Source organism: Argiope bruennichi, chromosome 9 (assembly GCF_947563725.1).
Source record: "Argiope bruennichi chromosome 9, qqArgBrue1.1, whole genome shotgun sequence".
NCBI classification, from domain to species: Eukaryota; Metazoa; Arthropoda; class Arachnida; order Araneae; family Araneidae; genus Argiope; species Argiope bruennichi.
Window position 1 is genome coordinate 19,598,444 of NC_079159.1, and position 1,153,433 is coordinate 20,751,876.

The 1,153,433-nt window shown below is 28.5% G+C and overlaps 10 protein-coding genes across 19 annotated transcripts; all 10 read left to right on the top strand.

Annotated features, from left to right (window-relative positions):
* Nucleotides 1-3,030: 3,030 nt before the first annotated feature.
* Nucleotides 3,031-5,731, top strand: LOC129984895 (uncharacterized). Its single transcript, XM_056094850.1, has 3 exons — nt 3,031-3,087; nt 4,217-4,267; nt 5,247-5,731. Exons 1-3 carry the CDS (start codon nt 3,031-3,033, stop codon nt 5,487-5,489), a joined length of 351 nt encoding a protein of 116 aa, XP_055950825.1. The 3' UTR covers nt 5,490-5,731.
* Nucleotides 5,732-11,947: 6,216 nt separating this feature from the next.
* On the top strand, nt 11,948-15,075 carry LOC129984773 (glycine-rich protein-like). Its single transcript, XM_056094728.1, has 3 exons — nt 11,948-11,982; nt 13,183-13,233; nt 14,707-15,075. Exons 2-3 carry the CDS (start codon nt 13,183-13,185, stop codon nt 15,001-15,003), a joined length of 348 nt encoding a protein of 115 aa, XP_055950703.1. The 5' UTR covers nt 11,948-11,982; the 3' UTR covers nt 15,004-15,075.
* A 9,057-nt stretch (nt 15,076-24,132) lies between these two features.
* On the top strand, nt 24,133-28,046 carry LOC129984772 (glycine-rich protein-like). Its single transcript, XM_056094727.1, has 3 exons — nt 24,133-24,170; nt 25,331-25,381; nt 27,646-28,046. The coding sequence occupies exons 2-3, from the start codon at nt 25,331-25,333 to the stop codon at nt 27,940-27,942; spliced, it is 348 nt and encodes a 115-aa protein (XP_055950702.1). The 5' UTR covers nt 24,133-24,170; the 3' UTR covers nt 27,943-28,046.
* Nucleotides 28,047-34,526: 6,480 nt separating this feature from the next.
* Nucleotides 34,527-41,541, top strand: LOC129984771 (glycine-rich protein-like). Its single transcript, XM_056094726.1, has 3 exons — nt 34,527-34,554; nt 39,911-39,955; nt 41,085-41,541. The coding sequence occupies exons 1-3, from the start codon at nt 34,549-34,551 to the stop codon at nt 41,379-41,381; spliced, it is 348 nt and encodes a 115-aa protein (XP_055950701.1). The 5' UTR covers nt 34,527-34,548; the 3' UTR covers nt 41,382-41,541.
* A 6,050-nt stretch (nt 41,542-47,591) lies between these two features.
* Nucleotides 47,592-51,638, top strand: LOC129984774 (glycine-rich protein-like). The gene is made up of 3 exons (XM_056094729.1): nt 47,592-47,621; nt 49,639-49,683; nt 51,222-51,638. The coding sequence occupies exons 2-3, from the start codon at nt 49,639-49,641 to the stop codon at nt 51,516-51,518; spliced, it is 342 nt and encodes a 113-aa protein (XP_055950704.1). The 5' UTR covers nt 47,592-47,621; the 3' UTR covers nt 51,519-51,638.
* A 7,448-nt stretch (nt 51,639-59,086) lies between these two features.
* LOC129984896 (cuticle protein 16.8-like) lies at nt 59,087-63,066 on the top strand. The gene is made up of 3 exons (XM_056094851.1): nt 59,087-59,098; nt 61,998-62,060; nt 62,524-63,066. The coding sequence occupies exons 1-3, from the start codon at nt 59,087-59,089 to the stop codon at nt 63,064-63,066; spliced, it is 618 nt and encodes a 205-aa protein (XP_055950826.1).
* A 20,639-nt stretch (nt 63,067-83,705) lies between these two features.
* On the top strand, nt 83,706-93,960 carry LOC129984898 (adult-specific rigid cuticular protein 15.7-like). Its single transcript, XM_056094852.1, has 3 exons — nt 83,706-83,717; nt 91,959-92,021; nt 93,493-93,960. Exons 1-3 carry the CDS (start codon nt 83,706-83,708, stop codon nt 93,958-93,960), a joined length of 543 nt encoding a protein of 180 aa, XP_055950827.1.
* Nucleotides 93,961-97,742: 3,782 nt separating this feature from the next.
* On the top strand, nt 97,743-112,744 carry LOC129985169 (polycomb group RING finger protein 1-like). Its single transcript, XM_056095096.1, has 8 exons — nt 97,743-97,859; nt 98,022-98,124; nt 98,919-99,071; nt 102,552-102,611; nt 105,163-105,265; nt 105,352-105,481; nt 107,381-107,461; nt 109,283-112,744. The coding sequence occupies exons 1-8, from the start codon at nt 97,851-97,853 to the stop codon at nt 109,319-109,321; spliced, it is 678 nt and encodes a 225-aa protein (XP_055951071.1). The 5' UTR covers nt 97,743-97,850; the 3' UTR covers nt 109,322-112,744.
* A 6,995-nt stretch (nt 112,745-119,739) lies between these two features.
* Nucleotides 119,740-178,514, top strand: LOC129984579 (probable sodium/potassium/calcium exchanger CG1090). Of its 5 annotated transcripts, none has more exons than XM_056094495.1 (11): nt 119,740-119,854; nt 159,782-159,979; nt 163,108-163,305; nt 164,455-164,555; nt 167,750-167,836; nt 168,101-168,201; nt 169,695-169,915; nt 171,926-172,174; nt 173,678-173,779; nt 173,909-174,040; nt 174,703-178,513. In XM_056094495.1, the coding sequence occupies exons 2-11, from the start codon at nt 159,787-159,789 to the stop codon at nt 174,900-174,902; spliced, it is 1,584 nt and encodes a 527-aa protein (XP_055950470.1). In that variant the 5' UTR covers nt 119,740-119,854; nt 159,782-159,786; the 3' UTR covers nt 174,903-178,513. The 5 variants fall into 5 exon arrangements, with proteins under 5 accessions (XP_055950470.1, XP_055950468.1, XP_055950472.1 ...); XM_056094493.1 differs by having other exon boundaries at nt 119,834-119,854; nt 159,766-159,979; nt 174,703-178,514; XM_056094497.1 differs by lacking the exon at nt 119,740-119,854 and adding an exon at nt 134,147-134,245.
* Nucleotides 178,515-319,842: 141,328 nt separating this feature from the next.
* Nucleotides 319,843-882,324, top strand: LOC129983942 (cGMP-specific 3',5'-cyclic phosphodiesterase-like). Of its 6 annotated transcripts, none has more exons than XM_056093672.1 (23): nt 319,843-320,152; nt 502,082-502,433; nt 553,990-554,353; nt 753,190-753,348; nt 850,606-850,695; nt 863,549-863,692; nt 865,765-865,848; nt 866,204-866,265; nt 867,641-867,710; nt 867,829-867,903; nt 868,494-868,631; nt 869,829-869,972; nt 870,923-871,069; nt 871,454-871,561; nt 872,828-872,937; nt 873,216-873,303; nt 873,922-874,022; nt 874,556-874,633; nt 875,296-875,434; nt 877,051-877,134; nt 877,864-877,990; nt 880,715-880,773; nt 881,437-882,324. In XM_056093672.1, exons 2-23 carry the CDS (start codon nt 502,096-502,098, stop codon nt 881,599-881,601), a joined length of 2,874 nt encoding a protein of 957 aa, XP_055949647.1. In that variant the 5' UTR covers nt 319,843-320,152; nt 502,082-502,095; the 3' UTR covers nt 881,602-882,324. The 6 variants fall into 6 exon arrangements, with proteins under 6 accessions (XP_055949647.1, XP_055949648.1, XP_055949645.1 ...); XM_056093673.1 differs by lacking the exon at nt 319,843-320,152 and adding an exon at nt 436,535-436,674; XM_056093670.1 differs by lacking the exon at nt 319,843-320,152 and adding an exon at nt 494,027-494,116.
* Nucleotides 882,325-1,153,433: the final 271,109 nt, after the last annotated feature.

Below are 1,153,433 nucleotides of genomic sequence, written 5' to 3' on the forward strand. Positions count from 1 at the left end.
TAGAAACTAATCGTCGCTATATTTAAAATCATACGTTTTTCAAAAATGATAATTAAATAAAGTACAAGTTACAACTGATGCAATAAAAGTGTTTAATTTAAAAATTAAACTAAATAGTTGAAAAAATTCAAATTCAAAATTTTAAAAAAATCAATTTTAAATTTCTTCCGAGAAACAAAATATTTTATGGTTTTTGCAATCATAATTTCATCATTAATAAATTCCATGTTTTATTCCAAAGCCGGTATGAATACTTTTCTATTTACAATATATTATAATACTATTAAATACCAAATATTTAAAGCCGTTTTTATAAGTTAAATGTATATTTTTAGACCAACTATTGACATCTATTATGAAAGGGGAAATGAAAAATAATAAAATCCAAAACAAAATACATAATCATAGAAATGGTTTATTGGTACATATTTTAATCACGAAAGAAAAAGTTAACCGAATTTTTTTAGATTATATTTTACAATATTTTTGATTAAAAATTCAAGAGCTAAAATATTTTAATGTTACTGGCTTATTCAAAATCATCTGTTATGAGATCCGAAACGTCTAATTTATTTATTAACAGATCAAGACACTCCGTATAGCATTTAAAACAAGGCTGGGTGCTGCAATACGCCTCAATAACCATAACCAAGATTTCCATAAACTCCATATGGAAGTCCATATCCATCGTATCTGAGCCCGTATTCATTTAATCCATAGCCGTAGATGGAATATCCTGCACCCGATGCATAGTTTCTATATTGAATATTTCCTCTAGCATCAACGGAACCGTAGCTTCCCACTACACCTCCAACACCGTTTCCGGCTTCTTGCTTGTACTGGTGGCTGAAAGGATCCCTGACGGCATATCCATAATCATAAGGTTAGACAGGAAGGAAAGACTGAAAATAAATAATCATTAATATAAGAACAACCTCATCCGACGTAATATATATGTGTGTGTGTGTGTGTGTGTGTGTGTGTGTGTGTGTGTGTGTGTGTGTGTGTGTGTGTGTGTGTGTGTGTGTGTGTGTGTGTGACATTATTTTATGTGAAGCAGAATGCAGTTTGACGACATTGAAGAGACTTTTTAAATTTTTAAATTCTTTTTTAATATCCCTCTGGAAAACATAACAAGCAAAGACGCGGGCATTGTGCGTCCGCCACAGCGCGTTGCAAAAGCAGAAGTAGGGAAGAAGGGAGAAATAAATTATCCCTCGCCTTATATAACTTAGATTTTGATAGGGAAAATATTTCTTCATTGTGCTAATATATTAATAAGATTCTGATAGGGATTTCTGACGCATGTCAATCACATGTAAGGGAATCACAGGGATCTTTTAAGAAAGAATGTGCTTACTGGACATTTTTACCCCTTCATGCCGAGCGTGTGAAAGTATCGGCGTTTAACTGACTAAGCAATTTTATAAAGCTTCTCTTGAATTAATTAAGTAGAGAAAGTGGGATTGGATCAAGAAATAAGAGAATATTTTAGAATGAAGTTACTATGGGCTAAATTAAGATAAAATTTTGGAAATAATTAAATTAAAATTAAAAGTTTAAAATATCATTACATATATATATATATATATATATATATATATATATATATATATATATATATATATATATTCATATGTAATCAGTATGTGATTCGTATCTAAATATTTTGTCCTAGAAAAATACAATTTTACAAAAAAAGAAAAAAATATCGTGTGACGCTATCGTCCAGGTACTGGGTATTAACAATCACTAAAAATAATTATAAATTTATTTTAGCATGAGAATGATTCTCGGATAAATATATCAACAGTACATCATATATCCATAGATTTAAAAAATGTAAGTATATCGTTGATAGAGCCTATCACATTTTTTCCACATTATTAAGCCCAAAATGCCCAGAAAATATTATACTATTCGTAGTTCTTTTATCTGTCCAGTAACTAGCTACTAAGGAAAAAGTAAAGTCTCAATATATATATATATATATATATATATATATAACATTATTGTTAGGAATACAGAAACAACATGTTTCGATACAAATTCTTGTCACGTTTATTAGTCAATTTATTAACCAGCTTACACTAATTTCGTTACAAGACTCATCTTATTATTGTTTTTTAATAGCATAAATTGATATAAAAGTAAAAAAATGTAATAAATGTTACAAAAGATTTTTGTTGTTTTATTTTAATTTTATTATACCAAAAAACCAAAGTTCCATTTGTTATATTTCAGAATAGATATAATTTAACCTATTAGAGGCTTTAAGAAAATTGAATCTCTTGCGATTTCTGAAACAGAAATATCATTAATGTTTAGAATCATTAATGGGTTTTTTTTCGAAAATCTGTAATAAACCTAAAATCTAAGAAATCTAATCTAAGAAAATCTAAGAAATAACAGAATTTGAAGGCATCATTTTTTTCATAAAAACTCAATACGATAAAGAATTATCCAAATTTATCATGACTGTTGCTAATTTCCTTAAGTATCAATTAAATCTTAATAACAATTTAGTCAATAGTTTTCTCCGCATGCTTTTTCTAGAAAGAGAACGATTTCACAATAAAAATACCTAAATTACATTTACTTCAAAGAAACAAGTTTAACAAAAATAAAAAGAGAAAAAAATTAAAGAAAAAATGTAGAAAAAATTTAGCGAATAATTTATATATAAATTAGGCAGTTGATTTTTTTAACAGCTTTGCTACATAATCTCAATCATGCATAATCCTCGTATCTGTTTCTATGATCGATACTTTCAAATGTCGAAAGTGATATAAATCGAATAATTTAACTTTTAAAATGCGTTGTCATGTAAATCAAACACACTTTTCTACATGATTTATTCATTTTTTTTTTCAGTACAAATACTTTAATCTGAAATAAACATCTCTCTTTAACTTATATCTGATATCTTGATTACGAATTTAAATTTCTGATATTTCGATATTTGGTTTCGTAAAAATATTTTTCAACGACTGAGCGACACTTATGAGTATAAAAGGGCTCACTAAAAGAATGAAGCTTCAGTTTAAAAGCTCGCTTCAGCTGCAAAACACCACAAACAAATTCAAGGTGAGTAATTTGATCTTTTCTAATCTTTCTATTAGAGAAGAAATAAGAGTTTTGATTATATTCTAACCCAAATATACCTAGTTCGTTTCAAGCAACAAGTAGAGAAAACAAATAAAGTTCAGTGTTCGATATTTCCAAAGAGATATTTGAAAAAGAAAAATATATAGGTCAAAGTATTTACAATTCCAAAAATTTATAATTTATTTTTTGGTCATTTCGTAAAATTCAACTTTTAGTGTGTTTCATTTTCACAACGACACTTTGATTTTGATTTTTCTCACCTACAAAGCATGCAAAAAACACAGTAATATAAATGTCAAAAATTTCAACTCTGGATTTCATATAGCTCTTCGTTATAAATTTTCTGTATTCCGAGAAAAAAAGAAAACCATTTTTTTTCTATTTCATCTATCACTCAAAAACGTTTAGCAAGCAGGTAAAAGTAATTTATTATGTGTAGTTACAAAATGACTCGAATCTTAAATTTAAAATTTTCTAAAACATTCTATATTCATACTGTAAGACTAAGCGCAAAATGCATTATATTTTAAAGTATATACGTCAAATTATGAGAAGAAAACTCCTGCTGATTTTTCAGGGAACATTTAGTCAGTTTCTTACTCGCTAATGTGAGATTATTATTATCTTGAAGAGTTTCGGTTTAATAATCTGATATTATTAATAACTAATTCTTTTTTCATCAAAGAAGTTATATTCTACATTTACCAAATAAATACAAATTTTTTAGAAATGTGAATTTCTTTATTTAAGTTGTTTATATTATAATATAATGCTATTCTCTTTATTTTAATACCCATGCAGCTTCAGGGACCTAAAATTTCAAATCAGTCTAAAGAGAGAATGAGTTGTAATTAAAAGCTATTGGTAAGATGCTTCGAAAATAAGAATAAAATCTCTCTAAAGAAATTTTAGATTTTGATAAAATAAATATAACAATTATTTTTTTAGTTTGGTTTTATTTTGAGATTGATATCTATTTCTGGCGGATTTTTAACATTGCATTTGTTGTTGAATTCTAAATTTTTCTTAAATGAAGATAAGTTAAATGATTCTCTTGCACATTTTGTCAGGTATAAAATATTTCATTTTTAATCTTTTATATTTTTAGATGTTTCGTCTCGTCGTCTTTGCTTGCATTGCTTTGTGTCTAGTACAAGGAGTGAGTATCTCTTTTCTAAAAATCTGGCCATATTATTAAACATAGGTACTATCCCTTTATCCTCACTGCCTGTACTTTTGTGCCAAGGAGTTTTGTAGTTTTTTCCTACTTCTATTTTAATATGAACTAACGCAATGAAAAAATTCCACATAATCAAAAAACTTCAAGTCTAAGAGATATACGTAGAATTTTGCTTATAATAATTACCATGTTTTTCAAGGAGTAAAAAATAGCTGAAATGTGCAAAATACAAAAAAACTACATTTACATTACAATGATCAGCAAGTGAAATAAACTGTAATCACTCATGCCATAATATGAGTTTTTCTCTTTAATGGTTTATATTGTTAAAAATTGTTTATTGAGTTGTTGTTTACCAGATCTAGTTTCTTTAATTTTTACTTAGATTAATGTTGATCACAAATGACAAAATAAACTATACACATATTTGAAAATTCCCATAACACATTATAATAAATATTATGAAATAAATATTTCATTTCATTCTACACAAAATAACCTGTCCATTTTCTTTCTTTTTTATAAAACAAGTTAAACTGAAAAATAACATGTTTTGTTTACATTATTACAGTTTTTTATCGTTCGTATAAATTTATGCTATTAATTAAACGACAATAAATTCATTTGGGTAACTAGTGTATTCTGATTTAACTAAATTATCACTAAAAATATAATAGGTTAACAATTTCTCTAAAAAAAGCAATGTTTTTTTTATCGAAACACGTTGTTTTTGTATCTTGATCCAAAATACCTTCAATATAAAGATTTCTTTTCCATTTTCTATTTGATTTTTTCCTGTTCATTTACCTTTTTATATTTTATCATAATTAAATTAATTTATAACTAAATTTCATCAGATTAATATCATAAAAATAATATTACTACTATGTTAGTTAATGCCTACCATAATTTAAATTGAAAGAGGTTTTCCCAATATTAAATTAATCTTTATTTTCAGTCTTTTCTTCCTGCACAACCTTATGATTACGGATATGCCGTCAACAATCTCTTCAGCCACCAGTACAAGCAAGAAGCCGGAAACGGCGTTGGAGGTGTAGTGGGACGCTACGGTACCGTTGACGCTAGAGGAAACTTCCAATATAGGAATTATGCATCGGGTGCCGGATATCCCATCTACGGCTATGGATTAAATGGATACGGACTCAGATACGATGGATATGGACTTCCATATGGGGCTTAAGGAAACCTTGGTTATGGTTATGGTTATGGAGGCGTATTGGGACATCCCGCCTTGATTTAAGTTACCACCATTTCTTCTATGGAGTGGAGTTGATCCTATTATAATTAAATCAGATAATGATTCTTTCATAACTGATTATTTTCAATAAGTCAGTGACATTAAAATATTTTATGTTTTAAATTCTTAATTAAAAATATTGTAAACTATTATCTAAATAGATATTCAGATATGAATATTTTATTTTCTTGCATGATTTAAATATGTACCAATAAACAATTTCCCTGACAACATATTTTGTTATGGATTTATTATTTCTCGCTTACATTTTCATAATATTCGTCAAGATTTGTTCTAATTAAGTTATAAAAACTCTTTTAATAGTTTCCTTTTTAATACTGTTATGTTCTTTTTTAAACTGAACCGTATTTATATCCACTTTTGGAAAGGAAACATTGAATTTATTATAGTTAAAACTAAGATTTCTGACACCATATAATATTTTGTCTCTGTAAAGAAATTTTAAGATTTATTTTTTTAATTTTGGTTTTAATTTTTTCAAACGTAGATTTTAAGTTTAAATTGAACAATTTGTTGAATGAGAAGTAACTTTAACTTTATTTAATTATCATTTTTGATGATGATTCTCTTATTATAAGTTTACAGAAGATTAGTTTATAAAAATTATTTAAATTCAAATCTTTATAGCATTTTTAAAACAATAAGGTTTAAAGTTATTAAGTTATCACATTTTCATTAGAGGGCTAGACAAAAAAGTTCAGTATTTATTTGACGCGATGTTTGAAGTGGAAAAGGTTTTTTAGAAAGATTTAAATGAACATAGTGATTGAAAAAGACTTTTGGCAGACTCTTCATGATAATTTTAAACATTCCTTTAACATTTTGCTTTTATTTGTCACAATTAGTATCTAGTTGGTTAGGCAAAAATTTTGAATTCTTTCGTTTCAATTAAGTAAATAACTTATACATGATTTGATGTTCATTATTATCTCGAAAAAGCAATTTTAGGAATCACATTCTGGCACACATACAACATGTTCTATTCCATTGTACATGAACTATTATATAGATCCTTTACCTTTCCCGTGTGATGGTTAGTTAGTTCGCCAGGAATATGCTTTTCTTGATTTCGATTAAGTACATTTCTTAGGCGTGATCTGATACTCATTATTCTCTACAAGAAGTAATTTTGAGAATCTTATTCTGATTGATATTACACCCACTGTATTTTAATACCATCACACTTATTCTTATTATTGAATACTTAAACTATTATAAAGGAGTCAAATCCTATTATATAGCAGTCCCATTAAAATTTTAAGTATTTGAGCAATGATTTAATAAAAATTGCTCATTGTCTTTGTAACTAATATAACTTCATCTTCTAAATCCTCGTATAAACTGCATAGATAGTAGACAGTATGTTAAATAATTGAAATACACATGCGAATAAATATTTCAAGGGAAAGTCATAGTCATATCACTGACTCACCGACCACCCGAATTCACACGGATAAAGAAAACTGATTACTGGACCACCGCAACAGCAACATTAGTGGGAAATGGGGTTCGATCCTAAGGGTTATCACCGACCACGGTACAACCCTTCCCGAAGGAAGTACGTCCCATCATCGATGGGAGGAGCTAGATCTCCCACCTTTTAGTAACCCTCCAAGGTATTGAGATCCAACCACTATACCCGAAGCATCTCATTCTCTTTTCGAGGGGCTCCCCGGGAGGTTATATCTCAAGGGTAAAATAAACGATTTAAATTTCATTATAAAAAGAAAAAAATTTAATAAAAATCGCATAAAAATTATTTTTAAAAATACTGGAAAGCAGTAAGAATTTCTTTATCATTAAAAAGTTATCGTTTAAAAAAATCTTTAATCTTTTAATCGGCTAAAAATCTGTTTTGTGAATATCAATTTCGTGTTATAGAGAAAAATAAAAAAAAATCTCCTTTAATTTTTGATTAAATTAAAAGAGAATTAACTTTCAATGGTGATGATATTTCACATCATTACCGCAAGACGGCAATTTTTATCTCCAAAGTATATTTATGCTAAATTTGATAGCTCTACGTCTTACGTTATATAACTAGTTTGTCTGACTTGAGAGGACTGACTTTGAAGCAAAGTTGTTGTTCTCAATCAGGTTTTCTATTGGTTATAATCTAAATACAAAGATGTAGGGTGATATCCTTCTATTAGATAAACATGATATAGATGATATGTTTATCTAATAGAAAGATATCTTTCCATTAGATAAACATGAAGTGCATTCATATTAATTTATTGGAAAATAACTAGAGAAAAAATGATGTTTCAAGATTATTATTTTTCTATGGATTTAGAATTATAAACGCAGCATTTTACTATATATTTAAGTAAACATTATTCTTACACAAATTGAAAAGTTCAAATTACTTTTAAACTTCCAAATAAAAAACTACCTTAAGTCAAGTATTATATTAATAATTAATGAAGCCCAATTTAATATTCTTCTTACAATGTCACCAGTATTGTAAGACGAACAGGCAATGGAAGTAATTCTTATCGGATTCTTCTGTACAGTTTTATTTATCTTGTCACCGTCTCTAGGTTTGACTTTGATGATTTGGCACGGTTGGCATCTTTGGCGATGTAAAGGAGTACTATAAAGTATATTTCAATGGAGAAAATTCGTTCAGAAGAAACATTATACTGTCAAATAACAATTTCTAATTACATGACTAATAAGTCGTAAAATAAATATATATGGTGCTCATGAGGTACACTCCCATTCAACTAACGAGAAACAACTCAAAACAAAAGATATTTTTAGGATTATTGTTATCAAATATATGGCACTATTTTATCATGTATTAATCATAACATTATGCTAATATAAAATTCAAGAGATAAGAAAATTTTCAATGTATCGTTGAATTCGAATTAAAAACTTTCGAATCATTCAAGCGTTACAGTAATAATTGAGAAGATCTTCAAATACTTTTATCAGAATGTTGTAATTCCAGAATTGACACATCTCACAGCTCCCCAGCTGAATTCATGGATTGACATGTTATTGAAAATTCTTTTGCCTAAAAACTTTCTTGGGGGAAATGTACGCACTTAGAAAATATTGTAGTGGTGAAAATGTTTCACTTCATGATTTTCATGATTTTAAAAAAAAATTAAAGCAGAAAAAAACTATCTTTGAAATCAACTGTACATGCCTTCAACAATGGATTAAAACAATACAGTGATAAAGATAAAAAGATTCAAGAAGTGATCTTAATACAAAATTCGAATTATTTACTACATTACTGATCAAATTCTTCAACATGTCTCTTATGGCCAAATTTGTTGTTTTTCTTATGATAATGGAATTCTGCAACAAGGCTTATCAGTTCTAATACAGGTCATTCTAGGTAAATAGCATTTTAGATGCATTATTTATTTCCATACATCGTTGAATCCAAGTAAAAGGCAATCATATTTTCAATTATTATGTTTATCTACATGTACGTTGTTAAATCATTTGTTGCCAATACCACAACAGTAATTAAATATTTAATAATTGTAAGAACCTTGCCATACTGACTTTTAAATAAACTATTAAGTTCTATTTAAATGGGATTTTAAACATATAAAATCTTTTTCTTTTCAAGGCAATGCCAAAATTTTCCTAGAAAAATATCAAAATAGGATTCAAAATAAAACAGAGGAAACTCGTTCATGATAAAAACAAATTTAAATTCTTCAAGCTTATAAAGTATAGCTATAGCTATATTCTATAGTTATGAATTTTGGAATAGTGTTTCTCGGGAAAGTTAGTCTCAAATAAAGAAAGAAAGAATTATAGAAATTCTCAATGCATTCTAATTGAATCACAGGTTAATCCTCGATTTTGGCGAAAAATTTGTCTATTTTGTCAGCAAAAATAAAGGCTCTAGAAAGTGTAAGAACTAATCTTGTATACTAGTAGAACTGCCTCAATTTGGAGACGAAATTCGTTGATCCTCCTCGATTTTTCGATATCCTGTTACTATGTCAGTATAAAAGCAACAAAAAAAGAGCTAAAGATAGTCAATCTCTCAATCTCAATGGAAAACTGATCGCAGGGCCTTGTAACATTCCCCGTTTTCCAGTACTCATAAGACATTTACAGCCATCAGTGTCGTCGCTGTTAATTACTAAAGTCCTCGAGGTAGCCAGATGGTGGGTCTTTTCACCTTGGGTGGTCTCGCATCTGTTCATTAGAGACTACAGTGAAAGACCACATGTGGGAATTCCTCATCCAAGAGATATTGATAGTACCTTCAAAGAGAAAGGGGTGTCCAAACATATGGATGCTAAATGTTTCTCATTGTGAAAGGACTATGATAACTCCGTGTTCCAGAATAGTCAGTTATGAAAGGTGCATCACTAAAGGGACCTACCCATGACCTACTGGCGCCGCTGAGGGAGCATATTGAGGAACCCCAATTGGCCGAAAGAGAGCTCAAATGACCAATGTAAATTAAGAGGTGGAGATTTTCGCCGAAATAAAGTGCGGAGATTTATTTTTTTAGAGAGAAGAGAAGAAACGCATGCAGACTGTTGGACTACGCCCACGAGTTCGGAGTCCGAGAACTACCCATGGAGTGGTCATGTTGTCTAACAACCTGTTAGTTCCCTATGATGTTGTTTCTCCGCATTGATGGAGAACTGAGTTTCAAGATAAACCTTCTACTTCGACTATTGTGTCTCCTACTACAGATGTAAATAACAATTTATTTAACCAAGATTAGAAGAAGTTGTTCTTTTGTATATATAGGGCTGTAAAATAAAGAATTGTCTGGAAATTCTGCTTTGTTATTTGATCAGTCTAGATCAAGACATTACAGCCTAAATTGTAGCTTCTAAAAGATTTTAAAACTGTACTTCTATCTACTAATTAAAGGTTCTAAAATAGTACGTGTTATATGTCTATAGAAATTAAAATTTAAAAATTAATCATTAAGAAAGTCATTAAGAATAAATAGCATAAAAAATTTAATTGAAAAATTTAGCAATCATTAATGTTAACAACCCAAGTGCTCTTAACACGGGAGGTAAAAATGAGAATAATAGTGTCTTTAGTTGTGTAAGATGTTTATCTTTAGTTGGCCCCAACGATGGAATGAATTGTTAATAGCTTTGTGGGCCGCGGTGGCCTGGTTGTAAGGTCTCGGCTTCGAAACCTGAGGGTTTCAAGTTCGAGACACGATTCCACCGAAGAACCGTCGTGTAAGGGGGTCTGTTGCACGTTAAATCCGTCCTGACCAAACGTCCTCCCGCTGGTGTGGTGTGGAGAGGGGGTGCCAGCTCAGGTGTCATCCTCGTCATCTGACCGCGGTTCAAAATTACGAGGTCCGTCCCAAAATAGCCCAAGTGTTGCTTCAAACGGGACGTTAATATAACTAAACCAAACCAAACCAAAGTTAATGGCTTTGTGGGGTAATATATCTAGAAATCCATAAACAGAGGGAAATATTATATTGACACAAATGAATAAAAGTTTCCAAAACTAAGTTTAATATCTGTCTTTAACAATATAATAGCACATTTTCGGGTAATCCAATGTTTCTTATTTAATAGCAAGAAAAACTGTTTAGTTATATTGAAAAGTAAGAGATTTAATTTTATGCACCCTTTCGAGTTTTTCAGAATAGATATAATTTAAACAATCAGTAGCTGGATAAGAACAATGCTTTAATCCTACTGAATCTCTTACAATCAGAAATTTAATTATGTAATAGAATTTTTGTAACGTTCGGAATAAACATAAAATCTAAGAAAATCATTTATAATAACAAAATTTAAAAGCTTTTTTTTTTCATAATAAATTCGATAGAAACTTATCATGACTGTTTTCTAATCTCCATAAATATCCTTTAAATTTTAATAATAAATTATTAATGTTTTTCGCTGCATTTTTTGCTTGAAAGGGTAGGATTTCACAAGAAAATTATCTAAATTCCATTTTATTCAAAGAAACAAGTTTAACAAATATTAAAATGTAAAGCAAAATATTTAGAAAAAAGTCTAGTGCATAATGTATATACAAATTATGTATTTGAGTTTAAACAGCGTTGTTATGCAATCTCCTTCATCTATATCTTTTGTATCTGCTTCTAAGATCGATACTTTCAGATGTTAAAAGAGATATAAATCAGATATCTTAATTTTTAAATTGTATTATCTTGTATGCGAAACACACTTTTCTGTCAAATTTAATCATTGTTTTTTATTTCAAGTGCAAATTAATTTAATCTGTAATAAACATCTTTCTTCAACTCATTTCTGATATCATACGAATTTAAATTTCTAATATTTGGATATTTGATTACGTCAAAATACTTTTCAAAGCCCCAGTGACACTTGTGAGTATAAAAAGACAAGCTAAAAGCATGAAGCTTCAGTTTGAAAGCTCGCTTCAGCTGCAAAACACCATAAATTAATTAAAGGTGAGTAATTTGATATTTTTATCATTTTTCTGATATAGAAGAACAAGGTATCTTTATTAATTTTCTTTACCCAAAAATACCTCAATCCTTTCCAACAATCTTTCTAGAAAACAGATAGAGTTTAGTTATTGGTATTTCCAGAGGTGTGTTTGGAAAACAGAAATTTATAATTCCCAATAAAAATACGATATTTGCAAGAATTTATGATTTTCTTTCTGATCGTTTCTAAAAATGTAATTTTTAATGTGTTTCATTTTAACATTGTCTTATTTATTTTGATTTTTCTCATATACAAAACATTCAAAACGACAAAGCTATAAAAAAATTGATCTGTCTATTCGTTATAAATCTTCTTTGTTATAAAAAAAGCTTTTATTTATCTTTTCCAATTTATTCCACAAGTAAAAAAATTAAGATGCTAGTAGACAAATGAAATTTATTATAAATAGGCCCCCGAAAAATTCCCTAATGTACTGAAATCTTAATATTCGATGTTCATTTTGTAAGATTAAATACAAAGAGTAGTATTAAGCACATGGTAAAATAGGGGTAAAATTATGAGAAGGAAACTCCTGCTGATTTTTCAGTGAATATTTCGGTGGTTTCTTAATCGCTAATTGAAGAGATTATTCTTGTCTTAGCTCTCGAGCCTGCTATAAATAGAAATATTAAATTAGAAATTTTTTTATAGTTAATTTCAACTTCGAAATGCCTTTAAGTATAATCTGATAATATTAATTAATGTCTTATCAATTTTTAATCAAAGAAGCTAAATTCTAAATTTTTCTGAAAAATAAAAAAATTGTTAGAAATGTGAAAATTTCTATTTTTGTTATTTATATTACCCTATAAAACTATTCTTTTTATTTTATTACAGCCGCGGCCTGTTTCAGGAACCTAAAATTACAAATCAGTGCACAGAGGGATTGATTAATAATTAAAAGCCATTTATTGGCAACATGCAACGAAACCAAGAATAAAAACTCACTTATAGAAATTTTAGATTTTAATAAAATAAACATTCCAACTTTTTTTTCAGTTTGGTTTTATTTTGATGCAGAAATATATTTCTAACAGATTTTTACTATTTTATTTGTTGTTAATATATATACTTTTCTTAAATTACAATAAGTTAAATGATTGTTCTGAACATTTTTTCAGATGCAAAATATTTCACATTTAATCTTTTTGTGTTTTTAGATGTTTCGTCTTGCCATCTTTGCTTGCATTGCTTTGTGTCTAGTACAAGGAGTGAGTATCTCTTTTCTAAAATTCTGGACATTTTATTAAACATAAGTACTATCCCTTTATCTTCACTGCCTGTACTTTTGTGCAAACGATTTTGTAGTTTTTCCTTACTTCCATTTTAATATGAACTACCGCAATGAAAAAATTTCACATTATGAAAACGATTGAAGCCTATCATATGCATCTAGAATTTTGTTTATCATATAACAACACCGTTTTTGAAAATAGTTAAAAATAGCTGAAATGCTTCAAGTACAAGTATACAACATTTACATTGCAGTAACCAGAAGTAAAAATAAACTGTTACCATTTAAGTCATAATGCGAGTTTTTCTTTTTAATGGATTTTTTTGTTCAAAACAGTTTATTAAGTCGTTCATTATCAGCTCATGTCTCTTTAATATTTACTTAGAATAAACTTGATCGCATAATGACAAAATAAGATATAGGATTGCATGCCAAAATCCGGTAGCGCAATATCATAAATACTAAGAAATAAATAATTCATTTCATTGTTTACAAAATAATCTGCACATTTTCGTCCTTTTTCAATTCCTACTATTAGTTCACACTCTCCCTATATATATTTATATATATTGTTCAAATTTTCAGTCGTTAATAAAATACTTTTTATTCATCCACTCAAGTTCAAATACATATTTTTTAAACTTGAAGTGGATGACACTTGATGTTAATAAAGTTTTTTTTCAAATATTAATTAATTAATTAAATTTGTCCAGTAATTTTTATTTTGTCGCCAAAATCGGAAAATCCATCGCCATGTCACCAAGTTTGTTGCCAAGCTCTATTTTGCCACTTCTGTCATGTGTATATACATATTTAAATTAATTGCAATTATTTGAAAAAAAGTAACTAAATTAATTTTTTTGTTGACCTAAGTAGGAATTGACTTAATTTTTTTATATATATATTACTCGTTTATATATAAATTTATTATAATTTACAATACTAATTTTTTATGTGTTAATTTTTATATGTTTATTTATTTATATACTATGTTAATCTAAAAAATAATATCTTTTATTTACATCATTAACATTTTTTATCTGTCCTATACATTAATGCTGTTAACTAAAGAATAATGAAATGATTTGGTCTACTAAATTAGTGTCGGCTGATTTAACTAAACTATCACTAAAAACATAATAGGTTAGCAAGCTGACTAATAAAGGCGACAAGTATTTTTTTTTTTTTTTTTTAACAAAACATGTTGTTCTTGCATCCTGATCCAAAATATTTTTATATGCATTTTTCTTTCTCATTTTCTATTCGATTTTTCTCTCTCTTTTCTGGAAATTTAATATTTTTTTTTTATTTTATGCGAATTAAATATTTTTCATCATTAACTTTTATAAGATTAATTTCATAAAAAAATATTAATAATATATTAATCAAATACCGACACTAATTTAAATCGAAAGAGATTTTTTCTATATTAATGAATATATATTTTCAGTCTTTTCTTCCTGTCCAACCTTATGACTACGGATATGCCGTCAGGGATCCTTTCAGCCATCAGTACAAACAAGAAGCCGGAAATGGCGTTGGAGGTGTAGTGGGGAGCTACGGTACCGTTGATGCTAGAGGAAACTTTCAATACAGGAACTATGCATCGGGTGCCGGATATCCCATCTATGGATATGGATTAAATGGATACGGACTTAGATACGATGGATATGGACTTCCATATGGGGCTTATGGAAATCTTGGTTATGGTTATGGAGGCGTATTGGGACACCCCGCATTGTTTTAAATGCTATGGAGTGCCTTGATCTGCTTACAATTATTAATTAAATATTGCTATCATAAATGATTATTTTGAATAAGCCAGTAACAATGATAAATTTTATCTCTTGAATTCTTCATTAAAAATATTGTGAAATACAGTATAATAGATATTAGATGAACTATTTCTTGCATAATTAAATTATGTAACAATAAACAATTTCTATGACTATGCATTTTGTTTTGGACTTATTCTTTTTCCTTTATTCTTACCATAAAGAAAGGGATCGTTCAAAAACATCTTCAATTTAATCTTGAATGGAGGTAAAATCTTTTTTGTGTATAGTAATTTCGTGTTAAAGGGAAACATAGTAAATTCTCTTTTAATTTTTGATTATCTAAAGTTCTGATACAAAAATTAATATAATCGCCTGAAAATGGAAATTTTCATCCTCCGAAATTTATTTATGCTAAATGTGAGGTCTCTACGTCCTACGGTATGCAACTAGTCTGGCTGATTTGAGACGATTGACTTAGGAGACAGGTTGTTTTGTTCTATCAGTTTTGCTAGTGGATATAATTTAGAGTTCCTAAATGGACATGAAATTTATTCGTATTTAACTAATAGAAAACAATTAGAAAAAAAAACGATTATTTCTGATTGTTGTTTTTTATTAAATTAAAATTGTAAAAGCAATGTTTTATTATATACAAATCTAAACATTATAAATTCAGCATTATATTAGGAACCGAATTTGTTTATAATTTTATTATAAACAAAGTGAAAAAACAAAAGAATTTCATTTTACCTTGAAATTCGAAATAGAAGCTTTCCTTCAGTCAAGTATTTTTTTGTATTTTGGATTTTGAGAATTTGAAATTGTTGGTATCCTTGATGATGTGAATAATTACATTTAAAAACATTTCAACCGAGGAAAGTGAGTAATAAGAAAATTTCACTGTTTACATAAGAATCTTCAATTACATAATTAAGTGGGCACTAGGTTCACACCAGTTTAACAAAAAAAAAAAAATAGTACAGATACGAAACTAAATTTTTTGCAACAATTTTTATTAACTTAGAATTATAAACAATATTTTATGGTGCATTCATTATGGTAATATAAAACACAAGAGAACCGAAACTTTTCAAAATACCGATGAATTCGAAATAAAAATTTCCAAATTATTAAAGCGTTGCAGTAATAACTGAGAAATCTGCCAAGAAATGTTTTGTTATAATGTTATATTTCGCTAAATGAGAAATCTGACAGCTTAGAAAACTTGGGTACACTCATAGAAAGTATCTTTGCTGTCAACTATACATGTAACCACATACACTTCAGCAATTGTTTATGAAAAGTAATATAAACATGGAAAGATTCAATAAATAATTTTAATACTAAATTATAATTATTTATTATATTTCTTATCGAATCCTTCAAAGAGAATATGAGCCGTTTATTTTAAAAGTGGGGCAAGTCCATTTTTGAAAAAAATGGAGATGATGGCATAGATAAAATTTGTTATAATCTTTTTATGAGTAAAATATTTATAGTAAAAAAAAAATTTAGATTCTAATATTTGAGAGGTGGAAGTTTTAGCTCTTAATAGTATTGAAAATCTGTCTATTTTGAAAGTGGTGCAAGTCCATCTTAGATTGAAATTATATTTGACCGAATATATTAGGGCAAGATTTAGCTCCGGTTGCTCTATGGTGAAGAAATATGTCCGTTTGACATCATGTATGAAATATAGGGTGTTTCTATTTATCTATTTTTGATATTGAAAATCGGTGGTTGTACAGCATTTTATAAATAATAAAAATTATATCTTCATTTTGTGTGTCGATAATAATGGTTACTTCCATCACCGATTATTCAGTCCAGTGACAACGAAATAAATATCATTGATCAAAATTTTATTGTCGGGACATTCATTTCTACCGAACGATATATCTATTAATACTATATAAAATATATATATATATATATATATATATATATATATATATATATATATATATATATATATATATATATATATATATATATATATATATATATATATATATTAATACTTACCAATATTTTTAAACTTATTGAAACGCAAACCTTTAAATATGTTATATATATATAACAAAAAATGGACTTGCCCCATTTTCAAAATAAAGGGCTCATATAGCCAGATTTGATGTTTTTATATGATAATGGAATTCTGCAACAAAATTTATCCATTCTAATACAGGTCAATCTGGATAATACACATTTCCGTTGATTTATTTATTTCCATCTATCGTTAAGCCCCAGTAAAATGTTAATCATATTTCAATTATTTTGTTTATCATCATGTATGTTCTCCAATCATTGAATAAGAATACTGAAGGCATTCATTTGTTGCCAAATGCCGCAAATTGTTAAAATATTTAAGAATTGTAAGTTCCAAAACTGGCATTATTATAGACGTATTTGGTTCTCTTCAAGTATAATTTCAAAAACATGTAACATCGTTTGCTTTTTAAGACAAACTTCTAAGACAAATTTTCGCAGCAAAACATCAAAATAAAATTTAAAATATAGCAGATTAAAAAAATTCGTAACATAAAGGCAAATTTAAATACTTTATGTTTATACAGTTACACATTTAATTATTTCGTTGGATAGTTAGTCTCATACATAGGAAGAAAAATTCACGGAAATTCTTATTGGATACTCAATGGATGTCAGGTCAATGATCCTTGATTTTGTTGCCAAATTAATCACATTCTTCTGCTAAAAGTACAGGTTATATATAATACAAGAGCTAATCGCATTATCTAATTAAAACTCATATTCTTCTGCAAAAGTACAGGCTATATATAATACAAGAGATAATCGCATTATCTAATTAAAACTCATATTCTTCTGCAAAAGTACAGGTTATATATAATAAAAGAGCTAATCGCATCATCTAATTAAAACTCATATTCTTCTGCAAAAGTACAGGTTATATATAATACAAGAGCTAATCGCATCATCTAATTAAAACTCATATTCTTCTGCAAAAGTACAGGTTATATATAATACAAGAGCTAATCGCATTATCTAATTAAAACTCATATTCTTCTGCAAAAGTACAGGTTATATATAATACAAGAGCTAATCGCATCATCTAATTAAAACTCATATTCTTCTGCAAAAGTACAGGTTATATATAATAAAAGAGCTAGTCGCATCATCTAATTAAAACTCATATTCTTCTGCAAAAGTACAGGTTATATATAATAAAAGAGCTAATCGCATCATCTAATTAAAACTCATATTCTTCTGCAAAAGTACAGGTTATATATAATAAAAGAGCTAATCGCATTATCTAATTAAAACTCATATTCTTCTGCAAAAGTACAGGCTATATATAATACAAGAGCTAATCGCATTATCTAATTAAAACTCATATTCTTCTGCAAAAGTACAGGCTATATATAATACAAGAGCTAATCGCATTATCTAATTAAAACTCATATTCTTCTGCAAAAGTACAGGCTATATATAATACAAGAGCTAATCGCATTATCTAATTAAAACTCATATTCTTCTGCAAAAGTACAGGCTATATATAATACAAGAGCTAATCGCATTATCTAATTAAAACTCATATTCTTCTGCAAAAGTACAGGCTATATATAATACAAGAGCTAATCGCATTATCTAATTAAAACTCATATTCTTCTGCAAAAGTACAGGCTATATATAATACAAGAGCTAATCGCATTATCTAATTAAAACTCATATTCTTCTGCAAAAGTACAGGCTATATATAATACAAGAGCTAATCGCATTATCTAATTAAAACTCATATTCTTCTGCAAAAGTACAGGCTATATATAATACAAGAGCTAATCGCATTATCTAATTAAAACTCATATTCTTCTGCAAAAGTACAGGCTATATATAATACAAGAGCTAATCGCATTATCTAATTAAAACTCATATTCTTCTGCAAAAGTACAGGCTATATATAATACAAGAGCTAATCGCATTATCTAATTAAAACTCATATTCTTCTGCAAAAGTACAGGCTATATATAATACAAGAGCTAATCGCATTATCTAATTAAAACTCATATTCTTCTGCAAAAGTACAGGCTATATATAATACAAGAGCTAATCGCATTATCTAATTAAAACTCATATTCTTCTGCAAAAGTACAGGCTATATATAATACAAGAGCTAATCGCATTATCTAATTAAAACTCATATTCTTCTGCAAAAGTACAGGCTATATATAATACAAGAGCTAATCGCATTATCTAATTAAAACTCATATTCTTCTGCAAAAGTACAGGCTATATATAATACAAGAGCTAATCGCATTATCTAATTAAAACTCATATTCTTCTGCAAAAGTACAGGCTATATATAATACAAGAGCTAATCGCATCATCTAATTAAAACTCATATTCTTCTGCAAAAGTACAGGCTATATATAATACAAGAGCTAATCGCATCATCTAATTAAAACTCATATTCTTCTGCAAAAGTACAGGTTATATATAATACAAGAGCTAATCGCATCATCTAATTAAAACTCATATTCTTCTGCAAAAGTACAGGCTATATATAATACAAGAGCTAATCGCATTATCTAATTAAAACTCATATTCTTCTGCAAAAGTACAGGCTATATATAATACAAGAGCTAATCGCATCATCTAATTAAAACTCATATTCTTCTGCAAAAGTACAGGCTATATATAATACAAGAGCTAATCGCATCATCTAATTAAAACTCATATTCTTCTGCAAAAGTACAGGCTATATATAATACAAGAGCTAATCGCATCATCTAATTAAAACTCATATTCTTCTGCAAAAGTACAGGCTATATATAATACAAGAGCTAATCGCATCATCTAATTAAAACTCATATTCTTCTGCAAAAGTACAGGCTATATATAATACAAGAGCTAATCGCATCATCTAATTAAAACTCATATTCTTCTGCAAAAGTACAGGCTATATATAATACAAGAGCTAATCGCATCATCTAATTAAAACTCATATTCTTCTGCAAAAGTACAGGCTATATATAATACAAGAGCTAATCGCATAATCTAATTAAAACTCATATTCTTCTGCAAAAGTACAGGCTATATATAATACAAGAGCTAATCGCATCATCTAATTAAAACTCATATTCTTCTGCAAAAGTACAGGCTATATATAATACAAGAGCTAATCGCATCATCTAATTAAAACTCATATTCTTCTGCAAAAGTACAGGCTATATATAATACAAGAGCTAATCGCATCATCTAATTAAAACTCATATTCTTCTGCAAAAGTACAGGCTATATATAATACAAGAGCTAATCGCATCATCTAATTAAAACTCATATTCTTCTGCAAAAGTACAGGCTATATATAATACAAGAGCTAATCGCATCATCTAATTAAAACTCATATTCTTCTGCAAAAGTACAGGCTATATATAATACAAGAGCTAATCGCATCATCTAATTAAAACTCATATTCTTCTGCAAAAGTACAGGCTATATATAATACAAGAGCTAATCGCATCATCTAATTAAAACTCATATTCTTCTGCAAAAGTACAGGCTATATATAATACAAGAGCTAATCGCATCATCTAATTAAAACTCATATTCTTCTGCAAAAGTACAGGCTATATATAATACAAGAGCTAATCGCATCATCTAATTAAAACTCATATTCTTCTGCAAAAGTACAGGCTATATATAATACAAGAGCTAATCGCATCATCTAATTAAAACTCATATTCTTCTGCAAAAGTACAGGCTATATATAATACAAGAGCTAATCGCATTATCTAATTAAAACTCATATTCTTCTGCAAAAGTACAGGCTATATATAATACAAGAGCTAATCGCATTATCTAATTAAAACTCATATTCTTCTGCAAAAGTACAGGCTATATATAATACAAGAGCTAATCGCATTATCTAATTAAAACTCATATTCTTCTGCAAAAGTACAGGCTATATATAATACAAGAGCTAATCGCATTATCTAATTAAAACTCATATTCTTCTGCAAAAGTACAGGCTATTTATAATACAAGAGCTAATCGCATTATCTAATTAAAACTCATATTCTTCTGCAAATGTACAGGCTATATATAATACAAGAGCTAATCGCATTATCTAATTAAAACTCATATTCTTCTGCAAAAGTACAGGCTATATATAATACAAGAGCTAATCGCATTATCTAATTAAAACTCATATTCTTCTGCAAAAGTACAGGCTATATATAATACAAGAGCTAATCGCATTATCTAATTAAAACTCATATTCTTCTGCAAAAGTACAGGCTATATATAATACAAGAGCTAATCGCATTATCTAATTAAAACTCATATTCTTCTGCAAAAGTACAGGCTATATATAATACAAGAGCTAATCGCATTATCTAATTAAAACTCATATTCTTCTGCAAAAGTACAGGCTATATATAATACAAGAGCTAATCGCATTATCTAATTAAAACTCATATTCTTCTGCAAAAGTACAGGCTATATATAATACAAGAGCTAATCGCATTATCTAATTAAAACTCATATTCTTCTGCAAAAGTACAGGCTATATATAATACAAGAGCTAATCGCATTATCTAATTAAAACTCATATTCTTCTGCAAAAGTACAGGCTATATATAATACAAGAGCTAATCGCATTATCTAATTAAAACTCATATTCTTCTGCAAAAGTACAGGCTATATATAATACAAGAGCTAATCGCATTATCTAATTAAAACTCATATTCTTCTGCAAAAGTACAGGCTATATATAATACAAGAGCTAATCGCATTATCTAATTAAAACTCATATTCTTCTGCAAAAGTACAGGCTATATATAATACAAGAGCTAATCGCATTATCTAATTAAAACTCATATTCTTCTGCAAAAGTACAGGCTATATATAATACAAGAGCTAATCGCATTATCTAATTAAAACTCATATTCTTCTGCAAAAGTACAGGCTATATATAATACAAGAGCTAATCGCATTATCTAATTAAAACTCATATTCTTCTGCAAAAGTACAGGCTATATATAATACAAGAGCTAATCGCATCATCTAATTAAAACTCATATTCTTCTGCAAAAGTACAGGCTATATATAATACAAGAGCTAATCGCATCATCTAATTAAAACTCATATTCTTCTGCAAAAGTACAGGCTATATATAATACAAGAGCTAATCGCATCATCTAATTAAAACTCATATTCTTCTGCAAAAGTACAGGCTATATATAATACAAGAGCTAATCGCATCATCTAATTAAAACTCATATTCTTCTGCAAAAGTACAGGCTATATATAATACAAGAGCTAATCGCATCATCTAATTAAAACTCATATTCTTCTGCAAAAGTACAGGCTATATATAATACAAGAGCTAATCGCATCATCTAATTAAAACTCATATTCTTCTGCAAAAGTACAGGCTATATATAATACAAGAGCTAATCGCATTAACTAATTAAAACTCATATTCTTCTGCAAAAGTACAGGCTATATATAATACAAGAGCTAATCGCATTATCTAATTAAAACTCATATTCTTCTGCAAAAGTACAGGCTATATATAATACAAGAGCTAATCGCATTATCTAATTAAAACTATCTCTATTAAGAAACGGAATACATCTATCCTTCTAGATTATTCGATGCCCTATCATTATGGTAATATAAAAGCAAGAAAAAAAAGAGAGGTAAAGAGAGTCAATCACGAGAATACTTTCTTTCTTTCTCTTTCGAATTCGGATAAAAGGGCGAAAAATAGCTTCTAAAAGTTCCAAAACCTATTATTCTATTCGTTAATTAAATATTTTAAAATAGTACGTGTTATATATCTATAAAAATTAAAAGTTAAAAAATTATTCGTAAAGAAAGCTTAAAAAATTTAGTTACATGCATAAAAAATTAAATTACAAAAATCTAGAAATTATTAATGTTAAAAACCCAGTTACTTCCTCAGGAATGATAGTGAACATCCAACTATCATACACGGAAGATAAAAATGGGAAATGTGAATAATGGCATCTTTAGATGTGTATGAAGTTTATCTCAAGGAGGGAATGAATTGTTAATGGCTTTTGTAATGTAACGTATGTATAAATCCTTAAATAGAGGGAAAGAGTATAGTGTCACAAATGAATAAAAGTCTGAAAAATTGAATTTAAAATTCTTTCTTTAATAATATAATAGCATTTTGTGCGGTTTCAAGTGATCGAATATTTCTCATTCAATATCGAGAAACACTTTTCCATAATTGTAAAAAGTAAGAGATAAAATTTTTAAGATGTTCCCTTTTGTTTCAGAATAGAAACAAGCGATCCAGCAGAGGCATAAGATCATCACTTTAAGCCCTTTAAATCTTTTACAATTTCTCTACCAGAAATTTCATTTTTCATTAGAATTTTTTGGAAAATCTGTAATAAATACAAATACAAGACATTAATTTAAAATTTAAAAAAAAATTAAATGTGGCTTTTTTTTTCATAATATATAAATACGATAAATATTTATCAATAATTCGATAGAGATTGATCAAAATTTATCAATATTGCTAAATTTCCTTAAATATTAATTAAATTTTAAGATCATATTATCAAATATTTTTTAGTTCATGCTTTGCTTGAAAAAGTGGTATTTCCCATAAAATTACCTAAGTTGCATTTTATAGAAAGGAACAAGTTTTAAAAAAACATTGGCATGTAAATAAAAAATATTTAGCAAAATATTTTTGAAAGATTTATATATAAATTAGGCAAAAGTGTTTTGAACAGCGTTGTTACATAAACTCAGTCATGCATATTCTTCATATCTATTTCTAAGATCGATACTTTCAGATGTTGAAAGAGATATAAATCAAATACTTTGACTTTTAAATTGTATTATCTTATAAATCAAACCGACTTTACTATCTGATTTATTCAGTATCTTAGTTCAAAGTGTCAGTTTTTTTAATCGAAAATTAGCATCTGTTTTTAACTTATGATATTATAATTACGAATCTAAATTTCTGATATTTCGATATTTGATTGCATAAAAATATTTTTTCAACGCCCGGCTGACACTTATGAGTATAAAAAAGCAAGCTGAAAAAATGAAGCTTTAGTTTGAAAGTTCGCTTCAGCTGCAAAACACCATAAACTAATTAAAGGTGAGTAATTTGATCTTTTCTAATTTTTCTAATAGAGAAAAAGTAAAAATTAAATTATTTTTTAACACAAAAATTCCGCATTTGTTTCAAACAACTATTGTAGGAAACAGATTGAGTTCAGTGTTCGGTATGTCCCAGAACGATATTTCAAAAATTTATAGAACCCAGTAAAATTCCATTATTGGATAAAAATTTACAATAATTTTCTTACTGGATCGTTTCTTAAAATGCAATTTTTAGCGTTTCTCGTTTTCACAATGTTTCATTTATCCTGACTTTCTCATGTAAAAAGCATGCAAAAAGACAGTACTATCCACCAAAAAGAGTTTTTTTTTTCTTATTTTTATTCTATAACTCAAAAAAATTAAGAAGCTACTATATAAATGAAGTTTTATATGTTTAATTCAAAAGATTTCCATACTGAATTCGAATCTTAAAATTTAAATTTCTTAAAATATTCTATATTCTTAGTGTAAGGTTAAGCACTAGGCATATTACATTATAAAATATGGATAAAATTATGAGAAGAAATCTGCTGCTGATTTTTTAGAGAATATTTAGATAATTTCTTTCACGCTAAGTACAGAAATTATTCTTTTTTAAAAGCCCTTGAAACTGCTGCTATCAGAAATATTAAATTAGAATTTTGTTTATTGTAAATTCTTACTTCAAAATACCTTTAAATATATTCTGATAATATTAATTTATCAATTTTTAATGAAAGAAGCTCTTTCTATATTTTTCTGAAAAATTACAAAAGTGTAAGAAATGTGAATTTTTCTATTCTTGTTGTTTATATTATCCTATGATTAAATTCTTTTTATCTTAATGTCTCCCGCAGTCTGTCTTAGGAACCTAAAATTACAAATCAGTATAAAGAGTGTCTGATTCATAGTTAAAAGCCATTTTTAAGATCCTCAGAAACTAAAAATTAAAACTCTTTTAGAGAATTTTAGATTTTAATAAAACATACCGATTTTTTTTTTTAATTTTCAATACGGTTTTATTTTGATATTAAAATTTAATTCTAACAGATTTTTTTCCATTGTATTTATTGTTAATTTCTATACTTTTCTTAAATTATGACATCAGTTAATTAATTGTTCTAAACATTTTGTCAGAAATTATAGATTTTACAGTTAATGTTTTTATGTTTTTAGATGTTTCGCCTTGTCGTTTTTGCTTGCATTGCTTTATGTCTAGTACAAGGAGTGAGTATCTCTTTTGTAAAAATCTGGACATTCTGATAAACATAGATACTATCTTTTCATTTTCATTTCTGAACCTTTTGTTTTTGCAGATTCTTTTAAATTCCATCATAATATGAACTACCGTAAAGGAAAAATTCCACCTTATGAAAAAGATAGAAGCTGATTAGATGTACCTAGAATGTTGTTTATCATGTAATAACCATGTTTCTCAAAGAGTAAAAAATAGCTGAAATGCGTCATGTACAACTACACAACATCTAGATTGCAGTGCTTATTTCTAAATAAAATAAACTGTTATCACTCAAGTCATAATACGCGTTTTCATTTTTAATGGTTAATAATGTTTAAAATTGTTTACTCAATCGTTTTCTATCAGCTCTTGTTTCTTTAATTTTTACTTACAATAAACTTGATCAAAATAATGACAAAATAAAATATACACATTGTCTGCCAAAATTCAATAACATATTATCATAAATATTAAGGAATAGATAGTTAATTTCAATACAGATAGTTAATACTAATTTTCTATAATTTTATATACAAATTTTTATTAATACTCTATATTAGGTTGGGGAAAAAGAAATCCATTATCTTTATGTGAACCTCAGACATTATTTAACATTTTTCGGATTGTCAATTTCTGTCAAATATGCACCGTTTTGTTCTATAATTTGTTGCCATTTTAAGGCTAGTTTCATAATGCCTCTCTCTAAATAGTCTAGATCCCTATTGGTGAAAAACTCTAGTAATCGATTTTCCCAATCTTCTCTTGATGCCATTTTTTTATAATTGAGGAAGCTTTGCAATGCAAGAAAAACATGGTAATAGCTTGGTGCCAGGTCCGTACTATATGGTGGATGTACCAAATCTTTCCATCCAAGCTCCTGAAATTTCTGGCGAGGCAATATAGACTTATGAAGCCTGGTGTTGTCCTGATGGAAAACACCTCTTCTAGATAATTCTGGCGGTTTCTGTTCAATTGCTAGCTTCAAACAGTCCAGTAGAGATTCAAATTTAGTGTTTGGCCATATAGAAGCAACTCATAATAAATTATTCCTTTCCAATCCCATCAAATGCACAGCAGAACCTTCTTGGCCGTTAGTCTTGATATAGCTACCGTTTGAGCTCCTTCGTCACGCTTTAACCACGATCGTTTTCGCACAGTTTAGTTGTATGTGGCCCATTTCTCATCCCCAGTCACCCTTTATTTAAGAAATTGGTCGATTTCATTCCATTTGGGCAAGGTTTCACAGATGTTAATTCGATCCATCATGTTTTTGTGTTAATTTGTGTGGCACCCAAACATCAAGTTTCTTTTTTAATCCAGCTTTGTACAAATGGTTTCAAACTGTTTTATGGTTAATCTTTTAGCTCCTGGGCGATGCTACGAATGCTAACATGCCGGTCCACTTAGATTATTTCTGTGATTTTTTTTTTTTTTTTTGAGATGGGCCTACCATTGAGAGATGCAATTCTATTAACATCAAAAATGTCTTAACGGAATCTACGAAACCAACGTAATTGGCTGTTACAGTATTGAGACCATAATCACCATTCACAATTTCAGCCACCTACCTTACATTTTCGGCTTTATCAAAGAAAAACTGTAAAATCTACCTAATTTTCTCTTTGTTGATTTTCATTTTTGACATCTTGTGACTCACAACTGCATGGATCATACAAAAAAACAGCAAACGAATTTTTTAGTACGAAATATCTCCTTTCCAACAAGCATAAATGTGAAATTGTTTGATCGATACTTTACGAGATACCGATCACTACAGCCATCTACCAAACAAATAAAGGATTTACTTTTCCCCAACCAAATATATTATATAATATGTTAACCTAAAACTATAATATCTTTTGTTTATATCATTACCGTTTTTTATCTTTCCTATAAATTCATGTTGTTAACTAAACAATAATAAATCATTTGGACAACTAAATTAGTGTAGGCTGATTTAACTAAATAATCTCTAGAAATATAATACCAATTAACCAATAAAGTATAAGTGTCGTAACTAAAATAATATGGGAAAACATAATGGAATTAATTCTAAAAATGTGGCTGGTTAACAAGTTGGCAAAGCATTAACTAATCAAGACTTTTTTTTCATTTTATTCTAATTGAATAAATTTCATCGCTACATTTTTCAGATTAACATCATAAAAATAATATAATTATTATGTTAGTTAATGCCTACCATAATTTAAATTAAAAGATGTTTTCCCAATATTGAATTAATCTTTATTTTCAGTCTTTTCTTCCTGCACAACCTTATGATTACGGATATGCCGTCAACAATCTCTTCAGCCACCAGTACAAGCAAGAAGCCGGAAACGGCGTTGGCGGTGTAGTGGGACGCTACGGTACCGTTGATGCTAGAGGAAACTTCCAATATAGGAATTATGCATCGGGTGCCGGATATCCCATCTACGGCTATGGATTAAATGGATACGGACTCAGATACGATGGATATGGACTTCCATATGGGGCTTATGGAAATCTTGGTTATGGTTATGGAGGTGTATTGGGACACCCCGCTTTGTTTTAAATGCTATGAAGTGAATTGATCTGATTATAATTAAATTAGAGAATGCTCCTATAATAACCGATTATTTTCAATAAGCCAGTAACATTAAAATATTTGATCTCTTGGAATTATTAATCAAAAATATTTTAAACTATTAGCTAAATGTATATTCAGATATTTTATGAACATTTTTTTCTTGCATGATTAAAATATGTACCAATAAACAATTTTTATGACTATGTATTTAGTTTTGAATTTGTTATTTTTCATTTATTCTTTCATAGCAGCTGTCCAGAATTGTTCTAAAAAACTCTTTAGACTTTTAAAATATTTTTCAAACAGAAAACTATTTATTCTTACTTTAGAAAATAACCATGGAATTTATCATGATTGAAATTAAGAGAGCGGAAAACATAAAATAAATTGTCCATTTGAAAATGTTTTTAGGGTTGATTTTTTAAGTTGGCATTTTATTTTGTTTAAAATACTGAGTTTAGTTTTAAATTAAACATTTTTGAATGACAAAAATCAGAAATACCTTTTACTTAAATTAATTGTCACTTTTTATAAAATAAATCAAATTTATTATAAATTTATAGAAAATTAGTTTCTTAAGACTATTTAAATTCCTTTTTTATTGCATATTCCTTTCATCTTCTTTCATTCATTTCTCAATTGCATTGCTTTATACCTTCAAATCAAAGGCATTAAATTTTTTTTATGATTATTATATGATATTCCATGAAATAAAAATTATTTTTATTAAATGCATTAAAACCGTTTTTTGGTGTATTGTAAACGAATAGTGAAAAGAGTTCTCAAACAATAAACAGTAGTTTCGTATGATGTCAAATATGTTCTTTTTGCATTTTATGTTTAAGTTTTTTTTTCAGATAGTTAAAAGTCAATTTTACATTAGAAAAATATAAAATTATTAAGAATGCAGTGAATAAAAGTTTAATGCATGTACATGTGCATAAAAATATTTCTATAAATTAATTGGTATTACAAAATTATACCCAATTTTGTTCTAAATCAAATTGTATTGAATAGTAATGGAAAAATAATTCAAAAATTAAATATTAAATCACCAAAAATATTTTTAAATTTAAATTATATATTTTTTTAATTTTTAAAAATAATTTTTTTTAATTTTTTCAAAAAAAATAAGACAATTGACTTTTATATGCTCATTGAATAATGAATATGAATAATGAATAATGAAAAAGTGCCTGAGTTAATGCCCCTTAGGACGCTTTAGAGAATGATGAAGAGCATATTTAAGCTTATTAATTGTTAGTTCGTGATATTTTATTTCCTTAGTTCAACTGCGTATTAAAAAAGTGAAATCAAAACTTTCTTAATCGTCATAATTTATGATCACGTCGTGTTTTTTTTTTCATGGTAAATTACAAATTTATGTATATCTTAAGTCTGCTGGATAGTCTTAAGACTGCTATAGCTTGATTCCATTTTCAATTCAGACTTTATGCTGCGAAATTAGATTGTGTCCTCAATGACCTTTAAAAAAATTTCAATAAAATATTATTAATAACAGTATTTTTAATGTTTTTGAATGATGGATAAATAAATTTATAAAATATAATAGAAAGTAATCTATGAACGCAGTCACATTCTGTGTAGACAATGATGTACAATATTTTATGTCAAATTAACACTGGACACTTTTTAAGAATCCACACTGTGATTTATATACACATAATCTTGCATGATTTACGGTTGATTACTAATAACTATTTTATGTGGTTTGTGGAAAAAAGAAAAATTAAACTGACATCGAAGAGTAGAAATAGATGATGTAAAGATGATGGACATAACTTTCTAAAATATATATATATATATATATATATATATATATATATATATATTCGTAAATCCGGTAAATCTGGGAGATTCATGGAGTTAACTACAGTTAATTGAATATGATAGATTTAACAGCGATTTCAAATTTGTTTGGATAGTCAAAGATAGTTCACGTGAGTCGGATAAAATTACTCTTCCATATCCTATAGTTCAAAAATAATTTACAATAATATAAATACCAAAGAAAGTTGAGTTGAATTGAAGTTGCAACTGTTTAGCTGATATGAGAGCTGTACTTTCAATTATTTATTTCACCTATTAGCCATTACTCACTTAACGATTCGTTTCTAAATCTTCTAATCTAAACGGTATCTTCGTTTCATGTTTCATAAAATCCAATCGTCTGTTTTAATAAAGGCGTATTTCTTGATTTTAGCGGGAAAAAATTGAAGATAGAATGATTTTAGCTAACATTAAATTGAAATTAGTACATTTTTATTATAATTTATATGCGATATTCCAGGAAATACAGTTTCTCTAAGAAATAAGTAATAAAAACGGTGCTTTGGAACAGTTTCGAACAGCACGTTTTAAGCAATGTTTTCTTATCATATAAAAAATATTCTTTTCAAATAAGTCAGTTAAACTGATAAAATCCACAAATTTCCTTCCTAATTACTCTTACTGACCTATCTGTCATTCCAAATTTGTAGAAGATTATTTTTAAAAACCTATTTCAATTTTTTTAATTTACTATTGATGCAGTCATAGTTAAAACTATTAAAACTATAGATCTGCCGCTATTTCGTTAGCGAGATGTATAAAATGCCAGAACTGGGACAAAGAGATTCAATATCAATGAATTCAACTGAAATGATGACTTAAATAGAAAAGAATGATCAAAATGTTATCTGTTAAACGATGAATTATTGAAACGAAAAAATTATCTGTTAATCGATTTTGTTCCTTATTGTGGGAACTTTTGAAGAAAACTTCAAAATAATTCTTGAAAGATTTTTTTAAATCTTCATTTTTATGTAGCCAAATTTGGAGATTAATTCAATCTCCGGGAATATTGGTTCAGTTTAATATCAATTAAATTGATCAGAAGCCATTTCAATTGATTCTGATAAATTAAAATTATTGAGTATTATTAATTGAAGTATATGATTCTTTCAACAAAGCAAGTTATGAGCATCAAATTATTAAAGATATTAAAGCAAGTTAGTATAATAAACTTACACCAATTCTGTACACAGTTGAGTCTGTTAACATCAAATTACCAATTAAAAGTTTAAGTTACTGGGTAATATATTTCAAACTGCACATTGTATTTGCGTTAATGTAATTCCTCTTTCGAATTTCTCATGAAAATACCCTTTACTTTCAAAAATTGAAGACAATAAAGCAAGACGAAATAAAAATATTTTTTAAATATTGCCAAAATTTAGTATAAAAAATTGCATGAGAACTAAAATGATATTTTTAAAAGCAGTTTCTTAATGATGTAGAAACCAGTTTTATGTAATGCTATTTAGGCAATTTTTGTACACACTAATTTAATTTATAATTTACATGAATCTTCCTAATGCATAATGAGTCTTTTAATATCAAATTGCCCATGAAAGTTTAGGTTATTGGGCAATGTACAAACTGCACATTGCATTTACGTTCATGTAATTTATCTCATGCAAATATCCTTCAAATATCCTTTCTACAAGAGAAGATAATAACGTGATAAAAGTATTTTTTTAAAAATTACCAAAATTTAGTAAAAAAAATGCATGATCATTAAATTTGTATTTAAAAAAATATTTTTTAAGTGATGTAAATATTAATTTTTTGCAATGCTATTTTCATCAATTGTGGTAGAAAACACCAAGATTTCATTTCACCTTTACTGAATTAAAATTGTAATTAAATTCAAAAGAATCTTCCCAGAATGCACATTTCCTTTAAACTAAAGAATATCCTAATATCCATAGCTCTAAGTCTTTCTTACGATCTAATCTGAAAAGTACAGGCACGCATGCGCATATGAACTTTCATTATTGGAAGAGGCAGAGTAAAACTGATGTTTCCTTTCCTCGAATTGCTATTTTATCACAACATGAGCACATTGTTCATATACAGAATAATTCAGAGATCCGGATCAACTTCAGAATCCGTAATTCGTACCTAAATGAAAATTTTGAAAAAAAAAAGCATTTTCTCATATAGGATGAAAATAAAACTAGAATTATTTCGAGAACAAACCAGGTAGATTGCAATTTAAATTGCCATAAAATTCGTGGAAATAATACAGCTGTGCATTACTCAGAATCGGATCATGAATGGAGTAATGGCCACAAAAATGTTCAATGTGTCATTATCCTTTCAGAAGCCCACTATCAGATGAGGAACCATATCTACAACAGAATGTAGCATCATTTTAGCTTCTTCCTACACGGAGTATACAAATAAAAAAAATCTTAACCTGAAAACATTCAACCAGCAGTTTTTAGCAGATCTTTACGTTTTGGAATACGATAACACAAGAACTGAGCTAAACAAATGTGGTCCTCACACTGAAATCGTAGATTTCTATCAAATTTTGAATCCATAAGTGACGAATCAATTTCACCTCAATGAAATCTAATAAAATGAATTGATACAAAGACATATTATTGTAAAACTAACTATTATCTTACTTACAAATTTTTCTACGTTCACTATACATATTAAAAAAAGAATTGTAATCGTGTAAATATTTGATCTTCCGCCTTTTCATGAATTGCCAGATTTCAGACTTCTTTAATTACAAAGAAAAAAATATTTCTTATATCAAATGTGTCTAACCGCAGACATATATTGTGTCTAACTGAGAACTAATTCATGGAAGCTTCATTAAGATGGTTGAAGTTCAATATGTTCTTCCTCGATTCTAAATAAATATTTCATTTTCGTTCTCTTCCATCCAAAGTCAATAGTAGTAACCTGACATCAGTCAGCTCCAAAATTCTAAAATGAATTTCTCTTAAGCCCAAATTCAATTCCCCATAAATTTCTTATATGTGCTTATGGAATTAAAAAAAATTGTCATAGTTATATAAAGATATTTTTTTAACTTAACTGTTGTCATCCATGTTATATATATTTTAACTGATATATTTATCTTCATATATCATTTCCGTTTAAGAAAAATGTTAGTTATATTTTAAGTTATATTTAATGTAAAGCAAGTTTTCAAACAATTCAATAAAAGTATTATATGTATTTATTTACTATTATTTATTATCATATTCACTTGCTATACGCAAGGTAAGGAATAAACTATATTGACGCTCTGTAAGGAATAAATTATATTGACAAATTAATAAACAGTATACAAATTTTTTGATAATAAGTGGTTACTTCAGTTTACTCATATAAAAATAGAGATTCAGGTGACAAAACAAGGATTTTTTTTCTTTCTTCAAACATTTGGATCTTTAATCTATTATTTCTTTTAAAAGTCCATGCGTGTGCTTGTGTGTGTGTGTGTGTGTGTGTGTGTGTGTGTGTGTGTGTGTGTGTGTGTGTGTGTGTGTGTGTGTGTGTGTGTGTGTGTGTGTGTGTGTGTGTGTGTGTGTGTGTGTGTGTGTGTGTGTGTGACTGGTGAAAATATTATTGCATAGAAAATAATTTAATACCATTTTAGAATTCCATTAAATTAAGCAAAATTAACGGTCGCACACTTTTTTTCTATTTATAATTACCTATAAAAAGTATTTCAAGCTATTACAACAACATATTTCAGTGTTGCAAAGGAACTCAAATCCTTTTCAATGCTGAAACAAATATTTAAATCTAATTTTTCTTTCCCTACTGATTGTGAATTTATGAATATAATGCTTTTTTTTCATCATTAGTGGATTACTGTTTAAAATATGCTTTTAATAACATTTTTAATTTTATCGTACATATTATTAAGATTTGTATTCAAAAACAAGCATTGATGGAAATTTTTAAGATCATTCATTTTAAATGGTTTCAGTTATAACGTGCTGGTATTTATTAAAAATAATCACTTCCATTTCAAATTAAAGTTCAAAATTTAGAATTTAAGAAATTCCGAAATTTTAAGTTTATAAGTTAATACTTGAATCTTTTTTATAACGAAATTTCAGATATATTTTTTAATAAACTGATCATGAATGCTGCTAAATATTTCTTGGCATTTAAATTTTTAATTAATTAAAATTTTCCATTAATTAATTTTAAAAATCCCATTGCTTCTGCAGCTAACATTTGCAGATACATAGACACGATTTCAAAATAAGAAACCCAGTTTGTATTTTATTCAAGAAAAATTTAAATAAATACTGAATTTCAAAAAAAATTGGGAAAAAATTATTTAGATTATTCTGTTTCTAAAATTTTACATCAATGTGATAATCTAGTCTTATTCAAGCATAAATGTTGTTAAATAATCTCGCCCATGCATATTCTTTATATTTGATTTTAAAACAGATAATATCAAGCGTCAAAACACATGTAAATCAGATATATTAATTTTTTAAATAGCATTGACTGGGATAGCCATCTAATTTATTCATTTTTTTTCTTTGAAAGTGCTGACCTTTCAAGCTACAACAAATACACTTCTTTAACTTATTTCAGATATCATGATTACGAATTAAAATTTCAAAATATGGGCATTTGATTGCATAAATAAGCAAATATTTTTCAATGCCCGAATGACACTTGTGAGTATAAAAAGGAAAAATAAAGCTTGTAACTTCAGTTTGAAAGAAGTTCGCTTCAGTTTCAAAGCACCATAAAATGAAGGTGAGTAAATTGCTTTTTTTTTCTCATTGAACAATAGTAAGTATTTCGATTATTTTTGAAAGAAAAAAGTTTAATTCGTTTCAAACAATCCTGTTTAAAACAAATGGAGTTCTGGAGTAGGCATTTCCTTAGCGGTATTCGAAAAATAAAAATGGACCTTCTTCGCGAAAATGCAACTGAAGCTCCGACAGATTTCTTTTAATTCGTTTCTTAATTATTCAAATAATGTAATTATTAATTATTCTTTAATTTTTAATGGCACTTGTTTTAATAATTCTTTTCTTAGTTTTACTTTCTTATTACAAACATATTAAAAGAGAAACACTAAAATGTCAAAAAAATTATATCTGGGTTCTGATAATGAGAAATCTAGGTTCTCGTTTCAAATCCTCTGTAATTCACTTCAATCAGCAAATTTTATTTTTCTTTTTGACTGTGAGCGTAATAACCAAAACAAAATGAGATTGATAGATGAAATTTAGTGAAATTTATTTCACAAAAAATTATAATTGCGTATCAAAATCATAAATAGGAATAAATTAGTCAAAGGTTTAACTGTCAATTGGTCTGTTAATTCGTTTGTATGCGAGCGAGGGAACCCCCAAACGCAATAAACCACATTAATGATATTTAGTACGTGGTCATGGTATCAAAACTGCTATAGATCAGTTATGATTTTCATCCGACATAATTAAATGCGCAAAGTACCAAAATGCCCCCGGCTTAAAAAAATCGCAAATGTCCCAAATCCCCCTCCTAAAAAAAACAAATGTTGGTCTTTATTAGATGAAATACAAAGAGTGGAATACTATTGTTACAAATCTGTAATTTTGCTACCCGGCATGAATAGTGTCATCGTGAGAAAGATCGTTGTAAGATCTGTGCTGAGCAGCTGCCGCGTCAATAACATGAGAGCTTGGCAACCATTTGGCTATTTGGCTAAGAATTTGGTGGGTTTGGCGACTAAATGGATAATACAGGAAAGTTCGAGAACTTTCACGATCCATCCAGTAAGAACCGAGATACTCTCTGATTGGTCTGGAGGATTCTAGCCCCTCCTCCCGGAACTATAAAAGACAGGCACTCTGAAGCTGCAGAGGAAGTGTGTGTATCGTCAGAAGTGGTGTGTGAGAGTAGTCGGAGTCGCCGACACGTAGATAAACTGGAGGATTAGACAGCAAGAAAGCTGCTGAACTATAGCAATTAAATACGTTACGTTATTATGATTGATCGACGGTATTTTGTTGTAGAAAAATTTTTGTAACACTATTAAATACAAAGAAAATATATTTATGAAGAGTACAATCCTGCTGGTGTTACAGGATAAACCTATCGTTTAAGCAGTTTTTACTCACTATTTTTATTTTTATCTAAGGTCTAAGAGAAACGAAAATATTTGTACCTTCAAATATCAAAATAAAGGAGATATTTCAATGGTTAAAATAAAGGATATTTCAGCTAATAGAGAAAATTATAGTATATATATTTGAAAAATCAACCTCATAAATTAAAATTTTTGCAACGAAGAGGAACCTGAATGATAGAAAGATATATTTGTTGCTTTTCACAAAGAAAAAAAATTTTTTTGTCGAAATTTTAATAGACAAAGAAAACATTTCTTTCTCTTTAATCATAAGAAATCCGGCAGCACAGAATGCATAAACATTTTGTTTCTATTAAATATATTTTTATGTAATACTGTGCAGCAATTTAATTTGGAGAGATTGTTTATACCAAAATATTTCAGGTATTTCTTAGATTTCCAAGATACAAAACATTCATTTAAAAAAAGTATTGAAAATATATTAAAATGAAATTAAAATTACTGTAATTGTTGTATTACTCGCATACCTATAATTGTCAATCATCTTATTCAGAATTCTTTTTTAGCATGCCAATATGCAGCTATCAAATCAAGAATATCGTATTATGACGTATATTCGATTTGATATTAAAAAAACAACTACTCCAAGAATCAAATATTTACTACTGTTTTATCTATAATAATAATAAAGGTGAATGCGTGTATATAACTATGTGTTTAAGTACGTTGGTGCTCTAAAGCCCAACTTTTTTTACCTAAAGCAAAACTTGATACTTATTTACTTTATAGGTTGGGAATGCGTAGATCAAAGAGATTTTATTAAAATTGTTAAATAGAATTTCGATTAATTAAAAACCTAGCAAAGTATTGCTGTTTTCAGTGTTAACGGGATATCTTATAATAAATTAAATAAAAATTCATCCAGAATTAATTAAATTAATTTGAAGGATTTTTCACTAAATAGCTCATTAAATATTACATTTTGAAAAGATTCGTTCTGCAAAATATTTTAGGAACTTTAATTAAAAAAAAGGAATGTAAATTTTATAAATTATTAAATGCAGAAAATTAAAATCTTTTCATTCTGTTAATATATCAAAATTAGCTTAAAATTTTAAAACACATTTCTAATGTATTTTTTCTTTATTTCTATTTTTTTTTTTAATTTTAAAGTTATTTATTTTATTTCTTTATTTATTTATTATAACAACGAATGCTCTCAGCTTACAGAATTCGAATAACTTGCAAGTTTTAAAGGTGGTTACTACAAAATAATTAATGCTATTAATTTTATGGATGAATCATGTGGCTGTTAGATTGATGTGTGATTAACAGAGGTAGTGCGAGAAACCTATAAAATAAAGGAAATAAATACACATACATGTGGTTGAAGCCGAAATTTTATTTTTTGAATGAACCAGCTATTGCAAATTTTGACTATTGTAAGAAAAAACGTATTTATCAAAACAGGGAATAAATGTGCAGAATCCATCTTTTAATGTTCTAAGAAACAAGTTCCAGAGATGTCGTCGCTAAGTCAGAAGATGCTGAGAAATGAGATTCAGTCTTGTACGTTCTTACAGATCCACTAGATGTTCAACCAAAAGCCAGTGCCAGAACCGTGCCGCTACAATTTACGATGTCATTTCATTCAAAAAGTAATGATATCAGATGTTGGTCTTGGATATTCATTCAATCTTAGATGTCCATAGTCAAAGTCCGGGATACCTCACTGAGGCAGAAGTCAAAATCGGGTGGGCCTTAAAGAGCAGGCATAAATTTCATAGTCCGTGGTGCCTTCATAAGGCTTCATATAGTTACAGTTAGAAAAGTATCTTCACAATATCAGAAGAAATTATTTATCTTCATATAAAAAGAAAGTCCGCAGTGATAAAAAGCATATGTACAAAAAATAATAAAAATAGAGTCCGCAGTGGTAATATATATACAAACAAAATAATAAAAATAAACTTTATGTACAATATTTACACGAGTATTTACAAAATACTCAAGAAACGACGAGGAGATATCAAAGTAGGTTAACTTGAGGATTTTTCATTGCTTCTTTTTTTCGGTACAGATTGTATTCTCAATATTCGGAGAATTCTTGATAAAACTATTGCACGAAGTGAGCAGAAATTATTGCATTTTATGCCAAAATATTTTTTGGTAGTTTTAATTGTAACTGTCTCTTTGTAATGGAGTTTCAAGTATAATATGTCACAAAAAGTTTATCTTGTGCGTGTCTTTCAGCTGAATAGAGGAAGAAAATGTAGAAGATTCCCAGCTATTTGTACAAAAGGCTGTTTTGTTTCAGTTCATTTGAAACATAAATCGCAAGTATGGCACAGGTATTTGCCGGAAAATAATCATAACTGCTCCATTATCAATGTTCAAACTGAGTGAACAATTTGTTTACAAAATGTTTGACAAGAAGCAGCATACGTTCATGAACTTTCATTTCATCAAACAAATCATTCTTTTGAGTGGATGCGTCCTTCACAATTTCAATTTCCGCTTGCAAAGCTACATTTTGACGCCTTTTGTGTTTAGAGTCCAAATGGTTCAAAATCATGAAGAAAACCACATATGGAAAAAGATTAAAACAGTGCCAAAAGTTAAGATTGCAGAATATTTCAAACAAACTCCACAACCAGGAGAGCAAAAGGCAAACAGTAACTACTACCTCCTTCGTCATTTTGAATTGCAGTTTTTAAAATCAAAAGCACTTTCAAACGTCGATTTTCAATCGAAGCAAAGCTCACCGTATCTCACGAAAAGCAAGCAAATAATGAATCAATACATTATTATTCACACTGTTACACCTTTGCAATATTGTTACAACAGTTAATTATTATTCAGCTGTTGTTACATTTTAATGAAAGGCGTAAACAGTATTCGAACATTATTACACATTATTGTTCAAAGTAACAATTAAGGTCTGTCTATAAAGATCGTAAGAATTATTGGGATTATAATATTATTATGACAGGTTTTATGCAAGTAAATTATAAAAAATATTTCCTTTTAAAAATTAAAACATTTTTATCCTCTTTTTTTAAAAATAAATACATATAGTAAATCCTACAGAATGATTTTTATCTTTCTTAAACAAAATGCTTTCTTTCCGAAGTTTTTGCACTTGGAATATCTGATTTTTCAGAAATAAAGATTTCGAAGCTGACGAGAAACATGATATACAATGCAAATAAATCCTTGATATATAATCTATAAATAAATGAACTTCAAATCTGTTGTAAAGCTTACATTCTCGATTTTATAACGTCTTACATTAAGTTTTCGCACCTTACTAGTAAAAAATATATCTCATTCGTTCTATATGTATTGAATTTATTTTAGTTGTAAAATTTATTTTGAAAAAAAAAATCCCTTTATTTACAACTGAAATTTCGAAGATTTTTGACAAGATTTCAATTGTAAGTAAAGTTTTAAATTTAATTGAAATGAAATTTCAATTTCATTGAAAATGAAGAATGTCTTAAATACTTAAGCAGCAACTTTTCATAAGAATTCAGCTTTTGTTATTTAATTTTTTTAAATATTTTTAAAATAACTTTTAAATATTGATTACTTTTGGATCAATTTATATTGCAGAGTTTTTGGAAAACTGTTAAAATTGCTAAAAATGCTTATTTTTTTTTTAATTGGCTTCTAATCCTAATCCATTTTCGGCACAAAGAAGATTAAATAAATAGATTAAAATCAATTTAAGATTATTATTTTAAGAAAAAATTACTCATATAATAAGAAAATAAAAATAAAAACCTTTCTGATTGATTGGGAGTTTTTATAAAATGCATCATTTAAATTTCATACAGCTATTTTTTTTTCAATTTCAGTTTATTTTTCGATAATGTAATTAATTATAGGTAAATTCTTTTTCACTTTAATTATTGTTGCTTTCTTCAGTTTCCTTAATTTATGAGATGAATTAAAGGAACTAAAACATTGATCAAGTAATTCTTCCGTACTTTTATAAGATATAAAATATTTTCCATTTAATCTTTTCAGATGTTTCTTCTCGTCGTCTTTGCTTGCATTGCATTGGCTCAAGCCGTGAGTATTTTTTTTTATCTTCTAATAATCTGAGTAACATTTCTTAATTTTCAATTCGAGCTTTAGTAAACCAGCAAATCATGCCCAATTTTCTGTCATTTTATTTTTACTTCCTTCATAAGTTTAATTAAAACAATAGAAAAGTTCTAAGCTGATTGCGATACACTTTCACAAAGCATACAATCAAACTCAGGTTTAAACAATACATCTTGAAACAGTAAGTCTGTAAGTATGCAAAGTTTTCATAAAGTTGCGTTATGAAATTACGGACAGTATTTTAAACACCCAGCATTTTATTTATCAGGCAATAAAGGTGTCCTATCTTAAAGAATAAATACATTCAGAAGAAGATGCCAAGATTAAACATGCAATATTTACAAAACTTCAAGTGAAAAAAATATTATTACTCAAGCCATATTATCGGGTTTGTTTTTTGTTTTTTTTAGTTGAGAATGCTCTGAGTGATTCTTCTACAACTTTATTTCTTAAATTTTTAGTTATAAGAAATTTGATCAATAAATATATACATGTGTTTTATTTTTTGTACATCTAAATATTCATGTGTACATTATCACAAATTTTAAAAACAAGCCGTGGTAGCTTAGTGGTAAGATCTCAGCCCGGAAGCGGTTCAGAAAGTTTCTAGATACCAAATTCCATAAGAAATCCGTTGTGTGTGCATACTTGCATTAAATCCTACATACTGGACCAAGCGTTCTCCCATTAGAATGATCTGGAAGTTGGTAAGTTTGTAAACTTCTATGCCAAAAAGGCCTCCGAACAAAATGAAATTAAAGACTTAAGGAATAACTCATTAATTTGATTGCATACAAAACATCCAGGGTATTTTCTTTCTTTGTATGCAACAAAAATAAACCCATATGCTAATATATTATATATGCAATTTTTCATTTGAATTTTCTAATTTTCTTTGCTTTTTATAGAAATTTAAACTTTAAGCTAACCAATAAAATGTAAGTCGCATAACTAAAATTATGTAGCCTGACATAATCAAATTTATATTAAAAATACGGTTAGTTAATAAATTAGAAAAAAAATCAACTAGTTAAGACCAATATTTAAATAACTAATATAAAAGACTAATAAATTAATGAATATTTATTTTCAGTCTTTCCTTCCTGTCCAACCTTATGATTACGGATATGCCGTCAATAATCTCTTCAGCCACCAGTACAAGCACGAAGCCGGAAACGGCGTTGGAGGTGTAGTGGGAAGCTACGGTACCGTTGATGCTAGAGGAAACTTCCAATACAGGAATTATGCATCGGGTGCCGGATACCCCATCTACGGCTATGGATTAAATGGATACGGGCTCAGATACGATGGATATGGACATCCATATGGAGTTTATGGAAATCTTGGTTATGGTTATGGAGGCGTATTGGGACACCCAGCCTTGATTTAAGTTACCACCATTTTTTCTATGGAATGAAGTTGATCCGATTATAATTAAATTAGAAAATGATGTTCTCATAATTGATTATTTTTAATAAGCCAGTAACATTTTACTATCTAATCTCTTGAATTTTTTATCAGAAAATTTTGCAAACCATTGGGTAAATAGATATTCGGCCATTTTATGATTTTTTTTCTTGCATGATTAAAATATGTACCAAATAAAAAATTTCTATATGTACGCATTTTGGTTTCTATTTATTATTTTGCATTTATTTTTTCATAACAGCTGCCCAGATTTGTCCTAAAAATATAACTCCATTTACTGTTTTTTTATACAAAGTATCATTTTCACAATTCCCAAATGAAAATGGTTTAGTTTTAGTTTAGTTATATTAACGTCCCGTTGTGAAGCAACACTAGGGCTATTTAATGACGGACCTCGTAATTTGAACCACGGTCAGATGACGAGGACGACATCTGAGCTGGCACCCCCCAAATGAATATGGAATTTACCACATTTGAAAAGAATATGATGACCCTGTAATTATTAAATTTTCTTACCAACGTGTTTACAATATTATTTTTAAATCAAATATTTAGTTAAATGACAAAATCTTAAGTAATTTTATTTCAACTAATTGAAAAAAATTATTTTGAAAATGTATTGGACCAAGAAGGATAAAAGATGGCAAGGACTAATTTGAATAGGTCATTATTGTAAGCCCCATCTACACCTTAGGGAACCGAGAAGCATGTGCATTCTTTAAAGGGACAGTAGACTTTTAAGTAATCAAAAATGGAGGAAAATATAAATATTCTTTTTATTGTTTACTCGGCAAAATATATGTTTATATTTTACTAATGTAACATTATAAAATGTATTGTTCAATATAATGAATGTTTGAAAGGTCTAGAAAAAGAAAGTACATTTTAACGGTTTTTTCTTAAAACGATATTCTAATTAGATTTTTTAAAACTTTTTAATGTTTCATGTGTCTTAATTTTTGTGAAAATTAGATAAAATTAATAATAAAGGCGTCGGCTAATCATTAAAAGTAAACTGGGTAAGCATTTTGAGTTTCGAATTTTTTTAAGAAGCTAAAAGTCAATTCTACATTACAAAGAAAAATAAAATTATTAAGAAAATTCAATGAATAGGCATAAAAATATTTCTATAAATTAAATTTGATTGGAGTTACAAAATTACACCCAAAGTTGTTCCAAATCAAACTGTATAGAATAATGAAGGGAAATAATATAAAATTAAAAATTAAGTTGCCTGGACTATTTTTAAATCTTAATTTCAAATTTAAATTATATATTTTAAATTTTTAAAAAATAATATATTTCATTTCTAAAAGTTTTTTTAAAGATATTGGGCATATGTAATGTGCATTTTAATACATGTACATAAAACATTTCGCCACCCTAAGTGAATATTGAAAAAGTGCCTAATAGAGTCCCGTCAAAAAGTGCCACTGTCCCGTCTTAAGAAATTTTATATGATGTTAAACAGTATATTCTCACTTATTTATCGTAATTTTGTAACTTTTATTTCCTTAATTAAAACAGCATTAAAAAAAGTGAAAACTATCTTAAACGTCATTATTTATTATTGCACTAGTGTGTTTTTTTCATAGTAATATAAAAAAAATTTCTTATATGTGCAAGATATAACGGGTAAGGACTTTTAAACATTTTGCTGAAGAATTAGATAATGTTTTCAATTACCTTTGACAATTTTTAACAAGTTATTATTCGTAAGAGGATTTTAAATAGCTTTTTTTTCAATATTATATAAATAAATGAATAAACTATAATAGAAAGAAATCTAGGAAGGCAGTAACATTCTGTACTGCCAATTATATTCATATTTTATGTCGAATTAACAACAATCACCCTTTAAGAATCTACAATGTAATCTAAATACATATTATCTTGTACGAATGACAGTTGATTATCAATAATAATCACATGGGGTTTGATTTCAAATATGGAAAAAGAAAAGGGAACTGACGTCGAAGAGAAGAATAAAATGCGTTATTAAGGGATGAATCTGAAGATGGGAGGTTTTATACTTTTCATTAAGAAATAGATGGTGATGGTTCAAGTAATTTTCTTGAATCGTCCATGGTTAATATTTCGATATTTTTATAATTTATTGAATTATGTTAGAAGTTTAATAATGGGGACCCGTCATTCATGAATCTGAAAAATTGATAGAATTGACTGTGATCAATTCAATGTCATGGATTTGACGAGTCGTGATTTCAAATTTGTTTAGATAGTTGATGATATTTAACTCGTGAATCAGATAAAATTATTCTACCAGATCCTATAGCTCAAACATAATTTGTAGATAGTTATAAATGTTAGGGAAAGATGAGTTGGAGATAGAATTATTTATTTGTACTGTCTACTACTTATTTCAGTTAATAGCTCAGTAGAGAGATTATTGTCAGTAGAGAGATGTGTAAGTTATCAGAACTAGAACAAAGAGATTCAATATAACTGAATATGATGAATATAAATAACTAAAACGATGACTTAAATAGATAGATTAAAAAGTTACCTGTTAAACGACTACTAAATGATGAACTATTGAAATGAAAAAATTACCTGCTGAACAAATTTGATCGCTATTTCCAAAGAAGCTAGTCAATAATTTTAAAAGTTTTTTCTAACCTTCCTCTTTAAGTAGCCACTTTTGGAGATAAATAAGTTCACGGTGTATTGGCTATGCTTAATTTTAATTAAATTGATTATAACGAATTACAATCGATCCTGCTAAATAAAAATTAATGTAATTCTCATGGTTAACTCAACAAGCAATTTCAAGAGTTAAATTATTAAAGATTCCGTACACACCTAATCGACATTAAGTACAGGGATCTTCCTAAAGCAGTCGAATGCCTTAACAACAAATTGCCATTAAAAATTTAAATTACTGAGAAATATACTTCAAACTACACATTTTATTTGCGTTAATGTAATTTCTCTTTCTAATTTCTCATGCAAATATCCATCCTTCACTTTCAACAAGTGAAGAGAATAACGAAATATTTTTTTTAATTTGAAAATTTAGTAAAAAAAATTAAATGGGAATGGTATATTATAAAGCAAAAACATTTCTTTATTGTTAAAAATATCAGTATTGTGCAATTCTATTTTCGGTAATTAGTAGAAAACACCGAGATTTCATTTAACTTTTAAAATTCAAAAAATTAAAATTAAAATGTTTTATTTTGTCAACACAATTAAAATTCTAAAGAATTTTTCCAAAATGCACATTCAGATACTATCGAAGTATTACTGACAAGTACTGACACACGTGCGCTTACTCTCTTTCATTATTAGAATAGGTAGAAAAAAACTGATTTTCCTTCTCTCGGATTACTATTTTATCATAAAATAAGGCTATTGCTCATATACAGAATAATCCGAATCAATAACAAAATACATAGTTCATAAACAAATTAAATTTTTTTTAAAAACCATTGCTCAGATATAATAAAAATAATACCTGAATTGTTTCGAGAAAAAAAATCAGAGGTAATTGTAATTGTAATTTAAATTAGCAGAAAATTTTGCAACTAGTGCAGCGATGCATTATCCAGAATTGGACAATTAATGGATTATTAGCCTAGAAAATGTTCAGTGTTTCGTTATACATTTAGAAACATATTTCCAGATGAAGAATCACACCTTTCTCAGAATTTAGCATCATTTTTCCTTTCCTGAATACATAAAAAAATATTTTAAACCTGAAAAAACATTCGTAGTTTTTACCATATCTTCACATTTTAGAATTAAACTTATTTGTGAATACGATAACTCAAAAACTGAACAAAGGAGATGTGGTATGTGGTCCATATACTAAAATCGTAGATTTCTATCAAATTCGTAGATTTCTATCAAATCGTAGGCTACTATCAAATTCGTAGATTTCTATTAATCGTAGATTTCTATCAAATTCGTAGATTTCTATCAATCGTAGATTTCTATCAAATCATAGATTTCTATCAAATTCGTTGATTTCTATCAAATCGTAGATTTCTATCAATCGTAGATTTCTATCAAATTCGTAGATTTCTATCAAATTCGTAGATTTCTATCAAATTCGTAGATTAATTTTGAATCCGTAAGTGACTAATCAAATTCTCTTTAATAAAATTGAAGAAAACGAATTGAAACAGAAACATATTATTACAAAACTAAATATTTGTTTGTTTCAAAATTTTGCTGCTTGCGATATAAAGAAAATTGTAATCTTGAAAATATTTGATCTCCCGCGATTTCATGGATTGCTAGATTTCAGACATCTTTATTTTCAAATAAAAATTATTTCATATATCAATCATATCTAACTGTAGGCATATATTTTGTCTAACTGAAAACTAATTCATAAATGCAACTATGAAGTTGGTAGAAGTTCAACATATTGTTCTAACATCATCATTCTAAATCTGTATTTCAATTTTGATCAGTTCCATCATGTGAAAAAGGAAGTTTTCTTAATCCCAAATTACATTTCCTGCAAATTTCCTATATAGGCTGATGGATTTTTTTTAATTGCGATTATTGTACATAGATTTTTTAAACTTAACTGTTGTCATTAAATATTATATATTTTTAATCGGTTTATTTACATTTTTACCTGCATCATTTACATCTAGGGAAAATGTTAGATGTATATTAAATTCCGTTTATTGAAATACATGTTGTCGAACAATTCAATAAAATTATTATGTGAACCTATTATTATTTCTTATTATATACACTATTATCTGCAAAACGCTCCATAAGGAAATAAATTATGTTGACAAATTAATAAATAGTATTGAAATATTTAGATTATAAATGGTTAATCCAGGTTACTAAAATAAAAAAAGAAATTCAGGTGACAACAAGGAAATATATATATTTTATTCTTTTTCAAAAAATTGGAACGTTTGTTTGTTTTTTTGGGTTTTTTTTAAACATTCGTGAATGCAAATCACTTCTAGGCTCTTTTCATCTCTTTTAATAGTTAAAGAGAAGAATGTCTCTCTCTTCTCTCTCTGTCTCTCTCTCTCTCTCTCTCTCTCTGTGTGTGTGTGTGTGTGTGTGTGTATGTGTGTGTGTGTGTGTGTGTGTGTGTGTGTGTGTGTGTGTGTGTGTGTGTGTGTGTGTGTGTGTGTGTGTGTGTGTGTGTGTGTGTGCGTGCGTGCGCGTGCGTTTCCATAACTCAGCAGGCTACTATTTAAAGTACGCTTTCTTTTTAAATTTTATCGTATATGCAATCAAGATATATGTTACAACACAACCATCGATGGAAAGGTTTAAGAGCATTCATTTTTAAATGGTTTCAGTTATTTTAGTATTCATTAAAAATAAACCCTACCGTTTCAATTTTAAGTTCAAAATTTAAAATTTGAATTTGAAACGAATAGCAAAAATTAGGGAGATACATACAAACAAGAAAATGTAACAAAATGATATAAAGCCTATAAGTGTCTATTAAAATCTCACGTTTAAAAGTTATTTTTAAATCCTTACTATATCAAAATTTGAGATATTTTTTTAATAAAGTCGAATAGAAACTTATCGTGAATGATGCTAAATACAACTTGAAATTTAAATTTCATATTAGTTAAGATTTTTTATTGTAAAAGTTGCTCCTGCAACTATCCTTTACAGGAACAATTTTTCTATGCAGATGCCTGAGCAGGATTTTAAATTAACATAGTCTAATTTGTAATTCATTCAAGAAAAATTTTAATAAATATTGAAATTTTAAAGAAAAATTTGAAAACAATTAAATAGGTTATTCAATATCAATGTGTTAATCTTTACTTCGTGATCTCAAGCGTTTAACATTACTCCTATTCATGTATAAATGTTGTAAAATAACTTCACCCATGCATAATCTTTGCGTTTGATTTCAAAACAGATAGTATCAAGAGTCAAAACAGATGTAAATAAGATATATTAATTTTTAAATAGCATTAACTGGGATAGTCATCTAATTTATTCGTTTTTTTTTCTTTGAAAGTGCTGACCTTTCAAGCTACAGTACACTTCTTTGGCTTATTTCAGGTATCATGGTTACGAATTAAGATTTCCATATATGGACATTTGGTTACATAAATAAGCAAATATTTTTCAACGCCCGAATGGCACTTGTGAGTATAAAAAGGAAAAAATAAAGCTTGTAACTTCAGTTTGAAAGAAGTTCGCTTCAGTTTCAAAGTACCATAAAATAAAGGTGAGTGAATTGCTTTTTTTTTTCTCTCATTGAGCAATAGTAAATATTTCAATTATATTTGGAAGAAAAAAGTATCATTCGTTTCAAACAATCCTGTTGAAAACAAATGGAGTTCTGGAGTAGGCATTTCCTCAGCTGTATTGAAAAACAAAGATGAACAATTCTTTTTTAAAAAATGCAGTGCGAAACTTCAATAGCTTTCTTTCTAATCATTTCTTGATATTTTTATGTAATGTTATCAAATTGTTATACTGTAATTTTTAATGCCTCCTTGCTTAGTTTTACTTTCTCATTATAAAGCATATTAAAAGAAAATCCCTAAAATATCAAAAAAATCTATCTCTAGGGTCTGATAATGATAGATGTAAAATCAGTATTGATGACAAAATTGTATATCAATGCTGATTGAATGTACAACAATATGACTAGGATTAAATAATTCCAAAAGGTTCCAAATTGTTTATTGGTTTTTCTTTTCTGTATGCAATACTATATTGTTAAATACAGAAAAATTATTTTCTGAAGATTACATTATTGTTGGTGTTTCAGAGAAAAGAACATTTACGAATTTTTTTATTCACTATTTCTGAACATGTTCTTATATAAGCTCTAAGAGAACCAAAAAATGTGATGAATAAACATATTTAACAATATAGTAAAAAAAATCATGTTTTTTTTTTAATTTCAAAATAAAATAGTAGAGATTTCATTTGTTAGAAAAGAGTATAATTAATATATGTTTTAAAAGTCAACCTTATAAATTAAATGTTTTAAATGTAACTAACGGGATCCTGAATGATAGAAAGATGCATTTTTTGCTTTTTCTCAAAGAACAGTTTGTTTGTTTTTCAATTTCGTTAGACAAAAAACAAATTATTTTCACTATAATAATACGACACCTTGTATCACAATATGTATAAACATTTTTTATCTGTTAAATAGATTTTTTTATTTAATACTGAACAGTATTTTAATTTTAAGATACTATTTATAAAGGATCATATAGATTTACAAGATACAAAATATTCATTTTTCAAAATTTCCTTTTTTAAATATTTATTTTTTAAAAATTTTATTGTAACTATATTGACGTGAAACTAAGATCATTGAAATTATTGAATTACTCACAAATTATAATTTTCAATTATCTTATTCAGAATTCTTTTTAGAGCACCGATTTTCAGCTATCAACTTGCAGAATATCGTACCACACTAAATATTCCATTTGCAGTTAAAAAACAAATACTCCAAGAAAGAAATATTCACTATCATTTTATGAAGAATATATCTCATTCGTTCTATATATATTAAATTTACTTCAGCTGCAAAATTTATTTTGAAAAATTCCTTTATTTACAACGTAAATTTCAACTATTTCTGACAAAATTTCAGTTTCAAGTAAAGAGAATAAAATTGTAAATAAAGGAAATCTCGAATTCTTTGGCAATAACTTTTCATCAGAATTCTGTTTATATTATATAAATTTTTACTTGAAATATTTTTTAAATAATTTTTAATTATGAAGCAGTTTTCAATTCTATATTTTTGAAAAATATCAGATTTATTAAAAATGCATGTTTTTTAATTATTTTTAATTGCCTTCTAATCCTAATACAGTTATTTAATACTCGGAATAAAAAGATACTGATTAGTAATTTTAACATTATAATTATTAAGAATCCATTACTCATACAGTCCGCAAATGAAAAATAAAAGCTCTCTAATTGAAATCGTTAGAATTTTTATAAAATGCATCATTTAAATTTTATATAGATATTTTTTAATTTCAGTTTATTTTTTAATAATGAAATCAAATTAGGTAAATTCTTTATCACTTTAATTATTATTACTTTCTGCTGTTTCTCTGATTTAAGAGATCAGTTTAAGAAAAAGGAAAGATAGATCAAGTAATTCTTCTATATAAAATATAATATAATATAATATAACATAATATTTTAATATAATATTTTTTCATTTATAAATATAAAATATAATATTTTCTATTTAATCTTTTCAGATGTTTCTTCTCGTCGTCTTTGCTTGCATTGCATTGGCTCAAGCCGTGAGTATTTGTTTGTCTTTTAATAGCCAAAGTAACATATTTTAATTTTCAATTTGAGCCTTAGTGAACTTGCTAATCTCCCCCAATTTTGCATCATTTGTTTACTTCTATCATATTTTTAACAGAAACAATTGAAAGGTTATAGAAAAACATTGATTATAAAACACTTTCACAAAACTTATTTTGTTGCTGTTGTTTCTAATGACACTTGCCAAGGACAAGCTCGCTGACGAAGTCAACGACTTTAAACCCAAGGGAGCGTCTCTTGTTTTCAGTAGCGCCAACTAGGGCCAAGAGTACGTCTTAGCTACTCACGCATCACATTCTCTTGCACAGCCCCTTTTTACAGGAGAGCACATTCTCACAGATAGAACAGATTAAGAACAACCATGCCCGAACCGGGACTCGAACCCAGATCAAGGGAAAGACACACTACCCCTATGCCAGGACACCGGCACACAAAACTTATAATCAAACTCAACGTTAAACAATACCTCTAAAAACAATAACAATAAGCACACAAACACTTTATGCAAATTGCATTCCAAAACTACTGACTGTATTTTAAACACATAGTATTTTATTTATCATGAAATAACAATGCTGTACCTTAAAAGAAGAAGAACTTCGGAAGAAAAAAAACCAAGCCCAAGCATACAAAACTTCAAGTGAAATAGTATTTTTATTATCACTCAAGCTATATTACCGGGTTTGTTTTGTAGTTGAAAAATGCTTACTGAGTAATTCTTTTACAACATTATTTCTTAAAATTTTGATTATAAGAAATTTGATCAATGAATATATATATATATATATATATATATATATATATATATATATATATATATATATATATATATATATATATATATATATATATATATATATATATATATATATATATATATATATATATATATGTACTTTATATTCATGAGCACATTATCACAAGTTTTAATGAAAATCAAGCCATGGTAGTTTAGTGATACGGTCTCTGCCCGAACGTGATACAGGAAGATTCTATACACCGAAATCGATTCCAGGAAAGATCTGTGGTGTATGCAATAAACCCCACGCACTGTACCAAACAGTCTCCCATTAGTGCGGTGTGGAAGTTGGAAAAGTTTGTAAAATTAAGTTATCCAAGCCAAAAGCCTTCATCTTCCTTCCAAAGAGATGTTAATATAACAAAAGGGAACTCAAATATGTAAGAATAAATCATTAATATTTATTTCATACAAAGCATTCGAAATATTTCCTTTCTTTTTATGGAACAACCTTTAACCCATGTGCTAATATATTTTATATACATTATTTTCAATTGAATTTTCTAATTTTCGTTGTCTTTTATAAAACTTTATAATACCAGCTAACCAATAAAATACAAGTCTCATAACTAAAATTATGTAGGATTACATAATGGAATTAATTCTAAAAATATGACGAGTTAACAAGTTGGCCGTCAAGCAATAACTAATCAAGATTAGTATTTAAACCGAATCATGTTGCCCATACCTTAATAAAACTTTATTTTTCAGTCTTTTCTTCCTGCCCAACCTTATGATTACGGATATGCCGTCAATAATCTCTTCAGCCACCAGTACAAGCAAGAAGCCGGAAACGGTGTTGGAGGTGTAGTGGGAAGCTACGGTACCGTTGATGCTCGAGGAAACTTCCAATACAGGAACTATGCATCGGGTGCCGGATATCCCATCTACGGCTATGGATTAAATGGATACGGGCTCAGATACGATGGATATGGACTTCCATATGGAGCTTATGGAAATCTTGGTTATCGTTATGGAGGTGCATTAGGATACCCCGCCTTGATTTAAGTTGCGGCCATCTCTGTTATGAAAGGGAGGCACTATTCTTTTCAATAGCGCCTAACCTTAAAATATTTCATCTTTAAATTTCTAGTGCATGATTATTGTAACTATTTAATTTTCTTGATATTCGAAGAATTTATGAGTTTAATTTATCTTCTATAATGAAAATAATTTAAAATAAATCTTTACAATAACTTATTATTTTGTTTTGTATTTCTTATTTTTTCGTTATTTTTCCCAACAGTTGTCCTTATTTCTTCTCAAAAACCTACTTTTGATATATATATATATATTCTAACAGAACAGCGGTTGTACTTTCATTTCAAAAAATGAAAGCTGGATTTATCATGGATGAATTTAAAGCTATGCAATTATAAAACACTGAGACTCTATGGAAAGTTTAGAATTGATTTTTCGAATTTAAATTTTAATTTTTTAAATAATAAATTAAATTTTTAAATTAAACGATTCGGTTTTTATGATTTTTTTTTCTTCCATGCCACCTCACTTTCAGCATCTTAAACACTTTATTTCCATCTAAACGCTTTACTCCAAAAGCGCAATGACTTAATAAATAAAATTCGGTGTGCAATTTTGTAACAAAAAGGTTAACTCGTCGAATTTATGTCGAATTTCGGTTTCAATCAATTGCAAAAAGGAGTCCAAAATATGCATTTGGATTTCTTTACATATACGAAATACACAACAATTACTCTCTGAAAATAAAAATCTGATAACTCGTAGCGTTCCCGGTTTTGCCCGATTCCTCAAGGAAAAGAGGCGATAGTATATTATATATATTAGGGATTAGATATATTAGAGAGTGCGCTAGAAAGTTTTGTGGACACTCCTCCTGTTGGTTTAAAATGCGGCAGAATATGAGCAACACAAATATCGTTTACTGCTGAGAAAAAAGAGGCTTCCTTGTTTGATTTCCGTTCTTCTCTTGATATCCGTGTGTGTGTGTGTGTGTGTGTGTGTGTGTGTGTGTGTGTGTGTGTGTGTGTGTGTGTGTGTGTGTGTGTGTGTGTGTGTGCGCCTGCGTGTGTGTGTGTGTGTGCGCCTGCGTGTGTGTGTGTGTGTGCGCGTGCGTGTGTGTGTGACAGAGAGAGAGAGTGCGTGTGTGTGTGTGAATGTATAACATATTGGAAAATTTATACTGTTATTACAGCCAATATCTTATCCCCGACTGCAGAGCCATCTGGTGCGTTAAAAGCAATTTATCTAAGTTCGTGAACAACAAAAATCTGATTCTATTTCCATTCTTTTTAAATAAATAGTCTATCTCTATTTTCCTTTTTTTTTATCAAATATTGTTTTTTTTAAATTGATTCAAATCACTATAAATGAACCTTTATTAAAGAGTAAGCCAACGTAATTAATAATTTTAAATAAAAATTTTGGACTCGAAATCTGGCATATTAACATACCTCAGAAAAACCATAACAAAAACATTTTCGATAATTTCAGTGATATTTAAAGAAAAAGTCCTATTTTATAAAACATTTATCTGAAACATAATACGTGCTCTGAAGCAAAACCATTCGTATCGTCAAAATCTCATTGAAACAGAGTTAACCTCGTTTTATCTTTAGTTCAGGAATCATTTCCCTCTTTTCCACTTTCACTTGTGAAATCGAAACGTGAGATTAGATACGGTGGAATGAAGTCGACACGCTTCTCCACTTCTCTCTTCAAATGTAAGAAGTGAAACAATTTCCGTGGTCTTTGTGTAAACGCGTCAACTCTTGCGTAATCCGATGTTTGGGAGTTTTAGATATGCTGTACATATTTAATGCTTTAAATCTCTTACTGACAAAAGGAAAACTTTCACAGATTTAAATAATATAATTATACATATATCAATTAAATAATATAATTTAATATATTTTAAACATTTTTAAAAGATTAACAGTCCTGTTTTTAATAACATTGCCTATCTATATATAATATATCATGAGATGTCAGTCATTTTTTTTTCTTTTGGCAAGAATTAAATAATGACCTAAACTACAAATTAATTTCGCTTCCAAGAAATGTTTAATGCTTTTATGAGTTGGAAATATATATATATATATATATATATATATATATATATATATATATATATATATATATATATAATAAAAATGAAATTTAGGTTTTAGTCACATTTTTCTCAATCAATTTAAACTACAATTTGTCACAAAACTGCACTTGTAGTCACAAAATGCCATACCAAATTTGATATATTTAAGTCATTGCGTTTTTGAACTATCGCGTTTACATCTTTCTGAAAATACAGACCGACAGATGGTAGTTGGACTTTTCGTTGGATTTCGCTCAAAATTTGATAAGTGTCTACACTCAAATATTAAATCTGTATACCGAATTTTATCTATCTAGCTCCCTCGGTTTTGCAATTATCGTGTTTACTTATATTCGAACAGACGCACAGACACACTTCTTCTGAACAGATTTTACTCCAAATCTGATATAAATCTGGAAATTTGATGTAAAGGCGAAATTTCAGGAAACTAGCTCAAAGTGTTTTTGAGTTATCTTTATCACAGACAAACAGACGGACTTTTTTTGAAAATGTGTTTTTAGAACTCGGAGAGGTCTAAAACGTGGAGATACGTCAAAATCTGGACTTAGAATTTTTAACAATTACTACACTTTCTCTGTACTACTTATACAGAAAGTAATAAATGTTTGAGTATGTACTTATCTATCTATATAACGTCAGTGTATGTGGCACGGAAATCGCTCTTATTACTTATTGTCAAATGGCAACACTCAAATATAAACAAATTAGGATACGAATGTTTCAGACTGCTGCAATGAACGTTTTTACCGCTGTATTTAATTGAACGCTTCGCTAATTAATGAAGCTGCAAGTTATTATTAAAACTGCTTTGAATAAGACTCATCATAGACTCTATTCGCTCAGCAGAAAGAAGATGTAAAAGAAAATATTAAATAGATATCGAACAAAATTTAATCGAGCGTGAAAATAGTTTCAATCATTGCCAAATGGGTAATTGCTAAGATTCACCTATGGAAATTGATGGCCGTATCTCCCATGACTATTATCTCATTAAAATGGTTGTTGTGTTTTTTTAAATTCAAAAAATTATCTTTTAATGATATTAATGTCATTTCTGTTCAATGAAATCTTATGTAATACACAGTTTGTAGTAATTTTCAATGTTATAATGAAATTCAAACTCATCCATCAAAATATTCAATTGCAGGCTTTCTTACTAATGTTAAGATTTTTAAAAAGTGTTTTCTTTAGACATTAATTCCGAAGTAAGATTTTTATCCCCACCTTATTTCATAGTATATACACTTAATTAATTAGCACACATTATAATTTGCTTTGATTTATTCAGTTAAATTCATGTTTTCCGGTCTTATCGATTAACAAAGTGATTTTTTTAACTATGCATTCCCAGTTAATGTTTAACAGCTTAACAAATCAATAATTTGTGCAAAAACGCTGATCACCAAAGGCGGCTAGTACTAACTAAAATCATGTGACTTATGGCACTTTACAAGCCCAGATAACTGCCAGCGATTTAAGCCAAAATAAGGTCTCTTGTTTTGTCAATAGCGCCAATTATGGCGCAGAGCTACTCAAACTTCACAATCCTTTTTACGGGGCGTACTTCATTCATACATTTCCTTCACTCAGTCACAGATCGTAATTCAGACCTTAATCAGAGAATGATCACCTCTGAATCTGTACCCCCAGTGGTATTACTCTCTACATGGAGGACTTCGTAACCATGACAATTTATACGTGCGCCAACCACCACACACACGGAGAGACCGGCGGGGTTCGAACTCGCAACTCAGGGCATGCGAATCCTACACCCTACCAACCAGGCTACCCCGGCTTTCAACTAAAATGATAGAAGAACTAATGTTTTTTTAATTAAATCTAGAGTCCTATTTATAATAGGGACAAATATCCGCTTGTCTAATATGCTTTTGGCGACCATTCCATCAATTCTCCTCATTCTCTAAATTAGTTTTATTAATCATTCTACATAATTTCGATAATCTAATATGGAAGGGTAGAGAATATTTTAAATATGGTAACTCATAGAGATTTTAAGTTCTTATTTTTCAAAACAAAAATATTGCCCTTAGTATTCAATATCTTCTATTCTCAAACTTACACTCAAATTACTAATGTTAATAACTCTTCATACTAAAAGAGTCCATCGAAATTTTCAGTCGAGGAATCAAAATATTCCTGCTGAATTTGAATTTTTGAATCAAAATATTCTTGCTTAGTTTTAATTTTTGAATCAAAATATTCTTGCTTAGTTTTGATTTTTGAATCAAAATATTCTTGCTTAGTTTTAATTTTTGAATCAAAATATTCTTGATCATTTTTTTTCGGTTCCTCCTTACAAAATTTGAAAATATATCTATTATCTATAAACATTTTTTACTTTATTGGGACGTTATTTTCAACATTGAAAAAGGTATCAACTGCCTATACATTTTTTTATAGCTTAAATTACCTACAAAACATTTTACTTCCTCATTCCTTATTTAAATTTTAGTTAAATTAGGGACAACTTCTGAAAAGCTATCCAAACTTTTTAATTATTCCTAGGAAAACAATCCAGTCGAATCAAGGATTAAAAGTGTGAGCACAAATAAATTTTAAATTGAAAAAATGGAAGTTGATTTATTTATCGTTAAGATTTTTTTAAATCAATTTTAATCGTTTTTATTGCGCTTGTAATATTATTTTTGAGCATAAAAAATTCTGTACAATTATGTGATAAAAGTTTCTAATAATTATTTTCAACAAAACTGCAAAATTTCTCTTAGTAAATTTATACCTTTTTTTCATAAACAAAAAAATTTTTAATTTTATTTTTTAAAGTATTATATTATAATAGTGAGTATTTTCTATTAAATATTAAGATAGATAGGATTACTCGATTTTTTTTCGATTACCATCGTATTATGGCATATTTTATGTTTTTCTTCGTCATATATTTAAAAAAAACTAATACACATATAGAGTTTTTCTCTTTGATTAATTGGATCTAACTTTGATACAGATAAACAAGTAGATGCCAAGACAAATAACAAATTCTATCCATCTATCTTGTTGTAGGTTATCGCATTAACGTACAAATGAATAGAAAAACAGATAGACAATTGAACTGGATTTAGGTCATTTTCCAAATTTCATTCACATAGTTAGTTCTCTTTTTGAAGTATCGTATTCTTGATTTTGAAGAAGTTTAAAATGCTAAGATTCATAAAAAACTACAAATCTTATTTTTTAAAGGATGCAATATTTTATATTTGTTTATATTAAGAAGAAAGATAGCAATGAAATTCAACTTTTAATCCCTTTTTCAATTAAAGAATGTAATATAAGTTTTTTTTTAACTGATTGATAAGGGTTGTTTTCTATTTATATGAGCACGCACAAGTGGCAGACGAATTTTTTTTTCCTAAAAGCGACAAAGAAAGAATTCCGGTATAATTGGATTCAAAAGAATTTCTTATCACGTGATGTATTTAATTAAAACATTTTACATACATACGGTATCAAAGTATTTTAAACCCAGAAGCTTTCTTATATTTTTGTTAGTAACATCACACTTAAAAGTCATATATAAAATATTAGGATAAGGTTTTAAGATCTGCTTATAATATGAATTCATTCAGAATATACAAATCAAGTACGTTTAAAAAGTCGATTTTTAAAAGGTAATTTTGCTATCCCACAGACATTTTATAAAATATTATATTCAAAACTTTTAGCAGAAACTTTTATATAGTTTTTTTAAGATTCGTAAAATGTCTCTTTGTATCCAGCTTTCTGTGGAATTAAAGAATAATAGCATTATGTTTTTCATTTTTTCATATTTTCTTCATTTTTAGAATCTTATCAATTTTAGATTTTCTGTCCTTTTGTTACTCCAATATTCACATTATTTGAATCAAAATTATATTCTAAAGAACTATCATTATCTGAATCACTAGAATAGATATTGACTGGAGAAGCAAATAAATTATCACTACAAATTTTAACGGGAAATTTTCCTTGAATAAAAAATACTTGATTTGACCTTTTCAAGATTTTACGAAAGTAGTAATCAAAATAACGGAATTGAAAACAATTTAATATAATTAAGCACTAGTAATTTTTATCTAATTATATTAATAGAAATATATATATATATATATATATATATATATATATATATATATATATATATATATATATATATATAAATTTTTTAACTTTTATTTTCAATTTTTCTAGCTGGCAAACATAGTTTTGGAGATCAACCGATTTTGAAATGAAATAACAGCTATGATGTCATAGCACTACATCAACCTGTTAAAAACGCATCTGCTGTCAAAGAAACATACGTAATAATAAATCAATACTGGTAAAAGTAGGTCAATCTTTTAAAAACGCATCTGCTTTCAAAGAAGCATACATTATAATAATGCAATACTGGTAAAAGCAGGTAAAAAAATATATGCGATTAAAAGACGATGACGAAAATTGCCCTTTATGCTTTATTCCTAGCCTACGTGATTTCGAGTTTCAATATTCATTGCTTACGTGATTTCGAACTTTAAAACTCCCTAACCAGAATAACATCATGTTCTCGCATGATAATAGGAACTAAATTAAATAGCATTATGTCACAAATTGAGAATTTCAAGCTTCAAAGTCAATTATCACTTAACAGCTTTTAAACTGTGCAATATTACATAATCGCAATTAATTTTCATAATACCCAGTTAAACTGTTCGGTTATCAGATGATGTCATTTGACGTTCCCAGTCAACAACGCATGGCTATCGACAGTCATCTCCGGTCATGATTCTATGTTTCAAATCAGTAACCAAACTCAATTGAATGTTCTAAATGAAGATTCGAAAACTTGCCCTTGTAATCAAAAATTTATTTCATATAAAGTAAATAAGTTGAGATCAAATAAAATGAAACAATGTCATCTTATTTTTATTGATAAACAAGAAAAAAATAACACGCAGTGAACAGAAAAGATTTAGAGATATAAATGTAAGTCCAGGTCACGCTTCAGTTATGTAATCGAAATGGCTTTAAAAGCACAATGTCATTAGGTACGAACACACGCAATAAACTGCCAACAAGTGAAATTCCAAAACGGAAACGAAAAAAACATTACATATAGCGTAAATTGGGACCGTTTTTCTGCTAGATAGATTTCTTTCTGTATCGTTTTCTCTAGATATTTTTCTCGGTATTATATATTAAGTGTGAGAACTCTTTAAAAAAATGTCACCTAATTTTTACCAAAATTGTTCAAAGCACAAATCCAGTGACGACTTTCTGACCTTCTGAGAAATTTCATTAAAGTATCCAATAGTTACTATTATGATTTCATAAATGTGTTCCAGAATTTTTTTTAAACTGGCTGGTTTAAATGTGTTATTCTACAGATATTGAGCGATATAAAAGGTTGGGGAACAGACGTTCGATCAGATTAACTTCGGACTAACAAACAGTTGTGTAGTTCTCTAAGAGCAGGAATTTCGTCCTTTGTGAAATGTCTTTAAAGGTATGTTTTTCTTTGTGATATTGTTTGCACTGGTGAAAACTAACGGAACTCCTTTTTTTTTCATATTGACGATTACCATTGTAAGAAATTATCTTAAAAGTATTACTAAAAGAAATTTACCTTTAAATTATCACTAAGATATTTTTTTTAAAAATCTCCTTTTAAGACAGGTCGTTCCGAAATCATGCTCATCCAAATATTTTAAAGATTTTAGACCTATTTTATAAGATTATCTCTCGTGGTTTTACTGTCTTATTCTGTTGGATACCATCCCATGTGGGAATATGTGGGAATGAGCAGGCTGATAAGAGTGCCAAATCCGCAATTCGTTTTTTAGAAACACCCATACCTGCATGTGATTTGAAGAAACATGCAAAATTCTGTCTTTACAAAAACTGGCAAACTCAGTGGGATTCAGAAACTCTAAACAAACTTCATACTTGCAAGCCTATCATAGAAAACTGGCCTTCTTTGAATTATCGAAAACATGACACAGTTTTAACTCTAACTCACTAGATTCACACATAGACATCTGTTATTAAATGATCAATGATCAATTGCCAACATTGGGAATCAATTCCCAAGATGTGGAATAACAGTTTATCATATCCTTGTTGAATGCCCTTTTTTTAATGCTCAGCGCTTATTTTACTTCAAAACAACAGCGCTGACTTTGCCCTTGTTGCTTGGTAGAGATCCACATGGGAAACTTTTTGTCTTTTTAAAATCTATAAGTTTTTATTCCTTAATTTGAACTTACCATTTTGGCGTTTTGACTTTTTGTAATTTATCATAGTGTTACCAATGTTTTATATCACTTTTATAGAAACTGTTTTAATAAAACTTTGAATTAGAAATAAACTTGTTTGGCGCAGTATAACCTTCATATTGGTTCTTGTGCCATAAAACATCAAACCAAACCAAACCAAACCTTTTAAGACAGGAATTTCATAGAAAAAGCAATAAAGTATTTACACCCTTTCCAAGTTTATGAAAGCTTATAATTTGTTGCGCCTTTTGATCGTTTGGGACGTTAACTATACTTGTGGTGATAGATCTTGCATTTGATATACTAATACTATTTTGCATGGCATATGCTATAAATAAAGAGCTTACAACAAAAGGGAAAAGTTACCTTTTCTTTTGATAAAAAGAACCTTGGTATACCTAGAAAGTTTGTTTCAGTATACATAAAGGTAGAGTGCTTTTGCGTAGGACTTTCTAAACTTATTCATATTTGTGTTTCGCAGGAGAAAACTTTCTACTTTCTACTACGCATTTGTTTCTACTTTCTAATGCTGATAGTTGAGAATGCAATGAGAAGATTGAGCGAAAAGGGCATCTTTCTTAGTTTCCTGTTCCTAAACCATGTCTTAAAATACAATACCTGAGTAGGCAGTAGATAGCTATATTTTAATGGTAAAGTATATGCATTTGCCCCAAGAAATGCAAAATTCAGTGGTTCAAACCCTATATTACCAAGTGGGTATATTAAATGTCTTAACTTTTTGCATTAATTCATACAACTAAATATGTGGTAAAATTCTTTCAAATCCTATTTAGCTTTGCACACCAAACCAATTCTTTTTAAAAGACTTCTGATAAAGAAATTAGTACTTCCTACTGTATTTTAGTAATTTAAAAAAACATTCAAGGGCTCATGATTAAAGAAAAATGGGATACTTTCTGTAAACAAACTTAGAGTTCCCTTTAAATCACTAAATATAGAATATTAAGGTGGTGTAGACTTTACATCAATATATAAAAGAATGCATTTCCACCCTGATCTTTTTAACCAAATCTAAGTTTGTCTTTACGTTAAATATTTCCACGTTAAAATTTTCTACCGCTGGTGTGGTGTGGAAGTTTGGAGAGGATGTTCCAACCCAGGTGTTTTCCTCGTCATCTGACCGCAATTCAAAATGACATGATGAGTTCCAAAATAGTCCTAGTGTTAGTTTAAAAACGGGGCATTAATATAACTAAACTAAACTCTAGTTAGATGCTTGATTGCTTGTCTTGAAGCGTTCTCCTTACAGTATTTCCTGCTTTAAATTTTCTTGTGCAGACTACTCAAAACTTGAACACAGATCTCAGCATACTTTGTGGATTGTGATTCCCTATTGTATTTACTCGATAATCTACATTTTTATATGATAAATTATTATTTAAAGAATTTATGCTTTGTAAAGTTGCATTAGGATTCAATAACCTTCTATGTCACACAAATGGCAAACAAAATTAAAGCATCCTTTTTCAGTCTTTTAAATTAAGCAAAAGATTCTTAGACAATTTCAGATTCCAGTTATCGATATATGTTTCAAGACATATGGATACATAAATTATGATTTTTTTTTCTAATAGTTATCGAAGATAAAAGTTCTTCAATTAATGATTGATTACTTGCATTTTATATATATTACTTGTTACTCATTAGCAAATATGTAACAAAGATTGTTCTAAATTAAAATGAGTGATCATTTCAAATGATATATCTAATCCTTTCAGTAACTTTACTTTTTTTCCTGTTTTGTTTGTTTATAACGTTTCCTTCCGAAATATAAAATCAATATTTTCAATTAGTTCTCTTTTTTTCCTCATAAGTAATCGAAAGTAAATTTCTTTAAAAATAGCTTTAATTATGAACATGTTATTAATTAATTCTTTAATAACGGGGTTTAAGATAATTTTAATTCAAAGATTGCTTAGAAAGAGAATTTTATAACCAATTGAAATGGCTGATTTAGAATAAGACAAATTAAAAAGCATCGTTTTAATAAATATCTAATTTTTCAAACAGAAAGATATTTATTCAAACTCAAAGATATTTATTTCAAGCATTAAAAGTTTTTTAAAAACTTGATTTCTTCATATTTATGAAAATGTGTTCTTCATCTAGGTAATTCTGATCCTTGCAGTAGCAACACTTGCAGCTACTGCTCCATTCGTTCCCATTGAAGAAGTAAGTGTTAAAAAATTACTTAAAATGCCCTAAAAATTATAATTCATGAAAACTATTATAATATAAAAAATATTAGGTAAGAGTTTTTGAATATAAAGAATTTTGAGTCTGTTAATCATTTTTCTAATGTAGAATTTAAAAATCACAGTTTAAATTAAATGATACTGTATGCCGTGATTCTCATTTCTCCAATAAATTTTAGAGAATATAATGTCTTATAAATAAAATCATTTACTTAAAGAAGAAGAACGCTTTGATCAACTAATCAATGTTTAAAATAGTTACTTTAATTTAAAAATATTATTAATATTTTAAATAATTTTCTTGCATTTCTTATATTGATTTATACAAATTTAAACAACTTTTACTGGAAAATAAAATCATAAGGTAGTTATTTTATTTTTCCTAAAGTAAGCTGCTTTCAATTTGTATTTCATTCAGAAATTTATGATATCCTATTTAGATTCATAAGCCATTGCCATACTCTTTCGGATACAAAATCAAAGACAAGCATGGTGAACAACATCGTGAAGAAACAGGTGATGGCGTTGGCGTCGTGAAAGGCAGCTACGGATTCACAGACGAAAGAGGAATCCATCGCCAAGTACATTACGTAGCAGACAAGGCTGGTTTTCGCGCAGAAGTCAAAACAAATGAACATGGAACCGCCCCTTTCGATCCAGCTCACGTTAAGATGATTTCTTCAGCCCACCCTTACCTTGGAGGTGCTGGAGCTAAAGTTCTTGGTGGTCCAGCCCTGGCTGTTCTGGAAGCCGCTAAATTCCTTGGTTCTGCTTTGGCTTCTGAATCTCCTGCTCTTTTTGCCAAACCAGTGCTGGCAAGTTTGGAAGCACCAAAGCTTTTCGCTGCTGATTTAGCTGCCAAATCTGCATTTCTAGGTGCTCCTTTTGCTGTTGGAGGACTGCCATTAGGAGGACCAACCGTTTACGCTGAGCCTCTACTTGGAGGAGCGATCACAGGTTATGACAGTAGATTTGGAGCTTGATACCGATTTGGACATGGATAAATAATTGAATAATTCAAATGTTATTTCATTGGTGAATTTCATATTTCTCAATGGTGTAAATAAATTATTTGAGGCTTCAAAAATGCAGTATCTTTTATTGGTACTTTCCTTTATTTTTAATCTATATTTATCATCTCAGTTACGCTATAATTTTCTTTTTTAATTTGTTTACCCACTATTGATATTTTACCCAGTTTTATTTATCTCTAAAATTGCTCAAACTAATCATTATAAATTCAAAAAATTGGATGAAAAAATTTAATATGGTTTTAATTTAACAATCTCGAAAAATAACATTTTTATTGATTTACATGCTTTAGTGAACTATATTTACTGAGATGGTAATTGTACCAATGTCACATACATCAATAAGTTTTAATAATCCTTTACGATAGTTTATTCAATGTCCGGTATATATGAATGGAACCAATTTATAGTATGTTATATACAAATCACAAAATCACACTTAGCGACACTTTATCCTAAGTCTTGTAAAGATACAATTTAAAATTGAATTCCATTTTAATTTTTTTCTTAAAATCAACAAATAAAAGTTCAAAGAATTTCAAAATTAAATTCGCACGAGGGCTAGATAGACGAAATTTTGCAGCTAATTTTCAGCAAAAATATAAATTCTAGTCAATATTTGGATTAAATATGTCCAAATATGTACAAATAATCTGTGAGAGTAACTAGATATTAATGACATTTGCCAACTTTTTAATCAAGCTTTCAACACTACAACCTTCTTTTATATGCTTTTAAACATTTGCTCTTTCTTTAGAAAATAAATTCTATAAATATAAAATGATGATCATATAATTCTTTTTAAACGTATTATTGTGACTATCTTGGTGGATATTAAAGTTTTGAAAAATTATAATCTGTTAAAAAATGCATTAATAATCTACAAAATTATCTTATCAGCTATTTCCAGAAAAAGACAATCATTTCTCAACCAGACAGGATAATCACTAGGAAACTTGTAGTAATCCCATTTCAAATATACCTTCAACATTTCGGTATGTATAGCATATAGTGAAGGAAGCTCCCATTTATGATACTTTTTAAATTTTCAATGAATAACTATTTTTCAATTTACAAAACGTATAGAAGTAAAAATTCTACAAAAAACTACAGATAAATTTGTCTCTTTACATACAGTTTTGTGTTATATTGATGCGTAACTGGCATTTTACAATGAACTTTCAATCAAAAAATAATTTAACAATTAATTCGAAAGCACTGTGCATTTTTCATTCTATGAAACACCATGACATATTCCACTTCCTTATGTCGCACACACGATCATCACCAGAACAATAACACACTTTATTCCCCATGCCGCACATGACCACCACACAAACATGTACAAAAGTACCACTACAAAATTCTTTCTTCCCTACATCGCACGTACCACCATCACCCTAAGCTTAACAACACATTTTATTCCCCACGCCGCACACACCACCACCACTAAACACAATTCACTGCACATGCCACAAACACCATCATGACATAATTCACTGTACACTCCACAGACACTCCTACTACGAAACAATTCAATACACACGCCGCAGACACCGCCACCACGACATAATTCATTGCATACGCCGCGGACACAAACTGCACTCGCCACACGTATCATAGAGAAAAATTTTCACAAACAGCTAACACTGCTATGAAGAAATTCTCATCTCGCACTTTACACCGGAACACAACTCTCACTGCACCTGACACATTTATATTCCACAAATCTCGGTATTTTTAGTTTTTAAACAGATGCACGGCTTTTCACTACTTATATCTGCACAAGACTAAATCAATAGTGAACATATCGCAAGGCAAATTGCATACGACAATTTTCCATTATACTGACATACCATAGTTCTCCAATACAGAGCACCCAGGTATTTTTATTTCTTATCGCCGATAACATTTAAAAACATGGATTATATCATTTTCTAAAATTAGGACATCAGTTTCCCAAATATTTGACATATATCAGTAAATTAATGCCTAGATGAAACGTTTAGAATTAAAAAAAATATAGATCTAAAACAGCTGTATGAGTTGGAAGGCCTAGTATTCGTTCCTAGTATTCCAAAACTAGTATTCGTTTGATAAATCTATGTCTAGACACCTTTTTTTACCCTATATTAAGCAATAAGATTATTTTTCGAAAAGAAATTGGGGGAAAAGTTAAGTACTGCATACAACCTGCACTAATCAATAGCTTAATTCCTTCGAATAGGATGAATTATTTCGTGACCCTTGATTAAGGAAGTAAAATTGGCATTTCAAAATGTTGAATTTGACTCTAAATTTAACGAAAGAACGGTTGGAGGAGAAAATAATTTTAAACTTACATTTTTCTTCACGATTCGGAAACTAAACCTAAAATTTTATATCATGAAAATACTTTTTTGTAATATAATTATGCGACTGTTGTTCATCATTTCATACTATTTCAAGAAAGTGATATTTATGAAAAAGAGCGAAATTCCTATTTCAGTATCTTTTACTCTCTGTCCAAGATAATTTTATAAAAATAAAAAGGTTCATCTTTGATGTCAAAATATGACCGAATCATTATCTGTAAAATTTGTTTCTCCATAACATAGCTAATGCAAATCCTAAAAAATTTGATACAGTTTTTTTCATGTAATTATATCTCTCCCAGCTAAAAGGGATAGAAATGTATTTAAAGAAACTCTTTCTACAAGTAACCATCTCTTTGATTCTTTCACAAATGCTGCACTTCGATAAAAATTTGATCCAATTATAACACCAAAGAATAAATAAAAAGAATTAATATAGCTATTTAAATTACATTTTCCCACATTATCATTAAAAAAATAATTAAAAACTTCCCATACTTTGATTACCAAACTTTCCAGATTCTTTAAAACTTTTCTCCGTCTAAAATTACATTACTCCTTTTCTAGTTTCCTTTTTATAGATCATTGAGCCAGTGATAAAGGAAATTATAATAATTTTGCATCCCATACAAGAAAATTAGAATTCAATTATTGAAATAAAGCCAAAGTACATTGTTTATAGCCTAAAGGTTCATTTAAAAGTAACATAATTATTAAAACTTACGAAGTATCAACTGTCACAAACTCCAAACTAAATTTATATTTTTCTAAATACCTACAGTTTTACACTTTGAAGATTAAAGCAAATATCCAGTTATGGTACTAAAAAATTTTTCTTAAATAACTAACTCCAAAAGTGTTGGCAAAAAGCAAAAAAAAAAATTTCTTGATCTTGAAACTCTAGATGAATTCTCTAGTTGTTCAGTAAAAAGCTAGATTATTTACTAGATTCTAGTAAAAAAAAATCTATTCAGTTTTAATTTATCTACTGAAAATAAAAAATCTTGAGATTTATTAATTAAGTATTTATGGTTAGAAAGAAGATGCCATTTAACAAATTATAGTTATGAAAATTTCATATATGAGTTTAAATTATATGAGAGACCGACTAAGTTGTAATAAATTTTTAGAAAAATGCTTATATTTTTTTATTAGCTGCCTTCAGCAACAAGCTGGTTCACCAGGAGTAATGCTCTCTAAAATTTAAACTATTCAATTAAACTATTCAATCAAATATTCAATTAAACTATTCAATTAAATTTTCAATAAACTATTCAATTAAATATTTATGTACCTTGATCTCTTAATAACATCTTCAGCAAAATATTAAGCCAAGTCAAACTTTCTGGTTTACAGAGCGCCAACACACACACACATTTGTCTTTGTTATTGGTAAAGGTATATTTATGATTCTTAATTATATCTATTTTTCATGGTTTAACTATTTATTCATAAAATGTATAAAAAAACATTCCAATTGTATTGATTTTTGTATCAGAAATATTTTTCCAAAACTTGTTAGCTGTTAAAACTAGCCCCGAATATGGGGCAAATTGTAGCAATAAGAAAATAGTATTTAAAGTCATTTTCTTTTTCCAATTGTTTTGTTGATTAAAATGCACAAGTCATCTAGTAATTTGTATCGTTTAACATAATGACAGTAAATGTTATCAAATAATTTACAGTAAAATACAGGAAAAATGGAATATAGGAATACATTTACATAAAATACAGGAATACATTTAACGAAACAACATAAAACTCAGTCTGTATCAGAATTAAAACAAGCAAATAATAGAGAACTTCCTATTACACACATTCTCTAGCCAAGTTTTCATTTTAATTATTGAACTCGTTTTCTTTCAGGATTTTTATGTTTTTAATATTTTGGTATCGAGCCCGGAATGTTCCTGGTTCGAGATCGAATTATTAAATCCGTCAGAATCAAATGTATTCCCTTTGATGTGGCTTGAAAATTTAATGAGTGGATACCAGTTCAGGCACTAATCTCGTCATTTGAACACTGCTCAAAATTATGTGCTCTATCCAAAAACAGACCTAATGTTTTAATATATTGTTGTTGCACACATCTCCGCAAGCTATAGCAAAATCATTCTCTTTTTTTTTTTTTTTTTTCAGAATCTATATGTTAGTTCAAAATTCTTTTTTTCACCTCTTCTCTCTCTCTCTCTCTCTCTCTCTCTCTCTCTTGTCTTTGGTGGGTTTTTTTTTTTCCATTTTCTTGATTTATTTTTTCTTGTTTCTATTTCTCACTAATTATGTCAAAATGTTTTTTTTTCATTGCTGCTTTTTCTGTTGGTTCAGTTAGGAAGTTTACTTTATTAGGTAAACCTTTGTTAAATTCTTTCCGAAGTGAATCCTTTGTGAGAGATCTTCCCTTAAAGGCTCAAAAGTCAAAATACAAAGTCAAACACAAATCAAGATAAATCTCACAAAGTGTAATATATACAACCTGCTCAGAGATTTTGTTACAATTTGCCCCATCACACAATTTCGGATATTTCTGTTGATTAAAAAAAATAAATGGAATTGAAAAAAAATTAATGCAGTTTTTTTAATACATAAGCAAAATAAACAAAGAAAATTATTTTTGGAAAGTTTAATAAAACTTATAGTCAATCAAATTTTCTTTTTCATTAATTAACTAAAACGAGAACATGCTCACAATTTCTTACAACCCACTTCGGTTGTGTACTAACTGTATGGATGTAACAGTGACAAAAAATTAAAATTATGCAAAATTGTTATGTTTTGGATCCTCGAGGTGCGCTTTTATTTCGCTGATGGATTTAAAGCGCTTATCGGGAAAAGAATTATTTAAGGACAGAAAGAAGTAATAATCAAATGGAGCGAGATCTGGAGAATATGCGGGATGTGGTAAAACATCCCAATTAAACTGTAAAAATTTCTCTCTTACGACTAATGCAATGTGTGGTCTCGCGTTATCATGATGAAAAACAACGCCTCGAAGATTCATTAATTCTGGCCGTTTTTTTTTTCTATGGCAGGTTTCAATTGATGCAGTTGATGACAGTATTTCGAAGAATTTATTATTTCATCTTGAGGAAGGAGCTTGTTGAAAATTGAGCCTTTGCATCCCACCAAATGGACAAAAGAACTTTTTAGGGGTATAGTCCCAGCTTTGCGACAGTTTAGAGCTATGGGACGACTGAAACCGATGACATAGACGGCTAATAGATAAGCCTGCATGTTTGCACAAGCAGGGTCAGATAAGACCATTCATAGCGAAATAAAAAAGAAACTTTTGGAACACTCTAATATTTAGCAAAGATTCAGATTAAAGATTTTTCAAATCTCTGCGCATAGAGCATTTTATAGATTTCCCCTGTTACAACTAGCCCCAAAACCCCCTGCTTATAATATTAAAATGTCTAAAATCTTTATGAGTTTCATATGCAGAAATTGTATTCTCTCTTAATCTATTAGCGCTATTAATCCGCTTGAAACAGGAAACGGTAATTAATTTTTATAAACTTCTCATACTTTTCCAATTTTACTATACATTTCTAAAAAAAAAAAAAATGTCTTTGTATACGGCAGTCAATTTTTATAAATTTGTCATGCGTTTCCGATTTTTCTATAAATTTCTTTAAAAAGTATTCTTTATAGATTGTTTATAAGTTGAAATCAAATGCAAAGAAAGGTTAGGTTATGAGAGATAAATTCCAAGTCACGCTTCAATTACGTCGGAGGAAAAATCTGATATTACAATGTCATTACAAGCAATCACATACCACTGAATATTTGAAAATGAATTTAAAAAAACAAAACATTAAAACTATGCTTCAAAATGTCGTTTGATAAATAATAACTGAATTTTATTTCCATAATAGAATTCAATAAAAGAGCCTGGGAACTAACGCATGATAATGACATTTATTAGCCAGTATTTTGCTTACAATAACTGTGTCAAGTTTGCAGTTTACGGCATTGTGAAAAAATATCATTAAAATCTCAATTATAAAATTATTTCATAAATGTGCCGCGAAATATTTTCACAGAGATCTGTTTCGCAGCCTGATTTTATAAATTAATTTATTTTCAGGGGTATAAAAGGAAGCTGAAAGCATATTTTATCAGAAATAATATTTGGTTCGCTTTTAGTTCCTTAGTTCTTTTGGCAACATTTGTATACTATAGAAAATGCCTCTAAAGGTAATTTACTTTTGAATTTGTTGCTGACAACTTTTGTATTCTGTTTAATAGTATAATATATGAAATTTAATTTTATTTATTTGAATTATGAATATTTTCAATTCTCTACTTGTGATAAATTTTATTTATATATGCATTCAAGTCTGCTAAGTAGATTTCAAATTTTCTCTTTCCTTTACAAATAATACTAAAAGACTTTTTATACTCGATTCTTTTTATTTTAACAGTAACTTCAAAACAGGCAAATATTCATTGTTTTGTTATAATTTTTTTTTTTTTTTTTTTTTTGCCAAATTCAAGCTTATAATTTTTTTTGCATTAGTTTTTCTTATAATCAGTGGATATTTAAGCAAGTTATATGTTTGTAAGAACTGATTACTGATTGATTTCATGTATTTAATTGATTTTACAATCATTATATTTACTAGTAGTTTAATTTAGTACATATTTATATGTTAGTGATGAATATTGAAATGACTAATGGCATAGACAGCTTTTTTTAAAATAATTTTTTAATCAGTAAAGTATCAAGAAATCCATTAGAATATTGATAGCTTTCTTTATTTCAAAATAATTTATTAGTTAATAAAGTATCAAGAACTCATTTTCTAATACACTTTTTGAAAATATGAAGCTTCTTTGCATTGTATTGTTATAAGTTTTTTCTCAAATATGGTTTCAATTTTTTTTAACTGTCTTGCTATGAAATTTATATTTAAGACGAAAATACATATTAATCATTCTATCCATGAATAGTTTTTCAAAAACAATTTGATTTTCTTTTGCTTTCAGGCTACTTTAATTCTAGTTCTGGTAACCTTTGTGGCAGCAGTTCCCTTTTCTCCGATTGAAGAAGTAAGTGCCGTTGAAAAGTTATATATACACAAGTCAATATCGCCATAAACTAAATCATAATATTTCTTGCACTATTTCATAAAATGGAATACGGTTGTCTGTAAATAAAATGCTAAAATATTACAATTAACAATATCTTGATAGTGACGAGTTAAAATATATAAGATATGCTGACTATGACTCTATTATTTATTTTTGATTTATTTTTTATGATACTATACATTTTTAACTTCATGAGGCATTCTTATTAATTTTTTTTCTATATATATAGATATAGATATATATATATACATATATATATATAAAGAAAAAAAAGCTAATAGATTTTAGTACTATATTTTCCTAAACATGCGAACAAATTTCATTGCGCAGTAGAGCATATAACTAACTTTCATTTGGCTTTTATTCAGAATTTCATTTCTTTATCACATGAAAAAAGATTTTTGACGTTCTCAATAGGTTCTTCAGATGATTTCTAATTATTTTAACAGAAAAATGAATGGATGAAGTTTTATTAAGTATAGTACTCTCAAAAGACAACAAAGATTATTTTTAAAAAAATTATTCATAAAATTTTCGGTTTTTAATGTAAATTTCTTTTCTTATATGTATTTATTCTATTTACTTTTGTTTCAGATTCATAAACCGTTGCCATACTCTTTCGGATACAAAATCAAAGACAAGCACGGAGAACAGCATCGTGAAGAAACAGATGATGGCGTTGGCGTCGTGAAAGGCAGCTACGGATTCACAGACGAAAGAGGAATCCATCGCCAAGTACACTACGTGGCAGATAAGGCTGGTTTCCGCGCAGAAGTCAAAACAAATGAGCATGGGACCGCCTCTCTCGATCCAGCTCACGTTAAGATGATTTCTTCAGCCCACCCTTACCTTGGAGGTGCTGGGGCTAAAGTTCTTGGTGGCCCAGCCCTGGCTGGTCTGGAAGCAGCTAAATTCCTTGAAGGCCCAGCTCTGGCTGGTCTGGAAGCAGTTAAACTCATTGATGGTCCAGCTCTGGCTGGTCTTGAAGCAGCTAAAATGTTTGGTGGTCTAGCTCTGCCTGGTCTGGAAACAACTAAATTCCTTGGAAGCCCAGCTCTAGCCAGTTTAGAAGCAGATAAGTTTCTTGGTGCTGCTTTGGCTGCTGAATCTCCTGCTCTTTTTGGTGGACCAGTATTGGAAAGTTTGGAAGCACCAAAGTTTGTTACGACTGATTTTGAAGCTAAATATCCATTCCTTGGATCACCTTTGGCTGTTTATGGACCAGCTGGCTATGCCGCACCTTTGATTGGAGGAGCAATTACAGGCTATGATAGCAGATTTAAAGCATAATATAAATGTGGGCTCGAATAGTTGGTTCAATAATCTAAATGTAATACAGCTTTTAAAATAATTTATTTCCAAGAATGTAAATAAACTATTTGATACTAGAAACAATGCTGTTGTCTTTGAATCAAACATTTTGTGATTTTAAGTTTATTAAATTCATTGTATTTATCTACATATTTTAATAGTATAAGTTGAAATAAAAGCATTAATTTAAGAAAGCTAACAAAAGAAATTCGGTGGCATTTGCTTTTTCAGGAACATTTGCATAGTTTTTTTCTTGTGGCAAATATAAGTATTGTACCAACAGTTTTTGTATTTCTTGCTCTTCTCAATGGATTCATTTTTCTTGGATCTGTTAATGTGCAAGAATTTTCATTTATTCTTACTGGCTGTTATAAATGCTAAATCCTGATCGATAAGGAATGGTCTCTCCTCACTCGTTTTTACTCTTTGAGCTTTTTTTATATAATCATACCTTGAGCCTAATGAATTCTAATCAACAAATATAAAACAGTAACTCCACCGTTAGATGAGAAAGACAACGAATATTTCAATTATAAAAGAATGAAAAGCATAGATTTATCGTTTCTTTTTGAAAATCCCCTTTGTAACATGATATCACAATCTCTATAAACTTGTAATCTAATAGTTATATCATGTAAAATCTCAAAGTTATTGATTTAAATCTAATATATATTTTTTATATTAAGTCCTCTGCTTTCGAAGACTCTTTCGCAACGCATCACATATTAGATTGCTAACTCCTTTTGAAAAAGCAAAATATAATGTTTTATATTTGCTTGCCTATGTAATTTATAGAGCAGAAATTTTTCTTATGTTAAAATCAGCAATGTAATACAAAAGTAGCAGTTGGAAAATATGTAATGTCAAAGCAAAATGGATATCACCCTGCATGACTGAAACATAAAACTCTCAGAAGATCAGTTAGGTGCAAACATACAATCATAATTTAACTCCAATACACGCATTTTTTTTAAATTTACTTTACCAAAAAAAAATTAAAAAGTCAGTGATACTAGTTCTCCTTCATTAGTGAATTTATTTCAGCATTTTTCAGTATTTAATCATTTCCTTAGGAATAATCTGAGGAGTTAGAGGAGAAAACGTCAAGAATCAATTTTGTATGCAATCTACACATGCTTTAGTTCAGATTGTAATAATGAATTCTAAGTTCATTGGATTCTTTATAGCTAATTTCAATATGCTTAGCTACTTCTTATTGTAAGAATATCTTAACCTTCCTCCATGAGATTCCGTTGAAAAAATATTCCATAGAAATATTCCATTTCGTAGAAAAAATATCCCTTTTTTTTTTTTTTTTTTTTTTTTCAATTTTTCTCAGATAGCCAAAATTGCTTTCTCGTGTTCCTAAATGATCACCCTTATATTCCCTGGAATATACATATCATGGACGGAGAATTTATTTAAAGAGTAATACAACAGCAAAAATGAGATAATAAGGCATTCCTGTTGCGAAATGGGTGCTTCCATGCTATTAATGAACATTAAAGTTAATAGTCCGCCAGTAGCAAATATTAATTACAAAAGAGTCTATTAGATTTCAATCTTTATCGGTTTTTAATAGGTAATTAATTGCCGATAAATGGTTAATACGTAAATATTGGAAACTGACGAAACTGGCTTTCTTTTCAATGAGAAATGGTAGAAGATTTGAAAAAGTTTTCAACTGTTTTTGATATGACTATCGGGCTGTTTAATTCAGTTTGGTTTAGTTTATTTATATTAACGTCCAGTTTTAAAGCAACACTAAGGCTATTGTGGGACAGATCTCATAATTTTGAACCGCAATCAGATGACGAGGATGACGCCAGCGCTGGCTTCTTAGAAATTAATTATCGTTTAAATGTCAGAAACTTTATCGATTGAAGACATGAATAAATAATTTTCATATGTGTTGCTTTTAATTATAAATCCTAATTAATATTTAAAAAAATCTTAATATAAATTGTGGTTGTGTGTTTGTGTATCTGTGTGTGTGCTTTACGTCTGTTTCTAATCGATTACATGTATTTTAATCAAACATAACACTTTTATTCTTTACGACAAACGGAAGAATACTGTTAACTTTTTAAAGTAGAAAAGTTAATCAAATAATCCATTGATAAGAAATTGATCGAAATTTTTCTGTTTTTCTACAGTAATTTTAGAGTAAATCATCTTATATCATATATTTTAATACCATTTTAAAAATTCAAAATTTTACCATTTCAGGAATAACAATTTTATTTATTCAGAATATTTTTATTAATTTTTAAGAAATTAGAATGCATAAATTTAATATTAACTCTGAACAACTCTCCCTTCAAATTTCTAATTCTTTGAAGAAATGCCTCTAAATTTCTGCATTATATTAATACATATCTTTTCACAAAGTTATCATTTGTTTGAAATGTAGCATAAATCAATCACCCAAGCGAAGGCAAGTAACATTAAATCCTTTGAAGTAAATGAAACAGAAGTTCAGTGACAGCAGCTGTTTGAGGTTATGAGAAATTAATCAATACTTTGCTTTTTATCATAGAAACTTCGGAGAGTATTAGTCCGAAAAAATTTACACCTTCCAAAAAAATTTTTAATGTAACTGTTTAATAATAAATAATTTTATTTTAGATCGTTTTTACTTTTAATTATTATTAATATTTCAGTAAATTTAGCGCAGATAATTTTGAAATAAGGAAATTTGTAGGTATACCTTTACACGGAAACATTAAGATTTTGAAGTACTCTATCATTTTTTTTTAAATTTCAGTTTTATTTCAATGCATATATCTTGGAAATATTTTTGTATACGTTAATATTTTATGCAAAAGTAGTTACGTGTAATAACTAGTCTGTGTTAAAAATATTATAAATGAAAGGACTTTAATTCCGAGCAACAACGGTTATACCAATTAGTAATTTTTGTATGCATTATTTTAATTCCGAGCAACAACGGTTATACCATTTAGTAATTTTTGTGTGCAAATTAGTAATTTTTGTATGCATTATTTTAATTCTGAGCAACAACGGTTATACCAATTAGTAATATAATTAAAATGTAAACAATCAAACAACAAAGTTCAAAAAATCATAGTTTATTGAAAAAGTATTTTGGTGAAATAAAGAATAAAATATACAGAAAGATTTAAGCAGATGCTAAAAGAAACAGTAGTAATAGGTAAGGTAACAAAGGCAGGCAATAAATAATAGGTAACAAAGTAGCTTTAAAATTCCAATGATAGTATATGCCAATCGTAAAAAGCAATTTTCCAAATTTTCAAGATAAAGAGATAGAAAAAGGATATGAGAAACTTACACCATCAGTTATTATTAACAAATATTGCGAATAATCTAAATATTAGATTGCATGCTTGAAAATTTGAGATGAAAGTATTACCGTCAGGAGAAATTTAAGAATGCATTTACAGGCTGATCTATAAAAACAATTGTTTTATTTACAATTAAATCATAAACATTAAATTTCCGTTCCGAATAAAGCAGATTTCCAGTCAGAGAACATTTACAGGCTCAATCTGACAAATCGGCTGTCGTATCCTCTGACAGCTCCTCCAACTAAAGGTGCACCATAGTTGACTACACCACCATATCCTCCCAAAAGACCATTGTATCCCAAGGCACCGCCATATCCATAGCCATTGTATCCAAGTCCGTAGCCTCCATATCCAAGCCCATATCCAGCATCCAATCCATAGACAGCTGGAGCAACAGCTACACCAGTTGGGCGAGAAAGGAAGGGTTCAGCTGCCCCACGAGCATAGGGATCATTAGAGATGATCTGGACAGCAGCGGGGTTCTGGTTGGCGGTTCCGGGTTCATTGGTTTTTACTTGAGCTCTGAAACCGGCATGATCAGCAACGTAGTTGACTTTACGAGCGATTCCTCTGTCATCAGTGAATCCATAGCTTCCGACGACACCTCCAACACCATTTCCGGATTCTTCTCGGTGTTGTTCACCATGATGATCCTTTATAGCGTATCCAAACTTGTAGGGTTGGGGGTGATGGATCTGTAAAGAAAGTAACATTAAATAAAACAATAAAAAATGAAATCTTCTATCGCAAATTTCAAGTCATCATGTCAGAACATCATTATTTTTTAAGTTATTATTTGTCTTAACTAATTTAAGTCATTAACCAGTTTAAATCGGTTTGAAACAATCACGAGACTTCTCTAACGGTCTCTCTCTCTCTCTTTGTGTGTGTGTATATATATATATATATATATGACAACCTTCTGCATTATTTTGTAATAATCATATTTTAATTAGTTGAAATTATCCCTAAACCAATAATCTTTATCGATTAAACAAACAATATTTTAAATTGTTTGGTTTATTTTTTAAAAACGTTGCGCGAGTTAGGCAATAACACTGTGATTTCCAAGGGAAATACTGCAACAGTAGATAATAGATAATTCAAAAGCTATTCAGTGAAACCGACTCCAAACTAAAACTAGATTAGCAGACTATAAATAATAGAAAAACTATATTGTGAAAGCCGATTCCAAAATAAAACTACATTAGCAGACAATAGATATTTCAAAAACTATATTGTGAAAGCAAACTCTAAAATAAAAAAAGGAATGAATATCCAATATGTTTCCTACGCATTTTGAAGCTTCAACATTTTGTTGCCTTCAAATCGCTTCAGAAACCTCAATCCAAAACAATACCATGTTCTCACATGGTAATAAAAGATTTTTTTATAATAATAATAAGTTATAAAGAGTTATATTAATAGCTGCCTTTGGTAAATAGCTTGTTCGCCAAAAATAAATGGTTGTGTTCAATTATAATTATATATGTTATGCACAACCTGATGTACGAGGGGTAATCCAAAAAAAATGTTTACAAACAGCAGTATTTGGAAAGTAAAAATTTTGGATAGGAATATTATACCTAGAGTGGAGACAGATGGCGTTAGTTGTCTTAGTCCGGCCGTTCGAGCACATAGTGTTAGTACTGAGACCTGAAACAGCGACAATAGCGACAAGACGTCTAGAGAAGTGGTCTCGCATAGAGCTGTGAGCCGTGATACGATTTATGTGGGCCAAGAATGTGTCCGCATCAAATATTCACAGATAAATCTTTGAAGTATACGTGGGTGAAGCAATCAGAAGACAACAGATGGCGAAATAGTGTCATTCTTTTGAAGCGAGCAGACAGCAAATTAACCGCAATATGGAAACGTTTAGGTGGGAGTCTGGAGTCACCCCTCATACAGCCCTTAGTTGGCTCCCAGTGACTATTTTTTCCCACCATTGAAGAAACACTTATCCAAAACAAGATTCATATCAGGCGGTGATGTTCTAAAAGATGCCGAGAACTGGCTCATTAGCCAGGAACCTGATTATTACCAAGACGGGTTAAACAAATTGGTCCAGCGGTGTGATAAATGCCTCAACAGGTTTGGTGATTATATAGAGAAGTTATTGCCACATATATCTCTTAATTTCCATTTGTATCCTGTGTCTATTGTAAATAAAGCTTTTTTCCTTTGCTTTGTAAACTTTTTTTTTTTTTGATCACCCCTCACACATAACTTCATCTTCAACTAAGAACTTTTGAGCATAATCGGGATAAATATTACCTTACACCTGTGCTGTTTATCTGAATTATTATTATGTTTTATCTGAATTATCATTATCTGAGCGTGATTGCAATGAAATCAACTCTAATGATATCAAAGTGCCATTTAAAACATGATTTACCAGGTAATCTAATACTTGCATTTTTTCTTGTGCAATACTGCAAAATCACTCTTTTTTTTTTTTTTTCCTAATTTTTTATGTAAAATGAGCAGAAATAAACTGGTTCTTTGTTTAGCTTTCAATAAAAAATATTATTATCATTTCTTCCGTGTTATTAAATATTTAATAACATGGAAGAAAATTACGGTATTAAATTTTTGAAGAAAATAACTCAAAGTTCATTGTATCAACGAAATATTGTTGAAAGTTGTGTAAAAAAATCTCAAAATTTAGAAAAAGAAGGCATGACAGATAAATTGAAATTATTGAAGAAGACGTTTTGTTTATTTTAAATCTGAACCAAAAGCGTGTTTCAATCGTATTATATTCAGAAACTATCACGGAAAAAAATTGAAAATCTCACTTTAATTTTCATTAATTAAAATTTCAAAAAAATGCTCAGAGTTTCCCATTTTTACCTTTCAGATACCTTTTTTTACCTTTAATATATATATATATATATATATATATATATATATGAGCATTTATCATAAATTTAGCATTAAGACATGGTTTTTATCTCAAAATCTATTCCTGGCCCTTATCTAGAAATAATTCGACAAGAAAATTATAAGTGGAATCATATTAAAAAAAGAATTTCTATGCATTAATTGAACTGTAATAATATTTATCATTTGTAACAACTTTCTAACTTCTCGAATAATCTGAGATTATACTGAATACATTAAACATTTACAAACTCAGAGTGTGTGTTTTTTCTTACTATTAAATTAATCACTTATTTTGCAATCATTTTCATCAAATTCTGGATATACCGACTGACTGTAATAAAACATCACATGATTTCTTCTGTGGTTTTTAGCCTTCGAATACATAAAATTGTTGTTAAAAATTTATCTAAGAGACAATAAATCACAATAATAATTGGGTTATTTATACTTTTTATGGTAAAATACTCACCTCATAGCCTCCATCGGCAAAGACCAATGCGATGCAAGAAAGAACGATTGCAATAAACATCTGAAAGAAAAACAAGCGTTATGTGAAAATATCCTTCGTGATGAATAAGGATTGCAAATGTAAATTAACTATAAAATTCGACTTTAAAAGTATTTAACCTATTGATCCCTCATTTGAAGATAGTCACGTTTTCATTTCCATGACTAAACTTATTGCATTCCATTGTTTTTTGTTTGTTTATTTTGTTTGTCTATTCTAAAATTCAAAACTGGTTTGAACTGGAATATGCACCCCTTATCTAGGTTCTGAAATAAAAATGAAGTCATTTTTAAGGTGTGATTTTTTCCCCCTTTTCTTTATTTCTGGCGCAATAGAAGAAAATCGAAAGTAATCTTTTTTTTTATAATTTATTACATTTTAAAAACATTTTATATAGTCATAAAAAAGATTTTTAAACAATATTTTTACCAAATTTTCAATTGTTTTTCTCTGGAAAAAAAAGGGGGAAACTTTGGAAGTTTTTTAATTTTATTTCGTAGCTATTTTAATCTAGATATTTTTAGCATAAAAAAGCAGTTTTCTGAGATTTATATTTCAACTTAAACTTGGAGTCAACGGAATTGCAAAAGCTAAAGGAAAGTTAAGCAAAATTTCATTTAAATAATTGTTCTTTAAATTGTATGTATAAAATAAAATACAATAAAAAAATTGCATCAAGCAATTTTTTTTTTCAGATTTAGTTATTATTGATACTACAGCATATAATCAATAAAAATATGATCTAAACAAAAGAAACGAAAATATCTAATTTAAAATACTTTTGCAAAATATATCAAACTGCAGATTTAAGAAATGAAGTAGAGTTAATTCACCAATTTAATTTTTATTAAAAAAGGCTATATTATTTAAACTTCGCGATACGATTATATGAGCTGCAATTTATAAAATATTCATAAGAAATTAAAGAAGAAATGAAATTTCACATTTTTATCCACAGAAATATTTTGGTTAAATTTGTATTTCCCAAAACAAGAGAAGAAATATGTAATCCAACAAGATTTGTTAGTGCAGTGATTTGATCAATTTTATACAAATGTATTAGAGAAAGATTGATTCGAAGGTGAGTGGTGCTTTTGATTCTTCGTCTAGTATATATAGCTTTTGCCTTTGAAATAATAATTTTCGATAAAGGAAGTATGTATTATCTTCTATTGCTTAAAGCGACTTTAGAGCACCAACAGGTTTCTAATACCTATTGGCATCCTAACACCTTTGGTAGTCTAACATCTTTAGGTTAGTAACCTAAAGCGTATAGGTAGTAGCCTAACACCTTCAGGTTAGAGATTCATTTTAAGTCTAGTATATGGATAAGCTGCCTTTCTGGTGGATTTTTAAGAGAAACTGGTCCATATTAGTACTGACTTCAAGGAAAACCAGAAAAACCTCCAACAACTAGCCATCATAGGAGTAATGCTGAAACAAAGATTATTCCGTCAGATTTTGAATTAAGAACACAATTAAAGGATAAAACCCATTATCCTCCTTTTATTTATATTTTTCAACCAAACAATACCCTAATATCAATATTTTATTCCGTAATTTGATATTGAATTCTTAACGAACAATTTTTTTAAAATTTATTTATCAATGAGAATTTTTGAAAAGGAAAAGGGAAAAAGAAAACAGTTAAAATTTCTAAAAGAAAATATTGTTAATTGTAAACAAAACATACCTTGAAAAACTTCTGAACAGTTGAAACTGTGATTGATTCGGATTGTAATAGACTGCCTTATATATACCATTCTGATGCAATGTATTTTAAACCACCTGTCTGATTAAGGTCACGGTCTTGACATTGTTTCATCAAAATTCCATGCTTAGGGATTTTAGAAAGATTAACATATTTTATTTCCGTTGCATTATTTTTATTAATCTCTTACTGGCATTCGATTTGACCATGAAAAATCAATAATCTTTCCGAAAAAATTGTAATGTTTTTAAGAAATATTTCATAAGCGAATCTTGCAATTTCATATCGGGCAAGGAATAAATTAATTTTAATTTATTCTCAGATTAAATGTCAGAATATAATAGAATGTCATAAATCTAAAAGATATTGGAGGCTGATTTTTTTTTCTTTTAAATCGCTTTTATTATAATTCCAGAACTATATTGAAAGGTCGATTTTTGTCGAAAATATCGTATAATTTTTTTTTATTCAACATTCTTAATTTCTAGACAATTTTTATCATAAAACCGTCTGAATTTTATTTTCATGATCCTAGTTTCTATAATTATATTAATTTTTATATTTACATAATTTATTCTCTAATGCTATTTTATATCCTTAAACGTTATTTTCTTAAATCTATTTTTTTTTTACTAAAACCCTCATGAATTCAAATCTGAAAACTAATTTGTAACTCCTAAAGCTATATACAAAATTTTGTACAATTTCATTTATAAACTCTTAATCCAAAGGATTTTGGCTTCATGCTATTTTTAAGCAAAAAAAAAAAAACATTTTTTTTTAAAATTTTAGAACATTTTTGGCTTTTAAATGGTATAATTTGTTTCATTGGTGTTTTTTGTCTATTTTATACAAAAATATCAGTGTTTTATAATTTTTTCAAAACATTCTTTTGAAACGAAGTTATTTCACGTTATTTGAAATAGGCTTTTCTGATTATGAGGGGTCATATACAGACTTTTGTTGAAGAAATTCGCCAGGAGGATTTCACTTACTAAAGTATGTAATTCAATATTAAGTAAACAATAATATATATTCTTCTACAGAGGTAAAATTTCGATACAAAAGTATATAACAGCTTCTATAAATAGTATAATTGCCAATATTTTTATGTACAGAAAATGATTTAATATAAAATTTTTAATTCAACTATTTGAATAAAAAATAATGATATCTCATAATTATAGAATAAAATCCTCCAATATTTATATATGCTCAATTCTAGGATCAAAATGAAAATAGTTTAAAGTAACTCACTTATTTTGATTTTGAGTATATCGTTATTTAGCAAACATTGGAATATTTTAATAATTCCTAATATTTAAAAACTTTAGGGGTTTTTTTACTTTATGTGGACGTGGCAATAAAGATATTCAATGTAAAAATTAGAAAAAATTATAATACGAAAGTTTATAAAAAATTCGAAATCAAAAGAATTGATGTGGATCAAAACTAGGTCAAGTCCAGACTTTTTTCTTTTTTGTGCTATTGTGAAAATACCATGTTTTGCATTTAGGTTGAACTTTCTCAAACCCATTATTGAAAAAAGTAAATATTTTTTTTATAATCAAAAAATATTGCTGTACATAAAAATACTTTTTCAATATATTAAAACATGTAAATATTTTTTAAAAAATCTTTAAAAAAACTTAAAAGCTTGAAAAAATGAAATTTTAAATATATAAAAAATGTAATCTACTATCGCAAATTTCAAGTTATCATGTGAGAACATTATTATTTGTCTATTATTAGTTATTATATGTCTTAATTAATTTAAGTCATTAATCAGTTGAAACTGGTTTGAAACAATCACGAGACTTCTCTATCGGTCTCTATTCCTCCCCTTCCCCCCCCCCCCCCCCTCTCTCTATATATATATATATAATGATAATTTTTTTTAACTTTTATTTTCAATTTTTCTAGTTGGCAAACAAAGTTTTGGAGCTCGACCGATTTTGAGATGCAAAGAAAAAAACCCATCATTTTTCTAAAATCGACGCATGAGTAATCTGATAGTCTCGTAATTGTTTCAAACCCTTTAAACTGGTTAATGACTTAAATTAATTAAGACAATTCGTAAGAATTCAGAAAATGTATAATTTGGAAATCAAATTGTAACTATAGTTGGCGATAAATCGCCAAATGTGACAACTTTTTGCATCATTTTCTAATAACCTTATTTTAATTAGTTGAAATTATCCCTGAACCAATAATCTTTATCGATCAAATAAACAATATTTTATATAACGGTTTATTTTAAAAAAACATTGCTCGAGTTAGGCAACAACACTGGGATTTCCAAGGGAAATACTACAACAGCAGACGATAGATAATTCAAACACTATGCAGTAAAAGCCGACTCCAAAATAAAACTACATTAGCAGACAATAAATATTTCAAAAGCTATGTTGTGAAAGCCGACTCCAAAATAAAAAAAAAAAAAGGATACATCACCAATTTGTTGCCTACTCATTTTCAGGCTTCAACAATTTGTTGCCTTCAAATCGCTTCAAAAACCTCAAGCCAAAACAACATCATACTCTCACATGATAAAAAAATAACATTTAAGATAATCAAAAGCGAAAATAAGATAAGTTTCTGATCAATAAAAGTAACGAATTCAAAATGAACTTTTTTTTATTTTACTCCTGTATAAAATGAGTTTTTGAACACATCTACATTTAATAATTTCTAAGGAATTTTTTGCATGTAAAATTCTTTCATGCATTTTTTGGTTACAAAAACACAGACTTTAGAGCAAAATGAGCTGAAATTCTTTACATTTCAAATAATTTCAATTTTACTGAAACGTTTTAAAGAAAAAGAAAAATAAGTAAAAAAATTTATTATTGCGTGAAGGTAAAAAATCTGATACGTACATATTGTCACTAAAATGATAAGTCAAAACTTCTGTCACGCTTCAGTTCCGTTAACGAAATATAACTGATACTACAATATCATTAGGTATGAACGCATGGATCAAATTACATACAATCAAAATTCCATATATCGCATAAGAAATACCGCGCAAACAAGCAACAGATTGTTTTACACAAATTATTGTAGATTTTGTCTCCCAAACTGACAGAGAATCTAGAAACTCAGATAATGATATTCGATTATCCTATCAAGTGCTTGTTGAAAATAAGAGACAAATGGTTAGTTTGCGACCTTTAAGAATTGATCATTAAAATATCAGTTTTTGATATTGTTATTTGATGAATATATTCGATTTTTCTCACGTTTACTGGGTTAGTAGTACAATTTTTTTTAATTCGACTCTATGGCAGAGTATAAAAGAGTAATAGAACCAAGTTTGGTCAGAATAACATCGGATTTGCATATAGTTGCTTAGTTAGTTCTCCAGCAGCGCAATACTTTTCATACACAGAACAATGTTTTCAAAGGTAAGTTGGGGTTTGTTTTTGTTTTTTTTTAGACTTTTACTTAATTTTATATCTTTCATGCTTACAAAAAAAAAGAATTTTGCTATTCTTTTGTCATTTTTTGTCAGGTCGATCATTTCAATTAGTTGATTCGAAAATTAACTGTTTTAAATAGCTTTAACCAGCCAATTAATGTTAATTTAACTGTGATGTCGTATAAGAAGTGCTATCAGGAAAGGAAATGGGATACCAAAATACTATAATAGTTAAAGTATAATAAACTATGCAAAAATAAAAAGAAATCCAAATCCGAAGGAAATTTTAAAAAGAAAGCTAGTGAACTGTGACTCCAAAATTCAATAAAGCTGGTGAATTGTGATTCCAAAATTCTATAAAACTGGTGAAATGTGATTCCAAAATTTAATAAAGCCGGTGAATTGTGATTCCAAAATTCAATAAAGCTGGTGAATTGTGATTCCAAAATTCTATAAAACTGGTGAATTGTGATTCTAAAATTCTATAAAACTGGTGAATTGTGATTCCAAAATTCAATGAAGCTGGTGAATTGTGATTCCAAAATTCAATAAAGCTGGTGAATTGTGATTCCAAAATTCCATACCACTTGCGGTAATAAACTATGCATTGCATTACTATTTGAAAGGTAGAAAATAATTTTTAAAAAAAGTTTTTAAAAACAAGCTTTTACTAGTAATCATAAAAATAGAAAAAAAATATTTTTTTAATCAAAAATATGCAGGTCGGAGTAAAAATGATATAGTGCGGAGCTTTAAAATAATGTTATATAAAAATGCAATCACAATGAATATTTAAAAAAAAACTTCCTAAAGATGTATTAATATCATTAATAAAATTAGCAAAGCAAAAAAAAAATGAAGTCTATCTACACAGCTAAAAGAGAACAAGTAGACACGATACCTATGCAGGGCCAGATTAAGCCATCTACTGCCTTAGGCAATAAAAATCTCTTCCCCCACTTTGACTCATCCATACTTCCAAAGTCAAATAAGTTTTTATTGATTTCGATTTAATTTCTATATAATCAATTTTAAACATCAAATTTTTTTCAAAGTGAAATAGATAAAACATTAAATTGTAAATCCTTTCAGGACATTTGGTTTTCGGTATATCATGTATTTAAAAAAATTCAAAATTAAAATGTAAAAGTAATTTTATATAAAGGAGTAAAATAAAAAAAAATGACAAAATGTTTTAACATAATATAATTTTTATTTCTTTATAGGACATTTTTTTTTAAATTGTAAAACAACATATTTTTGCTTTTAGGATTACAAAGTAATATTACGTAAAATTACAAAAGATAATTAATTAATATTGCTCTCAAAATAATGCTCCAAAATTTATACGATATTCTATTCTAATTTGAATATACAACTTTCGTAAATTTAATAAAAAACAAATTTGTATTATTCAGAAAATACTGCAAAAAGTGTTGAGATTTCGGGATCACCCCTCCCTTCCAAAAAATTGGAGGATTTTGCTTACTTAATAATTCGACTCTGGTTAAGATTTCTCCAACGACCCGACCTTAAATATCAAAATAACTTTATTAAAAGTCGAAGAATCAGAATTTATTCTTTATTAAAAAAATAGATGCATGAAAGTCGTAATCCGATTATTCTTCACTATGCAATTCGAAATATGATTAAAGAATTCATAGTTTAATTCTTTAAAAGTAGTGCAAAGGACAAATATAAGAACAAATAAAGATAATTTTCGGTACCCCAAGTTGTTGCTTGTGACAAGAATGAGAATAACTAAAAAACTCATCAATTCAGTAATATGCCGTATTTTCGAGTAAAAAGCGAGTATAACCAAAAAGGGAGTACTACAATTCAGTGTTATAAATGCTATGGCATTGTGCTGCTTTTAATTGTTATGCTAAAACACGGTACCTAAAATTTTGCTCATTATACTCATAGAGCTTGTAGTATAACTGAATGAATAAATTTATCTATATTTCTTTATGCCTTCATTAAATCGCATCTACAGCTGCTTTTAAAAAAGTTTCCAAAACATCTAAAAGTCTCCAGACTTATAAATCCTGTTGTCTCATACACCATATGGTAATGTTGCAAAATATTATAACTATGAAATTCATACATTTCAATCTCATCTCAAAATTCAGATGAAATACCTATGATGAAGTAAATGCTATAAAAAATGTAAATTACTTAATATAGAGCTTAAAAATAACTTGAATCAAATATTAAAATGTCTAGAAATTAGACTAAGAAATTAAAATATCCCAATTAATAAATTTCGAATACATGCAAGATTTAAATTAATGCTAGTTATTCTAACATCCTCCTCTATAACGTAATCAACAAAACAGGTCACTGCACCATCTTTAAACGATAGGAACCAGATTATGCTCTTTGTGTCTGGTGTGTTCGAAACTTTCTTTTTTTTTTTTTTTTTTTTTCCCTCCTCATTCTACTCAATAGAACGAAGACATTTCATTCTTACATAAAAAATCAAAAATTCTTCTGCGGTGCAAAAGTAAATTTAAATTCCATTTGCAACGGAAGCCGAGTTGCAAATAGAATCAATAAGTCTTTACCTTTCGATTTGCTGATTGAGCAGTTCTTAAAATTCTGCTTTATTCAATAAACGTCGCTGCTGCTGATAGATTTGAGCAAGGATAGGGAAAAGGGTCATCCCTTTCACTGTCTTCATAAAAAATTTTGACTTCGTTAGCTTGATAGTCTGAATGGAATGATTTCATGAAGTGTTCTTCTCTTTTTCTGAATACGATCCGAGAAAGACGAGTTGATACTGATTAATTTCAGTAAATAACTAGAAATCACTAAATGAACTATTCACTGATAAGTAAAAAACTAAACAATCTCATGTACTTTTTCAATAGCTCTTAATGAGCCTAAATGTCTATATCGAAAAGCAGACATCCCAACTAAACGGGATATTTAGTCGGCTGAGACACTGAAAGACATTTTTTTTCCTTGCTTAAAGAAATGTGGTTTTTTTTTTTTTTTTTTTGATATTCCAGCAAGAGTTTAAATAAAGTAAAGAGCCTTTCGTTTCCTTTCACAAAAACTGCCTTTTTAAAAAACGTGTTTCTTTTTTTAAATAAATTATTTATACAAAAAAAAATTCAGGATAATTCCAGGAAATTTTTTTAATCTGAAATAAGCCTTCAAAAAATAGAAATACCATGGGTCATCAGATCACCTCAAATTCATTCAGGTTTGCTTGTTTTTTCAGTTCTCTGAAAATCATTTGATCTTAATAAATGAGTCATTTACCTGAATCATTTGCTAAGACCACAACAATCAGTCAGAAACTGGAAAAAAAAATTATTAAACGAAATTTTGGTGTTTTTCCGCGATAACTTCCGAAAGCACAGAACTGATTTTTACAACATCTTAAAGTTCAAAGCATAATCTTTCCAACAGAACTAATGTTTTAACTTAGAATTTAAGTTTCCATTTTTAATGCATTTTTCAAAAAAATATTTTAATCTTATTTTTCAAAAATTAACTTCACACAAAATGAAAATAACATTTTACCTGCTAGAGAACATTGAGTGCGTAGGAACAATTAGCTTTTATCAGAGTGTTGCCACCATGTTGAAGAAACTTATATTGAAAGATTAAATTAACTGTTAATGCAAACTAAACCTAGGAAATTGTAATTTTCAGAGTGTGTTTTTATAAAAATATGAAATATAATATTTTCTTTAAAAAATGTGATAAAATGTTTTCTGTCATGTTTTAAAATAGCTAAATTAATTTAATAATTCAATTTTATTTAAGGCATCAAAATTTAAATATATAAAGAATATCCACTTTAATCAGTGTCCAACAGTTAATTTCTAAAACTGCATTAACTGATGTATATATCTAATAAAAAATTGTCTATACTAAAGAATTAATAATATTTTATGTAGTTTGAATCAATAAATGTTCTAATGAATTACGAATTTTAAATTTTTATACAGATCCTCTCTTTTGTGAGTTATATTTAATTAAATATTCTTGTGAAATTAATATTTTTAATAAAAAAGTTCCACTTTTGAAATTTAAACTAATTGAGTTGTGAAAATTAAGAAGTCTCTATTCTATAAAAATGTGCGATTTAGGGCCTTTCCATCTACCCTAATCCTTGAAGAAAATACGCGGTCATCGCTAGGACTTTCCCCAAGTTCGGTTGTCTAAAATAATGAAATCGTTCCTAAAATAGCGATGTTCAAAAAATTATTACTCGGTCAGGCTTGATCGCAGAAAATTAAAACATTAAACTGTCAAGATAATTTTACTGAATGCGATTTATAGGAACAAAGGACTATATAAAATGTAGACTTCATAATTTTTTTTTAGAATTACATTTATTGATTCAAATAAAATAAAATAAAACATGAATTACCTCATTGAAATCGTTTGGAAAGCAAAACTGAAATTTATGATGAATAGAAATTTTTATTGAATAATTCTTTAAAATATTGCTTAAATTATAAAAAAAAAAAAAAAAATTGTAGTGCACATAAGATTATGATGCTGAAGCAGTCGATTCTCTGTACTCGTTGTTTTTTGTTTTTTAATATCTTTGGTTTTAGTAAAAAAGCTTTCGCATTTATTGAAGTTTTAAATAAGAATATCAATTTCAAATTTCAATCTTACGGCGTCTGACAATAAATTAGAAAGGTATATATTACAATGAATAGAATAACGTAAGGTTTCTATAATAACATGAGCTATGAGACTATTGAAATTTGAAGCTTATAAATATTTTGTTAAAAAAAACTGTTAAGAGACTAAGGAAATATTTAATTTCCTAATTTCATAAATATTTAATTGAAAATTTTAGAAATCATTACTCCTGACGAACCAACTGATTGCCAAAGGTTTTCTAGTTAAAAATAAATATCGAATGTTACAACGAATTGAACATGTTTTTTAATTGAAATAAACGAAGATAAAACTCAATATATCTAAACTGTTTAAAATTAAACAGACTTATTCGTTTTGTTGTAATAATTAATACTTATCAAAAACAAGGAATTAGGAATTATTAGGAATTTTTACCCACTATTTACTTCAACTCTATATTCTGCTATATACAACATTAATTAAATATCATATAATACATTCATTTAAGATTGTAATTAAGTTTAAATTGTTTTATTATTTGATTATAGATACTCCATATCACACGCGTTGATTTTTAATTGTAAAAAAAGCTTTTTTATAATGCAGATATTCTTTATTTTAATTTGTGTCGTACAAAATTTTAAAAGTTTGAGAACCACTTTATTATAGAATGAAAGGGGATAGATATTAAAAGACTAATGCAGCTTCACTTAAATTGCCCAACCAGTGGTTTGCACAATAAAATGAAAACGATCGAAAGCAAAAGCATGTAAATGTTTTTGCTCTCAAGCAAAAACACAGTTGTGAGGTTTCACTTTCAGACTTTTTATGTCCTGGCATTCAATAAAATAATGAAAGGAGAAGTAACAAAACATCGGATTTGCAAGTTTTTATCTCACGTAATGCACGGATGCCTTCAGTAGTTTTACAAGATACTATTGATTTAATTAATTTTTAATATTGGAAATGTGAAGACTAAATAAATATACTAGACTCAAGTTTTTTTCGAATAATACCTATAAGAGGACATCTTAAATTTTAAAAATAAAACTAGACGAATATTGTATGTTGCTGGATAATAACTTTTCAGAGTGAAAGTAATAAATATAAAGATTTTGTTTCAAGACATAGATGTTAGCGTTATAATTAATTCATAATGTAATAAAATACTCATTAGAACTTTGGAATTTGGTAATTGTCTAAAGCTAGGAGCTTTTAGACAATGCCAGACTTGCCCCTCTGATCATTTTCTTTGATCAAATTTTAAAAATCATATATTTTTTCAACAATTTTAATTGAATTTCAATATAAGCAATTTTTAAATAACACGTAAAAAATTAAAATAACAATATATTTAATTGAGGGCGACTTGTAGAGAGTTGGCTTCAGTATTTTGCTAATAAAAAATACTTCATCTAAGTTTAATTTTTTAAACAAATTTCGGGAAAATTATAAGATTTTTTAAATCATTCTAATACTTAAATACGAACTTTCAAGATCATAACTTTTGGATCAATCAACAAATCTCAAAAAATATTAATCAATAAACGATAGTAAAAACATAGGAAAAAAAATTCTAAAAATAATGCTACAAAATTCGAACAATATTCCATTTTAATTTGAATGTATTCAAATACATGGCAATAATAAATCAAATGAAAGAATAAAATTAGAATATCTGAAAATGTAGCAAAAAAATATCGGTCCCCATCAAAATTATGGGGTACCTAGGCAACTGCCTACTTAGCTTATTTGATAATCCTGCCCTGATGATAGCTACAAAATGCAATGAGCCTGAGAAATAAAATTTGGTGCACAAATTTAGCATATAAAATAGAGATCCTTAATAAATTTTGAACCAAATCCGTCTAAAGGTTGATTGTCTTTCACAGACAGGTAATTGCAGTAACTATAAAACATAATGAATTAAATAAATATAATTTGGTATGATATTTTAACTATAATTGTAATTGTGTGCTACATTTTGATATTATTCGATAAGAAAAAAGTGTTCCAAAATGCATATTTCATTTTCTGGTGCTTGCGTATTAATTTCATTGCCAAAGTTCGCATACAAGTTTCACGCAAAAGATCGATATTTCGTAACAATTGGTCGCCAATGTCATGCAATTAATTCAAAATTACTGACATTCCTCACTAAACTACAAATCACACAATTCTGATGAGTAGGACTCTGAAAATCAAAATCTGAGCACTTTTGATATTCACAGCCTTTGCCGAGGTCTATAACCTTATGCGCAGGAAAAGGAAATAATATATTTAATAGAGAACAAGCGAAAAGTCTTGAGAAGACTAGTACCTTTGGTTATTGCTATTGAGAGAACTTCAACAGTTTGAAGTCTCTTGGTGATACTTTATCAAGTCTTTAGAATATAAATAATATATATAATAATAAATATAGGATTACTAATGAGATGAATATTACTAGCACCTCTTTACCTTCAAAATGGCGACAACAATTAGCATTTTTTGAAATAAAACAAGTTGAAAGACTTCTTGGAGATACTTTAAAAATATGGATTGTTAAGATGATATTTAGCAATATGAAAATATGAATTATACACGCAATAATAAATGCGCTTTGATATTTAACCATAAAAGTTGCAAATATTAAAAGAAATATTGAAGAAGAGAGAAAGAAGGAATGACTACTAATTATATCACATACAAAATAGTCGCCCTTGGAGAAATATTATTTAAGATGACTTTTTAACGATTCATTTATGAATACGTATAAGATGACCAAATACATATTATTATCATGGAAAGCATAACGCTGTTTTGGTTTGAGTTTTGAAGCCTCAAAATATACGGCGGAAAATTGGCAGTTTATCGCTTTTCAGGCATCAATTATTCGCTTTTTGGATTATTAAAAAATGATAAAGAATGTAACATTTCGCAACTTATCGCCAACAAAACGTTACAACTTGGGACGAATGTCCGCTATGTGCCCGATTCTCCTGTCTGGTCAATAAAGAGCAATGTCGTAAGACGTTAGTGTCCGATATATATACATACATAATTTTCAATTTTTCTAGTTGGCAAAAAACGTTTGGGTGTTCGAACGATTTTGAGATGGTCAAAAACCGTCGCTTTTCTGAATGATGTTGGTGATTCCGAAATATGATCCATGTGAAACCATGATGTTTTCCTGTCAGATTGATACCACGGGAATTTAAAAAAATAATAATAATAATGTTCTCACATAGTAATTTGAAATTTGAGACACATTTTTTTTTTTTTTTTTTTTTTTTTTTTTACTTAAGATTAAAACTCACTTCGGTCAAAATTGAGTCGATGGTAAATGAATGCTGTTTCAGTTTCACGTATATTTAGTCTCTATTAATCGAGTTTTCGATTATTCGAAATTTTTACTGTCCCAATCACGTTTGCATAATTAAGGTCTGCTAAAGAATTTGGAATCGGGGAGTTCCTTTTTTTCGAAATTCATGGGATAAGAAATCATTTATTCAGTAGTTTGAAGAAAATCATTTTAGCCAGGTGATTAAGACAGTGAAATAATTCTATTTTCATAAAAAGATTTATTATATCTATATACATATTTGTATTTTAAGATTTTTTAATTTTTCAGATTGTTTTGATTCTGGCACTATCAACTTTTGCTGCAGCCTTTCCGTTTGTACCAGTGAAAGAAGTAAGTAACATAAAAATCTCGAAAAGTTTGAATGATTTCTGCAATACATTAAAAAACTAATTTAAATTTATATTATACTATAAAAATAACTATTACTATATAGCAATAACTATTACCAAATCTTTCAAGGGTGAAATAATAATTTTAATTTCATACGTACCAAGTAAACTAAAGATAAATTCAGTAACCGTCAAAAGTTTTGAACTCGATATTTTGACAAGTGTCTATTTTCCAAATTTTCCGAGTCTGAATTGTGGCATTATATCTCTCTGTCTGTCCATTTGTATGTCACTTTTTCTGTCTGTCTGGGAACAAGATAACTTAAAACCGTTTTGAACTGGATGCATAAAATTTAGAATGTGGTGACTGTTTAGAATTTGCATTAAATTTGTTTTATTTTTATCATCGAACTCTTGTGATGGGAAATCTTTCTGTCTACCCAAATACGGATGAAAATGATAATAACAAAACGAGAAAAGCACATACACCGATACACAGGTTTATCATTTAAAGTGCAGATCTGCATCGAATTTCGTACGAAATTTGTCAAAGAATTAACTGCTTGTCGGTCTGTACTTCTACATGTATATAAGAGCGATAATTAAAAAATGTGACAATGTAGATAAATGAAATTATTTGATAAATTTAGCATTTAGAATACAAATTTTAAGCCACATCTGTTTAGGGGCTAGCCATCTATTTGGTCCACATTTTCACATGCATTTAGCATAATAACTCAAAAACTGAATGACTTAATCATATGAAATTTTGTATGTGATATAACTATAATTGTACTTTTGTGTCATTCCGGATAGAAACCAAATTCCCGTTATCAATCCTCGCCAATGAAAATCCATTTAATAATAAACTAGTATCAGTTTTCTTTATTACACTAAGAAATGTATAACTTTTCAACTAAAAAGACCTTATGTTTAATGAGAACTTCATATTATTCGAGGGCAACTAAATTCTCTTCTTCATTCAGACTTATAAACAACTTCCATACTCTTATGATATAATATTGAATATGAATATGCAGGATCATGTTGTGACGTAAAAGACTACTTTATAAATATATTAGATACTTACACTTTTTTTAACTCATATATTAAATTACTTAATAATATGACCAAAAAAAATAAAGAGACAAATGAAAACGTGTTTTTAACCTGTGGTGGTATATTATTGGCAGCAGGTATTAAAAGTACAAGGAATTGAATTCACAACCTCATCAATAGTTTAACAAGAATAAATAGTACCGGCGTGACATTTCACTATCACTCTCGCACGATATTTCACTCTAAGAAAACAGAAATTCATCAATGATTTGTTCCAAGGAGTCTCTTGTAATTTCTGTCTGAGGAATCTATAACTGCTTGCTCATTTCTATTTCAAACCATAAGATTTTGTTGCCCTCAAAGTAAAATTCAAATTTCTAGTCCATTTATTCAATTTATTTTATCCTCTTTAGATTCATAAGCCATTGCCATACTCTTTCGGATACAAAATCAAAGACAAGCACGGAGAACAGCATCGTGAAGAAACAGGAGACGGTGTTGGTGCCGTGAAAGGCAGCTACGGATTCACAGACGAAAGAGGAATCCATCGCCAAGTACACTACGTAGCAGACAAGGCTGGTTTCCGCGCTGTTGTCAAAACAAATGAACACGGAACAGCCCCACTCGATCCAGCCCACGTTAAAATGCTTTCTTCAGCTCACCCCTATCTTGGTGGAGCTGGCGCAAAGGTGCTGGGTGGTCCAGCCTTGGCTGGTCTGGAAGCAGTTAAATTCATTGGTGCTGGCTTAGCAGCAGAATCAGCAGAAATTGGAGCACCACTGGCTTTCGAAGGTTCTCCATTTGGCGAAACAACTAAATATGCTGCGCCTTTACTTGGAGGAGAAATTACAGGCTTTGACAGCAGATATGGGGCTTATTAAAAATATGTCTTTTATTTATGTACAAGGTGTTTGTGTATATGGTGTTAAGATATGTCTAAAGATATTATGGTTTAGAACTTGGATGTACCATTTTTGTAAATAAACATTTTGGGGTAAATATCCTGTACCGTTTTATTTAATATAAAATAATTACAAACAACAGCTAATTCTATTTCTTTAAAAAAGAAGAAAATTATATAAAATACAAAAAAAAACCGTAAATCTAATCAGTGAAATCTTATATATGAAAGAATTGATAAGTTAAGAAGGATGGTAAAATTTAAAACTAAATGCATTCAGAAAACAAAATATATTGTAAAAAATTGAAAATAGATTTTCTAACAATAAATACATTTCAAATTCAAAATTTTATGGATGTTAATGAATTGTGATTATATCACTACCAACTTGAAGCCCGGAATAGAGATTTCAAAAATATTCAATATCAATCAATCATAAGCTTGAATATATCCCTATAAAAACAATATATTTTAGCTAATATCATAAATTTAATTTATGGGAATATATTTATCGAAACCAAACTGATAATCCTTCCTGCATAAATATCATAAATTTAAATAACAAGCTTCGAAATTAAAAACAATCTTCCAACAAAAGTAGATTTTCCACACGAATTTGCAAAAAAGAATCTCTCTTTGCATATTTTAGGTACAACTTTTATTCTTATACGTGATTTATGCATTAAAAAAATATGCCTTTAGCAACATCGCTTCAAGCATATGCCATGTTCTTTAAGCTTTTACAATATATCATTGCGAAATACAAAAGCCTACATTTCTGGTTGGCATTTATCAATTCATTAAGACTTCATCAATTCAATTAATTCAGAATTACATCTATTTTTCAATCTTATGTTATGTTTATTAATAATATATTTATTACCAAAAATTAAATCATTGAGTCTTTAGAACCCAACTTTCAGAAGTCTTTCCATTCCTCAGAAGGAACTCCTCAGAAGTTTGACTTTTCCCTAGGATAAAGTATCATGAACGACATCTAGGATGCATATCCTTAAATATTTATATGCCTAAAGAAAAATTAAGTGAAATTTAAATTTCTTTGTGTGAAAAATTATAAGTATGCTTGAATTTTCACTTCATTAAACTTACAAATAACTCATATGTCAGTCTGCATTAATATCCAACTGAGTGAAATAACCTCTAAGCAAAAGTTCGTTTTGATTCTTTAAATTCAAAACTATCCTTTTAATTCGCAATGAATAGTCACAAAATATAATGAGTCAATGAATAAAAGTTCAAAATAGGAAATACAATTGTTACACTTCGTTTCAAAAAGAAATCTTCAGAGGAAGCACATGAAAATAAATATTTATTTTATAAAAAAATATATAAAAATTATATAACGGCAAGCATCAAAATTCGATGTCAATTAATCTGGCTCATTATTAAGATCTCTCCCGCTCTATGATAGAAAAGAAGGACAACGTCAGCGAATGGAACTGCGTCGGTTTCTTAATACAGAGTGCTGTTATGGCTTTGTTAACTAACAAAATTTTAAATGTCATGCAAAAATAATAATTATTATAATAATTCACTTTGGCGGCTGAATTCATTGCCAACTTTATTTAGTCAATAAGCATTTGATATGGTGAACAGTCTAGTTCACCATATCAAATGTGTCTTGGCAGATATCTTTTCCCTTTTTTTTACGATTTTAAAAGAATTGTCTTTCCCAGAAACACCTACTCTGCATATGACAAAACGCAAATCCACGCATGACCCAGCAAAGAAACAGTTGATCTCGTATAAAGTGAGAAATGATCTAGTGATAATTAAACCATTAGAAACTGTTTACGGACTTTATCTAGAGTAGGCGAGATTAGTACTACACGTTATCTCATGATGCTCGCCAGAAGTTGAATACAAAACTATAGAAAGAATGCGTAATCCAAAAATTCGAAAACATAAGAAAAATAAGCAGTAATTTCACTTCAAAATTAATATATGATCATCTTCCATCCTCAGAGCCACTAATTTTGTAGCAGCCTTCATATAACCTCCAGCTTGAAATTTTTTTGAATCTTAATTTTAAAAGAAAGTTTGAAAATAAGTAGAAATACTTTTGAAATGAGAGAAAACTGTCTAAATTCTATAATAATATAATATAATTCAAAGCTATTCTCTACCAGAAAATAAAAAATGTGTGTGTGCGTCGTGTGTGTGTGTGTGTGTGTGTGTGTGTGTGTGTGTGTGTGTGTGTGTGTGTGTATGTGTGTGTGTGTGTGTGTGTGTGTATATTAAATGTTAATTAAAATATTTATTAATTTGAAATTAAGCAAGATTTCAAAGGTTTTATACCATAACTCTCAAAACTATTATTGCAGAAAACGGATTTTTACATTATCTTAAAATTAACAAATATATATCTTTTCTATGATGAAAATTTATCTCCCGGGCGAAGTTTTCCTAAATATTGGCAAAATAATAAAATTAGGATTTTTTTTTTCATTATAAGGATGAGAAAAATTATTGTGAAACTTAAAATTTGAAATTTGTTAAAATTAGAGGAGAATGAAGACAAATCGCCACGTTCTAGACCTCCTTTAGTTCGAAAACAAGTATTTTGGAAAATGTCCATCAGTCTGTGACAAAGATAATTCAAAAACACTTTGAACTAGATGAATGAAATTTGGTATGCAAGCTTACAACCAAATGTGTAGATTTCTATCAAATTTAGAGCACATTCCATTCGGAAGAAGTCTGTCTGCCATGCTGTTCCAATATAAATTAGCACGGTAACTGCAAAACGAAATTAGTTAGATCGATCAAATACGGTACATAGATTTAACATCTGTAGTATAGACGCAAACCAAATTTTGAGCGAAATCCAACAAGAGATTGGGCGTTTCTCGTTTTGCACTTTCAGAAACATGCAAGAGCGATAGCTGAAAAATGCAATGACTTAAATGTGTCACAATTGATGTGGAATTTTGTAATTACAATGATAGTCATTTTTTTTTTTTTTTCAATCTTTTGCGAAAAACTCGTCTGAAACACAAATTCGATTTGCGTATATTATTAACCACGTAGGATTAATCAACAAAAACACTTGTCAAAGATCACGCGATAGGTTCAGTAAAAATGCCAAACAATATTTTGCAATTATTGTACGCCACAATCATGCTCTGTTATAACATCTTTGTTAAAGAATATGCGACGAATTTTTGGGAAGACCTTCCCGCTTGTTTAATTAGAGAAAAATGAATAGAAATACTGCTTGAAACATTATATTTATTCAAATCTTAAGAGATGTAATTATTGAAATAGTGTGCGATAATAAATGTTATGTTCCAACTGACCTCCATTAAGCTGAATATATTTCTTTAGTCCCAATGTGTAGAAGTCTAACGAAAATATGCATGAAGATAAAACAGACTAGAATTTTAGATTGTAATATTTTTTTTCTAGGTTCCTTCGATGTCTACTATCTAAAAGAAATGTAGAAAAGTAAATTAAATTATCTTTTTTTAATACCTTGACCGTATAAAATTCGCCACAATATTATATTAATGTGGGTTGTTTATATTTTTTTCATAAATAACTTTCAAAAAATACTAAAAGTTCTTCATAATGGTTTAGTGGAGTGTAAAGATACAATAAAATTATTCTAAATAATATTTATAAAAGACATTAGAAGTGTTCTTCATTACTCTTCAGGATCGTCACGACACAAGCGAAGTTCAATGAAACTTCGCGCTTGTGAATTACGTATCTGGCTACATAATTTGTGTCTTTCTATCTTTTGCGATTGACAATGTTTTGGCGACTGATATGGAGTCTGCTAGCGTAAATGAAAATATCGCAGCTTATGCTGTCACGTTTTACTTTAAATGTTTTTGCGTTTAGGATATGGAGTTGGTAAGTTACATTTAATCACTATTTTCTCTATTGGTTTCGTTTTTACATTTAAAGGCATTTGAAAAATAATAAAAGATTTTATGGCCGGCATTTTACTATCCATATTTTATTCTGATTTTAGAATTGTTCGCTGAAATTTATTTGCTTCTTTCTGTTTTACAGGGGCACAGAGTATGCATACGAGATCTAAACCCACATATTGTATGCATTCTCTGTGCAGGTTATTTCATTGATGCAACTACGATCACAGAGTGTTTGCATACTTGTAAGTATCATTTATATAATTAAATTCTTGATAATATATATTAACTTTTAAAAAAATCCCTGCATTAAAGCAGCTTGCACTTTTAACATAATTTCGTTTGTGTTGTGTTCTAACTAAAATCTAGATTTATTTTGATATAATTTGTTTTAATAATTGTTATTATTAAATTGTGTATATTCATTTTCTGACTGAATTATCAAATTGCATATTAATTAATTAATTTTTGTTGATTTATTTATTTAAATTAGAGATCAATCCTTATCTTTTGTATTCTTAATCTAGGAAATATTTATTTATTGTTTATTATCATCAAAGTTTTTTTATAGCATTATTAACCAAATTTATATATATGTATCTATTAAGAGGGGAGGGGGATTTATCTTTCTACTGCTGCTTGGTAAGAATTATTAATACAATTTGCATTTTTAAACAAAAATATATTTTGAATGTTCCAAAATGATTAGAAAATTAATATGAATTATATTCAGGTAAAAATCGGTGGACTGCTTCAAAATTTATTAATATCCATGTTTAAAAAAAATTTATAAAGAAGTTATTGAGTATTATAATTCTTGCTAAAGTTTTTTATTATTTTTCTGAGCAAAATAGTTCTCTGTTAAAAGTTGTTTTCTAAAAAAAATTGAAAATATAATTTTGAGGAGTGATTTTGCTTGCAAGATGATGTAAATTTGATTAAATTATTTACATAGCTTTGTATATCCTAATTTTTTTTATTTAATTGCATTTTATTTTTAATATCCTCAGTTTATCAATGTTTTTTTTCCCCTAAATAGTTTGTAAAAGCTGCATTGTAAAGTATCTACAAACTACAAAGTTCTGTCCTATGTGCAACATCAAAGTACATGAAACTCAACCCCTACTGAATTTGAAAATAGACAGAACACTCCAAGATATTGTTTATAAAGTGGTTCCTGGGCTTTGGGATAGTGAGTATATTTATTCTTGTTATTGTATAATTGTGAATTTTAATTTCAGTGTTAGTATATTAAAGATTATTTATTATTTCATTTTGTAAATTACATTTGAGCAAGTCTCATATTTCGACAGTTCTTTCTTACCAGTTAATTTTATCTTAGGTTTATGCACATCATTTTACTTTAAACTTTGAAATGATATAAATGTTTATCTTCATGTTTGTATTTTTAAATCTTGAATGAAAATTTTTATTGCTCAGTTTCCTATTGTGATAAATATATGTCATTATAGGCAACTAATTATTAAAGAAAGTTATATATCTTTACCATTAATTTCATTAAAAAATATATTTATTGCTGTATTTAAACTACTTGCAAATTAACTATTCTTGTCATCATTCTGAAATAATCAACTTATTTGTAGCATATGTTATAATATAAAAAGATCAAGATGATGTCTACTATAAATGTTTACAATAAATGAGCATGCTAATATTGCAAAGGGAGAGACATGCTGATACTCTATTAGTATAACATATGTATATGGCCATAAACTAAGATAAATAATATACCGATACAGCATCTTCATTGAAAGTAAGGGAACGTTTAAATCTGAAAATATGAAATTTATTTGGGAAAAAAAAATATCTAAATGTAAAAGACACATAGCAATATTTATGGTGCAAAAACAAACATAGCATATTGGTAATAATTCAGAAATATTTTTCAAGATTTTTTTTTTTTTTTATGCTTGTGTTAAACTTATTGTAGCTTAAAAATATGTAATAATTATTTGACTACTCTCTAATAATTAAAAAAAATCAAGTTATTGATATGGATAGAGCTTATAACTGCTCAAAATTCAAATTGTTTTAAAAGATCAAAAATATGATTTTGAAACCTTATGTTAAAGACTTGTGGCAATATGGATTAAAGATATAAGATATTGTAAAACTGCTTTACTGACTTCTTCTGATAATATATGCATAAAGAAGAATTCATTATCACACATATATTGGTCATCTTTCATTGTGAAATAAGTATAATTAATTTTTTTTTCCCCCTTCTGTTACACACTTTGTTTCTTTTTTTACTTTATTCTTTTACAGGTGTTGATTATATTTTTATCTTATTAATTGTTTATTTAAGGTTTAACTGTATTTATTGTAATATGTTCTTATCAAACTCGTGATAATAACAGCTTGAACAAAACTGGATTGCAATTTATCCCATTTTTGTAGATTAATATTTATTAATAATAGTAGTCATTCATCTCGTATGCAATATTAATATCTTCATATGCAAGATCAAATATTAATTCTGATGAAAATTACAATTTGTATTCATTTTAATTTTAAGTTAATCTAATTTTAATCAATCAGCTCTTTTTTTTCTTGCTGTTTAAATCAACTTTAGACAATCAGTAATTTTTATACCTATTTTTATATTTATTTATAAGTCATTCTTGCATAGTTTATACTTTGCTCCCCATAATTTCATCCCGAATCTTATTCATTGTGCATTCAACTGCATAAAGTACTCAAACAAATTTATAATAATGAAATTTATTTACTGTACAGGCTTTTTTTACAAGAAAGTTGTCTAAAAACATCTGTTTGCTTCTCCTTTAAAATGCGGCCAAAATGAAATATAGTTATTTTCATTAAATCTCAACTTTATAGTAGCTACTGCCTTATTAGTGTGATTCTTCTCAAAATACAAATGTGTCAGTTTCCCATGCTTTCAACAACTTCGTTATTTTTGTGAAATGTTGAAGCTATACTTATCCTGGCAAAACTTCCACCACAGCTTCTTGTTTTAACACAAAAGCAGCTCCTGGCTATGCTTGTATATTATTAAATATTTCTCTTTCATTTCAAAATGTGATAATCGTGATGCTTACACAGTGTCATGCATTTTTTAAAAATAATTTAACTAACTGTATATTTTAAGTCCATTGCTAATTATATATGTATATTCAATAAATAAATGCTAAACACAGAATGATATCTAAGAGATACAGGCAATATTCAATATGTGAATTCAGAATGTATCCTCACCACTCATTTTGCAAAATATCATTCATTTAAGGAATCATTTTTTACAATTTGCTTTACACATTATGAAAGGTGCCTCATTAAGGAAAGTTTAATTGTATTTAATGATTGATTTAATTACCTGATAAATTAGAGAATTTTTTTAAAAATAATTGGCTACAAGCTATAAAATAATTGAAAATGCTTTTAAATATTAATAGCAATCAATTATAAAAAGCATTACTGCATTGAATTGGGAATTAAACTGTTAGGAAAAAAAGCATGGCACTCAATTACAAAAAATGCTGCTGCTCAAGTGATAAAAAAAAAAAAAAAAAAAAAAAAAACACTCTCTGAGTTGCTTGAAGCCAAAGCAGAACCTAGAGTTTGCACATCTGATATTGATGTAGATAAAAGAGACACCGATTTTTTAAATTCCACCTTGCATTATAGACAGTGGTAGAAGATGATATATACTAACGATATACCAGTATTACTTGGGATTAAAATCCTTTCATGTACAATATATTTAATGTAAGAATTACATTTGTATAAAATAAATATACAAAATCCTTTTATTATCTAAAATCTGTGTTGTTTGCTTTTAATTCAAATTAGAATATCAATTGAGCCAGATGGTTTTTAACAACCACAGATAGATAATTTTCTCCCTAAATTATAATATTTCTAATATTTGTTTTCAAATTTTCTTCTCAATTGCTGAAGTATAAAAAAAAAGTCATTCATTTGAACACTTGTTTTAAGCTTAGTTTTAAGTATGTTTAAATTATTTCTTTAAAGTCAATAAAAAAAAAATTATTAAGAAAGCATATTAGAAGAAATATTTATTAAATAGTAATAGAGTAGCTCAATATGTAAAATAGAACATATTTGTTAATTTCTAATTAATTGAATATGTAATTCATTTTTGTTTTGAAAAGTTCATGTTTTGTATAATTAATGAACAAAATTTTGTTTAATTCAGTCCATTTGTTTCAGAGGAGATTTGGAACATAACATACACACATGCCCACAATGACTTTTATTTGCATTGAGATTTTGATTGAAACTTTGTTGTGAAAAAATTGGTGGAAAATTTTCCCACATACAACAGCTAATAAAACTAGTGTTTTTGAATTGAGTAATATAATAGAATTACTATAAAGCAAAAATGCATCAATTTCCTCCTTAGTATAAATATAATGTAATACATTCATGCAGTTTTATATTTTGCATATTGCTTTAAAATATTTAAATTAAATAATGTTTCTCTAAAAACAATATTTAAAAAATGAATAAATTTCAGTTTTTTTTTTTTTTTTCTATGCCTAATTTCTTATTGTTAATTTATGATAAATTATCATTTATTTTACCAAAATATTTTTGTCTTTTGAATTGGAAATTCAGAAGTTTGATATTTTGCAGGAGAAAATTATTGTTGCCTTTTACTTTCTAGATGAAATGAAACGACGTCAGGATTTTGAAAAAATGAGAGGTTTGAAGAAATATGAAGAAGGTTGGTATCTGTTTTATTATATAGATTTATACTATTCATGAGAAATGAATACAGTTTTTTCAAAATAAATTGAGTTTGAAAAAAACTGGATCAAATTCTCTGCTTTTATTAATAAATGATTCCAATTTTTACTAATAAATTTTCACAATTAGCATTTTATGATATAATTTTCCACATCAAATAACATTTTATTGAAAGATATATTATTTACGAGAATGTTTTCTTTTTATGTACTTTCAATCTTAAACATCTTTTCAAGAAATAGGCAAATTATTATATTAATTATATCATTATTAGATGTAAAGTATTCATTTTCACAAAATATAGCACCATTTTACAATCTTTCTATTTCACTTAGATTTTATTAAGCAAAAAAAATTACTTTATTATAGAAAAATTCTTCTATAATACATTTATAATATACATATTTGTCTTTTAATAACCAGTTAGTTTATTGAGTTGTATTTAATTTCCATTAAATTTATGCTTTGAGCAGCTTTTCCATTGGAAGGATAACAAAATAAAAAAAAAATTAATAAAATGTAAGTAGAAAAAAAATTAATAAAATATATAGATATCTTCTGTTCTATGAAGCTTAAAAGTTCTAGAAGTAATAAACTGTATTCTAGAGATATCACTGTATTATTATGCAATACAAAATCATCTCTGAAAAATATCTTGTCTTCTGCTTATTTAGATAAAATAGATATGGTATTAAATTATAATGATGCACTAGATGTTATACAGAGCATATCAACAGAACAATTTTGACAATTTTTTAAAAAAGCAAAAGTTTATGAATAAAAATCTCTAGTAACAACTTATTATTTAAAATGAAAAAACTCCTCTGTTTCTTTTATTTTTCTTTAAAAATGTCACTTGTAAAAAAGCTGTGAATTGAAGAATATGTTTTCACTTTCTGAAGAGAAGCATGCCTGTTTTATATTTTAAAAACATTGGAAAATTCTCAGTTCAAAATAAGTAATATTATTAATTTGGAAGAGAACAAAAATATCACCACATATGGAAATGAAAAGAAGACTCCTAACAAATAAACGAAATAGTTACATACTGTTCAAATATTCCTTAAATAAATGGTCTGGAAAAAAGAAAATCTTAATTATGAAATCTTTAAATACATTTGTGGCAACAGTTGAGCCAGATGATTTTAACCACAGGTAACTAATTTTATCCATAAACTATAATATTTGTTACATTAGTACTCAAATTTTGTTCACATATACTGAAATGTAAGACAAGTTGTTTGTTCAAGTGCTTGCCTTAAGCTTAGTTTTATGCATGTTTAAATCTTTATTTTAAGACCAATTAAATAATACATTGGGAATTTCTAAGTGCAAAATAAGCAATTTAGTTTGGAAGAGAAAAAAATATTAATCATTATTTTTAAATGGTAAGAAGAAATGGTCCTAACAAATACGGAAAAAGTTTCAAGCTGTTTGAATATTCTTTAAATTATCAATCTGATAAAGAGAAAATCCGTCAATACAGAAATCAATTATGAAATTCATAAATATATCTGTAACAACAATAAATAAAATAATAAACAAAAACTTACAACTTAAAAAATGCTTTTAAAAACAATCTTTTTCTTAACACCATCTTTTGCTGTGGTTTATGGCTGGGCCCAGGATGGTTTGTGGAATCCTGTATGAAAAGTACTTGGACTAATTGAAATGCATGGTAACTCTTGATGAATTATGGGTTTATGTAAGTGGCTGCAACAAAAATTAACTTGTTTGCAATCCAAAATAAAAAGAAAAAATGTAAAAACCAAGACTTTGTAAATGCAAGAAAAAAATTTCTATAATATTGTGTATGATTGCCTAGTGATTCTTCGGTTATGTAATTTAAAAATCAGAAGAGTAGGAAGAAAATGTAGAAATCACTGAATGTATTATCAAGAGAAAGTTTTGCATTTATTCAATATTTACAGAATAAAGTTCACTTCTTTATCCCAATGACATTCAAAGAATAGAACTAGAATAGCTAAAAAAGTGTCACTGTATTCCTTCAAAAAATGAAGTTTATTGAGTTTATACCTTTATTCTTGCTTAATTTCTTGATATTTCACCTATTTGATTTCATATTATTAACATACCTTGAGAAAAGAATTCTTTCTAACTGCAAATCCACTATTATTTATGAACTCTGGGAAGTAATAGAAGAAGAATGGAAATCAATACCACACCACTAGAAATTTTATGAAAAGCTCTTTCATCATGGAAATCACAATACAGACTTATAGTCTAGAAGATAGCTGCCAAATTAAACAAGAGAAAAAAAATTTCATTTTAAAGAATAATAGAACAGTCTCAAAATCATTCTGAAAATGTGTAAATACCCTCTGTATAATAGGAATGGTTAAAAGATTGGATTGTTTACTTTATTGTCAATATTATTTTTAAAAAATTTAAATAACCTTAAATAATTTTATTTTAACTAAAAATTGTGTATAAACATTAAATACTCTTTTTAATATTTCTATTAAAAAAATCCATTGTTGAATCTAAAACTATTATTTTATTATAAGGATCTGCTGATGGTACTTTAGAAGAGTTAGAAGATTCTTCTGTGTCTACTCAGCACTATTTCATGCATGATGAACTCATCCACATTTGTCTCCAGCCATTTGAGTAAGAACTTATTATTTATAATCAGTAATGACTGAAATTTGTCTTAAAAATGTGATTTATATATTAAATTCTATTTTTACTTCCAGAACCGAATCTGATAATAATAAAGGACCAAAGCTTCCTTCACAAAAGTTTGTTAGGTGCTCTGTAAGGGCTCAAGTCTTTCACTTAAAGAAACTGATCCAAAAAATTTGGCCTCATACTTCAAAACAGGAAGTAAGTATTTTTAATCGTTTTGTTTATATAAGCAATTTCGTTATAAGCTAATCCAATATGTATTATTAATCAGTTTTGTTATAAAGGGAAATTATTATTATTAAATTTATCAATTTTTGTAATTGCAAGTTGTGCCTTTCATTTTATTATTTTGTTAAGTTAATATTTTTATTTACTTTTTTTTTTTTTAAGATGCAGGTTTCTTTCATCTTTGCTTTTTTGAATTTATCTCGGTCTCTTTCATATTGAAATACTAATTATTTAAAGATTTTTTACTATGTAAACTATTTGGGGAAGTTTCTTGGAGCTGTAATTTTTCTTATCCATGGCATAATACCTTTTCTATCTTTTTCATTTGAAAAGTATAAAAAATTTAACAAAATTCTGTAATTTTTTTTAATATAATAGTAGTATTGCTTTTCTTAGATAAATTCTTTTTTTTAATTATTACAGAAAATAAGATGAATAGATAATACAAATATGTATGATTATTAAATCTAATTTCTGGAGGAAAAAACAAATATTTTTCTGAGTAATTTCTTACCTTACATATTTCAGCTGGGAAGCTTTTTCACGTATAACAAAGTCCTGCAAATCTATATCATAATATCTAGGAGACTAAACTTCATGCAGCAGATTTTGTAATATCCTGTTTTTTCGGAGAAAATATTTAGATATGAATACTGGTTACACAAGATTATGAAAAAAAAATTTTTTTTGAATAGCTAGTCCTTTAATAGCTATTTGAATTTTTTTTTAATTTTATTTATGAGCTTTTACCAGTGTAATGCCCCTTTGGCACACACCTAATCATCATCAGAATACTGGTTACATATGAATATCTTTCTATCTTATGTCATCTCGCATCCATTTTACCTCTTCACAGTGCCATGTCACAAAATTTTGAGGTACCAGTAGATTATCATCCTATGGCAGCAATTCAAGTATTGCAAAAATTTAAGAGAGGGTCAGCATGAGAGCAGATAGAAAGTCCCTAATAATTAGTTATAAAAAATGTGTGCGTGTGTATGTACATACATATGTGCAAGTGGTGTGTGTGTGTAAAATTGTGTTTTTTTTTTTTAAAGACACCTATATAGATAAACTTTAAAAACAAAATCTTATCTAAATATAAAATTTGAATAAGATAATTCTCTCAACAGGTAACAAATATACAAGAAATAATTGTAATTTCTTGCAAGAACATTCCAAACAATCAGATACTACAGTTTATTTATTAATATCAAACTAATGTTATTCATCTGTTAAACTTTTTTGCATAGACTAAGTTAAAAGTTAGATGTCTTGCAATTTCGAAACTCAAGATTAGCTTTTATTTCTGTTCATAATAGTTTTTTGTTGTTCTTGTTGTTGTTGTTATATTGAACTTAAACCTCTTCATAAATGCTTGATTGTTGATAATATCCCTAGTAAAAGTACTATTTTCAATTATGAAGCAATTCAATTGAGTTTTCAAATTTTATTCAACTTTTTAATATGGTGAAGGTTAGCAAAGCATTCTTCTAAAGGTTAAGAATCATGATTTATTTTGGGATTTATAAATTAGACAATTTTGATATGCTTTTTAATAATTTTCTTATATCAATTTCTTTTTCATTTCACAATATACTAGTGAATTATACATCACATACATGTGATGTATAATTATCAGGCTTTTGCAATCATTCAATTTATGAACTTTTTAAAGTTAGGAAAACATTGATTTGCTTTTATGTAGCAGATCTTTCCTTTGCAGAAATATCATAAACAAAGGTAAATGTTTGTGTTTAATATGTTATATTAAATAGAAATTAAAAGAAGTAAAATTATATTATTGGAAGTTATATTAATAGAAGTAAAATAGTACATGCATATTATTTTTTTTTTTTTTTTTTTTAGCTGGTTGTTATGTGCAATGGTGAGTTTCTTCCTGATAACCATTGTTTGAAGAGGATTTGGTTGTCTCATAGTAAGGAAATAGTAAGTATAAACTACTCTGCTTAAATTTATATACTTCTATTGTTTTTTGTTTAACTCTTTCTGAATGAATGATGCACATTGTTATGGATTTGGGGTTCTTTTCAATTTGTTGGTCAATGAAGAAACACAATCAACAGGCCTCAGTAACAAACAATGACTTTTATTGACATAAAGACAAGAATATGCGGACTACAAATGCATAGCCGAGACATACACAAGCAACACACAGCAGCACATTACAACAAACAGTAGCAATAACAATCAGAAGTAATAACAACTACAGCACACAAAGAGGCCAGGCAGGATTCAGCTGGAGAACGGAATCTTCATAGCTACTCTCTACAGTCTCTCCAAATACCTACAATTCTCCTCTGTCTCCTTGCTTTAGCTGTATCCAGCTGTCAACTCGCTACTACACGATTCGATGGTGCTTCTGCAATAAACACCAGGATTCAGTAGACAGCTCAATTCACCAAATTCTTGAGCTACATACAACACACTTCGTTGAACTGATGCAACTATTCGCCGTTGACTCGTTTTGTGACTTTATACCTCTTAATGGCTCTTCACACGACCGTCTTCGGCTTGAGACTGACGACCTTTTATAGTTCCTGAAAGAGGGCAGAGACGGTTCTGGAACAATCAGACATCTTGATTTCCTATTGACTCTATCCCCAAAATTCTGGAAGAATCCAGTATTATCTATTCTGTCACCATCGCCAGAAATCATTGATTCAGCATCCAACCAAGCTGATCGTAAAACAGTCTTTCCAGATTGAACTAACCATATTGGGAAGCAAGAAACATTACAAATTTGTAACATTATGTCTGTTTGTGCTGGATTCGCTTTAGGGCTGAACATTGCATCCTTGTGTCAGTCTTGGAACAAAATTATTTTTGATATCCTTACTAATATATGATTTTATCTAAAGATTGGTCCCATGTACTAGTATTTATCTCTATGAGGTCAGATTAGCATTATTAAAAGTGTTGATTGATCTATAGATTTTTCTAAAATAGAATACTTAGAAGATGCATAGTTTTTTCAAAACAAGAGTGAAAAAAAAATGAGATACTGCCTATAAATATAAATTATGTAATGTCAGTCTCTACACTGATCTGCATTTTGAGATTTCTCATACAGCTTTGAAGCAGCATTGATTACAATTTTTATGAAATATTTTAAAATATATTGATTGCAAATATTTATTTTTTCTTATGTTTTTATATTTTGAATCAATAATCTATTGTTACTTTAAGTGCTATCAACCATATTAAATACACTACATTTTTTATATTAAAAATCAATTTAATTAATTTTTAATCTTGATTTAAAATATATCTATTGTCACATATTTAAAAAATGTTTAATTTATATTCAAAGCATACTTTTTATGAATTATTATGTACATATTTGTGAAATATAATGCACATTAGACTTAGTTGGAGACAATCGACATTTGTTTGATCCTATTTTGTGGTGCACTTTTTTTTTTCACACACCCATCATGAGGGAGTTAACTAATCTAAAATAATCTGTAGCTTACTAATAATTAAAAAAATTTACATGTAACTTATGTTTTTACAAAAAGTCTGTTCTTTTATGCTCATGAATGAGTCTCGTATTACTGTATTTAATCTACTGTATTTTCTTGCATTAAGGATTAATTTCTCTGTATAAGAAAGGATGATTTCTTAAGTTTTTCTACTGATCATCAGGATTTTATTAATTACTTAGTTAAAGGTTTTCTGATTATGTATTCAATTACTTAAATTTATTAAATTAACAGTAATTACATTGCCTGTTTAATTTATTTTCAGAACCCTCCTCTCAAACTTCAATTTTGGATTAAGAATTGAAGAAACTTGGTGCCTTTCAGAAAAATCTGTGAATATTATTTCAGATTAGTATGAGAGAAAGCACATTTAGAAGTCAAGTATTTTTTCAAATGGGAAAAAAAAATGAGAGCTATTTATGTTAGTTATATAGATATATATATATGTAAAGGCGATTTTGCAATTCATTGTGTGTTCTTGTGTGGTTTTTCTTTTTTTTTAATGAACTAGTCCTAATGTATGAAATACGTAGCTGTTTGTATGAAACAGCAGATATGTAAATATTAAATGTTTCATGGTCTTCATAATTTGCTAAAAAATGTTTTCATTGAATTGCTTGCTTTGTGCAATATTGATAAAGTAATTTTTCTGGTGTTCTTTATGGTACAAAATCTGTTTTTTCCATATTGAATATTTATGTCTATGTTAAATTAAAAATATGCTATATGTTGTCTCACTTATACTATTTCATGTCATAATAATGAAGTAAATACTGTTTTGTATGTGCATTAAAACTTCCGTGAACGAAAAATATCAGTGAAATAAAACCATTTTGCTTTTGTCTTCTTGAAGTACTCGCATATAAAAAATTTTTTACCTTAATATTACATCTAAAGTTTTCGTTATGACTGTTCTGATTGAAACATATTCAAGCTATACTATCGAGGTCCATTAAATAATCTAGAAATTCAAGGTTCAGTCTTATAACCATTATTTTCTTTCTTCATTTCAAAGAAGGAGGTATGGGATTTTGTCATGATATTTCAAAAAATAAATTGATAAAAATTCAGTTAACAGTTGTTCATTTCTCATTTTAAATTATTATAATCTCCTAGTTTGAATTACTGTGATTATTATGCATATTTTTTCAATAGTAAATATTTTAACACATCTCTAATCATTAATACATTTTTAAGAAAATACTAAGAATTTAGCAATGAAGACTGTAGTAAAATAGGTTTAATCTCCTTTTTTAATGTTGCAGCTTACTTATAAAGTTCTTGATTATTGAAAATCGGGCTTTAATCTTTGAACAGTTTTTGCATTAAAGATGTTTTTTTGCTCAGCAATTCCCATCTTGTATCTCACATGTGCATTTATTTGTTTGCATTTTGTTTTCTTAAATTGTGTTATCTTTTAGCCTTTTTTAATTTTTTATCCAGGTTTCTCCAAATGTTATTTTGATAAATTTCTAAATTCTGTATATCTAACCTGAAATATATTTTACTTAATTTTTATGCAGTTTAAACTATTCATTCAGAAAGTAATATTTTTATTGATATTTAATGGAATTATTAACTTTTTTTTTTAAACTTTCTTACTAGAAAAAAGTTTTGTTTCAAGACTGAATTTTTTAAACTTAATTTTGAATATTTCTATTTAATTTTGTTATACTGAACACTATAGAGTAAAGCTCTCTTTTCTTTTAAAATTAATTAACCCTTCAATGAAAACAAATTTGAAATATTTTTTCTGAATTTTAAAGAGGGAGTGAAATATCTTATCTTCATGAAATTAGGTTTCTTCTGAGACTATTGATTTTTCTCACATTTAACCTAATATATTTAATTTTCAATTGAATGCTCTTGCACTGCTTAGAAATCAAATTTTATTTATTTCTTTAAAAAATAAATATTAATGTATATCAGTATGATTTGCATAAGGAAGCTTTTCATTGTTAAAATAGAATTTGTTTTCTTTATTTAAAAGAAAAACTGAAACTATTTGTTTAATATTTACTTACTGCTGGTTAAATGTACCAGTAGTTGTTTTACCATTGTATACTTAAACTAACCATTAAATCAATTAGTATTTCACTTCCCTTTTTCGTGCTAGTGTGTAATAACATTTAATTTCCCTCTAGGTAATATTGTATCATAAAATGGGGAATAGATTTATTCTTAATGTGGTGAAAATGAATCAGTAATCTTGGAAGCAATCTGAGTTGTAAATCGTATTTTTAAATTATTGGCTTGAAATCAGAAGTGCACTTTTCTATTTAGTAACTGAAATCTCCATCTTAAAATGAAATGGTGGGTTTCTCTTACCCGTAATATGAAGACTAATTAATTTTTTTTTTTAACTAAAGTTGTATGCAATCACATGAAGATTTCTCTGCATTAATAATATAATTTGAATTTTCTTTTTCTTGGGGACAAGGAAAAGACTTGATCTGGATTTTTTTTAATCGATTTTCACTATAATTATTATTTTTTAGTGGTAATATATTTGAAACTTTTTTATTATGATGAAAATGTGATTTTAAAAGCTGTATTTGTTAATATATTTTTAAAGTCCATTTAGTATTCATTATTACTTAACTTTTTTTTTTTTTTGCATGTATTATTTTAAAAAGGGGTGGAGACAGGATTTTAAATAAAAATTTTAGTCTATTTTTAGAGCAAAGTGCTTAATAATGTGAATTAACATTTTATTTCATTTTGTATATTTTCATTTCATATTTCATCTTTATTTTTTTCCCCCATTACTCTCATACAAAAGTGAAGTTGTATTATTTTTCTTGAAAATATTCATTATAAGACTGTTCAAGTTGGGAATTGCTGATTTCTTTGCGATCTTAGTTCTTATGCATAAAAACAAGGTTTTGTTCAACTTTTTTGTGAAAAATTTAGTTTATTTACTCGCCAACTTGCTAATAATCTATCTCATTAAACTACCTTGTCTATCTATCATATTTAAGTTTTATTAAAATACATTTACATTTAAAAATTCAAATCTTCCAAGTGTTATAAATATCTAGCAAAGTATGGAAATCTTACCAATAATAATTAGAACTAAATAGAGCACAAATATTTTTATATTCATAAAAAAAAATAGAAATAAAACGTCACTTAGATCTTCCATAGGCATGTAGGGAAATAACTGAAAGTCTGCTTTGCCCATTTATTTTGTGTGTTGCTTATTAAAGTTGTGCAATGTGTTTCTCTTCAGAACACTTTTTTTGTGAAAAGATATAAAAAGCATGCTATAATGTTGTGCTTGTGTATTAAATGTTATTGTATTACTAGAAAGCAGTTGAAATTGCTTTCTTTTTTACAAAAAATGAATTGTTTCTCATCTTATTTAATGAGATCAAAAATATATTGTTTGTTTCCATCTTTTTATTTATATTTATTTTGTTTCTGTTAAACCATGTATAATGGGAAATACTTCTATTCTATTGAATTAATATATTTAAAATTATTTAACTTTATTATATGATTAGGGGAAAGTATTGATTTACAAAAGCATGTGTAGATGCGACACCATTTTTTTTTTTAATGAAAGATTACATTTTAAAAATAAATGTGATGTTCAGACTGGTATTGTGATCATGTTCCATGTTGGTGTTTTGTAAGTTTTTGAAAAATTTATGTAAATTGTTTTCTAAGGAGCCGTTTTCCTTTTATGGAATTTTATGTAAAGAAAGTTTTCGATATTATGTATGTAACTTAAAAAATAAAAATTTATAATTATATGTTGTATTTTTGTGTATATTAAGAAAGGCACTATGTCCTTACAACAGCATTTCGACTGTATATTTAGAAGAATATCATTCTGTCTCGACAAAATCAGTGGTTTCCTTGGGTTTGGTATGTTTAATTTGATGTCAGCTAGAACTTATATGAATGTTTAGTAAAGGAAGTATTCACTCAATATTTATTGTTATCATAAAATCATAGTATGAAATTTTAAGTTCAAATTCTAGCACTCTTGTCATTTTAAAGTATAATGTCAAAAATTAAATACTCAATTTAATATCTTGCAATGATAAAATTCTAAATCAAGTAACAAATCTTTCTGTCAAAATTGAAGGTCATGCTCAAATTACTCAATATTCAAAGAGAGGAAAATATTTGAAATAAGTTTTCTTTAAACAAAAAAGCAAATTTTCTTTCATTATTTTCTGCATACCTTTTGCTTTAATTTTCTTTTTAAAAAAAGAAAATAGGGTTTGTTTGTTTTTTTGTCTCTAAATTTTGTGCAAGGGATTTTAAAATGTTAACCATTTATGTATTCAGTAAAAAGAAAGGAGAAAAAAAAGGAACTGCACTTATTCATAACTATTTATCGGATTCTTAATTTTAAGAAATAAGAGCATCAATATATATATATATTTATAATTTTTGGTTGGCTATATTGATAATGATAATTCATGATAATTATTGTCAGGTAAGACACAGAAACAAAATGATAGTTTTCAGCTTTTGAGGCAAGCCTCTTTTCAGATATATCTTTGAAAAATAACATAATATATAGTCTCTAACTTGCATCAACTTCAGTCCATAGCATTTTTCAAAGGTGTCTTCCAGAATAAGACTGAATGTCTAAATTATAGCATGCATTTATTTCAAATGTTATCAGCTATGTTTATCTCAACTCATCAGAAAAGATAATCTAAATACAAAGCTGAGGTTTCAAGGCTTCAAGTTACATATTCAAACCAGACCTCCACTTCATTTAATAATTTATTTAATTATAATTCTTTAACTTATTGTTTAACTTTTTTTTTTTTATTTGTGATAATTATCCAAAAGTATACACAGTGAAAATATTTTCAGAAAGATAATTGAGTGCATGGCATAGTCAACCCATCAAAAAGTTTCATTTCAGACCTTAATTTATATATAAGTATACATAGAGAGAGAGTTGGATCGTCTTTATTTTTTATAAAAAGATATAATGATTATTTTTTTTATTTTAATGAATTGTGATAAACAATTTTTTTAAATAAACATCAATTTTATCTAGGTGTATAAACTTTCATTAATAATATAACATTACATTAAAATTTGTTTTTAAAAAATTTAAAAGTTTTTGTTTGAGAACTTTGGAAACTCATTTTTTATTACTAATATCTGCAACAATCCCAGCTTTCAGCATGACTCTTCCCTCTAATTTCTTTATTACACTGCATATTGTTCATAACTGTTGTCAGAAAGACGGGAATTTATGATTTTCTTCTTGTAAAACCCATTTGTCAAAAGTTGGTGAAAAGACTCAGCTGATGAATCACATGGCTTTTCCAACATATTACTCATCTCTCCATGAAAGGACGCAGAATTTGAAAGTAAATTTATTCTAATATCTTCCCAGCACTCCACTGGAATCGCAAAATATATTCTTCAGCGTATTATTTCTTATGGTCAAAGTCCTTGAATTTTAGCACAAGAAAATATCCGAAAAAAGATTTCGAATAAAAAATTAATTTTTTTCAAGAAAAGTGGGACAATATGTATATTCAAATCAATGCAATTTTTTTAAAATCGGTTTTGTAAAGATTAAAAAATTTCCTTTGAAAACGAGATATATGTGTTATACATAAATATTGTTTTGAATTTTAGAACAAGATCTGGATTACGATAAATTATTTTACTTTTGTAAACTGCAGATCAGTGGTTTGAAACTTTTTTTAAAAATTATTATCATAACTCTCAAAAGAGAGAAAAAACTCTTTTTCGAAAGTGATTGTAAACCAATATTCGATGCTGACAGTAGGTTTAAAATAAAGATCTAAAAGTTTCACTGACATTCTTTAGATTAGTTTATTACAATGGTAATGGATTTTGCAACAAAAGTGTAGCACTGGCCTGATATCCGACTCTGGTGAAAAAGTTATTGGTTTAAACTTTTGCCTCATTATTAGATGTGTATTGAAAGCTTTATAGAGTTTTTGGTGCTTGATTTTTTTAATCTTTTTCAGAGCTCTTGGTGAATTCAAATATTGCAACTCTGTTTCTCCATCTGATAAACAATTCCACAAATTGATTTATACTGTATCTTGAATCAAATTTACCTCATTTATTAAAAATTTTAATAAATTTAATCATTTATTAAAGTCAAGCAAAATTAAGTGAAAAAATAATATGTCCTATTTGCACTTACTATATCACTAATGACAATGGGGGCGGAAAATTAAAATCATACCCAGGACTCTATTTCGCTATTCCATTGTGTCAAGTTGATTGTACGTTCCTTCCTTTGTATTGGATATGCCAAAATATTTCATAACATAACTGCTGTCAGTAAGCGAGCTGAAATATAGTCAAAAAATATAGTCAGTCAGACTATGATAATAAGTTGAAATTCTAATGAGGGAAAAGAGTTCGGATGATGCTTAGGAACCAACTTTTGAAATGGCTATTTTTATTAAGCACAAATGATATCTTGCGACAAAATTCATTCTAACCTTATAAATAGCCTGTTGTACAATTTGCAAAGTTGTTTCCTGTTACTGTAGAAAATTAAGTATTTTTAAATACAGTTTAAAAATAGGGAACCGAAAATAGACAAAACCCTCATTGGTTAATAATTAGACATCCATTCTAAGATATTCATAAAATTTTAAAATAATAATTTTTATAGCAATAAAATAAATTTTCAGCATAGAAAAAAATACTATAAAAATAACAGTTCTTCATCAGAATTTATGCCCTAAAATATCTTTTATTGGAGTTCAACAGTCACAATAAATCCCAGATTACATTAATCCATTTTTTAAAATATTTTTTTAATATACTCTTAAAGGATTACAATTTGAATTTACCATTTACATATTCATTAGAACAAATTATAACAGTAATAATCGTTCAATAGATTCAATTTATTTTATTCCCGCCGCCTTTAATGACCAGCTCATTCGGCGGAAATACTGACAATGTTTAAATCTTTTATTCACAATTTGATGTTATGTTTCTTACAAACTACTTTTAAAAATAAAATTATGATATACATTAGAACTATTTTATTTTAATGGCCTTACGTCCCCGTGTTTATTGTTCTGAAGAACCTGCATATAGGGATGACGAATATTTTAAGAGCTGTTATTACGTAACAAATATCAAAAAGTCACAAATACAAGTGATCAATACTTTTCAAAGAGGGGTGTGATTCAAATCCTTGATACGATCTTACTGATGATATTTCGATTACAGGTTTTGGATCACGATAGAAAGTAAAAATCGATACGATATCACTGAAATTTGCAGGAGCGGTGACTTCACTGGAAAGTAACAATCGATACGATCTGTCCAATGGAAGCTCTCGAAAGAAATCTGTGATTGGATTGAAAAGTGAACGGACCGGTTATTGGAATTATCGTATCGTATCATTGAATTGCATATCACTGAAATTTATCGGAGCGGTGATTTCATCGGAAAGTGCGAGGCTTCACTGGAAAGTGCGAAGTCACCGCTCCACTTTAAGGGAGTGACCGATATTCGTATTTGATGATGCAATATTCCATACAGATCATTTTTAATTGCTCGTGACATGATTGACTTTGATTACATGTATTCTGTTTATTCCTGGCGCCATCTATTGGTAGAATATAGGACTAAAGTAAACATTTTAAAGAAATGACATATATTTTTAACTCACCTTTTCCAAAAAAAGGATTCACTCTAATAAATAAATTAAATAAATAGTTTTGAGGAAAAAAAATTAAGAAGTAAGCTGAAACAGATAAATTAATTCAATCACACGTTACTTAAATTAGTAAATTAAGTATTAATTACAATTAATAAATTTTATATTTAATATTAAGAAATAATTTTTAATTAATAATATCATTGAAATAACAGATATTTGGAACGCATATTTAAAAATAACAATAGCAATATTATTTGTTATTCAAAAAATCGTGGATTATGCATCTCTACCTGCATAATGGAGGTGAGTCCGATGACATCATAATACTCTCAAAACAATATAAGTGGTATCCCCAAAGCTTTATCGCATATTCTCTGATAAATGTACTTATGTATTATTAACAGCATGCCATTAGGTACGAAAATAGTTATAGAATAGAAATAGTTACGAAAGATCCTAATAGCGTACAATTTGTGGAAGCTTTTTTTCGTAATTAATCGCTGAGATGCTGTTAAAACGCAAATACAAAAAACCCAAATATGTATTTTGGCGTATTTTCCCCTAATGATTTAAATCAAAATTTAACACAAAACTGCAATTGGAACACAAGATATAATTCCATAATTCATATGTTTTAGTCATTGTGTTTATGAGGTGCCCAGGTAGTATACTCTGTCGTACAATATTGTACGATATTATATGATATTAATCAATATTCCACAAAATTATACAATATAGTGAATATTGACCAATGTCATACACTATTGTACAATATTTGTGTGCTATTAGGGTATCAGGTTAATATGCTTTTGAAAGTTCAGTTCGACAGATGTTCAACACTATGATAGATGTTTATCATAATTTTCTAAAGACCTATAAATAGATGCTAAAACTGTAGGATAAATTTAATTTACCTAAGTTGCTGCGTTTTCAAATTATCACGTTTATACTCATACAAAGGAATACAGCGACAGACGATCAACCTCGTTTCGAATTTGATAAAAATCTAAATCTTATATTTAAAATCTGTGCACCAAATTTTATCCATCTAGCTCTTTTAACTTATATTCCGACAGCCAAGCAAACATTCTCTAAATAGATAGATTAAATATATTAGAAATAGATTTCTTCAAAATACGATAGAAATCTGCAAATTGTAAAGCTCATTTACCGACTTTAATTCTCAAAGAGTTCTTTAACTACCGTGTTCCCAGACAAAATTCCAAAATTCTGTTTTTTGGACACAGGGAGGCAAAAAAATGGAGATTCATCTAAATTTGGAGATTCAGTTTGCTGACGATTATAATATTTTCTCTTTGTGCACTTCATACAGGAGAAAGTTAGAATTTTCTGGATAATCTCTCTTTAAAATGCATGTTGCTTTTCGTGATATAGTAATTATTTCTTAAATGTGTGGATAATAAACAAAATATTTTTCCTTAGCATACAATAATGCAAAAAAGTGAATCTACAAATATTTGCTGAAACAATCAAAATAATTCCTGGCAATAATGAAATTTATAATTAAAAATTAGGCAAAATGCATTTGTAAAAATTTGCAAAAAATTCCAGAAAAATTTTCAGAAAGAACTAAATTTGTACCATTATAAAAACCTTTTTTTTAAATTTTAGAAATGATGTGAAAATAAGTTTGCTAAACCTCATGTAGATAAATGCAAAAAATTGCACTTAATTTTAAATTAAACTTTTCCAAAAATTGTTTCGAGGGCGGGACTTCCATTCTATAAAATATATTTGTACCCAATTTGATTACAAAACCATGAGATTTAGTTTCTGATACATTTATCGTTCTCTTTACTTAGAAAGGCTGTATATTTATGGCACACGTCAATATTTATTTTTGATATTGTAATACAAATCTTGTGTTAATCCAAAACTTAATTACATTACTTATAATCTCATGCTTCTAACATCACAAATGTATTATCAGAGATTTTACTGTATTAAATTAGAACCATTCGTACTCGATAGAGGCAGAAAATTACACGAATATCTAATCTTGCAATTACATGTGACATAGTGATTTTCCAGGTTTTTAATCTTGAAAGTATCATCATGATAACAAAGCATTAGTGCACCCATTTTAGTTTTTTTTTTTTTTAAAAATAAAGTCATGTACCTGGTGCTATTTTGCACTCACTAAAATATTGATTTAAACCTTCCACACGACTAAAAATTGTGAGCGAAATTTGCTAAAATCCAACCTATGTTTTAACCAACCTCTCTGTGATTAATAATGAATCTCATTTTACCATGAGATTCCTTGCGCCCGCTTTCATTGAATTCTTGTTTATAGCCTATGCTTCAGACGATTCACATGTACGAAGCTGCTAATTCATAGGTGGAAAGCATTTCTCCCCTCTTCAATAATACGTGTATATATTCTATATCTACCCCTCGAGTGTCATTTCTATATACTGCTTCAAAGACAATACACAACATTCAAAACTTCTAGATATATCGCTGAATATGGTGTTATTAATACACTCCAAACATAAAAAGATCCAAGGACGTCATTCGAAGATTTGTAGTATTGTTGTTGTTGTGTTGTGACTTATGGCTCTTTACAAGCCCGCTGATAGTTATCTGGCAGCGATTTAAGCCGCGTGAATGTCTCTTGTTTTTTCAGTAGCGCCATCTAGGGCCAAGAGTACGACTTAGCTACTTCACGTGTCACATTCGCCTGGACAACCCCTTTTTACAGGGTAGCACATTTACACACCTCAAAGATAGACACAGAAGAAGAATAACCATTCCCGAACCGGTATTTGAACCCGGGACGCCTAAATCACGAGGAAGATGCGCTACCCGTATGCGAGGACTCCGATGTGCAATAATCTATCATTTTGGAATTTCAGGCAAGGAGGATAAAACATTGTTTCAGTTTTTTTAAACCGTAAGACTGATAGAAAGAAAAAAAAGTTATAATTTTGTTTGATACACTTCAAATGATATGCACTGTTTGAATGGCTTTTTTTTTCTTTCCATGCGCTATTTTCCCCAATTTAATGACACCTGTTCAATTTAACTGTAACTGTAATGTAAACATATGGGATGCTTTTGTTTTGTTTTGATTTTTATGATGATTTTCATACTGGTGTCATGCAAATTGTCGGCGTTTGACCAAATTCTTTGATACTTGGGTAGAATTTTCGAGAAATGAAGGTAAATGAAATAATTGCTTTACAAATATATGTATGTTCTTTTCTAATTACAAAGGTGAATGAACTTTTTTTCTCTTTACAAAACAGAACTTATGAAAATTTCAATGATGGAATTTGTTTTTCAGACGTATTTTTTATTTATTTATTTTGTATGTACGTGTATATTAATGTTTCCATTATATAAATATCCAAAATAGCATTCCTGTACTGTTAAAAAATTTTTTCACATTACATTTTGCGTTAAATTTTATTTTATTATTTTTCATTCGCAATTTACTGTTCGCAAAACTTTGTATTATTTGATGTTGATCTAAGTTTTTTTTTTGTGACAACTCCTTTTCTAGAAAAAATTTTTGTTAGATAATTTTAAATCTTGCGTTATAAAAGTTAAGCTATATAATTTTTTATGTAGTAGCCTATTTTCCTCTAAAATTGTTTTAAATATTTTCTTTGATTTTGGTCATTGAAAAAATTTTATGAATAAAAGTTTATTTTTTACTAGGATTTTCTATCTAGAACTATAATTAGTTGACAATTTCATTTATTTTTCAATCAACAAATGAATTAAATTTTGGATTTCAAAAAAATCATTTCAAATTATTTATAATTAAATCAGCTTGTTCAATCATAATTCCAGTGTCAGTTTTAAAAATTGTAACTTATCTTTATAACCTAATGAAATATATGTTATTCATCTTGTAAATATCAATATTTTAAATGTTTTAAAAACATGTTTTTTATAGCATGTATTAGTATATAAATATTTTTAACTTTTCAAACTATTTGAGATGACTATGTTGAAAATTGCATTTATTATGTTAGGTGCAGATTTTCTTTTTAGTAAGATTTCATAGGATGCCATTCATGCAATCATTGATTTCATAGGATGAATATTCATCAATATGTTTTCAATTTGAAATATAATAAAATTTTTAGTGTAAAATAAATATTTCAATAATTACTTAAGCATTTCTATTTCTCATGTGTTTTTTTTATGACTATTAATAAATACTATACTTTTTTATGCAGGTAAGAATCTATATCAATGTAATAATTTCAAATTGGCTTTGATAGGTTTGTTACTTTTTGTTATGTGGCTATTATGAAATTCCAAATAATTTTTGTATCATTTTTTTTGTATTTAATCTATGTAAGTAATGTTTCTAATCTTTTTTTTTTTTAATGTACAATATTGGAATTAAATATGGGAACATATATTTGTAGATCTTATTTTTTACGTAATTTGAGTTCTATATGGGAATATGGTATAACCCGTTAGTAAGAACTCAGTCATTAATATGTCTGAATGTTGTTACAATTTAAAATGTGTCACCATGCATTATAAGGATTTTGTTACGAGAATTATTGTTAATATTTACCAACAGGTTTTTGTCTTGAAACCAACTTATCAGATGATATTAAAAATACTTCATTAACATTTAGTAAAACTTAAAAAATAATTACAATATCATTATTATTTTAATTTCAATCCTTACTTATTAATGAGAAGGTTGGTATTTATCTATTAATGCTAACTTTTATCACTCTGATTTAATGATGAGATTTATTTTTAAGAATTGACAGGTTTTTGCATGGAGTCAAATTAATGGGATTGTATTGGAAATAGTTCCTTATTATATAACAAAATTATAATATATGAATCATTATTACTTTACTGTCAGTTCATAATAATAGATAAAGAATATTGGCATTATGTTATTTAATGCCAGTTTTCGGATAATTGATATTGTTGAGAATTGGCAGAGTTTTATTGGGGTTCCTGCTATTGGGATTATATGAGGAATGTTTAATTAGCATTTAGCAAAATTGAAAATATTTAAGTTATTATTTTCTAGTTAGTTCATATTTATCTTGGTAATTTTTTTTCAGTACATATGTATAGTTAGAATCATAAGAAAAATTTTCCAGGAATCTGTGATATGAAAATTGAATCTTTTTTGCCTAAAAGTTGTTGAAAGCTATTGGATTATGAAAATGTTTGATCTTAACATACAAAAATATTATCAATGTATTCAATGAGTTGCTTCTTACAAAGTTATCAATTTTTATTTGTTTTGTAATAATATGAGTAATTGTAATAATATTTCATAATATGAGTTTCAAGAATAACTGAATCATTTTAGGTAAAAATGCCTTTTTTTAAAAAAATGTTTTATAATTTTTATCATATATATTTCTTTATGCCAATATTTAGAATACTTTTGTATTTCGTGAATTTTCATTTTATTTAATCTTTCAGTTGCATGTTTACTTAGCTCGATGTTTTGTGTTCATAAAAACTTTATATTTTCATTTTTTTTTTTTTTTTTTTTTACTAAGTCCTAATGAATTTGTGTAAAGCTTATGTGTATTTGTTTTAAAACTTATTGCATATTCGTTTTAAAACTTATTATTCTCTGATTAATTAATTTTAAAAAAAAATTATGCCAGAAATAATCAAAATAATCCTCCATATGATTTGTGCATTAGCTTTACATTTTTATGTATGAATCATGTTTATTTGCCCATTTTTGTAAGTTTCAAAGTGAGTGCATATTATTAATTTAATCTTTATATTTTAAACCATTTATTTTACTGGTAATCACATATTTTTATGTCATTAATGTAGTTAATGTTTGTTTGGTGCTACTATTTTAAAATTATTCATTAATAAATTTAGGTATGTTTACAGTTAGTTCATAAAATAAAGCAAATTTTACTTGCATTTTTATTGGATTATATCTAAAATTCTTTTGTTTAATTTAATTTTAAAAGTTGTCTTGCAATTATATCAGTATATGGAAAATTATTTTATGAGAATATATTATAATTTATTTCATGAGAATTGTCTATTTTGAGACATTATTATTAACATATCCAATAAAATTTTACTAAAGTTTTTAACATTCACATCATAATAGCAATAATTTTTTGTTGGTATTTTAATGCAGGTTATTGTAAGAAGTTTTGTGCAGTAAATAAAAATAATAAGAGATTTATAGTAATATTTAAATGCAGTGCATGATAATTGAGTGTAAATAATGATGTGATTTTAATATTGTTATTTTACCAAAATTTTGTGGATTTTCATAGTTGGGAGTTTTAAATTAATATACCTTTAACTACCTTTAATTATTTGGCATTAAAAATAACATTAAATACTATTGTTTATTAATGCTGCTCTTTTTATATTAAATATACATATAACTTCTAATGCCACTGTTTTGTATTTTAAGAAATTTATCATTTACAGTTTTAGATAGTGAAAGTTTTTTTTAACAACTAAGAGAATGATTTTAAGTAGTGTAAAATAAATTTATTTGCCCAAGATTAAAAATGTGTAATGAAATCTTTGTCCATAATAACTATCCACGGAATGCTTTCTTTAATTTCATGCATAATAAATACTTTTTTTTCCTTGCCTTTCGAAGTATAATTATAAACTAGTTTAGAAGAGCTGACAAATGACCTTCGGGCTCAGACAAGTGCATTTGCTAAAAGGGGAAGGAAAAAAAGAAACAGAAAGCTGTTTACGGAGTAATATTATGGCTATAATAAATACGATTTTGCGGAACTCAGCACATTTTTTTTTCATCCCATATTTTTAAATGCATGTTATGATGGAGCAAAACAGACTTAGCAGACTTTGATGTGTGGTAATTTGTTAATTTATCAAAATAGATTCGGCTGATATTGTGCAGTTTTGACGTCACATCCGCCAACACGTCAGAGATAGGCTGCTTTGCAACTCTTACTTTTCAACTTGATTTATTGCTTCCTGTATAAGCTTTGCGAATCTTTCCAAACACCGAATCATGAATTCATAATTATGGCTTTCTCTAATTTAAAAACTATACAAAATTCCTATTTTGGCGTTTTGTTGTGCTTTATCAAAATTTCGCGTTCAACGTTCCCATGAAGTCATAGGCTGGGGTTTCCGAATTCTTTATTTAAAAAAACCAAAAATTCGTCTCACATCCTAATATTATATAAAGATTTAATAAAAGATATCTAATGATGAAAGGAAGGCCCTTTCCAATGATATTACATATATTTTTCTATTACTATTAATTTTTAAATATTTATTGAGTCACTTAAATGTAATGAAATATGAAGAATATTATTCTTGAGATACTGCATGATTCGAACATTCAAATATACCTAACTAATTCCTTTTAATTAACAAAACTTTGTTCCATGTGAATAAATCTCTTTCTAATGATATTGATATAACTTTGATTTAGATATAGTTTATTGTTCAAATTTGTAAGAATGAAAGATAATTTGAATTTCATTGCATATTATTTTTTTATCTGGAATATTTTTGAAAGCAAAATTGTGCAGTACTAATTTCCAATTTTAACTTCTGCTAATTGTGCTTGTAGTGCTGTAATGATGTACGTCTTATCTTGGAGTTGGATTTCAAAATGTGAAATTCAGCAAATGTATCATTTGTAGACCATAAATCCTCTTGTTTCTATATTTTTGAATCACTACAATTTCAGATATCCTTTTTTTTTTTTTTTCTTTTTTCTTTTTTGTGGAATTTAGTGTCTGTTTTCCAACCTGAATTTTTTTCTAATTTCAAGATATAAGCCTTTTAAATGAATTACAAATCCGTTTTAATTCTGTTACGATTTTCAAATCAAAATCATTTGCTTGGATGTGGTTACACTTTTTCAGCTGAAAAAAGAAAAATTTCAACGCATGTTCTTCGGATATTACTATCGATATTATTCTTAAATGAAATCATATTTAGCAAATTTGTAAAACGGAAGGGAAACACGTTTTGAAATGGAAGACGATAGGTTTAAAATATTGTGTTTTCAATTCAGTTACAACTTTTAAATTTTGAGAGCTTTTAAGTGAAGACTTCGGTGTAAAGTACTTGTTTCGAAGAAAAGCAATCACAAAATATATAACTATGATGTTTACTGGGAAGTCCAATGAAAACAAAGGTGATCCAATATGACCATACCATTTGTAATCGATATGCATCGACTCTATGCAAATCATTTGCCGATTGTTTAAAGGCAAGCTAAATTAATATCATGTGTTTTATTAGAATTACAGTTTTCCTGTTCAGATCATTGTAGATGAAAAAACTAGTAATAATTATCGTGAAACCAAATGCTTTGCAGAACTTGGAAATAATGAAAGATTCAGAAATGAATGATACTGTTAAACTCACTCCATTATAAGCTGAATTCAGTCGAAATCGTGACGCTTATTAATCACTAATTTAAATGCTGTAAATATTGACAATACTATTTAACATTGAATGCCAGTATAACAAATGGATAGAAAGTACAAAAATCTAAGATAAAATGTTTCCCCCCCTTAGATACTCTATTTTTGGGTTGTGTCTTTTTATCCGGAAATGCAAGGAATAAAATTTATTCAAGGATTCCGCAGTAAATAAAATTAATTCAAAGGTTCAAATCAAGAAAAACTATGTTTACGAATGAGCATAGTAAGAGAAAACGACAATGTTTTGAGTAAAAATGATTGTAAGGATTTACTTTTTATGTTTATCAATTTTAATAAAGAAATATTATTAATCAACAAGCAATAAATAATTAAAAAAATAAAGTAATAGTAATTATAGTTAAATTTTTTATAATTTAAAAAATTATAAATTTTATAAGTAAATAATTTTAATAATCAAACAATATGCAATACTTTGAATACAGTAATTACAAAATAAATCTTCGCAATAAACAATGCAATCCATATCTAATGTGTTTAAACCCTTTTTTTTTTTAAAGTAAGAATTTTTATTCCTTTTTTTGATTGTTTTGACTAAATTAAGATATTTAAAAACTTATTTTCTTATTATCTCTGAAAATTAAGATTCTGACTTACAGTGTTCCCACTTATATCTGCTGCACACCTATTCACTTTTAAATGGTGAGGGTCATAAAATTGGTACCTAGGTATGATAAGGTATGAAAAAATAGACTGTCTCATCTATGCGCTACTCGATGAGACAATTTGCAACAGGCATCTATTGGTAAATTATGGAATTAACGATCCTATCGTGTAAGCTGTAAAAGATACGAGGAAAAAGTCAATTAGAAAATTGTAGAGCACGATTTAGTACGAAAGATATCTTGCGCATATTAATACTTAAAACAGAATGTAAAAAATGAACATTTGCTTGATTATGATTTTTCAACAGTATGGTGTTGTGAAAAGCTCGCAGAGTGAGAAAAGACTACCTTACGGACTAAATAGAGGACAGTACAGGCATAGTTTTTGAGAAAAGAAATCTTTAATAGACAGACACAATCACCTTTTTCTGTCTTTAGTGTCCTTTGCACCTTGTACACATGCGTATGAAAGGCTTTTTTTGAAGGCTATTTAAATTCTGTCTTTAAATTTTTTTTAATTATAAGCTTTTTATTAATATAACGCCATTTTTGGCATGCACCTAATTAACATCAGAATATCTCGTGATTGAAAAATCCGAGATAGGCTGTCAAAGTTTGATATCAATAACGTTGACCAATCAACATTTGGTGCCGAACTTTTAGTGCCAGGTTCATTGGACTAGTATTGAGAGAGAAAGTTAATTTGACAGTACTTAACAGCTTCTGCTTGCTGTAATAACCGACTTTATTGAGAATCTACCATTGCTCCAACTCTTAAATGTGTAGTTTCAACATGGCGGTGCCCCTTTCCTTAAGATTTGAAACGTTAAGCAGTGCCTGATGGAGACATTCCAGAATCAAGTCATCAGGTATGATGATTTCATAGAGTGGCAGCACACACTTTACTTTATTTTTATTATCAGGACACATGTAAGAATACAGGTATATGCGACCCACTCTGCAGTATTGCAGAATTTTCGACAATGCGATACAGATGCTTGTGCATCCGTAGCACCTGTCATGTTGCACAATGTACAGCGAGAAATCCAGTCCAGAATGCTAATGTCTATGGTGACTAACGGAGAGCATTTTGGGCATTATAAGTAAATGATCCTAAAGGCAGAGAGGTTTCTTTCTTTAACTCTTTATAACATGGCAACTTTCGAAATCATGACGGGAAAAAAAATAATTTTTTTTTACGTTCTGTTTTGGATATTAATGTGCACTAAGTATCTTTTCGAACTAAATTGAGAATGAGCTTTTTAATTGATTTTTTTTTCTTGTATCTTTCACCGTTTACGAGATAAGACCACAAATTACAAAATTTGCCGGTTAATGACGTTGTAAGTTGTCGAATAGTCTTTTTACTATTCGACAACTATAGACACTAATTTTACGGCCTAAGCTGTCACAGTTTAAAAGTTAAGGATGTCTTTATGTGTAATGGATATAAGTGAGCACCTTATATTTGATTAGGGGGCCGCGGTGGCCTGGTGGTAAGGTCTCGGCTTCGGAACCGGAGGGTTTCAGGTTCGTGACCCGATTCCACCGAAGAACCGTCGTGTAAGGGGGTCTGTTGCACGTTAAATCCGTCCTGACCAAACGTCCTCCCGCTGCTGTGGGGTGGTGTGGAGAGGGGGGTGCCAGCTCAGGTGTCGTCCTCGTCATCTGACCATGGTTCAAAATTACGAGGTCCGTCCCAAAATAGCCCAAGTGTTGCTTCAAACGGGACGTTAATATAACTAAACAATAAACAAACTTATATTTGATTAACCCTTTGACTACACATTTATTTGAAACGACTTTTGTATTTGAAGCGTATTTAATTATTTGAACATGTGAAGGCAGTAGCTTTTACGTAAGAATTCATTTATTTCTTATTATTCAGAATATATACTTCTACATGATATTGAGATAACTTAAGCTAATTAGAATTACAAATAATAATAATAAATAAATAAATAAAAAAAATGGAAACATAAATTGAAACAAATATGGAACGTTCTGATTCTTCGAATGTACCCAAAGGGCTAACGAAAACACCGCAGACACAAAAAACAGTTTTTTTTTTTTTTGCAGTTTTTAGTTTTGGCTCTGAATTATGCATGTTATTTTAACATTATGGTGAAAGAAAAGTTTAAAGGTAGAAAGAATTATTGACTCATCAAAGTACACATGTTTCGCTCATGCCAAGTTCTACATTACTTGAATCCTCACCATTCTGTGTTTTTTTTTTTTTTTTGTTTAATTAGATGACATCTGTTTTCTGCAGATGTCGTTTTATTGATTCAACGAAGAGTCCATAGAGCACTTATGTTCTTGGATTTTAGATATGTTACAACTTTGTTATCGAATTATAAATAATCGCATTTATAAATTTAATTTATAAACTTAAAAATACGATTTTTTAACATACATATAAAGAGGAGATAGTTGTATTTTATTCAATTGTTTGAGTTAATGGCCGAGTGACATTGAGAGGTGGTAACTTCAATATTGTATATATTTTTTGAACAACATTTATTTATTTTAAATTTCCAATATCAGATAAATGCTTTTTTATGAAACAAATACTATATTGTTCGTATGAAAGCATAAAATGTTTCTTGAAAAAATTTGAAGTAAACTCACACATTAGTATTTGATTACCTATTTTAAATACTAACTTTTATTTCGGGTAGATAATTAATAGTAATCCATTATTTTCGATGTTTCTAGGGAATGTTCTTTAGATTTAACTTAAAACTTTCTAATTATTTGAAAATTTTCTACATGTATTGATAAAAAATTCAGTGAAAATTTTATTCAAGATTTTCACTTTTAATATCGAAAATTGTCCACGGATACATATTTTTGCATTTTGAATCATTTTTATAAATCATTTCTTACCTGTGTTTTCATCAAGTTTTTTGGAAATCGAAATGGTAAAGAGCTTTTGTCTTTATTTTGATAAAAAACGCGCCTTTCAATGAAATTTTGATTTATTTCCGAATAATAAATTTGTCCTAATCAGTTTTGCTGGAATATATATTGTTTAGCTGAAATATAACGTTTCCCTGTGTGAAATTTATAAGTGTTTAGTCATTGATTGATCTGTTATGGCGTTTTGCTATAGTTTAATAATTTTTTCTTTTTTGCAATGGATATTTTCATTATTTTTCTAATTAAAATGAATATTTTGAGGCTGAAAATATGAAATAAAATATACAATATGGGGTAATAAGTAAATAGAAATTTATGATAGAATTGTTAAAATTACTTCATGGAATGTATATATATGTTGTTTCGATTCGTGTGTATCTTACTTTCCAAAAGTTACTGAATATATACAGTGGTGACCAAAATTGTGGACACTTTTGAAAATGTTTGTTTCCTGACTTTGTATGCTTATAGAAAATGTAATGTTTCACAAAATGCAAACTCTTACATATCATTTTAAAGAGAATTTATTGCTGATTTCAATACAAAAGCAAAATTCAAATATTTCCAATAAAAAAAAAGTTGAGCGGCAATAATTATCGAGATACATTAGATACTGATGACTGCAATGAGTCATCAGTACTTAGTAGGGTAAACTTTATTTTTTATTACAGCTTCATACTGATGTTTCATTGAGCTGACGAGAGTTTAAACTCTTCTTCCGTTATTGCATGCTGCCTGGAAGCAATTATAGTTTCAGTTAATTATCTTTTATTTGATGGATGCCTCATTCATACAAGAGTTTACAAGCGGCGTCATAAGTTCTCAATAATTTTGAGGTCAGGACTGTTTCCTGGCCATGATAATAATTCAGTGCCCTTTATACTAAACCAATCATTCGATATTTTTGCTGTGGGGCAAGGAGCTGAATCCTGCTGAAAAATAAATGATACGTTCTTGGGAAAGAGATCACTGATAGAAGGTGAAAGTTTTGGCTCTAGAATAGTATCAATGTATTTTCTAGCATTTAATGTCCATCGATAACATGAAGGAGACCTATACTCTCTGCTGACATGCAGGGCGAAATCATAACATTAACTGAATTCTTTATAGTTGTCTGAATGCAGTCAGGATTTAGATCTTCGTCTATTCTATGTCTTACATATTTTCGCCATCACTACCGAATAACAATATCTTTGTTTCACCACTCCGTATAACCCCGTATTAATTGGACTGATCATTTGTCCAATTAATGCTTTCCCTTGCCCACTGTAATCTTTCTATACGCTGCTGTAAACTGAGATAAGAATTTTTTCGTTGAATTGTACCTCTTAATCCAACATCTAATAATCTTCTCCTGATTGTTCTTGAACTGACATCAATATCAGCATCAGTAAATTGACTTCTGATGGCTGCTGATGACATTATTCGATCTTCGAGACATAGTCTTTTTATTCTTCTGTCATCAACAGATGTGGTGCACCTTTTTTCAGCCATTTCCTGTTTTGTTTTCTATTAAATTTGTCTCTTGATATCGTAAACAAAACTTTCGGATTCCAGATGTAGTCACTGAACCACCCACCTGTTTTGCAATTTCAGCATAGGAAAAGACCACATTCGTGTAATTCAACTATATATTCAAAAGTTTAAAAAATTTCTAACTTGAAATTTTTTTACATAAAAACAATTTTCCTTCTACAGAAGAAAGCACTTGTTCCAATTTTAAATAGGATATCAGCTTCTGCTAGCAGTTATTAGCATTTGATTGGTTCCCAGAACAAGAACAGTGATTTGTCAGGAAAGTTAGAATTTTCAGTCCGCTTCCTCGCTGTGTTTATTATTCAGATTAAAGTAAGGATAATTTTTTTATTGCAAATATTTAAATTTTACTTTTTGTATTGAAATCAGCATTGAATTCTCTTTTAAATGATATGTAAAAGTTTGCATTTTGTGAAATGTAACAATTTCTATAAGCATAGAAAGTTAGAAAACATAACGATTTTCCAAAAGTGTCAACAATTTTGGCCACCACTGTATATATATATATATATATATATATATATATATATATATATATATATATATATATATATATATATATATAAGCATTATTTTGTTTTAAGTAGAATGCAGGTTTGGAGCAGTGAAGATACTTTGTAGTTTTAATTTTGTTTCATTCTATTCCGAGTGGCAGGCATGATTATTTACAAGAAGGCCTCGGACAAGGCAACGCCCGCCGCAGCGCAGCACAAAAGCAGAAGTGGGGAAGAGAGAGAAAAATAAATTATCCCTCGTCTTATATAACATGAGCTATTGATAGGGAAAATATTTTTTTACAGTGCTAATATATTATTAAGATTCTGATAGGGATTCCTGACGCATGTCAATCACATGTAAAGGAAACACAGGGATCTTTTAAAAAAGAATGTGCTTACTGGACAGTTTTCTACCCCTTCACGCCAAGCGTGTGAAAGTGTCGACGTTTAGCCGATTTAGCAATTTTATAAAGCTTCTCTTGAATTAATTAAGTAGAGAAAGTGGAATTGGATCACGAAATAAGAGAATATTTTAGAATGAAGTTACTATGGGCTAAATTAAGATAAAACCATGGAATTAATTAAATTGAAATTAGAATTAAAATATCATTGCACACACACACACACACACACACACACACACACACACACACACACACACACACACACATTACCCAATGCTATCATAGATCGATAACCTTTTATTTTTAGTTGGTATTGTACCATCTTTTAAATTGTGGTAATATGATTCTATGTATCCGATATATTTATAGTTTTTCTTAATTTTTCCCCCTCAATTTCTTATGACATATTTGTTGGTTCATTTTGTCGCAATAACTGACAGTTAATTTATAAATTGTGCTTTCTATTTATTTGTAAAAGATAATGATGTGGAATATAATTCCTAGACAAATTAAATCTCAAAGTAAATTTTAGCTTTAAGTATATATTTTTTTATGAGATAAATTTTCATTGAAAATATTGAGCTTAGTAATTTTATTGTGACAGAAAAAGGGACTAATTCACTTGTTTCTAAATGTGCATGTATTGAAATTGCGCGTTATTGTAAGTGGTTTGTTAAAAGGAAACTTATCATTTTAAATACAACTTTAATTCGTCAGCTATCGATGCCATTGTAGTGACGTCATTCTGTATTAACCTTGAATCTGATTTTTTTCTAGTTTTGGAATTTTGTGACTCTTTCATGAGCTATAAAGTGAATATATATTGCGTTTACTCTTCTATTTTCGTCTTCTATTCTGGTTGTTCTATTTTTACTTTCTCGTATACGAAGAGACAGTATTGTAATCGTCAAAAAATTCGAACTCAGAAATTTTGTTGAATCGTCACATTTGAAATATGAAGATTCCTTGTTTCTGAAAAACGCAATTTTCAAAATTATGTCTGTCTCATTGTGAACACGATAGCTCAAAAGCATTTTAGTTCAAGAATGAAATTTGACTTGAAGTTTTTTTCTAAATTTGTAGATTTCTGTGAAATTTGAACGAAATCCATTTGCAAGAAGATTGTCTGTCTGGCTGGCTGTCCGAATTCAAATGAACATCATAACTGCAAAAGTCGAAGAGTGAGATTTATTACGCAGTCTATATGATAGACAAATATAGATATCAAATATAGGTACATATCAAATTTTGAACCAAATAATTTAATAATTTTAACAATGGGGAAAGATAATGTTACTAAATTTTTTTGATAAAATGATGAATTTGGATTTTTACGACAGCAATGAAAAACGTTGTTTCAAATCTTAAAATTAATATTTTTAAAAATTTGTGAAAAAGTGTATGACAGTTAAATTGGGTTCATTAAAAAGGTTATTTTTAAATAATATGAAAATAATTTTTACGGGACTCTACCCTAAACCTAATAAGTTTTCTAATTGCAAACCTAATTGCAAACAAGTCTTCAAAGGCCAATATCATTGAATCAACATTCACCAGTCTGATGAATGGATGCATTATACACATCCTAAATCCGCGAATAAACAGAGTTCCTATTACTGTGAAATGTAAACATTTCCTTTTTTCATCTTTCTTCTCACCGCTGTTTTGATTAAATAAATGCATACTGACGCATGCGCAAAAATGCGGAAGATTTTCGAATCCGAAAACCGATAGTATTTATTTATTTATTATAACTTCGGATTAATTATATGGAAGTGTGTACACAGTATTATAGAGGCAGATGTTCAGTTTAGCAAATAATCTAATAAATAAGTAATTATAGAAAAACATAAAAGGACCACGATATTGTTGCGGATTGTTATGAGCGAGGATAGAACCTGGGACCTTGTGGTTTGCAGCCCAGTAACATGACCACAATACAAAAGCAATTGCTCGTGTAGCGTAGCTGTCAACTGGCTTATAAGCTTTCACTACAATATCCCAATACTTTGTTATTAATAGAATTTGTATTTTTACAAATTTATTTTTTGAGCAACCAGGAAAATAAAGTTTTTTAATTGTCTTGCTTGTGACGTTCTTTTAATATCTAGTGATTGTGGTGAATAGCATATATAAGCCAGTAACAGCGCTTCTACCCGGACAGCTGTTTTGGTAAAATCGGATCGTTACTGGACTGCTAATCAAAAGGTCCCAGGTTCTATCCCCCGAGCATCTCTCACCTCTTCACGATCCTAGTTAGTTGCCTAATCCCTAACTAGAAATATGTCACTGTCACGAAGTTTACTCCTCACAAATTATTTGTGTGCATCTTAAAACAACATTTATATAAGCTCCCCCCCCCATTTTTTTTTGTTTTTACTTTCATTTATGCAAGAAAATTTATTCAAAAATTCTATTGTAACGTATGCAAAGGTTAACAAAAAGGCAAAGGATTAAATATATTATCCTTTGCTAAGTGTTTTTTTTTAAATATGGGCAGGACAAAGATTATTTTAGCAAATACTTTTGCTGATTAATTTCTGAGATTTTAATGAAAGTATATACTATGAAATTCCCAAAATGACCTTGAGAAAACAGAGTGAAAAGATAAGAATATTGGAAAGAAAGAAAAATATTTACTTTTAACTGTGTTCTCTGAATTCTAGAAACGAAGATTTTTCAATACTTGCACAAAAAACTATCAATAAGAGTTTTGTTTGTTTCCGTATGAAATGCAGTTTATAAATGACTCGAATATTGTGTTTTCATCTTTTGATCTGACTGATAAGATCTTACGGAATAAACAACTAAAAATTGATAACGGTATTTAGAAATATGTGGGAAAGAAAGTTCATTATTTTTTTAGCTGTTATTATAATGTAGTGACATACACTAACTATATGTAAAAATTGCATCAAAGTTTTTATCTCTGTTTTTTTTGTGTGTGTGTTTTTCGAGTTATTGCTCTCTCGCTCTCGTGTGCATCAAAGAATTGACGAACACGCAGTCAATTGATTGACGGATTTAGTTCGAAATTCCACACATATTTTCTGTTTGGTAGAAATCTCGCGTTAGATTTTATTTTCTTGCCTCGTTCCATTTCTTTTAACGTGTTCGTGGATGGACATTAGTCCAAATGGTTTGTTTGGAACATAAAAAGGTTTGAGATGCAGAAATTCTTTAACACTATATCTATGACTATTTTGCGTGTACCTATTTTGATTAAAAGGTGTCTTTTGACATCTTTGCTTTTGATCTCTTTTATTATAATTCTTTGTACTTACATTTGCGTTTATTTTACCTTGTATTTCATAATATTTGTGTCAAATAGTAAATAACCTGTTCTGGTTACCATATGTAAGTTCGTGCAGTCGCGGGAGAAAAAAAAGTAGCCACTCAGATTTATTTTGCAATCGATCATCCTGTATGAAAACTAAAAGGTAGTAAAGGTAGTAATGCATACTAATAGATGTTGCACCTAAAATTTTCGTAGGGGGTTGTCTGCATATTTAAAATTGTACTAATTTAGAAATTTCTTATGGCGATACTCTTTTTTTTTTTTTTTTTTTTTTTGATGAATAGATTTAATATGGAAAAAATACCCGGAGTACAAATTTTAGTCAATATATCTCGATTACATCTGTATATATTTGACATTTTCCATTAAGATGTTGTTTTCATATTTAAAAGTAAAATATTTTGATATCCTCTGTACGTTGGAAATAGCATTTAAAAAAAATTATTTTTGTGCACTTTAAAAGCATTTTTAAAGCTACGGTATAATGTTCAAATCGATTGTTTTTCATTCATGTCGAAATATTCATAGTGACCCTTTTGGGAAGAACTGTGATTTTTTTTTTTTTTTTACAAAGAAATGTTCAAGAGCAGTGAAATTTTGTTTAAATTGTACCTGCTCCTGATTCGTCATTATGCTGAAAGCATCTAAATGAAATGCTTTGTTAAATAAGTAAAAGATATAAAATTAAATATATTTTTTAATATTTAAAAAATGTCAACTTTAGCTTTAAAATTATATCATTGTATACTATTCCTATTATCACTGCTTATAACTCATAAATGAAAATGACGTGATACACCGCTTTATTTTAAAAGCCTAAAAAACACAGTGCATTTCATTCATTAATAAATGTAAATCAATTAATCCTTCATGCTTTTCCGGTAACCAAGTAATCTATGCAAGTGCTTTTTGTTTGCCAAAGATTTCATTGTGTGAAGTCATGTATACTGAGTATATGCGTGAAAACCACATTGCAGAACATCACCCTTAATGTTCATTCATATCTTTAATTTGCATTACTGCAGCATTTTTATCATGTAAGAACATGATGTTGTTTTGGTTAGGGGGTTTTGAAGTTCGAAATCGCGTAGGTAATGAATTTTTTTTTTTTTTTTTTTTTTTTTTGTTCTCTACGTTTAAACTCCTTGTGTGCCAACAAGTATACCACAAGGCTTACAGATGTAAGTCAGTACGCAATCGACAGTAAAGTAAATTTCAAATATAAGGTCGCAGGTACAAATGCAAAAATAGAAGAAAGAAAAATAGGGGGAAACAAGTAGATACACAAACAAAAGCAAAATGAAACAAAATTGCTCACATAGTAACAGAAACATACAGTAAATGATATAAAACAATTGAATAAGCATGATCAAATAAAATATACAAATACAAAAGTATATATGCAAATATATGTAGGCAAACACAATAAAGTAAAGTTTAAATCATACGTGGAAAAATACTATTGATATATGTACAAAAGGAAATGAAAGATGATTTACACTGTACAAAGGCAGATAAATGAGGATGTATAAAGCATAAATGGCAATTTTCATCATCTTTTAATCGCATATATTTTTTTACCTGCTTTTACTAGTATTGCATTATTATTATGTATGTTCTTTGAAAGTAAGTGCGTTTTTAAAAGATTGCTAAAAAGTATTGCTTTCTTATTACGTATGCTTCTTTGACAGCAGATGCGTTTTTAAAAGGTTGACGTGGAACTATGACATCATAGCTGTAATTTCATCTCAAAATCGTTTGAGCTCCAAAACTTTGTTTGTTAGTAATAAAAATTGAAAATAAAAGTTTAAAAAATTATATATATATATATATATATATATATATATATATATATATATAGGGATAGAGACCGATAGAGAAGTCCCGTGATTGTTTCAAATCGGTTTAAATTGGTTAATGATTTAAATTAATTAAGACAAATAATGATTTAAAAATAATAATGTTCTCACATGATAATTTGAAATTTGCGATCGTAGATTTCATTTTAATTTTTCTTCAGTTTTTCTTCTTTTTTTAAATTTATTTAAAGCTTTAATTCATCAGATATCTTCAACTTCTTATATGAATTGAAATTTGAAAGGAGATATAGTTGTAATAATTATTATACATAACTTTAAGAATAATTATGTATCAATATAATAATGATTATTATATATAGATAACTATAAGAATAATTATTTCTTTGGATATCTTTCAGGAATAACCAGCTTAATATTCGAAAATTTATATCAGAATATACTTGATTAAAGAGAATAAAGTTTATTAAATTAAATTAATAAGCATTGAAAAAGTTAATATTTATCAATCAACTGTTTTAAATGATTTAATTAAATCAATAAAAAGAATTACAACTCGCAATACTATATATTATTACAAAGTATCACTATTAAATGCTTTGTAAATAATATTTGATTATTTGATGAATTTTGATGAATTTTTTTTATCTCATTTGTAATCATACACAATAATTGTAATCATGGCAAATTAATGTTATGAAATTTGAGATTGATGTAAGAAATGTTGCGCACTCAAACAAACATCAATAAATTTAAACAAACACAAGTGCCTTTTTTTGTTAAAAAATATGGAGTTTGTTATTCATAAATCTTAATTCGTGAGAATGTTTATAAAATTAAATAATTAAAATCTATAAAGTATTTATATATTTATTCGTATTTTATTACGAAATAAAATTTCATTTTCTGGAATTTGATATATTCTGTAAATGACATTATATGAGCTGTCGAATAAAAAATCTAATTTATTACAAGGATAGAGACTATCATTCACATTTAAAAGTAACGAATACTAATAAAATGTTATGGCAATACCATTTTTTTTTTACCGTGATTTCATATTTTTGTGTCACTGGCGAATTTTTTTAAAGCATTTTTATATAACAGCTCTGCAGAAAATGATATTTGTTTCAAAGAATGCATGATCAGTAGCATTTCAGTGCCAAATATAAAGCTGTCGATAATTTGGAATTCGTGAACGCGCTCTTAAATGCATCGGTTTAAGAGCTGTATTGCTTAAAACTTAATGCAACGAAGAATAAAGTAAGAAAGAATAAAGAATAAAATAATGATTAAGAAAAAATAATAATCAAAAAATAAAAGTAGTAATTAAAAATAATAATTAATAAAATTAATAATAATTAATATAAGTAATAATTAATATAATTAATAATAATTAATATAAGTAATAATTAATAAAATTAATAATAATTAATATAAGTAATAATTAATAAAATTAATAATAATTAATATAAGTAATAATTAATAAAATTAATAATTAATATAAGTAATAATTAAAGAATAAATAAAGTAATAAGAATTAAGTAAGAAAACTTAATATAACGGGAAAAATGTTCGTAAAAGTGAGCTGAAATTTTGCATGTTCCCATAAAATGGCCTTGGCCTTCGATTTATGCCAAAATTTAAATATGTTGCTAGAAGGAAATTTTTATATTCTAATTTTGCAATTGTTTTTCACATGTTGAAAATTATATTTTCATGTTAAATATGTGTGCAAAATGTTTAGAATACTTTATATTTTGATAGCAAAAAGAAGTTTAGGTCAATAACTTTATAAGTTTCAATTGATACTGTGTTATTTTGATATTTTTTCTTTTATTTATTACTTTTTATTTATAATTTTCCATTATGGGAGAATCCTGTGATAGTCGTCAACATTTTACTGAAACTTTCTTTGCACTGACGGAACCAAGTTTGTAAATTTTTTTCTCTCCTTTTTCAATAATAAATAGGAATGTTTTCGTTGCATCATTTCGGTTTACGATATATTTCTATTTATTGCCTTTTAAATAGTTTTCATACAGGGTTCCACAGACTGTTCTGTTTTCAGCTGCATGCTTTGGTAAGCTGTAAAACATTATGAATTGCAGCATTTTTAAATAGCAAATCGTGGATTATTATTTTATTAATCAAATATTGGTACAATATCATAAATTTTTTTTAGTTGCCTTTCTCAAATAACTATTGTCTTTAAAAGTTTTGTCGAAATAATGAAAATACAATAAAGTAAGATTAACAAAACAAATAAATAAAAGATCATTTAAGGTAAAAAAATGTGATAATTTTTAACATGTGCTTAATTAATCAAATTATGTATAAAGCGATAATAACGTATTTGATGTAAGAAAAACATATTGTCAACGCGATGGCAACATGTTGATGAAAGCTAATTTTATTGATGCATGTGGTCATGCCGGTTAAATTTAATTTTATATGAAATATTAAATTAGGAAACGTACTTAAAGAATTGTTTTTATGAAAAAAAAAAATTTAAACGCACATATGCAAGCACCCACTTACACGCACGCACGCACGCATGCGCACACACACATGCGCGCACACACATTTTTATTAGTAGGTAATAGAAGAGATTTTAACTTTTTATGGTGGCACAACGTTTTGGAATTTAATTCAATTGCGGTTTCCTTGATTTCTTTTTATTTTTTAAAACCGGATTTTTGACGCGGGGGGGGGGGGGGTAGAATAAAAAAACTGTTTTGCAAGGGGAATGACAAATTTAACGTGAGTTTAAAAAAATCGAGCGAAGCGAATTTTATCAATTAGTTCCCCGTAGTTTTAATGTCAATAGTGTCATAGAATACAAAAATATAAGTTGTAAAAAAAAAAGAAGACTTTGAGGAAGTGCAAGTCTATTTTACATAAGTTGATGTTAATGGCTATACAAATGCCAAGAAGAATGACACGAATAATGAATCAGCTGTCAGAATTATTCTTGGTACATTGAAATGCTTTTTTTTTTTTTTTGAAAACTAAAATCTTGTCCACTATCACGACCGTGAAGGTTATTGCATAAAACAAATAGTTAGTCTTCGGTTTAATCTATCAAATGCGATCTGAGTTTTAATCCATGGTTTATTTTCTTTTTTGACATTGTTAAACTTCCTGTCGTCGCATTTTATTCTTTGAATTGATTTGTTAACCAGTGGGTAGCCATCGTTAAGCTTGTTAAATTGATTTTGAACCTACTGCCTGTAATTAGGCTAACATGGCAGGTTTTTAAAATATGTGATATTATTAAGTGCTGGATTTTTTTTGGTTTGTTTTTTCAGGAAATGAATGATAATGGAAGACATGTCCTAATGCTACTTCGTGATTTGAATATAATTGCTATATAATGCGAATGTTTTGAAATTTATAAATTACGTTTGTTTTGATTTTCTTGTATGAAAAGTATATATATATATAAAAATATTGTAAAAAAATTTGACCTCGAGATTTTGACAAGTCTACAACACACTTTAAATCTTGAATTCGAAAAACACATTCTTACTTTTTCGTATACGTAGTATAAGGAAAATACAGTAATCGCAAAAAAAATGGGAACACGCGACTTGACGTAATCTCTTGACGTTTTAGCGTCACTGATTTCGAAAAACACTTTTTTGGGAAATGTCCGTCTGTCTGTCTGTGACAAAAATAACTCAAAAACGTTTTAAGCTAAACGGTTGAAATTGAATATTTCTACCAAAATTTGAACGTAATCTGTTAAAGAGCGAGCAGTCTAATTGTTTGTATGTCCGTATGTTTGTGAATATGGAAATTCCAAAACGCCAAGAGCCTATTGGATAAAATTTGGTATACAAATTTATAATCATAATTGTAGATGTATATTAAAGTTTGGACCAGATCTGTAAACACTGACTGTCTGACCATTTGGTGGTCTACATATCCGCGTGTACATGAACACGATAATTAAAAAACATAACGATTTAAATAAATAGATGAATAAATGGTTTGCGGTCTTGTGACTTTTTTTGTTTCAAATTTGGTATCCTTTCGTTGGAAAGGAAAATGTATGCTTACGTCTCTAGCTTACTTTAAGAAGTACAAACAGCACCGTACTACGTCACACAATATTCGCGTTTTCGTCAGTCAGTGGAAATGCTTAATGCTAAATGAATATTTCTTTACTATTGTAGGCATTGTTATGCAAAGCGGTCTCTGATATAACACCTTTATTGGAAAGGGTGCGAGAAAAATCTTGTGAGACCTCTGCCATTGGTTTTAAATGGAGAAGCTCTAAGTTGTTTGTATTGTTGTATTATTATAGAATCATATTTTCGTTTTAAAATTACAGTCAATTCTTTTTTTTTAAAGTTTTACCTTTATATGGCAAATCTTCCACTTTAGTTTAGTTTGTTTTGCTCGTTCATGCATATCGATTCAGAATTCCATTGCCATTATGCCAAATTTATGGTTCAATAAGCGTAATTTGAAAAAGTTTTGTTCTTTTTAAACGTCAGAAATGAACTAAATAATTTTAAAAGTGAGGAAAAAAATAATAAAATAAAATATTTTACTTTTTTTAAAATGCCATAATTGGAATTTCTGAAATTCTGGTGTATTAAAAACTTTCACAATGGAAATCCAGTTCTTTATAATATTTTCTTAAATGAAAATAAAAATTGAAAACGATTTTTAAAATTTGTTATTGAATAGTCATTTCTAAAATACCAGCTATTTCAACGAAAGTTAAGTAATTTTATTATTTTTAAAGCTCTTTCAAAATTACAGATTTTGAAATTAATTAAATGAATATTACGCACTGTTTTAGAATATAACACTCTGAAATTTTATTGTCGAATTATAAAATTTAGTCTAGTGTAAATGTATATTTCAATTTATCTGAATATGTATTTGTAAATTGAAAGTGCTATTTTTTTATTGCAAATTGTTTTCTTTAATTATTTACACCGTGAGAATTATCATATATTCAATTTTAGGACAATTTTAAGTTTTTAATTATACTTAACGTTGAAATGTCTATTAATATTTCAAAGTTCCCTGTTTTTTTGTTTTTTTTTTACTTTCTTCTGCAATAGAAAGGTATCGAAGCTTCATTATTATAATGTTATTACAAATTTCAGGAAATTTCTGAAATATAGATAAGTAAATTGCATGGTATCTATTCATTGTAGTGTGCTGAAAAGACTTCAGGCGGAAAGTTTGGGCAGTTTGATTTGGTGAGAATTAATTAATTTTTCGTTCAAAGTATACAAACGAAATATGTATGGAAACCATAGTATTCTAATTTTAAAATATACTAATCTCTAAACTTAAAACGATCTATGCAGTTTTTGTTGCAATTGAATATAGTGTAAGTAATGCTTGTAGTTTTCATTGCATATGTAATTTCGATTACGATGAATGTAGTGCAAGTTAGTGGTTGTTAAACGATTTACAAATATCGCAGTTTTTTTTATTAATTACTGCCTACTGTTATGCTATATGATTAATATCGTCCATATTCTGTAATAAGTCAGAGGCTGTTCATTGAAGGCTTTATTTTTTTTTGTACTATAATACGTCGTCTTCAAGATAGCAATAATTCTTGCTAACTTTTTTGGAGAGAGCGAATATACGGTATGGCCAACAAAACTAGTAGATATAAATTTTGCGAAACTGTTAGGCCGCGGTAGCTTCGTGGTAAGGTCTCGGCTTCGGTATCGGAGAGTTTCAGGTTCGAGACCCGATTTCATTGAATAGCCATCGTGTAAGCGGGTCTAGTCGGGACCAAACGTCCTCTTGCTGGTGTGGTGCGGAAGTTTGGAGAGTGGAGGGTGCCTGCTTAAGTGTAGTCCTATCATTTGACCTCGGTTCAAAATTACGAAGTCTTTCCCTAGTAGCCCTAGTGTTTCTTAAAAAATGGGACGTAAATGTAACAACTCTGCGAAACTATTTTGCTTGCTTTAGGAGTATCCATTACAAGAGACCAGTCTGTCTTCAAATGTCGAAATCTTTAATTAATGAAAACAATAAATGTATTTATTATCTAAGGACCCTGTTTTGTAATCTGTGTATCTCACTGGCCTAGCTACACGTCAAACGTCATATTTTAGTCCCGCTAAACTTCATATTTTAATTTTTTTTATCTAAATTTTTATGACACAAACGACATGAAAAATGCAATTAATATTCAATTACTGCAAATATTATTAGCCTATTGCATCAAATAATATTATTGCAATAAATAATATTTTCGGCTGTATTGTTATTTGTTGAATAGTGACGTAACAACAAATTATCTCCTGGTATATATACTTTTGTCTGGCTTGTACTGTGAATGCGCGTACCGTTCTCAGTTTAAAATTTCGAGTTCTATACGCAAATGTGTTATAACCAAAAGAAAATTTTTATAACTAAACTAAACAATTTTTTTTATAACGTCTTTAGATAAAGTTTTATTACAATAGTCCAATTACTTTATGAAATATCGTGTTTTGTATTTATATACTGAATTTTTAATAAAAATATAATATTTGCAGTTATCTATAATGTTTGTAGTTAATAAAATTATTAAAATTGTCATTACTAAATTCATTATTTTTCGCATTTATTTTAGATTGTTGAGGCTTGTTAGACATTTATTTAGATTGTTGACGGAATAATAAAGCATCTGAGAAATATTAAGATTGCATTTCATACTCATCGAGCAACTGTGCAATTGATTCTAAAATTTGCCTCATATTGCTTGTGAAAACTAATGCTTTCTTGTAACATTAAAAAAAAAAAGTATGACACTTTCTTATTATTCACTCTCTGCGATGCCAAAATGGCAGATTTGATACTTTTTAAAAAGAAGTAATAGTGTTGGATTGCATTTAAATTAAAATTCGGTGGCCGAAACAATAAGCCATTTATGATTTGTGAGAACGCGTTGAGTAAAGAAACATGAAGGATGGTAATATATTGTCTTCTAAGCATGATAATAGATGAAAGGCGAAACCGTCGAACGAGAATGTATAGATATTGGAATGATTAGATATTTGACAGATAATGATTTGCTTTTTAAATAATATTCGACATGAATATTCATCTCCTGGACTGTCCTGAAAAAAAAAAAAAAAAAAAAAAAAAAAAGAGCATGACTGTGAACAATTTTAAAGGTGTGGCAATTCGTGAATCATTGATGCTGTAAATTGACACTATTTGTGTATAACTCACCTTTTCAGAGCAATAGCAACTAATCATTTGTATTCTGATGAATCAGTATTTATCCAATTTCAATTCTCCAGATGCACTTAAGACTGATTATTCACAGAAACCGAGAGAAGTATTTACATTTGATTGCATGGACGTGGCTACTTTTTATTATAGGGTGCGATATTTTGGCCTATATTTTCCTGTATAGGATAAACGCTAATCATTATCGAAATATCTTGAGGGATCATGTCTATTCTTCTGTTCTAGCTTTGTTGTTTCTTATGGCACTTGCCATGGACAAGCCCGCTGTTCAAAGACAGCCGATTTAAGCCTAAAGGGGAGCACTTCTTGTTTTTTTTATCATAGAGCCAACTTGGGCCAAGAGTACGATTTCACTACTCACGCATCATTCATTCGCTTGCACAACCCCTTTTTACAGGTGGGCACATTCACACATCTCACAGATAGAACAGGAAGAACAACCATGCCCAAACCGGGACTCGAACCCAGGACGCCCAGATCACAGGGAAGATGCGCTACCCCTATGCCAGGACGCCGGCTTTTCTAGCTTTATTCTGTGGAAAGCAATCGCTTTATTTTGAAGTCGACTCAACTGTCCTTACCGTTAACGTTTTCAGAATTCGAATTGCATGTCTATGGAATGACACATCCCATCTGCCTTTTTCAACTCCCTGTCTTGTAGAGTTGGTTCTTTTGAGTATTTGATGTATTGAATAAACCATCTATTTTGATCCAAAATTCGCTGTCAAGTTCCGTATCCTGACACTGTTTCAAAATGAATGACCGTACAGAGGAAATGATAATATATTCCAGTAAATGGTGGACGTAACCTTTATATATTCATTCTACGTCCTATACGATATTGCATATTTTAGTCAAATGATTTATCAATTCCAGATTAACCCCTTACCTGCCGCGGGCGTATATATACGTCACCCTAAGTCAATGTGTTAGATGCCCCTGACGTATATATACGTGGCACTGGGGACCGAATCTCGCAAGTTATCCTCGGCAGATAAGGGGTTAATAAGCATACCGAAAGCAAATAGATACATGAAGGAACAGGAGTAGTCTCCCCGAAACGTTCTCGTATACTCTCTAATAATCTTGTCATGCCTGAAAACGCCTTACATGGCATTAGGGTACTATAGTGACGAACTATTAACTTTTGACTTGAATTGACACAAAACTGCACTTGTAGTCACAAAATCCCATACCATAGTTGATATATTTAAGTCATTGCGTTTTTGAACTATCGCATTTGCATGCTTCTGAAAGTATTGATCGGCTGGTAGTAGTATTTGGTTCAAAATGTGACGGATGTCTACACTATAGATGTTAGATTTGTATATCGAATTTTATCTGTTTACTGTCTTTGTATTGTAATTATCGTGTTAACTTATATTGTTACAGACGAACTTCCTCTGAAAAGATTTTACTCAATATTTGTTAGAAATTTGCAAATTTGGTGTAAAGACCGTACTCCGAATTTCAACCGTCTAGCTGAAAGCGTTTTTCAGCTGTCTTTTTCACAGTCATACAGACAGATGGACATTTTCTAAAAATGTGTTTTTCGAACGCGGAGATTCGTCAAAATATCGAGTTTGAATTTTTTGACTGTTACTGTACTTTCTCTCTACTACGAGCCGCGGTGGCTTGGTGGTAAGGTCTCGACTTGTGAGCCGTAGGGTTTCAGGTTCGTGACCCGATTCCACCGAATAACCAGCTTACACGAATAACCGTCGTGTAAGGGGGTCTGTTGCACGTTAAATCCGTCAGACCCAACGTCCTCCCTCCGGTGTGGTGCGGTGTGGTGGGGGGGGGCTGCCAGCTCAGGTGTCGTACTCGTCATCTGACCGCGGTTCAAAATGACGAGGTCCGTCCCAAAATAGCCCTAGTGTTGCTTCACAACGGGACGTTAATATAACTAAACTAAACTTCTCTCTATTACGTAAAGTAAAAGCAAAATGATTTGCTAAAAACAAAGCTTGCAATAGTTATGATCTCATTTTTATAATGAAATAATTCTTTGTTAAATGAAATCAGCATAAACAAGTAAAAGCAACTATTTTATTAAAAATAAGGACTTTTATCGTAATGTTTAATATTAACAGAGTAAATCATATATGTATGTAAATAATTGGAAAATAATATAATCGTCTATATAGGCATAAGCTTGTCGAAAGGAAATTATTTTTACCTTTGGCAATGAATTTTTATGGCAATACATATATTACTACGATTTATCTGAGATATTTTTCATTGTCATCTATAGCATCTGATTCTTAATATGTTGTCTCTACTATCAGTATCACTTTCTATATCGTTTAAAGACATAAAATAAAATCATGAATTTAGAAAAAATTTGTACCAACAAATTTCAACCCTAATTATATATTATGATTTCTGTTGTATGAAACTGGCGATAGAAACAAAACACCTTGTTTGTAGGCACTCTTGATCAAGTGTTTACAAAACCTTTGATTTTTTTTTATAAAGAAAGATAAAATAGGAAGTATATAATGAATTGCTTTCAATAATCCATATTATGACATGGGATATATACTATACTCTGCGCTAACATATCTTATCTTTTGAAAGTTATAAACATGTAAGAGCGGATATATGCCGACACTTGAAAAATAAATGCTTTAGCGACTAGTGGCTACTACAAACAGTTTAGTGTTCTTAAGGATGAATGATAAGTTGTTTAAAAAAATATTCGGTATTCAATGGTTTCATTTGACAAATATTGTTTATATTTTTTCAACAATGTACTATTTTTAATCGGAGAAAATACGTTTGATTTGGTGTTTATTTCATGTTTTTGTGTTTACCTACAGGCAAGTTGTATTACAAATTGTATTGCATTATCTAATTTTAGAGAATTTTTCTTCTATTGATTGTTCTATTGGCTGTTATCATCGCATTTCATTCTTTGTTGTTCCGTAGTAATAGAGATTATCTTTTGCCCTCATTGTTTCGATTCATATGAGTTGTTCATGCAGAAAATTTCCACGTGTTTCAATCGAAACACGTGGAAATATTTAATTTAAAGAATCGAAATATTTTTTCCCCTTCTAATAGAAAAAAGATCTTCTGTTTCTAAATAAGTATAATGTATTCAGCTTTTGACAATAAGTAAATAATTCCAGTCAGTAGAGAATTCCTTTTCTATTGAATTTTTCTCTATAAAATCTCAATTTTAATTTCGAATAATCAGCTCACTTTTACTTTCTTGGATACGAAGTATTGTAGTCATAAAAAAATTCGCACACACATTCAAAAACACATTTTTGGAAAATGTCCGTCTGTTTGTCTCTGGCAATGATAACTCTAAAATGCTTTGAGCTAGATGGTTGAAATTTGGTATTCTGTCTTTCCATCAAATTTGCAGATTTCTGTCGAATTTTGAATAAAATCAGTTCAGAGGAATCCCATCTGTCAGGTTCTTCGAATATTAGTTATCACAATAACTACAAAATGAAGAGAGGTAAATGAGTAAAATTCGGTACAGAGAGTACAGATTCGGTACGGCCAGCTCAGGTGTCGTCCTCGTCATCTGACCGCGGTTCAAAATGACGAGGTCCGTCCCAAAATAGCCCTAGTGTTGCTTTAAAACGGAACGTTAACTAAACTAAACTTGATGGATTTTGTCCAAAATTTGTTGAAAATCTGCAATTTTGATGTGCATATAACATATTAAATCCCACTCATTTTGCTGGATGCATTTTTGAGTTATTCCGCTCGCAGATAGACAGACAGACAGACGTAATTCCATGAATAAGTTTTTTAATGTAAGAAAGATCTAAAACGAGGAGATTCATCAAATTCTTTAAGCTGAATTTTTGATTAATACAGTATTTTTTTTTATATATATATTTCATATGTCAATAATCAAAAATAGCTTCAAATTCAAAACGGATTATTTAATTCATTATTATAAACAAATTACATAGTATCTATGCATATTGGTACAAGTTCATGCTATAAGATCATTTAACTCTTCTGTTTATGTAATAAAATTTTATATTTGTAAATCGACACGTATTCTCATTATTATTAATTCACCATTCGTTTTTTTTTATTGTTTCATAATATGAAATTTCTTTGTTCAACTATAAGATATATGATAACCTAAAAAAAAACAAAAAAACCAGCATTAATTATCTCCTCACTACTTTCTCGCATCTTTAATAAAGGTGTTATCCCAGAGAATACCTTGCATGGCATTGGCTTACAATAGTTACGAAATTAGGAATCTTAGACATGAATTAGCATTCTTACTGAATCTATCGTGTGATCCTTGGCGAGTTTTTTGGCGATTGATTCCTGGCATACAGTTAATAGTATAGTATTTAATTTGTGGTTTACACACGTTTTTCCCTACCGATTGAAACAAAAATTTGATACTTTTTCTACTTGTGTAATGTCAAAATTATATACCAAATTTGATAAATTAAAGTCATTCCATTTTTGAGTTATCGCGTTTTCATGATTCTGAACGTTCAGACCGATAGACGGTTAATTTCTCTTTGGGTTTGGCTCAAATTTTGATAGGTATCTGCAACATCGATGCTAAATATGTGTACCGAATTTTATTTATCTAGCTCTTTCCGTTTTGTAGTATCGTGCTTATATTCGATGAGCCGGATAGAAAGACTCCCTCTGAATGGATTTTGTTCCAATTAGATAGAAATCTACAAATAAAATATAAAGACTTATACTAAATTTCATCCATGTGACTCAAAGTGTTTTTCAGTTGTTTTAGTCACAAATGGACATTTTCCAAAATTGTGTTTTTTGAAGAGGGAGGTCTAAAACATAGATTCTCAAAATCTCGAGTTCGAATTGTTTGATGATTTCAATAGTTTCGTCATATTACGTATACGAGAAAATAATATAAAAAATAACTGTTTTTTATTTCTAGCAAATACCAACAATTTCACATCAGCTGAAAAAGAGAAATTAATTTAGTTGAAAAAATAATACAGATAACTGCTGATTTAAAAAAAAAAAAAAAAAAAAAAAAACTATTATCTCGTGAGCTATAGTCACCTGCGGGAGAGAAATATGAACAAAATACCGACAACGCGTTTTTATCTCTAAAATCAAGTGCAGGTGTTCAGCAACAATATTTCGTTTCTTCTTTTTATTCTTTTTTCCTTCAGTAAGCACTTTCATCTAATTTACTTGTTACATTTTCATTCAGATTTTATATTGAAATAGGAGCTTTTGAATCTTCAAACCACATGCTTTTGGATGACTCAACAAGTTTATTGAAATCCCGTGACGCGGTTGAATTTCCGACTGTGTTTTGGAGGAATTGCATTCGTTTGGATGTCGCGACAAATATGCATAAACATTAAATGAAAATGTCGTCGTAGGATATGTAAATTACAGTTTTTTTGGATTAATTTACAATTATCAGACCAAGGTGCTACTTTTCTTCCTCTTTTCATTTCTTTTTCCTTTTTGGAACTGAACTTTTGTACTATTGTTGATGCCATTTCTACACCTTTTCTTTTTTTGAAGCATTTATAGTTTCTGAAGTAAATCTTAGGTAAGTAACCCGCATTCCATATTTAATTAAGAATTGTTTTTCATGTTCTGGTATATTATGTCTACTTTGAGTACATTATTTTTCGGCGCCCGCATTTGTAGGGTTGCCAGAAAACTTATCAACCAAAACGTTGCATTCCAGCAAAGAATTGGCTGATTACGCTAATTTCGTTTACTTATTAAAAATCCCCTTTCCTATTTTTTGCACTTGTAAATTATTTCCATTCGTTAATACTATAGTGTAGAAAATGTATGCATCTAGTTTCTATTTGTTTGCTAATATTTTTATCCACTTTCTATCCTGATTTTTTAATGATTCCCTCCCCCTTCGTTAAATTTTATTATTAATTATTTTTTACCTCTGTTAATGTAATTCTTATGTGTATATAAACTTAATCTCCTTTAATTTTTTTTTTGTTTTGTTTTAGCTCTATATTTTTTGTGTATTTTGGCGTTACAATTATATGTTTTTGTGTTATAGCTGATATCGTTTCTATTAATTATTGATGTTAATAATGTATTATATTTGTGTATTATATGTATTTATAAAAATGTATTAATATTTATAGTGTCATTAAGGAGCTTCGAATTATCTCATTTTGTTTTAATTTTTATTTTCTTTTATTCCATTTTTTCCCCATCTTATTTTACCTTATTGTTGTTTGTGTTTGTTTCTTTTAACGGAAATGTGATTATTTGTACCGTTAATAAAATCGATATTTTCAGCTTTAGCCTTATAAATTAGAGGACATTTCTCTTGTTTTGATAATATAAAAATATGTATAAATATGAAATGCCGTAATTTCATATATTAACATTATAAATTATAATAAAAAATCTAAAAAAAAGGAACTAATATGATACTAATGTATTATTTTGCAGTTAATTTTTTTTGTTTGTTTACTGCATGCTTCCCAAAACATGTTTTTTTTTCCATTTCAAATTTAAATATAAAATTTTTTTTCATTGAATGGACGTGAAATTTTATGATATTTTTAAATACGATATTATGCATTTGTTAAATTTGTTATGTTTATTTCTGGATAGGAATATATTTTAAAAGATGCCGTTCGTAATGAAAGAATCATAATTCTTCAGTATTTCTAGTTATGTGATTTTCTCTATACTATTTAAATTAGTAATTATTAATTGAAATAGCCCGCGGTGGCCTGGTGGTAAGGTCTCGGCTTCGGAGCCGGAAGGTTTCAGGTTTGAGACCCGATTCCACCGAAAAACCGCCGTGTAAGCGGGTCTGGTGCGCGTTATACGTCCGGGCCAAATGTCCTCCCGCTGGTGTGGTGTGGAGAGGGGGGTGGGTTGCCAGCTCAGGTGTCGTCCTCGTCATCTGACCACGGTTCAAAAGTACGAGGTCCGTCCCCAAATAGCCCTAGTGTTGTTCGTTAATATAACTAAAATAAACTACTAATTTAAATAATATAGTGAAAATTTATAAATTATACTAATTTATTAATATTTTAATAAATTAATTAAATTTATTAAAAATATTTAATAATTTACTAATTTTAAATATATTAAAATTGTTTTAATTGTATAAAGTTAACTGTAGTTATTCAACTTTACTCACAGATTAAATTTTAGGTTGACTTATAAAACTTTCTGACATTATGAATTTGTTTTTTAAAAATGTATTTTAAAATTTCTCAAATGTTTAAATTTTTTAACAAATTCTGCGATTAGGATTTTTTTTCCCAAACCGTTTTGTATTTAGATAAATTTCTGCTTTCTAACTTCGTTTGCTGTAATAATATTTTGTGTGAAATGTTGAATGTGATTCACATTTTTTTATTCTGTTGCTTTCATTATTGTTTAAATTAAGTTTTTTTTTTTTTTTTTTTCAAAACAAAGTAAGATTCTCTAACTAATCTATTTTTTTTTATATTAAAAACATAGATGGCATTACGCTCTGCGTGCAAGACTGTCGCAATGCTTGGCAACGAAATAAATATCACCAAATCATGAAATCTTTATACTCTTGATATTAATCTGCAATACATAGATTGATTGAAAGGTCAAAATTCAGATACACACTTGGATAATTTGCTATAATAACTATCTCAATTTTCACTCATAATGTATTCAATCTAAACTATACGGTGTGGAATAATTGTATCAGATTGTTCATTCGCTGTAGACAGCGAGACTGGGCATTATTTTTTTTTATTTACATGATTTAGTTATAATAACGCCCCATTTTTTGGAGGAAAAATGAGTTGACTATATTAGGAAGGACATCATTATTTTGAAAAATAGATGATCTAACTATCTTTCCAAACTTTCAGAATCTCTTCTCATATTCTTGTCTTTGTCTCAGCATACTTCATTTCCTGTCGATATGTATAATATTTCGATTCGAAGGGGGGGGGGGGAGGGGAGGGGCAAGTGATAATGTTCTGTCCTTGACCTTTTCTTCTTGACTTTGGACTCAGTAGCACTTTCGTTTCCGTCCCCTTTCTATTCTCTTCTGCTTCCTCTGAATTTATGGGGATCGGGGGTCGAATAGTGCAGAAAGGAAGATGGCAAACCCTCGAAGGTCATGATACTCCGGAATTTTAAGTGTCGACGTTCTCCAACTTCAGCATGTTGTGACGCAGTATAGCATGGTTTCTGCTTCTTAAAATACGTAGGAAACCTGATCATATATTTTGGAAGCTTTCTTACTCAACGACTAGATTCCAAATTTAGCATGGATATCCAATTTGGACCGAAGTCCTTAGAGGAAATTTTATTTATTTATGTTTTTGAATTACCGCGTTTGATTACACATGGATACGTAGACCAAACAATAATAATGGGCTAAAATTTAATATACATCTAGAATTCTGATTATAAATTAGCCTACCGATTTCTATCTGTGTAGCTGTTTGCATTTTTGAATTATCGTATTCACATGCGTATGGACTGACAGATAGACTTCCCTTTGATGGATTTTTCTCAAAATTTGGTAGAAATTTACAAATAGGGTGTTAAGAATATATGCTAAATTTGTTGATTTTCTACTTCAAAACTCTGTTTTGTTTTTGTGATTTTGTATTCAGACTGATTTTAAACCAGCGAGAGTGGTCTCTCTAAAACTTTCTCGCAGACTATCTAATGAAGTTGTTATTCCAGAGAATGCCTTTCATGGTATTGCATTCTCTAGGATAACAGATAAATATTATCTTTGGTCAGAGTTTAGTATTTTTGCAGAATCTATCGTGTCATCATTGGCGAGTTTTTTTTTTTTGGCGATTAAATTTAAAAATCGAATTTGTGTTTTCAGTTTGTTTTTTTCCAACCGAATGAAACAAAAATTTGACACAGAAGTACAATTGTAGTCACAAAACCCAATACCAAATTTGACATATTTAAGTCTGCGTTTTTGAGTTATCGCGTTTAAATGTTTCTGATAATACAGACTGACAGATGGTCAAACACTCGTTGGATTTCACTCAAAATTTGATAGGTGTTTACAATATAGATGTTAAATATGTGTGCAGAATTTTATCATCTGGCTCTCTTCGTTTTAAAGTTGTCATCTAAATCTATATTCGGACTACCGGTTAGAGAGACTTATAAGCGAATTTTGCTGAAAATCTGATAGCCGTCTTCACATTTGATGTAAATACCGTATACCGAATTTCATCTATCAATCCAAAGCATTTTTGAGTTATCTTTGTCACTGACAGACAGATGGACATTTTCAAAAAAATGTGTTTTTTTTCGAACACAGAAAGATCTAAAACGTGGAGAGTTATCAAAATTTCTAGATCGATCTTTTTGACGATTACAATATTTACTCTATGCTACGTATTCGAGAAAGTAAAACTGTAATTTTTGGATTTGGGGAGATCTGAAACATGAAAATATTTTTGCAGAATATAATATTTCCTTTTCATGCAGAGGAAGCAAAAAATAATCTCATCATGTTATGATAATGCGATTGATTGCCTAGAATGCAAACTTATGGAAAGCTATGTGAAATTTATATTACCCGAAGTGTTATCAGTTATTGGAATCTTAAAAAAAGACAGAAAGTATTTTCTCAATTGTGACTATTTTACTATAAAATCCTAAGAACCATTTATCGGATATAATTTTAATAAAGCCATTTCAAATACTACCTTGAAAAATTTTGTACTCAGTTTTTTTTTCTTTTCCTTTTCGATGTAATCGAAACGTATCTTCTGTTTCTCCATTGTTTCATCAATGACATGCTTTTTTTTTGTTCGATTTGCACCTGTACATGCGAAAAGCGAAATGTTAATTTTTGATGACATCTTCAATTCGCATGTACGCTGTTTATGGAAAACGGTTTACGCAAGCTGAATTTTCTATCAGTTTCGCTTCATTGTGCCGGCCAGTACGGATGTGGTTTTCAAATTATTATTGAATGTAGTTGTATTGTAGGCTTCTTTGTCCGATTCTTACGAATATGAGATGTATGCTTTTCACTATATTTCTTTGTGGTGAAAAAGAATGGTAAAACGAATACTTTACGTAGAATTTTTATATTTTTTACTTTACTGTATACATTGTATAGATAAAGTATAGTAATCGTCAAAAAATTCAAACTCGAGATTTTAATGAATCTGAAATTTTTAGACCTTCTGAGTTTGATAAACACATTTTTTTGGAAAATCAGCCAGTCTGTGACAGAGAAAACTCAAAAATGATTTGAACTTGACGGCTGAAATTTAGTATACGATTTTTACACCAAACTTGCAGATTTCTATCAGATTTTGAATAAAACCCATTCTGAGGAGGTCCGTCTGCCCAATTGTTCGATTTTATATTAAAACGATAATTAAAAAACGAAGAGAGCGAGATGGATAAAATTCGGAACACAGATTTAACATCTATAGTGTAAAAACCTGACAAATTTTGAGCTAAATCCAACTACGGGTTGACTGTCTGTCTTTACTTTCAGAAATAACGAAACGTGAGCATTCAAAAACTCAATAACTAAAATATATCAAATTTTGTACGGGAGTTTGTGATTACAAGTGCAGTTATGTATCAAATATTTGTTTCAATCGGCTAGGAAAAACATGTCTAAAACACAAAGTCTATTTTTGGATAATATTAACGCATTTCAGAGATTAATCGCCAAATAACTCGCCAAGGAGATGACCCGACAGATTCAGTAAAAATGCTAAATTCACTTCAAAAGTTAATATTTCGGTACTATTGTACGCCAATGCCATATGAGGCGTTCTCTGGAATGACAAGTTTATTAGAGGGTATGCGAGAAATTTTTAGGGAGACCACTCCGCTGGTTGCTTTCTCTTATACGGAGTAAATTTTATATTTTTTGCTTTCTCGTAAGTATCGTAATTGTCAAAACATTTCAGTCCTCCCCAAGTTTTAAAAACGCATTTGTAGGATTATGTCCATTTATCTCTCTGTCTGTGAAAATTATAACTCAAAAATACCTTACACTAGATAGATGAAAATATGTTGTCTTTAGTTGTTGTATATATGTTGTCTAAATGTGTTGTTTACCAAAGTTGGAGAATTCTATTAAACATCGAATGGAATCCATTCTCAGGAAGTAGATTTTCAGTCTAATGAAAGCGAATACGATAACCACAAAACGTAAATAAATAAAATTTGATACACAACTTTAACATCTAAAGTGAAAATTTGCATCAAATTTAATACACAACTTTAACATGTAAAGTGAAAATTTGTATCAAATTTGATACACAACTTTAACATCTAAAGTGAAAATTTGCATTAAATTTGATACACAACTTTAACATCTAAAGTGAAAATTTGATCAAATTTGATACACAACTTGAACATCTAAAGCGAAAATTTGATCAAATCTGATACACAACTTTAACATCTAAAGTGAGAATTTGTATCAAATTTTAGACCAGATGTGTTCATGGGTTGATGCATTCTGTACATTCACATGCATTCTTAATTAGGCGAAATGTGTTATGCGATCATGTTACTAAAGTTGTAGTTCCGTGTTAAATTTTGGTCAAAATCGGTCTTCAAAAAGGCACTCAAAATGAATTTTTCACCTCCTTCTGTAATATTACGAAACACAAAAGGTCTGAAGGGATTCTGAAAATCTCAAAATGTGAGAGCAATCTACAAATTTGTTGTACAGATCGTGTACCAAATTTCATTCGTCTAGCTCAAAGTGTTTTTAATTATCAATTATCTTTGCCACAGATAGACATAATACCAAAACATATCCCCCCCCTCCCCCCGAAATCAAGGAAGTCTAAACCGTAGAGATTTTTCAAAAACTCGATTTCGGTTTTTTTTTTTTTTTTTTTTTTTTTGACGATTGTAATATTTTTTTTATACTTAGTATTGGAGAAAGTAAAAAAAAAAAAAAAAAATCACCATGTAGTTTTGGTTATCATAATCACATGCACACGGACCTGGAAATAAATAGACTTTCCGTTGAAGATTAGGTCGAAATTATGTCATAGATTCAGAATTCTGCTATGGAACTTACATGTAAAAGTTCGTTCTTCTGTCACATATTGGTATTGAGATATTGTACCCATTGACTGATTAATAAAAAGATTTATGTCTGAGTAATATTTTTTTCGGGTTTAGGGGCATCCCAATGGGCAGATTCGTCAGAATTCGAATTCGAAATGTTATCCTGCTGCTTTGTTGTATTTCGTTGAGGCATCATTTTCACATTCTCAAATTTATATAAATAATGCTTCATATTTTTTTTGTTTGGTTGTTTATAATTCAAAGATGGTTTTTGCTTTGAATTAATTTGTTCTGTAAAATAACTAGTGAAAAAATCCCGATCGATCAACTGAATTTTTTTTAGAAGAAACAGATTTACGCTATTATTATGGAAATAATTTGTTGTTTAACTTCAGAGCTTATTGTAGCAGAACGTGTTTGACTAAACATAACTTAAGAAAGAGTGAGAAAAGATAACGTATTGTAAACATTTACTACGAAACACATACATTAATCTTATATCCTAGAAGATGCCTAGAAGGCTTATTATTCTGTTGACAATATCTCAGATCTGATTATCATAAATTAATTAATGAAAAATGCATTAGAGAATTTCATGCACACTGGCAGAGTGTTTGAGGAAATTTTTTATTGTACACTTTAGATGTAAATATGTAATAGTATTAAATGCAATAACGGTAAGCAATGAAGGTCTTGAATTATTTGCACTAAAAATTTCATTATAAATGATAATCTTCTTTTCTAACGGAAGAAAATACACTTCCGAATACAAAATTAAAAAAAAAATGTCTAAAGAGAATATTAGTTTAGTTTAATGTAAATAAATGTGTGAAGTTTACGATTCCGTAATTGATTTTTTTTCATACTTAGCTGTGTCCACACATCGATAAATCAATAAGTTAAAACATTAAAAAAATGTACACGCATTGTTTAATGCCAAAACAGGAATTTGGATTCGCTCTTCCGATAATGAACACAGACCAAAGGGTCGAGGATATTTTTAACTCCGCTATGGGTTACAGGCTGCGTTGGATAATTATACATACGTTCGACGACCGAGAAGAATTTTATTTTCTTCAGTGATATATATCAATTCAGATCAGTCGGCGATTCGAATAATCTATTATTCTATTTAATCAGAATCGATCACGATGCTAATCCATTAGAGCTAACAGTAAATAATTTGACTTTTGAAAACAAACTGACATTACTGCGATAAAACAGATCGTTTTTAGTTTATTCCTTATAAAATATTACATCGGTATTGTAAAGTATGTATTGGTTTGTTAATAGAAGAGAAATTTTAATGTAAATCTGTAATAGTTTAGGATCTATCTGAAATGTTGCTTTTATTCATTATTCCATTTTTTCCCATTATTTCATATTCCATTATTTCATTTTTTTTTGTTTTAAAGCATCCGAGGAAAGCAATGTAAATGGAGAGAAAACATTAATTGCTGAAAAGTATTTACATTAATTTTATCATAAACTTAATAGGACTGAATTAATAAAATATTTTGTAAGCGACGAGAAAGATAAAAAGCAAGGTAATTAAGTAAATGAATTTGGCCCTTTTTTCTATAATTGTTTTTTTGCACTCGTAGTATACAAAGAAAAACTATTGTAATAATAATAATAAAATTCAGCCTTTCACCATTTATACCCCTTTAAAGTTAGATAACCTATCTACTAACTAACACAAGCTGTTTTCGTACAATTTTTGCAACATAGAATATGTTAAATTACAAATCGATTAAATTCCAATCAAAATTACACAGGTAATCATCATGTTAACAAAAAAACACGAGGAAAGTATTTTATTTTATATAAATTTTTGAACAAAGGGTGGTTTTTTTGGATTCTAGGGACTAAGATCAGTGAAGTTGCATGACCTTGCCACGAATTAATACGTTTTTTTTTTTGTACATTTTATTACATAGAATGTGTTAAATTACAAATGGATTAAATTCCAATCAAAATTACACAGGTAATCATCATGTTAACAAAAGAACACGATGAAAGTATTTTATTTTATATAAATTTTTGAACAAAGGGTGGTTTTTTTGGATTCTAGGGACTAAGATCAGTGAAGTTGCATGACCTTGCCACGAATTAATACGTTTTTTTTGTACATTTTATTACATAGAATGTGTTAAATTACAAATCGATTAAAATCCAATCAAAATTACACAGGTAATCATCATGTTAACAAAAGAACACGAGGAAAGTATTTTACTTTATATAAACTTTTGAACGAAGAGTGCTTTTTATGGATTTTAGGGACTATGATCAGTGAAGTTAGCTGATCTAGCTACGAATTAATACGTTTTCTATAATTTTTACAACATGGATTATGTTAAATTGCAAGTCAGTTAAATTCATATCAAAATTACTCTAATAATTGTGTTAACAACAGAACAGGTGCAAAACATTTTACTTCATATAAACTTTTGAATATAGAGTGGTTCTGGGTTTTAGAGACTATGATCGGTAGAAGTCCATCGAAATTTTCTTAAAGGCATGTCATGAGAACACGAAGTCTTCCTTGGAAGATTCTACCTAAACTTTGATCGTGCCGGAATCTTTACATTTCTGACTCGCTGAATTCCGAAAACACATTTTTATAATTATATCTTTCGGTCTGTCTGTAAGCACTCAAAACCGTATTGAACTAGAATTATGAAATTCGGTATGTTGCTTTTTGCATGATGAAGCTTATAAATCAGCATATTATTTACAAAACTGATGTTACATACATGATTAAAAAAAAACTTGCAAAATGCTTTGCAGGATAGACTGTTGGATTTAGGGATATCATATTTGGTACGTAGTTATTTCTTAGGTAGTAAATGTTCATTAGAAGGGGTTAATCAATTTTTTAATTGCATTTTTGTTTAAAAAATTTAGCAAAATTAAAGCGCTTTCCTTTGAAAACTTCGGACAAAAAAAAAAAAATATACTTATCATGATACCAATTTTATTCCCTTAAAATACATTTTTCTATTATTAATAAATTTTTAAAAATATTTTTAAATATATTGTACAACAAAAATTTCCATTGCTTTAGTTATTCGGCTTATACTCGCACGTGGTGCGAAGATATTAAATAATTTTTTTTTGTGTGCAAATTATCGTTTTATATAATTAAAAGCAAATTTTAAAAACGAATTAAAAATTCAGATATATTTTAATTATTTTATTACAAAATTATTTAATTATTTTATTAATAAATATGCTTTCTATATTTGTCCAATAATTCAAAAATGTCATAAGTTGAAACGATGGAATGTAGCTTGTGTTTCCTACAATAAAATTGTCGAAATCTATCCAATTTTATTTAAATCCATTAATGAGGTGAAAAAAACCACTTATCCTAATTCACATTGTACATGTTTTAAAAAGTGTGTTCCATTCACATTGAATGAAGTATTTTCAATTATGGAATTTATTTATTTGCGTGTTGCGTTTCACGTTGAAGGAAAATATTGCTGTACATTTTTAGCTATTTTTTTTTGTTTCTTTATTTATTTACTTTTCACTCTGTAATGAAGATATTTATTTGTTTCCAAGTGATTAGACTAGAAATAAAATGTAACTTAAAAAAATTATCGGAAACAGGAAAAAAAAAAAATGTGTTAAGGATCAAAATGGTTTTATAAAAGCGATAATTTTTTAATATTATGGCAGCGAATAAATAAACAGCAAGCTACAAATTATGAAACGAATCTCCAATAACTGCTCGGTATTTGTTAATTCTTCCTCGTATTAAAAATAAAATAAATGATTCTGTTAAAAATATTTTTAAATGATTTAACTTCTGTTTAATGATATTCTTTATTTATATTAGTTCGTGTTATAAAATTTTCTTGCTATATTGATAAAAATGTTTAAAAATAGTTACTTATCATGTATGTTAATAATATTACATTTTTTTTTTTGTTTTTAAAACATTTATTTTGCTTTTTAAAGATGGAATTTTTTGTTTGATTTTCTGCTCATTTTCTGATGCTCTACTGTTTAAAAACTTAATGCATGTGTGTATTGTTAACGGCAATGAATTGTTTTAAGATTTTCAAATTTGAACCACAAATTTATCAATTAATTTAAATAAAATTTGGATTCCATTAAAGTGGCGCTATCTGGTAGTAAAATTACGAAAAAGTCGATTTTGAAATTCCATAATATTTAGTATAAAGAATTAAAAATCAAAGACAAAAAAGTAGGACAAACTAAATAAAACAAATCTAATAAAGCTGTGTTTTTAAGAACCATTTATTATATTTTTGTATTATTTTCAAATTTGAACCTATATTTGATTATTTGATAAAGTTATCTTTATTTCCAGCGATAATGGCTGAGAGGAGAAGGGATTCTATAGCATTTATTTCTGTTTTTTACATGGGATTATGTCTCATGTACCATCTTTATACTGCTCCGGATACAATAGATACCAATGAAGATTATCCGAATACTGTAGAAAAAACATTGCCTGCTTCTTCTGCTCAAAGAAAGCCTTTAAGTGCTTTAAACTATGAAGAATCAAGTGAGTATTCAATCGATACTTCAATCGAAAATGTTTGTTTTCATGTCTGCTTATCCAGACAAATTGATCGCCATGTTGGTGTCTAAATGTACCTTAACCCTAGAATGCATGAGTTTTCATTTTTTTACGGGAAAAATACACGTGTTTTGAATAGCTGCGTGTAATTTAAGAAAATTATTTTAAAAAATTTAGTTAATTTTTTTCTTGTGAAATTTTGAGAAAATAATTTAAATATGCCAATTGGCTACTTTGTGAATTAAACAACTTTCCAGGAACATAAATCACGTTATAACAATTTTTGCAATAAAAATAAAAGTCCTTTTTATCAATATATTCTTTACAACGGAAATAAATTATTTTGATAGTATTTTTATAATGGTGGAATTATTCGTACAATAGACCCCTTGGTAGTTTTCTAATTTTCCAGTTTAAATCTAATTCTAGTTCCGCTCTTGCCATAGATCGGTGTTTTCTGAAAATGTTTATCAAAATGCATTTAAAAAGGGATTTCCAATCACTCATTGTTGCCATGTGAAGCTTATAAATGGAAGTAAAAATGAGTAGCCAAACGGCTACATGATGCATTTAGGTATTAAAGCACGAATTATATATAATTTAGTATCGAAAAACTTTAATCTTATAATTTGTTTTTTCCTTTTGATTTTTCGTACACATTTGCTCATTGTAACATTTTTAATGATTTTTAGAGGAGGGAGGGAATCAATATACCATTAAATCGGACGCATTATTATAATTCTATTTTTATTTGCATTTTAATGCTATATTCCGAATTTTTAAAATAATTTAGTCACTTTTCCCAAAAATTTTTAAGAATTAAAACTAAAATGTCTTTTTAGATTTTCCAATTCCGATATCTTTTTCAAATTTCTCTCGGTCTTTATTCGATCATCGCTCCCTAATTTAAAACAAGGATGATCAAAATATCTTTTTTCCCTCGATTTTTTAATTAATTTTTCCACCCTCATGAATCTAACCAGGTTCGATGATTCGTTGACGAAAGCATGGATCCTCTGGAAGAAGTTTTACTTCTTTACTGATTTGCCTAGGAGCCAAATCAGGGAATGAAGAATCATAAAAAATATTTTTATATTATTTAAATTCTAAAGCAACGCTTACAGCAACATTTTGTTTCATTGTATGTCATTTTATCTTTTATTATAGCTCTTCACTTTTATTTATTAGTTCCGATTTTTATCGTCTGCAGGTCACCATCTTTACCTCGATAAAATATAAACATGCAAAATCATTTTTAATTTTTTACTCTATTTTCATTTTATTATAAATTTGGTTTCATGCATATTTATTATGTTATACAGGTAGTTCCTTATTGTTTCTGCTACTGAAAAATAGAAAAAATAAAATTAGTTGAAAATTTAGCCCATTTGTGCTTTTTTGTAATCTGTTTTCATTTCTTTAAGGATAAAACGGTCCCGGAAAGATTATAATGATATTTATTTAATGTTTTTTAGGTGATATTATTTATTCCTGAATCATCCAAATTATATGAAGAAGCTGCGAATTTTATCAATAAATCTCAGAGACGAGTTTTTTTGTGTACTGAATTTTGTTTCCCGCTATTTTTTATTCACAAACAACTCTATGTAGCGTTTTAAAAAGTCTCTAAATACAACAATATTTTTTGTGTCAATTACCAAAAATGACAAACAAAAAAAAGTTAAGATCATTTTTTTATATCAGATATTGTATATATAACTGCGCTATAAATTGCAAATATGTTCATATCAATTATAAATATGTTCACGCCAGTAAATTGTCTATTTTATGTCAATATTTTGCTATGACATTTTAAAAACCAAATAAACACTATATAATTTTTTAAGAGAAGAAAGAGGAAGAAAGGAACTTGAAAATGAGAAATTTTTTTACATTTTTACGAGTTAAAAAATATTTTTCTTATTACAAAGAGCACCCCCTTCTCTGCTTTAATGTTCAAGGTAACCTGAAAGACCGAATCATTGCTAGCACTATAGAGAACGCATTATATTCCCAATTATGTCATAGATCACGTTTTTATTCCTCACCCAGAGCAACGCTCTTTATCGGTATATACGTAGCAACTAGTTTAGTTATATTAACGTCCCATTTCAAAGCAACACTAGGGCTCTGTTGGGGCGGATCTCGTAATTTTGAACCGCGGTCAGATGACGAGGACGACGCCTGAGTTGGCACCCTCTCCAAACTTCCACCCCACACCAGCTGGTGGAAATTTGTCTCCGAAGGACTTATTGTGCACCAGACGCGCTTACATGACGGTTCTTCGATGGAATCGGCCTTGAACCTGAAACTCTCTGGTTACGAAGCCGGGACCTTCCCACCAAGCCATCGCAGCCCTATAGGTAGCATAACCTACAATAATAGTATCGGTAGCAACCCTACTATTATTCTATCCATCAGGGAATCGAGAACCAATCACTATACCGGAGGCTTTTCATTCGCATATCTGAAATCTTTAAATGGAATTTATCCTTCTTACATTATTTTCCACTCCACTTATTAGTCAAAAAAGGATTTATTCTTTTCATTTTACCATAGCTTAGAAAGAATAAAGTGCAACATAAGAATGCCATTTTCAGTGGTTGCTGCAAACAAGTAATGCTAATTGAGAAATTATTTAAAATTATTAAGCCGTTTTAAATAATACTTTGTTAAGTTTTGGATGTGTTTTAATTATATCTTGGCTTTTAATACATCATAAACTTAAAGTAAATTCTCTGATTTTTAAATTTTAATTATGAATTTGAAAACCAAATTATGAAATTGTACAGGAAAAACTGGTATATTGCGCCTGTAGTTTTGATGTGTAAAAGTATAGAAATGAATTGTTAAACATAAATTTAAAATTAAGATTATTCCTGATGTAACAGAATCAGCATTCATTTATCTTTTAAAATTAATTAGCTTTAAAAAATTGCTCTGCTTCAAGCCTTTGGCTATTTATTGTATATCATTTGTAAATTGTCCAAAATTCATATTATGTTTGCTCAGTTATAAAAATCTGTACATTGTATATATATTTTTAAAAATTTAATACCTTTGCCATTAGCTGTCTTTGTGATTTTCATTTTTTGAATTTCATTCTTCCACAGATACTACTGGACCTTGGATAAAAAATGTCAATTGCACCGCTCCAGATATAGAGCAATTCCCACGTCCAGTTGTTGACTACGCTACAAGGCGAAAAGGAGGGCTCATTTTGCATATTTTTGTATCTTTATATATGCTGTTAGGTCTTGCTATTATATGTGACGAGTATTTTGTGCCTTCTCTTGAAAAAATATGTAAATGTAAGTGTGACCTTCATCTTATATAAAATCTGCTCAGTTTTATGAATGATTTCTTTCTGTAGTATAACGTTTTGATGGTATATCAATCAACTGTGTATGATCAGAGCCGGATTATCAAGTAGGTAAGATAGGGAATTCCCTATAGGTCCCGTATCTTTGAAGGACCCCGGGACCTTGGAATTCGTTTGTAATATTTTCAGAAGGTCTTGAGCATGTTTAAATTAAATTCAAGTATTTTAGATTTCAGAACATATGCTATATATTCATTTATTAGTATGATTTTTTTTCTCATTTTTTTCAAAGTCGCCTTTAGATCAGTGTGGTTCTTCTTCCACCCCCCCCCCCTCACCTTTGGCTGTCACCTTCACAGGTTAACTTTATATTTGATATTTATAATTTTTAAAACTTCTTGGAATTTTATTAATTTCAAATTAATTTTTGTAATGCTTGAGATATTAAATTCAACTTACTTGAATTTTGTTTGATTTGGTTATATTAACGTCCCGTTTGAAGCAACACTAGGGCTATTTTGGGACGTAATTTTGAACCGTGGTCAGATGACGAGGACGACACCTGAGCTGGCATCCCCCTCTCCACACCACACCAGCGAGAGTACGTTTGGTCATGACGGATTTAACGTGCAACAGACTCCCTTACACGACGGTTCTTCGGTGGAATCGGGTCACGAACCTGAAACCCTCCGGTTCCGAAGCCGAGACCTTACCACCAGGCCACCGCGGCCCTCAACTTACTTGAAAGTAACCTATAATTAAATGGTTTATTTAGTTTGTTTTAAGATTTGTTACTTAGATATTGCTTGTTTGAAGATTAAAATAATATCATTGGAGAAAAAATTTGGTTTTGAAAGACTGAAATAGGAAAAAGGAGCTCCCTGAAATTTGCCTTACTTTAGGGTTCCTGCAGAATTCAACTGTATATGATATTAGAAAATATTTATTGGTTAAAAAATATGTAACTATTTCTAAAAATTGTACTTAATTGCATTGCTGTATGAACCTGCAGCTAGTAAATGGGTATTTTTCTTTCATTGATCTGAATTTTGACAAATAAAAGAACTTTGTATTTAGATTTTTTTATTTTTTTATTCAAATTATTTAATTTATTGATTCCTCTTTCTTTTCATTTTAGTGCTCAATATTCAGTCTGATGTTGCTGGGGCAACTTTTATGGCTGCTGGCAGCTCAGCACCTGAACTTGCAACTGCAGTTATAGCAGTGTTTATAGCTCAGGTATAAATCCTTAGTTATAATTTTTCTAATAGGAACTGAGTTGCTTTAATAGAAAATTGTTATATAGAGAAAAACAATTTAAAATAAAAATTGTAACGCGTTTTATAAGAATCTGTTGTATCTGTTTCTACTTAGAGTTTCTTACTAGAATGTAAATAAAGGAATATAACCAATATTTGCTTTGAAAGTTTATGAATAAATTACTGTTCATGATTTAGAAAAAAACTGATGAGAATTCTGGCATTGATATTCTTTAAATCCATTTGAAATGACGTATGATTTGTCCATTTGATTTATGTATCAATAATTGTTCTACATGATCTTGAGCATAAAATTTACATTTATTAAGATTCTAAAAATTTCTAATCTAAAAAATATAAAGAAGGTTTCTAAAAAAAATGATAAAAATGCAGGCATTTATACTAAATTGGTATTCATCTTCCTTTATGATGTTTACATTTCATTTAGTATCAATATTTGTTTCTATATGATCTAGAATATGAAAATTTGTATTTATTAACAGCATATAAATTGTCGTTGTTCCTCTTTTAGAAGAAATATCGAATGAAAATTCATACATTGATTTTATTTTAATCAATCTATGAAAAATTTATAAATTGATTTTATTTTAATTAATGTATGGAAAACTAATAAATTGATTTTATTTCAATCAATATATGAAAACTTTATAAATGGATTTTATTTTAAGCAATGTGTGAAAGACTAATAAATTGATTTTATTTTAATCAACGTATGAAAGACTAATATATTGATTTTATTTTAATCAATGTATGAGTTTTCGTATGTAATGTTTATATATTACCTTTATGATATATATTTATACATTATTTATTTTTATTTATATATTTATTATATTTATATATTATTTATTATTTATATATTATCTTTTATGCTTAAATATTTCTTTTGACATGTTGTGTTTATATAATCCTTATAAACACCAATAATTGTTCCCATATAATTTGAACCATAACATTTGTCCTATACCAGTGGGAGTGATCTCTTTAATACTTACTCGCATATTCTCTAGTAAAGATGCTATTCCCTTCCTACTCCCACATAAAATTTCGGACTTTGGTTTAGAATGTGACTCCCTTGTCTGGCATTGGCGAACTGTGTTTAAGAAATATAGATCTATGGTGCGATCGTATGTGATCTTTGGCGATTAATCCCTGGCATACGATGAATGGTACTCGAAAATCTAATTTGTGTTTGACTCATTTTTCAATCATTTTTTCAAAATGATTGAAACCAAAATTTGACACAGAATTACAATTGTAGTCGCAAATTCACATACCAAATTTGGTTTATTTAAATCATTGCACTTTCAAGTTATTGTATTTACAAGCTTGTGAAAGCACAAACAGATGGCTAATTCCATGTGGGATATGGTTTCAAATATGATAAGGGCCGCAATGGCCTGGTGGTAAGGTCTCAGCTTGTGAGCCGTAGGGTTTCAGTTTCGAGACCTGATTCCACCGAAGAACCGTCGTGTAAGGAGGGGGGACTGTTGCGCGTCAAATCCGTCAGGGCCAAACGTCCTCCCGCTGGTGTGGTGTGGTGTGGTGTGGGGAGATGGGGGGGGGGTGCCAGCTCAGGTGTCGTCCTCGGTTCATCTTACCGCGGTTCAAAATAGCCCTAGTGTTGCTTTACAACGGGACATTAATAAAAAATATAAACTTCAAATATGATAAATATCTACATTTTAAATATTAAATCTTTGTACCAAACTATATCAATCTAGCGGTCTTTGTTTTGTAATTATCATGTTAACTATTATTACTTAGATTCATATAAACAAATTTCCTTTGAGTGGATTTTGCTCAAAATTTCATACAAAATTACACATTTGTTGTAAAGACTAGATATCAAATTTCATTCTATCTGGTTCAAAATATTTTTGGATCATCATGTACAGACAGTTAGATAGGCATAGTGCCAAAAACATTTTTTTTTTCAGTCAGTGAAGACTAAAATGTGAAGACTTTTCGAACTTTTTGGCTACTCATTTTGATACATATCTATACTTCTGATGTCTCTGTACCAAATTTTGGCCTTATTTTTGCGTTTTGTAGTTATTTGGTTAACTTATATTTGAATAGCTGGACAGAACATACTTATTCTACTTCCGTTTAAAATTTTATAGAAATCTACAAATTTGAAGTTGAGATCACACATTAAATTTCATGCATCTAATTATAGACGTTTTTAAATATCTTCTTTCACAGGCAAACAGATCAGTATAATTCCAAAAATGTGTTTGTCGGACTCTGTTAGGTTTCAAACTTGTAGACTCGTCAAAATCTTGAGGTTCTAATTTTTGGACGATTACAATACTTTTTCTATGCTGTGCATACGAGAAAGTATAAATCTTTGTTATTCAGTTTCTTATTTAAACGTGATGAATCCTTATATTATTTGAAATATGGATCCCTTTATAAGTCCAGAAATTCTATGTCAATGGCAAATATGATTTCCGGATACCTTGAGGCTTAAACTAAAATACAATTAAGAAGGAATTGTAAGGAAATAATAAATCTTTAAACCAAAATCCTTTTTATTCGTAACCACTTTAACCCTTTCTAGGGCCGTGAGAAGTATGCTTCCCACCAAATTTATCAATCTTTGTATGAAATTTTGTAGGTTGGCATAAGTTCTGACAAATTTTTTTAGTAAGTCAGAGACTTAGATGCTTCAGTTCTTTATCTCAGACAAAATGATGTGTCTTGATTTGTTACTTAATTATTAATTAACCAAATTAATTAATTAATCAAATTAAATTTATCTAATAAGCTAAATGAATCCCTTTTCTTATTCTACTTTCAAGTCTAAAAATATTTTAACATAATATGACTAGAAAAAAATGGTTAATAAATTCAAACATTGGCCAGAAGCCTCAAGAGAAAGCGGGAACTATTACATGTGTAGCTTATAACTAAATCTTACCATGCTGTTCTTGTATTAAGAGAAGAAAAATTAATGAAAATTCATACTGATTTTATTTTAATGCTATTCTCTATAATACATGATGTCTCCTTTTTTTAAATATATAAATCATTAACTGTTCATACATAATTTAAAGCATATTTAATTTGAAAAATATTATATGTGTTAGGAATTTTTTTAATTTTTTTATTAGATTTAATTTTTCTCTTTCTTTTTCTTTTTAATAGGATGATATAGGTATTGGTACTGTAGTAGGATCTGCTGTATTCAATATTGCATTTGTGATAGGAATATGCGGTGTGTTTGCAGGGCGTGTAAGTGATTTATATCATTTTGATATTGTTTTTTTAATTAATTTCTTAATGTTACTTTTTAATTTTAATATTATTGTAATAAATTATAATAATATTGAGATTTATAATAAAATTGAATGATTTTGATTGTTTTACCCAAATCATAATAAAATTGAGATTTTATAAATATATATTTATAGCGGTTTTGAGTGATGTATTTCAATGTTTTCTCAGGCTTTTGAATGTTGTTTGAGCAACTTTTTTAAGTATTTAAAATTTTTTTAGGCTATTCATTTAAATTGGTGGCCTTTGTTCAGAGACTGCATGTTCTATTTACTCAGCATTTTAGCTCTTCTCTTTGCCTTGCGTGATGAAAGTGTTACATGGTAAGTAAGTGTTGTCATAAACAGAAAAGTTGCATTAAGAAAACCCGTAAATATTTTTAATTTAATTGTTTATAATGTATATATTTGTTTTAAATTGAAGAAAGGTAAGGTCTTTCACGATAAATTATTTCTAGTTTGTAAACTTTCACATGCGAAAGCAAAAAAAAAAAAAAAAAGTTCAACTGACTGTTTACTAAAATATATGTATTCATTTTTAGTTTTTATTGTATCATATACGAAGTGTGCAAAGAGAAAATACTGTCATTGTTAAAAAAACCCATTGCGATTTTTTGATGAATCTTCACGATCTAGACTTGCATGAGCCTGAAAAAAGTTGTTAGAATTATTTTAATCTATGTATGGATACGATAAACAAAGATCCATTAGAGGAGCAGAGATGCTGTAGCTTAATATAACTCTAAAACATGATTGCTTTTTTAAAAAAACTTATTAGGTTTTTTTCCCCCACAATCATAGATATACGCCGAAAATGAATAATAATACTAAAAATGAAGGAGGAATGCAGAAAATTAATCAACAAATTCGAGAGCCCTAACCTAGGGCTGCATGCTAATTTACTCTCAAAAGCATCAAAAGTCACTCACTGCACATCCTAAAGTAACAGATCGGAAAACAAAATGTCGCTCACCTGAAATTTAGAGCTCTTTCAACTGTTACTTCATATTCAAATTTAAATTCACTGTTTTGACGGCAACTCTCTCTCTTTTTTTCCCTTTATACTTTCGTTTTTTGTCATTCCTTATTTTTTGGATTTGTGTCTGTTTTTGTATTTTGTTTACAGAACTCCATTTTGTTTAATACATATTTGTTTTCTTTTTTTAGAAATGCATTATTGAACTTACTCTTAAAATTTTATATATCCTACTTGAATATTTCATTAAATTCAGTGTGATTAATCAGTTATTAATAACAACTGTCTAATCACGTTTTTATTAAATTTTTCTAATCATAAAAGACTATATTTTGACCGAGATAGCATAAATCAATCATAACATATAATTGTTAATAATATAACATAATTTATAATTTGTAATAATCATTAATAATTTTTAGCTATCTCTGTCGGCATGTGCAGTTTTTGTAAGGTCTGAAAAATGTCTGAAATAACATCAAAAAGTATAGCTTCATAAATTAGCAGCGAAAATTTTGTTATAAATTTTATCGATCTTTTTGGAAATCCAGACATTTGAAATGGTCCTTAATCCAAACTAAGCTGAAAACAATATACTCGGTTATGAATGTATTTGAATATTATTTTTAATAATTTGCCTTTTCCTGTAATGTTGATTAAGTGTCTTGTTTTCTGAACAAATATTTAAAATTTGGTTTCTTAGTTTATTTTTATTCTTTTATTCTTTCTTAGTTACTTAGCTAAAAAAAAGAAAAAAAAAAAAAAAAAAAAAAAAACTTACATTACATTTTTTTCATTAATTTTCTTTCATTAATCTTTCATTAATTAATTACATTTTCAGGGTAGAATCCGTGCTTTTCTTGTTCTTATATTCATTGTATATAGTATTTATGTGCTACAATCAAAAAATTGAAAAATGGATGAAAAGTTTACGGTGCATGTCTTGTTTGACTCCTCGTGTTTCTGAACCGATTAATGGAGTATCTTACCATGCCTTGCCGGATTTGGGGCTAACGAATTTAGAAGGCCCTGAAAACAAATTGACTACTTCTGTACATACTGGTGAGAGTTATTTTTATATTGATTATTAATAATTGAATTTGATGTTAATAAATTAAAAAAATAATTATGAATTCATTTTTTTAAAAATAAATAATGATCTATGATATCGGCAATGATATTATGGAATTGTTCATATTTTAAAAGAATTGGAACCGTAATGTGGAATATTTATTGAATAATTTCAGATGAAAAATATTATGGAAGTGTATAATTTTTATTACACTTAATTCACTAAAGTATATACAGAATTTTATAAGTGGAATTAAAAAGTAATATAAATTACAAATTTTTATTGCATTTTAATTAAATTTTTATTAATTTTAATTTCGCTAATAATCTACAAATCAAAAACAGTAGACTTATTACATTTTGTTTTAACTTAACTATTCTTGTGAATGAAAATGATGTATATATGCTAACAAATTCATTAATAATTGCAAAATAATATGTGTTTTATGAAATTTATTGAAAAATTGCTTATTAGAAAATATGTGACCATGCATATTTTTCTTTTAAAAAAGTCTGATAATAATCTGGCTGGCAGTGAATGAATAGAATACGATGAAAATACATTAGTACCGAAAAAAAAATATCATAAAATATTTTTGTAAAAAAAAAATACTACATGTAATTAATTGATTTACTTTTGGATGTAATTAATTTTGAAATTAAAAGTGTTAAATGTTATAGAGTACATTAGTAAAATGATGAGTCGTATAAATACGTTTTAAGAATTTATATTAGATATTACTTATTATATTATATATTTTGTTATTGATTTTGAATACATCTGATTAAATTAAAATCCTACATCTTATCTAACATCTATTATCACCCATTTCTATTGTTACACAAAAACCTCTTAACAGCAATCATTTTGGTTGAATTGGTTGAAACCCTGATTTTGAATATGCTTGTTTATGAATCGAGTCATGATCTCAGTATTTTACTTCAAGAACCGATATATTTTTCGTTTTTTTATTTATGATACAGACATTTTTTAAATCTACTTTTAGAATTCTGGATAATTATCCCAGAATATTCCTTAACTGTGTAAATGCAGAGTTTTACAAGTTGCTACTATATGATACCTTGTATCATCATGATAATATTACTGTGTAAAGTGATTTTATAAGATAGTGCTTCTAAAATTATGAAAGTTGACTTGAAATAGGCCAACTGTTCATTTGTATTTTTCATTAGATTAGTTCATCAATCATTTGTATTTTGAATCACAATCGTAGGATTCGATTCCAAGAACTGTAATTTTAATTTAAAATTCTTTTTTTTACTTATTTATCTCAAAACTAGCATATTAATTCAAAATGTTATATATATTTTAAACAATTATACACCTTCTTTCAAAATTCAAGTTTATTATTATAGATTGTTTTTTTAAATATATAAATGTAGTATCTCACAAGTTGTAGGAAAGTTCACTGTTCTCTTAAATTCATGATTTTTCAGCCTAATAAATCTAATTAATTATAACACAGTGGTATACGATTTTTTTTTATGTTTATGATAGTATTACTGTGCAAAGTGGTCTTTTAAATGATTGTTTCTAGATCAGTGTTATTACTTTTTTTATTTAATTTTCAATTTTTTTTCTCTTTAAAAGAAATTACAAGGAGACAAGTTTTAAGATACTATTTCTAAGACAGTCTGTACAAGTTTCAATAATTATTGAATCTAGAATTAAGATTTTAAAAAAAATTATTTTAGGACGACAAATAATAAACACTGTAAATGTTGGAAGCATAAATGACGGGAAATCGCCAAAATTGTTCGGTTTATTTATAAAAATTTCGTACTAGTGACCTCTTTATACATTTTTTTGAACGTCTCGAGAACTATCAGACACTTCTCATTTCTACCAAATTTTTGAGCATTACCAATTCTTCACTTTAATGGACCAAACAGTATTCGAATTTTTTTGCATCGTTTTTATAGTTTTTAATCCATTTTATGATAATTCTAGATATTTGATTTCTATAATTTCTATTTTAGATTCAAGTCTAGAAGCTTCGTTACCTCCCACAGAAGAAGAAGAAGAAAGCTCAATTTTTTCTCCTCCAGGAGGGAAATTACGAAAGTTTATTTGGTTCCTTTCTCTACCAATTCTCATGTCTTGCTATTTTACTATTCCTGATTGTCGAAGAAGTAAATGGGAAAAATTTTTTCTCATAACATTCCTTTCCTCATGTATCTGGATAGGTGTTTTCTCGTATGTCTTAGTGTGGATGATAACTGTAATTGGCAAGTATAATTAGAAATTTTTTATTATTCTTTAAATTTTATTTATAGTTTTCCTTACAGTAAAAAAAAATAAAGTTTAACTATGTTGTAACATGCTAATTCTCAACTGATGAAAGCATCATGGAAATTCAAATTGTCCAAAAATGCGAATTAAGAAAGTATATTGCATACAAAACAACAGGAGGAAATGTCAGTGTAAAATGGCAATAGATTTAATGTTTGATTTGAAAGAGTTTTAATAAGTAATGCATAATTAATAAATACCTAATAAGAAAACATTAATAATTATCAAGTGTGCAACACAAATACATCAAATGCCTCAATCAGTGTTTTGTGTACTGGAAACAGTTGCTATATTGCAGATAGCCATCATACAGCTTCTATAAAATAGAAGGAAGTCTGCTCATTTGGAACTAGCATTTTTTTTTTTTTTTTTTGTTTAATCTCTCCCTCTTTTTTTCTATCTCTGAATATCTGATGACTTGTATATATTTTTACATAGAAATTTTTTTTATGTTCTTCTGTAAAATAGCTGCAAATTATTTTTTAAATAAAATACTTAAAATTTAAAAATCAGTTAATAAATGAATAGACAATGCTAATAAATAAGCAATATACAGCATTTTGAATGTAACAATTATTTCATAATAATAAAAACTATAGCCAATGTTTTGAAGTGTTTTCTAATAAGGGAAAGTTTTTTTTAATGTTTTATTTTTAGTAAATACATTGCAGAATAGCGAAATTCTTGAATGAAAGAAAGACTTCAGTACTTTTAAAATCATAAGATACAGATGTATTTAAACGAGAAACAACCAGAAATAAGAATCTTTTGCAGTTTTTAATTTTTTACTTCAAATTAGTCAAAATTACTTTATAAAGGTATTACAAACTATGTTTAACATTACAATAGTGGGAATTTCAAAGGACCTGAAAAAATTCCAAATTCCTAATGAATTTGAAATAAATATGCTCGAATTACTAAGTTCTACCGTGCATCATTTCTTAATTATTAATTTTTTGTTCAATTTCACTCCAACCAGCATTTTTTTTTTATTGAAAGCCACACATGATACAAAGGAAAAACAATTTTAATTGTTTGAGTACTTTGTGATATATTAAAGAATCAATCTTGTATATAAAATGACTAAAGATTCTTATTACTTACTAGTGAAAGTGAAATGGATATTATTTAATCAGTACTAATGTAAGTGCTTTTCTTCATTTCTGTTGTCTTTTTGTTTAAACTTAAATATTTTGCTATTTTAGAAATGATTTGAATTTATTGGTGAAGAAAAATATTTTGGCTTTAAAAGTTTTAAGGAAAAAGTTTGTCTTATTAGAATTGGAAATTAAATGTAAAAATGGAACAGATGCATTCATTCTTCGTTTGAATTCAGTTTATTATTATAATATTTATACAATTTATCTTTTTATTGTTTTGCTTGCTATCTTATTTACGAATAATTTATAATTTTAGTAACATTGTTTCTTTGTTTATAGGTTTTACATTACATATAAAGGATACAATTATGGGTTTAACATTTTTGGCTGCTGGAGCTAGCATTCCAGATGCCATTTCCAGCCTTATAGTAGTACGAGAAGGTATGATCTATATATTCCAAATCTCTCCTTTTCTCATATTCATTTCTGTTTATTATTTTATTAAAAAAACCCTTATAGAAAAAAATAAATTGAAGGAAAGTTTTCTTTATATGTTCTGTTTTCTCATAGGTTTAGGTGATATGGCTGTTTCAAATGCAGTGGGGAGCAATGTGTTTGATATTTTATTGTGTCTGGGTCTACCATGGTTTCTACAGACTGCTGTTGTCAGTCCTGGTTCTCATATAATTGTGAGGAGTAGAGGTAATTCATGTAGCATCTTACTTTAATTTGGATATACATGTATTACACAGAAAGTAACTTCCGGTAGCAATTTAAGCCATTGCTTTGATGTAATCACTAGATTGAGCATGCCTACTGATTCATTCAACTAATGACTGATATGTCATTGATAGAGAAGACAGCAATATAGATGTTTTCTATTAGGTTGTGATAATGCTTAAGAAGATTTATACCCATTAACATTTGTATTCAAGAGTGATTGTTATAATGCCAATGCTATTTTAGACTTAGGCTAAGAAATATGACCTCATGCTTTCACAGTCCAACCATGCACACTATGATTTTTACATATTTTTATAATTTTAAAACACTTTTATGTGATGGAAAGAGTTTTTATTATGACATTATTGTTAAGCAAGCTATTATCATCTGGTTATTATCACAGGTGATTTAATTTTTGGCTATTGAGATAAAACAATAATATAATGCTTAGTTATTATACATGTATTTACATGGAGGGCATATTTAAATATAGATGTCATATATATCTCAGCCCATTATTATTATGTGCTGTGTTCTTTCAAATTGAGCAATGGAATTTACTTTCTGAATAACATAAATATTGCTTATTACTGTTTTCATGTTATCTAATTCAAATTATATTAATTTTTTTTCTTATATAGGCTTGACTTACTCAACAATTACCTTACTACTAACGGTTGTATTCTTACTGTTAGCTACTCATCTAAATCGATGGAGGTTAGATAAGAAGTATGGTGGCATTCTTCTTGCCTGGTATGGCATTTTTATGGTTGTTGCTGTGCTTTATGAAAGCAGCTTATTTGGAAACATTGGTTTGCCTATGTGTCCTAGTGATTTTTAATTCTCCATGAGCTTTTCTACAACTGCTTTTTACTTGAATCATATGCATATTGCTGAACTTTTCTTACTTTTAATAAGAAGATCGCCTTTCAAAACTTTTATGGAATTGATGTACTGAAATGCTTTTCCATCCACATATTTTTGTTTTGATTAATTGGGATTTTTGTTATTATCAGACAAATTTAAATTGTTTTAAGACTCAAAATCAAAATAATCTTTGACATGTGCTGTGTATTAGAGGCATTTGAATGAAAATGGAACTGTGGTTGTAGAAGTGTTATTCACAGTTGTAGAACTTTTGATTCAGTAGAGATTTCTTTGGTAAATGGCTATCTTTAAGTAAAACAAAGCAATAGAAAGCACCTGTTATGAAATGACTTTCTTTAAACAAGTTCTATTTCCCAATATATATTCCTATTTTTTACAGCAGAAACTTGTTAATGAATAGATGCAATTGAATATGTATGGGACTGGTATATGTCAAAGATTTTCAGGCAAACCCTGAAAAGCAGTGTTTTGATGTTATGGTCATTTTTATCAGTAATTAATTAGTGCTCTTGATCTGGTCATGAATTATTAATTGTGTTACATGATGAGAATCACTGCATCATCAGAGAACTGTTTCTCTGCCTAGCTTGAAAACCTCTGATCTGTTCAGTCCCATATACATTCATTTGTAATGTCGCTACAATAACACCTTATTTTAACAAAAATTAAATTACTGTGCATTAGATTATTTAGAGGAATTCATAACATGTCATTCCTCTAATTTTGTTGTGTTTTTTTATTTAACATAACAGAACATTGTTATTAACTGTTTTATACTAAATTTATCTTAGCTTACATGCCATCTATCAGAAAATTTTTGAAAGTTATTCCATATGGAAAAATGATGTTGGTACCAGAATGAGTTTTTTTTTTTTTTTCATTAAAAGTAAGTATTCTTGATCTAGACATAGCTCATCAGTTGTGTTCATATAATGAAAAGCCTGTGTCCAGCTGAAAAATCTCTGAATTAAACTAATTTCCATATATATTATTTGAGTGTAAATGTTGGTTCCATTAACACTTTACTCTAACAAATTTCGAATTACTGCATATTCAAATTGTTTTGTTTTATTTCACTCAGAGATACATTACTGCTAATTGCTATGAATTAGATTTTGCCTGGTGTACACAATCATCTACCAGTGGATTTTGGAAAGTATATCACTTAAAATATTTCTACTGATATAATAATTATTTTTTCACTATGAATAAGGTCTCCAGATTTGGAAGTAGTATTGCCATACTGCTGACATGATAAAAATCATTTCTCTATAAAGGAACTGTATCTCTACCAATTTTGAAAATCTTTATTAATCATTCCCTTACATATTTGACTATAATGTAGATTCCACTACACTTTATTTTAATAAAAGTTGATTATAATCTGCCAAGACTATTTAGAAGAATTCATAGCATGCTATTTCTGAGTTTGTAACCTTTTTTCGTGCCCAGCAATGTGTTGCTTTTTTATGCTAGATTTCCCTTGGTTAACACAGTGAGAAATCGAGCATGGGGTGATTCATCTACGTAAGAAATCTCGAAAGTAATACAATATGAAATAATACTACTGGTATTATGATTATTAAGTGCACTTGTCCTGGTCATGACATTGCAATTGTGCTGAAACATTTATATCTGAACTATTCAGTCTTATACTTATTAGATTGTAATAGCAGTTCCATTAACACCTTATTAACACAAATTTGATTGCTGTTTATATAGACTGTTTAGAAGAATTTGTGGTATAACATTCTTAATTTTGTCATTTCTATTCTGTTCAGCACTACTTGCATACATAATAATCTTCCAGAGAAATCATAAAGTTCTATAACATGGAATAATGCTACTAATACCATGGTTCAATTTTCATTTGGGGTGTGCCTAATAGAATGAATATAAGTATTACCAAATAGTTATATGAACTATCAAATGTTCTATGACTTTATGAATATTATTTTTTATCACTTTAAAATATTTAATATGCTTGTTTTTTGTTTTTTTTAACTTCTGATGTAAGTTATGATTTTATGTCCAGAAATAGTGCATTATAAGTTCTTCATTTTACATTTCCTTTGAGTTATGTACTTGCATTTTCAATCAATTCTTGCTGTCCATTCTGATTAAATTCATGTTTTCATGAAGTAGTTTATTGTGTTGATGCATCTTGTATCTTAATTTCTATTTATAGAAATGTATGTGATAAAGTGATTATGTGTCTTTTTTTTTTCTTTTTATATAGTATTAGATGACTGAAAAAAATTATTAAATTTGACCATCTTAATCAAATTTAAAGATATTGTTTTAAATAACCTAATTAACATATTTCATGAGTAAAAATGTACTTAATAGAATCATTTTTCAATTGCTAAAAGCTATCCATTTTATAAATATTTCCCACACACACAAAAAAATCTTATAGGAATATATCTGCTTCTACATATATTTAATATAAATAAATGCCTTACTTACACATACTGATAAAAAATTTGAATATCATTTATTTATTTATTCTTAGGTAATTGACATTTAAAAGAATGGAATTTCTTTTAGCCTTTTGTTCTTTACATGGTAAGAAGATAAGGAGTTCATTTTCAAATATTTACTATCTTTATTAAAATTTTAATTAGTAGAAGAAAAAAAGAAAATATTGTATCAAAATGAATTTTTAAAAAAATGCTATATATATATTTTTTTTTGTTTTGCTATTTTTACTTTCTTATAATTCTAATATCAACATTTTTTTAAAAAATTGTTTGCAAAAATAATATGACACACATAAGACTTGTGAATAAGTCAAGCACCTTTATTATTAAATATGAAAATGATTTCTAAGTAATTTGAATGAATTTTCTCCCCAATTTTTCATTTATGGTTTTCAGCAAATTATTTATCTGTGATAATTTTTTTCTACAGTGCTTTTCATGTGATATGTAATTTTTCTTATATTGTACAGTGCTTTTCATGTGATTTGTAATATTTCTTATAATACTATTATGGTTATATACTATGAAAATACTTTATGCGAGTTGCTTATCTTGTTGTCTTAACAATAGTATTCTGTTTTGTAAGAATTGAGAATAACCAGCAGGTAAGATGAAACTTTTTAAAGCCTGTGTACCAAAATTGTTTAAATATTGCTCTAAGGAAATACATTTGCTTTTAATTGTGTGTGTATTTGGTTTTATGATCAACTGGAGCTTCTAATCTTTGAAAATATTTTATAAATTGATGGTTTTTAAAATTTATTTATTGTTAGTTAATGTTGATTTATTGAAAATTTTCTCCATTTTTCACTTTTCTTCATATACACTTTTTATGTGACTTAATTTTATAGATATAAATTTTTTTCATATTATTTCATTTTATTTTAAACCATTAAATATTTATTAAATTTTTATGCCTTTTTTACCATAAAAATTATTTGTCATTGTAACTAAGATTTTTTAATTTGTAATTCAGTGATTAGAATAATTCAAATAGTATTGTAGTTAAAATTTACATGTTCAAATGATACATAAGTTGAATTCTGGGAATCCTTCTTTTTTTTTATTCCTGTAATAAATTATGCTCTGTTTTTACAAAGAATTCTTATTACATAAAAATTTTTTTGCCTTAGTCTTAACTAATAGAAAAATAGGGATTATCTTGGAAATTAATTTCCCTGCTAATTTGGTTGATTATATAACTGAATTTTTCACTACAATTCAGCATTTGTAATAATATTATTTTTTATGGTAATCTTATTGGATTATGCCAATTTTTAAAACACTTTCTAGTTAGAGTAAACTTTATCATATCAACCCTTTATGTTTGTTATATTTAAGTTCTTGATATACTTTGGCTTGAATTTTATTAATTCTATTGGATTTTATTTGCATATTTATTTGTACCTTTTCGTCAATTTAATAAGAATGCTTTATTGTAAATTTTCATGGTTATTTAATGATAATAAACTACATAACATTTTAACATATTTATCACATAATTTATTGTATACTTTATTTCTGATTTTATTTAAGACATTCTGCACATGTAATGAATGTTTTTCAGTATATATATATTAGGTTGTGTACACTGTTATGAATAACAAGCAGTTTTTTTTATTGATAAATGTGATAATTTTTAAATGAATGAATAAAATGGTTTTCACATGCACAGTGAGTTATTTTGATTTCTAAATAAACTATATTTTGTATAATAATTATGTTTAAGCAATTGTTTAAAGATTTTTATCATTTGATAAGAAAAAAAATGCAAAATTTGTATTAACTATTATCAATGCTTTTAATTTTTTTTGGTTATCAGATATAAATTTCAATAGTGTGAGCAAATTGTGAGGCTTCAAACATTATTTTAATTAGAATAAAATGAGTTTTAAAACATTTGTTTAGATATTTAGTCATTTTATGCAAAAATTGTGTTGTGATTTTTAGTTTTAAAAACAAATCCGGTAGAATAGTTTAGATGTATAAATAATGTCATAAAACTTTATAAAACTATTAATATATCTAAATATATATATATAAGTTCCTGGATTTTAAAAGCTCCATAATAAAAATGGTAACCACTATGTTGAATGCTTTATTTAAAATACTTGATTATTTATGTCTTCTGTTGGAAAATTCTGTAGTCATTTTATGTTTTGCACTTATTTGAATATATGTTTTATCTTTTTTTTTGTTTTAATGAAAATGCTTAGAAAAATTATTAGGTAAGATTTATTTTGTATGATTATTTACTACTGGTTGTAAATACAGTTGGTTATTATGGTTATACTTTTTCATTGTAACATATTTTATTATTGTTATTATTATTAATCTTTGCATTGGTTGTAATATTTGTTCGTGGAAAGAAAATGTTAAAATAGTTCTGCTTCTTTTTGAAGGTTTTTCACCATCAAAAATAGTAAAAACATCGTTTTTCTTTGAAGAACTGTGTTTTTATTATTTTTCTTTCTTGGTGTCTATATTTAATATGTTTTTTAAATATTTTTTTTTGTATAAACAAATTTTATTAGGTAAAATTAATTTTTCTCAACTAGATATATTCTCTCATTCAATCATGTTTAAACTGTTTTTTTATATCAAATTATTTTTATACAAATTTATTGTCCAAAATTATAAACCAAAATATTTCCACGTTGTATAAAATTGTTGACAGTATTAGTAGGATTTTTATATGCAGTTATTTATTACTTATTTTATGTTTGTAAAATTTTTTTTGTGTACTCATGTTATATTTGGTGAAAGTCTATTATGATTTTTTATTCTTGTGCAGTTACTTCTTGTAACACAAAGAAGTCCATGAATGTTTTTTTTTCTTTATTAATATAATCTCAGACATTTCAGTTTGCATTTTATTGTCAATCTAAATTATTTTATGTACTAAAACGTATTTTTTCCCCCATGCAACCTTTGTAAGAAATTTTGGAATGAATTTATACTGTTTTCGCACAGTTTACCATGTAACTTCCATTATATTAACAGAAATTTATAACTCAGCTCTGCTCAAATGTGAAGAAATAATAAATATTCCATTTTTATTTCTATAAGAGGTAGTTATTTTTTACAATGAAAAAAGACACCTTAATTTTCGACCTGATACTGTTTGTGTGTACAAATTCAATTTTTGACAGCCTCAATCTTTATGAGTTCTTAGTTTAAGAAAGAAAGAAAAAAAAAAGCATTATTTTATATGCCCTATAAGGTCAAACATAATCAACACTAGGGAGACTAAACAGCATTTCACCAGATATATATGAAGAACCAGCGACGGTCATCTGTGAAGGATGCTGAGTTGCAGCACCTTCTAAAGTATTTTAAAATTTATGCTATCCGCCTTTGGCAAACAGTTTGTTTTCTCAAAGTATAGACAGTTAGAATACATATTAAAAAAATTCACTTTGATTATTTTATAAGACCAGAAAGTATGAATTTAACTGATTAAATAAAAACAAATTATGATGTGTGCAAATTAAAAAATGTATCTATGAAGTGAAATATTACTTCGGAATTATTGCTCAAAGGAAGAATTTTAAAAATCTTAATTTCAGTTTGGCAAAAGCATACAATTGAATATTTTGTTGAATGAGTGAATTTGAAAATAAAAAAAAATTGCATTTATTATGTATAGCATTAAAATTTAAAAAAAAATAAGGAAAATATTATAGAAAGGTGAAATTGATATCATTAAAAAGGTAATTTTTCTGAGTTTTAAGATAATGCAAAAACCATTTTTATAAGATAATAGTTTTGGAAGATATGGTCATAATTTCCATAGGAATTACCCATCTGGCAATAGTTAAACTCATTTTCGCCATCTACTAAGCTTTGTTAGATGCCTATTTTTTAATCTTTTTTTACATTTTGTTTTCTCTAATGGAAATCTTTTTGGTGAGACCTGTCGGAAGCGTTTCTAATAATATTTTGAGTTTCATTAATCAGTGAAGAGTTGAATTAAGTGTAGACACTTAACACCTGTAAACACTTAATCTGAAACTTCCGTGTAGTGATTTGTTTGCATTTGATTGTTGCTATTAGACACTCACTATAAGGAGTGATTTCTGTGATACATACGTTAGTATTTTGTGTATATAGATTTTTGTTTTTAATTTTAACTGCTTACTTTTCCACACTGAGAGTTTGTTGTTCTACAAGAATTAATAATAGATTGAAGAAAACCGATAAAATGCATGGTAGCGGCATCTAATGGAGCTGTTCATGGAATATCCCTGTAAAGCATCAAAATTAGCTTACAGTACTTGCGCGTATCTTGGTAAAATATCAGAAGTTGAAAAGAAACTCTTTCTTCCTTTGAACTTGATTTGTATTTTGGACAACTTTTCTTTTGGCATTAGGCCATCGACGCTTTTTTTTTTTTCTTTTCCTTTATTAAAATCTTTCTTTCAAAGTTTATTTTCGCTCTCTTTTGTTTTTGCTTACTCTTGTTAATGATTTTTCTTGTTTTGAGTTCGTCTTAATGTAGCTTATATATATACTAATGTAAACGTTTAATACTTTTTCTTTTGTTGAAAGTCACATTTAAAAAATTACGTATTTATAATTTCTAAAATACAAGTGTTGTTGTTTTTTAATATTTTATATCATTCGTATTCTCATTATAAAAAAGAATATCATTACTTCTGCTTTCTGAGCTGTTGGTTCTTTCTGATTGAAAGCTGAAAATGTAAAGAATGTAAACTTCCAAGTAACAGTCCGAATTTGTGGATATTGAATGACTTATATTTCCAAGAATTATTCCATAGTTACGAGCAATCAATAGTTACGAAATATTAACCTTTGGCGTGAATTTAGCATTTTTACTGAATCTGTCGGGTGATCCTTGGCGAGTTATTTGGCGATTAATTCTTGGGATGCCGTTAATTGTATCCGAAAATCGAATTTGGGCTTTAAGTACGTTTTTTCCAACCATTTGAAACAAAAATGTGACTCAAAATGACACATATAGTTACAAAATCCCATACAAATTTGATATATTTAAATTATTGCAATTTTGAATTATCGCGCTTGCATGTTTCTGAAAATGCAGATCGATAGACGGCCAACTGGTAATTGGAATTTTTTCAAAAGTTGACAAGTGTCTACGCTATATATATTAAATCTGTGTACTGAATCTTATCTATCTAGCTCTCTTCGTTTTGTAGTTATCACGTTAACTTAAATTGGAACAGACGGACTTCACCTGAACTGATTTTACACAAAATTTGACAAAAATCTGCAAATTTAGTGTAAAGACCGTATACCAAATTTCAACCGTCTAGCGCAAATAGTGTTTGAGTTATCTTTGTTACAGACAGACAGATATTTTCCAAATATGTGTTTTTTTGAATTCAGGGTAGTCTAAAACTTGGAAATTCGTCACAATCTCGAATTTGAATTTTTTGACGATTTCTATACTTTCTCTATTCTACGTATATGAAAAAAAAAATAATAATGAAATACGCTATTTGATTTTTTGGCACCATTTTGATTTCTGTTAATAAAGGCCTGGCTGATCGATGCTGTATTTCATAATTTTTCTTTATTATATATATATATATATATATATATATATATATTGCTAATGAATTATAATTATACGAAAATATTAGAAATGACCATGTTATTAGATTTTAGATAATTTTCTGTGAATATAAAAATAATGAAATTTAGCTATGAATTCAACAAAACATTTTGTTGATTCAATAACGTATGTGTCCCTTTTAGGCGTGCTGTTAGATTTAGTGAATATTTAATTTATTGCATGTGTTTCAATTATTAAAAATTTGCATTGTTTCAAGTTTATTCAATAATTAGCTGTTTTTAGAGACCTCCACCTTTAGCCTTTAACTATTTTTTATTCAAAATTTGTATGAAATATTTTGTGTAAATCGCTTTCCGAGCAAAGTTTTTTTTTAACTTCAAATTTTGACAGAAATATACTATTGGAAACGCCTTAGACGTTCCTTTTCATTATAAGTTCATTTTCCTATTTTCTGTCAATATCTTTATACATTCAATTGTATCATAGGAAAGAGCAGCAGGGTTTAAAAGTGGCGGAACTTAAAAAATTTTTCACCATTATTTAATTGTAAGTACAATACAATTTCTAAATTTTTATTAAATCCATACTGAACAATTGAAACCTATTCAAGATGAGAAAATAGACTGAATTTTCATTTCTTGATCATCAACAACTGAAAAAACGCCACGATGAAATGGAGATAATGGAACTACTAAATATATCATTTCATCAGCGAAATACATAGTTGTAAAATCGGTTTAAAATTTAAAAAGAAAAAAAAATATTACTTAGTTATTATTGTGAAATAATTATTGTGAAAATAATTATAATTATTGTGAAAAAAATCTAAAATATTATTTAAATTTTTAATAAATTTCTGATCCATAGATTACTGATTCAGCTCCAGCTCAATGGATCATTATGTAGGTTTGTAATAAGATGCGATACTATTTGTTCGAAAATAACATTTAATTCAGCGACAAAAGAAGATGGTGGTTAGTTCACTACACTGACTACATTCCACCCCCAGCTCTCTACTGTCTACTGCTTACACGGGGAAAAAATCACATTATAAGAAGTTTCAACACGGCACCAGTGCTATCTTGCGGAAGGAATCTCATAATATAAATTAACAAAAAGATTTAAAAAAAAATCTTTCCGAGTCGAATATTTCTACCTTTCTAAGTAAAGTGCGACGGATTGCGATGAGCGAGGATAGAACCTGGATCCTTGTGGTTCGCAGTCCAGTAACATGACCACGATACAAAAGCAATTGCTCGGGTAGCGTAGCTGTTAACTGGCTTATAAGCTATTCACCACAAAAGTATATGTTTCTTCGATTCCTGTATATAAAACATTTACAAGATGAAAAAGCCACCCAGTTTTCTTATTTTTTAATTAATTTTTCAAATTCTTGTTATAAAAAGATTAATCAAATAAATGTATTGTATAGACAAATGTTTTGCCTAAATTTTGTTTAGACAAATGTTTTGCCTAAATTTTGTTTAGACAAATGTTTTGCCTAAATTTTGTTTAGACAAATGTTTTGCCTAAATTTTGTTTAGACAAATGTTTTGCCTAAATTTTGTTTAGACAAATGTTTTGCCTAAATTTCATTGTTCTAAACTAATTTCTTTTCGGTGTTGGAATTTCATTTTCCATCTATGAATATGCCATTGACTTTTATGTAATGGATTAGTAAGTCATAACAGTTATCTCTTAAATGTTAAAGTGAAATGGTTTCATCTTCGTTTAGGTAAGTAAAAGTTTTGTTTCTTTTCATGAAATTTATTAATAATACACATTTTTTTATATGATTGCAAATAATTTTTTTCTATGTTTCCTATGTTCCTTAAGAATTTGGATCCAGATTTCGAACTATTTCTGTTTTTATTTAAAACAAGAAATTCTGAAATATAGACAAATAAAACACTTTTTTTTGTTCGAATTATTTTAATTCTTTGTTCAATAAAAGCGAGTGATTTTAGACCTTTTGGGAAATATGCCAATCTGTGATTGGACTTTCCCCAATGTGGATTGTTCTGAAATAATGATATTCAAAGCTTTATAACTCGGCCAGGCTTGATCTCAGAAGATTGAAACGTTAGGCAAGCAAGATAATTTTAATTCTTTGTTCAATAAAGGCGAGTAATTTTAGACGTCTTGGAAAATATGCCAATATGTGATTGGACTTTCCCCAAGGTTGATTGTCCTGTAATAATGATATTCGAAGCTTTATAACTCGGCCAGGCTTGATCTCAGAAGATTGAAACGTTAGGCAAGCAAAATAATTTTGCGGAATATGATTTATAGGAAGGTCTGTAAAATATTTTGACTTCGTAATTGTTTGCAGAAGTTCATTTACTGATTGAAATAAAATGAATTATTTTTTTTACCGCATTTAAATCTTTTTGAAGGTAAAACCGAATGCTTTGAAGGATCGGAAATTTTTTTATTGAATAATTCTTGAAAATATTGAAAATTTCCAAGAATATTTTTCTATAAATTATAATAAAAATATTCTGTGGTACATATAAGATTACAATGCTTAGGGATTCTGTTTTCTACAGTCATATTTAAAAAAAATATATGTTTGGCTTCATCGAAAGTAGGTATTGTATTTATTGAAGATTTGTCTCTTCCATTTCAAATTTAAATCTTATGGGAGTTGGCAGAATTAGGAAGATATATAATAAAATGTACTGAATATCGTAATGCTTCTATAATAGTACGAGTTATATGACTATCAAAATTTGAAGCTAAAAAATATTTTGCTGAAGAAACTGTTAAGAGAGCAAGGTATATAAATATTTAACTGAAAATTTTTGAGAGCTGGCGAACTAGCTAGTCGCCAAAGGTGATTAGTATAATAATGTAATTTTTTTCCTATATTTTTTTTTTCTCTTAAAAGAATTTGGATCCAGATTTTGAAATATTACTGTTTTTACTCGAAAAACAAAACAAGCTAAAAACTTCTACTAAAATACAGACAAATAGAAAACTTTTAACAGAAAACGCTTTCCTTCAAATTTTGAAATTCTTCCCTTTTAAAAAAAAATGTTTATGTAAAGTAAACTTCAGGTAAGAAATTAATGTTTGCTTACTCCTGTTTTCTAATAATTTGGAAGCGTTGAAACATGCTAAGCAAAATAAATAAATAAAAATAATAAATGAATAAATAAATAGAAAAAGTTCTTATTTTCATACGTTTTTCTTTTTTAATGAAAGGAATATTCATTTTTCTAAATCATAAAAAATACTTTTTAGCTCATGGAATATTAGTTCCTACCAGGAATGAAACATTACTAGTTCTTTTATCGAACAAAAATGAAATGAAAGTAAGCGAAAGTAAACAGCTAAAACGTTGCTCCTGAGAATCAGGTCACATTTTAATAAAACGTCTTTTCCAAAGAATGCATTAGAATTTATTTGCATTCCTTGTCACAGCGCCTCAGAGGCGGAATTGAAAGTCGAATTCCAGAATTGAAAATGCTTCCGGCGATTCCGAGAGCGAGAGAAAGTCAATACATATTTGTAATGGGTTACAGTTAATTTTTGCCTTTGAAAAATAACTTCTGTTTACTTATGTGAGGAGAAAGGAGAAATTCGCGATATATTATTTTATATATTAGAAATTCCTTTTTTGGAAGTAACATGGGAAGAAACTGGCGTGGCATTGTATTGATTGCTGTTCTGAAGATTCTATAAATGGAAATTAGAAAAATGTTTGATAAATAAAGGATTCGATAAATATAACTAGCTGCATTCGGCGACTAGCTATTCATAAACCATATTAAGAGTAGCATGTAAAACATGTTAGGCATGTAATAATGCCACTAACTTCCTTTCGTGTAATTACAACTTATTACACCAAAGAAAATCTTAAATTTTACTTGTAAAATAAACTCAGAACTTTCTGAATGGTTTGTTGTGTGCAGAATGTTTCGAAATCGGTCTAATTGTTGATGCTGGGGATTGTGCCAAAATTTTATTTTGAAATATCGTGATTTTGATTTTATTTTGAAATATTTTAATTTTATTTTGAATTTTAAAAATGGAGAGTAGGGGACAGATTGTCATTGATGATGTATCTAAACATCATAAGGTTTCTCAGAAATAAAAGTTAGCGAAATCGTATTAAATGAGGCCGTGGAATATTTTTTACTTCATCGAAATCTTATAATAAAGTGGTTTATATACTTTTATTACTCTCAAAAATGGGGAAGGAGGACGGTTGACCGTTGATGATGTATCTAGATATCATGAACCTTCTAGTGAAATGAAAATTGTTGAAATGGGTACAGTAATTGTGAATGGGGAACTTTGTCATGGTTTTTTTTTTTCCAATAGAGAATGTGCAATGAAGGAGTGTTTTTGAGATTTCTTACAAGATAGGTGGTGGTTGGAGACTTGTGAAAGTTGATAACATGTATACGGGTCATGGAGTTTCGTATGAAATAAAAATTATAGAAATCGGTGCAACGATTGGAGTTGGGGGAGTTGTCTTTTCAGTTTTTCCAAATAAATTGAACCCATAGACTTCCTCTTAAAATTAATGGGGTTTTTAATTTCACTCGGTTAACTTGAGTCACCGATTGGGTCTCGATTTGGCTCCTGTCTGGTTAGTTAGATGCATGACCTAATTCTTGGTAATAGTAAAGTATGGTCAGTTAGAGAGATCTTAGTTAAAGAGATCTTGGATCATGTAAATACCCTTTAAAGTTGAGAGTAGCTTTGCTTCCCTGTAGAACTTTCGAAAAAAAAACAATGAACCAAATTAATGTTTTTCTGAAAGACAAACTAAAAAATCCTCTAACAAGCAGCTGAATATAGTGGAAGTTTTGTTGCTAAAGTTGCATCGGTATTCCTTCAATTTTTTAAAATCATGCCATGCTATATCTTGATCCAATAGGCAGCAGTGAGCAATTTAACACTGTATTCATCTAATTTTATTGCACTAATTTCAGTTAAAATTCTAATAATATTTGCTTGTATATAACGGAGAAACAAGAAAAACTTGCTCTTTTTGTTGTTTAAGTTTGTGAAAGGGAGGGAGGTTAAAATCGAATTTTAATATCAGAATATAAATTCCAAAGACGAGAAGTTGTAGCAAATTCGTTAAGCAAGGGTTTTTTTTTGATAACGACTTGAAAATATTTAAAAAAAAAAAAAAAAAAAAAAAAAAACTCAAAAGAAATTATCAGAAAGTGATGATAATATAGCAGACATCTTCAAACGCGTTAAGTGTCATTTAGAAATTTGATTAAAAAAAGGAATATTTATAAGTGCAAGGTAAGACTTCAGAACAGGTTGCGTTTTCTTTCTAACCACATCAAAATTGTGCCAGTAGACCAAAAATTAGACTAAAGTCTGCTATCTATAACGCAATGTTGACTTGTTAATTTGGAAAGAAGTAATGCTTGAAAAATATGTTACAAAAAATATTAAAAAAAAAAAAACAGTTTTTTCTCTAAATACCCCTAAATTTTTCAACGAAATTATCTGAATTGTATTTCTGAAAATTGTCGACTACCTTTTTCGATTAGTAACATCTAATAAAGAAAAACGGATTTGTATTAAAGCATTTGAGTCTGTGTGTCGAAAGCGAAAGCAAAGCCAGAATCAAATATTAGCTAATGAGAAAAATCAGATTAAAACATCCCAAGTCAGCAAAGACGAGCTTTATTAGGGAAGAAGAAGAGCGGAATAATAATAATAAAATAAAAATAAATAAATAAATAAAGCATCAAATAATTGGTAATGCGCCAAGCGCGGGCTGCACTCAGAGCAGTCCAACACCGTTTAACTGAATGGGAGAAATCTTACTATTTCTATTTTAAGTAATGTTAAGTAATGTATTTTAAGTAATGTAAAAGAGAGAATTTCAGTGCTTCCTGTGGTTGGCCCCATTTTTGTTATTTCCCTGTCTTGTTTAATCTCTTCTTTCTTCCTTTATTATTATTATTATTTAATGTTCGTTGCATATAAAAACGATTAGAAATTTTAATTCTAGATTAAAATTATTCTAAGATTAGAATTAATTAATTTTTTTAAGAAGTCAAGCTTCAATATAATAAAATATTATTAATTTTTAATGAAACTTTTAAGCTTTTATTATTTTTTTTCATGAGCTTTGTAAGCTCATTTATTAATTTTTACCTTCTCATATACATAGTATAGATAAAATAGAGTAATCTTCAAAAAATTCGAACTCGAGATTTTCACGAATTTCAAAGTTTTACACTTCCCTGAGATCGAAAAACACATTTTTGAAAAATTTCCATCTGTCTGTCTATGACAAAGATAACTCGAAAACGCTTTCAGCTAGACGGTTGAAATTTGGTATACGTTTTTGCACCAAATTTGTAGATTTCGGACAAATTTTGAGCAAAATCAGTACAGAGGAAGTTCGTCTGTCTGACAGTTGTATTATAAGCTAACATAATAATTATAAAACGAAGAGAGCGAGGAAGATAAAATTCGGTACACAGATTTAAAGTCTATAGGTAGACACCTCGCAAATTGTGAGCCAAATCCACTACAGGTTCATTGTCTGCCCCTCTGTACTTTCAGAAACAAGTAAACACGATTATTAAAAAAATGCAATGACTTAAATATATCAAATTTGGTTTGGGATTTTGTGGTTACAAGTGCAGTTTTATGTCAAATTTTTATTCTCCGTCTAAAATGCAAATTCGTTTTTCGGATACTATTAGCGTATGCCAGGGATTAATCGCCTAATAACTAGCCAAGGATGACACGATAGATTCAGTAAAAAATGCTAAATTCAGCTAATATTTCGTTACTATTGTAAGCCAATGTCATGTAAAGTGGTGTCTGACATGACAAGTTTATTAGAAAGTATGCGAGAAAGTTTTGGGAAGACCACTTCCACTAGTTTATGATTACAAATTATTTTTGTCTAATTATTAATAATTAAAAACAATAAAACATTTATTATTTTTTTAAATGTTGTTAATAATTCAATAATAAATTAATTAATTTTCACATTTCTGACAGAGGCCTGCGTCCTGGTATAGGGGTAGCGCTTCTTCCCTGTGATCTGGGCGTCCCGGGTTCGAATCCCGGTTCCCGCATGGTTGTTCTTCATTTGTGTTTTATCTGTAAGGTGTGTGGATGTGCCCCCCTGTAAAAAGGGGTTGTGCAAGCGAATGTGTGTGTGTCATCTTCATATGAGCTAGAAGTCAGATTTCTGCCCTCGGGTATTCTGGGGTCTTTACCTTCAGAAGCTACTGCACCCCCTTTCCGTGGTAACGCGGACCCGACATCATCTTCATCATTTCTGATAGTAAAATTTTTTCAAATGAATCATTTTTGAAAATTGGACTGTATTCTTATCAACGAATTCATTCGCAAGTAAAGGTAAAAATATCAGAATAACAATTATATCTACAGCCTCTTTCATCACAGCTCTATTTTCATTCCTCGTAATTACTTCCGACGCTATTATTATTTTAAGCTAAAGTAGAAAATTTATTTAAGAACTTTATTCCTGGCTCTTTTCCTTCAGTTTACCTTAGAACAATACGAAATATCTTCTCAGAATACTAATTGCTTTTCTTTGCTGAATTTTCAACGACTGAAAATGTTATCGTTTAAATGACGTATCAAGTTCAATGTCACTTCCCATCTCTCAACCCTCAATACTCTAAATAAAGAGGTAGACGATATATTTTTTTTTATCAAATGCTGCTCTATTAGTTCGTTTATATTGCGGCGATATATTTGTCTTATTAAACGAGAATATTGTCTAAAGTTCTGAGTTTAAATAGATATTTTTGTCAGATGTCGGTGACGCACTTCGTTTATGAAATCAAAATAGAATTTGGAGGAGCCTCCAGCCAACTGATTACATTGAGATAATAAAGTAAGAGAAACAAAATGGTTCATCAGAATTTCCGATGAGCGTAATTTTTTCTTTCTCTTATACGAAGTAGAGAGAAAGTATTGTAACCGTCAAAAATTCGAACTCCAAATTTTGGCGAATCTCAACGTTTTAGACTTTCTTGAGTTAGAAAGCGTATTTTTGGCATTATATCTGTCCGTCAATCTGTGGTGAAAGCTTATAAGCCAGTTAACACCTATGCTACACGAGCAATTGCTTTTGTATTGTGGTCATGCTACTCGGCTGCAAACCACAAGGTTTCAGGTTCTATTTTCGCTTGTAACAATCTTCCACATTGGTGAACTGGACGTGATTTGAACACGCAACCTTCTGATCTGGAGTCAGAAGGTTGCGTGTATTAGCCGTTGAATCACATCCGCCTGACACGCGGGAGGTCCCAGGTTCTATCCTCGCTCATACCAATTTCTCCATATAGATGACCTCGGACTATGAACTGTACAGCTGTTATGGCGCCATCTACCCACAGCAAACCAAAGTCGTCAGACTCACTTGACGCAGTAACACAAAGCCGTCAGACTCACTTGACGCAGCAACAGCATCAGCAACCACTCACCCACAAACGTTCGCCATAATGCTTGGCGCTATTCAAATGGGTACAGGCGCATTAGATTCAACGGCTAATACATCACCACTCAACAGCCATACCGTTATTCTCACCTTCGACTCACTGGAGGAAGAGTCTGTGGTGAAAGATTATAAGCCAATTAACAGCTACGCTACCGGAGCAATTGCTTTTGTATTGTGGTCATGTTACTGGGCTGCGAACCACAAGGTCCCAGGTTCTATCCTCGCTCGTAACAATCTTCCACAAATCCGTCTTCAACAAATATAACTCAAAAATATTTCGAGCTAGTTGGATGAAATTCAGCATATGGCTTTTACACCTAATTTTCAGTTTTCTATCAAATTTTCAGCAAAATCCAGTCAGAGGAAGTCTATCTGTCCAGCTATTCGAATATAAGTTAACACGATATCTACAAAATAAAGAGAGCTAGATAGATAAAATTTGGTACACTGATTTAACATCTATAGAGTAGTTAGCATCTATAAGCAAACACCTATCAGGGTTTGTGCAAAATCTAACTATGGGTTGACTGTCTGTCAGTCTGTACTTTCAGAAGCATATAAACGTGATAAATCGAAGGCGAAATGACTTAAATACATCAAATTTGGAATTTTTTGCCTACAATTGTAATTCTGAGTTAAAGTTTTCTTCTTCAGTCGGTTAAAAAAACGCGTCTAAAACACGAATTTGATTTTCGGATGCTATAAGATTTCGGATACTTTTATTAATTGCTTATCGAGGATTATCCGATATCAAGGGAACCGATACGATCTGTGTAACGATTACTATCTGTGTAATATAAATTAATAGCTACAATTAAGTTGCCATTTTCTGATGAAACTCAGTGTTAAATATATCTGTTGCTTTAGACTGGATCGGGGGTGATCGTTCTCTGATGTAGGTCTAAATTACGATCTGTGAGATGTGTGAATGTGCCCTCCTGTAAAAAGGGGTTGTGCAAGCGAACGAGTGATGCGTAAATGGCAAAGTCGAACTCTTGGCCCTAGTTGGCGCAACTAAAACAAGAGACGCACTTAAATCGCTGTCTTCGTAACAGCGGGCTTGTCCAACGATGGCAAGTGTCATGAGAAACAACACAACATATTGAAAAGTATTTTAAAAACTTATTAAGATTAAGCCAGAATTTCTTGAAAACGGAATTCGTATCATTACAAAGATTATTTTTGGAATTTTAAACTAATGTAAAATTTATTTTAGAGCGATGATGTTTTCTGATTACTTTTCAATTAATTAAAATTCTGATTAACTTTTATAGAAAAATCGCTTCGAATTGCGCATTCCTATACTTCAAAATATATTTGGGAAAAAGTTGGCAACTTTATATCAAATTAGTATGCCGAATTAAATGAAAAATGAATAAAATTTGGTACATTAATTTAGCTCCTGTAGAATAAAATTTTGAAATAAATTTATAAAAAGATTGATCGTTTCTTTGCCTATACTTCGTATGCAATCGAATGCAATAACTCAAAAACACAATGAAATGAACACAATTTCTTAGAAAAAAGAAATTTAATACATAATTTTAGAAATTAAAGTGTAGATATCAAATTTTGAACTAAATTTGTGTAAGATAGTGGCGTATGTTGTTATGTATGTTCTCCTCTATGCACACGCGATAATACAAAAGCCCAAATAAATGAAATTTTATATGTGATCTTGTTATTAAAATATTTTAATATTAAATATAAAAATATTTAGATTATATTTTAATTTACACCTGTTTGAAGGATGTCCAAATGCACGTTTATTTTTCTTCATTATACCATGAAGCACGAAATCCTTATGTACGGCACTCCAAAAATAAAAATTGGAGCACTCGTGGCGTTCACGGCCACGTGTTATACGACGAAGAGGGATAACATTTTGGTTAAGTAAAATGCAAGGAAGTTACAGTATACCACAACTGTTTGTGCATTTATAATCATTTCATAATGTTGAATAGGATTTATTAGACATTTACTGGTAGTGTGAGAAAGTTTGGAGGAGATTCGCTAGATTTATATGGGACATTTTAATTCTTAAATAAGAGTAAATCGATTGCATTATAATCATTTGAACACTGAGATATAAGGGGTAAATTAAATTCTCTTCGTAAGAGAAAACGCTGATTCACAGCCTATTAACTTCCAAATATATATATATATATATATAATGTTACAAACCTGATTGTTGCTTCCCAGCGTGGTTAGTTCAATCACTAGTAAGATCGTTTTATGATCAGCTCCGTTGAATGCCGATCGGGGGCCGCTTTAATGATCTCAAAGCTTGATGACCGTTTGGCGACTTTGGCGACAAAATAGATATTGCTGGAAACTTCGAGAATTTTGACGATTCATCCAATAGGAATTGAGATACGCCTGATTGGCCTCCCCCCCAGGAACTATAAAAGGCCGGCAATCTCAAGTTGCAATGAATCGGAGTTGGAGTCGAAGACAAGTAACGAGTCGTCGAGAAAATAACGGAGCAACGGCGGAATAGTCGAGCGTTGTGTGGAGCTCAAGCGATTGCTGAACTGAGCTGAGTGCCAAGTCCTTGCCGAGCAGCATCGAGTCCTGTGAGGAGTAGCCTGTCGTTTAGTAGTGTGTCTGCAGTTGGATACAGCTAAGACGAGGAGACAGTGGAGAATTGCAACCGTTTGGAAAGACTGTAGATGAAGCTACGAAGATACCCTCTCCTGCTGAATTCTGTCTGGCCGCTTTGTGTGCTGTGGCTATTATTACTAGATTACGACTTGTGGGCTTTTGTTTGTTGCAGTGTGCTGCTGGGTGTATATTTGTCGTCTTTGTTTTAGTGCATTCGTGTTTAATAAACGTCGTCGTCATTCGTTATTGTGATCTGCTGATTGTGTTCATACCATACACCCAGTGACTTGAAAATAGAGTTCGACAGTGCTATTCAGCAAAAATTTCTTCTATGCAGATACAAGTGTTTAATAAGTGTTCAGTACAGATTAATATAAAACAATCTAGCATACGTAAGTCAGGTGTCTTCTCGCAAATCATTCTGCAAAATATCGCTTACTAAGCGAGTCACTTTTCTGCATATTATTTTTCTCATTATGCAAAGTGCTCGTTAAGTAAGGTTTGACTGTATATGACCAGCGAGAGTGGTCTCTCCAAAATTTTCTCGTATATTCTGTAATAAACTTGTCATGCCAGAGAGCGACTTACATGGTAATGACATACTAAGTCACGAAATATTAACTTTTGGCGTGAATTTAGCATTTTTACTGAATCTATCGAGTCATCCTTGGCGAGTTATTTGGCGATTAATTCCTGGCCAGCGGTTAATAGTATCCAAAGATCGAATTTGTGTTTTATACAAGTTTTCCTCAACCGATTGAAAAAAAATGACACAAAACTGCACTTATCCTCACAAAATCCCATGCCAAATTTGATGTATTTTAGTAATTGCGTTTTTGAATAACCGCATTTACATGTTTCTCAAAGTACAAACAGACAGTCAACCTCTTGTTGGATTTCGCTCAAAATTTGGTAGGTATCTACCGCTAAATCTGTGCACCGAATTTCATCTATCTAGCTCTTTTTATTTTGTAATTATCGTGCTAACCTTTATTCTAACAGCTGGGCAGACAGACTTCTTCTGAACCTATTTTGCTCAAAATTTAACAGAAATCGACAAATGTAAAAGCTATCTGCAAAATTTCATCAGCCTAGCTCATAGATTTTTTTTATTTATCTTGGTCACAGATAAACATACAGACAGAAATTTTATAAAAAAAAGTGTTCGTTTAACTCAGGAAGGTTTAAAACGTGGTGATTCGTCAAAATCGAAAAATCGAATTCGAAATTTTTTTGAAGATTATAGCTATAGAGATCTTTAAAAAAAAAAAATCTGTTAGAATGTAATATTATTTCAGAATAATTACGCTATTCATAAATTGGAAAATGTGAAAGAAGTAAGAATTTCACTTTTGAGAGAAAGTAAATCATTTTATCTCAAATAACCTCAACGTATTTTTAAAAGATTCTTATTTTTGTTCGTGGAGAGAGTTTTCAGCTCCATACAATAACAAACTCAAAAATCGAATTACTAGAAAAGGAAATGAAAATATGTTATAGATACCACCACGATAGAATCAGTGGTTTGAAAACGATAATCTAATTGGTATTTTAGCTTTGACTCAAGAGTGAAATACTTTTGTCGTTATTTTGTTTGATTATAAGAATTTTATTGGTCACCAGAAAGCATCCTTCATCCATAAATATATTTTTTTTATCATTTTGAAATTCCATTTTCGTTGAAACTATTTGGAATTATTGTTGAAATAATGTGTATATATTTTTTTTGGTAATTTTGCATAGCTATAGTGCAAGTTATTTTGTTCATTATGTGTTTATTGGTTATTTTGTTTAAAAAATTTTCGGTCTTTTTAGCAAACTTATTTGTGCGTGTACTTTTTTTTATCACCACTTTGCACGTCCAGATTGCTTGAAATACCTGGGTATATTTAGTACAGAGGTGAATTAGGGCAAGTGAAAGGTACGCGTTAAAAATTATATGAAATTTTGTTTAAAATTTAAAGTTAAATGATAAATTTTATGTTTTCTTATGTGATTTTACAACTTTGAGGCGTATATCCGCATCAGAGAACTATAATTATAGTTATTGTTAAGTCCAATAAATCTATTTCTGAGTAAATGTAATCGTGTAATTTTCGGATTTTAATGAGATTTATCTAATGGCTTTTGGAAATTAGTCTAAGCATTTTTCTTTAGCAAACAGTCTAGTTTGCATTTTTCCTGTCACGAGGGAAGTAATTATGTTCGCAGAACGAGTGTTATCACACAAATTAATATACAATATTTAATTTTTAAATTTAAATTTTTAGTTTTTGGATTAATTTAATGCTGGAAATAATTTAGATTGCAATACATGATTTTGGCAGCATTTTGTATTGAAACCCATTTTAATGTGCCTCTTCTATTTATCGACAGTTTAGTAACTCAACAAGCAAGCTGAACAGTTTTTTTTAGAAAATCTATTGCTGCTATCATTTATTAATTTTGTTCCTTGTTGAGTTATACATTTGCTGCTTCGGCGACTTGGCGTAGGTGTGAAGGATCACATTAAAATAGATTTCAAACACGCTTTGCTTTTTCCAAAAAATTTTAATTGATTTTTTTCATCAAATCAAATATGCTACTGATATTGTACTATTCAGATGATATAACTTCTTCTCCTCTGTCACATAAAAAAAAAAAAAAAATGGAATTTTGAATCATAGCTCTAAAGAAAGAGGTTCCTTTGGTAAATTTTCAGCTGCGAAAAAAACAGAAATTTAAATATTCGAATCGTTAGTATAACAGAATGAATCGGACAAGCAAACTGATTTTAGACAAAAAGAAACTGTCCAAGAAAGGCAAAACATGTTGTCATCTAATCCCAAAAGAAAGGCAGAATTAAGACAGTGTGAAATTGCCAAAGAGATAATTTGTAGAATTGAGAAGATCTTGAAACGGTCGTTGATCGAATACAGGAAAAAACTGAAAAACAATATTGTTACTGAAAAAAAAAAATCTGTTCATGTGCTGTACGGTAATAAGTGTCCAAAAGACTCAGTAACAAATGGAAACACTTTATTCTACCCGAAAGCAGGGATTTACGAAAGTAAAATATAACTGAAGTGCAGCATTGCATTAAGCAGCAACACATAAACAAATTGGTAAAGAATCACACTAATTTTACCTTTCCAATACTGATTTATTCCTGTCTCACAGCTTTTATAGTTTCCGTGAAAGTGCAAATTTGCTTTTAGAATAATCGCCAAAGCTTGAATTCTAATAGAGCTATGGCTAAGATTTTGTAATTTTTGGAAATTTCAATTTAATTGGCAATGTCGCCAAATTCATCGCCAAGCCGAAGGTTATTTACCTGGTACCCATTCAGCATCCATTGGATCTATCTGTAAAACTATCTTCCTTGCAAAGAAACTCACTATGTTGGGAGTTTAACACATTGACTGCCGCATGACGCGCCAGTGCGTTACAGATAATAAATTATCTAATAATTCAGTAACTTATTATCTAATATCAGATAATAAGTTACTGAAAAAAAAAATCTGTTCATGTGCTGTACGGTAAAAAGTGTCCAAAAGACTCAGTAACAAATGGAAACACTTTATTCTACCCGAAAGCAGGGATTTACGAAAGTAAAATATAGCTGAAGTGCAGCATTGCATTAAGCGGCAACACATTAACAAATTGGTAAAGAATCACACTAATTTTACCTTTCCAATACTGATTTATTCCTGTCTCTCAGATTTTATAGTTTCCGTGAAAGTGCAAATTTGCTTTTAGAATAATCGCCAAAGCTTGAATTCTAATAGAGCTATGGCTAAGATTTTGTAATTTTTGGAAATTTCAATTTAATTGGCATAGTCGCCAAATTCATCGCCAAGCCGGAGGTTATTTACCTGGTACCCATTCAGCATCCATTGGATCTATCTGTAAAACTATCTTCCTTGCAAAGAAACTCACTATGTTGGGAGTTTAACACATTGACTGCCGCATGACGCGCCAGTGCGTTACAGATAATAAATTATCTAATAATTCAGTAACTTATTATCTAATATCAGATAATAAGTTACTGAAAAAAAATATCTGTTCATGTGCTGTACGGTAAAAAGTGTCCAAAAGACTCAGTAACAAATGGAAACACTTTATTCTACCCGAAAGCAGGGATTTACGAAAGTAAAATATAGCTGAAGTGCAGCATTGCATTAAGCGGCAACACATTAACAAATTGGTAAAGAATCACACTAATTTTACCTTTCCAATACTGATTTATTCCTGTCTCTCAGATTTTATAGTTTCCGTGAAAGTGCAAATTTGCTTTTAGAATAATCGCCAAAGCTTGAATTCTAATAGAGCTATGGCTAAGATTTTGTAATTTTTGGAAATTTCAATTTAATTGGCATAGTCGCCAAATTCATCGCCAAGCCGGAGGTTATTTACCTGGTACCCATTCAGCATCCATTGGATCTATCTGTAAAACTATCTTCCTTGCAAAGAAACTCACTATGTTGGGAGTTTAACACATTGACTGCCGCATGACGCGCCAGTGCGTTACAGATAATATGTAATTGTACCAAACCATCTATGTTATTAGATGAACCCTTTTCTACTACAGTCAGGAGGTAGCAAAGAAGGGGTCATCTAACTAGATAGAGGACACGAATATTGGGTGTGAGTCGTGGCAGCGAAAGTGTTAACATTACAAATTCGTAACATTATAATTAACGAGTTCAGAACTGAATAAAAATGACAACGCGTGACAAAATCCTGCGCCTAGAATGTTATACAATGGAGAACGAGTATAATGGGACCGCATGCAGAATTTCATTTATCAGATTCTTCGCATATTTTCAATTATCATGTTCATTGGATATAAAATATTCCAAAATTTTTTTCGAACTAAATGTGAAGATTCTAAAGAATAAGGTCTAAAATGTAAAGATTCGTCTAAATTTTAAGGAAGATTTTTTTTGTCAGTTCCGATATAGGCTTATCATTAGGGATTGCAATACCGGTATACCGGGATACCGAATACCGGTATTTTGAGCCATTTTACAATTTTGTAATACCGGTATTCACAAGTTTAAATACCGGTTTTTCGGTATTTACTAGAAATTTTTAAAATTATCTCCACTATATGTTCAGGGATCACCAGCGAAGTAAAATAAATACGTTTTTGTTTTTATGTCTCCCTAACGGGCGAAATTAATTAGCTAATTGATAGCTTAATTAATTGCTTAAATCTAAATTAGCGAAACATGGATTATCCCTGAAAGAAGATATTGTATCCATAACGACCAATGAAGCAACAGTTATGAAAAAAGTTGGAAAGTGGATTGCTGCAAATCAGCAATTGTGCTATGCTCATGGAATTCAATTAGGAGTAATTGATGTATTATACCAAAAAATAAATAAAGAAAGAACAGAAGAATCCAAATGCTGTGGATATAGAAACTTCGGATTCCGACATTGAAGAGAGTAAGAGTGAGAGTGATATTGACAATGAAGATAATGACAATGTAATTGTTGAAGAAGATATTGCTAATGTGGCTGAAATATTAACCCATGAACAATTGCTTCCTATAATTTATAAAGTTCGAAAAATTGTTAAGATATTTAAACGTTCCCCTACAAAAAAATGCCATATTACAAAAATATATACTAACTGAAAATAAAACAGAATATAAGTTTATAATAGATTCTAAGACACGTTGGAACAGTTTACTCCTAATGATGGAACGATTTTTGAAATTTAGAAATCCAATCCAAAAAGCAATAATCGACTGTAAATTAATTTTTCAGCTAGTGAATTAGACTTAATATCCAGAACTATATTAGCTTTACTTCCAATAAGACTGACTATAGAGAGATTTTAGAGGAGAGATTTTAATTTATTAACAGCTAATGCAACAATACATTTCATGTTGCAGTCATGAAAGAACGGCACACATCACTATCTGAAGAATTACATATTACGTTGAAAAATCGCACAGAAGAAAGGCATACCGAAATAGAAAATGTCTTACGGTATTTACATAATTATAAGGATTTTAAAAATGAAAATGAAAAAGAAGAAAAGAAAATAATCAATTCAAATCTGATTAAGTTTATAGTAAATTTTCTTAAAAATTTTTACCCACAAACCTATCCCCATTCAGAAGAATTCGGTTCAGTTATCGAAGGTTATGTTAACACTAATGTCGATAGTGAAAAGGAATTGTCTCTTGAACAAAAACTAGAATTAGCGATAAATAAGAAAATTTCAACGAACCAAAATACAATACAGAAATCAGCTATATCCAAAACCATCGGATAAGAAATCGATTTATTTGAAGATGAGGGATTTAGAGGTAAATACTTGGAAAAAGTATATCGCGCATTGCTAACAGTACCACCAACTAGCATAGATGCCGAAAGAGCGTTTTCGACAGCAAGTAATTTTTGCACAAAATTACTTTTCAGGCTTAATGACATTACAATTGATGCATTATGTTTTTTAAGATCACATTTCAAAAATTTGTAATAGTACCACAGACTGAATAGCGATATTTACACTCTGTGATTTAAATAAATAAGTTGTTCTTTACTTTTTTGCGATTCTTTATATACTGTTATAAAGTATAAGTTACATATTTTTTGTGATATTTACACTCTCTTATAAAGCTAGCAAATTAAACAAAGAACCTGTGTTTTCTTTCTTTTTCTAAAATTTCTAATACCGGTATTAAGATCTAAAAAATACCGAATACCGGTATTGAAATTTTTGTCCGGTATTGCAATCCCTACTTATCATATACTTCTTATGTGAGAAGTTAACAATGCCTGAATTAAGCAGGCTAAATATTAAATGACTTACGAAAAGTTTCCAGTTAATGGGGAAACTATCTGGTTAACATTTTTACACAATTTGTAAAGTCAAATAAAAAAAAAACAACCAGATATTTTTTTATCTTATTGCAATTCTATCTGAATTTTCACTGAAAGAAAAACACGCAAAAATAAATTAGCACGGAATACAAATAAAACCTTCGAAGCAAGCTGAACAAGTATACGTGAATTAATTTTTTTCATAAATTCTCTCAAATGCTGCGATGAGTGATAGGAACGTTTTTTACTAGCTTGGTGGACCTCTTCGGTTCCATAAAATTTGATCACCCAGTTAGGATACTCTGGATACGCACAAATCAATATTTGTACTGGAACATAAAACTTTACGAGACAACCCAGGAATGGTGCAATATTAATAGAAACCTTCCCGCCAATACTCGAGAACTAAAGCTGCCACTGTACATAATTCTTTTATTGGCCTGTATTTTACTTCGATGAATAATTCTTCTTCTCATGGTTAGTTATGTCCAAGTGCTCTTTTTACATAAAAAAGTTTTCAGATTCTCTTAAAATGCTATGAAATGGCTGAAGTCTTCTTTTTTATGACGCATTTTTTAAAAGTCATAAAACTTGCCGAGCAATATGAATTTTAGATCGGTGTTCAATTTCACGTTGGGACTTGGGGGGGGGGTGCTTTAAATCTTTTGGTTGTGTTTTATCCTATCTTTGTCCAGTAAAGTGGGGAAACATGAATATTAATTTGTATGTTAGCCGTTCGAAGTACTGATTCATGGAAATTCAGTCTTGTAGAGTGTAATGGTGCGTCGATATATGAGCGTGGCTTGCTACTGGGAATGGTTATGTACTAAACTAATGTAAATGTTTGAGGAATTTGACATATTGACAAGACATAGATACATGAAAAGTTTTTAAAAATTATTTTTTTACATTAGTTTAGTGCAAAATATTTGTTTTAGTGCTGCGCAGCCATATATGATTCTTGTGTTACAGAAATGTTCTATTGATTTACTCTTACAAGTAAAAAGAATAAGAAAAATATTAAAAGATAATAAGAATATAAGAAATAAAAAAGAAGAACATAAGAATATAAAAAAAAACTATGAAAGTATTGGAATTCAAATAAATTCTCATTCTTTATTTATTAATGAATTAATTATATAGATTTGAAAATTAATCATTTACCTGTAAAATGCAAGGAGAGTATCCATACCGACAATACTTTACTTCTCTGTATCTCAGTTTCTGATTAGAGTATTATTGATAAACAAAGATAATCCTTAATTTGTAGAACGATAGAATCTTGAAATATTCTTTCAAAACAGGGATTTAAAAGTAGAAACAGGATGTCCTTGTTAATTTATTGAATATGTGACAAATGTGGTTTATTTATGACTCCACAGTACAGACTACTGATAATCCATAGTGCAAATTATCTGCCGTTAACAACTAAAAAAGCGCCAATTAATGATATTATTCTTTGATCTATTGCATCACAGAGTTTTCATTGCCTTCTTTGAAAAAGGATCGATTCCGCCAAACTTTTTCGCCTCGAGTCTATATCGCCAATCTTTTTGGAGAACTATTTACGTTGTAAATTGTAGAAAAAGTAGTCGAACTAACTTGCGATGATATGAATTTTCCAAGACTATCGCATTATGTAGCATTTATTGCCAATACTATTCCACATTCCACGCCAACTGGAATTCATTGTGTACGATATCTTCCGATAACAAAAGAGCATAATTATGATAGAATTCTTTAATTTATTGCATCACAGAGATTCAATTTCTTTGAAAAAACGCAAATTTCTTCGAGTCTATCTAGCCGATCATTTTAGAGAATTATTTGCGTTGAGTAACTGTAGAAAAAACAGCGAAACTAACTGGCGATGATGTGAATTTTTCATGATCATTTTGGAGAGTTAATTGCTATCATTAAAAGACGGGGCATATTTTACAGCTATTATATCCATTCGAATGTGAATCAGCAAAAGCCAGAGAGTGTCAATGTCAAGCTATAGGAGATCCAGCAAAGCTGACTGTTGATAATATGAATTATCCGAAACTATTTTTCTATAGAACATTGATTATCATCTTTTTTTACTTTCTCTCATATGAAGTATAAAGAAAGTATTGCAATCGTTAAAAAAATTCGAACTCAAGATTTTGACGAATCTCCACGTTTTAGACTCCGTGAGCTCGAAAAACCTATTTTTTGGCATTACGTTTCTTTGTGTGTCGGTGACAAAGATAACCCATAATACTTTGAGCTGGACGGGGGAAATTTGGTATATGGTCTTATAGCATTTTGTCGAATCTTTCAGCAAAATCCATACAGATAAAATCTGCCTGTCCGATTATTCGAATATAAATAAACTTGATAACTACAAAACGAAGAAAGCTAAATAGATAAAATTCGTTACACCAATTTAACCTCTATTGTGCAGATATTTTTCAAAATTTGAGCAAAATTCAATGAGGGGCTGACCGTCTGCTGTTCTGTACTTCAGAGGTATAAAAATGCGGTATATTAAAAACGCAGAGATTTAAATATATATTTGGAATGACAATTTTGTGACTAGAATTGTAATTTTGTGTCAAATTTTAATTTAAATCGGTTGAAAAAAGTGCATCTAAAAGTTGAATTCGATTTTTGGATACTATTAATCGCATGCCAGGAATTAATCGCCAAAAAAACTCGCCAAGTATTACACGATAGATTCAATAAAAATGCTGATTTCACGCCAAGGGTTAATATTTCGTAACTACTGTACGTTAATGCCATGGAAGCGTTCTCTGGGATAGGATTTTTATTAGACAGTATGCGAGAAAATATTATGGAGACCACTCATGTTGGTTCATTACGCTATTTAGACAATGTGATTCTGCTAAGCTGGCAATTTTTGAAGACTATTATTTGTAACAATTATTGTCATCATTGAAGGAGTGTTTTTTGACTATTATTTGGAACATCGATTGTCATCATTGAAGGAGTGTTTTTTGACTATTATTTGGAACATTGATTGTCATCATTGAAGGAGCGTTTTTTCATGCATATATATATCGAGATGAATGTGAATATGTGGAATTCTCGGTTCGTTCTGAGGAGTTATTCGTCGACATCTTGTTGTTTTTGTGTACAGCTGACCACAACGCTACCACTGAAGTAGCAGTATCGACAGAATTTGTTGTGGCTGACGGCTATCTTTAGCATTGTCTGTCCTTACATTGACCGATTTGTCAAGCTGGCATTCTCTTCGAGGTAATTGGCCCCAAAGTGGTTAATTACTGTCCTTCCTCCTCATCTTTCTATTAAACAAGGAACAGACCATCACTAAAAGAAAATCTCCTCGAAATTCTAAATATTTTTCCAAATTCTCGTTTCACAGTAACAGAAATTCGAATACTTTAAAACTTTCAAACAGTTGGTAAAATCCTGATAATTTTTGACATCACATTCATCGACTATGGTGTAAGAGAAAAAAAACTGTTTAGTTCTGAGAAACTCTTAACCCATTGTCTTAACTGCGTGCTACATAGTGGAGCTCACTGGAATTACAAAAAACAAATGATTTGATGATCATCCTGTCCGAAAGATGTTCTGCCTGGATGAGTTTGCTACTACTTAATCTTTTGATTTAATTAATGTTTGGTGGTGCCTAATAATGTAATTTAAACAGTAATAATGTAGTACATAATATAAGCGATAATATGTTTTGGTTTTCTGTAAAGAGATCTCAGATGGTATGGTAACAAGTATCTGAGATGCTTTCCAGATTCTATTTTGAAAATGAAACATATGTAAATGAACATTAAATGGATCTATACTAAACTAAACTATCTAATGGAAATACCAAATCTATACGAATAGATCTAAACTGAACAAAACCTTTGCCACTAATGTCTTTAAGAAAAATTGAAATGCATTTAATTTTTAATATGCACTTCATTTCATTAGAAAATCTATTCCTATTTGATATTATCTACAAATGAAATGTATGTACTCCGGTTTTCGGCATGCCGTCGTGGCAATTATGCTTCAAGAAACATTTGTTATTATTCATTCATCACATGAATCAACGGACATTTTTTTACTTAGTATTGTTTCTGAGTTAAGTACCTGAGTGTTCTAAATAAGCTATTTTCATATCCAGTAACTTTCATATTGCCCATTAAAATATTTATAGTGACAAAAATTATATATTGTCCTGAAGATAGAACTTTTTAGCATTGTTTTAATATACTGCTTATTAAATAAAATAAGAAACAACAACTTAATAAAAATCATAAAACCACAAAATAAAAAATACAAATTCCCACCAACAAAAGAATTTTTTTATCAGAGAAGTCTAAAATTAAACATTGTTTTTTATGTGGACAGCTTTTAGAATATTCAAACTATACAATAAATTTATACACTTCAACGTGAATGCGTACATATAAAAGGTTAGAATACTGAAATAGCGATTGGAATAGTAACAGTTTTGATTTATCTCAGAATATCGCCAAATACATTTTCAACAGTTTCAAAGCAACATATTTAAGGAATAATACCATCTAAATACCGAAAAAAAAAGATTTATTTTTCTCTGGACATAATAAATTTTGGACTCGCGGCACAAAATTTATAATTATTTCCTCGTAATCAATAAAGAAAAAAAATTGTTTTAAAATGAGTTTTTTGTGTGGAAAAAATGAAATGATGTTCCTGTAATGAGGCATATAATCGAATTTTCAACAGCAGTCTTCAATATCCAGACAATAGCTTTGTTTAAATTTTGATATACGAGTATAAGTATACAGTCGCATTATGTTTAAATTAAAGTCACTGGGATGTTATTCTTGAAATTTTAATTTTTTAGATGCGTAGCGAAATATTGGAAAATATACTTTTGTCTTGATTAAATATCGACTAGATCTCGCATTAATGTAAGCTAAATAAATGTTAGATAAGGTTAGACAAGAAAGTATAAAAATGAAGAGTTTTTAGATAATCTTTTGAAAAATTAAATTATAACTTTACAGTAACAGTTTATCAGATATAAAGTTCATTTTCTCTAATCGCATCATAGTTTTCTGATATAAAGGTCTAGCCATATTATTTTAGCTTATTTCTTTCTTACATATTAGATGTCCCCAAAATAAATATCTATTTTTTTTCTGAAATCGGACACTTACAAAAAATTTTAAACTATTTATCTTCATTAATTTCAAAATATATTGAATGTTTATGAAATTTTTTCATTGTTTACAGGATTATACAAAGTTTTTATTTTGTGTTTCAAAGCTTATTTACTTTGGTACATTAAATAAAATAGGTCTATAATTGTGATTTGAAAGACCTATGCCAAAATTTGACTGCATGTTTAGTTAATTTTTAGAATAAATTTGTTGTTTGCTGCTTTATTATATACATAGAAATAAAGACATATAAAATTATAAAAATCTTTTTTGGATTTAAGAAGTTTTTAGAGTTACCTTCAACTATCGATGAAAAAGCTGTTGACGATTCCAATTCTTTTTCTTCGTACACTAGAAAATAAATAAATAATAACAACTGTACGTTAGAGATAGATTTGAAAGATGGTTTAAACTAAGCAATTTATATACATCAATATACATAAGTAGAGCTGTTAAATGATATGAATTAGCAATTTCAATAGCAATATTAAATAACCTACCTTGCTAAAGTATCCAGGTTAAGGTGTGCTCCGTTGATCGAAAGTCATCCAACTAAACAAAGGCTAAGAAAACAAATCTACAAAAATTTAATTGGCACATACAGCACTCAAGCATTATAAAGATGCCATAAAGCACATATAAAAATTAATGAAAATTCTACCGTGGAAATATATTCAAAATGAAATAGAGCCTAGAATCTCGAGATGCTTTAAAAAATTTTAATGAGATGAATATTTTAATTAAGCTTATCATAAGTTCAAGTAAATATTTTTAAAATGAGATAGAGCATAGAATGTAGAGATGCTTTAAAAGAATTTTAAGGTGATGACTTTTTTAACTAAGCTTATCATCTGTTCAAGAAAATATTTTTAAAATGATATAGAACATAGAATGTAAATATGTTTTTAAAATTTTTTAAAGTGATGAATATTTTAATTAGGCTTATCATCTGTTCAAGATTCACCTGTCCTATCTCTAAATGTTTTTCAAATTTCGGAAATAATGGCAAGAAACAAATTGAAATAAATTCCCCCCCCCCCAAAAAAAATAGAAAAAAAAGTCTGGTCAGTTTTAATAAAGTATCGACCAACTTTTTAATTGGAAAAAATGCAAAACATTGTAGGCATAATTTATTTAAATTAACGAATTAATGAATCAAATTAATGAAAACATTAAAAATTGATAATTATAATTATAGAAACAATAGAAATGCTGAACATCTATTTTCAATTAAAGTCTTTTGATTTTTCGATTCATATTTCATTTTTCACCATCAAAACCATTTTCTGTTTGCAGAGAGCTGAAGTTTCTATTAATTCAATAAACTAAAAACTGAAAGCAGTAATTCATTTCCGTTATAAACTAATCTAATTCCACCAGCGTAGGATTGGGTAATTAATTCAATTCATATTAAGACTGTGCAATCCTTATTTTTTTCAACGGAAAGTACATTAATTTGTGGAATCTTCGATCAGCATTTTCTTTGTGGAAAGTGAAGATCCTTTAATATAAAAGAAATAATTCAGACCTCCTGAGAGATACGAAGAGATAATAATAAGGGAATTGAATTATCTTTTTTTTTTTATCATCTGCAAGTTAGAAAAGTCTGCTGTTAAAATGATCAAAGTAATGACTCTGAAAATGAATTAGAAGTAGACTGCAGTGTGATGATGTTGTCTTACTCAGCAGTTTTTTGTCATATTTGTTTACAAAAAATATATTGTATTGGAGTTTTCTTTTTCTTTCTTTTTTTTTTTTTTGCTTAATTTTAATATATGCGAGATCGAAATCTATCCCCAGTTAATAAACAATATTTGAAACTTGAAAGCACACGATTACCAAAAGGAAAAGAAGAAAGAAAAAACCCGGCAGATTCTTTTATCTGCGTATTTCTAGTATATTTAAATAATATTTCGGATTTCCTATTCTAATAATTTCGGTTGACAATAAAGGAGGAAGTGTTGTGTGAGTGTTTCATTCTCTATAGGCCAGACCATTTGTTTTCAGCTATAAAATTTGAAACGTATATACTTTGAAGGATAAAAATGTACACTTCGAAGCAATTTTATCAAATTTTTAATTAATTAAAAACTAAGCAAAATTTTGATTTTTTTCTATATTTTTGACAATGTTTCACCAAAACTTATTTTTACGTCATTTTAAAGTTAAAAAATTATTTTTTAATGATCCTAATTAATTTAAGAAGTTAATTTAAAATTATTTAACCTAGATTTAATTAATCTATAAAGATAATTTTAAGTATACTTTAAAGTAGTGTTTTCATTTATGTGTATGAAATCCAAATTGTTTTTATTATTGTGACTAACATATCGTCTTTGGTTTTTCTTCCGATATTGAACAAGTTTCTGTTTAAAGCAAGTTTATAGTAAAAATTTTGAACTTTATGAAAATTATAGCTAATGTTTAACTTCAGACTTAAACAATGATGATTTTTTTAAAATAAAAATGAAGCATTTCGATCTTGTTGTTTTGCTTGCTATTAAAGTACGCCGATTAATTTATGAATACAAAGGGAGATTTGTTATTTTGCAAGTTTTGTTATTTTAACAAGTTGGAAGTTTTTATTATTTCACAAACATATTATATAAGCAATGAAATATATTCTATAATCCATCCAAATTTTTGACGTTGAGTAATTCTTTTCTCCGTCTATATATTATTTATAAAAGCATTTCGAATCAGCAAGCTTGTTACAGGATTAGTTGAAGTTACCTTTCTTTCAAAACTAAACTTCAAATTTTAGGCGAAATGAATATAAAATTAAAGAATCATCTGGGACAACGAACATAATAGATATAATATAAGGATATCAGAATTCTTATTGAGTAGCAGTCACATGACTCCCAAAAATTCTTAAAAACACTTTGTCGTAGAAGCCGTATAGATTTACCTAAAAAAGATTCAATTGAAATTTTAAGTAATTAATAATTCCGGCGGACAATCTAATTGCCAAAGACGACCAGTTGTTAATAAATAGAAACAAATATATACAGTACACTCCCTAGTATCCGGCCTAATATGGCCGAAGGGTAGGCAGGATAATAGAAAAGCCGGATATGTCGGAGTTCTATGAACTCCTTTCTTTGCCCACCAATATCAGAATATAAAATTTTTATATCAAAATTCACTGTTATAATATGTATTTTCTTACTTCTTATTGAGTACTAAACCCTACATTTATCTCAAGCCAAGTAGAATGTTAACGCGGCCCTGTGAATCATAGAAGCAGGGCCGCGAAAGATAACATACAGCGTAATATGTATTTTCTTACTTCTTATTGAGTACTAAACCCTACATTTATCTCAAGCCAAGTAGAATGTTAACGCGGCCCTGTGAATCATAGAAGCAGGGCCGCGAAAGATAACATACAGCGTAATATGTATTTACTTACTTCTTATTGAGTACTAAACCCTACATTATCTCAAGCCAAGTAGAATGTTATCGCGGCCCTGTGAATCATAGAAGCAGGGCCGCGAAAGATAACATACAGTGTAATATGTATTTTCTTACTTCTTATTGAGTACTAAACCCTACATTTATCTCAAGCCAAGTAGAATGTTATCGCGGCCCTGTGAATCATAGAAGCAGGGCCGCGAAAGATAACATACAGCGTAATATGTATTTACTTACTTCTTATTGAGTACTAAACCCTACATTATCTCAAGCCAAGTAGAATGTTATCGCGGCCCTGTGAATCATAGAAGCAGGGCCGCGAAAGATAACATACAGCGTAATATGTATTTTCTTACTTCTTATTGAGTACTAAACCCTACATTATCTCAAGCCAAGTAGAATGTTATCGCGGCCCTGTGAATCATAGAAGCAAGGCCGCGAAAGATAACATACAGCGTAATATGTATTTACTTACTTCTTATTGAGTACTAAACCCTACATTATCTCAAGCCAAGTAGAATGTTATCGCGGCCCTGTGAATCATAGAAGCAGGGCCGCGAAAGATAACATACAGTGTAATATGTATTTTCTTACTTCTTATTGAGTACTAAACCCTACATTTATCTCAAGCCAAGTAGAATGTTATCGCGGCCCTGTGAATCATAGAAGCAGGGCCGCGAAAGATAACATACAGTGTAATATGTATTTTCTTACTTCTTATTGAGTACTAAACCCTACATTTATCTCAAGCCAAGTAGAATGTTAACGCGGCACTGTGAATCATAGAAGCAGGGCCGCGAAAGATAACATACAGCGTAATATGTATTTTCTTACTTCTTATTGAGTACTAAACCCTACATTTATCTCAAGCCAAGTAGAATGTTATCGCGGCCCTGTGAATCATAGAAGCAGTTTGCCGGTTTTTGTTGTTACGTCCGAGGCTAGTCACTGTATAGAGCGTAATTTCTCCTCCGTAGTCACTACAACATTTTTTTTTTTCGGTTATCACCCATTTTGAAATCTTCACTGTGCTACACTTAAAAACCATTAAACATACCCCAAAAATAATTCACGAATACTGTACTTACTGTGCAGTGATAATCAGGAACAGTGATAAATATTGAGGTCCGTTACACACTGACGAAACAATGAACAATCAGCAGAACGTTGCTCTTTTCCTGTCACAACTTGGACACGACACGTAGGAGTATCGCAACAGGCGCCGGCTTCCAATGCCTCGACAATGTTGCTAATGCAAGCCTTGCTTCCTCATTTAATTACGATAAAAGAAAATAGGCCGGATAATCGCTAACCGGATATTCGGGAGTATACTGTATATTATTTTACAACCTACCCCTTTGATGGATTGTTTCAAAATTTAATGAACATTTCTCAAATTTGGTAACAAGATAATATACCAATTTTTCATTTGATTCTTTTAATGCATCTTTGACTTATCGTGAGCGCAAGCTTACAAAATGACTCACATAATTTCAATAAAGCATTTTTTCCCAGCTCAGAAAATAGCTAATATGGGATAATTTGCAAAATCTCTAAATGATTAGTATTATGATGATCATAATTCATAAACTTGGTAATACAGTTTTCATTTGTTTTTTATGCATGTTTGACTTACCGTGAGCACAGTCATACAAAATAATTCACTAATTTGGTAATAAGATAGCGTACAATATTCATCTGCTTTATTTGATGTATTTTTGACTCATCGTAAGCACATGCATACAAAATGATTCACATAATTCCAACAATGAGGTTTTTTGTATCAACTCAGGAAATATGGGTGAATCTGCAAAATCTCGAAATTGTTAATTTATGATGATCGTATTTCATAAACTTGGTAATAAGATAGCGTACAGTTTTCATTTGTTTTTTTAATCCATTTTTGACTTATCGTGAATACAGACATACAAAAGGATTCGCATAATTCCAACAGTACATTTTTTCTCAACTCAGGAAATAGCTAATAAGAAATCTTGACGTTGTAAATCTTGATTGTTTTATGATAATCACTATTCAAAATCTTGGTATCAATTATATATACAATCAATCTTGGTATTAAAATAGTATATAAATTTCACAATCTTGGTATCAATATTGTGTACAAATTTCATTTTTTTAAATGTATTTTTGACTTATTGTGAGCTCAGACTCACGAACTGACAAACATAATTCTAGCAATGAGATTTTTCCAAATTAGGAAACGGTAATAGGGGGAATCTACAAAATTTTAAAATTGTTACGATGATGATCATATTTCACAAACTTGGTATCAATATGGTGTACAAATTTCATTTGTTTTGTTTGATGTATTTTTGACTCATTGCGAGAGCACACTAAAGAACTAACTGAATTCAAACAATACGTTTTCTTTTTCAAATCAGGAAACAGCTTATACGGGAGAATCTGTAAAGTCTCGAAGTTGTAAGTTTTATGATTATCATATTTCACAAACTTGGTATCAAGATAGTGTACAGATTTCATTTTTTTAATGTATTTCTGATTCATTGTGAGCGCAGACTCACGAACTGACATACATAATTCTAGAAAATGAGTTTTCCCCCAAATTATTAAGGAGTAACATGGAGAATATTCGAAATCTTGAAATTAAGAGTTTAATGACGATTATAACATTCCCTTTATATACCCCTAAAGACAACAAGTCGATAGTTATACTTTTCTTGCACTATTATCATCATATATCATTTCAGCTACTAAACAATAATTATCTCTTTTAAAAGCATGATTTAATGTAAAACTCAACTAACCAATTATTATGGGGAGTAGATTAGGAAAAAATTATAACCCTGTTAGGTAGAAATATATTTTACTAACTTTGTTAAAAGAGATTCTTGCATAAATAAGCATAAAAAAAGATTATATATTAATTAATAAAAATAAAACTGCATTCACTAATATGTAGCGTGGAAAAAAAATATGAAACATTAAGGCCATAATTCATTCAAAGCAATCATTAAAAATAATTAGATGCAACTCTGACCATCAGTTTTTTAGCGAAAGTCTTTTAAGTTTATCGATTTACTTTTTGTCTTTCGACATCAAAATGTTATTTTCTATTTTCATGGAGCTTAACTTTCGATTAACTCAATAAACCAAATACCGAAAGCAGTAATTTGTTTCCGTTATGCGTTAATCTAGTCTCATTAACGATGATGCACTGTCTAATTAATTCCGTTTCATGCCAAGAGTGTGCATTCCTTAATTGCTCCAGTGGAGGACACACTAATTTGTAGAAGATCAGACTAGAATCTTCTTTGTGAAAAACTGAAGACCCTGCAGCGTGAAAGAAATAATTTAACCTCACCTGGGAGATATGAAGGAATAATAATGAAGGGATTGAGTTAGATTTTCTCCCCTATAATGCTTTGCGACACTGAAAATCGTCAAGTTAACTTGATTAAAATAGTATCTTTAATCAAGTTAACTTGACGAAAAAGAATTTTGAGTAGATTGTGATGCAATGATGTTGTTCTACTCAGAAGTTTTGTTCTTCATTTGTGATTGGGAAGGAAACATTATACAGAAGTTATTGATGCGTTATTACTGATGTACAAGAGAAGCATCTAGATGATTTTCATTTTTTCCAGTTTGTTGTATTTTTGAATTATTATACTAAACAGATCCTGAATAGACAATAATGTAGTAATATTGTTCTATTCAGAAACTTGATACTTTATTTCCATTTGGAAGAGAAATGTTATGCAGAAATTACTGACAAGTACATGAATCATTTTGGTGATTTTTCTTTTTAGTTTTTTTGTATTTTTGAGTTTTTGTATTTAACTTATTCTGAGTAGACAATAATTTAGTAATGTTGTTCTATTCAGAAGTTTGGTGCTTCATTTGTGTTTGGGAAGGAAACATGCAGAAGTTATTGATGCATTATTACTGACGCACACGTGAAGTATATCGATGATTTTCATCTTTCTAGTTTGTTGTATTTTTGAATTATTATATTAAACAAATTCTGAGCAGACAATAATATAGTAATATTGTTCTATTCAGAAGTTTGGGGCTTTATTTGTGAGTGGGAAAGGAACATTATGCAAAAAGTATTAACGCGTTATTACTGGCGTACACGTGAAGCATCGTGATGATTTACATTTTTCTTTTTTGTTGTATTTTTGAATTAATATATTAAACAAACTCTGAGCAGACAATAATATAATAATATTGTTCTATTCAGCCGTTTGGGGCTTCATTTGTGATTGAGAAGAAAAAAATATCCAGAAATTATTGATGCGTTATTACTGACGTACATGTGGAGCCTCTTGATGATTTTCATTTTCTTTTTTTGTTGAATTTTTGAATTAATGTATTAAACAAATTCTGAGCAGACAATGATATAATAATAGTGTTCTATTCAGAAGTTTGGTGCTTCATTTGTGGTTGAAAAGGCTACATTATGCAGAAGTTATTGACGCATTGTTATTACGAGAAGCATCTTGATGATTTTCATTTTTTAGTTTATTGTATTTTTGAGTTATTACATTAAACAAACTCTGAGTAGACAAAAATGTATCAATATTGCTGTACTCAGAAATTTGGTGCTTTATTCACAGTTGGAGGAGAAACATTATATAGGAATTAATGACGTACAAGTGAATCATCTTGATGATTTTCTTTTCAGTTTATTGTATTTTTGAGTTATTTCTTTTAACGGATTCTGAGTGAACAATAATATAATGATGTTGGTATACACAGAAGTTCGTGCTTTATTTGTGGCTGGAAAATAATCATTATTCAGGAATGAGGGACACGTTATGCATATACACAAGAATAGTCTTGATGATTTTCATTTTTCTATTTCGTATTTTCGAGAGATTGTAATATACGAATTCTGAGAAGACAGTAATGTATTAATTTTGTTCTACTGAGACGTTTTGTGCTTCATTTGTGTTTGGGAAAAAACATTCCGCAGAAATTATGCATACGTTATTATTGACGTACACATGAACGTTCGTCAATATTGACGTACACATTTTGATGGTTTTTCATCTTTCCAGTTTGTTTTACTTTTGATTAATTGTATTAAATAGAATCTGAGAAGACAGTACTATATTACTGCTGTTCTAATAAGCAGTTTTGTGTCTGTATTTATGGTTGGAAAAGAAACATTGCATGAATTATCTATGCGCTTTTACTGACATATACGCAAATCATTCTGATGATTTTCATTTTTCCAATTTTGCTGTATTTTTGAATCATTGCATTAAACAAATTTTGAATAGACAGGAATGTAGATATTTTACTTAGTACTATTCAGTAGTTTTGTGCTTTATTTATGGTTGGAAGGGATCAGTGAAGGAAGAAGGAATCAGTGACGCGTTATTACTGATGTACACGTGGAACATTTTGATGATTTTCATCTTTTTAGTTTATTGTATTTTTGAGTTATTGCATTAGATGGATTCTGAGTAGATAGTAATGACGTAATCCTGTTCTAATTAGAGGTTTTGTATTATATTTGTGTTTAGAAAAGAAACATTATGAAAGAATTATTGACGCGTTGCTACTGACATACAAGATATAATTCTGAAAATTTTAAATTTTCTAGTTTGTTTTATTTTTTAGTTATTATATTAAACAAATTCTGAATAAATAATAATGGAGTAATATTATTTTACTCAGAACTTTTGTGCTTTATTTGTGGACGAAGAGGAAACATTATGTAGAAATAAGTGAGGTGTTGTCACGACATACGCGTAAACAATCTTGATGATTTTCATTTTCCCAGTTTGTTGTATTTTTGAAATTTTGTATTCATCCATACATGCATAATTCCAGAAGCACGGTTTTCGAATTCAAGTCACTTTCATATGTGAAAGTAATTATAATTTCATTCACCAACTTGTGTTTAATGATTATGCAGCATGATTAAACCAGAGAGATATTCTGAGGTCTTATGCTTCAACATAATACGATGCGCGGTCTTGTTTACTTTAGCACTATAACTGTAATCACAAAAGCGTTGCCATGGCTTTGTTTTGGATTTAATTGAATGATTTTAGTCGCTGCAATTATTCTGGAGCTGAGAGAAAAGGAATCGGGGAAGATTCACAAAAGTATAGTATCCTGTTCTGGGTATGTAATTATGGGATTTTTCTATAATTTGGCACTGTTTCGCGTGTCTTTAATACAAAGAAATAAATTTATCCTAGCCCCAAATAGGAGTAAAAATATACAGTTAATATATGATTATTCTATCTACAGCCTTTTAAGATCATAATAAAAAAACTTTTATTCCTAATAATTTCAGCGTTAAGTGCTTTTATAAATTATCCCCGATTCTTATCTTTCATTTCTAAGTTTAAAAAAAATATTTTACCTTTTTTTTTGCTGACTAATAGGAGTTCTCAATGAATAAAAATACATAAAGTGATGTTTGATATCATTTATTTCAAACATCACTTTATGTATTTTTATAAATTTTACCCGATTTTTTCCTTCTCATACTCATAATAATAATAATAATAATAAAAAAAACCCAGTTATTTTAATTTTATTATATTTTAGAAGGACCAGACACTTTATAACTTCATTATGAGGTAGATGAAAATAATAGACGAGTTTCAGGAACAGTTATTTAGTTATTTTCTAAATTCCACATTTCACAAGACAAAACAAACACGAACAAGAAAATACACGACACTCACTACAATACAATCTAAGGATAACCCCAAGAAGAATCATAGGAAATGTACCTTGATGCTAATAAGGTAACGGCTCTGTTAAAAAGAGAAGATAGTAAAATTATGTAACTGCTACAATATATATTTCTTGTGCAATTCAGTGCTTTATCGTGCGATATTTGCCTTGTCCATCATCAAAAGAATGCCTTCAGACATTAATGATTCGATTTTTCAAAGATGTAGTTATCAGTCTTCCGTTTTACTGCTAAAGTGCTGACTATTGTCAGAATATGATTCAATATATTCTTTAAAATTGAAAGTCAGTATAGTTCATTTGATATATTTCTAAAATATTCTGCTGTTCTGGGAACTTGATTTTGTTTGTGCAAAATAAAAATATATCTTTGTAGTTAAAAATACACGAATATTTTCTCACTATCTCAGCGAGAGTAATTATCGACGTGATTTGAAATCTGAATTAACTTGACTTTCTTGTAGAAAATGAATCACGGAAAATTAAAAACTATTTGAACTTAAAATTTGTTGACGAATGAAATGAAGAATCAAGAACTTGATCAGTTTTAAAATCAGTAAAGTTCATCCATGTGCTTCATAGCTATATTTTTGAGTTTTTGTTTTTATCACACATTAATAAAGAACCTTACTATAACTTAGATTTCATCTAAAATTGTATAGAAATCTAACATTTTTTTTAAGCAAAGAATCATTTTGTGGTTTTCAGATTTCATTAACTTAGAGTTTCTTCTTTTTAATTTTTTTTTGGCTTCCATATAACTCGGATAATTTAGGAAATCCCATGTGAAAATTCAAAAAAATCTCGGGGTCGATTTTTTTTTGACGATTATAATAGTTTTCTCTGAATACAAAACATTCAAATATTGTGCTAATATCTATCATATGCCCTCTCTAAAATTAGCAATCTTAATTTTACACATTTTTTTTGACAGTAGATGAAAAATGAATAATAGATTCAACATTAAAATTGCGCATTTGTTTTGTCCGTCATGTAAAAATGAATCAGCCATAATGTGTAAATATACTATTCTAAAATATTTCAGTTGGTACGATTTTATTTTATTTCTAACACAGACAGAACTCTTGTGATTTCAATTGGATGCGTCTCGTAAAGTACATCTAATTCTATCATTTGCATCTCTTTTTTACATTAAAATTATTTTGAATACATTTCTGTATCAAATTAAGCATTATAATTTCTTTAAAATAATTAATAATTATAATTATTTACTATGAACCTTTGTTCAGATAGCCATTTCTCACCAAAATAACCATCAAACTGTAATTAGTCTGGTGGTAATTAATTTACCTACATAATGATTTAACTATTACTTGCAAATGTGAGGGTAAGCGATGCTCCTTGTAAACATCTTCGAACTATGATAAATTTAGGTGATAATTATACGGTAATTTGTGTCCTTCAGCATACTGAAAAGAATATAAATAATGAGAACTAGTTCTATTAAAAAATGGATTTTTCAATTTTTGTTTCATAAAATAGGGCACATTCCTGTTATAAAAATATAGGTTTCAAGAGCCAAAAACTCATAAAATAACTTATAAAAATATAGTTAACAAAAGTTTCTATGGTAGAAAGATAAGGCTTTTTTTTTTGTCGTTTATTCAAAACATGGTTTTTAAAAACAGTATATTGGTAATCATATATAAGTTTCTCTCAATTGCAATCATACAAAATTTTATATTTTAATATTTATTTACATTAAGCCCCTTTTGAATTTATTTTTATTTATTCTTTTACAATTGTATATTTTAGTGAATCATATATTATTTACTCATGTTCGAAGTATATAAAAATATTATAATCATGAAAAAATTCGAACTTGAGATTTTGACGAATCTCCACATTCTACATCTCTTTGAATTCAAAAATCATATTTTGGGTATCATGTTTGTCTGTCCGACTATCAGTTTGTGACAAAGATAACTCAAGAAAGGACACTGTTTAAATTTGTTATAAGCTTTTTACATCAAATTTGTTGATTTCTATTAAATTTTGAGCAAAAACTATTTGGAAGAAATATGTCTATCGAATATAAAATTTTCACATGATAATTATAAAATGAAGAGAGCTAGATAGATAAACACATATTTAACATCTATACTGTAGTCATCTATCAAAGTTTGAGCCAAATCCAATAAGGGATTGATCTCTATACTTTCAGAAGCATGTAAATCATTGACTTAAATATATCAAATATAAACCATTGACTTAAATATATCAAATATAAACCATTGACTTAAATATGTCAAATATAAACCATTGACTTAAATATATCAAATATAAACCATTGACTTAAATATATCAAATGTAAACCATTGACTTAAATATATCAAATATAAACCATTGACTTAAATATATCAAATATAAACCATTGACTTTAATATATCAAATATAAACCATTGACTTAAATATATCAAATGTAAACCATTGACTTAAATATATCAAATATAAACCATTGACTTAAATATATCAAAAATAAACCATTGACTTAAATATATCAAATATAAACCATTGACTTAAATATATCAAATATAAACCATTGACTTAAATATATCACAATTGGCCTAAATATATCATCATTGACTTCAATATATCCCCATTGACTTAAATATATCCAATCTATTATGTGATTTTGTAACTATAACTGTAGTTCTGTGTTAAATTTTGATTTCAATCGGTTAGGAAAAGCACATCTAAAAGACAAATTCAATCAACTATTAACCGTATACCAGGCGTTAATCACCAAAATATCGCCAAGAATCACACGATAGATTCAGCAAAAATACTATATTCATCCCAAGGGCTATTTCGTAACTATTGGGCGCCAATGCCATGACAGGCACTCCCTGACTTAGGCAAAGTTTGCAAACGACGGTAACAATTTTATTAGAGAGTAAACGAGAAAGTTTTGATGTTACGACTCCTTTCCATGATAGTTAATATTTTCTATATTTTAGGTATATTTAAATGAAAATAAGCTCATTGTAAATATTTAATCTATATTCATATATCCTGCTTATTTTGTAGTGATTTTTAACAAATTAATTTTTTTCTGTGTTCCTTTTACTGGCTATAAATTGAAAATAATCGTATCGAAGCATATCCTGTTAGTAAACAAATACTGTGAAGAACAAGTATTACAATGAAAATGATTAAATCATTCTCAATTTACTAAGTGTTTTATGTAATATTTATTTAAAAAAATATCCCCATTTTATTTAAATTCAACACTTAATAAAATCAAATTTGGAAAGTTGTTCTAGTCGACAATGCCATAGTTTTCAACTTATTAATTTATAGGCTTCCATAGTTACGTGTATTATTATGCTTCATAATAAATTATTAAGATTAATTTCTCAATTTTACCGTTCTGTGCATGAGAGAGAAAACGAATTAATGAAGATTCTATAAAAACAAGCAACGTTTTTATTTTTGAACCCTTTGGAATACGAATCACAACATTAGCATCCTTAATTTAATGAACAAACTGCTTACAGTGAATGCTTTTACGTTAATGAAACAGTGCAGCGAATTAATTTTCGAATTAATTATATTAATGAATGCAATTACATGAACCTCGAAGGATGAAGAAAAATGTTTCCACAGTGTCTTGCAACTTTATTAAAGTTAAGAAATCTGCGTTATTAATTCAATTAATCTGAAACAATTTATTTTAAGGATTTTCTGACCTTATATGGACTAAGCCTTATAATGTGTTCGCTTCTTTTTTTTACATCGTATACGAGAGCAATTAATTCATAAATTAATTTATTCTGTGTTAATTCTGCAAGAGGAAAGTATTAACTGAATTCATCTATTGATCGTAATCCTTTTATTTGTGTGCAGACGATTTTAATGACAAAAAAATGAAAAATATTTTATGTAGATTCGCAATATTACTCAAAAAGCTCCGTAATTTTCAGAGGAATCTTATTAAACTAATTTTAATAAATGGAATTTATTGTAATGCAAGGCGAATGGGTATGTTTCTATTTTCTTATGTCAATAAATCTTTATCAACCATAGAAGGAAATGCTTGCATGTGAGTATGTGTCGGTATCTTGCAATTATAGACAATTCCCATTTTATGGGTTTCGAAATTTGTAGTGAATAAATCGCACTGTTCAAACTTTAATCTATTGTAAACTGAAACACTTTCCTGCTCATATATTAAAAATAGATATACCTTTGTATATATATATTTATATATACCTTTATACCTTTGTATATATACCTTTATATATGTATATATGTATATAGTATATATACCTTTATACCTTTATATATGTATATAGTATATATACCTTTATACCTTTATATAAGTATATACCTTTGTATATATACCTTTATACCTTTATATTTGTATACCTTTGTATATATATCTTTATACCTTTATATATGTATATACCTTTCCTACCTTTTATATACCTTTCTTGTATATATATATATATATATATATATATATATATATATATATATATATATACCTATACAAGTATATTTACCTTTACAGGTGTATATACCTTTCTTTCCTACAAAAAAAAATACAGAAAAAAATACATTAATTTATACCGTACTTCAGACTGAACTATTTATCAAGCTGTTTGAAAATTAGTCGCTTAATTTTCACCCTATTATGGAATAAATGTTATACCGGAATGCATTATGCTAGAATCTACAATATTTTATTCATTCAAATAAAGATTTTACAGCTGAAATTCAGACAAATAAATACCAGAAAAGCAAAATAAATGTATTATTATCAAATTAATATTTTTGTTCCAGTTTTAGATATAAACTTTAAAATTAACAAAGCAGATGAGAGCTAATATTAAGTTTAGTTCTAAATTAATTCAGAATCCACTAGATTTGTTTTGAGATAAAATTAATATTCCAAGATAATCGTTATCAAAATTCGGGATTCAGAATTCTGTTGAGAAATAGATTATCGATAATATCTAGATTATTGAAAATGCCCAAAACTTATACGGGGTGTTCTCTTTAATCATGGCCAGAAGACTGATTTTTAAGAGTAAGAGTTATACATATGTGCACCGTTAAAAATAGCCTTGAATTAAGATTATAATTATATTTTATGTAGTTTGAATTAATAATTGGACAGCTGAAAAAATACTAAATATAAATTTTTATACATATTCTGGTTCTATTAAACATAGTTAGTAAAGTAATCTTGAAATTTTAGCCTTTTAAGGTATCCGACTAGGTTGAAAACATTAATTTGGATGAAATTAGATTTTTAAATTTTTTTACAGTTTTAAAAAAATAGGTACGTTTCTGTTTCCAGTGATGGCTTATAACTGACATAAAGAAAAAATAAATATAAGTTATAGAAAACTATTGACATGCAAGAGATGCTTATTTATAAGCATTTAAAAACTTTAAATGCATTTCCTGAAGAACGAGTCTTTTCCTTAATTCTACTGCACGAGTATCGTCATATCTTAAAGAATTATCATGATATCTTGGAGAATCTATAATTAATGCTCATTATGTTATGCAGAATGTAATAAATTATGAATTTGATGTTGAATGTTCTAGAAGTGGATTTATGACTATTAATTTAATTAATTAATTCTTAGATAGTAATTTATTCCTTTCTAAGATATATTACGTATGTATTGTTGCAAAGAAAAATGGAAAACTGTAACAATTTTTTTCTCTAGAGCAATCCTCGAGCAAGTAAATGCCAAAATTTACATCAAAATATGCTCTCCTTCAAAGGGTACATGTATATTTAAATAATTTCAATTTTATTACTCCTTTTTATCTTTATATTAATATTAATAATAATAATAATTTTTATTATTTTTGAGAAATCCCCTCCGAATTTTGTCGGATACCTTACAGAATAAAGATTTCACGCTTCTTCGATTAGAAATGATAGTTATGACCGAGTTATGAAATTTTGAGTTTATTAATAATTCCGTTAACAAAAGAATACCGCTCATTGTATGGCGGACTACTTTGCAATCGGAATTTAAATAATTTAAAATCATCTAACATAGTGATATATAAAGCTTCATTATTCGTTTCGTCGCAGAATAATGGAATTTTTATTTTTAAAACTTCAAAGTAATAGGAATGTTTTACTTATTATCATCAATAAGATAGAGAAATTATTAAAAATTTAGATTAAGTAATTTTTTTGAGCAAAACATTTATTGATTGAAACAAAATAAAAGGTAATTCTTTACATATTCTAAATTTTTTTTTCAACATCCAATTTTTTCTATTCTTCTTATCTCTGAAAGTTTAAAAATTAATTTTTAGGTCATGTTTAAAGTGAATATCTTTTATATTTAATATCATTTGTTTCAGAAATATTTACATGAAAAAAATAAATTCGCTTATTTTTTGAGCCATTGAAAATACTGAAAAAAAAAATGTAAGAAAAGCTTCTGCCTTTCTGAGATTATTTTTAATCAACCCAAATTTGCTATAATTTTATGCGAAAATTATAAGATCAGGTAAAAGAAGAATTCTCTTAAAACATTTTCCTTCTCCAAAATTCTTCTGTGTCATACTAATTGGGATTGCAACCTATGATTTCAAAAGAACTAATTTAAAAAGAACTTTGAAATACTTTTCCTGAAAATGTAAGAGCTCGAATAAATCCGTTAAGCTATCAAGTACCAAATATTTCAAAATTAAATCCTATAGAAATAGCAAGTGGAAAAATGTAAGCATTGTATTTCTTAATAAACATTTGTCATACTACTTTATTGCTGATTTTCCTTCTTAACTTTACCAATAAATTCGAAGTAATGTTATATATATATATATATATATATATATATATATATATATATATATATATATATATATATATATATATATATATATATATATATATATATATATATATATATATATATATATATATGTGTGTGTGTGTGTGTGAGTGTGTGTGTTTCTGTTTCTGCAATAGAATAATTTTAAAATTCTAAATAGGGCGTTTTCACAATTGTTTAGAATAATACTAGAATTTGGACCTTTGGAAATTTTTTAGTTTGGACCACCAAACTAAAAAAAAAAAAAGTAAGTAAAAAACTTAAATATTTGTAAATTACTTCTTTGGAAAATGTTATATCTAGAATAAATCCATTAAGCTATCAAGGATCAAATATTTCAAAATTAAGTCATGTAGAAAAGTTAAATAGAAAATGCAAGCATTGTATTTCACAATAAAGGCTTGTCTGGTGCCTGTTTAATTGTTGACTTTTCTCCTTAATTTTATCAATAAATTTGAAGTAATACGTTTCCTGCAAAAAAATGGCTTGATTTTAAGATTTTAAATAAAATATTTGCATACATTTGCTGTAGCTTTAACATTTCCACTTGTATTAATTCTAAAAGGAGAATAATACTTGTGAAAATAATAAAATTTCAGCAAACGTATATCAGATATTTTTAATATATCTGTTATATTAGAAGTTTTTAAAATGAAATCTAATGGTTTGCTAATTACAAAAGTAACTGATAAATCAATTTCCGTTTGTGAGCTAGAAAAATCCGTACGATCTTTTAAAGAAAACAGATTTTAAATATGATTTAAATGAAGTTAAAGATCAGAAACTGTTTAACTTTGCACCATAAAAAGAGGGGAACTTATCAAATATAGCTCTAATGGAATTTTTATATTCTTTAAATAGACAGGCCGCCAACAAAGAATTTATCTCCTAAATGCTGGGCTGTAAGTGCTCGCTCGTGCTAAAAAAGCAGGCACAGTCTGAGATAAAGTGTTTTTAAAGTAGGAGGGGAAAATTTATTATAATGGCTTCTAAATCAAAAGGAGCTTATTTGGGATATCTTATCAGTTTGCGGAATATTTAGCTAAAAATAGAGCATGAAAATTTTCTTTTACATAATAAGTTTTTGTTTTCTAAAAAAAATAAATAAAAAAAAAACTTTTCCATTTAAAAATTAAATCTCGACAGTTTATAAAACTAAAAACTTTATAATGTGTTTTGTTTCTATTTTTTGTTTATTTTATAATAGGGGTAAGAGGGAATAAAAGGCTTTATTTTTTATTCTCACTTTTGTCACCACTTATCTGTAAGAATATTATTTTTAAAACCTTCTTTTAAATTAAGTACTTTTAAAAATGATGCAGCATTTATTTATTTACTTTTATCTTTTCATCTTTTATCTTGAAGAAAGCTTTAAAGAATTATGACATTACATAATACCTTAATGAAATATTCCGCAAATTAATGTAAATAAGTTGTTAATTTCATCAATAGATGGAACAGACGATATTTAATTTGGATTTTGCAATAACTGATAGAAACAGACGATATTTAATTTGGATTTTGTAATAACTGAAAGAAGTAGACGATATTTAATTGCGATTTCGTAAATATTGGTAAAAGCAGGCACTTTTATAAATAATTTGCATATACGTATAAAGAAAATTACATAACCTAGTTTCGTGTTGAGCTTTGCCTTTTCCTATGCAGTTTATTCGAATCTCATCTTCGCTTTCTTGTATGTTGCATTTTTTTTAATTTTGTTGTTGTTATTTGTTTAATAAATTGTTAGATTTCATGCTGACTATCTTGGGGATCAAAAATAAACTGTGAATTGATTAATTTGTCAGAAAAACATTTTATAATGCAAAAGAGATCCTTCAGATTTCTATTTTAGAAGTTTTTTTGTTTATTTGATTTAGATTATTCAAATTTCGAAGTTCACTTTATTGAATATTTTTTTTGCAATATCAAATATGAAGGAATCGAGTAATATCTAAGCTTTTTCACAAAAAAATTACATGTTTCTTTTTATTGTAAGTCATCGTGGAAATTAATGTCGATTCACATAGCTGATCATGAGTAAAATTTGGCGTTAACTTCAGTTTGAAAATCCTGATTATTCTTTACCAGTTCCCTTTACAACTCAACTTGTTCTCTGAAAATGTTGATCGTATCTGCTTTCAATTAAATCTCTTATTTATTGTTTGATCCTCTGATTTCTTCAACAATTTTTAAGCTTCGGATTGTGATAGATATTCAAGCTATGTCACTCCTGATAGGTTTATGGCTATTCTTTTACTGTGCACATTTCTAATGTAGTTAAGTCCCATGATATCATCAAAATGTTAAAACCACAGTTGCCCAGGTAATCTATTTTCAAACTACAAGCTCTCTTTTCAAGTAATGTGATTTAACTTTTTGTCATCGCATGTGCATGGAGAAATAATAAACAGAATATACACTGGTGTGCAACACTTGAGCAACAGGGTTTTTTTTTTTTTACATAACTCCACTAGAAATTACCTGAGAGACAGCATTTTGTAATTAAACGATGAAGAAAGCATAGTTGCGCAAAAATGAATGCAATGCATATAGTATGGAATGAAACAAAAATTACTTTATTGAATTCATAGTATCGCAACACATGATTGTCTGTTCAAGAGGAAGAACAACAAGCAGATGTTCTTTAGTATGGGATGCGCCCTCTCCTTACTGCAATGATTGCCTCGCACCGTTTTTCCATATTCAAATTATCCTACAATTCTTAAGGTAAGAGTACCCCTTCTTTAAGCAGTCTCTATTTCAGTTGTTGGGTGTTTCCCGGAAGACGTAATCGTGCTACAAGGCGTCTCCCCAATGTGTCCCATACAAGTTCTATGAGATTAAAATCAGGAGAAAATACTGGACAATCCATTCGAGTGATGTCTTCCGTTCCCAGTAACTGCTGAACATAGGCAGTCCGGTGTAACCGTGCATTGTCACCCATAAAAACAAAGTCTGGTCCAATAGCACCTCGGAACAGACGCACATGGGGAAGAATCACTTCCTTATATTACCGATCTCCGGTTGCAGAACCTCTGTCGAAAGCGTGAAGCTCAGTCTTCAGCATAACGTCCGCCCGTTCAGCATAATGCCTCTCCGGCGACAACTCCAGGACCATCCTATAGGTCTCTAAATCAACTATACTCTGTTTCACCCTAACTTGGCAGTAGTGTATATTCTAGGCTAGCCGAATCGCAGTCGTTGTCAGGGGAACTGGGTTACTTTAAAGTACAAAGTTACTAGAAATGCAGATCGTTGGCGAAACTTTATCTCGCAAATTTTTCACCAAATAGTAAATATTTATTTTCTTTATTATATTATCACTTTTTTCGGAGAATTAATTGTTTCCTTATTTTCATTATTTTTTCAATATTATTGATACATTATTTTAATAAATCATTAATGTTATTTCATTTCGTTTCATCGTTTCTAAAAAGAAAACCCTAAATCTTTCAATATTCTGTAAAGCGTAGTTCGGCTAATGTTTTTCGAAAAGATATCTGTATCATCGTTCACATCTTTTAAAACTTTATCTAATGTTGGGATCTCATTTCTACGAAAAAATGCATGGATTTTTCGTCAAATATGGGATAATGTAAAATCATCATATTTTACAAGACCTGAATGTTTACCTACTAAGCCAGGTCGCTTCTTTCCAGGGGTACTTCAAGGACTGGATGCCTTTATTTTTTTTTTCAAAAAGAAAACTGTTCATTGCGAAACAAATGTAAGGTGCGAAACTTTATCGACGATTTGATTGATGGAATCTTGAGGGTTTTCTCGGAGTCGAGAATAAACATTTTAATATGTTTCTGCATGCTTCACTTTTTGTTGGTTTCACTCGTCTTGAAGGTGTGCACAGCTTAGTCGGTGATAACACTTTCTATTTTTCAGATATTTTAGAAGTGAATAAAAATGACAAATCGAATAAATATTCAACAATCAAAACTAATAACTACTAATGTGATTAATAGTATCAAAAATATCAGCTGGTAAAAAAGCGAGAATAAAGAAGTACGAAAGATGATAACGGTTGCGAACTGAATGAAGCTGAGTTGGCGGAAACGTAAAAGAAAAGCGCGCCAAATACTTGACCTTGAAGACCGGTTCTAGCCAAAGTGGAATTCATTATGTCAATCTTTTGGTTTTATTCGTTTGCTTTATTTACAAAATACTTAACAGATAAGCACTTCTAACTTGAGAATAATTTTAAATACATACTGATCAAAAAAGGATTTCAGTAATTTATGATATTATTTGATAAATTTCCGCGCATTTTAACTATTTTAAAGTCGGAATTCATGGGGAACTCTTTCCTAACGCGGAGCGTCGCATTTTCTACCTTTTACAATACTGCCAAGTTAGGGTGAAACAGAGTATAGCATTGAGAATGACTTGTGGCACTGAAATGACCGTCACCCGTGAAGACGACACGATTCCATTGATGAGATGTCCAGTTTTTGTGCTCCTTACATCATTCTAAACGGTGCCACCGATGGCCAACTTTCAAAGGGGTGCAGCATTCACCTTTGGCGCTTTGGCGAATAGGCCACCTTTGTTAATGCGTCTGGCCACAGTAACCCGCATTTGCGGCCTTTTGCTACACACAATTGCTGAGAAGTGGCGCTTGTTGACTGGTATTAGGCTCTTTTCCGCTGAGGGACGATATATCGGTCATCCACTGCAGTGTTTCTCCAAGGGTTGGCCACCACCAACCTTTCTAACAGCTATGCCTATGGTTTGAAAGGCTTTCCATGCGCGCGAAACGACACTTTTGTTGACAACGAACTCTTCAGCTACTCTGGTCAAAATGCACCCCTCCTCTAGCTTTCTGATCATTTTTTCACGTGTGAAGTCTTCCTGGTGATTTATTTTTGCCATATTTCACAAAAGAACTCACTTGTACTTGTAGCGAATTTCTTTATTGCGTCTCCGTTCGTCCTTTCCTTGTAGTCTTGAGCTGCGCGCCGACTGTAAGCGTTTTGCGTACACTTACGTCGCCTATGATGTTTTGTTCCTGACATTAGCATGCTCATCATCTTTCTACTGAATTGTGTGTTCATTTTACTGATCGCAATCACCCCTTTCCTGAAATTTCCTGTCTACCTGTTTAAAATTAACATTGTTGCTTAAGTTTTGCACCAGATATTTTTAACTTTAATTAAAACTTAATTAATTTCGTAATTTTTATCTTAATTTGACAGATGTTAACTTCATTCTAAAATGGTCTCTTTATTTTCTGATCCAATTCCACCTTTTTTATATAATTTATCCTATACAAGCGCTGTAAAAGTGCTTTAATCAGCAGGTTCCTTGCAAAATCTTTAATGTTTTGCTACATTCCCTTACCTAAATCGACAGGTTCAAAGAAATCCCTATCAGAATCTTATTATATAAAATCACTGGGGAAAAATTTCGGTCTCTTCTGCTTTTGTATATAAATGGCGCCTCCTGAGATGGAATAAATCGGAAGTTTAAAAATTTAAAAGTTCCATCTCTCTTCGGCCACGGAACTACTAAAAAATTTTGTTTATATACACACACACACATATATATATATAATAGCTTTCAACAATATGCAAGAAAATGATGCAATTCAATAACTGAGGGAACAATGTAAACTTTAAATTTCATGTAATAGTGATATATGTTGTTGCAAATTAGTATTTTTTGAAAATTAACAAACATTAAATAAAATCCAAGGCATTTACATTAGTATAGTTAAAAGCTTTTAAATTTAAAAATGGGGTGGAAATCTTTCAGAATTTCCACGAGAAAACGTAAAAATTAATTTTTAATTAGTATAATGTCTAACTAAAATCTTCAAGAAATCTCTTCAAAGTGCGTATTTTCTCCATCCAAATCACATTTGAATTTTGATATATTATAGAACACTAAGTCTCAAATAATTTGATATAACATTTTAATACTAAAATTAAAATTCTGAGTTAAATTTTGTTAATAGGCTGTAGAAAAATAAGTGCTCAAAATGCATACATGATTTACTTCACTATATTACGAAACACAAAACTCTCCTGGGCGAGACACTGAAAATAAAAATTTGAGTACTTATGCCTTTACCTACTTTACACACTTTCCACAATTTTATGCGAGGGAGAAATGAAATAGCATCCTTATTAAAGATAAGACAAGAATGTTTCGGGGAGACTACTCTATCTGATTTATAGAATTCTTCTTCGTTTTCTTCAGAACTTGAAGAATTCAAAATATTCTCCCATTACTGATGAAGAAGTTCTGATAATTGTGTTTTCTTCAGTATTTAGCAACTGGACGCTTTGCATTTATTCTGCTTCTTTCTTTGCTTTGCAATCTTCTTTTTTTTTTTCAATATTTCCAATTACGATTCTCTGAAAAGTTTTTTCATCCATTAAAATTTCTTTCAGCTACGAGAATTTTTATTTAAAAGTATGGATTAAAAAATCTTTGCAATTACATAATGAGACATTGAAGAATTTTTTTTTCATTGATTCTGTAAATGATAATTTTTTTTCCGAAGAAATTAAATTATTTTTTCTTTTTAAAGCTCTCTAGATATTACGACATTATTTATGATATTGTTACGAATTCTGTAAATTGGTGTAATTTGTCTTATGATAATGAATGTTATATGTATCCCATTGTATTTCAATAGCAAGTCGCCAAATTGGCGAGATATTGGCTCATTGGCGATGTTTTAGGCAACTAATTTTTGTCGCCAAATTTGGCGACATTTCGCCAAGTTTGGCGACGGAAGTTGGAAACCTTGGCGACAGAGAGAATTTTCTAGAGGGATCCTGATTTCTTGAATTCCCTCCAAGGTTCTGGATTTTTCTAATATGACATAACTTCCTGTTAGTGACGTCACTTCCGGCCGAGAGCATATAAAAACAAGCACGAAAGATTAGGAGTGGTATTGGAGCCTTAGACAGTAAGCAAGCTGTAGGCTGGTGACTGAGCTATTGAATGCGCAGTGTTATTCTTGTAGTCTTCGTTAAATAAATAGCTTTATTTATTTTTTTAAAAAGGATTCTGCTTATTGAATTTACTCTAAGCACATCGCAGGAAATTCGTAACAATATTCTCTTTTCTTACGTAGTATTTGTTAATTTATTACGAAAGAAGTTAGATTTTTTTTTTTAAATTCATAAGTATTGTGATTTGTTATTAATGACGAATACCTATTAATAGTAGTGGAATGAGGTTTCTTGTTTTCCCCTATAAAATGTGTTAATACTATCTCATTACGTTGGCATATATCAGGCGCATATTATTCTTAAGGGTTTAAGTGCATCCCTAAAATCTAAATATAAGTTGTCCGATTGTATCCAAGATTTTATGTTTGTTCTATGAAATACGAAAGACAATTAAATGACATACATTGGATGTAATATATAACACCAGTCGCCTTTGGCGATCAGCTTGGTATAATGTCTAATTAAAATTTTCAAAAAATTTCTCCAAAGTGCTTATTTTTTCCACCCAAATTGCATTTGAATTTTATTATATTATAAAACACTAAGTCTCAAACAATTTGATATAATATTTAATACTAAAATTATAATTCTCAGTCAAATTTTGTTTATAGGCTGTAGAAAAATAAGCGCTCAAAATACATACTTGATTTGTTTAACTAAATCACGAAATACAAAACGCTCCTGTATGAGACTCCGAAAATAAAAATTTGAGCACTTATGCCCTTCACTACCTTGCCCAATACCCACAATTTTATGTCGGGGAGAAAAACAAATAAAGAAGAGGAAAAAGAACTTCGATTGTATCCAAGATTTTATATTTGTTCTACGAAATGCGGAAGACAACTAAATGAAATATATTGGATGTAATATATAACACCAGTCGCCTTTGGCGACCAGATTGTTCGCCTGTATTATTGATATCTTAAACCGTGAATGATTACTAAAGAATTCATTTCTTAAAAAAATCCACTTTGTTATTTGATATGACCAAAAGATCAATTTGATATCAAATTTATATCAATTTCAATCAATTTTATTCAATATTTGATATCAATTTTCAGCAAATTACGCAGTTTATATATTAAGAAATAAAAGCAGATGTAAAACTCCTTCTCTGGGCTTAATGACTGGCAAAAATACGTGTTTGAATGTTTTGATGGATGAGTTTGAATTACACCACGGCACATTTTTACAGATAATGTATTGAAAATATTATTAAAATTTTAGGAAAATAATTGTACAGAAATGAAATTACTATCATTATAAAGGTAATTATTTTGTGTCTTAAGATAACACAAAACCCATTTTTCTTAGATAATTGTTTTGAAACATATGAACATCAATTTCCATGGCAAGTCTGCGATTACCCCTGTAGCGAAGGTTAAGTCTATTTTTGAAATCGAATAAATTTTGAAGCTTAGCTCTTAATTTCATTTATATCTTCTTTCCTCTAACTAATTCCCAATGGGGAGGGGGAACTAGTAATTGAGGATGAGAAGCTTCTAGCATGGTGGTTGGTTCTCGCTATCTTGGTGGGTACAGAAAAGGGTGGAGGTCGGCTCCTCCCATTGATGACGGGATGTACTTCCCAAGCAAAGGGTTGTACTGTGACCTGTGATGGATCTTAGGACTCAACTACAGTTCCCGCCAATGTTGATATTGCGGCGGTCCGGTCATTCAGATTTTTTCTTGTGTCTTCGGGCGGATCGGAGTACCGGTTTAAGGTTAAGGCTGACTAAATAGATTTTCTGATGACATGGAAAACGTTTTAAATAACATTTTGCAGCTCTTAAGCGAAGCGTTAAATTCAATGCAGCTGTAAGTTTGTTCAATGAAACTGTAAAAATATTCGAGAGATTATTTTTTACATTTGACTGTTGCCATTCACCTGTACGTAATTAGAGCAATTTCTGCACCATGTACGTTAGCATTTTATGTATATAGATGTGAGTCCTAAATCCAAAATTAATAAAATATGCAATAAAAGTATATATTAAGGAAATCAGTAGAGTAATGAAGGATTATTGCATTAACCACTGTCTGGAGCTTTAATCTGGATTTCTTGGATTTACAGCTTTTGATAACTATGGAAAAAAAGCACAAAATAAAACAAAAGATTTTAAATAAAGAAAAAAATTGGGAAGGAGATAGAAAACAGATGAGAGAAACACTATATTAACAGGTAATTTAGATTGAGTACCTTAAGCAAAAGAGTATTCTGGAACCAATCAGAGGAGGGATAGGGGGGAAGTGCTGTCAGGGCCAATCAGGAGGCAACAAAGAAGAAGAAGTCCAGGTATACGAGCACGCAGTGGAATTGTAAGGTAAAAGAACTCAAGAGAGCATTGATAAGAATCAATTTCTTTTTCTTTCGATTTAACAGCTTTTATATTTGAAACTACATTCCAAGTCCAAGGAATTCATTGACTAAGGATTTAATTTCACGTAAGGATTCAATTATTTCTTGGAAGGATGAGATGTTAATCCGGGTTGAATTTTCAACAGGAGCATTATTTGATGATGAGATAAGCAGGGAAGTACTCAATTTCAGCTGTGGTTGCGTCAGCATAGAATTTTCTAACAGAAAGTTCTGATTTAGAAAAGGAATAGACTTTACACTGGCGAAAAGATGCGAGGTGTCCAGCATGGATGACCCTCGTAAATGCAGATGAACTCTTCGATCATTTTTTTGACAATGTTAATGTTCCCTTCACAAGTTTCTTTTTAGGCTAACACTCCAAATTGGATGGCATAATCTTTCTTTCTAGGCCTGAGTTGTCACTTTAGTTAAATTTTACCATTCAGTCATAATATGTGGATGGTAACTTCGCAACAATAAATTCCGCGAGCAAATTCAATTTTAGATGATTATATTTTTACCTAAATTTACATAAATGGATTAAATAGATCAGTCTGAAAATAAAATCAAGTTCCATTAGTTCATGGTGCACCATGCAACCTTCACTCTCTTCCCATAGTTGTCTATTGTCCAATTTCATCTTCGTCTCTCTCCTGGTTTCCTTTTCTAGGATATCACGTGATATTTCCCTTGGCTAGTTTGCTCCCTTCGTCGGTGGGAGCAAAGGAGTGGGGCTTTAGAACAATGCATTTTGATGGTGAATGGTTAGCGTTAAGCCCTATTCCCATGGTCCGATGCATTTATACCTTTACGGATATGTTCGTACATCTGAAATCTGACCCACTGTAGGACCACTGTAGCCTGTGGACATCAATCGGGACCTTTCCGCAAACTGTCGGTAAAATGAACAGATATCAAAGAGCCCCGGATAACTACAAATGAAGGGAAGGAGGTAAAAACGCGCCGGACACAAGGCATACACGGGCTTTAGATTTAATACAGCGGGCATTGCGATTAATTAATGCAATGGTAATGTGAAAAAGTCAGCAATCACATGGTTTCTTTTCATCTATTTCGATACTTTTCAGTTTGTATTTTTAAGTAAGCAATTGACTTGATGATAAAAATGTCTTAATAGTTATAGGTTTTTCTCAGTTCTATTAAGAAGATCGGATGAGAGATTTTTTCTCTATTTTATTTAACATTTTTTGATTTCAGTTCTTTAACAATAATATTCATCCTTGCTCGTGTTTATAGGAAGGTCTTTTATAATTACTTTAAAAGGACGATCTTCAAGAGTCTGAAAGAGTTCAGGTTCACATCCTTTATTATCCATTTGGTGGACAATTCCATGCCTTCAGTAGTAAAAAAAATCTGGATGAAGTTGTCACGAAAGAGGTGTACATTATCATGATCAATTCGACATATTGTTTGCAGAATAAGGTTGCAATCTTTGGACTGTTTCAAATTTACTGCAAGAATTTTCTTGGGGATTGCTTGAGTCTTTATCTTAACATGTCTTCGTTTTAGAACTTCGAGAGCTTTGTATCATGTTTGGAAGAGCATGTAAAAATGCCTCTTTTGGTGGTTTTTCTCTTGAATAATGGTAAAATAATAGTGATAATGGTCAATTCATGGTGCTATTGAAATTAAGAAGTTCAGAGATGGTTTGTGAAGTCAAAACTGGATCAGTAATCAAAATTTTGACGATTTGTCATTATTTTTCTGAGTTTGCCAATCAGGCTTTGGAGAAGTGGGTTGTTTCTGCAGGGTCTTGATTATTCTGTCCCTGATTTTTCTATCAGAGGAAGAAAAAGTTCGACAATGCTCATAATTTCCTATAAGTCCTTTAGACTAATTGTAGAAAAGTCTTTTTAAGCTGGTTGCCTTTCTTCTATTCATGGCAGTAGTGAAATAGGACTAAGATAAAAAAAAGTAATATCAGTTAAAAATCCGCCAATAATTGATCATTTTAGTGAATTCTGCTTTGATGAAAGGTGCGGTGTGCAGGAAGTTGTCAAAACGAAATAAATCATTTGGACCATATTGGCCAGGTCAGAAGTTCAAACAGGATGTTAAAAGGATACATTTATCAAGAACAACTGTCAAACCGTAAATCTCGAATAAAAATCTATTAATTCTGAATATATTACGCAAGAAAGATTTAAGGGCATGCGCTTTGCGTTCGAAAAAGGCGAGTCCTTTCGTTTCCCAAGGACATGTTAAGTGTCATGAATTCTCTGACAGTTTATTTCAATCATTCACTGTTTCAAATAGGAAAAATTTTATTTATGAATGTTTTATTAGTTTTTGTGACAAATTAGGCAAAAATACCGAAATTTAAAGTTATCTATGAAACCAAAGATTAAATTTAATTTAGCTAAAGTTTTATGATAAACCAAATATTGTTGCTTTAATATAATGATTTTTATATTTTCCATACACTGTAGTATATAGGATGTATATTCTAATTTTAGTTTCAAAATATAGAGAGATAGGTATATAATTCGATTTGGGAAAATATTTTAAATGCAATAAAGGATTAAGCCGTTTCATTTTAAATATAAATCGCTTAAACATTTATGAAATCTAAACTTTTACATATTTTCTGCACTATTTATTTTATTTAATAAAATATTCTTGTCATACGGAAATTTTAAAGTCAAAACACTCCATTCTCCTGTGACTAAAACCAACAAATTTATGAAGTTTTGAATGTAACTATTTTAGACGATTTTGAACATCAAAAGATCAAAGATGAAAGATGAAGACATTTTTTAACAATGCCTTCCTCTTCTCAAACTTTATGGTAGTTCCTGCGCATGCGCAACAGAAGGAAATTGGAAGTGGATTAAAATTAGATCTTTTAAAAATTTTTCTTCCTCAATAAATAAAGAGAAAAGTAATTTCTCTTGATTGTTGGAAAATTAAACAAGTTAGTGCTAAAAGTTATTTGCTGAAAACAGTTAGGAGTGTTGTAGTTTCGCAGTAACTTTACGCGATCAATCTCTTTATGTATATAAGTAATTTTTATTCTAATAAAATAATATGACTTAATCATGAAACTTTAGTTGGAAAGTAGCTTAGAGTAGCTTAGTAATAATTTGGCTTTATACCTCTGATAAGGCATTTTCCTTATATTTTTTTTCTGTTTTTAATTGATTTTAAAAATATTTAAGTCGTACTTTATAATAATATATTTCATTGCTGAAGTGAAACAAGATTAGTAAAAACGATGATTTTAATAATTTTTTTGTTTTTCTTACAACTAAGGTTTAACTTTAGAATCAATTAATGGTGAGAATCTTTTTTTTAAAAATGTGACCGTTTTTTAAATACTGCTACTTATTTCTGTGATATAATGATGTGTGTGATTCTGTGATGTTCCAAGATATGAAGAACATTCAAAGCACAATGAAAAGTGAGGTGTAAGGCATCTAAATTGGTATCAGCCATATGTTTTTCAAAATAAATAAGTTCAATAATATTCTGTAGTAGTAGTTATTAAGACAGAGTTACGCAAAATATTTATTTCACCTTTCTACAATTATTAATTCCTATCAACCAACTGATCTCGAGATTGATGATTTGCTCGATCAACCAACTTATTACTGACTATCCGGATTAACCAAGGCGGGTTGCTAGTAATAAATTAGAGATCCATAAAACTATGGTTAGTTTCCAAATGATTGCATTTACTATTAAAACAGCTCTAAAAAATGCCGGCAAAGAAAATAAAAATTGAACAAAAAATAAATTATTCATTTTTAAAAATAATTATATTGGTAACAAAAAAGCTCATAATTTCGAATATTAAATTGCATTTCGTATTTCTATTAACCTTTGAAACAAAAACAAGATTACCTTTTTTGTTTTTTAATAATTCTAATTTCAAAAAATCATTCGATGCAACGTCAAGAATTAAAATCCAGAATTAAGAAAATAACTGAAAAACAGCCATCATGTACTTATTCTCTAGATATATATCTAATTTCCTTTTGACATAATAAATACAGTCGAAATAAAACTATTGGACTTAGATTTGTCATAATATATTTATTGGACACAGAGATTCAAAGTATGACAGCTGTCTCTGGCTTGATGTCACCCAGAATGCACCGCGAACTATTTATAGGCAATCGTTATTGGTTTGACCGCTGAACTATGCTCATTAAACAAAATACATTGTCAGCTGCAGTGTCTCATGTAAGATCCATTCAACTGTATAGATAATCGATATCAAAGATATATTGCACTCGCCGAATTAACTAGATTATGTAATCAGCATATTGTAATGATCTCAGAATCATTAATTTGGAATGTTTTGTTGATTATAATTAGGAATTTAATGATAGAGAATCATGCAATGATGTAATTTATTGAAAAAAGTTTTTATCATAAAAAATGATTTCTCTTTTGCATTGGATAAATAGGAATATGAATTTTAATTATTGATAATAACGATTTTATTTTGACGTTGAAAAAATACAGAAGCGCAATTTTTATTGGTTTAAGTTGGTGAGATGGCTTTCCAAAATAAATCTCCACTTTTGTATCTGAATATATTACAGGATATGGGGAAAGAGTTGGAAATTAAAACATTGGTTTTCGAAGTTGAAATAAAAAGCAATTAATCTGAGAAAAATAGTATAAACTAAAAAGTTATACCTTAAAAGAACGGCAGTATTCGGTTTTAATGGCGACCAAATTGCTCCAAGGAAAAAATTTCGCCAAATTAAAAAAATATACTCAAGTGCATTATTATTTATTATGAAAAATTTTGAAAGTGAGAATTGCATGCTATATAACTTGCCGATTAAAAGCGCCAAATTGGCAAAAAATTTTCTTGGCGCTTTTTGTTGCCGTTATAACCGACAAGTATCAATAGAATCTATAAAATGAGTTATAAAACGCAATGACAGTTAATTAAACCAGGAGTAAATTAAAAAAATACTACACATTTTGATAAGTATTTTTACTTTTTTAAAACAATTTAAACGCAATCTTTGGAATCCCACTTATGCACATGTTATAGAAAGAAATTATTTGTATCATTTTTTGAAAAATTTTATTTTATAGTAAAAAAAGCAGATGGTCGATAACTATAAGTGCTTTTCTATTAGTTAGAATTCATAGACTGAAAAACAATCTTACTTTGAAAGTGTTATTCTATGATTTCGATGATATAATAATCGATTTTCAAAAAAAAAAAACAAAAAAAAAAACACTTTATACAATATAAAAATGCAAAGTTATAAATAATACACAAGACTCATAACCACACTTTACGTAATAATTGGTGAAACACGCGCAAATTTCTTCATAACTGAAAAATTTAATTTTATTAAATCATTACAAGATGATCAAATTTGAAGTATTTATATGTTAGATACTGCTGTTGTATGTTAAAGAGTTAAATATTCAGAACAATAATAATGTTAAAGCTTTAAGACAGTTAATAAATTTTAGATTATAGTAATGCTTGTGAATTTTTATTTTCGTTACATTCTCTCGAATGAATATTTTATTATTTTCCGGTTATCAAAAATACAAATATGACAACGAAATTAAACTTGCAACTTGTATTAAAACGCCTTAACTTTTTTCAATCTTTATTTAGTTTCACTTATTCAACTGCTTTTAAAAAATTTCATTGAATTTCATATGTTTTACGTGTCCTCGAAACTTTGTACTGATGTGCTCGAAAATTGTGCTCGAAATCGAAGGCAGTATTCTATTTTAATATTTTCACAAATTAATTTATAGTTAATTATTAATCAAATTAGATTTTGAGACTTTAACAGTGATGCGAAACAGTAAAAAGTTCGAGAAAAAATTATTAATTAGGTGAAAAATTGAAAGAACATTAATATAAAAAGATACTGCTGTTCAGCACACTAATAAGGTATTTTTAAAAATTGCTTTTATTAAAATTTACAATAAAATCTCTGTCATCCTTATATCAAATAAACTTTCTACCATACTTACCAGCAAAACGAATTCGAGTCGGATTTTTTTTCACTTTTTTATAATTTTTTTTTTTTCAATTTTCGAAACTTACTTTTAAAGTTACTTTTAAAAACGGGTAATAAAAGTTAGCATTGTCAGCACGATGAGGAAATGTGCAAGTGTCGCATCAGGTGTTCATTTTTTTAAAACAAATCTTAATAGCATAAAATACTCAATGTTATCGACACAATATATTTACGATACTCTATGGCATTCAGAATAACAAAACAACATCGCGAATATATCGTATATTTGGTACTAATTGGGAAAGGAATTTTTAGAAATAAGATGAAAATCTTCTTAAACACTTCAATAATGATGTTGGTATATTCCATGTATTTTAGTAAAAATTGTAATGTAAATGTAGAGAAAAATATCTCTTTGTCTAGAACACCATAAAGAAATACAGAAAGAATGCAAAGCAAATGAAGAAATTCAGTAACATTCGTGAAACCTCCTATCAGTAACCTATCTTTTTACCTTAGTTATCAAAAATATTATTAACGGTTTTTCTCACATTTCTTTTATCCTTTTCTCGTAATACAGAGAGAGTTGTAAGATCAATAAGTCTGCGTCTTTATTTTTGTAATTTCAAATAAAGTTTTGGGAAACTTAATAGAAAGAAAAGAAGCCGTGATTTGAAATTTAGCATTTATGAAATGAGTTTTCATCCGAGACAATATAATTGAAACGAGTTTTCAATTATATTCCCTATTTAGTCCTGATAATTGAGTTTCTATGTATGTAATTCAAACTGTGTAGTTTAGTTGTTGTTGGCGTTGGTTGAGTAATTCTAACTGCGAAAGATTGCATCTTGTAAATAAAGAAAGATGAATACTAACTAATGGAGAGAGGTGATTTGTCTGGCTTGTATTTTTTCTCGTTTTTTTGAATGAGTTCACTTTACTCAATGCAACATACAGAACTAAATCGTACAGTGCGTTTTATTTCTTTTATTTATGTATAAATGGAATACATATATAGATTAATATAGCTTTATTTAATTGATACTTTAATTAATTTTCTATTTTTTAAATCTTAAATTTGTCCAAATTACTTTATGCTAAAATTTTCTTTTATTTTCTGATCAAAATCCCACTTTTTTATTTAATTATTTCTAACTCGCGGTCCAAAAAAATAATGACTATTGCCCCTAATGTCCACCGAATAACTTCCAAAGATACCTAAGATTCTCATTCTTGAATCAACATGTACCTAAAAATATTCCTACAAGAAATCATATAATAACATGGAAAAAACTTCTCAATCATACCATACCATGGGAAAAACCTCACAAAATACCATACCATGTGAAAAACTTCTCACACTTTCCTCTTGTGTTTCGATGTACGCGCAGGCATTTCATCTCTTTTCTTCATGCACAAACCATACCTTTGAGTGAAAAATAAATTGAAGTAAATTTAACAAAAGGAAGAAACATCACGCAATCGAAGCATTTATTGAGAATTAAAGTATGCAATCGACTAAATGCCGAATCCAAATGTAAGAAAGTAAGCTAATATTTTGCTTTCTGAAAAGAGATCATTCTGTTTCTTAAAGTAAGGTAGATTCATCATTCAGTCTTTTATGGCCCTTTTAATCTTCATAGATGTTTCTTTTGCATATAACCAGTCTTTTATGGCCCTTTTAATCTTTATAGATGTTTCTTTTGCATATAACCAAACCGACTAGTCCAAAGACACACGGATAAATTTGAATGACTGGTCTCCTCGATAGCATAAACAGGAAATGAAGTTATGACCTTCAGGCCATCACCGGCTATGGCACAACTGCTTCCGTAGGAGGCATATCTTGTCATTGATAGGGGATAGGTGATGTCACACCATTTCTGTACCTCCTAGTGTGAATACCCCCAATCATCACACCTGAAATTTCTTATCCTCATATTTGAGGTGCTCCCCTGGGATTTTGTTTCATATATCAGAACCTCATTTATATAAAAAAATATGCAAATATAAAAAAAAAAATTAGGGAAACCAAAAAAACCAATTTTCCAAACCTTAACAACTGTTTCAATTTAGCCAATCTTTTATTTCATGAAAACTCACAACCACTAGATATGTCATATGGCCACTAGTACTTCTTCACCGCCCAATTTTGGGAGAAAGTTACGAATAATTGTATATTCCCTATGGAAAAAACGAGAACAGAACTCCCCAGCCACAACCACTGTATCGACATCAAAAATTTCCCTTAAATGTCAAAGTTTATGACTTGTAGATACATCACCAAATGCCTACCTGCAATTTACCACTTTCCAATACTTAGAAAAGTCTGAAAAACTTTACTTAACTGCACCTTCTATGTGAGAAATTTTAACAAAGATCGGAAGTTTCGAGATTTATCGCAAAATAAAATTTTAGCAAAACCCCAAACCTTAACAAAAGAAACAATTTCGCTAATTTTACTCGCAAATCTGATGACATTATCGAACTATGAGAAGTATTAATGTCTATTGTTCAAATCAAAATAATACTTTCTTTTATTATGATAAGATGCAGTTCATGAAGGCTGGTTGAAATTGCCATATTGATTCTATTAATATTATTTGAGAATATCTGGTCTCTAATGGCATCTAGTGTGAATGAAAATAAATGCATTATTCCCTAGTCTTATTTCTCTTACTTTCTTTCTCTACTAAGGAGTCAGTTTACTTCACATAATTGTTACTTGATAAATGTATAATCTTCTATTTAATTGAAGACCGTCCTCGTCATCTGACCAGAAATACAAATTACAAGATCCATTCCCAAGTAGTCCGCTTTTGCTTTAAAGTATGATGTCCATAAAGTTAATCCAAACAATCATTGCACCTTGTTTTTTATTGTGCTATGATATTAAATACTTTTCTTGAAAGAAATGCTATGGATTCAAAAATCAAACTGCCATGTTGGATTTGGGATGTTTCTTGCAAATATACAATTGTTTCCATTGAATTTTGGAATATTCTTTCTTTTCATCATTCAGAAAAAGTTTATAGATGAAATAATCAGAAAGGTGAACTAAACACGTAACAAAAGAGATGACATAAATTTTAAGTTCGTAAAAATGACATTACTTTTATAGAATAAATTCTTCTGCGCACTGCGTAGTTCGTAAAAAAATATATTGAACCTGATATATTAGGAGTTCGTAAAATCTACAATTTATTTATTGCCTTTTTAACAGTCGGAGTTTTCTCCATAAATGTTGACATCGAATATTTTAACCACCAATGAAACAAAATAAATGCATTTTATCACCAAGGCATTTGGCGCTATTTTATCTGTTTCCTGTAGCATTTTATATATTATGTGAGATAAATTTCTATACTATGTTCCCATTTACGTTTTGATGTCTTGCTGGAAAATATTTTTCTTATCTTAACTTATGTACATTTGGCAAAAAATGTAGGCAATAATTTAAAGAATTTGCTGTAATCTGTAATTTTTCTAATGTAAGATATTTGAGGGAATAGAGTAGGAAAGGACAAACACTATTTCAATAATAATATCAATAAAATCGTATCACCATTGTCAAACCAGACAAAGATATTTTAGAATAAATAACCTAATTCTAACTTATTTTTGGGACAGCAATTTACTGGTGCATCAAAACAGCTTATTCTATATATTTATTGTCGTTGCTTTTCGAAATATTCATGATGTTTGATTATTGCTTTTATTATTAACATATTGCTTTTATTTGATTTATTGATTCAATATTTATTTTCACAGTGAGAAGATTTTATAAGTTTTTTTTCAGCGAAAAAAAGCTTTATTATGTGTTTTTTATATTTTTTTACTTTCTCGTATACGCAGTATAGATAAAGTTTAGAAATCGTAAAAAAAATTCGAACGAGATTTTGACGTATCTGCACGCTTTAAATCTCCCTCAGTTCAAAAAACATATTTTTGGAAATTGGCCGTTTGTATGTCTATCTGTGACAACGATGGCTAAAAAAGGATTTGCACTATACGATTGAAATTTTGTATTTGGTCTTTGAACCAAATTTTCAGATTTCTATAAAATTTTGAGTAAAATATATTCAGAGGAAGTCCGTTTATCCGGCTATTTGAATAAAAGTAAACACAATAACTATAAAACAAGGGAGCTTGATAGATGAGATTCTGTACACATATTTATCCTTTATAAAGTCAACCAACTGACTCTCCGACCCGCCACGAAGGCACACGGATTTAAACCATAATACTGAATGACCAGACCACCGCAACAACAACACTGGCGGGAACTGTGGTTGAGTCCTAAGGGCTATCACCGGCCACGGTACAACCCTTCCAGAAGGAAGTACGTCCCATCATCGATGGAAGGAGTCAGATCCTCCACCTATTTGTGTACCCTCCAGGGTGGCGAGATCCAACCACCATGCCGGAAGCATCTCATCCTCATTTCGAGGTGCCTCCCCGGGGGTCTTAACCTTTATAAAATAAACACTGTCAAATTTTGAGCCAAATACAAATACCGGTTGACTATATTTTTCTGTTAGTCTATATTTTAAGAAATAATTAAACGGAATGACAAAGATATCAAATTTGGTATGATAATTTGTGACTACGAAGGCAGTTTTGTGCCAACACTTTGATTCAGTTGGTTTAAAAAAATATGTCGAAAATACACATTTAATTTTTGGATATTATTATGCTAGGGATTAATCACCAATTTTCACACGATATTCAATAAAAATGTTAAATTCACGCTAAAAGTTAATATTTCGTAACTATTGTAGGGAAATGAGAGACGTTCTCTGAAGCGACCAATTTATTGGAAAGAATGCGAGAAAGTTTTGGGGACAACACTTACGTTGGTTATTCTTATAAACCAAACTTATTTACTTTTAATGAATAGTAAATATATACAGTATTATATTAATATTGACAAAATATTGTTCGGTTTTTTTATTATCTAAATTATTTCCTCAATTAGAATTGTAATGTTTATTTAGTTTCACTATCCAATGTCTAATAGGCGAAACACAATGCTTTGAATCTTAATTTTAAAAGTTTTAACGATATTTTTATTTATCTATTCATTTTCTCACATTGATAAGCGTACCCAGAGGATATACAAATACTTATTCGGAGGAATTTCAGTACAGAATGCAACGATAAATTTTTAAAATTCAAATAATTTTATTTAACTTTTCAGAAAGCATCGAGCAATTCGAAATATTTGACCATTTTCCTAAAAAATGCTGAAATCCTCAAGGATAATCAAGAAATTGATTGATCAAGGATTGACCGAAAAGAAATTGTGTAATACTGTTTTTTTCAGCAGAACTTATTATAATTTTAAGACAATATGCGATTCTATTTTAGATCCCCGGGTGTTGTAAGGAAATCATAGGATTATAATATACACTGGAAACACATAGCTTAAAACATTATACCGTATTAAAGTTACCAGTTCCGATAATTGATTCAGCAATAGGGGACACTCGGCTATGTTTAGGACGATTTCAGTTTTTTCATCAGTTCCTTCATTTGTATAAATTATTTTCTGACTTTTATTGTGATATCCTCCACTTCGCTTGGTTTGAAATTTGGCAGCAATTTTAATGAATGTAAGAATTGCAGTTCAAAAAACAATTCTGATTTTTACCCAAGTTGTCTTTTTGTAAGCTTTTCATTAGCTGTTATTCATTATTTCCGATTTATTGCTTTCTTCAAAATCTAAGGTCTGCCAAATTGAAATGTGTTTTTCACTGGAATAAAACAAATTGAAATATGTTTTTGACTCCAAGATGACGGCAGATTTGTTCGTGACTAATAACACTTTTTACAACTGAATAAAATAGCCTTGTTCAAACATAAATGATGCCAAAATTACACTTCTGTTTAGTGGACGATGAGTTTCCTGTTTTTTTTTTAGTTGACAAGGTAGAAAAGGATTCTCATGTGACATTTCCTTTCCGGCAACGCAGTTTGATGATTGCGCCAGATTTGTCCATGACTAGAAAAAATTTTAACAACTAAATTGAAATTACCCTGTTCAACTGTAAATAATATCAAAGTCATATTGCTATTTAGTTGACGATGAATTTCCTATTGCTATTTAGCTGGTAATGTGAGATGATTTGCCATATGACATTTCCTTTCAGACAATGCAGTGCGAAGAGGGCGGTAGATTTGCCCATTTACCCACCTTTAACAGCTAAACTGAAATTAACCTGTTCCCAACCGTAAATGATGTCAAAATCCTTTTTCTATTTAGTTGAAGATCAATTTCCTGTTGCTATTTAGTTGACGATGAATTTCCTGTTGCTATTTAGTTGATGACGAGTTTCCTGTTGCTATTTAGTTAATAATGTGGGAAGTTTTCCCATACAACTTTTTCATTCAAACAACGTAGACTGAAAATGACGGCAGAGTTGTTCTCGAATAGAAAGCTTTTAATATCTGAACTGAAATTTCTCTGTTCAATTATAAATGATGTTAAAATCAAACCGCTATTTAATTGACCATGGGTTTCCTGTTGCCATTTAGCTGACAATATAGGAATGCTTTCCGTATTACATTTCTATTGCGAAACGCAGCCTGAAGATGACAGTAGATTTTTCCGTCAATAGATAAACTGTTATCCTTTGAACTGAAATAAACCTGCTTAACCGCAAATGATGCCAAATTCAAATTGCTATTTAGTTGATGATGAGTTTCCTATTGCTATTTAGGTGAAAATATAGGAAGGTTTCCCATATAACATTTCTATTACGACAACGCAGCCTGAAGATGATAGTAGATTTATCCGTGAATAGATAAACTGTTATCCTTTGAACTGAAATAAACCTGCTTAACCGTAAAAAATGCCAAATTCAAATTGCTATTTAGTTGATGATGAGTTTACTATTGCTATTTAGGTGACAATGTACTAAAGTTTCCCATATAACATTTCTATTGCGACAACGCAGCCTGAAGATGATGGTAGATTTATCCGTGAATAGATAAACTGTTATCCTTTGAATTGAAATAAATCTGCTTAACCGTAAATGATGCCAAATTCAAATTGCTATTTAGTTGATGATGAGTTTCCTATTGCTATTTAGGTGACAATATAGGAAGGTTTCCCATATAACATTTCTATTACGACAACGCAGCCTGAAGATGACAGTAGATTTATCCGTGAATAGATAAACTGTTATCCTTTGAACTGAAATAAACCTGCTTAACCGTAAATAATGCCAAATTCAAATTGCTATTTAGTTGATGATAAAATTCCTATTTCTATTTAGGTGACAATGTACTAAAGTTTCCCATATAACATTTCTATTGCGACAACGCAGCCTGAAGATGATGGTAGATTTATCCGTCAATAGATAAACTGTTATCCTTTGAACTGAAATAAACCTGCTTAACCACAAATGATGCCAAATTCAAATTGCTATTTAGTTGATGATGAGTTTCCTATTGCTATTTAGGTGAAAATATAGGAAGGTTTCCCATATAACATTTCTATTACGACAACGCAGCCTGAAGATGACAGTAGATTTATCCGTGAATAGATAAACTGTTATCCTTTGAACTGAAATAAACCTGCTTAACCGTAAATAATGCCAAATTCAAATTGCTATTTAGTTGATGATGAGTTTCCTATTGCTATTTAGGTGACAATGTACTAAAGTTTCCCATATAACATTTCTATTGCGACAACGCAGCCTGAAGATGATGGTAGATTTATCCGTGAATAGATAAACTGTTATCCTTTGAACTGAAATAAACCTGCTTAACCGTAAATGATGCCAAATTCAAATCGCTATTTAGTTGATGATGAGTTTCCTATTGCTATTTAGGTGACAATATAGGAAGGTTTCCCATATAACATTTCTATTGCGACAACGCAGCCTGAAGATGATGGTAGATTTATCCGTGAATAGATAAACTGTTATCCTTTGAACTGAAATAAACCTGCTTAACCGTAAATAATGCCAAATTCAAATTGCTATTTAGTTGATGATGAGTTTCCTATTGTTATTTAGGTGACAATATAGGAAGGTTTCCCATATAACATTTCTATTACGACAACGCAGCCTGAAGATGATAGTAGATTTATCCGTGAATAGATAAACTGTTATCCTTTGAACTGAAATAAACCTGCTTAACCGTAAATAATGCCAAATTCAAATTGCTATTTAGTTGATGATGAGTTTCCTATTTCTATTTAGGTGACAATGTACTAAAGCTTCCCATATAACATTTCTATTGCGACAACGCAGCCTGAAGATGATGGTAGATTTATCCGTGAATAGAAAAACTGTTATCCTTTGAACTGAAATAAACCTGCTTAACCGTAAATGATGCCAAATTCAAGTTACTATTTAGTTGATGATGAGTTTCCTATTGCTATTTAGGTGACAATGTACTAAAGTTTCCCATATAACATTTCTATTGCGAAACGCAGCCTGAAGATGACAGTAGATTTTTCCGTGAATAGAAAAACTGTTATCCTTTGAACTGAAATAAACCTGCTTAACCGTAAATAATGCCAAATTCAAATTGCTATTTAGTTGATGATGAGTTTCCTATTGCTATTTAGGTGACAATATAGGAAGGTTTCCCATATAACATTTCTATTACGACAACGCAACCTGAAGATGATAGTAGATTTTTCCGTGAATAGATAAACTTTTATCCTTTGAACTGAAATAAACCTGCTTAACCGTAAATGATGCCAAATTCAAGTTACTATTTAGTTGATGATGAGTTTCCTATTTCTATTTAGGTGACAATGTACTAAAGCTTCCCATATAACATTTCTATTGCGACAACGCAGCCTGAAGATGATGGTAGATTTATCCGTGAATAGAAAAACTGTTATCCTTTGAACTGAAATAAACCTGCTTAACCGTAAATGATGCCAAATTCAAGTTACTATTTAGTTGATGATGAGTTTCCTATTTCTATTTAGGTGACAATGTACTAAAGCTTCCCATATAACATTTCTATTGCGACAACGCAGCCTGAAGATGATGGTAGATTTATCCGTGAATAGAAAAACTGTTATCCTTTGAACTGAAATAAACCTGCTTAACCGTAAATGATGCCAAATTCAAGTTACTATTTAGTTGATGATGAGTTTCCTATTGCTATTTAGGTGACAATGTACTAAAGTTTCCCATATAACATTTCTATTGCGAAACGCAGCCTGAAGATGACAGTAGATTTTTCCGTGAATAGAAAAACTGTTATCCTTTGAACTGAAATAAACCTGCTTAACCGTAAATAATGCCAAATTCAAATTGCTATTTAGTTGATAATGAGTTTCCTATTGCTATTTAAGTGACAATATAGGAAGGTTTCCCATATAACATTTCTATTACGACAACGCAACCTGAAGATGATAGTAGATTTTTCCGTGAATAGATAAATTTTTATCCTTTGAACTGAAATAAACCTGCTTAACCGTAAATGATGCCAAATTCAAGTTACTATTTAGTTGATGATGAGTTTCCTATTGCTATTTAGGTGACAATGTACTAAAGTTTCCCATATAACATTTCTATTGCGAAACGCAGCCTGAAGATGACAGTAGATTTTTCCGTGAATAGAAAAACTGTTATCCTTTGAACTGAAATAAACCTGCTTAACCGTAAATAATGCCAAATTCAAATTGCTATTTAGTTGATGATGAGTTTCCTATTGCTATTTAAGTGACAATATAGGAAGGTTTCCCATATAACATTTCTATTACGACAACGCAACCTGAAGATGATAGTAGATTTTTCCGTGAATAGATAAACTTTTATCCTTTGAACTGAAATAAACCTGCTTAACCGTAAATGATGCCAAATTCAAATTGCTATTTAGTTGATGATGAGTTTCCTATTGCTATTTAGGTGACAATGTACTAATGTTTCCCATATAACATATCTATTGCGAAACGCAGCCTGAAGATGACAGTAGATTTTTCCGTGAATAGATAAACTGTTATCTTTTGAACTGAAATAAACCTGCTTAACCGTAAATGATGCCAAATTCAAATTGCTATTTAGTTGATGATGAGTTTCCTATTGCTATTTAGGTGACAATGTACTAAAGTTTCCCATATAACTTTTCTATTGCGACAACACAGCCTGAAGATGATGGCAGATTTAACCATGAATAATAAAACTTTTAATCGTTGAACTGAAATAATTCTGTTCAACCATAAGTGATGCCGGCGTCATATTGCTGGTTAGAAGACGATGAGTTTCTTGTTGCTATTTGGTCGACAATCTGTGAATGTTTTTAGTGTGACATTCATTCCAACAGCGCAGCCTAAAGACGACGGCAAACTTATCTGTGAATAGTAAAACTTTTATCCGCTGAATCCTATTCAGCCGTAAATGATGCCAAATCATATTATTATTTAGTTGACGTTGATGTTCTTGATGCTATTTAGTTGACAATGTGGGAAGGTTTCTCATATGACATTTTCATATTGACAACAGTACCTAAAGTTATTACTATTTTAGCAAGCTTATACGTACAAGGTCTTCGAATCCTATCAAATGTTACGACGTAATATAGATAACTAAACAATATTCGCTTACAACTACCATTCTTTGTGATAGAACTGAGGATTTGCCTTCGAATAGTCGCAGGCAATGGCTTGATAATCTGTGGTATTTAAACACAACGTTAGTTAAATTGATAAGAACTTTTGATTTGAATAATCGTTGTAATTTACTATTTGATATGAAAGTCTCTCAAGAAAGATTTTTTACGTTAAGAAACTATTAGATGAAACTGAGTTTTTCTAATATGAAAGGAACTAGTTATGCCTAATAATAATAAGGTGATTATTATGACGTCAAAATCATCCACCAAAAATTATGTAAAGGTGTTGAAGTTCGATTCTCAAGTGACATGTAGGCTTTTTTTGTGTTATATTTTGTATTATATATTTTCTTTGTATTATGTATACATGGGTAAGAGAAGCCATACTTATCGTGATTCAGACAACATATGTCCTCACTTTTGTATTATTCATAGTAACTCTACCAAAACACTCTTTAAAAATTTTAATATAAGCAAAGAATTCCAAAATAAAACTTATATTGAATGGAATTTTTAAAATAATATACTTGTAGATTTGTTGAATTTGAAATGCTTTTAAAGCTTTTTTCGGTCTTTAATATTGCCAAGAACATCTAACATTTATTTTTCTAGGTAATCTATAATGAAAAGAAAACTAAGCAAAAGCTAAAAAATAAAAATCAAGCTACTTAAAAATAAAATAAAATGAGCAGAAATTATTTACGATTCATTTATACAGCTTAATTTTAAAATTTCATAAACCATTTAAACATTATTTATACAAATTTAATTCTAATGTGTCAAATTAATATTAATATGAATATTTTACATTCGAAATTAAAATTTAAAATCAGTATTATAATATTTTGATCTTAAAGAAATTAATTTGTTATTATATAGCTAAAGGTATTTATACAAAACTGTGTTAATGTGTTTCCTACGTGGATTCCATGTATGAGTCACGCACGCGCAATTTCTAATGCTATTCGAAACTTCACTTCCAACAAACTTGAAAAAGTCTTATATTTAATGACCAAATATTCTATCTTTGTTCCGAAATGACTGTAAACATTTCTAATGACATAAAAGGTGTCCCAAAATTAATGCAAGATTTGAATTTGCCATCATTCGTGCAGTAAAGTGCTGGCAACCCTATTTAAAAAAAGCGTTACACGTTAGTACAAAGTGTTTTCATTGTTGAACAATATTTCAAAAATAAGGAAAGCCTGGTGGCGAAAGAAAGAAGAAAGTTCGAAAATTTGTGAATAGACCCCTGGATCGTGTGGTTTAACACTGTTGGATTTCTTTTTATGGGATTATTTGAAGTCAAAGGCCTATGCCAACAAGCCCACAAGCAAGCGTGCATTGAAGAAAGAAATTTAACGCTGCGTCGATGAAATTCAGCCAGATTTGTAAAAAATGGTTTTGGAAAATTTTGATAAAAGAGTGCGTTGGTACCAGTAAAACCATGGATTCTATTTTCTCTATATGTTATTCCATATATTCTTTGTACTTTACAATAAAAATATAACAATTTAAAGAAAAAAAATCTGTGATTTTTATTTAATTCAAATCTTGCTTTAACATGTTCTATCATGTAAAGCTCCGTTTTTATTAACCCTAAACTATCAGCCGTCAAATGGTTTTTTTAATAGGTTACAACACTCAACTATACAAATCTTGCGTTAATTTGGAAGCATTATAACTTAAAAAAATAATCAAGAAGCTCTTGTTTATTTCTAAATAACTGAATATTATCCTGGAATCATCGGATTTGCAAACGGTAGCAGTTGTAATTCGGGTTTGCAAAATTTTAATTTAATCCCATTTATTTTGAATTCTTTATGAAGTAAGTAGAGCATATTTATACCACACATCAATCTGAAATCTTCTAAAATATATTCCGAATGAAGTATATTTACTAAATTCTACCAAACTCATATTCATGGTCACGAGCAGCTTGAAATCTGAATTATATTTGGTACTCCGAACAGATTTAAAGAATTTCTAAGATATAGTCTGCAATTTCCTATTACTTCCATGGAAGCCATTAGTAATCTGAAGGTTTCAAAGTTATTTGAATTCAACAGTCCATAATGCTGTACTTCAAATGGTTCAGCATCTCAACCTATATTATTGAATAAGTTCTTCGTAATAAATAGTTCAAGCCGACTGAGATTTGATTGATGTCAGACTAATATTTCTCTACTGAAAATTCGTAACATTGAATTTATGTGCTTATATAGCATTCCTTTGTTAAAACATTCGTCCTGCATTTGAACCCCGTTGTGATTTTAATATTCGAAAGGAGAATACTCAATTGATTTGGAGAAATATAATTTTAAAATAGTATTTATCCATATACTTTTGAAAATTCATATAAATATTTATTTTTAACATGGGGAGTTTTGATTGATGTCAGATTAAGGACTCTCTACTGTGAATTCGTAACATGAGATTTCTATGCTTAGATAATATTTTTTGATGAAGTATTGTTTAGCATTTCAATCTCTCTTTGATCTGAATTTTAGAATGATAATAGCAGAATTAATTGAAGAAATGTAATATTTAAAATATTTCCTCGAAGAATTTTGGAAATAAATTAAATTATAGGTATTATTTTTTCAATTGAAAGAGCTTTGATTGATGTCAGATTAAAAATTCTGTATTGAGCATTCGTACATGAAATTTCTATGTTTTGATAATACATTTTGCTGAAGCATTGTTTAGAATTTGAATCTCAATTTGATTTTAATTTCAGAATGAGAATGGCTAATAGAACTGAAGCAATATTATATTTAAAATATTTGCTGCAAAAGTTATGAAAGTAAATTAAATTAGAGGCATTTATTTTTCAATAAAAGAGAGTTTTGATTGATTTGAAACAAATTATTCTTTAATAAACATTCCCAACATGAAATTTATATACTTAAATAATATTTTTTATATTTTTAGTATTTGATATATTTCTAGCTATTTTGATTTTAATTTCTAAAATAAGAACAGCCGAGTGAAATGCAGAAATATCATATTTAAAATATTTGTTTTAAGAGTTTTGGAAGTAAATTAAATTACAGGAATTTTTTTCACTGACAAAGAGTTTTGATTGATACCAGATCAAGGATTCTGTATTTAGCATTCGTACATGAAATTTATGCACTTACATAATATTTTTTGCTAAATTTTTGTTTAGCATTTGATATATTTCTAACTTCCTTTGATTTTAATTTCTGGAAAGAGAACAAATTAATTTGATTAGTTTAGTTCAGTTATATTAACGTCCCGTTGTAAAGCAACACTAGGGCTATTTTGGGACGGACCTCGTAATTTTGAACCGCTGTCAGATGATGAGGACGACACCTGAGCTGGCACCATCCTCTCCACACCTGGCCACACCAGCAGGAGAAAGTTTGGCCCTGACGGATTTAACGTGCAACAGACTCCCTCACACGACGGTCCTTCGGTGGAATCAGATCTCGAACCTGAAACCCTACGACTCACAAGCCGAGACCTTATCACAAGGCCACCACGGCTCTTCGACAAATTAATTGGAGAAATATAATATTTTTTTTTGTAAATTATTTGCCCAGAGATTTTGGAAATAAATATAAGTTCATACACAGTTTTTTTTTAATTTAAAAGAATTTTAATTAATGTCTGAATAAATTCTCTATTTCTTATTCTTAAGGCTAAAATTCATGTCGTTGAATAATTTTCCTTCGTTCGTTAACTTTTCTGTATGATAACTAGATCGTTAGTTATAGGAGTTTATTTGATCAAAGAATTTTTCTGCAATTTTTATAAAGAAACTTATTTCAGTCATTCTAACATTTTCATTAAAGTCATAATACCATTTTGGTGAATATCCGAATTATGCTATATTTAACATTTTTAATTAAATTTGTGTTCTTAAGCCGCATTCTTTTGTTCAAACAGTTTATTGCACTTGAAAAAGTGACTTTGATTTTAATTTGTGGAATGAATATTTTCTGATGAATTGGAGAACTTTAATTTATTAAAATATTTCTCAGTAGTTTTTTTTTTTTTTATTTTGTAACAAAAGAGATTTCAGACATTTTATTTGCAATATATTTACAAAGAGCAATATATATTTTGAAATATATTTACAATTTATTTTATTATATTTGATGTTTGATCAATCATTCTCTATTTGCCATCAATTTACCGATAAAACCAATTGAGTTTCATTTCATTTGAATCTCTTATGTAAAATTTGATATCTATAATTTCTTCAATAAAGTATTTTTGAACTCCAAAATGCATAGATATTTAATACGCGTTATTTTACTTAATCTTTTAATTTACTGAAATTTGAAATATACCGTATTTATATAATGCCTGTAATGTATTTATATACTGAAAATTCAGGCTTCTAGTTTTATCAGCAACGAAGTTATAGGGGCCTGAACTGCTTCGAAAAAAGGATGGTACGGCAGCGCCGCTTGTTTTTGCTCGCCTTGGCGGGGCTACTGCCATGCCCCCAGATAATTATGTTCATTGCTCACATGAATATGCATAAATGGAAACAACCGATAGTCCGTGATTTTCATATCAACTAACAGCTAATTGACTGTTGTAAATCAAATTTCATTTGCTTGTTCCTCTTGCAAAATTTGATGTGGAATATTAAAATGATGCGGCGTATTTCACCTCCATCAGTATATTAGCTAAACTGAAACCTACTGATAAGAGGAATTTAAGTAACCATTAAGATATATTTCCTAATATATGTGATATATTCAACAGATATATATATATATATATATATATATATATATATATATATATATATATAGTTTAGTTAAGTTATATTAACGTCCCGTTGTAAAGCAACACTAGGGGTATTTAGGGACGGACCTCGTAATTTTGAAATCGTGGTCAGATGACGAGGATGATACCTGAGCTGGCACCCAACTCTCCACACCACACCATACCAGCGGGAAGACGTTTGGCCTGACGGATTTAGCGTGCAACAGGCCCCCTTACACGATGGTTCTTCGGTGGAATCGGGGCTCGAAACTGAGACCTTACCAACACGCTATCGCGGCCCCAATTATATATACAGATCCCACAAAAATCTCACGAAATTTAAAAAAGAAAAATGCTACATGATATTTTACCAAAGAATATGAAAAATAAGCAGAATTTTCAATAGTTAGCTTTAAACAATGGAATAGAAAAACATGTAATTAAATATGCATACTTGTGATGCAATCGGTTTGAAATAAAGAGTTAGTTAAAATGTATACAGAAATTTTTTTTAAAATTTGTTCAAATTTGGAAAAAAAGTAGACAATAAACTAAATTGTCATAATTTTATAGAAATTTTTTTCATCTTCAAAGAAATGTTAAAATGATATTTGTGCAATATAGTTTGGAAAATAATAGTCAAAAGACTCCAAAACTCTTCAGTTTTAGTTAATTAAATTTTAATAACTAATTTTTTTTTTCGAAATTAATGCTCCTAAATATATTTTCACCCTCTTAAAGATATTTGAACCAAATATGACAAATCTAAATCAAATGGTATTAGAAAGATAGAAACACTAATTTAAAGAAAACAAAAAGCATTAACCAGAAAAAGTGTAATACAAACTATACAGAACCCAAAGTGAATGGTGGCAGAGAAAGAGTATTAAGCAATTTTATATTCTGAAAGGTTCTCGGCTAATTTTGGTTCAAATTTGAATGCATTAAATATATTCGAATTCCTTTATATAAGTAAGTGTCATCTACCGATATCTGTTACGAACTTTCCACACCTAGCTAACTTTTGTTTTGTTATTTGATTTTTTTTATGTAGGCAAAAAATGAATTCAAGTATGCATATAATTAGTTTTTATTATGTAAGTTTGCATTTTATCTCATAAAGAATTCGGTATTGTTCTGGAATGGGCATATAGATAGCATTGAATTATTTTTTTCCTTTCTTTTATTCAGTGTATTTTTTTTATATTTTTTTCCTTCCTTTTATTCAGTGTATTTTTTTAAATTTTTTTCCTTTCTTTTATTCAGTGTATTTTTTTATATTTTTTTCCTTCCTTTTATTCAGTGTATTTTTTTTAAATTTTTTTCCTTTCTTTTATTCAGTGTACTTTTTTTTTAAATTTTGTATTCGTCCATGAATTTTTGTCTGTAAGATCACCATTTGTTTCAATCCAATTTTAATTTGAGTTATTTAATTGTTTTAATTTAATTTAATTATGATTAGTTTTAATTTGAGTGTCCTTAAATACTTGTTATAAGATCGCAAACTTCAATTTTTCTTTGCATCTTTTTATGTTAGATTGTAGTAAAAGTTAATAAGCTGAAGTCTGCTGCTTATTAACTTTCTCACTTTAACTCACTTTCTCACTTTAATATTCTCCCTTTAACTGAAAGTTATTGCTAATGTTTTCCTTCGACACATTTCTATTTTGTTTTTGACATTGCATTTTCGCGGAAACGAGAATTTCAGTATTTCCGAAAACGAATTTTATTATTGTTTTGATCGGTTCATTTTCTTTTATGAAATATTTGTACAAATATTTAAATATCTCGAGCACCTCATATATAAATTTATTCTTTTAATTTTTCACTTAATCGTACTTACTTTTCTTCTCGGTATTTATATTTGGCAGAATTTATTAATTTTTGAAGTTCAACTTTATTTGTTCCAAGTCTTTTTTGTTTTGTCTGATTTCTGCTTATTAGTGAACCACTATTTGTTTAAAACCGATTTTAGTAATTATTTTTTATTCGAGTTTACTTCATCAATATACGGACAGAGAAGAACACACTGTAAGAAATTTTTTTTATGCTATTCTTTCTTTATATCTAAAATGTATTACAAATAATATTTTTTTCTTTATTTCTTAAACACACTGTTTATGTGCAGGGTATTTCCTATTACAACTTTTGTTATTTAATTTGTGGCAATCACATCTGAGATAATGTTAACAGGATAAAAGTTCATATATCGACATCTTCAACATATTTGAATTCATTAATGTTGCTTCTGCTTAATTTTTCAAAAGCAAGGCTAAATATAAAAATTTTCTTGCGCTTAAAGGAAAAAAATCATAAGCTAATTGCACTGAAGAAAGATTTCATAAAAGTTCATTCTTTAACACGTGCAATCTAAACACACACGCACATGCAATCTGGCAGACATATATGCACACATTTATTACTAGCAGAGATTCGTAACAATGTATTTATTGTCTGGTTAACATTCTTTTATTGATTGAAGCTAGATATAAAAATTTTCTTGAGATATGGATTTAAAATAAAAATCATAAGTTAACTGTGTTAAAGAAAGATTTCATAAATGCTCATTTTATTACACGTGCGTCCTAAACACGGACGCACACAAGCCCGCAGACATGTCTGCACATTTTTATTACTAGTAAGGATTTGTAATAACAAATTTATTGCCTGATTAACATTCTTTTATTGAAGCAATCGTTTTACATTTGAATCAAATTTTGATATGAATTTCAGAGATGATAATCGTCAAATGACTTTGAAAAAATTAATTTAATCAAAGGATTTGTCCGGAGACGTTTCAAGCTAAATGAGATTAAAGGCAGTTAACCATTTTGGCATATTCACACTAACACCGTTTTCATTAACCCCTTAACTGTTTTATTTTCTTTACTCTCTAATAAGATGATACCTTCTATTTTGGGAATATTTTCTTATTTTGATTCAAATGGAAATCCATTGAATATTTGACTTATCTATGTATTTGAAATAATTTCAATATTGAATTATAATCGTTATGAATGGTTTATATTTTGCTTACAACTTTCAAAATTCGATAAATCGATGCACGTATGGCACTTGGGCAAAACAGTTAAGCGTTTCACAATTCTATATTAACTTTTCATAATATTATTGTTTAATATTTAGATGACATTCCTTTGTTGAGTTTGCTTAATATTAGAGTTTCTAATGGATTTTAAATTTTCTTTTCGAATGAGTGATATTGTTACAAACCTGTGATGCTGCTTCCCTGCATAGTTGGTTCCAGGGGAGGTCCCAGAGCTTGGCGACCATTTGGCGACTTGGCGACGAATTTGGCGACTTTGGCGCCAAAATAGATTATACCCGAAACATCGAGAATTTTTCCGTACCGTCCAGTAGGAACCGAGTTTTGCCTCGAACATTCTTGATTGGTTGAGAGACTTTTAGTCTCGCCTCCTGAGACCTATAAAGGGAGCGACCTGCAGCTGCCGAGTCAGTCGTGGACCAGTGGAGTCGAAGAGTAGTCGGCATCGACGGTAAAGAACTGGCCTTCCAGGAATAAGCGGAGCAGCGACGGAGTGAAGCTAGTGCTGAACTAAGCTGTGCGCTACTGTCTGCAGTAGAGACTATTGTATGCTGCTGTTTATGCTGTTTTGTATGCTGCACGTCTCGGCTGAAGATAATCGTCTTTTGTGCTGTATATAGTTGTCGTCTTTGTGCTGTCCTGTATGTCTTCGTGTAAATAAACGTCGTTGTTTTATTTTCTACTGCCGCCTGCTGATTGAGCGTTCTCCACACCATATAACTCCCACTATCCAAACGAACCCTCGGAAATATCGTAACAATATAATTTGTTAAACTTTATTTAAAGCTTAAAAAAAGAATTTTTTTAAGGCAAGGAAGTTTATAAAAATGCATTTCTTTTAATATTACTTTTCAACTATAATTACTCTACCTTGAACATACTTGAAAGTGATATTTTTTGTTTAATAATTTTTGGATTATGGGATAGAAATGTTTATTTCTTAATATTGCAATTTGCTAAGTATTTGATGCCATGAATTTGGCGAATCTTTATGTTTTAGTGGCCTATGATTGAAAAAAATAACTGTTAGTATTAAAAACTGTTTAGTATTATTTACTTTCGTTAATCACGTGTTTATCTGTTGGTCTACCTTTTTGCCTGAAACACAGTTATTCATTTGCAAAAAGTGCTACACGAATGGAATTTGGTATGTGCTTAGCGTTCAAATTGCAAATCCTGGATTGAAAAATTATAGACTTTGGTCTAAATTCATCTATGTAAATTCCTAAACGGGTTAAGGTTTGAATTCATCCATTTTAATCTTCGTTTCTGTTTATATGCGTATGGACTTAATAAGCAACGAGATTGATAAATGATTTTATCACAAGAAGTACGTCAAGTTTCGGCCGAAGTTTGTATGGTTATTCCTCTCTTGGTTCGTGAGAATGTAAACATGAGAATCAAAAATTCTGCATTATAAATACAAGTAATTTGGCTTTGATTGTAGGTCTATATCAGATTAGGAGTTAGGTGTTAATTGAAAATTCTGTCTATTCCTCAATGAACAGTCAGATCATGTATACGATTATTACGATTTCTCAAAAATAACCCACAGTTAGAAAAATGAAATTTGATATATTACTTGGAAGCATCATTGTGAATCTGTAGAAATTAATTTAACTCAAAGTCCGTAATGCATACTCGATATTCCATAAAATAAAATTAAACTAAACATTAAATAAGATCTGATAGCATACAAAAAGCGTCAAGAAGGGGGATACTTTCACTAGTTAATTGCTAATATGGTTTACAATTAGAATCAGCATGGTAATAATTTGTTATTATAATTTTAATTAGTATTATTATTTAATTATTATTTTATTAGTTATTTATTATTTAATTATTATTTTATTAGTTATTTATTATTTAATTAGTATTTTTATTTAATTATTATTTAATTAGTATTTTTATTTAATTGGTTTCATGTCTATTAAGTTAAAATTTTAAAATATCAATTGAATTAAATTTTAATTTAATTAAAATTAATTAAATTAATATTTATTAAATTAAATTAAAATTAAATTTTAATCGCAATTTCAGAGGCATTAGAGTAATATTATTTTGATCATTTGAGCATTATTGTTAATAATTTTAATATTTTTAAAACATAGTTATCCTTGCAATCATTAATTCAATTTAATTTTAATACTGTAATAGCTGTGCCATTTGGTTTTAAGAATTTGTGGAAAACAGTTGATTAAATGGCTGAAAAGAAATAAAATTAAAAATTCTATTTATTACCTTGATAACTAATAACTTTTGTAATTTTAAAATCATTAACTGTTGAATAATTAAACAACAGTATTCCCCATTCTCTAATAATGATAATCTATCTATACTTATAATAAAGCTCAATGTGTGTGTGTGTGTGTGTGTGTGTTGGCGCTCTACAGGCCAGACCGTTTGACATACAGCTACCAAATTTGGTACATGTATACCTTGGAGGTTGGGAATATGCACCTGGGGTTTCTTTTTTCGAATTTTTAATTAGAATTTTAATTATTAATTAAAAACTAACTTTCCCGCCAAAAAAAATTTTCCATTTTCCCCACCGCCAACTTTTCCGCCAAAAAAATCTTCCATTATCCCCAGCGCCAAACGAGAAAGGCTTCAGGTTTTTTTTTCTCCCAACAGTAATGAGGCTAGGGTTAAAATTTTTCGGCGGATTATTTCAATCGGTTCTGTTTATTTTCTTAATGTTTGATGCATTTAAAATTAAACATTGTTAATGAATCGATCTTTCAGATTCATTCTGAAGTACTTTTAAATTAAAATAAAACAGAATAAAGGAAATTAAAAATTTCTAATCCGCATAGCGTTACCCCAACTGGCGTAGAAAAAATCACGTATTTGCGTTACGTAACCGGCGAAGAAAATTCACGCATGCGCATTCTGTTCTGATTGTTGCCATGACAACGTTATCAATGGATGATTTAAATTATTTTTGGGTTAGTTGCATGCTTTTGTAAGTAAATTGTATTTATATTAGTTATAAATTTTTTGTATATGCTTATAGTTTTAAGTACATCGTTTTTTAAGTAGTTTTTTTAAAACTGTTTTCAACCGTTTATTTTAAACGATTCGTTTTATTTTCTTAGCGTTTGATGCATTTAAATTTAAACATTGTTAATGAATCGATCTGCTCATAATGAATCTAAGAAAATTTTGTTGACCAACTCTTGAGATATTACATACATTTAAAGATATTCTTTAGTGCCCATAAAGTTTAAACGCTGAGTGACTCTATTTTCAGTAATCAGATTATAAAAAAAAATGCTTTGTTTCAGTAAAAAGTATTATTATATTAATTGAAGATAAATTCTTTCCACTTTAATTTCTAGCATAAATTCTACCGTTTTCAACCGTTTATTTTAAACGATTCGTTTTATTTTCTTAGTGTTTGATGCATTTAAATTTAAACATTGTTAATTAATCGATCTGCTCATAATGAATCTAAGAAAATTTTGTTGACCAACTCTTGAGATATTACATAAATTTAAAAAGATATTCTTTAGTGCCCATAAAGTTTAAACGCTGAGTGACTCTATTTTCAGTAATCAGATTATAAAAAAATGCTTTGTTTCAGTAAAAAATATTATTATATTAATTGAAGATAAATTCTTTCCACTTTAATTTAAAGCATCAATTCTACGGGTGCTAACAGAAAATGAGAGAGATACATATTACGTTGTGACTGAAGGCCTTTATAATATTATAAATAAATTATATGATAATCAAAATTTGAAGTTTTAAAATATTTTGATGTAGAAGCTATTAAAGTAGAAATTGCATAAAATATTTAATTATTAAAATTTTAACGAACATTAAGATTGGCGAACCGGCTGGTCGCCAAAGGCGGCTAGTAATATATTAATTTCGTAATTTCTCATATATTAAAAGTCGAAAATAATACTATTCCAAAAACATGGATGAATCTTTTAAATAGGTTTGTTTGCGAAATATTATAATAAAACCATATATCGAATTTCGATATCACAGTCCCCATATTACTCACGATTTCGCAGACCATTTGATACATTGTTTCATGAAGTGTTGCGATGCCGTGTTATTTCCCCCTTTTTTAAATAGAAAAATAAATGATTTTCGAATCGATTTTTAATCAAAGGATTTCGAAAATCCGTGGCAAATCCATTTCGAATGGATAAAGACAAGTATATGTTGAGCTTACACAATGATTATGAGTCGACTACAGTATACTTCATGAAGAAATTCATGGCTTACTTTAGATATACTAATCTGATTTAGATCAGCATAATTCCCAAATTTTCACATAATATTTGAACCATAATCAGGTGATGACATGTACATTTAAATTTGTGCTTTCCTTTTCAGATTTCAACACCAATCCAGGAAGATACTTGAACATTAAGGTCGGGTTTAACCAGCATCAAAACTACACAAATTGTGGATTTTTGTCCGGAATAGATTTTGAATCTTATTTGTAGATTCCAAGATCTAATTTAGATCTTGGAAGTTCTTGGCACTTAAAGTTTTATTACCAGACTGCCATTCTTTTAATGGCGAGTACACAAGTGTCAAAAATTAAATTTAATAGAAAATATCTTATATCACTACGAAATTTACATATTTGTCGAAGTTAGAGAACTATTCTTTAATTAGTAACTAAGCCATCAAGACTGACTCTACGGAAATATAAATGGTGCGATCAATCAAATACCGCGCAAAAAAGAATTTTAATCCAAAATATTAAGCTGTAATTAATTGCTGTTGAAAAGTCGAAGATCTTTTTTTAGATAATAGCTGGTAGGAAAAGTTCTAGAAAATTTCTTGATGAGTCATGCATTGATTATGGCCAAGACATTATGTTTTCCCTAGATGAAAAGTGCAGTGTATGCTTCATTTCCTAGGATTGATTGATCAGCCATTAGTCTAATGGAAGATCTTATTTCGAAGACAAACAAAGCTATTATTTAATCCACAATTAATTGGATAATGCTTTGTTTGTTAAACGTGTTTGTCTTTTGACTTTTGTACGCTATTAATTTTTGATGGAAAATTTAGGGTCAAAATTGATTATCTTAAACGACTTTCAAAAATCCAAATTCGATATTTATAAGAGCAAATGAAATTTTTCAGGAACGTTGTACTGTATTACAACCATGCTCTGCAAATAGAGGTTAGCTTGCTATTTTTGACAATTATTTTGCTCATAAACACTAAAAAAATGTAAATTCTACACATTTATAATATATTTAAGAAGACAATCTAGAGAAAAATAAAATTTGAAAATGAAAAAGAATTTAGAGAAAAATTTTTTAATGCCCACTTCAAATAATATTAGAGCAACATTTCCTTACCTTTTTGTAAAAATGTGTTTTAAGGCCCCTTATTTAAACACACACACACACACACACACACACACACACACACACACACACACACACACACACACACACACACACACGCGCGCGCGCGCGCGCGCGCGAACATGCGTATGTATGTTTATAAGATATATATGTAAAGCTCACTTTAAAATATATATATATATATATATATATATATATATATATATAACGCTAATGTACATGGTACAAAAATCGAGCTTATTACTAATTGTAGAATGGAAATTTACAGCTGTGCGGAAAAAAAAGCTTCGCTTAGCTAATGAATGGATCTGCAAAATATTACTAGATGTATTTTGGAGATATTTCGCCAATCACCACACAGGACATTCAGTTAAAGGAAAGAAGATTTAAAAGAAATCACGAGATCGGCTTGAAGAAAAAAGTTCAATCAAGCGCAGAAATAGACTCAACCATGTATGATTGGTAAGATTTCAGATGAATGTACGGCTTCTTGCCAAGTACGATAAAATCGTACCAATTGTCCAAAAACTATCTAAAAGTTTCAATTCTTGGTGTATACTAGAAATGCTAACAAACGTCTCTAAAAGTTGCAATCAAAAATTGTCACAATTATATTTGATGAGAAATTGTTCGAAAGTTTTTCAATTTTGGTGCCCGTATATTAATCTTAAGTCTAGGCCAAGTACGCGAAGTACGTCAAAATCTTACCAATAGTCCAAAACCTAACTAAAAGTCTCAATTCTTGGTGTATATTGGAAATGCTAACAAACGTCTCTAAAAGTTGCAATCAAAAATTGTCAAAATTATATTTGATGAGAAATTGTTCAAAAGTTTTTCAGTTTTGGTGCCCGTATATTAATCTTAAGTCTAAGCCAAGTACGCCAGGTACGTCAGAATCGTACCAATCGTCGAAAATCTAACTAAAAGTCTCAATTCTTGGTGTATACTAGAAATGCTAACAAACGTCTCTAAAAGTTGCAATCGAAAATTGTCACAATTATATTTGATAAGAAATTGTTCGAAAGTTTTTCAGTTTTGGTGTCCGTATATTAATCTTAAGTTTAGGCCAAGGACGTCAAAATCTTACCAATCGTCCAAAACCTATCTAAAAGTCTCAATTCTTTGTGTATATTGGAAATGCTAACAAACGTATCTAAAAGTTGCAATCAAAAATTGTCAAAATTATATTTGATGAGAAATTGTTCAAAAGTTTTTCAGTTTTGGTGCCCGTATATTAATCTTAAGTCTAAGCCAAGTACGCCAGGTACGTCAGAATCGTACCAATCGTCGAAAATCTATCTAAAAGTCTCAATTCTTGGTGTATACTAGAAATGCTAACAAACGTCTCTAAAAGTTGCAATCGAAAATTGTCACAATTATATTTGATAAGAAATTGTTCGAAAGTTTTTCAGTTTTGGTGTCCGTATATTAATCTTAAGTTTAGGCCAAGGACGTCAAAATCTTACCAATCGTCCAAAACCTATCTAAAAGTCTCAATTCTTTGTGCATACTAGAAATGCTAACAAACGTCTCTAAAAGTTGCAATCGAAAACTGTCACAATTATATTTGATAAGAAATTGTTCGAATCTTTTTCAGTTTTGGTGCCCTATATTAATCAAAAGTCTAAGCCAAGTACTTCAAAATCTTACCAATCGTCTAAAACCTATCTAAATTCTCAATTCTTGGGGTATACTAGAAATGCTGCAATCAAAAATTGTCACAATTATATTTGATGAGAAATTATTCGAAAGTTTTTCAGTTTTGGTGCCCGTATATTAATCTTAAATCTAGGCGTAATCACTATAACTTGTTTACGAAAATTAATACTCATATCTTCCAAAAAGAATTATCCTATATAAATGTTCTTTGTTTTATCTGATGACTAAAATAATCATTTTTTTAATGATATAAATTTCATTTTTGTGCAATTTTTCGTTTAATTTTAATAATATTTTAAATTCAATTTGATAGATTGTCAGAAACAATGTTTTTATGGAATTCAAACTTGCCCTCAAAATATTCAAGCACGTGTTTTGCCAATCATTAAATCCGTGGTGGGATTGCCATTTCTACTTTTATTTCGTAATATATACACTATGTAAATTGCAATATATACGCTATGTAAATTGCAGCAAATTGAATTCATGTGTTTTAGTCGTATTAAATTATTAAGTAAAATGTTTTTTGAAAAATATTTTTAATGTTTATGTTAAATATTTTTTTAAAGAAATGTATCCTATATTAATAATTTACAGTCAGAAATGCATCCTATTTAACAGTCTGAAAGGTCAACAATCTGGTCGAACAAACTGGACGCCCAAGGCGGCAAGTATATATATGTAACATAAAGCAATGAACTTTATTGTTATTTCTTCGCTACCATTTATATAAGAAATTTCAAAACTTGGTCAATATTTAAATAAATAAATAAATTCAACTGTATTTTGACATTGTTAGTACTCACGTAATAGTTACTTTATAAAGTATTTTAAAGAAAATGGAGATTACGATACTCGATATGTAATCATTTTTATAGGAGTCCTATCTTGTAAAACATTAAGAATATGTATTGAAATACATTTATTCTATCTAATGTTTTACTTGTTTTTAATAGAATTTATAGAATTATTATAGAATTTTAAAATCATACAGTAAATATTTTTATCTTCTTTCTAACATCAAGAACACTTTTTTTCCGCTTTCCTAATAATACCTCACCCTTTTTTTTCATTTGATTTTCGGAAAAAAAACTTAATAATCGTTTGAGAAGACCGAGTAAATCATGGTAAAAATATATTATTCCCAGTTGAAATAAATTCTCAAAATAATAGTTTCGAATCTAGAATAATATATTCTTGAGGCTAGAAACCTTTTAATTCAGTACATTTGAATTTTTTTATATTAAAATTTATGGATTGGAAACTAACTCCCTATATAAATTATAGATGTATTTCAGTTTGTTTTACGCATACAAATAGTTCACTTATATCCTTGTAGTGTTTAAATTGCTCTATATAGAGATTCAAAAGTGAAACATGCTTTGAAATCTATTTATTTATTTGAAATGGCAGAAATAAATTATTCATAAGTATAGAATATATTTGAAAAGTAGTTAGTAATAAAATAGAATAGCATGGAATAACAAGAAAGTGTTAGATGTTTGTCAGATTATTATATTTTTTTGAAGTATAAAAATTTTATACTTATCCTAGCCGCCTTTGAAGACCAGATATTTTTCCAGGATTTATGGATACTTAAAGTTTCAATAGTAGTTTCAATAAAGTTTATGTAATTTGCGCTTAATAGATTCCATGGCAAAGTATTTTTAAATTTCAAATTTTGAGATGCATCACAATTAACTCAAGTTATTGTACGATGCCTTTACGATGTTATCCGATATTCTGAATGCCAGCCAATATCAGGAAGATTTGGCTGAAAATTGTCGGGACAATTTGTATTATTAGGTATGTAACTCATGCTATTTTAGAAACTTTACATCGTTCTGTTCATTGCGAGGTTTCACAATCTATATTTTTTAATCTCATGTAAAATTTGAACTTTGTAAGAAACTAATTAAATTTCTCATAATATAAAAACTTTTTTGTTGAAACTAAACATGCGTATTAAAAATAGAAAGATAGAGAAATAGATAATTATTCAGTACTGAAGTTTTATGTGTACTACATATTAATTTTAATCATTTCTCAGAGGATTATTCAATAGAAATTTCACTTTTTCAGTAGAAAATTCAGTCTAAAATGAGGAATCGAGTTTCGAGATGTAGGAACGATAATAATATATCTAATTATATTACAGAAATTACGTGTGCAGAGAGTGATAATATTTAAAAATGAATGCACTTTAACAGTTAACTTTTTTTGACGGTTATACTCGTAAAGGAAAAAGTACAACATTTTGAGTTATGACGAGATTATTCGTCAGGAGCAATAAATAGTGATAATTTGCAGTTTGAATTAAAATTTTAGTAAAAATTGAAGCATATTTGTAAATCTCAGGGTGTTTAAAATATTTTGAGGCCACGTCAAAATCAAAGGAACAAATAAAAGATTATTATGTGTCGTACCCTGCTTTGCTCAATACCATTCTCTAACAGCAAATTAATCTTTTATGTTTCTTTTCGTTCAAATGCAAAACTGTATGTCAGTTTAAATAAATATATAAATATGATTATTGAAATAAAAAGAAATAGAAAGAAATAAAAGAAATAAAAAGAAATAAAAGAAAAATACTCTTAAGTGAAACTCTTAGTCACATTTCCAATATACTTTTAGTGAATGCTTAGTTGAACATGAACGTATTCTCAATATGATAGAACTCAATTTTCGTATATAATCATTTTAAGCATCCTCATATAATTTTAATTTGGTCTGTATTTCTTTATCATTTACTTATAATAAAGATAGACGTGTTCTTGTATGCTTCGTTGTGCTGGTACTATACAAGCCCAACCGTCTGACTTAGAGCTAATAAACTTGGCAAATATATAGTTTGGACAGAGAGAATATGCGCGAAAGATTTGTTTAGAATTTTAATTAATTAAAAATTAAGCGAAATTTTGGTGTTTTAGAAACATTAGCATACAAAACTGATTTTAACATTATTTTAATCATACTTAACTGACTGAAACATCCTTTTTAAATTTCTTTTTCAATAATACCAAGTTTTTTGCAGTATAAATGTTTTTCTATTTAAAAAAAATGCTTGAAAATTTTTTAATCATTTTTTTTAACAAGAATACAAGAAGATGCATAAGAATTCTGAGAATATTAAACGTTTCAAGATAAATAATACAAAAATATAAGAATTCTAGAAAAACTTCAAAGTGATAAAAGTCACGATTAAAGTTGCGAATATTCTTTCTTTCTTGTTTTGCAATATAGTGAAATTAAACTTCTGTTTATAATACAAATCATTATCGACAAAGCAAATTTCAGGAAAACCAGCTATAAAATTGCTAAATTCAGAGAACAATTTGTGAAAGATTAAATTTATATTTAAAACACTATTAGCATGAAAAAAAATATTAATTTCGCATTGATTTAGGTTAGAATTCAGGTTACATTTTTAAAAAGCTAGAAGTAATAGAGTGTTTCAATTTTTTAAAAACTTTTTATGGAACCTGAAATAAAATAAATTAAAATTATAATAAAATGAACGGAATTGAGCCAGGCTTCTCAAATATTTTGAATTGTGTATTTAAAAAAATAAAAAATTTCAAAACATTTTGCTGAAGAAAGCTTTAATACTAAATTATATAAGATATTTAATTGAAAATTATGAGGGCCGTTCATCCAGGCGAACCAGCTGGCAGCCAAATACAGCTAGTTTTCAATAATTTTTTTTTCGCCTTTCTCTGCATTAATAGAAACACGTTAAAATTTGTATTATTATTTTTTACATTTTTCGTTTTGAATTTCAATGAGTATTTAATTCATTATCACACATATTATAAGATTTTATAATTAATTTTACTCAAACTCATTTCTAGATGATTTCTCTTTTTTGACGGAGGAAAAAAATATCATTTGAAAATTTTTTATTATTTATTCACAGGACTAAAAGATAAAATTTTCAAAAATATTAAAATGTTGTATTATATTTGAGAGCAGAAAATCATTATTTTCATTTTTACAAAAGAAAATAAATATAATGAAAGAAATGAATAAATATTTAGAAATTTAGAATATATATATATATATATATATATATATATATATATATATATATATATATATATATATATATATATATATATATATATATGCAATTTTCTTCTTCTTTGATTATTTAAATAGCTTTTGATAAATATTGTTGAGCGCTACTGTCATATATTTTTCAGTGAAGGATTTTCTTATTTCGTCAAGGTTATTTCCAAAAGAAAATAATATTTCTTTTTGAAGAATATTCTTTATATTCTTTTTATACATACGATAAAAAAGGGTTTTGAGATTTAATATAAGGTTGATAAATTTATAACCTCGAACTCATACACAGTTTTAAAATCCTAAAAATGCATATGTCTAGGTATTTATTCTTTTATTCTACTGTTGTAAAAATTATTCAGAAATTAAAATACTATATTTATAAATGTTATACACTAATGATCGTAAATAATAGTAAAATAATTTATAAATATGCAAAGAATTTTAAACTGAATATAATAACAGGATCTGTGTCATTCAAAATATCTCTTACGTGTTCACTGTTACTAAAATTTAGAGTTTTTTTTTGTTGATTTTTAGGAACATTTTTTTTGGGGGGGGTTATTGTAGAAAAACACCATAAATTTCGTTTAATTTGTTATTCTAGAGGTTACATACCTATACTATCTTCTCTTTTGAACACAGATGAACATCTTCTTAACACATGGCGTTACCTTATTATAGTCTGTGTATATTCTGTAGGCGGTTCAAGGTCACATTTTCTACCTCGTTATTGGTTGTCTGGTACCAATATGCGGTAGAAAATGCGACCTTGAACCGCCTACAGAAAATACAAAGACTATAACATCCAGTTATATTTTGCATGTTCCTTTTTCGGAACAATTATTAAATTGCATTCTAAGTGAGTGTCGTGCATTTTCATGTTCGTGTTTGTTTTGTTTTATGAAAAGTGAAACTTAGAAAATAATTAAATTACTGTTCCTGAAGCTCATCTATTATTTTCATCTACCTCATAACGAAGTTATGAAGAGTCTCACCCCTCTACATTATTAATTAAAATTTCAAATAAATCGTTCTGAAATGCCTCTTTTTGTATATCTGTACAAAGTTTAATTGCTCTGGATAGATTGGTCTTTCCTGTAGAGCAACAAAGTATTGTTACGGAATCACCTCTTGCGTCCATCTGGGTTCTTTTAAAGATTTGACGGTTTATGTAGAAATAAATAGTCCTTTAGTAGAAAATAATGACGACGCTTATTTAACACGAAGACACTAACAAAGAGACGACGAATACACAGACGATATATATAGCCGAGACGAACACAAGACAGAATACAGTAGTAATTCAGCAGCAAAGGGAATCTTCGTAGATTCACTCTACTCTCACGTAGGTTTCGCCAAACGGCTGAAATTCTCCACTGTCTCCTCACTTTAGCTGTATCCAGCTGCCGACACACTACTACACGACTGGCTACTCCTCAGAGGACTTAATGCTGCTTCCACAATAAACACAAGGACTCGGCACACAACTCAGTTCAGCACTCGTTTGAGCTCCACACAACGCTGGCACTTCGCCAGACTTTACCGCTGTGATTTCGCTATCCTTTCGACGACTTGTTACTTGTTTAAGACTCCAACTCCGATTCCGATTCCAATTCCAATTCATTGCAGCTTGAGTCTGCTGGCCTTCTATAGTTCCCGAGAGGCGGGGCGAGAAATTTCTTGACCAATCAGGATTATTTCTGTTCCTATTGGCTGGATTGTTAAAATTCTCGAAGTTTCCAGAAATATCTATTTTTGTCGCCAAAGTCACCAAATTTATCTCCAAGTCACCAAATTTGTTTCCAAGTCGCCAAATAATCGCCAAGTTTTTTGCCAAGCTCTGAGATTACTGACGCGGCACCCTAGCAGTAACTACTGGGCTGATCGTAAAACGGTCTTTCTTACGATGACCTATTCATGTTGGGAAGCACAAATTACAGGTTTGTAACAATATTGACCCATATTTTCTCTTGCTATTTTGTAGTTACCTTTAGCGACCATTTGGTTTGTTGGATTAATGGTTGTTAAAAACTTTAATTAAATATTTTGTTTTAATGGTTTTCTTAGTAAAATATTTTGAAATTTGAAATTTGGATAGACATTACATTTATACTATTTTAGAAACCTTAAGTCTTTCTATTCATTTTCTAATTTTCCATTTATATCTTTCTATTTCAAACTTTATCACAATATGTATCAATAGTATTAAAATATGGACACATTTCAAAAATGTTTTCCATTTCTGAGTTCAATAGTCAAATTTTAATTGGAATTAAAATAAATCTAAATAAGTTATTGAAGCATATCTTATATTGAAAACTACACAAAAAGGAAGAAACAAGCCAACTCTTCATATCTTTATCATCAACGATGGCAAAACAAAAGCCAGTATGAACTATTAGATGCAACAATAAATATGATTTGAGTTATATCAAAATATTTTTTTAAAAAGGTTGATAATAAAAAGCAAGTGGGCCTGCTCAAAACTTTCTCGCAATAATGATGTTATTATGAGAACTCATTTCATAGCAATGGCAGACAATAGTTATGAAATATCAACATTTGGCGTGAATTCAACATTTTTACGGAATCTATCGCGTAATTCTTGGTGAGTTATTTGGTGATTAATACATGTGTGATGTTAATAGTATCCGAAAATGAAATGTGTTGTTTAGATGCATTTTCTCAAAAAATATCAAAACAAAAATTTGACGCAAAGATGAACTTGTAATCACAAACTCTCATACCAAATTTGATATATTTGATATATTTTTTGGATTATCAAGTTTACATGTTTCTGATAATTGTCAACCCGTGGTCAAATTTGGCTTGAAACTTTGTAGGGTCTACATTGCAGATATTAAATCGGTCTATCAAATTTTATCTATTTAGCTCTCTTCATTTTGTAATTATCTCATTAATTATATTCGAATGACTCGACTGATGGATCTCTTCTGAAAAGAATTTACTCAAAATTTGATAGAAATTTACAAATTCAGTATGGAGATCGTATATTAAATCTCGTCCGTCTAACTCAAAGCGTTTTTGAGTTGTTTTTGTCACAGACGGACATTTTATAAGAAAACGTTTTTCGAAGTCAGGTAGGTCTAAAACATGGAGATTCGTCGAAAATCTCAAGTTCGAATTTTTTTACGATTACTATACTTTCTCTACTAAACCGTTTTAATACTAAACCGTCAAAAATTGGTAAGAAAAGATAATTTTTAAAGATGATTCAAGATTTAGTTTTGAGCTGAAATATTTTCTTAGGTAATTTTTCATTTATTGAAATTTCAAAAATAAGGCCTCTTCTAGAGTCACATTATCACCTTTCCAATTACAGATATACGCCCTAATTTAAATGATCTGTCAAGTAGAATGACAACAAATACAGACATATACATTCATCTTTATTATTAGTACAAATATAGATAGGGAATACGATTAATGGAGGGTTACTCCACTTGCCATCTTCTTTTATAGGTTATAATGTTTCAAGTCATCGTATTTACGCCAGATTAGCTAGACAATTATTCAGTGATTTTTTTTGATGGCTCCATTAGCCAGTATAGATGAATGTCAGAACTGCCATTAATTTCTCATATGATTCCATAGAAGTTAGAGACTGAGAAGACATAATGAAATATTTCTCTAATGGAGCTGATATCTCATTTTGTGTCAAGTAAGTGGATGTTTATAAAGGACGTAACATCGATCTTCCTTCGTAAGGTCATTAGATGTTTAGTGAATGCAATAAAGAGCTCGTAGGTTCAATTTTTTAATTTCAGTATACATGTATATATTAAGTGGATGCCTCGAATTTATTTTGATGTTTCATTATGTTGTCTACATTTTCACTCATTTTATCATATACTTTGTTTAATTACGCTTGGTTAATTTCTGTATAGATATATTTAGATTTGTAAATGGTGTTTCACTTACTCTTTAACGTTCCAGAAATTTGAAATTTTGTATCTTATTTGTCTTTTCGATGTCAATAACAAAACTTTTTAACTTATAACTTCACAGTTTAGTTATATTAACGTCCCATTGTAAAGCAACACTAGGTCTAGGGACGGACCTCGTAATTTTGAACCATGGTCAGATGACGAGCACGACACCTGAGTTTGCACCCCCTCTCCACGCCACGCCAGCGGGAGGACGTTTGGCATGACGGATTTAACGTGCAACAGACCCCCTTACACGACGGTTCTTCAGTGGAATCGGGTCTCGAACCCGAAACCCTACGGCTCACAAGCCGAGACCTTACCACCAGGCCACCATGGCCTTATAATTTCCTAGTATTCAATGTAGAGTATTGATACTTTTTTTTTTGCTTAACATGTTAATGTGATAAGAATATTTTACTAAATGCGTTTAATAAGATCGGTAAACTTTTAATGAGTGGTAAAAATATTTAATTAAATATGGCTGACAGGACTGGGGGACTATCTAAAAATTTAGATTTAGTAAGATTGAGACTCGTTAGATTTTTATTCTGGAGTAATGTTTTCAACAGTACGTTTGCTGCTTGAAACTACACAAATAAAATTCTTCGCATCATTCAAAACATTATTTTATTGGAATTATTTACTTATCTCTAATAATTACATCTATCTATCTATTGATTTATACCTTTTATTTATTTCTATTGTCTATATCTATCGACTATCTACAGTTAGATCAAATAGAAAAAGAGTTTGAAGAAAAGTTAGAACAATTATGGATGTTTTTATCTTTAACATAGTATGAAAACCCCCGGAGGGCACCTCGAAATGAAGATGAGATGCTTCCGGATGGTTATTGGATCTCACCACCCTGGAGGGTACACAAATAGGTGGAGGATCTGACTCCTCCCGTCGATGACGGGACGTACTTCCTTCGTGGAGGGTTGTACTGTGGTCGATGATGGCCCTTAGGACTCAACAACAGTTCCCGCCAGTGTTGCCGTTGCGGCGGTTCGGTCATTGAATTTTATAGTTTAAATCCGTGTGCCTTCGTGGCGGGTCGGAGAGTGAGTGGCTGCATTGACATAGCATGAACAAAGTACATTTTATAATTTGTTTTAGTTGAGAAGACAGAAATAAGAAACTGAGATTAGTTGAGATTAGACAGAAATAAGAAAATTATTCTGTAGGAAGTTTTGTAGAAAACTAAATAAAGTCGTTAAGAGTTTTTAATTATTAAGATTTTCTTTATGAACCATTGCTGTAGGATAGAAATTAAGTTTTGAGTTTCAGTAAATACCAATGAACATTCAGTATTTCATTCCTTTATTGAAAATCTGCATCTGTTTTAATCACTTGACAAATCTTACGTTCCTACTAGTATGAGAGAAAGTTGGACATACACACATAGATACATCATATGTGGAAAGATGGCTTCTATTTTTTCAAGATGCCGTATACTAATCTTACTGTAACCGCACGCTGATCAAATGTCCAGTTTTTAGTTTCCTCTGTCTGTACCTTTTCCGTTCATCGTCTCTAACCTTACAATATTTGGCGGGTGGAAAACACCACCAAATATTTTAAATTTCTTAAAAGATACTCGGTTTTTTTGCTTGATATATCTGATTTTTTACTCTGTTCTATTAAACTGTGTTCTTGCTGTTTTTGTTTTTTGGCAAATGATGACACTGACTCAGATATCATCATTGTCATCTCTCCATGGTTTAAAACTACTAAATTTATTCCAAAATAGCCTTCGCATTGTTTTAAAATGGATTGCTAATCTACCATCTCTAATAATTAGGTTAAAGTTAGCTCTCTATATAAATAGATGCCAATTTTACTAGTTTTTAATATATTTGTGTTTGATCGAACACGGAACCCCCGGGGGGAACCTCCAAATGAGGATGAAATGCTTCCGGCATGGTGGTTGGATCTCGCCACCCTGGAGGGTACACTAATAGGTGGGGGATCTGACTCCTCCCATCGATGACGGGACGTACTTCCTTCGGGGAGGGTTATACCGTGGCCGGTGATGGCCCGTAGGACTCAACCACAGTTCCCGCCAGTGTTGCTGTTGCGGCGGTCCGGTCATTCAGTTATATGGTTTAAATCCGTGTGCCTTCGTGGAGGCTCGGAGAGTTAGATGGTTGATCGAACACGTACTTTTGACTTTCAAATTTTCTTTTTCATGTGGTTGAGTATATTTTATTTTTGATCGCATTCATGGCGTAGTTTATATTAGTTTGACTTTTGCACTGATAAAACCGAAATCAAAACCCAAGCCACCCTGATACATTTCAATGCCAAGAATAAAAAATTGTCTCGTTTGTGTGGCGTTAAATTTTTGAGAGGAGACATCGACTCAAGTATCATCCTCGTCACTTTTCATTGGTTTAAAACATTAAATTTATCCCAAAATAATCTTTTCATTGCTTCAAAATGGACTGCTAATGTAATTGAGTTAAATTTACATATATATATAATTAGATGCCAGTCTTATTAATTTTTATTTATTGGCTTTGATCGAACACATACTTCTGACTTTCAAATTTTCTTTCTCATATTTCTAGGTTTACTTTATTTTTAACCATGAGTACGAAACAATTAAGACTAATTTGGCTTTTGCGCCAGTGAAATCGAAATCCAAAACCAAGCCACACTGGTACACTTTAACACTAATAATCAAACATTGTCTAGCTGATGGGGGGTTAAAGAGGAGACACTAACTTAGGTATCAAAATCGTCATCTTTCCATGGTTTAAAACTACCAAATTCGTCCCAAAATAACACTATTATTGCTTCAAAAAGGGTTGTTAATATACCAGATCTAAATTTAGCGTCTTTATACAGATAGATAATTAAACAGATTAAACAGCACATCAGTTCTATTTAAGTATTCTTAAAATATCTGCGGTCAGAATAAATGGTCTGACAAAAAAAAAAAATAGTGGACCTCATTAGTGCATACAAATATTCGAAATAAATGCTCGTTTTAGAACACTTTCGAATAGTAACTAAAATTAAACAGAATAAAAAAAAAGAAGACACTGAAAGAGAAGCTTAAATTACGTTCTGAAAATTTCCACGAATAAACAAGTTAGTTTTAAATTGAAAAGCAGCTACTGCTTTCCATTTTTAAACTTAACAATCAACTTCCCAAAATAAATTGAATAAAATGCAAAATGGAGGGTACATAAGAAGCTAGTTAATGAGAGGGCGAATTCGAACTAGTTTGTTGGAAAACAAGCATTAATTTTTTTTGTATGTAATGCATTTACGTCACTGAGTGTTTGTAAGACCGAAGATTACAAAACGTTCCCTATGCTTCAAGTTAATGACTATTTTTATGTATAGAAATAGTAATGGAAATAGCTATAAATAATCGGAAACGAAAATTGAGTGTTTATTTATACGTGACAAAAGCTGATACGTTTTTAGGTTCGTTAAAGGGAGTACCTATTGAGACTACATGTTTTTGTCTGGGTTTATTACAGGCAGCTTCAATTTTTGATTTTGGATCTTGATTGGAAGAATTGTTCCGGTTTTAAGAACATGTAGTAGCTAAATATATAAAAAATGAAAAGAAAAAAAAAGATTTACTGGATTGAATTTCGCCGCTTTTTCTTATCCAGAATTCTATTTTTGCCTTCTTGAGTATGAAGTATATAAAGTGAAAATAAAAATTCAGCGGCTATAATAGAGAATTTTGGCAAATGTCCACAATTCAGAACTTTGTGGGGAGGCCAAAAATTATATTCCTGAAACTATGTTTATCATGTTGAATACGATAATATAAAAACATCTTGAGTTAGATTTATAAAACTTGCTACTTGGATTTGACTCTAAATTTGCAGATTTTTGTCACATTTTGAAATACAGGGGGGTGATAATTAAAGTTCCACTTTGAAATGATCATAAAAGGTAAACTACTGGACCAATGTTATCAAACTTGGTAATAATTTAATGGACGTCATGAGAATTTCTTTTCTGCCAAAAAAAAAAGTTCAAAAACTAACCACTTTATGTGAAATGGCGCTGTAATATTGTGAAGTAAAATAGGACATGAAGACATCGGTTTAAAATGAATTTAATCTTTTCTGAAACGTGTTACAAAGCATGTTCAATGTGAGTTATCTCAAAAGTACTGTTTATGGTGATAATTTAAGTAATTTGGCGGAACTAAAAGAAGTACAGTTGAGAATGCAGTAATGCGATTTAACTTGGTTCACAAAATGGTTAATGCCACATTGAACGTGCTTTGTAACACGTTTCAGAAACGATTAAACACATTTTAAACCGATGTATTCATGTCCTATTTTGCTTAACAATATTATATACAGCGCCATTTCTCCTCTGTTGTTGAGTTTTTGAACCTTTTTTTTTTTTTTTTTTTTTTGGCGGTAAAGGAATTGAGATGACCTCCTTTAAACTATTCCCAAGTTTGATAACATTTGATTCAGTATTTTTCCTTTAAGGACCATTTCAGAGTGGAACTTTAATTATAACCACTATCTATTCACAATATACTATTCACTATCTATTTACAATATACTATTCACTATCTATTCACAATATACTATTCACTATCTATTCACAATATACTATTCACTATCTATTCACAATATACTATTCACTATCTATTCATAATAGTTCTTGTGAATATTTATTCACAAGAACTATCTATGTGTGTATGAGGACAAATAATCACGATAATTTCAAAACGTAGCAATCTAGATAGATAAAATTTGGCATACAATTTTAGCATTTTCGACAAATCAATGTAAGGGTTGATTGTCTGCCCATTCCAATGGATGTAAATACGATAGCTGGAAAATATTACTTAGATATATGAAATTTAGTAAATAATTTTAACGTCTAAACAGTCGGTCTATATCCAATTTTGAGTCAAATATATGAAAAGGTTGGCCCTTTTTTAGTCTATATTTTCTCATACTTGAAAGAGAAAAATTAGATGAAATCATTAATCGTGTTAATTAATTGAAATGAGTGAAATCAAAATTTAGTTACATTATTTGATTAACTGATAATTCCTAAACTAGAAACTAATCATATTGTCACCAAATACATACGTGTGCGAAATATCAAAACCGTAGCATGTCAAGTGGTGTCAAATGAAAATTCAATTACAAAATTCCATCTCCACAAATTCAAAAAAAAAGCATTTTAAAGAAAAGTGTGTAATAGGCCCAAATCCGAATACATAATTGGTAAATTGATCTTTCATCAAAACTATATAACCTCTTTATACACCGAAGATAGTGGAAGATAGAGTTGATATTCGAAATATAACAATTCGATATAAAGTAGGCGACTTCAATAAATCTGTACTTATAAGAGAAGGTATTTGAGCGTGTCAGAATTAAAGGCAGACTATTCGACATGGACTACCAAATTTTGGCACAGATATATTATAGTAGAAGAAAATGTGTACCTTTTGTAAAATTTAATTAATGTTTTAATTAATTATGATATTTATCCATAATAACTTATTTTTATACCCATCGACGCAGACGGATTACATAGTCAAGTTATTCTTAATGTAAAATCCTGTTTGCAACAAGGTATTTATCAATAAAGAGAAACAAAACAAAACAACAACTAAAAACTAAATAAATGAATAGGATTGGTCCCTCGAAACTTTTTTGCATACTATTAAATAGAGTTTTTATTTTTTTCCTTCCTCTGTATAAAATTGTAAACTTTGAGTAAAGCCACAATTGCTCAGATTTTTATTTTCAAAGTTTCGCACATGAGAGCTTTGTTCTTCGAAGGATTGTGGAGAAAATTGAGTATGTATTTTTGATACATTTTGTTTGAAGTTTGAAGCAAAATTTTGACACACAACTATAATTTTAAAAATATCACTCATCAAATTTCCTTTATTTATATTATTACATTTTTGAGCTATCGCATTTTCATGTATGTTATTAAAGATGATCAATCTATTGATGAATTTATTTTAAAATTTGAAGTAGATCTATACTCTAAATGCTAAGTCCGTATGCCAAATTTTATTGGAATGGATTTCGTTTGGAATTTAACAAAAATATGTACATTTTGTGCAAAGGTCACGTGCCAAATTTTATCTACCAATCCTAAAGTGTTTTAGATTTACCGAATTTAGAAATAATAAAAATTTCAAAAAATAAAGATTTACGAAAAAGGGGCAGGTATCTAAAACGTGCTGATTTGCCAAAATCTATAATTAGTTTTTTTAAAAAATACTTCTTTTTTATGTATTTCGTATATTAGATAATAATTAGTAAACACATAGATAAAATTGTAAAATTGTTTGTAACTTGTAGCAACTAAAGCAACTAAAACCTTTTACTCTTTTCAATACAGTTAAGAAAGCATGTAACTGTTTAAGATTTTTCAGAAACTTTCAAAGAATTCATTGTTTATCTTTGACGAAAGTGAAAACACTTTTGTGATCAAGACAAAATGCACCATTTCTCTTAGAAAGCTAAATGAAAAAACATTCAGGTGAAAGCTTTAAAAACAACTACCGTTTCCAACTGCTAAAAAGAAACATTATTTCTAATTGTTTGAAAGGTTTTATAGCCACTAAAGGTAGACTACACCTACCATTCTATTTTTAAATTTCACTTTTAATTTTAAGTAAATAGGTGTTGGGAGTAAAATGTATTAGCAAAGTAATACCAGCATCTCCTTTTCTTTAGAAAAATTTAATTCAGCCGAAGTAAAAAACAAAAATTGTGTTTGCTTTGCTTTTCGAATGTTGAAAAGGAAAATGGTGATAATTTTCAATGCCTTTTTTCAGAATAGTTTTGCTGTTAAACTTTATAAATTTCTGTTGGGAAAAATGAATATAAAAATAGAAGTAGTTATCAAAATAAGAGCAAAAACCTCAAAACAATATTTATTAATAAAGCTCAAGGCCATCTTCCGCATGTAATAGAGCTAGGTTTCACCTCGGAATCCAATTCTACAAATGCTGAATAGTGTTTTGTGGATTATTGTACCATCTTTCATTGAGATTTTATGAAAGTTAAGAAAAAGATGCCGGTGTAGGGTATCGATTCCGGATTGAATGCTCTAAAATAGACAATACTGATTCGATTATATTATGGTCAGGGGACTGTGCAATAGTTGTTTCACTTCATCCTGTTTTTATCAAACCATGATTGAACAAGTCTAGCTCCATGAATAAGAACATTATCATCCTAGAAAATTCAATCCTCAGAAGGGAACAACATTTGCATCATAGGATGGATGTGGTTAATTGAATCTTCTCACCAATGATCCTTTCTTTCAGGGTAAACCCTTAACTGGGGAGATGACATTTTTGGACTTAACTGGGGGGGGGGGGGGGGGGGCGGTCTACGAGACCGCATTTCATTTACACTCAAATTAAGTTTTCTAATGAATGTATTAGTATGAAAAACTGCCAATATTATTTTACAGATATTTTTCTTGATATATAAATATGTTTTAGAAATTTTTCAAAATATATTATCTTTGAAAAAAGCAAATGCGTTGGAACATACATTTTCTTCTCAAATTACATGTTACAATAAATAATATTCTTGAAAAAACATATTACTTTTTACTTTTTAAACCATATTTATTTTTACAGTATATGAAGGTATACAGAAGACCATATAATGTATAATTCAACTATTATATGAAAAATAAAAAATTTGACATTGGGTAAAATTGGCCCTTTTTTTTACCTTTATTTAAATTCTGCATATTATCTCTTGGTATATTAATATATTTTATAAATTTTTGAAAATACATTATCACTAGAAAAATTAATTATGTTTGAACATACATATCAGAATCAGATGAATGCGAACTTTCATCGAAAAATTCTTCTGTGCAATTATCCTTATCACTGAAATCACTTTCTGCTTCATTTAAAGGTGTCTGGAGCACTGCTTCATAATAGGGTCAGTAAATTGGATGATATTTTGGGGCCCAAGCTTTAGCACCATCTGCTAAGCCCTTTTTATCACTGGAACACTAACAGGGAGGAGCGGTCTTAGAGACCGCGCCCAAAGAAATAACTGAATTATTTCAAAAAGCATCTGCAGAAATCGGTTGAAAAAGTGCACGTGTATGGAAGGTCACAAAACAGGAAGCTACAGAGTCACTCTATTCAATTGAGCTAAAAATAGAATAGGGGTGACCGAAAATCCATCGCTAGTGGTCTTACAGACCGCACGTCCCCAGTTAAAGGTTAATATTGAATTAGCAGAAAACCAAGTTACAGCTGCCCATACCAGGACAGATCCACCTTCATGCCTGACAGTTAGAAGAAGATAAAACAATTACAGATTTTTGCAATGTGTTCCAATCATCTACTCGATCTTTTGTGGAGAAAAGTGTGAAATATGATTCATCTAATCATATATTTGTCTTCGTAGTTTACAATGATGCCATAACTAGTATTAACAACTGAGACAAGTGGCTTGGAAATTGCTGCTTTCCCATGAACGCTCAGTTTACGCAGGTGCCTCCTAACTGTAATTATTGACACTGGAGAATCCAGACGCTGATTGAGCTCTGCGGTCACTTGGGTTGGCATTGCTTTCTTTTTAGATATTCACAATCCTCTTCAAAACCCGTCGGTCTCCTTTATTCAGTTTCTCTTTCTGTCTACTTTTTTTTTTTTTTTTGTCAAACTTGCCTTGCAGTGCTGTAAGTACGGTGTCATGACTTTAGATACCACACCTCTATAATCGTCTAAATGTGCGATGTTTCGGCCAGAGTTGTTCCGGTTAGTCAAGATTCTACAATTTGGCACTTTTGATAGTCTGTGAAATGTAACATTTCACACTTTGTACAAAGACATCATGACATCATATTTTATGTACAAAGACATCATGCTACCATGATATATGCTTTTTTATATTAAAAAAATTTGTAGTTAGGACTATATTTTAATGTTTACGGAGCGCTTTCTTAAATCTTACTTTCATTCACAGGTATTTCCATTATTTTGATAACCATCTGTATATAGACAAATTAAGTGTATAGTAAATAAAGAATTAAACAGTTTTATTTTTTCCTTTTATTAAGTATCAAATTATTATTTGATATTTTAGAATATTTCTTAAATAAATAATATAAGTAGCAAATATTAAAAAAAATGGATAATCTAATGGATCTAATCTAAATGGATAATCTAATAATGGATAAATGGATTAGTGGATAATCTGATACGGACATTAAATAATGTTTTAAATTAGATAAGTCTGAAATTATTATTTTTGATATCACTTACTACATGACTTGATTAATGTTCAGTTTACTTACTTAAGACATATATTTGTGATGTTTTAATTCAAAGAATTTACATAGTTATAAGATTTCATGCAAAGGAATGTTTTTCTCAAACGAGACCTAAAGAATATAAATTAGAAGGAAGGCAAAAATTATTTTAACATATATTTCTCAGAGAGTGCCAGAGAGGGAAAGATTGCTTTATTCCAAAAATATATTTTTTAGAGGTCTGAAATGCGGAGAATCTTCAAAATTTCGATTCTAAATTTTTTCATGGCTGCAATAGTTTCTTTCTACTTTATATACGAGAAAGTAAAAAGACGTTTCGTTAATTGGTATTTGTCTTAATTAAAATGAAACAGATGATTGGAAACTTAGCTTAGCTATCTCGTCCATGTTTAAAATTTGTAACTTCTAAAACTATTAGGTATGAATCCAACTAATATGCTTTGGTGTGATTTTCATACAAACTGCCATTGCAAAATTATAATTGTAGCACCTCTTTTTCCCCTTGAGCACAGAGCGCCCCCTTGTGGTGTTTAAAGACAAGCAGTTGAACGGGAGACCTGCATCCTGTGGTCGACTTTTTTCTATGCGCAACCCTTGCGCTAACGTCGAATGCTTTCCGTTGGAAACGGTGGAATCCCTCAAACCATACTGTTTGCTTTAACTTACTTGTCTTTTTTTTTGTAAATTTTGTAGTGTAGCTGTGTTTGTGTAGATTAAAAATATTATATTTAAAACCGGGCAATTCAGTAGAAAATCGCAACACACTCACTATATAATGTATTTTTCATGCTTCAAATTTTAAAGCAAATCATGCTTATATCGAATATGATTTGATACCAGAATGGCAATGTTTGATTGATAAATGATCAGTAAAGAAAAATGAGTGGAAAAAATTATTGTATTCATGATACTGTGTATAAATTTATCTCATATCTTTGAATAAAAATTTGGAGTGAAAAATTCTTATTTTAAAACATATATGGAAAAATCAGTACAATGTCTATAAATAGTGACAGCAAGTTAATATTTCATTGAAGCAACCACATTGGAAGTGGCTGATGTCAGACGTGATTTTATATTCGTTTTTAAATAAAGAATATCTCCATGGAATTATATTACGCCCAGAATATCGATTTCTTGTGTTGAAATGTTATTCTTATCAAGAAGATCATTTTAACTATCAATACATCAAAATCATATTCTAAGCTGATATTTTATCATAAATGAAAATCATATTCTTTATTTCAGGATCATTTTAATTGATACAATATCTTAAAAAACGACTGGGAATTCAGCCGTTTGATATTAGAGTATTGCAGTGGAAATGATGACAAATAAAAAATCTCCAAAGATTGGGTCCGACAAAAGGAAAGGTTTAATTTAAACACAATTTATTAAGAGGAAATAAAATTGCACACATGATGAACTATTTACAGATATGACGGTGAAAACTTATAAATACATAAACGGTCATTACAGGACCAGAACCGAACCATCTTACAAATATAATGACACGTATTTATATCATGTCTTAATTCTAAAATTTGTATATTAGCTACAGTTGCCAGGTTAAATAAATGTCAGATACGATACCGATTCAATAGTTAAATGTTTAATGTCACGTGAAGTGATTTACTCATACTAATGACGCACAATAGCAGGTACAAAATACATTGCATCATTTTTCAATAAAGTACGGGAGACAAAATAATTTGGAATTTAGAACCTTAATGCCGAAATTTCCTAACATTAATTGCTAACAGTTTGTTTTGTATTAGACTCATATTCGCTACTTTAGGATTCAGGCAATTATTGCATCATACATCAGAATCCTACTCAGCCCTACTGGCATTTTATGTAGTTTTGGTAGCATTTGTAGTAGTTTAGTAGCATTTTATCACAGTCATGTTCCATATATTAAAATCCTTTTTAATACATAAAAATCAGAAACTTAAATAATAATGCGTTATACATAAAAACTATTTTTAATACAATAGCATTACTTTCATGATTAATAAAGTTTTAAATATTAGAATAACTTTAAAAATTATTCCACCAGTAAGATTACATTAATTCAACATTGAGGTCGTAATCTTCTTTCTTAATTAGAGCTTAACAAAGGCATTACGCTGCTATCCCTAAGGTAACTTGTTCATATAATCAATTTTATTGGATTATTTATTTAAATATTAGAATAATATTAAACACATTAGAATCAGATTCAGGTCTTATTTATCATATATTTGAGATATATTCAATATGTTATAATCGTATTTATAACTAATACTCTATTGATTATAAAAACCTATTCAATATATTAGAATTACATTCAAAAATAATAATGTATCCTGCATTTGAATGATATTCAGTGCTAATGGCATATCATTGAATCATCATAGAATGTTATGGACAGTATTAAAATTGGGTTAAATATATTTGTATTATATTCTGGACTAATAGTGTATTATTATTTATGAGAATTATATTCATCATATTAAAATCCTATTTAAATTATTAGAATCGTGTTCAATATATTTGAATCATATTCAAATCTAATTTTGTAATATTTGTGAGACTCATATTCATTATGTCAGTATCATATTCAAAAATATTTTAATCATATTCAAATCTAATGTTGTATTATTTATGAGAATCATATTTATTACATCAGAATCGTTTTGAAAATGTTAGAACCATATTCATTACTTCAGAATCATATTCAAAATGTTAGAATCATATTCAAAATGTTAGAATCATATTCAATATATTTGAATCATTTTCACTTTTATTGTTATATTATTTTTGAGAATCATATTCGAAATGTTAGAATCTTGTTCAATATATTTGAATCATTTTCACATCTAATGTTGTATTATTTATGAGAATCATATTCAATACATCAGAATCATATTCAAAAATATTTTAATCCTATTCAAATCTAATGTTGTATTATTTCTGAAAATCATAGTCATTGCATCAGATTCGTATTCTAAAGGTTAGAACCATTTTCATTACTTTAAAATATTTTGAACTTGATTCTTCATCATATTCAAAATGTTAGAAACATGTTCAATATATTTGAATCATTTTCACTTCTAATGTTGTATTATTTTCGAGAATCATATTCGAAATGTTAGAATCTTGTTCAAAATATTTTAATCATATTCAAATCTAATGTTGTATTATTTATGAGAATCATATTCATTACATCAGAATCGTATTCAAAAGCTTAGATCCATATTCATTACTTCAGATCCATATTCATTACTTCAGAATCATATTCAAAATGTTTGAATCATGTTAAATATATTTGAATCATTTTCACTTCTAATGTTATATTATTTTCGAGAATTATATTCGAAATGTTAGAATCTTGTTCAATATATTTGAATCATTTTCACATCTAATGTTGTATTCTTTATGAGAATCATATTCAATACATCAGAATCATATTCAAAAATATTTTATTCCTATTCAAATCTAATGTTGTATTATTAATGAGAATCATAGTCATTGCATCAGATTCGTATTCAAAAGGTTAGAACCATATTCATTACTTTAAAATATTTTGAACATGATTCTTCATCACATTCAAAATGTTAGAATCATGTTCAATATATTTGAAACATTTTCACTTCTAATGTATTATTTACGAGAATCATATTCATATGTCGCAACCTTATTCAAAATGATCGAATCATATTCATTACAGCAGAGTCAGATTCAAAATGTTAGAATCATGCTCAATATATTTAAATCATTTTCAAATGTAATGTTGTATCATTTATGAGAATCATCTTCATTACATAAGAATCATATGCAAAATGTTAGAATCATTTTCAATATATTTGAAATATATTCATAATTAAATAATCTGTGATATATCATAACGCCTGTGTCTATGATATATCATTACGTTAAATAATTAAAGTAGTATACAGACTTATATTTTCTGTACTTTCAATCTATAATGCCACTAAATAATGAGTAATTTATATTTCTAAAAATTGCGGTACTTTGGAAGAACCTTTCTTATAGTCATTTACTTAGCCTAAATAAACATAAAAGCTCCAAAGATTTTGAATGGTTTTTGTTCCATGATAATTTTTTTCTTATCTATCTTCCCAAAAGGTATGGATTTCACATCTTTCATCAAACAATTAAATATTTACTGAACAGAATTTTATTAGCTATTTGAAAGGCTTTCTTAAAACGAACGTCACATTTTTTTTGTACATTTCATTTCACAAAGGATTTTCCCAGAAGAATTTTCGAACTCATTCGATTCTTAATGTATTCCAAATTCCCGTTGATTTGAATTTGCCTTTCTTTGAATATATTGTGTGCCGAAAAAAGTACGATTTTCTTTTATTAGAAAATGAAATATTCATATATTTCCTTTTTTTTGGAAGATCGTTATTCTTTCTCTTAATGGAACTGCCTTTTGACTATAAGATAAATTGGAAACAAGTTTGATGCAGATTCTGCGAAATTTGATTTCAAAATCGTGCGTCGGCATATAAAATAAAGATCGATTGACTTCATTTTGGTAATCCTATTCTATAAGGATTATACTGCCCGAAATTTATTTTGCACACTTTTTGAATTTATTCAGTTTGCATTCTGTATTACTATCATTGTGATGAAATATTTTGAACTCGACTCTCTGTTATTTGCCTTACTATCTTTACAATTCCTAACTATTACATACTCAATTGCATTTTGCTTTTCTTGTAATTTCTTTTACTTATCTCATGTAATATGGTACAAAAAAATGTGATCAATAGTAAAAAAAAAAAAGTAGTACTAAGCAGATAAAAAGAAAGGCATCTTCAGAAAGATATGGATATCGTTTATTTTTTAAATCTAGAATGTTTTAAATAACTATTGGTAATTTTAAATGATATTTGCTTTTTTATTATTATCTCCTCTAATATTGTGAAATTTGGCCTATATTTAGCCTCATTATGCAATGTTCAGCGATTTCTCGCCAAATTTGATTACAAAATAAAAGTTTCGAAACTTTAACATTATGACGCCCCACTAAGTCATAGTGAATATTTCAAACTTTGTGTAGTAGCCATGCAAACGGTGTATGTAGAGTTAATTACAGAAAGTTTAGAAATTGAAAAACGATTGGCATAACGTTTTGGCTAGGATTTTAACCGAGAATTTTACGCCAAAAGCGATTTTTTTTTATTGAACATTTATGAATCCCCCGTGCACCACAAAGTATCACACGGGGCTTACAGAAGTAAGTATGTAACACATTACAAAAAGAAAAATAAGAAAATTTAACAGTTATGAAGGATTACATATGTCAACAATAAATTTACAGAAATTTACAAAAGCACTTCTAGTGGAAATAAGTTGGTGAAACTCTGTCGGCCAATTTAAATTCATGTGCTTAAGAGCCAGTCTTAGGATCTGTCTTTCTTTGACAAATTTGATAGAAGGAGCACATGTTCAACATTTTCCTCCCCACCAATATCACAATCGCAGGAAGATGACGGAAACAAATTAAATTTGTACAAGTAACTTTTAAAGTTACCATGACCAGTTAGAAATTTAGAAGTTAGAAGTTATTTTGTAATTAGTATAAAAATGATGGCATGACAGTCTCTTATTAATGGATGGAAAAAATTTCTTTGTTAAGCTCCCTTTATTTGAAAGGAGGTATTCTTGATTCCAAGACTCCACCATTTTTTCTCTCGTAATCTTCTTGTAAAAGGATTTAGGAATATTAACGTCAATGTCGATTTTGCGCTTAGTGGCAGCTTTAGCAAGCCAATCGGCCCGCTCATTTCCATAAATGCCCGTGTGTCCACGAACAAATGCAAAAACTATTGAGATATTTTTATCTTTCAGGCTTTTAATTTGCTTTTGGATTTCAACGATTATGTTGTTAGACGAAGAAATACACTTCAGAGAATCCAAGGATGATAGAGAATCGGTACAAATAAGATAATCTGAAATTACACTATTTTGTTCAGCGATCCATTTGATGGCGAAGTTTAAGCATAAGAGTTCAGCTACAAAAACTGTGCATTCATCACGAATTCTGAATTGAAAGTGCTCGGATTCAATACCACCCCTGAAAACAACAAATGCGAAACCAACTCTACCATCAATTTTACTGCCATCAGTATAGCAAATAACAGGAAAAACATCCTTGATTTTTTCACTAAATTGAATAATATTGATAGCGGTTCTCTCTGAGGGATGAGGTAGAAAAGATGGAGACAGAATATAATCATAATTAGAGATGTAAGAAGCAGAGAGATTTTCCTTATAGGCAATATTATGAAGAATAACAATATCAATTGGAGGGAAGCCAGAAATTGCATAAACAGACTCGTAACTAATGGTACGATATCCGCGTATGACCCGCAAAAGTATCCTTCTTTGTATGCGTCGCAGATATTTAGAATTCACCTTCCTTTTAAGCGCTGCACCCCAAACTCTAGAACCATACATTATGAAGGGTTCGATTCCTTGTTTATAAATGAGCGAATGTACGTTGGAATTAATACCAAACGTGTTGCGTGCAATCCGATTTAATCCACTCTGCAATTTGTCACATTCCTCTGATACGTAAATTAAGTGTTGCTTCCACGAAAATTTACTATCAAGAAGAACCCCAAGATATTTCATTTGCTTTACCATATTCAAGGGAGCTCCGTCGAGATAAAGCTGAAATGCATCATAGCAAACGTTTCGTTTTTCAATAGCCATGACTCTGGTTTTTTCAGGATTAAATTCTAATTTAAAATCTTTTGACCATTCGGAAGCGAGGTTCAAAGTTTCCTGTGCGTGTAGGAATGTCGCTGGAATATCCTTACCTTGGAAACAAATTAGGATGTCATCAGCAAAAGCTGTGATGTCACAGCAGGCCAGATTTTTAAGTTTAGATAGGAGATCATTGATAATGATATTCCAAAAAATAGGTCCAGATACTGATAACTGAGGGCAACCCCTTTCAAGACGACGGATTGCTGAAGTTGAAACCAGGTGCATTTTGGCCATTCTGTCATTTAAAAAGTCAGCAACAAGTGAAAAAATGTTAATCGGAATATCCGCTTTTTTAAGGAGATTCAGAATGCAAGGCCACCATGCATTGTCAAAAGCACCTTTGATATCAAGAGAAACCGAGATTGAGTGTAAATGTTTCTTTTTACCTCTCTGAACAATCTCATTCAAACGTAAAAGAGCGTCTTCAGTACTTTTTTGAGGGGTAAAACCATACTAATCACAAGAAAGAAAGTCTCCACGGCGCAGGTACCAGCATATCCTGTTAACAAAAAGTTTCTCTAAGCATTTACCAAGAGCCGGAAGTAAGCTTATGCATCTAAGGTTATCCAAATGGGGAATTCTAAATTCATTTATTTTGGGAATAAGAATCACCTGAGCAAGTTTCCAAGCGCGTGGAAAAATACCTGCATCTAGGCAAACATTAAAAAGTTTATGAAGAAAAGAAGGAAATGCCAAGTGAAACTGTTTAATAATCTCATTTGAAATAGAATCCGGACCAGGTGATTTATTTGGCTTCAGCATAGAAACAACTGTATTAACTTCATCACAAGAAAAGGAAGGATCAATAAGGGAAGAGTAAGTATTACGAGCGGTCTGACGATACACTTTCTGTAAGTGATTGTCATTTTCCTCTGAATCAGAAGGAAAGGATTTCTGAAGCACAGCATTTATTGTCTCATCTAAAGAGGTGGTTGTTTTTCCCGTGGGTAGATTAATGCCAGTTATTTCAATTTTTTTCATGAATTCTCTTTTAACACCATATGTATAAACCTTTTTCCACACATTTTGAACATCAATGGTCAAAAGAAATTCCTTCCAAGAATCAGTTTTAGCATCAGTAAGCATTTGATTATAATCTTTTCTGTATTCAAAATATTTATCTTTATATAGCTCTCTAACAGTTGGATTCCTACAACGCTGATATCTACGCCTAAAGGCATTAAGCCTCTTTCTCGCACAGTCAATCTCGATTGACCACCAAGGGACATTATGCTTGCTAGACTTCTTAATAGGTATTGAGTACAAGCATGCCTGATAAAGAACAGAACCAAGTTCCTCAACAACTGTATTTAGGCAAGAACAATCTGTACAACTGTTAAGAGTATCAAATATACGAGTTATACGAGAAGAACAAAATTCCCGAAAACGGCACCAGTTTGCTTTCTTTGTATTGAATATTGTAAAAGGAACTCTTGATGTTTCTTGTAGGACAGTGGAAAGACAAAACTCGAATTCTATCATCACATGATCAGAAAGGGATTCATTCTCAGAAAGACACCAACTCGAAATATCTTGGAGTAGATCCGAACCAACAACTGTAACATCAATATAGCTTGTACCCTGAGATGCACGTAAAGTAGGCCCACAGTCTTCGTTAATAATAAATAAATTGTTGGCAGAAATAAATTCACACAGCTTATCTCCCCGTGCATCTGAATAGGGACTAAACCATAATTCGGATTTGCTATTGGAGTCCATACTCCAAACCAGTCGATTGAGATTCCTGCAACGAAAAACTTGGCTAATTTTATGGAGATCCGAATCAATGTTTTTTGAAGGTTCAAAATAATATGAGAAAAGAGTAAACACATCTGTGCCTGCGGCAACTTCTAAAGTGACCATATTGTAATCAGTATTCTTATAATCAAGAAAAGCTGAAAGATCACGTGAACGAACAATAATGGCTGCCTTAATAATGTCTGAATTAGGATCATAAAAAAGTCTGTAAGTACTGGGATAACCCGGAAGAGAACTCCTGTAACTATGAGGTTCCTGAACCAGCGCACAGTCAATATTATCTGCTTCCATATTTACAATAAGTTGCTGAGTCGCAGATTTGGATTTATGAAGGTTTAATTGCACACACTTCAGAACTTGTTTATCTGACCTAATCATAGTTAATTCTAGATTGAGTGTTCTTCTTTATGAAAATATGGCAAGGACAGCACTCAGAAAAGGGTTTATGATTAACATTGACTTTTTTATGCATATTGTTGGTTTTATGATTGAAACGGATGCAGTTTATACAAGCCACTGCATCTCTATTCGAACAATCTTTCCCTTTGTGTTCTCCAGAGCAATTAAAACAGGCTGTTGGTTTATTACATTCGTCAGCACGATGGTTGTATCCAAGACACTTAAAACATCTATTGATGATAAGAAAATCGTCAACATCACAAACACTCCAATTGATTTTCAGTCTTGTTTGTCGTAGAATGGGAGCGTTTCAATCACAACATGCCTCGTATATTGGAAGTTTTTTAAAGTAAAGCGAACTCTGCACTGACTCAAACTTTCATCAGATACAGCAATTTCAGGATTTTGTTCAGAAATAACTTTTAGGAGATCTTCATTAGTAATTTCATTAGGCACATTTTTAACCAAGATGGCTGGATTCCTCCTTTTAGGCAGAGAAGTATTTAATTCCGGAGTTTTGGATTTTGTATTATATCTATGCCATTTTACATCATTAACGGATTACTTGAATTCAAAGGTTCTTTATCGCCTCGTGTGATAAGCATGACAAAAAAATGACATAACAAATGTAATTATATGGCTCAATAAATTCTACAGAGAGAAATTTATAAAAGTAATTTCAAAAACAGAGATAAAAAACATACAGTTGGAGGGGGGGGGGTGACAAAAGAAAAAGGTATAGATGTTTACAGCGTAAATTGGTTGGAGATAACTCTTGTCACATATTTGCAGTTATTATCTAACTTATTAGAAATGGACTTAAGTCCTGTTCGAATCAAACCATAGAATTTCATGACACAAGAAGCTAAATTTTGCTTCTTTTTTAAAATTAAACTGACTTTAAAAATGAAAAGCACTCAAATATAAAACAAAATGAAATACTTAGAACTAATAACAAAATAAATTTCAACAATTAATGAATGAAGTACTATTCTTGAATATTAAATTGTTTATATTACGAAATAAATCAGAAGGAGAAAATTTTTTTTTTTGATATGAATATGTGTGTAAGAGAATTTTTACACACACACACACACACACACACACACACACACACACACACACACACACACACACACACACACACACACACACACACACACACACACACACACACACACACACACACACACACACACACACACACACACACACACACACACCTTTATTATTGTAAATATAGAGTTAGATATTAAAATAACCTAGAAGAATCTTTGAAGAAATAAATATTCTATTCCATCCTGTTGAAACTTTTCAGGATAAATTTTATAATTTCGAAACATGTAAGTAGTTTCAAGCTATAATAAATTGTTTTAACTTTGCAATTTTGTTTCAAAATATGCAAAGAATTTCTTGTCTGCTTCGAACATAAAAAGAATGTTACATTGCTGTTTTCTAGGGATTCAGAGTTAAAGTCTATAGAATTTTAGAAATTAAAGCTTCTTTTATTGCTTTAAGAGGTAGTTTGAAAAGCTATACAGATGAAAGGTAACTTTTAAACTAAGTAATTAAACCATTAGTAATAGACAACGATATATTGTACACTCATGCATACCTTTTTTATTCCATTTATACAACCTTCACCGGATAAACCATGATTTTTTTTATTTGCATATAAAATTAGTCATAATGAAATTCCATTCACAATTTTTTAAAATTGTAAAGTTCTACTGTTGTACAAATTTATTAGAATTGCAGTATCTCTGATATGCTGCTAATTGCTTATTTTAGAAAAATTAACATAAAAAAATGTTAGCGCCGTTTTATACGTATATATGAATTTAAAAATAACAATAAAAATTGCAAGATAAATTTATATTTTATTTTTCTGAATCTGACGTGATTTGAAGAATTTATTTTCAGAATAAGTAGTCATTTTTATCAGTATAATCCAAAACTATTTCTTATCATCAAATTTCAATCTAAAAAAAATTCATGAGATATTCATTACTTATACATTTAAGGTTATTTTGATTATATTTTTTAAGATAGATTTTTTATTTTTTTATTTTGCAAATGTTAAAAAAAAAGTGGATTTTTAATTATTCTTATCATATACTTTTTATCATATTAGTTAAAAAAAAAATCTTTTGAAGAGCATATATTTTTTTCACCACATAAATTTATTCTGTAAGACACGCATTACTAGATTAAGGCAGTTAAACCTCGAACAGAATGCTAAAACGCATTTAGGGAAAATTTGACGAAATAAATTCTCCTCTGGAAGTCTGTTTTTTCTTAATTAATCCAGTTTACTTTTATTAATGGTTTCCTTGTAGCTAGGAAGTAAATGAAATATTCAACCAAATCACTCACACATGCCTGATGATGTCAACAGTGGTGGAAAATGAAGCATCGCGACTTGTTTTTCAAGGTCGCATCTGGTACGTGAATTCTGACGTGTTTGTTACTTTACAGGTGTAGGAAATTGTAGGGGCACTAGTGAATACACAGGCATAGCACCATATACACAGGAACACCAGAATATCTTAAATTCCATTTGATTGTTTTCTCATGTAATGTAGGAGTCAATTTATGATTACGAAATGCATGTCTAAGTCATTTGTTATGACATTTTTGATATCGTACTGGTGTAATGTAACTGATAGAATGTTTCATATGCAAAATATGTTTTGAAATTTGTAAATTTCCTTGAGTTGATTTGTAATCTTTTATATGAGTTTATGCAAAATATGATTTAGAATTTGTAAATTTCTTTGAGTTGATTTGTAATCTATTATGAGAGTTCATGCGAAACATAATTTGCAAATTTACTTGAGTTGGTTTTTAATATGCTATAATAATTCATCACAATATGATTTAAAATTTGTGAAATTCCTTGAGCTGATTTGTAATCTATATTAAGAGTTCATGCAAAATATGTTTTGAAATTTGTAAATTTCCTTGAGTTGATTTGTAATCTTTTATAAGAGTTTATGCAAAATATGATTTAGAATTTGTAAATTTCTTTGAGTTGATTTGTAATCTATTATGAGAGTTCATGCGAAACATAATTTGCAAATTTACTTGAGTTGGTTTTTAATATGCTATAATAATTCATCACAATATGATTTAAAATTTGTGAAATTCCTTGAGCTGATTTGTAATCTATATTAAAAGTTCATGCAAAATATATTTTGAAATTTGTAAATTTCCTTGAGTTGATTTATAATCTATTATGCAAGTTCATGAAAAATATATTTTGAAATTTGTAAATTCTCTCAGTTAATTTGTAATCTGTTGCAAGAATTCATGCAAAATATGTTTTGAAATTTGCAAATTTCCTTGAATTGATTTATAATCTATGATAAGAGTTCATACAAAATGCGTTTTGAAATTTGCAAATAAGTTCATACGTTAATGCATATGTTGTGCATAAGTGCATACGTTGCAAATAAGTTCATGCAAAATATGATTTGGAATTTGCAAATTTCTTTGCGATGATTTGTAATCTATTATAAGAATTCACACAAAATACGTTTAGAAACTTGCGAATTTTCTTGAGTTAATTTGTAATCTATTATAAGAGTTCAAGCAAAATATATTTGCAAATTTCCTTGAGTTGATTTATAACCAATAATAAGAGTTAATGCAAAATATGCTTTGAAATTTGTAAATTGTTTTCAGTTGATTTGTAATTCATTAAACATTATGAGAGTTCACGGAGACCCCCCTTCTTACACATTAAATTGCTTTATTATGGCATTTTTGTTGTCTCACAGATATACTGTAGTCGTAGAAATATTAGTGAATTCAATATACGTAAGCAAATTTTAGAATTTAAAAATTTACTTTAATTGTTTGTGAATCTAATGTTGGTGCTAATTAATTCTCCTGAGATGCATGTTCAAAGTCATTTTTTTTAAAAATGATTTTATTTTACTAGAGTAATACAACCATAAAAAGGTTTCAATAAGCAAAACTGGTTTTGAAACTTATTATTTTTCTTCAGTTGATTTATAATCTAATAATTCAAATTTATATCATACTCGTCATTTGATTCTGTTATCTCCAGAATGCATGATCTTTTTTACAAAAATGTATATTGTTTTGAATAGCTGCATGCAATTGAAAAAAAATGCTTTAAAATTTTTTAAATTATTTTTTTTGTGAAATTAAAAAAAAAAAATTAAGTTGTGGCAAGTGCCTACTTTTTGAATTAAAAAATACCCCAGTGAAACGAATCATATTATAACAATTCTGCGATAAAAAAATAAAAGAGTATTTTTACCAATATATATTTTTTACAATGCATAAAATACATAATTTTATAGAATTTTTAATTTTGGAATTTCTTATGCAATAGCCATCTTAGTATTTCTCCATGCGTCCAGAGTGGACGTGGTAGCCTCTTAGTAAGGTCTCGACTTTGAAACCGAAGGATTTCAAGTTCGAGACCCTGTTCCATCGAAGAACTGTTGTGTAAGCGGGTGTGGTGCACGTTAAATCCGTCGCGGCCAGATGTCCTCCCTCTGGTGTGGTGTGGATATTTGGAGAGAGGGTGGCAGCTCAGGTGTCGTCCACGTCATCTGATTGCGATTCAAAATTACGGGGTCCATCCCAGAATAGCCGTACTGTTGCTTTAAAAATGGGACGTTAATGTGACTAACGTCTGTTTTACGTATCCGTTAACGTATCCGTGTTTAGAGACTAAATCTAATTCTTGCACCTTTATTACCATATGTAGGTCTCTTCTACAAATGTTTATCATAAATATTAAAAAAAAAAACGATTTCCTAAAACTTATTATTGCTCTTTGATACAGTCACATGAACTTATAAATAGTAATAAATACTTGTAGCCAAATGACTACACGATGCAATATAGGGTTAAATCATGTTTGTTATTTCACATGTATAATGTAACATTACAGATATTAGTGAACTTTTAATTTCTTTCCCATGCAATGGAGATATATATTGATATGATGAAATTCATGTCAGATTTATTTATTATTAAGTTTTTGTTTTTATTTATTGGTTTAATGTAATTATAGGAATATTAGAACCAATATTGTACTTTACAAAACGCTTTTTAAAATTTTAAATTTCCTTTCAGTTATTTATAATCTAATATGGTTGATAGAAATTCACTTGATACGCTTTCAATGCTTTTATTAGGACGTGTTTGCTATTTTAAGATTTGACTTAACTTCAAGGTCACTCGTAGCTTCTAGGTCATGAGTGAATTCCATTTACACAAGCACAAGCTGAATAGTTTTAAAAAATAATTTCATTGCCTGTCAATTCATTGAAGAAGCTAATTCATGCTCACCAGGTGCATGACAAATTCATTTCTTGTTTCTAATTCATTTTCATTTTTTTCTTGTTATAATGGTTTTAATAAAGAAACAAAGTTTCAATATTCAAAGATCCATTTAAAATATGTAAATTTTCTCCAGATGATTGATAATATAATACAAGGGTTCATTCAGGACTATTTAATAAACGTCAAATGACGTGATTGTTACCGAAAAGGCTTAACGTAACTGTAGGGAATTTTAATATACTTAAGTTAGAATTTTTTTTTTAAATTTCCTTTGACTATTTCCTTATATAATAAAGAAGTCGGTTCATGCTTATGAAAGGCACGTAAAAGACATTTGTTATGATTTCCCTGTTATTTTAATAGTATAAAGTAGTTGCTGGATACTAGAACAAAGCTTTTGGCATGCAAGACACATTTTGAAATATGGAAATTTCCTCCAGATAATTCATAATCTAATAGCTCATTTAGACTATCTTGTCATGCGCCAAATTGTTTTTGTCTTTGTTACATCATTGGTATAATGTAACATTAAGGATAGCTAATAAATGAATATACATAAGCAAATGGTAAATTTTTCAAATTACCTTTAATAGTTTTCTTATTTAAAGAAGGAATTATCTAGGAGTAGCTCGTGAGTATGTACACACGAGTTGCACGTCAGAAACATTTGTTCTTTTAGAGTTACAGGGACAAAGCAATTATAGGAAAAAAACCTCACGTTTTTAAACTCCTTTCAATTGGTTTTTACTGTAATTGAAGAGAAAATTCAAGCGCCAAATGCTTCTTATATGAAGTGTTTACTATCTAATAAGTGTAATATAACAGTAGTAACACTGATGAAATTTCAATATACACTCATGTCCATAAATTAAGGAAATGAAATTTCAGGAAAAGAAAGAGTCAGAAGCAAAACAAATGTGACTTATTTGTAAAGCCTATTTGTTAAACAAAAAGTAAAGAGCAAAACTAAATATTATACGCTTGATATCATTAATAAAAATTGCGATTTTTTTTGCTCCTTGGAGCAAATTACAAAAAAAAAAAAAAAAAAAAACACCTATTTTCAAAACCCAGTATTACATGGTTGGTATGATGGTTAATACAAAGTATGTCTCCCAGATGATGCAATACAGTCGGTATAACGCCTATGCATGCTGAGTATTAAATTATCGATCTGATCTTGGGGAATATTACACCACTTATTAAGCAATGCTCTCCGAAATTCCAGTACACATGTAGGAGGTGGTTCACGGGCTGCAACTCGTCGGCCAAGCATGTGCTACACATGCTGTACTGGATTCAAATCCGGTGATAATGCTGGCCAGTCTATACGGGTGATATCTTCCGATCGAAGGCATTCGTTTACGATGTTTGCACTGTGAGAACTGGCTTTGTCATCCATAAACACGAATTCTGCGCCCATGGCGCTCAGAAACAAACTAACATGTTGTTCTAGAATGATTTCCAGACAGATTTGGCCTGTCATGGTTCGAATTTGAACATGCAGGTCAGTTCTGGAACCCAGTGTAATTCCTCCCCAAACGAGCAATCATGAACCACCATAACGGTATCTTTCAATGATGTTCTCCTGGTGGTTATGGGTACCTGGTGCTCTCCATATGAAAGTCCGGCGAGAATCAAACTCCAAGTTAAACCTGGACTCGTTGGAAAACATCACACAAGCCCACTGTTGCGGTGTCCACAATTCATGTTCTCTACTTCAGACTAACCGCAGGCGACAGTGACTTGCAGTAAGTGGAGCACATCTGACATGCGTACGAGCATATAGACCAATCTGCCCTAAACGTCTGTACACGGTCTGCCTTGAAACTGTCGTACCAGTGGCTGAACAGAGCTGACGAGACAGGTCTGATGCTGTGCTCCGTCTGTTTGTTTTGGCAGTAACTGCCAAATACCGGTCCTCATTCGGCCTCATTCGGCCAATGCCCGAAGATGACACTCTGGGAGATTCCAAGGTCCTCGGATACTTCCAGCTGTGTACGCCCACATTCCAGAGGGCCAATAATTCTACCACGTAAAAAAGCAAATAAATGCGTCCTTTGTGTCATAACTATGCGGTTATAGCGCTGAAAGGCTTATAAAGCGCTTGCGAACAATTTTACTTCTTTGCATGTATTCCTTACACATCCCTCTCTTACACTCTCGTCATTATTATGTACACTGATGTCCAAAATTAAGGTCACAAAAATGTTTTTCAAAGTAATTGTAAATGGCTACCAGTAAAATGTAAACAAATTATATTTTATATATTGTGAAGGACCGGTAACACGATATTAACCTTTTTTGTGGGGAAAAATATTGTTTAGTATTAGGTTTTGAGGAACTACTGAAATTAAACCGCTTAGGCATCTGGGATTTTTGCCTGCAATTTTGTGAATATTGCATTAAAACAAAACTTTTTACGTGTTTCCAGTGAGAATGAGTTCTAATAATCCTTTAGACATTCCTTTAGATGTAGAGCCGTTAGCAGGCTTGTAGCTGGGCAGTCTCAAACGGTGGTGGCTCGATGGTTACAAGTGGCCCCGAAAGTGGTATCCAGGTTGTGGAATCAATTCCAAACAAATGGTACTGTAACCAGGAAGGCCGGCCAAGGCCGTCACAGAGCAACGACGCCTGCACATGATCGCCATTTGGCATTAAGCGCATGAAGGCATAGGTTGACAACGGCTTCTCAACTTGCTCGTGACCTTTCTGCTGCGTCTGGAATAAGAATTTCCAGACAAACAGTATACAGACGTCTAGCAGAGAGGGCCCTTTATGCCCGGCGACCAGTTGAGTGCGTCTCTTTGACTTCATCCAACAGAAAAGCCCTGTTGCTGTGGTGCCGAACACATCAGTCTTGGGAACAACAAGAATGGGGGCGTGTTCCTTTCAGTGATGAGTCGAGATTTACCATACCGAGTGACAGTCGTCGAATATTCAGCAGGAGAGAGCGAGGAGCTCGCTATCATCCCTCCTACGTAAAAGAAATCGATTGATTTGTTGGCAGAGGAATCCTTGTCTGGGGTGGCACAATGTTGGGCAGTCGTACACCACTTAACGTCTTCGATGCGGGTGCTGTCAATGCCCATCGCTATAGGGATGAGATCCTTGAAGCCTATGTGAGGTTGTTCCGTGGTGCTTTTGGCTCAGACTTCATGTTTATGGACGATAATGCTCGTCCACACAGAGCCCAGATCGTTGATGATTTTCTTGAGGAAGAGGATAGTCAACGTATGGACTATCCCTCGAGGTCGCCGGGTCCCAATCCTATTGAACATGTTTGGGATGGTCTCGGAAAAGCCATTGCACAGCGTAACCCCACTCGTAATACCCTTCAAGTGTTAAAAGATAAGCTTTAGGAAGGATAGACACAGGAAGGAAGGATGGACCCCTAGGCATTTATTACAACATCATAAACTGTATGAAAGCTCGTTGTGAAGCCTGAATAGCAGTGCACAGCGGTCACACTCCATATTAGACAGGCTTTCCCCGAGATAAATGCTTTATCTCTGCTTCATAATGTAACACTTTTTGATATACGCTATTTCTTAATTCCCAATTTTTTCCATGTTGTTATGTGTCTATGTTCTTTCTTCTATTGTAATGTACCTCTGTGCCAAATTTCGTGGCAACACAGTGAATAGTTTTCATTTTTGGCAGATTATGGTTGTGACCTTAATTTTGGTCATGAGTGTACTATCGGTGTTATCTGGTGGCTTCCTGTAATTTGCATATGATTTTTGAAGATATGTGTAGTTATTTTACGGGTGATATATGTATTTTAGAGTTCGATTTCCGCGTGACTCTGAATTATCCTTAATTTATGGACATGACTGTATTTATATACATACATGCTAAAATTTTAACATTTCTTTTAATTGTTTAGAAATCTGTAGGAAGAATCTATATATTCTTAAGAGTTGAAATTCATTTCAAATCATTTTCTATATAGTTTTTCACGTCAAAATCATTTGCTGTATAGTTTTTATTGTCTTGCGGGAGTAAATAGCATGCATACTGATATTATAGATGAAATAGTTGAAATAATATTTATATATTTGATAATTTCTTTTAATTGATTTATAATCTATTAGAAAACATAATTAAGACTTGATATGCATCAACTGTTTCTTTTATGACTAACTGTTATCGCTCAATAGTAGGAATACTGATTGGATCAATATATTATAACAAACATATGCCCTAATTTGTAAATTTCCTTCAGTTGTTTTCCATTTTTCTAAAAGAATCCATTTATGATTACGTGATGCACGTCAAAGTCATTTTTATGCCAATCTCATTATCTTAAAGTACAACGTCAACATAGTATTATTTGGTGAACTAAAATTTTTATATATAATTAAATACAAACTAAAAATTTAAAATTCCCTTAAATGTCTTAGAACGTAATGGAGAAGTTAGTTCATGTTCATGTACGGCATATCAAATTAATATTTGATAGATTTTTTGTTATATTACAAGCTTGATGTCTGGGCAATAACACAATAATTTTCAGTACGATTTCAGTATACACAAATACATTCTAAAGCATTTCTTATTTCTTTTTGATAGAGTTTTTGCTATATTACAAGCTTGGTGTCTAGGCAATAACACAATAATTTTCAGTAAGATTTCAGTATACACAAATACATTCTAAAACATTTCGTATTTATTTTTAATAGAGTTTTGTTATATTACAAGCTTGATGTCTGGGCAATAACACAATAATTTTCAGTACGATTTCAGTATACACAAATACATTCTAAAGCATTTCTTATTTCTTTTTGATAGAGTTTTTGCTATATTACAAGCTTGGTGTCTAGGCAATAACACAATAATTTTCAGTAAGATTTCAGTATACACAAATACATTTTAAAACATTTCGTATTTATTTTTAATAGAGTTTTGTTATATTACAAGCTTGATGTCTAGGCAATAACACAATAATTTTCAGTAAGATTTCAGTATACACAAATACATTCTAAAACATTTCGTATTTATTTTTAATAGAGTTTTGTTATATTACAAGCTTGATGTCTGGGCAATAACACAATAATTTTCAGTACGATTTCAGTATACACATATACATTCTAAAGCATTTCTTATTTCTTTTTGATAGAGTTTTTGCTATATTACAAGCTTGGTGTCTAGGCAATAACACAATAATTTTCAGTAAGATTTCAGTATACACAAATACATTCTAAAACATTTCGTATTTATTTTTAATAGAGTTTTGTTATATTACAAGCTTGATGTCTAGGCAATAACACAATAATTTTCAGTAAGATTTCAGTATACACAAATACATTCTAAAACATTTCGTATTTATTTTTGATAGAGTTTTTGCTATATTACAAGCTTGATGTCTAGGCAATAACACAATAATTTTCAGTAAGATTTCAGTATACACAAATACATTCTAAAGCATTTCTTATTTCTTTTTGATAGAGTTTTGGCTATATTACAAGCTTGATGTCTGGGCAATAACACAATAATTTTCAGTACGATTTCAGTATACACAAATACATTCTAAAGCATTTCTTATTTCTTTTTGATAGAGTTTTTGCTATATTACAAGCTTGGTGTCTAGGCAATAACACAATAATTTTCAGTAAGATTTCAGTATACACAAATACATTCTAAAACATTTCGTATTTATTTTTAATAGAGTTTTGTTATATTACAAGCTTGATGTCTAGGCAATAACACAATAATTTTCAGTAAGATTTCAGTATACACAAATACATTCTAAAACATTTCGTATTTATTTTTGATAGAGTTTTTGCTATATTACAAGCTTGATGTCTAGGCAATAACACAATAATTTTCAGTATGATTTCAGTATACACAAATACATTCTAAAACATTTCGTATTTATTTTTAATAGAGTTTTGTTATATTACAAGCTTGATGTGTAGGCAATAACACAATAATTTTCAGTAAGATTTCAGTATACACAAATACATTTTAAAACATTTCGTATTTATTTTTAATAGAGTTTTGTTATATTACAAGCTTGATGTCTGGGCAATAACACAATAATTTCCAGTACGATTTCAGTATACCCAAATACATTCTAAAGCATTTCTTATTTCTTTTTGATAGAGTTTTTGCTATATTAAAAGCTTGATGTCTAGGCAATAACACAATAATTTTCAGTAAGATTTCAGTATACACAAATACATTCTAAAACATTTCGTATTTATTTTTAATAGAGTTTTGTTATATTACAAGCTTGATGTCTGGGCAATAACACAATAATTTTCAGTACGATTTCAGTATACACAAATACATTCTAAAACATTTCGTATTTATTTTTAATAGAGTTTTGTTATATTACAAGCTTGATGTCTAGGCAATAACACCATAATTTTCAGTAAGATTTCAGTATACACAAATACATTCTAAAACATTTCGTATTTATTTTTAATAGAGTTTTGTTATATAACAAGCTTGATGTCTGGGCAATAACACAATAATTTTCAGTACGATTTCAGTATACACATATACATTCTAAAGCATTTCTTATTTCTTTTTGATAGAGTTTTTGCTATATTACAAGATTGGTGTCTAGGAAATAACACAATAATTTTCAGTAAGATTTCAGTATACACAAATACATTCTAAAACATTTCGTATTTATTTTTAATAGAGTTTTGTTATATTACAAGCTTGATGTCTAGGCAATAACACAATAATTTTCAGTAAGATTTCTGTATACACAAATACATTCTAAAACATTTCGTATTTATTTTTGATAGAGTTTTTGCTATATTACAAGCTTGATGTCTAGGCAATAACACAATAATTTTCAGTAAGATTTCAGTATACACAAATACATTCTAAAACATTTCGTATTTATTTTTAATAGAGTTTTGTTATATTACAAGCTTGATGTCTAGGCAATAACACAATAATTTTCAGTAAGATTTCAGTATACACAAATACATTCTAAAACATTTCGTATTTATTTTTAATAGAGTTTTGTTATATTACAAGCTTGATGTCTGGGCAATAACACAATAGTTTTCAGTACGATTTCAGTATACACAAATACATTCTAAAGCATTTCTTATTTCTTTTTGATAGAGTTTTTGCTATATTACAAGCTTGGTGTCTAGGCAATAACACAATAATTTTCAGTAAGATTTCAGTATACACAAATACATTCTAAAACATTTCGTATTTATTTTTAATAGAGTTTTGTTATATTACAAGCTTGATGTCTAGGCAATAACACAATAATTTTCAGTACGATTTCAGTATACACAAATACATTCTAAAACATTTCGTATTTATTTTTAATAGAGTTTTGTTATATTACAAGCTTGATGTCTAGGCAATAACACCATAATTTTCAGTAAGATTTCAGTATACACAAATACATTCTAAAGCATTTCTTATTTCTTTTTGATAGAGTTTTTGCTATATTACAAGCTTGATGTCTAGGCAATAACACAATAATTTTCAGTAAGATTTCAGTATACACAAATACATTCTAAAACATTTCGTATTTATTTTTAATAGAGTTTTGTTATATTACAAGCTTGATGTCTGGGAAATAACACAATAATTTTCAGTACGATTTCAGTATACACAAATACATTCTAAAGCATTTCTTATTTCTTTTTGATAGAGTTTTTTTCTATATTAAATGCTTGATGTCTAGGCAATAACACAATAATTTTCAGTAAGATTTCAGTATACACAAATACATTCTAAAACATTTCGTATTTATTTTTAATAGAGTTTTGTTATATTACAAGCTTGATGTCTGGGCAATAACACAATAATTTTCAGTACGATTTCAGTATACACAAATACATTCTAAAACATTTCGTATTTATTTTTAATAGAGTTTTGTTATATTACAAGCTTGATGTCTAGGCAATAACACCATAATTTTCAGTAAGATTTCAGTATACACAAATACATTCTAAAACATTTCGTATTTATTTTTAATAGAGTTTTGTTATATTACAAGCTTGATGTCTAGGCAATAACACAATAATTTTCAGTAAGATTTCAGTATACACAAATACATTCTAAAACATTTCGTATTTATTTTTAATAGAGTTTTGTTGTATTACAAGCTTGATGTCTGGGCAATAACACAATAATTTTCAGTACGATTTCAGTATACACAAATACATTCTAAAACATTTCGTATTTATTTTTAATAGAGTTTTGTTATATTACAAGCTTGATGTCTAGGCAATAACACCATAATTTTCAGTAAGATTTCAGTATACACAAATACATTCTAAAACATTTCGTATTTTTTTTTAATAGAGTTTTGTTATATTACAAGCTTGATGTCTAGGCAATAACACAATAATTTTCAGTAAGATTTCAGTATACACAAATACATTCTAAAACATTTCGTATTTATTTTTAATAGAGTTTTGTTATATTACAAGCTTGATGTCTGGGCAATAACACAATAATTTTCAGTACGATTTCAGTATACACAAATACATTCTAAAACATTTCGTATTTATTTTTAATAGAGTTTTGTTATATTACAAGCTTGATGTCTAGGCAATAACACCATAATTTTCAGTAAGATTTCAGTATACACAAATACATTCTAAAACATTTCGTATTTATTTTTAATAGAGTTTTGTTATATTACAAGCTTGATGTCTAGGCAATAACACAATAATTTTCAGTAAGATTTCAGTATACACAAATACATTCTAAAACTTTTCGTATTTATTTTTAATAGAGTTTTGTTATATTACAAGCTTGATGTCTGGGCAATAACACAATAATTTTCAGTACGATTTCAGTATACACAAATACATTCTAAAGCATTTCTTATTTCTTTTTGATAGAGTTTTTGCTATATTACAAGCTTGATGTCTAGGCAATAACACAATAATTTTCAGTAAGATTTCAGTATACACAAATACACCCTAAAACATTTCATATTTCTTTTTAATAGCGTTTTTGCTATATTTCAAGCTTGATGTCTAGGCAATAACACAATAATTTTCACTAAGATTTCAGTATACACAATTACACCCTAAAACATTTCATATTTCTTTTTAATAGCGTTTTTGCTATATTTCAAGCTTGATGTCTAGGCAATAACACAATAATTTTCAGTAAGATTTCAGTATACACAAATACACCCTAAAACATTTCACATTTCTTTTTAATAGCGTTTTTGCTATATTTCAAGCTTGATGTCTAGGCAATAACACAATAATTTTCAGTAAGATTTCAGTATACACAATTACACCCTAAAACATTTCATATTTCTTTTTAATAGCGTTTTTGCTATATTTCAAGCTTGATGTCTAGGCAATAACACAATAATTTTCAGTAAGATTTCAGTATACACAAATACACCCTAAAACATTTCATATTTCTTTTTAATAGCGTTTTTGCTATATTTCAAGCTTGATGTCTAGGCAATAACACAATAATTTTCAGTAAGATTTCAGTATACACAATTACATCCTAAAACATTTCATATTTCTTTTTAATAGCGTTTTTGCTATATTTTAAGCTTCATGTCTAGGCAATAACACAATAATTTTCAGTAAGCTTTCAGTATACACAAATACATTTTCAAACATTTCGAATTTCATTTCTTTGTTTTCGAATGTAATAAAAAAGTTAATTTTAGTTTCCATACATTAATTGATTTTTATGACTCTGTTGTTATTTGTTATATGTAATGAAAATATAGCAATATCATTTCAATATGTGTAACATTTGATGAGTTATTAACCCATTAACTGCTACATTTTTTGAAATGTTTTGCCAGATAAATTATTTATGAATGCTCAAAAAAGTTGTGTAATTATATAATTATATTTAAATTATGTTTTAAAAAAATATTTGATATTTTTTGGACACGCCTCAAATGGGTATGTTATAAAACAGTCAATAAAAACATTTCAAGAACAGAGTAAGTAACAGATCGTTACTATTATCTCTAAATTACATATTTATGTATGATATAAAAAATGAGCCAAAATTATAATACTTCAAATATGACGACTCTGTTCTGTTCAAGTCACATAGAAATTTCAAAATTATTCGCCTGTTGCAAAGAAACGAACAAAATACATACTTTCTTTTTCTACACACAACATTGATTAATACATATAGAATGCAGGTAAACTGTCAAGTATAAAAATATATTTTTGAGTGGTATATTAATAAATATACCACTCAAAATATAATTTTGAGTATTTTTGAGTTCAAAAAACCCAAACGGAGTCGTGGCATCTAATGGGTTATTCTTCCTACACTTTATTTCGATTATAATAATAGAGATAGTAATATTATCGTTCTCTGATTCAGGTCTAAATTACGATCTGTGAATGAAATCCGCCCCGTGAAAAGGGTTGTGACGTGTGTGTAGCTAAGTCGTACTCTTGGCCCTAGATGGCGCTATTGAAAAACAGGAGACTCACCGTTGACTGACAGTCCACAATCACTGACAGTCCACAGTCAGTGGACTTGTCTATGACAAGTGTCATTAGAAACAACAATGATATGTTATAAGTAATTCATTTTTTGATTTAGGGACAGTATTGTATTTTCTAAATATAATTACTATTTTTCATTTTTAAAATATGATTGAGGTTTGGAAGATATTTTTAATAATAGAAGTGATATTAAATGATTTACTTTTAAATCCTTTCTTACTGAACGCATTTTTTGGTATCATTTAGTGAGACCCCGAGAAGTATTTCTTTTTAAAATTCTAAATTGATTAGAACTCGCACAATATGCATATTTGTATAAAATGTGTAAGAGAGAAAAATGAAATAAAATTTAGGCAATTATATTTATTATTGAAGGAGTTATTTTGTTTTACTCTTTCACATCGCTTCAGATGAAGCTGAACATTTATAATAAAAAAAATTAGTAAATAAATAATAAATATATATATGAAATTATATCTCAAATATGTTACATTTATCTTTTGGTAAAAAATGGTAATTCATAGATCTTATTAATCTAACTTAAGATTTCCAATCAGGAAAAAAAATGAATCTATGCAAAATATACTGCAAAATTACAACATTATTAATGATGGAATTGTTGCAAGTTGCAACAATGAGTTTCATGAATAATTTACGTCGAATTATTCATTAACTTTCTTTTGGGGAGAAGAAACATCTAAATAATTATCTTTTTAAATTCATAATTAAAACGGTGAAGTTTAAATGCAAAAGAAGATTTATTCGTCAATTTCCTTCTTCCATTGCTCAAGGTCATTCATATTATTAAGGCCATCGTCCTGTGGATGTGCGGTAGAAGTCCAACCATGAAAATTAATTCGGTATTCTACATGAAATACAAAAAAGAGGTACTAAAACTGGCAGGAGACACAAAGAAAAACATTTCTAAAAATTTAGAACACAAGTATTGAAAAACACAGTAGCAGCTTTTTGCGATCAAAACTCCAAAGCCAGAATCGACTCAATTGCTTTAGCCTCTCGCGTTTATATAAGTTTTGATATAGGGCATGGAGAGTTTAAGAAGAATCCTCAGAACTCGTTTAAGAATTGAGATAAAGCCATAATTCTTGAATTTTCCAGAGCATTGTTTTTGCTACCAAGTTCATCGCAAAGATTATCATCAATGTTGAGGGTCATTGAATTTGTGCCCATTGGAATTACTGTAAATCTTACTTTCCCTTCACAACACTAACTTGGCAGGAAAGTTATATTACACATTCATTCAAAAGTCCTTTTCTTTATAATTCTTATGTCTTGAAAATGAATATCAGAGAGTCAAAAATTATAGTTAATTGTGCAAGTTTTAATGCAATTTATTCAATTCAACGGGATATTTTGTAATTAAATTTCTTTTACAGTTCACTCTAAATTACTTGTATAAATTTTGTGCTTCTCAAGGACCATTGTTTTTAATCCATAAATGATAATTTTTAAAGCTCTTCGAATGAAATATGATGGTCTTTAATTTCACACATATAAAGTTGTATTATTTTAGATTTAGTAACGAGTAGTCACTTTTGATTATTTTTGATTATCGCATTTAATATGAGGCTCAGTATTTATTGTAAGATGCTAAAATGACATATTGGACAATAATTTTTAAAATTATATGAATTTGAATCAGTAAGAATTCATCCATGAATGATAATTTTTTTATTGAAATATGATGATCTTTAATTTCATACACATAAAATTGTATTACTTTCGATTTAGTAGCAATAGTAGTTATTTTCGATTATTTTTGACTATCGTATTTAATTTGAGACATAATATTTATTGTAAGGTGCTAAAGTGACCTATTTGCTTTATACATTAGAATCACGTTTCTTTTTCTACTTTAATTGACAGAGATTTGGATATATTTTTTTATTAAAAGAAACAAAAGAGAATTCGCTCTGACATTAAAAAGTGATGACATTTTATTTATGGTTATGTATGTCTTTGTTAAATATGGTTCTTGTTTCCAGGAAAATATCAAATGCCAAAATTATAACATCTAGAAAATGATATCGTCATGTTATTTACTGAAAATCTAAAATGGCAGGGTATATGACGTGTTGTTTACATCAAATCATCAGGCTATTTTTTTTTGTGTCAGAAGATAAAAATCAATTCTTATGTTTCTATTCATCCATATGCTTTATAATATTGCTTTTCAAAACATTCCAATCTTCCTTATCTAGCGCTTTTATAAAATTTTTATATGGCACTGAATGATGGAAAAAGCCAGTTTAATCTAAAGAAGTAGATGCAATTTTGGAAAAAAATATTGGATTCGCTTTTATTTCATAAAAAATTCAATTTTCCTCGTAAAGTAGTTTTGTATGAATACCTCACCTGCTTTATATCATGTGCTTTATTCGAGCATCGATTGCTTTTTATTTTTCGTTGCGAATTTTTTTAATGCACTTTTTTATTTTTTACATTTGTTTGGATCTCTTTTATTTTGTAAAGTTTTTTTGCTTAAAATTGTTTAATTGACACTTTATTTTTTAAAAAAATCAGGCAATTTTCAATTTTTTTAATCTTTTGTGTTAAGTGAATTAGAAAGACTTTCCGGAAATAGATTTTCACCATGCAATCAAAAGAAAATCTAAAAAAACAATATATATATATATTTTCATCATAAATTAATGAAAATCTTGAATCGAATGAAAATCTATTAAATTAATGAAAATTTCTTTTCAGATTAATGAAAATAGATATTCATTAATTTTTATTCAGCAAGGAGGTATTTTTTTATTTTCCCATATACGAAGCATACAGAGAGATGTGTCTTAATAACCGAAAACTCAAGCATCAGATTTGACAAGGTCCATATTTAGACTACTCTGAGACTGAAAAATACGTTTTAGGAAATATATCTCTCTGCTTATTTGTGAATAGGATAACTTATCGTTCTGAGCTGTTTGGATGAAATTTGGTTTGTGGTTTTTACATCAGGTTTGGAGTATTCTATAAAATTAACAGTGAAATTCAATCACAGGATCATCCGCACTGAGACAAAAAAACTCGTTTTTAGAAAAATGTGACTTTGTCTATTTGTGTACACGATAATTTACCATTTCGAGATATATGGATGGAATCTGATATGAGGTCTTTGCATCAGATTTTGAGTATTCTGTCAAAGTATCAAGAAAATCCAATTATAGGAAACATATCGGGCTGTTCAAGTACAAATTTACACTATTGTCACAGCTCCTCTCCCAACAAGCTTCTTTCAAATGATGTTGTCCTTCCGCTGGTGTGGTGTGGTGAGGTGTTGTCCTCGTCATCTGACCGCGGTTCAAAATTACGAGTTTCGTCCCAAAATAGCCTTAGTGTTTCTTTAAAACGAGACTTTAATATAACTCAACTGAACTAAACACAAATGACCTCATTGATTAGGATAGGTTACAAGAGTAATGGTTAGGTTAGGTTAGTTTCTCCAAAGATATATGATTTGAAGTTATATACAGCATACAACTCTGTTATTAAGATGCTTCTACAAATACTATATAGGCCACGGTGGCAAGAGTTTGGCTTCAGGACTGGAGAGTTCCAGGTTCGAGACCCAATTCCATGTAAGAACCATGGTGTAATGGGTCTGGAAGCATGTTAAATCCCTTGGAGCCAAATGTTTTCTCACTAATGTGGTGAGGAAATTTGGAAAAAGATGATAATTCAGGATAATTCTCTTTTGAATCTGGTTCAGAATTACAAAGACTAACATACCTAACTATTACTCTTACAAAGGCCAGGATAGCCTGGTTCGTAGAGCGTTGGATTCACGTCCTTTAGGTTGCGAGTTAGAACCCCGTCGGACGAAGATTCCCCGCTTGCTTGGTGGCTGACGCGCATATAAATCTGTCGTGGTCACAAAGTCCTCCATGTCGAGAGTAATACTGCTGAGGGTACTGGATCAGGGATGATCGTTCTCTGATTCAGGTCTAAATTACGATCTGTGGATGAGTGAAGGAAATGCATGAATGAAGTCCGCCCCGTAAAAAGGGTTAGGTTAGTTTCTCCAAAGACATATGATTTGAAGTTATATACAGCATACAACTCTGTTATTAAGATGCTTCTACAAATACTATATAGGCCACGGTGGCAAGAGTTTGGCTTCAGGACTGGAGAGTTCCAGGTTCGAGACCCAATTCCATGTAAGAACCATGGTGTAATGGGTCTGGAAGCATGTTAAATCCCTTGGAGCCAAATGTTTTCTCACTAATGTGGTGAGGAAATTTGGAAAGAGATGATAATTCAGGATAATTCTCTTTTGAATATGGTACAGAATTACAAAGACTAACATACCTAACTATTACTCTTACAAAGGCCAGGATAGCCTGGTTCGTAGAGCGTTGGATTCACGTCCTTTAGGTTGCGAGTTAGAACCCCGTCAGACGAAGATTCCCCGCGTGCTTGGTGGCTGACGCGCATATAAATCTGTCGTGGTCACAAAGTCCTCCATGTCGAGAGTAATACTGCTGAGGGTACTGGTCAGGGGTGATCGTTCTCTGATTCAGGTCTAAATTACGATCTGTGGATGAGTGAAGGAAATGCGTGAATGAAGTCCGCCCCGTAAAAAGGGTTGTGACGTGTGTGTAGCTATGTCGTTCTCATGGCCCTAGATGGCGCTACTAAAAAAAAAAACAAGAGACGCTCCCCCACCGGTTTAAAACCGCTGTCTTCGAATAACAGCGAGCTTGTCCATGGCAAGGGCCATAAGAAACAACAACATTACTCTTACACATTTTTTTGGAAGAAGTTGAAAATAATGTAAAATCAAATTGCATGTTCCAATGGACATTCGAACTCTTTTGAAAGTATAATTTCTGTAGAGAGTTGATATTCAAACTGAATTATTTTGAAACATTATTTGTTAAAATTATTGAACTTTATGAGCTTTTGTATTTAATCAACTATTGCTTGATTTTAATTCAGTGGCGACGGCTTATGTATTATGATTCGTAGAGAGATTAAGTACGTAGAGTCAATTTAGCTGACATCCATAAAGATTGTATGTATTATAGTGATCTTCTTTTCTTTTAAAATGCACTTTCTTTCATTAATTCTCATTTCAGTTCTTCGATTTTCTGCTTTCATCAGCGCTCCCGTGCCGAGAAAATGGAGGTAAGCGTTTTTGATAATATTGAGTTTGCGTTGATAATGATTTGTTGTGTTGAAAGTGTGTTGATAATGATAATTATAAAATCTAAAGAGCTAGTATGAATAAAGTGCATTAAAATTCGTTTCAATTTGAGCTTTTGTTATATCGTGTTAACAGATATATAGATTTTATTAGTTATCTTTCTATTATACTTACGGTGATTCATTACGACAGAGGAATAAACTATCTACAGAATAATTAAAGGATACACAGTTTATTTCAGTAAGGTGGATGAAATTCGGTTGGTTATAAATATTATTATAATTATTAATAAATATTATTGATAAATAGATTATAATTGTCCTTGTTGTTCTTAAAAGAAGAAACTAATCTGGAAGAGTATTCTTCGTTGGATTAGGTTAAGCAGGTTCAGAAAATGGGTATTTAGTATCATAATTTTAAATAATCCTTGTTTCTAATGTTTAATGGTACAAATCGATAAATATTCTTACTTAGAGAGAAAATGCACCTGGTACAGAAATTATATAGTCGATTAAAATGGATTAATCCCTTGACATACAAATTTAATTTCTTGATATACAAATTTAGATGGCACATCTTATTTTGGAAATTAATTGTTATTTTGATATAATAGTATAAGGAGCGTTTGAGATATGGAAGCGTTTCTAAGTGATTTTTGCATTTTTAAATAATTAATTCTGTTTCTGCAGGCTGGAAACTAAAAATTCAGTAATTCAATGCTCGTATTAGACACGTCATTATATGCGAAAGAATAAATCAAACATAGAAAATAACTATCTGACTTAATTATTACAAATAAGTCCTGTTCTTAATGGTTTAGAGATACAGATGGTATTTGTCCGCACTTAATGCGGAGAACTCACTTATTTTAGAATTTATACACTTCATTAAAATGCGTTAAACTAATATAGAAAATGGTTATTTTGCTTCATTTATATGAGTAATGCTTAATCTTAATGATTTAATGTCCACAGATGGTACTTTTTCGTAATTAGAACGGGATACTCACTTGTTACAGGATTTATATTATCTGTTAAAATGGGTTAAGCAAAAACAGAAAATGGCTATCTGGCTTCATTAATATGAATAATGCTTGTTCTTAATGATTTAGTGGTACAGATGGTACTTGCTCGTAATTAGAGCGAGATATTCACTTGGCGCAGGATTTATGCAATCTGTTAAAATAGATTAAGCAAAATCAGAAAATGGCTATTTGGTTTCACTAATATGAATAATGCTTGTTCTTAATGATTTAGTGGTACAGATGGTACTTGCTCGTAATTAGACCTAAATACTCACTTGGTACAGGATTTATAATATCCATTAAAATGAGTTAAGCTAGTACAGAAAATGGCCGTTTAGCGTTTTTATTATGAGTAATCCTTATTCTTAATTGTTTAATGGTACAGACGGTAGTATTTATAGAGAGAAACTCCTTTCGTACAGGATTTATACAATTTGTTAAAATTGGTTAAGCAAAAGCAGAAAATGGCAATTTGGTTTCATTAGTATGATGTAATACTTGTTCTTAATTATTTAATGTTACATATAGTAATTGTTGGTAGTTAATCTAGAAACTCACTTGGTACAGGATTTATCTGTCCTTTAAAATAGGTTAAGCTAATATAAAAAATTGCAATTTTGCTTCATTGGCATGAATAGTCCTTGTTCTCAATTGCTTAGTGATAAATATATTTGGCTCTATTATCATGAGTAATTGTTGTTTTTAATGGCTTAGTGGTGCAAATGTATTGGCTTTATTATTATGAGTAATCCTTGTACTAAACGGTTTAGTGGTACAGATGTATTTGGTTTTATTATTATGAGTGATACTTGTTTTTAATGGATTAATTGAACAAGTATATCTGTATGTATTTAGACCGAGAAATTAACTTAATACAGAATTTATAGATGTAAAGAAAACGGCTTTAGAAATAAAGATTAAACAAATACAGAAAGTAGCTATTTGGATACATTACTATGAGTTAATCATTGTTTTCTTAGTGATTTAGCGTACAAATGGTACATTATTTACATTGTCCATGCTTAGAAAGAGAAACGCACTTGGTACAGAATTTATACAATCCATTAAAACGGGTTAAGCTAATATGAAAACGGCTTTTTTGGTTTTGTTATCCGGCGAAATACTTGTTTATAGTAGTTTCATGTTAGAAATTGGTACCTCTCTTGACTGAGAAGGAAAATCTAATCTTGTATAGAATTCATTCTACTTCTCAGAAACAATTAAGCTGATACAGGAAATGCGAATTTCGTTCCGTAACGTTTTGTATTTCGCGTTTTGTTTCACACTTCGATACCTTCCATTTGCTATTCCTTGGAAAAGTTAATTCATATGTAAATTCGCCTACTCGAAAATCATGTGATTGCAATCAGTGGATTAACATGTGAATACTTTTGAGTTTTTATTCTTAATATCAGGAATGCTGATACAAAATTGAAATTTCTACAGAAACCGAAGAAATATTCAAATTTCAATGCTTAAAATTTCTACAGAAAAAAGATTTATATAGATTCTATAGTAATTTTACTGAGATTTATCTCTTTTTCATTTATTTAGATTTATATAGATTCTATAGTCATTTTATTAAGTTTTATCTCTTTTTCATTTATTTAGATTTATATAGATTCTATAGTCAATTTATTGAGATTTATCTCTTTTCATTTATTTATATTTGTGTAGATTCTATAGTCATTTTATTGAGATTTATCTCTTTAACATTTGTTTAGATTTATATAGATTCTATAGTAATTTTATTGAGATTTCTCTCTTTTACATTTATTTAGATTTCTGTATATTTTATAGTCATTTTACTGAGATTTATCTCTTTTTCATTTATTTAGATTTGTGTAGATTCTAATGTCATTTTATTGAGATTTATTTCTTTTTCATTTATTTAGATTTATATAGATTCTATAGTAATTTTATTGCCATTTATCTCTTTTTCATTTATTTCTATCTGTATCTATTCAAACATTATTGTATTAAGCTGTGAAATTGTGGGATAGTTTGTTTGAAATGTACTTGAAAATGGGAAAACAGGAATCTGAAAAATATATTGGAAAGAATTCAGTCTCCACAAAGGAAATATATCGAAACCAACTTCTCTTCAAAAAAGAAATATATTCTCTTCCGAGCTATTGTGGAGAACAAAATAAAAATTCCTGATAAAACACCGTATCTCGAAATAATAAAGTAATGGATCGATAAATATATACAGAAAACCTTTTTCACTTTCTTATATACGAAGTGCGCAAACAGAATATATTATATTCGTCAAAAAATTCGAACTCGAATTTACGAAGAATCAACATGTTTCAAACCTCCTTAAGTGTGAATAAAACATTTTTGGAATTATATTTGTTTATTTAAAAACATGACAGCTAAAAAAGAGTTCATGCAAGATGGATGAAATTTGGATATATTAGATTATAATTAAATGTGTAGATTTCTATAATTTTTTTTACAAAACCCATTCTTAAAAGCTTGTGAATACGATTGTTGTAAAATATACTCAAGACATGAAATTTAATAGCTTTTTTAGCTTCTAAATTGTAGATTTGCATGAAATAAAAAAAATCATTCTAGGGGTTGATTTCTGGCGATTTGTAACCTCGCATGCATGCAGAAATTATAAATTAGAAATGCAGAGATATAAGTTTGGTACTTTGAAAGAAATCATATTGCTTAAACTGTAACTCTGCGATAAAGTTGGTTTCAAATGTTAAAAAAAAAAGGTGTCTAAATTGCATATTCGATTTTCTATTCCACTACTAAACACAAAACGCTCCGTGCGGGATTCTGAAAATAAAAATCTGAGCATTCGTGGTGATCACGGCTTTGTACAAGGTCCAAAATTTTATATGTGGGCATAACAGCTTCATTAGAAAGTATGCGAGAAAGGAAAAAAAAACACTTAAATGTTTTCTGAATAGAATAAAATAAATAATAACAAAATAATATTTAAATATTTTCTGAATAGAATAAATATTTAAACATTTTCTGAATAAAATAAAATAAAATAAATAATGATAGAATAAATATTTTTTGTTTACAAATGATGAGTAACATCTGCTGGAACTAAAAATGTATTGATACTATTAAGCAATAAAATTATATCCTACTGTCTGTTTGCCTGTCTGCCACAAGAGCTTCAAAAGACATTAAATTTGTACTTGCCAACCTGAGGTCCAATTCTAAGCATACCATGCTTTCTTAAATTTAAATATTGATTGCTCTTTGATATATATCATTTACTAAAAAATACGATGATAATCTTCGCCATTTTTGGCGAACTTTTCAACACGGTGAAAAAGCTTTAAACGATAAATAGTTACGTAGTTTTGAGTCAATAAATTGACTACAAAAATTTATGTAGTCTGATATTTTTTAAAACTTTTTATACTGATTTTCAAATCTTAAACAATCATATTTATTAAAACAATTTCTGACATATTGACGTTCTAAATGAAAAATGCGACAACAATTGGTGGTTTAATAATATTTGCAATTTTAGGCAATTTCAAATCATCTTACTTGATTCTTCGAGGGAGATTAGTGGTGTGACTATTTGAAGCGGCAGTTGATTGCCTTAAATAATAAAAACTAAAATCTTCATAACACGATCTGTTTTGATTACAAAAAAAAATGTATTTTTTAAAATTAAAATGTCAATATAACAAAAAAGACTATACTAAATGGTATTAGTAGGATTGTTTGCTTGTAAAATTTTAGAAAGTAATTCCTTTAGCAGTAAATTTATTGACTTAAACAGAATAAAATATAATTCCGTGTATCATTTGGAATTGGAAACATTTGATTATCTTTAATAGCTTAAAAATTATTCATTGAATCACGATGAGAATTCATTTAGCCGCAGTTCAAACAAAGAAAACAAAATCTTAATTCTTGACTCACAGTCATTTAATATAATCCCAACTTTGAATAATTCAAAATGAGGAACCCTTGGAAAAATTTCGTCTTTCAGAATCAGATGAACATGGATTCTGCTTTCGATTCGATCGAAGATCTGAAGATCTTATAGGTCCCAAACAGATCAGAAGCCCTTACTTTGGCGCTGTGAGCGAGTTTGGGGGTGAACGTGTTTGCTCAGGGGGGTGGACGTCTTTTGATCTGTCTCAACTGTCGTGTAATTTAAGAGCTAGGTTGAAATCAAGTTGGAAGATACTGGAAATCTAAGCAGATCTTAAATATAACGAGACACTGAAATCCAATCTTTTATATCACGATTTCTAAATTGACATTAGAAATTCCGTTACTGTCCTTAATAAATATATATAATGTGTTGAAAGAATTTCAGTAACTAAATATACTACGCAGCAATTCCTATTTTATTTGGCACTAAAAGATACAAATCATGAAAAAGATATAAGAAATTCTTATCTTACCTTTTACTGAAAATGAATGTTAAATAGGAATTGAATTAATATGTTAATTAAGTTCAAAATATTAAAATGATTTGTTTTAGATTTTATTGAAAATTGACATGTGAAAGAAATGAATTGGCTCTATTTTATTTTAAACTCGTAAAAGAGGACCCTGAAGTTTTAATGCTTATTAAGACAGCGGAAGTTGTCTCACCAAAACTTTCTCGCATACTCTGTAAGAAATATTTCATGTTACAGAACGCCTTACATGGCATTGGCGAACAATAGTTATGAAATATCAACTGATGAATGTAGCATTTTTACTGAATCTATCGTGTAATACTTGTAAGTTATTTGGCAATTAATCTCTGACACGCCGCTAATAGCATTTGGAAATCGAATTTGTGTTTCAGACACGTTTTTCTCAGCCGAATCAACCAAAAATTTGATACAAAACTGCACTTGTAATTATAAATACTCATACCAAATTTGATTTATTTAAGTCATTACATTTTTGAATTACTGCCTTTTCTTATTTCAGAAAATGTAGACAGACAGACAATCAACCCCTGGCTGGATTTGGCTCAAAATTTGGCAGGTATCTACACTGTAGATGTTAAGTATGTATTAAAAATCTTAACTATTTAGTTCTCTTTGTTTTGTCATTATGATGTTAATTTATATTCGAACAGGCGGGCATGGACTTCCTCTGAACGGATTTTACTCACAATTTTATAGAAATCAGCAAATTCGGTGTAAAGACTGTATACTAAATTTGAAACGTCTAATGCAAATCGTTTTTGACTTATCTTTGTCACATACAAATGGACATTTTCCAATTTTTTTTTAAACACAGGGAAGTCTAAAACGTGGATATTATCAAAATCTGAAGTTTGAATAATTTTTTGACGATTTTTATGGCTTTTTTATACTACGTATACAAGAAAATAAATATAGATGTCATAAAATATAAAAATTTAATTTATATATTTTATGACATCCTCAATCTTATAAAATAAATTAAATAAACCTCAATTTGTTAATCTTTACCTTATAAGAAGAGTTAATACCACTTTTGTAGATTTATTCAGTATGTTGATATCGTTACTTTAGTAGTAAAACTGCGCTTGCACAACTACTGGATCCCTTACTAAACTATTAACCATCTCATACTTCATCTTTGGGATCCCTACTAATCCTATAGGAAGTTTTACTTCCATGTCATATATTATACTATACATGACGACGAGGTTCATACCATATATGAAACTTGAATAATTATTCATGGAGAGTTTTCGCTAAAATCTCCACTTTAAGAGGACATTTAAAGTTTTGTAATAATGAATGGATTTCTTGTCAAACTGGTTTTAATAGTTTTTAGAAGATTATATTGAAAACGGCAATGGTTGTTAAAATTTTACTGTTCAAGACAATACTTGTGCATATTAAAGTAGATAATAAATAATAACATATTCGGTAAGGTTTTCTGTAGAAGCTGGGTAGCTAAATTAAAAAGAGAATTTAATTTGATTTAAAAGGCTTTTAGTTAGCAGCAAGCTTACGTTAAAATTAATCCCTTCAATTTTAACTATCAAATTTTAAATCAATCAACTATCAAATTTAACTATTTAAGAATCAAAATTAAACCGAAATGATTATGTAAGGAAAAGCATAAGAAAATATTTTTGATATTTGTAGGGTAAAATAAACTATTGTATCTACATATTTAATATGTTTTAATAGACTATTTTCCAATATTAAACCCTTAAAGATAGTATTATACCAAGAAATATTTTCGGACCTTTTACCAGTTGGTGAAACTGGTCTAAAAAAATAAATCTTTAGAGTTTCACTCTTTACATGAAATTGAAGATTCAATGTTCACCTTATATCGAGATATGATCAGTAGACCTTTATTTTCCTAATGGGTAAAGAAAAAATTAGAAACACTCCAATGGTGGTGCCTTCTTTCCACTAGATAAGCTGTATTGATGGCCCCTTAGACCCTTTCACTTCCATGCTATCGCAGTGACTATCAATCAACTATCCTGGAAGCTTTTCAAGGTACAAGTAGTTCTAACAAGATTATATGTATATAGTTCGGACTTAGTACTACATAAATGCAATTTAGATAACTACTTGATTAGATTACATACCCTATATATATATATATCCTGGTAATATAGCCTTGAATTGGGATCAGAAAGTTTCATGTTGAAAACCTGATTTCAGTAAAGATATTATCTATTTGTGGTCTTATGCGAAGTAAATTTTAAGTCGAGAGTTTAGTTTTCCCATTGACGTAGCACAAAGAGTTTGAAAACGGAAGGAGGGGGGAGGGACTTCAGCTCCAGGATCAGCTCCTATGATCAGATCATCTTCATCATCTGATCATAGTTCATCATTATGAAATAGCCTTCAGATCCCAAGTAGCACAGTTTGTTGCTCAGTATTATACAACACTTAATATATTCAATATTTATAATAATATTGAATATATTAATGAATTAACAATATATTTATAATATTCAATATTCGACAATATTATGAAATATTACTAACACTCTTTACTGTCATAAACAGTATCATATCATATGCATAATGCTAAGCTGTATTAACTTTTTGTAGAAATTAAATTCTTTGAAAAAGGAAATAAGAAGTAATTTGCAGATATATATATATATTTAATATTCCGTTTAAAATAAGTCTATAACAACCAGATGCAAAATTCCCAGAATATGTGATTTTTTTTTATTATTTATATTCAGAGTTTACACAAATTCTTGACCTTCATTAAAAGCTAAATTTGGTATGCAAGTTTAAAAAAATATAAAATTTAATTTTTTACGATTTAAAAATAATTAACAAAATATATTAGTTGCAACATTTTAAATATATAATATCTTGAACATCCAAAATCAGACACCCAAGTATTATTTTTAGCATAAAATTTTCTGAAAAGAATTTTCAGAAATTAAACACTTAAACTCCTTTTTAATCATATATTTTGAGTATGAAACCATGATAACATTATACAGGTAAAAATAAATTAATTTCTTATAGTAAAAAGATATCATAAAAGTATTAAAAACTTCTTCTCAAACATAAGTCAGTGATTAAATTTGACCTTGCAATACCTTAAAAGCATTTTATGATATAATCACATTTCTAAGTATAAAAATGCAAAAGAAAATACTAATAAATCTAGAAAAATGATCAATTCATCACGAAGCAACTCTCAAAGTTCCGACCCGGAAATTGACAGAATCTGAGGAAGTGGGACCCTAAAAATAAAAGTTGAGCAGCTCCTCGACTGTTGTTTACTAACAAGTCATTTCCCACTTACCGATGACATAACTACACAGGGAAGAAACTCTGATAGAAGCGCGCACTTTTATGAGTTACTTTCAGCAGTCTTGGCGACAACCTGGCGCATCTGAGGCGACCAGAGACAGCGCCAAGATAACAGAAACGAGAGCTGCGGTGCATCCAGACGTCTAAAAGTAATCATACACCGTTTTCGTCAGCAAACACCAGGTAACTTGCGGAACCAACGTGCTTGTTTACTTCGTGGATTTTAGTAACAAATATAAACAATAAAAAAAAAGAGAAAGGGATTATATTTTTATCGGATTACGGCGATGATTTAGGGATTTTGATTTGTTGATAAAAGTTGTCAGCTGTATTTCGGCTGAGGTGATTAATTTAATACATTCACATGCTTTTTTTTTTCATCGGGATTACAAGTTCGAAAGATGTGGTGTGCGTTGCTATAGTAACCTAAAGAAGCCTAAAGATCAAGTGGTTTGGGATTGACATCAGGTAAGAGGTTTTACTATTTTATTTCGTCGTTTTCTTTCTTTCTTTTTATCTGCTGAAAGTGGTAAAAAGTTTTTGAACTAGTTCTACAGGTTTTTGTGATGTTCCACGTTTTGAAAGCAGCGCTCTTGGCGAAGTTCTTTCAAGGTGTCAAGTTGACTTATCAGGGTTTTAAATTTATATTTTTTATAAAAAAATCTCTGTCATTCAGACTTGTTTATTGCAAATTTAAAACGCTTTAAGATAGCGATATGAATACATGAATTATTCAGTTATTCGTTAACAAAAATTTGTTAGTATTAAATTATATATTTATCAGTTGAATAAATTTTCGTTAAATTTAAATTGAAATTTTTAACATATATTATAGATTACTCTGTCACCTTTAATGGAAACATATCAATGAAAAGTACCAATATATTCATTATTCTTGAAATTTATAGTTAGTTTTCATTAATTATTAGACAGGAAAATTTTTATTTTTATTATTGTATTATTTTTTAAATTTGCGAGGATTAGATAAGAGTTTATTTTAACTATCCATCTTGAAGTGAATTTATTATTATTTAAATATATTTTATCAATGACGACGATATGCTAATACATTTTTTATAGACGCATATAATGCGTCGTTTAATGAATTATTTGCAAATTACAAGGTGTCATAGTATCTTTACATATAAAAGTGGATATATTTTTTATAAGTATTTCAATTGGTTGAATATAATTCCTTTGAGAAATAAGCCAATAAATTATTAATTTTATTATATTATTTGCATAATATTCGTTACTTTTCTTAATAAGCTGATGGGTTTTTTTCAATGTCAATGCATTTATTTGCTTTGGCAGATTTTAACTGTATAATAAATAAATATATAAAAACGAATAGCAATATGATTTTTTTTTACTTTGAAATATGCTGAAAGACTTTATCTTGAAATTGCTGAATACATTAGTTTTTCTGTTTTTTTTAAAAATCATACAAATTGTATCATAAAAAATGTATTATTGCATTATAATCACACGATGCGCTTATGAAAACTTTGGTACTGAAATTATAGACCATTCGACCACCATGAGCCGTTTTTTAAACCATTCGCTAATGTTACATTACGCCATACATGTACCTATTATGTAGCGTTCAGTTATATTTAATTTCATTTATGTACTTATGTTTTATTTATAAAGTAATAATTTAAGCACTATCGGGGAGAAAATTTGAGATTACGAAAAAGTTTGTAATAGAAGCACTATTTGAAATACTAAATTAATAAATATGTGATTTAGCAGTAATGACAAATACACACACACTCATAAAAAAACGCCTGGTTAACATATAATTGATGTGTTTTTCGATATCTTTAGATGAGTATTATTTACTGTTCGGCTGTAATATTTTATGTCTACATATGCGCCATTTAAAATGACAAATACGTTTTTCAGTTACCTATTACAAACTTAAAAAATATTTATTTTAAAGAAATTATCTTGTATTATTTTAAATTCAAAAAGTTCATAGATATTATTGTATTTGAATGAAATCACTCCATTCTAAAAATACTTGATAATAACTTATAATAAAAAGCGCATTATACCATTTCTTGAATGTAGTAATTTCTTCATGTTAGCCTTGCTTTCAATATTACAAGGCTATTTTAAATTTTCGAAAACTGTATGCAATGTGAACTAGTTTTAGGCTAAATCATTCAACTGAAATAAATATTATTTAACAAATTAATATAAATTTTGAGTAGTTATAATTTAAATTCGATCGTTTCATATATAGTTTCATTTGTATTCTGCGGAATTCTCATTTTATATTTTTAATCTCTTCATTTTGTATTCTAAATCATATTTTTTATAGCTTTGATTTTTATTTACTATAGTAAAGGTTTAATTATTTGCTGATATATATAATGTATGTGTTTTTACTATTAAAAGCATGCTTAAATATTGCAGTAAGTTGTTTAGATTACAGTTTTTATTTGAAGAAAAATACATTTTTTTTAATGTCTCAATTATTTAGAGACGAAACAGTCCAGAATTCAGTAGTTGCTTACCCATTAGGGTTGTAGAGCTGCAGCACCTCAGAATATTGTTTTTAAAGGGGGATTTTCGTTTCTTTAAACCTTATTTATTAAATTCTTCACCTTGAAAACCCGATGTTTATTTTATTACTCTGAGAGTTCGATGATCGCTGGAAAAATAAAAATAAATAAAGAGGTACAATAAAACATAGAAGAGAAGATAGAAAATAAATCAATAAACCCGAAAATTGCAGACCGGTTTTAATTGTCCATTCGGCGACTTCGGATCACAGTAATCTACATTCGGGCCTAGATCACATTAATTTCAGCATAGAAAATCTAGCACACGTCTTTCCTATCCCATAGAGTGATCAACCCGACTGGTTAAATACATGAGTAACTAAGTATGGAGTAAGTAAATAGCTCGTAATAATAATTTAAGTGGCTGTGGAATTATTACCTACACGTGATTGATATTCTTATCAATCCGTTATATGTTCAATCCGTTTCATCCAGTGTTGGTATATTGTTTATGATAGAAATAATATTATTTATGATAAAATAATTAAAAGTTAAAAAGACTGATTATTTGGAATATGTAGAAACAACAAAAATATGTATTTGATACATTCTTGCAACCTGTTATCATAGAATCCACTGCGCACACATTTGATTGATAAACTTGAAAACGAAAACCAACGTTCTTTCCTTTTGAATTTGGAGTTATCTGAGCTGCAATTCAACCAGACCTGCCTTGAAGCGCGGGAAACTGATTCTTTTGTTTCATTCCATGAGAAATTCTACGTTCTCTCAATGTGTTTCTTTCTAGTGCTTATGAGTTTCATTTACGATTCTCTTTTGCTTCGACAGAAACCTGTTTGATTTATTTCGTATTCATTTTCTTTTATTAGCTGTCGCTTTCCAGAAAAAAAGAAAGGTACAGAAGTAATTTTCTAAAATGTTATTCAAATGAATTTTTTTGTTAAAAATGGATCAATTGTAATTAATTATTACATTTAAAATGCATGAACAGTGCAGATTTTTAAAAAATATATGTTTGCAGTTTTCACTAAAAATTGAATATAAAAAAATTAAGGTCGCTCGATGTTTTCTAGATTTGTATTTTGTTTAAAAGTCTTCAATACCAGGGATACTTTCACCGCGAAATTTATTCTAAACATTAGTTAAATGTAATACATTAGTTAAATGTAATACATTAGTTAAATGTAAATTAATTAATTAGTTAAATGTAATATATTAGTTAAATGTAAATTAATTAATTAGTTAAATGTAATATATTAGTTAAATGTAAATTAATTAATTAGTTAAATGTAATATATTAGTTAAATGTAAATTAATTAGTTAAATGTAAATTAATTAATTAGTTAAATGTAAATTAATTAATTAGTTAAATGTAAATTAATTAATTAGTTAAATGTAAATTAATTAATTAGTTAAATGCAAAATAAATGCATTATTTTATTTTCCTATGTTTACATATGGTCAAGATAATACAATGGACTATTGATGGTATCAATAATTTGTCATCTTCTAGAAAAATAAAAAAGCGCAATAATTCTGAAAGCATTAAAAAAATGTAATGAATAGAGCTACACTTGGTAATAATGCTCATACCTGATTTTGAAAATTAAACGTTTACTCTATGTAGCATTTTTTAATAATGAAACTTTCTGATATCTTTTTCTGAAATACTGCGAATTTCTGAGAGGAAGAATCGGTACAATCAGAATTACATTAGAATTCTAGAAAAAAATAATTTTATGTAACATAAATTTTATTAAAGTCTCGAAGGATAAAAATTAGATTATTATAGAAAAAAAGCCCCTATTTTCAAGTGAAAGTCTCGAAGCAAAGATTTTGCCAACAGCCATTTTATAAAACAACTGAAAAAGCATTACATCTCTTAAGTATAGACAAATGCATTTCGAACGGTGATATTTAAATTAGATTATTTATTTTTAGAATTATTTGTCTCCTACTGAGTAGTTCTACATCGAGTTAAAATAATGAAATCGAATGGAAAAAAATCATTTGATGCTCATGACTCCAGGAAATTCTTACTAGAGAAAATAAAAATAAAAATGAAAATAATAGAATTCGGAACAAACTAAGAATACGTATTGTTAAAATAAAACTCAACGTTTTTGTTATTCAAAAGGTATTGTTTTACGAAGTCTCTTTTGATTTTTATTTACCATTTTTCATCAGAATAATGAATACATAACATTTCATGCGTGACCTTTTCATTTTATTCGATAACATAACATGAAAAATGCTTGTAGATGAATTCGATAAAAATAGATAATAATGATAAATGAACAAACTTATTAAAATAAGATTTTCTTTTTCAATGTATTATCTGAATCGAAAGTTATGTCATCGAATCATTTTCGTTTTGAAGTATGTTACTATTAAAATACTAAGTACATGATTCTTTTTGTTTTTCAATTTAAAAAAAGTGTTTTGAAATAATCGTTTGATCAATAAATATTTTGTTTGTACAGAAATAAATTTATATGTCTGCATCCAATTAAAGATATTCCAAGTATTCTGATAGCGAAGACTCTTAAGAACGTCTCTCGTTAGCATTTTATTTTCGCTAGCTCATGGTTTTGTATTGTTATCGACTTTTTTCTTCAAAATTCCTCAGCAAAAATCCCTATAATGTGCTAGATAATAGGTTATTTAAATCAGAATTTTTGTTCTTCAGTATACAAGATTTCAGCATTTCTTTACAGAACTTCTTAAAGAACCGATGAAAAACCGATTATAATAATAAAAATCTTTTATATTCATTGTAATCAGATTATAGATTATACTAATATATCCAATAATAATGATTACATATGACCTATGTACAAAATTTTAAGAAGGAAGAAATTTATTTATAGGGTTTCTACGGAAACAGCGTTGAAACAAAAATACTTATAAAGTAATTATTAAAATATTTTTAAAAGTTGTTAAATAATTAATTTTTTTAAAAATTTCTAAAATATTTTATTTTTTAAAAACATTATTTGAAATTGTACATAAAGGTATACAGAAATCTCTTTTGTAAAATAGACCAACAATATTATATAGATAAAGAAAGTAAACAATTTAAGCATTTTGAACCGAAATTCGATAATGCATTCTTTTAAGGTGGTCCCTAGAACGATACACCAAAAAAGTTTTACTGTAATATAAAACAAATTTCATAACAAATAAAGAATTAAATGTCAAAATGCTCTGCTATTTTCAGGATTTCGTTAATTTTATTTTCTACATCATTTTATGTCGATATGATGCAATGGAAAATTTAGCACTAAATGTAAAGTTTCCAAGAAAATCATTAAAAAAAAATTATGTTTCTCTGTCAGTCTGCCTATGAATAAAAAAATAATTAAAAAAAAGGAACCTAAAGAACATTGCATACAAGATGAAAAAATCTATTAAGCAGTTCACACAAAAATTGTAGATTTCTTTAAAAGTTCATCGTGGGAAGTTCCTCTATCTGTCCACGATAACTCAAAAATTTAACTAGACTGAAAGATAAATTTTTCTATGATTTTATTTTTAGAATTATAGATTTGTATCTAATTTTAGACACATTTTATCAAAGGAAAAATTCCCAAAACACTCATATTAGTTTTTATTTACTTTAAGTCATAATTTAATACACAATTCACTATATTATTTGTTTAGTACAGTTATATTAACTTCGCGTTTAGAAGCAACACTAAGTCTATTTTCGAATAGACCATAATTTTGAACCCTGTTTCATGACGAGGACAAATTCTGTTGAAGTATATACTATATAGACGAAGTACAGTGGGCCCACTTGTTGCATGTAATGAATTTAATTCTTGCATTCAGTATCAAGATGTGTAATGATATAGTTAATGTAATAACAAAAGTTCATTTTAATTAAAATATTTTGTTTTTTTTGAAAACTAATTTAGTTATATTTATGTGCTTCTAATAAGTGCATATAAGTACTACTTCTAAAATGCTTTACTGAAAAAATGTTATTTTATTACTTTATGGTTTTATTTGGTCATCCGATGATATCCATTAAGAAATTTGATTTTATGAAATTAAAAACTTCAAATCTAGCATCAAATATGTGAGATTGTTAGAATTTACATATATAAGGGTAAATCTATCTAGACATTGTTAGAATTAACATATCTGTTTGAAAGAGTATTTAGATTACTGGTATATTTATAAGTATTTTAATGTTTCAGTAACAAATAAATTGGCTCATTAAATTTTCCTTATTTCCTGATACATATTTAAGATTTTAACATATACCAACAATGTATACTTTATTTCATTTTAGTTATATCAGTTGGATATGAATGCAAATTAGAAATTTAATATAGCAATCATCTAATTACAATCGATAAAGCAATGGTGTTTTATAGTCCTTAGATGAATTCACATGCTTTATGAATTCATCTAATGACTTTATCCAGCGAAGTTAAAAGTTGTAGAATATTTGAAGCAGTACCAATTTCGTTGGTAGCTTAATTCCGCCGAACTATCGATTTACGAATCTTTGGATCATATCTGTAGTGAAAGCTAGGAAGAGATTTCTTCTTTCTGGAATCAAATCGTTACCGCTGGAGCTTAAATTTTGGTTCAGCAACTCCCAGTTTCAATGAGAGGGAAAATCATCCGGGGATTGCTACTGAATTACACCAGAAATTCTTAAATGATCGACCGTTCTATTCGAATCCTCAACCTATTCAGTACTGCTTCAAGTATCCTATGATTTCTACATTACTGGAATCTAGTTGTACACACTATTGATGACTTCATAGAAGGAGTATGAGTATTTCAAGAGGGTACCAATGTGGTAAGGCTGTAACTAGATTACCAATATTAAGTTTCTAATTGTAGTATAATTCTTTGCAGTTTAGCATATTTTTAATTGCGTATAAAAGGCATTTTTTTTCGTTGGCTTCTTTTCGTACTTTAATAATATATTAAAGTTTATATTCTAAAATGTAAACTTGTTTCCATATATTGCATCAAATTAGTATTGTATTTTTTTGAAACTGCAAAAATAAATAGAACATTAATTTGATGCAATATGATTTATTTTATATTTCAGATTATAAATGTTAAAATATTTTAAAACTCAATGTTTTAGATATTTTTATTTTATAATTTGTATATTATTTAATTAATATTATTATTATCAATCAATATAATATTTATATTATTAAATTAATTTTTTTGTAATTTCATATTTTAAATATTTTTACTTATAAAATATTTTGAAATATGCATTCTAAAATGTTTCTTAATTACATCAAATTAGTTTTATTTTTTTGAAGTTTATATTTTTGAGTATTAATTTTAAAATATGTGTAACTTAATATTTGTATCATATATTTTAATTAACTTTCATTTTATTTAATATTATTATTACTTTTACTATTGTTACAATTATATTATCGCATTATTATTTTATTTAATATTTATATTATTAAATTTTTATGTCACTTAATATTTTAAATATTTTAATTTAGTTTGAAACTATTTTAAAATTTATTTTCTAAAATATTTTCTATATTGCATCAATTTTTTAAAAAGAATAGTACATAATTTTTACTTTAGCGTTAGGTTTTAACAAAATTTAAGATTGCATTTCATCACATTAGAAAGAATATCATTTGGTATTTAGGAACATTACTTTTGTTCGGGTTTCACCTTGCAGTTTTTTCAGTATTGTGGAAAATTAGAGTCTAGACTAGAGACGACATAAACGCAGCTGCATTGCTGTCAGAAATGTATTATGATTGATCTGTGAATTTCTTGAGATAAAAGCAACAAAAAAGACGCAAGAACGAAGTCCATAATTTTAACGTATGACATTCTAAAGGGGAACCACAAATATAATTTTATGTGCTTTCACTCAACTTTTTAGAGAATAACAAAAATTGAATGATTTATTGCAGTATAGACTACCACTTTATCTTCTTTTCGATATATCCGAACTTTAAAATTTCCACGTCGATTCTTTACATGATTGAGTGATTTTTAACCAATTTCTTTTACGGATAAATCGGTCTTTAAATCACGGTTTAATATTTTTGCTCCGTGTTTTGCTATCTCATGAATCAAATGTGATTCACACTTGCTTTTTAATTAGATGACCTTCTCGGCTTTCTATTAGACGATCCCCTTTTTTTTTTTATCTAAATCACAGAATCGCATTTGAATCACGGAAGCAAACATGTTAAACCGAATTTTTTAGATAGTTGATTTGACACTCGATACATGGAAAATCAGATACATATGCATGTCTTATGCATATTGATTCTGCCATAATTCATGCCTGCATTTCTGATTAAAATCAGATACATATGCATGTCTTATGCATATTGATTCTGCCATAATTCATGCCTGCATTTCTGATTAAAATCAGATACATATGCATGTCTTATGCATATTGATTCTGCCATAATTCATGCCTGCATTTCTGATTAAAATCAGATACATATGCATGTGCATATTGATTCTGCCACAATTCATGCCTGCACTTCTGATTAAAATCAGATACATATGCATGTGCATATTGATTCTGCCACAATTCATGCCTGCACTTCTGATTAAAATCAGATACATATGCATGTGCATATTGATTCTGCCACAATTCATGCCTGCACTTCTGATTAAAATCAGATACATATGCATGTGCATATTGATTCTGCCACAATTCATGCCTGCACTTCTGATTAAAATCAGATACATATGCATGTGCATATTGATTCTGCCACAATTCATGCCTGCACTTCTGATTAAAATCAGATGCATGTGCATATTGATTCTGCCACAATTCATGCCTGTAATTCTGACCATTATCTAATTAGATGCTTACTTTAATATCTCTGAAATGCAGTCGAGAAGAGATTTGATTGGATAGTAGGAGTGTGGTACCGCACGGTAGTTATTTTGTGTTTCAAGCATTTATCAAACTTGTGGCAACACACTTTTGTTCCATTAAAAAAAGCTAACTCCAGCATTTTCACGGCGCTATGCAGCACGAGTGTCTTTGAGAATTCTTGTTTTTGTTATGGTGAAGTTTTTAAGGTTATTTTTAAATAAATGTTCTTGTTGTTAAAACTTTTGGCTTTTCTCAATTTGAACACGCATCAGCCACTTTACCTTAATTTCCGCACTATAATAATTGGTGACCTGCTGTTTAAATTTAATAATCAGGATTTTCGTATTTAAAATTTTGTTTCCAAAGCATTTTTCTGGTGTTAATCCTGATGTTGCGAAAGTCACTGGCAACCGAAGTTGGTAGGAATTTTCTCTTTTTTGGATCGAAAATGTGAACCCTTTATTTCTTGTTACCATGATTGAAACTGAACCTAAATTATTCTTGGAAACCTTAGCTGCATTGGAAGTTGGAGATGAACACTCTAGAGAAGTTTCCATAATAGCCTTCAGAGCACCTCCCTTCTGGAAGATAGACATAGACCTTTGATTTTTACGAATCGAGTCGGGATTTGAAGTATCCAGCATCGCGGATAACAGGACTAAATTTCATTGCATCGTGACGTCCCTAGATGCCGAAGTGTTGGCTCACGTTGCCGACATATTGGCTCAGTATAGCCAAACATGGCTCTTGCGCCAATCAAATCAAATCAAATCAAATCAACTAACCAAATCATCCGTTGTCGACATAGTTCACGCTCCTGTCACTAACGATGCCTACCTCAATTTAAAATCTAGAATTTTAACAAAATTCTTACCATCCGAAGATGCCATATTGAAAACCCTTCTTAAAGATATCAGTTTAGGAGACAGAAGACCCTCGTGGCTACTACAAGAGATGAGAACTTTGGCTGATCAAGTTCTTAAATCCCTAAGGATTCAACGTTTGTCAGTTCGCATGCAACAAATCTTGGCAGTTAGAGGTGACTCTCTGGAGTTACTGTCGGAAATTACATCTTATAATCTTATTTACATCTTCCTGAAACATTTTCGTACAAAAATGATTTTTACACTGTGTTAAAACTCTGAAAATTACCCCTTTTTAAAGATACTATTCTTATTTCTTATATTCTTAAAAATCGTTTTCTCTAATTATAATAAAATTCAGTTTGATATACAATCAGTAACATTGTTTTTATTGTGTATTTTATGGAATTTTTTTTGAAATTTTAAATTAGTGCATTCCAATTTAATAGTTAACACCAAGAAAAAACTAATATAGTGGGCATACAACCTCGTCAAAAAAGCCAACTAATATAAGAACAAAACAATCATTTCTTGAGTAATAGAAAACAAGGAATTTATACACTGTTTGATTGTAAAGGTTTGTAAAATAACGAAAGATTCAGTCCGAGTAATACTGTGTAGAGAAATAAGAACAAATTTGTAACAATCGATCAGAATGAAGGAGAAACTGTCTCAAGGTTTCAAAATCTGAAAGCTCTAAGAGTGAAGTAACTAAAGATTCAGACAAATCCAGATGCGTTAGAAGAAATGCCGGTGGATATATAAAAACACTTTAAAATCTTTCTGCGAAGAATCTTTAGTTTTTCTTAAAATATGGTGTTTTGCAATAAATATAGTTGCCTATATGTGAATTTAAAGGAAACCTTTAGTTAGTTATGAGTATGATGTGTATTATAAATGTTCTGATAATTTTAAAATGCTTTCTCTGAAAAACAAAAGCATAATTTTTAATACAGTAATAAAATTTTATTAAAGAAATTAGCTCGTTATAGTTTTTTGTTAAATTTTTATATGAATGAACCCTGCAAATAAAATTTTTAATCCTTTACTAGCCGTCTCTAAAAAAGCGAATATTCCATGGAATATAAATTGTTATGAGTTCGTTATTTAAAAATATAAATTTTATTAAAAGACTTTCAAAGACAGTTAAAAAATCAAGATTGATATAAATATATGGCAAAGTTACGTTACCAAAAACATGGTTACCTTTTTGTTTTTGGAAAATAATCAAATGATCTATCGAAAAATAGTAAAAAATTAATATCAATAAAAGTTAAAAGATTTAAAAATTTGTGTCAAATTTCCAAGAAATGAAAATGAGTTTTAATTTGCTTCCATTACTTTAGAAATGTTAAATCAAAGAAAAAAAATTAAAGTATTAGATCGGTTTCATTTTGACATCAAATCTTGGTCAATGAATTAATTTATGTCAGTCGATTTAACCTGTTTAGAAGCTCATGAATGCTTTTCGTTTATTTTTGAAGCAAAGCCAAAGAGAAACAATCCGACAATGCAGCAATAATATTCGGCAATGGAAGCAATAGTACAAATTGAAATGTTAAATGTTCTCTAACATAAACTCTGGGCGTTAAATGGCTAACTTCAACTATATTTCTTATGAATATCTTTGTCCCTAATCGGAATGCATATTTGAATTTCAAATTGCAATGAAGAAGAATATTATTTTAGAAGATTTATAAGTTTTTTGATCATTGTGCCCAAACAACTTCCCAATATCAAACTTTATTAATAAAGAAGAATTATTACTTTATTAATAAAGAACAGACTTTATTAATAAAGAAGAATGTGTATGTGCGAGTTGAATCTCTAGAGAACAGATCGTTCGATCTGCAGCTACCAAATTTCACGCAGATACATTTTGGAAATTGGAAATGGGCATCTTGGAGTTATTTCTTAAACATTTTAATGAATTAAAAATTAAGTGATATTATGAAGTTACATAAATTTTACATATATATTTTGGAAATTGAATGTGCATCTCAGAACTGTTTTTTGAAATTTTTTATGAATTAAAAATTAATTGATAGTTTAAAGTTTTTTTTTAAATAATACCTCAGAAATTTAGCTGACTTTTACACTTTTCAAAATTTTAAAATTTGCTGGTACTAATTCAACAAAGAGCAAATTTTTCGCAAATCAAAGCAATTTTTTTAATTGCATAACTAATTTTTTAACTATAGAATTGATTGTCATTCTAAAATTTAAACTATTTTTATTGTTTCATCAATAACTAATCATATGATTTTCTTCCTTTGTTGAAAATTAAAGAAGAATTACTCATTGTAATATATGAGTAAATTTTATCATGAAGAAGAGAAGTTTTAGCACCACATACATTGTAATCAGAGAGATTTTGATGGATCAGTCTTAATCAAAAAAAAGTAATCTTGGAATTATTTCTGTATGTTTATTATTTTGTCTATTTGTGAATACGATTAGCTCAAGAACGCTTTGAGCTAGACGGATGAAATTCTGTATATAGGTTTGACATCCAATTTGTAGATTTCTATCACATTTTGAAAAGAATCCATTAGCAAATTTTAGTCTGTTTTTCATCTTGTCCGAATACAAAGTGAACTTGACATTTACAAAAGGTGAATAACTAAACTAATACAATTTGGTATGTAAATTTATCATTTAAAAATGTATACATATCAAATTTTGAAACAAATCCGTCAAAGAAACGTCCATCTGTCTGTACATTCTCTCCTATTTATGCAAATGCAATAACTTAAAAAAAACACTAATATATAAATAAATGAAATTTAATCTTGTTACTGTTAATTTGATCTTTTTTCGTGTAGAACCGAGAAAAAAAAAGATCTGCATAATGCATATTCGTTTTTTTATTGCACTGTATTGTATTTTTTATTGCACAAGACAATAATGTGTGGGACTGTGAAAATAAAAATTTGAGTAATTGTATTCATTCATGACCTTGTGTAAAATTCGCTGTTTTGTATGGGTCAGTGAGGGGATAGGAGCTTTATATGTGCTAATATTTCGGGGAGGCTATCCTAGTTTTTTTGTAATATTTTTACAGACTCAGTATGCTTTGGAATGCCTTTATCTGTCATATATATACATACTATAACAGACATATGACTACAATGAAACGAAATTTCTGAAAATTGTTGACAACACTTCCACTTATCGCCACTTCTGCTTGTTGTATTTCATATTTCCAACCAGAATATTTTCAAAGAATTTTAGATGTATCTGTAGGATCTTCTTGCAGGTCAGAGGGAATTCGGCTACACCCTTCTCTAGTGTGCTTAATCTTCGATTTCCTCGAGCCAGAAAAAACTTTTAAGAAGGATTTGATTGATTACTTGCTTGTTAATCAGGTTAATTTTGCTTTTTATCATTTTAATTGACTTGTTAATGCTGCGAATTTTTCTGTATAAAGTTTAATTGGTGGTTATAATGTTTTAATCGTGATAAATGATTCATATACTAATTTCTCATGCGTGGCAGGTTTTGCTCGCCAACTGAAAACGTTATAATTGTCATGAAATTTACTTGGAAGGGGTCACACTTTTATGATCGATTTTTATACGGATATATTTTATAAAACGTATATTTAAAAGATGATACTCAAAAATATACATATCTTGATTGTATTTATTTGAAGAAATTGCCTTATTATTAAAATGATATACAACATTTAAAAGGGCAGAGTATCAGTGGTATTCGTAAATTCCCAAATCAAAACACAAGAATTTTGAGCAGGTTTCTTTAAATTTTTCTTTTAAAGAAAAGGCCAAAGGAAAGGGTACATAATTTTAATGCTGACAATTTAAATTTCTGATCTGATATTGGACGAATAATTATATGAATTTATTAAAAAAAAACGTATTGTTATAAAATGCACCTGAAAAAAAATACACATCCCAAATGACATTTATTTGAAACACTTGTCTTCTGATTAAAATACAATTATTGTAATTAAAAGGCAATTTTTCAAATAAATGCAATTAGGTTATGCGTTTTTTCATTAGCATCTTGGTTATTTCAAGTGGTATTCTTAAACCTCTGACCTACGATTATGTTTAAACTCATAAATTGATGAAGCTAATCTACACTTTGAATTCATACAATAATATATGGAATTCCGATAATTAAATTGATTTTAATATTTTATCTCTTAAATTTATGTTAATTACGGATTAAATAAAAAATTAAGAGAGTTGAACCTTCAATCAGAAACATAATAAATATTTTTACAAAACATGATACATTTTTTGGCATGATTTATCAATATTTATTTTATATTTAAAATTTATTCTTTATTATCTAGCAGACAAAAAATATACACAAAAGATTTGTTTAAAATTCTTAAAACGATTGTGTGTGGAAATACAGCAACTGAAACAGTAAAAACAATTGTAGTGAGATATTCTTAATTTTTTTGAATAATTTTAAAATTGGCTAAGAAAATTTCTTATAAATAAAACCGATAACAGGGGAAAAGGATTTTGGATTTAAAGTGATGTTAAAAGGACTTTTTTGATATAATATGTTTGAAATTATTCAGGGAAAACATTAATAAAATGCAATAAAAAATGTATAATATCCTTCAAAAGAATGTATGTGGAAATTCAGTACATTAATCAGCGAGAAGTATTATTTAAAAATATGCTTTAAAATATTTTGAAGAAATTGGAGTTATCTTCTTAGAAATAAAATTGGTAGCACTGAAAACTTATTTTTGGATTTAAAATCAAAGTGTTTTTTGTGCAATAATATACTTTGAAATTATGGAGGGAAGACATTAACATTTATATTAATTTTTAATTAAGTAATTATTTAAATTCCTTTGTTAGTAACCATCTGTACTCAAGAAATAACTACCTGCCAAATTTGACAGATCCAGTTAAAACCATATACTTTGTAAAGCGTTTTAAAGTATTTTCAATCTTGTACAGCCCTTTATAGATATTATGTGCCAATTTATACTCATTAACACGTAGAAAGATTTTACAAACAATGAATAAGATGTCTCTTTATAAAGAAACGAGTTAAATTTTTCTGCAAAATACAAACTACTAGTTATAAACAAGAAAATTTTAAGAAAATCTAGAAAAATCTATAATTTTTAATTATATTGCTTTCTAATTGGTTAAATGTGTTTTATTTGCTTTCCATTTCTGTTATAGAGTTTTTATATAGATTTTTTAAATGATCAAATTAGTTTCAATGAACAAACTCAGAAATTTAATTCTTACTTTTTATCTAATTCTAAAGGAAAAAAACTTTTATTGAATCTTATAAAGTTTCCAGTTATAGTTATTTAGTTTTTTCATCAACAAAAAAAAAATCGTTTGAAAACTAGGAAAGGTGTCTCATTTTTTTCTTATATGAATATTATTATCTGAATTGTTTTTAACATCGTGAGTAATTAATGAGTAATTATTTCATTTATATTTATAAAAAAGAATTATATATATATTTTGTAATTTATAAATGCTTATTGAGCAGTTACATTTGTAAAATAAATTCTCTTTTAATGTTTACGCTATTTGATTTACTCATCATTATCAAAAGTTATAATTTATGACTTTTTCAAATAAATTTCTTTTTATACTACGTATTCCTTCTGATTTTGCTTCTTTGGAATCGGTGAGTCACGAGTTTGAGATCTAATTCCGTTTATGATTCACTAAGTACAATGCCTGTTGTACATTAAAATAGAATCGCCAGAATTAGTGAGACTTCTTCAGGAACATTACGAAATTCTAACGCATAAGTTGGAACAATACCTAGTGTAAATTATTGATAAGATGCAAATGATATACAATTAAAGAAATTAAATTAAAAAAAATCCTAATCATTGAAATAATAAAATATTTAAACATTTTAGAAATACGACAGATTGAAAAACATAAATAATATATTTTGTATATCATGAATGATATATTCTACAAAGCATAAGAATTTGTCATATTTCGGTGACCATATTCTTTATATGGCATGACACGGAAGGAAAAATATTCAGAGTTTAATGTCTGGAAGATTTTAATATATTTAATGTGTTTTTTTAATTTTAAATTAAATAATAGAAGTAAAAAAAAATAATAAGCTGAAACATTTCGGCACATTCAGTTAAAATCCGTCATAGTTTTTCAGGTACTAAAAAACAGGTATTTCAGGAGTCGAAAATGTGGACTCACTCCTTTATCGAGACAAATTGAGCTTAAAATCTGTGAAAACTTTTGAAATAAGATCAAACAGTCAAATATCAATACTGTCTCGGCTAAACCAGGGCAATACAAGATATTTAAGATCTTGGATTAATTTTAAAATAAATAATATTAAGTTTAAAGGTACTTAAGATTAAGGATTAAGTTTTTAAATTGGGACCAAGAAATGAAAATCGGATTTGTTTTGGCAAATTCAAGATAATAGAGACATTTTGTTTGAAACTATATTTTCAAATAGGAACAAGCAATCAAAAATTTAAATTGTTCCACATATTCCATGACAATAGAAAATATTTAGTTAATGCTCTTAATAATTTTTAAATGGGGAGAAATAATCGAATATCCATCCAAAAGCAGATATTTAATTTAAGCTCACAACATTTTTTACAAATCAACAGGGGCCAAACAGTAGAAAATCTGGATTGTCCCAGCTAATCCATGAAATAACAGACCTTTAATTAAAACCCGTAATAATTTTTCGAATAGGGAGAAATAGTCGAATATCAGTAAAGTTCTTACTAATCCGGCGAAAACGAGATATTTAATTTAAGCTCACGACATTTTTTACAAATCAACACGGACAAAAAAGTAGAAAATCTGGATTGTCTCGGCTAATCCAGGGTGTCCGATCCTTTTTCTACATATAGCAAAACTTAGGAGATAAAAATTAGCTTTTAAAAATTATATCGAAATTGTCTTTTGCTAATATACACTGTTTAATGACAAGTAATATTTTGTACTATCCAATTTAATTAAGTACAGAAGCAAATCCGGAGCACTTTCTCATCCGGAATAAAACCGGAAATTTCGGGACTGTTCCGGATGATCCGGAATGTCTTTATTTTTCATTCATTCATCAGTCCAGAGTGTCGACTTTTGATTTGAGAAAATAATTGACCGATTGGGAAGAGAATTGTCCAGATGGGTGGGGGTTGGTATCCAAACAAAAATGGTTGTATTGGAGGCATGTCGAATAGATTTACAACATTTATTACAGGAATTAAATTTGTTTTCAAGGTTAACCAGAGAATAAGACATTTTTCAATAATTACAGATTTACCAAACTTTTAAAATATATAAAAATTGTGATAATAAAAATAAATATGATAATAAAATGTGAATAGCAAAAGGGATAGATAAAAACAAAATTCTGCAAAGAATTAACACATTTTACAAAAATAAACGCATTTCACAAAGAATAAACGCATTTATTTTGATATTCAGAAAGTGTACAAAACAACAAAAACTGGACATGAAGGGAAAAAAACCTTTCAAAAGAAAACAATAAAGATGGAATTTTATATGTAATAAAAATCATGATTCAAAGGCACAAAATTTATTACACTAAATATTAACAAATAAAATGTGGAAAATACCTTGAATTAAAATGTAACTTATAAAAATAAGCTATACGTGATAAGTATTAAAAAAATTTATCTTCAAACTAGCATAAAGTAAAAATCATTAAAATTGAAAAATAAAAAAGTGTAAAATTCAATCTCCATTTTTTTTTTCTTCAAATTATTCACTCAGAGACAATTATTATTGCAAAACTCAGTTAGCCTGGTCATTTAGTTTACTTTTTGAAATATTGTCATGAAGGTACGATGCAAAAATTGAGTGCAATTGCAATCACTTTGCTATTCTTCAAAATTTGAGTGCAATTGCAATCACTTTGCTATGCTTCAAAATTTGAGTGCAATTGCAATCACTTTGCTATGCTTCAAAATTTGAGTGCAATTGCAATCACTTTGCTATGCTTCAAAATTAATAGGTTTGTGTTAAAAAATGAGTCCTCGTGAAATGACTGAATCAGAGCATAAATCAAATTAACGACTAGGGAAAGTATAAAGCAGCTAAATAAATAAATTGACATTTCAAAGTATGCTCAGCTACATTTGACAAATTTAATTTATTCATTAAATATAATTATACTTTTTCTGTGCTTACAAGAGATAATTTATGTAATTCAATAAATATTTATCATTAGTAAGTAAATTTCATTTTATAACTAAGCAAATAACCCTTGTGAAATTTTCAAAATGGAGCCTCATTTCAGCGAACTTTAAAAAATTTAATCTATTCATGAAATATAGTTATGTTTTTCTAGATTATTACATTAAATAATTTGTTCCTCAATGAATATTTAACACTCATAAGTAAATCTGATTGTACAACTAAGTAAATAACCTTGTGAAATTTCGAAACAAATCTTCAATCTAGCTACTTTTGACAAATATAATTTATTCTAACTTTAATTATATATTTTTTCCATTAATACAATAAATAGTTTATCATTGAATGTGTATTTGACATTTGTAAATAAAATTTACTTTGAAATAAATTCAAATAAAAATATTATTTAGTTTAAAATTTCAGATCATACACAGAAACAAAATAGTTTATTTCTAACATATTTATATTAAAATTTCAAACGATATTTCAACAGAAAATGATGGTAACTATCAAAAAATATTCGCCATCCTTCCATGTAGCACAATTAATATAAAGAATCCATTTTCATTCTCTTAGAAAACAAAAATATATTATGTTTTAAAATTGATATTTCCAAATTTTCCATCTTAGAATTATAAGAAAGTTATTTTTTAATCTTCCGTTGGAGATATTAACACAAAATAACTGATTTTGTATAGTCAGACATCAAAAAGCATTGCATTTGAAAGAAACTGATTAGATGACACAAAGTCGAAACTAAATGAATATATGTAAAATAATACAAATGATTAGGTATGCATTTGTCTCCATTCAAAACAAAAATTACGCAAAACATCCGTACGGCTGTTTAAAGTAGTTGTTCAATAATTACCAGAATGGTTACAATATTTGACGATGTATCTTTTTGTTGGCGAATTAATTTATTTTTAATCTGTTGAGAATAAATAAATTGAATTATTTTGTATTGTTTATATGATGGATTGTATGCATTAGATGTATGCTCATACATTTGAATATTTAAAAAGAATTATATATTCTTTTCAAATTATTACGTTTTTATTAAATATAAAATTCTGTAACAAAAACAAATAATTTAAACAAATAATTTTAGGTATTTATAATGATAAAATAATATATAATGAATTCACTGTAGAAGAAATGGAGCGATAGATTTGATTAATTTTTTTGTTAAATCCTTTTTCTTATAAACTAGTAAAAATGCTGATTTGCAAATGTGTAATTACTTAAAGACTGAAAAAAAATCCCTTTGAAGATATATAATCGAATAAAAAACGAAATAAAATTTAATAAGCAAGTCTTTAAAATGCACTTATATATTTAAAGAAATCGAATTTTTATTTCGAATATTGTGTACTTTTGGACTTTCTAATTTATAATTCCTAATTTATAATCCCTAAATATTATGGAATCTTGTAATCCACTTTTCCTCAAATTCACTACCAGGTGGCGCCAGACACGTAGGTAAAATTAATTATATTAGTTAACCAATTGATAATTTTCTGAAAATATTAAATTAATGAATTTTCATCAAGAACACACAAATGTACAAATTTCAAAATTCTAGCATATCAGGAAGTAATTAAAAGATTAATTATGCAATTCGATTTTTCAAATATGAAAAAAGTCAAAACAAATAAAAAAAAAACAATGACAGGAAAAAATAAGTTCATTCCAATATTTACTTAATGAGATTTTACACTGATGAAATGATAAAATAACTTGCTTTAATTAAATTGCGTGGTTTTTCCACCTATGCATGACAATTCACTGTATCAGTGATTGATGTTCAAGATGTGATTAATGGTTTTTCCATAATTAATTATAGCTTATTTTGTTTTATTCCATATGCAATGTTGAAACTATTAAGGTGCCACTGGAAATTGAAATTCAAAAATAAAATTGAATGTTTTATGAATTGAATTATGTGAATTGAATGAATGATCAATTAGTTATAAACTAATGGTTATTAAATGGTGAAAACAGATAACTAAAGGTGTTACTCCATTATCTATGTATGACACGAAATCTGTCACTAATTAGTTACGCTATCGTTAAATAAATGTCGCTGCATTTATCGCTGGCTTCAAAACTCCAAACTAATTAAAATAATATAGATTATTTATCATTTTTTTGTGTTTTCCTATGAATTAAAAAGAATTAAAAATATTCTATTTAATCCAGAATATCTTAACATGATAATATTTAAACTTGATTTGTCTACTTTAGTTATATATTTTAAATTTACATTTAATTATATGACAGCAATTACATGCAAGCATCTATATACAGGATGGTAATAATTAAAGTTCCACTTTGAAATGGTCATAAAAGGAAAGACTACTGAACCATATGTTATTCAAACTTAGCAATAGTTTAAAAAAAATTCATGGAAATTTCTTTTCTGCCAAAAAAGTTCCAAAACTCACCATCAGGGAGGAAATGGCGCTGTATGCAATATTGTTAAGCAAAATATGGCATGAAGACACCGATTTCAAATGTGTTGAATCGTTTCTAAAATGTGCTACAAAGCATTTTCAATGTGTGTTATCTCAAAAGCACTGCTTATTTGCAACAATTGGGCGGAACTGAAAGATTTGATACACTGAAATGTACATAGCATTCCTCCTGATAAACAGGGTGTTTATAAAGTCCCGGACCCATTTTGATGTTTAATAACTCATAAAATAATAAAGATATAAACACACTTATGACATTTATTGATGGAATAACTCATATATTTTCCTTTTCAGGTTTGAATATTTTTACTTTTGTAAATATCGTCTGCGCGTGTGGTTAATTTCAGATAACTTCATTTTCCAGTCTAAATATCTGTACTTTTCTAAATATTGTCTGCTTATTAATTGCATTTTTCTCTCTTTTGTTTTTGTCAACTATTGCAATGTTATGTTTACTTTTGATGTGTTTGTTCTATGTAGTACTTTTGTATGTGATGTTTTATTCGAGCGGATATTAAAGAGAATGCATACACCACAAGAGAAAGCACAGATTTGATGGTGGTTCATAGAAATGAAATCGATAGTGCAAGCACCAGAGAAATTTCAGAAGAATTTATCAAAAAGATCCTTTATCCAAAAACAGCACCTTGCGGTGGAAAAAGAATTTTCTAGAAATTGGAAGTATCGAAGATAAGAAACGTTCCAGACATCTTGCACAAGTGATTTTGATGTTGAGCTTAGACCTAGGAGGATGACCTTTGCAACAGATATGCTAAGGAGGATAGAAGATGCTGCTGATTTTCTGAAGAGCATAATGTTCTCCAATGAAGCATCCTTTCACGTTTCTGGCATTGTTAATCGCCATAATGTGCGCAAATGGCTCTGTGGATGCCGACATGCTTGTCGCTACCTGGCGTGAAATTGACTATCGACTTGATATTCTCCGTGCGACGAAGGGGGCACACGTGGAAGTTCATTGACAAGGGTCATGAAACTTTTTGAGTCTATTTAACCATTTATGTTATTAATTTAAATCTATCTTTATTATTTTATGAGTTATTAAACATCAAAATGGGTCCGGGACTTTATAAACACCCTGTATTTAGAGCTACTGTTGAGAAAGCAGTAACACGATAAAACTTGCTTTCAGAAAATGATGGATGCCACATTGACTGTGCTTTGTAACACGTTTCAGAAACGATTAAACACATTTTAAACCGATGTCTTCATGTTTTATTTTGCTTAACAATATTGCATACAGCGCCATTGCCCCCTGGTGGCGAATTTTTAAAACTTTTTTGGTGGTAGTGGTGGGGGAGGACGGAAAAGAAATTCCCATCACCTTCTTTTAACTATTACCAAGTTTGATAACATTTGATACAATAATTTTCCCTTTATGACCATTTCTAAGGGGAACTTTAATTATAACCGCCCTGGATATTTAATATAGTTTCACCTTTCAAGAATATGATCCAATAACTAAAGGAATGAAAAGTAATGTTACAAAAAAGTATTGTTCCTTAAAAGTGATTTTAAAAATTAATTAAAATAAGAGAAAACATTGGATATAAAAAATGATATCATTACAATAAAATTCCTTAACTATAAAATAGAAACCTCAGGGCAACAAATGAAAATCATGCTCTCAACCTTAACCACAATTTATTTGGTTATGGTTAATCAATTTCTTAATTATTAAAGTAGCTTAATCAACTGTAATGGAATGAAATTTGTTTCGATAATTTTCTTGTTGATGTCTGCTGTTATGTTAATTTTGAAATTATTAATCCTGTTTGGTTAAAGGAAAAAATTCGTATCTGAACGTTTGATGTCATTTAATCTGATAATGATAGATAAATTCGGAGGTTTTCTTTATTTAATTGGAAATAGTTAGTAATTTCTAATTGGATAAATAATTCTAATTTTGAAGAGAAAATATAAAGAGGTCAGATTAGTTTTTAATTTCATGAAATAAAATTTCTACCAAAAAAATGAAACATCTTTATTCTTCTCTTTATTTGGGACATCCTATGTTCTGAGCCCTAGGGCACTGCTTCGGTTATCAATGGCAATTATGGTCTTGTTATCATTCAAGCATTTATTTTTTGAATTTTCAAATTTTGCAAAAATAATTTTAAGGCAATAATAGGCTCAAAAGATATTTAAAATATACTTTAAATTTTTTTTAAAATTTTAATTAAAATTTTGAAAATACTTTCTTTAGAAAGCACATAGTACAGATCAAGTAGCTATATACCAAATTTAGCAGATATAGGTGCAGCCTATTATTTTGTAGTATGGAATATTTTGAATGTTTTTTTATTAACCTACATGTTGCGTGATATATAATTACCGATTTATTCCGGTTTATAAAATTATCATGTTAAAATGGCTGTAAGTTGTCGTTTGTCATGATTTTTACATTTCCAATTTTTTTTAATTCATTGAGCGACAGATTATTTTAATCTTACAATCGTTAAGTTAGAAAAATCACTTATTAATTTGAGCGAACCAAATTTTTTGGGTTTAATCAGATCTTTAAAATCCTAAAAAGACTTAGAAAATTATATATATATAACAGTACACTTCCGACAATCCGGTTCGTGACTATCCGGTTTCCATACTATCCGGCCTAATTTTCTTTTACTTTATATAAATGAGGAAACAAGCCATTGGATTTCCAACATTACCAAGACATTGGAAGCGGGCATCTGCTACGATTCTCTTACATGTCCTGTGCAAAATACAATTTGTGACAGGAAAAGAGCAGCGTTCTGCTCGTTGTTCATTGTTTCGTCAATTGTTTCGTGTAATGGACTTTATTTGTTGCTACTGACCCTGATTATAATTGCACAGGATGTATAATATTTATAAATTGTTCTTTGAGTAGGATTAATGTTTTTTTTTAAGTGTACCACAGTGAAGATTTCGAAATGGGTGATAACTAAAAAAGAAAAGTTACAGTGACTATGGCGGAGAAATTACACTCATATACAGCGACTACACTCTGGTGTAACAGCATAAAATATGACTTCGAAGTTAGGAGTTGGAGAAAGTACAGTGGGGGATTGATAAAAAAATCGGGCAGAAATTGAAAAGTGGGGTGTTGCACAAGCTAGTGGAATGAAAGTAAGACATTAGAAAGTAAAGAAATAAGATATAAAGTAAGAAATAAGACATAAAGTAAGAAATAAGACATAAGAAAGTAAAACATTTATATTGTACGTGGCTTGAGATAAAGGGAGGGCTTGGTACTCATTAAGAAGCGAGCAAATATGTATTATAACAGCGTGTTTTGGTATGAAAGCTTTGTCTTCTGGTATTGGTGGGCAAAGAAATGAGTTCATAAAAATCTGGCCTGTACGATTTTTTTGTTATTTGGACTACCTTTCCACCACATTAAGCCAGATTCTTTAGAGTGTACTGTGTATATATATATATATATATATATATATATATATATATATATATATATATATATATATATATATATATAATATATTAATATGTGTGTGTGTGTAATGATACTAAACTCTTAATTTAATCCAAATTAATTTCCAAGATTTTGTCTTAATTTGGTCCATAGTGACTTCATTCTAAAATATTCTCTTATTTCGTGATCCAATTCCACTTTCGATTTAATTTATCTCTTTGTAAAAATAATGCGCCATCAGTATACGTATCAAATGAAAGTGATACTTTTGCCCTTGTCAAAGGTCATTCCATTAGCACGTGGCCGGAAATCCTATGTTATATAAGGCCAGCAGAAGGAAAGACAAAAGTTCGGACCTATTTTGTCTTTCCTTCTGCTTTTGTGTCGCACTGCGCCTTCTTGTAAAAATACTGCCTGTCACTCGGAATAGAATAAATTTAAAAATACAACGTCTCGTCTATATCTTCAAACCTGCATTCTGCTTTATCAAAAATAATATTACATATTATTTAGTCGACTGGATTCGAAACCATTATATATATAATTATGTACTTTTGAATTAAATATGAAAAATAAAGGGAATAAGAGCCTAAAAAATAAAAGATAAATAACTGAAAGTAAACCTAATCATGGAATCATGGATATTCCAGAAATACCATTATATTAAGCAAGAATCGAAGTGAAAAAAAAAACTACCTTCAACGGGAAATAAGGAACATTATTTAGAATAAATTTAAAATTCATTAATTAGCCGGCTAATAATATCACTTTCCCGACTGGAGAATAATAAAACTGATTACTTACGTTTTCTCTGATTAAACAGCGTTGTTTTTCACCAAGGTTTGACAGATATTCGGATGTAATCATTATGTTCAATTTGTAACTCGGTTTTTCTGTACCTAATTACAGTTTATTTTGCTTTCTTTATTAAAATTGCAAATGGTAGAGCTAATAAATTATTACCAGTATCTGAAATTGAAAAGGGAAATAAGGTTTTTTAAAGCTTGAATAGTAATGTGAAAAGCATTTCTAGCAAATTCGAGTTATGCATTTTCTGAAAGTAATCATTTGTTTATGAAAATCAACTGTAATTATAAAATAAGGAAGTTTTTTTTAATGAAAAATAATATTTGCTAAAGTTTTGCTTAAGATTAAGATGAGTTTGATTAAGGACGTATTTATGTATTATGTAAAAAGGTATTCATGGATTTAAAATTTAAATATAAATGTTGTCCGATTTTAGCGACCAGCTGTTCACAAACCATATAAAGAGGGTTAATTTAGTAATGTTAACCAGCTATCATGAAATTTTATTAATTCAAATGAAACAAATGAAATTAATTCATAAAATATAGGTACATTCATAAAATATAGGAATTAATAGGTGAAATCGGTGCAATTGCTGGGTTTGAAGACTTTACTTTTACTTTGAAAGATTTTTCAAAAACATCGAATGAAGAACAATAAGCAGCTATCGATGAGAAATTAATCTCACAGCTTTCAATAAAATAAAAGCATGAGAGGTGGTTAAGTGATTTTTGTTGGAGGACCCTGTCGTGGTCTGTTTTCTACAATGAAATAAAATTTTCGAGATTTCTTTCTATAACTAAATAGGGTGGACGACAAGTGGCTGCTATTGACTTATCTATGGGGCAAAAGCTAAAAATAAAAATGGGCGAAATCGGACTGGCAGGCGAGCAAAATATTTTATTCAAATTTATTTTAAAGTTATGGATAAAATATCACTAATGCCAGTTTCTAAATCGACACATGAAACTATCATAATTGTAGTATTCTAATTTGTCAATCATATCTCATGATTCATGATTTCATGAATCATAAATTGAAGGGGGAGTAGAGCGGTTTCACTTGGTCAAACTGATCTATGAACATTTAGGTAAAGCTTTAGATAATAAGTTTGACTTCTTTAATTTATGAAGTATAATTTTCATTCGAAAGAACTTTTAGAGGAAACTGGCCCACATTTTTCTTTTATTTGGAGCAAAACAAAAAAAAAAAAAAAATGCCAGCAGCTCACAATTCGATGTTTATCCGTTTGTTCATGCAACTATTTTTGAGTAATATTCGTTAGGAGAGCGAAGATTCGTCAAAATCTAGAAGCCGAATTTATCTATATATTTAAAAGAATTAGGAACACTGAAAAATAAATCTTCCGGATCTAATCTTTCCAAATTTCGTCACTTCTATTTCATTTGAAAGAAATAGTAATAGCTTTTAATGAAAGAAATACAAATCTTTCAAAAGACATGCAATTTAATTTGAAAGAAAAAAAAATATGACTCGTAAATACGTCATCAATGGCAGCTCTTTTCCTACCACTTCAAGAGAAATCTCAAAAACACGACTCCATTGCATATTTTCTATATAGAAAGAAAACGTTGCAGTGATTTCGCCTGTTCTCCCTCCATAAGAAAATTCAAGAATACTGGACATGCCCTCAATAGACATTTTCTTTTCACCGCTCTTCATTTTCGTGACTTTACTGCAAAGTAAAACCTTAACAACAACTGGACCGATTTCGCCTATTGATTTTACCCATTTGCGTGAATAGCCAACCAATGAGAATACTCAATACTTATTATGCGTTTATAATTTAAAATAGCACTTTTATTTATTGTATGTTCTTTTAGATAAGCTGTGTTCATCACAGTTGGTTACATTACTAAATTATTTCTATTAATACGGCGACTGAAGCTTAATTTTTATCGGCTTTTACAGTATTCGCCTCCCTTTACTTTTAAATGTTTCAAGATATTATGTAACATTACTACCATTAATATTTCTGAATAATGTTCTGAATTTTGATATTTTGACTGCATCCAACCTCTCTATAACACTAATATATATATATATATATATATATATATATATATAATATAATGAAGTACCAGAAGAACTGGTACACCAATCTAGTATCGCAACACGACATGACATGGATTCAACTAATTTGTGAAAATATTCTGTAGAAGTTCACACCATGATTCCTGCAGGGCAGTCCGCAAAGCCATAGGAGTGCGAGGTGGTGGAGATCTCCTAAGGACAGCACGTTGCAAAACATCCCAGATATGCTCGATAATGTTTATGCCAGGGGAATTAGGTGGACAAGAGAGGGAACGAAATCCAGAAGAATGTTCCTCAAGTCACACGGTAGCTACTGTAGACCTGTGGACATGAATGGAGGGAGGTGGTCAGAAATGATAACGTACCACTGACCTGTCATGTTCGAGTCTAGACGTATCAACAGCCCCATTTCATGCCAACTACACACGCCCCATGCCATTACAGAGCCTCCAACAGCTTGATCAGTTCCTTGTAGGCATGAAGGATCCATAGATTCATGGAATTTTCTCCACACTCGTACTCGTACATTCGCCCGAAACAATTGGAGATGTATCTCGTCAGACTAGACAACGTTTCTCCAATCAATAAGAGTCCAATGATGGTGTTCGCAACCCCGGCAAGACACAGAGCTTTGTACCGTTAAGTCAACATTGGTGCACGAGGTGGTCTGCGGTTGCGAAAGCCCATCCTGACTTTTGTTCAGGATATGCATTCAAATCCGCAGTAATTTGAAGAAGTGTTGAACGTATCCGCTGTCGGAGATCTGAAGTTTTAGAGAAACGCTGTCGGAGATCTGAAGTTTTAGACAAAACCTGATATTCGCGGGTACACCCTTGAAATGGCCGAAAATCCAAATTTCATTGCTACTTCGTTAACGCTGTGCCCCATCTCTCGTGCGCCGATGATTAGACCCCGTTGAAAATTACTTAAATCTTGATAACCTGCCATTGTAGCAGAAAGAATCGATGCAATATCCTCCTCAGACGCCTGTTGTCTTATATACGCACTGTCAACCGCATCGCGTTACGCTGATTGGTTGAACACTGCCATTATTTAGATATGACCTGCTATGAATAATATTGCAATCCTTTTCGTTTTTATCAATTTCTGATTGTCCTTTAAATGTCCTCGTGGCTGAATCTTTACTAGAGACTGTGAATTCAAGCTTATTCTTTGAATATCGAAACTCAAAGTTTAATCTTAACGAGAAATTCAAAACAATTCATAAATCAGAAAGTGTCAGGATACCTTTAGTCATATAGTGCATGAAATAAATAGTAATAAGAAGTTCAGCAAAATGCCTAATTGTATTCTATATAAGATCCAGTTTAACAATGATTATTCGACAATTCTAATGACCTTTTCTTTGCTTTCATACTTAATACCTTTTCAAAAAATTTATTTTCCGAAACTTTGCATTAATTCGCATATTTTGTGAATCATGACTACTGTAGAGAAACGCCTAGCTTTTATCCGTCAGCCAATGTAAATCGTAGAGAGATTGCCAATGAAACCTCAAATTTATCAATACCAAACAAAAGTTCCGCTATAAAATGAAATATAAAAGAGCTCCTTGAAAGGTGATGCTAAAGAGATGCCAAGTCAGTAGATTTAATGGGGTTTTCGCTTTTCAGCAATAGTGAAATAAGCAATCCAAGAGAATTAAAGATCCGACCATTAAATTGTGAGATTCTCGGGAAATTGCAATCCCAAACCGATTATTCCGACCCACCAAAAGACACACGGAAACACTTGAATGACCGGACCGCCGCAGCAGCAACACTGGCGGGTACTGTGATTGAATCCTAACGGACATCACCGGCCACGGTACAACCCTTCCCTAAGGAAGTACGTACCTTCATCGATGGGTGGATGCAGACCCTCACCGTACCCCCTCGTGTAATCACAGGGGTGGCGAGAACCAATCACCATTAGGAAGATTCTCATTCTCAATTACGAGGTGGCCCCAGTGGGACGCGATAAAAAAAGAATTTATCAAAACCTATTAAAATTTAATAATTATCACAGACTGAAATAATCTTTTAAAATTTTTTTCGTTATTTATATCATCAATTTGTTTTTACGTTATGATATGTAATATGTATTTTTTTTCTCCTTTTTCAAACACAAATTTTCCCCATCTATTTCTAAAGAAATAAAGACTGCAAAATAATGCATCGAAGGCTGATAATATTTGAAATATTCTTATATGAATAAGGCGATATAATTCTTTCCACTATCTAACATTTCCTCTATAAATATTCCTTCAGCAAATATCTAAAAACTTTTTCTTGGAGACACGAAAGCCATAACTTTGTTCACGATCTGAAAAATACGATGCTCACTCCCTTTGATTAAAATTCAAATCTAGAATTTTAGTTATGTATTCGTCGGTTTTTTTTTATCATAGTCGTTTTTATATCGGAACATAAAAAGTATTGATGTCCTCGCTTTTTCTGAATAAATGCATTAATATATATTCAGATGCATTTTTCTCGCCTAATAATGTTGTGTTTAAAATTTTTTAAAGGCATAAATTGTTCAGACAGAATAAATATGACTTATTTTGGAGTCTTTAAATTATTTCAATAATATATACACACACACACTCATTGAAGATTTTTGACAGCGAATAAATATTTTTTTTTTATTTTACCATTTTAAAGTCACTTATTTATGGCAACTTTTATATACTAAGCTGCTATTTAAAAGAAATATATTAGCATTTTAGGAAGTTAAATTTCAATAGCACTATAAGAAAAGCCAAATGATAAGGCTTTTTCGCAAACTGATATTCTTTAAATTTGGATAATCTCATTGTTGTACTGAATTCTATAAAAATTCGAACTATACTAAATATCTCTTTACACTTTTACATTTAGTACATGCAGTAAATAAGCTTCATAACTTATAAAATATTATTAAGTTATTCGTATCATAAAAGCATTTACTTCAAATTTTAAAATAATTCAAAGTGGCATATTTCATGAGTTTCGTTTAATTTGATTGCTAACTCCCATACTATAAAAAAAATGTGGAAAAATTTGAATATAAGTACTATTACTACAAAAATGAATGCACATATAGCGCACAGTAAACAAAGTCATCAATAAATATTCCAAAGCTTTAACAGTTTTCTGTGAAACAGGATAGGCCACCCAATTCATTTTAGTTTTCAACAATACCTGGAATATATCCGATATGCTCAAGTACCAAAACTCTATTGAAATGTGAATTCAAGCATATTTTCTGCATGATCGTTTAAGGGTCGTTCACCCTTTCTTTATGTGGAAATTGGAAAAATTATGCAAATTCCAAAGTGTCTGGATACTTTTGATTATATATTATTATACAGTGCATGCTTCATATGCTGAGCATTTGCTTCAAACAATTTTACAAGGGCATTCCAACCGTTAATTTCATTGCGAGTTAAATTTAAATTATTAATGAATCATAATATACTTTTAAAGTCATAAATTAAGCTATAATTTTTTTTTTTTAAAAATTCTTTAACAAAAATTTTTATTTGAAAATGTATTGAAGATATATAAATAAATGATTCAATAAAATAAAATAAAGACATAATTACCTACATTTTTTCATATACGTCATTGAAACAAATCATTTATCGCTTTCAATTTTATAAAAAAATTTAGAATTCAACTATTTAAGAAATTTCTCCTTCAAAAACTACAAAAAATATAACTTTTAATGCACGGCTTGTTTGTATCGATATTTTGAAAGAAGAATAAATTTAAAAGTAGCAGACGATATTTCTCATTTCAAGTAATAAGCTGTTGTAAGAAATTCTTATTCCAAAACATTTACTTTTTTGAAATTCTGTATCAAAATCACACTAAAAAATGTGAAAATATCTTCTGTACTTTTTATAATAAATGCATCTTAAAAAGCATGGAAGATATTTACACATGTTTAGTACGATTTCTGAAAAAAAAAATCTTTTTTTTAAAGCGAATGTTTTGGAAAAAAAAAGGAATTTCTGGCGCTAGATTACTATTTGAAATGAGAAATGTCGTCTGCTACATTTAACTTTTTCTTTTTTAAAACTATTAAATTGTCTTAATGTTAATAATTGTTAAATGTTTTTGCATTAACACGGACCGCTAATTAGGTTTTAATGCGACTAAATTATGTAAAAATGCAAGTAAATTTCGTTGTATATTGCTTATTAAATTCTAAAGATATATTTGAAATTTCGATGCATTGTAACGCATAAAGCTGGTATATATGATTAGATAATTTATTGGTAAATCATTTTTCAGGGATTGGGTGGGTGGTTCACAGGTTCGTCTCTTCGAATAACTTCATATCTGATTTATATTTGGATTAATTGTTCATTATATATATGTGGTTGGAGTCAAACATTATTAAGTTGATAGTATAGGGTAATCAGTTGAGATACGTTTCTCCTTAACTGACAAGAATTCAAAATTAAGAGACCTATATTTGCTTAACTTTGGTAAACTTCAAAATAAAATGCATTCGAATATTAAAACTTGCAGTTTTAAACAGTTCTTGAGCCCTGGATATAAAAAAAATTATGGCCAATAAAATTAAAAGAAAGTGAGAAATTCTTGAATAGCAATATTATTTACTTTCTCAATTCTGAGAAAAAGTTATTTGATCGAAAAAAAATAACTCTAAATGTTAAGAAATCGCCACTCTTCAAACCAGCCTAAATTCGCAAAAAAAAAAAAAAAAAAAGATTTTTATAATTATGTCTGTGTAACGGTACACTCGTGAACTTGTTAACTCAGACATAAGAAGCTGACAAATGAAATTTAATATTCCATATTTACATATGATTACATTATTTTTCAGTTTTGGTCCCAATTGGCCAAAGAAAAGTAGTTTAAATTGCATAATTGGCATACTTTAATTTACAGTTAGTTAAAAAATGAGTTATTTTGGAAAAATATACTACAAAAATCAAGAAAAGATCTTTCGTATGCTGATTCATTACAATATATTTGTTAATTTAGATTTTTTGATTAAATTAAATTTGAGGGAAACTTCGCTATTTTCTATACCATTCATATTTCCCATTAATTAATTATCCATTTTTAAATTTTTTCCAATAATTATGAAATACATTTTTAATAAAATAGGATGATTTCGTATATTATGTGGATACCCATTTTTGTTGTAATATGGATGCCAAGAAAGATTTTGTTAATTTCATTTATGAAATTTGTGAGTGACAAAGAATAAATTTAAATATAATTCTCATATAATAAAAATCATGAAATTCATATAAGGTTCCCAATTAACTTAGTAAGTTTTTATTTTATAACTATTTTTACAATTCATTATTTCAGTGTTAAAGTCATTACTTTTACGATGGAAATATTATTTGGACAAAGACATTAAAAAGATACTAATATTTTCAAATTTATAGCTCGAATGTAACAAAATAATAAAATAGAAAAATAACTGTGGTTAACAATTAATTTTTTTTCTCTTATACTAGAGAAATTACCATAATTTGGCGCAATACAATATATTAAAGAACTTTTTACCTTTTACTTCGAAGCAATTCTGTATTAATAATCATTAAAAATAATATTTAAATATATTTGGTTTTAACATTTATTGCGATTGAATATTATTTTATTTTTTTATAAATTCGAGAAGTAATTATCTTTTCATACAAATACATGTAACGCTTCTAATAAATTCACAATGCATGAATTATATTTTGGATTTTATTTATTTCTTTTAAACTAGTAATTTTTTTCCATTTTGTTTTATTTTATGACTCGCAATTAAAAGTTTAAAAATCTCTAGTGCCATTAAATTATTACATTTTTTCTTTATTTTTATGACTTCAATGAGTGTTTTTAATGTTCGCACATATTTTCAGTAAATATTTAATAAAAATTTTCTTTCTATGGCTTTAGAAAACGACTTCTTTAATGTTTTCAAAACTACAAAGTAGCAAAAAACAAAAGCAAAATTAACGCTTGGAAAGGTCTTTGTTAATCTATCTAGAAAAAATTAAGTCGTGTTTGTGTAATTAAGAGGCGTATATTTAAACGATATTGAGGGAGGAAATTAATAGCTTTTGAATAAAAACTATAATCACTCTATCTTAACTCAATTAAACGAGCTTATACTAAAAATACTTCATTATTATTGCCTATAGTTGATACATAACAAAAATATTGCAGATTTTTGTGAAAAAAAAAACCCAGACTTAATCGAAGGATTATTTAGTATGCAGTGTAGTTTTCAGTCATTAGTACTTTATTCGCGTCTCTTACCAACAAAAGATTATTAAAAGACTATTAAGATGTGTATATTTCAACGAAATTGAGTGAACAAATTAATAGCTTTTGAATAAAAACTATAATCACTCTATCTTAACTCAATTAAAAGAGCTTATGCTAAAATTACTTTATTATTATTACCCATAGTTGAAACATAACAGCAGCATTGTAATTTTTGTCAAAAAAGTTAAATTTAACCGAAGAATTATTTAGTAGGCAGTGTGTTTTCAGTCATTAGTTGTCTTATTCTTGTTTTTATTACCAATAAAAGCGAATGCGTGTTTGTTTATTGGCCTTATTTAAGACAGAAAATTTGACCATAACTACCAAATTATGCAGATAAATTATGAAGAGTATGATTGTGTATTTCTGAGATATTTTTTAAAAAAGTAATTATAATGGGAATTAAAAATTGTCCAATTTTTGGAATTTTTTGATTATTTTCTGAAATATTGTTGCACAAATCTTATATTATATTAAAATTTAAAAAAATGCCTTTGCATCTATACTAATTTAGTTATTACCCAATTTTAGAAATTTCTTAAGGTTATTTTTTGCATAACATTCAACGATATCTTTCCCTGTTTTTCGGAAATTCTAACCGATTTGTTTCATAAAATATTTAAAAGTATGATTCTTTTTTATTATGAAATACAAAAGGATAAAGATTCTATTTAATTATGAAATACAAAAGGATAAAGATTCTATTTAATTATGAAATACAAAAGGATAAAGATTCTATTTAATTATGAAATACAAAAGGATAAAGATTCTATTTAATTATTCTTTGTTATTTATGTTAGGGAACATGAAAGTGCAGCTTAAAATATGGTAAAAATTAGATTTAAGTAAAGCAGACAGCTCCGTTTATAATACAACTATGATGATACGGAATTTGTCTTCATTAGGAATATTCAAGTACATTATAAACAGCACAAAAATAAGACAACTAAAATAATATAATTTAAATGCATACCACAATTTTTTACAAGAGGCACTATAAATATCAAGTTTTATGTCGGAAATTAAACGTAACGAATACTCTCGACTCTGTATCTGGTTGCCAAAAATGGTCAGTAAATAATAAAGTTAGATAATTAGTCTTTCTGCTATAAAGTACCTTAATTGCTAATTTTCTTAAGGTCAACAAAATTGTCATTTATAAACATGCTGCTTATTTCTTATTCTTTAAAGAGAGTATTATGGATTTTTATACTTGATTTACTGAAATTCCCGTCAGGAAAGTCTAACTCCAATATATTATAGACATAAAATTACTATAGAAGTTTTGAATAAAATGCAGTAAGCTTTTTTAAATGATGAAAATTCTAACATTATATTTAAAGTATTTTTCTGATCAATCATCTTTGGTAATCTGATAAGACGCCGGGGATACTTGTTATAGTTATTTTTATTTTAGGCGTTTAGATATAATTTCATGTCCATGGACCCGCCAAGTTGTCAGACATTAAAGACGTGTTATTTTAATATCTTATATCCAGTATGTTTATTGTGTACATGACTCTTTGTAATGGAGACCAGCAGATGTGTATGTTTGGTTCATTTATCTTCTGAATTTCGCAGTATTTTTTTATCTACACAATATTTCCCTTCCACAATGAGAGAAAAGTCAAGTGCGAGTAAATATTTAATGCAATGAAAACGGCTGATTATATAAAGTATTATATCGAATTGGTTAATCGAGCTGTTATCGAAATTATATAAGCTGTTTTGGGGAATTATATAATATGTAATAATATTTTAAAATCTAATTTAAATCCTAATTAATTTCCTAATTTTTTATCTTAATTTAGCTCTTATTAACTTCAATCTAAAAATGTTCCCTTATTTCCTGTTCCAATTCCCTTTATTTATTTAATTAATTCAACACGCGCTCTATAAAACTCTGAGTCTCAGCATTTTCCCACGCTCCGAGTGAAGGGATAAAAATCCTTAATGTTTTAAATATACCTAAATTTCCCTTTCAAGACTACACATGTTCAAAGAAATCCAATCTCGTAGTAAAGTGATAGACGGAAAAAATTTCGGTCTCTTTTGCTCTTTTACTCTTGTATCACGATTTAGATTGACGCATTTTCTACGATCGTTTTTTGTACAAATATGCCTCCCGCAATGGAATAAAGCAAAATTCTAAAATTTCGAAATTTTCTTCTATTTGGCAGCACATCTGCTAAAATATGTGTTACATATATATATATATATATATATATATATATATATATATATATATATATATATATATATAATATGTGTGTGTGTGTGAATATATAATATATATGTAACGATATTTTAAAATCTAATTAAACTTAAATAATTTCCTAATTTTTAGCTCAATTCAGCACATATTATCTTCACATCATATCAGCACATATTATCTAAAATATTCTCTTATTTCCTGATCCCATTCCACTTTTTCTATCTATTTAATTCAACACGAATTCTAAAATTGCTGAATCGGTTAAAAGCCGACACGTTCCCACACTCCGAGTGAAGGGATAAAAACTGTCCAGCCAAGCACATTCTTTTTAAAAGATCCCTATGATGCCCTTGCCTGTGATCGACACGTGTAGGAAATCCCTATTAAAATCTCACAGTATATATTTATATATACACAGTTTAAATTTTCATTAGCTTTTCCTCATTTCGTGTTGTGTCGTTCTGTGTTGTGCTCGTCGCTTCTGATTGTTCAGAAATCTTGCCTCCCAGGATGGAAATAAAACGAAGTTAAAAATTCAAGGTGTCTTTTCTGTCTTCGGCTACGACTCTGCTTCAAAAATTATTTTTACACACATATCTATAATGATATATCTTAATCTCATTTAAATCCTAATTAATTTCTTAATTTTTATATTAATTTTGCCCATATTTACTTCATTCTAAAATGGTCTCTTATTTCCTGTTCCAGTACTCACTTTTTTTATTTAATTAATTCTATACACTTTCTATAAAACTGACTGCAGCATGCTCTCACGTTCTGAACAAACGGATTAAAGTCCATAATGTTTACAACATTCTTTTAAAGATACCTAAAATATTCTTTCCTAAGTCAGCACGTGTTTAAGAAATCCCTGTCAAAATCTCATAATAAAATCCCTGAAGGGAACATTTCGGTCTCTTTTGCTCTTGAGTCACGATGTAGGCTAGCATATCCTCTTATCGCGTTTGATCTGTACAAGTTTTAACTTTGGTTTATTTCATCCCGAGAGGTATATTTCAAAAGTTTCTTTTCTATTCGGCCGCGCATTTGCTAATATATATATATAATGTCAAAATTTAAAAAAAAAATGTTCAAGGCTATTAAATAGGATCATTAAAAAGAAAATTTATCGGAATGTTCAAATGGGATAAAATTTTGTATTGTGTAATGATATTTTCTCGAAATTATTAAAATTTTATATAATTGAAATTTTTTGTAAAAATAAAATAACATCCCTCTTAGGCGCACCTTTCAAAGAAATAATCCCCACGCATACGCGCACACATATGTATTATAATTAGAGATAGACTGTCAAATTTCTGTTGTGTTGTACAGAGAAACATTCTTGCGAATTCGAGTCATTGTTTTTCATCAGAGCTTCTGAAAATTTTACAACAATTGGTCACAATTATAATTTTACAAATTTTTGTATTTCAAAATTAAAAATATATATATATATTAACTATATAATTTAACCAGGTTAATTGCCATATAAAATAAATAATTAAATAATTGATAATTAAAATTATTAATCAATATAAAATAATTTAACTGTATTTCTTCATGCATGCCAGTTTTAATAATTTATATCAAAAATGCTTGTCACTTTTCATAATTCCGAAGAGATCTGTAGATGCATGCTCTCAAAATTCGACTTATTCAAATCAATTCTTGTGAGGCAGCTCTGATTCCAATAGAAGCAGTGCCACTCTGCAACTCAAGACTGTGTAACTAGCTGTGGTAGAGCATATATGTTTCTGTCAGGTGAAATGAGACAGAAGATGTCATTGAATTCTTTGTTTGAAAGGACATGGGAATATCTGGATTATTATAATTAATACCGCTTGTTTGATAATCGTGTAATTGTTGTCTGTTTCTGAAACCGTCTTTTGTCTAGATTATATTTTTTGAGATATTTCGTTAGTTCAATCATTTGATGATTGGTATTGAGGGTTTAAATTTGTTTGGAATAATATTAGATTGTGATGATTTATTTGCGTTTATTGTGAGAGGGAACATACGAATTAATTCACCAAATTTGAAATTCAAGTAATATATATTTGTTCTTGTACAAAGATTACTTTTAGAGATATTTTAAACATTTAAAATTTTTGTTATGGATGTTGCTAGTTTAAATTGGTTTTGAAATAAATAAATGGCATTCTGAGATTATTTAAATTTTTTTCTTCTTTATTTCGGAGAAGAAAATTTGAACTAAAATAATAAGTAACTTTAATTAACGGCAATCCATTAAAAAGGTATATGTTTGAAAAAATGAATAATAATGAGAGAAAAATATTCTATATTAACTTTCTAGAATAGTTTATATTGACAATATTTGTTAATAAGATTTTAAACATAACTTCTTTAACCCTTTAAATGGCCATTTTTTTCTAGTCATAGGATGTTAAAATATTTTTAGGCTTGAAATTAGAATAAAAAAAGGGATCATTTAGCTTATTAGATAAATTTAATTTGATTAATTAATTAATTTGGTTAATTAATAATTAAGTAACAAATCAAGACACATAATTTTATCTGAGATAAAGAACTGAAACATCTAAGTTTTTGACTTACTAAAAAAATTTGTCAGAACTTATGCCAACCTACATAATTTCATACAAAGATTGATAAATTTGGTGGGAACCATACTTCCCACGGCCCTAGAAAGGGTTAATGTGCCTGAATTATATTGATAAATAGTATAATTAAATTAAAGATTCTTGAATACATATACAGCTAACTCCCGATTATACGTAGATTTTCCGTATAGCACATGATGCAATATTGCTTCGATATCGCCACGATATTTTACGACATTTGGATACCAGCAAATTCGTTACAATAACAAATAATATTCTGGTGTTGAAAAAGCATTCTTAGGTGGAGCCTAATTCCGGATTAGCGAATTCCGCGAATAATTTGCAAAATGACCGACAAAATTAAACTTTAGTATAAAAATGATCTGAAATATTTTTTTAAAAATTTGTGATTGAATTTTTTCTAATATTTAACAGCACTTTGATAATAAAAATCGAAAATCAGTTCATGCAAAATAAAAGGTTTGCTCTAAAATTCTTCATATGAGTTTAGACCAGAATTTTTAATTTAGGAAAAGTCACAATGAAACCAGACACCGACTTGCTACCATAAACAATCAATAAGCTAAAAAGTTTGTATTTTTTACTGGTAAAGTATGGTACATAACATACAATATGGTTACAGAGAATCATAATTTGATTAATTGAAATATTAAAAAAAAAATCATTTTCATAAAGAATCGAACGTCTGCGTGTTTCGCATTAGCCGTGATAATATATATTTTTTTAATCTATACTTATGAAAGAAAGTATTTGTGTGTATGCGTTTATGATGTCTAGCTAGATATATCGCACTTATAGTAACTCAATGCATCTTGAATTTCGAATTTTAAAATTCCAGCTGGAAAATGAATTTCTTTTTGAATAGTTTGTGCTGATTTGGAAGATTTTACACAAGTATTTGTTATAGTAAAGTATCTAATGATAAAGAAAAAAAATCTTTGTGCTATCGAAGGAAACGTATAAGTTCCCTGAATTCCAAAATGTGTTCTAAAGAAGTCGAAATGTATTCTAAAAAATTTTTTTTGCACTTTTGATGCAATTTACTACATTTTGAGACAATTTTAAGTATTAGTCATTTTTCCCGAAAAAATTTGAGAATTAAGCTTTGCATCCAATATTCTAATTCAACAATCTTTTTCAATTTTCTATCTCAATATACGAACATTTCTCCTTAATTTAAAACCTCAGTGATCAAAATACTTTTATTGTTTCATTTTTTATTAGTTTTTCCCCGATGAATTCAATGACTGCTCTGAGACTCGACGAGCCTCAGATCAAGAAAATGGAGGCTAATTGTACGATCATCTGCGAAATTATTGTTGAAGTTATCCTTAACACAAAGATGAAGGCGTAGAAAAGCTCTATTTTGCATAAAAATTGTGCACAAAAAGCACTGACTTGCTTGCAAAACCGGAAAAAGTTTAGTCTGTAACAGCAGTGCAGATCGTTGCTCAGTTTCCGAATATGTTACTGGACCTCTATCTCTTTATTCCTCAAAGAAATCCGGGATAAGAATAAATGATTCTGTAGATTATCCCTACTATCTCATTACTTTGGTGATTGTTATTCAACGTTAGATAGTATGTGGATTCCGGACTTGTGACTGTTCACCAAACTATCCAAATGTAAGTATGCTGTAATGTCTTGATCTAGACTGATCAAATAACGAAGCAGAATTTCCAGACAATTCTTTATTTTGCACCCTATATATACAATAGAACAACTTGTTCTAATATTGGTTAAATAAATAGTTATTTACACCTGTAGTAGGAGACACAACAGTCGGAGTCGAAGATTTTTCTTGAAACTTCGGACTCCGAAGTCGTGGGCGTAGTCCAATAGTCTGCATGCAATTCGCTTCTTCTCTTCTCCTAAAAAAAGTCGGTGGTGGGAAGGTCCTTTGTGTGACGCACCTTTCATAACTGACTATTCTGGAATATGGAGTTATCATAGTCCTTTCACAATGAGAAACATTTAGCATCCATATGTTTGGACATTCCTTTCTCTTTGAAGGTACTCTCAATATCTCTTGGACGAGGAATTCCCACATGGGATCTTCACTGTAGTCGCTAATGAACAGATGCGAGACCACCCAGTTGAAAAGATCCACCATCTGGCTATCTCGAAGAGTTTAGTAAGTAACAGCGACGACACAGCTGGCTGTAAATGTCTTATCAGTACTGGGAACCGGGGAATGTTACAATGTTTTGTCTGTCCAGAAGATATTCCTAGTTATTCTGAATCCACCTCAATGCAAGCAAGAAATTGAAGTCAGAACCGATGTCGAGTCTCGAAATCATGTGAAAGTAACCTCTTCATAAATTGAATCTTGTATAGATAATACCGGAGGATAATTTACAGAATTTTCTGGATAGTGAAATGGAAATAAGCAGATGGACTCAGGTACTTCATTAGTTGTCTTTCTAATCCAGAACGAACTTTAAACGAATGCGTTTCTTCAAATTTGGCTATCTTTAATCGCGAATTTTAACATTTAATGGAACTGTTTACATCCCTTTCAAAGTACGAATTTCCGTAAAGCAAGCATTTCAGAATTATTGTTTTGGTAAAACAATTTAGCTAACAAAGCGAAAGAAGTTTGCTAAAAGAAGCGTCATTCTAATTAGTTGTAGCGAGCTCATTGGAAACAAATTCTCTGCGAAATTTCAAGAGTTTTTTTTTTTTCAAAGTTTATTGCATGAAGTAGATAAAAATTTACGTTTTTGCTTCATTTTATTCATTCGCTTAAATCTTTTGTTAGAAAATTAGTAGAACAAATTCTAGTTCGAGGCAGTTATTGAACGACACCTCGTCAAGAGACCTTGTGTTTCTGAATTTGATAATGCATTCAAAGATCACTTTTGTAAGGAATCTCGAGTACCTACATCGAGAGACATTTCGTCACTTAAATGTTTGAATTTTCTCGTGTTAATGTTCAAAGTGAATGTGTTTTTTTGTAATTTTCGATTGAGAGTAGTGAATGCAAGTGTGTTCGATGGAGATTTCTAACGAAGATTGCCTAGAAGGTTTTTAAGTGCCCAAATTTGCAGTTCACTTTAAAGATTCTGTAATTAATGTATATGAGTTATTGTGTTAGAGTGACCTTTGGATAAAACGGTATTGAAATGAACTGGTGTAATTCTTTAAAAACACTCTTTATCAGTAAAATTTTAAACTAATTTTTTTCAAAAACATTTCCATCCCTACAGAAATTTTCATAACATGCATTCAACTTTAAATTAGGGTCGCTTAATTATGAGCGTCTTATATTTAATGGAAGAACCGCCATACAACTACAGCGCAAAATAAGTCTATAAAATCATTTTAAAAATATTATTTCTTAACCACAATTCCTTATCAAATAGTTGGTTAATGTTGTTTTTGAAGAGATTTGTTTTCATCTTTGCTTTATCAAGTTGTAAATAAAAGTCGTTTGAAATGGATAAAAAATAAATTTTTAAAAACCTGTGAATTGTTTGCACTGATATGTATCAGATAACAAAGAAAAATACAGAAAGTTGAAACGGAAATACTCTACTCTTCTTCATTGTGATAATTCTACAAGACTTCATATCTTATCTGCCTTATCATTTATCCACGGAAGTGTTGGCATCTTTAAGTATTCTTAGAATTTTAGATAATTTATGGTGCCTTAAAAGAGTTATGTTTTCATAACTTGAGATGAGATCAATGACATGACATAGAATTCGTATTTTATAGCAATATTAAATACAGTGGATAATTATTATGACGGATTTATTCGATTTTTTTTTCATTTTTCTGAGTGAAAAAGAATTTGATTTGACAAATACCATTGAAAGAAAACATATTTTGATAGAAGAGATAGCGCTACAGATTTATTGAATAAATATTAACTAAACTAGAATATATTCTAACATTTTGACAACTAACCGAAATTAATAAACTTGAGAATGTGTGACTGAAATGAAAGCAATGAAAAAATAAATGAGATAAGGTAGTTATTCTACGCGAGGCTCTTTAAGGATTTTGATTTATTGAAGTGTCTAGATATCATAATTCATGCTGATATAAAAAATAAAATTTCCGGATATTAGTTCCAAGTTTTCAGATAATATGGGGTTAAAAATGGAAAGTACTTTAGATTGCGCAAGATGTCTATAACTTTGACTGTGATGGAAAAGCTAAATTCTAAACCGTACGAAATATATTTTAATATAAAAAATTGCTTTAAGCGGCATATTATAATTTAATATTATTTCAATCAATAAATATACAGATGGAGAGATTATAAAATTTAAATGTTTCGCTGTCTTCTCGTTCTATTAAGTATATTATGCTGAATATTATTCATATGCTAGCATTTTAAATAAAATAAATTGCTCTTTAACGCGATCAAAATCAACTGTATAATGTAATTTTGAAATTTAAAATTCTGAACAAATCAATTGTCACCACTTTCTCGAGACACCATTAATTGGCGGATAACTTATTTATAATAGTTAAAATGGTTTAAAATCTTCGAAAATAATGATATTTCAAGTTTTAAAACTGGATCGGCTTTGTTCAAAAAGGAGCTAAACTGCGATTTTTTAAAAATGTTAATGTATCAAGAATATTACTTAATATGAATAATAGGACCGGGAGACAAAATAAAGAAATTAAAATATATAGAAAGTAATGTTTTAAAAAACATAGTAATAAAGTAAAAAAAAGCATAGGATTTAAAGATACAAATTATATATTTTTCTTTTAGTTTTGTTACTAAAGTTTTTCCACATGGCTGATATATTCACATACATCACAGTAGAAATCTGTGTAACATAATTTTGCAGATACGTGTCGCATAACATAATTTTTCAGATACATCACGATTGAAATCTGTGTAACATAATTTTGCAGATAAGTGTCACATAACATAATTTTGCAGATACATCCGGTAGAAATGTGTATAACATAATTTTGCAGATACATCCGTTAGAAATGTGTATAACATAATTTTGCAGATACGTGGTCGACACGAAGACAAATTGTTAGAAATTTCAATTTATTTTTCCATGGAGGGAGGAGGGCAAAATTTGTACATGAGGACGAAAAGTAGAGCACGGCTGTTCGCACGAAACACAAGAGCAAAATTATGAGAAATTTCTCCCTTAGCGCTTTGACAAAGAGATTTTTTAAGGGATTTCTTTGACACCTGTCGATTTAATATAGGGAAATTTAGGTATACTTGAAAGAATGTGCTAAGCATTAATTATTTTTATCCTTTCGCTCGGCACGTGAGAAAATGTAGAAGTAAGCATTTTTATAGAGCTGGTGTTGAATTAATTAAATAAAAAAGGTGGAGTTGGATTTTAGAGAGCATTTTAGAATGAAGTTAATATGGGCTAAATTAAGTTAAAAATTAGGAAATTAATTAGAATTTAAATTAGATTAAAAGATATCATTACATGTATATATTTAAAGCGTAAACTGAAGAGGGAAATTGGTTTAAAATTTGGTACTTATTTACATTTTAGATGGTAAAACTGTATACGTAATTTTATCCCTCTGGTCCTTTATGCTGTGTAATTATCAGTATCACTTATAATCGGAATAGTCAGACGGACTGATTCCTGTGAATGAAATTTGTACAGAATTTGATAAATATCTACAAATGTTATGAGAAGTTTACAAACAAAATCTCATATGTCTAGATCTTAGGAGTTTAAGTCATGATGTTCATACATAAACAGACATAATAACAAAAATGGATTTTTAAGACTAAGAGATACCTGAAACGTGGTGATTTGTCAAAATCTAGAGTTCGAATATTTGGGTAATTAAATCTCTTTCTATACTTCGAATACCAAAAAGTAGAAACGGATAGAGCAGAATATTAAGTGCGAATTCGGAAGTTAAGAATTCGATAAAGCGTAAATTAATATGGAACTTCCATACACCTAACATTCACGCCACAAACGCTTCCAATTTCTTGAAATAAAAACGGATTAGAGCAGAATATTCAGTGAGAATTCGGATGTTAAAAATCCGATTATCCCTAAATTAATATGGAACTTCCATACACCTAACATTCAGGCCGCAGACGCTTCCAATTTATTGAAATAAAAACGGATTAGAGCAGAATATTGTGCGAATTCGGAAGTTAAAAATTCGATTATCCCTAATTTTATGGAACTTCCATACGCCTAACATTCACGCCGCAAACCCTTCCAATTTCTTGAATTAAAAAGTGATTAGAACAAGATAGTCAATGAGAATTCGGAAGTTAAAAATTCGATAGTCTCCTAATTAATATGGAACTTATCATGACATTCAGAATATAAATACTTCCTATTTCTTGAACTCTATTAGTGCGTGTGACGCACGATTCACTGTAGAAAGTAGGCTTTCAACTTTTTTCTATCGTCTCGTCCCATTTGTGAGTTCTAAAGACCTTGAAAAAGTTATAAACACAACATTGATTCTGAAATGTGACGGTTGATGCATGATTCGACTTAGAAAAATAAAAATTACGGAAGCAAACGATATCTGATGAACCAAATCATACTGAAACTATTATTCCTAGCCTTTTTATCTAATCATCGCACGTGCATAACGAAATATTTTTTAATCTAAAACGAGAAAATCAAATAAATCATGATCATATGCATTACATTTTATTTTATTATATTTTAAATCCATACGTTGACGGAATTTGTTAAGAAAAGTTGGAATTCGTTAAAGATACAAATATATGTAAATACTAAATTCTTTCTGCAAAATGATATAAAATTTATTTTATTATTTTATTTTAGTGCGTGTACGTGAATTTATTCGCACATTAAACTCGGGGTACACCGGTTCGTTGTTTATAACTACGCTGTCTCTTTCGCATTTTAATCGAATTTGCTCAATGGTTTTAACTTTTGCTTGGCGCAGCGTGACCAAACATGGTTTTGTGAGAGAAAAAAACCATGAATCAACCAATCATCAATAACCCATCTTAATCGATTGAATCATCATATTCTACGCACAATAGAAATTTAAAAGCATAATTCTTTGTAACTATATTGAGCTGTAAAAAAATAATATTTTAATAGGAATTTATTATTATATTTTTTGTATAAGCAATTTCTTAAATAAGCTAAATTCGGACCAATCTGATGCAATTTATTAAAATGCAGGTCAAAGCATAAATAAGCAACCAGAACTCTGGAATTGTCGGTCTGATATAATAAATAAATAAATACATAAGTTTTAGGTTCAATTTTTGGGAGTACACGGACTTAAGTAATTTTTCAAGCTATATAAACAATCGAAACGAGTGATAAATTCAAGTAACACTTTAGATCTGGAAATATGACTCTTAAATATATTTTAATTTAAAGATGATTATATTTATTGACTCTACATTTTAAAATAAACACACATTTTAATATACATGATGAAACATTTAGCACTCGTACTTCGTATCTTTTAACTAGAATCAAATCTGACTAATTTATATGTGATTCTAAATCAATTGTTCCCAGAAAGTGGTGTGAAAAATTGAAGAATCGAGTGTAATGATTCAGCTTCTTCCCTGGGTGACCACTGTGACATTCCTTTTCCCACACTCGATAATTTACATTCTGGGCCATTCTTCATCAATGAAACTCCCACAGTGTTAAGTGCCTCCAGATTGCCAAATGGAAGACCCTCCTTTTAAGTACGGTCGTCTGGCCAATTAGTGCAAATCCAGATAAGGAACCACACGTGCGTTTCCCAGGGAAATAAATCGTGTCTTCGAAAGGCGAGAGTGTCAAACACTCCAGATGTCCTTCATTTTTCCCATTGTGGAAGGTGGATCATCAATGGACATTTCCCACGGGCGACCAGAGACGATTCAGGTTGTTCTGAACGGTGATTGGGTAACAGGGAGTGGACAGGAAAGGTGGAGTCTGAGAGAAAGATAAAAGGTGAGATTTTTCGGAAGAAGAGAGAGAGAGAGGAGCTTGGTATGAAGTGGACTTCTGAGAAAAATTCAACCCGAAGGAAATTCGGTGGATTCCGAGAGCTAACCCTGCAGTAGCCTGAGACGCCAACCGCCTATTAGTTGTTCTTGTGAAGGCGTTTTCTCCAAATTTGTTCGAGGAACTATTCTTGTTTAAATTTCGTGCTATAAATAGCATCATTCATTTAACCTAGATGAGAAAGAGTTGTTTTTATGTAATAAAGCTGTAAATAAAGAATTTGATCATAACGCTACCTGTTATTGGATCGAGACTTTACACGAGTGTGGCCGTGGGAGAGTCTGACAGCACATAGTAGGTCGTGGTAGCTTGGTGATATGGTGCTTATTTAGAGATAGAAAAGTTCCAGGTCGAAACCCGATTTTGAAGAAGAATCAGCGTCTAAAATTCGTTAAATCCATCGGGGGGGGGGGAATGTCCTCCTTTGGTGTAGAAGTTTGGAGAGAGAGTGGCAACTCATGAGTCGTCCTCGTCATCTAAATTATGCGGTCCGTCCCAAAATAGCCTCAGTATTATTTTACAAAAACGGGACATTAATCTAATTAAACTGAACAACTGTTATATGCCAGTACATATAAAAAAAAAGCATATAACAGGTAAATGCACAATAAAAGTGCCTTAAAATTCATTTTTAGTGCCCAAAAATTATCAGGAGAGGGTAGAACTGCGCTTTACTTGTGGGCATTTCATATCTTCTGGGAAGGTTCTTCCCCCCCCCCCCCCCCAAGGTGAGAATGGAGGGTGGTCTGCAACATGATTCAGTTAGTAGTTTAATGATTCGCAGACTTCTGCGAGTTGGGAACTGCTGCTTTACACAGAAGAAAGAGTTAAAAAATTGAATAAAATAATTTGCTGACTAAAGTTTTAAATTATTAAGATTTTTAAAAAAATTCTATGGAACTAATTTGAGGACTGGAGTATGTAATAACCCTAAAGCATAATAGTCATTAAAAAAAAACTTAAGTTGCATTTTGCATATTTTAAATGATGCATAGTTTAAAAAATTCAAGGTATGAAAATATATTTTTCTTTTGTAAAATTCATAAGAGATTCAATTCCCAAATTTTGTTGAAATGCAATAATAAATACTGTAGATAACATTAACGTATTATGAAAAAAAAATTACTTCAGCAAAATATTTCGATCGTAAACATTCAACAGATCCCCGCGAATGTCAGCAGGATAATGACAGCTTCGTAATAACCTCGTAATTTCCGAAATTGCGATGATATGCATAATGAGTTGTACTTGAATAAAAAGCGATGTTAAGAAGTTTTATGACTATTATTATGTTATTATTTCCGAGTCATATTTGTCCAAATATTTTTCCAATGGTTCGAATATAATCGCAGTAATAATATAATCGCTTTTGTCATCCCTGTTATTTGAAGTCGTTTGCCCTAATTTGTGAACATTTTACATTGTTTTAAACAAAAGGCTATCTAAATTGTGTTTAAATTGCTGACGTTCTACTGGTATCTAAATCAAAAGGAATTATACATATAATTTAGTTATTTTCAAGGCCATTTAAGACAATAAATTATAGCAATAGAAAATTCTTATTCTATCAACTATGTATTTTATCATTAAGAAGACGATATATGTGCAAATTGTTTGGCTATATTGATAAAGAGGTTTCAATGCAATGGTAATTCATATGTAAGTCCTGTCATAAGTTTGTGATAAATTACATGTTATGATGCTATTATTAATGAAATAACAAGCATGGAATAAACATATTTTTTTTTTCTTTACTCAATAGAAGCAGTTTTATATGCTTGAGAAAAACATTATACAGAGGAGACAAGCTACCTTTACTTCACCTTTTTACCATGTCATATATGAATTATATAATGAGAATTATATGCATAATATAATCTTGGGAAGAATTCGACCTCGACCGAAGAATCGACTGAAAAACTTGACCTTGGTATCTTAAATATTCGTATGTCCGGTGAAACAGTTTCGACATCGTCTCTCTTTTATTTTTTTAATTTCCTTTTTTCTTTTTCTGTAAATACGATATATCCAAAATGGATTGCGCTTGACAATGAAGTTGGGTATGTTTTCTTTGCCTAAAAATTATAGATCTGAGTCAAATTTTTGGTAAAATTCTTTCAAAGAAATTTTGTATGTCTGATTGCAGCATTTTGGTCCACCTTTTACTACTCGTCTATGAATTAAAGAAATCACAGTAATCATCGAAAAATTTCTGACTGGATGGATTTGTACATTCAGGCTTTTTTTGAGATCAGAAAAAATTTACCTCGTGTATGAATTAGAGAAATCACAGTAATCATCAAAAAAATTCTGACTGGATGGATTTGTACATTCAGACTTTTTTTGAGACCAGAAAAAAATTTACCTCGTTTATGAATTAGAGAAATCACAGTAATCATCAAAAAAATTCTGACTGGATGGATTTGTACATTCAGACTTTTTTTGAGACCAGAAAAAAATTTACCTCGTTTATCAATTAGAGAAATCACAGTAATCATCAAAAAAAGTCTGACTGGATGGATTTGTACATTCAGACTTTTTTTGAGACCAGAAAAAAATTTACCTCGTTTATCAATTAGAGAAATCACAGTAATCATCAAAAAAATTCTGACTGGATGGATTTGTACATTCAGACTTTTTTTGAGACCAGAAAAAAATTTACCTCGTGTATGAATTAGAGAAATCACAGTAATCATCAAAAAAAAATCTGACTGGATGGATTTCTATATTCAGACTTTACTGAGATCAAAAAACCAGTTTTCGACATTATGCCTTCTTCTTTAAAACGAAAACTTTAAAATAATTTGATCTTGATTATGGAATTTGATGCATTCCCTTTTCCACCAAAATTATAGATTTGAATCAAATCTTGAAAAAAAAATCAAAGGAAGTCTGTGTGTCCGTTTTTATTTGAACTCAATAATTCAAAACTTCAACAAGCTGGATCCATTAAATTTAAAGTTTTATTTTATTACTAGAATCTCAGAAATGATTACATTTTAAACGAGATCAATTCGTCCATTGGATATTTTATTCATTAGTTTGTGAGAAAACGATAATTCAAAATTCGATAAGTGGAATTTCATATTTTTCTTGACACCAAAAGTATTCTACTATGTATTGCTATTATGCTACTAGATATACTATTTATTTAATGCCCGCGGATGTGAGGACAGACAGTATAATGGATCGGATATTAAATTTAATACAGATAAAAAATTTTAAGGCTAAATTTATATGTTTACTTTTATCTGTCTAGCAATTTGTATTTTTAAGTTATCTCACATATACAAAGCGGGACTGAAGAGCATACACAATAAAGACATATATATTGTCAAAATTGTTACTTTTTTTAGACATCTGCAGATGACGTTATTCAATTTTTTTTTTTTTTTTTTTTTTTTTTTTGAAATGTGATCTGGAGTTTCGCCAATTCTGAGTTGAGGAAATTTAACAAAATGTTGAAGTCGTAGTTTCTTCTGCTATATTACTCTTAGTCTGCACTATTTGGCTGTATGCGTTATGTTAGTATTGTTTGACCTTGAGTTACCAAATTAGGTATATTTTGGAGAATGGCAATTTGGAGCACCTGAAAGCGATTTCTTTTCAAAAATTTAATAAATGCATATGATAAGTAAATTTTTGTCGTATCTTTACACTATGGTAGATAATTGCATTTTCTATACATATTTTTCAGAGTCACGTGAGGATATTTTTGAATTTTTAATACAGTTTAGCATTTGTGTTATCGGTGTGTTTAATGTCCTTATTTTGTTTTTATTTTATTAACGAATTTCTTATATTGTGAGATGCTTCTGCCATATTTTGTATTTTTTGCAAAATTTCATAAATTTTATGCAAAAAATGGAATTTTTTCTCTTATTTGTACAAAGTATATTTTACACATAACAATAAGAACAATTTTTTATGCATAAAATATAAATATTATTAAGAAACATAATGCTATATTTAGCAATTTATTTAGTAAAAAATGCTATGAAATATTTTACAATGCCGAAACAAGTGTACCTGGCGCCTTCATTTACAAAGAATGAAATTTATTTAGATATGCATTATTACTATTTACATACTTAATCAACGATAACATGGCAAATATAAACAAAACGTGAAAAAAGTTTTTTAACTTACGAAATGTTTATGTTTAGCTTATGGGAAAAAAAGGCAATTTTTAATAAAATTCAGTTAAATGTATTATTATTAACAATAATTCATTAATATACAAAGTAATAAGAGATGTATATTTATAATTTAACAGATTTTGGAATTCAAAATTCGTAAGAATTCTGAGGAGTAAATAACAGTTTTTGCTTGATGAACACGCTTCCTACACGTAAAGTGCTCTTAACCGATCGCGGAGAATCATTAGTGGTAAAACTAGACCTGCGTGTATATCTACTTCACATATTACATAATGCATTTTTTGTTCTTCTTTTCATTTTGTTCATTGTTTTTGTATTTCATTGATGTCCCAATTTTTCTGGCTTAGAATTTTACTTTGATTAAATATTTCATTAGCCTTATAAATACCATAATTGTTCTAGATGTAAATGTATCTTGTTAAGAAATTTGTAAATATTCCTTTTATCTTTCCTTATCAGTAATTAATAATGTAAGAAAAATGTACAATTTGTCGATAGATATTTTATTAAAAATGAGCAATTCAGCTATTCAAATAATATGGAAAAAATTCACTTAAATAATCCAAGTAGATGAAAGGAAACATTTGATTCTAAGCTTAAACAATTTACCAGAATGGATTTCGAACTCGGTTGACAAGGCGGCTGCTTAGGATAGCTGGACTATGAATGAGCTGCAGGCAGATCCATTAAATAGTTATTTTTAGTCTAGTTTAAACTAAATGAATTGATAAAAATTATATTAATTATAAAATATTAAGATATTATTATCACTTTGTTAAGTATAAATGATCAGATTCTTATTTTATGTTCCTCATTACTTTCATTATCTATCGCAATATTTTATAAGTATCGAATGTCTACTGGGATATGATTGGGAATAAACATGTATTCCTTGCAAATATTAGGCATTATAAATAAATACATATTAAGATATATTTTTACAAAATAGTCCATTTTAAATTAAATTAATTCATTAAAAATTTTATTAATTATAAGGTATTATTAATATGGTTTCAAATATAAATGATGATGATGATATTTTACGTTCCTTATTACATTCATTGAGCTATCACAATATTTTATAAATATTGAATATCTGCTGGAAAATATTCTCTATAAACAAATATGCCTTGCAAATATTAATCAAAATAAATAAGTAAATACTAAGATACTTTTTCACAAGATGATTAAAATAAAATAAAAAAAATAATCAAAAATAAATAGTTGGAATGTTAATTAAATTAAAAATATGGTAATTGTTTTTACATAATTTAAATAATGAAAAGGGACTTCTTAATATGCATTGCCTATAGCCACAAAATGCTTATAAATCGCTATTAATACTTATTTTTTAATATTATGTAAACATAATTGCCTTAGTTTGTCTGTAGATAATATTTTAAAGACAGGTAACAAATTCTAGAAGAAATGAAACATTTGTCGAACATAAAAATGCAAAGTAGTTTCAAATTACCACTTTCCGAAAAGCCGAACAAATATTTTTTTCTTCAGAAACTGTCTAATACAAAAAGCATTGCTTTTCGATTTCGATATACAGCTCTAAGTTATATAGTAATAAATAAATAAATAAATATTCGATATAAAGATGTAAGCTATATGGCAATAAATAAATAAATATTCGACGCAAAGTTATAAGCTATAGAGTAATAAATATTCGATATAAAGCTATAAGCTATATATTAATAAGTAAATATTCGATATAAAGCTATAAGCTATATATTAATAAGTAAATATTCGATATAAAGCTGTATAATAATAAATAAATATTATATATAAAGCTATAAGCTATATATTAATAAGTAAATATTCGATATAAAGCTGTATAATAATAAATAAATATTATATATAAAGCTATAAGCTATATATTAATAAGAAAATATTCGATATAAAGTTGTATAATAATAAATAAATATTATATATAAAGTTATAAGCTATATAGTAATAAATAAATATTCTATATAATACTATAAGCTATTTTATAATAAATAAATATTCAATATAAAGTTAGGAGCTCTATAGTAATAAATAAATATTCCATATAAAGCTAAAGCTATTTAACTTTAGCTTTATAATATAAAGCTACTATTTATAATATTATTTTCCATATAAAGCTAAATAGCTTTAGCTTTATATGGAATATTTATTTATTACTATAAAGCTAGGAGCTCTATAGTAATAAATAAATATTCCATATAAAGCTAAAGCTATTTAGTAATAAATAAATATTCCATATAAAGCTAAAGCTATTTAGTAATAAATAAATATTCGATATAAAGCTATATCGTTTTGCAAAGAATTCAGCATAGTAGAAGATTTCATTCCGTTATCTTTTTTCCCCATATAATTCTTGATCTTTACATCAAAAAATTTTTTGCCATTCTGCCAAAATTAAGATAAGACAAGAAGGGGAAAAAGCAGAGTCAGGTGATTTAATCGCTGATCTTTCCTTCCACAAGAATAGAAGAGAAAGTAGAGATGATAGGACTGCGCTATTACCCGAAAATATTCATTTTGGATTTGCGTGGTTCATTGACCGATTACCGGAAGAGCTCCTGCGGCTAAAAGAGCTTAATCAAAGAAAATGCGATAGCGAAAACTGGAAGGAAAAAACATTAGAACAATTAATTTGGCTCAGCAAGCAACAAAAAGGAGGAAAAGTGATTTTTAGAAATCTTTCTCGGAGAAATATTCGTTTTTATTAAAATATAATTTATGATAGGTGAATGCGTTATGTCAATTTTTGACATATTTTTTTATTCAATATTCTAAATTTCTGAATAGTTTTCGCTATAAAAATATTTGAATACTGTAACTATGTTCTTTTGTTCTTTGGAAAGTAAAGTTGATTGTTATAATAATTTATAACAATCAATAATGAAATTATGTTTTAATGAATTAGTAGCCTTTAAATGCTATTTTATCAAATTATTAGTTACGGTAAATTCATCTTTTATGAAACCTCATAAAATGAATTCTAATGTATATATTTTTTGTTTAAAATTGATGCAATAATTTTTTCAGTGTGTTCTATTGTTCTGGAATTACAGAATAAGAAGACTGCTTATTTTTTTAAAAAAATTGTTAATGCTCCTTTATGTGCAAAAAGTCGAAAATTTCTTGCTATTTATCTGTCCAGCATTAAAATGCAGTTCTTAATTCAGGATCCCAGTAATTTACTTCTTACATTGGTTGCAATATTTGGAAAAATCATTTGATAAATTTCTAAAACAAATAAAAACTTTTGCTCTATACCTACTTTTAGCAAAAGACCCTTTTAATTACCAAAATATTTTTGCTTTTTAAATTATATGGATTTGCTACATATCTATCTACTACATATCTATATATTTTTATCTATTTTTTGCAATATATATAATATCTTCCAAAAGAATTCGTCTCGTACACAATAATATATCTCAATTATTTAATAAAGTAGGATAAAATCTAGTAACCTTAATATAATAAAATAAAAACTCTATCACTTGACATCTCAGTGAAATAGCAAACATCATTAACTAAAATATTACTAACTTAAATATAACAATTATGTTTTTCATATGCATGATGTGTTTTAGTTACAAAATTAATATACCTAAATATTTGTCATATATCATCTGAAGATCAGCAATACATTCTATTGATTCTAAGCAGGTTGATTGATTCCGAAATTTATTAATTTATTGATTCTGAGGAAATATTAGTGGCATTTTTTTTTTACTTACAGTTTCTCCATAATTTATATCATTCATTGCTATAATTCTATTTTGTAGCATAATTTTGGGGCCGGGATAGCCTAGTAGGTAGAGCGTTGGATTCGCGTCCCTTTGGGTGAGGGTTCGAACCCCGCCGGCCGCAGACTCTCCGTGTGTGTTGTAGCTGGCGCACGTATAAATCTGTCGTGGTCACACAGTCCTCCATGTCGAAAGTAATACCACTGGGGGTACTGGATCAGGGATGATCGTTCTCTGGTTCAGGTCTAAATTACGATCTGTGGATGAGTCAATGAAATGCGTGAATGAAGTCCGCTCCGTAAAAAGGGTTGTGACGTGTGTGTAGCCAAGTTGCTCTCTTGGCCCTAGATGGCGCTACCATCAAAGCAAGAGACGCTCCCCCACCGGCTTAAAATTGCTGTGTTAGTAACAGCGGGTTTGTCCATGGCAAACGCCATATAAAACAACAACAGCATAATTTTTGTTTTCTGAGTGAAAGAATGGTGTGTCATAATCCAAGATAATTTATTTCGAAATGCAAGTATCTATTACTGAGAGAAATCCTGTGCTTATAACAACGTTATCAGAGAAAATGAGATAACGCGGACAAATTATAACTATTTGTAAAAGCAATTTTTGAACTATTACATTCGATTGTTCTCAGCAAGGTACAAACCAGCGAGATTGATGTCCCCAAAACTTTCTCGTATATTTTCTAACAACCTTGCCATGCCTGAAAACGCCTTGCATGAAGGTGGTGTACACTACTAACTTTTAACTATACTAACTTTTAACTTTTATTTTTTTAATATTAACTTTTGGAGTGAATTTATTATTTTTACTGAATCTATGGTGCCATCTTTGGCGAGGTTTTGGCGATTAATTCCTGGCATGCATTTAATAAAATTGAAATTGAACTTTAGACACGTTTTTCTCAATCGATCAAAACAAAGATTTGACACAAAACTACAATTATAGCCATATAATTCCATACCTAATTCTATATATTTAAGTCATTGAGTTCCTGAATTATCGCGTTGAGAAGTTTTTGAAATTACAAACCAACTGGCAGTCAAACCATTGTTGGTTTTGTCTCAAACTTTGACAAGTATCTATACCATAGATTATAAATCCGTCTGCCGACTCTTATCTATCTAGTTCTCTTCATTTTGTAGTTATCGTTTGTAGTTTGTTTTGTAGATAGATTTATATTATAACAGACGGACTTCCTCCGAATAGAATTTACTCAAAATTCGACAGAAATCTGAAAATTTGGTGAAAAGATCGTATACCAAATTTCGTCCATCTGGCTTAAAGAGTTTTTGAGTTATCTTTGTCACAGACAGACAGACGGACATTTTAGAAAAATGCGTTTTTCTTACTCAGGGAGATCTAAAACAGGAAGATTCGTCAAAATGTAGCTTTCAATTTTTTTGACAATTCTTATACTTCCTCTCTACTACTATCTCTATCTACTACAATTCTTATACTTCCTCTCTACTACTATCTCTATCTACTACAATTCTTATACTTCCTCTCTACTACTATCTCTATCTACTACAATTCTTATACTTCCTCTCTACTACTATCTCTATCTACTACAATTCTTATACTTCCTCTCTACTACTATCTCTATCTACTACAATTCTTATACTTCCTCTCTACTACTACTCTATATGAGAAAGTATAAAGGAGAACATAATACAGCTTTATACATTAGTGTTCTTACTTGTTTCTCTAATAAAAATCCATTTTTACGAAATGCTTTAATTTGCTTTTCTTATTTAATTTTCAACGTGCTTATATATTATCTGTTATAGTACTCTTTTTTTAATATTTTCACAATTGAATTGTTCAATTAATAAAATTGTATTTGGATTCTTTACAATGAATGTCAGTTCTTAGCAAGTTTATGAATGAACATAATTTAAGATTAAAATAGAATTGAAATAAAATTAAAAAAAAGTACTTTTTAATGCACTTAGATAGTTCTGTTTTAAAAAAGGATTTTCAATTAAATTCATTAAAAATATATTAAAAATTTAAAACAAGCATAGTAGATGGCATTTACGTGATGTAATAGCCATATATTAAACAGAACTGCTCTTGTCGTCTATCCCGTGTAATATAATGTCACATCCTCATAATTTTGCGCCAATGAAATTAATTCTGATAAAAGATCAGTGGCCTATGACACCGTCACATCATTGTTGATGGCATCGAAAGTTATTATCTGTTTTTAATGATGTGATTTTTTTATCTCGCTGGAGAGAAATGATACGACTGCATTATTGTCTCAAAAAAATCCATTTATATTCACGAGTCATTGATGGATTACCGGAAACCACCTGCTACTGAAAAAAAGATCATCAATCTATGATGGAGGGTGGAGAAAAACAGATAGAATTGACTCAGATCGATTAATTCAGTTCAGAAAGAATCAAAAAAGGAAATCTACTGTTTCATACATCAGTTTATTTTCCCCTTTAGGCTTTTAAGTTTTTAAATTGTACCAGTTGCCTTTGCCGGCCATCTGCTGTTGGTGACTATATAGTACGCCGGTAACAATGACAGAATTTCAGATCAATTAATTTAATTCAGAAAAGCATCGAGAAGAGAAATATACTGTTTCATATTTCAATTTATGTTTCCCTTTAAGCTTCTAAATTTTTAAATCGTACCACTTGTCTTTCGTGACCACATGCCAATGGTGACCTTCTAATAGTAACAATGGGGAAATTTGAGCTCAAAAGCTGAGACGAAAAATATACTGTTTCATATGTTAATTTATGTTCTCCCTTAAATTTCTAAATTTTTGAATTGCACCAGTTTCCTTAAATGACCACATGCTATTGGTGACTATCTAGTACACCGGCAACAAAGGTATAGTTTCAGGTCGATTAATTCAACTCAGCAAGCATCAAAATGCAAATATACTGTTTTATGTTCTTCTTTAGCTTTCTAAATTTTTAAATCATACCAGTTGTTTTTTATGACTAACTGCTATTGGTGACCATTTAGTCAGCCAACAACAATGGCAGAGTTTCAGATCGATTAATACAGCTTATAAAGTACCAAGAAGGGAAATATACCTTTTCATACGTCATTTTATGTTCATCTTTACGCTTTTAAACATTAAACTATATTAACTGCTTTTAATCACCAGCTGCTGTTGGTGACTATCTAATACGCTGGCAACAGTGGCAAGTTTCGTATCTCTTAATTCAGCTCAGAAAGTGCCAAGAAGGGAAATATACTATTTCATATGTCATGTTCTCCTTTTACGTTTTTTAAACATTAAATCGTACCAGCTTCATTTAATGACCAGCTGCTGTTGGTGACCATCTAGAACGCCGCCAACAATGATGGAGTTTCAGGAGTATTAATTCAGCTCAGCAAGCATCAAAAGGCAAATATACTGTTTTATGTTCCTCTGTAGATTGCAAAATTTTTAAATTGTGCAACTGCCTTTCACGACCAGCTGTTGCAGAACACTTTTGCTACTGTTACTGGCTGAGCTTGAATATTGAGGATGGGGGGGGGGGGGTAAAATCAATGCTTAACATTTTTAATTACTGATTAAAATTACTTACTAAATTTAATTGAAATTACTTTTCTTTTTGGGAACATTGGTCTCACTGAATTAGTAAGGATTACAAGATGATTTAATATCGTTTTGTGGCATGGTAATGAGAAAAGCTAACTTCGAATCCAAATTACACACTTAATTGCAATCACTGATTAATCATTAACTGAATATTTTTATATCTTGTTTCAACAATCCGCATCCAACATATAATTTAGATTCATTTATTTATAATTAGTCGCCTATGACGACCAACTATTTCCTTGGGAATATTGATTGTGTTTAATTTCCTCTATCCCTCTTATGCATAATTTGATACCCATGATTCTACCGAAAAGTATTAGTAAGTATTAAATCGTTTTGGATATTTACGCTGTACTATTTTCATAGTCTTCTTTCTATTATGTAAATACATCTTATGAATAATGGAATTGACTCCCATGGCAACATGATATCATTAAGGACGTAATCGTTTGTGCAATTCTGTCTTCAAAATACATGTTGTTTTCTACAGGGCTGTAGCTTTACCTTCTTATTTCTTTTGTAAACTTCGAACAGGATAAACAGAATCTTTCTGCCACCTTTCAAGAATAGAACTGTTAAATATTTCACGGAAGAATCAAAAACTGTTCGAATTTTATGGAAATAAGAAAATTTATTGTTTAAAATTATGTAAAAATAATAATTTAAAAAGTGTCAAAATTTAGAAAAACATGGTAAAATAGATTGATATCATTAAAAATAATTTTTGAATTTTAAAAGAATATAAAAGTTATTCTTGTGCAATAATATATATATTTTTTTGTAATTTATCATAGAAAATCTTCTAATTTTAAATTAATTGTATTTCAAAAAAACGTTTCTATGAAGTACATATTAGAGCTTTCCAAAATATATTTGTATCAAGTTTGATTGCTCTAGGTCAAATGGTTCTAGTCTGTAGAGGGCAAACACACACGCACTCTTTTATAATTAGTAGATAAAATATATCCCTTTAAAGAAAAATGAAAATTAACACAAATTAGTTAAAATCAATCCATTAAATTAAATTAATTAATTAAATTTATTGTAATGAAATTTGTGTCAATTTTTTTATTAATCTCGTACTGTCTTTGTATATGCTAATACTTTTTGAAAATTCTTTCTAAAATATTAAATTGATTTCACACAAAACACTATATAATGTACACAAATTCATTTTCAGTTATTTATCTTTTGATGAATAGGTATGTATTTTAACATCCGCAAATCATTTATTCGATGTAAACTTTCGAAAGATATACATATTTGTAAATGTTCAATCGCAATCCTTGTAATATATATTTGAGTAAATATTACATTATAATATGAATAAATATTAGAATCGTTGATATAATGTTTTAGGTTGCACGTATGAAAGCCATGGATTATTATAACAGTTAGTAATAATGCTTAGAACACGGTTTGCATCTAAAATACCAGACTACAGACTGGAAATGATTAGATATTCTGCTTTGGAAATTGGAATGCACCAAAATTAATCATATCCTATTTAACTCTAAAGGTCTGGAATTTATAAGCTCACTTATTATAAAGATTTAATTAGTAAATTCATATATCAAGCTCGGATTTCTCATGATTTTATGAGAAGTGCTAATGATTCATAGATTAATCCAAATTGAAGAGGTCAGGAATTAATAAGAAATTAAAACGTGTATGATCATTAAATATCCACCATTATATAAGTTTTTCGGCTCCTATACACTTCCGCTTTTATGTACAAAGCAGATAATAATAGGAATAATAAATGTTTAATAGAGCCATCCATAGAAAAAATCAAATAGACAGTTATGATCTATAATTATATGTTTCATTTGGCTACTAATCGCTTTTGGAAACTAGGTTCTTCGCCAGGAATATTGCTTTCCTGGCTTTCGAACTATTAAGACGGAATTCATTTATTGAAAATTTAATTTGCTGTTTGATTAATCTGCCATAGATTACTGAGCATAAATTATTAAAGGGATCCCAAAATTAATGCAAGATTTGAATTTGCCACCATTCGTGCATTAAACTGTTGGCAGTCCTGTTAAAAAAACCCTTTGACACCTGATATTTTACGAAAATGAAGCGTTACAAGATGGAACAATGTGTTAACGCAAGATTTGAATGAAATAAAAAACGTAGTTTTTTTTTAAAATTGTTATATTTTTGCATTTATATAAAGCATACAGGATAGGGAATGATACATAGGGCAAATATCCTGCACGGCTCTGCTGGCACATACGCATTCTTTTGTTGAAATTTTCCATGACCATTTTACATAAATATGGCTGAATTTCGTTGATATAGCGTTGAATTTCTTCCTTCATTGCATGCTTGCTTGTGAACTTGTTGGCATAGATCTGTGACTTCAAATAACCACATAAAAAAGAAATCCAATCCAATACAGTCTAGGGGACCAATTTTCAAATTTTCGAACTGTGATCGCCAGACTTTCATTATATTTGAAATATTGTTCAACATGAAAACATGTTATTCTATCGTGTAACGTACTATTTTTACTAACCTTAACCTATCAGCTGTTAAATGGTTCTTTTATAGGGTTGCCAACACTTTATTGCACGAATGGAGGCAAATTTCGTTAATTTTGGGTCACCCTTTATTTATAAAAAATATATAAATTAAAAAAAAGTGTTAACACGAAATAAAAGTGGAAGTGTAACTATTGCTTTGGAGTTATTGTCCAAAGAAAGCAATTTTTTTGTACCTTAAAGAAACTGGGAAAACCTTTATACCTTCAAACATTTTAATCTAATAAAATAAGATGCATTTCATTAATTACATAGACGTATAATTTGTATAGGTTTGAAAATTCGAAAGTTTAGGAAAGTCTGAGTATAAATTATGTATGAATTTCATAGGAGATTCAATTTTAGAATCATAGAAAATTTAATCAGCCTTTTTCTTAAGTCATATCACTGACTCTCCGATCCAGCCGAAGGCACACGGATAAAGAATACTGAATGACCAGACCGTCGCAACAGCAATATTGGTGGAAACTGTGGTTGTCTCCTAAAGGCCATCACCAGCCACGGTACAACCCTTCCCGAAGGAAGTACATCTCGTCATTGATGGGAAGAGCCAGATCCCCCACCTTTTATATACCCACCAGGGTGGCGAAATCCAACCACCATCCGGAAGCATCTTATCTTCATTTCAAGGTTCTCCCCCCCCCCAACTGGAGTTCAGCCTTTTTCTTAAAACAAATCTACTGCATTTTTTATTTATTTTCTTCAAATTTTTTATTCTTTTCAATAGAGCGCATTCTATTCCCTATAATTACATGAAATTTTATAGAACAATATTTACAAACATTGTGCATCAATTAAATATTTTTTTATTTTTTTGCGCGCTGTGATTAATCCTTAAAGAATATTTATTATGCAAATTGAATTAATTAAATTTTGAAATTTTGAAGTTACACGCCATTTATTATTTTTAAATTTTTTAAACATATTTAAATAAAACTTTCTTTATAATTATTAAACCTATGCACATATATTATACGAATTTCGGAATAATTTTACTGAGAATTTTTTTCTTTTCTGGGCATACCGATTTGTCGATGCGAGCTTCAAAACTATCGCATCAAAATCCATATTTTATTTGCTATGTAAAAAACAAATATTTTTAGAAACCAATATTTTTCTATTGTTTTATAATAAAAATATATCATTTGTTCTATGTATACTAAATTTTCTGTTAGTTATTAATTTTTACTAGAGTACATGTTTCCCTTTATATATACTTGACATTTTGGTAATTTTTACTGTCGAGAACGTGCCAGTTCCCTTAAATAAAGTTTATTTTGGAAAATAAAACATCTTTTTTTAACAAAACATTAAAATTAAATATATGATAGACTATAAAATAATGCAAAGAATCAAATAAAAATCGAAAACACGCACGCACGCACACACACACACGCACGCGCACGCACACACACGCACGCGCACGCACACACACGCACGCGCACGCACACACACGCACGCACGCGCACACACACACACACACACACACACACACACACACACACACACACACACACACACACACACACACACACACACACACACACACACACACACACACACACACACACACAATTTGAAAAGTAAAAAACAACTCAAATAGATAAAAAAAATAATTTCTTAAGGTTAGGAGGATTTTGAATTCTTACAGTAGATATATAAATCGTATTATGCTCATGTTGAAAAAGCTTATTAAATAAACGGAAAAGGCTACTTTGATTTCAAAAATTTAAAGAGACAGTGGAGTCTATTAGTCACTTTTGGGAATTATTCAGTCAGGATTATGAAATTTTTTTTTTTATGTATATGTATTAAAATATAAATAAGTCGAATTTCTTAAAAACATTTTGAAACGAAATATATTATTTTTTTAAAAATTGAAAAGATATATAATTTTTAAAAATTTCAAAATATTCCAACGACTTAATTAAATTTTTTTTCTATTATTTTTTTCTTATTGCCCAATGTAAATTTATTTGGAACAAAATTACTTATGATTGTGTGATTCCAATTCCAAAAAATACCTCTGAACTTAAAATGCATACCCCATTTTCTTTTAATGTTTGTCCGAAATCTTTATTATAAATTTCATTTAATTTCTTCAAAAATTAAGGCACCTGGAGCATTTCACAGATATTTAAATGTAGTTACAATATCATTTTGAGAAAAGTCATTAAGATGTGCTTTTTTTCCCTCTTAACAAATATTTATTTTATTCAACAATACATTTTATAACACTACTTTAGTTGAATTTAAACATATATTTTGGAGGTGAAAAGATAAAAATAAAATGGCACGTTTTCGTTCCATTTTTTGCTTATTTCAAAGTCCTCCCCTTAAAAACATCAAATACATCGCACTTTTAAAAAGAAAACAGATGACTGATTACATGTTTCTAGAAATTGACAAATGTAAAAAGTATTATTTTACCCCCATGTTTGTATTTTTACCTGTTTTTGGTCTGAGATACATAAGTTCAATCGTAGAAAAGCATTTTAGTGGTTACAAATTTATTTTGACGTGTTTTGTTCTTGAAAATACACAAGTGAGTTGACAGCTAGATTGAAAAATTGGCTGCAATCCATAACGGCAATTGTCTTTTGTGAAGTATCAAATAAAGTATTTATTTATTCTCATGATTCTTTTCAATCAGAAACTTGGCATCAAGCTTGTCAACAAAATTCATGTTTATTTTTATGCGATTATTTGTCTTTCAATCACAAATTCATCATTACGCACGAGATATCTTGTAATGATAGTATCTGACTGCTACGATGAAATGTATTTTAGTTTTTGATGACTCATACTTTTTGTATTGGAGCATTAATTTTATATATTTTATAAGAATATTATAATTATATTTATAATACATATATTTTTGAAAGCATATTTATTTTATTTATAAGCATTTAGCCGAAAGTTTTTTATTGTATTATTGGTTCAGCATTTATTCGAAACATTTTTTATTGTATTATTGGTGGATTTTTTTTATTTTATTATAGTGAAGCATGGATTCTTTTTATTCTTTTGTAAAGTATAAAGAAAATGTTTGTTATTAAACTTGAAATGTGTGCATAAAACTTGTCAACAAACTTGCTTATTTTTATATAATTATTCGTCTTTCATTAATAAATTAAATCTTTAATGGTGAAGTATATTATTGTGTTTAACTGTGCTATTCTTAATTTAATAAATTTTGCATAATTATTGCTTTCCAACTGCATTAATTCTATCTACCTTCGAGACAAAGAAACAAAATAATCTTTGAATTAATTCTATTTCTTTCAACTAGATGTAAGATATCAAACTCAGATATCTAGAATTTACTTATTCAATCCTAAAACATCAATTTTCTGTTTATTGCTTGGTTAATTAAAAGACCGGAAATTCATTTTTTATCCCAATTTGTACTACAATTTATTTTTAATTTACATATTGAGACGAAACTTACGTAACATTAACGTTTTTCTTTTACCGTAAAATTGATTTATCAAAGCAATTTTTTCGAGACTATCTTCTGGATGTAATATAAAAATGTAGAAAGGGGTGGCTATAATTTGAAAAAACAAACATATTTATTTTCGGTATAAAAATAATTTTTTATTTACTTTATAAAGAAATTTTTCATTTTAAAATCTGAACCTTATTTTATATCTTAAAGAATAAAAAAAATTATGATTTTTCTTGATGTTTTCAATTGGTTTAATATTTTGAAGGGATATTTGCTGTATTGTATTTATCAGCTAGATTGGATCGGTATCGTAATTTCATTCAAATATTAGCCGCATTTGGCGACCAACTATTTCACCAGGAATATTGGATGTATTTATTTTCAATTAAATCTTATTCATAACTTAATGATTATGTTTCACTTAAGAAAATATTTTTAAATACCAAGTATAAATATTAAATTTTTGAAATAGAAAGCACAAGTTCTTTCTGGAATCGGTTTCATGATTCAAAAAAGAAATTATTGTGAAACAAAACGTTATTAAATTAAATAAATATACACACAAATGAAATAAAACACTTCGAATGTAAAACGTAGGCAAACTAGATTGAAGAAACAAACAAACTGGCTTGAAGAAGATTTTAAGCCCATATCGCATTTTTGGAAATTACAGCTTTTTGTGAATAACCAAAAATTAATTCCACTTACAGTTTCGAAACCCTTACTTTAGAAAAAAAGCTGACACATAAATTTCTTAATGTTTATTAAATTTTTTAATTGTGATAGAGTAAATAACGGCATTGCAGGCCAAGCACAACTATATTATGTAATTTCATTTGTACTCAACAATCATGATTCATGTAGTCTGGTTCTGAAAAGAGACAGATGGTTTCGGCAACTTGTGTTATAAAGGAATTTCTAAAATTCTAAAGTTTCTAATTCACAGCATTTTTCCTTAATAAATTATCATGAAGATTTGATAAATAAATTACGTAAAGATACACAAATTGCAATTAAATCTAAAACTGTTATTCTTAAAAAATATAAAATTTAATTTCTCTGATTAACTACGATTATTTAAAACCATTCCAATGTTATTTTCTCATTACAAGTTTGAAATAAAAAAAATATTGTTATTTAGCGACAAAATTTACTGAAAAAAAAAGAAAATAGTACTAAAGATATCAAAAAATTAACAAAAGTTTTAACACTGTTTACATGAGGTATTTTTTGCAAGAAAGTATTTCTTTGGTTTAAGAAAAGTTTAAGTTCTCTAAATTATATATCCTACCGGGAAAAAGATGTATGAATGTTATAAATTTAGCTACAGATAAAAGTAGTCTTTGATTAAAAATTTAAAAAACTGAAATATTAAAATACCTGTTTTCGCGGCCACAGTCTACTTTAGTATGTTTACATTCAATCCTTTAACCGTGTTTTCTCTCAGATACGACACTCGAAATCGTTACAGGAATATTAATTCAAAAATTTAGCATCTTATATAACGAAAACGAAATTGAAATATAGTGTTAATGGAAAAATAATAAAACCGTGCCGTCTAATGGAAACGATATGAAAATGAGTGCGCTTTCTTTTTCATTTTTCTGAATATCGATCTATCCGCATCTGATAGAAATAGCTTTCAAGAGTTTAAATATTGAAATAGATAAATAGACAAATCGTGCAGACCGAATTAATCAATTTTCACAGTTAATGTTCGATGAAGAGAGTGAATCGGAAATGATAGATTTTTTTCAATTTTCTTTCTGTGTGATATGTTGTGATAACGTCAAAATAATAAGTTATGCCTCGTTTAACACAATGACGTTTAATACTCAGTAAAGTTTTATTGCTTTTGAAAAATAGTTAAGACCAGTTTCAACGCCTAATTCGAATCATAGTATATATATATAAGTAATTTCAAAACTATATTATCTAATTTGCCTCAGAATTAATTCAGTTTAGTTCATACGCTAGCCTACTTGTAGCTAGTATTACAGTGTTCTTTATTTTAAAAGGTAAATTGAATGTTGTTTATTTGTATATTCAATAAGTTTTTGTTTATTCGTTTATTTGTATAGATATGCATACATACCAATGAGTATAAAGAATTTTTAAAAAATGAAATCCATTTACCTTGCAGTTTTTACAAATGACTAAATTGATTGCACAAGTTGTTTCCCTGAAAAATTTATATCTAGGAAGGCAGTGCTAATGTACAGCGTAGAATTAATATGATTTCTTCGATATTTTATAAAGATTTCTCTTGAATATATTCGGTTATATGTATTATGTATAGCATGAAGGAAAAATTAGGGTTTATTATTTATAATTATGCAACCAAACATGTTTAGAACATATGATTTTAGAGAAGTGAAAAGAAAAGAATTTACTTTTTTTCCCATTAAAAGTTCAATGCGATATCATTTGTTAGCTATGAAATGTTCCATTGTTTCTTTAAGCGAGCATTGCTAATGTATGTCTTACAGTTAACACTATTATACTGAATTATTTTTTTAAAGTTTTCACTTGAATGTCGATATGTTTTAAACAGGACAAGAAAATAATGATTTGGACAATAAAAAATCGCACATGTTCTGCATCTATGCAGTGTTTAATGTGATAACATTATTTTTGTTTTAAAATGTCTTATCATCCCTTTTAAGTAAGCATCACTAACATATGCCATAGTAAAATTATTATGAATACATTTTTGAAAGATTTTATTTAAATGTCAGCATATTTTTATGTATTTTGGTTAAGACAATAAAAGTCGTTTGTTTTACATCGTCATGCAGCCAAATTTGAAAGTACACGCAATTTTTAAGAAAGTGAAACCTTGAAAATTTATCCTTTTCTCAAATGTCCTATGTGATTGCCAACTTGACTTTGTTGCTTTTAAAATTTTCTGATCCTTTTAAACCATTTATCGTATTTCAACAAATTTTATGCAATTATCTAAATATTACGAGCACTTTTTATAAAGGTTTCATTCTTTTTTCTATGTATTTTTAACAGGGAAAATTAAATATTATGAATTATTTATTTTAGAATTTACATATCCCGACTTTTTTTGAATGTATATATTATACAGATAAAAAAATGCATGAAAAAGTAATTTATTATTAAAACCATATGAATGGTATGCACGTATGAATTTCAGATTATGAATCTCAACAACTTTACATTTTGCAAATATCTAATGCGTTTGTTACTCTTTTAATTATTTATCGACCCGTTGAAGCAAAAAGTTGTCAGTTTTGTTTTGAGAATATTTTAAAGACAAATTTCATTTTAGTGCTTTTCTATTTTAAGCACAAACGAGCACAAATTTATTGGATTACAAGAAAAGTATATTTTTCATAATTAGGAAGTCACACTTTCTGTACACATGATTTTAAAGCAGTGAATCCGGTCACATTTACCTAGTTTCTACATTTATATATTTAAAATTGAATGTATGTCTGTTTATTTTAAAATGATACAATTCCATACCCCTTGACGGAGTCGAAAGAAATTTGGCATATGTATTTCCTACCCTTTAGAAGGATGAAGTGCATTTAAAATAATTGAAGAACTGCATACCTTTTTCTGGTATTTATTTGGAGTTTTCTTTTCGTGTCGAAGTACTAATGATATACAATTTTTCTCATAGCAATTAATAATATTGGTTATTTTGCTCATGGAAATTTTAATACAATGAGTTTTACAGTGTTTTTGAATAATGGAAAATGAATATTTCTCTTGATGAAGTGAAAAAATATATCCTTTAACCCACAGCTTTATCGCATATTCTCTAATAACGGTGCTGCTCTAGTGAACCTCTTTCATGGCATTGGCGTACAATAGTTATAAAATATTAAACTTTGGCGTGAATTTAGCAATTTTACTGAATCTATCAAATCACCATTGGCATGTTTTTGGCGATTAATCTCTGGCATGTGGTTACTAGTATCCAAAAATGGAATTTCTGTTTTAGATACATTTTCCCAAACTAATTAAAATTTAAATGGGACGCAGAATTGAAATTGTAGTAAAAAATCACGTACCAAAATTTATATATTCAAATCATTGCGTCTTTGAGGTATCTTTTTTGCATGTTTCGAAAGTACAGACCTACAGACAGTTAATCACTTATTGGACTTGGCACAAAATTTGAAAGGCGTCTAAATTATAGATGTTAATTATGTTTGTCTAATTTTATCTACCTAGTTCTGCTCGTTTTGTAGATATCGTGTTATCTTATACTAATATCTTATCGCACTGTATCTTAGTACTACGTGTTATCTTATACTAATATCTTATCGCACTGTATCTTAGTACTACGTGTTATCTTATACTAATATCTTATCGCACTGTATCTTAGCACTACGTGTTATCTTATACTAATATCCATCATTTTATCTTACTTATACTAATATCTTATCGCACTGTATCTTAGTACTACGTGTTATCTTATACTAATATCTATCATGTTATCTTATACTAATATCTTGTCGCACTGTATTTTAGTACTATGTGTTATCTTATTCTCATATCTATCATGTTATCTTATACTAATATCTATCATGTTATACTAATAACTTAAAATTTTTTGAGTTATTTTTGTCTCAGACAGAAAAGCAGACATTTTCCAAAACCGTGGTTTTTGAACTTAAGGAGATCTGAAACATGGGGATTCAAAAAGAAAGTTACCGTTTGAATTTTTTGAACTTTTTCTATACTGAGTATAAGAAAAAGTGAAAACAGTTTGGAGACTTTTTATTTATTTTTGTATTTGTCAGAAAAGTTTAAAAGTTTTACATGTTTATTCTCTCATTTTGTTGGCTCACACAATATTACAAATATATGTATATTATATTACTGGGTTACACAAATCTGGTGTAAAGGCCTTATATCAAATTTCATCCTTCCAGCCCATGGCATTTTTGTGTTATCTTTGTCATATACATATATTTTTTCAAAATGTTTTTTCTAGTCAAAAATTTTTGAAACCTGGTTATTAGCAAAATTTCCAGTTCGAAATTTTTGACGATTACAGTACCATCTCAATGCGTCGAATACAAGAAAGTGCCAGATTTTCGAACTGCTTCCGTGACATTTACGACATACTTGAATTTTTTTGTTTGCCTTCCATTCAATTAGGATTCTACGACAGGTATCTCATGACACAGTTACATTACATCACATGATACATTAAACATCAATCACGAAATTTTACTTATTTTTTATTCTGCAAGCAGATTTTTTTAACGAAATAATAAGTTTATGTAGTACTGTGCTCATTATTTCCTGTTCGTGAATTTTATATAATAATATCTTCATTATTTGTAGGTTCTTATAATAATTATGTCTGTTATTTCCCATCAAAATCAATTATAATTGTATAATAACTGTTATCTGCTTCGTCATATGATTCGTGTTATTAAACAGTAATAACGTAAACATTGCCGTTTGTTACAAAGCTGATTTTTTTTTGTTCCGAAATAACAAGTTCATATGATCAAAGACTCGCTATGATTCGTCCTTCAAACCAAAGGGCATTTATGTATGATGGGAATAATTTTTTTTATATGCGTGTGAAAAATGCACAGAATAAAACATGTGCCCTTTTGCAATCGATAGATAGCATAAAAACTAAAATGAGGAAACTGGGAGAAATCTTAATTACTTTCAGAGTCATTTTGCGTTAAGGATGAAGTTATGCGGGTATGACTTAATATATACGAAAAAGGTTTCAAATCTTAATTCTGCATTTCACGGAAATTATTATTTTAACAAGCAGTGTCATTTTATTTTAATTCAGAGGCTTTAATGATTGGATGATTGTAAGTACTTTTTAAATAATAAAATATAATTAATTAGAAAATATTTTTACTATATCTTTTCTAATTTTAGTTGGATAAATGTCTTAGTTAGAGTAAAATATAATTGATATCAAGGTATATGTTGGCGGTTTCATATTTAACAAAAAATTAACCTTCATGTGCAATCACTACTTATGATAAAAGAGAATTTTAAACTAATTAAAATTAAAAATTAACTTTTAATTATTTAAATAAAGAAATTTAAAAAATAATTAAGTAAATAAAGACATTAAATTAAATAAAGCAATTAATTAAATAAAGAAAAAGAATTAATTAAATAAAGTAAGACATTAAGCAATTAATTAAATTAAGATATTAAAGAATTAATTAAATAAAACAATTAAAGAATCAAGGAATAAAAAAAATTAAAAGAAAAAAGAGTGATTAAAAAGTATTTTTGGTATATAATATTTTAAGGTTGTGAATTTTAAAGAATAATTAAACTAAATAATTAATTTTCAGAATATTACTTGTATTTATAATTAATGTAATATTTTCATTAAAAATTCACTAAAAGTTTAATGAAATATGTTTATTTTCATCAAATTTGGATATAATCTTATTGGATAAATAAATCTATATAATTTTATAAATAATAAAGAATTATATAATATATATTGGTGCTGTATTATCCAGATCGTTCGGTTTTAGGACTACCATTCTTAATTCATTCTGAATCTCGACTTAGAATTTTTGAAATCTTGATTTAAATTTTAATTAATTGAGATTTAGGAGACATTTTTTATTTTTCAATGCATCAAAGAGTATGTATGCTCTGGTGTTTTACATGGGAGAACATTGTAAAGAAATTTGACACAATCATGCTTTGAAATTTGGAAATATGGACCTTTTTAAAAATTAAAAATTTAGGAAAATTTCGATATTTTTTGCATATTACTTTTTTTAAACAAACATTAACTAAATATTCAAAAGAGAAAGAATCACTAATCCCATGATTCTTATTTATTTGACTTGAGTCTTTTTGTATAATTGTAATAATTTTTAAGGTTATTTTTAGGTAAATTTTGGAAGAATTTTTTAAAATTTAATTGTGTTAAAATTTAAATTGTTTCGTTATTATTATAAATATTTTTTCCTATGTTTTTCTTCTATATTAGATAGCCGAGAAATAATTTTTTTGAATATTTTATTATTTATTTTTTTATGCTAAGTAGATATTTTTTAAAGTAAAGTATTTTTTTTTAAATCCATTTTTTTTATTTGGTAGTTGCTAGAAGATAAGGTTTAACTTCAAAAGGTAAGTGATAATGAAACTCTTATTACCGTTTATTCAGTTCTAAACTCTGCTGCTCTTTCCTGTAATGCATTTGAACGCATGTTAATAAATATATCTTTGTTACATAAGCTTGAAGTTTTGCTTTTTTTTCAAAACTATTGTTACAAATTCAAAAACGTATTATTACCTTTATATATTTTATGAGTATGTTTTAATTCAGCAAGAAAATTATTGAGTGAATTCCAGTTTATTCATTTTCTGATTCAATATAAAAATTAATTTAGTAAGGAGATCAAAATAAGTAGAAATGTTTTTTCACCGAAAATTTTCGCAATCATTAATCCCGTCGAACCAACTGGTCACCAAAAGAAACAAGTGCATTCATTTAAAAATGAGTATCAACCTGTTGGCTTCTGAATACCATTGAAAAAATTTTTTCTAGAGTGTTTAAATAAAATCAGCTCATATGAATAAAATTAGCCCGTGCAACACAAGCATGAAGAATACAATTGGATCCGATATAAAAAAAAAATCAGGGTTTTAAAGAGAATGTAACATTCAAATTAAATATTTATATCATTCTAAATTTTCTTTAAGTAAATAGATGGTATTAAAACAATGAAGAACTAGTTATAATGTTTCAAAATTTAGATATAAAAGAAATATTATTACATCTACATTTATGTAAACATCAAAAACTTATCAATATTATTTTTATTCTGTATCTGGTATTAAACTCGAACACTTTTCATCAACAGATAGATATTACGTGGATAATTTTTTAGGTATTCGGCTAATATGTTTATCTTTTATGTTTACCCTAGAGATTGAAGCTAGCTTTATGAAAATATACCATATTTCTTTTGGTTCTGACGTCAAAAACCAATTACGTTAAGTCGCCTTCACGCAATCAATATAGGTACTTTTACTTGAGGCTAGCAACGACTCTGTTTTGAAGGAGGAGAACTATAGTACTTTTTGGCGAGTACATAAGACCATTTAATCTAATTACCGAAGCTTTTTCGATTATAAAACTCTAATTTTAGCCCTTTAATGCTAACTTTTTCTTAATTTTTTCAATTTCCAATCAGCTTAAAAACGAAATTATGATCAAAAAGGAAAGACAAATGAAAAAACTAAAATAATTGTTTTAGTTTTTTTAAAATAGTCATAAGTATAATAAGATGGGATATAAACTTGCTAAATTAATGCTAAAATTCTGTTTTGAATATTGATAAAAAAATATTGAAGCTGAAATAATATAAATTTGTGTAATTCGAAGAATTGTACAAATATATACAATTAAATGTTTTATTTATATACTTTTAAGAATGAACATATATTTTTGGGTGCACAATACTTTTAGCTGTAAATTTTAATCAGTAACTTAAATTATTAATTTTCAAATTATTACTTGTTCATATAAATAGCGTAATTTTTTTTCATTAAAAATTCCTCAAAGTTCAATAAAACATTTATTTTCATTAAAATGAAAAGAAAAATCTAAGCCATATCGTTTAGAGCTTAGGTCTACTAGCCTTGATATATCTATATCTTGGTATGAGAAATGTGAATTTTGGCGAGAATTTTTGAAATCTTGATTACAATTTTACCTAATTGAAAATGAAGAGGTATTTTGGCTTTTTCAACAATAACTTCCGAAAATATTACTGCACGAAAAGGATTTTTAAACTGTTTTAAAATGAAAAAAAAAATGTATTTAAATTATATTAATTATATATTATTATATTATATTATTAATTATATTATTATATTATATTATTAATTATATTATTATATTAATATATTAAATGTATTTTGTTGTCGTAGAATTTTTTGTTTCGCTTTAATTGACTTTTTAAGATATTTTAAAATCTTTTTTGAAATAATATTTTCACAATAAAATTGAAAGAATAAAATTCTAATTGTTTTTATTGTTGTTGGAATATTGAAACCAATTTTTCCTTTCATTTTTGATTATAAAAATATGAAGATTTACTTACATTTTCATATTGAATTTTTGCTTAAAGCAGGATTTTAATGATATTTTTTGAATATTGCTGCAGTTAATGTTAACGTAAGTAATGTTTCAACTTCAAAAGTAATCAATGATGACAATTTTTTAGTTGTAAAAAATGATAAAAGTTCACGCATTTTTAAACTTTCCTTTTTTTGCTATTTATCCTTTCACTCGACATTTCGTTTTCTTTTTGGATTACGCAGAATACTTTTATTAAATATAAAAAAATGTATTTAATAGTCTTCTGATATATTATTCAAATTATGAGATATATTCTTTAGTGTATACAAAATTTCAATTATTGAATGAATTAATTCTGCTTTCCGCTTATATATTTTTTTACAAAGTATATCGATCGATTCAATAAGTATGTTACTGAATTAATGAAATTCAAACACTTTTCTTTTAAAATTATAATTTAAAATTTTATGTGAAACGATAAAATTTTAAAGAAGCATATAGCGCAGAGATATAATTGTATAAGTCGTCTGTAATAGTACGAATTGTACGATCCTCGAAATTTGAATTTTAAAAATAATTTGTTGATGGTTCCATTAAGTTGTCCCAAGATACGTACAGAAGCTTAAATTAAAATTCAGTATTGCCAATAATTATAACCGGTCTTCAAAGACGGCTAATCTATACTTATAATAAAGCTCAGTGTGTGTATGTGTATGTGTGTGTGTGTGTGTGTGTGTGTGTGTGTGTTGGCGCTCTACAGGCCAGACCATTCAACCTACAACTACCAAATTTGGCACGTGTATACCTTGGAGGCCGGGAATGTGCACCTGGGGGTTATTTTTTCGAATTTTTAATTAGAATTTTATTTATTTAAAAATTAAGCGAAATTTTGGCGTGTTTCTGCTATAACTTCCGAAAAAATTACCGCACAAAAAAGATTTTTACATGAAATTAAAGATCAAAAATTTATCTCTTAAACTATACCAATGTTTTAACCTTAAAATTAAATTTCTATTTTTAATGAATTTTTAAATAAATATTTTAACTATATTTTTCAACAATTTTTTTCGTACAAAATAAAAATAAAATTTAAGCTGCACGAGCACGTTTCGCATTCATGGGAAAAAATTAGCTTTTTTCAAAGTGTTGCCATCACATTGATTAAAACTCCAACTAAAAATAAATTAAATCTTTTTGGAAATGAAATCTGCAAAAATATAATTTTCGGCACGTGTCTGTAGGGAATGAAACAAATATAAAATATTATTTAAAAAAATAATAAATTCAAAAAAAAATATTTTATGATCTTTTACACTCTCTATATTATTAATCCAATAAATCAGTTTTATTTTAACTCAAGTTTTGTTTAATATGAACAGGATATCCATTCAAATCAGGGCCACACAGCTAATTTTTAAACCTTTAGTAAGACACAGATCTGCTAAAATGGTCTAAATGGAAAATGATTATATTTTATGTAACTTGATTCAATAAATGCTCTAATAAATAACGAATTTTTGATTTTATATAAAGCTTCTGCTGTGGAAATCACGAATAACAAAATGTTCTTGAAACACTAATATTTTAAATAAAAAGAGTTAATTCACACATTCAAATCACAAAGGTAAATTAAAAATTAATCCAATGAAAAACTGAGAAAGTTTGTAGGTTTTTCAGCTACATTTTCTGGCGTTGTATCTCACAATAATTATTTTTTACTATCTTAAATTTAAAAACTGTACTCTTTAGACTTTCTCTTTTACTCTTAAACATTTTTATTTCAATACGATTTTTTCTGTAGTTTTAATAACTATTTTAAATTTAATTTCAAACAAAACCAATTACAAAGTTTATATTGTTATCAGTTTATTATAAATTGATTTCATTTTTCGAAATTCCATCAACTAATTCAATCAGATCCTCTGGCTATAATTAAAATAATTTTTTTTCTTTGGTTATTAACTATGAAGTAAAAGTTTTGCTTCCGTTTCTATTACATAGTATTTCGTTTTTTTTAAAAAAATTACACGTAATTTGTAGTAGGCTGATATTATTAATTTCTGATTTTCCATCATTAAAACGCAGGGTGGAATTTTAAATAAATGCACTCATATTATTTGTTTATTAAGAGAGGAAGCTAATATACAAATGAACACGCTAGTAAAATGAACGCAAAAGTAATTAGTTTGAAATAGATACAAGCTTTATACAGTCTCTTATAAAAAAGAATTATCTATAAAATTAAACGTCTAAGCAAGGATTAGAAATATACATATATAGGCATCTGCAGCGTGGTTTAATTATTGCCTTTAAAGTGATGATTTCCCTCCAATTATTAGCTTGTAGTTTTAACCTCTGCTAGACATGGCCCTTATCCAAATGCTCAAAGCTATGTCATTGACCTGAAATAGTCTTCGTGAATCTTCGAATTGAAACATTAATTTTACAAATCTACCAAATAAACAAACCCACTTTGTCAGCGAGCAGCTAGAAAATTAAATAACCAAAAATGTGCATGTCTTGCCAGTACATTGGGACAAAATATGCAAATCTTCACTTTCCGTTCTATTAACGGTTCTGAAATTCAAGAAGTGTTACTTATTTAATAGTAACTCTTGGTGATTTACAAATGAAACAATTAATATAGTCTCTAAACTGCTATATTTCAACTGTTAAATTTAGTTCTAGGAAATAATAATATTTCTCTTAGGTTTTTGTTTTTCAACTTCCTAATAGGATATTGCACTCTATATTTTGAGGAAAATAATTCGTAGATAATTATTTTGTCTATCTCTTAGCCAGAATCATTTAAAAACTGATACGCTAATGCGCACTTAAATGGCGAATTTCTCAATGCGATCGGCATGGTTCTGGTGGGGGTTTTTTGTGAGTCTCCCCCATCAAAATGGTATCAGTTTTTCCTGAAGGCCCAATAAAGTAACCTATCATTTTTAATTGGAACTAAGTTAGTTTAAATTAAGTTGGTTAAGTTTAGGCAGTTCTTAAGTCCTTTAAGATCAATCATGAATCCTCTTATCATGAATCTTTGAATTTTGTACTTCCTTCTAGGCGTAATGAGAATAACACAATCATCATTGTGACTTCAATTTTCTAAACTACATCCATTTTAAGCAATCTACATACTAAACTACATTCATTTTAAGCAATCTACATACTAAACTACATTCATTTTAAGCAATCTACATACTAAACTACATCCATTTTAAGCAATCTACATACTAAACTACATCCATTTTAAACAATCTACAAACTACATCCATAAGTAATTTACAAACTACATCCCTTTTAAGCAATCTACATACTAAAATTTACTTATTTATTTATTACAAATGTCCAGAAGATTTGCTTTGACGCCATTAGATCTCTAACCTTCCTATATTTCTGAAATTGTGAGAGACACAAGGAAGGAAGGAAGGAAAGTAGCTTTAATGCTAACCAGGGAACATCGCGTAGAAGCCTGCTACATTACATCCCACATAGAAAAATACATCCATCTTAAGCAATCTTCATACTAGACTACATCCGTTTTAAGTTATCACTCTCCACTATCGGAGGATTATTTGTCATAAGAATGCTTACTGTGTCATTTGCTGCGCTTTCTTTTAATATGTGGCTAATTTACTGCACAGAGATGAATACCTTTTAACAGTTAGGTGGACCGTATGATAAACATGCGCTTTGCTGTATACAGATTTAGGGCTGCAGATGTGTCTCCCCTTTGGATGTGCGTCTTTTATCTTTCCAGAGAAAATTTCACTTGACTATTAATGAGAGTTACACATCATGTATGGTCACTTCATGTCCCTGCGAAAATAACCTTTACGGTTACTTAAAGATTGTCGCTAAATGAAAAGACACCAGAAGATTTTCATTTTCAGTCCGAGCACCTGTTTGCTGGTCTTAATTTATAGGCAAAAATTAAGGATGTGTATGAAGATCTAAGAAAAAAATTTCGAAAGCAGTATTCAAACGTCTGATTAAACCAAACGTATTATATTTTAATACGGTACTAATTTTAGATTTTGGAGTTAAATTGTACAAACATCACTCTGGTGTAACAAAAATATTTATGCGATATGAGCACATAAAAAACAATATCAACACTCCGACAAGTAAACCATTTATTATATGTGGGGGGGGATGTCCCTGCTTTATTATTATGGCCGCTATAGACCACTTGCTTAGGCATGATTGTGACTGCAATGCGTCTCTGATAGGCAGACTTAATTAAGCGCAACAAATGTGGTCTTGGTGATAAATATTATTGTCTCTCATAGAGGATGTTGGCTCAGACAGTTAGTAGAAAGCCAACAGACCTTGGCTCTAGCGTCCCGAAAACTGGAGGGGATTTAATCTTGAAATGCTTAACTCGATGTAGCGAGATTTACTGCTGATTAGTTTTATGATTTACTCGATTTACCGGACTCTACCGGACTCACTTTTGCTCATTTAAAGGATTTTAACCTGATCTGTATATAAAATGAACCTCTTAATGGGAATTGTGCACAATTTTCTACTTTTTCTAGATTTTCTAGCTGTTCTAGCTTTCATTACTTAGAGATAGTTCTGAGAGTCTTACCTTCTATCAGCTTATTCTAACTTGATCATCTCAAGAGATAAATGACAACTATAATTGTTTTTGCAAAAATGAATTTTAACACTAATTTACCATGAGTTGGCATATACCTATTTCTTCCAAAGGGGTCAGAAGAACCCGCTTCGGTATTTAATTAGGAAAAAAATATAAATTGCCCTATCTATTATGAAGCTAAAGTAGAAAAACCTTTTATATTTTTAATATATTTGTTGAGGCGTGGTGTGATGAAACGGCAATTCCACCGTGTTTATTTACTAAAAAAATGTCTAATCTAAGTCTTCAAGATCATCTATTAATCTACCAAACAATTGACTCGCATATCGTCTTACAAAAAACCTATAATAACTTCTATCTGAATGACTTTCGGCTTCGTTTATTTGCTTCTTATATACACACATTTTACTACCACATACTTATTTCTCTATTTATACCTATATCTATATGCGTCTCTATCAAGCCATTACATATTTAAATATAAATGTAAGTATTCTCAACAATATTTATTTGAATGGTCAAAATGACCCATTCGGTAAAAGTACGTATACTATACATATTTCTCCGAAACTGAAAAAAGAAAAAAAGACTAGATTTGAGATTATATCTCTTACAAATGTAAGTAAAAATTAATTACAATATTCTCATAATATACGGCAATAATTTTCTTGAAGAAAATTAACGAAACGTTTTCTCAGAGTTGTCGAAATGACTCCTTGGTAAACCTAGTGTTAAAGTTAATTTTTAAAACGACCACATGCCAATCAGTTTACTTTAAGATAAATATCTACAGTGCCGTTTTTCATTTTCCACTTATAAGTGAAAAGGAACACAGAAACAGAAAAATATAATTATATTTACGAATCATATTTAGTATAAATAAGATTCGATTTTGAATAAAACAACCTGTTTACATCTGTAATTTCAAAACCATCGATATTAATTTAGTAAATATTAATCATTGTAAATGCATATAAATTGTCTGTAATGTGTGTGTCCACAGCGTTTGTTTGAATCATGTATTTCTAATCTAACAAAATAAATTAAAGAATATATAAGTAAATTAAAATTTTCTTATTTATCATGGCTGTTTACTTATAATTAAATTTCTAATTCAATAGTAATATTGCAAAACTTATGGGAACTTGTTTGAATTTCTGAATAGTTTTTCGTGCCACGGAAGATATCATTTATAAAAATGAAATTATTTTTCCTTGAACATCGTTTCGTGTTTGCATTTTAAATGAAGTCAGATAAATTGAATTTAAAACATAAACTTGTTTGTTTCAAACGTATTTTGTATTCCAGAATCGAATTTCTCCGGTTATAACGACTTCCATCTGTTGTAATTCTGGGTTAAATTATTAATTTAATTGGGTGCAAATAAATGTGTGAACGCTGAATTATGCTGTGAGCATAGAATAAACAATGTGAAATGAACTACTAATGCCTATTTATAATCATGGGCGGCATTGTTCTTCTCCCAAAGTAATTAGAAATATTTCCAAGAAATGTATCTCAATTGGCAATAAAGCTTTTGTTTCTTTTCATTCTGTGCTGATTTAATTGATCAGCTTATTTTAATCTCTTGCTATTCAGTATTAGGATTACAATTTGCTTAGTTTAATTGAACTAAAATGCCTGAAAATTACTAATTACTGAAATCAGTCAATGTAATTTTAAAAGAAAGTAGATTTGCGTTAAATAAAGTAGCATTTAATTTTAGTTCATTTTGTTCCTTATTATGATTTGTTTTTTGTTTTTGCACTAATTTATATATACACTAACAGCAAATTTATATATACACTAGCATACGAAGTTGTGAGCTACAATTTCTATCACAATACTGTAATATTGCGGTCTGTTAATCTTTTATACAAATACTGATAATATTATTATTTTTTTTGGTTGAAAAAATTGTTTCTTTTCTTTTTACTACGAACATTAATATAACGGATGTTTTTATAACTAAGTAAATATTTTATTAAATTTTGGAGATTATTTTTATTTTAATGTTCAGCAAGATAATTAATTTTCTTAAGCACTTTTTATTATTAAGAATAATTTAATAGCTCAAAAAAGTTTTTTTCCCTCTATTGAATATTTTAATTATATGATCTTAAAGAAAGAAGATTTGATAGTTGAAAAAGAATGACATTAATTATCCGGTTTATGAAGTAATATTTTTTAAAATTTTTTTGATATATTTAAAAAATTTAGTTTACTTTGTTCTTTTATTTATCAGTTCTTGCGATTGACATCTTTTTTTATTATGCAATATTTTTTTTCTTTGTGTGTCTCCAGTATGCATAATAATCCAAAAAATATCCTGGAAACTTTTTGTTTTATTTGTTATTCGAGGCCTCCAGACAATATAAAATAAGATTTTTTTATTGAATGTCTGAGTACCTTTAAATGCATTTTAGTCCAGACTCGTTAAGGCATTGATAGCTGTGTAAAATGTAATATAGTGTAATCCAAACAAATGAAAGAATAAACATACAAAAGGCTTTCTGACAAATATGAAAATCATAAAAATTCTCTAAGTTGTTCTTTCTCGTAAGCTTTGTACAGATAAAGTATTGTAATAATCAAAAAATTCGAACGCAAGATTTTTTTAATCTCCACATTTTAGTCCTCCCTGAATTAGAAGAACACATTTGTGGAAAATGGCCATTTGTTTGTTTGTGACAAAGATAATTCATCAACACTTTGAGTTAGATACAGAAAATTTAGTCTGAAGTCTTTACACCGAATTTATACATATCTATCAAATTTTGAGAAATATCCACTTAGAGGAAGCCTGTCTGTCTGGCTATTCGAATATTATTTATCACGGTAAAGATGAAGAGAGATAGATAGACAGAATTTCGTACACAGATTTAACAGCTATGGTGTAGACGCCTATCACAATGTGAGTCAAATACAACAAGAAATTGATCTTCTATTGGGGCTATATTTTCAGAAGCATGTTAAGGCGAAAATGCAAGAACACAATGACTTAAAAATATATAACATTTGGTATAGGATTTTCTCACTAAAATTGTAATTTTGTGTCAAAATTTCGTTTCAGTCGATTAGAAAAAACGCGACTAAAACATAAATTAGATTTTCTGATACTATTAATCGCAGGCCAGGGATTAATCGCCAAAGCAGACATCAAGGAATATACAATAGATGCATCAAAAAGGCTAAATTCACGCCAAAGGTTAATATTTCGTAACTATTGTATGCCAGTGCCATGCAAGACGTTCTATAGCATAACACCTCTATGAAAGATCATGCAAGAACGTTTGAGAAAAACCTTTTCCACTGGTTTTTAATTAAACAAAGCTGAATTAAAAACATGGTATCTGAACTTATCCCACGGCAGTGGCTGTTGTCTTCTTCCTATTGGCATAAGATAGTGCACGGTATCTCCACGATGTTGTTCGATATTCTGAAAGCCGTATGGATATTATGATGATATCGTAACAATGTCATTGGATAATTTGGTGCTGTTGCAGGAGGGCATTAAGCTTGATCAAGCCCTATATCAAATAAAGGTTTCGACTGGACAGTCGAATATTTATGTATCGCATTTTGCAAGTCCTGCACAATGTGTCGTTGAGGGCTGAAGACAGTGGTCACCGTCCTCATGTTATGAGGTGAGACTTCGATTCATCTAGGTTTTTTCAGCCTCATCCAAACAGCGGAAACAGATGACTTCTCACTCTATTGCTCCTTGTTCAATGCTTCTTTCTGCACGACCACGTTTGCCTTCCAACAGAAAGAAAATAAGTGATACTAATGAAGTCAAAATTTGTGCTATTAGAGGAGGGCATTAAGCTTGGTCAAGCCCTATCAAAGAAGGGTTTGGACTGGGCAGTCGAATATTTATGTATCGCATTTTGCAAGTCCTGTACTATGTGTCTTTGTGGGGTGAAGACAGTGGTCACCATCCTCATGTTATGAGGTGAGACTTCGATTCATCTAGGCTTTTTCAGCCTCATTCAAACAGTGGAAACAGATGACTTCTCACTCTATTGCTCCTTGTTCAATGCCTCTTTCGGCACGACCACGTTTGCCTTCCAACAGAAAGAAAATAAGTGATACTAATGAAGTCAAAATTTGTGCTATTAGAGGAGGGCATTAAGCTTGGTCAAGCCCTATATCAAATAAAGGTTTCGACTGGGCAGTCGAATTTTTATGTATCGCATTTTGCAAGTCCTGTACTATGTGTCTTTGTGGGGTGAAGACAGTGGTCACCATCCTCATGTTATGAGGTGAGACTTCGATTCATCTAGGCTTTTTTAGCCTCATCCAAACAGCCGAAACAGATGATTTTTCACTATATTGCTCCTTGTTCAATGCTTCTCTCGGTACGACCACGTTTGTTTTTCATCAGAAAGAAAATAAGTGATACTAATGAAGTGAAAATTTGTTGATATGACCACAACTGACCATGTTTTCGAACGTATATTCGTCTGCGTTCAATTGAAAAATATTTCATTTGTGTTTTTGCTGATCTATAAGAATAATCTTTGATCTGGCTATGTTTTGATAACCTCCTCTTGTTGATGTATCTACTTAGTTTCACATCCATCCATTTCAGTGACAGCAATTACCACTTTGTCAATATATTATAAATCTGCAAATATTATTAACAGAAATTGAAAATATTTAGAATTGGTTTTGAAATAGTTTCTTATTTCGACAAAAAGGTTAGTGAAAATAATTCAATTTTGTATTAAAGTTGAAATTTTTAGAATCAAAATGCCATTTGATACCAGAATTAATAGTTATTTAAAATCAAATTTTTATTAGTGGACTGAACAATATAATTCGTATTTCATATTAATTATTTTCTATCACTAAAATATTAATTAATTTATAATATTTCATTTATATTAATATTATGAAATCTGGATATTAACTATTAAAAAAATCTCTACTAAGTAATACCACTAGTACAGAAAACATTTTATTAAATAAATCGATTAACCAATAATTACTTAAAATAAGGTTTCATTGAAAATAGATGAGTAAATGAAATTTCAAAATTCTAGAACATCAAGAAATAAGCATAAAATAGATTACAAAATTCCATCTGTGAAAAAATAAAACTTGTCAAGGTAAATAAAAGTGTTAAAAAATGAAATTCGAAAGTACGGTGAATGCATAATTAAACTGAATTTTCTTCTTCTTGGAAACTAAACGGGTTTCTGCATACAGAATTTCGAGCAAAATCAAAATAAATGGTTAAAAAATAAATATTCCAATGTTTCAGTTTTTAAAGTGCGCACGCCGAATATATTTTTTTAGAATTCAGGAATTCTCAATTGAACCCGCTTATAAATTGCAGCAAATTTAGAATTTACTAATTACAAAATCCGTTTTACTACGAAAAGTTAAGAAAAATATACATAAGTAAACATTCCAAAAATTCAAATCTAGTCTTCCGAACGTCATTTTCGTTTAGAAATAAAACATTTTCTACTTAATTAAATTCTTCTAGGTGTCCTTTGCATCTAGCTAAATGTTAGCGTTTTCAATATTTGTAAATAAGATAAAATTGCTTCAGTGCGAATTCAACATTTCACATTAAAATTTAATTTGCTACTTGGCCTCTTTTTATATAAACATTTTCTCTAGAAGTCTTTTGCATTCGTTTTAATAACAAATGCAATTTTACATTGCCTTTAAGTAGGTTCCTTATGCGAAAACTGTCTGTTGCATTGATTCTTATCACCTGACTAATATATATATATATATAGTATGTAATGATATTTTAAAATCTTATATGTATATATATGTAATGATATTTTAAATAAGAGGTTTTGAATGTCCTCGTTGTAGAAAGATATTATCTTCGTTTATGAATTGAAAATAGCTTTGACAATGTCATAATGGCGAATCTTCAGTTCTTCTTAATCTTCTGCAATTTCTATTATAAGTAAATAATCATCAATCGGAGACCTTTGTCCAGTTCATTCTGCATCGCGAACATTTTCACATCCGACATTGAAACTTAACACCTGCCTCCTTACCACTAAATCACTCATCGCGTTTTGCTCGTAAATTTCACAAATTTATCTCTGAAGTTTATGAACATTGGCAAAACTAACATTATGTATCTAAACCAATAATCTACCAACCAGACTACGCAAGGCTCTGGCTTAAAAGGCTTAATTAATGGCTTAAAATGGCTTAAATTGTTCGCCAATGATTCAGCAAAGACATTCGTGATGCGCATGTGCTAAATCAGGAATGGAAAGCTTACACAACAAAAAATGAAAGATTCTGGATAGATACCCTTTGTATTTTCTATGTTAGTTCATGATACTATATGTACACGATTTTAAAATTTAAACACGTTCTGCATCGCGAACATTTTCTCATCCTTCATTGAAACTTCACACCTGCCTCATTACCACTAAATCACTCATCGCGTTTTGCTCGTAAATTTCACAAATTTATCTCTGAAGTTTATGAACATTGGAAAAACTAACATTATGTATCTAAACCAATAATCTACCAACCAGACTACGCAAGGCTCTGGCTTAAAAGGCTTAATTAATGGCTTAAAATGGCTTAAATTGTTCGCCAATGAGTCAGCAAAGACATTCGTTATGCGCATGTGCCAAATCAGGAATGGAAAGCTTACACAACAAAAAAATGAAGATAGATTCTGGATAGATACTCTTTGTATTTTCTATGTTAGTTCATGATACTATATGTACACGATTTTAAAATTTAAACACGTTCTGCATCGCGAACATTTTCTCATCCTTCATTGAAACTTCACACCTGCCTCATTACCACTAAATCACTCATCGCATTTTGCTCGTAAATCTCACAAATTTATCTCTGAAGTTTATGAACATTGGCAAAACTAACATTATGTATCTAAACCAATAATCTACCAACCAGCCTACGCAAGGCTCTGGCTTAAATGGCTTAATTAAGGGCTTAAAATGGCTTAAATTGTTCGCCAATGAGTCAGCAAAGACATTCGTTATGCGCATGTGCCAAATCAGGAATGGAAAGCTTACACAACAAAAAAATGAAGATAGATTCTGGATAGATACTCATTGTATTTTCTATGTTAGTTCATGATACTATATGTACACGATTTTAAAATTTAAACACGTTCTGCATCGCGAACATTTTCTCATCCTTCATTGAAACTTCACACCTGCCTCATTACCACTAAATCACTCATCGCATTTTGCTCGTAAATCTCACAAATTTATCTCTGAAGTTTATGAACATTGGCAAAACTAACATTATGTATCTAAACCAATAATCTACCAACCATACCACGCAAGGCTCTGGCTTAAAAGGCTTAATTAATGGCTTAAAATGGCTTAAATTGTTCGCCAATGAGTCAGCAAAGACATTCGTTATGCGCATGTGCCAAATCAGGAATGGAAAGCTTACACAACAAAAAAATGAAGATAGATTCTGGATAGATACTCTTTGTATTTTCTATGTTAGTTCATGATACTATATGTACACGATTTTAAAATTTAAACACGTTCTGCATCGCGAACATTTTCTCATCCTTCATTGAAACTTCACACCTGCCTCATTACCACTAAATCACTCATCGCATTTTGCTCGTAAATCTCACAAATTTATCTCTGAAGTTTACGAACATTAGCAAAACTAACATTATCTATCTAAACCCATAGCCTACCAACCAGCCTACGCAAGGCTCTGGCTTAAATGGCTTAATTAAGGGCTTAAAATGGCTTAAATTGTTCGCCAATGAGTCTGCAAAGACATTCGCGATGCGCATGTGCTAAATCAGGAATGGAAAGCTTACACAACAAAAAATGAAGATAGATTCTGGATAGATACCCTTTGTATTTTCTATGTTAGTTCATGATACTATATGTACAAGATTTTAAAATTCCTACACGTCAAATTGGCAAATTCATCTAGCGAGCAATGACATGCAAGTGGTGGTTTCACTCGACCAGTTTATTCGTAACTAATTAGTACGGTGGGCTAATAGATCCCAAAGATGGTGAATTATGATAGTGAGATTAATTATGGTAAAATAAGTTGTTCTTCTTTCATTTATCAATCTGCTCCGGCCTCCTTTATCTCAAAATGAAATCAGTTCAGCATACGAGTATTTTTTCAAAAAGAAATATTTGTATAATTATATGCTGGAAAGGCTTAATAATAGTGCTTAATAGTGCTTACCTGCACTCGTTTCGTGGAAGGAAATCGAGTAAAAATGTAAACACAAATGCCATTGAGTTACAAATGCCAAACTTTATGCCCTTCCAGCATCTATATACATAATTATACGCAAGAACTTTTAATAACAGTGCTAAAAAGCCATTACCTTCTCAGTTTTCTTGGAAGAAAATTCAGTAAAAATGCAATAAATTTTATTAAGTCGTGTACTTGTCATAACGGCTTCAAATACAGTTATTATCGAAAAATCAACATGAACAATTTCTGCTTTATTAAAGTTTAAGCAATGATTGCATCTCAGAAATAACCCGGCATTTTCGCATAATGTTTGTCTCCAATTGACGTATTCGTGAATATTTTATTTCAGCCGCCTTCAGCGATCAGAGGGATTCAAGTTTACTAAAATTCTCAATTAAATATTTTATGTAATTTGATTTTAATGGCTTCTTAGGCAAAATATACTTAAGATTTAAATTTTGATAGTCCTACTATTTTAGAAGCCCTTACCTTGTTCTCTTCATTCTGCAACACACTTGCCAAATTTTCTGTCATCTCTCATAAAATTTAAATTTTAATTCAAAATGAAAACGATTAACTTCAACTAATAGAAAAAAGTTTTTTCTCAAAATATACATTTTTTAAAAATATAAGTGCAGAAGAGTGTTTGATTTATTACTGAATAATACTAAAAATCTGTATAAAGTCTGTAATTAACTCATAATATTGAAAGTCTGTATAAAAATTTAAAATCCGAAATTTATCATTTATTATTATTAATCAATATCATTTATTATTATTATTATTATCATTTATTATTATTAATCAATATCATTTATTATTATTATTATTATCATTTATTATTATTATTATTATCATTTATTATTATTATTATTATCATTTATTATTATTATTATTATCATTTATTATTATTATTATTATCATTTATTATTATTAATCAATATCATTTATTATTATTATTATTATTATTATTATTATCATTTATTATTATTAATCAATATCATTTATTATTATTATTATTATTATTATCATTTATTATTATTATTATCATTTATTATTATTAATCAATATCATTTATTATTATTATTATTATTATTATTATTATTATTATCATTAATCAATACCATTTATTATTATTATCATTTATTATTATTTAATGACTAAAACTACACAAAATATAATTATTTTCTCTTTTTAGATTATTTTTCTTATTATATATTATGCCTATTGTTGATGTAGAAATAGGCTGTTAAACATTGATTAAAATGTATATTCTGAATATATCAAAATCATATTTCCTTCAAATAAAACAGGATTATTGAATAAAAAATTTAGACATTTTAGAAAAAGTCACAAAACCCTTTTTCTTACATTGATTTTTTTTAATTATGATGTTTTGTATTTATTTTATTTCTTACAGGCACTCGCTGAAAATTACACAGTTCTATGTTTAGTTTGTCATCAGAAATAAACTTAATCTTTTAATTTGAATTTTTGTCAACGTGATGGCAACAAATTTGATGGCATCCTCTATGAGAATGTGCGTCTTGGAACGATATTTTAAAAATTTCAATTAAAATTTTATATAATTAAAAATTAAATGAGATTTTCTAGTTTTCTGCAATAATTTATAATTATTCATCACAAAGTATTATAACACACAATTAATTTTTATAATTTCTTGAAATTCAAAAAAATTATGTTTTCAATGATATTTATTTTTCGAATATAATTTTTAATCAACTTTTAAAAAATATTTTAAATATGTTTAATATTTTAAATATATGAACGGAAGCTCAGATTGAAAGATTAAGTTAACAATCCTTGTAAACGAAGCTCAGAAAAGTGTCATATTTAGTATGTCTTTGTCTAAAATAAAATGAATGTAAAATATAGCATTTTTTTACAAAAAATATTTAGAAGAAAAGTATTCCCGTGATTTTTAAAGCATTTAAATTACTAATTCAATAATTCTGTGCCATTTAAGAAGAACATGATTTAATATATTCAGGATATCCAAATTAATTGGAACTCAATAGCTAATTTCTAAACGATTAGTAATAGACACACTCATTTGAAGCAAGAAATTGTCTAAATAAAATAAAGAATTATATTTTATATTATTTGATCCATAAATGTTCTAATGAATTTCTGAATTTTAAATTTTTATTCAGACTCTTTTGTTTAACTTTATTTACTAAAATATTCTTGTGATACTAATAAAAGAGTTTCTTTTTTTATGAGACAAAAATTGAATTTGAAATTGAATTTGAATTATGAAACTCTGAGTATTTATAACTATCTTATAATGATGCAAAATTTTAGCTCACTTCATTGATTACCTCGAGTAAAATACGCCAATAAGTGCCCGGGATTTCTTCAAATCTGATTGGCTTAAAATAATAACAATTTTGATTGCCTTAAAATAATGATATTCAAAGCTTCATAACTTACGCAAACTTGGTTGTATAGGTTCGGAATATTTAACTTTATGTATAATAATATATATTTATATTTAAATATATAATATAATTTATAATAAGAATATATAATTTTATTTAAAGTTGAAGTATCAAATATTTTACTGAATATGATTCATAGTATAGAAGCGCTGTATAAATTTCATTAGATTTTCGAAAATATATTTATTGACTAAAACGAAATAAAACATGACTGTTTACGTCATTTAAATTCGTTTGAAATTAAAACTGAAAACTTTATAATAAATTAGAGAAATTTTATAGACTGATCCTTAGAGATATTACATGATAAAAAAATTCTGTTGGGCACATAAGATTTTAATGCTGAACTATTCCCTTTTCTTTGTTCATATTTTTAAAAATCAAATTTGATTTGAGCTAAAATTTTTTGTATTGTTTGGGGTTTTATCATTTTTTCATTTCAAATTAAGTTTTTAATTTTATAGATGATAGAAAAAAAAGAAATGCAGATAATGCAATAAATGGCGTATGGCGTCTACTATAGTTTGAGCTATAGAACCATTAAAATTTGAAGCTTACAAATATTTTCCTGTGAATCAATCCATTAAGATCGAGTTACATAAAACATTTAATTGAAAGTTTTAATGACCTTAATCCCGGAAAAACTATGAATGGCTGTTGCAATGAAATGTAGTGATGGAAAGCATGTTTCAGATACTTTTCTTTAAAGATTAATTATAAACACAGAGCACACACACACGTATCTTTATTAACATAGATTTCCATGCATAATTGTTTGAGATAATATGCTTCTAACAGAAAATTGTATACTTTCCCACCAAAAAAAGAAATCCTTGAAAATCCTAGAATTCCTAATAGAAATTGTAGAATACCCTGCCGAAAAAATAAAATAAATTTATATATTTCTGATTGGAGCAGTTTTGACCTCGTTGTCATGCCCAAGAGCATTTGATTTTTTTTTTCTATTTTAGTTTTTTATATGCATGTTTAAATAATTATCATTATTTGAGGTGCATGACTCACGAAGTATCAAATAGCTTGTTGTAAATCATATACAATTACAGGAAATATTTTAATAAACTCGCCAATTAAAGAGATGTTGATCCAGAAAATAACATGTGAAGTTCAACAGAACGTTTAAGAACGTTTTAACCTACGTTGAAAATCCAGTTTCGATCTAAAGTCAGAGATTTTTAATGTTTTATCAGGGAGCTTGTTCTTATACCGTGAAAATCTTCTAGAAACAGTTTTTATTTTGTGTCTAAGATAATGAGAAATTAAATTGTTAAGAAAATGAAATGAGGAATTTTAATAGAAGTTGACATTTGAAATGGAACTTTATGCAAATGATGTAAAGAAATGTTTTTCATTAGTATTTGCGTTTGAGAATTATTGAATTTTCCCATTTCATTTCTTTAAATACATATTAAATATTATTTGGCATTATTTTTTTTTTGTATGAATTTCTTTGTTTTCGATGGCATTGTTGGAATTTGCATTATTCTGAATCATTGAAGTATGTTGATTTTCTCTTGATGTTGTTATTTCTGATAACAAACCCGAAAATTTGAATCGCATCTATGAGAAATATTAATTGACAACAATATCCTCAAATTAGTTAATATATATTTTCAATTAAAAAAAATCTCCGGAGCAATATCGAAATTCGGTCATACCAGCTGCTAAAAAAATCACAATGCATACTTATTAGAGTGAAATAAAAGATAAAGGAATAAAAAAGACGAAATTTAAAAAAAAGTGATTTGTTTTCAGGGGGGAGGGAGAGAAATAACCTACTAATCTAGGAAGAAAAATAATTTATTCATCTGATTGAAAATTGAAAACCTTTTTTTTTCTCAAAATGAGGTTTTACTAAAAATGTTCATTTTTCAAATATGATTACTTAAAATGCTATTAAAATATGGTGTAATGCTATTTAAAATATGGCCTTGAATTTTGCTGAAAATTAGTTTATAGCGCTGTCTAGGGACTGAATATCAGTATTATGATGATAAAAAAAAAAGATCAAAATTCCGCAAAAATTGATGATTTTATTCTGAAGCTCTTGTAATTTGTAAGAGTTTTTATTTGTTCCTAAACTTCCACTTTAATTATTAGCCAATACATCATTCAATTTATGTATAAGATGTACCATCCGGTCGTTTGTTTTCGATCGAGAGCGTTTAAAAAAAAACTGAAATTTGAGACAAAAAATTGTCTATAAAAGTAATAAGTTATAAAATATTTTTATACTATGTATTAGTTTTTTTACATAAATGTCATTTGAAAATGAATAAACTTTGCAAAAGTACCACACAGTTACAAGTCATTGCTTCTGAATTTTGAAAAAAAAAAAAAAAATCAGCTGAATGTGGTGGGGTACTTTAATGACACAAAGACAAATATCCGGGGTTTAAGATAATGTTACAAAGCAATTTTCGTATAAAGAATAAACAAATTTGAACTTATTAGTTGATCTCAAACAATAAGTTGAATGTCAGATATAAAATATAACGTATGCACGTGCTGAATCTAGGTTAACTTTTCATCAAGACAAAACGTTTCAATCTATACGTAGTATTACAAAAAATGCTTCAATAGTGAAGGAAGAAGAACATTTACTTCCAATTTTGATAACAAAAACAAATATTTTATGCTATATAAATTTAATATGATCAAAAAGTTTAAACCCATGACCCTTTTAATACATGCTATTCAATAAAATTAATAAAAAAATGTTTAATTAATTAGTCTTGTGTTTTCTAAGAATTATATATATAATTTTTACCGGAATTGTTATCTTGTTCCAGTACTAGATTAGGAAGAAATACTTTTTTGACATTTTTGTATTACATATTTAATAGCAAAATAATTTTTATGACATTAAAATGAAAATTTATCCAACTATGTACAATATAAAATATTATTCTAATAAAATATTAAAATAAGTAATTTACCTAAAAATTTCGTTTTTGTATAGGATTTGTTAAAAATGGTGGTTAATATCGTGAACTGTCTCGGTTAAAAATGATGGCAGCTAATTTGCTCATAATTTTTGATTCTGTTTTTTGTTTGTTTATTTATTTATATTTTTTAATTTAATTTCAGTAACTTATTTTTTTTAATTTATAAAATATTCTCTTTCTTATAGTGTGTCAGGTGTTAAATTTTCCAAATATTAAACTTTCTAGATTAAAGTTCAGAAAACCTGCTTTTTTATAATGATAAAATTGTTTGCCATAAATTTGTGAATACTTTTAAATAAGATATTATTCTGTCTTAATGCATATAAATTGAATCATCTCAAACGGAACTTAATGTTTATTTTTATGTTTTTCTATTTTAAAAAAAATTGGCATACAACGTTAAGTTTTGGGGAATATTGAAAATAGAAAACTCCCGCTTGTTTGAAAATACAATCAGTTTACAAATGTTATATAAATATGACAATAATTTTGAATGATTATATTATTGTAGATTTATTAATAATTTCTCTTTTTTTATTTTTCACATACGAATTACATAATGTATTGTATGCATTGAAAAATTCGGATTCGAAATTTTTTTGAATCCCCACATTTTTCACATTTCAAATTTCCCTGAATCTAAAATACATATTCTTAAAATTAATTATATTGGACTATTTTGACTCTGTTTCTATTTGTTTGAGTAATCCATAACTCAAAACTGCTGGTCAGAAAATTTGATATGTGGTCTTTACACAAAATTTGTTAGATACCGATGAAATTTTAATTGAAATTCCATTCACAAGTGTGAATGAAAAAAAGCTTTGATAAATAAAATTGCGTGCAGAGATTTAAAATCTAATGTACAGATAGATCCATGGAAATTCGAAATATTTCAAGAGGTTGACCGTCTATCGGTATGGATTTTCCCATGCATGTAAACATGAAAACTCAAAAATGTTGTGACCTAGATAAGTGAAATTTAGTGTATAGTTTTAGCATCTAAATTGTAGATATGTATCAATTAAATCCATCAAAAGGGTTTACCTTTTGGTTTATTTCACATGCACTTAAGAGATAACTGAAACATTTAGCAATTTAAATTAGTAAAATTTGGTGTATGGTATTTTTGATAAAATTATAATGTGATGTCGCATTTGATTTGAATCGATCAAAAAATGGCGTCCAAATTCATATTCAGTTCATCTACTAAATTGCGAAGCACAAAACTCATGTGACTCTGAAAAATCTGAATTCTCGTGGCATTTACGACTCTTTTCAAGCTCTATGATTTTGCATGAGGGAGAGGGGAGGGGCATCACACTTTTATTCAAGATCATGTGAGAAAGTTTAGGACACCACTATCGATAGTTTTCTATATCTTTACATGTAAATGAAGGATGGTGAAACCAGAAAAATACAAGTGAAAGTTCGCTGTGAAAGAAAAATGTTGCTTATCAAAAGCATTATTAACATAATTTATATCTACTTTTCTGATGATAAAACTGAAATCGTCGGTTATCCTTAGGGATTGCAATACCGGACCAAAAGTTCAATACCGGTATTCGGTATTTTTTAAATCTTGATACCGGTTTTAATACCGGTATTAGAAATTTTAGAAAAAGAAAGAAAACACAGGTGTTTCTTTGTTTTATTTGCCAGTTTTGTTTGAGAATGTAAATATCACAAAAAATAATTTGTAACTTATAAATTATAACAGTATATAATCACAAAAAAGTAAAGAAACATCTTATTTATTTAAATCACAAAAAAAGTGTAAATATCATTATTCAGTCTGTAGTACTATTACAAATTTTTGAAATGTGATCTTAAAAAACATAATGCATCAATTGTACTTTCATTAAGCCTGAAAAGTAATTTTCAATAAAAATTACCAGCTTTCGAAAACGCTCTTTCGCCATCTACGCTAGTTGGTGGTACTGTTAGCAATGCGCAATATACTTTTTCCAAGTATTTGCCTCTAAATCCCTCATCTTCAAATAAATCGAGTTCTCGTCGGATGGTTTTGGATAAAGCTGATTTCTGTATTGTATTTTGGTTCGTTGAAATTTTTTTATTTATCGCTAATTCTAATTTTTGTTCAAGAGACAATTCCTTTTCACTATCGACAGTAGTGACATCATAATCTTCGATAATTGAACCGAATTCTTCTGAATGTGGATTGGGTTGTGGGTAAAGAATTTTAAGAAAATTTCTCTAAACTTAATCAGATTTGAATTGGTTATTTCCTTTTCTCCTTTTTTGTTTTCATTTTTAAAATCATTATAATTATGTAAATATCGTAAGTCATTTTCTATTTCGGTATGCCTTTCTTCTGTGCGATTTTTCAATGTAATATATAATTCTTCAGATAGTAATGTGTGCTGTGCTTTCATGATTGCAACATGAAATTTATTGTTGCATTAGCTGTTAATAAATTAGAATCTCTCCGACACAATGCCTCAATAGTCAGTTTTATTGGAAGTAGAGCTGATGTAGTTCTGGATATTAAGTCGATTTCACTATCTGAAAAATTAATTTACAGGTTTAAGTCGATTATTGCTTTTTGTATTGGACTTCTCAGTTTCAAAAATCGTTCCATAATTAGGAGTAAATTATTCCAACGTGTTTTAGAATCTAATATTAACATATATTCTGTTTTATTTTCAGTTAGTATATATTTTAGTAAAATATCCTTTTGATAGGGGAACGTTTAAATATCTTAACAATTTTTCGAACTTTATAAATTATAGGAAGCAATTCTTGATAGGTTAATATTTCATCCTCATTAGCAATATCTTCTTCAACAATTACATTGTCATTATCTTCATTGTGAATATCACTCTCACTCTTACTCTCTTCAAAGTTGGAATCCGAAATTTCTATATCCACAGTATTTGGATTCTTCTGTTCTTTCTTTATTTATTTTGGTATAATACATCTGTTACTCCTAATTGAATTCCATGTGCATAGCACAACTGCTGATTTGCACCCATCAACTTTCCAACTTTTTTCATAATTGTTGCTCCAGCAGTCGTTAAGGATACAATATTTTCTTTCAGGGACAATCCATGTTTCGCTAATTTAGATTTAAGCAATTAATTAAGCCGTTAATTAGCTAATTAATTTCGCCCGTTATGGAGATATAAAAACAAAAACGCATACTATTTTGCTATGTTCGCGATACCTGAACATATAGTGGAGAAATTTAAAAAATTTCTAGTAAATACCGAAAAACCGGTATTTAAATTTGTGAATACCGGTATTACAAAATTGTCCATATGGAATGAAAATACCGGTATTCGGTATCCCGGTATACCGGTTTTGCAATCCCTAGTTATCCTCTATTATGTATAATCATCACGTAATAACCGAATTAAACATTTTAGATATAGAGTCATTACATGATATAATTATTCACTTATAATAAATTTATTTTTTTATTTTTCTATATCTTTACATGTAAATGAAGGATGGTGAAACCAGAAAAATACAAGTTCGCTGTGAAAAAAAAATGTTGCTTATCAAAAGCATTATTAACATAATTTATATCTACTTTTCTGATGATAAAACTGAAATCGTCGGTTATCCTCTATTATGTATAATCATCACGTAATAACCGAATTAAACATTTTAGATATAGAGTCATTACATGATATAATTATTCACTTATAATAAATTTATTTTTTTATTTTTCTATATCTTTACATGTAAATGAAGGATGGTGATACCAGAAAAATACAAGTTCGCTGTGAAAAAAAAATGTTGCTTATCAAAAGCATTATTAACATAATTTATATCTACTTTTCTGATGATAAAACTGAAATCGTCGGTTATCCTCTATTATGTATAATCATCACGTAATAACCGAATTAAACATTTTAGATATAGAGTCATTACATGATATAATTATTCACTTATAATAAATTTATTTTTTTATTTTTCTATATCTTTACATGTAAATGAAGGATGGTGAAACCAGAAAAATACAAGTTCGCTGTGAAAAAAAAATGTTGCTTATCAAAAGCATTATTAACATAATTTATATCTACTTTTCTGATGATAAAACTGAAATCGTCGGTTATCCTCTATTATGTATAATCATCACGTAATAACCGAATTAAACATTTTAGATATAGAGTCATTACATGATATAATTATTCACTTATAATAAATTTATTTTTCTTATTTATTTAAGATGTTTAGCATGGTTATAATTTTCTTAATGGTTTTGAAAAGGCTTTAGCAAATGAAAAGAGTGGACGCAATGAAAATCGCAAAAATTTAAGGAATGAATGAATGTTCGCTGTTGGAATGACACTTTACGATAAAAATATCTCTATATGGTATGAATTTTGTAGATATTTAATAGAATGGAAAATTCAAATTCATGTAAAAAGTATTAATTTTTTTTTCTGGAATGCAAAATTAGTTCATCAACGGGAAGATGCATTATTCCAAAATGCATTGGATTCTCTACAGTTTATGACGAAGCTAAATCCATATATCACATATTGTATCTATATAGTAAATCCATATATCACATATTGTATCCATATAGTAAATCCATATATCACATATAAGTCGAGAGAAGAATAAAGGTGTGTTGTCAAGTTACAGCTTAGAGGAAAAGGATTTTACAATTAAAAAAAAACAGCAATTGGGCTAATGCTGATGATTCCACTGCTGCTATAAGTTTCGAAATCCTCGATACCAGTTCCTATATGCAGATATTTTCTTATAACTTAGCTTGGCAAATGTTGATATCTCCATAGTTGCAATAAGTTTCAAAATCCTTGATACCAGTTCTTGTATGCATATATCCTCCTACAACGCAGCCTTCTAATGCAAATGGCTCCGCTGCTGCAGAAATTATTAAAATTCTCGAGCCAAGCTAATATATGCAGGTATTCTTTTATAACTCGGCTTGGCTAATGTTGATAACCCCAAAGTTGCAATAAGTTTCGAAATCCTCGATATCAATTTCTCTATGTATGTATCTCCCTACAATGTAGCTTGGCTATTGTTGATGACTCAGCTGTTGCAATAAGTTTCTAAATCCTCGATACTAGTTTCTCTATCCATATATCCACCTACAAAGCAGCTTGGCTGATAATAATGACCTCTTTGCTGCAGAAAGTTTTGAAGTCTTCGATACCAGTTCCTGTATGCAGATATTCTCCTTCATGCAGTTTCGCTAATGTTGATGATTCTATTCTACTGCTGCAGCAAGTTTCGAAATTCTTGATATCAACACCTATATGAAGATATCTCCCTATAATGCAGCAAATTGATGACATGGTTAAAGAATTGGAGAAGTGCAATATTATGATCTAGATTATGATTAGAGAATTGACAAACAACCCTCACCCAGTTACTACTAGATCATGGTTAGAGAATTAGTAGAAAAGCCTCGCATATCATGGAATCCTAGATTTTGCCGATTTGAGGGATGTATCACGAGTTCTTGAACTCAAGGTTCTTAACTTCCGGACATAACAAGTTTGAATCCTAGAGCTCGATAGTTTTAACTAAGTGGTGATAAATTGAACTCCCGGAAACGTATCGATAAGAATTTTGAAAAACAAACAAACGGGTAAAAAGAAATCGATTAAATGAATTTGTTAGAAATGCAAATTTAAATATTCCAATTCCATTCTGTAAGTGATATTGTTAATGAAAGCGAAGAATATAATTATGTTATTTTAAAGCGCATTAAAGATGCTAATAAATATCCGAATTAATTGGCATTTTATTTCCTAAAGGAGGACTCATCCACTTAAAGAAACAAATTTTCAGATATTTTTAGAAGTTAAGATATTCATCAGATATTAAGATATTTCAGCGAAAAACATATCTGATGTTACAATTTTTCTTTCAGGAAGTAAGCATAAAATAAAAATGTTGAAGATACTTTTTTAAGAAGAAAGTTATTTTTATTAAAAGTGGTAAATTTATTGTTGTAATTTTTTGTATTTAATACGTCGAAAAATTATTTAACATAAGTTATAACATATCTATCATATAAGTTATAACATATATCAAATGCACCTTGTTTTCATTATTTTGTTTTAAAAACCAATGATATTTCTCAGTATTTGAAATTAAAATAAAGTTTATGATTAAAACAAGGTAAAGTAATGTTTTTAAATCAGTTTTTTAATAAATTTTTCTTATGTTTAGTTTTTATCTAAAAAAACTTGTTTCCGTCTTAAAACTCGTTCTTCACTTATAGGAAGATAATCTCTAAAATTGTCGTTAATTAATATGTATGTTATAATAATTTTACTTTATAATTATCATATTAATGTGTAAGTATTGTACTCTGGATTAAAATCATGCTTGTAATCAAAATAAAAGACAATGTTCATTAATTCTTAGCCAATTCTAACGAATCATTCCTCGTAGTAATATTTCAGCAATGGAATATGAAGCTCTGAATAATTAACTTCAAATCTTTCAGTATATTTACTTTTACTTAAACATTGGAATTTGTTTATCTTGTCACATTTATTATTTGAATTCTTTTTTGTTCTGGAATTCGTTTCTAGTTTTTTTTGTAGTGATTGATACTTTCAGCTTGTCTAAAATTAAATAAATTGCATATTTTAATGTCTAAGTTAATTCTATTACCATGAAGACGAATCCAAAGCAGAAAGTTTAATTATAAATAACATCGAATAAATCTTGTTGAATAGTTAATACAAGAGATTATATTTCGTTTTGCGGATTTTTAAAATTGTTGAAGGGTATTTCAGCGACATTTTTTTTGTAACACGGAGCTAGATAACTAAATATGTAACGATTAAATTTAAGACAAAATTGAAGTATATCTGTGAAGTTTTCTTTACTTTACAAAAATAAATAATATGATAAAAATTCAATTTTTGCATTTTTATTCCTAATGAAATTTTCCTTACTTTCCTTAAATACATAATTTCCTATTCGAAAAGTCGTTTTAATATTTCTTGATCTGCTCACAATTATTTAACGAAGAAGAAGTGTAAGGACGTTGGAAATCTCTTTGCCATGAAAAAAAAATGCATTTCCGTTAATCTAATTTAATGTCGTAAAGTTCGTTATCGGTAAATGAATCGCTAATGTATTCGAATACTTGTTTATTTATTTTACCTAAGAAGTAATCTCCACTCAAAACCACATTTTTTTAAAATTTGTTTTTGATAATACGATTACGAAATTATATGATAATTTGTAATAATCTTTTTTCAAAAAGATAGGGGAAAGATTTGATCAAAAATATTTCCTTCTTAATCTTGTTTTCACGATTTTATCTGAAAAAAAGTTAAGTATTCAGCAAGTGTAAAATAGAATATAAATATAAAAAATAAATATAAAAGATTCTGTATGGAAATCATAGTATAAATTGTTTTTAAACTTGATATTATTTAAAGCCTGGTATATTATCTCAATTTACGTACAGCAAAAAATTGTTCAAAATTCTTTAAAGATTTAAGGAAAGCCTTTTGAAGTTGATTTAGTATATAATTTTGCACAAAAATATTAAATTTGAATTAAAGGTTGGACCGCATCCAGTAACCCTTTCTAGGGCCATGAAAAGTATGCTTCCCACCAAATTAATCTTTGTATGAAGTTATGTAGGTAGGCATAAGTTCTGTCAAATTTTTGAATAAAACAGAAACTCACGTTTCATTTCCTTATCTCACACTAAATGGTATGTCTTGATTTGTTACTTAATTGTTAATTAGCATATATAATTAATTAATCAAATTATATTTATCTAATAAGCTAAAGGAATCACTTTCCTTTTTTTTCCTTAAGCCAGTCTCAATTCTAAAATATTTTAATATATATGACTAGAAAAAAAATGAACGTTTAAGGGTTAACATAAAGTGGCTAACTTTCGATTTCATGAACAATTTTCTTCACTTCACCAAACTGAAGAAGATAACATTTATCAAGAATTCTTTTTTATCGTGTTATAAACTGTGTGGATTAAACATATTTTATTTTCTTGGCGAAGTTTGTGGTGCCAAGTTTGCTAACTAGGCGCTATTTTTGGAGATTTAGCATCATAACATTTCTACTTTTTTTCTCGAAAATTATTTAGAAGTGTTCCGAGAGTGTATAATACCTTACTGCAATCTCCTATCAGTGAGTTGCGTTATGGCTTCATTGAGGAAGAATGGCATGCAATCAATGACCAGTATTTTGATAAAGACGAAGCTACTGAACTTCATCGAAAATCTTGCCTGATTTTTTTCATAAGCATATTGAGTTTTTCCTGTCTCTGTATCAATCTCTGTACGATCTTCGTTCAACTGAAGTAATCTGTTGAAGAACGGATTTTTTTTCCCTTCAGTAATCGTAAACATTTGTAAATAACTATTGAAAAAGAATATCAATCAATAAAATAATTTTGAAAGAATATTTATCACAGATTTGCGCTTTTTGCTAAAAAAAACCTTATGTTCCTTACGGAATAAAAACATCGCTGTGATTTTGAGTTATTATGTTCATAGACACATAGACCGACTTAATTATGGCAGATATCATCTACAATCATCTATCCATTACTTTTGACCAGTTCCATAAATTTCACCGTTATAATTCTAGCCATTTTCATTAATTTTTGTTCTCTATATTCAGACAGTGGCTGAATACCTTCTAGGCCTAAAGTCTCTGAACTAAGGAGGACAGGAGAAGATATATAATATGAGGTTTTTAAAAATTAATTTTCGTTTTGTATTTTATATTTCTCTACAAAGAAATGAGCTTTTATATTCTGTAAATAATCAGGCATCTAATTATTTTTCCTAGTGAAACGGGTTAATATTGTGAATAATAACAACTCAAATTAATTTGATTGATATTATTGGTTAATATTAATATCAGCTTAATTAACAAACGTGGATGCCGTAAAATTAGGATTCATGAGAAATAAATAAAAAAAATGCATATACATTCTAGCAATATAATTGATATTTAAAAATAAATAATTAATTAATCCACACTGTACTCAGATAGACTTCTCTGTGACTCTGTTGTTCTAAGTTTGATAGTTTTCAATAGTTTTAAACACTTGACGTAGCTTAGAAAAATAGAAGCTCTTCGCCATAAAGCCCCATAGCAATAGTTACCTACAGTTTAAATCTAAAGAATATTTTGCGAATTTCGGTCTGCGTCTTTTGAATTAGTTTTTCATTCACAGTAAAATACAAATTCGGAACTGTGATGAACAACTATATGTTCTTTGATCACGGATATAATTCATAAGGTGGTTTGTTTTTCTTTCATCAAAGTCAGAAAATTTTCCAAATTTGGAGTTAGATAAAAATTTCAAGATTTCTCTATTACTCTTTTGTCCGAAATTTGATATTTATCAACAGTTTTATATACTTGGCGCAACTTAGCCAAAATAGGCGCAGAAATAATTATTTACCATTTTAATGTAAAGAGTATAAATCTACTCCCACGTATATCCTTTTAACCGACAGGGAATCCTAGAGATTCCAAGTTTGGGGATATTCTGTGGCAAAAGAAAGAAAGTTTCGGTCTGTCAATTTTTAATTTCTTCATTGACAATATACTCCTAACTGGGAAAAGTGGTGACTAAATATTGGTTAAACAATATGTTCTTTAACGGGTGGATATAATTTTAAAAATGTGTCTTTCTTTAACTTAAAGAAGTTTTAAAATATGGAGTTGCATAAAGATTGCAAAGGTTCTATGTGACTGTTTTCGTCCGAAGTTTGATGTTTATTTGAAGTTTTATAGACGTGGCGCACTTACCCAGCATTGGCGCACTATAAAACTCCCAACAATAATCATCTTTAGTTTTAATGTAACTAGTATACACAGAACTATATTTAAATACAGCTTAAACTATAGGTTATTTAACTATAGATTAGGTGATTATAACTATATGCTCTTTAATAGACGGATATAATTCAAAATCTGGGCTTTTTTTATAACTTGAAGAAACATGGAGCTGCATAAGGAATTCAAGGCCTAATTTTTTTCACAATTTCCCTGAATTCACTTTTTATATATCGTACTTTTCACATCAGAAAGTGAAGAAAAAAATCCATTAGTGCATTTAATTCATTAATAATTCAGATCATCGCCTTCATGCCTTTAATGGCTTGTCCATGAAGATAGATACTTTGTTATTTTACTGAATGGCATTCGGAATGAAATGTCATCTTTTAAATCAATGTTGCTCAGGCTGATATACGTGTCGGATTAGAGCAGTTATTAAATGCCATCCATAGAACTTCATGTTGGAAAATATTTCTTTTCAAGGTTAATCCACTTAAAGCAAGCACATGATTGATAACTTCTTCATCCTCCACTTTTTCTGTGCAGATTTTTTTTCTACGCCCATTTTACTAGTGGCTGCCCTAATGCAAGGCATGATAACGCCTAGAAGTCACATGCTCTATCTTGAAAGCTACGAGACAAAGATAAATTAATTTTCATGACAGTGATTGAATGAAATGAGTTTACGTTAGCAGCATTTAGAATATCTTATGAATGCTTTTGAAGTGAACAAAAAAATGAAGAAACCTTCAGTAACTTACAAGCTTTCTGTAATTAAAGAACTCCATTTGCAATGCTAATATTAAATGTAATTAAGTAATTAAGGCAACATGTGTCCATAAAATTTTGCGGTAAAAATAAAATAAACATTATGGATTAGAAATTTTTATAAAACTGTTTACTTGTTAACGATGGCGGATTTTATACTTAGCAGCTGCCTAGGGCCACTGAGTTAACAAGAAGCCTCAGTTAGGTGAATAGTAACTAGCAGGAGTAGTCTCCCTGAAACTTTCTCGCATATTCTCCGATAAGACTTATCACTTTTCCTCCACATATAGTTGATAATCTTCAGGAATAATGTGAATGCCTTACCTGACATTGGTGAACGATAGTTATGAAACATAGAGCTTTGGCATGATTGATGCAATTTTTTTCTTAATATATCTATAGAATATTTTGTAATGCATTTTTACTTAATCTATCTATAGAATATTTTGTAATGCATTTTTACTTAATCTATCTATAGAATATTTTGTAATGCATTTTTTTCTTAATCTATCTATAGAATATTTTGTAATGCATTTTTTTCTTAATCTATCTATAGAATATTTTGTAATGCATTTTTTCTTAATCTATCTATAGAATATTTTGTAATGCATTTTTTCTTAATCTATCTATAGAATATTTTGTAATGCATTTTTTTCTTAATATATCTATAGAATAATTTGTAATGCATTTTTTCTTAATCTATCTATAGAATATTTTGTAATGCATTTTTTTCTTAATCTATCTATAGAATATTTTGTAATGCATTTTTTTCTTAATATATCTATAGAATAATTTGTAATGCATTTTTTCTTAATCTATCTATAGAATATTTTGTAATGCATTTTTTCTTAATCTATCTATAGAATATTTTGTAAGGCATTTTTACTTAATATCCATTTTGTAATGCATTTTTACTTAATATCCATTTTGTAATGCATTTTTACTTAATATCCATTTTGTAATGCATTTTTACTTAATATATATTTTGTATATGCAATTTTTACTGAATCTATCTATATAATATGTATTTTGAATGCCTTTTTACCGATTGATTAACACCAAACTTTGACATGGAGTTAAATTGCAATTTTAAGAAAACATACAGAATTTCATTTACTTATGTCATTCATTAATAAGTTATTGAAATTGTATATATACAATAGTACAAAGGGTGAATTGCTAAGCAAATTTGGTTCAATGTTTTTATAAACATCTATACTTTAGATGCTTTTTAAAAATGTGTACGGAATTTTATCTATCTAGTCCTTTGTCTTTTGTAGTCGATTTATGATTGAACAGCCAGATAGATAGACTTTCTATGATTAGTTTTCTTTCGAAATTTGATAGAAGTCGACAAATTTCTATCTACAAATAATAATGCCACATTCCAAATTTCAACCATCTAGCTCGAAGCAGTTTTGAGTTCATCGATCCACAAACAGACATACGTAATGCCAAAAATGTATTTATCAGGAAGGTTTGAAATTTGGAGATACGCAAAAATCTAGAGTTCGAGGTTTTTTTTGACGATTAAAACACTCTTTTCTATAATTCTTATACAAAAAGTTCAAAAAATACAAAAATATAAAGTATACAAAATTTTTATAATATTTTATCAAAAGTAATTGATAATGTTATTATCTGCCTAGTTCCATTTAATTACTTTAGCATTTATGAGTTGCAAGTGTTTAATTAAATAGTTTTATCTATAAATGAGAATACAAAGCAATCACGAGTTATAATCAAAAATTAAATAAAATGTGCATTTTCAGAAAGTTTTTAAAGTAAAAAAAATCCTTAAATTGATTAACATACTGATTAATTTAAAAATGGGTTAAATTGTGAAAGTAACTGGACCAGTTTATAAAATAAATGAACTAAAAAATCGAAAATACAGCGTGTCCCGAAAGATTTGAAAAACTTTAAATGGTCAGGCATTCAGAAACCATTTTTACTACAAAACATGGGGTAAAGGATACAATGGGAGGGGGGGGGCAAACAAGAAGTTGCTAATCAATTAGTAAAAAATGTATTGATTAAATTTAATACATTACAAGTTTATATGAAATAAAATGTACATCAATACAATAAACACAGTTGTATATTGTTCTTAGCATGGCGCTCTATTTACCATTATCCGTTCCGTTTTGCTCCATATGACGAGCTACTGTTAAATTTTGAAGCAAACATTCAAAGGTTTTGCCATTTGAAGCAATACACGCCTTGCATGTTGTTATTTTTGCATCTGAGTTGTTGAACTATTGCAAATTTGTATGAATGAAATATATATTGTAGATTTTGTTATTGCAATTTTATTCCTTTATTTAATTTACTAACAAAGAACCCGTCCCTTTTTTGTTGTGGAGCAAAAATGACGTGCCCTAACAATAAAGTTTGTAAACGGTATTTAAAGGTACCCTATCTAAGTAAACATTCTTTTTATAATTTTTGAATCATTACATTTATTGTATCTATACGATAAAGTTTTACTTATACTCACAACTTTAATCATGTAATTTATTTTAAAGCAATACTATTCAGATTTTTTTCTTAAAAATTTGTTTGGAATATTCATATGTTCTTGCTTTTATTAAGACGATATACTTTTTAAAAATTATTTCTAAACACTTTCGTAATTTTTATTTTTGAAATCCCTATTGAAAAATTCTTTCTTTAGATGAAATATGAATTTCATTTAAACTTTTGCTTATGTAATACATACTAAACCCGCCATCTAGTGTAAGATTGGAATACTTTATTATCTTTCTAGAGAAAGAAAGAACGTGACGTCACATCTCTAATAAGTAAAATATTTGATGCTATGTGCGATTAAATTTTTATCATGAATATGGTGTGACGTGAATCAATATTATTTTGAATGCATTTTATAGATATGACGATTTATAATTACATTTGATTAAAAATTTAAATCAAAGCCAAATAAATGTGAATTGTCTTTTCCGCATTTAAGTATATATGATCAGATATTCTGAATTAACTCAGGGCGACCAGGGCGACTTTTCTCTAAACGAATCTCCGGCCCCTTAAATCCATTGGGATCCAGTATCCTCCTGCGACTGTGATGTAGAAATTTGAAAAGAGTGTGGTGGCTCGAGAGTTGTCTATATCATCAAATATATCAATAAAAAATCTAACGAAATTACAAAGTCCATCTTAAAGTAGCTCTAGTGTTGATTCAAAACAGAACTTAAAACTATCGAATAGACTTAAACGGTCATAATTTCCGCTTCTTTTTATCTTATACTAGCCGGTACAGAGCCGGACATATTAGGCGGTCATTCTTTTTATTTCATACTGTCGAGAATGCAAGTCGAATGGTGGGAAAGTGCAATCGTTTGAAATCAAAAGGCATGTCGGTGGGAATAATGGGAATGGTTTCTTGCAATAAGTTGACGAAATTTCATCGCAATCGGTTGAACGATATATATATATATATATATATATATATATATATATATATATAAGTAAGAAAAGTTTTACTTTGTTGTGGTTAATTTCTTCTAATTTGTTGTTTTATATTTCCTTTCTGTTAAAATGGTATATCTCTTGAGCATAATTTTAGGGGATTTTCGGGTCACGAGGAATCATTATTAGACAATGTCTGTATTTCCTCACAGAAAAAATCCCTTTCTTTGAATCCCTGCCTGAGGGTGACCCTTGAAAAAGTCTTCAGGCCGGATTCTTTTTTTATATTTTTTATAATTTTTTTGGTTTAATTTTTATTTGATTTTTTCCCATTAACTTGATTCTAATACTTTTGTATATATATATATATATATATATATATATATATATATATATATATATATATATATATATATATAATATAATGTTAAAATCATATTTCTGAAGCAGAGTCATGGCCGAAGAGAGAGGAGACACTTTAAAGTTTTAAACTTCGCTTTAATTCCATCCCGGGAGGCATAATTTATGTACAATCAAGAAGCAAGATAAATAAATCTACAGTACGACACAAGAGCGAAAGAGAAAAGAGTGACAAAAATATTTTTCCCCATGGTTAGATACCATGAGATTCTGATAGGGATTTCTTTACACGTGTCGATTTAGGTAAAATAATTATAAGAATCTTTTAAAAGAGTGTATAGACAAATTTTTATCCCTTTATTCGAACAGTGAAAACCGCTGATTTAAGCATTTTTATAGAGTTCCTGCAGCATAATTAAATAAAAAAGATGGAATTGGATCGGCAAATAAAAGAATATTTTAGAATTAAATTAATATGGGCTAAATTAAGATAAACATTAAAAAATAATTAGGATTTAATTTAGATTTTGAGATATCATTACACACACATATATATATATATATAAGTTACGGTATTTTCGATATAATTAATTAAGATGAGTAAATATAAAATAAGACAACAAAAATAATATTTGTTTCTTTAATTATTCTTACTTTCTTTGAAAATTTTGATGAGTAATTATTCATTTATTAATTTATCCAATCACTATCCAGAATGGCTCTCAAAGAATTCAAATTGTGACTGAAAAAAATCTAGCCAATTAAGGTGCGGTCTTCAAACAGTCAGTCGTATTCAATCTTGCGCGAAATCTCCGACAACTGCCTGATAAAGATTAAGTCATCTGTCATTCTTAACTAATAAATAAATTTTTATTCCTTTTCCTGATACTCTCGTGGCTCTTTGTAATAATTTATCATCGGTTTAACCAGCAAATCTTCGGAAAGCATATTGAATTATTCATGGTTAGATTTCTAATAATTAGATAAGAAATAATCGAAAATAAGATAATGTCACATGGTACGGTTCTTGATTTAATAATGAATTTTTTTATTTGATAAGTGATTAATCGTATGTCACTTAATTTATATTTATATATCATTTCTTTTCACTACGGTCGTTATAATAAGAATTGGTTGTACTTTGATATTATAATTATTATTATTAGCAGATATTGTGAAATAGCAATAAGGGACTATATGATTTCAGAAACATTACTAGTAAGTGTATGCCATTAATTTTCATTACATCGGTAAATACATAGAATTAACATGTTTCATTTTTTTCCCTTTAATATTAAATGTTCGGATAGAATTAATTTACATAATAATAACAATGTAGACTATTAATAATCTAGGTGATAGCCAGAGTAATAAGAGTAGGTGAGTAATCATAATCATTTATTGGAATCCAATAAATATTTTCACACCTGTTTTTATTGCTTCGATAAGACTATGATTACATTAAACTATAATCAAAAAGTAATTAATGATACCAGCAAACTAATCTCCCTGTAACTAACTCAAATAGCTATATATTCCTATTGATTGTATTAGAATGTAATTATGCCTAACCTTCATTGGGGTAAATTGCTGCACATGATATCATGAAAGGCCGAATGCCTTGATGAATAATTATGGCGACGTTCTGCAATTAGACAAGCAAATCCATTGAACCAGTATTCTAATATCTCATCATTGAATGACTTGATGAATTCTGAGATATAATGGAATCGATTGTTTCAGGGATTAGTCGAAGCATATTCGCCATTGAAGTCAAGTTATATGATTAGAACTGTGGAAAGTTATAATAGATATTCTGTGGAAAGTTAAATTAGAAATATTATATGGGAAATTCCTTATGAGAACATTTGAATGAAAATGAGATAAGATTTTTAGATTTGCATGAAAAATATACAATTATAAAGAAACATTCAATATATAAATAGTAATTATATAAAATTTTAAATAGTATAAATACTAATATAATATAAAATAAATACACAATATGTGTGTGTGTGTATATATAATATGCTATTTTAACTAATTTTTAAATCTTATTTAATAATAAAGTATAACACTATTGCCAGCGTCCTGGCCTAGGGGCAGCGAGTCTTCCCCGTGATCTGGGCGTCCCACGATTGAGTCCTGGTTCGGGCATGGTTGTTCTACCCGTGTTCCATCTGAAAGGTGTGTAAATGACCCCCCCCCCCTTGTGAAAAGGGTTGTGCAAACGAGCTGTGAGGGTCATCTTTATATGAATTAGATGTCAGGCTTCTGCCCTTGGGTGCTCAGGGATCTTTACCCTCAGAAGCAACTGTACCCCCTTTACCGTGGTAACGCGGACTCAACATCATCAACTCAACGCCATCGTATAATACTATTCGAAACTTTTATTTGATTTTAAAATCAAATATCATATAACTTTCTAGTCTAGGAAAATAATAGATATTTAGGATTATCCTACTTTATTCGGGATGTGTAGTTACCTAATTAGTTATTATTCAAAGGTCTTAATTAAATACGATATTTTTAAAAATTTCTTTATTTTTACTGTTATTTGTCTTTGATGATCAGTTGATTCGTTGGAGATATTTGTTGCATTTAATTTGAATTTAATTGCTTTGATAAAAGTATAGGTTCATGATTCCCTTAATCTGCCAGACGTTAAATTGCCTTGTACATGTTCTTTTCATTGTGTACATGAACATTTCAATTGGAGATGGGTCCCATGATTTAACAGCACTATTAAAAATGTAAATTCCTCGGTGTTATAATTTCGCTTTTATTTTCCTTTTGTAAACTACACAGATATTAAACAGAATGCTTCTTTTTCTAACTTCGAAACAATAAAATATTCTATGCGAATAAATATTTGATGAAACAATAGAAACGGTTTCAATTTCAGGGCGGCAATAAAATCTATTTTTGGAATTTATACAAAAAATATTTGAAAACATTTGTATGACTATTAAATTGATATAATTTAAAAGACAATTTTGAAAATTTTAAGTGGTGTAGAATTCATTTTTGTGCAGTAACAGTTTCGGAAATCAACATTAGAATTATAATTGATTATTAATTCATTAAAATTCTAATTTAAACTTTAAAAAAATAGCTTCTAGATGTACATTTTCATCTTCCAAACTAACGTGCCACATTTGGTAGATATAAATCAGAAGGTCTTGTCTTTAGAGCGCCATCACACACGCATGCATTCCATTTTTCAATTCCTACTATTAGTTCACACTATATATATCTTGTTCAAATTTTCAATCGTTAATAAAATACTTTTTATTCATCCACTCAAGTTCAAATACACTTTTTTAAACTTGTAGTGGATGAGACTTGATGTTAATACATTTTTTCAGATATTAATTAATTAATTAAATTTGTCCAGTAATTTCTATTTGGTCACCAAGTTTGTCGCCAAGCTCCATTTTGCCACTTAATGTTATAATTCTGTCATATGTATATACATATTTATATTAACTGTAATTATTTAATAAAAAGTAACTAAGATACAAATTTTTTTGCTGACCTAAGTAAGAATTGACTTTATATATATATTACTTGTTATTATTAAGAGTGATTCTAATCTATAGTGCACCTTTACATAATTAAACCGCTTCGAAGCTGATATATTCAGATATTACTTATCACTTCATTTTATAATTAACGAAATATATTTTTTAAATGATTCATCACTTAACATGGCAGCTATAACCGATATCATTTGATTCATGCCTGTAATTCACATCTAAAATCTTAATAAACGACTTCCTTTATACATTAAAGAGAAAAAAAAATAAGTAATTTAATTAGAAAGAAATTGTGAATCACAGGCGTGAATCATGGTAAAAAAAATATAGTTAATACTTAATGACGGCCAGTAATTAAGCACTAAAAATCCTTTGTGTAGCATAAATTTGTTTTTGAGTTAATGAGAGTTTAGCCCAGAAATAAAACCGCATTTACTAAATACTCAAACATGCACGTTCACGAACTTTAAAACATTTCTTCACAAATCATGGAAGGTTTTGCACTTCTTTCATGAATATTTTGAGCAACTTCAGATAACAAGGTGTTTTGCAATTATTTGTTAATAAATGATTGCAAAAGATTGCTTTTTATCTCAACAAATTATTATTATTTTTCACATTCCACACATAATTACTAGCATAATGATAAGGAAAATTAAAAATCCACGTTGAAATTTCCGGATTGAATTTCACGTCTTCACGAAAGCTGCGAAATTAAAATTTTCCATTAACTATTCAACTTTAAAACGTTTAATTGCTTGAAAGCACGTTCGAGTCCATAATTATTCAGGCTAATTGAAAAGCCCTCGAGGGTTATCGCGCAAATGATTTTTAAATTAAGTTTGCACCTCGCTTGCTTTGAATTAAAATCCTTTTCTCCTCACAAATGCTTTAGAAAAGAAGAGTTTTCATAAAATTATTACTTAAGAGTGTGAAGTTTTCAGGGGAATGAAAATTGAATTCTGAGTTAATAGATGCACACATTACGTAATTGAAATTATCTGAATGCTTATGTAAGGAAATATTTGTGTGTGTATCTGTATTATTCAGACAAATCTATCGCATTTACAAACATGAAATTTGGATAAAGTTGATTGCAATAATGACTCAATGCACTCAAAACTCAAATTTTAGAATTTATTATAAGACAATTTTATTTAATATTTTGATATTTTAGGAGCAATTGTAGAAAAAAATTTGAATTCATTAAAAAATGTAGTTCTAAAAGAATTTGTTTCGCTCCTGTGAGATAACCTATACTAATAATAAAAATGGACGTGTGCCTATGTATGTTTGTGGGTATATGTGTGTCTGCATTGGGGTTCTATAGGCTAGGTCTTTTGGCCTAGAGCTTCCAAATGTGGCTCAAGAATACCTTCGAAGCCAATAAAGTTCACCTCAGATCAATTTTAAATTTTTTTATTGCTTAAAAAATTCAAAAAAAATCAAGAATACCAAAATTAAGCTAAATATAAAAGTTAATCCTAATTTTAGTTTTTTTCTCCCCTGTAATTTCCGAAAATATTGATTCTCAAAATGAATTCTTGACCGTTTCAAAATTTTTCTAAGTGTCAATGGCTATTGCCACTCCTGTTTTTAATTCCTGTTTATCCGTTATCCACGTATTTTCATGAAATTGTGTCATCTTAAAGTATTTTTAATGTTATTTCAGAATATGTGCTTAATTTGAGTGCAAATGTGCCTAATTTTTTTTAAATTTGGATTCTTTCACGATTTTGAGCAAACTTTTTGTATTCGCAGTAACTTGCAAACGATTGGAGAAGTTGTAGTATTTTATGATTCCCATGGGCTCTTCTATCACCTATGGGTCAGAATTGGTCAAACTCACCCTATATATATTTGAAGTTGATGTGTGATAGTATTTTATTATACAAAATTTATCAAGTAATTTAAAAATCACTTCATTCTTTGAGTTTGAGTTGAAAAACATATTTTAAAAAGTGTATAGAGTACAAACAAGTAATAGCACTCCAAAATCAGCGATCATTACTTAGTTGTATGGTCTCAGCTTCGTGGCTGGAGGCATCCAGAATCGAAACACAATTCTACTAAAGTTCCGCCGTGTATGCGAGTCGGTGCTTATTAAATCTAACGTCGTGAATCTACTACCCTCTTATTGGTGTGGTGTGAAAGTTTGGAAGAGAGATGTGCCAACTCCAATACCATCCTCGTCATCTGACTGGAGTTAAAAATTACGATCCGAAACGTTTATCCGAAATTAACCCAACTATAGCTTCCAAAACGGAACATTAATATTACCTAACCATACCTAACTCCCATATTAGTAACCTTGACATAACGTAAACATCTGGCAAGTCAATGCGGTGTCATTTTGTATTACTTTATGCAAGCAATATTGATCTTGCCATAAGCAGGATTCTTTTAATGAACCTTCATTAATCCGGCAGTTCTTTATTTTAATAACCGATTACTGAGATATATTTGTAACTGACAAATCATTAAAATAATATTTAGAATCTAAATAATAAATAAATTATGAATTAAACATATTAAATTAAATATTTATATATACATCGCATAACCAGAACAGCTAGCAATCACCGTGGCTCAGTCGCCAAAGCATCTCGTTTAAGACTTGTTGATCCGTGATTCGAATCCAGCCACTGTGTTATATATAAAGGCTGGAATTTTTTTATTTAAATTATCTATTGTTTATCTAAGATCTGGAAGGTTCTAGACGTTTCTTAAATATTCAAAATGGAAGGTTCTGGATGTTTCTTAAAAATTAAAATTGGATTGTTCTAAAACTTTCTATATGTGTATAAAAGTCGAGCCCCCATCAATGGTGGGTACGACCTCAGTCTCGTGCTGTTGTAATTTGCTTCATTCCAGTAAATCTAATTGTTTGTTGAAACTAACGGCGTAGTTATTTGCATCTTAGTGACAATATAATAAATATATAAATTTTAATATCTGTTTCAAAGAAATGCGCTATTTTTTAGTATTCTATGATAAAAATATGCTTAAGAAATCCGCATTATCTCTGGATTCTCATCACTGCATCATTGAATAATGTTTTCTTTCTCTTATTACTTCAGATAGGAAATAATGCTGCCAATTCGTTGTCCCAAATGTCGAAACTTCAGACTTCAAACATTAATCTTATTTAAGGAATGAACGTTCGGGTGGATTGATTTTTAGGGCGCGCTGAGATCGATGTTGTGAAACATTTGAAATGTTTTGGTCAAAGGCAGTTCGAATTAAGTGACTTTCTAACCAACTGGACTTCGTATCAGGAGATTTAGAAATTACATCTGATCCAATTTTGCTTTATATGTAGTCTATTCAATTTATCAAGCTGAATTTCATGAGTTTCCGATTGATAGTTCGTGAAGCGAATTTGTTTTTTTTTCAGCACTAGATTCATACAAACAGGTTATAGAAATCTCTGCTGTTAATAAAAATGAACGTATGTATGTGTCTTTTTGTTGGCGCCCTATAAGCCAGACTGTCTGAATTTGCAATTACGTAAGTCGCACATATATACATTGGAGGATGAGAATGTGCGTGTGAATTAGTGCGTTAATGAAATAGTAATAGAAATACTGCCTTAATGAATGAAATAGCATAATTGAGAGAATATATAAACATTTGTTCAGTTTAATTATTACACAAAAATAATTATTCTTATTTATGGGGGTTTTCCACGATAACTTCCGAAAATATTATTGCTCCAAAATGATTTTTATACCGTTTTTTAATTTAAAAGTAGCATTTTAAATGGTACCAGCGAAAACGGATGCCCAATTTTTTTCTGAATTTTGATAATTTCTGAAGAACATACATAATGTACTGAAGTACTTGTGTATTAAATATATATTAAGTATACATGTATATTTAATATATAAGAAATAGTTCAGTTTAAGTATTACACACACACAAAAAAAAAACTAAATTATACTGTTTTTCTATGATAACTTTTGAAAATATTATTGCACAAAAATTACTTTTACACCGTTTCAGAATTTAAAAATAGTTATCTTTCTATTCATACTTGCTAAACAGACATGCAAAGTTTTACTGAATTTTGGCAATTTATAATATATATAATATGCTTAATTTATAATTTTAATTGAATTAATTAAATTAATTTTAATTTTTGTTCTGAAATTCAGAAATAGGTTTTCATTATTTTATTGAATATTTAATCGTGTGATTTTTTTTTTCATAATTCCAAACTAAAGAAAAAGAATGGTGCTTAATATCTGTGATCTTAAGATAAATAAAAGAAGTGAAATTACAATATCGATAAATTGGGTGAGAAGCAAGTAAACTTATGTTTTTAATAGCTCTATGATGTCATGGGATTGGTCTCCATTAGGAATGTTTATTTAGACAAAGAAAACAACAGATATAAGATTGTTAAATTAGCATGCCATTAATGTCTGACAACATAAAGGAATCACGGTCATGAAATTATTTATAAAGGATTTAACTAAATTAAATATAAAAAGATATTTAAGCTGGTCGTCAAGGCATTTATGCAAAAAAAAAATGTTTTAATGGATTAAATGATAAAATATTATAATTGGAATAAACTCCCTATGTATAAGTTATTCAGTTTGACAAAAGACCCACGTTGAATAGAAAAATATATGCTCGATTTAAAAAAAAAAAAACTAATTCTGTTTTTATTAGTGATTATTCTTTTTAAATTCTATGAAAATAAATTAAAAGTTTATTTGAGGCTTCTTAAAATCACAATAAATTTATTAATATACTTTCATAATTATTAAAACTTATAAATTCTATATGCCAAGATTATCTTCAATACTTAATGAGCCAAATAAATCCTTTCAAATATCTTATTTGATATGTGATATTATCGTATGCAATCCTTCTAGTTGTTCCTTTCAATTTAGGATTTGATCGGTTTTATGACAATTTTATGTAATATATCATTTGCTTCAGAGACCAATAAATTCCTTTAACTTATTTCTCGACGTCCGGAAGGATAATATTTTTAGACATGTGTTCGTGACAATTTTCTATTCATTCGGCATTTGATATGAACTATGGCTCGAATCTTATTGAAGCGAATTTAAGTTTAGATTTATTTCATTTTCTGACCAAATCTTTAGGGAATTTAAAATAAAAATTAAGTAACTTTGCTTAAATTTATTATATCAGTCAAAATATATATATATATTTTGTTATAGATCACTGTAGATTTTGTTTAGATCCAATTGATAATAGTTTATGTATATTATAATGAATGATATTTAAGTTTTTTGTATAATAAAATATAAAAGATAATGTTTTTTAGATTATTCAATTTCAATATGAGATTTTCTAGGAATGATAAATAGTTTTTCACTCGCCGTTTTAGGTAATTGTGCTCTGTTTAATTTTAATAAAATTAAAAAAATAAATAAATAAAAAAATTTTGTTGTATAATTTTTAACTACATTGTTAATGCAACAAGTACAATGTTTTCAAATAATATTTTAATGTGAAACATGCGTAAATATTCCTATATATTAAAAAAAAAAATATTTTGGAAAAATCCCGAAGAATCAGAATCCCAGCTCCAATCACTAGTCCGATTTCTCCAATATTTGTTTCATATGAAAGCTTATGATTCTTAGCTATATCATGAATGGTCGCATTTCCACATCTTGAGAGAACTAGCAACAACATTTCAATTCTTTATGAAGAAAACCATCCACATTGTTCCACTCCATCCCTCCAGGCAAATTTGATTATGACTATGACCATGCAAATTTGATTATGATTATGATCCCTCATTAATATTCCATTATCCCAAATCACCCTTCGGTTTCGGGAGATATCGCAAGATAAAACTTTTACAGATCCTCAACCTCAACAAATGGGCATATTTCGCCAATTTTTACACACCAAATAGTAGCATCGTTTTGACAACATAATTATCCAATCAGAGTGCTTATTCTGCAAGTATAATTGAAAAAAGTGCTTCTTTTAGTTGTGATTAAATATAGTTAATCAAAGTTAGTTGATACGACAAAATTAGTACCGTTTATATGCTGGATGAAACAATCGTCAGAGTCGTTTAGTTTAAATTAATAATTTTTGAGATATAGGACCAAGAAATATTATCAGTAAAATTTGGGGGGGGGGGGAGAGAATCGCAATAAATTAGCAAGGACAGTAAATACTGTATTTCTGTTCTCAATAGATTCATTTGATAAAGAAAAGAAGTCGCGATAAAGCAGCTATCAGATGTTATAAACATATTCATTAGTTTCCGACACTATGTCAATTATGATTCTGTTTCTGTTTCTGTTCAATTCGATTTCTGTTTCTGTTAGACTCAATAAATTCATTTGATAAAGATTAGGAGTTGTGATAATAAATCAGATATCAGATGTTTTAAACATATTCATTAGTTTCCAACACTATGTCAATTATGAGTTACAGTTTCGATTTCTGTTAGACTCAATAAATTCATTTGATAAAGAATAGGAGTTGTGATAATAAATCAGCTATCAGATGTTTTAAACATATTCATCAGTTATTAGACAAAGTCAATTATGAATTTCAGTTTCGATTTCAAGTTCTGTTAGATTCAATAGATTCATTTGATAAAGAAAAGGAGTTACGATAGTAAATCAGCTATCAGATGTTTTAAATATATTCATCAGTTATTAGATTCAAAGTCGATGATGAATATCAGTTTCGGTTTCAGTTTTGTTTAGACTTAATAGATTCACTTGATAAAGAAAAATAATTTGCGATAGTAAATAAATAAACTATCAAATGTTTTGAACAAAGTCATCAGTTATCAGACACTAAACTGAAGAGGAATTTCAATTTCGATTTCTTTTTCTATTATTCATTTACAAGTTTTAAAATATTAAATTTTCCATATATAAATTATCTATAGTATGTTTTCCCTCTAGATTCAGTTTTATGAAATGAAATCGCTCTGTTTTATTTAAATGAACAACAAATTAAAATAGAATTAATGTTACAATGGTTAATGTTTCTGTAACCCTTATCCAGTTGTTTCAGTTTATTTGCTAAATTTTATTTATGAAATTAAATATTTAAAAATTTTCAAAATTTTGTGTTTTTCATTTTAAATGGTTTTAGCTTTGAAAAAAGATTACAAACTTGTTAAAACTAATTTTTTAAAGCTAAATAAAGTGTGAATGAAATATTCAATTTTGAATAAAAATAGAACTATTTGGGATTTTTTTATGGAGAAAATAAGGTAAATTCATGAACCGAGAGAAATGTTACATAATAATGACTATTCTCTCTAATCGAGATGTCTTTATTTGAATATTCAGATAAAAACACATGTCTCTTTGACTAAGAGTTATCGATGCTATAATCAATAACCTTTTCGCATATATCTTATTACACGCCCACTTAACATATGCCGTGTCTCTAATTTAACCGAGAAAAACTACCAGAGCTTTCAAAAGATGTATGACATAATGATACATATGTTGATAAATCGCAAACCTTCGAGGTCAAGTTGTTTTGAATAATGCGTCGTCAACAATCTAGTATGGTTGTAGGAACTCGTGTACCGAGCTGACAAATCAATCATGCGTTATGAAGGCATGTTCCTGCAGAATGCAGTTCGTCACGCACTATTAGTGCACGTGTATCGATCTGATTCTAGTGGAACACTATTTTAGCCGCAAAAGAAACATGTTGAAGTCGTTGATTAGAGGGTTTTACTAGTCTTGACGCCTTAGATAAATATCGGCATAAGGAAGGATCTGCATATATATATATATATAAAAATACTGCTTGATAATGATTTAATATATGAACGAGTGTTTTTTAAATGAACTTTATGGAAAAAAGTATTATTATGGCACCGGAACAAATTACTCATCATTTTTAGGCTGTTGATTGTGATTTTCATCAAGCCACCAGTGTCGGATTTTCGACTAAGAGTGCTTTCTGGCCTGTGGGGTGGTCTTTCACAGGCAGGTCGATTTAAAGTTTTTATTATGTTAGCTTTATAATAAATAAATTATATCAATAACTAAATATAATGTGCATTTATATTTAATTATTATAATTATAATAATTTATTTATAATATAATGAATTACTATTTAACTACAATAATTATTCATTCTTCATTTGACATTTTTTTTATTAAATAATCATTTGCATTGTTAAATATATTTGAGGTTTATTATTTTCCTGTAATGAAATGATTTTTCTTAACGTAATGAAATCATTAAATAATCATTACGTGCAATTTTTTCAAGAAATGTTATTACTATAGTTGTTTTTTTTCGCTATCTATGCAGATAAACAATTAATAATTTTTCAAAAAGTTAATAGAAGGATAATTAAACTAAAATGTAAACAGTTAATTAAAAATAAAAGTGCTGATTAATTAATAATATTTTGAAACGTGAAATTAAATTGAACAGTTATTAAAAGATAAATCTAATAATGTAGATTAGGGCTACAAAATTCTGTCTAAATGTCTAGGCCTAAAAACTTCTAACTACCTACGTGATAATAAATACTATAAACTACCTACGTGATAATAAATTAAATGTCCTATGAAATAAAATGCCAGAATAGTAGTACATTGTAGAGAGTCTAAAAATAATTAAAATAAAATTTATATTATAAAGTAAATATATATTTCATTACAAACTGAAATAATAGCAAAAACATGCATTTTTTTTCGTTGATTATATTTAAAGGTATTAGAGATATAATTCGATGTTCAATATAGGTTAAATCCTGCAACAAAATTGTAGTGAATTTTCACATCACTCTTTACGAGCTTAGAGCAAGAGAAATTAGCGTCTGTTTTTCTCATGTCCGAGGTCATTCTGGCATTTTAGGGAATGAAAGAGCCGATTGGCTTGCAAAGCAAGCTACAAAACTAAACATCATTGATCCTATGAGCATTCCCAAATCTCACATTCGTAATGAGAATCACAAAAAGATCATTCTCTTATGGAACGAGCTGTACCAAAATTCGTCAACTGCCTCTTTAACCAAATTATTTTTCCCCACAATTTCTCAAAGGTTGAATAACAAGCATTTTTACAGTGATTTTCACTTAACAAAATTTCTTACTGGACACGGTAATTTCAATTACTATCTCAAGAAATTTGGATTATCGAACACTGATCTGTGCTCTTGCAGCGTGGGTGGAGTTCAAAATGTCGAACACTTGCTTTTTGATTGCTCCAAACTTACTGAAGGGAGAAGAGATTTTATTGTGGATCTAGATGCCTGTAATATTAAGTTTCCACCTCCGCTTCATGTTTTGATCGACCACAAAATGGCTCTTTTCTCATTCTGTAAATTTATTGCCTTTGCTGCTTCAATTTTTAATTAATTTTGTTGTTTTTTTTCCTGTTTTTTTTATCCTTATTTTTATATGTACATATTTTTTTCTATGTATGTAGTTGTTTCCACTTACATCTGTAAGCCTTATGCTGTACTTTGTGGTGCACAAGGATTGACTTATTATTAATATATATGTATATATAGGTTAAAAACAAGACTAAAATCCAAGCAAAAAGAACTTTCAATAATATAATTTTGGAAAACTGAAGATAAAAACATTAAGATAATAAACATAAGATACATAAGAAGACAAACGCATGCTACAAATTATAGATGTTCTTGTTTCCTGATATTGACTTCTCGGTGTTCAAATTTTAGAGAGATTCTCTGAAATCTGGACATTAATCTAATTTGGAATAACAAGGCAAAGTTAAAAAAACAATGAAATATTTTATTGTTCAAACTTTTTCAGAATAAGAGATTACAGATGATCATCAAAAATGGAAAATGAAACAAGCGATTACATCTTAAATATTCCACTGAACTTAATGCTAGGTGTATATACTTACAATTAAAAGATTTTATTAAATGAAGTAGATTATTTTTTATTATTACTATTTTTATTATTTTGTTTTTACTTTACAAACTACTTTGTAAGCATCAAATTGTCTTACATATGCTCTGTTCATGATATACATGGAACCTACTAATAGAAACCAGTACTATGACATTATAGCACTATTAAAACCATGAATCTATCTTTTATCTACATCCTTCACAGATTTATCTATCTTCTGACTTTCGCGGTATTGTAACTATGCTTTTTTATTCGTCAAATAAACTATACAAGTTTAAAGAAAATTCTTCTTTCATATTTTTCAACAATAAAAAAAATCACACAATTTTAATTTGATGAAGAAATGAAAACGGTTTGAATCTCACGGCTCAAAATAATCTTTTGTTTAAAACTAGGCAATTATTTCTTAAATTGCTAAAATTCAGAAAAAAAATTGGCTCGAATTATTAAATTGGTATTATTGAAAAAATAAGTTTTTGAATTTTAACATGACGTAAAATTAATTTTTTGTCCTGAAATATTTTCGTAAGTTATGGTGGAAAACATGAAAATCTTACTTATTTTCCTATCGGTTGATTCAATGCCTATATAATTTACCTGACTGAAATGGGGAAAAAAAATTTTACAGAAGCAAATTTTTGAAAAAAAAAAGGCATTATTCTAATTACTTCTTTATAAATATGACCTATTTACTTATGAAATACTTTTAAGTGAATAATCGATTCTCAATTTTAACTCATATCAAATCTAGTTAAAAAAAATCGCAAAAATGATCTGCTCCAGGTAAATTGAAACATCTGGTCTCATAAGGAAATTCCATTATATTTCCTTGTTCTTCCTTATCTTTGATTGCAGAAACCTTGAAAAAATCCTTATCCGTAGCATTGATGTCAAAATGCAACTTGAATACGATATTCACTCTAAAAAAAATAAACATATCAGAATGCCAATGGCATTTTATAAACTAAGATTTTTTTTATCAGTTCATGACTTATCTCTTTCGTTTAACTGTTAATCAATGCACTCGTACATTCTCAATATTTCAATTTTCAAATAAATAAATAAATAAAAGATGAATACGATAAAATGAAGAACAAAATTTATTTTCTTTCTCCTAACAAATTATAATATTCCTATTCCAAGTATAGTGAAAAATGGAAAGGGGTTAATTGAAATTAACGTAATCAAATTTTATCTTATGCTTTTGCTTACTCTTTATATGATTTTCTTGATTTTGATAATAAAGAACATTTAGATAATTGCAAGAATTATATTTTAGAAAAATCAACTTATAGAATAATTGTTTTATTTTCTAAAATAATAAAATAGCCCCGTGTGTTTAGTGAGAATTATACATCTATTTGATTCCCGATAAAAAAAGTTTATTGTGTGAATTGTTTGGGGTTCATTAACTAGTTTAATTAGCGTAACAGTTATTTATTAGAGTTACCTTACAAATACGAAGAAGATTAAAAAATGAAATAATTATTCATTAATAATCCAGTTAGTTACTAGAGAAACAATTATTTATTAGAGTTATCTTGCACATACGGAGAAGATTAAAAAATTAAATTTTTATTCATTAACACTCCAATTAGAGTAAAACATTTTATTAGAGTTATCTTACGCACATGGACGAGATTATAACATTTAATTATTATTAATTAACACTAGTTATATTACACACATTGACAAGATTAAAACATGAAATTATTATTCATTAAAAGTCCAAGTAGTGTGAAACTTATTTATTAGAGCTACCTTACTCATATCGACGAGGTTAAAACATTTATTGAATATTTATTAACACTAGTTATCTTACACACACGGGCAAAATTAATACATTAAATTGCTAATAATTAACAGTCCAATTAGTGCAACACTTATTTGGCAGAGTTATCTTAACACGTGGACGAGGTTAAAACATTAAATTATTATTCATTAACATTCTATTGAGTATAAAACTTATTTATTAGAGTTATCCTACATACATGAAACAGGTTAAAGCATTTAATCATTATTTATTAACACTATTGAAGAAATAAATATTCGGTAGCTGCGTCTTCGATATTCGTTTAATTTTTACTAATGTTTTTAAATCCAGAGGGCGCTTCTTGAGTTGCCCGGGGCAGCCACTTTCAGTTAATATTATAAGGGTCTTTATCAACTCCCTTTTTGATTCTTGCATTTATCTTTTTGAATTAGATGGGGTAGCTGTTAAAGTGATGGCGTTAGAAGTTAATGCACGTATTTTAACTATGGGCAAAATTCAGGTCAATTCGTAACATTCTTTCATTTTTTGAAATCTATTCCTGGCTAATTTGAGACGCCTAAATTTGTAGCTATTCTATATATAGATGATTCTTGAAATATCATATTTTTTCGGTGGAATATCCACTTCTTTCGGTAAAATATTATGTTATTTTGTTGAAATATCCTATCCTATTCTTTCGGTTAAATATTTTGCTCTTTAGGTGAAATATCAAGGAGTTTAAGAATATGACTCAATGTCAATTTATTCTCTAAAATTTTGTCTGTCCATCCACGAGAATGGAAATAATAGATTAAACTAGATGATTGAGGTTCAGTACATGGTTTGATCTCTAGAAATATATATATATATATAATCAAATTATGCTGTAAATTCATTTACTTGATTGCTGCTCATAGTCCTAAATATTGGCGTGTATCTGAACATAATAACTGAAAAATGCAATATCAGAGATAGTTGAAAATTTGAGTGCAATTTTTGTATCCAATTTCTAGGTAGGAATGAAGTTTTGGATCCAGTCGGTACAAGGGAAAAAAAATCCAAAATGTATATTCGATTCTCTTCTCTATACGATTCCATATAGAGAAGAGAATCTATATGGAAAAATAAACCTTATAAAATCCAACCTTATCCTTCCTTCATAAAATCCAACCTTAAAAGGAAAAACATAAGAAAAGTTGGAATAAAAACGTAATGACTTATTCATTGAAAACAAAATATGCAGCTGTTCTTAATGAGATAAAACAAAACGTATCAATGATTAATAATTAATTCAATTTGTCTGCACTCAGAAATACAATGTAAACAAATCGTAAATATGTCATATTGCTTTTATTTAATTCCCATTTTCCTTATTAAATCTACAGCTCATAAAATGTTATATTTTTCTCTGGAAATATTTGTATAAAGGAAAAAGTTCATTTTTAACATTTTATGTAGAAACAAACATTTGAAAAGTAGCATTTTTTATTAGTAATTTAAGAAATTTTAATTAGCATTTTAGTTAAATAAAATTAAGATTAATTTTGCCGGGTTTTTTTGCAATAGCATCCGAAAATATTTCAGAAAAATAAATTTTATACCGTCCTAGCATTTTAAATTGTCCTTTTAAGAATACCAATTTAATAATTGTACAAATTTTTCCAGAATTTCAATTAATATGTAATATATTAGTATATATTATAAACTGATTGAAATTCAGGAAAATTTGCAGCATATTTAAAATATTTCTTGCCTAATTTCCAACTCTAAATTATATTGTTGTCTTGATATTCAAACCGTTTTCATTGTTTTATCAAATATTTAATTGCAGGATTGTTCTTCCATTGTTAAAAAATAATAGTAAGGATTTTGTTAAATATTTAACAAGACTAATAAAAAAAATGTCACAATACCACGAAATTTAAATGGTAGTTGAATCCCATATTTATGTTTTTCATAGCTATATAACGTCATGGGACTGGTCTTCATTAGAAAGAAAAGAAAAAGAAAATTCATTAGAAAAGTTTTCTTTAATTTTCTTCAAGAAGATTATTGCCGTACTTTATGAGAATATTTTAATTAATTTTTACTTACATTTATAAGCCATATTATATACAGGGTGTCTCAAAAACCTTGACTGCGGCTTTTATTCCTTAAATATTGATCACAGACATATACTATAAATTGTAAAGTTGCGTGAAAAAAGGTGCAAAATATTATGAAATCGATTAAAATTTTCAGGTAATTAAACTTTAAAAAATACAAAATTTAAATTTAAAATACCACGTACAAAAAAATTCTCAATGAGTAAAGTGCGCCCCATCCTCTAATAAGGTCATGCACAAAATTTCAGAATTTTTTCCTGAAAACTCTTAGATATGTTAAAACAAATTTGGTGAAGGGTCAATCACAAATTAAAATGTGCAAATGATCAGCTTCAGTGCAAATGACGTGACGCAGGAATGCATCCTAAGGAAATAAAAATATGCTTTATATCTTTAGTTTTAAATACAAATTTTAAAATGCTTCTATGCTTCCTAAAAATTACTTTGAAATTTCATATAACGAATTACAGAATATAACTTAAAAATAGCACAGTCAATGAACTTGTAAAAAAAAAAAAAAAAAAAACTTATGAAATCTTTTCTTTAAGTTATTATTTCTACAAATTTTAAATACTTTTGAATCAATAAATAGCAAAATTATTATATATTTATTCAATCATTACTTACTTTGTTAATTTGTGAACGGCCCCTAAAACATCGAACATCCGACATGATTTTTTCCTTTTTGCGAATTCATATACAGGTATCGAAAAGTGACTTGAGTCAGCATTTATGTAGTTTCATGTCTTTGAGACTTTTTGTGATAAATAGTTGAAATTTTGTACATAATTTTAATAACATTTTACTCACTGGGAATTTTTTCGTACGGGGTCCGTATAAAAATTTAAATTTTGCATTTTTTAAAGTTTTATGCCCTGAAAATTTTAATCAATTTCATAACATTTTGCACTTTTTTTTTACGCAACTTTGTAATTTACAGTATATGTCTATGATCAATATTGAAGGAATAAAAGCCGCGGTCAAGGTTTTTAAGACACCCTGTATATAATCGCAAATATCTTTTTCTTTTTGTAGTTTCAGTGGAATGTATATAGTATGCCTACTTTTACCGAATGCGTAATATTGACCATTCGAATAAATATTGTCAAGAATACATGCATTTATATTTAAATATGTAACGGCTTGATAGGGACACATATAAATCTAGAAATAAGTTAAATATGTTAGAATAATGTGTGTTTATAAGAAGCAAGAAGCCGAAGCCGAAAGTCAGTCAGATAGAAACTATTATAGGTTGTTAGTCAGTAGACGTGTCAGTCAATGCTTTGCTAGAAGATGTTGATAGAAGAATAGATGGTCTTGAAGACCTAGATTAGAAAATAAAGACTTTTTTTAGTAAATAAACACAGAGGAACTTCTTTTTCATCACATAACAAATATATTGAAAATATAATTTTTTTTTCTACTTCATAATAGATAGGTCAATTTATATTTTTTTCTAATTAAATATCGAAAGGAGTCATTTTGACCCTTTTGATAGAAATAGGTATGTTCCAAATTATGCTAAACCTAATGTTAATATTTGAGCAAGATTTTAAATTAATTAAACAATTATATACTAATTCATTTATAAATCTTCTTCTAGCTTTTAGTCACTATTCATAAAGTACGAAATTAGGAACAATATTTTTATAATAGTGTGCAATTTGAGAATATTAATTTTGGCAAAATTTTTATTCCATAAATTTGTACGTCTAGAATCATACAAAAATTTGAAGATATTTGCGATTAACTGCAAAAACTCAAACTGTATCATTTAAATATAAAAATCACTTATTTATTTCCGAGTCATCACGATTATAATATTATGCTGTTTTCTGAAATATACAGCTATGTCTTTTTAATAAAATAAATAGAAAATTGTTCTAAATTTAAGAAAAAAATATATCCTATTTTTTTTCTTTAGGATACTAAAATTTTATCGAAATAAAGTTAAATTTAAAATATATTTTAAATATTTATCACATTATGTGAAATTTAGTTATTTTGATTCCAATCTTTTATTTTCCTATATATTCATAAAAATTTCTTGCAGTTTAATAATCATTAAGTTAGAGAAAATCAAAATGAAAGTGCGACAAACTTATTTCATCATATATCCTTGAATAAGAGGATGATAGTAATAAAAAAATCAGCTGTAAGATAAAGAAGATGAAACAACGATATTCATAATTTGAACTTTGGAATCAACTCGTGCAAATCGTTTGGAACTATTTAGTAGTAAATGAAATGAACGATTTAGTTTGAAATGAAACGAGTTTTTTTTTTTTTCGTACTTTGCATTGTTTGAACATATTGTAATTAACAATCTGGTTTTGACAATAAAATGGACATTTCTTAATGCTTTTGAAAATTTGATCTTTAGATTTAACATTTTCAAAAATGGATAAAAAGAATCGTGAAACTGATTTTCAATTCATATTTATCCTTTTTCCTTTGCTATGGGTTTTAAATATGGGCTATAATTTTTCTTTACTTTGAATTAAGTGTATGATAAATACTATTCAAATTTTTTATTATTATGTAAAATAATACATAATAATTATTATTAAGTAATTACATGATAATAACAATTAATATGTAGTTAAAAAATTAAATTATTATGAAAAATTTGCATTTACATGCTTGATGTTAGATGTTGACTTGATCGTATTCTTATTTTTTGACTTTGGGAGGAAATATGAATGAGTATTAATTTTTATTTGACCTTTAACAATTAATAGCTATTAACTAAACTTCACAATTATTAATTTCTCTTTAATCGATTACTTTTTTTGTATTTATTCGAATCTACTATTGTAAAAAATTAATAAAATTCTATAAAAATTAATCTATTATTGTAATAAACACCGCCAATCCATAAACTTTGTTCTTTTTATAAGTGCAGTATTTAAAATATATTCACAATTAATTTTTATTATTAGAAAATTAATTCCTATTAAGTGTGTAGAAATAATTATTATGGAAAAATGTGATACCTAATTACACTTAATAAATAATTTATAAAAAATAAAAATAAGGAAAATTTCATGTTTAATTAGCTAAATATCGCAAAAATATGTCTTTTTAAAAATCTTAATATACTTTAATTATTGAAAATACTACAAATTACCTTAATATAAATAATTTGTCTCAATGTTTATAATTAGTAACCCAAATTTCCATGAAAGCATTAGTAGTAAAAATTAATATAATCGTTTAAATATAAGGATATTTGTATATTTTTAAAACTGCATATTTAAAAATGGAGGTAAAAAAAGTTAGCATTGTAGTTTTTCATTCTGAACTCCATGCATTCATAATATTAATATTTAAACAACTTCTGCAAAACAAAAGAATATTTTTGACATTTTTAATTTTAAAAGATTAAATTAGTTTTGTTAAAAAACAAAACTCTGCAATTTTAAGCTTATAAAATATTAACAACTTCTGTTTTCAACAGCGGCTTAATCTAAAAAAAAACTGGAAGAACTACTACTCCTTTTATTCAACGGAAAAATAAAGTCGTGTCTTTTTAAAAAAATAGAGAAATTTAACATTAAAAATTTAATCTTTTTTCTCTTTTTTTTTTTCTTTCTTTAAACATTGCAAGAAGTTTTGTTGAAAAGCAGTTCTGACTGAAAGAAGTTTTCCTTTGTAAAATTTCAAGTTTAGTCAAGTTAATTAGGTTTCAAAATTCTCTAGGGTAGTGTTGGAATGAACATGATGAAGTATTGCGACAAATGTTTTTATTCCGTATTTAAATTTTCATTGCGTGTCATCCGTGCAATTACGCTGCTGAGAGTTTATAGAGTTACATTCACTTGGTTCTTTTTTCTTTAACACAATTCTCTAGTGCCTTATAAATATGCATTTAGCCGCTTCGAACATTTTTATGTAACTTGTTGTTGCTGTCTGTTATTATATCATAGTTCTTTAATATATAATTTTCTTTGAACAGCATAACATGAAATGTGTCTGGTTTTTAGTAATTTAAAAATAATTATTTTTCCGTTTGAAATCACATTTACAACAATTAGTTAGAGTATCTATAAAAGTTTATTTAAAATATTTATAAATGGCAAAAATGTCGACATTTAATATTACGTAATAAATAATTCTTCATAAAATAAAACATGAAAAACTGTTGTACATTTATTTAAGTTTGTACATTTAGTTATTTGATGAATGAAAATAGTTTGAGTATTTGCATTTGAAATTATGTTACGCAGTCACGGATCGAAAATATATATGCTGTCATAAAACTATTTTCCAGTTGAAAATTACAAAATGTATCAAAATTTGCTGTTACTCTGTAAATTAATAATTCAATATAAAATTAGATCTGAAATGTCTGCTATATATTTCAATTTGCTTTGTAGAATAGATGCTCTTATACCGCTGATATTTACTTTTTATATAGAGACAATTATTACTTTTTACATATAAATATTTGATATTTACTTTTAAAATGATGTGCAATATGGATAAGAAATCAAAAACATATGTGCAAGCATAAATAAATGCTTGATTAAAAATTCCAGCATCCTGCATAGCGTGTTTAAAATAATAAATTTTTAATTATGTTGTTAATACATCTGAATAAAATTAAATATGATATGTCTGCTATATAATATGTCCGCTGAGTATTTTGTAAATGATCTGAGTTCAGTGATATTCACGTAATAGATTATGTACTAAATAGATAAGAATCAAAAATATATGCACAATATTTTTATAACGTATATGTACAAATATTGTATAACAATATTGTATAGCAATATTTTATTACAAATATTTTTATACAATTTTTATAATAAAATAGTGTATAAAAATATTTTATTACAAATTGATGAATCTTATAAGGAATATTTAAAATAAAAGAAGAGTAAATTCAATAAATTATTTTACATTGATTTTGAAAATTCATTATATTTTATGTGTAACATCCTACTACAAAAAATAATATAATATACCATTCTGGCACATGTACCAAAGTTTTAGCAACTATGACCATGAATGAGCTTTATAATGTCAGTCAATAAAGAATTTCAAAGCAATTGCTTTCGAAGAAAAAAAGAATGTGGCTGATCAGTACATTGTAAAAAAAATTGCAATTAGACGGAATACGAAACGTTCTCCAAGACATTATGAGTCATATAAACTGATTTTATTATTCTTATAATTCAATAATCATCAACTATTTAATTTATCTTTTTGTGATCGGACTTGTATATATTTTATTGCATAAATGAATGAATATTTTAATGATTTTTAAAAATATTATTACAATCGCATGTAATTTGCAGAAGATGCTTAAACCCGGATAATTGTGTAGTATTTTTTTAACTTAAATTTTCCCCTAAAAGAATTTTCGAGAGAGTGCTTACAAATTAGTACCAGTTTCCTAAAAATTGAGGCATGTTATTATGGGAGGTACATAAATATAACAATGACAAAGAGAATAATTGTAGTAAATTTAACATTAAATAAATGATATTAGATAAGGTGATACTTGCTTTTTAAGTTTATATACCTCATAGATAAGAATAAAATATTTGTGTATCATTATAAAGAATTTTTCCGTTTAACAACAACTAAGGCATCCTAAATGAAATGCTCATAAAAGAGGAGAATTATTTTTAATAAGGCATCTTATATTCGTTTTGAATAAATATACAAATATTTTACGTAAATTTGTAATCTATTATTAGCAAAGTTAGCCGTATTAGCCTTAAATGCCCAACAATAATGTTACGATATCTTCACGATATTGACCGGTATTTAGAATATCGAAGAACATCGTGGAGATATCACACAATATATTTTGGAAATAGTGACCTCAATTTGAGAAATCATGACCATACCGTAGCCACTTGATATTTAACCGGTGTAATTACAGAATTTAACATAGTTTTTTTGTGGGGGGGGATGTGTCTTTCAAGTCATTGAGAGTCCCATAAATGTATGTCATTTTTCTTATAATGCAATAATCACCAGTTGTACAGTTTATCTCTATCTCCAGAAACTGTATATTAATTTATATTTTATTCTTTTCATATTTTATTCATATTTATTCATTTATTTAATAATTTTAAAGAATAATTTATAACTAAAATGTTTGGGTTGTTGGCTACGTTATGACATTAAGTCCGGTTTGTGATTGAAGTAATTCTTCAACAATTTCAGGTCTAAATCCTAGTGTTACACTGGATGCTATTTTCGATAAAATGAAATATTTTAGAAATTCTACTTAGTAAAAACTTATCTACCTATGAATATTTTAGTTTCGAATAAAAAATATAGATGGCAACACAAAATATATGTACACATATATGAAATCCTTTATTTTAAATACTTGGTGGCCATATTTGTTCTTCAGTTTTGCGATGTCTTGTTCGTGACCTTGTGAACAGTTTTTAGATTTAGTAAGCATTAATAATTTGATGTTGTTAATTTTATTTAAGTGTTTATGGAAAAAATTTAAGAATTTTTTATGTAGAATTTTATTAACTTTAAAACAAGTTTAAAAAAAATAATTCTCGTTAAATAATTATTCCTGGTACGTCTAATGCATTCTGCATTTTAATGTAAGTAATTTGAAGCTTTTAAGACTGGAATTGATATTACACATATTTTCCAAGAACATTAAAAAAAATATTAAATTTACTAAAAATATTAAATTTACTAAAAATATTTATTTACATAAAAGCAGACGGTCGAAATATTTTAGATAATATTTATCAAACGGCAAGAAAGTTGTTCTTGTATTTATATTTCAAGTCTATTCTCCCGGGAGACTCAGAAATATAATAATACTGACAGAACGAATAATTGTTTATATCTTGTTGACATAGAACCAGATATGTACTTTTAAACTTTTTTTAATCTAACCTTTCATTGTCTGCTCACGAGTTGAAGCACACACCTGCATTTTCAGTCTGGAATTAGATAGCATTAGGTGGAAACCGGAACGCCACTGGCAGTTAACTCGAAACTACATTCAAATATGCAAATATGCTTTTTTTTGTTGAAAAGTTTTGTAGTCGTTAAGGAATTTAACTCGTATTATCTTTTTTTCTATTACTAATTGAAATAGCCGGCGTTTCTCAAGAATGAAATTATTTCATGCATTGTATTTTAAATGTATATAAAATATTATAATATGCAAAATACTTTTATCATCTGAAATAGGTTTTTCAAAAATTGAAATTAGAATATCAATTGATCACATGATTTTTAAAAACAGCTGATATCTAATTTTCTCTATATATTATTAATATTTGTTATATTAACACTTCAGATTTCGTTCACAAATGTTAAGTAAAGTTTTAAAGAATTTCTTGAAATGGTTAATTAAATAAAATTTTACCTTTGTGCGACATTTTGATTTTATCCCTCATAGCTTGAACCTCGTACTATCGTCAAAATCTTTTTCCAATTGCTCGCAAAAGCATTTATTTTTTCTTGCCTTCATTTAAGCGATTGAATTATGCCAAATATAAAACCTTGTTAAATCATTACTTTAAAATCAATTGAAGATATTGGAATTAATAAATGTTATTAAAATAAAAAAGGAAATTTAAAAATTACTCGTAGATTTTTTTCGAAGTTAATATTAATTTCATGTTTTTAAAGTTTTTAATAATAACGGAAATAAATACTGTGCAGAAAAGAAATTAATCTAATTGAAATGCTGACATCTTAATATTTAATATGATTGAAAAATATTTCTTCTGTGATAATTTCAGTTGAAATTACTGTGGAACAATTCGAATTTGTTGTTTATGTTTAATTAATTGAATGTTTAATTCATTTTCGCAGATTTTTTTTATCTTAGGTAATAAGTACATAAAATTTGGTTTAAGGGTTTCTCCCCTGTTGAAAAGGAAAAGATACAGAACCTACATACTTGCATATATTCTAACAAAGCCGCAATGTCATTTTATATATATCTATATTTAAAAAACAAATTCAAAAATATGTTCTACGTAAAGTAACGTATAAAGTCAATATGATAAATGAATAGATTTGGGAGATATTTATTTTTATATTTCAAAACATCTCAGCCGCATTTACTTAAGCAGCGAAAGATGGTTGTCAGTAAATTACTGTAAAGTAATGAATGAAATTTTAAGGAAGAACTTTGGAAATTCTTTAATTTATTTATTAATTTTGCCTGATTCTTTAAAAATTAATCATCACGTGAAAGCGTCCGAAAATGTATTATATTTTATATCTTGTTTATTTAATAAATATGAGTGAAAAGAGTGAACAAAAATGGAAAGTCAATGAAATGGATCATAAAGATGTGACCTGTTGGTTTCCCAGTTTGTTTCAAAGAATGGAGAAAATATAAATTATGTTCCTTAGTTGTTTTTTTTGTCCTTCTTCTAATGCATTTAATACAATAATGTTTCGAAGTTTAAAGAATTAGATCAAGTCCTTCAAAAAATTTAGGTCATTGGTCACTCTTGGGGCCATTAAAAACTCGAATATTTTAACATAGAAAAAGTTTCAAAAATTAATTGATTGGTCGATTGCAATGGATATTTTACTTAGCTTAATGATACGTGTTGGTTTATAACTTCTAAAATAGTAAAATAAATAAATAAATTTATAAATTTCTTTCTGAAATATTTAATTGCTTTTTTGGAAACAATAGAACTGGAAATTTCTCACATACTTTTGAATTAAGATGCCCTCCCCCTCCTTGCATGGCATTGGCGAATAATGATTTTTGGCGTGAATCTAACGTTTTTACTCATTCTAATGTAGAAATATGCATTTTGAATGCTTTTTTTTTTGCCAACTGAATAAAACTAATATTTAACTCGAAACTACAACTGTAATCACTAGATAACATACCGAATTACTTTGACTTAAGTCATTCCATTTAGAAGTTATTGTATTTATGCATGTGGCAGTACAGATCGACCGACGATCTGCAATTTGGCAGATTTGGCTCAAAATTTGACAAAAAATCTATCGTTTTTATGCTGGTGTAACAAATTTTATCTATCTAATTCTTTTTGGAGTTATCAAGTTTAATTGTAATCGAATAGATCCCCCCCCCCCCGTGAATGGATTTTATTCAAAAGTTGATAAATTTAGTCGCGAGTTCATATACCAATTTTCATAAGTTTAGTTCAAAGCATTTTTGATTATCTCTGTCAAGAACAGATTGACGAACAGGCGGATGAACAGACAGAGAGAAGTAATATATGTTTCAAAAATATGTTTTTCAAACTCAGCGAGGACTGCAACTTGGAGATACGTCTATTTTTCTGATGATTTCAATACTTCCTCTATACTTTGTACGCGAAATGAAGTTTAGTTTAGTTATATATACGTCCCGTTTAAAAGCAACGCTAAGGCTATTTAGGAACGGACCTCGTAATATTGAACCGCTGTCAGATGACACCCGAGAGGCACTCCCTCTCCAAACTTCCACATCGCACCAATTGGAGGGCATATGACTCCGACGGATTTAACGTGCACCAGACCTACTAGCACGACGGTTCTTCGAACCTGGAACCCTCCGATTCCAAAGCCGACGCCTTACCTCCAGGCAACCGCAGCGGCCATTAAAAATGAAGAGGCGACTTTTGTTTACATTGTTTATAATCATTAAATCTATCGTCATTCTGTATTTTGAAATTAAATTCGTTAAAAACAAGAAATAAGAAGTTTAGAAAAAAATAAATATATAATGAATTATTAATATTGAATCAGAATTACGAAAATTATATTCTACATCTATTTTCTTTTATCTCTTAATTAAAAGCATTTCGGTTCAGCATTTGAAAAATTATAAATGGATTTGAAACCAGGTCTTCAGGCGTATTTTGCATTGTGTAATTGTATCATAATTTTTTTTTAAATGTGGGCAACTAAGCTTTATTTAATGAAATGTACTTGTTTATATTTAAAATCTTGTTCCAAACATTTTTTGGAGATTTCAATTTTAGATGGATTTCTCTTTTCTCCGTGTAAAAAACTTCAGTCTGAAGTATGTTCACAAAATAATCGATTCTGTCGGAGCGAAAGAGATGAAAAAGGATTTTTCTACTACAATTTAAAAGAAAACTATTAATAAGCTTTTAAAGAAAGAAGGATTTTTAATGCTTTTTAATCTCCTAGAATATTGAAATAAGGCTTTAACCATGTAACAATGAAATACCAAAATAAAACCTTTTAAAAAATGAAAAAAAGTGATTATGCAAGAAAAATCGGTAACTTAATCTTTTTATTTTGCTTTAATATTTCGCTTATTAACATTAGCATGTCTGATCATGTATGTTTTGTTATGATCCACAGAAAGAATTCTAAAAGAAGAATTTTAATAATTGAGGAAAAGAATGCAAAAAAAAAAAAATCACTTTGTCGAATGTTTAGAAAAGCGGATAAATAGGATGTTAAAAAGAAGATTTCTCAAAATCTACTTATAATATCTGATACATATTTATGAATTTATATAAAAAAGTATTTAGTATTTCACTGAAGCTAAACGACTCGAAGCTAAATTCAGCATTTTTACTGAATTTTCTTTTTTCGCAACATTTTTTTCTTTTACTTTTAATTCCTGATATTCATAATTAAACGTTGAAGAAATAGAAAATCATCAGATAAAATTCTATGCTATCATCCCACACAATATAAACTTTTTATTGTTATCAGTTGGCGCATATATATATATATATATATATAATGATTCGGTAAAATATTATTAAAAATCTGTGATGATTACTGCCAAATTTGTCTTAGATGCATAAAGTAATTTACATTGAATCTTAATGAATTTTGAATGGAAACCTGGTCAGTGATCTCCGACTTTGGTGGCAAAGTTGGTGATAAAAATGGAGGTTTTGGAGTAGGTAAAAAGTTTAACTTTTTGTCTATTGGGATCGGAGATCTGAGGAATCTTCTCATTAATTCCATATCCCTTCTAAAGACTGTAAAAAATGAAGAGCCCATAAGAGAATGATTTCTCTCTTTGGATTGTTGATCGCACTTGCGAGCTGCTGATATAGAATGCTATTCTTTTTGCTATGATTTGATCACCGATTTGTTGTCTGCTTCAGTTTTGTCAATTTCTACAAATTATGTTTCTTGTGTACACCTCAGGCGAGTTTTGCTATCTGTGCTTCGCTTTTCTTATGGAATAAAGTATCATTTTCCGTTTAGCGTACCAGACGTTTTGCGCCATAATACACTGGATAATTTCCCTAAAAATATGTTTCATTTAAAATTTTGAGTAAATTTAAAATACGCATAACTATGCCTAAATATTTTATTTGTTAAAAAAATCGATTTCATAACTGAGCAAGGATATATAACGATTATTTAATTACTATCTAGCAAAAAATCATTGAAAAAGAACAAATTTAATATTATCAAAGCTGGTTATACTATAAACTGATTTAACAATGGAAATTTGAATCTAAAATGAGGAAGAATGAAATCCTCAAAATGCAAGCGTTTTCAGACTTTCAAGAGCAGAATTCATTTAAATGAAAGGTTCTGTTAAAATAAATTGAGAATTTCATACATGAATAATTTACGGTGTATTAGTTACTAAATAGTTCAAACAGATCAGTTTTATTTTATTTTTAATTAACCTTTAATATGCATCGGGTTCTTAATTGAAAGATATGTAGACCTAGATACCGGATGCCCCGAAAATAACAGATGGATTTTTAAAATCTATATACTTATAATAAAGCTCAATGTGTGTGTGTGTTGGCGCCCTACAGGCCAGGTCATTTGACATACAGCTATCAAATTTGGTACATGTATACATTAGAGGTCGGGAATGTGCACCTGGGGTCCCTTTTTTTGAAATTTTAATTAGAATTTTAATTATTAATTAAAAACTAACTTTCCCGCCAAAATAATCTTCCATTTTCCCCACCGCCAAATGCGTAAGGCTCAGTTGTTTTTTTCTCCCAACAGTAATGAGGCTAGGGTTAATATTTTTCGGCGGATTATTTCAAACGATTCTGTTTATTTTCTTAATGTTTGATGCATTTAAAATTAAACATTGTTAATTAATCCATGTTTCAGATTCATTCTGAAGTACTTTTGAATTAAAATAACACAGAATAAAGGAAATTAAAAATGTATAATCTGCATAGCGTTACCCCAACTGGCGTAGAAAAATTCACGCATTTGCGTTACCTAACTGGCGAAGAAAATTACGCATGCGCATTGTTCTGATTGTTGTCATGACAACCACTATCAACGGATGATTTAAATTATTTTTAGGTTAGTTGCATGCTTTTGTAATTAAATTGTATTTATGTTAGTTATATATTTTTTTGTATATGCTTATAGTTTTAAGTACATCGTTTTTTAAGTAGTTTTTTTAAACCTGTTTTAGAGCGATTATTTTAAACGATTCATTTTATTTTCTTAGTGTTTGATGCATTTAAAATGAAACATTGTTAATGAATCGATCTACTCATGATGAATCTGATCAAATTTTGTTGACAAATTCTTGAGATATTACATAAATTAAGAAAGATATTCTTTAGTGCCCATAAAGTTTAAACGCTCAGTGACTCTATTATCAGTAATCATATTATTAAAAAAATGCTTTGTTTCAGTAAAAAATATTATTATATTAATTGCAGATTAATCATTTACACTTTAATTTAAAGCATAAATTCTACGAGGTGTAACAGAAAATAAGAGAGATACATATCACGTTATGACAGAAGGCCTTTATAATATTATGAGTGAATTATATGACTATCAAAATTTGAAGTTTTAAAATATTTTGCTGAAGAATCTATTAAAGTTGGAATTGCATAAAATATTTTATTATTAAAATTTTAACAAACATTAAGATTGGTGAACCGGCTGGTCGCCAAAGGCTTCTAGTAAATTAATAAAAAGACGGAATGCGATACAAATATATCGTTTGCAGTCTTTTGCATGGGAAATCAGGGAGTTTTATCCCACCAAATTATAACATGCTTGGCGCAGCTTGGCCAAAAATTCAAAAAAAAAAAAAAAAAAAAAAAAAAATCCGCGTCAAAAAAATCCAACCAACCAATTTACCAAATTGTAATCTTAGTTAACATTTTAAATGACAGGTAGTGCTACAAAATTGGAAACATAAAAGCCGGTTTGAAAATGTTTCCATGACTGTTTCAAAAAATTAAATAACGATGTTTTCACTGTTACCGCCATTTGCTGCAAAAGCGCGGTGCAGTTTCAGGTAAAACTAAGTTGCAAATTTCAAGTATTGTGTTTTAACTATACCTGTGGCAGATCGCCTTGGCGCGCCACCTGTCGGTAACAATGCAAACTACATTTGGAATTAAGTGGAATAAAATTCTCTATTTCCTAAGCGTAAGGCCGCAAATGATACATTTCTGTCGCATTCCATCTTTTTTTTTTTAATTGATTTACAAAATCCGTCAGTCATTTTTGGGACACACAGTATTTAACATTTTTCGAATTGAATGCTGCATAATGTTTATAAATCTTTCTGTGTACTGATTTCGAATGTTAGGAATATGCTGTAACCTTAAATTTTGTATATTCCTATATATGATTGCTGTAAATGCGAAATATTATTGGTGGTTTTCTGAAGCGTATTCCGATATGAAAGTGCAATGAAATATGAAGTATTAAATTATCCATTGAATACAGAATAAAGTTCCCAAAAGAAGGTGTTTCTTACATTTCTGTCGTTTTGATTCATGTGTGCATAATCACTAACACATGGCAAAGATCTATTTACTAATAGGGCATTTTCATTACATCAAAACCTCCGCCTCAAACATTTATAAAAAAAAGGTAACACATGATTTAGTTAATTAAAATTAAAATCTTAAAGTTAGGTTAATATACCGAATTTGTTTTTAATTATATCAGATTTTAATTTTTGACACCGGTATTCTTCTTTTATCAAAATATTTTGTAATTTAGCTTTTTTGAATTTCTTTGATAATGTAATGTATGTAATAAATTCATTCGTGTAATAATGCTAATTCTTTTATAATTTTGTTTAAAATGCTGTGGTGAAACATTTCTAAAGAACTGCAACATATTTTGTTTCATTTTCTTGCCCAGTAATCTATCTTCGGTGAAATAAATCCGTTGTCTAGCTGTCTGAATAAACGAAAATAAATGTTGCATTTCTTCTTTTTGTAACGTTAGAGTAACAACGGGAACAATACTAATCTTAATTTTCCTATGTAGGTAGACAGCATGTCTGGGAATAGTATTCTTTCAGCCCTTTAGAATGGCACTGCCTGTAATACTGTCAGGAATTCTATTTTTTTTTTTTAAATTTAAAACCAAGTTTTGAGCAAATAGTAACGACTTTTTATTGTGCTATTTTTTTAAGATAAAGTGTTTTACTAGATATATCACATATCATGAAGTTTATTGTAAAAGGTATTAGTATGTTTCCGTAGTAAAGAATTTAAATTATTACAGTGCTTTCAGAAATATGAACTATTAATTCCTTCATATTGAAATTCAAAAATTTTTAATCACTCTGATAATCTTATTTAGAGATAATTTAATGATCGTAGAAAATGAATGAATTGTAGAAAATGACAGTTTTTGATTAATGAAACAAGTGCTTTTTATCATTTATCTTATCACTCAAAATAAAATTTATTAACATACAAATTGAATTACATAAGATATCTCATAACACATTTGTCAGTGACACTCACGTCTTCTAGTGACACTGTCTAACTATACGATAATGCATTTTGGCAACACCATAATAAATTTGTTTCATTCTTTAATAGCTGTGAAAATAATTTTTCACTTTTACACTTCAAGCGTGAGTTTAAATTTAAAAACCAAATTACAACCCACAGTTCATCCTACACAATTTCTGGCTTAATCGCTCATTAAAAGAGTTACAGGCAATTTACAAGGGAAGCTGAGGTTTACAATGCACTGCAGAGTTTGAAAATATGAATGAAGCTGAAACCAGTGGAAAAAAATATTCTGAATGGTAAATTAATTAAGAGTGTGAATGTAATTTTACTGACTTGTAAATCAAGGAAGAGTGTGAATATAATTATACTGACTGGTAAATTAATAATATATAACTACTGATATAATTATGCTAACTGTTAAATCAAGGAAGAGAGTTATTGACTGATTAATCAAGAAAGTTAATCACTGAGAGTTAAATTTATTGACTGATAAATCAAGAAAGAGTGTGAATATAATTATACTGACTGGTAAATTAATAATATATAACTACTGATATAATTATGCTAACTGGTAAATCAAGGAAGAGTGTGAATATAAATTTACTGACTGATAAATCAAGAAAGAGTGTGAATATAAATTTACTGACTGATAAATCAAGAAAGAGTGTGAATATATATTATACTGACTGGTAAATTAATAATATATAACTACTGAATATAAAAAATGAGTATAATTATACTGATTGGTAAATCAAGGAGTAGTGTGAATATAATGATATTGACAACAATTCTGTTGATTTTCTAGTCAGAAAATCAAAAGAAGAATAGAAAAAATACCTAATAATTGTTTGTTAGGACTATGGAAATTATTTTATTAATACCAATACAATGAAAGGTAGCATGGTAGCCGCATTTTAACTGAAGTTGCGAATTAGAGTTATATCAATTTATAATTTGAAGCGTAACATATTTTTAAAAAGCATTTTCTGTTAAATGAATAAATGAAAATATTCCAATAATTTTTTAACTCAAAATCATTACGAATAAGAATAGAATAAGCAGATAATTTTAATCTTAATATAATTTTAAAAGTACAATTGCTTTCACATGAATTAATTCCACTCATTTTTAAAAACTGGATTAATGTAAATGAGTAAAAAAATCATTAGATAATTTTAATCTCAATATAATTTTAGAAATACAATTACTTTTACATGAATTAACTTCTACTTACTTTCAAAAATTTATTGAATGTAAAAGAGCATAAAAACAATACATAAATTTAATCTCAATATAATTTTAGAAATATAATTGGTTTCACGTGAATTAATTCCCCTCATTTTTAAAAATTGGCTTAATGTAAATGAGCATAAAATCAATAGATAATTTTAATCTAAATATAATTTTAGAATTATAATTACTTTCACATGTATTAATTCTACTCATTTTTAAAAATCGGTTTAATGTAAATGAGCAAAAAAATCATTAGATAATTTTAATCTCAATATAATTTTAGAAATACAATTTCTTTTACATGAATTAATTCCACTCACTCTTAAAATTTAGCTTAATGTGAATGAAAATAAAATCAATAAACAATTTTGATAAAATATTTTGATCATAAACAAATTTCAGTATCTCTACCACCCACACATCATGAATATCAGTGATTCATGACATTTCCTTCACATTTCTCCAAAAACTTCTTTTTAAAATTCACTGTGGGATTTTCAGTACAATACTTCTGTAAATATATCTGAATTTGCAAAAATCATTTTTTTTATCCTCGCTGTGTTTGCAATTTCTTTAACAATGAATAGAAAAGAAGCTGACGATAGAGATAAAAACCTACAGAATTCTTTGCATTATGTAAGGAAAAATGAAAGAATCTGATATATGTGCCTTGGCTCAAGTAATCTTGTTGGATCTTCGCGCAATCTAAAATTCTTCGTGTAGCTTGGAATTTTTTTTATAAGAGTAGAAATTCCGCCGTTATTTTCTTATTGTGCTAGATCTAACATTGAACAAAGAAATCTGTAAAATTTCGAACTTTTCCATTCGATAAAAGAAGCCGCTTCATATATATTTAAGTGTGCATTCTTTTACAATGTTGTAATTTTAAAATCGATATCGTATTGCCTTTCTTTTGCATTATCTGCGAAAGACAGCTCTAAATGTACTGCAAAAAGAAACGATTTTGTTAAATTCTAAATGTTTAGTGAGTATGTTTTTTATTTTGAAATTCATACTAGTAGGGTTTTAGAAATATTTAATTAAATACAAGCGCGAAAAACAAACTTGTTGTTTGCATTTTTCCGTTTACTTTTCGTTCATTTTCTACTCCTATAATATTATTTCTATATATATTACTTTTTATATACTTATAATCTACTATATCTTTATTTTCTACTGCAATTGTCAGATATTGTTTAATGTTTTGTTATCATTTATTTCTTTAAAGTAGGTTTCGGTAAACAGGAAACGAAATCAATAGTTTTTTCAAACAAATGTGCGAAGAAAGTATTTCGAAATTAATGTTTCTTTTTTAATCAAATATACACTTTTTTCTCTATTTATACAAATTCTAACTATTACAAGTACAAAATCTAATTATACAAATTCTAACTATTCTAACTATTACAAGTACAAATTCTAATTATACAAATTCTAACTATTCCAACTATTACAAGTACAAATTCTAATTATACAAATTCTAACTATTACAAGTACAAATTCTAATTATACAAACTCTAACTATTCCAACTATTACAAGTGCAAATTCTAATTATACAAATTCTAACTATTACAAGTACAAATTCTAATTATGCAAATTCTAACTATTACAAGTACAAATTCTAATTATACAAATTCTAACTATTACAAGTACAAATTCTAATTATACAAATTCTAACTATTACAAGTACAAATTCTAATTATACAAATTCTTTCTAACTAAAGTTATTTTTCTTAATTTTCTGGAATCCTGTTCAATAAACGATTTTATTTTGGTCTTTTGAATAATTTCCATACACTGCATATAATCAAGAATTTATAATTTTGCTCTTACTTTTAATATTTACATCAGTAATATATAAATTAATAATTTTAGTGGAACAGATTATATTGCCAGAAGCGCAACTTTTTTCAAGTTACGGTGAATAATATGAAAAGAGAAAAATAGGGAGCAAAATAAATTTATCACCAGAGATTATATGCAAATACGGTTACTTTTAACATAAACACATTGAAGATTAAGGCCTTTGTCACATCGGTGGGAAAATCTTCTTTTCCACTCATCGAAGAATGTTGCCGCCAGTAACGTGAAAATGCCTCTTTGTTTCCTTTGAGGCTTCTCATTAATCTGGGAGCTTCGATCTAGTACCCAGTTCTTTAATTCAGGAAAGAGATGAGAATTATTTCTCTGAATAATTACTTTGGTTACTTTTTAAAACAATCGCCATGAGCTTCAGGCATTTGTCACATCGGTTGAATAATCTTCTGTCCATTCTCCGCAGAACGTTGTTATCAGTGATGTGAGATTGGCTTTAACTTTCCTTTGAAGCTTCTCATTATTCTGGGAACTTCGATCTCCCACTTAGTTCTTCAATTTAAGAAAGTGACGAGAATCTTTAGTCACTTCTAAATAATTAATTTAGTTACTCTTTTACACAATCTTCGTGAAGATTCAGACATTTGTCAAATTAGTGGTAAAATTTTCTGTTCCACTCTCCGAAAAACGTTGCCGCGAATCATGTGAGAGGTTTTAACCTACCTTTAAGCTTCTCATTAGTATGGGAGATTCGATCTCCTACTTAGTTCTTCAATTCACGAAAGAATTGAGAATCATTCGTCTCTTCTGAATAATTACTTTGGTTATTTTTTTATACAATTGCCTTGGATTCAGGCATTTGTCACATTGATGGTACAATCTTCTGTTCCACTCTCTGAAGAACGTTTCTGCCAATGACGAGAGATGGGCTTTAACCTTCTTTTGAAGCTTTTTATTAGTCTGGTAACTTGGATCTTTTACTCGGTTTTTCAATTGAGGAAAAAGATGAGAATCATTCGTCTCTAAGCCGTGTTCTCGATGAAGGGAGAAAGGTTGCAAATCTATCGCAATAAAATCCTTTTTATATGGTTGATCGCATGGTTCGAAAGAAGCGTAGATTACTGGAAACCAGATAATGAGTTAGCCGACTACAAGCAAAACTTTGGATTCTAGAAGCTGAATGCTTAGATATTCTTATTCCATATTCTTACCTAGAAAGAAAACTCAAAGAACTTTCCAGATTAAAAAAAAAAAAAAAAAGATTTTCAAAAGAGAATTAAAGTCCATCTCATATCAGTGGCGACAATGTTCTTCGAAGAACGATCGAAAACCTGGTCTACCGAAATAACAGATGCCGGAATTTTCTGGGCGATTATGTCGAAAATTAACCATGTTATTATCTAACTTTTGGTGATAAATTCATTTCATTCTGTCTTTCTTGTCTTTTTATGGCCTATCCGAGGGTGGAAAAAAATGGTCGTCGTATATCACACAGAGAATTTTATATTTATCTGTAATATAAATAGAAAGAAAGAAAAATTGAAGCATAATGTTCTGAAATAAGGGCTATGACCGTTTTAATGCGGAAGTTCTGAAAAACAGAATGTCAAAAGAATGTTTGTCATGCTGGAAGAATTGGTGATAAGAATTTAGAACTAATATCACTTCTATTTAATATACTGGAATTCTTCTGATTCAGTACTTCTCTTTGTCACAAAACCAATCTAAGATGGTATTATTGGTCTGTGGGCAAAACAAAAGTAAAAGTACAATTTGACCAATAAAATTTGCCCTTTTATTATTTTTGTACATTCCCTGTTGCCAAGAAGTTTAATTGTTTGAAAAATATTAATGTTATTTACATGCAATTATTCAATTAGCTTGCAATTGTATATTTGTTTTACTGGAAAACTTATATTTGTTACTTATATTTGTAGAACTGGAAAAATTGTAGTCAAGTCAAAGAAAATTGAAATAACTAAATAAATAAAAGTAGAGAATGAAACAAAGTTTCGTTATTAAATTCTTTACAGTTTGGCGTTCTAACCTTGAAATAAAAACTTTCTGTAGGAGAGGGCTGTTTTTCGACTTTGTTTTAGAAAATATTGAATTTATGATCTTGTAGCAATGGTTATACCTCACAATAACTGGTTGAATTTTGTGAAAAAAGCTGAATCAATTATAGATAAAGAGTTTTTTTAAAAGGCATTTATTAATGTAAAATAAAAGAATAATAGAAATAGTCAAATATTTTAACTATTTTCAACTATTACGAATCTGTAATATCATTACAATGGATAGTTAATTCTATCTCTGGAAAGAAATATTTGTGGATTCTTAATTGTTGCCATGTCATTGACAAGGGATTTTAGTGATAATTTGGAAATTTCTCGACTTTTGCGATAAAAACAGTTCTGGAAAATGCAAGAATTAGAGACATATCATTATTAGAAACCGAGATGTTGATATCCTTCTACAAAATTCTGTTACATCACTACCCATTGGGATACTATAAAAGGCGGAGGCACTCACACCAGGATTCTTTCTCTTTTTCGAATGTTTGATTGCACAGCAAAGTGTCTATATGTTTACTCAAAAAATTTTAATAATTGTTTGCCTGCTTGTATTGTTAATGATACAAATGAGGTTCTTTGTTTATATATTGATCTTGTTTCTCTTACCTGAGCTTCTTGTTTCACCGGGAGACACCTCCGATATGGGCATGAGAAATTTTTGGTTTTGCGGTTGTTCTTGACACCTGTTGGATATAAAAGCGATGTTGTGCTATGCCTTACAGATAATGGGGAATTCACAATACAGATACAGATATTGATATGATATATTTTTATAACATTTATATAAAAAATAATCGGAAATTATTATTTTATAAATAAGAATATAAACACGTTAGATAATGGAAAACGAAGTTTTATTCTATAAGAAAATACAAAGGATACAATCAAAGAGTATGCAAAGATCAGATAGAAACCCACAATGCAGGCAGAAAGTCACTAATTAGAAAACTGCAACAATAATTAAACACAAGAAATACCACTAGAGAGCTCGCTCATGGATTAAAAATCCATAGAGAAAATCGGTTCCTCACAGGATTGCTTTGTCTTTTACAGTCACCCAACAATGAATAAAATTTTTTTGAAAGATACCTAGATCTTGGTTCCCAATAGAAATAGCTCTATAATTCTCATATTTTCTAAGATTTTCATTTTTATCGCCAAAAAGTTGTCAAGTCTGTTTGTTGCTTAGTAGGTAAATGAATTGGCACATATTAAAAGCATTGTTTTAGTCTTTCCTTTATTGTACCTCACATTATATGGAATTTTCGAGAAACATATTCAGATCTTGGCTCCTAATAATGATAGCTCTATATTTTTCATCTTTTCCAAGGTTTTGATTTTTGTCCCCAAGTTTGGGGGTCATTGACTTCCAACAATTAAGAATATTTTCAGCGAGAGATGAACATTGCATTAAAGCAATGTTTTAGATTTATACCAATATATATATAATATATAATTTTATAATTGAATTGAAAGTTATATTAATAGAATGAATTCGTATTTCACCACTATCTCGTAATAAGCAAATTGTGCATATCATCTGAGATCCAAATAAATTGTTACACTGTATTCTGATATCATGTCGTTTTCCTTTCAAACATATCTGCATAAATTACAAAATTTAATTAAAATTTATAACATGAACAACAGTATATCCCATCAGCTAGAAAGGTCCAATGGTCGTGATAATATTTATAAGTACATTTACAAGAATGCGAGACCACAGTTTTATCTTTCCTCATTTGCTTTATGAGATTCAAGTGACTAATTATTTGGAGAATTTACATTTGTTTAGAATAATAATGTAGCCTGTGAATTAGTAACTAAGCACTTGTTTCAGACATTCAAAAACTAATGTTAAGAACTAGAGATTTTGAAGAAATTCCATGTTTTATATCTTTTTGAGGCAGAAAACGCATTTTTTGAATAGGGTACATTATTTTTCTGAGACAGGACCCCAAACCACTTTGAACTCGAAAAACGAAATTTATTTTCATACAAAATTTAATTTTCAATCAAATTTCCTTCCTTCAGAGAAGATAAACTTCAGATTTCCTTCAGAAAAGATACTTTTATTTTTTTGAAAATAAATGAGCACAGTAACTACAAAATGTAAAAATTTATATAGATAAATATTGATCAAATTTTGAATAAAATTCTTTTACATTGAATATCTGTTGGTCCTTTTATTTAAATACATATGAATGAGATTTATTGAAAAACGCAATGATTTAAATATATGAAATTTGGTATTTTATCTTTTTATTAAAATTATAGCTGTTATTAAAATTAAATGTTTCAAATTTTGATTTCATTCGGCTTTAATAATAGCCACCCAAAATACATATTTGCTTTTCGTCTCTATAAAACAAAGTACAAAAACATTGCGGGACTCTGAAAATAAAAATCTGAGAACTCATGACGCTTACGTTTCACGGTTTTTATGCTGGGGATAGGGGATAACACCTTTATCAGATGACCATTTTTAATGTTTTTTTGTGTCTATTTTGCTGTTTGAGAAAAAATTAAATTAAATTTAAAATTTAAAAAAATATTTGGATATATATATGTAATCATATTTTAATATCTAATTTAATCCAAATTAATTTCCTAAATTTTTTGCCTGATTCAGCCCATGTCGGGGTCATTCCAAAGTGTTCTCTTGTTTCCTGATCCCATTCCAAGTATGAAGCTGTGTCAAAATTACTGCGCCATCAGTTCCACGTGTCAAGTGAAAATGATACCTTCGTTGCCCTTGTCAAAGGTCAACAAGTGTATTAAATAGCTACTAGGCCGGAAATCCCATTTTATATAAGACTAGTAATCATTTGTTTCGCAACCTTCCTTACTTCTGCTTTTGTATCGCGCTGTGGTGGACTTGCCTTGTTCGCATGTCTGCCTGTAAACGCTTACCTTATATATATATATATATATATATATATAATAGAAGGATTTAAATAATATTTACAACAAACGGAAATCAGAATTTTGAATAGTATTTTCGTTTTTGCATAATTTTATACTGTGACCTTGCTACTTCGCCCAACTTTCTTAATGTGATCTTATATAGTATATTACTGCCATTTCTTTAAGTAATTAATTTTTTTTGATATTTTTGCGTTCGCTAAAGATTGGGAATTTTTTTTTTGATAAATTATTATTATTATTATTTAATTATATACCTCAAAGGTGTGTGATTTTTGCTCTGTTTATCATTTAATTTATTTGAGAGTTAGAATTTGAATATCTCTCATTGAGTAATGGGTAACAATTTAAAAAGACAGTAAATTTAATTGAAGGTTATACTAAATTTAATATATTTTCTATTCTCATTTAATGGATTATTTTTGTTATGACAGATATTTAACCATTTGATGATCTTCTTTTTAATATACCTAAGACTAAATTTTACTAAGAATAGTTAGTTTTAATTTCTATTTTTTAAGATAGTTGACTATACGAACAAATCAAATTTTGCAAAAATATGAATTTAAAAAAAATTAATGTTTCAACAATTTTGTTTTAATATAAAAATGTTGAATTTTGTTTCTGGGCCTATTTTTGGGAAACTACACTGGTTTTTATATTTGCATTTATAATATGTTTTAACGCTATTTTACGCCCTTAAATGATATTTTCTCAAATTTCTAATCTTTGATAGAATTGTCTTATGAAAAAAAAACTCTTAAATTAAAATCTAAGGCATATTTTTAGTTCAAATTAGGTATAATAATTTCTTAATATGTTTTGCAGTTTCTGAATTAGAGAATAAGTAATCTAATTATTTAGAAATATTCTTTGGTAATTTTGATGCTTGAAAATGCGAAAATATTGAAAAATCTCATGTTATTTATTACCCGAGCCCCAATATTTAGATAGTGAATAGAAATCAGCTCCTTTTTTTAGTTCAGAAATTAGTTAATATATTTTAAAAAAATCATTTGATACATATCTAAACTAAATGTATTTCTTGTTATATCTCTTTTTAGCCAAAAAGTGGCCTTTGTTTCCAAATTTTTCTATAAAAAAATCATTGTCATTTAATTGTGTATTTTGATTTGTGTCTTTCCTATCATTCTTATGTAAAAATTAAAAAAAAAAACTATTTTAAAGTGTTTTTCTAAAAATAATTTCCGAATGTAATGAGATATTTTAATCATTTTCTTTCTACTTTGTAAAATGAGTTTTTTGGAAATGTTAATTTTGTATTTCATGTATTCTCAAAAATTTGTAATATTTGTTCCAATTAATTAATCTTATTCCTCAACAAAAAACCGAATGTATGGAATAATTGGCTTTTAAAACATATTAGATGAAAGATGTTCTTCTGCCTAGTTTAATAAACATCATTCAAAGTTCTGTTTACTTATTTCTAATTTGTACTTAATTGCTGCCTCAAAAACCGGGGATCTTTTCAATTTCCTTATAAAGAAAGCAATACTGACTTTGATCCAGACAGAAAACAAAATATCAGACAGCATTAGTTAAACCAAAGCATTAAATTCCTTTTAACTATTTGACATTAACAAGACGAGACTTAAATTAGCTTTGTTAGATTACATTCGACATAATGGTTTTATTAAAGAATGCTTGATCTCTTTATAATCAATTATTTTAATTTCTAAATTTGTTTAAGTACAATTGCACTTGTAAATAACAAACCAGGGACGTCTGTTTAGTTAGTAAATGCAATCATTTATTCATTCGCTCTAACTAAATATTCATGCAGTTATTTTCATTCTAGAGCAATTGATTGGAATGGTTAGGGTGTATGGGACGTTACTTTCCTTTTCAGAACGTTGTTATTTATAGTAGCAATTCATAACTTTGTTGATTTGACTGCTGCTCCCAATTACGCTGATGGTTCCGAAAAGGCAAAGAATGTTCAAAAGAGAAATTATTTTCATAAAACGTTTGATTAATTTCTAACAGCATTATACATACACTGATGAACAAGTTTTATGTTTAAGAAAATTACAGGCACGGTGGCATGATGAACAGATCAATTTGAAAAGACATAACTTAGAAATGGTATAATAAAAGTCTATTGTCAATGGCTTTAGGCATAAAAAGAGAATTTGAAGCAAATTACTTTGGGTAAAGGTACATATTGATTTCATAAAACAGCAACATAAATCAATTTAAAGATATAGATTACTTGGACAGACATAGCTGGGAATGATATATCTACCATACAGTGTAATGAACTCATCATGGCATATTCTGAAAAACGTGACCAAGGAGATTTTAGATACATTTTCACTCATGAAGGTCAGATTATTTATTCAACGATAGGTGCAAACTGCAAGATACCAACTTTAGGCGATTTTTACATCTTCTATGAACTTCAGAAGGGCGTGTTCAAAAGAATATGCTGATCACACAATGAATATTCTCTTGTTCTGGCAATCTTGTGCAGTTTTTGGTACAATAGAAGGGCATATTATTATCATAATTAGAACATCACTTTGACAATTAAACAGGACAGACGGACTTGACACAGTAGAGAACCTACAATGTGCTGTGAAATGATCATAATTTTTATTTTAACTACTTGCGTTGGGAAGAAATAGAATGCAAGTCGAAATGATTTTATCATAAAATTGCCGATGACATGTGGTGCGCATAAACAGGTGGTTATCACAGTTGTAAAAATGATGAGCAGCATTATACATGCACTGATGAACAAAGAAAAAGGCACGGCGGCGTGATGAATGGAAAAGACATTACATAGATATGTTATAATACATGATTATTGCTAATGGGTTCAGGAGATAAAGAGAGAATTTGAAACAAATTACTTTGGGAAAAGTTACATGTTGGTCCCAAATATCAGCAATACAGATAAATGTAAAGATATAGCTTACCCGAAAAGACATCTATGATATGCCTAACATGTAATGTAATGAACTCATCTTGGCTACTCTGAGTAGCGTGACCACAAATATTTCGAATACATTCCCATACATGAAGGCCAGTTCGTTCGATCAAGGATAAACGCAGTCTGCAAGATGCCGATTTAAGACGATAATACATTTTGCTTAAACTCCTGAAGTGCAGGTTCAAATGAACGTCCTGACCATACAATGAATATTCTTGTTGTTCTAACAATAACAATGTGCTGTGAAACAAATAGGCTTTCAATTTTAATCTCTTGCGCTGGACAGATGTGCTATGCACGTCGAAATGGTTTTATCACGAAATCGCCAATGACATGTCGGCAGACAATTATCACAGAAGTAAAATTGATGTTAGCGATCCCTCGGCTGGAGATTATTTACCGGAGTGTAGATTATAGGAGCAAAATCTTAGGTTTAAAAATAATTCATTTAGAAGATATAAATATTTTTCGGATTTATATTAGATATCGGATATTTTGTGTGGTCTAGCTGTGTATTACAAGTGGCTGTTTGGGTTCGCACATCTCTGAATCTTTTGCCAGCGCAAATGATTAATTAAATAGAGTGACGTTTGATCACTGAGTATGGTCCTAACCAAGCAATGAAATTCCAAGAATCATATCAATCTTCTTCTTAGATATATTCGTTTATGCCGACTTTGCAGTATCATATCTGCAGCTATAATGTGAAAGAATAATTATCATCTATGAAAAGGATATTAGATCAGTGTGCTATCGTCTAGCAGTGATGTAGACAAGACCAATGAAGGCGGCCGCTACGACTCTACTGATTTATATGGTCATATCAGCAGCTATCATAAGAATTAATGATTCTCATCTGTGAAGAGCAGATCGATTAAGTAGATTTTCGTCAAAAAACGATGCAGGCAAGACTAATGAAGACGGCCGCTACGAATCTACAGGTTTTCTGGTTTGCATTTTCATATTAGTAGCTATCATAAGACACAATGATTCTTATCTATGAAGAGAAGATCTATTACGACTCTACAGATTTTCTGATGATTCTTTTTGTTAATCGCATTAACTTTATTACAGTTTTTGTGCAATTTTTGAATCTACGCGACTCCATTGAATTGGGGTGCTATTGGACGCAATGGATTATTTTTGGAAATGCCGGGATCATGTAACATTTCTTTTAACCACTTAAGTGTTTTATCTTCTTTACTACCTAATAAGATGACACCTTCTAGTTTGGGAACATTTTCTTATTTTGACTCAAATGGAAATGTATTGAATATTTGACATTTATGTATTCGAATTAATTTGAATATTGAATTACAATCGCTATGAATGGTTTATTATTTGCTTACAACTATCAAAATTCGATGAATCGATGCACGCATGACACTCGGGCGAAACAGATAAGCGGTTAAACACCTGTATTATGAGGACGACCCCTTGGCCTGCACTTGTTACTTCGTACATTTGTTTGACTTATTCATGTGGTCAAAAACCTAGAACCGATACTATTGGCCATGTCTGGCAACTTTTGTTACTTTTAATCCTTCCGTCATCTTACTAATTTTCGGTCTGCACGCGAAATTATCTAAATGATTTCTACGTGACTTGATTTTGCCTTCTTAAGCACAAGGTTATTCCAATTTGTTAAAATGCCACATCTAGTATTTTTGACTACATGTGCCGGATATCTACAAATCAGTTTCTACGCAATCTAAAGACCGGTAATGCGGTAATTACATTGTATCACGCCTTTACAGAAACGTCCAGGAATCGCTCCTTTCATTTTGAAGTTAACATTATTTAATTAAGTGTCCTTGGATTTCGCCATCAATATGTATGCTTCCACGTTTGCAAGTTATACTTCACAAAAATAATTCGACTTCATACGTATTATCAACCAATATCTCGGCGTATTTGTTACAAATTTAAAGAAAAAATATAATCAAAATTTCAGATATAGTGAATTTTTTCTATAAATTCTAAGTCATATATAGACCGCAAAAATGTTGCTGTCTTGTCCAATATTATCGAGTTAGCTGTTTTATTATCATGTAATAACATGATGTTGTTTTGATTAGGAGGTTTTGAAGCTCAAAACCGCGTATGCAAGGAATATTGAAGCTCGAAATCGCGTAGGCAATGAATAAAGCATAAATGGCAATTTTTTATCATCTTTTAATCGCATATATTTTTTACCTGCTTTTACCAATATTGCATTATTATTACGTATGCTTCTTCGAAAGCAGATGCGTTTTTAAAAGGTAGGCCTGCTTTTACCAGTATTGCTTTATTATTACGTATACTTCTTTGACAGCAGATGCGTTTTTAAAAGGTTGACGTAGAACTATGGCATCATAGCTGTTATTTTCATGGAATGTAATTTTTTTTGGAGGAAATTAAATAATTTAATTTTTATAATATGTTAAAAAAACTTCACTCGCGTTTAATAACAGTTTTTCTCTTTCCCCCTATGGGGAAATATTACTTCATTCAGTCTTAAGTGGGAAACATTTAAAGGATTTGACTCTTGTTCAAAGAGTAATCCATTATGAAACTGTTTTATGATCTCAGAAATTAGAAAATATCTTATTGTTTTCATAAAAATTCTATATAAATTAATATGTTTAAACATTTATTGGTAAATAGTTTATCATTTGGAATCATATTGCGACAGAAAAGTTCGTAATTCAGCTTTTAAACATGGCATTCCTTTGTGTGAGAACATGATGTTGTTTTGGTTAAAGGGTTTGGAAGCTCGAAAATGCCGTAGGCAATGAATAAAGCATAAATGGTAATTTTCATTTTCAATTTTTTCTTGGTTTCAAAAAAGTTTTGGAGTTCTCTTTGGAACTCTCTTAAACCGGTTTAAACTGGTTAGTGACTTTAATTAATAAAGACAAATAATGACTTAAAAAAATGTTCTCTCCTGATAACTTGAAATTTGTAATCGTAGATTTCATTTTTCTTTGAAATCTGTAAAGTTGATTGAATAGAATATAAAAACTTTATATTATAACTAATATTGTTTCTACATCTACCCAGTACTGAAATTGCAAAGTCTTTTCAAATTTATATTTTATATTTGCTTGTCTATATTACTTTAGAGACTCACTTTTTTGAATGATTAGATAATATTTAACAATTTTCATAAATTCATACATTACTGTTTTTATCACAAGTAATATATACATCTGCCATTGCATTTTAGAACGCTCTTCTGAATCAAAAATAGGTTCTAATATCGTTTCATTGTAATATAAAATGTCGTTCTGCAAAATCTTCGATACTTCTGATATACTGCAGAAAACTATAGGGAGATGAATGATGGTGTAATCATCTACACAATAAATAACCAGAGAGAATAGTCTCTCCAAAACTTTCTCGTATACTCTCTAATAGAGGTGTTATCCCATATATATGTAATGATATTTTAAACTCTTAATTTAGCCCATAGTAATTTCATTCTCTTATTTCTTGATCTAATTCTACTTTCGGTTTAATTAATTCCTTTGTAAAAAATAATGCGCCATCAGTGCTACGTATGAAGAGAAAGTGATGCCTTCGGTGCCCTTGAAAGGGTGTCAAAGGTCACCATGTGTATTTAATTGGCGCGTGGCCGGAAATCCCATTTTATATAAGACTAGTGATCATTTGTTTGCCTTTTTTCTTACTTCTGCTTTTGTTCGCGCTGTTGTGGACGTGCCTTGTCCGCGTCTCTTCTTGTAAATAAATTGCTTTCATGAAATGGATATTAAAATTAATTTAAAAATATAACATGTCTCTTCAAAATCTTCGAAAATGCATTCTGCTTCAACCAAAATAATATATAATATGGAAATTATTCCCTGGCTTGTGGATAATAATGCCAGAAAATAATAGAATTTGTATTTTAGACGCGTTTTTCCTAAGCTATTTTAATTAAAATTTAACACAGAACTATAAATGTAGTCACAAAATACCATATCAAATTATATATATTTAAGTAATTGCGTCTTTGAGTTACCATGTTTACATGTTTTTGAAAGTACAGACCGACAGACAGTGGTCAATTTCTTATTGTATTTGGCTAAACATTTGAAAAATATCTATACTAGCTATGTTTATTCTGCTTGTCGAATTTTATCAGTTTAGCTTACTTCGTTTTATAGTTATCGTGATAAATTATGTTCGAACAGCCAGACAGATGCACTTCCTCTGTGGGTGCTTTGCTCAAAATTTAACAGAAATCTACAAATTTGGTATACCAAATTTCATCCATCTAGATCAAAGCGTTTTTAAGTTATCTTTATCACAGATAGATAGACAGAAGGGCATTTACTAAAAATGTGCATTTGGAACCCAGAGAAATCTAAAAAATCAAGATTTGTCAAAAACTTGAATTTGAATTTTTCGACTATTAAAATTTTCTCTATACTACATATATGAGAAAGTAAAAATAGACAATAGAGGGACTATACATAAAATTGCATATTGCAAATAAAGTGATAAAAACATAACTTTCAAAATACTATCATAAATTATGTTTATCCCACAATGATTTCAACATCAATTAATATATATCTAATTCAATTTAACCCGTTAACCGGTTGGAACGTAGAAAGTCGTCCTAACAAGCCTCTTATATAACGACTCAAACGTAGAATTTTTGATCATTACACTAAAATCGGTTATAATGTAGAAGATCGTTTTCTGAAAATTATCTAAGACCAACTCCGATGTAGAAAATCGTCATTGCTTTCCCTTTTTGCAGTAAAGGTCATTTTATGAAAATCCACAAGCTTGATAGGCGACGTTCAATGCGTTAATATTTTACTGTCTTATAAGAAACCGTGAAAACTACATTTATAGTTCATGAGAATATTTTTATTTTCAATCACTTTTGTGTCTTTTAACAAAATTTAAATTAAATCTCTTTGGGCACGAGGGTAGGGAAAAAAATATGTACTTTTCAAAATGTTGTATTATTAATTTTATTACTTTTTATTATTTTTCTAAATATTAAAAATAACTTCTTTTTTTTTTTACCAGAAAAGCTAAATATACTCATCCTCCGCTTAGGGTAACTTTCTGAATATATTAACCCTTTCTAGGGCCGTGGGAAGTATGCTTCCCACCAAATTTATCAATCTTTGTATGAATTTATGTAGGTTGGCATAAGTTCTGACAAATTTTTTTAGAAACTTAGATGCCTTAGTTCTTTATTTTACACAAAATGATGCGTCTTGATTTGATACTTAATTATTAATTAACAAATTAATTAATTAATTAATCAGATTAAATTTGTCTAATAAGCTAAATGAATCCCTTTTCTTATTCTAATTTTAAGCCTAAAAATATTTTAACCTAATATGACTAGAAAAAATGGTCCTTCAAAGGGTTAAATAACATTTAATTTCAAAATCAGAAGAATTAAAATTCTGAGAATAGTTTTTTCTCTGTAGTGTAGTATTTTTTTAATTCATTGTCTGTTAATAATTAAATAATAATATCTATAATAGATATAATTAAATATTAATATCTATATATATTAATTAAATATTAATAATCTGATGCTGAAAATATTGACAATGAGGCAATTTTATGTGTCCGCAAAGCATGTTTAAGAGAGAAAAAAATATCTTAATATGAAAATTCTTGCGCCAGGAAATCACAAACGAATTATTTTTTTTTCAAAGAAGTTTGCTTTGTAATTTTTAATAATATTTCAGAAAAAATTATTATATTTTCATTATTCTTGGTTGTCATTTAGTTTCAAAAAGCTTTTGAAACCATGTACTATTATTTTGAAATAATCTTTAAATTAGAATGTAAATATTTAATGAAAAATTAAATAGTACAGCTGAATTATTTATTCTTAATATGAAAAGTAAAATATTACAAATTTTGCCACAGGGCTTGAATCTGAAATATTTTTTTGGAATCGGCAATATACATAATAAAAATAATATATATTTTATTATATGACTTCAGGTATGATTTGTTTTGTTTACTTTTGCTTGAACTGCTACCGCTTCAGTCCTGAGGTACACATATGTGTACCCGCAATTTCTTCCATTTTTCTTATAAGCTAAAGTAAAATTTGAACGAAAAAATGCAGGCATTTCAACATTTATGAATGTAGCTTGCATTTTTTCATCATTAAATAGAACTACAGCTCAGTATTTTTTTCATATCCATCGCTATTAATTAGGGACTTAAGAAAATGGTGTTGAACAGAAAATGTAGCAAATGTAAGTACAATTTTTTAACATGTCATGTGGCACAGAATGTTTTTTTTTTGTCTTCGTTTTGATTTTGTTTCATTTACTTTTGCCTGAACTGCTTAATAACTATGCATTATTAAGCATTATTTTCAAAAGGAAACAATTTTAGTTAAAAATATACGACCAAATATAGTTTATTTAGCTTTTCATGTGGCACAGAATGTTTTTTAGGTTATCATCTTGATTTTATTTTGACTTATTTTATTTACTTTTGCTTGAATTAACTAATAATTATTTACTTTTGCAGCATTATTTGTAAAAGGAAAAAAAAAATAGCAAAAAACATACGACCAAATATAATAGTTTATTTAGCTTTTCCTGTGGCGAAGAATGTTTTTTTAAGTATTCGTTTTGATTTTGTTTCGATTTCTTTTGTTTACTTTTGCTTGAAATGCTTAATAATTGTTAATTTTTGCAGCATTATTTATAAAGGGAAACAATTTTAGCAAAAACTATACGATCAAATGTAGTAGTTTATTTAGCTGTACATGTGTCGCAGAATATTTTTTTAAAATATTCGTTTTGATTTTGTTTCGACTTGTTTTGCTTAAATTGCTTGAAATGTTTAATAATTGTTAACTTTTGCAGCATTATTTATAAAGGGAAATAATTTTAGCAAAAAATATACGATCAAAAGTTTATTTAGCTTTTCATGTGGCACAGGATGTGTTTTAAGTCTTCATTTTGATTTTGTGTCGACTTGTTTTGTTTACTTTTGTTTGAATTGATTACCAATTGTTTACTTTTGCTTGAATTGATTACCAATTGTTTACTTTTGAAGCATTTTTTGCAAAAGGAAACAATATTAGCAAAAAAATATACGACCAAATATTGTAGTTTATTTAGCTTTTCATTTGGCACAGAATGTTTTTTTAAGTCTTCTTTTTGATTATATATTATTTACTCATTCTAAATTTTGATATAAAACTGTGTTACTCGAATGTGCCTTGCTCTTGATGAAAATAACAATTTTCGTTTCAAGAAAGTTCAGATAATCGCAGCGGATGTTCCGGAAGCGGAAGTTGCCATCCGCTGACACGGAGATCTCACTGACGTGCTTAATTCTTGGGTTCCGCGTTGTCAGCACTTTCTGTGGAGACTAATTAATTCCAAACCAAAGGCACTTCTAGATGAAAAGGCCAGGCTTTCGCTTTAATTGGAAGACGGATTAATAGAATGTAATAATGTTCGACGTATTTCCTCGCTAACTGGGGAATTTCTGATGGAATAGATTAGAATATTTGTGCCTTTCTAAAATTTATTACAGTGATTTTTGATGTGAATTGATGGGTTGATGTTTATCTAAGTAAATCTCTATAGGAAGGTATAAAAAAAGGGTGCTTTCAACAAATATAAGCTATTTCGAAAAGCTGATAAATATTAATTTTAAGATATTTATATTCTGTAAATGCCAACTTAAAAATCAATTTAAAACTTTTTATTTTCAAGTTTCTATATTTATTAGCTAATTAAAATAAAATTTTTGCTGCGGATGAATATTATTTCTTCGCACTGTAGAATCATACTCGATTGTGTATATTTTAGATGACATTTAGTTTCCAATTTTAAATAAGAATTTATTTTTAATTGCTTATATGCTTTAAATACATTTTTTATGATTTCAAACCAAAAATTACTTTTTTAATAATTTTTAAAAGATATTTTTGAATAATTTAACATTTTAATTTAATTTTAATGACAATATTTGATCAGATATCTGGCTTATACTCGCAGTTTGGCATTTCGTTTCAGATTCATTTTTTAAAGCTTAGATTTTTTTATCTGTTTATATTTCGCTTTTTCGTCTTACTCTTTTTTTGTTATTTAATGTTCAGCTCTAAACTTATTTTTAATTTTTTACCTTTAAATTAAATTCTATTTTAAATCTCCAATTCAAAATATATTTAAACGCTAAAAAATACATTCTATTTAATTATTTATTTCAGTAATTAGTGGTAGGAGAACTCTCCATTTATAATATACGGAGAGAAAAGATAAATTTCGAATGAATTTGTAATGCTTTTTTTCTTACTTGAATTTTAGGTGAAATTTGTCATACATGTTTAATTTGGGCATAAAGTATTATAAGCGTTTTTCCTATTTTCCAAATTTAATATACATTTTACCAAAATCTATTACAAAAGAAATGCGCATTCTTTAATAATTTAACATTTTAATTAAATTTCAGCGACATTATTTATTTATATTGCAGAAATATACTCGCATTTTGCATTTTATTTCAAATTTATTCTTCAAGCTTAGTTTGAAAATATTCTTAACTATTAACATTTTGCATTTTAATGTTAAATTCTATTCGCTATTTAATGTTCAATTCTAAATTTAGTTTTAATTTATGGCATTTAAATTAAATTTCATTTGAAAATCTTCAATTGAAAATTTACTTAAATATTAAGAAATGCATGATTTCTAGTTGCTTACTTAGGAAAGTATGGGTGGGGGACATCCCCATATAAAATATACGGAGATAAAAGAACGATTTCGAATGAATTTGTAATGCATTATTTTCTTACATGATGTTTAGATGAAATTTTTGTTAAATTTTTAACTTAGGCTCAAAGTATTATAAATATTTTTTCTAATTCCTTAAATTAGTAAGCGTTTTGCCGAAGGCAATTACGCAAAAAATACACATTCTTTAATAATTTAACATTTTAATTAAAAATCAACACTTTTATATTCATTTTATATTACAGAATTATACTTGCATTTTGACTTATCGTTCCGAATTCACTTTTCAAGCTTAGATTAAGAATTTTTTAATTATTCGTATTTCCCTTTATATTTCTATAAAATGTTCAGCTCTAAATTTATTTTTAACAGTTGGTATTTATATTAAATTCCATTTTATCCTATTTTATTTCTTGAACTGAAAACATATTTAAACACTAAGAAATAAATTCTATCTAATTGCTTATTTCAGAAAGTAGGAATGGGGATCATCTTTATATTAAATTTACGAAACGTAAAGACCGATTACTTAAAGATTTATAATGCATTATTTTCTTACTGATTTTTTAAATGAAATTAATCGTAAAAATTTAGGCATGAAAAATTATAAATATTTTTCCTATTTCCCTAAATTAAAATGCGTTTTGCCAAAAACAATTAATGGAGAAATGCGCATACGCACATGAAATTATGCAAGAAATACACAAGAAAATAACTTTTTTTTTACAAAGCATTGCAAAGACGAAATCGAGTACAGGAGAGATTACATTAATGTTAATCAACTTAAAGCATCTTTATAAAATTATTTTAAACATAGTCGAATGAATTCAGACTTCTCTTTTTGTTGCTTAAATTTGTAAAATACATATCAGAATAATACAGTTGGAAAGTTTATAATTATTTCATCAGATGATTTTTTGGAAGTCAAAATTAAAAGTAAATTTTTTATACAGTCAGTTTTTTATACTGTTACATACTCAATTTTTTACATTTTCTAAAAGCTGATTTTAGACGGTTGAATTAAATAAAACAAATATTTATGGATTTAAAATATTAAAAAGAAATAAAGTAATCACCGTCATAAAAGTATGGGCGCACCACTGTCACATAATATTCATCATTGTGGAAGATTGAGATTAGGAATTTCGTTTTAGAAACATCTTTAATCCTTTTTGTATTCATTAATATTTAATTGAAACAAGTAAGTTGTACAAGGTTACTCAGGTTATACAAGAATCAGGTTAAATTTTCACTTTTTTCCAATACCAGAATAGATATCAAGTTACGATCAAGTAACTTAGAGCGAAGATTTTGGATTCGAAACTATATAAGATCCAACATATGTGCTGGTCTGGTGCAAGTTAAATTCTTTCAGTCTTTCTCTCGTTATTAAGGTGCAGAATTCTGATGACATTTTGCCGAATCGAGTATCTTTTTCGCCGTGTTTAAAAGTCAAGAAATATATCCTAAAATAACTCATTGCTTAACCAGTGACTTCAAATTGGGAGTTAAAACATTTGGGAAATGAAAATATTTAAAACTAATAGATTTGGGAAAATCAGTTTGTATTGAGTTTAAAAATGATGCGAAACATTTCTGTGAACGTAAACAAAATCCTTAATATGAAAAATTATTTGAAATGTGTTAAAAATTTACAAAAAATTAGGATGTATTTAAATCTTTTTTCTGATAATATGAAATCTGTAAATGAAGAGGATGAGAAGCGCTTTCACCCGGATTCATTTCTGCAATTGAAGGTCGATATCAAGGCTGGTGAATTTCTAATATGCTCGAAAATTAATGTTGGAATTTTATCAGAGAATATATTGATTATGCGCATTACATGAACATCCGTAGTTAAGGCATTTACTTTAACATAAAACATGAAGTTTGGGAAATTTTTCACGAATCCATTTCTTTTTTCAAAACGTTTTCTTTAATTTTTTAAAAACTTTAAATACTAAAAAAAAATCATTTTTATAAAGTTTTTTAAGTGTTTATTTAACATATTAATATTAAAATGCAAATGATTATTTGGTAAATGTTTTTAAATTAGGAGTGTTCAAAATTTTAATCTTTTTTTACAAAAATATTTTGGTGATGAAATATTTTTAGTGTTATGTTATTTTTCAACAGTCTTTGAAATATAAAAGCCACCATCTACTTGATGGGGAATAGAAATATTGTTCACTGCGTTTAGTATTGTGTTCTTCAACTTATATATATCATTATACTTATATATATTAAACTTAATTAGCAAAAATAGCTGAATAAACGGTCTAAAGCGGAACGTGCATATTTTTTTTCATATATTTAACTTATATAGCAAGTATAGCTGAATAAACGGTCTAAAGCGGGAACGTGCATATTTTTTTCATATATTCAACTTGTATAGTAAGTATAGCTAAATAAAGGTCTAAAGCGAGAACGTGCATATTTTTTCCCGCTAAATGTATACTATCATCTGACGTAACTAGCTGTAAAAAAGACAGAAAACCATGAGTGAGCCATCTATGTAAAGAATTTCATATGAAAATTTGAATAAGTCCTTTTCTTTTTATTGACATCTGATTAGATGACACTTCCGTTCCAGAAGTGTTCCTGTTTTCATGATTCAGTTAAGAATTCACAAAATATTTGAGGTGTTTGAGAATTATATGTAATTATATAAAATTAGGGCACCTTAAATTACTAACTTTGAAAAGCAATAATTAATAACGATTCAGGGTCTTCACAGTTAAGAAGTTATAAGACATTAAATATAAAATAAAAAAAAATATTTAAAAAAAATATTGGAAAAAATCAGTTTTGGAGTCGTTCCATTCTGCATTTATATTATTTTTCGATTCAATTTTATGTGTGCCTTTGCCTTCTATTTATGAGAAATTTTAATTTCAATAATTTCTTTCGATTTATAAAAGACAACACAGAAAAATAATTTGAAAACTCTGTGGATAAATTAGGCTTCAGTAACCGTCAAGTAAGGTTTTATCTTCAATATCTAAAGGCTGCATATTCTTTTATCAAAGGTGTACTGTCCATGTGAACTTCGAGCTAATACACGTTAAATTTGTCATTAAGGTCATACATCCTTATCGGAAGCGCGGAGGTTTGGAGAAAAGGATGTTGCTTGAGGTGCGGTCTTTGTCATCTGATAACAATTCAATATTATAAGGCCCATTCCAAAATGGTTCCTTATCACCATGATCTGGTTTACACATCATAAGCTTGGCGTAATATATACAAGTTCTGACGTTATGCTAATGAAACCTAGCCAATGAATTAAAATGACTCTTGCACCGTTTTAAAACTGGACGCTAGTATATTATGGGTAAATTAATAGAAAAATTTAGAACACTGAAAAGCGGTTAAATTATAAGCGCAATTTTAGTTAGTTACTTTTAAATACGACAAACTGGGACAAAAAATAGTAACAAATAAAAAGTACAATACGAGTGAGAAAAAAAATCAATCTATCGCTAATTTTTAAAACGAATTTCTTCCGCTCTCTAACTAAACTGTGACAGTTATCTAGATCAGACCCAGCATCTAGGCAGTTATAAGTTTTTTCCCACTATCTAGATGCCATACCAGTCAGCATAAGTCGGACTTGTATATTTTAATATTTTATAAATATTCCTTTAACACTTTAACTGCCGAGCCATCCATATTCGAGTAACATCAACTGTTCTCATTCATTGTATAATTTGATGCGCCGAGAATATGCCTATGTTTAATTCATATTTCTTTGTTTAAAAACATTGTGCACCATGTGAATCGCGTGTGATGCAGGCAAACTATCTGATTAGATACTCTCTTCTCTACGAGAACTAAGAGACATCAAAGAAGTAAGTATCTTATTAGATAACAATTCAAATCGCAGGCGTGAATCACTTAAGCGAAAGCATTAAAAGATATTTTTCATATACATTGAAGTCATATTTCGAGAAAAAAATGTATTGAATGTTGTGCAATTGTATATACATATGTTAATAACAAAATGATATGATCACTTTCAACTCTTTTATTATACACACCCACTTCAAAATGAAAAGTATCCTTTATCTGAATTAAAACTCGAGAATACTGAAAGATCGTTACGCAGCTTTTCCTCTTTCCTCAGAAATCATTAAAAGTCACTTTAAATGCAAACTTCCTTTTAGAATAAAAAGAAGAGAAGAAAAAAAGGAAGAGCATTAGCGAAATTTATCAAAAGTGAACCCTCAATCCCCGTACTTAACTTCATTGAAGTTGCCGTAAGAAGAGAAGAATGAGGTTAGGCTCTCTTGATAGAATGGCCGTGATCTACTTTCCGAATCTTTTCCACTAAACTGATGCACAGAGGAGATCTTAAATCTGCGATCGAAATCAGAACTTGGAGATAAAGAATTAACTACCTATAAAAGAATAGAGTTTTATCTCAACAATTATTATCTCAACTTGATGAAATTTGATATATGTGCTCTTCGAAACAGAAGGGAAATGAAGCCATTTTTTTTCAAAAGTCCATCCAAAAGTTAATTAAAATAAAAGATAATTAAAATTAAATCAAGTATTTGATGTTCTTCAACAAGATCTTACAAAACTATTATTTCACAAAAATTATTTTTACCTTTGGTTAAAATCCTAAAATCTAATTTTTCATTTATACCTTTATTGTTCTCAAACAATTTCCCCTTAATTTTAATAAATTTAAACGAGATTATTAGTTTACGTGTTTGTGTTTTTTTCTATTGAAAATTGCAATCATTATCACAATTTCATGAATTTGAACTTGATGGAATTAGATATACTTGATCTTCGAAACTGAAAGCAGACCAGGCTACTTTTTTTCAAAAGTCTACTGAAAATTTAATTAAAAGATAATAGATATTAAATCAACTTGATGAAAAAGTCAGTTCAAGCCATTTTTTTCAGAAGTCCATTTAAAAGTTAATTAAAATAAAATATAATTAAAATTAAATCAATTATTTGATGTTTATCAATCAGATCTTTCCAAAATATTACCTCACAAAAATCATTTTTACCTTTTATTAAAACCCTAAAAGTTGTTTTTTCAATTGTACCACTATCATTTTCAAACAATTTTCCCTTAATTTTCAAAATTAATTTTATTATATTTAAAGAAGATTGGTTGTTTGGATGTTTTTTTTTCTATTAAAAACTGCAGTTATTATCAGAACGATGAAGTCCAATATATATATGCTTTTCGAAACAAAATGCAGATTAGGCAATTTTTTTTCAACAGTCCATTTAAAATTTAATCAAAAAAAATTGATTAAAATTAAATTAAATATTTGATGTTTTTCTATCAGATCTTCCCAAAATATTATCTTACAAAAATTATTTTTACCTTTTATTAAAACCCTAAAATCTACTTTTTTTAATGATGCCATTTTCGTTTTGAAAATTTTTTCCCTTAATTAAAACAAAAAATTAATTTAATTTAATTTACAATTTGAAATAATCTTTTTATTGTCATGAAAGAATTAAAACTAATATGATCCTACCAACAAAATATTTAGTTGAGTACTTTTGTGAATTTTAAAATTAATATTAAACAATCGCTTTCATTTCAAATTAACTCCTAATTTGGATTTTCATATCAACTCTTATTTTATGCTATTACATTTTTAATAAATTTGTAGTTGATTGATTCCATTAAATTCCTATTTTTCAGTCTTGTGAATTTTTTTTATATATTTGAATTCTATATTAACCCCTTCGCATACAATGATGTGTCTGACACGATACATTGAATCGTTGAGCTTTTAGTTTCAAGTATTTAATCAAGCGAAGATAATTAAATATTTTAAAATGAGAAATTCTCTTAGAGGCGCTTAAATACCTCAAATCCTCCTTATAATATTAAAAAAATCGAAATAACAATAAATGTCCAAAATAGGATGTCATCTAATTGGGAAGTTAAATTCGTATGTCAAGAAGTTATTAGTTTAATAATTGGAACACCAATGTAATCTGATTAGATGGCTAATACTGAATAAAATTTTCGTTTTAATTGAGCATATTTCGTAAATACTTAAAATGGAAAAAGCATAAACTGTCATTAAGAAAGTCTATTTTTTAAATATACCAAAAAAATATGATAAATTTCAGTATGACGTATCCTTGATTTACTCATATGATTAGAGTAAATTATTCTCCAATGTAAAAGTGAAGGTAGTTGCAAAGAATGTTATTTTCTCTTTTTTACTTGGAAACTTTTCTTTTTACCTTGAAAAATCATCACAAGGGCATTTAAATAAAAAGGGTGTGTTCTTCTTTAACTGATAAGTAACGATTTTAGGAAAAAATCATTTAGAAATGTCGCAATAAAATAAAAAAAAAAATTCCTGCAAATGTTACTTGTAAGTAGCTTTTATTCTGTATGGAATTCTACTCTTGGAATATTCTTTGTATGGAATATTTATTTACGATTCTTTGTATTTTTCTGGGCTTTGCGATTTAGAACGAAACTAATCAACTAACAAATGTATTGATTGGGGTTTATTTATAAAAAGATGAGAGATGATATATGTAAGTATATACAGAAATTACAAACTGTTAACAAATAAAATCATGTCATAACAAGGAAAACATTAGTGAATTAGCATCGCGATGCATTTAAATGCTTGATTTAAAAACTCTAGTTAAGCATATTTAAACTTGTGGGGAGATTTTTGCCAAAAGTTATCAAATATTTGCAAGTACAGAATGAGGAAACCGTGATGTTTACATCAATATTTTTGTAAAATGGAAAATTATATAATGGAAGAATGATTTCTATTTCTGTAATGTTAGTTTAAAGTCTTAATGTGTGAGGATTTAGAATCTTCGTTTGCTCAACAAATCTATTAAGTTGCGGATAATAACTCAAATATCTAGTACCGATATCTATCCAAGGTTTGGGCAAATAATATCCACTTTTACTGTAGCAAGTACACGCGGATATTGATACTCGATTTTACCTGATATTTTTGTATCTGATACAGCCGGTTACTGGTTCTTTTCCCATTGGGATGTTACCTTCTTCTTGCGTACAACCTAGCCACCGCCACCACTGAACGAAGCGTATCGACTGAATCGGAATGGTACGGGTTACTCGGTGAGTACCTGTTCTAGCACTTGCACAGAAGTTGGCAGCTAATATATTAATACGAAGCTGATTCTAAATCGGGGTTTCACTTTTTCGGAAAAGAATTGATAACATGCTGGCGGCATTAATTTTGACAGTGATTTACGGTTGGACGAAAAGAAAAAAGAAAAGATTTGCTGATATAGTTAGTATAGAAGAAAGTGGGAATCCTACATAGATATGTGCACCATTATACGTGGTAAAGGTCAGCAATGGCTGAAAAAGAAATATATTCATTTAAAAAAACAACGTGCATATTCAAAGCGTCGCAGAGACAAGACGAGGAACCAGGTTATATTTACTTAATAACTTATATAAGATTGATACAATATCAACCTATTGTAAGCGAATGAAGTTGTGTAGATTACCAATTGGTGTTGGTCGATTTAAAAATACTGATATTAAACATCTGATACTCTTTGTCTATATGAGTTTTGTGTACCTGATACTCTTTGTCTGAATCAGTTTTGTGTACTGATACTCTTTGTCTGAATCAGTTTTGTGTACTGATACTCTTTGTCTGAATCAGTTTTGTGTACCTGATACTCTTTGTCTGAATCAGTTTTGTGTACCTGATACTCTTTGTCTGCATCAGTTTTGTGTACCTGATACTTTTGTGTATCTGATACGATGTATCAGGTTGATACAGTATTTGCTAACGCTACGATAAACTTAATTTCTATAATTTGGTAAATTATTTGCTATCTTCAGCCATGCAATCAATACTTCAATTAAGATGACTGATTTAACTGAAATACGTCTTTTCATACTGTCTTGGTGCCCAAATAATTCACGCATTTTTAGCGATCCCACCATAAAATATTAAATTAGCTAATATAATCAATATATCTATCATGTATATCGATCATATTGTATGTAGTTCGTTTATCTCTTCCACATTTGAATCTTCCACATCTTTTATCTCTTCCACATTGAAATTATAAATTATCAATGCTCCAAGCACTATTTCACTTCCTAATTTGAAATAAAATCCCTGTAGGATTAACTGAAAAACTAATTAAGTATCTCTTGAATACTTAGATATAACATCCGGTTAAAATGTAATTGGTAATAGGATTATATTTCATACTTTCTAGCTAGTTTTGCCAGGGGCTTCGTAACAAAAGAACATCCACTTTGGAAATATGATTTTATCTGTTTAACTATTTCATTTAGGGAAGTTGAAAAATGCCTCCATTTTTATGAAACAAAACGATTTCATTTCCTTTAACTTGGGACTAGAATATCTGTATCTGATTCTGAATATGATTACTAATATATAAGGCTGTTCATTGCCCCTGGAAGTTTTAAATTGATGATTCTCATTTGCTGAAACAAATATGAATTATAAGAATTTATTTTGCCTCTGGAAAGTAGCAGTAGGAATTTCTTTGTAAAAATCCCTTAAGGCTTATCTTCGATCGTTGAATTACATAATTATCCAACTTTAAAATTAGAATGTATGGAGTTGGGTTATGCATTTCAAGGTATTTAAAATAAATTCTCTCGTTGTAACATCAAAAATTGAAGCATTCAGATTCTTCAAATGTGAGTGGAAATTCGAGAGAGAATTTTTGACGAATATTACTGTTTCAGACGTTTTCGAGTCCCAAAACCCATTTTTTTGAAACATTTATATGAGTCACTCTGTCTATCAGAGTGACAGGGCCGGGATAGCCTGCTTGGTAGGGCGTTGGATTCGCATCCTTTAGGTTGCAAACTCCACCGGCCGAAGACTCTCCGTGTATGTGGTGTCTGGCGCACTCATAAATATATCATGGTGACAAAGTCATCCAAGTCGAGACAATACCACTGGAGGGGGGGGGGGGTACTGGCTCAGAGGTGATCATTCTCCGATTCAGGTCTAAATTACGATCTGTGGATGAGTGAATGAAATGCATGAATGAAGTTAGCCCTGTAAAAAGGATTGTAACGAGTGAGTAACTAAGTCGTATACTTGGCCCTAGTTGGCACTACTGGAAAAACAAGAGACGCACATTCGGCTTAAATCGCTGACAGATAACTGTCAGCGGGCTTGTAAAGTGCCATATGTCACAAATACACAACACACAGACAGAGTAACTCATCATAAGTTCAAAATTCTTTGAACTATATAAAGATGAAATCTAGATTTACACTAAACTTGCCAATTTCTGTCAAACTGCAATGGATAAATTTTTTTATCCATTATCAGGAAATCTATCAGCTTGAATACAAGGAAATACGAAAACTCTGAAACGTAAAGATCTGTATAAATAAAATAATGGTCCATTCTTAAAGTACATATCTGTGTTAAATGTTTAATCAAACCTGTCCATTTCCGTTAATTCTGTTCAAATAACCTACAAATCCGTACACTGACTATCTGTCTGTTTGTACACTCTCTTGTTTTTAAATGCAGTAATTCATATCTGTATGAAATTTTTACATATAGTTTAACACATAAAGTGTAATTATTATTAAATTTTAATTCTATTCTGTTCAAGAGCTAAGCGTGTATTGATTTTTATGCATATACGCGAAATAATCCGAAAGCTTAATATTTTGGTTAAATTTCATTTCAAATCGGGTTTTCGCAACTAATGTGGAAAATGCTTTCAAATATTTAATCAAATCTGTCAAATGATTGGTCGTCTGTTTTTTCTATATTTTTTATGCGTATAAACGCAGTAACTCAAAAATATAACAATTTCAGTAATTGTAATTTCGTATGTAATCTTGTTATTACAATTATAGTTATTTGTCGAATTTTGTTTCAACCAATCCAAAGAAACTTTACCAAAATACATACACATTTTTATTTAATATACTACGCAGCATAAAACGCTCATGTGCTGCACTCTGAATATAAATTATGTGATGTCAAAGCGTTCTTGGTCTTTTCTAATGCCTACAGTTTTATGTGGAGTTAATAAAGTTTTTATTCTTCTTAAGTTTTCCATCTGAATTCTTCACAAGTCTTTATAAATTTAAGTAATATAATTAATTACTCGTAGCTAACATACTTTTCCCTATACGAAACAGGAATATGTGCCAGGTTCCTTAATATCTCATTTGGGGGAAAAATCCTTATTATATAGCTAGGCTGAACTAGTAGTTGGTTCTGATGAGTTTAATGGATGTCATGTAAAAATTGTATGATATCAAATGAATTTGTTTTGATTGTAGAGAAGACGAGAGTCAATCAAATGTTTGTCAGATATGTTTACATTCTATAATATCAAATATTAGTAACGTATCAAAAATTAATATCGTTTCGTCATATAAAAAAAATCACCTATAGTGTTTCGGAATGATAATTATAAATGGAAAAAAAAATGTGTCGAATTCGATATAGTAGTATTTTTTACATCCTTTTTATTCATTTAAAAGCTTAGAGAGGCAGTGTAGCCTTTTAATTTTGCATAAATAATTAAGTACGTATTCTGAAAAGGAAAGTAAATCTTTATTGACAGAAAAGCGGTCTTACGACGAAAAACTTTGAAAGAATTAAAAAATTGCAAAAATTCTTTAGAAGATGCAAGATTTTACTTGTTTGCAATGGTTGCTAAACATTGATTTCGCACAAGCTGTACAATTGTACTGATCAGATTTTATGGTAGTTTTCCCATTTATCAATCAGATATATTTTAAATGTTACTTTTCCCCAGTAGTTATGAGATGCAAAATATTACATTCCAGAGGATTTTTCATTTGTTAAGCGAATTTTTATACGGGAGAACAACTTTTTAATAATTATTCTCGGCTCATATTCACAATATGAGTCACTGTGGGTAAGAATTGTCATCCATATATTGGTAATAAAAGCACATAAGAAGGGCAAAAACATTTGCGAATTATGGAATGTCAATAAATATGCTGCACATGAGTTCTTCTCTATATCATAATGTCATCTCACAAGAGATTTTCACTAGGTTAAGAGTGATCTCATTCCTTGAGGCCGGTGGAAAGGGAAGTGATCAACAAGTCTATTGAGACTTGTTAAGCCCCACAAATATTCATCGCACTAAAACGACTTGAATTTATGAAGAAGGCATATCCCATTAAACATGTATCCCGGGTGTTTGCTTCTTCAGTATAATACTGCTTATATTACATGAACGTTAGTGATATGTATCTTTCTAAACGTAAAGTAAATAACCCAACTTTATGAGGATTCATATGCATAGTAATGTCATGAAACACGGTCTACAAGTCTGTTGATATTAGTTAGATTCTAGAAACATTCACCACTTTAAAACGACTTCATAGACGAGAAGAAGACATATCCCATTGCTATCCCAGACATACCCCATCCACCAGAATTTTTTCTGCGCAAGTATAATACCGCTTATGACATATGAGTAGTGATATGTATCTTTTCAAAAGGTGAGCGAATAATCCAACTTTATGAGGATTCATATGTATTGTAAGTAAGCAACTGTTGTAGGCTGGTAAATAACAACTACATCGGCCTGCCTCTAAGATACATGGAAAGAGTGAATGGCTGGAACCCCCACGACAACATTGGCGGGAACTAAAGTTTAGGAGGTTAAGTTGACGGGTTAACGTTGAGGTATTTATGAGGATTCATATGACGGGTAAGCCTGCCTCTAAGTTGTTAAAGTCGTGTCTAAGGGTTAAAGTTGAGGTATTTATGAGGATTCATATGACGGGTAAGTCTGCCTCTGCCTGACGGGTAAGACTGCCTCTAAGATACATGGAAAAAAGTGAATGGCTGGAATCCCCACGACAACATTGGCGGAAACTAAAGTTGAGGAGGTTAAATTGACGGGTTAAAGTTGAGGTATTTATGAGGATTCATATGTATTGTAAGTAAGCAACTGTTGAAGGCTGGTAAATAACAACTACATCGGCCTGCCTCTAAGATACATGGAAAAGAGTGAATGGCTAGAACCCCCGCGACAACATTGGCTGGAACTAAAGTTGAGTTCTAAGAGGCATCACCGGCCACGGTACAAATCCTTCGAATAGAGGCAAGTCCCTTCATCGGTAAAAGATAACCACCCTACACCATTTTTATACCCACCAGGGCGGCGTACCAGAAGCTTCTTATCGCCATAGGTAGATGAAGTAAACCATTGCAAATTTCCAAGAGAATGTAAAGAACGCAATAATGTATAGATGCATTATATTAATGGCATTTGTTCAGTGCTAAAATTTCATGCATACTTAGTAGTACGCTATTGCCATAATGAAAATGAAGTAAAGACATCATAGTAGTTGCTAAAATAATTAGAGAGTAGGATTTTCAGCTATATAATTAATTATGAATGATGATCGAAAATTGACAAATGTGAGGTATTAGATGACCTTGTAACGCTGGCCGACGGGGGAAAACTCTAGTGTAAAGGATGGATTATCTTTAATGTACAAAAGATTAAACGATAATAAAATATGCACGAAGAATAGAGATCGACCTAATGGAAAATGGTATTCAGAATACTCATTGCCATGGAACGTTGAAACAGATACCTCAATCGCTGTTACAAGGAAAACAACCAACATTTAAGAAAGAAATTGCCGGATTTAACGGGTTAATAAACAGTGATAAAAGTATTTTTATTTATTATTGCTTAATTAATACTTCTCTAAATTGCATAAATGTGTAGAGACATATAAATTAATTTTAATTTGAACATTCTAAATATGTCTAGAGCATTTTTACATCGAAATGTAACTATTTGATTCTACCATGCGTGCAATGCTTTGACGACTTAACTCCCTTGTTCTGTAAGGGTTTCCTATATCTCTTCTCGTTTGTGGAGCAATATATCGGTAATGTTGTTTTTCTTGAATTACCACCTGCAAACTTTCTCATCACTCTGCCCATGCTTTTGTGGGATCTCCATGCATTTTGTAGGAGAAACCAAATTGTTCCGTTAGATTCCTCACATTAAGCCTCCTCTTCATCGCTCTAAGTCATGGAAACTATTTTTCTTTTATTCATTCAACACATAAAATAAACTTGGATGGTTGGTAGTACTATTTTTTTCATATTATCGTCAAAGGAGCTGTGCTAAATCCTGCTGGTGCTCCTTCAGCAATAAATGACGCTGTTACTGAAATTCATTTATGCCCTACTTTTTTACAAAATTGCTGTTTATGTTGCTAGTTGTTGCAATCCAATATTTTTCACTCCCTTATGCTTTTAAAAAATTTTCCTCGTAACTTTCACTCTCTCACTTATAAGCATCCCTAATTAAAGTCTGTAGATCAAGAGAATTACTTCAAAATTCCCATTAATTGCCCTTTATAAGTGTACTTTTAAACCTTTGACATTCTGATCATATGGCAGAATTTTATTTAAGTGTATATCTAAAAAAGAATTTATAAATTTAATAATAAACGAAGATTTACTGCTTTAGAAACAGCATTTAATAAACATTTACAATAAATTATTAATAATAACAGACAATATGGCCTGATCTGTTGGAGCTTTACAAACCTGTTGACTATTTGTTTGACTAGAGCTATCATCAGGACTTTCGCACAAATAAGAACCAGAAGGTAAGAATATGCACATCGGAGTGATAATTTTGAAATTTTTAATTAATTAAAAATTAAATGAGATTTTGGTATTTAACTTCCAAAAATTTCATTCCATAATAATGTTTTTATAATGTATTAAAATTCAAAAAAAATTAATGAAATTAACTTATTATCTTGCCTCTTTTTCTTGAATTATGACGATTTTTAAAATTATATAATTTTAAAATTATCAATACATTTTATTATTGCAATGAAACCATTTATTTTTTAAAAAAAATATTTAATTATCTGATTTTTTCATGTTTAAAAGCTAAGAAGGAAGACTGTTTGTTTTATCTGCTCAGATTATATAAGGAATAAGAAAGTAGTTACAATGCTGCAAAAGACAGCATGCAATTATAAATAGATTAATCGGAATTTTTCTTTTTCTAATGGCACTCTGTAATCCTTGAACGCGATAACTTTAGAAAGATTCATGCACTTAGTAAGGGAAAATTTTATAGATATAAGGGTATTAAATTAATATGATAATCAAAATTTGATTCTCAAAGCACTTCGTTGAAATTATTATTGGTGTCAATTTATGGATTAGTGAATTAATTCAAATTAAATGCAAACAATATTCCTGGTAAATTAGCTGGTTGCCAATGGCGGTTTGTATAATTTTAAAAGCGAGAATCAAATTAATGATTTTCTTTAAAGAAAATAAATTTTTATATGAATATGGTGTGTATATATATATATATATTAAGAAATATAGTTACATCGCCTCATTAAATCTAGAAATTGCTAATTTTTATGTGAACTATATATATTTTTTCATTCTCATGAAAATAATTTATTTGTTCTATTTATGACTATAAAACTATATAAACCATTAAATAATTCGATGAAGATTTCGTTTAAGCTTACCATTTTAGAAAAGATAAAGAAATTATATACCTAGAACTTTCTTGAGAGGGTATAATTACATCCACGTGCGCGATTTTGTTACTTTCCTTATAATTTGGAAGACGCGTGGTTTGAATAACACGAAGGTTAATTGCTTGATCTTTAGTGAATTTGCACACCCTTGCAGAAATGCACTTTATAACGGAATTCGACGATATATAATCTTTTCACTATCATCTTCAACAAGGTAAGGAACTACTTTGTATTCTTCGATATTTGTCTTGTCCCTGATAACTCTGTGGAGAAATATAATATGTGATTCAAAAATAATTTATTTGATTAAATTTGAGCAAAACTTTTTAAAAAATACATTAAAGTAATTAAAATATAATGAAAATAGGAATAATCTTCGGGCAGATGTTTAACGTTTCTGTTTCTACTCAAATTCCCCAAGTATATGGATCGATTTAGGCTTAACCTGACATTATCCACCATCAGGTATGATAAACTAAGAGTAAATATTTGGAAAATAATAATTTATCTTCAGTGTTTTCCACTTCATCTAAATGTTCATCATGAACCATTTGTTCATGTTAAACGAGTGAAGTTATGTTTAATGACTCTTTTTGAAACAATATGAAAACAGTCTTGTGATGAATCTCATGAATTTTCAGTAACATGCCGATGAAATGCCAGTTTTCGTATTCTTCGATAATTGGCTTGTTTCCTATAACTTTGAGGAAAATACAATTTAATGTGAAATAGATCATTTTATAATTCAAAAGAAATTAGTTTGATTTAATTTGATCGAAACGTTTTTTTTAGAAAGTACAGTAAAGTAATTTAAAGAATTTTAATATCATAATGGATATGATTTGGAAATATAGTCTTCGGACAGATGTTTAAAGTTTCTATTTCTCCACAAATTCCACAAGTTTATGGATTGGTTTAGGTTAACCCTGTCTTTGCCTACCATCATGTCTGGCCTCATGTAGAAAAGGAGTGAATATTTGGAAGAAAATAATTTTTCTATAGTATTGCCCTCTTCATCTAAATGTTCATCATGAACTCTTTGTTCATATTAAGCGAGTGAAGTTATGTTGATGACTTATTTCGAAGCAACATGAAGATCATCTAGAGATAAATATAATTGCAGTAAGATGCCGATGCGTTACCATTTTTTGTATTCTTCGATATTCGGCTTATTTCCGGTAACTTTGAAGGAAAATACGATTTAATGTAAAAAGTAATTATTATGCGATTCAAAAATAATTAGTTTGATTTAATTTTATTAAGTCTTTTTTAGAAATTTCAGTAAAATGATTTAAAGAATTTTAATGTCATATTGAGAATGTTTTGGGAATATAGTCTTCGGTCAGATATTTAAATGAACGGATTATTTCTAGGAATTGGATGGATTATTTCTATGAATGGATTTCAATGAAATCCATTCATAGAAAATTTGTCAGTCAGGCGTTTCGAAATAAGTTAACACGATATTTACAAAACGAAAAGATCTAAATGGTTAAAAATTGATGCATGGATTTGGCATTTAAAATATAGATGAATATCAAATTTGGTTACAAATCCGTCAATGGGTAATGACTGTCTGTCGGTCTGTATTTCCACAACCATGTAAACACGATAACTCAGAAAGTCAATTGCTTAAATATATGAAATTTAATATCGTTTTATGACTACAACTTTAGTTCTTTCCCGAATTTTGGTTTCAACCAGTTGAAAAAATGTCATTCAAACTACACATTTGGCTTTCTAGTATTTGTGTATTTACCGCATTCTAACGATTAATCGTCAAAGATAGCACTTTAATGTTATCTTATGCAACTATTATTCTCTAATAGCATGCTATTAATCAGTTAACTGTTTCGACCTCTTCGGAAAATGCATATCTAAGTTCTCATAAACATATATATATTATATAAATATAATAGATAATTAATTATAAATATAATAATTAAACAATTATTATATAAATATAATAATTGTCATTGAATAAACTCGTTATAACGCAAAATGTAGTATTTTTTTTTCATGACGAGTATAGTCGTCTAAAATAAATAACTAGTTAATAATACATGAATACATTTATTAGAGATGATGCTGGAAAGTTTCGGGGAGACTATTCAAGTTAGTTTAAAAAAGAAAAGCACTAATTTGAACAATACATTAAATCTTGTTCTTTCTTGCAATATTTATCTTTTGACTTTCTTAAAATATACAATACATCTTAGCAAAAAATATCCCAAAGCTCTTCAATAACTTCAAATACATCTAAATGAAATAATCAATACTTCTCCGACCAAATGTTACACAATAAAAGACCCGCTGTTAACATCATCTCACCCAACAGCCAAACGCACGCCATCTCAAAACAATCGAGCGCATTAAGACAAAAAAAGAAAGCAAGGGAAAAAAATTGACTAGGGCAATCTAATAATACCTCCCTTGAAAGCGGTCCGTTCTTGACATTATTTCCGAAGTGATTGACTGACGTCAGCAAGTGATACTCCAGAACTCTTGTTGAGGTAATGAGGCGGCAATTTCGTCCAAGAAGAAACTGACCATCTCAATTTGGCCCGAAATAACGAGCCACGCCGGACAAGTTTTTTTGGATGTGTACCGTGAAGATGAAGTGGTTGGATTTTCTGTATTGTGGGGATGAAGAAGTGGATGCGGAAGTTTCGTCGTTGGTGGGTGCCAGTAAGTAAAAATCATGTTTGGTGTATTTTAGGAAAAAGGTTGTGCGATAAATTGGATGATCGATTTTATGCCTTGGCCATCTGTTCTTGGGGCGCTGCAAAGCAAAACTATTTTAGAGTTTGTCATATTTTTTTAGCAAAATATGTTGAGAGAACTCCTGGGCGTCGTTTAACCTCACTGTTCGATTCAAAATATAAACAATTTTGGATTAGTGTTAGTTTTTTTTATATAAAAAAAGATTGCATTTAAGGGATATTTTCGGCCTACAGCTGTGTATAAAATGTTTTGGGGTTAGAAAAATTTATAGCATTTTTAAAAGAATCTCATTCGTTTGATCCAATTAATGGTATATCTTCATATTGGTATATCATTTAATGGTGATATAAAAATTTTTAAAATGAATTAATAAATTTGCAATCCAATTAGAAATGTCATAAATTTTAGATTGCATTAGAAATGTCATAAATTTTAGATTGCATTAGAAATTTCATAAATTTTAGATTGCATTAGAAATGTCATAAATTTTAGATTGCATTAGAAATGTCATAAATATTAGATTGCATTAGAAATGTCATAAATATTATATTGCATTAGAAATGTCATAAATTTTAGATTGCATTAGAAAGTCATAAATTTTACATTGCATTAGAAATGTCATAAATTTTAAATTCATATTTAAAGGACTTTGATTGCTATGCTGTTAAAGTCTTATTGCAAAATTTTAATTATGCATTTTATTGGAATATGACAAATAATTATGGGGATTTTAAATAAAATTTAAATTATGGAATTACTTGATAATGATAAATTTGTAAAAATTATTTTTTTTTAACTTTGGAGTTATAGATAGAACATTAAATTGGAAATTGAATTCAATTACTATGAAATTACTATTACTCAATAAACTTTAACTATTATAATTTATTATAACATTTAGATTTTAATAGTTATTATATAAGAAATTAAAATTTCTGTTTTACATCATCTTTTTCCAAATAAAAGAGGAATAAATAAAAGAGTATTAAATATATAAGAGACGGTATTTTTAAGGAAAAAATACATTGTTAAAATATGATTATGGTTTCAAAATAATTATTCAGAGAATTCTTCAAATAAATTTTAACGATGCTTTTTCTAAATAGAAGAATTTTTGAATTTTTGGTTGAATTTTGACGTTTTGATATGTAAATAATTGTATCTAAAATCAAGCCTACCTTCCGAATCTCAAATAATGATTTAAAAATTGTTTTGGACATTAACAAAAGTAGAATTTTTACTTTTTTCTTTTCTAAACAATAACTTATAATTAAGTTTTTTTTTTAAGTAGCATTCTTTCTTTAAATTGTATATTGTAAAGCTCGTTGCACACAGATTGCAGAGACTTATGAAATAACTTAATACAAGAATAAAGCTTAAAATAATAAGAGACGTTCGAATTTTTGATCTTCTGTTTTTGCAGAAAGAAAGAAATATTTATACAATTTTTTTTAATATCAGTAAACAATGTAAGCGTATGATAATGTTTTTAGTTAGCAGTCTTTCGGTAATATCTTTTCTATTTTCTTCAAGAAATAAAAATTAATAAATATTTATACAACTTTTAAATATCGGTTACCACTATAAAAGATAATAATACAATGTAAGTGAAAAAAATAAATGAAATATGTCAATCCGATTCATAATGTTTTAAAACTGCAAATATAAATAAGTTGTATCACAAGAAAATACATTAATCCTATGATTTTAAAACATAAGTTGCCTAAAAAGAAAAATGATATTAATATGTAGGGGCGGGGAAGAAATAGAAAAATACCTTTCGTCATTATTTTTCTTGTAAAGATAAACAGATTTCAAATAAAATATGACGTATATACTACTAAATTTCATATATTTTTTTATTATGCATGTGAAATAAAATGAAAGACTTTTCATTTCAAAAACTCCATTTCCCTTTTTGCAGTTTTAGAAGTAAAATGTAATTTATTTTCTCTGAATATTTATATATGAAGATATATAAATATTGGGAGTAGACTATATGTCAGATTTCTATCTCTCCTTTTATCATAATTTGGAAACAATTTATCTGCCTATATTATTGACTCTATGAACCAATTAGATTTTAAATTATTTGGATGAATAAGATTGACATTATCCACTAATAATCTATACTATAATCCATTAATTATCAGTTTATGTATATCCTGGGATACTATATATAATATGATATATTAGGTTGGTTGCCTTAAGTTTCAGTTAGTGGCAATTTTAGTTGATAAGCAATGCAATATATCAATACAGTCAGTTTATTATGTCTGTCTCTTATTCTAAAGTATTTAACAGTAATTAATATTTAGTGAAACCTCTACAAGGTCAATTTCCATTTCCAAATTAACTGCTATGAAACAGTTTTGTTTTTGAAGACAATATCTTAACGTTAAATTCCATTCTTTATTTCTTACGAAGTGAATTTTATGACTTATCTAATGAAAAAAAAAGATTAATTATTTATAGTTTCTCAAAAAAAAGATAATAATAGAGGTTATGTTTTCTTTGATCTTTTAGGTTTTTAGGAAGCAATTTTATTTTATTACTTTAATATATTTTAAATTTTAAGAGCGTGCGGGACGAGAAAGTGGTAAACTTGTAGAAAACTACTTATAACCTAATAATTGCTAATGATTATTATTATAATTTTACTATCCACATAATAACTTTTTTTTGATTTTGAAAAGAGCTTCATATTCTTAAATCATTTACCTACAACAATAATTTAATTACAAAATTAAAAAATAGAAATTGTGAAGTGAGCTAATCATTTTATTCAGTGCGTTTGGGGATAACGATTTCTTCTTGTTTAACGATATATTATGAAATATTATATCAAGATGTATTATTTGATTAATATATTGTTTTGACGCTATTCAGTTAATGGAGCAATAATCAAAAATAGAAAATGTTAATTAGAAATTTTGAAGAGAGCAAGTTATTTTATTCAGTGCACTCACATAGTATTTTGAGATAACTCTAATATTAATGGAGCAATAATCATAAATAGTATTTCATAATAGTATATATGCTTCCAGATTTTCCTAACATACATAAAAGAGAACGCTTCCTCTTCAACAAAGCTTACGTATAGAATAGGAACTGAATCGTCAGTCTCTGAACAGCTGTCGTTCTCAAACAACTACCTGCCATTAAATTACAACGCTATTGATAGGATTTCATGTGGAATAAGAAGTTTGTTAAAAAATAAACACAATATATAGAATCCAATTTTCAATTGGGCCTGCAGGAAAATCGTGTTTTATAGTATATTGTAAATGATTCATATAAACTGTTTGGAGAGACTCAAACTTATATAGAAGCTAATACCACATTTAAAAGAAGGTTGAGAAGGGGTCTTGTTCTCTAAGGGATCCTTCTCGCGAGTATAGTAATTTGATATGTATTATTCGATTTATTCCCTTGTGATAAATCTCAAAAACTTTAGTTTATGATATACAAGCAGCCAGTATCTCTTCTACAAATATTCGCGAAATATAAGTTTTTGAAACAGTTCTATAATAAATATGGCATTTATATGTGCATACACAATAATGATTGATAACAAGTCTTGTCGCTATTCTAAAGCGGAGATAAAGCCTCCATTTTCTGTTAGCTGTTAAGCATCGCTAAATAAAGAATTTTCAACTGTTATTGACTTGAGATATCGGCTCTTTCCATGTCATCTGGTTTATCTAGTATCTTATTTCATTGTTTCTACCTCACGTAACAATAATGATTGATAATAAGTTGTGTCGTTATTTTAAAGCGAAGATGCCTACATTTTCTGTTAGCTGTCAAGCATCGCTAAATAAAGAGTTTTCAACTGTTATTGACTTGTGATATCTGCTCTTTCCACGTCATCTAGTTTGTCTAGTATCTTATTTCATTGTTTATACCTCTCGTAAAAATAATGATTGATAACAAGTTGTGTCGTTATTCTAAAGCGAAGATGCCTACATTTTCTGTTAGCTGTTAAGCATCGCTAAATAAAGAGTTTTCAACTGTTATTGATTTGTGATATCGGCTCTTTCCATGTCATCTGGTTTGTCTAGTATCTTATTTCATTGTTTCTAGCTCTCGTTACAATAATGATTGATAACAAGTTGTGTCATTATTGTGAAGCGAAATGCCTACACTTACAGTTAGCTGTTAAGCATCGCCAAATAAAAAAAAATCAACAGTTATTGACTTGTTATTTCTACTTCTTTCCTTGTTATCTGGTTTACTGAGTGTTTTATTTCATTGTTTTCTACTTCCCGTAATAATTATAATTGTTAAGAATTTGAATCATTATTGTGAAGCGAGATGCCAATACGTACAGTTAGCTGTTGTTCAAATAAAATTTTCCACAATTATTGACTTGTTGTTTCTGCATCCTTCCGCGTCATCTAGTTTATCGATTGTCTTATACTTCATTGATTTTTACTTCTCGTAACAATTCAACTCTGTATTTTGAAAAATTATCCAGTGTATTAGGATTAACAGAACTTCAGTGTATGTACAAATAGCTGCTCATGCAGTTTATATCTCGTCTTGTTAATAATTATTTTTAAAAAAATTGCGACATTTGCACATGTAGGTAAGCATTTAAATGCTGATAAGTTTGGAATCCCCATCATTATTTCCTTCCTTTTCCTTTCTTTGCCTGTTGTTTAGATTTAAAATCCAGCTTCAGAGATGAGAATATTTTATATATACAAAATACAAATCGTTTAATTTTGATGCAAATTGATTTCTTATTTTCTGTATCTTTATTTTTTCATTTACGTCAAATGAAAAAATAAGAATTACAAAAAATAATTTCTTTTTACTTTCTTTTACATATTGATCAATTGCTTAAGCAAAATATATTACCTAATGCTTTATAGTGGAAGAAATGCTCAAGGCCGAAAATACTAACAGCATAAAATAATCTTAACTATTCGATGAACTAATCTCATCATATAATGGAATTATGTACGTGTTTGAGTTTAAAATTATGGAAGTGTTACTCTTTCATAGCTCTTTTATGTTCGTTCATCCATAAGCCTTCTAGGAGAAATGAAAAAAGAAAAATTATGAACAAAAATTTTGTGAAATACGAAAGTTCAGATGTTTGATGTTTCCATTTGGAAATGAATGCCATTGATTTTTTTTACATGAGAGACTTAGTTTGATACTGAGAATTAAATAAGTTATATAAATTCAAGATTATTTTATCTTATGATCTTGTTCTGTCTCCCTCTCGTTAAAAATGTGCCCAATCAGATATATTTGTTCTTATAATTTAAACCCGAAAGTTCAAAAAGGTTCTTTGATATTTTTTTTCTTTCTTTTTTTCCCTTGTATATGAACTTTGTAACCGAAAAGTCAAGAATATGATACTATGTTAAATTAGTTTGTTTCTCATGAGAATCAACATTTTTAAACAGAAAATGAACATTATTGAGTTCTTTTGAAAGTAATAGAGAAAGAGGATTTTTTTTTTTTAAATTACCTCAAATGTGTGTGTGTGTGTGTGTGTGTGTGTGTGTGTGTGTGTGTGTGTGTGTTGGTGCTTTACAGGCCAGATCGTTAGACCTACAGCTACCAAATTCGGCACATACATACCTTGGAGGTTGGGAATGTGAACCTGGGGTCCCTTTTTTTAATATTTAATTCGAATTTTAATAATTATTAATTAAAAACTAACTTTCCCGCCAAAATTTTTTTTTCATTTCTCCACTGCCAAATGAGTAAGACTTCAATTTTTTCCCACGCTAAAGAGGTTAGGCTTAACAAATGTTCGGCCGATTATTTCAAACGATTCTGTTTATTTTCTTTACATTTGGTGCATTTAAAATTAAACATTGCTAATTAATCGATCTTTCAGATTCATTCTGAAGTACTTTTGAATTAAAATAAAACAGAATAAAGGAAATTAAAAATTTCTAATATGCATAGCGTTACTCCAACTGGAGTAGAAAATTCACGCATTTGCATTACCATAATTGGCGTTGAAAATTCACACATGCGCATTGTGTTCTGATTGTTGACAACTATTTTCAACGGATATGGACTTGGTTTTGAAGGCTTAACATGTTTAAGCCTTCAAAAGGTTTAAATACTCTGTTTTCAGTACTCATATTTAAAAAAAAAATGCTTCTTTTCAGTAAAAAAAATGTTTTGATATCAATTGCACTTTGATCATTTCTACTTTAATTTAAAGCATAAATTCTACGGGAACTAAAAGAAAATTAGAGAGATACATATTACGTTACGGCTGAAGACCTTTATAATATTATGAGTGAATTATATGACTACCAAAATTTGAAGCTTTAAAATATTTTGATAAAGAAGCTATTAAAATAGGAATTACATTTTAATTATTAAAATTTTAACGAGCATTAAGATTGGCGAACCGGATGGTCGCCAAAGGTGGCTAGTCAATAATAAAACTCAATCAATGGACTAAATTTACACAATTCTACTGATAAATCAATATATATATCAGAATTAGAATTAATACAGAAGGGACATAAAGTATGTAAAATTTAAAACATTTTTAGTAAGTGAAATAAATATACTTCAGCAAATCAACGTAAATAAATAGTAATGATATATTTATATATTAATGGTGCGTAATATGTGATCTTAATGCAACATTATCTATGGTGCATCATTATACTGTATTGCCACATTATCTTGCATTCATATTGATCATATGAGTACAATAAAATGAAAAAAAAAGGATTCAATTTATTCTAGGAAAAGCACTTCTTATATGATTTCCTTTTATGTTCAGTATTAGAATATCGTTTTCATATCATATACGAGTTCCACCTACCTTATTATTTTTGTTCTATTATTTCGAAATACCGGTAAAACTTCTCTGTTTATTCTTCACTAAAATGACTCTGATTGTCATGAAATTTTTGCTGTTGTCTTTGAAGAAATTGGGCTTTTGTATTTAAAATAGTGCATAATTTTTAAAAACTTTTAAAGGTATTTTTACTATTTTTCCATGGTTCTTTGTGATTTTTTTATTGCCCCCAAACTTTCTTAAAACATATGACAAAATGTGGCCAATATAAACAAAATAGTATGATAATTTTGTATTAATTTTTAATGAATTTCTTATTTTAAGAAAATCAAAAGAATTGAAATGTTCTAAACAAGCATTGTTTCAAAAATTAGAGTCAATTCGACAAAATATGACATCAGTTTGAAAATCAGCATCATTAACCCCTTCGCATACAATGACGAGCCTCATACAAGCATCGAATTACTATAGTTTTCATTTTAAATCTACAATTAAATGAAGGTATTAAGTAATTTAAAATGAAAAATCACTAAATAGCGTTTCAAATGTCTTTATATTATTATAGGAATTAAAATAATAATAGATGTTCCAAATAGTGTGTGTCATCTAATTAGGAAGATTAGTAAATTCGCAGGTCAAGAGGTTAAACGCTCTAAAATCATTAAAATTTTCTTGACAACTATAAAAAAGTCTTTTGTTAATGCGCAGTGATACAATCAAATTCCGTATATTTTTTATTAGTTGCCAAAGGCATTCTGAAAATTAATAAGTTGGTAAATTTGAGGTTAGTAGATTCATTTTGAAAGTGAATAAGTTGGTAAATTTGAATTTAGTAGATTCATTTTGAAAGTGAATAAGTAGGTAAATTTGAAGTTAGTAAATGCATTTTGAACGTGAATAAGTAGGTAAATTTGAAGTTAGTAAATGCATTTTGAACGTGAATAAGTAGGTAAATTTGAAGTTAGTAAATGCATTTTGAACGTGAATAAGTAGGTAAATTTGAAGTTAGTAAATGCATTTTGAACGTGAATAAGTAGGTAAATTTGAAGTTAGTAATAGCATTTTGAAAGTAAGTAAGTTGATAAGTTTGAAGTTAGTAAATACATTTTGAAGTTGATGAAATTTTCTTTTTGCAGTTGCTGAAGTCAAAATGGCTGAACTCGAAATCGTCGAGGAGGATCCGAATTTCGACGAAGCGCTCCAATCTACTACGGAACATATTCGTGAGTCCACAGTTTCAACGTACCTGTCCGAACATGCCCGATTTGCTCGACAATGGTTTATTCGTAATGCAACTCCTGATATGGTATCCGAGTGGCTTGTAGGCCATGGATACGGACCAGATCCTGAAATGCCTGAGAATTTGTCGAGCCTGACGGATTCCTATGCTAAAGCGACACACAGTGGTAGAAATTCTGTCACTTCGGAATTGTTCCAAGATATGGTCATCTGCCCTAAGAAGAAGAAGCAAAATATATCGAACAACTTGTAAGTATAAATTATGAAGATTTTTTTATGTAGATTTAAAACAATGTGCATTAATTTATTGAACACATTTTACTGTTTACGCTCACAAATTCTAATTCTGATTACGCACGTTAATCAAGTCTGATATTCCGGCCAACTATTTAATTAGATAACCCTGTCTTTGCTTTTCTCAACTGGAGAAATGGGTTATATAATTAGATAGACATTTCCGTACAATTAGATAGTAGATGTAAACTACAGATAAGTAGAAGTAAACATGTTAAATAAATGAATTTTGGTATACGATTTCTTCATTGCTATTGGATATCAAAATTGCGTTTTAGTCAGTTGAAGAAAAGCATACAAAATGCATATTCAGTTATCTTCACTATGCTACGAAGCAAAGAGTTGACCGTCTGTCAGTCCGAGCTTTCGCATATGCGATAACTCATAAATAGAGTGACATAAATCAATATATTTACTATGTTATCTTGTGAAAACAACTGCAGTTCCGGTTCAAATTTTGGTTCCAATCGTTCGAGAAAAGGGGGTTCAAAATACGTATTCGCTAGAGAATTCAGTAAAAAGATTCACGGCAAAGATCTGTATTTCATAATTATTGTTCGCCAATGCCATGCAAAGAATTTGCTGCTTTACCAAAGGTCCAAAATTTTATTCCGGAAGAGGGGGGTGTAAAGTCTTGATCTAGACTGATTAAATAACGAAGTAGAATTTCCAGACAATTCTTTATTTTGCAGCCCTATATATACAAAAGAAAAACTTGTTCTAATCTTGGTTAAATAATTAGTTATTTACACCTGTAGTAGGAGACACAACAGTCGAAGTCGAAATTTTATCTTGAAACTCAGTTCTCCATCAATACGGAGAAACAACACCACAGGGATCTAACAGGTTGTTAGTCAACACGACCACTCCAGGGGTAATTCTCGGACTCCGAACTCGTGGGCGTAGTCCAAGAGTCTGCCTGCAATTCGTTTCTTCTCCTCTCCCTAAAAAAATCTCCGCACTTTATTTCGTCGACAATCTCCGCTCTTAATTTACATTGGACATTTGAGGTCTCTTTCGGCCAATCGGGGTTGAGCAATATTCTCCCTCAGCGGCGCCAGTCAGTCGTTGGAAGGTCCTTTTAGTGATGCACCTTTCATAACTGACTATTCTGGAACACGGAGTTATCATAGTCCTTTCACAATGAGAAACATTTAGCATTCAGATGTTTGGACACCCTTTTCTCTTTGAAGGTACTATCAATATCTCTTGGACGAGGAATTCCCACATGTAGTCTTTCACTGTAGTCGCTAATGAACAGATGCGAAACCACCCAGGTGAAAAGATCCACCATCTGGCTATCTCGAGGAGTTTAGTAAGTGAACAGCGACGACACAGCTGGCTGTAAATGTCTTATCTGTGCTGGGAAACGGGAATGTTACGGAAGGGGGGGGGGGGTAAAACTTTTAATTATAAGTGTACGAGAATGTTTCGAGGGGACCGCTCCCGTTGGGTGGTAGAGATTTTATAATTACATATTTTTTTCTTCTTTTAGAAGCTGCTGTACATATTTTTGTCCTAAATCCTATAATCCTAAACTTACTTTATAACTTCAAAACTAATCCTAAATTTACGACTGATAATTCCATCGAAGCAAACAGTTGACCGTTCGTGATTCTGAACTACATCTGTCGTTCCGTGTCAAATTTTGGTTTCAAAAAGTTGGAAAAAAAGGCGTCGAAAATACATATGCGCCCGAGAAATTCAGTAAAAATGTTAGATCAAGTCAAAGATATGTATTTTGTAGCTATCGTTCGCCAATGTCATACAAGAAATTCGCTGCTTTACCCAAGGTCCACGCTTTTATACGGGGAGGAAGGGGATTAGACCTTTATTTCAAAATATGCGAAAATATTTTGAGGAAGTGATTCCCACTGGTTAGTAGAGGTTTTATAATTGAGGACTTTTTTTTTCTCCTTTTAGTAGATGCCTTATACATATTTTTTTATCCAAACTCTTTTAATCCTAAACTTGTTTTATAAGTTCAAAACGAATCCTAAATTAGTTTTGAAGTACATATTTTCTGTCCGAAATCCTATAATCCGAAATCTTTTTATAACTTCAAAACGAATTCTAAATTAATTTTGAAGTATATATTTTTTATCCTAAATTCTATAATCCTAAATGTTTTTTATAACTTCAAAACTAATCCTAAATTAGTTTTGAAGTATATATTTTTTATCCTAAATTCTATAATCCAAAGCTTGTTTTATCACTTCAAAACTAATCCTAAATTCACGATGAATAATTCCAATCTTATTAGAAAATCAAATTCTTTTCTGAATAGCGCAACTTCTTTCAAGATGTTGAAAAGGAATGAGAAATCAATAGGAACTCAATTAAAAGAATGCTTCATTAGCAAAGTAATTTAATGAATTAGAAATGCGATCACTTTGAATTGTTAATAAGGTTTTTCATTTTTAATTGTACTTGCTAAATATAGCATTAGCAAAATCAAATTCGTTCAAGATAAAAAGAAATTTAAGTAACGTAAATACTGCAGTCAATTAGTACGGTATTAATTTTATAAATATTTTTCTGCTAATAGTACGATGACCTTTTAATCAATGATGGTTAATTTAAATTTAGGAGGCACAAAAACCATGAAAAAGAATGAGCCAAGAGAAATAAATTAAAATACATGACTTACTAATTAATACATTCATATTAAAATAATTCTTCTAGATTTATTTTCATAATTTAATTGTTTCTAGATTGTATCTAAAAATAAAGACTGCTGACTTAGGAATATTAATCGATCAAATAATTTTGAAATTTTATTTATTTCTCTGGATTTCTTCTATTGTGGTTTTTAAATTGGTTATGAGGGAATTTTGTAATCACTTTTTTACCAACTTTCTGATGTATTAGATTTCTGAGATTTTGAAAAGGGTAAAGCTGGCGACAAAATTAGAATATTTTAATATTTTTAGCATTTAATTATCAGTGAATAGATTGTTTTTATTATGATTCTCTGTGAGAAGATTGTTGTCTAAAAATTTATAATAAGATTTTTATTATATTAATATCTAGTCGGTCTCAGCGAGCAACTAGTTCAAGGCGAATATTGGCTTTATTGAATTTCATTTAAAGGTCTTATACATAACTTTATATTTATTGCTCCTTCAATAAAACATATTTAAATATAAAATTGTGATATAAGTTGTGTTATTTTAATACATCACTCTCCTGAGTATCCGATTCGCAACTATCCGGCCTAGGTTTTTTTTTATCGTAATTAAATGAGGAAGGCAAGGCATTGCAGACGCAGTCATCTATTAAGACCATTTTGAAAAATTAAAACCTGTAAGTTTTGACACGTATCTTAGGGTTACCTTTTCATATCCGTGTAACCAATTATGAGTGAAAAATAAAATCAGTTTTCTTAAGAATGAGGCCTACGGTTTAGTTTATCGTTTTGTTTACGTTTCCTTCATTTAAGTTAGAAACTACAAAATTTGTATTACAATATGAACAGTTTATATCCTTTAACTTACTTTTTCTCTAATAAATTCTTGAACATAAACATATAACTTGTATATCAAGATATATAAATTACCAGTACAGAGTCTTTTATTTTAACTCGACTGGCAACTGCGTCTTTGATTCACTGGGCCGTGGCCGCGTTCACATTTTATAAGGCTTGAGATCAATAAAGTGCTTACTGCTGAATAAGAAGTGAGAAAATACGTATTACGTAATACCTTTGGTATAAAAACTTTGTTTTCTGGTTTTGGTTGCAAAGAAGTAAATTCCTAGAACTCCGACCTATCCGGCTTTTTTTATTATCTGGTTCGCCCTTCCGCCACATTTGGCCGGATACTCGGGAGTGTATTGAAGTTCTTACACCTTCTCTTATTAGTGTCTGAACCTCGAAATCATCCAGCAAGATGGCGTCAGTCAATGCATGACGACATCTCCTCACATTTAATTACATATTCTTTAACTGGATGCTATAATTTAAATTTCTTATTCAAAATATACCAGTGCTGCCAGTATTAAATTTATGCGAGAACACTTATAGCGACATTTTAACTGGATTGAAACATACCAATGACAATTTTAGAAAAATCAAGTTTAATCTTTTAATATGTAGCTTAGGTTTTTAATAGGTCTTGTCAGAGCATTCAAGGAAATAAAATAAGAAAGTAGAAATTCAATTGAATATCCTTAAATTACGTAAAAATACTGAATGGAAAAAATACAATGCTTTAAGTCCTTAATTTTCAGAAATTGTAGAAAATTTCGAAGGAATACCATCATAATAATGAAATATAAATATCACTGAAGAGATGCTTTCTGAAATTTGAACATAGAGTAAAAATAATTTTTGTGTGAAAATTCTCCAATAATTTTCGACAGTAAACGCCAAGATATTGCTTAACATTAAAATGCAAAATGAATTATTATTAACAATTTATATAATAATAAAATGTATTATCATTTAATACGTAGGACAGTCAATAAGTTAGTTAAACTCCTTCATAAAGTATTTCAGCGGAAAGTTAATTTGATGAAACTTTGTAGCAACGCTTTAGGCATTTATCAGTATAGTGTGACTTAGCGACTTTCGCAATATAATTTTAGTTTTTTTGGATAATCAATCGTACACATGTCATGGCAGCTGTATGTAGCTTCCAAATTCGAAATGCGTGCAGTGAGTGATTTATTCTTTGATGAAAGGATGAAATTGCATTGAAATTCTTTGGTACTGTCCGCTTCAGAATCCCAAGAGTAATGATTTTTTTTTGGCTACTGTACTTCTCTAAAGGATGGTACAAAGGTAAATGAATAGTTATTAAACCTATTTCTGTGAATTATATAATTTTTAACTAGTGATGAGTGTAAACATCTCTTTCCACTTTTTTACATGAGGCGTTTATTCGGTCACCCCCTTTTTGACGGAATAAGCGCCTCATGACGCATGCTCAAAAGCACGGAGTATTTCCAAATACACGAATGAACAATAATTGTATGAAGTGTATAGAGAAATTACAATGTTAGGCCAAGCTATCGCAAAGTGGTACAACATATTGATGAATTGATATAAAAATATTGATGGGAAAGACCATCAATTCCGACAAATTCTGTGATCGCTGCTAACGTAAATGACATTGGATGGAATTTACTGCAGAAGGCACTGAAACTCTTGTGCCACACCTCTATAAATGTTTAAATAACGGTGGTAAATACGTCTAAAAGTAGATTTTGCGTGGAATTTTAGGAAACAAATGAAGTTATTGCAAATTTTAATTCACTGAAAGAGAGCATCTAGATTGTTTGACCCTCATAATAAGTGCTAATTGAAAATTCACTCCTAAATTATTATTGCCCCTCTGTAAAATATAATAGGTAATTCTTGATTAAATGGTCTGCAATTTTGTTGAAGACAAAAAGTACTTTGACTTTTTCTCTTTTATTAATGATAGAAAAGTATTAAATTATGAAATATAATAAAGAATTAAAATTTAAAATTTAAAAACCACACTATTAATAACCGATTAAAAATCTGAATATATATATATATATATATATATTATCAAAATATTGTCCTTACAATGAAATTACAAACTTTGAATCACTGGAAATAATATTTTAAGGAAATTAAATCAGATTGATTGTCAAAAGAAGGAACATTGGAGAATTCTAATAAAACTTTTAAAAGGCTTTATAAATAAAAAAAAATATTATCAATTTATTTGAAATTTGTCTATTAACACTTCACGTTTTCACAGCTTTATTTTTACTCCCATAATTCTGAATAATGAATATTTCGGTTTTCTAATTCAACAAACATAAAAATATGCTTTTAAAGTTTTTGATTTTTATTATTAAAATGTCAATTTCCATTTTTTTTTTACTTTAATAAATTAAATGATTATTGGAGATTATATATAAAATAAAATTTGCATTTGATTCGAATGTGAGGCTTAAAGATAGAAATGACAGTTTATAAGATAAATATTCAAATAAGTATCTCATGCATTAACAGAACACCTGCATGTGAAAATTGTTCTAGAACAGATGAACATAACATCACCTGCTCTAACGTGATTTCCATATCTGTGAAGGCCAGATACAGCTCTTGTCAACTGGTTGCCTGTTTAAAATTACAAAGCCTGTTTCTAACAATTTACCTATAGCTTTGAAACGGAATGTTAATTTCAGCAACCAGCCAATGCCTATTCCTGATTTAATCATTATGACATACTACATTTGCAGTAACCTGGCAAACTGTAAACATGTAGTGAATTAGCTACTCATAAATTGTTAACATGTAATAAACTATACATAAATTGTAAACATGTATCCAATTACATATGACGAAAATGGTAAGTAAACAATGCATCTTGTCTAACCTTTAAATTCACATTATTGCTTTGTGATGTGGTGTCGGTTGATTTACTTCCTAGAAAAAGCAAAAATAATGTGAAAATTAAAGTAATGAAGTGCATTTATATGTAATACGTCAGCAAGATTGATTACTCCATCCTAATGTTTTATCTGTAAAAAATAAAGAAAGAACAAAAATTGAATAATTATAATAACTTTTAAGAATACAAACAATATAGTCAATTACCCTTATACTATAATAATCCCTGTATAGAAAAGTTCTCCGTTCTTGATGAAAATCTTTTTTCAACTTTTCAAAGCTCAAAAGTTAATTAAAATAAAATGAAAGTTAACAGTTTTTTGAAGTTATTGTTGTTTTTCAACTATATCTTCCGAAAATATTTTCTAGCAAAAATAATATTTGCATTATCAAAATTAAGATAATTGTATTTTATATCATGCCAATTTCATTCACAAACGAGATTTTCTTTATGTCGAATAAAATTTAAAAAATTTAATATTATGCACAAGTTGTAACGATGTTTTTTTATTGTTCTGAGAATATTCAAACTAATGTTTTCATCCTATTAAACCATTAAGAAGCGTGCTTATACCGATGTTAAAATTTCTTTTTAAAGTTAAAAGACTTTTTTTTTGACATTCACTGATTGCAAAATTTTTTCTTTGCACGTTTTGTATTTCGCTTCCTATTGTTTAATATGTAGCTATATTTCAAATGCCTATATCTGACATATAGTAACTGTATCCGTCTTCTGTTATATTTTTAGAATATAATTTTTATGACTCATTTTTACTTTAGCATGAAAGCAATATTCAAAAAAATACCATAATCTTCAACCATCTCTATCTCGAAATTTTGTCGAATCTTTGTGTTTTAGACATTTCTGAGTCTGAAGGCATATAGATTTATTATCATAATTATAGATGCATATAAAATGTTAGACGAAATCTATTAAAAGTGGTGATCATTTATCTGCATATTTACATGTATGCAAACGCGATAACTTAAAAACGCAGCTATGTAGATAAATAATGTACGATGTGCGGTTTATTCCTAAAATCGTAGATTTTTATCAATTTTTAGACTCATTCAGTGGAAAGTACTTGCACATATTAGAAAAAATGATTATTCTAAAGGGTCTATATTGTACAGCGATTCAAAAGAATTTCGGGTTACACGAATCAGTTCATAGATAATATCCTTTCATTAGCAAAATAAAATGAATCATTTGTTACAAGACAACAACTATTCTAATCAAATGGAAACATTTATTGTATTTTATCGATCATTTCATTATAAATCTTTAAAAAAAACATTTTTAAATATGTTATTTCCAAATGAGCAAGATATTATATGAACAATGTGACTGGAAAAGTAAATATATGATGTAACTATTTTAAATTTTGATAATAATCAAAAAATAAATTCAATTACAACTAAATCGGATGAGTATTAACAAAAAAAATGAATTCTTATTGAAAATAAAAAGAAATATTGAATGTTTTAGATTACCTGCTATGAATTACAATTAAGATTTTTTTACATGATATCCGAACTATATTATTTTCCGACTAAAAATCTGCAATATGCAAAGAATAATATATAAGCTTAATTTGGAGTAATACATAATGCTTTAATAATACACGGCTTTTTCTAAACGGTACTTAAAGCTGAGATTGATAAAATATATAATTTATTAATAAAGGACTTCTCAAATAATTAACGCATTTTTATTGCTTAATTTTGATTAAAAAGTATCTGCGACTAAACAACTAATTTCGATTACATAACGAAAGTAAGTTTTCTGGGCAAATCTTTTTGGATAACAAAATTGTCAGTATACTTGTGAAAGCATAAACATTGTTTTTATCAAAATCAAAGGATGGAGGTTCCTATTAATAATGATAATCACAAACTCAATATCTTTAATGAATTAAGAATAAAATATCATATCATGTGAATCAAGTTTGCGATGTAAATTTATTTATTAGTGAAAGGCATTTATACCGTACCATATGGAGTAGTGACAGATTCACAGGCATCTGACGTATGTAATAATGGGTGGTGGACGTGACATTGGCATTTGATGAGACAGGTATTTTGTTTTTGATATTCGGAAATCTAGGTAACGCTATTATATTTATTAATATAAAGTAATTCTTTATCCATAAATATAAAGCAGCTATATTTATGGGTAAAAAATTCGACATTATTCACAGACATTATAAAGTTTCGAATAGGCTGTGTCGTAGCAAATGCATGCTAAGTGATTCTCATCACAATACGAAAATTAAATTAGTTACAAAAGGGAATTGGTGTAGCAAAACTGTTCGAATATCAAGGAAATTTTATTAAATTCACAGGTACTAAAATATTCCAAAATATATTACAAGGAGTTTTCTGAAATAAACCGAAAAAATTATTTTTTTAAGTTATTCACAGATAAGATCTTCATCGCTTTTATCTACATATAAGTTTTCTATTCTTAGTTTACCCATTGGCAAAAGATAAAAATACAGCCCATTGATAAAATGACAGCCTCAGTGATGCAATTCTCATGTTACACGAGATACAATAAAAGTATTACAATTTCTAAAATTTCGAACGTATTGGTCAATATTGTAAAAACTGCGCAATATATTGATGCCATTAGAATGAAAGAAGGAAGTAAAATTCTATACAGGAAGATTATAAGCTTTAGAAATTAGTTGCATTCAAATAGCAAGACTCTATTGACCTTTGGCTTTAGATTTTGTTCTTTGGGGTCAAGAGTATAGAGCGATACTGTGAAAACTCAGCAATACATTAATGTCGATGGAGTGAAAGAAGAAAGTAAAATTCTATACAGGATTATTAGAAGCCTTAGAAATTGCTTGAATCTAAAAAGAAAAACTCTAATGATCTTTAGATTTTGCTCTTTGGTTACTGGAATTGCCTCGTCATGTTATAAAAATAAACCTTTTGAAGTCCTTAATTATCGGTCATTTCTTTAGCGTCTTCTTAAATAGTTCCCAAAATATTTTTAAAAGAAGGGCTCACTGGCACTATTTTTAAAAGCTCTTTACTTAATATGCTTATTCAACTGATCAAAAATGACTGCATTAGCTGAATAGCTATTTTAGTCCCTGCGTAAATGAAGTGATGAAACGGCTCAAGTCAATTTAATAGTACTTGTCTATTAATCGTATTATTTAAAATTATTAAATTTTATATTTCTGTCACGGCATTATGAGATGAAAGCCCTAAATTAATCTTGTCTGATTGTTTAAGATATGAATATTGGATTATAAAGTTACTAAATCTAGCCAGTTTTCTTTGCATTTCTTTTGCATTTTTACCATAATCAAAGCATTAGAAAGTAGAATTGAGCTTTTCGTAGTAATATCACTCAATTTACTTAGATTTAAAGTAAAATACCTAGAGAAATTCAAAAGAATTTCGATAAATATCGATAATTGTCTAGTAATCTTAAGTTTTGTCTAAACTGAATGTCTTTAATACTAGCTGATTGTTTAATATATTAATATTTTATTAGAAAGCTGCTAAATCTGAGCAGTTTTATTCACTGGACAATTGTATCCGTTTCCTTTGCATTTCATATGAAAATAAAAGCATCACAAAATGAAATTGAGTTTTTTTAGTCATATCACTCAACTAACTTAAATTTGAAATGAAATATCTAGTGCAATACAAATTTTCAATAAATATTAAAATTGGGTATTCTGAAATAAATAATTATTGGGTAATAAATAAAGAAATAAATATAGGGTATTTTGAAAATAATTAGTTTTGCATAGAAACACGGAGACAAACCTGACATCAATTGATATCAATACAACGTCATTTATCAGAAAGTATTGTAGGATCTAAAGTTATTTGGACACAACCGTTAAAAATTAGTTCAGTAAAAGTCGTGATTAAAGCATGATGTAAGCATAGATGTATTTGTAACATCACTTAATTTACTTAAATTTAAAGCAAAATATCTAGGCTGATTCAAAATAGTGTCAACACTTTAAAATATATATTGGGTTACTGAAACAAAACAATTTTGTATAAGAGTAGATGAGTAAGAGCGTCATCTGTAAATGGTAGAATATATTGTTTCGCAAAACGTGACCTGGACTTGTCGAATCAAAATTATTTCAATGAAAAAATAGTAAAAGCATGTTAAAAGCTTTGATTTATTTCGACAATATATTTCTGCCGTGAAGGAGGCCGCGGTGGCATGGTGGTAAGGTCTCGGCTTGTGAGCCGTAGGGTTTCAGGTTCGAGACCCAATTCCACCAAAGAACCGTCTTGTAAAGGGGTCTGTTGCACGTTAAATACGTCATGCCAAACTTCCTCCCGCTGGTGTGGTGTGGTGTGGAGAGGCGGGTGCCAGCTCAGGTGTCATCCTCGTCATCTGATCGTGATTCAAAATTACGAGGTTGGTCCCAAAATAGCCCTAGTGTTGCTTTACAACGGGACGTTAATATAACTAAACTAAACTTCTGTCGTGAAGGAATTTAAAACTTGTGTATATATTATCAAGCATTAATTAAGGCACATGTATCGAAGAATGTGCAAATTTGCATTTTTCTGGAATCGACACTCATTGAGCACTTGAGTGTCTCGAGAAATATTCTTTATTAAAAGTGTACATCTGTTTAATTAGCCTACTTTGCATCATAATTTTTTTTTCATTGCTAACATCATAATGGACGTTTTTGTCTGTATGACTGAAGCAATAATTATTTTCATTGATCTGCTTGACTTATCCTTAACTTTGGAAGAAATCAATTGAAATTTCAATGTTTTAAATCAGGCTTTAATATTATATTCAGTTTCCAAATTTATGAACATTAACTATAACACTAAAATGAATGAAATTTACTGGCATCAGTAAGAATTTCCCAAAGAAATCCAATAACCAAAAAGACATACTACTGTAATTCGAGATAAACATTTATTTGGCATAATTTAAAAGTTTGGTATATTTAATGGCGTTAAAAAAGATGTTCGAATATTTAAGCATTAGAAGGGAAAAATTCTTACATCAATACAATATTTATTGCTGAATTTGTTTAACACATATGGAATTTTATACATATTTAGAACAAAGCTGGTAAGTTATTCCACCAATCAAGTAGTCATTAGATCTATTTCTAACAGGTTATTTGTCCACAATTTAATTTTACTTCACACGCAGAAGAAAATCAACAATCGAAAATGAATCAACATTCAATTATTCCAATAAATCTGTGTAGAAGCCATTAACTATAAATGCATGAGGCATCTGGTCCATTGCCTTTAATTAATTCATCAATTTCACCTAACCCATACATTAGGTGCTTTGTCTTCAACGCCTAAAATCGTGGATAAACGATGTTCGGATGATTAAAGAGGTGTTCGGATGATAGTTATATGAGGAAGCATAATAATAATAATACCTTTGATGGGCAGCGTTAACTATCACATTACTGTAATGTTTCCTGTAATGGATTTTTGTATGGTTATAATATATTTTGTTATTTAATTTTAATTTATTAAAATTTATTTTTTTTAATAAATTTGAGATTTGTACTAATAACTTCGATAATATATTCAAGTTCTGTTTACAGATTTAAATATAAGGTTGTTAGGAATTTCTAATTTCTTTGGCATTTTGTAAATTTTATTCATTGGATTTTTTTTCTATTAATAATTATACTCATATATAAAGAATGGAACGTTTATTTTAGAAATATCCCAAATATTCTTGTTGAAACTTAGATATAAAAACTAAAATTAATTAGTAAACTTTAATAAAAGAGATAATTTTAAAATAATTTTAAATTCTTGATTGTTCAATCTATAATCCGCTTATATGATTATATATAAATTTTAAAAAAAACGATACTATAATCGATACTACTAATAGTATAATCGATACTTTATATCATATATTATAGATAACAATGATGATAAAAAACTGGACGTAATTTCAGTTTAATTTTGTTTAAATTTTCTATTGTTTAATCACTTATCCGCCTTAAACATTTAAATATAATTATCTGTTCTTAAAACTATTCTTTATTATCATCATTATTTATCAGATGTAAATAGGCGTAGTTTCCAGTTTAGTTAGATTAGAACTTTTTTTTTTCTTGCTTAATACATGCAAAAGCTTTTCAGCTGAAAGAATGGTCTTGAATTTGTGTCATTAATAGCAGAATGATTAATATTGCGAAATACACAAAAATACTCAATATCATTATTCAATTCCAGATCAAATTGATTTTGATGCAGATATGTCTAAAACCCAGACTCTATCCTCGATATTATTTCATTTCTACGCAGAATTTTGTGTAAAAAATTGAGGTAGGATGTAAAACCCAGGGTTTAAAAGTTGAGAGCTAATAAGATTTTAAGAGCTTAGCTGATTAAAAATCTTTATTCAAAAGAAGTATTTTTTTTTCAGCAATAATTTAATTCTTTACAAAAAGCAAATTTTTAATTTTCACTTTCCTTATGAATGCACTTTTTCTGTTTTCTTAATTTATTAAATTAGGAAAAAATAAATGAAATTAATACTTCAAAAAGAGAGTAATTTATTTTCCTTTTAATAAACCGCTTAGTAAATTGCTTAATTTCTTTTAATGAAAAAAATTAATTTAAAAAATCTTTCAGGAAATCATTAAATCAACGTATAAATATTCATTAATTTTTTTCTGTTCTCTTGATTAAAATGAAAAAAATTAGCTTAAGCTCGTCTTTATCATTAACTTAATTATTTAGAATGCTTTTAAAAAAATTAAAATTATACTTTCTGTTTTTTTAAAAGAGAAAAAAATTAATAGATTTTAAATAATGCCCTGATCGATTTTTATAATCGTGAACACAGTTTGATTTATTCTTTTTAATGAAGAATATTTCATCTATAACTATATTTCTTTATTTATATATACTTATATATATATACTTTCAAAATATATAAAGGAGAATATCTTTCCATTACATATTGAAAAAAATATATATATTTGTCTAAAAATGAATGATCTAATTTATTGCTGTTATGAGAAAAAACATATTTTCTGAAATTTTCCATTCTTTTCTTCTAAATCGCGATTTTTGTAACATTTCTTTATTTTTTTCATTTTCCTTCAACAATAATAAATTCTCGAAATATTTTTACTCGGTCTCTTGTAACTGTTTTAAAACAGACTCTTTAGAACCTATTTCCAAACATATTCTTTGCGTCTGTTTTTGGTCTTAAATAATCATTTTTCTACAATTTGTTCTTCGTTTCATATTCTTTCTGTATCTTTAAATTCTCGAAATATTTTTTTTTTTACTATCGTAATACAAGATCGCGTTATGTGAAAAAAGAGTTAATATTTCTTGGGCAAACAAATTTCTTACTATTTATTGAATTTCTTCCACGTTTCTAAAAATGCAATTTTGTCCGCGAATTTTTCGTTTTTTTTTTTTTTTTCGTGTTGTGTATGTTTAATATTTTTTTTTAAATGCATTAACTATTAATTATATTCTGAACATTATAAAATATTTAAAATATAATTATGAAATAATTGATTAATTTAATTACATTTTGTTTCCAAATGTGTAAAATTTCACTTTGTAGTTGATTTGATAAAAATCCATTTCATGATATTTGTAATAATGAATTATAGATTAAGGTTTAAAATTTAAAAAAATAATTCAAATAATAAAATAATTTATTCATAATTATTTTATAATTTCATAATTTATAAAAGTTTATTTTCTTAAAAAATGCTTATTAAATTTATTTCCTAATTAACTTTTACCTGTTGCAGTTTTATTTTTCATATACAAATTTAAAAATTACCCACACTATTTTGAGCTGTGCTCGAAATATGTAATGCCATAATTTAGTTTTATTTTTTAAAACTTTCGCTGCATTTTTTTATGTAAAATTAAATGTGTGTGTATTTTTGTATAAAATTAAGTTTTTGTGTAATTAATAAGCTTGTGTAAAATTACAGAAATAAATGTGAGCAATTAAAAATTCAAAAGCAGGTTTAAAAAATTGATTTTGAGTTTTAATTATTTTCAATAATTCAACTAAATAAAATTTGAATGTATTTACTCAAACTTTTTTCACCAGAAATATTTTCTAAATCAAGCAAAAATAGAAATATGTTAATATTTTATAAATTTATTATGAGATTATTCAAAATATATGTTTTTGAAATAAATGCAAAGCGAGAGAAAAAATGTAAGAATACTGTGAAACTTGCCCAAAATGCTTTGAAAAGCCATAAAAGAACTAAATCGCCCTATCTCTTTTCAAATATTTATGGCACCAAGAACTTCGAACTAAATAGTCCTTTGATAGCAATTTAGAACAATGGTCTAGCCTTTCATTGAACTTGTTGTTGAATAACTGCATTATTAAATCTCAAGTGCTTAACACTTTGCTTAGCTGTTCTTAATGAAACGGGAGTCTCTGGAATAATGCCAGCGGGCCATTAAGAAGTAAGCCTTCTGATAGGAGATCAATAATAGCCTAATCGTATTTGAACTTGATTCTTTTCTTTGCAGTAACAGTAAGGCTTGTCTGTGTATTTAAGGCTAATGAAAGGAAAATAAGAATGTTCCCCTAATATGCTGTTGTAGGATGTCCTCTAAAGAATGTCGTGCAATGAGTGATGAGGTTAACAAAAATCATGAGGTTGCTTATAAGTACTCGATTCTTTTCTTTCCAGTAAGAGTTTGTCTATATATTATGGCAAAGGAAAATAAGAATAGTGCCCTAACATGTTATTGCAGGATGTTCTCTAAAGAATGTCGTGCAATGGGTAATAAGATTAACAAAAATTAAGAGGGGGGCTTATAAGTACTCATCTATTGATTTCAATTGATTCTTCTCTCTCTAGTAAGAGTTTATCTATATACTTAAGACTAATGAAAGAAAAATAATATATTGCCCTAATATGTTGTTGTAGGATGTCCTTTAAAGAATGTCTTGCAATGAGTGATAAGGTTAACAAAAATCATGAGGTTGCTTATGAGTACTCGATTCTTTTCTTTCCAGTAAGAGTTTGTCTATATATTTAAGGCAAATGAAAGGAAAATAAGAATAGTGCCCTACATGTTATTGTAGGATGTCTTAAAGAATGTCGTGCAATGAGTAATGAGGTTAACAAAAATCTTAAAGGGGCTTATGAGTACTCAATTCTTGATTTGAACTCAATTCTTCTATTTTCAGAAGAGATTGTCTGTATTCTTAAGGCTAATGAAAGGAAATTATGAATGTTATCTTAATATGTTGTTGCAGGATGTCCTCTAAAGAATGTCGTGCAATGAGTGATGAGGTTAACAAAAATCATGAGGGGGCTTATTACTCAATTCTTCTATTTTCAGCAAGAGATTGTCTGTATTCTTAAGGCTATTGAAAGTATTGAAGTAAAGGCTATTGAAAGTAAAATAGGAATGTTATCCTAATATGTTGTTGTAGAATGTCCTCTAAAGGATGCCGTGTATTGAGTGACGAGGTTAACAAAAATTGTGAGGGGGCTTATGAGTACTTCAGTTTGCTGCTCATAATAATCTGAATGGAAATAATTTAGTTCAACATCTTTATGTGAGTTTTCCAACAAAATAATATATTTTTAATGGAAAAAATGTAATATTTATTGAAATGTTTCAACATTGATTTTAAAACAAAAATATCGAGTTTTTTTAAAAGAATTAAGATTTTAAAAAGATGAGATTCCGAATATAATTTAGTGAATATTTGATGTAATTTGGGAATACTATGTTATTTGAATAATGCAATGTTATTTTACTGAAGGTTTTTTTCCTTAACTGGTTTTCTACTTTCCTAGTTAGATAATGAAATTGGATTTTGAAAATTGGAATAAATATGTTTTTTCTTGGCCAAAATGATATAAGGTAAAAAGCTGCTATTTTAAAACTATATCAATTAATTTGTTCAACATCTTGAAGATACCTTAAAAATCTATGGACTGAGAAATTAGCTGTATTTCTGTCCATTTATTAAATAATTAATTTCTATTGATAGATAACAGGGGATTGCTTCCTTGTTGTGTAGTTCCGAAACTGTTGAACGTATTGAGAAATTAATATGCCAAATTTGAACAAAAAATATCTATTCATATTCAAAGTTTATAAAGAAGATTTTATAAAAATCTAGAATTTGAGAGCATAGCATTTAAAGAAGTAAAATAGCATTAAAATGTGACTTATGCAAACGTAAAAATCAATGTAACATCCTAATAAAAGAATATAGATATAAACTTCAAATTGATTTGAAAAAGAAACTGTACAAAAATAATATATTGAACAAAAATATATTTGATGTTTTCGGCTGAAATTGGATTTTCAACGTAGTCAAGAAAGAAAAGAGAATTTTGATTTCAAAGTGACACAAAATTTCTTGAAAATTTGAAATGAGAGTGGTTCTATGTCGATTTTGGATCTTGAGGTAGGTTATAAAAATCCTTAAAAATGTAAGGAGATTCTTAAAGTTCTTTATTATTCTACTCCAATAGGTGGTCCAAAAACTAGCGGTACGACACCCACTCACGAGGAATCTATTTGAAGCGAATATATTCCTTATCTTAAAAAGAAAAGAAAATCAAGATCTTCAAAAGATAATCAGCACTTATGGGTCTAATAATCGTATTTCTTTTTAGAAGCCAGTATCTTTCTTTCGTCCCTTTTTCTCTATTAATAAAGATAAATGTGTGTAGGCTTGCAGGCTAGATGAGTTGACCTAAAGCTACTAACTTTAACACACACATGCGTTGGTGGTTAGGAATTCGCACTTCGGAGCAACTTTTTGTAATGTTTATTAAGGTTTTTAAAAAAATTAATAAAATTTAGTCTATTTAGAGGATGAATTCTAAAAATACAGCAATTTACAAAATAATATGTTAACTAAAATAGGTTTAGAATAAATTTAAAACTAAAAAAATATCTTGGCTAACTGTCTGTTGATACTCTGGAAACATAATAATTAAAAATAGAAAAAGCTAGTCAAGTGAATATTATCTGCCATTTTAACACCAAAAATGTAAATCTTAGATATGAAAGTTTGGGTTTAATCCATCTAGAGAAGTCTCTCCGTTAGCTTTCAATGTGACCGTGATATTTCAAACATACAATAATCCTGATAAATGAAATTTACGTTTTAGGAGCAAAATTATAGAGATGCGTTGACTTTTGAATTAAGTTGATAATTATTTGCTGGCCTGGATCTTCACGTTTACGTGAACATTAAAAGCATAATGAGGCAGATAAATGAATTTTCAGTACCTGGTCTTTTCACTAAAAACACTTCTACAGAATTTTGTTGTAAAAATCTAATCGAATTTTAATGATGATATCAATTTAGTCATTAATTTGACCAGCAATCAATAACTAAAACCAACATTATTTTGCTGGCTTGATTCTCCGTTTATAAAATTGTCAGATAGAATTTTGATGCCGATCTTTAGTCATGAATTTGGCAGCATTCAATACTCAGAACCATCATTATTTTGTTGGCCTGACTCTTAGTATATAAAATAATCGAATCGTATTTTAATGATGACATTAATTTAGTCACTAATTTGACGAGCAGTAAATAGCTAAAATGTCTATTATTTTGAGTGCCTGACACTTCGAATACAAAATAATTGACCTTTAGTCATGAATTTGACAAGTAATCAGTAGTTGAAGCCATCATTATTTTCTTGGCTTGACGTCGATCGATGGTCAAATCGAATTTTGATGATGGCATCAATTTAGTCATTAATTTGACTAGAAATCAATAGATAAAAATCATTTTTGGTTTGGTGGTCTGACTCTCGGTATTCAGGTAACCATCAAAATTCAGAAACGCATTGAGTCAGATGAATTAATTTAAAAAAAATGTTTATAGCAAAATTATAGAACTCTATAATTTTTTTTTTCTATTCAGTCTATGGAAACAAATCACTTTTAAGTATTCTTTAACTATAATTCGTTGCTAAACGCAAAATTTCATTAAAAAGTCAAAGGAAGAATAATTCTTTTACTGTCTTTTTTCTTTTTTACTTTATTATAACATTTATTTTCTTATTTACTTTATTATGATATTTATTAAAATATGATCAAAATATTTAACTAAAAATGTTTTCGTATTTTTCACTCAAAAGAAAATGACAATTACTTTTTCTCTGTATTTTAACGCTAGCATACCACTTTCAAAGTCAGCAGATCCTGATCTTAATATGTAAAGAATATTAATTTGTTCAAATACCATTCCACATATCTCAGCAAAGTTCAACTTAAAAAAATTGGTTCCATAATAATCTTTTTGAACATTCAATTCGGACTGTCAAATTAACTAAAAGGAACTTGAAGGTTACGCGGAAACTAATAAATAAGATGTAAGTTACATGAACCGCGGACAGTAAGAAAATAAATAAATAAAACAGCGAGATGAATGGTTACTTCCTGATACATTTGTTTCTTCTTTCTTTTATTCTCTTCTATCATCCTTAACTACAGAATAAAAAGAAAAGAAAAAAACGGAGAGATGAATGGCTTCTTCCACGTGTTTCCTTTTACTACTACTAGTATTTGTACTTTTTTGAAACGTGTTTAGATTAATAACTTTGAAACCTAACCTAATATATATATCATCAATTAGAAGCATGAGAGGAGAACATTTATAAAAAGAAGCCTATGTAAATAAGTCTTTATATCTATTAAATATTTCCTTTATTATTAAATTACTATGAACGCTTATAAATGGAAATTTATAAGTGTTTTTATAAATACCTTATAATTATTTGCAAAATTCACCAGTTCCACCATTTATTAAATTTCATATTTTAATCATTATCACACTGGACTCCAAGTTTTATTATTTGAGTCTGATTTAGCACCAATTCCGTTTATTAAGAAATTGAAATAAAATATAGTACACTTGTTAGAGATAATTTAACATTTTCTTCTTGAGCGGTACGTGCATGGTTATTCTTCTGGTTCTAATGAATTCGTCCATGGCTTTGAAATTTTCACAGTTGATAGTATACGCTTTGTACATCCGGATTTCAATATGTTTGGACTGAGTCTCGTAAAGCTTTTAAGTTTTCCTTTCGAATGGATTTTAAATTTTTCATGGTACAAGGAAGGTACAAATATTATTCAATTCTGCGAATTTATTGTTCCATAGATTTAAAATTTTCACAATTGATTATACATTTTCTACATCCAGATTTCTAAATTTGTGGACTACGTTTCATCAGGCTTTAAAGTTTTTCATTCGGATGGTACAGATACTACTCAATTCTGTAAATAAATTCTTTTATGGCTGTAAAATTTTCACGTTTGATAGTATACGGTTTGTGCATCCAGATTCCAAAATGTTTGGACTGCGTCTCGTATGGCTTTAAAATTTTTCTTTTGGATGGCTTTAAAACTTTCCTTTCGCATGGTACAGATTATACACAATTCTGAAAATGAATTCTTTCATGGCTTTAACATTTTCGCAATCAATAGTATACGTTTTGTACATCCAAATTTCTAAATCTTTGGACTATTTTTCATCGAAATTTAAAGTTTTCGTTCCGTTTGGCTTTAAAATTTTTCATTCGGAAGGTACAGATTCTATTCAATTCTAAAAATAAATTCTTAAATGGCTTTAAAATTTTCACAATTAATAGTATACGTTTTGTACATACAAATTCCTAAATGTTTGGACTACGTCTTGTATGGTTTTAAAGTTTTCCTTTCTTATAATACAGATTCTATTCAGGAAAATTTTTCCTTTGTGCACTGACCTTCTATGAATTTAACATTTCCTTAGTGAGTGGTACAAATATTGTGCAATCAATCCTATCAAAGTTTCAAATGCATTTATTTGTGTGAAAGATATTGGAGATTTCATTAACCTCCAGGAGTGATCTCCTCTCGATATTCACCTCGACATTAACGACATTCGGTCTTTCTCGGTAAAATATTACTGTATAATGAAGTACATACAATTGTTTGCAATTGATCATCCATTCAAAGTTTTAGATACATTTATTTGTGTGTAAGATGTCGGAGCTTCCATTAACTAGCGAGAGTGATCTCCTCTCGATATTCATTTCCAGATTATTGACATTCGATCTTACATGTGAAGATATTACTGTGTAATTATATTAAGTACATATTATTGTATGCAAAATGATCATCCTTTTAATCTAAGTTTTAGATAGATTTATATGTGTGAAATTCATCAGTGCTTTCATTAAACACCGAGAGTGATCTCGTTTCGATATTTATTTCGACCTAGATATTAATGTAATTATATTTACATATAATTGTCTGCAGATCATCCATTCAATCCAAGTTATAGGAACATTTATGCTTGAAATTCACCGGAGCTCTCATTAATCACCAGGAGTGATCTTCTCTCGATATTAACTTCGACATTCGGTCTTTCACGATAAGATGTTACCGTGTTATTATATGAAGTACATATAATTGTCTGCACGTTGATCATCCATTCAGTCAAAGTTTTAGAAACACTTACGTGTGAAATTCTTCGGATATTTCATTAATCTCACCGGAAGTAATCTCCTTTATAGATTATCGACATCCGGTGTACCACGGTAACATATTACCATATAATTATATTAAATACATATAATTGTCAGCAAGATGATCACCCATTTAATCAAATTTGCATATATTTGTGTGAAAATTATCGGAGCTTCCGTTAGCCAGTAAGAGTGATCTCTTTTTGACAATCTCAAATATTTCTATAGTGCGGATTATTTCGTGTTAAACTTTGTTTTTAGTGAAAAGAGTCAGGTGCACATTTTAAATCTTCTCCTTTCAAACATTTTTAAAGTTTCAGTTCAGTTTCTACTGGGCCAATTCAAAATTCCGCTTCGTTTCAAGTTGAACCCAGTTATTATTTAGGTCAATATCAACAAAACATGCCAATTGGGTTCAAATTTATGTATATATATATATATATATATATATATATATATATATATATATATATATATATATATATATATATATATATATATATAATATGTAGGAGGGAGGATAGGAGGGATATATATATATTGGAAGCCACTGCATATATATATATATATATATATATATATATATATGCAGTGGCTCCCAAAATTGAGTATACACTATGCTCTTTCTTCTTTAATTTTATTCTTTTTGATCTTAACATTCCTATTTATGGATAATATTTATAAAAACGACAAAATTTACATTAACAAAAGTATTAGGCTAAAAGCAAAACGAAGGACTCAATAATATTTTTATTACAGTAATTTTTATGTCAAAGTTACAAATTTCAAAGTCACAAAATTGAGTGTATACCTTATAAAATATGCGACTCGACTACCACTATAAATGTTGAAATTCGGAAACTTGTTATTTGATTGTCTGAAGACGGTAAATCTCAACGAGAAATTGCAAGGGAAATTCAACGCAGTCACGGATGCGTTCAAAAATTATCCAGAAGTATAAAATGTATGGACAAATTGCTAATAAATCTGGAAGAGGAAGAAAAGAAATCATCAGTGCCACGACCAAGAGAAGTGATATTTGAGAGGTAACAAACAATCCTAAAGGAGTGCTACAAAAATTGGTACATCTACTTCAAGAACAGTTAGAAAGTGTGTTTTTGCAGAAACAATTCGAAGAGTAATACGAAAAGCAAATTAAAATGGTCACGTAGCCAGAACAAAACCATTTATTTCCAAAGTAAATCGAGTGAAAAGAATTTAATTTGCTAAAAGTAATATTTCAAAGCCTTCTGACTTCTGGAATCAAGTAATATTCAGTGGCGAAAGTAAGTTCAATGTTTTTGGTAGTGATGGTCGATGTTATGTTCGGAGAAAGCCCAATTCTGAACTTCTTCCTAAAAACACCAATCCTTCTGTCAAGCATGGAGGTGGTTCACTTCTTGTATGGGGCTGTATGTCTGCAAAAGGAGTGGGAAATTTAGTTTTCATTGATGGAATCAAGGACAAAATTAAATATTTTTATATATTGAAGAACAATTGAAAACGAAGTGCCCAGAGTTTGGGTTTAGGGTCAAGTTTTCTGTTTCAACAAGATAATGACCCTAAATATACAGCAAAAATAGTTAAGTTATGGTTGTTGTATAGTTGTAAAATGCAATTGCACACCCCTCCTCAATCTCCAGATCTCAATGTGATTGAATATTTGTGGGCACAATTAGGAAATTCAGTTCGAAAACACAGTATTAGGGGCAAGGAACTCTTAAAAAGAGTATTACAAGAAGAATGGTTGAAAATATCCGGCGAAACAACTCAAACTCTTGTCAACTCAATGCTACACCTTTTACAAGCTGTTCTAAATGCAAAAGGATATGCAACAAAATATTAATTTATCTTTTTCTATTTTTGTTGACAGATTTTGCTAGATGTATACTCAATTTTTGGATTTTGTAACACAGACTTTGGATTTTGTAACTTTGACATAAAAATTACTGTAATAAAAATATTATTAATTCCTCCGTTTTGTTTTTTAGCCTAATACTTTTGTTAATGTATATTTTGCCTTTCTTGTAAATATTATCTATAAATAGGAACGTTAAGATCAAAAAGAATAAATTAAAGAAGAAAGAGTATAGTGTATACTCAATTTTGAGAGCCACTTTATATATATATGCAATTTTCTTGCCAACATCAAGTTATTTTTTTGTCTAGCTTACTGCGTCTATAGGTAAACGAATTTGCATAATTTGCTAGTGTCACCTAGATAGTAGTTTTAGTGAAAGATTTCATGCAGAATTATAAATTTTCGAACACAATTATGGGTCTATCATTTATCTGAATACAGTTCTTAATTATAGTATTTGTATGCATACGGTGACGCAAATAGGCTGACAAGATTTTTTTTCTATGAATTTTATCCCAAATTACAACTAGACTTATAATTTTGAACACAAATGCCATTTAATTCGTCTAGCCCTTTTTTTTTAGCTGTCTTATTCAGACAGTAAGACAGACATAATTACAAATGTCTTTTTTGTTCTAAGAAAGGTCTCAAACATGATAATTCATCGAAATCTCGAGGTTAAATTTTTTGATGGTTTATTTATTTATTTATTTTTTGAAAGTTAAGTCAGAAAAACAGAAAGATAAATTGCATTCATCGAGGAAGGCCAGTGCTTGTCAACTTTTCTTCTTCTTTAAACTGACATAGCTTTTGACCTATCATCAAACTTCATGCACCCCAACTCCACTGCATTACGCATAAATATTAAAATCGATATACAGATATGGTAATAGGACTTAAAAATGCAGGAGCATTTTTACTTTTACAAGTTACGCTCAAATTATGTATATTGGTAATTATACACATTTACATTTACAAGCTGTCTATGAATTTATCAGTCAATCTTTAAGGATATTAAAATACATACAACGAAGCATTTTTTTGTGCAGATTATGTTGTTGGAAATTTTAAAAAAATACAGATGGGGAAAAAAAAAGAAGAAATTTTGAAGAAATGGGGAAAAAAGCTCTTTCATAATATTTTTAGAGCAGACGATATATAAGATAATATAAGACGATTTATAAGTAATGTAATTTTAAACCAAGAGGCATTTTTGGGAAGAATATTATTAAATATATATATGGAGGTTTATTTAGCTTGCATTATCAGATTGAATTTGAATTATCAGATTGCATTTGAATGGCATCACGCGAGCTTCAGACGATTTTTTGCTGTTAGAGAATAATTTCGAGTGATGGGCTAATTTACATTCTCTGAGAAAGCAAATTTTCATCTTAAGACATAGCTTAGAGTTATGTATATTAATGATAAATAATATCATTAAAAATAATATGCTACTCATTTTTTACACGATTACATCGATGTTGGTGGTAGTACATTCAGGACTTACTATAATATTATGAAAGTAAAGAGTACTTGTTTTTTCTGTCTATACGTTTCATTTTCGACACCATATTGCTTTACGAAAACTGCTTCTTTATAATAATTTACCTACTGTTAAAGCTTTATCCATGAATTCAGAAACACCCTGTATATGTATATGAGAGCACAACTAATGAGAAACTTGAGGTCGGGTTGTATGAGGATTATTGACCGCTTTAATACAAAGTCATTTTATTAGTATCAATTATACAATAATAATGCATATTGTTAGTTTAGTAATTACTTAAATGCAATTTTAATCACATTTAATTAAAATAACATTATATAAATATATATTATTATCAGATATCGACAGGTGGTCTAAATCTTATTAACAGATACTGATCCTGCGGATAAAATATATATTTAAATTGAATTTAAACGTTCTATCTTTCTAAATTAAGACAATTTCGAATTCAAATACTTTATTTTGACTTTTCCAAAATGAAATATAATTTGATTGTAGATGCAAGCTTTTAAACAGATTTGTTATATTATATTTTCTATTATATTCCATTTTTCTTTCATTGTCCAAGTAGCCGAGGCGACCTGGTGGTAAAGTTTCGGCTGCTTGCTACGAAATCCAGGTTCTAGATCCTATTCTGCTGAAGAACCTCCTTGTTAGCGGGTACGGTCATTTTAAATCCGTCGGGGAAAATATTTTCCCTATGGTTTAGTGCAGAAGCTCCAAGGAAGGGGAGTGCCAGATGTGGTGTCGTTCCTGCCATCTGACCACGGTTCAAAATTACTAAATCTATTCCAAAGTAACTTTAGTGTTTCTTTAAAAATAAGGACGTTAATATAATTATACCTAGACATATGTTAATGTCTACTCTTCCATCCTTTCATGGATAGTGCACCATTATCCACTTTTTATCTTCTCCTTTAAGCATATTCCCCCCCCCCCGAGAGGTGCGTGTATAATAGGATGAGGAGCACTGAAGTTACTTATATTTCATATTTTATAATAGCGTAAATATTGTTACGAAATTTCAGGGTTTGTTTGGATAGTGGAAGTGATATGGTGTGGAGAACGCTCAATCAGCAGTAGAAAATAAAACAACGACGTTTATTTACACAAAGACAAGAGAGCACACAGACGATGAGTACACAGAAGACAACTATGTACCGCAGAGACGAATACAGTAGACGACAGTAGCACACTTCAGTAGACAGCAGCACACGAAGCGGATAGACAGAATCCAGCGGGAGAGGGGTTCCTGGGAGCTTTGCTCTACCGTCTCTCCAACGGCTGAACTTCTCACACGACTCAACGACTCACTTACACCACCTTTACTTCTTCCTCGCAGCTTCAGAGTGCCCGTCTTTTATAGTTCCGGGAGGCGGGGCTAGAATCTTCAGACCAATCAGGACGTCTCTGGGTGTATCTCGGTTCCTATTGGATGGATCGTGAAACTTCTCGAACTTTCATGATCCATTTTGTCGCCAAAGTCGCCAAATTCATCGCCAAGTCTCCAAATGGTCGCCAAGTTAGTAGCTAAGCTCTGAGTTCATTGACGCTTAGCACGCACAGGACAGATCGTACATCCTGTTTTTCTTACGATGACACTAGTCGTACTGGGAAGCAAAATTACAGGTTTGTAACAATATACAGGGTAATTCATAAAGAAGTATATATTTTCAAGATGCTGTAAAACAGTAACAGTCAAAGACAGAAACCACCTTAGCGAATCGTAAGTCAGATGTACTTTTAAAGTTTGTGTCTTGTTAGGTCACATAGACAGTAGCATGCGCGTTATGTAACTAGCCAGTTGAAATGGCGGCTTTTGCAGTGGTGAAAAATTTTGTATTCTTCAATTTAGCAAAATGAAATCCGCAACTGTTATGCAATGGTATTTTCAGTCACAATTTCAAAAGGAAGCTCCAACTAGAAAAGCTATTTATCAGTAGCATGGAAAATTTAAATCTACGGGCGGTTTGTGCAAAGTTATAAGTCCTGGACGACTGACTATATAGCAAGAAGTCATTCAAAGAAGCCCTCAAAAATGAACTCAGAGGGTGAGTCAGAGTGAAGTGCAGATTTCTCAGCTCACCGTCTGGAGAATTTTTAGAAAGAAACTGAAAATGATTCCGCGTGAACTGCAGGTGTTACAAAATATAAATTACTTTGACAACCGAAACCGCTTTGCATTCTGTGCCGATATGCAGCTTTGTTTTGAAAATGGTGATTTGGCCACTCAGTTTTCAGTGATGAAGCAACATTTCATGCTAGTGCACAGGCATAATGTGGGAAGAGATAATCACAAATTCATAGTGCAACACATGCGAGATTCCCCTAAGGTAAATTTGCTTTGTGCAGTGTCCAGCAAGAAAGTGTACGGCTCCTTCTAAGGGGTCACATATAGAACTTCTGCAACTGTCTTTAACAAAACTTAAAATAACCCCATACAATTCTTTTATAAGTGACATATAATATCCTACATTGTTCTTGATATATAGTGCTTTGAAACTGTATATTTCTTTATGAATCACCCTGTATTTTATTTGGAAATCGATTCGCATTTTCACTGACAAACATAAAAAATGCAACATCATTAAACAACGTTGCCGAATCATCAAATGAAAAACTTAAATTTCATCATAAATACCCAAGAAGAATATTAGAATAATCTCATCTCATTGACTTTTGCAACAATCCAGCTTAAAAGAATGTCAATAAAATGTATATGATTTTGTAACTGATTTTTATTCTTTCCTAGCTGGCCAATAAAGCAGTCAATTTAAACATAAAGAAGTAACTAGGAGTTCCTTGACGCGAAACAAATTGGAATTGGCGCTTCCAATAATGATGATGATAAAAAAGGCGGGGAATATCTTTTCTCCGCTTCCAACTGGCTAAGTACCATACTGATAATACGATTATATATGCTGAATCCACGTGCTGAGCTCTAAAAATAAGAATAAAAATCTAAATATATGTGTCATTTCGTGACCTTGCCCATTGAACATAACCTTTATGTGAGGAGAGGAGGTGATAATAACTTCATTAGGAAGTATTAAGAATATTATTCGAGAATATTATTCCCACTAGTTTTTGTTTCAATAAACATGCGTCTATACACATGCACGTATCACAATTTTAAATGCGGTGACCTTTATGTGAGGAGAGGAGGTGATAATAACTTCATTGGGAAGTATTAGGAATTATCTCGAGAATATTATTCCCACTAGTTTTTGTTTCAATAAACGTGCGTCTATACACAGGCACGTACCACAATTTTAAATGCAAATTTTTCTGTACGCATTATCGTTGCTATATATAGAGCTAAATTAAAAAAAATAATTTAATGATGGTCGAATCCATTCTAAAACATTATCTTTGTCCGATGTATTGGATAAAAGATTTGAATCTCTCTCTTTTTTTTAATATTCTTCTGAACCAGTCTCCGACGAAGACTATTAAGTCTTTAGTGGGTCCAAAATAACATCATTACTTTAATAAGAGAAACTCGTTTCTTAGCTTATTGACTCCCTTTTGCTGAAGAACAGCAAGTAAAATATTTCAAAGAAAATTGCTTCGGAAATTTTTCCTTACTTAACGTTTGAAGAACGTCCTGTTAAAGAGTTGTAACGCTATTATCTAAGATACAACAGTTTACTTTTGTATTTTATATAAAACGAAAATGCTTCAAGTGACTTTCGATTGGCTGGACAAAGAATTTTGTTTCTTTTTACATTCGGCCAATTAATTCTCTTTAATTATTTACCCTCGTTTGAAAAAAGTTTGAAATTCTTGCCTTTCTTCTGTGGATAAACTTAATTACTGAACAATACTCATCTTTCACCAAAATGGAAGTTTAAGCTAAAAAAAAATAGAGCAAAAGAAAGGAAATTCTCAAGGTACTTTCTGCTTATTCTTTTTCTTTTATTCGTAAAATGATGTTATTGAAAGTAGTATTTTTATATATTTATTTTCTTTTGAAACTTCTTTTAGTTATAGAGAAAGTGATTATTATGTAGTTTTTAAACTGCCCATTTTTGTTGCACATGTGTGCGTTTTTTATGTGTGTCTTTTTTTTTCCTTCTTAGAATGTTGTTTTAAAAGGAAAATATATATTTCTTTTATTGTAACATAATAGCATATAATTTTATCGGAGAGAATTTTAAAAATTATGCCAACAATTCTAATAGTCGTTGTTAAAACTTAATGTGCATCGAGATTCTTGAATTAAGAAAGAAAAGAGCAAAAGAAAGGAAATTCTCAAGGTACTTTCTTTTTATTTTTTTTCTACTATTCGTAAAATGTGATGTTATTGAAAGTAGTTTTTTTTTCTTAAATTTATTTTCTCTTGAAACTTCCTTTTGTTATAGAGAAAGTGATTACTATGCAGCTTGTTTAAACTGCCCATTTTTGTTGCACGTGTGTGCGTTTTTTATGTATGTCTGTTTTTTTTCATGTGTTGTTTTAAAATGAAAATGTGCCATTCTTTTATTGAAACATAACAGCATATAATTTTATCCCAGAAAATTTTAAAAATTATGTCAACAATTCTAATAGTCATTGTTAAAACTTAATGTGCATCGAGATTCTTGAATTTAAAATATATGAAATATATTCTAAAATAATATCGGGCATTTAGAGATCGTTATTATGATAAATGTGGCTTCTGTTATTAAATGATCAAGATTCTTTTTCGGCGTTAATAAATGATACATTGATTAAAAGTATTAAATTTTCAAATATTATAGATTTTTAAGAATAAAGTGGTAAGTAAATGAAAAATATCTGCAAATTCATGAAAAATCACTTTTAGGTATTATTTAATATTGATCATCTTAAATTTAGATTATTAAATTCGAGTACATATAAAATATCGACGTATTTGACTTCTGCTTTTAAATATTCAGGAATTATTTTCAGCGATATTAAATAATATATTGCTTCGATTAGAAAATATTAAATTTTTAAATATTATATTTTTTTAAGAATAAAGTTATAAGTAACTTTAAATAATAAAAATTAAATATAACTTAAATTTAATTATAAGTAATGCAAATTCACGAAAAATCATATCAATAACAAATCAAATTATCAAATAACATTATAATTCCAAATTTAAATAAATTCGAGTTCATGTAAAAATATATGTACTCGGTAATTATATCGGTAATATATAAGTAAGAACTGGGTAATATGTAAAGTAATAATATCGGCATTTGATTAGTAATTTTAAATATTGTTTTATTTTGGTATATAATTACTTTTGAAGTTATTTTATAGCTTGTATTTAATAAATTTTAACTTAATTTAAAATTTCCCATTTTTTTTACGCCTTATATTTTTATACTCATAAGAATATGCAAATCTAAATAATTTCTTTTTCTGTTTGCATTGAAAATTCCAAACTTATACTGATAAAGAGAAATTTTATAAATATAAACCCAATCGAACTCTTAATTTTGGTCACCTTTAACTTATATGAAGTTTATGGCAATGAATATGACATCAATGAATAGGAGTTCTTGTTGACTACTGCGAAAAAAAAAGCATTGTTGAAATTTAATTAAAATTAAAATGTCATAAGCATTGTGGTGAATCATAAATCAAACGATAAACAAATCAAAAAAATATTTACTCTTATTTCCCAGTTGGGCTTTCTTAATGCTTTTTAAATTAGCATTTTTAGGCTGTTAGTTTAATTTGGCACTTAGGAAATCTGTTCCATTTTCATCATTGTAAAATATTAACATTATTAGTAAAAATTGATCTTTTTCCTATGGAAAAGAATTGTTTTTATTTCCTTAAATGCTAAAGTCGTTAAGAGGTTCAGCCCTCTTATATATTCTGCCTATACAAAGCTAACTGATAAAAACCAGGAAACTTAGATGAATATGACAAACAAAAATAAACGAAAATGTTAAGCAAAAAATTCGAAATAATTTTATTCTGACTTAAAACGTTACACAGAAAGATATATTGTAAATCGTAAAATCGTTCACTTCCATAAATTATCTTTTCTATTTTATATGTATACTTTTCTGAATATTTGATTTAAGCAACTGAACAGATGATTAAATCATTTGTGAGCAAAGGGGAAATTTAATATTCAAAAATGAAATTTTTTTCTGTTTTTATTTCCTTGAATAATATATATATATAGTTTACTTATATGAAACCAATTAACCACTTAAAGCATGTCAAAATTTTATAATAAATAAAAATTACAAGAAGAAAGCTCAAAAAAATTGTGTTCTGATCTCAAATATTATATAGAAAGAAATATTATGAATTGTAAAAAAGTTCACATTAATAAATTCTTTTTTACATGAATACATTTCATAATATTTTATTTCAGTACCTGAACACAAAGTAATTAATTTTTGTGCAGATTGGAATTTTAAAATTCGAATTTGCGTGCAAAAATACTGATTTTACTATATATGACGAATAAAACAATTTTAAATTTAATTTAGTAAAATAATTTTTGTGACACGCTTGTTTTATTTTCTTTATGCTTTTGATCTCTTAAATTCGAGTGCTGTGGAATCTAATTTCTATATAACATTTAGATATAGATTTCTCACCTTATCATTACTATCAATTTCTTATAATTAATTGGGACTGATTACTTATCTTTTAATTCATTGATTGAAAATTATTTTGCATTATTATGTACCATTATGTACCGAAAAATAAACAAAAATAGCTTTGTTGTAATTGTTAGAAGCATTAGAAAGTTTATGTATATTGTGTCGCATATGAAAATTTCATAGATATTAAAAACATTATCTGCTTATTCACTAAAGGATTTTAAAAACAAATAGATAGTATTGGCAAAATAAATAATTTTTATTAAAAAGAAAAGAGCAATAAGTCTTAAATTATATGAAAGCTAGGTTGAATCTTTATTTTAAGTTGCATTTCAGTTTTACAAAAATCATTTCAAATTTTATATATTTCTCCTTTTTTTTATAGACACAACGATTTTAAAATCAATATGCATCATTTATATCAGCTTGGTTTTTAAACTACTATCGCTAAAGATTATTGTCTTTCTACATATTAATATTTTTTATTCTCGTAAATATTTTATTCATTATTATTGTCTTATTCTCATAAATATTTTATTCATTATTATTGTCTTATTCTCATAAATATTTTATTCATTATTATTGTCTTATTCTCATAAATATTTTATTCATTATTATTCTCTTATTCTCATAAATATTTTATTCATTATTATTGTCTTATTCTCATGTCGTATGTGCCAAACATTCTATTTGAAAAAGAAAATTTTCAAAATGATATTTTCATCCCGTTTTTGATGATAAAATTTATTATTTGCTAATTTATAATAATTCGCTGAATTTTCGGAAGGAAAAATACAGGCAGCCAAGTCATGGGGAGCTTTTAATGATAGAATTTATTATTCGCTAAATTTCCGAAAGAGAATACAGGCAGCCAAGTCTTGAGGAATATTTGTTTATTCATTTGATTACTATTACTCATAATCAAATAATATGAACGGCTAAAATTTTAGTCGAAATGCTATATTAAATTCCGTGAAGATGTAAAGTTTCATCTATCTCTATTTTCTAACAGTTACTTATATTCCAAGATAAATATTTTCCAGCGCTACTTAAATGTATATTATTTTTAAAAAGTATTATAAATAAATTAATTAGGTAGAAAATCTAACTATTTCATTCTGAATAAATAAAAATATGTCCGCGTAAAAGCACTTTTAAAGAACGTAGTAAGGAATTTTGTACAGCCATAATCGATGCAGCTGTTTATAATTTTCATTTTATTAAATCAAAAGTTAAAGAATGAATTAGATCTGCCAACATAAATCTTTAGATCTATGTTGGCTAGAATTATTAAATGAAAATATTGATTTTAATTCATTCATATAATCTGAAAAAAATTATGTATCCCTTAATTTCTTCATTAAATCGGTACAGAAATGAATTCAATAATATTATCTAACAATCATGGTATTCGATTAATCAATAATATTATCTCATTTTTACTATTTACTCCTAGAAAAAAGGGAAAAAATTCCAAATGGCTTTCATTAAGTATGTATTTTGGAACTCTTAATATGTTTTAAATCCCTAAATGTTGCAAAGACTATTATCCAAATTGTCTTTGATGCCTCTCTGGTGATCTCATGGTGTTTCCCACTTTTTCTATGATTGTAATAATTATGGTCAGTCATTACTTTTTTTTAATGTCGTAGCTATTATTGGGACTCTAAAAGCAGTATACATTTTCAGAAGCCAAAAGTGAAGTATCTGGGACTGCAGTAAAATGTGAATTTGGACGATGGATAGTTTTGGATTATAGGTGTAGCGGTTGCTCTCGTCCAATAAAATTATGATTTTCTTAAATTTATTCATTGAGGTGCATTCATCCTGTAAATGATTCAAAATGTGTCCATTTTAAAGATGGTCAGTGGCTGGAGATAATTACTGTAGCCAAAACTGAAATTTTACTAAAAGTTTGGTTTGGGTTCTTGAAGATGATTCCACCATCTCCCTAGCAGAGCTCAATTGTAGAAGCAGTTAGAGCTCGATTTAACCATTCAGTGTATCCGAATGCTGGGCAGAGCATATTTATATTCGTGATTTTAACTATACAAATGTATACAAAAATTTCAAATTTATTACAAATGTATTACAAAAATGTATGAATGGAAAATGGGGGCTTCAATTCTCATTTGAATTAAATTGTGTACTGTCTCATCCATCTTAAATGTCATATTTAATAAAATAGCTTTGATATTCCAAAAAGAATTTCTACCCTGAATTTACCTTCACTAATACTGATTGAATTGTGAAGATTTGAATTTTATTATTTTAAGCCAATCAAATATAACTAGAGTAAACGACGTCCGTTGTTTAGTGGATCTTCATTGAGACGACCATTAAAATTTTCGTACAACAGCGATTTTCAAAATTTCATGACTTGCTCAGTTTTGCTCGTAAAAGAATGAAACTTCGTTTTGTGAATCTGATGTACATTTTAAAGCATTTCTTTCGTACTATAAATATATGTCTATCTTGATCTAATGATTCATCATTAGAATAGAAATTTGTATTGAAGTGTTTTACTAATCTTTGCATATTACTATTTATCATCAACGTTTGTTCAAATTACTATTTATCATCAACGTTTGTTCAAATTACTATTTATCATCAGTATTTGTTTAATTTACTTTTTATCTACAAGTGATTATTATATAATACATGCAATTTAAAGTATATATCCTGCGGTTTAGTTTACTTCAAATATCAAATAAGCATTATATTCTGATTATTGTTCCATAGATGCTTCCTCTCCGGTATAATTAAATATTTCTACAAATAATGGCATAATTGCAACTTTTACAATTGGGGACAAATCTCTAACATTCAAACCGTTTTTACAGTTACAAACTGCGTACCAATTTCAAAACAAAAAAAATGCATTGAAATTATTTTATTGAATATGAAAAATATAAAATTATATAAAATGTAACTGCTTTGTACTTTTATCAACAAAATCATTGATAAAATGATTAAAATCTATTTTATTATTTAATTTATATTTAGTAGAAACATGTTAAATATCAGAAATTTGTGACTGCTTTGAATGGATGATAATGTGAATACTAGAAGTTAGAAAGATTTGACCATTCGTTTTAAGATGATTTTACTTGAAGCGCGAACTCTCAAGTCAAAAGTCAAGATTAATTGGAGATGTCATTCATATTTCTTTATAAAGAGTATGGTGATTTTTTTTTGTATAAATATTTTCTTATTTTTACTATGTATTGAGTAAATAATATTCAAATAATCTAAATTTATTTATTTTTGATATTAAAGATTGAGTGCTTTGATCTGAGACTATACAACAATTCTTAATCATAAATTGTTGTTTTTTTAGATTTTCTTTTTGATAAGAAAAATGATAATAGCATAATTTTTATCATTTATACTATTATCATGTTACCAAAACTTTTATTATCAAATTAACAATATTCATTTCAATAAATTATAGGACATAAGGAATGCGTTATTCTTTATTTTAAAAAAGGCAGGCTTATTTCAAATTAAAAATAATAAAAGTAGAAATCGTAAAGGATTATTTATCATTTAATTTCGGTTTCATATTAAAATGCTGTATCAAATCAACTTTCGACACATATCTATAGTTTATCAAGTAAAAACATAAAACATGAATTTATTGAACCCTTTGCCTACATTTGACATATCAGAACATCCTTATTTGTTTGAATTTATATTTCAATTGTTTTGTATTGCTAATTAGCTTAAAATATTTCAATATCATGTAGCAGTATATGTTCGGAATAATATGAAATATATTAATTCTTACATAAAAGCTACTACTTTTTCATGTTCAAAAAATTAATTGAGCTCCAAATATAAATGACTCTTTCAATTAAATATCTAATCAAAGGGTTTAACCTTTACTTTTCTTTGCCCAATGATTTAGTTAGTGCCATTTTTTTTTAACTATAAAGTTGTTTTTTCTGTCTGTTTGATTGCTTCACCTTATTTCAAAATGTAGACGAACCGTCTTTCTAGCCCCATTTTACTAATATTTTATAAAGTAAGACCACTGTTGTAAGTTGCTCAGCCCAAAATGATGCGCTAAGAATCAGATCTTATTTTATTTTAACGTTACTATATCACGTTATTTAGTTTTATAAATTTCAATAAATATTTTATAATATATTTAAGCTACTCTTACATAACGTTATGAGCATTTAAAACAATTAAGTTAATAAACTTCTTTAATAATTTATATAGAAATGTCTCTTATTCAGTAATCAAATGTACGAAGCATATTAATTCATCAATTTCATTATGAAAAGTAAGCTTTTGGAAGAGTTGGCAATTCAATACGGAAATCCGCAGGTTTAGTTTTGGCAAACGTATTTAAATCGAACTTAAATTATTAAAAATTTTAATTACTAAGCTATCTATAAATTTTTTTAAATGTTAATTATTAGTTAACATTTTATTAAGAAGTTTTGTTAAGAAGTTTAGAGATATTTCAAATAATCTAATTTTAAAAATTTAGAAAGAAATATAGTGCACGTATTCACTAATGAAATGTTCAACGCAGAAAATAGACCTACCAATATTAACCTAGAAATGAGTTTCCTACATTCGAAAAATGAAACTAATAAATAAAGATTTAAAAATAAACTCGTAGTGTTATTCTACTAGTTCTGTTACTGAAGTTTAAATTTACGGTAATTAAAAGTGGGGGGGGGGGGACGAAAAACCTATGCTATTCAGAAGTTACAATATTTGTTTATATTTGGAATTAATTGGCGCAAAAAAAATTTTTTAAGGATTTAAAAAACTGAATTTATTATTTATATAACTTTTTTTTAACCCCTCAGGGGCTCACCTTCTTTAGGTGAGTACGGGCTTCCCAACCCCGAGGTACCCAGGGATCTCTACTCCCTTTATGTTTATTCTCATCTACGCCTCCTGCTGTCTGCTTATTTCTTCCATCCCTCGACGGCAAGCGAGGGAGCTCTCCATGAGAAGCTGTCGCCGCTCTGTTTGCTTCCTGCTTCTCATGGACAGCCAAAAACCCCACGTGTTGACCGTGCGTGGCAACCCATTAGACGGGTGGTGCACTGTTGCACCCCAGTGTATCAATTCGGTCGGTAGCTAACCACCAGAGTGGTTAGTCTGCTAGGGATCAAGCGAAGGGGTCACCTTCTGGGGCTCTGCGTTAAGGGTGGTAGACGTTCCTGGAAGTGGCCCTTAGCGTATAGGTTCCGATTAGCATCAAGGTAAGCGCCGAGGCTGGGGATGCCTAGAGCCGGTGGCTGCCTTCCCTTGTTGGGCTCCGTGGTGGGCGGTGCCGTCGAAACCCGAATATGAATTGCACTTTGCATGGGTCTTTTCGAAACGTCTTTGTCCGGATATTCGATTACTGAAAATACCCCATTTATCATTTTACACACTGACAAAACCTTCCATAAAGTCTCGCCTTTTCTTATTCAGAAACTTATTGCCTCAACCATTGGAGAAGTCAAAGATACTAAAAAACTTAAATCTGGAGATTTATTGATCGAAGCAGTCACAAAATCACAAATATCTGTTCTTAAAAATTTGAAATATTTAGGAGAATTTCCTTTGGAAACATATGCTCATAAATCATTAAACTATTGCCGTGGTGTTATTTCCGAACTTGATCTCGAATCTGTTTCAGAGTCTGAACTTGTAAGTGAGCTAAAAAGCCAAAAAGTTTGTGAAGCCCGCCGAATAAAAATAAAATATAATGGTCAACTAATTCCAACGAAGCACATAATCTTAACTTTTTGTACTTCTCAGCTGCCGAAAACTATTCTTGCTGGTTATGCACGATATAAGGTTCGCCCTTATATTCATACTCCTTTACGATGTTTTAACTGTCAGAGGTTCGGCCATTCGAAAAACGCTTGTCGAGGTAAACAGACTTGTTCCCGCTGTGCATCCGTCGGACATTCGAGTACAGAATGCAATGCAGATCCCAAATGTGTTAACTGTGATAATCCCCACACCTCAGATTCCAAGGATTGCAATAAGTGGGAAATGGAAAAGAAAATTCAAGAAATCAAAGTAACTAAAAATTTATCATATTCTGAGGCAAGGAAACTTGTCTATCCCCAACCTTCTAATACATCAGCTTCATTACCCTACTCACGAGTAGTCAAAAATACTATTTCTGGTTGTACTCAGACAGATGAAAAATTAACTCGAGTTGTTTGTCCTCCACTTACAAAGTTACAACCTTTCACAACTAATAAATCACAGCCAGATACTAATCCATGTACTCTCGTTATTGCTCAAAACCTTCCTTCACGAACTTCAAAGAATCTTAAGAAAAAAGGAAAATCAAAATATGAAGTGAGAACAGAAAAAACGGAAATTAAAATGTCTCCAGTTTGCAAAGAAACAAACCTTTCGAAACTTGCATCTGATCCAGCATTTGGTGGAACTGATGTTCTTCCGCCAACTGGTGAAACTACTAATGTCCCATCCAGTGAAATACCACAGGACTTGAATAAATTTAAAACTGTTACATATAAGAAAAAATATAAAAAAGATCACAATTCTGAAAATATATCGAATTCTAAATTCTGGAAGATTTCACCTCAACAAGTTTCCCAATCTATGCCAGTATCTAATTTTAGTTCTTCGCAGACCATACATTCGAAGTCAGCTGATAAAATGGATGAAACCAACTCTGAGCTTGAAACCATGTCCACAGATAAGTCCAATCAAAATACTGACACCGAAATAGAATCGGATAATACTATTCAATACAACCCTCACGAAAGAATTGATGAAACCTCACCTGCTCCGGAACCTTCTACCGATTTCACCGCAGTTGATAAAACTGTTTTTAGACAAAGTCCCCAAAAATGTACGGTTCAATGGGTTGATCTTAAAAAAATTTACAATGAATCTTCAAATACACATATTCATAACAAATATATAAAAAAACATCGAATAAAAAGATTACAATGAATTATTTACTTGATTTTGTAATATATTGTATCTGTTTTAACGTTATGAGATTTGCATTTTGACGTTTTAAATTACATTGATATTTTAAACTTTTATCATTTTTGGAAAATTTCCCTTTCTAGGATATAATTTGAATTTTTAAGAATACTGATACTATTCATTATTTATCTTTCACGAATTTGTAATTTTAAATTGTATGTCTGAATTGTACTTGACATATTTTTTGATACCTTATGCCTAGAGAAGTATAGTGTTTATCTACCATAAGCTTGGCGCAGCATAGCCAAACATGGCTCTTGCGCCAGAAAAATCCAACCAACCAAACCAAACCAACTTTTTTTAAAATTTTCTCAAAGAGTATATAAAGATAAGGTACAACGGTCATTTTTGCATATATTGCATTCAGTACCTATTATGATATGTTTATATTCCATGCCACGGCTTCCGGCGCCATAATCTTCAATAAACTGTTATGAAGAATTTACAAAGTTAAAAATACCTCAACTGCCCAAAGTTAAGAATACCTCAGCTCAACAACAATGGATAAACTGACATTAGTTTTCTTTAAGCAGATAAAAGAATGATCGATTGCGATTAAAGTATGATAGATAACGCAATATCGAATACGTGGGTAGTTTTAAAATTTTCTACAAGTTTGACATGAATAAGAACGAACTAACCATAAATATGTGTCAAGGGAGAAATAAAACATTAAAGTTGCTTCATTGTAAATTTTACCGTCTTATACTCTTGTGGGTTTGATCCTTACTGTTCGGTTGAATCGGCATGAAAATGTCCCTTTTTATTAAAAAGCACACATGTATAAGCGCTTACAGATTGACTTATTACTTTGTCTTGGAAGAACTCATAGAAATAAAATGTTTGTTGAATTGGTGCAGCGGTTGTATATACGTAAGCAAAATATAACATAAACCTAAGGTTTGAGAAACTTAAAAAAAAAAACCCTAAGAAGCAGCAATAGTACAGAAGAATATGACATCCTTTACGTAATTTACACTGAGATCAATAAATTACAAGATATAAAAAAAAGTAAAAATGAACGGAAGAAAAAATAAAATGAAAATAATTATAATATTAAAGTAGAAGTATAAATAAATTAAAATTAGAGAAAAGAGAGAACAATAGGTTTAACTATAAATAATATCATCTAACATCTCGTGTCTTTAACCATTATCAATACTATGCAATTGAAAAAGTATGAAAATATCATCTTTATTTTTAAGGACAACATTACGCTCACTTTTATAGGTTGGCTTGTTACAGTGCCGTGGAAATACAGATAAAAAATAAAGCATTTGATCGGCTGCTTTAAAGCAGTCGTTATATAGGAACAAAGCATAGTATAAACTTATAGTTTTAAAAATTGTAAAATTACAATAAACAAGCGCTAATTATACACAGAGACATGATATGCTTTATTTTACTTAGACAAAAGAAAAAAGAACATGAAAAGAAGAAAATGTTTAAAATCTTTAAGAACACTTTAAATTTTTGTTTTAAAAGACGATAATATTTAACAAAATAATTGTTATAATAATTTTAAAATATCTAAAAAATTAGAATAATACTGAAAGAAGAAAATTAATATTTATTAGCATATATCCGTATGCAAAATACTGAATTCTTCTTGTTCCAGATTTGAATAAGGCTACAGACATGTACGATTTTATTATTCTTTATACAAACATCCTGTAGAAAATCATCTGCCCGCCGGCAGACAAACATCCTGTACAAAATATAAATGTAAACAGTTTCATCCTTCTTATTTTAAATCAGCTGAATATGACACTATTGCTTACATAGATAAGATTATTTTTCTGTTTCTTGTAGCTTATTCTGTATGGCTATTTTACATGCAGAAATCCATAAGAAAAATTTGAAAGAAACATGAAACTCAACCGTTGCATTGCATTTCTAGGTTGTCTCTCAAACGAAAAAGCGTTTATAAAGAAGAGGATAGAAAAAGAAAAAATTCCTCTCTAAGAAGAGATGTATTCCGCATGTTTTATTTTTAAGGGTGAATTTTCCTAGCATCAGCATTTTCTAAAAAACATAGGAAGAATGACAGCTGGTTTTGAGCTGACGTGTTTATTCTGATTTATATTCTTTTTTTTTTTTTGTAATTCTCTATATGTTAGATATAAAGTGATAGTTGTAGAATTGAAACGGAACTAGATTTATAATGCCGTTTTTGTTTTGTACATATTCTTAGTCTATTAATTTTAAATAGAAGACGTCACAAAATTATTCACATATTTTGAATAAGTTTTCAAATAATTATCATACTAATTCTCATTGAAATGATACGTAATGAATTTGTAGGAATAACTCATTATAAGTTTATCTTGAAATGAAATATATCGAGGTGAACGATTAAAGAGATGATCTGTGCAGATTTTCACGCACTTAACAGATTTAATTCTCAAATGATTTATTTATGAAAGGTGGACTTTATTGGGCATTTTTACAAATTATTGAAAGTTAGAAAAATACATTGAATTATTAAATCTTAGAGCGATGAATTTTTATGCATATGTATTGGAATATAAACGTGTCAAATATTTTTTTAATTCTATAAAACAAAATATACTATTTAAAAGAAATTTAAAAAATAATACTTTTAAAAAATGTAAAATTCTTCTCCTGATGCAATTTTTGATTTTTTCCCCTCTCATTATTTTACAAAAATACTTAGAATAAATATTGAATTATTTTTTAAATTTCATTTAAGAGTGAATTTCTTAGAAATATTTATATTATTATTGTTTTCATTGAGATAAAATTGAACTCTAATTATCCAAAAGATTTCAAGCATTAAAATGCATATCCAATTTTATTTTAACGATGAAAAGGAATTTTTATCATACACTTCGTTATTTTTTTCTCATCATCATTCAAAAGTGCTTAGAATAATTATGAGCATTAATTTTTTATTCCACTTAAGAATTTCGCAGAAATATTTATATTGTATTGTATTGTATTGTTTTCTTTGAATTAAAATTAGCTTGTAATTGTCTGAAAGGACTCCATACTAAAAATGTGCATTAAGTTTTATTTCAATGATTAACATAAAACTTTATCATACATTTTATTGTATTTCCTCGAAACCTAAGGCAGAACATCTTAATCTGCTGAGAATATCGTTTTGAAAATGAAAGGCATTAAAAATATACTTAGTTTCCTAATCCCATTAATTCTATTTAACTTTGTAATGCTATTTAATATTATAATGCACTTTACAAAGCTATTTCATTTGCATATCAGCTAAAAAAAATAGATCTAAAAACGGAACACTAAAAGCGAAATGTAATGTTTTGGTCATTTTAAACAAAGTCCAGTTGCGTCTTCTTAAAAGGTACTCCCCTGAAATAAAGCTTGTAGATGAGTATGATTTACAATTGATGATTTGAGAGTATCGGCTGGAAAAGAATATGATGACCAAATGCTGGTTTAAATAAAGGCTGTTCCACAAAATGATTACACGCATGATTAATTATTCCATCAACAGATTACTATCCATGTGACTTTAATATAATATACAGAGTGACCAGCAAAGTCATTTTTAAACCTTTTGAATTCATTCAACCTTTTGAATTTTCAATTCAATTTTTTATTGAATTCAAAAAGAAAATTTGAATTTTTGAATTTATGGAAGAAACGTTCACATATGGTAAAGTAACTAACTCATTTTACTGAGACAAGTCATGATGTCCCTAGAGGGAAAAAAAGGAAGTTACAGAAAGTAACTCAGAAAATATAGAAGATCGGCCAAATATCCAATTAAAAAGGCTCTCTGTATTATAATATAAATACAGAAAAAGTTTCATGGAATTATCTGTAAAATTGGAGAATCAATAAAATTGTGAGCTTTTCGTGACTTTAAAAAGGTTTTTTTTCCTAAATTGAAAAATGTATTCTCCGGCATTTCTCCCATCTCAAAATGCGTTTTTAACGTTCACGCACTTCACCGTTGCTTTACTCCTAAACACTGTTTGATAATACTGGATAATATATTTTTTTTTTCATTTAGGACAAAAACTATTGACTGTTAGTATAGTTCCTTGAAAATCGTTATTCTAGTCCTTCTTGGATTTTTTATTTGGAGAAAGAGGAACTAAAATGTATATATTGAAAAATATCACTGGTAATGAAATTGAAATAATTGAACTTCCCCTGCGAAATGGGGGGAGGGGCTGTTTTGTCCTCTAAAGGATCAGGAGATCAAGTGAATATCATTTACTCAGTGGAGGAAATCCTTGCTACCACCAATAACAACTTTCCTTTTCATCTTCTATTTAATCAGGGAATTCAGATGGCTGTCGTTAACATGGAGCAAAATGTCTTTGTAATTACAAGAGGAAACAGTTTTTCGCTCTCTAAAAATTTCTAAGAAATTCATATCGAAAAAATGTATATTAATTATATATGTTACTGCATTGGTATTTTATAAATCAAATTTCGAATGATTAATAATAGTTTAATATATCTTTATCTATTATTATCTGTATTTAATATTATTTTTGTCATAGTAGATAAATTAAATATTTTTTCTTCAATTGGTCACCATGTGTTTTATATGCATATAATGTATATATATGTATACATATCTACAAATGTCGCTACGTTGTCAAGCGAGATTGTGACAAATTTGTTTTTTCATATGTGCGAGAAATGAATACTAATTATTTATGGAATTGGAAACTTCATATTTTATTTGCATTTTTGAATTGTAGGAAAGATCAATGAGCTGAAGTTTGCATTTTTTTTTCTTTTGTTGCGTAACCTTGAAATTCATCCCGAACAGAAGTATTTATGGCAGCTATATTAAGTACGGTAAAGCGTTTGATGAAAGATAATTGGGGAAATTTGTAATAGGTAAGAATGTTATTAAGTACGATACAGTCAGTGTCTGATGAAAGATAATTGGGGAAATTTGCTACTAATAAGAAAGCTATTAAATGGCAATTCAATTTCGTAATTCATTACATTTCTTTCAGATTTTTTTTTAGATTTTCTATTTGGGAATGCATTTTTTCTCTCTCTCTTTATAGATCACTATTTATCTCAGCCCAAGTTTAATTATTTGTTTGTATTTTTTATAGTATTATGTTTAGTGAAGATTCCACTGCAATGAAATAAAAGTTAATGAGCAGAGAATTGCATGGTGGAGGGTGATATACTGCTAAGAGAATAAAAGTTAGTTATGGAATCTCTAACTTCCCTTTTTTTTTCTGAATTGTAGCAAAAGTTAATGAGATGAAGTCTGCTCATTCAATAATATTCTATCTTCATTTTGAAGTTTTTGATAATTCTATTTCCTGTATGTATCCTGTATTTATTTTCCATTTTTTTATGTTATTGGATCACGATTTGTCTCCTTGAGATAAAGACATTTCATTTGTTTCCCACTTGATTTGGAAACTATCCTTAATATTTTCTTGCAGCATTGTTATTATTTTGCATTTTTTGTTAGTAGATCACTATTTGTTTCAAGCAAATTTTAATGACTTATTTGAATGTTCGTGAAGTTATTATAAGGTAACGAAGTTATTTATTTGTATCTGAAGTATAATACAAATTATATATATATTTTTTATTTCTCAAATATTCTTCCAATGTACATGATATTTTCATCTACAAATTTAGTTAGTTAATCTGTATACATATCCGAGGTATTGTTAAAAGAATAACAGCCCGCCTAAACGGACACATCTTCTAATAGTGTAAGAATCTTTTAAAGCAATCTTTATGTTCTACTATTTATTGTCACATTATTACACTTTGTGAATTGTATAATTTTCAGTGGAGCTCTAATGGGGCGATTGCGTGCCTAGTTCTTGGATGTTCTTGTTTTTAGCCATCGAACTACTCTTAAACCCAGATGATTTAGCAGAATGAATTACTTGTTATAATGTATTCCATAAATAGATATATTAAAAAAATGTATTAATTGAAATGAGTTATCAGTTAATTGGTGGCTCATTTTTATCGAATTCTGGTATAAATAGTTATTATAAAAATCGTCATTCATGTATGTTCTAAACTTTGTTTCTGATTGATATCTTTTGGCGGATATGCCTAAAATATAATATCCACAAATGAAGATATGCTACAATCAACGAATTTATGGGAAATTTCACTAGAATATTCTGAAATGAAAAATTGATACTACGGAATACTTGATTTTTCTTTGGACGCTGGTATCAGTAATTCCCAGACAAAAACATTGACCAAGTTCTAAATCTGATTAATTTAATTCTCTGTTTAAACTCCGTTAAATTTAATTGCTTAGGATCTCAACCTGTGGTAAATTCTGTTCACGTACCTCCATCCTAACGTATGTGAAATTATTTCAGGGAATACGCGAAAAAATATGTAATAGTAGATAGATCAAACATAAGAGAAAAGACGAAAAGACTATTTCAATTTCAACAACTGTTATTTTAAATCCAAACTAATTTAACGGTAAATCGAAATAATAATATGTTATTTTAATTAAATGTGATTAAAATTGAATTTAAATAATTATAAAATCATCACTACACACTATTATTGCATAATTAGTTAAAAATGAAAATGCCTCTGTATTAAAGTGTTATTAATGCATCTGTGTGTATATATTAGTATTTATACATAATGGGGTAGTTAAGGATCTCAACCTGTAATACAAACTATTCATGTACTTCCCTTAAGGGTATGATAAATAATGTCAGGGGATTCGCGAAAAAATTATGTAAGAGTACATAGATCAAACATAAGAAAAAAGAAGAAAAGGCTATTTCAATTTCAACAACTGTTATTTTAAATCCAAAATAATTTAATGGTAAATCGAAATAATGATATATTATTTTAATTAAATGTGATTAAAATTGAATTTAAATAATTATAAAATCATCACTACACACTATTATTGCATAATTAGTTAAAAATGAAAATGCCTCTGTATTAAAGTGTTATTAATGCATCTGTGTGTATATATTAGTATTTATACATAATGGGGTAGTTAAGGATCTCAACCTGTGGTACAAACTATTCATGTTCAAACTATTCTGTTAAATAATGTCAGGGGATACGCGAAAAAAATATGTTAGAGTTGATAGATCAAACATAAGAGAAAAGAAGAAAAAATTTAGCAACTGGTATTATAAATCCAAAATAATTATAATGGAAAATCAAAATAATAATATATTAATTTAATTAAATGTGATTAAAATTAAATTTAAATAATTACTAAATTGTCACTACACACTATTACTGCATAACTGTAAAAATAAAAAGGCCTCTATGTTAAAGTGTTATTAATGCATCTGTACATAGATGTTAATATTTATACGTAATGGGGTAGTTAAGGATCTGTAGTACTAACTACTCACATGCCTCCCTTCAGAGTATGTGAAATAGTGTCAGGGGATGCGCGAAAAAAAAATATGTAATCGTAGATAGATCACATATAAGGGCTATAAAAAATAGGCTATTATAAAAAATCAAAATAATGATGTATGTATTATTTTAATTAAATGTTATTAAAATTGAACTTAAATAACTACTAAATTATTACTACATATTTTTAGTGCATAGCTGGTAAAAATAAAAATTGCTCTGTATTAAAGTATTATTAATGCATTTGCATGTAGATGTTAGTATTTATTCATAATTGGGTGGTTAAGGTACGTGCATCAGCGATAAAAGGTCAAAGTGTACGCAAGCAAAGGAAGATAGCCAAATGTAGGCTAAATTAATAACTTGATAATGAATGGTATTTCTTCTGGGAATCTTCAAGCTAAAAAATTCTTATTAATGCTTTGAAAGATTCGAATTTTTTTAAATTGATGCATAAAAGATTTATCATTCTGTCATAAAAAAATATAACATAATTGAGTCAAAGACCTTGTAAATTCGCCGTAAAATTGACAAATTGACCTTGAATTCAAGTTTCTAATTGATCATCACGTCAAAATTCTTTTGGAGCATTCGGTAGTACGTAATTGCTTTATCATTGTGCATAATTGCTTTAGCATCCTGCATAATTCGTATAGCAATTTGTGCTATTTCTATAACAATATGTTAACAATGTGCATAACAATATGTTAACAATGTGCATAACAATATGTTAACAATGTGCATTTATAAATATTGTTGCCAATTGTCTACATCCAGTTCCTTTTCATTTTATTTAAAAGCCTGAGTGTTTCGGAACGCACATTGATAACCATAAACAATAAATCGTGTGTGACAGAAAAAAGTTCACATTACTTTTAGTGGGTAAGTAATATCGTTTTTTTTATATTTGAATGTGGTAGGTGATGAAGTTCAGTGTGTTACTTGAAGAGATAGTTTCTGTTGTTTAGTTCCCTATAGAAGAGTGATATATCGAATTGTTAAAAAAATGATTTTTTATCTGTTGTCAAGTAAGCTGTCAATTTTTGACGTTGTATTTGAAAATTATATTACACACAAGCTAGATTTTTTGGGAAATACTGTACATTGCCAAAAGTTTACATACATCATTTTTCAAAATAAATGTACCATAATATTACCTGGATATTTTTTATTTATTTTTTTTAGGTAACCTATGATTATTTTTCTATAATAAGCTATTTTTTTTTAATACAAAACAAGTAATCCTGCATTTAGGGGTTGCAAATTGTAGCCAGCTCATAATTTTACGAGTTTGAAAAGGCGTTAATTGTTTTTAATAAAAACTCAGCATTTGAATTTAGTCCTTTCCATGTCTTGAATGAATAAAAGAAACGAAGAAAAACGATAAATTTTAATTAAATGTTTGTTCAGAGTAATATTTATATCATGATATGAATGTAAATATTAAAATAAACCCTGTAAATTCTCCATAAAGTATGTCCAAATACGTATCATTATCAGAAAAGGAATTATTTCCACGTAATGTTTGTAAAATTGTCATTCATTTCTTGTAACTGACATGATTAAAGATGTTTTGTATTTCTCTTGGCATTATTTGATGCCACGTGCGTCCTGTACTTATATGGCCTTGATCTTTTTTTTTTTTGACTTGATCTTTTTTCTTTTTTTGTTTGACACAAATCAACATTTTTAAATAGAATATTCTTCTCACGGAAGTTTAGACTTTTAAACTCCATTTAGGTACCGTAATTTCGAATTAATTCATTCGAGTAGCTTCTTTCTCAGTAAAGAATTTCTGAACCAGAACTTCATTAAAAAAAATAAAGATACACGTGAGGAAATGCTGAAATGCTCTAAATTAGTCTGGAAAACTATTAATTTTTTTATGCTTTTTCTCCCATTGAGAAATTGTTCTTAAATTAAATTAAATTTCTTGAATTGTCCAGTTGCCCACAAACAATTCATTCTAGCTCATACACACACTGTTATACTGGATGAAAATATTTTCATAAACTATTTTATAAAATATATGTAATATCAATAACTCTTACTAAATTTTTTTCAAAACTTTTGATTTCTTTCTCATGCAATGAAAAATGGCTGAGTGTTTTGTTGGATCTTAAAATTATTGTATTTTTCTAAATTATTGTATAAACTCTTCTTTAAACATATAATTTTAACACTCAATCATTTTTTGTTGAACGAGAAAGAAATTCCGTGAAGTTTTCACACTTCCATGGCTAAAATTTAAAAATGTAACTCTTTTTCAACATACAGTTTATATACAATATTAAGTGTCAGATTGCAATCATCTATAACAATTTTTTTTATCAATTTTCAGCAACTGAAGCAAAAATATTGCTTGATTCAGTGAAACGTGAAAATAAAAAAAAATTAATTAAATCATTTATATAGGCTAGAGTTGCAAAAAAGAAAGAAATTGTGTTATTAACTATCAAACTTAAGCTGACTATTTGCTGGAAATATTGATTGCGTTTTATTGTAATTCAATACTTAAATTGATGTTCATGATTTTGCTCAACAATGTATTTTTAAGCATAAAATTCGGAAAAATATTGAAAACGCTTTATTTCAATAATTTTCAGTTATTGAGTTGTGCATGTAATCTTTTCTAATGGAGTGTAGCTTCAAGCTATCATACCATTGTTAAAAACTAGGTGTTAAACCAATCGGTTTCAAACCACAAGTTGTTTATTATAGTAAAGTAATTTCAATTTCTAATTCCTCCTTTAAACTGCTTAGATAAAAAGCAAAATCTTTTTATTTTGCTTTTAAAAATCTAAAAAAAATCTAATTATTAAATGTTTGATAAACCGATGAAAGTAGTTTGAATATCTTTGCAACAATTAACTCTCTTTTCAAAAAAATTATTCAAAAGATATTTTTAATAAAATGTTAAAATTGAAGAAAGATTTGTGTAACGAACTCACTTTGTTTCATTAATGAGACGAATTTTAAAATTGCTTTGAATGAGCATTATTGCATCATATTTGCGGGTTTATTGCTGAAAAGAATTCAAATTCAATTCATATTTGGCCTCATTTTTAATTAATTAACATTATAATAACAATTTTAAAAAGTGCTTCCAAGTGCGTTTTTCCATGCTGTTTGTATCTCTGAAGCCAAACACCTATATATGAATATATCTGTTCTAAATTTGGCAGCTTTAGACCAGGTGATTTCTTCTGTAAAATGCTATACACAAACACATGCATTTGCTTTTATTATTAGTAGAGATATCCAGTTTCAAGATGTTATAACCAGATACAATAAAATGCTCTATTTCTGAACTCAACTCTTTCACTAACAAAAACTCTGTGATCTAAAAACGAACAATTAAATAGCAATGAATAAAAGAGCCTAGATAATGTGTCCTGATATCCTTTGTTTTATTTATCCTGTATTATCGATTCAACACAGTGGTTATGATATTTTGATTTTGCTTTTAACTGAAAACGTAACTGCAAAAACAGTGACTGCGATAGCTGTGGCAATTTTCGTTGATATCTTTTGTTTTATTTATCCTAGATTATCGATTCTCCACAATGCCTATAATGTTTTAATTTTTCTTTTAACTTAAAGTGGAACCGCAATCTGCAAGAGTGTTTCTGCCTCGGTAATATTCATTGATATTCTTAGGTTCATTTATCCTGTATTAACGATTCACCATAGTATTTATGGTATTTCTTTTACTTTATTAACTTAAAGCATATCCGCAAACTGAATGAATATTAGAGCCTAATTAACATTCGCTGATAAGCTCATTTATCCTGAATTAATGATTCACCACAGTATCTACGATATCTTGTTCTTTAACATAAAGTGTAACCGCAATCTGAATGATTCTAAGAAGTCTTTAAGTAAATACTATCAATTTATAACCTATTAATCGCTATGGGCTTTATATCAGTTTCTAAGAAGATGTGTTGATAGCAAAAATAATATATACGGCATTTAAATGCAAAGACTATTTTTATACAATGTTTTGTTTAAAAAATATTATGCTTTTATCAATAGAGATTTTATTTTTAATTAAAATGAAAATATCAATTGCGTTAAATAATTTTTAAATCATTCTCGGCAATTTTGCTTTCGATGTAAAATGAAATGCCGGAAGCTAATTTTTCTCTAATTTAACAAAGAAACAAAGATTAATTAAATACTGCACTTAATAATTATGAGTAAATAAATGGTATGGTTTAAAATAACTAAAGCATTTCTAATCATAAAAAATAGTATAGAAGAAATTCTCTATAAAAATAAATGTTTTAATTAATAAAATGTTATTTATATCATTTTTTGTTATAAACTTTTAACTAAAACTTTTCTTTTGCTTCAAAGTATTTGTTAGAAAACTTTTGATGTAGTTTCAATTTTTTTAATGCCCCTTAACTTTTATGAATTTTTATTTTCGTTGATTAAAAATTAAAAAAAAACATTCTCTTTTCCCTTCTTTCTAAATTTTTCTTTCTATTCTGAAGAATTAATATTTTCAAGTTTTATTATTCACAAATTATAATAAAAAGTACCAAATATAGATTAAAGAACCTTAGCAAAAATAATTAGAACTATGTAGCAAAATAAAAATATTTATGTTTTTTTGCATTCATCTATAAAGGGCAATCAAATGAAAACAAAACGAGATAGTTTGAAAAAAGTATGTAAACTGTTTACTATTTCAAAAGTAATCACCATAATTATTAATGTCTTTATCCCACTGTGGGATAAGATGTCTGCATAGAAAACTGTTCGTGGTTTTCTACGGAGCCATGATTGTACCTAGCCATGCATCTCTTCGAATTCCCGATCACAAATGCATGCATTCCTTCAGAGCTCTAAAAATATGGATATCGCATGGGGAGAGATCTGGATTGTTTGGAAGATATGTAAGATTTGCTCATCGTAATTTTAACATCCTTGGAAACAAATGAGCGTGCATTATTTTGCAACAGAATGATGCTATGAAGATCCCAATATCGACCAAATAGTATCCGGACATTTCTGACGGCAGCGTGCTCCCTTCCCCCTCCCCCAGCAATGACAGGAGGGTTAATGATACGAGGACCTTTTCTGGTCGACTACTATCTTTCAATGACACCTTACCTTCTCGATATACGATATCTTCTCGATAGGCGTACGTGATATACTATATTCGTCATACACAATAGACATTCTGGCGTGAATTTCACTTCATTCCACTCATTGCGCAATAAAAAAAAAACCCACTAATACTACACGCTGTTGCTTTTTTTTTACCTCCGTGGTAACGTCGGACGCACACATGACTCGCTAACCATACTTTGAACACGTCTAACAGAAAAATGACTCAGCAATGACGGATCGCGCTTTTCTTTCCTGATTCCTAATAGAGGGTCCTTTCATACACAAACCTATCTACCTTATCACTTTTCATGTCATTCTCTTTATATTGTATGTCTTGTTTTCATTTGACTGCCACTTATACTTTCTTTAAAACAAACATTTTGAATTATTATTATTCCTGAATTATTATTGTTAGCATTACTTTGAACTCTCTCAAATTTAAAATTAGGATCCCGATATCATGGTATTAAGGTTTTTAATTTCGAAGTCTGAACATTCTAAGCTTGAAATTTACTTTTATCTTGGTTTTATGCGCTTGGTGATCGTTAAATTTAGCTTTCATGATCAAACAATCCCCTGTATTGACGAAATCTCAAGAATAGCCTTATTGTTTAGATTTCGTCCTCATCATCTGGTCACCTTTCAAAATTAGAGGTTTGTTCCTATAATGGACTCATATCGTTTAAAACGAAACTTTTATAATAATAAATTAAACAAATTCCACGTCATTCTGCTGTTTTGTCTCCTTGATTCTATCAATAAATGACTAGGTGATATGAATTTATTTTTTTAAATTTAAATCTTTTCTGACAAACACCAACAAACTATAAGCATTTTCAATTATTTTAATTCGTCCAGCAAGTTTTGCTCGCTGATACAATTATGAAACATTCTCAATATTTTTCCAGAAATCATGACGAATCTTACTTATTTTCAACACAATATGCTGTATTTTAAAATATTATCAATACCCTAAATATAATATTTTAAATACAATATTGCACAATATTATGCAACATTAAAATATAATAAAACAATGTTTGAGAGTATGTTAAATAAGAATATTTGTATTATTATATCAGATATTTGTATATTTGTCCTGAATTTTATGAATAGTCCATGACTAATGCAAATTATAAAATTGGCTATTTGATAATCACAACATATTTCTGCCATCTTGAATATTTCTTTTCTTTTCAGAAGTCGTAAGGAGTTGCAACAGCACCTGAAGAGTCTGAAAGAGCCAGATTTGTTAATGGAATTGATACGGGACATAGCTAACGAACTAGACGTGGACACACTTTGTCATAAAATCCTTGTTAATGTGAGCATTCTGACCAACAGTGACAGGGGAAGCCTGTTTTTGGCGAAAGGTCCCAGAGGTTCACGCTACTTAGTGGCCAAACTTTTTGATGTGACCCCGGATTCAGTGCTACAGGATGCTTTGGATGCTGCAGTGGACGAAGAGGGAGAATCGCGAATTCCTCCCATACCCTTTGGTGTTGGCATTGCTGGACATGTAGCTCTGACTAAAGAATGCGTTAATATCAAAGATGCTTATCAGGTAAGCTTTTTTTTTGTTCATGCTTAAATAAGGGAATTTGACGGAAGAACTTGATGTATTTCATTTTTTCAGAAGCCTTTCAATGCAATAATATTTTTGATACAATGTACAGTATTTTATAATATTATCAAAACAGTTTAAATACAATATTGTACAATATTTTACAGTATTGTAGAACTACTTAATTACATTATTGCGCAACATTTTATAAATCAAAACATTTTAAATGTAATATTGGGCAACATTTTGCATTATTATCAAAACAATTTAAACACAATATTGTGCAACACTTTACTATATCATCAAAACATTTTAAATGCAATATTGTGCAACATTTTGCAATATTATCAGAACTATAAATATGTCAATTACAATATTATAAAAAGAATAAATATTTTAATTACAATATTATAAAAAGAATAAATATTTTAATTACTATACTATAAAAAGAATAAATATTTTAAGTACAATATTATCAAAACAATAAATATTTTAAATACGATATTATACAATATTATCAGCATTAATTATAATATTTTAAATACTATATTGTACAATACTGTATAATATTACCTATACATTAATTATAATAATGTGCAACAATATGCAAAATTTTAAATATAGTACCGTGAATAAAATGCACTAAATATAAAATATTTTACTTTATGTTAAAAAAATACTTAAATAATATAGAGCAAATCGCTTATATTATTTAATGATTACTATCGATATATTACTAAGCGATATTATACTATCGCTTTTGAAATGTTAATTAAAAACGAGAGGTATGCCAAGCAATAAATGAAACCAAATAGTGAATATATTCTAGCAGATATGTTTGTAATCGTGAACTTTCAAAATATGTCACCAACCTTCGATGTAATTAATATTTTGTTATCATTCTGATTTTTGGCATATTCTACAAACCACGCTACCATTTTCATTAAAAGTTTCCGACCAAAAAATTAATTAAATATTTCAAGTGAAACTTTCTGCATAGTTTTTTAAAGTTCATAGTTTATTTCTTTTATAATATGAAACATATACCTTATTAAAAAGAATTGTTTGCTTGGATAAAACATTTGAAACATGTCCCGAATGTTAGAACTAATTAAGATTCAAACTTTTCCCCAAAATATTCGTGAACTTATTTCCCGCAATTTCTATATGATTGCAGCGAGGTATGGAGAGAGCGAAAGTTGACGATCGTTACAAATAAAATTTTTCCATTAAATAGTTTTGAAAAGTATGCAAGGTATGTCCCGGGTTATTAAACCGAAACGATGCTCGATTTATGATGCTGAAAGGAATTTTAAATCATTCGAAAAATTGCTTCTGTAAAGGAAAAAAAGAATACTGGCTTAAAGGATTTGCTAAGAAGATTTTAAAATATATCTTAATAATAAATGCTTTATATTTATGAAATATTATTAGAATAATTAAATCTTATTACTAATCTTGCAATACGAATCATTTTTGTCGATATTTTTAATAATTTTTCAATTAATCTCTATGTACTTTATGTTTAATATTTTTCGCAATACTGAAAAATACTGTTTGACTTTATATAAATTAACACATTAACAAGTAGATAACAAGAACTATATTTAAGAAGATACACTTACTTTCCCACGTTTAAAAAAAACGCTGCAAATAATTTTATTGTGTTTCTAATAGATATATAAATAGTCTTGTTGAGTTTTTAATCGTCTTATAGATCGTTGTTTATTTTCTAATGGCTTTATATGTAATGCTGCCACAAAAAATCATACTGTGAAAACAATTTGGTATATTTCAAAATGCAAAGTAAAGAAAGTTAAAAAAAAATTGTCTGTCTTTGTAAAGCTGACATTATTTTTTGATTTAGATAAATTAACGTATTATTTTATATTTTCTTATAGTATATTTGTCTATCTTTTTAATTGGGTAGATAACAAGGAAAATATATAAGAGGACAAACTTATTTCCCTAATTTTCTACACCATGCTACAAATTTTATTTAGTTTCTAATTGTATAAATAGTCTTGGTAATTGTAACAATTTTACCGAATTTCTATTAGATATATAAATAGTCTTGTGTTTTTAATGGTCTTGTAGATTGTTGTCCACTTTCTAATGGATTTGTAGATAATATTGTAACAAAAATAATCTTACCAAGAGAATAAATTTGTTTATTTCAAAATGCAAAGTAAAGGAAAGAAAAAAAAATGGTTACTCTGTCTTTGCAAAGCTAAAGATGTTTGTGGCATATTCGCGACATATGAATAAAAATCAAATTAGTCGAATCAAATTCGCTTTGCAAAAAATGATTCTGTTTTGTGCATCAAAACCTATTTCCTAATAAAATATTATTGGTTCTGTTTTTCTAGACAAAATTTAAAGTTTGTATAATTAATGATTAGATACTATAGAGTGAATGCATCAATACTTAACAATCATAATAAAATTTGGTTTATTTCAAAAACCAAAGTAAAGAAAGGTAAAAAAAAAAGTATCACTTTCTCTGTAAAGCTAAAGATTATTGTTGTATATTTACGTCATTTAAATAAAAGACAAATTAATTGATGACTTTAAAAATAACATCATTTTTTCTCATAATATTATTCTATTTTATGCATATTATATCAAAACATTTTTTAAACTAAAGTCTTTTTGATTTTGTTTTGCTAGATAAAAATGTAAAGTTTGTATAATTAATGATCAAATACAGAGAGTGCATTAGCACTTAACAATCATAATAAAATACAGTGTAGGGAAAAAAAGATATGTTTAGATTTTTGCATCAAAATTAAGCATCTAGAGCTTTCTAAAACGGATAAATTTATATAAAGTTACTAATAGATCTTTAATAGCAGAAAGAAAAACAATTAAATATGATGAGTTCATAACTTTGTTTCCTCACGCATTTCGAAGGGTTTAAAAGAAATAAATGGATACATTTTTGTTTCTCTTAAATCTGCCAATAGTAATGGATTTTTAATGGTCCTTTAAGTAATTGAAGTTTCTAATGGTGATGTAGATAATATTTTTGATTTGTTAATGATCCTGTCGATGGTAGTTTTTGAAATGAAGACTGGGAATTGAAAATGCACTAAGGGATAAAATATACAGGTGATCAAAAAGTAATTTTCAGGAGAATTTCGGACATTACAAAATTTTCCAGGCCTGCCAGTACTTAATTGTATTTCCATTTTTTTGTCCTGTTTTTACCTTTAATCAATTTATTTAACAATTTGGAATAAATGAATGAAGAAATATTCATTTTTTATTCTTTTGTCTAAGAAGAGAAAATATTACAATAAAAAAAATGGAGATTTTCGACAAATCTCCACGGTTTAGACTTCTCTGAAATAGAAAAACATATTTTTAGAATTTGTTTATGTCTGTCTGTGGGAAATAGTACTTAAAAACATTTCTAATTTTGAGTTAGAGGGAAGAAAGTGAAATTTAGTATCGGGCTTTTACGCCATATTTATAGATTATTATCCAATTTCAATCAATCTACTAATGGGGCTGGGATAGCCTGGTTGTAGGGCGTTGGATTCGCGTCTCTTGGATTGTGCGTTCGAACCCCACCGATCGAAGACTCTCCGTGTGTGTGGTGGCTGGCGCACGTATAAATCTGCCGTGGTCACAAAGTCCTCCATGTCGAGAGTAATATCACTGGGGTTACTGGATCAAGGGTGATCGTCTTCTGATTTAGGTCTAAATTACGATCTGTGGATGAGTGAATGAAATTCATGAATGAAGTCGCCTCGTAAAAAGGGTTGTGACGTATGTGTAGCTAAGTCTTACTCTTGGCCCTTGATGGCGCTACTGAAAAACAAAGAGACGCACCCTTGGCTTTAAATCACTGACTTCTGAAGTCAGTGGGCTTGTCTATGACAAATGCCATTAGAAACAACAACATGAAATGTGAGTATCCGAAAATATTCCAACACAAGAACTAAAAAACGTAAAGGAAAAGGAGAATAAAATTTTGTACACAGATTGAGCATTCGAAGTGCAGATTCGTATAGAATTTGACTAGACGTTAACCATCTGTTTGTCTATACTGTGGCATGCCTGTAAATACAATAACTAAAAAACGCTGAACCTAGATTAATGAAATTTGGCGTGTAATCTCGTTATTAAAATTGTAGCTATGTGTCTAAATGGATTTTTATTCAATCGAGAAAAAAAGACATCTTAAATCATATTTGATTTTCGTCACAATATTGAAAAGTACACAATGCTTATGAGTGGGTCTCTGAAAATAAAACAATGAGCACTCATGGCTTTTATGATTTTTCCAAAGTCATTAGTTATTAGATTTTAAAGATTAGAGAGGGGGAGTTCTCTTTTATTAGGGAACATTGAAAAAAGTTTTCGGTCAGATCATTCCCGCTTGTTTTAATAAGAAATGTGAACATTTCAAAATAAATATTGTAATAATAATGCCGTCTAACTTTGTTACGTCTGTCACTGTGTTATAGCATTTATTTTATTTCCTAGGACACACATCATAGTATTTATATCATATATATGTATATATATATATATATATATATATATATATATATATATATAATATACTACGTTCTGATGCTGAAAACTATACATTCATGCAATTATGCTTGCACGCACGGTCGCACACGCGCGCGCACACATACACACACACGTGCACACTCTAAAATTGCTCTGTTTTCCATTTCCAGTTTTTTTTAAGACCTTATAGATAAGAATATAGAGCGTTTAATATTTTTCTTCAGTATGGTATTCCTAGTATAAAGGAATTGTAATGACTATAGTTCTATTATATTATAATATGCTTGATAGATATTTCACTGATTATGAGAGTAGATAAAAATGAATAATTCCACAGTTTGTGTAAAAAAATACTAATCGTATATTACAGATGCACATTTTTGCTTCATTGTTAATACACGTGCTTTGAAAGAAAGTTTTGTGTTTCACTTAATCATAATCTGAAGGAAAATTTGAAAATAAATCATAAAACATATCGATATAACTCGAAAAAACAGAATTAATTTCCTAATCCATATCACATGTCCGATTTTGATGCTTTTCATTTCATAACAAAGTTCAGGATGTGTCTGGATGTGTTATTAGTGGTCTCTTGTTTGCATTTGCCTTATTTTCTACAGAAATAAAGAAAAAGCATCTATCAATGCTTATTCTCTCTATGCAAAAAACACGATTGACTTCCTCTTTCATTGAGCCGATTATACTACCATTTATTTCATGTAATAACACAAGTACATCAAGAATAGTCATCTATCTCCCCCTCACCTCCACTTTTTATAGATTTCTGAAAGATGTTTAAACAGTACTTAAACATCTCAGCCTTAATAACTGGACCGATTTCGCCAATTTATTTCATCATTTTTTTCAAACATTGCTGATCAATCAGAATGTTTTATCTTATTCTGAAAAATAATTAAAATCATTCTTTCTTTAGTTTTGAGAGGATATATTTAATCAAAATTGATTAAGTGAGTAAATTAATAGTACTAATAAAGTAATCGAACAATTGCATGTTCTACTAATAAACAATCAATCAGGCATGTTTCGCCTTTTCACATCTTTTTTGACTTGATTTCTATTCATTCCTTTGATTTGATTTCTATTCAGTCAAATGCTGAAAAAAGCTTTGTCTTGTCGCAGATATTCGATAGTGCTTTGCTTTCTTTGATGGATAATACATCGATCGTACTGTTCGATTGTACGTTGATTCGAAGGGCTCTCTTGAACAACGAAATATATAATAACAAAATATTTTTATAAACCAACAAAATATATTTGTAAACCAACAAAATATATTTATAAACCATAAAAATATATCATGCTCTCAACAGAAAACAAAATTGAAACGGTGATGAACATTTTAGTTTCAGTTAATTTTGCATTAAAATTTCATAGAGTTTCCAATATCGCTTTAAAAAATAAAGGATCCGGAAAAAATGTTTCTAGAAAAATAGACTGAGTTGGAATTTCTTTCATCCTTAGTATCTGAAGCGGTGTTTCTGGGAAAAAAAAGCATTTTGGAAGAAAGAAAAAAAAACTTAAAGCCCTCCAGTCTATGAGGGTATTTTTTCCGTCGTTATCATTTCCTTTTTCCATTACCACGGTAGAAATGAGAATAGGTATTTTTATTCTTTGCGTTCATTTTGTAGTTGTATTGCTATGATAAATCCAGTTTTAGTGCAAAAAATGCCATGAGAATAAATGGATCTTCTGACATTAATTGTTATTTGTTTGATACTTTGCATTTACTTAAGTAGATGTAATTTAATATAAAGGAAACAGTTCATTGAAATAAATCCACCTTTAGTGCAGAAAATACTATTGAAACAAATGGATTTTCGGCGTTAAGTGTTATTTGTTTGATACTTCGTATTTACTTAAGTAGAAGTAATTTAATATACTAGAAGAAATTTAGCATAAAATGAAGATTTCCATTCCATTAAAAGAATTTACTTTGGCAAATTGGTCTTTTATTGATTAAGATTTCGTTGATTATACTGGATACTTTTTATTAAAAAGTCTCATATATATATTCTTTGAGAATAATAATTTTTTTATATATTCTTTTTTTCAATACTCATGGTGTTGTTTTGTATGTAATAATGGATTGTATGTAATGGTTTTGTTTGTTCTTTATGTACAGTAAGTTTATATAAATTCTATTTCAAATATTCACATTGAATTAGTTTTTTTTATAAAAAAAATGCCGCGTCGTGGTTCTGTCTTGTATGCACAATTTGTATTTTTTTATAATAAAAGATTTTTATATATTCTCTATATACAGTAATTTTATACATATTTTTTCTTTTGTTTAAAATATTTACATTCAGTAACTTTTTTTAAAAAAAACAAATGTAACATCATGATGAGATCTACAATGGAATTATATGCATTTTTAATTATAACTAAATCACATATATTCATAAAGTACAATAATTACGAAAATACTCTTATGTTTCAAATATTTACATTGAATTTCTTTTTCTAAAGAACTGAAGCGTCGCGATGTAATATCTTGTTATTTGCAAGAGGAGAAAACCGCGCGTTAAATAAAAGAAGCCCCAAAGATCCACGTTGTGCCTGATGGATTTTAAATAAGCAGTTGTAGGTGAATTGTTCTCACCTATAATAACAAAGTTGTATCAGATCTGATTTGATAATAGCTCTATCTTACAAGTCGTACAAAAGTTGAAAATAGCTCTATCTTAAAAGTCGTAACAAGTTAATATGCAACTGCTGTGTGTTAAAAACATTAGTATAATCTGAATTGGTCCTAATCATCGTTTTATTTTATGAAGCATACAAATCAGTACAAATTAAGACCTATTACTAAATGTTAAATCAATTGTACCAAACGTTTCTTTTGCTTCTGTGAATTGAAAGTTTGGTGAGGAGGACTTTGTTTCAGTTATCTTTCTCTGAACAAAATTATATCTTAAGAGGCCTATAAAATTGCGAAAATTACAACTGCTTAATGTTTAATACGGGCAACTGCTTAATGTTTAATACGTTGGTATCAAACTTTTTTTTGTTTATGTGAAATGAAAATGTATTAAGGAGGACTTTGAATTGATTTTGATCGTAATTGTTGCTTGCGAGGTTGTTAGATCCATTATATCAATCATCTTTTTGTTTGCATAAATTGAAAGCCTGGCGAGAACTTAGGATCATTTATCATCGTCTAAATTTGATGACAGTTATATCTTATGAGACGTACAAAACAGTGAAAATTAATGTACAGACAATAAATGTAAAATAATGTATCACAATGTTTAATCCATTGGTATCAATTTTTTTTTCTTATTTGAATTAAAACTGAACATCTGTTTAGCAGGTATCTGAATTGGATCTAATCATGGTTCTATCTTACAAAATAAACAAAGCAGTTCAAGATACAGCAGCTAAATGTTAAATCCATGGTATCATTTTTTTTTACTTGTGTGAATTGCGAGTTTCGTAAGGATGACTTTGATTAATTATCCTTCAATCAATTTGATCATTGTTCTTTCTAGTCTTATTTGGAGTATAAAACAGTGGGAATTAATATTTAATTGTGGAATGTTCAATCTATTAGTATCAAAGATTTTGTGTGTGTGTGTGTGTGTGTGTGTGTGTGTGTGTGTGTGTGTGTGTGTGTGTGTGTGTGTGTGTGTGTGTGTGTGTGTGTGTGTGTGTGTGTTGTTCTATATGAAAATTTGCCTAGGAAGACTTCGAATTGATTGTCATTTTCGCAGTCTAATAATAGGGTTGTATGCGTGGTATGAAAAATGATGGATCTTATTGTACAAGTGATGCACGTTTTAATCAAACTCATTTCTCTTGTATGATATGAAAATTTGGTGTTGGATCGGTTATCTCATCTGATCATAATTCTGTCTCATGCAAATTACAAAATTAATCCTTATTAATGTATAAATGATGAATGTTAAATTCCATTGTATCAATCTTTTGCTTGTGTGATATAAAAGCTTGGTATGAATTAATTATAATTCTTGCCATTTGATCACAACCTTGTATTATTTGGTGTATGAAATAGTACGTGTTAATGTAAAGTTGATGCATCTTAAATCCGTCTGTATCAAACTTTCTTTGAATTTTATAATGTGGATACTTGAGGAAGATTCCATTATGAGGCGGATTTCTCCATAGTCATCATCTACTAATAACTTATTATTTGTATTATCAGGTGTATAAAATAATGAACATTAATGTACATCTGATTCACTTTATATTGCTTAATAAATTTTTAAAAAAATTATGTAAAAAAATATTTTTTTTTTTTAAATTTTGATATAAGCATTCGTTCTTAATTAAATATAAAGCTGAAGTAGAATTTAAATACTATTTGTATAATTCACCACAATCGTTCAGTGAATATCCTGATAAATGAGATAATTAATACTCAGAAATCCTCCTTTGTTGCAGTTAATATGTTGTATAAAATATGAAGATATATTGCTATAATTCTTTGTTTTATCTCATCGAATATTTCAGATGTACCTTGTACTCAGTCCTCAGTGATGAATGTTTTAAATAAAAAAAAAGTAATATATAAGCTTCAGTACATATTTCAAAGAAGTAAAACCAAATTAAATAATCTATTCAAACTGGAAATCAAAAGCAGATTCTTTATTATTCTTTTGAATCCTTAGGCAGAAACCATAAAAATACAGAATTTTAAAACTATCCATAGATAAGGAGTTTATTGTTATTGCATTTATTAATCTTTGTTACTACTTTTAAAATAAATAAATAAATAAACAATTATAATTGAATACATTCTAAAGAACTAAAGCACGCGTAACTTCTGAAATGAACATTTTTACATAAGGTTTTTTTTCCATCAAGCTGAACATTTTTGCAAAGGCTTTAGATAAATATTTCTGCTCATTTGCTTTTATTTTAGGAGTTTCTTCAAACTGTTTAATTTTAATATATGTGTATTTAAACAATTTCAAAGTAGTGAAAGAATGTATGCGTAAAAGTTATTTTACTAAATTATTTTTTCTGCACAGAGTCGAAATAAGTATCTGATAATTACTTCTCGGCTCCTAATTCCTAAGCAGTGGCTGCTTCAAAACACTTTTAATTTTAAAAAAAATATTTGTTTTAAAGAGACGCCAATTTTTCTATTTGTAATTGCAAAGAAATTATGGGGAAATGAAAAATTCAACCCTCAGTGAGCTGGAAGACCCATGTACAAACATACAACAGTTTTATTCTGTTTCTCTCTCTCTCTCTCTCTCACACACACTCACACACACACACATATATGTAAACATAATTTTTTAAGCAGAGGCCGAAGAGAGAGAAAGCATTTTCGAAATTTAATCTTTGCTATTATTTCAACCCGGGAGGTATAATTTATGTACGAGCAGAAGCGACGAGAACCATTAACACCGAACGACACAAGAGCGAAAAGAAAAAAAAAAGCTAACAAAATATTTTTTCCCAAGTTTATATACTGTGAAACTTTGATAGGGATTTTTTTACACGTGTTTATTTAGGTAAGGGAATTATAGGAATCTTATAAAAGAATGTTAGATCGTCAAATTTTTATCACTTCACTCAGAGTGTGCAAACTTGTCGATTTCAGCAATTTTAGAACTTGTGTTGAATTAATTAAATGAAAACGGTGAAATTGGATCAAAGAATAAGAAAATAATTTAGAATGAAGTTAATATGGGCTGAAGTAAGATAAAAATTAGGAAATTAAAAAAATATTAAATTAAATTTTGAAATATCATTACATATATTTATATAAAAAATTTTTTTGAAAAGACTGTGGTTTTAGGTTCTAGGAGCTGTTATCGATGATAATACCCAAAAAGGTTTTCGAAGTTGTGTCTTGAGAACCATTGCAACAGGTAATCTTCCTATAAAGATTTTACCTAAAACCGTAAATCCAAAGATTAATCCAAAGCAATCTACGTTTTTATCTCCTAATTCTTGTTCCAGAACTTCCCAAAACATATTCTTTGGTCAAAACGGCAACTACGGAAGTTAGAAGTGAAATCTATTCTAACTCACCTCCTGCGGGGAGAATTGATTTCTGGAAAGACTCGCGGCAAGCTTGTGTTTCGACACAAAAGCGAGAGAAATAGAAAAGGGCATTCTTTTGAGAACGATTGTCGACACGATACGAGCGAGTCTGCTTTCTTTTTATGCTCGCTCTATTGATCCGGAGAATTTGAATGAATTCCTGTTTTGGGAGATTGCATGGAACGAAAAATGCAAGCATTCAGTCGGATGGGGAAGCGTTTATTAATATGTTTCCTGGTCCTGTGGTATGCAGTATTTGGACTTGAAAAACGATAAGTCTTTGTAAATGAAAAAGATATCAAAACAATTTTCTTTAAAAACAAAATATGATAATAATGACAATGAGATGTGTGTCGCATCCATTATTAATTTTACAACTACAGTATTATCTGGTAATATTAATTTGTAGCGAATTATTCAAACTTTTAAAACCTCACTTCGTTTGCATTATTTTATGCAGAACTTCTGTGGTTGCAGCAATTTGTAAACTAAAGATTAACACACCCATACGTATGCACGCACACGTGTACAAAATTATAGCAGATTTCTTTCATTTTAATTTTATCCCTTGACAGCTTGCTTTATCATCTAATTACACGATACTTTCTAATTCGATGTCATATTGATTGAACTAAAAACGTATATAACAGGTGAGTTGCTTGCGGATTCAACGGAATATTTCTACTACGGAAGGTACAATATAGAAGCTAGAATGTACACATTAAGCCAGACACGATATCATCACACCATGCCAATATTGTTATGACATTCCAAATTCGATCGCAAATGTGAAAAATCAGTCAGAAATGACATGGTGTGGAGTGAATGGTTTGATTTATTCTAATTTCCATCAGTCCACTTCCTTCGCGCCATTTGGTATGTTCTTTCAGTAGAGAAGAGGAAATTTGGTAGGAGAAATGTTTACCATGAATTCCACCAAAGCTTATAGAGTACTCTGCAAAGAGCATTGGTATGGAGTGGAAGGTTTGATTCATTCTAATTTCCATCAGTCCACTTCCTTCTCGTCATTTTGTATGCTCGTTAAATGATGGAGAAAAGGAAGTGTGGCAGGAGAAATATCTACCATGTATTCCGTCAAAGTTGATGAAGTACTCTACAGGGAGCGTAGGTATAAATTGGAAGGTTTGATTCATTCTAATTTCCATCAGTCCACTTCCTTCTCGTCATTTTGTATGCTCTTTAAATGATGGAGAAAAGGAAGTGTGGCAGGAGAAATATCTACCATGTATTCCGTCAAAGTTTATGAAGTACTCTATAGGGAGCGTAGGTATAAATTGGAAGGTTTGATTCATTCTAATTTCCATCAGTCCACTTCCTTCTCGTCATTTTGTATGCTCGTTAAATGATGGAGAAAAGGAAGTGTGGCAGGAGAAATATCTACCATGTATTCCGTCAAATTTGATGGATTACTCTGTAGAGGGCGTTGGTATGGAATAGAATGTTTGATTCATTCTAATTTCCATCAGTCCACTTCCTTCTCGTCATTTTTGTATGTTTGTTCAATGATAGAGAAAAGGAAGTGTGGCAGGAGAAATATCTACCATGTATTCCGTCAAAGTTGATGGAGTACTCTGTAGAGAACGCTGGTATGGAGTGGAAAGTTTGATCCATTCTAACTTCCATCAGCCCACTTCCTTCTCGTCATTTTTGTATGTTTGTTCAATGATAGATAAAAGGAAGTGTGGCAGGAGAAATATATACCATGTATTCCTTCAAAGCTGATGGAGAGACCGTTGGTGAAGAGTTCTTGTGAATTTCTGGACTAAGTGGATGAGGGGAAAAAATGGAGTTCCTTGGAGTACCACTACTTTAATGGTGTGACTGCAGTTTTTAAATCTTCAGGACTGAAATGTCGTCCCTTTAGTTAGGTTGTGGAAATTTAATGAAGATTGCTGGCTTCGAAGCTATCCGTGTCAATTGGCCAAAATTCGAAATCATAAGGTCTGGAATTGTCCTCGTACAAATTCAGAATGGGGCAGTGGTAAAAAATTAAATTAAAATGGAAACCATGCAAATTTTTTTCGTGATTTTTGACGTCGGAGATTTAACAAGTTAAGTTTTCTATTTTAGAATTCAAAAATTTGATAATTCAGTAATAAATTATATTAGTGCCTTGTTTGTATGCTTTAAGGAATTAATGTTGCTATATATTCAATTAATCATTTTTTTTATTCTGATGTCGATCTGTGGAGTTATATCTGATCTAAACATTAGAATCAAAAACAAAAAATACTCACTGTCACGATTTACACAAATGACTTATCCTCAAAACAGAATTGAATATAAAAATCAAAATTTTATATTTAGATCATTATTTTTGTTTATTCTGAGCCCAGAAGCAAAAAAATTTGTATAACTTCAGAAAAGTAATATAAATGTAATATTTAATTTCATTGAACAGCCATTTATTATTTTGATTCTTATATGTTTATATAATCATTCATACATTGGCGCATAATTATCCGTGACTCTCTCTCAAAACATTCAGTCTTTTGAGCAATAATCAATATGACATTTTACTCCACAAATTCTACAGTTGGTATTAATAAAAATCAATAGTCTTTGGCATCATACATTTGGTTATTTTGCCAAGATGCGCCAACATTTTTTTTTAACATTTAATTTCTGATATGCACATAACAGTTATCTTTCTAAAAATGTTAAATTGCCTAAAATGAAATTCTTATTGAAGTATTGATTCTTACAGTCTGGGTGAAGCATTTTATTAAATCTATTCTATTCATCCTTTTCCATTTCCGAATTCCATCCATGTTTTCCATTTTTCCAAATTATATAGAACATCTTCAAATTTGTCTTATCCTATTTGTATTGAAAAATCCGGTATTTCCGATGTTAAGATTCTTTCAAGAGTATTTCTAGCTAACTGATTTCAATTCCATGGAATAAATAGAACGCGAATGGAATTCATCGATGTTCTGTCAAAAGGAATGATTGATGATATGGCATAGGTTGCATTTTAAGCTCTATTACACTAACAGAATGATAACTCGTGTTCTATTTATCTTATCAGTTGAAAAAGGAAAGAAATCGAATGACTGAGTTTCTAAAGTTTCTTTAGAAATATCCATTGTAAATCTAGTTAGGATCTACTTCGGCTATTATTAAATGCTGGCCGCCTTTGGCGACCAGCGGATTCGCCTGGATTACTGATCGTTAAAATTAACATTTAAATATTTTATGTAACTTGAATATGATGGCTTCTTCAGCAAAATAGTTTTAAGTTTCAAATTTTAATGGATGTATAATTCATACTAATGACGAGCCACGTCTTATGCATTTCCCTAATTTTTTGTCGTCTTCTCTAAAATTTTAACTTGGATTAAAAACAGAAGTAATTAAACTTCAATTAATAGAGAAACGTTTTTGCTGAATATAGAATAGAATAGAATTGTTTCTGAATAGAATCTATAGAATAGAATCCGAATATAGATATAGAATTGTTCAGCAAAGAAATTCCATGTATGTATATTACAAAATACTTTAAGTAATTTATATAATATTTCAAAAGATAATTAAGAAACTTTTTCAGATTCATTATAAAACGAAATTTTTAATTTTAATTTGAAAGGATTTAAATGATACTTTTTTTAAAATTCCGTAAATATAATTTTGAAAAAGAATTATTTATTTTATATAGTTTTTTGTTCCTACATAATTATATGTAGTAAAATACTCTTGAAACTTTGACTTTTGCAGTCAAATCAGTTATGAAGATTTGAATATCATTACTTTAAGACTAAAATATAATTATTTTAGTCCAATCAACTTTGGAAATATTTCGAGCGTTGATAGATGTAATTTTTGCAAAGTGGTCAACGGAATGGTTTACAGTAGCGTATTTTTATAAAATAATGATATTCAGATTTTCGTAGCTCGAGTTTTTATCGCAAAAAGAGCTGAACTTTTTTTTTTTAATCTTAGAAATGTTTTATCAAATAAGATTCATAAGACTGGTGTCCGAATAAGAATTTAAAATTCTATAATTCATCAAAACATTTATTGAATCAAACTAGATAAAATTTAATTTTTTACTTTATTTAGATCATTTTTTATCAGACGCATATGCCTCTTAATAACAATTTAAAAACTAGTTGCTAGCCTTCGATTAGAATGGATATTCTGTATATATTAAACTATGTTTGCCTTAGATAGCGCAGAATTATAGAATTAATAATATAGATATTTTAAAAGTCGCAAAACATCATTTTCTTGTATTTATTTTTCTAGAAAATATTTCTTTTCATTTTATTTCATACAGTACAATTTATAGCACATGCTATAAATTGTACTTTTCAAGATTCAATTTGCAGTAAAAATTAATTTAATTTTGAATTTAAACTTTTGTCTGTTTTTTTTTGCAATGAAATGAAAATATCAATTGAACAAAGTTATTTTTAAAAACTGCCGTTAGATTATTCCACGCTATTACTATTTCTTATTTGTTTTACAAGTTATTAAAATCTCTTATACAACAAATCTTGTTCTAGAATAGTGAAATATAAGAATTGAATGTTGTAAATGTTTGAGGCATTTAATTTAACAGCAAATTTTTCATTAATAAAAAAAATTAAAATGATAAAATAAATAGTTGATTTCGATTTAAATTATTAATCGTCTGCTTTTAAAATTTACTTAATAAATTAGAATATTAAATATATTATATAGTAAGGAAATACAATTTATATTGCTGAAAAGATAATTTTTAAAAAATTTTAATATGGTGGAAAAATTAATTTTGGTGTGGTAATATTTTCGAAGAATATCGCTGTAAAAAGAAAAAAAAATCTTGCTTAAAATTTAAATTACTGAAACATTACGATGTCTGAAGAATTTAGCAGCAATAATTTTTCTTTCTAATTAAATAAACTTTAGAATGCATTTAAAACAATAACAATGAATAAATTAGAATATTTAAAAAATAAAAATGGAGTATCAAATGTAAAGCAAAGAAGAGTTCGAAATGTTACCGTTGCTAACCAACGTTGAAATTTACTAATTTTTCTTTTTGATGAAATGTTCCTACTGATCTGTATATTTTTTATTTGTTTAAACAATTGATTGGTTTGAATTTAATATTTACATATTGTGTTTAAAAGGAATTTCAAAGGTTTTATCAAAATAGACGAAATAATCATACTTTGAATTTGGACTATTAATAGTTCATTGATTGATATTTAAGATGGTACAAAATTAATTTCTCTGTGATAACTGTTACAGAAGTAATTGAAAAAAATGGCGAAAATATCTTTATTTTTTTATTTTTTTTTATTAATTCTCTTAAGAAATAATTAATTTTGAAAGTTGAAGCAAGTATGGATTAGACCTAGATATTTTTTCCAGAATATCATGGGCAAATTTTGAGTTGCTACTTTTCACCGTTTAGGAATTCTTACAAATGACAAGCATGCACCTGCATTAATTTACAGATTATTTAACTCGAACAAAGAAAAGAAAATAAAACTATTCCTGATTGTGAAAATGATAATATGCATTTGAATTATTGAATTGTGCATTAATTATTGAATGTTTCAGTTTGAGAGTTATTTGAGATCTTTCAAAATAATTTGTAAAAGTTCCAATTATTTTTAATTTCTCTAACAAAAGCAGAGAGATTCAGATTACTTTAATGCATATTTTAGTGTATTCAATATAGAAATGCAGATTTATTTAAAATATCTAAACATAAGCCATTTGCAATGCACTCAAATACCTATCAACTTTGAACTTTAACCATGTATTACAACAACAAGAAGTTCGTATATCTTGAAAACTGAGTATTCTTTAATGACTCTTGGTTATCTAGTAAAATAAAATATCACTTTGAACTACAGCTTAACAATGCACTAAAAATAATGTTACCAGCAATCCAATTTCAAACTCGGAAAAATCATAGATAGCTGTAAGGATAATTGATTCACTAAACCAATTATCGTTATAACTGAGTCTAGAGTTTTGAAGAATTATTACAAAGCCTATCAAATATAATTGATTTTCAGGGAGCTCTTCGAGTATCTAATATTTCGGTGATAATTAATTAGTTTTATACTCTATCTGGATGCAATTTATTTACTTAGAAGGATATCGACGACGATTTCAATAGAGATTATTCAATTATTATCTTCAGTTTAGGTGCTTGGTGTCCTTATTTTTCGCGTGAATAAATCAAATTAACATGATAAAATTACATATTATGAAGATGTTTTCTATTCTTAGTCTTAAGTTAATGACTTATAAAAAATATTATTTAAAAAAAATTAAAAAAGGATGGAAAATGTGGGGATATTGTTTTGAACTATGGTAAAATCATTAAAGCATAGAAAATAATAATGTTTAAATTTATTTACTAGTCGAAAATATCAATTCAAATTGAGTTTTAGTTTCAAATTTAATTTAAATCTTACCCTTAATGCTTTCATGTTTCAGACCAATAAACTGAGAAATCTTTCTATTAAGAGCGAAAAATGTATGATGTCGCAAAATAATATACGACAACCTACTGCTAGATGTTAGATGACATTAATCACTATATGCGTGACAGCAATTTAATGAAAAGTTATATTATTTCTGCGACTGTGGCATCATATAAATTGAATTCATCGATGATTTAATAAGTGAATATGTGGAGATAGATTATGTAATTTCGTCTGCAATTAAATGCTCTGAAAAAAATCATTTTTTTTTTCATAGCAAGCAAAAGTAATTTTTTTAAAAATGATGAGTTGAAAAATGAAAAAAAATTGATCAAGTTAATACATGCTAAGATCTTGTCGAGGATACAGAATCTTTCTATGAAAACGCATATTTTTGCGTGTTATTAACACATTTTTGCTAACAGATTCTTTATGTATGTTATGTATTCCTTTTTCACTTGTAAACAATATATTTTCACAAATTTTGATGTCTCTTAATTCGCATAAACGACAGTTTGGTAATTTAGTAATGATGTCGATTGATAACGTCACACTGTCCATTGATTACATTAGAGTTATTCCTATTTATTTTTATAATTATTATATGACAATATGCTTTAAGTTATGGGACGTTATAATTTTCATTCAGTTCTTCTTCACTATTTAATTCTATCAGTTGGCACTTAGAAGCCTCAAATCATCCGTTCAACGATGTCTGATCGTATGGATGTCGCTTATTTTTGCCTCCCGTTAAATGTGATTGATTGCATACCCAAGGCCCGTACTTTGTTCGCTAGATATGCTCACCCAGAATGTTTTCGGGAGAGGAAGGTAACTCGAACATCTTCTTACTTACATTCGCGTAATAGCCATCAGCTAATTGGGGTCCTTTTTTGTTTACCCACCCCTTTAGAACATGGACTGCGTTTGTGGGTTTTGAGGGAAGAAGGGGATTTTTCTTATCTTTGAAAGAGAAACTTGTCTTTCCTGTGTACTGAGGTAGATACTTGAACTCCAATAATCTTATGAATGAGAGGTTAATGTTTAATTGAATTAAAATTCAAAATGAAGATTTACTAAATTTCGCAGAATATTCTATTGAAAAGAAATTAATATGTGATGTCTGAACGAAATCAGTGTCCTAATAATGAGAATTTTCTACTATTGTGATATATGCATATTTTACGTTATTTTATGATGTCTTACCGTAATTTTAATTCATTGTTGTGATATCCTGTGGATGAAAGGGAACACATTTTTCCTTCAGTATTTTTTGTTGTGATATAAATTTCATAAGAAATGTTATAAAAAATCATTGCGTTCATCCGTTTAATACTCACAAAGCTGGTAACGCTTTCGGATTTGGTGCATGGATTGAGCAGAGCAGTCCAGCATATTGGAGGATAGAAATCATACAAAAACGATGAAATTGAAGAACAGTAATAAAATTTACAATATTACAGAGTTTATAAGATTTTAATGATTAGGAATGAAGACCAGAAAATCTTGAATACATTAGCTTTAGACGAATTAATGATGTTTTTAAAATTTGCAAAATAGAATAAGTGCAGAAAGAGAGAGAGAGGGAGAATGTGTGTGTGTGTGCGTGTGCGTGACGCACGCGGTGTTTGTGTTTGTGTGCGTGTATGTGTGTGTGTGTGTGTGTTTTGAACTTTTATACCATGAAAAGTATTGAACTATGAACCATATAAATCTACAAAAAAATTAATGTATTTCATAACAGTTTTGACTACGCATGAAAGTGGGGGAAAAAGTGACGGGGGAAAAAATGTAATACGGTCAAAAAACGGCGCAAAAGATCAAACAAAATAGAATAGTGCAGAAAGAGAGAGAGAGGGAGAATGTGTATGTGTGTGCGTGTGCGTGACGCACGCGGTTTGTGTGTGTGTGTGTGTGTGTGTGTGTGTGTGTGTGTGTGTGTGTGTGTGTGTGTGTGTGTGTGTGTGTGTGTGTGTGTGTGTGTGTGTGTTTTGAACTTTTATACCATGAAAAGTATTGAACTATGAACCATATAAATCTACAATAAAATTAATGTATTTCATAACAGTTTTGACTACGCATGAAAGTGGGGGGGAAAAGTGACGGGGGAAAAATGTAATACGGTCAAAAAACGGCGCCAAAGATCAAACAAAAATTTTTTTTTTGAACATCAAATATTAGGAAACATAAAAACTGAAGCTAAGCAAACAGATATTAAATAACATTCAAGAAAAAAATTAAACTTAATCTTAAATAATAGTACTGCATGCTATACTGTGTTGTTGAACAGTCTCTAAAGTTATCTGTTAGAAAGTCTATGTTAGAAATTACTTAGAATTAGTTTAGAATTATTACGTAACATTTGAAAACACAAAATATTTTCAAATGTAAAAGCAGAGACCATATATTCCTTTTGGTGCCTCTCTACATATCTCAAATGTTATATAAATATTACGTCTGAATTTGCATATTGATTTATTACTATAAAATCTTAATAAAATAGAAACTATATTGTTTTTTTTTCATTGTTGGAAAGTAGAAAAATGTGAATATTTGTATTTTGATCGAATTTCCTTAACCATAATGTACTTACCGCCTTTTTTTACCAGTTTATTCGTTAGAATATTAACTTTATTAGTTGTTAAATAATTAACATCGAATGACTTTATTTAAAATTTCTCATTTTATATTACAGATTGAAATGCATTCATAGAATCAGTTAGTTACAAATTAGTGCGCTTTCAATGTAAAAGAAATATAAAATAAGAAATAAAGGGGGAATTAAAGTCTTATTTCGAATTTAATATTAAAGAGAGCAAACGTTTATCTAATATTGAAATAAAAATGCAATTGCATAGTTTGATGAAATTAGCTTAAATCTTATTATAACAATAAAAATCTTGTTCTATAGTTTTTAGGAACTTAAAGTTAAAAATAATTGTTAAAATTAGAAGAAATATTGTACGCAAAAATGAATTTTTTTACCAGTTTATTCGTTAGAATATTAACTTTATTAGTTGTTAAATAATTAACATCGAATGACTTTATTTAAAATTTCTCATATTATATTACAGATTGAAATGCATTCATAGAATCAGTTAGTTACAAATTAGTGCGCTTTCAATGTAAAAGAAATATAAAATAAGAAATAAAGGGGGAATTAAAGTCTTATTTCGAATTTAATATTAAAGAGAGCAAACGTTTATCTAATATTGAAATAAAAATGCAATTGCATAGTTTGATGAAATTAGCTTAAATCTTATTATAACAATAAAAATCTTGTTATATAGTTTTTAGGAACTTAAAGTTAAAAATAATTGTTAAAATTAGAAGAAATATTGTACGCAAAAATGAATTTAGTATAATTAAATTGTGATTTTTCGAGTGTCAAAATGTATTTAAAATAGTTTTGTGAGATAATATTTTTGAAAAATATAATTTGTTCAATTTTCATTATAAGTTTCGAAATTATATAACATAAAATTTTAAAAAAGTATATAATTAATAGTATAAATTTTCAAAATCCAAATATGAATTTTGGATTTTGAAATGTTGAAAGTGGCCTTTCTCTTGTCTGGGAAAGAGCACATGACAAATTTCATCAAGTTGAGGCTATAGATTTGTATAAAAATCCATACAACAAACATTTATCTTTATATATAATCTAAAAATTTTATTATTAAATTACTATTACATCTCGCTTTCACATTGAGTTATTGAAAATTCTAGGGAACTAAATATAAACAATATTTTCATTTTTTGAAGTGTAAAAATGTTGACAAGTGTGTTCTTTAACAAAATTCTCTCAAGAAAATGATAATGAAAGATTTTTTTTGATAAAATGAGTGATTTTATGCAGAACCTTATAATTATAATTCATAAATTAATTGTAGTTTTTCATTTAGACCAACTTATATCTTACCCTAATCGATAGCCTCCTTCCCAGCCAAGAATAGTTTAAAATTCATGATCTGAATGAATGAATAAGTGTTTTGAAACATATCATCTTTCTGTAATGAATTATTGCTAAGGAAAGTATAAAAGAGGTTATTCACCTGCAGAATTTTTTGCTTAACGATTCCTGAATTGCCGGTATTGAATTTCCATTTTCAAAAGTATTCTGACTTTATTTTCCTGAATTGCCGTTTTGCTGCCATATTGAAAGATTTCCTGGAATATCTGCAATGAAAGCAATCCATTAAAAGGCTTCGAGCTAAATGATTGATAAAAAATATTCATTTCAAATGAGTAGATATCTTGAATACTTTGTATTTTTTTTAAAAATGTGATAACCATTATTATGAATGCATTTTATTTGGCATTTATTAGTGATAGTTAGATATTTTTGAATTTTAAATGTCACATGAGAAATTCATTTCTCGAGAAAGTAAGTTTTAAAAGTCAGAAATATTAGCATTAGAATATTAATATTAGAAAGTCAGACTTAGAAAGCAAAATTTTGTACTTGCAAATTTTTTGTGGAAGGACATATATATATATATATATATATATATATATATATATATATATATATATATATATATAATGAAGAAGGACTGTTCATATTATTACAATATATATTGCTAGTTATCACTATGATATTTTTCGATATTGTGTAGCTATAGGAAAAGACAGTAGAACAAACGATATCGGAAAAATGATACAATCATACGTTTCTGTTGTAAACTGATATAAAAATTTTCTTTAATAGTAAATATTATTTTTATAATTCAAGCATACATAATTAATATTACATAAGTATTATTTATACAATAGTATATTCGTGACAGTACAATGGTTTCTTTTAATCGATATTAAAATCTATATAAAAGTTATATTTTTAGATATATTACCTAAATTTTTTTATCAATATATTCTAGTAAACCATATTTGCACAGGTATGTATTTGGTATAAATGTAGTTATCAAAAAAATTATTTCAGTATGTAATTTTTTTGTAAAATATATAAATTTAAAATTGCAATAAACAGAGCATAATGATCCTCCATTATATGAAGCTAGATAAGAAATTCTAACGTCATTTATTTTTTCAGTATTATCATAAAATTCTGTATTAACATATATAATACATCTATATTTTAGCTTATTCAATAAAATTTCAATTCATTATAATTTATATTAACCGTGGTATATTATGCACTTCACTTTTGTATTATTTATTTAGTATCTCAGATTTGCATCGTCTCTTTCCTCCTTGGTGTATTATGTGTGAAAACAATATCTTTTCACTACTCTTCGATACTCTTTACAAATAATGCTATAATTCTTTTGGGGATTTATAATAAAGCTATAATTTTTTGAGACTTTTTGGGATTAACTTTCATTTCCTGATAAGCGATTAATGCATCGACCACCTATTCCACATTCTGTTTTACATATTACTTCTATTTTTAGTATTGATTTACGGCATATATATAATGATATATCTTAATCTAAATTCAATACTAATTAATTTCCTAAATTTTTATCTTAATTTAACCCATATTAACGTCATCCTAAAATATTCTCTTGTTTTTTGTTCCAATTCCATTTTTTTATTTAATTAATGCTACACACGTTCTATTAAAATGCCTACTTCGGCAAGTTCTCACGCTCCGACTGAAAGGAAGAAAATTCCTTAATGCTTTCAGCATTCTTTTAAAGATACCTAAATGTCTTTATCATAAATCGACATGACACATTTTCAAAGAAATCTCCATCAAAATCTCATTGTAAAAGCCATCAAAGGGGAAAATTTCGGCCTATATTGCGCTTTTGCCGTTATGTAGATTGACGTATTGCTTACAGCTTTTTATCTGTACATTTTATACCACCTGGGATGGAATAAATCGAAGTTAAAAATTCAAAAGCGTCTTCTTCTCAGCCAAGCATCTGCTAAAATATGTTTACATATATTTATAATCTACTTCGGTTATTGTTATTCAAATACAATGCAAAATAAACTGTAAACAATTTATATATATATACTGTTAAATTTACTATTGAGTTTATAGTAATTTAAAAAAATATTAATTATTAATAATTAATAACCATTTTCTGAAATATATAAAAAAAGATTGTCTGCTGTTCAATGTGTTATGTGAGATAAACATTTATTTTATAAAATATAACTTTTTTTCTTTATTCTAAAGATATAAAGTACATGATTATTTAAATCCAGAATTATTTTGGAAAATGTGTTATCGATATACTATTCATGGTGCATTCAACAGTTTTCGAAAACAATAAATCATGCAATCATAAATGTTAACTTTAAAAATGATAATGTAGAAATTTCTCTGTTTCAGAAGCATATTAAAAGGCAGAAAACAAATATATTTCTATATTTTTTCAAATATAGAAAAATTGAAATTTGAAATTATTGCAGTTTCAACTTTAAAAGCCCTTAATCCCAGTTCTTGGATAATGACAATAGAAATATTTCATATACAGCTCTTCCCTACATTATTACAATTAATTACCATTTATTTTTAAATTTTAAAAAATACTAATGTTCTGTGTTCGTGTATTCATAGTTCCAAATAAGGAAAAAAAATAATGGCCCCATTAATCGAATCCCTGATTTTTCTATATGTTGATAGAAAGTAAGCATATAAAATTATTAAATGAATAAAAAAAGTAAATAAGTAGAATATTATTACTTTTTAATTTATTTATTTAGTAGTTATGATTTCGATAATTTAAAAATTGCCTTTTATGATAGGAAACTATCGTATGTTATAAAATTCTAAAATGCGGTAAATACATATAATAAATTTTAATCAAAATGTTTTAATTTTGTTTTTAAATATAATTAATTGGATTGAAGAATTCTGCTAAGTATAATTTTGTATTGAAAGTAAAATATTTTCTTAAAATAATTTGCATATTAATCCGTTTTATAATAATGTCAGTCAAATGCATGCTATTTCCTCCCTCCTAATTATATTGTTTATGCGATTATCTTCATAATCAATATATTTGGATTTAATAACATTTAAATAATTTTCTATTGATTCTGCCCAAAATGTTTTTCAGTGCTTCTTTTCGTTTTACAGAAAAGAAGCATTGTTTCCATTACTGTTCTTTCCAGAAACCCGCACCTATTACTTCATTTTACAGATGAAGTCAAACTTAGTGTGTAAGAAGAACATTTTCCAGGATTTTTGAAAGTAAATTTTAGTTTTAGCTATTCTTTCCCGATATTGATGATTATCTACAGTTAGAAATATACTATTTTGTTTTAATTCAAATTTGTATGATGCTTCTTTATTTGGATTCATGAAAAATTAAACACCCCTTCCTAGATCTTTCATTTCTTCCAATTTATCAAAAGTCGAATGGCGCATGCGCCAAAACGCAAATGTTTCCGTATCTGAAAACAAACAGTGTTTGCAAAGAATATTGCAGCGTCTTCTAAATTTATAAATAATGCATTTATTTTTTTAATGTTACAAATGTTTACCATTTTATAAAATATAAATGTTGTTAATTTAGTAAGAATATTCTCTTAAATTCTTGTATTTATGTTTACTTTATTAATACCGGTTCGTGGCTCGATAATCAGATGGCTTTATCGTGGCTCAGTAATCAGATTAAACGTGCATATATTAAAAATGAGTTCAGTTAAAAAAATAAAGGAAATGTATTCGAATTTGTTTGAATCAATAAATATACTGCTGAAAACTTACAATCCAAATTTTTATGCAGTACCTTGGTCCTATTTGTCAAATTTTGCAAAATACTTTGGGAGCACTAATGTGTAAGTAAACAACGATTACAAACTTTTATCTCTGAAATTGATCGAGCTAAGTATATCATCAGAGTATCATTATTGCGGAAACTTTTTGATATTGCACCACAATTAAATTGGAAACTCTATATGTTTAATATAGAAATGGTTACGAGAGTCTTTGTTCCATTCTTTGACTGCTTTACATTAATTACATTTGCAATTATTATCATTAAATTTTTTGGGCTGATATAACCGTAGTAAAAGGAGAAAATGATACATATTTTTAACTTTCAAATGAAGTCAAAACTTCTAACGTTAATCTACAATTGAAAACTCCATCCTTATTTTAACGGGAATACAAGAGTTGCAATGCTTTGTTTATATATCGAAAATAGTTTTGTAGAATAAACTACATAAAAAAATTTATATGTTCCCTGAATCAAATCATTGAAACGCAGATAATAATGAATGTGATTCAATGTCGTTTCTTGGGCAACACTGAGTAGGTTATCAAACAGAATCTAAAACAATACTTCTGATATCCCGTTAAAATTTCTTGAAAATTCTAGAGATTTTTGTGACTATTAACCTTGACTTTTGTGACTATTAATTTTGGCTGTTGGCATAACTTTGTGACTATTAATTTTGACTTTTGGCATAACTTTGTGACTACTAATTTTGACTTTTGGCATAACTTTGTGACTATTAATTTTTACTTTTATGACTATTAATTTTCACTTTTATGACTATTAATTTTGACTTTTGGCATAACTTTGTGACTATTAATCTTGACTTTTGGTATAACTTTGTGTCTATTAACTTCGACTTTTATGACTATTAATTTTGACTTTTATGACTATTAATTTTGACTTTTGGCATAACTTTGTGACTATTAATTTTGACTTTTGGTATAACTTTGTGACTATTAACTTCGACTTTTATGACTATTAATTTTGACTTTTGGTATAACTTTGTGACTATTAACTTCGACTTTTATGGCTATTAATTTTGACTTTTGGTATAACTTTGTGACTATTAACACGGTAAACGCTAGGCTTGATTGAACATCTTTTCCATTTGGCTCGTAAATGCAAGTTTATCAATATACTAGTGAGTCCAGATTTGTGCAAAGGTATAAGAACACTACATGCATTTTCCAGGCATATTTAATGCGTGTATTTATCGCAGTCTGTACTCCGTATTCTCTTTGAAATGCTTCTTCTACAATCAGTGTAGTTCTGTTCGAAAGCGGTTTAATGATACTCGCTGAAATTATTTTTCGAATAACAAATAATAATTAAGTAAATTTTCATTATTCCTAAATTATTTAATTATTATTAGTAGAATTTTAAAAAAAAATTGTAAATTTTCACTCAATATGACTGACAGATCTAGACGAAATGTATATTGTCAGTCACCGACGAGTGACGCGATCTGAAAGGAAAATATAATATCAGTCTCCGGTGACATATAGGTCTGAACGAAAAGTGCACTGTAGATCATCGATGATTGATACGGTCTGATCAAAAAGCATAATGTTAATTACAGATGATTGACACGATCTGAAAAAAAAAGTATAATCTCAGTCTCCAATAACATATTATATAGCCTGAACGAAAAATATGCTGTCAGTCATCGATGACTAGTACGGTCCGATTAAAAAGAATGCTGTAAATCACCGGTGATTGACATAACGTTTAAAGTGGTAAAAAAAAATCTTGAAGTCAAATTTCGTACATGGAATTTTATATCCCTTTATAGTTAAAGAGTTTAAAAATTAAAATATACATCAATTCATTTCAAATGATATACTCGGGTATATCAAAAGTGTAAATTTTACTGAAATTCTTCACAATTGAAATAATTAGTAATTGAAATATTTCCAAACATTTTTTAAGCTTTTCATATTTTTATAATGAAAAGCAGGAAAAACGTTGAGTTATAAAATGCATAGCACCAACTTATTGCGATATAAAATTAGTCATAAAAATCAATAATTATTATTTAATATATTCACATACATTATAATAATGTGAAGAATTATTTTATTTAAATATATAAAAAAAATTACCTTCCTTTGATAATGATTTATTAAGTATTTAAAATATATGATATTATTGGAATACCGAATTACAGAATTTTAACTTCGTAAATTAAAATTCTTAACATGTTAATGATTTTCTTAAACAAAAATTCTTAACATTTTAATGATCTTCTTAAATAAAAATTTCTTTTTGGTATATCTTTATTATCTGTACTCATTTGGCATATCTATTCTCAAGACAAATACCTATTTCTACATCAAATATATTCTCGTCTATGAAATTTTTTATTCACTTATTCAATCCTTCAGCTTTGATGCCCATTCTATTCGTGAACCATTGCGACGTTCTACTTTTGTATGTCTTCCGCAATCTCAAATATCTATAGGATGCAACAATTGTAACATACAATAATCCATTGATTCGCACAAGACTAGGACTGAGTACTTTCCTGCCTACATAATGTCTATGACAAATACATAATGTCAGACAGATACAGAATATCTTGATAAGAATTCTAATATTTCTTTCGGCACTGAATCGAATATCGCAGACGTCCTGACAAATGAAAGACAAAAGAACGACGCTTGGTATTCTTTCTCTTGTACCAAATAATGATATTCTGAAAAAGGAAGGGCACAGAAATTTAATAAGAATGTTCTGTAAAAGGATATGCAATACTGATGCAAAAAATATTGTCTGTCGAGGACTCTTATAACTCTTTCGAGGATGCTCACGGCCTTCGTTTGTATAATAATATAAGATGACACAATACCGGCATATCAAATAAGGCATAGTTTCTTTTCTTATGGAAAAAAATAATGCTATGTTTTGCATAGTATTCTATCTAAATAATTGAAGTGATATTGTAATGTACGAAATATCCAATTTTTTATTTAAATTTATTATACGAAGAAACCTGCAATTCTATTTTTTTTCTCTTCATATTTGCTGTCGTTAATGTCGATAGCATTGTACTGCCACTTTAATTAATTATTGTCAACAACCTTATGGCACACGTTCATTCGAAGCTATTTGGAGATTCAAAACAAAAAGAATTAATTAAAAAGCAAAGATTTATATATACATCGATGTCTAAAGTAATTATACGTCTAATGGATGTCTAATGTAATAATAATTGTGTGTCTTGTGTAAATATACTTCTATGGAAGCGGATATTTTATATCTTTTAGTGCCAATGAATGGATATATTATCAAATATATCAAAATTGTGAGAAAAAATGTCATGAGAAATAAAATTCTTAGTTAAGTGATAGATGATTCCTTAAGATTAAGTTAACAAATGGCAATTAAGGTGCTTTTTTCATCTTATCTTTCATGATATTTCTCTGCATGAAATTTCATTCTTCCATGAATATTTTTATGAACATTCATTGAGCATTAGGCCAACGTTTAATCCTACCATGATATATTTTTGAATGAATTCTGAATCTGAATTGAATGAATTTGAATTTAACGAAAAGCAGCAATCTGTCTTCATAGGTTATCTTGGAAAAGTTGTGTAGGTTTCATTGCATTCAACTGTATCTTCCATCAAGTCTTGATAATATGTATATAATTTTCTTAAGGCGTTACTAAAATAATTATTTCTAAATAATTCATCTTTATATTAATATTAATTATATGTTACTTTAAAGTAGTCGACAAATACAGGTGGTTATAAAAATAATGGAAACTCTTGTAGATAAAAGTGACATTTAGAATGCGATCCGTAAGCATTAATGTATAATCCTAGCTATCAGTTATTTTATTTTATATAAAAGATAAATATCATATTTTGAGATATATGTCAGCAAAATTTATATATCATTAAAGTACATATCATCAAAAAGTATATATCATGCATAAAACTATATATAATCAAAAGTATACTCATACTATAGAATGAGGTGGCTTTAGTGAAGTTGTCTATGTCTTGTATTTTTGTCAAAAGCTTAAAATGTCAGATGTCGCAGATTTTCAAAGAGGACAAATTGTAGGAGCCGACTAGCTGGAGCAATTATGACTGTAACATACCAGATTTTAGGCGTTTGTAGAGGTATGGTGTCTAAAGTTGTGACACGGCAGCAAGACAATCTCCTCAAAATAAAATAGTGGAAGGAAAGAGAATCTGAGTGGAAGAGAACAACAGCTATTGAAGCGGAATGTAATATCTAAAAAGAAAACAACGTCTGCCACAGTCAGAATCTGGATTCCCCAGTGTCAATGATTATAATAAGGAGGCGTCTTCATACACGGAACATTTATGATAGAGCAGTAATTCCTAAGCCATTTCTCATAAATGTGAAAGCCAAATGTCTTATATAATTGCGATCTAACCGCAAAAACTGGTCGACTGTGGGAAGAAGACAGTCATATTGTTAGAAGAATCATCTTTTATACTTTTCCCCACAAATACAAGCATGGGTACAAGTTTGGAAGATATCTTCATAAGCCTATGATTGTGATTGTCTCCTTCCAAATGTCATGCATGGAAGTGGATCTGTCGTTATATGGGCTGTATATCGTCGTTTTCTCCTAGTCCAATCATTACCATGAAAGGAAGGTTTAGTGGGGCGAAGTGTAGAAAAATCTTAGCTGACCAGGTCTATCTTTTGATGCAAACTTTGTCTCCTGCAGAGGATGGCATTTTTCAGGATGATGGGGCTTGTGAATCGTAATTTGATAAATCCACGGATGATATAAATCATCTACTGTAGTCCTCACAGTCAGTCCCCCATCACAATTTAATCGAATCGGTACTGTTTACTTTAGAGCGTTCAATCTGGAATCTATATCCTCTAGTGGCATTTCTCATGACATTTACAAAATATTTCCATGAAGAATGATGCAATAATCATCCAAACACAATTCAGCATCTGTGTGAATCGATTCCCAGAGGAATCGAAACTGTGTTACATACCAAAGGTAGTCCTACGCCTGATAATTAAAGATTCTTGTATTTGTTAGTGGTGTTTCCATTATATTAATAACCACCTAATATTGAATTCAATAATGTTGTCTCGAAGCTAAGCCTTTAACGCACCATATTAAGGAAATTAAAGATAAAGTTGACGAGAAGCTTATCTCTCGGTTATTCTTGTAAATATGTCCTTTTTGCCTGTATATGTTGTAATGGGTCGTTTTCTGTTCAATAGCAATATTTATTAATTATAAACCTTTTCCTTTTTTAACTGTTGATTAATTTCAATGTACCTGCCATTCAAGCATAAAATTTCTTTTTCTTTTAAATATCAAGTAGAATAATTTTAAATATTAAGTATACTTTTAAGTTTTTGAATTAATAAATAATTCATACTGCTTTATCATATTGCTTTAATTTTAAAAGAAATTAAGAGCTTCAGAGTTTAAATTTAAAAATAAAATTGTCGAATAAAAGATTTTAACTTCACTTTTAAAGCATATTTCTTTCGTTTTCTTATCAAGAGAAATTACTATATGTTACATTAGAATAATAGATAGGAAAAGGAATTGTCTTTTAAAGGCATAAAATGAGATGGAACTTATTCAAATCATTTCTTACGGTATTTATTTAACTATTTTTTTGTCTTTTCAAGATGAAGTTAAATCTGAATGTTATAAAATGTCTATTTGAAGAAAATCAGGAAAAGTACATGCATAAGTAATCATAAATTATCTACATAATACAGAAGCGAACAAAAAAATGTGTGCATTATCCATTAAAAACATGAAAAAAGAAACTATTCTAGTTATCATCGAAAATGAAATAATATCTCTTATTTCACTCAGATTACTAAAAGAATATGTAAGTATATATTTAAAAGTCAGAATAGAATGTAGAATAAGAAACCCATTTCGAAAATCATGAGAATTTCGTTGGCATATTCCCTGATGTAATTATTAGTGGATGAAGGATCTTTTAAAGCTTCATTTCATTTAGTATTCTGTAAAAGATAAAATGCTAACTAAAGGCAGCGTTAAATGCGAAAAATCGTTACTCGAAGATCTAATCTTATTGTTTGTTTATTTATAGTACACATTGTGTTTCATCAGTGCCTTTTCTGCCTATAAAATATTTGACGTATCGTAAATGATTTTACTGATTTCAAATGTTCATTCAGGTGATATAATCAAAGATGAAACTCAAATCAATACTTTGTCGAAGAAATTCCGTTTAGCATGAAAGCAGTGAATTATCATGGATCTTGCAAATTATGTACAGCTCTGTCAGATGGATACATATTGTTACAAAATTTTTTCTTCTACAACAAATACCGCCACTCAATTGTAATGACGCAGCTCATTTAATCTCTAATAGTTCAGCAGCTTGCTTGCTGTCTGATCCTCTCAAATCTGTTTACTCGTCGGCGACTCCGACCACTAGCACACACACCATTTCTGACGATCCACACGACGACTTCTTCCGATACACGCGACACGACCTCCCCGTAGCTTCTGAGTGCCCGTCTTTTATAGTTCCGGGAGGCGGGGCTGGAATCTTCAGACCAATCAGGGCGTACCTGGCTGTATCTCGGGTCTTAGTGGATGGATCGTGAAAGTTCTCGAACTTTCCAGTAGTATCCATTTAATTGCCAAATTCGTCGCCAAGTCGCCAAATGGTCGCCAAGCTCACAGGTCATTGACGCACAGGACAGATCTTACAAAGGGTCTTTCTTACGGTGATACTAGCCGTGATGGGAAGCAAATTACAAGTTTGTAACAATATGAAACATCGAAATTCAATGTAGATCCTAAGAGAAACATCAAGACTGTCAGTTCTCTAAAAGATGGACACTCTTATAAAATTTTGAAACGTGCTTGGAACTTTATTTTCAATTTGGGTGTTTTGTCATCTATTCAAAGTAACATCCTGTCAACATGTATCATCAATAAATAAATTTGTGATTAAGAGTAGAAAGAAGCCTACTGAATCAGAAGCCAAGAAGTTCTTTATTTATCCTTATCATCATAACTATTATTTTTGGCATTTGTAAGAATATGTTAGAGAAAGTGGAATTCTTTAACAGATAATAGTTTCTTTTATTTATTAAGTTATTTCAAGTTACATATTTTATTTGCTGTATACCTTCGATGAATTTAAATACATTTCTATTGTTGTTTGAAAATTTATGGCTACTAGTTTATTTTCTAATGTTAGATCTCCAAATTTTAATATACTGTCTTCTTTTTAAACCCCCGTAAGTCAAATACGAAACATAGTTTTGACATTATACAGGACGTCCCGAAATGCTATGTAAAAACTTTGTGGGAAGGCAAAGAACATTAATAAGAATCATTAAGACATAGGAAAGCATAATCAGAAGTTGATAGTTGGCGCTGTCTAAGGCTTCCCAAGATTAGCAATCTGTGGGGTTCTTATTAACAGCATCTACTAAGAGTGATTGACATGATTTGTTTCACATTACCGATGTGAAATTCCTGTATGACTTAATAAATGAAAATGAATGCTCTACAGAATGATCGAATTAAAGAAGATTTCCTGCAAAAAATATAACAAATCGCCATCAGAACCTATTTTAACTTGAATCCTTCGCAGTACTAATGAGGATATTTCACATTAACTACACGACCCCATTTCGTTACACGTTTTCCACTTAGACAATCTTGATCAATTATATAGACGGAGGTACATTTGACGGTATAGACCATCGTATGGCCTCTTATATCACCTGATTTGTCTCCTTTTGATAATTCTTGTGATGTATTAAACGTCATCGTTTACGAAATGCCAGTAGAATCTAACATCATTGGAGGTACAAATCGTCGTCGCTTCTATTACTATATTCAAAATGTTCGAAGAAAAAATCCGAAATCATTTGTGCATTAATATGAGAGAAGTTTCGAACACTCCCCTTGATCATTATATTCAGTTTTAGATTATAAAGTGCTTTACACTTATCTTTGTTTTGTGTATACACTACATCATTATACTTTTTATCGCTTGAGAATGATATTTCTGATTATATTTTCCTAAAAAGTGATTCTTATGGATTTTCCCTATCTTCTCTCCGATTTTATATGATAAGTTTTGAGACATCTCGTATATCTTTGTCTGCGCATATGTGTAGAAACGTAATGAACTAAAATAAGCAATGTTTCTGATAAATGAAATTTAGCATCCGATCATGGTATCGAAATATTAGATTTGTGTTTGTAAACTCTGCCAACAGAGACGGCTTTTCTCTGTCTCTGTGTTTATGTTTTTGGTAATCGCAAAATAAAAAGAATTAGTTAAAAAAATACGGTATATGGTTTTTTTATAAATAAGTCTTAAATCTCTATCGAAATTTCAATCAAATCTTCCAACCAGGGTATTTGCACTTAATTTTCTAGCTATACGACAAAATTAAACACAAAAGTTACAATGATGTGGAAATGGAGGAGAAATTCATGAGTAGATTTCCTTTCGATATTTTTTTCTGTTATTACCTTAGAAATGAAATGAATGAAACGAGGTTGAACTATGAAATGAATATACGAGGTTGAACTATGAAATAAGGAATGATTATTGTATTAAGTAAGTAATGAACTAAGGAATGATTATTGTATTAAGTAAGTATTAAAATAAGAAATGATTATTGTATTAAGTAAGTATTGAAATAAGGAATGATTATTGTATTAAGTAAGTATTGAAATAAGGAATAATTATAAACTATGAAATAAGGAAATAAGGATTACGATCCTTATGCAACCGATAAACAGGATTGTTTCTACTTCTAAAGTAAATTCCTTGTATGATTTTATTGACGCTTATTTCGAAATTATAAATTTTGTTTTCACAATAATATAATAATCTTTTTTCTTTCTAAGCTTTTTAGCAAACTTTCGTGTAACTAGTCGATTGGATTATGTTTTCCACGCTAAATACATTGATATAAATGGCATTTTTGATATAAATAAGAAAATAAAAACTTGGAGGATGACATTAAATGTCCCAATTTGTATTTTTATTGAGTTTAGAGAAATACCAAGATTCTTTTAATCATTGTAACTTTTAAGAAATTTTCTCAATTGCATCCTTATTTGTAAAATGCCAAAGATCATTTTTTCCCCATGAAAATGAGAATACATTGCATTCAAATAAATAATATTTTATAAAAGATATGTTGAAAAATGAATATTTTATCTTGTAGAATATATTTGAATATTTTTATTTGCAATGCAGTTAAGAAATTCCGCAATATTCAGACAGCATCCTTTTGTGCGAAATGATGTTGGAAAAATTTTCTATATTTTGGAAAAGAATGCTAAAATTTTCAGCGCTTTAAGTATAGTATGTTAAAGGATGTATTTTATCTAAAAGATCAAATTATTTTTTAACAAAATCTTTGCAATTGACGAAATTTAAATTTTGGCGATTTTTTTAAAACATTTTAATAATAAAGAAATTGATTTTTTTTAGAATCTTAATCATAACCATTTCTAGGACATTTCTTTTTCTATTTTATTATGTTTAGCAAAGATCTCATTTTCAGTTATTTTGTAATTTATAATTTGTTACTTTTAAACGCAAAATGTATACTTTCCATTGTTTTCTCATTTTCTTAATTAATGATTCTATGTGATTTTTTTTGTTGTTTTGGCTTTCTTTTTGGCGCCGTTTTGTCTGTTTTCATTATCATAAAAATTCAGTTTTTTTTTAACTGGCTGATTACTGAATCTTTATGAATTCTAATCATTGCTGTTTGTTTTACTATTAATCATGAAATCTTGCGCCAATGATATCAATCTATCTTATGGATGTAAAATTAATGTCAGAATATATTAAAATGTTGCATGATTCTTTTTTCTTTGAAGGATTTTTTGGCGATATGTTTCATTGAAGGTCAAACTAAACTGGCCACATAAAAATTGGAATGTTAAAAAAATCTTAATTATATAAGAAAAAACAAGTTATGCTAAATTTTTCTTCCATTACATCCATAACTGACGAAACAGCATATTTAATTACCAACTCACTTTATAATATTTGAATAAATGCTTAGATTATTATCAGTAATAAATTATTTTAAAGATTATAGATCTATATATAAAATATGTGAAAAAAGTAGAAGGACAATCATATTCCGTAAATTTTAATTTTTGTATTTTGATCCTATCAATTTACATTTTTCCTTTAAGTTGTTTGACTATTTTTTCTTTAATTTCAAATGAGCAAATTTGATCTACGGCTAATGGCAACTAAAAAAATAAAATAAAGATTTTTAGTAAGTGAAAAAAAGCAGAAGGTCACCTGCTAAAATAATTATTTTGGAAGGTATTATAAATCTTAAAAGTGGAAGTTTCATTCTTCCTAATTGCTTTTATTAATAAAAACATTCTGTTTCATTAAAAACCATCGTTTTCATCTTTTTAGAATACCTGGAGAAAAAAGCCTTTAAAGGAGTTTCAAAAATGTCAAATTTTCATTTACGAAAATGATAAAAAAGCTACGAGAAAACTTGCACTGCAATTGCTGATCCAAATGCTGTTTGTTTCGAACTTCATAAGAAATTCTAGTAGTCAGGACACCAAAAAAGAATTAAAAAATGGAAAAACCTAAAAAAAAGCTGATTCAATGCAACTGAAGAAAAATCATTGGAGAACTAAAAAGACATTAAAAAAACGGATGAAAATGTTGCCAAAACTCAAAATAGAGCAGGCATCACATACTTTCCTAAGAAGAAATGTCTACAATTGCAAAGAAAAAACATTTCGCATTCAGAAAAAAGGTAGCACAAACCGCAATGTACTGAATAGCACATTGGACACTGCCTGAAGTAGGCTTTAAACCACATGTCCTGGAATTAAAAATGGACTTCCGTTATATCTCCTGATGAGAAAAAAATTAATTTAGACGGTCCAGATGGCTACCTATATTATTGTCATTGAATGATAATAAAGAAAAGACTTATTCTATCCAACAGACGGCAGGAAGGAGTATAGTTTGATGGGGCAGTTCAGATACAGAGGAAGAGTAAGCCTAATGTTCCTAAAAGGTTGTTTATCTTCGCATGTTCATAAAATTGGTGTCAATGGCAATGGTTTAAAGGGACATGTTTCTTGAGATAGACAAACTGATTAACCGAGTTAATCAACATAGTTAATTAATTACTAACTCAAAACTTTCCATTCCAGAATTCGAGATTTTTTAATACTTCTATTCAGCAAGTCTTTTGATCTAAGTGTATCATTTTTTTTCTAAATTCGTCGTAGTTCTTGAGTTATGCTTATTTGCTGAAAACTCTGCCCAAATAGGTCCAACCTACTGGAGACCATATATTAAGTAAATCTCAGCTTGTTATTAGCAAATTAAGATTTTTTTTCCCTTGAAATATCAGATAAATAAGCAGTACCACTCAGATTAAATTTTCAAAATATAAGTTTTTTTTTTAATATGTAGCATTTTCCGGAATCTCCAAAATTGCTTCATCTTTTAGTTTATTTATTGTTAATCCCGCACTGATAAATTAATTATAGAAAAAGTACTTTCTTTCTTTGGGAAATTAACATACATTTTACTTTTTATAACGAATGAAATACATTGATTAACCTTTTTTTCTCTTAAAAAGTTACTGATTGGTGAGATGCAAATACCGTAAAGAAATTTTAAATTAATGAAATTATCGGTGTTTATTAAAAGAACGGACTTTCATTTTCAGGCGGAACAATTGTTAATCAGATAGAATATTTATTAAATTTACTACTATAAGAATAACACAATGGCGGACATTCGCGGAAATCCTTTCTATTATGGAGCGGCTGATGTAATCAAGACAAACAAATACAACCGAATTGAGCCAAATACCTTATAATTCTATAATATCAAGAATTAGAGGTTCCAAAACATATTTTTCGTAAATACAATTGCAAAGTGAAGATTATTTCATAACACTAAGGAAATGATTTTACGGATATTTTTAAAGTATTCTCCAAATTTATGAATGGATACTCAAAATTAAACTGTTGAGAATAGCTGCTAATTAATTTCCTTATTTTAGCATTAATTAATTTACTGCATGGTAAGAAATATTACGAATTTAGTTGAATCTCTGTTTCATTTACTTGCAAACGATAACTGACGGTAAAGAGTAAAAAAATTCATTAAACATTACAACTGTCAATCTGCCATGCAATCTAATTTTATATCGTCTGAGTGGGAAAAACATTTTTTGTAATAGAAAGCAAAATTCATTTTCAATTAAAGTCGTTTGATCTGAAAATAAATTTATATGTAACTAACTTCTATATTATAATGGCCGTTAAAGCTTCACGAAAAGTAAATCTATAAATACAAATAAATTTAATATACGGTCCCTCAAAACATGAGCGTTGCAAATTGACTGTGGGAATTTTGCAATTTTTGTTTTTCTTTGTTTGGAATTTTATAATTTCGAAAACTGTTTGGGATATGCGTACATTTTTTTGGATTTCGCCACTTCAGAACGTCTGATTTGCTTTCGTGCCAAGATTTTTTTTTATGTTATACAATACACTTTTTTCGCATATTCATTCTTAAAAATTCATAAAAAATATTAAACTTTTATTATGTAAGCATTTATTTCGTGAGATTATAAAATATAATAATTTTTTTAACCTCTTAACTGTTTTGCCCGAATGCCATACGTGCATCGATTTATCGAATTTTGATAGTTGTAAGCAAAAAATAAACCATTCATAATGATCATAATTCAATAATAAAATTAATTCGAGTACATGGATAAGTCAAGTATTCAATACATTCTCATTTGAATCAAAATAAGAAAATATTCCCAAAATAAAAGGTGTCATCTTATTAGATAGTAAAGAAAATAAAACTGTTAAGTGGTTAATTGAGTGAAAAAAAAATGTGAAATACATAATAGTTTCCGAGATATCACTGGAAGCTCATTAGACTTATTTAACATTGGAAGAGTCATTTTTAAAAACCATGTAATTCTCCAAATTATATCGTTAAAATTCCTTAAAATTTTAATGAGAGGTTAATTTCATTACGAAAAACTTTCTGTAAAAAAATTAATGGCCGTAATGGAAAAATTTCAAGATAGCAGACAATTATGTTAATTGATTCGGTAAATCAATTTATCTATCTCAATAAACATATCCCCATCGAAACCAACTTTGTGAAGATGCGGCAATAAATAACAAAGTTGTAGAGTTGTTCCATTTGTTTTGTTGACGACCGTACCAATTTAATTATCATGTTATTTCTCTGATTTCTTATTTTAAAAATTAATTTAAATTGTGTTCACGATGATTTGTAGATAAGAATTAATTTAATTTATTTTTTTAAGTGAGAAAATATGTAATTTAACATAGTAACTATTTAGTTTGTTTTCTTCTGAAATATATCATTCAATTTGAATGGCAACGCATTCTTAAAAGACTTTGGAAATGTATTAAGAAACATGCACCTCTTCAATCCAAAAAACGTGTTTGGAAGTTTGATAAAAATATAAAATTTATTCGACATGATTTTCATTTCAAGTTTTAAGATTTTTATTACGTTTTAAGAAATTTCATACATCTTACTTTTCAAGAACGTTATTTTTATACTGTTAATGAAATAAAAACATAATGATTGAAGCTGAAAAGAAATTTCACAGATTCAAAAATGTCTAAAATGTTGAAATTCATAAAATTCTCAAGATATAATTTTTTGATACACTGCGCGGCACGTCGCATACATGTGTGGAACGTTAATATTCCAAAAAATCCCGTCAGACGCGTGAAGGGTTGACGTTTTCATTTTCACAGTCACGTCGCTTTGTACTAAGTGACACTACAATGTATTTTATATAGACTTTGATATTGTGGGTTTGTAGGGAAAGATATCTTAAGTCATGTTTTCGCAGATGTAAAATAATAAACCATGTCGCTTATATGTGAAAGTTATCGAAATAAGCTAAAAAACTGATAAAGCTAAAATAATTTAACCAAATCATAAAATTGCACAACATATTTGATTTTAAATGAATACGAATTTCAAAAATACGTGACATGGACACCTGGGAAATATTACCTATTTGATCATAGCACGTAACGTGTTAATGATTGAACAGTTTCATTTTCAAAATTATTTCTTATCCGAGAAATGAATAAACTGTAGCATTTTTTAAAATTTTCAGTTTCCAGTATATATATTATTAACCATAAAAAGATAACTCAACGTCTCTACATTTTTTATTCATTCAATTATGATTTCTCATTTGAAAGTTATACAAATCTGCTTCTAACTTTCTATCATTCGTAAATTCTGTAATTTGACGTATCACAAATCTTTCAGCTACTTTTCCCTACTCTTTTCCTTTTTACTACTCTACTGCAAAGGCTCCAATATATTAAAAAGATAATTTTCTTTAATTTTAAAAATATCTTTATTAATTTTAAAATTATATTTAGATTCTATTTTGCTAATAATAATAGCAACAACTAGCTGGTATCCGGCGCGTTGCTGCCGCAGAAGAAATCGTTTTGGGAATATCGTTTGAAATTTGAAATTGTTGTCTTGTTTAATTAGGAATAATAGAAAGAATTATATTTTTTTTTCTTGTCGACAATGAATACACTTATTAAAATTGAATGATATATAAAGAAAAAGCATAAATAATATTTATTCTATTTTTTTGATTTTAGATATAATAATTGCACTATGCCTATAATCTTTTACAGCAATCAAATGAACGATGCGGCAACAGATAAAATACGAACAAGCAAAAATTCATTTTTATATATTAGATTATAAAATATTTTGGAATATTGCTACTTTTTTATGAACTTCATTCCATCATTCTTTTGATTTTTCTGGTTTCTATATTTTAAATTAAAATATATCAAAGTTTTGTAATTAAATGTTTTATCGAAACTCACGCTCATTCATATGCTATATGCTCTCTTTATTTACACGTAATAATTCTTTCACTTATTTCCTATTCTCCAAACTAACGAAATCCTAGATGCCAATAGTTAATCTGGTGTTCAATATGAATTTTAATGAGATTTTGTAAATTTTTAATTAAGTCGTCAATCGCCATTTTTCAACTAATATACTAGTAATTACGAATTGTTCTGTAATTTCTTACGAACTATTTCTGTAAAAAACTACAAACAACTCATCATTTAAATATCCTTTTTCATTAGTCTGCTTTGAATATTTCATAATTAGAATTCATTATATCGCTTTTTACATATGAATTTTCCATATAGATTCTGAATTTACCTATCAGAACTCATTCAGCTACTTGATCCTTTCTAAGGGAACTTAATCCTAGGTATTAAGAGAAAATGTATCGTTCTTTATGTATTTTGATAATGCTTTTTATTGATTTTAAACGAAAACCTTAGACTGCATTATGCTGCTTATATATTTAACAATTAGTTAAAGTTTTCACGCATTGTCATTTTTATTAAAAATTAAATATTTGCACACTAATTTTCCTTATAGATTTTGCATTCATATATCGTAACCCACTTAGCTACTTTTTCGTCTCCATGGCAACGGATTCTTAAGAAATTACTGTTCTTTACAAATATTAAAATGCTCTTTATTAATTTTAAAACTGTCTTGTTAAGAATTATTTTATCACTAAAATATTAAATAGTTAGGAAATATCTTCAATTGCTGTTTATAATACAAAATAAATAAAACATCTTGGAAATATCCCTTTTCTTATTCTGCTTTTTAAATTCTTAAAATTCAAATCTACTGTATTTCTGTTTGTACATTCATATAAATGTTGCATTCACAAATTATAACTCATTTAATTACTTTCTCGCCTCCAAGGTAACGAAATCCTTATAATTAAGATATAATTTAATCTTCTTATAAACTTTAATGCACTCTTTATTTATTTTAAGCATTTTTACTAAGCTCCCTCTTATTATTAATATATTTAATAATAAATATCTTGAGGCATTGTCATATGTATTAAAATCTAAAAACACATTACATCTCATAATTATTTCTTTGATTAATCTGCTTTCTAAGGTCTACAATTCAAATCCATTATATATATGCTTGCACATTTATTTTCCATATAGACTCTGCGTTCGTAAATCTTAACCCACTCAACTACTTTCTCGTCTCCATGGCAACGAAATCCTAGGGATCATGAAAGGATTGCTCAAGTTCTTGACGCTCAATATCCAGTTTCACGTAAGAAACATGAAAGAAGTTGAATCGCTCGAGAATTTCGCAGATACTCCCAAGAGGTTGGGCATCTATCGAATATTTCAAATATATTCCCTAGACAGATACGAACTTCCCTTCTACTTATCTTGTAGCGTCTAGAGAATAATAGGATATTTGAGTTGTTATTATCTATTTCGGTGATAAGGATTTTAAAAAGACGCATGAATAGAAATATTATATATTTTATTATTATTGTGATTTAATAATTTAAGCAAACGATATTTCATTAAAGAATACTTTATACGAAATTTTTTAATTAATAGTTTTATTGAAATTTCACTTATTTTTAATGTGTTATTTTATTATTAGTATATATTAAATGATATTTAGGTAGTTATTAATTGCTTTCAACTATCGCATCACAAATGAATGACATTTATTGTATTTAAAATCTATGATCGGCGATTCTATGAAGTGATAGTACCTTCTAATGGTTTCCAGAATAATGATGTGAGATAGTTGAAAGTATTAAATAAGTAGTAATAAGTAATTTGGTCACAAGTTCGTTATTACTGAAGTATTCTGAAAGTTACTATATGTATGGTAAAATTCAAAGAATATTATGAAGCTTGATTTTAAGATTATATTCTAATATTTGCAAAACATTTACAGATCCTTTTAGAAACACTTTCAATTTGCAAGAGAGCGGTTAAAGTGAAAAAGTGCCGTTATAAAGTACACAAATCGTTAAATAATAATCATAAGTTGCGTAATACAAGAATACTATAGATAAAACATAAAAAAAAAATCGAAAACGATACTTTCGTGATTATTGGGGCGGTAGATTAATTATTTAAAAGTAAGGAAACAAGTAAATAAATTAGTTACACTATTTAAAGCCTTAATTAATTAAAAGTAATGGAACCAAACGATAACTTTGTAGCGCCATATGAGTGTGACGTCACTATATAAAAACGCCGAACACTAGGAAATGTCTTTAGTCTTCATATTATGCATAAAAGAATATCATTTAAATGTAAAAACGAATAAAAGTACTTGATGAAACATTTTATATTCCACTGGGCTTCAAATTCCAGCATATTTCTAACGAGAATTTCCTGATTTTATTTCAGCTATGAAATTTATTAACGCATTCGTCACTATGGACGAATTAGAAACAATAACATGGAAAACGCGGAACTAAAAAAACAAAATATAATAAGAGGATGGAAAACCCTAGTAACAGGTTGTGAAGGTATAACTACGTCTTTCAACGTATTAATGATAATTTAAGAAGATAAATGATAACTAATATTGAGAATAACAGATTGTGACGGTATAACTACACCTTTCAAAGTATTAATGATAATTTAAAATGATAAATGATAACTAATATTGATAATAACAGGTTGTGAGGGTATAACTACATCTTTCAATGTATTAACGATAATTATTAAAAAGATAAATGATAACTAATATTGATAGTAACAATGATTGATTAACATATCAAACTTATATAAGCTGGGAATTCAATTATGATAATTCTTAACTATAATTAAGAGGCGGTTAATTATAATTTATTAAGCCTTAATTATAGTTAAGACTCAAGTTATAAAGTATATGCTTGACCACTCAAATAAGTTAATAGTTAATTATTTATCACTTAATTTTTGTGACTTTATTTTTCTTAAGACAGCCTTGAGTACAGAAATAGCTGCGAAGAATAAGTATATGAGTTACCAGGAAAGATCGACATTTGCTTACATTTAAATGACATTTAAGTTCTCAAGAATCATGTGTTGTGTGCCCAAAATAATTGCTAAATATCATTATTTCTTATTTATGCTAACATATATGGACTTCTAGTATGAATGCAGAATCTAATATATAAAAACGAATTTTTGTTTGTTCGTATTTCATGCACTGTCATACTGTTCATACGATTACGATGAAACTTTGCCAACTTATTGCTTTGGACCTAGAAAATCCATGTTTTTCACATGGCCAGTTGTATGTTGGATGCACACTAATCGATCATCCAAGAAATTTATTTATTTCTGCTGAAAATGGGAAAACAAAAAATATTGTCTACCCTAAAGTATACTTGAATAATAAAGTATAAAAAATAGAATAAATATTATTTATACTCTTTCTTTATATATCTTTCAATTTCAATGGATGTATTCATTGTCGATAAGAAAATAAATATCATTCTTTCTATCCTTCCTAATTAAATAAGAAAGCTATTTGAAATTTCATACGATATTTCTGAAATTATTTCCTCTGCGACAGCAACGCGTCAGGTACCAGCTAGTGCAAAAAAAAAGTGTTATATAAGATAAAGCTGCAATTTTTTAAAATCACACTTTATTATTAAGGCATACAATTATGATATGATTCGAAATAGGAGAAAGCTGAAGCATTGTAGCAGCGCATTAAATGAATTGTTAGCTATAAAGAACAATATATTCTAAATAATAAAATAAAATAATAGCATTAATAACTTCACATGGACTTTACATTTTCATATACTTAAACTGTTATATTTGCTTTTTTTACCGTGCATTTTCAGCTTCTCGTTTCAATTCCATCAGAACTTATCTGTGCTTGGTGATATATACCGGTGATGACTAAAATGTATAAGAATATAATAAGTATTCGGTGTTTCATCCTGTTTGGTATGTTTTAACATTCATCAGAGAATATAAAATTGTCTCACTCCTTGTTTCTCTCTTTGGTTGTGTATGTGTTTATGAAGGAAGGTTGTTACAGAATAAGGAAGAAATATCCTTTAATCGCAGTTTTATTTGCTTCTTCAACGGCTTTCATAATTAATCAAGAGTATGAATATGAGTAGAGATTTCTCAGTGTCAATACCGATACAAAAAAAAAAGCGAGAATTGAATATCGTTTGACTTTTTTCGATTGCGTATTGTTGAATGTATAAGCCAAAATAAATCTTCTTGAGAGGATTGTTTTACTGCTTGGTGATCCGTATGGCATGACAGTAAAGGAATTTTTGGTTAGTCTCTTATTGGTCTTTTTGATTATTTATGAGGTATTATGATCATCAATAAAATTGATGATGCAATTTTACGACAACCTATATTAAGATCCGCATTCATTTGGTGAAATCGAAATGAACTTCTGCATAATTCCAGTTTCATGTCCACACATATTCGCGAATGTATGGTTCAAAATAAATCTTCCGTTGAAGATTGTTCTTCTGTACAATGATCCGTCTGGCATGGCAGTAAAGGAATGTATGCATAGTCTCTGGTTGGTCTATTTGTCTATTTATGAGACACTATGGTACCATGATGTTGGATGAGGCCTTTTTACAACAATCTGCATTGACATTCGCATTGGTTTGTTCTAGTCGAAATGAACTTGTGCACAAATCCACAGTTTCATATCCACACATATTCGTGAATGTATGAGTCAAAATAAATCTTCCCTTGAATATTGTTCTTCTGTACAATGATCTGTCTGGCATGGCAGTAAAGGAATGTACGCATAGTCTCTGGTTGGTCTATTTGTCTATTTATGAGATACTATGGTACCATGATGTTGGATGAGGCGTTTTTACTACAATCTTCATTGACATTTGCATTGGTTTGTTCTAGTCGAAATGAATTTGTGCATAAATCCACAGTTTAATATCCACACATATTCGCGAATGTATGGGCCAAAACAATGTTTCGTTGGGGGATTATTCTATTCTGTTATAATCTGGAAGGCTTGAAAGTGAAGGGATTTGTGGATAATCGTTTAGTTATTTTTATTACCTGTGGGAGTATTGTAGCTCTTTGATATTGGTTGGAACTGTTTCATGGCAATCTCCATTGATGCCTGTATACATATGTCTAAAACGGAATAAGCTTTTGTCCGTATAATGTCATTTTCGCATATGCTATAAATGAATGAGTCATAGTATATCTTCTTAAGGGGCCGTTCTAATGTAATGATCTGGAAGATCTGAAAGGGGCTGAATTGGTAGATAGCTTCTGGTTGCTCTTTTGGATTATCCTGGTGGTACTGTGATTACCTATTGGGTACTTCGTATTAGGTGAGGCTGCTGCACAACAACTTTTATTGACGTCTGGCTAAGGCGAAACACACTCTTGCGTCTGTTCATGTAAACTTCGATCGGGGCAGGCAATACGAGTATATGGACATGAATTTGCCGAATAAATAAGAAAGTTTTTGCTTTCCTGGTGGTTACAGCAATGAAATAAACAATTTCAGTGCTAGAAAGTACTCTTAATGATGAGCGTAATGAATCTTGACCAGTGATGGCTATTAGGTATACATCCTCGATTTCCACCTGAGCTGTCACTACAGAACATGTGATGCACTGGCTGTAACATAATTGTGAATTCATAAATCCTTATTGCTATCTTTGGTATTCATTTCATCCCATTGATAAATTTGTAAAAAAAAAAAAACTTTTATGGAGCAAATAAGTTAAGATGATTTGATCCACCTAGAAAGAAAAAATCAGTACCAGAGTTGTAGATTGGCAGATAATGCTCAGAATATCTCTGTATCTCATTTCATTTTAATATAACAAGTTAAGACATAATTGGAATAAACCACGCAATCAAATTTTGAGTATTTAATTATATGGAAACGAAGAAACTGTGCGGAAAGATGGCTTATGTAGGAAACAGATCATATCATTTGCATGTCAGAGATATTTTAATCTTTCTCAAGGATTCATTGCTTATTATGTAACGTTATTATATATATTACTTTTATTTTCAAAATATTTCAAAGCATTTATCTCTGGTTTCAACTAATGTTCTATAATTAATGTTGCTATAATTAAATATATATATATTTCAAGGTTCTTTTTAATTTTTGTTTTATATATTTCCTTAGTTCAACTTCAGGATTACTTTCTCTAATTAGTTTATTATTCAATTTTAATCGAATAAAGCATTTCCCGAGAACTTGAATAATGATTTGTGATCTGCTATGAACAGAAATTATTATCTTCTTTCTAAACAAAATGCAAAATAAGGTTAATCATTGGTATTATGTATCATTAACTGGCTCTCTAAAGCAAAAATTATAGTTCATTTGCTAATTTGTCGTCATCTAATTTGATTTATGTTTGACCTAGAAATTAATGCTTGGATATTAAAAAAAAATGTTATTTGCCTTCAGGGTTTAATAATTTAAACTTAATAATTTTGCGTCTCAAACTCGAAGCATAAATGCTCTTAACGAGGCCAAACTGCTTAATTTCAACAACAGTCTATGTAGTATACGTTTTCCAAACTTCAAAATGATTATGCAGTAACTAAGACAAGTTGATGAATTGATGTATCGTACTAATTGGTTTTATATTTTTATTAAAATTAATTTGTGAAAAATAGTTTTAATGGTGAGTAGTATCAGGCAATTCGCGAGGAAAATATTAAAGAAAAGAGCCTTTGTTGTACTGAGCTAATCGTGTGATGAAATAATTTTTTATAGAATTTTTTATTGTTAATTATCATTTATTCACGAACTACATCTTTAAACAATAGCTTGTAAAGTTTGACGTGCATAAGTGTTAATTTCTTCTTTAAATAGTTTTATTTAATTACCTTATTTCACATTCCTATAGAGAGAATTTTGCAATAAATTTTTCGTCCATTTTTTGACGTGCTAAAATAGTGAAATTTTGGAGGTACTTGATGACAATACATTATTTTATTATTTTCAGAATTTATTTAATTAATTCCCACCATAATGAGTGAGAGGCAATAGATATACCCCAAAATTAAAAAGAGAAAAAAAATTAAAAAAATTAAAATAAAACAACAATAAAAGTGTTTTTAAAACTTTTTTTAACAACATTTATAATTCACTCCCATAACATTTTAGATATTAAATTTTGTATATAAATTTTATAGTTACCAATTATCTCTTTCTGTCTCTTTCTCTCTCTCTCTCCATTTATATATATATATATAAGTAACCAATATAAAGTAAGAATAGTTTGAAAACGAAACTAAAATGAAAAGGAAAGAAACTTCATAGCCTGAGGGTGAACCTTGAAAAAGTCTTCAGGCCGGATTCTTTTTTATTTTTTTAAATTTTTATTTGGTTTATTTGATTTTCCTATTAACTTAATTTTTATACTTATATATTTCTTTTAGGTAATCGGTAATTTATTTTTAGATATTATCGAATTATAAACTTCCGCAATAAAATTTCATTTAATATCAAATTAAATAAAATTTATGTCTTAATCATCTATAATGTCTTTTAAATAAAACCTCTGTTACCCATTTATTAACTATAATTATAGTCTTGAAATATATATATTATATATATAAACTTTAGGAAACTGATTATGAATAAAATTTGTTTTATAAACTTGCACGGATTTAATAGGATAAAAAGATGTAATTCGCTTCATAATACATATCAAAGCTCACGACTCATATAATTTTCCTCATAAATTTCTTTGCAGTGTAATTAAATAAGAACATAACAAATAAATTATATAAGGAAACACATAAGAAATGAATAATGAAAAGCAGTGCGTAGGAAATAAATTATATAGTATAAATTATATAGTATTTATATAGTATAAAATAAATATAGTATAAATTCAAAGTAGCCGTGAATACTATTCATAAATTTAAACACTAATTGAATCACTTATATGTAGAACAAAGTCTTCTGTTAGTCATATCATAAATTGCTACATAATGGATTTGAGTTGCGTGACAAATTATACAGGGTGTATCAAAAACCTTGACAGCGGCTTTTATTCCTTAAATATTGGTCACAGGCATATACTGTAGATTACAAAGTTGCGTAAAAAAAGGTGCAAAATTTTATGAAATCGATTAAAATTTTCAGGTGATTAAACTTTAAAAAATACAAAATTCAAATTTTTATACGGCTACGTACAAAAAAAATCCCAGTGAGTAAAATGTGCCCCATCTTCTAATAAGGTCATGTACAAAATTTCAGAATTTTATCCTGAAAACTCTCAAAGATATGTTAAAACAAATTTGGTGATGGGTCAATCACAAATTAAAATGCAAATGTTTACAGCTTAAGTGCAGATGACGCGACGCAGGAATGCATCATAAGAAAATAAAATACGCCTTATATCTTAATTTTAAATACAGATTTTAAAATCCATGCTTCCTGAAAAATACTTTGAAATTTCATATCTTGAATTACAGAAAATAACTTAAAAATAACACAGTCAATGAACTTGTAAAAAAAAAACTTAAGTAATCTTTCCTTTATGTTATTATTTCTACAAATTTTAAATACTTTTGAACCAATAAATAGCAAAATTATTATTTATTTATTCAATCATTGCTTACTTTGTTAATTTGTGAACGACCCGTAAAACACGAACATCCGCCATGGTTTTTCCTCTTTGCGAATTTATATCCAGGCACAGAAAAATGGTTTAAGTCAGCATTTATGTAGTTTCACGTCTTTGAGACTTTTTGTGATAAATTGCTTAAATTTTGTACATGACCTTATTAGAGGATGGGGCACATTTTACACATTGAAAATTTTTTTTGTACGGGATCCGTATAAAAATTTAAATTTTGTATTTTCAAAAGTTTAATCACCTGAAAACTTGAATCGATTTCATAACATTTAACACCTTTTTTTACGCAACTTTGTAGTTTACAGTATATGCCTATGATCAATTTTTAAGGAATAAAAGCCGCGATCAAGGTTTTTGAGACACCCTGTATAGTACTATAATTTCTGTTTTTAACCTCAAAGTGTTCCAGAATGACCGACATTTATATATATATATATATATATATATATATATATATATATATAGTTCAATTTTATAATTTATTTAAGTATAATGGACAAGTACGAATTTTTTATCATTTGCCAAGGTGACTAACTAAGATGATATTTTTGAAAACGGTCAAATGTTCAAAATTTTATTCGCAGAAAAATTGACTACTGAATAATTGATTGACTATTCAATCTCGTGTTTCAATATATAGAGAAGGAATGCTATATGTGAACAAAAGTCGCGAAAAATTTAAATAAGTAATGTTTATTTAAACAAGATATATTAGCCAGCATCATTAATCCCATAGTATCATGAAGAACAACAGCCTAAATTCATCACAAAATAAATGAAAATATAATAATGTCTATTAGGAATTTATACAGACTTCATCACAATCGATTATTTTATTACTTCTAAATAATAGCGAAAGTTCAACCTATAGTTTTATTCCTCAAAAATAGAGAGTAAAAACTTCCAAGAACGCCTGGTGGAAAATAATAAAATAACTTGTTAGTTGCTTATAATCTTAATTCCCCATCTCTCCCCCTCCCCCACTCGGCTATTAATTTCGTAATTTTTTTTTTTTAAATTTTAAAAGATAAAAATTCCGATCAAGCCGCAGTTCTTGTTGAAATACTTAAATAATTCTGTGTTAATATGTTTAGATTTCTCATTTAACTGTGTCACCGTTTCACAATCACCCAATTTTAAACCACGGAAAAGTGTACCATGCCTTACAATGTTTCTTCATAAATTAGCAGTGCATATTTTGTTTTCAAATAGTTAAATGGCGTGATTAACTCCAAAAACTTTCTCGAGCCCTCAGAAGAATAACATTTTACCGAACAACCTGTAAACAAAAGTATAAACCCTTTTTCACTGTATGTAGGGTTGAAAAATATCACACTTTTGTTGCTCTTGTGCCAAAACTAACAAAAGTAGGTCAAACTATTTGGCTTCTAGCGCAGATAAGTGCTTCTACATGCTTATTAGCGGCTAAATAAATTATCTCTCTTTTAATGTACTTTGACTTTCCATACTTTTTTTTGTTGATGTAGGGTTAAATTTATTTTTCGACTTTTATTAACTTATCATGAATTCTTGTTTGTTTTTCGTTATCTGAACCACGACCCATCTGTGGAATTCGTATTTTATTTTTCGAGTTCAGGTTCATAAAGCCTATTTTTAGAATTATTTTTTAATCAGCTGAATACATTCTTTTTATGAGTAGTTGTGCAAAGGTTGAGTTATAACAAATGTTTGGAACGATGACAAAAAAATTAAACATTATTTATAATTAGGATTGAATTTTGGTTTCCATTTGCGAAATTCTTTTACTTTACAAATTTATAAAATTTGTTTCTAGGTTGTTTTTTTACCAGTTGAATATATTCTTACTTTATATTTTATATCTTAAGATTTAGAATTTATTCAAAAATTTAATCGGGTTAATGCTTTGAAGAATCATGAAAAAGAAGCACAACCTAAAATGAAATCTAAATTTAAGATTCCATCAGTGAAAAGTTTCTTTTATTTCACAAATTATAATTCATAAATTTTATTTCTAAATAATTTAACTTGCTACGCATGTTCTCATTTTTCAGTTTTAATGTTTAATTTGAAGAATACATGTAAAGGAAAATAACAAAATAGGTGCACTCTAAAATTACTTTAGAAATTTAATTATACTTCTAAATATAATATGATTTTCGATCTTGTTTACTAAAATCTCTGGAACTTTCTGAAAATTTACTTTTAGGTACCCTGTTATCTTCTATAAAGAATAAATCCCTGCAAATGAAATATGAATATGAAAGAACTTTTCATAAAGTTATATCCACAATATTAATATTAAATTACTTTTATTTATGAAATATAGTTTTAGTTATGAAAAGTTATTTCCATAAATTCATTGATTTATACTACTGTTGAATGATAAGGAATACATGTACAACACTGAAAGAAATAAAGATAATTTAATAAATAAGAAAGAAATAAAGATAATTTAATAAATAAGAAAGAAATAAAGATAATTTAATAAATAAGAAAGAAATAAAGATAAAGATTTCATATATAAATATTTTTATATATGAAAAATTTGTAAACAAATTTAAGGATGTATGTTTTGAGTATTAAAATTATTTTTCCTTATTTTCTTTCCTTTGAAATGTAAAAAGACTTTTTTAATGACCATATCGGGATTACATAAGATGTTGGTGAAATAAACTTGTTTTTCAATATGGCATGAAACCCTTCACAAATTTCAATGTTTGTTTAAAAGATTTAAACTTCAAGAAATACATCGCTTTTTAATTAATGCATTCTATTAGCTTCATGTCTGGGAATTTTATTTTCAAGATAAGAAAAAAAATTTCATAATGAAATAGAATGAATACAAATTTCAATTGAATACATCTGAGAACTGAGCCATAGCTCAAAATGAAAATGGAATAGTTTTATTTCTCTTAGTTTGAATTTTCACGATTTTAAAAAGATCTTTAATTTAGTCCAAATAAATAAAATTGTATGAAACGCTTGATATTACATAAAAGTAGTCACAAAAATGCATGTGCATGTTTTAAGAAATGGTCATATGCATGAATTTTTTAATGAAATATATAAATTAATATTTTTTTCGAATTAAGTTATTTCTTTTTGAATAAAATCAATACTGCACTTTTTGTTTAAATAAGTGAAGTTAACTTGTTTCATAATAATTCAAAGCCATGTACATGTTGTATAGATCACATTAGAATATGGAAAACTGTCAAATAAATATGGAAAATACATTTAATTCAATACAAATATAAATGTTCAGTTTTTGATTAAAAACTTGTCTCTTTGAACGGAGTTAGTTTTTTGATTGGCTATGACGAAATATTTCGTCCTGTTTAATATACGCTTTGAATCGGCAACGCCTGAAAATATTTTTGCTGGACATTAGAATATTTAATCATGGTATAATAACTTAAACAACCAAAAAGCGGACAGTTCACGTTCCTTTCAGAACTTCTGTGTCACTCTCAACGACTGAGTGTCAGTCTCCGATTTTAGAATCGGCTTATACCAATTACACATACATGACTAAACTTTGTGGGAATTGTATTTTGATGGGGGAAACACATAGACAAACACACAACTTTCATTCTTTGACAAAGAATATCTGAATGTTTGACAAAGAATATCTGTATGTTTGACAAAGAATATCTGTATGTTTGACAAAGAATATTTTTGACCAAGAATATCTGTATGTTTGACCAAGAATATCTGTATGTTTGACCAAGAATATCTGTATGTTTGACCAAGAATATCTGTATGTTTGACCAAGAATATCTGTATGTTTGACCAAGAATATCTGTATATTTGACAAAGAATATGTTTGACCAAGAATATCTGTATGTTTGACAAAGAATGTTTGACCAAGAATATCTGTATATTTGACAAAGAATATGTTTGACCAAGAATATCTGTATGTTTGACAAAGAATGTTTGACCAAGAATATCTGTATATTTGACAAAGAATATGTTTGACCAAGAATATCTGTATGTTTGACAAAGAATGTTTGACCAAGAATATCTGTATATTTGACAAAGAATATGTTTGACCAAGAATATCTGTGAATAGAAGAATAAAAAACAGAACGTTTGCTATAATAGGGAAAAAAAATCTTGAAATAGGCGAAGTGGCAATTTCTAAAATGTAATGACGTCAATTTTCCAGATTTTCAGTTTTTCTAAAAATACCAAATTATTACATGTGAAACAACGAAGCTACTTCATAAGAATTAATTAAGAAGTTTAGATTATTAAGATTGCTATTCTAGCGTGTATCTCAACGGAGTAGTGTTATTTATTAAATGAATACTCAATGAGTTCAATCTGCCACTTAGAATATTCTTTGGACGTTCTACATTTGACTGTATTTGCATGCTAATATAGACTTTGCTATCCCAAAGTCGAAATTTATAACTAAGTCATGCACAGTTTTCGACAATAGTTGTTTAGAAGTGCTCGGATAGATTTATGAGCTCCCGAAATAAGAGTGCATACTTTTGATAAAAATTTAAAGTTTTTTTTTTCCAATGAATGAATTGCTTTGATTTTTTTTTGATATTATTATCAAATGAAATGCACATAAAATGAATAGAATTATGATTTCAACTGATTCATCTTACTCGACAAATTGTACATTCATCAAATTCGATACCTTTGTAAATTTAAAAGGTATTAATAATTTACAAATTACTGATATAGAAATAAATAGAAATCTTCCATTTTTAATTAACATCATGAAAATACAATAACGGAATGAGATCTGTATTTTTTTTCTTAGCTTTTGAAGATATAGAAAAAAAAATTTCAGAAAAAAAATATATCTTTGTGTGCAAGTTTTGGAAAAAGAAAGGATATTAATTTGTGTTAGGTAATCATTATTTTTAATGAAGTGTGTTAAATAGGTAATAGTAAATGCTTTTTAGATAATCAAAAAAGCATTTACAAACATGAAAAAAATGAAAGCATATGAACGACGGCAGTTGACGGTCAAAATATCGTTAAGTTAACGAAGCATTTGCGTTAATTAGCTTTTATCCGCTTTCTGATTCAAATTAAATTTAATCGAACGAAGAATCTAAGAAAAAAAACTTGACTTTACTAGACTGGATATCATTCTCGAGATATTTTTTCACTTAAATAATCATTGTATGACCATTTAAACGTAATAAAATATATTAGTGTGAATTCCCAGAATGATAAATATTCTTTCACATAACATTTAACATAAATGGAGATACATCATAGGCTTGGATTGATATCCGGCTTTGTTGTATCAGGCACAAGTTTATGCTGATACTTTATTAATACTTTTACCTGATACTTTTATGCCTGATACAGCCAGTAACCCATTCTTTTATTTTCGGAATGAAATTGGATATTAGATCGTTCTGGCAACTACGCCAAGAAATAATAGCTGATACGAATGTCATTTCACAATGGCATTTCAACTTTGATAGAGGTTCTGATGATATAGGCCTTGATTTTGACAATGCTTGACGGGTGGGTAAGAAGAGGAAATGAAAGGCTTTTGTGATATGGAAAGGAGGGGTTTTTTTTCTGTGGTTTTTGTACCTTTACTTTGGGCTAATGAGCATTAATTGCTAGGGATGAAATATATATAATTAAAAATGATATCACGCATGCTCACAGCTTCACGATGCAAAATGGCGAAATAGGCTATATCGAACTACATCACGTTTGTATATATTTATGCGATTAAAAGTGAATGATGTCGAGGAGATTTTCAATCAGTATAAATTGAATCTAAAACTGTTACCAAATAGTTTGATATCAATTAGTCTGCATCCGGTTTGATCATCTGCTACTTTTATGTATTTGATACAAAGTATCAGGTTGATACAATTGATCACCCGACCCTGATACAACTTTAGTTACATTTTTATTTAGGAACCTTACATAAAAATCATAACTCTTTCTTTAGAAATTTGGTTCAGATAAAATTCAAATCTGTCTTATTTTGTTGCATTATCGCATGTCTGATGACTAAAATATTACCATGACAAACAAAAATGGTTAAATCATTTGTCCATTCAAAGAGAATTTACGATTTATTTTAATGTGGCTTTCCAGTAAAATGTTGTATTCAGAACCCTATGGAGGAAACAATTGTTCTAAAAGAAATACCAACTCTCGAACATTACTTAATATTTTTGAACGTGGAAAAAACAATGATACAAAAAGAAGAAAATAAGGATTATGTTTTAATTAATTTGAACTTTGAAATAAAATACTTCTTAAAGTCTCACTAGATGTCGCTATAATATGTGTATGGTATTCTTTCTATTGAGGTCATCGTTTACATTGAAAAAAATCCATTAAAGCTTCTTAGAAAAAGAGTAAAATGTGTAATGCGAAAATTTAAAATTTTTGTTTATGTTCATGAGGTTTTCTAATAATGAGGCCTATAGAAGTTCTCACGTTGAAAATATTATCCTTGAAATTCCCTTTCTTGTTCTTTCTAACGAAATACTTTGGCAGTATCATCTGATAGCCTGGAAATAGTTATAGCTCAAAGCTGTAAGTTAATTAAAACACATCTAATAAACGCATGATAAAAATATGACTATATATATATATTTTCATATACGAAATATAGATGACATATTTGTAATCGTCAAAAAATTCGAACTCGAGATTTTGCTGAATCTTCATCTTTCAGAACCTCCCGGAACGTTTAGTTTAATTTAGTTATATTAATATCCCATATTAAAGCAACAATAGGGCTATTTTGGGACGGACTTCGTAATTTTGAATCACGGTTAGATGAAGAGGACGACACCTGAGCTGGAACCCCCCTCTCCACTTCAGCGTTAGAAAGTTTGTCCCGGACGGTTTAACGTGCACCAGACCCGCTTATAGGATGGTTCTTCAGTGGAATCGTGTCTGAACCTAAAACCCTCCGAGACCTTACAACCAGGCCACCGTGGCCTCAGAACCTCCCGGAAAACACATTTCTTTTGAATTATAAATGTCTACGAACACGAAAACTAAAATACTTTGAGCTTTGAATAGATTGACTTTAGATCCAATTTGTAGATTTTTACCAAATTTTGAACAAAATCCATTCAAAGAAAGCCTGCCCGTCTGACTGTACGAATGTAAAGTAGCAAGATAGCTACAAAACAAAGGAGATAAATGGATAAAATTCGGCACATAGATTTAACATCTAACAAAATTTGAACGAAATTCAAGAAGAAGTGACTGTTTTCTGGTATATACTTTCAGAAGCATGTAAACGCGATGACACAAAAACGCAATGATATTTGGAATGTGATTTTGTGCCTTCAATTATAGTTTGGTGTTAAATATTGGTTTCAATCGGTTGGGAAAAACGGGTCTAAAACACAAATTCGATTTTTGAATACTATTTACCGCGTACCAAGAATTTATCGCCAAAAGAAATTCGCCAAGGATCACTTGACAGACTCAGTTAAAATTCTAAATTTACGCAAAAGGTAAAGATTCCGTGACTATTGTATGGCAGTGTAGTGCAAGGCGTTCTCTGAGACAACAGCTTTCTTAGAGAGAATGTGAGAACGTTTTAAGGAGACTACAACCGTTTATTTTATTTTTCATCAAATTAATACTTAAGTTGCAGTGGTTATATTTAGTGACTGAGGCCATCCTATGCTGTATAATTCATAATTTATATACAGCAGTATTTTGAGTGATAATTTTTACTTTTTCTTATACGTAGTATAAAGAAAGTATAGTAATTTGAGCTCGAAATTTTAACGAATCGTAACGTTATAAAACTCCCTGGGTTCTAAAAACACATTTAAAAAAATATCCGTATGTCTGTGACAAAAAAAAAATCAAGAGTGTTAAGAATTCAGTTGACCACGTGGTCTTCCTGGGCGAAGCTAACTGCCAATCATGTAAATACCACGTGGTCTCACTGATAATATTAGTATATTTTCTTTTCCAGTAGAAGGGAACTTGACTCATGTACTAGGGGGAGTGTGATATCGGCTTTCTTCCTAGAAATTTTAAATGTAGTTCTCTAGGCCTACTACACTATGGCGTAATCATGTGATTTTTGTTGTCGATGTTACCAATAAATTACAAAAGACAAACCTGTTTCTTCAAGTCATTTTATCCAGACAAGAATCTGCACTATCTAATAAATTATTGTGTAAGCAAGAAAAGCAATAATCATCAAAAAGCGCTTTGAACTAAACAGATGAATCCGTTCATAGAAAATCTATCTATCCGGTGTTTCGAATATGAGTTAACACCATATCTGCAAAACGAGGAGAGCTAGATGAATAAAATTCAGTACATAGATTTAACATGTAATGTTAATCTGTTAAATGTAGTTTAGCTGTGGTAATCTATCTCTATGGACATCTGTGCTATAGACTATGCTATCTATCTCTATGGACATCTATGGCTAAGAAGTAATCTGTTAAATGTAGTTTATACATGATTTCTCCTCGGGAAACGAGGAGAGCTAGTCGAATAAAATTCAGTCCATAGATTTAACATGTAATATAGATATCTATCAAAATTAGAACAAAATCCAACAATTGACTATTAGTTAGTCTGTACTTTCAGAAAGATGCAAACACGATAGCACAAAAACCCAAAGACATAAATATATTAAATTTGATATTGGATGCTGTGATTAATGCGTAGTTTTTGTTTCCATCGCTTGAGAAAAACCGGTCAAAAAAATCGGTTTTCGAATGTTATTAACCTTATGCTAGGGATTAATCGCTAAAACAACTCGTTAAGGCTGACGCAATAGATGAAGGAAAAGTGTTGAATTACTGACGCCAAAAGTTAATATTTCGTATCTATTGACCACCAATTCTATAGAAATCATTTTCAGAAGTACCTTTTTTTCACATTTTGTGAAAACCGGTTTTTCTGGTTTTATTAATATAATCTACTTATGTGCATTGTTGTTGTTTATAATGGCATTTGCCATGGACAAGCTCGCTGACAATGTCAGCGATTTAAAGCCAAGGGAGCGTCTCTTGTTTTAGTAGCGCCAACTATGACTAAGAGTACGTCTTAGCTACTCACGCATCACATTCGGTTGGACAACCTCTTTTTACAGGGGGGGGGCACATTTACACATCTCACAGAAAGAACAGAGGAAGAATAACCATGCCCGAACCGGCGCTCGAACCCAGGACGCCCAGATCACGGGGAAGACGCGCTACCCCTATGCCAGGACGCCGGCACTTATGTGTATATAAAGAAATATCAACCTTATTGTCCTTCTCTTTAATTATCTATAATTTTGGCTTATTCTGATATACATACAAATCTGGCTTACTTATGATCTTAAAGTTTTTCTCTATCTCTACTACTGTTAATAATATCCTATTGATTCTAATCTCCACCAAATATATTTTATATTATTAATATTTAAAGAATACTTTTTTACATATTATATTTAAAACACTAAGCCTCTTAAGATTAAATTTCGTATTCTAAAACATTCTCCGATCATTGTCCCTACGTATCTAACCCATCCATTTCCATTACAGTTTTTCATCTGAATAATTTACTACGAAAACCAATCTCCATATTTGAATGTCGCTGTCTTATCTTTCTCGAACTTATTTTGCCATTCTTTGCTACTTTACTTTGCATGAACCTTGTTTTTGTTAGTGCTTTACACAATTTATTATTAAAATTCACAATAGTAGTTATCGTTAAAAGCCTGGGTGACAAGTCTTGTACTGACTTTGGCATTCAAGACTCGTATTTATATTTTCTGAAAAAGCAGCTTTTTAATCTTGGATTCAATTTACAATTGAGACAGGCACATTGATTTCCATCATGGCATGTTTTGAGACCATTATCTTAACAATTTCTACTAAAAAATTTTTTATAAAAAAAGGTTCATCGACCCCATTATAGAAGCTTAACTAAAAAGCAAAATAAATAAAAAAAATGAATATTAAAGTGCATTAGTCTAAATGTAAAAGATGTAACTATGCATTAAAAATAGCAAATTTACTATTAATAAATTGTCATAAAATTATTTTGCCAATATATTGAAAAGGGCAAATTAGCAAAAGAGATTTCTGATTCAGTATTAAATATTACTAATTATTAAAAGCCATCACAAAATTTTTCTGGATATATATATACTGCTGATTGCATTTTAGCCCATACAATAACTAAAAATAAATTTAACCAATATAATAACATAGCCAATACAATTAAAAAATAATAATTTAGCAATACAATAACTAAAAATATTCGCTTCTTCCATATTTTTAGAAAAATGAATCATACAGACGAAATTTCATAAACAATGGCCTAGAAAATAACGAGAGTTTGCCAAGATTCTAGGCATATGGCCTGTCCTGATTGGCATATCTGCTTTGACACTGCTGCGTTCACTGGCTTAGTATTTGTGTATTGTAATGCCTCATGCCTCAAATAATTATATAATTTATTTTGACTAGTCTGTATCCGTGATAATTAAGTTGATTCCGTTAAGTCTGTTTCTTGATTTCTTTTATATCTTCTTTCCTTTGATTGAATCTCCTCTTTGGTGATATGGTGAACTATCTTCAGAGCACTTCTAGTAGTACTTTGTAGCTTCATTTATTAGCTAGAGAACCCTTTGATTCAGTACAGCTGTAAATATGATCAATGAATAAAGGAGTCTGAAATTAGTATGATGTTTTGTTTATATATATATATGTGTGTGTGTGTGTGTGTGTGTGTGTGTGTGTGTGTGTGTGTGTGTGTGTGTGTGTGTGTGTGTGTGTGTGTGTGTGTGTGTGTGTGTGTTATCCTCTATTAACATCAGAATATCAATCTATAAAATCTTATTTGCCTGAAAACGTCATAACTGACTCATTTTCAATGGTAAACACAAAACTCGAATTCCAATCTCTCAATATTCTTATGAAAACTCTTACTTCGAATCGACTATTTATTCTATTCCTTTTCTACTTAGTTTTCAATTAAAATGTTTCTGGTTCTATCTCAAACGAATCGAAAGTTGTTTCAGCTAATTAGAATTCTTTCTGTAATTTTTACTCTACTTTTTCAATTTAAGATCTATTTCTAGACATTCGAAAACTATTTTTGAATTTGAATCGTCACTTCATAATAGATAAAAATTTTAGCCAGTTTTATCCAAAAACACTTAGAAACCGAAAAATTTCTTTATTCACTTCTGACTATGATTTTGATGCGGATGACGTCATGGCCACATGACTTACATCACACGAATAGTGAGAAAAAAAATTCTATCATCTTCCTGTCGGTTTATATATTGCTTTTCAACGCATCTCTTTATATTTTTAAATAAAAAATCTCACTTTGACGCTTTTTCGCGAGCCATATATCAGAGGTTTGTTACAGAAGGGAATATTTTGGTCTAAAGGACAATGCCTGTCTGTTTCACGGGTACGGGAATCTGCCATTAATATTTAGCGGCGAGCGCGAAGATATATCATCTTCTTTTCCTCGCGTGGAAGATGGTGGTTTTATTTTTAGCAGGTCTGTAAAAAAACTAACATCATCTGTAAGGCTTCGCTTAAAAATAAACTTCTGCCATCCGCTGTGAAATTTATTAGTCCCGCTATCTTGTCATTTTAGCTTATGCATTAGGTGAAAATGTTGAGTAAAATAACTGTAGAATAATTTGACTGTGAATTGATACGACGCACATGTAATTTTATTGACAGAAATTGAGATTCCTGTATTCGTACATAAACAATAGAAATTATAAAATTCTATATTGTAGTGTTTGAAAAAGATATAAATACAAACTCATTTTGTGAGAAAAAAAAGGAAATAGGATAAAAAAGGCAAAAAAAAAGGATAAAGGTTATTTGTAAGAAATAAAGAATAAAGGGAAAGATAAAAAGAGGAATAAAAAAGGATATAATGAAAACAAACAAGATAAAAAGGACAGCGCAGTTTTGATTTAATTCAAAACTTTGATTATCTATACTACTATTATAAATATGAAAGTTTGGATGGATAGATGGATGGATGAATGGATGGATGTTTGTTAGTCAATCACGTCTGAACGGCTGAACGGAATTAGATGAAATTTAGCACAGAGGTAGATTATAGTCTGGAATAGGACATAGGCTACTATTTATTCCGTTTAATTGAGTGGTTAATTGTTTATTAATTAAAAACTAACTTTCCCGCCAAAAATCGTCAAATGAGTAAGGCTTCAGGGTTATTTTTTTTCACGCCAATGAGATTAGGCTTAACATGATTTTCGCTATTATTTCAAACGATTCTGTTTATTTTCTTAGTGTTCGATACATTTAAAATTAAACATAGTTAATTAATAGATCTTTCGAATTCATTCTGAAGTACTTTTGAATTGAAATAAAATAGAATAAAGGAAATTAAAAATTTATAATTTATATTGCGTTACCCCAACTGGCGTAGAAAATTCATACATTTGAGTTGCCCCAATTGGCTTTGAAACTTCACGCATGCGCAGGAGTAACAAAAGATAAAGCCATTGATGCTATAAATTCCAATCTATTTCCACGGGTACGAAGTCGCCGGTAAAAGTTAGTATTTACATATATTGGTAGTAAAATTTGAACTCCTCCTCCTCCTTTTACATCTTTACGAACTACCTTACTAGGCTGCAATCGAAGTCGGTAGGTGCATGCACAAAAGTACTGAATGTCTATGTGTCTGAAAATAGACATCACACACATTCAAGCGTGATTAATTTACAAAAGCATTCTATCTAAAAATAGAGATTTCCAATTATTTTCATCACACACTTATGCCATTTATTACACTATTTATTATACTAATATTGCAAGTCATCTGCTTATTCTTTTATCGACTATATTAAATATCATAGTAAATTTAAGCTTATAAACAATGTTGTCCATTTTTATTGATTTTCTTTAACATTTATATGTGGAATATAAAATAAAAAGCTGTTTCTTGAAACATTTATTATTTATTAGCTTAGTTATAATTAATTGCTTTCATAAAAATGCGTAACTTGCGTAAACGGTTTGGTTGATTTCATTAAATTATACATTATGATGTAAGATCATTGAACTGATAAAAATTAACGAATAATACAAATTGAACAAAAAAAAATCGCTTCTTTAATCGATTAAATTATCTGTTAGATATTATCAAAGAAATAGTGACATTGCAACCTTGTGACGTTGCAATCTTATAACAAAATGAATTAAATAATTATCACAACATATTAAATGCAAATAAAGGGTAATTACATTTTATATCCGAAATTCTTTTTTCATAAGAAATATTTTATTAAGTACTTAATCATTGAGCGCATCCAAAAATAAGCGCAAAAAAGATATTTCTGCTTAGCGATATTATTTACGGCTAAAATGTTATTATGGAATAGCTTATTTAAGTTGCAAATTAATTCTGTCGGCAAAATTCGCTACTTTAATTAAAGAATTAGGTGCTTCCATTAGATTATTCTTTCTGATAAAAGATCATTGGATTTTGAATATTAATACGCAATATAAATAAGAATAAAAAATATTTCACGATGCGGGATTGGATATTAAGTTACGAACAAGAACTGATAAACACTTTCTCATGTATAAAGGATATAAAGTATCATAATCATAAATAAAAATACGAATTGGAGATTCTGATAAAATTCTAGGTTTCAAAACTTCCAGAATTCGAAAGATACATTTATGTCTGTATGTCTGTGAATATGACTCAAAACCGCACTAAGCGATGAAATTTGATGTGTCGTCTTTAAACTGAATTTGTTGGTTTGCTGATTGAAATCCATTAACAGTCTGTTCTAACATCAAAACACGAAAAACTGGGTGAATAAAATTTGGTACACAGTTTTAACAACTAAAGTATAGTTCTGTATTAACTTTTGAAACAATATCCATCAAACTGTTGCCCGTTTGCAAGTCTGCTTATTTGTATATATGTAATATGCGATAAATCAAAAACACAACTATTTAGTTAAAAAAAAATTTAGTATGTGATTTTATTACTAAAAATATAATCGTGTCCCAATTTTGGTAATAAGTTCCCAGTATTTATGCCAGAAAAGGAAGGGATAGTACCTTTATTAGAGAATAAAAGAGGAAATTTCAGGGAGAACACACCCCTGGTTTTTCTCAGCAAATTTACGAATATTCAACTATTATCGTCTTTGGCTACCAGATGATTCACTAGGAGAATTGGTTATATTGAACTGGTTTCAATTAAATCGTTTAGGTATGACTTAATGTTCATGATTGCGCCAAATTGACTCGTATTAAAGTCGTGTTATTTTAATTGTCTTACTTAAGATTTATTTATTGTGTAGTTGAAACTTTTTAATGGAGATAGTTCTATAACAATAAAAACGTAAATATCCAGTTCCTATGTCGCCTGGATTTTGCGACATTGTCAATTCACTTTTTTTATATGCCTTATAAATTACTCAGATATTAAACGTAATTAATTTTCCTTGGCTTTCAAAATGCAAAAAAATCATGTGGTTAAATATTTGAAGAAGTAAAGAAAATATTTTGAATTTCAGGGTAGCAATGCAATTTACTGTTAGGAATTAGGCTATATATACATATATATAAAAATTACGAAAATTCTGTAAAAAAATCCCAAGATTTCCAAAACCATATCAATTGATACTGATTTAATAGTCTTTGGAATTTTTGCTTATATAATATTCAGCAAAAATTCCCAGGGTTATTAAATTAGTATAAATTGGTATTGGTATTAAAAAGCAGTTTTTTAAATTTTAAAACGGTGCAAAATTAATTTTTTGGAAGTAATATTTTTGAAAGTTATTGCGGAAAAACGCTAAAATTCAGCTTAATATTTAATGAATTAAAACTGGAATTTCAAACACAAAATCGCTCTGAGGTGCATATTCCTGCTTTTCATTGTATACATGTGCCAAATTTGGTAACTGCAATTCAAACAATCTAAACTTGTAGAACGCCAACACACACACACACACATACACGCATCTTTATTATTAGTATATATTCTTCTTTTGAAATAAAATGAGAATTGAATATCTTTCAGAGTATTTCCACTCATATTAAAAGCACGCATATACTTATTACATTTTATATCCAAGAACATCACTCCATATATGCAAAAACATGGGGGAAAACGTGTCATTCTGTTCTTAATAATTGAACAAACCATAAAAGAAAAGGCAATGTAATTAACCCCGAACCTCGGAGAATATTTTAACTGCCGAGAGGTTCCCTTCTAGAACATGAGGAGTTAGTTCATTTGAATAACAAAGGAAAAGATTCCCATTTCTGGATTTGGGTGCCATTATTTCAAACAAAAGCGGGACGGGGGTTTCAGAATAAAGACGCTTTAAAGAATTGAGAACATTTCGCCATTCATTTTCCAGATGGCCGAAAAGTTGTTTAATTTCTCAGCGATACCGGAGCCTTTATTCTGGATCCTGTCGACATAAATTATCTCCATGATAAGTGAGTCTGTTGGGAAAGTGACCTCTCTTTAACACGGAAGGTCAATCCCAATTGCACCGGAGAGAGATCGTGTTATGCAAATATGTTTGGATTAATTCTGGCGAATGTCCGAATTTATTTAACTTCGGGGCATTAAATGTGAAACAGTCTTGCAGAAGATGATTAGAGAGGCTAGATAGTCAAATCTTTAAGTTGCAATGAGGTTGCTGTAAAAGATAGAAGTATGCAAAAAGTAGTAAAATATTTGTTGATTATTATCTCTTAAAAAGTTATGATTATTATATTATTATTAGAATTATTATTATTTTATGTAATATAGAAATTATTCTTACTTATTTACTGTTGGAATAAAAAAAATATTTGGGTTTTATTAATAAAGTTTATTAATTAATTAATTTCGACTTATTATTAACTCGTATTTTTATTTTTGAAAATAAAATATTTTTAATAGGAAGAAATGAATTTTTTTCAGTCTGTGAGTGAAAAAGATTCTATAAAACATTTTTTTTATCTTCTTTCAAAACTTAAAAAAAAAAAAAAAAAAAAAAAAAAAAAACGAACTTCTCGTGGATTTAGTTTAGTTTAGTTATATTAACGTCCCGTTGTAAAGCAACACTAGGGCTATTTTGGGACAGACCTCGTCGTTTTGAACCGCGGTCAGATGACGAGGACAACACCTGAGCTGGCACCCCCCTCTCCACACCACACCACACCAGCGGGAGGACATTTGGCTTGACGGATTTAACGTGCAGCAGACCCCCTTACACGACGGTTCTTCCGTGAAATCGGGTCTCGAACTTGAAACCCTACGGGTCACAAACCGAGACCTTACCGCCAGGCCACCGCGGCCGAACTTCTGGTGGAAAACATAGTAATGATACGATTACTTCTGACATCCGTTTTTAATTAATCATCTGGTTTATATGAAAACATCTGCTTATTTAGTAAATTAAGTTGCAATCTGGTTTATCGTAAACTCTTGATTTCTAATCACCATAAACGTGAATGGAAAGACAGGATATTAGCAATTTGGACTAAGTTCAATTTTTATGATAAAATTAATTTGTTTAAATGTTTGTTTGTTTATTGCTTTTTTTGTTATTAAATTGATTAGAAGAATTGTTTATAATTACTTTCATTTCTTCTTATAATAAGGATAAAAGTGTGTGTTCGTACGTGTGTGTGTTGGTGTTCTGCAGGCCAGATTGTTTGACCAAGAGTTTCCAAATTTAGTATATTTTGAAGGGTGGAATTGTGAGTATCGGTGCCTTTTTTGACATTTTAATTAGAATTTCGGTCGATTAATTAACAGGTTTGATTTTGATATTTTTCCGTTATAACATATAAAAAAGTATTCTTAAAAGTATTCGTTTAACGAATACACAGGCGATGCATACACACACACACACAAAAAAAAAAAAAAACTTAGAATAAAGAGAAGCGCAGAAGCAGCAATGCAGTAATAAATAACTGTAAGAGCAGAAAGCGTTCAGAGAGAACTCAGCAGGAAAAAGGCTTCGCATGGTTGTTCATGTTTCTCGAGCGTCTGCTACTCTCAACTGACTACTTACTTGAGTTGAACTCAAATGCTGAATCGCTATTGACTCATTATTATACTGACTTCAGCCCTGTCTCCCGACATTTTATAATTTCCGTAGCAGGTCTAAAAAGAATCTAGAAAAATCAACTTAACTCGCATCCTAATGGAGCCGAGATTCTTGTAGACTTTGTAATCTTTGATTTTGAAGCAAATTCTCACAAATTTTACATATGTGCTTCAGGTTTGTATTAAGTGTTGGGTCATTGATTCGGCATCCATTCATCTTTAAAACTGAGACCATAGTAAAATGGGACACTGGATATTTTACTATGGTGGACCATTTAATAAAACTGGAGGGAAGCTAAACAAAATCAGTTTTCAGAATACTGAATTCTAATACGACCCAAATGTTACGTCTTGACTTACCCAGCAACTTTGAAAGTATTTTGCCTTTAATTATTACTTCGTTTATAGAGCTTAAATCTGGAAGAAATGACAAATAAAAACTATTAAAATCCCTCTTTAAATTAAAAATATATAGATAATGATGTTTTTTTTATTTCTAGTAACGTTTAAATACATCATTTTATTTGTCTGATTACAGAAAAATTACTTTTTAAAACAACGAGCTACAATTTTAACTGGTGCAAAAATTTATGTTTATATATATATATATGAAAGACAACACGTACGGGAATCGGGTCTAAGAAAAGTACTAAAGATGAAAACTATTAACCCGAAGTTCATAAGTACTTTAACTGACTGCCTACTTTAGAAAATTTGTTACCGTAGATGCTAAATCTGCAAAAAAAAAAAAAAAAAAAAAAAAAATGTATGCGGACTTGTAAACAGAAACGTCTAAAATAGTTTAACTTTGAGCTTAATAGATACATAGTGCTAAAAGTTAATAAAAATTATTTAAATCAATATTATTGACTAGATAAACATAATTTATCATACCTCTAATTGATTTAATAATGGATTGATGGAATTCACTATGCCTTGCGATCAATTTATAAAAAGTTAGGAAATCGGCTTAAGGCTACAAAATAATGCATGCTTATTAAAATAGATTGTATAAAATCACCAACATTAATCAATTATTTCTAGAGATAACTTTTATAATAAAAAATAACACAATACACCGGATTTTAAAATGATAAATTCCTCAGTATTTCGCCGAAATCCCAAACATTTGAGCATTTGTGCAAATCCAGTATATAACGTATGGTTTGTAAGTATAATTTTTCCGCAAGTAGATAACAGAAATGAAGTATTTATAATCTGTTATAGACATACAAAAAGTGATATGTATAATTTTAGGATGAATATTTTTTTATATCTTCTAGACCTTAGGCCCTTTGCGCAGACTGAAGATCCAAGATATAATTTTTTTTTCAGTGTGTTTCCGTTGATTAGCATGCAAAGACGCTACTTTTGAGTCCTATTAGAAATTTGATACTCGAAAAATCGACTCCACCTTGATGGTCGTGTCTACTAAAATTGGTGTAGATGCTTGGTAATTTTCTGAGACCTCACAAGGTGTTTTGAATTTCTAATAAATTTGAGAATCGCTTCTTGATTAGTATCACATTTCCAGTTCACGGTTCATTCAAAATATAGTTTTAAAAAAGTCTTAGATAAGTTCTTTGAGCATATGTAGGGAAAATTCTGCGTTTAGTTTGCATACAATTCACATACAAATGCAAATTTTAGATATATAAATAATTTTGTGATTAGATACTTTTCAGCTGAATGCAGCAGCTGAATTTTTATTGTAAAATCTTTCATTTCAGATGTTTCTGAGTAAACAAAACTTATCTCACTCTTAAACTATTGAGTAGCATAATTCAGAGAGTAATCTTTATTATGGAAATCATAAAACTAGCATTCTACAAAGAAGGAAAGGGCATAATATATTTGTTTTTCTCTCTTCTTTGGTGTAAGATAATAGTTATTTCTATTGATAGCATTCATACTTTATGTTTTCGCCCTTTTCAGTTATGGAATTGGTTGGGGAAAATCGTTATGGGTTTTGATGGGGTTAAAAACCTTGATTCTTCTCGCTTTTTTCTTCAGGATTTTGTGTAGAGAGTGATTCTTTATTACTATTGGAGGAATTTGATCTTTGTTGTTTTTCACCATTTCAGCTTTAGTTGGGCATAGTTGTGGCTTTGAGCAAGCCTAAAATTTGACAGAGGAGTTAAAATATTATATTTCTACTAATTTGCTCCTGGATTTGTTAGTAGACGTATACAATTGCTGTTAATCGGATTAATATATATATATATATATATATATATATATATATATATATATATATATATATATATATATATATATATATATATATATATATATATATATATATGTAATACTATTTTATGTGAAGCAGGATGCAGTTGAATACAGTGAAGAGGCTTTTTATCTTTTTAAATTCTTTTTAATCCATCGGGTAAGCATAATTATTTACAAGCAGAGACGCGGGCAAGACGTCTGTCACAGCGCAGTGCAAAAGCCAGAGTGGGGAAAAAAAGGCCGAAATAAATTATCCCTCGCCTTATATAACCTTAGATTTTGATAGGGAAAATATTTCTTCACAGTGCTAATATATTATTAAGAGTCTGATAGGGATTTCTGATACATGTCAATCACAAGTAAGGGAAACACAGGGATCTTTTAAGAAAGAATGTGCTTACTGGACATTTTTACCCCTTCACGCCAAACGTGTGAAAGTATCGGCGTTTAGCTGACTAAGCAATTTTATAAAGCTTATCTTGAATTAATTAAGTAGAGAAAGTGGAATTGGATCACGAAATAAGAGAATATTTTTAGAATGAAGTTACTATGAGCTAAATTAAGATAAAATCTTGGAAATTAATTAAATTGAAATTAAGAGTTTAAAATATCATTACACACACACACACACACACACACATATATATATATATAATACTCTTTCTTGTTTTGGTTCTAAAAGAATCTATAGAATTTTGGTGGGGTTAAAAGTTTGCCTTGTATATTGTCACGTAGATACCTTAGTATAGAACTCAATGACACACACAAGAAGTAGAGCTAAACCAATTTATTAACTGAACTCAGAACACAGTGACTGACAAATCTTCTGCTTTTATACTAGGAGGGAAAGTTCCATAATACTTTTCTGGAGAAAAGTCCAGAACACTTGTCTGGTAAATGAAAGAAATTTCCAGAATCTTCTGGAACATGAAATAAAGGGAAACACAAAATCAAGGAATTAGATATTTACACAAACTGTTCATCGCATTGTTGCTAGCGACATTCGAACTCGCTCGAAGTGCTATGACCATTCGGTCATGGAGAGTCGACTTCTGACTTTTCAATGCGGCAATATAAATTAAACTACTGATATTTAGGTGGAAATAGATATTAAATATTGATCGAAATAATGGGGTTGTCTTTCTAATATATATATATATATATATATATATATATATATATATATATATATATATATATATATATATATATATATATATATATATATATCCTTTCCTTTAAGTATAAAATTGAATTAAACTGGGATATTCCCGCCAAAAGGAACCGCCGTATTAAATGAAATAAAAAGGACGGCATTGTCGACATTTTTCTAGTTTTTCACTCTGCAAAGATATTGAGGAAAATTCTCTTCTTTTTGCGGTTTTCACAAAAGAAATGAAAGAAATCATAAATGAAAAGCAAATGTATCGTAATAAAAGTTTTCTTTTCGAACGCTGAAATCGAACTCCTTTGTTCTCTGTCTATTTTCATTTACTTTTTTCCGAAAAGAAAAAAAAGAAAGTCGAATAGATCCTCAAGAAAAGACAAAAGGAAATCAATTCCTTCACACTTTTCAACTTAGCGAAATGCTTTTCTTCGCCAATACCATGTAATCCCTTCAGAATCTAAATCTTCTTCAACGACAAAGTTAAAACTTTACTTAAAGAAGGTTGGATGAGACAAAATCCATTGTATGGCTGAGATTCCATTTATTTCTTGGGGTAATGTTGAATGTCAAGCGGAAATGAGTCCAGGGATTATGAATTTCACTTTCCTTTATGAAACATTTCAGGACTTAGGATTACATACATTAATATGACCAAGTTAATTAAAATAATTAAGGCATCTGAACAAAGGAAACTTGTCTTCTTTTTTATTTTATAGCGTTAAATTTTTAAAAAGCTTCAAACACTACTCGAAATGATGATGATATTTTTTTTTTCATTTGTAATTTTGGTGCCTTTTGGCGACAAGGTTAATAACTCCGCATGTAAATGATTTTTATTAAATTTAAATTTGAAATATTATTTATTCGTGGAATTCATTTTAATTGTAATCAAGATGAATGTGAATTATATAAATTGTAATTGGATTTTAAATTGTAATTAATTTTTTTTAACTATTTTGAATATTAATGCCTGTTAAAAAACTATTTGGGGATTATTTCATATTATTTTAGTTTGTGATTTTTAATCACATCACATTTTTATACGTAAACCATTTTTATTTGATTTAAAATTTGAAATGTTATGTAATCGTGATATTCATTGTAATTGTAATCACAATGAATGTGAATTGTGTAAATTAAAATCACAATTTAAAATTTAATTAATTTTTTAAAAACTATTTTGAGTATTAATACCTAATAGAAAAAACTATTTGAGAATTATTTCATACTATTTTAGTTTGTAACTTTTAATTACATCACATTTTTACATATAAACCATTTTTATTCTATTTAATTAAGAAATATTATTTATTTCTTGGAATTCATTTTAATTGTAATCACAATGAAAGTGAATTGTGTGAATTGTAATAAAAATTTTAATTTTAATTAATATTTTGAAACCAGTTTGAGTATCAACGCCCGTTAGAATAAGTACTATTTTGGAATTATTTCAATACTATTTTAGTTTGTAATTTTTAATCATGTCACATTTTTACATTACATTAAAAATGGAAAAATGTTGATAAGAAGAAACGTCAAACTCATACTGTAGGAATTTAAATTAATTTCTTGTAAATATTTAATAATTGTATAATATATGTGTTTATCTTCTTTTATATAATAACATATATTTATGCTTGAATCCCTTAAGTGTACAGTGAAATAATTCAATTCCAATACGTTGAATAATGTAAAAAGACGCTTTATTCTATAAAAAAACATGAAGTGCGAGGAAAAGAAAACACAGCCGAAGCTTATGCAAAGACTAGAACTCATTTAGAAACCCATTGCACAAGCAGACAAAAATTTCTAATTAAAAAAAAAAATAACACGCTCAAAATACAAGGTTAAAAGAGTGAGCAATGACATTCCAATGAGCGAATCACTACTTGTATAAGCTCTTCGCGTTTAGTTTTCAACCCAAATGATATGGAATTTTCCAGAATAATCATCAGATCTCGGCTTCTAATAGAGATAAAATCATAATTCTCTCATTTTTTAGAATATTTTTCTTAGACTCCAAACTTACTGACAAAGTTGTCTTTGGCATGGCGTTATTAAGAATATTTGTAAAAATATCATTACAACGATAAAACTAGCATTGCAAAAAAAGTAACATTAAAAATTGTTATCAACCTTCATCCGTAATTTGAAAGAAACAGACAGGGAAATAATTTAGTTGTTACAAAATTAAGATTAGTGGTTTAGTTGTTATAAGATTAAGATTAATTGTTTTGTATATTACAAGTCAAAAAGTAAAAACTAATAAAATCAAATGTGATTTATCTAAAATTAAACTTCTATTTTTTAATCAAAAATAAGCAAATAGAAACAGAGGGAGGTACTGAAAATATTACGATAAAGAAATCAAATGACCAGCATTGTAGAAGGTTATCATTCAGTTCATGGCCCAACAATTAACTTCTAAACAGTTTGAAAAATAAATAGTTAATTATTTTAATGATGAAAAGAATAATCTTTTATGTTACTGGAATCAATAAATAAGCTTATGAAAAAATTGCGGTTTGAAATTTTTATACAGTGTCCAAGTCTTATTAGTCTTATTTAGTATACTATTTTTAATACACTAAAATTTTAAGCAAAAAAGTTTTAAGGCAAAAACGGATGAAATTATAGAGCTTTGATTTTTTTTATGAATGGTAATTAATCAAAGGTTCGAACGAGCAGGCATGCCATATTAATTATCGGATGTTTCCCGAATACTGCTATGTTCAAATAGTAATTTACAAAAATAACTCATTCAATATGACTAATAGAAGCACAAGATTATATAAAAACTGAAACTTTATAATGATTTCAGCTACATAGTTGCATTCTGAAAATACGTTTTTTTTTGTGGTTTTTTTTTATTTAAATTATTTTTCTAATCAGAAGGAAGTAACTACTGCTTCACTATTACAGTGGATAACCTATATATTAGAAAAGCGAAACATTATTAAGCATGCATTAAAAAATAAATATGATTAAAATTCAATTCCACTTAGAATATTTCTATCAGCATCTCATATTTTTACAAAATTGTTATATTTTTAAACATTTCTTTAAAAACAGAGTCTTTTATTTCTGTACATAAATGCAAACGATTTTTTTTAACTTTTATTTATTTATGTTTTATTTAATATTGCAACAGTAGTTTAGCTTAAAAAGTAATTGGTATATGAGAATTAATTTTATTTTGTCTAGATGAAAGAAAACATCCTGAATTATACTGGTTTAACATTTGTGCATTTTTGTAAATTATTTTAACATTTATTCTTGCTTACATATTATTAGAACATCCCATCTTTAATCTTGGGATATTTTTCATTTGGCTGGAATTCCAAGAGCTACTAGCGAGAGTAAACAAATGAAATCATAATCTCTTTTAAGTATTTTACTCTGGTAATTAGAATCAGGAATGGTGATTCCATCATTCTTGTTTTCTGCATCTTTTCGAGCATGTGTGTTTTAATGATGGTAATCTCGCTCACAGTATCAGTAGCTTATTTTTGTTCTGCAAAATGTTTGCTGTTATTAACTTATCTGAAGCGCTGATGTGACCTTTGTTTTCATTAATATTTTATGTGATATGTGAAAAAGATGTGATGCCTGAAGCTTTTCAGGATTTCATTATGAAGTAATAACTAAATTTTAATATGTTTTAATTGTTTACCTAACCGTAATATTGGCTGGTGTGTGTTTTGAATCAAAATAAGCATATTAACAGGATTACATGAGGAGTCAATGACGTCATATTGCGTCACAGTTCCGTGAGAAAATTAATTGCGCATATAATGTATTTAACAGGACGTTGTCTCATTTTCTTTTTCATGAAAAAAGAAGAATATATTTCAAATTAAAATGATGCAAAGAAACTGCAATCTGTTGCGCAATTATTAATTAACGCCTTTTCCTTTCTGACTTATTAAAGGTTAGATAAAAGAAGAATTTTGATGAATTGAAGGTAGGTGACTACGTTAAAAAGTCGATTTTTTGCGAAACTAAGAATTTTTTTATTTAGTATTCCGAAAATTTGAAACGGTTTCTTTATAAAAACTTGAGAATTTGATTTCTAGTTTTATATTTTGGGAAGTTACACTGATATTTATATTTACATTTTCATCTGTTTTAATGCTATTTTACTTCTTTACATGCTATTTCCTCAAATTCTAAGCTTTGGATTTTCTTACGAAAACCTCATAAATTAATATCTAATGTTATTTCTTGGTTCAAATTTGATATGATACTATCTCAATATGTTCCGATTTTCCTGAATTATAAAATAAGTAAGTAATATATTCATTTAGAAATATTTTATAGTTGTTGTAGTGTTTCACATTATGGAAAAAAATATATAAAAATTCTTGTTATTTATCAGTCTAACCCCAATATTTAAGGAATGAATAAAAACGCAACTTATTTTTTAATTAAGGAGCCAGATAAAATATTTTTAAGCTGCAAAATTTTAAACAAATCATTTGATAAATCTCTAAACAAGAAGATTTTTGTTTCATTCCTTTTTCATCCAAAATAACGTCTTTTTTTTCAAATTTTTAAAATAATTTGACATTTAAGGGATATATTTTGGTTTCATAAATGTTCTTTTACAATCATTTTTTATGCAAATATTTAAAATATAGTAGCTGGATTAGAACGTTTTCAGTAAATTCGTCCCTAACTCTGTCAGATAACTTAAATGGAAAAATGAGTACATTAAGATTAGCTTATTTATAGTTGAAATATAGTTTTTCTGTTACAAAATTCTTATATGTAATTCTTTACATTAGGATTTGTCTTTAAATGCATTCAGATTTTCTATTTAGACTGATAGTTGTAGTAAGGATGTTTTTTTATTACTGTGACATTATCATTACAGATTATAATTTTATAAAACTTGTAATGATAAAATTAAAATGTCATCGGTGTTAAAAGTAATTTATTTATGAGTAAAAATATTTTTTTTATTTGAAAAACTGTATCATGCAAATATTTTTATTTACAGAGTAGAAATTAAGAAGAAAAAAATCTTATACAGTTCAGAAATTAAAAATTATAAATCGGTCATCCTGGGTAGTAATAAGATGCATAAATATGATAAAATCAATTTTCAAAGAGATATTTTAATCGATAATTGATACATTAAAACATGAGAATTTTCTATTCCAATGATCTTTTATGTATTTGTTTTAACTTTATAATTTATTATTAAAAATATTCTGGAGTCTTGATATAATTTTTTCACAAATTTGCTGATTGGTTAATTCATGATGTAGCATCAAAATTTCATTACATAAAAATATTTATTCGGAATTAATACCGCAGAATAGTTGAAAACATAGCAGCATTAAAATTTAGACTGAGAAACTTCAGGAAATAAATGGAAAATTTATCACGAGATGCAATCTTTACAAACAGGATATGCATAATTAAAAAGTAGAAGTGTTAAAATTTTCAAACTTTAGCATACAAGGAAATGAAATGTTGATTATTAGATGCAATTTTTGAAAACTGAAAATGCATTAAGCTAAAAGAAAAGTGTATAAAAATCACTAAATTTTCTTATACTACTTCAGTAATTTACATCATTATTTTAGAATTTTGAACGACATATTCATCTTAAGAGAATCGTTAAAACAGTTTCTTTATTTTGAAAGACATTTACAAAAGAAATTATCGCAAATTTATTTTTCTTTCTTTCAAACAAGGGGTTTTGAATTACTTATATATTCAAACCTTCCTCCAATACAAATTTTATTCCACAGTTTTTTGTTTAATTAAAAGCGAATGTGTTTTGTCTAAGAAGATATGACTTCAAAAACATTTAAGTTTTCTAAAGATTTATTAGAGAATTTATCTAGGAAAAATCTAAAATACTCTTCTTAAAAAAAAAGTCCTTTTCTTTTTATCATGAATGACATAATTTGATCTCAACTCCTACTCATCTTAAAATAATTAAAAGAATAAAAAACGATTTTTTTAAGAATTGTTCTTCAAAAAAACAAACATTGAATGAAAAAAAAATTAATCAAATACATGACATAGTCAGGGAGAAAAATAGATTTATAATTAATTGCGAAGCAGTAAAAAAAATCTTTTGAAAAGAATAAAGATATATTGGAAAGAAAAGGGAGGGGGGGGGAGAAATAATAATTTAAAAAGTTTAAATTATTTACTACCTCTTACTTTTTTCCATTATAATAATGAAAATTATATTTTTTGCGTTTATTTTTATATTGTTTGACGTCATGGCGATTAAAACTTACTTAAATTGTTGTTCATATTAAAATTTAAGACTAAGAACGTGTTTGCTTAATTTTTAATTATTTTACGATTCCAAATATTACGTACATATCAATTAGAATGTTTTCAGCTATATGAAAGCTTAGAAAATAATTGGTTTTGAGTACACCATTGAATTTCGTAATTTCTTTTAAATATCCTTCTTAATTATAATTACAACTGTCTGGTGCCTTTTTATAAAGTCTTGAAAGACTTTGAAATGAAAATTAAATGAGTATTTTTATCAAATGAATTAATAAACTGAAGAAGGAGTGAATAATGTTTAAATACAGAGATTTATAAGAGTCTTAAGAAATAATGAAAATTTTAATTATTTTCAAATACCTATTTATTTCTTACTTTTTCTCAGTTATATTAAAAACATTTCATTTATTGCTTAGATATTATTGTATATTTATTATTAATTTCTTTTATGTCATCTTTTCGTTTTCATGATTGTAGCGTATTAAGATTCTTATTTTTGTCTTGAAATGAGTAGATTTTCATTTCCTTTTATTATCAAAGTAATTACTACCTATTAGAATGGGATTTCAATAAATCTCCAGTATTATAAATGAAAGTTTAAAATTTTATTTAATGTTCGGTGTGTCTGTAAATTTTTTGAGATATCATCGTCTTAATCATTGTTTTTGATTAGTACAGCATGTATCCGGTTAAGTTTCTAGCTTTAAAAAAATTAATATTTTTCAAAATTCTGTCATTTGATTTATGTTGAATGTTTAAATTGAATATCATCATGACAGTAATTTCACGAAATAAATAGATACAGGAAATTAAGCAAATCATTTGAATTTGTATTTTTTTTTTTTTTTTTTTGTGAAGAGATTTTTTACATATTCTGAAGTATTTTAGAAATTATCTTTTCTTTGCACATTTTTATTTAACTTTATTTCTTTCATGTAATAGGAATTTTGTATTGAACATTTCATTCATTTTCTCACCTGCAAATGTTTCGAATTCTTTTGCACTTATGCCCTACGTTATGTTATAGTCATGATATATACTTATGATAATATAAGATAATGATACACTGTTTTAATACTTTCAAAATTTAATTATCATCTAAATGCATAATTTAATTGAATTCGAATTTATGTAAATTGCGCCATCAAAAAGAATTTTTTTAAATTATCAATTTTAATACTGCAACATTCATAATAAAGAACGTTAAAAAGCTGAAAAAGTTTAAAAGCTGAACATAATACAAACTAAAAATAAATAAGTACATTGCTTTCAATTCTTTTAAACCGGATATTGGTTAAACTTTTTTATAAAGAATCATTTAACATATTTTATGAAAAATTTCATTTTTATGGATTACTAGTTGATACATTGCTCTGAATTAAAATCCTTTCGTGCATAATATTTTCATGAATATATAAAACCCGTTTCGAGACATTTGTATCGAAATAAAAGAAATATTTATAAAAACTATGATAGAATAATTCTAAGTTTTAACTTTATTTAGTGAAAGAGTGCCTATAAATTTCCTAATTTCAAAATCAACTGTGTTAAATTTTCTAACGATTTAATTATGATTGGATGGAAAATCGCTCAAAAGTAAAATTCATATAGTTGAAAAAGTGCACATTTTTAATTTAAAATGGTGGTAATATTTTTGGAATTATTTCCCCTGAAGTTTCTATGGAAAAATGCAAAAGCTGGTTAATTCCTCATGGCCTGTTACGTTTGCTATCGTTGAAAATATGTTTCATTTGCTGGTAAGAACTTTCTTATCTTTTCTTATCTTTGCTTGAGTGATTGACTTACACCTTTTTTAGTTTGAAACAAATGAAAATTGACAAAAATATATGTTTTCAAGTGAAACTAAAATTTAAAAAAATTTGTGGTGCAGTAGTTCAAAATTAATTTTAATTTTTAATTTTTTTTTTAATTCATTGCATTTAAAAGAAATATCGTGTGAAAATGAAATTCTTATCACTGAAATGGTAAAGTATTGAACTGAAGGAGAAATCAAAAATATTCTACCGAAATAATCTCCCTTGTGATTACTGTGGATAATTGTTGGTTAATTTTTCATTAATTAAATATTTAATTTAGTTTTGAATTTCGAAAAGTTGAAAATATTATTTCTCTTATTTTAATAATAAGTTTATAAAATTTGATGGAATTATTCAGGAGAATGTGTGGAACTTACACATATCCCCAAAATGTGGGACAAATATTTCTTAATTATTGAAGTTAGACATTTACTTCCATTTACATATTTTCTTCGAATGAGGTACACGAATGTATGAAAATGTTTTGCCATTTGCAGAAGAAAAAAAAATTATTTTTTATAGGGCCTTCATAATAAAACAATGTCTCTCTGAATAAATTATTTTTCTTGAAGTCCTCTATAAGGATATAAAGTTTCATGCTTCTACTTATACAATTTTTCTGAGATGTGAAAAGGCAAATTTATTGATTTAGTCCATTTTTCTGTACATCTAACAGATGTTTGCGCGAGATTTTCTTCGTCATTTTCAGGGATCATATATATATATATATATCACGAAAGATTATTAAAAGGATTGAATCAGAAAATAATGACGCACGTACACTTGGAACAGAAAGCTCTCGAAGGATCGGCATAATTCGCTTCCTATTGGTCCTATCACCATAATTCCTGGAGATTCTATTACCCACCATTTTGCCACCAAATGGTCGCCAAGTTTGTCTTCCGTGATCATTCATTCGGCATCCGATCAGCATCCTTAAATATTGTCCGTATAACTGTTATTCTTACGTTGGAATTATCTGCGCTGGAAATCAGCATTACGTAACAACAAATTTTCATGGATTTATTTTAATTCAATTTGCTTATATTTTGTGAAAATCATTTTTTTCTTAATTATTGCTCACTCACTCCTTAAATTTCTTGTACAGCAATGTTCCGTCAAAAATAATACACTATTCTGATATCAGAATGCATTTATTAATTAATCGATTAATTCAACTAAGTTTTGATTGTACACAAGTAGAAATTAATTAAAATAGAATTTAAATCACAAACTAAAAAAAGTAAGAAATAATTGAAAAACGTGTAATAATATGTTTTATGTAAGAAAATTATAATAAAAATTATACTAATCAACAATCAGATACAGGGATTCCATTTTAAAATGCAGAAGACAAACAAATTCTCATCAAATATTTTATCTTCATACTTTTCTGGTTCTTATTAATGTATTTCTCTTTTCTTGCTTCATCTTACAGTTCATTAGAAAGAATCAATCATGAAGAAAATAATTCTATTCAAATTTTTGTGTCGAAATCAGTTTAGCTATTTTAAATTCTCAAACGTTATCTGAACAGTTATTACCCTGAACTTATTTTCTATCATGTCTTTCCCATTTCATCATCACAATTGACGAGATTTTAAAGAAGAGGTTTTTGATTTCTTCTGTATGAAAAATTCTTCTAGTTCGAATTTTACTCCTTAACGTTTTGCCCAGTCCATGAGTGTCACTAAATTTTTTCTTATTTCCTGAAACCTTTTCCCAGCGAATATTTCTTCAAAATCATTTAAATTCCTTCAAAGTTTTCTCCAAGAATTCGTTTAGCAAAAGATTTAAGAAAATACTTTTTTTTTCCTTTTTGGTGAACAGAAGATAATTATATTCCATACTCAATATACCAAGATAGGTAAAAAAATATGAGTTGACTTTTTCCAAGATTTATTATTTGGACAAATATAAGTTTAATGATGGAATTAATAAAATAGATTCATATAATCGAGAAATATATCGAATTAATAAATACAATTATTACTAAGTTTAAACATTTTTTAATATAATGAAATTTTTGTTTTCTTAAAAAAAAAGTTCATCTTTTAATTATAGTGCCAAAAGTAATACTTCCTACTTTTTTTACTTTCTCTGTAATTGAATGATCTTTTATTTGCTTTTTTATTCTGTTCTTTGCTTATGATAATTAATGAAAAGTGTTTGTGTCAGGGACTAAATGATTTAGAATATTTGAAAAGAATTTTTAAAAATTTTTTTTGGTAATGAATTATAATTTACATTGAATTTATTTTTTAGAGAATTCTGGACATTTTAGGGAATTTAAAAATTCATTATTTGTTAGATCTTTTATATATTCAATAATCTAACTAAATTTTTATTTTTATTTTTTGAAATTGTTATTGATTTCAACCTCTTATTTGCATAGTTTAGTTCATTTATATGACAAAAAGTTTTCAGCCTAATATTTTAAAATCTTTGAAACATGTATAAATTTAACATTTTATCTGATAACTTTATTTTAACTCTATTTTATAACACATGTTTGTAAAAAGAAACTGTTCCATCGTGAATTTAAGTATTCTATTTTCTGTTCAGAATTATGCAAATATGAACATTCAGAGGTTGTTCCACTTTTTTTTTCTTGAATTTCCTTTGTTTGTGAGCTTTTTCTTATTTTCTATAATGGAATCTTAAGACAGCGCGTGGCGAACATTCTTTGCATTAAATGTCACAGTTCCTTGATACAACTTTTATAAATATTAAGTAAACAGAATATTAAGAAACAGTGCAGTGCTTTATAAATATTAAGTGAACGCAATTGAATGTTTTCAGAATTATGTATATATGAACATCCTGGGGCTGTTTCACTTTTTTTAATTATATTTATTTGAATTATGCAATTTAATTTATTCAGAATTATGCAAATATGAACATTCTGGCGCTGTTTCACTTTTTTTTTTTAACTTATTCGTTTATGAACTTTTTTTATTTGCTATGTTAGAATCATTAGCATTGCATGGCAAGCAACTTTTGAATTAAATATTGCAGTCCCTTAATTCAGCTTTTAAAAATACTATTATTTTTAAAAAAGGAAAATAAGTTTAGAGTGTAAAATGTTGCTCTTCAAACACTGCTCTCATAAGAAATCAGTAATAGTGAAAATAGACGAAATATTACTTATTTCATATTGTAATATGATAGAAAATCTGTAACGAAACGATTAACAATTAATAATATACAAAATCCACATACAAACAACTGGTGCATGCGCATTAGTAGAAGAACAGCGCCACATAGTGAAAAATTAATCTGAACTCAAAGACGGAACAGTTGTCATGCCTAACTTCTCGAACCTAAAATTTTTCCTTAATTAACTCACAATCTAAATCTGTCTTTTGTGAGTATTTCATATTAATGAAGTATATTTTATTATTAAGCGAAATCCGTTTATTATCTTAATGATTAATTTATGTTCTCAAAAATTACAAACTGGAAAGATAGCATGCCTTATATAGTTTCACAATTCATAAAATCTTGCTTTTTTTTCTCTCAATTTTTATGAAACATTTAAGCTCGAATTATTTTTGAAAGGGCAAAACGATAGCGAAGATTGTGTTTTAAAATGTTCTTTCTGAAAACAACTCAGCGGGAGTTTTCTTTTCTTTTTCTTTTGTTTTATTCATTGTGAAAGGAAAATTCATCATGGATTGACTTTCAAGTATGAAGTTCTGACGCAATTAATTCAGTTGACCAGACGTTAAATTCATTTTTTTTTATTTTATGGCATCAAAAAGTTTTCCTTTTCAATTTTTATAACGCTGCTCTATGTTTTATTTCATGATTATCACAATTTCCTTTCTCTCTCTTTTTTCGCGAACTTTATGCAAACGATTTTTTTTTTTCAAATTCGTTTAACTTTTTCTGATATCTTATTCTAGAATTCGCTTATTGAGAAGTTTTAGAATAAGTGGTTTTTAAAGAATCGTTCTTTTCTCTCCTGCTTTTAATGACTTTGACCACACTTTTTACATTAAAATTAATCTTAAGAATAAATGTTAAAAAGAACTTTTCCCTTAAAAAAATTACTTTTCAAACTAATGGGAATTAATAATGATGGCGTTGGAGAAAAAAGTTAAATTAATAATTAAATGCAAATCACTTCAAATTGCCGTACAAAAGTGATGAACTTTTCAATTTTAAACAAAAGTGAATTCATTTTACAAGTGACGTTTTATTAATATTTCTTTCTTTTTCTCAATTTTAATTGAATCACATTTTTATTATTTTTTTCCGCGTTTCCAGTAGGTAGCAGATCGTTCTTGTATGTTTGAAGTGTTGTTAATAGTGCTATTCCAAAGCTTCGATTTTTCATTCTTTTTACTTAAAGCTTACTTTTTTATTTTCTTTTTCTATGTTTAAATGTATTTTGTTGGAAAGAATGCATTTAAAGATTCTCGAATATAAAATTCCGAAAACATTACTATACGCATTACTTTTTGTATATATTCATATTAAAATATATCCAAAGATATTCAATTAGTTCGTTGGCTTGTTGTTGTTTTTTCAGGGCAGGGGTTTGTAAACACAAGCACTAATTTTGACCATGTTGCTTCAACAAGCGATATTAGGAGTAATATTTTTTAATAAAAACAAAAAAAAGAGGGTAAGATGATACAAAAATGAGTTATTACTAATTTATTATTTTTCCATATAATAAAAATTATGTCGAAAAATAATAAATTATTAATACTTTGTTTGAAGTATTACCAATTTCTGCGCCAATCATGTTGAAGCATTTATTTCAGCGCTGGATCTGTTTGAAAATCTCGGCTTCCTAGTAAACGTTTCTTTTCTCAAACTTTCTAATCACGAATAATCCTTCAAAATTCTTTGAATGTTCTTAAATTTCATTTGAAAATTCATTTAGAGTGAATTTTGGAAAAATAGTTTTTAAAGTATTCTTATTTTTAACACGCATTATATAATTATATTTTATCGATACTTCTTATCCGAAAAAATAGGAGAAATTTTTTTGCTTATAAATAAATCTTTAAATAAATATAAATTCAATAATGTAATTACAGAAATGAATGAAAAAGTAGAGAAAAAATAGAATTTTGCTGTGAGATATCAAACACACTATACAAATTAATGAATTTTTCATTTCCTTAAAAGTATAATATTCTTTTTCAAATTAATAGTATATAATATTTTTTAGTTTCAATTTTGCACTTCTCCTAAGAGGCATTATTTTTCAAAAAGAAATTTTCTTACAGAAAATGATCTTATGTCTATATAATAGTGATTAATAGTATGAACAATTGATAAAAACTCATTACATACTTCCCACATACTTCTTTCACCGCCTTGGGTTGAATAGCACCTAATAATTCTCTACCATATCCATATCAGTCAATTACTCCCACCTGTGGTTTTTCTACCACCCAAAGTTGGAGCAGAAAGGCAGATGAGTGCATTTTGGTCTTCCATTAGCATACAAAACTTCATATACAAATGAACTCAGATTTAAACTACTTTTTGGAGTCAGAGTGTTAATCTTTTTTATCTCATTTTTTACATAATTGTTCCCTTTACAACTTTTAATTCATCACTTAGAGCAACTTTTCTTGTTTTTGCTTTGTAAAAAAAAATCCAAAGTGATCTTCTTATTTATACTCTATTCATCAGTTCGGAATGTTTGCATTCGAAACATTGCCCACTTTTTTGTTTTTATTTTAATTATTGTTATTAATTTTATTTTAAATCATATTCTTTGTCATTTTTCTGCTCCTATGAAACACTACAATGTAATTTTTTTAATAAATTTGTATTTACCTGAAAAATATGTTTATACGTGTTTTTTTTTTAATTTTTATTTTTTTTAAAGCTGAAAAAATATATTTCTGAAAAATATGTTTTCAAGAAAGAAAAAAAAAGAACTGGACTGTTTGTGATACAAATCTAAATAATAAAATTTTGTGAAATTATATATAAATCAAGTATTTTGAGAAACTTGGTCTTCTCACAAAAGGTATTAGATCAATATTCAGTACAAACATATATTTGCACAAATCAAGATGAAATTTAGAAGCTTTGTTTACAAAAATAGTCTTAAGCAATAAAGAATTGGATTCATATTGGATCTAAATCTTTAGTTATCTACCGTTATGTAAAGGCAAAATTAATTGAATTTTATGGATAAAAGTTTCGAAGGTTTTACGATTACTAGTTATTGGCGAAGGCAATTGTGATATATATTGTATTTATAATTTGTAATAAATTAGTGTAATCTGAAATATATTTTTATAGATATTAATATAAAAATTTTAAGATGTATGATAAAAATGAATAATCTCAATAGCAGCATATGAAGCGAATTATTATAGTTTACAAATAAAATATGCTGAATTAATTTGTAACACTTTAAAAGTGAGACTTAAAGATCATGAATAGATAAAAACGTAACCTTTGGATCTGTAGATTTGCAGCTAAATAATGTATTTCAGATTTTACTTGAGCAGAAAAATCGAATTTTTAAAATTAAATTTTACATAATTATTTCAGACTTTTCTAATTTTTCTTAGTCGAATATTAAAACAAAGTATTTTATAAAACGTTTTCTGCATTGAATTTTAAAATTATTGGTTAAGAAGTGCATTGCTTCACTATTACGAATTGCTATGTATCAAGTATTCCATACTCTTAAAATACATTTTTCAAAATTTCTGTACCTATATTTATTATTTATCTGTTACAAATTCTTAAAGTTTGAATTAAATACAGGGTCTTCATTAATTGTTGTCGGGGTTTCCGTACCTCATAACTTTCGAATAAAAAATATTACGCAAAAACCGATTACGTATTCGTAAATTACAACTCAAAGAATTATGTATTCGTAAAGTACAACTCAAAGAATCGCCTTCAGCTGAATGCCTACAAAGTGCAAATTGTGCAAGCTTTACACTTTAATATCATTAATAAAATTCTTTGAGTTTATTGGTTAAGAAGTGCATTAGAAGAATTATGTATTCGTAAAGTACAACTCAAAGAATCGCCTTCAGCTGAATGCCTACAAAGTGCAAATTGTGCAAGCTTTACACTTTAATATCATTAATAAAATTCTTTGAGTTGGGATTTACGAATACGTAATCGGTTTTTGCGTAATATTTTTTATTCGAAAGTTATGAGGTACGGAAACCCCGACAATAATTAATGAACACCCTGTATATTTTGTTATTGAAGGATAAATGTGTTGTAATATGTATGAGACTAAGATTTTCATTTTGGTATAATAGGAAAATATGTTCGACGAAATTATTTATTTTAGAATGAATATGAATTTTGATTGAAATATTTAATTACATCAACTGAACTATTTATTTAATCAATTTATTCATTAACTATACTTTAATAAAATAGATATTACCATGTCGTATATTTTCTTTCCATCGAGATTGCAACTACTATTCATTTTTATTCACATTTAATATTTCCCAGTAATCTCAGTAAATCCGATAGAATGACAATCTACTTGATAAAATTTAACATTGGGGAATATTTCGATATACATTTTTAATTTATTGAAAGGTACGATTTCTTTTTAATCAAGTAGATATTGAAGAAAAAAATGACGTCCTCTTTATTAATTGCTTGAAATATTCCCATGTCGATTAGATGCACTATAGATGAGATACATTTAATATTCTGATATGTTTGATAGGATTTGTCTGTCTCAAAGAGTTTTAAATGGAATTTTTAATTTAGTTAATTGTATGGCATTAACTATTTGTTACATACCAAAAATTAAAACTACATAATTACTTATTATCTAAGATAATAAGTAGCCTATTACAGAGTTCATATAAGCAAATATGTTTAAAGGTATTTGGTGGGATATACATGTGGTGCAGAAATGTCACATAAAATGACACCTAGATTAAAAATTTGACGATTTTATCAGATGTGTGTAATCACCTGGAATTTTAATTCAAGATAAGGAGAAATAGTGTTTTCATTATTCCTGACGATTCAACCTTTTCATGAATTTGCCGACACTTCTTTTGAGTAATTAAAAGCTGAATTCAGTTGACATTATCACTCATGCATGAACGTTGGTAATAAAAATCTCTGTAATGGTATATTGAGTCAACAATTCGCTGATTGTAAGGACGCTTTATTATTCTGTTGTTTAATTTTCATCTTAATGGTGAGAAACGATTAAATGGTGAGCTTGTTTTCTCATATTTTATCATATCCGTTTCTGGTTTTGGAGCCTTATTAACTATTTTTCTTCATCCATAAAAATAACAGTCGGAGAATATTTGACATGAATTTAAATGAGAATATTTGATTGTATGCTAGAAATGCGCATAAAATCTAACTTTTATTATGAAATTTAAAAAAAAAAATTCTTTGTGTTTTAATATTAGTTATAGTTGTTCAAAGCCACAATTTTTTTAATTGTTTAAAGAAATCACTATTAAAATCTTTATTTTCTAGAAAATATATGTTAAGAATACCTCTAAATGACTAAAAAAGCTAATTTTTGTAGATAATGTTTAAAGGCTTATTTTTATTTTCTTAAAATGTTTTAAATTGTTAATTTAAAGTTATATAAATGTAAAATGTGTTACATTTTTATTAGCTTTTTAAAAATGTTAAAAGGATTTCGAAATTGTGCTATAAAAAATCGTAACAGATTGCTTTTGATAAAAATTCTTATATTTATTTTAATATGAAACAAAATATTAAGCAACCCGTTTGGATTTCTTATTAGAATAACCTTTCTTTTCTTATATGCATGTATGCTGGTCTGTATCATTTTTATTTGCTTAAGTAATCATAAATTTATTTAAGGTTTGAAGTTTGTTTGTTAGTTAATTATTTAATTATTCAAAATTAATTTGTACAATTATATAACGCATGTAATAATACAATTATGAGTTACTATACGGTGTAATATAATCTAATGCAATAGTTTGTAATTTGTACGCACTACTGTTTGAGAAAGTGCAGTTTCCACGTTTTTAAGTTGTGTTCTACTTTGAAAAAAAGGCTTCAGTAAGCATATGTAAATCTGTATACATGACTATGGCTAAAGAAATATAGTAAATTGCTTAGTGCAAATATTTCCAAAAAATGCAAATTTTTCAAATATTAATTTCTGTTTATTTTATTTAGTTATTTCAATTAATTTTTAGAGTAAATTTTTTTTATATTTTTATTATTATTTTAAAAAACGAGGAAATTAAAATAATTATCGGAAACAATTTAACAGCACTAGTAGAAACATATTTCGTAGGAGATGTTACTGAGCAACTTATTCAATAATTTATTTACTGAAACAATGAAAAATATTATTGAAAAAATATTTAACTTATACTTTACATTGCTTTACATTGCATAATTAATTATACTTTTCATTGCTTTGTTAGATTAATTATTTAAATGAATTAATAAATAAATGGATGAATAAAATAATTTAACAATTAAATTAAATAAAAGGATTTAGTAAATAAATTAAGTAAAATGATTTAGTAAAAAAATAGTAATAATAAATAATTTAGTAACAAAATGTGATTTATTAAATAAATTAGAAATAATAAATGATTTAGTAATAAAACGCGATTTTGTAAATAAATTAGTAATAATAAATAATTTAGTAACAAAATGTGATTTAGTAAATAAATTAGTAATAATAAATGACTTTGTAAATAAATTATTAAAGTAAAAAGTATTGTTGAAACAATATTTAAGAAATAAGCTTACAGTAAAGTATGTAATAAAATATACTTAAAAATTTTAAAATTATAGAAAAACTTGTTCGGAAATAAAAGCGAAATTACTGAAAAGTTTATTTTTGAATTTTAAATTGGTATACAAATTGTGTTTTTGCAATAATATACTTAAATTTGTTAAAGCTAAATCTTAAAATTTCTATTTACATTTAATGACTATTCTAATTTAAATTTTGAAAACCCTTTTCTATCTGATGTCTATGACTCAAAATTTAAACATTGAGCAAGTTCTGTTCCCTAAGCGCACCCTCACCCCCGCCTCTATTAGCCCAAATCCCCAACAATTTTGCTACGACACCATCAAGATATTTTACGGCATTCAGAATATTGTGGAGATGTATTACAATATCCACTGCTAATATAAACTCTATAAATCATTTTGAGAAGATTTCTCATCTAATATATCGTTTGACGGAAATTACACATAACATCCCATTCTGTACGCATTATATATTTCAAAAATAATAAAAATTTTTAAATAAAATAAAGAATGAAATAAATAGTAATGGATAAAGTGAATTATTTTATATTGCAGCGATTTTTTAATTAATTTTCTGAAACAATGCATTTAGAGGTATATTTATGGTTCTTGCATAACTCTGAATGTAATGTTTTAGGATGTTCATCCTAGATGGCGCCATGAGATACCTTTCTCTCTAAAGATATTTCGTAATCTATAAACGAATTATTAGATATTCATTACAGTATTTTCTCAGTATCAATTATTGAAGAATTTTAATTTATACGTATGCCCTAGAATTTTTGTCATTATTTTTGTGAAAATATTCTTAGTTAATAATTAAAAAGTTTTAAATATGTTAAATTACTTTAATATGAAATATTAATATATCAGGGCAAATGCATAATGCACAAGTAATAAAATGAACATAATACGATTTGTTAAAACTGAAATGCTATAAAACTGCAATGTAGGTTTTAGAGCTCAAAACTAATAAAACAGAGTTGCTTTATTATTATTATTTTTTTTTCATTTTTTTTTTCCTTGCACTGTTCTGAATGTTCAATAAAAGGAACATTTTTTATTAAAAATAATGCATTTTCTTTATAATATTGTTCAAGAAGTAATATATATTCACAATTTCACTAAAAGTAGACCCTTTTTTCAATTCCTACTATTAGTCCCCACTCTTCCTATATTTATTTATATATCTTTTTCAAATTTTCAATCGTTAATAAAATACTTTTTATTCATCCACTCAAGTTCAAATACATTTTCTTAAACTTGTAGTGGGTGACACTTGATGTTAGAACAATCTTTTCAAATATTAATTCATTAATTAAATTTAATTAATTTTTAATACTTTATATAGAGTTTTAGTAGTTTGTAATGAAAATTGAAATCAACAGGCAGTAAGTAGCTCAAGCGGTACAATGCAAGGATTGCAGTATTTTTCGTGTGAAGATGAAAAATGCGGGTTCAATTCTTGCGAAAATCAATAATTTTTTGATACTTAATAATTTTTTGATAATTATTTATTAAAAAGTAACTAAAATAAAAAAAATGTTGACCTAAGTAGGAATTGAATTAATTTTTTTTATATTACTTGTTTAATGATAATATTAGATTTTGTGTTCAGCTTCGTAATATAGCGGCGGAGGAAAGAGGATTAAAATGCATTTTGGACTTCGTCACCTTGACCGATTAGGTTCAATATTTGATATAATTTTCATTTTAAGATATTAAATTTCATTTGTTACGTTGATTACATTTTAAATTATTGAATGAATAAACAATCTCTATCCATACACGGGTATTTACAAATCCACAGAACCGCAAATTGTCCATTTCGTGGGAGAACATTTACACCTGAAATACGGTACGACTTCCTGTAGACCGATTTTGTTCAAAAGTTGATAGGAACTTGCAGCTTTGATGAACAGGTCACATAACCACATGCAAATTTCATTTATCTAGCTCGTTACATTTATGAATTATTGTATTCACAGCAGAAAATAATTTCAAAAAATGTTTCGTCTACTAGACATGGAGTGGTTTGAAACTCGAGATATATTAAAATCCCGAAAAAAAAATTTATGACGATTTCGATATTTTCCTTTTTATATACAGAAAATCAAAAGTTTAAGGTACTCTTTAAAAAAATTAACTTAATCTTTAAGGAACTTCGAATGCAGTTGAATATTTAAAACAAAAACTAAAATTCTTGATATAACATACTTTTAAAATATATATAGCAAATTGAAATATATTTATATTTTAGAAATATTTTGAAATCTGCCTGAAAAGAAAAAGCTAAAATTATACTTAGAAAAAATTATGTATCACACAGAATAGATAAATTCATTTTAAAATCATGGTTGTAATAGTTCTTATCATTTCTGACTCCTGTCTGAGCTTTCCTGCCATGTATAGAAATGTTTTGGATTCGAGTTACCTACATCCCAATTACAGAATGTGCTTCCTACACAAAGTATGTAGGGCCACGATGCCTGGTGGTACGGTATCGATTTTGGACCTGGATGCTACAGGCTCAAGACTCGATTCCACTAAAGATTCGTCATGCATGTAGGCTTGGTGCGTGTTGGTCGTGGGTCAAACGTCTTCCTGTTGGTGTGGTGCGTAAATATGAAAGGAGGCCTACCAACTCAGGTGCAGTTCGCATTATCTGACCTTTGCTCAAAATTACCAGCTCAATCCCATATAGCCCTGGTGTCTTTTCCAAACGGGAAGTTAAAACTAAACTACATTAGGTATTTCTCAACTTGTATGTATGTGTTATGTGACCCATGATGGCCACGAGGATTTGGCTTTAGTTCCCTCTCCCATGCTGTACCGTCGACTGTCTTTCAGATTACTCCAGCATTATAATTCATTCATGATTACTATCATCTGGGACAATAAAATAATAATAAGATTTAAATCTATTTTTTTCCCATCCATTAGCAGGCGTTTTGCCATAATGAGACAAGTGTTAGCGTTTAAATGATTGGATCACTTGTTCCCAATTAAAACTCGAACGTAAAGGACCCCGCTCTAGAATGTTATCTACTATTTTCACAGTTTAAGTGAGTAACTAGGCTGATGTAGGCAGTGCACATTTTAGATGCCATCACCATCAGATAAAAATCAAGAATTTAAGAAAGCTACTCTTTTTAAATACCATCTCCATTATATGAAAATCGATATTAAAAATTTAAGAAAGCTACTTTTTCTTTTCTCGTGTACAGGGTATGTACAAAAGAAAATGTTGTTATCGTGAAATAAAGGGTCATCGAAATTTCGATCCATCTCTATATTTTAAACCTTGATGAATTTGAAGAAGCCATTTTTGTTCTGACACTGTCTAAAAACGCTACAACACACGAGACGAATAAAAATTTATATGTTATATTAACAACAAAGCTGTAAATTTCAATCAAAATTAGAATGAAATCAATGTGATGGTTCTTACATATGTTTTTATTAATTCAAAACTGAAATGATTAAACTTAATACAAATTTAAATATATTAAATTAAAGATGTTGATTTGTATCAAATTTTGAATCAGGTCCATCTGAAGGTTGGCTGCCAATCCCTTTTCTATTCGCATTCGTTTAAAAATAATAATTTGAATTCTCAAGAAGCTATATAAATATATTTTTGTACATAGTCCTGTCATCAGATATGTATGACTCTAAAAGAAATAAAAAAAAGTCTTGTCATCAGTCAAGTCTAGTGTTGTCATCAGCAGATTTGGTTCTAATTGAAAGGAAAGAAAGCTTCGAAATTGCATACTCAGTTTTCTGCATTATATTGCGAATAGCACAAAATGATGAATAACGATATTCTACGAATTACTATACATTCACGATATTGTATGGCATTCAACATATCGAAAAGTATCGGTTTTTCATCGTACTAATAAGGATAAAAGATGACACATTATTTTAGCTTAAGAGGAAGTTTAGCTGACTCTACTATTTAATATGAAATGTCCTTCGAGGAGTTACGATATCGTTCGATATCCAGAATTTCGAATAACAATAAAAATAATACCTCGAATCATCAGCAAACTAGATAAATATAATTTTGTATCTAGTCTTGTCATTATATTTGTATTAAATTTGGTTCTGATTAAAAGGAAAGAAGGCCTCCAAAGTACATACTCGGTTGTTGTTGTTATTTTCACTAAATTCCGAATAGTACAAAATGACCAACTACTATATTTTACTGTTATTATATTTTCGTGATATTATGTGGCATTCAGAAAGTCAAATAATTTCGAGAAAATATCTTTTTTTTTCTGTCAAACAGAGATTCTCTTCATTTCCATTTCTCAAATTATTTTCCATCTGATTTTTTTTAACTGCATCCTGATCTACTATATCATAAAAAATAAGTGAACACAGAACATATATATATATATATATTTACACATTTTATCTCTCAGAAATATATTTCTAAGTTTATTATTACAAATTATATTTCTAAGTTGAAAAATTATGTATACGGTCTCATCTTAATATAATTTCTTATATAATTGTAAATTCTGTAAATAGTTATTTTTGTTTCGTTTTCATACTGTAAATATTTTGTTAATTAAATAAAATTCCCGAAACATGCCCACCAAACCGTTCAGTGACCAGAATGTTCACGGATACGGGGGTATGAGACGCGTTCTTTTCTGTATTAATAAAGACAAAAGGTGACATATTATTTCAGCGTATTCGAATGTTAAGGGGACTGTTATTTAATAAAATGCACAATAGTATAATTACGATATTTCCATGATAATGTACGACATTCAGAAAATCAAATTAGTCTAATTAAGGAATCTAATTTAGTTCCACCTTTTAAGCCCCGCCTTGCTTTGAATTTATTAAATAATTCATATTAGATATTAACTTGACTAGATAAAGAAATTGATGTAATATGATATCAATATGTATTTAAAATAAACCATAATTCCTTATTTGCGCAATACCGCAATTAAATCTCATAGTTATAATTTTACTCTTACTTAATATAAAATATTTATCCCAAATACATGGACCAAATTATTTCTATTTATTATCATTTATACTTTTATTTTGTTAATAGACGGACCGAAATTTTATTCTGAGTTTTATTACTGCTGAGTTTTATTAAATGCGTTGATCTGGAAAAATTTTCATATGCCAATTTGATTTTAAAAATGCATGAATGATTATTTTGTGATTATCAAATATGAGGGAAAATGTAAGATTCTTAAATAGAATAAAATCACATTTATTTATTTCGTTTAATATCCCCGCATTTCAGTATCGGTTGTTGTTTTTTGCGAATTTCAGATTACCTCGATATCAGAATTTTCTTCGGCAAAATCATTTCTAGTTCTCAGTTTCAAAACAACCTGAATGATGTAAGATACGTCTATTTTTTTGTATTTTGTATGACCTTGGGTTCTTCTATGTTACGGGAAAGAAATTTTCTTTTTTTGGAGTATATCCTTGATTATCTCAGATATTGATGTCTGGAAAGATGAAGCCTTGATTTCCCATGACACGTGGAAAGGCAGAAGGTGAAGTTTAGGACAAGCTTAGAAAATGCGCACGTAAAAGATCCGCAGTATTCCAAGTTTTAATTAATATTGCATTTAGTACGATTTATTTTTATGTTTAAAGTTATATAAATCATTCAGAGTTCAGTTAGTTTCTTTGCGTTCATTATTTGTAAGTGATAAAAAATCATTTTTTTTAACAATTGTTTTGGTAAACATTTATAAATTAAATCTTTTTTATCCAAAATTTGGACTGATTAATTAAAAGAATCATATTCATTTCTGCTTATCAACTCTGATTTCTGAAAGATTAAATTCACATTAAATATTTTATGTTTTTTTAATAATACGAATCACTCTCTGATTTGGGAGAGGATTTGTTAAAAAATAAATTATTAATTTTACCAAAGAGATCATGGCATCTTAGAAAACGTGAATGTAAAATATTTGTATAGCTCCAAGTATTAATAAATATTGTATTTCAGTTCATCTTATTTTTTCTTTAAATATTATTTCTGATAATTATTTTTGGGTAATAATTTATAAATCAATCTTTCTTTCTTAAAACCTGAACTGATCAATTAACAGAACAACATTGATTCTGCTTATCACCTCTGATTTGTTCGAAAACTAATAATTATTTTTTGAAAAGAGATATTGGCATCTTTGAAAACGTAAGTATAAAACATTTGTATTGCTTCAAATACCAATAAATATTGTCTTTTAGTTCATCTTATTTTTTTTTCTTTAAATTTATATAAATTATTAGAACTAAACGTTCATTACTTATAAGTGCTAAAAGATTATATTCTTCTTCATAATTATTGAGTAATAATTTATAAATCAATCATTCTCATTGATTTGATTAATTAGCAAAGATGTTTTTGTTAATGGAATATCGGTTGCAGTACAAGTACGGATTGGATTGATAAGCTGTACAAGTTTCTGTTAATGGAATATCGTTTGCAACGCCAAATTTTATGCCATTTTTATTTTACTTTATACCTTCTAACAACGTTTTGAATTTGCAACGCTATATCGATTGAACCGCCATATTTTACATAATTTTTCTTTGCCTTTATGGCCTGCTAATAACTTTTTGAATTTTTGGCTGGTGTATGTGGACTTTCCTGAATATGTCCTGGATATTTGTCATTTTTGTAAATCGATTTAAAATAGATTTCAGTTGATATCTAAAATAAATTGAATTTCGACAGTATTTGAAAAAAAAATGGAGATGGAAATATGAGACTGCAGTATTGTATTTTTGAATGAAAGTTTAAGAGGAAAATTAGAAAAAAAGAATATTAACACAATTTTAATAAACCTCTCACGGTTTTGGATTTACGAAAAAATAGGGAATCATTTATTAATGAATAAAGAATAAGATAAAAGCATAAAGATATATAAGGGATAGCCATTACGAATCAGTTATAAAAAAAAAGAAATATGTTATTTTGCTACCCCAAAAGATAATATAAAACATAAAATGATCTCTGAAAATCTGATAAAATAAAGCATAAAACATAGGGTGGCCTCAGGAATTTGCCAGTTATAGTAAATGATACCATGACACCTTATGCCATGATCTACTTTTCAGAAACTAATAATTAGTTCTCGTACGAACTCTTTCTAAAAGCAAACAAAAACGTTTTATGTCATAAAAAAACCCATGAAATATTTAATGTGAATTTTATCTCACAGAAACGAAAGTTGGTAAGTGAAGTGAATACTGTTATGCTTAATAATTAATTGAACTTGATTTACAGATAACTTGATGTACAAATATTTAGCACTTAAGATAATAACTGAAAGAATGTAATTGGATATCACTTAATCATTCATAAATAATAAACGTTTAGTCATTGAAAGTATTAATACAATTTACATAAATGTAAGCAAAAAGAAATGAACTAAATAACAGTATTTATTAACACGTGAAGACCTGCGAATGTTTTGCGTTCATGTTTTCTAAGCTTGCCCTAAGCTTCATAAGCTCGTGTTTTCCAAGATACCATGATCTACTTTTCGGAAAGTAATTATTAGTTATCGAAGCAATCCTTTCCCAAAGGAGAAAATAATTCATATTATACAAAAAAAACATGTATCATTTAATGTGAATTTTATGATTCAGAAACCAAAGTTGATAAGCGGAAAGCACCCGAAGTAATACAGGCAATTAACATGTCAACGATTCAAATTTGGGGAAAAAAATAGAGTAAAAATTTATCTATAATCTTGAGATCATTTTTTACAGTTATTATTCAAATTGATATTCATATTCGATATTAATATTCATCAAAATCAAATTGTTGTTTTTATTTTATTTCCAAATGATCAGGCTGCGATTTCATCAAAAGCACATTTGGCGGCATGCTGTTTATATTCATTCTCTTACTATTTGTTCTTAAAATTGTTTCTTTTAGCTCAATGATTGTTTTAAAGTGATATGGTATTAATATTAACGTTTTTTAATATCTGAAATTAGAACGTTTTTTTTTTTATCCTGACGTGGTATAATTTTAACATTTTTTTTTAATATCTGAAATTAGATTTTTAATTGTATTTTATATACGCCATTAGTCCATAACTGTCTTATACAAAAATTTGGGATTCATAATAAAATATTTTTAAGAACTAAATTTTTCAATATTAAAACATAAATATGTATAGCTGTTTAAATATACAAATATTTTTACATTTTTTAATGAAAAGCTTATAATATTTTACATTAAATAGAATATGAGCTTCCACCTGGTGCTGATATTTAATTGTTTATAAAATCCATAAAATAATAGTTTTTAAAAACCTTTAATAAGCGTTGCTAAACGTATTTTAACCCTTTCTTCCCAAGACGTGCGTTGTATTTATTTCAGAGTATAAGAAAAGTTCAAATTTGAATTGAATATCAACGCAACAGCTCTTAAAACATATTGTGGTGTAACATATTGAAGTAAACATATTGTGGTAAAACATATTGAAGATATAGGTAAAAGAAAGGTTTGAATTTTTCATATTTCCAAAAATATTACATAAAATCCATAAAATAGTTTTTAAAAACCTTTAATAAACGTTGCTAAACGTATTTTAACCCTTTCTTCCCAAGACGTGCGTTGTATTCATTTCAAAGTATAAGAGAAAATTTCGGGAAGAACACTTTCGCTGGTTTATCATCATTATTTGCGAGAATTCAACTATTATATACTTATCGCCTTTGGCAACCATTTGTGCCAAATAAGATATTGTTACAAATTTTTTTCTTCTACAACAAATACCTCTAATCAATTGTAATAGCGCAGCACATTTAATCTCTAATAGTTCAGCAGCTTGCTTGCTTGCTAATCCTTCAGTTTCTCTACGTGTCGACTCTTCTCTCACACACCACTTCTGACGATCCACACGACTTCTGACGATACACACGACTTCTTCAGCTTCAGATTGCCTGTCTTTTATAATTCCGGGAGGCGGGGCTAGAGTCTTCAGACCAATCAGGGCGTACCTGGCTGTATCTCGGGTCTTAGTGGATGGATCGTGAAAGTTCTCGAACTTTCCAGTAGTATCCATTTAGTCGCCAAACTCGCCAAATTCGTCGCCAAGTCGCGAAATGGTCGCCAAGCTCACAGATCATTGTCGCACAGGACAGATCTTACAAAGGGTCTTTCTTACGGTGATACTAGCCGTGATGGGAAGCAAATTACAAGTTTGTAACATTATGTATCTAATGGAGAGAGTCCCACACCAATAGGACTATTAAATAACATAAATTCACAGTTTATCTATCGTTTATATTTCTCTATATTGTGAATTCACTTTTTTATCTGCTTTATAAACTTCACAAATATTGAATAGAAGAAAATCAAGTGATTATATTTGAAGAAGTAATGGAAACCTTTTGAATTTCAGGGCAGCAATTTAATCTACTGTTAGAAATAAGGCAGTGTGTGTGTGTGTGTGTGTGTGTGTGTGTGTGTGTGTGTGTGTGTGTGTGTGTGTGTGTGTGTGTGTGTGTGTGTGTATGCGAGCTTGCTGACTCTCTACACGCCGAACTATTTGGACAACAACTACAAAATTTAGCTCATAAATAACTTGGAGGGTGAAAATCTCGGAGCACCTCGAAGCAATTGTTTTGAAACTTTTAACAGAATTTTAATTAATTAAAACTTAACGAGATTTTCTAATGTTTTTCCACGACAACTTTCAAAAGTGTATTTCGCAGCGTTTCAAAATTTTTAATCAATTTAATCAAAACTGTTTCAGTCAATGATAGAAATTTTATTGCCAAGCAAATTTTTCATGAATTTTAACAATTTCTTTTTAAATAGATTTTTGTAAATGTAATCTATGGTAGGAAATTTCTAATTACATTTTTGCCCCGAAATTAAGAGGTTTTTCATCGTCTCCTCAAATATTTAATCACTAAATTTTCTTGCAGTGTTTAAAACAGAAGAAGAAAGATTTGAGTATTCACAAAATTAATAGCAAAGTACACACAACACAAAGTAACAAAAAAAGTTTTTAACAAAGTATAATACACACAATTTAGAAGACAAATAAACTGCATAAACTATATTTTAATAATTTATGATGCCATGGGACTAGTCTCTATTGGAAAAGTACGTAATGAATACAACATATGAAAGACAGTTAAAATAGCACGGCTTTAATATTTGAAAATACTAGGAAATCATTGGCTTGATGGTACATCTAAACAATTTAATTGGATATAACCAATATCACTGATGAACCAGTTGGTCGCTAGTATTCAGTAATGCATGTGAAAAATCCTTATATAAATGTTAATATTTTTTTTAATTCTAAAAAAACTTATAAAAATATTGAAGCTAGCAAACCCTATTTATCATCTATCTAATGCATTATACGATTTAAAAAAATCCTTTAACGAGACGTGAGAATATTAAACTTTAATATATAAAATATATAAAGAAATAATATATAAAATTCTGAATATATAAATAGAATATATAAAATATGAAATTCTAATATATAAAATTCTAATATATAAAAAAAGTATCTAAAATATGTAGAGAATATATAAAATTTTAAAATATAAATAGAATTTATAAAATATATAGAGAATATATAAAATTCTAATATATAAACAGAATTTATGAAATATATAGTAAATATATAAAATTCTAATTTTATTTCCTACCGACAAAGTTTAAAATCCAGTATTCTATAGAACGCCTATAGATTTTTAGGCATGGTGTAAAACTATTAATACTATGATGCTTTGTCGTTTGGTATTCTATACATTTCCAAACGGCAATAAACAAAATATAAACTACAAAACCGATTCGTTTCAAATATCACGTGACTAAGCAAGTGTTCTCATATGCTCAGAACGTACCAATATAATTTTGCATTTTATCTGAAAAGTAACACCTCGTCTAAACTGAAGCCTTATCAAGACTTTTTTTCTCATACTTTGTTTAAATAATATTTAGCATTCTAAAGATTGTAGAAGCTGTGGGAAAGTATATAACATATTCGATTAATTCTCATATTTCAATTTCTATCTAAAACTCTTCAGGCGTTCTATAGAAAGCAACGCTTCATATATTATACTGATGACATATAAAATGCATTCTACTATCTGCTTATTAAAAATTCATTTTAAGTGCAATTCTTCTTACATCTGCGTTGCGCTTTTATTAACATTATCTTTATTTTTTTTTATTTATTTATTTAATTTTTTTTTTGTGAAAGAAATAAAATTCATTTACTTTTCTAGTGCGTATTATGAAATATATGTTTTGAAATTATCTGTTAGAGCATTAACTCGAATTTATTCTGTTTTTTTTTCACATTTACAGACTTTGTATTCAAAAACCATCGTTCTCAAATATTTTTAACCCTCAACTTTATTACGATTTGTTTATTTTTTATTTTATTTGTATGCGATCTATTTTTTTTTTCTTTTCTTAAGTTAGTTTTTGGTCATAATGAAAAAAAATTTCTATTATAAATTAATATTTTTGGCAATTCTTTCAATTTTTTGCCTTAAATTTGTATTAAATTAAAAAAATTAAATGAGCTATAACTTTTAATTATCTATAAGAGCATTAGCTCGAATTTATTATGTTTTTTTACACACTTACAGACTTTGTATTCAAAAACCATCTTTCTCAAATATTTTTAACCCTCAACACTCTCAACTTTATTACGATTTCTTTATTTTTTTATTTTATTTGTATACGATCTAATTTTTTTCTTTTCTTAAGTTAGTTTTTGGTCATAATGAAAAAAGAAATTCTATTATAAATTAATATTTTTGGCAATTCTTTCAATCTTTTTCCTTAAATTTGTATTAAATATAAAAATTAAATGAGCTATAATTTTTAATTATCTATTAGAGCATTAACTCGAATTTATTCTGTTTTTTTCACACTTACAGACTTTGTATTCAAAAACCATCTTTCTCAAATATTTTTAACCCTCAACACTCTCAACTTTATTACGATTTGTTTATTTTTTATTTTATTTGTATACGATCTAATTTTTTTTTTTTTTTTTTTTCTGTTCATAAGTTAGTTTTTGGTCATAGTGAAAAAAATCTCTAATATAAATATTTTCGCAATTCTTTCAATTTTTTGCCTTAAATTTTTATTAAATAAAAAAATTAAATGGACTATAATTTTTTTTGATACATTTTTTATCAGAAAATGCATTTTAAAAGCATTTATCCTAAGTGCCACTTTTTTTAGAGCGGGCTTTGCATTTATCTGTTATATTTATTTTCTTTTACATTCTATCGAATTAAATTTAGCGAATTTTTTTCTCTCTTGAAAGTTCCTTCCATATTGATGCTGTTTAAAAAAGTTAAAAAGAAAATGCTTAAATTACATGTTAAAAATTGCTAGCTGTAACAACAGCTCTAAAGTTGACAACTTTTAAAACAACACTGTGCATTTATCAGCATATATAATCATCCACTGCCATCTGTAAAGCTGGAAGTAATTAAATATATCCCCAGCTTTTTGACCTGCGTCATTATCGGATAAAAAATCCTAATTTCTACTCTGGCGTACAACGACTGAGACACGTTTTTTTTTTTAATTATTATTATTATTTTTTTAAGGTTTCGATTGATTTATCGATGTGCGAATGCGCTTATACATGAATGAATAGCAAAGATTAATAAACGGACGTCTGAATTTTTTTTTATTATTTTATATTTTTACTGATTTATTATATTATCCCTTCATGGACCAAATGTAATTGCTTATATTTTCTTTCGGCATTTATTTTTAAATTTTGTTTTCGGCATTGTATTTTTTTCTGTTAGTGGATCGTTCTTGGTTTTTTTTATATATATAATTCGATTTTAATTATTAGTTTTGATATGAGTGTTGATGAATATGGGTAAAGAATATAACCACTTATTAAGCAGATACATTGCCCTGCTCTTACTCTATTCATCTGCTATGTCTCGAGATTATGAACCTTGAGTCCAAGAACTCCGTGGCACTGCCCTAAAATCGGTGAATCAGACAGAGAAGATCCCATTGCAAAGAAACGAAAATTCTGATGTTTAATATAAATTTACATCTAGAGTGTACTGCAAATAATATTTTTTTTTCTACTACAATTTCCGTTAGTTAATCTGTAGCAATAAGAGCTAAGATATTGTTACCAGAATAAAAGACCATATGGGCATGCAGCTGATGTATCAAAGAGTTTCAGTATTTGTCGTTTGTCATAAACAAAAACGAATATTGTGACACCCCTTTAATAACATGAAGTTGGAAATTGAGTTATTCTTTAACTGACAAGAATTATTTCAATTATAAATAATAAAGCTAATTGCGACAAATAAAGATTAATTTTAATTTTCATTGTCAAAACATATAACTTTATATAAAATTTATATATAAGAAAACGTCGATGATCCAAATAATCACCTCGGATAATCGGTTAATATGAACGAAACTTAAATCATAACAGCTTTGAAATCTTCAAGATGTTTTAGAATTGTTTATTTCTGATTATAATATTGAATTTATGATCATTTCATATTTAACATTAATACAATTAATAATTTAAAAACGAACATTATATTAGTATTTTTTTTTATTAATAATTAAAAAATAAAAAAAGAAGAAAGTATTCGCATGGATCCGGATTTTTCAAAATCCAGATTCTCAAAAATCCATTCAACGCATTTACGATGTCATTTACTCGTTAAAATGCATGGTTTGTTTCGTGGCTTATGAAGATCTTAAGAATGCAGCTGCTTTGTTATTTTCTTTTCAAATAACTTCTTGATCTGTCAAAGCAACCTCTTCATAAATGCTATTAGAAGCATTCCATAACATGCATTTCACATTTATTTAGCATTAAAATGATTAATAATTTATAAAAAAAACTGTTGATATTATATTAATGTTTAATATTATTAATAACTAAAAAATCGATCAAAAATAAAAAAGTACTCGCATGGATCCGGATTTCTGACGTTTCATTTTCTCAATAATTCTCAGAAGTCAGTCAATCTCTATTTTTTCGTGATAATGTTTGGATTAGTTTACATGGCTTATGAAGACCTTAAAAATGCAACTATGTTTTTGTTTTCTTTTCAAATAATATTTTGATCTCTCAAAACAACCTCTTCATAAGGCTTATAAAGACCTTAAAAATGCAACTATGTTTTTGTTTTCTTTTCAAATAGCATTTTAATCTATCAAAACATCCTCTTCATACGGCTTATTAGAAGCCTCCCATTGCATGATATTTTGACAGCCTCCCTCTAGTGCTAAGTTTGAGAGAACATTTTGTAAAAATCTCTTATTTTATTTTTAAATGCAAAATACTGTTCGATTTTCTGATGCTGGAGCTTTCAGTTGATATTCAACTGCACTTTGATTAGGAAGTTTTGAAATGGTTATTAAATTATGTTAAGAATGTCCAGAAGCGGGAAAAAGTTCTTGTTTTCATGACGGCGTTTCGTACTTGCAATTGTACATACTAAAACATCTGAATATAAATAATTTACTGAATAATGATGTTATGTACTCTTTTATTTGCAATGTTTTTTATGATAGATTTCTTTTTATGCTATCAGACTGCTGATTGATCGTGTTAACAGACTGAAAAAGATTTAAAGATTTAAAGTCCTGATATATATATATCGATTTTCAAGTTTTGAATAGTTTTTAAAAACATTATTTTAATTTGGAAGTTTTGGAATTTTATTGAATTTTGTTAAATAATATGCAGAATCGAGTTAATGTTTTTGATTTTATGACGGCATATCTTTATTTATTTACACTAAAATCTCTAAATATGAATAATTTACTGAATAATGATGTTATTTACTCTCTTATTTGCAATTTTATTTCTTCACTTTTATGTTATTAAGCTGTTAAGTGAACGTACTAAAAGTTTTAAAATATGTTTACAATATTAATGTATACTTCGATTTTGAAATTTTGAATAGCTTTTTAAAATATTATTTTATTTTAGAAGTTTTGAAATATTATTAAATTATGTTTAATAATGGAAATATTATGCAGAAACCAGTAAATATTTGTGTTTTAATGAAGGCATATCTTTAATTGTATATATTAAAATATCTAAATATGATTCTTTAAATGATGTTATATATCTCTTATTATCGATTTTATGCTATCAGGTTATTAATTAAACTTATTAAAAATATAAAATATGTTTTAAGTGTTAATATATACTTCGTTTTGCCGTTTTAAATAGCTTATTAAAATATCATTTAACCCTTTCCAAGGCCGTGGGAAGTATGCTTCCCACCAAATTTATCAATCTTTGTATGAAATTATGTAGGTTGGCATAAGTTCTGACAAATGTTTTTAGAAAGACAGAATCTCAGATGCTTCAGTTCTTTATCTCACACAAAATGATTCGTCTTGGTTTGTCACTTAATTATTAATTAACAAAATTAATTAATTAATCAAATTAAATTGATCTAATAAGCTAAATTAATCCTTTTTCTTATTCTAATTTCAAGCCTAAAAATATTTTAACATAATATGACTAGAAAAAAAGGGCCCTTTAAGGGTTAAGACGCGAAGAAGTGAAAAAGGTTCTATTTTTACAATAACAGGCCATTAAGAATTACGTTCAAAAATCTGTATGTTTCCATTTCTCACAGAAACCACAATGTGTGTGGTCTGTCTCATAGGAAATATCCTATTAAACAAAGCTGGGTGCTGATTTCACATTTCCTTCACGTAATTTAGAAAGCAGCAGATTGTAAACATTCCAAGAAGAACTAACTATTGATATGTCAGGTATTTGAAAGAGCTTATTAAAAAATGGAATTAATTGTGTTATTCGGATTATTCCAAGTTGCTAGAAAAAAAGTCGTGATGCAAATTACGTACACATTCGTTGAGTCGTTTGAGTTAATTGATATTCCGATCCATTTGATATGTCAGTAGATATTTTTTCGAGATCATTAGTCTTGTCCAAATGCTTCAGCATGATGCAGCACATTGCAAATCTTTTAGAAGGCTATGATTCGGCATTCTTTGATGTGACTATGATCTACGCTCTGTGAAATAACTTTGGCAAAAAATATCGTAATCCGCAAATCGTTTATTTTAAACTAGTCGCTAGTGGCGACCGCTAGTTTGGTGGGAATATTTTTTTGCCTGATTCAAAATAATTTCTTGTGCATAATTGAAGCTCATGAATCTTTCAACAAAGGACTAGTTTACCTAATGAAATTACTATCCCACGCCTTTTAATGCCATTAACCCTTAAGATCATTCGAGTTCAAGTACCTCAGAATACTGGAGATCAGTTTTTCTTTCAAAGATTTCCAAAAAAAATTCCAACCCAACCTCAAAAGCCGCAATATTATTAAAAGGTTGATATGCAAAAGGTGATACCCCCCGTAGCTCTTGAACAAATATCTGTTCGGAAATCTTTTGACAGTTCTCATAAAATCTTTCTGTCTCCCACACCCATCTGGGCGAGTGCATCTATTGAACAAAGCACGCGTCTAAAGTATTCAATAAATCACAGGGAAAAGTGAAGAAATTTCAAAGTGATATCAAGGAGTCTCAGACATCCGCCGTCGTTTCGTTGAACGGGAGTTTGGGGCCTTTCAGTCAGTGTTTAAAGAGTTATAAATTGAGCTGTTTGGGGTCTATCTATTTCAAATTGCATGCTGTTTTGCATGTAGTAATGTTATCCTCCTTTATGATTCATCATATAAATTTCTCAGATTTGAATATTTCAGGTTGAATATTTCCTCAAAAATGAAAACGTTTCGATTTCCATTGCAGCCAAGAGATTTATCATTAAAAATCAGATACAGATACTTTTTTTAAAAAAAAATATTAAAATCTGGAAAAAAATTACATAATTACACATTACATAAATTGATAGAATTAATAAAAAATTTTAAAAGGCAAAGTTTTGCTATATTTTCGTACATTACAACGAAAAAAAATGTCAACATTTCATACCATTTTTAACCGGTTAAAATTTAAAAAAACATTGCTTTAGGTATACATGCTTATCCTTTTAAATATATCTGTGTGCATTTGGTAGCTCTAAGTTTAATGGTCTGTACAGTAGAACGCCGACTACGCTCATGTATTTCCTTTTATAAGTATAGATAAATGTGTTCGATTCTCCAATTACTCGAGTATGAAGACGGATTCGCTGCAAATTACAGACTTCAGAATCATCCAAATGAAACTTTCTCTTCCTGTAAAGTGTAATACATGTTATTTGATATTTTTCTGTCGGTGTTTTATTCTAATACCAGCTCATCAGTCTTGCCTATGCTTTTCAATATGCTGGAACAGGCTGCCGGCCGTTTAGAATACGAAGACTCGTTTTCCTTTGATGTGACCATGATCTGTGAACAATGCTATGTTCGAAAAAGTATCCGAATCTGTAATCTATAATCTATCTTTTTATATATAATAAATGTGTTAGACCTTCAAAATTACTTTGAATTACTCTGAAATATTTGCAGCTATTTAAGGTGAAAAGATATCCAATCTTCAGAATCAGCTAATATATAATTCTTATCCAATTCTATTATTAAATTGGTGAGTGGCCTTTACACATAATGCTGTACCATGTTTCGGCTCATTTTGAAGTAAAATTATCTGCGATAATGCCTCCGTTTGTCAAGAGTTTATCTGAATCGGTCACCGTGGTGCGAAATCCAACTTCTTAATTACTTTATTATCTTAATGATGGATTTGTCCATTCTTTTGGAACGTTTTCATTCTGGACAGTTATCACAACTCTAAATAATCTACTAATCTATTGCCGGACAGATTTGCACTCTCTTTCGCATCTCAATTTTAAATACAATGTCTGCTTAATTATCCAAATCATGCAAGGTTTATCTTTCTAAAAAACTTTTTGACGTTGCTTGCACGCTAAAAAATTTATAAAGAAGTTTTTCTTTTTCAATTTTTTTTTTATCTTATGATACATCAGAACATTTAAAGTGACACTAACTGTTAAATTGTTTCATTATGTATCAGATATCTAATAATAGATAGTTATAGATAATACTTATAAATGGTTATAGATAAATTATAAGTATTTGGTTGATAAGGATGTGGAAAAGATTGCATTTGGCATAACATAAAAAAAATTGCCAGATTTACTTCTTATTTGTCATAACTTCACCATATGTGTTTTATTTAGAAAGCAAATGATTCTTTGAATTTTTATTCAGCTTAAAAAATTTTACTTGACTACATCGATGGTTTTTGGTAAAACGTTTTCAGAATGTGATATGCATGCACATTGTTTTAGCACAATTTCATTTACCTTAGCAAATCTATATTAATTGAGAAAAAGTGTGTGTGTATATGGGGAGACAGAGTATGTTACCAAATATTTCGGATATTAGAGCTACTAAATTCGGCACAAATATATTTTAGCAGCTGGAAACATGAACCTCAAAGATATAGTTTAGAAATTTTAATTATTTAAAATTTAAACAAAGTTCTGTGCCGCAGTTTCCTAAAATGTTTTAACACAAATTCGATTCTTAGACCATTTTAAAAATTTTAAAAAGTGTATGTTTGAAAGATACATTATATGTGTGTGTGTGTAGTGATATATCTTAATATAATTTAAATAATTAATTTCCTAATTTTTATTTTTATTTTACCCATATTAGCTTCATTCTGAAATGTTCTGTTATTTCATGATCCAATTTCTCTTTTTTTTAATTAAATTAATACTACACGAGCTTTTTAAAACTGCTTTAATCAGCAAGTTCTCACGCTCCGAGTGAAGGTAAAAAAATATTTAATGCTTACAGCATTTTTTGAAAGATACCTAAATTAGCCTTTCCTAAATCACATATCAAAGAAATCCCAATCAGAATGTCTTAGTATAAAATCAGTGAGGAAAAGAATTAGGTCTTTTTTGCTCTTGTGGTGCGATGTATATTGGCTTATCTCGCAGCTTCTTTCTTATACATAAATGATGCATCCCGGGATGGAATAAAGCGAAATTTTAAAAGTTTCAAAAGTTTCTTAACTTCTCGGCCAGAAATCTTCTAAAAAAAGTTTGCTTTATATATAGTATATATATATCGAATGAAAACAGGATAATTATGAAGGAAAAATAACAATGTTTGCATTGTATGAATCCCAAATATTTATCAAAAATAGAAAAGGTATTGATAAATATTTTCATTGATATTTTCCATTGATATGATAAATGAAAGATCATTGATAAATATTTCCATTCATATGATAAATAAAAGTCCATTGATAAATATTTCCATTGATATGATAAATGAAAGACCATTGATAAATATTTCCATTGATATGATAAATAAAAGTCCATTGATAAATATTTCCATTGATATTTTCCATTGATATGATAAATAAAAGTCCATTGATAAAGATAATATTGAGATACATTTATAAATATAAAAATATACATTGATAAATAAAAAAATTGACAAATGTAAAATAAATATACTACTTAAGAAGGAAAAGATTGATGCTCGCATTTCTTACGGAATGAAATACAACATACTTTACTGGCGATTTCCTCTAGATAGTATTCAGAATTGATTAATAATGTCTAATTCTTCAAGAAACGTAAAATTTATTCAATATTTGCATTTTAATTTTTTTTCAATTTTTTTTAAACTAAATGCTAAAAGATAGCTCAAACTGGCGCATTATCCAAAAATTGAACAAAATTTTGATCATTATTTTATTGGATTTTTTTTTCTTCCTTTCTACATACTGCGTCCAAATTTCAAAATCGTACAGTTAATATTTCGGAAATATTTAAATTTTCATTTTTGTAATAACAATTGGAATATATACGCAAATGAGAATTTTAAGATTTGTTTTTTCATGTTAAATTTCATTCAGCATCATGTTTTAATAATGCTTAAGCTTTTTTTTCAATTCAAATTAATGTTTAATATTTTTCTTATTTGCCTATCACTATGCACATGATTAATATGTGCATCCATTATAATAGAAATATGTTTGCTATGTAATAAAAATGTATCAACATCCATGCACAAATTTGTGAAATGCATTGCATATGCATTTTGTTATAAGTAAAATTTAAAATAGAAATTTTTGTCTTTGAGAAAGTAATAGGAAAAGTGGTAAAAAATCTGCCGGCGTCCTGGTATAGGAGTAGCACGTCTTCCCCGTGATCTGGGCGTCCCGGGTTCGAGTCCCGGTTTGGGCATAATTGTTCTTTTTCTGTGTTCTATTTTTGAGGTGTGTGAATGTGCCCCCCTGTAAAAAGAGGTTGTGCAAGCGAATGTGACGCATGATATAGCTAAGACGTACTCTTGGCCCTAGTTTGCGCTAATGAATAAACAAGAGACGCTCACTCGGCTTAAATCCCTGAGAGATAACTGTCAGCGGGTTTGTAAAGTGCCATAAGTCACAACACAACACACAGTAAAAAATATTCACATTTGAAAATATTTTGAACGAGTTTCAAAACAGTGGATTTAAAATAAAATAAAAGAAATGGATGAAACTACTATCTTTACTTTTTAAGCTATTTATTAGAATGTGACCTTATAATACAATCAAAATATCTTTAATAAGATTTACAATAAATTTTAGAAAACATATGAGTAGGTGGCAAGTTTCCGAAACTTTCAACATTATTTTTATACAATAAACTTTCGTTTAAAAAATTGAACGAAAATCATATTTTTCAAATGGCAGTCATTTCCGTTAAAGTCTTTCCGTGACCTTGAACACATTATAAAGTCGAAGGTAAACGTATTCATCAGCGTGAGGTTGATAAACACTTGGTGCCATTATTAAACTACGGATTAGACTTTTGGAAATGATTGATAAGTTGTTATTTGATACCATGCGTTTCGAAAGTGTTTACAGAATATCAATGAGTGAATCTCCTTGTTACTTTTCTGGCACACAAATCGGATAGTCATTTTTCAAAAATATGATTCATTGGGTTCAGTTGAACTGCATTTATCGTTTCACAGTAAAAAATGATAAATCGTTTTTTTTTTTGTTCCTTATTATCAGTAATAAATGATAAAAAAGAAAAACGGTAAAATAAAACTGAATTTCACGATGACACTTTGCATTTTACGATACGTTGAAAGATACTCTGTTATTATGTTCATCTATTTCACGGTTCCAGCTTTTTTGCATAGATGGTTGTTCTTTCTTCATGATCTAAAGACATCTGTAACTTATTGACAATCCAGCATTTACTAGTTTTCGAACACTCATTTATCAAACTCAGTTTCAAGTGATATTTTAATCGATATCCTTTTGATCCAAGCCGAAAAAAGTATTTAAGATTACATTTATCAATTCATTATATTTTCTTATTTTTAAAAATAGAATATTAATGCAGTTATAGTTTGAAGTTGTCAGTAACTAAGTCTTATTTATACGTGTATTCTTTCGAAACTATTTATATTTTATTTTCTTCATATATAAGAGATTAAACATTTAGAAATGAATGCTCTTTGATATTTTTCAATTGACAGAAGTGAGAACTGACAGGGGGTTAGACTGCATTGTGATTTAATTCAGAGTTTTTGTTCCGTAATAAATAATTTCTTTCTTTACTTCGTGAAGTGTGATATTTCTATTCTATGAGGACCCGAAGATTTAGATAATATTTTTTGATTGATTGTAAGATGTAAATTGATCTCAGACTGAATGTTTTTCAATTTGAACATGTGTAAGTAAGTTCTATGGAATAATTTGCACGAAGAAAAGTAACACTTCTGAAACTGTAATAAAGTCTTAGACACAATTAACTTTATTACAATCTCAGAAATAATTTAAATTATTTTCATTACAATTATTTGAAAATTAAATTTCAGTTTTCATGTTTTTACATTAGTTTTCATAGTTGATTCATTTTTTTATGATTATATGCAATTTGTTTTAACCCTTCCTAGGGCCGTGGGAAGTATGCTACCCGCCAAATTTATCAATCTTTGTATAAAATTATGTAGGTTGGCATACGTTCTGACAAATTTTTTAGTAAGTCAGAAACTTAGATGCTTCAGTTCTTTATCTCAGACAAAATGATGTGTCTTGATTTGTTACTTAATTATTAACTAACCAAATTAATTAATGAATCAAATTAAATTTATCTAATAAGCTATATGAATCCTCTTTCTTATTCTAATTTCAAGCCTAAAAATATTTTAACATAATATGACTAGAAAAAAATGGCCCTTTAAAGGGTTAACCAAAATAAAAATAATAACTAGGAAATACATAACATAATGTTATTAACATTACGTAATGTATTTCCAAGTTAAAATACAACAGTAACATGTTAATGTTATTATTTAACATTGAATTTATTTTAATTACATTAAACATTATAAAATCTATGGAGAAGAAAATAAAACTGGATGAATTAATTTTAAACGGATATATAGAATTTACCTTTTAACAAGTAAAGATTAGTGTTAGTAAGTAAAAAGACAAATGTAAAAAAATAGCAAATTTTTTAAAAAAAATTTACTAAACAAAAATTCGCAACATAGGGCATATAAAACGCTTACTTGCGATTAGGGAAAAATATATATAAGGGCATACCTATAGCAAAACTAATTATTGGTTAAACATTAATTATCACTAACGATGCTTAAAATAAATAGAAAAGGTTGCATTTAATATAATGTCTAGACATCGGAGAGAAAAACTTGAAAGAATGTCTGCATTCCAAATTACGTCTGAACAAATTATTTTTTATTTCTTCATATCGTGAATTTTGACGTAATGTTATTTGCAAGACGTAACACTTACATAAAAATAGTAATGTTAAATTATTTCAAGGTTTATAATTGGTTAATTTTGACCTAAGACTTATTAGTTAGAACGGACAAAGTGGGTACTCAGAATGAAGAAGCTAAACTGTAAATTTGATTTTCCGCAAAATGCATTCAAAATACGTAAAAATTTTAATTAATTTTTAATTTTATAATTACATTATATATCCAAGTTGTAAAGTCACGGCATTCCGACTAGAAATCTTAGGAATCGAGCTAGGGCATCTAAGCAAAAGAGGAACTGCATGCAGTTAAAGTGGATTATAAAATAGTATTAGCTTATATTATATCCAAATAAGTCAATTTCTAAAAAGGGCAAATTCTATAAATTGAAAAAAGATAGGACTACACTGCATATTCGCACTGAATTATTAAATAAATCAAAATATAATTAATTATTTGATTGTAATATATTGGAATGTTAATGATTTATTTAACAAGTATTGCATTTGATAGATTCTTTATAACAATATTTTTTTATACTTATTTGGATTTATTTCATTGCAATCCATCAAAATAGTTAAATGCTTCTATTTGCAAGAAAAGGAATCATTACTAATTATTATATCATTATTTTTAATTTAAAATTATTTAGCTTTTTTTCCCTATGATATATATATATTTAGAAAATTACATATTTTTAAAAAGTCCGCTGAATAAAAAAAACCAAAATGAATCATTAATATGATAATTAAGTTAAAAATGCACAGAAATATGAAACAGTTGTGACTTATCCCGCCTGGTCGACAGTAACATCAAACCAGGTCCATGAGCCCTAACCTAATTGGCGAGTCATGATAAAAGGGCTTCAAATGAAGTTTCGAGAAGTCAAGGACTTAGAGGCACCAAAGGCTGAAATATGATTTTGCCTCATGCCTGCATTGCATTGATCTGAGCATAATGCCTTCATGCCTTAGGTGACCCAACCAGGAGAATACTCTCCCGAAGTACTTCGCCCATTCCGCCCAGGTACTCTCCCGTGCCGCGATGAGGCAGCAATGCAGGACTTAAGGGGAAATATGAAACAGTAAATTCACCAGTTATTCAAAAAAATTGCTCTCGACCAGCTGAAAGACAAAGGCAAAGGCAAATTCCTTTACATCTAAGTTCCTATCTGGCTAAATAAATTATTGATGTTAGATACTGTCAAAATTACGGCTTTGTCAATTATTTTTCAGCCCCTAAATTCTAAGATATTGCAGTTATCGAAAAACTTTAAATACAAAAGTTGTTCTTCTTAAAGAAACGCAAATTTGGCTAGTTGAATTTATTTCTCTATCTTCAAATTTAAAAAGTTATAGCGAAATGTAAATTTCAAGTCCCTTTGAGTTAGATGGGCCATTTACGAACTTGTCCGAGAGTTTTATATTTCTAAAAATATATTCCAAGCCAGTTAAAACCCAAATAAAATTACTCTAGATATTCTGTTTACAAGGTAACATGGGCAAAGTGTTATACGCATATACATATATATAAACTTTTGAACGAAGAGTGGTTTGAAGCTCTAGGGTATATAATCGACGAAGAACTGAAGAAATTTTCCCCAAGTCTTGTCATGATAACCATTGCAATAGTTAGTCTTCATACAGGAGTTTACCTGTATGAAGACTAACTGAATGGTTCTAAAAGGACTGCATAATAAGTACTGTTTAATGCATCAAAATGTCTGAAACCTTGGCTGTATTTTGGATGGTTACTCTTATTTCAATATATGTCAGAACGAAAATTACAATTGGATACTGAAAGATGTTCAAGTCAGTATTATTTTTTTACAATTTATTAGAATTAAAATTATTTACTTAAAATTAAAACACTAATTAGAATTTCTAATTATATATTAATTATTAAAATATGGCCATTCAATGCACAAATCATGCTCATCATGGTATATGGAAAGATTTGATTTCATACGATATCTATATACTATTGGCAATATTTTGCTTCTTTCGATAAGAACTTTAAAATAGACTATCCGTGTCATCATAATTTACACAGATGTTATTTAAAATTAATATTAATTTAGATGTTAATTCAGTCAATTAAAATTAAAACTATAATTAGAATTTATAATTATAAATTAAATATTAAAATATGGTCATTCAATGCACGAATCATGCACCTCATGGTGTATGGAAAAATTCAATTCCATACGATATCTATACACTATGTATCATATCGTATGGCTGTATTGTGATACTGTTGAAACTCCATTGACTTTGACTGTGATCGAACTTTAACTTCATAAATCCAATAGCATAACATTACACGATCCAACCAAGTAGATATTCAAAATATAGTATTTTGTCTCTTTCGACAAGAAGTTTAAAATTGACTATCCGTATAGTCATAATTTACACGTAGATGTAATTTAAAATTAATGTTAATTTAGATGTTAATTTGGTTAATTGAATGAAACTATAATTAGAATTTCTAATTATAAATTACATATTAAAATATGGTGATTCAATTCACGAATCAATAACATCATGGTATGCGAAAAGATTTGATTCCATACGATATCTATACATTAGGTTCAGCAGTATTCTATCGACTTTGAATGAGATCTGACACGATCTTCATAAATCCAATAGCATAACACTAAACAATCCAACCAAGCAGATATAATTCAAAAGGAAGTCTCTTATCTCTTTCGATAAAAAGTTTAAAACAGATCATTTATATCATCATAATATCATACAAATGTGATTAAAAACGGCGAATTTCACATACATATAGACTCTTGTTGATTTGCTCAATTATTTATAGTACGTTTTCTGCCTCAATTTCTTCTTCTAAATTTGTTAATTCTCTGCTCATGGAATTCAAAATCTCACTTTTAAGTTTCGCTCTCTGCAGCCGGTAATGAGGAGTAAACAGCGCGATAAATCGAAAAGGAAATCCCAGCAAATAAATAAAAGGCCAATCTTCCTGCCTCCGACACAGTTTCAAAACAGACAAACTGTCAGCACGTAGGCAATGACCCACAAATTAATTGCCGGATTACAGTACAGTCACAGTTAAGGCACGAGGCAGGCGGATTATGTCAAATAATAAATTACAAAATATGTTTGCGCGAGACAATGAACTGGCAGATGGTGCAACACTCGTCTCGATCGAAAAGACAAATGTTTGTCTGATTTTTAAATGCCACAAAATAATCTCTTTGAGAGGGGAAAGATTGCCTCAAGGTCGAATTATAATGTTAGGGATGCGATGGGTTTTTAATCTGTAAATTGATGTCTGGTGGTAAGATCGAATTAGCTGTTTAATTTCATGCATCGTTGATAATACAGTTGAAATTAATGGTGCCTTTTTTGTTTTAAAAAGGATTTATGTGGCGTTTCTGTAGGGAAATAAAAAAATTTTGTCATCTTAAAAATAAATTTTATTACACGTTTATTAAAAAATAAAATGTTATTGTTAATGATCAATTAACTTAGATATGTTGTTTTAAATTTAAATAAATTTAATTTTATTACAAATGTAAACTACATCAGGATTTAACGTTTTTCAATCTTTCACTTAATTGATTTTGAACAGATATGTCCAAATCATTGTAGTTCAAACAATAAATTCTGGTAGATGTCGTTGAGATCATATGCACAGACGTCAGGCTTGTCTCTGTATTCCTATATAAAATGTTTTTTTTTTCTAAGAATATCCCATATACCTTTTAAATTTATCAAGTTCTTTCCAGTTACCTTAGATATTTTGTTTTAAATTAAAATAAATTTAGTGTTTTTACAAATGTGCGAATACATCAAGAAATTTCTAATAAATGACGTTGAGATCATACACATTAATGTCAGTCTTGCCTCTATGCTCCTATGTAAAACATTTTTTTCCGAATACCGAATATACCTATCTAATTTATCAATTTTTTTCAATTACCTTAGATATTTTATTTTAAATTTAGTGTTACTTTAAATGCACGACTATATTGGAATTTTAACATCTTTCATATAGTTTTGAACAGATAGGTCCGAATAACTTTAGTTCAAACAGTAACTTCTAATAGATGATGTTTAGATGATATTCACAGATGTCAGGCTTGTATCTGTGTTCCATTGTAAGATTGTTTTTTTTTCAGAATACCCAATATACCTTTTAAATTTATCGAATTCTTTCCGATTACCGCAGATGTTTTTAATTTAAATAAAATTATTTTTATTACAACTGTACGACTACATCAAGATTTAACAAATTCTTTCACTGAACAGATTTTAAACAGATATATTCGAATAACTTTAGTTCAAACCATAACTTCTTGCAGATGATAAGCATAGATGCCAGATTTGTCTCTGAGTTTATTATAGAAAACGGCTTTTTCTTTTTCCTTTTTTTTTTCAGAATAACCAATATATCCGTTAATTTTTTCAATTACCTTAGATATCTAAAGTAAATTGATATTATCAAGAACTCAATTTCACTTTTTATTGCCTTAATTATGGCAATAATGTAAGAAATGGATACAATTATGAAATGTAAACACTGCCCATATTCAAGAATAAAAGTCTGTAACAATTTTATAAGTAAACATAAAATGTACTAATTTTTATGTTAAACTATACGTCAAATTTTACATAATTTTTAACTATGTAATTTATAATATTTAATTGACATTTTTACGTCATTTATGACAAATTTTACATAAAAAGTTTTGCAATAACTTTTTATTTTTGAATATGAACAGTGTTTTATTATTATGGGCGGCATTATGTGAATCCTGGTTGATTGTTTAGAATATTAATATTTGATTATAAACCTACTAAATCAAATCAGTTTTTTCTTTTGATTATTGTATCAATTTCTTGTATTTTTGCCATAAACAAAGCATTAGAAAGCAAAACTGAATTCTTCTTGAAAATATCAATTTATTTAAATTTAGAACAAATGATTGAAAAGGATTTCACTACTTCAGAAAGAATAATTTTTCATGAACAATTCATGCCAAGGGAAAATTTTATTTTTAGATAAAAAAAAAAAAAAAATACAAGCACTAAATTATCTTAAAGAATTATTGCTTTTGAGAGTTGTCTCTGAGTACACACTGTAATAATTAATAAAATGTGTTAATAGATGATATAATACACGATAATCTATTTAAGATATACGTAAGGAACATGGATTGCAATTTTTGTATAAAACAAAGGTTTAAAAAATTCAAATTTCTTTAAAAATATAAATTTTTGTCATAAATTTATCAATATTTTTGTATTATATTATCTGTATTGTTCGCTTTTTTAAAAAGATTTTCTTTAAAAATAGCGTAAACTCTTTACTATTGATAAAATAACTACACATTTATCAGGTAGATAATATAATAATATTGTAATCTTTTACACTAATAACTCAGACAGGATGAATCTTTTTCTCTGAGAAAAATATTTATTTGAAAGTGTGAAAATAAAAAAAAAAAAATTAAATACAGAGACATTTGCAAATAATGCAATATTCTGGACATAATACTTTAAAAATGACACAACATAACGTCCTTAAGTACTAGATGACTTTAGTTTAATTTAGTCACACATAAATATAAGTAAAGAGTTTATTTAAATCTCGATTAAATAATTTAACCTTGTTGAAATTAGGCCAAACTCAAATCCCCCGTCTCTCAAAATCTGTCTTCTATATTTATGTCCAAGAAACAATCTAATTGTTTGCAAACAGCCATCAATCAGTAATATTTCCGTTGCTGCAAACCTTGAGTTTCAATTATTCCTAAATATAGAACCTCTCACCGAGAGTAATTTTAACCGCATCCATATTTTTGCGATAAAGTTTGGACGTTGCGTCCTAGTTCTTGTTTGATAATGAAATATAGGTCAGTGTAACATCCTTACTCCTTTTAAAATGTGCATCTCTCAAATCTTTGCCATAAGCAAACCTAGCCTGAAAGGTTTCAAAACAATGCCAAGCACTTCGCCAAACAAGATAAATTCTATTACTTCGCTTTACATAGCACTATGTTTGCATTACACTTGAGACAAGCGTAGAGTCTGAATAATAAAAGGAGTAATAAATGGCCTTAAGGGGGAAAGACTGAACTTGATTAGACGTCTCTGTCTTTCCATAATTCGCAGCTTTGAGCTGACAAATTGAAGTTATTCAGAATGTTATTTACAGCCGTGCTATAATCATGCAAGTTCGCCATAGCGATCGATCAAATCAGTATGCTTTAGAATAATTGAATAAAAATAGTTTCAATTGAGATATAAAGAATTACTGTTGGACAGCTTTTGAGTACATCCTATTTGGTATTCAAGCCTATACTTATGAAATTTTTTCGTTGAATGTAATTTGCATGACTTTCAAATCAATACTGTATTCATTCTGTAAGGTGAAAGTGGAAAGCTATAATTTTCTTTCTTACATAAATTTTACTTTTTACATTATAGTTACACTAAATTGTATATATTTTTCACTTAAAAATAATTATGCTAAATGCTCGTTTCTTTCGTAGTGGAATTTAAGAGGAAAAAAAAACACAAAAAAAATTTATTTCATTCCTTGATCCACGATTTTACTTAATTTCCTAATTAGATGGTGCATCCGAATTGGGATATTTATTATTATTTTAATTTCTATGATAATATAAAGGTATATGAGATATTGTGGTGTTTTTAGTGTTTTTTTGCATTTAAAATTATTTAATGCTTTCACTTAATTACGGATATGAAATTAAAAACCCAGTAATTCGATGCATGAGTCTGACTCTTCGCTGTATGTGAAGGGTTAATGTTGTTGCTTTAAAAATAATATTTTTAACAGTATTTAATTATACATGTGTTGTGTTGACCTTACTGGCCCAACTTACCGAATCAACTTATAATCGTGTTCTGCTAAAATCATTTAAGTATTGCAGAAATGTTAATAATTTTATCAGATTAAAATGGACAAGGTGCTTTACAATGTTTTAATATTTTGCAGAATCAAAAAAAAAATTATGATAAAAAAGCTAATAAAATATTTAAGAATATTACGGTCAGTCTGTTAAAATGATTACTAAGTTTAGTGACTGACTAAATTTAAATTTTTGCCAAAACAAGAGCTTTATTAATTTAAAATAAAATTAAAAGTTTCTGCTGTTGCTTGTATAGCTGAATTAATACTACAATATTTTTGGGGGTGTAGAATTATTTGTTTACTTACTCCATAAAACAGTTCACACTTAATTTGCGTTTTTTGTGAAATCATTTAAGAAATGTAATTTCGTTTTAAATCCATTGAAATTTTAATGCTCTTCAAAAATTAGTGCTGAATCTTCTTTAAACAATAAATCAAATCACAAAGAGAAATCTAATTATAAAGAAATAAGACATCTAGTGGCTGCAGTATCAAATTTGTTATTATTCCAAATTGAAAGATTTTTTTAAAAAAAATATTTATATTGTATTTTCCTTTTTATATTTTTAGATATGGTTTGAAGCTTCTTAACTTTTATTATAAATTTGGGAATTTTTAAAATGTTCATTCATTTCTTCAAGGGGTTGACAATCTGTCTATTTGAAATTTCAATGCATTTGTACGTGATAATTCAAAACACAGTGACTTCAATAAACTTGATACGTAATTTTGTGACTAAGACTGTAATTTTAGCCAAACGTTTGATTTCAGTCTTTCAAAAAACGGGCTCCGAAATACATATTTGACTTTTTGTTACAAGTGTATTAACTCCATACTAGAAGCTTAAAAATAGAAAGAAAACGTCGAAGATAGTACGCTAATAGCTCTTTGGCAGTTGTATTATTTGTCAAAGGCACGCGGTTAATAATTTGGAAATAGCGATTATTAAAGAGTAAGAACGTTTCGAGGGAACCACTTCCGCTTGTTCGGTTTAAACCAACACTGAATTTTCTATGTAACTGTATTAAAAACATTGTCTGTATTTGAATATTTTATTTGTTTTGCTAACTCTTTGTTTGTATCAAGAGTTGCACAAACATAAAGCTATTTAAAATGATTTGATATAGTTTATCTTGGTTAATTAAGTGCTTGACATTGTTCTTAAACTTCTCAGGTGAGGTTTCATTTATGGACTAGTTGTGTCAACTATTCGATGATAAAAACTTTAAAAGGGTGCCAATGTCATTGCATTCATTATCTTCAAAAGCTATTTCATGTTAACGTTTTGTAATCAAGGGAGGACTTTGTATTCAATTTTTATTATTAAAAAATGACTTAAATAAATATAAAAAGTTTTGGTTAATTTGGGAATAGCCAACTATTCGACGACAAAAATTTGAAAAGTCAAAAAGAAATTACTTTATTTTATTCTACGCAATAATTTAAAATAAGGAAATTTGGTACATGATCTTGTGGTAGCAACTGTAGTTCTGTGTCAAATTGTGGTTTTATTCCGTCGGAAAAAAAGGCATCAAAAATACCTTCTGGCATGATAGATTCAATCCAAGAACAATATTTTGGATCACTAATGCCGTGCAAAAACATTTCCAGCCATATCCAAGATCTACAATATTAAGCGAAAGTGGGGAATGGTGAGCTTTATTGGAGAACATGATGGAAAATTTCGGGGAGACATCTCTTTGGTTGCATCTACATAATACTTAATCTAGTGCTGACAAATTAAAATTATGGTAATTATTTGTTTTAAAAAAATTCTTTGCGAACATTAATTATGTATGCCAGTCAGTCTCTATAAAAGTATGTAAAGGAACTAAAGAAAGAAACTAATAATTAAGTTGACCTGGATAATAATAAATCAAACTGATATGTTTTAACTTTGTTGAATTTAAAAGAAGCTTTGAGAAGTTATTTTCGGACTTTCCTCTCTGGATAAGATAAATTGGTGGAAAATTTCCCACTAACATTCTTAAAATAAACCTAAATAATTGCGAAGATTAATGAGAATGATGATGATTTCAGTATATGATAATCAATTGATTAAAAAAATAAATTGTATAGTGTCGTTTTAAATGGTTGTTTCATATATCTTTCAAGATTCTTACATATTAAAAAAAGGCTTCATAACTTTTATTGATTAATCTTTACCGAAATAAACAGGATCTGATTTACACTAAATCTTACTTTATTTGACGTATCATTTCATTAACAATAAAATGCGGTTTGACAGATTTCATGTGGATTCACTATATATTTATTTCCAGAAAAATATTATATAGTGTATACAATGTTATTACTGCATTGAATGCCCTGTGTTCTCGATTTAATTGATAATTTATTTCCTTAATTTTCTCTATACTGTCTCGATTAAGCAAATTTAAATATAAGAATATTTTATATATCCACGAGGATTGTTATGAAGAAAATGTCATTTTTTAATGTATTATATATATATATATATAAAGCACTTTTAATTCAAATGGTTTATGATTTTGCAATTCAAATTCTAAACACAATTCTTTTTAGTATGCCATTAAAACTACCGCTCGGATATTAAATGTTGGATCTATTTTAAATAAAATTTAATGATTACTTTTGTATATTATATTTTTGATTTCAAAATAATATTAAATATTTATAATATTTTAAAATATTTAACTTTTTAAAGAATTAATTGAGCATCACATAATGATAATTTTACAGTTTACCAAAAATCAAAATTAAAATCATTATTTTACTGTATTGTTCACCCAGAAAATTTAGTTTTTATAGAGAAATAAAATGGTTACATTTTAATTTCTTTTCGCAAAAAAATTCTTTTAACTTATATGGTCTACTATTACATTTTCGATTTTTAATAAATCACTGCTACTAAGCTATTTTCTTGAAAAATATTCTTCAACGGCTTTAAATGAAGTTGCCTCGAAATTGTTCGACATTAAGATTTCTTTCAGCCATAAAATCAATAAAAATAAATTGAGTCCAAGTAAATACAATGCTCTAATGTTAACGACATATTAATGGGAAAGATATTAAAAGGGTTTTAAGGACTTCATTTAATTATTTTGGATTATTTCATTATTACACGTTCTTTATCAAAGACTCTTTCAAAGTAGAATATATTACGGGCAATTTTATTTTAAGTGTTTGAAGAAAGAGATGAAATGTACATTTTCTACTGATAAAATCCCATGAATCAAAAGTAAAATGGAATATTTTGGACTTGATTGCATTTTTGTGTAATGTAGAGAATATTCAGAATCTTGTTACGCCCTCGCTCAGAAGTCATGCAGACCTCAGTTCAGATTGCAACGAAGCAACCGCACAGCAGGACCCCAGAAGTAATAAAAAAAACTTATCTGAATTAATCAACTCCTTCATTTTGCACAGAAGATGGGAAAAAACCTTTTCATAAAGCTTTTCGAATCCTCTCATATAGAACAAACCCCTCAGAAAGATTTATTTTAGTCTATCCATTGAACAGCAGATGGTCAACTTCATTGCCAATGCCTTAAAAGTAAAAAGCTCACTATATATAATAAGAGATGTAGTTGATGAAATGTTATTAATAAAGTTCCAACGTGATATTTTAATTTGTTGGGTTTTTCAATTAATTAACTATTTACCTCTTTTTCTTTACTAAATTTCACATTCTTTAATGAAGCCTTTGCCCTGCTTTTCTGCACTGGCTTTCTGCACTCAGGTCTGAAATCATGTAGATCATTTCAGGATACTTCGAAGCAAACCACTAAATACCAGGATACAGCAAGATCCCACAGGTAATCAAAAAGTTGAATTGGAATTTATTTCCTTCATTTTAAGGCTTACGTTAAGGCCTCACATGTAGAGCAAATTCTCTCAGGAAGGATTTTTTTTACCCATCTATTTACCAACAAATTGTCAACTTCTTTGGCAATGCTTTAAAAAAACTATCTCTATATAACTAGAAAATAATCCTTTTCTGTAACTGGGTTGATGAAATGCTTGTAACAAAGTTCCAAGGCGATATTTTAATTTGTTGTATTTCTCAATTAATTGATTATTTACTTATTTTGCTTTACAAAATTTCACATTCTTAAATGAATCGTTTGCATTGTCTTTCTGTATTGGCATTGATTGACAAAATTGGTGTTTCCCAATTTTCTAGGGGCAAACGGCAGGGTAAGATATGGTTATTCGCCCAGTGTCCGGAAAGGCTGCATAGTATTGATAGGATGCCATTGGCGGCGTTCTTTACAATAATGTAACGAAAATAAAGGCTGGTCATCTCTTCAAATGAGTCATAACCTCTTCATAAATAAGAGTTGTTTTCATTTACAAATGATTCTCTACAATAGTTGATATGGAAAGAGGTAGTAACGAACTTACAACGCACTTACATTAGGAAAAGAAACCATTGGGATGATCTTAGTGGTAATGGAAATCATGATGAATGGAAGAAAAGAGCGTCAAATTTCAACAGAGATTCAATGAATATAAATCTTATCATGGCAAAGCTTCCTTTCCTATGTGCATCTGTTCCGTGATATCACAGATTCAGACTTTATGTTTATGGACAGTAATGCTCCATCATACAGATCTCTTGCTCTTAGAAGCTTCTGGAATGTGAAAATATCTATCTGATGGATTGATCAGCGTTTCTTACTGATTTAATTCCCATTTTATATTTGGATATAACCCAATGGTATATTTTGGAGAGACGTTTGGTAGCACGATCCTATCTTCTATAAACCAATAGGTAACTGATATAGATGCTTATTTATGAATGAACAATATTGTCTCTAAAATCTCCGAATAATATTATTTTTAATCTAAATAATCAAAACCAGAGAAATTTTTTTTGTACTCCTTCTTATCCAAATACTGTTTTATCCCACCCCCATTCTATCAATAAAGCCAATTTCTGCTTCTTTTTGCAATGCAGGCCTCCAATTCCTGTTTCCCTACTAAACCCTTTTCGTCCTACAGTACTGTAAGTAAAGTACTGCATTGTATGGCTTTATGGCAAGAGATGCAGAAGATGAGACAATATAATACATTTTTAGTACTACATCGTCTCTCTGTTATATGAATGTCGTATTTTCCAATTTATTTATGCAAAATTATAGCAAAATCGGAAATGTTATTAAGTTTTGCACACTAGTGCATATAAGAAAGAATGCTGTTTTCTTTTTGTTTCTTCGAGCCTTATATTATTTCACACTCCTCTGCAGATTGAAACGAAATTTAGCACACTTTTTTTAGCACATAGAAGAATTAAATGTGCTGTTAAAAAGCTTTTAACGTCCTTAAATGGAATGATATTTGGGTTAAAGATCTTATGTTTTTCAAAGGTAACGTAAAAATTACAGTACAAATATTATTTTTACATTTTAAAATTTATAAAATTAGCTTTATAATGACACCAATTTTATTACTTTATAACATTTTTCTGATTTTTAATCAATTTTTCAGGGTAAATTTATACATAACTTTATCAATTCCAATTTTTGTACGACTATAAATTATACGACTTACAAGTATGTGCGTTTTGCTTTTTTTCTCATAAATATGCAACAGATAGACGCATGCAAAATCGCGGGTACATCGGCTAGTTAAGAAATAACACACATTTTTCTAACTTTTCTTATTACTGCAGAATTTCAAAACTTGATAAGTTGATAAAAAGAAAGAAGTGGATACTTTTAATTTATTAAACTGGGTGAACATAAATCATTTGCTAACTATCTTGCTAAGTATATAAAAATGTAACATTTTATCTATCTAATAGTTTAACCTCAAGTAGCTGAAGTTGACATTTGTCACTAAACTTTGAGAAGGGTGGAGTCGTGTCAACCTCTCACTATCACGAATAAGAAGCTTAACTAACCTTGTACAGCCTTCATTCAATGAATTATAAAGTCCAACCAAAGGAATCACAATTACAAAAAAAAGGTAACTATCATTCATGTTTCAAGGTAGAATCGATCGTAAACACAGTTAGCTTGAAGGAAAGAGAGAGCAAAATTTTTTTTTTAGTTTATTTTTGAAATTAATTCAGTCATGAACTAGTTTTTTCTAAAATTGATTCTGATATATTTTCTTTCATTTTGCATAATCCAATCAAATTTTGAAAAATAATATATCTTGCAGTTTTTAAAATCATTTGCTCTGCTTAACGAGGAGAGTTTATGTGGATCCACTTTGCCAACATTAATTTTTGTGCAATTCTTTAAAATCCATAGATGAAATAGTATGGAGATTTCTTTAGGCGATATATTATAATGGATTATGATGTATTTTTAGATAAATTAAATAGATAGTTTCCCGTCAAATCTTATCTGGTAAGGATTTTTTTAAATTTTAATGTTTAAACTTAGAAAAATAAAAATTAAAAAATACTTTCATATTTCTTGGAAATTGATGTATGAATTAGTAATATTTTTAACGACTTCCAAATATAAACTTTTAAAGCTTTCTTTTTCCAAAATGCAGACTATGGAAAAGCAATTTTAGTAAAAATGTTGTATCTGCATTAATTTTTTCTTTTTAATGTTGGATGGGTTAACAACTGGATGGGATTAAATCAAATTTCGTACACTTTTTTTGAGAAATGAAAAAAAAAAAAAATTCATTTGTCTTGGAAAAATGTCATTTTTTCCAAGATTAAAATTTCATTAAATATTCAATTAATTAGAAATTAAACAATAGTTCGCGGGTTTTTTTCGTAATAACCTCGTGGCAAATTATCTCAGAAGATATATTTTTAAACCATTTTAAAAATTCTAAATTTTACCATTTCAGTGATATCAGTTTCATTTCTATATAAAGTTTTTTTCAATTAATATATATTTTACAAAAATTTTAAACGCATTACATTAATGTTCTTTTGTACTACTAAACACTGTTTTTTTATTTCTATTTTATTTTAAATCATATCTTTTAATTTGATTTGCAATTTTTCAAAGTAACTAATTAACTAGCCGGAAAGAAAGCATAAATCAATTGCTCAAACGAAACAAATAAAGCTATTCCAACTAAAATTTATTTTATTACATATTTTTTTTTGTCAAATTTTCATTGATTTTGGACTAAAAGGGGTGTAAGACAGTCGATCAAACACAGACTAGAAAGGTAAAGCTCTTGTGAGAAAATGAAACAGATGTTCGACGACAGCAGCCACTTCAGGCCACGAGAAGTTGGCCAATACTCTTGACTTTTTTTTCTACTGGAATTTCAGAGGAAATTATTCCAGAAAATTGTGCAAAAAAAGAAAAATAGACTACAATGTTTTACAAGCAAATTTCGCTACTCGAAAAAAGCGTCCTAAGAATTATATTATGAAATTTAAATGATATTGAATTTTAGCTTGAATTACATGGCTTTTGTGAGGTTTCCTTCGTAGTTCTTTTAAATCAAATGAATCAATGAATTTCTTTGTACTTAAAATATTGCAAAGAAATTGGGAGTCCCTAAAATTGTGATATCTTTAAGAAGTTTTCTGTATTGCCATTTTGATGATCCATTCCTGGGTTCCATCATATATCTTCCTTATATCTGTACCTAATACAGGCTGAATTTATCTATTTGGAATATTAATGGACGAGCCGACGTAAAAAAGAAGAAAAATTGACTGAAACGATTTGAAAGCAAATTTGGCAATTTAAAAAAAGGCATCTTAAAGATTATGTTCCGAAATTTCAATGATATTGAATTTTAACTCGAATTATAAGGCTTTTGCAAGGATACAGGCCCTTCATAGACTTTATAAATCTAATGGAAGCAAATCACTGAAAATATCATTAAAAAACACTAAGGGTATCTAAAATGGAGACGTCCTTAGGCAGTTACTTATTAATGATCCATCCCTAAGTTCCATCATATATCTTCCTTATATCTGTACATAATACAGGCTGAATTTATCTATTTGGAATATTAATGGACGAGCCGACGTAAAAAAGAAGAAAAATTGACTGAAACGATTTCCAAGCAAATTCGGCAATTTGAAGAAGAAAAAAACATCCAAAGGGTTATGTTTCGAAATTTAAATCATATTAGATTCTAACACGAATTATATGGCTTTTGTAAGTATACGAGCCTTCCATAGTCTTTATAAATCTAATGGAAGCAAATTACTCTCAAAATATCATTAAAAAAACTAAGAGTCTTCAAAGTTGAAACGTCTTAATGTCATTACTTATTTTGATGATCCATCCCTGGGTTCCACCATATATCTTCCATGCTTCCTGGAATGCTTGGAATATCCTGATATTATTTTCAAAGAAAATTATGTACCTTCGGTTCACAATTAAAAGGTTCGTTCCAAAATATCCCTTATGGTAAACTTCGTTACATGACGCAAATCTAAAAAAAAAATGATTAATCTAATTTGTATTTATGGCAGCATTTCATAATCGTTTAACGCATTATCATGCTAGAAGAATGAGAATGTTTCTTAAGATTTTGGAAAGCTTCAATTAGCTTTAATATAAATTAATTCCACATTTTTCTTTTTCCGCTGGAAAATTATTGCTCTCCAACAGTCTAATTTATGATAGAATCGCTTTAAAATATATATAAGTAGAAATTAATGAAGTACAGAAAATTACTAATTCATGAGAGAAATACGTGCTCCCAACTGTTGCTTTCCCTGTTTAGATTTACATTAAATAATATACTTTTTGAGGTCATTTTATGTCCTTCAAAAAATATTTTTCTAAGACCATTAAGTATAATTATTTTCTCTTGGTAAAACATTTATTATTTTCTTTTATTTTTTTTATGATTCACAGTAAATATATTTATTTAGCAATTTTTTTTTTTGTTGTCCTTAACAAAAATATCCATCTAACTTCAATTAAATATAATTACGCGATGTGTAAAAGCCTATTAAACATCCAAAATATTTGTAATTCGGAAAAGTTGAAGGAATTAAATAAAACAGTGAAAAAAAATCAGATTCGCTCATGTCATTTAATTGATGTTGCACATTTTCATCAATAATGACTGTTATTAATGAAGCAATGCTTAAATCATTAATTTTTAGAATTTTTTTCAAAAAAAAATATCAACGTGAAACTTTGTTTAGTTGGGTTGAATAGCAAAAACTAATTATTCTAAAACATATTCAAGATTGATACTGACAGGTTTTGGTAGGCAAGTTGATTTATTACCATTTTCCTTTCAAGAAAAAAAATGTTTGAAATACGTTTAAGGAAAGGTTACTTGTTTTGTTTCATTTGTTTGATATCGAAAATTTACATGATATATATTATTAGAAACATTTTTTCCCCTTCATTTCTTGTCTTGTTGGCTAAAGCTCTTGCGGCTGAAAATTTCTGCTCACATTTTTTTTATCCTTTGGATTATAATAGTTCTATAAATCGAATTAAAAAGGTGGGTTATCAGTTTTTTCCTACTAAATTAAATAATGTTTAATCAAATCGATAATTACGTCAAAAATGTTTTTGTGTCAACCTGTTTTTCAAAAAATTATGTTATTTCCTTTTATGTGAAGTCTGCTAAAAGTAAGTTTTGTATTGGTAAAACTATTTTTATGTGTAGATTTTGAGGACTTTTTACCGGATTCAGACCTCTTTGAATTCGAATTATATATTCTGGAATTAATTGGTCGGTCCGCTAAATTTTAAAATAACCAAATCATTATAAGATTAGAATTTAGTATGTGGTATACGTCAAAATACAATATTATTATAAAATTGATGACAAAATTCGTTCATGGTCTGCTTTTTTATGACTATGGGAACACGAGCTAGATGATAAACATATGATCTATCATTAACCCTCTAAGGGTTCCACACGTATTTCGACGTAGCCCCATAGATGTCTTTAAAGTGCACCGCACGGATTTTAACGTAGGGTAACGAACGATGCAGATTCGTTTTGCACTGAAAATCACGTAGGGGTGTTACTGCACCGCAGATGGTGTCGACGTATTTTAACGTATTTCTTTCCCCCTACCAGTTTCGACATCTTGATGAATTGGAGGGGAGACAACACAATGAAGTTTTACGGCCATTTAAGGAAGTCACAGGATCTGAGAGCCCGAAGATTCCTTTAGGCATAGGGCATTGTGATGGTGCCGGCGTTATGGAGAAATGAGGGGTGAAAAAGGAAAGGGCTCGCCCAAGAAAAGAGGAACAGGAATTTTTCCCCAATTGTGTCTCCCATAATGGCTCTATGTGAACTTAAATTTAAATTGCATTTTGTCTCAATAGTTTTTGTTTGATATCGATAGGGATAGGATTTCTTTGATCTAAGCGTTGCCTCAAAGTTCCATTGAGTTATTTTTTTCTTAATGCAATTTTATGCTTACTTGTGATTAAACATCACATTGAAGTACTAGCAACTCGAAAGGGATATATTTGAAAAATTGCCATCAATATATAGTTAAAATATTAAATATATTTTTCATTCTTAGTTCAACTGTTATTATGATTCAAATTTATATTTTTATGCTAATCTATACCTCCAATTATTTTTCACGAAGTAAACAGATGCAAATGAATTTTGCGTTTTTAAGCAGTCTAAATTTCACAGAATATAATAAAATATATTATTATATTGTTTCTCTTATCTTGTAAAAATTTGGAATAATGTGTCATTTTTTATAATGCGACTCCTTTTCAAAGTTTTTTTTAAAGAACTGAATAGAATAATTTCATTCAAATTCATAAAAGAAACAAAAACATTTTTTTAAGAATTATGTCTATTCAGAAAATTATTAATATTTAGTCTTAATATACCTTGATGTAGATGAAAGCAAATAGTAAAATAAATTTAATTCAGGGTTTGATTTATTTTGTTAGGAATATTAAGAAACGAATCGCATTGTAAAAGTCTTAACATTGTAAACTATCTGAAGATATTTTTTCAACAGTTTATCAAAGAAGATATATTTCTTAGATAAAATTATAGATCTCTAAAACACTTCTAAAAAAATAAGTAGGTAGTTCAAAAATTCTGTTCTTATTTTACAAGTCTTTGAAGCAGTATTTTTTTTTTTTTTTTTTTGTAGATAAGTTAATGAGCATTCTTCAATATAGAATAAAATCTGAGTGGATAAATGAGATAACTTTTGGTGAATCTTGTGCTAAGTACAGAATAAGTTTTAACTATACGTTTTTAAGGATGTTCTAATACAAAATGGTGCAGATAAATTCCTGAATGGTGCATGGATAATAAATTATTTTTGAATATTCAAAAGCTTAGCATTCATAGTTATGCCTTGAAATCACAACCTGCTATTTTCTCCTATCAAATAAATGACTTTGCATTACTTTATTCAGATTTTGTTACTGATGCTGGTGTTACTTATGGAAGAAAACTTCATAAACTGCACACTAATGCAGGATCGACCTTAAAGGTTGTTGGGCCCAAACTGGAAAACAATTATTATTATTAAAAGCAATCCAAGGTTTACAATCAAGGTAAAGATCAATGGTAGCATCAGCATTCTTACTTGTTCCTATTCATCTGCTTATGCAGTGTAGCGCTATCCATATTTCTTAGCACATTTTGAATAGAATCAAGTATGAATTTGGTGCGTCTTCCTATCCTTTCAGACTGGAGCAAAAATTCGACACATTCGCAATAACGATATCAAACCAACTCACCAAACTTCATTTATCTATATTGTATGTGTGCGTGTGATTTCAAATAATTATTTAAACACTCATGTGTAATAAATCCTTTGTCAGAATACATTTAAAAAAATTAATACAAATCTACATTTTGATAAAATTGCATGATACATTTAATTTATCTCGATGCTTCCGTTTTGGGATATCATGTACATGCATACATGACTTTTACATACAGATTTCTCATCAGTCAGTTTATCTAATATTTGAAGATAAAATTACATATAAATTAATTACAATTAATTATAGAAAGGTTGCTATATGTTGATTTACGATAAAGAAAGAAATCGTTTCTCAAATTCTTTGACTGGAATGATTCCTAGTGAATGCTCAGCCTTTTTAACCTAAGCTATTGAAAGGGGAGGTTAAAAAAAAGTTAAAAAAGGGTTTTAAAGGGTTGAAAAAAGGGATTAAGCCATATCCAGTATGCTATATTAAACTGAAATTTGAGAAACAATTGTTTATTTTTTAAACCAATTATATAAATAATATTGTCAATCATATATTAATTTTCCTTTTATATGAGGGCTAATGACTATTGATATATCATCAATGATCACCTATCATATATATATATATATATATATATATATATATATATTCAGTTGATACGTCTATGGCGGAATTACTTCCAAAACCTTTTGGTATTCTACTTGCCCCAGTCATTCGACCAAATCTGTCAATTTATATTTCATAATAAAACCATTGGCCATTAGATATATCATCAATGATCGTCTGCTCTATATAATTTTTCAATTTCGAAAGAAGAAAAAAACGCCTTTTTTTAATGTATTTTCATTTTGAAATAAATAAATTCTTTTTTTTTCCACTATTTGGCTGCATGATTCATCAACAATTCAATCAAGTTTATTAATTTTTTCTACCGCTTGGAGATATATTTGATAAATTATAAAAATAAAGTATCAAGCGTTGTGGATGGGTACAATTTGTTTCAAACATTTTTTTTTTTTTTTTTTTTTTGTAACCATGTTTCTCTGCGCGCTGGGGAACGTGAATACAGAATTTCTGCGAAACATGCGAATAACTTTGTATAATAAATTTTACGAAAATCAGTTCTGTGATACTTGAAGTTTATAAATATTTTACTGAAGCAGATATGTATTGTAATGCTTAAAACTAGTTAAATGAATATTATAATTCGGTATAACTATACTGCATAATATTTTAATTATTCTAATAATTTATATATTAAAAATTTTCTGTTCTTTATATAATATATATTATAAAGTGACAAAAGAAAGCGACAGGAATTTGAGGTTGAGTTTTGAGGTTGAAATGGATTTCTCTTCATGATTCCTCTATGAGCTTATACTGCGGCCATGAATTTATACTTTTGTTTCTTTTGCTTGGCTCCTTTTTAGTATTGGTTTCTATATATGTATTTCCTCTTTAAAAAATTAAAATTACTGAATTTGTGTATTTTAGTAATGCGTTTATTATTCTTGTTGTCACGTGAAGTATTTCCTTTTAAAATATTTTCATTCTATTACTTTTTTTAATGGATTTTGCTGTTGAATTCTGTTTATAATTGTCCTTATTGTGAGGATATAGAAACAACGCAAGAATAAGCAACACATTGAAAATATTTAAAAAGTATATCAACTTTTTTTTATTGAAATGGCTGTTATTTAATTATATAAAGTTTTTATAAAGTAAAATGCGTTTTCCTGTATTAAATACAACATCCTACACAACTGTGAAAAAGATTTCAATTTTTGGTTAGTTCTTTTGGAAATTATCAAGAAGTACAGTAAGTAAAATGTTCTGTTGAATAAAATGTTGAGTTGAGTAAAATGTTCGGTCTGTAGAAAAACGGCGGCCCAAACTCATAGCGACACGGGTGGCATTTGAATCCGTATAGTGTGAGACGAGCCTTAGGGCCACACGGATGGTTAATCGCGAGATGGTCTTTCTCATTTAAAGGGGGGGGGGGATCCCTAAATCAATGGAATAGCTTACAAATTAGAAAGTAACTGCTTTATAAAGGCTTTTTTTTATCAAGATTTAATTTGATAAGTTTGTGAAATTAAGTCAGTAGATGTAATCGTTTAAACACTATTATTAATTTTCGACAAAAAATATGATTAAAAACTAAAATCAACTTTTGATAATAATATGACGTGATGTTCTAAGACTGGGCATATTTTGTAAGTATCAAATTTCGAGAATCTGTGAATTATTCTTTTCAATAACGAAATACAAAGAGTGATTATTTAGTTATGGTAAAAGATAGCTTCATACTTAATGAACTAAGGTATGCGATTAATATATTCCTTCTAATATTGAATGTGTTTATTTACTAAATGCGATCTTCAGATTTATTTTGAATTGCTCTGAATAATCATATCATAAATCACCATAGCACTCATGACATAAATCATCATAAAACAGATTTCAAAACAAACATCATAATATTGATTTATTTAGAGGAAATAACAGGAGATGTAAATGTTATTTATGATTTCCAGGTATGTTAATTGTTGTAATATAATTTAGAATACGGTTTATTAAGTTATAATCAAAATAAGAAGTGTTTACGTCCTACGCGTAACTACTAAACCTTTTTTTACTAATTAAAAAAAAAAGAAAGAAAAGAAAAAACTTTATTTTTGTGTATTTCAAAACCGATTCAAGGCTAATGTCAATGATTCTGGATACAAGGCTACTTTCATAAATGAAAGTAATTGCTTACACCGGTAATTACTTCTAAATAAGGAACCAGTTACCTCTTACGCTGGTTTTCGAGAGTTTTCACACTATGCTGTCAAATATTTGTAAAATTTATACATCCCAATTTCACTGAAATACGAATATCACTATTTCTTCACTAAATCCATTTACTTATATAGTTTGATATTTTTACAATGTCTATGGAGGTAATCAACAAAAGTAAAAACTTTTCTAGTAAGCAATTAAAACTTCCAAACTTTGTTTCAAATACAGTTCTAAGACATAAAATTTCTTAATTCAATTGTGGAATTGTTGCGGTTCCTACAAAAGCAAGACGCTTATTCTTTTATTGAATCCATCGTCATGAATTATTGTTAAAAAAATGTTTTCGGTGATTGTTATCTTCACTCCTAGCGATCATTAGAAAGAGAAAGAAAATGGAATGTTGCAAAGATACGTTAATGCAACATATGCTTTACAAGTTTAATTTTACATATTTAAATCATCAATTACTTTTCCACAGTAAATTTTATAAAAATATGTAAGCACAATTGAAACTTTTGTCATTTAAATTTTTTTTTTTTGATAAAACTAGCAGAAATAGCAATGAATAAATAGTGTTTTCTTTTTTAGAATGCACGAAAATTAGAAAATTATTACGTCCATTGTATTTTTTTAAAGAACATCATAAATGTATCGAAATTTACGAGGAATGAAATACTCCTGTATAATATTTTAAAAGAATCATTTGTTTGTTCCTTTGAATATTTTTGAAGATAGCAATTTCTTTGAATATGCACACAAAATAGTGAAAAAGGTGGGAAAAAAATAGCAAAAAAAAGTCGATAATTTTAATAAATTTCTAAAACATTTTAAAATCAATAGAGCAGTCTATAATTTCAAAAATAAATTTTAAATAAGGTCATTTAATCTGCATTTACCCTGATATATTTGATGAGGTTTTAATTGAAATTTTCATTATTTTGAAACATTTAAAAGCGAATATGCCATTATTTTTCAATAAAAAAATGTTTAAAAAAAGTATTGAACTTTAAAAAAATTGATGTGATATATTTTAGAGCCTGGGTCATTAATACATAAATAGCAAATCATATGGCTCTAGATTTGTATATTTTTTAAGCTACTCAATCAATTTGCTGATTTGCATATTTTATTATAATAGAAGATAATGCTATTTTAATGATAAATCGGTTTTATATTGTTATTTATACACATCTGATTGACATAACTATTTGTGATTAGTCCTAATTTTAGACAAATGCTATTCAAATATTGATTACTCAGTAAAAAATATTACAATGATTTATTTGAAAGAATAATAAAGGAATATGAATGGAATTTGAATCTCCTCATTAATTACTTATTTTATATATATATATATATATATATATATATATATATATATTATATATTATATATATAGTGAGACCGATGAGAGTTTCTGTGCTTAAAATACCTAGCAAAAATTAAGAGAAAACCCTTCTGTTTATATTTGCTCTGTACAACTTTTTACAGAGCGATATTATCTACTATCGGGGTTAAAAAGCAACAAAACTTGATCCCCATACACTATTCCTAGAAACCATGACTTTTCTAGCCATAAACGAAAGCTATAAGATCTGACATGAATGAGCGGTAATTTGCGCATACCCCAGGGTGTGTCGACCACCCGTGAAGAAGAAGAGGGGAAAGAAAAATCGTGCTCGCGCTTGCTGTACATTTCTTTAGGAAAACCGAAACGATTGTGAGAGAGAATACTAGTCAAGTTTAGTTCAATTTTTTGAGGTTTCAGACGAAGAATGAAAACGCTCAGAGGGTTAAAATTGTTCATCCTCATCGAATTTTCAAAAATCCTTCAAAGGGCTGAATATGGGAATTCTGCAATTTGAAAATGCAAAGATATGGTCCAAGGGAATTCTATATGTGATTATGTCAACGAAACTATGGATCCAATCGGTGGATTCAAATACAAAACGCAGCATATTGTGTCTATATCCTAGAAAGTCTTGAACCACCGTTGGATGGAATTACATACGGTTTCTGCGAACACCGTAGTAACAAGTACCATAGAAACAAACGGAAATTATGAAATTTTATATGTTTCTTTAACTCATGGATAACATGAATCATGTAAAATCATAGATCTCTATTAAATTCTGGACAGACTTTGTCTAGGAGCTTTGCCTGTCCATTTTTATTTGACCTACATAATTCAGAAATGCAATGTGCTACACAATTGAAATTAAACATATGATTTCAATATTATAACTGTGGTTCTTGTCAAACTTTTGAAGTAAATTTGTCTATATCCAGACAGTCTACTGATTCACCTATTCGTGAAATGTGAAAGAAAGAACTCAGAAACTGTGTCCAGCAAGATTAAGGAGATTTAATAAGCGATGTCGGATCTGTGTCTAATTTTGAACCAAGTCTGTTAACAAGCAGATTGTGCATTCTATTATTTGAAATTATGTGATCAAAATGGCTCATTAATATAACATGCAAAATAAAAGAAAGTGTAACCTTTTGACCATTTTGTACATTTGTATCAGTTTTAGTACCCAATTGATGACTGAAAGAAGAGGATGATGACTTCGTATACATGACTGCCTTATGTCCCTGGAGAAGGGAGAGGGTCGGACTTTTCTATAGAGACGGTACATCTGAGGAATAGGTTGCTAGCATAGCTAAATGGTGATTAATACAACGGTTGATCACACCTATCCTGACTATACTGCGCAGTTCTGTGGCGGCAAGGTGATCGGCTGAATTTAATTAGTGGGTGAAAGAGGTTTAAAATTTACGTTTCAAAATATTGCAAAGCTAAATGAGAAAAAAGACATTGCATAAGAATACAAGAAAATCTGGATCACCCTTGATTCTATGGTCATTCCTCCCAGTTTTAAAATTTACAAGTAAGATGTTAAGAATAAGGTGAAACGTGTCGGCATAATAGAAAAATAAGAATTTTTTTTAAATACCACATACCACATAACTGATACCACATAATAAATGCTGTTGATACCTGAATAATAATCTATTGCAGCATACTGTAATAGCTTATTATTCTAGTCAGTTAGAATTTTGGATAATGTACATTTTATAAAATAACTTATCTAATATCAAGTAACTTATATTAAGCAGTTTTTATTTCTCACTTCTGAAATATTTAAATGTAGATATCAAACTGGAAAAACGATAAAATCAGCAAAATAACACTCTCAGGTGATATTTCTTTTTACATTTCTCACTTCTAAAATATTTTAATATAGATATCAAGCAGGTGTCATGATAAAAATCAACAATATAAGGCCCCCAGGTGGTATTTCTTTTTTTTAAATAGTTTCCAAACTACTAAAACCAGTTTGAACTAGTGATTACTCTATTAGACAGATGGAAATTACTGGTTTCAATGGGATGAATGTCAAGAAAAGTTAAATATTGCTTTTTAAGTTGAAGCATAAAATGGACAATGCTTTAAATCATATTGAATAAGAAAAGTATTTAATTGGTTTCTAAGTACCTCAAACGTGTATCTCAAGAGATGGCTAGTGTGAGTATTATTATTATTATTATTTTCGATTTCCTGATATTTTTGCTTTTGATGCTTACTGCTTTTAGTCCTCAATTCTAACTATGATATGACTTTGAAATTATCATAAAGTGTGGACACAGTATATGACATATTTTACTGTAAAATTATATTTGAATAATTATAAATTAAAAATTTAAACTTTTGCCTATTATTACTTTTATTTTTTTACACTTTCTGCTAAGTATGAATATTCGATGAACTAATTATTTTTAAGTAATAAATAAGAACTCTGATCCATTAGCTTTCAAAATTCGATAACAGATAATTAAATCTTTGTCACTTATAGAATATTTGACGTGCAGAATTTTACGTTCTCCATTTTGGCAAAGAACACGATTACGTCTTACGCGCATGAAGTGTCATAAATAAAGTGAAGATAAATCGAAATTAGAATAGTATTTAATTGTTTGATTTTCTTTATAAAAGTTTATTAAGATTAAAAAAAAGAGTTTTTCCTTTTCTGCTTTTATTTTATTGTACTATCTAAAAGTAAAGTGTAATTTATTTAGTTCAAGTAAATTATCAAATTTATTTTTGTATATGAATGAATTCTATTATATGTGATGAATGACACAAAATGTTTGAACATTGTTTGAACAGATCCAGGAAATTCCAGATTGAATCATATTTATATCTTGGCAAATCTTTTCACAAAAAAACCACACAAAGGTTTCAATTATTATTTTAGTTTGTTGGATATTAGTTATCAGCTGAGCAAACTGAGAATTCTTGATGAATAAGACCAAAATACAAATATATCATTTTGAAAAAAAATAGCAAGTCACTCGTAATAATCATGCCTGTATCATTGTTTATATATTCAAGAATTATGGAAATATGCTAATATTCTAGAAATGAGACTTCCTTGCTTTATGGAATAAAATGATGTATTACTTAGGCGGAATATATTTATGTTAATTAAATATTCTATAATTATTAAAAAGAAACATATTATAGAATTAGAAATATATTGTGGATTAATTATTATATTTTTATTAAATAAAAACTTGCGCCCTTAATAAAAAGTCTTTAAGTTTTAGATATTCTAAAATAAAATAGCGTGGCATTTATCAAAAATATATCTAAATCTTCTATAGTTTAAAGAAGAAAATATTCTTGAATTAGCAGTTAATTGATGCGCTATTTATTATTAACGTGTATGAGTTAGAGGTTGATGTTCTAGATTTCTGATTTTAAGTAGGGTGAGAAGATCAAACGATTTTTAAGAATTAGAAATAAAAGGTAAATAAAGAAAAAAATTGGAATATAAACAGGCAGAATGTTATTTTATGTGCATAGATTAATTCAACAATTATGCCAAATTATATCGCTTGTGTTAAGTTTGAATTCACCCATAAACTCACATTAACAGTATATTAAATTATCTATTTATTTACTTTATTTCAAGATTAACGGTAGCTAAATATTAATTTGTAAAATTAATATTAGGATATTAATATTAATTAAATATATCAAAATTAATACTAAATAGTAATTTTGAATCTTCAGAAAATTATAAGCGGTATTTGAAGCTCTAAAAATAATGAAGTAAGTAAAAAACATGGTTGTTTATATTTATCAATTTTTTGAGGTTATTCAATCATTGAATTTCCGTCTTATAAAATTAGTTGTCTGTATACCTGTCATTTTCTTTTAAGATAAATATTATGTAAAGGAAATTACGCTTTGCTTTAAAATTGACCTGTCAACACTAAGCTCAATGTAGTAGCTTGGAAAATTGCGAAGACTCTCTTTAAGTACAATGAACATCATATATTATTTTATATGTAACGTCTTTTTTTCTTTTATTACACGAAAATTGGCATGTTTTTCTGTGGACTTACTGACATATTTAGAGTGAAATTAGTTGACTCCTATCTGAATAATTTGAACTAAAACTTAATACAGATTTGTTATTTTGATGCAAATACCATCAAATATACAGCCATTTTCAAATTCTGGCATTCCTAAAAACAGATTTTTTTTAAATATAATTTTCCATATGTTTTCTATATCAACTTTTCTTATATAAGAAACTAAATTTTATAAATTATCATGAAAAAATGAGATTCAGGCGCCAGGTGGGCAAGAATGATGCAGCATCCTGTTTTGCTGGCATATATAATGTATCAGCAGCGAAAACAAAGAATTCCTGCAATCGCGACCAATTAAGGATTAAGGCCATGGCAATGAATTGTTAACAAGCTGAAAAGAAGGAAGAAGGTAGGGACATATTCTCACTCCATCTAGCGCAATCTAATCTCATTCTCCGGATTAATGAAAACTTCTTGCTAATTGATAAAAAAAAGGGAAAAATTATTTTTTTTCCTTCCCTTTTTTGCTATTCCTGATCTGAATACTGAATCGCAAATTTGTAATCAATATAGATGGAATGCAAGCTTTCAGTTATGCTTTGCTTGTAAATTGAAATATTAGACTTTTATTTTTTAATGCTTGATTTCATTGGTACGTGTTATTTGATACGGATTCATCAGTTTTTAAAAATATTATTGATATATTGCGTCAGATACGGAAAATGGTAGATTTATGTATTTGGAAAAAAGTTCTGTTGATAATTATCGTTTGATTTAATTTGAATAGATATAGCATGGATCTCTTTTTAAATGAAAAATAATTTAACCTTTCATGGAGATTTAATCAATACAAGTAGAATGCAAGTTTTAAATTATTCTTTATTTGTCAATTGAAACATTAGACTTTTATTTTTTAATAGTACGTTGTACTGTTATTTGATATGGAATCATAAGTTTTTGAAGAAATCATTGAGACATTGTGTCAGAAAGGAAAAATCGTAGAGATTAACAGCTGCTCTATTAAGGAAAAATTTCTGTTGATAATTATCATTTGCTTTAATTGGAATAGAGATGCATCTTTTAAATATGTCATGCAAAAAGACGCTTCTTTTACTATGCATCTTTTTAAACATGAAAACTAATTTAATTTAACGTTTCATGGATATTTCTAATCTATCAGAATAGAATGTAAGTTTTTAGGTAAGCTTTGCTTGTCAATTGAAATATTAGATTTCTATTTTTTTTTTTTACTGATACGTTGTACTGTTATTTGATATGGAATCATAAGTTTTTGAAGAAATCATTGAGACATTGTGTCAGAAAGGAAAAATCGTAGAGATTAACAGCTGCTCTATTAAGGAAAAATTTCTGTTGATAATTATCATTTGCTTTAATTGGAATAGAGATGCATCTTTTAAATATGTCATGCAAAAAGACGCTTCTTTTACTATGCATATTTTTAAAAATGAAAACTAATTTAATTTAACGTTTCATGGAGATTTCTAATCTATCAGAATAGAATGTAAGTTTTTAGGTAAGCTTTGCTTGTCAATTGAAACATTAGACTTTTATTTTTTAATAGTATGTTGTACTGTTATTTGATATGGAATCATAAGTTTTTGAAGAAATCATTGAGACATTGTGTCAGAAAGGAAAAATCGTAGAGATTAACAGCTGCTCTATTAAGGAAAAATTTCTGTTAATAATTACCATTTGCTTTAATTGGAATAGAGATGCATCTTTTAAATATGTCATGCAAAAAGACGCTTCTTTTACTATGCATCTTTTTAAAAATGAAAACTAATTTAATTTAACGTTTCATGGAGATTTCTAATCTATCAGAATAGAATGTAAGTTTTTAGGTAAGCTTTGCTTGTCAATTGAAGTATTAGATTTCTATTTTTTTACTAATACGTTGTACTGTTATTTGATATGGAATCATAAGTTTTTGAAGGAATCATTGAGGCATTGTATCAAAAAGGAAAAATCGTAGAGATTAACAGCTGCTCTATTAAGGAAAAACTTCTGTTGATAATTATCATTTGCTTTAATTGGAATAGAGATGCATCTTTTAAATATGTCATGCAAAAAGACGCTTCTTTTACTATGCATATTTTTAAAAATGAAAACTAATTTAATTTAACGTTTCATGGAGATTTCTAATCTATCAGAATAGAATGTAAGTTTTTAGGTAAGCTTTGCTTGTCAATTGAAGTATTAGATTTCTATTTTTTTAATAATACGTTGTACTGTTATTTGATATGGAATCATAAGTTTTTGAAGAAATCATTGTGACATTGTGTCAGAAAGGAAAAATCGTAGAGATTAACAGCTGCTCTATTAAGGAAAAATTTCTGTTGATAATTATCATTTGCTTTAATTGGAATAGAGATGCATCTTTTAAATATGTCATGCAAAAAGACGCTTCTTTTACTATGCATCTTTTTAAAAATGAAAACTAATTTAACTTAACGTTTCATGGAGATTTCTAATCTATCAGAATAGAATGTAAGTTTTTAGGTAAGCTTTGCTTGTCAATTGAAGTATTAGATTTCTATTTTTTTACTAATGCGTTGTACTGTTATTTGATATGGAATCATAAGTTTTTGAAGGAATCATTGAGGCATTGTATCAAAAAGGGAAAACAGTAGAGATTAACAGCTGCGCTATTAGGGAAAAACTTATGTTGATCATTATCGTTTGATTTAATTTTTGATTAAAGTCAACATAGATCTTTTTTAAAATGAAGAATAATTTGATGTAGCTTTCATGAAGATTTAATCAACATAAATAGAATACAAGTTTTCTGTTATGCTTTGCTTTTCAATTGGAACACTAGACTTTTATTTTTTAATGCTTGATTTCATTGACTATGTATTATTTGATACGGATTCATCAGTTTTTAAAAATATATTGCGTCAGATACGGAAAATGGTAGATATTAGTAGCTGCTGTATTTGGAAAAAAGTTCTGTTGATAATTACCGTTTGATTTAATTTGAATAGAGATAGCATGGATCTCTTTTTAAATGAAAAATAATTTAATCTCTCATGGAGATTTAATCAATAAAAGTAGAATGCAATTTTTTAATTATTCTTTATTTGTCAATTGAAACATTAGACTTTTATTTTTTAATAGTACGTTGTACTGTTATTTGATATGGAATCATAAGTTTTTGAAGAAATCATTGAGACATTATGTCAGAAAGGAAAAATCGTAGAGATTAACAGCTGCTCTATTAAGGAAAAATTTCTATTGATAATTATCGTTAGGTTTATTTTGATTAAGGTCAACATAGATCTTTTTAAAAATGAAGAATAATTTCATCTAACATTTCATGAATATTTAAAACAATTGCTTAACATATTGTGTATATCAGATGATTCATTTTTTAATAAGAATTAGAAATTTTTTTAGATTGCTCATCAATATTATGGCTCCTTAATGTAATACTTATAACTGAATTTATTTGCTGAATATACGGATCAAACAAAACATGCAAGAAAACGTACGTTTCTGATCAATAGTCCATAGGCTTTTGTTTCCACAATTATGTTAAAAAAAATCAAAGAAAATACATATATTTTTGATATATATCTATATGTAAAACTCTCTTTGGGGAAATAAGCTTGAAGAATAAAAATTGCTAATGAACTCCATGATTTAATCATATTGTCAAATTTTTGTCTATTACCAAGATTTCTTTTTAAAATCCCTGACAAATGTTGCATGTAGAATCAAATAAGAAATCAAAAAGAAGAAAAAAGCGATAGTGAGAAAGTATTTTGAACTTATATAGTTTTAGAAAGGAATTACTGATACCGTGTTTTGATCACTATGGGAAAATAATAATTCGTGCAACTCAGAATTTAAAGTTACCGTGATGTCGGAGTGCGAAAGATTAGAAAATTAATTTTCAGAACATAGATTAATTAGAAACTATTACACATACATACACATCTTTAATATTAATAAATACAGAATTAGAGATTAAAATGTATTTGCAGTAAAAGGCTAATTATCTAAAATAACCTTTAAAATATTTAATGAAGTTTTAATCTTCGAAAAGATAAAAATGTTTTTGTTTTTTTTCGTCTTTCAAGTAAAAAGTGTGCAAAATTTAATTTAATTCCACCCAGTGTTTAGAAAGACATGTGGAATATACATATATACGTAATGATATTTTAAAATCTAATTTAAATCTTAATTAATTTCTAATTTTTATTTTTAATTGGCCCATGTTAACTTCATTCTAAAATTTCTTTTTATTTCCTTGTCCAATCCCCACTTTTTGTTTAATTATTTCTGACACACGCTTTAGAAAACTTATAATTTTTGCATTCTTTTCTTGTTCTGAGCGCTGGAATAAAAATCCCTTAAACCCACGCATATTTAAAATGTATTCTTATATTAATTTTAATTGCTGAAGATTTGCACCAATTATTCTTTAATTTTTTTTATTATCATGTTCCAATATACATACAAGTATTTGGATGTGTTGACATGATTCACGTAAATTGTTCCTCACAAATTTTATATTATAATAATCAACACCTGAGAAATACAAAAATAAAGTTGCAAAATAATATAACGTGCAGTTAAATATTATATAATGTGGATTATTACACGTTTGACATAATCCCATTAATAAAATTTGATATACACAAATAATAGATTAGATATAGTTACTAAATTAATCATGCTTAAATTTCTATCTCAATTTGAAAACATTAGAGACAAGTGTATATCAAGTTTTAAATAAGATTTAATTGGAAACAAACACAACCATTAATCCAGGAGAATCAATTGATCACCCCAGGCGACTTGTAAAAATGAAAACCATTAGTATCATAGCCCCATTAAGAAAGTTCACGCATACAAAGAATAGATTAGATTTAAAGCTATTAAAAAATGGTAAATATCTATCTTGATTTGAGAATATTAAATACTTTATTTAAGGAACCATGTATATAAAATTTTGAATAAGATTTAATTGGAAACAAACACAACCATTAATCCAAGCGGATCAGTTGATCACCCCAGGCAGCTCGTGAACATTAAAACCATTAGTAACATCTTTATAATGAAATCATTGGGTCTAATATGAAACTTATAATAGCCTTACATAACGTAGAGTTAAACATGAATATATTTTCAAATACATTTCCATATCATATGTTGAAAAATTAGAAAAAGAGCTGTCGTCTGACAAACTGAGAGCTATTGCATATTTATATTCGTCCCACGAAATTACCTGATTTATCTTTGATCCTATCTTCTCTATAAATTATCATTAAGATTAATTATTTGTGTGCATCTCACATTTTCTGCATGCAAATTAATTGCAGCTTCAAAAAATCAGGAAAAGCGGAAATAAAAGTTGTTTTATAGGAATTTAATTCCAGAAATTAACTGTAGAATATCCATATTAAACACATCCTAATCACGTTTCTCTCTCTTTAAAATAAGTAAACATTTTATTATCCAGTATTTTTAATAATTTATCCTTGTGGACACCTGATAAACTTTTTCGATTAATCACGGTTCTTGCTTAATATATTAAGTGTCAAAAACATTAAAATTTGAAACAAACATTTTATTCATAATTTAAAAATTAAAATCAATTTTAAAAATCAATTCAAGCATGTCTAATATTCTCACGAATTTTGCATTTCCAATTTTAATGATCCGAAAATACCGAATCGGTTAATTATTTTTCAATTACTTCCTAGGAATGAATATTTTATGGAATCTTTTTGACATTTAAAAAACATTTATCATGAAAATTAAGATTAATATTTTATTCACCATGTAATGAATCTATTTCAGCTCCAAATTTTATTATTGGTACTTAATATAATTAGGAATACTTATTTTTTGTTATATAAGATGCATGTTCTTGAAAGCTTTGCAGGTTGTAATTACCTCTTGCGTATGTTAACACATTCGAGATGGCTAATTTTTTCGATTAAGAAGAGGTTGATCAAAAGCAATTCGAACTCTAGTCGTCCAAGGTTTCTGACTTATCGAAAAGGGTGAAAGTCATTAAATTCATTGCTTTTTTTTTCTTGGAAAGAAAATGTACTGAGAAATTAAAAAAAGTCTTTGATCAAGGAGAATTTTAATAGAAAAGTTTATAAAAACCGACAAAACTTCCTTATCATATTTCTGTGTTAGTTAAATGTGTCTTGATCAAAATCATGCTTTAGCTGGAACTACTAAGTAGCAGCTTAGTAAATTAAATTATAAAAATTGTTAAGATATAGCTTGCTAAATTAAGTAGTAAAAAAGTGTTAAATAGTTTGTTGAGTTAAATTTCAAAAATTAGTGAAAAACGAATTGTTAAGCTATTAAAATTATTAAGAAATGTTAACACAAGTTGATTGTTAAAATTATTAAAAATTGTTAATAAATGTTAAATGCTTAAAAATTTAAACTTGTTCTGTTATTATAATTACCAAGCATTAAATTATATATAAAATTACTAAACAGTAGCTTCTATGTTATATTGTTTAAATTAGTAAGAAACAGCTTTTAATGTAGTTAAAATAGTTCAGCATATAAAGTTATTAAAATTGTTAAGAATCAGCTTGTTTAGTTGTTAAAATAGTTAAGAATTTAAGTTTTTAAAATTATTAAGTAGCAACTTGTTAAACTAAGTTGTAAAAATTATTAAGCAGCAGTTTGTTAAGTTATTAAGAATTTTTAGATATAAGCATGTTTGGTTATTGCTAGGGATAAACTTATTTATTTATTAACTTTTTATAACTAGGCATAAGCTTATAAACTCTTTTTAAAAAATGTTTAATAAGTTCTTAAATTATGTTTCTAAACTTCGTTCAGGATCGGGTTTTGGAAAATAATATAAAATATTTAAAATTTTGAATAAAAGAGATAAAAAAAAACATCTATTAAATATATCCTTACCAATGGAAAAAAAAGTATTTAAAAGTAAAAGAAATATGAAATCGTTATAAATAAAAAAGAATGCTTTTTAGTTTAGAAATTTATCAAATGTTTTATTCAAAATGTTGAATAAGAAACCTATTAAAAACGTTTTATGTATTTCCTGAACTAAGAAATTATTTGCATTTTTATGCACAATTTAAATATTGAGATTCAAATTATAAATAACAGGAAATTTTCCCTTTTCTTTCATTCTAAAATATTAAACAAATTTTAAATATTTTTAAATAAAAAAATGTCTTATTCTAGATTTCAAGAACTGTAAACATATTGAGAAATTATTATTCGAAATTTGAACAAAAATAAGCGTTACGTTTTAATTTGCGAGGTTTTAGATAAAAGAATTTTTCTAAAATTTAGAATTTGAGAAAATAGCACTTAAAGATGTAAAATATCATAAGTTATGCATACGTTAATATTAAAACAATTTTCTAAAGAATCAATTTAGAAAAATTGCAAACGATTTTTAAAAAAATTGAGAAATTAAGATTACTGAATAAAATAATATTCGATATTTAAAATAAAAATTGGATGTCTTGTAAATATCAAACACTAATTATCTACAAAATGGCCAAATATTTTAAATCTTGAACATTCAGAAAATATGAGAAAAATTTTATTAATTCTTCAGTGATCTTGCTTGATATTTTCTATCAAATATTAATGAAAATAAGATGGTTTTTCTAATATGTTACTGAACACGCTATTTCAAAGGAAAAATGGAATTTATAAAACGGAATTCTTAAGCAAAGTATCGACAAACGTTATGTCAGTTTAGACGGAAACAGACCACCACCGGAAGTAAAGTTTGTAATCAACGGCAACCGGAAATATAACACAAAATGACCAAATTTCTCACATCAGCAGTAGAGGATGTGATAATAAACTTAATCTTACACAGGAAATCATTTATTACGTTAAGACATTTATAATGGAATTTGACCAAGGAGTGGAATGGAACTGAAAAGTTACATTTCGAGAGTTATTTTATTTATATATGACAAGGAGGCTTTGTTCCCTCCTTCCTTTTGCTCACCAACCCCAATGCTGTCCAATATTGCACGCGATGTTCATCTGTTCCAGTTAGCAAGGTTTTAAACACCAATGGCCATTCGTTCAAGCTTGGGAGCTTAATTTTTCCATGATGACAACATACATTTTCCGATCGGCCTACTTCCGATTCAAAACTCAAAGTCCCACAATGAGAATATTATTTGCTTTTATCTCCAATATTTTAATATCTTATCAATTTTTCACATTTTTGCCGCCAACTTAGCAGATTCACAATCAGCATTTCTTTTCAAATTGCCAGATTATCGCTTTATTTTGGCATGTTTAATTCATCTGATATCGGTAAACGCGAGTTCGCAAATTGTACAGACTAAGTCTATAGCAAAGGATACCGACGTGCTCTGATTGGTTTAAGCCTTGGCATCTTTTTGGCAATGTTTTGCCAGAAAGATGCCATACCGAAATATATTTTTATAAAAACAAATAAAATTTGTGAATTTCCACCCCACCACCCCTTTTTTAAGGTTTACATGTAACATTAATCTGGAACACATATACAGCAAAGATGAAATCCTGAAACCTAAATTCAGGAAATATAAAAATTACAATTTATTAAAAATATTTTTTGTATGTGTTTCTTCTTAATATTATTTTGATATAACTAAAAAAATTATCCACGAAATCACATATTCCTTTAAAGCTTACATATTCATACGTTTTGGGCATTAAGTAATCATCTTCCCATATGTAGTTGATGGGAAAGTAACAAACGTTCAGCAACAAGTTTCAATGACTGTATAAATTATCTAATAAAGGCACGAAAATCATATAAAAATAAGAATTATTTAATTGCTGCATCATATGTTGAGTAATTACTTTCATATAGTTTTTATACTTATGTGCATAAACAACATTAGTTACTTGTATTGATAGTATTATTAGTAATATTTATTATTATTATTATTTAGTATCAGGAGTATTACTAGTAATATTTAGAGAAAACAATTATATTAATAAAAATTAGATTGTGTTGATATTCACTCGTATATTCCATAAAACTAATGAAAGGTATAAGGTTTGAGCCAAATAAACGGAAACTAGACTATTATGAGTGCAAAACATTGCCAAAAAGATGCCAAGGCTTAAACCAATCAGAGCACGTCGGTATCCTTTGCCATAGACAGTCTGTACAATTTGCGAACTCTCTCGGTAAACGCCCCGTTACTATTTGAAAAACAATGCAGGGTTAACACGTTTATTGCTTAGATATTTAGACGATTGCTTGCCAAGAGACGAAAATTTCCGTTAATCAATAAAGGTAAATAAACCGGAAAGTTATTAATTAGTGTTGCCACAAGCGGTGTTTCTAAAAAGAGAATAAACAAATAATACATTTGCTGTTAATTTTAAGTTCATTAAAGCTTTAGATTTCTTTTTAGTCACCATTTCATGGTCTATCACAATATAAATACTTGCAATGATGTAAGAATCATTTTCATTAAATTGTTCAAACAATACTGGTAAAACAAACCTCGCTATCTGCCAGCCACAAAGCGGATAAAACGCTACTTTTACTTTAAAAAATTATATAATAGATTTATAAATGTATCGCTTTTGAAGTAAATCACTTCTGCTGAATTGATAATTTGATTTTTCATTCATTAATTTTTAAATATTATTTCCCAGTTCATTTTGAAATGTGTGCATTTTAGAACTTACGGGGTAGATATTACATGGATTCCGGATATTACGTAGATTTTAAATCCAACAAGGGATTGGTCATCCGTTAGTCTGCACTTTCAGAAACATGCAAACGGGATTACCCAAGGACACAATGACTTAAATATAGCAGATTTGGCATAGGATTTTGTAACTACAAGTGCAGTTTTATATCAAATTTTTGTTTCAGTCAGTTAAGATAAAAAAAGGGTCGAAAATATAAATTCAATTTTTAGATGCTATTAATGCATACCAAAGATTAATAACTAAATATCTCGCCAAAAATTGCACGATAATTGGTAAAAATGCTAAATTCTTGTCAAAGATTCATATTTCATAACTCTCGTACGCCAAAGCAAGGCTTTGTCTAACACTTTAATTAGAGAGTATGCGTGAAAGTTTTGGGAAACCATTACCGCTGGTTTTTGTCTAACACTTTTATTAGAGAATATGCGTGAAAGTTTTGGGAAACCATTACCGCTGGTTTTTGTCTAACACTTTTATTAGAGAATATGCGTGAAAGTTTTGGGAAACCATTACCGCTGGTTTTTGTCTAACACTTTTATTAGAGAATATGCGTGAAAGTTTTGGGAAACCATTACCGCTGGTTTTTGTCTAACACTTTTATTAGAGAATATGCGTGAAAGTTTTGGGAAACCATTACCGCTGGTTTTTAAAGTTGTTTTCGTAAAAAAAAAAAAAAAAAAAAAAATGTGAAATTCTAAGGATATGAATATGTAATTAATAGCGTTATCATTTTTCAAAATGTTTCCTGTTATTCTAAAAAGTATTAAAAGTTTTTTTTTTTCTTTTTTATTTGTAATCATCACTTGATTTTGAATAATTAGAATATATTGGATTAAAGTTTTAAATGAAACTTCCGGTTATTTCAATCATGTACATTTTTTGGAATGTTTAGCGTGGGCGTACATATCAAAGGTGAACGAACGTCAAAGCATAGAAAGGGGGCAATCAAATCAGCGTCACATTTTATGACTTCGAAATGGGGAGTACCCTAATTTTGAAATCAACAGAAAAAAAATAGTTAGTTTCACATTTGTTTTTACAATGAGAGTTTAAGTAAGTGTGCATTGAAAGGTACCACTAAAGATTTATGGAATTATTATATGCATATGAAATAATTCCATTATTATATGCATATGAAATAATTCCAAATTATCCTACTTTTTTAAAATTAAACATCTTATTACTTCTCTTCACTTCAGCTTGTGAATTGCTCGTGACTAATGTTGACGCTTTCGAAGTCTTCTCAGTATTTAAGATCTGTAATTTTTACTGTACAGCATTAAGCTATAGTATCTCATGAAATCCAAGGGATTAAAACAAATACTTAAAAAAGAAATAAATGAGAAAGAAAAGAAATGGCATTTCCATTTTTTCTACGTTTTAAAGTATTAAAATAACTGCAAAATCTTTTTAAACGAACCGATTACTTATTTTGAAATTCAGGAATTGCAGAATATGTTTAGAAATCCTTATAAAATTTAGAAATAAATGCATTAAAATTTAATTTATAAAGCTTCCATAAGTAGGTTTTTACCAACATTTAGAATTTAAGAAAATAGCTTTTCAAGAAATAAATTAGGTATTTAAATCACATATTATATATTATGTGATTATTAAATTAAAGTAAATTTACTCAAAATGAGCATAGAAACAAAATTCAAACGATTTTCTGAACAGAATAGTTCCAAAACTTAGAATATTGAATAAAAAAAACATCGCATATTTTCACCAAAGTTCGACATTTCATCTAGTCACCTACTGTAAAATCTACTTCAATTACCTTGAATTTTATTTTTTTGTCCATTTTATAGATTGATATATTACATATAACTAATAAAATTCTTTTGTCTTATTCTTTGAAAGAAAAAAATATAATTTTTTTGCATAAATCTTCTATTAAAATTTTAAATTGAAAATGGCATTAACAAAATTTTACTGGTAATTTATGGTATCTAGATATGGAATATTATGGAATAGAAAAAATAAATGGAAACATAAATATTCTCAACTTTCACACTTCATTTTTAATTCATGCCTTTTTTTTTATCTGCATTATTCAAATCACCACTTTCTTTTTTTTAGTTCACCTTGAATTCTTACACCAGCTTAATTCTTAGCTCGTTTATTTTCCTGTCACTATCCTCAGCAGTTTTTCTTTTTCCCCCAAATTGATTTGCTTGGAGGCTCTGGTTCCAATACATGACATAGTGAAGCAGACAGCTCTGCCAATTATCTGATCGAGATGAGTGCATTCCCTTGCAATTATCTGCTTCAGTGTGGCTGTGACCTTTGGTAAGGTGAAAATTCGCGTGTATCTTAGAGCAGGTGAAGATAAGAATCATTAGTGATGAGACTTGCGATCTGAAAAGTATCATATTTGCGATCTAAAAAGTGTCATCTCGAAAACAAACTTTCTTCTGAAGTTTAGTTTGGTCAACGTTTGGCTTTTGCGTTTCTAATTACTTTAAGAAAGAAAACTAAATTTTACTAATTATTTTTGTTACTTTCGCTGAAACTATTTTCAGACGATTTGCATCATTAGCAGACGATCTGCATTCGAATCGCGATTCATATATATTTTGATAAAAAGAAATCAGATGATACTTTGGATTTCAAGATTATAATCAAGAGAATGTGTGTGTGTGTGTGTGTGTGTGTGTGTGTGTGTGTGTGTGTGTGTGTGTGTGTGTGTGTGTGTGTGTGTGTGTGTGTGTGTGTGTGTGTGTTTATGTATTTGTATGCGCGTGTGTGTGTTGTTTACGTGTTTGTATGCGCGTGTGTGTTGTTTATGTGTTTGTATGCGTGTTTGTGTGTTTATGCGTGTGTGTGTGTGTGTGTGCGTGCGTGTGTGTATGTGTGTGTGCAAAATATAAACATATTTTAGCAGTTGCGTGGCCGAATAGAAGAAAATTTTGAAATTTTAAAACTTTTATTTATTTTATTCCGGAGGCATAATTTGTACAAAGGGATTAGTGATGCGTCGGTCTACATCGCGACACAGGAATAAAAGATACTAAAACTTTTCCCTTCACTGGTTTTACTATGAGATTTTGATAGGGATTTCTTTGTCACGTGACGATTTAGATTAGGGAAATTTAGGTATGTTTAAAAAAACGTTGAAAGCATTAGGGATTTTTATTCCTTAACTCTGAATGTGAGAAAATGCTGAAGTGACAAGTTTAATAGAGCGATAAATTTGTAAAATTAATTTTTAAAAAAATTGGCAATTGGATCAGGAAATAAGAAAACATTTTAGAATGAAGTTAATATGGGGTAAATTAAAGTTAAATTTAGGAAATTAATTAAGATTTAAATTATAATTTAAAATATCATTACAACTCTATATATTTAATAGCAAGAAAAATTTCTGTTATTAATATATTAAACAAATATGTACAAGAGATCTTTATAGATGAAATTTACGATAAGAGATGATTAGGGTTATGATTAAAATTCTTCTTCTTCAAAACAAACTTTTTTCGAGGTTTTAAATTCATCGTTCTTTTTTCCCAAATAAAACAAAACATTTACCATATTGACAATACAAATTTCTATTACTTTTATTTAAGTAATATTAAAGTATTCAAGAAAACTTTTTTGAGAAGAATATTTTTAAATGAGACTTTGAATTTCCAGACTATCTTCATGGGAATATTTTTTCCGTAATTAATTTCAGGTTTAAATATTTCAGTTTCACGCATGTTTTCTTTCTGAAAAAGGCTATACAGTTTTACAAATTGAATTTAAGTTGCCGATTTTAATGTATGAAATTTTCAGATAGCAGAGGTCTTAATGAAGCCAAATACAAATCATTTGGCAAAACTTTCGTCAGACAGTACCTCATATTATTTATTCTCTCTTTATGATTCCAGTATAGGAAAGTTAAAAAGTTTTCAGATTGAAATAATTAAGTTTCATGGCCATTTTCTTGCTGAAAATAAATTATGTATCATTTTTTACAAACTGAATTTCAGTTATCGGTTTTAATTTATGAAATTTTCAGGTGGCAGAGGTTTTGATAGAGCCAAATAAAAATCATTTGGATAAAATTTTTTAGACAATATCTCATATGCGTTATTCCATCTTAGTGATTTTATTAGAAAAAAGTTACAAACTTTCTAAAAGAAACAATTTGCCAGAAATATTATAAAATGAAATGAAGCAATCAATCTATATGCCGGACTCATTAAAGCGAGCTTATTTTCAGAAATTTTAAATTGACATTCCTCCTTAAGAAATATTTATAAAGATATAACAATAATAATAATTAACATATTAATAAAGATAAATAATAATAATAATAATAAGGAAAGTATTCATAAAGGTATAATAGTAATAAGGAAAATATTCATAAAGGTATAATAATAATAATAATAAGGAAAGTATACAAAAAGGTATAATAAGAAGAAGAAAAATATTCATACAGATATAATAATAATAAGAAGAAAAATATTCATAAAGGTATAATAATAATAATCAAAACATTCATAAAGATATAATAATTACCACATTTATAAAATTTTAAGTCCAAAACTTATTTTTAATCAAAGAAAAGTTAAGTAACTGGTAGAAATTTTAATTGCTAATTAAATTGATTATTTAGATTTACTTCACCATTGTAAACTTCGATGCAAATACGTTTTCTTTTCTAGAATTTTGTGAGAGGAAATCTCCAGCTGAAAGATCTAAAAGTCTTCATGAGAATAAATTCTTTTTTAATATATTTCTAAAATTTAAATTCAGTGATTATACTTTTTAAAAAAATACAGAATATGCTTGAAAGAAAACATTTGCTTTTAATATAAGAAATTTATAAACATAAATTTTGATAAATTTAAATTTAAATAATTTGCATTCAGAATTTCATTTTTGATAGTGTCTCAAATTATTTCACATGCTTATCTATTATCTTATTTGTTTAAAAATAGACCTAGCACATTTTTTGAAATGAATTTCATAATCTGTGTTATCTTCATGAGGATACAATGTTCGTTTTAAATTCAGTTTTCATCCAGTTTATAAATGTATTGAAGAAACTAATAATATTTGAATTCCAGATATTTCTGTCATTGCTGAACTTTTTAACTAGATAAAGAAATTGCATTAAAAAAAAATACTCGGTAGATTTATATCCAAGAGAAAAATTCCTTTAAAAATATTTAAGAAATTTTGTTAATTAAAGTGCATTGCACTTTATTTCAAGTTTGAATTTTAAACATTTTTTTTCAAGGTCAGTTAGATATAAAATGTCATTTGAAAAATAAAATCGTTAGTTGAATTCCAAGCCTGAAGAATATTTTATAAAATCTAACTGAAATTATCTAGTAAAAGAAAATAAAATTTTTTCTGACGATTAACAATTAAAATAATTTTTATCTCTGATTGGTCTGACGAATGTATCACCAAACCTTACATAAATCACCTAGTAACAAAAATCTAAATTTCGCCTGACCTCTCTCGAATAAAATAACCTTTATCAATAATTTATCTCCAAAGATCTCCCGCCTAGTAAATGGTCAAAGTGCAAAACTTCAGTTCTCATTACACTTGCTAAACATGTGAACAGACAAGTTGCGGTTTCAGCTTTCAAAAGTAATGGAAAAAAATTTATTTCATCCATTCATTATATGGAAAATAGTGTTCTAAAACGAAGGATTACTCAATTATGGATAAAATGCATTGGTAATTCATCAGTATGGGTATGTTATTCATTGTATCAAATTACTTTGGCATAATTTACGATGACATATCTGACGTATTTAAGAGGAGAAAAGTGTAATTTGCATATGTCGGGTATCAAGTTCGATTCGTACCTGATTTTGCTACTAAGTTTATCCCACGGAATTCTCTAGTGTGTAATTTTTGCTGCTTGCCTAAGGCAACTAGCTAGTTTATAGAGAATGTTGACAATGTATCATTTCAGTTAATTCTCCTATTGTTCATAGTTTTCTCTGCAAAATATTTTTAAGGATTAAATTGTGATTGGCACAAAATAATTTTATTTAAATTATGTTACACTTATTTTGTTTGTTATGCATATTAATATCTAATGGACTCAAAATCTATTACATTATAGTGACATTAAAAGCATAACTGTATAAATAATCTATTTTCTAACTACAATAATACTTTTGTGGTGCTGTAAATTAGATAAGTTGAGTATCAATTTCAACTCATACCTGATTTTACTACAAAGATCCCGCAGAATTCTGTAGTTTGTAAATCTTACTACTTTCCTAAGGCGAATAGCTACTTTACAGAGAATGTGGGCAATGTTTCATTTTAGTTAGTATCAAGTTGAGTATCAGTTTCAACTTATGCCTGATTTTACTACAAACATCCCACAGAATTCTGTAGTTTGTAATTCTTATTACATCCCTAAGCAGAATGGCTACTTGCAGAGAATGTTGGCAATGTTTCATTTTAATTAATTCATTTAGTTTAACCCCAATTATGAATCACTGAAGATCGCAATTGAAGAACAATTATTTACAAATAATCTTTTATATCAATTGTTCTCCAATTGTCACCCTGTTAATAATGAAAAACGAACATTTATTAGAAAGAATTAAAGATGGTTCAGGGAGCTGATTATTTTGAATAAAGTAAATCTGTAAGACCAAAGTAATTTGTATTCACAGTTACTATATATGCTAGATATATGTTCATGGTTCCTGAACTCGTATTATTAAGTCCAGACAATCTAATTTTTTATATTTTACCAATTTTATTCAATGGTTATTGTAAAGAATGGATTTTCTAAGTGTCATTTTTTCTCTTGAATGAATATTACGCACTTAATTTCGTTGTAAAAATTTTACGCAGTAAATTTCGTTGTAAAAATTTTATACGTGGAGCAGGATATTACTTCCCGGCAGGAACAATATCCTGCGCCACAGGATATCGTCAATGATTTTGTTATTAATATCAAAATTAATTTGATGATCTTCTACCCGGAAAATCCACGTTATGTTGCTGTTCCTAGAACTACGGTTTCAGCATACTTTTCACGGATGTATCAAATGCCCAGAGACAGAAGAGGGAATTCCGCATAAGTTTGTTATTTATATTTTAGAATGAAAGGCTTTAATGTATAATTTACTACATTTTATTAAAAATTCTAATTAGATATGATGTTTTTGAATCTTTGTTTGGAATTAAATAAATATCGATGACTTACAATGATTTTTGTCTTTTTTTTATGTAACTGTCTATTCTTTCACGAAATCTTTTTTTCTTCTACTAAAATACGATATGGACTCCGAAATTTAATTGGAACGGCATATATGATGTGTATTTGGAACTTCAAAGATCAATTTAGCTTAAGGTCTAACCATTTTTTTAGAACAATTACCATATACTGGGCGAGGCTATTGTGGCTTGATGGTAAGCTCTCGTTTTTTAGGATCGGAGATTTCCTGATCCGATTGCACCAAAGAACTGCAATGTTAACGAGTTCTGATAGACGTTAAATATGTCGGTGTCAAATGCTGTTATGTTGGTGGCCCTTTGGAAGTTTTAAAAAGAGGATGCCAGCTCGGTTGTCGTCCTTATAATGACTATTATTGAAAATAAATCTTTCCCAAAAACCCATCGCCTTGTTTTGAAAAAATAAGCGTAAATATAAGTAAATTGAACTAAAAGTATATATTGGGAATTGCTTTTATTAAAGTGTAAGAAGTCCATTTTTTCTGACAATTATTTAGCAGTGAAATCACGATTAGAAATTTAGATTTTAGAAGAATTTTATTTATTATCTTTATCTCGAATGCAGCAATCATAATTTAGTGCGAGACGAAACGTGCGACAAATAATCATAATTTAAATTGCGGCAATCGGTAAATGTGATTTTTTTATTCTTTTCTTTATTACCCATATTTAATATTAGTCGTCTCTGGCGACCAGATGGTTCGCCGAATATTATATTGGTTATATTTAATTTATGATAAATCATTTAGATACAATATTAAATCCGTAATTCCTTCATATTGTCTGTCATTAAAGCATGTTATTTTTTATGTCTTACATAAGTTTTGTTTATTGTATATATGTGTTCTGTTTATTTATCTTTATTGTGTTTATTGTATACATTTCTGATATAGGCAATCTTTTTAGCTTCTTAGCGTTATAAAAAACTTAAATATCCGGATCCTCTATGTTTTAAATTTCGTAACATTGTAATTTCACTTTTTAATTGTCTTGTATACTGCGCAGATATTAAACAATCCTTCTTCTTTGGCTTCCAGCATTGGAGGGAAATCGCGCGATTAAATATTTGATGAAACAGTGAAAATGATTTGAATTTCAAAGCAATAGTATGATCTGTTGTTGGAAATTAAAATTTCACATTACATTTAAAAAAATGCAAAAAAAAAATTAAAATTACATTTAAAAAAATGCCAAAATTCAGCAAAAATTTATACGACTATTAAATTCGTATCCTTAAAAATACAATTTTTAAATGGTATGAAATTAATTTTTTGTAATGATATTTTTTTAAGTTATCGTGGTAAACCCGTCGCGCTGCTGGCTGCATACTCTAACTCTTTAAAGTATACATGTGCCAAATTTGTTAACTGTGGATCAAATGATCTATCTTGTAGAGCGCCAACACGCAAACACTTTCTTCTTTATTATTAGTTTAGGTAAATGACTTAAGAAGAATTTATATTATTTTTAATGTATCTTTAGTTCAATCTGTATAATCAGCACATGATCATTGTCATTTTATACTTGCAGTGTAATAGTAAGCTCGTGAGGATTTTGTTCAGCACACAAGAGATTCTATATTTTCGTGATTTTTTATTGCCGCCGTTAAAGATTTAGTGGATGTCAGTTGAACGGTAAAAAAGGAGTTTAAGGTCAAAGATTAATTAGTTAGATACACAAACTATCTCAGATAACTTATTGCAGAAATTTATAATAATTTTCGTCTGTCCGTTAATCGTGACTTCTAAGTGAAGTCAATTATAAAGAAAAACGCAGAAACAGCAGTTGAACAATTTAGGTGATTTCTCATTTAAAATAACCAAGAAAATGAATGCCTGTTCAGAAAGAAGTGCTATATTAACGAATTGGGCAATCAGAAAGTTAAATGTTCAAATTTCTTGTATTTATTCTCTTTATGCTTATCTGTTTTAAAATAAGTAGTTAATTTATTATTTTTATTAATAGATAGACATTGAATGTTATTAATATTATATAACAGAATGGTGGAAACTCAAAATATTTTTTTAAATAGATATATTACCTTCGAATTAAAAAATGATTTCCCCATTTAATTTAATGATAGATTTTATATCGTATCCATTTTGATTCCCTTAAAGTTATGCACTTTTATTTTCGTCTCATTACCAATAAATTTAACCATCATTTATATAGTGATACAGTAATAAATGAAATTAAAATTATCTACACAGTTATCACAGCTCCCTCAAATTAGCTACTTGAGGGATTTGGAATTTTTAATGGTCTAATGAATCAACGTAAGTGTTTCCTCTTTAGCATTGGATCATATTAACTCATGAAGGGTGTCATAATTGACTTAAATGTATCTTATTTAATAAATAATATAGGAAGAATGAATAATTAGTTGTATATGGAAAGTGAAACTCCAGGGCTCAGTGGTACAACAGCATTACATCCCTGAACATAGAGTAAGAACAACTGCTACATTTTTAATACTATCCGCAAGGAAAAAGAATTTTATTTCTTTTATGAAAAATTAAACAGTACAATGACGAATCTAGCGTTTTCTGGAGATAAATGACTTGATAAGAATTACAAAATTAAAAGTAAAAATTAATTTTAAATTGAAAAAAAATGAATAAAATGGAATAAAAAAGAATGAAATGATTAATGCATTCAATTTTATGGTCTTTGCCTCTATGCCTTTAATACTGTTTATTGGTTTTATGTTTTAATAATTGTATTATAGTGGTTCGGTTTGATTCAAAATTTGCTGAAATTTTGCTTGAATGTGAATTTCGAAATAATATTTTGCTTATTATTGCATAATTTTAATGTCATTGCTGTATTGATATTAATTCTTGTCATCAAAAACAACGATTTCTTGGAATTTTTCGGATCATGAGGAGTCAATACTTGGACGAAAGTAGACCCCTCACAGAAAAAAAATCCCTGATTTAAATCCTTGCCTGAGGGTGACACTTGATACAATCTTCAGGACACATTCATCATTTCCTTCTTATTTGATTAATTTTTTGCAATTTAAACTTAATGTTTATTCCTAATTTGGTTAAGTTCATTTATGTTTTAGATTCACCAGCATTCGCGCTCTCTAAATACAGTGCATCTTCCTTTTAATAATTTTGGACTCAGGAAATATTTATTTTATAAATTAGTTTCATAAATATTACTTTAATTTTATAGTTTGTATTTCTTAATAAGAATAAGTAATTTAAATATTTATTATTTAACTATTAGAAATATCTTTCTGTTGGTAAATTGCAGAATATAAAATTCTGTAATAAACTTTTTACAACAAAATATTTTTATGACAAAATTAATCTTTGCATTGAAAATGAATTGGGTGGAACAAAACTATTGTTTTAAATCACAAATAAATAAAAAAAAACATTGTGACCAACAGAATAAATTTTCTGACACGTCTTTATGTAATTCCGTGGTATTTTTAATATGATCAAAAGAATACATTTTCTTTCTTATTTCTCATTCTTAATTTAAATTTATTTATTCTTTCGTGATATATTGATCTTATGTCACAATACATAATGTTTATTCATTGACGGAATTCATAATTCTTATCATGTTAATTCATCCAAGTGACGGATGATTTTCAAAACATCAAGCCTTATCATGACCTCTGAGACGCAAAAACAAACCATCACCGGCTGATATGTTATTGAGTACTTTGCCCTTTAAGTAAACGAATGGCATTATGTTGCTGTATTCACTATCTTCCTACTCAGAGAGAGAGAAAAAATAAAAGGAAGACCTTTTATGAGATAATAAAAAAGAATTGTCTCATTATATATGCTTTCGTCACAACTACGTCATATTATTTACACAGCTTGCAGGTGTGGCCACCGTTTCCTTCACTCATTGGATAGTATACTGCACTGAATAAAACAAGTAATAGGTTTAACCTATATCCTGTACACTTTTCTTTACGCGTTTGTTCATACAGAAACGGTGAATAAAACATAAAGTATCGTTTTTCCTTTTTTTTCCTCAACTTACAGAAAGATGTGGCTTACTTAACCAATCAACTCGACCATAAACAGAATCATAATAAAATGATTAGTGTGAGATATAAATGTTGTCTTTTTTTTAATGCATTCCACGTGTAATAATGCAGACGTGACTTTCTCAAATCGCATTTAAAATATCATTATGCTCAATTTACCGTAACTTAGATCTAAGAATGATTACATCTAAACTTGTTATAATGAAAGCAATGGAATTGTATCTTGTAATGCTTCGATACCTATTTAACTTAGCTTGACCAATTACTAAAAAAGGGAATATTATACAGTTACTTCTTATTCATTTATTTTGTAATTTATGTGTTTTTTTTTCTCTTTTTTTATTTAGGGAATCGCTGAAACATTGCCGCTATTAATCATTTGTCGAAATAAAATGAATCATATAATTATCTGAAAATGAAAAATGATCTAGCGAGGATAAGGAAATTTATATCTTTCTTTTCACACACAAATTGTAAAATTGTAATCTTTATTGTTTTTTATACTACAATAATTATGGTAGAAAATAGCTGACTGTATAAAATTATAATCTAATGGGCTATATATATTCTGGTACTTTATTTGAGAATTTATGACATAAACAAAATGATCGTTCGCGGAAAAATACTATATTTTTATTGGCATAATTTTCATTATCATTAAGACTATAATTTGTTGCTTTGAAAATGGACAATCTGTAATTAAGGTATTTACTATCGCATTTATTAGGAAATAACTCCTGGGAATAGATTTACTCCAGTTCATAAATAGATTAATTGGATCGATTAACACAATTAATTGCTATTTCGGTGTTTTTCAATATATATATTCAAGTTATGTTCCATAAATCTAAATGATTCTTCAGATGAAATACATTTTGTTTGTTCTTAACTTCGTCTAAATAAAGCCATTTAAAGTACATTAAGGAAATCTCATCTTGTGAATGAGAGAAAAAAACTTGGTTTTTCGTTACTGACATTTTGAAAAATACTCGAACGTGATTCCGATTTAACTATGTTCTGAGCATGAATTTTCAAATTATAACGATGCAATAATTTTTATTTAAAAATTGGGACGTGTCGGTTTTTTTTTTTTAGCATTTTTGGTTGATATCGCTCTAAGAAATTGAACAGATAAATGCACTTAACCTATTTTGTAAAAAGCTTTATTGACTGGTGACACAAAATATTGCAGTGATATTTCGAACCAATAATTTATTAAAGATATTTTAAAGGGAAAATAGGGTCCCTCAAATTACTAATCGATTATAAGAAATTTGCAGTTTCTTTATAAAATATTTCGAAAACTTTTACCCACGCCCTCACAATATTTTCGATAGTGTCATTTTAGCATAACAGTTTTGATGTCGTGTATAAATTTTTCTATATTTTTATCCTTATGTTTTCACAATCAATTTTGAATCTTGCACACACAAAAAAAAATTACTTTATTTATGAATTTATTTCATGACTTTATGGTGTAAGTTAATTTTCTTTTTTTAAGATATTTTTATTTTTGTAGAGAAATACTTATCACTTATTTAGCTATTACTGAGACTCATTAAACACCGGAATCGCCATTTTTCAAGACCTTATAACTCTCGAAATAAAATTTTATTATGAGTAATTCTATAGAGATAAATCAATTTGGCGAAAAATATTGATAGGCAAGCAAAAAAATCGAGATAGCAAATAATTAACTATGTTAATTAAACCAGGTAATAATTTAGTCTTCTCGGATAAACCTACCTGTCCCCTAGAGCCATTTTCACTGACATTGATTTTGTGAAGATGCGATAATAAATACTAGTTTCTTCGTAGCACACCTTACATATATAATTCCTTTTATAACGTCTGTTTCCTTATTAACTACCACCTCGGGAAACTTTTTTATACCAGTGTCCTTTAAAATGTATCTTTGTATTTCAATTTTTATTATTCAAGAAAAGTGTCTTGAGATCCTTGTCGAACAAGATCCTTTTCTTGTGGGTAGGCTTGATACATGAAGATTTACGAGACGGTGTTGCAAATAAAATTGATAAGAAAGATTTTCTTATCAATTTTATTTGCAACACCGCCAGACACCATATAAATCATACCTTTAAAAGCCAAGCATAGAAATTGCCTTATCTTTTAAAGAAAAAGTAATAGTTAACGTTAAGACGGATTTATGCTAACTGCTATTTTTGAGACTTAAATTTTACTTTATAAATTGTGGTATTGGTATAAAAGGTGGCAGTTTTTGATTATAAATTGGTATTAGTCATTCTAATGAATAATAATTTTGCAATTCCGTTTGAGTTATATAAAACTTTATTTTACTAGATTAAAAAATTATGTCATTTGACTATGAAATAAAGCCACTTTTTACTCTCTCTGAATACGTTTTTTGATTTCTAATTGCAAATTTCAAATGAAACCGCAGTATTAATTTATTGAAATAAAATTTGGTTTTATATTTAAATATTAGAACCTGTATTTTTTAAATTAATTTTCATTGCTCTTTCATACTGCTGGAAATTTTTAATTATATTTAGTAGCGTTAAATTTATTTCACCAATGTACCAGATTATGGCAATATATCAGTGCTTTTTTTCTTTGCCCTATTTTATTCCTTCGGAATCAAATATTATGAAGATTCGATTTCGCCTTTGCTACGTGCATTTTTTTTTTTTTTATTATTAAGATTGTTTGTATTTTTCTTTCTTTCTTTCTTTCTTTATTTTTTGTAAGATTCGAATTAGAGAGTTTGACGAGCTTCCACGTCTCAGGTTTCCCTGAATTTGGATGCAAATATTATTTAGATTTGATTCAGCTTTTGCTTCGTGAAATTTTTTTCTTGTTAAGATTGCTCTTCTTTATTTATTCGTTTCTTTCTTTATTTCTTTTTCGTAAGATTCTAACTCGGGAGTTTGACGAACCTTCATGTTTCAGTCTCCTTGACTCAGAAAAACATACATATGGAATTATATCTGCCTCTCAATTAGTCAGCCAGCGAATGCAATAACTCAAAAAGGCTTTGCAATAAACGGTTAAAATTTGGTATATAGATTTTATATCATACTTATTAAATTTTGAATGAAATCCATTTAGAGGAAGTCCATCTGAAAAGTCATTCGATTTGGACTTTATCATATAAAATCAACGTATGTGCAACAATGATCATCAACAAATTGATTTTTTGACGAGAATAAAACAGCGTTCACACGAGGCCAACTATTGCGCGCAATGAAAGGCCACGCCTATCTCAAGAGCATCACATGACCCCAACGAGCCAATGGTAAATTATTGTCTCATCTGGTCAACTATCTGCCATTGTCCCATTGCGGTTACATGTTCTTCCTGAAGTAGGCGTGACCTTCAATTGTAGTTGGCCTCGTGTGAACATTATTTAAGGCTTATGATTAAAGATATTATTTGACAAACAAAACCAGAGAGAATTTCAAGTGACATATGCTGTTTTATTATAACTAGAATTTGATTCATTCCTAATTAATATAAAGCTCATCTAATATTTTGTATATTTTATATCATAAAAAAATAACTTAAAAATGAATAGTTCAGAATTTTCGATTAAAAGCAATAGAATGCGGTCTTAAATTTTGATAGATGTTATGTATTTTATATATAAAAGTTATTTGAATAATATTTCATTAATCTCTAGAATATTAATCAAACAAGTTTAACCCTTTAAAGGGATATTTTTTTCTAGCCATATTATGTTAAATATTTTTAGGCTTGAAATTAGAATAAGAAAAGGGATTCATTTAGCTTATTAGATAAATTTAATTTGATTAATTAATTAATTTGGTTAATAATTAAGTATCGAATCAAGACACGTCATTTTGTCTGAGATAAAGAACTAAAGCATCTAAGTTTCTGTCTTTCCAAAAGAATTTGTCAGAACTTATGCCAACCTACATAAATTCATACAAAGATTGATAAATTTGGTGGTAAGCATACATCCCACGGCCCTAGTAAGGGTTAAATATTGTACGGATGAGGTAGTTGGTTACTTCCTGTAAATTGCATAGGAGAAAAAAAACCCAATTAATTTTAATTTTATGTTATTTTATTATTAATTATTTTGTATTAAATATATTATTAATTTAATTTAAAGTTAAATATATTTTTAATTTTTTAAATATATAATTAATTTGGACAGGAACTAAATATATTATATAAATTAATCGAAATTTTAGCATTTTTTCTCAATAACTTTAGAGCATATTATCATAAATAAACATTTCTAACCAACATTAAATTTTTAAACGTTAACATTTAATGTTAACGTTTTAACGCTTTGCAATGTTTCCATATGTTAGTGTTTTTTCAAAAATTCCTACAAAATTTCTAATGTAATAAATTTTTATTCCACAGAATTACAAAAATTTTCATCTGTCATTTAAATTATGAAGTCAGTTTTCGTAGCGTAATCTTTAATTTTTTAAATACATAAATTTATATTTAAGAATTATTCGATTTTCAAGATTTATTCGTACTAAATTTAATAAATGTACCTAACATTTTGTATTACTTTTATATAATTTTGTGAGTTAGAAATGATGGCGAAGTAATATTATGAAAACGCTGACGATACGATAATTATTATTTTTAAAATAATATTTTTAACCTGGCATTCTATCTATAAACTGCTCAATGTAAGAATAAAAATATAATGAAAACAGTTGAAAGATAAAAATATAATCAAAACAGTTGTCAAAAACTCACTGCTGATTGTTTCATGCTCATTGTTTTGATTTCAGTTTTTTCCTTCCCTTTTTCTTCCGAGTTTTTTTTTTTTTTAAAGTAGATTTATATTTAATATACCCTAAATGAAAATAAAATTTAAAAATCTGAAACGTGTGAAAAGATAACAAGAAAATATTATAAAATCAGCGAATTCATTTTTTTTCAAACTTTGTAGCGTAACGAAAATGAGAGAATTATTAGCAAAATGGAAAGCAATAAATTAGTTGACAAAATATTTGCGGCTGACAAAATGATGAATACCTACAAATTTATTAAATGGTCGTGAAAAAGCTATAATTTATGAATTTGGCTGTGGTGGAGGTCGAAATGATGATGATATTGATAATGATTGTATCGATAATTTATGGTTTATCTGAGGAACGTGATCATAAATACAGTAATTTCAATAGACTGGTATAAATCTGCAGGAAAAGAGTACCTCGACGTGTAAATTATTCTAATGCAATATAGGAATGATTTCCACCAAACGATCCGGAATTTAATGTACATTAATTGCCAATTTCGTTATTAAAAATAATTATTTGTCAACCACATAATTAATAACTATCTGGCATTAACACTTCTTAGCGTTGTCTTTTAGCCTGTCACATTGCTTCTAAACAACTGAACTTAGTGAGAGTCTTGACAAATAAACTTGTTGAAAATGAAATAAAGCCTAAACGTCTTGATTTGATGCATTAGGTGTTTAGTAAAATAAACAATGATCGATCAACCTGATCTATCATTGCATGAAATCATTTCATAATATCTAATTGATTTTATGAAATATCAATCTTTATCATTAAGTAATAATACATTACTCCGAAAAGTAATGTATTATTTTACGTATGTGATTATAAGGATTCCTTTTAATGCCTAGAAATCTCAGAAATATTTGTTGGCGTTATAATTCCTAGAAGTAATTGTGAGAGTTTTTGCTATTATAAGGCTTTTATAGTAATCATGAAGACAGTGTATTTGGAACGCCTTTATGAATATGAAAACGTTATAGTAATCATTAAACGACTTTTATGAATATGAAAACGATACTATGAAACTAATTACACTGCACAGTGGCAGTCAGACTAGATATAGCAGTGATAAGGGTTAATAATATTGAAGTAAATTGAATCAAATTGAAGCTTATTGGTTTATTCTTTTAGCTATGCTTTTAAACTTTTACAAGAAATTATATTTTTAAATCTCAAAGTACTACTATTTATTTTAAATCAAACAATATTCTAAAAAACCTTCCCATTCTCAATGTGTTTTTATTTTTTTAATATGCAAAATGTATACCAAGGAAAAATAATGTAATCATTAAAAAATTCCAGATTTTTATGAATCTCTGTGTGCATAGCTTACCAGTCAAAATTCTCTGTGTTTATTGTGCTAGTATAATTAGTACAACCTTGTTGCTCGTCAGAAATTTCAAATAGCAGTCGGAAGTTTAAATTTAACGCAGTTATAAGTTTGCATTATAAGCTACTCTAAAAATTTGAAAGATATCAAAGCGATATAATAATTCATTCCATACTTTTTCAGTATCTCTTTTTGACGCCTTGAAAGTATGCAGATATTCTTGTTTTAATTCCGTCAACATCAATTGGTAGCAGGGGGACAAACACTTTCTGGTTGATGTTACCTCCCCCAGCAAAAAAAAAATAAAAAAAAATAAATAAATAAATATTGCCATACGAGCATATCTACATCATTTTAAAGTTTCACACTAAGCGTGCAAAAAAAAAGTGTAGGATGTGTTAATGAACAGCTTAGATATCCTTCGCATTCCTGGAGAACTCACATTGAACATTTATAATTGTGTTGAATTTAAACTTTCAACTGTTATATTTGATTTCCGATGAACAAAAAAGTTGTACTTTGCTTTGTTTTCTTTTAACAGACCTGAAAAGCTGGGATTTTAAAAGTTGGGTAACAGACCTGAAAGAACCCTGTATTTTCAAGTAGAGTGATACTATGTAGGGCATAAGTAAAATAATGCTATTTATACGTAGATAAGCGAGGTCGACTAATATTAATTATTACATAATTTTCTCCCAAAAAATTGCTTTTCCTACAATTAATTAGAATCAGTTTTTACTTAACTTATTTTAATAGGCTCCAACAGTTGGGGTATTTATTTATGAACACCTTGTTCTTTTATAGGTTTTTATACAATAGGGGATATAAGTAAAATCATACTATTTATATGAGGACAAGCAACAGCGAAGCCGGCTAGTAATATTTATTACATAATTTTCTCCCAAAAAATTGCTTTTCCTTTAATTATTTAGAATCAATTTCTAATTAATTGACTCTAATTAATTATATTTCGTATGTATTTATATGCAGTTTCATGCCTCGGCTTAAACGAATTAGTCTTCTGTGATTTTCGTCAGTTCCACCTGATATTTTATTTACTACTTAACATACTATACGGAACAACTGAATTGCAATCCTAACAGCACATTTTACATCCGATACATAACTCACAATTTCTGAAAGATCCAGCTGCTAGACCCCCCACATGTAAAAACTGCCCTGTCCTGATTATTATTCAATTTTGAAAGAGTGTAATAAATTCAAATCGTTATCAGTTTCGCCTTAGATGAAGAAAAAGGAAAGCGCTGATAAGGAACTTCCTTTCACAAATGGCCTGACATCTTATCACAGCTGGCGTAAAATGCATTTCCGCTGTGATATCATGCCGAATGAAGTTCATTCAACAAATAGTACGTTAACGTCAATTCCATGTATGGTAGTGCCATTATGCTGTTCAGTTAAGTGGTTTAACTAAACTAAGCGAGACAAATGTTTAAAAAGATTTCAAAAGATTTACATTCACTTAAATATTTTTACATATTATTTCATGAATACATCTGGAAGTCCGAGCCTCGCTCAACAGTTCCCCCCCCCCGTAAAATCGTGGGTTTTTTCCCCTGTAAAATCATGGTTTTTTTTGTTTTTTTTTGAGAAAATATTTAGATACGAATTACATACTGATTATACATGAATATTTTTCAATCTTACCTACATATGAAATGGTCATTTAAATAAAAAAAAAATAAAAAAATATCATGAATGCACGTGTTTAACACGTTATTCTAAACATTCTACTGTATTACAGTATTCATTTTACAGTTTATCTATCATTGCTTATATTTTTGAACTTACTCTGAATCTTGTCATGGTAAAATGGGGTCCAAGATGGCGCTATATGAACATTATCAGCCTGATAGCAGATAGAAAAAAGCTTTAATAATTAGTTATGAAAAATGTTTTTTTGTGTGTGTGTGTGATAAAGTTAATGTATCTGCATAATAAAATCAAAATAAAATGGTGAAACTAGTGCCACATAAGATTAATTTAAGCCCTTTTTTGTAAAAGATTTCAATATGTTTACGCAGTATAAAAGTATATTTTGTTCGTACCATTAGTGGTACAACTACCATAATTTGGGCTTCATCACTAAATGAAGAAAAGCGAGTACATTTTCGTTATCTTCCCATTGACAGACTAAGTACCAAATATCATTCAGATCTACAATTTGGTCAACAAAATCACAAAACAGGTTTCTTTCAACCAGATAATACAATTTTTGATTTATCTTGTTGAGAAAATATACGGATAAAGAGATTTGCAGATAGCCAGTTTGTCAGAGAATTTGATCCCAATTTTGATTCAAATCTACAGTTCTGTTGATAATATCATATGCCAAATTATATCTATTATTTGATAAAGAAATCGTTCAGATTTTGAGTCATTGGATTCCTCAGCATACACAAGAACAAATACAGAAACTTGATGATGCCATATTTCATGCGAACTTTAAAGCAAAGCTTATAATTTGAGTGCAAAAACACAAACAAATTTTCATCAGTCATTCTCGTTTCGCTCTTGAATTATCGTATTCACAGGCGGGTAGACAAACATGTAAAACTCCAGATATTTTTTGTGTCATGAAGGCCTTAAACATCTAGTTTGTCAGAATCTCGAATATCGAATCGCTTGATATTTACAACATTTTCTTCCTCAATGATTTAACAACGAGAGAAAAAATAATAATAAAAAAAAACTGTAACTGTAAAAATTCGGAACAAATGTGGCTGCTTATTGATTTGATTTGCTTTTAGATTATGATACGACAACGTGAATTTTGTTAAGTTTGCTTTAGCTTTATAAACTTATTTATCATATAAGTCATATCATCTTGATAATTGTTAAAAAAACTTATTTATAAATACTGGCTATGAAAAAAAATGCTATGAAATTTATGATCAGGTGATAATTATCGAAATCATCGGATTCAAATCCGTCTATAATTTGAATCGTCATCAAGAAAATACTTTCTGGTCCATTCTATGATACTTTTTTTAATGTTATGTATTAAATGATTTTAACAACCAGCTGGTTTGTCGAAATAATTGTTTGCGTTTAATTTTAATTAAATTTCTTCAACGCAATTTGATGCTCGGGATTTCCTCAATAAAGCATTAGTAAACATTAGATTGTGATAAATATTTAAGCCGTGTTATTTGAATAGCTTTATAATGGTTTTATTTATTCTGTATACTATCTTTCCTAATGGAGTCTTGTCCAAAGATGTAATATTGCAACAAAATATTTTAGAATAAAATATTTAACTGTCTGATTGATTTACCTATTTCGTATTGCTCATTGCCTTTTGCGGTAATGTAATATAATTTTCTGATTCATTATATAAACTGCTAAAATAATGAGTGCATTATTTTTTTTTTCTTTCGTTTTAACAATAGAAATTACACACTTAAATGTTTTAATAAATAATGGATATGATTTGAATTTCATTGCAGCACTGCAAACTGTTATTGAAAATTAGGCAAAGAAAAACTTTAAAAATTGCCATAAAAATTACGTTAGTATAATTAAGAGCAATATTTTAAATTTACAAAATTGATGTAAAAACTTTTACTGTACTATAATACTTTTCGGAAAGCATAGTGAAAAATTCAGAAATTTTCCTTTCATTTTTAATCAATTAAAATTTTAGTTTAAATTTCAAAAAAACAACTTTCACCCACCATCATACATTTGCACCAAATTTTGCACAAATATACTCTAAGTCCATCCTTTTGTCCTGCAAAGTACGAACAAACATTCACAGATTCTTTTTTATTATTATTTGTTATTTATCAGATTCGATTAAATTGCTTAGGTATGCAAAAAGAAATTTTAGAAAGTAAAAATTTTGAATTTCATTGCTGTAGATGTTTAAATTTCAGATTGAACCCATAGGGAAACTGACTATGGAATCAAATTCTACATCTCTTTGATTTTGAAAAGAATGTACATATTGCTTTACTAATAGACTATTAATTTAGACAAAAATAAATATCATTCTTTCCAATCAAGTTTTTTCATAATTTCTTGTATATGAAATGTGTTATGATAATTTACCGAATGACTCAGGATAAAAATGCCCTGATTTCAAGGATTAACAAGGTAAATATTTCAGGAATTATTGTTTTCATACAAGTAGATTTATTCTTAAAAACATAACAATATGTTTAATTTTTAACCTTAATATGCAATATTAAACAAATGTGCTTACTGTTGTTTGTTCCATTGGCCACTAGGATTTTTTTTTAAATCCGATTTATAACATTAGACAAGGAAAAAACAATATAACATTATACAAGGAAAAAGGCGACCTAAAAGAGCTGTCATATATATATATATATATATATATATATATATATATATATATATATATATATATATATATATATATATAGCTAATTGGGGTTGTATCCTATCTTTGACGCCATTGGTCAAATGACGCCTTTGAGTCCTCTATTTAATTTAATTACTTGATCTTACTAATTTAATTGAATTTTGAGCCAAATTAATTATTTAATTGTAAATCCAAAATAATATCATGTTGAAAGCTAAATTATAATCAATCTTGTAGCAGTCATCAAACTTGTAATGTTAATTACTTATGTATATCTCATACAATTAATTAAGATGTCTGCTTTTGTGCCAAATAAATAAATTTAAAAATGTTAACATACAAAACGTTTATGGGTGTTTATTATATTAATTTAAATCTTAAGTGTGTCATAATTTTTTATTTAAGAAATATAAAATTCCGTAACTTTTTACTTAATATATTACGAGTTCCATTCATGGACTGATAAATTCAGAGGGCAGACAGCATGAAGGACAAAAATTGCAATGGAACATGGTATCATAAACTACGTTGAAAGGTGAAAATCGCGATAAGCTCTCGCAAATTTCGACGTCAGCCTGGAATGACTAAAAATACAATTGCAGCTACAAAAAGATATGTTTGATTGATTATTATGACAGTTGATGGAATCGATGCCATCGTGCACAGTCTACAACAATATAAAAACGGTTTTCGGATGGAATCGAAAATTCAAGTTATGCTTTTGATGTCTGTCGAAGAGACGAACAATGTACGATATGAAATCCTTCGATGTGTCCATAGGCATCGCATAAACGAGTAATATAAGATGACCTCATAAGGAAAAAAAATCATATGGATTGTGATCCGACGAAAGGAATAAAGGATCCCGCTTATGCATTTCGCATAATTTAGTAGTAGCATTTAGGTGATTACTTACCTCCTTAGAGAAATACACAGGGGCATCAACATTTCTGAACCATATGTTTACTCAATGTGTTTTCCTGAGTAGGGATCCTAATAAATTCCTTTTGTAGACAATGCAGAACAATAAGTTATGTTGCTTCATTCAAGCCTTCAAACAACAATCACGACCTCAACGATTGCCCCATGAGATCATTAACTAGGATTCCTACACATAACGTTGATGTTAAAACTTTGTTGAAATATCCATGCTACATTGGCATCAGGATTATACATCACTGGTATAAGTGTCTCCCGGATTCAAGGTGATAATTTTCAAAATGTCAGCATGGTTTGCGACACCATATTCATTCGCAGTTTTTGCTACTATTGATGATGCTTACTAACAATTCTTTGAGTTCGCCGTCTCATACCAGTATAGAAATGAATGAAAAAAAAAAGAATAATTTTGTGTAATGTAACCGTTAAAATTATTCATGTATGTGAACAAGGGTTTAGGAAATTGGCTTGTAAAATATTGTTTTAAAAAGACGCCGATTTGAGAAATTACGTGATTTGTAGTACCAACGTGTTAAGCATAATCCATGAAGACCAATAACGGATTTAATCACTGAAATATTTCTTACCATAGATCTCAAATCTACACTCGATGATCCAGTGTTTATATCTGAAGTTAATCTGAATGGAATACGTACTTTGAACTGTTCTTATCTATGAAGATCATCGTGTCTAGTAGCTTTGACCTACACTGAGCGATAAGCGAAAATTTGTCAACAGTCTGGGATCAAGATGCACATTTTCGGTCATGTATTTTGGAAACTGAGTTTGATATACGCCATAAAAACAGCAGCCAGAAAAACACTAAGACCCTTCGCCGCATTTGACGCAATAGAGAAACCGCATTGCTTGATGATGCTATAAAGTGTACTTATTTGATGCACATATAGTAGGAGTCATCCAGATGACATCAGACCAAACGACGGAAATAAAAGCGACGGATTAGCAAATGATTTAAAACAATGCCCATTTTAATAGAAAACTTCGTGTTTATTATACAAAATATTATAATATGTAATAAATTATAAAGAAAATTATGTTCTATAAAACAAACATTACAAATCAAATTGAATTAATATTGTTTACATTCTGCAGATATTACTGAAATTTGTTTAAAATATTATGATGAAAATTTCTCACTTGCTTTTTTGACAGTGATGATTGTATTTCCCAGAAACTTTATCATACACTCCCTAATAAGGATGATATTCCATTTGCCTCCATATAAAAATTGTTAGTTTTGAGTGTAACCATGAATGCCTGGTGGTCAAATTTTTATTCGTATAAAATTCCTTGACGAATTATCTTGAAACCTCCTCTCTTGCTTTTTTAAAAACGGTGGGTGAATTTCTCAGAAACTTTCTCGTATACTCCCTGTTAAAGATGTTATTTCCTCTCTCCCCGTATAAAAAGTGTGAATTTTGATCCGGATTGGTCAAATTTTTATTCGTATAAAATTCTTTGACGAATTATCTTGAAACCTCCTCTCTTGCTTTTTAAAAACGATGGGTGAATTCCTCAGAAACTTTCTCGTATACTCCCTGATAAAGATGTTATTCCCTCTCCCCCAGTATAAAAAAAATGTCCGGATTGGTCAAATTTTTATTCGTATAAAATTCCGTGACGAATTATCTTGAAACCTTCTCTCTTACTTTATTAAAAATGGTGGGTAAATTTCCCAAAAAGTTTCTCATATACTCCCTGATAAAGATGTTATTCCCTCTCCCCCAGTATAAAAATTGTGAATTTTGAGAGCGGGCGTGAATGTCCGGATTGGTCAAATTTTTATTCGTATAAAATTCCTTGACGAATTATCTTGAAACCTTCTCTCTTGCTTTTTGAAAAAATGGTGGGTGAATTTTCCAGAAACTTTCTCGTATACTCCCTGATAAAGATGTTACTCCCTCTCCCCCCGTATAAAAATTGTGAATTTTGAGAGTGATCGTTAATGTTCGGAGTGATCAAATTTTAATTTTGAGAGCTCTGCACATAAACGTTTTGAGCATAGGGAGAAAACTGAATATGCATTTTGAACGCCATTTTTGTCGACCATTTGAAACCAAACTTAAATAGTTCGGGTTCTTTATCACATTTTCAATTAAATCCATCAAAATATCGACCGTCTGTCGTTTTATACTTTTACATACATTTTATCACAATAACTCAAAAACGCAGTGACTTAAATCAATGAAATTCTTGAAAGCATCTTGTGATTATAATTATAGTTCTATGTCAAAATTTGTTTTAAATCAGTTGGAAAGAAAAGGTGTCCAAAATATTTATAGTTTCTGTAAAAATGCAAGATTCATTCCAAAGAATTATTTTTCTTAACTATTATTTGCCAACGCCTTCTTAGGCATTCATGACCAGTTTTATTCTGAAGAACGGGAATAATTACTTTATAAGAAAGTGTACGAGAAATATTTGGCGATATCACTTCCGCTGGTATAGATGTCACATTTGCATAATACTGATATATAGGCGCATTTCTTTTGGATGCATTTCGTCCAAATTTTTATAGAAATATACACATTTGATGAACACCCAATTTTATTTGTTGTAAATCAAAACGTGTCCGAGTTATTGCATTCACAAGCAAACACATATTATTCGACAAATGTGTTAATCGAATTCAAAGAGGTCTGAACATATTGATTCGTCAAAATATCGGAATGAAATTTTTTTAGCGATTAAAATATTTAATCTTTATATTCTCCGAATATGAGAAAGTAAAAATGAGAAGTGATAGCAAAATACATCGTGCTCAATCTGAGGAAAATGAGTTCCTTGATGGAGAATTAACACTGAGCAATCCATCAATGTCCTCTGTTTCAAAAAATATTCTGACAATGAAGCCTTTTACGTTATAATTTCATAAATGATGTAATATATCTGTCCAGAAAATATCTATCACTATCTTGTGTCAAAAAGTTTAGTAAGAGAAAGTGCAATCTTCCAAATATGCGACTTCAAAATTTTGATAAAAATTTCACATTTTAATTCTCTTTGAGTTTGAAAAAATACATTTTTGGAATTATATCTGTTTGTCTGAGAAAACTGTAGCTCATAAACGAAAGAATGTAGACGAATCAAATTTGTATTTGGTCTGTGCATTATAATTATTGACCATTTGGGCGAAATCCGTCCTTAAGCAAGTCATCTGATTCGTCTGTTCGTATTTGAAAATATCTCTTGGCTTAACATAATAAGTTACATAATGAAATTTTGCATGTAGTTTAATATAAATATTTTTTCAATTTTGATCCAAATCCATTTCAGTATTCGTATTTGTATTTGTATGAACCCAATAATTCAAAAATGTAATTAACTAAATAATTAAATTTCTTGTTATTAAATTTATATATATATAAACTGAGTGTTTTATCCAGTTGGCTTCTTTTGCATTAATGCTGAGTTATTTATTATGATTTTTAAATAAACATGATTCTGAAATGATACAATATTTAAATATCACATAGTTTTAAAAATTAAGTAAAATACTTTTTTAAAAATCTTGTTGCTTCTTAAAATGATATTATAAAATGATAACTAAGTAATTACTAATATTAGCAAAGACATCTCTCCCTTGACTTCTTTTGCGTTAAAGCTCAATGAAACATTATAATTTATGCTAATAATAAAAATGAATACTTGTGTGTGGGCACCCTACAGGCAAGACCGCTTGAACTACAGCTACCGAATTTTGCTCGCCTATACCTTGGAAGGAAAAAATACATCCTGGAGCGATTTTTTAAAAATTTAATTTTAATTAATTAAAATATCAGCTAAATTTTGACTTTTCCCGCGATAACTTGCAAAAAATTAATATTACACCATTTTTTAATTTAAAAAAAATTAAAAATGGTAAACACTTTTTTAAAATTTAAAAAAGTGTCTTTTTAACAATACCAATTTAACAGTTGTGCAAAATTTTAGGAAGTTTGGCAATTTTTAAAAAACATTTTTTGCGTAATTTCCAACAACAGATTGCATTATTGCTCTGAAATTCAAGCTGTTTACATTGTTTTATTAATTACTTTATCTCTTGACATTCTTTCATTGTTAAAATCAAACGAAAAACAACCGTGTTTAACATCTGTATAGTTTACAAAAAAAAAAATGAAATTACAATATCCCGGAATTTAGATGAGCCGGATATTTACATTTTTAATAGCGCTGAGATGCTATTGAGCTGTCTTTGTTTAAAAGGTTCCTGCACACGATAGCTAAAACTTAATTAAGACAATTAAACAATAAGGCTTTAATGTGAGAAAATTTGGCAGAATTGTGAACATGAAGCCAAACAATTTATCTGAAATCAAATATACCAATATTCCCGGAGAACCACCGGCTCACCTGAGACGATTATTATTGTAATAAGCGTAGAAGATTTTATATCTAAATGTCAAACAGTTTTAAAAATGACAATTAATTTTTATTACATTTTGAGTCAAAGAAAAATGAAACAATAAAGTTATGATAGTGCAACAACTTTAAAAATTGGGACTTTTAATTCATTCGTCAGAATTGGAGCCAGAAAATCGGTTGAAGTATCGCAGCCGGTGACTCAGGGTTAAAACGGCCGGAAGACATTTCCTTTGGAAGCGGAAAAGCAAGCATTTCCCTTTGATTACCTGATCGGAAATGCCCATGGAAGGAGAATGCCAAAGAGGGTCAACTTCAGCGGGCGTTTTGTAACTACGGATACAATAAAAAAAATCCAACTTTACTCTATTTTAATTGATATTAAAATTGTTTTTTGTTTAATATCACCGTAATTTCAACGAAAAATCCGTAACAGTGTGAAAAACTATTAAAGTATATCTATGTCACAAAAAACACAAGATTATAAAATATTCCAGGATTCTATCAAGTTAGGAAAAAAATCAAAGTCGATTACAAAATTCATCATCAAGTATAAAAGAAATTAAGTTAAATGAAAATGTGTTATAATAACAGCAACTCATTCTGATGAAGATAGCGAAATAAAATAAATATTCCAAGTTCTGTGATGCCATACATTGTTTCTGAATATATTTTTTATCATGCTAAAATCATTTTTTGCTATAAGATCATCAGAAAAAAGATATAAATCTCTCAGTAGTTCAATTAATATATATATTTAGAAATTATCTGTGGAATCATATTTATATTTCAGCAACAAGAGTAAAATACTAGATATTTTGTTCTCAGAATAAACATGCATGCTTGCACATAATCAGCTATCGAGAAAAAAGCATAAAAGATAATCTACAATCTAGCAAAAAAGTATTGGGACACACCACAAATTCACAGGTTTTTATCATAATATTTTATTTAAATATACAAATGAAACCAAAACAAAGAATTAAATATAATTTTGATATATACAAATCATAATAATTCAAACAAAACTCTCAAATTAATGTAATTACAGTCATAATTAAAAATTAAAAAATAAGACAAGAAAAAGTGCTCAAAAATATTGGGATACTTCCCAATAAATTAAGAAACACAATGAGAACCTAAAAGTTAATTTCTTGTTGGGCCATCCTTGCTTTTTTTTACCTCTCATATTCTATTTGGCATGGATTGGATCAATGTTTTGAAAAATTATCAAATTTTTTTAATCGAGTGTGACTCATTCTTCGACAAAATGTTTTCTTAAATCCTGCTAGTTAAAAATTTGATGCTCATATAGTTTTTGCTGCGAATAATCCCACACATGTTCAATGGGATTAAGGTCTGTACTTTGTGCGGGAGTCTTAATAAAACTAGGACAGTAGTAGAAGGTCCATAACTTGCAAATATTAGCAGTACGTTTCGAGTCATTATCATTGTGCAATTTAAAATTCTTGAGATTTCCAGCTGGCTCGCACTTTTCTTTGAATCTCGCTTGAGAATATCAAGATAGACATATTTATTCATTGTACCATCAATAAATTAAAATTCCCGTCACCAATGCTTGCCATACAACCCCACACTATTTGATTGCCACCTCCATATTTAAAAGTAGGCCATAAATAAAAATACGTATACGTAAATAAAATAAAATTACGTAAATAAAAATACGTAAATTCTGACATGCATTGTTATAAGCATTGATTTTTGACATGATGTTTGAATTTTTTGCATGCATTGCATTTCAGCCAAACTTTTTTTGCTTGTCACCCGATCCTGAAATGTTATGTTAGCTTTCTTTAACATTTTTTACAAATTTATTTATTCTTGAACTAGAAGAATAAGTACTGTTTTAATCGATTGGCATGTAGTTCCTTCTCAAATAACAGTCCTAGACAGCTGCCTAGCCTACATCATAGTCGAGAATTCACCACTGAATTTAGACAATTGCCGTGTATTTGTGACGTCATATGATATGACTGCATTTGATTTGCAGAGAAAAACACCATTACCTCATGAAAGGTGTTAAAGGTCAAATGAATAGCATTAAGCACACCGCGCAGCTTTTGTTGCTGACACATTGCGCGTCTTACTCAACAATATACTAAGACAGCCTGCTGTTGATTGATGCTTGTCAGTTGATGATGCAGTTATTCTTGTCATGTAACTTCGACGCTATATGAAATGATTCCATTTGATTGTGAAGGGGACTGGTGACTATGTCTCCAATGAAATGAAGTCAACTCGTGTTCAAATGAAACACGTAAAAAGTTCATCCCAAGTTTTAATCTGAATTTGATTGTAAATGTTACAATTAGATGAAGATAATATGCGCTGTTATCGGTATATTATGACTGTGATATCTCTTAAACTGCATCGTTACTTCATTCATAAATAATTATTTCATACATTTCTTTTATAATACATTTATTAAAAAAACAAATAAACAAATAATTACGCAAAGTAATTCAATATTCTGCGCTTTCATAAATCTTAGCCTTAGAAGAAACGAGGGAGGATGGAATTTTAGAAAAAGCATTTAAATATCATTTTTTTTCTCTTTCTTTTCTCTCCAACTTTTTCAAAGGCAAAGTATTTGTGTACTAACCACGTGTCAGTGATTATTTACTACAAAAATCGTCAAAGATCACTCTAATAAACCTTTTCGTAACTAATGATTAATAATGCCAATAATATTAAAGTTCGCCAATGGCGTGTGATTAATACATAAGTACCAAAAGCAGTTAACATAAAGAGAACAGAATTATGCTGTTTTCATTGCACAATGTACAAAAAAAAATTTTAAAAAATCAGAAATAATACTAATAAGAGTAAATTAATAATAAGACAACCAATTAGCTTTGCTTAATACGACGCAATGGTTTAAAACTAAATGACTAACAACTTTATACTCAATGAGAAAAACTGAGTTCTACTTTCGTTTTGAAGAATATACTTGTAATGACGAATTCGATTTCCTTCGTATAAATCTTCTCTTCATCACTCATAAAGCACACACTCAATTTGTCTTCAAATCCAATTGCTATAAATTGCGCCATAAAAAAACAATCAAATCAAATCAAATCAAAATCAAATCGTATAAATCTTTCATATTTCCCCAGATGCCATCGAATCACATTTCCTTGTTTTTGACCTATGGTGCCATAAAACATCGGATTCGTGTCTATCTAAAATATTAAAATGATAGTATATAAAATGCTTCTAAGTTTCTTACTAGATATTCGAATAGATAAACCAAAGTTCTCCCTTGCATTATATTTTGTGATTGTATATAAGATGCTGTATGCAGAATCTTAGGATTTATGCATTTTTCGACGTTAGAAAGTATACATTATGAAGTCTCTCTTTTATGAAATTTCTTTATTTGCGAACCAGGCTAATAAATATTTTTTATCGACCTATTTACAACCTCTTTCAGCCCGCGACTTTAAGCAGTTAGTTGCCTGTTAATTGTAAATACGCTACTGTTTGCGCTTCTGTGTCAATCATTGGACACACAGCGGTTGAAGCAAATACTAATCGAAAAATGGGCATGTGTAACAACTATTGCATTCAAAGAGGTCAAACATTTTGCACCGAACATCTGTTAGTTCTTTTTCCTGTTTACCAGACGATTTTTTTCACAACTTTCTTTCTGTCAATAAAGCCTGTTGCTGTCTGAGCGCTAACATTTCTGCTTGTACCGCTTATTAGGTAATTTTAATAAAGCATATATAATATGAATTTCACTTTTAATAGGTGTTTACGATGTAGTTGTAGAATACAAACAATATCCTATTCGTTCAACGTTTTGCATCTCAGTGTAGTCTGATTGAAAAAAAAGTTATAAAAACAGAAAAAACTAGCAAAAATATCAGAAAAGACTCGAAAAATATGTGAATCACGTAAGCAATGAAAAAAATTGCTTCATTATAATAAAAGCACGAAAGCAAAAACATCGTTTCTGCTTTATATAATCAATTTGCATTTTTAAAAAAGTGGCTTATCCAGTAGTGATATTCAAAGTATTTGGTGCTATCGTACATGAGCTTTCGACTACATTTATGACTTTCTATATTATATCACTAAATTCAATTATAAAATTCTTGCATAAGTTTATAGAAGTTGTTGATCTTGAGAAAGCATTTATGAGAATTTCGTGTGAAAAATGACAAAAATCTCGTGCTGCACGTATTGTACCTTTCACGTACGTTAAATCAATATATCTTTGGATTTTAAATGTTGAAAAATTTTAATTTTGTGGAAGAAACAATCTTGGCATCAAAATTCTTAAATAATGAATTTTATTGAACAATACTTTTTCCCTAAATTAATCTTAAAATTATCATTGTTTCGATTAAGGGAACTTTAAAAATGTATCGCATTTATTCTAGCCAAATATTTATTTATTCATAATTAGTGTTCACTTAGCTGATTTTTTTTTATTTTTGATGAAAAAAGAAAATTCGATGAAGTAATGATTCGTAGATAAATATTATAGTTTTATGAAAATATATTATTTTAACAGTCTCAGTACGTTACACAACATGAGTCCCACCTCCAAATTTAAATCGAATCCTTCGTGATTAAAAGAATTCAGAAATTCATTTGTTCCGATGCATGATGCATTGCAAATCGAATGTTATATTTAAAAAACAATTAAATTGATTTATTTGGTTTCAAAGAATCATTAGATACACTAAATATCACATCTACATTACTACTGTGAATTGCTTTCAAAGTGAAAATTGATTTATTTGTTTACAAAGAATTATTAGATACACTAAATATCACATCTACAATACTACTGTGAATTTCTTCCAAAGTGATAATTGATTTATTTGTTTTCAAAGAATTATTAGATACACTAAATATCACATCTACATTACTACTGTGAATTTCTTCCAAAGTGATAATTTATTACAATTCTGTTACTTCCTAATTTTAGGACTCTTAAGCCTAATTTACTTTGGTATAGTACAGATTTAAATTTGAAGACCAAATGACTTCTTGATATTAAATAATTATCTGTCCCTATAATAAACTACTAAATAATTAATTGATTACGTACATAATCAATAATTAATAATTTAATTTAAAGGACTATTATGCATCATTTGAGTTTCATTTTTTTTACATTGCTAAATCCACCTTAGAATTTTTTTTTAATTATATAGATACGTCTCTATGATCACTTCTTCAATATACCAAAATGATGAAGTTTTTCAAATATTTTATGAAATTCATACTCGCCTATATACATTTGAAGACATCTTCAAATATGCTAATTTGTTATTCGTTTCACTCAATCAAATAACTGTAGTAAGGTTTGAGTGAAGGTGACCTTCTCTATTAGCAGAAGATATTGTATACGATATCCAATCGATATTATTCGACATTCTGAATACCGGCCAATATCGTGTGGATAATATCAGAATGTTGTTGGACATTTTTTGCTAATTGAATTGATAAAATCTTCAGGCCGAATGCAGCGTATGTCTCTGTATTTACGTTTCATTCCATTTTATTTTTTAGGAATTTTTATTTTTTTCACTTATGATCTGGTACAGTATAGTCGGCACATGGTTGTAATGCCAATAATCCACAGGCAAACAAACCATACACGATCAACTAACAATCTTTAACTGTTCAGGCATCAACGAAGTCTTATATTCACACCATCCTTAAATGTAACAGCAAGCAGCTACTTAGTATCCTCACAATCAAAACACTTGTTGCTGTCTCTTATTGCATTGTACTCTTATGGCACCAAATATTATTTGAACTAATGTTATAACGATCCATCCATCATTTTTTCATCTACTGGATATTTAAAAAAAATAACAGGAAGGGAGAGTCACTGCATAAAAAAAAAGAAAACTAGCTCACTCTGTTCTCTCAGGTACTTTTGTCACGAGAGCTTTCAAGAGGGAGAGATACTTTGCCGTAGAGGGTCAAGTGGACTTAGAAAGTTCGGATCACGTAGACGCCACCCTCCGAATCTCTTCCATCGAGCTATGTTTAGGGTAGAATATGTAGGTAGAAATAGGTCGTGTGAGATTTTCTTGTTTGTAAAATGTCAGACTTTCACGTGTGAAAAATGATAGACTTTCTTGTACGTGGTATAAAATGTCTTCTGCTTTTTAACGTTATCGTCTATGAAATATACAAAAAGAAAATATTGTAAACATCAAAAATTTTACCCTTGGATACTTTGATAAATCCCCATGTTTGAATCTTTTCTGGATCCGGAAACCCATTTATAGAATAATGTCTTTTTGCTCGCATGCGGAGAGAACATACAATTTCTTACAGTAAGTGTAATATTTTATTATCAGTTTTTTTTACTCAGAATTTTCTCATTTGCATCCAATTCATCAATTGCGAGTCTGTCCATACTCTATACACATATACTATTAGAGACTTTCATATATCTCAATGTTTTTAATCTTTTTGAATTCGAAAATTCATTTATGGAATAATGCCTTTTTGCTTGCATGTGGAGAGAACACACAATCACTTACAGTAAGTGTAATAATTTATTATCAGTTTTTTTACTCAGAATTTTCTTATTTGCATCTAATTCATCAATTACGAGTCTGTCCATTCTCTATACACATATACTATTAGAGACTTTCATATATCTCAATGTTTTTAATCTTTTTGAATTCAAAAATTCATTTATGGAATAATGTCTTTTTGCTCGCATGCGGTGAGAACATACAATTTCTTACAGTAAGTGTAAAATTTTATTATCAGTTTTTTTTACTCAGAATTTTCTCATTTGCATCCAATTCATCAATTGCGAGTCTGTCCATACTCTATACACATATACTATTAGAGACTTTCATATATCTCAATGTTTTTAATCTTTTTGAATTCGAAAATTCATTTATGGAATAATGCCTTTTTGCTTGCATGTGGAGAGAACACACAATCACTTACAGTAAGTGTAATAATTTATTATCAGTTTTTTTACTCAGAATTTTCTTATTTGCATCTAATTCATCAATTACGAGTCTGTCCATTCTCTATACACATATACTATTAGAGACTTTCATATATCTCAATGTTTTTAATCTTTTTGAATTCAAAAATTCATTTATGGAATAATGTCTTTTTGCTCGCATGCGGTGAGAACATACAATTTCTTACAGTAAGTGTAAAATTTTATTATCAGTTTTTTTTACTCAGAATTTTCTCATTTGCATCCAATTCATCAATTGCGAGTCTGTCCATACTCTATACACATATACTATTAGAGACTTTCATATATCTCAATGTTTTTAATCTTTTTGAATTCGAAAATTCATTTATGGAATAATGCCTTTTTGCTTGCATGTGGAGAGAACACACAATCACTTACAGTAAGTGTAATAATTTATTATCAGTTTTTTTACTCAGAATTTTCTTATTTGCATCTAATTCATCAATTACGAGTCTGTCCATTCTCTATACACATATACTATTAGAGACTTTCATATATCTCAATGTTTTTAATCTTTTTGAATTCAAAAATTCATTTATGGAATAATGTCTTTTTGCTCGCATGCGGTGAGAACATACAATTTCTTACAGTAAGTGTAAAATTTTATTATCAGTTTTTTTTACTCAGAATTTTCTCATTTGCATCCAATTCATCAATTACGAGTCTGTCCATTCTCTATACACATATACTATTAGAGACTTTCATATATCTCAATGTTTTTAGTCTTTTTGAATTCAAAAATTCATTTATGGAATAAAGTCTTTTTGCTCGCATGCGGTGAGAACATACAATTTCTTACAGTAAGTGTAAAATTTTATTATCAGTTTTTTTTACTCAGAATTTTCTCATTTGCATCCAATTCATCAATTGCGAGTCTGTCCATACTCTATACACATATACTATTAGAGACTTTCATATATCTCAATGTTTTTAATCTTTTTGAATTCGAAAATTCATTTATGGAATAATGCCTTTTTGCTTGCATGTGGAGAGAACACACAATCACTTACAGTAAGTGTAATAATTTATTATCAGTTTTTTTACTCAGAATTTTCTTATTTGCATCTAATTTATCAATTACGAGTCTGTCCATACTCTAAACACATATACTATTAGAGACTTTCATATATCTCAATGTTTTTAATCTTTTTGAATTCAAAAATTCATTTATGGAATAATGCCTTTTTGCTTGCATGTGGAGAGAACACACAATTTCTTACAGTAAGTGTAATAATTTATTATCAGTTTTTTTTTTACTCAGAATTTTCTTATTTGTATCTAATTCATCAATTACGAGTCTTCCTGTTCTCTATATACATGCGCACGCGGTAACTCAAAAATACTATCTAATAGCTCAAAAATACTCATATTTCATATTTGCATTAAATTTCGGCCTACATCTGTTGAGGAAATGACGCCCATTTTATATATAAATGGAACTCTCTAATCATTACCTGTAATAAGATAGTAGAGTGTGCTTTCATATGCAGTTCGCGGCGATATAACTATCGATGTGAATTATAATTTGGATATTATGTACGAAAGAGGAGAACTACATTTTTCAGTTTCCGTTCTCAATCCCTTCATTATAAGAAAACAACTAGCCCAAACGAGCTTATATTTTGAGAGTGAACAGAAAATTTTGTTTGAGGAGGAATAACAAATAATTTCTTCGTTTATTATTTTCATAGCAATTCTAATACATTCTGCTTGTACTAGTAAATATAGTAATAGATTATTTTCGAATTTTTTATTAGAAATAATTTCTTTATTCCAAATATTTACGGTTTTACGTTTTGGGACACATTTTTTCCTCACAGTCTTTAATACCAACTTCCTCACTTTTTCATGATTATTATAATGTTTAATACTAGTAGAATGAATTTTGTATCTTGAAATAATCATTTTCATAATGCCTTTCGTGTTATTTATATATATATATGTAATGATATTTCAATTCTAATTTCAATTTAATTAATTTCCAAGATTTTATCTTAATTTAGCCCATAGTAACTTCATTTTAAAAATATTCTCTTATTTCGTGATGCAATTCCACTTTCTCTTCTTAATTAATTCAAGAGAAGCTATGTAAAATTGCTGAATCGGCAAAAAGTCAAACTTTCCCACACCCCGCGTAAAGGGACAAAATACCGCTGAGGAGACAAATTCTTTTTTAAAAGATCCCTGTGTTTCCCCTGCCTCTTCGACGCGAGTATCAAAAATCCCTATTGAAATCTTAATAATATATTAGTACTGTGAAGAAATATTTTCCCTATCAAAAGCTTAGGTTATATAAGAACAGGAATAAAATGTTCAAGAGCTTTTTCCTCATTCCTTTCTGTGTCGTTTTGTGTGCTCATCACTTGTACATATATCTGTTTCTTCAAAATGAAATAAAACGACATCACGAAATCGAAAGTCTTTTCACTGTCTTCAAAACTGCATCCTGCTTCACATAAAATAATGCTTATATATATATATATATATATATATATATATATATATATATATATATATATATATATATATATATATATATATATATATATATATAATATCCAGGATAAAAGATGGGAAACATTTGCCACAAATATTGAAAAATAACTTCTTTCTTCGGCTAGCAAGAGAAAATTCGATAAGAGAATTAATCTATCTTTAAACAAAAATTATTCAAAAAACTTATATGGACAAATAAGAAATGAATAACTTAATTCCTGGCACTCTGTAAGAAAACAGAGCTCATTTTTTTTTATTTTGAAATATGCATTAAATTTTTATTCTAGATAACAGATTCTTATACGGATTTTGTTTGGAAATATTTTTATTTAATGTGAAGCCAAATTTAAATATATATCCCGGAATTATTATAAAAATAAAATATCTGTAAGTTTTAAGGTGTTAAAAGTAAAAGATTATCTGCTAAAATATTTGAAACTTTCGATTTTATTGTTATTAAAAAGATAATTGTGTAGTATTTATAATTGTTGTTGTGAATAAGAACTTGTTTTCTGACAAACTGCGTTGGATATTTGTATATTTTTTTATTTACATTGGATTTTTTTTATTTAAAAAATACCTATTAATGATCTTAAATAAAGCTTTGGCATATAAATGTGATTGTTAAGTAAGATGTCTTCTAATCTTCTCAAAATTCCGACCATCATAGAAAAAGAGAGAGAGAGAGAGAGAGAGGAAAATCGAAAAAATTAAACCTGATGTAAAGAAATATGCCCCGTGGTGATAGAAAAGCCATTTGGATTTTTTTTCAAAGCCTTGAATTCAAACAAGGCTTAGTTATGTGTCAAGGCAAACAGTATACAATTACATAAAAAGATTAAGCGCATTCGTTTCTAGCACGCATACCTTTTGTCTTATGTGAAATATTTAACCAGCGCCTATGATATTAATGAAAAAAAAACTAATTTAAACGGGCTTTATGGGTACAATGCTTATGGCATTGTAATGAAGGAAGAAATACAAGCAGTTTGACAAATGAGAGATGGAAATCGACTTCTCTGGTTAGCAATTGGATTTGAAGACAAATTGAGTGTGTGCTTTATGAGTGATGAAGAGAAGATGCAAATTAGTTCGTGCAGATAAATTCTGGAATGTTTCTTCCTTATGTCTCAGCATTAAGTGGAAAAAAGAAAAATGCTTTGAGCAATTGGAACATTTATTTAAGCTGTCCACTGATTTAAATATTACTAACTCGCAAATAATGCACAGATTACGAACGGTAGTTAGTTGCCTTGATCTTAATTTCTAATAGAGAATATCTGGGATATATGAGTTAAATAAAATACAAATTCAGTTCTTGGCTATTTGTCAATTTAATGGCCTTTCAGGAATTATTGGCCAAAAATAATCATCTGAGGAATAATTTGCCAATAATAATCCCATGATAAATTCTATAAAAATGCTAGATTCACACCAAAAATCAATATTTCGTAACTATTTCTCGCCAATGACACCCTATTAGCACAAGGTATTGAACGATATTCCCACGATGTTGTTCGATGTTCTGAATGATGGCCAATATCGGAAAGATACCGTTTCTATGCTATTCGGCATGTTGTGCAAATAAGATAAGCAAGACATTCGCAACTTTATCCAAGATCCACAAGTGAGAGCAGGAAGATAGCATCTTTATTACAGAGTATGAGAGAAAGTTTTAGCAAGACCAATCCCACTGGTTCACAAATGTCGCAAATATGTAGGCATCCTTCAATTACACCGATGATGGTCTGGCTTGTTTGTCCAATCGCAAATGAGTTTACTTGTACATAAGAAATAGGGGCCTTCCCAGGATGTATGTGTGAGTGAGGGAAAGAGACGAACTTGCTCTTAATGACAATTGCTTGAACTTCCCGTTTCTTTTCTCAAACAAATAAACAAAATGGCAATACCTTTCACGTTAAAAACAATTACTTAGAGTTTGTCCAAATTCAAATAAGTTCCCTTGCACATAAAACAGTACGGGCCTCCCAAGATGTGTGTGTAAGTGAGATAAATGAAGAACATCTTCTTAATCAGAGTTGTTTGAACTTCTCGTTCCCATTTTCAGACACATAAACGAAACTGCAATAATTTTTATATTAAAACACAAAATCTTTCTCATGCAAAGTCTAGCCGCAAGGATCATTTAGATTTTCTTATGACTACTGTGATCCACGGTAAGTCGGAGAGGAGTTTATTCCTCTATGAAGGAAGTGGAACTCCTTACGAGAAGTGAATCAAGTTCTTTTTCGTCTCTTTTTTTTTTCTTCCTATTTTACTGTTCACTGCCTTTTACTGTTGTTAAACCATTGGCTTAAAACCGGGGGGGGGTCTTCCTTATTCTTCCTCACATACTCTTTAATAAAGGTATTACCCAAAGGACGTCTTGCATTGCATTGGCGTACAATAGTTATGAAATATTAACTTTTGACGTGAATATAACGTTTTTGACTGAATCTTTTGTATGGACATTGGTGAGATTTTTTTTTTTGGCGATTAATCCTTGACCTGTGGCTTATAGTACACAAAAACCAACGCGTTTTTTTTCAATCTATTAAAACAAAAATTCAACGCAAATTCACGCATGCAGTCACAAAAACCTATACCAAATTTGATACATTTAAGACATTGCGTTTTGTAGTTACCGCTTTAACATGTTTCTGAAAGTACAGACCGACAGACGGTCACTCCCTTGTTGGATTCGACTCCAAATTCGATAAGTGTCTGCACTAAAGATGTTAAATGTGTCCATCAAATTTTAGCTATCTAGCTCTCTTCGTTTTGCAATTATCGTGTGAACTTATATTCGAACAGCCGGACATACGGACTTTCTCTGAACATATTTTATTTAAAATTTGATAGAAATCTGAAAATTTGGCGTAAAGACAGTATACCAAATTTCAACCGTTTAGCTCAGAACGTTTTTTACAGACGGACGGATATCTTCCAAAAATGTATTTTTCGAACTCGGAAAATTCGAAAGCGTGGAATTTCATCAAACTCTCAATCTCGATTTTTTTGAGAATTACTATGCCTTCTTTATGCTAGGTATTCGAGAAAGTTAAAATGGACTATCTACTAAGCGAATTTAAAAAGATGAAAAAAATCTTTCATGTTTTGCCTCATCTTTTTTCTTTCAAAAGAGATATGCAAACAATGTTTATAAAATGTTTCTCTACAATATTCGGCTAAGTAGTTCATTAGTATTAGAATTCTTTTTCAAATGTATGCTTTTACATTTTCACTTTCGTAAAGTTAAATACTTAGTTTCCATAGTAGAACATAATTGGTCACGTTTATAAATACTTTAAATATGTTTCGAAATGAAATACATTAAATTTTTATTTGTATTTGTTATCTAATTAATGTCGTTTTATAGGAGTCTTGCAAATGAGGTTCATAAAAAGACAATAAAATTCGTTTAAGTTTCTTAATATTAGAATGTCACCTTTCTTAAATGTATGCTTTGCATTTTCACTTTCGTGAGTTTAAACACGTAGGCGTCTACGTACTACAGAGTTGGTCACGTTTTAAAATAAAACGTCACGAATTCAAATGCGTTAAGTGCGTCAAAAAAACAAACATTTCCTGTAGGTGTGCTTCGATATCCGTTTCCTTGTCTTAAATCAATCATACGATAATCAAAATGATACAATAACAATATCTCATTTTCCATTGCTACAGAAACCAACGATTTATTGAGAGTTCTTTGACTCTAATGTGATGTGCATTTCAGTATCTTCCATCTGATGGAGAGCTTTATTATCGCTGTTAAGGAACTGTGTCAACTTGAGGTTGTGTATTTGCTCACCTGCCTTCGTAATCTCGTAAATCGGAATTTCAATGTAAATAATGAGATTACTGCACTGATGGTTTGAAGCAATAAAATGGCGGGAATCCTACCCGTGGGCTCTTGGGAAATTCGAAGTGAGGTCTGATGTCGTTCACTAAGCGTTTGCGTCAACAAACACACGCACGATGAATCGTCAGTAAGCGTAACTAAAATTCCATAAATCATCTTTCGCTCTTTAAGCTCTCTCATTGAAATATTTATGATCAACTGCAAATTTTTTAATTTAAACAATGGTGTTTTTATTTATTTATTTGACGAAATTTAACTATATGAATGCTGAAATTCGTTTTGTTAATAAACACGTTAAAAGCTAAAGTTATGTTCATTTTCTCATTAATCGTAAAGAAAACATGGAATAATATATGTCTAAGGGGGGGGGGGGGGGGGGGTGGAAAGTAATGTCACTTTTCTACATTAAATTCAAAGAGATAAATTTTTATAAAGTTTTCATTTTTAATCAATAATGTAATCACCCTTGTTATGAACAACTTTTTGCCATCTAGTGTGCAAATTTTCATTGCCTAATCGATAAAAATTAATTGCTGTTACAAAATTTTGGGGGGCGGTATTTTGGATATCACCCGAATTTTCAAATTTTTTTGTCACTTTGAAAATGTTGTAGAGATCGGAATAAATAGAAATCCAATGGTGCAATATCGGGCAAGTACAGTGGATGAGACAATAACTCCTATCACAATTTATTAATTTTTTCTAGGATTCGTCTTACGCAATGCGGTCTTGTATTATCGTGTTGCATGTGTGTACCATGCCTTTTCTGGTGACAGTCGTTTGGTATTTTTCATTTAAAGATTGATTTACTCGATCCAATTGTTCATAGTAAAGGTATGCTTTCAAAGTTTGTCCAGGTGTCAACACTTCAGAATGAACGACTCCACGAATACTCGACAAACACACAAAAGCAACTTTTTGGGAAAGATCCACTGCATTTTGGGTTTTGGATTTTCATAGCGGACTTAGTTTTCATCTCTAATGATTAAACAATTAAAAAAACGCTTTTGTATCGTGTCGCTGAAGCAATAAGTTTCATATGATAGATCGGTTAGCTTTGTTTTCTTCGGACAGATTATGAGGGTTGCAATGACATGTCATGTATAATTATTAGTATCTGAAATTAAAATTTTGATATCATTTACCAAAAATTCTAAAACAGGCAAAAACAGATTATGCACCAAATACTGAAAGAACATAAACTTCTACTTTGGGAACATTTTAAGTGCATTTGAATGTATTAATTAGCATGTGAGAGCTGCTTTAAAAAAATTAATCATTAATTTATAAATTATTTTAAACTGGCATTAAAGATAAACTGTATTTTAATTCTAGTGATTATGAATTGATGTAGAAAAGTGATAGCATTAATTTTAAAAGCGATTATATTAACAATGATAAAATTCTAGACTCACTGAAATTAATATTAAATCGTTAAAATATTTCTCAAATAAGGAATATTCTAGAAAAAAATTTCACGTTCGTTGCAGTTATAGTACCAAAATGTTAATGCTTACTATTGAATTTTACCAATATAAGCATCTTAACTTGGTATCCTTTAATGATTCAATTCCATTGGTTTAAATTAATTTATTAATTCACTGGATGGGTTATGGCTTCAGAGATGCACAGAAAGTGTATACTCTTTTCCAGTTTTGTTGACCGATTTGAACTTAAATCCGTTGATATTTAAATATATATTTAAAAAAATGTTAAATATTTATCCGCAACAAATATTTGGCTGAACAGTTTTTGACACAAAGTATTCAAATGATGTTTTTAAACAATTAAAATTTGCCATTCTTTAAATTATTATTAAAATCTTCGATTATATCATAGAAGAATATCGATATAATCGATTCATTTTAATTCTCAATGGCAGAAAAGTTATTCTAGTATGATAAAATTAAAATTATTTTTCTGATATGAAATACTTGTTTATGTTATTTCCCGAATTCATTTTCATGTTAATTGAATTTAAATTTTATATTCATATACCAAATGAATAATAATTTTTTAACTATTGATTGTTCTATAATTTTGCTTGGATATGAGCAAACGATTTGAAAGAATTAAATATAATGGTAAAAAGAAGGTTTCTATTTAATCTTAAAAACTGAATAATTACCAAAAATTAAAAGACGTATAATTTTAATATGCAGAATACGAAAAAAATTTAATAAATATTTAAATTAATAATTTTTAAGAAATTATATTTTATTCATCAAAAGTTAAGAAAGTTCTTAGTTAAAAGTTTTTAAAAATATTTTAATATTGGCAACATTTTTATTCATTATATAAAGCAAACGATTTTTTGATTTGATTAAAACTTAAATACATAAATAACAAGAATAACATTCAGTTTAGCTTTAAAGGACAATGAATTTGCAATAAGTAATTAGAAATGAATTTTCTTCCTAAACATTTAATGTATGAAATTATATGTCGAGTTCAGTTCTAATTATTTCAAATTTTTAAAAGCTTTTTTCTTAGCTATTATTATCATAATTAAAAATATATTAAAGCTCAACTGAGACAAATAAATATGAAAAGATAATGATCATTAAATTCTTTTGCTGGAGGCAATAAAAATAAATTGAAAAGATTCAGATTCTTTATTGCTAATTAAAAAAATTTAGAGTGGAATTTCGGTTTCTATGCAATTAAAGATTTTCTGCATTAACGGTAAGTAATTTAAATTGGTTTCTTTGTTATCTTTTCAATAATTTTCAATTTTTTAGAATAAATTCTTAAGGAAATTTTTACATGTTTTCACTTACTGAATTTAAAACTTTAAATCTAATGTAGTTCAACAAATGTTTTATTCAACAAAATAATATAAAATCGTTAGGCATAATCTCAGTTAAGGCCAGTAAAACAATTATTTTATTCACAAGATTAAGCGATATTTAGTTCTATTGTTAATTTTCATTGTTTATCTTAAGTTATAAATATTTTCTTGTTCTTCTTCAAAGATTTTTCCACCGCTAACATTATACATGAATAATTTTATCTTCATTAAAATATTTTAGAATTAAATACATTAAAATATTTTAAAGGAGTAATATATCAAATTTTAAGCAGTGCGATTTGCTATTTTTCAGCCACAGTTGCATAAATTACGATAAGAGAATGCAAATGATATTGAAAAAATAATTAAATGAATTATGTTTAAATTTAAGTTTTGAATTAAAATTAATCACGTGTTTATGAAAATCTAACTGTTTGCTTAAAATTTCTTTATTAAAAATTTTCTTACTTTAAAAATAAAAATGATAGATGTTTTTACATTATTTTGATAATCAATATTCACTTATTCAAACTTATTTTTAATACAAATAAAATAATATAGATTTAAACTAGCTTTACTGCTCAAAAATAGCATTGTTTAGTCATCTGATTTATTCCACAGTAATTAGGGAAAGTATAGGAGCCCTTACTGATTAAAGCGATTCTGGATCATCTACATATCGCGTGACGTAGAAGTCTGATTTTCATCCCTGCATACAGGTGCAGTTTGCTTTCATGGGTGAATTACAGGAGAATCTGATACACAATTTAATACAGACGGAAATATGTGTTATTTCAAGGTACTTAAATGCTCAACTTATTCTTTTTATGTGATGTATTGTAATTAGGGAAAGTATGGGAGCTTCTACAGATTAAAGCAATTTTGGATCATCTACGTATCACCTAAGATAAAAGTCTGATTTTAGCCCCAGCATATAGAAGCGGTTTGCTTTCCTGAGTGAATTCCAGGAGAATCTAATACTATTTTAATACAGACTACATTATATATGATTTAAGTATATGATAATACTATATATGTTCTTGTGATATAATGTGCTGTAATTGGGGAAAGTATGGGAGCTCCTATGGATTAAAGCGATTCTGTCACATTCTCATTTTAGTCTCAGCATACAGGCGCAGTTAACTTTCCTGAGTAATTTCAGAAGAATCTGATCTGATTTTGTGTATAGTTCAGTGGCAAACTAGCAAAAGCTCCTGCATAGAGATCGACTGCAGCGAGCAATTCGTTACTTAAGTGCAATTTGAATTAAAATTAAGAGTTCAGCCAGGAATAAACCATGAACGCGTATTATAAATTCTAAACCATACTTTATTTTTACTGATTAAGGGTTAATTATTTGGTCTTCAATCTATTTTAATTTTTTTTTTTTTTGTCAATATAAAGGCAAAAAATTTCTTCAAAATATTTTTTAAAAGAAAGAAACAAAGAAATAAAACTATTTTTCTTTTCATAAAGTAAGAAAACTATTTATATTTTGGATTTAAAAATTTATTAACTTTGAAAAAGATGAAAGCTTTTGAATCAAACACAAATGTGAAAAATTATTATCTACGTTCTACAACACTGCCTTTCAGTTGTCATTTTAGCACATAGGTAATATCTGGGAAATAAATTATTCTTGAACAATTTGTGGGCTTACAAAATATTTAGTTAACAAATAACAAAAATATATTATAAAAACTTTATCAAAAATTGATAAAATTCTCTTAAAGAGTTTATAGAACTTTCTTCCTGAATTAATATTTTCCTTCAGATGTATATTTTTTTCTAGTACAAAATGCTAGTTCATGAACAAATTTTTATTAGTTTATTTTTACAAAGGAAAATGGTCTTTAAAAATATTATAAGAATCGTCAGAGGAAATTCAATTAAATAAATAATTTTAATAATAAGTATGTCTGTGTATGTTATAATTTGTTTCCTTTTTAATTACTTTTAATAGTACAAATTATTTCATATTATATTTCTGAGACCTTTTCTTCTATGAATTCTTTACTTGAAAATACATATTTCTTACGACAAAGGGTATTAAGATTTTTTACTATTGTCCTTGAAAAATATTTTTCAAAAAATATTCAAATTTTCTAAAAATTTCTTAAAATTAAAAAAAAAATTCCAGAATATTTTTGCAAACTTTGAAATTATTTATCAAGTTTTCTTACTTGCACGAAATCTTGTTTATCAGAACTTGAATTCTCAATAATCACGTGCATTAGGCAGCAGATGTTTCGTAAAAGGCGGCTTATAAAACACAGCTTCGAAAACATGATTTATCTCTACAGAAAACATCAGCTATGAGAAATGAATTCATCGCGAATCGATAGATTCGTATTCTGGCACATAAAAAAAGGCAGGTGTCCAGAACTTCAAACGCTTGTTTTTTCTTTGAGTGCATTTTTCTCTGTCTGTAAGCGGTGCTTAATCTGAGTTGAGAATTCAAATAATGAGAGCATATTTTATTGGATTTCAATAGGGAATCATTTTTTTCTATGACTGCATTTTTTTCCCTTTTCTTTTTCGATTCTTTTAAAAATCATAATAAAAAAACTATATATTATTCATCATATCATGTCATTCGTCTTTGTGCATGAATCATCTTCTAAGAACATTTTGACTCATTTATATTCTGAATTAAAATATTTTCTGTCGCAAATTAATAAAGAATCCTTTCCTTGTTATTTTTATGAAATATTTTAAAATATGGTTTTATTTTTATTAGAAGCAAATTTTCTTTATGAAATAATATATAATTTAAAGTGGGGAAAACTAAAATACGAATGCACCTTTCCTCATTTTATTTCCAAGTATTCTGAATGCAATTTAAGGATATCGGAAATGTTAATTAATTGCAAATCATTGAACTTCTGCCTTTGGTTACCAGCTCGTTTACTGTGAGTTGTTATTAAAATGCTGAAACTTTTGCTACAAATTTAATATTAATATATACGCTTTTGAAAATATTTTCCATATGTCGAATGCTACTAATTAGAAATAATAAAATCTCTTAATTCTTTAGAGTTAGATAAAAAATTCCGCCTGCCACTTCAAATCAGAATGAGTTTTCTCGCTATGCGTGGAGAATTTCATGTATTTATTTTCAGATAAGTTTGTAAAGTACTTTCGAATAATTACCATTGATTTTCTTGTCCATTAAAAATGCCCACCCGATTCCAATCAACAAAAATGAGAAGTAAAAGGTTTGACTTTAGAAATTTGGTTCAACGTCAACATATTAAGGAGTCTAATTAATAATTATTTTACCGATGACAACACAACTCCTTTTTCAAAGGATTAGCTGCACGTGATGGGATTTAATGTCATCTGTTTAAGAGGCAGCATGGACCTCCTCTTTGTGATTCATGGTGACATGCCATCTCTGTCATCTCTAGTAACCTTCGTAATAGTTTTAGTAACCTTCGCGATAGTGTCAAATCAAACACCGTGACAGTTATATGATAAGCATAAATGTGACTGATATCAGAATACGTTAACTTAGTTTGCTCAGATTAAATATAATAAATAACATATGTATGATGCGCTATTTATTACAAAATATAATAGTTATTGTAAAAATCTAGTGCTATCATACGAGTATCAGTTTCTTGTTTTAAACTTTTTTTTTCAATTAAGCAGATCATCGGGAAATTTATTACAGAATAAGTTTCTGCTTCCTCTAATTTAAGAAAAGCCTATTTTATGGGTAAAATGAGTAACCAATCTACGTTCTTTTGGACTAGAAAAAGTGAAAAAGAACCCACTTCAGTTTTTAAATAATGAACTTGTCGGTTTATTAATATATATATATATATATATATATATATATATATATATATATATATATATATAAAGTTAATGTTTACTTTCTGCCACTTGTAGTTCCACTCTGCTACCATCTTCAGAATGTAGAAAAATATTTTGTTCTCAATAAATAACTAAACTCTTTCAAAGGGATTGTTAGAAATGCTGAATCTGACAGGAGACGTATTTCCTATAAAAGCTGTAAATAAATGCTTGCACCATAATTATTTCAAAGCAAAGTATTATGTTTTGGAGAACGTTCTCCCTGGTGGGTTTGGAGCACGTCGTTGTGGTAGAGCAGACCATGAAAGCCTGCCGAATATCTGAACCTAATTGCAGATCATTTGCACCCTTACATGGCGTCTGTTTTCCAAATGGAAATGGAATCTTCCTGCAGGACAATGTCCTCTGTCATAAAACTGAAATTGTTTTTGAGTGCTTCTAGGAACATAGTGATTAATTCAAATTAATATCCTGCCCCCCCCCCCCAATTCGCTGCATTTTAATCCGATTGAGCACATTCGGGATTTCAGGGAAAGGCAGCTCAGAGATCAAACACCACCATGTTGAAGTATTTCGACTTTACATGACTCCTCCCTTGACATTTGGTGCAACCAGTCCGCAAGGACTTGTGACATCCATGTCAAGGAAGGTTGCAGCTATTTTGCAGACCAGAAGTAGCAGAACATGTAACTGACTAGGTGTTCATAATGCTTTGGATCTTTAATGTATAGTAACATTGGAAGTTTTGTTTCCTTTCCTTTCCTTTTGTTGGGATATTCTCTATTCATAATGTCCACGAACACTCAGTCAAAACTAGTGCCTACATTCAAATTGGAACGAATAGTGATCCATTAATAGAAAAATAATGCTGAATAATACCGAATAAAAAAATAATGTTGAAAGAAAATATTAATAATAACTTTCAATTTGATCCCTGAAGGAAGAATATAATGAATAAGCAAAAATACAGTATAAAAAATTGCAGATAAAACTCAGCATATAGAAATTTGCTATTTTTTCTTCGCATACTGATAAATCAGTCAATTTAAACATATAGAAAAAACTTAGATCAATTGCAAGATGCCAAACCAGTAGTTCGGATTTTGTATCCAATAATGATGCAGACCAAAAGGTTGAGGGTATTATTAATCCTTCTCATCTAGTGCAGTAATGTAGATAATGATAATTTTATCGAATTCTTTGTTGCTGCTGCTTTATTATTTGCACTAGAAGTTTTGGGTTTTAGCTCATTCGTTTTTCTAAGGCGAAATGTTTTTTAAGGTTACTTTTAAAAAATCTGAATTGCAAACCCTTGTCATCTTTCATTAGATTTTTTGCCAAGGTTTTTTCCGTGATAACTCATACTCATTTCTTCGCGTTCTTTTTATCGGTTTGATATCAAATAGTAAGCGGAAAAACAATATACATATTGTCACAAAAACAAGATGTACAGCAAAATTAGTGTTCGGTTTCTTGCCAATCACGTCAAAAACATACTCATAATTCGAAAAATCATGAAAAGACCGTCATCTGGAGTAACTACCAGAAATCTCAACGAGCAGCAGAATATTGCAGCAAAAATATTGCCACGATTACATTTAGTAAGAAATCGCCCCAAAATAATTCACCTTTAAATAACCTAGCCATATAAATATACATATTGTTGTAAAATACTGGGAAAAATCTCTAATTAAAAATATTTTTTTTAAAGTGAGAGAGCTTTTTAAAAAAGTAAAGAGACACGTAATAAACTCTAATTTTCTTCCGCGTGAACTGCATAAATAACTTCCAAAAACCTTCAGAAAAATATAAATATATATCAAAATAGAAATTTCTGGACTTGTTAAGAGAATCAGATAGAAAATTATAAATGCAATATTAACTAGTAAGCAAACATTGAATACAAAATAGCACAGAAGAGATAGGAATTTCAACAACAAGGACGTGATCAAAACAACGCACTTCGCTAAGACATATGTTGAAAAAATAAATTTTTACTTTCTCGTGTATGAGGTATATAAAGAGAAACCATTGTTATCGTCCAAAAATTTGTATTCTTTGTTGACTTACTTCTGTGTTTCAGATTTTTTTCAGTCGAAAAAACTCATTTTTTGAATTATTTTTCTCTGACTAAAAAACGCCTCGAACTAAAACGATGAAATTTGATATGTTATCATTACACAAAATTTGTAAATTTCTATTAAATTTCCAAAGAATTCCATTCAGAAGAAACTTGTCTGTGTATCCGACTTTTCGAATATTACTTAATACAATAAATATAAAATAAAAAGCGCTAAACTGCTAACATTTAGTACATTGATTTAAGATCTAAATTACAGATACCTGTTAATTCAGAAACAAAAACTTGTCAAGGAGTTGACCATTTATCTGTCTGTATTTTCACGAGATGTAAAAAATTCAATGGCTTAAATACATGGTATTTGTTTTATAATTTTGACTACAATTGTAGTTTTATATCTAATTTTACTTTCCATTTGTTGAAAAAAAAAGTGCAACATGCATTTTCGATTTCATTTTAACTGCATATCTTTAATTAATCGCCAAGAAAAATCTCCAAATATCGCACGCTATTAGGGTTTTTCATGACTATTAATAGTTAATGGCACATGGTTACCAATGTCCGAGTACATTTATTACAGACCATGCGAAAAAATTTGGGGACACCACTCCCTCTGGTTACTTCAGTTTCCAACAGGCGTCACATGGATGAACAAGAATTTTTCTGAAACGTGAAATTTCTTTTAGTTCAAAATGTATGACAAATAATGTTGTTTTTGAATAAAGTGGGTATGCTATTATTAAAGTCAGTAAAAATTCCTTTAGAATGATAACTTATTCATTGTTGTAGATTTTGTATTTGATGAGAAAATGGGATGTTGACGACAAAGATTATGCATACGATAGATCCATATCTAGAATGATTTGAAGGAAAACTCACTGGACGAATGCCTTGAAAACTTATTTTTAGATAATCGAATGCTTGCGTAACAATCAGTTTGCAAGCGTTTCGTGTGACATCTGAATATTTATTTATTTACATTATATAACCACCATTAAAACGCTTTTTCATATATAATATGCTATTTTTTGATATTATGTATAAGGCGCAAGTTTTGTATTATATGTAATTGTAACATTAAAAGTTTCATCCATTTCTTAGCAGAATTAGAGACATTTGATCAATTTTTTTAAATAGAAAATTTTGACACTTTTATTTAATAAAAAAAAAATATAAATAATTATTATATTACGGTAAATAATGGGTATAATTTGGATTATTTCTAAAATATATACAATTAAAATTAGTTTTTATCATATATATTGCTTAGTATTTTAATGTTTTCGGCATTCTATGGTGTAATATATATGTTAAATTAAATAAATTCAAACATGTGTCATTATAAATGATTTTTTATACTCTCAGATGAATGCCTAACCTTGCTCATACAGTTCTATTTGCATAAATTTTCAAAATCAAGAATTAATCATATGCACAAAGTGTTGAAAACTGAAAGGGGAAATGATAGTTACGTTTGTCATTTTATTACCAGTTTTATTTGGTCATAAATAAAATATTCATCCGTATAGCAGTTTGGAATGTTTTTTCAGTGACTTCATAAGTGTTTGTTGACACTAATCGTAAAATTGATTTACTCAGATGCGTACTATGGAATCTAAAACAACACAAAGAGGGATTGCAAAACAGGACTATCTGTATGTGTTATATGACTCAAAGATCGTAAACTGTCACACGTATCGTTGTTTTCAGTAAGAAAGGTGCTATCAATTAACCTGCTAATCTTTTATGAATATTTAACATACTGGAAATCCTAATTTTATTGCTATTTTTTGTATAGTTTTAACATTATGCTGTGAAATGTATATGGAGTCAATAATTTTATAGAATGCTTGATAACATTGTTATGCTATTTAAAACAATGCTTAAAATTTAAAATTTGCATGGAATTTATGGAAAAATTTATTGATGGCATTTTTATTAGTTAAATTATATTTTTGAGTGTTCTAAGTTCTAAATATCTGATGAAAAACATTGCGTGAACAACATAAAAAACTGTTTCTGCCGATTCCATTTCATCATCTTCGTTGCCAAAACATCAATGGATGAAAATCTTCAAAAATTTGCCTAGGCAACATGAAAAACTGTTTCTGCCAATTCCATTTCATCGACTTCGTTGCTAAAACATCAATGGATAAAGATACTCAAAAAAAATTTTTTTTTTAAATCTTGGCATACGGATTTCAAACTTTCCATTCATGATATATTCAGATACTCAAAACTTTTTAGTAGACCTGGTTTGGTTCGTAAACGAAGGTTGTTTTTTTAAGTCCCGTAATGCCATAAAAAAGATAAACTTTGAAAAGAAATTTTGTTTATTGAGGGCAATTTTATTAATTAAATTATATTTTTGAGTGTTATAAGTTCTAAATACCTGATGAAAGACATTGTATGAACAACATGAAAAACTGTTTCTGCCAATTCCATTTCATCGACTTCGTTGCTAAAACATCAGTGGATAAAAATCCTCAATCATTCATTTGGCCTTTTGAAGAATTGTGATATACAGATATATACAGATTTCAAACTTTTCAGTCATGATATATTCAGATATTCTAACTTTTTTAGTAGACCTGGTTGGTTCGTATACGAAGGCTGTTTCTTTAAGTCTCGTAGGGCCATAAAAAAGATAAGTGTTGAAAAGAAATTTTATTTGTTGCCTTAGGTTATGTACAATCATAGTTAATTTTCAACATAATTGTCATGAAGATTCAGGGATTTACTATACCAATCGATCAGATTACTTATATTCTCTTCGAAAAAAGTTGGTCAATATTCTTCGAAGAAATATAAGACTTCAGATCCACTATGATATAGGTCTGAATCTTCACCAAGATTATGACGGAAAGTAACTATAATTGAACATAATTTTTGGCAATAAATTAACTTTATTTTCGATACCTGACTTTTCTTAATGGTCCATTGGAGCTTAAAAAAGCAGTGTTTTAAAATTCCAAATTCTTTTTCACTGCCATGACAAACTCCTATGATTCGGGATATAGATCTAGTCAGATACTTCTTTTATTGATATATCATTCCTTTAAACAGTGAAGGGACATTTTAATTAGGCAGTAGGTGTGAATCACAAGCGATTCACATGGCAGTCAACGTATTAAATGACTCATTAAGAAAGATCTGTACATTGTAGAAATTTTCATTTTCTATTTATTTTAATCTAATTCTCGAATCATATTCTCAGTTTATGATTAAAAAATGAAAGGTGGTAATTAAAAGAAGTCTAATATACAGTAAGCGTGAATCACATGGCAGCCAACATGTTAAATGACTCACTAAGAAAAATATATACACTGCAAAAATTTTCTTTCTCTATTTTTTAAAATCTAATTCCCATATCATTTACTCAGTTTATGATTTAAAAAAATATTTCATTCTCTGAAACAGAGAAGGAGTATTTTAATTAGACAGTAGGTGTGACTCACAGGTGAGTCACATGCCGGTCAACGTGCTAAGTTTCCCATTCAGAAAAATATGTACACTGTAATTTTTTCCCCCTATTTCTGTTAATCTAATTCTCAAATAACTTACACATGCTATGATTAAAAATTGAAAGGTAGTAATCAAAATAAGTCTACTATACAGTATGTGTGAATCACATGGCAGTCAATGTGTTAAATGATTTATTAAGAAAAATAAGTACACTTTAAAACATTATTTTTCCTATTTCTTTTAATCTAATTCTTAAATCATTTACACATGATATGATTAAAAATTGAAAGGTAGTAATCAAAATGAGTCTACTATACAGTAGGTGTGAATCACATGACAGTCAACGTGATAAATGATTTATTACGAAAAATAAGTATACTATAATAAATGATTTTCCCTATTTCTTTTAAACTAATTATCAAATCATTTATTCGGTTTAATTATAATTTATTCAGTTAGTTAATAATAATTAATTCATTTCAGATTAAAACATGAAAGGTAGTAATTAAAATAAATCAAATATATCATCTGCTACATTCCACCTGGTTGATTGATTATTCTGTTTTTCTTTTGCAGGACCCTCGCTTCAACAAGGATATTGACACCCGCACGGGATACCGCACAGTGAGCGTCATGTGCCAACCGATCCTTAATTTCCAAGGTGACGTGATTGGCGTCGCGCAGTGCATCAACAAGGTCACCGGTGATCACCAATTCACTGAGCAAGATCAAGAAGTAAGGAACCGATAAGTATCTCTTCTTCCAACAGAATCTTTTGTTGCCTCCTCTTCTGGATTGTTTAGAATGTGTCAGGTTACGTGACCGTGCACCACGTTACTCTTCAGGAACAATTATGTCCTGATTTATATAGAGTTTGATTTATGATATAATCGTTCTCGACATCAGAGTATGGTTATTTTCGACTTCCTCTGGGAAAAAAAAATGTGCATATGAGAAAAAGTATTTTGAGATCGCATTAAGAGATGTTTGTTGACTTAAAAGAAAATTAGTCATGGAGAGGAATGTTAAACAGTTTTAATCTTAAGTTTAACAATATGGGGGAGTTTAAAAAATAAATAAATTTAAAACTGTCTTTTTTTCGAATTTGTAAACAAATTAGAATTAAAGTCGGTTAACAATTATGACTTGCTTTATAGAGAGTTTCATTCACGATGTAATCGCTCTGACATCACAGTCAAGTTATTTTCAACTTAATGTTGGGAAAAAAAGTGAATGTGAGAAAAAAATATTTTGAGATCTTATTGAGAGAGGTTCTTGACTTCAGAAAAAACTTAGTGATAAAAGGAAATGTTAAAACAGGTTTAATTTTAAATTTAACTATATTGAGTTATTTTGAAAATAAATAAATAAAAAATTGTCTCTTTAACGAAATTTATTTTTCTGTAAATTAAAATTAATTAACTATTTTTTTAAAAATTTTTGTTATTAATCTATTCGAAAGATTATTACATATGTGTACAATAGAATTTATTGTTTTCTGGAAATTTAACGTAATTTTTCATTACATTGTCGTTTATGTTATTTTGGTACTCACGATTCTTTTGACAATTACAAAATAAATATCAATATGAAACTAATAAGAATTTACATCAAAATTTAATTATGTGATTTTTGAGCTTTATAAATATTTTTAATCAGCTTTATTAAAATATTTTTTTATATATCTAGACTTAAATCTGAGAATTCTAGTGAATTTAAACCAAAATGATATGCAATCAGGATTAATGTATGAGATGTCAATCTCTAAAAAAATTAAATTCTCTCATTATCAGAGCACATATTTTCTAAATAATTGTCAATTTAAAATATAAGATAGTGGTTTCAAATGTGTTCAAAATCTAAATATTTTTGGAAATTATTTTGTAATATTTTAAAATTTAATAGGCACAGTGGAATGGAAATCATATTATTCGAAATTATCTCAAACAAATAACACAAAACACTACTATTTACACTTTTAATAAAGTAATGCTTTTTTTGTTAGTGCAATTTTAAACTTTGTTTAATATGTGTTTCATTGTTTTTTTTCACGAGTTCTAAGATCTTAGAGATAATTTAGAGAATTGTGCTTTTGCTTTATTTCGTTTGTCTATCTCCTCACTGCACACGTTTTAAAGTAGGTTCTTTGATTAGAATGTCGTTCTTACCTTTGATTTAAATGTACCATAATTAGCCATATTATAAACCTTACTATTTTCTATTGTAGCTAAAATATTTGTGTATATTTAGCTTAAGTTATCATAAGTAAAGTTTGTGGAATTAAAACCTGTTTTGTTACGGAAATAAAAAAAATATCAAAAGCAAAAATTTTTCTAAATCTTAAATATTATAAATGAATATCCCGACTCAGGCATGTCAGAGTTTTTAAGATAAATTTTTTAAAATATTTAATTGATTTATTAGTAATATGATATATTCCCCGAATTCATGCAAAAAAATTTACAAAGTGAAAAATTATTGATATTTTTGAAAGGAAAATTGTAAAATTAAACAAAAAAAAAAATGAAGGGACGATATAATTTTTTTTTACTATTTATTAAGCTGTATATAGGTAAATTTTAATTGTAATAGGAAACCATCAGGGTCAGAATTGCGAAATGAAAAAAAAATTATAATTCCATGTAAATAACTTTTTTTCACGTTTTCGCTACCTGTATAATATTACATGTGCTGTACTTATTTACTTACCACTAAAAAAGTTAAGAAAACCTTTTTTTATTAATTGTTTTTATCCGACGGAGTTAATTTGGAGGAGAATATGAGATGAAACGAAATAATTTTTTTCAGCCTTGGGACAGTTCAAGGTAAAATAATTAGAGCTTCCTTTAATCGCTTATATTTATTTTTTTAAAGGTGCTTTGAGTAATCTCGAAATTAACATATTTTTGAATATTTCACTTGATCATCTTTATTTATGCTTTTGTCGCCAGATGTTCTTTCTTTTAACATACAAAATCGGTTCAATTCCATTCATTTCTTAAATTTAAAAAAAAAAAAAAAAAAAAAAAAAAACTATTTTCTTTTTGTCGCATCCTTTTTTTTTTCTTATATTGGATTATATGTTTTAATATAAAGGTTAGAAATCCAATGGTTTAAATACAAAGAAATGAAATTTATTAATGCTCGTTTTAGTCATTTAATCAACAAATGGTTGAAGACAACTTTAATTTTATAAAATAGAAAACAAGAAAAGATATGCTGGTGAAAATCTTGTTTTTATAAGAATCTACACCACTAAATATTTAAAATGATAAATTTATTTCAAGTTTAAAAAAACCTGCTTAAATTTCCATGTATTCACCTACTATTCTTTGTCACCATTTATAGAAATCACCCTCACTTATGCGTCTTTTAAAATGCATTAAAATCTAATAAGTCTTTATAAATAAATTGCTCGAAATTTGTTTAAAATTCGTAATGAAATTGTGATATTTTATTTAAAACACAAATCATTACTGAATTCAAATGTTTTTAAATTCATTTATAACCATTACATCTGAATTTGCCTTACCTACAAAAATTGAATATCTTGTTCCCATTAATGTTTTTATAGGCAAATATAGCATATTTGCATTGCTTTTATAAAATAGTTCCATTGTTACATGGTTCGATAATTAAATAAAATTTTAAATAACACATTATATAAAATAAACTTCTAAGGGCAACAAAATAATTTATTCGAGCAAAAAACAGGACTCGACAATCGCATAGTGAAAATGAAGAAATTAAACATTTCACCTTATAAAGTGTAATGAAAACCCATATTTAGCCGACCAGTTGGTGTAATATATTCTAAATGAAGATGCTTTCATTGAAAGAAGTGCGTAGTCTAGAGAGGAATGTCATAAATATTTATATAAGTATACCAAGATTTATTTAGCTCTCTCATCCTATGCTCTCACCTACGCTCTCTCATCCTCTCTCATGCTATGCAATTCAAAATGAGCAAGTTTCTTTCCAAAAGTGCAGAAATTCAGCAATAATTTACTGCTGGTGAAAGATTAGTGAACAAAGATATTTTGTAAAGGGAAATGAACACTCTTTCGTTATTACTGCTTTGAATTGATGTAGGAAAAAAACACATTATTTACCTTGTTTTATTCTGACATCTTTATAGAAAAATTACTTTAATGAATACACCAGTGAGAGGGTCTCTTCTAAATTTTCTCGCATATTTCCGAATAAAGAATGTGACCCCTCTTGAAATTGTCGACCTTGGGTAGGCTGCAAATGTCTTGCATGGTATTGGTGAACAATAATTACGAATTATAGATCTTTGGTTTGAATCTAGCATGCAAATATACATTTTGAATACCTTTTTTACGACAGATACTGTTTTTTTTTTGTTTTTTTTTCTCGATTTGTAACAAAGACTTCATAAAGAAATATATCTGTAGACCCAAGATCACAAATTCCAAATCACAAGATCCAAATTTCATTGATGTAATGGCAAATTTTGTTCAAAATTTGATAATTATTAACAATTTAGAGACTAATCTTGCGTATCAAATTTTATCTATCTAACTCTTTGCATTTTATAGTTATCTTGTGCACATGTAATCGAATAGTTAATCACATAAATTCGTTTGCATGTATTTTATTCAAAATTTGATAGAAATATCTACAAATTTGGTTTAAAGTCCATAAACCAAACTTCACACGTCCATCTTAAAGTGTTTTGAGTTATCGTGTTCATGGACACACAGATGCATATAATACCAAAAAATGTGTTTCTTCTTAATTTCGAGTTCGAATCTTTTTGATATTTTTAATAGTTTTTCTATATTTCGTATTTGAGAAAATAAAATATGATATTTTATAATGTTTGTATCTGATCCCTCTTTATCTCTCTATAGAATATTATAATTTAAATGACGTTATAGTCAGGTTTACAGAGTCCATTCTGGACGATTTATTCCGTTGCAAGTTTGTATGTATATTTTATGAAACATGGAGGAAGTAAATTTGAAATAAAAATTAATAAATTGCGTTTTAACCACCAGACAATGTTTTCCACTCAATTTTGAAAAGCACATTTAACCAAAAATAAACTCATTTTCATTACTTCTGTTGAGAAAAGAGAAAGAGTTTTTTTCTGATCACTTTCTTTTATCAGAAATGCAGCGATAGCTTAGCTACATTATCAAAGTTTCGAAGTTAAAAAGTTTTGCCAGAAGGAACTTTGTCGAAAAACAGCTTAAATAAGAGATTACAAAAAGGCCTCGGGAGTAGGTGTGCTTCTAGAACTAGTATGTAAACATATTTCAAATTAAACTGTGAAAAATTTCCTGTGTTGCTGTAGGTAAAAATCCATAACAACCAAATTCTATTATTCTCTTGCAAATATTGAATTGCGTCACTCTACTTAACAATCGCCTGATTTATAATACAAAGATTTCTGCAATCCGTTTTTAATTGGTATCCATAGAAGAACTGCAACATCGACACCATTTACTTTAATTTTGTTGTCAGATTTGGTATATTTTACCATTACCAGAGCAGTAAATACTCGCAGAAGCATCGTATTCATTATACATCTGGTCTTGATATTATATATGAAAGGCATCTTTATAATTTTTATTACGTGACTCTGTGATATCCCAATATACTACTGTTAGATTTTGCCTTTGTTTTTTGAAGTTTCTAAAAGACTTTTGCTCTTTGCCTTAACAACTTGCTTAACTTGGAAAGACGTGCCATGTACGTCAAGATGCACAGAATCGCCAACGACGTGCTACACACGTCAACAGGCAATTGTCACAGAAGTAAAAAAATTATGTTCGCAACTATCGACTGAAATTACTTGTTAGAACACAATTTACAAGAACACAGTCTTAGGTCGAACATTAATTAATTTAGAAGATATAAATCTTTTTCCGATTTCTATAAGGTATCGGATACTTTGCCTAGTCTCGCTGCGGGTTGTAGTGGACTGTTTGGCACGCTTACTTGTAAATTTCTTTCCACCTCAAGTAGTTAAAAGGTGTTTTGCACCTTTTAACTACTTCTGTTATGAACTCGTAGCATTCGCACTTAAATTATTCGAAAACATTCAAATCATTCGAACTTAAGCAGAACGAGATCGTTTCCATAAATGACCTTTTCTCTCTCATATTGGCTGAAAAACGTAGAAAGTGTTTCATATTCACTTTGAAGACGATCCAATTATTTCAAGAATTTTTCCGAATGCTTGAGCATCATGCTCTATTTGAATTCTTATGAGTTCTGTTTGAAGAGATTTCAGAAAGATCATATCTATGAGGGAAGGAAGATACTCATTCTGAATTAAAAGCAAGCAAAACACGCCGAATTACGCATAAAAGAAAAGGTTATAACAGATGTTATAACAGAAAAGGTATGCCCATTAATAGGATAATGTGATTAATTGAATTTTAAGTTTCTGAATTTTTATTCAATTTTTTTAATATCGTTTATCTGGTGACTAAAACTTGGAATATTATCTTATTAATGAAAATTTCTTTGCAAAATATTTTTAAAACGAATATGATATTTTGAGGAAATACTTCTCTAGGACGGGCTTTACATATATTTAATTAGGATCAATTTATATATGGCCATCCTGTACTGGTTCTTTATTTATTATATTATGGACACGTATAATTTGATTTTAAGTTTCTTATTTGTTTTCGTAATGTCGTCAAATTCTTATCTTATGATTGAAACTTAGATAAAAAACTCATTTCATTAATGGGGATTTCTTTTTCCAATATTTTTAAAACGTATATGATGTTTTGACGAAATACTTCTGCTAGGATGAGCTTTACATTATCGAATCAGGGTCAGTTTATTTATGAATACCTTGTACTAGTTCTCTATTTATTATAATATGGACTCGTATAATCTATTATCTTTCTGGAACTCAACAACTATTAAAAGATTACTTTTAATAACGGTGTATTATTTAGTACTCTTGACCAAATTTCTCCTTCTTCATTTTCTGGAAAAATGGTAATTTTACCCTTTTTAATATACTAATGATATTTCTATAAAAGCAATTACATCATTATTGTGTGAATAATTTAGTACGATTTAGTACATGTTTCATTAATTAAAAATTCAGAAAGTAATAATAATAATTGTCTCAAAAATGATAACTTGACCTTCAAAAATTTTTTAGAAATAAGTTGTTTAATATTTTCAAGGAAATATCCCTTTATCAAACAATGATCAATTTTAAAGTGAAAATAACTTGTTTGATATCCTTTTATTTACCCTCCTTATCAGATTTGTCGCCTTTCAGAACTGAAACTAAGCACTTATCCTGTTAATAGATATTTCTTTCGCTCATGGGAATTTAAAGAGCACTTTTTTTCCAAATTATTTATCGCCAATCAAAATGAACTTTGAAACTTCTTGAGAAATGTCAACTGATTTCGATCTATTAGATCGCACGTGTTTCGTCAGATTTTTTTATTATTATTTTATATTGTGTTAGTTGGCAATGGGAAAAATAGTGATTGTAGAATATAAATGAGTTTTGCAAGAAAAGCAAAATTTATTTATTCAAAATTCGTTAAAATTCTTTAAGAATTAATCTGAGCAAAATGCATTAAATATTTATTAAAATATAATTAGTCATTAAATATAGAGAATTTCGACTCTAATCGTAATTCAGTATTATAATTTTTAAGCAGTTTGAGAAAATTATGTATTTCCATAGGAAAAAATACTTTAGATCTCATGAAGAATAATATCTTATATTGTTTGAATCAACAAATATATTTTTGAAAAAATCACAATGTCTAAATTTTTGTATAGTTCTTTTAGTAATAATTAATATGGCTTGCATGAAATATTAAAATTCTAAATAAAATAATATTCTACTCCTTTACAACTATAATTGACCAAGTTATAAAGATTTGAAAATCGCTATCTTAGACCATTTCAATGGATATATTGAGGAATATAAGCCATCAACATAAGGTATTTTCTCAGTGCAATGATTTGCTTTAAATAATGAAAACTCAAGAGTTTCATAACTGAATATATTTTATTTGCAGGAATTTGAGCTTTCTGTGTTTAAAATATTAATTTGTCCAGAATACTTTTCTGAAGAATAGTAATAGCTTTGGAAGATTGAATAAAGATTTAATCTTAAAATTTTTCGAGCATTCTTTTTATAGTCTCAATTAGTGTAATATTTATCACTTTGCATAATTCTGAGTAATTATCTAATTGGAAATATGTGCTTGTATCTGTCAGCTAGAAATTAGCTATTGGTCTATGATTAAAATGAATATTTATTTATTTATTTTTAAAAAAATACACGTTTCACGTTTATTGTTGAATTCATTTCATATGTTACTTTTTCAATAATTATATTTAATTTCATAATTTGCAAGATTTTATTTCTATTTTGTAAAGTTAAATGTCTTTTCCCTTATTATGACACCTCTCTTTATAAAGAATACACTTTATTAGAAATTTTTCCTTGTTCCTTTTTTTTATTCTATTTATTATTTATTTATTATTTAAAATTTAGTGACCTCTGAATTTAAAACTGTTTATATGTTCGGTTTGTAAGTAAAGAATATATCGATTAATTAAAAAAAATCTTACAAATATTAAATTTAATAACGTGAATAAAATGTTAAATTTTCAAAAAAAAAAATTTTTGAACATACTTTTAACGTGAAACCTTTTTAAATTATTTATGGCTATAAAAAATTAAGTTCATTCTACAAATAAAGTCATAATTTATTTTAAAATTTATATTTTCTAATCAATACACTGAAATAAATTATTTTTAAAAACAAGAAATTTTCTTCCCCATGCATTTAGTTTCATCGTTTTCCCAAAACTGCGTAATAAAACTCAATAATAATCATTTTCTCTAATCATTCAAAGTGGTTCGAAATACAATAAACAAATAAGTTAAAAAACCCTTAAAATGAAATTAATGATTTCACAAAGAAGTCTGTTTTATGCAACAAGAAAACATTAAAGAAGCACTTTGCATATTGAAAAAAATTATCAGAAACACGACATTCTTGCGAAATTTTCTCTCTTCAGAGACATCCTACTAACTCCTCCACTCGCATTACAAGGCGAAACGGCAAACGATCCTCATCAACAACGACAACAAAAAAAGAAAAAAAAAATTGGGAAACAGGCATTGTCTCTGTTCGATCAGACAAAGGCATTCGTTTTGGCTTGGAATTCCTCGTGGATGAAGTAGAATATGCCACTTCTTGGCGACTTTTTCCTCATACTTTACCCGTAGGTGGATTTTAAAAGCGTCGATCTTTCCAAGATAACAGTTTGAGGTGGCTGTAGCGATATTCTATGCCTTCTCTTTTTTTATTTGTTTTCTTTTCGACGACCCTCCTTATCGTCTTTTGGCGCGGAAGGGCGACACAAGGGTGGAGTTGGCTCGTGGCAGCGATCTGATGAACCTTGTTCTGGGAAATGGATGAGGACTCTTGTAGTTTAAGGAGATAAAAAAATGAGTAAACTGAGATGAGAATTTTCTGAGCTATGTATTGTCTAATAAATAAGCTGTTTTAAGTACTCATTCTGAAAGAATTTCGATCTCACAAAGTTGCATAAGTGAAAGGTTTATGACACTGAGTTTTATTAACAACAATTAAAATTTGGCATTTAACCATTTGTTGTTATAAAATTCATTATATGTGTAGCTTTAATATCTAATTTATTTTTTTTATCTGCTGACAATGAATTAGATTTATAGATATAAATAAATCTAAAATATATAGATTTATAGATATAAATCAATATATTTTAGAATATATATGGTACACAATGCTGAAATTTTGTAATTTTTACTTTCCCATATACGAAATATAGAGTAAATATTAAAATCGTCAAAAAATTCGAGCTCGAAATTTTGACGACTCTCGACATTCACGCAACCTCTAATTCGAAAATTGCATTTTTATCATCATACCTGTCGCCCTGTGTTATATGATAACTCAAAAAGCCTTGATCTCGACGGATGAAATTTTGTGTTTGATCTTTATTTCAAATTTATAGATTTCCATCAAATTTTGAGCTAAATATATTCCGAGAAAGTCCAACTATTCGAATCTGTGTATAGAAAAAGGTAACTTACGCGACACAGAAATCGCATTTATTATATATTATCTGATGGCAACCATCAAATATAAATAAAGCGTCATACAAACGTTTCAGACTGCTTCATCGAACGTTTTTACTGTTGCACTTAATTTAACGCTGCGTTTAACTAATTACTGGAGCTAAAAAATATTATCAAAAATTTTTGGGTGTAAACTGAAATCTCAAATATAAATAAAGCTACCTACAAACTTTTTAGACAGTTTCATTGAACGTTTCTACAGTTGTACTTAATTAAACGTTGCACTTAACTAATTAGTTGCAAAATATTATCAGAAATTCTTGGGTGTAAACTGAAATTTCTATTGTTAGAAGATAAAACAAGTAAAAGAAATCATGTTGTTAGAAACAAGCATCAAAGAAAATTTAACCAACCACAAAAGTAGGTTTATCAAGCCAGATGGATAATCGCTATGACTTGCCTATAGAAACAGATGTTCATCTCTTCCAAGACTAATATCTCGCAAAAATAGATTTACGGTATCTTAAAATTCAAAAAAGTATCTTTTGAATGAAACTAATTTCCATTCTGTACATTTTTTCCCATAGTTTTAATACTTTTAAAAAAATTGCTTTGGTTTTAACCTGAAACAATATTATGATCAAATTCTTCCGTCAAAGCACTCAATCAGCGTTTTAAAAATAACATTAAAAATTGCCTTCTTTCCTCTTAAATTAAAGTATTAAATTCTTCGTTTGTTTAGCACTGTTAAATGCGTCGAATAGAATTTCATAATACAATGAAATGCAAAACGTCCCTGGCTGATGTAGGGCTTTCTTTGAGGTACTCTGCCGTGATATTTATGTTTTCTTAAAACACTTCTGACAATTTCAGGATATACAGATTTTCTGAACTTACTTCTGCACTGCAGAGTCAATTTTACTGCTGTAGTTTTTGGATTAAAGTAAACTTATATCACGATTTACCTCTTTTTACGTTCATTAAATGTCTTTAGACGTCCTGATTCTTTGCTTGAGCACTATTTGTGCTTGAACACTATTGGTCTTCTTCAACCTACGAATAATGTTGAAAACAGTAGACTTACTCAATTTCAAGATATGTCCTATACAGCGAACTAATTTCCCATTTTTCCAGTGAGTTATTACAAGATTTTGCACGTCAACTGATATATCTTTGTTTCTCGCCATTTTTTTTTCTTTAACTAATCTTATCTATTGAAAATTTTATCTTTAAAATTATAGTTTAAAAATGTGGTAGTGCTGTGCTGTATATTTGTTGAATTTTCATTTCAAAAGTGTCCAGATACTTTTTTGACTCCTATTTGCCTTTGAATTATCTTTAAAAAGCTAGATCAAATTATAATTATGAAATACCAATAAAATTTTCCTTACAAACTGTACATCAACAGTTAAAATAGTTAAAATATTTCTTGATTCATTTTTTTTTATTTTAATACTACAAAAAGTTTTACAAATAGCTTTGTAGTTATTCAAGCCAAGTGTCGAATACATTTTTGACTGACTGTATGTATCTTCTACAAGCTGAATTTTTTTTCTTGTTTTTCTGTTATTGTATGTTTTTTTTTATCATTTTCGAATTACATCGCATTTATCGAACTGTCTGTGGGAAAATATAACTAAATAATATATAAAATAAAAAACAAAGTTTTTAAAGGGAAAAATACAACCCTAATGAACTGACTTCACTGAATAAGAATGTTATTTTTTTTAAATGAGCTCCATGCTGGTAAAAGTAAAATAAACATTTTTTTTCATTTATTTTACATTTTTATACGAAATATTGCATTTAAATTCAACATATGTTCTTATTCATTACAAAAGCGAAGTTTGTTAAAACAAATAAACTCGTTTAACGTTGAACCATCAACCTCAAAACCCATTAAAATAGATCACGTGGAGTAAAACGTGGATCGTTAACACGTTTGAAAGTCAAGGTCTCGCCATGGCACTCTTTGAAAAATTACTTAATAACAAACATGAGTAAAAACTTAATAGTTTTTCTTAGTAATGATCGTGTCAGGTTGTTCTGTGGTTATCATCAAGAGCACAGAACTTTATTTGTCTGATGATGTATTTATAATTTAAACAATTGACAAGCTTAAGCGCTGTTACTAATTTTATTGATTACTGTCTGGTCACACCCTGAAACTGAAGCATTCAAACGCCACCCGCGAAGTAGTAACCGTGGCTTCTAATTTCTTTTAGGGTCTGAAAACGAATGTCCTATTTTTAGCGCTTTCTAATTAAAACGATGTTAAATGCATCCAAAGCCAATAATAAACACCATTTTACAAAGGACCGCTAGAAAATTTGATACAGCTACTTCCGTGAAAGGTCTACCGCTACAACCGGAGTAGGCAAAATGCAGAAAGCAAAAGAAAGACTAACATTATATCCCTTGTATTCTTTCAGCAGCATGTAGCGTGAGACTGGTTTACTTTATTGGTGTTTTCCTTCCCTGCTGACGTTGCTGTTATGGATGGTTCAGTCGACGTTTATCTGTTCGGAAGACAGTAGATTCTAATGCACGAACAATGCACCAAGTGTTTCTGCATGGACGCATACCATTCATTCATTTCGGCGCCAACTAAATGGGGGGCGCCACTCGATTTGTCGCCAATTCTGACTCTTAAGAAAACATTCAGAACATAATGCAATATTATTACGTCTGTGCAAAGAAAATTGTGTCATCAACAATGATATTTCATCGTAGCTCCTCTCATTAGATGCTCGTTAAGGCGTTTCCAAGCGTGTAAAATTTCTTTGAAATATGTCTACAAAACAATAGGTATCTCACGGAAACATTTTGAAATCGTTTTCTATGCTATAAATTTCATGCCCTTGTATTTGCTTTCTCAAATTCGTGATTTGTATAAATGTCAAATGTTAATATTGTGGTAATTGGACGTTTGGTTGAACTGAGATATTCCCAAATTTGTCCCTCATTTAAAATGAGTTTTGTATTTCGATTGTTTATCCTGGCTTGAAAAAAAAAAAAAAAAAGAGTCCCGAACTTAAATTAAATTTTCCGAATCGTTTTACTTATATGTTTATGTAAAAGAGATTTATTAGATTTATTTTGGTTTTTATTTTAAATTTGCTTGTGTGTGTGTGATTTGTTAACTGTTTGTTTTAGAATGGAAGTAGTATCTCTACTAACAGAATAGTCCCTTGTAAAAAAATAAAAAAAGTTTGGGCTTGAATAACATTTTACGGATAGTTCCGTTTTTGTACTGAAAATTAACTAATAAAAATTTTAAAAAATAATACTAAATTTTATTTCATCAAAACTTATGTTCTACAGAATTCTACTTTTGATTATTTTTTTACTTAAAAAAATTCTTAATTTAATAAATTTGATAAATCAGTCTGATGTAAGGCAATAGCAAACTATTTTATTTTTACTACTTCCTCTTTTTCTATTTATTTTTTGAAAGATTTCATAATTTGATATTTCGTTATCTCTAGGTCTTCAAATTTTCTTACTGAATGTCCTCTAAGACTTCTTTCATGTTCCTCTTGGCAACCTCGCAGCTTGGGCAAAGATGTAACGATTGCCCGGGCAGTCATTGGGGGTGTTTCATGAAGATAAAATATTATTGGGACATATTTCTACGTTCAAATATGTGAGAGGGCGAAAAAATAAAATTATGCTCTCAGCTGTATTTTCCCTTCTGAAACTACTGGTATCATGATAATTATACATTCACACTGGGTGCCACTTCTAACTTTACGCCATTGAGTGTAATAAAATTATTGAGCTAATATGAAATATTGAGCTATGAAATATTGCAGCTAAGGAGTATATAGCACATTTTAATATATTTTCTATTTTAATGATCCAAATAAGAGGAATAAAGTTTAGTGAAATTATAAATTTTAAATTTAATACACATCCTTTGTGTACTGTCAATTACCGTCATATGATCAAAATTATACTTCCCATTTTGGTATAAACTGTAAGAATAAGCAATACAATTTAAACGCAAGTGATTATTTCATCTCAGAATATAAGTAGGTCTACTTTTTGTTCACTTTTTCAATAAGTAGATCACTTACTAATTGTGGTTAGTTGCTTTCATGTGAGGCATTCTTTTGACCCTAAATAGGACAAGTGTTTTTTAAAACTAAAAAAACAATTTTGCACTCGCTCTGCAAAATGGCAAAATTTGGCAACGTTTCCTGAAATCAATGGATGATATTTTATCCGATGAAGATCATGATGAATTCAAGGATTCCATGGATGTATGCAAGTCTGAATTCAGTGATTCATCCTTATAGTCTTTTCCCATTTACCCATTAACTCCTTTTTTTTAAAATTTTTTGCTGGATAAATTATATATGTGCACAAAATTTATGTAATAATTATATTCGAATTCTGTTTTGTTTTGAGAATATTTCTCATTTTTGAAAAAAGATATCATTATAAAACGATCAATAAAATCAATTCACTAAAAAATAACAACAAAAGACTGAGTAAGTAAACGAAATATAAATTCTAATTATATATTTATGTTCGATATTTCATCATAATATAAAAACGAAACCAAAATATAATGCTTCAAATATGGCAATTATATTACTTTCAATTTACAGACGAATTTCAAATTTTATTGCTCTCAAAAAAACAAAGCACAAAATATGCATTTTCTGCTACACATGATATTGGCTCACTCATATAGAATGAAATTAAACTATAAGTTGTACCAAATATATTTTAGCATTGAGTAATGTGCGTAACATTCTAGAAACCTCAAATGAGGATTTTGGCAGCTAATGAGATGGTAAAAAAAGAAATATATATATAAATGTGAGGCTAATGAGCTTATTTATTCAGTATGCCACTCTACTAGTTAATATGTATTTGTATAGCCAATATGAACTTGTCATTCAGTTACGGATTAAAAAAAAAAAAACGATTTCACGTGAAGCATGTTTATCATATGGCCCGAACAACAACATTACCTATGCGACATACATGATTCATGTGATTCGATTACTTTGTTAATATAATCCTCCTTCTTCGGTATGAAAAAATAAATACACTTTTTGATCAGTAAAATGCAGAATGTTGAGTAAGTCCCCTCAAGTACTGCAGCCGCCTCATAGTTTGCTCTAGTAGCCGGCGAGGGGGTGTCCGTGGGCGGAACGGGCGAAGCACGTCGGGAAAGTATTCTCCTGGCAGGGTCACCCAAGGTGTGAAGGGCGTTCCATTTTGCTCAGCTAAGGTCTGCAGGTATTCGGGGCTAAGTTAGTCTTCCAACTTCAGTGCCCCAGGTCCTCTTACCTATGGAAGCTCCTCATTTCCCTTTATCATGAAAGCCTCAGCTGACATATTTCATGGTGATCGAACACTAACCTATTTTAAAATCTCCTCTATCAAAAATATGACGTCGGGTGCACTTTGGAAGGTCCCACCTGCTCACCAAGGTACTTTGGTAAAAGCCCTGGTCGGTGTCACAGTCTAGATATCTCAAGAATACAACAAACCGCTCTCTCTCGCTTTTTGGGTGGACACACCAAATCCCTCACCTTCCGATCTTTTACTGAATGTCCCTGGTGCAAGGCAGATCAAGCCTCCTCCAATCATATTCTTAAATGTTTAATTTTTACTAATTTTGAAATTTTAAAGGATCTGCTTTTTTTTTTTTTTTTTTTTTTTTTTTTACACTTTTTAGATTTTCTTGATTTTATGGAGGTGGTATAGGTGGGGATCAGACAAAACAACAACAGAATATTGAACATTCAAAGTATAAGTTTATATATAAAAGATCAAATGATATTTATTTAAAATCTAATACCATGATAATTATTCACCTCGATGTATTCTTTATTTTTCTTTTATTTCTTATTACATCAATTATTCTTATATTCAGTTAATTATTAATTAATATGTCAATTATCCTTAAGGACAATACTTTTTTGTTATTTGACTCGCGTAATCCTTCTTGTTATTATTCAAACAAAACATGATTATGATATAAAATCCATTTCCTGAAATATTTGTCTGCTCTGACCCACATGTCACTTTTAACTTAATTTATAGTCTTCACGCTGTTGTTAGACATGTGGTGTGATTTTTAACAAGTTATAACAGGTTTATCTTCTTCCTCTTTATGTGCATGAAATTTCCACTTCATGTAAAATTTAACTCAGAGCTTTAAATTAAATTAAAATTCCATGATTTGAAGATTAGTTTATGACTACATCGCTGCGTGAATCCGAATGATTAAGTAATTTAAATTAAACTTTTCTCTTCGGAAGGATAAATTAAAATTTTAAAAAAGGAAACTATTTAACTTCTGCCTTAACCAAGGTTAACTAATTTAAAGCGTTACATTCTCTCATAATATATGTTACTATTTTTAGAAGTTCAAAAATTATTTTTGATTCTTGTAAGCATGATTCAACTTATTCTCGACATATCATTCATTTTTTATTCCAAGTAACCAGTTCTTAATTTTATTAATATTTCATAATGGATTTAAGACCAAGCAAAGTTACTAAATTTATTATGGACTATGCATTATTATTCAAAACTTCGGAAAGAATTTATTAAGATAAAGTGACGAACGTTTTTCCTTGAGTATAATTTCAAAATTCAGTTTTAAAACAAAGACATTACATTTTAATTTTTCTTTCTTTTGAGCCTTGAGCATAAATTAGTTTAAAAGGAATTACCGCCAATACATTGCATTGAAGAAATACATTCTATTAAAAGAATTCTAGACATTTCCATTAACGTGTGTTATGAAGTGTTATTTAATATCATGTGTTATAAAGTGTTATTTAATATCATGTGTTATAAAGTGTTATTTAATATCACGTGTTATAAAGTGTGTGCGTGTGCATTGGCTCTTTATAAGTCATGTCTTTCCGCCTAGTTATCAAATTTCGCACAAATTTGCTTTATAAATTGAAAATGGCTTCTTATGAAATTTTAATTGCATATTTAAATATATTTTATGGTTTCTTCTCGATAACTTCCGAAAGTATTGTTACACAAAAATAATAGTAATAGCATTCTAAAATTCAGTGAATTATACTTTTTATTATATAAGTAGTTTTCTTGGATTTTAAGTTCATATATTTCTGTATATAAGCATAATTTTCAACGATCAATATTCCTATGAAATTCAAACTATTTTCATTGTTTCATCATATATATTTATGTGCATGGTTTTCATCTATTGTAGGAAGCTAAAATAAAATTTTGTTGAATATCTGCTTGTCTCATATGTGGACTAAAAATGCGAAATTACAGTACCTACTACAGATGGCAATATCTAATTAAAAGAAGATTTATATGGACAATTACGTTTAAATGGAAAAGTGAAATCAAGGGATTTCAATAGGAAGTTCATGTAAACAAGAAGCAGAAGGTGTGTAAGGTCACTAAAAAAACCTTTTTTTTTATGTCTATCAGAATTTGATGCCTAAAACATTTTGTAGGGAGAATCATTCATATCCAGTTGCAGTTACAGTTAATTGATATTAAACTGTAGTATTTTTCTCTGCGAGCCTACTAGTCTCTAGAGGCTACTAGTACTCAGAATAGCATGTTCTGTCACAACGCTCGTAACATAATGAACAGAAAGTGAGTATTCATTTTGTAATCTTCTCTTCAACCTATTAAGCGGAAATTCCGTAATAATGCACAATTTTGCTGCCAAGACTATTCATTGAATTGTCTTTATTTAACTTGTCAAGAATTGAGTTATTATTTTCACATATACACTTATTAAAAATAGTTAATCCTTCTGCAGATTTTAGCCGAAATTCATCATAAATATACAAGTCTGACGATTAATATATATACTAATTTGCATTTATGTTGTTGTTTCTTATGGCACTTTCCAAGCCCGCTGTTCGAAGAAGCCGATTTAAGCCTGAGGGGGAGTGCCTCTTGTTTCTATATTAGCGCCATCTAGGGCCAAGAGAACGACTTAGCTACACACACGTCACAGCCCTTTTTACGGGACAGACTTCATTCACGCATTTCATTCACTCAACCACAGATCGTAATTTAGACCTGAATCAGAGAACGATCACCCCTGATCCAGTACCCCCAGTGGTATTACTCTCTACATGGAGAACTTTGTGACTACGACAGATTTAACGCGCGTCAGCCACCAAGCACGCGGGGAATCTTCGGCCGGGAGGTTCGAACTCGCAACCTAAGGGACGCCAATCCGACGCTGTACGAACCAGGCTTTCCCGAATGACAAGTGGTTATCAAAATAATGGAAACTCCACAAACGAATACAACAATCTTTATTAATAAAGCTTATGGCCACTTTTGGCATAAAATATAGCGTTTAGATTTGTCTGGGATTCGAATGTTACAAGTATTGAATAGTGTTTAGATGAATATTGTGTCATTCCTCATGGAGATATTGTAAAAGTCCCGAGAAAGATGCCAGTGGAGGATATCAATTCCAGATAGAACGCTCTAAAACGGTTCTATTTTATTGAAGTCGGGGGTCTACACTTGCCAAGTTTCCCTGTAATTGGTGCATTTGTAATGATTATGTAAATGGTGCATCTTTGAGCTCATCAAATCACGACTGGACCAACCCCGCTATATGAATAGGAGCATTATCATCTTAGAAAATATTATCTCCTGCAGAAAAACAAAGTTTGCATCATAGAATAGACCTTGTCAATTAAAACTTTTTTTTCTTTTCTTTTTTGAGTTATCATGGTCAGTGTGCACGGATGGGCACACTGACCATTTCCATCATAATTTAGAATTCGTCTAAATTATGATGGAAAACTACAATTTTGGCATAAATACCATTGCATAGATTTTTTTTAAATCTAGCTTGTTGTAGTTTTTGCATTATTATGATAATAGACGAATTCTAAAAACAGTTTCTTTTTTCTCGGATTCAAGGACGTTTAAAGAATGGAGATTCATCAAATGTTTCGAGGTCATTTTTTTTATGATTGCAATACCTTCTCTTGTATAATTTACAAATGAAAAAAAGAAAAAAATAACATATATTTATTTATGAATGCAACTTTTTTTAATTCTGTTAATGCTTTATCAATAATAAATTGGGGACAGAAAAAAAAATGAAAGTTTTTTATAATCTGAAGCATGACAGTATATATCAAAATCACTTTTTTTCCCAAACGAAACAAAGAAGCAAAAAAAAAAAAAAAAATGTTGAATTATCGAATTAAAGCATCTATCATGCAGTGGTTTGACTTTTTTTCATGAAGATGCTCATAATATAATTATATTCTCCTTACCACAGATTTTCGATTGGAGTCACCAATCATTCGTTCAATAAAAATGATTTACAGAACTGAAATAGTGACAGGCAGCTCACGCATTGAGGACATCACTCTTCTGTATGTCACTCATTTTTTCTTCCAAACAAAAACCGGTTAAAGCTATTCAACATATCAAAGATGACGTTGTGTATAGGCTGTGAAATATGTGTTTTGGCGGAAGTTTCAATTATACTGGATTTGTTTATTCTCTTTCTGTTTTTGTAAAAGTCAATGTGTAGCAAGATGCACATGGTCAGCACTGTCTTTCTACATTCCTGCAGAAAAGATTTCAGATGACAACACTAGAAGAATTTTTATCTACTGCTCTCGAATTCTCCGAGATTTAGACTCCAGAAACAATATAAAACCATTCTGAAAAGTAATGCATATGATTGAAATTTTGAGTATTATTAATGAGAAAGTTTTTCTTTATATGATTTAATATGGCAGTACGAAATATCAATTAAACCAATCAGTAAAGTAATGAGTATTATTGAAATCTTGAATTTTGGGCATTCTAAATCTTGAATCTTGGAGATGAATAAGGAAGGAGAAAATTTATTGAAGGAAGAAACTGGGCATATCTTGAAAGTTGGGCATTTTAAATCTTGAATTTTAGAATGAATAAGGAAGGAGAAAATTTATTGAATGAGATGTTGAAGAAGAACTTGAACATATCTTGAATTTTGGACTATTTAATAATGAAGGAAAAAATTTGTCTTTATGTGATTTAACGCGGCACTCTGTAACATCAGTAAAATCAGTTTGGAAAGTAATGAATCTGATTGAAATCTTGAAATTTTAGCATTAATAAAGAAGGAGAAACTTTATGTGATTTAATGTGGCAGTATGAAATATCATTAGGTATTTTTAAAAAATATTCCCTAATATTGTTTCTACTTATACACTTTAGATCAGAGAATTATCAAGTTTTTTAAACGTTATATTGGTTTATATAATTGTCCAGCTAAACTTATTACGCTGACTTGGCATCCAGTTCATTTCTGCTTTCTTGTCTAGCGACTCACACAGGTTTTGTTATGTGCGTGTTTTTATATAAAACTAAGCATGAATGATAGTAAGTTATGATATTGCAAAATAAAGTTTGATTGCTAAATTTCAGGGAAATTTCATATAACTATTAAATTTATATAATTAAAAAGTCATTTTTTAAAAGTATTAAAACGGTGTGAAGTTTATTTTTGATCATAATATTTTTCCAAATTATCGCTTAAAAGCCCTAATATTTAGCTTGAGTTTTAAGTTAGTTGAGTTGAGTTAATTCTGATGAAAATTTCAGAAACAGTCGCTCAAAGTGCACATTCCCACCCTCCAGAGTATACATCTACCAGTACAAACACATTCATCATTATTATAAATACAGATTTTGCGTTGCATTTTTTTTTTTTATATTTTGTATCACTATCACTTTTTTTTATCACTATTTGTTTCAAGTCGATTTTAGTTATTAGTTTTGATTTGGATGTTCGTGAATTCATTGCAAGCAAACAGAACTTGCAATCATTGCAAGTAAACAGAACAGCTCTTTACCAATGTGCATTAAAATTTCTGCTACAACTCTTCGTTAATTAATCTCAGATAATCTACCCGAGACATTGTTAGCAAAATAACTGTCCGCTTAGACTGGCACATATTTTAGTCATATAAATAAAGATGTAATATATATATATATATATATATATATATATATATATATATATATATATATATATATATATATATATATATATATATATATATATATATACACTACTATATTATGTACCATCAGAAATATGATGGTACGTAACGGAAAAATATGGTACATAACCATCAAAAATGTAATGGTTATTCCATTAAATTCAAGACCTAAGTTCCTATACATATATTTTTTTCTATTAGTAAATCACTATTTATTTCAAACCAAATTTATTGATTACTTTTGATTTGAGTGTCTGTGACGTCATTGCTGAACTTTTAATGTAACTATTTGTTTATATTTAATGTGTACTGCAAATATTTTTTTTTATTTCTTTAGCATTGTACCTGTGTATCGAAAATCATTTGCTACAAGTTTGGTTAGTTAATCTCTGACAATTATATACGAGATATTGTTAGTTTGGCTCTGAATAACAGCCCACTTAGACGGGCACATCTTCTAGTCACATAAATAAAACTCTAAAATAAATGCTCAATCCCACGTCATGTACCATCACAAACATGATGATTACTCAGTTTAATTCAAAATCTTTCTATGCATACATTTGACTATCAGAGAGTGAGATAAAGGCAAACCAGAGTAACACTACGATTCTCTAATCTCAATTCATGAAAAAGTTTACCTTTTGTAATAATGTTAACTCCAAAACCGTTACTAGCGTGTGGTCAGTGCGAACGCCGCCATAATTTAGGTGGGATAGACCAAGATAGAATATATGTATATAGATAAAATATATGTATATCATAAAAAGAAATGTGAGTATGTTAAAAGAGATTGCATTTAAAATTTTGTGTGAAAAACGATACAACGAAAATAATGCTTTGTACCAATTATTGGTACAAATGCCACGTTTGAGAAATTTTGATTTATAATTTTTCATTTAAGTGCTTGAGATTCACACAATATAATTTTTTTTTCATTTTATCGAAAATTTTGGGGATTATTTTTTTGTACATTGTGTTTGTTGTCATTTAATCTAAAAGGGTTTTTAATTATTCAGGTATTTCAATTTAGTTTATTATTAAATAAGATGACCAAACATTTTCGACTATTTCCGTTTAACCTTATTTGAAAACATCTCATGGATGTGATTCGTATAATGATTAAATATTCTGGCCTTTATTAATAGCTGATATTTAAAAAAGATTAATTAAATTTAGTTATTTAAAAATTAAAAATTTCGATTTTTAAATAACTTCAGAAGTTTCATGTTTTTAATTTGAAGGATTTTTTCAAAATTTTGTATAGAAAAGTAATCAGACTTTTAGAATCAATTAGGCCGATTTCTGGACCTTTATTAGAAAAAAATAGTTCCGAATTGAAAGAAGTGTCCCGTATTTAACCCTTTCTGGGGCTGTGGGAAGTATGCTTCCCACCAAATTTATCAATCTTTGTATGAATTTATGTAGGTTGGCATAAGTTCTGACAAATTATTTTTAGAAAGACAGAAACTTAGATGCATTAGTTCTTTATCTCACACAAAATGTGTCTTGATTTGTTACTTAATAATTAATTAACCTAATTAATTAATGAATCAAATTAAATTTATCTAATAAGCTAAATGAATACCTTTTCTTATTCCAATTTCAAGCCTAAAAATATTTTAACATAATATGACTAGAAAAAAATGACCCTTTAAAGGGTTAAATTAACTTCCCATATTATCCATTTTACACGTATTAGTTAATACTTAAATTTTAAAAAAGATAAATTGGATTTAATTTATGTAAATTTGCTTTACTGGTTATTTATTCTTTTTTTTATTTTTACTATACATGAGACAAATTTCCTGCAGTATGATCAACGCAAATGAAGCAATTAAATAAAAAATAGTAAAAATAATAGAAAAAAATGCCATTTATATCCTTTTAACAATTCTTGCTTTTTTAATTTTTTTATAATTAACATTATTTCATTAATGCTTATGCTCTATCTTATAGACTTTGTCCACTTTCCCTTAGTCAAAGCCCCAGATTGTACGATCAGGTTCTAGAACTTTGCTGAATCAAATTTCAGAAATATCTGGTCGCTTTTAATTAGAAACAATTTTAAAAGTAATCTCATTCCTTCAAGCTCTGGTGTAAATGGAGGTAAAAATTTTAGGACTGTTCCTATTGCATTTAATGCGTCATAAGACCTTCATTTTCGCTGCCCTGTAATACCAGCCGTTAAACCCCGGCAACTTTGGTGGATCATAAATATTAATCGCGATCCCTGGCTGTGTCAGAGTTATGTCATGTCGCTCAGAGTCTCGTTATGTTGAAACCTTGAGCTGGAGCGTCGCCGAGCGGACGCTAATTGGACAGAAACGGATGGCGCGCGGCGTGTGGTTGTGCGAGGCTTTAATGAAGTTATATCTGCGCTTGATTCATTAGAGTTAACTCGGTGAGAGAAACGTTTCCTCGTCGTGCAACTGGGACCATGATGTAGGATGTCTAGTCACACATTTTTTCTGTGTTGGGGTGATGAAAGATGCGGGGAGATGCACCATCAAGGGTGGTATGATATCCAATTGCCCTTGTTCAAACATTCTGTCTTTTTTTTTTTTTTTTTTTTTTGAGAAATAAAAATTTTTGCTCCATGAGTCTGCTTCATGATGTTTCATTTTGCTGAGATCTGTAATATTGTAATTTCAAATCGCATGTAAAAAGATTACAGTATCGTGCATTTTTTTTTTTAATTTGTGGGGTAACTGAGTAGATTCATAATTTATATCATAATTCATTAATAATATCCATTTGCCTTTGTTCAAACATTTTTTTTTTTTTTTGAAAAATAAAAATTTCTGCTCGTTGAGTCTGCTTCACGATGTTTCATTTTGTTGAGATCTGTAATATTGTAATTTTAAATCGCAGATAAAAAGATTACAGTGTCGTGCAATTTTTTTAAAAACAATTTGTGAGGTAACTGAGAGGATTCATAATTTACACCATAATTAATTCGTAATATCCATTTACGTTTGTCCTTTATTTTTTATTTATTTATTTATCTTTTTTTTTTTTTTTTTTTTTTTTTGAGAAACAATAACAAATTTCTGCTCGTTGAATCAGCTTCATGATATTTCATTTTGCAGAAATCTGTAATATTACAATTTTAAATCACTTGTAAGGATATCACAGCTTCGTGGAATTTTTTAAAATTTTGTTTGATAACTAAAAGGATTTATAAATATCCATTTGTGCTACTGTCCAAAATTAATTTTATTAATCTAACGGCCGATTACAATCTTGTCTTATATTATAAAACTTTTTGTTTGTATAATGGTGTCCTTAATTAAGTAACTAAATTATTACTTTTTTTTCAATTCGTGATATTTTAGAAGCGGGTTGCGTAATCCGAAACTCGTGTTAGAGAGATATGTATACAGTATTAGATAAATCTTAAAAGAAATAGGGAAATAAATTATATTGATAAATTAAAAACCCAAATGGACACTTCTTTAAAGAAAGCAAAGATAAAGAAATATTTTTCTACAGCTTATTCTGTTTTTTTTTTTTTTCAATACTTCTTCATGCTATGATAAATAATATTTTTTGTTAATGTGGCCAATTTTTAAAATTTTAAAAATTAAAATGTAATTAATTTTTAAAATTTTAGCTTCATATTCTCACTACACGATTCGAAACGCTAGTTAGGAAGGTATATAAATTAGTTTGAAAAGCTAAAAATTCAAACTGTTAACTCTTTAAAAAAAGCACAAAGAGGTAAAGAAACATTTTTTTCTGCTTATACTGTTTTTTTTTTTTTTTTTTTTTTTTTTTTTTTTAGTTTTTCTAAATATAACATATAAGACCATGGTATTCTTTATTAATGTGACTAAATTGACTTTAAAAATTAAAATGTGATATATTTTTTTAAATTTTAGCCTTAGAAACCCTCAACCCAATTGGGAATGTATGTTAGGGCAATATATAATTTTAAAAGACGTATGAAAAATTTAAATGGAATATGTAAAATAATTAAATGAAATACTCAAATATCATTAAACAATTAACTATTTAAAAAGCTCTAAGTGATTAGGAAATATTTTGCGAATGCTTATACTTCTTGCTATTTAAGATAACAAGACATCATAACCAATTTTTTTTGTCTAAAATTTTTCAAAATTTAATTTTTTACCATTGTTTGAGTTTCTAATATCTCTTATGAATTTGGATAATTTCAACTGCATATTTTGTTCTAATTTTTTTATTTATTTGTTGATTATTTAAAAAATTCTTATCGAAATTCAAATTTAGTACTTGGTTGGGAATTTTTTATATTTTTAAATAATTTTAGGGAAATTTATATTCGTAATTTTAATCCTCTGAGTAAAAAAATTTTCCATTTTTTTTTTTTTTAGTGTTCAATTCAAAAACATAATTTGCATTTATATTGATGTTTTCGTAATTCATTCATGGATGATACATGCTTATGATTTTAGAAATTTGATTAAATACATATGAAGTTTAATTCATTTATTTGAAGTGCCAACTTTTTATACCAACGATAAAAATGATTGGGGATTTGAACTGTTAAATTTTTTTTGACTTACCCGCTTAACGTGTTGTAATTGTTCAAGTACTTAGTTGAGAGTACAATATAATCTAATTTTATTGAATACAGTAGGAAAGTTATATAAAAAATAATAACAATTTGCATGAGAAAGATCAGAAAGATATAGCTTTATTCGGAGTCTAAAGCTTAACAATTGCAGAATCATTTAAAAATTCTTTAAACATGAACTGCAGAATTATTTAGTGTAAAATTGTAGCGTTAAATTTTAAAAGTGGTTTTAAACGAACTGATTTAAATTATAGTTTAATTGTATCCACTCGTCAGCTCAGAAATTACTAGAGCTGTACTTTAAAAACATTATCAAGAGACTGCAAATTGCGAAAAAGAAAAAGAAAGAAGAAAAGAAAAGGGAAAAAAAATTATGTATCCATAAATACCAAATTTTTTTAAGATAAAGTAATAAAAGAAATGAAAAAAAGAGCTCGAAAACCCGAGGACGAATTTTTGAATGAAAAAAAGATTTCAGTCGACCGCACATTAACCTAGGCCTGGTCTTCCTGCAGCTCTTGTATCTTTAAATTAGAAGGGAGAAAAGGTTTTGATCATCAGATAATTCGCTAAATTATGGACGATTTGGGTGCTTTCCTATGCTACTTGCTTCCGTTTCTCTTGCTTGTAGATTTATTTCCTGTCTTATTTTTACGTTTTTCTTGCTTTTTTTGCATTTTCATAAATCATCGAACTCTCAGAGTGACAAAGTAAGCAAAGGGCATCAGAACTCAGAGGGCATCGACATTAGAATGGAAAAGAAAATAAATACGATAAAAAAAAAAACTTCAAATGTAGCTTTAAAAAGTAATTTTAAAGGTTGCTGTAGCTTTGCAACACTTCTCAAAAGAGCTACCAATATTGTTATTAGAGAAAATTATTTTAATATGAAAATAAATTGTGATATTCTATTTTTAAGCATTGGCTTCATGATTTCTGCCACTGTACTCTGAAAAATTATTAATACATAATCATTAGTGCCCTATTCTCTCTTGTGCTTTGAGTAGTCAAATGTCTTAAATAATTAGCTATTATTAAGTCAGACACCCAGACGATGTAATTCAATAAATATATAACGATCAAGTCATAAATATTTTAAATGTCCAATGACCCTTTTATTGAATCAAAACTACGACAATTTTAGAAAAAAAATAGATTCTAATTAGAAATACAGAAAACTGGCCATTTATAGGGTTAAATAAATCATCCAGATTATAGAATAATTATAATTATTACTGAAATCGAATAGAAACTTATAACCAAACTAAAAGAATTAACGAATAGATAACGAAATAAAATATCTGCCTCTCATACTTACAATATGTCAACATTATTTATTCAATCGAATATTCAAAATTTTATGTACACTATATATATTTAAAGGGGGCTGGACTGTAAAAGAGTAAAATTTTCATATCGGAAGGGTAATAGACAGTGCTAATTATTTATGTGTAGTTTTGGGCAGATTTCGTTAATGTAGGTGACTACATAGAAAAGGCGCTATTTTGCGAAATTATGAAATTTTTTATTTAATATTCTTAATGTTTGAACAGAATTTCTTTATAAAACCGTTTGAATTTGATTCTGAAGTCTGTTTTGGGGATAGTTGCAAAGATTTTTTAAATTTGCTTTAACATATGTTTTAATGCTATTTTAAATCTTTAAGCGCCATTTTCTAACATCTTTGGTAGTATTTTCGTACGTAAAACTTCATAAATTAAAATATACTGCATACCTTTTGTTCAAATTTGGTATGATAATTTCTCAAAATTGTTTTGCGGTTTTTGAACTTTAGAAGAAGTAATCTATTCATTTAGAAATATTTTGCATTTGTTTTAGTCCTTCACAATGTGAAATTTTTTTAAAAAATTTCATGTTACCTCCCAATATTTAAAGAATGGATAGAAATATAGTTTATATTTTAGTTCAGAAATTAGATGGTATATTTATTAGCTATTTGGAAAATTTTAATCTAGTAATTTGATAAACCTCTAAACTATAAGATTTTTTTCTGTATACCTCTTTTCAGCCCCCCCCCCTCCCCCTCTCCCAAAAAAAAACTCTTTATTATTTTTCAAAAAAAAAAAAAATGAAAATACACTTTTGCCGCTTAATTAATATATTTGGTTTAAATATGTTTTTTTAATCCTTTTTATTTAAACATTCAAAAATATAGCTATTTTTAAATGTTTTTTAATTCATCCCTAAAGTATTCATATGCCTTAAACTAAGAAATTCGGAATGTCGAATTCATTGAAAATTTATCTCTCATGAAAATTCGAAGCGTATTTGGTGTAATAGGAGATAAAAATATTTTTGCATGAGAAATTCATTGTCAATCATTGTGGTAAATTCCGTGCAAATAGTATGTTCCAAACACTGCAATGACCATCAAACATGTGAGATATGTCATGTGATTCTCCTTAAAATCTAGATTTAGCTATTGGTGAATTGCTTCCTTATAAATGATAGAGTACTTAGCAGAAATAAGCCTCTTTTCAGGTACTGAAGTCCAAATAATGGCGGGCATGTGGACAAATAAGCAGAGATATGATTTCTAAGAAATCGGGGGGGGGAGAGATAATTGTGTCCTGCAGTTTGATGAATGAGTCAGTCATTGAGCAGGAGGTAACGTGGGAAAAACAACGTGCCCCCTCTTTCTCCTCATTTATATTTTAATCCAGGAGTTACTAATTAATTTAAATGGCACTGCAACCGTTTTTTTATCAAGCAGAGTCTATCAGATGTATCTCATGATAAACTGAATTTATGAATTAAAATGAATGTACTGAAGTCAAATAATATGATCAATGTAGACAGATAACATTGTTAACGATAAAACGAACTTATGCACAAAGAATGCTTGGGAAATCTACAGCAAAACATATTTATCATTTTTTTTTAACTTTCAACATGACAGAATCATAAAGCGTATGAGAATTTTGAACTTAATTTGAAATTCCTTTAAGATTATCAAATTGTGAATCGTGAAAAATTACTCTCAGAAGAGTTTTATTTTTTAAATTGTCATTTCATTATATAAAGAAAGCGAAAATTCATCTCTCCAGTCAATTAAGAATAAGATAATTGTTGGGAATAATGTTAGAATCTAAGTAATCCCTAGTCTTTACAGAAGCATCAGATAGCATGAAATCTTTATTTCTTGGAATTATCACAACTAGTTTAACATATCAAAATGAAGAAATTTATTTTAGTATCATGTTAATCTTAAGAATATTTTTAACATTATGATGCTTAATATCTTCAAATCTACTTTCAAATGACCTTGACAGTATCTATGAAAATCGTTATGCGTCATATAAAAACTGTTTAAAACTTCTATGAGGCACTTTGTCGATTCTAGAACTATTAATTTTTGTTACTTATGGGTAGTAGACGCTTTCTTATTGAGAAAGAATTTTAATTAGACTTTTTATTAAGATTAATAAAAATTTTAATATTTTGCCAGTAGCTTTAGAGCATATTATTGTAAAATGAATAACCTTTTTGTCATATTTTACGATTCAAAACAGTGTATTTTCAGTAAAACCAATTTTATTGCAATGTAAATTTTTATCTAAATTCAATAACTTAAATTTTGTCTTATTAAAATATACTTAAAATACTTTTAAGTATTTTTTCCAATGTTGCTTTTCGTTTTTTTAATTATTGTTTAAAAATAGTTGTGTGGCAATGTATTCCGTAAAGGTTTTGTTCATATTACTATAATTAACTCAGTTAGTGCCGAATGACGCAATATTGTCTTTGGCAAAATTGGTGAAAAGTACCAAAGACGATATATCGTAGCATAAGGAATAGCATCTTAATTTCCAACAAATTAAATACAATACCAACAAATTAAATACAATTATTCTCCCTTTAGAATAAACAAATCATATTACGAAAGCAATATGATCCTTATTGAAAAATGGAAACATCCTTTTAATTTCTAATTTTTTTTATCAACTTTTTATAAGACTTTGGAAAATTCATCAACTTGGCCTTTGTATAAGAACCATAACTACAGTCGCTCTAAAAGAGTTAAATAGGAGTAAAGACTTAAAAAGACCTAAACAAAATTTACTTGGAAAATCAAATAAATACTATTAAATAATAAATTTTTAAGAGATTAAAAAGAAAATTTTAAAATAAACAAGCTAATATCCATTTAAAATACTAAAAACAAGTTTTCTTTTAATTGAAATTGTGATTCTTGCATAACTTATAGCCATAGAAACCTGCTGAATATTTGAACAGACATAACAGAGAATAGCATAATAAAAACGAATTTTATTTATGCCCAAGACTAAAATTTGAATTCTATTTTTAGTATAAGAATAAAAATCCATGAAATCTATTTATATTTAAAACTATCTATCCATCTAACTATAAAAATCCATAAAAATGTCAAGTCGAGAAATTATCGTTCTGCTGTTAGTTACAAGGAAAACTATTATAACAAATGGAAATTTGCTTTGCTTTTTGTTTAGAATTAAAGCAGTGAAATCATTCCTGTGCGCATTTAAATAATTCTTCTTTTATGACCTTGTTAGAAAGATACCCAACTTATGTAACATATTTTCGACTGCGGTTACGTAATTCAAATATAGAATTATTAAATAATTGCTTCAGAAATATCGTTTCCATAATAACTATAATTTGTATTAGAGAAAAACCTACATTTTATTTATTTTTATATTTTGAATCTCAGATATCATCTTGAATCTGGGAATTATTATATTAAAGTATTTTGAAGAACTATTCAATGAAAGATACTTGGCCTCAAATTCAGTAACATATTTTAAATTTTAAATAATTCCCTGGATATTATTAATTGATTTCACCTTATTTCAAGAATGATAATCATATAAATTCTTTATATGCTATTTTTATAATTAAAATTTAGATTCTGGTGTGAATATCAGGAATTGGATTATAAGGACGAAATTTATTGGGCATCAATTTCGTAGAATTTTTAACCAAATTATTATAGCTTTGAAGTTTGCAGTACTTCTTCAATCTCTTTTATTCCTCTCCATAAAGTAAAATCAATTCTGTCGAAGATAAAATTTTAAGAATTCCTGACAGTTTAAAATTATCATAGTGTTGTTAATAAAAGCTTTCTTTAATAAGGCAATAATAAAAGTTAGAATATCTATGAAATCTGAACATGCTTAAATGAAAGAATAACATCGTAATGTATTTTTAAAACGTTAAATTACAAATATATGCCTTTATTAAGCAATATTAGTATTGTAATCAATGTTGCTTGAACGGTGTTTGAAATTTAGATATATTGTAATGCTAAGAACATAAGAAATGATAGAACATCATCATCAGATCGTACTAAGAACATCAGAACGAAAATCGGTACAAAAGAAGGGATTAGGTATTACTGGAATATGCAATAGAGTGGTGTGTATCGAATGATAAAAAAAGTTTCTTATTCAATACCATGAAAATACTTTAAATCTTCAATTTCATGCTGAGAGTCTGCGGAATCGTTACTTGAAAGAATGTTGTCATAACATCCTGTTAGTTAGGACAATAATTTAATATTAATTTTATAGAACTGTTTTAATTAAAGTCATTAATTAAATAGATGATATTGTTATTGATGAATTTTGTTCTTTTAATACACTGCTTGACAACTGCTAAGGAACAATTGTTTTTTGCAAAATAACGTTCCTAACTGTCGTCTGTATAAAAAGTGCTGCATGAAAGTTTTTAATTTAGTCGAAATGTTATGCAGTTAAGTATTTCACGAAAAGACAGCGCTGTATGTTGTTGAACTCGTTTCACAGAAATACCGCTTGACACTTCAAATTAAGGGAAACTGTCTGTAAGAGATAATTTGAGTGCTTACGATCATGGCCGAACAGTTGGAGGGCTCGAAGCAGTTCAAAGTGTCACTAATGTGGACATAGCAATAGTTATGTCAAAAAGTGTCATCTCGCAAATTAAAAAGACAACTAAATGTGGAAATGCTATGCGAAAGCTTGCCAGTAGTTGTAGAAGGAACACCCCACCACAAGATGATCGATATGTATCTCTAGTGATGAGAAGGAACAGAAATCTCTCTCCAAGTCGAATAGCTGCAGACCTTTCAACTGCAAACGGTACACGTACACTATCAGAACCATTTCTAGGCGCTTAAATCAGGCAGGCTTGTATGCTCGGAAATCTGTTCATTGCATCATATTTCAATGACGTTGTCGTCGAGAAAGATACGTTGGTGTAGGAAGCATATTTGTTGAGTCAGCAACATTAATCTAGAGTGATGTTCTCGATGAATTCCGCTCCACTGTGACAAGGGATTCTGCCCATCAGTTATTGCATAGAGAGAGGGCAAATACGTTATGCACTACAAAATATTCATGAATGTGATCGATATGGGCAAGGCGTTGTGGTGTGGGAAGCATTATGCACAATGGCAGAACACTGCTTCATATCTTTGATCGAAGTACTGTTACATCAGAGTCGTATTGCGGAGAGATTATTCTGGATCATATTCATCTTTTTATGGGTACGGCCGGTCCAAACTTTCTATTTATGGACGAAAATGCGTTTTCACACAGGAGCTCTGAAGTATCGGAGACGAAAGTGAAAATATCGAACATATTTGAATGATCGGCTTACTCTTAGACTTTGAATCCCATAAAGCATGCATGGGATGCTGCTGGCATACATGCTTCACAAAGAAATCACCCTCCCGATCCGTGCAAGAACTAAAAGACGCCTTGAGAGGGTAGTACGACAATATCCCACAAGAACGCCTAAATCGTCTGGAAGATAGCATGAATAACAGGTATAGCTATCGGAGGAGGACATATTCCTTACTGATAGACTGATATCTCTGATCCTTTCATCTGACAAAGACGGTTTTATGTGACTCTCAAATTCTTCAAATGAGAATTTCATTTGTTTCCTTGTTATCTTGCAGCTCAAGTAGTGAAATCTTTACAATTTTGAATGATAAATATAACACTCCACCCCTACTACTTATGCGCTAATTTTCAATTCTTCGCTCATTGCCTGTGATTATTTATTTCAGAAGTGTATCTGTTCTTTAATAATTGTAACGCAGTGTACTTTGATACAATCACTAATTCATTTATTTTTGCGATTGAAATCATACTATTGATTTTAAACTATTTCTTCCAGAACTTTGAATCTCAGAGAAAACATAGAGAAAAAAGAGAGGTTTTAGCTTGGTAAGGAGAATAAATTGTAAAAAAATACTACGATTCCAAATAAACCGTTTTCTGAGCGTCCAGAAATATTAGAAATGGGATTTAGACTGGTTGACAATTGCTAAGGAAGGAACAGTTACGTTTTTCGGAATAATTAGGTATAGACAATGATTGAAGAAATGAAACTAAGTACATATTTAGTTGGGAGGATGTGCATTTATTATAGTGCAAAATGGTGCAGATATCTAAGAATTTAAAACTTAAAAATAAAAAAGATGCTCCTTGGATGATTTCCAAACAGCCCCACAAAAATTGATCTTCAGGTCAGAATGATGCAGACATGAGTACCTTAGTAAGATGTGTGATGAAAATGGACACTAATATACATTTTGCATCAGTTCTCCATGCTCTCCACTAAACTATCGAGTGTTCTTAGGGAATATTGTCCCACTCCTCTCTCAAGGCGATTTTGAACTCTTGTACTGTTCGGGGAGGGATGTTTCTTAGTGAAACACGTTTGCCAAGAGCATCCCAGGCATTTTCAATGGGATTTAGGCCGGGAGAGTAAGCAGGCCATTGTATACGGACAGTATTTTCACTTTGCAGTGTGACCGATACCTTAACGCTTCTGTGTGACCGCGCATTATCATCCATAAACAAAACGTCTGAACCTACAGCACCACTAAAAAAACGAACATGATCCAGAATAACCTCTCTGCAATGCCGTTGCGATGCGTAAAAATGTGAAGTGGTGTTCTGCCATTATGCATGATGCCTGCCCACACCATCACGTCTGGACCGTACCGATCACGTTCACTTACAAACTATTGTGTATAACGTGTTCCACGCTCTCTCCACAGTAATTGGCGGTCAGAATAACTTGTCACACTGAAACGAGATTCGTCTGAGAACATCACTCTAGACCAATTTTGGATATACCAACCAACATGTTCCTTACACCAGCGTAATCTCTCACGACGATGGCGTGGTTGAAGCGGAATGCAACGAACAGGCTTCCGTGCATACAAACCAACTTGATTTAATCGCTGTGAGATGGTTCTTGCAGAAACATGCATACCGGCAACAAGGTTTGCAGCTATTTGGCCAGGAGTTAAATTTCTGTTCCTTTCTGCCACGAGGGCTACATAGCGATCCTCTAAAAGTGTGGTGTTCCTACCACGACCCCCTGCATGCTTTTTCAAAGCATTTCCACTTTCAGCGGCCTTCTTTAATCGCAAGATGACAATCTTTGATACACCCATTGTAGCAGCTACAGCGATGACACTTTGACCTGCTTCCAATCTCCAACTGCTCGTCCACGATCGGAGGCACTCAAATGATGTCTTGCTGACATTTTGCTCTTAATTTTTGCAAGAACCAAACAGAATTTCAGAGAAAAAACTTTTATAGCATCCTGCACTACTTTGGGTCAAACATCATGAATTTTCGTATGAATCATGAACTTGTATGCAATGTCTTTTATAAAGATAACGAGTCCTGGTCTACCACGCCCTTTCAACTTGAATTTACTTCTATTTGTCAGCTGTCTGAGAGGCAGTTTTGCATAAATCACTTATTCCTTAGCAATTGTCAAGCAGTGTAACACGATTTTATACTGGAGAAGTAATTTTTCTTGAATTCTGAAAGTCAAGGATAATTTTTAAGAAAATGAAACATGAGTAATAGTAAATAAAAATTATGAAAAAAACATATTTTATCATTAATTTATAAATATTTTTATTATTTACTTAGTATTTTTTATTCATTTAAAATATTTTATTTTTTATAATTTTTTTATTATTAAATAAATTATAAAAAAATTGTGAGATCAACAAGTCTACAAAGTTATTTCTTTTCACTTTACAGTGAAAATAAATTTTCAGGATTTTTTTTTTAGCAACATTTTAGTAAATATGTATAAACAAGAATAAGGAATACAAGAAAAATAATCGAAAATGTTTATTTTAGAATTTTATTTAGAAATAAAATAAATTAATGTTTATTTAATTAAGTTATATTTATTATTTGTTAATTTTACCTGCATCAAATCAAAACCGATTATTATTTTTATAAAACTAATAATTAGTTTGAATAAAGCAATAATAATTAATTAAAACTTAACTAATAATTAAATTATTCGATATTAATTAGAAAAATCGTAGTTTATGTTTTTGCCGAAAAAATACCGATAACGATAGTAACAATTATAGCACCAATCTTCACTATAGTTCAAGACTTGCAACTGATGCATTTCAATTTCTTTAATATTATCTTTAGAAAATTGTATTTTCAATTAAATTTTATATGATTTTTGTTTCTTAAACACTTTTTTTTATTTATTCACATTAATAACATTGAATGAGTCTTTCCACCACTAGATTGCTTGTTTATTGCACAAATGATACTTCTAAATTAATTGAACTGACAATGACAAATATTATTTTTTATAAACTGACGACGTAATACCTATTTATTAAGAAATTATTCAACGTATATCTATTATTAAAGGCCTCCTGTCACCAAATAAGTACTTTTGAATTATCTATAATTGCATCGTTTAGTTCATAATAACCAATTTATAAGATATTCACTTATAGATATTCACTTAATTAATGTGTTATTTCAAAGGTTATATATACGTGAAAAATAAACATGTAATTTAACCGCAGATTGTGATAAAAAATGTTTCCGTATTCTTTGAGGTATATTTTACCCATTTGTAACTGTGGGACGTCAGCGAATTAAGAGTAGAATTCAGAGATTATGAGTAGATGACATTCACGAAGTAATTAAATGTCCCCATTAATTACTTAAGTGAAGTGGGCGGAAATTACAACCTTTCACGATGATATTTATTGTCCTATGACCTTTCTTACTTGGCGGATGATTTTTAATGAAGAAACAGCATAACTTCTTCAACTTGTCTTCGTTATCCCTCCTTCGTTATGAGTGATTTTTTAAAGCTAGCCAACAAAACATGTTAAGCAATGGACAAGTTGTTTCCTTTTGTAAACTGTTAATGATGGATATTGCGTCATTCACTTTGAGGCTTCCGCCCTACGAAATGAGATATTCCCCGTAGAATTTAAAGTTTTGATATGTAAATAGCATCATAATTATACTTGATAGAAAGAGAATTTCCCAATGGAGATTGATTGATACTATTGATAATTCTATTGATATTAAAATTTATTTTCACTCGTAGTTTGTTATTTATGTTTTAATACATTTCTTTGTGTGCGGAATATTTCTTTTAAACATTAAATGATATAAAACATAAAAAACTATTTTGGCCACAGTAAAACTGCCAAATTTACAATTCCTATATCATTGATGTAGTCAGAATATTACCATTACTATTTTAAGACAATTTATGCAGATATTGATACAAACTTCAGAAATTACTCTATATAGTTCTCAAAGTCCAAATAACGAAAGCTCAAAACACAACACTGGTTCCCTAATAAAAATTCAGAAAGGATTGTTATGATTCTTAAAACTGATTTATGCTTAGAATACAATATTTGTTTTATAAGGAATTTGTCGTAAATAAGGTAAAATTAAACATTAAATTAAATATTTTCGTTAATATTTAGTAAGTTAACTTACGTATGTAAAACTAAATGGGACTCTTTTATCATCTAATTAGGAAAAGAGTGTACACGTTCAGAGCAATTGATATACTATATAGATCTGCAATTGGAAAATGCTTTAAAATTAATTAGTATTTTTTAATACTTTGGATTTCAATTACAGGCAGAGTAATTAAAAAATTCCATCACATGTAGCTTTACCACCAATCATAAGTCTACTTTATACAAATTTTGCATAGTCAAGAGCAGTTATATTATTTTTATTATCATTATAGATATACAAACAAATAATAATTCTATTTATATAGATTCTGTACCAGAAAATATGAAACTATTATTTGAAAGATTTATAAGAATTTTACTCAAAAATGGTAAATTCTCTGTTCAAATGCAATAATAAAATCCAGATCACTAACTTGTTTGAGTTTCCTCCTTCCATTTATCATTCAACTTTTCATTTTTTACCCATTGTCCTATTCCCCTTCTATATCTTATGTAGTTCAATGTTGTACACATGTATAGTATTCTCAAGTTTTCAGTAGATATACAAGCAAATAAGTAGTCAGTAGATATACAAGCATTATAGATATACAAACAAATAATAATTCTATTTATATAGATTCTGTACCAGAAAATATGAAACAATTATTTGCAAGATTTATAAGAATTTTACTCAAAAATGGTAAATTCTCTGTTCAAATGCAATAATAAAATCCAGATCACTTACTTGTTTGAGTTTCCTCCTTCCATTTATCATTCCACTTTTCATTTTTTACCCATTGTCCTATTCCCCTTCTATATCTTATAGTTCAATGTTGTACACATGTATAGTATTCTCAAGTTTTCAGTAGATATACAAGCAAATAAGTAGTCAGTAGTTATACAAGCATTATAGATATACAAACAAATAATAATTCTATTTATATAGATTCTGTACCAGAAAATATGAAACTATTATTTGAAAGATTTATAAGAATTTTACTCAAAAATGGTAAATTCTCTGTTCAAATGCAATAATAAAATCCAGATCACTAACTTGTTTGAGTTTCCTCCTTCCATTTATCATTCAACTTTTCATTTTTTACCCATTGTCCTATTCCCCTTCTATATCTTATGTAGTTCAATGTTGTACACATGTATAGTATTCTCAAGTTTTCAGTAGATATACAAGCAAATAAGTAGTCAGTAGTTATACAAGCATTATAGATATACAAACAAATAATAATTCTATTTATATAGATTCTGTACCAGAAAATATGAAACTATTATTTGAAAGATTTATAAGAATTTTACTCAAAAATGGTAAATTCTCTGTTCAAATGCAATAATAAAATCCAGATCACTAACTTGTTTGAGTTTCCTCCTTCCATTTATCATTCAACTTTTCATTTTTTACCCATTGTCCTATTCCCCTTCTATATCTTATGTAGTTCAATGTTGTACACATGTATAGTATTCTCAAGTTTTCAGTAGATATACAAGCAAATAAGTAGTCAGTAGATATACAAGCATTATAGATATACAAACAAATAATAATTCTATTTATATAGATTCTGTACCAGAAAATATGAAACAATTATTTGCAAGATTTATAAGAATTTTACTCAAAAATGGTAAATTCTCTGTTCAAATGCAATAATAAAATCCAGATCACTTACTTGTTTGAGTTTCCTCCTTCCATTTATCATTCCACTTTTCATTTTTTACCCATTGTCCTATTCCCCTTCTATATCTTATAGTTCAATGTTGTACACATGTATAGTATTCTCAAGTTTTCAGTAGATATACAAGCAAATAAGTAGTCAGTAGATATACAAGCATTATAGATATACAAACAAATAATAATTCTATTTATATAGATTCTGTACCAGAAAATATGAAACTATTATTTGAAAGATTTATAAGAATTTTACTCAAAAATGGTAAATTCTCTGTTCAAATGCAATAATAAAATCCAGATCACTAACTTGTTTGAGTTTCCTCCTTCCATTTATCATTCAACTTTTCATTTTTTACCCATTGTCCTATTCCCCTTCTATATCTTATGTAGTTCAATGTTGTACACATGTATAGTATTCTCAAGTTTTCAGTAGATATACAAGCAAATAAGTAGTCAGTAGTTATACAAGCATTATAGATATACAAACAAATAATAATTCTATTTATATAGATTCTGTACCAGAAAATATGAAACTATTATTTGAAAGATTTATAAGAATTTTACTCAAAAATGGTAAATTCTCTGTTCAAATGCAATAATAAAATCCAGATCACTAACTTGTTTGAGTTTCCTCCTTCCATTTATCATTCAACTTTTCATTTTTTACCCATTGTCCTATTCCCCTTCTATATCTTATGTAGTTCAATGTTGTACACATGTATAGTATTCTCAAGTTTTCAGTAGATATACAAGCAAATAAGTAGTCAGTAGATATACAAGCATTATAGATATACAAACAAATAATAATTCTATTTATATAGATTCTGTACCAGAAAATATGAAACAATTATTTGCAAGATTTATAAGAATTTTACTCAAAAATGGTAAATTCTCTGTTCAAATGCAATAATAAAATCCAGATCACTTACTTGTTTGAGTTTCCTCCTTCCATTTATCATTCCACTTTTCATTTTTTACCCATTGTCCTATTCCCCTTCTATATCTTATAGTTCAATGTTGTACACATGTATAGTATTCTCAAGTTTTCAGTAGATATACAAGCAAATAAGTAGTCAGTAGTTATACAAGCATTATAGATATACAAACAAATAATAATTCTATTTATATAGATTCTGTACCAGAAAATATGAAACTATTATTTGAAAGATTTATAAGAATTTTACTCAAAAATGGTAAATTCTCTGTTCAAATGCAATAATAAAATCCAGATCACTAACTTGTTTGAGTTTCCTCCTTCCATTTATCATTCAACTTTTCATTTTTTACCCATTGTCCTATTCCCCTTCTATATCTTATGTAGTTCAATGTTGTACACATGTATAGTATTCTCAAGTTTTCAGTAGATATACAAGCAAATAAGTAGTCAGTAGATATACAAGCATTATAGATATACAAACAAATAATAATTCTATTTATATAGATTCTGTACCAGAAAATATGAAACAATTATTTGCAAGATTTATAAGAATTTTACTCAAAAATGGTAAATTCTCTGTTCAAATGCAATAATAAAATCCAGATCACTTACTTGTTTGAGTTTCCTCCTTCCATTTATCATTCCACTTTTCATTTTTTACCCATTGTCCTATTCCCCTTCTATATCTTATAGTTCAATGTTGTACACATGTATAGTATTCTCAAGTTTTCAGTAGATATACAAGCAAATAAGTAGTCAGTAGATATACAAGCATTATAGATATACAAACAAATAATAATTCTATTTATATAGATTCTGTACCAGAAAATATGAAACTATTATTTGAAAGATTTATAAGAATTTTACTCAAAAATGGTAAATTCTCTGTTCAAATGCAATAATAAAATCCAGATCACTAACTTGTTTGAGTTTCCTCCTTCCATTTATCATTCAACTTTTCATTTTTTACCCATTGTCCTATTCCCCTTCTATATCTTATGTAGTTCAATGTTGTACACATGTATAGTATTCTCAAGTTTTCAGTAGATATACAAGCAAATAAGTAGTCAGTAGTTATACAAGCATTATAGATATACAAACAAATAATAATTCTATTTATATAGATTCTGTACCAGAAAATATGAAACTATTATTTGAAAGATTTATAAGAATTTTACTCAAAAATGGTAAATTCTCTGTTCAAATGCAATAATAAAATCCAGATCACTAACTTGTTTGAGTTTCCTCCTTCCATTTATCATTCAACTTTTCATTTTTTACCCATTGTCCTATTCCCCTTCTATATCTTATGTAGTTCAATGTTGTACACATGTATAGTATTCTCAAGTTTTCAGTAGATATACAAGCAAATAAGTAGTCAGTAGATATACAAGCATTATAGATATACAAACAAATAATAATTCTATTTATATAGATTCTGTACCAGAAAATATGAAACAATTATTTGCAAGATTTATAAGAATTTTACTCAAAAATGGTAAATTCTCTGTTCAAATGCAATAATAAAATCCAGATCACTTACTTGTTTGAGTTTCCTCCTTCCATTTATCATTCCACTTTTCATTTTTTACCCATTGTCCTATTCCCCTTCTATATCTTATAGTTCAATGTTGTACACATGTATAGTATTCTCAAGTTTTCAGTAGATATACAAGCAAATAAGTAGTCAGTAGTTATACAAGCATTATAGATATACAAACAAATAATAATTCTATTTATATAGATTCTGTACCAGAAAATATGAAACTATTATTTGAAAGATTTATAAGAATTTTACTCAAAAATGGTAAATTCTCTGTTCAAATGCAATAATAAAATCCAGATTATTAACTTGTTTGAGTTTCCTCCTTCCATTTATCATTCCATTTTTCATTTTTTACCCATTGTCCTATTCCCCTTCTATATCTTAAGTAGTTCAATGTTGTACACATGTATAGTATTCTCAAGTTTTCAGTATATATACAAGCAAATAAGTAGTCAGTAGATATACAAGCATTATAGATATACAAATAAATAATAATTCTATTTATATAGATTCTGTACCAGAAAATATGAAACTATTATTTGCAAGATTTATAAGAATTTTACTCAAAAATGGTAAATTCTCTGTTCAAATGCAATAATAAAATCCAGATCACTAACTTGTTTGAGTTTCCTCCTTCCATTTATCATTCCACTTTTCATTTTTTACCCATTGTCCTATTCCCCTTCTATATCTTATATAGTTCAATGTTGTACACATGTATAGTATTCTCAAGTTTTCAGTAGATATACAAGCAAATAAGTAGTCAGTAGTTATACAAGCATTATAGATATACAAACAAATAATAATTCTATTTATATAGATTCTGTACCAGAAAATATGAAACTATTATTTGTAAGATTTATAAGAATTTTACTCAAAAATGGTAAATTCTCTGTTCAAATGCAATAATAAAATCCAGATCACTAACTTGTTTGAGTTTCCTCCTTCCATTTATCATTCCACTTTTCATTTTTTACCCATTGTCCTATTCCCTTTCTATATCTTATGTATTTCAATGTTGTACACATGTATAGTATTCTCAAGTTTTCAGTAGATATTTTTTAACCATTAGTTTACCATTGCTTTTTATTGAGTTTGAGTAAAATGACTTTTAGCAGATGAGTTAACTCAGACGAATATTTCAAAAATAAAAGGAGGATATAATTAAAGTGAGACGGTTAGCCATGCTCAGAATTATGTAGAGATCGGAATTACTATATTAAGAATTATGTATATTCAGAATCATGCAGAGACTTGTTACGTATTTTGTTAAAACTTGATATATGGATGATATGCGCTAAGGGAAAAAGAAATATACAGTAGAAATAGGCTATTAAAATTTCGACCACCAAAAGGAAAGGTAGCATAAAAAAAAAAGATAAAAATTTGAAATACAAAACTATATTTAATCACATTATTTGTTCAATGTGATTACATTTGAGTGTGTGATAGATGTTTAAAAATAGCGCAGTATATTTTTCGAGGTAATGCAACAGAATGGCGTGATCTTGTTTTTAATTCAAGCAGAGTCTGTATGCTTTCTCCCTTGATACAATCATGTGGGATCATTTTGGGATAAGTGCGGAGCAAGGTGAAAAATTTATGATATAATAAGAAACACATAATTAGAAATGGAAAGATGATAATGTTGGAATATCAGTATGATTGCCGAACTGAGATCGGTTGTTGAAGAGCAGTGATTCTAATCAAATTCATAAGAAGAAAAGTGCAAAAGATGTTTTGAGAAAAAAGAAAATTGTAACCTTTTCCATTAACTCATTTATCATTTAAAACGTCAGAGATATGAATACAATTGCAAATTATCATTTAAGAGGCGATAAAATAAAAATGTCAAAGTATTCTTCCCCAAATAAGAAATTTTTTTCGAGAAAAAAAATCTATATCTAATTGGTAACAATTTTCTTTTTTGGAATCAGCACTAAAATTTATATAAAAATCACTTATCAAAATAAAAACAATTTTAAAAAGATTTTTTATAGTTTTTTTTTGTTGTTTTTTTTAAATTTAGAACTATGTTATTTGCGCATGAATTTTTCAAGCCTTTCAGTTTCAATAATTGTTACACGTAAAAGTTTTGTTTATATTTAAAAATAGAATTTATTTTGAGCATATTTTAACATTTCTACTGTTAGCAAGTAACATTATAAAATATTGAATTTTGTTTCTCTGAAACTATTTTTAACTTCTGCTCAAGAATCAATCAAATTATTAATTTGAACTCGATATTCGATTTCGAAAAAAATATTTCTTGCAAATTACCAAATGAAATGCTTTTATGGGAACTAATCAAATTTATTGACCATATCAAATTTTTAGCAAAATTATATCGTAACATATAAGACCAATCGTTTTTAGATGATAAAAATTATTATAATTCATTCTCATGACATTCAATTTGTTTAAACCGTATCCGATTAGATTAATCAAACTCAAAAAACTAAGTAAAAATTCTCTGCAATATTTTATTATTTAAAGTTGTAAATTTTCATAAAAAATATGCTTATGCTGATATATATATAATGCTAATATATGTGCTTAAAATTCATCGTTAAATATCTTCTTAGTAATAAATGGATTTTAAACACGGTTAAGCGCACTATGTATGAACTAAAAATCCAACTGTTTTTCGAAATCAGCTGGATTTGGAAGAAGCTTAATTTATGAAGCTTTAACTTATTAAGCCTCTGTATCAGTTTAATTTTTCAAAATAATTATGATGAAACAGTTTATAAGTATCTTAAATTTCTTTTTATTAATTTCTTTGAATCTAAAAATACATTTTACATTGAAACAATTTTTCTTCACATTTCTACCAATTTATTGCATATTTTGTAACTGGGAAAGTCATATCTTGGGAATAAAGATTTTTTAATTGTGTTCTCGTAAAATAGGAAAGATCTTATCGGTTACAGAAATCTATAATGCATATGAATTTGGAAAACTGAAGGCTCAAAACTCTATTGCTGAAAATATACTTAATAATCTTCTGTGGTAAAGAATATTTTGAAGTCTCTATAGTAAAAAGTATACATTTTTTTTAACGATTTTTTGTCAAAACATGTTTTATTTTAAATATCGATATGATTACATAAAATTATTTTTTTGCATACATATGAAATTTTATATCGTATTATTTACAAACTTTATACATCTGTTAAATTTACTTATATTTATTTTTTGTTAGTAATATCCATTTAAGAAGCTGATTATTATGAAAATTGATTTTATTGATCTAATAAATGTAGGTTGCATATTCCCAACGATTACGTCTTCGTTACAATAACAGTTTTTTTAACATTTCAGCATCTGTTCCAACAGCGTTTAATCTATTGCATACAGTCTCATATTTCATGTCATTTTCGAGACGAAAGTTTGCTACAAAAACAGCTTGACTCAATAAAGCAGCAAAAGCCGAGGCACAATTGCTCATCTGATTATTGTGTAAGACATCAACTCTTACTTATAAAACATTGCGTTTCTCAGAGGGTTCAGAAATGCAAATAAGAAATTAACAATTAAGCAACAGAATGAAATGTTACATCATAATGCATGTGCAACTTCAAAGCGCACATTTATGAAATTTGTATGAGACCGCCTCGTAAAATCAAATGCATGACACGTAAATGAATTAGAAAAACAGAATTACGCGTTTTGCGGCTTTGGCAAATTCCATATATCTGTTTGATGTGCAAGACTACGCATGCTCACTTTAGAATGTCCGATTCTTTATCAGATTTGACATACTAATTTAAAAATATAGCTCCAAGACGTGCAACGAAAATATTATCCTCAAATTCTGAGTTATATTTAACACTTTTAAAGTAATTCTAATGATTTCGGAGCAAAAATAATCAAAAATATGCAACTTCAACATTAATATTGAAGTTAGGAATTTAAATTTTTATCGTTAAATTCATTGTTAATTAATTTTTATTATAACAAATAGATGAAATAGGTTTCCATATAGAAGAAGATGTTTTAGAAAATGTAGAATAATTACTGGTAAACGGGACCGCATAACGCTAATTAATATTCTTGTTTTTGTTCCATTCAGCATATCTGCACGGTTAACACACATTTTACGTTTTAATTATTTATAAAGAAACGTTTTAATTATTTATAATAAAAATAACCCACTTCTCTTTTGTGTTTCTATGGTGAAATTCTTTTTTAATAAATCTCATTATGTGTGTAATTATATCTCTTACTTTATTTTAAATCTTAATTTATTTCTAATTTTCTTCTTAAATTAGCCTATATTTCTTTTTTCTAAAATTTCCTGTTGTCTACTGATCCAAATTACTTCAACTTTTTATTCACTTTTTATTTAATTATTTCTAACACGCGCTCTAAATAATTATTCATTCTGTAAATCCCACGCCACGAGGGAAAGGATAAAAATATCTAACATATATGCATTTCATTCTAAGATACCTAAGATTCACTTTCCTAAGTAAACACGTGCCAAAGAAATCAGTATCAGAATTTCATCTTAAAATCACTGAAAGAATAAATTTTTGTGATTTTACTTTTGTGTTGCTTTATATTTTCTAACTTTGTATAGAAAATGTTTCACAAAATGCAAACTCTTATATATCATTTTAAAGAGAATTTAATGTTGATTTCAACACAAATTCAAAATTTTCAAAAAAATTCAAATATTTTCAATACAAAAAAAATTATACTTACTTTAATATGAAAAACAAATGCAGTGATGACGTGGATTGAGATTTCTATCTTTCCTGACAAATCATTGTTCTTGTTCTGAGAACTAATCAGATGTTAAAAACTGCCAGAAGAAGCTGGCATCATGTTTTAAATTGGAGCAAGTCATTATTGTGCTTTGCTCTGTAGAAAGAGTACAGTTTTTTATGTAATCAAATTACAAGTAAGAAATTTGTTAAACTTCTTAATATTTAATGGGAATTTTTGTAAATATCTCTAATATTTAATGCAATGACATGAAAGAAAAAATAGATTGGACATCTGGAAAGAGAACCAAGATTATTATGTTACAAGAATGTGGTCCTTCCAATGCTAAAATTGCAAGAAGGGTGGTTGAGTGACTGCACCTGGAGTCCGAAAGTTTTGTTTACGATATCAGGAGACAAATTCAATAAAAAACAAATCAAGAAATGGCCTAAAAAGGAAATAGCATCTGTTTTGACACAAAAATAAAAATGTCTCCAAGATAGAAGAATGTCATCAGTGGCCATCAGAAGTCAATTGAATAATGCTGGTGCTTCGGTCAGTTCAAGAACAATCAAGAGAAGACTATTAGATGTTGGACTAAGAGAAAGAATTTCTCAAAAAAGCCTTATCTCAATTTACAGCAGCACATAAAAGATTACGGCAGTGGGCAAAGGAACACATTAATTGAATAGATGATCAGAGATCACAAGTTATATGGAGTAATCAAACAAAGATATTGTTATTCAGTAGTGATGGGCAAAAATATGTATGACATAGAATATGCGAGGAACTACATCCTGACTGCAATCAGGCAACTATGAAGAACTCAGTTAGTATTATGAATCGGTCATGCATGTCAGTAAATGGTATTCATGCCTTCATGTTATCGATGGAACACTAAATGCGAGAAAATACATTGACATTATTCAAGAGCCAAAATTTATACATTCCATCAATGATCTCTTTCCCAACAACGCATTATTTATTTTTCAGCAGGATTCAGCTCTTTCCTACACAGCAAAAATATCGAAAGAGCAAACTATTGAATTGTACAAAGAGCATTGAATTGTTATCATGGACAGGAAACAGTTCTGACTTCAATCCCGTTGAGAACTTATGACACCGTTTGAAACCTCATATATAAATGAGGCGCCCATCAAATAAAAAAGAATTATTTGAAGCTATAATTGCTTCCTGGTATCATATAATAATGAAGGCAGAGCTTAAAACTCTCATCAGCTTAATGAAACATCGATGTGAAGTTGTGTGTGTGTGTGTGTGTGTGTGTGTGTGTGTGTGTGTGTGTGTGTGTGTGTGTGTGTGTGTGTGTGTGTGTGTGTGTGTGTGTGTGTGTGTGTGTGTGTGTATGTTATATCTCATCTGATATAACATGAGATATGGATAGGGGAAATATTTTTTACAGTGTTAATATATTATGAGATTTCAATAGTGATTTTCTCTAACACACGCCGAAGAGGCAGGGGAAACGCAGAGATCTTTAAAAAAAGAATGTGCTTATTGGACATTTTTCTAGCCCTTCACGTGGAGTGTGGGAAAGTTAGGTAAAGAAAGTTTTTGCCGATTCAGCAATTTTATAAAGCTTCTCTTGTATTAATTAAGTAGAGAAAGTGGAATTGGATCAAGAAATAACAGAATGAACTTACTATGGCTAAATTATTGTAAATTAATTAGAATTGAAATCAGAATATCATTACACACACACACACACACACACAGATATATATATATATATATATATATATATATATATATATATATATATATATATATATAAAGGCAGATGCTTGGCCGAAAAGATGACACTTTTGGAATAAACTTCAATTTATTATTCCATGTGAGAAAGGTTTGTACTTGGGGATGAAGTTGCAACGCATTCGTTCGCAAAAGGGCAAAAGTGACAGACATTTTTTTCTTTAGTGATTTTATTAAGAGATTATAATAAAGATTTGTTTGACACGTGTCGACTTAGGAAAGGGAATCTTAAGTATTTTTATAAAGAATGCGTGGATTTTAGAGATTTTTATCCCTGCACTCGGAAGCACACCAGTCAGCAAGGTTTTACAGTGCGTATCAGAAATAATTAAATAACAAAAGTGGTATTTGGATCATAAAATAAGAGAAAATTCTAAAATAAAAATTAAGAAATTGATGACAATTTAAATTAAAAAATAATATTACATGTATATATTCGTGTATGCTCTGAAAGTGTTTGATAAATTTTCCTGAAACAGTTTCAGTGCAATATGTTATAGATATATAATACTTGCAAAAAAAGAAAAATTCATTTGTACGTATTAAAGATTACCAAATACTGTCTCAAGACATCAAATTAACACTATCTCAGAAGTTTAGACAAAAGTTTAGTGTAATCAGAATAAAACTTTTCTAAAACTTAACTGTATTTAATTATTGTTAAATAATCAATAAAGTATTAAATCAATCATAATCATTAAATACGAATTCATTCATATGAAGAATCTTGATTAGTTATGAGTATCATAGAGAAAGTAAATGATGCCAGGCACTATATGATTTTTTCGCTCCTAATCATCATCAGTAATCATAATCGTCTCGTTTGCCAGGGGCATATGAGTTTTTCGCTTTTTCCTCATATATTTTTCTTTAAATAAAGGCATTAACGACTTTTCTGCTTGACGCTCCCTTAGACTGATGTCTGAGGTATCTATACCCCCTTTATCCTCAGGTCACTATGTCATTGTTAAAAGCTCTACTTCATACTGCACTTAACGTCACACTTTCGTCAGACCTCTTAAGCTCGTTTATGGAATTGTATTGCCTACTATTGAGTAAAATTTATGACATACCAACCGCTTTATGTGACCAATTGGTTCGTCGGAATTAATGATCGATAAAATTTTCAATTATTTTATGTATCTAATAAATTATTATTTTTTTAATTAAATACATTATATACTTAACCCTTTTATGTAACTTGGTCTATTAATAACTTCTTCAGTAAAATATGTTGAAGCTTCAAATTTTGATAAGTCATATAATTTATAATATTATGAAAGCCCTACAACATATTTTTCATTGTATTATGTATCTCTCTAGTGTTCTGTCAACTTGCATAAAATTTGAGTTTTAAATTGAAGCAGAAGTAATCAGACTTCAATTAATACAAAATATTTTTTGCTCTTCTGTCTTGAGGCAAACAGACTTTTCTTTTTATTTTTGTTTCTTCCCGTATACAAATAATGCCTTCCCGTGGTGAAATAGATTGAATTTTATTCCAAAAGTTTCTTTTTTTCGATCACGCATTAAATGGCCATTCATTCGACCTAACAAAACATATTTTTAAAAATATATATAAATAGGGAAAACAGTAGTACTCAGCATTGTAATCTTATATGCACTGTAGAATATTTTTTTATAATTTATGCAAAATCTTAAAAAAATTATTCAATAAAAGGTTTTTTTTTAATTCATCCTAAAATTCAATTTATAATTTTACTTTAAAGAGACTTTAAATAAGGTAAATAATATTTTGTTTCATTTCAGTTAGTAAATGTACTTCTCAAAACTCTTAAGAAGTCGATATTTTATGTAGTCTTTCGATTTTATGAATCGTATTCAGTAAAATAATCTTGACAATCTAATGTTTCAATGTCATGTGATCAAATCTGACCGAGTAATAAAGCTTTCAAGGCTAGTTTGTTTTTTTTAGACAAATCAGCCTCGGAAAATTCCGGATACTGATTGCCGTATTTTTTTCAAGATGGCCGCTGGAGATGTCTAAAATCGCTAGTTTCTATATATATATAACTGTAGAACTGAATTATTTATTTGATAATATATAATATATATATTTTAAAAGAAATTTTTTTCTTGCATTTAGTTTTTAGAAAATATCACATTTCAGTTTAAATAGACAACTGCTGAAAATTAATTTATAATTTGTTACTTTCCAATAAGAGTTAACTGAATATTTTAATTTGGGTTTTTGTCAATTTTAAAGCAACATGTTGATTAAAGCTATTTTTCCCCATGGACGAAAGTTAAACTTTATTTTTATATTCTACGAAATAAACTGTAGGAAAATGCTTAAAATATTTTTTTAATTCATTAAAAGAAGGAAATTTAATTTATATGTTAAAACACTTTCTATGTTCTTGAAGTATTAGTAATTGCAATTACTAGTACACAAATTTACATTTTATGAGAAAATTGTCGGTCATATGCTTTAGTGAAATTAATAAAAATGAGTGCTGTTTTCTTATACAGTTTTTAAGTAAATAATTTAAAAAATAATGACAGATTTCATATTTTAAACGTTCATTCCAATGTTCTGTGATGCTGAAATGCTTTGATAATATTAGGTAAAATAAAAAAAAATGGGTATAGTCTTCTAAATTTTTCTATACAGTTCCTCAAAAGAAACCACTTATAACGTGCGATTTAAACTGTTTGTATATGTTAGGCAAAGAAGTTTTTCTAATTGTCATAATGAAAAATAATCTATAAGTTTCAAAGACTGCTTTTCCCTCTAACGTTTTCTCACAAATATTTTTTTTTTTTATTTTATAATTTTAATTTTTTTTCTACGATAAATTTGGTCGCTCTTAATTAAAAAAAATTAATTAATTTTACACCATTTCAAAAAAATTGTACTCAAGGATACTAGAATCTTTATAATTTGATTTTTAAAACTTTTTTTCAAATAGAATTTTAAAAAAGTTAAACATAAATGAATACCTTATATATTTTCAGAATTCGGAAAAAAATTAAGGATTAAGCATAAAAAATTAAGGATGTGTGTTAGATACTCCATCGACTTGAAACACATCGGTTAAGTAAATATGGGAAATAATCCTTGAAAGTGAGTTACAACACTCATGTTAAAAATAAATTCGTTAAGATGATATTGGTTATACGACTGGTTATCTGTTCATTTTTTATGAATATGAGCTCTGTTTTATTAGAACATAAATAATAAAAAAAACCCTTCACGCTAAATTTTTGAAACTATTTAGAATCATCTTACAGAAAGATCCAAGTGATTGTCCATCTATGTTTTTTTTCTTTTTTTTGATAGATTTTTATCAGATATAACAAAAACGATTCTTACATATTTCAATCATTATGGACTCATGAAGAAATGTATTCATAATTGTGTTGAAATTTAGGATCTCAAGTTTATTTGATCCCGGAAGGTTATGATTGGTTTTTCCGAACAAGTTTCATTTACTATTTCTCCAGTGCGAGCAATCACATAATAAGGAGATGAACAGAAAGATTTTTTTTTTTTTTTACAGAAGCAGCTTTTATTGGTTTGCAGTTTTTGTTTTCTTAATCTTTTTTTCAATTCTCATAAGAGGAATTTTTCTTCCATCCATTAAAGTGAATATCAAATATATTATTTTATATATCTTTTTTATATCTTTCCAGAACAAAAAAAACTTGCTCACTCTTCATTCTGGAAGCATTTTGCTTGCTTTAAATTTCATTCTTGGGCCACATTCCCAGAATTTAAATATTCTATTACCGTAGACACTAAAATCCATTCTTTTGACTTTCCCGAAAGAATACATGTGGTCTGTGTAGTAAAGCAAATTGATTAGGATCTACTGCAAAAGTAACTAAGCATTCAAGGTCTAACCCGTCATATGATGTTATCTGCACTTAATTTGTTGAGCAAATCAAGCTTTTGGGTGATTTCAAATTGAAATTAAGCGGCAGATATGGATCGTGTGCAGTTGTGTTAATCTTTTTCTTTTGGGTTCGAATCACGTTTTCTGGTGTTTTCAACTGCTGGAACGTCGGCTGCATTTGAAGTATAGTTTTAAAACTTGTCAATAACCAGTGAATCTTTGATTAGAACTAGAGATAATTTTCACGGGTGAAGTGTGTTCAGCTATTCATCTCATATGTTCCAAAACAAGCCAGAATTATAACATGAAGGTACAAGATGTGTGATTGTTGTTTCCTCAAGGAATGAAATCAAAAGCACAATGAATCGAAATGTAAGTCAATATTCCTCATTAATGCGTTTTTCTCTTTTTAAGACCATGACTCTTATTAATAGTTTTTAGATGGTAATCAAGTGATAATCCATACTGTATCCATATTACTTTGAAGACCATTGGTCAGTCTATAATTATATTTCTTCACGTATTTAATTTAACTCATGGTTATTTCTGAAATTTAATATGTCTTTAAGATTTATTCTCTGATATTTATTATCAAATAATTAAATTGAATCCAGACTGCCCTTTCTGCCACAGATTGCTTAATTTTTCTTCTGTGATGACTAAAATAGAAAATAATTCCTTATTAACACGTTCTTCTCATTTTAAAAGTTTATAGATGGTAATCAAGTGATAATCCATGCTGTATTCATATTACTTTCAAGATCATTTATTAGTGCATAATTTTATTTATTCACATATTTAATTTAACACATTGTCATTTATGAAATTCAATACAAAGTATTACATTTCATAAATAAGATTTATTGAAAATTTCTTCTCTGGTTTTTATTATCAAGTAGAAAATTTCAAATAAAATTATCCTTTCTATCACAGATTGCTTAATATTTCTCCTGTGATGACTAAAATAGAATTCCTTATTAACGCGTTCCTCTCTTTTTACGACCACCTCTTCTTAAAAGATTTTAGAAGATAATCAAGTGATAATCCATGATGTATTCATATTACTTTCAAAATTATTGATCATTATGTAATTTTATTTAATCACATATTTAATCTAACACATTGTCATTTATGGAATTTATTACTTCTTATTAAATTTCATAAATAAGAAATAAGATTGATAGAAAATTTCTTCTCTGATATTTATTATCAAAAATAAAATTACAAATAATATTGTACTTTCAAACACAAACTGTTTAATATTTCTCCTGTGATGACTAAAATAAAAAAAGAAAGAATTCTTCATTAACGCGTTCTTCTCTTTCTAATCTCTTTTTAGTAGTAATTAATTTATGGTAATCAATTGATAATCCATATAGTGTCCGTGTCACTTTCAAGACCATTGATCAGTGTATAATTTTATTTCATAACGTATTTAACCTAAGCCTTAGATATTTCTGAAATTTAATATGCGTTGAAGATTCATTCTCTGATATTTAGTATCAAAAAGAAAATTTCAAATAAAGTTGTCCTTTCTATCACAGACTGTTTAATGTTTTATATAATCCTATGATGATCAAAATAGAAAATAATCTCAATTTCAAATAGACAGCTTAATATATTGATGTAATCCTGCCCTTTTTGAAACCGATAAGGAATCTGGAGAACGCAATAAGTTCAATACGCAGTGAGCATATATTTCCCTTAAAGGATATAAACACAAATGCCATAAACGTTGATACTAATGAATATCAAAACAAATCAAGGGTATACTGAGAATTTCAATCACATAAAACTGCATTTCGAAAATTCGAGAATCCTACCTAACGTATATATGGAGATTGAAATCATTGAAAGTCAACGGTTCATCCCAAAAAATTTATTTCAAAAATATCTAATTTTAAATTAGTTCTTATATATGCATATCACGGATAGAGACTTGTTAAAATTATATTTTATGACTTAGAAATAATTTCTATTCATGATCGAGTTTTTATTTTACACCTTCTATTTGACTTTTATGTATATGAGGTGACATTCGTTAAAAAGAAATTATTATTCAAAAATTAATTTCAATTTTTAATGAAATTATTCATATTATTTTAAAGATTATCATGGATTTTTCGTAGTTATTCTAACGGTATTTCTTTCTGGAAAAATTAACATAGCTACTCAAACTCTTTAAGAATTATTATTCAATTTCCTTATTTTTTTATTTTTTGATAGGAAATATTAAAAGAGATTCAGATATATTATATAAATGCGATCGTTTGCTCAGATAAGCCTTCTTGGAAATACATGAGTAATTTGTTGCATTAAATAAATCTTTTTTTTCAGTCTGTAAAAGCTTAATCATAAATTAAATTTGGCTGCGATACTAAATTTAGACATTTGTTGGATGTCAGGAGTTCCTAGTCAACCTAGAGTGGCTTTTGCAAAGAAAGAATTCTCTATTGCATTTTAAATTGCTATATTATAATGTTTTAATATTTAGTTAAATTTGCGATTTTGAAAAATCAGGGCAGTCATTATAAATTTTTTATGACTAGTCATTTGGATATGCAAATTTTAAAAGAATAATATCACGGTTTTTTAATGAATTTCAGATAATCAAGGAATATGATCTGCAGTCGAAAAAATTGTTATTTTTATATCTGTATTTAGATTTTGTAGTAAGGAATTAAAGATTCATGCAGAGAAATTTATAACTGGCTAATCTGTTATTTAAAAATTCATTTGCTAAAAATCTTTAACTTAATTTGGATTAGATCTTACGTTTTAACTAATATACAATTTTATTCATTCGAGAAGTGAATCAGTGCTTTATTCAGATTCGAATCTGGACTTATTTATCAATCAATTAAAATGTCCAATTCTGTCAAGCAAAATTTATTTTAAAAAGTAAATAAAATATTCTGAATAATTTTATAGAAGCGTAATTAATAAATCGTCATAAAATGAATTAAAAACGATGGCTTACAAATAGATATGTAAAACAAAGTATTTTCAAAATTGTGTGGTACAGGAAAATTATACGTACAGAGATGTAGGGAAAAAAAACTTTAAAAAAGTCCTTTCTTTCTTTTAAATCTCTTTCTTATATGTATCATATAAAAAAAATTAAGACACTTAATTTTTTTGGAACTTAATTTCTACTGGAAAAACTCATTGGCTTTATTTTCTTTTCACCACACCCGAAATCGAAACCTCTAGGATTCCCTATCGATTAAATAAATATAAGCGAAAAATTTTATTAATATATGAAAACCCTGTAAAAATTTACATTTAATACATTACACATCACTACAACAACTATGCAATACACAATATAACTACTGAAAAAAGAATATGCTTGGTGAGAAAAAGAGTTGCTGGAATTTGATATGAAGTTTAATTTGCTTAGAGATTGTCTTCATTCTGAATGTCTTTGAAACCGATTCAGGGCTCTGATCTGGGGATATTGGACCTTCGGTATCCTGGAGAAACTTCTCACGATTTTTGATTTTGATTTTGAATATTTTGCTTATCATTGCATTGCTCAACTATATTAGTACGAGGTCATGGGTTGATTTTCTAAGGTGCAAAGACGTCGTGAGAGGGCTACAAAGAGGGTGGCTAGAGCCTCCACAAGCACGATGGTTGGAATGCTTGATGTGTAACTGTTTGAAGAAAGGATGATGGGCCAAAACCGTTTGCAAAGATTATATCTTGCCTGTTCCCTGAAATAGGAATGTGGAAGACTTTGATATAATTTTTTTAACATCTCTTCCAACTGATCCGTTGTCCCATTCTTCTTGCCATCGCAAGAGAAGATTTTTTCGAGTGTCGCTGCTTTAGAGTATAGCTTGTTTTAATTCAAGTGAGATGAACCGGTATTAAAATGTGAAGAAATGTAACCAGATATTAAAAAAGATTCTCTAGAGACTGCTTTGTTATATGTAAGTAGAAACCTAAATCGTCATTCTGATTAATTTCATTTTCAGTGGATAGAAGTTTGTTGAAACAGCTTTCTAGAAGTTGTTTTGCTAAACATAAACTTCGACTAATTACTAATTTTGGTTTAATGGATAGAACTTCCTTTTTCGATAATCTAAATCATCTAATTGATTGAAAAGCAATATACTGTCATTTGGTAAACTGAGACCTGCAATTAATTTTTTTTTGAATTGCGTTTATTTTCTTTTTGTATGAATAAGTGCAAATACAGACATGGGCATTCTATAAGACTAGTTCTTTGGCAGAATATTGAAACTATTGGTTAACTGTTTGGCAATTTATGTGACCGATGTAAATATAACGGATATTTTTTTTAAGGTAACTGATGTTAACAGTATCGATAGAGATTGTGAAAACAAACACCAGACTTTCAGTTTTGGAAAGAATAATTATTTCTGTATAGATTCCAAAACTGCGAAACTGTCGTACTAAATATATGAAGTATGTGGTTTGATTTGTGTGACATTTTCAGATTTCAGAAGCCATTAAAATTCGTCATATTATCAAAGAGTTTTTTTATGATATATTGCGAAATTCGGTGAATACTAAATTGTTTTCAACAATAAATTTTAAAGGGAAAACTTATAGTTTTTATGCATAAAGTATTTGATGTCTTATCAATACTGTTATATTGCACAAATTGACAAAGAAAACGTTATGAGATTTAAAGCAGGCGTTAATAATGAGTTATTAAATGAATATTTGTTTTATATTCAGTTCTTTGCTATAATTTATTTCGAAACAAAAGCTCTGATAGCAAATAGTAACTTACAAAATTTCTAATCATTCTAATTTCTTTCAAATGTATCAGGCTGAGTTCATATAAATAAGTTTTTGAATATGTATTCTCTGAAAGCTATTTTTCATAAAGAATAAATAATTTCTGTCATTTATTAAGAATCAAAGCATTCAAACAATAAAAGTGCATTTACAGACTTAATTGTCCTAATTTTATTTATGTATTCATTTTTGTTGAATTATGATTGCGAAGTAATTCTTGACCTATAAAACTTTCTTTGTAAACGAAAAATTAACTTTTTTCTTAGCATGCGATATCTTTGAATTATTTATTTGATTTGGCAATTAATGGAATTCAATGTTAATGATATATTTCATTTAATAATACATTCCTAGAATTTATTAAAATTCACAATATATGTTTTTGTTTTTTTTACTTTCACTTTTTTAAATTTGCTTTTACTTGTTAAATTTGATATTTGTTTCGTATCATGATTTTTCTGCAAAATTTAGAAACATTTTAATTGCATTTTATTTTTAAAAAGCAACATAATATAATAGATAATTTATTCTTAATGAATGCATGCATTTTTAAAGGACGTATTAATTATGGGGCAAAAATATAATGAAAAATCACCAAAACTCCACTCTTGTTTCTATTTTATTTCTCAGTATCGATATTCTCGAATACTTATAACTTTTCTTTTAATTACATCACCATATTGAACGATAATAACATTAATTTTTCCTGCCTATATAGGCAGATTTTTATGAATTATAATTAATATTTAAATACAAATTTATTCTGAAAAGAAGAATTTTAAATTTTTTCTTAACTGTATAAAATATTTAACTTAATTATTAATAAATTTTCTTTAATTTTTTTTTGTAAATGTTAATAGATTTTTTTAAATATTTTATGAAAAAATTTTACTTAATGGGTTTTTTTTTTCACTGACCTAAAACAACGCTTTCTTATTCTTGGTTAGTGAAAAAAGTCAGTATTTTTCTGATTTTTTTCACTTATTTAAGTAATGCTTTCTTAACATTTATACCTATGATCGCATGTCACCAGTCGTTAGAATCAAAGAATCCAAATTCAGATCACACAAGTGGTCATAAAAACTCCAAATCTTAATGGTATGCATTTCAAAACGTAAGGAAGTGAAAGAAAAAAAAAATAATAATAAAAAATAATAAAAAAAATATTAAAAAAAATTCAAAAAGAGACCATCTATAAAGTTGTTACAATTTAATAATTCAATTAATGTACCGGATGTTAATTATGAATTATTAAAAATGTGGAATTAAAATACATAATAATAACCTTATTCAAACTTCTAAATGTCAGCTTGCTTTATGCAAACGAAGTAAAACTAATAAAAAAATGACTCTATTTCTTTATTATTATTTTTATGTACATGTCATTTCTTTGCTCATGTTTCTGAATTGTTTATCTATAAGGTATACTGCTCTTATATTCACTGATGTTTATTTCTATAATGTTCTCTTGACAGGCTCTTGAACCCTTATCATATGAACAAGACTTTTTACCAAACATTCTGTCCTCTTATCAAATGTTATATACTTTTAAAGTTGTCTATTATATGGTATTTCTGAACTAAAACATATAATTTAACTAATAAATATGCTGAAAATTACCCATTTAAATTCATACTAAATAAATAAACTTTGCTTATTTTTAAAAATTCATAACTTACTTCCTCCTGATTTGTGATAATATTTTTTTATGTTCATAAAATGCGATAATTATTAGCATTCTTCTCTTGTTTAAATGTTAACTGTAACTTTTAATAACTGTTCTTCTATTAACATCTAATTTTCGATGTATTATTCGATGCATTACAGTATCAATGAAGTTGGCTTCATAGCATCTTGTAATAAATACATCGAAGTATGTAATAAGACATCTATAATTGGATATAATATTCACAGATACCAAATAATATCGTAAGTTTAAGGATTTTTTTTTAAATCTGAGATAACTGAAAAATTTCAGCTTAAAATATTGGGAAAGATCTTTTGCATAAGGATATAAGGATAAATATGTAGCAATTCCAAGATTTAACAAATAGTAATAAATATGATTATGTATTATTTTCGTTGTCTAAATTTACTTTGAGGTGAAATTCTTAGTGTTATGAACTAAACAACTATGAAAACAACTGCTAATCATACATGTTGTGACTTATTTAAATAATTGTAATTTTTCCTCCGAAAAATGACATAACGTTTTTTTTTTTTCTTCATTTATTTCAAATATTTCGACATCTTCTCCAATAGTCTTTCATTATTTAATTCAATAATAAAATCAAAGTTATTTGAGCAGCATCTATAATTTGCCTTATACACCAATAAAAATTGAGATGAAATTTTCCATTTTTAATATTTTAGAATACTTTCTAGAAACATTTTCCATTTAGAGCATCACTGAATGTAACTCTATTCAAATTATTCTTATAGTGGAGATAGATTTTTATCAGTAGTCATGTTATAATATATTAATATAATTATAAACTTTATTCAAAGCAAAAAATATATTTGAATTGATATTAAAAATTCTCTATTTGTGTCACTATGCATATAGATTTTATAAATTTAGTTAATCTTTTTTTTCGTTGAAATAAGAATGAGAATTATTCAAAGACTTTGTTGCTTTCATAAAAGCTGTTATATCTAAAAAGCTAAAAAATTTTAGTGGTGAAAAGTTGATTTTTTTTTCTTGTTTAGTGAAACACAAATAAGCATTGTGTTTAGTAACTCCTGAAACAGAAAGACATGTCAAGAATGTAAAAGATATGTTATAAAATCACCTGTAATTATGAAAGAAGTCATGAAATACCACCAAAGATTTTGCTTTGCCTCATAAAGGAACAAAATAGAGATCAGCTCATGCTGGAATCTAATCTTCTTCTAGAAAGATATGTAATAAAATCACCTGTAATTATAAAAGAATCTATGAAATACCACCAAAGATTTTGTTCAGTCTCATAAAGGAACAAAATAGAGCTCAGCTCATGCTGGAATCTAATCCTCTTCTACAATTTCATCAGCAAGAAATGTAAAATTTATATAAATTAAAGAAACAAAGATAAAAAAAATGAATGCCGAAAAAGCTATTGTCTCGCTAATTAAAATAGAAACCGTGTTAACAATGATCATACAACTAAGGAAATACTAAAAAAAATCAATTATATTCAATGATACGACATACACTTTGCTCTCGAAAGAAGAACAGCAAAAAAGATGCTTGAGCTGATAAGAGAAGAATTTGTATGTCTACTAGTTGTAGTTTATTGGCCTAATAGAAAAAGATCATCTAGTACAGATTTACGACTGACCACCTGCAATTTTCTAAACGAACTCTCAAGCAAATCACAGAAATGATACCAATATTTTAATACTTTTTTTTCAATTTTTATTTACATTTTTTATGAAACTGAGCCCTAAGGTGGACCTCCTAAGAAGATATTCGTGCTGAACATGGGTTGAAATTTTAATTGGGTTTTTCTCTTTCCATTTCTTATCAGTAGTTTTTAGAACTGCGTTTTCGATGTCGGTCTTTTTCCACTGTCGTGTTTTACAAGTATTAATTTTCTTTTTTTTAATCCATTATCTTTGCCGCACATTGGGGAAAAAGGAATACTTTTTAAGAAATAGACAAAAAAAATCAGAATACTTTTTAAGAAATAGACAAAAAAAAAATCACAATTGCATCATATAACCTGGTAAGATATATTCTATTGGATGTTGGAAGATATATTCTGTTGGATATATTAATATATTGAATTACTTTTAAAGAATTAATTAAAGAAATTATTTTGCTAAAAGATTATTTTTGTATTAATATTCTAATTTTATCGCTATTACCTTTTTTTGCTTTAAGTTAATTATAGTCGTATTGTTATTGCAGAAATTTAAAAAGAAATATTGAAAAAAAAATACCACAGACTACTAAAATGCTATTTTTTTAATTACTATTTCCAATATAATACCTACTTTGGGAGACTTATTTTAATTACAGATTAATCGAAAATTAAAATAATTAGAATACCGTAAAACGAAAGTTATTTCAAAAAATGATTGTCATTGTTTCGATCAATTATTAAGAATTCTTAGTTTTTTTCATGTTTTTCTTTTTATAGAAATGTGATATGTTATTTTTTCAATTAATTGTATATTATATTTTAATAATTAGAAATTAAATTTAAATAGTTGAAAATAATTTGTGAAACGATTTAATCATTAAATTTATATGTAAAACGATTGAAATTTTCGTCGCCAAAAATATTATTAATTGTCCTCAGATTACCAACTCTTAAAATTGTATATTTCGGTTATAATTTTTAATAACCGAAATTTCAAACAAATTTAAAAAGCTAAAAAATTTTGTAGGTTTTTCTTCATTATCTTTAGAAAACTGTAAATATTAATATAACAGATTTCTTTCTTAAGTATTTTCAGAAACTCATTATATGAGATTCGACTTTGATTTAAAATATTGATAAATTTACCTAAAAATTATATGAATTTTAAAAGTAGAAATATTACGGCTGAAATTGAAAAATTTCAGAAAAAAATTGAGCAAACAAAACTATTTCAAACGCAAGAAAGAAAAACTAACTATCATTTTAGAGACTAGATTCTAAGTAGCTTTTTTTTGCTAAGTTTCATTTAAAAGAACTAATAAATCTGCTCATCGTTTTTTTTTTCCATTTATTGATGCTCATTTTTAATGAGTTTGAAGTTTTAATCGAGATTAAAATATTGATGAATTTAATTAATTGATTAGATCTGCTATTTCAAAGTATATCTTAGAATAATGGGATGGGTCTTGTAATTTTAAATTCTTATCTAAAGACGTAAGATGAAATTCAGAACCAAAGATAAAGTATGAATCGCGAAAGAAATTTCCTTAAATGTTAATGAATGCGATATAATATATGTTTTTATTGAACGATATTTAATTCATATTATTCATTTTTCTTTATTATGTATTAATATTTATATTTTACTAGCCGCCTTTGGCAACCAGCCGGTTCGCCAATCTTAATGTTCGTTTAAATTTTAATAATTAAATATTTTACGCAATTCCAACTTTAATAGATTCTTCAAAATATATTAAAACTTCAAATTTCGATAGTCATATAATTCACTCATAATATTATAAAGGCCTTCAGTCATAACGTAATATTATCTCTCTAATTTTCTGTTAACTCTCGTAGAACTTATGCTTTAAATTAAAGTGGAAAAAAATAATCTGCAATTAATATAATAATATTTTTTACTGAAACAAAGCATTTTTTTATAATATGATTACTGATAACAGAGTCACTGAGCGTTCATAAGATCGTGATACTTTATCCTTTGCAACGTATCAATTTTATTGTATGCATTAAAAAATAATTGTGGAAAATGATATCTTATTCCTGAGAAACGTTTTCGGATAGGATCATAAATAATTCGAACAATCGGATTCGAAACGTAACGCAAATGCGTGAGTTTTTCTACGCCAGTTGGGGTAACGCTATGCAGATTAGAAATTTTTAATTTCCTTTATTCGGTTTTATTTTAATTCAAAAGTACTTAAGAATGAATCTGAAAGATCGATTCATTAACAATGTTTAATTTTAAATGCATCAAACATTAAGAAAATAAATAGAATCGTTTCAAATAATCAGCCGAAAAATCTTAAGCCTGGCCTCATGACTGTTGGGAAAAAAAACTAAACCCGTACTCATTTGACGATGGGAAAAATGAAAAGATTTTTTTGGCGGGAAAGTTAGTTTTTAATTAATAATTAAAATTCTAATTAAAAATTCAAAAAAAGCGCTATCCTATCTTTTAAGTTAGATCCAACTGCACACGGTGTGCAAATTTGATTAAAATCGGTTAAGTAGTTTAGGAGTCCATTGCGAACAAACAACGTGACACGTAATTTATATACAGTGGCTCAAAAAATTGAGAGTACACCTTACTTTTGCTTCATAAATCCGACTTTCAATATAAATAACACATTACCGGGAAGTGCAAACATAATTTTATTTTTACACATAACAAATGGTTTAATTTAGAGTAAAAATAAAGAAAAATCAACGAAAAATTTCTAAATTGAAAAATTTCAGAAGCATTTTAAATAAACATACGCAGAATTTTGCCTCAAAAAATTGAGAATACACCAATGAAATTTTTGCAATATCACGCATAGAAACAAAGTGTCACTATTAAATTGCATGTCTTTTGGCTCTTATAATGGTCTCTAAACGTCATGGTACCAATTCGACCAATTTTTGGTGGTATCTGAAGATATTTTACCCCATTCTTCTTGCACCACTTGTTTTAAATGGGTTTTGTTTCTAATTTTGTGTCTTTGAACCCCTTTTTTGGGTATGGTCCACGAATATTCAATGGCATTGATGTCGGGGTACTGTGGTGGTGTGTGTAACTGCTATTTACAATGAAAAAGACACCACATTTTGAAGTTATGTGTATTCTGTTTGGGGTCGTTGTCTTACTGGAAAATGAAATTTCCATCTAAACTCAAATGTTTAGCACTTTCCTTTAGATTGCTGCGAAGTATATACAAGTAAACCGTGTTATTTATAATGCCATCTACAAAAATTAAATTTCCTACCCCGAATGAAGCGATGTAACCTCAAATCATCACGGTGTCACCATCATGTTCAACTGTAGGACATAATTTTTTGGATACAAAGCACTATTAGGCTTTCTCCATACAGTAAGATGGTTGTCACTGCCAAAAATGTTGAGGTTTCTTTTATTACTAAATATAGATTTCTTCCAAAGGTTATTGGTCTTCAATTGATGAGTTTTTGCAAACTTCAAATGCTTTTTCTGAATTTGCAAGCTGGTGAACGGTTTCTCTCTAACAATGCTACTTTTATATCCAGCGTGTTTAATGCATTTAGCACAGTTTCAGCATTTACACTTCTGCCTATGATTTGAAAACTTTCTGCAACAAGTTGGATGAACCATATGGTAGCAGCAATCTAAAGGAAAGTGTTAAAAATGTGGGTTTAGATGGAAATTCCATTTTCCAGCAGGACAACGACCCCAAACAGAATGCACGTAACGTCAAAATATGATGTCTTTTTCATTGTAAACAACAGTTACACACACCACCACAGTACCCTAACATCAATGCCATTGAATATTCTTGGGGGATACTCGAAAAAGTGGTCAAAAATACAAAATCAGAAAACAAAACCCATTTAAAACAAGTGTTGCAAGAAGAATGGGGTAAAATATCTTCAGATACCACCAAAAATTGGTCGAATCGGTACCATGACGTTTAGAGACCATTATAAGAGCCAAAAGACATGCAATTTAATAGTGACACTTTGTTTCTATGCGTGATATTGCAAAAATTTCATTGGTGTATTCTCAATTTTTTGAGGCAAAATTCTGCGTATGTTTATTTAAAATGCTTCTGAAAATTTTCAATTTAGAAATTTTTTCGTTGATTTTTCTTTATTTTTACTCTAAATTAAACCATTTGTTATGTGTAAAAATAAAAACAAGTTTAAACTTTCCGTTAATGTGTAATTTATATTGAAAGTCGCATTTATCAAGTCAACGTAAGGTGTACTCTCAATTTTTTGAGTCACTGTATATTAAGATATTATTATATTATATATTCTAGTATTATAGATTAGTATTTAATTTGTATTAATTTATTTTATCTAAGAAGTTTTATTTATTTTATATTATTTTAAAAGTTTATTCATTGCTATTCGTAATTTTGTATAAAAGCGATATTTTATTTTCTTTTTTTTCAATTAATAATAGAACTTTTCTGTTTTTTCTCCCCTAACTTTCGATAAAAAGCATTTATATCAAATTCATAAATCATATATATCAAAAGCATATATATTAAAGCGATATCAAATTATCTATTGACTTAGAAATTCTTTTTATACTCTATTTATTAAACTTTATTTTTTTCTTTCGGCGTATTATTTAAAGCGATTAATCCTATTATGTAATATTTCATTTCTTGAATGCAGATCCTCAAGTAGTTTCCTGTCAAACACTGTTTCATTTTCTTGCACAGATTATGATCTCATTGTGGGTATTCCAAGAGTAATTCAGGGATAAGAGGCAATGTTTGCATTTATGAGTGATCTCAAGGAAGTAACAGATAACTGCGGTTGCTGTGTTCTTCTTTCTTTTTTATCGACATAAATACCATCACTGATTGCCGTATGAAATCAGATATAAATACTTTTTTTTTATCGTTTGTTTCAAAAATAGTTTTTGGCAGCAAGCGAATGACTTGTGGGAATTTACGTGCTCAGAATTTCAGTTGAAATTGTTGAGAATTTTTCACACTTTAGTAGTTTTTTCTTGCATAACCCTTGTAAGAGGATGTGAACTCTTCATACTTCGCTTCAGTTAAGGTTTTAAGTACCAAGACAAATTTGGTATTGTGTGATACCGAAAAATTACAATAAAAGATAAATAATTCTGCGTTTTAAAATGATAATATTTATAAACTAGATATTAACTGTAAATTGAAACATGCATGAAGATGAAATAATTTAAAACGTTCTATATTGTATATTACAATTAAAAATATTGGAAAATTACAATTAAAAATATTGGAAAATTACAATAAAAAATATTGGAAAATTACAATAAAAAATATTGGAAAATTACAATAAAAAATAAATAATTCTGTGTTTTAAAATGTTTATATTTATTAACTTGATGTTAACTGTAAATTAAAATAAATATGACGAAGAAATAATTTAAAATGTTCTATATAGGAAATCATTGGGCATAAATCCATCAAGTTCGACATGTGATATCTTCTTGTATAATCGTATGTACTCACTACATTGAAATATATTTTTTTAAATTTTAATTAAAAAGCAATCGTTTTTTTTTAAATTCTCAATAACTTGAAGGAATATCTTTATGTAAGAACCATTTTTACAACATTTTAAATTATAAATATTAATTTTTGTGATATCAGTTTTGTTTTTATGCAATTTTTCTTTCATTTTAATAAATTGTTCAAAATATTTCAAATATATTTTACAAAAATAATTTTTATTGGTTTAGTAACCATACTTATACATACACGTGTTGCATCGATATTGAATGCTTTTTTGTCTGTCTGTTTTAAAATAAAATAAAAATAAAAAAATAATAATTATAAAATATTATAATGCTATTATATTTCGAGTTAGAGGTCCGAATTTCCTTTAATTTTTTTTCATGATGTCTACATATTTAAGATAAAAATTTAAGTCTATGAAATTGCATATGATTTATCCTTTGCCGACTAATTGGAAAATTAGGCGTTCAAACTTCACATGATTATCAAATTTCTTAGAAGTCCAGGGTACAATGTAACAAATATCACGAGTCTGAAACATTCAATTCATTCATTAAGATAATGTCTGCGGTGATTTCTAGTGCATTACTTCAAAACATCATCGCAAAGCAGTGTTTATCTTTTATTCCGTATTTGCTTCCAATAGTCTTTGTACTTCGGCTCTTGCTAAGTGAGAAATTCAGATCTAGCCGATAGCAAATAAAAATTAAGTGAAGTTGAGTTGTATCTGATTTTATTTAAACCAATAATCCCTTTGATCATGAAATTTTCTATGATTGAATAGTACTCAATATCGTCTGTTCTATCTGTATATATCTACAAAATTTCTGTTTTCATTACTTTTATTTATTCTTGTCCTTTCCTTCTTTTTAATAATTCAATTGTTCTTTAAATTTAATTTTGATCTTACCACAGCTTGAAGCTTGCAAAACTTCGGCAAAAATTTACATCTTGAGTTTATTATGCGACATATTTGTCTACTTTATTTGGATTTCGCTCAGAGATAGTTAAAGCTAGAGTCAAGAACTTCGAAACGTTCGGATTTGAAATGCAAATGTGGAAATAAACTCAGTTGTAGGAGGGGAAATCTGGCGAATTCGAAATAGCTAACGTCATTCCGCCAATGAAAGAAAATTCTTACTTACGCACTTTGAGCAACTTCGCACCTGGCAATTTTGGCCATCTGGACAGCTGGAAGAGGAATGCTGGGTGTGCCTGTTATATAAAAATTGCTGGAGGTCAAACCAAATTCCATTTTATTTTATTCGAAAATGTGCAAAAAAAAAAAAAAAAAAAAAAAAAAAGTCAACATTTTTCGAAAGAAGTTATTTTATCCGAAAAGTATCAATGAAAATAAAAAACCCAAGAAAAACATATGAAAAAATGGAAGCGCATTCTTATGCATAATTCTGTTCAAACTGAACATTAAAAAATTTGAATAGTTTTATTTTAATCTGTTCTCTATTAATATTAATTTTATTTATCAATTATAATTAATTTTTTTTTACTTCCTCGAATTCCATGCCAGAATTAAGAAAGAGGGAGGGGGGTTGATGGACAGATGTTAGCTTATGAAAAAGAGGAAACATATTCTTATACATAATTCAGTTCATACAGAAAACTAAAATTTTTTTATAGTTTTTTTCTATTCTTAATTAAGTAATTTTTATTTATAAATTATAAATTAAAAATTTCTTTACATTATGAATTTTAATTTTTTTTTCACTTCCTCGAATTCAATGCCTGAATTTCGAAAGATTCGTTGATGGGCAGATGTCAGTATATGCAAAAGAGGGAGCGTATTCTTATATAAAATTCAGTTCGAACCGAAAATTAAAATTTTTTGATAGTTTTATTTTATTCTATTTTTAATTAATGTTATTTTTTATTCATAAATTATCAATAAAAAAAATTCTCTACATTATGAATTTTTAATCTTTTTTTTTTCTCTTTACTGAATTTTTTGTCAGAATTACGAAAGAGGGGGTCGTTGATGGGCACATGTTAGCATTACGTGTTGTAATTTGTCCTCATAATTTGTTCTTCAACTTCCCCCTATCACATCCGGATTTTAACTTAAAAAATATAGTAATATATTAACAAATAACAATTATTATTCATAACATAGAATAAATATGGTTCGAAAAATCAGAACGTAAAAAAATTATAGTAATTCATTAATAAGTGACAATAATTTAATAAAACATAGAGTAAATCGAGTTCTGCGAAATTTTGTAGCAATAAGAAATTTAGATAAAACCACTGTGTTTAGGATTTGCAAAATTCTTCGAATTCAAAAGTAAAATTTTATCTTTACAAATCATATATTGACTTCTACATAATAAAAAATTTATTTCACCTTATTCCTTATGAAACCACAAACTCGTTTTATCGATTAAGCGTTTCCGAAGTTTTACAATATGATTATGGTTACGCGTCATTTCAAACCTCATAAATTATTTAGTTGTTAAAACAGCGTCAAATTTCAATAAATATTTCATCGAATTCGGTGAAAAGGTAATTGCGGAAAATTTGCATTGCGCAAATCATTTAGAATTTGTAATTGTATTATTCCAATACAGTTTGTACTAAGATTTTAATTGATACACATTATTTACCAATTTTTAACTGAGAAAAAGTGAAGTAAATTTAAAAATTAAGCTTTTAACTAATATAAAATAAATAAACAAGCATTTTGCGACTCGTCTTGAAAATTTGTTTCTAACTTTACACCTCTGTTAAAAAATACTTCTTCTCAGAGAATAATGATTGCTAAAAATTTAAATTTATTATTTATATAATTTGGTGTTAATAGCATCCTCAGCAAAATATTTATAATCTTCAAATTTTAATACACGTATAATTCATATTATTTTAGAAGCCTTACATTGTTTTGTACATTTCCCTAACTTTCTGCCTATATATTTATGAATGCAATTGTATCAAGGAAATAACAGTAGCGTTTAAAAATAGGCGATCTTTAAAATCTTTTTTACTATTGTTTGATTCGGAAATGAAACCTAAGTGGTCAGTGCAACAAAATCACAAGAATTTCATTAAAAGCATGTTTCATACTGAAATCCATTCAATATAGAAAAATAAGCTGAATCTTTCTTCCTGAGTTATAGAAATGGAAGAAAAATTATGAGATTAAACACTTGATGGAAAAATGGAAAAAAGTTGAATTTCCTCTCAATAATAGATATTGTTGAAAATTATGCAAAAAAATTTCCAAAATTCGGAAATGATTTGCATGGCAACTAATTTGGCATCTTTGAAAAAGATTTTTTTTTTCTTTCAATTTAAGCTGATGTAAAAATATTTTTGTACTGTGATTTGTCAGGTTTCACTACAAACGTTACAATTTGGATTTATATTTAATTGATTAAAATTCAAATTAGAATTTCAAGAAAGTTTCTCCAAAGTAAAAATTTTCACCCTTCAAATAAAAATATACATTCGCCAAGTTTGGCGGTTTTAGATCAAAAGATCTGTCCTACACAATGCCAACAGAAACAGTTACATTCATCTTTATTTTCAATAGATATTACATTCAGAAATGCTATGTTTTCAGTTTCATGCTACAAATAAGATGTACCAAATAAATATTATCCAAGTATGCCGAATTAATTCATTTACTTTTAAAATTAGCATAAAAGAGAAAGATCATTAATTATATTTCAATAAAATATTATAAATTTCAATGGGAGTTATAAAATTTTAAAATTATTTTTTTTATTTATACCAAAATTAGTTATAATATAAATGTTCCTTTTTTCAATTTTCAACTATTATTAGCATTTCATGAATGATATATATTGACAGCAATATTTTCAATATACTAATCAGAATATTTACATATTGACTGACGTATATTTAATATATTAGTTTTATAATAAGCTTATTCAAAATATTCGAACCAAAATTTAAGAAGTAAGATAAGCATATTGAAACAAATCACTTTTACAAATAAAAATATCTATGGAAACATCATGTCTTCTACCAGAGGGCACTATTTAGCCTACACCGAATTGGACAACACAATTCATCACTTTACCAGTGAAACGGAAGAAAGATAGAATTCATCATACAGTGGGTTTGTTGCAGTTCATTGGCCACCTTCAGCTACATTCAGGGAAGAGTTAAGTATTTTGTTCACTGTGAAATTCCGTTGCATGCAAAAAAAACAAACATATGCAATGTGGTGAGTTAGAAGTTAAGTTTTGAAGAACATTTTGAAAAAAAAAAAGTTAAATTTTAAATATCATTTATGTGGAAGGCTTAAGATCTTAAGTATGAATTAATAAAAATTAATTTAAAAGAAAAGGAGTAATTAGAGGCTGCAAAAGGGAAATAATAAGCTAGGATCAAATCTGGGGAAAGAGGTGAAAGATAGAATTTTTTATTAATGCTAAAACCGAAGATGCGTATTTAATGTATAAAACAATAATTGAAATGGGGCGTAGTGTTGATTTATATTAATATTTTCAATCAAGCGTATATCTCAACATGAACTATTTACTAGGAAATCCGAAGATATCATAATTAATAAACAGTGTAGTAAAGATCGAAGATCATGCACATTTGCTCTATCCTTGTCGTCAATGCCATTTTCGAGACGCGAGATTTTATTCGTTTTATTAATTTATTGCTAAAAATTTGTATACAGGGCGAATTTTTTTCTTTTCAAAAGGATCAGTGGATTCACGTTGACGAAAATTCTCACAGCATGAACTATTTGTTAGGAAATTTGCGCGATGCTAAAACTTTCGAAAGTATCATAATGTGTAATCTCAGTGTAGTAAAGACCGAACTTCACGCGTTTTATTAATTTACTGCTAAAGAATTGTATATGGGGTTTTATTTTCAAAACGATTGGTGGATGCATAGAATTACAACCGAAAAAAAATTCTCACGTTTCTGTTTCAAATTCAATGTTACGAAACCACATTATGTGTTGTATTCGCCATTGAAACCATATTTTCAAGCGGCATTTCTTTTGATATTTAAAAGACCTTTGATTTAGCATTTGTTAGATATTGTTTTATCTCTCTGGCATACAAACTCATAAATTATCCGTGTGTGTGTGTAGCGTGACAGGGATTGAACATAAGTTGATGGGTAGGCATCATCGAAATTTATTCTTTTTATATCGCTATCGCTCACATTTGACATTTCCGTTTATCTGTTCCTATGTAAAAATTGATTTGTTTTTATTCATTTGATCTGCATTTGAGTTTGTCAGAACTTTTAAGATTTGCCTTTGTATCAGTAATATATCGATATAGCTTTGTTTTATCTATTCACTTTATTCACTATTTGAAAGTTTGAATTGTTTATTGAAAGGCAGAAATATCTTTCATTCGTAGTTGCTATTTTATTAGAGTGTTATCAAAAACACTTACCTTAAAAGGGATTAAACAGAAGATTTTGCCCTCGTAATTGCTAGATTTATCAGGGGTTTTTTTTGTCTTACATTTTAATGCTCTGCATTTAGTGCATTTTATTGTCATTAAAGTTTGTAATCAAAAGACTATCGTTCTGTAATCTAAATATTGCGTCAATCTGGCACAGTTTTCAAAAGTCTCAATTCGATGAGACAAGGTTATTATATCGGTATAATATACAGATATCGATGTAAGATTTCCTACATAATCTGTAACATCCCAATATACTTATCATATTTGAATCTGTAAGATGATAACTTTTGACTGCACCAACAAATGTGCGTTTTAAAGATATGACTGCGTGGGATTTCAATTCCTTGACTTAATATGTTTCTTAGTTAGTCATATTTAAGGAAGAAATACAAAGCACAGTTTTATTAGTGCATTGTTGTTTATGACACGGGGATTTAACGACTCATTTTAGTGTTTCGTCAAATTATTTTAACATGACAAATTTAAAAAAAATATATTTCTCTCTCTCTCTCTCTCACTCTCTCTCTCTCTCTCTATATATATATATATATTACTTTAAAAGTGGCTTTAATATAACTCCTGAAATTTATAAAAAAATTGGTGTTAGAAGTCTCAAAAATTCTTAGTTTAGTTTCAAAATTTTAAATTCTAATTGTCAAAGTGTTTGATTAATTTTTTTTTAATTTTGGGAACTTTCTCATAATGTATCTCTTGAATAAAATTGTCTTTATTATCATTAGAAGACACATATTATGGATAATTCGCTATATGAAGTCTTTATATACATTTCGTATATACATTTTTGTTTTCTAGCTATTATTTTTAATTTGATGCATTAATATACTTGTGAATAAAATTATTAAAGAATTTCAAACAATTATCACTTTGTTTATCATTCAGCCATCAGTTCAAATTTTTTCCAGAATAAACTATCTTAACTTATACTTATTTGCTGGAATTTGATATTATCTCATTGAATATAACTTCGAAAAAAAAGTAGTGTTAAAAAGAATGAAAAAAATCGCCATTATAAGCTAGAAAGTATCTTGTAAACTTGTATATTACAAGATATTACTTCAGTGGGCTTGTAAAGTGCCATAAGTAATAACAACAACAAGATACTACTGTATTGAAATCTTGTGAAAGAAAAAGTATATCAAAAAGAAACGAAAACCGAATTTTTATTAAACTGATCTGTTAAACTAATCCCGTTATTGAAACATGTACGTATCATAAATTTGCTGGTTATATGGTAGTCACCTGTTGAGTATTGTTTGAAGAAAATAAGACGTTTTATGTATATTTGTGTAGTAGGATACAAGAAATATAAAACTAGCTGACGTAATATAATTTTTCAGGATGTTACATAAAATTGGTAAAATAATTGTGACAACGATTTAAATTACCGATGAAAGAAGTCAAATAAAATGGATTCAACTCACGTGACTGTGAAGTCACGTGACAAAAATAAATAATCCTATTATCTCATGATGCGTTTTGCTGTCTTACGCAGAGTGTCATGAGCAACTATTGAAAACAAAAATTTCAAAATTAAACTGCAGCAATCAATTTGCCAAAAACGTAAATTTTCATTAAAACTAAATTATGCACGTTTTCCATATATATATATATATGTGTGTGTGTGTGTGTGTGTGTGTGTGTAATGATATCTCTAAATCTAAATTAAATCCTAATTAATTTCCTAATTTTTATCTTAATTTAGCCCATATTTTCATTCTAAAATTTTCTCTTTTTTCTTGATCCCATTCCATCTTTTTTATTTAATTAATTCAACAGAAGAGCTGTAAAAATGTTTAAATCTGCGTTTTCACACGCTCCAAGTAAAGAGATAAAAAACTCTCAACCAAAGCGAATTCTTTTTAAAAAAGATCCGTATAATTCCCTTACCTAAATCGACACATGTAAAGAAATCCCTATCAAAATCTCACAGTATATAATCATGGGGGTAAATATTTCATTAACTTTTCCTCTTTTCGCTCTCTTGTCGTTCTGTATTGATGTGCCTTGTCGCTTCTGCTTGTATATAAATTATGCCTCTCGGGATGGAATAAAAGCGAAGTGAAAATTCAAAATGTCTTCATCTCTTCTCGTCCACGCGTCTGTTTAAAAAATGATGTTATATATATATATATATTAGCGTAGGTTTTCTTAAAAATAAAGTTAATTGTTTATTATTTTTTTGTTGTTGTTATTATTGAAACCAGTAAAGTAAATAAAAAATCTGTTCGGAAAATTCCATATTTTCATGGTCAAATGTGATGAAAAATTTGTGTTGATGATTTTAAAATCTTCAAAAATTTTAGTTTACAATAGAAAAATAAATTGTTTTAGTGTTTATTATAAGTGATTTTTTTTATGATTTTTCGTACTAAGAATCATTTGTAAAAAAATAAATTCTAAAATTCATTCAAGGCATCTTGTGCTTTGTGAAAATACGTGATTAAGGTTTGAATTCAAATGTAAATAGGAATAATTAATTTATCAATTCTCCCCTAATATTTTTGTTTTTATCAATGAAATTATATTTAAAATGCTTGAAATATATAGTTGTTTCATTTAAAGTTACAATTTTTTCTTCTTATCAGCTAATATTTATCTTGAATAATTATTTTATATGTCACCTATAAGGTATGTCTGAAGTTTCAACGTGAATTTCAATTATTATTTTCATTCATCAGATGGAAAAGATAATTTTTCCAAGGCTAAATAATTATACAAGCTTTTTTTTCTTTTAAAATTATAGCACGTATTTAAATTCTAACAAAATAAAGCATTTTAGTAATTAAATTTATTTATTTTAAAATGGAATAATTTGTGTTTTATTGTTATTATTGCCGCTGACGAAGTCATAATGTTGAAATTGAATTTTTTTTTTCATTTTTTTTCTATCGTATTAAAAATTGATTATAGGGAATAAGAATTGTAAAACAGTTAATTTTCCTGAAAAATAAATCAGAAAAATATTTTTCCTTTATTAAATTAGCATGCCGAGAATATATTTATTTCAGTACGTATTTTATACCAAAGGAAAAAAGAACACAAAATTAATATATAAATGGAAAATCGTATTCAGATCTAAAACTATTTTTCATAAAAATCAAAATGAAATTTTAAGAAAATGGTCATTTAGAATTGTTTCAGAAGTGTGGAATGTATATATTTCGATATCCATTATAGTATTTTGTAAAAGTATATCGTTGTAAGTCAAAGGATTTATTCGTGTTTTAAATATTTTTCCAAAATCAATATTAGTTATTATAGCGCTTACTTCATCAAACAGACGATAAAAAAATGTTTATTTCATCGCAAGCAAACGATGCTGATTTGTTACGAAAAATATTTCATCAAATCTTCCCTTTTGTCGTTGCATTTTTCCTCTTCCAGTCGCACATGATGTCTATCATTGCGTAAGTCTACTATTGAACTGACTAACTTCGCATTTCGTCTTCCGGCGTATGGCTCCACACGGGTCACATGACTTTGTGACGTCAGAGAATCCTAGATTTCTCCCATCCCCCATCGCTTCTACCTTAGCTGTTACAAATCGTTTGATAGTTCTAGTATTCTCCGTGTAACGCAGCTTCGCTACGGATGGTTGTCTCTGATTCATTTAGCTCTAGCGCTTTGATGCTTTCGAATTTCCCGCTTATGAACTTTCCGAGGATATGTGACGCAGGGAATTCTCTTTTTCTCCTGGACGCCGAGAAATAAGCGTTTCGAATAGTTTTACTTTGACGCATTGATTGAATTTTGGTAAATTCGGAAAAGTGCATAAATCTATGTAAATGGATGGACTTAGTATAAAATTTACGTTGTGGCATTGCGTGAAATAAAGTGCTGGACTTTTGAAAAATTGCGCATCTATGAAACGAGTGCATTTTACCTTTATAAACGAGAAAACAGATCTTATTTTGTGAAAGAACCTGAATTTTTTTTAGACTGAAATTTACTGACTGATTTTTTTTATGTTCGCATACGTTGATAAATATGTTTCAGTGTGTAGGAAAGCGTAGAAGAGAAAGTTCAAAATCTTCCCATTCTCGTTCTAGTCATTTTAAGAAAAGAATTGAAAAGGTAAGAAAATATCTGTACCTTATGTTTTTTTAATACAAAAGTAACTGGAAATCGACATGCGAAAACTTAAGAGATACTATAATGAAAAATCTTTTTGCAAATAAAAAAAAGATATATTAGTGTATTTTCTTAGTATTTTAAGAAGACTGAATTTTATATCCATTGCATCTAACTTTGGTACTTAGGCTGTCTTTTTCTGTGGGGAAATAATATAAAATCTGTTATTTTTAAGATAAAATATTATGGAAAATAAATTTAAAAAAAAAAATTCTAGTCATGTAAGTAAGTTAATTGTCTCATGCCTTATTAATTTTTTTATGAAATTAAAGAGATTAAAATGTTTATGTATATATATGATTTTTTTTAAATAAGCATTCGTATATTTCAATTAGGAAATATGGTGAAATTGGTATTTTTTAAGATAAAATATTATAAATAAAATATTATTATTTTAAAATATTATTTTTAAAAAAATTCCAGTCAAGTAAGTTCGAGAAGAAAACGTCAGAAGATTTCTAGCAAGGTTTAATTGCTCATGTATTTTTATATTTTTATGAAATTAAAGGGATTATGCTTTTATATGCATATGACTTTTTAAATAAGCCTTCGTATTTCAGTGAGGAAATAATGTGAAATATGTTATTTTTAAAATAAAATGTTATGGAAAAGAAAATGTTTTTTTTTTTTTTTTAATTCCAGTCTAGTTCGAAATGGAAACACCATAAGATTTTATCAAGATTTAATTGGCTCGTGTCTTATTATTTTTTTGTATGAAATTAAAGAGATTGAGATATTTTTATATGCATATGATTTTTTTAAATAATCATTTGTATTTCAATGGGAAAATAATGTGAAATCTATTAATTTTCAAAATAAAATATTATAGTAAATAAAAAATATATATTTTTTTAATTCCTGTCATGTAAGCTCGAGATGGAAACATTATAAGATTCTAAAAATGTTTAATTGGTTCATATCTTATTATTTTTTCGTGAAATTAAAAGGATTGAAATGTTTTTTTTTATGAATATGATTTTTTTAAATAAGCATTCGTATTTCAAGTGGGGAGTTCAATTATTTTAAGATAAAATATTATGGAAAATAATTTTTATACTCACATGATATTTAAATAATTAAATGTTGATGTTGAGGTTATTATAACTAAAATGTGTAATTGAACCTGCTTAAAAACTTAATCTAAAATATATAATGCCACCTTGTTATAAAAATTTGATTTTTAAAATGCACAACACATTCATTTCTACCATTAAACTTAAACATATTGAGTGACCACTTACCACTGTTTTTTAATATCGTTATCTACTTAATAGTTCCATTTTGTTAGGAAATAAATAGAAAATCATTTTGGCATAAAATATTTCCATTTCAGGTTTAACACACTTAAGGTCCACTTAAACCTCTCGGACTCGGCACTCGGGTGAAGTTTCTTCTCGTATAAGTCCTTTAAGACTAACAATAAAACTAGTAATAACGTTGAAGTAGAAACAGGAAGTTATAAGTCTCTCTCTCTCTCTCTGTCGGTGTGTGTGTGTGTGTGTGTGTGTGTGTGTGTGTGTGTGTGTGTGTGTGTGTGTGTGTGTGTGTGTGTGTGTGTGTGTGTGTGTGTGTGTGTGTTAGTACTGCTGAAGATAGAATTAAAGAGCATTAAATTACAAAATAAATGAATTACTTTAATTAATGTTATGTTTTTTTTTTGTTTTTTTTTTTTGGGTTTAAATACCTGAAATGCTTGTATGAACTTTTAAATGAGAATATACGAAATTTGATGATAAAAATATTCAATTTTATTTCAAGCATTTATATTAAGCTTTCTAATGTTACGAGCTCTGTATATTTTTCAATCGCTTTGCTATGTATAACTTTATAGGAAAACTTTAATTTTAAATCCGAGAGAAATCGTAATATAATGTTATTAAAAATTTAAAATATATGTATTCTGGTTTGCTTTTTAAATTTTTCCCAACATCGATCATTAAATAATAATTTTTAATATTACTCAGGTTGCTAACACAGTTATGAAAACGTTAGTTTTACTTATTTACGATCTTTGAACAGGGCAGAAAGCTCCAATGTTATGATATTAAAAAAATGTTATTTAAAATATAAAATACATTTTTTTTATTTTAATTTTTATAAATTTGGTCCACTTGCGTCTTAGTAATATGATTGGTTTTTAATGACGTAATGATTACTAATAAACATTTGTCCATTCTATATCGCATATCTATATATTAATATCCTTTTGGATTCTAAATACTGAAATGCTTCTCTGAATATTTTTATTTTCTCTTCCAAAATGCATTATTTATTTTAATTGTTTTTTTTTAAATTAAATGTTTATTTGGACATGTGAAAACCCTAAATTATATTCATTTATTCAGTGAAAGTAGATTTATTAAATTAATTTAAGTAATTGAATTCGAATATAAAAAAATAGCTCAACTGAGTTACTTGCAGGTTTTACTAACCGAACCTAGTAATCTGAAGTTTAAGAAATTGGATGTATATAAGAAATAGCCCAATTGACTTACTTGCATGTTTTACTAACTGAATCCAATTATCTGAAGGTCAAGAAATTGGATAAATCTAAATATAAGAAATAGCTCAACTAACTTACTTGCATGTTTTACAAACTGAATCTAATAATCTGATATTTAAGAAATTGAATTTTTCTAAATATAAGAAATAGCTCAGTTGGCTTACTTGCATGTTTTACTAATTGAATCTAGTGGTCTGAAGTTTAAGAAATTGAATCTTTTTAAGTATAACAATTAGCCCAAAACTTAATTTTATTTATTTATTATATAACAACCAATTACGACTTTTTCCGTTATGCTGTTACACTTATGAGAGTGAAAAAATGTACTTGAAATGAGTCATTTATCAATTTATTTCTTTATTTGATTCGCACATTAGCTTTTAATACACCATGATTAAGTTAAAGTGATATCAATCCTTATCAAAGTAATTTTAACTGATGATAAATACAACAAAAGGTCAAAAATCATTTGATCATTAAAATTACGATTAAAATTAATTAAAAATCAATTCATCACCAATTTACTCCTGAGGCTCATTCATTTCTCTTTGTATGCGTACATCAAAATTTCATTGCAAACCTTATCAAGAAAATTCTTTATATATCTTTAATGATTGCCCTTTTTTTCGTAAGTTTGTTTAGCTTGTTATTACGCTTTTTCATGATGAATTGATAATTATTAAAATAACATTTTTCATTGCTGTATTTACATATTTCTTACTAATTGATTGTATCGTTTGAAATAAAACGATTTTCCTTCATCAAAGCCCTCAAAATCTCAAAGAAGTTGCCACCTTTATTTTTGAAACATTTAGAGAATGACAATTTTTGTACGTTTATTTTATAAATTTAATGTTCGTTATCTATTTTAAATGACTTAATATTTTAAATAAACTTAGTTTTATTTTACTTTTTGATGCTCTGTTAATTTTTCAAGTTCGCCAATTTGTTTGAGATTCAGGAATTTCGAATTTTCATTTCATTCGAAATTATTTTTTCACTGCCTTTTTAATTAATTTCATGATTCAGAATCAAATGATTATAAAATAAGATTTTTATATACAAAGTATATGATAAGATGTGTATTTGTTGTTAAGTAGAATAATTCTGTGATAAAAAATGCAAACCCGAAATTTCTAGAACAATTTTAAATTCATCGAATCGCGAATTCTCGAAAATCAAAAAGATGCTGCAAGAACTCAGGATAGTAAATATATATTTCTCTAGCTTTTGAATCAAATACGTTGATTTTTTTTCTTATCAGTTAATAAATTCTTTCACAGGAATTTGAGTTACAATTTTATTTTAATTTCTATCTCTTGTTTACTTCTATTCTACATATATAAATATACAAATACTTAAATGAGTGTCGTTGTAATCTTCGAGAACTTTTGCTGTCAAACTTCGACATTCTCTTGAGTAACATAATTTCTGTCATCTTGGATGAGGCAAATCTTTTTCTATTTTTCTCTCCATTTCACTTTTCTTTTTCTTTTGGATTTGAAAGAAAGTCAAACCGACTGTTTATGATAGGTAAACGCTTCATAATGATTGATTTATTTGACTTCTTGCGCAATAACTGTTTTAGTTGATTAATGGTTCCTAGTGTGGCATTTATTTCGGAATAAATGCTTGGTGATTAGCGAGTCATTATAAATGTTCTATAATTGTTGACCGGCCTTAATATTTCGTTACCTATCCTTGAGGTTCCTCCTTAAAACATCACGTTGACTGCAATGATTTTTTGGTGTTATATAAAAATTATAATTTTTCCTGAATAATCTGATATGCATCTCTATAAAATTTTGTTTTATCTTATGAATCGCATATTTTATTGGTGTATTTTTACCAAATGAATAAATGTCACATCGTTAATAAATGATTTATAAATAAATGGTTTATTTGTAGAAAGTTTAAGTACTTAATTTCTCTGTAATTATATGATCACTTGATTACATTGAATAATTTTTCAAGGATTCAAACCTTTGAGCAATCATAAATAGCCTTAAAATATTTTAATGTGTGATCTCTGGAACGAAAGAAAAATTTAAAAAAAACTGACTACCACTCCTTACGTTTTAGGAATAACAGATTTTAGTAATTGGCATGAGTCTCCCAAGTGGAAAAACATGCAATTTATCATATTTTTTTTATTTTTAAACATTGTTATTTTAATGAGGCAGATAAATGAAAATTTTCCATAAGCATTTCAATTTCTATATTGAAAACTGATATAATAGCTTATCGTAAGCCTTTTGTTTCCATAATCCTGGTTGCTACATACCGAGATTTATTTTATAATTTTTTTTCCATCTAAAATTCATGTGGACTACCTTTTTATTTGCGATTACTAAAATTAATTTAACACTTCAAAATAGTGAAATTTTGTAAAACCTTTTTGGACTGGATTTTTAAAAAAAAAATAGACAGCGATAAAATTAGTTCAATGATATTTTTGGAGAGAATTTTATTGAGAATATTCATTTCCGCTATAGCATCTGCAAAAATAATGATGTTTCTTTCTATCTGGTTCTAAAGATCTATACGCCATCATTCAACTTTTTGTTTAATTCAAAAATATGATTTGTGTGGCAGTATTTGTATCTATAGTAATAAAATTTCTATTCAAAAGATAGAATTTTTCTTCAAAAGGACGAAAAGTAATATCATAAGAGATAAAGATTTTATAGGTATCCAACTGAATCTGTCTCTCTCTCTTTCTCTTTGATACAAATTTTCTCTAAACATATAAAATAATGTTTTATTCTTGAAATTAAGTTCATACTGTTTTCTACAGTCAGAAGAGATTCTACAGTCAGAAGTCTCGATGTATTTAAAATTCATCTATTGGGAATTCTATTTCGTTATTCAAATTTTACTTAAATCTTTATATATCTTTATTCTGTGTACATAATGATGAAATTAAGTTAGCAAATATGGACCTTACATATTTTCCAAAATTATTTTATGAAGAAATACTATAAAATACCTTCTATATGTTTATCATTTATAGTTGTTTCATCACAATTTCGATTCTTTCCTATGCATTGTAATGATAAAGCGACGACGCAAAGGATGCACAACTTTGTTATGCGTTGTTTTTGGTATTGAAAAATCTTCTGAGTGTAAATTACTTAAGATTTTTTAAAAAGTTGATACGGAATTATAGTTGCTATAGCAATTACAACGAAATTCAAACATGTATTCATTCCATATTGATTTCTCATTACTATCAGTTTTATTTCAGACTTTTAAAAATTAATACAAAACAATAAAAAACACAAATTCTTTAGAAATATGATTTAACTGCTGTGCTGTTAGTTTGTTGCCAAATTATTTGCTTAGAGTATTTTGACTAGTTTTTTATAATCATTTGCTGTAACAATTACAGCAAGAATAAAAAAAGGTCTGCAATCTACATTGATCCCTCATTTTGATTCCAGATTTTTAAAAATCTATACAAAGCTATAACAAACACAATTTTTATAGAAATATAACTGACTTAATTGCTGGGCGATTTATTTGTTGGCAAATTACTTACTTAAGAGTGCTTTGCCTACTCTTATAATTATTAATAATCATTTAACCTGGCATTCTATAAATATACAGAATATACATTTCTATACAGAATAGAATATACAATTTAAAAGTATAAAAGTTACATTAACAGAAATAATGGTAAAGAAAGCACTTCTTTTCAGAAAAAAAAAATGATTTCGTGAAGCCATGATAAAAAAATAAGGAATCATTTAAAATTTTCACAATCTGTGCAACGTCTATAAATATAAATCTGACATTCAATTTTAATTTTTAAATAGGAAAACTTATCTATCATTTAAGCTGAACGTGAAACAACTCCTTTGACCCCTTCCCCCCCCCCCCAAGATATCACTTAAAAAATTATCTCATCTCGTTTTCCTATTCTCAGAAGGTAATGTTTTATTGAAGATTCCAATGACTCCACAACCAACTTGATTAACATGAACTTTTAACTCTTGACCGCGGCGTGCATTCGTAGTTAAACATGGTCAAAGTCGAAACACAAGGCGCAATCGCATATTTGGTCAAAAGAATTGATCATTTATAAGCTTATATCAGTTGAGTAATTCTTCGGACTGACAGTTGGTGATGCATCCAATAAGAACTTAGACTGATCGTTGACCCGATACGAGGTCTAGGACACTATGCCGTAATTCTTTATACTTGGGGCGCCGGTTAGTCGGACCACCATTTACGTTGATTTCCCTTTTGTTTTCACTTGTTACTTCCTAAGTTTAATCGATCGCTTGTGGAACAAATTAAGCGTTGAGCTTCAAGTTGACATGCGTCGCAAATTGAATTGGGACTGGTCTTGAAAATAATGTACAGGATCTTTTATGGAAGTGTTGTAAAAAAAAATGAAATTACTTTTTTTTTTATTATTTGAGCTAATAGAAGAAGGAAATACAGTGAAGGAGGAAAAAAAATTAGGTTATTCTTGGTTGTTATTAGATTTGAAAAGAGCAAAAGGTCTTATTTATTCGATGGAGAAAAGGGTTATTAAATGTATAAAAAATTCTTTGTTGCTTTTGATAAAAGAATAGTGTTGAATCAAAGATTGATGGGTGTTGTAGATTTTATGAAAGGCGAAAGAAAAAGGCAATGGTGTTAATTCATTTTTGATGTACTAAGAAATGACACTATTACATAATTAGATAGATTAGCATTGCGTGCTGAAGCATTTTGAAATGATTGAATTCGAAAGTGCGTTTTATGTCCTTAAAAATTGGCATTTGTTTGGTACTGAGATATTTTTGTAATTAAATAGTGTTTCATTGTAAAAACTGTATCTAACAAAGTGTTAATTTCAAGGAAATTCAAAGGTAAAGCCCTAATACGCTCAGATTTTTTTCATTTCATCTGTGAAGTTTATAACTTAATGAATACAAGAGTATTCATGCACTTCTGTAAAATGCCGACAAAGATGAAGTAAGTCATTATATTTTTAGTATACTTTTTATATACTTTATTGAACGTCACGCGTTATACTTAAAGATAGTATTAAGTAATCATCTTTTTGAATATACTTAATATAATAATGTTACAGTCATATTATAATTTGACCGCATTTATCATATATTTATTTTAGAATTGAGACTTGAAACTATGAAATAATTCAACTTTTTATGATCTTTATCTATCTTATTTATCAGACGACGATGTTTGGTAAATCCATAGAGTTCCTTAAATTGTATACGATAATGTATTGCCATTAATTTTGGTATGACAGTTCTATTTTGGTTCATAATTTTTCTCAACCCTCTTGGCGATCCATATGACTGCTTCTTTCCACTTGGCGATCTTGATAATTAAGGGGTAGGTAATTGTACAAAAATTCAGTACTTAAACTCTCTTTGACTTATTTTTATAACAAAATTTCCATACACACATATTCATATTACTGCAACATATTTCCATTCCAACATTCGGTAATCTTTCTATATCATATACTTAAAATTCTTTAAAAAATTCAATCAATTTGGATTTTTATTTTGTTTTATGGTTGGTATTTATTATAACTATATTCTCATGATTCTTTTCGCTTATCCATCTGTCATTTTTTTTTCATCTGACCACTTATAGATCTTGATAAGGGAAGTAATTTTCGAAAATGTCAATTTTAATATATGCTAAACATATTTTTAAAATAAAATTTGCATACCAAGTAGCAGTTTACAGTTGAAAAATTTGAAATATCGAATGATAAATTAAGGTACTCAGTCATTTTTGAAAAAATAATGACAGAGTGGATAGGATTTTAAATTTTCCCTTCAATTTCCAAAGAATTATTTTTAAGATTTAATGCAAATGAAGCTTATTTCTGTAATAAAATTTTATGAGAAAAATACTGAATTTTCTCGCATGAAATATTCCCAATGTTAAATTTCCTAATTTCTATAAGTGCACTAATAGAAAGAATTTAAATAGTTTATTAAGCATTCTACAAGCATTCTTTATCAATAAAATCAATTCTTAAATAAAATTCTGGGTATTTTGGAAATTGAATATTTGATATTTAGTTTTACGGAATTATTATATGCTTTTAAGGCAAGATATATTTCATATCTTAATTAAGTAATTTTAAAAACTTAATTACTTTTGTTTTACCCCTTAATCGGCATACTTGTACGTCGTATGAGGATCGAACTATCGTTTTTCAATCTTAAGCTGCTGAAATTAAATCATTTAACTGGTACAGGATATAATTTCTACATTATGCAAAAATTATGCATAATGTACAAAGACCACAAGGGTTTTAATCTAATCAATGAAACAGGGCATTTCTGATAAGGAAAGTGCTATCTACTTAAATAATATAAAAGGCAAAACTGTTAAAGTGTTAAATCGAATTTCATTAAGCTATCACTATAATGTTCTGTATTTCCTCAATAATTTTCTATTTTTTAAAAAATGATCCTCTTATTGTAATTACGCAGCATAATAAATTAACTTATAAATCTTAAGGCACATTTGAATAAGTAACTCATCTACAGTAATCAATGTAGAAAGTAAACCGGAATCTCATTAAATCAAACATTAATTTGAAGTTGTACTGGTTAAACAGATTCATTTTCTGGTTTGTTCGATGAAAAGTAACTTTACTACTATTAGATCTGAATTAATAAACTTATTAGATCTGAATATAATAAATCGTTCTGTTTAATCCCTTTATGATGTTTTAATATCGATATTAACTGATTAAAAGATAAATTATGTTATGCTCTGAGATCTTGAAAAAAATGCGATTGTAATGAATAGCCATAAATCAGTTTAATTGAAGATTACAGGATTAAAAATGAATTTATTATTAATGTTAATGATTTCTTTTTGTTGTTAATGAATCCGAGTTCTGGCCATTGGAGAGAAACCGAGTACTCCAACGAAGATAAAAGTGGACGAAGGGAGAAGAGATAAGAGAATATTTCAAGATAAATGAGGACAAAAAGGGAAGTTGGTAACCTTCAACAATTCGATGGAGATAACCGCAATTTCAGGAGTGAGATGGGACTTAAAACTAAGAACTTCTTGAACAGTCGTTTAAAATTACAATTCTTAGCCCCCTAGAGAATACAACGTTTTTTTAATATGAAAATAATGAATTTCAAAAATGTGTATAAATGAATTATATATATAATAATCTTTTATTTAAAGAGAAAACGATGGGGAGTCTTTAATAATATATTTTATTCTTTATGATGTTACAGAAGTAATTTTATTCATGACTAACGGGAGACGCAGTCGTAAGAGAAAGCCGCATGCAACTCAGAAGTGAACAATGGAACTCAGAATTCGAGTGATTAGAAAAGAATTATTTTTAAAACTAGAATAAATTGAAATTCTCTCTCACACACACACACATAAATACACACTCTCACATATTTGGAAAACAGTCTTTATAAAACAGTCATGGATACTTTCTTTGATACTTTTTATTCTTCATAATTTTGTACGAATTTGTACAGCTAACCGAATAGCGAAAGAGAAAGCAGAAAGAAAAGAAAGTATTCGGAACTTATATAACTTTAGAAAAGAATTTGTCATACAGAATTCCACAACGCTGAAATCGAAATTTTAGGGAAGCCAGTGTTCGAATAATTAGGAAATTATTTTTAGAATATATATTAATTAAAAAATATTGCAAATAATAATTTTATTTTGATCTCACGTTCATTAAATTATTTCCTACCAACATATATTCAAATTTATAAACACTTTAATTTTTCAGTTGTGCAAGTTTTTCACGTCTATCGTTTTGCAATAATGGCCATTTAAACTGCTATTCTACAAATTCTTAATTTTGGTTCTAGCATCATTCCCGAAAACTGGAAACCCCCTTTCTAAATTTTTCAAAACCTTGAACTGGCTTTTCCATGCTTTTTTGTTTTGTTTCATACTCTAAGCGAAGCTATGATGCATTTCTTTTCGAATGGTTATATCTCGGACTTGCTAAAGTAATTAAAAACCTCATTCAAATTTCCTCTTAATCAATCAAATTAGCAATGAACGCAGCTATGACTATTTTTAAACGATTGGAAATTCTTTCACTACGCTACAACATGAAAACAATCTACCTTTTAATGTATGTTTTTATGTGTGTGTGTGTGAGAGAGAGAGAGATTTGAAAGAATTTTAATTTATTTTACCTAGGAAGGCATAATTGTTTACAAAGAAACAAAAGCGCGATACGTTTTTTCGCACCAAAAGTCAAGAGCGAAAAAGTCAGAATTTTTCCTTTTAGTAAGTTTATTATGATAGGGATTTCTTTGACACGTGTGGTTTTAAGAAAGGGAATCTTAAGTATCTTATAACATCTGCATTGGCGCCAGGAATTTTTATCTCTCCGCTCCTTATGTAGGAAACAAAGATGGAGGAATTTTTAGAATGCTTGTTGGCAAATAATTAAATTTAAAAAAATGGGATTCGTATAGAAAATGAGAGAATATTTTAGTGTAAAGTAATATGACTAATTTAATATAAAAAATTAGGAAGTTAATTACGATTCAAATTGGAATTAAAAAAATTTTCTTATATACTTAGAAAAAAAAATATTATTGCTCTTGTTCTTTGTAAGTTGCTAAGTAATTCAGATTCGTTTTCTCCTTAAAGAAGTAATCTTTTATAATCTTAACTCTCGGTACCTACTGTTTTTACTCAGTTGCAGAAAATGGATGGAAAATGGATATTATTTTAGAATGCTACTTCTTTACACGTGATGTAGCCTTCATGTCACATGTGACTAACGCGCAGTGGCTAATAAATATTAATAATTATAATTTGAATGTCTGATGAAGAATTTTTTTTCATGCACTGTATATATTGTGCGCAGTCAACATTCCTCTGTACTTTAAGGCTTCATTTTCTGAAAAAAAGTAATCTAAAATTATTCAATAAAATTCCATGTTAGGTAGAAAACGTTTATTTTAATTTTAAAACTGGTTCTTAAAAGAACAAAAATAATATATTTATATAGATTCACAATTCAAGCACAAGCTTTCATTTCTACAAAAGAGGCGTAAATCACAAATTATAATAGATAAAACTCAAATGTATGCATATCTAAATTATTTAAAGATAAAATGGATTTTCAAGAACTTAATCTATTCTGAATGTTGGCAATCGGTTTTCTATGTAGTTTCCTATATAATTTTTCATAACTCTGATAACAAATGCAGAGATTTCTCTTTCGTTTTGCATTCAAATCAAATATTTAAAACTAATCCTCCTTTATTCTTTGTGTTACATTTGAGAAATCTTATAAAAAAATTATAGTGCATAAAAAAAATTGGGTTATGTTTTATGCTGAAATTATATAATTTTTATATTCATTTCTAAATTAAATATATAAACTATATTTTTAAAAACCTGAAAAAACGATCGACTGAAATATTGCAGCATGGTAGTGTTTTTAGGACTGATACATTTATTTTTAGAGGTCTTAATTACATTACAGAGATAAAGTGCACGCATTAAAATGAATGCATTTATTATGATCGCAACTTGCATGCATATAAACGCAGTAACTCAAGCATTGAAAAATACAGTTCTAAAATATATTTATGGAGCATTTTAAAAATTCGATTAAAAAATTTCATCACAGTGAAATTGGTATAACTGGGAAGCTTATTTTTTTAACTTTAAAGAGGTGTGAAAAATAGTTTTTTTGCAACAGTATATGTGAACCAAAAGTATTGAGAAAAAAACGTTAACATTTTAAGTAATTTTTAATTTAAAAGCGAATTAAAATTTTGAAAACCTTTTCATAGTGATTATCTATTATATAATAAATAAATGCATGCTAAATTCAATAGTTCTAAGTCCAGTTGTTTTGTAGAAAGTTTTAAACACTCTCCATCGCATGCATCGCAATTTACAGATATACCAGCCTATAAAAATAATCATGTTAAAATTCTAAACGAGAAAAAAACTTTTGGATTGCATGAACCTGATATAGTAAAATAATGTTTCCCTTCCTTATTATTTGTATGTAATTATGTACTTAAAAATTCTTATAAATTGAAAAACAGACGATTTTAAAGATTAATTATTTACTTAGATTTCACATGGAAGAATTAAGGAAATAAATAGAATTTTAGGTGAGATAAAATGCATTATATAAGTGCAGCTGTATTATATAAGCAAAATTAATACGTTAAAATTGAAAAAGTAAAAGAGCTACTTAATATGAGAAGAAAAAAAAAATATATGCATTTAAAGAGCACATGTGCGAAGCTGCAGAGCAATTAATTTTCTATAAGTTGTGTGAGTTATTAATATTCATTAATTGCCTAGTATATTTTTAATTTGCTTTTCATATTTCATCATTATAATGGTAAAATTATTCTTTTTATATTGAATATTTTAAGATGTAATTTTCTGAATCGATAGCTGTCTCATCAATCATTTTTCTCGAAATATTCGTACAAATTCACAATTTTTAAATAAAGTGGAAATGGATGAAAAACGAACTCATTAGCATAACATTTGCCTAAATTGTACAATTAGTTCGTGTTTATGTTCTTTGTAATAATTGAACTGTCGCCACTCGAATTAAACAGAAAAAAAAATCTACCAATCATAAATTATTCAGTACAGTTCCGAATTCGAACTATAATAAAAAGCACATAAACAATCATTTAATCATTATTCAGCAATTATTTCGACTTCTCCAGAATAGTAAGTGGGAGAGTGAGAAAATTGAAACCTTGTAGTCAAACTCAGAGAGCCATGTTTTCGCTATGAGTTTTTAAATGACAGTTGGAGGCGCTATAGCGTGATATAATCATTTATATCAAATTCATTATGAGCAATGACATTTTGAAAAATTATACGGAACTTTTGAATACGGTCATTGATAAATTGCCAGTTTGAAATGTATTTAATGATGATGTAGGTTTCATATGTGGGTTATAACCTTTTATTAAAAAGGTGAAGAACTAAATGCTAAACACCGATAATGGAAAATTGTATGTTTATGGTTGGATAGTTTTGTATTAAATTGTGTTCAATGTTTTACATTAAGGTGATTTATTTCTTTTTAATGACGTTCCAGTTATTTCCTTGTTCAATATTATATTTTTGGAAATGTTTTTTTTTGTCTCAATTTCTTTGAATGAATCAAAGTTTTTTTTTACAAAGTAAAAAGAGACTGTTATAATGTAGAGGCTTGCTGAATATTCGTGCATTCTGGATATTAGAATACTAAAACATTCGATACTTTTGGAATTGAACTAATTGAATGTTTTTTTCTTCTGAAATAAGATGCATCTTAGCCTTTCAAATAATATTAATGGGTAGAGATATTTTGATTTTTAAAGTAAATCGTGATTTTAAAGACAGTTTGTTTGAAAATTATACAACTTGCAAAAGTCAAGAAAAGCTTCTAAAATACTTAATACCTTAAGAAATAGCAGTCTGAAAAATGCAGTGCTCATTTTTCAGACTGAATTTTAACTCTTATGGTTATGTATCTTTTGCGATTGTATTCGGTTTTTAAGGTCAGAATTCATCGTAAAGATTCGTAAATAATTCATAAATATACATATTTCTGATAATACATATTTGATTTCACGTATATATTCTAGTGTCTTTGTTTATATTAAATTTGAACGTCTTGTACAACATTTGAAAAATCGAAATTATAGAACTTTTACATTCTCAGTGCAAAACTCTTAGGAATTTTTAGAATAATTTCGATGTTGACATCAACTGGTTTGAACTAGATATTTAGAATGAACGGCCAAATTAAAATCTAAGTAATCTAATTAATTTCTTATTCACGTCTTAAGAACATAATGGTATTTTAGTCTAAGGTTAAGCCTCTGCTTATTAATTTTTTTCTAAAAGAGATTCGTAGATAACAGCTAGATTTAGCAGATAATTTTCAACTTGCGTCAGATTTGTTGACTGTATGCCTAACAAACGGTGATAAAAACAAGAAAGCTTAGAGAATTATTAAATAACTTTTATCATATATTGTTTGTTATCTGAAATGTCTATGGGAAATGAAATTTATATCTCCTTTCAAACATGATGTTAACATTAAAAAAAGCAAGACAGTTGAACTATCAGATTTATGTTAACATTTGTTCAAAGCATTATTCTGCTCACAAAATTTGTTAACGAACTGAGATAACGTGATTTTCAATGGATACAGAAAAAAATAAATTGATCTTAAAGATATATATGTGACTTAGATAATATATTCTTCATGAATTCTAGTCTTTCCTTAAACCACTGATAATAACATTTCGGCATCTTTGAAAAATTCAACTACTTTTGCGTTTGCCTAATTTTTTCATTTAATTAATTCAATTGCGTTTTTATGACTAGTTTTTTTTATTTTTTTTATAAAGAATAGGTTGTAGATGGTTTATATTAATTTACCGTTGATAGCTATTAGTTATATTAAAACTTGTTTAAATGACTTCTAAAATAATTACGATAGAGAATGCATTCTTATTAGAATTGAGTAAATTGTGCTTTTTTTCTTCATGAAACATCTGCATTTTTATAAAAGAATTTCGCCGTTATTACCTTCTTAAAATCCTCGAATGTGTTATTATTCAAGTTTTAAATCATATAATAACAATTTTGCATTGTTTCGTTCATTTTATCTTTTTTTTTTCTCTACCTTATATATGAAATATCTATTTAAAATGAAAAGAATATATATATATATATATATATATATATATATATATATATATATATATATATATATATATATATATATATATATATACATACAGGGTGTTTATAAAGTCCCGGACCCATTTTGATGTTTAATAACTCATAAAATAATAAAGATATAAACAAACTTATGGCATTTATTGGTGGAATAACTCATATATTTTCCTTTTCAGGTTTGAATATTTTTACTTTTGTAAATATCGTCTGCGCGTGTAGTTAATTTCAGATAATTTCATTTTCCAGTCTAAATATCTGTACTTTTCTAAATATTGTCTGCTTATTAATTGCATTTTTCTCTGTTTTGTTTTTGGCAACTATTGCAATGTTATGTTTACTTTTGATGTATTTGTTCCATGTAGTACTTTTGTATGTGATGTTTTATTCGAGCGGATATTAAGGAGAATGCATACACCACAAGAGAAAGCACAGATTTTATGGTTGCTCATAGAAATGAAATCGATAGTACAAGCGCAGAGAAATTTCAGAAGAATTTAACAAAAAGGTCCTCCATCCAAAAACAGCATCTTGCGGTGGAAAAAGAATTTTCTAGAAATTGGAAGTATCGAAGATAAGAAACGTTCCAGACGTCCTTGCACAAGTGATTTTGATGTTGAGCGTGTCAGAGAGACATTTTTACACAATCCTAGAATATCTGTGAGATCAGCGGCAACAGAATCGGATATGCCAATTTCGACGGTGTACAAGGTTATTAAGAAAAAATTAAGACTGCATGCATACAAAGTTCAAATTGTTCAAGTTTTGGAACCGAACGATAGGCCTAGGAGGATGGCCTTTGCAACAGATATGCTAAGAAGGATAGAAGATGCTGCTGATTTTCTGAAGAGCATAATGTTCTCCGATGAAGCATCCTTTCATGTTTCTGGCATTGTTAATCGCCATAATGTGCGCAAATGGCTCTGTGGATGCCGACATGCTTGTCGCTACTTGACGTGAAATTGACTATCGACTTGATATTCTCCGTGCGACGAAGTGGGCACACGTGGAAGTTCATTGACAAGGGTCATGAAACTTTTTGAGTCTATTTAACCATTTATGTTATTAATTTAAATCTATCTTTATTATTTTATGAGTTATTAAACATCAAAATGGGTCCAGGACTTTATAAACACCCTGTATATATATATATATATATATATATATATATATATATAAGAATTTTTCAAAAAAAATCCCGAATTACATTTGTTAAAATGAAGAAATGGAGTTCCGAAACTCAGCTCCTCATACTTTTAATCAATTTTAATTGATCAACAGTTGATTTCACGTTCATTAATGTGTAATAAACAGCAGTGGAGTAAACCTTTAGAGTTCCTTAGGCAATACAACTCTGTGAATTTCTAGTCGATTTATAAGTTAATCTCTGCAGTGGCTTATTTAAACATTTTGTGGCCTTGGCGATTCACATAATGAGGCCTTCTTTTTAATAAAAAGGTAATTTTATTTCACATTTCAGTACATTTTTTAGTATTAAACATAATAATAATTTAGGTTAATCATTTTTTTTATTTTGATGACTTTGTGAAAATATAAGTTTTTATTTAATTTTAAAATTATTTATTTAAAAATAAAATGATAAAATTCTTGGAAACATTGATAACTATTATTAGTTAATGATAATATTATTAATGTTGATTATTAGAATTCGAAAACTTTTCTATGCTGATGTATATTCACTTGTCAATGAAAATTATTTGAAAGAAAATATCTTATTTGATGTCTTGTAAACGTGTAAACCTAAATTTCATCACATATGTAAATAGTGAAAATAGTGTGTGATTCTACTAACTCTCTATTCTTATCTTAAAGCTGTTACATGAGGTACCTCTCGATATCTTTGAAAAATAAATAAATTTTTTGATAAGCTTGTAAACTTTGTTTTAAGAAAACAGTGTAGTATCAGTTTTAAAAATACTTATCGCTGCTTTTATTGTTCTTTGGACTTCATACTTATGGTTTCTTAAAATGATATTCAAGACACGTGAAATTCGTAAGTGGTATAGATACAGTTTCTTAAAGTGGGTTTAAGTAATTTCGGAAGTGATTTTACTCCCTCTCTCTTTTTTTTTTCTTTTCGTTTTACGTAATGTTCTAGTTCATAAAACAAATTTGTAGAGAACATTAAAAACATGATGCTTATTAACTATCTCTTTTTTAATTTTAGAAACTCTTAAAAATCATTAAATTTAATTTTAATATATTTATTTTCCAAGATAAGTATTGCGATTAAATCTAATGAAGTTGTTAGGAAATTTACAAAAAATGCATTAAAAGCTTCATTTAAAATATTTTAAAGTATTTTTTATTCCCTCTTTCTTTTTTTTTTCTTTTCTTTTTACGTAATGTTCTAGTCTATAAAACCAATTTGTAGACAGCATTAAAGACACAATGCTTATTAATTAGTTCTTTTTTTTTAATTTTTAGGAACTCTGAAAGATTATTAAATTCAATTCTAATATATTTATTTTGCTGATAAATAGAATAAAACCAATGAAGTTGTTAGAAAATTTGAAAAAAAAAATACATTAAAGCTTTATTTAAAATATTTTTAAAACATTTTTAATGCAATTTTAGATCTTTTAGATAGAACCATGCATTGTCGAAGATTTTGATTATTTATAACATAACGAAGGTTTTCCGAATTAAATAATTAAACTTTTAAAAAGATTATTTTAGGAAATTAAGTACAGAACTTTTTCTGTTTAATTTTGTCACAAATAAAATTGCAAAAAATACACAGCGTGAATTATTAAGTATATAGAAGTTTTAACAATTTAATTTGGCATCTTACATTGAGGTCATTATATCATTATGACCACAATGATTTAATCATGTTGTCACATATTACAGCAAATTTAAACAGGTTTTAAAAATTTTTAAGCTGAATCCTTATCACCAGTTTATTAACTGCTTATTATTTATGTTACAAAAATAAATATAATTTGTATCGCTCTTTTTAAAAATAAACATAATTTCATAATATAAACTGAATAAATAAAAAATATTTCAATTACAGGTACTAATTTTTTTTTTCTTTTTGTAAGTGCAATGAGTTTGGTAGTATAAATATTGAAGAAAATTATTACGAAATCAGCTTTTAGAAAACATATTTGCCTAAATTTATCTAACTTTCCATATATTAAGAAAGCAATTGTGAGTGCGTTTTTCGAAAATAATTTCGGAAAAAAGACGAAATAATTTCACAAAATAGATTTAATGCAGTATTTCAGAATTTATCAAATAAATTTTTAAGTGGCTCTTAAGTTTAAAATGTATAATATGCTGCTTTTTAAATATTTATTTTCAACGCATTTCTTTTTTATTTCAAAATTCCTAAACTCTCGTGATATCCAATTTTTATGATATTTTCAAATATATTATTTCTAAAACTAATGTATTAGTTTCCGATTTAATATTGAAAATAGCTGAATAATTTATTATTTATTTGTACTGCAATATTAATATGATATAAATTAAAAACATATATATTAAAATTAACTTTTTCATTAATTTACTTATCTCCAATGATTAATTTGTATATTATGAATAATACTTTTTAAAGAGAAGTAAATATATAAAATGCAGCTATTTTACTAATTTGAAAATTCTTATTAAAGGACATTTATTATTCACATTATAAAAAAATTAAATAAAATTTATGAAACTATCGTATTAAAATTGTTACAATAATTAGAAAAAATATTATGAAAAATTTTACATTTATAGCACAAAATGTTGCTACATTTAAAACAGATGAAACTATCCAAAGACAAATATGTTGGATTGAGGAATAGTGTATACTAAACAAGTAGGAATAAGACTTACATATTTTCTTTTCTCTTTAGGACAATTTAGTTATAATTTTTACATCTAATTTTTTGAATACATCAAACTATATTGAAATTTCCAATGAGGAAAACAACCTATAAGAAAACAACTGTGAATGTATGCGATTACAAATATACCAAATAAAAAAAATTGCTAAAAAATTCTAGAAATGAAGTCTTTCTGCTTAACGAGACAGTTGAAGAACGCTTCTGTGAGCGAATTCTAATCTCCATTTTAACTGCAGTAAACAATTTGGGATTTTTCTGTATCTCCATTAATTGAAACATCATTTTATTTGATAGTATTCGTTTTGGTGACCAGCTACCCCACCGATGATACTAGTTATATTTAGTGTAAATTATCGTGTAGATATAACTTCATGTCAGTAAAGTCTGCCAAACTGTCAGATACTAAAGCCTTTTTATTTTAATTGTCTTACTGAAATTCTATTTATTACATACATCAATTTCTCTAAAGGGGGACTATCCCATAATACCACGGTGATCATGATATTAAAAATTTTAATGTCCGGTTCGTCTGAATTTTTCAGAATTGTAACTTCAGTTTTTTTTTATTCGTCTTGTAAACTACACATATATTACAGAGAACCCTTCTTTAAATGATGGAAGAAAACCCTGCAATTAAATATTGGATAAAACAATGAAATGGTTTGAATTTCAGTATATGGTTGAATGGTTTCAATGGTTGAATTTCACTATTTTAGAGAAATTCGTGTATGTACTAAACAAAACTTCTGTAAGGCAATTAAAGTAGAACTGCTTTACTCCTGAGAGTTTGTCAGAATTACTGACATGAAATTATATCGACATAATTTAAATAATTGCCAAAATTCAGAAAAAAATTCGCACACCTATTAAATTGATATCAATAAAAAGACATCTTTTTTAAAATTTTAGACGGCTTAAAAATTATTTTTTGTACAATAATACTGTCGGAAGTTATAGTGAAAAAAACCCACAAAATTTCGCATAATTTGTAATCAGTTTTTTTTTTAATTTTGAAGAAACTGTATCCGATGTGCACATTCCCTGCATCCAAAATATATACGCGCCAAATTTGGTAGCTATTGGTCACACAGTCTAATCTGCAGAATGCCAAACACACACACACATTCATTTTTATTATTAATTAAGATAAGGTTTCATTCAAAGTAATTATGTATTAATAAAATATTAAAATTCGAATTTTCATCATTACTGTAAATTGTCAGCTCACAATGAAAATTTCAGACATCTGCTGTGAGCGCAATATTAATTGACTGATGTGTCAAACATCACAAAATACGCTTGCATGCTGCAATTTGTGACGTCATTTAAACAGGTGTTTTTACATAACCAGGAAATTCAGGAGACCATTAGTGATATTAGCTGGAATGTCATTACTCATGAATACGAGGGGAGTGGTTAGCAAACCGACAAATCGTGAAGGAGAATCATTGAATGTAGAGTAAACCAGAAGTCAAAGATTCATTAAGGGATTCTGATTATAAGAGTTCAGATATAAATAAGTTTTCTTACAGGCAATTAAGTAGCTACTTAACTGCATATCGGCAGATGTTTAAATCATTTAATTCAATAACTAGAATTTTTTATTGCCACGTCCGTACGCCAGTTTAGTAACTCTTTGGAGCTAGTAGGCTGGAAACTGTTCCACCTTTTGCTGAGCTTTTTGTGAATGATAGTATATAATTAAACAACCCAGCTCGAAATATTGAAATTGCTCATAGTCATGTATTTTAATATTTTATTTGAAGTTTTTCATTCAGTTGGCATTGCTATGCACCAACCGTAAATGCTTAAATGAGCGAAAAAAAATTATAGACAAATCAAAACACATAAACAAATTATGTTTGCTGTTGCGATTAAGTGATTGTTGTGATTTATCTTCATAACGAAATTGTTTTATTCTACAAAAAGCATGTTATTTCTTGTTTTACACTAAATTTGTAGCTGTTAAATGTTAAGATTATATGTCTCCCACTCTGTTAAAAAGGACTTGGTGAAATATTATTTTTTTTATTATTTTGAATAATAATTTATATTAAATAATCAAAATGAATATTTTTCCATTTTTTATAATAAAAAAAATCTGTTCAACAATGATTTTTATTTTCTTTAAAATCGTGCGCCTCAAAGAGTCAAGAAAGTTTCTAATAATCTATATTTATCTTTATTTGATCTTTGTCTTAATATTTAGACTTCAGATATTTTTCGCTTTTATTAATTTTATTTTCTTAATATAATTATTTAATGCTCTTAATTATTAGGTTTGATAATTAAGGACTAATTAATAGAAGAAACTGAATGAAGGTATACCTTTCTTACATGTAGAATGATTAACTGAATAATTAAAATTTGTTTATTGGTGAATTATTTTATCCATCTTTAAAAACATAAATGGCAACATCGGTATTTTAAACCATTATTTCTACTACAGTTTTCCATTTTTTCTATCTTCTGAATCTTTTCCCATTCATATTAAAATCTGTTTCCTGCAGGTACTTGGTAAAATGGTAAAAGCCTTTAAAATCTCGAAAGATGCATTCTAGTTAAAAATTTGAAATACAGAAATGATGTTTGATTTTAAAGCGTTTTACCTCATAGAATCCGTGTAGAAAACAGATTTTAACAGGAATGAAAAAAAGATTTTAAAGATGGAAAATAAAGAGAAAATTATTGTGGAAACAATGATATAGCATACTGATGATGATTTTCACGTTATTAAAAATGAATAAAATAATTCATTAGCGAACAAAATATGATTATTTATTTGGGTTTTTTTCCTTAAAACTATGTTTACATTATATAATTTTTTTTTTAATATAACGAATTCCAAAAGTAAAATTTGTGAGATAAGACTATCAATAGTGACTAAATTGGATACATCAACCACAAATCATTTTTAGAAAAAAAACATTTTAAAAATAAATTCATTTCTTGTACTGTAAAAAACAGAATTGAAAAAAAAAATCGTTTGCAAACAAACAATTATTCCTCAAAAGATATTACATGTTTTTCCTTTCTTATTTTTTTTTTTTTTTACTCAGTGTGAGATCATTCCCCTTTTGCTAAGAAAACACTGTTATGTAAGTAAACTAAGCAGATTTGCTTGTTTATTATTTACCGAATAGAACACTTTTTTTACACATAAAACTAGCTGATTTCGAGAAAACGCTCAAACGGTAGTCGTATTCACCGGAAGTTTTAAGCAAAGGGAATAGAGATAAATAAAACTTGCTAGACTAAAGGAAATAAAAACTGAGGATAAACAACATTACATATATTGTTGTGAATTCCGTTTTATTTTGAAATTCAGGTGTACAGAATATAATTTCCGCGCAATAAATTTTTCGTGATTTTTACCTTTTATTTTATTTTAAATGACATTATGAATTTTTTAACATAAAGTGAATGTGCTTTAATGTTTAGTAAAGAAAATGTCGAAGAATTCTATGAAAAAGGGAAATTAACTATTTATTTTTTCAAGATAAATTAATTTTTAAACGAACTTTAATGTAAGCTTAAAATAAAAGAATTTCTATTTGTGAGAAATTAGCTTTTCGTCGCATTTAATATATATTATAAACTTTATTATTTTTTTATTTATCAAAACTATTATTATATTATATTATAATTATTATGTAGTAATCAAGAACTATTTAAAATTGTACACAATGAAGATAAGTGCAAATCGGTCATTTTCTTAAATTAATAAATGGAATGTAAAACTTGCAAATTCAACCTTGATTAATTCTCGGTTTATTGCTGAAAGTAACAAATCCAATAAAAAAGATAAAATAATTAATGCATTCTTGTTTTTTAAAATTTCGTAATAACAGAAAAAATTACTGAATCATAAAACATTTTTAACAGATAAATGGTGCGTGCTAATATATGTGCAATATCGTATATTGTATACAATATTCTAGAATATCAATATATGATATAATGAAATATGTAATTTTTTTATATTATAGAGATTAGGCACGACAGGAATGCATAATTTTTTTTTCTATTCCTTTTGATTTGGTCACTTTTAGTAGCATACCGACGATAAATGTGTCGCTTTTTTTAAAAAAAATCCAGAATTATTTTTTTGCTTTAAAATCCTTTCTTTATATTTTACCTTCATGTGTGTGAAAGATTATATCTTAATGAGTATTGACTTCTGCTTTCAATTTGAATTCCCATCAATGTTATGACCATTTGTTGATAGTTTTTCTCATGTACACTTAATATACTTATGCAAATAAATTTTATTTTGATTTTATAATTTGTAAACTGGAATAACTAGTTTTTTATTAATACATGGATTAGTATCTGGTTGTAAACACACGCAACATTACAATGATGTTATGAATTCAATCCAACATTATATTCACAGAGCTTTAAAAAAGCATTATATTCAAGAACATACCTAATTGCGTTGTTATCTTCCATTAATTTTACCCACTAGTAATGAAAGACTGATTATATCGCGCTAAATATTGGTGACGATATCAATGCGTTTTATTTGTTTTGAAATGAGTTTTTAATATATACACTGAACTCAATCGACGAATGAGAATTACAATAAAAAGAAAATATCTTTCTAATAATCATTTTCGACCTCTGGTTGTCAGAAAAAATGTCCATTCATGTAATGACAAGCAATAATTATTTTCCGTTTTGCTTTGAACTTATTCCGAGCACATAATAACAGAAATCAAAAGATTATTTGGTGAGCCTAATTATAACTTTACTTTTTCTCTTTTGTTAAACAGGTGTTCCGTAAGTACCTAACCTTCTGCGGCATTGGAGTTCAGAATGCCCAGTTATTCGAAATGTCTGTTCGGGAATTCAAGAGAAATCAGGTAAGATAATTTACTATTATTTATTTATTTTTATTCTTTTGGATTATTTGCGTACAATTCACGTATAGTTGTCTTTTCTTAGCTTATATAATTCAACGTCTCCTTTGTTGTAGCTGTGTGACAAATTTTATATTAACTTTTCTAAGATTCAGGCACTTTTGATTGTAAAGTATTAAAATTGCAATTAAAATTCTTCTGACATGGTCTCAAACGTATTGCTAAAATTTAAATCGTTGGTCGGAAAAAAAAAATTCTTTTCCGTATTTTTTTTTTGTTAAATCCAAATAGAATGCCATTTTATTTATTACTTAATATATTTTTATTCCTTTCTTTAATATTTTTAAGATATCTTTCATGATTTCTAACATATTACGCATTACAATTCAACATCGAATTAACTTAAAACAGAATTTCGAATTGTTGAACATTTTAACCAGAATAAAACGATTAACTTTCTTTCATTTTTGTATTTTCATATTAATTATTTATCACGGCAAAGGGAATGTTCAAAACAACTTTATTCTCTGGCAAGAAAAGACATTAAAAAAATAATGAATGAATTATCTTTATTTTTAAGGAGACATTTTCAAATTTTTTCATTTCTTATTTTTCAATTTAATCAAGAACAAAACCGGCTCAAAAATTTTTAAATACATATATTATAATATGTATTTAAAAATTTCATAAGACTGATAAACTCCAGATGCAGTTTCCGATATAAAAATCTTCGGACATCCTACAATCGCATTACTACATTAACATGTTAGTTCACTTCCAATCTGATAAGATATTATGAAATTTTATTATTTATGTTTATGTCGTCGCATATCCTTCTTGGTAAGTCTTTCATCTCCTTGCACTGAAGGACATATTCGATGCTCCGAAGTTTCCTGACATGTTTGAATGAAAACGTCTGTTATGTTGTACTTATTTAGTGCAAAACCTAATCTCTCTTCATAATGCTGGATAAAACCAGAATTTCTTTATTACCAAATTGATGTATAGGATTAGAGAGCCAGAGATCTAATCGAAAAGCACATGATCGTGTTAGCGGATTATTTATCTGTCGTCTGAAAGCGTGTATATAAAAAAGAGCATTAATATTCCTTAAAAAAAAAGTCAACACCCGTCGCTCCAGTAATGCAAATGCGAACAAGAATAACAAACCTTTTTTTTTTTTACTCTTTAAGAATTACTATTGCGAATGAGTGATGATATGAATGGATGTAATCATGTCTTGACAACTTCTTTAACAGGCGTGGTGGAATATATCTTTATTTATTAGAATTAGATGGCTAAGTTATGAGTTAGTTTAATAAGCAACTTTTGGTTGCTGATTTAGTTGACAAATACATTATGTTCTTACTGCTTAATAATAGCATCATATTTATTATCCAGTAAAAGCAAATTAAACATTTAAAATTAAATAAAAAAATTGGAATTTTTAACGATGTATTTGTGTTAATTTTTCTTATTAGTAAAGAAATCAATGTTATCTATTTCTTATATTTACACTATCTGTCTTATCTATAAACAGTAAACTGATTTGTATATTTAAACGGAATTGCTTTAATTAAAAAATGTTAATTAAGAATAATATCTGATTGTATATTTTTTAAAATAATATTATTTTCTCATAATTTATTCAACTTGCTGTGATGCGATACCTTTTTGATACATGGAATCTCTTTATGTTTTATTTCAAAGCAGTTAAAGATAATTTGAAATTGAATTGACTAATTATAGTTAGTACAAGATTCCAACTTCATATAAATGTTAATTAATATAAGCCTACTGAAAATTAAGCATTTGTTTGTTTCAGTGTAAATATTTCACATGCTCTTAAATGGCTTATTTTATGAAGCTTTAAGTATAACTGATCAAGAGAATTTTTAAAACAATTCTATGTTCATGGTATCGAAAAAAAAAAGCATATTTTCTTATTTTTAATTATTTTTAGCTTTTTTTCTATGCGATATCCAATGGTTTTAAGTTTCTATTAGAGAAGTATCAAGTATCTTAAGTGCTACTTTAATCTAATAAAAAATGGACCAGTTTGAATAAAAAAAGTTAAAAAAATAATACAAAATAAGTTTTTAAGAAGCCATAAAAGTAGAATAAATGGTGTTAGGTATTAAAATAAATTATGCAATCTTTGTCGTGAAATATTGTAATTTTTGCAAGCGACATAAATCTGAACTCATTTTTAAATCTCAGCACGAAAAAGTAGAATTTCATTCTTTAGTTGATAGCACAGATAAACATATGAAAAAAGGTTAGTTTATTTAGCTGAAGCATTATATTGTGGATAGTTACGTTTAAATGAAACATTGTATCGCATTTCAAAACTAAAGGTTTAAAAAGGTTATATTTACGCTAGAAAATACTGTATTAACTATCGATTGTTCAAGAAATCAGTTTTGAACTGGCAATGTTAAAACCTCAAGCCATTCTTTATCTAAGTAATAAGCGAAATCAAGTGCGGACAACAATTTTATCACTTTGCAAAATTAATGCTTTGGCTATTGCTCACTTCTGTAAAGTGGGTTGAAAAATGAATCGCATTAATGAATGTTATATACCGAATAAAGCAAAAAGAAAAGAAAAATTCCTTGTCACAGATGATTTATGAACTTCTGTGGTGGTCCTATAAGTGTTGACCGTAACAATCTTGTGAGATCTAAATCATTTTTAATCAGAGATGAATTTTGCAGAAAATGTAAGGTCTTATAATATTGAATCTAATGATTTGAGTTAGATTTATAGATTCTTTGCTAAAAGCTTATGTGCACGGCTGTATGCCGCTTTTGTTATAAAAAGGATAATTCAAAAATTTAAAAAAAATTATTTATGTATCATATGTTTTCGAGATTTAACTGTTATTTGATTTCTTAATATCTTTTAATTTTTAACGCTAACATATTTTTAAAAAATTTAAAACACATCTTAAATTTTGGTATTTTAAAACCGTCATATTTAAATAGTAAAAAAGGTAATGTCATTTAATTTAATTATAGTATTAATAATTTTAGACTTATTTGTTTAACTTCGTTTAATTCGATAGATTATAAAGTTATTTCATTATATTTTCGCACAGATTTAGGAAAATTTTTAATAATGAATTGATATAATTTTAATAAAACTCATTTAAAATTATTTTTTTATTATTTTTACTTATTTATGAACAATTAAATAACTGGTATTGAAATTTTATAAAAAATTGAGCTTTTGTGAATTTAAATTGCATTATTAGACACTTTATATGTTACAAAATTCAAATCAATAATATTCACAAGTATCATTTATATTCCATGGCACTTGTTAAATACAAGATAGTTCCTCTGAGTCTGTATTTTAATGTATGGTTTACTGGGCAGGAAATGCTTCCATATCATCTACACTATCATCCACTTTTTCCATAAATTTAATCACCATTTTAAATTTTCGTATGTCAAATGTTGCCAATCATTCATTTATAATGATATAAGCAATTTATCAAGTCAGCGAGGATGTATAAATAAATTATTTCCTAACTTGTAAAATGTGTATACATATATTTATTTATTTATTATTTCCCTATTCCGAAACTTCATTCAACTGCAATCTTTTATGCATCAGTAAATTTCCATATAGTTATTACATACTGTTTACCAATCACAGGAGCAGTAAATTATTGCTTGCACTAAAATGATAAATTGCTGTGTGGACCGCCGTGCTTGGTGTTCCCGAATCAGTAATAGCCCTTCATATGATTAATGATCTTTGAAGGGAATAATACCACGAGACTTATTCAATTTTCCTGAGGCTGTAGCTCCCTTATATAATTCCGAAAACACTTGCATGTAAAATACACCAAAGGCCACCTACCATTTCGATACTTTTAGGGTTCAAATAACGGCTACTGTTTTTCCAGTCGAAGCACGACAACGGGACAACAAACAAATGTTTCTAGAAGGTTCTGACGTCATCAGAGGCACTATGAATGCTTGCCATTGACGTACATCGTTTATTAGTTCCCACCAAAGTTTCTGAATGGAGGCAAAACTCAAGATACTCTACCACCCAACAATAGTTGATATTCTTACTAGGGGTACGCTTGTTGTCAAAATCAGATTATTTTAAGTGGTCCAAAGGAATCGAATTGCCCCTTATTGTCTATACAACACACTACACTGCATCAGAAGAGCTGAGTTGTTTTCGTTCTGCTAAAGGGTGTGTTCGTAGATTAGTGTTGGAATTAGATACAAATATTTGCTGAGAGATAGGAAGTTCACGGACAAGGTCATTTGGCCGTAATGACTCTTCTGGTTAATCATTGTATTGTTCTGTGTCTTAATGTGAATATGTGCTTTGTAATGACGCTTGGCGAACATCATAAATTCTTTTATTACAAATTGAACGTTTATGTAACAAGTAATTAATTCCAGTAATTCTTTTCTTAAACGACTGTTTATTGAAATTTAATCAGCAGAAACTTTCGTCGTAAAATCGGTTGAAGCATTACCTTGAAATGTATGAAATTATTATTTTTTATTTATTTGTATTTCCTGTTGTTGTTCATGTATAGTAAAAGGAATAGATTTTAGGTTTCGATTTTGAAAAAAAGACATATTAAGTGATTACCAATCACTTATAATAATGTGTCTAAATCTAAAAAGAATAACGCGTTTAAATGTAGAATTTGGGATGGCATATATATATATATATATATATATATATATATATATATATATATATATATATATATATATATATATATATATATATATATATATATATATATATATGGCCTTTTTTGAATATCTCATGTATCTTAAAAAAATTTATGCAGACATCAATAACAAGAAATGTCATATAATAAATATATAATAAAATAATAATTAAATATAATAATAAATTCGGGAGTCTACAGATTAAACTCCGATAATTGTGGTAAATGAGAAGATGTATTTGATGTGTTTTAATATTTGCTAAAATAAAAGAAAAATTTAACAAGCTTTAAATTTATTGAACATTGCAATGAAAGATTTGTATATATATAATATTAAAAATCTAAAAGAAGCAAATTTTTTATGGAATATTTTTTCATACTTCCGTAATCTTCGAAATGTTAACTATTTATCAAACAAAAATATGTATATTTTTTCATATGTTTGTTTCTTTTTTAAGAAATTTTATATTTTATGCAATCTCCTACTATACATATTAAATTAATAATTCTATTGAATGCTTTAAGGTTACACATATTAAATTAATAATTCTAATGAATGCTTTAAGGTTACACATATTAAATTAATAATTCTATTGAATGCTTTAAGGTTACATATATTAAATTAATAATTCTATTGAATGCTTTAAGGTTACACATATTAAATTAATAATTCTATTGAATGCTTTAAGGTTACACATATTAAATTAATAATTCTATTGAATGCTTTAAGGTTACACATATTAAATTAATAATTCTATTGAATGCTCTGAGGTTACTTCGTTAAAAGGTTGACTATACGTGATATGAAAGAACTTTTCAACATTTATAATATTGATTAACCGCCTTGAAATTCACTGTTCCCTAAAAAGATTTTTATAATGAACATCGTCTTAATTTTTTCGGTCACTTCTAAGGAAGACGTGCTACTTCATTCCAGAATTCTGTTTAGACTGAATTCTTCGAGAATACCCTGGTAGAATAGAAAAACAGAAATCTTTTTCGCCGGTGTCCTTGAAAATAGCGCAAAGATACAAATAATGAATTCATCCTACTTATCATGACAGCTGAAGGCCAGGATTTTGAGCGGTTTTTCAACTTAGGGTTTCTTCTACAGGTAAAAAGGGCCGCATAGAAATTTGAAACTTTGTCTTCAGGTTGAATCGTCTTATTATTTCTAATCTTATTCCGCTATTTTTCGCAGTTAAAGCTTGAAAAGTGTAACTAACTTAACATTATTCTTCACACGTAATATTGTGCAACTAAGATTTAAGAAACAAGCGTGTCATGAAAGTTCTCCCCAACTGGATTCTTAGATATTTAGCATGCAAATCACACTTTTGTCTGTTATGAATGCATAATCATTTTGCATTTCCGACTTTGATTATTTCACTCGTTTACCTTGTTCTTTTACCGGGAGGGCCGACCAATGAAATGCCGCTAAGTGTCTCTGGCGCGTTTCATTGGTCTTTAAACTCAGCCCTATTCATATTCGGCATAATGTGCTTAATCGCGTTTATCCTTTCCACGTAAATAAGTAAATCTGTAAACTTATTACGAAAGCGATTTGATATCGGATCGCAGGAAAGTGATGATAATTGAAAACATCATTGTTTGGTAATAATATGCGAAATGGTAATTATGAAAGCTGTGGTAATCGACACAGTCGACAAGTGTCCCGAAGTGTGGCATGTACCTTGCGTCAGATTATTTAATACTAATTGATTAAGAAAACTATCTTCAATTAAATCATTTGACTCATATTTACTGTTTTAAATACATCCTTATTTATTATTAATTACCCTTTTTCATTCGGAAAAGTAATTCGATGAAAAATTATTCACCTAATATAAGAGCTTGTTTATAGTTTTTAAAAATAAATAAATAAATATATAATTGTTTTAAGTTGAATTTGCCCGAAAAGTTAATTTACATCTTTTTTTTTACCATTCTGTGGATATTTTTAACAATTAAAATTGAAAAATAAATAAATAATGTCAAAATGGTGCAACATCTTAAATGGTGTCACCTCTCGAGTACAAAAGGTTAAATGTGCGCATTTTTTCGCATGTATGTAAACTTAAAGTTGGTGAATATAGTTTTCTAGAGGTAAATTATGCCACAATTCTTTTAATACTGGAAAGTTATTGTTTATAAAAGTGTTTATGTACTGCTGGAGGATACATACGAATTGGAGGATATTTTTTGATATTATGTTCTTGTCAAACTTTCCTAGATAATTTAAGATCACTCTATATTTAAGACGGAATTAATGAATAAATTGTTTTTTCTGAAACCAGTATATCAACCTCCCTCCTCCCCCACTTGAAACAAACTTTCAGAATTATTCTATAGGCAAGCGTATTCTAGAATCTAGTGCCACAGTAAGGGGGAAAAAGAATGAAACAACTTAATATTCAGAAACAGAGATGCTCAGTTCTGGCCAAATCATTTTTTTTTTTTTTCTTTTTCATCTTTGGAAATTAGAAAGGTTTTTCAATGTAGGTTCATTAACAGAGAATTATAAAATTTTTATACATTTTTAAGGTTGAAAAAAACTAATTATTAAATATAAGGGGTTGAGAAATCATTTCATGCACTTTCAAAACTTCTGTAGAAATATAAAATTTAACATGCAGCTTTCAAAAAAAAAAAAAAAAAAAATCTTTAACTAACTTGTAGAAAAATCTAATTACATTCTCTTATCACATTACATTATACACATACTCAAGTATATATAATGCCTTTAATATTTTAGACCAGTTTTTGATTATTTAATTTAGTATACAATGAATTTGTCAAATGCATTGTGATACATCTGCCTATTATATATTACACGAAATAATGTTTAAATAATTGTAATCGTGATGCAAATGAGTCCACCTAATTGGAATGCAATTAAAAAATAATTCTTTTTTTATACGAAAATTTCTTACATAGGGTATTTTCTTTTCTTAATGTTTTCTTTAGTGTACGGTCTTATGTAAGTTATCTAGTATCTAGATAATTATAACTAATGTGAAGAAAATTGTAACAATGTGCTCCATCGATACATTTGACTTTTTGATTTATTAATAAATATTAACTATAATATAGTTAATTATAATAGCATGTTTATCTTAAAAAGCAGTAGTGGAAATAAATAGCATGAAAACGTGAAAAATCCCTTTTTTTTTTAAATATTAAAACTTTTACAGAAATGGGTATATCCTGATTTTTTTTATTTCCATTTTTCTTTGTCTTTAAAGTTATTCGTTGATGCCATTCGCCTACTTATATTTTTGTGTTGATTCACTACTTTCACAATCCCTCGTCATTTGTTGACATTGGCTGTGAAAATGCTTCTGAGTAGGTGAAGAAAAACAAAGATCTTCCTCTTCGTTAGATAAACAGTGTCATTTAAAGTGAAGGAAAAGGTGTAGCGCCATTATTCTAGGATAGAATTCCATTTTTCTATAGTACATTCTTCAATTCAAAATCGAAATGCAATTAGAGAAATTGAATTATTGATTGCTTTTTTTAAAGCAGTGATTTGTATGCATTATCCTTTGTGTAGCAATTCCATCAAAGCAAAATGATACTTTATATTTAATAAGCAAAAAAGGTTTTACTTAAAAACAAAGAAAATAAATGAGTTAAATGTAAAAATGGATCTTATTTGTCATTCTATATATGTGCATTATAAAGCACAAAGAGAAATTTATATAAATATTTCCAAATAGTATAATTGTATGAAATACAAATTATTTGTATTTCAGTTTGTATTTAATATTAAGCGATGAATTGGTTTATAAATAAGAAATACTTAAAATTGAATATTTCTTATCTATTGAAATTTTCAAGGAAAAAAATGTTAAACGTATAATCAACTTATAGATTTCGATATAATATAATAATTTTTTCTTGAATGAAGATGTACCGAACGATTTAGTAATAGTTATGTAAATTTAAAAGGTCAATAAATTTTCTGTGAAGAAAGCTTTTGAAACCCTATCTGTTGTTGTTTCTTATGGCACTTGCCATGAACAAGCCCGCTGTTCGAAGGCAGCCGATTTAAGCCTGGGGGGGGGGGCGCCTCTTGTTTCTAAAGTAGCGCCAACTAGGGCCAAGAGAACGACTTAGCTACATACACGTCACAACCCTTTTTACGGGGCGGACTTCATTCACGCATTTCATTCATCCATCCACAAATCGTAATTTAGACCTGAATCAGAGAACGATCACCCCTAATCCAGTACCCCCAGTGGTATTACTCTCGACATGGGGGACTTTGTGACCACGACAGATTTAACGCGCGTCAGCCACCAAGCACGCGGGGATTCTTCGGCCGGCGGGGTTCGAACTCGCAACCTAAGGGACGCGAGTCCGACGCTCTACCAACCAGGGTATCCCGGCCTAGAAATCCTATCTAATAAATATAATTACAAATAGTTTTAAAAACATGCTTTTAATCATGTAAAAAGAAAAGAATTTTCTTTATTTTAATTAATTGCTATATTTAACATTAAGATTAATTCGGTTTTTTTTAATGAACAGTAAATGTAATTTTATGAATGATTAATTCTTAAATAATCAAAATGTTATATTATCATCTAGAATGCGCAAGCGTGGGAAATTTCAAAATTCTAACTCGCTAGGAACTGATTGAACAATATATTACAATATTCCGTCTTTACAAACAAGTAAAAATCAAATTAAGTTATTAAAATAATAAACTTGTGAGAAACATAGAATGATACGTAAAAAAAAAAAAGAATTAAAAAAACGTTAAAAAATACGTATAAAAAAAAGGTGATGATTTATTCGAATTTGCACTATAATGAAAAATAAAGTAACACCTTTAAAGTTATCCTTGAACTTTACTTTTGACCTTCAGATGAAATGAAATTCATCTCAGAATGAACATAGTAATAAACTTACAATCCTTCTGTTCTTTTCTACTGATGAAGTTTCTTCAGGCAAATGCATAATATTGATGTCTGGAAATTCATCATTCCGTAAAGAATGTCACTTTAAACAAAATGCGCAAATAATTTCAATTGCAGAATACGATAATCCGACAGATAAAAGATGTCTTATTTAACATGTTGAGGAAATGTTTTATTTGATAAGGAATGGCGCCTCATTTGTAAAAAGCGTATCATCAAATTTTCGGAATAGTTTCTTAGCATTTTATAAAGAAAAAAAAAATTCGGAAAGTAGTCTGCCAGATGTATAAGGCCTTGAATGTTTTTTTTTTTTTTTAAGTTGCTTAACAAAGTGAGGACATTCACGAATTTCGAATTTATTTCACGAGAGCCGAATTTGATTTCAAAATGCGTTTTATTTAGGTTTTCTGAAGATAATGATGAAATGTTATAATACATTAAGCTAAATTTTCATATCCTTGAAAATTATTATTAATTTGTAACATTTTGTCAAAATTTGTCAGTGGTTTTCGAACCCTTTTTTTTTTTTTTTTTTTTTCTATTTGGGTTTTTAATTTCGAATGAGAAGATTTGAACTAGAGTCAAATATTTACACGTATATGATATGATTCTAATTGCCATAAAAATGGATAATTATATTCTGTTAATAAAGAAATTAAGATGGAATAATAAAATTAATGCCTTAATTGGCATATAATTTTATTATTCCATGTTTTTACAATTTTTGAAAATTAGTAATAAAAACATAATTTCATAAATAATAAAAAAAATGCCTCTAAGTTTTTTTTTTATTATTATTTTATAAACCCATAAAATTGTAAGAAAATCTACAAGAAATGTTGTAAAATTGATACGAAAATTCTTATTTATCATATTTATATATACATTGTATGAAAGAATTCTTTGATTCAAAAGTGCAATAACTATTTTTTATAGTAAGTAATAAATAAGTGAATAATTAATAAATGAAAGCAATACATTATTTAATAATAAATAATAATGAATAAGTAATAAATTAAAATTATTTGCATATTTAAACAGATTTAAAGATTTAAAGAAGTGTAAAATATTGAAAAATTGCAATCTTAGAAATATTTTACAATGAAATGCAAATTTTTGTGTAAGACAGGTATAAACTTTTGTCTTATATAAAATACAATAAAAATTCTAATTCCAAATATTAAAAGTTAAAAAGATGTTGAAATTATAATATGTCACCTTGAAACAATTTTCAAACAAAAGCAAAAAGAACAAATAGTAAAAAAATGAATAAAAGCAACATGCCGTTAAACATGCTTTAAAAAAAATCGTAGGCTTGGTCGATTTGAAATAAAAAGCAAGTAATAGATCTATTTTAATGAATATTAACTTGAATAAAATTATCTCCAGTTATCTATAGAAATATTAGCCTATTTTTTCCCTCAAATTTGAATCTTTGACGTATTAATTGCATACTTTATTTCGGGTGCGCATTGCAGAAACAGGTTTTCATTAACGGAATGTCGTTTATTATACATTATTCTATAACCATTTTTATTTCTCTTGGCGTTTGCTGGCACCCTTTTGAATATGTAATCGTATGTGAACTTCCTGAATATGTCATCGGTATTTTTAATTTCTGTAAGTTGATTTAAAATAGAATCCGGTACAACATCTAGGAGAAAAATATTTTCGTAGGATTTGAAAAAATTAAAACGATTATATGTACCCTCAGTATTGCATTTTGAATGGGATTTTAAGTATCAAATTTTAAAAATTAATTTATAAGTACAATTTTAATAAAACTCATGCGACCTAGTATATATGAAAGAAAGGAAGTAATATATTAAATAATAAAGGACAAGATAAAGACATAAAGATATATAAGAGATAGGAGTTGCAAATCATTTATAAACTGAGAGATATTTTGTTTTTTTATTTTAAAAAAAATCATATTATGAAACATAAAATGTCCTCTGAAAATCTGATAAAATACAGCATAGAACATAGGGTGCCCTCAGGAATTTGTCACTTAGAGTGATTGATACGATGACATATTGTGCCATGATCTACTTTTCAAAGTAATTTATATATTAGTTCCTATACATATGCTTTCCCAATGTAAAATAAAAAAAAAGCTTCATATCATAAAAAAAACTCATAAAATATTTAATGTGAATTTTATCGCTTAGAAATCAAAGTTGATAAGCGAAGTGAATACAATTTTGCTTAATAATCTTTGAGACTTTAGGGTAAAAAAGACTTGATTTACAGATTTTTATCATCATAGATAATATAAGAAAGAACATAATTCTTTATCACTTAATGACTTAGAAGTAATAAATGTTTAGCCATTGAAAGGCATTAAAAATTAAGCAAAAAGTAAGAAGAACTAAAAAAAAAACAATATTTATTTACTCTGGAGGAATGTGAATGTTTTACGTTCGTGTTTTCTAAGCTTGCCCTGAATTTCACTTGCTTGCGTTTTCTAAAATGCGGTGATCTAATTTTCAAAAACTAATTATTAGTTCTTGAACAAGTCCTTTCTTTTCGATTATTAAAATATTATTTCTTTACAATATTAAGAGAATATTAACATATTTGTGAAGTGTAAATGATCATGTTCCTATCTCTTTCATTTCATTTAATTATTAGAGATTTTATAAATCCCAACTATCTAGTTAAATAATTTTGCGTACAAACGGATGCCGAGCAATCATCAGTCATATTTAAGGAAAAAATAAAATTAAAAGCATTTGCACAAAATTACCAAAATGAAAATAATAATTTGAAGAAAATCGCCACATGCCTTGTAAATTAAAAATACATTAAAATGAAAAAGTAATTTGTCAATTTTTTAAAACGGGAAACTCACAGTGAGCTTTGTTTATGGCCGTAAAATGTCTCTGGCATTGAATAAACCTAAAATATTATTTTCCTTTCCAAATACTAAAATAAATAAATAAAAAAAACGTGCTTTTTTCTATTTTTCTCTCTCTTTATACATATACGTCTCCATTAACACAATATATTTTATGATATCACCATGATGTTATTCAATATTCTGAATACCAATTAACATCTTGAAAATATCGTAACAATATTATTTAATTTTTGCGACTATATATATATATATATATATATATATATATATATATATATATATATATATATATATATATATATATATATATATATATAACAGAACTGTTATTTATTGAAATTATTGCTCTTTTAGCTTCTCCTGAGCCTCGCCAAATCAATTTTCGAAGAAACTTCATCGTTAGATCGTCTCATCAACAAAATCATGGTGAAAGTTGAAGAACTATTACAGTGTGAGAAATGCCGGGTATATCTTGTTGATACTGAGCAAGAAGATCTGGTAAGCAAATTAAATACCTAACTTTAGAAAAATCTTTCTTTACGACTAGAAAAGTGCATTTTTAACTGTTAAAAAAACTAAAAAAATATTTTTTTTTGGAAATTTTATAAAATTTATTAGTGTTTTTAGTTTTATATTCGTAATGTTAAGAAAAAAAAGTTAGAAATGCATAATTAATGAATCTTAGACTGAATAATAAAAATATGTTGTCTAGTGTGTAAAGCGTCTAGAATACTGTTAAAAATTGAAATAAAAAATTATAATCCAAAATAGCTATTTGATATTTGTTGGATATTATTCATACGACGGATGACAGTTTATGTACAAATTAAAATATTAAACGGTGCTGAAGTTGTTTTTATGATATATCATCATCAAACAATAACATTTGCCAAATTTGCTACAAAGAAAAGTTGAAAGATTTGTTAAAACGCAAAGAATTAAATTTTAAAACAATATAAATATATGAAACATAAATTACATTTTTCTATTGTTTTTTTAACTATGGGTAGATTTTTATATTATTTTTTTTATATAAGCCAGGATTTGATTGTGTACCGAGAGTTTTAATATTTGCGTCAATTTACATTTGGATACGCAGTTGGATACTAGTAGAAAAATTATTTGTTTTGTGAAAAATGTTTCTTGATGTAATACGAAGGGGAAAATACTGAATTTGTGCCAATATTAATTGTTGCATTTTAAGTAATCTTCGATAGAAATGGAGTTTCTTCAGTTTTTCACGTTAAATTGCATTTATACGAAGTTTGGTGAATTGTACAGCTAAATCCATAAAATAACGATATGTATTCGCTATCACATAATTGCATCTATTTAATGAATTGAAAAGAATAATTTTATTAAGAAATATACATTTAAAATCTATAAACTCATAATTCTAGTTTAATTTTGCCGGTGAATTATGCATAGTCATTCCATTTCACTGAACATTCTTTTATGTGAACCTGATATAAACTTTGTCAATGATTGAAAGTCTGTTAGGCGCCTCTTTTGCGGAAATGCGTGTTGATAATATGCATCTTAACTCGCGCCTCATCAAGCTGAAGATTAATGCGAATAATATTCAGATAGAATCCTTCATCCTTTTGCTTTCATTTCTGGCGGAGTAGGTTCGGTCCGCTATATTTGGACGAAGCAATGTAGTGTCCTTGATTCTTTTTGGTTTAAACAATCGATAATTATTCGGAAATGTTTATTCAGATTGGTTTTTTTTCCATAAAATGTTGCGTTTGTGTTTTTTTTAAACTTTCAGATCAGCGTATTTGTTTTTATATGCATATATTTATTTATACGTTTCGCTTTATTTAAAACTCTTTTTTTTTTTGCAAAACTGGCAACTTTAACTGTTGTTATGGAAACGTGTGTGCGTTGTGTGAAACGGTCGGAACGAGTGTTGTTTATAAGAAATACTGGTAAACAAATGAATTCTTAAATTAGCTTTCGATTTGAATTTTTGTAGATAATGGAATCATTTCAAGATTTGTATACCAAGAAAGACATTATAATGTACATATATTGGTGTAATAATCTAAAGTTCTATAAATTACTCCAACGGAAACATATCATAAGAACAAAAAGAAAATCCCCCCCCCCCCCGTTAGATTACTAAAGATAAAATTATATATGATGGGTTGAAAGCGAAAATACAGTGCACCTTATTTGCAAACAATCACCATGATGCCAAATATGATGTTGGAAAGAAAATAACAAAATAAAAGTAAATCAAATTTCAAAAAATATAATTGTAAAGTAAAATATATTAGTAAAATTATTTTGATCGTAGTATTGTGATTTTTTCTTTTATTTTTGATTTCATTTATTTCAGTGTTATCTATGTTGTTTTCTTTTTAAATTTATAATGTCTGGATTTATGCTTGTTTTTCTGAACAATCATGTTGTCTCAAAGTTTTATTTTTCTCATAAATGTAACTATTTTTGGATAAATTTAATATTCTTGCTTTGTAGCATGAGCTAAAATTTAAATTTAGATTCTGACCTACTTATTTTAATAACAATTTTTTTAATATATCCTTTTATAATTTTTTATATAGGTCTTTCAAAGACTAGATAATTTGGAAGAAAAAAGTAGCACTCTACCTCCTATTTTCAAACCTAAAAAGTTTTCTAGACCACAGGTAATTTTACAATTCTGAAATCTTGAAATTATTAGTAAATCAAATAAATTGTTCTGATTTCATATATCAAATCATCATATTAATTCCAAGGTAATTAATACTTAAAGAATTATTTAAGTTTTTATTGAATGATACTTTTCTGCAAATTACATGCAAAATGCTTTTATAAAAATGTGCTAGATTTAACATTTTTTAAATTAAAATTTATTGTATATATTTTAATAATTAAAATTATTCAAAAGAACATTTTTTTTAGATTACGGTAAAAGTTATGTTACAAAAATTGCATTAATTTCAAATGAATCTATCAAAATTTTCACAAAAAATTCTTTATTCATTTTTATTTTTATTTCAGGATGTCATTTTCACTACAATTTTTGAATTGCGAAGAGATGAACAGGAAGTAAGGAGGCCGAGGTTAGTTTACACACACACACATATATATAATAATAGTATATATATATAATCAATTAATTGATTTAATCTGCAGTTTGTAATTGATATTTGTTATAGCTTTCATGTTTGCATTGATTCAGGGTAACTCAATTTACTCTGTAAATCTCATCATCTCAGATTTTTGCTAAGTTTTGTGTAGATGTATTTGTATAGGTTTGGAAAAATGCTAAATTTCATTCAAATATGTCCACTCAGTATTGAATTATAGCAATATTAATTTTTAGAAATTTATTAAAAAATTTTCAATGAATACTTTTAAATTGCTCTAGGAGCAAAGATCTCTTAATTGAACTACAGAGTTTGAAGAGATATCATTTTACAGCATTTTCCATGCTCTTTCTTGTAATAAGTACTACAGATTGTGCAAAATGTTTTCTCAGAATCTAAATTACATTTTTTTGTGAAGTATGTATTTTAAAATTCCGTGTATAAATAGTATTATTACAAATTGCCTGGCAAAATATCAATTTTGGATGATGATTAGTTAATTGTTTAAAATAATTAAAAATAAATTGTTTAAGTAATTTTTTAATTAATACTTTGTATTTAGTTGAGTAACATAAGATTGCTCATTTTTACATTATTGTGAAAATAAGTATAAACACACACTTGTAAAACAATTACAGATAAAAGTCTAAAGTAAATCTTTTTATTTAGTAATGTGATTTTAATATTAAATGTTTAAAATTATGATTAAAGTTATGATTTCTTTTTCATTAAGTTCTTCATTTTTCCATAAAACATACTTGAATCATCAGAGTCCTTCCTTTGAAAGCTCTGATATAATTTAAATTTATCCTGAGATATTGTGTCTTTATATTATCTTTCAAAATCACTCAAAAAATAATTTTGATTGATTTTGGAAATGAATGCATGATAGTGCTGTGCTTTTTGGTTATCAAAAATGCTGTTGTTTCATTGCTATATGAGTATTATTTACAAGTCACATTTACTCTTTTAGAAATAATGTGTGAAACTTCTATTAATTGTTCTTCTGCATTTTTAAACAAAATTTCAGTGTGCTGACTATTGCAGCCATTTTGTAATACATGCGTTCAGATCATGCATACATTAAAGAATGATTGGATGCTTTGTCTTGTAAATAATACTCATATAGCAATATTTTAATGAAACATTTGTTAATTTGTCCACAATACTATTGTATATTTTAATTAGGTTTCTTCAGTATTTTTGCTGTTTTAATTATGAATCATTGATTGAAAAAAGGATGCAAATTATGACTATTATTCATATTTTATTTTAAATATATATATATTTTTTGCTTTAATATTGCTATGACGAACAATTATTTCATTATTGCCTACTTTTTTTACAGCCTGAAAGATTTATCGGGTTCAGAAGCTGCACATGTTTATTTTGCAAGACATGTGGTTGCTACCGAACAAGTAAGGTTGATTTTATCAATACATATTCATCTGACATTTAAAAATAAATATGATATTAAAATTATATACAATGTCAAATGTATTTTGATCTGGGATTTATAATATTTTTTTCTTACAGACTTTCAATTGGTCTGGAACAGATGATGAAATAAAAGTTGTTCGAAAATCCAACATTGCTGCAGTTCCACCTGCTGTAAGAATTAATTTGAAATATATATATATATTTGAATTTATAACTGAATATATTACTTAAAGTCTTTAGCAATTCTGCTGCATCTTTATATGTATTGATTAAAATCTTTTTGCCTTTTCTGTTTTTTTATTAAGTTAAATAAATTAGTTTTTAACATAATAATTTATATTCATTTTTTCATTATTAAAATGTATAATGAAAATGTTTCGTAAATTATTATTACTTTCTAAAAATCTAAAGGTTAACTTTTTATTTAAGTAAGGAATAGAATATAAATATATATATATATATATATATATATATATATATATATATATATATATATATATATATATATATATATATATATTTGTCTAGATTTAGTAAATATAAATTTAACATTGACTGTGTTTGTAAAAATTCACATTTAATTATTTCTTTACAATATACTGATCTTTATTATTCAGTTTATTGTAATTGAAATTACTAGTATAATTTTTTTAAATTACAATTACTTAATTTTTCTTTAAAGTGTTATGTTATTTTAAATTTAAATAGTTTTTGCCTTCGATTATACTGTATCTCTGACACCACACTTTTATATGTTTTAGTTTCCATCTGAAAAGTTAAAAAGTCGCATTTTGTCTATACCTATATTCAACAGTGAAAATAAGGTTATTGGTGTTGCTCAGTTAGTAAACAAATCTAAAGGTCAAGTTTTCACAGATTGTGACATAAATACTCTGGAGGTAAGATATAATCTTAATTATCTATATTTTTGCTTTAGTGATTTAAAAGGCTTCTATGAATGATCTATTATTACCTTTAATAAATGCTACCTGAGATGTAAAAGAAAGTTCTTAACTTTTCTTATTGTTTGGATTTTTCAAAGTTATATTATATTTAATTGATGCACTTGGAGTAATTTTTTAAAGGAATACGTTTATGTGACATAGTTTACTTTCTTTTATATAGATTTAAGAAGTTTGAAATTGATATATTTTAATTGATTAAAACATTTTTTAAAATTTTAATTACTAAAAGCAGAGGCAAATGATGCTGACAAGCACACACTACTCATACATTCAAGATAAATGCAGTGCATCTATTTTTTTTTTTTTTTTTTGATATTGAGATGATTGTTTTAACACAAATTTAGCCCCAACTTTGTTCTGTTACAACTCTATAAAATTATATTTTTGTTACTTGATTTTAAAAAAATTTACAAAATTTTAGTAAGAAAAAAAGTTTTATTTTTTTATTATCTTAAAACACATATGTCTGCATGTATATATATAAATTTTTTATTTATTTTACAATCAAGTACCATACAACATGCAATAAATAATTTATTTGGAAATATTTCATTTTTTTTAAATATGATGTATGTAAATTAAAAAAAAAAAAAACTTTGTATGTTTGAAAATGCTAATTTCAGTGGTGCAAATTTATACATTAAAGATAATATTTTTATCAGTATTTTCTATATAATCGGCTTATCAATTAAAATACAATTTTAGATTTTTAATGCCAATCATTCAATTAGATTTAATTATAAAATAAATTAAAATTGTGACACAAGATATGCAGGTAGATTTATCCTATTTGTATTGTTTCTTTTGCTGTTGAAAGATCTAAAGTTGCCAATTTCTTATATCATGCACTGCAGAATAATATATTCTCAGTGTGTGTATGTATGTGAAGAGATTTTGAATATTGTTTATTTTATAAGAAATTTTTACAGAAGTATACAATGTAATATTCGCAGAATTATATGAAATAGTCCGATATTTTTTGTTTTGCAGATTTTTATGATTCATTTTTGCTTGTTAGATAATTTGGTGCTTAAAAATGCACATCTTTCCAAATGATAATAATAATAATAATACATCATAATAGAGCTTGTAATTTCACAATATAAAGCTATGTAAATGTAATTTTTTTAGGCATTTTCAATATTTTGTGGTCTGGGAATTTATAATACACAGATGTATGAAAATGCTAGTAAACTTATGGCAAAGCAGAAAGTTGCTTTAGAAGTATTATCATATCATGCCTCATCTTCATTAGAAGAAACTAAGAAATTAATGGTAAGAAATTTCATTTATTCACAATTACTTTCTTTGGTTGAAAAAAATTGCGAAAACTCTCTTAATAAAAATATGACTCTTTACTTATGTGTTTCCAGTTTTAAGAATAATGAACATGTACCAAAATGATAGTCAAGAGCAATTTCATTATATGAGAGGTCCCTTCTTAAGAAAGTAAATAAATAAATAATGCTAATTTTTAAAGACATTAAAATTAAAATAAACAAAAATTAAGGATGACATTTTTGTAATGTTGTATTAATTTTTTTATAATGAAAATAATTAATTTAGAAAAGAATAATAAGTAAATATCATTTTTAGAGTTACCCCAAAAATGGGTCAGAATGTGCCTATAAAAATGCTTCATAAAAATATATCCTAGTTCTCATATAATAATGTATACATAGAATGTATTAATGGCATACTTTCTATTAAGGTAGTAAATATGAAGATTATTCATGTTTTACAGAATTTTAGAGAAAATCTAAGAAAAAAAAAATGTACTTTCTAATGCATCAGGCCGTTAGTCATTTTTTTATTGTATAGTTAGGGAAAAATATCGATTACATTATCTTTTAAATCTTGTCACTTTTGCATGTTCTCTTGATCATCTTAAGCTTTGCAATTTTCCTATATACCTAAGTATACATATCATTATCTGTGTAATTGAAATTTTTTTTTGAAAAATCTGAAATGTTGCATATAGATTAAAATATATGTTTTTGTTTATAATGATATAAAAATTACAGTTCAGTTTCTTAAAAATTTATATTAGTTAGTATGTTTAATTCTTTTGTAATGTGTTTTGTCAGTGATATGGTAATATAAGAGTAATTTGAAATTTTGTTAGTCATCTTTTGTAAACAAATTAGTTTTATTTTTTTCATAATCATATATTATTGTTCATTAAGATTCATATATTATTTATTGAGATTTCTGTTTTTCTTTAGACTACATCTATTCCAACTGGAGAAACATTTAAGCTATACAGCTTCCATTTCAGTGATTTTCATTTATCTGATGATGACACATGTCAAGCTGCACTTCGAATGTTTATTGATTTGGATCTCATTGCAAAATTTCGCATTCCGTATCAAGTAAGAGTGTGTTAGAATTTGAAGACTACTATTTTTTTAATAAAAGTTTTAGGATTTTCTTTAAAAATACATTTGAATAAATGGTTCTAAAATTATAGTTCCTTATATATATGTCATTATTTGAATTTAAAGTATGCACATTTATTAGAAAAAAGATTAATTTTGAAAGTTATTAAATGTGCGGAACTCATTTTTTTAAATATTGCATTCACATAGAATATTTATAAATATGTTAAAAATATAAGATTTTTAATTAATAAAGTAAATTCATATGAAGTTCTTTATACCATTTTTTTAATCTAACTTAACTTGGTTTTTTATTAAATTATTTGTACCAGAGTAGTTCTGTCAGTTAATTATATTATAAAAAATTGTTTATTTTAGGTTATGTGTCGATGGATTTTGAGTGTAAAGAAAAATTATCGTCCTGTGATTTATCACAATTGGAGGCATGCTTTGAATGTTACACAGACAGTCTTCTCGATGCTAATGGTAATGAAATTTTCGTCTTTTATCATTTGTATTAAAGCAACTATTGGATGCTTTAGCTTTTAGAAGGCAATTTTAGTACAAAATTTAATATATTCAGTTTATCAAATCTAGAAAGACAAAATTAATGGTTAAATTTTATTTCCTAGTTATTATGGAGAATGTGTGTCTACTAGCACTGAACAAGTGAAACTGTTTGAATAAGAGCTGCAAAACTTTGCTAAAAAATATACTTTAAAAGTAAAAATTTCACGTTGCATCAACTTTTTTGAAATTTTACTTAAAAATTAAACTAAAAATTGACTTTCCAAAATATTATCTACCCCTATTTTTTAAAAGTATTATTTTTTAAACTAGAAAGGATTTTTATTGACAGCAATTTTGTTATTTTGCAGTTTTCCTTGAATTTTCATAATTATTTTTAAAAAACGATGTTTGCAAAATTTTCTATAAGATCTTTCATTATTGCAATTAAATTCAAACCATTTTTATTGTTTCATCAAATGTTTAATCACATATTTTTCTCCCATTGTTGAAAGTGAAAATGAAAAATTTTACTTATTATCTATGCTGCTTATATGAGGAATAAGAATTTGAAATTACTTCACCATATGCTTAGACAACATATATAGATTAACTGGACTATATATATAGATTAAATGAACTAGTTTGTAATGATATTATAATATCATGGGATTCAATTCAAATTTGAATATTCATTTAATCAATAAATAGAAAAGCTGTAAGTTTAATAAAATAACTAGATTTTTATGACCATCACAATTTGCTGCCAGAAAATTTTTGTTGAGAGAATAATAATTATCAAATTGTACATATTCGATTTAATTGAAATACAATTGAGATTTGTGGGAAACCAACTGATTATTTCTTTTCTAGGAATTTATTAATAATATGCAAATTTCATTCTATTTTAATTACAAGATGGCACACTTTTATAGTAATACGTTTTAATTAAAAAAAAAATTTTTTTTTCTCAATTCAAACTTTGCAAATTTTGTGTGCTGGTATGCGTTTCCTTGTACAGAATATTTTATTTTGATAGTTATTGCTTAACTGCTTTTTAAGATTGATACATTTTTTTTTCCTTTGAAATATAAAATTTTACTTTAAGTATAAAAATTATAATATTAAAACTCATTATTTTTAGCACTTAAATTTTTTTTTTTATCATTGTGTTTATGTGGAGCATTTTTTAAAAAAAAAAACTGTTTTCCAAATATTTAATATGTAACATTTTTTTATTTATAGACTGGCCACATGAGAGAATTATTTACTGATATAGAAATCATGGCACTGTTGGTTGCATGCCTTTGTCATGATTTGGACCACAGAGGTACAAACAACTCATTCCAAACAAAGTAAGCAGAATAAGAATTTTCAATTCTTTTATTAATTAATTGAAAATTTTATCCTTTTGCTTTTTCCTAAAGAATTATATCAAGAATGTTTCATTGCTTTTGCCAAATTTGCCAATGTTCAGAAATCTTCTATTTTATTGATTGAAGTATTTCAAAGTGAGATATTAAAAATGAATTAGTTATGTAAAATAAATGCTTTTCATAACATTTTTTTAGTTACTTGTTGGTAAAAGTTATTTTTCAATTAATTTAATATTTATAAATTTTATTTTTTTCAGAATTGAATCTCCTCTGGCAATATTGTATTCTACATCTACTATGGAACATCATCATTTTGATCAGTGTGTAATGATCCTGAATAGTGAGGTAGGATGTTAAAGTATTATAACTAATATGCATGAAATAGTTTCAAATGTCCTAATTTTTATAGATATTTTATAGTATATTTAATAATGTAATCTTTTAATTCTTCATTTGAATTGTTCTATTTCTGATATTTAATTACTAAGTAACCATTTCTTTCAGTTCACGTATTTAAAAAATAAACAAATAAAATATATTTTCAGGTTTCAGATATTCAATTGCATTTGAAATTATGTTTTATTTGATCAATGAAATTTTAATGTGGATAACTTTTAGAAAAATGATGTATTCTAAGCATTTGAAGGGTTTAATTTACTCAAGGAAGGACAAAAATTTTATTATTTAATTTTGTTTTTTACATGACAAGTAAAACACATTAGATAATATTATTACAATAGTTTGAGAATTTAAACTTTTTCTATGCATGATGAAGTGATGAAAGATATAATCAGTTGTCCAAATTTTATGATTTAATTGTATTATATTTCTTTCAAAAGATATTGTTATATCATTAGTATAGATATGTACCTAGATCCACAGCTTTTAGTTTATATTTAAAAGCCTGAAAGTGTATTAATTTATCTTTTTTTTTTTTTATCTAATGTTGAAATATTTTTACAGGGTAATAACATATTCCAGTTTCTTTCTCCTGAGGAATACAAAAGTATAATATCAGTTGTTGAATCTGCCATTCTATCAACAGATCTGGCTTTGTATTTCAAGTAAGAAAAGCATCATTTTGTTGAAAATTTTAAAATTACTTTTTTTTTACTTTAAATTTTGATAATTATAGCAATTTAACTTATTGTTAAATAATTTTTTGCTTCAATGCCTTTTATGGGAAATAAACTTTTTTTTTGATATCCAAAACAAATCTTTTATAGTTTCTTCTAATTTAATTTTAATATTATAGTTCCTAATGATATTGAATATCTCAAACTTGAATCCCTCTCTGCCTCTTAATTGCATTTTATGTTAATAAAATTGCATATTTTCCTGCTCAATTATACTTTTATTCCATGTTTAATGATTGTTATTTTATCATTTTAATGTTTATTAAATAACATTTTGAAAAAAATAATTTAAATATAATTAGTTAAAAATCAAATTTGCTTCCAAACTTAATTTAGATGGAATGAAAAAGTAATATATTTATTTTTTATGTCTTTTGATACTAGATTTTCTTATAGGCATAAATGCATTGAATATTTAAATTTTCAAAATAATTTATGCTATTGTTATTTTTTAAATCTAGGAAAAAGGATTCATTTTTGAATTTGGTGAAATCTGGTGATCCAGATTGGACTAATCCTCAAAATAGAGAACTGCTAAGGTAAAAATAATTTTTTTCTTAAAATTCATGACTGCATCAAAAACACAAAAATTGAATATTATTGCAAGTTTTCTTAAAAACTCATTGGAAGATGTATTCAAAATTCTCCAGCAAATTATATTTTCACTGCGAAAATAAAAACTATTTAAATACTTTATTTTTTTCAGTTTTGTAAAATATTTTTAAAATGCAGAGAATAAACTAATCAATTTTTTTTTAATTTGAAATAATTTTTTTTTATACAAAGTGTATTATTCAATATTCATAAATTTTCATAAAGAAAATAAATTGGAAAGTGGTGCCAAACATAATAATTTTCATACTGGTTATGCAGCAGTTTTGTTCTTATTATGGAATTTTAGAGGGTTTTAGTTTAGCAATCTTCTGATATGCTACATGACTCGACATCTTAGCTGTTGATATATTATAAACGTTTATTAGTAGTGAATTAGTTATTTGACATTTATGACATATGTATTATATAATGATAAAACGTTTACTGCTGCTGTGTTTTAAACTAAATTATTATAATTTGAAAAAAAAAAAAAAATCATTCATCTAAAAATCTTACATGAAATGCTATACAGCAGCATTGGATAATATTTATTTTTATTTAACAGTCAAAACTTTGCATTCGTATAAACATGTTTATATTTTTTTAGGGGGATGATGATGACTGCCTGTGATGTGTCTGCAATTTGCAAACCTTGGGAAGTACAAAGAAAAGTAGCAGAACTTGTAGCTGGCGAGTTCTTTCAACAAGGAGATTTGGAGAAAGAAAGGCTGAAAGAACAACCAATTGTGAGTCTTTATTGAATTTATAATTTTTTGTATAAAAAGTGCTATATTTTTTTAAAAAAATTTATTCATACCCTTCCACATTGTTTTTCACCTGAGTAACTCAATAAAACACCAAGTTTAATCTATATATTTTGTTCTGAAAAATATTTTTACAAAAGTAGATTTTTGATATTTGTTTGAAAACAACCACCATCTTGTAAAATTATTTAGCAATTCATGCTTGTATCGTAGTTTAGCTTTTTATTATTATTTGTAATTAATTTCTTTATTCTGTCTTTAGTTTTTACTAGCCGCCTTTGGCGACCAGCCGGTTCGCCAATCTTAATGTTCGTTAAAATTTTAATAATTAAATATTTTATGCAATTTCTTCTTTAATAGCTTCTTCATCAAAATATTTTAAAACTTCAAATTTTGATTATCATATAATTCATTCATAATATTATAAAGGCCTTCAGTCATAACGTAATATGTATCTCTCTCATTTTCTGTTAGCACCCGTAGAATTTATGCTTTAAATTAAAGTGGAAAGAATTTATCTTCAATTAATATAATAATATTTTTTACTGAAACAAAGCATTTTTTTATAATCTGATTACTGAAAATAGAGTCACTCAGCGTTTAAACTTTATGGGCACTAAAGAATATATTTTTTAATTTATGTACTATCTCAAGAGTTGGTCAACAAAATTTTCTTAGATTCATTATTAACAGATCGATTAATTAACAATGTTTAAATTTAAATGCATCAAACACTAAGAAAATAAAACGAATCGTTTAAAATAAACGGTTGAAAACAGGTTTTAAAAAAAGTACTTAAAAAACGATGTACTTAAAACTATAAGCATATACAAAAAATATATAACTAACATAAATACAATTTACTTACAAAAGCATGCAACTAACCCAAAAATAATTTAAATCATCCATTGATAACGTTGTCATGGCAACAATCAGAACAGAATGCGCATGCGTGAATTTTCTTCGCCGGTTACGTAACGCAAATACGTGATTTTTTCTACGCCAGTTGGGGTAACGCTATGCGGATTAGAAATTTTTAATTTCCTTTATTCTGTTTTATTTTAATTCAAAAGTACTTCAGAATGAATCTGAAAGATTGATTCATTAACAATGTTTAATTTTAAATGCATCAAACATTAAGAAAATAAACAGAACCGATTGAAATAATCCGCCGAAAAATTTTAACCCTAGCCTCATTACTGTTGGGAGAAAAAAATACTGAAGCCTTTCTCGGTTGGCGCTGGGGATAATGGAAGATTTTTTTGGCGGAAAAGTTGGCGGTGGGGAAAATGGAAGATTTTTTTGGCGGGAAAGTTAGTTTTTAATTAATAATTAAAATTCTAATTAAAAATTCGAAAAAAGAAACCCCATGTGCACATTCCCAACCTCCAAGGTATACATGTACCAAATTTGGTAGCTGTATGTCAAACGGTCTGGCCTGTAGAGTGCCAACACACACACACACACACACACACATTGAGCTTTATTATAAGTATAAATTAATGAAAGCTGCATAGAAAGAGAATAATTTCATGACCTCATTAATCAATGAGTGTTGCTATTATCCTCTTATTTTATTCATGGTCTATTTATTTTAGGCAATGATGGATCGGGACAAGAAGGATGAATTACCTGCAATGCAAGTTGGATTCATTGATTGCATTTGTCTGCCTGTTTATGAAGTAAGAGCATTTCATAACGTATTTTGAAATAACACTCAATTTTTTTAAAAAATATATTTATATTATTAAGTTATTACTTCAGTCATATTTCATTACATTTTTGTACATTTGTTGATAGTAAAAGTATAATGATAAAGGAAGAAATGATGAAAAAAAAAAATTCATCCCCTCAAAATTTTTTAAAAAAGAATTTCTTGTGGGAAATGGATTTTAATATAGCGTTACTGAGTAAAAATTGTTAGATTATTTGTAACTGATTTAACATTGTAATTTATGAATAAAATTTAAATGTTGCTTTTTTCAGAACATTTTCTTGTGATTAATGTTTACAAATTTTATCTTTTAAAAATTTAATTTTAAATTATAGAATTAAATTCAAACAAATAACCAAGTGAGGGTACCAATTAATTCCTTAATTTAAATGTTTAGAGCTTCAGAAAAAGCTAAAATAGATAATTTTTAAATAGAATAAGGGTGGATTTTATTATATACAAAAAAATTAATAAAGCAATTAGAAATAGCGCCTTTGAGTTGGGGGGGGGAAATATTAAATTCTTGTTTGCCAGATTGCATTGTGAGTAGTGATACAGCAGTCCCCACTTATAATATATTTCTTTAAAATCAGGCTGAAAATTAAGTATGATGAAGCTGAATGTGGAGAGTATTTATAATAATGTAGCAAAAATATTCTAATACAAAATAATAAATAGTCTTTCATTTCTGTTTAAGGCTTTGGTAGAAGTTCAGCCTGCACTCAGTCCTTTACTTCAAGGATGCCTTGAAAACAGAAAAAACTGGCAAGCATTGGCCAATGATAAACATAAAAAAGAAACTGAGCTGTTTACATTTAGAAATGGTAAGTAGTATCGTAACTTGTTTTTTGTGTTTATTTTAATACATATTCATCTCTATTTTGACTAATTATATCTAACAGTTTTTTTTTTCTTTTTTCAATTGTTACTGAAATGCTTGTATGGTATAATTATATAAGGTGTCCATTTGAATTTGTTCCATACCATTAGAGCTATACAAATACTTTTAACTAGAAAATACTTCAAATGATGTAAAGAATTATATATTTATTATTCGAGTTAAGTGTACTGCTTAAAATATTGGGAAGTTAATATTTTTATACATGCTTCTAATCTTATTTAGTTAAATATCCATTACACATTAACAATCTAAACAAAAAAAGCTTCACTCTTTTTTATTTTGAATTTCATTACTTTTAATTACTGAATGGTCATCTTGAAGAAACAATGCACTTTAAAATGGTCTAAAATAGTAATGTGTAATTCATAAATGTTCAAAACTCGGTCAATAAAAGTACTGTTGACAATTACAACAGCCATTTTTTCCAACTGAAAGTATATCTTTAATAATTTAGAAATTAGCTGTTGAAACATAATTTATTTTTTGTGCTTTAAAATTGTAAGATTACAAGTAAATTTTATTACTTGTTAAATAAACCTAGGTTCCTTTTTTCCTAGCGTTCCTAGGTTTTATTTCTATTAAAAAAGTCATAGAGACTTATGTTCGTTCTGAACATATTTATATAGGATATTGAAACTATATAATATGTATATTGTACTTTTTATTGCATTAAATGAACTATGCACAATAACTATTCTTTGCTTATAGTGTCAATCTTTTTGCATTGCATAAATTTAATATACGTATTCATTTTATATAATCCTAAAATATGATAACTCCATGTTAAATTTGTACTGTTTCCCTATAAATTAGTTGACAGCTCATTATTTTTAGAGTCATTATCAAAAATTTTATATTAAACTGTAATGTACTCAAATAATTTTTTTTTTTTTGCATGAAAATAAAACTTTAAATACTTTCATTCCATATGTAATTTTAACAACTAAAGAACAAGACATAATTCAAAGTACCAATTTATAATATGAATTTAACATACATACATAAGGTCATTACATAATTTTTTGATGATTGAGTCTTAAATTTCTTCTTAAAACTGAAAGTTTACAGATACCACAAACAAACCAATTAGAATTGTTCCATTATTAGATTAATTCTCCTTACTTTATTTTAATTTATAAAAAATATGAGCAAAAAATTCTTATCTGTGCACAAAATGGAATCATTGGGTTCCACTTATTAAGCATGGCAAAATCACGATGAAGACACATAAATCAAGGATAGTGGGCATTCATCGTAAAGGTGTCAGAATTTAAACTGATTTATGGGAAATTCATATCATTTTTAAGAAGCTGACTCTTTATTCTGGAAAAAGGCACAAGATCCCAAATGAGTGTAGAATGGAGGCAAGTTATTTTTCTAGGGTTGCACAATCAAACAGGTGAACTTTTATAGATGCTTATTCTAACTGGAAGGTGTAATCATATGGCATGAGGCCATAGAAGTTCTGTCAATATCAGCATGGCTGTAAACATTTATCACCTGCAAAAAGAACAAGATCTTAGATGTTGTTTGTAGCACAAGGCTAGATAGTCTGGAAAAAAGCAGTTCTTGTATCTGGTGTATCAATTCAAGCTGAAACTTTGCATTATCATTATAAAATTGGCTGGGATGCAGGAGAAAATTTTGAGAGACTGATGGCTCACTTTCACAGTTGATTATACTAACAAATGCTAAAATTAGCCATTCCGATTGGTTAAAAAACACTTAAATTTAGCAACCTCTAAAATTTATCACAGAGAAGATACAATCCCATTTAGGAGCAAGATTAAGAAAATAAAGCATGAAAGCAAGTTCATTTTCATAACAGAAACAAAAGGTGAAGAGTGATTACTCAAGTGAAGTTAGATCATGTAAAGAAGACTTTGAAGTAGCCTCAAGACTTAATCTCTGTTTAATAATGGCATGCTATATTAGAAAAAAACTCCTCCTTACAAGTAAAGTTAAAAAAAAAAAAAAAATCAAGAGGTATGAGTTTTTGTCCAAAGCTGATAATTGCAATAAAATAAATACTACAAACAGGAATACAAATTCTTGTAAATAACTAATAAACAAAATTTTGGCTTCATTAACATCACAGTTTTGAAAACATTTTCTTTTTGAAACTTGAAACACAGGAATATAATCCTGGTTAGATTTCATCAGAGAAAAGATTGCATAAAGAAGTGGGGAAAATCAAACACAGGAAAAATATTTAAACAATTTATTATTTTTGCCCTGTAAATATCAGTAATTAGTAAAGTTTATCCACATAATGGAAGGTTCAAATTGTATTTAATGCTTCATTATTCAGTTTTCTTCTTTACTGGAAGAGGAAATAATTATCTTAAGATTTTATGGCAAAATCAATATATCAACTCATTCTTAAAATATTGTAATAGATGTTTTTATATTAATTCAATATTTTGTTTCAATTATCTCCTTTACAAATAATTTTTTATCTCAACATGTTAAAGATATAAAAAATAGCATTAATTTAATATATTGAGATAAAGATGTAATACAAAAAACATTACTTACTTATTTCAATATGTTAAATTAGTTCTATTTTTTTAATGTTAAAATAAATGTATATGACTATAATAAATTATGTATGCATTTTAAAGGACTAATTGTTTTATACTTTTAGGTACAAACAAGAAAACAGAAAATAATCGCCAATTGAATGGAATGGTTCATCTACCTCAGGTATATCTTATTTATTCATATCAGAATAATCAGGTTATTTTCAATCATTTTCTTAATCATCCAGTTCATGTGTAATTTTTGGTCATGGGAGTGATATTCTTAAACCTCATGAATCACTGTTGAATTATGCACAACGATTCCTGGATAACAAAATAGGATATAAAAGTCATGCTTTAATTATCCAGTTGATATGGCAAAGCCAGTTCATATTTATTTTAAATTTAGAATCAGTTATAAAACTTAAAAAAAAAATTATATATTAGAAGAAATACAATTGTATGATGATCAAAAATGAGGATATCTTTTCTGAGAATTATTATATTTCAATCTAAGGGAATCATTGGCTTTAGTTAGTGAAAAATAATACCTAATGTGTAAAGGTCTCCCTGCAATCTGTTGTAAAATAATTTTGAAGTAACATAGCTATTCAAAAATTTTGAATCCAGGGTATATATAAACTACAAGAGCTATAGTTTTTTTTCAGTTTAAGAAGTTTATTTATAAAAACTGAAATGTATTTCATCAAAATAATTTATGATATGGAGTGTAAGGCATTATATTAGTCAGATGGATAAATATTTCACAGGAGAAACATTTATTAATTTAAATTATTAATTATAGTTCAATAATCATTGTTTACACTTCTTAAATCTTTTTGTTTAGACTGTGTGTTATATTCCAGACAACTCCGGGAGATGCTTCAAAGATGGAGGAGAAATTCCACGGAGAAGCGAAAAGGAAGAAATACTTTTCCCATCATGCTCGATTCAAACGTACAAACAAAGAACACCATTCTGGAAACCTGTGCACCGTCCTGTGACTGTATAGAAAGACTTTATTTATTTATTTCAATGTTACTTAATTTTCTCAAGGAAATGAACTTTGCTGTGTTTGCACTTTATGCTTAAGATGGAAACAAGCCATCTTAGGTTGATGGCAGGTCCATCCATTTCACCTTTATTTTTGATTTCATGATTGGTGTGTTCTTTCAGCCAAGGAATTAATTTTCCACCTTATGTATCACATTCAATGTTTCATAGAGTATATGTCACAAATAGTTAAATGCACTAGTTATGTATTTTCTTTCCGGTAGTTATTCTTGTGCTACATTTGATCGTAAAATTTCCTCTAAGTCATTCCATCGCTGCATTTATTTGCATTTTTTTATTGTAGGTGTTATTTTTCCAGTTATTGTTCTGTAAATTATATTTAATTGATATAAAAGTTATTTTGTGCCAAATTCTTATTTTGGAGTTATGTTAGTACTTAGAATTTTACATACAAAACACCACAAATGGATTCATTCTGTTGTTCTTCCTCGCTGAAGTCTGTACATGTTGATAAATATTGTATATATGTATTTAGTATCATGTGAAAGGGAGTATGCATTTTTCAAATCACTGCTTAATATTTTAAGCTATTTTATTTACAGGTAAGGGATTTATCTTGTACTAGTCATGTCTTTCATTATGTTTGTTCTTTTAAGTATGTAAATAGTGCTATTGAGGATAGTTTAAGCTGTATATTTGTATGAAAACAGAAAAATAAACATTTATACACACTTCTATAATTTGTTTGTGAAATCATTCGGGTAAAGTGTTTTACTCTTTTCAAATCATATATATCAATTAACATTGCTGTTTATTTAAATGTATGAAGTTTAGAAACTATGCTTTCAATATCTTTGCCTAGATAGAATGTAAAGTATTGTTTTTCTCTTCACTAACTGATTGTATGAAATACTTCAAATTTTATCATTTTAAGCTTTCTGCAAGTAAATATTATCAACACTTTACATTGTAGGTAATACTGTAGAATCATCTTATGCCATCAAATCTATATATTGCTCCATTCTGACCCCCTTCTTTTGATATGATTATACATCAACATTAACCACAATATAAATAAAAACCATGGAAGAGGTCTCACCAAAACTTTCTTATAATTTTGTCATGTCATAGGGTGTTTGCAATAATTCCGAAATATTAAAATTTGGCATGAATTAAACATTTTTACTGAATCTATCATGTGATACTTGACGAGTTATTTGACATTTAATCCCTGAGATGCAGTAATAATTTCCAAAAAACAAATTTGAATTTTTGATGTATTTTTTCTACTGAATGAAACAAAACAACAACAACAAAAAAATGACACAGACCTGAATTGGTAATCATAAATTTTCATACCAAATTTGACAGACAGTCAACCCGTAGTTGGATTTGGCTTAAAATTTGATAAGTGTTCTACACTATGGATGTTAAATCTATGTACCAAATCTTATCTATCCTGCTCTCTTTGTTTTGTAGCTATCGTATTAATTTATATTTGAACAATTGGTCTTCCTCTGAACAGATTTTATTCAAAATTTGATAGAAATATGCATATTTATGAAGATTGTATATAAAATTTCGATCATCTAGCTGAAACCGTTTTTGAGTTAGTTATTTTTTCACAGACAGATAGATGGACATTTTCTAAAAACGTGTTTATTGAACTCACGGTGATTTAAAATGTGGAAATTCGTCAAAATCTCGAGTTTGAATTTTCTGTTGATTATCAAACTTTCATTATACTTCATATACGAGAAAGTAAAAGGCATTTTATGTATTTAGTGAACTCTCAGGACAAGTCAAAGTTTTTATTTCATGTGACAGATGGATAAAGTATCTATATTTAACAGAGTTATAGAGTAAAAAATAGCTGAGTGTATCAAATATTTCTAAGAAAATTTTACAACTTTTATAAATAAATAAATGAAATATTTTGATTAAAAAAGCTTACCAGTTTGACTGTCATTATGTTTCAAGCATAGAAGATCGGCAGTGCTCGGTGATAAGTCCTCTTCGAATTCTTGATTCAGTAACTTAAAATGGTGCCAATATCTGACTATTGCAGTTCAAATTCTGGAATTTACAGATAATGTTGCCAGCATTGTGAGGTCTTGCACTTTGAGATGATTGAAGCCATTATATTACAGACTATTTGTTTTTGGATTACATTAGAAAATATATAGTTTATATTAGAAAATTTTTAAACCATACTCAATTTAAAGAATTTATAACATTGAATTCCCAGTTTTTATAACTAAAGCATCAATTAAAAGTAGTCTTGCTCTCGATTTATGCCACCCTATAATCAATAATCATTGTTAAAAGCATTTCCTAAATTATATAAATTACAATTTATTAAAAATGAAGACATTTAAAAAATTTAGATATGTTTATTTTACTACTTACTAAATTCCTTAAATTAATATTTGGCATTGAATTTTTATTTTGACCTACTAATAAAAAAAAATTCATTCACTGATGTAGGTTAAACTCTGTCCATTAAAATAATGTCTTGGGCTAAAGAGAATCAAATCCAAACTACTCATTTAGAAACACTATCTTTTTCCAAAAACTGCTGGAAAAAAAGTTCTATTCTGCACCTAATTAACCCTTTCCAATTCAGATTGAATTTAGTATGTAAATATAACAGCTACAATCAATAGATAATAAGGCAGAAGAAATAGAATTATTTAACAAGACTCGAAAATATTGTTTGGAATTATTTAGATTTTTATTTTCGGAATTATTTAGGTCTTAGTGGAATGCTTGTCTCGGAATAGCTTGTTCAAAAAAAAAAAAAAAAAAAAAAAAAAAACCTCTTTTGATTGCTATTTGAACTATCATTACTTGATGCTCCAATTCCATTTCAATAATTATTCTTTCTGTGGTTTCTGAGCTAATCAAACATGTTCAAATCACTTAGAGATAGTATAGACCAGAGTATAATCTTTTATGTTTTTGTGGATCGTCTGGTGTGTAAAAATAATTCCAAAAACCACTAAAAGTAGGAAAGTTGGAACTAAAATTATGAAAGGATAAAAATACAAACTACCGTATTATATATAGAATTTTTATAATTAAAGTTCCGAATTGCAATGACCATAAAAGAAAAAATACTCTACAAAATATCAAATTTGGAATAGTTAGCAGAAGGTCATAGAATATTATAGGGGAAAAAATGTTCCTGGTACATGATAATTTAGATGTTCCTGGTACATGATAACTTAGACACTATAATTTTGATGAAAGATGGAGTTTTCTCCTTACGTTGGTATACATATCAATCAATTACTTAAGCAACATTTCAGTGATGATTGGATTAAAATCCATCATTTTTCTGTTTCTTAGTCACCCTTCTTACCAAACCATAATCCCTATGACTAATGGTTATAAGTCACAGGGATTACCTCAAATCCATTTTATTAGTGGTAACATAATTAGACATAATTGAAAAATGCCATGTACCTATATGCCTGTAGCATTTCTCCTGATATTGCTAAGAACTATTTAGAACAAAATAAGCTGCTTTCAAAACACGGTGAATGTCACATTAAACATGATTTATAATTAGGGATTGCAATACCGGGATACCGAATACCAGTATTTTGAGCCATTTGTACAATTTTGTAATACCGGTATTCACAAGTTTAAATACCGATTTTTCGGTATTTACTAGAAATTTTTAAAATGATCTTGTAATTGTTTAAATTGTTCAGGGATCGCCAACATAGCAAAATAGTAAACGTCTTTGTTTTTATGTCTCCCTAACGGGCGAAATTAATTAGAATGGGAATACAAAGTTGCATTGTACAATCAAGAGAAGTGATAAAATACTGTATGACAATGGATTGTAAAACCCTCCACCTTTTGCACATCCGTTAGTATGGGTTTACTTTGACAAAATAGGAGTGAGAGAAAAGATGAAAGGAGATGTTTAGGAGGAGATTCTAAAACAAGTTGGAACAGTTTACTCCTAATGATAGAACGATTTTTGAAACTGAGAAATCCAGTCCAAAAAGCAATAATCGACTTAAACCAGCAAATTAATTTTTCAGATAGTGAATTCGAATTAATATCCAGAACAGGTTGTTATAACTTAATATAAACTTAATATTAAAACTGGTTGTTGAGACATTATGTCAGAGAGATTCTAATTTATTAACAGCTAATGCAATAATAAATTTCATGTTGCGGTCACTGAAAGAACAGCTCACATCACTATCTGAAGAATTATATATTACAATGAAAAATCGCACAGAAGAAAGGCATACCGAAATAGAAAATGTCTTACGGTATTTACATAATTATAATGATTTTAAAAATGAAAAAGAAGAAAAGAGACTAACCAATTCAAATCTGATGAAGTTTATAGTAAATTTTCTTAAAATTTCTTTACCCACTAACCTATCCACATTCAGAAGAATTTGGTACAATTATCGGAGATTATGATGGCATTTATGTGAAAGAAATTGTCTCTTGAATAAAAATCAAAATTAGTTATAAAAAATTTCAACAAACCAAAATACAATACAGAAATCAGTTATATCCAAAGCCATCCGACGAGTAATCGATTTATTTGAAGATGAGGTATTTAGAGGTAAATATTTGGAAAAAGTATATCGCAAATTGCTAACAGTACCACCAACTATTGTAGATGCCGAAAAAACGTTTTCGACAGCTGATAATTTTTTACAAAATTACATTCCAGGCTTAATTACAGTACAATTGATGCATTATGTTTTTAAGATCACATTTCAAAAATTTGTAATAGTACCACAGACTGAATAGTGATGTTAACACTTTTTTGTTTATCTAAACATTATTATTGCTAGTCTCTCCGCTGAACACACTATACACTTTCAGTGCGTCCCCTCACATGTTGGTTTAAATGGTAATGAGATAGCGGATAATTTAGCTAAAGACTGCTTCAGCTGACATATTTCATGGTGATGCAACACTCACTTATTCTGAAATCTCCTCTATCAAAAAGATGGAGTTGAGTGCACTTTGGAGAGTCCCACCTGCACACCCTTGGTACTTTGGTAAGAATCCCGGTTGGTGTCATCGTCTGAATATCTCTAAGAAAACAGCAAACGGCTCTCTCTCGTCTTTTAAGTGGACACACCAAATCCCTCACCTTCCAACACGGACGGAGGATCTTTGCTGAATGTCCTTGGTGCAAGGCAAATCGAACCTCCACCAACCATATTCTTAAATGTTCAAATTTTACGATTTTTGGGATTTTAAGGGATCCACTATTGTTTTTGAGCTTTTTAGACTGAAGACAATTCTTTGCGCAGCTATACCACCTTGGTGTATAGCGCAGTGGTGGTATAGCGCAGCTATACCACCTTGGATCAGAAACAACAACAACATTTTTTTTTGTGATTTAAATAAAGAAGATGTTCTTTTACTTTTTTGTGATTCTTTATATACTGGTATAATTTATAAGTTACAAATTATTTTTGTGATACTTACATTCTCTGATAAAACTGTTAAATAAAACAAAGAAATACCCGTGTTTTCTTTCTTTTCCTAATATTTCTAATACCGGTATTAAAACCGGTATCCCGGTATTAAGATCTAAAAAATACCGAATACCGGTATTGAACTTTTAGTCTGGTATTGCAATCCCTATTTATAAAGTTTCAGATCGATTAAAAACATTTTAAACCGATGTCTTCATGCCTTTATTTATTTAACATTATACCCATTACCCACTATTGAAAGGATTTTTTTTTGTTTTTGTTTCGGGAAATAAAATCCCTTTATCTCTTGGAATTTATTACCAAGTTTCATAGCATTTTGTCCTGTAATTTTTCTTTTATGGCCATTTCAAAATGGAACTTTAATTACAAAGTGCAAAGATCCTGTATATACTGGGCTATTCAAAAGTCCGTTAATACTTGAAAATTCAATAATTTATGGAATAATGTAGATGAACAGGTAAAAATTGACATACATGCTTGAAACGACACGGGATTTTATTGAAACAAAAAAAGTGCAAAAACCGGCCAATAGATGGCTCTTCATATGATAACAAAACGAATAATTAGCATAACTATTTATTTTTTTAACAAAGACTATGTTCTTTATAACAAATGCTCAACACCGTTTGACCGTCATTCTCCAACAGTACAAAATATCTCTAAATGTGGTGAGAAATTGTCATATGTTGCCTTTTACCATTTGCACTCAGATGGTGCCTCTCACTCACCACTCGAGACGGTGTATGTTTATTTTATTATTATTATTTATTAATTGATGTTTTATTTTACAATTTTGATTGTCAAAAACGCCTACAAAATGGTAAAAATATGTAGAATAATTTTTCAAAATTCGACTTAAAACAATTATGTATATTTATTTTTCAGAGCAATAACAAATGTTCGTATTAGGCGAATAATTATGCATCGAATTACTTTTCTGAGTGTAAAGGGTTAACACCCCTAATGAGGTCTTACGATCGCGTAGACTTGCGACTTCAGGCAGCCTCACAACCAAGTCATGCAATGAGGTTTCGATGACAGTTCTAGTATTTTCGATAGTTCGAATTACTCGGCTATGAACCCTAACGTTCCGAGTTCGAACCTTAACTTGCACATTGGTGACCCTGGTTCTGAACACCGCATCCTTTGTTCAGCTGTCGTGGCTCCATCTACCGTCAGCAACCACTCACACACGCTCGACGTCGCCCGCCATAACGCTTGGCGCGATAAGCACGTTCGTCGCTCGCCATAACTGGCGCGATAGAACTCCGCCGACTCATTGGTGGGGGAGTATTGCGGGGGTAATTTCATAAGCCAGATAACAACCTCCGGAAGAGAGTGTACACTTTTGTCTAGTGGCTTTGTTATTCGGCTATGAACCCTAACGTTGCGAGTTCGAACCTCAACTTGCACATACCTAAAACAAACATAACCAATGAGAGTGATCCCCGCTAAACTTTCTCGCTTACTTCCTAACAAAGGTGTTATCCCAGAAAATTCCTTGCATGGCATTGGTGTTTAGAAGTTACGAAATCTCAACCTTTGTCGCGGACTTAGCATTTTTATTAAATGCATCGTGGCATCCTTGGCGAATTTTTTGCCGATTAATTCTTGACTTGCGGTTAATAGTACTTGAAAATTGAATTTGTGTTTTAAGCGTGTTTTTCCCTACCGATTAAAACAAAAATTCGATACGAAACTCTATTTATAGTCACAAAATCCTACACTAAATATTTGATATATTTAAATCATTACGTTTTTGAGTTAGCGCATTTGCATGTTTCTGAAGGTACAGATTGACAGACAGTCAATACCTTCTTGGATTTCGTTCAAAATCTGATTCGTGTCTTTACTATAGATGTTGAATCTGTGTACCGAATTTTGTTCATTTAGCTCTCTTTGTTTTGTAGTTATCGTGTTAAATGACATTCGAACAACCGGACAGATGGACTTCCTCTGAGCGGATTTTGCTCAAAATTTGATAGAAATCTTCAAATTTGGTTTAAAAGCCGTATACCAGATTTCACTCGTCTAGAGCAAAGTATCTTTTAGTTATCTTTGTCATGGACAGACAGACGAATATTTTCAAAAAATGTGTTCTTCGAATTCCATGTTCGATGTTCGAATCCCTCAAAATTTCGAGTTCGAATTTTTTGACGATTTCTATACTTTTTCTATACTACGAATACGAACAAGTAAAAATAATGTATATAAATATCATTTTATTGAAGTATAGAAAATCGTTTTCCTGCTTTATAGAAATATACAACAAAGTTTAACAACAATATTTACAACAGAAATATCTAATAAAATTAATATTATTTTTGAAATGAAAATGAATAGTTTTATGAATACAAAGATACCATATTCAGATAAAAATACCGTAACAGACCCCAATATTTATTTGGCAATATTTTTCCTTCAAACATTTTCGCATAAAATTGATTCCAAATGTCAAAGAAACACTTTAAAAGAAATAAGGTCATAAAATAAAAGGATTCCCTGCCATGATCTGATAACCAAAATACTTCCGAATGCTATCTAAATTGATTTTTTTCTTATTTTTCACGAAATAAAATGAGAACGGTTGGTAAGAACAAAAATATTTATCCTTGATAGAATTTGAAAAAGTCTTAGTATTTTGACGTCCTATCTGTGGTAATGACTTGTAGGAACGCCATCGTTTCATATTTCTAACATTTTATTTTAAACTCTAAAAAGATCACATAAGCAGGCAGCATTTTTTTTTCTTTAGAAATCAGATTCCCGATACCTGAAAAGGCGAATAATTGCTTTTTTATTTCCATGAAATTCTTTTGAACCATCTAAAAATCGTTTTCCTTTCATATCGTCTGCTTTTCTGACATTTCGGGAATGTAGTTGTTGATCTACAGAATTTCTGGAAATAGACTGCATTTTTTTTGCAAGGAAAATATTTGTAACGCTTTGATGTTCTGTGTGTTTGATTTCTTCAGGATCACTTGATGTTAAACTATTATTTTTGTGTTATCGAAATAAATATCAAGCCAAAGATGAATGGTGCAATAAATTTTAATCTCGGCGTAAGGAAAAATTTCATAACACTTTGATTATCAATATACTTTATTTCTTTCTGAACTTTTTTTTAATTTCGTAGAAAGGAAGAATATCAGACAGAAAATAAATGATGCAGCAGATTTTAAATCAAAACTGTTGCTCATTAAGACTATTAAACATTTACTTTATCGGAAATCATTAACTTCCTTTCATTAAAGAACTTTTGAAAGCAATGAAATTACATTTAAACTGATTTTTTTATAAAAAAATAATCTGAACTAAATATCACATTTTTGTTTACTAAATAGAAATTGATTTTGATTAATTAAAGATGGAAGAATATTTCTTAAAATTAATCAACGAATATATCGGTTTCGGTTAAAAAATTTTAAACAGTTTAGATAGGTCTAACAAGTAAGTCTAAAGTGTTTTAATAGACTCAGATAAGTTCAATTAAACAGTTTAGATAAGTCTAATATTTGAATTTTATAATAATTATGTAGATCAAATTTATAATCCTAATGCAAATTAGAAATTATTTTTTAATTCTCTAATTTTTTTGTTAATACAAGATGGAATTTTTATTTATTGCTATACGTTTATATTTGCACTATTATTATAATTTTCCTGTCTCATTTTAATAATGCTTTTGAAAATACTTAGATAAAAATAACTGAAATAATTAAAAAAAATATTAAGAAAAAATTGGATGATAAACACTTGCTATTGTTTCTGAGTGCATAAAACGTTTGTTTTAATTAAATAACATATAACATGAAAAAGTTGAGGAATTTTTTGATATTAATTTTTAAATACAAATTAATTTTGCCATTCGTATTGCCTAGCGAATGCGGCCAACTAAACAAAACTTATTTAGTTCTGTTCTAACCTGTACAGCAAACAGGCATTATAGGCATTCAAAATTTTTCATCGAAAGGAAAGATGCCGCATTTCTAAAAGCTTAGGTCAATTTGTGAGGAAAATCTTTTCTGAAACTTTTTGAGTGATTAAACAAGTTTATTATAAAGCTGAATGAATCGAAGTGAAATAAATGAATGTCAATGAATGTTTAAAAAGAAGCGACAAAGTATCGAAGATGACGAAAGTTTAGGGCAGCCATAAGCATCCATAACAGATCAATAAATCGTAGGAATAGTGGAAAACTCCTGCCAAGTCTGCATAAATTGTCTTAAATTATTCAGTGGAACGCAATCTACAAGATCTTAATAAAATCATATGGTGCATTTTCTATGATATTTTACATTCTAATAAGCTACTCTTGGAGACAAATTATCTGTTAAACATCACATTCTGGTGCTTCTACAATTAGCCTCTTCTGTGTGGGATTTTTATTCTTTCGTAGACCAACTTTATTTAGGGGTAACGATTCTCAAGTTCTGAAAAAGTGCAGTGATTAGATATGAAAACATTAGGGAATGGAATAAAAGCAGGCTTATAATTCGTATTTGTATTTGTATTTTTACTGGATTGATGGTAATAATGAATGCAGATACACAATTTAACTCATTCGAAGGAAATGCCTATAATTCAGCAATTTTTATTTGTAATCATTCTCTAAGTAATAAAATAAGTCGAAGGAATTTTTGAATGTCCTTGTGAAAAAGTAAATAAAAATAAAACCCCGATAATTGATACAGAAGAAAAGTATACGGAAAACATTTTTCTCAATATATAGCAATATTTAGAGAATAAAAAGAAAAATTTTATTTCCCCAATTGTGAAATTTAAGTTCCATACCAACAAATTTGATAAGCTTATTTCAATGAAATAACCAAAATTTTAATTTAAAATATCTAATCCAAAAATTATTATGGTAAGTATCATTTCCTTTTGGTGATGAATTGCCACATAAGGTAGAAAAAATTTCACAATTTTTTTTTTTTTAAATCGTAGATGTTTGCAAACTAGAGACCATTAAATGTCTATTTTTTTTTCTAAAATATCCACGTTTTTGAAAATACATAGGTACTTTAACAATTTTATAGATTATTAACTATTATATTATATACACAAATATCTTTAAATGTTTAAAATTTGCATATGTTTCTTTAAATATCGAAAGTATTCAATATATACTTATTAAAAAAACAATTTGCAAAAATAAAATGCAGATATTGCTCATTGTTATTGACATTTAATATGAATAAAAATGATACATTTTTAAGAAATGATGAATGTTCAATCCTAAATCCTGCCTGTTCAACTTCACTAAGATTGCACATAACATCTCTTTGTAAGAAAGAGAATGTCAGGATGTCATTGGATTGTAGAGAAAGATGTAGGAATATAAAATATATTTGTTTCTAAAAATAGAGAAATCGTTGAAACTATTTGTAAGGAAACAGATGAATAAAAGTAGATTTTTCTGTAGCTGTTTGGCAGAAACAAAATACGATTTCCCCGAAAAGTGACAGCAGCGGTCAAGAGGTAGTGATAAAGATAATACAGGAAAATATAAAATTCGAAGGAAAGCAGTCTTTTATTTTTCAAGTAACTGGAATATTCTAATGAAGGAATTCTATATCTATATTTTGTAATAATAAAGATGAATGTGTGTTGGCATTCTATAAGTCAGACTACTTTGTCTGCTACCAGATTGGCGTATATTGAATATATATATATATATATATATATATATATATATATATATATATATAATCTCATTATTTTGGTAGAAGCAGAATACAGGTTCAAAGACGTCGAAGAGACATGTTATATTTTTAAATTAATTTTAATATCACTTCGTGAAAGCATAATTATTTACAAGCAGAGACGCGGACAAGGCACGTCCGCCACAGTGCGGCACAAAAGCAGAAGTCAAGAAAAAAGGGAAACAAATGATCACTAGCCTTATGGAATACATATGTTGACCTTTGACATGGGCAGCGGAAGTATCACTTTCATTTGATCCGTAGTACTGATGGTGCATTATTTTTACAAAGGAATTAATTAAACTGAATAAAACCGAAAGTGGAATTAGATCAGGAAATAAGAGAATATTTTACTATGGACTAAATAAAGATAAAATTTTGGAAATTAATTTAAATTGAAATTAGAATTAAAATATCATCACACACACACACACACACACACACACACACACACACACACACACACACACACACACACACACACACACACACACACAAATATATATATACTTGTATATACTTTGGTGAGTTGAAATACGCATCTTGAAATATTTTAAGTTTTAATTAAGAATTAAACCAATTTTATAGGCGATTTTTGACAATTAAAAAAAGAAGCTTTCTTTTTAAATCTGTGTAGTTTTGAATAATAAATAAAGTTTTAATAAAGTTTTGGGAATATCATTACCGCTAGTTAGATTATCGCATTCACATATTGCCAAATACCCGGACCGACAGATGGTAAACCATTTGAAAGATTGGTTCAAAATTTGGTACAAAATTATAATTTTAATTATGAATCTATATGAATTTCATCTATTTAGCTATGATCATTTTGTTTATCGTGTTTACAGAGACTGATGAACATATAGACTTTTTATAATAAAAATTCATCTAAAATTTGATAAAAGTCTGCAAATTTGATGAAAAAGTTTTATTATAAATATTCTGCCAGTAGAAAGAGTTTTTAATGAATACATGTGTGAGTATTTATATGTTTACAAATCAATAAGAGAAGGACAATTCCAAAAATTTATTTTCAAATTCATGGAACTCTGAAATCAGGAGGTTCATCTAAGTCTGGGGATCCAATGTTTTGGCGGTAATAATACTTACTTCACATATGAAAGAGTAAAAAGATGGACATTGTGGTTTGTTAATCAGTTTAAAGGTTTTTATGATAATCGTAGAGTATATTCTTCTCCTCCTTTTAATTCTTTTATTAATATCACCTCCATCTCCACCTCTTTTTCGAGGAAATACGATTTAATATAAAAGAATCTTTGTTATTTAGATAATATAGATCTTTGCTTATTTAATGAGATGGTTGAGAACAAGGAAAAATTGATGAGAAAATTAAGAATGTTAAGTGACAAATGAGAAAGTCGAAAAGTAATAGAAATGTGAGTTGAAGCGCGTCGTCGAGCAGTGCATGAAAGCTCATTGGGCATATAATTGATACACTGATTTAAAGATTAAAATCAAAATTCTCTCTTTTTGAGTTTAGAACTGCAATTCGATGAAACCAGACTTGAAGACAGGAAAATGAGCTATTTTTCGTAAAAACAAAGTATACAAAAGTATTCAAAAAAAAAAAAAAGTACTAAAACCAAGAAAAAAAAAATTCAAAATCTGATTATGACGAATCTCCACGTTTCAGACTTCCTTGACATCTTTTTAGGATTAAATCTGTCTGCCATCTCTATCTGTGAACACGATAGTTGAAAAACGGTTTTAGTTGGACGGAGAAAATTTTGCATTTAATCTTTGTCCCAAATTTATAGATTTCTAAAATTTTGTATTGAATCAAATCTGAGCATGTCTTTGTTCAGGCTTTTCTAGCAGAAGGAAATACGACAATGACCAAACTGGAAGAACTGCATGGATAAAGTTTGATACAACATTATCATCTAAAGTGAAGATTTATTTCTAGCAGAAGGAAATACGACAATGACCAAACTGGAAGAACTGCATGGATAAAGTTTGATACAACATTATCATCTAAAGTGAAGATTTATTTCTAGCAGAAGGAAATACGACAATGACCAAACTGGAAGAACTGCATGGATAAAGTTTGATACAACATTATCATCTAAAGTGAAGATTTATTTCTAGCAGAAGGAAATACGACAATGGCCAAACTGGAAGAACTGCATGGATAAAGTTTGATACAACATTATCATCTAAAGTGAAGATTTATTTCTAGCAGAAGGAAATACGACAATGACCAAACTGGAAGAACTGCATGGACAAAGTTTGATACAACATTAGCATCTAAAGTGAAGATTTATTTCTAGCAGAAGGAAATACGACAATGACCAAACTGGAAGAACTGCATGGATAAAGTTTGATACAACATTATCATCTAAAGTGAAGATTTATTTCTAGCAGAAGGAAATACGACAATGACCAAACTGGAAGAACTGCATGGATAAAATTTGATACAACATTAGCATCTAAAGGGAAGATTTATTTCTAGCAGAAGGAAATACGACAGTGACCAAACTAGAAGAACTGCATGGATAAAGTTTGATACAACATTAGCATCTAAAGGGAAGATTTATTTCTAGCAGAAGGAAATACGACAATGACCAAACTGGAAGAACTGCATGGATAAAGTTTGATACAACATTATCATCTAAAGTGAAGATTTATTTCTAGCAGAAGGAAATACGACAATGACCAAACTGGAAGAACTGCATGGACAAAGTTTGATACAACATTAGCATCTAAAGTGAAGATTTATTTCTAGCAGAAGGAAATACGACAATGACCAAACTGGAAGAACTGCATGGACAAAGTTTGATACAACATTATCATCTAAAGTGAAGATTTATTTCTAGCAGAAGGAAATACGACAATGACCAAACTGGAAGAACTGCATGGACAAAGTTTGATACAACATTAGCATCTAAAGTGATTTATTTTGAACGTTGTACTAAATCTGTTAAGAGGATAATCTCTGTCTGCTTGTACCCCATGTAAATGCAATAATTCAAAAACTCATGAACTTAGATAACTTGATAAATAATTTTAGTATTTAAAGCATCGATTTTATTGAAATTTTCAATTAAATATTTCAAAGGCGCACCGTCTGCCAATATGCATTCTTGCATTCACATAAACACGATAATTCAAAAACTCAACTTTTTGGATAAATTATATAGTCCTCAATTTTAACATCTGTTGTATTTTTTTTATAAAACTTTGAATCAAATTCCTCTAAAGGTTACAGACTTCTTTTTGTATATAGCAGACCACTCCACCATTACTAATGAAACATTATTGACAGGATTTGTCTTGGCAGATTGCTGTATTTAACATAACCGTCCATAACACCAGCCGCTTCACCGAACTGACACTCTGGTCTAGGCGGCTGGCCGCAAGTCATGAAGGGATTAATCTCTGACTTTCCTCCCGTAAACCTGTCATCCTGTTAAAACAGGGAAAGAAAAATCTTCTCAAAATTCTCAATATTTTCATAAATTCTTGTTCCACAACAAGAGAAATGCAAACTCTTTAAAACTTTCAAATAGTTTGTAAAAAAACTGTTCATTTTTAACGTCATGTTTTTTTAGTGTTTTCAGATTTTCCGACGTCATTAGTAGTTTACTTAAGTCATTATTTTCAACTTTTGGATTCTTTCTTAATTTCTTTTTTAGACTTTTTTTAAAAATAAGGATAAACAGTTTCCAATTACCTTCACAGATGTATTTATTTATGCCCAATTCTTTCAAATCTTATGCAGGAAAGTAAGATTTGTATATAGTATCATATGTATGTATGTATACTTAAACAGGAAAATATTTCATGTTGTATTTATAAATGTATGCGGGAAATCTCCCACGTCTTAATATAATTTGGATTATCAGTGAATGGTATCTTCTTACTTTTATTTCTGGGTTAGTAATAAAGAGGCTTGACTGACTATCGGTCTGTGTTTTCTCTTACCTGTAAATGTGGCTACTCAAAAACGCATCAATTTAGAAAAAATTAAAATGTTTTCTTATCACTACATGTCCAAACAATACATTTTTGAAGTTATGTCTGTCTTTCTGTCTGCGAACACAATAACTTAACAACGCTTTGAACTAGACGGATGGTGTAAAGTCTTAACATTAAATTTTGATGAAGTTTCTATGAAGTTTTAAATGAAATGTTTGATGATTTCTATGAAGTTTTAAATGAAATTTATTCAATGAAAAATTCTTTGTCCGTTTTTCTGAATGAACCGCAAATATTATGTATAAAAGAAATAATTAAAGTAAAAACAAATAATATTGCAAGAGATCATGTTGTTAATAAATATTAAAACCTAGTAAAGAAATAAAATACACACAGATATTTATTTCCGAAGCAAACAAAAAATAAGAATCAATGGCTGCACTTTTAAATAATGCTGAATATGAATACTTGATTCAGAAGAATTCTGCCAGTTTCATTTCAGTTTTCTTTTAGCTTCCAATATAGAAAGAAACGCCTAAAGGCAATGTCAAAACGTCGTTTAGTTACAGAGAAAAGAGAGAAAGATACTGACTATATCGATTCCTAAAATAGGAGAATCGTCTGAACTATTCAGGCGGGTGGAGAACAAACAAAGGAGATAGTCTCGCCATTTGACAGAAACAAAGAATGGAATTGTGATGTCCTTGAATGTGAAGACAAACTTCAAGACAGTGAAATAAATGAAATGGAGAAATATGAAAGTTTTGTGAAAATTATAATTTGTTTTTGAAATTTATTATAATATATCAATGTAGATGCATTGAAAGGAGGAAGAGAAATTTAAATTATATTCCTTTGTTCTAAATTTGTCTGATTTGAAAATTCCAATTTCAATAGTATTATTTTAACCCTCAACAACTTGTATCAAAAGCAGAAACACGCAGAAAAGTAGAATACTCCAGACTTACTTGTATCACGACACCCTAAACGCCGAAGAAAATGAAGGAATATATTATTTATTTCGAAATGCAAATTCAATGATTATATTTGAATACTTGCAGCGTTTGGATAATAGCTGCTTTGTCTTTATTAAGAACCAAAATCTGGAAGTCATTCTAAAGAGTTTTATAAGACGTCAAAGGCTTTCGGGAGAATATATATATGTAGGCGCTCAGATGAAATATAATTCTCTGCTTGGAATGCTTATCGCATTAAGAGCCGATGAAGTTAAGGACTTTTTATGTGCCTGTTTCAATTAGTTTTTTTTCTTTTATATATTGTCAATTTCTGCAAGTGTTGTAAACCTCGGCTAAATTTTTGTAAGCAACGTTTTTATATTTTTCGTGGAATAAAGCATCATTTTTCCTTTATCCAAGGTGTTAATTTTTTCCTTTGTAACAACGAACGACTTTCCTAATGATATTTCTAAGAATTTGTAATATTTTTTCACAGGAAGTTCCGTGGAAAGGAAGGAAGTAAGGATGGCGAATATTTTAAGAGCAGTGATTTCGTAACCAATATCAAAAAGTCACAAATACCAGTGATCAATACTTTTCAAAAAGGGATGTGATTCGTATCCTTGACATGATCTTACAGGTGATATTTCGATTAAAGGTCTTGGATCACGATACAAAGTAACAATCGATACGATCTGTCTAATGGAAGCTCTCAAACAAGAATTCAATTTTGCAATCTGCGAATGGGTTGAAAATTGATCGGACCCGTTATTCTTAGAATTATCGTATCATTGAATTCTATATCACTGAAAGTGGAGCTATCACAGGAAAGTGTTCATAATTGTGAAGTCACTGCTCGGCTTGACTTTCCGATATTCGCATTTGAAAATGCGTTATCCCATGAAGATTATTTTTAATTGACTGTGACACGACTCTCTAATGGCATTCATTTCTTTCACTCTGCAGGCGCCATCTATTGGCAGAATATAGAACTAAAGTAAACATTTTAAAGAAATGACTTTTTTTTTTAAATTGAACTTTTCAGAAATGGTTTACTCCAATAAATAGATTAAATTAATAGTTTTGAAAAAAAATTAAAATTAAAAAGTAAGCTGAAATAGATAAATTAGTTCAATCGCACGTTACTTAAAATTGTAAATTAAGTATTAATTACAATTAATAAATTTTATATTTAATAATAATTAATAATTTTTAATTAATAATATGATTGAAATAACAGATATTTGGAACGAATATTTAAAAATAACAATAGCAAAATTATTTGTTATTTAAAAAATCGTGGATTATGCATCTCTAGAAGGAAGATAGTTTCGCAAATAGCTTTAATGGACACTCAGTCAATGAATCCGGCTTTGGCAATCAAATCTTGTTGGAGATTTGTTGATAGATTTGGCGATATTATTTACAAAATCGGAGATCCCCCCCCCCAAAAAAAAGAATCTTGATGACAGTTCCATTAAGATGCGAGTAATTCATCTTTTTAGAACATCATTTGCCTTGTCACAGAAACTATAAATAGCCAGATGAACAGAACTGGAGTTCGTCAGTATTGAGTTGAGTAGCCAGATGGCATTTGAATTCAACTCAAGCAAGTGATCATTTGATAGTAACAGACATTTCGAGATATATGAGTATTTGTATGAAATATCTCTCCTGTGGATTCCATCTAAGCATTTTGTGCTGTTACTGTTAATCGTTATTTACTAACTGTGTGGCGGATTGATATGAGCGAGGGTAGAACCTGGACCTTGTGGTTCGCAGTCCAGTAACATAACCATGATACAAAAGCAATTGCTCAGGCAGCGTAGCTGTTAACTGGCATTTCACCACATACTCTCCCTCCTGTGAATCGGAGGTGAGACGAACGGTATGGCTGTTGAGTGGTGATGTATTAGCTGTTGATTCTAATGCGCTTGTACCCATTTGAGTAGCGCTAAGTGTTATGGCTAGGGTGTGGGTGAGTTGTTGCTGATGTTGTTACAGCGTCAAGTGAGTCTGACGACTTTGGTTAGATCTGGGTAGATGGCGCCACAACAGCTGTACGAAGGTTGAAGGTTTATCGTCCGAGGTCACCAATGTGGCGGATTGGGATGAGCGAGGATAGAACCTGGGACCTTGTAGTTCGCAGTCCAGTAACTTAACCATGATACAAAAGCAATTGCTCAAGTAGCGTAGCTGTTAACTGGCTTATAAGCTTTTCACCACAGCTGCTTGTGTGCTACTGTTTATTGAGACTTCTGCTCTCGTGTACTCTTTGAGTGTGTTTTGTTGTCTATGTGTTGAGTGGAATAATATCGATAATGTAATTGAACCTGTTGATCTGTTTCATCGAACACCCACTGCACTGGACATTCATTTTTGTATCAAAATTTCCTTAACAATATTGTACAAGCAGTGAAAAAAAATCAAATATAACAAATCATTCATTAATTGCTTTGTACAATAATCTATCTGCTTCGTTAGGTTCAAGTATAAGAAAGGAAAAAAAAAAAAAAAGCCATCAAGACAAAAATATAAGCAATAAAAATCCAAAATGAAATAGCTATATCTATAATTAATTACGTAATTCTCTTTAGTTTTTTTTTTTAACTAACGAAGAAAGATTGTTTGTAATTTGCATTGCTTCTATGGCGAAATAAGAATCGTCGAGCTTTCAAGGAGCGAAATGGCAACGTCTGTGAATAGGAAGTATTTTCTAGGTCAATGACCTGAGATAAAATGATATTGTTAAATTTTTATTGTAACTGCTACCAAAGAAGGGAGAGTATGTGCTTTAGCACTAAAAAAAACATACAATTTGAACGAAAGTTATCCATACGATATAACAAAGTTTGGAATGTGGTAATGTTCGAACCGATACTTTCGAATTACAATTGAGTGAAAATTAAGAGATTTTTTTTTGTCTTTTTTCCTTTAATTTCTGAAAATATTAGTGCAAAAATTTTTTACTCCGTTTTAGAATACAAAATATTATCTTTTTAATAATATCAATTTATTTATTGCGAAATATTTTTACAAAATCAGTTTAAAACATTTTTAAAAATAATTTCCAACATTACATTACGTTATTATAAAGATGTTCAAACCGTTTTTAATGTGATCAGATATTTAATTATGTAATTTTCTTTAGTTTTTTTAACTAACGAATAAAGATTGTTTATAATTTGCATTGCTTCTATGGAGAAATAAGAATCGTCGAACTTTCAAAGAGCGACATGGCAACGTCTGCGGATAGGAACTATTTTCTAGGTCATTGACCTGAGATAAAATAATATGGTTAAATTTTTCTTGTAACTAAACTCTTTTTTTTCCTCACTTGTTTTATGGATTGTATAAAAGCAACATGAAGACATAAATGTGTTTGATGTGCTCAGCAAATTTTATTTCACCACGGCTTCTATGAAGAATGAGATATCGAAGATACAGCATAATGGAAGACCATATGCGATTAAAAATTAGATTATACATGCGGAAAATTCATTTGCAAAATAAATAGAATAGCTGAAAGACTTAAAATAATACATATTTAATATCTATCACAGTCTGATCCTAAAATACATTTGGTTTAAGGTATCATGTATATCGAATTAGGTATAATAGATATAATTGAAATTAAATTCAACCAATATTCTTGGTAAACTATCTGGTCTCCAAAATCGGCTGGTGTTTTATGAAAGGGCAGTTATAAGCGAATAGGACTATTTTTTAATATAATATCCCATTTAATAATAATGTATAGAATTGCATCGGGAACAACTATTGATTATTATTTAAGAAATTAAAAAAAATATTTGATTTATTAAGAGAAACAGAATTTATAATTAAAGCTGATTAGGAATCCGATTCCTTTTGTAATATTAATAATGAATCTGAAATAATTATCAGCATTAAAAGAGAGAACAAGACACTCATTATTTTTGTAATTCTCCATTTCGAATCTTCTTTCAAAAAGGAACATTCGAATTAATCACTATTTCTTAGATACTTCGTTTGGAATTTAATTTTCAGAGACGAAACTTTAAGAGAATTAATTGATAAAATGCGAACACTTTAAACTCTTACTACCAAAGCTCCTTGAATTCGAAGTCTTGGGACTTCTGAATTTTAAATGAGATTAATTGGAATTTGCTATTTCTGGAATGAATCAGATTCTTTGGTTATTTGCGAGTCTTACATTTCCCACTCCCTGATTAATCATTTAGTTCTTGTCATTTCTGCTTATCAGAACAAAAGCGAAATAGTTTTAAAAGTGTAGGGACTTCGCTGTTTAAAAGATGCGATTTAGTTTCACGCATTTAATTTTAAAATTAGCGCAAGATGTATTAGAAAGGAAAGACTGTCACTTAAGCCAACATTATAGTTTCATTAATTTTTCAAGACAGTATTTTTCTGTCATTTGTGGATTTTAGATATAGAAATATCTAAACAAAAATATAAACACATATTAAGATAAAAAATATTCTTTATTCTATATTAAACTAAGATAAAATAAGTTTAATATTTTTAAGGAAATTATCTGGGGAGTGTATCGTGGAATAAGTCTGACGAGATGGATAGTGGAAAACGATGATTTATTCCACAAATATTCCTGTAAAAATAGGAAAGCACAGTTTAGATGTCATAAAGAAAATACTTGATACTAGTAGCGCAAGTAGACAGCAAATATAATTACAGTAATAGCAAATTGTTTCTAGCTGATTCTATGGATTCCAAAGACAGTGAGAGCGCGCGCGAGAGAGGTGCTCGTATGAGCACCTTCACTTATATAGTCTCCAGATAGACCCTAACTTCGCATGGAATTTTTCAGGAGAATCTCCATTCCTGGTTTTTATTAAAGTTAGTCCATGATATACAAAATCGACAGATTCGTCGCTAAGTCGCCAACCATTCAACAAAGTCGGGGGTATTGAATAATCCATTGAATATCTATTATCCGTCAATCTTTCTTCTTCACAATAAGATTAACAATGCATTGAAACTGTATTACAGGTTTGTATCGTGTAATCCTAATCCTAAATGATGCAATTTAATAATATCACAAAATTGCATTAAGTCATCCGGATCGTTCTCATCTAATTTATATATATAATTTTAATAAATTCAATTCAGCCGAGCCTCTCAAAATTTAATTGCTTTAACTTTAAATTCTAAGATTGTTCTTCATCTTCATTCCAAAATCAAGAGCCTCATTTAAAATACTGATCTGGCAACTTTAAGCTGTAATTTCATTTTCTAAATGAGGGAAACTCCTTTCTGATCGTGATATCAACTGTCTTTTTCTTCTCGGAATAGTTCAACAACGGGTGCATTAAAAAAAAAGGGTGCATTAAAACTGCTCAATATATCGCAGTTCTTCACCATTGTGCTCTAAGTTTTGTAGTTATTGTATTCATTTGAGCTTCGAGAGTCATACTTTCTGAGAATGGATTTCATTCAAAATTGAATAGGTCTATAAATTTAATACTAAGACCTGGCATCAAATTTCTTTAATATAGATTAACCCTTTAAAGGGCCATTTTTTTCTAGTAATATTATGTTGAAATATTTTTAGGCTTGAAATTAGAATAAGAAAAGGGATTCATTTAGCTTATTAGATAAATTTAATTTGATTCATTAATTAATTCGGTTAATTAGTAATTAAGTGACAAACCAAGACACATCATTTTGTGTGAGATAAAGAACTGAAGCATCTAAGTTTCTGTCTTTCTAAAAAAATTTTCAGAACTTATGCCAACCTACATAATTTCATACAAAGATTGATAAATTTGATGGGAAGCATACTTCCCACGGCCTTAGAAAGGGTTAAAGCATTTCTGAATTGTCCTATTCACATACAGACAGGATTCCAAAAAATGCGTGTTTATGGTTTCAGTTAAATCGGAAACTTGGAGAATCGTCAAAATCTTGAGTTCGAAGTTTTTTTAATGATTACAATAATTTCTCTTTGTGTATTTTGTGTTAAATATGAAATATGCTTATGACTCTTTCTCTCAGTACATACGCTAACTAAAATGAAAGAAAGGAAAAAAAAAAAAGATTATTTCAAAGAAGAAAGGCAACAACGAATTTCGTCTATCAATCCATTTTCTTCCACGGAACAGCGTTGGACAGACAACGCTGCCGTCTCCTTGTTTTTCAACATATACTATAACCCAAGAGGAAAAAAACGTTTATTTGAAAGAAGAAAGACAACATCGAATTTCGTCTATCAATGCTTTTTCTTTCCAGGAAGCGCGTTGCAATAGGCATTGATATCAACAAAAGTTGCCATTTTTTCCTGTGAAAGTTTCGAGAATTATATTTCTCCTCACTCCTTATACTTCAGAGTAAAAGATTGCCAGTATATATCGTTATTAACACAAGTAGTGCGTTGTGTGACCAGGAGAAAGTAATAAATGCTATTAAGGCCGGGAAGAGGGAACGAAGTATCACTGAACCTGATAACGTATTAAGCGCCAAAATTAGCTTGGAACTGATTTCTTCCCCTCAGAATTCAGTGTTCATATTTTTTTCCGCTCTCAAACTTTCATGGAAAATACTAAGAACTATCTGCCTTTGGCTACCAGTTTGCTCGCCTAGATTATTGGGATTTTAGGCTTTTAATTATTAATATGAGCAAAAAACATTTCACCTTGTAATATGATACGACTAAAACATGAATTCAATTAAAGTAGTTCACTGCAAATTACAAAGTGTATAGATTACGAAATAATAACGGAAATAAAAATCCTACTACTGATTTAACAATGAGCTTGAATGTTTTGATAGAGAGTTTGAAGTCCATCAAAACATTTAAACATATTGTTTCTGATAGCGTATCAATTTGAATTAAATCTATATCAAAGTTAAATGATTAATTGTACAAAAATGAAATTTATATAGTTAAAAAGTTAATTTGTTTTAATCAATATAATACAAAAAGCATTTTTATAAGATTGTTTAAGAGATATGAGTATCAGTTTCCGTTGGTAAGTCATAACGATTACGGCTAGACTTAAGATTAATCTACAAAATTGAAACAATTAGCAACGATTTCGCGCCAAATATAATCGAGTATAATCGTGACAACTTTTTTTAATTTCAGTTTTAAAAGCATTTGTTAGTATTTCTGATATACACTCTGGATGGCAGACTTTTAGAGAATTTTTGGACGATTTTGACGTATTTGGCGTTGTCGGAAATCCTATGTTATATAAGACTAGCGGCCCTTTTTGCCCTTCTTTCTTACTTCTGCTTTTGTGGCGCACTGCGTCTGCTTGTAAATAATTATGATTTCACGAAATGGATATTAAAATTAATTTAAAAATGTAAAGAGTATCTTCAATGTTTTCAAACCTGTATTCTCCTTCAACCAAAAATAACATTACATATATATGCAGATGTTTCTCTTCTTCCTATTATTAAAACATTCTATTCTTTTTATTATACTTTTATAGTAGAAAAAATATTTAAATAAGAATGCAGCGAATATTTAATAATCGATGAAAAAGATTTATTAATCTAAAACATACAAAAGTGAATTTCAAAGATCAGGTTCATAATTCGATGTTCTGTATCGACAGAAAATAATTCTTAGCCAAAAAAATTCACCAAAAAAATCATTCATGTTTGCAAAAGCAATATTCCTTTGAATAGATGCTAGAAATCGGATTTCCTGCTTTAACCAAGAAGACATATGGCTTAAAAATTTGAAATATGACTTGAATACAACCCTTTCCATGAGACAGAAATGAGGCATATGGTGAAACATTGAACAATATTCCATTCTAGATTGTTCATAAAAGGAAGTCATGTCTTCGAAAAATGGTCACTACGCGTCTTCCGGAATCCCAAAATTGATTTTGGATAAATTTTCTGAACTGCACAGCTTGCAGTCTGAGATACATTTTTCTTCGTTATTTTCTGTATTATAAATAAATTTTAGTCCTTCATTCTTGCCATTTTTGCTGACGAGAAAAAGTAGAAGAAAAAGCATATTCAGCCAAGCATCATATTTTCTGTGTGGCTTGGTTTATTTTTATGTTTGGAGCAAGGATAGGAGAATTTGAAATGATAAACTGTTAGAATAATGCTTTATTCATAAGTATAATAATGAATAGTTTAATTAAAGTCATGTGAATAATATTTAATGTGAACTTCTAAAAAGATCTTTAGTTGAAACATGATAATATGGTAGAGTTGATGCCTCATTGCTTTCTCAATTGAACACATCATAATTAACAAATTTTTTAAAATACTTTTTCAATCCATTGGTATTATTTATCTCTATTTAAATACAGAATCGTTTTATCTGTACTAATAATAAAGATGAATGTGTGTATGTGTTGGCCTCTATAGGTTAGACCGTTTGATCTATAATTACCAAATTTGGCACATGTATAACTTGGAGAATAAAAATGTACGTCGTCTCGGAGTGGTTTTTCGAAAATTTTAATTAGAAAATTAACCTTCAGCGGCTTAGTTAAAAATTAAGCCGAATTCAGGCGTTTATTCGCTATAGCTTCCAAAAATATTATTACACAAAAACAAAAATTACCTGTTCGAAAATATTTTTTAAAAAAATGTTTCGTTTTATTATACAAATTAAATAGTCGGGCAAATGTTTTGCAGAATTTTGGTAATTTTTTAGATATATATATATTTTTTCCTGATACAACAATACAATTCAACAATGAATTACATTTTTCCCTTGAAATTCAAACCGTTTTCTTTGTTTCATCAAATACTTAATCGCCTTATTTTCTTCCGTTGTTAAAAGCTAAAAAAGAATGATTTTGTTTAATATTTGTGTAGTATACAAGACAAACAAAAAAGCGTACAATACTGCGAAATTAAGCAAATAAATGAAGTGAAGATTTATGTTTTTAATACTGCGATGATGTTATAGGACCATCTCCATTAGAAAGGTTCATGCATATGATAAATAGAACTTAACAAAGGCAAAACAACACGGCTTTAAAGTCAGACAGTTTGGTGGAATCAGGGGCATTATGGTGGAACGAAAGTTTTGATTTTTAATTTGCAATAGAGCGGAAAAGTTATCTTTTGGTATAGATAACATAAATAAACAATATAAAAAAATATTGTAGTTTATGACGTGTTTTAAATGCAAGAACCGAAAGTAAAGATAGAGTCGGGAAGTTTAATGGTCCAAAGATACACTTCGATGCAGAGGATTACAAAGACATGATCTCATGGCTTGGAAACTGAATATCCCTTGTTAAAAGATGTCTCCAGTGACTCTCTGTGAAACTTTATTCGGAAGGCATCTGAAACTGAACCAAATAGTATCAGGGACTCGGTTATAGACTTGCCCCGGCTGCTGCCTCACGCAAGCAGTGTAAAGAGCTGTGAAACTAGTGGCCTAATCGGCTCAAAATGTCTGCGGTTCAATCGCAAGAGAAGGATACACAAGAGGAAAAATTGACTCACGTGTGAATATGCCAAAATTTAATTAAAAAAAAAACAGTTTAATGTGGCAATGAAGTAGAAGCAAACATTTTTAAGCATTAAAGATACAGAAGTAAGAAATGCAAAATGTGACATAAAATTTTTTTCTATTATTATACTTTGCAATTAATAATTTTTCTAGTTGTGATGCTTTTATATGTATTTAAAATCATCTTTTGTCCCATTATGTGAACGAAAAATTCATAAAAATATTTTTATCAAAGTTTATAATTTTTCAACTTTTTTACAAATTTTAAGCTCTTTATGACTGTTCGAGATATTGTTGTATTGAAACCAAATTTTTAAAAATTCTTTTTGAACCTAAAAGCTAACTTTTCCCCATTATTACCAAACTAAAATCAAAGAAAAATTTTTAAAGGCCCATTTAAAAAAAAAAAAAAATTAAATGTTTTTTTTTTACAAATTTCAAGCTCTTTGTGGTACCTCCAGATAATATAATATTGCAACCAAATTTTTAAAAATTGCTTTTGAACCTAAAATGCAACTTTTCTGCACTATTACCATACTAAAATCTAAGAAAAAAATTTTAAAAATCCATTTTAAATTAAAATTAAAAATTTTTTTTTTATATAAATTGCAGGCTTCTTGTGACACCTAAATATAATGTAACATTTCAACCAAATTTTTGAAAATTGCTTTTGTACCTAAAAGGTAGCTTTTCCGCAATATTACCAAATTAAAATCTAAAAAGGCGATTTTCATTTATTCTAACGGACATATATTTGTAAGAAATGATTTTTGTGAAACCAAATATAACCAATACTTCTGGCGAACTAGTTGGTGCTTGAGGCAACTAGTTTTAATTAAAGATAAATTTTGGCATTATAAAGTCTTTTGTAATAATCTTAAAAAAAGATATAAAAATATGTCCCATTTTATTTAAGAGTTTTAACACTGAATTTAATCACATTATATGCATTCTTATATAATGGAAGTGTGCCATGGAAATACATTACGAATCAAAGGACTGTTTAATAATTCACTAGTGAATTAGGAAAACAAAAATAAGTAGTAATAACATGTAGGACAAACGCAATGTACGATCTCTAAAGGAGTCACTAAAGTAATTATCTGTAGATTCAGCCGATGATCATATGGGCTACAAAAACGAAATTAAACTTTGCCCAGAAATTCTTTAGCATCGACGTTTAGTATGGCGTACTAGCGAATGTTTAATCTTCCCATTGCACGGATGATTGAAATTCAGTAGTATAGCCTATAAATAATCTTACAGGTTGTCTTTTCAGAGTTGCATTCTGGCAGCAAACATGTTTAAAATACCTGACATTTTATTCTTTTCATTACAGGGACCGTAGCTTTATATCTGTAATTACGGTACCTCGTATTTTTACTAAATTTTCCAACATAAAAATGATTAAAATCCATTTTCCTGCTTTTCCAGCAAATAATTAAACATTTGTTCTGTTTCATATTTTATATAATTTAATTTGTTCTTTTTCATATTTTATATAATTTAATTTGTTCTTTTTCATATTTTATATAATTTAATTTGTTCTGTCTCATACATCTGTATCGAAATTGGCCCGTACTATATCATAAAACGTTCTTATTTTTCATTTTTCTAAATTTTATTTTCATTTATTTAAATTTATAAAGCATTTGTAAACCCTCATTTATATGCTCAAAACTGAAAAACTAATGTACCATATAAATAAAATATAAGAAAATATCTCTTAGAGCCTCCGCATATTGTTTGATCATTTAGTATTCTGTGTCTCTGTTACAAACTAATTCTACTATAGTGTAATCGCGTTTAGTAGAATGAATCAAATTTTTCACTAATAAAGAATCAGAAAGTCTTTATTTCTTCTGCTAATTAATAAATATTAAATTATTACGCTGAATTATTTAAATTTAATATTTACGTGATAAATAGAGCCACATTTTAAAACAATCTTCGATCGATCTCTTATTTAACATTAATGAAATTTTTTAAATCATTGGCTGTCTACCCTCTGTTCAATTGCAATAACCAGATCTGTCCATTTTCAATTTCTGCTCTTTGGTACAGCTTTCTTCAATCGTCAATCCCTTTTCTGTTTTCTGCTCCTACTTCTTCCTGTCACCAAGGTCACTGGATTATTTACGACGCCCCTGTACCAGACAAACAAAATGGTGGCAATCCATTCGTTCAAGATTAACGATTTTCTTCAGAGTTTTCATTAGAATTCCCATTGGAATTTCAGAGATTTTTTTTATTATGCACGAAGCATGGTTTTTCTTTGCAGGCAAAACTTTGTAAAACTCTAACTTTTCACTTTGCAAAACTTTTTTTTCAATGAAAAAAAAAAGTTTAAAACTGCGAAATAAAGTTATGGTACTACATTTAAAAAAATCTTCCATTCATATTTATGCCGTTTCCACTTGAATAACGGGTGTATTCTGTAATCGACTATTCAGAAGAGGATTCATTCAGTTGAAATCCACACAGCATTTGCTCAGAGCTTTTGATTCTTTTTGATTTGATTGATTTTTCTGCCATGGGGAAGATAAAATCAATCAAGATCAGGTGCTGGTTTACAGACCCATTCTGGTGTCAAGTTATCAATCAAATAATATGCTCCGATATTTCAACAATCAAATTATTCCCCAGCTCTTTCTCGAAAAGTCTATTTTTTCGTATAAAATTTTTTCTCAGAAGGCAATGATTTTCAAATTCCGAAGAAGTGCAGTGGAGAAAGCATTATAAAGTGTGGCAAAAAGAACCAGGAAGTGTTTGGGTAAGATATCATCTAGCAGTTAAAAAATTCCAGAAAAAAAAAATCGGCTATTAATCACGATTTATATTTTTCATGTTATCCTGACAAAAGCCACCGGAAGAGGCTTTCTTGAAATTTTCGCTCAACACGAACCTTATCATTCAAATATGAAAAGGAGGAAAAAAGTGTTTTTATCAATATAATATTTTTTGATAAGCAGTTGGATTTATAGGAAATGTTAATGAAATGCGACAAATTTAACACTCTATCCCAAATCGTAATGCCTTAATCATAATTTTCATTATTGAAACCTATATTATTACTTATTATCTCTATTACATTTTAAGTTATCATATTAATGGTTAGAGATTTTTATGAAATTGTTTTGAGAAACTTGCAGTTAACGATTTGTTTTAATTTAAAAAAAAAGAAAAACATGGCTCTCTTGGCAACAGGAGTTTAAAATTGCTTACAACAACAGATTTGAATTACCCATTATATTTTGCAAGCTTTTTTCATTTTGTTAGTCAAAAAAGGCGTTTTTAATGACTTATTGATGTTAGTAGACAATGTATTTTGGAATCCCTAATTAGCTTATTTTCAATTAATGTGAATCTGTTTAACAAATATCTTCCTATTCTCAGTTTTAAACTGTTTAAAACCGTTAATATAACTTTATAATATAAATTATTCACAGGTATAAATTACTTTAGCTGTATTGATTTTAATTCTACAAAGAGCTGTTTTTGAACTTAATAACATTTCATTAAAATATTCATTCATATTTTGCCTTTTCTTCTACGCAGGCACTTACATGACAATTGTTGATCGCATATTATCATAAAAACATGCCTTATTACGTTTATTATACGTGGCTGTGGTCCTATCTTCATACACTTGAAACCTTTGCTTGTTAAAACTTGCACCAATCAACAGTACTCTTCGAGAATTGGCATGAAACAGTGACAAAACATTGCAAACACAGCATTTAGTATATGTGATTCAAATTGTGACTATGAATTATCATTCCATAAGAGTTTTTTTTTTTTTTTAATTTCTTGATGTAGTAAATAGTTCGGTTTTCCTTTTTCACTTTGCCTTTTTTGGATTTTCTTTTTAAATGATAGGTCCTACTATTTGATATTTATGCCTAATACATACTAGTTTTTTTCTCAAAATTCATACTTTAAATGCTTTTTACTGTATTATATGACAAAAAACTGCAAAAAAAAAAAAATTACAATTTTAAGGCCAAATTCTGTTTTAAAATGCTACTGCTGGTTTAGTTCTGTTTCAAATGAAATTTGTTACAATTCTTAAAACATTTTATCTAGTACACTCAGAAAAAAAAAATTGGCAAAAAATTTTAAAAAAAGAAAGGGGAAGGGGGGGGGTGCCTAAGTGGTTGAAAATTGGTGCTTTAACGTAGTCGGATATTTTAAAAGCTAGAAATTTGCTTTTAAACGAATTATGTCTTCCTCCATTGTGCAGTATTTCCAACTTTAGAAGATTTAGACGAAGCCATTTGATCAGTAGAGCGCCAATGGGTGCTAACGCATGTATACGCAAAGTTAAATTATGAATGGTTGGTTGATTAGTGGGATTTATTGGCGGAAGAACCCTCTTTGGCCAAGGTGCGTCTAGCAAAAGGTAAGACAATGCAGCACACTACTATATAAAAAACTTACTAAAATACGTATGCGAGTTCTCGACATAAAAATACGTCAAATTTGATGACGCAAATAAAAGATAAATAAGAATATGAAACGTGATTTCTTCAAGTTAAATTATGAAATAATACATGAGGTAAATTTTATCATTATAAAATTAAAGTAACAAAAGGCCTCCTGCTACTTATTTCCTAAGTTATTTAATTAGCCTTCCACTGGTTAATTTTTTTCAGAATAAGATATATTTTAAATACCATGAAAACCAATCGTTGTAATCCTTCTATTTAAGTATAGGATTGTTTATTACTTTCAAAGGTATCGGACAGCGGAAAAATACAATGCATTTTACAAAAAGAAAGGTTTAGGTTTAGATTTAGATTTCTGGCGCAAGATCCTGTTGCAGAATATGCTGCGCCGAAGCAACTTAAAATTTTCACAGCAAGATAAAAAGTAGTTTATCGTTACGAGAAGTGCAACTGACAGTGTTCAAACTAGTCAAAAGTTAAGGAAAGAAGGCATTAAAACAAAAAGAAAGAAAGGGAGCCATTCAGCTAGCCGAGCACCACATCTTAGATCTAATCATTGAATATGTTCCTGTCGTGAATAAAGAAATTTTCTTTTTGAGCTTGTCACAGTTCCTTCAAATCTAAGCGAATAAGTAATTGAAACAAATGATAAGCTGCTAGCTCCGCTGTAGTTTATTTGAGTTGAAAATGGTAATGGGAATTCTGCAGCGAGATAATCTTTTGAGCAGAGATCTTTAATTAAAAACTAATACATTTATGAAAAGCTGCTCATTTCTAAAATAACCAATCGATTTTTCATATTTAAGCAACATCCAATGATCCATTGTGCATACACAATGCTAATTGCCTTTTTGTGCCTTCCTGGCAGAGAAGTACATATATGCAATTCATACCAAATATTTTTAAAAATGTTTCTTTTATTGAAAATATCCTATTATTTAAGCCAGATATATAATATTTAATAAATAAATTCTCATTTACAAATATGTTGATTGTAGTAATGAGTTATGGTTGAAATTTTATAGATTTCATGGTAATTGTTTTCGCGTGATGGTGATGATGGATTCTTTTCTGGATTTCTATACTTATGGATTATTTGACTTGATGATATTGATAGGTGCAAAATAATAATCTGTAAAAATAGGGAATAATCCGATTATATATTCTTAAATTTCTGCTTTTCACACAGAACCATTTGAAATTTAAAAAATTGAAAGTCTATGAAACAAAATAACAATATAAAAATTATTTTTTGTACTATCTTTGCTGTTGGTCGTTATATAATGATTAAATTTATGTCCGATACGTTATTATAAAAGTAGCAAAAAAAGGTTTAAGTTTTCACTTTGTCATCAGGAAAGTTAAAATAAGCTTAAAGTGCACATACACACTAGAAGATTTTTTTAAAAATTTTAATTTTAAAAATCCAGTTTTTTCACAGTAGCTCATTAATATATGTTTAAACTCATTTCAGTGAGAAAAGGCCATATTACACTCATTATTAATTAATTAAATAATATTTAATGGGCTAATTGGCCTATTTTTTGAAACATGATATCTTAAATTCTAATTTGCACAGACACACAATTCTAATTGGAAATGATGCCTAATATTAGTCTTCATGTTGTCTGCCTCAATCAAGTTATAAAAATTTATAGTTCCTGTTTAACAATTTTTTCATCAACGATGAATAGAATAAGCGAAATTTTTTTTGTAATTTTAACTTTTAAATAGCTGTTAAAAATTTATTTCTATAAATATAACTTTGATTGAGGCACAAAACATCCTTTGTTTCATACAGATTATTTTGATATATAAATAATTGTATTTGGTTAATTTCTTGTTGTGTTATGATTGTTTGAATGAAGCAACATAGTGGAAAGATATCATTCTTTATAAAATGAGTTAAAAAAATAACCGAAACTAGAGTTTTGAGAGAAAGTACCTCAATAAAAATAATTTTAACTCGAGAAATATTCCGAATATTGACAACATCTTGGTATCGTTTGAAAGCTAAAACTTCATAGAATATTTTGAAACATTAAAAAAATATTCGATATTTTGAACGATTTTCGAAGTTTTAAATGTGTACGTACACCTTAACTGACTCCGGAAATAGATACCTCGAAATATAATTTTTAAAAGATTGCAAAAGAGAAATAAAATTTGAAAGCGGCAATTGCGATCATTTTCAATACCATTTATATTGGTGATTTTCTAGGGGAAAAAAACAATTTGAACCATCACCATGACTCATTTTACCAGACTGTGACTATGAAAAACCGTTCAATTTATTTTACAAAACTTTTTCTTTAGTTGAAGGTAGCTGCAGAGTATTCTTAGTATTTTTTTTTTTTTTGAGAAAAGTCTTCACACAGAAAATATTCTATGGTAAGAAAATAAAAAAAAAATATCGAGAAAACAATCAAATTGCAAAATTACTACTATACAACTTACCAAGAAATATCAAATTTACATCGATATAAAATTTTGCGAGTTTAATAAGATTAGTTTTCATTAAATAAATTCTATCCCAAAAGCTTTTGTAGCTCATAAGAATATATATTTCCTTGAGAGTCGCCCGAGGAAAACTACCTACATTAACATTTTGAGATCCATTGATTTTATTAGATAGCTGGTAGCCAGGTCTAAGTTAATACATAGAACGAAATACGTCAATTTGAATAAATGAAAAAAATCGAAAAGGCATCAATTTTAAGGAGACTAAATTAGGAATTTTATGCCCAGTGCTACTGGATAGGACACGGATTGGATAGGACCACACATGATTAAAAGTATACAAGTAATTATATTCATATAAGTAATATTTCTAATATAGGTATGTAAAAAATATTTATTTTACAAAATATTAAAGATTCAAAAATCCTTGTTTAGTTTGAATGATTTAAGTTTTTGAAAAAGATTTCGCGTGGATTAAATTATTGAATATTTATAATATATTTGGCATTACAAAAAGTATTGTGTATTATTTAATGAAATTATTTTATGATAAAACTGAATCGTTTTCTTTATTTCAGATAATTTTTGCTGAAATAAATAACTAAATTTGACTGAACTGGATTGTTTCTATGCATGTAATATTATAATATATTTAAAGCAAAAAAAAAAAAAATCAATCATTTAAAGAAATGTTTAATTATTTATCACATACAAATTATATTTAAACATTATGATAAATACTATTTTTCCAGATACTATATTCATTGAAATGCATTTGAGATGAAGGGAAATAGTATTTCGGAAAATTACAAGAATCTGTTCATGAGTTATATAGTGAAAAAGTTCGAAAGAGTTTTCCAAGTTTGTCCAGTCCCAGTTTATGTTTCATTTTGAGGAAATATATGAGCACTTCTAATAGCAAGCAAGTAGTTGCAAATGGTCAATCGTTGCGACAATTAAAAAAATAATGAATGCTAAGTTTCCGGACAAGTATGGAGCCCTTAACTTCTTCTCGCAGATTCATGTTTTTCAGTCTTTACACACATTACTCAACCAACAGGTCCGTACAGGGAAAAAATAAATGTACCTTTAGACAGCAGAAAAATTACTCATAAAATTTAAGAAAAATATATAATTGGCTATTAATTTTTCAAAATGTTTTATTGCTAAATAATTAAATTACTGTGTAAAATATTGCCTAAAAATATATTTCGTAAGATATATTTACAAAAAGATTTCAATAATAATAATATTATTCATCAATATGAATATTATTATTATCATTCATAATGATGAATAATATGTATTATGATGATAATATATTTACTTCAAAATTTATTCTTTATAATAATGAATAAATTAATATTTATCATCAGTGACAGTTATTCATTAATAATATGATTGATTATACAATAATAATAATGATGATTATTTTAGCAATATATATTTAAATAATTTTTTTATCGAATTATATATTTTTATCGAATTACTATTATCGTAATATATTTTTATCGAATAATAATTATAAAATATATATTTATATAATTAATTTTATTGTTATGAAATATATAGTTGCATAATTGTATAGTAATATATAATATATTTATACAAATATAAATATATGATTATATAAATATATATTTCTTAAATTATAATTATTAAATTTTTAATGTATATGTTACGGCCAAAGCCAGAAATCGGCCAATTCGCGTTTTGGCCAACGTTGCTGTAAACTTACCGGCCAATGTTCGATCTTTTCTTGATTTCGGACTTTGGCCGGCAAATTCGCGAAATGGCTGGGGACGATCGGCCAAAGTAGGAAGAAAGAAATCAAGAGCAAAAGGTTTTACACACTGTTAAAAATAAAGTATTTAAAAATGAGTACTTCTGTGTACTGTTTTTTTTTTCAAGTACAATTGTTTGAGAAAGGAGTTCAAATATAAGTGACACTTCTGATTTAAAAATAAACTTGTAATATATAAAAATATAATCTCGTGTTATTCTGTTCTCGTATTAAAGCCATAAAAGAAATTATTCAGTGAACGTATATGCTGTAACAACGTCATAGCGTGAAGATTAGATTTGCGCCCTTCAAAATGACGAATTATATTTTGAGCAAATGCGTTGCGTGTCTTGTATGAATACAAAGGCAAAGTGAGTACTCAATTTGTCAATTACCTTTAAGAATGATCCTTAGTCTTTTCTGCTCCATAGACTTAATGTTAAAGATCCTAGATCATATTGTCTCCCGAAATATCGCTTCAAAAAATATGAAATTTTTAGCAAAGGTAAATAGCAAATATAAAAGCTAATTAAAACAGATATGAAGGAAAAATAGTTTTGTTGTTAATATTATTTTAAGACATTTCTTTGGTGGCGCCATCTGTCGAATTTCACCTACAACATGTCTTTATTTATATTTTTTAAATAAATGTCATTATATTTATTTTAATTTACTCTTAATATTGTTTTTTTTCCTTGTAAAAATGTTTGTATTTTATGAATCGATATTTCGGAAGAAAGTAATCTGGAAAATTTAGCATTAAGTCTATGGCGCAGAAAAAGATTTACGATCACCCTTAAAACATTTCTTGGAATACAACGTTCATGTGCGAGTTAGTCTAGATGGCAACGGAATGGGCTGCAGGTCGAACGCTCTCAGTTTGAGTCCATTTGGGTCCAACTATGTCAGTCGAGATTTCTTTTTGCAAATTTAGACTTGCATAATTTCAGCAGATTTGAAAAGAAACACACACACACACACCACTCATATTCGAATCCCTGTACGTATTCAAAAAGTGAGTACATGCATTTTCTCAAATTTAAGTCTATTGTACTCGGAGCTATTATAACAACATGAAGTACTCAAGAATGAGTACATTTCACTTATTTTTAAGTATTCTGTTTTAATAGTGAATTTTACTAATTTCAAATGATAAAAACAATTACGATAGTGTTAAGCATTATTTATTACAACAACTTGAACTTTCATGTCATTTCGAATTGCATAAGCGTTGATTCTTCCTACATTTACAAATATTTGTTCCGCTCTTGGTATTGCAGTTACATCTACGATTATCACATCGGGCTGTGGCCAAGGATTCCTGGCCACGAAATGGTCAGCCAAAGTAGAATGTACAGTATTAATAGTAAGTACCTCGGACTTTGGCCAAACCTCTTGGCTAAAACGCGTATTGGCCGAACTTCGGTCTTTGGCCGTAACATATACAATAATATTTAAAAATAATTTTTAAACAGATTTAAATATTTAAGAAATATAATTCTCATCCTAAATAAAGGATTTCATTTCATATCATCAACATCATATATTTCAATTGTAAGCTTAAAAATATTAAATATGTTTTAAACCTTTTGAAACCGCAAATATGAGAGTATAAATATATTGAGAAATTGCCTTTATACTCCCTACTTAGACTCCGCTTATCTGCACTAAATATAGGTAAAAAGAAAAGTCAAAACAAATATTTTTTACCTCGTACATTTTTATATTCTATTTCTTAAGAAAATTTAAAATATTCAACAATAATTAAATACTAATTTAAAGATTTCAGATAACAAAAATTCTTAGCCTCAAACTTTCTAGTTTCTAGGTACATACTGGTTTCTTTAAGCTATAATATTTATTTCTTAAAATAAAATTAGTCAAAAAAGTAACCTGAATGCTCATTAGTGTCAGCTGACTAGAAATGATCTGGTATTTGGATATAAAAACACACGTAGACACATAAATATAAACTACTATTAAAAGGAAAATTACAGCAATTTAAAAATAGGATGATATGTAAGTGAATAACTTTCATCTAGCAAAATACAGTATGTGCAGTAAACTGAAAATTGACTAGGAATATGTAAATAAAAATATATTTAGGAATATTTTTGGTTTATTCATTTTTTTTTCAGAAATAATTTTGACTTGGAACAGTTCTTATGATTCGTGTTCATATCAATTTTATTTTAGGAACTTTGTTATTTAAATTTTCTTTAATGTGCAAATAAATATTTAAAACCCAATATTTAATCATTAAGTTTGATGGTATTGCAACAATGATAAACGGAACAAAAGAATTGCCTGTAGATGTTATAAAGTTAAAGAAAGACCAAACAATAACTGTGTTAGACTGTATCAATCCAAATCGTCTTTTTCTTGCGATCGACGCGAAATTTTTTATTTGATAAAAATTAAATATTATTCGCTATACTATGCATTTTTTTTATCTAAATCTATTATATAATCATTTGTTTTCTATTTGATGTGCATACACATCAGCATGTTTACAAGAGATTTAAGATTAGAAAAGAATTTTTTTTACTCAATATGTGAATGACGAAACAACCTTAACTGTGAGTGAGTTATTCATTGAGATATGCGACCTCATTTGTTTTAATGCAGGATATCTTATTTCCCAAGGCGATTCGTTCAGTTTTTGCAACAAATATTATGACACATATTCGTATCTAATATGAATAATAACGAATAGAACAGTGCAATTGATGTTTTGAGATACATAATTCTAGTGCTAAATATAAAGTTATTTCATAAAAATATTACAATTAAACTTTTAGCAAAAATTGCAAATATATATATATATATTGTTACAAATGCTTAATTTTGCTTCCCAGTACATCATAAGAAAGACTGATTTACAGTCATCCCTATTGGATGCTGCCGGATGCCGAACCATTGATCCCAGAACTTGGCGACCATTTGGCGACTTGATGAATTTGGCTATAAAATGGATAATTATCGAAACTTCGAGAATTTTGTCGATCCGCCCATTAGGAACCGAGATACACCTGATTGGTCTAGAGGCTTCTAGTCCCGTTTCCCAGGAACTATAAAAGACCGGCACTCTCAAGCTGCGTGTGTCGTCAAAATTGGGCCCTGTACTCTTCTCAATTTTTATTAATGACATGCCCAAGCAATTTAACACAATGTTATGCTTGTACGTAGATGACACAGCAATACTGGCCAAGAACAAAAATCCTAAATATGTGCACATGGCACTTAACAGACATCTACACAAACTGGAGGATTTTCCTAAATTAACTATTAAAAATAGCCCCATCCCGTGGTTTCAGGAAGCCAAATATTTAGGTGTAATCTTAGACAGAAAACTAACATGGAAAAAACACTTTAATTACGTCAGGGACAAGTTCCGAGCTCAGTCGCGTAAATTTTTCCCCCTAATAGGCCGGAACTCAAAAATGCATAGGGATACGAAAATGCTTATCTTTACAGCCTATTTGCGTCCAGTACTAACTTATGCGTGCCCCGTTTGGGGTCATGCCGCAAAATCAAACTTAAAAATCATTCAACAACAGCATAATCAAATCATCAGATCAATATGTAAAGCTAGGCGCTTCATGAGAACTACTGATATCTGCAACGCAATAAAATATAAAACTTTCACTGAAACCATTAAACAACTATCAATTAAATTCTACAATAGTATGGACAATAATGAAAATAAAGCAATAACCGAAATCAGCAAATACACCCCTGATATTAAAATTAAAAGAACCCGCAATGTACTACTTCAATAACCCAACCTAAACTGATGCTCAGAGTTCTCATGTGGCGCTTCACCAACCCCGTCAAGAAACGTTTCTGATTCGCCCTCCACGAACAGTAGCCTAGCCTCAGAAAAGTACAACTCAACTGCCAAAACTCAACACTCTCTTGGGTTTCACTGTTCCATAGACTAACTCCGTCCCCTTCCTGAAGAACGGTCCACCATTGGATGCCACGGCTCGCTCACGCTCCTACACCCCTGACTCTGGAACCTGCAACGATCACTTCCACACTCCTTGCCATTAGGCCCAAAAGATCAGGGCAGCTCACGACGCCAGTACCTAAACTACAAGGATCTTGGAGACAGCCTTGCTGCGCAAGGCGGGTGCTCCGCAAACCTTACCATCTACCGCTGCGTGTGTCGTCGAGAGTCCTCGTCGTGAATTGAAATGTAGTCTGAGTCGCCGACAAGTAACGAGTCTTCGAGAGGATAGCGAAGCAACAGCGGAGTGCCAGCGTTACGTGGAGCGAGTGCTGAATTCTGTTGTCTACTGTGGAAGCAGCGTCGTATCTTTTGTGTAGTAGCCAGTTATGAGAAGTAGCGAGTCGGCAGCTAAAAAGAGAAGAGACAGTGGGAAGTTCAGCCGTTGGAGAGAAAGTAGAGCGAGGCTTCAAGGATCTCCTCTCTTGCTGGATTCTATCTGGCCGCTTCGTGTGCTGTGGACGATTATTACTTGTGGGCTACTGTCGTCTGTACTGTACTACTGTGTGCTGTCCTGTGTTCGTCTCTGCTGTAAATATTTGTCATCTGTTTATTCGTCGTCTTTTTTTACTCATGTCTTCGTGTAAATAAACGTCGTTGTTTTCTATTGAGACCTGCTGATTGTGTTTTTTCACCATACACCCACTACAGCAACAAACACAGAGGTGGAAAATTCCGTGACAATATAATCGGGAAAAAGTTACAAAACCTTACTTCTTTCTAAATTTATGATGTAAAATTTTATTTTGATATATATATTTCTTATTACGATATTAAATAAAATATTTAAATGAAATTAAGACGAGAAATATTTAATATCATAATGATAAAGCAGTATAAAATTTCAAATATATTAGTAACGAATAAATCATTCATTATCAACTAAACAATAATAAAATAGTTTGTAACTTGCTAATGATGAAAATTATTAAACGATTGATCTTCGTTATGTAATAATTTACCATAGGTAGGGACTTGGTTATTAAAACACAAAATTAGTTATAAAACAAGACTGATTGGATGCAGTTTTTAAATTTTTATTAGATTTTTACTGATTTTAAAATGCATTGGTTACAAACTTTATTCTTTATGTGTTTAATTCTTCTTCTGTCTCACACTCTGCAACTACAGTTTTTTCTTTAATATTCATTTAAAAAAATAAAAATAAATACTCAAGGAATAATTTCTTATTGAGTATTCTTCTTGAGTATTTCTTATTAAAGTAAACATTCAGAATTCTCAAACTCAAAGTGATGGTTTTTTGATTTTTCCCATTTTTAGCCACATTTAGCAAGCAGTATAGTCAGCAGAAAAATAATCTCTTATAAGTTTACTTGAAATTTTTTATATATTCTTAAAATGACTTTTATAGCAAAATGAAGAAAATCCAGTTGACGTCAACGCGATTATTAATCTCAGACATGCGAGAGAGGGATCATTTCATCACTAAAATTAGAGACGCTCTGACACACTTAAAAAAATTTTTCGTAGACGAAAGTCTGAATTACTTCTGACAAATGAAGTGGAAAGTTTTCCAAGACTTTTCGAAAATATTATTGTCAACCGAGCGTCTTAAAAAATTTTTTTTTTCGAAGACTCGTCATTTTGTTTCTGCTATCTGTCATAAGATGATATTGTCTTGACATTTTACACGAAGTTCTTGTTAAGAACTTTTAAGATTCTTTTAAAAGAAAAAACTGTCTTCCGAACCCCCCTCCCCCGCGCCCGACCAAGTTGGTTAAAAAAATTCCTGAAACCGGTAATTTTTTTCCTGTTTATTTTTTTTTTAATATGTTGTAAGTCATAAGAGCATTTAATTTTATTTTTGGTTTCGTTTCAAAAAAAAAAAGAATGTTAATTTTAAGACATTTGAAGGCCTCTCTAAATTTTTTATATCGCATATGTAATTAAAAAAATCCAAAAAGTGTGCAAAATACAGGGTGGTTGTAATTAAAGTTCCACTTTGAAATGGTCATCAAAGGAAAACTACTGGACCAAATGTTATTAAACTCGGTAATAGTTTAAAGGAGGTAATGGGAATTTCTTTTACGAAAAAAAAATAATCTAAAACTCACCATTAGGGTAAAATGGCGCTGTATGCAATATTGTTAAACAAATTAGGACATGCAGACATTATATTAAAATGTGTTTAATCATTTCTGAAATATGTTTCAAAGCATGTTCAATGTGGCCTCTATCATTTCCTAGAAAAAAATTAAATCGCATTTATGCATTCTCAACAAAAGCTCTTACTATATGCCTCGGCTTATTACTCTTGCTGAACGATACCTTTGCAAAGCACGCCGTTCAGTGCTATTGCATTCATAATGACATTTAACGAGAAAAGAATGGTCTTGCATGGTTAGAGACAAAGTTGATTCGTTACAATTAGAACTCTGCCATACAGGATCACTTTTATCTGGAAAACCAAATGAGGTGTAAAGTTAATCTGCATAAATCATTTGCTTCTTCCTGCCTAAACCAATTACAAGACTTTGCGGTTTTACATAACTCAATTTCTTTTCAGAAACGATTAAGCACATTTTAAACCGAATGTCTTATTTTATTTAAAATATTGCATACAGCGTCATTTCCTCTCTGGTGGTGAGTTTTAGAACTTTTTTGTTTGATTGAAAAGAAATTCCCATTACCTTTAAAATATAACCGAATTTAGTAACATTTGGAGCAGTAGTTTTCCTTTTATGACCATTTCAAAAGGGAAGTTTGATTATAACCACCCTGTATTTCTGTTAGATTGCTAGAAAATCAATTCTTAAAATGTTTTTCTCCTTTTATATTCGTACCTCATTTTTAGAACAGAAAATCTTACCTATATTTAAGACCTATTTGACTCTATAGTCCCAACATTGTACCGTGATAATAATTTAGGTTTGATTTCCTTAGCCATTGCATTTTTAGATTTAAAGATTTTTACAGCATGTTATTATGTATTAGAGCTCTAAAGGCCAAATCGTTTGACTTACATCGACAGATTTGACACATAGATACCTCGCAGGATGGAAATATGCGCCTTGGAGCGATTTCTTTGAAATTTTATTTAATATTTTAATTAATTAAAATTAATCTGACTTATGGTACTTTGAGGCGATAACTTCTAAAAACATAATTGCATTAAAATAGATTTTACATCGTCTTAGAATTTCAAACATTGCTTTTTCAATGATACCAATTTAATAGTCGCTTAAAATTTTTCTGAATTTCGGCAATTTAAAAATGTTTTTTGTCTAATTTCCAACAGTAGATTACTTGTTTGGCGAAATTCAAACAGTTTTCATTTTTTCATCAAGCATTTAATCATGTGAGATTCCCTCATTTTTGAAAACCAAGGAAGAACGATTCTGTTTAATATTTGTGTAGGTTGCAAAACAAATAAAAAAGTTAAGTTCGATTATTAGACGCGGAATTTAGAAGCCATATATGTTACGTAAGCATGTTGCCCCGCCTCTCACTTGTAACGCCCTCTAGCGGTATATGTAAAAAACCATCAGTCTTTGTAACATCATCGACGTAGCAGCACGCCGAAAGGCAAGGCTCAAAGAAACTCCCGAAAGCGGAGAAACAATAAAATCTTAAAAAAAAACTAAAAAAGGTCCGTCATCATTATTGAACCTCTCCATTCTGGTCCTAGCGATCCGGAGACGAATTAGCGAAAACATGGAAAAAAATAAAACTCAAAAACCCAAAGAGTTAAATAGAATCCGTGGAAGGATAAAGGCAAAACTTACAAGTATTAAAAAGTTTGTTGAAAGTAGTTCAACGGTTGAAGAAGAAAACAAATTTATATTCAGCTGTCAACAAAAGCTGGCAATTGTGGAAAAGATAAAAAAATGAATTAGAAATTTTATTCAAGGATTATTTAGAAATCGACGAAGATGAAACGCTAAGCCAAAAGTGCGATCAAGAAATGTTGGATATCGAAGAAGAAAGAAACGAATTAGAGGTAAGTTTGAAATGCTTACTCTCTAATTATAATGTTAAGGAAAATGTAATGCATAATATAAATAATCAAAATTCAAATTTGAAAGCTTATATCAATCATATTGAATTAAAAACGAAACTTCCGGAAATTCCCTTACCGCTATTTTACGGAAAAATGGAAGAATTCAGTAATTTCAAAAATCAATTTATGTGTCTAATAAACGATAATACTGAATTAACGAATGATCAAAAGTTATTTTATTTAAAAGCTGCCCTCCGTGGTGAAGCTAAATTTATAGAAACAAGTGACGATACATTTGAGTCACTGTTTGCTGCTCGCTTATTTTCAAAGCGTTCTTCGAGAGCAGCAAACAGTGACTCAGAGAACGCTCTCGAAGAACGCTTTGAAAATAAGCGAGCAGTTGTTGATATTCCCATTCGAAATATGCTAAAACTAGAAAAATTAAATTTTGAGTCTGCAAAGGGCTTACGAAATATCACAGACACAATAAATAAAAGTCTGAGAGGTTTATAAAGTTTGAATTTAGAATGTAATGACTTACCAAATGCTATATTAGTAAATATAATATTAGAAAGACTTGACAAAGAGAGTAGAAAGGATATGAAATGTCCATACAATCAAAACAAATACCTTCATTGAAGGAGCTCTTGCAATTTTTAGAATCAAGAGCGATGGTACTCGATCAATTAGGGAAATACCCTGCAAGTAACAAATTCCACAAGGAATTTCATGGCGCAATAAATAAGCCGAAAAACTTTCTTCTTAATGCGAATAAACTAAGTAATGTAAAGCCATGTATTTTATGTAAATTTGAACATCCTTTACAAAGATGCTCTGAATTTTTAAAATTGAGTGTTTCTAAAAGAATCGAGCTTTTAGAAAGATATAACATTTGTAAGAACTGTTTGAAATTGCATTAGCCACCCTGCAAATCCACATTCCTCTGCCGAAGCTGTCAAAAATCAGGCCATAATTCTTTGATTCATCTGGATCCTAAACTTTTAAGTACGCGCCTTGCAGAGGTAACGCCCCCAGACGCGGGGGAGCAACTTTATGTAAACAATGAGCCGTCTGGCTCGTCGAGGTTGCCACAAAAACTAACCCCTGATGCTGAGTCAGCGCTTAAAAGTAACTCGAAACTATCTTCAAACATTCTATGCACCGCGCAGTTATTTATTGAAGATGAATTTGGTCAAAAAATAAAAGCCCTGTTGGATTCTGGGAATTCGGTAAACATAATAACTGCAGATTTGGCCAATTCTTTAGATTTGAAGCGGGAAAAGGTTAATGCATCCATCTCTGGTATTAACGGAGGAGAATTCTTCGTTAAAAATAAAATAATCACTACCATTTTTAATAAAGACAATGATTTTTCCAGAACTGTATCATTTTTAATTATGCCTAAAATAACGCATTTAACTCCTTCTAAAGAAATTGATATCTCAAAAGTTAACTTCCCAAGTGAGATAAAACTTGCGGATGAGACTTTTCATATTCCTAGTAAAATTAATGCATTACTCGGATGTGAGTTGTTCTTTGATTTATTGAAGGCAGAAAAATTTAGATCATATGATAATTCACTCTTGTTACAAAATAGTGTGTTCGGATATTTAGTAACGGGAACAATCAACGGCAGAAATTCTCATTTCTTTTCTGGATTAATTTTTTAAAATGATAATCTGGAGAATTCTGTTAAAAATTTCTTTAACTTAGAATCTTTTCCTGGTGATAATACAGATGATTCAGTCGAATCAAAAACATATGAACAAACTTACTGTGAGGAACATTTTCTTTCCACTCATAAGAGGGATAGTACCGGAAGGTATGTTGTTAAATTACCAATAGTTGAAGAAAAACGTTCTACACTAGGCGATTCAAAAGAAATGGCGAAAAGGCGTTTAAATTTACTTTGGAAAAGATTCGATAAAAATAAACAATGGCAATACAATACAAGGCTTTCATGGATGAATATTTCCAGTTAAACCATATGGAAAGAATTTTAGATTCTCCTGAAATTGCCAATAGTGAATATTGTATTCCTCATCATGCCGTATTTCGTCCAGAAAGCACATCAACACCCTTGCGTGTCGTTTTTGATGCATCTGCAAATTCTAGCAATGGAGTTTCACTTAATTCCATTTTATTAAAAGGCGGAACAGTTCAACAGGAACTATTTTGCATCATCTTGAGATTCCGAACATATCAATTTGCATTTAGTGCAGATATAAAGAAAATGTATCGCCAAATTTTGGTCGCAGAAGCAGATAGAAACCTGCAAAAAATTGTGGAAACCTAATAGATTTGCTCTTGTGGAAACATACAGACTACGGACTGTGACATATGGAACAAATGTGCTCCATTTTTTGCCACCAGAACACTCAAGGCATTAGTTGAGAAAGAAAAAAGTGAATCTCCCCAAGCATCTGGAACACTTCCTACTGATGTTTATGTTGACGACATTTTAACTGGTTCAAATAACTCACCGAAAATCAAGGCTTTACAACAGTAGTTAACAGAACTTTTAAGTAAAGGAGGCATGCAACTTCACAAATGGGTTTCAAACCATCCTGGATTATTAGGGAATAATCAAAACTTAAATTTTGAATTTCCAGTCTTAACAGTTAAAACGCTGGGAATGCAGTGGCGTCCCACATCAGACATTTTCACGATTGAAGTGACTGTCAGTTTGAATAACAATCACTCAAAGCGGGAAGTCCTTTCAATCATAGCAAGACTGTTTGATCCTTTGGGTCTTATCAGCCCAATTATAACTAAAGCTAAGATGTTTCTCCAGAGACTTTGGCAACAAAAGCTAAATTGGAATGACACAATTCCACAAAACGATTTGAATGATTGGTTAAAATTCTTAAAGTACTTACCGGCAGTGAACCAGTTAAAAATTCAAAGATATGTTATCATCAAGAATCCCACCACCATAGATCTACATTGCTTCTGTGATGCCTCAAATAAGTCCTGCGGTGCAGTCATCTATGTGTGCTCAAAAAATAAATCCAGTGAAGTGAAAACAAGTCTTTTGTGCAGCAAATCGCGAGTGTATGCAATCAATAATGACTTTATGAAAGAAGTTAAAACTCCTTGTAAATTGATTTTACTAACTAATATTTCTAATAATTTTATTTGTAATATTTTAAAATTAAGTAACAACTGTACTAAAATGTGTCGAATTATAAGCTATCTTTTCAGATTTATTAATAATCTGAAGTGTTCTTCTGCACGTAAAAAAGGTAAGGTAAAGGAAATTCAAGCAGCATCCAACTTCTTGGTAAGCAAGGTGCAATCTTCTGAATTTTCAGAGGAAATTAAAGATTTGTCACAAGGTTATCATATTAAACAAAGTAAGATTAAAAATTTAGCACCATTTCTAGATGAGGATAATATTCTTCGTGTAGGTGGTCGTTTGCAAAAGTCTACATTAACTCAAAATGAAAAGCATCCTAAGCTTCTTCCTGCTCATCATAGACTTACAAAAATAATTATGGAATCTTTTCACAAACGGCATTTACATGTAGGTCCCCAAACCTTACTCCTTCTTGTCAGACAGGAATTTTGGCCAGTTGGAGGAAGAAATTTGGCTAGAAAAATAGTTAATGAATGCATTGTTTGCTTCAAAAATAAACCAGTAAGTTGTAATCAATTATTAGGAAATCTGCCAGCGGAAAGAGTAACTCCTAGCCCACCATTTTTAAATTGTGGTATCGATTTTTGTGGACCATTCTTAATTAAATATAGAGGCCAACACAAAGGTATTTTTCAAAAGATTTATATTACAGTCTTCATTTGTTTTTCAACTAAAGCCATACATTTGAAATTAATTACCGATCTAACGTCTAATGCTTTAATTGCAACTTTAAAACGCTTCTTTGTCCGACGCGGTAAATGTGCATGTATATTTTCGGATAAAGCAGGAAATTTTGTTGGAACAAATTCAGAATTAAAAAGATTGAAAAAATTAATGAGTAATCCTGATGATACTTTAAATAATTATTTAACTACAGAAAGTATTGATTGGAAATTTATTCCCACAAGTTCTCCTAATTTTGGAGGCTCGTGGAAATCAGGTGTCAAATCTTTTAAATTTCATTTAAAGAGAGCAGTAGGTTCTATAAAACTCACATTTGAAGAATTTTTAACATTAACTGCAGAAATCGAAGGTATTCTAAATAGTAGACCTATATTGTACCTTTATCTACGGATCCTAATGATTATACAGCTTTGACCCCGGGACATTTCTTAATTGGTTGTCCAATAACTTCAATTACTAAACCACAATTAAGTGAAAAATCAGATAATTATTTGTTAAAATGGCAAAATTAACTAAATTAGTACAACAAGTTTGGAAAAATTGGAAACGTGATTATTTGAATAATTTACATCTTAGAAACAAATGACAGTTTGCTAAGAATAATATAAATCTTAATGATATGGTTGTAATCAAAGATCCAGATTTGCCTCCATATAAATGGAGACTGGGTAGAATTCAAGAATTAATAAAAGGTTCAGATGGTTTAATCAGAGTTGTTGTAATAAGAGTTTTGAATGGTGTTATTAAAAGAGGTATTAGTCAAATATGTTTACTCCCAAAAAATTAAGTGAATTTATATGTGTATATGATTGTAAATAATATATAGAGACTTTAACTCATTTGTATAAATTTGTATATATAAGAATTATTTCAGTATTATTTTGTGTAAATTTATATATAAGAATTATTTCAGTATTTTTTATTTGTTTTTACATGTATTCATTTTTTTGTAATAATTCTGTCGAATTCATTGTGATGTGTGAAATTCATATAGTGTCTGAATGTTGAAATTGTGCAATTTCAAGGCGGGAGTATGTTACGTAAGCATGTTGCCCCGCCTCTCACTTGTAACGCCCTCTAGTGGTATATGTAAAAAACCATCAGTCTTCGTAACATCATCGACGTAGCAGCACGCCGAAAGGCAAGGCTCAAAGAAACTCCCGAAAGCGGAGAAACAATAAAATATTAAAAAAAAACTAAAAAAGGTCCGTTATCATTATTGAACCTCTCCAATATGAACCGAAGATTTATGGTTTTAATCGCTCAATGATATTTTGGGGCCACCATCATTAGAAAGGTTGATGTACACTATAAACGGAACTGAAGATAAATTAACACTGCTTTAATGCCAAATAATTTAGCTGAATTATTGACATGAAGTTATTTCTAAAGATTTAAGTGAAATCAGCTATATAAGATATTCCCTATGAAAATTATATTAAAATAATTTAGCAAAATTATTTTAAGTCAAAACAACTGCTGCAGTGTGAAACTGAATTGTCCAGCAGTTAAAATAGGATTCACATAGTGCTTTCTGCCTGTAGTTTTCATAAGTCTTAATCCGTCCTTGGATGTTTAATTTGAAAAAATAAAAACCTATTAATGATTGATTAAATGCATTTTATTAACCTAATCTAATATTTATAAGCTTTTCATCAAATAGGATACATATTAAAATATTTAGTATTATTTTCAAAAACTTATTTTATATTCAGAAACCATATATACCAATTCATGCATTAAGACATCTGCGTCGTTAGTATCTTCTCTAGCCAAAACAATCCCAAGATAATGCAGTCTGTCTACAACAACTAGTTCCCACATCAACATTTGCTCCAGCAATATTTAACGTTTTACGCATGAGTGGCTAACGCCAATGAGGCAAAACAAATAGAACTCAATAATATAAGCCTTCTTCCCATAAGGAATCAACTCTGATATCCAAACGATTATAAGTAAAGGCCCCGGATTATGTGACTGCCGGTTAGTTATTTAGCTTCCATATGTACTATTCAATTAGAATCCACATGAATTGTGTTCTATCTAGGCTAGAACTTAACTTTTGGTGAATTTCTTTCATCAGAATTTCATCAATAAAAAAGCATTTAAAATAAGGTATCAATTAATCTGTTTTCGAATAAAGTAATGAATTTATCAAACCAATATCTGACCAGAATGACTATCTTACCAATTATTTGATTTGGGTAGTTAGGTTTGATATAAGAGCTATGGCAACGTGGTGTAAGATGAAAATAGGAAAAATATGAAAGGTGAAGATTGAAAGTAGAACTGAAAAGCCGAGTTTTTCAAAAATATTTGATATGGCAAGGAATTCTCCGACGTGGTTGTTTTTTTTTTCCTTCACTAGTGGTTAATGGTGAGGGGCTAATATCTCTATTGCAATGATGGATCCGTGTTCGGAAAAGACAAATGAGCTGTGTCATTATAGAGGTTGTAGTACGTTCACCACAGTTCCTGCTTTAATTTTAGAAGTGACCAATCATTCAAATCATCCCAAACAGTAATACAAGGAAGGAGCATCATTTTGTAGTTATCTTTGCACAAGCTAGACAATCCCTGTAGTCATCCTTGGATAAGTAAGGTGATCCTTCTGAAAGGTATACATCAAATGTGGGTATGTTGCTGTATATGTAAGAAAATTCTCACTACTGTACAGAAATGGCGATATTCCAGGATGAATAGACCCATCACTGATTGGCAATACGCCTGAACGCCCAAATATGGCACATTAGAACGACTGAGAACTGAATTGTTTTTTTTTAAACTTAACTTAGAGACTTTTCTGTTCCTTGGTGATTTGTGAAAGTAGTCGCATTCTGTAGACGCGTGGATAATGGGTAATATCACGTACACACGCCCAGAATCTTTTCTATCTATTTAAATATTTAAGCCATTATTCCCTATATACAACCTAATGAATATCGAAACTTGAAGGAGGTGAGTCAATTTATCTGTTATAACATTAATATTTAAAGCCTGACTATAAATATTTCATGATTTTACATTAATTCTTCTAGATAATTAAACTGCAATTCATCACGTGTCCATCTTGTTGATTACCATGTATCGACCATAAGAAAGTAACATGCAGGTGATAAGAAGGTCATTTCAGATATCTTACCAAGACTGGTGGAATATATTATGGTTAACTGTATATACAAAATAATTTCCGCATCTTCTGGCATCAGAGATTCGTAACGTAAATCAAAACCTAATTATCTGACTGACTCTTTTGAAATTCCGGTCTTCATTCCTTGGAGATAACCTATTTCGGGTTATTTACACCCCTCCCTCCCATGAAAATCAATGACTAGTTAAGAATAAAAAATCAAAGAAGTTCGAAAACTATAGGATAGAACATTTCGTAAAATAGATAAGTAACAATGACCTACATTTTTTAAGAGTAGAAATTAGAAGTTGAAATAAAAAGATTGATACCCAGACTTGTTACTTTCCTGTATAGAGAAGATATAGAAATATGGAGAATATCTTCAAAAAACATTCGATCTCGAGATTTTAATGTATCTTCACGTTTGGTTTACACCCGGGTTTAATTTAGTTATAATAACGTCTCGTTTTACAAAGCAACACAAGGGCTATTTTGGGTCAGACTTCGCAATTTTGAGCCATCGTGGTCAGATGACTTGGACGGCAACTAAGCTGGCACCCACTTTCCAAACTTCTGCACAACACCAATGTGAAGATGTTTGGTCAAGACGGATTGAACTTGCATCAGACCTACTAACATGGCAGTTTTTCAGCAGAATAGAGTCTCGAACCTGGACCTTCCTGTCGCGAAGGCGAGATCTTAACATCAGACCATCGAGGCCCTTTAGACCTTCCTGGGGTTTGAAAAATTTATTTTTGGCATAGTGTCTGTCTGCCTGTCTATCTATGACAAAGATAACTCAAAAATATTTTGTGTCATAATATGAAATTTGGTACATGGTCTTTACATAAATTTCTTGATTTTTATCATACTTTGAGTGAAATTTATTCGGATGAGTTTGTGGTTTATCGGATCTGACTCTCAGATAAACTACAAAACGAATATACTATAACTATAAACAACTACAAAACGAATATAGGTAGATGGATAAAATTTGATGTACAGATTTTACATCTAACAGATAGGTACCTATCAAATATAGAATTACATCCTGGAACGGGTTGACTTTCTGTTGGTTTGTACTTTCACAAGTATGTGAACGCGGTAGCTCAAATACGCAATGACTTAAACATATTGTAACGTAGGTACTTTATTATGGAACTCAATGACACACACAAGAAGTAGAGCTAAACCAATTTATTAACTCAACTCAGAACTCAGAACACAGTGAATGACAGAACTTCTGCTTCTATACTGTTACCGCCTTGTTGGCGCTTTTTGTTAAAGAATCTTGCAACCATGCACTGACTTGGCTTCAGCGATAAAATTGTTGTAACCCTGCTGACATGGGATCAGCTTTCAAAAACAGTTTCGTACTGAGTTCGTTGCGGGGTCGTTGCACCTCGATGAAATAAAAAGTTGGCTTTCGAAATGTCGTTTAATTTTAAATAAGATTACAGTCCACTTATTAAAAAATTAAATGAACCAGCTTAAACTTATGTTAAATTCCTACCATATACTAAAAGGGAAAGTTCCAGAATACTTTTCTAGAGACAGTAAGAAAAGTCCAGAGCACTTGTCTGGTAAACTAAAGAAATGTCCGGAATCTTCTGGAAGATGAAATAAAGGAAAACATAAAATCAAGGAATTAAATATTTACACAGACTGTGAATCGCATTGTCTCTAGCGGGATTCGAACTTACGATCCCTTAATTAAGAGACCAGTGCTATGACCATTCGGCCATGGAGAGTCGACTGCCTCTTTTCAATGCGGCATTGCTCCTTCCTTAGAAGAACAGCATCTCGCTGTTATGACATTTAATTTTGTGGCTTCAGTTCTTGATCGAGTTACAGGGCCAGTATAAGTCGTTGCGTCTTCACGGGGAGTAATCCCTTGAGAAATGTCTCTTTCCGGAATCTCCATACTTTCATAAGAATGTTGGTCGTCTTGTTCTTCTGGGTCATGGTGTGACTTCATGCGTAAAACGTGGACAACTTCCTTTGATTTCCGCCTTCTAGAATTAGGATCGAAATCGGCTACTTCGTAGGTGACGTCGGACAACCGCCTCAAAACTTGATAAGGGTCGAAGTACCTCTTGAGGAGCTTCTCGGAAAGCTCTATTTTATGTACTGGAATAAAAATCCACACCAAATCCCCTGGTTCGTATGTCAAGGGATTCGTAATTAAATATTTACACGGACTGTGAATCGCATTGTCTCTAGCTGGATTCGAACTTACGATCTCTTAGTTAAGAGACCAGTGCTATGACCATTCGACCATGGAGAGTCGACTGCCTCTTTTCAATGCGGCAATATGAAATTTGGTATGTCAAATGTAATTACACTTGCAATTTAATGATTAAAATTGCGTCAAAATTTGGTTTCAGACGGTTGGAAAAAATGTTGTCTGAAACACAAATTCCATTTTTTGGGTACCTATTGTTAAATACCAAAGATTAATCATCGAAAATTCGCCAAAAATCGCAAGAAAGACTATTACAAATGCTAAATTCATATAAAAGAACGTAACTATTACTTATCAATACCGTGAAAGATATTCATGGTTTAATTCAAAGTCCACAATTTTATGTGGTGTAAGGGGTTAATATTTTTATTAGAGAGTATGCGAGAAAGTTATGAGGAGATTACTCCTTCTGGTAATGGATTGATTTTTGTATTTATACATAATACTGATCACCTTACTTATCTATCGCTATCTTATTAGCGAAATTCTTCTTCGGAACTATTAAAGAAATAAATTTAATTGAATACTGGAAACTCATTTCTGGTATAGAGTATTCCTCAACTCATACAAAATACTCTTACAAACTCTAATTTAAAAACTTTTGTGTGTCATACAAATGACTTCGATATAACTTCTCATATATAAAAACATAAATTCATTAATATGGCTTATAGTTATTAGCACAAAGGAATAAGGAAATGCAATTCTTTTGTTTTCGTCTAACTCTTGTTTTGAAGCAAAAACAAGTTTCATGGCTGTTTTAGAAATATCTCATGAAATATATTATGAAGATACTAAAACATGTTAGCGAATAATTTACGAAAGGGAAATTGCGTACCCATCCTGTTTCTGGAGAAAATTGGGTCTTTTATGCATAAAGAAATCAAAACTGAAATATCTCTGCCTTTCTTATGTATCAAAGCATATGGGAGATCATCGGCGGTTTAATGGCTTGTCTTTGATTTACATCTTTTCATATCTCTATTAATAACATTGAAAGTATCTTTATTTTGGTATTTTACTGGCAGATTTCGAAGTTGATGAGTTGGCATTCTATTCATTAGAAGTAGAGGTTTCTGTCTGGAACACAAATTTAGAAAAAATATAATTCGGATATAAGAAAAATGTATCTTGGAATATTCTAAAACGTTTTATTGGAATTTTTATTTTATATTCAGAAACATATTGGAAATTTATCACCGTAACTTCAAAATTATAATTAAGGATATATTTTTGAACTATAAGAATTAGAAAATTTATTTTTTCTAACATATATATTTCAATCATAAAATTTTGTTCTTCACTTAAAAAAAAATAATAATACGCTTATCTTGCATCAACTCTTGTTTGTTTTAATGGAGTTTAAATAGTTTTCTTTGTTTCTACAAATATTTATTCATGTGCTTTCTTTCCATTGTTTAAAGCATATTATATATATTTTAGGACGAATTGGCAATATTGCTTTTTCGCAAAGTTGATCTCATCACTGAAAAGAGAGATTTGCAGGTATCTTTAATAATTGCTGAATGGAAGCAGATGAATGGACCTCATTTTTGGCGACCACATGGCGGTTTGGTGAAGCATTTGGTTTGGTAAATGCCAGAATTACGGAACTATCTCTATTAGAAATCGATGTTTGCCGATCTTTTAGAAAATTCCATATGATATCACGCTCTGTCAGAAAATATATGCAAATCCAATCCAAAAACGCTCTTTTTTGAATTGTTGATCGCGGCAGAAGCTCTCTAGCTGAGCACGCTTAGTGTTATATCGGTTTTTGAATTGGCGATTCTCTGTGTTGTGAATTTCTACAAATGCGCCGACGTGTTTTTGCTGCCTGTATATTTAATACGTACAGAATTTTTCAGTGTGTATTTACTAAATGTTTTTCAGCATGAATTTTTACTTTTATGCCATTCAAGTTTCTTTTGTGAAATCTCTAAACAAAGTCTATTAACGTATTAGGAAATATATTAAGTATTTTTGTTATTTTTTTAACTTTTTATAGTGTATTTCAACCCAGTCCTAGTGCAGTCAACATGGATATGCTCAGAAAATACCATGTTGACTCTTGTGATTTAAATACTGAAATCAATTACACATTTTCCTAGAAGATCAAAATTGTGAAGTTACAGCGCAAATTAAGACACATTGCAGTGAGACGAAGCATATATCTTTGTTTTTTCAGTGCGAAAGATCTCATATTTGCATTTAAGAGATTCTTGTACAAAGTACAAAATGAATAGAATTGCTGAAAAGGTGTTAAAGTTATTTTAATTTCTTCCTATTTAACTCAAATTAAATCTTAAAAGTATTTCATTGGAATAAATATTTATGCATAAATGAATAAATTGAAATTAATTTCACTAATTGACAAAAGTACCTGATTTGTTACTTGGGAGTATAACAAAACATCTTTAATCTTTCAATAATTATTGCAGAATTTTAAATGACAATTCTGCAATCTGGATGCAATGTCTACAATTCTGCCTTGGTTTTTCCATGTTCCCGAATGGGTTTAAAAATGTTTTTATATTTCGAAATTCTGTGATAGTTTGAGAAATCCCGATTTCAATCGAAATTAATTATAGTAGAAATTGTCAAATAAATGAAAGAAATAAATATAACGACTTACAAATGACAATATATAAAATGATATTTAAAAAAATTAATACTATTTTAGTATTTTTTTAATATAATACAGATTTTTTTTTTTACTTTTCACTTCTAAGCTTTTACAGCCATCGAAAAACTCTTAATACAAAATTGTTATGATATGGTGATATCAATTTGAATTTCCGTTTTCATCTCTTTTAGAAAATGATTAATTATTAGTAAGAGAGTTATGGGGATGAAAATTTCACCCCCCATTATTTTTACTATTTTTGTGTTGGTTGTTCCATCTACGAATTTGTCTAGATTCTCATCTCCTTTTGAATATAATTCAATAATTCAAATCGAATCTGAAGTATTCAAGTTACTGTACTCTCAAATTACAATGTGGCATATTTATGGAAAGCGCCCTCTAGTGCTTTAAATGTTGAATTTCGAGATTAATTTTATGGTTATTTGTACTTGGGTAGTCGCCTCCTATCATCTTTCTAAATAACTTCAAAGTATTATACTATGCACCAGCCTGTATTTTAAAATAATATGTGGAACAAAAAATTTTATTGAAATTAATTTATATCTACAAAATACAGATAAATTAAATATTATTATTTGGTTCCTTTATCGAGGACAAATTTTTAATGAAAATGGACAGTGAACTTCGATTGCTTTTATCAATTTAATTGTCAAATGGAAACAATTATCAACATTGAAAAAGGCTAAAGACATCCAATTACTTTTAAGAATATCATTTCAACTAACGCTTAAAAGGAAAAGCTTAAAAATATCTTTGTAATTTCTTAAAAGCTTTATTTCAAGTTTAACACCCTTTTAAAATTAAACTTTAAGACTAAACATTCAGAAAATTACTTAATAAAGTTACGGGAGTATTTTCAAATCTCTATTTCCTATTCAAAGTTTTACAGAACTTGTAAGTTTTAAAGGAGATTTATTCTAATTTTACTCTTTTTAAAATGAATTAAGTTTGATCATGTGCATGAAAAAGCCTCTCACTTACACAACTATTCAAACTCCTGAATGGTCTTTATCGGTGAAGCTGAGAATTAGTTTTAAAAGCCACAAATTTATCATTGTCATGAAGTCATGAAAAAGAGTCATGAATTTACCTTAAAAAAAAAAAAAAAAAAAAAAAAACTAGATCTGTGTCTACACATCCAATTTTAAAATTAAGTAATGATGCTTTTGAAAATGGGAATTCCGTTTCCTAATCTTCCCAATGTCGAAAACTAACTTTATATTTTGGTAAAGCATATGCCTTTTATTGTATTAGTAAATGACTTTAAGTGGTGTTTTTTTTTGAAATTTTCTTTAAAACTTTCGCCATTTATTTTTGGAAAGCTAACTTCCAGCAGCTCTTTATCCTACATGTGCTGGTGTGGCGTGGTGTGAAGAGGGGGGTGCCAGCTCAGGTGTCCTCAACGTCATCTGACTGCGGTTCAAAATTACGCGGTCCGTCCCAAAATAGCCCTAGTGTTGCTTTTAAACGGGACATTAATATAACTAAACTAAATTATCCTACATGTATAAATAGGACATTACGTGTAAGGGGAAGATAATTAAAACAAGCACTTTCATTCACTACATTATATACTTCAGAAGGTTAATATCGCATAATTTGTTTTGCTATTTTAATAAGGATATTGATTAAAGATTATGCAAAATTTTGTCTTGTTGTTCCGAAAATATTATAAAACATATGCTATTTTTCACCATTAAAAAAATTTTTTTTTTGATAATTTAATTTAGACCCAATTTTTTGATAATTTAAAGAAAAATTATATTTGCTTGATTTTAACAATATATTTTATTGTTGCTATAAGGAACATAACAATTTAATTACTCTATCAAACATTTATTCGTCTTAATTTCTACTATAACTAATTTTAAAATTACGGTTATACATAAGAGATTTATTCAAATTAAACACAATAATGTTCTCAGTAAAAAGCCAGTACCCAAAGGCGCCTGCTAATTAATATACAAAAGAAGTCCTATTTTATAATTGCTAGAGGCTATTGCAAAAATTTTGAACCAATGACTGATGTTTTTTCCCCACATTATCTCTGTTTTAATGACGATACAATAATAAGGGTACTGGCTTTGATTGATTAAGACATTCGCTGCTGTGATTCGAACCATTATCTAATAGGAGGCTTCCTTCTTTGTTGCCTCTTAATTGTAGTAGAGAATTATTGTAATAGAGAACAGATTAACTATTTAAAAGTAGCTGTGAATCCATGGCGACCCACGCAGCGAAAAACACGTTAAAACAGGGAAATATAAGCTAAACATGGGAGTGCTCTTTTAAAATCAAATTCTACCCTGAATGAGAAATGGTAACACTTGAATATGGGTAACGCGGTAGACTGTTAAAGTTCTATTACTTTGATACTTAATCCTTGATATTTGCTATGGAATCAATTACACATTCATCACAATACTCGAATTGCTCTTTATGATTCACCCATTATTCAACTAAATCTCAAGGAGGAGAGAAGTCCTTGTTATTAATTTCACAGCAACTATAGAATTGAACATTTATTAGCTCTGCATATACATGTATAAGAAAGGTATGTATGTTGACTTAATCTCAAATGATACAACCAATTATGTTATTTTTATGTCTGACAATAATAATTCACTCGGTAGAAGAACAAAGAACAAATAATCTGAGACACTATTTCCTTGAATGTGCACAACTATGCAATATCGGTAGGTAACAGAATATTGATTATAAAATGTAAAATTAGACGTATTTCATGCTCCAAATAATCAAATATATCTTTAAGTGAAACATTCATTAACATTTTAAACATAAAACTTTAAAGGCAGGTCCATAAAATGTTATGTCTGTTTTGTCTTTTTATTCGCAATGATTAAAATTCATAAAAATTTGTGAGTGAGTCGATTCGCCCCATGGTGAATGGAAACCATAATTTTCTTGTTGAAATATTCTACACAACCGATAAAAATCTTTTGGTTGTTTATACAGGAGTTCAGAAAAAGTGGGCAAGCATTTATTTCTCTAAATATCGCCCTTGGTTACATGCTTCAAGTTACAAAATTTCATTAAGTAAGGTTTTAAATTCTATGAAAATACTTTGGCTTTTGTTAAAATATTAAAATATTTATATGCCACTTTAAGCGTAATTTAATTACATTAATATCTTATTTTAAAGCACTAAGGCTATTTTGAGAAGGATCTCGTAATTTTAAACCGTGGTCAAAGGATAAGGAAGACATCTGAGCTGTCATACCCTCGCTTTCGCACTGCACCAGTGAGTGATTCAATGTGCACCAGACTTTCGTTCTCTGCGGTTCTTCGGTAGAATCAAGTCTCGAGGTTGGAAAACTTCGGTCCCCAAACCTTAACACCAGGACACCATGCAACCCCTACCCCTTCTCATGGTGCAAAAATGTCAACTAGTAAAATGTTTCTTTTATATTCATATATGAATACATAAAAAGTGAAGTCTATATCTATGAAATCTGCGTATATGTTTATATCTAAAATTAGAGGTATTTCTCACAAATTTAGATGGAAATGTTTATCTTAGAAATTAAAATATTTTAAACACATAAATAACACACAAACAAATATTAATCAATTAAGCACTACCATTTAATTATTGTGACTAGCAAGAAATTTGTTACTCACCCGCATACTTTTGATCATTTCACGTTTGCTACTTCGTCTTAACTCTTAACGGCGCACTACCCTTTAAATTTTAAACTCAAACAAACAAAAATGTAGATAACCTATTTAGACCTATAGGAGGACACAGGTTAAATTTCATAAAGATTGTCGTTTGAATTTTGGCGGTATTTCATCCATTATCTGGAACACTATGCCGCTAGAGCTCTGAAAAGTGCTACTAAGCGAGCATTGCAATGAAGCACGAAAACGAGAAAAATCTCTAGAAATTTTATTAACTACACTACGTTATTGAATGAATTGAGTGAATGATCACTGAATTAAACACTACGTTATATTTATGTAGCAGATTTAGCATGATTCAAGGTACACACAAGGAAGCATGCGCAGATTCGCTTTTGGGTGAAAAATTTAGAAGCATTTTGTTGTTTCGAAAAGAATTAGTTTATATCACCGCGCTATTTTCATTACAATTAATTTACAAAAAAATAATCTACAGGTTATATTTAAAATAAAAAATAAGGTTTATAATTAAAAATATTTATACTATTATATAAAACAAACATTAGCGAAACTCAAAATAAAAAGCAGGAAACTTCGTGCAGCTTTAAGTAAACATGACCAATGCCACTGATAAAAAAAAAAGGACAAGAAAAAAAAAAAAAAAAAAAAACCACAAAACTTCGGACCCATAGTAAAGGTTGATCATTTCCAAGAATTCTGATCCTTCCAAACACTATTCCTTGATTTGAGTTCATTTTCCAAGAAAAAGGAACAGGAAATGAAGACACGGGTTTTCTCTTTTCAGCATAGCGTCCCGCCGAGTAACACGATATGCATAGTATTCCAGCTGATGGAACACCTAATTTTATCCACTATTTATACATATGTTTTCTGTATTAAAAATATATATATAATAAATAGTTTAAGATACAGCTAACAAAATAACACAAATTATTTTTCTAGCATTTATTTTTTACTAGAAAAAAAATTAACAAAATTCCATGAAAAAAAATAGCTTTTTACATAATGCGTTAAAACTATAAATAATGAATAACTTGATTTAAACTGATTAAAACAGAAGATTAAAAGAGAATCTTAAGCATATTTCTTCCTTTTATAGTTGAATTTAACGATTTTAGAAGAAAGCGAAATTAAGTACTCCATGTAGTGCAACACTGCGCCGCAAAGGGTTAAAAAAGAAAGGAAAAATTCAATATTTAAAGTATATCGGAGAAGTAGGGTAATTTTGAATAAGAAAAAAAAATAGCTTTTTACATAACGCGTTAAAACTATAAATAATGGATCAACTTGATTTAAACTGATTAAAACAGAAGATTAAAAGGGAATCTTAAGCATATTTCTTCCTTTTATAGTTGAATTTAACGATTTTAGAAGCAAGCGAAATTAGACACTCCTTGTAGTGGAACACTGCGCCGCAAAGGGTTAAAAAAGAAAGGAAAAATTCCATATTTAAAGTATCTCGGAGAAGTAGGGTAATTTTGAATAAGAAAAAAAAAATAGCTTTTTACATAACGCGTTAAAACTATAAATAATGGATCAACTTGATTTAAACTGATTAAAACAGAAGATTAAAAGGGAATCTTAAGCATATTTCTTCCTTTTATAGTTGAATTTAACGATTTTAGAAGCAAGCGAAATTAGACACTCCTTGTAGTGGAACACTGCGCCGCAAAGGGTTAAAAAAGAAAAGAAAAATTCAATATTTAAAGTATATCGGAAAAGTAGGGTAATTTTGAATAAGAAAAAAAAAAAAAGCTTTTTACATAACGCGTTAAAACTATAAATAATGGATCAACTTGATTTAAACTGTCATCTATTATGAAAACAGAAGATTAAAAGGGAATCTTAAGCATATTTCTTCCTTTTATAGTTGAATTGAACGATTTTAGAAGAAAGCGAAATTAGACACTCCTTGTAGTGCAACACTGCGCCGCAAAGGGTTAAAAAAGAAAGGAAAAATTCAATATTTAAAGTATCTCGGAGAAGTAGGGTAATTTTGAATAAGAAAAAAAAATAGCTTTTTACATAACGCGTTAAAACTATAAATAATGGATCAACTTGATTTAAACTGTCATCTATTATGAAAACAGAAGATTAAAAGGGAATCTTAAGCATATTTCTTCCTTTTATAGTTGAATTTAACGATTTTAGAAGAAAGCGAAACTAGACACTCCTTGTAGTGCAACACTGCGCCGCAAAGGGTTAAAAAAGAAAAGAAAAATTCAATATTTAAAGTATATCGGAGAAGTAGAGTAATTTTGAATAAGATAAAACTATCTTTTGCTTAGAATTAGGGGCGATATATTAGACTTGAATGTAAGGTTACTAAAATGACTTATTTTAGTAACCTTACTTTAGTAATTTGTTAATTATGCTGCATGCAATCACAATTCAACTGAATGTATGTATACTTATTGTAAGAGTAGTACTATTTTTTATAGATATAGAAAATATTTATTTTGAAGAAGTTACGTAAACACTTTAATTAAAGTATTATTTATATATATTTTTTAAAGGACAATCAACTCGAATACATTATTTTCTAATTCCATCTTTTTAATAATCTCTTGCGATACATGTATTATCCCTAAATGTACAAGAAAGGCTCGTTCAATAACAATCCAAGATATAAAAATGCGATCTAAGTCAATACATTTGTTTAATTTTTAATACCTTTTCAAATGGTTCAGATCGAAGTGTGAAATATTTTATTAATTGATATTTTAAAATTATGAATGCTACATAAAAATATGAAACATTTTATTATTCCCCACAAAATCCAAAATATGTTCATATAACTATTTTATTTGATGAAATTTCAGTAAATTTAATTATTTTACATTTCAGATTACATTTCATTATTTATATTAATTAATTTAAAACTTTTCGATTTCATTGGAAGCTAATAAAATTCTTTCAAATAATAAGTGAACAAATTTTTTTAATGGAATTTAAAATATCTGCTGTTTTAATATTGTGACGAATTTGTAATATTGTTTCCCAGTGCAGAAAATCTCATGGTAAGGAAAATAGTTTTAGAGGATTTGAATGGGTATTAAATGAATGCCGAACCAATGAAAATTAGCAACAAAATCAAAGGTTCAAGAAACTACAAGAATCTTGACGTTATATATATTAGGAATTGAGTTATGACGTTTTCTCTAGAAAATTCTATGCCTTGTCATGAAAACCATAAAAAGCTAAAAGTCGGTAGAGAGTGGCAGTTGAGTGCAGCTGCAGCGAGCAGTCAGTAGAGATTAGCAAACGATTGGAGAGACATAAACAGTTGAGAAAAGCATATCTTCTGCTAATTCTCTCTATGAGCGCTTTTCTGCTATTAATATTGTTCATTATTTACTTGCTGCTTCTTTTCTGTTTTTTATTGCGAATGCTGTTCTTATGCATGCTTCGGATTTATGTTTCGTTACCTGTGTTTCCGTTTTCTTGCAGAATAAAGTGTTGTTTTTTTATTATTGAGCTCTTTGGAGATTTTCGCTATAAATCACTCACTGATTTAGGAGTTTTTGCATTACATTATATTTGTCATCAATATACATGTCTTCACTAATCGCAGCTCAATAGCTAGTTCTCAAAGTATTAGATATTGTATATGCATATTCCGAACTGAACTAATTTATGAAGCTCTGAATATTATTGTTTAGACCATTTCACTGACTGTTATGAAAAATATTAGCCCATCAATACATATATTTTATTACAAGCGTTAGCTACTTAACCCTTTGTAAGGCCATGGGAAGTATGCTTCCAACCATATTCATCTATCTTTGGGTGAAGTTACGTAGATTGGCTTAAGTTCTGACAAATTTTTCAATAAGACAGAAACTTAGATGTTAAAGTTCCTTGTCTCGTACAAAATGACGTGTCTTGATTTTTTACTTATTTATTAATTAACACAATAAATTAATTAATCAAATTAAATGTATCTGATAAGTTAAATGAATCACTTTCCATTAGCCAGTCTCCTTCCAAAAAATATTTTACTATACTATGACTAGAAAAAAAATGGTCTTTTAAAGGGTTAAGATGGAGTAATGAAATTAAAGCTTCACAACATATTCATTTTAATGGTAGAAGAATTTTTTTTTATTTGAAGAGTTAGTGTAAGAAGATTAATTTATTAAATAGGTTTAATAGACAAGAAGGCTGCTTAAAAATTGAGTTCATAATTCTTTCCTAATAGAATTCCTAAAAATTGAGTTTGCGTTAACAATATACTTTTTAATGTCATTTCGGCATATACTTCAAGTAAATAAATGCTCTAAAAGTGCAGAAGCTATTTATAAGATCATAATTAGAAGGGACTACATATATAATATTCAATATGAAATCAGAGAAATGGAAACTATAAAGAAGTTTGAGCGAGTGAATTTCATCCAAAAGATTTTTGGTTAGAGAATCTTATCATAAATGATAAATCATTCTTACACAAAATCAAAATTTCGCTTCGAAATTCACATCAACAAAGCAATACGTTCTTTCAGTGTAAGCGATAGATATAGCGTTTTGTGCTTCAACCAAAGAGACATATAGACGGAAAATTTGAAATATGATCTGAAAATACTCCTTTCTTAGCTGAAAGAATTCAGAATTACGGAAAAAAAACCTGGAAATGTATTTTATCATATATTTTGCACTGAAGCGATTCATGTCAAAGAAAAATGGTCATTTAACGTCTTTACGAAACTTAAAACACATTTGGGATAGAATTGTTTGAGTCTAGACTGCATTCGATGATAAATTTATTTGTGCTAGAAACTAAGAATAAAAATAAAAATAATTTATTCTGAATGTTTCTGTAGAAGAAAATTCAAAACATTTTCTAGACAGCATTTCATATATATATATTTTTTGTTTTTACTTTGGAATTCACGTGTAAACATAAATCGCTAGAAAATTTTAGAAACTGATTGCATAGAATTTACTTTCACATCAAAATCCAACAGAAAATCAAATTTATTTTTATTCAATTTAATTTAATTTTACTAATTTTGATTCAACAGATTGCTGAAAAAATGCTAATAAATAAAAGATATAGATAAATGTAAAGCAGTGGTCAAATAAAATATTTATATAATCTAAACTGAATAAATTCTATAACTAATCAAAGAGCATATACATATGAATTCATAATATATCAGTAAATCAGTCCGAAATCAAAAGTATGCTATTATTAATCATTCAGTAACAACAACAGAAACGAATTTATGAAATATATTAATTTTCAGATTACTGTGTCATCCATGGGTAAACATGCAAAAACTGATATCTTTTTCATAATATGTAAATTATAGATTATATTTCAAAGTCAATAAAGTTTTAAAATTACAGATGTGTTACATCGCAGGGTAATTTATTCCAAACATATAAATGGGATTTAAAATCTGGTATAATGGTTTGAAGAAAAACATCGAATACTTATTTTATTTATACTAGGTTTACTCTGCTATTATCAACATTATGACATTTCTGCTCGAAATACAGGAATGCGTAAACAATTTACTGAAGTCTTTCTTTTCAAATGGCAGGAAAGGGATGCTACTACTTATATACCATTTTTGAAAATGTCCAGCCGTCGATAGAGATATATACTTTCTTGACATTTAATAACAAATTAATCATTAACCTGATAAAATATTCATACAATTAGAGAAAACTTATCATCGAGAAAAAATTAATAGATTGGTAAATAGTAATAGTAATAATTGGTAAATAGTAATAATAATAGTAATTTCGATATAAAAATGCTTGTTAAAAAGGATGTCCTTGTTTGGTTATATACAAATAATAATAAAAAAAAGACACAGAAAAAAATGTAAAGTTTATTTTTAGTGTAATCAAAATATTAATTCTTGCTTTGTAAAGTATCCATGCTATTATCTACTTTAATAACGTGAAAAGTGTTATTTAGATCAACGCTTTAACACGTTTAACACTGTGTCACTCACATTCACGTGACAGCAAAAGTTCCTTGTCTGAAGAATTTGATGCCTCCCAAGCCCCTGTGTCCAGTCTTTGCCTCCAAAGCCCCCTGTGTTCAGTCTTTGCCTCCAAAGCCCCCTGTGTTCAGTCTTTGCCTCCAAAGCCCCCTGTGTTCAGTCTATGCCTCCAAAGCCCCCTGTGTTCAGTCTATGCCTCCAAAGCCCCCTGTGTTCAGTCTATGCCTCCAAAGCCCCCTGTGTTCAGTCTATGCCTCCAAAGCCCCCTGTGTTCAGTCTATGCCTCCCAAGTCCCTATGTTCAGTCTATGCCTCCCAAGTCCCTATGTTCAGTCTATGCCTCCCAAGTCCCTATGTTCAGTCTATGCCTCCCAAGTCCCTATGTTCAGTCTATGCCTCCCAAGTCCCTATGTTCAGTCTATGCCTCCCAAGTCCCTATGTTCAGTCTATGCCTCCCAAGTCCCTATGTTCAGCCTATGCCTCCTTGTTTGAACATGTTGCCCTGCACGTGAATCGCATGAGATTCTTTCATACTATCTAATTAGATATTTTCTTCTCAACTACAATTAAAAGAAAGCGATTAAGTAAACATCTTATTAGATAGCTGTCCGAATCACAGTCTTCAGTCAAGGCCGTGAACGTGCTAAATAATTCTAAAATAAAGATTTCAATCATTACTGGAAGCAAAAGAGGCATTGAAGCAGAGTCTTTGGAATATCTCTTTGAAGAGAAGACGCTAGAAACATTGTTTAAATATTTGCAAGACCACATTCAGAGCTACTTAATTTGCAAATTTCAAGAATTTGAATCCATCTTCATGTACACTCTACATTTTGCATACATATTTTTTTAATTTCAAAGATGATAAAAGAAATTATTAAAAGGTACACAAAATATGCAGTGGCAACAAGAGATGCAAGTAGAGTTTGCAAAGACTGGTTTGAAATGAACTACTGTGTTGATATCTTTTAATTGACTAAGGATAGTATTGGACATATCTGCTCGTACAAGTGAATGTAAACTGCTTTGTGCTCAGTTTTCTTATTTATGAGGTGAGTTAATTGTAATATGTGAGTTAATTCGAATCATTTTAAATTATCTTTTATTATCTGATCAGGAGTTTTCCTAGCATTTCTGACATTTTTCATTGTCTTCAAAGGAAACGAGATTTTATTGAAGACACAAAATATAGTGAACTACGATACATCATTCGACAAATAAATGGATATCAAATTTAAATTGTTACCTCTATTAGCACAAAATGCCCAACAATATCGTTTCAGAATCTTCATGTCATCAGCATTCAGAATATGGAACAACTTCATGGATATATCGTATAATATTTTATGTTAAGAGGAGACAGCTATTAAATTGTTAAGAAGTTGCTAATGCTGTATCATTTTAAATAGCATCATTTCAATATATGAAACCAATATAATCTATCGTTTATTAAAAATATAAGCTTTTATAATTATACTTTCTGATGCAACAAAAACCTTTTTTACTAGGGACGTAAATCCCGAAATAGTAATACAAAAATTGATACAAAATTGTTACAACAATTAAGATGCCAAATTGTTACAACAATTAATTAATACAACAATTAAGATGCCAAATAATAATTATTAAGATGCCAAATTGTTACAACAATTAATTAATACAACAATCAAGATGCCAAATAATAATTATTAAGATGCCAAATTGTTACAACAATTAATTAATACAACAATTAAGATGCCAAATAATAATTATTAAGATGCCAAATTGTTACAACAATTAATTAATACAACAATTAAGATGCCAAATAATTACCATTCTTATCGAAAGAATGTTTTATAAATAATTAAAAAATAAATTATAAGTACATAAAAATAAAATTTTACTTATAAATATGCAAATGCATTAGGGCGCATAGTGAATACAATATTTGACTTCATCAACATTTAGATGCAAATATTTTTAGTTTTTAAAAATAAAAATTAACAATAATTGGAATTAAAATTTAATTTTTGTGGTAAAAAGGTAAGCAGATTCTAGCTATAGAAGGTAAGCAGATGCCATATTAGTGTACAAGATTGAAAAATGCCATTAAAAATTAATAATTATCAAAACTAAGGAATTATTTGTGAATCCTTGCATGCTAAAATTTATAAGGACGTTTAATGTTTTTTTTTTTATATAAAATATCATTCACACAAGCAACACACATTCAATAAAAAAGCGGTAAATTTTAGCTAAATATATTTTAAAAGACATTAATGATTGTTCAATAGAAAATTAATGAACATTATGAGGAGAAACTTGGTAAGAATTGACACCTCTTTTCTTACATTTCATACTGTGTATCTTGCAATTACTCGGAAGAGCAAATTCAATTTCTTAGTTATAAAATATCAAAAACTAATAAAATACTTAAAGAAAAAACGGTTACAATTGTTCAGAAAATGAGATTATATATTTAATCAACTTCAGGCGGTATCAGCTATTCAAACATTATAAATATCATTTTGACTTACTTTTACTTTCGTTTCGGGAATTTCGACTTCCTCGACCATTTCATCAATTAAAACATATTTATCTTATAAGTAGATAATCACCCAAATAGATTTTGAACAATACCAATGAGAATCAACACAATTTTACAGTATATGAAAAAAATTGTAGAGGACAAATTAAAAACATAGCGAAAGTGATTGCTTGCTTGTTTTTTTATGTACGATCCTATGTCATTTATAAAAAAAATATTATTAATGTTGCTTATGCAGGCTCAGAATTCTCTGGTGGAACAATCTGATGATTACGAAATGTCAAGAAATTCATTCTATTTTCAATACAACATTTTGAATTTTGGAACATTTTCAATTGGACCTAAAGCGTGGTTTCATGATATAGTAATTTCACTTTACGCCCAGAACCAATTGATTCGAATAAAAAATGTATTGTGTTTGAGTATTTTTTTCGGGAATATCTGGACCATTATCTTTATTGGTGAGAAGTGTTTATTTAATTAGTTCCAAAGGACATTATACAAAAAAGGGTCTGGTCATTATTTTTTGATTAGTTTTGATTTTTCTCTTCATGTTTGTACAGATCGACAAAACTTTTATCAAGGTACTATACACTACTTTTAGGTTATAATTCGCGATAAAAAGAGTATCCATTAAGATTTTTCCTGTACTTAGTTCCTTATAAGCTCTGCTTGATTCTTAAAATTCAATCAGCTTTTGTATGTGTTGATAAGGGCTATTGATTCTTAGTTTTCTCACTGTGGAGTGAATATTTATACAATTATATCAAATTTTCTAATCTAACTGTTCTGATTTAAACTACCTGTTCTAATTAAATTTATCTAACGATTCTCTAAAATTGTTTAGATATTTTGGAATATTGGTAAAATTTATGTTTCCAACTTGTAATTCTAAATTTTACCTTTAACCGCTTGACTGTTTTGTCCAAGTGCCATAAATGCATCGATTTATCGAATTTTGATAGTTGTAAGCAAAAAAATAAACCATTAATAACCATTATATTTCAATATTAAAATTACTTCGAATACATAGACAAGTCAAGTATTCAATGGATTTCCCTTTGAATCAAAATAAGAAAATATTCCCAAAATAGAAGGTGTCATCTTATTAGACAGTAAAGAAAATAAAACAGTTAAGTGATTAAGTGCTTAACGAAGCTGTATTCATAGATATTTACTTACTCAAATCATAATATAATTTTCTTCTTTTCTCTATTTATCATCTTTTAATCATGTGACAGATTAAAATCAGGTCATTTTTCTCTGACGATTCTAAGCTATGAAATAACCTCTTGTCATAGTTTCTTTGGCAGAGAATTTATTGAACATCCTCTTGGTGGTAGAACATGAATTCCTTATTCCAGGAACGAAGTTCCATTCATATACTACTGATAATTTCCTTGTTTTATTAATTTGAATTTCATTCAAAAGATCATAATTCAATACAAAAGTCTTCCAAAAACTTTTTTGGATCCAGTACAAAGATGGAGTCACACCAGAAAATTGAAATTCCACTATTTAATTTGAAATCTTTTTTCACTGAAGTAATCAGTTTGTGCACAATATTGCCGACTGTTATATGAATACTCCTTTTAAAACTGCAAACTTAGATATAATTTGAATAAATTGGCAAATTTGTTGGATCTTTGCTACATTATCTTGGAAATTGGGAATCATTAATTGGAAATTTGCTACATTATCCTTCTTTAAAAAATATAAGAAGAGCATGTAGATTTGGAACGTTTCGTATAGAAAAACAGATTCACTAAAAATTAAGGCAGAAAGTCTAAGAGACATTGTGTTATTTTTTTATTTCAAGTAGTTTCTCTCACTTTTTTCAAATCTTTTGATGATATTTTAAGACAATTTTCGATCGCATGACATTACAACTAATAATATTATTGAAGGGACAAGTTGGGTATTAAAGTCCTCAGGCAAGTAACACCTATGGAATATCGAATTATTAATTCACTATAGAATATAGAATTCACCAGATAGAATTTGCCTTTTGGAAATTGACTATTCTTGTTTTTCTAGGTCAGTTAGGAAAATTAAATGTATTTTTTCTTCTCTCATGTGAGATTTAAAAACGATATTCTATTTCCATCCTAATTTCAGAAGGATACTTTTTTCTCATGTATATAGCGGAAATCTAAGTATCTTGAAAGTTTTTGAATCTCGATACTTAACGATTATTACTTTGAAAAAGAGCACATATCCCGTAATGCAATAATCAATCCAAAATAATCCTTTTATTTTTATAAGATTTTTTTCTTGTACTGAACCTAGTAGATGGTTCAAAATACTTGCGAGTTAGAAGGGGTTGCAAATGCGCCCTGTATTTATTAAGTATTTTGTTTTCACCTCCAACAAGAGCAAATCCGGAGCCATCGATTTCAAGAACCAGCACATCGGCATGATATATAGAACACGACATTAAAATATCCTTTTGTAGTTATCTATGAGGGATATCTTACCTTCCTCCAAATAAGACTTAAAACATCTTGATTTGACTATCTGAAAACTCGTTAGTTATCTGAAATAAATAATTTTAATTTCCTTCATTTAAATCTATTTAGAATATCTGGGATAGCTCTATATTATTGGGGCAATTTTTACAGTATACATTTATTTATAAGGTGTTTCTAGTTTTAATGGATCCGACAAATACAGAACACAATTTAATGGGGGTATCTTTAAAATTGCTTTATGACAGATGATGCACATCCAGACGTTCCGAGTTAATCTTATAGAGGTAATATGCTCGACGACGCTTTATATTCCCTACTGATTGAAAATCTATTTATATATGTTTAAGCTATTCTTTGATTGATAGATTTAACTTGAATTGAATCCTCAGTTTTCCTGGCAATTCTGTGAGACAAAAGATGTAAATATTGCAAGAGAGATATGTAAACTAAGCTGAATACGGACATTTAAACAAGAATATAGAAAAAATAATCAGATAATTAATAATAATAAGAATACATAGAGAGAACGAGTTTACATTTCTCAGTTTTACAATACACTATTAACTTTTTCTATAAATTGAAATGAGTCCAAAACTTAAGGCTGTGTTTTAAAATATAATTTCGATTTGTAACTCTGTACAGAATTTTTACATATTAATTAATTCAAGCATTAAACTCTATATCTTATCTAAATACAGTCTAATTTAATGACATATTTTTCTATACTTACTATCATCTCAATTATAGCAAACACATCCATTGCAGTTAAATTTTAAGATCTATATAACTATTAAAACCACTTCATTTCTAATTTAATAAAAAAATTCTCACTTGCTTCATTAATTTTCTGCTTGTTACATTTTTATCAACAGGAAAATTGTTTTTTTTCCTTGCAAAAAATTCTTTTGTTGTTCTTTTTCATTTATTATTCTCTAAAATTTCCCTATAATTCGAATTTCACAAACATCTTTCTACAGCAACATTTTCGATATTTAAACGATATTTTAAGTACTTCTTTTCGATAAAATGTTTCGATAAAATAAACACTTCTTTATATACTTCTTTTATATACTTCACATATATACTTCTTTTCGATAAAATAATCATTTTCGATGAAATGTTGCTGTATTTAAAGAAGTACTTTAAATATCGAAAATAATGGAAGAAAACTCATTTATTATTTGTAGGAGGCTATTAAAAAAGAAAATTCATACCAGAAAAATTCTAGACTCGTAAACAACAACTGCGAACTTCATTAAATTTGATATATACTCAGCGTCAGTCCTAATCACTGAGCATTTCCTCTTCGAATATAAGAAAAAAAAAAGAATTGGGAGGGGAGGAATATGTAATTAAAATAAATGATAAGAAGCGTCACTGTAGTTTATTTAAGTCAAAAATGGCAATCCAATTCTACAAGGATTCCCAATTTTGAGCTGAGTGCTTAAATTGAAAACCGATCCAATTGTCAGAACCACCTCATTTCTAACGCAGTCCCAAATCTACTTTTCGTAGTAAAAATAATGGAGCATCCAATGACGCCTCATAAATATTTCTAATTGTCCTTTGTGCCACGGAATAATGTAAATGCGTTTCAAACCGAGATTTTTAAATATACGGATTCCTTTAATTTTTATTGAAAATACAGCACTGCTTTCACTAAAAGATGCAATCTATAAATAAATAAATGCCCACTTACGTTTAATCTTTTTGGAATAATTTTGCTTTATCGTATAAGAAGTATATAAATGGAAAATGTCGCAGTCGCTAAAAATTCAAACCTGAGCTCTTAACGAATCTCCTCGGTTCAGATTTATCTACTTTTTTTTAATTATTTCTGTCCGTCTCTTAACACAATTACTCAAAACAGATTTTAGGTAAGTATATGCAATTTAACATGTAGTTTTTACAAAAAAATTGCATATTTCTATCAAATTTTGAATAAATTCTTTCACAGGAAGTATGTTTATTCGTTCGAAAGAAAACATGATAAATACAAAATTTAAAGAACTAGATGAATATAATTTGGTTCACAATTTTAGCCTGTAAAGAGGGGATTCGTGTCAGGATAATTAAAAAATTTAAAGAACTAAACGTATACAATTTAGTGGGCCGCGGTGGCCTGGTGGTAAAATCTCGACTTCGAAGCCGGATGGTTTCAGGTTCGAGACCCAATTCTACCGAGAATTCGTCATGAAAGCGAGTCCGGTGCAAGCTAAATCTTTCCACGACAAACGTCTTCCCGCTAGTGTGGAGCTGTGCGGAGAGGGGGTGCCAGCTTAGGCATCATTCTCGTTATCTAACCGCTGCCCCAAATTAGCTGATGTTGCTTTAAAACCAGACGTTAATATAACCAAACAAACAAAGTATATAGTTTGATTTACAGTTTTAGTACATAAAAAGAAGATTCATATCATGATATCCCAAAATTTAAAGAACTAAATGTATATAATTAATTCAATTCAATTAAACCCAATTCTACTCAATTATTTTTAGTTGTTAGAAAAGTTATATTTTAACCCTTTCACGAAATAAACAAAGCAGCTTTTCAGGAAGCTATTTTATTGGAGCCGGTGTCCTGGCCTAGGGGTAGTGGGTTTTACCCATGATCTGGGCTTCCGGCATTCGAATTCTGGTTCCGGCATGGTTGTTCTTTACCCTGTGTTCTATCTGTGGTGTGTGTGAAAGAGCCCCCCACTCCACCCCACTCCTGTAAAAATAGGTTGAGCAAGCGAGTGTGTTTTTTCTTTATATGAACTAAAAGTCAGACTTCTGCCCTCGGGCTCTCAGGGGCCTTTAGCCTCAGAAGCAATTGCACAAACTCAGCTTAAATCGCTGGCTTCATCAGCAGGCTTGTCTATGGAGCCATAAGAAACAACAACATTGTTTTTGAAAATTTATTAATAATAAAAGACCACAAGCTTCGATATTAATAAAATACAATTAGTAAATTCACCATACTTTGATGATTAACATCTTATCATACCAAATGAAAAAGCAGTTTTATATTTTACTTACGCAATTAACATAGAGCATTCTGATTGGTTTGTAATGTGAAGTGCAAAAAAGTCGTTTTATGGCGAAATCGGAGAGGTATTTGAAGTTGTGGAGATGTGTCATGGTTTTATTTTACAATATCTGAAGAGAATAGAAAACAATCAGTGGGGGATCTTCATATTTTCGCTCTTAACTATACCATCAATATAGGAGAAAATTTTACTTTCGCACCAATTCGCCAATTGATTATCGCCAAATTCGGTGGCCATTGACTCGACAGCCGATTAGAGTATTTCTTGAAAGAATTACCGTGAATTGACTGCGCAGAGCAGCACTACTTCAAATTTGTAACAACATTATGTTCACAATTATTTTGGTTCAAATTGCACCAAAAAAATCCAAATATGGTTCTATTAGAAACACGTAATGAAGTAATATAAAATGGTATTTAGAAAGGAAATGGATTATTTTGCTTAAAAGAAAATTATGTGGCATTTTGCTTCAAAACACACACACACACACACACACACACACACACACACACACACACACACACACACACACACACACACACACACGCACGAACGCACACATTACCAAGAGTTATATGGATTTGGTACTTAGTCAATACTTATTTGATATTCACTGACGAATTTCTTTGTGTTATACACAAAGTTGTTTTCGAATGACGGCAAAAATACTCGACAAAGACACATGATTTTTAAAATTAAAAAAAAAAAAAAACTTTCAAAGATCCCATTACCAAAATATCTCTAAAAGCTGTCTAGATTCATTTCCTTTTTATTTTCACAAATGAAAAGTTGTTGAAGAAACGATTTGGAAGATCAAAGATTTTTCACGTTAGAAAGTCTTACAACGTTTTCACTTTTTACCTGACGTAATGACTTGTTTGAGAGTTATCCTTTTATTTTCTAATATTTTTTTTATTTGAAAATAAAAAAAAGAAGCAGCATTTTCCTTTTGAGAAGAAGTTGCTGAAATCTGAAATGACAAGTAATTGTTTACTTACTTCAATGTATTTCTTCTGAAACATTTAAAAATATTTTTTTCCAGTTTATATTCCTTGTCATTTTGACTTTATAAAAATATTGTTTATTGATATCCAATTTCTGGAAGTGCCTAGAAATTCTTTTAACGAAAGAATTTCATCTATGCTTTGATGATAGATGTTTTTCTTATTTTTTTTACAATTTCATTTAAATTTAATATAACTTTCTTAATTTTGTGATTTATTAAATTGTAACGAAGACGGATGAACGAGATACATTATAGGTTACGATATTTTACATGAAAAAAAAATATATATAAAAAATAATATAAAAATATAGGTGAAATATTTCACCTAATTTCACATGATTGAACCCTAAGTTTTCAAAAAAAAAATAGTCCAATTGTTAATGATGGGAATAAATTTTTATAATTATTTTCTTACAATTTAATATGAAATAAATTAACATTTTTGTTTCTAGGTGAGATTTGAGTTTCGGCATATTTGCTTGCTAGAAAGCTGATTACTACAGTTTGGAAAGATGTTCAGCTTTTTTTCTTACTTGGTTTTTTTTTAAAATTTATTTTCAATCTTCATTATTTTCCCTCATATCAGGGCCTAAAATATCCATTCCTTTAATTTTACTTTGGTGAAAATTGCGAACAATTCAAAAAATATTTGAAACATTCTACTTCTTTCGGTACTGCTTAAATGAATTGTTTCAGAAGGATTAACTCATAAAATGCTATGAAAATAAAAATTTCTATGGATTGATGAAGTTTTTAGTTGGAATAACTTTCATTCTAGGTTCTTATGTTTTTTTTATCCTTCGATTTTATGTTAAAATAAACACACTACATCTTTTTCACAAAATCTGAATTCTTTTACTATTTTTTTACTGTATCCTTATTACGAATTGAAAAGAGACAATATACTGAATTCAATTTTCCTTATGAAAATCGATCTTAACTTAATCTTTCTATGTTTAGTAAAGAATGTAGTGGATTTAGAGGAATATTTTAAAAAAAATTCGTATAAACACGTTATATAAAGCAAATTATTACTATATACCGGGTGTCCCATAAATTTGTAAATACTTTAAAAATTCATAAAAATTGAAGGAATGAGTATATTTTAATGCGGTTTGCGAAACTGTTATTCTCATGAAGGGGGATTTTTTTTTCATACAAAAAAAAAAAAAAAATAGTTCAAAAATTTGTTGACAGAGGGTGCTAAGCACAAGCAAAACATACAATTCTACTGGAAAAATACTTTTATTTGCATGCAAGCAATTTTTTACATGCATATCACACCAGTACTACAGTACTTGTTCTATGTGTCCGCCATCACCACAAATAACAGTTTGGAAGCTGGAGACAACACTGGTAACTGCATCATACAGCATATCCGGATGAATGCATGAGATTTCGTGGCGAGTTGCTTCCTTTAGCTGCACTTAGCTGCAAGTTGGCCTATGGCGGTACACCCGAGACTTAAGGTAACCCCATAGCCAAAAATCAAGGGGTTTAAATCTGGTGAGCGTGGGGGCCATTCATGTGTAAAGTGACGGCTGATTATCCGTTCTTCAGTAAAAGTTCTTCTCAAAAATGCCTTCATTTCGGTGTCGATGTGAGGAGGTGCCCCGTCTTGCATGAATGTCACTGTGTCAAGGACATCGTGTTCCAAGAAGGACGGTATCACTTCCTTCTGTAACATTTCCAAGTAGCTTGTTTGTTCCATTAACTGAACATGTCTTCCATCCTGCTTTTTTACAGGGCTTTTCAAAGAAAAAAGGGCCTACAATAATGGATGCAGTGAAACCACACCAAACAGTAACCCGTGGTAAATGCAGGGGCTTCTCAGTGTAAGCATGTGGATTCTCATGTGCCCATATTCTACAGTTATGGGTATTAACTGCTCCATGCAAAGCAAAATGAGCCTCATCTGTCCACAATATTTTCAGCAGCCATCGCGGATCATCTTCAATTTTCGTCAAAGCCCAATTTGAGAATTCCAATCTCTTAGCTGTATCATTTAGTAAGAGCTGATGTAGCGATTGCAATTTGTATGGGTACAATTGCAATACACCATGAAGAATACGGTACACCGAAGTCTTTGGTATATCAGTTATTCGTGCCACTTCTCGTGCGCTACTGACTGCACTTGTAGACTGTTCTCTTAGCGTGTCCATTTGCGAAGAGACATCGGGGGTACGGACTGTTGTTAAACGAGGTGCACCACTGCGTGGCTGATGTCACAAACTTCCAGTTTCTTCGAAACGGTGTACTAGGGAAACAAGTCCAGCAGGAGTGATCGGACCTGAATCATTCTTCAATCTTTTCTGGGTCCTAAACTTTCGTAAGGCTTCAGCCGCTGATTCGTTGCTGGCATAAAACAACTTTACCAATAGTGCTTTATCCACCAGTGTCAACATCTTAAGACAAACCTTATGCAAACTTTTAGAAATGATGTGTCAATCTCTCACTCTGCCTTTCATAAGACTTTAATTTGCATATTTCCACTGATGTGCTTGTGTGCAGCGCCCTCTATTGACAAATTTTTGAAATTTTTTTTTCTGTATCAAAAAAAATCCCCCTTTATGAGAATAATAGTTTCGCAAACCGCATTCAAATATACCCAGTCCTTCAAATTTTATGAATTTTTAAAGCATTTACAAATTTATGGGACACCCGGTATATATATATATATATATATATATATATATTATTGCATGGCTTCTAAATATAGATATTCCATATAAATTAGACCATTAGACCTAAGACTTTTGATAAAACTGTCTACGAGTTAATTTCTTTATTATTTTTCATTAATTAGTAATGAAAAAATTTATCAAAATAACTAAATATTTCTGAGATTTTTTCATGCCAGGGCCTGTATTATTATTGAAGTACTGTTATTTACAATAAAGATCTTGTATTATTTATAATAAACACTTGGTTATTCTGTTTTTCCTATAGTATTTAATAAAGAGTGTAGTGGATTTAGAGAAAAATCATCAAAGAATAAGAGATCTTTTTTTGTATAAAGATTTCATATAAAGCAAATTATTACATTATTTATTGCATTGCTCTTAAATATAAAATTTATATAAATTAGAACTATGGTTTTCGTTGAAACTGTCTATGAATAATTTTTTCATTATTTTTCATTGCAATTTGAAAAAAAAAGAAAAAAAGCAGATTTATTGAAACTCCTGCGGTGAAAACCGACCGATTCATAATTATGTTTCATATCTGTTAAATTGAAAGTCAAAGGAACGTTTTAGAATTAAATATATCATTTGCAAAACAGCAGAGATGAAAAATTGGTTAAAAAGAAAGTACCATAGTGGTAACTCTCAGTAGAATATATATTTTCATGGAAAACTTTTAAATGTTCTGCAGTCTAGAAATTTTGTCGGGGCTTTGCACATATTTATTTCATATTTCATTAAATAAGAGTTTAAAAAATAATTTCAATTTATAGCAAGAATAAATTAAATAGAATTCTCGCGAAATCTATCAAGCCATGAATACCTATTACCGTTTAAATGTAACAAATGTTTTTCTTTACGGATTTCCCACTTACTTAATTAGTCTCCCGCCAAGTACCTTTTTTTTATATTAGGAAGAATGAATTTGTATTGTTTTTAAAATAACAAGTATAATAAATGGATCATAATTGTAAGAAGCAGAATAATCGTAGCTAACATTGGAATATAGACTTTCAAAAGAAGCTATAAAAGTTCAGTTGCCTTAAAAGTTTAGTGAAATTTAGAAGTTATTTACAGTTTAGAAGTAATTTTAATTTATCTAGAGGACTCGTTAGAGAATTGAACGCTAACTTAAGGCACGGACAACCTTTATAATCTAAACTATATGAAATAAGTCATGTTGCAGCAAGTTTAACAAAGATCCGTCGTTACAAGTTTTTCTATTTACTTGATTAGTATTCTGCCAAGCGCGTTTCTTACACTAGGAAAATTAATTTGTACTGTTTGTAACATGCAAAGTATAAATAAATTGCTTACAATGGCAAGGAGTAGAATAATGGTAACTGACATTGGGATTAGGGATTGCAATACCGGTATACGGGGATACCGAATACCGGTATTTTGAGCCATTTTACAATTTTGTAATACCGATATTCACAAGTTTAAATACCGGTTTTTCGGTATTTACTTGAAATTTTAAAAATTGTTTCCACTATATGTTCAGGTATCGCCAACATAGAAAAATAGTATACGTTTTTGTTTTTGTGTCTCCCTAACTGGCGAAATTAATTAGCTAATTAATGACTTAATTAATTGCTTAAATCTATATTAGCAAAACCTCTATTATCCCTGAAAGAAGATATTGTATCCATAACGACTAATGGAGCAACAGTTATGAAAAAAGTTGGAAAGTTGATTGGTGCAAATCAGCAATTGTGCTATGCTCATGGAATTCAATTAGGAGTAATAGATGTATTATACCAAAAAAATAAAGAACAGAAGAATCCAAATACTGTGGATATAGAAACTTCGAATTCCGACATTGAAGAGAGTAAGAGTGAGAGTGATATTGACAATGAAGATAATGACATTGTAATTGTGGAAGAAGATATTACTAATGAGGATGAAATATTAACCCATCAAGAATTGCTTCCTATAATTTATAAAGTTCGAAAAATTGTTAAGATATTTAAACATACCCCTACAACAAATGCCATATTACAAAAATATATACTAACTGAAAATAAAACAGAATATATGTTAATAATAGATTCTAAGACACGTTGGAACAGTTTACTCCTAAGGATGGAACGATTTTTGAAATTTGGAAATCCAATCCAAAAAGCAATAATCGACTTAAACCTGTAAATTAATTTTTCAGATAGTGAATTCGACTTAATATCCAGAATTATATCAGCTCTACTTCCAATAAAACTGACTATATAGAGGCATTATGTCGGAGATATTTTACTTTATTAACAGCTAATACAACAATAAATTTTATGTTGCAGTCATGAAAGAATAGCACACATCACTATCTGAAGAATTATATATCATACTGAAAAATCGCACAGAAGAAAGTCATACCGAAATAGAAAATGTCTTATGGTATTTACATAATTATAATGATTCTAAAAATGAAAATGAAAAAGACGGAAAGAAAATAACCAATTCAAATCTGATTAAGTTTATAGTGAATTTTCTTAAAATTTTTTACCCACAAACCTATCCACATTCAGAAGAATTCGGTTCAATTATCGAAGATTATGATGTCACTACTGTCGATAGTGAAAAAGGAATTGTCTCTTGAACAAAAATTAGAAGTAGCGGTGAATAAAAAAAAAATTCAACGAATCAAAATACAATATAGAAATCAGCTATATCCAAAACCTTCCGATGAGAAATCGATTTATTTGAAGATGAGGGATTTAGAGGTAAATACTTGGAAAAAGTATATCGCGTATTGCTAACAGTATCACCAACTAGCGTAGATGCCGAAAGAGCGTTTTCGACAGCTGGTAATTTTTGCACAAAATTACTTTTCAGGCTTAATGACAGTAGGATTGATGCATTATGATTTTTAAGATCACATTTCTAAAATTTGTAATAGTACCACAGACTGAATAGTGATATTTACACTTTTTTTGTGATTTAAATAAATAAGTTGTTCTTTTACTTTTTTGTGATTCTTTATATACTGTTATGATTTATAAGTTACATATTATTTTTTGTGATATTTACACTCTAAGAAAACTGGCAAATAAAACAAAGGAACACCTGTGTTTTCTTTCTTTTTCTAAAATTTCTAATACCGGTATTAAAATCGGTATCCCGGTATTAAGATCTAAAAAATACCGAATACCGGTATTGAAATTTTGGTCCGGTATTGCAATCCCTAATTGGGATATATACTTTCAAGACAAATTGTAAATGTTCAGTTGCCTTAAAACCTCGCTGAAATTGTTTAGACATTTCTGACAGAAATCTTTAAATGCAGTTTAGAAAAAGCAACCTTAATTTATTTAGCGTACTCAGTAGATAGAGTTGTTCGTTCCATTAAAGCATGGATAAGCCTTAAAATTTAAACAGTATGAAGCAAAAGTAACAAATGTCCATCTATACAAGATTTTCCATTTACTTGATAGGTCTTACAACAATTACATTTCATACATTAGAAAAGATAAATTTTTCAATCGAAAAGATATTAACATGGGATATCAGCGAGATTCTTTCCATCCTCTTCATGCCTGTCATTTCATCTTATTTATCATCTTTGGAAAGTGAGAAACGGTAAAGAAACTACTATTGAAAAATTTATTGGTCGCCAATAAAGATAAAAACATTAACCCATTAAATTTGATGCACACTCTTCTTCACAAATGAAGGGAATTTTTTTCCATGGAAGATAAAAAGCTTTTCTCCACGAATCGGAGTGAACTTGTAATTAAAGCAAATGATAAGCAGTCTAATCGCAGTTTATTGGAGTCGAAAATGGCAATCAAATTCCTCAGAGAGTAATTTAAGATTATCAAAATTATGTGTAACCTATGCGTGTGTTATGTGTAAGCTTAACAAAATTATGTAAAATTATGTGTATGACTATATTAATTTATGTGTAACATTTCTTCTTTCGATCTACAGTCTTCTGTCCAATTTGAATTAAAAGTTTACATCATTAAAGAAAATGATCTTTTTTGTACGTAAAGATATTGAAATTAGTTTTTAAAAGAATGAAATTAAGCCGTTTTAATCGCTTTCTTAAATGAATCATTCAGCAATATCATTCTACAAGCAGATTCAAAACTTTTGATTAATTCTGCCATTATATCTTTTGCAACTCCTATTTCAGAAAAGGTGTTTTTGTTCTAGCATATGCACAAAGAAACACAAAATTCTTTGCTAAACTTTTGCAAGAAAAATGTTCATTGAATAGTATATTTATTTAAATTTTAGTTATGATCCGCTATAATTTTCTAGCAATTTTATAAATAAATAAAATTTTAAAAAATGTAATAGCCATAAACTGTTTTCCTGTACGTCTGAAGGAACATGGACAAATCTGAATAACCGAATGCCGCGATAACATAGATCGGAATGATGAATCTTATGGGACATCATCGGTTAAACCATAACCCCTCCCATAGGAGGATCGTCCCGTTATCAGCAGGGGGTTACTGACCCATCATCATTTCTGTACCCAACAGACATGTGAAAACCAATCACACAACAGAAGCTTTTCATCTCCATGTCTGAGGTGCACCCCCTCTCGTTGGGATTAAAATATATAATAATAAATAAAAAGAAAATTACTATAAATAATTTTATTAATATATAGTAAACATTTACTAGAATTTAAAATGTTTTTAAACGAAAAGAAACATGAAATGTGTTTTTGGATAGCCTCCAACGGACCATAAGAAAAGATAAGATTAGAGAATAAAACAAACTGATTTGGTTGCTTTATAGCATAATCTCCTCAATGATTATGGATATGCCATACTTACATTTCTGATTTCCGGTTTCCTGTTTGAAGAACGCTATAATCAGTACTTAAAGATGATGCATAAAGTTTTTTTAAAGCGTTTTGATGCATGTTCTTTTGATAACGTGTTACTGTAAAAATGAAGCTTGGCATTTGGAAGGAAAACTAAAACAAATAAAATGAATCAAAAGGATCAAAATATGCTTAATATGCAATAAATGAAGGGCCTTTAAGTCTCATTTTCAAAAAATGAAGTTTTTTCTCTCAAGTTCTAACCAATATCATCAGTAGAACGCATTAAAACTACCTAAAAATATGAGAAGTTCACTTTAATAATAATTCAGAGTTCCAAGATTTAAGAAATAAGTAAATGCACTTTCTTCAAAATGAACATAACTTTTTAAATAGTTCAGTAAACTCAGTAACTCAGCTCTTGTGTTGTGCAAATTTAATTGGGGCAAATAAATGCTTAAAGTATAGTTACTTTAAAGTCCTAAAGACATATTATTGCAAATTTACGCCCTATTGACTGATTTTATTGACTATGAGACTTTTAATGTCCTGTCGGGAAATCAAAGTTAAGTCTATTTACGAACTAATTCTTGAAAATTTTTCATGAAAACGAGATGCTTATGTAATAACAAAAATCACTTTTAATTAAAAAGTGTTTATAAAATATTTTTTTTTTTCAAATATCTGTATGATTGTATACAGACAGATTATCTCAAATATTTCGAATCAGTACATTTGAATTCAGCGAAATCTTATGACAGTTGATATGGCAAAGTAAAGTCTTGCTTAAATTATTTTTGATCTTGAAATAACTAAAAAGGATAAATTAGTTGGTCATTAGTTATTAATTAGTTGGTTATTAATTATTAAATTAGTTGGTCATTAGTTATTAAATTAGTTGGTCATTAGTTATTAAATTAGTTGTTCACACTTTTCGCATGAAACTTTTATTTGATAAGTATTATGTATTTTAATTCCAAGACTAAGATAGAAATCATTTGTAGCCTGAGATACCATACATTAATTAGTATTCAAAACTTTAATATACGATTTTAAAGGTAATTTAACTCCAGTATTACATACAAACAGAGAATAGACGCAAGAATCACTATAAGAGACAAAGCAAATAGAAACCAGTTAACATAAATTTTCTCTTCCCTTTTCTGATGTGAGAAAGGACGAAATTAATAGAAGGATTAAAACTGATATCTAGTCCCAATGTACCAATCCGACAGAAAGTCCTTTACCATGTCTAAGAGATTTAGTTCCTAGTGGTCCAGCCTTTAAAGTGTCCTCTTTCAGAAGTTAATTCTATCCGTGCCGGATTTCGACCGGTAAGCTTCTTCCGTCAGATTTCCGCTAATCTGCTTGTAAGATAGCGATCGCATTAAACGATTCTGAATAAGGTAATGAATTTAGGAAAGCGCACTTTAATCCTGAAGTTATTCCACTTACTTTATTCTAGAAGATTAGTGTGATGTTAAAGGGGAGATAATGGAATGGTTGATATCTTTGGGAAATGCATGGTGCTTGTTTCCACGCACATGCTATACTGAATAGTATTTTAGATGAATATGTGCAAAAAATATAAAGCACTTTACGTTGTATGGAGGAAAATATTTTTAGTAAAATGAGACAAAATACTATTGTATGAAATTGATTTTGAATTAAATCTAGTTTTTTTCATCTTTACTTCTGAAAAAATAGTTATTTTATTTTACTTAATTTTTTAATTGTAATGTAATTTGATGTGTTGCATTTAAATTAGTATTTTTGCTTGTTTTTAAATGTTCTGGATTTGTGTATTATTTTAAAAAAGCACACACACACACACACACACACACACACACACACACACACACACACACACACACACACACACACACACACACACACACACACACACACACACACACACACACACACACACACACACAGTTCTTTGGGCGAGTTATTCTCCTCTCCATTCATTTTCGACTTCTAAAAAAGAACAAATATATAAATTACCTATCAGAATTTTTTTAACAAAACATTTTACGGATTTAAACGTTTCAGTAAATGAAATTAAATTTTAAAACTAATGTTTCTATTTAAGTACAGAAAGGTTTTAGAAGAGAGGTTATACCAAATAAATACAAAGAAGATACAGAATTCTCCCTATTGTATTTAATCCATACGTTTTAATGAGAATACTTACATGTTTAACTACAATTAAGCTAAAATGAAGAAAGTTTTTATGACTCTATCATACATATTTAATAATCTGGAGGCTGTGTCTGTAGAGATACAAAACTAAATAAATTTACATCAGTAATATATATATCCTCGAGTGCCTTTTGTATCACCAACAAAAGTTTTTTTATAGTTATAGGGGTTGTCTTTTTTTTATTTTCATAAAAGAATGTTTACTTTTTCCGTCAATTATTTTTAATGAATTGAAATTATTGTAAAGAAAAAATAAATAGATAGCATAATATTTTGATGATAGAATGCTTTTTCTTTTCATAAAGTTATAAATGAGGTTATTGTTGAGGCTAAAGCTATAAATAACATCAATTTATTATTTTATAGTAGGAAAGCATCGTTCAAATATTTTTAAAATTTTTATCATTCTTTATGATAAATCAAGATGCATGAAACATACTAATATCAGAAGGAATCATAATCTTACTCCCAGTGAACAATTTCATTTAATCAGAAATGATAACGAGTTATATTTTTTGTAATATTTCAAAAATCATAAGCAAAGTATTGTGTAAGGCCGGTAGATAGAAATAAGTGGATTTTATAATAGGACAAGAGATTGCAAACACACAAGATGACTACCACGTGAAGTTGTTATTATGTTAAATATAGGATGATCTAACTCTCCGACCCGCCACGAAAGCACACGGTTTTAAACCATAAAAACTGAATGACCGGACCGCCAAAACAGCAACATTGGCGGGAATTGTGGTTGTGTCCTAAGGGCCGTCACCGGCCACGGTACAACCCTCCACGAAGGAAGTACATCCCGTCATCGATGGGAGGAGTCAGATCCCCACCTATTAGTGTAACCTCCAGGGTAGCGAGATCCAACTACCATGCCGGAAGCATCTCATCCTCATTTCGAGGTTCCCTCCCCCCGGGGGGTAATATAGGATGATAAAAAAGTTGACTTTGCAAATATACTAGTTCATGGTAAAATACAGGGGGGGGGGTATAATTAAATTTCCCATTTAAACAGCATCATACAACGCAAACGGGTGAACGGATTGCAACGAAATTTGGAATATAAACTATACACGAGATACGCTCACGGAATTTCGAAAAAAATTTTAGTTCTAAAATGTCCACTAGAGGGCGCCTTTGCCGGAAAAATATTAATTTTAACACAATAAACAATCGAAACGGAATACAGAAACAAGATTAACATTTATTGATTAGTTTCTGATCACCTTGTCATCGAACCATATTATATAAAGGCATGGAAAAAATAACAATGCACTGTTTGAGAAAAACAGTTCAGTTTGCAGAAACAAGAACAGATTAGGAAGAAATTGCGCAAGAAGAGCAGTTGTTATTCATGTCCAGGATGATGTAGGGAAAGGTGCTCCGTGTGACCACCCTCATTCACCTGCAAAATTTCAAGTCGATGGACAGTGTGTTCAACAGCAGATCGTAACTGATCAGTTGCGATGTTTTACACATGAAGCGTTATGGAGTTCTTTAAGTCAATCAATGCCGTCGCAACATGGTGCCATCATCATTACAGCCGGAAACATCGACATAAAAACATGACAATGAGTGCAAATGTTTCTTATCCAAACTTATTTTGCATAAAACCTGCCCTTCTTTGCAAGCATGCAAATTGCCACATTTTTTCCTTGAATTGACAGCTTTTCCCGGTTTTACATTTTATAACTCATAATTATTGTTTTGGATTGCTAATATTGCTTCTACATTCCATTTTAGACGTTCATTGTGTTAAATTTAATGTAATTGAAAAAAGCACTCTCTGGTGGACATTTTGGAATTTAAAAATTTTTTCGAAATTCTGTGAGCGCATTTCGTGTATAGCCTATATACCAAATTTCGCTGCAATTCCTTCATCCGTTTTCGTTGTATAATGCTGTTTATAGGGGTAGTTTAATTATAACCACCCTGTACTTTTAGGAATAATGAGAAAAAATAAGAGCTCAAGCCTGACCGTTACGAAGATTGGCAAGTGATACATCAAAATAATTTTGTCTTTAGATTTAATGACGCTTTATTTCATGCCTAATTAATTCCATGAAGTTTTGATGGCACAATAGTAACTATGCGTAAGTTGCCATTCAGCCTTAATCAAATTATTTTCCTAGAAAATAAAGGAAATAATTCTGTTAATTTCTGCTTAAGATAATTATTTGATAATTTTGTGGGAACTTAAACAGTAAAATGTCGAATCAGATAAAATAGAGATAAAAATAAATGATTATAATTAAAATTTAATAAGGATAATTCATGTAGAATATATATTCCATGGAAAAGTTTTTAATTATTTTGAAGCTTTGTTATTCTACCGAAACATTTTTTTTGGTAGAATAACAAAACAACAAACTTCCATTAAATCACAGATCAGAAAAAGTAACTTAAATTTATTTCAAGGATAAATTAGATAAAATTGTATGTTCAATTAAAGCACGGATACCCATTGCAGTTTAGTTATTCCGCAGAAATTGTAACAAATGTCCTTCATTACTGGATTCCCTATTTACTTGATTAGTCTTCCAACAAGTAAGTTTTTTACATTAGGAAGATGAATTTTCCAATCGAAGTAAGCCCATAATATCGGATTTCACCGAGATCCCCTAACGGCAACACCTTAAATTTTTAAGCTCTATTTGTCTTTATGACTTCCATTTCAAATGGAAGAACTTACTTGTCGTCTTTGGAGAGTCATATATGGAAGAAAAAAAAATCACAATTGAAAAAACATACACCACGCTAATAAAAAGAAAAAAAAAAGCCATGAACCCATTAAATTTGATGCACGCCCTGCCTCAGTGGTTAATGACTGAACTTATTCCGTAGAAAATAAAAAATTTCTCCCCCCGAACATGTAATTAAAACAAATGATAAGCAGTTCCATCGTAGTTTATTGGAGTCCTAACGAAATTCCACAGGGGATGTATGCTTTTCAGTTAAATGTTTTAATTGAAAATCAATCCATTTGTCAGAACCAGTTCATTTCAAACATTGACCCAAATCAATTTTTTTTGAAGTTCAGGTAATGGAGCCTCCAACAATGCCTTTATATGGATTTTCCTTTTTTCTCCTAGATATACAATTACATTGTAGTAATTTGTGCCCAGTTCTTTTTAATATGTGGTCTCTTTGCATTTTTTTTTTTTTTTGCTTAGAATCTTATCATTCTGACCAGATATATAAAATTTTCTAAACAAACATTCATTTATTCCATTGCATCTTTCTTCTGTTCAGAATAATTGCGTTTATTTTTCTGTTGTATAACAGTTGTGTTAGGTATAGTTGAAAATTTATGAATTCATCGGTGCAATCGTAAAAGCAATTTACTTCCGTTCATGCATTTTTGTTATTGATTGTTCGGCTTGGTGAATCAAGTTGCGTTCGGTGAATAATATCAAAATATGATGTAAATAATTTACAAAAATTGAAAATGATTTAAGTATATTTATTTTTCGTGGTAAAATGAGAACATCAAAGAAATTATTTTTGAAATTTAATACATCTAATTGCTGGTAAAAATAATTTTTTTTAAAGGTTTGAGATGCCGATTTTCTTTGTACATTATTTAGGTAATGTTCAGTGGCTGATGTTTAAACACAGAAAATATTAAACATTTATAATTTATTATAAGAGGAAAGTATAAATTTTGTATACGATATGTTATGGTTTTGTCTTCCGGTTGTATACAATAGCATTCTCTTTGTTTTTTTGTTAACTCTTTGGATTAAATTTGTCTTTAACCGATTGGAAATGTTATAAAGTGATGAAACATTAACTAATATAAGACAAATTTTCTTGTAAATAAGCTAGAAATTTTTTTAAAAAATAGTTTATTTCATTAGTATTCTTCTTAAAAACCTTCTTTCAAAAAACTGCAAAATATTTGAGCAATAAGCGAGTTTTAGATACAAATCTGCTCAATCAGTTTTTTCTTAAATTCTACAGAAAATTAGGAGAATCGTTGCAAATTAGGAGAAACGTTGCAAAAACAGAATAATATGCTTTTGTCAATGATGTTTTTCTATTAAATTTTTGTTGTGAACTATTATGTAACTTGAGAAACAGATAGAGAACACTGAATTTGTAGACATTGACGCTATAAAATGATTTTTAGTAAATATAGAGGGGCTATAATTAAAATGAAAGTATTTGAAAGGCTCTACAAGAAAAAGTACTAGGAGTATCTTGAGAAAACTTGAAACTTGTTATATTTAAAGCATGGGGAAATGAAATACACTATAAAGAAACAAAATTCAATTTTATTCGATAGGCGGCGCTTTATATTGTGATTACTTTATGTATTGAAATTATAATATATTTTTCTCTGTTAAAAGATATAAAACTTATTATTGCAATATTTACTCAATATGTATGTGAGCTTTCAAGTCCAATCAAGTACCGTAGATGCAAAACAAAGTTGCAACTGATGTTTCTTGATAAATTACTAAGACATATCTAGTGATGCTGCTTTTTTACTCAGCAACAGGTTAGGTTGCTGATTTAAAAACAAAACAAAGTTGCGAAGTTAAACAAACAATGTTGCAACTAATGTTTCTTGATAAATTACTAAGACATACCTAATGATGCTGCTTTTTTACTCAGCAACAGATTAGGTTGCTGATTTAAAAATAAAACAAAGTAGCAAAGTTAAACTAACAAAGTTGCAAAGTTTTTAAACAAAGTTGCAACTGATGTTTCTTGATAAATTACTAAGACATATGTAGTGATGCTGCTTTTATACTCAGCAACAGGTTAGGTTGCTGATTTAAAAACAAAACAAAGTTGCGAAGTTAAACAAACAATGTTGCAACTAATGTTTCTTGATAAATTACTAAGACATACCTAATGATACTGCTTTTTTACTCAGCAACATGTTAGGTTGCTGATTTAAAAATAAAACAAAGTAGCAAAGTTAAACTAACAAAGTTGCAAAGTTTTTAAACAAAGTTGCAACTGATGTTTCTTGATAAATTACTAAGACATATCTAGTGATGCTGCTTTTTTACTCAGCAACAGGTTAGGTTGCTGATTTAAAAAGCATCAACAATCTCCTGCTACAAATATAACATATACCAAATTTTAGAACGGACTCCAAATACTTTTTCTTCTAGAATCTTTCAAACACTTGCATTTTAATTACAACCACCTTGTATTTTACGGTTTGTTTTTAAATATAATCCAATCTCAATATTAAAGGATCAAACATTATATGCAAGCAATATTTCATACATGAACCGCTACTGAAACAAAGAAAGTAGAATCTCGGCAAAATAATATTTCTATTCCATTTCTGATTTGCCAAAATTAATAGAAGGATTAACACTGATATCTAGACCCTATGGACCAATTCGATTGAAAGTCCTTCTCCATGGCTAAGACATTTAGCCCCTGGCCGCCATGCCATTAAATTGTCCTCTTTTAGAAGTTTATTCTATCCGTAACGGATTTCGACCGGTGAAATTCTTCCTTCAAATTTCCGCTAATGTGCTTGTAAGATAAAGATCGCATTAAACGATTCCGAATACGGCAATGAATCTAGGAAATCACATTTTGATCTTGAACTTATTCCACTTATTTTATTCTGATATATTAGTGTGATGTAATAGCAGAGATAATATGATGGCAAATGTAGTTGGGAAATGCATTGGAATTGTTTCCCATTTATGTACCAGAAGGAAGAAGTATGTGAGGTAATCTTTAAAAAATTCAAACAATTGAACTATTTAGAAGAAGACATTTCCTACAAACAAACTGAAAAGAATTATTAATAGATAATTAGAGACATCTATTTTTTTTACCACTCTTGTTTTCTGAAACAGAAAATTGTTTTCTTTTACTTATTTTCATAAAATGTTAGATAAATTAATACCTTCAGTTTTTGTTCATTTTCTTTCTCTTTATGAATATAGTATAAAAAATATATATAATGTCAAAATAAATATATTTTGCAAATTTTTATACTTTTGTAAAAAATTATGTTATTACTTTAAAAATAACTTTGTAAATAATTCTTTCTTTCATTCATTTGGAATTGTTTTAACATTTTCCTAAATATTTTCCAATTATATCGAATTATTTCCCTTTTTTTTCTGAAAATATTTTTTGGAAGAAATTTGAAAAATTTACTGAAATAAATTTCTTTTTCTTACAGGTTTTTTTTTTCATTGAAAATATTTGTTTGAAAAAGTAAAATATCAGCAAATTAGACTCAATGTTGAAATTACTTTCGTTGCTTAAACATAGAAGAGTTTTAGAACAATGGTTCCACTAAGATAATTTTTGATCAATGAAATATATCATCACAAAAAGACCTAAAATTGTCTGTTAGTTATTTTATAATTTCAATAAAAATGCTATTATTTTTAACTATGAGTTAATAGGTAAAAATATTTTTATATCTCTATTAAAAGTATCTACTAAAAGTAATGCGAAGATACAAAGAAATAGAAATAAATAATTTTACTTTAGATAAATTGCACGATTGATGATGATGCCGTGTCCGCGTTACCACGGAAAGGGGGTGCAGTAGCTTCTGAGGGTAAAGACTCCTGAGCACTCGAGATCAGAAGTCTGACTTCTAGATCATATGAAAATGACACTCATACACTCGCTTGCACAACTCCTTTTTACAGGGAGGCTCTTTCACACACCTCACAGATAGAACACAAGGTGAAGAATAAGCATGCCCGAACCAGGACTTGAGCCCGGGATGCCCAGATCACGAGGAAGACGCGATACCCCTAGACCAGGACGTTGGCAATTGCATGATTTTACTCTTTATGTGGACAAATCTGAGCAAAATGACCTTATTATTCTTTTTGCATTTTTATTGAAATTTTTTATATCTTCATGCATAAAAATCGATTCTTTTGCATAAAAAATTCTATTGGAATAAATTCATTTATAATCCAGTGGGAGTGGTCTTCACAAAACTTTCTTGCATAAAGGTGTTGTTCTACAGAATGTCTTGCATTTCACTGGTATACTATAGTTACGAAATGTTTACCTCAGCGTGAATTTAGAATTCGTACTTAATCTATCCTGTGATTCGTTGTGAGTGTTTTGGTGATTAATCCGTGGCGTGAAGTTAAAAGCATCCGAAAATAGTATTTGGGTTTTAGACATGTTCTTTCCAACTGATTGAAACAAAAAAAATTGACGCAGAATTACACTTATAACAAAAATTACACTTGAGTTATCGTACTTACATGTTTCTGAAAGCATAGACCGACAGACGGTCAACTCATTGTTCAATTTATCTCAAAATTTTATAGGTGTCGACACCTATAACCTGTGTACCGAATATTAATCTAGCTCTCTTCATTTTGTAATTATAGTGTTAACTTATATTCAAACCGCCAGAAAGACAGAATTCCCCTGAACGAAGCTTTCTCAATATTTGAAAGAGATCTACAGATTTGGTATAAAATCCAAATTTCAATCTATTGGCTCAAAACGTTTTTGAGGGATCTTTGTCATAGACACACAGACAGAAAAATAGACGGACAAAATCCATTTTTCGAACTGACGTAGATGTAAAACGGATTTTTTTCAAAATCTCAACTTCAAATTTTTTTGAGTTTACTATACTTTCTCTATACTACTTATAGAGAAACGTACATGCGAAAAGAATATGTATAGAAAAACGTATGTGTGAAAAGAATACGTATAGAGATACTTATAGAGACATGTATAGAAAACGTACATACGTATAGAGAAACGTACGTGAAAAAAGAATACGTATAGAAAAACGTACGTGTGAAAAGAATACGTATAGAGACATGTATAGAGAACGTACATACGTATAGAGAAACGTACGTATGAAAAGAATACGGATAGGAAACTACGTACAGAGAAAATAAAAATAAATGGGTTTCTTCTGAAGATCTGATCACCAAGTATCTTTGAAAGCTATCTAAATTGATTTTTCTGAAAACTAGATGGAAAAAAAAACGATTTACAACATCAAACAAATTTCTTCCAGAGAATATTTGAAATATCAACAAGTGTTTGCACAGCCTGCTTGTTGTAGGATTGCGTATGTGTGTTTGTTTGTCATCATTTCATGCTTCTAGGTTTCTAAATTTTAAAACATCGTAAAAACAACTTTTAGTCATCGAGAAAAAAGTGTCTATGATTGAAATGTCAGGTAATTTGTTTCCTATGTACACGGAGTTTCTCTCAGTCGTCTAAAGTATTTTTCGAGCCATATGCTTTTGCCTTCTTGAATTTTTTAGAAACTATATTTGCTTGTTTTCGAATTTTTCTCAGAAATTTACTTTTGGAAAGTTTCGAATGAACTTCAGATTTTGTAATAAAAAAACGAATCCGTAACATTTTGATGTCAGAAGTTTTTTCTTTTTCTCGAAATTATAAGTGGATACACTGCTATTTATTGTGTAGGGTTACATCTCATTCAAGAACCTCTCTTATTTGGAAATTATGTACAGTCTTTGATATTATGTAAGATTTTTATAAAACTTAATTCAACCAAAAGATGATCAATAATTTACTAAATTAAGTCATTTTAATCAACGTGAGATGTTAATTTATCAAATGTTATTTCAGTGTTTCTAAAATGCGGAAAGGAACTGTTGATTTTATGTTACTTTAGGATTAATTTGCGGTTCTAACATCGTAATTATGAAGCAAATCAAGACAAGAGTCACTTTGCATTGCTTAAACTTCTAAAGATAAATGGAAGATATTTATATGGTTTGAAGATTTATATTTTTAATCATATTTCACACTTCTCTCCACAATAGGGCAAGTACATTTTTGGAGGACACCTGCATAAGTCTATGATAATGATTGTCAGGCATGGAAGTGCAGTGCCATGGTATGGACAGCCATATCGTGGTTTTCTGTTGGCCCATTCGTAAACCTGAAAGGAGGGATCACTGGGGAGAAAGAGAAGTTTTAACTGATCGGGTCCATACTATGATGCAAACTTTGTTTCTTACAGGAGATGGAATTTTCGAAGATGATAATACTCCTATTCATTCTGAGGGACTTGTCCAATTATGGTTTGATGAACTCGAGGATGAATTGAAGAAGAATGGCACAATCCCATGGCCTCATTATAATATAAACATAATGGTCTAATCTAGAACTTTCAATCGGAATCGATATCCTCCATTGACATCTTTCTCGGAACATTCACATTAACTCCATTGAGAATAGTACAATATTTCTCTATTCTATTCAGTACTTGTGTGATTTTATTCCCATGCAAATCCAAGCTGTACTGCATATATAAGGGGCTAAGCCTTATCAATAAATTTTCTCATATTCATTTCCAGTTCTTTCATTATTTTGATAACTGTCAATATACTTCATAGGAAGAAGTTAATATTGTCACGTAGATACTTTAGTGTGGAACGCAATGACACACACAAGAAGTAGAGCTAAACCAATTTATTAACTCATCTCTGAACAGAGAACACAGTAACTGACAAATCTTCTGCTTTTATACTAGCAGGGAAAGTTCCAGAATACTTTTCTGGAGACAGTAAGAAAAGTCCAGAACACTTGTCTGGTAAACTAAAGAAATGTCCAGAATCTTCTGGAACATGAAATAAAGGGCAACATAAAATCAAGGAATTAAATATTTACTCAAACTGTGAATCGCATTGTCACTAGCGGGATTCGAATTTACTATCTCTTGACTATGAGATCAGTGCTATGACCATTCGGCCATGGAGAGTCGACTGCCGCTTTTCAATGCGGCAATATTAGTGACGAAGAATATAAATTAGGCCAATTCAGATACATAGATATTATGACATATTATGCCAAATTTCGGAATTTTAAAGTGAACTCATTTTTAGAAAAAAGAGATGATTACCAGTTTCATTAAATATAAGTATTTTTTGTATTGACCATTCATTTTGCAAATAATTGTAAACGACCTATTACAGAATTTTTTTCAATTAAAGTGATGAATCAGATGCAATATGTAACCACATTTATTGAAACGAACTAGGTTTCATTGCATATATTTGATTATTATGAGTAAAATTGTGAAGAAGAAAAAATGATATTAACTAGTTTTTCTCATGAAAAATTTCTTAAAAGAAAAGGGAAAGAGATTTTTGGTATAAAATGTGAAGACAATATTTTAATAATTGCGATTCTACTTAAAATGGAAATGTGATTATAGGAGAAACAATTTCTGAATCGAATGACATTTTCCTGGTTTTAAAATCTATATCTTATTCACAAAATTTAATATTTCCTGTATTATTTTGAATGAATTCGAAATTAAAGAAATTACTTGAAACAATATTTTTTGATAATGCGACTAAAATTAATTTATATAATGTAACAAAATTTGGAAAAATCGTAGTATCGTCTGTCACGAAATATATTTATAAGAGAAATTTTTACAGAGGAAATAAAAACTAAAAATAATTGATAAAATTTAAAAAAATAAAATTCGATATATCATACAAATGAACAGAGGAAAATTTTATAAAAATTGAATACTCTAATTGATTCTATGCTTTGCTATGCATTTATTGATGCTATTTCAATCAATAGACATCCGAGACATGATAAAATTGAAATGATAATTGATTTTCGTAGTTAAAATATACCTTATATAATATACTGCCTAAAGAATAATATACTATGCTTTATATAGCATATTATATTAAAAATATATAAAGTAATTAAAGTATTAGTATCTCTTTATATATTAGTTTTCATTTTAACCATATAATTCCAAAAAATATTTTTAACTTTTTAATACGCCACCGGCATATATTGAAGCTCTTTCTAATCAAGAAATACATTTAATTAAATCCTTTCTTATTATTATCGCAAGTTGCTCCGACCCTCCCTAAGGTACACGGATAAATTTGGATGACCGGACTGTGGTTGAGTCCTAAGGGCCATCACCGGCCACGGTACAACCTTTCCCTTGGGTTCGGTCATCGAGGGTAGGTAGAAAACCCCCACTTTTTTCTGTACCAACTAAGGTGGCTAGAAACAACCACAATACCGGAAGCTTTTCTTCTCTTCTTCTTCTTTGAAGTGCCCCCAGTCCGATTCTATTTATTATTATTAATACATTGGACTTTCCACATTAGATTTTTTTAATTATTATTAACACATTGGAAACCAGTTATGAAAATCTGAATTATTTAACACTAAGCAAAAAATGCATTCATAATATTTATGTGAATTTCAACACAAAACCTTTCTAAATTCAAAATAATGCAGTATCTTTTCCTAAATAAATAAATAAATAAATAAAAAATGAAATTCATGCCAACAAGCTATGCGTATTCGTGTTTGATTGTCAATGCTTCTTTAATTCTTCTTTAACCAGTAAGATATATGGTTAAAAGTTTGAACCTTTTGAGCATATGAAATGAGGAACATAGGTAAAAGGAAGAATTATTTTCTATAATTTATTTTTCATACTGGTAGAAGGAGTTCATTTCTTTCAAAAATTGCATTTTACTCCCTATAAGAGTCAGTAAAAGACGTTAGATAAAATTGCTTAACTAACTTTACTGCAGCAGATGATAAATTTGTTTATAAAATAAAGCCAAGGAGAAAAAAGAATTGTCTATTGACTCATAGCAGTCTGGCGGATGGAGCGAGAAACTCTATAGTATATTTTCAATAAAATTTTATTATTTTGTTTTGCATTCTTTATTTATTTTGAATATATGTTTATAGAGATAGTATGAAGTGATTTATAATGGTCAGAATCGTTCGCATATGGCTTTATTCATGAGCTTGTGATATATGATATAATAAATTGATAGGGAAAAAATATAAAATAATTTTAGTCCTGTGTATAATACATACTTTCGAAACTAATTTCAGTAGAAGAAGGATGGAATCGAAGAATAAAATGCGATATGAAAGCGTGTAACAATTTAAAGAATGTTTTACTGTTAAGTAGATGTTCTTAGTATTTTCAAAAAAAAAAATAAAAAAAAATCCGTTTGTTCTATTATAAATTTAAAGAAAAACAATCTATAATGATATAAAAAAATATCATATCTCATATTATTGTTTATTTTTTTAATTTAAAATTTTTATAATTATGAATATTTTAATATTAAATTTTATGCTATTTTTTTTTGTTTCTTAAAACACTGCTGAAAAGTTTTTTTTATTATTTTTTTATTTTTTTTTTCATTAGTTTTAAATAAAAGGCATGTAAACATACATAAACAAATGGGAAAGGTGAAGAAAAAAATATTGGAAATTTATATTTTCCGTCTTTAATTCGGAATTAGTTCAAAAATTCGGAATTTTCAGTGAAAAAAATTGAGCACTAAAAGTGTTCTTCTATTGAGCTAAAACTACTATTGACTACATTGGGAAGTCAATTTTTTTTTTTTTTTTGCTAAATAACGAAGTTTTTTGTTATTTAATATTCTTTGTTAGAATAGATTTATTTATAAAACCTATTATTTCTATTACAAATCCATTATTTCTTATAATAATAGATTTCTTTATAATACTTATTATTTCTATTATAAATCTATTATTTCTTATAATTCTATTATTTCTTATAATAATAGATTTCTTAGTCAAACCTATTATTTCTATTACATATCCATTATTTCTTATAATAATAGATTTCTTTATAATATTTATTATTTCTATTATAAATTTATTATTTCTTATAATAATAGATTTCTTAGTCAAACCTATTATTTCTATTACAAATCCATTATTTCTTATAATAATAGATTTCTTAGTCAAAACTATTATTTCTATTATAAATCTATTATTTCTTATAATAATACATTTCTTTATAAAACCTATTATTTCTATTATAAATCTATTATTTCTTATAATAATAGATTTCTTTGTATTTCTTATGATTTCTTTATGTTTGAATAAATGTTTTTTATATACATTTTTGTACTTAAAACTAAGCCTGTTTGTAAGTCTTCTTTTGGGGAAGTTCATTTTATATTTGCATTTTTTATGTTTTAATAAAATTTTATATATTTAGAAGCTGTCTTTTGGATCTCTAATCTTTGGCAGCATTTTTTTAAAAAACCTCATAAATTAAAATCTAATGCATATTTTTTTTGTTGAAATTTTGTATAATAATTTCTGAATATGTTTCGTAGTTCTTGGAATACAGAATCAAGAAACGATTTAAAATATTTTTTAGTTACTTTAACGTTTTGCAAAGTGAAAAAAAAATGGAAAATTTCCTTTTATTTATCATTCAAAATTCAGTATTTAAAAAATAGTTAGAAATAGAATTTCTTTCTTCGTTCAGAACTAGATAACACATTCTTAAGCTATCTGAAAAATTTTAATCAAATAATTAAATAACCATCTTTACTAGAAGAATTTTAGTTTATATCTTTTTTTAGCCCCCCCCCCAAATCCTTTTTCCCAATTTTTGATAAGTATTTATCACTTAAATGATAGATTTTGATTTCAAAGATTTTTTTTTCAATCAAAAAATTAAAAAATATTGCAACTTTACAACATTTTTTTAAAGATTTATTCCGAACATAATCTCATAACTTATAATAATTCATTTACTTAACATAAATGAAATTACTTCAAATTAATAGGAAGTAATTTTAAATCCCAGTAAAGTGAAGTGGTAAATTTTTTTTTCAATAAAAGTTTTTTGATAATAAATATCAAAGATTTTTAATACTAATTAGATTATAAAAGAATTTATTTTTCAATTGGCTCAAAAATTACATTGATATTATTTCTAATTGAATTTCATAAGAATTTCAACAGGTATAATTTTCATTTAATTAATTTGATTATGAAGAAATACAGGTTTTTTTCAAAAGTTCGAATTAGAAGATTAAAACAATTTACTTTTCGTTGTCGATTTAATTTTTTCTACTGCATTGATAAATCACTAACGTTAAAGTATATTTCATTTATTAAAATTCACTCGCACAATATAAATTTTAATGTGTTTCAATCAGATTTATTCTCGCAGTTGATTATGAAATTACTAATGTAGCGAACTTTTGAAATATACAAGGCATTTTTTATTAAAGCAGTTATTAATTTTTATTTTGAGTAAAAAATTTATGTATATATACATTCATATATTCACTCTCTCTCACCTTATATATATATATATATGCCAATATTTTATACACTGTAATTATAACATTTTTCTTTGTTAAAATATGAAATGCGTAATGTATTACAATATTGGTTCAATATGAGATCTTTCAAGTCCTATCAAATGCTGTAAGAGCAAGACAGCGTGATCCACAGTAGCACCTAATGTTTCCTGCTGAATTTTTAGGACTTGTCTATTAATGCTGCTTTTTAAAGCAACAGCAGAGTTAGGTTTGTCCTTATAGACACGATTTTTAAAATATCCACACAGCGAGAAATTGCAAGGATTCAAATCAGGTGAACGAAGTGGCCACGCAATCTTTGAAACATCTTTTGAACATCCTCATTAAAAGCTCGGTGAAGTAGTTGTATAACACAATGGACAATATGAGGTGGTACTCCATCTTGCATGAATATTGTTGAATCGAGGCAGTCTTGCTAAGAAAGGATCACATTACTTTCTAAAATTTGAGTATACTGTTATGGTGCAGTGAACTAGCCCTGTTGGTGTAAGAATTTTTAAAAAAATGGACCAATAATAAAGTCAGCATTCATACTACACCAAACTGTAACAAGTGTTGAATGCAAGGGTTTCCTAAAAACAGTATGCGGGTTGGATGAGCATCATATCCTACAGTTTTGTGTGTTGACTTGTACGGATAAAGTAAAATGAGCTTCATCAGTTCACAAAATCTTTCGAATCCATAATTCGTCTTCATCAATTTTGGCAAGAATGAAGTTGGCAAAAATCAATTATTTGTTGTGGATCGCTTGGTTGCAAGTGCTGCAACATTTTAGTTTTGTACCGATAGCGAATTAAAATGTAGCGCAAGACTTTGCGTATGGTCACCTATGGTTTTGATAAAATCCTTGTTTCACTTCTAGCGCTTACAGGTCGCTGATCCACTAATCTTGAATCAATTGCTTCCCTAATCCCTTCCACAACTTCCTGATTCACATATCTTCTTCCTCTAGTTCCCGGGAGCACTCAGAATTCTCCTGTAGCTTCAAATTTATTAATCATTTTCTCTAAGCCATTCACAGACACCGGTCCTTTTCTCAAATCTTTAAGCGATATTCTTTCAAAGCAGCACTATCATTGCTATTCTTTTGGTAACAACATTTTACTAACAGAGCACGTTCTACCTTTGACAAAGTCTTGCCTATAGCTTATAGATGCATGACTTTTATCATCATAATGATTTTAAAATTTAAGTGGTATTCATTTTGACACAATACAGAGCAAAAACGTTTCAATAATCTACAGCGCCATCTATTGCAAAGAAATGAACTAAATTTTTTGATTGTGTAATTTATTTCCTCATGTTGTTCAATTCCATCATGTTTTTCTTTTACAGTCTTTCAAACACTTGCACTTTAATTTTAATCACCCTGTATATATATATATATATATATATATATATATATATATATATATATATATATATATATATATATATATATATATATATATATATATATATATATATATATTTTCACTGGCAGATTTATATAGTGTTAAAATTTACTAAAGTAGTAATCTAGTTTATATTATAAAGTTTAATTGTTCATTTTACGATTTTTATTAAAATGTTAAGTAACAGGCATATTTTGTTAATATTTCCTTGGAAGAAAAATCGATATTAATTTCACGAGAAGAAAGAAAATTTCAAAATTCCTCCTCCTAAAACATTAATTTTATACACTGCAGAAGTTTTAGCATGTATTATATCATAGAATGAGAAATGACAAGCACATGAACAGTTCAGAATTAAACATGATTTAAGCCATTTGGAGGACTTTGTGAGAATATCTGAATTTTTAAATTTTACACAAACAAAGATTAAATAAGGAGATAATAAAACTTAATTAATCATAATCCATTTATAATTACATCTGTTGTATTCGCTTTTTTTATCCGATTGTATTTAAAAAAATGTATACATATTTTGAATTTTCCATTAATGACATCTTAAGAAAAAGTAATAAAGGGGTTTTTAATACAATTTATCATTTTTATCATATTTATTTTATTATTAATTGAAACTGAAATAAATATTTTTTTATAAATTATTTCATTAAATGTCTTCGCCAACTCGCATTCTACTTTTTTTTTAATCTAAATTAAGGACACTTAATAAATTTTGTGTTTACTTTAATCTTCGCATTATATGTATTATATTAAAGTGAAGTATTATGTAACTTTAACTATGTTAAAGTAAAGTATTATGCAACTTTAATTATGTTAAAGTAAAGTATTATGTAACTTTGACTATGTTAAAGTAAAGTATTATGCAATTTTAACTTATGTTAAAGTAAAGTATTATGCAATTTTAATTTATGTTAAAGTAAAATATGCGTATATTACTTAAAAAACTATAAATAATCTTCGCATTATATGTATTAGGTTAAAGTAAAGTATTATGTAACTTTAACTATGTTAAAGTAAAGTATTATGTAACTTTGACTATGTTAAAGTAAAGTATTGTGCAATTTTAACGTATGTTAAAGTAAAGTATTATGCAATTTTAATTTATATAAAGTAAAATGTATATATTACTTAAAAATTGTGAATAAGAGCGGTTGTTAAAATAATTGAAAACAACATGAGAATAGTTGGAAATTGGAGAGAAATTTATCATTTTTTATATACTCATAGTATTAGAGTTCATTCACTATGAAACATGATCTGATGAAAACATCTGCAAAACAACGCGATATTTAAACAGGCGCTGATATAATATTCTATTTAATATAGATTTTCATTACAACTCATTACATGCTTAGGAATTATTGAGCGAGGTTTTTGCTCTTTGTTTAAATCTGAAATATGATTATTGGACTGTTTTCAACAATGAATTTAAAAACTGATATTGGTTCACTTACTATTTATGAAATTCAGTATATTACCTATAAAAAGTTCTTGGTGTTTCATTTCGACGTATTTTTGGCAAATTGTCAAATGCTACATTATAAATAAGCAATTGTTGATTGGTTCTATTTTCAATTCAAAATAGCTGTGAGCAGCGACAACTCAATTCAACTATAATTCAATTGTGACAAGGAACTGTAAATGGCATGTCTGAAATGCATTAGTCTGACATATCTAAATTACATTCAGGCATGTCAGATTGTTGCGACTTGGCCCTAAGAGGATGCGAATGGCATATTAACAATGACCACATTGCTATATAAGCAAAGAAACACGTGCGCTTACTTGATTCGTTTGCTACATTTGATATCTCAATTATTATTTAATTTTAAATTGTTTCTATTATTATGTTTTTACTTTTTTTAACTTTAGTTTTTCTTATCTTTTTTTAAAAAAAATATCAATACATTTCCGTTTTGTTAACTGGAGCAAAATACAATGAATGAAAATAAATTTTTACCTATAAACTCTTAATTTTGCTGTAAATAAATTTTGGAGCCGATTAAAATGTTCAATACAAGTTCTCTGCAGCTTCATTGACCCCTAATGTAATCCAATTAGCGCTAGTATCAGTAAAAAGTATAGTTTTTTTGGTTGATTGTAGTTTAATACGCTGGAAAAGTAGAAAGGGCATAGGCAAGATTAAAATTGTATACGAAGAGCGAATGTTTTTGGTATTTAGTTTCAAGAATTGCTGCCAGTAATACTGGATTTCAGGAAGTGTCTATTTGAACGACGATAAGTATCTAATGAGCTTGCTCAATTATCATGTCCCATCCCCCTTCCCCCAGTAATACCAAAAATTATCTTATAACTGCAATTTATACACTTTAAAACGAATATCAAATGTAATTGAAATTAAAAACTAGTTATCTGTAATTTCAAGTGAAATAATATTTTAATAAAGGGATATATATGAATCTTTCAAAAATTTTCAAATTCTCAGATAGTATAAATAATTTTTATAATTGGTTAATTAGTTGTTTTACATTTTCCAAAAAAAAAAAGATAATAAAAGCATTAAATTTATTTCACTAAAATTTGCTTCTATAAGATGACTAAATTTCTTTTGCTTACTTAAAACATAAATATGTATGGTTATATACATATTTATGTATTTACTATATATTTAAAACGGACTATAAAGTGTAAAATAATTTCTCCTAGATCCATAAAGATTACCACTTTAATATAGATTGTCTTGAAAATATCTTATTGTGAATTTTAAAAATTCACAATCCCAAATTTTCAGGGTAATATGCATGCTCTAATATCATAAGATATTATAGAATATGTCATGAAGTTGCTCGGTATTCTGAATGCCGCCCAATATCGTGTAGATATCATAACAATATTGTTGGGCGTTTTAGGGTTAATAGGGTGGGGTTATAAAAATGTAAGAGGCTAACTGAAGTTATTTTACATTTTTAGCCCATTATTTAGCATGGTATATTAAGTTTTATTTATTTATTTCCTTATTTTTATAAAATGTTGCTATCGATTTTAAATTAAATATTGGATGTGCTACACAAACTTTACTATGACTTTAAAAGGCGTCTCTATCGATAATGAAAATTTTGATTAATTTAAAATTGATAGCAAAAATTGAAAAGCACTGACAATCTTTGAAGGTTCAAGTGTCTAACGTAATAAAGTTAGTTTAAAATCGATTGCAAAATTTTTATCGAACTGGAAAACTGTTAGAGAAAAAAGTTAATTAATAAAAGCTTGTTAATGATAACTGCAAGTATTAATAAATTTCATAATACTAAATATTTACCGAAATGGAAATTTTGTACTAAATCTGTTATTCCTCAAAAACATATGACATTTTCCCTTCCTTTTCCAGATGTCATTGTTTATTCGTTTTCAGACGAGTTCCTCTGCCGAAAACTTTATTGAACACACTTATTTGGTATGGGATATAGAATAAAACTACCAGAACTAAAAGCATGTTAGAAACTCCTTGACCAGTGAAATGAGAATGCTAAGCTACATGTCATGAGATAAGCAGAGAGTGAGAAATCTCTTTTTTTCGGCGATTTCCTTCCATTTCAGAAGCAGTATCTTCTTTTTCTTATAACTTTCGTCCCTTCTGGAAATATAATAAAAGTCTGTTTAGAGTCACTTTAGGGAATCAGATTCCGTAGTGTTGTCTCTCTCGAGACAGTTTTATCCTTTGAATCTGCAGAAAAATTTCCATTCCTTTCTGTAAAAAATAGTTGAAAAAGAGTTTCGTATTGTACATTTGAAAGCATTTCACTTTCTCTTTTGAACGATCCTTTTTGATTTTTCAATAAAAATGAAAAGTGCTTAGCTTTTGGAAAATTTTAATTATGAAAATGAATTATTTTTTTGTTTATGGAATTTTTTATTTAAAGCCATACATCTGAACTTTACTTTTCGTCTCTTTAGTCAGGTACCTAATTTTAAGTTTCTAATATCTTTTTTGAGTCTTTTATATTCCTTTATAAAACTTTCATTTTCTTGATATCTGATTTGTACTGAAAAAAAAGGATTAATTTTTATAGGCAAATCAGAATTGACTATTAAAAAGAATAGCTGAAAATTATTATCTACTGATTGGACTCCCTCTAAAACGTTTCTGCTTAGCTAGATTCTTGTTAATAATTAAATTAGTAATAAAATATCTCTATTTATAATTGCTATAAAATATAATTATGTTATAATTTAAATTATGAAGAAAAGTCATTAGTCAAAGCACAAAAGATAATTAAAAGTATCTTATTGTGATACCTATTTCAAAACTATTTTTCACCCATTTTATGCACCTTTCTCATCATTTTATTACAGATTCAATTACATAAAGCTTTTGCAATTGCTATTTCAGACATATTAGAACTTCACCTTGAGCCTCAACATCATCTGCAAAAAAGAAAAATTTTCGTCTGGAGGATAATTGACAACCAGAACATAAAATGATTTTTTTGTCCCAATTATAATTTTTACCCCAATTTAAACGACTGGTGATTGGTTTTATACTTTTTCTCCCCCATCATATTTGCTTTAAAAAAGTAAGAAATGCGAAGTAATGTATTGTCACCGCAGCGCCTCCTAAAATCCATTATAAAGAGCAATGACATTACGATCACTCTCATTGAGTTTGATTATAAGTTGATTGATTTTATATTAAATAAACAGATGAAAATCGCTCGGTGCTAAATTGGAGCTTTAAGGTGGCTGTTAAAGAAGTTGTCAGTAAAAAAAAATTTGAGTTGCTTGTCTGTTTGCTAACTATACAGTGTGTCACATTATCGAATAACTAAAATTCAATTACGCAAGTTTGTGAATGCTTTTCCGTCCATCTAAATGACTATTCAAAAGCAAGACGCTGCTGCCATCTATTGATATTTTTCAAAAATATTCGTCTCTAATTTAAGATATATCAACATTTTATGATTTATTTAATGACTTTATCTCCTATTTTAATTGAAACAAAATAAATTTAAGATACCAAATTTGAGATTGCTTTATCGTATTTTACTATATGACATGATATGTATAGATTCTTCTATTAATTAATTTCATGTATATTACATGAATGATGTCACTGTAATTTTTTTTCCACAAATATGTGTTGATGGAATAAATGACGTTTTCCAGTTAATTTTGGTTCGATTTATATTGTAATCAGGAGAGTTTATTAGATGCATGGTATTTATTGCTCTAATATTAATATATGTATATCATATTTTCGAAATACTCATGTTCAGGATGAAATTTGAGGGTAATATATCTGAGAGTACTGAAATATGCCAACATCATGTATTATGCAAAGCAATTAAAATCATGCTGATATTTTATAATTTTTTTTATTTATAAGTCTATGATTAACTTTATTCCAACAGCAGAATTTTAATCACTTACTGCGTGAACAAAGATGGGCTATCGAAGCCTAACTAGTTAATCATTCGAAATTCTATTCCCACAAAATAATTCTGTACATAACGGCATGCTTCATACTAAATTTATCCGTCTTCCCTCTTGTGTTTTGAGAAAGTTCGATGACGAATGATGATGTAGGTTTATATACAAGTCCATTTACTTTAGTATAGCTTCAAAACACATTTCATTACTTTTTTAGAACAGTAATGAAAATAATCAGTCCTTCAACACTATTCCATTAAACTATATTTTAATCATTTACTCGATGAATTAAAATAAAGCCACAGCAGCTTGATATCACAGTTTCAGAATAAGAGATGGATTTTATGGATTCGTGATATATTTCCTAAAACGCATCCTTTCTTTGACGGCGTGGTTGCTGTTACTTACCTGGCTGAAAGGCATTCTTGTTATTCAGGATAAATTTGGTGTGAAAAATGTGATCAAAATTGTTTAAATGTTTTAATTTATCCCCAGAAAGATATAAGCTAAATGTTTGAAATCACACAGATCCTTTATAATTTTATATTTAAAAGTATGTTATCCCTATTAGCACAGAATGTCCAGGAATATCGTTCCGATATCTTCACAACTTTGGCCAGTATTCAGAATGTTGTGCAACATCATGGAGATGTGTAACAACATCTTGTGCTAATAAGGATGACATTCTTCAGTTAATAACATTTTAACATTTACTTGATGAATATAGACAACAATTCATCACCGAACCTGACCGGAAGGAGATTTAAGATTCGTTTATTTATCCAGAATCCGTATATGAAGGTATTATGTATGGGAAATTCGTTTGATGTAAAAGTCTTCCTGATGGTACTATGAAGAAACTTGATGTTAGGATATGGTGTAAATATAATTCTAGGTCCATTTACTTTATCATAAATTTAAAAAAACAAACAAACAGTAATCAATATAATCAACTTATAAGCATTGATACTGTTAAAAAGATTGCAATTATTCAGTAGATGAATTAAGATAGGTTCAGAAACTTCCATAAATCAAGTATACAAAAATTTCGCACTCGACCTTTGTCACGTGAAGAAAAAAAAAAAAAAAAAAAAAAAAAAGGAATCATCCTACATATAAAAATGATTTATAATGGGCCATATAGTGTATACAGAAATTTGATGCCAATAGTATAAACAAAGCGGATAAAAATATAAATAAACGCACAAAATGATTCAATAAAATGTTTTCCTTTAAGAAAGGTAAAGAAAGAATAAAGCGTCCTGTACTGTATTTTTCCGCAGACGGTTACTGAATGAAAGTCTTTCGATAGAGAATTTAGTACATGACAGAATGAAGTGCTTGTCATCCTGGATTTCTTCACTTGAGCAAGAAAACATGTAAGAAGAAAATAAAGTAGACTGTTTCGAAGGGACTTTAAATTTTCTGTGACCATAAACAGAATAGGGTCGGAGAAACATTGAATTTTATTTACCGAAACAGACAATGCTTTAAGAATGCTGCAACTTTAAAATTTGAAACGATGCGGTAAGATTTTAAATCTATGCGAATAAATGGTATAATTCCTTTAGTTGAGATTATTATAGGACATTGATGTAAATGATTCTAAATAGATATAATATGTTTATTGATTAAAAAGTCTGTAATAAGAATTCCAGTTGGTCACAGGGATCAAATCTATTAGTTTTGATGTATATTTTCCAAGAAAATCTTCCCATTAATCATTATTCTTTAATTTTCTGTATAATTGTAAGTTATATCACTGACTCTCCGACCAGTCATCCAAAGGCACACGGATAAAGAAACTGATTGACAGGATCGCCGCAACAGCAACACTGGCGGGAACTGTGGATGAGGCCTAAGGGCCATCACCGACCACGGTACAACCCTTCCCGAAGGAAGTGCGTTCCGTCATCGATGGGAGGAGTTAGATCCCCCACCTTTTTGTGTACCCTCCAGGGTGACGAGTTCCAACCACCATACCTGAAGCATCTCATCTCCTCGTTTCGAGGAGAAGCTTGTACACTGCTACTTTATAGGAACTTCAGATTAATTTTAGTTTTAAAGATAAATAGAATTTGGAAATAAATGCAATTTAAAGCTTAGAATAATGAAAAACTGTTCGTAACTGAAGTTATTTTTGAAAGTGATATCAGTATTTATTGAAGAAAGGATGATGATAAGTAAATATTTATATTGTTTAGTACAAGCAGGATTCTTTCTTTGCAACGATTTTCCCAATGACATTTGTTGATGGGGGAACTCAAACAAATTTGCTGAATTAATAACAGTTCTATGTCTGCTTTTTATAATCATCTATAAACATTAGCTACGCTTTCTAGTACTGTCCTTACCTTACATCATTGTTGAGATTTTTTCACGACTGTTTCATTTTCATACTTTCAGACACTTATATTTTGTAGGTATTCAATGTTTCGCTTTTAATATAAACTGGTACAAATATTTTAATACCATGAGTGTGGCGCAGCTTAGTCAAAAATGGTGTTTGTGCCATAAAACACACAAAAAATCTAATTCTCTTTTTAATAATCTATATTTTATAAAATGTATAAAATCATTGAAAAGTTATTTCATTAATAATTTGGGAAGAAAATAGCATTTATCACAATATAGTTTAGCACATGATTGCATAATTTAAGCGAAATATTTTTCACGTTAAGTCAGTCTAAGTAAGTTTCATGGGAATAAAAAGACGTTAAAATATCAAAATAAAGAAAAAGAACAATTTCATGAAATTACTCCGACGGAATAAGAAATGAATGGCATTATCATGAAAAATGTTTTATTTCTTCGGTATTACTTTTAACCTTGATGTTTTTAAAAAACAATGTTCATCACAATTTTCTCATAGAATTAAAATAGGCACTACTAAAAAAAATAAATAACATTTGAATGTACATCATATAGTGTTGGTTGTGAGAAATATTGAGGCATTAAAACAACAAAGAAAAAGCATCTTTTAAAAAAGTATATTTAAAGGAAATCGAACCGTCCAACAAGCGTAAGACTGGTGTATATTTGTTACAGCTTTAAACTGTACCATTTTTTTTCTTTCAGTTAATTATTGTCAAGCCAATATATATCATTTTTTACAAGAAAAGAAAGGTAAAAAAAAAATGACTATAAAATTTTGTAGAAAAAATAACACTCTCATAAAATTTTAAAGGACATAGATGGATTAATTAATATAGTGCTACACTGAAGCAACATTAATATATTTTTCACATACTGATCTGCAATCTGCATCGAATTACGGTAATCAAAAGAAAGCAGTTTACTCTATTGAGTGCTAAAATTCATTCACTCTTCAGTGTTTGTAATTGCAAGCTTAATCAACCAAGTATGTCCATTGCAGTTACAGAATAAGATGTATGCAACAAACTCAGACATTCTAAGCTAAAGCAATGATTTCCTTTGTTTTAGATTATCGCTTGTTGCTGCTTTTACAGTAGAGATAAATTTTTTGATGGAAGTGATTCCTATTTTTCACCAAGCCTTCCTCGAAGACATTTTTATTGTTGAAACACTGTGCCTTTTTTTTTCTTGAAACTGAAATGGATTTGTTGCTGACTGATATGTGTTTGTGCTGCAATGGTGCAATCCAGGATGCCAAGCGTTTTATATTTGAATACACCCAATTTATTCCCAAAAGAGGTTAACTTAGGAATTACTAAAGAACAATATAGCTTGGCCTCCTCATTGATCTGTCTTTGTTAAGAGCAAATTGTCTTTTATTTCTTTTTGTACATATAATAACAGTATTTTTTCTCTTATTTTTTACACTTTGTTTAAGTGTGTTTGTCTACATATGTTTGAATATACTTCTATGCTTTATGTATTTGTAATTTGAATATTTTATTTTTATTTGTTCATGCTTCTCTATTGTATAATCTTTTTTACTGTATGTTTTCATAAGTATGTGAGCATTTTTCTTTTATTTTATTTGTGTATATTGTTGTGCCCCCCCCCATTTTTTGCATTTCTGACTGCGTCTCTTATTTTCTTACTCTGTCAACTGAGTAGGTTCTGAATTACGTTTGTAAACCTTGTGTTATACTTGTTGGTACTTCAGGAATTTATACTTAGAGACTTTAAAAAAACTGTATGGGAGGTTTTGTATATTATTCTTTGGGAGCGATGAACTGAACTGAAAAAATTAACTTGCAGTTGAAAAATTTACTTCATGCGAGGAAAGTAACAGCTCGGAGTTGAATTTAATCTGATGCTCATCTAACTTTAGTTTCAATCACAAAATAATCTTCAGTTCAGTACCAAAAATTCATGGCCTCAACCCCCTTAATCGGAATGAGCAAGTCATTAGAAACAAAGGATTACCATTCACATCGTAGCTTATTAAAGTTCAAAAAGGGTAATCAAAACCCCTAAGGAGCATTCTTTTGAGGAAGTTTTAATTGAAAACCAATCCATTTGTCAGAACCAGCTCATTCGAAATGCCGACGCAATTTCATTTTCGAAGACATTCCCATTCATTTTTCGAACATAAAGTAATGGGTAATTCAATAACCCCCATAAACATTTCTCATGTTTATCTCATGTGTTCTCACATGTATAGAATTGTGGTAATGTGTTTCGACCAACCAATTTTTTTATGTGTCGTTTATTTTTATTTTTTATGTCTCATAACTTTTTGGAAGAGAATGTTGCACTTTTCTAAACTGAATAAATAAATATATATTTTCCATGTAATATATACAATTTTTAATTTTTTGATAGTGAATTGTTATTGTTTCTGATGGCATTTGTTATAGACGAACCCGCTTTTAGTAAGTTAGCGAAATAAGCCTCAATTTTTACGTCTCTTGTTTTTTCAGTAGCGCCATCTAGGGCCAAGAGTATGATTTAGCTACTCACGCGTCACAACCCTTTTTCAGGGGCAGACTTCATTCATACAAATAATCCATTCAACATAGATTGTAATTTAGACCTCAACTAGAGAACGATCACCTCTGATCCAGTAGCACTTCCGGTGGGATTACTATCGAAATGGTGAATGTTGTGACAACGACAGTTTTATACGTGCGCCAGCCACCACCACACACGCAGAGTCTTCGACTGGTGGGCTCAAACTCGTAACCCAAGGGATGCGAATCCAATGCCCTACCAACCAGGCTATACCGGTCATTATAACGAATTATTTGGGAACATTGATTGTTTTTATATGTGAAGGCAATGTGATTAGTATCAGATTTATCATGAGCTAAAAAAATATTAAATGCTATTATTAAGATATTTAAGGTTTCAAATGATGAATACTATAAGTTTTTGAAAGTAATGTTAAATGATATAATATAATCATTTAAGATAAATATAAGAACAAAGCAGTGTAATAGTAGATATGCTTTTTTTTAAACTGAAAATGTGCGCGGAATTATCATAAAATTTCTTCACTTCAAGATTGAAAGAAATGTAGCTCAACTTTCAGAATATTTTTTACCCTTTTTTTCTTATGTGTGATGATTGAAACTTGAGTTTTCAATCGATTGTGAAAATAATAAAAAATGTTAAATATTAATCAATTTCTGAACTGGAAACAATTTAAATTAGTTTCCTTTTACAGATTTTTTGAATTTGAACTTGTTAAAACATAAATTCCTTTTTAAATTCGAGAACGAACTGTTACGTATTGGAAACGGCAGTCCGCCGATTTTATATTTTGGTAATATATATTTTTCTACATTTTCTTATAATTTTAAAGTTTTTAAATATTTATTTAAAAAATTAAACTAAAAAAGGTGTAAAAGTTTTTTTTTAAATATCGTTTATAAAGACTATTTTTTTAAAAAATAATATGATTCAATATTTCAGAAGCCACATTATATTTTGTAATATTCATATAATCGAATTTAATTAAAGCAAAATATCTTGCCATCAAAAAACTGAATTGTCTGAAATCGTAAAAGGAATTTTCAGCTGTTTTTGTAAAGTTATAGATTAGACCTTGAAAAAATAATTGACGTCCAGCAAAAAATAAAACTCATTAAGCTTTTATAATCGAGTGACATAATATAGTGTTAAAGGAATTGAAAAACTAATAAGAATTTTAATAACTTTAGTTTGTTAATGAATATGAAAACATATAAACAAAATATTTGGCCATCGAAAAATTGAATTGTTTGAAATCGTAAAAGGAATTTTCAGTTGTTTTTGCAAAGTTATAGAATAGCCCTTGAAAAAATAATTGACATCCAGCAAAAAATAAAACTTATTCAGCTTTTATAATCGAGTGACATAACATAGTGATAAAGGTATTGAAAAACTAATAAGAATTTTAATAACTTTAGTTTGTTAATAAATAATAAAACATTCTTTTAAAATATTTAATGAATTTTAATTGTGATTAATATTGTTAATTATGTGCTACATTTTCAATTATTTGATTTTTTTAATAATATCTTTTGAAGTTTCGCCAAAGAATTTAAAAACTGTTAGCTTGCAATATTTTTTCATTATTATTTTATACTATTCCGTTTTTCTGTTTCCACCCATTGGTACATAGCCGCTTAACAAGCAACACTGCTTATCTCAAATTTCAAAATTTTACAAACATAATAACATATCAAATTTTCACCATTAAATAACGAATAGTTATGATTTTTTTCACTTTCTAGTATGAACATGGGATTCATATGTACGCTTATTATGAATAGAGAACTCAGAAATATTTCGTAATGGTTGCAAAAGTTTTAGTTTCGTTTTTCTGTTACGAAATTTTGAAAAATGAGATGGTTGTTGTTGCTTGTTAAACAATGATTTAAAGTTTATATAAGAGGCATGAAAAGAAAAAATATATATTACTTATAAATTTGCTGGAATTGAGAAAAGTAGTTTTTTCAAGACTAAAATAATTACAGAATTTAAAACGCATGTGATTTGTTTACTACTGATGTTAACTCAATTTAAAGCTTTTTTTGAATACCAATTTTTTTAGTATTTATTTGTTGTGTCTTTTCGGTTCATGGCTAAGGAACTACCAGACTCGCATATTTTCCAATAAAGAGCTTATTTACCTCTCTCCCGTCGAAAATTGTGGATTGTGAAAAATGCTGCGAATGTTTTATATGGCATTGGGGCTATAAAATACTATACTTTATACTTTAGTTAGAAAATATAGATCTTTGGCACGAATCTAGCATAAATAAGAAATATACCCTGCAAAATGTGTTATCAACTAAAATTTGATATGGAATTACAATTGCTGTCATAAGAATAAAATTTAAATTTTATATATTTAAGTAATTGCATTTACATGCAAATAAATTGCAGACCGACATACGATCAACCCGTCAGTAGGTTTAATTCACACTTGATAAGAATCTAAATTTGAATGCTAACTCGTGTGTACGAGATTTTATTTACATCTGTTAAAATTTTTTTTGTTCGTTATTTTGTTAAATTATATTCGTACTGTCACACGGACTGTCTTCCTGTGGATGGATTTCATTCAAAACTTGAAAGAAATCTGCAGTTTTGTTGTCTAAAAGGGCACTAAATTTTATTTATACTTGTTTACAATTTTTTATTTGTTGAATTATATTCATGATGTCAGACAATGTCCTTCTGGATGGAATTCATTCAAAACTTCATGGAAATCTACAATTTTGGTCGAAATTCCATATATAAATTTTAGTAGAAATTCCATACATCAAGTTTGGTCGAAATTTCTATTTTTAGCCTTCTAGCTTGAAACGTTTTGTTATCATGTTCACAGACAGACAGACATAATTCCAAAATTGTTTTTTTTTCTGACTTAGGGAAGTCTAAAAGATGAAGATTCGGTAAAATCTCGACTTTAGTTTTGACGATTATTATACTTTATCTTTACTTGGCAAAGGATAAGATAATAATGTATGCTCACATGCTTTGTATTTGATAAATGCACAAAGAAAAGCTAATTACATTTTATTGCGGTTTCTCCGCAGACTCCGTATCAAGGCTCAATGGAGCACTGTAAATAATTATAAACTGAATATTAATTTGCATTCCACTATCTAAGTAAGCAATACAAATTAATCTAAAATTCATCAGCATATATAGTTGAAATCTTACAAACGTAGTAATAAAACAAGTAATATATATAAAAAAAAAGTCAATTCCTACTTTTCTAAGAATTGAACTCGCATTCTTCATCTTGACTTGAAAAATACTGAAATCCTTTCATTTTACCGATTGAGCTACTGTCTGTTCATTTCAATTTTCATTACAAACTGCCAAAACTCTATTTACAGTATTAAAAATTAATTAAATTTAATAAATAATGAATTAATATTTGAAAAAACTGTATTAATATCGTGTCATCCACTACAAGTTTAAAAAAAATGTATTTGAACTTGAGTGGATGAATACAAAGAATTTAATTAACAATTGAAAATTTCAACAAGATATATAAATATATATATAGGGAGAGTGTGAACTAATAGTAGGAAATGAAAAAAAGAATGAGAAAGTGCAACTCAGAAATCTACAAAATAATAAAAAGAAAAAGGCGATTAGAAAAAATCCCTAGAAATATAATTAATTAGAAGAATTTCAAATCTTGATCGAAGTGATTAAATTTATATATTGTTCCAAAATTTTCATTATTAGCTTTTATACACTTTTTAGAATTGTTTGGGCATTTAATAATGACACGTTGATTAAATGGTAAGGATTATTCAATAGATATCCTGATAAGTTGAGTGTGGGCGTCTATATGCCTATTGAATATCATTCTCCACATCGGCAACTGCAGTTTCTAATATTAAATTTTTGAAAATAGTATCTAGAGAGTTTATATTTAGTCACGACTTGCTTCATGTATAGACTGTTTGCACAGACAAGGTTATTGCTACAGTGTAATTTGTGTGTATCTGATATCTGTGATATCTGATAATATGTGTATATGTGCCGACACCATCATTATTACATCTGTCTTGATTCACTTCAAAAAATCTCATCTAATTGTGGTCCTATTTGCTGTCCTTGGAATCATCGGATCTATATCAATATTTGACCTTTCTGAAGTTTGTTCGACAGCTTTAATGACTGTCTTACTTCCTAAAACGCCAGTGTAGGATTTCAGCTTGTGTAATGAGAATTTATATTTTGGTATTTTTATTTAGATTGTTATGGAAACAATATGTTAATCATCTTATAGTTATTTTGGTGTATTTTATATATTAGAAAGGATAGTAATATAAAAAAAAGTACTAAGAAATATTATTTCCATACTTTTTATTGATATAAGTTAATAAAACTACAATGATTTAGGGACAGGTCAATGTTAAAACAATGCTCGCACCGAAAGTTCAGAAAGTGTTATCTATAAATTAGTTTTATCTACAATATTCAGTATTTTATTATTTTACTATAGTATTAAAATGAAAATGCTTTAAAAATATTTAACATATTTTCATTAGAGGAGAGTATTAATCAGCGGTAGTAAATTGTAAGTCAACCATCTAACTCTCCGACCCGCCCGAAGGCACACGGATTTAAACCAAAAAACTGAATGACCGGACCGCCGCAACAGCAGCATTGGCGGGAACTGTGGTTGAGTCCTAAGGGCCATCACCGGCCACGGTACAACCCTCCCCGAAGGAAGTACGTCCCGTCATCGATGGGAGGAGCCAGATCCCCCATCTATCCCCCACCTATTAGTGTATCCTCCAGGGTGGCGAGATCCAATCACCATGCCGGAAGCATCTCATCCTCATTTCGAGGTGCCCCCCGGGGGTCAGGTAGTAAATTGTAAACTTAACATATTTATATCCTTTCTGAAACTGGCTACTACGAACGCACCTGAAGGCACACAGAAAAATCTGGATGACCGGTTCGCCGCAATAGCACTACTGTCGGGAACTGTGGGTGAATCCTTAGGGTCATCACTGGCCAAGGTACAACTCTTCCATTGGGAAGCACGTCCCGTCATTGATGGGAGGAGCCAGACTTCCACATTTTTCTGTACCCATGAGATTGGCGAGAACCAACCACTATACCAGACGCTTCTCATCCTCAATTACGAGGTGCCCCTCGGGGAGGAGTGATATATCTATAAAACTAGTAAGAATTAATTTTGAATTATATAAACTGCAAAGAATTAGAAATAGTATTTCTTAAAGAGATTCTTTTAATTTTGTCATCAACTAATAATGAATAGATTCATTGTAAGATGATTTTCTTAGGCCATTGTATTTCATTGTGTAGCTTGGTTATTGATTTTATATTTCAGTTCTAACCACGGTGAAATTACTGCAAAATAAGCAAGAGAATATTCATATTTGTAGTCATTTTCTGGGGGTTTTCATTTATTCGATGAAAGTGATTCCGAATAAAAAGAATAGTGTCTAGCTCAATAAATCAAAATTCTCCGGAACATTGTTGCAATATAGTAAATTCCTTATACAATAATGATAATTTCGAACAGCATCTTAGAGAATGTAGAATATCTTGTGCTAATAGAGCTCTATTTTTTTAATTGATTAGCTGTAGACTTACACGCGTTGGTGTGGCTCTGTCGGGTTAGTTCGATAAGAAAAAAAATGAGGAAGGGCACGTTCCTGAGATATTTAATTTTACAATGCTTGTGAGTATACACTATTTTTTTAATGTTATTCTTTCATCTGTGCAAATATAGAGATTATCTAGTTGGCCGATTCTAGAGCATGCAATCTTCAATTGTTTATTTGGGAAGCAATTCATCTCTGGATCTAAACTATACAATTCTAAAGTATGGCCCTGAGCGTTGTTGATGTTGAACAATCAATGACCACCAATCGAATAAGGAATTGTAATGCGTTATATTGAAATGTCTTATCTGTTAGAATAAGTCAACCATCTAACTCTCCGACCCGCCCGAAGGCACACGGATTTAAACCAAAAAACTGAATGACCGGACCGCCGCAACAGCAACATTGGCGGGAACTGTGGTTGAGTCCTACGGGCCATCACCGGCCACGGTACAACCCTCCCCGAAGGAAGTATGTCCCGTCAAAGATGGGAGGAGCCAGATCCCCCACCTATTAGTGTACCCTCCAGGGTAGCGAGATCCAACCACCATGCCGGAAGCATATCATCCTTATTTCGAGGTGCCCCCCCCGAGGGGATATCTGTTAGAATAAGAATAATCATCTACTATACTCTCATTATTTATTTATTTTTGCTGAAAATCTTGTGCAAAAATTTGGCTAGTTAATATTTTGCAATATAATAATAAGCACTCCCATTTTCGAATGCAGAAATACGATGGCATCCCTGGCAAATCGACTGAATTCCAAAATTATGTTGTATAATTAACAGCTGGGGCTTTGACGAACCAGAGGGATGCAAATTTTACTAGCATGATTTATGAAAGTAAGTAGGAATTTATTTTTTTATTAGACAGGAAGGTAGAGGATTGAGAGTAATGACTTGAGTTGGTTTTAGTTTTAAGGGACAAACATTATTGGCAACATTAAAAGACAACAAAGGCAACATAAAGGGACAAACATTATTGTAACATGAAAATGAATGAGAATGAACAAGAAATTTTCAGGACCATCATCAAATATCAGAAAACCATTTCATTCAACTATAGGATTTTCTGGGAAATCAAATTGTGTATAATAAGGCCAAATAAGGCCTGTTCGTGTGTCTAATACGACAAATATGTGATTCACCATGACTAATATAAACGTTTTGGAATGATTATCGCTTAATTCGACTTAAACTCAATGAAGAACATATGGAGACATCTAGCACAAAAAATATACGCGAAAATGGGCAACAATATTTTTCGACTCAGGATCTAAAGCAGCGATAGAGTCTGAATTGTCTTCAGAGGTAATGCGAAACTTTTCTAAGTCTATCAATAGAAATTACCGTATTTGAAGTGACTTAAGGTGTTGGCAAAACGATTCAATACTAACATTTGTAACTGTATTCTTGAACCTTAAATATAATCAATAAGAAAAATATTGTTTATATTTAAGGAACACCCAATTTTCTATTTTTCTAAAGAAATTCAGTATTTGTTATTTTTAGCTAATAAAATAACCCTAATTTGTGTTTTCATACAGTGTTTATAATTATACATATATAAAAAAATTCCATCCTATTTTTATTTTTACTCTGAGTTGTATTTTATGGTTTTGCCTATATTGTTGGGATGGAACAATGTCCTAAAAATTGTGTTTTATAGAGGTATGCACTTACATTTGCTTTTTCATATTTAATTACCAAATTCGCTATAAATATTGAAAAATATTTTTCTTATTTCTGGGTTCCCATCTTATGAAAATAAATTTTTTAAATATATATGACAATATTTCAAAAGTTAATAAAGATTACGTATTTTGATTTGTTTATATTATTAAAAGGAAAAATAAATAAAAAGTGCGAGATTTTTTTTATTAGAATTATTATTATTTAGAATTAATTAGAAAATCTTAAAATCATACATTAGTGAAATTCTGTAATTTAATTCATCAGAGAGGCTCTTAAATATGTATAATAAATTTGATCTCTATGCGACTATCACCAACTTCTCATTTGCTAAAAACAGTTTAGAATAAAACAATTAACTGTGCCACTATATTTTACTGGTATATTATTAAATCAATATAACGTTGCTCAAAATATTCGAAACTCAATATTTGTAAATATATGGATAACATAAACTGACCAAGTAGGAATGAGAACTTATTGATTTCCTTTATAGTTGCATGTGCTTGTTTACAAATCCCTAGCCTTCTTAGTGTAATATTCTGAATACATTAGAAAAGCTTCAGCAAACTAATGAAAATTTCAGGAATTTATTCCCTACTAAATGAACGGATTTGCACCAGTTATTTACTTGGTCAGAAATGAAAGGGTTTAGAAGTTGTTTATTTGGTTTTATTTAAGCTAACAGGGATCGTTTATCAAAGTTATGATATAATCGAAAAAGGAATATATACATACGAAATTATTTATATTTTTGTGCATAAATTTCAATTTAATAATTTATTAGGAATAATTAATTGATTATATCGATTTTTAAAGCATATTGGTTTAATATTATTTTGTCAATACATGCTACATTTCGGACTGATATTTTTAATAGTATTTTAGTTCTCATGTTTAAAAACTAAAAGTTTTTTGAAGACCACATTTAGATAAAAAGTGGATTTAAATTTTAAAAAAAATTCTCATAGAGAGGGAAAAAAGAAGGATTTCTCTTTAAAACTTTCTAGAGTGATAGATAATCCCTTCTTTTCTTACATATAATTCATTTTTTTTTAAATTCTGAAGCTTGGAATCTTTTATTTTTGATTTTCCTTCGTTCTAATGAATACGTATTATAATTTATTATACTGTTGATATCAGTGTTTCTTTCAGTTTTTCAGAATCAATTTTTTTAAACTTAAAAATGTATGTTAACTAATCTGGTGATTCTGTTATTAATTAATATTCAGCGTAAGTATGATTTAAATCATTTTCAATGTTTATGGTCAACAATCACAGTATCAATGGGAAATAAAGATAGTGTAATGATTCAGAATTATATAATTTTGGAATAACACTAGTAAAATAAAAGAAATTCTAAATGAAAACACTCCAAAATAATATCTAGTATATAGTAAAAGAAATGAAATAAGAAAAGGTAATTTTTAAATAACCTAAATTAAAATAATATAATATGGTTTTTATATTGCTGCTTATAGTTCCATTTTCAGCTGTTCAATTCTATAAAAAAGTATTTTAATTTCATTTTTAGTTATTGTAGACATAACATAAAATTAGTTAAAAAAATGTAAAAGAACAAGTTTTCAGGTAAAATATTAAAAGTTTTGCGATATTCTATAAAAAATAAATTCTTCAATATTGGTTGATGCCGTAAAATATAACGGCTGTAATATCTATCAGAATTGAATTCTTGAAAGTATTATGGTGATTGAATCATGAGTATCAAATTATGCATAAGAATTTCAGGTGCAATTTATGACCATCTGGATTGCTTCAAAAAATATAGTAAACGAGATGGTCGCTAATGCAAATGGAAATAAAGATTGCTATTTTAAGCGTATTAACATTTAAATGAAGGACAGATGAGGAAAAGGAATTAAAACTAAAAGAAATTCGTCATTTTAATTTATAGTTTCAATATGTAAAGCCCCCGAGGAGAAAATTAAAACTTTTCATTATAAATGCATGCGTGACAGTGTTTCAAAACAATTATAAAACTAATCCTTAAAGTCCATTTTTACAAACAGGTTTCACTCGGTTAAATCTTTTATTGAACTTAACAGAGTAAAACGCATTATATTAGGCAAAATAATTATGAAATAATTTCATTTTTGGACATAATGAATATACAAAATGTGCATTTTAAAATCGTTTGCTTTTATCTCGTGTATGTTTAATGACCAAAATTATTGTTTATATAATAACCATCATAATTAAACAAACGCGTAGATTTATGTATTGTAAACTAATATAAATAAGTTAAAAAACGAAATTTTTTGCTTAACTCAAAAGTTGCAGTCACAAGAGTCATGAATTATTGAATGAAAAATGTTTGTTGTTGTTAAAGATGAATAATGCATCGTTGTTGTTTATTCAAACACTGGATTTTAATTGTTCAACAGAAAACAGTATTCCGTTACAAAATCCGATAATGTTTTTTGAATAAATCAGTAGCGACATTTCATGCAAGTGTTTTGACTCATATTTTATGCATATTAAAAATTATTTGTGAAAGTTTACTTACTTACATGTGAATAAAAAATTGCATATATATATATATATATATATATATATATATATATATATATATATATATATATATATATATATATATATATATATATATATATATATATATATATATATATATATTAGTGTAGCAGTTAGGATGACAGTTCTTTTTAAAATTATTTTTTAATTTTTAATTTATAATTCATTTTGCAAAGATTATGAAATCCTAAAATTAATTTAATATAAGCTATATTTAAAAATTATTTTTTTTAATATTGTAGTTAGGCATAAAAATTTTTTTTCATTTTTTTCTTTTTAAATTTTAATGAATAATTCATTTTGCAAAGATTATGGAATCTTAAAATTAATTTTCTTTAAATTCATTACCAGGTAATAACACTGGAATTTTGTATCATTATATTTTTTTTAGTGTAGCAATTAGGTATAAAGATACTTTTTTTGTTACTTTTTACTTTTTAATTAATAATTCATTTTGCCAAGATTATGGAATCTTAAAGTTAATTTTTTTCAAATTCATTATCAAGTAATATCATTAATATGGAATAAGGAATCTATTGTAAAATAAAATTCCTTACCAGGTAATATCACAAGTATTTTATATCATTATATTTTTTAATGTAGTAGTTATGAATAAACATTTTTTTAAATTATTTTTTACTTTTTACTTTTTAATTAATAATTCACAGATTATAGAATCTTAAAACTAATTTTTTCAAATTCATTATCAAGTAATATAACTAATATGGAATAAGGAATCTATTGTAAAATTTAGAATATGAATTCATTACCAGGTAATATCACTAGTATGGAATCAGAAATCTATAGCAAAATTAAATTCTTTACCAGGTAATATCACAAGTATTTTATAGCATTATATTTTTTAATATAGCAGTAAGGAATAAACATTCTTTTTTATTATTTTTTACTTTTTAGTTTTTAATTAATATTTCACAGATTATAGAATCTTAAAACTAATTTCCTTCAAATTCATTGCCAGGTGATATCACTAGAATGGAATAAGAAATCTATTGTAAATTGGAATTCATTACTAAGTAATATCACTAGTATGGAATAAGAAATCCATTGCAGAATACTTTGTGTGTTTTTTTTTAATCCTTCATATTTTCTAAAAGCTTTTTCAGAAAGTAATGGTGAGTGTAACTTCAAGGGAATCGTATATTTCATATATCTGTCAGAAAGATGAATTCATCTCTAGCAGACAACAGATTCAAAACACCGAAAGCGTTAAGGAAGCATTACATTTACCGAAAGAAGCATAACTTTTCAAAACTTTTGTTGGCAAATGAACATAAAATGTCTGGTAAATTCGTCTTTTTTGCGTTTGTTATTTGTCATAAACTGATATAGTCCTGAAATCTTACACTTTATTTTTGTCAAAAAATATTTCTTCAAAAATCTAACCTTCATTCAACATAATAGATAGAGCTTTAACGAAATAGATTTCGAAGCAAATACAAAAATAATGATTTGTACAAAAAATTTGTTAAAAAGATGTTCAAATATAAGCTTTTTAGATTATTTTAATATTTTTTATGTAATAAAACAGATGATTAGCTGACTTTTTAGCTCAATTAATTATGATTAATGTTTGATTTTATCAATGATTAATTTTTCTCATTCAAGCGACTACATAAAGAAATCTCCTAAACATACGGACATTGAGAAAATTTTAGAATGATTTTAAACAATATACTAATATTGCTCACGTGCTTGCTTGAGCTACAAATCTTAAAATAAGACGTGCACTGTCAATTAATGATAACAGTTATGAAATAGAGTAATAGAGTAAGTTTTTTAGAATCAGTGATATGAAAAATTTGAGTATAAAAATCGATGAAAAATGTTCATCTTCTGAGTAACTGCTTCTATGAGAGTTGCCCAAATGAAAAGTGGTTTCTTGCGATTGCGCCAGAGTGACTGTAGTTATAGCAGAGCCACCGAACAGGGATATAAAGGGAGAAAGGAGCTGTGCATCGCATATAGTGTTTAGCAATGAAAGCTGTTCATGGTAGAGGAAATTAATCGAAAGTAAAATCCTGCTATACATGGATGCATCCAGATCAAAACAACGCGTGGTTGTAAGGTTTCTGATTTTTTTCTTTTTTTCTTTTTTTTCTTTTTTGCCATGGACCACTCATGATTGATTTCCTACCCCAAGCGAACACTATTAATTAAACATAATACTGAGACGCTGACGAAACTGCGGGAAGTAATCAAAAGCAAATGGCTAGGCCTTCTCATACAACAAGTGATCCTTCTCCAATGCCTGCCTACACGTCTCCCGTGAAACCAAGACGATCTTAAAAGAAATTCCGTTGGCAAGTGTTGGAACACCCACCGTACAGTTCGAATTTGTCACCCTGTGGCTTCCACATCTTTGGGGCATTTAAGAGAGCATTACAGGGGGCACCTTCCCATTCGGACGATGAAGTGAAGGAAGCTGTACAGTACTTCCCCAAGAATTAACAACCATCTTTCTACAGTAAAGGCATAAACCTGCTACCTAAACGATGGGACCTATGCTAAAATGCCCGAGGTGATTTCTTTTCATTTCCAATAAATATATTTCTTCTTCTTCTTCTTTCTTCAACCTGTCCACTTTTCATCTGGGCAACCCTTATAGCTCTCGATTAGAAAGTTTTATTTGACTATACTTCGAAAGATCCTTTAAAATTTCCCATGATTATAAAAAATGCAATTTAAAAAAAATCATATAATTTTTCATTCCAATCTGCATCGCATGCTTTTAATTATAGAAATTATGTCCCCTGTAGTCGTCGACCCAGATATATCACGACATCATCTCTGCTATAGGTGATTCTCCTATACTTCAAATGGCTTTGTATCAAAGAACCTGACTGCTTTTTCTCTTGGTAAATGGGCGATCCATTTTTCTACACTACAACGTTTTTCACCTCAGAAAACCCATCCAGAATATCGAAACAATCTGCTGGACAAAATTAGGATATTTTGTCCAAATATTTTGATAATTTCATGATAGTCAAATTTAAACAAGAAAACAGAGCAGTTCTGCCATGATAGCGAATACTTTATTTTCTCAGATCCTGGCTCAGAATTATTTCTTTTTTTCAGACCATTTCATTTCACCTACATTAAGTTTCATCACTATTTCCAATCAAGCTTTTTCTTAAGCACTATAAATTCTACATAACATTCCATGGACTCACCAGACATATTCCATGTTTTATAGCTTAAATTTTGTTGTAATCTTTCATATGGAATTGTTTCTCAGCCACCAAATCTTTCTGCATATACCCATTCAATTGACAGAAAAAAAAGTGATTCTGAGTTTGGGAGTATATTGAAATAAAAAAAGCACTTTATTAATGCATTTCGTATGAATTATGAATAAGTTATGTCTTAAGAAAATGAATGATGATTATACTAGTAATAAATATTTAAGCTATAGTAATCCATTACATTCAAAGTTCTTGAATATATTCAATCGATTAAATATAGGGGGAAAATAATTCATGCTTCAGATATTAATGAATTAATTCATTTAAACGCAATGAAGACGTACTACAATCCCCAATTCATATTTCAGAATTTGCACGTCCAGTATTGAATGTAAGCAAAACTTCATCTAAAAAAGGAAAAATTGATAGAGACAGGAAAAATAAAGATTACTTATTTAGTATGAATTTTCTGTCTTTTTAGATTTAGGAGGAGGAGATAGTTAATAAATATTTTTATCTCTATTTGATTATGATTTTTTTTAAAATGTTCGTTTGAGAATCTCTGAAGATTCAGCTTCATTTATCATATATAATAAATCCTTATCTTTTAGAATTTTATACAATCTGCGCCATTATTCTATAGAGAAGGTTCTGGCAACAAAATTTTGACAAGCTGCTTTTAAGATAGCCATAAACGAATAATTGAGTTTATAAAGGAAAGCTTAATCTAAGATAAAAAAAGCATTACTTATTATATTATGGGTCTTCTATGCAGTGTTATAAAGAAAATAATACGTAGCTGATGACACAGAGCAGATAATAGGATAAAAGATGCACTAGAAAAATGTGAAAAGGTTCTGTATTTCTTACCTCATATTTTTAGAAAGGAGATACTTTTAGACAAATGTGGTTAAACAATTTAAATAATTTAATATTTCAGAGACTAAAAATAAATACGTTTTAATAAAGTGAATAAAAAAAGATTAGTTTCCGTTTATAATATATTTTTTTAAATATTTTAATAAGATGATTATTGACGGAAGAAGATATATAACGTAAAAAATTCAGATGAGTCATAAACATCATGGCAAAATTATTATGTTAATTCACCGAATTTTTCATTAAATCTTATAATGTCAAAAATCTTTGGTAAATAAAGGCCTTTCTTCAGTGCGAAACAAAAACAGAAAAAAAATAGGATGATAAATAAAATTAATATAATTAACTGGTGACTATAATTAACATTTTAATAAAGAATTTTTAGTTATAGAATATGACTGATATTATTTTTTTAGTTATTTTGGAAGTGGAACTGTATCATAAATAATAAATTGTATATAAATTTTTCAATACCGCCAATTAGAATCTCTGAAAAACCTAATCTGTATTATTCTGAATTAATAGTAATAAATGTATCACATACATATCACATCAATACATATAAATACATCACGTATATGCAATACTCCATATATACATTATTGAAATAATTCAGTATCTTTGTAGCAACGGTGCGTGATTGAAAGCAAATATACTTTTAATATTATTAAAATTTAAAGTAATGGAATAATCATTGCAAAAATTATTAGAAAGCTTCATATTTTATATATATACAAGCAGAGATTCTGCATGAATTAAAACGATATGGTCAGATGCCTGTTCAATATATAAATTGGTGAACACCCTACAGAGTGAAATCGCTAATAATAAAGATATATATATATATATATATATAATTCTCTTAATCAATTACACTTAAAATTTAGAATAATGCATGAATTGAATATTATCTGTTAAGATTTATATTTAAAATTGAATTACCAATATGCAATTTTTTTCAATACTCTGCTGAGAAGTTTATTGGATTCAAATGGGGTTATAGCACAAATTTCAAAGAATATATTCGATTTTAAATATGGATGAAGGCATGAACGCTGTCTTAATGCATTGGGGAAAATCGCAATAAATCAGGAAAATAAACAGTTTGAAATAAATTCTTAGTATGAGTTAAATTTTTTGAGGTATTATGACAATATTGCAAAGAATTGACAAAATACCTAACATTAAATCTTAAGATAATTCTTCAGTATCATTTTATATTAAAAGAAAAATATAAGTCATAATTTTCAGAGTATATTTTTTTCGAGAAAAGTATTGCTATCCGTAAGAAAATTATTGAATAAATTAATCAAATAATACTTTGAAATGTATTGCATCATCAATATTAAATTAAACCATAATAATCCTCAGTATTAAGTACGGAATATATATATAATAAAGGAAAAAAGTAGAGTAAAACCCAATGAAATCTTAATTGCAAATACATATTGTAGATATGATATTAAACGATATTCGCAATATTGTGTGGTATTATTGAATATTGTAAAATGTAATATCTCGCAATATCTTACAATATTATGCAACAACCTCTGCTTTTAGGGGATAAGAATTTCTTCAGAGAGGAATAAGAGTTAAAAGGCTTTCATGCAAATTGCAACACTCTGAAATCTAACTCACAATCATAACACATCAAGGAATAACAAATTGAGAAAAAAAACCAAAATTGCTTCACGGTAAATTAGTGTGCTTTTCTATACTTGGAATAGAAAAAAATCCTTCAAACTAAGAAGTTGAAATTGGAGCCTAAGCAAATTAAATGATCCGGAAGTTACAGTAAAAAAATTTACTTGTTGCAAAATTATTTCATTATCCTTCAACCACTTTTTTTTTATTTTCTCTCGGAAAATTAATGTTTTTCTTCGAAATAAATTCTAAATATTGAATTTATTTTGAACCTCTACTGTATCACCTTTCGACTCATGCTTTTTTACTTAAATGGAATATCTTAGTTACTCTTTTAGGGCGATGATAAGAAAGGGGGACTGAGAATACAACTGAGGGGAAGAAAAAGGAAAGACATTAAATTTGATGCTTATCCTGACTTTGAACTAATCATTGAATATTTCGCCTTTAAGTATAAAAAGTTCCCCTTCAAATGAGCCCGAATCGAAATGGTCATATAATTAAAACCAACGATAAGCATTCTCTTATCAGCTTATTGCAGTTAAAGATGATAATCAAATTCCTCAAGGTGACATGCTTTAAAGGCGAGTGTTTAATTGAAAATCAATCTATTTGTCAGAACCAGCTCATTTCGCAAACTAACTCAAATCCATTTTTCGTAGTTAAAGAAATGGAGCACTCAATAAAGGCCCATAAACTTTCTCAAATATTTTCTTTGTCTTCCTTAACACAGTAATGTGGTTTGTACCAAAAACTGTTATTTATTTATTTATTTTGTATTGGAAATGCGGCATTGTTTTGACCAGAAAAATAATATTGCAAAAATAAACATCTAATTTTGTTTTGTTGCTTATGCGTTTATTTTTTTAATTTTTTTATTTATTTATTTATTTATTTTTTTTTTTTTTGAAAAAGTAGTGGTAATGAAATTGATTTTTTTCTTCGGAAAGCAAAGGAATGTGTAAACTTGTGATGGAAATTCTTAAACTTTAGTGACAGATATAAAATAATGACCAAATCCCTGACCAATTTTTTGCACTTGTTACGTTAAATGGATTGAATCATTATTAAAGTTGTAGTTTATAACGTAAAAAGAGCCTTTCGTGAATGTAGAAGGTAATTATGGTACACGAATGGTTCTTTTTTTTGAAATGGAATGCATTAAAAAGGTAAGTTAAAAAAAAAGGATTTATAATTATTAGTTAATGTGCATTTAAAAGTTGAGTATCTTAAATAATTATTATGCTTTTATTTCTTAATTAATTGTATGAGTACGTTTCACTCGATGTAGAAAAGAGAAAAAGATAAATAATGTTGCAAAAATAAATATCTATTTTTGTTTTGTTGTTTATACGATTTTTGGAAGCAACAATGATAATGAAATGGACTTTTTTTTGGAACGCAAAGGAATTTGTAAACGTGTGATAGAAATTTTTAAAAGTTCAATGATGGATGTGGAATAAATTTTATGCTAAATTTTTGTACTTATTATGTTGAATGAATTGAATCATTATTGATATTGTATTTTATAATTACTGTAAAATAAAGGAGTTTCTGAATGTAGGAAGTAATTATGGTACATGAAAGTTTCTTCTTTAGAAAATGGAATATATTATATAAGACAAATCTAAAAAAACGAGTTGCTTAAAGTTAGGTATTTAGTCATTAATGTGCATTTAAAAACTGAATATCCTAATTAATCATTAAAGTTATAGTTCATAATTAATTTCATTAGTACATTTCACTCGATATAAAATAGAGAACAACAACATATATAACCTTAATTTTCAATTACAATGATTTAATAACTTCTACACTTAGATAAAAATGTAAATTTATATTAAAGTTGTCAATGCATTATCTTTTAAAGCAATGTGAGAATCGGCATCCAGAATACAAAAGCAGTTTTTAAAATTTGGATTCAAAAAATTGAAATGTAGCTATGAAATTTGTTTCATATTCAAAATCTGGAAAACCAAGTTTTTCCTCAGTAGTTTTTTTTTTTTATTTTAAATAAAATCGTGTTTTTTCGGAGAAAATATTTAGATGGGAATCACATACTGATTGAACTTGAATATTTGTGAATCTTACCTCTTCTCACATCCATCTGCGCCATCTCACAAACTTTTGAGGTATCAGTAGGTTATCGCCCTATGTCAACAATACAAGTACCACAAAAATATACGAGATGGCGCTATGTGACATTGTCAGCATTAGAACAGATAGAAAAAGGCTCTAATAGTTATAAAAAATGTATTTTCTTTGTGTAAATTCGCGTTTCTTCAGGAAAGGTTCATCTACCTAAATAGATAAACTTAAAAAGCAAAACATTATCTCAATACAAAATTAGATCCAAATCGTTAGAGCCGTTTCCGAGATACACGAAATAAATTTTATATATATTAACCTAAGCCTCATCAAACACTTAAAAATATTGTGATTAAATGAGAAACTGTTAAATTTTAAATACTCGGAATTGCTGGAAATTTTCGAAAATTTTTCAAAATACTGTTTATGATTTATTCAATTGAATTACATTTGTCAATTTGAAATTAGTTTTTCGAAATTTAGAAATTTTTCTCACACTGATTCAATAATATAAGGAAAAAAAAATCTTAGTAATAGTTTTCCCATAATTGAACTATTGAACAACATATTTTTATTTCTACGAATTTCCACGGTTCTTCCCAATAGTTGTTAGAAGATAGTTAATAGTTTTCCCCAATAATTGAACTATTGAACAACATATTTTTATTTCTACGAATTTCCACGGTTCTTCCCAATAGTTGTTAGAAGATAGTTAATAGTTTTCCCCAATAATTGAACTATTGAACAACATATTTTTATTTCTACGAATTTCCACGGTTCTTCCCAATAGTTGTTAGAAGATAGTTAATAGTTTTCCCCAATAATTGAACTATTGAACAACATATTTTTATTTCTACGAATTTCCACGGTTCTTCCCAATAGTTGTTAGAAGATAGTTAATAGTTTTCCCATAATTGAACTATTGAACAACATATTTTTATTTCTACGAATTTCCACGGTTCTTCCCAATAGTTGTTAGAAGATAGTTAATAGTTTTCCCCAATAATTGCCAATAAAAGATGCTCTCGACAGTAATTAAAATATCATCATACACTCAACTGAGAGCTCCCTGCTATCTCTAATGAATTTAATGAATGATCTGACTTGAAAATTAAGCTGATACATTCAATATATAAACTGAATATTATATCAATTCTGCCAATTTGTAAATTTCTAAGTGCTGTCAAAATCCATTATGAACCATGTATATCGAATGAGGATCCTGATAGTGCAGATCCTCAAGTTATTCAGCATCAGGAAATCAAGTAAAATTTGTTTAAGTTTGGAAAAAAATAATAATGAAACTGATTTGTCCCACGGGTGTAAAAATGTTGCTCATAATGCACCTATTTGCAATAGTATCTGTTCAATTATAACATTATTGTTTAAATTCCACCGGCTGGAAAATGTCACCTGATGAGTTTGTTGAATATACTGCTATTTCTTATAAAGAATATGTAAATTATATAACTAAAGCATCGTAAAACGTTTAAGGTTTGACTGGTTTATAAATGAAACCGGGACAAAATATTAATGATAGAAATGCTAAAATGAGAAAGAACACTAAATACAGAGAAAACATATTACTATTTTTATGAAGAAGTAAAATTTGTGTACAGTACAAGAGGTTCAACTAGCAAACAGCATCTCTATACCACTAGAGTAAGAACTACGGTAGCAGAAAACACAGTCGAAGCATACACAATGAGATGTTAACAACACAAGTAGACAGAAAATTGATAAATAGAAAAAATTTCTCAGGCAGAGACTAAAGAGTTCAAAAAGATAGTTAAAAAATGAAAGTTAAATAATATTACGAAGGTCTTAAACGTATAAGTAGGAAAACGTTAGTCCCTTAATTTAAGATAAAATTGTAAGCAATGAATTTTATTCATTATTTTTCTGTAATTATCATCTAAAAATTGTCAAAAGCAGTAATTATTTTGATAACAGGATTTGCATCTCAGAAATATGTTATTATCAATTGGACCTGTGTTCTTTAAACTAAAGCTACTTATAAGAAATGTACTTGAAAGTAAATCAACTGGTAGCTCTGTGAACCAGTTGGTCGCCAAAAGCCGCTACTGAATTTTAAAAGGATTTCGTAAATGAAAATAAAAACCGAAAAAAATTAAAAAATGGGAGATCTGAAATAAATCAAGCAAAAAAAATCTGTTGGGAGTTCTATTTTATTTCAAATCTAATGCACTGAAATATTAGGAAAAATATCTGATTAAATATACTATTCGCATCATTGGGAGTATTAATAAATTACCAGAATATATACTTACAAAGAAATTTTAAATATTCAGGTGCTTCGAAACGCTAACAAATATTCTTACAAATTTCATTAAGTCACAGTTAAAAAAGGAAACTTTAATTTATATCAAGGATATGTCAGAATAAACTGCATGTTCATTTAAAACATGGATAAACTTTACAGTTTAAAATATATGAAACAAATTAAGTTATTCCATGGCAAGTATTACAAATGACCATAGTTACAAGATTTGCCAATTACTTGATTAGTCTTCCACCAAGTTACATTTTTTGCATCAGAAAAACGAATTTTTCAATCGAAATAAATCCTTAATATCGGATTTCACCAAATCCCTGATTCTAACGGCTTAATTTTTTTAAATTTTCATCTCAAATGGAAACTCTTATTTATCGTTTTGGGGAAACGATGAACGGTAGAAAAACCACATTTAAAAAATTTACACTGCTTAAATAAAAAGAAAAAAAACCCCACGAAACTATTAAATTTGATGCATAGCCTGCCTCAGTAGCTAATGACTGAAATGTTTTCATAAAAAAGAAAACGCCTTTCTTCCCTATTCGAAGTGCACATTCAATTAAAATAAATGACAATCAGTCCATTGCAGTTTTTGGGAGTCGAAAAGGGTAATCAAATTTCTCAGGAAGACAGACATTTAAGGCGTAAGTTAAATGAAAATCACTTCATTTGCCAAAGCCAATTCATTTCAAACATTGATTCAAATCCATTTTCCTTGGTTAAAGTAATGGAGCATCCAGTACCGCCTTCATAAAAGTTTTTGTTTCTTTTGTACTCTCCTTGATTGATGTGATTTGTGCAAACTGTTTTCACAATATAGTTTCTCGTCTTTTCTTTTTTTAGATCTTCACTTTGACCAGATGAATAATTTTTTCTTTTGTCCTCTCCCATGTATACAATTCTACAGATGTGATTTGTTCAAACTGTTTTCACAATAAAGTGTCTCATCTTTTCTTGTTTTTGACCAGATTATTAAAAGTTTTTCTCTTTTTTCCTCTCCTTGGTTTGCAATTGTATTGATATGATTTGTACAAACGGTTTTCACAATATAGTTTCTCAACTTGTCTTGTTTTGAACTATCATTTTCACCAGATGAATAAAGTTTTTTTTTATCCTTCCTGTCCTTTGTACGCAGTTGTATTGATGTGATTTGTACAAACTGTTTTCGCAATATAATTTTTCCTTTTTTTTAATTTTGGACTATCGTTTTGACCCGATTGGATATTTTTTTTTCTTTTGTCCTTTCATTGGTATGCAATTGTAATGAGGTGATTTATACAAACCGTTTTCATAATATAGTTTCTCCTCTTTTCTTGTTTTTGACCATCATTTTGACCAGATTAATAAAAGATTTTTTTCTTTTGTCCTCTCCTTGGTGTGCAGTTGCATTGATGTGATTTATACAAACCGTTTTCATAATATAGTTTATCCTCTTTTCTTGTTTTGGACTATCATTTTTAACAGATGAATAAAAGTTTATTTCTTTTCTCTTCTCCTTGGTATACAGTTGTATTGATGTGATTTGTACAAATTGTTTCCACAATATAATCATAGTTTCTTGTTTTGGACTATCACTTTGACCAGATTAATAATTTTTTTTGTCCTCTCCTTGGTATACAATTGTATTGATGTAATTTGTACAAATTGTTTTTACAATATAGTTTCTCATCTTTTCTTGTTTTGGACTATCACTTTGACCAGATTAATAATTTTTTTTTCTTTTGTCCTCTCCTTGGTATACAATTGTATTGATGTAATTTGTACAAATTGTTTTTACAATATAGTTTCTCATCTTTTCTTGTTTTGGACTATCACTTTGACCAGATTAATATTTTTTTTTTCTTTTGTCCTCTCCTTGGTATACAGTTGTATTGATGTGATTTGTACAAATTGTTTAAACAATATAATCATAGTTTCTTGTTTTGGACTATCACTTTGACCAGATTAATAATTTTTTTTTCTTTTGTCCTCTCCTTGGTATACAATTGTATTGATGTAATTTGTACAAATTGTTTTTACAATATAGTTTCTCATCTTTTCTTGTTTTGGACTATCACTTTGACCAGATTAATAATTTTTTTTTCTTTTGTCCTCTCCTTGGTATACAATTGTATTGATGTAATTTGTACAAATTGTTTTTACAATATAGTTTCTCATCTTTTCTTGTTTTGGACTATCACTTTGACCAGATTAATAATTTTTTTTCTTTTGTCCTCTCCTTGGTATACAATTGTATTGATGTAATTTGTACAAATTGTTTTTACAATATAGTTTCTCATCTTTTCTTGTTTTGGACTATCACTTTGACCAGATTAATAATTTTTTTTTCTTTTGTCCTCTCCTTGGTATACAATTGTATTGATGTAATTTGTACAAATTGTTTTTACAATATAGTTTCTCATCTTTTCTTGTTTTGGACTATCACTTTGACCAGATTAATATTTTTTTTTTCTTTTGTCCTCTCCTTGGTATACAATTGTATTGATGTAATTTGTACAAATTGTTTTTACAATATAGTTTCTCATCTTTTCTTGTTTTGGACTATCACTTTGACCAGATTAATATTTTTTTTTTTTCTTTTGTCCTCTCCTTGGTATACAATTGTATTGATGTAATTTGTACAAATTGTTTTTACAATATAGTTTCTCATCTTTTCTTGTTTTGGACTATCACTTTGACCAGATTAATAATTTTTTTTTCTTTTGTCCTCTCCTTGGTATACAATTGTATTGATGTAATTTGTACAAATTGTTTTTACAATATAGTTTCTCATCTTTTCTTGTTTTGGACTATCACTTTGACCAGATTAATATTTTTTTTTCTTTTGTCCTCTCCTTGGTATACAATTGTATTGATGTAATTTGTACAAATTGTTTTTACAATATAGTTTCTCATCTTTTCTTGTTTTGGACTATCACTTTGACCAGATTAATAATTTTTTTTTCTTTTGTCCTCTCCTTGGTATACAATTGTATTGATGTAATTTGTACAAATTGTTTTTACAATATAGTTTCTCATCTTTTCTTGTTTTGGACTATCACTTTGACCAGATTAATAATTTTTTTTTCTTTTGTCCTCTCCTTGGTATACAATTGTATTGATGTAATTTGTACAAATTGTTTTTACAATATAGTTTCTCATCTTTTCTTGTTTTGGACTATCACTTTGACCAGATTAATATTTTTTTTTTCTTTTGTCCTCTCCTTGGTATACAGTTGTATTGATGTGATTTGTACAAATTGTTTAAACAATATAATCATAGTTTCTTGTTTTGGACTATCACTTTGACCAGATTAATAATTTTTTTTTCTTTTGTCCTCTCCTTGGTATACAATTGTATTGATGTAATTTGTACAAATTGTTTTTACAATATAGTTTCTCATCTTTTCTTGTTTTGGACTATCACTTTGACCAGATTAATAATTTTTTTTTCTTTTGTCCTCTCCTTGGTATACAATTGTATTGATGTAATTTGTACAAATTGTTTTTACAATATAGTTTCTCATCTTTTCTTGTTTTGGACTATCACTTTGACCAGATTAATATTTTTTTTTTCTTTTGTCCTCTCCTTGGTATACAATTGTATTGATGTAATTTGTACAAATTGTTTTTACAATATAGTTTCTCATCTTTTCTTGTTTTGGACTATCACTTTGACCAGATTAATATTTTTTTTTCTTTTGTCCTCTCCTTGGTATACAATTGTATTGATGTAATTTGTACAAATTGTTTTTACAATATAGTTTCTCATCTTTTCTTGTTTTGGACTATCACTTTGACCAGATTAATATTTTTTTTTTCTTTTGTCCTCTCCTTGGTATACAATTGTATTGATGTAATTTGTACAAATTGTTTTTACAATATAGTTTCTCATCTTTTCTTGTTTTGGACTATCACTTTGACCAGATTAATAATTTTTTTTTCTTTTGTCCTCTCCTTGGTATACAATTGTATTGATGTAATTTGTACAAATTGTTTTTACAATATAGTTTCTCATCTTTTCTTGTTTTGGACTATCACTTTGACCAGATTAATATTTTTTTTTCTTTTGTCCTCTCCTTGGTATACAATTGTATTGATGTAATTTGTACAAATTGTTTTTACAATATAGTTTCTCATCTTTTCTTGTTTTGGACTATCACTTTGACTAGATTAATATTTTTTTTTTCTTTTGTCCTCTCCTTGGTATACAATTGTATTGATGTAATTTGTACAAATTGTTTTTACAATATAGTTTCTCATCTTTTCTTGTTTTGGACTATCACTTTGACCAGATTAATAATTTTTTTTTCTTTTGTCCTCTCCTTGGTATACAATTGTATTGATGTAATTTGTACAAATTGTTTTTACAATATAGTTTCTCATCTTTTCTTGTTTTGGACTATCACTTTGACCAGATTAATATTTTTTTTTCTTTTGTCCTCTCCTTGGTATACAATTGTATTGATGTAATTTGTACAAATTGTTTTTACAATATAGTTTCTCATCTTTTCTTGTTTGGAACTTTCAACGAACTTTTGACTAGATGAATAAAATATTTTGAGTAAATGTTCATTTATTTCATAAAAGACTTCCTTTTTGGGAAATAATTTTGTGTATTTTTCACTATTATAAGAATTCTGTCGATAATTTTGGTACTGTTGGAAGTTGTAGAATTCAACGAATGTCGTAACTGTTCACTTCTATTCATACATCTTGGTTATTGATTCATGATTAAAGTTATGTTCAGCAAATAATGTTAAATTGCGTTTTGAGCAGTCTAAAAAGGAGAAAATGATTCAAAAACATTGATATTTTAAGTAAAAGTAGAACACTAAGCAAATTATGTTTTAAATATAATCAATTTAATTTTTGCCATGAAAACCGTTTTAGATTTTTAATATAGAATTTTTAAAATTATTTTCAAAGTATTCTTTGATTGTTGAAGCTCAACAAAAAAGAGAATTTGAGTAATTCATCGATTATTATTTTGCGGGAATGTGAAGTATTAAATACTTTTTATAAAATTGTATTTTTGCCATTTACATTTCTGATATTTCTATAAGAAGGGGACAGAAAAGCAATACATTAGTTCAGATTACTAAATAAGTTATGATCGAGTTGCACATGATTTTGTCCTGTATAAAAACTCAACGAAAATCTTTCATGATTACAATAATAATCATGTTTTTTTTAAATTAATAAGAAGAAGAATACAAATTCTAGAACTTGAAGGTTTTGAAATTCTTGTTAATTCTTCATATTCACAATAGTTCACTGCTTGCCCAAATCTCACCGAGGGAACTTTATTCACCGAGTTTCCTTTTATCAATAATCAAAGAAAATTTTGTGTTGATAATAAATTATATTCCAATTTCATATAATATCGAATAATAACGATATAAAATCATGAATTTTAAAATAAAGTTCCATGCACACTAATTGTATTTCTTTTCTTTTCACTAATATATACTTTCATACCTAAAATTAAGACGATAAATATAAGATTTGTGAAAACTAATAAATTATTCTTTGTGTTGACACTAAATTTTGCACAGAGAATATTACAACGAAAGAAAGAATACAGCAATATGTAAAAAAAAAATATTTCTGAAAGAAACATGATATATCAAATAATTAAATCATGGGTCAGAGATAAAATATTTATGTCTGGAAAAGTCTGTTTAATTTGAAGTGTGAACACATTATATATGAATCAAATAGGAAGTGTGGGTTATACAAATCTCAGAATTAGCTCTTATACTGTTATGAGGGTGTAAATAAATGTCTGTAGCAATATTCTTTCATTCAAAAGTATGGTTTTTAACTCATAATGGGTCTTGGGAGGGAGGCTACGCTGCTCAATGGCTTTTTCTAGACTATCCCATACATATCAAAAGAATTAAGATCCGCAGATCTCGGGGCCAAATCCTTAATGCGAATATCATCTTGAAGAAAGTCATCAACAATCTGAGCTGTGTGTGGCCGGTATCTTTGTCCAGAAAAATGAAATCTGGGTCAATAGAACCCTGGAACAACCTCACATACGTTTCAAGAATTTCATCTTTATAACAATGTGCGGTAACAGTGTCCGCATTGAATACGTGCATTAGTGTACAACTATCCAACATTATGCCGCTTCAGTCAATAATTCCTTTCACACCAAATCTATTTATTTCTTTTACGTAGGAGAGATGATAGCTTCTCCTCGTTCTCTCCAGATGAAGATTCAACGAGAATCCCTCTATCTAGTGAATCTAGACTCAGGACTGAAAAGAACACACCCCCTTTGAAATTGAGGAGTCATTGCCAGCCTATGCCGTCGTACGCTTAATGTCAAGTAGCGATCTCGTGCAGGCATCGTTGAGTTGCGGCGGCTTTGGTCGGACTTCTTTGTGATAGTACTACTTGCTTGTAATTGGTTCCACAAACATAGATACCAGTTTTGGTACCCCTTGTAACCATCGAGCCATATCCGTTCGAGAGTGGCTAGCTTCAAGACTGACAACAGCTCTCTATCTCAAGGAATCGTCTAAACGATTATGAGGATTTATTCTGCAATAAGTTTTCATAATGCATGCGCAATACATTTTATATCGATGTGGGTTTCATTGCTGATGTATCAACAAATATCACTGTGAGAATGATTCAATGGACTACTATTAGTATGAGATTCTGAAACCATAAGCGAACTCGCATATCATTTTGACTGCACGTCAAAAAGTCTTCCTCACAATCTAGGGCAACCAATACCACTACTGGATTGTTGATGACTCGAAAGTCATTACATTGCCTGAATCTCTCTTCTATTTGTGTAGGGTGGATGGACGTGCATGGGTTTGGGAACAACCTTATGAATTCATGGGCTATACATCTACAGGTATGTATATGAATCTATGGACTATACATGCCAACATGTCCAACTATATATGTCAACAACAGTCTGGTAGAGCCTCTGGGATGGATATGGGTCTTATGCAGTTAACATGATAGGGAATGAAGAATGATATTTCAAGAGATGATTTTGACAAGTGAAAGAATACGCCAGCATTCTCTCACACACCTATTCATGTCTGTTGTGCATTTCTTCAGATTTCGTCAATTCTAGCAAGACAGAGCGATATCCCACGCGTCGAGAATTCTTACCGAGTGGCTCCAAGAACACTGTTATAACTTTAGAAAAACATTCTATTCATCACTTAAATTCTCCGATATGAATATTGTTACGGCTTTTCGGATTCGTTTGGATAGTGGTAGTGATATGGTGTGGAGAACGCTCAATCAGCAAGCTTCAATAGAAAACAACGATGTTTATTTACACGAAGACAAGACAACACACTGACGACAAATATTTACAGCAGAGACGATCACAGGACAGCACACAGTAGCACACCACAGACGACAGTAGCCCACAAGTAGTAATTGTCCACAGCCCACGAAGCGGCCAGACAGCATCCAGCAGGAGAGCGGATCCTCGGAGCTTCGCTCTACGGTCTCTCCAACTGCTGAACTTCTCCTTGTCTTGTTTTCGCTTTAGCTGCCGACTCACTACTTCTCCAACTCCGACTACTCATCACACGACTTTTTCCCCAACGAATTCGATGGTAGGGTTATCGGGGCACCTGTCCTTGGAATAGGACTATCCCCTTAATGACTAAACTGGCTGACACTTGACTTTTAGTATGTTGCCATGAACTGTGGTGGTTCCTGATACTATGGTGGAAGGAGAGAAACTGCCTTGGTACTTCAAACAAAATTTTCTCTTTGCATGTGAGGGAGAGTGGGTGAGATGTCTTGGCCAATAGGGAAGCAGGCTGTCAGGGGAGTAGGAGAGTCTGATGCAGTAGGTTTTCTGAGTCCGGTGAAGGATAAAATATTGTACTCAGGTGACCAATCAGAATGCAGGAATATTGCAGAGGATTGATTTTACTTTTGGTGGGACTTAGCCGATCAGAGCGTTTAGGATTATCATCTTTTTCTTTTCTTTGTTATCAGTTTTCTTTGCTAGCTTGGCTGCTTCTATTAATTTGGGGAATTCTTTAAGTACTTCTCTATTTTTTTTTTTTTAGTATTTGGAGGGTTTCTAGGAGGGATGGTAATTCTTCATTAGCTGTCAAAGTGGGCTCCACATTCAGTTTTCGTGGTGGGGGAACGGGTTGATGGTCTTGATTTCTTTGATGTTTTCTTGTTATTTCTGCGTAGGAGGTCTTTGTTACGATGACACTATCCGTGCTGCGAAGCCAATATTATTGAACATTCCTGGGATGTCTCACAAATGTTATAAAGAAGAGATCTCCACAGCAACGTATTCTTATAGATTTGTGGACTTCCCTGGGGAATTTATGACGCGAATGGTACTTCCACAATACCTTCAGACGTCAATCGAGTTCATGTCACAGAGTTTAGATACACTTCTACATTTTCAAGGGAGCTTTAAATGCTATTAGATGGATGTATAAATTTTTTTTTGTTCTTCAATGTATATGAAGGTAAATGAGATTTAATTTAAAACTAGCTTCTTTATTCAAATACTGAAAAGACCTTAAGGTAGGCTGACATTTAATTAATAGAACAAAATACTGAAAAACCCATAAAATTTCCCCTATTTTATATAATAAGTAAGTGACGGTAAGAATACTTATTTACTTCCTTACAATTCAGCTAAAATGTATAAATTTTATGACTATAAAATAAATATTTAAAAAAATTATAACATTGACTTCACATGCAAATTTAAAATTTATAACATTTACTTACTAATTATTACTTTATTACTAATTAACTTATTTACTTCATTACAATTCAACTAAAATGTATAAATTTTATGACAATGAAATAAATATTTAAAAAACATAATGCGAAGCTACAAAAGATATGTAACAGAGGAAATATCTGTAACAAATTTAGTAATTTTAATTGCAATGTAACAGATATTTTTTAATTGCTCCAATAATATTGTATTAGCTAGATTTTTCCAAAGAAAATTTTATTTTTCCATCGAAGTAAATCTTTTAAATTGGATTTTTTAAACATCCCTCCACAGCAATATTTTCGAGTCTTTCGTCGTTATGCTTTTCGATAACGACGAATATGCATAAACGATATTATTTATCGTTTATGAGGTGGCTATTGGTGTATGAAAATACTCACCAGAAAAATTACAGATGTACAGTAACAGAAAAAAACAGGTAACTCTATTAAATTTGATACATACTCAAGATCAGTACTAATCACTGAACATTTCCTTTCCAGAATTGGAGTGAATATAGAATTAAAACAAATTTTGAGAAGCCTCAAAGTAATTTATTGAGTCGAAAATGGCGATCAAATTCCACAGGGAAACCTGCTTTTGAGCGAAGTGCTTTAATTGAAAAACGATCCATTTTCTAGAACCAACTCATTTCGAATACTGACCGAAATCTGTAAGCGGGGATAGTCTGGTTGGTAGGGGGTTGGACTCGCATCCCTTAGGCTGTGAGTTCAAACCATGACTGCGAAGACTCACCGTGTGTATGGTGGCTGACGCACGTATAAATCTGTTGTGGTCACAAAGTCCTCCATGTCGAGAGTAAAACCACTGGGGATACTGGCTCAAAGGTGATCATTCTCTGCTTCAGGTCTAAATTAACCTGTGGATGAGTGAATGAAATGCATGAATTAAGTTCGCTCCGTAAAAGGGGTTGTGACACGTGAGTGTACGTGTACCATCTTCATTTGAGTTAGAAGTCAAACTTCTGCCCTCGGGTTCTCAGGTGTCTTTACTCTCAGAAATTTCTGAGAAAAAACTTGACTTAAAATAGACACGCAACAACAACCGAAATCTATTTTTTTTAAGTCAAAGTAATGGGGTATCCAATGAAGCTCCATAAATATTTACAATTCTCCTCCGTGTCCTACTGTTATGTAAGAGATATCAGAACCGAGATCATTTTTAATGTGTAATTTTCATTCATATTATTATGAATAAATTAATGTTGCATTGGAAAATGTATATTTTTTAAAATAAATAAATACATCATATTTTTAAAGCTGCTTCTTTAACATTAAAAACATTGTTAAAGTATTATATAATTAAGAAATCCGTATGATTGTTAATCGAGAAACGACAACTATATTTTACCTGAAATGTCAATATAATCTCAAAAGAATATTTTAAGGTTTTTCTATTTTCAGAATATTTCTATATTTATTTTAAATTTTAATCTATCAAAAAATGTTCCATTTAATAAAAGTATAATTAACAGTATTTAGGACACTTATTTTATAAATAATAAAAATAATGTAAAACAATTAAAGACAAAAATTATTTACTAAGGAAAACATAAGTTTCAAGAAATGCACACAGATAATAATCATGTACATGCCAACAGTTGGCGCATCAGAAACAAATGGATTTTAAAATGATTTAGTAAAACTAAGATAACTATTGAAAACATATCTTAATACATATTTTTACAAAACACAGTTGAAGTCAGCTTAGCAACAGTACAAAATTATTGGAACACATTTCTTCGAAAATGTCCGCTTCGAAAATAATCTTTCAAATCTGATGTACTGAAATTTTAAAGAAGGTTCCAAAATATAAATATATTTTTAACAATAACTGGTTAGAAAGAATTATGGTAATCCCAATACCCAGTGAAATATTTATTTTTATGCAAAAATTTTAAATATGCAATTTAGAAGAGTACAGAATAAGCAGACCGAAATTATTACAAACTTATTTCAGACTTCGTTAAATCACAACTTTGAAAAAGCAACTAATTTGTCTGAAGAATGAGTAAGAGAATTGTAAGTTCACTTAAAACAAGAATAACCGTTGCAGCTTAAAATATATGAAGCAAGTTAAATCACTCCACTGCAAGTGTAATAAATGATCATCGTTACAAGAATTCCCATTTACTTGATTAGTCTCCACAAGTACATTTTTACATTAGGAAAGAAGAAATTGTCAATCGAAATAAATCCTTGATATTGGATTTCTGCGAGATATCCTAACGCTAACACCTTAAATTTTTAAAATCCGTCGTCCTTATACCTTTCCTCTCAAATAAAAGGTCTTTTGCAGAGCAAAAGCGGGGGAAAAAAATGAAAACCTTGCAGACGGATGAAAAAAATCAGAAGCTCATTAGTTTTGATGCACATCCTGCTTCAGTGGATAATGGGTGAACTCTTTCAGTGGAAGATAAAAAAAAAGCTTTTCTCCTCAAATCGGAGTGAACATGTAATTAAAACAAATGATAAGCAGTCTCATCGTAGTTTATTGGAGTTGAAAATGGTAATCAAATTCCTCAGGGAGTCATGCTGTTCTGCTGAATATTTTAATTGAAAATCAATCCATTTCGTAAAACCCATTCATTTCTAAATTGACTCAAATCCATTTTTCTCAGTTAAAGTAATGGAGCATCCAATTATACATTCAAAATAGTTTCTTTTTTGTGTTTGGAGTTAGTATACAACTATATAAATGGGGTTTTTTATTAAGGTCTTTTTTTTAAATGTGTTTTATTTAGGATTGAATAATTCTGACCAGATGAATTAAATTTCATATACAAACGTTCATTTATTTCAAAATAGGTTTATTTGTTAGGAATAATTACCGTTTATTCTTTTGAACAAAAATTCTATTAGATATTAAAAAACGTTTCAGAATTCAACTGTTGGTATCGATTTCGTTTCCACTTGCTGTTGCGTTTTGGATATTATTTCCTTTAATTTATTATTTAAATTACCTTTGGTGAATATGGAATAATTTAGTCACTTAAAATATTAAATATTTAAGATTCAGTAGCTCCAAAAATATGCTCAACACTGTAAAATATAAGGAATTATTTATGCCATATACGAAGTCCAGCATTTTTTCCTTTAATCGAAATGTGATTTTTTTTCATATTTCTGGGAATTTTATTTATTTATTAATTTTTTAAAATTAATATAAATGTTTAAGAAAGCAGGGATAAAACACTTCTCAAAAGTATTCGTATATCGATAATTTTTCAAATGAATTCACGTCAAAAATAATTATCTGTCATTTATTTTATTTTAATCTCATTTTGGTGACATTTTAAAAATCGTTTGGAATTAATGTTAGCTTAATTAATTCTTCTGTATCTTATTTCAAAATGACTCATTGTCGTAGGAAAACAAAATACCAAAAATGCCTTTTTAAGCCAAAACAGGGATAAATGTATTCAGCATATCATTAAATTGTAAATCTGCTTAATTCTAAAGTGCAGCATATGATAAATCGAATCGAGAATAAGGTGAAAAAAAGTTCATCCAGTAATTTCAACATAATATATGATTTATAGCTAATGTTTGAGAAAAATCTAAGAGTTAGTGCTCTGAAGATTTCTGCAGAATTTACCAAAATGCTATCTTCAACAATTTTATCAGGAATTGTTCGAGAAATACTCATATCAGCTGGATTACATGGATTCTCAGGATAGGGAAAATTATTTGTTAGCAGCCAACAAAATAGCCAGTACTATATATCCATTTTTAATATTAAACTATTCACTATTTTGATTTGTACAGTAAATGATCAGCAATTTTTTGTTGTTGTGAAAACTATAAGGCGGTTTTGTAAAACAAAAAGGAGGATACAAAGTCAAAATTAAAATTTTTACAATTTATCAGCTCTTATTTCTAATAATAAATTTATGGATTCTCAAAAGAAAATGTATTAAAGAATATTTCCTATTTCAATACATTTTTGAATTGAATTGAAACTGCATGCATATAAAGAATTTATCATAAATATACTTTTAATAATTGCATTATTTACAGATATATGCTTATTTTTAAATTTAGAGGGACTGTTCAAAAAATTAGGTCCAGACATTCATTTCATAAATGTAAATTTACTCAATATGGAAAACCTGTTATATGTCAATATTTGTCATGTAATTAGGGATTGCAATACCGGACCAAAATTTCAATACCGGTATTCGGTATTTCTTAAATCTTAATACCGGGATACCGGTTTTAATACCGGTATTAGAAATTTTAGAAAAAGGAAGAAAACACAGGTGTTTCTTTTTTTTTTTTTTTTTGTTTGCCAGTTTTGTTAGAGAGTGTAAATATCACAAAAAATAATCTGTAACTTATAAATTATAACAGTATATAGTCACAAAAAGTATAGAAACATCTTATTTATTTAAATCACAAAAAAAGTGTAAATATCACTATTCAGTCTGTGGTACTATTACAAATTTTTGAAATGTGATCTTAAAAAACATAATGCATCAATTCTACTATCATTAAGTCTAAAAAGTAATTTTGTGTAAAAATTACCAGCTGGCGAAAACGCTCTTTCGGCATCTACGTTAATTGGTGGTACTGTTAGCAATGCGCGATATACTTTTTCCAAGTACTTACTTACCTCTAAATCCCTCATCTTCAAATTAATCGATTTCCCGTCGGATGGTTTTGGATATAGCTGATTTCTGTATTGTATTTTGGTTCGTTGAAATTTTATTTATCACTAATTCTAATTTTTGTTCAAGAGACAATTCCATTTCACTATCGACAGTAGTGACATCATAATCTTCGATAATTGAACCGAATTCTGAATGTGGATAGGTTTGTGGGTAAAAAATTTTAAGAAAATTTACTCTTAACTTAATCAGATTTGAATTGGTTATTTTTTTTCTTCTTTTTCATTTTCATTTTTAAAATCATTAGAATTATCTAAATACCATAAGACATTTTCTATTTCGGTATGCCTTTCTTCTGTGCGATTTTTCAATGTAATATATAATTCTTTAAATAGTGATGTGTGCTGTTCTTTCAGTGACTACAACATGAAATTTATTGTTGCATTAGCTGTTAATAAATTAGAATCTCTCCTATATAATGCCTCAATAGTCAGTTTTATTGGAAATAGAGCTGATAGAGTTCTGGATATTAAGTCGAATTCACTATCTGAAAAATTAATTTACCGGTTTAAGTCGATTATTGCTTTTTGGATTGGATTTCTCAGTTTCAAAAATCGTTCCATCATTAGGAGTAAACTGTAGTTTTAGAATCTAATATTAACATATATTCTGTTTTATTTTCAGTTAGTATATATTTTAGTAATATATCCTTTTTATAGGGGAACGTTTAAATATTTTAACATTTTTTCGAACTTTATAAATTATAGGAAGCAATTCTTGATAGGTTCATATTTCATTCTCATTAGCAATATTTTCTTCAACAATTACATTGTCATTATCTTCATTGTCAATATCACTCTCACTCTTACTCTTACTCTTTTCTAAGTTGGGTTCCGAAGTTTCTATATCCACAGTATTTGGATTCTTCTGTTCTTTATTTTTTTGGTATAATACATCTATTACTCCTAATTGAATTCCACGTGCATAGCACAACTGCTGATTTGCACCAATCCATTTTCCAACTTTTTTCATAATTGTTGCTCCATCAGTCATTATGGATACAATATCCTCTTTCATTGATAATCCATGTTTCGCTAATTTAGATTTAAGCAATTAACTTAGCCATTAATTAGCTAATTAATTTCGCCCGTTAGGGAGACATAAAAACAAAAGCGTATACTATATTGCTATGTTCGCGATACCGGAACATATATTGGAAACAATTTTAAAAATTTCTAGTAAATACCGAAAAACCGGTATTTAAACTTGTGAATACCGGTATTACGAAATTGTACAAATGGCTCAAAATACCGGTATTCGGTATCCCGGTATACCGGTATTGCAATCCCTACATGTAATACATAATCCCATCATCATGACTTCAATGAAGTTATTAAATTTTTCTAATCTAATATCGGATTATATGAAACGACTAAAAGGGTCAAACCAAACAGAAAAACGTTTTCATTTATCTTCTCTGCTTTTTTCTTATTTTAGAAGTGATCAATTTAATAAATCCTGATATCCAGTTGATATGAAACAATTGGACAAAAAACTTTTAACATGGCAAAGACATTTAGGTCCATAGGGAATAACCCTTAAATTGTCTTCCTGTAGATATATGTACGGTCCGTGCCGGAATTCGATCGGTAAGATTCTTCCGTCAAATTTCCGCTAATCTTCTATGATAAAGATCGCATCAAATAGTTTTTTCTAGTTTTCTCAATTCCTAGTTTTCTCAAAATATATAGAGTTTAGGAAATCACACTTTAATCCTGAACTTATTCCACTTATTTCATTATAGAAAATTAGGGTGATGTAATAGAGAAGATATTGCGATGATAGATATTGTTGGAAAATGCACTTCGCTTGCTTGGTCGGGATATGTTAGAGTTAATAGGTATTTCATTAAAATGTGTTTAACAAATTCAAACAAAATATGGGAATTTAAGTTGTATGAAGTTGTTTTTATTTCCTTAAAATTACTGATAATACAATTGCAGTGAGTTAATTTTTAATAAAATATTTTTTGTTCTCCTTAAATATCTGAATTAAATGTTATCTTATTTATTTTCAATATCAAAATGGGTACCGCCCTTTAATTTATTAATTTTCATTTTTGTATTGCATTTTAATTAATTTATTAACCTTTATTTCATTGTTGCACTTTAATTCCTTTTCTGGTTTCTTAGAAATATTCTTTAATTTTGAAAAATACGTATTAAAACATTAAATATTTTAAAAATAATTTTGTAAAAAATAATTTTTTATTCAATTTTTTAAACAAAAGATTAATGTCTTTGTTTCCAAAAACTTTTGAGATCAAGAAAAGATAAATTTTCTTCCTTTCTATAATATTTTCTTTAGTCCAGTCTTTTTCTATTTCTAGAAATTAATTCTAGGATTTTATCTTTTATAAAATTTTATGCACAAATATTTCATGAAAGAATTAAACGTCAATAAACAATATTTTATTTTAAAACTACTTTTTCCATTTAAATATAGATGAGTTTTAGAGGAGGGTTTACTCGAAATTAATATTTTCTTCACAAGATATAACATTAAAAACATAACAAAATTATATCTATTATATTTAATTAATAACTTTGAGTAATATTTTCTTCACAGGATATAACATTAAAAACATCAAAATTCTATCTATTATATTTAATTAATAACTTTGAGTAATATTTTCTTCACAGGATATAACATTAAAAACATCAAAATTCTATCTATTATATTTAATTAATAACTTTGAGTAATATTTTCTTCATAGTATATAACATTAAAAACATCAAAATTCTCTCTATTATATTTAATTAATAACTTTGAGCAAGGAAGCTTGCATGTTTAATTACCTGAAAGTTTAAAATGTAAAAACATTTTTATGTCTCTTTTGGGAATATTTATTAAATATAAGAAGAAGCTATAAAGAAACTAAAGTAAATAATTTTAGTTAAAGTATATTGCTAGATCCTTTTTATTTGAAATTCTCTGAGTTAAATGACCACAATATTCACTTTGCATTCTTTTTTGAATTTCTCCATTTCTATATCAGGAAAACTCTAATGAAATAAATATAAAATCATAAAAATAAATAGATTTTTTTCGAAATCTGAATATTAAAGTACTTCCAAAAACTATCTGAATTTATTTGTTTCTTCTTTTTCTCAAATCGAGATGAGAAAACGATTGACAACACCACAGATATTTATCCCTGAGAATATTTGAAAATCTTCCAGAGTTTGTACGACTTACTTATCGTAACGTTAAGTTTGTATGAGCAAATCAACTCTCATTTCCAATCTTCTTAAATTTGAAAGTGTCACAAAAACAGCTTTTTGATAAATCACTGCCTATGCCTGAAAGGGTAAGAAACTGATTTTCTTTGTCTGCATTATTCCTCTATTGTTAAAAGATATCTTTTTACAGTACTCCCGATTCCAAGTAAAATATTTACTTTCTAGGAGCGATTTTAAATATTCTGTAGTCCAGAAGATTACGGAATAAAAAGACCGAAACTTATTACACACTTATAGCAGGCTTTATTAAATCACAGATTGAAAGAGTAACTTATTTATCTAAATGATAAATAGGGGAATTACGTTCAATTAAAGCACAGAAACTCATCACAGCTTAAAATATATGAAGTAAATTAAGTCATTCCAACGGCAACTGTAATAAATGCCCATCGTTGCCAGATTTCCAATTTACTTGATTAGCCTACACTTTCTTAACATTAGGAAAGATGAATTTTTCAATCGAAATAAATCCTTAATATCGGATTTTACCAAGACATCTGAACGCTAATGCCTTAAATTTTGAAAATCCGTCGTCCTTATACCTTTACTGTCAAATGAAACGTCTTATTTATCGTCTTTTGGGCAGCAAAGGCAGAAGAAAAAAAATTGAAAATCCAGAAAAACTGGTAAAAAAATCAGGAACTTGTTAAATCTGATGCAAATCCTGCTTCAGCGGATAATGGGTGAACTTTTTCCGTGGAAGATAAAAAGTTTTTCGTCCCGAATCAGAGTGAACATGCAATTAAAACAAATGATAAGCAGTCTCATCGTAATTTATTGGGGTCGAAAATGGTAGTAAAATTCCTCAGGGAGTCAAACTATTCAGCTGTAAATTTTAATTGAAATTCAAGCCATTTTCCAAAACCAATTCATTTTTACCTCGACTCAAATCCATTTTTCGCAGTTAAAGTAATGGAACATCCAATAATGCTCCCAAAAGGGTTCCCTTTTTCGTTTGGAGTTAGTATACAATTACATAGACGTGTTTTTTATCGAGTTCTTTATTTTAAAATACGGTAGTTTAGGAATGAATAATTCTCACCAGATGCATAAGATTTCCTATATAAACGTTCATTTACACTTCATAACGTGTTTCTTTGTTGGGAATAATTACTTTTCTTTTATTCCCAATAATGGGAATAATATCTTTTTGACAATCATAATAAATATGGTAGAAAGTTTCAGAATTCAACAGTTGGTGCTGATGTTATTTCCTCCTGCTGTTGCATTTTGGATATGGATTGCTAGAACTGATAATTCAAGTGATGTTTTTGGAACAATATTTGAGGTAATCAGTCTAGACAAATAATAAATGTTTAAGTTTCAGTAGTTTCAAAAAGTGTTCGCACACTTTAAAATGTAAGAGGAAACCATTATGTCGTAAATAAAGAACAGCATTTTTTTCGTCACAACATCATGTAACTTTTTTTTTTTCAAATTTGAGGGAATTTTCAAAATGTTTATTTCTTTTTTAATAAAAATGTGAAGGCAAAGACAAAACGTGCCTCAAAAAGTTATCGTACATTGAAAAATTTCTGGGTAAATTCGCATAAGAACATTTTTTAAAATTTGTTTTTGTTTCGATAACATTTTAAAAATGTTTGGCTTTAATCTTAGCTTAGTTAGTTCTTGATACTTTATTTATTTTTTTAAAAGAGTTCGTTGTCGTAAGGAAACGGCATTTGGAAAGAGGCCCACTATTAAGTCAGAGAAAGGATAAATCAATTCGGCATATCGTTAAATTGTAAATGTACTGTATTCTACATTGCAGTAAATGATAAAACGCTTTCAGTAAGAACATTGAATCGATATAGAGGTAAAAAAGCTTATTCGACTATGTTAATGTAATAAATGATGTAATTAATATTAATGTAAAATGTAATAAATTATTTAGAGCTACAATGTTTGCGAAACATTCAACTTTGTGTGCTTTAAACAATTTTGTAGATTTACCAAAATGTTTTTTCTGCTATTTTATCTTAAACTCTTTGAGAAATCCTCAGCTGGATTACATGGACGTTCAGCCTGATGAAAATTATTTGTTAGCAACTAACAAAAATAATTTAGAACATCCATTTTTATTACTTAGCTGTTCATTATTTTGATTTGTACAAGAAATTATCAGGAATTTTTTTATTGTGAAACCAATAAGAAAGATGTCTTAATCAAATTAGAAGAGGATACACAGTCAAAAACAAAATTTTACAATGCGTCTTTCAATACATAAGCTTCTTAATCATAATTTCTTACTATTCATTCTGCTTATTGAAAACCGGCTTACTATTTTTAATAATAAATTTATGGATAATGACAGAAAATGTCATGCAAGTAATAAAGAATATTTCCTGTTTAAATATAGTTTGAATTGTACTGAAAATGCATTCAGACAAAAACCATATCATGAATATTTTTATTAAGTACATTATTTACACAGATATACTTATTTTTATATTTAGAGAAACTGTCCAGAAATTTAGATGCAAATATTTATTACATAAATGTTAATTTTTTAATATAGAAGAACTGTTAATGTCAATATTATTCTAGTATTAAATAATCCTATCACCATAACTTCAAAGAAATTTTTACATTTTTCTGATCTAATATCATATTATACGAAAACGACTAATATGGAACATGTGAACAGAAAAAATGTTAGCATTAATATTCTCTTCTTTTTCTTATTTCAGAAATAAAAAAGTTAATACAAGATTAACCATGATATATATTGTTGATATGAAAAAATTCGACAGAAAATCCTTTAACATGACAATGAGAATTAGTTCCAAATTGCATAACCCTTAAATTGTCCGCCTTTAGATATATGAACATTCGACCGGTAAGCGTCTTCCGTCAGATTTCCGCTAATCTTCTTGTAAGATCAAGATAGCATCAAAAGGTTCTCTCAAAAGGTACTGAGTTTAGGAAAGCACACTTTAATAAACTTATTCTACTTATTTTATTCTGGAAGATCAGGGTAATATTACAGAGAAGATATTGCGATGGAAGATATTGTTGGGAAATGCTTGGCTCTTGCTTGCTCGGGAAATGCTAGAGGAAATAGGTGTTTTATTAAAATGTGTTTAAAAAAATTCAAACAAAATATGGGATTTTAGTTTTATGAAGTTGCTTATTTTCCGTTAAAGTATTGATAATACAATTGCAGTAAGTCAAAAGTTATTAAAATCTTTTTTTACTCTTCCTAGATATTTAAATAAAAAAACTTTTTGATTCATTTTCATTATCAAAATGCATGTTGCATTTTATTTTATTAATATTCTTTATCTATGTTGAATTTTAATTCATTTATCGTTATTTTTTGTGCTGAAATTTTAATCCAAATTAAGATTCTTGTAAATATTCTGGAATCTCGAAAAGTCAGGATTAAAACATTTAATATTTTATAAACAACTTTGTAAAAAATATTTTTTCATTAAATTATTTTGAAATAAAAGTTTAATATCAGGATTTTCGAAAAAATTCTTATTACAAAAATATAAATTTTCTTTCTTTCTATAATATTTTCTATAGTACAATCACTTATTTTCAAAGAAGCATTTTTAAGTTTTTATATTCTTTAAAAAAAATTAGATTTCATAAAATAATAAAACTTCAATAAATGAGATTCAATTTTAAATCTACTTTACTTATTTAAATTAAGAAAGATTTTGAAAGAGGGTTTTCTTGAAGTTAAGCTTTGTTCCGCAGGGCATGCCATTAAAAGCATTAAATTCTCTCTATTACAATAATCAGTAACTTTGAATAAGAACATCTGATTGCTTAATTACCTGAGAGCTAAATAATTAAAATGCCTTTTTTTCCTTTTAAAAAAGCTAATAAACATAAAAAGAAGCTACAAAGAAAAGAAAGTAAATATTTTTACTTAAGGTCTATCACTCAATTCTTCCTTTTTAAGTGAAAACCTAAGCGCTAAATGACTTCAATAATACTTTTGCATTCTTTTTTGAATTTCTTTGTGCACTAGAGCATAAAATCCATTCCTATATCAAGAAAGCTTCATTGAAATAAATACGGTCATAAAAATAAATGGATTTTTTCCGAAATCTGATTATCAGAGAATTTTCAAAATCTGTCCAAATTTATTTGTTTCTTCTTTTTCAATTTTCTCTTCAAATAAACTGCAGTTTGTTTTAATAAAAATATATTGCGAATTATTTTGATGAAGGAATGTTTCTCCGTTTCTTTGAATCTACATGCATTGTTGTTACTTTAGAATACTGGAAATATCTCGCAGCAGAAAATTTTGCAACAGAGTTTAAAATGATATGTATATTTTGTGATTTTGAAAGATTATTGTGAATTATAATTCAATCAAAAATTGATCTATATTTTATTTTTACTATAGTTTTTAATTAATATTTTTGCAATTTCTAATTAATAATTTAATATAATTTATTGGTATGTTTCTAAATCATAGGTTAAATTTAAAGTAAATCAGATATATGAAAAAAGACATTTTTACCAAAGAACAAGAGATCGCTAATACAAAGAATGACCGATAGAGGGAGCTCTTTTGAATTGAATAACATGGAGAAGAAAAGAAATATTTTTCAGATTTTTGAGTCAGCGGTGAAAATATTGTTGAAGGAAGTGGAATTATTTTTTGAATGCAGATATTTTGTAGTATCATTTAAGATTCGTAAAATATAAAATTTCACCTTTCATAATTGCAATTACAATTACAAAATTTCGAAAATTTGAAATGTCCTTATTTTATTTCAATATAGTTGTCAGCAAAAATATGAAAAGACGCAGGACCAAGAAAATAGCCGGCTCTATATAGAAAAAAAAGAAAGAAAATATATCTAGAAAGAAGAGAGATACATTAGAAAAGTGTGTTATTTTATTTATGTTCTCAAAATATGTTATGGCAAATATGTTCTTTTAAAATCACCGAGTAACTTATTTTAAAAACGCTGTTTATAAGGAATACCCTTTTAATTCGCGATTCCATGTTTTATCAAAAAAAATATTTTTATATACGATTGACCTACGATATTTTTTCTAAGATTAAAAAAAATTATTCCGTGTGAACGAGATGAGCAATTTTATATGTGAAACTTTTATTATTTTATTGAAAAGTTGAGAAAAATTAAGAGTTGAATTAAAAAAATAATTTCTATTTCTTTATATTTATTAATTCATTAAACTCACATTTGATGAAACTTTTCCATTTCTTATCAGAAATTATTTTGATTTAGAAACGTAATTCTACTAAAAAACACCAAATCATCAGCTTTTTTTTTTTTTTTTTTTTTTTTTTTTTTGCTATATCAGTAAAAGGAATCTTAGACCTTCAGAAACTAGAATAAAAACTTTTGTAATTGAGATTCAAAATTAAAAAAAAATTGATTGTGATCTAAATAATTCTATAAATTTATTCTGACGTTCACAACCGGGTTCAATCGTTTAGGAATATTTAGTAAATTGAAGATTTGCAATTTCTACTTTTCTACCTCCGCAATTGCCAAAGTCACATATATTTTTTTATTTCCATTTAATGTCAATTTTCTTAAGTAGCAGATTTTGACAAAATAGAATAATAAAATATTAAATCGCTGATAACTTTCAAGAGTGCCATCATATAAAATTTCAGTATGTCAAATAACATAAAAAATTAAAGATAAAATTTAAAGGTGATCTCATACAAAACAGAAAGGAAAATGACAACATTTTTAATATAAGTGAAATGTTATTTAATTTTATAAGTTCGAGCATATTTTTTAAAATTATAAAGCAGTTACAAAGCAACACAATATAAAATTTGCAAAAGATAGATATTTAGGTAATTATCCTAAAACAATGCTCAGAATTCAGAGAATGCTTGGTTTTAATTTGAATGTTTCAATTAAAACCATACATAACTTTTACATAACTACTGTTACATAACTTTTGTTAATTAAATACAAGTATAAAATTAAATTAAAAATACCTCAAAATTTTAATGTTTTGCGGCTGATAGGCAAGGAACTGCTTTGCTTGTTTAATAATTTAGCTTTGCTAATGTGTCGGTAAAAATGAGAAAATAATAAAATTTATAATTGCATAATGATACTTAATTTTGTAATTAATTGCGAGTATTCACTCTATTATATATATATGATATGTATTTTTACTTTATTTAACTATTATTTAAAAATTATTTTCTTTTTTATCCGTTGATAAAAAAATATAACTTCTGTTACATTTGATGATCTACGAATAACAAAAACACAAGCAAAAAACTATAATGATAATGACTTTAATAGCAGCCTTTTCTTTTAGAATTACAAAAAAAGGCAATATAAAATTTGCAAATATTAATTATTTAAGAAATGTTCCTAAAACATTTTCAAAATTAAAACGATAATTCATTTCAATTTGTATAAGCTCGAGTGTATTGTCTTTGTAAATTCAAAACAATTACAAAAAGAAATTACTCTAAAAACGTCACAAAAAGCTTTTGTTTATGGGCTTTTAGGCAAGTGCATACTTTTATTGTTTTATAATCCGGCTTTGTTGATGTGTTGGCAAAAAATGGGAAAATAATAAAAAATTTATAATTACATAGTATTATTCAATTTTGAAAATAATAATATTTAATCTAATTTTGTTCATTTACATTACATTTATTTTTTGCTTTAACCAACTATTTAAAAAAAATATTTTCCTTTTCAATTGTTGAGAACAAAATGTATATCTTTTTATAGTCGAATTATGGTGTTCGAATAACATAAACACTTCCACAGAACTTTAATGCTAATGACTTTGATGAATGATCATAGCAAATTTAGGATAAAGCCCCTAAATTATAAATGTATTTCTCGGATACATTTAAAGATTTCTCTTTCTACTCAGTTTAAGAAAATTAAGTAATAAAGTTAAACGAACAGGAATTATTTCAAGCTTCTACTTTTATTACTTTCTACACAAAATTTTGAAACTGCTAAATTTTAATTGAGATTAATTACATTTTATAATATTTTAGAATGAATTAGATCAGACTGATTATAGTATAAAGTTAGTTTATACTATATTAGTTTCTTAATGGATGATAAAAATTTCTTGGCTTTCGCCCTTTGATCTGAATAACTGAGAATTAGTTACGGTGATCTATGTCCTTAATCTTGAAAGATGCACTTTGATTTTGCAGCCGTTATATTTAGAATCCATTTATAAAAATTATTACTTTTGGGATTGAATATTTCGGCACTATCATAGGAAAAATGCGTTCATAAGTTGAATAAATGTTCATGGTCCGAACACGTTTATGCAATTGAGTTTTTTTTTCTTAATATAATTCTAATATTCTTAATAATATTCTAGGAGAATTAGGAAAACTTTTAGTGCGCAACTTTAACCTTCTTAATATTGACATGCTCCAGTAAAATTAATTAGGTTATTACAGTGGCCTTTTTCTGTGAAGCACGAAGGTCTTTGGTTGCTTGGGTACGATACTGTTCTGTAGACTGGAGGCGGTGCATTGTTATGAGTTTAAAGTTGCGTTTACACTCAGCCAATTATAAGATTTCAGCAAGCCAAGCATGCGCAAAAGGAAGATTGCGCATGTGCTGAGAGAGCGAACAATAGAAAGTTATAATCACGACGGGACAAGTACTTACTACTGTACAGCTTCTGCGCATGTATGGTCTTACTGGATGGTTTGTAGCTGGCTCAGTGTAAACGTACCTTAAGGTTGTTATTCTGTTGGAGGAAGCCAAAAGACAGTCATAAATGTTGAGTTATACATTATCGTTTGATTGAAATGTGCCATTGTTAGTGATGAATCGAGATTGAACGACTGAACGAAGTAACAAGTGATCAATTTATAAATATGTATTAATCTTCTCTGCGAATAAGTCAATATGTGCTTCCTATGAAATGGTTAATGATAATGAAGGAGAACGTGAATGGGGAAGACTATAAATGCATCGATATAGAATGTCAAATTCAGTAATTTTAATGCGTACTCAATTTTGGAAAAAAATAATGGTCAATCGGTTTCTTTAAATATAGAGAATTTCCTCTATTGACCATTTGTTTTAAAGATAGTTAGTTTGCTATTTCAAGTTTTTCAAACGAAGAGCAATGTTATGAGGTACATTGTTGTGAAGAATATACTATTGTTCTGCAGGAAGAAGAGAAAATATTTCACAAATGTTTCAGTTATGAATACACTGTCTTTGTGTTCCTATGACATCATTATTGCCAATAATGCGAATAGAGAATGAACGGTTTCAAACAAAGAATATTGATATGAGGCCCATTGTTGTAAGGACTGGGCTGTTGTTCTGTAGGAAGAACACAGCATATTGTTACAAATGTTTCAGTTATGAATACACTGTCTTCTTATTTACATGGCATCATTATTGCTAATAGTACGAATCTAGAATAAACGATTTCAAATTAAGAACATTGTTATGAGGCAAATCGTTGTGAGGACTAGGCTTTTGTTCTGCAGGAAGAAGGCAGCATAATGTTACAAATGTTTCAGTTATGAATACACTGTCTGCTTGTTTACATGGCATCATTATTGCTAATAGTACGAATCTAGAATAAACGATTTCAAATTAAGAACATTGTTATGAGGCAAATTGTTGTGAGGACTAGGCTTTTGTTCTGCAGGAAGAAGGCAGCATAATGTTACAAATGTTTCAGTTATGAATACACTGTCTGCTTGTTTACATGGCATCATTATTGCTAATAGTACGAATCTAGAATAAACGATTTCAAATTAAGAACATTGTTATGAGGCAAATCGTTGTGAGGACTAGGCTTTTGTTCTGCAGGAAGAAGGCAGCATAATGTTACAAATGTTTCAGTTATGAATACACTGTCTGCTTGTTTACATGGCATCATTATTGCTAATAGTACGAATCTAGAATAAACGATTTCAAATTAAGAACATTGTTATGAGGCAAATTGTTGTGGGGACTAGGCTTTTGTTCTGCAGGAAGAAGGCAGCATATTGTTATAAATGTTTCAGTTATGAATACACTGTCTGCTTGTTTACATGGCATCATTATTGCTAATAGTACGAATCTAGAATAAACGATTTCAAATTAAGAACATTGTTATGAGGCAAATTGTTGTGAGGACTAGGCTTTTGTTCTACAGGAAGAAGGCAGCATAATGTTACAAATGTTTCAGTTATGAATACACTGTCTGCTTGTTTACATGGCATCATTATTGCTAATAGTACGAATCTAGAATAAACGATTTCAAATTAAGAACATTGTTATGAGGCAAATCGTTCTGAGGACTAGGCTTTTGTTCTGCAGGAAGAAGGCAGCATAATGTTACAAATGTTTCAGTTATGAATACACTGTCTGCTTGTTTACATGGCATCATTATTGCTAATAGTACGAATCTAGAATAAACGATTTCAAATTAAGAACATTGTTATGAGGCAAATTGTTGTGAGGACTAGGCTTTTGTTCTGCAGGAAGAAGGCAGCATAATGTTACAAATGTTTCAGTTATGAATACACTGTCTGCTTGTTTACATGGCATCATTATTGCTAATAGTACGAATCTAGAATAAACGATTTCAAATTAAGAACATTGTTATGAGGCAAATCGTTCTGAGGACTAGGCTTTTGTTCTGCAGGAAGAAGGCAGCATAATGTTACAAATGTTTCAGTTATGAATACACTGTCTGCTTGTTTACATGGCATCATTATTGCTAATAGTACGAATCTAGAATAAACGATTTCAAATTAAGAACATTATTATGAGGCAAATTGTTGTGAGGACTAGGCTTTTGTTCTGCAGGAAGAAGGCAGCATATTGCTATAAATGTTTCAGTTATGAATACACTGTCTTCTTGTTTACATGGCATCATTATTGCTAATAGTACCAATCTAGAATAAACGATTTCAAATTAAGAACATTGTAATGACGCAAATTGTTGTGAGGTCTAGGCTTTTGTTCTGTAGGAAAAAGACAAAATATTGTTACAAATGTTTCAGCTATGAATACCCTGTCTTTTAGTTCACATGACACCACTGAAATGAAATCGTATTGAAAAAATAACAATCGCCTTTCAATACTGAAATGCAGGAATAAGAATATACAATTATATCTGATTCTACGAATAAGTCAATGTGCATTTCCAATGAAGGATTTAATGTTAATGAAGGAGAACGTGAATTGGTGAAATCACAAATGTTACGATATATTTTGTTCAATTCAACGGAATTTTGCAAATCATTAATTTATAATAAAGAAATGAGAACTTGGTTATTTTAAGTACTGCGATATTTATTTTAAAGTATTCGATTTATAAATAATTTTAAACGAGAAAAGGCAGGTGTTTTTCAAATGAAGAGAAAATTGAAATTCTTTGTATATTCACATATATTGACGCAAACTAGTTGTTTTTCTGTGTATATTTTTAATTATTAGGTGTCTAAGTGAAGAAAAACGGATATTGAGAGGGTTTTCAATTTCAGAATCTCTTGAAAGAAAAGGAAGAAAAGCTAGAAAAAAAGCTATAAAATTTAAAGATAAGCTGAAAATAAATGTGAAACGCCCTATAATGGAAATGTCATTACAGAAAAAAAATCTGCTTAAGTTTTAAATTTATTTTATGGAAGTAAAAAAATAGTTCTGCCAGCATTATTTTAATTTAAAATAATATTGAAAAAAATGAAATAGTACGATAGTATAAGGCGAATTATAATAAATTCAGATAATATAACATTTCTTTAGAAAAGTCATACTATTTTCGAAACACTTAACACCTCCATAGTATTATTTTTGTAATCGAGTCAAAAATTAAAAACAATTGATAAAATTAGAAAATTAAAATTCGAATTATCGAAAAAAATATAATAATAGATAAATAACCTAAATGGTTCAGTATATTCTAAGGTATTTCTATAAAATTTCAATTATTGAAACATTGAAATAAGATGAAATTGAAAAGAAAATCGGTTTTCTTAAATATATTATGCACATGATGTTTTTCACAATAATTTTCGTTTGGACCATACATTTCCAAACTCTTTAACACTCCGTGGGAATATATCTTCTTTCTATAATAAAGATAATAAATTTAGTACATGTACTATCTATGCATTATATACTATATATTTGAACTCAATTGGAAAAACCTGAAATGTTTCATGTAAAACAGTAAGGCATCTTGCAGATAAACGAGGACTTTCAAATTCCGTTTTATTCTCTCCTGGGAGACAGGCATGATTTATTTACAAGAAGGCGCAGGCGGCACAAAAGCAGAAGCAAAAAAGGAACGAAACAAATGATCACTAGTCTTATATAGCATGGGATTTCCGGCCACATGTCAATTCAATATACGTGATGACCTTTGTCAAGGCCAACGAAGGGATCACTTTCATTTGATACGTAGAAGTGATTGCGCTGTAATTTTTACACAGTTTCAGTTGAATTAATTAAACAGAAAGTGAAATTGTATCAGGAAACACGAGAATGAAATTACTATGTGCTAAATTAAGACAAAGCTTTGGAAATTAATTTGGTTTAGAATAAGAGTTTAGTATATATATATATAACGTTATCTAAACTGAAGTGGTATATAGGCATTTTTCAAGTGAATTTCATTGCCTTTTCTGCTTTGATCAGTATGATGCCCGACTTAAAAGTTCAGCCTTTATGTGAACAGTACATCATTAATATAGGAAAAAAGAACTATCTTGTAAAATTTATTCTTAAAACGGATAGAATCAGTGCATTTATTTCAAACCCGGCCGCTTATTTTCTTCAGAGTCAGTAAATGTCTGTGCTTGAAATTGCTTATTTAAATATAGTGACGCAGACGATAAATGTGTTTATAAAATAAAGCTAAGGAGAAAAAAGGAATTACTTATTTATTTATAGCAGTTTCGCCGACGGAACGAAATGTCTCTTGAAGTTTTTGAATAAAATTTCATAATTTTGTTTTTCCAGACTTTATTTTTTTAAATTTATGGTTATAGAAAGAGTATAAAACGATTTAGAATGGCAATAATTTATCATTTATGGTTATATTTATAAATTTGTGGATATATAAAATAATAAACGTATAGTGGAATATGGAATGGTATAACGTTATGGAAATACGGAAACCTTATTTCTAAGTTTTGTGCTCTCTTTGAAAAAGCAATTTTAGTAATATTATGATATAATTGGAGTAGAAAATGACAATTAAAAATCTAACTGAAACTCAATTTAATAAGAATTTTATTATTAAACATCCTATATACATTTTTCTATAAATATATTTATTAGTATTAGTTTCCTATAACTAATTTTAATATATTAAACTATCATTTCTCTCTCTTATATGATTCCTAATTTTCTTGATTTAAATTTTTCATTGATATAAATAGTGTAATTATTTCTTTTCATTTTGAACTTTATAGTATTATTTCTATAATTTTTTTTTCTGATACTAATTATTGAACAGAAAATATGTGACGTTATTAATATTTTAAGATAGGTTCTAATACTTGTTAACATTACTTTGGACAATCTTCTTAATTTTGTATGAATGTCTTACAAATAGGTATAAAGAAATTGTAAAGTTAAAAGAAAATTATTTTAAAACTTATTTTCAATTCTTGAGATGAAAGTAACTCCAGAATATTGAATGTTTGGTTAATATTTCTTTATAAAAAGGTTTCTTTTACACGAGCTTAAACTGTAGGAAATATTTCCTTCAATGAAGGCAATATTGAATTAATTAAATAAGTCAATAAAATTTAATAAAACAATAAATACTAAAATAAATCTATACATTTTTATTTCCTCTTCTTAATTTTGTATGAATGTCATACAAATAAGTATAAAAGAATGTGAAAGTTGTAGAAAAAACATTTTAAATACTTATTTTCAGTTCTTGAGATGAAAATAATTCTAGAACATTGAATGTTTGGTTAGTACTTCGTTATAAAACGTTTTTTTATATCTGTTTAAATTGTAGGAAATAATTACTTCAGTTAATGCAATATTAAATTAATGAAAAAAAAAACACATCAATAAATAAACCCTTAAAATATCAACTAAGTCAATGTGAATCGTTGCAAAATGTAAGGTTAAAAAGATCTGTTTGAAACAAGGTTTTTGTTTTGAGAACAAAAAAATCTCTCAGAAATGTAGTTGTATTAATTATCATTCAAATGAATTGTTTATAGAGAAACCCAACTTTCTTTAACAGGTGAAGTCCGTATTTAAAGATATTTAAATATATTCTGCTATCGATTTCAATTTAAAATATTTGTTTACTCTTTTATCAGCTACTGTTATTAATTTATGCTTAAATTTTAAGCACACTGTAATATAATATTTATAATATTTCATGAGAAACTCGAAATATTTAAGCTTATTTTTACTTCACAGATTTCATTTTCTTTTACTGATGGAAATACGATAAATAATTTAAATTTTTGGAAACACATTTCTTTATTAATATAGCTAATATTTTGACTGTTTTGAAATTATAAAAAAACGCTTATACGCTTTTATTAATGTGACAAAATAATACATATGAAAGGAACAAAATAGATAAAGGAATGCAAAGTATCGTGTAAATAAAATTAGTGCATTAAATTTTTTTTTCAGAATAAAACAATTAGGATTATTATTGTCACCTTTTAATGTATTATAATCATGATTATTACTGTCACCTTTGAATGTATTTTAATCATGATTATTACTGTCACCTTTGAATGTATTATAACCATGATTATTACTGTCACCTTTGAATGTATTATAACCATGATTATTACTGTCACCTTTGAATGTATTATAATCATGATTATTACTGTCACCTTTGAATGTATTATAACACAGTAATCTGATTTCTGTTATAAAGGGTCTTTGTTTAAGCTTAAATTTCGATCAAAATTTGAAAGAACAGATATTTCTTTAAATTACCTGTTTAGAAGAGAGCATTTAAATTAATTTCGTAAAAGAAAACATAATAAAATATTATTTTTAATATAATTTAATATTATCTTAGTTTGAAAATCAAAACATTTCAATCATATGTGATTTTCCTTATTGAAAAATTACAATAGGATGAATAATTCAGCCGATAATTAAGCTTTCCATTCATTTACAGGGCATTATGAAAAGTCTGTATTCTTCATATTTACCGAAATGAATTCCAAGCAGAAAAATAATACATTTTTCAGGAGTAAGAATTCATCTTTAAAGGTTTATTGGGTGCTGCATCGTAATTGAGAAAAATTCAAATATTTTTTTTTTTTAGTGAATGATCATCTTCTTCTTAGCAGATGTCCAATTTATCATAGTTGTAACTTTGATATTTGTTACCCTAATGAAAAGGAATTCTATCTAGAAGGAGTTATATAACAATCCCATGAGATTCCTCAAATGCCATCTATTCAATATTTTATTGTTATAATTTATATTCTTTAAAACGAAGAAAATGAAAAAATGTAAATTTAAATTGAGTCCTCTGAAAATACCAGATAATATCATTTTTCATTACTGAAGTTCAGAAAAAGTTATGAATGTATCATTTTCAAAACTTTCCTCTTTATTTAAATAAGAAAAAAACATCCATGAAATTAATTAAAATAATATGAATATTCATTTTCATATCAGTTATGAAAATTATATGAATACATAATATAAATATGAACTGATGTGTAAAAACATATTCAAGTTTTTTCTAAATTCAAGTCATGAATCCTATGAAAATATTATATTTTTAAGAAAGCTTTAAACATTAAATTATCGAAAAATAATTCCTGTCAAATACAAACATACACAAATAACATATTGTTTCTTAAAAAATAGATTGATTTTAAACATGGATAATTCTTTTCAAAATAAAAATAACATCCATGGTCATCTTCAAAATAAAAATAAGACATAAGCGTAGAGAAAAAATAAGTTGAATGATACCAAATATTCTCTGAAATGAAAATATTTGAGCTAATTCACTGTCATAATTTGGGAAGACTCACGAGATCTTTATGTTTTAAAAAAATAATTTTCTGCAATTAAAAATCTCTTTGAGTACACTTCTTTGGGATTGAATATAGCATTAAACTTCTAATACTGAAGGCAAGTTCGGACTCCTTGATGTTTAAAATAAAAATGCTAAACTACGTCTTGAGAGAAAGGCGTAAAAAAAGAAGGGAACTCTTTTTTTCTGAGATTTTCTTTCACTTAACATGAAGCCTCATATTTTTTTATAACCTTCTTCTCTTTTCAAGACATGGGAGACGTCTATTAAAATTGTCGCCTTGAGGAACAGAATCCCATCTTATTATTCCTTTTTTGAAATTTCTATCCTTTGAGTCTTCAGAAAAGTTGTATTTTATCTTGGAAAAAACATCTTTGAATTCTTTTTTTTTTTTTTGTACTTTTGAAATTTTTTCATTTATTTCTTTATTGGCTACTTTTTTTATAAACTCATATGCTCCAACCTGTTGAAAAGTGTTAGTTAAATTCGTTAAATTCTTTGCAATGTTTTTTTTTTTTTTTTTTTTTTTTTTTGTAATTTGGGGGTTGTATTATATTTTATAAATGACATGCATGTTTTAAAACGTTTTGTGCTTATGAGGTGAGACAACTTCTTTTAAGCTTCAAATATTACAATGCAGTATTTTATCTAATATCTTCTGAATGTTTGAAATTATCTTCACTTTTTCCTGAACGAGCTTTCAAATACTGAGATATCTCTAAAATGCGCCGGAAAGTCATTCGCTTATACAGAAAAATCAAATAGATTTTTTTTAAAACATTCTTGTCTATCAAAATAAATTTTCAATTACATTAAAAATAAAAAATAAAAAATTATATTTATGATAATTGTTGAAAAATAATTATTCTATTATTCAAATTATCCTGTTTCAATTTAAAAATTTGAAATTAAAATTGATATTATATTAATACATATAATACATATCAATACTTAAATTATTGATTCTTTTTTAAATTAATTTCATATCTTCTATACTTATAAACTACCTCTTTATATATTCATGAATTTTTTTAAATAAATATTTTCAGTTAATACATTTGTATTGTAGTTTTGAGCTGTTCACAAGGGGGGCAAGACGAAGAAAGAGTTTATGCTCCTTTTACAAAAATTTCGCAACTTACTTGTTTTCCACACTACTAGACACTAAATAGGGAAGTCTCTGCCATCATTTTGTTATTTGTGATGATGAAATGTCGTGTATTTTTACTTATGTGTCACAATTTTCAATGCCTTCAACGTAAAGATCACATTTATTAACAGGGTTTGAGTTATATTTTGTTATATACGACTCTCTGAAACAGTAAACTTTTTTAAATAACTATTTAACTTAATTTATTTCTTAAATTTATTAATCCTACCAAAAATATCATTGTTTTAAAGTTTCCGTACGGTGAAACATGGTTGTGGTAAGCTGAAGGCCTTGTTATCTCGTCTCGAATGCACATAACTGTATGCTATCTAGGATTTATAGGCAATCATTGGACCTTTCAAGTAATTTTCTTGATCAATATAATCTACAAGCTGATTCAAACTGCAATTCTATTTGCATAGATATACAATTAATACTTTAACAATAGTACCACATGCAAATATATTAGATCCAAAGATATAAGGCACAATAAAAAATTTTAAAACAGCAAACGATAATATATTTTTATAATTACTATTTATTTATATCTTATTTCTGTTATTCTATAAAAAAATTAATTTTTTTACCTTTTCTAAACGAGGGAGATTATTTCAGGTATATGGACAATTTTATCATCTTTTTTCAAGTGTTTTTGATTTTTTTCTATTATTCTATTGGTATTTATATAGATTTATTACTTATTTCTTGAGGTTTTCTTTATCAATGTACTCTTTTAAACCATACTGTAAGTGGCTATAAACATATAGAAAATATTTTAAGGTGTTGGAAAATATTGGAAGGTGTTATAGTTCCAAAGTAAGCATCTAAGTAAAAAATAAAAGAGTATTTAAAGTAACAAAAGTAAGATGCTCAGAATAAAAAAATCCCACCTTATTATTTTCATAAGTTCACTAAGAAACGGATTTTTTTCTTCTAACACGTATAATATGAACTGAAACTTTTTTTAGAAAATAAAATACATTCCTGCATATGTGAGATCTGTTTTGAACCTCCATCAGAAAGTTAAGATTGAATATTGCAAAAGTTATAAATAACGGCACAAGACATGTTTAGGAGAGAAATTTGTTTCAAATTTTTAATAATAAAGAAGCCTCGATTTTTGTATGAATTTACTAAGAGTAAGTGTTTTAAATACAATTAATTTTTCATTATATACTATTCCAAAAAAGACGCTTAAAAATGTTTTATTTTAGTTTAATTCTTATTTTATCTTAAAGTAAAAATGTATTCAACTTGTATTATGATTGAATTTTACTCCAAGATCAAAATCATCTTCCCAAAATAGCAAAAACGTTATAGATTTTATTAAAGTAAAGAATGTCCAAACATCCAAGTAGCACACATACATTGTACAATATTGCAAGATATTAAAAAAATATTTATAATATTGCATAATATTGTTTATTATTGAAAAGTATAACATAAATCTATGTGTATCAAGCTGTACCACCCGATAAAGAAGATAAATTTATCCGATAAAATAGAAAGCTATTCCAATAATATATATAATGAGAAATATGTTACTACTAAAACGGAATTTATTAAAAGTTATGAACTTTTAATATTATCCTCTTGCCCTGGTCTCCTCTAAGAAAAATAATATTATAGTGTCACGTAGAACTATAGTATAGAACTCAATGACACACACAAGAGGTAGAGCTAAACCAATTTATTAACTGAACTATGAACACAGTGACTGACAAATCTTCTGCTTTTATACAAGCAGAGAAAGTTCCAGAATACTCTTCTGGAGACAGTAAGAAAAGTCCAGAACACTTGTCTGGTAAATTAAAGAAATGTACAGTATCTTCTGGAACATGAAATAAATGAAAACATAAAATCGAGGAATTAAGTATTTACATATTTACAGATACTATCAATCGCATTGTCTCTAGTATGAATAGTATAGTATGAATAGTATTGATTATTCTGATTTTAAAATATGTATGTTGTCCTTAATATTTCGAGTAATTTTTTTCATGAAAAAGGAAGTTATATTTTAATAATTTCGAATCCTCAATAAAAGCTTCCTTTTTGGATTTAATCACATTCACACTTATGACATTATTAACATTATTACAGATGATGACATTATTAACTTCTTTTTTTTTGACCAATGAAAAAAGATCACAATGACCTAAAATAATAGAGATTTCAGAGGTGTGCTTCATAAATGTACTCCATATATGACGGAATGATGCCTGTCAACTGTATCCGAGGGAAACGCACTTCTGTTGGTACTAAGCACAAATTTTAAAAGAGATGATAGTACAGATATATTTTTTTTATACACATTAGTCCTGCTTGCGTACAGAACGGTAATCAAAGTATTAAGTTTTGATTCCAATATTTGGAATAGGACTCTTTTCTTCTATATTATTTCATTAAGTAAATGGGTGTTGGCTAATTATTTGAACTTTAATCAAAGTATTAAGTTCCCATTTACTTAATGAAATAATATAGGGGAAAAGTGTCCCATTCCAAATCATATAATCAAAACCAGAATTTTGTGAATTCTAACTCCACAAAAGTCTGCCGCGCAAGGTGGATCTATCACCTTTTTTCATATGAAATATTATATTATTTGATATAATATTTGTCTCATTAGTGCCTTTCAGAAGTTTTGTCACGGTCGGAAATATATTTCGTGGAGATACACATTCTTTCCCTTTAAAGTATATTTGAGTCAGATTTGGTAACTTCAAATCTAAATGAAATGTCCTGACTTATGTACAGGTACACACAATTTTATTTATTATTAATATAAAATAAAAAAGCGATAAACCTTTTCTAATTCAAATATACATGTAAATTTCCACATGAATAGTGTTCATAAAGCAAAGCAAATTAAAAAGAATTCATCCAAACACATAAAATAAATATATTATTAAAAAGAAATAAAATGAGATTAAAATTAAAAATATAGCGCATAGGAGTTCTAATTTCCTTATTTAAAATTTAAAATTCATTATTTGAAATAGAGAAATTTATTTTAAATAATGTGGGGAAGATACTAAGAAATACATAACACGACACACACAAAAAAATTATTTATATTGAAGAAATGTAAGGAAAGAGAAGTTCCGAGCTATATTGCTTTTCTGCAGGATATTATTAAATCAGAATCTTTCGAGTGCAAATTGATGCATAGTAGTATCAAGTGCGTAACATCCCGGATCCCATCAGAACGGCAAGAGGACATATAGGAAAGAGATAAAATGAAATGTTTCGGAGAGACTTCAAATTTTCCGTGCTCATAAAACGAGACGGTTCGAATGAAAATTTTTCGATCAAAGACAGAAATCATCACCTTAAACTTCAGTACAAGTTTGAATAAAAGAAAAGCTTGCATGCAGCTGCTTTTCAGGAAATATATCAGGATAGGATGGAGAAATTATTTTGAAATTTAATATTTAGTCGATTCAGGAAATAAATAAATTTTCAGGAGCAATTAAAATTGTAAGGTATTTATTGAAAGTGAAAATTATTATTTAGGTAATGAAAATACAAACACGAAAATTAAATATTTATATGACTCAATGCATGAATACTTTTAATCTTTTTAGTAGGTGCTAGATTTTTCAGAGTTATAACTATTGAGGGGACAGTGGACTTTAAAATTAATAAAAGCTGACAAAAATATGTTTCATTACCAAAATATATATTTAAATTCAACTTAAGTAGTCTTATAAAATATATTGATGAATAAAATGAATATCTGAAGAAAAAAATAAAAGAACAATTTAAAAGATCTTTCTAAAAAATATGTTCTAATTAGATTTAAATAGATTCGAAATGTTCTAGTGTCTTAGTTTTTGAAGAAATTAAATATGATTGATACTGAAGATTTCGGTTAAATGAAAAATGACTATGGGTTTTATGTTCTCTTAAATAATTGAAAGTTAATTTTAGTTCAGAGAAACACAAAATTCTTGTGAAAGCTCAGTGCATACGCAAAAATGTATTTCGAAAAAAATTCACTTTTAATTTTAATTAAAAAAATCATACACTACTTTGTTCCAAATAAATTTTAATAGCATCATATTGAAAAATAATGTAAAATATATATTAAAAAAACTATGACACCTAAAATATTTTGACATTTAAAAAATTATATATTTTTTAAATGATATATTTCGTTTTAAAGAGTTCTTTTAAAATGTTAGTTGACATATTTATATTTTAATACATATGAGTATAATTTTTCTTAAACCTAAAATTTCATATTCCGTAAAGTGCTTAATAGAGTCTACTGCACCTTAAGGTTAGTCAGTAACCATAATTTTCAGAAGATAAAAATTTTTCTAAATAACAATATTTAGATGAAAATAGCATTTATCATAAGCCTGCTTATACCAGTGAGTTCATAATGTACTGGAATATCAGTGACACACACACACACACACACACACACACACACACACACACACACACACACACACACACACACACACACACACACACACACACACACACACACACACACACACACACAGTCAATTTAAATGAGTTTCTTGGAAATCTTAAGACATCAAAATATTTCAATACAGAAAGGAACAAATTCGACAGAATTTGTCTAACTAAATAAGAAGTTGTTGTTGTTTCTAATGGCACTTGACAAGCCCGCTGTCGAAGACAGCCGATTTAAGCCTCAAGGGGAACGCCTCTTGTTTCAATAGTAGCGCCATCTAGGGCCAAGAGTAAGACTTAGCTACACACACGTCACAACCCTTTTTACGGGGTGGACTTCATTCACGCATTTCATTCACTCAACCACAAATCGTAATTTAGACCTGAATCAGAGAACGATCACCCCTGATCCAGTACCCCCAGTGGTATTACTCTCGACATGGAGGACTTTGTGACCACGACAGATTTAACGCGCGTCAGCCACCAAGCACGCGGGGAATCTTCGGCCGGCGGGGTTCGAACTCGCAAAATAAAGTTATAAGCGGAATATTATAGCAGTGATAATAATGTTACAGCCTATGCACAGAAAGAATTAAATTTTTCATTACTACCAAATAAACTATAATTATATATAAGTCGCATATGATTGGGGTTTACAAATCCTAAAGTTTTAAATTATAGATTTTTTAAAAGGATATCAGTTGTGTCATTTTATAAAATATAGAAAAAGAAACACAAAATTTGAATCTTTATTTGAAAGAAAATGTACCCTCTCGGAAACATCAAAAGAGGTATATTTATTGTCGAATCTTAAGTATTTTTTTTCTTCAGTTGGTAATTATAAAAAAACATTGATTGATTGTTTTACTAAAATTAAACAAAAAAAAGTAAATAAAATACTATAAAATAGAACAAACATCCTAAGAAAAATTGCATATGGTTGGATTAATAAATATCTGGCAGTTTTGAAACACCATAACAATATTTTATATATGAATCTGTATTATAGTTGTGCTCAGAAAAGAGAATTTTTGCCTATTTTACTATTAAATAAATTCATTCTTCAGTGACATTAACAGCACGCTTACATCTTTGATGGATTAAAAACCGCCCTACCATTTTGCTTACTTTTTCATGAAAGTGGGGATATATTTTAATACATCTGGTCCCTTACTTATAATCATATAGTGTACTATTTTATTTCGTCGCATTCATTTCGCCAAGTTATGCCGCAACGGTTAATGCGCAAATGATGAAAGCAATTATACAAATCAAAATTCATCAGAAAGTTGTGTGTTCTGCTGTAAATAAAGTCGGCGAATTGTGTGATGTAGTGTTGTGATGTTTTTTTGTTCATAATTATATGTGTTATTTTATTATAAGCGACTAAATATTTGTATAATAAAATTACATATTATTTAAAATTTTATAATAATTTTGAAGCAATGAAATGGCTCAGTCGTATTACTCCCATCCTGCAAAAAGGACTAATTGAAATGCCATTGTTTTCTTCATATTTTGTGTAATGTTTATTTCAAGTAATCGAAATGAATGTTTTTCTTCCCTTTTTTAATACTAATAAAAAAATCCGTACAAATGGGGTTTTCATATACTATAAAATCGTGAGCCTCAAAGTGTTAATAAAGGCAAGATCCCCATTATAATCAAAATATAAGTTGCATGTGACAAATTAAAGCATTCCAAAGCTAAGGCAACGATGTCCCTTGATAAAATATTCTACATTTATTTTAATAGACTTCCGCTAGTTATTGTTTTTACTGTAGAACAAAGAACTTCTTTCGTCTAAGCTTTAAAAAACGGGTTTCACAAAAACTCTCCCCAAGGGTAAAATTTTAGATTTTTAAAATACTCTGTTCTTTACCTTGAAGTAAGGCCTTATTTATCACCACTGGGGAGCAGTAAATAGAATTGAATACAAAGTATTTCTCTATTTCAAGAGAGAATAGAAACAGCTCGCAGTTACATTTAATTTGTTGCACACATCCTGACTTACTTCCAATCACTAAATATTTTTCGGGTTAGTAGAAAGTCCTCCCCCCCCCCCCAGCTGCTAATAGGAATAAGAAAATAATTAAAACAAATGATAACCATTTCCATAGTTGTTTTTCTTTTTGTCGGAGTCTATAATGGCAATTCGAAACTCATGGAGAAGCAGTATTGAGCCGGGTTTTAATTGAAAACCAAATCATTTGTCAGCACCAGCTCATTTCAAATGCCGATCCAAATCCATTTTTCTTTGTTAAAGTAATGGAGAATCCTACAGCGTCCCATAAATATTTTTAATTGCCTCATGGGTTCTCGAAAGCATTGAATTACGAAGTATGATTCGTAGCTTATTTTTTTTTTTTATCATGTAGCTTTCTTCTTTTCTTCTTTAAAAAAAATGGAGTTGACGTTTAGTAGGTTTGACTAAATAAATAAATGTCCCCTTATTACTTGATTTATTTCATTTATAGGGAACTAGTTTGGATTATTGATGCTTTTTGTAAATGAAAGCAGTGCGATTTCCATCGTTGTATAGTTTGCTAAAAATATTTGTATAACTGCATATTTTAAATGAGAAATCCCATGGTGTTCTGCAAATAATGTAAAATGATGTAATACAATATATACAATGAAAACAGCAAAATTAAGACTATAAGTCATTATTACTATTTGAAAATTCTAAATGTGTAGCAAGATGTAAAATGAAAACTATGCAGTTTCATGATTGACATGACATGGTACAGTAAACTACTTATTATTTAAAATTATTTTCCAAACTAACAACTCACCTTTTGTCTTGTGTTCCATTTTGAGTATAATATTTTAGGATCAATTTCCAATTTAGAAATAATCGTATTAGTTTCCATTTCCATTTATTTATGATTGTAAAAATGTTAATTAACAATCTATCATACAAAATTATTATTCTATTCGAAATAAATGATATATTCGAAATTCTTTATTCTATGAATTTAAAGGATTAGGCAAATTTATTTATTTAATAATTTTGTTTAAAAGTTTAATGGAAACACCCAATGAAACAATAAAAAACAACATGCGTTTGTAATAATTATCATATTACCTGGTTTCTTAAGTAAGGAAGGGGGAGGGGAGCTCAATTCTGCTTCAATTTAAGAGTTTAATATTTAATATGAATTTCAAAAATGTTTCATGGTTTTTAGAACAAATAAAACAATTTTTATTCATTTATTTTGTTTTCATTGTTTTAATTTTTAAATCAAATAGAACATTTTTGATGTGTATTTTATAAAGAATAAAAAATTGCCGCTCTGTATTATAAATAATATGTTACGGTAAATTATTCTGCATTTAGAATAAATATATTATTTTAGAAAAGGAATAATGAAAACGAACAGAAAATGATTGATGTTTTCATATTCAAATATGGGAATTAAGGATAATTACAGATTATAAATATTTTTAAACAAACTGTAAGAATGATCAAGTGAAGACACGGTGTTTGAAAAAAAAGGCTGTAAAAGGATATAATATAATTTTTAAATATTACTTTTGAATAAAAAAATGTAAAAAATTTAATAAAGATAAAACTATGATATGAAATGTTTTTATCTAATAGCATAAACTTTGAAAAAGTGTCTTTAGAGCTTCGTTAATAAAGGTAAAACATGCTCATACTCCTTATTAAATTTAAATATCAGATTCAAAAAAAAAAATTCCGTTTCTTCTAGATCAGAAATTTAAGCGAACAAATCCTAAAGACATCTAAATTTAAGTTTTAAAAAACAAATATATAGGTTTATATTTGCTTATATTATTATTATTAAGTAAGTATAAAACATGATGTTAAACTTTTTAAAGCAATATTGCTGATTTGACTTAGGGATCGTAAAAGCTCATCCGAGTAATATCCTTTTACAAACTTTTCTACCTTACATAAAAGCTCTTAAATATTTCTACTAAAATTGCTTAATCGTTTATCACCTTATTTTTCCTTGGAAGGAAGCTGATGAAAGTTTTACCAAGGCTTATCTAATCAGCTGCGTTACAGTATTTTATTAAAGTGAGGTTATCGAACCATTATCAGGCGGCTCACAAATTCAATATTTGTATATATCTGGATAATATATTGATCATATAAACAGGAACCATGGAGTGTTGACTACTCATTGATTTCCATTATGGTTGTACGTGCTTGTTAACAAATCCCTGGCTTTCTTATCTCAATACCCTGAAGAATATATTAGAAAAGACTCTGCAAAGTAATGGAAAATTTCAGGAATTTATTTTCTACTAAACGAACAGATTGGTACCTGTTGTATATTTATCTCAAAATAAAAGTTATGTGTTAATAAAAATGTATATATATATACACACAAGGTGGTTATAATTAAAGATTAAAGTTACCCTGTTTAGACCTACGTAGTGTTCGCTCTAGTGGAAGGATGTCGAAGAAACATTATACTTAGGTTGTATGGATCATGGGGAACAGAAATCTGCAATAAAAAAAAATTAGTTCAAATTTCAACCGCCAGATGAGAAGGCGGCGCATGAAAAAACAAAAAACACAATTTGGAACTTAAAATCTTTATTTAATTACAATATATGTTCAACGGGCATTCCATTTACGTCAAGCAAATGTTCAAAACATGTTATGACGTGTTCAACAGTGGCACGAAGGGTTTCTCGATCAGTTGCAGGAACATGACGTGTTATGCTTGCTTTCAATTCATGCAGAGTCCGTATGCTTTCTCCATAGACATGATCTTTCAGGAGTCCCCACAACCAGAAATCACAGGGATACAAGTCTGGAGAACGCGTAGGCCAGGCAGTTCGAAAACTTCTTGAAATTACCCGCTGATCTTCAAAGTGGGCGCGAAGCAATGTCGTCACTGGTCGGTAATTGTAAACGGCTATTCTGGTTAAGAAGATTCTAGCAAATTGATTTCGTTTCTCTGGGTCTGCAGGATTCAACGATTGCACATGATAGATCTTGTATGGATAACACTTTACAATGGATCGAAGAACCTTTCGTACTGTAAACCAAGGGAGGGACAAATCACGTGCCACCGCTCGATCACTTGATGAAGAATATTGCGAATTGGACGCTCTTTCGAACACGGCAAGAGCGACTTCTTCCGCAGTTTCATTTGAAATCCGTTTCCGTCCTTTTCCTTGTAACACACCCAACTCTCCAGTCTCTTCAAATTTAATAATCATCTTTTTCAAAGCTTGCCTGGACATAGGCCCTTTCCGTAAGTCTTTCAAGCGCCGATATTCTCGCAGTGCAGCTGACAAATTACTGCTGTTCTGATAGAACAACTTTATCAGTATATCCCTTCCTTTCTTCTCCAACGGTATGGCTAAGAATGATTTTGTGGTAGTGAGTACTGGCTTTTTAAACTACTCCAAATTTGCATAACGGCCTTTATCATACATGAAAACTGCATTCTATCGGTCGAAATTTAAACTAAATATTTTTTCTTGCAGATTTCTTTTCCCCATGATCCATACAACCCAAGTATCAAGTTTCTTCCACATCCTTCCACTATAGCTGACACTACGCAGGTTTAAACAGGGTAACTTTAATTATAACCACCCTGTATATATATACATAAAGGGTGTTGTCGAATTTGACCGACAAATTCAGAGGGGTGATAGTAGGCATCAAGAATATAAAAAATCGCCATATAACATGGGATTCAAAACGAGTTTAAAGGGTAAAATTCGCAAAAATATAGGGAGTCGGAGAACTGTTCGAAACTGTAAAAAATTAATAAAAAAGTGACAATTGGGTTTTCAACTACGAATTTTTTTTAGTGAAAGTGCATTCTTAAAGGCTATTTTACATGTATGTAACATGCCGATTTGATGAAATTGGGGGGCGTAAATTATTGAAAACGAAAAAGTAGTTTAGAACCCTTATATGCAAAAATATTTGAAACTTTAAGAAAAATAAAAGCTTGAAAATATAATTAATTTTATACTCTTTTATTTGATATAAGTCTCTAGTATGAAAACTGAGGAGGTTTTAAGATACTGAAAGAAAACTAAAATGTTTGGCGGGAAAAATTCTGAGGAGTGATAATAAGCATGAAGGCGATAAGAATTTCCAAGCAATATAAAGTCGCAAACGACGGTGAAAATTTATTTGGTGGAATACAGATACAACATATATGTACAGAAAGAGATGATGATAAACCTTTATAAAAGTTCCTCAATATTGCGACCACGAAGGTCATTTACACAACCGACATCGACGCGCTCAAACATACCAGGTGTTCTTGCATTTTCTCCAACAGCGACGACGATCCGTGCTACGAGATCTTACACTGTATCCAAAAATGTCTGATAAACAAGAACTTTCATGTGGCCACAGAAGAAGAAATCAAGGGATTGAGGTCCGGGAACGTGGTCTGCCGCATCCAATCTATCTCCTAGCATAAATATCATCTAGGTAGTTACGCACAGAATTCGAAAAATGCGCTGGTGCACCATCATGCCCTAACCACATGTTCCGGCGTACAATGACCGGCATTCCCAGCAGTAAATCCGGAAGGACGTGCTGCAAGAAAACAAGATACTCTACGCCACTGAGGCTTTCGAGCATAAGATGCAGTCCTGAGATGATCTCCGATAATTCCTGTCCAGATGTTAATACTAAATTTGTATTGCACGTTCGACGAAATAGTGATATGGAGATTTTCGGATGACCAAATATGTGCATTGTGCGTGTTGAAGACGCCTTCTCTAGTAAAGCAGGCTTCATCTGAGAATAAAATTCTTGCAGAAAAAAGGGCATCTTCCTGTGTGGCACCAAGCATCCAGTGTGCGAACTCCATCCGAAGTAAGAAATCGTTATTGCATGGGAGTTGGACTTTCTGCAAGTGGAAGGGGTACATATTTTCAGAACGCATGACTTTCTACACCATTTCGTGCCGAATACCGAACTCGGCTGCATAGCCGAATACCGAACTGATAGCGTGCTTGTCGATGGGGTATCGTCAAAGCGCTGCAAAACTCGATTTTTTGTTTCAGTTGTGCTCACACTACGTTCTTGCCCTGCATTTGGCCACGTTATTTTGAAGTATCCTGTCTCCCTCAACTGTCGATGAATATTTGAAAACGTGCTATTGTGAGGACAACGCCTGCTTGGATATTGCTATTGGTATATTCTTTGTGCTAGACGTCCATTAACAACCGTTCGGCCGTAAATTAAATGCATATCCGCATATTCGTCATTCGTGAAATCTGATATGTTGTTTGCGGATGAAACCTACTGAATATCAATTATGTACTGCTCTTTAATGAATACAAGCTTCTTTTATACTCCTTGAACCATCAATTCTGCAATGCTCGCTGCTTTTATATTCCTCGAACGCATGGAAATTTACATACGAGAAAGCTTCCTCTCGACTACCTTGTTCGAAATCCCCGTATTCATAAGGTCATTCTCTTCGCCAGGCTCATTGTCTTTTCGATGTCTGCTTTTGCGATTTTCACAGAATAAAGATCTCCTGCGACTCTATGTTTTATAATAATTTTTCATGTCCTTAATGCCTACTATCACTTCTCTAAATTTACCATTCGAATTTGGCAACACTCTCTGTAAGCATCGGCACCGATGCTGCAGTGATGTTTCCCGGCAAAGATTTTAGTTTTTCTTGAATATCGTAAAACCTCCTCAGTTTTCATACTTCAGACGTATTTCAAACTAAAGAGTATAAAATTCCTTATATTTTCAAGCTTTTATTTTTCTTAAAGTTTTAATATTTTTTTGCAGAAAAGGGTTCTAAACTACTTTTTCGTTTTCAAAAATTTACGATCCCCTGGTTCATCAAATCGGCATGTTACTTATATGTAAAATAGTCTTTAAAAATGTGCTTTCACTTAAAAAAAATTCATAGTTGAAACACCATTTGTTATTTTTTGAGAGTGATAAGATTTTGCTTTGGAACTGGAGGGATTCAGGTTTGAGATCCGATTCCACCGAAGAACCGTCGTGTAAACGGGTCTGGTGCACATTAAACGTCAGGGTCAAACGTCTTTCCGCTGGTGTGGTGTGGAGAGAGGAGTGCCAGCTTAGGTGTCGTCTTCGTTATCTAACCACGGTTCAAAATTATGAGGTCCTCCCAAAATAGCTCTAGTGTTGCTTTAAAACAGGATGAAACCTTATGTTACTAGGCATAACATTTGTGGAAAACAGTTTTTAGATTAATTAGTTTCTGATGAGATGGGATAGGGGAAAACATTTAAATACATTTCGAGAACTGAATTGCAGGTCAGTATTATGCTAATGCTTGGTATCCTGCTTAGATATAAAACGGTAAAAAAAAAGAAAACCAGAAGGCTATATTCTGATTCTATTTGATACATTTTTAATCGATAAAGATAAACTTTAACAATACATAACAATTTAATTTTTCATACATTTTACTTAACTTCAATTGTTTTAAAATTTTAAATATGGATTTTTTAAATCTTTTTTTTTACTCAATTAATTAAAAAATAAAGTTAAAAAATTTTGTTAACTTTGCACATTTTTGAGGAAAACGCAGAATTTTTCTAGTTTCAGAAATTTCTTACAAATGAATCGATTAATCGAATTAAATTTTGGCTCCTCAAATTGGTATCATGATTCATGATATATATTATCGATAATTATAATGCAGAGAATACGTGATATTTAAAAAATATTCTCAAGAATAATTCGTTGATAAAGTCTTATATAACTACTTCAAAAACTTCGAGAAGCATGATTTTAAAAATTAAGTAGAATTAAACAAAGTGCTAAACTCATTTTCTAACTAAGAAATTTCCAGTATGTTACTCAGAACTAAAGAAGAATATACAATTTTTAACTTTTACTTTACTATAACAATAATAATAATAAAAAAAATCTTTAATTGTTGACGGTTTGCATGCCACACCTACAAGAGTTTTCAAATTCAGCCTGGATATACTTTGAACTATGAAAATGTACTCCGAAGTGAGCTATTTCAAGTATTGCATCAATAATTTAATTAATTAAAATTTCGGGTGATTCTGGCTTTTTCATGAATAAATTCTCAAAATATTATTGAAAAAATTATTTCAGTGAATAAAAAGGGATTAAAAATAACACCATTTAAAAATTTCTGCTTAATTTTATATGAATAATGTTTGTCAGAGTAATGCTTTTTTAAAAGAAGCCATGGAAAAATCAGTTCATAAGTTTCTTGAAGACTTGAAGAAAAACTTACAAATCCAAAGACATTGAAAGATGAATTTTCATTATTTGAGGCAATGAATTAAAAACAAACAAACTTATATTTGTTATTTGATGTCATGAAAACTATAAAACCAAGCTCAGTAGCTAGTGAACGAATACTTTCAATTTCAGGCAATATTGTGTCCAAAATAAGAACAAAATATAGCCATCATTCAGTGGATATTTTATATTTTTTAAAATAATATTTTCTTAGGATAAATTAAAATAAATGAAAATAATATAAATATTATTTGAAATTTTTGTTTGAGTTTTCGTTTTTTTGTGTAAGATATACGTTCACGTAATCTTATATTTATATATTTTGACTTCGACTTTAATATTGATTTCATTTTTTGTTATTTTATATAAATTGAATAATATATATTTCCATATTCTATTTTTTTGTTGACAAAAATTCGAAAACCAGCTAAAATCGGTTTTTTGGAAATATTGAATTCGAAAACCGGTTTTTCAAAAAGTTGATTTTGGTATAAACCATAATTTGAATAAAATGTTGAAGAGAAACAGAAATAAATTTTTTTTAAAAAAAGGGAATTTGACTTAGAAAGTGAATAGAAATCAAAAGGGCTGAAAAGCAAGGAAAAAAATTTACAACTTTATAAATGGGGATTTAAGCTTTAGAATATTCATAAAAAAAATAGTTCCTTTTTCATTAACATGATTTATTCTCGATTTTTTGGTCTCACATTATTTTAAACAAAATAATTCAAAACCTAATGAATATGCATAATGTATATTTTGAAATATAATTAAAATTTAAATATATATACTTAAATTGAAAGACCTAAGTTACTGTTTACTTTAAGGGCATTATAATTAAGAGAACATGCTAATTTACGCACTGTAAACTAATATAAATATTTACGTAAAAAATGGAATTTATTACGAACTCTAATGCTAGAACCGCAAAAGATATGATTTATTGAATGAAAGAAGTTTGTAATGGTTAAAATTGAATTATTCATTGCTGGTGTTTATTAAAAAACTAATTTTTAATTGTGAGAACAGAAAATAGAGTTCGTTTCTAAATCCAATAATGTTTTGGAATAAATCAGACTTGCCATTTAATGCAAATTTCCGTGACTTTTTATCTTATATTTTAAGTAAAATGAAAATGGTTTATGAAAGTATCTTGAAATATATATGATCCAAATCTAAAGCACAATTCAACAGAAACAGTGTCATGCGATAAAAAAATACTTTTCAAAATTTCTTTTATTATTAATCACTCTATTGCTTTGAATGTACGTTTACGTAATAAATCGGATTATCGTAGCAGAAATCTCAGAAATTAGAATTTAAATCATTTGCTGATGTTATAGTTCAGAAACATAATTATTTAATCTATAAACATCATCTATTTAATAGATTCATAATTAAGTCAAAAATCAATTTATTAGAAAAATCTTTATAAAAGACACTTTTAAGATGGCAAAAGAATGCAATTCATATTTTACTACTTTTTTCACTATTTTCTTAATTTTTAATATATTATTCTTCTTTGCAAATATTATGTTATTATTGTTCCTTATTTTCTTGAAATACAATATCAGATGATATTTATGGAATTGAATTGACGAACATTGAAGACTATACGACCAAAATCTAAAGAACAGTAGAAGAGAAATAGAATGAAATGATTATAAATACTTTTGAGTATTTAATTTAATAATATTCATTTCATTACTTTTATTGTACACATTCATTTATTGAATTATCCCATCCGAAATCTCAAAAAGTAAAATTAAATCATTTAGTGCCATTATAGTTTAGAATCATAATTACTTGGAATCTTTAAACATTTTATATGTTCTATAGGTCCTTAATTAAAGCAAAAATCAATTTATAAGGAAAATGTTTATAAAAACATTTTTAAAGGATCTTTAATTCATAAAAATTGAAATAAAAATTGAATGGATTGCAAATAATCTTCATATAATGCGAACCCATTTGGAATTTAAAAGATTCTTGCAAAATAAACCAAACAATAATAAAAATGAATGTGTGTGTGTGAATGAATGCGTTCAGTTTGCTTATGAATTAACTCGGCTGTACAGATTCAATGCAAGTCAGGGTTTCAATGAAAAGGCTAGTTCTGGAATTAAGAGGGAAAAATGGCACAGGCCTCCGTAAGCAAGCCTCGCACAAAAACTGGTCAGAAGTATGGATAAATGATGCAAGTCACTATATTTGCCTTTTAATATCTCGGCAAATTTTATAGGTAGAAGCAAAAAAATTTTTTTTCTTGCCGATAAATTGAGGAAAAATGTTTTCATCATTGACATATATATATACTTTTTTGAGACTCTGCATACGGTAAAATGGAAAAATGTTATTTTGAAGTAAAAGTTGTGTTTCTTTTCAGTTGTAATAAGTTATTGTCCGACAAAAGAATTAATTACTAAAGATATACAAATTGCTATATTAAAATTTACAAAAGATGTAATTCTTTTTTCAATTAAACACTAAATTCCATTTTCATTTGTTTCCCACACTTCTTCGCTACCTAATTCTTGTATTTTCCTATGTCCATCCGATGCTTAGGGAAAGGTGTTTACTTTCCTACTTACATAAAGTGAAATAGAAATGTTATTTTCATTTTTTCGTGCATTTTCAATAAATTAGATAATTTTAACTGCCCACTGAAACTCTAATGACTAATCATATTTGCAATAAATATTTATATTTATATCCATATAATTCCTTTAGAAAAAAAAACTTTCACTTTTAGCCCAAAAACGAAATTCCTGTGCTTGATTATTGGCATATATTCGATTGTTAAGATGGTAATAATTATCATCGCATTTCAATTGTTATCGAACGAAAAAATATTTCAACAGTCACTTCTGTTATTATTGTCAACAGCAATGTAACTGTTTAAATACTCAACAAAATTACAAGATGTAAACAATGTAGCAGAAGGAACAATGAAAGCATACACTGTTGCTTTCTGTTAAAATTCATTTACTGTTTTGCAACCGATCGTTGAGTGTTCTTTTCTTGTTCTGAGCAATGCTTAGTGCGTTTCTTGACTGTTTCCCTGTGGCTACGTCAGTCGGTGGATTAATCGTTTTTGTGACTATTTGGGAATTGATAAAATATTCCCTATTTTCCCGCTTACCATCTTCTGGGGATTTTGTTTCTGATCCTGATTTGGATTCAAATGCGGTAGTACCATCTCAACCGCCTAAACCACGAGTTGCCGTGTTGCGTTCGTATGCCGTGTTCCGATTTTGCCAGGCATTGGACATTCCAGCTGAACTGGCTAATACTCAAGTCCAGAAAGCTGATGCACCGGTAGTGAAATCATACACGGTTTATAAAACTTGCTGCGGATTGAACTTGCCGGCCCGATTGGCTCAAATTGGTGTCTCAGTTTGTGGAGTCATATGTCATCTATCAACTTTGCTTGGCTCTGGATTTGCTGGTGGAATAATGACAGCGCTAAGATGCAGTTTTCCGAATACTGTTTTTGGCTGATGCAAAGATTCTATGTCGCCAAATGTTGAAAGACTGCTCCGGATACTGATTCAAAAACTATCACGTGCTTCTGGAAGCTGTTTAACATCTTTTTCAACATCAAAAAATGTCGTCGGCTGTCATATAAAGTTATGAAACAAGCATGTTATCAACAGCTCGATGCTGTTATTTAAAAAAAAAAAAAAAACCTTTTGTCGGCTGCAGTGATGAAGGGAGGGTCGGTGGGTGGTTAACGAAAGTAGCCCACCTCCACGTGGTGTTCCCCGGGGAACGGTGCAGTTCACTGGAACTGCAACGGCTAAGAGGCTACTCAAACGTGTAATATCAATAAAGATCCTTTATTTCATCTTTTAAAACTGTTTAGATATAATTTTTTTAATTTTTTTTCATTATCTTGAATTTTTGTTATAGAAAACCAATAATTAATATTTGAACATTAATTTCTGCATTTTTAACATGTTAGTGTTTATGCATACTTTCTACATATAATTCGAGCGATATGTACAGGACAGGTGTCGTCCTCGTCATCTGACCACGGTTCAAAATTACGAGATCCGTCCCAAAAATGCCTTAGTGTTGCTTTACAATGGGACGTTAATATAACTAAACTAAACTGGGTAAAGATTTGGGTATATAACATTTTAATTAGATACTAAATATGTTTACCAAATTTTATACATCTGGCTATTTATGCTTTTTAGTTGTTACCGAGCTCGTTTGCACTGAGGACAGCTGGAATGGCACATTTCCTCTGACGGGATTACTTTCAAAATTTTATAAATATCTACAAATGTAGTGTTAATTACACATACTAAAATTCATCCATCTTTCACAAATCTTTGTTATCATTTTGCTGAGACAGCTTAACAGAACGACAGGCAGTTATATTTCCAAAAATGTGTTTTTCGTGGAGATCTGTCAAAATCTCGAGTTTGAAATTCTGGACGATTACAATATTTTCTCCTTGCATGGCATCGCATTCAAGGAAATAAAAATATAATATTTTGTTTTTTCAATCTACGCTCTGACGAATTAAAAATTTTATAGTTTTCTACAGATCCTCGGGTTTTTTTGTCGTAATTAGAAAAAGGACTTTGAAACTCTATGATTTTAAATAAAATGAAAGGTCCATTCTATTGCGACTAAAAATGGGGGAGTTATGAAAATTTGAATATGACTAACTTATAAAATTGCAAGATCTTAGGCTAATTCATTGAACATCTTTAAGATGGTGCGCAAATCAATGCCCGGATATTCCCCAAGACTGATTGAAGTAAAATTATGAATTTTACGTCATTCAGTCTTAGATTTGATTGTCCTAAAATACTGTTATTCAAAACTTCGTAAATCGGTTAGATGTGTTCGCAGAAGAAAGAAAATATTATTTTTAGTTTCTGTTTAAATTTTGCAGTGTCAAGAACATTTCATTCCATAATTCCTTAAGATTAATGATTTAAGAAAGATAAAATGCTGGCTTCATAACATTTTTAACATATACTTATTGAATGAAAGGGAATAAAATATTATTTTTTACATTATTTAAATCCTTTTGAAATTAAAACTAAAACTGAATTTTATGACGAATAAAAGAAATTTTAACTGAACATTTTTTTGAGAATTTGCATAAATCATAAAAAATATTCTTTAAGACTTGAATTAAATAAGACTTAAATGCTGAATGAATCTATTTTCTATTTTCATATTTTTTTAAATGTTTAAATTAAGCAAAAAATCTTTTAAGATTAATTTAAAATTTATCACTTCCTTTGTATCGCAAAGTTCAAATTTTACGGGAATTGACCAAAAATTAGAGAAGTTCTTAGTACTCTTAACACAACGAGATATGGCTTCTATAATAGTGTGATTTATATGACTATCAAAATTTTAAACTTAAATATATTTTGCCGAAGAAAGTAATTATAAAATATTTAATTGAACATAATTTATATAAAACATTTAACTGAACATTTTAGCTACCATGAGCACAGCGATCCAGCAGATCTTCGAAGGTCATTAGTTAATAATAAACATACTTGTTTGTATGCGAAAGAGAAGAAAGACAAAAATGGATTTTTTAAGTACATAGGAATGTCATTTATTTTATATCTAGCTGAAATCAAGCTCATTGTCAAATGGTGCAGCTAGTATAGAATTGATATTTAAATAAATTAATCGATTAGCTGACCTGATCTGAAAATATTTTTTTAAAAAGAAGTATATTGCTTTTGATATCATCGGAATGTATAAAATTTCATATCTCAGAATTCGAGGCAGTGAATTAAAAATGTATTAAAAATTCTTAACATGAAACAATTTAAGTTAAAAAATGCCATGCTGTTAATGTAACAGTCTCTTTTCTTCATACCATGTGTCTTGGCGCATCTCTGGCTCTTGTGTCATAAAACCAACCAAACCCTTTCCTTCATTTATTTTATGAAAGAACGATTTAAAAACTTCAAGGAACATTTTCGTAGAGGATAGAAACATGGAAAAGCTTGAAACATGGAAAATTCTTAATTCAAAACTTGAAAGTTTGAAATTATTTTATTCCAAAAAGATCTTCCACTTAATTTTGAAACTGGAGGTCTACAATCTCAAAACTAAGGCTTCACCATGAGGCCACCACACTTTTGGTAAACTAGAAACAATGAAAATTTAAGTGTACATCGAAATGCTTTTGTCTGAGACAAGTAATTAATTTTAAACTACTAAATAGTAAATATCGAAAACAATTGGCTCGAAAATTGTTCACAATGACGAGTCGATTATTTGACTGACTTGCATACTTTTTTATTTCAGTAGATTAGATATTAGAGGGAAATGACTGTTTTATCACGCCCCTTCCATCTTTTGATATCGATGACTCATATCTACGATCTCCTTCGAAAAAATCACCCTCCGTACACCATGTTCCTCGCTTGTATGAATCCAATCAAAATGACTGTAGTAAGGAGTGTCATTCTAAATATAAATTTTAAAATATGCTTCAATATCCAGCTCAAATAAATTCATAAGCCTAAAAGTAAAATAAAAGGATCATTTATAGAAGTCTATATTTTTCAAAAGATGCAAGACTGCTCGCTGTGATAAACCGTGACTCCTTCAATAGCGCGCGCACACACACATCAAATAAATGCCGTCCATACTTGTAGTCTTCTCTGTGCATTTACTGCCTCCAAATGGATATACGTATCATTCTATCCTTGTTTAGGAATATTCGAACTAGATGAATAAAATCTACCAAACATCAGAATTGTAGATTAATTGATAACATCACATTTTGAACCAAAATTCTCCATTGAAAAAAGACTAAAATGCACATTTCGTTATCCTTGGTAGAAGATGAAACTACGCACAAAAAGGGTGTCATTTTGTGGATGTAAGCGATAAAGTCGAAGGGAGTATACTATCTCTAGTTCATCTTATGACATAAAATTATATATAAAAGTTAAATATCAATGTTATGATTCTATAGAGCATCATAACATTGTCACTATAACATCCATGCCAGTAGTCTGTCAACTCCGAAATTAATCAAATAAAAGGGATGAAACATTTCCTACACCTGAAGGTGATACGTCCAATTAGAAATTAAAAGAGAACAAATATTTTTGTGAATTCAGAATTTAATGGATATACGAACCTATAATTTGCATCATGATAATGCTTCAAGACTGATTCGCCTAGATTTATATTGTAAAGTTTGTTCTTAATTTTATGTATGTACAAAATTAATAATGTTGCAAAAATTCCAAGTAATAAATTCAGTTTCAAATTAAAAATGAATATCGCTGTAAAGTATGTTTTAAAGTATTCATAAAATTTATTGAAATTAGAAAAGTAAATGATTCTGAATTAAAACTGATGATATTAAAAGGCTTTCATTTTTTATTTTAAAGCGATTCAGAATCAGGATTTGTGCATTAATATGTTCCAATGAAAATGAAAAAAATTATTAAAATATTGATTAATATTAGATTAAAATGTTGAAGTAAAATTTCGTTGATGATTATCAACTAAAAACAAGTAACTAAGTGACTAGATCGACTACTGTACAACTGACTGCCTTATTCGGTGTTTTGAGAGATACTTTCATCATATATCTCTTACAATTTGTAGATATGTCGCATAAATTTTACAGACAGTATGTTGTTCTACAAAAGGATCGTATCAAAACCAAAGGTACCTGCGTCAAGCAGAAAAAAAATTTAAAAAACATGATTCTAAAATTAATTAAAATAAAGGAAGCCACTAAAAAAAGAATGAAAAGTGAGTTAAGTTTTTAAAAAAAATCGAGATTGAAACATTAATCTTCAAAACTATTACTTTGGAAAGGTAACAACGGTGATGTGGATTCCATTTTATACAACAGAATGCTGAATGCTGACCGGTATATTCAGTAAGTTTTAATTGGATTTATAATTTAACTATGGAGTGCATTTTCTTTCGTTGTAATTGTTCGATACATTTTTGAAGACAATATCAGAATGTTTGTCTTTTAGCCATCAATGATGAATTACTAATTTTAATAATAGCCTAATTTTAATTTAGCCATCAATGATGAATTACTATTTTACTAATACACTCACATGTGAGTGTATTAGTAAAATAATGCAACTTCGTTTATGTCTACTATATTTACTCTGTAAGGACTTTTTAAGAGTTCGCCATGGAGAGCAAATTATGAACACATAGGTTAGAAATTGTATCGATTAAAAAACTTTTTACTAGGCATGAAAACTCAGTAACCTTACATGTATGATCATCAATCGCTTGTCTATTACATGACATTCATAAATTATATATCCACCGCTCCCCTGTTTTCTCCCTCTTTGCAAAAATTTTATTTAAAAAATCCGCAATGGAGTTCACCAACATCAGCCACTGAATTTATTTCAAAAAGTTTAATATGGTACGAAAACTTTTGATCCCGAGATATGTAATCATGGTTCGTTTATTCCTTTCTTTCTATTTTGAGTGATATTGCCAAATCAATCCTTAATATATCCTTCAATTTCACTAAATGGAAAGATTTCGCCACTTTCCTCAGCCAACTTCACTATTTAGTCACTGTGAAATGTATCTAAGCAATCAAAATGTTCCATCATTATTGTGCAGCTTTTATTTATTTTATTGTAACTACAATTTTACTGCATTTCTGGTTTGATACGATATAGTTTATCAAAACTCATTCGTATATCTAAATTATTCTTATTGGCAGTAGTCGCTTTTGACAGCCATATGAATGATATTAATATAATCGACGAACTTTAAGGACATCCTTTTATCAGAGCTTTTACACGAAATAAAAAGGGACAAAATCGATATATTAATTATTTTATTTTGTGGTTGTACCTGGGAATCTCTACCAAGATTTCTCTTCACAGAGAAATTCACTTTTGAAATATCTCCCAGAAATGGAATTATAGAAGGATACTATCGATTTCAGATGAAATTCATTACTTTTGGCGACATTAATTTAATAAAAAAATAATAACTGGTGAAATCAGTACAGAATTTTCGACTGAATGAATAGCTGTTTGATTTTTTCAATTATATCAAACATATCGATAATGAGCCGAAGGTGTCTGGCAAGAATAAAAATTTGGAGCATCTCTTTTACCAAGTAAAAGTGAAAAACGTTGCGTTATGTGTCATATGAAACTAATAAATTTAGTTATAAAAGTTGCAAAACACTCAATTATTCAGTAAAAATTATGGATTTAAGTAACTGCTATTTATAAAATATTGGAGAGCCGAATTAATAACCCTTATTTCTAATGTAGTGACTATTTTGGAACGGTCAATTTTATGACTTGCTATCATGAACGAATGCACAACATATTATAAGATCGCTTTTAGTTAAAATAAAACAGAATGCAAGATTATTTAGAGGAAATTATATGCATGTTGGAAATAGAAGCGTAGTGTCTGCGACCATGATATTTCATGTTTCACTGTAGAAGAACAAACTTTATGAATCATATTTGCTCATATTACACCCTTCCCCTTCAATTACAAATTATATTTGCTCGAGATGCAATGCTCTTCATCCATTTCTAGCCTCATAAAATCTCTTATATGAACTTTGTGCACTAGCTACTGTTGGAAACGAGGACACTGATTGTGCAGGAGACGAATCTTGGGATAGACTTGAAGATCTGGCCTCTGAAAGCGAGACAGGTGACGAATCTTTTAGAAGATATGTCAGGTCTCTTGTTATGTTATAAGGTAATTGCCTAGGAGATGGACATATGGAAACGGTTACTTCGGATGATAGCTGTAGAAATAAGAATGAGAAGCAGTGTGCTTTGCTTTTATCCTATAATGGGATCTTTGGTCTCTAACCCAAACAATATGTCTTGGTTCAAGTTCTTGAATGACTTTGTTATGTGATATTTGTCTTAATGGTTTTTTTTAATTTACTCTTTATTTAAATATTTTTTTATATCTGCTGTCTCTGGAATTTTTAGTATTAAATTTTGTTTTGTCATAGGTAGATTATTAATTTGCGGTCCATCAGAAGTTCGGCAGGACTGAATCCATTTTCTAAAGGTCTTCTCAAGACTAGCATCATTATATAAGGATCATCAACCAATTTTATAAAATGATTTAGTGATTCTGTTTTTAACAATGGACCCAATGAATCTACTCTTCTGAGAATATTTAGAATTTGAGGTTACAACAATGAAACCACGTTTTTTTTTGAAAACAACCTATAAATTATAATTGTCTCGGTAGTTGTTGAGAATTGAGATCCGCCATCACTTCAAACCATTTCTGCCATCTCACAATTAGAAAATATGGATTTCAGGTGATTAATAACAGTTTGCGTGTTTTGATTTTCTTGCAGAGCCGTTTAAAAGAATATGGGTAACATTGTAATAACATTGCATGATATTATAAACATGCATAACATTGTAACATTGCCTTGAGTAAAGCCTTGGATACTTTGCATCACATAAGTGGCATAGTTACAACGTATAAATCTTTGACATGAATCTATCAGGCAAGTTTTGTTAACTTTGTAGGTATTAAATTAGGCTGAAAAGTATCAAAGCATGTCTTTATTTTCTCAAAGAACAAACTAACTTTTAGAAGGTGTTGCCAACTGGGCAACTAAAATATTATATGTAAAATATGTATGTAATTATTAAATATGTTGGATGTTTTTTTTGCTGACCATTTAAAACCAAATTTTGACACGGAATTATAGTTCTAGTTACAAGGTAACTTACCGAATTACATTGATTTCAGTCATTGCCTTTGTGAGTTATCACATTTATATGTTTGTGAATACACAGAACGACAGAAAGTCCCCCTCCCCCTGAAAGGATTTGGTTCCAAATTTGATACAAATGTACCTTTTGGATGTTAAACCTGTTCAAAATTTTACCTATCTAGCTCTTTGTGTTTTGCATTTATTGAACTCACTTGTACTTGAACAGCCCGACAGCCAGAATTTCTCGGAATAGATTTCGTTCAACATTTCACTGAAAAATTTAGTCGTAAATCCATATACACATTTTTTCATCGAGCTCAAAGCGTTTTTGGGTTATAGTGTTCACATAATGCTCAAAATCTGAGCTACAAATTTGGTGTAAAGGTCATATGCCAAGTTTCCATTCGACTAGCTCAAAGCGTTTTAAGTTACCTATGACAGTGACAAACAGATATTGTGTTTCCTGAGGTCAGGGAGATCTGTAACGTGGAAACTAGTCAACATTTCGAGTTAAATTTTTTGATAATTACAATAGTTCTTCGTATACGAGAAAGTAAAAAAGAGCAATTTGTCATCATCTCGAAACTTAAAGTTTGGCAATTTACCTTTCCCAGTGTTAATCATTATCTCAACTTATTCAAAACATGTGGTTTTGAATACTTACTCTAATACTCTTTTATTTTTTTATTTACTATTTTTGCATCGTACCAATTTTATGAATGCTACAGATTTTCAAATTATTTGTAGATCTATTTTTTCTCGGTTTTTGTATAGATATAAAACTATACACAGTAAAATAAAATTTTAAAAAATGGTAGAAAAAAAAAACAAAGAATATGATGATTATGGAAGAATACAAGAAGAATACAGCCGGGCGGTTTGGGCCTGTTTGAGAATGCACCCTATAACGTCCAAGTGGGTCGGTTTGGGGCGGTTGCTAGCCGTTTTAGGGGAGATGGGTATTAAAAGCGGCTACTCTACTAAACACTCCAGGAGGTCCTCGTTATCTTCGACAATCGCGGCTTTTTCACAGTAGTTTTCCCTGTGCCTTAGGGCGGTAGGGGTTGAGGAGGGATTCAGTAAATAGGTTGTTGGCGTATATTTTGAAAGGGTTTTAGTTTCTATTTTCATGTGTTGTTAGTTAAAAATTGTAAATATTTTACAGCCATTTATTAAAGATTTTCCACTGAAGTGCTCTGTTAACGATGAATAATATATAAGGATACCGACAAGTTGTTTATTTTTCGGATAAGCATCAGAAGCCCTTTACAGTAGTAAGACTATTGTAATGATATAAAGACAAACCATTGCATTGTCACTGCGGCCTATTCACATCGTAGTTTTCTCACAAAATGGGTAGCGATTCTAGTTACTGTAGATGGAAGTCGTTTTACACTCCAAGCGTCTTATTCTTTCATCAAAGGACTGTGGAATTTCTGAGGCCAAGTATAAACTGCCGCTTTCAAAATAGCATTAAAAGACCAAAAGAAAATTGGGAGTATTCTTTATCGCACCCTTCACAGAGTGAGATAAGTTATATAAATACTGAGTTCCTTTTTCAAATGCCATTCTGAAAATTTCTCTTCAGTTGTTAATTTCTACTCTTTATTTACTATGAATCGGGTTTTTGGATTATCAGAGTAATTTTTGTATTGAAACGCTTATTATTTTTTCATTATGAGTAAAAGAAATCGTGCACACATTGAAGAAGAAATTAAAACAATTTTACTTGCTTCTGATGAAAGTGACTGTGATCTATCACCGAAGATGATGGTTGGTCAAAAAATGATACTTTAGCTCATCTCTCGTTTACTCTAAACAAAGAAGCAGGAGATTAAACTAACAGGATTAGATGAACGAGAGAGATGGAGATGAGGAGACAAAAAATGTTATATAATTTACTTTTTATCAAAAATTTGCAAATGATTCCTTCATGCGTAAATTTGAGGAAATTTAATATGGAACTTTCGCTCAAAAATTTATCTTGACTTAACAATACTATAGAAAACTTCACATAACGTTTTAAAATCAGAAATTCATCATGACAGTTTATACTAAAAAAGTAATATTTATGATGAATGTAATATGTTTTTATAATGTTTATATGTGTTTATAATGATTATGTTAATATAATATTTATGATGAATGTAATAAATGTGTTAAATCTTCATATTTAGTTTATGAAGAATGTAATAGCGATGAATGTTTTAGTAAAATGTTCAGGTAAAAACTGAAGGAATGTATTTTCAAAATATATTTCGCTAAATAATTTTTTCCCCGAATTTTATTTCATAAATTTTTGTATTTCAGTATTAAATAAAGTTTAAAAAATATGTTCTCTCCTTTATCGAACTGTTTCGATAGATGAGATATATAACGTTTGACGAAATATATTCCCTTGGTTAGACAAACATTTTAAAACTTATAATTTAAAAGATTAGTAAATATCAGTGGCAAAATAAAGATATTTTTGAAATGTATATTTAGCCCACATTCTTTTTCGGTTATTTAATGTAAAAGCACGGATGCGTAAGGTTTTGGAAACAAAATGTGAAAACTTCTTTAAAAATTTAATTAAAGTTCTAAAACTTTTCTCTTAATATCACTATCGAAAATGCAAAGTAATATTTTACATTTAAAATTTCGATGAAAATAATTCTAAAAAAAAATAATCCTAGGTAAGTATTGAAAGAGCGTATTATTTTCGAAACGTCTTTCAAAAAGTACAGTAACATTTTTTTTTACTCAACGAATGTTTTTATTTTGGTGTTAAATGAAGATTTAAAACATTATTTCGTCTATCAATGAATTGCATTGACATCTATACTATGTAAAAAAATGGACTAATTGCATTGATATGTGCACAATGTATGTTCTACATTACTATGTAAAAAAAAATTACATGTTAATATATGACATATTATTTAATTTTTGCAAAAAAAAAAAAATGTAACAGCCTAATGAACATTAGATGAAAATATGTTTTGAAATTGCTAGTAAAGCCAGTTTTTATTTAAATGGTTTGGAAGCGTAACATAAAACTTTAAAAAAAAAAAAAACTTATTTTCTCAATTTTAGAAAAAAATTTATATTTTTTGTTAAAAAAATGCCCCACAAATACGAGTGCGAAACACCTCACACTAAAAAATAAAAATACATTAGAATAAAACTCTTGAGCTGATAGAAAATGATTCTCGTTGTCGAAAACCGTAAGGCAATTATTCAAGGTAGAGCGTCGACAGATTTATTACTTCGGAGTGCGGGGGGGGGGTAACTGCCCTTCAGATAGGAAGAATCCATGTCTTTCAAAGACACGCTGAGAAGGTCTGGATGTTAAAGTGAGTGTCGCTTGAAAAGTGCTTTGATGTTTAAGAGTTAAGGCGGTAAAAGAAAGCACCCGATCTAAGACGACCTCGCCGACAGAAGCAAGCCTTCCATTGGACGACAGACGTTAGAAGCCAGTACTAAATAAGACGATGTTCCTTGCCACCAACCTCATTCAAGACCTTTCCCCACTTCTGCATAGACTATCCTTCGTAATGCTCCAAGTCTTAGTCGATCGGAGATGGCGCCCTACGGGTGCCGGCGCTCCTAATGATTTCCTTGTGTCCTTGTGTTACTTTCTATTTTAATATTTTTTCTATTCTTTTGTTTATAATTTTTAATTCATCCTTGCAAATATTATGGTATTTTTGTGCCATACTTTCTTTAAATGCAGTGCCAGATGGTTTTTTAGTACGGAATTTAAAATCGACCATAAAAAGTTTTTTTTTTGTTATTTCCTATATTTTTCAAAAAATTTTAAAGACACTTTCAAAAATAAATGAAGAGAATACAAGTGAATCATATATCTAATATATAGGACAACAAGATTAATTCATCTCTAATAAAACTTCTCTAACAACAGACTCAGGAAACTGAAGACGTAACACAAAATTATTCTGCCAAATGAAGGGAAATTTTTCCTAAAACTTTGAAAAATACCATTCTCAACCAAACACTTAAAAAAATCTTTGAAATCCGTCTTTTTAAGTCCGTTGTTTGTCATAAACTGATTTAGTCCAGAAATCTTACACGTTTATTTCTATTAAAAATTTTTCGTCTTAAGTCAAAGTTTTTTTTAACAGGTGGAGTAGAATATTATCTAGAGACAAATTTTGAAATAAAGAGAGGAGGGGGGGGGGAAATGAACTCTAAGGAATTTTTTTTTTTTTTCAAATTTTTCTAAAAAACATTGGTTGAAACGTGAATATATTATTAATATTTTTTAATATGTATCATCAAATATATTAAAAACTAATTAAGTGACTTTCCACCTCAATAAAAAGCTCCCAAGATATTCAAAAGTTTTAATGCAAGTTTTGATTAGTTTAAACAGCTTATTGGTAAGAAAACATATCCTATTTAATTACTTGCAGTGTTAAAAATGTAAAATGTTAGTCAAAATGAGGTATTCTATTATATTGAAGCATGTATAGCATACACTAATAGATGTAGAAAGTGCATAGATATAGAAAATAAACAAAAATAAATAAAATAAATAAAAAAAAAGTGATGAATTTCAAGAAGGCTGAAGTATAAACGAATTTCGGCATGAAAACTGATAATTGTTTTTCTTTTGAATTATTACTGAATGAATTATTGGTACCATATCTATGGCAGCCATACTTTCCCAGACTCGAGGGAACCACTTCTGTGCAACATCCAGTGTTAATATATGTAGAACAATTAAAAATGTCATTAAAAGTATCTGAATGGTCCTAATTTACAAACGTGTTCGTTTTATGAACAATGGCATCGATTTCATATTATTTTGAAGGTCATCCTAGATGATCAAAAAGTTTAGATGATAATGAAATTGTATTGGAGCTTAAAGCTTGTAAATATCTCACAAATTTTATATTTTAAAATTGAAAGAAAATTCATGAACTTTAATGAGCACAAGAATTATATCCAGATGGAATTTATTTTTTATTAATGTTAACAGATCTCCTGTTGTTTCTCTTTAAAATAAATTTTGTTTATATCTTTAATTTATAGAAGTTTAGGGTTTTAGGGACTATATATGCTTTATTAGTTTTTGGCATCATGTGTTTACAGCAACGCGAATGTTAAATCTGTCATTGTGGCATTTTATAAAAAATCAACATTATCTAATCCAATCGATCATTGACAATGCTGGAAAGAGGTTAAAAATTAACTTCAGTGAACTAATTTATTCACATGACTGAAGATAAAAGTATAGTCAGAATGATATGAAAGATTTTGACAGTTGATGGTATACATTTCGTAATTCATTAACCCCTTTTGAAATACCTACAAAATACATTTTTTCCGAATTTAAAAACATTAGTGATTCAACATACGTTTTAACAAAATTTTCGTTGTTTTCAAAAGATTTATGAATGAGATTTTACTTTCGAATTTTACTAAATCAATTGAATAATTATTTCTTTTGCTTGAAATGGTAAAAACATTGTAGAAACATACAAATACTAAAATCTTAGAATATATTAGTCCAAATCACAGCAAATATCCTAATTATTCTCCCACTATTATAGTGATATATTTATAGATATATTTTATCTCAATGCATTAAGAATACAGAGTCAATAATAGCTATGCTTCATGTCACAAATTCTGTTCATACGTACTGTAATTACAAAATTGATTAACACTTTCTAAAGACATTCAATAATTTTAAATACTTATCATAATTTGAATTCTCGAATCCAATATAAATATCTTTTTACACGCTTCGTTTTTGTTTCCGATATCCAAAGAATGCAGAGAGAGTGGTCTCTTCGAAACTTTCTCGCATATGCTTCAATTAATGTTTTAACCCCTTTGCTCTGCACCAAATTATGCACCTTGTGCAAGGACGCTAATAACTTACATGGCACAAGTAAATACAAATTACGATATATATATATGATATGATATGTGGTGTAATTCTAACATTTTTACTGAATCTATCACGAGTATATGTGTTTTGGACTCATTTGTTTGAGGGACACTAGACACTAACATTTGATACAAACCTACAGTTATAATAAACCAAATTTCATCAATCTACCACTGTGTTTTAGAGATTTTGCGTTGCGTTTATATGCATGCGAAAATACAGAACATTAAACGAAATCGGTACAAAATTTCATAGGTATATATATATGTTTCATACTAAACCTCAGTATACAATTTTATCTACTTTCTTCTTTGCGTTTTATAGTTATTGAATTTAATTGTAGTATAGCAGCCAACCATCTAGACTTCCTGAGAATGGATTTCTTTCAAAATTTGATAAAAATCTACAAAATCCATGTACTAAATTTCACCCGACGAGTCAAAGCATTCTTGATTTTTCGAATTCAAACAAAGACAGGCAGAACATGTCTTCTGCACTCAGAAGGTTTGAAACGTAGAGGTTTTTTGAAATCTAGAGTTCAATTTTCTATTTTTTAATAATTACAATACCTACCCTATTCTTTATATATGAGAAAGTAAAAATATGTCATTCTGGATATTTTAGGTGGATAGCAATTTTTGCAAATTTTAATTAAATTTGAATTTGGTGTAGTAATTTGAAATTCACTTTTGAAATATATGCACAATAAATTAGTCTCATTAGCATATAAAAAATAACAATTTGAAATTTCATTAACAGCTAGACAAACATGACTCACTTTGAGAACAATTTTCTTTTCTATTTTTTATTATCAGCCTTACGTTTGGAAGAATTTCATGATGGCACTAAAACATATCGAGAGAATAATTATAATAGCGATGATAAAATCACGATAACAGCATTCCATAATTTGCACTGTACAAATAATGGAAAATATATTAAACAGGAATTTTTTACTGTACTTGAGAAATTTTTATTTATTGGAATTATTTCGCTATTCTATTCCATAAGTCATTACTTCAAACTACAAAATTTATTTACAAAATTGCGATTTGAAAAACTGCACAATTATTTTTCAGATTTTGTAGTATAATCTACATCAAGAATAAATGCATGCATGATAGAATTAAGAGCCTTTTACAAACATCTTGAAATAACTTCCGAACATCTTGAGCCCAGAAGAATAGCAACAAGCGGAAACGTACTCATGAAGTAGGTAAATTTATGACTGGATTTGTCTTGGCACGGGCGATTCGTTTTGTTATGCTACAACTGCCGGTTCATAATGTCTTTTCACCTCAGCAAACTCATTCAGAGTATAAAATCGGTCTGGCGGATTCAGGTACCTCAATGCAATGTCATAGCTTAGAAACTGCTGTAGCTGATATCATAGTGCAGATGTGATTAGAAAATATGTCGATGTTATTTAGCCCCCACCAGGTATACTTAGAAACAAAAAATGTGTATTTATGAAATTTAAATATTTTTGACTATTAAGAAAAAAGTTGGCTTTAAAAGTGAATGTACAACTTCTTTATTAAAAAATAATTTATTATTTTAAGTAAAGTGGAGATATCACCGCAATGTTTTAACACAGAGTTTAATTTATAAATGGAATAAAATATGTGCTGTAAGCTTTTAACAACAACCGAAGATGATTAAAACAATCTATTATGGGACAATAATCGAAAAAAGAGAAAGATATATTTTTGTATATAATTAGCTGCTTAACAGAGAATTTTTAGCTCTGAGACAGACAATTCCATTTATTTATTTTTGGATTGATAATTTCACCAAAAAATGTTTAGAATCATCAATTAAATTCTCAAAAAACAATTTGAATAGATTTTATTTAGAAGTAAATCATATACAAAGATTACGACGCAAACTGAAAAGCAAAAATAAAATGGTTCTTACTCATTACTGTCTAAAATATATGTAGTATAAAGTACTTCTTTCGTTTTTAGATAATATTGGATTATTTAAGGCAATTGATTCAATATTGTTAAAATGTGAAGTTATTTAATGGACAAAATGGGATGAAGTATTCTATAAATAATAAAAATAGCCAACGATTCAATAAAAAGTTTTAAATATACGGCAGTATCTTCTAACGAAATTTCAATTTGATAACATCTTACAGAATTAAACTGTTAAAAAGTAATTAAAAATATTCTATCTTAATTTTAAATTTCTTATAAAGGATTTGATAAAATTCATTTTGTAAGATTCGAAAGGTGAAATCACTTTATTTCAAAAATTTTGTGAGAATGTATTTTTTTATTTACTTAAACAATAACTGCACATGTTATTTTTTATAATTATTCAATTAAAATGTTGGCAATATTAATTATTATATTTTGTGTCACCCGTTTCTTTACTGCCTGTTGAAGGTTTTGGCTGTTTTGTTCCTATATCTATACAAGCATATTTTACAGTGATGACATCATTATATCTTATTTTATCAAATAAATACTTTGCATTTGATTTATTGCTTTAATAATACCATATTTGAAACAACTATGATATATAACTATTACAAAATAGATTATTTCGTTTAAACTGAAATTTGAAACTAAATAAAGAATTCCCATGCAAGTTGGATTGATATGGACTGAAAATTGTCCATATCAATCTATAGAATAATTTACTGACTATTCTTGCAGAAACATAAAATAGTCTATGATTTAAATCACATTTTGCCTTTTTATATTTGCTTTAAAACCAAGATTTTAGATAATTTCCTGTTATTTTTAAAGATATACGTCTCTTCTTGTTTGTAACTATACAAATGATAACATATGTTTAATCTCAGATAAAATATGACTATAAATGTGAGGAAAATATAAAGCCACACTTTTCTATTTCTTCTAATAAAATATTAAAGTAGCAATAATCAGAAATTATAGAAGATCCAATTTTTAAATCCCTTTCATTTATCATTATCTTTCTTTAAATGAAAGTTTTGTCTCTAAACGAGCTATTCATGTGAAATTAAATTACTGCATTGCTATTTAAAAATTAATTTTGTATAAATTTTTATTTGAAGACACCTATTATAAAGAGAAGTTGCATATAATTAAAGACATCCTTTTTTATAGCTATAAAAATGTTTGGCTTCAATCCGTTATAATGAAGCTCTTAGAAGTGCTTTTACATTTTTTGACAGTTTATATTTAATTTTGCATTATTTAAATGTATATTTTTCAAATCATTAAAAAAAGAACACGTTTTAAAGAATGCATCTGATTGCAAATGTAGTTGAAAATTTCCTTAAAACTTTAGTCCATGGAAGCACTATAATGAACCGATTCATGTCATTCATTCATTCTCAACCTCCCTGTTCCCATTAATAAAAAGGAAAATGCGTCAGAATACCTTAGACAATTGACATTGGAAGTCATTAATAAAATCCCTAAATGTGACATTAAATTGTATACTGATGGCAGCAAAATCGACAATTTTGCAGGTAGTGGCATCTATATTGTAACTCCTCAGTCTAGTTTTTCTCTACGCCAACGAAATCCAGACTTTTGTTCCGTTTTTAGAAACGAACTTCTAGCAATCGACGACGGGCTTAAGACCATTTTACACGAAAATAATTATAAGAACCTTTGGATTCTTACGGATAGCCGCAGCTCAATGGAACACCTTAACAATTGGTCCTATGTTTGAGATAAAGCAAGTTTATCTATTCTTCAGAAGTTGAAGCTGATTTCACTCAAACATGATATTCATTTCCAGTGGATCCCATTTTATGTGGATTTACTTGGTAACGAAATGGCAGACAGGCTTGCACAGAAAGGAAGCAGCCTAGCGACTTCATCTTCTGCTGAGCTCACATACTTAGAACTGTTCTCTCAGGCGAAATTCCTAAATAAGAAGAATTGGATGGTTCCCCCTACTCATGATTGGTATAGAGCCAATAAGCCGGGGCAGTCCTTAAATCTTCCTTGTGATAGAAAAACCAACACTTGCCTGTCGCGCCTTGCCAGTGGCCACCTTAAATGTCTTTCTTTTTCACAGAGTGAAAAATTTTACCCTTTTTGCCCGACATGCTGCCAACATCAGGCCTCTGCCGAACATATTCTATACTGTTTAGGACTTCTTTGGGGAGAAATTTATTCTTCTCCCTTCCTCGTTTTTGACTTCCTTCTTGTCAGCGAATTTTTGAATTTGGTCTGACTAAGTCAGACTATGGAGATTAGCAACAACAACTATAATGAATTTTCATCTTGCATTTATATTGTGATTAGTTTGACACGTTTGGATGTTAACGAGAAGCTTAAAAAAATGTTGGCCTCATAATAATGAAGTAAATAATACATAAAAACCTATTATAAAGTATCTAGTGCAATTTTGTATAATAGGAATAATAATCATACATAAATTTCTATTTGTAGAAAAGGACATTTCGCACACAAAGAGTTAGTGAATACATCTATAATATTTAAAATTTGTACTTTAAAATGGATTAAACGTAACGTAGATTAAATTAAAACGTAATCTCCCATATTATAGTGTAAGACATTGAACCGTTTCTAAATATCTTCAGAGAAAATCTTTTGAGTTCATATTTCCTAGAATACTATATATATATATATATATATATATATATAGACCACATTAGTTGAGGATTATTACAAACGTTCGGGTATCTTTTGAGAGTTCTAAGAAAGTTTCCCTGCCCCCCCCACCGATAAAAAACCCTACGAGAATTTCTAATGAGCTAAGCATGTGCCATGGGTATTCAACCTATCACTTTTTACAAATGGGGTTAAAAATTTCGCTGTGATATCTAGTCGTCACGGTTGGCTGCTATAGTTTCTTTGAATGGTTATTCGAGGGCTTTCAATATTGATGGAGTGAAATTCAATATAGAACGCAAGTATATTACTATACTTTCAAATTTTATTCAAATGCTTCTTGAATTTCTTGCATCATAATCACAGACTGCTGTAAATCACAACATAGCAAAAGAAAGCCAGATTTATTCCCTATTAAGTAGTTGTGCTCTGCTATGCGTACAATCTCAAATGAATTAAACTATTAAATATTGTAATTAAAAGTTAAGACATATGCAACAATTTAAATTATTCCGAAGTTACTGTAACAAAACTTCGTCATTACAGGATTTCCTAAATGCTTCATTAGCTTTCAACCATTTATTACTTATTTTCATATTCAGAATGATATATTCTTCCATGGAATAAATTCGAAATATTGGATTTCACCTAGATCACCCCGCGGCATCACCTTCAGTTTTTAAAAACCAGCCATCATTATGTCTTTCTATTTAAATGAATGGCATATTTATCTCCTTTTGGAAGCGATGAACAGAAAAAAAAATACAGTGGAAAAACTGAGAATACAATTGTGAAGAAAAAATAGAATCCTAATATATTTGATGCATACTCTGACTTAACACTAATCACTGGACATTTCCCCTTTAGTATAAAAAGTTCCCCTTCAAATGCGTCCGAATCGAAGCGAACATATAATTAAAACAAACGATAAGCATCCCCATCGTAGTTTATTGGAGTCGAAAATGGTAATCAAATCCCTCAGGCAGACAAGTATGTGAGCCAAGTGTTTAATTGAAAACCAATCCATTTGTCAGAACCAACTCATTTCGAGTGCTGACCCAAATCCATTTTTTCGTTCTTAAAAGTAATGGAGCATCCAATGAAGCCTCATAAACTTTCCCAGGAATCTTCTGTGTCTCCCATGAACTTAGAAATACAATGATGTGGTTTGTGCCAAAAGCTTTTAAAGTGTGGTTTCTTCTTTTTATTGGGGATATGACATCGTTTCGACCAAATAAATAATATTTCAGAAATAATCGCCTATTTGTGTATTTGTTGTTTTTATGTGTTATTTCTTTTGTAAGAAAGAATTAAGATGTATTGATTTTCTTTAGAAAGATAAAGGAATCTGTAAAATCGGACAGTAATTTTAAACTGCTTTAATGATTAGTACAAAAATAGTTTCATGACAAACTTTTGTGCGTTGGATATGTTTGTTGAAATTAATCAAAATTAAATTTTGTAGTTAATGTGAAATGTAAAGATTTCTGAATTAAGAAGTGATTGGATTAAAAATATTTTTTTCTTTGAAAAATGAATACATTAAATAAGATAAATTTGAAAAATGGGTAGGTTAATGCTTGATATTTAATCGTTATTTCGTTTTTTAAGTCCATTATTCTAACGATGATTATTCTAAATAATGATTGGCATTCGGACTTGAATAAGTATACATGTACGTTTCTTTCGATTTAAAAAAATAAAATAAAATAAAAATAGTAACAACAACCATATATCTATATATAATTGATATTTTAGTAAAATGATGCTAAAAACTTAATTTGCTCTAAAACTTTTGGAATTAAATTCAAATGAATATTTATATTTATAATACATTTTCTTCTAAAACCTTTAAGCAAGTGATACTTGCTAATGATCTAAGCAAGTTGATACAGTAGTAGCAATTTGATAGCTACTACTGTAGGTTTACAAATACGGATTTATAAAAGGTTTTTAATGCTTAAAGAAGAAAATATTTGTTTAATATTTACTTCTAAAGTAAATAAAAAAAATATTTTTTTGTATTCAATTGTGCAAGATAAAAATGTATTCAAATATATTTCAAGTTGCTTATCTGCATGCTGAAATTGAATTTGTATGGAAGCATCAGACTATTTGGAAACGCAGTGTTTACAGGAAATTTTAGGTAAAAATTACATATAATTTCTCGATAGATCCCAGACAAAAAAATAAGTGTAGTGTTTAGTTAACACTAAATAGTCCACTTTGCAGGGACATGTAAAATCATTGGAATTAACTGCAAATATGAGCGTCCATCTGCAAAAATCAGCTGAGATATTCTCACATCAATTGCTGGAAATTGTGAGCAGATCTGTGCCGGTTGATTTGAACTCAGGGTTAATTTCATTGTCTCATAACTTCAGCAATTTAGTGACGTCAAAAAGAATTGACTGAAAAAGTATTTCCCAATATTCAAACGAATTATAAAAATAATGATTAGTTAAAATAATTGATAAAAATAATAATAGGCAAAAAATAATAAAAATAGGCAAAATTATTTGCATGAGAGATGAATGGTGACGGCTTTGCGATCTTGTCTTTTACCGATTTCAGTGGATTTCCATGAAATATTTGAACTCAAAAATTCTTCACCTTCGTACCTATCAATGCAGAGAACAAATAACATAACAATTTCAATTTCATGATTGAATAGATTAATTTCAAAATGAAATTTCGAGAACGGTGATAAAAGATCCTATTGTGCTATTCAGAAAAAGCTGTGTTTGCAAATCTCACTTCCTTCCCCCACTGAAATGATTTGATCGTATTCAAATTATAATTATGATAGAAATATTTAATTATGATAGAAATTAATATGTCTGTTAAGATATTTTAATTATGATAGAAATCAATAAGTCTGCAAAGAGTTTAGAGGATAACTATAAAAATCATTCATGACAGAAGCGAAGTCCAACTTACAAAAGAAATTGTTTAATATTTCCTGACAATATTTGTTTCTCAACTTATTTCACGCAATCATTTCTATATAAAGAAGTGAGTTGAATATACCGACGGTTATAGATTAAAATATTATTTTGATATATTTAAATGCATTGCAAAGATAATATTATAGGAGCCGTATCATTTTTCTTATTAGTACATCGATATTAAAAATTATGTTGGGTTAAAGAGTGGCCGAAGATAGATGCAAATCTTAATTGCCGACAGGAAGCGATGCACCATTATACATACAAAGTCCAAAAATATCACAAAACATATTTATCCTGCTCCAAACAAGTTTATTTCTATTAAACTTTGAATTAGAAATAAACTTGTTTTTTACAGCCGAAACGAACACAGGAAAGCACACTACAGCAGGCAATAGTCCACAGCACACGTAGCAGCCAGACAGAATCCAGCAGGAGAGGGGATCCTCGGAGCTTTGCTCTACGGTCTCTCTAAACGTCTGAATTTGTCACTGTCTCTTCTCGCTTTAGCTGCCCACTCACTACACAAAAGATGCGATGCTGCTTCCTCAGTAGACAACAGGATTCGGCACACAGCAGTTCAGCACTCGCTCCACGCAACGCTGGCACTCCACTGTTGCTTCTCTATCCTCTCGAAGACTCGTTACTTGTCGGCGACTCCGACTAGAATTCGCGACGACTATCAGCGACGACACACCACAGCCCGAAGATGGTAAGTTTTGCGAAGCACCCGCCTTGCGTAGCAAGGCTATCTCCAAGATCCTTGTTGTCTGGGTCCTTGCGTCTTGAACTGCCCTGATCGTTTGGGCCTAATGGTAAGGATTGTGGAAAGTTATCGTTGCCGGTTCCAGAGACAGGGGAGTAGGAGCGGGAGCAAGCCTTGTCATCCAATGGTAGAGAGTTCTTCACGAAGGGGGCGGAGTCAGTCTATGGAGCAGTGAAACCCAAGAGAGTGTTGATTTTGGCAGTTGAGTTGTAATTTTGTGTTGCTAGGCTACTGTTCCTGGACGGAATCAGAATCGTTTCTTGACGGGGTGGGTTGATCGCGACATGAGAACTCTGAGCATCAGTTTGTGTTAGGTTATTGAAGAAGTAGCACATTGCGGGGTCTTTTAATTTTAATATCAGGGGTATATTTGCTGATTTGGGCTATTGCTTCATTTTTATTGTTGTTCATACTATTGTAGAATTTAACTGATAGTTGTTTAATGGTGTCAGTGAAAGTTTTATAATTTATTGCTTTGCAGATATCAACAGTTCTCATGAAGCGCCTAGCTTTACATATTGATCTGATAATTTGATTATGTTGTTGTTGGAGGATTTTTAGATTAGATTTTGCGGCATGACCCCAAACGGGGCATGCATAAGTGAGTACTGGACGCAAATAGGCTGTAAAGATAAGCATTTTCGTATCCCTATGCATTTTTGAGTTCCGGCCTATTAGGGGGAAAAATTTACGATACTGAGCTCGGAACTTGTCCCTGACGTAGTTAAAATGTTTTTTTCCCAAGTTAGTTTTCTGTCTAAGATTAAGCCTAAATATTTGCCTTCCTGAGACCACGGGATGGGGCTATTTTTGATAGTTAGTTTTGGAAAATCCGATTGTTTTTGGGACCTGTGAAACATTACCGCCTCCGTTTTGGAGGCATTGATTTCTATTTTCCATTTCTCAAACCAATCCTCCAGTTTGTGTAGATGTCTGTTAAGTGCTATGAGCACATATTTAGGATTTTTGTTCTTGGCCAATATTGATGTGTCATCTGCGTACAAGCACAGCATTGTGTTTAATTGCTTGGACATGCCATTAATATAAATAGAGACGAGTGCAGGGCCCAATTTTGCGCCCTGTGGAACCCATGCTGTAATGATTTTTGTATCCGATGGTTCTTGTTTTACCCTGACTTTAAAGGAACGATCGGTGAGATAGGATTCTAAAATACGAACCAGATAGCCTGGAATCTGATTATCAATTAGCTTAAAGGTAAGACCATTGATCCACACACGATCGTGCGCTTTCTGGATGTCGAGGAAGACAGCTCCTGACTTCTGCTTGTTAGCAAATCCTTCAGTGATGTATTCGGATACTCTGACGAGTTGGTGTGTCTTAGATAGGTTCGGTATGAACCCGAATTGTTCAGGATACATCGTGTTGTTTTCCACTAGGTGTTTGTTTAATTTTTTTAATATTATACTCTCAGCAATTTTGCTTAACGTTGATAAAAGTGAGATTGGTCTGTAGCTAGAAGGATTTGTGGGTTTTGTTGTTATTCAGTTTTTTAATTTCTTTAATAATTTCAGATGGCAAGATAGTTTCAAGATTTGCTTTTGTATATGCTAGTGGCACCATCTATGTGTTGTGAAAGTTGTTAAGAGCTTCCTCGACCTTGGATTCTGTTTCCTTGTGAGTTCAATTGTTATTTTTAAATTGGGTCTCAAGACATTCAGCCAAGCAGTTTACTTTCTCAAGGTCGGTTTGCGCTATACTGGCCGTACCATTAAGGGTCGGAATGTTGTACCTTTTTTTTTTAAATGGTTTCACAAAATCCCAAATATCTCCATTTTCATTATTTCAATTTGCCAGCTTGTTTGACAATTCGTTTTCCTTTAATTTTTCATCCACATGTTTATCAGTTTATTGAGTCTATTTAATTGTGTTTTTAAAAAGGGGATTCTGTTTAGTTGGTATAATTTTCTTATTTTATTTCTTTCTTGATTAAGATTTTTAATTTGTGGGTCAATGTAGGGTTATTTTAAGATGACTGGGGTGGAGTTATTTGTTCTGGCAGATTAGATTTTATGTTCAATTTCTTCAGTTTGTCGATGCCTGTGGGGTGTCTATATTTTTAATATTAAATATTGTCCTGGTGAGTTCATTTTAAAAGTTTTTCCAGTTTGTTTTGGATTTGGTGGTTTGTTCTGGTAAAGTGTATTCAAAATAGAAATAGAGAGATAGAATAAGAGCGACGGGGTTATGGTCAGAGCTCATTTCGGGTAAGGATTTAATCTGGTATGGGAATAAAAAGTGTCTAATTAGTGTAATGTTTATGGTGGATGCAAAGTGCCTGCCAAAACGTGTTGGTTCATTTGGGAACAATATTTCTAGCCCTGCGTTATCCACGAAATGTCTGAGATTGATGCCTCTAGCTGTATTAAGTTGTCAATTCCAGGAGGTGTGGTAGGCATTGAAATCTTCAAAGATGATTTATTTAATCCTAATTGTATGATGTTTTCAGTATCGAATAGAAATAAATTATAGTCTGATTTTGGAGGGACATAAAGTGATGTGATAGTAATGGGGTCATAATTTTTAAAAGTAATCTTAACTATTGTGGCTTCTACTTGTTGTAGGGTGGGGGTTTTGACGGATTGATGACGGATGTGGTTTTTAATTAATACGGCCGTTCCTCCACTAGGTCTGTTTTCGTCCTGATTCACTCTATAGCTATAGTATCCTGTGTAATTTGCAATATATATTTTCTGACCGGGTCTCAGGTGAGTCTCTTGTAATAATAAGATATCGGGGTTATGATTATTGATAAACAGTTTTAACTCATTTAATTTTCGCCTGATCCCGTTTGCGTTCTAGTAAATAATTTTAAGACAACCAGCCGTGAGCTTTTAATCAGAGGTGGTGCCATCTGCAGTTAAGAATGCCCTCATTAGTATTTGTAGTTAATACACCACAGCTTGAGAGTGCCGGCCTTTTATAGTTCCCGGGAGGCGGGCCTAGAATTTTGTAGACCAATCAGGCGTATCTCGGGTTCATAATGGATGGATCAACAAAATTCTCAAAGTTCCGAGGATTATTCATTTTGTCGCCAAAGTCACCAAGTCGCCAAATGGTCGCCAAGTTTGTCGCCAAGCACTGGGATCACCAGCTCAGCATCCAGTAGCATCCAATACGGATGACTGTAAGTCAGCCTTTCTTATCATGACACTATTCGTGATGCGAATCAAAATTACACGATTCTAACAATATTTTATTCTTCTGGTTGCTTTAACTTTTTCTTCAGATTTTTATGAATTTTGTGGTGCTTTTTAATTAAAAAATAGATTTCATTTATTTATTCCTTATCCATCATGATTTAATAAATAATTCATAGAAATATAAGACAAAAGCATGGAAATCAATTCAAGAGAAAGGTTTATAGAGAACTTCAAATACAATTTTTGTCGTTTTTCTTCGTTAAGAGTATTTATTTTGTTAACTAAATTATATAGTTAATTTCAAAGAATGTTGTTATTTTATTCTGTAATTTGTAACCGTATATGCTTGTAAGAGTAAGAAAAACCAAATTGTAAAAAAAAAAAAAAAAAAAAAAAAAGATAAGTCACTTAAATTGAATGGTTTAACTTTTTGTTGCTTAGCTTTTTATTTCGTAATTAATGGAAAAAAATAAATAAAAGACAACCATTCAGAAAGTGTATTTGATGAAAAATGTCCCCTTCCATTATAACAGTGTACTAAATTTTTAGAAAATAGAACTTTAAAATAGAACTTGAAGTTTCCTTATATTGTTTCTTATGAAACAGATGTAAAACATTTTCTTAAGATAAAACGCAATGGAACCAGATTAAACAGAGCAAAACAGCATATATGATAAAGAAAAAATAATTCCTTATGTTTGAATATGACATAACCTTTAATTTGATTAGTAAGTACTCTATAGGAGTGACATAGAAATTTCTTAAGTACTAATCACAGACTGATTTAAACCTCACTTCAGTAAAAAGAAAACCTAATTTATTCTAAGAAGAAATCAATTTTCCAGTCGATATTTGTAACTCTCTTCAATTAGGATATAAAAAAAAAACTAAATGCAGTTGAAGTTTAAGATATATGTAGCAAATTAAATCATTCCAAAGCTTCTGTAACAAATGTTTCTCATTACCGGTTCTCCCAATCGCTCGATTAGCCTTCAACCAACGACTTTTTTCACAAAAGAAAAGACGAATTTTTCTTTCAAAATGAATTCTAAATATTGGATTTCATCATGATGTCCCTTAGGTAACACTTCAACTTTTAAAATCCACCCATCGTTATGCCCTTCTGCTTAAATGAAATTTCTTATTTATCGCCTTTGGGAGCGACGAACAGTAGAAAAACCACTTCTGAAAAACTTACTACACTTCAATGTAGAAAAAATCAGAGCACCATTAAATTTGATGCAAACCCTGGCTTAGTTTTAATCACAGAATATTTCGCCTTCAAACATTAAAAAAAATCTTCTACTTCACCTCCATCCCTTCCTCTTTATAGTACCCCTACCATTTGGAGCACACCTGTAATTAAAATAAACGATAAGCATCTCGACCGTGGTTTATTGGAGTCGAAAATGGTAATGAAATCCCTTAGGGAAGACAGCTTTTAAGTAGAGAGTTTTAATTGAAAACCAATTCATTTGTCAGGACCAGCTCACTTTGAAAGCTGACCCAAACCTATTTTTCCTTGTTAAAGTAATTGAGAATTCAATGAAGTCATGTAAATATTCGAAGCTGCATTATGTGCCCAATACCGAAAGTGGAGATATGGCGTGATTTGCATTAAAAAAACAATTCCTGACTTTTTTTTTGTGTGTGTGGGGAATGAGATGTTGTTTTGAATAAGTTTAGTTTTTGCTTTAAAAATGTTTCATTTGGAAACAGTCATTTTAGATTTGTAATATAGATGGAATAATAGAGGATGGTTGGAATTTGTAATATAGATTTTAAATTGTAATATAGATTTTATTTTGGGGGGGGGGGTTGATAGGGAGAAATTTAAAAATTTTAAAAATGGTCATGATATAACTTAAGGATTTTCTGTGCGTATTAGTTGAATGGGTTGTTTCTAACTGCAATCTTATTTTCATTTGGTAATCAATGTGAAATAATAATTTCCATAAACATAAAAAATAGTATAATATAGTGAATAGTATAGTATATAGAAAAATAGTGTAGTGAATAGGCTATTCTTTTCTTCGAAGTTGAATACATTGAATAAGATGGAATGGTAAATGTTTAATGGTTGATATGAAACATTTTATAGTTTTTGTTCTTTCTGTATGCTGGCTATTTTAAATAATGATTAAAGAAGTATTTCATTATTTTTGCGTTTGCACATTTTATTTTGCATAAAGAAAAAACGTATCTTTGAACATTGCATTTAGAGGATAATGTACTTTTTAAAGAGATGATGCTAAAAATTCTATCTACAATAAAAATTCTTTAGAAGTTGACACAATACCAGGGATAACATATGTAGATAATAATATTTTCATTACTGGTTTGAGTGTTATTATATGGATATTTTATGTTATTTTTGTTTTTGTATTCTTCTTATTTATTGTTTTGTATTTTCCTTTCTGTTAAAATGGTATATCTCTTAGGCCTAATTTCAGGGGATTTTCGGGTCTTGAGGAATCGTTATTAGACTGTTTAGTCTGCATTCCTTCACAGAAAAAATCCCTTTTTTTGAATCCCTGCTTGAGGGCGACCCTTGAAAAAGTTTTCAGGCCGGATTATTTTTTTATTTGATTTAATTTTTATTTAGTTTAATTTTGATTTTATTCCTATTAACTTGGTATTTATTACTTTTGTAGATAATAATATTTATGTTCTTCATCAGGAACTCATTGTTCGTATGAATTCTTATGTAGGTATTGATGCTTGTTAGAATATTCAAACTATTTGTAAAAATTTCATCAACAATACCGTAATACTACAAAATTGAAATTGAATCTTAATTGAAACTATTGATGTAATCAGATAAGTAATGGAACATTGTTTTGTAAAAATTTTGTTAACAAGTTTCTATTATATTACTTATCATATTATTGGAATGGTGAGACTATAAGATATAAAATAAAATGCATATATTATTTGATAATTCACAACAAAATTAATGATTAAAACAAGCGATATCTTTTGTGTAATTAATCAATATCAATATAACACTGTATTTTAAAATTCAATAGTTTGCCAAAACAACATAAAGTTTCTATGTCATGTTTTTATTATTTTTAATTCTTAAAATACTTATATATTTTAAGTTAAATAACACAAATAGTATTTGATTAATAAAGGGTGAGGAGGACGCAGTGTCTTCTATTCTTTTATATTGCATCTTTATACATCACCTTTACATATTCTATTATTTACATCTTTTATTCTTTTATATTATAAATATTTGATAATTATTTTAATTTTAGCTTCATTAAATGCTTAAAAATATTTTTATTAAATCTGTAATTGTTGAATTTTTCTTAATCGGAATGCATGGAAACTTTTGAAAGATTTCAAAAAATGTTGATGCCTTATTAAATTGAATTATTCTCGACACTTTCAAATTAGTTTTCGAAATTCTAAAAAAAAGTTTTGCTTGAATATTCCTACTTTAGAGTACATATCTGTAAATATTTTAATGAATTTAATAGATAAATTAAAACATATGGAAATGAAATGGCACCTTCAATTGTTTTTTGAAAATGGTTATTTATTATCTAGGCGCTTTGAAAATTAGCCTGAAAGGAATAAGTAATTTATTAATTTTTAGTATTGAAATAATAACTGTGCTTAAATATTAATATAAATTTACAGTTATGAATGTGTATTAATTAATTTTTAAAACACGTGTCTATTGTTTTTGTATTCCTTTCACAAATGATGTATTAAATTATTCAAATATTTTGGAACTGTCTGAATAATTTAACAAAATAATTTAATAAAATTTAAAAACAATTATAATGAAATCTCTATGGAATATCATACGATCTTTCAGCAAAAACTAAAAAAAAATATGATTCATAGAAATCAAATAAAGTATTATTATTATTTCTATAACATTATTCTAAAGTTAATAACGTTAATGTTATTTCTAAAGTATTATTACTATTTCTATATAAAAATAAAGTATTATTTTTATAAACAGAATTTTATCATAAAATGTAATTTTTTGGTTTGCTTTAACCAGAATATTAATGATTATGGATGTATTAAGGGACATGAAATAAATTAAAACTGATTATCTCATTTTATTGTGTGGGTTTCTCTGCACTGAAATGAAACGAAAACTATTCTATGAATTTCTGTATACTTTTAACCTATTAAATTTTAAAGAAGACCATAGAAATTTTTGATCAATTATCATGTACATTTCTTGGAATGCTTTCAAGTTAAGCGTTTGTTAATAATTTAATTGTTTTAATAACGGAAACTTTTCATAATTTTATATAATAGATACCTCATTAGATTCTTGAAATGGATTAATTCTAATCATTGGATTACACTGAGAAAAAAAAAACACCTATCTGGAAATTTAATTTGGATCTCGGCAAAAAAAAAAAGTTTTTTTACAACAGAATTCGCTGCAATTTGTTTTGTAAAAATCTTGAAATACCACAAGAAATTTGAAGTTATAACAATGAGATTGTAACCATGCGTGTTAATCTCAAATCGTAGCGCTCTCGAAATAAACAATGTACTTATTTTTATGCGATTCCTATATATATATGTAAATTAAGTCCTAATTAATTTCTTAAATTTATCTTAATTCAGCCTATATTAAATCCATTATAAAATTTTCTCTTATTTTCTGATCCAATTCAACCTTTTTTATTTAATTAATGCTACACAAGATCTAAAGTTTCTGAAATCGACAAGTTCCTACCTTCTGAGTGAGGGGATAAGGATCTGTCGATATAAACAAATGCTTTTAAAATATACCTATTTTTCCCTTCCTTAAATCGACAGTGTGGAGAAATCCCTGTCAGAATCTCATACTATATAGTCATTGGGGATAAATATTTCTGTCTCTTTTGCTCTTGTGTCGTGCTGTAGATTGACGTATTTCGTCATTTCTTACTTGTACATAAATTTGGGCTCTCGGGATGGAATAAAAGCGAAGTTTTAAATAAATTCAAAGTAGTCTCTCTCTCTCTTCGGTTATATATATATATATATATATATATATATATATATATATATATATATATATATATATATATATATATATATATATATATATATATATATATATATATATATATTGAAAACGAAATTTGTAATTATTTTAAACTGTCGTAAATATTTTAATGAGGTAATTGAAAATTTAAAAGTTTCTTTCTTGTAAAAATTAACTTCACTCTTTTTTTTTATTTAAGAATATTATGCAACATATTACATTTTAAAGAAAAATATTGAAAACTAGACAAATCAGTATAGTAATCAAATCGTGAAATTCATTATTAGCATTAAAAAACTTATATAAATTTTTTTATGTTAATTTTTATATAAAGTTTCATGAGCAAAAGATTTTCAAATCATGATTTAATTTGACGATTCCAGTAATATATTTTCTCAACTATTTTAAAAAGAAACCTTACCGGGATTAGTTTTTCAATTGAAAAGAAATAGTTTTAGCAAATTTAATTTAATACAATGAGAATATATTATATTATGGATCATTACTTTAAGCAAAATACCTTAAATGCCATTAATAGAATAATATGATTATGAAACGTTTATTTTAATGTAATTATTGAGAATTAAAATTTTGATTAATTAGAAAAATTAGAATATTAATTTACAAATCATAATCAATGACGCTATATGTCCTATTTGCTTATATTTTATTCAATATATAGCTATTCATCTTATTTTACCTAAAATTTTTAAGCTAAAGAACAAATATAATTCAAAAATATTATAATTATTTACATAGATTAGATTATTATCTAAACGCTCTTTACATACGCAGTATTCTTGGAAACCTCTAGTTTAAAAGTTATGTTTTAATTTGATATGAGAAATAATTTTTGATCATGCAATTGTTAAAAAAAAGTTAAAGGAAGGCTTGAACAATTTATCCACGGTTTGTAAATTTTAATTATTATAATTTATTTTAATTTATATATTTTTTATGTAGGTTTAATTTTTACTTGCCTTTATAGTTGCATAAAAAGATAGCAGTTAAATCTGGTAATTTTTTGAAAGAACATTCTTATACATTGGGAGTCGAAGATTTTTACATTGTATTGCAAAATAGTACTAGTTCCTGCTATAAAAATTTCTGTAATTCAGTTTTCATTTTCCAATAGGAAATATGACTTTTAAAACTTGTAATATATTAAATTAGTAAAAATTGATTGCAAAGCATTTTCTTTTTTTTTAATTTAAGATACTCAAAAATACTATATTTTTAAATACTTATTGATAAGTATGAATTTTCATTTAAAAGATAGACACATAGATTATAATTATAATCGTCTTTCCATGGACAAAAATAAGATAAATTAAACGATTGGAATGGCATCTAGTAATTCAATAAAGTACTGAAAAAAAAATATGATTTTTCACTACCCGATAATAATAATAATAAAAAAAAAATCTGCTACATTAAAATAAATATTAATTAAAATTCTATATTATGTGTATTAAGGAGACATAATTATTCTTCGATATATTAGAATTTGATAATCCTTTTTTTTATTTTGAGCATGTGACTTAAATTACTTTAAGACTAGGATTACATTGCATTATCTAGAAATATAGAAAATTCATTAAAAAAAACAATATCTTAAATTTTTACCAAAATGAAGACAAACTTGTTTTATAAAACCGATAGCACATTTCAAATTGAATTAAAATATATGTGAAAAAGATTTTGTTACACAACAGAAGAAAAATTTTGAGACATTATATATGAGTTAAAGAAATAATTTTTTTGATGTCATTATTCGAATCTTGGCTGAACAATCAAATAATTTGCTGATATTAAGATAAGATATTCTTTATAAACCTATAAAATGCATCAAAATTAAATGACACTGTAAAGAAGTCATAGTATGCATCAGAAGTAAAATTTTGAAACACTTCTCCCAAGAAGAGAAAAGTTAAAGAAACAATTTTCGACAGTCATTATCTGACATTTTATTAATCAATCACTTTCCAGGATGCCACTCTTAATGTTTCCTCCAAGAAGCGGAGAGGAAATAGAGATGAGTAATGATTGCGCAGATATATGATCCAAAGGCTAATACTTTTCGGGTCCATCTGTGAGTGATGAAATAAGACTGCATCCGCTAAAGAATTCTAACTTTCAGAAGTTCGCAAAAGAATGCCTTAAGTAAGAATGACTCGAAAGGAATATAAAAAATGCAAGTATATTTCTGAACCTCTTTGTTTTTATCAAATCTATAATTAATTATGAATTTAAAAATTTTGCATGGCAGTGTTATGATATTTTAACTATAAGTTGATCATGTTGCAATAACAATAAAGTATTCTTTAAATTATCAGTTTCAATTATCAATTTTAAATTATCAGTTTTCAACTAAATGTAAGAACAGCATGAGAAAGATTTGACTCAAAACGTATATTAAAAATGCAAGTATATTTCAGAATTTTTTTGTTTTATCAAATTGTACTAAATCCATCTGTGAGTGATGAAATAAGACTCCATCCACTAAAGAATTCTAACTTTTAGAAGTTCGCAAAAGAATTCCGTAAGTAGGAATGACTCAAAAGGAATATAAAAAAATGCAAGTATATTTCTGAATCTCTTTGTTTTTATCAAATCTATAATTAATTTTGAGTTTAAAAATTTTGCATGGCAGTGTTATAATATTTTAGCTATAAGTTGATCATGCTGCTCTAACACTAAAATATTATTTATTTTATCAGTTTCAATGTGTAATTAAATGTAAGAAAAGTATGAGAAGCACTTGACTGAAGACGTATATTAAAAATGAAACTATATTTCAGTATTTCTTTCCTTTATCAAATTGTACTAAATGCAATAATTAATTACTGTTTAAAAATTTTATATGGAAGTACTATGATATTTTAGATATAAGTTGATCATGTTACAATAACACTAAAATATTCTTTAAATTTTCAGTTTCAATGCTTAATTAAATATAAGAACGGTATGACAGAGATTTGACTCAAGCCATACATTAAAATGCAAGTATATTTCTGAATTTCTCTGTTTTTTTAGAATTGTTTTAAACACAGTAATTAATTATGAATTCAAAATTTTACATGGAAGTGTAATGATATTTTAGCAATATATTTATCATGTAGTACTAATACTAAGATATTCTTTAAATCTTCAGTTTCTACGTGTAATTAAATGTAAAAACGGCATGAGAAAGATTTGTCTCAAGGCGTATATTAAAAATGCAAGTATATTACTGAATTTCTCTATTTTGAACAAAATGTACTAAATAAAATAACAATGATTTAAAACTTTTACGTGGAAATATTACGATATTTTAACTATAAATTAATCATGTTGCTCTAACATTGATATATTCTTTAAATTATCGGTTTCAACGTATAATTAAATGTAAGAGCGGCATGAGAAAGAGCTGACTGAAGACGTACATGAAAAATACAAGTATATTTCTGAATCTCTTTGATTTTATAAAATTGTATTAATTAAATAACAATCAAATGCAATTCATGATTTGTGGTAAATAGTTTATAATCCAGTTAACAGCTACGCTGCACCAGCAATTGCTCTTGTATCATGGTCATGTTACTAGACTGCGAACCACAAGGTCCCGGGCTCTATCCTCACTCTTCGCAAATCCGCCACATTGGTGACTTCGGACGATGAACCTTCAACCTTTGTACAGCTGTTGTGGCGCCATCTACCCATAGCAAACCAAAGTCGTCAGACTCACTTGACGCAGCAATAGCATCAGCAACCACTCACCCACACACGCTAGCCATAACGCTTGGCGCTACTCAAATGGGTACAGACGCTTTAGAATCAACAGCTAATACATCACCACTCAACAGCTTGCTCGTCCCAATTCGCCACAGATTATACAAATACAATAATTGATTACGATTTAAAAATTTTTAGTGGAAATATGATATTTTAGCTACAAGTTGATCATGTTGTACTAACACCTATACATTCTTTAAACTATCAGTTTCAATATGCAATTAAATGTAAGAACGGCATGAGAAATATTTCACTAAATGCAAGTATATATCTGTATTTTCTTAATTTTGGAGAAAATGTCCCAAATACAATTAATGATTTTTAAGAATGTTTTATTTGAAAATATTACAATTTAGCTGTAAGTTAAGCATGCTGTATTAACACTAGAATATTCTTTAAATTATCAGTTATTTATGTATAATGTAAAAACATAACTTGTTTAATTAACTTATTAATAAACTTAAGAGTTTTAAACCTTAAATTCATTTTGCTTGTCAATAAAATTTAAATAACAGCTCCTGTAAGCTTAAATTAAATTATAGAAAACCATTATCTTAGAAATATCTTGATATTTTTAAGATTTTATACATTTTTATTATTTTGTCTAAGAAATATTCTAATTTGTCACATTGTTCCTATATCAAATTTTTATAATTTTGTTTCTGAAAGCATTACATTTTCCAGATTAAATATCTTTAAATATAATCCCTCATAATTTTATCAGAATACATTAAAGAGAAAATTATTAATGTGATTAAATAATAAGTTAATTTTCCCCTCAATGCTTTACATACTGGAATGGAATAAAGAGCGTTTGTGTTATCACTGATAGACAAGAAGAAGAGCGAATAAGACATCCCATGTTGATTTAAAGTGACACTAATACTATTTCTTGTAGGTCACAATTATTGATAAACATTTTTTTCGAAAAATCTGCTTTAAGTTAAAATAAAATAACGCCATCAATAAAAAAAAGCTTATATTGAAGATTCTGAGTATATTCCTATGACCCCCCCCCCCATCATTAGAGTAAGGCTATCTTTTACTCTGACAAATTAAATACTTTTAATACATCTCTTTAGATTACAAAGATTAAAATCACATCTGGTCCCGAAATATCTTTCATTCGTTAATAGAACCAAGTCGAAATGTATATTTTTTATTTCCATAAGCCGGTATAATGGTTTAACATTTTATGTCAAAAACATGTTTCCTGAAGTGTATTGTGGAGTAAATATTATTTAACTTGAATAAAAATAATAATTATTAATTTTTTTTAAAGTTTTCATGAATTCAAAAACATTTTCATATGCATAGTAGAACAATTTGCTAGTTTTTGTTTAAAAATGATATAATAATAATAATATTTAAGGTATTAGATATTATTTTATCACGTTTTCTTATAACTTCCCAATACATTCGATAAATAAATGATAAAAAAGAGAAATCGAGTATTTTTTTCTGTAAAAGAAAAAAAATCGTTTTGAAATACTTCGCTTATTTTTATTGTTTAAATGTTTAGAAATCTGTAATTTTAATCTTTTATTTTGATTAAATAATAGCCAGTATTCATAGTTTATTAAGAAAACATCCGATGTTCTTTAACTTTTTCTTATTTGCATAAAATTTGTTAATAGTTTATAAGAAATACACACATTACCGCAGTAGCATTATTATTATTAACAGCAATAACATTCGATTAACTAAGGTTATTTCTTTTTATTAATTCGTGAAATATATGCGAAAAAAAACTTCACAAGAGATGTCTTCAAAACTTTATCTAACCCACTTTGTCTATGTACTTGGGGAACTTATGACAAAGTCTAGCGACAAACCATTTCGAAGATACTAACCAGGCCGAAAAGCCACTTAAAAAACTTTAAATAAAAAAAAAATGTGAAACAAATACATAAATAATAATTGAAATAATGCATGAAAATAAATTTAAAACTATAAGTAATATTACAAAAAAAGTAGAAAATAAATATTGAAAAAGTTTTCAACAAGAAAAATAGCCGACATAAATTTTCACTTGAGACACTTCTGGATTATAAGTTACATACTTCTTTAGAAGGTAGTCTAATAATTTTTAGGGAAATTTAGCATTTTTGATAATTTCTTAGAAAACCAGGAATTTAAATCGCATTTGGATTCTCAGTAACTTAATGTAAATAATTCGGACATCCATATATATTAGATAACAGTTCCGACATCCAAAAGTCATGAACATTTTGGTGGCCTCCTAAGAAACAAATATTGATGAATAGATTAACAGTCATGAGAGGTGAGATTTTGATTAATATATAAATACTAGAACAATATTTAGAATTAACTTTTAACTAAGATCTAGTTTTAAATCTAATTAAAATTTTGATTAAGTAAATTTAATTAAAATCTTGCTTTTAGATAGAATCCCATCCCATGTACATTAGTTCTCTTAAAGATTATCTTTTTATCGAAAACATAAAAAGATTTGTGTGAAATGTAAAATTATTACACTTTGTCACATACTTTACCAAACTTTGGATTCTCAGTTACTTAATGTAAATAATTCGGCCATCCATATATATTAGACAACAGTTCCGACATCCAAAAGTCATGAACATTTTGGTGGCCTCCTAAGAAACAAATATTGATGAATAGATTAACAGTCATGAGAGGTGAGATTTTGATTAATATATAAATACTAGAACAATATTTAGAATTAACTTTTAACTAAGATCTAGTTTTAAATCTAATTAAAATTTTGATTAAGTAAATTTAATTAAAATCTTGCTTTTAGATAGAATCCCATCCCATGTACATTAGTTCTCTTAAAGATTATCTTTTTATCGAAAACATGAAAAGATTTGTGTGAAATGTAAAATTATTACACTTTGTCACATACTTTACCAAAATGTAAAATAAAAAATAAGAAATTTTGGAAATTGGTATGAAAAATTAAATAAATATACATGTAAACTAGCGAAATGAGAATGAGTTAAAGAAAAACGATTCTAACTTTTATTACAGAAACGCAAAATAGTTTTAAAACGGAAGGCTTGGAAGTAATTTTTAGACAGGAAGATTTTTGAGACTTTTCAAGAATTTCCCTTGTTATTTGACTTTAACTATATATTTAAATATATTTCTTATTTCAGAAGGAATCGAAAATATTTTCGAAGAAATAAACTTTTAAGATAATCAAAAAATCAAATAAAGAAAATAGATCGCAATTTTTAAAAAGAATGAAAACATTATAGGAATATAAAGTAACTGAAAGTAAATTTCAAGTATACTTTTATATTTAAAATTAAAAGGAAAAAGATTTTGTATTATTTCTTAACACTATGGTAATCACTAATTTTATTAACAGTAAGATTTAGTAATAAAATAAATTGATAACACAGAAAATTCTCACTAAATTTTCAAGTAATTTAAAAAATAAGTTTTAAATCAATTAGTCAGCAAAATCTGCAATGACATATTTATTCATTTTAAATATATCGTTCAAAAAATATTTTTCAGTTTTAATATTTTATTCTTTAAAAACGCACAGCTTCCTTAATTTAATATTTGAGGAAATGTGTTAATTAACTTAGCGGAGAAATTCGTGAAATTAATGAATAATGAAATGGCGATTAATCTGATTAGTAAATTAAATTAAGGAACGAAACCTTTATTAAAGAGAAAGGAAAGAAACGGTATTCATTTATCATTTGTTCTTTTGGTCAAACTTTAATTAATTAGCAAAGGCATTTTTATGGCTTACTTTTTAGATATCAAGAAAACTAATGCCAAGGAAGAATTCCATATTTTTCTGGATATAAATGTCAGAGCCAATGTGATCGATACCATGAAACTTAATAAAGCGAATTATTTGGTTCACTAATTTGTTTTCGATTATTACTTCTTATACAGTTTTGAATATTCATTTATTTGTGAATAAACTAATGAATAATTCCATCAAAAACCTGAAAAAATTATCGTAATGAACAATTTCAGAATAAAGTAATATGATTTTTGATGTGCTTTTATCAGTAAAGAAAGATTTTCGAAATTTTTCATATTTGTTACAGAAAAATTAGAAAATTAAAATTCAATTTATGTTTTATTATTTGAAAGGCAATTGTATGCTTTTAGAATTTCAATTGGAAAATTGCCAGATACTTAACAAATTTAAATTTTAAAAAAACGAGTACATCTTTAGTAATGAAAAGAGTTATAATTTGAGTTGTAAATTAAGGACCCACTCAAAGGCTAGTAACAAAAATTTCAATGATTTCGTCGCTTCCTGGGTTTGGAATTTTTTAATAAATACATTTTATTTACATATTTTAAGTTTAATATAATTTTAATTGTAATTGTTTAATAAAAATCAATTTTACATGATGATGGAATTTTTTTTATAGAAATATTGAATGATTGTTTAAAATGAAAGCCACCGTTATTAGATTAATGGAATCTTAATTTTAGCATTTAAAACAGTACAAATTAAACTTAGAGAATGATTTACAACTAATTTGAGGGAATATTTTACATTATTATAAAAATGTTAAATGTCAATTAACAACTGAAACAGCAGTAAAATTTAGATAAATTTCAAAAATTTCAGTATTTAAATAAAAATTATTAAGGCGGATTGATAAGAAGGTTAAATTTAGATTAAATAGAAAGGCAAAATTATATAAAAAAGATGTGAAAATACGAATACGGCATATAATAACAGTAAATTAATAATTAAATTAACTCGTTGATGGATTTCACTGAAAAATGTCTACAAATAAAAGTTCCAGCACTTACTATATGTTTTCATTTACATAATCACTTTTAATGCTACTTCATTAAATACATGGCATTTTATTTCATTAAAATAATATAAAAATAAGTGTATAAACTTTTCTAAAAACTGATACGATGTAATCAATATTCTTAATCAACAAAAATGACTTCAGTAAAATGTATGACACAGAGAGAAATGTTCAAAACCATGCATTCTAAGAAATAAAAACAAACGCAGCAGTCATAGAATCTGACTCCATTTCTTTCACATTTTTCAGATTTTTATTTACGTTGGAAGTCAAGAAAACAAAATCAAATGAAAAGTTCAATCAAAGAGTCAGAGCTTGAGATCCACATGAAAGATGAAAGTGAATTCTTTGTCAGAAACTGAAGTAAAACTTTCCGACTGCGGATTTCCGGAAACTGAATTGCTTGAGAAATTAAAATTCTCCCGAGCTAGTATTATTGAAAAGTTTTCGGATATTCTTCAAACTTTCTGAAAACTTGGAACGCAATTTTATATTGGATACTTTATTTTAGTACACAAGTAAACTAGCAATTTGTTATAAATATAATTTTATTGCCCTATAAGTAAAAAAATGATATTCCAAATAAAACCGAAGAAAAAGGAAAATTTTAGGATATTTTGCTAAAGAATAAAAAAGAAAAATGTGATATGTTTTAGCTTTGAAATATAAAACTCCATTATATGTGTTTTGTAATGTTATGATATTCACAAATGATTTTTTCTGTATATCTTTATACTATTTTTAAACTAGTTTACTGGGTAATATTCAATTTTTCTGTTTAATAAAAATATTAAGCACGTATATTGCATAGATTCAATTCATTTTCTGTATAAAAATGCTTCTTTGTATTCTGTTATGTTTTGTAATTTAAAACTGCATCCAAATGAGTCGTCTCAAAACTGCAATGTACTAAAATATTTAAATTTGTTTCATGTGATTTTAGAACTTTATTTTTTTTTGGTGATTCATATACATTTTCTCTATGACCACAACTCTTTTAATTGGAAGCGTAAATATCATCTGATAAAAATCAAAGAAAAATTTCTGTGTAATAAGATAACGATATTTTTTTTCTAGTGGTTACATTAAGTCGACAATTTGCCAGAAAATTATATTTCTGATAATATCTGATTCCACATGCAAGTAGTTAACATATCCAATGTGAAGCAAAGGAACGTAAGTGACAAAATTTAATTAGGTGCCGGAAAAAAATAGCAGGTGTGCAGAAAAATATGTCAAATATTATTAAAATGTTTATTTATCTCGAAAAGGTGTGCTGTGAAGTGTAGATATGGTTACCAGCATTAGAATATATTTTCCACTTCAACTTTTATTTTATTTTTTACTCAGTGAATGTATTTATGGTACCATAAATACATATGATTTACAAATGTATTTATGGTACGGATAGCTCTCAATCACACTACCGGATCTTCCTGAATTCTAATTACCCTACAGATAATTTTGATCTATTACTGTATTCTTTTACCCATTGTGAAAGGAAAAAAAGACATTTCTATAAAAAATTATAAGGTTAACCCATTAACTGCCTCGATCCCCTTTTGGATTTTGGAATTTTGCGTATACCATTCGACGTAAAAATATATTTGACTCACCTGTCAGTTTAGTTTCATTACACATATATCAGTCAATATTATAGAGAGTGGTTATAATTAAGCTCCCCCTATAATCAGCACCCTACAACGCAAACGGGTGAACGGATTGCAACGGGATTTGGTATATAGACTATACACGAGAATCGCTCACGGAATTTCGAAAAAAAAAAAAAAAAAAAAAAAACAATAGTTTCAAAATGTCCATTAGAGGGCGCCGGTTCCTGAAAAAACATTAAATTTAACACAATAAACGACCAAAGCGGAATACAGAAACAATATTAACATTTATTGAATAGTTTCTGATCACCTGGTCAGAGAACCACATTAAGTAAATGTAAGGAACAAATAACAGTACTCAGTTAGAGGAAAACAGTTCAGTTTGCAGAAACAAGAACAGATTAGGACGAAATTGCACAAGATGGGCAGTTAATCGTGCCCAGGAACACGTAGGGAAAGGTGCTCCATGTGACCATCCTCCTTCTCTTGCAAAATTTCAAATCGATGGACAGTGTGTTCAGAAGCAGATCGTAACTGATCAGTTGTGATGTTTCGCACATGAAGCGTTTTGGAGTTTCCAGCTTTTTCCGGTTTTTAACTTTTTTATTCATAATTCTTGTTCGGGATTGTTAATATAGTTTTTTTCTGTATTCATTTTCGGTTGTTTATTGTGTTAAATTTAATGTTTTTTTTCAGGAAACGGCGCCCTCTAATGGACATTTTGGAACTAATATTTTTTTTCAAAATTCCGTGAGCACATCTCGTGTATATCTATATACCAAATTTCGTTGTACTATATTAATATGTACTGTTGTACACTGTGTAAAAAAAGTAGAAGGACAATGTCTTTTTGCCAATTAATATCTCTTATTTTCTCCTAACTACCAGATATTTATGCAGATTTAGTTTAATGACCCTTGTTTTCCTTTTAGGCAAAAATTAAACATCTACCACTAATATTATTAAGAAAATTAGTATATATAATTTCCGATACGTAAAAAAAAAGTAGAAGGACACTTCCTAATATATTTAATTTAGTGAGTTGTTTTTTATTTAAATAGTGATTTTGTACTTTGTCTATCCTTTTCTGTCAAAAAAATCTAATTTTTTTAAAAGTTACGTTGTTTCTCCGTTCTCAGAAATGCCTAAAGGAATACCTTTGAACGATTTGCAAAAAGGGCAAATTTCCGCATATCAAAATGATGGTAAAGGTGTCAGAGAGATTGCTCGATTGTTGCAGGTGAGCCCCAATACAGTTTCAAACTTTATCAGAAATCCTTTTAAAAATGGAAATAAATAGAAGATTGGTAGACCGAAGAAGTTAACACCACGTGATGAAAGAAAACTTGCTCGTGTGTTGAATAAGAACAAAGAAAGTGTTTCTAAGGCAAGAAATCAAGCAGGACTTAATCATGTGACGAAGCAAACAGTTTACAACTATATTAAAAGATCTAACAAATTCATTTTCACAAAACGGAAACATCATCCTAAGTGGAAACAAGCTCACATTGATAACCGTTTAGCATGGGCTAAGGAGCACATGTTCTGGACTACAGAATGGACTTCTGTGATATTTTCCGATGAAAAGAAATTTAACTTAGACGGTCCATACGGATATCAGCACTACTGGCACGGATATCAGCACTACTGGGGACTGAAGGCGAATACTATTCAACACGACAAATGGGAGGAGGGAGTTTAATGGTTTGGTTGGCTGTTGGATACGGAGGAAGGACAAGTCTGGTTTTCTTAAATGGTAGGCAAAAACATACAGACTACATTCAAGTGCTGAATTCCGAGCTTCTTCCTTATGCCCCTGACATAGGGGGTGAAGAGTGGAAGTTTCAGCAAGACGGAGCTTCCATTCACACCGCGACTGAAGTCAAAATTTGGTTCCTAACAAATAATGTGGATGTTTTACCATGACCAGCCAAAAGTCCTGACCTTAATATAGTGGAAAACATCTGGGCAATGCTAGTTCGTCGAGTTTATGCTGATGGAAGGCAATTTGATTCGCAAACTCAGCTTCGAGAAGCATTGGATGACTCGTGGGACAATTTTTGTCAAACTGAAATTCAAACTCTATACAATTCACTTCCAAACAGAATATTTGAAGTTTTAAAGGCCAATGGGAAGACCATTCCTTATTAAAGTCACTATTTTTTCATTCATTATAATGCTGTCCTTCTACTTTTTTTTACAAAGTTTCAAAAAAGAGAAACTATTTTTGTTGCCATTAATATTTTATATTTGAACATCATAATTCTGATGTTAAAATTGTATTTTTGAAATATTTGTTAAATGTTTCTAATAAAAATTTTTAGTAAAAATAAAATATTTTTCGGTTATTGTTACAAAATCAAGTGCCCTTCTACTTTTTTTACGCAGTGTAATATGCACTACATTCTATGTAATGCTTATCATCTACCTTGAAAATTACAATGCATTGTAATAAAATCTTCTCTTATTTAGGAAGGAATGTTTGAACGTATCTTGAAAATTGCAATATATGGTAATAAATATACCTATTTAGGAAGGTATTTTTTGTTAAAAAAGATTTCCAAACCAAATAATTGAATAAAATAAATTAAAAATGCAAAGGTAATATAGCAATAAATTTCCCTCATTTCTTATAGGAGAAAGAGATAGCCGAAATGTTTCTAACGACGCATTATAAGAAAATATAATTACTTGTAACAAATAAAGTTTTCGAACAACTTTTATGACTGTTTCAGTCTGAAAACAATTCGAAGAAAAAAATACTCTGTTCAAATGAATAACACTTGCATAAAAAAATTTCTTTCGGCACGATAGAGGTAATTTAAATGAATATTTTCATTTCATTTCACAAAATATCTCAGGGACGCTTGCTTTATTTCCAGAGATCATTGCATTATTTTATTTTTAATATATAAATAAAAAGAAATTAAAATCTGCTATTGCAAATTTCAAGTTATCATGTGGGAACAACATTTTTTAAAGACACGTGGTATCAAACAGACGGAAAACATCATGTTTCCACATGATTCATATTTCGCATCTCCAACATTTAGAAATGCGATGGTTTTTGACCATCTCAAAAATCAAGTGAGGTCTGAAATTTTTTTTCTCGAAGCTAGATTTTTTATATCGTGAAAAACCAATTGAAGCCGGTTTTAAAAGATCATGTAAGTATCAGAATACGCAGGCACTGACATTTAGAAAATGATGTTTTTTTTTTCTGCATCTCAAAATAGTTCGAGCTCCATTTGGAAGCTATTTATTATTATTATTATTATTATTATAGTGAAAATCCAGTTGAAATTGGTTTGAAAGGATCACATGACTATTGAATTGAGCAATCGCCAACTTTTAGTAAAACTATGATTTTCACCATATTATATATATATAAACTTTCGATTCCCTACCTTGTTGTTTTGCGTTCATTCCCATTTTCTTCTCGGTGATTCTTCGGGCCTTCTTAAGACCCTGCCTTTTATTGGCCAAGTAGGAGAATTGGCTGTATGGTGGCCATTCGCATCAAGTTGTAACTTTTTTTTTGGTCATAAGGCGCCAAATGTGACAACCTTCTTTGGCATTCTGTAATAACCCTAAACGTGAAAAATAGATGTCTGAAAAGCGATAAATCGCCAGCTTTTTGTCAGTTCATTTTGAAGCTTCAAAAACTCCAAACCAAAACAATATAATGTTCTTACGTGATAATAAAAATGGAGCAAGTAACTAAAATTAAAAAAAAATAATAATAAAGAAAGAAAGAAATTATATATGGAATATTTTTACTTACTTTTAAGACATACTTTAAACAAAAAGATTTTTTTAAACATTTCATTGTTGTAGTGTCCATTAAAGCAAAATACCCGAAATTCTTAAGCACGCTATTATGACCTATATATTTTCTCTCCCTTCCTTTTAATGTGATAGATTGAATATCTCTGACGAACGTATTCTTTGTTAGAATGTTTCATCTCAGAGGAAGGAAGGAAGGAAAATGTGAATCCATTTCCTTGAACAAATCCTTCAAGTCGCCATCGACAAAGTCGAGTATTTTTTATATATAAACTTCCTAAATGTGTGAGTTGGCATTATAATTTTTGAAGAATACATGGAATGTCTCTCATCTTGGAAAGAGGAATTCAAACTTTTCCATATTGTGAGATCAAGACTCACGAGGCTTTTGAGAGTCAACTGCAAAATATATATTTTCGTTATCAAAAGAGAATATAATATGAATATATATATGTATATTTAATATAAATATGAAATTTAATATTAAAGAAATTTTTGAAAAGAGGAAGTTTTCTTTTTAATTTTTATGCAGTGATTTGAATCAGAATTTCATTTTCTTATATATCATCTAATTGAGCACAAACAAAAATTAAAAATTCATTTTCTTTTTAAGTTTAAAGATAAATAAAAATCAATTTTATTAAATGCATTTTTTTAAAAGAATATTTTTGTCCATTGCCTAAAAAATGGAATTTTTTATTTGAATTATTTTTTAATTATTAAATTTCAATTTATAATTTATTAATGTAAACGATATAGAGTTTTAAATAGTTTTTTTCCAGAAAATTAACTGTTTGATTGGTTTATTGATATATAATATTTTTTTTTGTATTGCTATATGGGGTTGGAAACGAAACATTTAGGAGGAAAAAACAAGAAATATTGGAGAAAAGAAAAAAAGCTCTTTATTTGCTTAATACTTTTAGAGCAGACGATATAAAATTTATTGATGTAGCTTTAAAAAAGGATGAATTTTTCGGAAGGAAAACACTGAATAAATTAGTTTAATTAGTTTATATTATTAAATCGTCTGCAGAACAATTTTATTGAGTTTGAATGGCATTACTTGAGCGTCAAACGATTCTTTGCTGTTAAAGAATAATTTTTTCGTGATAAAGCAATTTACGCTCTTAGAATAAGTAGACATGGATCTTATTTACGGGCTACGAATTATAACTGCAAAGAGGTGTTAGGGTTGTACCATGAAACTTCCCCAACAGGATAAGGCTGGATCACAAAACTTTTAAGCATTTATATCACCACCTTTATGACAGCGTTACATTTCATACCAAGGCATTCCTCTATGGGACTTTAATTGATTCATGTAAACCTCATTGCAAAACTTTCAATCGCTGCTACAAATCACTTGGCAGCTTTGAAAGAATAGTCCAATCATTTGATAGCCGCTACCAGGCTTGTATCGATGTCTGTGGGTTCACATTTGAGCACTTACTATAATATTATATAAGTGAAGAGATTTATTTTTATTTCCTTAGCAATTCCTATTCCTTCCGCCTACACTTTCCATTTCTGAGCCCATATTATAATGCAAAAATGCTTTTAATATACATTTTAAGCCCAATATACATACCCTTAGAGTTTGGCCTATGAAATCAGGGACACTCTGTAATGAAAACATTATAGAGTGTCCCTCGTTTCATACGCTAAATTGATTTAAGACACATGCAAATAAATTTAAAATGTTTTAATCACATTTTCTATAAAGATCGAAAATTTCATTGGCAAAGCCGAGGAATAATTGGATATAAAATAAGAAAATTTATTTAAAATTTAATGTTTTGATATTCTGATGTATTGATATTTAAATGTTCAAAACACCCTTTTTTCACTCCAGAATGGAAAAACATCTTTTCATTGTTTCAAATGTTTGAATTGTGGTTTAAATTGAATACTTTTGCATTTTGGCATTCAATTCTTTTAAATACTAATTCTGAACGGAAGTAGCATTTACTTCAAAAATAAAAATAGTTGTCTCAAAACCGAAGATATTTTTAGTGAAAATGAAGGAACTCAGAAAAAAAAATGGCAGGGTTTTTTTTTCTCTTCTTTGCTTATATCATGTTATTCAGTTCAGTATTATCAATTTAATGAAAAATAACTCGTCTACATGTTTAGGTCTGACAGTTTTGTACGCTATTTGGTCCTAAATAAGTAAAATAGAAATTTTGTTTGCTGGAAAAGATTAAAGAAAAATACCTTTTAAACTTCTTTTATGATTTATATTAAGGGATTGTTATTGTGTGCTAATGTTAAAAAAAATTAATGACTAGTGATTAATCTGACTTAAAAACTTTTGGAGATATCAATATTTTGGAAAAAAAAGAATTAAGTATTAAAATTGGTTTTCACCATGAAATATGAAAAGTGAAATTTTCTGTAAGGAATTTCATATATTTCTTCTGATAAATCTTGTTTGGGAAGGTTTAGTCGATGAAATATTAGAAATAAAAAAAATATTTTTCAGTTTCAGCCTGAAAGATATTTCTTTACTTTTAACTTTTTACATCTAACAACGACGTTTAAGCGATAAATTTCTTTTGCAGATTTTCACGTGTACCTGTTGTTAACCCATTGACTGTCAAATACCCAGAATCTGAATCTTCATGAAATGGCAATTAATAGAAGGAGAAAGCACTAATATTTTTTACATCGCAGACGATCTTAGGACAATTTTCAGAAAACGATTTATTACGTCTCTGCCGATTTTCGAATAGTAATAGAAATATGACTTTCTACTTTCGATTCTTTATAGAAGTCATTCTTTGGGACGACTTTCTACGTTCAATCCGGTTGAAGGGTTAATAAGTCTAATAGAATCTAATAAGTTTGTAGATTTGAACAGGTTTTGAATCTGAAGTTCTAATGTTTCCAGCATTTTTGTAAATAAAGGATGAAAAACTTTTCATTAAGTAGAATATGAATATGATTCATAAATAATTTTTATGTATCAAACTAGCATTACTGAATAAAATAAAAAGTTTTATTTTTAACAACATTTTGACATTCCTAGTGTATAATTACTACGATCAAATAACTGAGAGAAAATTTAGAGTGATCTTATATATACCCTGACTGCAAATTTATATTTTACTACTGAAGTTCAAAGCGAAGTAGTTTCACTAAAAATGCATTTTTTATAGAGGGTAATTTCTTTATATTTGAAAAAGTAATTTTCATTAGTAACAAATGACAAATAAATAAATTAAACAAATAACAAATAAACTTAGAATTACAAACTGATGAAGCTTTCTATATTGGTAGGGGCCGTTTTGAATTGAATATTTGGTAGTGGCCGTTTAATATGGAGATTATAGTTAAACGTTTATGAGCAAAACATCAACTAGGTTTAGTTTTATGAATTAATCTCGAAATTAGTTCTAGTGTTGAAACTTTAATGTATATCTGATACCAGACTGACGACAAACATTTAAAAACTTGATTTCCATTTCAAATACTGAGTAGTTTAGTTACATGTGCGTTTATAAATCCATTGGAGACCTATTATTTCCTCATTAAATATCACTTGCTATTTCTTCCTGGTGATTGATGACAACATAAGTATTTTGATATTGCAATGTGCTGCCTTTTCAGTTAAATGCTTTGCTTATAATAAATGAAGCTATTTATTATTCTGTGTAGTCAAAAATCGAAATTTTATTTCAAAATAAAAACTTTTAAGAATACTGCCAAATAAAAAATTATTGCAGGACATTTATTTTAAAAGCATATAGAACATTAATATTAGGCTGATTTATTGTATTACTTGTATATTTATATAATAATAGTTATAAAGTTAATAAGTCAAACTTTAGTAATTCAGATCATGTGATTTCAAATTCAAATGTTATAATTTATTTTATTGGTATTTTAACCGTTAAAAACTACTAAGGATTTTTTTTGCAGTTTTCAATTTCTGTTGTTACCTTATGTTTATAATATAATTAATAATATATTTTATGAATTATATAATTTGTAAAATAGATCATTTTCTTATGTTCCACAAATTTTATTCATTGGAATCTAATTATCTCCAGATTAGTTTAGGACTGTATTTCATTCATTTAATATTGAGAAATTTGAAAATCGCATAGTAAGTTGCTTATATTAAAATGTTCAATGAATGTGCACACATTAATTCATATTTTTGTTTTACAAATCTAATCTAATAGAACATAGATCTTCAATAAATGACTTAGAAGATTGATTTCATTTATATTTCATTATCCGAGATTTAATTTTAATTTAATTATTTAATAAATTTCAAATATTAAGTAACAGAACAATACTTTTGTTTTACAAATCTAATCTAATAGAACTTAGATCTTCAATGAATCACTTAGAAGATTGATTTCATTTATATTTCATTATCCGAGATTTAATTTTAATTTAATTATTTAAGAAATTCCAAATATTAAGTAACAGAACAATACTTTTGTTTTACAAATCTAATCTAATAGAACTTAGATCTTCAATGAATCACTTAGAAGATTGATTTCATATATATTTCATTATCCGAGATTTAATTTTAATATAATTATTTAAGAAATTCCAAATATTAAGTAACAGAACAATACTTTTTTAAAAAAAATATTGTAGATAGAGTGTTAAGAAATTGGCTATATACTTATATTCGCATTTATAATTTATAAATAAACTAGCCGCCTTTGACGACCAGCCGGTACGCCAATCTTAATGTTCGTTAAAAGTTTAATAATTAAATATTTTATGCAATTCCTACTTTAATAGCTTCTTCATTAAAACATTTTAAAACTTCAAATTTCAATTCACTCATAATATTATAAAGGTCTTCAGTCATAACGTAATCTGTATCTCTCTAATTTTCTGTTAGCTCCCGTATAATTTATGCTTTAAATTAAAGTGGAAATGATTAATCTGCAATTAATATAACAATATTTTTTACTGAAACAAGGCATTTTTTTTGTAATATGATTACTGCAAACAGAGTGACTGAGCATTTAAACCTTATGGGCCCTAAAGAATATCTTTCTTAATTTATGTAATATCTCAACATAATTTTTTCAAATTCATAATGAGCAGGTCTTTAAATTAACAATGTTTAATTTTAAATGTATGAAACACTAAGAAAATAAGCAGAATCGTTTAAAATAATCGGTCAAAATCAGGTAAAAAAAATTACTTAAAAAACGATGAGCTTAAACTAACATAAATACAATTTAATTACAAAAGCATACATCTAACTTAAAAATAATTTAAATCAAGTCCGCTTCCGTTGAAAATAGATGTAAACAATCAGAACACCATGTGCGTGCGTGAATTTTCAACGCCAGTTACGGTAACGCAAATGCGTGAATTTTTCTACGCCAGTTGGGGTAACGCTATGCAGATTAGATATTTTTAATTTCCTGTATTCAGTTTTATTTTAATTCAAAATTTCTTCAGAATGAATTTGAAAGATCTATTAATTAACAATGTTAAATTTTAAATGCATCAACAATTAAGAAAATAAACAGAATCGCTTCAAATAATTGGTCGAAAATTGTTAAGCCTAACTTCATTAGCGTGGAAAATCCTAACTTCATTAGCATCATTTGGTGGTGAGGAAATAAAGATTTTTTTTGGAGGGAAAGTTAGTTTTTAATTAACAATTAAAATTTCAAGGGATCCCCAGATGCACATTCCCAACCTCCAAGGTATACACGTACCAAATTTGGTAGCTGTAGGTCAAATGTTCTTTTCTGTAGAGCGCCAACACACACACACAAACACACACACACACACACACACACACACACACACACACACACACACACACACACACACACACACACACACACACACACACACACACACACACACACACACACACATTGAGCTTTATATAAGTATAGATTACAATTAAATGAAATCCAGCGCTTGCTTTGAGCCAGAGAGTCAAAGTGAAAATAAGGAAACATACAGAATTAATCATTATATATAATAACTGTCATATAAAATTGAAAGTTAAAATAATTTGGGTAGATTTAAGTTTAAAATAAAACAACTTAAAAAATTTACATTTCAAAAATATAATGTCAGTTTCATATTTCATAAGGAATTTCACATACAAACGTAAATCTTTTTTCATGCATTGGTGTTTCATAAAACTTTTTTATGAATAATCACACGTATTCCCTCAGTATCTTCCTTCAAAATCTGAATCATAAAAAGAAAGATAAAAAAATATTTTTCAGAAAGTCTTTTCTACTAAAGTGACTTCATTTTATTTACTTATTTAGTACAAAATATCGCATAAAACTCTGGGTACCAAGATCCATGAAAGTCCTTGTCCATTGAAATGAAAATACTGGACTAAATCACAACGTATGGCTCGGTGAAGAAGAAGATATAACTTTCTTTTCATTCTAGCTCTTTTTATTTGAGTTAATAAAAAAAGGTAACTCCCCCCGCCCTTTTTTTTCTTCGCAGACGAAACGTCTGTTCAATGTCCTTGCTTTAAGGAATCGAATTTCAGAAGTTTTGTCATCTTTTTGAAGTGTCTGAAAAGTTGCCTTTGAATTTCGTCGAAAATCGGAGAAAAAAGTCTGATAACGTATTTCATTGTATTTTAAAAAGAGTAATTTTTTTAAACGATTCTTAAATTTTCAGCTGGTTTTTTTGTATAAGTAGAGTTCTTCTCTTTTTTATTAACCTTTACGAATTTGAAATGGCCCCAAAACAAAACATGATGCAATTAGTATAAGATTAAACTATCGAAGCAAATAGTTAGATGATAAGGTATCTCTCGAGGGTATCATAATGAGGATTTAATATATACATATGTTTTCGATTCCGAAAAATAGTTTTAAAAATGTAAAGCGAAGTATAACATTATGCTATGGATGGAAACTCTCGAGCTTAAAGCAATAAAACTGATTATATGCATTTTTTCAAATTAAACTTCATTTTGATTGTACTATATCAGCTCAAGCCGAAAATGTTTGACTTTTTCCACTTCATAAATTATCCTCTTTTATTAAATTGATTTTCATAATTTTGTTTCAGCCATTTAAGCAGAATTAATATTTAGAAATATCTCATCATTTATACATTATAATTAAACCCGCGTCTTTCGTCATTAAATCCAACAAATTCAATGCAATCCAGAGCAATCCAAGGAAAGGCGGCCGTATATATTTCACTATATTTTCCAATAGAAAATATTGTGAAGAAAATAAATATACAAAAAATAAACTTGCTTAAAACAAATATACAATCTCTTCGAAATTAACCATTCTTCAGTTTTTCTCTGTTTATTTTCGTGGAGAGTCTTTCTGGAGTTATATATGTAATTTGTAGATCTCAGTTTTCCCACGTACCATTGACGGTTGGCCGAATCTCATTGTCTCCAAATCGGGATTCGGCATAAAATTCAAATAAATAAATAATTAAAATGATAATAAGTAAAAATAGAGAATAAAAGAAATAAATAATAAAAATAAATAAATAAAAATAAATAAATAAATAAAAACAAATAAATAAATAATAAAAATAAATAAATAAAAATAAAGAATAAAAGAAATAAATAATAAAAATAAATAAATAAAAATAAATAAATAAAAATAAAGAATAAAAGAAATAAATAATAAAAATAAATAAATAAAAATAAATAAATGAAAATAAAGAATAATAAAAATAAATAAATAAAAATAAATAAATGAAAATAAAGAATAATAAAAATAAATAAATAAAAATAAATAAATAAATAAAAATAAATAAATAAAAATAAATAAATAAATAAAAATAAACAAATAAATAAAAATAAATAAATAAATAACCATTTAGGGTGATTTTATTGTTTCTCGTTTAAATAGAGCAAGCTTGTTATGATTAACCTCAAACGTTGTTCGCCACTTGTAGCAATTACTTTGTATTTTCATGTTGTTGAGTCAATTCTTATCGTTTATTGAATGAATTATTTCTTACACATATTTGGAAAAGTGGAGGACACCATAGATATGAGGAGGAGAAAAATCCGATATGATGGTTGGTTGGTTGGTTACCTGCATCGATGACTGGACAAGCCTCCTACTGGAGGGGTTGTACTGTAGCAGGTGACAACCATTAGAAGTTAAATATGTCTTAAACCTATACTGTTGTGACTTGCCAATTATTTAAATTTTCTGTGGGATTTTTGACGGATCGGAGTATTTATTTGTGGTTTTACAATTTTGTCTAATTAATTGTAATAGGTTTGAATGTAGATTTTATTATGCAGATTTTCTGTAGATTATTGTGTAGAGTTTATTCTGTCAGATGCAAATGTTTAGATTCAAAATCATTCCAATAACCTGTTCGTCACAAAGGCTGTACTTGGAAAGATAAGAAATAAAATTAGTATAAATAAAATGTTTTAGTTCTTTCTTCCTAAAGTAGATTGGAGCAAACAGGAAAGCTGTAATCATATATGTGAAATATATTTCGTATAAACTTTACACCATACAGACTTTTGAAAATTATTTCAATTTAAAATACTGTAGTTCTATTTTTTTTTTTTTTGAAATTTGTACAATACACCCAAATAACAAGAAAAAACAATTAACACCTTGAGTTTTTATATAAAACAATCTATTTAACATGGTCTCATATTTAAAAGATCACAAGTCGTTCTATAAAATAGGAAAATTGACGTGTTTTATTTTTTTGTTAATTGATTTAACAAAATATTTGTGTTAATTGATTGATTTATTATTGATTTGATAAAAAAACACACACTGATTTGAGTTAATTGATTGTGTTTTATTATTGATTTAAAATAATGTATTTTAAAAAAATATTAATAACAAATCATCTTTTTAACTGATAGTTTACTAAGATATTAAACCAAAACAGTCTGAATAAAATTGTTCACTATGAAAGTATGAACAGAGTATTCTAATGTTTTTTGCGAAATATTTCAAAATAGTTTTAACCTACCTTCGAAACAGGAACCTTCTTTTCTCATATATTTTACGAATAGGTACCAAGTTACGAAAAGTTGACTTGAATTCTCTTTTCTTGAGATCAGTTCACGAATTTTATTTCAGTTTCTCAAAAACTCATTTTGAGCTGAAATGTAAGTATTACGATCTGACTTCTTGTATGAATTTCTTTAGCATTTTATTTTTAAAATTTTTATTTATCTACTGGAAACAAAAGTCAGGAGTGTTATATAATTTTCTGAAGAATTCTATTTCAAGAGCAATATTTGATATAGAGGTTGTGCGGAATACATTTTGGTGACTACAGAACACTGCTATAGTAAGCGAAGCTTTCTTGAGAAAAAGAATGTCACAATTAAAGAATACGAAATCCTTGGTTAATGTAACAATTATATGTAAGAATGTTGCTAGGAAAACTCAATGATGGATATTATTCGAACAATACAGAAATTAGACATTAGCTTTTTTTTTTTTTTTTTTTTTTAGAAAATACCATTTTAAGAATGATTTCTTTTAATCTGATTAGAACTTAAAGAAAATTTATTTAATTAAAATTTAAAGTTAAATAAAGAAAATTTAATTTCTAAAATGGAATAAGATAGATAACAATTATGGAGTAGATTAATCTTTGACATTTTGTGGTTGCAAAATGTTGAAAATTTAAATTCTTCTACATTGATTAAAAACGAGAATAAAAATAAAATACTTAAGACATTTCTATAAAAAAATGCGATTCCGATATTAATTTAAAATAAATGATTAGTGATAAATCAGTGATTTAAGGTGTACATACACACTTGAAGATTTTTTTTTTAATTTTAACTTTAAAAATCCAGTTTTTTCACAGTAGGTTGCTAATATATGTTTAAACTCATTTCAGTGAGAAAAAAGTATATTGCACTAATTATTAATGAATTAAATAATATTTAATGAGCTAATTAGCCTATTTTTTGAAACATGATATCTTAAATTCTAATTTGTACAGACACACAATTCTAGTTGGAAATGATGCCTAATATTAGTCTTCATGTTGTCTGCCTCAATCAAGTTTTAAAAATATATAGTTTTTTTTAACAATTTTTCATCAACAATGAATAGAAAAAGCGAGATTTTTTCTGTAATTTTAGCTTTTAAACAGCTATTAAAAATTTATTTTTTAAATATAACTTTGATTGAGGCACAAAACATCCGCTATTTCATACGAATTATTTTGATATATAAATAACTGTATTTCGTTATTTTCTTGCTTAGTTATAATTATTTGAATGAAGCAACATAGTGGAAAAATATCATTCTTCATAAAATGAGTTTTAAAAACACCGTAACTAGAGTTTTTAATAAAAGCACCTGAAGAAAAAAAAAATTATAACTCGAGAAATATTTCGAATATTGACAACATTTTGGTATCGTTTGAAAGCTAAAGGATCAGAGAACATTATTAAGCAATAAAAAAAATATTCGATATTTTGAACGATTTTCGAAGTTTCGTGTACATACACCTTAAACATTTTATAGTTTTTTCTATATAATAAATTTGATGAATAAGGACATTTTGTTTTGAAAAAATACAAATTATATGTGCAAAATTAATTCAAATCTATTTCAAGCCCAAATGAAATGGGAAAGATTGAACCACGAAGAAACAGCCCACAGAGATTGCTTCTAAAGTTAAAGGAGAGTTAACGAAGGACGAAACTGATGACCTGTATGTATATCATTTACGCTAAGGTCCTTTGCAAAACCACACATTAGATTCGAAAAGTAAATGATAAAATAAATAAAAAAAAAATAGAAAATAAAAAAAAAGAAAAAAATAGTGACAAAGTAAACATAGAATCAAATACATACTTAATATCAAATAATAAATTTCAAATTAAATTTTAATTAATTTAGTATCATTATATTTAATAAAATTTGACAACTAAAAAAGCATACTATGTGTTATCATTCCAGGTCAAAGCTTTTTTGTGTTGTTGAGTTCATACGGAAACATAATTCGTTAAATGTATTTGACGGATTTAGAGAGATTTGAAAAGTGGAGATTTGTCAAAATGTTGAATTCGGAATTTTTGACGATTACGATATTTTCTCTTAGTATATTCCATTTACGAAAAGATAATATGTAAGTGATATTTCCCTTATCAATCACATTTCCAAAAAATATTTGTCTTTCATCTTTATTAACAATCTATTATATCCATACCTAGATAAAACATGGAATGATACCAAGAGTAAATTAAAATTCTCTTTCTCATAGCTCTTAAGGGGAAAAGTGAACTCTATTAGGTATTTTTACGAATTTTACACTTAAGTTATGAAATTTTTTAGGTATATGTATTAAAATATATAAAAAATAATTGAAACGAAATATTATTTTTAAAAAACTAAAAGATGTATAACTTTTTTTTAAATTTCAAAATATTTCAAACTACTCAATTTTTATTTTTTCCCCATATTTTCCAATATAAATTTATTTAGGATAAAACTTTGTATGATTTTATAATTCCAATTAAATGCTAATATTTTAGAAATATTTTATTGATATTTACTGAATTTTCATAAGGATTATATGTTTTTCAGAACTAAAATTGACTTTCAGTTGTCTAAAAAAATCTTCCAAATATAAAATGCATATATTATTTTCTTTTAATGTTTAACAGAAATCTTTATTACAATTCTATTTGATTTCTTCGAAAATTAAGGCACTTGGAACGTTTCAAAGATATTCAAATCTAATTAAAATATCATTTTAAAGAAAGTAATTAAAATGTGTGTGTGTGTGTGTTTAAATTTTGGCCTTCGATATATTCATTTTAGTGACCAATATATCTTATAACACTATTTTAGTTAAATATAAACATATATTTTTGTGAAGAAACGATAAAAATAAAATTTCATGTTTCTGTCGATGTTTGCTTATTTCAAAGTCCACTGTCCTCTTAAGGGACATCCTTTACTTATTTATGATAAATCGACACTTTAAAACCTCCAGCTAAATAGATTTTGGATCTTCTTGTTAACTGAAATGAAAATACTGAACCGAATCACTTGAGACAGAGGGTTAAAGGATTTTTTTTCTTAACTTTCCAACTGACAAGAAAAGTCTTTTCCTTTCTGTAACTTCCTCCTTTTCTCAAAGCAGACGCAACGTCTCTTCGAAAACGTTGGTTGAAGAAATCGAATTCCGAAGCATTGTCCTTCTCCAGACATTTTTATCCCTTCTTTGAAGCTGCAGAAAAAATGTTTTCCTTTTCTCAGAAAGAAAAAAAAGAAGAAGAAGAAGAAGAGAAGAAGGTTATTGAAAGACTTCCTCACTGTACTGTTAAAAGCATTTTTCTTTCACTTGTGATCGATATAATTCTTATCTTACTCAATGTAACTTTCTTATCTTGATGGGAATATTGATTAAATTTTTAAGTGATCGTAAAATAAATTTCTTATTGAAAAAAATGTTTATTTTTATGTTTTGATACTGCAATGTTTCTCTTTTGAGCAGTACATGTATTGAAAATAATTGGATACTATTTGAATTACTTATCATTTAAAAAAAAATGGCTCGATATTTCAAGTAATTTATACTTTTTAGAGAACACTAACTGTCGATCTTTGATGTTTTAAAAATATTTTTAAAACAATGGAAACTCATTTGCAAGTTTTATTTCTTTTTATTTTCTGGCCGTGGTAAAAAAAAAAAAAAAAAAAAAAAAAAAAAAAAAAAAAAAAATCGAACTCGAGATTCTGAAGAATTCTGACTTTAGAAATTCCGCGTTTTAGAATCTGAAAAATACATTTTTAGAAAATGTCCGTCCGTCCATCTGTGACAAAAAGATAACTCAAAAATCGATTTGAGCTAGACGTTTGAAATTTGGTGTACTGTCTTTAGTGTATTGTTTGGTGTACATCAAATTTTCACATTTCTATCAAATTTTGAGTAAAATCTATTGCGAGGAAATATGTCTGTTCGGTTGTTCGAATATAAGCTGACATGATAATTACAAAACGAAGCGAACCAGATAGATAAATTTCGATACGTAGATTTAATATCTATACTGCAGACACCTATTGAATTCTGAGCCAAATCCAACATCAGATTGACCATCTGATCTATACTTTACGAAATAAGTAAATGCTATAGATAAAAAACACAATAACTTAAATATATCAAATTTGGTATGGGCATTTGTGATTACAAATGAAGTTTTGTGTCAAATTTTTGTTTCAATCGGTTAGGAAAAACATGTCTAAAACACAAATTCGATTTTAGTATAATATTAAAGCATGTCATAGATTTATCTCCAAATGATTTTCCACACGATATATTCAGTAAAAATGCTAAATTCACACCAAAAGTATTTTGTAACTATTTTTCGTCAGGGCTATGTAAGGCATTCTATGGCATGATAAGTTTATTAGAAAGTATGCAAAAAAGTTTTGGTAAAACCATTTCCTCTGGTTTATAATTGCATTCTTGTCTTAGAAACAAGCCAAAGTGAAATAATATTGTTCTTAGAATTAAGTACTCTTCCGCCATAGACCTCGACTTTGTCTTTTTTACCCAGAATATTTAATAGATAAGAAAGATCATTGAATCTACACATTTTTTTTATTTCACATCTATTTCTCTTAGTTTAGGTTTACAGATGAGTTTGACAAATTAAATATGAGATTATTCTTCTCATTAAGGAAATGGAAAACTGTAGCAAACAATAATTCAAAGCATCTAAATTCGTAAATGTTGAGAGAAATATCTAATTTTTCTTTAAGTGCATTAAAAAAATTCCAATACATTTTTACAAAATGATTATTTACTTCATCAACTGATCATTGGTTTTTTTTTCTTCTGTTTTCTTTTGTATTTATTCTGTTGTTTTCCTTTTTTTTTTTTGTGGGCAGGCGGCATTTGTAATATCATCTTCACTCAACTTTTACACTGTATAAAGATTGTTACAAACCTGTAATGCCTCCTAGCACGGTTAGTTCAATTACTGGAAAGACCGTTTTACTATCAGCTCTGTTGGGTGCAGATCGGATGCCCAATCATTGATCTCAGGGTAAACTTGGCGACCCTTTGGCGACTTTGGTGACAAAATAGATAATCCTGGAATCTTCCAGAATTTTGGTGATAGAGCCAGTAGGAACCGAGATATGCCTGATTGTTCCAGAATCTTCTCTGTTCGGCTCCTGGAACTATAAAATGATGGCGGTCTGCGCTGAAGACAGTCGTGTACCGAATCATGGAAAGAGTCAACGGCGAATACTTGGATCAGTCCAGAGAAGAGCAAGCGTTGTGTGGAGTTCAAGCGATTGCTGAATTGAGTGTGCCGAGCTTTGGCGTTTATTGTAGAAGCAGCATCGATTCGTTTGAAGAGTAGCCAGTCGTGTAGTAGTAAGTCAGCAGGTGGATACATCTAAAGTGAGAAGACAGTGGAGATTGGCGCTTGGAGAGAACATAGAGAGTAGCAATGAAGATTCCCTCCTCCTGCTGAAATCTGCCTGGCCGCTTTGTGTGCTGTGGTTGTTATAACTATAGATTAGTACTTGTGGGCTACTGTTTGTTGTAATGTGGTGCTGTGCGTTGCATGTGTTCGTCTTCGGCTGTATATTTGTTGTCTGCTTATTCTTGTCTTAAGTTGTCATTCGTTACTAAAGGACTGTTTTTTTATCGACTAACAAATCAAAATAACCCCAAAGTTCTGAAACAATATTCATAAAACTGTTAAACAGCATTGTATTATTTAAACCATGTTAATTATGTAGCTAGATATTGCCAATAAAAACATAGTATTAACAATAATTCAATACTAATTAAATATTCTAGTTTCAAACTAGCATAGCTTGCCATTCTTGTTATCATTCATTAAACTTACAATGAAAGATTATATAAACCATATCCAGCGTTTGACCTATAAAATCGTACTTTAATATATTCCTTTCTATCTATTATTCAGCAATAGCATGTTGTTAATAATGTACGAATACGTTTATTAGAAAGTTTCTGGGCATCCACTCCCACTGGTTTAATACAGAAATTAAAATAATTTACTATCATTCTAATTTTATCTTTCAGATTTTCGAAAAAAAAAATACATAATGAAAATTAAAATTAAATTGTATATCAATTCTACTGTAGTGTTGTTGCTATCTGTTTAAAGTATTTTTATCCATTTACAATTAGGCAGTTATTTAAAATAAAAGTACATCATATAAATTATATTTTTAAACTGACATATATATGTATTTTCTAAGAAGAAATTGTCTGAATGATTTCAATTAAAATTTGCAAAATTAGCCAGTACATCCTTTGTTCGCCCGGAATATTGGTCTTCCTTCCTTTTAAGTATACACAATGAGTTTATTTATAATTTAATTTATTTATCTGATAAGATTGCTAAACAATAATTAAAAGGAATCGATCTACTACAAATTACAAATACACAATTGATTTAGTCAAACTTTTACTGTGCAATATAAGAGACATCAACTAAAGAATTAGCTTCTACAACTACAAAAAGATAGTCTTCTTTTAAGAACTTTTTTTCACTTTTTCGTCTGCAGAAAGGAAAAAACAACTTCTCGCTCTGAAATGTGAAAAAGAGGATAAAAATTTCACCAAAGGGGCAGTAGCTCGGAGTTCAATTCTTTACAATGACAGTTCAGAACAGAGATGTCGTCTGTTTCTCAAAATGAAGAAATTCCCCTGAAAAAATTATCGTCATTTGAAAATAACTTGTAAGTTTTATTAACTAGTATTACTAGTAAGTTTTAAGTATAAGCAAAACTAAGTTTCACAAACTAATACCTAGTATTATATGGGAAAATAACTAGAACTAACTCTTTCCCTATTCTCAGACAATATATAAATTTTATGACTTATTTTATCATTGCGATATCTATTATTATTATTTTTATTTTATGATTTATTAAACTGTACTTTCATTCATTTTTTATTTTTTATATCTATTTCTTGTTTAAGCATTTATAATTTTCTTAAAATGAACTAACTCTTCCTCGAATAATGATGCGATCAATTGCTTCATATGAGGTTTCTGAGTTTCTTTCAATGTTTAGGGAATACTAGAGAAATTTGTGCATAATTAAAAATTTCTGACATTGTCACGAAAATCTTCCATAATTATATCTAATATAAAATATCAATTTCATAAAATAAAATAATTATTAAGAAATTAGAAATCTTTTGCAATTCTTATAACATCATAGAAGCATATAAGAAAATTGTCAGGACATTTAAGCTTAATTTTAAATTCTGGAAAAGGTACTGATTACCTCACTAAACAATCGGGGTATGTTCGGTTATTGTTCTTCAGTACATTCGGAAATTGAAGAAGACAACCTCCCCAGAAAATATCCAGGCTTTCTCTTGGAAGACATATTCTTTCACAATAATGTGGATATAAGGCATACAAGAACACGTTCATTTGTATGGTAAATTCTTTTTTCCTTTCTCGTGGAACACCCATTAAAAATATTTATCGTTAAAAAAATTGTCTGCCGAAATTAATCCACATTCTCAGGAACAATTAGCCCTAAAGGAATTTTTTGAGAACAAAATTTGACCAGCAGCTTTGTTACAGATTTCGCCTTTTGCTATTCTTTCAAATTATAAATATTGCTTTTATTAAATTAACTTATCAGTATTACTTTATATAAAACTATTAAATAATAAATATTTTTAATTTTTCAAAGACTCTGAATAAACTCCTAACTATTCTTAAATTTTATCGGTAGAAATGCACCACATAAATTAAAATACCTACTACACTACAGAAATATTTTAGACATTTGAATATTTTATAGAATTTTTTGTATTATTATTTCTAAGATAATATGTGAAAATATTCATATTATGGAAATATAACCATAATATATGAGAGAAGGAATCTTTCATCTGCTTTTTAAAAAATAACAAACTATTATCTATTTAATTACAAGAATTATGATCGACGTGTTACATTTTGATTTTCACATTAATCAAATATATTATTTCATGGATGATTTTGAATGGATAATGAACCTTCCTAATCTACTTCAAGGATTAGGCCCAAAAATTGTTTTCTTGAGTGGTTACTTGGGAAATTATGAAGAATATAATTATTTGGCATTTACTCTTGATTTTAAAACACTGTTTTATTATAAATAAAATCGGTGGGAGTTGTTTTCTCAAGACATTCTCGCAATAAAAGTGTTATATCGAGAACGCCTTGCATAGCATTAGGATACAAAAGTTACAAAATATTAATTTTTGTCTTCAGTTTAGCATTTTTACTGAATCTATCGTATCATACTAGGTGAGTTATTTAGAGATGAATCCCTTGCGTGCAATTAATAGTATTCGAATATTAATTTTGTGTTATAGATGCGTTTTTCCCACCAATTTGATATATTGTATCAAACTGTATGTATTTAAATGATTTTGTTTTGTTTTATCGTGTTTACATGTTCCTAAAAAGACAGATTGACAGATAATCAACCCCTTGTTGGATTTGGCTCGAAATTCGACGGATGCATTGATTTTAGATGATACTTATTCATACAGAATTTTATCCTTTTAATTCTCTTCGTTTTGTAATTCTCGTGTTAACTTATATTTGAACAGCCAAGCAGACATACTTTCATCGAAAGGATTTTGCTCAAAATCAAATAGAAATATACAAATTTGATGTAAAAACCGTATACAAAATTTCATCCGTTTAACTCAACGTTTTTCAGTTATCATTGTCTCAGACAGACAGCCATTTACCAAAAATGTGTTTTTCGAACCCAGCGAAATCTAAAATGAAGAGATTCGTCGAAATCTCTAGTTCGAATTTTTCGGCGATTACTATTCTTTCCCTATTCTACGTATGCGAGAAAACAAAAATCGTTCGAAATTGTTGATTTTACAAATATATCAACAAAATAAGATTCAAGGTTTTTTTAATAATTCAATAATTTAAATATTGTACATGAATTATTACGATAATATAAGAAAGTATGAAGTCGAATGACAATGTTCATAACGATTTTGAATTCCCTGGTATTCTTTGATTCACTAAGAAACTGTCCTAACCATCTAAATACCAGAAGAAGCATTCAATTTTCCATCCCACCACAATGCTTGATAAACTTAAAGAAAACCAATAAAACACGAATTTATTAAAAAGAGAATTTAATTCTGGAATGGTTACAAATTTAAGAGCATTTCATCTCTAACCATGGTTTTAGATAAGCTCAATTTATTTTTATCAACCAATTTAAATGACCATAGATACGAATATCTTTTATTCAGCTAAATAAATAAAAATATCCTTAATTCCTTTTATCCTTTGCCGAATATACTTAATTTCGCAAATAAAACTAAAATGATAAGAAATCCAATTAGGTAGAGATCTTTGCCGATTTGTTCCGAGTAACAAGAACCAGATTGAAATCTGTAAGTTTATTATCAGATTTTAAGCTGACTTTATTGTTATTCTGAGCTACGTTACTTTTTTTATAAAATTTTATTCGTCTGATTTAAGTTAAACTTTTTTTTCCAAATGGTAAGTTTTAGATAAGGAATAGTTACAGAAAACGTCTTTATTCCCAAGTCCACAGAAATCCTAATTCTCTCTTTATAGAGTAGAAAGACTAAATCTACTATAATTGAGTTTGCTTGGTATTTTTAAATAACTGGGAGTACCATTCTAACAGAAGTTAAACGCTCCATGCATTGATTAACAATGAATTAGTTTTAATGGGTTTTGTGCTCAACTAATTGTATTCCAATACACTTGAATTTGAGAGTCTGAAGTTAAATGTAGGTCATTATCAACTTTCTGGCCGTTGTGAAAATTTATTTCAAACATAATAAGCTTTAAAGCATGTTACGAAATGGAAAAAATATTTAGATATAATTAAGACCACAGATAAAAACTTTATTTTTTGGAAACAAAATATGGTATTTTCTTTTATTTTCAGATTTCATAATTTGTAGTTACAATAAGGCAGTTTTTTTTTTAAAGTTTACTCTATAATTTCTTCATAAGTGAAACGCAAAAGCGAAAAAAATTGCGAAACAAAATGTAATTGTTATAATTTTTATCTTTTATTCTTCATTTTTTCATTATATGTCACTAGAACGCACAGAAAAAAGTCATGAGCCAGAATATAATTCATGTTATATTTTTTAACCTCTTTTATTTATTATTTTTTTATCCGCAATGCAAAAGATTGTTGGTAATAATTGACAGCCTTAACACATTCATCTTGCAGATCGTTATATTTTTTTTACTATTTTATACACTAAGACATATGATCAAGAAGTTAATTTATTTAGAGAAAAGCTAGTTAAAAATCTTTAAATATAGTAAAATAATAATAATAACAAGACGTCTTTTTTATCAATAAATGTCCTATGAAAAGTTTACGAAATTAAAAATTTTTTCATGCAGCCCTCCGGTCTTATTAAGCATATTTAATATTGATTAGTATAAAGTATTGAATTTGTCAATAAATGTATTATAAAGAGTTTACGAAAGCTAAAAATTCTTTATAAAACACTCTGGTACTGTTAGTTATATTAAACAAAAAGTTTTTGGCTTACTAATATTTTTAAAAATATGTTGGGAGGTCTTAACACAAATTCGAATTTCTTAACTGCATACATATATGTCACAACATATGAATATTTATATGTATACATAAACAAGATTTATCTGTATATGTATGAATACATGCAACTTGTGTTATTTATTTTAACTCTCGAGTAAGTTCATATGTTTTGAATAACTATTTAAAATTTGAAATGAAAAAAATCATTTAATAAATCATAATAATATAAAAGGAAAAAATCGTAACTGATTAAAATTGTTCTAACTAAGAATTGTGCCATAGATATTATGATTTTAAATTTTTGTTAAAATCAGAGCTTGCATTCTTAATGTTTCAGAATTAATTAAAATTAATAATTGATTTAAAATTACTTAGAATTTGATGGCATTAATTTTAATTGCATTTAATTATTTTACAAAAGTCGGAAGGTAGAAATTTAAAATATAACAGTTATAGTTAGATAAAGTTTTTACATTTTTCTTTTTTCAAAATTTGTAATAGGTCTTGAAGGAATTGTTTCTTTACGAACTTATTATCCCAGAAATTAGTATTAAATCAGTCATTATATTTCAAATTTTTCTCTATCTTTAATTTACTACTATTTTAAATTATCTTATTATTCCAAATATTTTCTCCATCTCATAGTGTGAAAAATAACATTATAAGCAATATATATATTTATTTACATATTTCGCTGCTTTTACTATAAAAACAATAGAATTCTGATTATATTTTTTTAAATTATAAAACTGCTTATTCTTATTGGAAAATAAAAATTAGTAGAGTATATTTGCATTTGATAATAATATTAAAGCGTTATGAAACAACTTTTTTAATATCTGTATTTTCAAATGAGTTCTTTGTTTCTTTTCCTTTCTTTATATTTGAAACTTATTTTTGAGACAAATAATAAGTTCCTAAGGCGGAAAATATTTTTATTCGAAGTCAGAACGAAGGAAAAAAATTTTACAACATTTTTACTGTCTTTAGTTTCTTTTTTTTTCTTCTTTCATTTATTAAGTACTTTCTAAAAAAAGCCTTTTGTTATGAATTGTTATTTGTTTCTTTTCCTTATTTCAAATTTTATAAGCATTTCCTCTTTTTCTTATTATTTCAAAATAATTGAAAGAATTTCAATTGCTCATTTACAAACAAAAATTAAACCACCGAATATAAAACTAAAAAAAAGATCTGGTTTGAGATATATATATAAGTTACTTAAGCAGTTTCCATATCTCCAAATAATATTTGCTTTAATCAGTATTTAAATATTTTTTAAGAAAAACAAATAATAATTTAAAAATTAGATACTGAAGTGCCTTAAAGAACTCTGAGAATGATAGTAAATATGCAATACTTGCTATACCCCACCTTTTGCTTTAATTTTTAAATGTTGCTATTTTATATCTGATGATGAAGTAAATATTGAAATTAAAAAGTTTACAACCAAAGTGGACACTTTGTAAAAGAAATTCGTGTCGGAATAGTGTGGATAAAAAAATGAGCATGAAAAATGCTTATCGAGCATGATTTAATTATGGTTAGCGTAAATAGAAGTTCAATTAGATAGAAATTTGGTTTTTATTGTTTATAGAAACTACTAATCTTTTTATAGATCTGATTGTCACAGACTTGTTTTTATATTCCAGTCTTATTAATAAACAAGTGATGAGTGGTTTTTAAGTTTGTTTAATGCTTTTGACACTCAGTTTTTAAAAATAATGCACACGAATTAATTTTTTTTAAAAAATTTCTATTTTTAAATTTAGCGTTTTTTAAATGGATGATGAAAAAGATCATATATTATAGAAATTATAGTTTTTGGGAGACCACTTAAAAATGTTACTTCTAAAACATAAAATACGAAGCAAATAATATATTTAGAAGACCTGAGTAGTTAATTGGGAATTGTTTCCGCAAAAGTGCTTTTTGCAAAGCTTGAAGTTTTCAAGTGACTTGGTGCTTGTTTTTAGAAGAACAAAATAATCATTATACTTAAAAATTTCAATTTTTGGTTTTTAAAATATAACTATAAACATTAAAGATCTGTCAAATTATTTGAAAGAAGAAAATTCTATATTTAACAGTTTCGCTTATTAATACAGCACTTTTAACAGTTTCGCTTATTAATACACAATTTAAATAATCTTATTGGAAAGAGTAAATTAACAATTGTTCTACTTAGTAAATATATACTACTTACTAAGTAGTATATATACTTAGTAATACAGCTTATTAAGAAGAAAATTCTATATAAAACAGTTTTGCTTATTAATACAGAAAATTTAAATAATCTGATTGGAAAGAGAAAATAATCAATTATTCTACTTAGTAAATATATATTGTGTTTTAAAGCTGCAACCTGAAATTAATAACCTTTTATAAGGGAAAATAGGAGTTTAAAAAGGAAGATATATCAAAATTTAACTTCGATCTTGTACAAATATCTGTCAGTAAAGAAAAAGATTAAAAAGGAAAGTTGAAAGCATAGGGCATAATATAAAAAAATTTATATGAAAAATTAATGAATAATATATGTCAATATGAAAACTAATAAACATATTTTATTATTATTATATATATTGTTGCATGATTCGATTAAATATATTGTATATATTTTCGGACTGTTATTAACATTCATTCAGTATAATCTAATTGAGAGCATAAAATTAATAAGAAAATGCAATGATAAATTCATGTTAAATAATAGTTTCAGTTTCTTCTTAAGTTAGCATTTATATAGATTAAAATTATCCAAGATCTTATAGTTTTCAAAAGAAATATTTTTAAAAAAATATTTATCTGAATGTTTGAAAATTTGCAGAAATATTAGAAATGAATCGCTAAATTAAATGTCAGATTTTTTTATTTTTCCAATAATTAAAAAAAAATTATAGACTATTTATTTGACCGTGTTATAAGATAGTCATGTTATACGACCATGAATAATGTTAGTAATCATATTTTTATTTCCAATGTCGCATACTTGAGAACTGTATGTTCCTTAGCATAGCAAAAAAAAAAAAAAAAAAAAAAAAAAAAAAAAATGGCCCCTGCGCATTGACAAACAAAAGTTAACAATATCCATCTTTGGCGGGAATTTAATACATTCATTTCATAAGCTTTTGATCTTTGCTGATTAATCGTTGGTTCATGGTTAATTAATACAGAAGAGCAAAAAAATTGATTGAGAATTTTGGGCACCTTTGAGCAGAAGTGATTTTTAAAAATGAAATTTCGAAAGTAAAGATCGATAGGTGGTCAGCCTTTTGATTGAATTGGCTCAAATTTCTAAAAGAATCTTCTGTTTAAATGCTAAAACTATAAACCAAGTTTCATTTAGATGAGTTGTTACGTTTTTGAATGATCAAGTTTATATGTATGTGAAAGTGCAAATCGGTATAGACCAACTTCATGTCGTATTTGGTTTCAACTTTAATATGAACTTAGATTTTGAATGTTAACCCCTTGTACCTAAATTTCATCTATTCCTTTATGTTTTGTTGCTGTCATGTGTACTTTTTTCTGACAGCTGGATAGACAAACATCCTCTGTAAGGCATTTATTTAAAACTTGAGGAAAATACGCAAATTTGGTCGTGAAATGACATACAAAATGTCATTCGTCTAGCTCAAACATTTCTGATTTTCCTGTTCATAGAGACATAATGTGTTTTCAGAGTCGGGAAGGTGGGAAATGCGGAAATTTGTCAAAATCTCGAATTAGAATTTTTCCGAAAAGATTTCGATATTTTCTTTCCCTTTGTATAATTCATATATAGAAAATAAAAATAAAAATAAAGTAAAATTGAGACTAAGTTTTTTTTTAAATTTATGTATGTTTAATATCGTAATAAATCTAATATATTTTATTAATATGCTACAAAAAATATTTATAATACAATAATTTTTTTTAAAAATTTAGCTTTTTTTTCAGTTTCATATGGGATATCATTCTTTACGATTAAAAAAAAGCAAAATAAAATAGAGCAACAGCTGATGATATATGGGACATTATACAACAACAAAAGACGAAATAAATTGTTGTAAAATTATTACCATGTTTTTTACTATGTTGTGATTTGCACTTGTAACTATCTTCAAACACAGCCGTTTATTATTATCTGCGAATAAAATTTTATTATGTTTTTCATGTTAACATTATTAATTCCCTCCTTTTTGAGAAACTGCTGAATTCCCTATATGAATTTTTTTTTTTTGGAAATTGAAATATCAGTAGTGGTATCTGGCATTGAAAAAATGGAGCATGAATGCTTTTTAAAAGTGTATATTTTAAGATAAGGTTTATTCATTTTTTTACTATATTAGCTCAAAAAAAGTATATGTTTTAGGATTAGGTTTATTCAATTTTTTTACTATATTTGCTCAAAAAAAAGTGTATGTTTTAAGATTAGGCTTATTCATTTTTTACTATATGTGACCAAAATATTTAATTTTTGCATTCAATTTTAATTCGCGTACGATATATTAAATTTGTAAAATAGCAGGCCAAAATATTAATGTTGGTTTTTTAAAACGTATTTTAAACTATGATAAAGATGTAAAAATGTTTATAATGCCATAGCAACGTTCATAAAGCTTTCTGATTAGTTTTGGATGTTACATAATAATTAATAAGTTAAGATTTTACTTAACTTTTGGTAGCTAAGCCAAACATATTCAATTCTGAGTAACAGTAAATATTTTATTGTTTCGGTTTCTTATTTTGAAATTTATTCTTTAATTTATTACTTGAAAAAATAGAATGCTTGAATCAATGTGCTATTTTCTTTATTTTTAAATTTCTTAATGTTTTTTTTTAATTAAGAAACGAGAAATGCGCTTTCATGTTATGCATTTTCCACTTCTTTTTTCAACTGATGAATATTTTATACTATAAAAACCTAAAGAATGCGCTTTCATAAATGGAAACAGAAATGGAATCTCATTATTGCGTAAATAATACACAGCTAGAATATTAGCTTGCTTCATGAATATATTAAATACCTTATTTAATTCAATTAAAAAAGAATATTACATCATTTTTAATACTAAGCGATACTTTGAGCGAAATGCTTGAAATAGGAAGAAAACAGCAACTATGCTTAAAACAGCTACTTTTCAAATGCATCTAGTGCCTCAAAAAGGTAAAAATTTTTTAATGGGCCGATTATTCACCTTTTATAACTTGGATACAAATTAGTTATGAAAAAAATTTTGAAATAAAATATTGATAAATCGGATTAGGAATAGAAATAAATTAAAACATTTACACCTCTCAGTTGAAAGAAATTGCTCCGAAGATTTCAATTAATTTATTAAACAGGACTTTTTAAAGCTATTTTGATAAAGTTATTTATCGACTGCGTTCGCACACTTTTATCATCATGCTTTCAGATCCTATTATATAATAAATAAAAATTATTTTTATTTTAATTTAAAATAGTTTTATTAAAATACTATCAAATATTTGTTCAGGAAATTATATTTTGTTCTGATATAATTGAATATCGATAAAACATTTTACCCAGGTTGCACATCCTGTTTCACCTTATTATACAATATTTCACATTATTATATTCTATAATTTAATATTTCACAATATTATATAATATTGCACATTATTATATTCTATAATTTAATATTATACAATATTGTATACTATTATATAATTTAATATTTCACAATATTATATAATATTGCACATTATTATATTCTATAATTTAATATTATACAATATTGTATACTATTATATAATTTAATATTTCACAACATTATACAATATTGTACATTATTTATTATATAGTTTAATATTGCAAACATTTTTTGATATCATACAATATTGCACATTATATATGTGCCACTTGAGAACGAAAAAAAATATTTTATTGCAAAAATTTGGCATTATGAATCTCTTTTTTCTTTATAATACCTATAATTCTACCTTAATTTTTAGATTTTTAATGCCAAATTATTTTGAAGTTTGTAAAAATTATTACTGTCGGACGGAACACAAAATATATCAATATTTAAAGAAATTTACGCAACAGAACGACTTCAAATGTTCGATACATCATTCAATACTATGAGCGAATGGGATAGGAAATGGAATTTGAATTGGAGATGAAACTGGTAGATTGAAGTCTGAAGGCTTTTCAGAATTTGAAATAGGAAATATGATACCCCAATATTTTAATTTAGGAAAAAAGGAACGCCTTTGAAATAACTTTTAAATTAGAAAAAAAATGTTTCATAATTATTTAGCAGGATTATGTTAAAATAAAAAAAATTATGATATTTCTTTAAATTTCTGGCTCGAAATGATAGATTCAAATAAATTAACGTACTCAACAAGGCCATTTAAAAATTTGGGTCTCAACAAGTAGTTTCACTTTAGAAAACATCTACTTTATGAAGAATCATGACTAACAACATAATTTGTAAAATATATTATTCGAAAACGTAATGCTACAAAATTTACATGACATTTTAGAATATATTAATGATCCATAATAATAATAATAATGTTATTATATAAATAAAAGAGAAAAGTGTTCTTTTAATCATATAATATAAAAGGATAAAGAAAGAAAAAATTATTTTGCACTACAATTAAACCCATAAAATGGGCAAAAGGATGAATTTTCTAGAGCATTAGATCTGATGGAATTCAAACTAATAGGATTAATAACTAAAAGAATTGAATTTGTTTCTTTACAATGTATCTAAAAATTCTGGAATCTGTTGATTTTTTAAACAATCAAACATTACTCCACACCGAAATAATATATTGTTACGAAATTTCCGGGATTCGTTTGGATAGTGGGGGTTATATGGTGTGAAGAACGCTCAATCGCCAGGCGGCAGTAGAAAATAAAACAACTACGTTTATTTACACGAAGATACACAGGACAGCTCAAAGACGACAACTATATACAGCACGGAAGACGATTATCTTCAGCCGAAACGTGCAGCATACAAAACTCTACTACAGACAGTAGAACACAACTTAGTTCAGCACTAGTTTCACTCCGTCGCTGCTCCGCTTATCTCTGGAAGACCTGTTCTTTATCGTCGGTTCCGATTACTCTTCGACTCCACTGCTCCACGACTCAATTCACCGTCGACTCCCCGGTAGCTGCAGCTCTTTTTATAGGTCTCAGGAGGCGGGGCTAGAAGCCTCTCAACCAATCAGGAACGTTCGAGGCGTATCTCCGTTCCTACTGGACGGATCGGGAAAATTCTCGAGGTTTCGGGTATAATCTATTTTGGCGCTAAAGTCGCCAAATTCGTCGCCAAGTCGCCAAATGGTCGCCAAGCTCTGGGACTTCCTATGGAACCAACTATGCTGGGAAGCCGCATCACAGATTCGTAACAATATAATGTACCATAAATATTTCAATTGGAACACAAATAATGTATTTAAAGGAAAATATTTACTTCAAATAATTCCATTTATCGAACATCTATGGAAAATAATATAATATAGTGTAAATAATGAATTAAAAAGTTGTAGAAAGATGTCCATAGCGAATTGTTTGATCTAATTTCTTCAAGTAAAGTATTGCCAATACTTTATTTATTGGTGTTAAAAATTCATTCAAGATTAGTTATATCACAGACAAAACAAGTACAGAAATGAAGCAAAACATTTTAATAAGCTTCATTCATATTTCATCCACTGATTTCAAAAAAAAATCTTCATATTTCATTACATATATCACATATATTTACAGAATCAATTCAAGTTCCATGCAGTTGAAATATATGAACTATCGTATGAAGCATTATATGAAGGGAAACAATATTGCAACAATTTCATTTATTTCAGTAAATATTTATTTTTAAGATTACTTCATTTTCTAAATGACTTAACTCCAAAAATAAATAAAGACATTTAAAATGAAAGGAGGAATTCTACTGAAAGAAACTTAATGCCTAATATGTAGAAACGCTTAAAGGGATTAGCCTTAAGCAATTCTTCTCTTCATCTATCTCTTATTGAAGGAATAAATCTCTTTTCAAATAAGAAGGATATATTATTGAATTACAACTGCATAAACTTTAAATATTTCCCTTTAAATATGAGTTCTTGAGATGAAGTTTGTAACTGTCTGTTGACATCATATAATATTTCATAGAAAATGTAATTTTGTTTATTGTGGATTCACTTGCAGGTGGAAACTTCAATTTCGATTTATTCCTAGGGCTCCACTTGTGCAAGAAATATTTTATCTCAATATGTGGCATTCTGTTTAATTATAACATATCAATACTTAAAGAATATTTTACTTTAAGATAAAATAAATGCTGTAAAATTCAACTTCCGAAAATTTCTGTTGGTAATAGAAAATTTGGAAATTCTTTATTTATTACTATCGATATTTTGTATGCACTTTATATATTTGAATCATAGAAAATGTAACCGAAAATATATAATTATGATTGTATGTATATTTAAAATTTTATAACTGTGTACTTAATGTGGTGTACACTATATTTAATATAAATAGGATTTTGCATTTCTGAATAGAATGTACAAATATTGTAAGTTAACATAATGAATTACCATTTTTTAAAGAAAATAAATGAATTAAAAGCTAAATTGTGTCAACTTGGAAGAGAAATTTAGTTTAAACTTTTATAGCCATATTCAGAATCCATGAAATTACTTAAAAGGACGAATGTGTTTTCAAACTCTAATTAAATATAAAATATAGTGTTTGTAAATTGTAGCAAATTTGGATGACTTTCTAAAATTATTAACTTAATTGATTTTGACGAAAATATTTAAATTCAATTTTACATGCTTGCATCTGGGCATGTAAATAGCATTCATTCTCCTTTGGATCGCAAAATGATATGAATGTTTAGTATGATATGAATGATTAATAGAAAATGCTCAACAATATTGTTATATATTCACATTATATTTTTGGCTCATTCGTAATTAAAAATCAAGATATGAACATTCTTCTGGAAAGCACTGGCAGACTGCATGAAAGATCGAGGCGTTCATAAGAAGAGAGAGTCTGTTAGGAATATTGAGCACAGAGAGAGCTCTCTATTTGTTGATACCTATGTTGCACCTGTTGCTACTTAATTAACAATTTGATGTTTTGTTGCTTGTTGTTAATTTTTACTAGTGTGATCTTTCTATATATATTGATTCCTCTTTTTTTAACCTGAGCTTTGTGCTTTCTCCGTTTATCTCATTTGTGCATTCTTTTTTCTTGGCGCTTCCTCCGTTTATCTCATTTGTGCATTCTTGTTCCTTTGTGTTTTCTCCGTTTATCTCTTTTATGCATTCTTTTTCCTTTGTGCTTTTTCCGTTTATCTCATTTGTGCATTCTTTTTCCTTTGTGCTTTTTCCGTTTATCTCATTTGTGCATTCTTTTTCCTTTGTGCTTTTTCCGTTTATCTCATTTGTGCACTCTTTTTCCTTTGTGCTTTCTACGCTTATCTCATTTGCGCATTCTTTTTCCTTTGTGCTTTTTCCGTTTATCTCATTTGTGCATTCTTTTTCCTTTGTGCTTTCTACGCTTATCTCATTTGCGCATTCTTTTTCCTTTGTGCTTTTTCCGTTTATCTCATTTGTGCATTCTTTTTCCTTTGTGCTTTTTCCGTTTATCACATTTGAGCACTCTTTTTTCTTTGCGCTTTCCTGTTACCTGTTCTTGCACTACTTGCAGTGGTATTCATGGTCTCTGGCACACCAACATGATATTTTCGATAATAATAATCTATATATACATAGCAGTTATAATATCATTATTGTAGTATTCTGTATTAGATAAATATATTTATAAATTAACTGTGTGAGTGGCTAATACTTTGTACAACATGCAATAATCCGTAAAGATGAATTTTTTCTTTTGGGGGTATTCAGCAACTTTCAATGGATACAAATAAGTTGAGATTCCGATGGCATCTAACAAATATGAATCGTGGATAGAATTCTTCTAGTTTTTGTCTTGAATTTTAAGTTTCCTACCTCAATAAGCAAGCCATTAAAACAGAGTTTCCAGAGACTTCAATACCGTCTCTTAAATTCATTTGATATAAAAAAAATGTTGAAAAAATGATATTTCGTAATTCAATGAAATATTTGGTATTTACAATGCCTCTAATTGCATATTTTTATAGAAAGATTTGATTTATTTGTATAATAAACACCATTAATTGATGATTATTAGTGATTATCATATGATCATTATAATATTACGTTTTCTGAAATTAAATTTCATATAGGTTTAGGGATTTAATAATAATTAATTCTTAAATATTATGACAATATCTTCCAAAAATATATATCCACAGTCTGCTAATGAGTTGAAAACCGTCAATATTGAAATAGAAGACCTGTACAAGAATTTAACATTTAAATACAAGTAAAAAAAGAAAAAAAATAGATCTCTTAGCAAAGTTTGGCATTAATGTGCTTAATAAATATGAATCATGATATAATTATTTTAAATCCACACCAAGGATTTTTAATTTAAAATATTACGGATTTTTAAAAAAAATATTAAATTTATATTTTTATAAAAATATAAAAACATTTTAATATTGTTTAATTTTTATGAAAATAATATTGTAATAGTTGCTTATTTAATTTCCTATGGCTCATTTTTAAAGCAATTTTAATACATTATAAATAGGAATTTTTAGTAAACTTTTAAAATAATTGCTTTCTTGCAATAGAAAAATTAATTTGAATATTTTTAAAAGAATATCTTTAACAATAACACTATTTAGACGTACGTATAAATTTAGAATGCAGGTTGAGAAACCTGTAAATGAGAATCTCATCTCGCAATATAAATATAACAAAATCTCAAGCGGCTTTGTTGTATTACAAAAAAAAAAAAAAAAAAAAAAAGGATGTAAATTCCTAACTGAAAATTAAATTACCATCACTTATTAAATAATCTAAATAATTGCAATCATACCTTCTTTAAAAAAATGTATACTCTCTAGAGGATTTAAAACTTAGAAGGAAAAGTACAACTAAAAAAGAGTAATTACATAGCTCAATTCATATGTAATGAATTATAACAAAGAAATAAGAAAAAAAAATCTTTTGAAGATTGCTTATACATAATTGCAAAATAACTGTACCTGCAGACATTTTCTATTTAATTCAGAATATGTTAATCTCGTAGGGATAAGTATGTGCTTGAAAATAAGAATGAAGATATTTACATTTCATATTTATAGGAAAAATAAATTTTGATGAATTTTGGAAGATTCAAATATACTTTAAAGAAATACAGAAAGAGAATTGAAGTAATCGCTGACGCATGAAATATTTCAGTAAAGTACAATTGAATTTTAATATATTTTATTAATTTTGATTAGAAAAGTAAAATTATTCCTAAAGTAAATATTTTATCTTTCTTGATATTATTCTCTTTTTAAATTAGATTAAAGATTATGTTAGAATACTTTCATATATATATATATTTGATTCAATTTCATGATTTGTTTAATATAATTCTTGAGCCTAATTATGCAATTTTTAAGTGTTTATCAAAGACGAAGAAAAAGAATATGAAATAAAAAGTATTAAAGTATTATTTTATAACGATCTCTTTTTTGTTGTTGTTATGTTTAAATAAGTAATAGATTGCAGCTGGCTGAAACGGATTGTTTTTTCAAAGTCTAAATAAAAGATAAATTAATAAAATGATAGTGTGAAATTTAAACAGTATTATATTTAACCACAATATTTTAAAAAAACTGATTTATTTCGTTATGAATTTAATGAAACACATGATGAGTTTTTGTGATTTTAATGTTATTCATTTATTTTATTATTGTCTTTTTATAACCCACGTTATATGCATGTATAATCGCTTGTATTTCAATCAATGGATTAATATTTGTATTGATCATTAAAGTTATTTTAAATGAATGCTTCTGTAAAAGCAAAATCAATATGATGCTTCATTTGTAATAGTGTATCTATTTTTTTGAGATTTCATCTCAGCAGAATTTTATTCTCATGAATACAACAAAATTGATTCCATAAATCTGATATTTCTGATACCATAAATCATAACACCGCTATCAGAAAGCAGATATGTGTATCTACATTTCATAAAAATCGGATATAAAATAAATAAAATAACTTTTCGTGAAAGTGATATCATTTTATTTACTCATTTCGAATTAAATTACCCGAAAAAAGGTTCCCGACAACATCTTTCTAATTCCTTGCCCACTTAAATAAAAATATTGAACTGAATTGCATAAAATGGGGGAAAAAAGGCCTTTTTTGTTTCTTTCCATCAGACTAGAAATATTTTTTTTAGAAACTTTCTTCTATTTTTTCAAAGCAGACGGAACGCCTATTCAAAAACATCAGTTGAAGGAATTCAAACGCTGTCTCTCCTGAGAAATGTCTAGACTTTCCTAGAAACTGTAAAAAGTTGATTCGTTTCAGTAGAAAGAAGAAGAAAAATAAAAAGGTAATGAAGTTCTTTTCATCTTTCTATCAAATATAATTTTTCTACTGGCAAATTTTAATTTGAATAATAAAGCACATGTTTTTATTAAAAGGAGTTATGAACTTATTCTGTTTTATCCTCAATTAACAGCCGTCAAATTCCCTGGTATGTTGTTTGTATTCAGTTATAATTAATTATTCATTATTCACTCAATGAAATACCTTTAAGAATCACATCTTGTAAACATATTGTAATTAAAATTACGTTATTTTAATAATATCGGACCTGTACTGCATATGAAATTTCTTAATGGAATCATTATTAAAAAATATTGTGACGTTAAAAACATAACTATATAGGTAATCAATCTTCTAATAGATGTTGCCTTTGAACTGGCTTAATATAATGTTTCTTTCTTTTTTGGACTTAAATTGCATACAAATTAAACTGAATCTTTTTGTTTATTATGTGCATAATTTAGGAGAAAAATAAGAAGTTGTTCTTATTTTTCATCTTTTACCAATGGAAATAATATGAAAGCTGCTTAAATTTCAAAGCAGCAATGAAACTTATTACTAAAACTCATGCAAAAAAAGAAAAAAAAAAAGAAATGAAACATCAGAATTCCGATAAAATATGAACAATTGGAGTGTCCATTGAAAAAAATAAATGATTGAGTTTCAATAATTTTTGTGCAATGATATTTTCATAGATATTGTGGAACACGCCCGCACTTATTTGATTTTTAAGTAATTAAAGTTTCAGAAAAATCGTTTCGAGTGCCACATGACCATCTACTAAATAATATCTTTGAGAAATTCAAGGACAAACAGTCTATAAAACTCACACGCACTCACACGCACGCATGCACACACACACACACACACACACACACACACACACACACACACACACACACACACACACACACACACACGTTCTTCTTTACTATTAAGTGGGCTTTTTTTATGTCACCCGCAAGTCTCTTATGTATAACTTGATTATCCCAAATATCATTTTGTACTATCCCTCCTCCTTATTTCATAATTGCCTCTAAAAATTACTTTTGAGTTGTAAATTAACATCATTAGTAAAGCTGTTCTTATTTTAATAACCTTATATAAGTTAAGCTTATTTAGTGAATGAAAATTCCTAGTAGAGTCTCGCGATATCATAGTGTCATTAAGAAGTAATTTTCTGCGTAATCTATTCTCTGAGACTATCAGAAAATTTATTTCTTCTACTGTAATAGAACTTCACTAGTTTATTCCGTATGCAAACAATGTAGACGATAAGCAGAACCAAAATTTCAACAATAGCAGAAAATCACGCTATTAAATACTTGATGAAAAATAAAAACAATTATAAATGTACTGCAACAGTTAAACACACTGAAAATATTTCAAATATAATTTAATGAAATTCTAAATTTGATAAAACATTACATGATTATTCAATTTATGATATAAAATAGGGAACTCCTTGAATTTAAAAATGAAGTAAAATGACAAACCCAAGCTTCACTAAGTTCTTAATCAATTAAAGTTTCAAAACAAAAGTGCCGAGAGTTGCACTGACTTATTCTCCAAAGATTTGTCGATTAGGCTTCGGAATTAATCAATTGATTAAACTTTTAATCAATTAATTGATTCCAAAAATTCCTAGAATTTCACAGATAAATACTCCAAAACTTATGTCAAAATTGGAGGCTTTACATTTAATGCTAAAGCTTGAAGAATGCAAAATCCTTTATTCGTCATTATTAGAATTGCTTCGCAAAGAAGCAATGCAGACATTACAGCTTTTTTATTGGAGAGTGTTTGACTATAAATCTTTCTTGTGATTCGAATATTAATCGAGATACTTTAATCTAAGAAACATAAATTTAAATCATAAATATTGTTGTTGCATGTTATTTATGTTTTTAGAAATACTAAATCTTTCGTTACAATTCTTACATATTCTGTAACTATTCGCCGCAAAAATCGAGATGATTTTGTCACAGAATCATGAACGACGTGCAACACACTTCAACAGATAATTGTAATAGAAGCAAAAATAGGGCTCACGCCCCTTCGACTGAGACTTCATGCCAGAGCACAGCTTACAAAAGCTCAGTTTTAGGTTGAAAATCAATTTAACCTTTAACTGGGAACGTGCGGTCTGTGGGGCCGCTAGCGATGGATTTTCGGTAACTCAGTAACAATTCGATTTTTAGTTCACTTGAATGGATTGATCCTGTTTTGTGACCTTCAATTCACTTGCACTTTTTCAACCGATTTCAGCGGATGCTTTTTAAAATAATTCAGTTATTCCTTTGAACGCGGTCTCTAAGACTGCACCTCCCTATTAATGTCCCAGTGATAAACAAGGCTTAGCAGATGGCGTAAAACTTGGATCCCGAAATATCATCCAATTTACTGATCCTATTATGAAGCAGTACTCCAGACACTTTTAAATGAAGCAGAAAGTGATTTTAGTGATAAGGATAATTATACAGAAGAGTTTTTCGATGAAAGTTCGCATTCAACTGATTTTGATATGTATGTTCAAACATAGTTAATTTTTCTAATGATAATGTATTTTGAAAAAAGTATAAAATATATTAATATACCAAGAGATATATACAGAATTTATAGGTTGATTTTTGTACTAATTCTTAACCTGTATGTTTAAAATGCCCTAGAAAACCGTGCTTTGAAAGCCACAAAAGCAGATAAAAAAAAGGTCCAATTTTACCCATTGTCAATTTTTTTTATTTTTCATATAATTGTTGAATTTTACATGATATTGTCTTCTATATACCTTCATATACTGTACAAATAAATATGATTTAAAAAGTAAAAAGTAATATTTTTTCAAGAATATGATTTATTGTAACAGGTAATTTGAGAAGAAAATGTATGTTCCAACGCATTTACTTTTTTCAATTATAATATATTTTGAAAAATTTCTAAAACATATCTATATATCAAGAAAAATATATGCAAAATATATTGGCAGTTTTTTATACTAATACATTCATTACAAAATTTAATTTGAATGTAAATGAGATGCGGTCTCGTAGACCGCGCCTCCCCAGTCAAGTCCTAAAATTTCATCTCCCCAGTTAAGGGTTATTTAAGATCATTCATTATCATTCATTCATTTACAAGTCCTTTTACAACGTATAGGATATTTTTTGGGTCTCACTGAGAGTTACAATGAATGGTTTTGGCATGCAAATCTGTGAATTTCTTACCACTGAAAGTGGTTAAATTAATTACTAAATTTATTTCAAGTTATTACTAAATTTATTTCAAGGTTTCTCAAACTTTTTAAGCACCGCGTCCTATTTTTAGAAATCGAACTTGTACCGAACCATTTTATACATTACACACCGATTTTTTTCAGAAACGAATAGAATATGTGCTTTCTGAAAGAGGTTTGTACAATCTAAAAGAAACTCCTCTGAATGAAAAATATTCGTCATTAAGTATAATGAAATAGTGTAAAAATAATAACGTACCGCTTTGAGATTAATGTACACAATTGAAATTAAATGTTCATATCAGGTTCATAAAAGATTGATCTGATTTGGTGAGCAATATCTAAAGTATTGCATGGAAATGCTTGTTACCTTGAGCGAAGTAGCAGGTTGGTGATGCGATGAATATATCATACTCAAAATGCCTGTTCTTAATATAAGTCATTCGCAAGGTGGAAAAATAATTGTTTGTTTCACCATTACATTCCATTCACTTTCCTGAGTATTACACTATTGCCTTTGTCTGTTACCATCAAATAGTTTGATGAAAGCTGTAAAACCGTCAATGGAATAATTAAATAATAGATGATTCAAGGAGTTTTGAGAGACGCGGAATCCTTTGAGTCTTGATTCATGTGATCAGAAGCCTGTTTGTATGCATTGATGGCATGTACCTAGATGAGTGGATTATTTAAGATGGACAATATTCAAGTCCCTCTAATAACAAATCACAAGATTTCTTATTCGAAGTCTGTATGAAGAATTGAGTTTATTATACAATATGAGAATCGAGTGTATGCAGTTTCAAAAAATTAAGAAATCGAATCAACGCAGAAACAACTACTGTGACTCCACAGATGTTTAGTAACTTCTGGAGAAATATTCATAACATACTTGAAATTTTCCAAACAACTAATAGTAATCATTTTAAAATGTATAAACATAATTTTTTAAATTACTAAATAATTTCAGTTAGTTCTTTAATTATTTCTAGAAAACTCTTATCCTTATTAACAGCTGATTGTACTTATTAATTTATGGAAACCATTTTCGAATTCCAAAACTATTAGTTACAGATATACTACCAGTTAGAAATATGCTCAAAAAGACTAATATAATTATAATTTATATTAATTGAGCCAATAAATATAGCACAAAAAATAAGATTTGAAAACACTTTATACTGGCTGCTATCCTGTTAATCTTATTTAGTTAAAGACCCTTGATATAATACAAATTTTAAATTGTGACTCTTCAGAAAGCCATTAGACTTAAACCTTAGGTATTGTAAACTTTCAGTAGTTCTTTATTGCCCCAAACAAATCAAAATATAATTGTTTAAGTCTTGAAAGAAATGTTTATTTATATACTTGCTTAAAATGATGAAATTTAATATTGCTCCCTGATCAGAATAGACACCTAGTATATCAAACAGAATTTAATATATTTAATATACAGTGATAATTCTTAGCAATCCAATATAAACTGATGCTGAAACGTTCTAGACATTTCACTGTATCAAAACTCTCCCTCGATCAACTAAGATAAACTCAAAGACAAATGGTCAAAATATATTTTCAGACGAAACTACTTCGTATATTTTCGACATTTATCGCTATCTCCTTCCCAGAAGAAGTATGTTTAACCAAGGATTTCTATTTGACAAATAGGACAGGACTCTTCACCGTTGTCTCAAATGTAAGGCGATAAATCATTTTAGATGGAGATCCTAAGATCACATCTCTTTGTATTTTTCTTGCAGCTGAAATGTATTAGGAGTTAACCATGGAGCTGATGGATAAAAATCCATTTACTGAAATGGCACTAAGAAGAGCCGAGTGATATACCTTTTATTGATAGGGCGGGAGAATGTTTCGGTCACATGATTTGTTTCCTCGGATACTCGAGAGGAAACTTCGGAAGTAATACCCTTGGAGCTGCTATTCTCATTTTTGAGGTGTGATGGTAGTATTTCCTGCGAAGAAAAAAGAGTTGAGAAGAGACAGAGATTTATAAATCATTTCTAGAATAAAAAAAAATGTTTAATTTTTTTCTTCTAATAAAACGTATGTAAGTAACATTTTTACTTTTTTAAGAAACAAAATATCTTAAATGCGAAGAAGCAAGCGAGCAAAATTTAAAAATTAAAAATTAAAATGAAATAAATCTACGATCTCAAATTTCAAGTTATCATGTGTGCACATTATTATTTTTTAAGTCATTATTTGTCTTAATTAATTTAAACCGGTTTGAAACAATCACGAGACTTCTCTATAGATCTCTATTCCCCCGCCCCCTATCTATCTATATATACAGGGTGCCTAAAAAACCTTGACTGCGCTTTTATTCCTTAAATATTGACCACATATATATATAGTAAATTACAAAGTTCCGTAAAAAAAAGTGAAAAATGTTATGAAATCGATTAAAATTTTTAAGGGATTAAAATTTAAAAAAATACAAAATTTAAATTTTTATATGGATCCCGTACAAAAAAATCCCAGTGAGTAAAATGTGCCTCATTTTATAATAAGGTCATGTGCAAAATTTCAGAGTACATGAAAACTCTCAAAGATATGTTAAAACAAAGTTGGAGAAGGGTCAATCACAAATTAAAATTCAAATGTTTACAGCTTCAGTGCAGATGACGCGACGCAGGAATGTATCATAAGGAAATAAAATATGCTTTATATCTTTAGTTTTAAATACAAATTTTAAAATCTATGCTTCCTGAAAAATACTTAAAAATTTTATAACATGAATTACAGAATATAACTTAAAAATAGCACAATCAATGAACTTGTAAAAAAAAGTATGTAAACTTTCCTTTAAGTTATTATTTCTACAAATGAAGAACCATTGTGGTTGGAATACGCAGAATGTGATTGCTTTCAAAACAACAATGATATCAATTTATAAAGTCAATGTGAAAATGAAAAGACAACAGCCAAATTTATCAAGAATTTCATCATGTGTAAATTCTAGGCAAGGATTCAAAACTGGATTTTTTTCCTCTGAAGATCTAGTATTATACCCAAATAAAATTAACTCATCGTAATCAAAAAAATCCCATGAAGTTGAAAATCTTGAAAAATTAATAAAAAATCATAAGAACTAGTCAATGAATAAAATTTCAACATGTAAAATATCGAGCATCTGAAAGTTCTCGAATGACGTTTTTACAATAAAAAAAAGGAAAAAAACAAAAGCCTATTCCAAACTGCAGAGTAAACGAAACCGGAAAAAGAACAAACTGCCTAAGATGAAATTTTATCATTTAAATAAGCACCACGAACAACGAAAATTGTCACAACAATCTTTTCATACTAGATTAACTCCACCTCGAACTCTAGCGCCATCTGTTAATTCAGGGAGAAACAAAAAGCGTAGAGGAAGTGAAAATACACAGAGAATTTCGAGGACGTAGCCTTAGAAAAGAAATAGACTGATAAAAGTCAAAAATGTGTTCTCGCAAGGCTTTTAAAGTTGCAACAGCTTTTTAGAAAATTGTTGACCTATAGCTTCTGAAAAAGTTTATCAGTTGCATCTACATAAAAATTCTTGCCATTGATTTTTTAAAAAATTTTGCATAATTGTAAGAAATTAAATTTGTTTTTTTTTTTAAATTTAAGAATTTAAATTTGGTAGAAAATTATATAATTTATTGAAAATTTTCCTTTTTGTTCAAATTCTCAGAAAAATGACTTCACTAGATAAATTCTTACTGTTGTCCAAATACTTTTTCTTTCCTTGAATTTGGCTTTAAATACCAATTAATAATAAAATAATAATTTTCAATATTGTATAACAGCAAATCATTTATAAATATCAGTCCATATTTTAAAATTTGCTTGAATATTTTATATTTTCTATAATTCAAATATATATTAGCCAAACATCTTTTGTATTGATATATAAATTCATTCCATTGTTATAGCCTTCATTTATTTATGAAAATTGATTCCGATAAATAGGAAATTCGTAATTCTAATATTTTAAAAATGATACACAAGAAAACATACATAAACCTTTTTTATTATACGCGAATATGTTAAGAAAGAAATTTTGTAACTTAATGCAGATATGTGACATCATTTCTTGTCAACTAATCATGTACCGATTTACAGGACAAAAATATATTGCATTAATATTTCACTTTAATTTACCACACATCAATTAATTATAATTATTATTATATTAATATATATTCAATTTTTGTAATTTTTATTAAATGCACAAACATTAAAATTAAGGGAATTTAAAATGACATATCCCAAACGTTCATAAAAACCGATATATTTATAGCATAAAATACGATATAATTTTGCATAAATATATGATAAAAGTATAGCATTCAAATAGATATAAAACAGATAGTTAAAGAGTAGTATTTATTTGGGGAAAATAAACAGAAAAAATGTATAATGAACTTGTATAAATGGATGCTTAAGCGAAATGATAGAAAAATAAAGATTTATTTCAAAGTCATTGAAAATATAAACCATAGCCTGCAAAAGTATCAAATATTATTGATAGTAGATGAAGTTATTAAGGAGCAGAAAAATTAATTTATATTGTTGAATTAAATTAACCCAACTCTATTGAAATAATATTTTAGAATTCCACTCATATAAGATATAAATCATATTCGAAATTTAATAAAAATTCTAAAACTGTTAAAATCTATCAAAGTAGAATTACCTGATAAAAAAATCTAGCCATTTTATATTGAGATTTCAAATTGTGTAGTCCTTTAAATAATTTGTATAATCTTGCCTTAAGCTTACGTAAGTTGATATGCATTTTGAAATGAAAAATCATTTTAAGACTAAATAAGATTATTTTTATAGAGGAAATTTTATTCTTTTTTCCCTATCTGATTGTTTAAAATAATTGCTTCTTTTAAATGAGTAGTGATTTAATAATATAAATTTTATTTTTCTATTTATAAGATATTATTTGACAGCGTAGAAGCAGTAGCTAGCGATAAATAGCAAAATAAGAAATCTTTGACGTCATCATATCGTACAGCAAGAGACAGCAATTTGAAGGTAGCGAAAAACCGTCTTTAGGGTTACGACGTTTCTTCAAGTTGAGAAAGATTGATTAGAAGAGAACGGATGAATTGAGAGACCAGAAATAAACGGACAATGACCAGACATATAAGCTGTTATGGCCTACAGATTTTCTGTGACAAATTCCTTCTGGTTATATATCAATATGTATGTAATATTTACTAAATAATTATTATTTTCTTTAAGATCATGAATGGATGTTTAAAAAAGTATAACATTTTCAGTTACAAATCTGATATTATTAAAAAAATGAGAATATTTTCCCCTTGTTTCTTTATTTTGAGTTATTAAAAAAATAAAATTATTTTTTATGGTTTCAAGAATGTAATTGATAAAATATGTATAAATGTTTTGAGGTTTACATACCTTAGAAAACTATTATTTTATACAGTATTAAAATTCTGAAATTGTAGAATTTTATACAAATAATTATGATCTTCTTTTGTAACATTTGAATTATTTTTCTTTTGTATATTGAATGCAATGGCTGTGATTGACATATTTTATAGTTACATTTATTGCTTTTGGGGTCAAAGATGTTTAAATATTAAAAAAATTAAATTAAAAAATTCTCCAATTTTTGAAAATACGATTTGTTGAATACATATATTTTTTTCTTTCTAATTTTTATATACTAATTAATCTATAAGTAAATAGACATAATATTGAATAAATGTTTGAGTACGTTTTCATATACAAGCAAATTAAAATGCATGCTACTTTAGTTTTTGTGGGTAACTAGTATAAAAATCTCTATAAAACAACTTTAACAACGAACGTCTTTACGATGTAAAATATGTAACGTTAAAAAAATAAAATTGTATTTGATCTAATATTCGTCGTACTAGATCAGAATATTTCAGCAAAACGTTGAAATAAAATTAAGAATAGCTTGTTTTATATTCATATAACTTTATGGATTGTATTTATAACCTTTTATAGTAGATAAATTTATTTCCGCATCTTTTTCAAATCCCAAAAGGAAAATTAATGAGAAAATTATATTTTATTCGGTGAAACGCTATAAGAGCTAAATTCATATCTAACTAATATTAAGAATAATTTTATTGAAGAAATTCAAAACAGCTTTTGCAAAATTTGTGACTTTTGGAAATTAAATAGTGTATGAAACATTCGAAAAAATGTTTTTGTTTTTATTTCTAATTTGTAATTATTTGAACATTATTTCATCTCTAGAGATAATAATTCAAATTTAAGGATTAGTTGGATATTCAAATAAATCGAATTGGAAATTTATTTAGAAATTGACAAAGATAAATACAAAATAAATATTCTAATGAAATACTTTTTAATTGAAATATCGTTTGGGCGAATTTTTCTCTATAAAATGTGATAATGATTTGAGTTAAATAATTCTAGATTCTAGAGTTCATTCTTTTCATTTTTTCTTAGATTTTCAAGAAGAAAAACAATGTAAAAAAGGTTTTCATAATTTCATTTCTAAATATAATTTTAATTTCTTCATTTCGAAATAGAATTTTAATGGATAGATATTCGGATGAAAATTAGGTGTTTGCCAAAATGGCGCTACGTCAATAAAAAGTTCATAATTAAAATAAAAAAATAGAATTTAAATAGCAGTGAAAGGACTAGCCATTCAAAATTAATCATTCGTATGCATGTGTACTAAATGTAAGAGAAGTTAAAGAAAAAGCCGGTGCAAAAACTAAATCTTTAAAAGTAATAAATATGGATGTCTAAAAATAAAAATAAAAATTGATGGATATTGCAACATACAAAGTAATTACAAAATATATATTAAATTTAATCTCATTATATTACAAAACGTACTATAGCGATGCGAGTAAGTAATACTTCATACGAAATGAAAGAATTTAATTTATTTAAAAAAATTGCTATTTATGATTCATGTAATACATAATGAACACATAATACACATTAGTTCATTACATAATATACATCAATATGATAAGAACAAATGAGTTCATTTTTTTTCAAGGAACTTTGGAGCATATAATTGTCACTGGGCTTCTTCTGCGTAATTGGATACAGTTTATTTTCAGATATAAAAGGCGATATAAATTCCAGGCTGTAGTTTGTGAAATAACGAATTCAAGATTACAGCGATATGCTTATTACGTTAAGTCGGTACGAATCAGTTTCTTTATACAGCATCATATCACGCACTTGGTCATCTTTTTTTTAATCCACAGTTTATTAGTACTTTGAATTAACGGAAGTAGGTCATAATTCTTGGTGTCCACAATTATCTGTTTTATTACATTTTTTCCGAATTATCAACCCAAGCAGCTAAGAAGTAAAGATTTCACATATTCTAATAGATTATATTTACAAATGAAGATTTCAAGGTAGGAGAAGTAGGAAATTAAAAACTTTTCTGGCACTTTTAACTCAGAAATGAATTAGTGGATCTTTCAATAACTTATGGAAGTGAATGCACGGAAATACAAAAATAATACCTGCTTTCCACCAATGATTAGCATTGTGCAATTTAATTTATATTTTTGAAGTTATATCACTTCAAATACTCACAATTAATTTGCAAATATTGTGTATTTTAAAATCAATGCTTGTCTAATGACAAGACACAAAAAATTATAAAATATGCAGAATTATTTGTTTCTTCAATTTATTAATATTTTACTGAATGGAATTAATAAAAAAAATCATTTCTGTTAAAAACAATCTTTAATGAAATATATGTTGTTTACATATCGATAACTATCGATAACTAACTTTATTTATTAGTAATTTTCATGTTATTTTTGAGTGACACATCATAAAGGCTACTGAAGTACTACTAAATAGAGTTTATATCAGTGGAAAAATTCTATTTAAACAATGAGATTACAAAAATATAGAATTACTGGAACATTAATTATTTAATTAATTATTGTTTTATAATAAGTTAACTTTTAAATTATTTATTGTTTTATAACTTTAATTATAAATAGCAATAAAACAACAAGCAACTGAAAATATTAAAAATGGAGGGAATTTGTTTTTCTCAATAAAACTCAAAATTTTACAGCATAAACATTATTTTTAGACTACATCAAATGATGCGAATTTAATAGTCGCACTAATTTTTCCTGCATTTTAAGTTTTTTTTCAAAAAAGAATTTCTTAGTCTCCTGCTCAATAATAGGTTACAACGCTTCCCAAAAATTTAAACTATTTTGGTTGTTTCATCAAATATTTATCTCATATTATTTTTCAATTGTTGAAAGCTAAAGAAAGGGGATTCAGTTTTACAACTGAGTAATTTACATAAAGAATAAGAAAGTAAAATTAGAATATTGCGAAAATTAGAAGTAAATGAATACTTTTAAGCAGCGCTATGATGTCATTTGACTTATATTCTATTATGGTTATTCACATATAGACAGAGGAACTAAATGTATATCAAACTATTAAACTAAAACGGCTTTAATTTCTCTCATTATGTTTTTTTTAAAAGAGTCGTGCTTATTAAGAAATTGAATTAAGTTTTACTGAAAGTCAAGATAAGCAATATCCCCTGGTAACCAAAGATAGCTAGTAAGATAAAAAATGCTAAAATGATGAATCTAAAGGGTTTACAAAATTAACTATTGCTAATTTCAACTACTAGAAAAGGCTTAAATTTGCAAATACTGTTTCTCATTTTGAAAATCATATGACAAAAGATTCTATATAAGTAGGTTTAGTAAAAAAAAATCACTATCAAGAAAAAAATATCCTTTCTAAGCAAGTTTTTTTTTCAAAAGTCATGCATATTTGTTTTTCAGAAAAAGTTCTTTTCCGTGATAAATCGACTGACAGAAAAATACCTTCTAAATAAATGCGATTTATATTTGCTTAGTCAAAAGACAAACGTGTGATGGAAATAAAAACGTATAAAAAACACAGAGCAACAAATAAAAAAAAATATTTGACAAAAATAATAGTATCAATACCCTTAATGGGATAGGACTCCATGTAAGAAGAGCAAAAATGCAATGAAGCATCGCAATACATTTATATTCATTTAAAACTGAAAGCTCGCAACTTCACTTATAAGCACGAAAATGATTCTATTAAATGAAATCGAGAGCATTTCCCGCTTCCAAATAAAATGGCATTTGGAAAGCAGTGAAGAACTGTTCGTCAACGCTTTATGTGACGAGATTTGCCGAAATGACTTCGATTTGAAATCTGGGAGTTTTTGTGACAGAAATTACATGCTGTATTTTATCAGATTTGAATCAGTATTCCCATGGTATTGTAATCATGATTTCAGTTTAGATTTAAAACGTTTGAAGTGAAATCTCTTTTGAAGATTGTCTTTTTCATTTATGCTTTTATTTTCACTTTTGATACAAAGAATTTCGCTTTTAATGGTAAAAAAAGGAAGTGGATTTATTTAATTTGAGCATATTTTCTGCATGTTTTTAATCTTTTTCAAAGTATTTAGGATTTATTTTCACTTGTACATTTCATTTTTATTTGTACTGAAAATTACAACACATAAAAAAGGATAATAAGAAATTACAATTTTTCTTTGCATATTCATGTTTATTTGTTTTTAAATATAAAATCCGTTTATGACAAAATTGTTATTACTGATTTTGCTTGATATGTTACCAGTTTTTTCAAACTCTTCCGGAGATTGTATTTTGCATTCAAGCTTTTATTTTCAGTTTTGATATATAGAATTTTGCTTTTAATGGTAAAATAAAGAAGTATATTGATTTAATTTGTGCATATTTTATGTAGGGATTTAATCTTCATCAATATTTTTAGGATTTCATTTTTACATGTATATTTCATTTTTGCTTGTTCTAAATATTAAAACACATTAAAAAAAGTGAGTAACACATAATAAGTTTTTTTAATGCATTCCGTGTTTGTTTTATTTTTTCATCTAAAAATTAGACAGATTATTATTGATTTTGTTTGACATATTACCATTTTTGTTATAAATTAAGAGCCCGAAGTGATTAGCTGTTTCATTGGGAATTAAGAAGGAAATGTTTATTAAGAAATGTGCAAAAAATTCATTTTTTTAATTAAATGCCTTATGTATTATTTAATTTTCATGATTTCTATATGGCTTTTGATACTGAGCGTTTGCTTTTAATGATAAAATAAAGGAGTTTTAGATTGAGGATATTTTATGTATGGATAGAATATTTTTCAATGTTTTTAGGATTTCCATTTTACTTGTGCATTTCATTTTTGTTTGTACTGAATATTAAAACGCATAAAAAAGTAAATAATAATTTAGATTTTTTTTAAAGATGAAAAAATACGGTATGCAAATAAAACTAAAATCATATAAATTGTTTATTATTTTTTCTTGATATGTTCCATTTTGTCAGAAACTATCGGTCTTTAGTGACTAGCTATTTAATTAGGAATTTTGTAGAAGTCCTGTGCTTAAGCGATATATAAAAATTCTTTTTTATCAATTAAATTTCTTATACATTACTTAATGTTCAGGATTTCTACATGAAATATTTTGAAGCATAAATTTGGTTCAGAAATTAAAGTTCGGTAAAATTTTTATAGAATTTTACATGCTATTTTCATTGTGAATCTGAACCATTTTCATAGTTGGCATCACGATGGCATTAAAATTTAATCTTCAAGGATAATCTTTTTTCTAACTTTCCGTTGTATTTAAGTTCACTTTGCTATTCCTTATGTAAACTAAAAAATAATATTTCTATTTTAGCTTTCAACAATAGAAGAAAATTACGCTATTAACTATTTTACGGCACAATGGAAGCCGGTTTCAACAAAACTACACTTTCATTTTCCTTTCAACAATAACAACAACAAAAAATCTAATTAAAAAATAAACAAAAATAAAATTTTGAAAAATTGAAAAAATTCAAAAAGATGAAGTGAAATTGGTGACATTAATTTTTTTAATGTTTAAATGGCGTAAAAATTAGTGTAAATAATATTTATGGCAGTTACCGAAAAGAAATCTATAAACTTCGTTTAATTCAAAAATTGATTTATTTAAGATTTAAAAAAACATTGAAAATGTACTATAAAAATTTTTTATAAAACAACATAAATTAGATTTTGATGTATCAAACTTCAGGAACAATATGTTATTGAAATTTAAATTTGTGAAAATAGTCAAGACAGGTTAAAAAAAATAGTCAAAAATGAGAAATATTAAATAAAAAGCAGTCGGTATATTTTTGAAAAATCGACTTTACTGTGAAGAGAAAATCAGACTTTAATAGCTTTAAAGTCAGGGTATAATTCATTTTTCAACTGTGTGAAATTAAAATATATTAGTAATTTCATAAGATTTTATAAATAAGTAACTAAATAATAATCTTGTGAATAAAGTTTAGAAAAAACAAATTCAGATATCTTTTGCACCAACTGAACCATTAATTACCATCCTAAAAAAATAATCGCAACAGGAATTTTCTTACAGAAAAATGTTAATAGGCACGTAACAAAAGCCTTTACTAGACATTGACACTAATTTTTCTTTGCTGTAAATGCGAGATATTCCGAAAGTAGATAGAAAATCGGTTGGCATGGAAGGGCTTCTCCTATTACGTGATCCGCATTCCAAACATGTTCCACATTGTTCGTTGCGTCTATTCTTTTTGTGGCTGATTTATTCACTTTTCTATCAAGCATTCCTTTCCTTGTATCCCAGCATGTCGTATATTATTACAAGGATAAGAGAGATTTCGAATCGACTATAAATTTGGATCTAGTGCTTAGTTATATGACATTAGAATGCCAAGTATGGAAAAATATGATATTTTTTATAAAACATGCAATAATAATCATGCTCTGAATAAAAAGTTGCTTAGAGATATGCTTTTATGTATTTGACAAAATTTTATCTTTGTAAAAGCATATTGTTAAAGCTTTCTGATATTGCTTATCCACCCGATTTATCTGATTGTAAGGAAGAGAGTTTTACAATTATTTTAGTGGATGCCAGGTCGAACTTTGATAAAACTGAATATTCTCGAAAGTACAAGAATTTAGACGATATCTCCCTTTAGGATGAAGCATTGATAATTTAGAATTTTCTTCCAGATTATTCGATATTATGTCAGTAAACTTATGGAAGCGTGAGACTAAAGCGAGAGTAACCAGTTGATTATCTTTTCAATGAATTCTCCTTTTGAAATATTGATCGTTGAGTCAGCTCTTTAGTTGTTTTCTAGTTTCTAGTTCTTCTAGTTGTTCTATCTGTCTGTGATATTTTTATATTGGAGCTAGTATGCTGTTGATTTTTGCAAATATTGCCTTTTTGACAGTTTCTAATGCAGATGGATAGCAATTTTTCAAGTTTTAACATGACATAAATCATTGTTACATGTTATCGAACTCGTTAGCTTTTTTTTTATCATACACTTACCCGATGAATTTTTGGAATGACATCAAAACTATATTATAATCTTGCCCAAAGGTATTTTCACTATATAAAGATACCAACAATACATAAAAGATCTATACTTATAACAACAATAACAGAAAGTTAATAAATAATAATAATAAAAAACAAAGACAAATATAAATACTAATACATCCAAAATAATTGATAAGTAATAAAGAATTATTTATAGTTTTTTGTAGCGTGCTCTTCAGCACAAATCTGAATGTAAAACATTTTAATATTTTAAGCCATTAGCAGCAATATATAAGTCGCAATATAATCTATGAAAATGTAAGTCAAAAGGGAAATTAGGAAATAATCAATGTAAACTACAACAAAGTGGAGTTTATAACATCAATTAAATTATTATGAAATGAGATTGAAAATACTCTGAAGGCTCCAAATTATGCAAAAGAATAATAATGCATTTTAAAACAAACTGACTCATCAGCCGCAACATTGTCTGTAGTCTAATACAAACTAAAAGTATTCACTTAATAGAAATTTCACAAAACTATAGATTTATATTTTAGAAAATCTTGTACATCATTCGAATATATAACAACAACAAGTCAATAAAAGAAACTTTATGTCAATGTTCAAATGTAAGAATTTGAAGTTTATATGAATGCTATTCAGAAATATTTTTTTTTCTTACAAAAGATGAGAAATATTCTTTCAAAATGGAAGACAGATAAATAAAGAAAAAGAATGCTCCAGGCTATTTCCGTTTCTGTTTCTACATTTTAAGCACTCTCTATTTTCCTTCAGTGTATATGATATTTTTTTTAGTGCATAAGTTACTTTCCCTTATGATTTTTCAACATAGAAAAGTATCTTACATAACAATCTAATGTTTAAACAATATAGAGAAATAAAATGTTGAGTTTAGTATCTACGCCAAATAAATTTCAGTAGAAAATATTAAAGCTACATAATATAAATCTGGGATTTTAAATGGAAGTATCTTCAGCTATTAAAAATATGTGCAACGGAATGGATAAGCAGTGCACTTCTGTCTGGGTTGCTCCAAGTTACTTTAATAGTATGGTTATTAAATGTTTTAATATTTCTTTTTTACATTTTGGTAATAGGTTTTATTGTAGAGTTGGTCAAAAATGTATCCGTCCACTTGTTATCGTGCATAGTCCCGATATGCTAAATTCAAAGTAAAAATGTGATTCTACTTGGTAGAGTGTCCTCTTTAAAAACAGGTCATTTATATTTCCATAAGGGTGATTTACATATTTATTTTTGCCTTATTTTTAAATTTTTCTTTAAAAAAAATCCTTTAATTTCTGTTAAGTTTTCGTCTTTCAACCTTTTAAAGGGGCATTTTTTTCTAGTCGTTTTAAGTTAAAATATTTTGAGGCTTGAAATAAAAATAAAAAAGGGATTCATTTAGCTTATTAGATAAATTTAATTTGATTAATTAATTAATTTGGTTCATTAATAATTAAGCAACAAATCAAGGCACATCATTTTGTGTGAGATAAAGAACTGAAGCATCTAAGTTTCTCTCTTTCTAAAAAAAGTGTCAGAACTTATGCCAACCTACATAATTTCATACAAAGATTGATAAATTTGTTGGGAAGCATACTTCCCAAGGCCCTAGAAAGGGTTAACTGATTCTGCATAATGAAAATTTTCAAAGTTACAAAGATTAGATATATTGGTTCAAGATATGTTAAAACTGAAATTTAGGGGTTATTTTAATAAATACAAACGTATCAAATAGCTCACACAATTTATACTTTATTTTATTTCAATATGAGGTAGATATCAATTTAGATATATGCTTCATACAATTTTAGAAATATCATACAGTTCTGTTCATTTTGCCACGTATATCCCTCAATTCCTCTTAAAATTTTGTATTTCTAATTAAATAGAAGAAAATAGCAACAATGTTTTACCAGTGCTTATTTCTAAAATTAAGTTCTAATTAAGTAAGCGAAATTTTTAAAATTTTATTAAATAAATGTATCATGTTTAAACCTACTCAAAGTGAAATAGTAAGCGAATTTTCAGATATTGATCAATGAAATAGGTTGTTGTGAATTACGCAAAAAATATTTTTTTTAAAAATGTTTAAAGTTAGAACTAAAATTTAACGTCATTGGAAATATAATTTTCTGAATTTTCAAAGCAACACATACAGATCGATTCTCCTAATTCTCAAGATAAATGATTTATATTTAAATAAATAGCTGAAATTAAACCTAAGCTCTTAATAAAGGCTCAACAGAAATGGTTGAAACTGAACCTAGGTTCTAAAATAACTTCTAAACTAATTTTTTTTGGTAATAATATTTTTCACTAATTGTATATGCTTTCCAAAATTAATTTTAAACTTCATTTCATAATTAATAAACTAGTAATTCCTATTGTAATTAAATTCATACTAATTTTTTA

Excerpts from the sequence above, each read along its gene's own strand:
- LOC129984895 (XM_056094850.1), top strand. The coding sequence starts at position 3,031 with ATGAAGCTTCAGTTTAAAAGCTCGCTTCAGCTGCAAAACACCACAAAC. Across the intron at positions 3,088-4,216 it reads ACACCACAAACAAATTCAAG|ATGTTTCGTCTCGTCGTCTT; the intron begins GTGAGTAATTTG and ends TTATATTTTTAG. Across the intron at positions 4,268-5,246 it reads CTTTGTGTCTAGTACAAGGA|TCTTTTCTTCCTGCACAACC; the intron begins GTGAGTATCTCT and ends CTTTATTTTCAG.
- LOC129984773 (XM_056094728.1), top strand. The coding sequence starts at position 13,183 with ATGTTTCGTCTTGCCATCTTTGCTTGCATTGCTTTGTGTCTAGTACAA. Across the intron at positions 13,234-14,706 it reads CTTTGTGTCTAGTACAAGGA|TCTTTTCTTCCTGTCCAACC; the intron begins GTGAGTATCTCT and ends ATATATTTTCAG.
- LOC129984772 (XM_056094727.1), top strand. The coding sequence starts at position 25,331 with ATGTTTCGCCTTGTCGTTTTTGCTTGCATTGCTTTATGTCTAGTACAA. Across the intron at positions 25,382-27,645 it reads CTTTATGTCTAGTACAAGGA|TCTTTTCTTCCTGCACAACC; the intron begins GTGAGTATCTCT and ends CTTTATTTTCAG.
- LOC129984771 (XM_056094726.1), top strand. Across the intron at positions 39,956-41,084 it reads GCATTGCATTGGCTCAAGCC|TCTTTCCTTCCTGTCCAACC; the intron begins GTGAGTATTTTT and ends ATTTATTTTCAG.
- LOC129984774 (XM_056094729.1), top strand. The coding sequence starts at position 49,639 with ATGTTTCTTCTCGTCGTCTTTGCTTGCATTGCATTGGCTCAAGCC. Across the intron at positions 49,684-51,221 it reads GCATTGCATTGGCTCAAGCC|TCTTTTCTTCCTGCCCAACC; the intron begins GTGAGTATTTGT and ends TTTATTTTTCAG.
- LOC129984896 (XM_056094851.1), top strand. Across the intron at positions 62,061-62,523 it reads CATTCGTTCCCATTGAAGAA|ATTCATAAGCCATTGCCATA; the intron begins GTAAGTGTTAAA and ends TATCCTATTTAG.
- LOC129984898 (XM_056094852.1), top strand. Across the intron at positions 92,022-93,492 it reads CGTTTGTACCAGTGAAAGAA|ATTCATAAGCCATTGCCATA; the intron begins GTAAGTAACATA and ends TATCCTCTTTAG.
- LOC129985169 (XM_056095096.1), top strand. Across the intron at positions 99,072-102,551 it reads GGTTCCTGGGCTTTGGGATA|ATGAAATGAAACGACGTCAG; the intron begins GTGAGTATATTT and ends TTTACTTTCTAG. Across the intron at positions 105,482-107,380 it reads CTCATACTTCAAAACAGGAA|CTGGTTGTTATGTGCAATGG; the intron begins GTAAGTATTTTT and ends TTTTTTTTTTAG.
- LOC129984579 (XM_056094493.1), top strand. Across the intron at positions 159,980-163,107 it reads TTTAAACTATGAAGAATCAA|ATACTACTGGACCTTGGATA; the intron begins GTGAGTATTCAA and ends ATTCTTCCACAG. Across the intron at positions 168,202-169,694 it reads CGTGATGAAAGTGTTACATG|GGTAGAATCCGTGCTTTTCT; the intron begins GTAAGTAAGTGT and ends TTACATTTTCAG.
- LOC129983942 (XM_056093670.1), top strand. The coding sequence starts at position 494,029 with ATGTGTACCGTGAAGATGAAGTGGTTGGATTTTCTGTATTGTGGGGAT. Across the intron at positions 874,634-875,295 it reads CAAAATAGAGAACTGCTAAG|GGGGATGATGATGACTGCCT; the intron begins GTAAAAATAATT and ends ATATTTTTTTAG. Across the intron at positions 875,435-877,050 it reads GGCTGAAAGAACAACCAATT|GCAATGATGGATCGGGACAA; the intron begins GTGAGTCTTTAT and ends TATTTATTTTAG.